Source organism: Cloeon dipterum, chromosome 1 (genome assembly GCF_949628265.1).
Source record: "Cloeon dipterum chromosome 1, ieCloDipt1.1, whole genome shotgun sequence".
Lineage (NCBI taxonomy): Eukaryota > Metazoa > Arthropoda > Insecta > Ephemeroptera > Baetidae > Cloeon > Cloeon dipterum.
The window spans coordinates 8141282-9260367 of NC_088786.1; the positions used below are offsets into that span (position 1 = coordinate 8141282).

Sequence of the window (1119086 nt, forward strand, 5' to 3'; positions counted from 1 at the left end):
GCCACGAATCAAGATGTTTTCTAACGCATGACTCAATAATGAATAAACAATAGATTTTAATTTTTGTAAAAGTTTTAGCGTGTACAATGATACATTTTTTTTTCAAATAAAATATATATAAGCCATCAAAATATAATCAAAGCATGTAGCATAGTAAAATTTTGAGCAATAAATTGAATAATCTACAAAGTGTCATAGTTGTTTTTACCTTACCAGATTATTTAAGATAGCTTATTGACGATGCGGGAGATAAGACTGTGCACCAGACATATTTAGTTTTTGTGAAATTGACGCCACTGTTACTTTCAAATTGCAAAATCATGGCAAAGAAATTCGAAAATTTTGGTCAGCCATATCCAAATGAAGGAAAATCAGTCTAGTTTGTTTTCTGTTCGCTGTGTTTTACAGGTTTTTTAAATTAATCTATTTATTGGGTCTCTTAAAATTACGCACTAGAGAGCGAGCTTGACGCCAGCGTTGAAATCTCCCAGCTTGATCAATAGAAACGAAAGGTCTGCCAAGAGATGGCGACAACCGACGCTTCATGTTAGATTTATATTTGATTTCAGTTTTCTTTCCTACCACACAATATTTCTCTCTAACAATGGTTATTTATGATATTTAAAAAATTCATTCAAAGAAATGACAGGCTATTTTTCTCTTTTTTTTAAACACATTCATGGAGGTCATTTCTTATGAAACTAATTTTTTTAAGTTGGAGATTTTGAATGAATTTTATTCCCGCTTCAAGAGGGCCTTTACTTTGATAGCCGGTTTGCACGGTTCATAGGCTTGAAAAAATTGAATCGGTATTTATTTCGGCCAGAAATCCGACAGGTTACAATGTCGATATTTTACTTTCATCAAATTTTGACAGATTTTTCTTAAAATAATATCGTAATTAACTTCAGCTTGACATTGATTAGAACAGTTTTAATTACATTAAAAGTTTTAATTATATTCGTGTATCTAATTTATTTCCAAAATTTTATTATTTTTTGTTTGTCTTTCAAATACACAAAGTTTTTCTACATTTTAATTTTACTAATTTCATCTGCATCAAATTTTAATTAATTAGTGAAGTTTTAGTGACCTTTTCTTATTTTGTTTACTAATATTATAAACACATTAGCATATTATTTGAAATAATTTTTATAAATATATTTCACGTAATGAATAATTAAAAATAGTCACATTGAACTATTGCACTATAATATTAGGTTTGAGAGTGAAAACATAATCCTTGATGCATGTTTAATGTTATAAAAAGTACATAAATATTTTAAAAGATTTCTATGGATATGATAAGCTGCACCGCTAGCATATAAAATATGTCGTCTATGACAAAAAATTTAAGCCTAAAATGAAATAAGACTAATTTAAGTTTGTTGAACGATTTAAATCGAGTCTATACACATATATTTATAAATAAGATGACTCAAAACAATATTGAAGAGACAGTGTCAGCGTTCGCGCTTCGCAGGAAATAAACACCACGCCGCTCTTTGCTCTCGCGAACACCGAGAGCGTAGTCAGCAGGGCGGAAGAAAAGCCAGCGGGCAGAATATTATAGTTGACACAGGTCAGTTTTTACCTTTACAAATAACTCATTTGTACCGCACGTTGCTGCACAATTATAAGCATGGCGCTCGTGCAATAAATGTGTCAACGCAGCGCGTTCCTCGTTTACTTATTGCCACGCATTCGTTTATCGGATGAAATAACGCACCGGCGCCGCGCAGCACAAATTACCACTCGCGGCGGCTTTCTAATTTCCATATAAATTAATTACGCGAACGATCGTCGCTGCGACGCACGCATATGTCACACTTTACGACTGCGAGCCCCTCATTATACGTCACCAGGGTTGGGAAACTCGCACATTCACACATGTTTATGCAGTTTTAGTTAGTATATGATAGATTAATAGAAACTCTATTATCAGTCTAACTTATCGAGATACGGCGATTAATTTGGTCTGCTCTGGGCCATTGCAATCAGTTTTTTTTTTTTTTTTTTTTTGTTTTTTTTGCTCATTTTATCCCTGTCCGAGGACCGGAGGACCGGGAAGGGCGCGCACTGCACTAGCACGAATGCTGAAACCCGGGTCCCAATAACACCGCGAACGGATAACATGGGCGCACCAGGCCGCACAGGGACCCAGCCCACTCAAGGGCCACTTGCCTCCGCACCGAGGACTGCATTGAAACGCTAGACATTCGTCCCGTGAAGCCAAATCACGCATGCTGGAAAGGTGCAAACCAGCAAGTAGTTAATTACTCAAATTTAATTTAATTTAAAAAAATATTCAATCATCCGCACCTTCTTTCCTACCATTTATTGGAACATTTTTATCTTTTTAAAAGGAAAAATGCTGCTTAAAATCATAAAATAATCATATTAAATACAAATAAAAAACATACAATTACCAATCCTATTGGCTATTTCACACGGAATAAATTATTATTCAAACTAACAATTTGATGAACTGCTAGTTGTATTCAATGATTTGAACTAATTACGTAATTTCAACAACTGATTTGCCACTTCAAATGGGATGAAAACCAGGAAGCATTTATAGTGTTGCAATTTTTTATAATTAATAAAATGAAAAATGCTGTAGAGCAGGTTGTCTAAAATACTTGTACGCTACGACGCTTCAAAACATTCCAAATAAAAATTTTAACCTGCCAATTCCTTTTAACTAACTTTTTATTGGCTCGAGTGGGTTTGAAAGGAATTCCCTAGACGGCATAGTCAATTAGTCTGAGGAGCTGATGTGTGTGCGTATGTATATATAAACAAGAGTGCAATTGCTTTGTAGGACAGTATCGACAATAAAGTGCAAGCACCTGCATGTCTGGCGATGCCTTGCCAGTATAGTAGTAGTCTTTGTCCTCTGGGCTGCGACTGCGAGTGAGTGAGTGACGTTTCTAGCTTAATGACTTGTCGTCCCATACGTAATTTATTCCGCGGGTGTACGCAGCTATAACACAGAGTGTGCACGCATTGCTCTTTTACTCTATTTCTGGTCGGCCAACTACTCTATGCACCGAGTGTGCTTGTCTGTCTCCGCGTATGCAAAGTGAGCAGTCGTGGAGGTCGCAGCCAGCGCAAGATGTCATTCCGTGAGGTGTGGGCGTGCTCTGCTTCATTGATCTCCCCGGGAAGATGATTAAATATATGGAGGCTCAAATCTATTTCTGCTCCTTTTCTAAATACCAAATACCATCATATGACAGCAAGAAGTAATTTAGGTATTTTAAATTTTTTAAAAATAAAAAAAAACATGGGGTGATGTGAAATCGGTTTTATAATTATTATATACGTACTTATTTGGTCAAACAATAACGAATGGGAGGGTGGCTTAAAATTTAAACGGATTTACAAGAAAAAATAGCATCACTAATATGGGCAAGATTTTGTTTCTCGTCTCTCTTTTCGTTTGCACTCAGATATAAGAGCAGTCGTACGTTTTCAATGATAACTTCTAATTCAGAATTGTCTGCAACTCTGATACTATGAAATGATTTGTATTTACTGCTTATTATGAAACCTGCATTGCTTAAACAGCCGATGTATTATAATATTCAATAATTATTATTTTTAATTTAATTTTTTTGGCATCCATTCCTTGTTATTCGCTGTTTTAAAATCAAAAGTTTAAAATAACAGTTGTTTTTCTAAATATGTTTAATTGGTTTTAATTAGATAGAGTTAATCATTCAACATTAAATCTGTTAAATTAATTACATAATTTATTTATTTTTCAATACATGGGGTGCAAAAATGAAAAATAATTGTCCAGATTAATAAATATCAATAATAAGTTGGCTGTTTGTTTATGGTGTAAAGTTGTCAGCAGAATTGTTTCAAATTGATCATGGTGTCACATGATTCGTTAAGTTATGTAGTCATAAGTCATCCTTGGGGTAAAAATAACCACTGCACTGATTATTTTTCTGGTGTGACTACTAATTTTTAAATTGCATTTAATTCAAGTCCACGTCAAAAAAATTCTATTTTTGTATAAAACTACCACCTATTATCTCACCTTAAAGCTATGTGAAATAATTTGAATTTGCCATTTTCACTTGAGTAATTACTTACTTTTGCCCGATTTTTCTATCTATTCTTACTTAGATTTGAATCCGTACAGATAACATACATATAACATTAAAATCATTATATATGATATTTTTAACTGATATTTTACAAGTGGATATATACGAAACTGATGGTGTATTTTTCTTTGAAAGGAGTTTTAACCATCTAAATTTGTCAATTTTTTAATATTAAAATTTTTACATTGTTGTAGTATTTAATATAAAAATTACACGCCAAACAACTGCAAACTCTAGTAGATATTTTAAAGATTGCAATTACCTTTAGGAATTATATTGTTACACCAAATGTTAATTTTGCTTTAAAATAACACAAAAAACATTATTCTAATATGTTGTGATGTTAATTATTCAACAAACACAAACTAAAATATGAAGCATTATATAGCACTTTCTAAAATTTTGAAGTGCTCTAGAAATTTGTTAAACCAATTCTCAAGATTCAACGAGTCGAAGTTTGGGAAATGAAACTAGTAATTCAAAGCTTAATTAGAATAGCATGGATTGAAAAAATTTAGAAATTAAATAAATTTGCTCGGTCAATTTATAAACTGATTTATTTAATGAAAAAATAGTCTCAAGATTATTAAATTGAAATCATAATTTAATAAAAAAAATTATATTTCAATTGGAAAAACACGTCACTAAAACTTGCTAATAAATCTAATTAGCTGGCGCGCAAAAATCAACCGCGGTGGTGTCGCGTTCATTCCCCCTCTCCGAGCGCGTCCCCCCTTTGAGCCCGAGCAGCTGGCGACCGGCGGCGCGTCTTCCTCAGTCTTCAGTCTGCTCGCGGCCCGCGGACGAAACGACCGTCGGTGGGTGCCTCTCGAGTGCTGCGACACCACGTGGGTTCAGGTGGCTCGGCCAGCATGACCTTTGAACCGGCAAAGACGAGCGCCGCAAGCGGTTGACATGACACCCAGCCTCCTCCTCCTCTTCCTCCTCGGTGAGTCTCCATCTCATTATCTCTGCGATGAATGAATGAACGAACGGACCACCAACAACGAGCAAAGCGGCCGCTTGGTCACGCGATTAGCGCTCGCAATAATTTTTTTGGGTGATATTGAGTAAAATTGCTGATTAGATTCGGAGATAAAGAACAATGAGCGGGGAGTAGCACTTTTAAAATACAAAAGATATGCTAAATGTTTAAATTATATCAGATATTATTTTTTTCCTTTAATTTTGGTCATTATTTAAACAGTGGTTCTTTTTTTAAGTAAATTCAAGTTTCAACCATGCTACAAAATCGAATTTTTTATTCCATCTAGAGAATAGTTTTGATATTTTGCATTTTTTAAAATTTTAATTCCGCAGCCTAGTCTTTGTCAACAAACTCCCAATGCGTATGAACTTCAAAATTTGTAGGTTTCCTTTAACACTGATATATGAAATTTAAAAATTAATATATCCGGAAGTTTTTATCGCGGGAAGAAAGTAAGGAAAAGTTCAAATTAAAAGGCCCTGATAAAAATAATTGCTGGATTCAGATTTCTGCAAAATGATTGAGATATATTGGAAAAAATGCTTTTCCAACGCAATTTTTCCTCTCCATCGAATAAAAAACTCGATAAATCTGCTCATAACTCACAAGCTCCATGATGAAATATGAAACCATTCTTGCCAGCTGGAATATTTCCATTTCTATTCAGATAAAACAGCTTTTGACAGTGCGGAGTTTGCCGAGTGACATTTTCTCCGATATCATTGGGTGCAAAAGTGAATTTACTCGTGGGTGAGGGAGCATGTACACAATGGCGGGCCATCTCAATTTTTCGTTGTGACGAAATAACGGTCTGGCCCGGCGCATCAATATTCTGTCAACTCGCTGAATTCTCAGAAGTCGGCGCGCGTGAATTTATGTCCGCTTGCAGTGGCTCGCATTATTGTTTTCCGCCGGCTGCTCGCGGCAAAGGCGGCTAAAATTCACGGAAATCATTTTGGACAACAAAGAGATGAATTCATGTTTGGTCCTGTTGAATTCAACGAACAGCCTTTTTTCAGAATATAAAAAAATTGCAGTAGAAAATGGAGATATCTGCATTTTCTAATAAATTTGCTAAGCCTGAAAATATGTATGTGCCTGATTTCGGTTTAAAGAGGTTTGATACTGCGAGCACTGTTTCCCTACTTGAAATCATATTTTATTTCTCAACAAATATATTTCCCTCCAAAAAGTGTCATACACCGTTAGATATAGATCTCGTCGAGAGGAATCAAAATCTGCTAAGAAAATAATATGATAGAACACTTTAAACTCTGGAAAAAATTAGCATCGATCGTTTACTGTAGCCAATAATTCTAACAAATTTAAATTGTTGCCCTGTAGCAATAAATTGTATGATGTTTGGAGGAATTTCATAGCTTGAAAGCGCTTGAAGAAATAAATAATATATTTTAGTATGCAATTTTCATTTTAAAATATGCAGCCATTATTTCAAAAGTTTAACAAGCAAAATGCGGCTTTTTAAAACCCCTCCATATGTCTGATTCAATGAAAAGTCACAAAAAATTAAAAAAGGGTTAAATTTTTAGTTGTGTATTGAAAAAATACTTTTCTCACATCTTATACTATCTGAACACAGATCTTTTACAAATTCTGGTTTTCAAAATCAATTAAAAGAGCATATTTTAGCCAGATTGACTAACTAAATCATTAAAATATGGGCAAAAATTAACGATTTAGTTCAAAATCTGGATTTTCTACACAAGCAAGACTTTAATGAGATATTATGCATTTTTAATTTTCCCCTGTTATTCATTTTTTAACCAATTGAAGTGACAAGCTACTCTCAAAACTTCTATCTCATCATTTTTAGCCTATAGAAAAAATACTAGAAAATAAACGAACCTTGATTTTATTCCAAAGATTTTTTTTCCCAAAAAACATGAACAAGTAGAGTTCTCTTTCACGTCTGGTAACATCTATTTTCATAAAAAACTGAAAGAGTTGAATTTTGGGCCTGAACCCCGAATGGAATTCCCTCAGTTACACAATTTCATACTTGCGAGCAATAAAAAAACGAGATCACGTAAAAATATGTTATTTTTCCAAATAACTTACATATATTCCTTTTGGAAACACAGCATACCTGTTGTGCACGTGTGGACGATGTTACGCAGAAAGTCAGTCAAGGTTTCATGTCTTTCCCAGAATCTCTCTGGTAAATTGCACAACCAAAAACGCTAGAAAAATCCAGTGCAACCCGAGCAAGAGATGAAAATGGGACTGAAAAGGGAAAAATTGCGCGTCGTGTGAAATTTCAAAGTTTCACTTTCCTCCTCTCATATGCGCCGCCGGATTGAGTGTTATTTCACAGAGCCGCTGCTGATGGTGAATCAAAGCTATCATAAGAGTGGCGAGCGCGCGCGAAATAATCACAATAATGAGAGTAAGCTGCCTTTTCCTGCGCTCATTATGCTCCTCGGGCTCTGTGTCTGTGTGTGTTTGTAAAGCCATTCGAGAGAGGCTAGTTCACTCTCGCGCGCGCCATCATTACCCGCAATTATCGATAATTACTCAATTACCGCGTCGACAGACGAGATAGGCCTGCTCGCTTTTTGGCAATCGCGGCCAAACAAATAATCGGCCCCGAGCCCTGAGGCACATTTCCGCGCGAAATTGAAACTCGTTCGCGTTCGATCGTCGTGATTGAAGGATAAAACTCGCGTGCAATTCGATCATTTTTTTTATTTGTTGCCCCAGCAAATTAGACGGTAGCGCGGAGGCAACAGGTTTCCTCCTGTTTGCTCTCCGCATCCGTTCTCAGGTGCGTGCGAAATCAGCAAATCGACCTCATCGTTTACTAATTCAGGCAAATATGCTATGCCAACTTTCTGCATAACATGTGTGCTTTGTATATCTTCACAATCCTTTTTAGTGGCTGAAGAGAGACCGTTAGAATTGAATGCTTATTCCATGTTTTTTGTTGATTTTTATTCTTGATAAAACAGTACAACGTTTTTATTTCTATAAAATTATTTTAATTTAAAAATATTTAAATAACCATAACGATGATTTTTTAATGTTTTTTATAATTAACTTTCATGTTAATTTTGTAAAATACTTTTATTTAAACAAAACGTCATTACAATAATTTTTATAAATATTATTAAGTACTTCCCTACGCAACAGTCTAGACGCAAAGTAAAAATTCAATAGGTGGCCGTAATTATGGTTTTTGTGTTTTAATTTATATGATAAAATATCTAATTACTAATCAGTAATCAGCAGCCAAAACCGCACTGAATTTTTAAGATAAAAGTTTAATTTCATAAAAATAATTTTGTGACGGCAAACAAAACTAGTTTAACTGTTTTTTTAAATAAAATATAACGTTCTTTAGGGTTGTTAATTTTGGACAATTGTGTAATGTAGAGATTAAAATTTTATTCTTTGCTATTTCTACTGTATTTATATCTTTTAAAGTCAGGCTCTTAAAATCGACTCAGCTTCCGTTTTCTCACAAATATTTTGATCTAACAGCTAAACAAACAATACGAATTATGGTCTGCTTGTGGACTTATTGAGGAAATAATATATTATGTATTAAAAAACAAAGAAATCTAAAAAATAAATATAATCATTTTTACTTCTTTAATAATATAGTACATCTCGTTTGGCGGGAAACACAGAGTCAATAGTCATTCACCTCATGTCTCTATCAAAGTGTGGAAGTGAGTGGCTACGGTTCTAAAGATTTTTTGTGTCCCAGCGTGTATTTTGAAATTTGCGCCAAGGCCGGCGAAACAGTGCTGGGTGTTTGTCAGAGACCGGAGGCAGCCGGCGGGCAAAACGCCTTGAGGTCCTCGAACCCTGCGAGGAGCGTGGGCCACCTTATTTTTCCTCCAAATCGCAGCCTAATACGGCGTAATTGTTTTGGCACGCGGGCGTCCGGTTGCACTCGCCCGAGCTGGAAATGCACACAAAGCCAGCCATTCGAGGAGACCGCTTTAATGAAAAACACGCGCGGCGCAAAAAAAATGCGGGAGAATGCGCTGAATCGCGTGAGATTGATTGGCTGGGAACACGTGCGTTCTCCGTTTCGGACCTGCGGCTTCGCCGGGATGAACCGCACACGGACATGTACGTAATTAATGCAAATTTCTCTCGTGGTTGTTGCTTCGTAAGTACCGCCTATTTGAACAGGCACCTCCAGTTTATTTAAAAATAACAGGTAGAAAGTTTAAAATTTGTTCATTCTTCATCCCGAGTTCAGTTTTCCAAGATATTTTTAAAATGACCAAAATTTAGGATTATTAGTCCTTTAATTTTTTTAAAATAAATTGTTTTCCATGGTATGATTTTTGAAATCGATGTTAATCCAGACGATAACTTGCTAAAATCATGATGCCAAAAAACTTCTGAACGTGCTCAATTAAAATTTCATCCCTCATTTTAGTTTTTCCGTATGTCACAATTTTTTAATTAGTCCTAAGTTCCTTATAGTAACGCTTGAAAAAGGTTCTGCGAGTTTCTGAAATTATCTCAACGAAATATACTATAATTGTCATCGACTGTGAACGCTGAGTAAGTTTTTCTATTCTAAATCATCAAAACACACGTCATCATAAGACATACAAAATTTATTTTAAAATATATCTTGAAAAATATAACGCAAATGTCGATCATGAATATTAAATACTATTTTAAAATTTTTTATTATAAACTATTTATTATTGAATCTTATTTTCAACATAGGCATATAAACAATATGAATTCAAAATTTGTCTTCTTTCGTGCACTAAAATTTTTAAAATATTTTTAAAGTTGTTTTAACATATAAATCAAGAAAAAGAAACAATAAATGGTCGACTCTCGTGGTGCGGAAATGTCGACACGTTGTTGTTATGCACAGGCTGTAAAATTGTTGTATAAATATATTTTCTAATAATTTGTTGCTCTTTTTCTCGCCTCCGACACTAATTGACTCATAAAACGGTGGTTGTATCGGTTTATTCTATACGGATCGTTTTGCCGCGGTGTGGAGCGCGAGATAGGCAATAAATCCTCTTTGCTCGCGCTTGTTTGACGCAACAAATGGAGCAGTGATAATCTTCACATTTTTCGCTTTTTATCTCGTGCATGCACATGTCCCCAAAACAGAGATAAAGACTGATCAAAACCTCTTTTCATTTTGGCATTTGTGTTGCATGAAAAAAGGTGCAGCTTATTTATCAATTTGACACAAAATTAAAATCTCAATTGGTTCTCAGAAGCGTGGAAAATCCTTATAATGCTCCGTATAAACCTCGACTGTTGACAATTTTACTCTCAATTCAGGACACGCACGTTGCGAAATTTATGATCTTGAACCTATTTGGCTCAATGGCCAATTTCTGCTGACTGCTGCTAAGACAATGATTTTAATCATTGCAAATAAATTAATGCAGAGCCCAACGCAATTTGGACAATGCTCATAAATCATTTGGCCTGGAATATCGTTTTCCAGGGCTCTGTACCTAAATAATTTATGCCAACACCCAAATTAATCGCTTTAATGCAAATTTATTATTACTCAGGGAGCTGTAAATAATGACAGTTCAGCAGATAAAATACCGAGTCTTAAATATTAGTCCTTTCGAGATTTCTCCACACCAAAAATTTATCAAGGGAAAAAAGCAAGGGGGAATTAAATTTATGTTTTGATTTTTTTCTATTGGAACAAAAAACAGACCAACACACACACACAGGAATAAGGCCAAAGTTTCTCATCATCCATCACAGAATTTCCAGGCACTGGAAACGAATAATTTCGTCCTCTTAGCGTTGGACTCTCCGCTTTCATTTTCAAATGCAAATACGGAGAGGTTGAAAATTTTGGTATGCAAACCACCTATTTTCCGCTAATTGACACTCGTGCGGACGGAAAATAGGGGGCGTGTAATTCAATTTCGTCCCTCGCATTTTTCCTTGATTATAAATTCTAAAAGTTTAAATAAAAAAATCTACAGCTCTGAATAAAAAAAAATCCAAAATTATGAAGTGACGTAAGTGCTAATTTTAAATTTGTTTTTTTCCGTGACTTTAAGTATCCTTAACAGATACTTTAAAACCAGACTCTCAACATTTTAAAACACGCTAAAAGCATGAGTAAATTTTAATTCATTTGCCTTGTAAATTAGCAGCGATACTCGAAAATTCGGCAATTTTATCAGATCGTTCTTTGATTTCAATTAATTCTCATTTCACAAATGCGACCTTATCAACCATTATTCTTCTCGATCGTTAATGGATGGTGTATGTTTGGTCAAGCTCCGCACCAGAATTTAAATTCGCCCTAGAGATAAGTGGCGGTGATTAATTTTATGTTATTCGCAGCCGCACGACCATTTCGCAATCCGCAAAATTACTGCGTTAACTCCGAATGAGTTGGTGGATGCTCGTGTGTTTCGCATTTCAACCCTTTGGCCAAGCTCCCACGTCAAATTTAGGAGGACAGGCGCAGCGCAGATAAAATCCCGCCATTTCAATTTGCGTCAGCGGCAATAAGAACAGAGCAGCGAAATAAAGGAGCGCTTTTATTGCGGGCTGCACTTAGCCGCAGATTTTATGTCGTCGTAAGGCTAATCAATTCGCCGCCAGCCATAATTCCTGTCCGCTCTCCGCGCACCTCTACCACAGCGAAGTGCTGTTCTAATCAATCAAATCACTTACCAAACGTCAGATCGATTTGACTTAAAATTGACATCATTTAAATGTGATTTTAATGTAGGAGCTGATTGAGAAATTGACATCGACTAGTGACGTTAAGAGGAATCAAATTTTCCTGCTGAAACCAGAAAACATTACAGCTGCAGAACTTTCTCGAAATAAAATTATGAAATTCATTATAATAGTTAATGCAAAGGCATTTCCGTAAAAATCTAAAGGGAAGGCATCTTAAAGTAAAAAATATGATGCTAAAAGTTATTTCAAGCATAGCGTGCCCGGCCTCGAGAAAAACCGATTATATGAAACAAAATTATTTATAGAAGAATCTGAATCTCTAGTAACTGTTGATGATCGACTGCAAAGATTGCTGAACTCATCAAAACGTTAGCGAGAGACGAAAAATTGAGAATCCACACCACATACTCTTCCATCAACACACTTCCCTAAAATTCCACTAAAATTATATGTTTCTCTATACCTAAAAAATTACAGAATATCAGAACGCAGGTATAAATATCCCTTTATTTTTACAGTTGTCATCAATTTTTAGTTGAAATTGGGTCTTTTAGAATATTCAGATGCTTAAAAAATTCCTAGGCCACGGAAATTGAGTCGTTAAGTTTTTCCCCATTTTTGGGGGTTTTCCGTTTAAAAACAGTTGTTCTCAGAGTTGGAAGGTGAGAATCTTTGTGAATTTAAAAGTCCTTTGGAACAATAATTAAATTTGTGCAATATTTCTTCTTTGAAACTCACATCCTTTCGAATACAATAAATTTAATAAAATAAGGTCAAACAAAAATTTATTTTAACAATCCACAGGTAGAAATATTGACAGCTTGAGGGGAAAATACAAATTTTAAAACAAATTCCAGGTTTTGCATTCTCAATGATTCAGTTGGTGTTTAGCCCAAAATATGCATGGACTGTGTGGCAAAAAATTTGATTGTGTGTGCATTTAAGATGTCATTTATAAAATCAGGCATGATTTGTAAGATTGACTGTTGAAAAAGTATTCCACTTAAAATAAAATGATTTAATTACCCAAAGGCTTCAAAATTAAATATCTAACCCTTTTTTAATTTAAAAATCATTTTCAAGCGAACTTCCTTATTTGCAGGGCAACCAGCATCAAAATTAAATTTTGTTGTTCCTTGTATTTGCACTAATGGGTATACAAAGATAGCACCTTATCTGACAGGAGAAATTTATTTGTTGGTTTTCCTGCCGAAATCCCAATGAATCAGCGTATGGCTGGAGGCGGGTATTGTGTTTCTGCGAAGAGGAAGGCTTGTTATCTAGATCAGGTTGAACACGCGGCATTAAAGACACAAATTCGTTCGTGTTGAGCTAGGTGCAATGCGCGCTGAGTGGATTTAGTAGTTCAGCGAACACACATGACAATGCGGGCTGCTCTCTGCCCTGATCCCAAACGCGTGAAATAATGTCTTTCGCAGCACCGGCCATCAATCTTGCACGCCAAATAAATGGATTTTCTGGGACACGTGCGTCGAGAATTAGTTTGCCACCTGTGCTACTCCCACCACAAAGTATCACACACTCTAAAAAAACTGACTTTAGGTGTATGTACTGGTTTTTATTTAATCCGTCGGGTGTGAGGCCATTTTTGATCCTCTTATTGCTTTAATTTGCACTAAGAGGATTGAATCGGGAGGGACAGATAATCGCAGGTCGCGCCGCGGTGGCGACGAATTAAAAGACCTGCATGATCTCGGCTGAGTTATTTATTCGTGTGACAAATCAATCAAGCGAGTGCCTCAACACTGTAGGACTCAAGCGGGTTCCTCATTAATCTCAATCTGCCTCGCGTGCTGATTCTCTCACCTTCGCCGCCGATTCGTTCAACTTCTACAATAAGAAGCAGTGGTAAAATTATTTTGCATAATCCGCAAGATGATATCTTGCTTCTTCTTTCTCAAATCTTTTTAAATATGATGTCACCTCGGCATATAAATGACAATTTACATCATCGGAACTGATGTCTTGAATTCAAGTTGTCATGCAGCTGTGAAAAAACGGCAGATGAATCATAAGTAAGAATTTTTTAGGGCTGCAATGTTTTGACCATCAGCAGACTCTTAATGTTTTTCTACATAATTGATGGCCACAAAAATGCTATCATTCCCTCCTAATTAAAACAAGCAGATAATTAGGAACGATTTCTATGTATCCTATTTTTAAAATTGATTTATTGGATCGATCTTGCCTATCTATGCCTAAGATTAATTGAATCTATTTGAAACGTTTTCATATTGTGTCGTCACCACTGAACGAATACCCTGTTTTAAAGGCTGAATTTAATATTTTCTTGACTATTTAGACATCAAAAAGCTTTTTGATTCCGTTATCCTTTCGTCTGATGTGTAATTAATTTTCTATAGAGTGGAGTTTCCTGCCAGCAGGGCTAAATATAGTCTTGATTTAACATTTTCAATTAAGACATTAAAAAGCTTTTATATACCCTGAGCAATTTGTAAGATATATGGCGGCAAGTTATTATAATGCCTCGTCTTGAAAGGTGGCTCAAACGAGCTGGTACTCGTGCCAAAGTACATAGATAAAAGTTTGGTGCGTTATCCCTCAAATAAGCGACAATTCGGCAAAGTGGGTCGATCGCAACCAACGAAATTGCCTTGTTTTCTGTCTGTCCGGCGCTGATAAATCGGCGCGTTATCATATTCGCACGTACTTCTCGCAGACTCTCGCGTCTGGCCGGCAAAAAATGTCATTTCTCTCGCGGCGACGCCTTTATTTTCTGCGAATCATCGCCGTGTCGCACGCGTGAAAGGAATTTATTAACAAAAGAAATAAGAACAAGGGGCGCGACTCGGCGTATCAATTCGCGAGTAAACACAACACTCAGCAGAGAGAGAGGAGTGCTGGACACGTGACACTTTTATTGTCACTCTCTCTGAGAATAATCTACGACTATGCGTGCTGAGGAAATATGATTATTGCCCGAGTTGTGGCGAAAAGCAGCGGCACTAGCGGATTTCAGCACTCTCCGTGTGCCCGTGTACACACAGCGTCTTCCCGCCGAGCCTGCCAACGTGCGTCCACCTGCCGACTTAATGGCAGTAAAAGCCGGTAAACAGTTTAATCGCGGCACACGGACTAATTGTATGCTTGACAGCAGACACACAATAAATCTCCGAAAATGCTGTGTAGTTTTTAATGGGGGCTTTTAATGCACGTCATGTTATCGTCAACAATTTTTCTTGCAAACAAGTTTTCTACAAAATTGTACTTGTGTAAATTCTTTCGTTTCTCGGTTAGGTAATTTATATTGTGCTATATTAAATCTTTTTAATACCTGTAAATTTTAACTATCATAATTGAAAATTTTGAAATCTTTTTTTAACAAAAGTTTCATTTTTTGGCGTCTCTTAGAAAGAAACTCTTTAAGGCCCACTGAGTGAGCTGAGCTTTTGTCGGCACTTTGAAGTTTATTAACGCATGTTGGCAGTCAGTTATTTCCAGTAATCACCAATAACATTTAGTTTTAATCAAAATGGCGAAAAAAGTTCACCACAGCGGGCCTTTGAACCCTCAAATCAACTGAAATCAGCATGTTTCTCTTATAATTTCTGAACAGGTAAACTTATTCAGTTTAAAGTGGATCGATAATACAGGGCGAAAATCGAATATTTTTGTAATTGTTGGATAAAATAAGCAGTTTATCGATATATAAACAATTTGTTCTTCAATTCGCAATTATAAAAAAGGACTTTGCTACAATGAAAATTCAAATTTACTCCAAAATTTATAGCGCTTGACCTCATTTTGTGGCAGATTTCCATTCCTCTCGTCAAGATCTATTCACACACTTTCCTTACCATACAGTCCTTACCATTTTAAAAGCTTGCTAACTTTTCTCAAAAATTTACAGTGCTACTTAGATCAATTTTGGTTTCAATTGAATCCTTAGGGATGAGTTTATGTATAGGCAACAAGGATTTCCAGGCTTTTGCAATATCAATCCTCTTTAAAGAAAACCAAAAAATCACCTATTTTTGCTCTCTAGATGGACAGAAACACAATAATTTTATCTCAGATTGGCATAAATCAGAATGTATCCTGTTGAAATGAAATCGGTTTTGTATAATACAAGTTCAATTTTAAAAATATTTTTCTACCCTGCAATGTTTACAAAATAATTTGGACAGATTTAAATAAACAAATTGTTTTCCGATGGTAAATATTTTACTCATCTTGCAGTTTCAGTTTATTTATTTTATTTTTTACGTATTAATAGTTATTAAAGCCATTTAATTTAGCATAGAAATACTTCCGTTGGTAAGATGTAATTTGTTTTAAATCTCTAAATAAACAAATAACTTGGAACGTATCAATTTGGAAGAAAATTTAAAAAAGATTATTGGTCAGTGTATTTAATTTCGTCTTCTTCCCGTAACTCTAGTTAACCAACTACTTTACATAAAATTGGGGAACATTTTAATAACACGTTTGAAAGATTTAAAGCTCAAAATGATAACATTTTATACAGTATGCTCAAGGAGAAATTCTAAATTTGTATTGAAATTTCTGGAAACGCTGCGCGTGCGCGAACTAAAGCAAAATAAATATTTTTTTATCAAGAAAATTATATACAAACTTGATTACCTGGTACATTTTTCGAAACGATTTAATATATTTGGAAGCTTTTAGTGTTCTTATGCTAACACTAAGTGAAAAATGGTGAAAAATACAAATGACAGGGTGTAATGTTATTTGTGGCTCAGTGTGGTGTGACATAACATTGTGATTGATCGTTATAGCACTTTTTCACATACTGTTCGCCTTTTCTGGCTTTGATAAATATTTTTATATTCATTTAATTCATAGTATGTGACAAAAGCAAGAATAAAAAAGTATAAGACAGAACTAACACAGAACTGTTTGAAAATGACAGTTAAGTTTAATAAGTTTTTAAAATCTAAAAAATAGGTTCAATTTTTCTTCGGAACTCAAAATGGCCTCATAATATTTTTAAAAAAATGCTTGTAGTTTAAAAACATAATCTGTTGAGTGGTTTCAAACAGCTCCAAACTGTATGATCCAATAGATCGGTCAAAACTTGCTTATCTTCTTAATTTTTTTATGACAAGCAATGTTGCAAAAAAACTCATATATATCTTGAAGAGTGACACAAGACGTAAATTTTTAACCGGAAGTGGTAACACGAAAAAAATGCGGGTTGCAGATTTAAATGAATCCCCTTGCTCAAGCGTCGCATTGAACTTGATTTACGGCGAGATCGCATATTGTGGCCGGCCATAAAAGCAGAGAAGTAACTCGAGTTCCTGTTTGAACGCCACCATAAATTATCCAAATGCGAGGAATTACGAGCAGTAAAAGCAGCGCCAGGTTTGCTTCACGCCCAGTGCAGAAATATGATAATTTTTATTTATCTTTGCAGTTGGCATTTTTAAGGCGAGAGTGAATCCGACTTTAAATAAACTGCGTCAGTTTCTCCGTGTTAGACAACCGAAAAAATGCGGAGAAAGGAGGGAAAACAAATGAGACTGTTGCCGTCGAGATAGTGCGCGCCTTAAATCTGCAACTTTACTGCTTGGCGAATTTATTTTGGTTTGCGTCGTAAATTAAGCGACGTAGCCGAGTTTTGGCCAACTAATTGAGTCGCTCGACCAGTTAATACGCGCGAAATTTATTGCCCCGCAGCTCGTGCGAGTTTATAAATGCCAAAATTTCAAGAAGCTGCGTGACACGCAACGGGATAAATGTGTGTGTTTTTGCTGCCTCCACACAGAAGATGCGCTGCTATACGTTTTTGCGTCGCTCCAGCATTCCTCCCCTGCTGGAAACTGGAAACCCCGGGAGAGCACTAAATTTTAATGCTTGATAGTTGTTTAAAAATTTTTAGAGAGGATTGCGAAATTTATACAGCTAAAATGGTTTCTGGGCTGTTGCATTCTTTCATAAATCATGAAATCACGTATAAATATCCAAGAAGAAATTAAATATGTCCATTATTTTCTCGCTGCATTTAACTTTAATTTTGAAATTATAAAATCCACCTCCTTATTTTCGATCTAGAAAAAATTTGAAATAACGACCGATAGAAATGAAGCGTACATATTGTTAAATTCACACAAAATTGAACAGGTATTAATTAAGAAGATTTCCCTCTAGGGAACTTAAAAAATAATATATGTATAGCATAGTTAGGTTTTCCTGAACATTGCTCTTCTTCCTGAATTGTCCAAACTGTTCGATCCATTTCATATGTCTTAAAAATAAATTAGAAATATGCAATTTTAAAATAAAAATTGCGGCTCTTTTCATCCATTTAATTTAAAAAAAAATCCTTAATAACTATATTGTACATATGTCTTTAAGTAAAATATTTTCTGCAGCATTAACTCCTCTTAACAAAAATTAGATATACAAAATGCTGTTTCATAAATTTCCGGAAAAAACTTGAAACCCCATTCTCTTTTCTTAAAAGAACTTCAGAAAGCCGTTTAAAAATGCTTCTTTATCTGAAACCAAAAATATGCTGACGAGATTATAAAGAAATTACCAATAATTATTATTAACAATGCACACATTTTATAAAAGGAATCAATTAAAAATGCTATCCACTAACTGAAAAATGGTTACACGTTTTTATAGTTTTCGTACAAGGCCCGTGATAATTTACTGGCACCTTTCTGTTGCGAATCAAGTGACAAATCGTTCTCAGCCTTGCTACCGCGGAGTGGTTCGCATTCGCACGCGTCAGCAGGACAGAAGAAAGTGTGTGAGGCGGCCAGAGGGAAACAGGTAGTCAAGTGCAGCATTGAGCGATATGAGGCCACTGCACACCAATTGATTAGATATCGCGCGCCGGCCTCGCTCTCCCGCGTGTGTCACTCACGCAAAACCACTGGAAAATAATAATTAAAACTTCGTCACTTTGTCACCGTACTTAACACTTTTGGTCAAATATTTTGTGCACACTGGAAAATGGTGATATTCGCACTGTGAAAATACACTTCGAAAAAAGGGCCATTAGTTTATTTTCTTTAATTTTCCTCCTGTATCATTTTTATCTTTTATTTATTGTAACTACGGTAACAAATTAGAATTTGAATTGAAAAAATTAGTATATTCTTCTATACCTCAAACAGGAAAGATATTTTTTTTTGTATCTAAACTTAACACTTTAATTAAAAAATATTTGCAATTTAAATTTTTTATTTAGCGGCGTTCTTGGCAAAGATTTAAGTAAGGTGTGATTTTATTTCACCTCATGATTTTAGCGTTAAAAATACTCTCAAAGGTTAAATTCAGATAAATCACTCGCAAACTTTGATTTTTGTTTTGATGAAATAAATAGTTTGGTGTTTTTAATTAGTCTAACACCTTTACCCAAAAGCTATTTTGAAGTCAGGAGCTGACTTCATATCTGATTCCAGAAAAATACACGGAAATTTATTTTTAAACAGGATACTATAATATTTTAATTAAATCAAATTAAATTAAATTAAAAAGCACGGGAAAAATCTAAATATATAACGGTTTTTATCGTTGAATTCGTTATAGCAAGTAATACAATTTACGATGGTTGTGACGTTGTGAGCTCTGCTCAAAAGTAAAAAACTGCAATTAATTAATTAAAAAGTATAGCAGATGGTTGGAATGAAACAGCCAGTCGTCTTGAATTCCTAACGCATGTTAATAAAAATAAGTGTTAAAAAAAAGAAGTGGCAGCCCTAATATATATATTTGGTTGATTCATCGGTGCCCTGAGACTATCCGCCGTTTATAACCTTTTTATTTGTTGAGTGATGCGCGCAGTGAATTTGGCATGTTCTTCTGCGGAGAGATTGGCTGCGCACAGTTTTTAGTCTACTGCGCGAGCGAGAAAGAACGAGAGACTCATATAAATCAAATGGGAAGGCTGTTGACGTGAATGGAGCGGCCGTAAATTTGTCGGCAACACTCCCGCGCACAGCTGGACTTTTGCTTTTTTAATTTTTTCCCCCCGCCTAGGTGTCCAGTCGAGTCCAGCAGGCGACTTTTTATTTATTATGCGGTGATATGTGCGCCCAGCGCTGGCTCGTTTTCTTCGAACTCTGCTCCTGCCCTTGATTTTATTTTTACTTTCTGCTTCATTGCCCAACAGATCATTTTGTTACTGGATATATTGCTGGTACCTAACGTGCGACATCATGTCTTAGATAGTTTCAATCGATAAATTTATCACAGTAGCTGTCTAAAAATTCAAGACAGTTGAGCGGAAAATATATGATCTAAATAGAGTTGTTGGCGTAATTAACTTAATACATATTGTAATTTTATTAGATTTATCATAGCTAATATTAATATATATATTCATCCGTATAAAGTTTTCAAAAAACCTTCAGTGTTGCCTATGACGGCCAGTATTTTTTAATGAAAAAATCCTTGTTTTCCATTAATTTGGTTGCAAAACGTTTCACACAAATAAATCAAACCTTTTAATATCAAGAAATATTTTGACTATCAGCACCTCATCTTAATTTGATTTCACAATATATTCAATTTTGAAATTAACAATTTGTGGCGTTGCGTGGGTTCCAATGGCTTAATATAGACCTAAACTTCTATAAAAGTTAATCCTAGCTATAATCTTAAAATTCCTTGATTCGTATACGTTTTAAGTCTATGAAACAGTTGTAAAACAGAATGTGCTGCTCTATTTATTAATAGATTTATGAATTTAAATTTTTAATGCTGAAAGAATTAACAGCAACAAATTTTTAAATAAATTTTGGCAAGAATAAACAACAATAAAAATAATTTTTACTCATCCCATTAATTGCAAGCATTTTGATTGTGCGTAGTTTGGATTTCAATAAATTCATTGATGTAATAAAATTGAAGCGACAACCAAAATATAAATTCGTTTATTTCATTCAATAATTAGTGTCAGCATCACTTGATATCAGTCACAACAACAGTTGTTTGACCTGGCAAGAATTTTATCAGTCACCATCAAGATAAAAAAAGCACAAAAAGAAAAATTAATCATTTTTAATTTGATTGTAAAAGTATTAACCCAGAACTGACTGTAATTTTACTCAACGGCACAATTTTTTCATTTTATTGTCCGTATTCAGTGGATTCATACGTAATTAATCATATAAATGTAAGAGATAATGTAATAAAACTCATTTCAGAAGCATGAAATTTTGGGGGTGGATTTCTTTTGGATGATGCACCTACATTGTCCTCTTCTTTAAGTGAAATTTTAAGAAATGGGCAAAATAGCTTTTCTACCTTTATATAATTCAAAGTAATTGCGTTCAAAAATGCTAAAAATGATAAGTCAAACCCACTTCCCTCTAGTTTTCCTTCCCTTCCTGACGGGTTTCCATTTAGTTAAACATTTTGAAACCAATTTTTATGTTCAAAGTTTCTAACTATAAAAAGTTTGAATCAAATAATAAGAGATCCAATTTACGCAAGCACCCGATTGTCGCGAGTAACGGTAAATATTTAGTCACAGTTCCGCCGGACGTGGCGGTCGGCTCGATCCTTTTGCACTTTGCCTTGCGAATAGCTTGCTCTATTGAGAAAGCAACAGCAGACGGTTGGGCAACACCTGCAGTGTGTGTTTTGCGCGCGCGAAAATCCAGCTGGCGGCAAAAAGTTGCCGTATAAAGTGTGTTGCGGCGAATTCAGTCGATAATAAGCGCGAGGCAGCCGGGCCGCGCTCTTTGCGGAGTTTGCGGGGTCAACGCCGGTCAACTCTCAAGTCTTGTGATAATTCTGATAATTAGATCAACATTGCGAACACTATAGTTGCGTCACTAGCCATAGCTAGCTAATGGGAAACGCCAGCTACAAAGATTGCAGCTAATGAAAAATCAGGCGACGCACTACAAAATCATGAATGGGTCCATGTGTGAAAGACAAAGTCTATATTGGTTTGAACTTCAACATCTACACTGGAAAACTGAAATGAAAATAAAGCTAGCACACTAGCAAAAAACAAAATTTAAAGGATTATGACTTGAACAAAAATGAAAGTAATATTAAAAATTTAAGTGACAGTAAATTATTGACACATGTCAGTTCTAATGTTAAAATTATTTACATATAACAAAAATTAAATTTTATACTAAAAAACGCAATTTGTTCACATTTTTAATTAAAAATTATGTGTAAATTATTTATATACATGCAATTATTATTATTTAATATGATTAATTACATAGTTTTATAAATGTTATTAAAATTATCAAAATAATTTCCTATGCCAATTAATACATATTTTCTCAAATATGTATTTTGGCTGCTTATATATTTCATATTAAGAGTAACATTTTAATGAATGAAATACCCAGTCTCTCTTTTCATTTTTTTTAAGAATCAGTGATAATGAGGATCAGGAGGATTATTTACCAAAGAGTGATCTATACTATTAAAAAAGTTTGTAATTGTCTTTAACAATTTAATCGGAGCAGGTTGCGTTGAACCTTTTGAAGAGCTTATTGAAAATTATCAATAAAAGCTTTTATTTATGATTAGCAAATTTAATGGAATTTAAAACGGGTGACCTTTGTCTTCACCTTTGATTTGCTTGAAATTGTAACACCAAATAAACATTAATAAAATTATTGTAATCAAAATTGGAATATAATAGTGTCTATGAAACTGTCGAAGCCCATCTGAGACGCTTTCCAAGTCTGATAAACTCCTTAAAAGAACTTGCAAGATGGTCATGTTGTCAATGGTTTGAAGATTTTTCAACAATTTTTAATTTTTAGGTGTTGTTTCATTCAATTTAAGCTATTTTTTAATCTTAAAAAATTCAAACCTATTATAAATAACTTATAAAATGGCTTCATACACATGGAAAAATGTCTAGAAAGAAGATTAAGATTTTCAGCCATAATCCTTGAGATGATAACACACTTGAGCACACAGTAATTCATGTTGGAGAGCTTAAATATGACTGTCCTGAATTCATGGTCGGAATTCGATCTTGAACTGTAATCTTATCAGATTATAACTATAAAGTATTATATTGTTTCATATGATAACTATTCAACAGTGATATGATATATATTGCATTTTTTTAGAAACAAATTTGCTAGGAAGATTTTACTACATTTGAAACATAAACGAACAAAAATTTACAGCAAAATTAGGTTTCTGATAAGTGATAGCATATTTCAGGAGAGCGAAAGATTAAGTGCGTTTTTGGCGTTGATATTTTCGTTGCTCTTTTTTCGGAGAGGACGAATGAGTCCTGCAGCGTTGCCTCCATTAACTGCATTTTTGTGCACCCCTGAAGCGCCACCAGCATGCATCCCCCTCGCCATTTACGCTCATTCTTTCACGCCACAACCCTCTTTCCTCATAATCGACCTTTCCTTTTGACATCGCGTTGCATTCCACAGCCATGTTTTCTATTTCCACCCGAAAAATACTTGGCCTTTCGATATATAATGTGCTCTAATCATTTTGCAATAATGTTATAAAATCGATTCAAATCTAGAAAATACTTGCAGAAATGAGTTTGACTGTGTGGCTACAAGAAGTATAAATTAATTAAATGTTTAATCAAACAAGCAAGCTGTTTTAGACTTATAAAAAAATCCTAGTAAACTGAAACCGGGAGAAAAAATCTAATTAAAATTAATAGATGGTTTTAACAATGTTAAACGGCTAAAATTGCATGTTCCGTGCTCATTTCATGGTCCTGCAATGATTGGAAGCTCAATAAATAATAGCCAACTGTCTAAATTTAACACTCCTTTTGCAATAAGATTTTTTCATTACAATTCTAATTAAAAACTGTACGCTTTATGCCAGTTTCGAGTTTGTCAGTTCATCTCTGTGAATGTTATGTTCGTATGTTAACGATATCTATTCTATTTCCACAGCCCCCATGCAACATTAAAAAAATATTCCTTTGTTTTATTTTAATGCACTCGATACTGCAGGTGCAATAAAAAAAACAGATCGAAATGGAGAATAATTGCACAAACGCGGGTGTAGTTTTCTCGACGGGTACTGCGATACTGCTGTGCCGCAGATTGTGATTGGAATCTGATCCAGCGGGGAGGTGTGATCTTGCAGTGAAAGCCCACTCACTCGGCGCAAAAAGCCGCAGAAGGAAAACGGTTGCGACTCAACCAGACCCGACCGCACGGACGCATCTCCCTAATTGGCCACCGACTTGTTTATCTCTCGCGACTCTCCGCATACACCTGATGCCTATATCCGCAACTTGATTAGCGAATTAGCGAGGTTTACACATTCAAACGCACGTTGCATATGTTTGGCAGCCTTGGCAGTTCGCTCACCCCTTTCGCCAATTTGCTGCCGATGCACTCGCAAGCCAAAGTGTAATTAGACCTGCGTCATTAGCGGCAAATTGCAACCCCTCGGCATCTTGAAAAGATTAGCAAGCGAGAAAGTGAGCTGTGAGAGAGCAGGGAAGATATTGCACGTCATTGTTCCACACGCAGGACATAAAATGTTTGTAGCTAAAAGCAGTACAGAATAATCTGTTAATTTTAGAATGTATACTTTTATGGGGTATTATCGCTGGTTTATGCAGTTTTATGACGCAATAAAAAAGGCATTAATCGGAGTTTCTGCCATTTTTATCATTTTTTAGAACATGCATGATGACTCTTTAAAGATGAGATGCTAAAATGTTGATTTTGGCCATTACTGCTCCCTGTAAATGGCTTGGTTTTCAAGGTTTTAGAAGATTTTCTTTAGAAAACTATCTCATCAATAAAAAATATGTGTGAATTTGGCAAAATAATTTGTAAAAATCATCTATATTGGCTAGCAAACCGTTAAACACTATTAAACGTGTATAAAAATTAACTAATTACAAAATTAATAATATTTTAGTAATAAAATGCGTAGTATTTATTATATATTTATTTAAAGAAACACCAATGGTGTACAACAGACATAGACATGCATAAATATTACAGTACACTAGCACGCATGAGAGTCAATGGGATCTTCTTGCATTCCAAAAAGTGGTAGAACTTCACATATTTATCACAGTATACACATTTGCAATCGAAACCGCCCTTACAATGATATTTCTTGTTAGTACAGTAAACATAATGATAATCGTGACAGGCGTGCCTGGTGAAAACATGTCTATTTAGAAAACAGGCATTTTTCCAGCCCGGATCGCCCATTGCAGGGTTGCCATAGAAATCCCCATCGATCTGGGAGAGCTTGAAAAGTCTATTAATAATAAAGTTATTGTAAGCAGCAGTTTCTGAAAGTGAGAATTTCTTAAGAAGATCATCAACAAAAAAGTCAGTGTCAGCAAGCTCATATGCTAGTCTAGATTTCATAAATTTTGACAGTGCTAAGGCTTTTTTGAGAAAACGAGATTTTGCAGATTCTAACTTATTTAAGTCTGTTAAGGTAAGATATGGCCAGATTGCCTGTATGCCGTAACTAGCGATTGGTGCTATGGCTAAATTAAAAAGCTTTAATGCTGTACTGACAGATGATTTGGAGAGAGATTTTAATTTTGATGTAGCGAAAATAGCGGCTCTTACTTTCCTATCCACATGTTTAGAGAAGGAGAGACCTGAGGATTGAAATGTGACACTCAAATATGTAAACTCTGTAACAAAATCATTTTTTTCATCATTTAGTATTTATTGAAAAGGTTTTTTGACATACGTATATGTAATATTTATAATCTTACATTTAAATTTAACCGTATATTTTTATATTAATTGTTTTGTTTCGTCATATGTTTTAATTGTTAAATCAATTTCATTAATTTTTTGTAAAATTAAATAAATATACAAAACTAGTGATTATAATGTGGACTGAAGAGATAGATGATCACATACTTAACAATTGCGCTTACTTGGTAACTCACAACATAATATTTTAATTAAAATAGCATTGACAAATAACTAGAACCATTTTAAGACAACTCTGTATTTCGTCTTCTATATATACTCTCTCGATTTGAGTAAATTACGCCACGCAGGCCAAGATGTTGTGGGCTCTGGAGTAAAACCTTGAGCTGCTCAATCGACTCTGCGACACAAATTGATTTAATTGAATTAACTCTCAGCGCTGGCAGGGCTGCGTGGGAATTCCAAGAAACGTGAAATCACAGCAGGCACGCCACGCCACACGGTGCATGCAAATAAATTTATTCACGAGAAAGATTAAGAATAGTAACAAGTGGCATCTGTAAAGCGTCGTCGCTTGTCGCCCCTGCTGGCAACCACGCCGCGACTCGAAAGTGAGAGTCACTTGCACGGCCGCGGCGGCGGCCTCTAATGAATGTCACACTGCGAGAGAGAGAGAGAGAGAGAGAGAGAGAGAGAGAGAGAGAGAGAGAGAGAGAGAGAGAGCCCTTTTGGCACGCTTCTGTCGCGGGGTCGAGTCAGCTGGACTCCCACGCGCGCCGCTTTGCCCGCCAAAACGAGGCGATTATTTTCGGAGTCGCTGGCTCGCGGACACTTTGACGTGAATGAGAGACCGCGGAGATGGACACGTTGTTAAAATGCTCTCGCTGCCACCTGGGTCAACAAACTGAGTTAGGGAAGAGGAAAGTGCGTTTAGTTTCGCAAAGCGGCACTCTAAACCGAGTTCAAAGCACGACAAATTTCTGAGCAATTGGCCATGTGCGGCTAACTGCTGACTTTTTTGGTAGTAAATCTTTCTGCTGATGAGAGTTCACATTTTCTCTCATCGCTCAGCAGAGCTCTAATATTGACGAATTATTGTTAAATACCTTGGAAATAGCTAAGTCAGCATTTTTTTTAAATTTGAAATATGACTGTAAGGTACGAGAATGTGGCATTTTATTTCTAAAAACGCAGTAAGTAAATTCGCGCTGAACTAAGCATTTCGTTAATTTTAATTACAAAAAATTTCCTAAGCGTGTGCATCCGTATCTTTAACTATTGAAAAACAAAATAGAGAAATTTGAAATACAAAATATGTCAGTCCTATTTTCAAAAATTGAACGGTGAAGATGAAATAAAATTTCAATTTTACTTTTCGACGACGCAACGAGGACTGTTTTGCTTCAACAAAATTCTTCAGAAAATCAATGTTTGTATTCTATCTAGCCATTCAACTTTGTTTACGTTGCATAAAACACTTACCAAAAAATCTCAATTTATGTTTTTATGAAAACCAAAATTTTATTTTTAAAATTTTAATTTAAGTCATAGTGTTAAAATAATAACTTAATTGATTCGAATTTTTCGATACATTTTCCTTACATTAAATTCAAAATGATATTTGATTTTTTTACATTTTTAAATTAATACCTCAAAACGATACCAAGAGACACAGTTAAAAATTAATTATTACATTTAACGGTTAGTTATTAATATTAAAGTATATATTAAGCATTCGAAATATAAAGAACACTATGAACACATTAAAAAATGATTAAAATAATATGAAAATTTAAAGTAAATATTTTCAACCGGCTATATGTATATTGTGCTCCGATTATTTCAGGTCCCAAATGGTCCATCCTGAATTTAAGGATGGTTTTCTATTAGCAGAATATGGAAACGAAAAAAATAAATAATAACTTTTCATGCAGATCTCGGATCAGCAGTAATTTACCTCCAACACTAAAATCATATAGCAAAATATTTGCTGCAGAGGATTATGAATCAGCGACGAGCGTTGAAAACGTCCAACTGTACTCTTTTGCTGAAAAATAATCGAAAAGAGGAAACGAGTGAGGTAGTGTTTCGCCTTAGGGAGGGTCTTTTGAGGGAAGTGATGATCAAGAAAATATATAAGACACTTTCTATAACTAGATAAAAATGCCATATTAACAAAAGCAACTCTTTTCCGCAGGGAATAACTGTAAAAATCAGGTTAAAACTAAGAAATAGCCTCAGATGTATCTTGATTAGATCAAATATAATTAATGTTATTTTCTAGGTTAACAAGACTGTAACAGTTTATGGTGTAAACATCACCATTTTCCAAGTACTTTTTTTCTTTTCATAATTTCACTAATAGCTTTATCCATCCTGAATTACAACCAGCAGAGCTGAGCCATTCAATAATTTAATTAATTTAGTTAAAATTATTCATAGAAGAGCCACCGCCACCTATCAAAGTCATCATCTTGGATGGTGGGGCTGGAGGGCAAAATTAAATTATGTCTGAGCACGCTCTCGCCCCGGCAGCAGCTAATTTCCATTCAGCGGTGGTGCGCGGCGCGCAATAAGTCGGTGGCGAGCGATTGAAGGGAAAAGAGACGAGCCGCAGCCGAGCCGCAGCCGTGTGATAAATTGGAAATTTCATCTTTTGACGTGAATTTAGTGAGGCTGCTCTCTCGTCTGGCACGTTTTCCGTCGTCTCGGTGCAGCGCGGGCAAAGATAAACATCGTCGCTCTGCTCGCATATATTGTGTGCATATTATAGAGTAAGAAACCGCGCGGTGGTCGTCAAATCTGCGCCGGCGACGTGATTTACGACTTGCCGCGTGAATTAATAAGCTGCTCTCGCATGGTAATTGGAGTGCGCGCGCGTGTCTCTTCGCTAATGTGCTCGAATACGCGCCGCTTCCTTTCCTTCAAGGCTACTCTCGGTGTCGATTCGCAGCTTAATACACTTAGCTTTTAATACACTCTCGCTTTCAATCTGATTGCTTTAGAGCTTTGGTTTTTACTTTGTTTGTTGTGCAATTTTTGACTTCAAAATGTTGCCATAATCGAAGTATTTACATTTTTTTTGTTCTTAAAAAGAGCGATATAAAGATTTTAGAAAACGGCTCTAATTTCGTCATAGATTCAATCGTTACAATAAAGCTAAAATTAATAACTCAGTTATCAAAGAAAACGACTATAGGGATGTGAGTTTCCGATGGTCTAATATTTCTTCTCAGCTTCCATCATATTAAGTAATACCTATGTCCTACGACTGACGAAGCTAACAGCTATTGAATATGTGGTTTAAAGCTTTGGTGTTGTATTTATGAAGTACATATTGCACCCGCGTTGGACCGGAAAACAAATTGCCAATTAAAGCTGAAAGATTGTGCTTCGTAAAACTATGCCTAAAACGTAAATCATTTCAAAAGAAGAATATGTATAATGCATTCGACATTTTTGCCCTTCAGGCAACCGTGCAAAACTAGTACATTAAAAAAATAAATCACTCTGCTATTTTAATTTGGAAAAGCTGAATGTCATTTCAGAAATGAAATTCTTCGCTCTTAAATATGCAAAGAAATAAACTGACAAATTTGATTCATCAAATTTTCATTATTCAAAGAATGCGAGGCAAATTTATTCCATCTCTAAAGCCTAAAATAAAAACAAATTAAAACTTCAAGTGCTGTTTAACCGTGACTGAAGGTTGGTATAAGTCGATTAATCACCTTGAGTGATTAGTAGTAATAATTAAACCTCTGCTCTCGCTCTCGAAAGAGCTTTTGCTGCGTGCCGTAAAATCAAGATTATTTTCATAACGGCTAACGGCCGAGTGACAGTCTGCATTCAGCTGACTGATTCGCGTTTGATTTATGTTGCAGGCCTGGTGAATGGAGGAGCGGGGCAGCAGGGGGCCGGGGGGCGGCAGGTGTACACGCTGGGCTACATCACGGGGTCACGGCGCCGCCCCTGGGACAAGGAGTACCCCCGCCCAGGACTGCAGATCTCCGGCGCCATCAGCCTCGCGCTCGCCGAGCTTAACGCCCCAGCTAATCCAGGTATGTCGCGTCGCTTCAGCCCATTATTATTCCTTCACTGTGCCAAAAATTTGGTTCGGAAATTATATTTAAAAGATGGGAGAGAATAGTCTATTCACTGTCACACCATGAATGATCACATCAATTTCTTAGTGTCATACTTACTATTTTAATGCAACTTTTATATAATTTTTAAGTATGAAAAACTCCTAACGTTAATGTTAATTTGTCAATGAAATCGAATGCTGTTTCCTTGGTGTACAGAGAGCCGTTCATTTTTCCGCTCAACTAGTTTCGACTACTGGTTTCAGCCTTAATTCTTGGGAGAAATACGAAAAATGAACAGTATTTTTCATAATATTAAAAACATTGCAGTATATTTTAAAAAGGCGCTGGGCTTTGATAAACGAATGCGTTCGAGATTGGTTTATGAACTTGTACAGACCGACCTATTCGTAAATGAGCTCTCACTTGTTCCGAAGCTTTTGTCAAGTTTGTAAGTAATATGAATATTAAAAATCAAAATATTGATCCAAAATTATAGAATACTCTCCCGCAATGTTAAATACTGATTGGAAGAAAACGAATTGTAAGGATCGTTCCATGTTAACCAGATATTCTTTTCATGGGTATCATTTTCTTATTTGCACAAATTCTTGTTTTCACCTGGATGTTACTGAGAAATGTAAATGTTAGTTATTGTAATGCTGATCTGTATAGTATGTTCTTGACTGTCCTCTAAAACCTTTGACTTTAACCAAAGCAGCCTCATATATGCTGGAAATAGTTGTACGCCGTTGGCTTTTAATAAATATTTTATTCTCAATTTAATATATTTTTTATAACTTTTATTTATTTTTCTTTTCATTGGTTTTTAACGAAAGTTAAAATTAATTGTAATAATTTTACTTAAACAATATTAATTGTTATTTAGTACATTTATTTAAAAATTTATGCTATTTTTTCAAAATATATTCAATGTTTTCTTAAAATTATTATACTTAGAACATGTTATTCTAAATAAATATACATTTTTCTCGATTTCACAATCGTATTATTATCTGCAATAAAGAAAATGAAATCTTCGTCTGGTCTGATAAATTCGTTTGACATTTACTTGCCCGTTATTGTTACAATATAACACTTCAAAATGGAAATGTTATTATGATCAATAAAATATGAAAATTTATAAAAAAAAAAAACAGCGTCCCTATTGATGAACTTCAAACAATAAGCTTAATGGCCAAATCCGACTAAATTGGCAGGATGTGGATACAAAATCAACAATATACTCAGAAATCTATATTTTCGTCAAAGCCTTATATATATTTACTCAGGAACCAATTCCATCCTGAGAATTGTGAGCTTCACCCTGGTTTATTTTTTGTCCTCGGGAGGTTACCACATCTTGAAATACGCCAAATGAATGAAGAGCCGGAACCTAACGCTCATTTTAATTTTTACCATAAATTTTCCTCAAACTAATTCTACCTGTCGTAAAGAGGAAAAACTGGTCTCTTTTTCTTATGAAATATTTTTAATCCAAAAAGTAAAACTTTACTTATTCCTAAAATATAAATAAGGGTTGTGTATTTTAAACAGTTTTTTTTCGAGATATTTTGACTGTTTTTTTGTGCATTAAACGGTTTCTGAGCCGATTGAGACGGTTTTTTCAGCCCAACCAAGACGACTTCAACTTTTCCACGTTTCAAAGATCATGGTGTTTTGATTGAAAAATAAACTTCCAATGATTACCTGACACAGGAATTATATGTCTAAATTAAATTAATAAAAACACATGATTTAATAAACTTTTAAATATCGACTTTCATCCCAGGCTGTGTTTATGTTTTTTCTCTGGAATTTAAATTGGTTCTTAAAAGACAAAATTTCTGACGCTCCATTGGTTTTTCTCTGTCCTTGAAAGGTTTCAAAACACTTAAATGAAGCATAATAATAAAACTGGAAAGAAAAAAATGCACGTCCCAGTGCAATTTTCATTTCAAATACCAAAAATCACTAATACTGTCATTTTCTTCCCTTTTGAACGACGATTTTAGCCAAAATATTTCCGGTCCAAACAACTGACTTAAAATTAACAAAATATTTCCAGCCCAATTGCCTAAAGACTAAAAAATAAGGAGCTACAGCGTTCACATCCTTTCTGTAAACCTAAAATTTTAGTCTTCAGTTCAGTTTATAAATTATGTTCTTGAAGAAATGAACACAGAAGAGCAACACTGAAGAATGTAATCCTAACGAAAAGACGAGTTGGTTACTTGCGGTTGTTCCAATTCGAACAGCAAGCAAAAAGGAACGACCTCGATTATTTACCTTTTCAGATCGTAAAATTCTTGTTTATTTATTCAGCGTGGTTACTGCGAGAACGACAGAAAAAAAACGCAATACTTAATGGCGAGCGATTCTCTTGTTTTCAACTATAGCTGGTGCTATGTATTTTACGACCGATGTGATGTGCAATCGTAAAATAGAAAATTTTTCACTCGCGCTGCTGGCTCGGATACAAAAACAATCGCGCACGCTGCACTTTATTTCTTTTCTAAGCTGTCGGCCGCTGTCTAACAGAATTTAGCAAAAGCAATTGCAGTCGGATCGAGCACTTTTTCACTCGCTTCCGTATTTGTTTCCACTTGCAGAGATAGAAGAGAGTTGATAAAAGCGGCAGATAAGACCAGTAGACAGACCGGCAGACAGCGTCTCTCGTGTCTCCTTGCTAGAACACGCAGCGTGCAACAAGAAGAGACAGAAAGCTGGCCCATTTTGTCCTCACAGACAATGCATTTTCTTATCTGAATTGTAAAAAACTTCACTGTGTGTGTGGAACTATAGATTCAGATCCTTTTAATTTTAATCTGAAACCGTGGACGTTCAATCAGTTAAAGAACGATATTTCGAATAGCGAGCTTGGTAAAAAAATGAATTTTAAAATGTTTCTTTCAATCCTCCCGCTTAAATTAATTTAATTTTTGTATTATTGATACTGCAAAGCCCTGGCTAATCCTTGTTGCCAACGCATAAACTAGCCCCGATAGATTTATTCAAAGCAAAAATAGGCCTAAGTATCAAGGTATTTTTTTTTTTAATTAAATCACTGCAAATAAGTAGCATGTTTTTAAATGGTGAGGGGATTGTCTCCCTACTTGAAATCTTGTTTTATTTCTCAAAAATTGTTAAGATCTTGACGAAATCAGAGCGAAATCTGCCAGGAAAATATGGTCAAACGTTGTGAATTTTAAGGAAAATGGCAAAATTTTAATTTTAATTGCGTAGCATGGACCCTCTGTTGGTTGTTGTTTTTTGTTACGACAATTGTCAAAAAAGAAACAAATTTTTTTATGTGGCCAACAATTCTAATCACTTATTTCAATAGTTGCTCTATATATCAGTCCACTTAAATCAAGTAATGCAGCAGCTAATCTATTTAATGTTTGTATTTGTAAAAACATTTTAACTTAAAAACCAACTCTTCAGCTTTTGCTTTAATTTTAGATAGCCTAAGAGCGAATTGCCATACTTTTTAGGAAAGCAGCATTCAAAATTCAATATTTTTTCTCTCCGTTTTGACATACTTCTCTTTATAGACGCGAAAAAGCAGCGAAGAATGCTTCCTTTGACTCGTCGCCGCACTCTGCACAGTTTGTTTAACTTTACTGCGAGAGTGTTTTGCAATTTCCGATTTCACGAGGTCTTTCTTTCTTTATTTCCTTTTCTTTGAAACTCCGACTCTGCGCTGATGCGCATGCACCCTTTGCCTCCACGCACACACACACACATTAAAGCAGCACGCGGCAGTCAATTGCGAAAGGGCACTAAACCCTGCCTGCCTTCCCGCCTGCCTCTTTGCATTCGACAGCAGAAAGGGATATGTATGCAAGCCGCTGCACCTTTGCCCTGATTGCGTCATCTCGCCCCTAATGCACCACGCTAAGCGAGCCTTTATTAAAAGCCACGCGGCTGTTTGCTCGCTATGGCAGGAAAGCAACGTGCACCTTTCCCAACTGTTCCCTTTCCAACCCAGATCAGTTTCCATAATATATGAGAAAAGCAGCCGCGCACCGCCTGCATGCAACGCCTTAGCAAATCTTTCCGTTTTCAATTATATGCCTGCGCAAAATTTATTCAACAAATAGAATGGACGTCTTTTTTTGTTTGAGAACTTGTTAGGTCATTTTTTACCTCTATAATTGACAGAAAAAATGGAACACAGTTGCATTTAAAACATATTTTCCAAAGTTGAAGCACTCATTTCTCATGTTAGAAATACAACTGTATGAAAAAATACTATTTTCTAAGTTTTGTAGTATTAATACCCTCCATAAGTGCCCGTTAGTGTATGGTTGTCAACAATTCCACAATATAAAATTAAAATAGCAACCTATATCTTTAGGTTATTTAACATTAAAGGTGCTAATAACTTTTGTTTAAAAATAACTAACATTATTTAAGTAAAATTAATACTTTTAAAAGATAGTTAATTAATTTTATTAAATAAAAATTATAATTATTTTAATAGTTTATTTAAAAATATTTTTTGCATATAATAATCAGTAAATTTGTGCTATTTATTAATTTTCAATACTTTTAATATTTTACTGCTTTGAAAATATATTTTATATTTAATCTTGTCCTCGTCGATCGTCATTTAGTAAACAAACACTTTGTATTCCTTGTTGTAATTTGTCTACATCTTGAATTGCAGAAATTACTATTGAGTGATACCGATTTTTGCTTTATTCTATACCAATATGAAGAGAAAGGGTACAATGCTAGCAGATGGAAAAGTCTTGATTGAAATAAGAATAATTTGGACGGTTACCAAATTAAGAAAACACCATGTATGTCAGGAGTATGTGGAAAAACTATAATTGGACCTGAAAATTTGTTTTAAACTCCTCTTTTGAAATAAAATACTCTCAAGAATTTCGAATGAAGCTAAATTTGACCTAGAGTAACGTTCGAATATTCCGAGAGATTTGGTTTCAATGTTTGCATGCAAATCAACAAGTGAGATTCATTCCCCTTTAGAATATTGTGTTGTTGTTTTTGAATAATTTATGAAATTCCCGCACATCTCGCCCACAGATTTGATAGAGGAATTCAATTCAAACCGTTTAATTTTCACGAAGTGTTAGCGTTTAATTAGTGTTAAATTCCAGATGAAAAAAATAAAAGAACACCTGAACATGCAAAAATTGAACACATTTTCCCTTCAAAACTGACTTTTGATTTATTTCTGTTCAAGAATATCCTTAGTTTTGTTTAAAGCCAATAAGAAATGAATGGACAATAAGTGATAAAAATTATTTTGATTTCAGGGGTTGACCAGGGCGGCTCGATGTGGCGGCGGGGCATCCATCTGGAGATGCTGGTGGCGGAGACGTACGGGGAAGAGCAGACGAGCATCCTGCGGACGGCGGCCTTGTGGTCGCGCAACGTCACCGCCTTCATCGGCCCCCAGGAGAGCTGTCTGCACGAGGCCAGGATGGCCGCCGCTTTCAACCTGCCCATGATCTCCTACGTGAGTCTTTGACCACTTTAATATTTCAGTTTTTTATCGGTTTCCCTTTTTCGAGATGAGAAATGTGTCTCAAATCAGTACAGAACGTTTAGATTTTCAACTTTGCTACTTAAATCAATTAGATTTTTAAAATTTCAGTTTTGCACGGACCAGCAGACGTCAAACAAGCGTCTCTTCCCGACCTTCGCGCGCACCAGGCCACCGGACACGCACATCTCCAAGTCGGTGGTGGCAGTGCTGAAAGCCTTCAACTGGACCACGGTGAGAGCAATTCATTTGTTCCTCTTTAACAGCATCCATTTTTCACCAGTGGCAAATCGAGAAAATTGCTTTCCGCTACAATTATTTCTTCCAGCCGCTGCCCAAATTGATTTTATCGATTGTTTAGCTCTGGCAGAGCGGAAAGCAGAAATTTAGATTCGTGTCTACAAGTGCGTTTGGTCAAAATGAAATCTTTCTCGGAGTAGCCGGCTGGACTGCGTCCTCTCCCGCCGCAAGGAAAGGTGGAAATTGAGTTAAGGGCTGCCAGGGGGTTAATTAACAGCGGGCGCGCCGGTTGATCATGCTCCATTCATTAGATAGATACAACGCAATTCCCAGACAAATTGCTTTCCCTGCTCTTCCTTTCCCACTCCAAGGAAAGTGCACAATTTGCGCGTCTTTTCTTAACACGATTCTCTTTGGGGTATGTTGGAGCGTGAGAAAGTAACAAATATTTCCTTTCAAACGACTGCCACGTGTGCAAATAAAAACAAATTTTATTAATTTTTGTTATTTTCTTGAACCAAAACCTTAAAAGTCTGTTTTGTTTATTTTAATTTCAAAATAATCACTTAAATTGTTTTATTAATTTTATTTTTGAACATTTGTTTAAGCTCTGGTTGCTCTTGATTAAAAATACTTATATAATTATGTATAAACTCAATTGTAAATCAAATGTTTATGCCAGTAAAATGTACTGTATTTGAAGGTTTCCTAAATTAATTTTTGTTTGCTCCTTGGTGCAATTGGGCGTAAACTCCCGATTTTGCCTCAATAAATTATGTTCTTCTTGCCGACCCCCCAGAATCGTGAGAGAAATAATCTGTGTTTGTCGATGACGTGATCGATTATTTCCTGCATCAATTAATAAACTCAAAGCGGCAGCGGTCTAGATAAAAGAGCTTTAAAACCCACACGGAAAGAGGCTTAGCCCTTATTCTGACATTAAATCTTTTAACTTATGAAACCTTAATACAGCTGAATATATTATACGCTTTTTATTAAAATTAAGATTTTTTTAAATTTGGTTTGGCAGGTGAGCATCTTGCACCTTGCAGCTGAGGACACTCAGTTTAGTCAAATCGCGGACACTCTGGAAGTGGAGTTAAGGAGTGCAAACGTGGCCGTCTCATCCAGACTGAGCTGGGACATGCCCTACCACCACGGGTACTCGGACAACCCCTTCCACCAAATCGTGCTCGACACCTACAAGGACACCAGAAGTGAGTGCAATTTCAAACCTTATTTGTTAGTGAACCTTTAGCTAAAATAAACATTAGGCAGTCATGCTAAGTCACAAATTAAAAAGAAAAAAGTTTTTTACGATAACGAGTAAGCGACAAAAATCAATTGTTTTTTTTCCTTTAAGAAAATATATTTTGAGAACAAAATCTAACTAACTCAAATTCATAAATAAACAAAAATGATATTGAGGAGGGGAGAAAAATCAAAACGTTACCACGTATTTTATTTAGCGTTCAAAATAATGCTCAAGAGCAATTTATGGAATTGAGATTACCATTTGGAAAATTTGGATGATGATAATAATAAAGCAAGATGGGATTTATATTTTGTATTTTAAATTTTGCTCATAAAATGTTTAAATAATTATAAAATTAATACAAAAGACTGTTTAAAAAGTGAACCATTTAGTAAGAACAAAAAACTGTTACAACCGATTTTTCAAAAATGGAAGAATTCATTTTTAAATAAATTTTGAGTATGGCTTCCTAATACAGGAAAAATTAAATAATTTTGAGCATAATATGTACTCGACGATTAATTGATCGGTGTACGAATAGGAGTGTCTGAAAATAGGTCGTTCGCCATAGAGCTGAACGAGCACATTCGCACGTCGGAGCTCGCAAATCAATTAGAATGATAAAGCGGCTAGTGGGTGGAGTGCGTGCCAGCACCAGCAGACTCGAGTGTTTGGGCCAAAACCCCGAGAATTGCTGCGCACAGCGATTTATATCTCTTGTCTCGCGCGCGCCGCGCCGCCGCTCACCGAAAAGTACGAACGAGCGACCTTGCCACCGTTAAATCGGACGCTTTTGTCTTCTGATCGCGACAACTTGGAAAGAAAGAAAGAGGAGAGAAAATGTGAGCAAACTTTTTGCCCCGTCAGACTCAATTGAGTTTCCACTATTTTAATTAACTTGACCTAATGACAAAGTCCACACAGGATCGAAAAAGAATTGAAAAAATAAAATCGTCCAAACATAGCGTTGGAATATTTCTAAACTAGAAAATTGTTTGTATTTTTCTGGTGCAATCAGAGGTTAAATCTAGGCACTAATTTGGAAGAGATTCCAAAATTTCTCACTTCAAATTTTATGAACACGAATTCTTAACTATTTTGATAAAAATATTGTCCAATTATTGTTTTGCTAAAATAAAAAATACGCTAAGGTTCTTTCACGGTACATAGCTCAAAATTTTATTAAAAACCAATTTTAAATATAAATAAAATAAATACAATAATAAATTATGTTTTTATTAATATAATACAATTCATTGTATAAACTGCAAATCATATGATTGTATTTTTCTTTAAAAATTAATTTTCACCAGCTAATGCACCTAAAATAAAGAATAAAAGTACACATTATATAAGTTTCTTGCACCATTACCTCATGTTCGATTTTCTTCACATGAGAAAAAAGCATTTTTTGTCATGTGAAAATTTCAGCTTATTGTTTATGTACCTATAACGTGTAATTAAATCGTACTATTTGTTTGTTTGGACATAATTTCATTTTCATAATTGAAAATAATCAGACGCGAAATTCCACCTTCTCAAGTAACCTCTCAAATGTTCCAAACGATGCTATGACTTTCGCCAAATTAATTTGCTTTGGTTTCACGTTAAAATGATGTATCATTTATTTACAAGAACAGACGGAAGGTATACAAGCAGACGAAAATAGCCCTTCTCGCCTTTCTCCGCGCGCAGAAACACGCGTGCGAGTCAAGGTGCGGTGTGTCCGCCGGGTTATTTAAAGGCACCGCGATGTCTCCTCCGCCGCCGCATCTCTCACAAAAGCCGACGACCGCAAAAGCATGAATTCTTTTTCTGCATCTGGTGCTTGGCATCTTAGTTAATAGAATATATAGTACATGTGGGTGGGAGCATTCGACTTTGGCCGAACAATCGAGGCGGCTCCTTTTTACCGCACGCGATACAAAAGGTTATTATTTGTTCGTACTTATAGGGTAGGGATTTTTAGACGTAAGAGACTAGACGGTTTTAGATTACATATCTTTTTAACCATCTTTTAGGTCAATTTTCTGTCCAAAAAAATAGTAGAGATTGCCTTGTAAAATTAAATATTTTGTTTTAATAACTAGGGAGTTTAAACTTAAATTTAGCTGGTTTTCTTAACGTATATTATTTGCCTTCGAGAAATTTCCAGACATTATATTTTTGTTGATAAATAGGGCTCAACGAAAATGTATATCTTATCATGCTTTGTTAGGGCTTGACGATTTTTAAACTATCCAAAACCCACTCGCAAATTAAAACAATATACATTTCAATTCATTCCATGAAAACCATACAAAAAATCAGCGTTATTTAAGATATTGCCTTTTTCAAGGGGCTATAATATGTGGCAATTTGGAGTCGGAGGGTTAAGCAACCCCTAAACCCTTCAGCTCGCCAGGAGAAGTCAAGACCAGTCTAATGGTGTTTAGTTTTAGCAATTCTGGTAATTAAGAACCCAAATTTTGGAGTTAGAAAATATTTCAAAATTTGATTTTTTTTAAATTAACAGGACCACTGAAATTTTTAATAAAAACAAATATTAACAGAAGTGACCTTTGACCTTGTACTTTGACATCAAATTTGGTGTTAGTTCAATCGGGCTTGATGTTAAAAGTCATTATTTGTGATCATTATATTCCTCAAAATAAATCAGATGCAAATAAAAAAAAACAATCGATTGTCTAAAATTCCCTACCCTTTTCTTTATATTTATTTTTACAGACGCGAACTGCATCTAGTGAGAGAGGGAGAGGTTGTTCTGCTCTGGCGGCGGCTTATTGTTAGACGAATTAGAGTATCGGAATTTATCGTCTGAAACTTAGTCGAGATGTTCGATCGCGTTAACTCACTTTCTCCGCGTTTTATTGCTGCTCTCTGTTTTGGCAGGCATTACATATTAGAGCCATGCGCGTGCGAGTGTGCCAAGAATAATAACAATCTCTCAAGTCGCTCGCGTTTGGATTGTGTGTCAATTGTCAACCAGAGACGCTTGCTTTGCTTGTGTTTCACTTTCAATAATTGCACGATAGTGACATGAATGAAACGCTTGGTGTTTTGTTTCAGTCTATGTGATCGTAGGATTTCACTACGAGGTGATCGGCCTGCTCGTCGCCCTCCAAGACCTTGGCCTCTTCCAAAATGGTGAGTTGGGGTTCAAAGTGAAAAAATCAGCCCCTTAAGGAAATTGATTTTCAAACAGAAACAATGGACGATGGCAGTCAATTATTTTTCTTAAGAAAAATTGATTCTCAGTGTATGAAATATTCAAACCAAAAGAAAGAATTTTGTGTACTACCCAACCACTTTTTTATTTCGTCCCTTCAAAATCACTCCTGTGATGAAATTTCTTGTTAATCTAATAATTTTGATAGATTTTTTCTTATTATTCTTGAAATAAAACATACGGTAAGCAGTTTGAATTCATTAAATGGAATCAATTGCTTCAGCAGCCCCTAAACAACCCCTAAATATCTTATTAGATATATTTTTTAAATAATTTGTTCCATTATACCTTCGCCTTACATACTTTTATTGCAAATATTTAGCCATCCTACTTTATAAACCCTAACTCCTCATCCCCTTTAAAATGCCCCTGAAAGAGAATTCATTTTTTTCAGGATTTTAGTTCATTATTCGAACAAAACGTTGTTTTGGCAGCCTCTTTTCTAATTTAAGTGGAACTATGATGACTTTAATTTACTTCCACGCCAGTTTTTTAGGTTAATTTGTTTCCTAGGTTAATTTGCAAAGCGTAAAACATGCGTCTCTCTTTTTACTCTCTTATAAGACTGACAATTTTCGGCAGACTAATATGATTTTTTTCACAAAAAACCCTAACATTATCAATCTGAACAGTGTTTGAAAAATTTAGCGCCTAAATTACAGCATTGTTAGTATTAATTTCCTAGAAAAAGAATAAGAATTATATTTGAAATCAAATGACTTAATTATTCACTAAGGCTACTGTCTGAGCGTTTCCCGTCAATCTTGACGTTTGTTTTTTACACCTCGACCTCGGTTCAGCCCGTCTCTGTTGTTGACGCGCAATTCGGGGCGAAAATCCGATGCCGCGTTAACAACAGACAAGATATCCAATATCCGTCACGCCGCGTTTTTCATTCTTGCGCCTCTCTGTAACAAGCGCCCAAGCGTTATGTAATTTTTCACCACCAGAAAATAATGCAAACGTCCGCCCGCACGCACAACCTGCGCACAACCCACGCACTTGGACTTTGATTTTGAACGGAGAGTACTATTATTTATTCTTTTTCTGCAGGAGAATATTTCGTGCTGGGCGTGGACGTCGAGCACTACGACGTCGACAAGCCTCAAAAGTACACTAGGGGCCTTCTGAAGGACGTCCAGGATTCAAAGGTTGACAAGGCGTTCAGGTAATTTAAGATTTTTCATCCTCAAAAAATGGGGTAAAATGGTATGTTCTTTGCAAATCAGCTTAAAAATGAGATGTTTTTCTTGAAAAAACATTACAAGTTCAGTCAATTTAAGAAGAATATCTCAGCTGGATTGATTTTTGCTTAGTCCTAATTAAAACTGGATTCGCAAAAACCACAATATTTAAAAAAAGAATAACGTAAAAGCTTTCAGGAATTTTTCCATCATTTTACGAATTTTCGTAAAATAAACATGGCTTTTCAAAGCAAATTTGGAGAAAAAAAACGCTGAATAAATATACAGGATGCAGGTTATATTTTCTCACTGTTTTTTGGCGCACAGGACCAGGGGTGCAATTTTTAGCATTGCAAAATTGGGAAACACTAATTTATATTACTTTTCATTCCTGAATGTGCTCGACTCTCTAAATTAAACGGAAAATTTCAAAATTGTGAATAAATTTTCGTCTCTAAATAAAATTGTATGCAGATAAAAACCCATTGAATAAATTTTCATCAGTGGTTTGGTAATTGATTCTCATTTGTGAGCCGAAAAAACCTTTTTTGCGCTACTCTGTCGGTTTTATTCACGCTGATTAAATCTGCTAATCGCGTTTCTGGCAGCTGTTGCGTTAGTTGCGCTCCACGAGCCCGTTTCCATTGAGCACGCTAAAAAAATCACTCCGAAAAAACTGGTCTAATCCGTCGGGACGGGCATGAGAGTGTGTTTATCTCAAATTGGCCGGCTTTGTGCGTGTTTCGTGTCGGCGATGGAGGGTTAATGAGAATCGCTTTTGTTGGTCAGGAACTACCTGGGAGTGGTCGCGAGTTCGCCGGCAACGCAGATAACTGACAACTTCACGCAGCTCGTCAACTTTTACATGGAGCAGCCACCATTCAACTTCCCCAATCCGCTCACCTATCTCGGCGGCGTCAAAAAGGCAAGTTTTGATTAATTGATAATTTGTGCTTCAGGACATGATTATAATTTTGAAATCATGAATATTTATTAATTTTAAAATTTAACAAGTCGTTAAATATTTTTAAATACAAGCACAATTTATTATTTGGCCTAACATTTTTGTATTCTAAGGATTGGTTGATATAAATGTTATTTTTACTTACGGAAGCATGTTTAATTTTTCTTATATTTTATTTGTTATTGCTTTGTATCTAAAATATTTTAAAATAAAACAATTATAATTATTTACATTTCTCAGTCAGATAGAGACTCTAGATGATTAATATGTATAGTATTATTAAATAATTAAACAACAGTAAAACTTATCTTTGAATATTAAAACACTTAATCTTGTATATTTTTAATTGACTATGGTGGATGACGGAAAAATTTATAACGGGGGCAGTAGGAACTAACCAAATTACAAATTACAATCAAAATCGACATGAGGAAATATTAAATAAAAGAGATACATTATACACTATTTATTTAATTAATTTAATTAAAAATGTACTTTAAAATCTTGATTGTCACAGAATCACCTCAAGTTTTAAAAAAGGAAAAATCCTTACAAGTTGTTATTCTCAAGAGGCAGCAGCCATAACTTTCGATTGCTGCGCAGTTTACGGAAGGCAAAGATAAACGTGTATATATTTGGTCTTATTTGTCCTTTTAGTTGCCATTATTCCGCGACTCGAGAGAGAGCTCATTTGCCTCATTGCCTTTTATTTGCTCGCCCACTGCGAGTGAGGCAAGAATAACAAGTTTTTCTTTGCTCTCTGCTCCTTCGTGTCTGCTTTTTTGAAGTGCTTCCCTTTTATTTCATTTCATTTCAACACAAGGAAAGAATCAATTCACGAAAGCAACTCTTGCGAGAGATTTTTTAATTAAAATTTTCTATCCATTAAAGGCTGTGTCAGAGTAATATTTTATTATATTAAGTCAAAAGAGTGAAAACCGCACAAAAATTTATTTGTAGATTTTTTATATTTATCCATGTCCTTTTTTATTTAAAAATTATAAAACATAATTACTTGTGCTGTCATATTTTTCTCTTTACAAAGATCGTTTTTCATCAATAAAATATTTCTAAAGTTACAAAAAAAAAATATTTATAATATATTAGAGCACATAATATCATAATATTAAAAAAACCTTTAATATTATATCTAGAGATTTATATTATAAATTGTTTGTTACATAACTATTGATGTGTTGTAATGTGATTTTGTAGTTGCGGCCAGAGGCAGCTTACTTGTACGACGCAGTGATGCTCTACGCAAAGGCATTGGGCGACGTGCTCGACGGCGGCGGCGACCCGCGCAACGGCACCGCCATCGTCGAGTCCATCAAGGGCCGCACCTACGTCAGCGCCATGGGGTGAGTAACCCACACCCCCGAAACGCGTCCGATTAGCCGACTCTGCGCTTTGTTCCTCACCGCAAATCCAATTACTTTGCCAAACTGCCGAGATGAAAAGCTGATTTCTCTCCCAAACAGAGCTTTATTGTTTGTGACTTTTGTCCCTCGCGAAATGCCACCGCTGGCGCCAAATCTCGTAGCATTGACACTTTTTGCGTCATCAATTGAGTTATTGAAGGGGCGAGGGAAATCTATTAGGAAATGATTTCCTATGAAATAATTCGCACCAAAAAAAGAGGAAATTCAGTGTTTCTCTGTTTAATTATATTTTTAATAGAAACTCTTTATTGGACGTGTGAATTTTTGTTTTGCAAAAAAATATTATCTATCAGCCTCAATATTAAACGGGAGCCAATATTCAAGTACTTTTTTCAAAAATTTAATTATTGTTAATCGGGAAATGAAGATATTTGCAGGCTTCTCAGATACCCTTTTAACTCTACAACTTAAGGCGAACCGAAAACAGGATAAGTCAAAAGAGTAGAAAATTAACACTATGTTATTTCCAAAATGAATGCATAATTTTGCGTCAGTGACAACTTCATAAGACAATATTGTATTTTAAAATTTAAAATTTCAGTAATTAAACATTACAGTTTTTCACCAATTGAATATTTTGTTTTGGAGTGTTGAAATTTTAATGGGAATATGGGAATTACTTCAATCTGTCGACTAACTCCTTTGTAATTATTTTGAGGGAATATTTTGAAAGGATATTCACAAACTTATTTATTTATTTTGAATCTGACTCTATTGCTGTTTTTATTTCTAGACAAAAGCAGCAGAGTAAACTAAATAAAAACCATGAAAAATTCTCAGGAAATCCTCGGAAAATTGTACCTCTTTTAAATTTCAAATGTTTCAAAGCTTCTTTTTGAGGAAAGTTAAATTCAATATAGGGTTTGTTAAATTTAATATATATTGAAAATGAAACTCTTTTCTCATTTGAAAAAAAATCATATATATTATCGCATAAATTTTTGAAAGTTATATAAGAATAAAAAAAAATTCCTTTGCTGTGCAACAACTGTTCCTTATTTCATGGATGTGTAAACGCAGTAAATTTCAAAATACACGGAGCCCTGTCTGTATATTTTGATGATTAATCGCGGTAAAGCATTTTTGTTCGCGCGCAATAGCAATTTCGGCGTGCTGAGAGAGCCGCCTTTGGACGGAAAAGCACAGCTTTTAATACAAATGACTTGCACGTTTGCTTTAATTTAATAACGCCAGAAAGCTCTCTCTGTGCCGCCGCCGTTTGTGTGAGTTTCATTCTGCAGAAAACATAATCCTGGGCGGGTGATCAAGTCGGCGTTTTACGTGACCCGCATCGTTCTCCCTCTCTGAAACTGGCTTAACTTTATTTTTATTTTTCGCAAAAAGAGACCCAAGGGAAAATCCCCCTATATCCCTCTCGAGACCCGCTTTTGCTATCGCCTGTTATGATCGTCGTTGCGAAATGCAAATGCGCAAAAAAGACCGACTCCAAGGTCGCATAGGGAAACAGTGGCGGCGACGGAAGAGCAGGGAAATGATAGTGAAAACGCACTTGGCACCGCACAACTTCTGGCACCTTTCTTTCTTCAACCACAGCCGATTTCACGCGGTTGCCGAGCCAAAGTTATGCTCAGCCGCGAATTAGCCTCTTTGATCGCTGCGTGCGGCGAGACCTCAGGCGTGGTTTGTGATTGCGCGTCGCCAAAGCAATCAGTGTGCAGCTTCCCTTTGCTTCGGTTGCTGTCATGATGGGATGGGATTAATATAATCTGTTACGTTTGATTTGAGCCAAGAGTTAACTTTGATCTGAATTCGCTCAAGCTTGTGATTTATATCTGAACTAGAAAGTTTTAGTCAAATTGACTATTTTCTTAGCTCTTGTAGATGGCGAGTCTCTGTCTCTATAAATCATTTCAAACATCGAAATGTCTGATTTTTTAGGTAAAAATGTTGCTTTTAACCCAACTAAATATATGATGCTATCGAAATTTTATAATTTTTGAAGTATATGTTTTTCCTCTATATTCTTGTTTATTCTTGCTATTGTCAATACATAAAATTAAGGATTAAATAGGAAATACAGCAAGAAAGGGCATAGTACTAGCAAACATATTGCAAAAACGATTAATCTCACGACTGTTATATTTTGCATTTTTTAAGTTAACACGCCCTATACAAATCTTGCAAAATCATGTTAGTTTAATTTTCATCCCAAATAAAAGTTGCTTAAAACTGCCGAAAAATAATTTACATTGCTGTTATCATCTTCTAAGAGAGCATATTTTTACTGCTTTACCTGACTGCAAAACGAAAGTTTTTTTTCTCGACACTTGTTAAGGATTAAAAATTTATCTCAGTTCTTTAACAATTCCGTATTTATGGAGCTTGAAATGAAATTGAATTTAATTAAACTGAGCCAGAGAGCTCTATTTCAATCACAAGCGAGACGACTTGCACAATTGCGTCCACGTTTGAAGTGAGCACTCGAAGCAAAGGGAGTTCAGTGTCCGCCGGTCGGTGCATCTGGCTCGAGGGTGCAGCCACTTTTATCAGCGCGGAGGAGCGCGAAATAGAAGGGCCACTCGGGTCCAACTTGTGCGTGCCACGCTGCTCTTCTCAATGCAAATATCGCCGCAATCTTAGCGCAACTTCAAACGCCGCTGCTGTCATCGTCCCTCTGTGGAAAACTTTTAGCTCGATGCGATTATATACTTACTGCTTTTTTCAGCTCCCCAGCTGGGATTGCAGAGATGCTCTGCTAACATAAGGCTGACTTAAAAAAAATGATAAACACTCGAAGACATATGAAATGCGGAGTGTTGGGAATTTAAGGCTGTTGGCTATTTTTTCTTTGTGTCTGATTAACATTTGGACGCTACATTCACGCAATTTTAAGACCTGTAAGCAAAATATGGCCCCCTGCCTTTGCCAGCGCTTTGAAGTTTAAAAACGCTTGTTGGCATTCAACTGTTGGCATCGCCAATAATTTAAATTCAACAGCCAGTTTTTTTAATCAACAATTATTCCGAACAATTTGATTTAATTACATAACAGAATTGTAAACTAATTTCACCATAAGGGACTTTCGAAAACCGCCAAATATCGTCAAAATTTCCTGCAATGTCATAGAAACACAAAAAAAGTGAAAATATGGAATACATTGTTCTAAGAAATGAATAAATATTATATTTTATAATTTATCAAATATATTTTCAATCAATTTGAAGGTAATTGTTTACTGTGGTAAATGAGTCTAAACAAAATTGAAACCCTCATTTTTGTCGGGAGATTCAATCAATATTTAACTGACAATGAGTCAAATTGCTCTGTAATATTTTATACTTTTTATTTTGCCAAAGCAACAGTTGTTCAACTTTTTAAATTTGTTTCAATTTCGTCATTAATAAAATACAAATTTACTTAAGATTTTTACCAAATTATCAGCATTCTTGAAATTTGTTATCTATATTCACCTACTAAAAGATCTTAATATTCAAATTTTAAATTCAAAAAGCACCAACAAAATTTATTAAAAGTATTATTAAACAACAATTTACCGTTAGTATGACAAAATCATAAAATCCACGTTAAAAACTTTTCAAATAGTGAGTTCTAAAATATCTAAACCCATCAAAATGGTATATTATGCCTAAGTTTTATTTTGTATAAAAAATAATAACTAAAAATAAACAAAAGTTGTTATTTTCGACAAATTTATTTTTATTGTATTAATTAATATTTATTAAATTTATATTCATTGGGGAAACCTTCCATTGAGCTATACATTCTACAACTGTGCATAGTCGTATGTTTCTTACTTTACAAAATACAGTTTTCCAATGGTTTCAAATTTCAAAGATTATATAATAATTAATTTGACTCTCCAAACAAAGAGAAACAGTTGAAACGAAAAAATGAAGTAAAACCACAAATTTTATAAGCGAAAAAATCAAACTAAAAGGTGCTAGTCACCAGTCGTCACCAGTAAAACATTGACTCAAATCGATTTTATGATTTTAATTGTCTCTTTAGAAGATTAAACAATACGCGAAATGAAAATATGCCTTCAGGACAAAATGGGTAAAATGGAAAATGCCATTTTAAAATAGTTTTATGTATAATTTTCCGTCAAGCAAAAGCATTTTGATATCCCCTAACTCTAGTTCATTCCCAACAAATCGATGCATAAATTTATTTTCAAACGAAATGGGTTTGTTTGATACCCTAAATAGCTTTTCCAGACTCACAAATGCGATATTGGAAAATCAATCCAGCAGTTTAATTTCGAACCGAGTGTCTCTGTTTGTTTGTTTGTTTGTTTGTTTTCGCGAAATAATCAGAGCCTGCTTTAATTTGAAATTTAAATTTGGGCCAACTCTCTCTCTCTCTCTCTCTCTCTCTCTCTCCTTGCATTGTTTGCCAGACGCAATTCCGGCTGCGATTTCATTCAGCCCCGAGTGGTGCACGAGGGAGGCAAAGAGCAACAATGCCTCGTCTCGATTTGCATAATAAAGCAGTTGCGAGTGTGCGGACCGGAACGGGAAAGACGAGCCGTCGCTGCCGCCGCGAAGGAACGAAAACAAACAAAGTGAAGTGCATGTTGAGCGAGAGAGAAGAGAGAGCAAGCGGCGACCTTGGCGAAAATATATGTATGCCATGCTGTGATCGGTCGGTGCCAACTTTTATCTCTCTCACACTCGAGAGGCGGTTAAAGGGATGCAAAGGGTCTCGCCCCCGTCGATAAATCCGCTCTAATTGCGCCAAAGTGCCTCTGCAGCCGGCTGAGAGGGTGAATGAATGCGCGTGCGGCGAAAGCGGTTTGCGCTCTCGTTATCGCCCGAACTAATCTCTTGCACTGATTGCTCTGCTCGAGCGAACCTAAAAATACTGCTCCCTCTTGCGAACACACGCTCCACCTGATCTCCTTTTCTGTTTTACATTCATGAGCTAGCTCCATGAGAGCAAAAAACAGATCTAGTTTTTCCAACGGGAATAAGATTTTTAATTGCACGTTTTACTATCATCGTCATTTAGAATTCAGTTGATTTGCAAAAGAATATTTTAGTTCTCATATATTGATACCACATACTTAAATAAAGGACGCATGACCCACAAACTATCACATTGCAGATCAAAATTTTGATATAATAATTTTGAGAATTTTGACAAGAAAAAGATTGGCAGCTAATTTATGCATTGTTTTCAAGTGTTAAAAAGTATAATTGCATGCATTAAGAATAGAAAAACGGATTTTTAGAAATTTCAACCAATTTTTAATAAAAATGTAGTAAAAGCTAGAAAATTTAGCAAAAGATATAGTTAACCAACAGCATTTGAATATATCTTTATAATAAACTGTAGAGGTTTATCAAGAGCTGCTGAGTGACCAAAGTCTGCGAACTCCTTTTTTCTCCCATAAGAAATTATAATTAAAAATTAATAAATGCAAAGGAATGTTAGTCAAATAAAAGGTTAAACTGACTGCTTGCTAAGGTGACTCTTAATCTTAAGTAATATTTTATTTTTGCAGATATGTTGGTCGAATGGACGAGAATGCAGACGCGGAGGGAAACTACACACTGCTAACGCGTAGGCCGCACAACAGAACAGCCAACGATTACGGCCTTTACCCGGCAGGAACCTTTCTTCTCAGCGGTGGTGGATGGCCTGTGAGTCTCTCGTTCCAATTTATTTTCTTTTATTTTCAATTTAATCTAAACGCATCTCAGGGTAAAATTGAACGAATGAAAAACATCACAAATAAACACAGTGTTAAATTTAATTTAAAGCTGTATCAACCCTCTTGACTCCTAGTTTACACTTGTTTCGCCAGAACTAAAGCCGCTACTGGTGAGGATTTATTACCGCTGGTGTTGTTGTTGTTTTCAGGACTTACATTTAACATCAAAGATCGAGTGGCCGCTGGGGAGGCCACCACTCGCCGAGCCAGAGTGTGGATTCCGAGGCGAAAAATGCGTCAGTGAGTATATGCAATGACTGAGAAACAGAACGTGTATGAATGTGTGTGTGCTCTCGTCTCGCTTGCGCGCCTGCGGAATGCGTGTGCATGCAACCTGTTGCTCTCGGCAGCACGGCGTGTTGCATAAGCTGTTCGACTGGTTTATCACATAATCACGTTCACTGCTGAGTGAGTGAATGTGAATACTACGTTTAGTTGACGAGCTTATTTAATCATTAATAATTAATACAGTTATTTTAAATTTTACTATATGAAAATTTTTGTAAAATTTTCATAATTTGAATGATTTTGAGCAGTTTTAATTAAAGATCAATATATTTTTTTCAACAGTTTTTCTAAAAAATATTGGCTATTTTAATTTTCATGAGCTCTAAATAATAAATAAATATGACCATCGCAAATTAATGAAGGTGTAAAACGTTGATTGTCAATATTCTCGCGCGTAAAATATCCGTGTTAAATTCTGATTCAATTATATATTTTAGCACACACAACAGAAATCGTTTCTGGCATTATGGGTGGCGCGGTGCTGGTGGTTGTGGTGGTGGCTCTCGTACTCTACCGCAACTGGCGATATGAACAGGAGCTGGACAGTCTGCTGTGGAAGCTCGACTACAACCAGATCCAGATGGCGGCCGACGCCGACAACGACAAGAGCAACAACAACGGCAGCTTAACACCCAACGGCAACGCAAAGTCCATCACTAACAAGGTTTCTCAAGAAATCACAAATTTAAAAAAGAGCATCAATTCTGAGTATCATTTCACCAAGTTTTGTTTTTAGTTTGTAAATCAACAAAATTTCTTGAAAGGTCTAAATTTGTATTTTTCTTTATTATCAGCCAAATTTTTTAGTAAAGATTAAATTCTTTTGGCAACAGCAGCAGCATCCGTTAGTTCGCACATCACAGGTGTCGCTGAGCTCAAATCCTGAGGCTGACTTCCGCTACTCGGCGCTTTACACGCCCGTCGGCCTCTACAAGGGACGCATGTTTGCCATCAAAAAAATCAACCGTCGCCAGGTCGACATCACCAGGAAGCTGAAGAAGGAGCTTAAGATGGTCAGTTAATCAGATTTTAATTTTGTTAATTCACGATCAAGAGTTTCAAAAAATTCGTCAGCTTCGGGATTTGCGGCACGACAACTTAAATGCATTCATTGGAGCCTGCACGGACCCGCCGCACATTTGCATTGTTTCTGAATACTGCGCACGAGGCAGTCTAAAGGTAACAAAAGCATTATTTGTTAATTTTTGTGCCTGCAAAATTTGGTATTTGTTTCCTAATAATTAAAAAAATAGGACATCATTGAAAATGAAGATTTAAAACTGGACAACATGTTTGTCGCCTCTCTAGTCGGAGATATAGTCAGGGTACGCTTTAGATTTTCTCTCTCTTGAGACGTCCTCCATAAACTTTGATATTTTAGGGAATGACGTTTTTGCACGACTCCCCAGTCAAGTCACATGGCAACCTCAAGTCTGCCAATTGTCTAGTCGATAGTCGGTGGGTGCTCAAGATTTCCGACTTTGGGCTGCACGAGCTCAAGCAGGACCCCGCCATTCCCTCTTGGACCAGGTACAGAGACCAGGACGGCCGCTGGATTGGCCAGGGTAATAAAAGCTTGATTTTTATCTTGAACTGTTTTGAGTAAATCTCATTTTTTGTCAAAACGTGTATAGTTTTTGGCACCAAATATAATTTAATACAAATATTTGATGAGATGCAATTTTAAAATCGTACCACAAAAAATTCTGAAAACTATATTTTGTTGCAAAAATTTTCTTTTGCTTTAATGAATATAAAAAAGAATTATTAAAGTTACGCAAATTTAATATATTTTAGCATGAAATTTAAGCCTTTTTAATCAGTATATGCTCAAAATATTTATTGTGAAACTGCAGTGTAGAGAATGAGCAATGTTATTTAGCAATTAATGAACTCTCATTTTATTAAATTGAATTTTTTACATCAAAAGTGTCGGAATCTAACCTTAGAATTAAAAAATTAATTCCTAATTTCCTAAACTGATGGCCGCGTCACTTTATTTTTACAAATATTAGAGTTTCTTTAAATAAAATATCATAACTTATCACTTAACGAAATAGTTCAATGACAAATAAACTGAAATTTGAAGTCTAAATATGCAAAAAAAAATGTTTCAAGCCAATAATTTTATTTCTAAAATCAGCACTTTTATCAACTATCTGTGATTTGCCTATTGCATTTTACCACTTTTTAAACTGTTATAAAAATCCTGCAATGTATCTGTTGTAAACTTTCTTGTTTAATATTGAATTTTTTTTTAAAATCAGCTATGTCTGAATTGTAAGCCACGATGAATGTAATTTATTGGACCGTATTTAGATCTGACGTACCGAGCGCCAGAATTGGTGCGGCTGATGGCTCGCAGGGCGAGCGGCCACCCGTGCCTCTGGCTGGAAAGCAGCGTGGAAAACGGGCTGGAGGACGGGCCGGGGGTGGCCCTGGTGGCGGCCACCAAGCCGTGGAAGCAGGGGCCCATGTGGAGTCCCGAGGAGGACGAGGTGGCCTCGCGAGGCACCCAAAAAGGTGACGTTTTCTCCTTCGCCATCATTTTCTACGAGATGCACGCCCGGCATGGCGCCTACGACGCCCTTGGACTCTCCATGCACGACATTATCTCCAGGCTGGTCGCACACAAATCCATTCCTTTCAGGTGCTTTTTTTTGTAATAACATTAATTAAATTATTTTTATTATTAATAATTAAAAATATATTCATTACGTTGCAAGTGAACTAAATTTGATGAACAATTATTAATTATGTATAGTTTTTTGTTTATTTAAATCAATATTTTTTAATTATGCAGAAAACTATTCATAAAAAACTCGGTAATTTAAAGAATAAAGACTCTAAACATTTTCAGTTTAAATTTCAAACAAAAATCTGTTAAATGATTGTGTTTAATTATTTTAATAAATTTCATTAAACAATAACTATGTTAATGATACATAACACATAACACTTATTAATAATATTAATAAAATTATGAACTTTTTTATGCATTATTTTAATTGTGTCATTCAGGCCCCCACTTGATGCTCTTGATGGCAGTTTTGACTTCGTCAGGGATCTGATCAGGGACTGCTGGGCGGAAAACCCTGAGCTACGTCCGGAATTTAAATCGCTCAGGGCGAGACTGAGGCCCATGCGCAAGGGCATGTGAGTAATTCACCCTTATAGCCGATATAAATAAATGATTATGAAAATTTGAAGGAAACCAAACATTTTCGACAACATGATGGCCATGATGGAAAAGTACGCCAACAACCTGGAGGCCCTGGTCGACGAGAGAACTGACCAGCTCGTCGAGGAGAAAAAGAAAACGGGTATATTATATTTATTTAAATAGGGAAATCGTTATTTAATGGAGGATTTTTTGTTAACAGAGGCGCTGTTGTTTGAGATGCTGCCAAGGTCAGTGGCCGAACAGCTCCGTAAAGGTCACAAGGTGCAGGCAGAGAGTTATGATGCGGTTACTATTTACTTCAGTGACATAGTTGGATTCACTACTATGTCTGCAGAAAGTACCCCACTACAGGTATGCTAAATAAATCAACAAAATTTGCATTTAACGAATTATTCGTTTTGGAAACATTGTTTAAAAATTCCGTTAAAGAAATATTAAAATGAAAATTTTATTCGCTCAGGTGGTCGACTTTCTGAACGATCTGTACACCTGCTTCGACTCGATCATCGAGAACTACGACGTGTACAAAGTGGAGACGATCGGCGACGCGTACATGGTGGTCAGCGGGCTGCCCATCCGCAACAAAGACGCCCACGCCGGGGAAATCGCCAGCATGTCACTGCACCTTTTGTCTGCGGTCAGGAAATTTACCATCAGACACCGACCTGGTGACACCCTGAAACTCAGAATAGGCATCCACTCAGGTTTCAAGGAAAAAATATTTTATTTTTTAAATTACTCATTGAAAATCTGCTTCAGGACCTGTTTGTGCAGGAGTTGTGGGGTTGAAAATGCCCCGATACTGCCTCTTTGGCGACACTGTCAACACGGCGTCACGGATGGAATCAACTGGCATGCGTAAGTGCTGTTTTACATTTATTTCTTAATTTAAATAAGAACCAAAATTAACATTTAGTAGATTTTTGCTTTGATTAAAATTTATTAAATTTCCCATTTTCTCTATTTTTTTAAACAGCGTTGAAGGTGCACTGCAGCGCCGAGTGCCGCGGGTTGTTGGAGCGTTTGGGCGGTTACGATCTCTGCGAGCGTGGAGTGGTGTCCATGAAGGGCAAGGGGGAGAGACTGACCTACTGGCTGATTAGCGAAGACCCCATGTTCGCAGCTGAGCGTAGGAGGCAGCGGAAGGAGCGCTGCTTCCACAACACCCTCGGGCCAAACGGATCAACGCTAACAGACATCCCTAGGAGCTCTTTGAAAAAATCCAGAAGGTACAAAAAATGCTTCTTACAGACCTTTGATAACTTTTTTTAGACAATTTGGCTTTTTTATGCAAAAGTACAAGATAAAACCTTTTTGATTTGAGACAAAGTCTCTCCATCATTAATAAGAAAAATAAAATTTAAGCTGTAGAGAGGATTTGTCAATTAATTTTGAAGACATTATGTAATTATTCAACTATTTAATTTATTAAATAAATTTGCATTGGAAAATTTCGTATTAAAATTTGTTCATCAGTCCTGTGATGCGGAATCACCAACTGGCGCGTGCCTCCAGCCTCGAGTCTCCAAAGCGTCTGCGTTTTGCACTCGGCTCCCTGGAACGGTGCAGTGAAGGCGAACGTGTTTGCGAGGCCGGCCGCCTGCCGACCGTGTTGGCCACCTCAACCGTGGCCGCCGCCTCCATTCCGGCCATCCGCCTGCCGCCCGACCAGCAGGTGTCGCCGTGCCACCCCCGGCGCCTCCACTCGGCCTCGCCCGCCTCCACCACCTCGTCCGCCTCCTGCCCCTGCATCGAGGCGCTCAGGCTCAGCCCTGACCGCCAACCCCTCTGCTGGGCGCCCTCGCCATTTTCTAGGTAAGCCAATACAAATCACTGACTGGGATGAAAATTTTGATTGCTCATAATAAATTCAAAAAAGTGTTTTGTTTGAGCGTTTTCTTAATCAAGATTGTTGTTGCTAGAAAAAAGGAAAAGCAATTTTTAATAAAGTATCTTTAAATATAAAATTTTTAAATTAAATATTATTTTAATTAAAAAATTTTAGTATTATATCAAATAAATAAAATATTTTATGAATGTATATAAAGCTATTTTTTACGGATATTTTTAAAAAAATTTACTCAAATATTAAAAAATAAAATTTTTATTATATACTGAACCATACGTTATGTGTAATTTTTATAATATAATGATCAATTCGGAGTATCTGTTGAAAATTATTAAATAAAATTAAGTAAGAATTAATATTCACAAAATGGACCACTTGCCGCTGAATGGGATTCTTTTGTTACAATATTTAAACATTATTTTATGAAGCCAATTGAGTCCTAAATGTCCTAACGTTGCCCATTTCCACAGTCTGACAGCGTCGAGCGTGCCCCTGCTGCTGGGGTGCTCACCCCCGCCGCCGCCGCTGTCCCCGGAGGGGGAGCACCTCCTAGATGACCAGCGGCTCGATGACACGTACCCTGAGCCGCGTCAGGGCGTCCTCCTCAGCCTGACTGCGCCGAGGGTGGAGCCAAAGGCGCCCTCCAGGGTCTAGGCCGCCAAGGGGGAAAAGAAGTGCCTTCGACTTGACTGCACGTGTTGGATCTCAGAAGAAAAAAGAAAAAAGGAGCTCGCTCAGTGTTGCGGAAATCAATGTCAAATGTGTTAAAAGTGAGTGTTCCCAACAAAGAGTATACTAATTATATATATTATATCATATATAGCCATGTAAATGTCAATTTTCACGCGCGGTGTCTATATGAAGTTCCAAAGAGCGCTGATATATATTTATTATCAGTTTTACTTTTTTAAATATTTAGGTCTAATTATATTTGATCGAGTCAATCTTCCACTAAGTAAGGATATTTTGTCAACTTGTGTCATGCGCGGTTTGTGATCTTTTTCTTTAAACCTTTGCTCTAAAGGGGAAGCGGTGCTATTTAGGAAAAATATTTGTTTTTAAAATTTAGGAAGTCACGTAGATTCTGGAAATAAAATTCATTGTGAAATTCGCACCAGTTTTGATTTAAATTCAATTTGCCCCATTCTCTTCGCGGCCTTTGCAGCGGTTAACGTCTCTTCCCAGTTGCGCGGCGCCGCCTGCTGGTGCGGGCCGGTGCAGAATTAAGCGTTGCTGAGCACCGCTCGCAAGAGGGCAGCACCCATTCGGCGGTGTCGCGGTGACCCTTCATTTAGGAGGCCGCGGTGCAAGGGAAAATTAAATATTTTTTTATCTTTGAGGGATTGTAGGCATTGTTAAATAATTGCTGTGGTACTTAATTGTTGGTTGCAGATTTTAAAATTGCTCATTTTTTATTTAAATTTATTAGAAGTCATTATAGTTTTAAGATTTTCAAACTGCATGCTGCTAGAAAAGATTTCAATTTCAGTTTATTTTTTAATTGTTTACAAATCGTCCAAGTTGTTATTATAAATTTAATATAAATGTGTTAGAAGCAAAATATTTATAAAATAATAATTAAAAAATCAAATACAGAAGGCTATAAAATATTTAAAAAATGAATTGTTTTGGGTAGGAAATGTTATACTAAAATAATTTTGTTAATCACATTTTAAAAAAGGATTGCGTAATGCGGAAAGCTATCGATCAAATTTTATCTGTACCTGGAAAAGAAGAGGTTTTTTGATAGGATAATGACGTGCACCCACACCCACTTAAATGTTGCAAAACTCATATGCATTTATTACATCCTTTGAAATATTTTTTTAAACGGCTTCATGTGATAAATCTTTTTCATTAAATCTTCCATCGTGGAAGCTACATTTTTTGTGTAGTTTTTTTACAAATACGAATAATTTTAAGTTTCTTCTCCTGAATCTCTGTAAAAATTATTAAATTTGAATTGAACTCATAATTTTAAGAAAACTAAAATGTAGCTTCTGCTTGCAAAAACTAAAGGTCGAACAGAAATATACTTGAAATTTTAATCAGGACACTGACAAATATCCCTTTATTCCCTAGAAAACAAATATATTCGAGTTTTTATTTTTAATCATAAAATCCTTCCTTGGTCTTGTTTTATAGTTTATTTTTAAAATTTGCAGAGCGGATGAAAATTAATCTAATTTAAATTTATTCCAAGGCCACGCATTTTAGATTTAAAATTTATCTTGATATTGATAAATAAATTTCATGAAATTGAGTTTCACTGATTTTTTTAATTTCCGGCTAGATTTTTTTTAATTAATTTCAGTCCTGACGACATTTTTGGCTAGTATCGGTATCGCTAGCCAGTGGTGAACCGGTTGCGGTTGTCGGAGTTGGCTATTGGTGCGCGCGCGGCGCCGCACACGTTCACCGTTGCTCGGGCTTGGCTGGCTCATTGTCGCCAGTGTGTCCGTCGCGCTTGCCTCGTTCGGTGCGTGCGTCCGATTGTCGCGAGTGGCCGCGAGACAGACAGACAGACCGACAGCCAGAGGAGCAGTCCTGATCGCGAGCCGGACCCAGAGACGCCGAGGGGCCGCTGCCCACGAGGGAGCCACCTGTTGTGTGAGTCCACTGACCTGCCTCTCCGCTCAGCCGCCCTGCGGGGGCCCGCAGGTCGCAACCCTGACGGCCGTGCTGCACGTGCGTTGTTTTATTTTGTTGTGGGCTCGCGACGTTTTATTTCCGGCCGCCACCGCCGCCGCTCTGGCGGGAGGCAAATTTATTTTGATTTCGCGACCTGCCGATTTTTTTACTCTCTTCGGGAAACCAGTTGAAACGCGACCTGTGGGTAGAAAGTAGTGCCTTTTTGACTTGATTCGGGCTGCCACCAGACCTTCGGCATGAAAGCAAGCAACCTTTCGACCGAATTCACTCGCGAGGAGAGCGTGTTTCGCTGTTTTCGCAGCTGCTGCGTGTCGATCAGCTGACTGCTGCGAACCAAAAGGCCTTCGGAAGGGAGCCGCCGCCGCCAAGCGCGGCTAGCACACACACTTAATCCGCGCCTTGAGACTCGCACTATTTCTACATTGAAAAATATACTTAAGCTCTCTTGCGTTTGCTTTCAAATCAACTGCCCAATTTTTAGTTTAATTTATACCAATAAAAGATCTAAAAGGTGAGCATTTTTAGGATTTTCTTCAAACTAGATTAAATTAAAAAAGACAGCTAACAAATTAAAATGATTTTGCAAATATTAATGCCAACATTCAGCTACGCAGATTTAGACGGAGTTAGGTTTTTAATCTAAGGTTATAAAAGATAAAATTTGATAAGATTTAGAAACATTTTCTCACGAATTTAATAAAATCAAAATCATTGATACCATATGCGTCTCTGTTGGCAAAGACGGCTCCCATATAATTTTTAATGACCAAAGCAATGATGTCGAAAAGCTCTGAGTCAATTCGGACGTTTACAAACGCAAAAGTTAGCCATGAATATATTTTAATGATAGCGAAAATTTAGAAAGCCAATCATTGGTAAAGAAGTCTCTCGTTGTTTACCTTAGCTTTGATCGAATTAATTTTAAATTTAAAAATTCACGATTTTAAGGTAATTAATTAGTTTATTTCACTGAACCATATACAGGTGCTATCTAAAGAGTGAAAAGTCACGATGTCCAAACGATCAAGTCGCTGAAACGTCGGCTAATCAAAATATTATCTTCTAAATCTTTTCTGTTAGTGTTTGTCTCCGTTATATATTTTGCACAGGGAACAATTTTCAGCATGGGTTGGCCTATTGCTTAAAATAAAAAAGCTAGTTTTCAGGCACATACAAAATTAATAATCAGGGATGGACGTGTTATATATAATTTAATGTGAAAATTATCAGAATCCCCATCAGGAAAAGCTCTGTATTGCATAGTGACAAAAACAAACAACATTTATTTGTCCTTACAAATCGGCTTTATTTCTTCTCGGCACGTATTTGTACATTTGTTACTTTTGCAAACGGTTGGGGATTCGTCCTAATGATCGAGGAAAAGTTTCCAACGGGAGGACGAGAACTTGGACTGACAAGCACCGGCCTGTGTCACCAACAGACCCCTTCACTTGTTTTTCTTCGCTTGCGTGTAATCTCATCTTGCCACAGCTCTGCATATTCTTTTTATATAAATGTTAAACTTGAAAAAACCGTTAGAGACAGGATAAAATAGATGTTAAGAAGATTAGCATAATAATGCTATAAATAATGAAAGGGAACCGGACTTTTGGTACCCTCATTTATGAATTTGCAGACGTAATAGTAAAAGCCATGGAAATTGTAACCAACTGAATTTATCTGATTTTATTTAATAAAACTTTGAACGTTCGGCTCAGACTATTGACAATGAAAAAAAGCAAATACAGCATTGTAAATTCATTCTCCTCTCTTCTTGAAAGATTCATCCAATTTATCTGCTTTTTCTGGCTGCTCAGAAATGTCACCGCAGACGTAATTTCTCAAGTTAAGCAAGACCACGGCTCTCCATTCAGTAAAGATCAAATTGCGTTGCGCTCCGCGCCGTTCCGATATTGGAAAACGCGGAAAGTTCTCTTTCTTATTTTGGTTAGCTCGCTGAGCAAATGAAACTGAAAAAAGTTCACAGTGTAGGAGAGGAAGAGGGAGCTCTTAATACGATATCCTTCGCATCTTCACTTACACGAAATGAAAATTCCACCCTCTTGAGATGTAGAGGTACACTATAATTTAAAAAAAACATTTTGTATAATTCCGCTTACCTTATTTAAATTTGTCAGTAAAGGTTGGAAGGTTTGTTTTAAACTATTTTTGATATATTATTACATCGATTTAAATTATTTGCTTAAACTTGTAAATATTGAACATAATTCCTGGATTCTCAAACTCACAACAATTCAAAATTTGATCAGTTTGATCCAAAATTTGTGTATCGCCGCTAGTTAACTTTCAAGTAAAATTTCATGAGTATCTAATCGATTTTGAAGAAATAAAATATATCTCTGCTATTGGAAATTTTGGCACGTGTAGGAGAAGTTTATTGGACTAATTTTTCTTGATTGGTGCTCATTTTTTCAACAAACGTTAGTATGATTTCCTGCACATAGCGCTCGCATGCGAAATGAGAATAGTGCGTTTAGATTGAGCTTCACAAAAAACAGTCACGATGAAATAATGCCCGCGGCGACCCTCTAAAAATATAATTCACGCAACATACGCCGGCTGCCTCTGTAAGGCTGCTTTATTTTATTTGCACACGTTGCGTATATCAAGAGCAAACGAGCGCAGCCGTGTAGGCGAATCGCCCAAAGCTTTCAATAATGTCAGAAATCAATTCTCAAGGGAGCTGATAAAATCGGATCCTTTTCGAGGGTCTTTTGGCATATAAATGATAATTAAAAGCCAAACCAATATGTTGATTATTTAATGGAGATGCTGGAGGATTTTGCAAGTTCCAAGCACTCGCGGGGGAAATCAAAATATGTGCACACAGAGACAGGAAACATATAAGAAGGCGGCGCTGTTTGGACTCGAGGGGAACATTATGATTCTTTTTCTTGTTATTTTTAACTCTACATTTTGTACTTGTCTTTTGTCTCGACAACAATCCTTGAGATGAGACAAAAATTTTTGAATCTCACGTGCTAATTAAAAACTTTGTCAGATTATTTATAATTTCCTAATTGCTTCACTTTAACAGTTCAAAATAGCGTTAAAATAAGCTTTTTTTACAAATTGTTTTTAACGAAACACAATCATTTCCCTTTACCACTTTGCTGACGTTGAAACTGATTGTGAGGAATCTAAATCAACGCAGGGTCAAGCGTCGCGATTGCACCAAGTGAGACACGCGAAACGTGTCTTTAGCTATTTTCGTTGACATTTACGAGGAAAAGGTCAATTTTTACGGCGCATCAACTCATACGCATAACTTTTCTGATAGTAATTTATTAAGGAAATGTGATTTACAGTCGTAAAAACAAGGAGACAAATATTCCCGTCATGCCTGGCCAAGTACAAGCATTTTCGTTTGTTATGTCTTCCTTTCTCTTGTTATCTCATCGTGTTCAAATATCCTGGACAAATCAGCTTGATTACCAAAATGGCTTATCGATTGATGAGTGTAAATAAAAGAAAATGGGTTGATAACAAAAAATAAAAACTAAAGGCTTTGAAGTAGACCCGGCGTTGAATTAATGAACACCACACACCTCAATCAAAACATACAAACCATTTCGTCATTTTGGAAGTGTACAAATAATAAAAAGCCAATGCTCTGCATTTCCTTTTAAGAGTACTGAGATGAAATGCTCAAATTTGAGCCAAAAGAAATGTTTATTTCTCCAAACGTAAATGTTGACTGTAAAAATTGATTAATAAATCTTGCGATGAAAAGTCAATGCAATTTGCACAGGTTTTGATTTTTAAAGCAAGTGATATTCTCCACTTACGTAAGTTTCCATAAAAGCTTTTTTGATTTCCCAGTATTTTTGAATGCTTTTCCTCCAGTTGAAACCTATTCTTGGACAAGCAATTCAGCTCTAATTTTTTGTTTAAAAAATTGACTAACTAAAAATTATTTTAAGATTAAAAACGAATCGATGCTGGGCAAAACTTGAAAATTTAGATCAATGTCGATAACAATAAGCAGCTAATCACTTTTCAGTGTTAATTGTTTTGTTCATCTATGCTATAATCAAGAAAAGACCTTGTCACAATTCAAATTTTGTCTATTTTTCATTTTACCTCAAATTTACAACGCTTGATCATGTTTTCATGGCAAATTTTGATTTCCCTCGTCGAGATATAACGGTGCATGACAATTTTTGGGGAAACTCTTTGTTGTAAAATTCCAAGGAGGGAGACAGTCCTCACCTTTTAAAACACATGTTATTCCTGTGTAGTCACATTAATAAAAAATTGACAGTGCAAACTTAGATAAATTTAGGATTTAAGCGGTCTTAAGTGAATCCTTAAGGCAACAAGAATTTTAATTCCGGCGTTTTTCTTTCATTTTGAATAGGAGTCACAACACCTCAAGTGCAAAAATCATATATTTTAGTGCAGATAAAATGAGTAAAAAAACTAAAAATAGCATCAGTAAGTAGTAAGCGGAAACTGGAAAAGCCTGCATGGTAGGTAAACGTGTGCGACGCTTATCTCGCACTAAAATATAGAGAAAAACACACGCGAGACGGCGGCGGGCGAAAGGATCGTCCATGCAGTGGGAACACGTTTTATCCCTTTTTTACAGCCATGTGCAAAAATTTTATGGGCTCGATGGAGCCGGAAAATGGGATTTGTACAGCCGCAAGGAAAGTGATCGGCCAGATTCGGAACTGTTTTATCGGCGGGAATGAATGGGACAGAGTGGATTCAAGGCCGCGACCGCAAGTAGGTCAGCGTCGGAGCGAGTCTCTGCCTTCTTCTGAAACTCGATTAACTCTCTCGCCGGCTACACAGATGTGTGTGTGTATGTGTTTGTGTCGGGGACACCGCGCCGAACCAAGGAACTGACGAACAAACGACGTCCCTTGCGACACTCTCGCCACGCTAACTCGCAGTCAATGAGGAGACTCTCTTTGCGCTGCTTTTCCCTCTGCAAACGCAATTTCCTCCGGGCAAATTGCACCGGCGAACTTTGTTGCGAGATGCATTCGACATGAATTGCGGCGACGCAAAGACGTAGAAACGTACGTGTACACACACAATCTCGCCTTGCGCGAATTACCGGCTTTTGTCATTACTTTACTTTGCTTTACTCATGCTGGCAAAACAGTAAACAAAATAGAGCAGCGAATTAGCTGCTGCGCAATTCATTGATAAACTTCATTTCTACTGTAAGAAGTCACTAATGAATTGTCAAGCTCTAGAGAAGCATAGCGGATCGAACTGCTTTTATTTGTAGACGAAACACGTATTTCTCTGCGTCTGATTTCCTTTTAGACAACAAATGAACACGAAAATCGTAAGACCCTTGGGCTGCACTAACAAACGTCTTAAATAGGGAGCCAAAATCATCTGAACAAGTGATCTAAAGCTGACTAAAATCGTCTTTGAAATCCAATAAACACCTACAAATATTTATTGTATCTTATATTATTTTTTATTGATGTTCATTTTTAATTGGAGACAGATGGATAAACAGTTTTACCAATATACATGTGTTGAAAGATGGTTTAAAAGTGGTTTAAATTTAAATTTTTTGTTTTATTGTGTCATAAAGCATTTTAAAATCATTGAAAAATATACTGATCGTGAAAAATTCCGACCGAGTTGAATTTTTGTCAAAAAATCACCAGTGAAACTATCGCAATTCCATTCAAATGCTCTATCTTAAGGCCATAATAAAATTACTGCAACCTCTTGATATGCAAAGTTACACGCATGAAACAAAAATCACTCAACAGAGAAACAACATCAGTATCTTTGAAGCCTACAGCCAACAATAAAAAAATATTTTTCAATTTATTTATTCTCTCTTAAAAGCAAATGTTTGCGAAGATGAAATTTGAATATATGAAACATTCACAATACCAAAAAGAAAACACTCGTGAAGAACTTCTGGAAAGAGAGAAGAAAAATATTTAAAGTCACAGTGAATCTACTTGCAGCAGATTCAGAGAAAAATATTTTAATCTATCAAAAGAACATTTCATGCTTGATTAGTTTTTTTTTTCGCAAAAAGACGTCAAGGAGAAATCTTGTTGAAAATTGGATCTGTCAGAAGCAGAGAATTTTTACTGCGCATTCCTTATCTCTCGCAATGCAGTATTCAACTCATATGTGCTCATTGCAGAATTTTTCTCACAAATCTGTCACTACTCCCACAGGAAAGCTTCCATTTTTTCTCATCGAAAAGAAAATAAATTGTTCGAAATGACAAGCGGCTGGGAGCAAAAGCAAAGCAAACATGCAATTGCTTGCGTTGCTGGCACTAGCTTTTGCTGTTATCACTAACTTGGACGTCGCGCCTTCCTCTCTCTCACTCTCTGTCTCTCTCCACGCAGCTTTGTGTACATATTTATTGGAGATGAGATTGTATGTATGTCCTCTCTCATACACACACACGCGTTTGCTCTGCAGTTGGCTGAATGGCTGACTCTGCTCAGCACCGCCGACACCGTCGACGCATAAGTGTGTCGCAATGTGTCGTTTGCAAACACACCATGCAAATTAAATTCCAAACCTAAACTGCCGTCGCATCAGGTGGCGACACTGTCGACGCGCCGCCACTGACCCTTCGTGACTCCAAGAGCAATTTTGATTGTTTTTACACATGATTAGGACCGTACTGGATGACGTCGAAACTATAGTCGAGATTAAAAACGACAATTTTTGCAACGAGGATGAAGCCTGGTTGAATTTATACCCATTAATTAAAATCATGTTCAGGGCAGATAAGACTAGTTTTAGTGATGGAAATTGGAATGCATGAGTTTTATTTCAAGTCGTTAAAAATTCAGCATAGGGAGGTTTGTTTTTAAAAAAAATTGTTAATCTACCTTAAACAAGAATGAAAACAATTAGAATATCCTCAGCACATATTCTTGAACAATCCCTGAAAAAACTCCAAAATATGTACATTTATCAGTTTTAATCAATATTTTGTCAACAAGACATTCAAAAGGAACAACTGAATTTTTTCTATCAGCTTTACGGTCAAATCAGACGGCCATTCCAAACTTCAGAGAGGAGAATTTTCTGCAGCTTCTCTGTATATATACGACTGTTTCTTGTGCTTGAATAATTAAACCAGTTTTTGGAGTCAAGAGAGTTGGTAGAAAATTTTGTTTTGATTCAAACGATTATAATAACTTCCATTTGCTCGTGAAGCTTTGTAGCGCAAACGTGCACTCTTTTTAAAGGCAAACTCCATGGCAACACATGCCATTTGATTAATTAGCAAATAACATGTTTTATACATTGCGGTTAATTTGAAAGACCGTTGGCTTTTGCTCTTTTGATAATCCCACACTAGATTTTCAAATTTTCAACAAGTGTGAAGCGTTCAAAGCCTTTCGAGAAGATTCAAAGAAGAAGTAGTCTTTTGCTCTTGCTGTTCTGTTACGGTTCACGTTCTCATTTTATCTGTGTAGGTGGTGCAGTGGAAGGAGAATTAAAATAGAAGAGCCAATTAATGCTTGCAGGAAATTCTGCTTTTACTGCGGGCTGCTCAACAATGATATCAATTTTAATTAATAATTATTTTTGAAATAATTGATTTCCACTTCACTTGGAACACTTCTTTAACCATCACACTTCTACGGCTCTTATTAGCAAGAGAGTGGCAGGCATATAAAGAGAAAAATGAGAGAAGTTTTGGTCATCAGTATTCTACATACGGCAGCTTCAATACCAAAGTTTATGATATCTTGCCGTCAGCCGTACCTAATTTCCTTTCACAAACTTTGAATTTTATTCACAAATAAGTTGAAGTTAATTCAAGTTTTTCGTTGGCTTCTTGATCGACTAGGTTCTGCAGCAAAATGCTGGTTATATATGGCCTTATAAAAACCACCAGTTAGTTGTAAGACCTCGAGCACGTCCGGTAAAACGCAATGAACTTACATCCAGTGAATAAGACGCAGGAAATTCACTGGTTACGACGAGGAAATGGAATTGCGTCAATTGTTAACCCTTTTGTTATATTTTCCTCATGAATGAGGAGCTATTATACAATCGCAAAATTAACTTGCAGACAAAGTTTTCAAGATTTTGATCCAATTAATTGAATTAAAATGCTAAATGTCTTTCGAAACATTCTCTACATGCCACGGAATAAATTATGCAAACTAGTTGAGTGACAAAATCGTCACCTCTACAACAAAGGATGAGATGAAGGGCTATGTCAATAATTAATTTTCTATTATGAAAGCAGCAACACGCGACTACTATTAGATACATTCGAATTAGGTTGAGCAAGTAAATTGAGTAGCCGATTTTGGAGAGCGGGCGAGCTTTGAATTAATTAGCTCGGCGTCTGTTGGGTCACTGGCGCGTGCTAACGCCAGCGGCTGCTTTCCAACTTCTCCACACACGCGAGTGGGTGTCACGTCTCTCTGTCGCACCGTAAAGTTCAAAGGTTATCGGAATGCACCCTTTGCCTGGGGAAAAATATGGTGCACAAGGAAAAAGAAAAATTTCCTCCTCGCAGCAGTTTATTCTTTAGAGTTCCTATTTTTTTATTTAATGAGGGCTATCTGATGCGTTTAAATTATAGAAATGATAAAAATAGCAAAAATTGAAGGAAAAGCGTGTTTTTTAAATTATTTCTCTCCTTGATTTGATTTTTTTCAACTGGGTTTTTGTGAGATAATAACACAATACTATTTTGTATAAGCACATTTTTGTACACCAGCCGAAAATTAGTCTGAATCTGCTGGATGTAATGCTCAAAAATCAATTTATTTGCAAAAGCAGTGATTTATGCGCTTGTGAATCAAATTACTGTAAACATCAGTCCACGTTATCATCAAAAGGTTATTATGCTAAAGATGGTATATCACTTGCAAATTTAATAGAGTCCTTCTTTTTTCTTATAACAAGAAATTATAATCAACGTATTTTTTTAAATAACCATAAGCTTAATAGTGCTTCAATATAGAACATCTCCAAAGAGAGGTAATTGGCATCGATCGATTTATTTCCTAGGAATGCAGGTGAAAATGTATAGCAATTTTTTATATTTTCGCAGCATGAAGACCTAATTAATAACGAATTTTTAAACCAGTTGAATTTCAACCAGAAACCAAATTCAAAATTATTCTTGTCGGACATTCTTTATATACGTTATTCCAATCGATAATGCTAAACAATCGAATATACTTCAAAGGACAACAAATATGATTATATTTAAAATTATTTCGGTCTGTCGTGGATATTAATGAAAATATTTCCAAGAAACTCCTTATTCTGCTCTTCAAAGGCAGAGGAACTCTTCATTATTTCACTCTCGCACCAAATCATTCTAGAACGAGACATAACGATTTGTTGTGCTGCTGTCAGCACGCACGCAATTTCAACTCTCAGGCGGAAAAAATGAGTGCTTTAATTAACTCGGGAAAGTTGTTCTGCCCTTGAAACTTGCTCTCAATTTGCGAAATTTCGCATTTTTCCGCCTGCCTTCCAGACGAGGCTGAGAGGGAAAATAAGGAGAGCTGGCAAATCCAATTAGGCGCGGCGCGAAACAAGATTTGCGTGTGTGCCGAAATTGACAGTACATAGAGACCAAAAAGCGCAGAGGTGGAACAATAATTTTGTCTGCTTTGTGTGTCACTGCTTCAAGAGTATATTCTACGAAAACGAAATAAGACCGCACTTTTTGCGCGCCAGAAGTGGCAAAAAGAGTTCCACTCCACCCCACTATCGCATATATTATAATATAATAATGCTCTTTCAACACGAAAGTTCAAAGATCGCCCGCGGCAAGTGTTCCGACGCAAATGGATCGGAGCTTAATTTATGTTTATTTTTGTCGTTTCGAGCCAATTAGGCACATTGACATCATTAATGCAGTCTAAACTGCCTGCAGTAACGTTCTCTTAATCAAACCACTAATTAGAAGCTTTAAAGGAAGCAAATATCCAACTGTTTTATTTCTACCGTATATTCTGTTTGTGCAAAGAAAAGTAAGTAGGTAAATATTTTCCAAATATTAGAGGCTTAGACAAAGTGTTGCTTCCTTTTTAATATTACAAACTGTAGGGAATGCAAAATTAAAGCTTAATCGTTTCAAACGTAAAAAATTCCTTTAAATTGGGATTTGCGATTTGATTGAGTAACAAAGTTGCACGTTTTCAAAATGCCTCATCGAAGGGCTGTGGATTTTAGACGGTTGGCAATTTATTCTGAGCTTGCAAGTACCATGGGACCATCTAATATGCAATTTAAAGTTATTTGAGCAAACCCTTAACCGTCTCAAACCTTTAAAACTGGCTAAAAATTTCTGCAAATGTCTATTTCACGAAAAAAATCACAGACATACTCATCAGCTGCTTCTAAAATTACGGAATGACATCAAGTTAAGTTTCTTTAAGCAAGATGTCTACAGTATTTTTATTTTCTTGAGGAAATGTCCCTCCTCTCTGCCTCATCCGTGTTAAAACCTCAATGAATTCCCTTCTGCCTGAAAATGTGTGACATTTTCTCTGAGGGTGAAGTATAGTCGCGATCGAAGAGGAATGTGCGGCGGCAAAACAGCGTAAAGTCGCGATTCTCGTGCGTGGAGCACGGCGGAGATCCAGCAGGATTATGCGTATCTGCATAATGCGACAGGCACGAGTGCATGCAACGCAGCAGTCGAGTGTCTGCAGAAATTCGCTTACATTTATTATAAGGTGTATTCGTATTGTGAGGCGAAGGGCGCGTGACGTCAGCGGGCGCTCATTATCAATTTGCATCGGCCGCGGCGGATTGGCCGGCCGCGTGATTAGCCCAATCACACACAAAGGATTTACTCCGCTGACCACAGATCGCCCGACATGTGGACACTGCCGCTACTGCTGCTGCTGCGCCATCGCAGCTCCGTGTCAAAATGCAAATCGTACTAATTTGATGGATTCGCGCGTCCATGAAGGCGATGCAGCACCGCATGTCCCCCAGACCCACCGAGACAAATTACGAACGCGTTGGCATTTTTGGGGAAGGTGTTCGTCCCTTCCATATGAATATTAATCTAATAAAAAAGCAAATTCACCATTAAATGGTATAGTTGATACAAAATGGAGCTTCACACACTGCACAGGCCAACAATCTAATTAACAAAATTCCGCATTTTTTGCTGTAGGAAACTGGTTCATTAAGTTTTTTTTTGTGGAATACAGTAACAGCTTATCTCTTGAATTGAGCAATTTATCAAATCAGGACCAAGTAACTGCTAAATTTCAAATTTTGCCAAAGTTCTCGAATAACTAGTATCGATTTCAATGATTTCTTCGCATGATTTCGATTCCTCTCGTCTTGATACATCCAATGGTGTACGAAATTTGAGATTATAATACCCCTCCTGGTGAAATAAAATCATTAATTTTTATGAGATGACAGTGTTCACCACTTGAGCCTACAAATTTTGACGCAGATTTTCTCAGAAATTAAAAACGGCAATCTGGACAATTTATACCCTTTTCCTAGCTTTTTACAGAATATGTGAGGTAAAATAACAGATAGGATTTTTCAAAGTTGTTTATTGCAGCTCCACTTGTATTTCGTTTGGGGGTGTCGAGATGCAAGCACGAAAGATTGCGTTCGCACATTAAAATTGAAAATAGCAAATAAAATAATACGATTTTTAGGGGAGAATATTCAATTTCCATTATTTTCCTTGAGCCAATCAATTTTCCCGCCAACATCCATAAAAACCGATGATCCACCTAGGAATATTCGTTCTGTTCTGTCTATTTAATAATTTTCATCTTCTTCTCTTTGAACAGCAAACTGTTTATTTTCTTCAGCATCAAGGAAAATGAAATGAGTGAGGCAACCGATAGTGGAATTCAATCAGTTGCAACAGCCAATCAAAATCCTATTGGTCTATCCCCAAGTTCTATGTGTGTGTGTGTTCCAACATCAAACAAGGCCTTGAAGTACGTGCTTCACAATAAACTCTTGTTCCTTACGATTCAATCGATCGATCACTATGCGCTATTCCCAACACTTGTGACTCAGCGGGAAGGATGCTTATTTGCAAACAACGCAAATTTACCAAATAATATATTGCCTTGGAGTGTTTGAAGTTCTAAAATGTAACACAACATAAAACATGCTAAATTTTCCTTCGCAAATATGACTAAGGCCATAAATTTTATAGGACCGAGTGTGTTGCTCTTAAATTTAAAAAAAAAATCAGGACACTTGCTTAAACCAGTTTCTACAAAATTTAAGCCCGAGCAGTTTTCTCCTTGCTTGTTATCAATTTATTGAAAACAACGTGAAAATAGCGTCCGTTTTAAAAAAATTTCTTAGTTTTCAAATGTTCCAATCTATTGATGTTCCAGAATGATTCCGTAAAAATCTCAAATCTAAATTCAGCGAACTTTAAAATCATCAGAAACAGTTCTAAAATGGTCTAGATCTGTCCGAAATGATCATATCATAAAATATTCCCATGCATCCGGATGGTTTTAAGGTGAAAAAAATATTTCCCATTTCCATCTGGTTCATTTGAAACGAATCGTTTGAAGTTTGCTTCCTTTATGCACCAAAACTTTCAAAATCCTTTGATGTAAATTATTTTTGACGTGTCATTTGAATCCGATGGGAAGCAGAAATGAGTATATGTATATGTATTTCTACGACTGACAGAAAATAAGGCTGGCGATTATTTTTGCTCGATCGCGGAGCCCGCAGCATGCAGAGCAGTCTTTCAGTGCGCTGTTTGCGTGGCCGGGCGATAACGAAACCAATAAAAGCAGCGTGTGCGCCGGCAGAAAAGAAGAAATGAAAGGCATAAAAAGAGCCGTCAAATGAAAGACAGGGAAAAAGGAAGAAGGCCTAAGATAAAAACAGCGTCGTCGCCTGCTCTGAAATCGCCGCACAGAGGAGGAGACTGCGTTACGGCCGCCTGCCTCGTCCAAGAGATTTTTACCTCTTTCTCGCTCTCGCACTGTGATGTTTGAAATAAACAAACGATCGCACGGCGCCGATTGCAGGCAAACATAGCAACGAGCTTTTTGATCAAAGCTGCGCTGCTTCTGTTTCGCGAATCCAATAGCGAGCCATTATGTATGCAAACCGCTATATATAAGAGTTAATCGGCACACATGGTTTTATTCAGCACGTATAGGATTCTAGCAAAGCACACACAGCGCTAGTTCGTTGTTTACATCGTTTGGCTCTCACGTGAAAGAGAGCCTTGAAACGATCCTTGTTTGTTTCACACAGCCGAGACTCACAATCAAACCCTTTATCCCTTTTCCTATATACTGAAACCCTAGCGGAATTCTCTATTTATATACTGACGGTTTTGAGCAAAAATATAATAGGTTTCATAGATGCTTTCACGATTGGATCAGAATAATCTTAAAATTGCACGATGCGCTCAGAAATAAAACAGTCCTCGCCTAAAAGTCCTATTCTTGTTGAAAAACTTTGACACGTGTTCTATCTCACAATGGGGGTAGTTTTAATATCTCGAATTTTTTTCCGCTTCCTTCTAGCGAGAGTTTTTCCTCCATCAAGAGTAATATCCGGAGCAGATTAAATTTGATTACGTCAGCTAATCATCCGGGAAAGGTTTTACCTCCGTGATGCATTATTTCCTGCTACAAAAAAGCACCCCGGGCCTGCTTTTTCCTGCGAGCTGTCATTTTCAAGCCTTCATTTCGCCCGTGAAGAGCCTCTCCGATGAAAAGTTTCGCTCGCCCTTTGCTATATTATTCGCCAAACATATAACGAGGGGGCAGGAAAGCATAAAGCGCCCCTTTCAGAGCAGAGGGATTTAAGAAGCTGCAAAAAGGAAAAGGGGCAGATAAGCTGGGTTGGGAATATTATGACATCTAAGTCTTTTACTCTGATTGCTGCGGCTGACATAAGGTCTAAAAATAAACAGAAAGCTCATATTGAGATGCTTCACTTCCTACCGCTGTCAACAAGCATTATTTCTACTTTCCCCACAACGTAATTATTCTTGAAAGCTTTAAAGGAATTTCTTCGGTCTTGCTTATTAAAATTATTTATTTCTAACATTTCTAATCAAAATAATTAGGGTTGGGATTTTTCTCTGCATCATATTTAATTTAAAACACAAAATGCGCTTTCACTTTGTAATTCAAAACATTTTGAGCCTCAATTTGAACCGTCTAAAACAATATTTGGCGCCTAAAACCATAAAAATTGCTTAAATAATGTGGAAACAGTTATTTCATTGTCAGTGTCAAAGATTTTTTCCTTTAAATTTAGGTTAAAAAGTTAAGATAAAAGGAATAAAATTTCCAACTCTTAAATTTTTCCATCATTTCATTGGAACCAAAATTTTCCGCATCGAAAACAAGGGTTCAAAATGCCCGCAGACCAAAGTAATAATCGGCGCGTGCGGTCCGGCAGTAATCCGGCAGCTTCGCTTCCCCGTCGGAAATGCTCACATACTCACTGCCGCACAAAGAATCATCATTTCGGGCTGAAGTGGCCCGAGTTGAGCCGGTAGTTTATAGGGGAAAGGCCCTTTCCTTGGCCGGCGTCCAGGGACACGTGCATGCGCGGAGGGTCGCCGTGGCTCTGTTTCTCTGTTTGTGCAGGAAAAATTAGAGTGTGCCGAAAAGCGTTTGTTTGCCGGCGCCTTTAGACTTTTGCTTGCAAAAAGCAGCAAAAGCAAGAGAGCCGATTGAAAGCAAGAAAACACTTTGTCGCAAATCACCCGGGAAAACGCTTGGCGCAGCAGCGAGGGAGGCGGAAACAACTGCTTTTTCATGCTGCACCGCAGACACACTTCGCCGGGATTGGAAATTCTCCAAACTGAGCGGAATAATGACACAGATGGATGCTTTGGGATCCAAACTTCTTCTGATTTAGTGCCAAAACTGCTTTATTAACTTTTTGGGGGTGAAATATTGATACTTGAACCTGTCAACAAATGGATCTATTACCCATTTAAAAGTTTATACTAATTGCTAAGCTTCAATTTCCGGATCAATCTCGTTGTCTTGCACTTTTGTTTGTTTTATCGGACAAAAAATAAAACCCCCTTTTTTCATTGAAAGTTGTGGAATTTTGCCCAGTTTTTATTGAATATGAGCCACTCGGGGCTTGGCAAACGAGCAGAGATAGTCGACCAAAAGACTGTTGAGCTAATTTATTCATATTTTTTTAACTATCGCACTACTTTGCTGCTAATTTAAAAAATTGAATAATGGAATCCCATGCTCTGAACCATTGAAACTCCTGGAATCTGTATCATTTCTCTCTAATTGATATTGAGTCTAGTATTTCTTTTACTCTTCTAAAACGCTAAAAACACTGTTAAAAGTTGAATCACCAATTTATGGCATGAATGTCATTTTTCTTCTCACTTTGGACCAGCCACAAGGAAAAACATTACCAGATCTATGCTAAATTTCACGCCGTTTCCATGTAAAATTTGTTTTAGAATATGAAAATATATTAATAATTTCCAACTTTTTCTTATAAGTGTGTTTTTGTCACGTTTTTCACCACTTGACTTTTTTATACACTAATTTAGGCTTTTTCAGGGAAATTGTAAATTTGGCTATATTATAATGAAAATCCGTAGTTCATTTGGAAAAATTTAACCTTTAACAGGAGTAAACTAGGTGGAAACAAAATACAAATTCTTGAAATTTCTTGCACCTTTTTTCAACTAAAATCTAGTTTAAAAGGAATTAGTTATGCATTGAAAACAAAGTGTAATTGTTAGCAGAGACTGAACAACTTAAAAGTAAATCACGGATTTATTGTGGTCTAGTTTACTGCCTAGAAAATGCACGAAGCACTCAACTCTGAGAAAGGGAAAAAAACGCGCGGAAATAGGGACGGCAATCAAGGAATTTGCATGAGAGCTGCTCTAATCAGTGAATTAATTAGTCTGCCTCTCGCCAGTAGGACAGGTGCTATACGTGCAGTTGTCGCCAGAGCCAACTACACATTAATTGCTTTCTCCAGGCAATTAACTTCAATTTGTTCTCCACGCTGAGACCTCTGCCCTTTTCGTACTGCGCATACACAAAATGCATGCAGTTATTCTATCCATCCGAAGTCTGGACGGATTGAACAGTTAAATATTCTACTTGAAAAAGCAAAAGAAACCGTAAATATGGAAAACATTCTCGAAAATAGGCCCTATATCGTGGACCAGTTGAGTCCAGTTAAGAAAAACACGTCCGTCAACTTTGTGTTTGTGTTTATAGAGTGCTCGTCCGAGTTTTCAGTGGCGTGGGGAATGATCTAGTTGGAGCCGAATGCAGTCTCCGCCGCGGCTGACTTGGCTAGCAGCGTCTAAAAATAGACTTGGCCGCGCTCACTTATCACACAAACACACACACACACACACACACACACACACACACTCGCGTGCGAGCTCCTCTAGCAGCCGGTGGGTGACGAACGAGTGTTATTTGTGCATGTGCAATAAACCCTGCCTCCCATCTCGATGCAAACAATGATCTATTCTGCACGCAAATAGCACACCTTCTTCTTCATTGGAATGCATTAATGGCAGGAAAACACGCTGCATAAATAGCAGTGATTATTAATCACTGTTTCTTGGAAGTATTTTTTAAATAAAAGTGATTTTCATCATTTATTGAAGAATTGTTTTAAATTTGAATAAGTTTTGAATATTTTTTTGGCCCATCTAAATATGCTTAAAATTTTAAGCGAGATTAGATTTGAAATCATTGTGGTTTTGTGTTTAAAAGAAAAAAGATCTTATGAGCAAGAAAGTGAAGTGTCAAAAAAGAGGACAACTATTATTTTCCATTTATTAAAACGAGCAAAACGTGAAAAACATGTTTATTAGAATGCTAAAAAGGACGTTGAAGGCGTATGGCACACCAAGATCCCTTGAGTGACCTGTGGGAGGGCAAATCGAGTGATCTTGATGATTTGAGGTCGAGAGCAAAGTTGTTTAATTTGATAAGACAAGTTAAAAGGTGTTTGTCCGAATATTTGTTCTTTACAAACAATCTGAACTAAGTTAAAAATAACTTAAATTCCTATATGTTTTTTATCTCTGAAAGCCGTAAAACCCGCAAAAATGATCATTTCATGAGTTCGCCGTTCAAATAAGGCCAGGTTTTGGCGAAATATATTTAAAAAAGATACCTAAAGCTTTGTTGCTTTCAGATAATCCGGCTTATATATTTCTGAAGTTCTCATGACGAATGAAATGTGTTTAATCTTAACATAATCGTGCTACAACAAACAATGGGAACAATGAGGAATTACCCGAGAGTAAAATAAAAATGAATTTAAACTCTTGGGACAGGCTTTGTAAGAAAATTAGTAATACCAATTAACGAAAACGTCCACTCTTCTTCAAATCGTTGCACTCGGTTTTAGACCTAGTTTTCAAATTTTCAATTCAATCATTTTTAAATTTAGGGATTTGTCGAACATCGTATATTTTTTTGCGAATTTTGGCTTCTCTCCTCTCTCTTGAAGTAGCAACGAAAATTAATGCTTGGAAGCCCCAGTGAATTAATTAGCCGGCATGCGAAAAACATAATCTGGAATACGGGGAAAGCACTCTTTCCGCCCACATGCGGTCCAATTAATAGCTAAAACCAATATTTGGCGCCCGCATTGTTCAAAACGGCTGGAGCATAAATAAAAAAGCGTGAAAACGGGACTGGTGCACTCCATAATATATGCTGGAAGCTGCAGGCGAGTCACGTTGGCGCCTCCGGCCGCACGTGCACTTTAGCTCAGCCGCAGATTTGCATACGAAAATTGCACGACAACGTCCCCCGAGTCGTCAGCGCGGCGCACCAAAGAGAAAAAAGAAGCAGTGTGTCGCAACTGGCTTGGATGAGTCCCAAAAGAAAAGTGCGAGGCGGAAGAAGACAAACAAATGCAATTAGTGTGTTTGCGAGCGAGCAGCACTTTGTCGCCCGCTGACCGCAGACCTCGTCCCTAAAGTCAACAAGTGCCGCCGCTTGGCCAAATTGAATCCGTGCTGCAATCTGAGTTGATTATTTCCACAGGATCTCTTGTGTCTGTTTTTATCGGATTTGGCACGGACACAACGAGGGGTGGAAATTTGAAACAATTGGCTTTTTGCTGTGCGTCTTATATTTGTTTATAGATTCCACATCAGCTTGAACAAAAAGAACACAATTTAAAATCATCTAAAACTTCAAAAAATCGTTTTAATTTTATGGACAAGATCCAGTCTACGTGGGCACCTCGTTGGCAAGGGTAGATTTTGATGACATTTGGTGGAGGTGTTGGTCTATTGAATCTACGTCTCAACTTGGACTTTCGTATTGAATTTTCAAAAATTGTACATTTTAAAAGGGCTAAAAGCTAGCGATTTATTTAAGATGGTGATTTTTTGGGCAAATTTCAACTGATCCTATAGGATGTATGCCAATTTATAAATGATCTCTAACTGATGCCCTCAACTGTCCCACGCTGACCAACTTAAATCGGGTATTTGAAAAATCCGGGCATATCGAAGGGGACAAAAATGTTTTGGTTAGAGACAGCAAAAATTTGCCTCATTTAATGGAAAATTACATAATATTAAAAATGGTTTTACGAATTTTCTTGTTTTCGAGAAATTTGCACCCGAATGTGAAAAGCGTGTTTTTTACATCCCGCAAATCAAACTTTTTTTTAAATTAAACCGATTTCGTGCAGTTTTCGACCAGATTTGGAGTCTATGTGATCGTCCTTGACTGATTATCAGTTACCAAGGGAGTTCAAAATAACCCCGCTTCAACCAGCCCGTTGGCTCGCATTGTTAAGGGACTCTCAGGAGTGTCAAAGCAATGGGAGGTGTTTGAGCAGTTCGGAGATTTAATACTGGCTACCCAATGTCAGAAATGGCAAAAAGTGGTTAGTTTAGTGACTCGAAATGCTCGAATTGCTCAACGGGCTGGGAGGCGACTCGCTACTTGCTGGTTTGCACCTTTCCAGCATGCGTGATTTGGCTTCACGGGACGAATGTCTAGCGTTTCAATGCAGTCCTCGGTGCGGAGGCAAGTGGCCCTTGATTGGGCTGGGTCCCTGAAATGTGCGGCCTGGTGCGCCCATGTTATCCGTTCGCGGTGTTATTGGGACCCGGGTTTCAGCATTCGTGCTAGTGCAGTGCGCGCCCTTCCCGGTCCGAGAGGACAGGGATAAAAAGAGCAAAAAACCCCATTCCAAAAAGGGTGAGTTTTTGTCGCGGAATTTGCTGAATTTGGCCGTTTTTGGTGTCGATCAACTCCCATGTTTTGGACCCAGTGGCACATAATTTGAAGTCTATTTTCCAAATAATCTTATACATGGGTCAAATTCACATTATCCAACCTTCAATCATATCCGATTTTAAGCAATCGCAGCTGAGCTTTGTTTGATTTTTTAGTATCGTTATTAATGTTGCGGTATCATAATACAGCGAAAATAATAGTTTTTTAATTAATTTTGATGTGAATACGTTGGATAGTTATGATTCAAAGTGATTATTTATAAGGAAAATCATAATCTTTTAGTCAATGTTAATTATTTTTATATTTTTTAACTTTATTAATTTCCTATTAAAAAAAAAATGAAATAAAAAAATCAAAAATCATGTAATAACGAAATATTCTTTTATAACAAATATTACATTATTTGGCCAGCTTCTTTAATTGTATTTTGTAAATTCAAACTTCAAATTTCATATAATCATTACATGGTGAAAAATCAAAATCAGATCAGTGTTTAATTCTCACTCTCTGCATCTTTAATTTCTTCACACAAAAGCTTCTCCAGCGGTAATATTTCTAGTACATATGTTTGTTTTTTATTCGGACTAAAGCTTATTAAGGAAGACCTAAGTTTATTTAACCAGCTCTTTGTGTTTGTAAACAGATGTTTAAAAGAGCAGGGAAATGAGGCATTTCCAGTTTCCAGCTCTACAAGACAGTTTATTCAACGTTAAAAATGAGAGACGACGAATATTTTGTTTATGTATTAAAGAATCTACAGTTTGCAGAGTTATGTTATAATTATCCGCAGACGCCACGTAATACTGATGGTATTACATTTCACTTCTTGTAGTAAGATATATGTTTTCGCTGGCAGAGGCGAGAAATTTCTTTTCCTTATGTGCGATTTAGTTGCGCAACGCGAAACGTAGAGCGCAGTCAGCGGTCGCAGGTTGGCTCCAACGACAGAAAACTGCTCTCTTATCACGGAAATTCTATTTTTAGCGTCGGCTCTCCGCCACGCACTCTGGCGCTTCGAAGCAAAAGTCACGCCTGATTGACTTTTGCCAGAAAGACAAAAGCACTTTATATTCACTTTTTGTCGCCGACACAGAGCTATTTTATTTGGATTTTTAAGATAATTTTGTTTGAGCACGTCATTAATGCGCTTAAGGGTAAACATAATTCTCGTATTTAGACCAACAGATGACACAAGACGCGCAAATGGAAAGATAAGATAATGTTCTTTGCCCACTTTCCTGCCTTTCCTCCGCCTCTCTGAGCAATTTTCGCCAATTGTTGTTTGCAGATTCATTTAACTTGCTCTCAACATTTAGTGTAATTTTTAACAATTTCAGAAAATTAAACCTTCAAGTAGTGAAAGACATAATTTTTACCAAAATCTCTACACTCACGTCTTATGCTTGTGCTGCTTTGTTTATTTAGCTCAGTCGCAGTTTTTTTGGCAGTGCGAGATAAAGTCGGAAACGCTGATAATGAAAGTACGTACGTGTTCGACTTAATTAGTGAAATTAGCACAAAAGCGCAGATAAAGGCCAGAAAGGGTTTGCGGCAACAAAATGCTAATTGGCTGTCATTCATTTCTTTAGTTTGTGTCGCTCAAAAGTCACTTTATGGCCACTAGCTTCTGGTCGGAAAATATAAAGCTCTGTGCGTGTTTTGTAGAGTGGAAAGTGGGCGTTCAACAGGTGTCCTCGGGCTTTCAAAGAGATTTATATTTTTACATCAAAACTCGAACGAGATCTTTTGGCACTGAATAAAAATGGCTTCTTGAATAACAAATTTACCAATTTCTTCTTGTTGTAAATAGGCGTTTAGAGGGATGTTGTTGTGGGATAAACAGCTTTGATAATATCGTAAAATTAAAAAGAATGGTCACACAATAATTGAATTTTCAGGCTAATAAGATGAAAGTTGTCATTTTCGAGTAAATTGCTAATTAAAACAAAATTCAGAGCAAGCTGACGAGCTTTTTAATTAATATTAATTTTATTTTATCCCTTTAAACACTTTATTTTCAGGTTGGTGTCATTCTGGCTTGTCAGTCAGATTAATTTATGGAATAAATTTTAAAAATAATACAAAACAGCACTCCCGCACATTCAATTCATTCATATTTTTCACTCTTGTCCGTCATATGTTTTATATTTTTGAAAAATAGTCTCTTCTAGAAATAATGATTATTTTTTAACGTAACAAACTGTTCTGAAATGTTTTGCAAAAAAAGAAAACATTAATTCAAGAAGAGAAACCTTTTCTAGATTTAATTTGTATTTCTGAGTACATCAAAATAACAAATAATATTTCTTTTTTTGTAATAACTCGTTAAAATCACAGGAGCAAATTTAATCACTTTTTAGATAATATTTCTATAGACATTGACGATTTCCACAAATTTTGAGCATATATAGCAACACGATATTTCCTCCTCGTCCTACCAAATGAGTGCGTGATGGCTTGACTATATATTATATATGCCTCTCGTCGTTGCAAGCTTCGGACACGTTCGTTTCAACAACAAAGCCTAATGTCGGCCACATTTGTAACAACGGAAGCGGCAAAACTGGCAGAGAAGCGAATGATTTTTTGACAATCGAGGACAGGTCTGAATGAGTTCTATATTTTTTCGAGTGGAAATTTACCCGCTAAAATTACAAATTTAGTGTCGCAGCTGCTGTCGAAAAGGCATTTTTACCCCCGTTGGAAAAAGAACTTGCACCAGATGGGATTTTTGATTGGTTGCTAAAGATTTTTTTATTTTTGCGATGCTGAAAAGGGACTTAAATTAAACCACATCTGTGCTAACTTTATGCTGCTATGAGTACTTCGCATTTTTTAATATGCATTGTAAGATCATAAAAAGGAGATTTTTTCTTTTTTTCTTTATTGGGAACTTTGCGAAGACGGCAATTTTTACGCTGCCTGCAGGCTTGCAAGTCTCACAGCTGGGTTGTAAACAACGCACACACATTGACTAGTACGGCTACAGGGGTTGTGGCAAATATGACGGATTTCGGGTGGCTTATCCGAGGCAGCAGAGCAAATCGATGCGAGTCGACGGATGCAGCATTGGAAAACGCCGCTGGTGGCTTTGTCCATTGTTCTCGGCCGAGCGGAATGGCCTTTACACTTTGCCAATACACTTTGATGCGTGCATTCGCCCGATGACCACGCCCAAGGGCAGCCCTAGACTACCCCTAGCTGGAAATGAAAATCCGACATTTGCGATCAAGGATTTTTTTTCTTGGTTTGAGTTTTCTCGGATTTTATTTACGTCTGCTATTTTCTTAAAATATCAATAGCAATTTTTTACGTTAAAATTTTTGACAAATTGTCTCAATCATAGAAATCTGAACTACTTTTTTTCTTCTAACATTACTCTTATAATTTTAATTATAAAAAATTGTCTCTAGAGTTTATTTTTTCATGCATAGGTAGGGACTCAAAAGTAGAAAGTATAGTTCACTGATAACTGTTTTTCATCTTCCTCAAAAATTGTTTCCCGACCGAATAGTTAACGAGAGTATATATTTATGCATTTCAAATTATAAATTGTACCTCTAAATCAAACGAGTTAAATTTTTATGGGGGGGGGGGGTTTAAACCTCTCGATCTCTAATCAAAGACACATGAAGCAAAATAAAAATTCTTATTAAATGAATATTTTAATCAATGAAGATGAAGCCTGGTTTTATTTATATTAAACATGGAAAACCTCGAGTGATCGCTTATTCGAAAATTGTAATTGAAATTACAAAAAATTCATTGTTTTATATAATTAAATCGTTTAAAATAACAAAGAGTCCTAAAAAATACAAAATTTATAATAAATTTATACACGAATATAATTATGAGAATGAGCATATGAAGTGTTCAAAAAAATAAGTGATTTATATAATTTTGTTTATTGTTCTATAATAATATTTGTAAGACAATTCCCATACAAGTTTTAATGAAAATTGATTTAGATTTTATTTTTGTATTTTAATTTGTCGTGCAATTGGGGCGACCCGGAGCGGCACGTGCGGCGCGTTGCATTTTATTTGCAGCGCGTGGGTGGTTTTTGAGCTCCTGTTTAATGCCGTGCCGCGCGCCATTTACAGTCCTGCTTGTCTCCCTACTTGCTGCACTGCATGCTTGGTCGTATTATCCGTGCTCATATGTTCGATGTGAACGCGTGTTTGCGGTGCTTTTAATCATCGTGTCTGCTTCCAATCACACAAGGCTGCCTGATTAATTTTCATCCCTCGGCTGCTCTTTCTCGCTTGTGAAGCCAGCCAACACTCGAGTGCTGAAGTTTCTGCTTACAATTAGAATTTGATTTGAAATTGAAGGGCTGCATGGCTAACGAAATAATGATTATAGTTAATAAAACGCTTCCAAACTCGTATAAATTCAGCAGTTTACTTGGAACCTGTTCTAGTTCGTAAAGGAAGGATGTGTAGCCTACTTTTCATATTATGATAAATAAAATTGAATAATATCAGATATATATTCTAATTTAATATATCAACTCGGCATTGGCCTGATAAAATGATATTTTAAGCTGTCCCAGGAGAGTTGCCCACATACAGCAGACAGGAAGCATGACGCGTGACCCATTTTTCAGACTTGATCATTGTGACGTTATCAATATGATATTATTTTATTTATTTATAGCGAGTCGCCTTCCTGGTCGTCTGCGCGCATTTACTCCAAACAGTAATTGGGTCGAGGCTGATTATTTTTCCGATGATAAACAATTTTCCTGCATCAGTAAAATCGGTATGCAACATCGCACGTGAGGCATAAACTGGAATATTTCGTATTTCATCGTAGAGGCGCAAAGCACGGTACGTTTGTGTCTAGAATAGGATGCTTACAGCGTAGTTTAAGATACTAAATTATTTATTTACCTGTCTTAGAATCGTATCAAAGCAAAATTATACTTATTTTAGTTTTTGCAAAAATCAACTCTAAGATTTGTATGTTTTTCAAAACACGAGCTCTGTCTCACTACTAGAATAAATTGATAAAACTAACAATAATTAAAAAAAATCAATTTTTTTCCAGCCTCAAGCTACTTTAATCGGACAAAGCGAACAAATATTGTAAAAAAGAAACAGTCTGTCTCGATTCCCAGTGGACAAACCCCGAAACGAGCTCTGGTCCCGCGAGGCATAGCACAAAAGTCTGGCCGAATGTGCGAAAACATAAAAAGCCGCCCCAGGGGCGAGCGTGGGCGTGGACGGCGCAAATATCGTTTCGCTGCTTCGCCTCAGGGGTGCTGCTTTTCCTGCCACCCCTGCCGCTTTGTCCCCGACGCCGATTCGGCTTTGATTTCCTCTGCACCTGCCACTACAACTTGCATACACACAGAGAGAAACTTTTGGACGGGTTGAAATCCTTGATGCCGTAGAAACTCGAGTTTCAGAACTTTCCAACTAATCAGAGTTTAACGAGCCTGGCACAAAACCCACTTGCAGCTCCAACGCAGAATTCTACCCTTGTTTCCAGAAGGATCAAACGAAATTTCATCATCGCTCTCATTCTAAATATTTCAATAAAGCGCTTGCATTATTTATCCACCCCACACGTTTTTAAGTGGAAAATGTTTTCTGTGTAGTAAGGAGAATTGGTAAGTGTTGCGAAACCCCGGACTTTTTTGACAAATTTAGTGATTCATTGGTGTCGAAAGTAAATAAATTGAAAAATATGTCACACCGTTTTAAATCAATGTTGACACAATGTGTTTTATTGACAATAATTATTATTGTTGGTCTCGGAAAAGCATTAATACATAGTAATTTTCGCATCTTTTTTATGTAAATATATTTGTAATGGTTTTAGGTGTGATTTCTACAGCTTGTACGACATAGTCGTTAAAGATAAATATAACCTGTAGTCTCATAAAAAATTATCTAGAGTAATTTTTATTACATTTAAAACTACTGTCTACTAAATATTTAAAACATTCAAATGGGTACCAAAAGGGTTAATTTTAAGTAATTGAGAGCTGGGGATGACACCACAGTTCATTCAAGAATAAGTAAATGCATACATGAGTTATTAATCAGATTAATTGCCGTTTGAAATTATATGTTTTAAAAATATAAAAAGTGATTTATTACGATTTTCAGACAGGCTTGAATACTGTGTAGAATTACTTGGTTTGTTCCTTTTACATGTTTCCCAGAGGAATGGAAAACAAGTCATTCGTGTGTGTTAAATTCAGTGCCACTAATTGTACAGTATTGTACTATCTCGCTTTTCCGCAAGAGTTGCTGAGAGTGAACAGTGTTTTCCATTCGGCGAACGCGACTGCATGGCGATAACTAACTCTCTCGCGTCGCAGGGCTTTTCAAGGTCACGGACACGCGTGTTTCGATATATCCGCTGGTGCGAATTAGATTTGCAATGACCAAATAAAGTGATTACGACGCCGGTGCCAAGTGGAAAGCATTGTCGCGTAACTCATTAGCGCGCGCCATTGTTGCACTGCTTCATCGACCAACAACCGCTACGGGGCGGGCGCATTTTCGCATTTGCCCCAATTTGAAACGCTAATTTTGATCCTTTTCATGGGACATGGATGCTGCTACAATCTGCACGTACGCAACGATTATACTTGGAAATTTTACCATAGATTTCGTCCTTTAAAGGTCAATTAACGCCCAAATTGATATTTCAAACTCACTGTATTTATTTATAGGGATTAATTATTATTATTTGTGTATTTATGGAAACTAAAAATATGCAAATAATTCCATTTTAAATCACACATATTTTTGCGTAGTGCTAAAAAATCTGAAAATCAGATTTGAATTTGTAGAATTGTTCGTCGCGTTTTAAAAGACGGCAGCCCCCCATAATATTGTAACGTCATCAGTGGTCAGGGTGGCAAAAATAAAGATGTGCTGATTTTTCAGTAATTGTTGGGCTGCTCCTTCGCTCCCGATGTTATTTGAATCAAATCATTTGCAAGGAACAACAGTCAGGGCCGTTTAAAAAAAATCTAACTCAACGTCAAATAATACATATTTTGCGGAAATCAATATTAAATATATATATATATATATATATATATATATATATATATATATATGATTTATTGGATAATCTAAGGCAGATTTTGCAGCACTTCAGGTAAATGTTGGCTTTAACAAAACCAACAATATAAATATTGAGGAAATATCATGCAGAACAGCATTATCCACGTTTGATATTTGCATTCATTTAGAGATAAAAAAAACAATTTTCAACAAGGTCTTTTTTAAATTTATTTTTGCTTTCAAAAGTCACAAAATAACACGTTATATAATTAGAAATCATCCTACTTTTAACCAGATGAATGCCGACTAAATAAGCTCTCGTCGGATTCACAAACGTTTTCGCAAACAAATGCAAATGCAAACTATGGACCGGCTTTTCGCAAAATGTGAGAGAGGGCAGCTGCCTGTTTGCCGAGCAGAAAATTGCGCCTCGAATAACTACTGGCATCAACGTCAATGAGATTTACTTTATTTTCTTCCCTCTTTAGCCTCTGCAATGTTGGCTATCTAGGATCATTACCAAGTCTATTTGCACAATTTCTCTGCAAAATTATGTTTGCTCCTTCTACACATGGAGGAGGAGGATGAAAAGTCGTATTACTATATGACTGATGATAAGAAAACAAATTATGACTGAACACTCCATGAATTATAAAATAGAACTATGATAACTTTGCCTCATTTTTCCTTCCTGCTTGAGTGAGTGTAGCTTCATGTGAATTTTAATATTTTATTTCCTCAAATGGAATTAATTATTTTCAACCATAAAAGAACTTAAAATCTTGAAATTTTCTAGGCACACTTAGGGCAAAATTTTGTCCCACGCATAGAAAATAAAATTCATATAACTACTTCATTTCTGCTGTTTAAAAATACGTACATGGTTGTTATTTAAATGTCTTAGGCTGTCTAAATGGGTTACTTTTCACAAAAAATGTTCTAGCATTATAAGAACTGGAGATATTTTAATTTTATAAAACGCCTAGATGCCCGTTAAACCTGATTTTAACCCAAATTTTCGTAAAAATTGGTTATTTCGACACCTCTATACAATCCTAAAAACATACAACAAACCAAGAGGGTGTGAACCATCGATAAAAATCCGAAAAAAATCGATACTATTACAATCTTTTTTCCTTATTATTATCCCTTCCGACTAAGTCTTTTTGTACCAAAATTAAAATTGTTATTGTGTGTGTTTTAGGTTGTGATGCCGGTTGGCGGAGTAGACCGGCACGTGAAGCGGTCAGCAGGGGCGTGCTGAGCGCGTGGACGCCGCAACGCAGTGGCGGGCCTGACATGCCGCGTGGGCCCCCGCGCCCGCCCGGCAATGCCCCCCTGCTGGTGCTGCTCGTGCTCGCCGCCGCCGCCTCCGCCCCCGCCGTCGTCCACGCCGCGGTGGCTCTGTCCGATGGACCGCCGGCCGCCAACTCGGTGCTCGCCGACAACCAGGCCAAGTCGACGGCCGTCGTGCCGCCCGGCTACACGCGCAAGGACGCCAACTCCACCAAACACGACATCTACATCGGATACCTGCCCACCCTCAAGGGCGACAACAAGCACAAGATGGTCAGTATATCCATTTAATTCAAAATATTTAATTTGTTTAATGTGGGGTGATAAATAGTTTTACTAAAAGGTTAACAGAGAATTTTTGTGGCATAATTAGATCTTTACCGATATTACCCATACAATATGAATAATATGTTGATTTTAACCAAAACATAAAACAATTTATTAATGAAATGGAAGAGCATTATGCAAAAACCTGGGTTTGCAAAACATACAAGTTTAGCCTCAGCAACCGTTTAAATTAGACTAGAAATCCTTCTTTGTGCAATAATGTATGATTTGAAGAGCAGCATGTGAAATTTTGAAGGAGTAAAAATCGGTAAAAAGGTGACGGGACAATGGGTAAGTTAAGAGAGATGATGGGATGAAAGACGTCATCATTTACCAGAGTATGAAATGTTAGTTCGAGTTAATTGCCATCCAGATTTTTGGGCTGCTTGTCGGAAGTGCATACTTTTCTAAGTAATACAATAAATATCAAGCATCTGACAGCATTCCAACAATCAGAATCATATCTTAATCTTAACTGCCCTAATAAACACAACACACAACGCCACAAAATTTTTTAATTATAATTGAATAAAATGTGCCTAATTTTGCTCGTTAGTCCTTTTCCTTTTCAAATATGTATCTGCAGTTTAGCATCACACGTAAAATTATCCTTGCGATGCTATTAATTTAAGAGAAATTTTCCTTCTCTTTATTTAAATAAATTAAATCACGTTTTTGTTTTGTCTGGTGCGTAGGGGATAATGATCAGTGGCGCGATTTTGTACGCCATGAGCGAGATCAACAAGACGGCGGACCTGCTGCCGTGGGCGACGCTGCGGCTTCGCTACCACGACACCCAGGGCAAAACCGTCGACGCCACCAGAGCCCTCGTGCAAATGATCTTCAATGGCACCAAGGCCATCTTCGGTCCTGAAGCCAACACGTGCAACGTCGAGGCCACCGTCAACGAAGCCCTCAACATCCCCATGTTCTCGCACGTGAGTACAAATTTTTTTATTTTGAGGAAGTCGCTGAATTTTACATAACAACAGGAAAATAAACGGTTTCTTATCACTTCTCACGCAATGTTATTTATAGATTTTGCTGGATATTTTTAGCGTCAGTTTATAGATCAGAGTCGATAAATGAGGTCGTTCACTTCTTGTGGTCAACATCCGCTCAAAAGGGCATGGACCATGTTTAAATTTAAACCTTCTTGTTGATCCAGAATTAGCACTCTTTATCATTGTAAATATTGTATATATTGTAATTTGCGCTTTGTTGATTTCACATGCCACAATTTTAAAGCGCTTATTATAATTGTAATTGATTGATTTCTTGTCATATTGGTCTTGGTTTTATTGAGATTCATTGTGCCGTTCAGATTTTCATATTACTAAATTAATTCACTGCACGAAACAAATATTTACTAAGAAAAGCAGTATAATAGATGCTGCTGTAAAGAACAAATCTCTTTCGCCAGAAAATAATTGAAAATACGAAGCAAAAACAGCTCGTTTTTGGCAGCGCGCGTAAATGTCAGGAACCAAATCTTCTCGATTTTTTTCTTTATCCTTTTTCGTCTCGTGGGAAAAAAACGTCATTGACCTCTTCCAGCACAGGAAAACCCGCGCTGGTGATAAATAAAACTGCGCGCGCTCCACTTAATTTCGATCTCGACAACGACACGTGCGTGGCAGGCTCTTTCAGTTGCAAACGAAGTAACAATTGTTTTAATGAATATAAATGGTCACGGGACAGAAAAAATTGGCATCAAGATTGGCAAATGGCCACTTTTGGCACGAATCGTGTGTAATGTGTCATGCGGCTAAACAATGTTCTCGCATTTTCACTTTCGCACTCGTCGAAAATAGATCTCTTCCGTGTTCTGGTTACGAAAAACAGAATAGTTATTTTTAGAGGCGAGAGAGCGTGATTTTTCTTAACGAAAAATTCTCCTTCCCTTTTCGCCTCAAGCAAATTTTTTAATCTTGCGTGATATCTATCTGAACGTTATTTGCTTACAGAGTTTTATTAACTTCTCTCAATTTGCCATTATAAACGCAGAAACGAACGTTCGCCTGCCTAATTTACATATCCAGTCTAAATTTAGCTTACATAGCACTTTTAAATTCAAGGTCGGACTTTTTCAAATTGCTCCACCCTTTCGTGTTTTCTTGCATCTGCCTCGGAGCAGAGTGAGACGCAACGCTTCAGCCTGATGAAAGTATGATTGGTTCATTAAACCAGGGGTGTTGTTTAACTTAATTATCCGATAATTTTGTGTGGATGCAAAATTGAAATTCTATAAGAGACGCTGGGAAATTTACGTCCCTTGACGTTTAAAATCTGAAACCACGTTTTCATACTAATTTTGATAGCTTGTTTTCATTTACTATTTGATGAAATGTGTCTGTGTAGACGTCGGCTGCAATTATTGATGTGTATTTTTTCACCTCCGCTAAATATCCACCGAGTTTTAGGCTTCATTTTTTTAGTTAAATCGCAAGTAGCTCGTAGCTGGTTGAAATATTTGCTTAGCGTGATCTGAGCAAATTTATACAAGTATGTATAATTCAGCAACGGTTTAAGCAATGAAATTTTTTAAATATTAACTCTAAATTTATTTGAAAATTATAAGTAAATAAAAATACAAAAATTAATTACTCCTGGAGACGAAAAATTCATCAAGTGTTACATATGAGCTGCTAAATTTGATATTCAAAACTCTGTGCAGAAAAAAATATGCTTCTTAAACGTTTTACAACATGGGAAAATGTGGTTAAATAGTTTTTTCAATATTAAAGTCCCTAGAGTGCATAAAATTAAACATTAATCTGCAATAAAACAATAACCATTAATATTTTTACGGCTATTAAAATCTTTAAGCTAATTTTTTGATGAAAAAAAAAGGAAATTAATCAGCTATCAGAATATTTTGCAGCTTTTTGCTCTGTATTCAGTTGCTACAGATATAGAGCCCAGAACGAATTCTTATGGGAAAAAATTGTTCCAAGAAAGATCCTCTTTTATAAAAATTTCTTTAGCACAAAAGAAATTGAGATTGAAATCATTATTAAATATTCAGCCATTTTTCATAGAGCTCGGCGGTGTATCGTTCAGTCGAATCAGCGTATTAAATAGTATCGATGACATTGTGAACGTTAAAGCTTATTAGTCCTCTATGGAATTATTACCAAAATTATGTAGCCATGCATCAAAATAGCTATTTATCTCATGAGTGACAAAAAAGCATTGCGCATCACCAGTTTATTTAGTAGTGATGATAATATATAATATGTGTTTATTTTTGGCTCCACAATATTCACTCGTGCCCTTTGACATTTTGATGTTTTTGCCATTTCGCGGGTCAGTGAACAACGGCCAGCGGGCAAAACGATGCAAAAGAAGACAAGGAACCTGTTGTGTTATAAGTTATTTTTAGCTCTGGCCACCGCCAAACGGCAATTGCAACCTGCCTGGCAGCTTTTGTGCGACGCACACCATTTTTATAAATAGCTGCGGTTGAAATACACTATTTAGCTCGCCAATTATTCCACTGGTGCAAAAGCCATCTATTACACTCGGATCTGGCGAGCGTCCACGTTTGAACGTGACTTAAAAATTTCACTTCCGAACAATGTGAGCAGCAATTTTTTACTTTTGCGGTCAGTGTTTAAGGTCGTCTCGTGATTTGCTATTTTTAGACCTGCTTAAGGTTTCCCTTCTCTCAAAAAGCAGTGGGACCAGTTTTTCCTGCCGCATTCGGAGGGCGGCGAAGCGCTCAAAATGTAAGGCGGGAGAGCAGCCGCAGCGTGATAAAATAATAATCACACCGTCGATCATAGCTTAAAGTGTATAATCCATAATTCGCCGCTTAACCACAGTCGAATAACACACATTTGATTTCTACCTTGATTATTTATGACAGCGACCGAAATAGCTCTCTCGAACGTTTTCTGCGTTAAACTAAACATTTAAGGCAGTGAAATATGCAGAGTTGTCGGCACTTTTATTATTTATCGCTTCGTAAAATTTTAGACGTGATGTGTTAATCATTGTGGCAGTAAAGTTTTGACGGGTTTATTTAAGAACGGATTTTTCCTCTCGTGGGGTACCCCCAGATGTTACGGTACAACTGTAATATCTTATTAAGAAAGAAGAATGATTGGCATTTTATTACCTCAGCAGCTAATTTTTAATAAGAGCGGTTAAGACGTTAAAAATGCTAAACTAGGGCCGCTAAATTTTAGCTTAGGAGTGTTCAGGAAATATTTATATATTTTTTTATATTTAAACAGAGCTAATAAAATAATTACATGCTCTCTACTAAGGTCTAAAAATAGCAAAATTGCTGATGTTTGCGTAGAACTGATAATCACTTAATTATGCTCGGCTATTCCTAGAATCCCTATCGCTCAACTACTCTTTTTATAACGTGCTGTCCCTAACCACAAACCCGATATGTTATTCAAAACAACATTTACAATTTTTGCATAGCATTTTGCTATATAAATAGCCTAGTGCGTTTAAATATATTTCATAAGAATAGCCAAACAAACAGCAATTAATCTTAAAATTGGGATATTAAGAGCTATATTTATGGTCATGGGTGGTATGCTATTCCGAATCTTAAGTTGTAATTTCATTAGAATGGTCCCACTTATTAATTCAAATCTTCATCTTTGAAGAAACAAAGACTTATCACGTTTTCAATAACGCGTTTTGCTTGATTGAATTGCAGTTTTTACTATTTCAAAATTTCATCATGGTCCAGTTTCCAGTTTTGATTTGATTTCTTATTATATTTAAAATTAACAAAATGGTTCATCTGTGTGGATTTGCTGGTGATGGCTAGCTATTAGCAAAATATCGAGGGAAAATATATAAAAAATATAGGGCAAACAGAAAGAAATTAGATATCCTTCAGGATTTCCAAAGGATATCCGGATAACCAAAAGATATACTTTTGAACAGCCTATGTCAATAGGCGGATATCCTCGGATATCCAATTTATGGCCATATACTGGCAGCAGTTGCAGTCATTAGGGAATTTTTCCTTCTAAAACTCTCGAGTTAGAATAAGCGAAATATTACTTTTTGAAATAGCACTGTGTATTAAAAAGGATGGCATTTTAAGCTTGGGATTTTTTAAAAGGAAGTTTAGATCATAGGAAGGATGAGCTGCAAAGTTGACTCGATATTGTCACTCGTTTCCTTTTGTTGTTCAGCTGTGAGTAAATCCGGACGCGCTAAACGATCGCTGATTCAGAATTTTTCGCAGCTATTACCATGCAAAGAATTTTGTTGTGCCACTGATGAGGCCTGCGGGGCCCAGACAGCTGCTGTATATACAATACGAAGACGTGTTATTTTTCTTTTTTAAAAATCCATCCTGAGTAAGCTTAGCAGAGCTGCGCCATTTCGTAAATTTTAATATCATTTTCTATTGGAAGTTTTTGTCAACTAAACTCGCGATGCTTTGATCGAGTTGCTCAAGCAGCAAAATTTAATATGAAGCCTGAAAATGCACAAAATTAATATTAGAGCATTTTATCTGGGAATCCCGAGTGGGTATCGTGTTTCCTACATCAGAACTTATTAATAGCCTGTTTTTCGCGGATGACCAGCGCAACCGCAGCGAATCAACAAGTAGTGCAGTGCTTGGCACGTAGACACGCTGCATACGAGATGTAAAGAGAAAAGATCCAGAAAGTTTTCAGCTCCCACGTCAACGGTCCGTTGTGACAATTTGCCATTTTGGCTAAATGCCAACTCGGATTACCGGGCGAAATTCGTCGCAATTAGACGGTGCGTGCTAATGAAGCGGTGCAGAGAAAATAATACTCTGTCAGCTACGAAGAAGGGACGTGCGAACGAAACAAAAATCCGGCGGCGGACGCCTGCGTGTGGGCAAAAATCCATGCGCGGCACGTGCTTTCCTGCACTGCCTGCACTTATCTCATCTCTCGCACCGCACACTTGGCTGCTTATGCAATTAGTTTTGGCTCTACACATGGAGATAGTTAGCAGGCAAATTAGGGGAGTGGCTGCTTGACAAACCGGCCTGGGTGCCAAAAACATGGCTTCCCAACTTATACACCGACGGACTTTCAATATGACGACTTATTTTGATTGTGAGCCGCCCACTCATGAACTCGGCTTTGATTATCTTTTAGCCCTTACTCTTTTTGTTTTACAAGCGAGTTTTGGCTCATTACGAGCACAATCAACAAAACTCACTCCAAATTGAAACTCCCCACGTTTAAAAAAACCGTGGTGTGTATTTTTAACAGGATTTATTTTTTTATCTCTCAAATGTCATGGCAACTTTTCCTTTAAAAATCATTATTTAGAGCTGATTGCGGCAAAAAGGACAATAAATCTTAGATGAAAATTTGTATGCGTATACCATTCCTACTGGGATGGTCTATATTTATTTCCACTCTTATTAAAACTTATCGTGGCGGTGTTTAAAAAGAAAAAAGATTAAAAAAACCGTAAATACCTGTCAACAGATGGTGGTGCCTCAATTTTGTGACTTTAAAGCAATAGAAAAATCCAACTTCTAGTCTAGATTCATTATAATTTGTTAAATTTTGGTACAATTTTTTATTCTTTATGAAATATCAATCAAGTTTTAATAATCAGCATATGGCAAAAGATCCGTATTTCCTTGCATGACTGACATTTGCAAACTAATTGGGCGCTTGAAAACAAACTTTGCAAGACGCGCTGACGGCTTTTATACTCTAAGAAATTGTTATTCCATTCAAGCGGCGCAATGGAGTGGATAATACCTCTGCTCCGAGTAACAAGTTTGAATGGAATCAAGTCTAATCCTATTTTACAATCGTTCAGTAGCACCAGTGACTTATTATTCTTCTTATCCAGCCTCTGCGAATTCTGCAAAGGAAAAGCAACGGAGTGGAAAGCTGCTAGGAAGCGTAATTAAAATGCAAAGAAGACTCTTTTCCTCGTTGAAAGGGAAGCCTTTGATGAAGTGCAAAAATGTTTCACGGCCTGAAATTCATTTTGGAGACGAGAACGACTTTGACAATTTACGGAACGAAACTACGCAGCGACAATCCAATTCCATTTTAACCACTCAAACTGTTAAGCATTGTGTATTGTTTCCCGAGAAAGGGAAAGCGAAAATCGAGCTGTGCGGTTCTGTTTCAAGCCTCTCTGAGAATGAGTTTTTTGATGAAGTTGATGAAAAACTCATTTAGAGCTTCCATTTGCACGTGTTTAAATTCAACAGTACCACAATGTTTGCAGTTTTAAAAACACTGCGGTGCTTTTTAACGACGTAGGAAAATTCCTGCTGAGGAATAATCACAAAACGCAAGAGAAAAATTTCTACCGACATACTTTTCCAGATATTTTTAGCTACGTGTGATTTCAATATGACGCCGGAGGCCTTGACCTTTTGCTGCAGCGGCGTTTAATCAACGCAAAAACAGGGAAAATTAGCAGTGCCTCGTCATTAAAACGATGTAAACGAAGAGCCGGTGATTGCACAGCTGATATCCAAAGGGACGCACGTATACTAATCCGATTATTACAAAAAAGCAGGGCGAGGCTGCGTAATTAAAAGCAAACGCGCTGATTGGCACACGCAACCTGATGATCGAGTAAAAAGCTTGCTTTTTTTCGAAGTTCGCTTCCTGCGCACCAGACCATCCCCATTCATTAAAAAAATATATTTTTCGTAAGGGGTAAAAATATTTCACTGTCATTTTGTTAAATTCTATCCATTTATTGGACTATATAGTAAAACTTGACCTTTTGAACGAGATTTTCAGCTAAATTCCAGATTAAAAATAATCGATTTCCTTCTTTGCCAGAAAGAGTCAAATATAATCGATTTTTAAAATTCACCAAAGGGCTTAAAGATTTCGTGCTCGTTAGATGGCGTGTTAAAATCCCCTCAAGTTCAAGTTTTCATAGCCATATTTGGGAAAAGCAATTGAATTTAAATTGTTGGATACGCGGAAACGGGTTGAACAATCAAAAACGCTTTCAGGCAGTTAAAATCAATAGTTATATATAAGTTGAAAAGGGCGCGTACTTTAGGGATAGCGTTTGAGATTTTTGAAAATGTAAAGCATTACTAGGCCATCTGTTTTGAGTAATTCATCCCCATCATCCAGCTAAAATTTTGCAACGAAATTACTTTTAAGTCAGAAATCAACACCACAAACTTTTCCAAATAAATAATGTTCAAAAGGTTAAACCAGATTTTTACCGCAATATAGTTTACTCATTTTAAGATTTTCACGAAATGATGAAACGCTTTTAATTTAGATTTGAGAAGACTTGTAGTTGAGTGCACCACGTGGTGCAATTGACCCTGCAAAGGTCACGCGCTGGCCAAAGGTCAATTCGTTGGCGGTAGCTGATTGAATCATGCGGCCGCTCTCTGATTGAGCCGCGCGCAGCTTTGGATGTGTGCTCATTCATCCATTCATTCATCTGGCAAGACGCGCTTGAAACGCTTGAATGCCATTCCACCTATCTCAAGTAGGGCGATTGCCGCACACAAACCAATCCGCATTATTTGCATTTGCTCAGACAGAATAGATTTGGAGGATTTCGGCGTCATTGTCTTCCTCATTTTTATATTTATAATTGTATTACATGACTTCGTTGATTGATTTTAACTATTCTACTAAACATTACAAAATATTTATACTGAAGTTCAACTATTCATTCTCAGTGACAAGAAGAGCATTGTTCATGATTATTTGTCCAACTGTTTATGTTCTTTCGAACTAAAATTGTACTTAACACATGCATTTTTCTCACAAAAATTACGAGTTTGTTGAACCTTGAATGGAGGGTCATAAACACATTAATTTTATAGGTTCCAAATTTTTATAGAGCGATAATACTAACATCAGCTTTTGCGATAATACAAGAAACAATGTAGGATTTGCAATTGGAAACAGTGCTGAAACTAAGAAGGCCTGAAACAAAAATACAATCACGTAAATATTAGAGTACACTTGGCATTGCATCAAAATTTGTAATTAATATTCTAGAAGAAAACATGTGCAAAAAATGTTCCTTTCAACTGCCAACTCCTATCCGTGTTATTTTGCGAAGCACAATGTCACGCTCAATATTAGCACTTTTTCTGCTACGCCAACACATTTTCATACTTTTTCTCACACGACGTTCCAAATAGCGTCCATCCTTGGAGAATATGTTTCAGACGAAAGAGCAGCCAGAAATAGACCAAACAACAACTTGTTTGCGTGTGAATGCCAATTTGAAATTCAAAGCAGCCAAGCTTTATCATGTAGATCCGAGAGCTTCGAATTGCAGCCACCAGCAAATACAAAACGTCTTGCGTGCATGTGTGTCGGTGCAGACGCAGACACGAGTTTCCATTCAAAACTTGCATAGTTTGGGGTAAAATTTTGGTTTTAAAACCTTTCCCCTCTCCAATTGTAGAAAAATAATGACCGGAAGTAAATAAATAACTTGATACTGAATTATTGTTAGATTTGATGATATTTATTTGTATTTTAATGCTCTCAAAGAAAATCTATAGTAATTTAATCCTCGATCAAAGCTTTCTATCCGCAAGAGAAGACAGGTTTAAAAACTCTACGCGTTTTTGGCCCGGATTGTTGCTTATTTGTCAAACTTGTGTCGTTACGCGGCGTTGCTTGTTGGCATTGTGGTTACGCGACATTTTTCCTGCTCAACACTTACTTATCAAATTTCGACGGACTGTTTTCATGAGACGCATTTATTTTTAGCTGCGCACAAAGCAAGAAACCAAGACTGTTGTAGTGCGGTCGAATGTTAAAAATAGTCCACTCGGCTCTCCGCTTATCTAAAGTGAACGCTCCGAGACCAAGTGCGGAACGAAACGACCGCAAAGCAAAACACAAACAGAGACGCTTAACACATTTCGTTCGTGATTTATGATATTTTTTACTTGTTTATTTATGAAAAAAAAATGTAGAGCTTAGCAGTAAACCAAAACTTTCAATAAATTTGTAAGCAGCACTTCAATCCTTTGTTGAAATTTATCTCAAGTGAAGAGAAGAATTAAATTTATAGTCCTACGCGTCATTGAATGGTATTTTATATAAATCGGGGTCAATCTTTTTATTTTAAATAGGTGCATGTTTTAATAATATTTCCTTGCATTCTTTTAAAGCATAGAGGTGACTTTTGGTTTAAAAATTGCAGTAATGAAACTGACTAAAATATAAAAAAAAATCGGACTGAAAACATTTTAATGCTGAAATATTACACTTATTGGTATTTCTCAAAGTTATTATTGCACGAGCCAAAATTAGCACTTTTTAAATAATTCATATCTGATTTTAATGGTTTTAGATTGTTATTTAGCAATTGTATGATTAATTTTAGTATGATTTAAATAGCGTGTAGTATAAAATCGCATCATTCTTGCTCGTTTCATGGTCCCGTGTGATGGTTGAATTATTGGTCGTTTAAATTTCGCACCAGACCCACGAATTATACATTTTCTTATTCAGTCGAATTTGTGCAAATTTAATATTCACTCCTTGAGATAAGGAAGTCTCTTGGCGGTTGGAGAGTGGTTTTGAGTTTCAGTACCAACACGGCACTTTAAATGGCCAAACCAGTCCAAAAAGTCATCTCACGTGAGTCTCGTTTATTTTTACTTTTCCTCTCTAGCTCCCCTAAATTTGCCAAACGAGGAACTTCACTCTCACTAATTGTCATCACAACGCACGTGATTGCCGCACCAGCAGAAAAGGATAAAAGTTAACGAGCCCATCAAAACCCCGTGACCACGACTAACTTTTACGGATTTTTTTGCCATACACGCGGTCCATTAAGTAACTCGTGACTCTACTCTAAACATAGCCGGGGGGAAATGATTCTAGTTTTTTTTATATAACGTTTAAAAAACACGTAAGGTGTGTTTTCACCTATGTCACATGCTTCTATTCTTAGCCATTATCACAATATCATAATCAGAGAGAGAATTTTCTTTTCACTGAATGAGACATCCACCGCTTTATTATTCAAGGAAGGCAATCTAGAGAAACACTTAAAATAAAACTGCTCCTCAACCAAAACAGTCGGTTTTCCCTTAGGTTCTAAATTAAATTTTCAAATGCCTAAAAGCAAAATACGAAAACTAATAAAATATTAACGCTCTCCTTCCCGTTATAAAGGAGGAAAGGCGTGAAATTCTCGCTGACGAAAGTTAGTTTATGGCTTACGAATCCATCTTGATAGGCTGTCTGCCAAAAATCGCGTCGAGAAAAGCAATCATGCCACACAATGAGCCCGGCTCCAGCACTAGGCGTGTCCTCGGTTCTTACGTTTCACGAGAGTAGAATATTCCAACCGCTAATTTGTATTTACTGATTTGCGCTGCGACGTTGATATGCGAATATGCTAATTGGACAGATGTTATCTTGCATTAGCGAATCATGACGGAGATGAAATTTGATGTGCTTCGCTTTTCCAACAACATCGTTTCCATTCTGCTCCTTTTGCGTCGCATAAAATTCTGCATAATAATTACAGGCTGCTCCGTGAAAATTTATTATAAAAATATATTGATTTCTATTGATTGTGTCGTGTTTTTGTTGTTTCAGAAATGCTCCGACAGCAAGCCTAACCCAACCTTGTTAAGGATAGACCCTCCAAATTCTCAGGTAAGTTTAATATTTTGCAGAAATGTCTCCACACATTATCTTCAGAAATACAATTTTTACACATATTAATTATGCACTATGTTTAAAACTGATATTATTATTTTTTAAAGAAATTTTACAGTTACTCGCGGAATAACAAATTTTTGAATATTTGCATCATTTGCCAAAATGGTTTCAGATTAACTTTATCTAGGATATTATATTCATCCCTATTATAGTTAAGTATCATGCTTAAAATATGGAATCATATATCTTAATCCTGGAAAAAGGCAAGGAAGCTTTTGAAGCCGCATCCATTTACTTATGTTATTTGGGCCTCGCAAAAATTGTTTAGGTCCAACATATACCTCATATAGAAACAGAGAAATGTTTACTAGTATTTTTAAAACTGAATTTTGTAGGTACATTTATTTTCTTTTAATGAACCCAGGAAAAATCACAACAATTAATTTGTATTTTCTTGCACAATTAAAATTAATTGTACGACCGCGTTGGCAGCTTTCAAAGCGGCAGGAAAATTATATTTACACTACAGCGGCCAACTTTCAAAGTGTGCGGCAACGAACACAATTATTTTAACACTGTGGAATTTTTGCTTTGAGAGACAAAAATTATTTTTATAGAGGCACAGTTTGTCCTGAAAATGGAATTCCCGAAAATGGAATTAGCGGAAATGTGAATATTTTTCAGTAATTCCAAAATGTCGAGTTGGACTTTTTCTGTGGGTTGAAATCATTTGATAAAATCAATTTGCAATAGGTTTTTGTGAATTATAATTCATTTGTCAACAGGCCCCACATCTAATTAATTTTACTCTTTTCTTAATTGTAAACTTTTTAACTAATTTTTTCCATTAGAACCAAAAATATCATACAGAGTAGAGCAATTCAGTTTTTTCTTTGTGCATATTTTATTCTTTGCTTGGAAAAAATCATTATTGTTTCTCTATTGTGTTAAAATTAGTTAGCAAATTGCAACTTCTTGTGAAATTTTATTCATTCATCTTCAAGTGGAAAATAATTAATGTCTGTTTTTGAACGCAGGTGATAAAGTCGGTGCTGACACTGATGGAGTACTTAAGCTGGAAGAAGTTCTCAATCATCAACGAGGAGGCGTGGAACGAGCTGGCCAGCAAGCTGCGTGAGCGGGCCAAGGAAAAGGGCCTGCACGTGCAGCACCAACGCACCATCATGGACCGCCACAGGTGCTGTGTCAACAAGCTCAAGTGCTGCCACGCCGGCACCTGGTACCAGATCATCCAGGAGACTCGCAACATGACCAGAAGTGAGTACCCTGAAATTGTGAAAATATATTCTGATTTAAATTTATTGGTCGGTAGTATACGTCTTTATGGGCACCTCGTTCAGCCTGATCGACCTGATGACCAGCATGCAGGCGCTGCAACTCTTCGATAACGGCGAGTACATGATCATCTATATCGACATGGAGACATACAGCATCAAGAACGCGGTCAAGTACCTCTGGAGTGAGTATTAGTTTTTATTCCTAGATTTTTCTACGAGATGAGTTGATAAACGCAAAAGAATGTGGGGTTCACATCAATGATTTGCCAGAAACTAAAAATCATCTAATCTTAAGAGTTTCTTTGAAAGAAATTTTATTTTAATGCCACTCTTATATTTTTTTATTATTAAAATTTTCACTTAAAAAATAATTGTGGTCTTTGTGGACCACGTTTTTAAAGTGAATTGATGCTGAAAACCTCCATGTTGCCAATGCATAAACTAATTCCTCAGGTTTCCGTAAAAACCAAATTTGATCTGAATAGCACTGTCAATTTTTAGAAAATTTTCATGTTTTTCAAATGGTCAAGACTGTCTCATTACTTGAAATCTTGTTTAATTTCGCAACAAAAAGTTTCCCAATTCCCATAAATATGTGTCGCACTGTTGAATAGATCTCGACAAGAGGTAATTAAAATCTACTAAGAAAAATAATAATGGTCGAGTGCTGTTAAATTTGAAGAAATTGGCAAAATTTAAAATTAGCATTTAAATTATATCAAAGGGTCGTCATTCAATTATTAACTGCCTAATTGATCAACTACCTATTGAAGCCAACAGTTCTAATGCTTTTTAATTGTAGCTCTATATAAATATATTTTAATTTGCTCAGATGTTTTTATTTTGAGCTTTTTTGTTGACGGAACTAAATGATAGCAAAAGTTGTGCGATTTTGTCCGATATACGTGTAAATAGGATGTTAATTAACATCCTATTAAAGACGCTCCTGTTAAAGTGCTCAAATCTGTATAATTTCTCCAAAACTTAAGTGTTACCGTGTCCATTTTTATGAGTTATTTAAATATTTTAAACAGGATCAATGAATCGCATTTCTACCATTTCCCATTTCCTTCTAACATTTTTAAGTTGCAGCATGCTGCATTTTTCTACAAAAAGGGTTTTCATAGCTATTTCGTACACTTATGAATAGGTATAGGCTAGCCTATATATAAATCAAAATATATACTACATAATTAAATTTTATATCATTCTTGATTATTAAACTGTCACTAACAGTGGCATTGCTCCCCTCCTTTGCGATTATTTAATTTTTTACTCTTGGAATTATTCGTATTTTCATCTTCTTCCAATTGTATAGAGTTAATTGAAATGCTTAACCAAAAGAGAAAAATATATTTTGTTAAATATAAAAAATGCTGCCCCCATTGATTTAACTATTATTAATAAATTACCTATTTTTTATATGGGCGTAAAAGATTCTGCTCTTTTTTTACTAGGATTCCCAAAACTTACTTGTCTTTTGGAGACCATCAACGGTGCAGATCTGAATATAAGCACATAATTAAGCTGAGTTAAAAATAGCTTCAATTATTAACGGAACATTTTCAGTGTTTAAGAAATCCAGTTACTTGGAATTTAACAGTAAAATTTAAAGTTCTATACAGGATTTTTATTTCCCTGGCTAAATATGAGTATAATTATGGCAAACGTAACATAAAAGTTCTCATTAAAAACAACATCTATGCCCAAATAGTAACTAATTAACTAATTGGGTTTCCTTTTTTGGACTCTCTAAACAGCTTAATTTGCTAAGACTAGCAGAAAAAGAGGATTATGTAATTAAACATATTTTCAAATGAACTTTTGCTCTTTGTTCGCATCTTATTTGCGCTGTTTATAATCTCAAAGGACGTTGCCCAAGAAATGTTCTCCATTTATATTTTGTTATGAAAATTTTCAAATATCTCTCAGAACTTCATAATTAATTTATCACATTAACCCTTTTTTAGAAAATAAAATTCAATAAAACTAATTTATTAAAACAAAAAAATACTGTGTGCAGCAAACGACTACATCAGCAAGATGCGATCGTGCTTCTTCCACAGCCAGAAGGACGTGGAGTTCGAGAAGCGAGCCAAATCGTTGCTGGTGGTAGCGATGAGCGAGCCGAGCGAGGACTACGTCAACTTCTCAGATTCGGTGCGCGAGTTCAACTCGAAGGATCCGTTCAACTTCATCAAGCCCATCATCTTCAATGACTACAAAACCGTGAGTACGAGCATCGTGGCGAAGAATGTGCGTTGATTACGCGCGTTTGGCGTTGCAGCACATTCCCATTTTCGCCGCGTACCTCTACGACGCGGTGCAGCTGTACGCGCAGTCCCTAAACGCTATCATCAGGCAGGAGATGCAGACGGCGCTCAACAAGTCCTCCTCCACGCTCACCGTCGACGAGATCTGGCCCACCAAAGAGAAGATCGAAGAGATGGCCAGCAACGGCACCAAAATCATCAGTAACATCCTTGAAAAGGGCAACTTCATTAGTAAGCATAAGATTATTTTTATATTCGGGACATCGGAAAAATAATGTTTTCTGTTATAATCACTAAGAAAGATTAAATTGAAGAAATACTTATACTGGGACTGGAAAAATTGAGGAAATCAGAGCATTACATTCGAAATGTTCTGATAATTTATGTTCTGATATGGCTTGGATAAGCTTAACAATTTGACAGAGAGAAATCTCTCTTTGATTTGTTTTAATAAATGTAATTTCCTGATATATCTAGCATTTTTATCAATTTTAATTGACTCTTAATTAAACAAGAATAAACGAAATTTTTTGGCTTTAATTACTGAGAAAAAATATAAGCACCACTAATTTGGATAAAATTAGTAACAATTTCAAAAGAGTTTTCCTTACCTTGAGGAATTATATAATTTAACGCAAATCACCCATCCAAAGCCAACTCGAAAAAATAATTCTTCTCTCATTTAGAACCGCATTAAGAATATGAATATTTTGTTCCGATTCTGGGGGTATCCACATTTTTATTCTAAAAACGAGCCGTGCAATTTTGCGTACTGCAAAATTGGTGAACCCCATTACAGTAACAAAATCGTGGATTATGTAAATTTCATGAAATTTAAATCTGAGATCATCATAGATTCTTTAATCCCAAAAAGTTTTTGATTAATGTTTTTTTAAATTAATTTAAACATAAAGTTTGTTCATTCTGGATATTCTAAACCATCATGAAACAAATGTAATTTTGTTCTATGTCCAGGCGTCACCGGTTCACTTATCAAATGGGACAAGGAGGGCGCCTCGGAGGGCAACTTCTCCGTGATCGGCCTGCAAAACTACAATCTGACCGAGCACGTCAACTTTTCTTGCCCATATCACATGCTGCCCGTCGCCAACTTCAAACACGGTGACAAAGATTCTCTGGTGAGCGTTAAAAATCACTTCAATGAAGAATTTTGCTAGGAGATGCTTTTTAGAATTTATTAAATAGATAGAGGAAAAAGAAAATAATTTGTTAATTTACAAGTACTTTTTTAAATGGTAATTTCACTAATTAAATAAAATGTAGGAGTACAAAGTGGTGCGGCACATTCAGTGGCCAGGCAACACCAAGCCGATGGACGAGCCGAGTTGCGGCTTCGACAACAGCAAATGCTCTCGCAGCGACACTCACAGCCAGAGCGTGGTGGCCGCCGGCACGCTGGGCGTGCTGCTCTTCTGCGCCACCGTCATCACGGCCAGCATCTACCGAAAGTGGAAGATCGAGCAGGAGATTGAGGGCCTCCTCTGGAAGATCCACCCCACAGAGCTGCACAGCTACAGCGGAGACATCGTCTCGCCTCCCAGCAAGGTCAGAAAATGAAATATTTCGCCTTTAGGAAGATTTTAATAGTGCCGCTAGTTTAAGAAAACATTAAATAATTCCATTGAGAAATAATTATTCAGTAAAATTGAGAACCAGCTGAGTAAATATATGATTTTTTAGATTTTTGTTTCTGAGCTGAATGGAAATATTTTTCCTTTCTAATGTTGATAATTAAACATATGAAAAGTGTCCAATTTTAATTGCTGTTGAATATTTTGCTTGAATTTTATTTAGTTCACTCTTAATTTTCCTGATTGACAAGACTGACGTTGTAAAGAAGCAACATTGATGACCAACTAAAATTACAATTTATTGTTATTTGGTATTTCAATATTATGTATCATGAGAACGTCTTATATAAAAAATAGAATGGTAGTTTTTAAACATATTTTTTAAACCATTCAATCAATTCATTAAAATATAAATAACATGTAAAAAAAATTTATTTTACATAATTATTAATAAATACATTATTTCTTGTCATTTGCACCAACTTTGGTTTATTTAATTTTAGCTGAGTTTGATGTCGGCCGGGTCATTTGAGTCACGTTGCGGGCCGCAAGTGTTCGCCTCGACAGGCCAGTATCGCAACATGGTGGTGCGCATCAAGGAGCTGGTGTTCAGCAAGCGCAGAGACTGCGTAACGCGCGAGGTGATGAAGGAAATGCGTCTGTTGCGCGAGCTGCGGCACGACAACGTAAACTCGTTCATCGGCGCCTGCATCGAGTCCAATAGGGTGCTCATCGTCACCGACTACTGCGCCAAGGGCAGTCTCTACGTCAGTATTTCGCTTCCTTGGCTGGATTATTGGTCTAAGTTTGGGGATTTTGCAGGATATCATCGAGAATGAGGACATCAAACTCGACTCCATGTTCATCTCTTCCCTAGTCCACGACTTGATCAAGGTAAAGAAAAATCTTAAGCAAATATGAAATACATATTCATTTAATCAAGCATATTTTCAAGGAAAAATATTTCCTACGAAATTAGAAAAAAATGTGATAATTTGGATTTTTGGCTGCATATGACGTTATTGTAGATGGTTACACATCCTCTTTAAAGAGCATATACAGATGGTTTTTATTGGCGAGTTTCGTAAATTTTCAACCAAAATCATTCAATAACAGAAATTTAATTGGTCCAAAAAAATTTCCCAAGCACAGTTATGATCAAAATATATCCATTTAGAAAAATCCCCATTGAAATCGTCTTAACATTGCAAAATTTACTGTTTCAATCATCTGATTCCAATTAAAAATACAAGCAACAAAACATTTTTTGCCTTTTAAATATTTTAAAAAAATGTAAATTTTAAACTATATATTTGGTTCTTTTTAAGCGATTTAGATGACTTTGGGCCACAGAGAAGGTTTTGATTGTGGTTTGAAAGTCTTCAAATTGCGAGATTTAAATTGACAAAAATCAGACATATTAAATTTTCAACACAATTAATTTTTTGTATGAAGTAATTTCAAAACAAAATTATTGGCTTTATTTACTACTTAAATCAATATTGTGATCTTTTTACAAAATTGGTTTAAGCCTCTAAAAACCATTTTGGCAAGCTGAAAATCATCAATTTGAATTTTTTTCTGCTTACGATGGCTAGAATTTCGTTAAATCATATTAATCACAGGTTTAATATTGAATTAATTTAAAATTTATTTTTAGGGCATGCGTTACCTGCACAACTCGCTGCTGGGCTGCCACGGCAATCTCAAGTCGAGCAACTGCGTGGTGACGAGCCGCTGGGTGCTGCAGGTGGCCGACTTTGGGCTGCACGAGCTGCGCCAGAACGCCGACAACGAGAGCATCGGGGAGCACCAGTACTACAGAAGTGAGTTGAATGCTCGGATTTTCATGAAAAATATTTTCAATTAATGGTTGTGCGTAGATTTGTTCTGGAAGGCACCAGAGCTGCTCCGCGGAGTCAACACGTCTACCAAAATCAGCCAAAAAGGTGACGTCTACTCTTTCAGCATCATCCTTTACGAGATCATCGGCAGGAGGGGACCCTTTGGCTCCTGCAATGAAGACCCCAAAGGTAAGTAAGGGGACTCAATTTTAGGGTAATAAAATTTTAAATGACGAGCCAATAATTGTAGATTTATTTGTCTGTTATAATTTAATTAAAACCTTATTTAATATATCACATATAAATTTTATAAGAGTTAAATTGTTTTCTTATTTCATTAAATTAAGGTGTCATAATTTATTTATAAATTTTGTCAGATATCTCATAAGTAAATTGTTGTTATGGCCTCTTTGGCTAATTTTTTATTTGTAATGCACATTTATTCAAGATATTCCGAAAAATTTGTTTAGAAATCATACGAAGAGTCAAGGAAGGCTACTACGGGCAAAGCAGAGAGCCCTTCCGGCCAGACCTGTCCATTCTCAGGGACTCGGAGATAGGCTGTCCGGATTACGTGATCAACTGCATAACCTCCTGCTGGAACGAGCTGCCCGAAAACCGGCCAGACTTTCACACTGTCAGGGAACAGCTCAAGAAAATGCGCGAGGGAATGTAAGCACAAACATTAAAAAATCTGGAATATCTTAAACTATGTATATGTTACATTTTAATTTACAGGCACCACAATATCGTGGACCAGATGATGGATATGATGGTAAAATACGCGGACCATTTGGAGGAGCTCGTGTCGGAGAGGACAAGGCTGCTCTTTGAGGAGAAGCAGAAGACTGAGGACCTGCTGCACCGAATGCTGCCTGCGTAAGCCTTTTCCGAAATTATTCCTTTAAAAAGTTTAATCACTGCTTTTCAGGCCGGTGGCGCGGAACCTGACGATGGGAATCGGCGTGCAACCAGAGTCCTTCGACGCCGTGACCATCTACTTCAGCGACATCGTCGGCTTCACGTCCATGTCGGCGGAAAGCTCTCCGCTGCAGGTGGTCAACTTCCTCAACGACCTCTACACATTGTTCGACCGCATCATCCAAGGCTATGACGTCTACAAGGTCGAAACAATCGGAGACGCCTACATGGTGGTTAGTAAATTTAATGTCTATTTTAATTGATCAGTAGATTAAGGAATTTTAGTTGACTATACAGGCTGGAATACTTGTTCATAAGAGATGATAAAATTATTCTGGCTCAAAATAGTTATTTTCTAGAGCAGCATAAATTTAAATTTCAAGCGGTTCAAACTATTGAAATAGGGAAAACAACTAAATTCAGCCTTAATTAAGCTATTAGTATTTTTAAATAAATCAAGTTAAGTTACAAAATCACTCAGCAAAATTATTTATTTAGTCAATTCCACCAAATTATATTTCCTAATAAAAAAATCAACATTTTTATCTCAGGTGAGCGGTTTGCCGATCAAGAACGAGCGTCACGCAGGCGAGATAGCGTCGATGGCGCTGGACCTGCTGGCTGCGGTGAAGAGCCACCGGGTCGCGCACCGTCCGCAAGAGACGCTGAAGCTGCGCATCGGCATCCACTCGGGCCCGGTGGTCGCCGGCGTGGTGGGGCTGACGATGCCGCGTTACTGCCTCTTTGGCGACACGGTGAACACGGCCAGCAGAATGGAGAGCAACGGCGAGCCGCTACGCATCCACATCAGCAACCAGTGCCGCGACGCGCTCAACAAGCTCGGCGATGGTCTATACGTGATGGAGGAGCGCGGACCCGTCTACCTCAAGGGCAAGGGCGCCGTCACCACGCACTGGCTGCTCGCCGCAACGCCGCTCGCCATCCAGCGCAGAAACGTCGACACCAACGACATGCCGCCACCGCTCTTCTGCAGGTCCGACCTCAACGCAAGGTACGACAAATAATTTAACAATGGAAAATTTTGAGTTTTAATTTTTATAGTACATACCTACAAAAAGTTTAGGTTCGTCCTCTTTTGATGATTGCACGTTGTAACCAAAAATTCTAAATATTTACGATTTTTGATGGATTTATTTTTAGGTTTGATCTAATATTTTTGAATTTATTTCGAAAAAATATGTAATTTAAAATCCTCTTGGCAGTGCAATAATAGTGAAAGAAAAATCTATACTTATGGATCCAAATTGGGAATTAAATCCATCAGCTTAATCTTATATTTAAATTTGCCAGAATAGTCAGGAGTCAGGATCAAATGGCTAAATATTAATAAAATTCGAAATTATTTATTATGTAACGATATTTATCTAAAAAAAATATTTAATTTGAATTTTAGGCAATCAGGCTCAGTGTTAGGCAACGCTGGTGGAATCGGCACGCCAGTGCGCAGGCGCGTGGGCATCAGCAACAGTCTTGCGCCGCAACCGACGTCCGCGCTGGCGCAGGAGGGAGCGAGCGTTCTGCGCGCCACGGCCTCGCTGCTGGACACGGCGGCCGCGGCGGACAAGGCGAGCGTCGACGGCCTTTCGTCGTCGGCCACGTGTCCGCTTGAGGTGGCCGCCGTGCCGTGCATTTCGCGCTCCTTTGACCCATTCCCCCTGGTGCGCGGCCAGACGGCCAAGCAACTGGTGCCGCCGCGCGTTGCCAAGTCGCTCGAGGACTGCACGGCCGTCACCTCGTCGAACGAGCCGCAAATTATGCCCAACGGCTGGCTAGACAAGCAGCAGCCGCACGAAAGCGCCGAGTCCATGGCCAATTCTGGTGAGGGCACTCCACTCATTCCCCCCAAAAGGTTTGTCATTCATTATTTTGCCTTATAAACAGCATAATTTTATTTATAAATTCAATTTGTTATGGAGATTAAATTTTTAAGTTTATAAGCTTCATTATGTAGGAAACAGGTTTAAGTGTAGTCGCATGTCGGAATACAAAAAATTAAATAAAAAATTATCTCTTTGAATAATTATATAACGTGTTAAACCTTGTCTCAAGTCTCAAGCACTAAACCATTAAAACGTTACAATCAAATACTATGATATTTTGTTAATAATCTTTCAACATTCAATTTTAAATACTATAATTTTTATAGTAAATATTGTTTTAAACAATTTAATCAACTACAAATTAAAATGCAACTATATGTACTTTTTACAAAATTTATATATACGATTTTTTAATCAAATACGTTTGCAAGAAGCAATTATTATATAATTTTCAGAGAGCTCATAAATTTCATGAATTGTGTTAACTTGACAAATATTTTAAAAGTACGATAAGAATGTTAAATTATATTATTGTTATTAGCTGCACATTTTATTGAATACAATCGCAGCAACCACCTTTCCCCTTCCCCCACAATAGATCGCGCTACACAATATATTACACTTACATTTTTCTCTTGATTCACGTATTTGAAAACTAATGAATCACTCAAAGAAAATTAAACTGCTGGAAAATTAATTTTGGTTGAACTGCGCACAGACGATAAGAAAACTGCTTTTAAATTAACTCTCATTCAAAGTGAGAATAATTTATTCTGTCTGATAAAAGTGATAAAGAGTTCATATTAAAAGAATTAGCATAACAATTTTCAAAATTTCCTGTCTCATATATAAATTACATAAGGAATTCGTTTAATTTATTTATTTCAAAGTAGCTCATATAATCGCTTCAAACTATTTAATTTTTTAAGGTTCCATTTATTTTTCTATATTCTTTTCCACACTCGTTTAAAACTCTATTTTCTAAGTTCACATTTTCAAAACTTTTTCTTGTGGTGCTGAAATTCGTTTTTTTTTTAAAAAAAAGAAAAATTATCTTAAAAGATAATTTTTCTTTTTTTTAAAAAGTTTCAAAAAACTTAATACGACTTAAAGACTAGTGAATGTTAAGTTGTATCTTAATTAAGAAAAAATAAAAAGATGTCAGGTATTTTCTGTAGATAAAATCCTCCCGTTAAATTAAAATTGTTTTCTCACCCTCCATATAATTGTATGTCCTAAACAGGATTTAAAAAAAAATCAATTTGTTGAGACTAAAATGTTTTTTGAATGAATGGTGCAAAAGAGCTCAATTTACTTCCCCAAGAAAATCATAAATTCACCATTTTCAACGAATTTTAACCACTAATTCCCATTTGATGCATTTTTCTATGCGGTTAAATCTTGTAATTAAAAAAATAGTCTGCAGTTCTGACTTGATTTATTATTGTTGATCATTACACCTTATAAATACAAAATAATTACTTACGTATACACGCATATGTGTGTGTATCTCTTCTGCCATTTTTTAACTGAAATCTATATACCGTTTGTATCAGGTGGCGTTCCCTAGAAGAGCACGAGCTGCCAGTGGAGGAGTCGGAGCCAAAAACAGGAAGTGGACAGAAGATAGGCGGAGGCGGCGGCCACAGGGGCTCACTCAAGTCGTGGCTAGTCGGCATCCTGAACGGTGGCAACGGCCTCAAGGGCAGCCACTCGGCCAACAGCAGCCAGACGTCGCTGCGCAAGAATGTCTACAGCCTGCCCAGCTCGATGGCCTCGGCCACACCGACAACTTTCCTTGAGCCTCCCAATGACGAGAGCGTTGTCTGATCCGCACAAACGTCTCCTTCCTCGCCGATTTAATGTTAAAAAAATTCAGAGTTACATTCGAATTTCTCTTGAAAACTTTGTTACTGAAGATGAAGCTTAAATTCCAATTTCGCCTGTAAGGGACTTTAAACCAAACTTAAAAAAATTAAATGTTAGTAGGAAAAAACCCGTGGATGGAATCATCATTTTTTTTCAAAACATTTAAAAAAATGCACGAAGAGAATAATACTTTAATTCTCTTCTGTATATTTTTTAATAATTACAATACTGCGGCTGTATCAAACTGAAAAATTTCTTATACCTTTTTTAGTATTTTTTTTTAATTTACAAAATTTAAAAAAAAATTCAATGTTGTCTTGTTGATGAAAAATCAAGGTGAAATTCGATGTGGACGCAGTTCCCTTCCATATCTCCGACAAACAATGGAGAACGAGAAGACTTTCCTGTGCAAAAATCAACCCCAGAGTGTGCATTTTTCTGTGTCAGTCCTGTTTCCGGAAAAAAGTTAAGGCACAAGCGTCTTTTGCAATGACGGAGCAAGAAAAGTTCCCTAGTGCAGTGGGGCGAAACTTTTGAAACTCACGAGTCAAATCGTGAATATGTGAGTGTGTACCATGTTAGTGAGTAAGGAAAGAAAACCCCCGTAATCTTAATTTCAAATATGGCTGTGAGTCCACTTTTACTGTTAACAATGTGAATTCTCTAATAAGCAGAAGCAGAGCAGGTGTGAAAAGACAAATTGAAATACGGATTCCTTGGTTGAGCCAAACCGCCATTTGTAACCCGCGGCAACCCTTGTGTGTGCTGTCGTGAATTTTTGTTGTAACGCATTAAAGCACCGCGCGGCTCAACATATTTAATTATTTTTGGACTGGACTGGTTGCGTTAGCAAATTCAAAAAAAAAGGAAAGCTTTTGTGGTTATAGAGAGAAGAATGAGGTGCCAACTAAATTCATCGGTTTTCCAGTCAGATTGAATTCTAGAAGAGTTTGTACATGTCATTTCAAGTTACGCCAATCAATAAAATGAAAATAAAAAAAACAGTGATTTTTTTTAAATAAACACCAAGAGGTTTTACTCAAAGTATTTTCCAATGCAGTACAAGAAAAGTGCAAAATTTCATTCAGTACATGAGAATGAATCATACTAAAAATTAAAAAATAACGCAATATTTGCACAATTAAATAGCTTGATACCGAAAGATACATAATTTTTGGAACAAACAATTTTCAGGCTTATTTTTAGTTCAAATAAAACATGCAGTAATATTTTAACCCCTTTGTAATATAATTTTACAATTTCTGTTTTTGAGCCCGGTATTTGAGGGTGACAATCTATATTTGTAAAAAAAAATGATTTTTAAATTTCAAAGTAGAATTTTCAAAAACGAAAGCTAAAAATAAACTATAAGATAGCTCTCTCGTGCCATTGAGAATGCATTGATGAGTCTTTCTTGATTTTTAAGAAAATAAATAAAGGATAAGGCGATTGTTTCAAAATTACGAAAACCACCATTTTGCCCAGTAATAACCTTCAACCCTGACCGATGATCTAAAATTTGCTGTTTAATTGATCTTATTTTACAATATACTTTTTTAATCAACGTCGAGGAGATGAGACATTGCTCCCAAAATTGCCCGTTACAAAGACGCAAATATTTAAATTTTTATGGAGTTTTTTATCCTCATCAGCTGTGTAAGCTAATGGTTCATGCATTATAAATTTATTCGATTAAATATGCATGCGGCTCTGTTAACGAGACATAGTTTGTAATCGAAAATTTCCCTTTTTAGCTATCATGAAATGTAATAATTATATATGCTGCTCGTTTGATAAAATATTGGAATTAAATAATTTAATACCTCCAGGTAAAACTGAAACGCAGACTTGTAACGAATGTCGAATAAATAACTTTATTGGAAAGCATTCCTCAGCAAACACTCCTTTCACGCGCTTGCTTCCGACGAAAAAATACAAAAAAATGTAACAGGGTCAACAAATTCATTTCCAGTTTTTCAGGGATGGAGGCTTGAAGCAAACATGACAATACAAAAACCGTTTTGGGGGTGATATAGACACACGCACAGCACACGCGCTCGTACAGACATTATTTAAATGGAATGAGAGCGTCCACCTTTGGTTGCAGCAGAATCGGACGTAATTCAATCATCAATTGCACAAACACACGAAACACGCGCGCACGACTATCTCTGTTGCACCGGATTCGCGATGCGGCGAACCTTTCAGGCACTGTGCATTCGAATCAGGGCCAACCTGAAGGTGGGGGGCAGACCTAAGAGTGTAAGTATTTATTTCTTCAGGGGATAAGGGTTCATACAGCGATAATTTTCTTCTTTGTGTGCGTCGATTTGAGACTGGGCGGGCACGAGAGCACAGCTTCTTCGCAGTCGGGTTACAGCTCCTCCTTCGGAGCCGTCTGAGAGTCTGAAAAAATAAAGTCAGCTAATGTCAGAGAGGAAAACTCAATTGTCCCGGTTAGTTGGAACCCAGGAAGCTTGAGTTAATTTGAAGTTTGAATATCAATACATCGTTGGATTGAAATATGATAGCAACTTCAATCTAAACCAGTGAATTTTTTTATCTATCTAAAGGGTAATTGTAGTTGACAAAATATTTTCCTAAACTGGGAAACTACGATTCAAAGTTTTATTTCTAGGTAAATCATTGATATTGTGTCCAAATCAGAGATTGGCCAAATTGCCGCGGCGTCTCAAAACACGATTAACATAGGTGCACAGGCCTTAATGGCGGAAGCCCAATCCAGAAAAAAGACCTGCTCGTTTTAAGTCCCACAAGCATAAAATTCCAAAGAGCCCAGGGTTAGAAAAGGGTGCATTAAATGCAACATTGATTTAAGTGTTAGCAAGAATTCATGACTCTTTTTTTACATAGTGGTGGCAGTGACAAACCTAGTTTGGGGGTTTCGGGGGAGCTAGGTTCAGGGTAATAAGTAATCGGAGGCCAGTTGGAAGAGGATGTGAATTGTGGTGACAATGAGGGCGGAGGTGAACCACGAAGGCTCTCCTGCAACACAATGCACGTGTGGCGTGGGACCAGAAGCGAGCAAAAACCTACCTTTCTCCTTTTTCTCTTCCGTTTCCGCCGCAGCTTCGGGCTCCTCCTCTTGAGACACGGCGCCGTCCAGCTCCAGCACCGGCACCTCCTCCTTTGGTTGCTGCTCTTCGGCCTCCTTTGTGGCGTTCGCTTCAGACTTTTCTGCGGCGGCTGCTTCTTCTTCTTCCACTATTTTCTCAGATTCAGTCGCGTTTTTATCCTCTGCAAGAAGAGGATTGAAATACAACTTTTATGAGATGTGCTGATTTAAACTTGAAATTGTAAATGGTGGGATAATTCAGTAATTTAACTGACAATTTATCCTTTATTATTTAACGTTTAATTTTTGCAAGAAGCCTGCCCATAATTTGAGAAAAATTCCTTATTATAGTCATTTTTCTTGTTTAAGAGAAATTTAATTCATCTCACCCTTTTTGTCCTCCTTAGCCTTCTTGGGCGGCCTCCAGTTCTTGGCCTTGTTGACTAAGTATTTGACTTCCCTGTCCAGGGCGTTCATTTTCTCGACAATGGCCTTCACAGTCAGCTTCGGATTCTCGTGAAGTGGGATTGCCGCCTGCTCCTCCACCTTTCTATTCTTCCACTCCTGCAACACAAAAAATTAGGGTTGATGAAGGATGGGACAATGATTATAAACCATTTTGTTCTTTTAACAACTGCCACCCTTTGAGTTCAGTGTAACTTGGATTAAATTCATCTATCAAATATAATTTATTCTTTGTCCTAAAAAGGTCATTTGGTCGCCAATCACAAGCTTTCAATTTACAATTATTTTCGTTGTTAATAGGAAATATTTGAGAGAAAAGTAAAAAAATAAATGAAAGCGGCAATTTCTATTTTTTTTAAATTTATGTTTAAATAATCTGTTAGATTTGCTTATGCTACAAATCTTCCTATTTTAGTATTTTTCGAAATCAAATTAATATGTCATCAAGCCTAAATAAAAAATACAGAATATTGAGCAAAAATGAACTTAAATCACCTCTGTGTCCTTGATAGTCTTCCTGAGAGTGGTCAGTTCATTCTCAGTGAAAACCCTCTCATCTTCAGCAGCGTTCTGCGTCTGGTTGTCAGCCATGGCCAGGAACTTCTTGCTCCCCTGGAGTCCCATCTCCAAGCCGGCCAGCGCCTCAGGTCTGTTCTGGTGCTCCTTGACCCTGCGCATGATGTCCTTGGCACTGTCGTGCAAAACCTTGAGCTGATTCTCCAGCTGCTCCGTTTCCGCGGTGAAGCCCTCATCTTCAAGCCAGTCGGAGGCCTTGCTCAGGGCGGCGCTCAGGGCCTCACGCTCGGACTCGCTGCCCGCGGCCTGATACTCCTCGTTCTCCAGCCGAATCCGTGAGTCCAGAATAAAGCTTTCCAGGGAGTTCAGGGCGCCTTCGTGGCGTTTGCGCTTCTCGTCGGCTTCGTCCAGTGTGTCAAGTCTGTCAATTTGGAGAAGCATCAGTAAATGAATGCGTTATACATTTAGGAAGAAAATTAACAGAAAATTTAAGGTCAAATACTGACTTTGTTTTTGAGCTTTCAAACTTTTCCCCTTGCAAATCAAGCAGGTCAAGCTTCTCCTCGCCGACCTTGAGGTTCTCCTTGACGATTGCCACTTTAGGCTTGGGCGCCTCCGTGACAGTCTCATTCTTTTCGCCCTTAACCGCAGGGGCAGGAGTGGTAGTGGTGCTGCTGCTGCTTGCACTCGGCTCGGCCTCTTCCGCCTTCTCGGCGGGGGCATCAGCCGGCTTCTCATCTTCTCCAGAGAAGAGCTTGCTGATGGTGCTGCCCAGCTTGGATAGAGTTGAGTCGAGATCCTCTTCCTCCTCCTTCTTGGCTTCCTCGGCGGTCACAAGTTTTTCAAAGCTTAGCTCGGCGCCCAGAAGTTGCAGGATGCCGCTCTCGTCCAAGTTAAAGTGCGCTTTCACACCCTTTGCTTCCACGTTTGGACCCTGGTGCTTCTCAAGTGCGGCGGCAATGCCGCTTAGCTCCACCTGGCTCAGGCTCAAAGATCCAAGGGCCCTGAAACAGAGAGGATTTGATAATTAAAACCCACGAAAAGGGCTTCAAATCATCTAAGATTTCAGCAGTAATATTAAGTTTGGGGGTGAAATTTCAACAGAAGACACGTTAAAAAAATATAAGTTAATAAAATGAGGACTGTATTTTAATACTTATTTTAAATAAATATTAGAAAAATAGCTATTTTTAAAAGTGAAAATAATAATCATAAAATTTCGCACCTTTAACAATTTTCTTAATACATAAAAAGTAATTCTACTTAATTTAAACATTGTACAGCGGTTCTGACGTCAAGAGTGAGGTTGTGAAACCAAATTCTTAAACAAACAAAAGGTTTGAGCGAAAAGAAAACAAGTTTACCGACACAATACCGGCAAAAAATGAAAAGTTTTGTAACAGTGTCGATTTTATCTAGGATCTAGGGTTGTGAATATTTAGACACCAGCAAACAAATTTTTCTCTGACAAAGAGACTAAAAGGATTAAATATGGAATAAAATTACAAGGACAAATAAAAATCTAATCAAATGAGTCTAAAATTTGACTGGAACCTTAGATGACGCAAAATAATGAAGAAATGTCAAAATAAAACTTTTAATTCTCATTCTCAGGCACGTGAAACAGGGATTTGAAATAAATAATATTTGGAGAAAACTTACTCAACATCTGCGGCGCTAAGGTGGTCGAGTTCAGCATAGTTGACGCTGAAGGAGAAGTCCTCAGAGTTTTTGTTGAAGGTCAGCACTTTTTTCTGAGGGAATGGATTCATTTTGCTGAAAAGCATCCTTTTCACAGTCTTGAACACCGGGTTCTCTGGAGTGCCTTCAGTGTCCAGCTTTCTCTCAAACACAACCTGAAATACGTAAATAACGGTAAAAATCAGGTCACATCATTTTTAGGTTTAAGTTCCACAAATCATTTTAATTTCAATATGAATTCTTAGTAACAGAAAGAAAACTTTCTTAATAAAATCAAACCTCATTTTTCCAAAGTGCAAAGTTTTTTTTAATTTTCAATAAAAAAAATAATTTTAAGTATTATTTGTTTGCAGTGAGAAATTCTTGAAAAGGTTGTAAATTTGCTCTACTTAAACAACTCTCACCTGAATCGGATACAGAACAGCATCCTTGGTGATAAACCGCTTGACCTTGAAGCCTGAGCTCAGGTCAGCTGCCTTGTAAACAGCACCCATGGCGGCGGCTTCGTCAGCATTGATATTCTTGCTGAGGGTTACTCCAGTCGCCTTGGTCAACGCCTCCTGTACCTTGGGTACCCTGGTGCCAGCGCCTACAAGAATCACCTGACTGATGCTGTCCATGGTGAGGCCGGCCAGTGCAAGAGCCTCAGTCACCGGCTGCCCAGCCCGCTCAAATAGATCAGTGCAGAGTTCTTCAAACTCTTCCCTTGTCACCGGCAGCTTAAAGTCTTGTTCGTCTAACAGCCCCTCCACCTAAATGAGAAAGGCCAGGTTGATTAGCTATTATATTTGTTAGTAAAATAAATTTAATGCTGTAAAAAGACATGAGATGATCGTTTGGTACAAATTTTTTAAAATATTTAATAAACTCTCAGCAGAGACTTTGTGTTAAAGCCTGGCTACTTTTCCTAAAAGACATTTAAAAATTAAATACCTGAGCATAATGGTTGGCGTTGGCACTGAGCACGTTCTTGAGCCTTCCAGCTTCCTTAAACAGCTTGGCCAGGGCCCTTGGGTTCTTGAACACGTCATTGGGCGTCTTTTTCATCTCGTTGAACTTCTTTCCCAAATAATCCCTGAGCCTGAGCTGCATTTCCAAGCCACCCAAAGAGCGGTCAACCCTGTTTAAATGACGATGATATTTTAATTTGTATAAAATTCTAGGTTTTTATCAGCACACCTGACGCCAAGAATCGCCGCCTGGGGGTCAGCGTCTCTTCCCTTGCCAACAGAGTAGCTAACCACGGCGGCCGCAGTGCTCGTAGCGCCCATGTCGTAGAATATCACATTTTGAGCCGTGTCATTGAAGTCCTTGCGCCTGAAGATGCCATAGTTGATGGCCACTGCAGCAGGAATTAAAAATTAGAACCAAATAAAATATTTTCAACAACTGTTTTTTCTCACATCAAGTCATTTTTGACCAATTTTTAGCGCAAGGATAACGAGAAAGACAAAATATTTGATTTTATTTCTCGTGAAATAAATGTTTTCTGTTTTTTTCTTTAAGACAGAAAAAATATTAAATTAAAAATTGAACAGAAATTTTTTAAAAATGGACTTTAAATAATGGTTTTGTCCCTGATCTAAATAAATAACAAAAATTGAACAGTATATATACCAGCCATGTAGTCATTGATCAGCTGGAGTGGCTTCAGTCCGGCTAGCTGGGCAGCCGAGAGCATCGCCCTCCGCGACGTCTGTCCAAAATAGGCCGGCACAGTGAGGACAACCTCACTAACACTCTGTCCAACAGAAATTTCCGCGTCCCGCTTGCACTGCTGGAGCATCATAGCCACCAGTTCCTCAGGGGTGAATCGAGTGTCACTAACATTAAAAAAGAATTGCATTTAAAAAGTTTAAAAGCGGATTTTTAACTCACTCGTCATGTCGGAAGACGACTGTCCCTCGCTCAGGGTCTTCCTCGATTTTGTAGTAAGGGAACTGCTTCTTGTACCTCTCGACAACGCTGCTGTTGGCCTTTTGGCCAAGCAGGGGCAGGAGGTAGCTGTACGTGTTTTGGGGGAACCGGACCCCCAGGTTGAGAGCGTCCTCGCCAAAGAGACGCTCTCCGTTTCGGAATGCGATTGCTGCTGGGGTCTTCCGCTTTGATTCCTTGTTCAAAACAATTTCCATGGGTACACCAGGCTGAAATGGTTATTAAATTATAGCTTTCTGGTGGAAAGAATGACTTAAAATATTACAGAGACGATTCCAACTTTGATCCACTCTCCTCCAAAGTCAACGCTCATCACAGCAATCGAGTTGGCGAGCACGACGAAACTCGCCAGGCAGAGCAAAGCTCCAATCCAAAACTTCCCCATTATGGACTCTGTCTAAAAATCGAAATAAACAGTAATTACATACGTGTTATGCACATACAAATATGGAAACACATAAATGCAGAAAGTGAAATTTTAATCATGCTAAATGAATAAAAGGAACGGGGAAAATTGAAAATTCGTTTTGAAAATGGGATCAAATGTTATACGTTGCTAGACGGAAATCATGCGGGTCAGTCAAAAGCAACGGAAATGTGGAAAACACGGCTGGCAGGTAGACCAGGTAGACACAAGCCAGACCATTTTAACCACTGTGGTGTCCCGAAGACACCAAGTGCGAGGAACTTGCCAGGCGCACGAATAAATCAGCTCACCTATAAAATTAGTTAAATCAGGTCGATGGGAGCGAGGGAGAACGCGGCCGTCGGTCAAAGGCGCGAATAATTGCACATTAGGGATGCGAAAGCGGTGACATGCAGGCAAAATCGAGCCGGACAGATGCGTAAGGACGTGGATGTTGTCGATTGGGCCAATCAGCGCACGGCACCGATACGTTGTACTCTCTGATTGGTGCGAGTATCCGCATTGTTGCTGACTGCTGGAGAACAGCTGCGCAGACGGGGGCGTGCCTAGACGGCGCGACTTTCGATTAAATGAACTCCAGCCGATCGATACGCAAAACGAATGTCGCATTACGAAATTTGTGATTTAAATTGAATCACTCAGCTCTTGAATGGAAAAAATTGTGAAATGTGGCTAATAGACAACAGCTAAAGTGAGTTATGCAACACCATTGAGATTTTCGTTTGATTATGACAGGAAAATTATATAATTGAGAATGAAATGCCGAATAAAGAATAAAAGGCTGGGCGTTGTGTTTATTTACATGAAAAACTAAGTTTTTTGGCTGTTTCAGTAAAGATAATCGATGTTATCCCATGGCTAAGTCAGGAGATTTAATTTTCAGTGAGATGGACAAATTTTAAAAATCAGGACAGAAAATGACGCATGATGCAGATGAGCCTAAAAATTATGGGAGGAGGAAAAAATCTTCCGAAGGAATACCCGCTATGGACAAGAGCGAAGGGCTGCAATGGTTCAAACTCAAACTGTACTGGCTTCTTGTGGCGTTGCGGTTTTTCCTCACCATCATCCCACAGAATGGCTACATCCAGCCTGACGAGTTTTTCCAGTCAGTGGAAATCGTCGCCGGTAAATTTCATTCACACAAATTAATCCCCTTCAGGCTTCATTATGCATAATTAACTTTTCAAGGTGACATTTTCGAGTTGGATGTCAACCGAGTGTGGGAGTTCAACACCTCCTTCCCCCTGAGGAGCGTGGCACTGCCTTTTTCCACCTTCGGGGTGCCCCTGCAGATTCTAAAATTGGCAAACGGCCTCGTGGAAGACACCCTAGGCTTCACGCTGGTCACCCCATACGTGCTGATGGTGCTGCCAAGGCTGGTCATGTGCTGCCTTTCCTTCATCTGTGACTTCTGTCTGTGGCACATGTGCCAGTCCTTTGGCCAGGACTACTCCTCCAGGCTGCTTGTCTTTGCCAGCTCCTACTGCGCCCTCGTCTTCGGCACCAGAACGTTCTCTAACACTTTTGAAATGATTTTACTAGCTGTCCTGCTTGCTCTGGTTCTTGACAGTATGCACCATTCAGATGAGGTTGGTCTCTATCTAAATTACATTCTTAGTTTTTTGTCTATTTAATGAATTATTCCATTTCTACTGAATGCCTGCGCGCACTCAAATTCAATTTTATATTTTTGAAATTTTTTCCAAATTATTATAAATAACTATCTTTTTTAATGAAATATGTTTCCACCAATAAAAATATGGAACTATTAATTAACTTAATTTTTATTAATTGTAATTAGAGTTTTAACTCTGGTGTTCTCAGGTAATCTGGCGGGAGGACCTGATCATCGAGAAATACGACAAACTGGGTCGGCAGCACCCGGTGGAAAGGGCTAAGTTGGCGCGACTTCGAAGCTCCCTGCCCAGTCACACGGTGCGCCACTGCGCCCTTATCGCCTTCGTCACTGTGGTCGGCATCTTCAACCGGCCGACCTTTGCCGGCTTCGCGGCACCAGCCCTCTTTTCCTGGCTGCACAGGGGCATGGGCTCCAGGGCGGTTGACTGGTTGCATTTTCACCTCAGGGTCGCGTCCCTCTGTTTCTTTGGTGCCATCTCTGCCCTGGTGCTTGTTCTAATCGACTCGTTCTACTATGGATACCTCACCATGGCTGAACTGTCCACCTCACAGATCTCTCTTGGCTCCAATTTTGTCGTTACGCCACTAAACTTTCTCCTGTGAGTACTTGTAGTTTATTAAAAACGCTGGTAGTTAAAAAAGTATATATAAAACAAAACTAAAATGCAAAATTGGCGAACCCTGTAATTCCAATGTTCCTGCAGTTTTTTTCATTTCCTGATTAAAATTAATTATTTCTAATAATATTTGTATTTCATCTGCCCTCAGGTACAACTCGCAGACATCTAACCTGGAGAACCACGGCCTGCACCCGCGTTGGCTTCACGTTGTGGTGAACGCACCGCTGATGTTTGGGCCGCTGTGTGTGGCGGGCTACCTGGGCCTGCTGAAGATCGCGCGGCATGTCGTGGCGCGGCGTTGGGGCCACCTGCCCAAAGTGCAGTCGGCCACTGCCCTGATGAACGCCAGCGTGGCCGTGCCACTGCTCGCGCTGTCCATCTTTCCGCACCAGGAGCCGCGCTTCCTGCTGCCGCTGGTCGTGCCGCTCGCCTTCCTGCACGCGCACACCGTCCTCAACTGCCGGCGCTGGCTCAGGCACACCTGGTACCTGCTCAACGCCATCTCGCTGCTTTTCTTCGGCTTCCTCCACCAGGGCGGAGTCTCCTTGCTGGCCGCGCACATGCACGACTCTGGCCTCGCGCACCCCAAGCCTCTCAATGCTGTCCATCTAGTCACCAGTCACATTTACATTGTGCCCAGGTAATTTGAAAAAAAAAATATATTTTGTAGCCAATTTTTTGAAACAGACGCGTATAGATTTGTTTACCTCCTAATTGCTTATTTTAAAATTGAGACTTGAATTTAGTCCTTTATAAGTGGCGTTTCCATCTTAATTTTGGCATTTCATATATATGTATTTCTTGCACTACTTAATCATAATTTTAAAAATTAAAATTATCACTTTTTGTCGATCTACAACTTAGTTTATAGTTTCAAGTATTTTTTTCACTCTTCAACACTTTGTTTTGTGTTTATGAGTACAAATTAACTTGAATTAACCAGAAAAAAATGCTATAGTGTGTAGTCATAAATTGTTTTGATTGAACCAAAAATTGATACGCTTGCTTGATGGGAGCTTGAGTAAATTTTTAAATCATCATTATTCAAGTAACAAATTTTTAATCGCAATAAGACCGTGAAATCTGAAAGATAAATCATTTAAATTAAAAAAAAAACAATTTTCAGATTCCTGATGTTAACCCCGAGTCCGTCGAGAGTGTACTTAAGCCCGAGCGGGCGGCGGTACAAAGTGAGCCGGCGCTTCCACGTGCACGAAACCGGGCTGGCTGGTCAGGAGGTGGGCGTGAAGAAGGCGCACAAGGTGCTGCAGCAGTGCCACAAGGATTGGCAGAAGCTGCGGCTCAAGTGCCGCGTGTTCTGCGCCTTTCCAGGCTCTATGGCGTGGCGCTTCGAAAAAGCCCTCCGCAGGCACAACATGACGCAGAAAGCCCAGAGGCGGAGGTTCTATCCACACCTGAGCACGGAGGCCATGCCCAGGTGGCGTACTTTTGAAAAAGCTGGGCTGTTTACATCGGTTGTGAAAAACTCGCAACAATTCAGCCTCGTCCTCACAGAAGTCAGTCTCATAGACACCACTTAAAGACTTTAATTTACGCTTTTATATTTCAATTCTTTTGTACAAAAAATAAAATGCTTTTATGTTAAGTGTTAAATTATGTGTTTATTGATTAAAAATAGAAGCTAAGAAGCACTAGTGCAAACAGTATGACTTCAAATAGTAAAATGTCGTCTCCAATCACAGAGCAGTTTGAGGTTATTTCAATAACCTTCTACGTTCTATTATTAATATAACAATAATCTAGTTTGGTCCACATGTTCTGAGCATTATCTCCTCAGCTACAAGGCACTTTTTGGTTATGAACAGTTAACACAGTGTCAATCTACGACCCCCTTCCCTGCTTTGGTAAAAGAAACTGGCGAGAAAATTAGTAAATTATTCCATTTTAATGGTCTCTCCGTACGTCCACGGCTTCTCAGTGCCAAACTTGGCCAAGTGAGCTGCATTTTTGGCTTCATGCACAGCCTAGAACAATATTAAAATTTAATTCCTGCAGATTTGAGAGTTATTTAGCACAAACCGGCGCGTCAACGTAGCTTTCGCAGCCGTAACACCAGACAGAGAGGTCAGAAAAGCTGAGAACCAACGGGTGCGAGTGCTGCTCGCTGTGCAGTTTCATGTGTCCTTCAACATACCGTCCGCACATCACCTAAATGGGCAAACATCAGTAACAGAATAAACAATTTAATAGCACAAACCGAGTAGCAAGTGAGGCAGGTCCAGTTCTCCGCCTCAGATTGGCACCCGGCACACTTCTCACTCAAGTCGATTCCCTTCTCAGGTAAGGGCTCTACCCTGTCCAAATGGGGACAGTCGGAAATAGGGACAACCAAGCTAAACTCATCTCCTTGCTGCCGGTACGATAAATCAATTACATAAAATGATCAAAAATGTCATTAATACCGCTTGTAATTCACGAAGATAATCCTCCAGAGTTTGGCCAGCAGCTTGTTGCTTCTAGAAAAAAAATTTGATACACAATCTAAATGAGAAAAAATCCTCAATTTACCTCTCCTGAGTCGAGGGTGATGGTTTCCCCTTCAGGTGACGAAGCCGCACTGGAGGAGATGCCCTGAGAGGTGCTCGCTTCCGAGAAGCTAGGCTTGTCCGAGTCGACAGGGGACTGTGTCGAGGACACGCCAGGGGAAAGCGAGGAGGACAGACTAAGACTGGACATGGCCTGGTCAAGCTCGTCGGTCTCTGTCTTTGAGTCGTAACTGTAAGAGCAATTCATGAGAAATTTAGTTTGGAATGACATTGAAATTTCTTCTAAGAAAGCAATTCGAGAACGGGAATGTTGTGTAATAAATAATTGAGAAATTGCGTTTCTTTGAAAAATATTTTGATGATCGTATGATTTTTCCCTGTTACCAAATAAACATAAATATTTTGTTATTTTTGTTTTTGTTCTAAATGTGGGAATGTCTGGGGCATAGTTGCTCTGCTGATCCGCAGTAAAATTACTTTTAAATCTAAATCAGTTGGGGAAATCAATAAATTTCGTTTATGAACTTTTTAATTAAACATTTTTACCTTCCAACATGAAGCTTTTCCAATAAATAACTAATAATGCTAATTTAAAAAAAAAAACTATTTGAAAATGGCTCCTTGCTACTCACAATTAGATACAAAAGGGCTCTATGATTCTATTCACACAGACTAAGAGTGCTATTCAAATACTTCATATGGCTAAAAATACAAGTTTCATTTTGAAACTAAATCTCACCTTCCCATAGGGACCTCTCCATCTCGGTTAGGCAGACAGTAGTCGTAAAATTTAAGGCAGGACCAGTGCGGCTTGTGCGCCTGCTGCGTCTTGCGGATGCTGGCGACGGCACTCTGGTTTGGCGCCATCCTTGTCGACTCCACGCTGGCGATAGGGTCGCCGAGTAGGGCCTTGCTGCACATGGTGAAGCCGTAAGAAATGCTTGTAACATTGTAACCTCCCTCCAGGGCAACCACCAGCCGGCCCCCAGCCAGACCCTGCAGCCACCGCGTCATCAGACCATACATCTCTGGACTGACCTTGCAACCTGAGAAGAGAGTTCACAAACCATTTTAGGCAGGAAAGCAGGTGTACAAACAAAATTTTAATCAAAATAAAATTATATAAGTTTGGGACACATGACAAATCTGTATGGAAATTTAGAACGAATTTGTTCAGACAAGAAAATATAAAAATTTAAATAGTACTATATTTCCTAATGCCTCAATCAGATGCACCACATTTTATTTTAATATATAGGAAGGATCCATATTAAGTGAACCCCTGTTTGGCAAGTGGTCTTCAGATCTTGATGAAATTCGGTGGAGATGATGCCCTAGGGAACCTAAGTTAAACCCTAAAATATTAGGTCAAAATTCCAAAAATTGTTCATTTTACAGGGGTTCAAAATTTGAGATTTTTGAAAAAGGTGATGTTTTCGGCGATTTGTAACTTGGACTCTGTTTATAGAAAACACAAAAATTAGGTATCCAAAATATTTTACGTTTGATGCCAAACAACTTTCCCACGATGACCAACTTCGTAGGTCAAAGGTCAAGGTCACTAAATTGGGGTCAAACTTTTCAAAAAAATCCCACATACCCAAGTACATAAAATTTGGGAAATTCAAAATAGCCAAAATGTGCCTCATATCCATGGTAACAACATATAAAAAATTGGCGATACGTTTTTTTTTCGTTTTCGAGATATTTTGAATTGAGTGTTTAAAATCGATGTTTTCCGAGTCTTCTGATCATCAATAAAAACACGTTTTCCGCTTAATCTCAGCTTCTATGGGTCCGATTTACAAAAACCGCACACCGTTTGATACGTAATGACCTCCCCTAGGTAATGCAAGTGATCATAAGGGTGCCCACCCCCTTCAAACCCTTAACCACCCCCTGGAAATCCGAAAAATTAATTTTTTCATATTTTTAACCTCTATCTCGACAAATTAAGCGTGACACCAATCAAGTATGTCGCAAAATAGTTACAATAATAAATATTATTATTTTCTTTGTAGAGGAAACCTTAAAAAAAATAAAATTGCTAATATGAAGATATTAAAAAAATTATTTAGGTTTATTTTAAAATAGCATTATATTTGGTTTTAGTTTATTTAAAATAACTTGATTAAACTTTATTTATTAATATTTTAAAAATAAATTTAATATTTCACACTGTTCTTTTATTATTATAAATAAATGCAACCAATACAAAATGTAGAACCATCATAATTTGGTGCATATGGTGTGCAATTTCAGATATTTGAATTGGTTGCATTTATTAATTTATTTTTAAAATATTAATAAATAAAGTTTAATCAAGTTATTTTAAATAAACTAAAACCAAATATAATGCTATTTTAAAATAAACCTAAATAATTTTTTTAATATCTTCATATTAGCAATTTTATTTTTTTTAAGGTTTCCTCTACAAAGAAAATAATAATATTTATTATTGTAACTATTTTGCGACATACTTGATTGGTGTCACGCTTAATTTGTCGAGATAGAGGTTAAAAATATGAAAAAATTAATTTTTCGGATTTCCAGGGGGTGGTTAAGGGTTTGAAGGGGGTGGGCACCCTTATGATCACTTGCATTACCTAGGGGAGGTCATTACGTATCAAACGGTGTGCGGTTTTTGTAAATCGGACCCATAGAAGCTGAGATTAAGCGGAAAACGTGTTTTTATTGATGATCAGAAGACTCGGAAAACATCGATTTTAAACACTCAATTCAAAATATCTCGAAAACGAAAAAAAAAACGTATCGCCAATTTTTTATATGTTGTTACCATGGATATGAGGCACATTTTGGCTATTTTGAATTTCCCAAATTTTATGTACTTGGGTATGTGGGATTTTTTTGAAAAGTTTGACCCCAATTTAGTGACCTTGACCTTTGACCTACGAAGTTGGTCATCGTGGGAAAGTTGTTTGGCATCAAACGTAAAATATTTTGGATACCTAATTTTTGTGTTTTCTATAAACAGAGTCCAAGTTACAAATCGCCGAAAACATCACCTTTTTCAAAAATCTCAAATTTTGAACCCCTGTAAAATGAACAATTTTTGGAATTTTGACCTAATATTTTAGGGTTTAACTTAGGTTCCCTAGGGCATCATCTCCACCGAATTTCATCAAGATCTGAAGACCACTTGCCAAACAGGGGTTCACTTAATATGGATCCTTCCATAAAATTTTAATTTGAATAAGAAACCAATAAAAAATTTTAATTTTTCTATATCCATTTTTTCAACTCTGGGTGTTGTTTAAAATCCAAACACTCAATTTTTGGCTTACCTCCAAGAGGATCATCAACGGCAGCGTCAAAGCCAGCAGATACCAGCACCAGTTGAGGATTGAACTGGTACGAAATGGGCAAAACCACCTGCAGGAAGGCAGCCAGATATTCTGGGTCTCCCATTCCCTTCTGCAGGGCAAAAACGAATTGATTAATGCCAACAATTTACAACCATTCCAGTTGATATGATCACCTTGTTCCACGGGATGTTGACGCAATAGCCCACGCCCTGTCCAACTCCGACGTAATCCGCACTTGCTGCCTCTGCTTCCTGCGTGGAAATATTGGCAGGGAAGAAGGTGCCGTTGTCGTACCTGTGCATTGATACATACAGCACCCTTGGATCTTTCTTGAACATCTCTTGCGTCCCATTTCCGTGATGGACATCCCAGTCAAGTAGCAATATTCTGTTGATTTGAATTTATTAATTTTTATTGTAAAATTTATGAAAATAAACCTAACCATACCTACTAACCAAGTTAAAATTAATTAGAATGATTTACAAACAAAAATCACGTCATTCTGAAGGAATATTAATTTTACCTTTCAAGGTTGTATGTGTCGAGCGCATGCTGGGCAGCGACGGCAACGTTATTAAATATGCAGAAACCACAAGGGGTGGAGGCGCTGGCGTGGTGTCCTGGCGGACGGACGATAGCCGCTGCGGCTCGACACTTTCCTGTCATCACAGAGTCGACAGCCTGAAGTATTAATTGCGATTTTTAGTTAAATTTTCTTATTAGACAATTAAAAAGTACCTGCACGACACAACCAGCAGCTAGTTCAGCGCATTTGAAAGTTTCCTTGTTGAGGTAGATAGAATTGAAGGCCTGCGCCATGTCTGCCAGCACGCCTGAAGACTTCAGGCTGGTGTTTTGCATCCTCTGCACGTGACTCTCCGAGTGTACCTTCTTCAACTGATCCAAGCTTGCTTTCTTTGGCTTACAATATTTAATGACATTATATCCTGTGTTCGCCACTTTTAAACAGTGCAAAATGCACAACTGGTTTATAGGGGATTTTGGGGTTTCCAATAATGAAGAATGTGCAAAATTAAAAAATGAGGTATTCAATCTCCCAAAATTGTTTTTTTTTTTAAATACCTGCAGAAGGAGGCAACGCTCTAGCAAGGCAAATTCTTTGTGCCTTTCATAGATGGTAGAAATGCGTTTGGGGCTCTCAACATGAGTTATCTCGCCCTCGTTCACGTGGTCCATCATGGACTCGCAGTAGACCAGTCCCAGGCGGTGAGTAGGAAAACTCAGGTCATAGCCTACGTCAGGGCAGTAAAAACAATATACATTTTTTAAATAGCCTTCTAAGTTGATCTGGAAAGGTCAACATTTTATTATTTTAAATCTTGCAACAACTCACTTCAAAACAATTAGATTTTTAGAAATTTCTGAAAGAATTTATCAGTTTGACAATGATACCATTGATTTCAATTTATTCGTCAATAACTTTCAAATGGTAAGCCAATTATGAGGCAAATTTCTACTATGCCAAAATATATCATGAATTTCAACAGGGAGACTTTGCTCGCCGTTTAATTAGCATGAAATTCAGTGAGCCGACTTACTTTAAATTTAAACTGTAGCCTGGAAATATTTTACATTCTTCATAAATTGCCGAGGATGTTTTAAAATAAAACTTTAGTACTATTTTTAGAATTTTCCAACACAAACCATTCATGATGGAGTCGAGTTTAGCGTTGACGCGGGCCTTAAACTCGTCGCTCTGCAGCGGGTAGCAGTCCCTGGTGGCAAAAACAGTGGCAGGGGGCTCGTCAGGCCCCTTCCACACCACCTCAGGGAAGTGAATCTTCAACTGGTCGGCGCGTTCGTCCTTCAAGTTGGGATGGTACTTGAACACGTCCCAGAAGGGCCGTAGGGAATACAGCGTGTTGACGATCGACTCGCAAATGCTGTCGGAGGGAGCAGGCAGGCTGCCTAGCGGTTGGCAAGGGTCACCCAGCAGCGCTCGCAGGGTGTGAGCGGCCGACTCTGCGAGGGAGCGGAGACAATATCCACCCTGAAATCCGACAATACTCATAAATTAATATAGTTGATATAAAAAATTTAACTTATTGGTTTAACTTTGTCACACTTTTTTTAATGTAGAAAATCGCAAGATATTAATAATTTTTGACTAAATTAAATTTGAGAATGATTAATGTTTTTTATTCTTTGCTGAAAAGTTAACTTTTTCAGTAGAGTCCTTAATTAGACAAAATTTCCTTTTTTTAGGTAATTTTTCCTGCCAAACAAAATATTTGCAGAGACGAAATTTGGTTACCAAAGAAACTCATTATTCTTTAAAACAAATATAGAGTATGAACTCCTAATTCTAACCGTACTTTGCTCAAATTCCCAAGAATTATGAGATTTCCGAGTTAATTAAACTCTTCTGAAAACAAAATTAAATGTGACGGTCAGAACTTTATTTTCGGGATGAAATGTTTCTAGTGTGGAAAAATTGACAGTTTGATAAGAAAATTAAACCAAATTGTTGATTTATGTCCTTATTTTTGGGGATTTTTGAGTCAAAAATGTCAATATAGTCTGATTATTTGCATAAAAATCGAGTTTACAACTTACAAGGCACTTCTACACATATCAGAAATTAAATATTCACATTTTCCCTCTACAGAGATTAGAAAAAAGCAATCGGCTTAAACTTCAGACATTATTTGAACAAATCAAAAACAAAATAACAAGAGAAAAATACTACCTCCATTAAGATGGCGAGTTTGCCATTGGCGAGGACAGATAGCATGTTGGTCAGATGCGCGTAAAGAGCAGGAGTCAGGTTCATCTCACCCTGAAAGTGAGAGTTAGTCGTGAGTTGCGGCTCAAAAGGGACCAAACAAAAAAGCAACCTAGAATTTGGCAAGCAATGTACCTTTTCATCGCCGAGAGCTGAGTCATAGCCAGCGGAAACCAAAACAAGATCTGGTGCGAACTGAGAATTTTAAATAAAATTGCAGGATAAGCGTTAAATAAAAAAATTAATGTGCAAAAGGGCAAGAGAAAATACATAATTATGCCAAAATTCTAGGTGCTGGATGAATTAGAATAACTCATCGCACCTCAGGACAGCCGATTGCAGCATCATAGCCGGCGGAAACAAGAACTAAATCAGGCTGGAACTGAGAAGGACACAAAGCTATATTTACAAGGGATTAAAAAATAAGCAAGAATGTAAGTTTTCTCGCAACATGCACCAGTAACATAATTTTGGCTGTAAAATTTAAAATACTGAATTTTTCTGAACACCCATACATAAAAAAACAATATTTAAATAAAAAAGTAACCATTGTTTAGAAGGTTGGAAGGTTAATGTATTTCTAAAAATTTATGGTTGAATTTTTCACCAAAAATAAACTCTTTTTTCAATGAGCAGAACAAAAATTAATTCGATAAGGGAGATAATTTCAACCGTGTATAAATCAGTAAAAAATATAATAAAACCCCAAAACTTTCAAAATTGTACAGCACTGAGAGTAAAATTTAAAATTACAAATCCAAAATAAAATTTAAACCACATACCTGGTGTGCAAGAGGCAAAAGCAGGTGGTGAAAAATAGCTAAGTAGTCCGCGTCGCCCATTCCAGTGCGGTTGAGCGGGACGTTGGCATTGCAGCCAGCGCCGGGCCCCGCGCCCACGAAGTTGAAGTCGGACTCCTTGAGGTTGGGCCAGAAAGAGCCATGCTCGTAGCGGTGCACTGAGAAGTAGAGGAGGCGCGGATCAGAGTAAAACTGCTGCTGCGTTGCCTGGCCGTGGTGCACGTCCCAGTCCACGACAAGCACCTTGCGCGCCCAACCGTTGTCCAGCGCTTTTTTGGCGGCCACAGCGACGTTGTTGAAGAAGCAGTAGCCGCAGAAGGCGTCCTCCATCGCATGGTGACCTGGAGGCCTAAAATTGTGGGTTTTATTAGATTTCTACATATATCAATTTAAAGGAAAAATTCCATTGATCAGGATCTTGTTTAAAATTTTTTATATGAAGTGAAGATTTCATACAATAGTTTTCTCAATAAAGTCAAAGCTGTGTGTGTATGTGTAGCATTCAAAATATAAAATTTATGTCAAAGTTACATTTTAGCAGAGAAATTTGGCTGGAAAATCCGAAACAATAATTTCTTGCGAAATTGGTTTGAATAACTGGTGAAAAACAGGTGGTGAGAAAATGCAACCCTTCATTACAGCTATTAAAATGCGTCTCCTGCATTCTCATGCAATCTAAATTAAATTAATTTTTTTCTAATGCACAATATGATAGATTGTTAAATAGAAATTATTTTCATGTTCCAAAAAAAATATTAAAAGAGTTTTTAGTTAAATATACCTGATGAGGGCCATGCCATTTTGCGCCTCTCCCTTACAGACAGCCTCCACCAGCTTTGTGGCGGAGCCAGCAGCGAGAAAAGCCATTTCATAAGTAGTCTGCAAAATAAATTAAGGTATGAAATTAGCAAGATCGGACATTTTGGGATCTGCTGTGTCTGTTTTTTCCTGTTAGATTGATTTTTTAAGTCCAATTTAAAACTGAAAAATTGAATGCCTCCTTCAACGAAAATTTTTAATTTATCAGCATAAAATAGGGCTCATATTATTTTAAATAAATTTCTTGGCTTTTCAACCATGTAAAATCTTTTAATCTAGCTCAAATTAGCATTATAATCCTTTTTGAAAATTGAATGGTAAGAATAATTATCCTAAATAGACAAAAATAAAATCTTCTAGAGCAAAAATAAATAAATTAAAAATCAATACCGGGTGGATATAAATGGCGTCGTATCGAGAAGAGATCTCCTCGAGTTGGTCCCAGTTCTCGCTCTTGTCGGTGCCCTTGAGCAGGTTGACCAGCTTCTCCGTGTGAATGGCCAACACGTCCTCAGTGGAGGCAGAGTAAGGCTGTAGGGAAGAGCACCTGTCCAGCAGGCCGAGCTCCTTGCACCGTTCCACGGTTTTGGTTAGCCGTTCCGGGCACTCGGGGTAGCTGCGATCCCAGTGGCACAGGTGCTCTGCCATTCGCGGTTCGGAAATCATGGCCGTCGCTCCCTGGACTCTGTCCTTTGACTCTTCAGCCTGAACAACGCACATCATAAATGATTATTTCTTGATGTTTCAAATATGAACATGGAGATGCGCTTTCATTAGACATGTTGATCCGTTTAAAATGATTTATTTAACAATAATATTTGTCACGTAAAACCAAAAATCCAAAACCTATATCAATAAAGTAGTATTTTCCGTATTTTCGTCAAGAATTTACAGCAAAGTTTAAATATATTTTTGATTTAAATATTATGTATGTGCCTACCACTTGGTAAGGGTTGGCGACGAGGACGTCCCTGCTGGAGGCCTTTTTGTGGGCCTGCTTGGCCTGTCGCATGGCGGCCAGCAAGGCGGGTGACTTTCTGTTTGGAGCCGCTCGTTTGCTCCCCTTCAGCAGATCTTTCTCTGGGTTTTTCTTGCCAACTTTCTTGTTCTCGTCAGTGACAACCTGTCCAAAATTCAGATTTTCAGACAAATTTCTGAGACAAAATGGAACAAATAAATGCTCCCCTTTTGTTTGCGTTTTTTGGTTTGATTTTCAGCTATCAGACGCTGATAAGATAAAAATGAATTTTAATTTTCCGACCACACAAAGTGAGTGGGTGCATTTGTATTGTCTTAATTCTGATAAGTAAAATCTCTTGCTGTTTTCCATTACTAATTATTGAACCAGAAATTAGGTTATTAATTAAAACAATGCCGTGAAAACACAACGAATGTTCTCAATTAACACGGGAGCAGAGCCTCACGAACTGTTGCGTGTGAATTGTTAATATGTCATTCAGCAGCAAGTTTTGTAAGTATGTAATTAGAGAAAATAAAATTTTAATTAAACCGGAGTCAATTAATGTGTAATAGATACTCGCCATGATGGTCAAAGAGCTGGAATCGTGGCTGAAGGACACTCAATAAATGGAGAAATCTAAACAGATTTTTAGAATGATTCTGCGCGCATCCTTCACGTCAGGGCACCACCTACGAACTATTACGTTGTGTACGACGAAAAAGGCGAAAGAGGTCAGCAGATCGCGCAGAACATTGCTGTCCCCCGCATTTGCGTGAGACCAGCGAGATGTAAACAAACGCGCGCGCCCACTCGACGTTGAAATCGGACACACCTACCAGAGAAGGGAAATGCGCGCCAAAGCCGCCGGGGAAATTCTTTTATAATGCTTTTCTTCTCTGAAGAAGAAGAAACAGTTAAGAACGAAGGAAGAGAGGAGGAGAGTTTAAAAACTGATATTCCACACATTGAATGATTGTTGCGGGTTAGTTATTAGGTGTTGTCGATTGATAACTATTCAATGTTGTTTGTTGTTTGATCAATAATAATTATCATAATAATCATGGTCAGAAAACGCCTGCAAAACTGGCAAGCCAGCAACCTGCGTGACACTCGCTTTAGGAATCACCTTTTTTTTAGCAGATTTTAATATAATGTTCTAAATTTCCTTGCTATTGATACTGCTATAAGACTCAGAAAATAAAATTGAATAGAACTTAAGGATCCGACAATCATTGTAATTCTCGTAATTCTTATGGAGGGGGAAACAGGATTTTTGGCTCATTGGGCTCATTGTTGGATCCTAATCTCTATCATCATTATTACAAACAAATTTAATGTTGATCAACTGCTTGTAGAAAATAATTTTCAATTCTTGCCCTGTGTTAATATATCCACTTTTACAAAAATGCAATATTATTGTGATAGAGAGTCAAGCAGGTTGGCAGAGAATATCACTTCAGTGGGTTTAAAGAAATTCTTGAAAAATTTCGAAATAGAGATCGATCTCATCCAATCCAGGAAACAGGTTTTGACCAATTCAAACTTCAGCTTTATCAAACGCTTTGCAAACAAAACAAAAGCCGAGATCGCCAAGTTAAGAGACATTGTGGTCAGCGTGGAAAATGAGACTCGTCGGTGCATCAGCAGGTCGAAGAACGGAACGAGTTCTGGTGTCGTGCAGCTGAAGAAAATAATTACTGAGAGCGGGCGGGAGTTGGAAAATCTGAAAGAAGTATCCTCGCAGCTCGCCTTTGAGCTGGATCTGCTTGTAAAAACGCGAGCAGAGCATCATTTGAGCTTGAAGCAGACGAAATCTGTTCAAAAGCAAGACGAAGGGCAGCTTGTGGACTTGGTTGGGGTAAAAAGACGACACCCAGAGGGAATGGAGGGTGCTGAACAGAAATATCTTCAAGAAACGGTAACATAAAAATAGTATATGAGTTACAAAAAAAAAATCAAAATAATCTGATATCTAAATTATTTCAAGAGTTAAATGTTAATTTTTGCTAAAAAAAAAATGAATCTGCACAACAGAAAATGACGGATTGCGAAGAGGGACAAAAGAAAGTGGAACGAATTGAAAGGACAATAATTAGCGCCATGGAAAAGAATATGTCGGCGTTGGTCAACGAAATAGGACGTATGAATCTTGAGAAAATGTCCAGAGAGTGGGCAAAAAAATTGAAAGATGCAGTGCAAGAGGGAATCAATCTTCGGGAAAAGCAGGCTGAGTGCCAGAATGAAATTTTCAACATCAAGGAACACATGGAGATACTTGATGAGAAAATCTTTGTATTGAGAGAATACGAGGTTGAAACGATCGAGAAACTCGAACAGATAAATGCATGGCTCAAGGAGGAGACAACATTTGCCACAGGTGACAATAGCCTGCTTCCTGTTTAGCGTATTTGATATTTAAAAGCATAATAAAGCCTCTTTACTAAACTAGCCTAAAATTTCTGAAACACTATAATCAGTGTAGTGCACCTCACAAAAGGAATTTTCAGAAGGAAAAAAATTATGTTAACGGAGAAATCAAGTGAGTTTTAGTTACTTTGTATTAAGAGCCCCTATTTTGGAGAGCCGCAAGCATAGGCAAACGGCACGTTACCGCAGATATAGCATAATATATAGATAAAGCAAAGTTTTAGAAGAATTAGCTTTGTGTCAGTGGTGTGACTTACAGAAAAAACGGAAAAGAAAAATGAAATTTGTTTAATCAGCTGTAGAAGTTTCTAATAAAAATAAACACATCATGAGTCCGCCCGTCACCTTAGCAGTGCTTTACAAGTTGCATGCAGAAAAGTCGGTTTCTTATTTCCTTTCCTTGGGCCTTTATATTTAAAACTGCAACTGGTCGACGGGCAAATTTAAGGAACAATTAATCAGAAAAAATCGAATTAATTAATGTCTTAATTCGAATTTCGAATTTATCATTATTTATTTTTCTGAATTTAGCATCACAAATGTGTGTTAATTTAACCGTATTGTATTCCTCTTCAAAAGTGCAATAATTTAAAATTAATTTTTGTTGCATGGATGTCTCACATCATATTATTTTTTTCAGACCATCAATGAGACTTTATCTTTATTGTCAGCCTATGCCCTTGTTGGTATTGCTGAGAAGGCATGATGCAACTAAATTAGAAAATATTTGTGTTACAAATGATCATTATTCAATGAAATTACTTCACTGGAGACGATTATGTCGTGATATTATTCGAGCGCAGGGCCGCAGAGGGAGGAATGCTGCGCTCGCTCAGGTGGTCTTTTTGTGAAGTAATTCCACCACCAACCGCTGAGACCTGAAGCGCTAGGTGCCAGGGGAAGCGACAGCATAATAACAAACCCCCATTCACACTTCTCCCTACACTACAGCTGTTGGCAGTGTCGGTGCACGCGTGACGCTCGAATTTTTCAAGCTGCGGAAATATTTCGACATTCAATTTATAATTCTGTAAGTATAACTCTTTTATAGGCCCTCTTAGCGACATGAATCAATGGCAAAATCAATTTTGTGATTTATTAGCGAGTGTGTATGCATACCCATGATAAACCCGCGCTATTTATTTTCATAAAAGTCCCTTTATTAATGAACAGAGCAGACACACGTGGGGAAAAAAGAATGCCCACGAAGCACTAATTTCGGACTTTTATTATTTGCCCAAATAGAATTCTACAGAGTCAACCAAACTTGATTATCACTTTTACTGTAAATAAATTAAAGTTAAGGTAACCCCACGGGTGGATTTTCAGGGTTGGATGTGTGAGATATTTTTAGTGGATGGGAGCCTACAAACATAATCACTTCTACAAAAATCCAACACCCTGTTGACGTTATTATGGTTTTGGAGCGGCAGTTGCGTATGTTCCCCTCCTCAATTTTTGAGGGAGACACACGGCCGTTGAAATTATTGAGTTAAGGAATTTAAGACAGCTTTTATTACAAAATGATTTTAGGGCCAAATTGAATTATTTCAGACGTTTTAAACCTTCTTGCAGGTCGTTTTTCTGACCGAAAAAACACGGATTAAGTAATGTAACATTAAATAGTTAATTTTTCGTGTTCCAAAAAAACGTTTATGTTAAATGGTGGTCGTTAATTTTCTCGATAGATTTTGATAGTCTTATTATTGATTATATTTCGGATATTTTAGGAAATCTAATTTAAAGCCTCAACTCTGTTCAGCCGAAAAAAAAACAAATTAAAGAAAAGGTCGGTTAATTTTTAACAATCTTTTAAATTAATTTAAAAATTGAATTCTAGAAATAACGACGATGCTTAAAATCATATTTTAACTGATACTATTTAGAATTTGCATTCATTTGAGTAGCTAAAAAATGAATGGAAAAAATAGAAGAAAATATTATTGGACGCGATTTTTAGCGAATTATATAGGTTTTTGAGGTAAGTTCAAGGGCGATTTGGGCGGCTGGTTTAGACGGTATAAATTCAAACTTCTCTAAATAAGTACTTAATTTGCGCTAAGTTCATGCCCCAAAGAAAATTATACGAACAGAAAAATACACTGTTGATCGTCTTAAATAACCATTAAAAACCTGCATTTATATCTCCAATAAATTTTTTTCAGACAGCCTTCCGAGGAAAATAAATAATATTGCTTTTTTAATAATGCACTCTTTAAACATGCGTATCATATTTTTTACTAACAATAAGTCTCTTTTGATTGCAGGAATTCAGCAAAGCGAAATGGCTGAGAATAGGATCAACTTTGAGAAGATGATATGTGAGATGATGCGAGCGGAGATCACCTGTGACAATGACAATTTCCAGAAAAAGTTGACATTTATCAAGGATAATGGCATGACGACGCAACTACACAAATACACCAAGATGCTGCTGCTAATCGGTTTCCTTAACAAAAGCGACAGAAATTCATACGTTGAATCAATTAAAAAACTCGACGCGGAGAGAAGAGCAGAGTGGCTCGCAGTATCGCCAATTCTGATCGCTGCAAGATACGGAGACAAAATGATGTGTGAATGGCTGCTTGAAACGGATTTATTCGACGTCCACGCCCGAAACTCAAAAAACCAGTCTGCCTTGCACTTGTCAGTGGAAAACATTGACCACGCAGTAGAGCTGGTTCCCTACTTCGTTTCCCTTGGTCTGGACCTTAATGCAAGAAGTTTTTCGGAGAAAACACCGCTACATTACGCCCTGAAAAATAAAAGACTGGATATCGCGGAGGTGCTTGTTCAATCGGGAGCGGATTTGAAGGTCAAAATAGAGCAGGAAAACTTGCTGCACTTTTGCACCTACAGAGATGCCTTGGAAAGCGCCAAATTTACCGTCAAAAGGGACCCGGATCAGCTCAATGAACGTGCCTGCGGAGGAATGACCGCGCTCCACATCGCAGTGCAGTGGGCAAGCAGGGAATTCGTCAAGTGGCTCGTAGATGCAGGCATCGACAAGTTCGCCAAGACCAGCGACGGGAAGTTGGCATCCAATCTTGTCCAGCCGTGTAACTTTTTAGGAATTCTACCGCCGGTCAGAAGAATTAGAACCAGGGAGTGCCCATTAGCAATAATTACTGAAGAATAAAAATAATTGGTTTTAAAAATATGAGTAATTTCTAAATCTACAATTTTTTGAAAGATTGTAAGGATTCAGTACAAAATAAATTTAGTGGGCATTTTTTTAATAATAACAGGTAGAGAATTTTTATTTAATGTCAAATTGCATCACCCTCTGCTAAACAGAATTACAAAATGGAACGATATAATACGCTTTGAAAGACTGTTCGGCGGCGCAGCTTCCCTCGCTGTGCAAGACGTTTTACTTTATGGATCGAATGTCACCCTCTCTTAGAAATGTTCCTATTTTCGATCAAATGACTGTTTTTTTAAATGAATATTTTATTAGAGGAAAAGAGAGAATAATCAACTTTGATAAATTATTTTTGTAAATTAATAAAATTGTTTTAACACAGATTTTTTGCGACAAATTTCTTTGATTTTTGATCACTTTATTCGAAAATTTTCAAGTTTTTAAAATTATACTATGCCATTTACCGATCAAAGTAAGAAAAATTAATAATGAAAATATGGGCAATGCGGAAAATATTCGACTGTTTTTTAACTTCCGTTCACTATAAGCACGAAAATCCACTAGGACGCTATTTAAAACCTACTCAACTTCACAGCCCTGTAGAAATAATAGTTCAATCTCCATTTCTGAAATATTTGTGATTTCTTATAATCTGTAAGATCCGAGTTTACACGTTTGCCGCCTGCTAAATGAATGTATATTATTTGCGTTGCGTGACTGTCCTGCCGGTTGCATATACTTCGTTTTCATTGGACTTTATCGCTGAACAAAACCACTCAGATGATGGGATTTGAAATATGTGTAAGAAAGCAAACATTTTCAGGGTTTTTTCCTTCAAACGCGTAAAAATTGCGAGAATTTAAAAATGGAATTTGCTTATGAAATGTAGAGAACTTACAGAATGTAAACACACCGATTCAAAAAATAATTTTGAACCATAAATTGCCTTTCAGTCATTCTGCCTCTTTCAACCACTAGCATGACAGCCTAATCCGCTCAAATAATTGGAGAAAAATGAGTGCAAGTAGTACAACACCTAACTTTAAGAAAGTCAAGAGGTAAATTTCAAATTATTAAAAGCCGTGAATTGATTTTCTTTCGCAGATCTGTTCCAGAATCAGGGCGGAAAGGTCAAACAAAACCAAGTTCAAGCGGTAAACATTTAGCAAAAAATATACAAAGCAATTTTATTTCGAGATCTGGGATTGTTCATTTACAGTTGGCCACACTTCTGCCGCAAACTCCGAGAATCCAGAGGAAAAGGATGAGCTAGTCATTGGTGTAATATTGTTTTTATTTTTAATATCCATTAAGAAATTTAATTTCATATAATGATTATTTTCTTCTTTTGCAACTGGAGACGACACTTCGCACATTTCCCTTTACAAAAGCGGCGTGTGTCAGTTAAATTGCGAAGTCCACATCGGCAACATGCGCAAGCACATGAAAACCGTCCACTCCGACTACGAGCGTTGTCCCTCACACGGATGCTACGAGTATTTCAAATCCGGTTCCGGTCTAGACGAGCACCTGGCGGCGGACCACTCGAGCAGAGTGAATTGCGAGTTTTGCGGAGGATCGTATGGGAACGAGAGGTCGCTGAGCGTTCACGTCACGAGGAGCCACAGATGCCGTCACTGTGGCTGGTCCATTTATTATTATGAGCGAGAGGAGCACTTCAACGCCCAGTGCCGAAAATGCGGAGCTGAGTTCGAATGTGCTCTTCTCATGGACCAGCACATTTGTTAGAGAGAGAAATTTTTCATGTCAGGTTGCGTTCATTTTCTTTTTTTTTTTAACAATGGGAAGAGTTACCCAGCAGAACCAAATATTTCAAATTTATTTTAATACATTTAGGCTAAAACGTTGCAAACATGAACGTTTCCCGATGATCCTTTTGACAAAATTAATTGATTGATGGAAATTAAATGTTACCGATAATTCTTGGTGACGAATTTTTGGAATGAAGTTCATTCGATTTCACCGTACCATGAAATGCTACTAAAAAGAGAATGGCTGCATGACACTTTTGAAATTAATTTATAAATTTAAGAAAAATAAATTTATGCATACAAGTTTAATTTTTATAATAATTATAAGATGATCCCAAGAATTAAAAAACTGCAAATAAAATTTGTTTGATAACAATATTTAAAAATCCGTTCATGATTTTAATTCAAGCTTCTCCTCTTATTCCAGAACTCTGTCGTAAAATGAAAACCATATTGGTAATTAAAAAACGATGTTATTTGCAAATCAAAGGAGTCAAAAAATGTTTTCTTTCATAAAAAATAAATAAATTACCTAAAATGTTGACACATAAAAGGTGTGATAAAATTGTGGTGCTCTGCCAAAGATCATGTTTCTCACTAACAAAAAGTAAACGTTTTTATTGGGGGTTTTTAATGTTTTAATCATAAAATAGAACCAATAACTAATAAATTTTAATTTTATCTCATCCAAAACCATCATTTATCATGAAAGGTATAAAAAAATTTCATCAATTTCCGATTAGTTTCCTCGTGAAAATCACAAAAATTAACTACCACGTGTGAATATACCAAACGGTGGTTTGAAGTAGCCATGTTTAGTTAATTAAATGGAAGCTATAAAACTAGAAAACGAATGACGCACACCATCACGCCATTTCCTGCAGAAGCGAGGAGCTTGTTTCACCGTTCACTGATTTTAACGCAGCGCTCTCAAAGTGAGAGTGTGTTATTGAGCTTCAAAAATGAGGCAGATCTTGCACATCGCGCTCGTCGTATTTTTTTTAATTATTGTAAAATTTGTCATTTTTAAAGTTAAATATTTGTGTTAATAATTTCTTCTCAGTATATCTTCCCAGACTGCAATGGACGGAGAAGTTTACAGGGTCTTGTTTTTTATAGTTTTTTAAAAAAATTATTAGTTTGACCAAAGCTTACAGGTAGCAAGGTCATGCGAAGGAAAACAATAATAAAATGCTGCGGGAAAAAAAGTTGCCTTTCCGTAAGAAGGAAAACCCACCCGCGGAACATCACCAGGGAAACGACTGTGATTTACAACGTTAAATTTATTACCAATTCAATTATTTTAGCAAAAATTAAAGGTTTTCAGCTCAAAACAAAGTCCATTTGAAGTCCAGAAGACGACTGAAACGAGTGGTAACGTGATATTTTAATATAATAATTAAAAAAATCAGTGAGAGGGTTCGAAATGGCAACAGATGATGTGGAAATTGAACTAGGAATGACTGATGAAACAACGCAAATTGACCCTGGTGCTGGCGTTGAAATTACCACCAATGTGCAAGAGAATTTGAAACAAGATGTTACTGCAGATTCTGGTAAAGCTTTTTTGTTGAGCTGACTTTTAAATACTCCTGCATCACCTTCAGCGACAACACCAGAAGTATCGAAAATTCCAATCTCCAAGGAAGCAACAAGCACCACAGAAAAACCCTTGGTAAATGACATGAAAAAATTCAACATCTTTATTTATTATATTTTTGATAGCCTGATGGGATACCAAGTTGCGGGCAACCCTTACTCGATAGTTGTCAAACACAGGTTAAATACGATTTTTTAAACTACATATTGAATTGTTAAAAGCACGTTTGTTCGTAAAATTTATCAGGGGAAAGTTTTGCAAATGCAGTTGGGTACAGGTATTATAGTTTTCAAAATTTCTGTTTCATCTGTTGATTTAAACATTATTTCCTCTAATTGTAAGATTCAACTGAAGGGAGGTATCTAAAATCATTCGGAAGGAAATATTTCATCAGCAATCTAAAAGTATGAAGGCATTTAAAAAGATAAAACAAAAATAATTTATGTGTGGTCGATAACAAGTTGAATGTGACGACGGCTAAAAGAGTGTGCTGTGCTCAGAAAATGCAGCTCTTAAGCATCACGTCTGCCTCAGAGCATCAATATGTGGCTTCACTGAATGGTACGTGCTTTTTCAGCAAACCTATTGGTCAAATTAGATTTTGAATTATTGTAGACGTTTTGAAACAATCGGCAATGACATACTGGACAAGTGGAACTGTTGGGAAAGGAGGGAGCTTTTGGTGCTCATCGGAACAACTGGTTCCGATTCCAAATAATTTGAACTGGCTGCAAAAAAACGCTTCCAATCCAAATTCGGAATTTTGTCTGACATTTGAAATGAACGTTGGTGATGCCTCGAAGAGCGGTCTCAAGTTTGCAGATTGCAATGCGGAAAAACTCTTCATTTGCGAGGTTGAACCAAATAATTTATTTACCTGCACGCCTCAATAACTAATTTTCAGACAACTGAACCAACATGCCCAACCCCAGCAATCTCTAAAAATGTAAATAGTGGATAATTATTACGCAGTTGTAAATTTTTAATGTTGCAATAGACCGCCATGTTTGATGAGGACGGCAATATTTTAAGTATATGACCACAGATAATGATGTCGCTTTCGACTGTGTCGACATTTAAAACGACACATTAATGTTTCACAGCTCCACAAGTACATGGTATATGGGAAAACGGCGCAAATGCCACGTTTCTCTTTGGATTTTCCCTGGCCACTTGGTCTGAAACTTGGAAAGAATGCTCAAAATTTGGCATGATGCCTCTGTCATTTTCTTCAAAAATTGAATTAGACTTTGTTTTCGATCTTCTCGGAGGTGAATGATTATTTTTATTTTCAAAAGTTAACTCTTAACCTACATGATAATTGTTTTATTTTTTGCATATTAAATAATTTTAAAGGTTGGGGCAGCAGCATTAATTACTGGACCGCTGGCACTCGAGAGGACTACGCGACGAAGGGTCCAGTATGGTGTACAGATCGAGCAGAAATTAACAAGGCTGTCGTTCATGTGCAAAACGCCGCTAACGAGTCGATAATGGGAAAATTCGATTGCATTGCATTTTTGGTCAAAAAAATCGCTACAAATGTTTTGATTACGTTTGACGGATCATTCGATTTTCGGAATTGTAGTATTAGACAATTTCTAGCCTGCAAAGTGAGACAGTTTATTTGAACTCTCGTTGATTTTTACTGAAAATATATCTAGGGCCCTCTGACACCAAAACCATCTTTCTTTAGACAGACGTGCCCTAGAAACATTGCAAGAAATGTATATAAATTTCTAGCATGTATTATACAGGTCTTTAAAAAAACTGTTTTCAGTTATCTCTATTCAACTTATCAACAGGATTTTTAAACGGTATAAAATGCCTAAATATTTTGAACTGTTTTAAACGTTGAGTTTCAGAACCATCTTCGTTTGGTCAATGGGTGTCAAAATGCAACAAATTCTTTGTTATTGCGGATCCGACGACGGATCAGACCAATGAAACAGTAAATTCACGGAAAATTCTCCTTTCTTCTATTTAAATCGAACTTTTTTATCTCATTGTCAGGTGAAAATCACTTGGGACGAGGCCCGCAAAAGGTGTAATAGCATCGGGTTCAGGCTGATCAGTTTCGACTCCAGGGAAAAGTTCGATTGTCTCGTGAACGTGTCTCAAAACAATCTGGCGCCCTTCTGGACCTCTGGCGCCTATCTCGACTGCAAAAGCAGCACGAAGTACGTGTGGTGCGGCAGTAACCGCAACCTCAACATGAACGACGTCGTTTGGGACAAAAATCAGCCTCCGCAATCCGCAACTAAAACTTGCATTAGCGGAGTCTTCAATTTGCAAACGGGCGTTTCCCTTCAGGCAGTCGACTGCGATTCTAGTTTGTCATTTATTTGCGAGGTAAATCAAAATATTAGGCAAACTAATTCAATATTGTAATTTGTAATACATGGTTAGCAAAAATACTTTTATTTTATGTGCTTGCAGAACTTATCTTTTTTATAAATTTCCAATGCACAGGCTGATAATACTGAAGGCCATAGTTTGGCCTACGCAAAGTACGAGCAGTGCCAGATACTTTTACAAGTGTCAAAAGGTATAACTTTACTATCACTATCAGTTGTAAACGCTATATGAAATTAACGAAATTAATGATATCTAGCTGAAGTGGACTCTCTTTTCTTAGGCCTAAGTTTGTCTTCGAAACTTAAAGTATTTAATTAGAGATTTTTACTTTAAAATTATGATGTGAAATTTCTCAGTGCTACATGAGATGCTTGGGCGAGAGTTTAAGTTTGGTAAACATCAACTATAAAAGAAGGCAAATCCATTTCCTGTGTTTGACTTTTTAGATCGACTCCAACGGGAGGATTGTCGATTTAGCAATCATCAATCTCATTCAATCAGTGGTCATGAGCGTGGAGCAAGTGGAAAAAAGCTTTGACATACTTAACATTTGCAAAAATCTTAGCGGTATGAAGTAATTCAATTGACTACTGCAATTGATTTCGTGTTAAAATAAATTAGGAGCTGATGCATGTGAATCGGAGGCCCGCATATTCGAGTGTGGAATGCAGAGAGCCCCAGACAAAATATATGCCATGGTCACCTACTCCGTAACTGATTTTCAGGCAGGTCTTCCACGATATAAAATCACCACATATTTTGATATTTGTTGTTTAATTTACGTCAATTCACGTTGAAATAATATTTTTTGGTTTGTTTCAAAACTACAGACGGCGCCATTAATTGGATATCCAAATGATTCTTGTCCCTATGACGTGTCAACATGCACTTTAAATGCAAGTGATGTGATATCTAGAATCCTTTTCAAATTCCTAAAAATGAAATTTCGGAAATTTCAGGCTACTGCTGCTGATAATGTTGCAAACAACAAGAGTGAGTGATGATCAGTTTTCTTTATTTTATAATAAACTGATTGTGAAATAAAAATTGGTTTTTGCTAATTTTCAGCGGTTGATGGAATGCTCTATTTTGTTGAGGCGTGCGGGAAAAAGTACCAGGTGTCAGAAGAATCTGTAAATATTTACATTTTAATTGTTATATTTACAAATTTGACAAATATTTCAATTGGTAGAAGAATTATGCTGACGCTGCTCGCAAGTGTTGCGAAATGGGCATGACTCACGCATATTTCAACTCTTACGATGATTTTAAGTGTTTCTTAGCTGCAGATGAAGGTTATTTTTTTATTTTGTTATAGAAATCTATAATCAATATTATACTCATAACACTATTTTTATTTGTAAAACGCTCTTTATTGCAGCCTTGAGCAAATCGAGGGCTGGAAAGCAGTACAGTGTTTCAGTCTATGCGGGCCGATCGTTGCCCATTTTTACCTGGTGTCCAAGCAAGGTTCCGGTGGAAATCGGTTTCAAGTGGGGCAGACAACTGAATGCTCTGGTTAACAAGTGCGCCTATATTGGATGCAACAACACTTTCTTCCTTGAGCCGCTCGTCCCAGTCGCCTGTGACACCGAGATGCAATTTATTTGCATGAGCGTGTAGCACAATTTTCACAATATTTGCTTCAAATAATTGGAAGAGTATGAAAAAGAAATATTTTACTTTAGTGTTCTTATCTGACATTTATGCGATGATTTTCGACTCGTTTTATGCACGACATATTTTGTTTTCAACTTATATATTAATACAAATAGTCTTGGAACTCTTGAATAAAAACTTTTGAATGACTCTAAATATTTATTCTCAATGTATATTGAAAACTCCACAAAAATTCTTTCTGCAAGTGCAGAACTTAGGTAATATTTTAATTAATCTATTATAATGGTCAGTTGTACTAAATTATTTGAAGCCATATTAGTAAGTGCGTTTCCAAATATACTGAATCAAAAGGTCGTCATAACGCCAGTCAGCTCAATTTTAAGCTCTTGTGCGGACTTTCAAAAGATATTTAACAGGTCGGCAATTAGGATAGAACCAGAGTGCAAGGCAAACAAAAAACAATCAAAAGAAATGTACATTTTTTAGTTTTAAATATATTGCGTTTTGTTGGCTAATAGGTTTTACATTCCAACGGTTATTAATTGTTAAGAAATGATTAGGGGAAATATTTACCAATAAATTTCCTGACATTTTAAGTGCAATGATTTCCCATACTAAATTTTCCCACAACAGTAGTTCTACAAAATTCTGAACGGTATTTGTTAGGTTGAAGTCTCCTTATGGTCCATACTTTTGTTTGTGATTGTAAAATTAATATTAATTTAATGTGTGTTACGTTTATTTCCTGCTCAACTACCCCTTGAGCATAGAGTTTGAAGTTTTAACAGCAGTAAAATATGAAATTCGATTTTGAGAATGGACGAGGGCATTGGATTATTATTGCCTCTTGGACTTTGTTACCACCTAACGCCCAGCAAAATGGAAACAATTAACTGCATCTTGTGCCAAATGCTCGCCACCCTGATGTTACAGGTATGGATCTGCTGAAGACACAGGGTTAAGTTAGTGGAGTGGCTAAAGGGGCGGCGCCGCAGTTTGCCAATAACTTTGCCACCCGCTTTGAAAAACTGTTCGGCGGCGCAGTTTCCCTCGCTGTGCAAGGCGTTTTACTTTACGACTCAAGTGTGGCCCTCTCCTCAAAATTAAATTTGCGACCAACAATTATGATTTTGATCGTGAATTTACCCTACAAAATAAGAGAGAATATTCAACTTGGATAAATTATTTTTGTAAAATAATTAAAATGGCAACACAGATTTTTCGCGACAAATTTATTTTTTAGATAACCGAAATTTTTAATTTTTTTGGAGCAACAACAGCATTTACCGATTAGAGCAAAAAACAAATATTGTTTACATATCTGTAACCATTACTGAAATGTATAGAAAGATTTGACCGATGTTTTAATCTCGTGAAAATCACAAAACTATATCAATGTCTATACGAGTCTATAGAACAAACGGTGGTTGAACGCAGGTGGTTTTAGTTTGTTAAAATGGTAGTGAAAAACTAGAAAACGAGTGTTGCACACGCCATCATACCTATAAACGTTTCCTGCAGATGCAGAAATTGTTTACCTGTTTCCTGATTCTAGCGCAGTGCTCTCATGATTGAAGCGAGTTGAGCTTCAAAAATGAGGCTGACACTGCACATCATGTTCGTCGTATTTTGTTTAGTTGTAAAATTTGTCTTTTTTAAAGAAAAATATTTGAGTTATTAAATTTTTCTTAGCATTTCTTCCCAGCCTGCGAAGGACAGAGAAATTTAATAGGTATTATGCTTTTTTATGTGCATCATTACTTATTGACCAAAGTCTACAGGTAATAAGGTCAGGAGAAGGAAAATAATAATAAGATGCTGTGGGAAAAAGAGCTGCCTTTCCGTAAGAAGGAAAACCCACCCGCAGAACATCACCAGGGAAACGACTGTGACTTACAAAGTTAAATTGATTACCAATTCATTAACTTTAGCAAAAATTAAAGATTGGCAGCTCAAAGCAAACTCCATTTGAAATCCAGAGGACTACTGAAACGAGTGGTAACGTGATATTTTTATTATAATATTTAAAAAAGTCAGTGAGAGGGTTTGAAATGGCAACTGATGTAAAAATCGAACTAGAAATTACTAAGAAAACAACGCAAATTGACCCTGATGCTGGCGTTGAAATCACCACCAAAGTGCAAGAGAATTTGAAACAAGATGTTACTGCAGATTCCGGTAAAGCTTTTTTATTGAGCTGACTTTTAAATAATCCTGCCTTGCCTTCAGCGACAACACCAGAAGTATCGGAGATTCCAATCTCCAAGGAGGCAACAAGCACCACAGAAAATCCCATGGTAAATGGCATGAAAAATTTAACAATCTTTATTTATTATATTTTTGATAGCCTGATGGTATACCAAGTTGCGGGCAACCCTTACTCGATAGTTGTCAAACACAGGTTAAATAAGATTTTTTAAACTACATATTGAATTGTTAAAAGCACGTATTTTCGTAAAATTTATCAGGAGAAAGTTTTGCAAATGCAGTTGGGTACAGGTATTATAGTTTTCAAAATTTCTGTTTCATCTGTTGATTTAAACATTATTTCATCTAATTGTAAGATTCAACTGAAGGGAGGTATCTAAAATCATTCGGAAGGAAATATTTCATCAGCAATCTAAAAGTACGAAGGCATTTAAAAAGATAAAACAAAAATAATTTATGTGTGGTCGATAACAAGTTGAATGTGACGATGGCTAAAAGAGTGTGCTGTGCTCAGAAAATGCAGCTCTTAAGCATCACGTCTGCCTCAGAGCATCAATATGTGGCTTCACTGAATGGTACGTGCTTTTTCAGCAAACCTATTGGTCAATTAGATTTTGAATTATTGCAGACGTTTTGAAACAATCGGCAATGATATATTGGACAAGTGGAACTGTTGGGAAAGGAGGGCGATTTTGGTGCTCATCGGAACAATTGGTTCCGATTCCAAATAATTTGAACTGGCTACAAAAAAACGCTTCCAATCCAAATTCGGAATTTTGTCTGACATTTGAAATGAACGTTGGTGATGCCTCGAAGAGCGGTCTCAAGTTTGCAGATTGCAATGCGGAACAACTCTTCATTTGCGAGGTTATCCCGACATATTTATTTACCACGTCTCAACAAATAATTTTCAGACAATCGAACCAACATGTCCAATTCCAGCAGTCTCTAAAAATGTAAAAAGTGGTTAATTTTCCCACTGTAATAAAGTTTTGACTTTCATTAGACTGCCATGTTTGACGAGGACGAAAATTTAAAATGTATGAGCATGATGACGTCGTTTTAAACTGTGTTTTTCCGTTGTTGACATCAATATAACGACACATGATTTACAGCTCCACAAGTGCATGGGATATGGGAGAACGGCGCAAATGCCACGTTTCTCTTTGGATTTTCCCTGGCCACTTGGTCTGAAACTTGGAAAGAATGCTCAAAATTTGGCATGATGCCTCTGTCATTTTCTTCAAAAATTGAATTAGACTTTGTTTTTGATCTTCTCGGAGGTGAATGATTATTTTTAGTTTCAAAAGCTAACCTTTAATCTTCATGATAATTGTTTTCTTGTTTGCATATTAAATAATTTTAAAGGTTGGGGCAGCAGCATTAATTACTGGACGGCTGGCACGCGAGAGGACTACGCGACGAAGGGTCCAGTATGGTGTACAGATCGAGCGGAAATTAACAAGGCAGTCGTTCATGTCCATGACACCGCAAACGTGTCGATAATGGGAAAATTTGACTGCATTGGGTTTGTGGTCAAAAAGGTCGCCACAAATGTGACGGTAACTTTTGACGGATCATTCGACTATCGAAATTGCAGTGATAGACAATTTCTAGCCTGCAAAGTGAGACAGTTCAATTTAACTCCCATTGATTTTTACTGAAAATATGGAAAATATATCTAGGGCGCTCTAACACCAAAACCGTCTTGCTTTAGACAGACGTGCCCAAACAAGTTTGCAAGAAACGTACAAAACTCAGTATTCTTTATCTCTTTATCAAAAAAAAAATCTGTTTTCAGTCCTCTCTATTCAACTCAACAACAGGCTTTTTATCCGGTGAAGAAATAGAAATGCCCAAATATTTTGAACAGTTAATAAAGCGTTGAGTTTCAGAACCATCTTCGTTTGGTCAATGGGTGTCAAAATGCAACAAATTCTTTGTTATTGCGGATCCGACGACGGATCAGACAAATGAAACAGTAAATTCACGGAAAATTCTCCTTTCTTCTATTTAAATCAAATTTTTTTATCTCATTGTCAGGTGAAAATCACTTGGGACGAGGCCCGCAAAAGGTGTAATAGCATCGGGTTCAGGCTGATCAGTTTCGACTCCAGGGCAAAGTTCGATTGTCTCGTGAACGTGTCTCAAAACAATCTGGCGCCCTTCTGGACCTCTGGTGCCTATCTCGACTGCAAAAGCAGCACGAAGTACGTGTGGTGCGGCAGTAACCGCAACCTCAACATGAACGACGTCGTTTGGGACAAAAATCAGCCTCCGCAAGTCGCAACTAAAACTTGCATTAGCGGAGTCCTCGATTTGCAAACGGGCGTTTCACTTCAGGCAGTCGACTGCGATTCTAGTTTGTCATTTATTTGCGAGGTAAATCTAAATATTGGGCAATTAACTTAACATTGCTATATTGACAAGCAATACATAATTGTTTATGCTTTTGGATTTAATCTTATATTTTATTTTCCAACAAACAGGCTGAAAATACTGAAGGTCAAAGTTTGGCCAACGCGAAGGACGAGCAATGCCAGAAGATTTTCAACGTGACAAAAGGTTATTGTTTTATTAATTTAATTTCTGAACTGTTTTTGATAATTATGATATGTAGCTGAATTGGACTTGGTATTCTCAAGCCTAAATTTCTCTCGGAACCTTAAAGTATTTAAATTTTAAGTTTTGCTCTGTTGAATGTTGTTGTGAAATTTCTCAGTGCTATCTGAAATGCATGGGCGAGAGTTTGAATTTGGTAAAAACCGATTAAAACAGCAAATACATTTCCTTGAGACGTTTTTTACGTCTTTTAGATCGACATTAACGGCATGACTATTGACTTTGCAATCATCAACCTCATTCAAGCAGCGATCAGAAACGTGGTGGATGAGGAAAATGGCTTTGACGTATTTAACGTTTGCAAAAATCTTGGCGGTAAGAAATAATGTCCATAACTGAGATTATTTCATATCAAAAATAAAAAAGGAAAGGGGGAATGTGAAGCGGAGGCTCGCTTGTTTAGGTGTGGAGTGGAAAAGGCCCCAGAAAAAGTGGCAGCTATGATTGACTACGCCGTGCATGATTCACCAGTAGGTCATCTAAGATGAAAAATGGACACATTTAGAAAATTGCTGTAGTAAATTTTCAGTGGGTTTGATTTGTTTTAAAAATTACAGCCGGCACCATTCATTGGAAGTCCAGATGATTTTTGTCCCTTTGGCTTATCGACATGCACTTTAAACGCAACTTGATTTTTCAAATCCTCTCAAATTCCTAAAAATGAAATTACAGGCTACTGCTGCTGATAATGTTGCAAGAAACAAGAGTGAGTGATGTTCACAAACTGGTTTTCTTCTTTTTTAATAACTTGACCGATGAAATATAAATTGGACTTTTTCTCATTTTCAGCGGTTGATGGAATGCTCTATTTTGTTTCGGCGTGTGGGAGAAAGTACCTAATGTCCGTCGAATCTGTAAATATTTAACATATAGGTTTGATGTCTCTCCAAAACTTGAAAAATATTTCAATTGGTAGAAGAACTATGCTGACGCGGCTCGCAAGTGTTGCGAAATGGGCATGACTCACGCGTATTTCAACACTTACGACGATTTTAAGTGCTTTTTAGCTGCAGATGCAGGTAATTTTTTATTTTGTTAAAAACTCTACAATCATCATGGATAGTAACACCATTCAAATTTTTTAATATACAATTTAACGCTTTTTGTTGCAGCCATAAGCAAATCGAGGGCTGGAAAGAAGTACAGTCTGTCGGTCTATGCGGCCCGGTCATTGCCCATCTTTACTTGGTGTCCAAGCAAGGTTCAGGTGGAAACTGGCTTCAAGTGGGGCAGACAACTCAATGCCCAAGCTAACAAGTGCGCCTACATTGGATGCAACAACACTTATTTCCTTGAGCCGCTTGTCCCAGTCGCCTGTGACACAGTGATGCACTTCATTTGCATGAGCGTGTAGCACTATTTTCACAATACTTAATTGCTTCAAACATTTGGAAAAGTGTGAAAAAGAAAAATTTACACTCGTGTTCTAATCTGATTTTTATGCGATGTTTTTTTTATTCTTTTCTTGCACGAAATAATTTGTTTTCTAAATGTATTTTGCTGTATAATATAGTCTTGGAACTCTGCTTGAATAAAAATAGTAAAATATAACTCTCAACTTTTAATCTCAATACCGTAAGAATTATTGATAATTTTATAAAATTTTAATATTTTCTGCTAGTGCAGGAACTTAGCTGATATTTTAATTTTTCTTTTAATGGTCCAGTTGTATATTATCCAGGTTAAGGTCTAAATATTTTTTCTAAATTATTTATAGCCATGATATTTGGTATGTTTCCCAATTTTCCGAATCAAAGGTTGCCATAACGCGCAATTCAGCTCAACCTTTTTAAGCTTTTTATTCAGCCATTTTTAAGCTGTGTTATGCAGACTTTCAAGAGATATTTAACAGGTCGACATTTAGGGTAGAACCAGAGTGCAAGAAAACCAAAAACTTTTAAAATAAAAATTGTATATTTTTTATTTTTGAATGCATTGCATTTTGTTGGCTAATCATTTTAACATTCCGAAATGGTTATTAATTGTTAAGCAATGATTAGAGGAAATAATTACCATAAAATTTCCTGTTATTTTAAGTGCAGTATGAGTAGTAAAAAATTCTGACCGGTATTTGTTAAGTCGGAGTCCATAGCCAATAATGAGCACTTGTTTATTTGATCGGAAATAACATTGTTTGTTTGTGTTTATTTTCTGCTCAACTGCCACTTGAGAAGGTTTTAAGAAGTTTAACAGCAGTCAAATATGAACTTCGAGTTTGGGAATGGACGAGGGCTACAAGTAATGTACTGGATTATTTTTGCCTCTTGGATTTCGATTGGTATGTAATTTTTTGTTACGTGGAATGATTACAAATGAATTGTGCCTTTTTGAATAAATTAATAATGTGGCATATATTAAAAATTCGTATTTTTCTTTGCAGCTAGACCATTTTTGCTAGAACAAAATGGAGATAAGGCTGCCAGTTACTACAAAAGCGTCTTCATCGTCAATGATTTGCTTGCAAACTCATTCTGGGTCAACATGGAATCTGCGGTAAAAATCAGCATGACCGGAGGTCACCCAAAATCCAAAGTATGATTATTTTTAACATTACATTGAACTGAAGCTTTTGATGAATTTTTCTGGGATAATTTTATGTTCTGATTTAATTATCATTTTTTATATAGTCAGTGAATTTGTCGTTTGATTTCCCATTTTATGGTCATCATCTGAACAAAGTGACAATTGAAGCGGATGGCTTCATCACCACTAGCAGTTTACAGTCAACTCCAGCAAATGGAATCATTGCGCCCTTCATAGCCCAATTCGATGAGTTAGACACAACGCACAGCTACATCAGATATATTGATCGAGGCAATTTCTGTTATAGTGAAAATATAAGTAAATCCAATTTAAATTCTAGAAAACTCTTTTGCGGTGGAATGGACAAACCTAAGCTTGACTAGCCCATCCTATTTCCTTCCCACCGGTTTCTACACATTTCAAGCAACCTTGTTCGAAAATGGAAACATTTATTTCGTCTACGGCGATATCCCAAATGCGACGGAACCACACGCATTTAAAGATTTTGTCCACGTGGGCCTTTTCAACACTTTCAAGGACGAGACCTCGAGTACGCTGCTTTAAATTAATTATTGGCGCCAATATATGCTCACCTAATTTTCACTGAACAGAGAAACTTCGGATCCAAAGGAACGATTTGGGCGACATGGACCGCTCTCGCATTCAACCAGCAGCCGCGTTATTCCTTTCGCCCATACCTGCCTGCTGGAATTATAAAAAATGTTTCGCCTGCACTTCTTCGATGTTTCTGCATGTAATTTTCAGATAATATGCTGAGTAATAACCTAAAATTTAATTTTTAATCCGCAGTGTGCGTGGTGCCCGCAGGCCAGCTTGTGTTCTGACGCCTCGGACGGATCAGACAACTCGTGGGTGGAGAGCGGATGTCACATCCGAAATGTTACAGAAGGGCAAGAGTGCTCCCTCGGTTCGAGAGTGGAAAATTGATATCAGTCTTATCTTTAAAAATTTGTTTTAATCTATGCAATGCATCAGATTAGTGTTTTACTAATAAATTTTAATTTTTGGCCAATTCTAAGAAAATGCTAATTAATAGAATCGAGCATCGCGAAAATTTTGGTTAAGTATTTTGTTTTACATTCATGATTTCACTTATCAAGGAGAAGGTTTATTGGACTTTGAATTGGATTGTAGAAAACTCGAGCAATATTAAACAATGAATGTTTTTGACAAACAAACAAAATAATTTAAGCAATCGAAGTTTCATTTTGTGACGACTGCTTTCTTTCAGAGGTCACAATAAACAACATATGTATTTCTCTTAAGTTTGGTGAGCCACTGAATCAATTTTTCGTGGAATATGTGTAGTAATTTTTTTAAATATCACGATAATATATAATAAATAATATAAAATATTTCAAAACATTTTGTGTTGCGCGAACAAATTGAATTTTTTGGTATATATTTCAATCAAGGTTAAATTATTCAAGGAAACAAGCTTTGTAAAATTTATGGAAATGGGATAATTTGCAGCAGCGTTTTATTGAGACAGCTGAGAGAAATACAATATTAAACGGTTACGCGTCCAAAGATACTAACAGAGGACAATGACACATGGCAAATAGTGTTCCTTAAAAATTGCCAACAATAATTTTTGCATCTCATGGTACAAACGTTTTAAACACCAAATAAATAAAGCGAGTGATTGTAAATTGTCTCGTCAACTCCCGTAACAAAACTTTGGTCTTCTGCAAAGATGGTCAATTTTTACCCTTCGGCTTTAAGAATTTGGGCTATCGCGATCTACTCTCGGCCTTATAATTTTGGGTCTCTGAACCCGACCTAATAGTTTTTTTTTAAGAAATAGAGGAACTCACCACATCACAATAATTCTGATTTTCAGCATTGAATTGAAATTTGTCATTCATGTAGACCGACTTTTTGATCGCTCCCGATGTGATGTGAATGAAGCAGTCGATTTTAACGCCTGGCGCGTCAATGTATCTCAGGAGGGGAATTTCCTTGCAAAAACGATTAAGGAGGATTTCTTTGTCGACGTAGATCGCTTTAATAGTCAGACACCTCAAGTTTTTCATGCCGCAAATCGAATTAATGACATCTCTGTCTAACAAGTGGTGGCCAGTTGAGCCATCAATAACCAGGTCGATCAGGTTGCAAGCATAAAAACCGACATATGACAAAAGCTGTAAAAAATTGCATTTTTTAATATAAAAGAAAATAAGACAATTTTATCCTGACCTGTCCCACCATGTTTCTTTTCCTGTCTCTCGGACAGTAAGACATAAAGCCGAGTGTGTTGAAAAACTGTGTTCTTGTGTCCAGCAGATATTCCAGAACTCCTATCAACTTTAGAAAGTAGGCGTAATCGCCGTCAGATTTTGTGCACATCCTTTTTCCCAGGATATCAACTGTCATTTGACTCATCTCGGACGCTAAAAATTCAAATGATTTATCTGGAGGCCAAAAATAAAATACATGATACTAACTTGTGCAGAAATTGCGCAGGTCGGATTTTTGACTGGCATATTTGTCGATGTTGTGAGCTACGTGTTTTGCTATTTCATAATTCATCGCAGCAAGGGTTCTCTCCACTCTTCTGTTGTCTGGGTTCATTGTGGCTCAACTTTATGGAGAATTTTCACCTAAAAATAAGTATAATTAATATATCTTCATTAACAGTTTTTAGAATATTTTTGAAGGATATTTAAATTAGAAGACTTACCTTTGAAATAAGTCACAGAAATTTTTGAAAAAGCTTCTAATCGTTGCTCTATGCAGTGGTGCGTGCTTGATGTTGTCAAGAAATGACTCTGAAATACAACCATCATCATGCTATATATTCGATGGGGGTCAAAGTCTGCGCTGCGTTGTTTGCATTTCCTTGTTTAAATAACAAATATTAGATTACATTCAATGAATAGCTTACTTAATAACAAAGGAACAACTAATTTCACGATGCATTCATTGAATGTACTTTTTTCAATGTTATCTGTTATCTTGAAATATCTCGCCACATTTGTGCGGGATTATGTAATGAAGTTAAATATCAATAACAAATATATTTATGTCATCGCGTCACTGAGCGCGGCTGCTTAAAAAATTAGGCGAAATGTCGGAGGAAAATCAGTCTCTTCTGTAGAATATGCAGCATTTTTGACAAAATTGTTATTTTTACTGGTTTGACGGAACAGTTCTGGAAAACTTTGATTCAGTTCATTCTCTACCCCGTTCTGTAATTTAAAAAAAACTGATGTACACTCGTGCTTTCGATTCCTCTCTATATATGCCAGCCCAATCGAGCTGCTGACACCAAATTTGATTATTCTACCACATTCTTATCCTTGGAAAATAAGAAAGAAAAACACACGCAGGTATGTTTTAAATTTGATAATTATTTCTTTTGGTTTTTTTTTATGTTTTGAGTTCTACGCGACGGTAACGCGAGATGCATAACCAAAAGGGGTGTTTTTCACAGCAGTCGCGATTTTTTACTCATTATAAGACTTTGTGCCGTTTAGTTGCATGCCATCGGAAATTGTAGAAGGGTCAACAAGTGCCATTTTTTCGAATTTCTGCAACACAGCGAACCAGAAAATAATATTATTAGTGCTCTCCGACCTCTTAACTTACAGCTTGCAGGACTGGAACGGCTTCTGACGTGCCAAGCAAACTCGCTGACGACGCGGCTCTTATTCGTTTTCGTGGCGACTGTTTATCTCGATCATTAATTACTTATTCCCAATTCTCTCTAATTCGCTCAGCGGCCAGAAAGGCCCGTAACCAATTGGTAAATTCCAGAGCCAATTTTAGATTATTCAACGTCGAGAGCCACGCGAGGCCACAAGCTGAGAATAATCAGGATATGCCATGGTTATATTATTAAAAAATTTCAAGTGCTTAAAAATGCAGGAAAGGCTGCTCCTCAGTGAGCCTTTAATTAATGGTGGAATATTCAGATTACTTTGTCGTTTTTTTAATTATGCTGTTGATCAAGAAGTATAGGACAAAACTAGGGAAACAGCGCAAATTAAGCTTTTAGAAATTAAGTTGAGTTTGGTTTTTTTCATGGTGACTCTAACAGAGAGAAAAAGACTTTGATCGCGAAATTGGCCGTAAATTACGTTACTTCTGAGGTTCAAGTTAGCGCGGGCGAGAATCGAAATAAAAAAGAAAATTCTTACTGTGATTGGCAGGCAATAGAAGGTGCAGGAGATGATGCTCGGCAGCGGTCAGAAAACCATCTATCTGCTCTCGGAGCCGGCAAAATCCACCTCGAAGGCTGGGGGGGGGGGGGTGTGTTTCGTGCCAGTCAGTGATTGGAAAACAAAATTTTAGGGGGTGGAAGACGCCAAAACTACTTTAAGTTAAACAGTGCTCGCTTGTCGTTTGGGGAAAAATTAAGAAAGGCCAGTTTACATTAAACCGGTGGTTATTAGGTAGCGCCTTGGGTCTGCAGGCACGCGTTGTGGCAGATGAGGCTGAGGAGTTTTACGACAGTTATAGAAGAAAGAGCGCAGAGAGCAGGTTTACTGATCACAAATTTAAACTATGATTTTAAGTTTATATGGAAAAACAATCCCTGATTCAAAAATAAACTGTCACATTGTAAGATTTTAATTAATAAAAAATAAAATTGCTTAAGAGATATGACTGATAAGTTTTATATAAATTTGCACTATTATAATTACAGGTTTAGTCTTTAGTCTTCTTGAATTTTTCCACATTAACTCTATCTTTTTGTTGCGTATGTAGCAACATAATTTTTATTTTTAGCATCATGACATATTCAATAATCACTTGAGCTATTGAGCACGGAGAACAGTCTCGATGCTTACCTATTATACATATTAAAATATATAGGAGGGCCATACATGACATGATTTAGGGAAATATTCTAACTAATTTATTAATAACAAAGCCCGCGGGACTTCAACGATTTAAAATTATGAATATTTAAAAAAAAACCTTGGAGGTAAATTTCACCCCTAATTAACTATCCCAGCGAGCATCTGTCGACGGGGTTCATCGTAGAGCCTTTTGGACATTGCCACGCGTAAGAAAACTCGTTCATTTTTGAAAGGGCACCATTTACTCTTGCTCGGCTGGAGCGATGACCCTCTGAACTCCACTGCTCCATTCCGGAATGAAACTCATTCGAACAGTGCATCTAAAAACAGAAGATATTTTTGGATCACAAAAACCATAATTTATTATATTTTTGGGAAGCATGAAATCTTATTTTAAAAAAACATTGCTTGTTTCTTTTGAGAGAAATTAAACATACAAAAAATGCAAAACATCTAATAAAAGCAAACCAAACAAGAAAATCCTCGAGTAAAATATTAGAAAAAAATCAAAGACAGTTTGCAGCTATGCTCTCACTGATTCTGCTCCCTTTTGTAATTTAAATTTTCCCCTGAGACCCAGCTTTTCACCCAAGAGCTGCCGACTTACGCTAGCGTAACCAAGGAAGAAGAGTTGATTGTTGAGAATGTCATAAAAACCCGGTAATTCAGGCTCTGGATCTGGTCTAGCAATGACCGTTTGCGAGAACACGAAAAGAAGACTACACTGAAAACAAAAATTTTAAGTTTTTATCAGTGAAAATTTGTTTTCCTTCAATGCCAACTTAATTTTACGTAATATGTGAGGCTTACGCTCTTTTGGCTGTGTTTAAAACTTTTCTACAAATTTATTTCTTTGTTCCACTTACCTTATAATGATTGAATTTCCTAACCAAGTAATTGCGGCTTGTTTCGATTATTCCATAATCTGCTGAATAAAATACTCCGTAATCGGATTCACGGGAGCAATACTGTTCCCAAGCTTTTCCAAAAGCAGGGTTGGTTAAATTGAATTTCAGTTGATCGTAGGCGTGCAGTGCCTCACGCAAACCAACATTGTCTGTTATGCTATCGTCCTGACATTTAATCCCATTCACCTGATTTAAACGTAAAGTGAAAACATAAATATGAATAAATAAATTCTATACAGGTTTTTTTCGACGCATCAAAAATTCTCAAAGCAATTGGTGTTGTGAGGGATACAATTATTAATATGAAATGCTTTTCTAATATTTGAAGTGCCTTTTCTTAATAATATTTTGAAAAACAGATTGAATTAACAGATCTCAGTTTTAGACCTCATGAAATTACTGTATTGTTTTTTTTCGTGAAGACTTAAAATGTATAAATCAGTGTCAAAAAATAAATATTTAATAGTCTCTCACCGGCACATTTCCCCTGCTGTTCTGATGAAAGATGAACATCCTGCAGTTGTTGTATTCCATCAGCGTCTTTTGGGACCACCTGTGCCTGAGGCTTCCAAACCGGGTATACTGACGTCCGATGTCGTCAAGTGCATGAGTAAAGGCATTACCAATCAGAGCGCCAACTGAACCGTACCTCAAAGCACTGCGAGTGCACAACGAGATTAAGTCCAAAATTTTAATGACTGGATTAGGACAGGGAAGACTTGTTGTATTTTTAATCAAAAATGCAATAAGCTCCTTCTCGATAAAATTAAATATGATAAATTAATTTATATTTGATTTAGGAGTGAGGAACGTTTTTGTAGTGTTTCATTCACCAAACAGCATCAAAATTTACGGAAGGAATAAATTAAGGAGAATACTCACTTGAGGGCGAAATCGTTAAACGGAGCTTCCAAAATACCAGCAGGAACCACTGGAAATCATTAGAAACATTTGAGTTGTGGTTAATTTTAGATTTATAATTTTATTCCTCTCTCACCAATTGAATTAGTTTCTCGATCGTAAAAGACATCAGTCGTGTGTGGATTGAAATCAATATTATCGTTCATTGGCATCGTCATAGGTCTCAATTTTTTATCTTCCAAAGCGGAAAGGGTTTTTAAGTGGGACTGGAACATGTCCGCACTAAACACGTCAAACTGAAAGTATTAAATTAATTCAATATTATTTAAGTCTTCTAGTCTTCTGCTGATAAAAAAGTACCTCTGCATAGTATTTTTCTAATTCGCCGGGAACCAACAACCAGTCTGGATATCCGATGACAAATTTAATGGCGTAGATTTTTTCTAAAGCTAATTTTTTCGTGGCATCGTCCATCCAATTAAGTTCAAACAGAGTGTTTTTAAACGCCTCAAAAAGAGATTTCGCCATCGTCTACAAAATTTTTACTATTCTTACCACAAGGTTAACGCTTTAATTTACGGTATTTACGTTTTTACGTCCTTCGTTAAAATATTTTTTGACGTAAACGAAGCCAACAGCCATCCCGTAAGCCTTGTCGACCTTTTGCGCGCACACCTTCCACCTCGGGGTTGTGTCACGGATGCCGCTCACCTTCTGCCACAATTTTTGCTGCCTTTCACGAAACTCACTCGTAGCGTGAGGTGCCAGAGACGAGAATACTCGCCACCACACGTACAGTTCTGAATTATTAAACATAAATGTTAAGATTTTAGGTTCAAATTGCTAATACCAATTGTGGCAGGATCAGTGATCTGCAGCAGTTGCGACCAATTCTCAAAGAAAAGCTGGTTCTGCACGAAGACAAGCAAGTCATTAGGCCCCTTACGGTGGAAATCGTAGCCATCAAACACGTTATTAAGATAATCACTCCAAACAAACTGTTAGAATAAAGTATTTTATTCCATTTTTTTCGGAATTTTGTGTTTGCTTACTCTGCTTGCGTTGTTAATGGGAATGTTACGGTCAGTGAGATTCTGCAGATCAGCAAGGGTCATTTGCTGGTCCTGTACAACATCAGGGCTTTGCATCAGGATCCACAGCTCCCTGTGAAAGGTGTGCAAATCGCTGGCCATTCGCTTTGCGTCCACCTCTTTGCCTAAAAGCTATTGCAAACAGTTTAAAGAGTTAAGCCTGTCAACTGTTTCATTCAAAATTTTGTTTTACGAGCAGTTCAATGTAGTCCGCGATAAAATCTTCAATCAGGTCCCATCTCTTCATCTCGGGCAAATCGTTGAAATTTCCTTGGCGAACCTTCAAATTTTGTAATTTAAATATCTGTGAGTTTCATTATTAGCTAACCGCAACAGGACAATTTTTAACTGAAGAAATTTATTTCTAGTTTCAATCAGAAATGGCAATGGGTTGGGACAACACAAAAAATAGATTTCTATTTTTAAAACATTCATTTGGTGGTTTCATGCCTGTAATGCGTGTTTATGGGGTTGGAACGGATGCCACGCTACTTATTCCAAGTAGAAGAAAATGCTGTCGCCCAACAGCCTTTCCGCCTGTGCGACAGCCCCTTGCCACGAGAACCGATTTTCTTTATCTTGCGATGGCACTTCTGGCAGACCCAGCGAGCGCAGCACTTTAAAAATCGGCTCCAAGCTTTTTTTCTCCGATTCATCTTTAACAACAAAACAATTTATTTACATTACGAAAATGCTCTCGAATTTCATAAAAAATAGCAAATTTTTGTAATATATATTCACCTTCTTCCATGCAGACTCTGTACAACTGCCTCGCCTTCTTTACTGGCAGTATCTTTGAATACTCGTCATTGGCCTCCAGAATTTCTGTAAATTAAAATGTAATCAAAATCCCCTCAGAGAGCAGTGTATCCATTAGTATATTTAACCTCTGATTTTAAACAAGTTTTTATCATCGATTAACTGAAACTGGTCCACGTGCGAGGCACCGTTGGAAATCGAATGCTTCTCGATCCATCCACCACACGCGTACTCGTAAAAATCGTCGCACGGGTCGACGCTCTTGTTGATTTGCGAGAGAAGTTTTGAGCCTAGACAAAGATCAAAATTTAACCAAATTTTCGTGTAAAGCATTTCGATTTAATCTTTAACTTGTGGTGAAGCAACCACTGGTAATGCATTTTTCAGAATCATCATCTGTTCGAAAATCAGGTAATATGAAGGTGCTCATCGCCAGGCAAAGAGTAATCACAGAAAACAACAGATATGCTATTTCAATATACTTTCTGTAAATTAAAATATGTTGGTTTTACAGGCTGTAATCTGTACCAGCCGACTTACTGTATTTTACGTTGTGGCCGTGAGCCACTATTGAAGAACTGTATAAGACACAAAAAATGATAAATTTCTGATTGCGAACTACGGCTATTTTTGGCACTTACGATCATGGTTTGCTAACGAAATAAATGCTCGGTTATCTTCTAAACTCGACAATGTTAAACTAGACTTAACGACTTATAAAGGGCTGAACGTATATAAATAAAGTCATTTAAAAAGGAAAAAATATTTTTCCTGTTAAGCATGTAATTTGAACTTGGCTAACATGTGTATAAGCGATATGGGATTGATAAGAAAATGTCATTAGAGTGCAGCAAAACAGAGAGCTAGCAATTTTAAAGTATCTTATCAATCCTCTCTTCTCTCTTTGTGTAAAAACTGGACAGATTGATTTGATTAGCCAATGTCTTCTTTGACATGATAAGTGCAGCTAAAAAGTATTTAAACTTGGTCTAAACATGATAAAATGGAATTTGGAAACTTTCATTCCATATTAGTTAAGGCATTTATTTGATAATTATTTTATGGAAAATATTGCAAAAAAGTTGCCAGACCGAGATTTAATTTTAAAATAATTTTAGATAATCAGCTTTATAACGCATTAATTAACTCAATTAGATTTGTGGTTTGCGAGCTGCCTTGTAAGCGACTAAATTCTAAAAGGCATACGGTTGAAGGGTTCACGGAAGAGCTCTGGAGATGTTCTAAGATGAATTCCGAGGAAAAATATTGTTGTTTCGGTAGACTTCTCATGCGGCTGTTATGTTTTTTAATAATTATAATTATAATTCAAGGTTATTATTCGCTTGTATTTTGTTATTTTTAATAAAAAATATGTTCAATTCTAAAATGAAAAGGTAAATTGTTGCTATTTTAATTAAAAATGAATCGCATATCATTTTATAAAGTGGAAAACACATTAATATTTTTTATCAAAATGCAGCGCCTGCAGTCTGCAGAACATCGAAGTTATGCAGCCTGCAAAGCTCTATCTACAAACGGCACGCTATGAGAAAGATATCCTTTGATATTTTTTTCAGGTCAGAAATTGTTTTTCAAAATTTGAAAGTACTTAAAATTTTATTTAACTTTTGCAAACATAGGACGTACATATATGTGGTACGTGGTTTAAAAACTATTTTTTCATTATATACTCGATCGGTTGAGAAAACATACTGGTTTTAACTTATCTTGGCACAATGTCAGCTTTTGGAATACTTATTTCTTGCTGTGAAATAATTTTTTAATTTTTTCACGAAAGGAGTTCATGTGCATTTTTGCAAATAGGAAATTGTATAAAAAAAGAATTAAAATGAAAATAAAAAACAAGAGATTTATTTGTAGCAAAAATATCTTTCACATAACAGGTTATTTTTATTTCTGCCACACAGATTCAATATTGGCAAGGCAGATGTTATTAAACGACTGATTAAGTTTACCACAGCGTACACTTGACGACAGGGTTCATTTTCGAGCCTGCACGACAATTCCACAGGTCGGAAAACTCTCCCATATTGGAGACGGTGTTGATCACCCTAAGCCGATTATGACTGTTTTCAGTTGATTTATATTCGCGAGAGCAGAACATCTGCAAAAACATTGATTTTTACAAGTGAATATTCAGAATGCTTTAAATATGTGTTGTTAAACACAATTCTTTACTTACGTTGGCGAATGCCAGGAAGAATAGATGTTCCTCGGAATGCTGTTCAAGAGCTGGAAATGCGACATTTCTAGCGACAATCATTTCATCCAGTTTGTATTGGAGGTTTTTGAACGCCTTCAGGGCTTCCCGCAGACCGTCAACGCCTGCCACATTCTTAGCCTGTGCGGACTTTCCAATCAACTTAATTAGAATTTTGCTATTATTCTCCCAAACATAAAAAGCTTTTCAGTTTTGAACCTCTGCTAAGCACACTCCGTGGGCTATGAGCACCACCGAGCGGAAAACATGGGGCCTAAAGGCCGCAAAGGAGCTTAGGCCTTAGTGGCCATCGTTTCACCCCCGCACCGAGGTCATTTATATTGAAATGCCAGAAATTTGTCTCTAAAAGCTGCGAAAACCCAGCAGCAATTATTGGCGAGTCGGCGCCGGTGCGCCTCCCAGCCCGTTAAGCTATTTGAGCATTTCGAGCTTACAAAAAAAGTTTTAAAAGGATTTTTGTCTCTCACCGAAAATTTTCCTCTTGGCAGTTCTCTGTTGAAACCATTTTGCTGGTCTACTGGACACCAAGAGCGCTCATTGTATGCGGTCAGAGTTTCTTCAGACCACGACTGATTCAGGTTACCGTTGAGATCGTATTGCCGGCCAATGTTGTCTATTGCGTGAATGTATTGTTGAGCAATGAGCGCACCGATCGCTCCGTAGTTCAAAGCGCTAATAAAAATAAAACAGTTGATTTTAAACTTTAAATCGTGAAACCTTTTTACATACTCGAGTCCAAGGTTGTAAAACGGATGTTGCAAGATGGCAGCTGGGAGAGCTGGAATTAGGAAATAAATTAAGGATTTCTGAAATTTTTGCTATTTTCTTATCTTACTTATTAAATTTGTTTCCTCGTTGTAAAAAACGTTCACGTCAGTCGGGGGGCTGAAGAAATTTTTTCTGTTCCTTTGAGTTATTTCACTCAACAAGCGCAATTTGTGCTCCTCAAAAGCGGCAAGAAGTTGCAAATTGGCCTCGAAGAAACCCTTATTGAGTATTTCAATGTTCATCCGCTGAATTTTAAAGATAATTTTTGCTTTTATTTTTCCATATTTTTACTTAGAAATCATTAAAACGTACCTCTGCTTCAGGGTAGAATTCATTTTGCTCGCCAGAATTTTGTGGCTCTTTGGGGACACCAATGATTATTTCAGTTGCTCTGATTTTATCCAAACTTAGATTGATAGTTTGCTCGTCCATCCAATCCTGCTTCTTCAGAGTATCCTCGATTGCATTGCGAATTTCGTCTTTAATTTTGACCACCTGCAAAATATTAAATAAATGCAAATAATTGTTCAAAATATTTCATCCAAACTACAAAAAAATAGTTTCAGATTCACTCTACCTCATTTTTTATGCTTGCGTCAAAGTGTTTTTGAGTATACGCAGAGCCCATGGTCATTCCGTACGCCTTGTTGACCATTTCTACGCAAGTTTTCCACCTGTGAATGACCAAATCGCGGTTGCCACTCATTTTCTGCATGAGTTTTTCCCTCATCTCGCGGAACTCGGTTATTGTGTGCGGCGCCAAGGACGAGAAAATTCTCCACCAAATGTAAAGTTCTGTTATATTTAAAAAGTTTGCATGAAATGAGCATGCCGCTAAAATATGGTCCTCACCAATCGTTTCAGGGTTGGTATTCCGCATAATTTGTGGCCATTGTTCAAAATACTGCCCATTTCTCAAGATTATAGGAGAGTTTTTGTCAAGTTTGTCTTTAAGGCCACTCAAGACGTCATTGAAGTACTCCAACCAGACAAACTGGTGGTAAAATAAAATTTAACGGAGTGTGTCCTTAAAATTAAATTTAATGTGTATCTCACTGTTGAGGAATTTGAGTTGGTGATAGTCTGCAGTTGATTAAGAGTTATTTGCTGGAATTGTTTCAGTTGATCCTCCTCTGCATCAGATTTTGTCATAATATCCTTTAGCTGCCTTTGAAAAGTAAGCAGGTCTTTGGCCATTTGCTTCGAGTTCACCTTAGCTCCTGGAACCTTCAGTCGCAAAATTGAGTGGGAATTCAGAACAGAAAGTATTTATAACTAGAAATTACGTGAGATACAAGCAGATCAATGTAGTTGGTAAAGAAATCTTCAACATCTTGTAAACGATCGTCATCTGGAAAATCAGCTCCAAATAAGCTATTGAAGTTTCCCTGGCGAACCTTTAAAGATAATTTGCTATTATGAATTACCGATAGAAATATTTTACTTACTTGGATGACGTGATTAGAAATGTTCAATGGGTGTGGGATGACATCTAACATGAAGAAAATGCTTTCGCCCAGAAATTTCTCCGCCTTCGCGACCGCTTTCTGCCATGAAAAACGCTTTTCAGCCGACGGCACATGCGGCAGTCCCATATATTGAACATGTTTTAGAAGCGGTTCGACGCCAATCTTATCCAATTTGTCTGAAATTTTATTTGATAATTTAAAAAATAGATTTTACAATGGCTTTTACAGTTGGAAAAAAAGATTTTTGTTAGCTGTTCAAAGTGAAATTAATTGATAAAGAAAATATTGTCTTGCGTTTTTTAACTTTAAATAGAGCCCTTTTCAGTAGTACACTTATTAGCGATTTTAATATTTAAAAAAATGAATAAGCCCGGAATTTTGTTTTGATATGGTCAAGTAGTATTAAAGCTGACGAGGCTCGCAGGGCAAAAACAGGTATGTAAATTGTTCTTCTTTTGCAAAATAAATTCATTTAGAGCCAACCATTCCTTAAAATTTTAAATATAGGCAACCACTCGCGGGGTTGTTTCCGTGTTGAGAAAAAAACTAGGCTTCATCCTCGTTGTTTCAATTTCGTCGTTTTAATTCTCCACCAGTTTCAACGTCATCATGGACGTCCTATTCATGAGGTTATGAAACTGGTTGAGAACTAAAACGACGAAATTGAAACAACGAGAATGAAGCCTGATTTTATTTTTTCTCAACTATTCCTTATTTGTTTTGAATGTATGGGAGATGAAACCATTGTTAAATCTAAAATTTTAGATTCAATTACCCAAAATGGTTTCAGTTCCTCTATTTTTCATTTAAAAGCTTTCAAATTCAATATTGAACATTAAATTATCAATTTAATTTAATGAAATCAAATAATATTTTCCCCTTTCAAAATATTAAAAACAGCGATATCTAAAATAAAGCCATATTTATGATCATTCAGCTTATAAATAATAACAATTGAGATTATTAACCACTCTCTTAATGCTAAAAAACCCTTATTCGTTACCTTCGTCCATGCACATTCTGTACAATTCTTGTGGCTCTTTTGGCAGCGTTGGATTTCCAGACTCCAGTAACGCTGCAACCAAATTTGTCAATTTATCAAATTAAATTTAGATCTAGTTTACCTTTGATTTTGTACATTGTAAGTTCAGAGAGTATCTGGAACTCATCGATTCGAGAGGCACCATCTGGGACGAAATTATTTTTAATCCATCCGCCGCACGAGTACGCGTAAAAATCGTCGCACGGATCTACTTTCGTGTCCATAGATGTGATAAATTTGGCCTCTTTTGAAATGACGAGGAAAATAAGAAAAGTTGAGTATTAATTAGTGTTTTCCTGAACCTGTATTGATGCAATCCCGGGTCCAACATATTCGCAGTCCTGCGCGCGTCAGAGCGATGCTGGCTGCGACGTAGACCGCGAAAATAGCCACCGTAATCGCAAACCCCACGGTCATGCAAGTATATCTAAAATGGTTAAAAATATTGAAATTTGGTAGGACTTGGTTCATTAAAAAAACTGAGGAGAATAGGGGTTTCCATTTTGATTCTAATATATAACTTACTCGCACTTGGCCGTTGATTTTTTATGCTGGGGGTATGGCATCTTTTCGCCTTAATATATACCTTTCAAAGAAAAATCAAATAATTATTGAGCTAGGATCAAATTCACTAACGGGCATGTACTATCAATCCAAAAGCACGTATGCCACTATATATAATAGTGTTTTTGCTTTCCCTCAACAGTATATAGTCGCGTGTTTTTATTTCTAGCGCCACCACTGAATGAAAAATATTTTCATAACGTTTTCTTGTCAATATTTTTGAACTGCGTCATTTTCGAGTGATATACACAACTGTCCCAAGTGGCAATCGCTCCAAAAGTTTAAACACCATAAAAATTGCGTAAAGGTGAAGAGTATATGGCATCATTTTCGATGTGATTAAGCTTTAAGTGATCTAAAAATTCTAATATCTTAAAATGAAATAAAAATATATTGTGGAATTCCTCATTAGAAAAATTTTAAATTGACAACCACGACCTCGACAAAACCTCACAGCACCCAATAAAACGGCAACCTAACATTTCACAGCGAGACAAATCAAGCAATACCCTGCGTCTTTTGACGCCTCTGTCCAACTCGTAGCAGCAAAATGAATTTAACCCAAAAATAACAGAAATGGTACGTCCATCCCGTCGCCTCCATACGCGCAGCCAACCTTTTGGCACTCTGACCACAGCTTCACCACAATTATCCCATATATTAAAGCTATCTCAATTAATGTTATTTATGTATATACGAATATGTATTAATTTAGCATCACGACAAGACACCGTTCGTTACTATTTCATCGATTTCTCAAGGCGCGATATCTGCCTACCAGGCAAAAGGCATGTTATATTAGGCACAATAATTTCTTATGGTACACGCCGAATCAATTCAATTTGGGCACTTGATTTGTTATTTCCAGTGTGTAAATTACGGTGAAATCCGCCGCCACAAAATGATCATGTTAATTGCGTGGGCTGTCTGATTCCTATCGCCACTTTATCAGTGGCACGCTGTGCAACAGGCCCGCTTGTCGCAAGTGCAGAACATATATTCCAACACTCAGTGCTTTTTGAATGGGGAGTAACATTACACTTTTATTTAGTAACCAATCATGGATTGCGTACCCTGCCAGGTAGTTTACGTGTAGCCTCAATTTAAAAAGAACAAATAAATGCATATGTATTATGGATTTTTTTTTTAAATAAAATAATCTATTCACATTTACATTTCTATCAATTCTAAAAAATCAAGAGAATTTTGTATTTCTTCTTGATTTAGAAGAGGGTTTAGATTTTATATTTGTTCATTTCTTCTCTTTGTTCAACACACGTTCCAACCTGTGTACTCCTTGCAACAAAAACACGGCGGTGACGAATATTCTAAACCTTCGCTCCAATAGGTTTTCTCAATTAACTTGTCGACTGAAATGATAAAAATGATCATTAACTATTAACATACGCCAGTGTCCACTACAAAATACTAGTCAAAATTCAACCTACCCTCTGCATCGCCTACAGTTGTTGCCACTTGGAAATAATAATTCCTTTGAAACGGTACTGCACGGAATGAAATGGAGAAAAGCAAAAGATTAAAATTAATTTGGCGTTCTTTACACTTGGTTGGAGATGATATTAAGATTGATTTTATTTTGGTTTTCTTACCAGGTTGAGGTTTATAGTTGCCACTACTTTGGTATAACCTCATATTTTGGTATGGAAAATAGCCTGGTTGTCTAATTCCTCCTGGTCTGGGAAAGCCTGGAATTTTTAAATGTATTACATTTTACATTTCAATTCAAAGCTGTGGTGGCAAACTATTTTATTTCATATATTTCCTCACCTGAGTAACCCATTGGCATATTTGGTCCCACGTTACTTATTCTTGAATCAATCCAGACCGGCCTTACTGCTGCATAAAAAGATAACATTTAACTAGACACGCAAAGTAATTGATTACTTAAGATAAATTTTGTAATTAAAATAATTGGAATTTAAACTCTGTTTGGAAAAGCGCTGCTGGGCATTACCTCGATTTTGATCCATATTGCATGATTGTTTATTCTTGGGAGCATTCTCTAATTGCCTCAGTGTGTACCTTCTGACGACTGGAATATCATCAAATAGGATTAAATTTTCATAGAAACTACTTTCAGCTCGGCAAAGAGCGCACACTTGGGTGATAATTGTAATAAAAAAAATAAAAAAGAGTTTAACCATAATATCTACACGGCCTTTTAGTTAAATTGAATTCCACAATTATTATCTCATTTCAGACTCAACAAAAAATTAAAAATTAAACTCATTTGCATTAGTAGAGCAGTCATTCTGTACAACTTACTAATCATCTTTTGGCGTTTAATATTCGACTCCTGGGTAATTTTCGGGGCTGACTGGCGAGCCGTTTCATCCTGAAGGAATTTCTGCTCAAAAGCATTTGCTGAGAGATTTGATTAACGGCAGATTCGCTTTTAGATATTTTTACTAACCAAGAAAACTCCACGCATGGACAGAGTGTGGCGGAACTCTGCAATGAAAAATTCAATATAATCTCAAATTGTATAAGATAATTAATTTTTGCTATTTTTACCCATCGTCTGGTGATCTGCAAGGAGTGTTTATAGCAATATCCATGTTTTGGCGCTCCTATATACACTATTGAATGGAAAGAGCAGGAAGCCGGTCGTTGCGTAGATAGTGCTGGTGTCTGAACTATAGGATGGTTGTGTATTGTTAAGGGATATAATGTACTATTTTTAAAAATTTGGGTAGTAGGAATCGCCGTGACGTTGTTATAACTTTCTAAATGATGTTTTTGTTTTTTCCTGTTAACCATTAACGGTTGCGATCTGTGCTTATCAAATCAGTATCAACAATTGAAAATGTTTTTAAATTCGTTTAGTAAATATTTTTTAATTTGGTTATTTTGTTGTTCGTGTGGTTATTTTGTCTTTATTCGGTTCCTTCTTTAGAGTTCAATCTAAACACTGTTCGGTTTGTAGAGGAATTCCTCCATTCAAGAAAATAAAAACACGATTTCCAAGCTGGCAAAAAAGAACGCTAATATTTTGAAAATCATTAAAACCTCCGAGCCAGCCAAACGCCAGCCTGAACAGATCGCGGCAAAAATGTGCTCGACTATCGCGTTGTTAATACTGAATGATATTCCACCTGTGATGAAGACCTACGTAGTGTGGCGTGTAGTTCACTCCGCTCTGCAAGGAATACGTAATTTCAAGATTTTAAAAAGTCAGTGATACAGTCTGGGCCCGCTCTGGCTCTATCCTCATGGACAGGGTGTTTGTAATTTGTTTGCCAGGAGGATATATGAAGTGTTGCCTTAATTGCTCCCATGCTTTTATAATTTTTATTTGCTACATGCCATGACATGATTTTATTTCGACAAAATGTGATAATAAAACCACAATAATTATACAAGCTGATTTTACCGTAATTTACGTGTCAAGCTGTAGCTAAATTTTAATTCCAAATAAGTTTAGCAAGTCAAAAGCTTCATAAATTTTCTTGAAATAAGCCACATATCAGGATTGCAAAATTGCAATAAAATTGTTTTGCGGTTAACAAACTTTAATCAGTAGATCTTTATCATTTACAAAAAAGAATTTCGATGTAGCATTTACTGAGAGAACGCTAAATGATTCATTTCCTGGTTGGTGGTCTCGCCTGCATGGAAGGGAATTTTAATTTTCAGCTTTATCACAAGATCACAGGTCTCGGAACGAAAATGTCGACTGCTCCTTCCAATTACTACTTTTTTGCTGCCACGATCTTAATATCAGTTTTCACTCTAGGCGTGAACGCAATCACCATTATCGCAGCGGCTACGAAAAAGTCGCTCGACAAACCATCATACAAATTCATCCTCGGACTCGCTGTTTCAGACGGAATGGTATATGAATTTGTTGGGAAATTATTCCGGAAGTTTTTAATAATTTTATTTCATAAGATGGGCTTTTTCCTCCCCGCCGACATAATATACAAAACCTTTTACGAAGAGCATCATGTGAAGGACACTTATTTGAAATATTTCTGCCACTGCTTTTTGCCTATTTTCCCGGTCTTGACTCTAAGTGGAGTCTCCAATTTCATTCAGATGATCATTGCGTTCGACCGTTGTATGTCTATCAGGAAACCTGTGCTGCATCAGACCTTTCTCACTAAAAGGTACCTTTAAAATTCCCTTAAATTGGTCCTCTAGAATGAATGAATTTATTTTATTAACTGAGCGTGTTTTCGAAATATTTCCATAAATTTGGTATTTTGTTTGCAAAATAAGATTCAGTATTGCATTTTTACAAACAAATACGAGTCTTTCTGATTTTATAATAGGCTGACTCCCACAAGTAAAAAAAATCAGGCATGGAAGGATAACGAGTCGAAAAATTGTAAAATTAACAATTTTTTCGCCTTTTTTATTGTACCTGTGAGAGTATATCAGTCATTAATCAGTAGAATTAAATGCACTCCACTTGACTTTTTCTTTTTGATGTCTAACAAAAAATATTCGCAGTTTTTAATTTTTAAAACTTCAAATTCATTCAAATCATTTGAAAACTTCATCCGATAAAAATTAATTATTTGTTTAAAGAGGAATGATACTGGAAAAGCCTGGAAAAAGCTTGTTGCCAATGCATAAACTCATCCCTTAGGACTCAGTTAAAGCCTAAATTGACCTAAGAAGCACTGTAATTTTTTGAGAAAATTGGCTGGAAAGTTACCGTGCTTTTCAAATGGTAATGGCTGTCTCCTTACTTGAAATCCGATTTAATTTCAAAACCAAGAGTTTCCCCAATAAGTGGCATACACCGTTGAACAGATCTCGACGAGAGGAATCGGAATATGCCAAGAAAATATGTTCGAGCACTGTAAATTTTGGAGAAAATTGGCAAAATTTGAATTTTTATTGTAGGAAGGTCATTTTTTTAATATTGTAAATTGTTGAACAAATTGTTTATCGGTCAATTGTTTAAGGCATCGAACAATTCAAATAATTTTCAATTGTTGCCCAGTATCATTCCACTTTAAGAACCTTACAAACAAACATTATGTAGTCATTAATTATGACCAGTCGCATAAACCCTTAGTGTTCGAAGCCACCAACAGATGATATTTTGGTTTTAAAAGAGTGAGTACAGGGCGCAATAAATCATTTTACAGGTTGGCAAATGGTGTTGTGTGCGGTGTGTTCGTATTTGCAGCTGTCGTGAGCTCAATGCCAATATACTGGAACAACTACCCGAACGAAAGGATTCTCAAGTCATGCGTAAGTTTCGCATCTGAAAAGGAATCGTTCGCGACTGATTTAACATTTTGCAGACACTTTTGATCTTCACATGGTCATACTACGTTTACGTCATCGTTCCCTCGTTTTTAACAAACCTTATCTGCTTGGTTTTGATCTACATCCAGGTGTACAGGATCGCTGCCAAGAGACTGTCAAAAAACGCTAAGTCCGCAAATTCTTTGAAAGTAAATTTTCGTGATCAAATAAAATTCTGTCTCTCATTTTTTAATCCTCTTTAGATGGTGGCCGTGATTCTGACGTGCCATGCTGTTTGCTGGTTTCCGCACATGGTGTGCAAATTCTTCTTGATAACATTCGCTCTCCCGAAAGATAATCAAGAAAAGCACGAGGAGTACAAAAACCCCGAACTCTACTCAATTTACCTTTGGTTTGTACTGCTGGCCTTATCAAGTTCCTTCCTGAATACTTTATTGTACTCTTGGCGAATGCCCGATTTTCGTAAAGCTGTTCAAGAGATAATTTACCGCAAGAAACCATTCTCTGTGACAAAGGGAGATACCTCGACGAATCTCTATTCATTATAATATGTTTCACTTCTGTATAAAAGTACATTGTGGCTTTTTAGCGTTATTTAGTTTGAAATGTATCAATAAAAATACCTCTTTATAAATAATTTAAAAAAATGTGTGTACCTGAAAATCCTTTGATTCAAAGCAATAATATATTCGATCAAGAATTTTCTGTCCAGATTAATTTCTCAGAAAATTAGAAACGAACTTTCAAATAATTTTAAAAGTGGAAAATGAAGTATCATAAAAATAACAGTCTCATGTTCAATCACCACAGTCAAGCTCAATCATCTTGGATGGAGGGATCAAAACTGCCGCAGAACAGGTCTTGAAATGTGAATGTGTGACATTATTTTCTTCTGCTCTTCACGACACGATGTTCAAAGTATATTATTATGTCAAAGAGGGAATAAAAATCCCGCTGCTGGCTGCCGGATAGGGTCGTGGTCGTTTTTTTCATACCGGAACCTAAGTAAGATAACACTTATCATGCAGTAATTTCTTTTAGCAGTTTTGTCTGTCTATCGGCTGAATTTTACTGGTAAATAATGCGTACAGAATGATAAAAATCTACTAAATATTACTGACTTAATTTTTATCTTTGATTCAGAATTTAGTTTGTATTTTAAATTTAAACTCGCCGTGAGCTCGTTCTCAGAATTACAATGCGACATACTATATTCATAACACTCTCTTTATGCTAACACAATATCCGCGTGCTTCACCTTCTGCAGTGCTAATGTCCACCCTGCGCTCTTTTGCTCTTGTGCACGCACTGAACGAATGCACTGCATATTCTGTCGGCGGCTCAAATTTTTCGCCTCTCTTTTTTACTCGAGTGCATTTCTCACATTCAAATAATATTTTTTCACAACTGTATTAATTTCCTCACAATCTGTTTGTCAAATTCGTTATAAATCCAAATCTAATGAACTAATTCATAGCATACTATTGAATTATATAATAGGCTGGAAAGACTCCAGGACGTAAAATGGCAAGTTTATGTGTATTTGGTGTTGATCAATATATATTGCAGCGGCTACGAAATAATCACTCTACAAAAAAAAACATCATACAAATTTACTCTCGGCATTGTTGCTTCAGACTGGATGTTAGTTTTTACAAACTTAATTTAACTGCGCGTCGTCTCAGTTAACACCAGCAAGTCTTAGTTTTTAAAAAAAGAGTCCAACTTTCACATCTGCAGCTGCAGTCAGTCTAACACAACACACTGGAACGGTAAATAATCTATTACAGCCGAGTTGTTTATTTTTTTAACTATATTTATGCCAACATTTTTCGATTTCTCTTTTTTTCTTTGCTACGATTATAAATATTTAGATTTTGATACTATTAAATTTTGCACAGTTTAATAAAGCTCCAATTAATAAATTTGTTAAGTAAGTGAAAAACTAACATCCGAGCAATAAATTCTCGGCTTTATCACAGAACAATGCAGCTCTTAGATGAATGGCTTATCTAACGCTTTATCTGTCGCATGAACTTCCTTGTTTATTTAATTAAAGAAATAGTTATATACGCTTACTTTGGCAAAAGATGCCACTCCAAATCATTTCAAGTCAAGGAGCAATCTGCGGAGTTGAGTTGCATTATAGTATTATGAAAATATGAGATTCGCAAGTATTTGCGCGGCTCATAATCTTTGGAAATGAGTTGTAAGCTGGTGATTAACTTATAATTAATTAAGGCCGGCTTTTTAAGCGAGCACGTATAATAGTCCTCATCTTTAATAATTTCATCTTATTTATTGTTTTGGAAAACCGCCAGAAGATAGCGGTGTTGGCAACTTGCAGAACTTGGCCAAAAATTATGAGTTGCGATTTATTGAAATTAAGATTTTGGGCATTATATAGCCCTTCTTGAAAATAATTAGAACTGACATAACTGAATGCCTATATAACAATTAAAATTTCTGGGCAACTTTTATATTAATTTTTTTATTAATTTGTGCCCATTTTTAAATTGGGCAAAACAATCTTCTGAAGTCTACGACATTCTGTGAATGCAGACTTTATCTCTTATATTGATTTAGAAAGAAACTCACAAAGTCCCACCCCTTATCCTACGCACGCTCGGTTTTCGAGCCATAAAGTCTAATATAAGGTACGCCATTCTTATCACTTCTAGACCGTTTGAACGCAAGCAGTTCATATAAGGCCAGCAAGATCTTTCAAAAAGTAAGTCGATCCTTTCGAGTTTTATTACATTTTAAAGAACGTTTAAGTTCAAACCGAACTTAAAACGAAAATGACAGAATTTAAAGAATTACGATCCTGTATACAAGCGAATTGATAAATGGATTTACGAATCAATTGTGAGCCACGCCAAAGATCCACTTAGAGGAGTATGAAATCGTACAGTTATATATATAATATATAACATTGTTATGTTGTTTTACAATAATTAAAAATAATATCTGGGTAAATTTTAAAGAATGTTGTACACGGATTTCCAAAAATATATTAAAATAATTGGAAAGATGCGGGTGGTGCGCAGGTGCGACCACCTTGAAAATTTTTTATTTTATTTATTTATTTTTCTTTTTTTGTAAGTTTTTTAAGTTTTGGGAGTTGACTTGGTGGTTTGTGCCGTTAGGCTTAATATGTTAATGAATAATGATTATGGGGAAATGAGCAGCTACATCATGCTGATCGGTACCCTGAATGCAAATTTTCTCAGCACTTACAAAAGGCTTGCACCTCGCGGAATTCCGAAAAAACTCAGAACCAAGAGTCCTCTCGCCTGCCCCTATTTATGCCTTTTCCTCCCACCGATGCCACCACGTCTAACACCTCAACATTTTGACAGTAAATTAATATCAGCTACAAATTGCTTCACTCCACAGTTTTCGTGGAGTGAAAACTCGCAACTCGCAACACGTGCAGTCTGATAACTCATCATCGCACCGCTTCTTGTATATAATTTCGAATTTAGTGACTCAACAAATTCCTTTTTTTGCTCAACTGATTTCTGCATTAACAAACACTTGCCGCAAATATTTTACCGTGGCGCTCAATATATAAATCGTTTATAACGTTTATAATTACAAAAGTTATCATCTTGTTCAAAAGTTGAATATTTAGTTCCTCAAATTTAGTTCTGTCTTTTCTAGGTAAAAAATCACATCATTGGGTAATTTTTGTCAACCTTTCTAAAACTTAAATTTCTATTTTATGTTAAAGCTGTTAGATTTGTAATTTCTACCACCGACCACCGAGCGTTTTTTCTGCTGATCACCTGTTTCTTCTTATGCTGAGTCCGCTGTTTCTGGCAGAAATCACTCGTCGCCTCAATATCCGCACAGCGCGCGCATAAACTCCAGCACAATTAATGTTTCACTTTCATTGTCTGCTGTTTCTGCGACTGCTGCAGAGTGAGCGGTATCGTCGCTGTGACTTTGACATAATCATAGCACGCACGAAAATATCAATGCAATTATTTTCCTCGCTGTTTTAGATTCAAAAGCTTTACGCCTTCCGACATCCCCTTTGTTCATATCTGGGATTCAGAGTAAAAAGAGAAGGAAAGGAGATTCCAACGACCGAGTAGAGCGGGCGCAACAGGCTAACATTTTAAGGTAAAAAATCGACTAATTTTAATGTTTCAATAGTTTTCAGACCATTGTTTCAAAAAATCAAAAATATTTCAAAACTCTTAGGAAACAAAAAATAATTTTATACATACTCAAACATCATTTATCGGAAAAATGTAGGTTTTCTACATTATGTTTATCGATTGGTCTAGAAAGTAGTGTTTATCTTAAAAAAGAGACATTTTTGTAACTGTCAATGTAGGAATTCTAGATGTATTTGACCTATACAATTCATTATTTTCCATGTTATTTTTTGTTATCATAATTATTTTAACTTAACCACTGTTGCATGCTGAATAATCATTTTTTCTGAATGAATAACACAGCAAAAAATCATAGTCATTTGTCTGTTGAGTTGTAAATTATTTTCATTTTTATAATTTATAACGTCCAGAAAGCAATTTTTTGCCATCAGTCTTTCATGATTTTTAACAAATTTGCTTGATGTCCTATAGTTCCCATTGCCTAGAGCACAATAATAATGTTAAATTTTTGTGTGCACTGTATGTACAACCCTAAAAATTGACCAAAAGCTCCTCCCACCAGCGCGCGGTTCAGGCCCCCCTCTCTCGCTCACTCTCTGGAATGCCAATACTCAACAAAATTGTATGTATGTGTATATATTATTTTGTTGTTTTCCCTCAGAGTCCTCAGACTCAGAGAGCTTGCACCCCTTGACGCAAAAGGACCGTCACCAAACATCGCAGGTATCATACATAATATATAATTTGTAAACTAATTTTGTTTTTCGCATTTCTGCTTCTAAAACATTACAAAAAATGTTCTCCAAAATAAAAACTAGATTTCTGATTTTCGGCATATGTATTTTATCAAATCAAAAGATTTGAACAGTAAACTTTGGACGTTTCAAGACAATTTAAACTCGTATCTAGGTAACTAACTAGTACATAAGTTTTGGCTGTCAAGCAGTCTCTGTTTTCTGGTTGAATTTTATGCGCGTCTCTGAGATTTTAATCGGACACTTAAATGGCTTTATCCCATGGGAAATTTTAACGTTGGTAGATTCAGACAATTTTTCCTCTCGCCCTTCAAATATGTTATTAACACCCGGATCTTTTAACAATATTCATTTCAAAATATGTCGCAATTCTTTATTTCTTGGGCTCCTTCTACTGCGAACTATAATGCATTTTATAATGCTGGCAGGCACATATATGTATGTGCCTGCCAGCTGGCTTGGCGCAACGAAGCAGGAACATAAATCATAAATTTATGTTCCTGCTTTGTCGCTTTATCTTCTGTGCTTCTAAGGGATGTTTTGTGTGCAACAGCGTGTGTTCAGGGGATGTTTTCCACATTCTACACGCTCTCTCTAGCGCTTGTGAACGCTTGATGCTGGCAGCATCATGCTGCTTGCTGCTAGTCTTGTGTGCCGGCTTCCAGGCCTGTTCAGTTTAACGCGTTGATCTATCTTTTCTCTCTCAATCCCTCTCGCTCACAATCAGACAAGCACACAAGCCCACCCGCTCACGCTCACACGCACATGTCTCTGAGTAGTAGTCGGATTTATGTTATTAACATTTATTTAATTTCCAACAAAAAAATGAATGAAAATACGTGTGATATAAGCAAGCCTCATTCCTTTAATGGTTTATATATTTAAGCTCTTTTGATTTAATTTAATTTTCTATGGAGATATTCAATATTATTATATTGTGCGTATTTTTCCTTCATTCAACTCAAACCGCCCGTCGGCTACTAAGGAAAGCGTCTAAACCGGCAATGGATATGTGTGATTATATTTGCTTTACGAAAGAAAATTTGACTCACGAAAAATTCATCTTAGCCGAAAAATTATTTTTCATAATATTTTTCACATGCTATGAAGTTGGTTTTTTGCTATTTTCGGATAAAATGGAGGAAAATTCATTAGTTTGAGGAGGAAATTTGTCCATTATTTGCTTGTGATCGGTAGAGGTTCTAAAAATTACACTAGGAGATCAATAACAGAGGGTCAAAGGAACCACTTCTTTTGGTTTATACTAACTAAGCCTCACCAGCAAACCTGGCTAGTCAAACACTCACTTTTCTTCTTTTTCTGCGTCTCTTAAATTTTAAGAAGAATGACTAAACATAATATTTTCAACGGGGCAAACACTCGACTAATTCACACCCCCTGTACCTGCTTTGAGTCCTGAAAAGGAATTTATGTAGTTTATCTCTAAAACGCGCCCTCCTGTTTGAAAAATGCTGAACAAAGCAAATTCCATGGATAATCTTTTTAAGCGCACTCGGTCATTCTAAAGTCACAGAACCTTTCAAGCGCGTTTTCATGAAATGGTTTAATCATCCTGTCAAAAAGGCAAACGCGCTTGGGAGTTCTTACTCCCTGCTGCGCCTTTCATCAAAAGACGCTTTCACAGATATGATTCAGTTCAGTGTGGCAGGCCTATAAAATAACATTTCAAAGAACAACTAATATTTTGATGTTATTTTTTACTGATTTTCTAATGTTCTCAATTCTATTATAGGAAAGCAATAATGGCGGGATTTTATACGCTCCATCCTTCTCATCCTGATGCCATTTACGTTTCTCGACAAATATTGGAAACCACGCAGGCACAAACTAAGCACATCAACATCATAAGTGTAAGCATCACAAATATCAATGAAACGATGTGTTAACATTTTTTAAAAAATTCAATATGGGGTCAGAGCCAAAAATCTGTATTTATTATTATAAATACGTGAATGTATTATTATAAATTATGGTTAGGACTTCACACATCTTGTCGAAGTAGACAAAATCTTAAGCCTGTCCTTTTTCATTAAATTTCTAAATGCTCCCTAATGATTTCAGGTGCGATTGATCAACAACCCCACCTTGCGGTACCGTTACGAATGCAAAAAAATGGCAATCCAGAAGATGGTCGGCCCCTCCAGGGAGATGCTGTTGTGCCACGGCTCACCCTTCTGTTACGATATCGCAAACGAGGGATTTAACATCGCATACTCCAGCCCGGGATGCCTTTTTGGCAGAGGAATCTACCTCACACCTCACTTCTCCAAAGCTAACTACTATGCATTCAGTACGCAGAGGGGCTGTTATTCGCACAATAACAAAGCGTGCCTGTCCTGCGTGCGCACCGCTCTCTTTTGTTATTGCATTTTGGGCCACGAATTGCACCCAGTCGAGCCCACTTATTGTGATACCAAACCAGAGTCTGGATACAACAGCATCGTGGCCGATCCCTATTCCAATCCCAGCATCCAGCGCTTCCTGCAGGACCCTGTGTATTGCATCCTCAATGCTGATCAGGTAAAATCACAGAAATGAATGTTAATCTACACCCTTAAAGGTGACATAGTTTAGTGTTGAGCAAAACTAGAGGTCTCAGCCGCGAGATTAAAGGCTGCGGCGGGACCGGCTTAGCCGAACTTTTTGCCCGCCGGCGGCTGGCCATTTTTGCCGGGGGCTGGCGCGGCTGTGAATATTTTAAACGTGAAGTGCTGAACGATCCGAAGGGAAGCAATTTTTTCTCCGGCTTTTTTTATTTTTGACCCTTTTTCTCCGGTGGCTGGCGAAGCGCGGCTGGCTGAGACCTCGAGGCCAACCCATAGATTTTAAGAAAATTGGACATTGTTGTGAAACTACCTGGACTGAACTGCCCCAAAGCGCTTCAGGCCGAGTAGTTCGACAACAAACATATTGATTCAAAATAAACAGTTTTCACTCAATCAATTTGTAAAGTGGAGGTTTTTCAATTAGGCAAAATCGATTCGTGGGTTTTTACGTTCCGGAAAAAAATTCCCAAAAGTTCTTTTATAAGTTTTTAATGCAAAAGAGCAAAAAGTCAAATTTGGTCCCCCTGTCCCTTTAGACCAAAAATTTTCTTATTATATATATTTTTAATTTCCAATAAGGATGACTGAGAGAATGTAAAAATGAAATAAATATTACCTTTTTAAAATTTATTTTTTATTTAATTATAGTGAAAAATAAAGCTTAAAGGCCTGGAAGTCAGCTCATAAAGTTGAAAGCGTTATCTCAAACTATCAACAAACTTTTTGTACACATTATTTATAGCGTCAATGTAAAAAATCTTGGAACTTTTTCGAGGAAACTGAAAAAGAACCCCCCACGATAAATACGTCTTTTTAAGTCTACTTCTATAAAATATCATCTCAATATGAATGAAAACTGGCTTTATAATTCGATTTTTGAACATTTTTCATTTTTTCAAAGGTGCTGCCGTTCATTATTGTGGAATACAGAATTCGCAGTTTCTACGAAGCAATGATCCCCCGTCCTATACCTAGCAGGCATTTTGAAAATTATAGGCCGGGATATTACTAGCCCCATTCCTTGCGCAATGCACGGTCATATGAAGGTTCCACCAGGTTGCTATTTTTATAGCCTCGTGGCTCAATTTTTAAAAACCCGGCGTACAAAAAAGTATGGCCATGAAAAATATTTTTAAAACTAATTTGGGAAATGGACTTTTTCAATATGTTTTAACACTTGATCAAGGCAACATTCCACAAACTTACGCGGTCCGGTAAAATTTTAAAAATTAAGTTTGTGATATTAATGCGTAGCTCTCTGCTTACTCAGTGGGTAGCGAGCTGTTAATTATTCCGTATTTTTACTGAAATGTCCTGCTCAGGTATTTTGGACTGCTAGGGAGCTAGGTGCAGCTCAAGTACTTAAATACCATGCCTTATTAACTAAAAGGAAGGCAAATCAAAGTGATTTATTGTGTAATTAGTGCACGTTAATAAATTTCTAGTGAAATATTAAATTTGTGGCACACATTATGATCACAACCTCTGTAATTTTGGATTGTTATTTGTCTGTTGTTATATTCCAAACACAGATAAATAAAATGTTTAAAAAAAATTTACGACAGATTCCTGTGGTTTACTTTTGAAAATACCCAGCTGATTTTTCCATTTAAAAAACTAAAAATAATATATATATATATATATATATATATCGGTGTATACTGGACGTTCGTGCCGCGGAACGAACGAAATGCCATATATACGCGCGCTATAGTTTTGAAATTATAAGATGTGTCAGTTTTACTTCGTTTCTTTTATCTGTTAATAAATCAATTAAAAAACCACCAATCAGCACAATTATTTCTGCTGCTTTTATAGAATTGAAGGGCGACAGTAACTCCGCGACACACTGCGGTGAATGTGACACGTACTACTTGAAAATCTGACTTTTTAAACTAGAGACGCTAGACTTTCCGTGTGTGAGAGAATGAGAATAGGGATTGGTACTCGCGCCAAAAACGATATCAAAAATCTGATATTGATATGATATTCTAAATATCTGCTGTGATATTTTACATTAAAATATCAAGATAATTATATCATATATTTTTCCTAAATATCAGCTGATATTTTCTGATATTCAAAATATCAACGATGATATTCTAAATATGACGATGATATATTTAAAATGTCATATCAAAATTGATATATCAAAGTTGATATACCAATCCCTAAATGAGTATCACTCTAGTACAGGCGAAAAAGTCTAACTAAGTAGACTTTCTCGACAGAACCATCACCATTCTATGTCAATTAACTCATAAACTGTCATTACTTTTGACGCTGCCTCCTGAAATTGTTGGCTGAGTCAGATCAGGTCATAAAAGTCATAACTAGTCATTGTTTAAGTTGTTATTAATTTTCTTGTACTTGCGAGAATGCAAAGTTTTCCTCCTCATCCAGGCGTAAAAGCACTAAACTGCGTGCTGAGGCCGCATTTTTATTTTTCTCTCGGCAACAAAACTGCGAGCTGACCGCAACTTGATTGAATCGGTTTGTTGTTATTTGTGACTAACAATTAAAGCAAAAGGTGAGTTTTTTATTAATAAAATTGCTACGGATGCTGCAATTGTGCTGGATTAGTCATGCGTGCTATTTAATCGCTTGTTTCATTGCATACTATGACATGACTACACTGATCAAGCAATGAGGAACTCTGCATGTCAATTAATATTAATAGATAATCATTGGAGCTTTTTAATTTACCCACCAACAATGACGTGAGCGTAAATTTTAATTTTGAATGACAATAGCAGAGTTATGGCGACATCAAAAATTCTTGAAGAAATGGATTGCTCCAATCTGTTATACGAACGGATAGCTCAGCAAATGAAGAACACGATTATGATGCATGACAACTTGATCCCTCTGAGAGACTATCACATTGAGCAGGTATATGAACCCCTATTATTTAAAAGAAAATTAACCACTTTAATTTTTATGCTTTTGCGATATAGCTTTTGATCAAAAGGTCATTCGTTTGACCTTGGCTCAAAAGCATCTTTGAAACTATATACCCGCCCTCTTGATTGTCTTTCCTTTTATCCATAGATGTTCAAAATCAACAATGATGATCTGAAGAACCGGTTTGAGGCCAAAAAAGCCGAAATCGTGCAGGACTACAAAGATTGCGCTGTTTGGCCGGAGATTTTCCACGGATCACCCTACTGCTACGAAATCATTCTAAAAGGCTTCAACATCGACTGCACCAGATCGATCACGATCCCTACGTTCGGTCGAGGAATTTACGTGACTCCGCACTCTTCCAAAGCCAACCAGTACGCGTTTGGAAAAAATAAAGGCTGTCCCATGCACGAGGACATAGCGTGCAAGATTTGCACTCGCCAAATGCTGTGTCCTATTGCATCATGGGCCACCAGTTCCAGCCAAATGCTCCAACTAGGACACTTCCATCTGGTTACCACAGTGTTGTGGCGGATCCTGTCACAAACCAAAACATCAGGCATTACCTGAAATACCCTGAATACTGCATCTTGCATGGTGACCAGGTAAAAAGTTAGACAACCAATCCTAAAATGCTCAAAATCTTAAATATTGTATACTCGCAGGTACTGCCGTATGTTCTGATTGAATACAGAATACTTTATGATGATGATTTTCCAAAACCAATGCGTACAACCAAGATATGGAAGAATTCAAATACCAAATCATTTCCAACAAGTTTGTACGAGTAAGATGCGATCGTAAGAATGGTATGTACAGATAATACGTCAATAGATTTGGATCCTCTATACATAGTTAATCTACCGACTTTGCGGGTTCATTTTTTATGCTTGTGTTATATTCATAAATTATTATTCTAATTGTTCAAATCTCTATTTTGGATCATCCAACAAGGGAATTTCGGTTCCTGTGTCAACCTTTATTTAGATGATCATCGAATATTCCACTCTAACATTGCACTTGAAACCAATTCATTATAATATTTTTATTTAGAGGCCTATCGTCACCCACGAAATTTAAGGCGGCAGCTGGCGTAACCGGCTTACAATTAGCTGAATGTTTTGCTCGGCGGCTGGAGGCAGCTTAAGCTTGATTCTCGGCGGCTAAGCTGACCCAAAATTTGCCAGTTGGCACATACAGTGCAGCTCGGCTGGCTGCGAGACCGCTATTTTGCATTTTTGAAGTAGCACACTTTTAATCGATTGTTTTGAAAATTTTTATTTAAAAAATTCAGCTTGGATCCGATCAATACGGAAAAACCGCATTTTCCCTGAAGTCACTGCTTTGCCTAATATTGTTTTTTTTCCCCGATTTTTGTGCAGTTGTGCGCATTTTTCCGAAACAAATGTATTTTTATTGATGATCAAAAATTCTCGTGATGGTTGATCATAAATAGGGATTTTACCAAATAAGAATATAAAAGCCACAGGTTTCACGAATAGACTGAAAATTTTCACGCTCCATCGTATATAATTTTCCAAAATTTCTGACTGCTTTGGCGTGAAATGTGACTTTTTCAGGGTTACATTAGGAAAAATACGGAAAACCCCAAATCTTGTGGTTTTTTATTCCAGCTGGTAATTTACGCATAACAAAATAGTGGTGCACTTTTGCGCATTACAAAATTACTTTTGTGCGTGTGTGTATTAAGTGTTTTTATCAAGTTGATTCTGTGTATAGTTTTAAACTGTTACCTATGTTTATCTTGTGAGCTATTTATTATAGAATATTAAATATTCATTCGCTAAAAGCTATCGAATTATATACCGAATTAAAATGCAAGCTATGTTTTATGCTGATGACCAGCAATCAGCCTATAATTGATTTTTTCAATTCCATTTTTTAAGACATTATTTAGGACGAGGAGAAATCGAGCCACCCGTGTTTTATATTATGCTATAGGCCACCGCAGCACAATACATAGGCGAGCTATTTGCTGCAATTGTGCGCTTGACATCGACGGCGGCATGCACCCTTAAATCTATTGTCAATTAATTGTGAAAATTTACTGTCAACAGATATTGTTAAATGGGTCTTCGTGATTTTGGCCTCGGGGGAAATAGAAAGCAAAGTGGGTAGAGGTTTTCGGGAACAAACAGGAGTTATCGCCACGGTTTTGCTGATATTTTTGGAAGAAACGGGCAATTAACCCTCTTGCCCAACGCCGAGAAGTTAGTGAGCGAAGGCGAGAAGCGCGTTGAGGGAAGCGCAAAACATTTCGCCACGAAAGGTGAACCTTGTCGGTCCGCAACCTCACCAACAAGAATATAAGGACACCTAATTTTAGATTAAAATTTTTAGAAGAGTAAAAACAGTTGGTTAGCGGAGGTATACACTTTTAACGCCAATTCACCTGCCAAAATTTTCAAATAGAATAGAGGAATTAAGACACATTGTTGTTAAAAAAATTCTGAGAAAAATTCAAATATATTATTCCATATAGGTCAAAATAAATTTGGAAAACTTCCATCTTTTAATAAATTTACCTGCTTGGTCTGCCCCTAGAAGACATTTTTGCGCAGCTCAACTTAATGTGTGAGTTATTTGTACGTTGGGGGGTGAATTCATAGACGTCAGGCCTGCACCACTGAAGCGCCTCAACTCCCTAACCTACCAAGAAGGCGCACAAAAAACCGGCAGTTCAGATTGGACAAAACGCCATGCATGAAATTCTTATGATTTTACAGATAAATAACCACGATGCAAATTTAGAATTCCTCGGACACAATTAAGTTGGTCCTTTTGAGGCCCGAGAACTTCATCAGTTTTTTTCGTAAGGAAATTTTTAAAACATTTATTTATTGCATTTCTCACTTGAGGAATTAGAAAAGGTCATTGCTGAATAAAATCTGGTGGATTAACCCTGCCTGTTACTCGTTTCCTGCGGTTTTTAATCCGAATCCTATAAATTCTGCGGTTTTTTTTTCAGATAAAATAAAATGCCGAAGAGAGGCCTGTAGGGTTGCAACCACTACTTTTAATTTAATTGAACCGTGCGAGATCAATATTCTTCTCAAATTTTCACCCTTTAGTCAGTGTGGCATCCAATAAATTTTTTCCCTTTAATAAAATAATGTTTCTATCTTTAAAATGACAATAACCGTGTTGTATTGCCGTAACCTGCTTGGAGGTGTATTTCAGATGTTTTTGATCAAGGTGACAAATCAAATTGCCAGAATAATGCGCAATGAGATCACGTGCAAAGATGCGTTTGGAGTGTTAAAAAAATTAATTCAGATTTCTCCTCCCTAAGGTGCAAATTGTGAGTTTTATAATTTAAACAATTCTAGCTTAGAACAATTTATTGGGTCTAAATATTTTCGAAATTGGGGAATTTTGTAGTCCTCAAGTAGAATTTAAAATAAATAAATAAAAATAAGACTGTTATAAAAATATATAGCCTCAGCAGCCTTCAGCTAACTGTCTAATTTCCTCGAAATTGATCTACAGTCATTTTGGAGTCCTATATTATACTTAAACTCTTCCTCACTCTCCCCTTTTGGGCGCAAACATTTTACATCGATTACATCGGTAACAATAATATTGATCGTAACATATCGTCAGGCTAAACCGTACTGACAGTCATGAAAATAAATTATCCTGGTTTATAAGTACCAAACTATTTGTAAGACTTTGAGAGACTGTCTTACACAATTGCCGTGCAAATATATGACATTTCGCTCGTTGCCTTGTTATTAAACCAGATTTCATCCTTTATATAAGACTTTTTGGTAAAAAAAACTAACATATAGTGCAAAAGTCTACATGATTGAAATTCACAGTATAAGTGAATATAAATTTTTCTTAAAAAGTGCAATGAAACTCACATTACATTTTTGTCATTTTTATTGCCTGCTCAAATTTTACGCAAAAATTTGATCCAAACCACGCATGCTTATAATGTTTCTAACAATAAGTGAATGAAGATAACTTCCTGCAACCTGCAGCACAGTCGTGACGTTTCGCATGGTGCCTACATTCAACCGGCTTAAAAAGTCTTATGTCGATAGACTCTTTATCTTTGTGTTAGACTTTTACAAGGATTATAAATGCAGACAGTTTTGTTGGGTATTTTCCTCTTGATCAGTGGCTTTCAACGCATCTTCCTGAGGAACTCCCTGGCGCAGAAAATAGGCTTGCGAAGGGCCTCTAAAGCCTCTACACCTTGGCCGGGCCAAAAATCAACTCACAAAATCTTGTCTACTGTATGCCATATAGCGCAAGTTGTGAAAGGGTATGTCAATTTCATTAATTTCCTTTCCTTAAATTTGCGGTTTCTGATAAATGGATCAATTCCAACCACCACAATTTTCTGCTGCATATTTATTGACTGCATTAAATTACCAATCCAAAATTTGGCCCAGACTGATTTGTGATGATCTCTTTTTGCCAAAGTTTATTTTATGAAATTGCAAACAATTCCAATACATTTTTTATTTTTTTTTTTAAAAAAATTATAAATGAAAAATTCCTTTATTTAGAGCTTTCCAACATGGCGACATTAGAAACACTGGATAGCTCCAATGCTTTATACAAGCAAATTGTTCAACGGATGAGAGAGACGATTAAAGACCATGCTAACGATATTCCTCTGTCAGATTATCAAATCGTTAAGGTAAGGATGAATTCTTTTGAATATTATTTGAAAAAGGATTAATATCACTCTCCCAAATGCGCAGATACAAAAAATCTCCAACTCTGCTGCGAACAATCGGCGGTTTGAAGCGAAAAGGACAGAAATCGAGCGAGCCTACAGCGGCTCTCAAGTGTGGGAAACGTTCCACGGCTCGCCGCAATGTGACAAAATCGTTGCAGAAGGCTTCGACGTGCGCTGCTCCAAGCCCAGCAGCATGTTCGGAAGAGGAATTTACGTGGCGCCTCACTCCTCGAAAGCAAACCAATACGCGTTTGGCAAAAATAAAGGCTGCTCTTCGCACAACAATACGGCGTGCACGATTTGCGTGCGCAAAATGCTCGTTTGCTACTGCATCATGGGCCGGCAGTTCCATCCCAACGCACCGACTAAAGACATTCCCTCTGGTTACAACAGCGTCGTGGCCGATCCGGACACAAATCCCCAAATCAGGCAGCATCTGAAATTCCCCGAATACTGTATCTTGCGTGGGGAGCAGGTAAAATAAAAATTATTTATTTTTAATCATTATTAACTCACTTTATGTATAGGTGCTGCCTTATATTTTAATCGAGTACAGAATTTTGACCCACGATCGTTTACCAAGGCCGAGAATTGTACCTATGAGAGAAAGAAGAGAACAAGAGGTAGATGATGCAACTCAAATAGCTGAGCGCTTTCTTTTACTAGTTATCCCTGCTGCGTTCCTGCTACGTCGACTTTTAGAATAATACGAGTGTATATGATCGAAATTTTCTGCATAAAATAAATATTAATGTATATGATAAATTTTGGATCCTATTATCCTATTCGATCCTATTATAGTCATTTAAGTCAACTTTCGTAAACATACAATTTATTTTTTTTATCGATGCGGTAGATTTTTGTGTTAGTGGGTCAGTGGTGCTCCGCCCTCACCCCTCACCCCCCATTGTTTTGGTCGAAAGATTTTGGTCAATACTTTTTAAAACCAAAATTTTACTATAAAAAATAATTTTTATTAAAAGATAGGCTTTTTATCTTTTACTATTGAAAAACTGCTCCCCCAATTACAAATGAAATTGTTGTGATAGAGATGGGCTCGCATTGTTAAGGCACTCCTCTCAGGAGTGTCAAATTAAAGCAATGGGAGGTATTTGAGCAGTTCGGAGATCTAATACTGGCTACCCAATGTCAGAGATGGCAAAAAGTGGTTAGTTTAGTGACTCGAAATGCTCAAATTGCTCAACGGGCTGGGAGGCGCACCGCTAGTCGCACAAAGAAAGACCAGCAGCAGTTAGGATTGGATAAAATGCCAGGCATGAAATTTTTCTAATTTTTAAAGAGGAATGATACTGCACACCTCCGGAATTAATGTCACCAATCCATAAAAGGATTCAGTTTAAGCTAAAATTTACCTAGAATTCCAAGAAATCTTTACAAACCCAAACCAGGAACAAGTGACGTGAGTTAAGGCTTAAGGCACGAGGAAAAATGCATAAAAAATAAACCTCAAGAAGAATTTTTAAAAGCCATAAAAATTTCTACATCTTACTCTAAGACGTTCAAAAGAAAGCTGTAATTTTTATCCTGAAAATTTGATAAAACTTTTCGATATACCTCATATAAACGACAAATTCGCGAAAACTCGCTTACTGTTACCTAGAGTCTACTTGCACCAGCACGGTGACCGCAAATCAAACTTGTTGCTCTTGATGCGCAGGTATACAGGGTTCAGCAGGTTGTGGTACTGCAATGCTCAGGAAAAGGGTGATATTGATTTTAGTTCTACCTTTTATATAGCGTCACTAAAATCAACACATATCTTCCTTTTTAAATAATATTTGCCACACATACAAATAAGAAACGAAAAACAGCAATTATAACTGAAATGAAATCACGGTTCTCATTTTATTTGTAGTTATTTATCTTGTACAAATGCATCAATGTAACAACAGTGGAATTTGAAGGTTTTCCAGCCAATATTCCTGCATTTTGCGATGCCAAAATTAATACATAAAAGTATCGTCCAGTCATTTTTGTCAGCGCATCAAATTCAATTCCTTCTGATTTTAGATACTAAAAACTTGTCCAACTACTTGCTGTGTTTTCGTTTTTCTTGGAGCTTAGTGGCAGCTTTCTTTTTCATGTTTTCAAGCCTCTTTCCTGCGGCACTGGTGCTGCTAGTCGGAGACGGGACGGACGACGGGCTGGAAATTCTTCCACTTCCTGGAAAGTATTTCAACGTCAAGATTAAATTCCATGATGGACACTGGGAGTATTTACCAGAGCTTGAGTATGTTTTGGAGGATGAAGAGCCTTTGGCGGCAGGGGAAGACGGCCTAGAGCGCTTCAGGCCTGACTCTTTGGCTGAGGAGCTGCTGTTAGACCTCTGCAAACTAGCTGATATGCCAGCTGAACCAGAAGACTTTGATGTCGATCCTGAGGAAGTGGAGGAGCTTCCTCCAGAAGACCCCTGCAAGGCAGTTAGCTCGAATTTAGAATTTAGTACAAGGACCGAATGTTAAAAGCACTTCTCTTTTTGATTTGACATTTGGCATGCAAAAAATGATTCCTCATCATAAACACACAGATAATATTTTAGTCTACTGCACTGTGTGTACGGCGGAAACACAATTTAGCGCATAATGCTCCAAAGCGGGTATGAACCTTGGGAAAAGCACCATTTGAGAAGTGGGCAGGCTGCGTTGCGGCGCTCTGACGCTAATCAGCTCAAGCGCCGTTTGGTTGCGTTTCATTGTACAAGGGAGGGGCAAGCGCCAGTCGTTTCTCCTTCCCGATGAGTGAGTGCGGATTGTGCGGAAGGCAATCAGCGGGGAAATAAATCAGCAATGCGTCAGAGCGCCAAAACGCAACCAGCCCGCCTTTTAAGTAAGTCAAGCGGTGCTTTTCCAAAGTTCAAACCTTGTTTGGTGCGTTCGCGCTAAATCGCATTTCTGCGGTACACGCAGCACAACGGAAGAGGTTATGTCGAGGAATCTTTATTTGCACGCCAAAATCGAAAGATAAAAGTCCTACTTTAAGAGGTTGCAGACTTACTTGTCTCTTCAGATGAGATGGAGGCTCGCTTTTCTGAGAGGTTCCTTTTGAACTACTAGACGTTGGCAGGCTCGGTGAAGCACGAAGGGATTTTCCACTCGAGCCACTTTTGAAATACGACTGGAATTCGTGAAAACATATTTGTTATGCCATTGTGAATTTTTAAAATACTTAATAGGGCTGTGTGGAATTTAGATGAATCAACAAATTTCTGACATTTCAATTGCTACAGAACAAAAATAATCCCAGCATTTATGAGCAGTAAAATTATGTATTTAGAACTATAATTTGAATCTTCTGACGATATTTTTTAGAGATCTAAAACCTGTGAGGACATATTGTATAATATTAAGTTACGAAACTTACCTGTTTTGTAGGTTCTGGTACGACTGGCTTGCAGCTGGAGCAGCTCCACGAGCCAGAGTCGTCGACGTATTTATCCAAGATGGGGGGCGAGTGGCACTCCTGGTGGTACATCTTCTGGCAGTCTTTACATTCAGTTAACCGATTGCCTTTGGACACAGTGATGGACCTATAAAAATTGCCACATGAAAAACTGTTTACGCACTCTGGATTTAAATGATTTACTTGCAAACGGAGCATGCTAAGTCTTCCATCATATAGTACTCCTGCGCCTCATCATCATCCTCGTCTGCATCCATCTTGTCCGAATTGGAATTGTCAGATACTATGCACAGTTCATCCTCAGCAGGGGTGTAGGACTGCTAAAAATTGACGATTATATGGTAAACCCCAAATATAAGTAAATTTGTAAGAAAATACCTTCGCACTAGGATTTACGATTTTTCCCAGGCTCCTGCTGGTTCCGTATTTTGCTCTGATGGCGTCTTCGAGCAAAGATCTCAGTTGTTCTGTTGAATCTGGCGCAGACGAAAACATAAGCCGAATCCCTTTACGAATGTCCTGATCATCATAGGAAGCCATTATATCTTGCTTTGGTTTTGATACTGGTAGCTGTAGTTGCACTGTTGACTTTGTTAGCAGTGTTTTCCTGAAAAATTTAACATTTTTTCTAGAAAAGCGCTAAATAGTTAAAACACATGGCACTGACAAAGAATTTTCTTTTCCCGTCACGACCTAATTTAAGTTTTTAAATTTTACCCACGTAAAAATAATAGTTAAGTGTCAAAAATAAAATTTATTTAATTTCTCCACCCTTTAGGTGCAAAGACAACATGGAAATTTTATTTAAACATGAAATATTGGCGTTTATTGTGTTCCAAAGGCATTACACACTAAAATTTATATTTCACAACTGGTTCTTCTTGTAGACAAAGTTCGTTTCACTGTGGTATTTTTAAAATACTTGAAATTGTTTCCTGTCTATAAATAAATGCACTGCTTGTTCAACCATCATAGTCATTCAAGTCTTCCTCTTCATCATCCCCTTCCTCCTCCTCAGCGGCTTTCAACGCATCTTCCTGCGTAACACCCAGGCGCAGGAAAGGCTTGCGCAGGGCCCTCCAGAGCCTCTCGGCCTTGGCCGGACCAAAGCCAGGACACAACTCCAGCTTCTCGAGCGGCGCCTTGGCGATCTTCTCAAGAGAGCCGAAGACGCTGAGCAGGGTGACGGCGTCGGCGCGATTGACGCTGGGCACGCAGCACAGCGCCTTCACCATCTGGAAGTAGGGCTCGTCGGCGTTGCGCTCCATGATCATGTCCGGCGGCTTGTTCTCGTACATCTTGTACGTCTCGACGATCTTTCCCGCCTGCTCGGCCGACCACGCCAGCACCAGGGTCATCTGCGCCAGCAGGCAGATGCGGTTCAGCGTGCGCAGCAGCGGCTCGCTGTTGGCGAAGTCCACCTGCACCAGCAACACCCGCAAATCGTACATGTTGCTGATGCCCTTGATGCGCTCGTGCAGGTACTCAGGGTTCAGGTTGTGGTACTGCATGCTCAGGAAGAGAATGCCCGCCGTCCGCGTCGGCTGGTAGTCGGCAGCGATGCCCTCCTCGAACTGCCACGCCACGCTTGTGATGTGCTTCAGCAAAGGGTTGCCCTTCTGCTTCGGATTCACCAACAGGGCAGAGTAATTGACTGGGCCGCTGGACTTGCTGGTGGACGCGGACGCAGGGTCGCCGGGAGGGAGCTGCTTTGCTTGATCGTAGAACTTGGATTTGCTCAAGTTCGGCAGCACGTCCCTCAGCTGGCCGCCTCCTGAGGAACTTGCTCCGTCCATCGAGTCGCTCTTGTCCTGGACACCAATGGATGAAGACTTTAGATAGTTCAACACGCACGGCCTCTCAACAGCACTAACAAAACCGGCACCACCCGTTGCGTGAAATGGAAAGATTTTCATTTGGTTTGCGATTGAGGGATGTTTTCGGCCCGATTTTTAAGCGAAATAGGCGATTAAGTAATCAACCTCCATGATTTTTACGTTTTCGACACTACAAACTTTTCATTTCTCAATTTCATTGGCGATTGCGGGGCGAAACGATCTGGGATCTGGCACAAATGTGTCAGATTTGACTCAGAATTATTCCATTAACCACGACGCAGAAACTGTGTTTAACACGAAAGTTACATTACACATGTTTTCAATGGTTAAATACTTACAGAATTGCTCTGCGACTTCAGGCCCGATTTTTAAGCGAAATAGGCGATAAAGTAATCAACCTCCATAATGTTTACGTGTGACGTCACCTGGACGTCACTCACGTGGGCATATCGAGAACGATTTTCCCTCGGCTAAAAAGCGCGCGAATTCATATTTCATCCTCACATGCAATATAGTAGATTGCTTATATATTTATCATATTTATTTTTGTATGTGTATTGAACGTATTAAAAGGGACTAAATAACATATTCCCAATATATTGTAAATAATTGCATAAGAAAATTTTGTTGATAAATAATGCGACATAGATTGTATGCGCGAAATTCAATTCAAAATATTTTATTCCATTAATCCGAAATGTTTATAATTGTGATTTTAGGAATAAGTCGCAACCTTAAAATTAAAAAAAAATGCCAAATAAGGTTAATAATGGAGAATTGCCCCACATTTCTCATGATCTGTTGAGCTCCGGGCAGAAGCTGAAACTAGGGAAACTAATAATAAAGACGTAAGCACCAAAGAAATGTGAAGCATTTCAATTTATTTTATTATCATGGAAGTTAAAGTCTGGGTTATTTTAGGCCGGAAATATGTTTCTACTATTGCAATACGTTTTATTTTCAAAGGTAGCTTTTAATTGAGATAAATCAATGTTTGTCAGAAAAATTAAATGCAGCTCCACAACAAGGATTACGAGGTAGCTGCAATAAATTATTCTGACAATCATGAAAATCTCGCATACTTCTGCCTTATCATTGGAATTTTTCAAGAAATAAATCAATGGGTTAAAATAGTTTTAATAATTTAATTCTTAACTAAAATTTAAAAATCCAATTTTTTTGTGCTTGACAAGGAATTTCACCTAATTCCAAGGCTCATTCAAAACCCTATAAATATCGTTCGCTTTCCTGTGATCACTAATTTTGAAAATTTCCATGACATCTTGGGCACTGTTGCATCTGTAACAAATTTTCACATTAATAAATAACGCAGTGGCTTTTTGTTATTTGTACCTTTCTAAAAAATCACTCATTGATGGGAAAGTTTTTGTGAGCTTCAATGCCATCACAATATTCACGTGTGGCAAGTTACTGTAGAATTGAAAATGCTGAAAAAGAAATGTATCACAATGGGTATGAGTTTTTATTTTAACCGCCCAGTACATACCACGTTTTTATTTTCCTCAACAGTAAACCAATCATCAATTCCATAAGATTCAGCCTTTGCTTCTTTGGAGCTCAACATAGCAAGATATTCTGCAGTCTCCTCTGAAAAATACAAAATGTTAAGTTGAAAACCAATTAAACTAATTAAAAACCTTGATTTCTGCAGAAAATGTATTTGATTTTAGACTCCTGTAGGAAGCAAATTGTCCTTCTCAGCTTGTTTACAGGCAGTGGAGCGTTCTTTTTAATATCAGGCAAAGGACAGTCTTTGTCGTTCTCAAAAATAAGCAGACTAAACTGGAAATATTCACTCAGAGACTTGGCAGTGTCCACCAGCTTGCTGTTGGGAAAGAAGGAAGACGTGTCTGCAACAGATATACAAATAAGATAACTTGAAAAAGAAGAGTCATTAGGACTTCATACCGGAAACCCTGATCCTGGCAACCGCCAGACGCTGGCTGATGACGTAATCTACTCCAGATGGTAGTGTCCTAATTATCACGTGGAGGTTGTGCTTTGTGCTCAGGCACGTGACCAGTTGGGGAGCCCGTTGGATTTGATTCGTGGATGCAATAATATTGGTTTTCCCATGCTGCTCCTGAAATTCCAGTTTATTAATTATTTTCTCGTGTTTAATTTGTCTGTACTCTTTACCCTAGATGCTGGTGGAAGTTTTGGCACCGTTTCCTCAGGATTGGTAAGTTTGGGCGTGAAGGACGGTTTTGGTTTGAAGGATGGCTTCACTTCCAGAACTGGAACTGGAATATGTTCCTTTCTGCCAATACTTGCAGCTGGTGGGGGGATCTGTTGCACTTTTTCCAGTTTATCAACAGGTTTGAAGCTTGTGAAATTAGCCTTTGACGTCGATGCAACAGGCGAAAACGTCTTTAAAGGAATGTTCACAGGAGTTTTGAACGATTTATCTGTTTTTCTTTCCTCATCCTCACTGCCAATAAAAATGATCAATGAATAACATAATATCTCTTCATGGTGTTTATCTTTGAACACAAACCTATCACTGGAGATGGGCTTAATAATTATTCTCGTTTTCTTCTTGTTTTCAGTGCTGGACCTTTTTGCTTTCCTCTTTTCTCTGAGCCGCTTCTCACACACCTCCAACAGGTCCTCTTCAGACTCCTCAGGTGATCCCTCTGTTGCTACACAAAATGAGTCCTGGAAGAAAAATTAATAATAAAGAAAACAATAATTTTTTTAATACCTCTAAATATGCTTCATCTGAGGAATTGTTTCTGTTCCTATTCAAGAGGTTTGGGATTTTGAACTTTGGGTTGATCGGAGGGCTCCTAGTGGTCTTCAAGTACTCCGCCTGCATGCTGCAATGCGAGAAGTAGCTCAAGAAATGAACACATGCATTAACAAAAATCTTACTCAACGTCAACCTGCGTGCATTGCTCCTTGATGAAGCTTTGGTCGTATTGGTCCATGTCTGCACTATCCTCGCCTGACGAGGAATCATCAGATACACTTGCTTGAGTAAGTGCAAAGGGGTTCCTCTTTTTCTTTCTAATCTGCAAAAAGAAGAATGAAATTAGCTTAGCAAAAAATGCAGTCCAAAATTATTGGTTATTTTCCAGCTTTTTTAGTATAAAACCTTTGGTGCACTGCAAAATATGGGTGAAAGGCATATTTAAGTAAAAGGTGATTCAAGCCTTTTTTCCCCTCTTTAAGCTAGACACAACATGCTGTTCATTCAGTTATCACAAAATTAATTATGCAACTAATTTTTGCCAGTGCAAAAGTATTAATAAAAGGTGAGAAAGAGAGACTCACTCAGGTAAAATAAATTAACTTTTCATTGAGAAAATGAAAAATACCAGGGCTTTAAATATTCAATGAAATTCCCACCTTGCATTTTGGTTTTTTAACTGGACTCGCGAAATCTGATGAAACTTCTAGCATGCTGTGCGGCCGTTTGCTTGCCACACTCTGGCTTCTAGATCGTGAGGGATCAATAACTTCCCCGCTGTCAGAAGATTGCAGAGTTGTCAAAGCCACGTCCCTTTCATGATTTGACTCATCATGATCTAAACATACAATTAAATAAATCCTGCAATTAAGTTGCCTTCTACAAACCTTCTTTGTCCTCATCAGTGGAGAGCGTGATGGGCTCCCCATGCTGTATCGATTTTGCTTTAGCAGCTTCCTCAATGGCGCTGACCTGCTTCAAGAATTCTTCATCTATATACGTGACGTCGTCGTCGTCGTCCTCTTCCACGGCAGGGGCAGGTTGCTGCGTTTGTGTGAGAGCTTTCATTTCAATCTCTTGGCAATGTCTGAGCAGTTCTTCGTCGTCGAAATCTTCGTCGGAAGAAATAACATGTTTGCTGGAGAACTTTGAATTTACTTTTGGCGTGCTCGTGGGGATGCACGATGTTGAGCTTTTCATTGCGGCGTCGAGTTCAATTTCCGCAGCCGTAGTGCAAAGAATCTCGTCCGAGAGCGATATTTCTGGGGATTCAGCTGGCTCAGCTTTTACATCGGCTTCTTCCTCGTCCAAAAGTGAGTCGCTGCATATGTCCAAATCAAAGTTAAAATTTAACTTCACAGGATTTGGAAGAGCTATCGGTGCAAGAACAAATCGGCCTGTGGACACATTTGGCTTGGACTTGCCTGCTGATCTTCTGAGTGGAGTCGTCCGCTTTTTCTTGACAAAAGTATCTCTACCTACTGATATCTCCGGCTTCTTAATCACAACCTCAACTGTGGCTTTGTTTAAAGTTCTATCGCCAAAGATTTGGTCCAAAATAGAAATGTCAGGTGGATCAAAGTCAAAGTCTGGCTTTTCCTCCACGTCAACTGTGTTGGCGATCAGAGAAACGCTGTTCATCATTTGAACCAAAGGACAGTCATTCTTCAAAGGCAACAAAAGGTGCAGCAAGGATAGATTCTCCACAAATATGTCTATTTCTTCCTTGACTGATCTTTTTTGCACCTTTTCAGACACAGGCCGTGCAGAAGGCAGCATGAAAAGGTCGTCATCATCGTCCTTGAAGAGAGGCGGCGGAGGGATTTTCTTCTGCACTTTCTTCTGCTGCAGCATCTTGGCTATAGACGGCTGGTTTTGTTGTTGCGGTATCGCATTTTTCTTTCCCTTTGCTGTTTTTTTGCCACACACCTCCTTGCTTAGTTTGTCGGACCAGAATGTCATGTCATTGGCAGCTTCAGAAGCGATTTCTGAGAAAAATAAAAATAATTATTTATCAGAGTCAGTCAATAGTTTTTCTTTAGAACTAATCAGTAAGAAAACTATATTTGTCAATGGTCAACTCTATAGCAAAACCCTGTTTTTTAACTTGTATTATATTATTCTTATCCTCGCCTGTTGACTGGGTGAAGCAAGTCGCGTCATTTTCACTCATGCGGTTTGCGAACTTCACAAGGGCAACCAAATTGTTGGTGTCTGAAGAATGCGGTGAGTCAGAAGTTCCTTGTACACTAGACAGCCATTCAGTCCAGCTGAAAGGGTTAAATTTGTCTTCATCGTCGTTTTCTATTTCAACCAGTTTTTCCTTCATTTCGTCTGCAATCATTTGAACGTGGCAGTTTAATTCACAAAGCAGGATTTAAAAAATCCCTACCAAAAGGTAACAAGGACAACAACTTGCAGTCACTCGACGACTCAAGGTACTTGAACACAGGAATCGGCTCCTGCCAGGTGTTTGCCTGGTTATTGATGGTATCAACCACCGACATCGCAGGTGGTGCGTCAGGACCTGATTTCTTTTTGAAGAAATTTTTGGCCTTTTCCTTTTCCTCTTTGATGACTAGAACCTTTCTGTACAACACTGGATTCACTCCTGCAATACTGAATTAGTTAAATGATCGTAAGTTAAAATTATTTTTACCTCTAGGCACCATTCTAGGACTGTTCAGCTGATTTAAAATTGGAATCAAATTCCAGTTTCCTATGTTCTTATTGACGTTGCTGTGCAATTTTGTGCTGGAGATGTATTTCTATATAGTAAAAAAACAAGATTACTGTTTGTCATTTATAAATTCTTTTCTTATCAATACTTATCTGATCCATTTATCAGCCCAAAAGCAGAAAAATCCTAATTTAAATGACCACAAACTGCCTCTACTGTGTGTGAAACGGACCAAGAAATTGAATTACCACGCTTTTTTTTAAATTACAGACAGAGGTTTATAGTCTCCATAATTTAATAGAAAGTTCAAACATAGCGCAAGTGGAAAAAAATAAAATTGTAAAAAAATAAAATAAAATGAATTGAAAACAACATATATAAAAAACCCTGTTCAAAATCTAAAATTATGAATAAACAAAATTACCTGGTACTCTTTTCCTTCAGTCAGTAGGAGGACAACCCTTCCATCACGTTTTCGGCCCGTGCGACCCATTCTCTGGACGAGACGGATTGGTGACTTGTTCGCATCATAGCAGATGATCAAATCGACCTCACCAATATCCAGGCCCTCCTCACCCACGCAGGTTGAAATCAAAGCGTTGATTTTGTTTGCTTTGAAGTCGAGCATAATCTTCTTCTGCTCCTGCTGAGTCAGACCGATGCCTCCCTTCTTGGACTGACCGACAAAGGCAACCGGTCTGATCAGAGGACTGTGTTTGATGATGAATTCTTTGATTTCCGAAACGGAATTTCGATACTGAAATTGAATTTCAATAAACGTATTTAAATAAACATAATTATGATCAAAATACTTGGATTTTTTTCATGTAGTTTTAACGGAATTTGAACCTTGTAAGATGAAATACCTCGCTAAAAATGATGACTTTAGTGTTTTCACCGTTTTCCTCGGCTTCAACAAAATGCATGATCAATAGCTCTTCCAACTTTTGCAATTTAGGATGGTCAAAGGTTGTTGACTGCAAAATTATCCTGTTTATAGAATTTTCAGGCCACCAATCGAAACTCTTACCTCCAAATCCATAATCAGAGATGTGAGGTCTTCATCCTTCTCCAGTGTGTGGACAAGGAGCTTGTTTGTACTCTCTGCCTTTGTTTCTATAATTTAATAAATAATTTCTTAATTTCTATTATTAATAAAACTGCACTCACGACTAATGTGATTGAGAAAAGCTCCCTTTCCGTAACTGTTGAGCATTTCATAGGCTTTTGACAAATTTAACGCGACTAAACAGTTGTGCTTCAGGTCATTCAGCTCCATGGATCCAACTCCAGGAATAGGTGTTGTGTTCAGCTTGTCGTAGTAAGTTTTGAGCTACGAACAAATTAAATAAATTGTCTTGAAATTAAAAAATTATTATATATTTACTTGGAAGGCGCCCAAATTCGAAATATTGCAGGATCGTGGAATCACCCCTCTTTGCATCAGTTTCATCAGATACCTGCTGAGAATCTATGAGGAAGATAAAATTTAAAACAGTACTTAACAATTTACAACTTACACTTAAGAGCCTAGTGCCCATTTCCTTTAGTCTGTTGTTTGGGCTGACAGTGATCACTTCAACATCTTTTTTGTGAGAGTGCTGCTTCACTTCTGGGCTCTCATCAGTCAACAATTTCAGTTTGGAAATACTTAAATTCCTCAGCACCTAATTCAACACAGTTAAAATAAAAATTCAAAGTCATTTTAAATATTTCTTGCCTCAGCAATGGCTGTTTTGTCCGATCCCGGCGTTGCTGACAGAGCCAAAACCCTGAATTCGCTGTTGTATGACTTGAGGGCTGCCATGACCTGGCAGTAAGCCTGGTTACCTTTAGCCCTGTGCGCCTCGTCGAACACAATGCAGCACACGTCTGCGGCTGGACACACCTGTCCAACAAGGTCATTGGCCACAACCTGTGGGGTCGCAAAGAATATTCGCTTTGACCGCCACTCTTCCTGCCGTCTGTGGAGCGGAATTGTTGTGCCTAAAGCATATTCATGACAATTCCTGGCGTTGATTCAAGAAAACAATAAAAAACCTGTTAATTCTGAAGTGTCGGTGCTGGGGATTCCGATAATGTCATAGCAGGCTTTCACTTGCTGAGCAACCAGAGGTTTTGTAGGTGCCATGAATATAATCTTTTTATTTGGAAACCATCTGTAGAAGTTGAACATGACCACTGCCGCAATGAACGTTTTGCCAAGTCCTAATATTTAATTTTCATTATTTATTTTCAAATCATGTCATTTCGTGATTTTACCTGTTGGGAGAGAGACCAGAGTATTTTGAAAGAGAGCCGTTCTTACAATATCCAGCTGATAATTCCGTTCAGGGTAATTGGTGGGATATACCCAATGCTCGCCGGTGTTGAAGCAAAATCCATCAGGGCTCAGGTTGTGCTTGTCAGAGAAAAGGTGAAGAGGGCCAGTGTCTTCAATCGGACGGAAACCATTTTTTCCTTCAGCATTTTCTGTTACACTTGGAAAACTTGGAGCAGAAGATGGACCTTCAGAGCAAACAAATTGAAATAAAAGGGATTTTATTTAAAATACATATATTAGATAATTATGTATAAGGTTCTTATAGATTTTTCACAGAAATTCATTTATATCATACCTGGTCGAGTGGAAGTGACAAAGCGATCCATTGTGGAGAGAAACCAAAAGTTCTCTGCTGAGGAGTACAACAATTATTAAATTTTTCAGCTCTCATACGCGCAGTTTCAATGTTTCAAAATCTGAATTAAGGTTCAATCTCCAGCTCCAGCGATTTGACAGCACGAATGGTATCATCTCTTGATAAAATTCAAACAAATTCGTGGACAAAATCTCTTCTTACAATACATCTGGCTGTTTTTCTGGCTTTGAATTTGAACTGACAGACTACAGGCTTGTTTCACAGGATTATTCAACAGCTCAACTTGCTTTGTTTTCCTTTTTAATTTTTTGTTTTCCCGCTCCCAAGCGCTGCTGAAGAATCGTATCGACACGCCCCCTTATTGTTCTTTTCTCACGAGGGCACCACAGAAGTTGCACGATTTTGCCTGTCTTGAATTCTTTTTTGTATGGAATTGAGAGTTAAAACTCAGTGATTGAACTTAATTACTATCAAAATGAACATCGTAAAGAGTGTCAGTTTAAGCCACCTCGTTTCAAATTACACCAGATTTTGGGTATGTAAAATAAGAAAAAGAATAAGACAAAACCATCCACGCCGGCTCGGCTTATGCAATACATAACACGAGAATTAAAATTTCTATTTTCCAATTACAGAGGGTCTCAGCAAGGAAGTTCTCCAGCCATTCCAAATTTTCCGAGCACAAGGACCTGAACCACATAAGAAATATTGGAATATCTGCCCACATCGATTCGGGGAAAACTACCCTCACTGAAAGAATTCTGTTCTACACAGGAAGAATATCAGAAATGCACGAGGTAAATTATTTATTTATTATAAACTTTGAAAATACTTATTAAAAAACTTCATTGGTAAAAGGTGCGAGGCAAGGACAGTGTGGGCGCCGTAATGGACTCGATGGAGCTGGAGCGGCAGAGAGGAATTACCATCCAGTCGGCAGCAACCTACACCCTTTGGAGGGACACGAACATCAACATCATCGACACCCCTGGCATGCCTTTTGGACCTATAAATTAAGATAAAATTAATTTATTATGCACAGGTCACGTCGACTTCACTGTTGAGGTGGAGCGAGCGCTTCGCGTGTTGGACGGCGCGGTTCTGGTGCTGTGCGCTGTTGGAGGCGTCCAAAGTCAAACCTTGACCGTCAACAGACAAATGAAGCGGTACAGTGTGCCGTGTCTGGCGTTCATCAACAAACTTGACCGGATGAATGCAAATCCGTACAGAGTTTTGGACCAGTTGAGGTAATAAGCTGATGAAGGGCGTGAAATATTCACATATTACATATTGTTGGTTTTCCTGGAAACTTCTTAAAATGGTCCAAGGATTTAAAAAATGGAATAAATTTCTTAATTTTAAGTCTGATAAGGGAATATTACAAAATTTCAGCATCCCTCTATTCTAAATTGATACAAATTTTCATTGTTTCTAATTTTTATCAAAAGATCTCCAAAAAACTGAACGATATGATCTCTTAGTCTCAATTTTTATTTTCAGGACTAAGTTACACCATAATGCAGCGCTCTTGCAAATTCCTATTGGTCTGGAGAGTGATCTTAGCGGTGTTATCGACCTGATCAAGCAGAGAGCCCTCTATTTTGAAGGAAACTATGGGTACTGCTGAAATTAAAGGATTTAAAACAAAATTTTAACCTCCTGAAATCCACAGAGAGTCGATTGTAGAGAAGGAAATTCCTCAAGACATGCGTGCCGAAGCTGAGGATAAGCGTCACGAGTTGATTGAACACCTTTCCAACGCTGACGAAACGATCGGAAACATGTATTTGGGTAATTCTGAATTGATTTGTGTAAAATTATGTTTACTGACTTGTTCTTCAGAGGAGAAGACTCCAAGCGAGGCTGATATCATGGCTGCTGTTCGAAGAGCGTGCATTGCGAGAACTTTCACCCCCGTCATGGTTGGCAGTGCCCTTAAAAACAAGGGAGTGCAACCTTTACTGGATGGAGTGCTGCATTACCTGCCTAATCCTAGCGAAGTTGACAATTTTGCCACTATTGAGAAATCAGAGTTTGTAGCTTATTTTAATATAAAAAATTCGCATCTTCAGCATTTCAAGCTAATTTAATTTTTTATTATTTTTGTATTTTCTTTTTAAATTTATTAAACCTAAAAAACAGTGATATTCCTACGTCTATTTACAATATTTACTTTAGGGAAGAGCCACAAAAAGTTCTGATGAGTCCAGAAAGAAGCAGCAAAAATCCCTTCGTTTCGTTGGCGTTCAAACTCGAGGCAGGCCGATTTGGCCAGCTGACCTACATGAGGTGCTACCAGGGAATGCTCAAGAAAGGCGACACCATCTTCAACGTGCGTACTCAACGCAAGGTCAAGGTGTCCCGACTGGTACGTCTGCACTCAGACACAATGGAAGACGTCAATGAGGTTTATGCTGGTGATATTTTCGCTCTTTTCGGCGTCGACTGCGCCAGCGGAGACACTTTCGTTGTCGACAAGAACCTCAAGCTCGCTATGGTTAGAAAGAAGGAAAATCTTAAGCTTTTGATATAATTTTAATCGAAATTTTGTGAATTTAGGAATCGATTTTTGTGCCAGACCCTGTCGTTTCTATGTCGATCAGGCCAAGCAACAACAAAGACAGGGACAACTTCAGTAAGGCTGTGGCTAGATTTACCAAAGAGGACCCAACGTTCCGGTTCCACTACGACCCTGACAATAAGGAAACTATTGTGTCAGGAATGGGAGAATTGCATTTGGAAATTTATGCTCAGGTAAGGAATTCAAGATTATGAATAAATTTAGGGGTTTGGTTGTTAGACAGGTTTTTTCAGCAAAATAGACAATGATTTAAATGGTTTCAGGGCAATATTTAGATGGATTTTTAAAGCCATTTTGCATGGTTTTATTTAAATCCATCTTTCAGGGTTATTTTCTGACTTAATAATCGCGTTAAAAGTGTTTTTTTTTTAAATTGATTTGATTGAATATTCAATATTAATAATTTTCTGGTACCTAACAGGTAACTAGAAAATTGTTATAGTCTGTAAAACAGAATATTGATCCTAAAAGTTGAACGGTCTCAAGTGAATTTTAGGTTTTGAGATGAATTCAGTGGAAATATAAACGAATCCTGGTAACTTTAGAGGGTTTTGGGCCCTTAAGATGGGCTTGGATGATTTAAAATTGGATCTTGCATGAACGAAAATAGGCACACACTAAAAATAGTCAATCGTTTGTTCGTTAGGAATAAAATTAGAATGCATAGTTAAAAACAAACAAATCTTGATTTTTGCTATAATTTCTTTTCAGCGCATGGAACGAGAGTATGCCTGCCCAGTTATTTTGGGCAAACCAAAAGTTTCGTTCAGGGAAACACTGGTGTCCCCAAAAGAATTTGATTATTTGCATAAAAAGCAGTCTGGAGGCTCTGGTCAGTACGCCAGAGTGTCAGGAATTTTGGAGGTAAATTAATATTTATAAACATCCATTGAATTCAAATTTTGTTAAAATATTTTTCAAATTTAGCCCCTGCCACCAAATCAAAACACATCAGTTGAATTTACTGACGAGACAATAGGTACTAATGTACCTAAACAGTTCGTCCCTGGCGTGGAAAGAGGATTTCTTCATATGTGTGAAAAAGGTAGTTTAATGTTTTTGAAAGTTTATCAATCCTGTAAGATATTAAATAATTATTCTAGGACTTTTGTCTGGTCACAAAATTTCCGGCGTGAAATTCCGATTGATGGACGGAGCGCATCACGTCGTGGACTCCAGCGAACTGGCCTTCAACATGGCTGCTCAGGGTGCTATGAGAGATGGTCTGTCTAATTAAAAATTGCGTGCAAGTTTATGGAATAAGGGTTTTTTCAGTCTTTGCTGACGGACTTTGGCAGATTTTGGAGCCAATCATGTCTGTGGAAATCACTGGGCCTGATGAGTTCCAGAGCGCGGTCATGGGCCAGCTGAACAAGAGGCATGCCATCCTCACTGGCACGGACAACTTTGAGGGCTGGTTTACAATCTACGCTGAAGTGAGTCAATTTTTGTAATAAATTAAAGGAAATGCTTCGGCCTAGTCTGAATATTTTTTTTATCAAACACAAAGATTTAAATTGGTGGAATGTTTTTAAGAGATATTTTCATTCATAAATTTATTTAGTTGGTTTTATTAAATTTTTAATAAAATGAAAATAATATTTTACCAGATTCCTCTAAACGAAATGTTTGGGTATGCATCCGAGCTTCGTTCGTCAACTCAGGGCAAGGGTGAGTTCAGCATGGAGTACGCAAGGTACGCGCCAACCCTGCCAGAGACGCAGCAGCAGCTGATTTCCCAGTACCAACAAGAACTGCAAGGACCCAATGTGCAGAGCAAGAAGAAGAAGAATTAAAGTGCCGGTCAGATTGAACTGTCAAAAACTGACTTTCAGAATTGGAAAAGAATCTTAGTGTAAGGAGTAAGGGAGGATGACGGGGTCTGGTCTTATTTCTATTACGTTTCAGATAGGATTATGTAGATCAGATATTGTCATTCTGTTCGATCAAGTTGTGATTTTAATTTAAATATATGTGATTGAAAATAATAATCTGTCTTGTTAGCGGAAAAATTGCTTATCGCTCAACAAACATAAATTTTAATTGTTTAATTTACTGTCGCTCTTTTCTTGCAAGAAGGAAATTCGCGTTTGGTTGTTAAGCTTTGCGTGATTTTTTCGCTACCACGACGTAATCAAATGTTTAAGTTTTTAAAAATAGCCACAATATTAGTAGATTAGGGAATTTACCTCCCAGGGGAGGCAAATTGTTAACATTCTTTATCAAGTTCCTAGAATTCCTCTGCCAGAAATTGTATAAATATTCAAGCTAACGCAAAGTAACTAAGTTTCTCCGCCATGGCTGACCAAGTTCAAGGTAAAAAAATGGGTGGTCCCAGCAAGAAACCTTTGACAGAAGCCCAGGAAACAAATGCTACCCAGAAACTCAAATTTGAGGGAATTGTAAGTGACACAAGTTTCAAGAATTAGTAGAAAAACCTTTGAAATAACATGTGAATTTATCTCAGGATTTGAAAAATATAGGCCACCAAGGCGTACCTCTTCCAAATCCCCGAAGGGTTACCATGGTTCAGCCGTTCAAATTCAAAGGCAGCATTGTGGATCGGCGGGTGAGACAAAATAAAAGTAATTTTATTTGAATCCTCTTATATACGCTAATTTTCACAGGCAACTGGAATATTTGAAGCTGAAGCAGGGTCTCAATCGCAGGGAGACAACCAGATTCAAGCTGGCAATTCAAAGAATGTACCTCCTGTGCATGTCAAGGAAGAAATTCCATTTGGTTTTGAAGCCCAGACCAAGCAGAAAAAAGTAAATATTTTCTGAAACAAGTTCATTTTTAAATATATATTTTTTAAAGGTAAATGCGGATGAGCAAAATTTGGATAAAGATTCTCACGATCAATTTGATGCAAAAGCTGCTAAAAAGAAGGAGTCACGTGGATTCAACTCTTTCATGGCTCGTCAACTTGGAGCCATGCCACTGGAAACTGCTAATCGTGCAGTCACAATTCAAGATTTACGTCGAGCAGTGGCTCAGGCCGAAAAGGAGGAACAGATTTTGGTAAACTTTTGGCTGGATTTTCTCTCTTACTGAGTTAATAAATCTAAAAAATCCTCACATATTATTATTTTAATTTGTTCACAGCGAGCTGAGGAAAAGCGATGGTTGGAATCCAAGGCTGCAATTGAATTCAAAGAAAATGTATAAAAGAAAGAAGGTTTAAAAGCTGATTCAGTCTCCTCTGATTGTAAACAGCAATCAGAGTAAATGTAAATCATTGTAAATGTAGAAAATCACTATTCACCAGTATAAAAGTATATTAATAATTATTTATTTCGTTAAAAAGCTAATTTTGAGATAATAGGGCAATTATTGTGGCCTCTGAATAAAAAAAAATAATTATAAGAGCTCTGCTTTATCAAACTTTGAATGATGCAATCTCTAATTATTTCTTGTTGCAATTTAATAAGCATTGAATAAAATTAAAATTATAAATTTTGTTACATTTAATTGTTTATAATTATTACATCATTATTACACATGGAATGCACGTTTTCGTCTGCTTTTTTGAAACATTTTTTTCATCCAAGTTCTTCGTATCAGTTTTAAATAAAATTCCCAATTTACTATGAGTTAAGGCACTTTGGGCACTTTGTAGAATTTCATGACATGCATTTAAAAATACTTTTTTTATTTAGATTTGTATACTTTCATTAATGTGACAATAACGTGTAGTCAAATCATCATTGAGATATCGCTTCGTTTTGCGAGCCAACACCGATATAATTCTAAATAATGTGTATATTGTATTACATTTTCCTTACAAATCAACTAAAGTGCTATACAATGTGAGGTTTTACTAGGCTTTACTACGGTGACAGTGGTTTGGCGCGTGTTCACTGATCATTCCCTTGCTCACAATCAAATCGTATGGTTGAAATTCGCGTGTTTCATGCACATGCGCATGTCTCAAATCGCGCGGCAAAACAACAGATGTTTCCCTCTGGACCCTCTGGCTCTGGCTATCTCACTGCTCGCTGTTGCTTTGCTGTTAGTGCAACTTTAAATTCTTCGTTCTTCATTCCCAGTGTGTTGATTTAAGGAATTGAGACTTATGACAATGCCACCCTCCGAGGAAAGGGAAGAAAGTTTCAAGCCAGAAACTCTGGTCGACATCCTCCCTCTTTACTACAACAGGCTTTTCCCTTGCGAAACATTCATCAAGTGGCTCAGCTACGGCAAAGGTGTCCCCTCAAAATTTTCAGAAGGATTTTTTAATGACAATTTGATTCCAGATGAGCTCGAGAAAAGAGAGTTTTCGTTCACATTGGAGGGGGACATTTATCTTCGGTACCTGTCGTTTAAGGACGCCGCCGAATTCAAGGAGGAGTTGAAGAAAAAGAAGCCGATTAAAATCGACGTCGGCGCGGTTTACACAAACACGTATAATCCTTTTTTGCCAAGCGTACACAATTATATTTTGGTTTTATTTTAGACTGAAGGATAAAAGGATAACTCAGAAACAACCAACTGAGCGAGAAATGGTTTTTGATATTGATATGACAGACTATGATGATGTCCGAACGTGCTGCAGTGAAGCCAGTGTGTGCCAAAAGTGCTGGAAATTCATGGTTGTGGCTGTCCAGTGCTTGGATGTGGCCCTTAGAGGTGAAAATCACTGAATATCAGGTTTATTTTACAATTAAAATTGAAATTTTAGACGATTTCGGTTTCAACCACTTGCTCTGGGTGTTTTCTGGCCGTCGTGGTATCCATTGTTGGGTGTCTGACGAGGAGGCAAGAACCATGTCAGGTTGGGAAAGAGGTTGCGTTGCTCAGTACCTATCCCTGCTGACCTCAGATACCAAATCAACTAGAAGAATCATTTTGAACTCTGAGAGATTGGATCCACCTGCATCGTAATTTTAATTTTTCACCTAAGAGCAGCTTTAATTTTTCTTTAAATATTAGGCGAGCTGTGAAAATTGTTGAAACGCATTTCAACGATATAATTTTGAATGATCAAGAGGTCCTTGACAGCCCTAAAGGCGTCCAGTATCTCTTAGACTTGGTGCCCGATGATGTTTTGAAGCAGGAGTGCGAAAAGGCTATGGCGGATAAAATTGATTCAGTCAGCAAATGGAAGGCTTTCTGCAAAACTGTTCAGTACCACAACCAAGAAGACGTGAAGGTATGATTTTAATTATAATTTTCAAGGTGAAGGTTTTAAAGCTACTAAAACATTTTTATTTCATTCGAGATCGAATTTATTTTCAAAATAATTATATACAATATAAATGCTCTTAATCAATTGTTGTGAACTAGGATGCAGTCAGATCTTGATGCTCAAGACAATATATTTTTAACAGGAACATAAACATTTTATCTTTTAACACTTAAATAACGAATTTAGTCCACTTCCTCCACAGTAGGCCCTCTGTAGTTCTGGCCACCGGCAGCTTGTTGGCCGCAAGACTGGTAACTATTAGATCCAGCTCCGCCTTGGTGCATCTTGGTCATGATTGGCATGCACTCCTTATTCAGCTGCTCGAATCGGTGCTCGAATTCCTCCTTGTCGGCGAGGGAGTTGTTATCAATCCAAGTGAGGGCTTCTTCTGCCAGCTTTGAGACCTTGTTCTTGTCCTCCTGGGATAGCTTATCTCCAGCATCCTGAACGGCTTGCTTGATCTGCAGAGCGTAGGCTTCCAATTTAGCCTTTGCTTCAATGCGTTCCTTTTGTTTCTCGTCCTCAGCCTTGTATTTCTCTGCGTCAGCAACCATGCGATCAATCTCCTCCCTGGTCAGACGGCCCTTGTCATTTTTAATGGTGATGTTCCTGCTGTTGCCGGAGCTCTCATCCTTGGCCGAGACGTTGAGGATGCCATTAGCGTCCAGGTCAAAGGTGACCACGATTTTTGGAACTCCCCTAGGCGCCGGAGGGATGCCGGTAAGGTCGAAAGTGCCCAGGAGGTTGTTGTCCTTGGTCATGTAACGTTCACCTTCATACACTTGGATGGTCACGGCTGGCTGGTTGTCTGAGTAGGTGGAGAAGGTCTGCTGCTGCTTGCATGGAATGCGGGTGTTCCTCTCGATGATCTTGGCCATTACACCGCCCGCCGTCTCGATGCCCATTGAAAGCGGCGCCACGTCCACCAAGAGCACGTCCTGAATCTGGCTGCTCTGGTCGCCACTGAGGATCGCGGCTTGCACAGCAGCGCCGTAAGCCACTGCTTCATCAGGGTTGATGGATAAGTTAAGAGTCTTGCCGTTGAAGAAGTCCTGCAGGAGTTTCTGGACCTTTGGGATTCTGGTTGAGCCTCCAACCAGGACGACGTCGTTGATCTGCGACTTGTCCATCTTTGCGTCCTTCAAGGCCTGCTCCACGGGCACCAGGGTCGACCTGAATAAGTCTGAGCAAAGTTCCTCAAATCTGGCCCTGGAGATTTTTGTGTAGAAGTCAATGCCCTCGAAAAGCGAGTCAATTTCCATGCTGGCCTCGGAGCTGCTGCTCAGGGTGCGTTTGGCCCTTTCGCAGGCGGTGCGGAGTCTTCTCAGGGCTCTGGGGTTGGTGCTCAGGTCCCGCTTGTGCTTGCGTTTGAATTCTTCAATGAAGTGGCTCACCATGCGGTTGTCAAAGTCCTCGCCGCCCAGGTGTGTGTCTCCAGCAGTGGATTTAACCTCAAACAGGGACCCTTCGTCGATGGTGAGAATGCTGACGTCGAAGGTGCCACCGCCCAGATCGAAAATGAGGACGTTTTTCTCTCCTTTTAAGTTCTTGTCCAATCCGTAAGCAAGGGCAGCGGCTGTCGGCTCGTTAATGATCCTCAACACGTTAAGACCGGCGATGGCTCCAGCGTCCTTAGTGGCCTGTCTCTGCGCGTCATTAAAGTAAGCAGGTACTGTGACGACTGCATCCTTGACTGTGGTGCCCAGGTACGCTTCAGCAGTCTCCTTCATTTTTGACAGGACCATGGAACTGATTTCTTCCGGGTTGAAACGTTTCTGCTCGCCTTTAAACTCAACCTGTAGTTTCGGCTTGCTGTTCTCGTTAATGACCGTGAAGGGCCAGTGCTTCATGTCCGCCTGGATTTTAGGGTCGTCGAATTTTCGGCCAATTAGACGCTTTGCATCGAACACTGTGTTTTTAGGGTTCATCGCCACCTGGAAACACACAGGAAAAATTATAAGCAATCGTGCCATATTTTAAATGAATGTATAGAGGTTCTTAAGCTAAACGAAAGATATATTTTCAAAATTCCATCTTACCTGATTTTTAGCGGCGTCTCCAACCAGCCTTTCAGTGTCCGTGAACGCCACATAGCTGGGGGTGGTCCTGTTGCCCTGGTCGTTGGCGATAATCTCCACCTTGCCATTCTGGAAAACACCTACGCAGGAGTACGTGGTGCCCAGGTCAATGCCAATTGCTGGTGCCTTCATGTTGCTCTTCTGTGATTCTCTTCTTGGATTGCTTCGAACTGTAGTATAGAATTGCGCTGGGAAGTCGGCTGGGTTAGCTGCTTCTCGTCTCTTGCTTGTGCTCTGATGCTTGTCTGTGTGACTAATGCCTGGTGCTGCACCCGCCGCTGGTTATATACATCGAGACTTTAGCGCCGAGAATATACAAGAATATTCGAGAGAGTGCTAGAGCATTGGCCGAGAGCCATATGGAACGAAGCTGCTATTGGCTGGTTTGGTGTCAAACGTCATCAAATGGGCGGAGCGTTTTGAATTTCAGCGCCAAGAGAATGTGCGAGAACTAAATCGGTCATTCTAGAATCATCCCTGGTGCATCTAGGGTGTTCCAGAAGCTTCGCTTGTTTTTAAAATTTAGGCTGTTTTAATTATTTGTGGCTAAAATTAAAATTTTTTGAAAATTTTAATTTAATATGATTTGAAATTAATGAAAATTCGATTAAATTTAATTAAATGAAGTATTACAGGTTGAGCCAAACTAATAATTGTTTGCGTCATCTGCGTTCTAAGGAATATAATCACGAATTTGATTCATATATCTGTTGTCTGTACTTTTTCATGTAATTAAATTGACTGGTTAACACAAAAAATTCCTCAATTGTTGTGTCCAGGCAAAGAAAGGGCGACGGCGAAGGATTCAGACTGCCCTGCTGATCGAGGAAGTGATGCTGCACTATCTGTACCCTCGTCTGGATATCCACGTCACCACAGGGCTGAACCACTTGCTGAAAGCCCCCTTCTGCATTCACCCTAAAACCGGATACGTCTGCGTGCCTTTCAACCCAAAACACGTCGCCAAATTCGACCCCACGGCTGTTCCCAGCATCAAGTAAGGGATTGAACCATTTTAAAAGTTTATAAATTTTAAATTACATTTTCAACAGCGTTCTGCTCAAGGAACTTGGTAATTTTGAAGAATCGACTGCATCAGAAAACGTGCGTGAGTACAGAAAAACTAGCATGAACCGCAGCGTCGCGATTTTCGACGAATTCGTCTACTCGCTTGCCAGAATGAAGAACGACCCCATGGAGTTTTAGCTTTAATAATTAAAATATCAGCTTCGTTAATTACACAATTAACTTATTTTATTTAAGTCTAGCATAATGTACAAGTGGAACACACTGATAAGTAGAAAACACACAAAACACTCGTCATTCGCACGTTCAGTCTTCACCCTACTCGCACGACCTGCCTGGTTGAGTCGCGATTTGATGGCAAAGCTTTGGCGACGAAACAATTTCTCCCAGAAACACGCTCAAAAGGTAGAACTTTTTGCGGTTACCAGCGTAGCTCTCGTACTCCCTGAAATTGAAGAGAAATAAATTAATCCACCGCTGTGATTGAGCAAATACGAGCGCTTTTACCTGACCACGTCCTCCCATTCGAGTGACTTTTTGTGCATTGAGTACTTCTTGCAAATGTTTTCAAAGAGGCACACATCGGGACCCATTTCAGCGACTAGTTGATGCTCCACGTTCGAAATGTCAAGGTCGCCGTCGTAGCGGCCGTGGGTCAAATGCTCCCTCAGCAGACTAGGGTCCAAAGCTCCGCGGCGAACTCTTCCTACGTATGTTTCTGAAAAAAGATTTATGCGGCACATTAGAAATGAAATATTAAATTGCAAAAAATAATGAAGGGCTTGAATATTCTTTTTGGCAGAAATTAATTTTAAACGAGTTATTGTTGAAAAAATTTCATTTTAATTACTTTCCTTGGTTAATTTCAACACTGTTTGAAAATAGGTTTACAAAATATTCGTTATATCTAAAAACATTCTTGTATAATATCATTTCGTAATATCATTCGTAATTAATTTTGGTATCTGGAATTTTCTGCGTCTTACAGTACTTAATTAGAAACTTAAGATGTAGTAAATCTTTCATGTGATTATAATCTGAAAAAGTCGAAAACTATTTCTACCGGCCCACACCTAAAATATTTAAAAATTGGAAAGTGGTCTAAATGCCCAAAGAACTGGTTAAATTTTCAGAGAAAATGGGCTGCAAAGTTTGTGTGCTTATCATTTGTAGCACACAATAAATTTATAAAAATTGAATATGTAATTAATTTTTTGGAGAAATGTGGCCAAATCTGAAATTTTATTGGCTTCCGGTCCTGATTGAATATTGCTCATTGTACACATATTTTTTGCTAGATTCCTCAAACAGATTCATTTTGCGATTTATCGCTTTTCGGAATAACTGTAAAATAGCAATTGAAATTTACCTACCACTCCATTTCATTTCAAAAATTTAATTTTTTTTAAAAAATGTCCAATACACTCTAAATTTAGAACACTGAAACACTGCTAGACATATTTTTTCAAAGGCAGCAAAATGAGTAAAAATCTGTCCAAATCGCTTAGACACCGTCACCTATCTAATAAGATGGTGGATTATCATAACTTTCATATAAAATTAGGTTTTTATTTCCTGATTCTCTTGAATGAATTTTTATGGTGATTTTAATATTTTTGTAAAAAAAATTGACAGTTCGCTTGATTTCATCTGTCGACAAAAAAAGCTGAAGAAGCTCCAGATTTGGGCCAGTGGCTTTCCGGTCGAGTTATCGCTAGTTAAACAGTGCGGTTAAAAAAATTTGCTTAAGCAGCAGAATCGCGACGTCTGTTCCATGATGCTGCAGCTGCGGTGCAGCCAAGCGCGAGGAGCCAGGCAACAAAGACGCGCAGTGCTCTCAGGCTCAAATTCACTTTCTTCCGATCACCTTGGCGCGGCCGAGAAAGTTTCGTAGATCGCCTTTTCCTAATCGCGCGCGCCAATGCCAAAAGAGCCGCGGATATACTTTCTCGTCCGCGTGCCCTGTGTGCAGATGTGGCGTGTGTGTAGGTATTACGATTACGTGAGTTGGCCGCTGCACGCGTAACACAAACACTGCGCTTCCATCTGATGTCCGGTTGTAATTTATGCGTCTCGCTCCCGTTAGAACTCCTTTTTCCGGAGTGATTTAATTTTGGATATGAATCTTGTGTTGTAAGACATTCCTCAGCAGATTAAATAGTAAAACTAACCAATCATGTTAAATATTGAAACCAAAATTCAAATATTAGCTGTAAGGAAATGAAAACGAAACTAGACCGGCATTAAAAATTTAAGATGTTAAACAGGGGGATAAATCTCAAGATGGGATTATATTTTTTTTTAAATCTATGGTCAATTTTTTTTTAATAAACGTGCTGCTCGTCTGTACATACAATTATTTTAAAAATATTTCTAACTGCAAATGCAATGAAAAATAAATTTTAAAATTATAGCTTCAAAATAAATTATCTTCAAGCGTTATTTTTAAGATAAAAATGTTTAATTTCTGATAGTGTTTATATTACTTAAAATCTTCCTGTAAAATCATGTTTGAGTTTAAGAGATTATGTTGAATATAATTAAAACCAGGCTTCAAGAGATTAATTTATGGAATAATATATTAGATTAGAGAAAGGCCACAATGAAAATAAGTTTTCGATTATGCCACTTAGAAAACACACACTTTTCATGACTTAAATACAAAAACTTCACAGCCTGAACCATACAAAAAATATTTTTATTTATCAAAAATTTGCTGTCGTCAAACCTAATTAATTATTCTTTCTCTTAGTATAAATTGAATTATTCAAAAATTATTTTTCATTAAAGTACAAGAAATAGCCAAAATGCATCTGACTGAGCCAAAAAAGAGGGTTTGACCATATCTGGACATCTGAAATTAAATTTCAATTAGGTGAAAACTCATAAATTTATAAATGGTAAACTGAACCTTAAATGAAAACGGGCCGAACTATTTATTTTTAATTAAAATAAAACTGCCTCAAGGATAAGTGTAATTAAACCCGTGCATTTAACCTGAAAATTGTGCGTGTTGGCAGCAACTACATTTTGTATTTTCGTGATAAACTGTTGCCGAAATAAATCCTTGAGGAATGCAGAGGACATTTTTTTCCATCCAAGATTCAGTAATTGTTCGCTTCGCTCATTGCCGATGATCGTGCGTTTTTCTCTGGCTACGAGCGAGGTGTGAATGAAAGCACTAGCTAAGCAATCAAATGGAGGTCAGCAGGAATATGTTTTTTTTTCTTCTGTGTTTACACTTTCTTCTCTTTCTGCTCCACGCACAGTCCCAGGAGCGACAAACTATTTAACTTTTTGAGGAAGAAATTTAAACACGTTTCCTGTCTGTAAACTAAGTAGTCGGAAATTCATAATACGCGCATTGTTTGCGCGCAGATCTTCGCACCATGTGCTGGTTTGAGCAACTCTATCCATATAAAACCGTGCAACTTTCAATCCAGCAGGTTTCACCATAGAAAACGTTCATTCAGCAGCGTTATGCTTGAAATGATTATTTAATTTTATGACGGAGCTATTATATTTTTCATCATCTCAGTATGACGATTTATTTGGAAGGCTTTAATATCTTTGAATAATCATTGCTTGACGTAGGAAATTCAACTCATGAAAATCGTGCTCATTTTAAAATGCAAATAAATAATTTCTGTTAGTTTATTCATTATATAAACAAAAATCTCGTAATAGAAATTTGTTCCAAGATATTTTTAAGTACCTCTCTTAAAAATAAAAGATCATAGCTCATTTTAAAATAAAGCTTGATATTGCCGTGATTCTCAAATTGATTGTTTTTAAAACAATTCAAATTAAATTTTATAGAATGAATGTCTCAATTTTGAATGCAGATACTGAGCCAAATAACTCGGCGATAAAAATTGCCAAAAATTAGGTAAAACAGATTTAATATCCTCACAACAGGTTTTGCCTACAAATTAAATAAAATAATTTTATTATTAAAATATTCATTTACCAATTATTAACCCAATTGAAAAAATTAGATAATTTTAATATTTACATTTGACAATCAACTACTGAATATGGAATCAGAATATTTTCTATTATTGCACGATCAGTATTGAAATAATTAAAAATGCGTGCAAAAATTGTTTGTAGCTTTGTAATAATTATTCTTTTTATAGATTTTTATAATTTTTAGCAGTGGCATTTTAAAGTAAAATAAAAAAAATCGGAAATTCCGGATTCTATTTAAAGATTGATCCCTTATGTATTTGAAAATTTGTATTACTGGTTTATATTTTTTCTATAAATTCCCTTAATTATTAGTAAGCTTCAATTCAACTGTTGGCTTCATTTTATCGTCTTCATGAACCAATTTTCTTGAAATAATTATAAAAATTGTTATTTTCACCGCATTAAAAACAATTAGTTCATAAGTCGGTTCCAATTAGTACGCGTTTCCATTATTCCACTCTCTCTGTCCCTATGCACTTCGATTTTCACACGCGAGCGATTTGTAGAAATGTGACAGACCATTAAAAAGAAAACTGCACGGATCCATTTGAGACTAAGTCATTAGAAAAATAGATCTCTTCTATTTCATCCGTTCCGATGCTAATTTCTCCGCGGATGCATCTTAAACATTGACTTTCACACGCCATCGAAGAAGCAGCAAAAAATAATTGCACACACACACGATCGTTTATTCGCACCACTTTCGCAGTAAAACGAGCACGATTTGCATTGTGTTGTGTTCCTTTCGAATGCTTTCGCCGGGCGCGCATCAATCACAGCCTCGCACCGAATTGATCCGAATTCATTATATTTTGCCTTTCCCGTCCCATCAGAGAGCAATCCTACGCAACGTTACCACTGCGACTTACTCGCGGCGGCGGCAATAATAATAACTTTCACTCGTTGCTCGCCTGCCTCTTACAAGACTCAATTAAAAATACAGCTACGCACTGCACTCACGCCCTTATGCAACACGTTCGATTTTCTAGTTGAGCGAAATTCCTTTGTTTCCTTCCTTGACGCTTTAGATCCAAATTCGAGGTAGCTGCCAGTGTGTTTTTATTATATCTTTCCATTCAAATTTGGCCCACGTTAGTTGGATACGAATTTAGTAGGAAAATTTCACAGCGCCGTGATTATCAGTTTCATCTCACAACGTTTCACTCGCAAATGCCATTTTCTTAACCGCTAAAATGATAATATAATTATTTTTTACTTGTCACTAGACGACTAAAAGTGAAATTTTCATAAATAAACAGGATGCAATATAATGATCTAGAATTCAAAAAGCATATATACAATAAAACTGGAAGGCCTCCAGAAGAAATAAAAGTACTGGATAAAATGGTTCCACAATTGTTGACCTGTGGAAATCCCACACCGTGTGTCCTTCTTGATGTTTCTCAATATTAACATTAGAATGTAGGTAGAAAGTAATCAAGCGTTGAATAACCGGATTCCAGGAATTTTTCCCTTTGTCCTATGCATCTACTTAATTTGAATATATTGCCCGGTTATTCATTTACCAACCTTTAAATATACCGTTACAATTTAAAAAAAAGTACAAGCAGGAACTAAATTTGATAGCTATGTCTAGGTAAATGGTAAATCCCTGAAAAATTCAGTTAACAAATTTTAATACCTGATAAGTGTTTACTGTAGGAGGGAAATTTGAGAATTATATTTGGAATAAATTTTTGCTGTTGTAAAAAATACTGAGTGTTCTCCGTGCTAATGCAAATTATTGTTGGAATATTTTTATATTTTGGATAATTTACCTGCGGCAAAATAAATTCTCTTAAAATCATTAACTGACGCTAAATGAATTAAAACTTTCGGAATATTAAAAAAAGTCAAAATTCTCACTTGGACAGTTTCTGCGGAAAATTGGATGAATTGTACTTTTAAACAATTCAACTTGACGCACAATAAAAGAAATTTTAAGAAAAACATGTTCTCACTTGGATTGAGCGAGTAGGTCAGTTTCTTGAGGAAGTTGGCGAATTTGACTGCCATAATGATGACCGGGAAGCCGACCAGTTGTACGGGCAGCGTGAACGGCGGCTCGACGGTTTCGAGTTCTGCGTCGCCCTGCGGCGCCGCCTCGAGCAGCACGGAGAGCACAAGCAGCGCCGCCGAGACCAGCAGCAGGGGCCTCATCTTGCTTTACTTGAGTGCGTTTGGGCGCGAGTCGAGCGCGAGACTGCGGCTTGAGTGAAAGTAGTGCCGTCTCAGGTGCCGCCGGCTCCCCACCTTTCGCTGGCTGGCAGGTGACATAACCTGCGAGGGAAGCAGCGTGGCTGAGGAAAGTCAGGTACGCACAGGGTCTCAGGGGGAAATTGGCGGTGTGACATATCGCTCGCTGCAATGTAATTTCTCCCAAGTTTGATTTCGACAAATGATCCAACGTGTATTCTTTCCGGCACACGCCGATTGTGGATTGAATAAAGATGAGGCTCAACTTTCATTCAAATATTTTACGTTGTACTTTTATTCATGGAAATTAATCATAGTAGCTACAAACCCGCAATTTTTTTTTAAAAAAAGAGATTCATTTTTTCAGTTCTTATAATTTTCCCAAATTTCTTTCAAGCAATTTTAGACAGTTATTTAATGTTAATTATTTGCGCAAGACCTCAACTTCGTTGAAGGGCAGAGTAAAGAATTTGGAAAAAGGTAAGCCTACAGGTGGTAGGAAAATTAAATGACTAAAATTGCGTGTTATACAAAAAATTTATTTCTCATACATGATAAAATTACTCTGCTTCCTCTTGCACCTTTTTCTTCTTCTTTTTCTTTTTTTCTGACGTTGGTTCCTCTGTCGCTTCTGTAGCTTGCTCAACTTCCTCCTCTACCTGCTTCTTCTTTTTCTTTTTCTTAGGAGTTTCGCCTTCTACTTGAGCCGTTTCAGTGCTTTCAGCATCTTCCACAACGGACTTTTTCTTTTTCTTCTTCTCTTTAGGAGCTGCTATCTCTTCGTCGTTTCCATTGCCTAAGCTTTCACGCGGTCTCTTTTCAGCGCCAGCTTGTGCACTGAAAGAAGTAAAAATTCATCAATTAACACTTTAAATAGTTAGTTTGTCCCCATTCCCCACGTGTTTAATTTTATTTAAAAACAAATAAATTAAAAACCACTGTATTAGTAGATATTTTTCAGGGGAAAAAATTACACGATCCTCACGTCATATTCTGATGCTTCTCCCGTATAATTCTATTATTTCCAATGATATTTATAGAAACATAATAGTTTGAGCTCATAATAGGGTAGTTGCCACAATGCAATAATTAAATCAACATTATTTGTGTACCTTATGTCCTGGTAGCTTTGTGAGAGGTAATTGGCAGGAGTTTTGTCGTTTGGCTTGCCATACTGGTCAAGCATGCCCTGCTTGATCAACTGCTTCTTCATGAGGGCCTTGGGTCCGAGACCCCATTTCCTAGGGTACGTGTCCCTCTCCATGATGACCCTCTTGATTTTGGCCACCGAGCCGTGGTCGCAGGACATTATTGTACTCGAAGTCATCAGGGCAATACCTGCAATTAAAATTAATTTCTATCTTATTTTACAAACCACTCTGCTTACCTAAACAAATGGCCTCGCCCTTAGTGGTGATGATGACAATCTCCTCGTTCATTTCGATTCCGTCGTCATACCTCAAAACACCAGGAAGCATAATTTTGGCACCGTAGCAAACTGCGTTGACCTGAGAGGAGGAAAATTGAATTAAAATTAAAAAGTTCGCGTTCAGTTAGGAGAAACCTACAGCGCTGTCCTTCATGACGATTCGCTTGTGTTTAACCAACAGGCCCTCCAGAGGATGGATCACCCTCCGCAAGTAACTTTCGTCCTTGTGATTTTCATAGAGCCACTGTGCGTCAAGCACGTCGTGCATGGTACTCAAACCCTGATTTTCACCCTGGTTGCCTGAAAATGAATGTTATTTTTAATTTAAAACAATGTTGTCCCACAATTTCCATCCTGTCAGTGGTCAGCAGTTCCAGAAATAATACTAGCGGTTTGAGATATTGAAACAGAAAAAATCCAAACATAACATTTTATCTGAGAAGAAAAAAGCAAAGATATTTGTATTTTAGCTGAGGGATATTTTGAGTCACTTTTTGAATGGAAAAATTTTGTCGATTCAACCATTCAGGTGACCAACACAAATTTTAAAAATTCTGAATTGGTTTAATAAAGCCTATTTTTGTTCAAGGAGAATTTTGAAATCATTTATCGAGCTATGCGCGGAACATAATATTTAATCTGCATCAGCACGAAAACCTCTTGAAGCAAAATCTCAACTCAAGATTTAAAAACCACACCCGTGTCCAAACCGCGCCAATATAACCCGAATCAAACCGCAACTATACTACAAAACCGCACACAAATATTTCTTGTGTTCCCAATTTTAATTATTATTTTTTTTCCACAAAATTCAAGCATTTTGTGCAATAAATGTGCCATATTCTAGTTAATGTGCTACACGAAAAACTAGTGAAATAATTTAGTTGTGCAGGATTTACAGCAAAAAATTTAAATATTGATTTAAACCAATCAATTTAAGGGTCAGTTTTACCATCAAGGTTTTCTATACTGGTAGAACGTGAAATATTGGTGAAAATTCCAAACAGGTAATTTCCAATCTTTTGATATCCTTCTATTTTTTTAATATTTTAAATAATTGATTAAATGTGAATTAAGTAACATCTAAAATTTTCAATAGAAAATCCTAATGACAAAAATAGATTTTAATCTGCTCAGAAAATTTTAAGTTGTTGTCAATTTATCAGTTTTGATGACCTGTGGGTCAGTACAATACCCAGTCTTCCAGTTGGAAAAATAATTGCAGCTTTTTGTTTAAAACGTTTTCATCAACTTATGCTTGTGAATTGAGATGTAACGTCTGTATTCGATGTGATTTAGACACAACTTTCTAGATATTTCAAACCTGTACTGTAAATGAAATCATTTTCGTACCTGATCGAACTCGCCTGAGTTCCTCCATTTGTCCACCGACGCCGAGAACAAGGCCCAAGTGCACGCATAGCGTTCGGACGTACGTTCCCGCCTCGCAGCTGACCCAGAAGATGCCCAGATTCTTCTCTGGACTGTACTCAATCAGTTTGCTTTCGTAAATGGTACGGACGCGCAGCTGTCTTTTCACGGCGGAGATCAGTGGTGGTCTCTGGAAGAGGGCGCCTCGCAGCTGCTCGAGGCCGCGGGACACGAGTCCGATTTCGCCATCGCTGCCCGGCGCCACCAGGCTGGTTTTGCTGCCAGGCGCGCTGTGCAGCTTGAAAATGCAAACGTACTCCTTGCCAGCGCTCTGCTGCGACTTGACCAGACGCGTCGCTCGCGAAACGCACACAATCAAGCATCCTGCGATGGACAGCAAGGCAATTGTTTAATTCATAGAAAAAGCCAAATAATTCATCCAAACAATTCCTTTTAATGGGTGAAAAACTTCATTATTTAAAGCACCTATTTCCACGATGATAAATAAATCAGGGCTTGGCAAAAGGGTAGAAAATTGAAAAAATCTGACAAGTGTTTTTTCCATTAATTTCCATAGTTTAAGAAACAAATGAGAAAAATCGCACTTTGGCACGATTGGAAAATCTGGAAAACGCTTTGGTTTCATATAGCACAGATTTGAAGACCTTTGACATCATGAGAGCTGAGAAAATAGTCTTGGAGATTTTATTACCTGATACTTTGGGATCGAGCGTGCCGGAATGTCCAGTTTTGTCTACTTTGAGGATTCTCTTAATCCATGCGACCACCTCGTGCGAACTGGGGTTACTCGGTTTATCCAAATTAATGTAGCCACTCCTAACATAGTCTTCAATGCTTCGTTTCAGAGGCGACGCACCGAACGGAAGAGGTGTGAAATGCGCCGTGCGAACATTCATGCGATCAAAATTCTGTCAAAAAAATAAGTAAAACATGAAGTCAGTGTTCGGAAAAAGCCGGCATTTTTAAAACAATTTTGACCAAGCCGGTTATAACCGGTTTTTAGCCGGCTGAATTGGCTAAAATTGGCTGAAATTAGGTTTCCTTGAGCAGAAGTATGCAAAGTAAGAAGAAAATGGTTTCACCTGAAAAATCATGATTTTGAATCTTTTTATTCAAAAATATTTCATGAAAATATCGTGATTTTGTTCGCATTAAAATTTTTCTATTCCCGTAATTATTAATTGAGCTCGTTTTATGCCTAAAAATTAAACCAATTTAAAAAATGCCAATTTTAGCCTGGCAAAAATTGCTCGGTTTCATCCGGTTTTAACCGCCCCGGCAAAAACCGGCTGGTCAAAATTGCGAACACTGCATGAAGTACACAAATGTACATACATGAATTTTGGAATGTAATCCTGTAAACCAACCTTCAGAAGGAGAGGCCATTCTGAGGAATCGATCGGTGGCGGTTTCAAATCAGAAGACTCCAGTTTAAACTCGCATTTAGAGTGGATTTCGCCGAGAGTCTTGAATTTGCCCTCCTTGGACTTCTTCTTTTTGACTGTGGACAATGCAAACATAATGCGGATCAAACAGGTGATAAAATAAGAAGTGTTTATTGATATTGTGTAGTTGTTGTGGTCGGCCTTGGCCGGCTCAGAATGGCAAGTGGAAATCAAACATCAAGCGAGCTGCACAGTGCATTTTGCAAATTGCATTTCAAACTTTGGCAACTAATTAATCCATAATTGAATGTGTTATGGTGGTGGAGCTCAAATTTCAGCCATAAATGTACCTTTTTCTTCCATGGTTGTGTGCGGACGTTAACTCTTGCACGTGGTTAGCAGTAAAACACACGCCTGAACAGAACACGGCATACGCCGCAAACGCCGAAGCCGAGGATTTAGAAAGCATTCACTTTCAACATAACCACCAGCAGATGGCAGGCATGTACAGACATGGGATTCAAATTCTGTTGGTGGGAAAATTCAACACACAAGAATTATTTCAACAATAATTTATTCTGGAACTTGACTAATTTTATCATTGGAATGCGGTTGAAAATATTTAAAAATAATTAGTAGATGAACTCCGCAACTTAATACATTTTCACTCAATTCGCTTTTGTTTTCTGGGATAGACTTGACATGGACTACACACGCCCAGGTTACGCCCCCTTTCCAAAAATCAAACATAAATAACCCCACATGGTTCATTCCAGTCCGACACTTCAAAACGCCGGATTTTAAAGTCAATCTAAGAAGTAATCTAATTCGTTTATTTACACAACATGGGGAAGAACAAAAATAAGAAGGGAAAGGGAGCTGAGAAGACTGCTGCGAAAACAGAAAAGAAGTTGTCCAAGAAGCAGAAAAAGGACCTGGCTGATTTAGGAGAGGTAAAACTTTGATAATTTTCTGTCACGTGTTCTTTAATTAAAAAATTGTGGGATTTTTTCACATCTTGTTAAATATAGGACGATGTTGAGCAAATTGTGGCGAAATGCGAAATGGAGGAGAAAAAGAAACAGACTGTCGCCGAGGTTGCCATCGAAAGACCGGCCAAAAGATCCAGTTTTGCTTTTGTAGCTCACCCTGAAAAAGACGAGCTCTTTCTCTTTGGCGGAGAATTTTTCAACGGGCAAAAGGTATTAATTTTTCGCCTTAATAATAAATGTAACGCTTAATTCTTAATTTTAATATTTTTTATTAGACGGCAATGTACAATGACATTGTAGCCTACAACCTGAACAAAGGAACCTGGACGAGCCTGGTTGTGCCCAAAGGCCCTGCCCCCAGGAGTGGACACCAGATGGTTGCAGTTCCAGGAGGGAAAGGGGGCCAGCTGTGGCTCTTTGGAGGAGAGTTTGCCAGTCCCAGCCTGTCACAGTTTTACCATTACAATGACCTCTGGGTCTATCAAATCGGCGAGAAGAGCTGGCAGAAAATCAAGTGAGTTATTTAAGTACAGGAGAGATGAAAAATTTATGAGTGCAAATTTTCAGCTGTCCTGGAGGTCCATCTGCTCGGAGCGGACACAGAATGGTCCTGCACAAGAGGCAGCTCATTTTGTTCGGTGGCTACCACGATAATAATATCAACTTTAAGTACTTTAATGATGTTTACGCTTTCGACCTGAAAGACTACAAATGGCGCAAACTGGAGCCTGCAGGTTGTGATTTTTTTTTAATTTATTCAAAGGAGTTTTTCAATATTTTTTATATTATTCATTAGGCATTCCTCCTGCACCGAGGTCAGCATGCTTAATGGCGGTTGCTCCGAGTGGAAAAATCCTGGTCTGTGGAGGCTACAGCAAAACGAAGGTTAAGAAAGATGTGGATAAGGGACACACGCATGCAGATTCCTTTTTCCTGACTCCTGAGAGTAAGTGTTTTTTGTATTTTTCATTGTTTGGTATAACATAAATATGAATTATTTTAAGATGGGTTGATTTAGATATTTTTAAAGTAATTATTGAACTTTCTATCAACAATTAAGAGGGTTTTGCAAGGAGAAAAAACTGTATAAATTAGAAATTACCAACTCAATCATATTTTTCCCTTTTTTCTCTTCAATGTTCTAATTTTTTAAAAAAAAAATTGCTTATAACTTCAAAATATCCAGCTAGAATTTAAAAATTTGAAATAAAAACCGCCCTTTTTTAAATCTGCAAATATTTTTCAGCATTTAGATTCAATTTATTTTTGCAAATTTTTAACATAGACGTAAAATATAATTATTGCAATGTTCACAGAGGGAGACGAAACAGGAACAAAGTGGAAATGGGTTTCTGCGAAGTGCGGCGGTGCTTCCCCTCTCCCTCGAGGAGGAATGGCTCTCACCCCCTTGACTGGTGGCAAAGCATTTGCATTTGGAGGAGTGAGGGATGAAGAGGGCGAGGAGGACCTGTCCGGCACATTCCTCAACGACTCTTACTTCGTCGATTTGGAGACGAATGTCTGGAGATACGGTAAATATATGCACTTATGTAAATTAATTTTCTAATAATTATTTAATCCTGCGAGCAGTTTCACTCTCTGGAAAGAAAGACCCAAGTAAAAAGTCGAGGAGGAGGAGAAAGGACAGCGGTGATGCTGACGACATGGACGATGAAGGAGAGCAGATGGAGGAAGAGCCGCAGTCCGTGGTGACCAGCAACGACGGCATTTTCAAAGTGACCATCGGCCCGAGTCCAGCAGCGTCCGCCTTTGGTGGTAGCAACGCCTCAGGGGGATCGGCTTCTTTTGCTTTCTGTCCTCCAACCAGAATGTCCGCAGGCCTGGCGTTCAAGCACGGAAAGGCCTATTTATTCGGCGGACAGTTTGAGGAAGGAGATCGGCAACTCACTTTTTGCGACTTGTACAGTTTAGGTACTGATTTTTAAGCTATATGAAGTCCAAATTTACCATTTCAATTGCAGATGTTCATAAAATGGACGAGTGGCAAACTGTCCTGCCGAATGAGGTGTCGCCAGATGATTGGCTTGATTCAGGCAGCTCATCTGATGATGATGATGACTCTGAAGATGATGATGAAGGGGAAGATAGCGAGGAATCACCAATGGATACCGATTAGGATTTTTTATTTTTTAATAAATTGGAAATATAAAACATCAAATTTATTTTCTCAAACCTTGATTTCCAAAAAATATTTTTTTTTTAAACTTAGGGATATTGTGGAGTAGCCAGTAACTTTTAATTTAAAAGAAGTTAGATAGAAAAGTTAATGCTCAAGATTAAATGAATTATTTATCCAATATCTTACGAAAATTTGTATTTTTAAAAATTAATTATAGATCATAGTTTTTTGAAATAAAATACAAGGTCTTGAATATTAATTTTATCTAATGAAGTCAGGGGTAAAGAATGAAAAAATATATAAACTTACAAACATTTTTATTAAATTTCAGTAACAAAATATATTTTCTTCTGATATTTAGATTGAACTATGAATATATTTTACTAAATGGTAATGAAAAAGCGCCATTATTATTTCAATCTACTTAGGCGCAAAACAGTCTTCTTTCTGCAGAAGCTTTTTAATATTTAATTAAGTTTGTACATTGTCAAAATGCTTTTCATCACAGTATTCATTTAGCAAAATTTTCCTCTAGGAAGCCAAGGTTTTCGTTAATTCTCAAGCAACAAGTTTTTGGATTTTTTTAAATTAGTTTTCTTGACAGCTTTTTTGTAAAGCCTCAACCTCTTCTTTCAGCTTCAAGAGCCGTGAGTGCTCTTCTTTCAGGTGCTTCAGCTTCTCAGTGCATTTGTTGATATGATCCACATTTGGATTTTGGAGACCAGATCCTTGAGCCACAGAAAATACTTCCTATGGAACAAAAAAGTTTGACACAGAATGTTAGGAAAAGAAGAACTCACCTTTAAAGCTTCTTCAATCTGAGCATTCTTCTCAGCCATCATTTTCTGAATGTAAGCAGCTTGCAAGTACTGACTGTAGACAATGTCAGCCTCAGTTTGGAAATCCTCAGCTGTCTTTGCGGCGGAGCTGCTGGAACTTATGTTACTACAGCTGGCTGGAGCTGACTGCAACAGCTGATGCTGATGAAATTGATAAAATTAATAAATTACAGAAAGGAGTTATTAAAACAATCACCTGCTTGGCAGAATTAAGAACAGTGCTTGTGAGTTTCCTGTTGGCAGCTGCGGAAACGAGATTTTTTCTTCCGGTTTCTTTCCCTTTCATTGCGTTGTTCATGCTGGCTGAAGATTCCAAAAATTGACGGTATCATATATAATTAATAATTTACTAAATAATGAATTTAATCATATGAATAAATGGAAATAATGCCAAAAACAAACAATAATGATTGAAAGAGGAAAAAGTTCCTTCATTCCGTTCATTCCAATATGTATACATTCTATGAGAAAATTCTTTTGCCGCATTCCGAGATTTATATTGTCCATGTGCATATTTATGTGCTCACAATCAGTTATACATAACTGCATGAGTTTATTACTAGGTTCTTCAGCTTAGATAAAACTATTACTTACATCCTTTTGCTATTGGATAGCGTTAACAACATTAATAATTTGAAAACACAAACGACAGCAGCAAAAAGAGCAGATGAATTTGTATCCAGTTTGTATCAAAGGAAAGCGAAATGATCGAGCGACTCCAAACCTTTTCTTTCGTTTTTATAACAGTCGAACAAAAATAACCCTTTCTCCATGATGAAATTTGACTTATTAAAAAGTGTTATTATCATACTCACTGCGCTGTTTTGTAGAGAAGAGGGCCTAGAGTAAAGGACAGAGATTTTTATTTATTTAATTTACGATCAGGCTCTGGCTGTCTGGCTTGCTCTGTCTCTCTAGCTGATGTTTGGCATTCGACAGTCGGCGCCGGCCGGCAGAGGAAGCTGGCGCCTGCGTGTTGATCAACAATAATTTCGCACCATCTAGCGTAAACACGGAAAAGGTCGTTGAAAACCGATGAAAACCAAAACAAGATCTTTCCTTCTCTGGTTCAAGGGCGCATGACAGGTTGCGTGCATTTGAAAGCCATTTTGACAAATCCTCTTTTGATGGGCTGTGCGGTGGTTTGACGCAGAAAGAACGAGATTGACCGAAAATGGTGTGGGGATTTGTCACCTGCGGCCCCAACGAGGCCCTCGTCGTGTCAGGTGAGTCCGCCGGAAGAATCGAGAGCCGGTCGGAGGACGCACGGCCGTCGCATTCGCAGACACTCCCAATACCCTCTTCCCCGCCCATCAGACGCCGAGTTTTTAATAGCAAATTGCAGACTGAATTGGATTTTGACGTTCAAAATTGTTAATAATATCGTTTTCAGGATGCTGCTACAGCAAACCTTTGCTTGTTCCTGGCGGACGGGCCTTCGTGTGGCCGGCTATTCAAGCAGTTCAGAGGTTTGTAATTTTTTTAATTTTTCCTTTTTACGTTCTTTTGTTAAGATTTCCCAATTCGTTTTGTTTCCAATTAGATGCATTTTAGACATTTGGAAATTTATAATAATTTTTATTAAGTGCTGTGTGCGATGGCTTCTTTAATTTTTTAAATTTTACGGTCTTTCAATTTAAAATAATTTAACAGAACCTAGCTTCATAATTTTCTTTCGAATTTTTGGAAAATTGTGCTACTTCGAGATTTTAAGAAAAATTAAAATTTTATTAAAAAAAGATTTTTTGACCAGTATATCCCAATTTTAGTTTGTAGACTCTGCTCCATGAGAAAAATCAATCATTGGGTATTTTTTACGTTTCAAAAATTTTCAACAAGTGGTAGTTGTGAGCTTTGTATGTTTTAATGGTTAATCGTAGCGAGTGAAATACGAAAAATATTCTGGAAGCTGATAAAATTTACACTATTATATTTCTGGCAACAAATATCAAAATTTACAAATTAAATAAATTAACATTTTATAAGAATTTTTCTCTATGTATGAAAATTAGGTTAATTTTTTTACTGTTTTTATTTTTTGATAAATTTTTAACCAAAGTCGGTCCCCAATTAATATTTGTTGAAACCCTCATAAAAATTATAATCATTTTCTAGAATATCCCTGAACACGATGACCCTCCAAGTGGAGAGCCCCACTGTATACACATGTCAAGGTGTACCGATTTCCGTCACAGGCATTGCCCAGGTAAGACGCTTTAGAACCAAGGAAATTGTGCAACGATTACATTGAACCCTATTCCAGGTGAAGATTCAGGGCCAGAATGAAGAGATGCTGCTGGCCGCGTGCGAGCAGTTCCTTGGGAAGCCTGAGAACGAAATCCAGCAGATAGCCCTGGTCACCTTGGAGGGCCACCAAAGGGCCATCATGGGCTCGATGACCGTGGAGGAGATCTACAAGGACAGGAAGAAATTTAGCAAGCAGGTATTCGAGGTGGCCTCGTCCGACTTGGTCAATATGGGCATCACGGTTGTGTCCTACACCCTGAAGGATATCCGTGACGAAGAGGTGATTATCCACTTTCAATTCGAGCATTATTTTCCAGTTACAATTTTGAGCTAGACACTTCCCTTGTAATTTATTGGGTCATGTATGATGCCACAAAATTTCTATTCCTGTTGAACAGTTAAATTATTTGTATGTTGGGCAATGCATTTTTCAGGAGTTCTAAAATCGTTCATTTTATGCTTGCTAAATATATCTTTACAATTTCAATAATCGCATTCAAGGGAGCGAAGGTAAGTATCTCCTACTTGTGCATGTTGAGTAGTAGTTAGTTTTCTGAAATATCACTAGTGGAATGGAAACTTCACACACACACTGAGCAGTGAATGGAACCGCTTATTTCTTATATATCTAGGATTGTTTTTAGTGTTCAAAAAATTTTCAGGATTAATTTCAGTCTGTATTTCTCGATAAAACTGCAAACAAGGTTTATAAAGTTAAATTTCAGGGAATTTTGTGGATGTTTCTAATCTATAATAGAATTATATAATTTTTTCTAACAGTAAATATTCACGTCAAAAATTGCAAAAAAAATTGTCAAGGATGAGCCCTGTTAATTAAATTAATGTATGATTTTTGTGTTTTCGACTATTTATCAAAGTTTTGATTCATAAAGTAATTATCAATTCCAGGGCTACCTGAAAAGTTTGGGTATGGCTCGAACGGCCGAAGTGAAGCGAGATGCCCGCATCGGTGAGGCAGAGGCCCGCAAGGACGCGCAAATCAAGGAAGCAATTGCCGAAGAGGAGAGGATGGCTTCTCGTTTCCTCAACGATACAGATATCGCCAAAGCCCAGAGGGACTTTGAGCTCAAGAAGGCCGCCTACGACGTCGAGGTACAGACCAAAAAGGCCGAAGCCGAGCTTGCCTACGAACTGCAGGCGGCCAAGACCAAGCAGAGGATCAAGGAGGAGCAAATGCAAATCAAGGTAAATTTTAATTATTGTATTTAAGTCAAGAAAATTCCAAATTGTTTCTTTGCTACTCTTTAAACTCGTCAAAAATTAGTTTCCAAATTTTTTGGACCTTTTTCAGTAATTTTTTAACCATCAATCAATGAATTTTTCCTTGAAGTTTGCCTTAATTTTTGCCTAATTTTTTTGCTAATTGCTAATTTCTTCCCAAATTAATGATATTTTTAGACTTTTTTTAATCACTACACGGAATTTTTTCTTAAGGTGGTGGAGCGCACCCAGGAGATTGCGGTTCAGGAGCAGGAAATGCTGCGTCGCGAGCGCGAGCTGGAGGCCACCATTCGCCGTCCGGCTGAGGCCGAGAAGTACCGCCTGGAGAAAATTGCTGAGGCGAACCGCAACCGCGTCATCTTGGAAGCGGAGGCTGAAGCTGAGTCTTTGAGGGTGCGTGGCGAGGCCGAGGCTTTCGCCATTGAAGCAAAGGCCAAGGCTGAGGCTGAGCAGATGGCCAAGAAGGCCGACGCCTGGAAGGAGTACAAGGAGGCCGCCATGGTCGACATGCTGCTCGACACCCTGCCCAAGGTAGGAAAAATTTGGTCCTCCCACGATTTCTTAGTTCGTAGACTTGTTTTTCTAAGATTTTTTTTGCCAAATTTTGTTTTATTTTTATTGAAATAATTTTTTTACTAGAAGCGATTGCAATTGTCTATCCTCAATGAGATTTTTTTTATAATTATAATTATAATTCTGGATTGACCTGCCTAATTTTTATTTTAAACTCGCATTTCTGTCTCAGATTGCTGCTGAGGTGGCCGCCCCACTGTCCCAGGCCAAGAAGGTGACCATGGTTTCGACTGGCAACGGTCAGATCGGCGCCTCCAAGCTGACCGGCGAGGTGCTGGACATTGTGGCCCGCGTGCCTGAAGTTGTTAAGCAGCTGACCGGCGTGGACATCGTCAAGGTAAGGTAGCGTTGTGTAGTTAGTTAACCCCCACCCTTTTAAAACGAGAATGTGATTCTCTGACCTGTCCAGTCAGTCTATGGAGCGTAATCCCGTGAGCACGATGGTCAGCGCCGGCAGCACCACCTCCATCAGCAGCAGTGGCGGCCAGCGTCCATCCCCAAACCCAAGATCAGCACCGACACGCTAAAAATTGAAATAAGTACCAGCCTGAGCTGAGGCGAAAAATTATTCCGATGTCTAGTCTTAATTGGCGGAACCGTGAGTGTGACAAATGTTGCCGCTGCGCATTTGCAACTTTTTACTTTGTATAAAATTTATTTCAATTCACTTCAGCTGGATTTCAATCTGTAATCTAGGTTTTAGGTTTGTTATAAAAAAAATGCCGTCATCTGCCGACGTCTTTGAGCACTTACGGTTTGTGCAAATATTAAATTCATTTGTTACCTATTGAAAAGGAAATTTTGGTGCCATTTTTCCCGCGTTTCGTGCCCTTGAGTGTTAGCTATCTTGGACGCTGGCTCTTTTTTGTGAGTGTTGGGCTGTGTTGTTTTTAAAACTCATTTTACGTTGGCCACACACTTGCAAACAGGTGCGAGCAATGTGTACGTAGTACCATTTTATTATGTACTGTTTCAAATAGTGCTATTATTACTAGTTATCGCGGAGAACTGGAGGTTGCACGATTATTTGGTATTTGGTCAGCAGCTTTATTTTCTCTCCAGTTTTTCAGCTTGATTATTTTACGCCAAGTTTTAACCGAATCTCGCTTGTGCTTTGGAGCAGTAACTACTAACTCGTATTTTTATAATTATCGCGAACGACCATAAGATTAATCAAAGTTTCCTTCCGCTTTTTCAACCTTACCTCTCATTGCGAGTACAAAACTGGATGTGCATTTTCTGTTACCACTCTTTCTCTCTGTCACTGCCTTGATTAAACACAATATATATCCTCCAGAACCGTCATTTAAAATTTAAGAATCTCAAATCGATATGCAAACATTTTTAATACTCTATTTTGGGGAATCTAAATATTTGGTAATAAAAATAAATCACCGATCACCAAAGCTGGAAAGAATCTCAAATAATATGCCTTGCCATTGCACTTGGTGTAGTGTTGATTGTTATTGTGTTGGATAAACCACTTTAAATGATATGCATGATTCATCCACTTGGTATGATGAATGTAACCCAAACAATAAAATGTTCCCAATATCTCGAAAAAGTTATGCCTTTTTATTATTTTGTAAATACTAAAACTATTTACACAACCTTCATTGAACGACAGCACCGCGTCTGTCAGCGACCGCGGCCTTCATTCCGTAATACCATGGACCGATTTTAGTGTTTTTCTCCAAATCCTTGAAGGCGTCACAGCCCTCTATACTGTTTAGCACTCCGTAGACAGCTAGGTCGGCGAGATTGGGCTCTGAGCCGCCCATAAACGGGGTGCCCTTCTTCCTCAACTCCCTCAGCCAGAAATTGTTCTCGTCGTACAAGCTGAGCCGAACGTCACCCTTCAAATTGTGTCTGCAAGCAGGAATTACAAAAATTATATCAAACACGGAAAATCAGTTGCACTTAAACATTAATGAAATGGTTTTTATTATATATTTTATTCTAATTGAAGGCTAAAAAACATACCAAAAAATCCCTTTAAATTTTGCACATAAATATTTTTGGTTGATTTTGCCCGATGGCAATAAAATTAAATTGCCACTGAATATTTTTTGAAAGTGAAAACCCCTAAATTTTTACAGCTTGTCGTAAAAATGCCTAAATGTGCGAATTAAAAAATAATGGCCACCGCTAACTGGAGACTACAGAAAACCTTTATGAGCGTTTTAGATAAATTAAATTTAAAATATTTTAATCCAAAAAAATTAAAGCCCAAAGAAATGGAGGCCCTTTTTAAATAATTGATTATTGTCTGGGTAGCAAATTTTTTAATTATTTAACGACAATTATTCCGCTTGCATAAATATATACATATATGTCATTGTGAGCGATTGCATAAGTTATTGCTCTTTGTTGAATTATATTTTGCAATTAATTTGCAATTTACACCTGAAAAACTCAATATGCGTAATTAAGTCCAAGAAGTAATTTATGGTGTCACCATATTTGCTAGATAAGAATAGTACACGGGAAAATTGACAGAAAGATTTTTCCTCGTTACATCTTAAAGCTGAAGGTTATCTTGATTATTGCGCGCAATAAAGTATGACCTTCTCATGCAACGAGGAAAATTCTGGTTGATAATTTGCTCCAAGAACCTCTGGAGTGTAGTTTACAACAACATTTTTAGAATAATTATCGAACAGTGAACTAAATTTTAAATTCTTTAAGATAAAAATATATTTTTTACTTATCTAAGTTAGAAATACGCTGATTGAGTCAAGGATTTTTATAATTGTACAGACCTTTCAAAAATTCGGAAATGTAATCCGATTTAAAAAAAATCGACTTCATGAATTTCTAGTGTAAAAGGAGGTCTTAAAACTTGAGAAAATAAATAGAATAAAATTTTAGAACCTCTTTTTGAGCCTCTTTCCAATCATAAGCATAGCCATGGCACCGACGTAGATGACCATCAGTCTCTCCCATTTGCTGAAATGCTTTTCCCAGTCACCGACCTGTCAAAAGAAAAATTGCACGCGTCAGCTCCACACCGCCGGCTTCAATTTTGCGTTGCTAATACCTCGGAAAACCAGTTAAAGGCTTGCAGGGCTTCATCTTTGGTGCGGTAGACGTTTGGGGAGAGGGTGTGCACTAAAACCTCGTCCGCCCACTTTCTCCACTTTCGTTCCTCGCTGCGAAAGGAAATAATCCGCATTATTTGCACATCTCAATTCTCATAGGAATAAGCTCTCACTTTATGGATTCCTTGGTCTGACCCTTTGGCATGGTTTCGCCGAACATGAGGAAGTGCCGGTTCATCACCTCGCTCTTCACGTTTCCTTCGTCGTCTTTGTACTCGATGGCGGGGTAATATTTCAGAGCCGCAGTCAGACCTTCAGACGGATTGTGCATGTACGACGTCAGAGCTGATATGATCACAGAGCTGTCGTTCATTTGCTGCAAGGGTTTTAAATAAATTAAATTCACTTAAATATAAATTAAATCACGGAGATTACTTGGTAGCCGCCATCGACCTTGGCCAGCAGGATAGGAACTTTTTTGTAAGTTGACCACCTCATTTGTTGCCTCATGACAGGGTTCACTTCAATTACATCGTACGAGAAGCCGTGGTAGTCGAGGAAGGCCCGCACTTTGCAGCAGAAAGGACACGTCTGATATTGGAAAAGAACTAGCTGCAGGTCGTATTTGTCCGTTTTAGACACGATCTGTAAATTGAAAAAAAAACAACGCGTCAATAACAGGCAATTCAACGGTAAAAAGTAACTCTTAAGTGAAAAATTTAATTTATTACAACAAAAATTAAAAAAAAAACTACTATAAAGCCCAATTTTATGAACATTAAAATATTTTCGTGTGCTTTCAACAGGAAATAAATCGCTTGAGGAATATTTTAACACTTTTTGATGGCAAAAAAAATTACAAAATAAGACACCAAAAACGTCGTTTTTCAAGGCTCTTAAAAAAAAACCACCCCCTAGGGCTGGGAGTTAGTTGTTAGTTGAAACCCCCACGCAAGACGTAGCTTCCAAAATTCTTAATTAAACCTTATAACAAAAGTCCCCTTAAGATATTCTCGAAAATAAGGGATTTTTTTAAGTCGCTCTATTTTTAAGGAGGCAAAATTTCATGTTATTTAAACTTTAAGCCGAAATTTCTCAAAAGAGAAGAAGAATTAGATTATATAATATACCACCATTTTTTGGTATTTTGTTTCTAAGTGGTGGCACATCCACAGCAAATTTTGTCTTTGTTTAAAAGCACAATGATAAAATCAAAAACCTTGAACCCCTGAAAAATATGGGTTTTTTTAATTTTGACATCAATTGAGTCCACCTATGGCAATACTTAAAAAAAAATCTGAAGATCCATGTATGATATAGAGGTGGTAGAAAAAGTTTAGAAAATACTATCACACAAATAATCTTACTTCAATTTAGTCCTTAAATAAATTTTAAAGTGCAGGAGCTGAATGTATTTATATGAGGAACTGATCGGATAAAAAAATTTCTAATTTATTATTCACGTCCTCTATTGATAAAAATATGATTTTTTTAAACTTGATATTTCTCAATCAAAAATTTAAAAACAAAACAACAATCAAAAAACTGTACCCGTATTTAAATATTCATATACCCTTCTGGAAGGTGTAATATCAGGTTTATCTAAGAGGATAGTGCCAACTGTTCCAGTGCCAGCATTCATGATCGGAATTCGGGCCTGCTTCATCTGGTAAAAGGTGTAGGTTCCTCCGGCAGCGGCTCCTCCTGTCACGCCGATCAACGCGACCAGCCAGAACTTCTTCCTCGGCGACATGCGAATCGCAGAGAAGTGCCGAGATTGGCTCCATGATGTGCCCTGAATCGCCGACTTCGGCAGGCCGAAATTCGATAGCAGGGCGCCTGGGCGGACCAGAGACCGAATTTTGATGGATAAACTCATGTTGCCCGCAGTTTTCGCAGAGCAGCTGATCACAACGGGCTGCCGGCGAACGCCTTAGTTAGTCAGGACGGGCACTGAGGGCGCTGCGACCTCTGCAACCCCTGCACAAGGACGAGTTAGGCTTTTTGCTCGTCCTGTCCGATATGTTGGTTGCATGAATAATTCTACTCCCGAAGTATCTTCTTCTGTTTTTCCTAATAAATCAAATAAAACAACAGAGGTATCATTGGGGAATTTTTTTCGTATTTTTCATTAGATGCGTAACGCGCGCGTTACGTAACCAAGCATAAAAACGAAGATTTCATAAAGCGTGAGGAGAATTTTTTTCCTTATTACGTATTGTAATTTACACAGTAAAATATTGCGTAATGTGTCTGAAAAGACGTCACTTTTTACGCTTTAAATCTTTCAAAATTTCTGACCGAAACGAAGGAGATTAACTAATAATTTTCACGCACACCTTGGGATTTTTGGAGGAAAACGATAAAATAAGGAAATTTTCTAAATAATTGTTGGAAAAGGAAATTCGTCAAATACTGCGGGTGTAATTGTGTCCGACTTGTAGATTAAAAATAAAATTCGTGGCGTCGTAATAGAGGACTGCAAAAAAAAGGAAAAAGGAAGGCGCCTACAACAAGCAGTGTTCCCAGGCGGTCACCCATCCAAGTACTGACTGCTCTCAATGTTGCTTAACTTCGGTGATCGGACGAGAACCGGTGTGTTCAACATGATATGGTCGTAGGCGATGATCTCTGGCTCAAACACAAGTTTTTGATTTAGGCACTCATCACAAGCATGCGCACAATCAAATACTTGTGTTTGAGCCACAGATCATCGTCTACGACCATATCATGTTGAACACACCGGTTCTCGTCCGATCACCGAAGTTAAGCAACATTGAGAGCAGTCAGTACTTGGATGGGTGACCGCCTGGGAACACTGCTTGTTGTAGGCGCCTTCCTTTTTCCTTTTTTTTGCAGTCCTCTATTTCGACACCACGAATTTTATTTTTAATGTACAAGTCGGACAACAATTAAACCCGCCGTATTTGACGAATTTCCTTTTCCAACAATTCTTCAAAAGATTTCCTTATTTCATCGTTTTCCTCCAGAATTCCCAAGGTGTGCGCGAAAATTATAGTTAATCTCCTTCGTTTCGGTCAGAAATCTTGAAAGATTTAATGCGTAAAAAGTGACGTCTTTCCAGACACATTACGTAGTATTTTACAGTGTAAAACACAATAATAAGAAAAATAATTCTCTTCGCGCTTTAAAATCTTCGTTTTTATGCTTGGGTTACGCTACGCATGTCTTTAAGCTAATTTTTTTTCTAAAGAAATACCTGTTTTATTTGATTAGGTAAAATAGAAGAAAATATTGGACGAATTCCCTTTTCCAACGATTCTTCAGAAAATATTATTTCATCATTTTCCTCCAAATATCAACCATTTAATTAAATTTGCTCACTCAAAGTTTCCTGAATTTATCTAAATTCTTCTGAGTATAAAGCCGATTCAAACCTTTTTGCAAGAGCCTCTTTCAATTTAATCCCAAGATTTCAAGGTTTTTATTTAATGTCACAATTTCTCCTTTAGATCTTGTAAGTTGTTCTGTTTGAAATTCAATGAAGGGCTATGAGACTGGTGTAAAAGGAAAATGAATAAATCTTAAAAACATAAGTACTTCATTTAATTTAACTTTTTTTATTAAGTCGAGCAGCAAAGACAAAAGTGTGTAGACTGCTTGATGAGGACATTCCATGCTGCATCCTAGAAGTGGCTACCTGAGCAGCTACAAACAAACAACACAATTCGGAGTTCCGCGCCTTACAAGTGGCGGGGGCTACCGCACTAACAAGGGGCTGTTACACGAAGTAGGCCGCCAGCTGGGCCATCTTGTCCTTGGGCTTCCCTTTGCCGCGGCCCTTGCCTCCCCGGCCGCGGCCCCTTCCCCTGGCCGCCCGGCCGCCGGGGGCCATGCGATTCGGCCGGTTGATTGCCCTGTGCTTCTCGACCAAATTGGCGAAGTCGGGCGAGCAGAAAACGCAGCCCGTCAGCTCCGTCGCCTCGTTTGGCAGTTTTGTTCGCTCCTGTTGAGAAAATTATTACGATGGTTAGATTTTTAGTTGAACGTCAGGCGTCGGTCAGAGTCAGGACTCACCTCTTTGTAGTTGACGCAAATGAGCTGCGCACCACATTCGCACGTGCCATCATCAACCGCTACTTTGTGAGCATCGTCAAAGATATGGATGATGACATCGCACCTGGAAACGATTTTTGAATTTATTTTTTTGTCTTAATTGGTAAAAGAAAAAATATTTTAGTGAGAGAAGTGGAAACGAAAGGTCTGCTAAGCAAAAAAATGTAGGTAATTATATTCGTAATTTTTACAGGGTTATGCCTTGTCAGCTTGTGCCTTGCAATCTGTGTTCGCCACATGAGCCAGCCGCTTTTACCTGATACTCGTTTAAACCGGATTTTCCAGGTAGACTAGGCCGTTTTTTCACAAGTCTTATTTTTTTCAAATTTAAAAATAAAAGCCAATCTATTTTGATGTAAATCTGTTCAAATCGCGAAAAAATGAATTGTTATCTCGTTTAATCACTAATTAATTATATTAAAAATATTAAGGTCTTATCACCGTTCAGAACCATTTTAATTTTTTGTTTTAAATCGGTATTATATATTCACGGAGAAAATAGCATTTTCTAGATGTCTCCAAAAGTCCAGTATTTTATGGTTTATGCCAGTGGCATGGACTTTTCCGGAACAGGTGGAATAAAACTTGAATTGAAAGAAAAATCCACAAAATTCTTATTAGATATCAGTCTACGTACTATCATCAGCATTATATTCCGCGAATAATCATTTTATAATTAAAGTTTAAGCAGTTGGAATTAATTGATTTCTAGAACAAATTGGAAAGCTACCTGTTGCAGCTGAGTTTCCACTTTGGTCCAGAAGCTGGGTCGAGCACAAGGACCCCACCGTCGCACTCGACACAGGAGGAGACCCCGTTGCTGTTGAGACTGTGTGGGCAGCTTGGGTGGGTGCACGCGTTGCAGCCGCTGCCCTTCTTCATGTCCCTGTTGAGAGATACCAAAATTATATCACTCGAGCAGAAGAAATAAGAAAATATATTTCAGTACCTGAACGGCGGGTGGTTATAGCAGTAGGGGCAGAGAGGGTAGCTCTTGCCTTTGTTGCCAGCCGACCAGGAAAGCAGCTCGAAGTCGTCCAGCGGACACTTGAGCTCCTTGTAGATGCGCACAACGCCGTTTTGCGGCAGGCTGTACGTCTCATCGCAATGCGAGCAGTGCAGACGTGCTGGTTTCGCCTGAACGTACTTCATATACCTCCTGCACTTGCCGCACCTGTTGCAAAACATTGAATTGTAATAATTTTCAATCAAAGACCAAGTAAGCAAATTTTACGACACCAAAATTCACTGCGTTAAAATTTAGTAATTTAACTAAATCATTCTTTTTTTTCTCAAATAAGTGGCCAAAAGACACACAAACCTGGACAAAGCCTTGCCCAACATGGCGAGGGGCGAGAAGGAGACCTCAAACAACTGGTCCATGCCTTCGATATTCTTTACGAAATACAAAAACTTCTGCTTGAAGATTTCGAGCGAGTGCTGCAGCACAGCGTGCATGCTGGCTTGACCATGCGCGATCAGGTTCAACTGCTCCTCTAGCGCAGAACGCATCGTCGGCAATACTAACTCCGGGTCGATCTGCAATTAGAATAAAATCAGCTTTGATTTTCTAACTGAATTAAATCTGTACCTTTTGGTACCCGTGGACGAGGACAATTCCAAGCGAAGTGGGCACAAGGCGACGGCCTGAGCCGACAGCAACATAGTTCCGCTGGCAAATATTATTGATGTGGACTGGAATAGAAGCGTCAGTTCCGATGCCGTGCTTTTCCATCAGGGTGATTAGTTCCGACTCCGTGAGATAATCAGGCGGACATGTCTGGCATTCCTGCAGTTTGGCCTGAAACAAAAAAAAAATTAACCTAAAATATCAATTTTTATTTTTCGTCTTAAAGCAAGAAACAACATTGTATTTTAATAAATGCTTTTTATATATACAAAAATGTAAAATGTATTTTTAATTTTTACTTTCGAAATGGTTTCTTACCTCTTGTATGTTAACGATTTCTCCATCAGAGAACGGGGGAACAGTCTCGTTCTTGCTGAACGATTGCCAGTGCATAACTATGGTGTAGCCTGGATCCAACAGTGTTTTGCCAGTGCACTTGAACACCTCCTTACCGATCTCAAATTTAGCCGTCGTGCTCAAATAAGTACAGTCTCTTGAAACCTGAAAAGAAAAAAAATTAAATTTCATACACGACATTTCAATGAAATATTAAATTAGATAGAAATGCGTATTGAAAGATCTGGATCCTGATTCAATTTTTTTTAAATAATTTATAAAAGCGAGGGTTAAAAGAATAATTTAATTATTGCACAGTCAACATTAAAATAATTTAAAAAAGAAATTCTTCTCAAAAATTTAACGGAAATATTTCAATATTATCTACAAAAAAATCTAATGACTTAATTCCCCAAACATTTATGTTGGGATTTTTGGCTATGAATCAAATAGACGGAATTAAAATATTTTAACCCAATAAACATGGCGTAATATTTTTTTTTTTTGCTCTTTTTATCCCTGTCCGAGGACCGGAGGACCGGGAAGGGCGCGCACTGCACTAGCACGAATGCTGAAACCCGGGTCCCAATAACACCGCGAACGGATAACATGGGCGCACCAGGCCGCACAGGGACCCAGACCACTGAAGGGCCACTTGCCTCCGCACCGAGGACTGCATTGAAACGCTAGACATTTGTCCCGTGAAGCCAAATCACGCATGCTGGAAAGGTGCAAACCAGCAAGTAGCGAGTCGGCGCCGGTGCGCCTCCCAGCCCGTTGAGCAATTTGAGCAATTCGAGTCACTAAACTAACCACTTTTTGCCATTTCTGACATTGGGTAGCCAGTATTAGATCTCCGAACTGCTCAAATTCCTCTCATTGCTTTGACACTCCTGAGAGTGCCTTAACAATGCGAGCCATTTGAATTTGAGATGACTTACAGTAGCAATAAAGTGGCGGGTGATGTAGTCGTAAAGGCGCCAGGAGTCTCCGTCAAGTTCACTTCGGCTCGCTGTTCTCATTGGCGTGATCGGAGGATGGTCACCGGCGTCATGGCCCTTCTTGGGCCGGTTTATTCCAGACGACAATACCTCCCTGACCTCCTCACCCCAGTCAGAACTGTGTTGCTGCTGCCTCAGCACCTCGCTGTGGATGTCATTACAAGAGTTAAACAAAAAATCAAAAGTTTTTAATTTATTCTTACAAAATTTTGTTATACCAAATATTTTAATACTTTCTTTGTTAATTGAAATTTGTATCGCATTAATTCTTAGTATTTCTTAAAATTCAATAATTATGAAAAATTTCTGTGTACTCACAGCAGGTCAAAATTTTCTGGATAATGCGTTGTCTCTGTTCGTGGATAGCTGATGTAGCCCTGCGTGTAGAGCCGCTCAGCGATTTGCATCGCGTGGTGAGGACCCATTCCCAATCCTGAACTGGCGACTCGCATCAGCTCCACTGTGTTCAGAGCCAACGGCCGAACCTTGGCCTTTTCCTTCATGCTCACGCTTGTTACCCTAGTGAAGAATTCCAAGTTTTATAAAGGTCAAAAATTATTTTTTTAATTTACTTGGCCTCTTTGAACTCTTTGACCTGCATGAGGAACATGGTGGCGATCTCCTTTTCGAAACATCGCACGCGTTCCCAATCAAGAACGACCTCTTTTCCTTCACTTGTTTGCACAGTCACCTAGAATAAATCAAAATTTTATAAAAAAAATGTATCAATTAAACTCACAGAGACTACACTTTTTGGCAAATATATTCATTTTATTTTTTTATTTCCAATATATTTCTTAGAAATTTGCTTTAATTTAGTTCAATTTAAAATAAAACGGTGGTTAATGCCTGGACATGAATACCCTTATTCTGTTGGCAATTAATAATAATTAATAATAATTATGAAAAAAATATATTCAAAATTTGTCTGTTATCTCAATCCTTTTTCGTCTCACCTCCATTTAACTACCCTTTCCAAATTACATTATTCCGCGTTTTGTTCAAAATTTTAAAAGAAATACCTGCCATCTTGAATAATTTATTTTAATTTTCTATTTAAAATATATAAATCATAAGATTCAATTTCTTTACATTTAATGAGTCCCATTTATGAAGAAATTATTGCTAAATATGTGTTCTTGATAAAGGAAAACCATTAAGTGACAGGAAAACCAGAATTGCAATTTACTTCCATCAGGATGTGGTTAAATAATCAATCAATGAATACGCTGTCATTGAATTTGTTTGTTTTACAAGGATTGATAATTACCTGCAAGACCCAGTAGGGTTCAGGCTTGAAAGTTTGAATTTCATCGTGACGTTGCACACAAAATCCAAGCGTCGGCGTTTGGCACGGTCCATAGGAGATCAGAGATGCGTCCAGGTCTCCATATTTACCCTGTTAATTTGCAATCTTATAATTTCTAGAGCAAAATTAATTTAAAAAACCTGCCTGAAAAAATCGGGTTTGGAATCTGGTAAATGCGCAGCCGATCCTCAAATCCAACTCCTGTCTCGCATCCACGCTCTTGGCCTCGTTTTCGTTTGGCTTTCCCAAATTGTTCATCGCAGCTTTGATGTCCTTTTCTGTGATGGCAGAAAAGTGGGCTCGAAACACATTCTGCGATTGACACATTAGCTAAAGAGAAAAAAATAGCAACCCAATCATACATGATCAGTTATCCTCATGCTTTCTCTGACAGCATCGATGACTTCAAAACAAATATTCTCGCCTTCCTTGTCGCAATCCAGCCACAGAACCAAATAATCACAACCCTTGGCTTCTTTGGCTAGAAATGGCGGCATCTTCAGTTTGGCCACAGCCTCCTTTTTCTCCGTTGGACAGTGAAACAACTCAGCCTAGCAAATAAAGCAAATATTAGCAAACAAGATCAATTTCATTTTTAGCATTAATCAAACCGGATCGACTCGGTCCCAATTGTTAAACTTTCCGACAAAGTCCAAACTCATGACATGACCGCACACGGAAGTCATCAAGAAATGGACACTTTCGCCTTTGAACTGCATGTTCCACTCGTGAATGGAACAGGCATTGTTTATTCCTGAAAACCGGAAGAAATTTATGACAAAAATCTAGAAAACAAACACAAAAAATAACCTTTTCGATTCGTGCTCCTGCCGTTGCTCAAAATATTGGCCAGAGAAGCTGCCAAGGACGGCTTCTCCGCCACCATGAGTGCCCTTTTCATCATTGCAGAGTTTCTGCAATGTTATTTGGATTTATAGTAGCCAGGTACCAATAAATTTTGAATCACCTTTAGACAATTTTCACATGCTCAAATGTATGTTAAGTGCCGGCGGAACACGGCAGAACACGGTGGTGCCCCGTTCGAATATCTCGATTCGAACGGCAATTTCACACTGAACTGACTAGAAGATCGTGGAACATGAAATGCTTTCGCTAATTTGTCCGGTAATGGCTTGCTGCAGTCATTAATATTCACAAATCTGCGGCCGAGAGACGAAAATAAACACGGAACACGATGCACAAAAGTCTGCGAGTCGATGATTTTTGTTGACAGCGAGTAGGAGCAGTGTGACAACATGACAAAATAATTCTAAACAAATTTTGCATCTAAAGAGAACTAGACAGTGTAAAATTAAGATTTCCCTAATACAAAATACTCACTTTTAATATACTTTTATTGTAAATTAAGCTATGAACTTTTATTGAAATGGACTCCAAATTATTTTTTTCACTATACGGTTGGTGCAGACTGCATTTTGTTCAATTTGTACTGAGATGCCGGGATGGACCATTGCGGGAAAGACGGGCGTTAAGGAGATAATGACTTTTTGACGGGTTGATTTATAGTCCTACTTAATAATTTTAGTAATTTAGCGTCTCGACTTTTGACGTTGCAACATACATGGCATCAATCTTGAAGCTCAGAATCTTTACAAGGAAAAATTATCTCTTATTTCTGAAGGTATAATTTTCGAAATTTTAAAATAAAGAAAATTTGGAAAATTTAACATTTGAATCTAGTCACTTAAGAGAGCGGTCATTTTCATTCAGAATTAATCGTAAAGCTCAATTCAGTTCTTATTTAATGTTGTTCTTTGTTAAATTGGTTAAAATGACTTAATAATTGCTCAGACATTTAAATATTACCAATCAATTTCCACCAATTTTCTTGTCTTCGTCAACATATATTATCGATCTATTTTTCCATTTCTCGTGAGTTGCGCCACTGTGCCAATGACAAAGCAAACATACACACGCCATCGTACAAACTCGAAGGTGATTTCCTTTGACGCTTTATTGCAGTCACGAACAGAGTTTGACAAAGAGCACGCCTGCCTTTTTATCGCAGCCGACCAGCCTTATTATTATTATTGCACACGTTCCATCGTCAATTTATCTCTTAAAACTCGGAATAAGGCGGCTCTGAATAAGGAAAAAAGGCTTTCGAAATAATCGTCTCTGCTGTTGAAGGGCTCATCCCACACGCTCTTCACGTTCCTGCTGTGTAAATTCGGCGGTAATAATTTAATTTTTGCGGTGGGGTGCTGCTGCACCGAGACCGATGTGCTTTTAATAGACACCCGCATTTCTTGAAATAAGCGGCCGTCGACACGGCAGTCTGAAAGACGCTGCTGAAGAAGAATGATTCGCTCCTAACACAGACAACCCCTAATTTAGACAGCAGAAAAAACAGTTATAGCGTCGTCAGAGGTGCAAACAGAAAAAAAACAAGCAGGTCAGTCCAATTTTTAATGTATCTGATATTAAATAATAACGTTCTCCATTTTTTTTTATTATAAGCATGAAAATTTCATCTGCTCACACGGTTCAAAATCTTTTTGAAGTCCAAAATTGTATTATTTTCTTAAAATCTTTGTTGACTTTTTGTTAAAAAATGTAATATGGCTCCTAAATGTTAATGTGCCAAAATAAAAGTTAAATCAGCTCCGTGCAAAAAACAACGTCGAAAGTGCGCCTAAAATTCAATCACTCTACGCACAAAATAAACAAATATTTTATTAAAACATATATATTTAAGTTATACACCGGGTCACCGGGAGCCAGAGACGGCGAAATGGGCGAGGCACTTTTTGTCTCCCTTCCACGCTTGCCGGCTGTGACGTCAGCACCGGAGACTTCTCGGCCAATGAGCCGTAGGTGTCAAATCCTTTATTATTGGTCGGCTGGGTGTCGGAACTTGCTTGAATTTAGCTAGCATCATTACCAAGCTACACTCGTCCTCGACATAATGAAACAAAAACAAAATCTGTACGACATTCCGTTCTCGCTCGGGAGCTGCACACAGCGAGCAAAACAACGTTTCGCGCGCGCTAGTGAATTTTTACGTTCGTGATTTACGTCCGAATTCGATCTGTAACCCCACATGTTATGCATATGTTTACTTAGAAAAATTAACGAGCTTTCCAGTGGTGTGCTTAAAAAATTTTTTGGCCTCGAACTTTCCAAGTAATAGCGCCCGCGCGCAGAAAAATTGGAATTTTTTCAAATATCGTTGTTGTTTAACCTCCAAATCTCGGCTTCTAACCATCAGAAAATCAAAAACTACCCACCGTTGGACTCGTCTTGACCTACCCTGATGACCTAAATGGGTTGTTACTCTCCACCCCTAAGACACCACCCTTATTTTTACTTTTTCCGAGGGGGTTGAAGTTAAGCGACTGAAGGGTGGAGGGTAGGCACCCCTCAACATTTTAGCTCATCAGGGTAGGTCGAGACGAGTCCAACGGTGGGTAGTTTTTGATTTTCTGATGGTTAGAAGCCGAGATTTAGAGGTTAAACAACAACGATATTTGAAAAAATTCCAATTTTTCTGCGCGCGGGCGCTATTACTTGGAAAGTTCGAGGCCAAAAAATTTTTTAAGCACACCACTGGAAAGCTCGTTAACTTTTCTAAGTAAACATATGCATAACATGTGGGGTTACAGATCGAATTCGGACGTAAATCACGAACGTAAAAATTCACTAGCGCGCGAAACGTTGTTTTGCTCGCTGTGTGCAGCTCCCGAGCGAGAACGGAATGTCGTACAGATTTTGTTTTTGTTTCATTATGTCGAGGACGAGTGTAGCTTGGTAATGATGCTAAATTCAAGCAAGTTCCGACACCCAGCCGACCAATAATAAAGGATTTGACACCTACGGCTCATTGGCCGAGAAGTCTCCGGTGCTGACGTCACAGACGGCAAGCGTGAAAGGGAGACAAAAGTGCCTCGCCCATTTCGCCGTCTCTGGCTACCGGTGAAGTTATAAAACAAATGGGCAGAGCCTTCTGCACCGTAAAAAAGTAAAAAAAACAAAAGGTTTTCATCGCGTATCAGATAAAAGAAATTTTGTTGTTACAAAAACAAAATTTTCAAATGAAAGAAATGTTATTTTAGCAGGTGCGAATTTTAAAACATATTTTAATGTCTTTACTTTGGAATACTGGCACTGCTCTGAAATAATAGTTATATTAACTATCGAAAATATTACGGCAATAAATTACTTAAAATAAGTAAGTATCAATTTGAAAAGAATGTAAAAAATTCAGAACAGAATTTTAGCAGTTGTAAATTAAAAAATTTACAATTTCGAGGAGTGATTGGCATATTGCTGTAAAAATATTGCAGTTTAATCAACGCAAATCGCTCTGAGCAAATATTATAGAATGTACCCGCTCTGCAAATGGTACAACCAAGAGCAAACAGATTTTCGGGGAAAGATAAGGGTCTGATAAACACATGAGCCAATTAACGCTTCAATCCTCCTTGAATATGTGCCGATACGTTTTTTTCTCTTGCAGTTACCAGGTACCGACTGGGCAGGAGGTAGCCCATTGTAAATCCAGCTGAAATAAACCAACGAGGAAAATTCAGAAGCGGCCGGACGGCGATGGACAACAATCAGCAGGAGGAGACGCCTGACGTCACTGGTGCCAAACCAAACCGACCGCGGTAATTGCAATTGAAGCGATCAAATGAAGTCGTAGAAAGGAAGCACGCTCTTTTGACACGATGACTTTCGGAAATGGAGAAATTCCGCGAATGCATTAACAAGATGCAAATTAGGTCAGACATAAACAACATGAATCTAAGGCATGACAGGCAATAAAATCACAGGAAATTCTAGTCTGTCAGCTTGATGCATTTTTCTCTAAATTTTAGTCACTTGGAATTTAACAAGGGTAATGAATTTTTAATTTAGATAATTTTAATTGGTAGCGGGTACACCACCACAGCGATATTTTCTTTTAGTGACCGTAGAGTGGTTTGGTTTATAATAAATTTGGTTGTTATTTGGTTTGTGCTATATTTCCGTAACTTTTAGCCAGGGCTATTTTGTTGTCGACTGAAGATAAAGAAGTGAGCGATATTTTGAAGCTTACAGCTCTTCAGGTTATCTATTTTGAGATCAATGCCGTGAGACAGTACAAATATAACCGCTGTTGCGAGTTTTTTTAAAACAAACAAATAATGATCAGAAATAAAATGAAAATTTCGGCTCCGATAAGCTGCGGAAAAAAATCAGAATAATGGCAGCTGTTGGTAATTTTAAATCATATGGAAAGTGTTTCTGAAGCATCGACATTTTCCTTATTTATTTTATTTTATTATATTTATTTACTTTCGGTACTTTCATAGCAAATTAAGTCTGAATTGATACACATAACTCTATATCTACGAGATTAAAAAAAATTATAAAAATGGTTTAAAATTTAGTATGCAAATTTTCACTCAAAAGGGAAGTGCACCAATACTGTCCTTCATATTTTAATGTTTTCTTTCAACCAGATAATAGTTCAAAAAATGAGTTTCGACCCTCTAAGGCGAATTTCCCCGTTATGCGTGGTTGGCAAATTATTCGCCTCCCAAAAGTGCTCTAATTTCTCATGACAGAGGATCGCGGACGTTCTGATTGGGCAAAAATGACGTAAACCACCTTCGACCAATTGCTGTGGCAGCGGCGATCGCCATGCAGGAAACTCCAACAAAGGGTAGAATTTTAATCTTTGATAAATCTCTTATAACTACTCACAACGGGGAAATTCACTTTGGAGGGTGGAAACTAGTTTTTGAACTGCTATATCTGGGTGAAAAATAAACCTTATAAAAACCAGATTTTTTTAGGACAATTAGTGCACTTCATTGGTTAGATTTTTTTATTTTCCGGAAACTAATTATTAATTAAGTACAAACTTAACCACTAAACCAACCAGTTCTCTTTGGCTCGTATTATTTATCGAGCGCGCAATCGCGAGATTTGGGAGTCTGACGCGTGTGCTGAATGCCTCAAGTTTGACACGCTCACGTTGCCCTGTCCATTTAGAATTGGAATGTACGATAATAATAATAGCTTACATTTTTTGCTGGGGCTTTCACATTGACAGTAATTGACAATAATTTTTCTAGACAAGTGTCCAGAGTGCAATAAATCGATTAAATATTATTTAATTTTTCTTAAAAATATTTCTACAAATTAGTACAGCTTTAATGGATAATATGTTATGATTTGCAGCCTATCATTGTGCACGTCTAAAAAAATCCATAATTTCCACCACAAAAATTCCCAGCCACGCACCATTCAAAGGTCATTTTGATAAAAAAAATCCTGAATGAAAAAGCAATTAGAGAATGAGCTACTGCCTCTTCTCGGATTCCGTGATTTAATCACCTAGTGTTTCCATTAATTTTATCGTTTCAAGTTCACTACTATAGCTATAATACCACCATGAAAACTCATGCGTCACAACAGGATTCCATTCAGTCTGCTGGCGAAGTAGAGGCCGTTTTTGCGGTTGTCGTTGTTTTTTATCTGGGACGTGGAAGGGAGCGTCCCCCACGGGGCCGTCCAATGAGAAAATGCAAACATTCGCGGGGATAACACCACACCACACCGCACTATATGCTGCTTTGCTTATGTTATACAAAGTCAAAACCACGCTGTCTGCGCCGCGAGCGGATCAACAGATTTTCTCTTCGGTCTGGCACTGGCAGTCGGTCGAGAGCCTTTCGCCGAGCAACAATCGAGAACACGCGTCCGGGGTCAATTTTATTTTTTGCTCGGCGCGATGGAGGAGCCGATCGCGTTGAGGAAAAATTTCAGCAAGGCGTACTCGGCGGCTGGACAGGCTGCCAAACGCCAGTGGCAAAGGGAAACATTGCAAAAGCGGGCTGTCAGCGGCATGTGGTCCTTGGACAGGTAAAGTGAGGCTTCAGAGCCAGTTGTAATGCACTTGGAAATGAGCAGAAATATACTGCTTATTGGTATTTTCTCACCAACGATGTAAATACTTTTGTATTTGCATCACACTTTTGCGTCTCAATCGTTTGGCTTCTATCTTATGTGTGTAAAAAGGACTAAGATTAACATTTAATTGTATAGCTCAGGCAGGATTAGTAAGGAGGCTAAAAGGCAATTTCAAATTTAATTATGATTTATATTTATATGCCTAAATTTTTAATGGCTTTATCTCGATTTATTAAGGTTTATTGGAACAACACAACAGCGAAAAAATAGTTTGACGTGCTTTCCTCTTAATTACTTTAAACAATATGTAATTAGGTTTTTTGTGCTTTACAGCAAACACAAGGTGCGGTACTTTCCTTTAAAACTGCAATTTCTGACAATATATTCCTGGTTTAATTTGAACAAATTTTATCTTATAAAATTCTACCCTAAAAATAATTTTTCCAATTTTTCTGTTTCAGTTTCGATCCATTCCAGATTTTCCAGGTATAACACAGCCTACAATACTCTATCTGAACTAAAATTTAAACTAACCAAAATTCATTCCGTTAGGTGAAGCACAGAGAGTGCCACATCTTGCGAGTATTCGTTGACAAAGGCGTGAATATCTCCAAAGGATGGCTCAGCGATTTCAGTGAGATGACTAGCAAGCAAGCGAGCGAATATAATTTTTTCACACCTGCGTTGCAACCTTTTCAGTGGATATGCCGGATCCGTATCTAATCCTCTCAGTACCTGGCACCCCAAACGGCAGAAAACACACCGTCACCATCGACAACAACGTGAACCCGGTTTGGGGCCAAGAGTTCGAGTTCTACCTTGACCCTGCCAAACTCCACAATGGGGAATACAAACTCGGTGAGTGAAATAAAATTGAACGCAACATTTCTCGTGAGGAAATTACTATTTCAACTGCATAGCGTGATGCACGACATTTTGATAAAGATAAATTATATTAATGTGTGTACAGACTAATTTCAAAACTGGCAAAGAGTTGTTTTTCGGCGCGCACTATACTAAAGAGAAAGTTGAATGTGGATCGGACGGTGCAATCTCTACATCATTGGCATGGCTATATTTTTCAGAATTGGTGCTAATGGATGCTAACTACACCAAGGACGGAGAAATGGGCCGTCATGAGATGCCCCTCGACGCCACCATCGGCCCAGAGAAGAAAGATTACACCGCCGTTTTTGCAAAAACTGTAAGTTTCTCAAAATGAAATCAAAATCAAAACTTAAAATGGAGATTTTTTTCAAGCAAAGATTAAAATATTTCATGCAGCAACACAAGGAAGGAAAAGCAGATAGGTCGAAAATGCCGAAATCTCCCAAGTTTCGCAATAAAGAGGTTACTATGTAGCTATTGGTAGAAAGATTATATCGTAGAATCACGTAACTCGTACTCGTAATAATCAATATTTTATTTATATTGCAGGGAGCAAAAATTTTCCTGAAAGTTGCCATCACGAAAGAGTAGGTTTCCAGAACTGGTTTAACTAGAAAAATTATTGATTCCCGTTTCTTGATAACAGCTCCGCACCTGACTTGAGGTACAGCTTGGCTTTGTCAAATGAGGAGAAGACATTTCTTCGAATGCGCAGAGAGAAAATCATGGTAGCTCTCAACACACTTCTGCCTGAGGCCGGGCCTGATAGCACCGCCGAGGCAAGTGAAACTCATAATCTAGCCAAGGAATGCATAATAAATTTTGGCTATTTTAGGTTCCAATGATCGGGCTGATCGGTTCGGGCGGAGGCTTTCGTGCCTTGGTCGCGATGAGTGGAGTCTGTGCCGCTTTGCAGGATGAGAAAATTATCGACTGCTTGGCATATGTTGCAGGACTCTCCGGCTCATCATGGTAATTTTATTTTCAATCATTAAGATAATGTGATGTTTCAACTCTATTGTTCTTCTAAAATGTTTATGATCGTAAAGCCATTGTTTGTTCAAAGCTTTTGTGGTAATTTTTATGCAGATTTCATTATGGCTGCTTGAGATGGAGATAGCTGATTAAATATAATTTGAATTTAGAGGAAAAGCAGCGGGTTATTTCCAAGTTCTTCGTAACACTGGGAAAATTCAGGATTGTAAATGAAAATCAACGATTTATTCTAAATTCCAGGTACTTGTCCTATATCTACGCACAACCTGACTTTCCTGAAAATCCGATGACGCACTACCATTCCAATTTGAGGGAAGCCATATCTAAAGACTGGAAGAGAATGCTCTTTAAAAACTTTTTACACTACTCACGAGAGCTGATTAACAAAGTAAAGGCCCAGTAAATAAATTTTATACTCAACAATAATTATTCCAATTGCTCTTATAGAAAACAAAAGGACAACCAGTTTCATTCACGGACATATTCGGTCACATGGTGGGCGAGCTTTTGCTAGGACCAGAACTGAAAAACTCCACACTCACTGATCAACAAAAGCGTTTGGAAAAAGGCAACGCACCCATGCCCATGTACACGTGCATCAATGTCAAGAAAAACGTGTCTGCAAAGGCGTTTCAGGTGATTAAATTACTCGATCATTTACATTACCTCATGTCAAGCAGTCAAACCTATTAGTTTTCAGTTATAAGGTATTGGCAAGAATATTATTGTAAAGTTATCAGTATCAGGAAAGATTAGATTCGATAAAACATATCTAGGCCAGAAAAGGATAGGAGTATAGATTTACGACCAAGAAATTCATTTCCTCATTTGATCAAGAAAAATTTACTCTCGGAATTATTTATGTAAAATTTAAATTAATTACTAGACATTTAAAAATTGACATTTTGATAAAATATCTCAAAATTATAATTATTGCAGGATTGGATCGAGTTTAGTCCGTTTGAAGTCGGGATGGCAAAGTATGGGTCATTCATGAAGCCAGAAGAATTTGGAAGCAAGTTTTTTGTAGGAAAAATCCTTAAAAGATACCCTGAGTATCCACTTCACTTCCTACAGGTATTTGAACAATAAAACCTTTTTGAGAAAATATCTCATTGCGATATCCTTTAAAGGGCGTGTGGGGCAGTGCCTTTTGCAAGCTTCTGAAATGGCACATTCGTGGTGACAGCAATGCCAACCAGCTCGACTTTACGGCAACCAGTGACGAATCAGTGAACGCATTTAGGGATCAAGTCGAGGCTCTCGAGAATAACAACAACAGAACGAGTGTGCAAATGGAAAAGGATATTGAAAGAAACCTGGAGGCTGACGGTAAGCTTCGAAAAGTCAATAAAACAGCAAAGTAATGATACAGTTTCAAAAGATAACGGAAATGCTACAAACAAGCCGGAAGAATCTGAATCAAGCGCCGAAGAAATGGACGGTTCTTCAGACGAAGAGGAGAGAGCCAAAGGTATCAGTTTAAACACATATTATGTATCAATAAAAATAAAAATTAATAATCCCAGCTGGAAAGAAGCTGCATAGAAAAGGAGGAGTCAAGCAGCGGACACATGCCAAGAAGAAGGTGGACCCTGAAAAGCCCAACTCTTGGGAAAGCCGTCGGCAGACAGTGAAAATCAAGAAGCAGGACCAGGCCAAGAGTTTTTGGGGCCGAAGTATGGACGCTATTTTCTGCAGCGAGATTCTGGACACCAGGGAAGGAAGGGCGGGCATGATCTTCAACCCTCTGAGAGGGATCAACATGGAGGAAACCTTTGAAATATCGCCATTCCACCCGACTACTCCAGAAGATAGTAAAAATTCAACCGTCTTGCTATTTAAATAATTTCAACCTTCTAATTTCAGACACTGATTTTGTCGGACTCTATGAACAGACGAGTGTCGAAGCAAAAAGGCTGTACCTAGTCGACTCTGGTCTCACCTTCAACTTTCCATTCCCTCTGCTGCTCAGACCTCAAAGAGCAGTTGATCTCTACCTCTGTTTCGATTTCAGTACAAGAGAGAAAGATGAGGACATGCCATTCAACGTGAGTCAAAAGAAATTTGAAGATTTCTTTTATACCATATTAAACAAAAAATTACAGCAACTGATTGTATCTGAGAAATGGGCCAAACTGAATCACGTTCCTTTCCCGCCGGTCGAGCAACTGTCTAAAAAATTTGCTGAAGAGCCGCTGCGGGAGCACTATATTTTTGACGACCCCGAAGACCCCCAGTGCCCGACGATTTTGCTGTTTGTCATGTGCAACAAGACCTTCCGAGATTTCAAAGAGCCAGGTAAGGATCAAAATCCAAATTAACAACATGAAATGGAAAAAATAATTTCAGGAGTGCCACGCGAAACCAAAGAGGAGAAGGAGTTTGCCGACTTTGAAATCTTCGGACCCGAAACGCCGTATTCCATCCTAAATTTCCAATACACAAACGAACAATTCGACAGACTGAACAAGCTGATGGAGTTCAACACGAAGCTAGGCATCCCCATGATTAAGGAAGCAATCGAGAAGGCCATCAAGAAAAGAAAAAAGCTGGCCGCGCATCCACAGCCACCGATTTCGCTGACTGACCTGCCTACGATCAGGTTCAAAACCAAAGTAGAAGAGTACGAGGCTTATCGCAGGTCGCTGGAAACAAGCTGCCCTAATTCTTTCACGGAATAATAATCGCTTATTTTTTTCAGAACTGATTCCAATGCGTTTTCATTTTCCTATTACAGATAGATGCCAATTATTCACATAATCAATCGTTACCACTATTTTGACTTTTATTTTGGTCAATTGATTATTTAATAAAGCTGAGATTAAAAACGACTTAAGATGGTATAATTTAAAAAAAAGAAAGAATATTATACCCTTGAAGGAGTTGGGTGTTTCCACGAATAAATGAAAGTGAATATATTGTTACAAATTTTTCAATGAACCCACTACGATTTTCAGATGGTTTTGTAGGATATAAGAGAAGAGTGCTCTGCTAAAAACTTCACTATTTTTCCGGTAAAACCGAATTTTCGAGAAACAAATCAATCGCGGATCGCAAAAAAAATATGGTTTTTTAATAGTGTGAAGAAAAGTACTGGCCAAAGATACGTGTAAAATGCCTAGAAAAGTTCCCTTGCTAAAAAAGGTCCTTGAGCCTTTGTTGTTTTCAAGATATCCGCACGATATTTGTCCACCTTCACCTTGATAAACTTCTTAAATGCTGTATCTCGGTTTCTACTTGTCACGAAAACAAAAACGACCGTCTGTTCGATTTGTATTTCAAACCCTGATGAAATGGATTGGTTTGGGGTGCCACCCCTCACATACGTTTTTAGACATTTTTGGGTCTACGAACGTTTATCTGCAAGAGGACTCCAAAAATATGCCCTTAAGAGTCATCGCCTATTAGCCTTGGCCAAAATTATCGTCTAAGCTACTGAAACATTGAAAAGTATAAAAATTTGGAATTTTAGCTAAATAATAGGCAACCCTTACTGCACGAATACCAAAGGAAAAGGGAAAATTAGTAAATTTAGTTGATAAAACAAGAAAATATGTCTCTTAATTTCTTATTTTTATGCTAAATTACGAATTGATTTAATTACGATAAATTATAATCTAAATAAGTGTTTAATCTATCTGATGCTGTCTAGAAAATAGACTTTTCCAAGAATTCAATGCAAATTTCTTAACTGATTTGTTGAATTTCGGTTACAACACAGAAAATTGAAGATTTGAAATCAAATTTACCTATTTATTACTGCAACAGATTAAATTAAATTCAAGGTGAAGGTGATGGGCTCTTCCTTAGACTGCCTCTTCTTCTTGATGGCCATGACTGGAATGGGTGCTCTGACTTTTCGTCCGTGGATGCCACTCTTCCTCTGCCAGAGGCCAGAACGGGGCCTGTAGCCGAGCCACCGCAGTCGTTGAGCACTGCCAATCGGGATGCTTGAGTGAATCTCGTTGGAAACCCTACCGACCACAGCCATGCACTCCTCATTGAGGTAGAATTTGCGTTTCGACGGCAGGTTGACGAGCACCTCGTTGCCCACCTTTGGGCCGATAGTGGCGAAACTGCCAGCACTCTTGCAGAAAAAGGCGCCGCGTCCCTTGTGCATTTCCACGCAGCAAATTTTGGTGTTTTGCGGAAGGGCACCTAGTGGATGGGCGTCACCGTCTTTAGGTCGGACGGGGATTCTGGGAATTTCGTTGTAGGTGGTGACATTGCTGCCAGGTTTCATGCCTGACGTCGCTAATATGTACCTGAAATTGCATCAGGAAATCAAAATCTGTGCTACAGCTGTAGAATTTTCTGTTTTAACATAATAAATTAGTTAAAAATTACAAAAAATAAAAATAAAAAAGGGTAAAGGGATTTATATTTGGGGGAAGTAATAAAATGAAAATCGCAAATTGCACGATCAGATGATTTTAACCCTTGAGGTCAGACAAGACCGTAAGAATACGTAAAAAATTGAACCTAATGTCAGGGTAGCCATCGAGCGATCGATATTATTCAATCGCATCAATCCCATGTAAAGCCACTTTTTAACAACGCCTGACAGGTTGTGTATTGGTTCAATCTGCTAGATTTGCATACAATTGGAACGGCCAGGTCGAGATTTTTCAGAATAAATGTGTAATTTAACCCTTTCAGCCATCAGGGTGTTCAGGAAACACCCTGACGTGCCCAGATTTTCCTACTTATTCTCACCTAATATTATTCCCACTGCCAACGAGCGCAACATGTCCCGTGCGGCAGCCATCCTCGATGATCTCGAGCACTTTCTCGACAAGGGGAGGACCGTCCTTGGGTGCGTGCCTGTTCCAGTCCACCCAGTGGTACTTGTGTTTGATGCCGCCGCCGAGGCCCTTGGCCACTAAACGACCCGTGACGGGATCCCTGCCGGCGAGGTTGGTCACCTTCAGGGGCTCCACCGTGTACTCTTCAGGGTAGTGCACGATCCTTCTGTACTGCTTGTTTGTTCCTGGATCGGGAACTTCTACGTGCCTGTATTTTGATCGCATAGGGATGACTTGGAGTGGACGCTGAACGATGGCCAGTCGGCTAACCAGTTTGGTTAATGAGTTCATTTCTGCGGAGAATTAAATTAGATATAATAAATAAAAAAAAAACACTAATTGAAGGTATGTATCTATATCGGACACCATAAAAAATTAGAGGTCTGCACGTATGGTACGTACATACATACACATGTAATTTTAGGAATTTTTAATGTCTTCCTAAATTTCACTACTTTTTTAAGAAATTTTCAACTTACTGAATAGGAAATTATTGTGTGATTTTTTCGCAGATAATCAATGGAGTCAGTTCATTTCAAAATATCAGAATATTTAGAAAAATGTCTAAAATATCATGAGTGTTTTCTCCGGTTTTCAATGTTTATGAGCCCATATGATCGAATTCCAAATAGTTCCAAGCGCATGTCGTCGTTTTCTCATACGCTAGCGCCACGCTGTGACCAATCATAGAAGCTCCTCAAATATTTGTTTTATTTTGAGTCTGAAGTAGCTGAGGTCTTGAAAGGCGATTGTGTTGATTATGACCTCGGCCTATCGAAAATCGCCTTTTCCTTGATTTTAACCGCCCCGTTGGCCGAATTTTCGGCCCTGCGCACGCGAACCTCGGCCGAAAGTCGGCGTTTCCATTCACCGAGTCGCCGAATTCACCGGCAGGAGCAACAGGTAGGCAAGCTGTTTCATTCGGTTTTCCAATCCACTTGTTGTTTGTTTGGGTCATTAATTTTTCTAATGCACTGCTTGCCTTTCAGGCATCTCGTCGGTCGGCTTCATTAGGAAAAAACGCATGCCACCTGAAAACGATATGAGAGTGACCTCGACGTCGTAGATAAGTGAGTTAAAAAGGAAATTGGTTATGTATTATTTGTTTCTTGTTTTTATTTCATAAAGCAGATATGTATTGATAGAAAAACTTGTCGATAAATCATTTAAGTATCTATAACTTTATAATTATACTAATTTCGTCTGCTTATTTTACGTGGGAGTTTTTTATTTGTTTTTTTTTATATAGAAAGTTCTTGCATTTTTTTTATTAATTTTTTCCTAGATTTTGTCAAAAAGTATTAATTTTGAAACATATTTATTATTTTTAATTTAAATTGAATTCATAAGGCCAATAGCCCTACACAACTTTTGTAGGAATTTAAATTCTTTTTGCCATTAGGGATGTGTTTGTATTTTTTAGAGCGAAAATATTGCTACGGATTTATAACTCGTAGAAAAATCGGGAAATTAGTTCAATTTGTTTTTATTGAAATGTCTAGGAGTGGTTTGGTCGACAAGGAATAATCAACCTTAATGAATTAAATTAGATACTAATAAGGCAGACATAATTGCGAAATTTTCCAGTTTTTAACCATTTTGAAGGTAGCGAGAATTAAACCTAATAATAATTAAATCGGCAATGAAGGCCACCTATTTCGTAATACGGTGCAGATTATTTCACTCAAGGCGATTTCTTCTCACTCGCGCTGAACAATCAAAACAGAAAACAGGCGAAAACTCATAGGATCAACTTCCTCTCGGCTTTTTCGGAATGGCAAAATTATGCGTGTTTGTTGTTTTTCTCTTTCGCGTGTCGGTTGTGATAAATATTGATTTGCACAACTTTCGCGTCGAATTATCTGCTGGCCTATTATTAAAAGAGGCGAGCTATGAATTTCAGTCGCGCTCTGCTGGACAACGGAGAAAGCAAGCAAACGTCCTTAGCTCTGTTGTAACAAACACACACACACTCGCCGCCGCGTATATAAAATAATCTATCTACTTGAGAGTGACCGCACAAAAAAGCCTGCTTTTCTCTCCCAAATCTCATTCATCGCCGGTTTTGCGCGAAACGGAAACGAATCCCGGCGCTTATCGCGTAAAAGTTTGTGCGTAGCGATGGAACAAATTTCACTTTCTGGAATGAATTTTGATACTGCTACGGCCTATGAAACACTGTCGGTTGTTTCTTCCGTAGCCTCGAGCAGAATTCCTGCCGCGGAGTCGGATGAAAAATGAAACTAGCTCAAAATTGACAGCTATAAATAACGCAACAACATGTCTCCATTTAACGGATTAGATGGGAAATGGAAAACGAAACCGTTTATTAAGCTTCATTGCGGGACGTTAGCTTTTTATAATAGTCAGTTGTTTTTTATAATGCTCCTTAGATGAAGAAAGTTGACTAATAAGAGACACGTAAAACTAAATGATTCTGGGTGTTTCCACAAGAGATTTGATATATGGTCTGCAAGTTTTTTAAAGTTTTTTGTTCGAGCACAGTACTGATTTTTTAGGGTGTTATAGAGGTGTCGAAATAATCTAATTTGTCAAGAAAATATAATGCTCTTTTTCGAAAATTGGAGAAACGAGCCTTTTGGCAATCACAAAAATAAGAATATATGTTATTGAGTTCTAATGATGCATTAAAGAGTGTGCCAGAAGATGCCCAACTAGACAGCCTACAACTCTAAATGCAAACCATATTTTTTTAATTTTTTTAAACTTTGATTTAATTTAAAAAATTTGAGAACCTAAAGAACTGAGCATTTTAGCCCTAAAATTTGTGTGCATGCCTAGAAATTATCAGGTTAGCAACAAAGAGTTGAAAAATCTGGTGAAATAGTGTTAAAATCAAATTTGCGCGATCGGTTGATTTTTACCCTAGAAAAATGTTTATTATCACCCATAAAATCAGACAAGACCATCAGGAAAACTGATAAATCAAACCCTAGTTTCAGGGTAGCCCTCGAGCTATAATTTTTTCTAATTTAAATTCACAAAAATAATCGCCATTGTTTTTTAATAGCTGACAAGCCTAAAATTTACGTGTAAACATGTCCTGAATCGATTGTTATTCAAATTTTCTGCTGTTCAATGGTTTGTTGTTAGCTGTATAAACAGAAGCACTGCACTCTGCTCGTGCTTCAAGTAAAAACAAGACTAAGTGGAAATAGGAAACGTTCTAACGCAATGCCAAGTTCTCAATCCTCAAAACAAATAACCGAGAAGGCGTATTTTTTCGGCTGGAAACTCGCAGTTAGTTGTTTCACACAAGGAAGCAGCTGTATAGGTGCAGTTTACCAACCAACCAACCATCATTCGTGAAAAACAAGGAAACTGTCGAATGCCAGAAGTCATTCAGCTTGGCATTCAGATTTAAACATTTTGGCTGCGCGTAGCATGTGGTTTGGCAGCCAAAAGCAAAAGCAGGTGAAGGCTGCCTGCAGACGTGGGCTTTGCCCGAAAAGCCCATGCTCAATTAATTGCAGCGCACGGATCAAAACTGCGAGGATTATTAGCGCGCAGCTTCCGAGAAAGCTTTATGAAACTCGTGCGCCGAGCGTATTCATTAAAAGGTCGTTCCTTGTGTCATAACATGCCAATTTGAGCTACGTACGTGTCATAATTCATGTTGTGCTCTGCGTGCAATTGCACTGCGGACTTCCACCTTCTTGGAAATTGCAATTTTAAGAAAGAGGTTTACTGCCTCTCGTGCAACACAAAGTATCACAATATTTTTGGGAGAAAATGGGTTGAAGTGGATCTTCGCTGGATAACAATGATTATTTTTTACATAGCTCTGGCTAGAGGGTCCATTAAATTTATTGTTTGCATAATTTAGCCAAAAGTTAAATGTTAAGCGTGCAATAGTTTAACCAAATTTAAAAAATCATTCATTTAAAAAAAAATTGAGCTAAACAAATTTTGTCAGAAATGAGCGTTCTTGATGTCGTTTCATATGTTTTTCGCTTCGAGAAACTCGCTCCCTCAAGTAAAAAACCAACGCCGTGTCGATGCACAGGATGATTCTTCAACATATAGGAAGGTGTTTTTTGCTGTAAACATATTAAATCCACTTTTATATGTATTTTTGCTTATGATGGGATTTAAAATGTACTGTTTTGTTTCCTAATAAGAATTTATTATATTTTCTTTAAATACATGCGATCAAATTAATGTGAAAGAAAAATTGACTCGCGAGGTCAAGGAGATTTTCCGACTCGGAAGTAAAACAATAGGTAATCGCGAAAATATATGAAACAGGTGTCATTATACAAGGAGAAATATGTATGAGCGGCCCACAAAAATCATAAATATGTCAGTTAAATTTTAGTTGCATTAATTAACCTTCTCTTGACTTAAAAGGCAGAATTATTCGGATACAATATAAGCTTTCGCTTCACTATATTTACCAACTTCTGATTGTAAGCAGCTGAATCGAACTCGTATTTTTACAGGTGTTGAATTTATAAAAAAAAAATCAAGGAAAAGGAAAGTGCAGGTCCAACTTTAGGGCCTGTTAACAAACAATTCGCTTTAAAATTCGACGCAGAAGTCGGAAGAAACCTGTCAGCAGTTCTGTCAGATTGATTGTAATATTCAGTGAAATTTAACCTTTGCACCTCCCATTTTTCTGCTATGTCCGAGCAGACCTATTAAAATTTCTCTCGAAAGCGCCGTTTTGTTTGACAAAGTGATTAGAAACGCCGCGAATGCTCTCGGAATGATGAATGACGGGAAAAAACTCCATCCGACTGCGGGGAGTGCTTGTTTCGCTCGCCGGGCCAAATATTTTGACAGTGGAAAACCGATCCGGCACACGGCCCCCTGACACCGAATTCGGCCTTGCCGAGCCGCCGAGCCACTGGCTAGGTCGATTTTCATATATTATTTGCCGGCCTTACGATCTCGGCAGCCGACCCTCGGGCCTCAAACGCACTTGTCGCGCTGGCCCCTCGATAATCAGTTTCACTGCTGCCGATAACTGGCTCGGAGAAGAATCGCCGAATAAATTATCTCAGGAGTAGAAGAAGCAGCAGCAGCAAGCGCCGGCTCATTTAATTACTTGCTCGACCCGACCGGCCGGCAAACTGGTTTTCAGCCGAAGCCCTGTAATTTTCATACGAAGCCTTTTTCCGTTTCTGCCTGTGCGAATTCCCAATTTCGAAACGCGCTGACGTCGAGCGTGCTGTTGTATTTTTTCGCTTTGTTTGCAGTTCGTAGTGACGATGGAGCAAATTCGTCCGCTGATTTTATCAAAACAGTGCTAGAAAATCGAAACGACTGGCGTTTGCTGTAAAATAGAGGTGCAACAAATTAATAAATTCCTTTGAAAAATAATTAAGTGGCATTTTTCCTCGATTTATATTCGTTTTGACTTTAAATGGAGGGAAATTTCATATGGATTAAATTAAGAAAATTTTCAAAATGAAATATGAAGTGAATCGTATTTCAGGGTTGTATTTTATTCCCAACCATATTTTTCACCGCCGTTTTATATATCTTATTTCAAATTGGTGATGTTTTATTGATCAAAACGGTAAACTCCTGCTGTGGATCATTTAATCAGGTTGTGAGAATAATTGATTTTCTGCCAAGCTGCCAAGCCAAAGGCCATTAATAAAATTTTCATGTCTTGCAACTTCCAATGTCCCTGGATTTTTCTGGTATGCGTTGTATGCGATTTTAAAATTTTTATTTTCATTCATTTAAATTTTCGTACCAGATATATGTGACCAGTTCGTACTCGTCATGCTGCGCAACAATGCGTCGGGCCAAAAACGAGCATTGACCGAGTGCTTGGCGCACTTTCTTGACGACCGCTGACCATGTACGTGCGGGACACCCTGTGGGTGGTGGATAACCGGGCGGTGAAAGGCTGGCAAAGATTTTTAGAGCTGTTTCTGTGTTGCAAAAAGAGGAGGACGTATTCTGTTGGCAACATACAGTTACTGCAAGTAGGGAACAATGTTTTCTCACTGCTCTCACATTTTTTTTAATTTCTTCAAATTTAAATTCCATTTTGTAAAAAATGACAAGCCTCAAAAGCATCAACTATCTAGCTCGAAAATTGTTATTTTAATGTGGGATCCGTAGCAATTAGGTTGTAAAAGAGAATTCTAGCAAATTCCATTTTATATGAAGTTATGCAAGTACTCTCCGACGAATTTTGATTGTTATTTTGGCTATTTTATCCTCCGTTTTACGACCGATAAAGCTTTGTGCTGAATGAACAGTAAAACTTTTGCGACAAATTTGCATGAAAACGCAATATAACTGGCAAATATTTTCGGATGATTCACTCACAATGGGTGCTAAAACGTGCCCAAGCTGAGACACCGCGTTTTTTCTGAAGATACGGGTACGCGACCAGTCGGGCAAATCCTTTAATTACTTGACGAGAGTAACAAGACGCGGATTTGCTTATCAGGCAAGGCCATCGCAGTGTCTTGGCGAAAATTAAACCGAGATTAAGAAACAAAAGAATAACAAGGAATGGACGCGCGCGGCGGCTGAATGCTATTCCCAAATCGTGGCGCAACGTGGTACGTAAAGTGGATTCGATTCAACGGCTATTTTCTCAACCTTGGTGAGGCCCTGCAAGCTGCGCCGATGACCACAAATCGCTGCTGCAAATTCTGAGTGCGAAAAGGACGTGTTTCACTTTGAGTCACCGCGCATTTTTCGTTCCTCTCGCCTAGGACGTTGCTCGAGTTTAATAATCGTCGTGATTTCCTCGAGTCAGAAATAAGTGGCGGTGTGTGTGTGTGTTTGTATAATTAATCCCCGTGCTTTCGCACACACACGCCGTACACCAGCTCCTTTTACAGTCGTCGCTACTCTGTTCAAGGAAAGTAAACGTGGTGATACGTTTAATGAGTTTGCTCTTGTCGGCATCATCGTAATGGGAAAACACCAACTACAGCACGGGCATAACCAATTCTCTGCTTCCTATAAGGGTAGATGTAAGTTTAAAATTTTGGATTTGGATTTTATCATTTAACTGGACATTTAACTCCGTTTTAAAATGGTTTCAAGCCAACCCGTTATTATTTATTTGTTATCATTGATTTTCTCTATTTTAATTGTAAGAAAATGATAGTTTACAGTAAGCTTTTACGTATCTTTAGTTTATCTTCCATTTTTTAATTTTCCTAGTTGATTTTACGGTTATTTCTACTGACTATCTTAAGCTTTTTTTATTTTACTACAGTCCGTTTTGTAAATTAAATAAAAATTATTTCAATTTTTTGCAGACCATTGCCTTGAAATTTTTAAGTTCTTCTATTGCACCGTATAAAATGGTAAAATTCTCATCTAATGAACAAAACATTGGATCAGAATCAAAATCCGAACAAAGCTTGCAAAATATGCCTTTTACATTCACTTTCCAAAGCAAAAGCGAAAATATCGCCGCGCCAAAACTTCATTCAAACAAAAAGAACAAAGAGGCTTGAGGTCAATGTTCCACGCGTCATTCATTCTTGAAAAATGCAGCGAACTTCCTGCACGCGCCACTTTTCCGCAGCCGGAACCACGCGAGCCCCTCTGGCCCGCGGCTGTGGTCCACAAAATTACGCCAAATTGACGCTGGAGCGAGGGGGAAATGAGACAATAATTATTTCGAAGATGTCACTCTGAGCGGCGCACCTCGCACCGAAAAATCCCACAATGGGCCATTGTGCGGCGCAATTACAAGACGACGGCAATTATGATTCGTGGCATAATGGCGCACACACGCGAGATTCGGATCGCAATGGAGAAAAAATGCTGTTTAATAGCAAGCAGCAGAATAATCGGCTATTATAAGGCCCGCGAGTGAAATCTGCACTGCTGCTGGTGTTTTTATTTGCGGTTCGGCACCGATGATCACCGAAAATATGCTGTTCTTTTCACCCATGTGCCCCCTTCTACTTTCTCACTGCCGCGCGGCCGGCCTCCGAGACGACTACTCTACTCACTCAGTCTCGCTCTGGTCTTGGTCTTAGCTGGCGAAATGTGCTCCGTGTGCAGCGCGGGCTGCAGGCCCATGGACTACCTTTACACCTGGGAACCGACGCACCGGCTGACCACAAAGGTCGGTTACTCTCTTCTATCACCAAAATAGCCAAGTTTTTTTTACTCCTTAATTCCTCGCCCCGACCGGTTTGTTAGCACTATTTTTTGTTGTGTTTGGAATGCCGACAGCCTGTGGAGAAACAATCGGCTCTAAATCTCGCGTTTATGCAAATCAGCGCTGGATAAATTCATCTTTGCGAAATTTCAACTCTCTTGAGCTAGAATTTTTATTTCCATTCAAACGCAGTGCGGCAGAAGCGGATATTCGGTCGACCTTGGCTCAGGTGCCGAATTTCCCAGGGCAATTAAACGGAGTGGAATCGTTTAATCACGTTGTGCTCAAATTATGAATTTACCTTGTGCAAATTCAACTCGTAACATTTTTAAATCAATTTAATCGTTATCAAACAGCATGGAGCGAGACATTGAAAAGTATTCATCGTGATTTTTTAGAACGTGTCTGAAAGCTCGACAAATGAGAATGTCGGCTCAGGTCGTTTGTCTGGGCATTTTTCTATTTCCCAATCTGGCGTCCTGACAAAAAATCTAAGGAATTTAACGTGGCAGCGGCTCCAATGATGTGTGCTAGAACCTTTAAATTTCCAACTGTCAATCAAGTTACATAAAATATCACCTAAAAATACCAAAAATAAAATAATTCCCTAGGAAAAAATCCTTCAAATTTTTAAAGGGCTGTAAATTTTAGATGGTCGACTAATTTGTTTCTGAGCATCAAAATACGTACGAATTATGTAATCATAGGCCATTTGAACCTTAATGAAAATTTTCTATTGCCGCTTTAAACTTCCAAAACCGTCTACAAACCGTATAAAACCGTTTCAATCATCTAGAAATCCGTGCCTTTAGCGCAGATTTCTACTCTTTGTGAGAACATTTTTACTAATTAGAAAATATCAGCCCAATAAAAACTTTTATTTAATTTTCAACCCAAAAACGTATACTTCAGCTCTTTGAAATGTTAAGTCGGTTCTTTTTAATCATTAAAATCTGACTACCTTGATTGAATCAATCATTAAAATTAATGGCAATTCTAAAAACCGTTCGTAATTAAAAGGTCAAGAAATAGTACTGAGGAAAAATACTCAATTAGTTGGTTATTTTTTGCTCCTGGTTTCAACATTGGATAAAAAGCTCGTCTCATTTGTCATTGTAAAGGATTTTTACAAAATTATGTTTTGATAGATGACCAGTTTCCACTCAACTAAAGTTCTTGCCACCGACTGAAATAAATTTGAAAATAAAATAAAATTTCCACCTTAGTGCGGCGAGAGGTTATTCAATGATATTTATCATTTTTGCAATATTTTGCTAGCTCTTTAGCCATTTCTTACATTTTTCCTTTTGAATTTTATGAATACGCATGTCTTTATATAAGCCTCATAGAAAAATGGTGCAAAATACAGATTTTCCTTATAACAATGCACTTGTGAATTAAACCGTCTTAAACGTACTACTTTGCCTGAAAAATGTCCAAAATTCACAGCCCTACTTAAAAAATTTGCAACACACTTCACAAGTGACGCATCGCATTTAAAAAGTGCCGGCACATCGTTTTTTTAGCTTTTTGTTTTTGTTTTGCCTAGGCTATGCGTTTTGTTATTTGGTCTGCAGGTGGTTTAACGGCGCCTAATAAAACGCGAATCGGCAACGTCGGCAATAATAATCATAACAAGGCGGAGAACCGAAGAGGAGTGGGCACATACACACACGCGTTATGATATCGGAGCTGACAAGCGTTGTGACCCGGCTGCGCGGAGAGACTCGATCGAGGAGTCGCTGCTTCTCGCCTCCGCGTAAGTGGCACAAGCGGATTACCACACGGGTGGAATTTTTATTAGAAAACAGAGACCTGTCCAAATAAGTCACACACGCATATTCCCCGTGAAATTAGAACAAAAAAAAACGCGAGCTAATTAAAAAATAAATCAACATTATATATTTTGACTAAATTACGGGCTTTGGCTTACTAATTTTTGGAATTGCATTGATGCACTGCGTCAATACTGATTTTTCAAGTCCTGCTAATATTTAAAATATACCGAACAATAAATTTAAAATATGGAAATTTGTCTCTTGATCATTATCTAATCGTTACGAAAAAGAAACTCTTGAATGTTTATTTGGTAAAAACATTTTTAGCACGCGGGAAATTCCACCTGTTTGCAAAATTAAAAAGTATTTAAAAGAAAAAGGAATAAAAGAGAAAGAATTCATAAAAAAATAAAGAAATTTTATTATTACGTGTCTGTGAATTTTAACTTAATCAACCGCGAATTTTTGAAAGGAAATTGTTATTTCATTGCGAGAGAAAATATTTATTTCTGAGCAAATAATTTTAACCTAAAATGAATACAGATTTAAAAAAATCCTGATCCAATTATTAAGCAGCCTATAAAATATTGAAATCGGTTTCTTGTTCTTTTGAGAACGACTTTTCGTTGAGGAAAACCACTTCTGCTCTTAAATGTTTTTTTATTTGGGTGAAAATCTGTCTAAATACCTGTGTCAACACTATAATTCAATTTATCCAAGCGGCCGAGCGCAAAAATTCCTTTTCGCCTCTTTCTTCACCTGCTGCTGCCGGTTTCACTTTTTTCGCGCAATTATGCCTTTTTTAGAGCATCGTTTTCGAGCTAAATGGATCAAAGAGCGATAGTAAGTAGGGAGAGACGCAGGAAAAGTTAAAAGGCCGATCCAAGGCGTCGCTCGAGTCTATATTTACCGTAGCGCTTCAAGGCTGACTTGTGATTTTCTGACGCTATTGTCACTCGCACGCGCGATTTTCCGCCGTTCTTCGCATTGCACGCTAATTGTGCCGCCGACTCGCGCCTTTGCCTGCGCGGCATTCCGAAAACAAACACATGCGGAAAGCGGCGGAATCGGGTGCGTGTCGCCGCCGTCTCAACGCCTTTGTTTGTAAAATCCGAATGGCTTCCTCGGTGCCGATTAAAAAGTAAAATGAAGACCCACGACTGCGACTTTGACTTTAAAAAAAGTCGGGCGCACTTGCAAACGAGCGTCTGCTGGCGAAAACGAAACAAAAGACGGTGATGAGCGGTTTTCATCTAGGTAACGAGGTTGTTTGGAAAGAGCTGCGAACGGGCCTATTGAAATTTTCTTCGAGACGAGACAGTTGTTGCGATTTCGTCAACATGTCTGCAGATGCAGGCAGACTTACTTTTTGCACTAAAATCGGGCCTTTTCGCGAAACACCTGCAACATGACATTAAAATTAATGCTTTAAATTGATTGTGAAAAATTCTAAAAAAATAGCTAAAAATATTTCCCCGGTTATATTTATTACATATAAAATCGACTGAAAAGTTTGCAAGCTAATCAAGCGACAAACACTGTGAAAATCATGATTTATTTCGCCAGATATTATTATTTTACCTGATAATTCGCGCATCGTTGAATAGATCGCGACGAGAGAAATCAAAATCAAGCAAAAAATCATTGGTAAAACAGATTAATTTTTTCGAGAAATCTGAAATTCTACTTTTACTTGCTCCTGATTTCATGATTCCTCTTTAAATAGAGATAATTTTTCCAAATATTCCCAAAATATCGATTCCACGCGCTACAATGCATTTTTTATTGACAATAGCTTGAAACTCTGACACCAAAATGCTTTTTAAATTAATTTTAATTTTGCGCAAGTATAAATAAACTAGAAACTTTCTTTTAAATTTTCATTTCCCCCTTTTTTGAGAGTGGTAAAAGGTGTTGAAACTAAATTTCCTGATTTTCTAAATTTTGTCCAAATGAAAAAAAATATTCTAATATTTGATTTGCTTGGTGCGCTGCTCCGTATTTTATCTTCTCTGTGAGTCAAAAACACGTGAAAATCATTAATAAGTGTCAAACAAAGAAATAAATGTAAGAAGTATTCTCCTTGATCAAAATGCATTTTTTTAAATTTAGTTCTGGGAATATTTGGTGTAAAACCTGCAAAATCTATCCATTTTCAAACTAATTGTACAATTTAGTTAAAATTGTCCCATTCTCCTTGATTGAGATATATTAATGGCGTTTTGGAAGATCTTAAAATTTCGAAAAACCAGAACCTATTGACCTTTAAAATTTGCTTAAAATAATGGGCGAATGTATTCTTTTTAATTTAAATTTCAAAAATTAACTGGTGTGAACCTCTTGGTCAAAATTATGACCTCTGTATGAATTTGTCAAAAATATGTTGTGGGAATGTGTCCTAGTTTTCAAAATTGTTGTAAAAAGGTTTAAAACAAACCACAATTTTTATCAAATCGATTCGTTTTTTAAACCTTCAATTTATTACATTTTAATTTGTGAAAGTAAGGCTTTTTGTAATAATGTGCGTAGAAATTTATAATTTTGTATGAATTATATTTTTTTAATAAAATATGTTGCTTCAAATTTATTTTATATTTCTCTTAATATTTTGTGTAATTTAAAAATTTTTAGTGAATAAATGTTATGGCTCCTCATAAGAATTAAAAGCGTGCGAAAATATTATTATTTATTGAGTTTACTAAGAATCTCGAGTAGAACAAAGACTGAAATTTACATCCTGATTTACGAAAAGATTAAAATAATGTAGAAGATTTTCTCCAGCAGCTTGAGCTTGACTGCAGGAAGCACCATGCAAACGCTTTGGAGAGCGTGTCAAATTTCATGTTTTAATTTCAGTCCAAAATCATTTTGAACGCATTGAACAACAAAGAGAGCGAAATCTGTATCCAGTCACTGCTTCACGGCGTATTCCGCAATTTTTCGCAGGTGGCATCAAATCGATTGTGCAAGGCGAGCGTGCAAATATTAGCTTTCATAATGTGCGCCATCACGTCCGCGTTATCATTCATATCATACACGCCCGGCGACACAGAACAATTGCTTTCCGAATCGAGGGAAAGAAGAATAAGACCGCACACGGCCGGCCGGATCCCATTGGCGTGAAAAAGAGAAAGAGCGAATGTGTAACAACTGCCCACGGCCCGTGCTGCATGACTCACTTCATTGTACGTAGCTGCATGCGTTCATTGTCTGCTCATTATATTTATATACGTGTATACGAATTATTGCTGCGCGCAGCGCAGCCTCCACTCCAACTCGACTCGATAGAAGGTTCAATAAAGGCAGCCGAGGAATGGGCGCACCGTGGGCGAAAAATTCACACTTTGCTTGCGAGTTAGAGAGAATCCTGATTTTCACTGGCTGGAATTTTCTCTCGAAAAGTGCAGTGTATCGACCCAGATGTGCACTCGGCGAGTGTGTTTCAATTATTCCGACACTAGCGCGATTTTGGTCTGTGCGCAGGCAGCGTGCATGTGTGACGTAAAACTAATTTTTCTTTCTTTCTCCTACCTGCCTGCCTGCCTATGCCTTTATTGGCACGACACGCAATAATAAAACAATATAACCATAATTGCACAGGCATTTTATTACTGACACCGTAACACACACACAATGCCGGCTGATTTGCCTGTGATTATCTCGCATTCAGCCTTTCAATTAATTTACGGCCGCCTCGCGGCGCTTCCGAGGACGAGGCCTGCGATGACAACGAGTTGGTGGTGTCGTCCGATTGTGTTTGCGCGTATAATTGATTTCTCCGCTCTTGAGAGAGCAGGTTGTTCGCCTCGTTTCGACAACGTCTCGCTTAATTGTTCCTGCGGTGTAATTCTGCTAGGCTTCAATGTCGACTTGTGAAATGACCATTTGTTACACTTTTCTCGCAGCTGACGCCGAAAGATGGGTGTCGAGAGCCTTTTAATTCGTTTGTCACTTTTTCGCATCATTTATTTCAAATTTAATTTAAAGAGTAGTGCATTTTTGCTCTAACAATTGAAATTGGTTATCATTTTTTGTAATTTTCGAACAGGATAATGCAACGATGTGATTACTCCTTGAGAATGGGTTGACAAAGTGGAGCGGAAGTGTTCTAAAATTGAAAATTATTCAGCGGCTTCGAACACAAAGACTTAAAGCAAAATACAATTCCAAAATTATTTTAAAAGACTACCTGAATCGTCCGATCGTTTCAATTTTTTTTTAAAGTTAGATATTTTTTCTGGAACAATATCTTGGTTTACCATTATAATTATTGCACCCTTTTTAAAAATTAATTCAAATTATTTGATCACAGTGGAAAAAATCGTGCTTTGCTTAATTAAAAAAATGTTTCAATTTTCGGCTACAGTAAGCAGTTAATCAATGGAACTTCTTTCACATTAAACTTGTGCAATTATCAAAAGAAGGATCAGAATATTCTACTTTTAAATTCAAATTTAACCAATTTTCAGTGCTTGACTAATTTCCATGCCATTATTCGATTCCTCCTGTCAATTTCTGTTAAATATTGCGTGTTAAGTTTTTATATATTTTATTTCAATAAAGGGCTATGTATGAATTTTAGACGTTTTATTTTGAAAATTTACGAAAGTAACAGTATTTTCTTTGTTGGAATATCACCCAAAAGACAAGAAAATTGTCTAAATAGGTCTAAATATTTTATTTTTCAATTTTGAGAACAGTTCTATATATTTTTCAACGGGTTTAAAATAGTAAATCTTTTTATGCAGAAATACTGATTTGGCTTAAAACCAAATGTATGGCCAAAAGTGAAAAATTTCCGCACACAAAGCAATAGGGCGCACTCACCCAATGTGCTTAGCCGATTTTCTTCTCTAATTTTCACAATCGGTGACTTTTCTTGCCAATGCAGAATTTATTCTTTGATTAAATTAGGACATCATTTTTTCGATTTATCGTAGCTTGTCCTTTCCAAGTGGAGGCGATATAAAAAAAATCAGACAAACACGGATTTTAGCAGTTGTCGGATCTACGTGAGCGTCGCCTTTTTGACTGCTTTTCGCACCTAATGAGGTAAAATGAGCCGCGCATTAAAACTCGTCAGGCCCCTTTTAAAAATAGCGGCAAAATAAATGCGTCTCGAGCCGAAGCCATTTTGGATATTTTTATCTCACACTCCATCCTCCGCCTCTGCTCGTATGCATATAAAATTTCATTTATTAACATTTTTAATCACAGCCGACCGTCGTCCGAAGAGATGTTTCATTTTTACGGTCCGTCATCGCGATAAATCCGAATGTTAACTCAATACACGCACACACCTAACGGTGCTGCCGAACGAAAGAAAGCCGTCCGCCTGCCAATCACTGAGATGTGAGATTTGCATGAGGAGAATCGGCTGGTGCAATAATTACAATTTAATCGGGTCTGATTAATGACAGGTGCGTTGGCCGTGATAAAGCACCGAGAAAGGCAGCCTTATCTTGGGCAGGGCGTGTCTTCTGCCTGTTTAATAACACAGTGTGCGGCCACTCGACTCTGATAAGCACGCTGCTTTATCAGCCACCGCGACTGCACACTCAATTATTCGCCATCCACCGAGCCGCTCGGAGGCGACTCGGAATTCGGCTCTGACTGAAGACGCGTTTTCGTGTGTCCGCAGGACCGCAGAAGGATGGACGACCTCGGCGACTACTGGACCGAGTACGCCCTCCGACCGCCAGACCCTCTCCACGAGCCGCTCAGCCTGCAGGACAGCTCGCAGTCGTGGGAGGACGGTGAGTGTATTAATCTCAAATCTCTCTTCTCCTATCAGTCGGATGACCACTTCCAATTCGCTAAGCTCACTCATTCACTCAAATTTTAATTGAAAGAAAGCTTTTAAACTAAAGAAAATCCAGGCTAAAGATAACATTTCACTCGCAAGGAAACTCTAAGGATGTGACGTGACGTTTTATTTTTTATTGATACTATCGGAATGCAATTCTTGTAGGCTTTCATGATTTTAACCACGTAGAGTGGTAAATTTTGATTCGACGATAAGACATTTTTGGAGATATTAAGAAAATTGATATTGATTAAAAAAACAATTTTTTGCTCAATTTGGCGGAAAATATGATTTGTTCATTGAGACAAATCGATTTGTGGGTGGTCAGTTTTGACGTTCAGGAAAAAATTAATTTTCCTTTCATTGCCCATTTTTATTTTTAAAAAATTAATTAACCAAAAACTTTCAGTTTCCATATGGTATTTTTCCCAGAAACCCAGTAGTTAAAAAGGTTTATAATATTTTTTCGAACAATTCCCAATGTTCCCAGCCAAAGGCAATACTACTTCAACGACTTTTACGGAAAATACAATAAATTATCAATCAAGTATAATCTGATTGAACGAAAGTTAGTATCAAAATCTGATATTTAATCAATTTACAATTAAATCTTATCCAGTTTTATTTCCGGACAAATCCCAGTGTAAAAAAACAACGCAATAAGTCATCATCTGCTCTATTTACAGTGATATGAAATGAAAGATTTCTGCCAACCATTCATAGATCTCCTCCAAGTTTTCTATTGGCTCTAATCTTTGTTTTTGTTGTTAAAAGTGACTAATCGCCACAAGGTGAATAAGAAATTTACTCAATGACGCATAGAGATATAAAATTGCGACTAATAAATTAAATGACACCATAGATCATTGCTTAATCACCCTCATATAAAAAGGGCACGAGGATTTCGCTAATTTAGGAAATAACCAACTTTTTCCCACAACAAACTCCCCAATAATATGTATGAATCTATGATTCAGGTTCTTTCATTATTTGCACAAACAGATTGGTGGGGCTGAGATTAAAATGCGTGAAGAGGGCACACATTATTTTTGCACTGAACATCTGTTTTGGCTCAAGAGCAGTATTTTTACAGTGATTACCAAATATTGTATATCACATTCATAAATTCGGTTTTAATGGACTCTTTATCTCGGCTCGGCATGACTATGTATAATCTCCGGAAAACCCAACAAGTGCACATATCATAATGGGTTTCTTAATGAACTGTTTCAAACCGTCACGTGTACAATCTTGTCTAAATTTTAGCAGACATAATTTGCTGCAGCGTAGTTTTAACATTTAAATTACTATTACGTGTGTGTATGAATGTGAAATATCAAGAGTGGTAGATGAACTGCTTTTTATTTCTGACTTTTTTAAACTCGTCTCAGAACGCTTGCGATGGAATTTATTTAATTTTTTAAAAGCACCTGGAAAATCATTGGATTTGGCAGCATTAAAAATTGAGTTCAGTGCAGAAAAGAGCTGTATATTGTTGCATTTTTATTTTCTAAACTATTTGTCAATTCTGTGGCCAACAACGAAAAATCCAAGAAGCAGCCCAACAATAAATTTACCGAGGCGGTTGACGCATTAACGATTTTCATTTATTGCCCTAAACGTTGATGACGTCAAATTGCACAGGCTGTATTTTTCGCGTTTTAGTTCATTCGCTAGTACTACGACTCATTTCGCTCCTTCCAACGACTTGTGTTGACTTTTTCATGTAATTGCTCTTTTAATGGCCTGTTTTAAAGCAATTTTTACGTGGCAAAAATGTAAGTTTCATTTGAACAACCCTTTTTAGTTAAGATTGCACACCATTTTAGAACCAAGGATTATTCACGCTTTTATTCTTGTTAAATTGAAAAGATTTATTTTATTTTAAGCAACTGTCAAAATGTATCAAATTTTAGCCATATTTTAGAGGAGTAGAACTTTTACTCTCCGAAATATTCTCAAAGTGCGAGGATGGAATTTTTAATTTTTGGCTTATAGAATTATCCTTTTTAGGGAAAGTTGCATCGTAGGGAGGGAGGGTTGATATGCGGGGCTGCTAATGAAGCCTGAAGGGTTGAAAGAGCTGCTGTCAAGGACAGATGATATGGGGTCTCCACAATTTTTTCTCTTTTAACCGACCTAAGTAAATATAATTCCACTGAACGAAGCCGTTTCTACAATTGGTTTAATTCGAAATTTTATTTATTGTTAAATTTGAAATGGGATTCCATTATAAACCCTTTCTGTCTTGAATTCTGTAAAAACTTGTTCTGTTGTAATTTTCCTAAAGCTAAAATCACGGTACAGAAAAATTTTAACAAGGGTAAAATCCCATTGCAAAAATTGGTCCAAAGAATACATTATTTTTTTTTAAAAAAAAAGGTAGAGAAATTCATCTTGCTGATTTTTTTTAACTTTACAAAGAACTAAAAAATAACCAACATCAACTTTTTACCTATAATTACTTCAACGTCAAACATTTTATTAATTTATTTTAATTTATTTTAGATGTTATAGAGGAGCAGAAATTTACCTCTTGAAATGAGATCAAAACAAATTTAAAACTAATCATTATTTCAAATCCGCAGGTGAGGAGGAGGCGCAATGGCTGCTGGAAGCCGGTCTGGCGCATTTGACAAGCCCGTGGAAGGCGGGTCGCGAGCTGTGGGGCCCGGAGTTGACGGAGGCGATCAGCAGCCTGCCGTCGCACCAGGCGGAGGCGGTGAGGCGGCGCGTGGACAGCCTCAATCGCACGATCGCGCGGCGCCGCTCGCGGCCTGGCAGGTCGGCTCGCAACACGCCGCACATCAAGGACGTGTTCGCGTCGCCGCCCGCGCAGCAGCTGCACCACCGGCCCGATCAGCAGCAGCACATGTCCCTGCCGGTGACGATGGCCGTCAGGCCGCCGGCACGCAGGGTCGTCTCGGCTTCCACGCCCACTGACTTCACCGACTCGACGGCCAGGTTCGACCTGTTTGGCGGAATGCAAACCAGAGAGGTCGCTGGGGACTCAGGTAACTTTAAATTCATGCATGAATTAAATTGAAATAGATTATGCTGAAATGTGTTTTGAACTTAAAAATAAAGATAAATAAAATAAAATTGACCAAATTTCACTGGTTGAAGGGCAAAAGTGGTCTGAAGTAAACAAAATTTGCACTAAAAATAAAGATTGCGTGATTAAAAAAATTCACTGTAATTTTCATATTTACGAGTTTAACGGGACATTTTTGGAACACTCAGTATCTTATTTCCCGGAAGTGCAATTTCAAAAAATAATTTGCTTTGGAGGACCAAATTTAATGTCCTTAATCAAAAGTCACTTCTGTTTATATTGGTTTCTTATTTCCTCTTTCAATTTTCAAAATTCGCTTGGATTTTTTTTTAAATTCTTTTTCCTCAAAGTTTTTCACATGACTTGATAACTTGTGTAAAAATTTATAGGTGGTTATATTTTGTTTTTATTTTCGCGAAATTCCAGTTTGAAACATGAAAATCCGTCTAATTTGTAAGTCGACAATTTCCCGAAATAAAAAACGTCCTAAAATTCACAACCCTAAACATAAACTTGCGGGTTTATAAACTCCTTGTTGTATTACCCCCAAAAAAAGCATTGTCTTATTTATTATCAAATCGGTAATACGTTTCTTCTGCAGATTTTAATAGTCGCGAATAATCACGAATCTCAGAACTTTTTCCAAATGCAACAAAATTTGCAAGTGACTGAATAGTGTATGAATCATGATTGGAGTCAAAAGTCAACTTGTTATTTTTACTCTTATTGCAAATCTGACAGAATTGACTCCATTTTTTATTATTAACTATAGGAGACATGGAAAAAATCATCAAGTTCAATTGATATGGCTGAAGTAATAAAAATGCACCAATTAAATTTTTTCCTCAATTCAATCAGATGGTGTTTTGATGCTTGGTTACCACCGCATTGGGACGATCAGCACTCCTCGCTCGAGGGAAAAAAGAAGCGGCAGTGACCCGACCTCAGAATGTGGAAGCTTGAGGGTGAAAAGGTGTGAACACTTTTACGCAATTTCTAACACGTTTTTAACTGTGAAAATTTCAACTGTGGTTATTTAAAAATACTTACACTCTAGGGAGGCGACAAACAAGCACTTAGCGAGTCAGAATTACGCCTTTCGCACTTGAAAAACAAACATGTTGTTAAATCGAGCCATATTTTCCAGCCCCGATTTGGTAGAGTGCGTGTCGATGATCAACCAAGAGAAAATCCCGAACCCCGCCTTGATAATCCCGATCAGGAGAGCGTCTTCGCAGGGCCACCTGGCCTCGGAGGAGGCCAAACTTGCCGTTGAAGCAGAGGTTCGAAGGCTCACCTTCCCCTTCAAATTTTATTTTAAATTTTGGCATTGCAGTGGCTGAAATGGTCAGCCAGGATCACCAGTCCGGAGGAGGAGCGGGGCTTCGACGAGCGCTTCGGCCGCACCAACTTCGACAGCCTCGGCGAGGAGGACAAAAAGAGATTGCGGCCGATCCTGATACTCGAGGTGACCCCTCTGCTCGATCTCTGTGGCGCCCCCGGATTAAAGATGAAGCCTAACAAGAAGAAACGCAGAGACGGTGAGAGGCCACTGCTTAATTGGATCGGCCGGCTAACTCTTTTTATTCTAATGCTCTGCAGAGCCGAACAGCACTGGTGTGTTTGGTGTTCCTTTGGCGACCCTATTGGAGAGAGATAGCCGACTGCCTGGTTGTGAAGACTTAAAAATTCCTTACATTATTCAAAAGGTAAATAAACACTGCACGCACATTCCATTTATTAATTGATGATCACTTTTATGCAGTATGCAATAGAAAATTGGAGGAATTTTTTTTTAGATAAAACGTGATTAAAACTGGTTATTTTATTTTAATTCTAAACTGCTGAACGTAATTTTTTTATTTATCCCGTAATTTTTTCAAACGGTTTCAAATAGAGATTCTTCCTTAAAATAGATTTAAAACTGATTTAAAGTTTTTTATATACTCCATTTTTTAAATTTTATTTATTTCTTAATTATTTTAGCCCTTTTAAATAAATCATTTTTTTCAGCTCCTCCAACTGCTGGAGAGAGAATCTTGCCTTCGTGAGGAGGGACTGTTGCGTGTGGCCGGGAGCCGAGCGAGGATGGACGCGGCCGCTGCTGCCCTGCAGTCGGACTTTTACGGCCCGTACCGGGAGGAGAAAGCGATCAGGGCCCTCGACGCTCTCAGCCCGCACGACCTGGGTTCCTTGCTGAAAAAGCTTCTACGTGAGCTGCCGCAGCCCCTGCTGACTGCCCAGCTGCTTGATTCGTTCTACCACTGCCATGGTTAGTTTCACTTCCCTTGAAATCATTTTTTATTAAAGTTGTAACAACTTTTTCGTGATCTGAATTTTTCTAAAATATTTTTTAAATCCAACTTATCTGAAAGAGAAATATACAATAATTAAAATCATGATGGTTATTAATTAATAACAAATGGAAATGAATTATTTAAAAAAATGTATTTGTTTTTAATTTGGCTCAATTGTTCTAAAATTAGTAAGGAATTTAACCAATCTTGCATGAATTTTGTAGCGCTGACGATTCAAAATGACAAGGAAAAGGCGCTGCGACTGCTGTGCCTGCTGCTGCCGCCGGTTGAACGGCATGTCCTGCAAGCCTTGTTCGACTTCCTGGGGCAGGTGGCGGACAGGAGGGACTACAACAAGATGACCCTCAACAATGTAGCCATGATCTTTGCCCCGAATTTGTTCCCTCCGACGTGGCTGCAGAAGTTCGCCACGGCCGGCGACCAAGAAGGTCACCTTAACCAACAGGTGAGGCCCCATTTGAAAGATAAATAATAACAATTTATTTATTGTGCTTAAAAAAGTAATGGAATAATTAATCCATTATTTAAAATTGACCATTAAAAACTTAAGATTTTTTAGACCTCTATTTTTTGCTCTTTTTTACTATTTCACTTAAAAATAAAATCGCAGCCTGTCTAATGAAGAGTGTGAAAAATGGCTCTATCACCTTTGCCTAGCCTTGCAAATAATTAACTTCACGCAAAACATGACGGACCAGTTCACTCGAGGAAGCACAAACAGCCTATTTACCCTTGTTGTGTTTGATCATTTTATCAGGTGCAAGTGGCAGCTGATAGCTGTCGGCTGGTGGAACTGATGGTGCAAATAAGAGACGTGCTTTGGAGTGTGCCTCCGTCCTTGGTGCGCCAGCTGAGGCAACAGCACGAGAACGAAAGATACTTGGCAGCTTACCACAACTCGAAGGAAAACAACAAACCTGTGAGTAGTGCGGCAATATTTGCTCTGACGACGTCAATTTACTATAATTTTCTTATTTTTACAGATGAAAAAGTTACTCAGTCGGAAACCATTGCTCAAAGAGTCAATAGTGCGTGTTGTTGAAAACGAAGTCGACTTCCAAGAGGGCGTGCTCAGGGTCAATGCGCCCCAGTTTCACCTCAAGGACTTCCCAATTCAACTGAATGAATCTACCACCGCTGGAGACATCATTTTAGAGTGAGATTTTATTTAATTAATCTTATCAAACGGCTTCACTATGCGGGGAAATACCAAGAGGATGAAATCAATGCCCAAGTGTATCAGAGGAATTTATTTGTTTTAAACTTTTGTTTCTCCCCTTTTTGCAGACTTGTTGAACAAGCCAACGCACAGCCTGACGCCCCAGGCAGCTCGACAAATCAACACCTAAAACTGCGGCGGCAAGACGCGAGGAACAGGGCTCTGTGTGAATTGGCCCCCAACGGCAACCTGAGCTGCTTGCTTGCGTCGGCCGACGCCAACACGGCCCTGCTGACGCACTTCCTCTACGAAAGGGGAGGAAATATTGGTGAGTCACGATTAGCAGCACCTGCATATGGATGGGTTCTGATTATGTGATGTTGCAGGCCAAAGACAAATCCCCCAAACGGCCAAGATGTTGTGCGTTTATAAAGAAAACCCCAACGCCCAGTGGATTGTGGTTTGCCATCATAGGAATGGGATACCCTCACTGGAATCATAGTTACTTTTACCACCGGTTACAAATGCAGCTAGAATTACGTCGCAAAGTTCATTTAATAAACAGACTATATTTTACAATATTACGATTCCTGAGTTTCTTTTTCTACAACTTTCATTTGGTGGGGTTGAATTTCTTGAATTCAAGCCATTTTCATTCAATTTATTTATTCTACGATATTAGCGATTTAGCAAGTGTTGGTACTCCAAAGGAAATGATTGGATTAAACATCAAAATCGATTGAATAATGAAATCTGAAGCCAGTGATGATTATTAATTGGGAAACTGGGTTTGACAAAGCAAAATCAATTGATGAGTCATTTTTACTTCCCAGAGAGTTTTTCTAACTTTCAACTACGGCTGAGAAAAATGCAAATAGTTCATAAGTTTTACTTGATAAACATTGCTATTCCGAAAATAAAAAGGTGATTTATAAATTCTAATTTTAAAAAAAAATTTCTCTGTGCAATCCACGATTATTTATTAATCAAACACAAAATATTCAGAATGGTAGCAGTTGCAGAACTCAAATAAAAAGGTGATATTAATTTATTAAAAAAATCGAATTCTTTGCGCGATCTAATTTTCTTACCCTTTAAATTCTAAGAGATATATAAAAGCTATTGCTCTATGGAAAAATATTCTAATTTCTCTAAAATTAAATAAGAATATATTTGTTTAGGACAGAAATATACAAAGTATTTTACTGCCAATAAAAATAAATACATACCGATACATACATATTTATGCAATCACACTGAACTAACATTCAAAAAAAGGTCATTTACAGTTACAATTCAGGTACAAAATATCGTTCACTAAAAAGTTACCTTAATATTGACGAGCACTATTAGCTTTGTAACCACACACGCCCAGATAGGAACTTTTCCGAAGGGTAAATAACACCACTCGGTTTGCTGCCGGCACAGGTACCGCATGCTCGTTTGGCACCTGCACAGCAGGTTTCCTAGGCCGCCGGGCGACCCCTACAAAATCAAAGCGGAACACCTTCAAATTCTGAGTGTGGTAATCGAAGGAGTCTGGGATGTCATTTTTCGGCAGAGCAATCCGTGCTTGAAGATTTGTCAAGCTGTTTTTTAAATCATTGCTAATTCGCGCGAGAGCAGCATATTCAATGATTTGGGAATCTCCAAAATAGAGCTTTTTGAGCTGTTTCATATTGGAAATGCACTCACACAGTTGTTCTTCGAGAAACGCAGAAAGGTGGTCTTGATGGCTTCCAAAAATATTGCATTTCGTCATTTTCAGCGTCACGATTTTCGGAAGTTAGATTAAAATCCATCTTAAGATCTGCAATTGGCGAATACGTAATTTAGTCTATTAATGAATTAAACTATAATTTACAATTTGTTAATATTTACCACCAATAGCTGCTTTTTCTGCAAATCCACCGGACAGAATGACATCAGACCTCCGATTTCCACTTCTTTTGGCTGAGCATACTTCAGGACGGTCTTGTAAAACCAGAGTTTTTGTTTGAATTTTTTCGCTGACACATCCTCCTCCTCGGTGCACCACTGGCTCTGCAATTCTTTCGCCACTTCCTGCTGTAGGGTGATAGCTGTTAAAAGAGACGATAAACGTAATTAGCACGAAGATATGTCAGGATGAAAATTGTAACTTACGTAGAGAATCCAACTGCTGAGTTGAGGCGTTCTTCAGCACTTCCTCCACGGTGCGTTCCATTAAACTCTTGCTGCTCTCCAACTTGAAATCGTCCAGTTTCATAGTGCTGATAGTGCTCGATTCTACAACTTCATCGGCCATTTTAATTTGCCCTATAAAAATTTTTAGTTTTAGTTTAAAATCGGATAAAATTAACACTCAAGATAGAAATATATACAAACAACCCGACAGTTGAAACATGCTGCAGAGAGCTAATAAATTGACATCGCTGCTATAAATCGAGCAATCAATTAAAATCTGACAAAATGCAGCAATTTTGTTGACTCACGGATTGTCCACTTCAGTTTTTCCAAATTAACTTAAAATCGGTTTAAATTTGTGATCAGCAAACCTGCTTTTTATATATAAATTATTGACCCTTGATAAGCTTTCTTAAATTATCCTTCAAAATCGCAGAATTTTTCAGCTCGATTGAAAATTTTTACTGTCTTTATGGGCTTTATTTCGTTGTTAGTCAGGTTTCCCTATTTTGTAAAACATGTTTCTTGATCGAGTCACCGCCCGCAAGCAAGCATATTGTGTGTACGTGCAGTTCCTTGCGAACAGCAGCAAGCATACACGCTCATTTTCTACGATTTCCGATGGCAGGAAACTAAACAGCACAAAATCTTAATGACGAGTAAAGAATCGCGACTGGTGTATATAACCCCTTTTGGTTATACAGCTCGCGTAGCAGGTGCATCTCGTTTGAGACTTGCAAAAAATTATTATACCATGCTGCCATAAATAAATTATAGTACTAAATATTATACACTGTTTGATACATGAAAATTGACGTGGTATCCCATCAAATACACAATTTCATTCGCTGATAAAAGGAGAGCGGCAGTTTAAGTGGACACGACTCGTGCTTCAGCCACTGCACATATAATATTTAAGATATTTAACGCAATCGAAATGTATTCTTAGATTTGAAAAATAATCTGCGTGTTATTTTTTCTTCTTGTCCCCGGAATTTACTCATGTTGGAATGTGGGAGAATCGAGGGAGAGAGGATCTTAATGGTACGTTCGTGACAGATCCTGTTGGGAGAGGATAAAAGAAGCCTCAATACAACACATTGTGCTATATATTGGATATATTGGTTCTTTTGAAGTAAACAACCTTGTTCAATGGCGTCGCACCCCCTGCTGAGGAATGATTGAACCTTTTTCCCTTGCGAGCCCAACGGTCTCAAACCAAATATTCTAGAAGGTTATATATTATACTGGTGCATGATATATATTAAATATTTTTCTTTAAACTTTTCCTTATAGCATAAACCTTTTAGGCATGGCTTTCAATTGAATGAACAATTCTAATTGGATTATTTGGACTCACTTAAAAAAATTATGTGAGTTTTTTTAACTCTCATTTAAATGAAATTATTTGTGGCTTTGATTTCTCAGGCGAGATGGCTAATTTTCGTTCATGTTGTCAGCCAGCGTCCTTCGCGACTTTGATTAATTAAAACTAAGCTGTGTCTGACACGCAAGGTCCGATGAAACAGTCGAAAAAGAAAATGGAAATTGCCCGACGCGAGAAGAAAATGGCGTAGTTAAAATCTTTGAGCTACTATTAATAATTGATATGACTCTTTTTAATTATTAAAACTGGCCAGCTGCAAAAAAATAAAGCCAGTGCCGTGTATGCCTAAACTATAAAGGCAAAGCCGTCCCGCCGGAGGAAATAAGGTTAACAAATTGAAAAGTTGTGAAGTAAAATTAGTTTCACATGCTCTAATAACGTACAGCAGTTCTTTCAGTAAAACACATTTCAAGAAAATACATGCCTCGTCGTTTTGTTCTCAAATTAGTGAAGATATTTTCAAGCCCTTCATAAGCGAAAATTACCAATTTGAGCCACAAGGGGCTGTGGCAAAGCAGAAAAATTGATGTTTCCTCATAGTTTTGAAAATAAATCATCCAAAATAGGAGGATATGAAATAAAATTTCAAGTAAAAGATAACCAAGTACATAGGCAACAAGCAAAATTAACAACTCACGTTTGAATTGAAGAAATTAGATGGGCAAGATTATTTTTCTGCACGCACACGTGGCTATGGCGTTGATCGCAGGAGAAGTCAAAGCAGTATGATTCATAGCGAATTGCAGCGCCCTACTCAGGGTGTTAGGGGGTAGAGAAGAATAGCTTGCCCTGCACGTGAGCGCCACCGCTTATTTTTGTATTTTTTGTTAACTCCAAATCTCGGGTTCTAACTATCAGAATTGCAAAAATTAGGTACCTTTAGACACGTCTTGAATAGCTGAATATAGTTTAAGGTGTTCTAAATCCTTTCAACCCCTTGATTTGGTTTTATTAAAAATGTACTCAAAAGCTTTTTCCTCAGTTTTAAAATTATTATATCAATCAGGGTTGGAAAATAAGCACCCCTAAACCCTTCAGCTCGTCAGGGGAGGTTGAAATGAGTTCAATGATGGCTAGTTTTTGTAATTCTGTTGTTTAGAACCCAAGATTTCGAGTTGCGAAAATTTACGAAAATAAAAAATATTATTTTTTATTTAAGAGTATTTATTTTTCTCGAAAAAATTCAAAGCTCTATGAAAATTTTTGTGAAGTTCACACATGGGACAAAATTTGAATACATTTCCTAATGTCCCAAAATCCTTTTTAAAAATACATTTAGATTTTTTATTGTTCAATATTTTTTCGTGGATTGATAAGCACTTAAGAGTGATCAATATTATTACAAGGTTTCAACCATGAATTTAGCGACACACCACGTGAAAAACAGAAAATAATTGGTACATGAGAATCTTGACAACGGCAACTTTGCAATTGAAGTCGCATTTTTTTAAAATAGTACCCGGCTGGCTGACGTGGCTCGCAAAAACTGGTGGCTGCGGCTGGCTCAAAATTTGAGCGAAAAAGGCGGCGATAATTGAGCAATGGTCCATGGTGGACCAACAAACCCCAAAAGTGAAGGAAGTTCTATAATATCTTCCTCGGCAGAAAGGTTACAAAATTCTTTTGTTTGATTTCCCCTGTTTTTACAAATAAAATTCTCGATTTAGTCAGAAAAGCCTGAAGGTATTTATTTTTATTCGCATCAAAGAAATACAACAATCCTACAAACTGCAGAGGTTGATTGATTTTTGTACATTTTCTTATCTATTTTAATGAGCCTTAAAATACTTATTTTTAGACGGAGAGGGATCAGATTAATAGCCATTAATTAAAAATAAATCATCCTGTACACAACAACAACCAACGAGATAAAAGCTCAACTCCTGTTGTGTCTGTTGCCCTCGCCTCTCCGGTGATCGTCCTTAAACTCGTCCATGGCCCTGTCTCTGGCCAGAAGCTCAGGGTCATCTCTTTCCTGCTGATACTCCCGGACCACCTGATCGACTTCTGCTCCAGCTGCCTGATCCTGCTCCTGGCCATGGCCGTGGCTGTGGGAGCAGCCGCCGGAGCCGCAGCCTCCAGCCGCCTGACCTCCAGGAAACCTATGACCACGGATTTTAATACTTCACTTATTAATTTTAATGGGCAAACATACTTTCCCTGACTGACGCGCTGCTCGTAGAACTCGTCGACCGTCATGACTGGCAGGCTCGGATAGCCAGCTCCGAAAACCTGTTTCATTGCCTGGTCTTTCGTGATGATCACGGGTTTCAGTCCTTGTCTCTGCGGAGGCGGGCGTCTGCTCGGCGGCCGTTGTCCTTGGGGCACCTTGCAACAGATTATAATCATGAGTTTACATGTAAAATTTGACCATAGTCTGCAATTTTAAATTTTAATTGATTCTATTTTGAGTTTTTACGTTCTCCAGGTTTCACTAATTAACATAAAATCAGGGTGATATTTACAAAAACGGGCCAGCCAGAGTTCATAAAATCATGAATATCTCAAGTTATTTCGAAGCTTAAATGACAACCTTTGATGCCTTATTAGCTGGCCAAAAATTTACACATTTGCATTAAAAAATTAAAATTTGAGCAATTTTTTTTAGTTTTTTTCCTAATTAAATTATTCTCAAGAGGGGTCCATTAGATTATTTTCGAAGTATGGGACAAAATTGTGTGTGTGCAGTACCCTAGATTTTTTTGAAAGGATCAACCTGTAGTAGTTTTTGAGATACTGAGGCTCAAAGATTGAAAAAAAGGGAATTTTTTAGTTCAGCTAAACGAGGAGAAGATCAAAATCGCACAATCAGTTGATTTTTAGCCTCGGAACATGATTTGGGTCACCCAGAGGTCAGACATGACCACCAAAACAAGTAAAAAATCGAACCCTGGAGTCAGGGTATCCCTTGGACAATCGATTCTTTTGATTGTTAGAATTTGGCGATAGTTGAAAGAATAATTCATAACGCACCTCGTCGTAACCAGCCGACTCCTTTTTCAAGCGCTCCATGTGCTGCAGAATATTCTTCTCCTGCTGCAAGGAAGCAAGTTCGTCCAGCGCCTGGGCGATATTACTCTTCAGCAGAGTCATGTGGTACTCCCTGACCCTCTCGTCGTCAGCATCATCCCTCTCCACCAGCTCCTGCAACTCTTTTAGCCTTCTCTCTCTCTCCTTCTCCTCTTGGAACCTCCTGATTTTGTCGTTCCTTTTCTGTAAAAAAATATATAAATGAAAAACCAACGCCACACGCCTTAAATTAATTTATAAACAAATTATAATGTTTTGATGATTAATTTTCTAAGAAAATTGCAACCCAGTGGAAGTCTAAGCTAAAAAGTGTGACTATAATTTTTTTAACTTTTGTTCAATTTTAAAATTAATTCAACAGTTTGTTTGTGCAATAAGAAACAGTTACCTGCACCATGGCGGTGAGGTCTGGATTCCTGTCCCTCACGATGGGCACAACAGTGCCGTTGCCGGCGTTTTGCTCGTCCTGCTCTTCCAGGTAGATGGCAACGGTCTCGTGGTCGACGGCACCATAGTCGCGACACCGTCGCAGGAAGTCTTTGAAATAAGCGTCGGCCAGCTTGACCACCTCGAAGCGGCCGCTGGCGTCGGTCGCCAACTTCAGGGTCAGTTTGCCGAGCAGGGCGGGAAGCAGCAGGTATCGCAGGTTCAGGCTGGACACCTCCTCGATGCTCTCGTTCGGACTGAACATGTCCACGGTCGAGACCAACCGCGTGCAGTCCTCCAGGGCCTTCTGCGCCTGCCTCACTTGGCTCTGAAACACATACGTCAATGAAATTAATTTGAATTAAATGCGAGTGAAGGGAATGTTTTTACCTGGACACTGCCACTGTTGGTCGCTTCACTGCTGTTGTTCACTTTCTCGAGGCCGAGAAATCCCTCTTTGTAGAGTTCGCTGATCTTCTTGTCCGGTTTTTCTGGAATATCCATCTTCTGGAAATGAGTTGACACTGGATTTTAATCTAATCGGCGATGCCGACTAGTGTCTTTAGTGGATTGGTTTCTAATTGTTGTTGTAATGTGTAGTAGAATTCAACTCTGCGTCGCACAAGCGCAAATTCAATAGCCACGCCCACCTGAACATGTGTTCTTTGTTTATGTATGTACATACACCACGCGGACTGCTACGCTTCGCACAGCTTCGCACGTTGAGTTTAATTTCTTGTGTAAAGTAACGCCTCGAATTTAGCTAACCTCTATTAATTAATCATGAAATACGAGAAGAAAATCTGTGTCATTTGCGGAGCCAAGGACTCGAAATACAAATGCCCAACTTGCCGTGTGCCCTAGTAAGTTTTAAGGTTTTTAAGACGGAATTGAAGTTTTTGAGGATTATGATATTTCGACAAAAGAATTCGACTGTTAAGACAGTTTTGAACTGCAATTAGGCGGGTTTAGACTCTGTCTATCACTTTTCCCTTACGATATCCTTAAATTTCCATGAATCAGGGGTTTCAATAAGTACATAATGTTTCTTTTTTCAACAACTCAATATTACGATCGTATCTAAATCAGGTGCATCTAAATCTAAATCTAGTTCGAAACTGGCTGAGAGAACCTTTGAACCTGCAGCCCCTCTATACAGCACCTAATTCTATATTATAATTTGAAGATGGAAGCTTGCAACAATTTTTGTAAAATAGCTCACAAACTGTACGTAAAGAGCTAATATTAAATCGCGTTATTCGTGCTCATCGGGCGTCTACAAATTAAATAAGACGTTCTGAAAACTGAAAAATTAGTTTTTCGTCCTAAATTCCCAACCGTACTCATAACTTTAATTTTCAATATTAAAACGAGTTTATTATAGCTGTTCGGTCGCCTGCTGCAAAAACCACAAAAACAGCGATGTATGCAAACCGCCACAGGAAGAAGCTGAGATTGCAGCCCCACAGCCTTCAGCACAGATGACGTCGTATGAGTATCCAACTGATGACACTGTTCCACCAGAATTGCTGGAACGCTTAGGTATAAGGGAAACCCAAAAATAAAATAATATCCTTTATTGTGCAATCAACAACTATCTAATTCACCCCTTAAAACATTTTCCTAATTTAAAAATAAGAGGAATATCTCTGCTATTGAAAAAATAATAAATTTTATTCATGACCAAATCCCTCGACTACATTAACAAAATATAATTTGACCCCTAAAACTTTGGGAAATAATTTTGATCTGTCCCAGAGACCCTGATGATTAATATTTTTAATACTTATTGTAGGAGAATCAGACAAGTTGAAGGCTCTGCTGAGTAACCCCCATCTCCATACCATTTTGACGAACATCAATTCTATAAATTCGCCTGAAGCTGCAATGGAAGAAGCCATGCAAGAGCCCCTGTTTATGGAATTTGCCGACGTGTGCATGAGAATGGTGGATCCGTCTGAAGATGAAATTCGTCTGCCCCACCAATCAGAACACAATCTGACCGAGCCCAAGGACCATACTGCTATATTACATTCCTTGCTGAGGACAGCCCTTGCGCCATTTAACACTGAATAATATGTCAATGAATAAAACTAACTGTTAATTACAGATTAATTTGAAATTTATTATTAATTTACACCAACATGGATTGCAATTTATTTTTTATTGCCTCCAGTCTTCTTTCTCCCTCCCTTATTCGCTCCCCTGCCGCCCTTGTAGCCTCCCTTTCCGCCTTTGCCACCCTTTCCCTTGACCAGACCCTTGGCCCTGAGCATGCCTCTCGTGTCCTTTCGCATTCGAGGATCCACAGCCTTGTACCGTCCCTTCACGCCATGCGGTCTCTTCGTGCGGGAACTGGCCGAGAATTTCTTTGAACGGACATACGCAATTTCGTCCTTTTTCTTGCCGGCAGCCTTATTGTACATCCTGAAAGAAATTTTTTAGTGTTTTAATTATCAATTGAAAATCCATAAAAAACAGCATGCTGACCATTACAAAAATTTAAATATTTTAAATAATTAAAAAGGTCACAAAGAGGAGGGATCAGGAATATTATTAAATTGTCACTTACTGCTTGATCTGCCGGGCTTTCTCCCTCTCGGAAACTTCCGAGGACTCCAACATGGACTCGACACGCTTCTTTGCCTTCTCCAGTTTGCGGATAGCCCTCTTCTTCTTGCGGGCCTTCGCCTCAATAACCTTCTTGATGGGTCTGGCATCCAACTCCCGCTGCTTCTGTTTAATTTCCGCAACCAGCTCCTAAAATATAATTTTAATATTTCCGAGGTCTCTTAACGTGTGCTAAATTATTACCTTAGGCACTGGGGCATCTTTACGCATGTGCTTCTTTTCATCTTCCTTGAACCAGTCTGGCAGATGGTCGTCATTAAAGGCGAAGCGATTCCAGGCGTCATCAACAATGTCACGCTTCTTCTTTTTTGACAGGGCAATCATCGAGCCGAGAGCCAATCCTTCCTCATCCAGTTTGAATCGTTTCACGTCATCTGAAAGCAAAAATTAAAAAGCCACTAATTTAGTGATAAGCAGTTGATTTCAATTTAAATCAAGATATAAACAAGCTTTCAGAAACCTATTAATCAATGAAAATGAGATAAAGCTCTTATTTAATGAAGTAAAAATTGTTCATACCTTTCGGGACGATTTCAAAATCGTCCTTTCCACCTTTGGAGGGAGCAGAGTCCTCATTGGCCCTTTTTCGCGGCATCTGCGGCATTTCATAGTCACTAGCGGTCGATTCTTCATCATCAGAATCATCGTCATAGTCAGATTCCTCATCACCAGCTTCTTTCCCAATGATTTTCGCTCCTTTCGACTTGAGCTCAGCAGCCAACGCATCCAGCTCGACATCTTCATCAGCTTCGGTTTCACCATTCTGGAAAATGTCCTTTTCAAACCAAAGCTGGGCCTTGTGCACCCGCTTCTCCTTCTTATTTCTGTGGTCCAGGTCGGTGATAAGAGGATTGCTCTCATTTCCCTCCTCATCCTCATCGCCACTTGCTTCCTCAAAACTGAGCTCGCCCTCGTCGCTCATACCCAGACCTTCTTCCACCCTGGTCAGGTAATGCTCCCCCTCCTCCTCGCTCTCACTGGCTTCACTGTCACTCTCTTTATAAAACCTAAAGCACAAGAGTGATAAATTAATAAATTAACTATTATTAATTTAACAAAGAAAAACACCAATGAGAAATTAAAACAAAGAAGTCTAAGCCATATTTATGTTTGCAAAGCACTGATTAAAGTTCCCACATTTTAATTTATTTACTGGGTTTTGAAAAGTAATATCCCCCATATTGTTTAAAAAATAAGTTGAGGGGCAAAACTGCAAGGAAAAATCAGCAGAACGATGATTGTTTATAAATGCAATGAGCTTTTTATTTCAAGATTTTAATATCCTAATTTCTAATTAATCAAATTCTACAACTATTTTGAGCTCATATTATGAAAATTTTACTTCTTCAGTTTCTTTTCACAAATTTGCTGTAATTTTCGACTTAAATGACATAAAAAATGTTAAAAATATAAGCGCAAAAGTTGCCAGGGAATGAAATTGAAAAAAATAAGAAAAACCAGTGCACTGCATTTAAAAAAAACTCAAGGGTCTATTGTAACCCTGATTATTTCAAGTGATAATTAAGGAAAAAATTATAAACTCATGTTTGCAATAAAATGTATAGTAAATTTATCTAACCTTCCAGATTTATCAAGCCGAGATTTAGTAGGATTATAGGCTTCCCGCTTTTTCTTCGGCTGATCGTCCTCTTCTTCGGATTCCTCAGCAACTTCATCTGGTCTTTGGTCATCAATTTTATTGAGGACCTGAACAGAAATTTTCAAAATTAATCCCTCCATAAAATATTCCAGTTAAAATTTACCTTGTTTGATTTGATGGTCTTCAACTCAAACATTTCATCATCATCCATTTTCGGACCATCATCGCCTTTGAAGACCATTTTCAAATCCAGCTTTTGCTGGAGTTTGCGCCTCTCCTTCAGCACTGTCTTCTTCTTCCTCTTCAACTCTTTTCTTTCACTTTCCTGAGAAACATAAAAATAATAATTATAAAAATAGTTACGATGACTTAAAAACAACTCCCACCTTCAATTCCTTCAGATGCTTATCAATCTGTTCATCTTCATCCTCACTTTCCTCCTCTGCTTCTTTGGCAGTTTCATCTTCTTTGGGAGCAGGAGGAGCAATCGATTGCTTCATGGCCGCACACCAGGCCATCAAGAGTCGCAGATCTTTGCGGCCAAGAACCTTGATGTCTTTGAGGCACTCCTTGATTTCAGGAGTTGTCCGAGGATGATTTGCAATGCGTTTGTCATCCAAAGTGATCTGAAAATTTTTAAAATATATTTACAAATTGCAATGAGAGAAAAAAATTAGTCAAAATGACATGATTAAACCAGCAAAATTATGCAATGACAACCATAATTTTCACTCAGGGCCAGGTACAAGTTGAATAAAAGGCAACTGTTACTGAAAATAGGCTCACCTCTGTGGAAACCTGCAGCAGATCGACTGGAGTTTCAGCCATGATCAGCTCCAAAGCCGAAATAGGCCTGTACATTGAGGACATGCCCTCAGGGTAGCCCTCGGCTTTGGCCTTCTTCGCCTTCTCTGGATGGAAGATGCTGTTGGCTGACTTGGGCTCCAACTCCAACTCTTCAAACACATGCTTAGGATCGAAGAACCTTGGATCCAGTTTGTGAGGAGCAATGAAATTTTGACAAACTACGAAGATTTCCGCGGACTCATTTCTCGACGCTTGAGGCTTAGTTGAATGAACCTGATTAAAAGCACATTAATATTCCACTTTTATACCAAATTAATGTGATTATCGCACCTTCTTAAAAATTTGTTTCAACACCCAGATGAGAGCATTGTAATCTTTAGACCGGAACACTTTGGTCACGAACCAACCTCCAGGTTTGAGGAATTGTGACGCGAGTTTCGCAGCACTAAGGGTGAGCAATGCCTGCTGATGGGCGTCGTGTAACCAGTTCATACCTGTGGAACACCAAATAAATTAAAACTTCAAGCATTAGGATTTACTTATGAGAAACTAACCAACATTCGGTGCTCCATCATGAAGAAAAACGTCAACTTTCCAGGTTTTGAGTTCCCTAGTTAAAGCCGTTTTGCACTTATCCGTTGTGATATCTTCTGTAATTGAGATGCACCCCGGTATCGCCTTGATTGGGAACAAATCGATGCCTAAAATAAAATTGATCAAAAAAATATTAATGTTCATCCTAGACCAAAAATTTCAAATGATTTTACCAATCACGATGCTGGACACCGGCATGTTTTGTTTCGCCACCTGCATCCATCCTCCTGGGGCTGCGCAAAGGTCGACCAAGACCTTCGATTTTTGTAGAAAACTGAACTTTCTGTTCAGTTGAATCAATTTGAAAGCGGCACGCGAGCGGTAGCCTGCAGAATTTTAAACGTGGTTTTAGTTTTTAATGCGGTGTGCACGGCCTTTTGTTCAAACTCACCGATTTCCTTGGCTAACTGATAGTATTTATCCTTCCGCTGTTTTCCAATCTTCGCCTTTTTACCCATTTTTGCAGCTTAATATTAAGCTTAAATGAGTCAAAATACGAAACAACTACGAAAACACACGTGTGTTTGCGTGGTGATGCACATGGGAATAGGGCAAGGCAAAGTTGTGCCGCTGGCGCCTCTGCCGGTTGGTAAGTAAATCGCGAGAGCCCGCGAAACAGCTAGGGGGAAGAATTCGGAAGAATTCTTCTGCGGTCAGGAATGGCATATATTATAATAAAGTTCGTGAAAATTTGATTTTTCAGAAAAACTACTCATTATAGAACGTATTAAGTTTTAAATACTGATCATTGTAACAACCTGAGGGATCTGGACTTCATTTTTAAAAAAATTAGGGTTCAATTTGCTCAATTTTTACAGGAAACTAAAAATATAAAAAAATAATCTAAACTTTTTAGTGGAGTTGATTTTGCATCTTTAAGTTTTTCAAAGATCAACTTCTCTCATTTGCTGTGAGTGCATCTTTTTTTAGTAACTCAATTTGGTGTTTTGGAAAATATTTTATTATTAGTTTATTTAACAATCGATGAAGGACTTCTAAACGCCATTTAAGATAATGCCATTTAATTTTAAATTAAAGGTAAACACACCCAAAGAGCAATTAAATCTAATGTAATTTTCGTACATAATAAAGAGTGATATTTTCAAGAGGAACCGCACTAATTGCACGATTTTCACAAGAAAACAATAAAATGAGAATATTTTTTCTAAGAAATGCCAACAGATTACTGCAGAATCGTATTTTTAAAAATCAGTCATGGTAAAATCGATAAAATTGTCACCGTATATCTTTTCCAATTTTATCAACGCTCGACTTCAAAATTTGTCACTCTTTAAAACAGCACAGCAAAAATTTAAGATGATTAGGTTGTCCAAGATTAAGGAAGGTAAATTTTGTTGTTGGCTTTGCTTGATGACCTTGTTTTGTATCATTTAACGGATAACAATAAATTTACTTGTAAATGGAATTACCGTTGAAGCAGGCAGCGAGTACAATGGCGAGCACATCAATTACCCAAAAAGGAGAAGGAGGGAAAGAGCAACGACTATGTACCTGCGATTTCTGCAAAATAACGTGGGATTTCTCCCCCATTCATTTGTTCCAAGGGATCGAAAACAAGATCTTCGCCCGCGTATGTCACCTCTGCGCCAGTTCCATGAAGTGAGACGCTATATTTTGACTAATATTGGAATGTTATATGTTATATTCCATTTTCAATTTGCAGGGTGACCATCAACTCGTTTCACAGGACGATGCAAATTCCTATTATGCCAGAATCAATTTCTTTTTTCAAAAAATTTTGCGTCGTAGGTAATTAAACGTGGAATAGATAATATTACTTTTGCAAAACCATATTTAAAGAATCGAACAATTTTTTATAAAATGTTCATCCAGGATGGGACGAAATCTTAGGCTTTTTGCACGAATTAGAAAGATGCAACATTTGCGGAAAGCGACTAAGCAAGAAAGTGAGCCTCGCAGAGCACATCCAGAATACGCATGCGGATGAAACCGGCCTTTTCAACTGTCTGAAGTGCTCTGAAGTTGTCAAAGGAGTGGCAATGCTCAAGTATCACAAATGCAGCGTCAAATGCAACGTTTGTCATAAGCGTTTTTCAAAATTCGACGAGCATTTCGAAATCAAACACCCATGTATATTTTGTCCGATTTATGACTGCCTCCAAGTTTTCGCTTCTTTCGAAGAAATGTTTGTTCATTTTGACTCGGATCACTTGTGGAAGAGTTCGGAGTTGATGGATGAGATTGAAGAACCGACATCGCTTTCACCGTGAACACTAGTAACTGAAAGCTTAACTTATGTAATTTAGACAAGCTTTCAGCGTGCTCAATATACAGTTTGTTTAAATTTGTCGGGGTTTTCAATATATAAATCATAGGAACTGAAATTTATTTCAATTTGACACAAATAATTTATATATTATTATGCTTTTTGTGTTTCGTTCGTTAAAATAATAAATAAATAAATGAAATTTTGCATAAAGAAATTAACTCTATTGTTTCCTTTTTTGCTCTTTTTATCCCCGTCCGAGGACCGGGAAGGGCGCACACTGCACTATTACGAATGCTGAAACCCGGGTCCCAACAACACCGCGAACGGATAACATGGGCGCACCAGTTGTTTTTACTCTCACAGTTTTTCAATAAAATCATATTATATACGTTATGGCATTATGTATATATAGTCAATAACAATTATAAAACCATGTTAGAAAAGGCAAACAACTTACGAAATTCATTGCTGTTTTTGTAATCTAAAACCTCTCGATCTTGCTGTTAGTATAATTCTAGAGCTATTTTTACTACAGCCTAATTTCAACCATTTAAAATAAGTTATTGATTTGGAAAACCCCAGGATTTTCCTATAAAAAAGCGCATCACCCTGTTTTTTTAACTCAGCTTAATTTGTTGATGTTTTCCTCTGCGTCGTCGGATGCCAGACTGGAATTCCAAAAGTCATCAAGTTGAAAAAAGAACAGGCAATATAATATTTTATGTCTCTTATATGTTTATACAACATGCATTTTCAATGTGCTATCTACAGTAGCAAAACCGTGTTTTAATTTGGTTTTTAGCATTTGCAGAGTCCAAAATGGCCGAAAAACACTTGAAAATGAGATAAAAAGGTCACATATTCCAGGATGAGCAAGTATTTTTCATTGTTTATTAGCAGTAAACAAAAGTTCGACTAATCGTATTTGTGCACTAGTAAAAATAGGCATTTTATCGAACTGAAAATACGATAACATTGCCCTCTACAATGACAGACTTTTGAGGCTCGTCTAAAATTCCTTGACGAGCAACTATTCTTCTTTTTTAAGCCAAAAAGAGGAAAACCCGAGTGCCTGCTTGTGAAATTTCCAGCGGTCACCAAACACCCAACGATTTCAACTGTAGAACACCATACCTTTTGAACATCCAAGGGATATTTTTGAGCGAGCTGCTGCTTTGCGGAATTATTGTAAGAAATTATAATACGAGAAATTGCAATTACTCCAATAGTTTGCAATTATCTTACGTTAAAATTTTTAATAATGAGTTATAAATATTTGCAGTCGATGCCATCATTTTCATCTTCGTGGAAAAGTTTCAGAGCAAAGATTTCCAGATGCGATTTCTGCGGGCAACGCGAATTCTTCCGCAGCTCTCCAATTAAAATGTACTTGGGTATTGAAAAGAGTAGTAGGTTGTTGTATGCTAAAGTGTGTGTTTCCTGCGCCTCAGATACACGGTAATGTGCATAATTCTTTAAGTAATCCCATAGCAAATACTTTTAATTTAGCAAGAATTTCCTCTCATACGCGTTTGTTTAGAAAACTTTTTCTTTTGCAGGTTGACGGAAACTATCATGCCCAGAGCTTTAGACCCTCATATGCAAATGTTGCTGCCTTCGTTAAGTATGATAATTTTCTATGGAATATTTTGTTGTCACTTAATTAAGAGAGTTTAAAACAATGTTATTTCTCTTGAAAATATTAGTGAACTTTGGTTGGCTCTTTGAAGTTTGAAAATGTTAGTAATCGCCAGTAATTTTATTCCAATTAACAAGCAATATTTTCGCTCAAAGATCTATTCTAAAAATTCATTTTAATGACAAAAAGGGGAAAAGGGCTTTTTAAATTACTGAAATGTGTATTTTACTTTTAAATAATTGGTGAAAAACTAACACATTGGGGTTTATAGTTGAACAGACCTAATTTAATTTTAAAAAATCCATCAAGTGTTCGTTAATAAAAACAAAAAATTTAACAAAAACTAATTAAAAACAAAAATTACAGAACGTGGAGGAACCATAGGCTACTATTACGCCAGAATAAACAAGTGCAACATCTGTGGAGTGCAATTTTTTGCCAGAAAGACTCTATGGATCCACCTTCAGGAAGCGCACGCCAACCTCCCTGCCGTGTTGAAATGCTCGATTTGTTCGGAGGAGATTGACTTGCGGGACCATGAAATAAAGAGCTTAGCTTTTATGTGTCACGAGTGCCTGGTTAAATGTAACATTTGCCGTGGAAAATTCGCGAAATACGATGACCATTTCAGACTCGAACACCCCTGCAAATTTTGCCCCACCTCAGATTGCCTCTTCATTTACGAGACGAGGGAGGAATTGTTTACTCATCTTTACAAAGACCATTTGTGGCATAAGGAAACCACCGTGAGGACTTGAAAATTGACAATAATTGTCCAGCGTTTTATTTTCTGATAGAGATTTTATTTGTAATCTTCTTGCAATCCTGCGGATGCAGTCTCGCAACCTATCTAAAAAATCCGATACTTCAAATGAAATATATTTTTTTAAGTTTTAAATAAGAAAATATAGTTGTATTCCTAAACTTGCATTTTAATTCTGGAACAATCAGAAATGCAAAAAATGGTTATTTAACCTAAATAAGGGTAACTTAAAAAAACTTTAATAAAAACTGGATAAATGTTTCGTCCGATTCTGAGTGGCCATAACTGCTCCTAAATTTTAATCCCGGTCCCTATAGTTTAGCCATGCTACATTGTTCAGCATTTTAACCATATGTTTTTCATTGCTAATCAAATTACGTAAATATTTACAATATCTTTCTTTCCACTACTGAAAGGAAAATGATGTTATCTTTAAAATATATTTGTAGTATGACACCAGAAACAATTTAATTTTTCTCTTTTGCCTGAAAGATGTCTATTCAACGAATGGCTCCTCAAATGGGTAATTTTTCATTTGATCGAGCTCAAAGAGAAATCAGTATGCATTTCACATGCGATTTCTGTGAGGGAATGTTTAGTTTCAAGACGGCAGAGCTCATAGAAATTTCCCGTGGCGTCGAAAACAAGGTTTTTGCTAAGGTTTGCCTCTACTGCTACTTGTCCTCACGGTAAATACATGAAGCAAATTTGAAATAATGTAGCGATTGATAAATTTATTTCAGACTGACAATCGACACATTCCACAGAAAAATGGAAATCCCGAAGACAACAGAATCTGTTTCCTCTCTTGAAAATTACTGTGCAGCAACAGGTGATTACTTTAATTTAAAAAAATTTGACAAATGAACTTTTAATTTTAAATTATTATTGATTTTAAAAGAACAGAATGAAAATATTTTATTTTTAATGCTTAATGATATATTTCAACTTAGCCTGTACTGGTTAATGCAATTTATTACTAAATTTTGTAGGTCATCGTATATTCAATATATTATTTTAGTTAAAAATTAAAATACTGCTTTCCACAGTATCAGACGTGAAAAAGAATTCCTATTAAAAAATCGATTTATTTCAGGACCTGATGATATCATAGGCTGCTTATACGAACTGGAAATGTGTATAATTTGCGGATCACAATTATTTAGAAGAGAGTCTCTTTTTGTCCATGTCCAAAACACCCACTTGAATAATTCGCCCGCGGGCGTATTCAACTTCAACTGCTTGAAATGCCTGGGAGTCGTGAATGTGGGCGGCAGAGCTGAAAATATAGCCTCCCACGTCTGCTTCGTTCGATGCAAAGTTTGCCACCTGCCTTTTGGAAAATTTCACTGGCACTTCAAAAACTTTCACCCTTGTTCCTTTTGCCCTTTCGCAGACTGTCTCTACGTTTGCACGTCGTTTGAAGAACTTTTTGGCCATATTAACACTGTCCACTTATGGCATCAAGTTAAATAAAATTTCTAATAAATATGTGGAAGTTCAAGTTTTATTATATTAAAACAGCACTGCAATTTTCCCTCATATGATTGGTAGATTATAATTTTCAATTTAATTTTATGACGGAAAACAATATAACTTTTGAAACAGTTTATCTCAAAACAAAATTTATTAGAACTGAAATGGAAATAGCTATGTCATCTATTCATCTATATTTTGGCTTTCAACATATTTAATATAAACTCTGAAATTGCTTTTCGGAGTTATTGAAATCAATATAAATAATGATTGTGAGAAAAGCGTCAATATTTTGAATTAATTACGATAACATTTATTTCACGTTTCAGCCCTGAATGGAACAAAGTGAAAATAGTCTAACAAATCTCATATAAAAGCAAACAAAAATGCAAGAGAAACAATATAATTTGAAAAGTGTAATTCAAAACATGTGAATAAAATTTGTATACATGTATATTATATTCTACAAAATTGCTTCGCAGTTCAGTGCGTGGGTACCATAGCTACAGCATGGAAATGGATCAACAGTTTGAGTGCGATTACTGTGAAAAAACGAGTAATGGTCATCATGTTCTTTTGTACCAGAATGTTCAAAGCAGCGTGTTTGCCAGAATTTGTAATAAATGCGTTCAAGAGAAAGAGTAAGTAAAAAATTCTTATTGGCTGCTGACGAATCAATTTAAATTTTCTTAACAGAGTGACGGTCAAGACGTTTTACAGTGTGGCACAAATCCTTGTAACGCCGGAATCGACCAAATATTTCAAAAGACTTTTTCCATCAGGTTTGTATAGAGTGACATTCATTTAACATCCTAAAATTAAGAAAAATTTCGGTTATTTCAATTGAAATTTTAACGGTGGTTCTACAGTTTTTCCTAACTAAAGTATGTTTTTTCTCTGTTGGATTTTATTCAATGTCAGCAGAAAATGAAATTAATAATTTAAAAAGCGAGAAAATATTCCTCAACCAAAATTAACATAATTTTTAGGAGATGGAGTTCTTGGTTACTTATTCGATTTCGACCAGTGCAAAATTTGTGGCAAGCACCTCTTCATGAAAAACGAGAAGAGTACTCACGTTTCCAGAGTGCACGGCGACGGAATCGGGATGTTCCATTGCTTCATGTGCTTCGAGGTCTTGGCCGGAAATTGGATGGTGCCATTCCACAAATGCCACGTGAAATGCAGGCATTGCTACCATCATTTCAGAAAATTCGACATACACTTCACAAAGAAGAAGCATCCAATGTCGTTTTGTCCCATTCCCGATTGCATTTCTTGTGTAGAATCATTTGAAGATATGGTGAACCATTTAAATACGACCCATTTTTGGCAGAAAATACCAACACCTGGTAAAGGAAGTAAAGGAATTATAGACAAAATATTTGGCAGGTTCAAGCGCTGACTGATGACCACGTCATTTTTTGTAATTTTTTTACAAATATTTTTAACTGATAGAGATGAGAATTAGATTTTCCCCTCAACATACTACAACGTTTTAAGTCAGGTGTGAGTAAAGCTTCTGTGTTTATAATCATAAATTAATTGTAAAATAAATTGAAATATTCGGTCTCAAATTGACGATGTAATTTAGTTTTGTTTTGAGCCAAAAAGTTTTGTAATTAAAATAAGCTATTTTTATTTATTACTTTTAATTCATCGCAATAAAAAATTATTTTAGTTACGTTTCACAAACAAGATATCTAGGCAAAAGGCTAATTAAAAAAAAGCAACGTGAAGTCCCCGCCAACATTTAGAACTATCTCGCAGTAAACGCCTTGAAAAATGGTAAGAAACTGTGCCACACAACAGTAAAGGGCTGCGTGTGGCCTATTACTAGCATCTCTTAAAAAACGATGCGTAACATTTTCCACAAGAATATAAATACACCCGAAAATAAAAAAGCATGTACAATGCCTTTTCCATCATCTACACCGATAGACACTCACGTTCCTCAAGCTTCATAAAACATTCATACATAGAACAAAATTATCATCAAGTTTACGAGGAAATGTATTAAAATCACTTATCGAATAATTTCCGCTCTAAATCATTAAATCAACGAGTCAAATTGATTGTCGGTGCAAAGTTTGATAGGTTGCCAGCAAAATCCAAGCTTCCTTCCTTGCTAGGCGGCAATCGCCATCGCGCCAGGTACACTCAAATCTATATTGGCTCCCCTCTCCAGCTCCGCCGCTGCGGCAGAGAATGACGTCACAATCACATGATTGCGAGTTTGGATTAGTATTTTTCTCCTAAGGGTCAGCTCCCGAAGTCTGCACTTTTTCGGCTCACCGAGGCGGTAGAAAGCAATTATAATAGTGTAAGTAACTCTGCGAAATGCCTATCAATCGAACTGTCCGTTAATTCCAATGTCATGTGACTTGAATCACCTGCAATCAGCGAAGGTTCTTTGCCGACATGATTAGCGATTTGTTTTGAACAGCACAGACGCCATTATTAATGATTGTTTCAATACATAATTTCAGTCTTTACGCCGTCTTAAGTTACATGGATTAGCTTTTTTGATATGATTTCAAAATCCCAGCTTTTATTCGCTGATATTGAGTTAGTTTCGTTGTCTTTAACCAGGCGTATTTTAGTCTTTGAGTTAATGCGCAATTTGTGTTCAAAATTATTGCAATTATGCACACAGTACGCTGAGGCTCGTGTGCATGTGACACGAAGACGAAGTGATCTCGGGTTGGGCACAAAACCACCTTGACTCTCTGAATCCAGAACTCTCTGCTGGACAAGTGAACAGATCACATTATATTATGTAATTGAGCCTTCCGTCCATCCCATCTGCATTATTTAAATTATTATAATTATTTATTCATTGCAACCGCAATATCATTTCAGCTTGCCGGGAAAGAACCTTGTGACAGGATGTTCAGATCTTTGACAACACTTCTCGCCATCACGGCACTCCTAGCAGCTCCCATTTGTAAGTAAACTTTGTTATCGACATACTTATTTGTATTATCAGTCACGCCTTTTATTTACTTAATGGTTTTTTTATATATTATAAAATGCTGAGTATTTTGTATTAATTTAATTAATGATTTACTCCTTTTTTATTGAAATTGAGATTTTTGCAATTATTGTTATCCCGCTATAACAATTTTGCAAAATAATGGGATATTTCTAAGTGTTCTCAGCCTCCAACAGATAGCGCCATTGATTATTTTCAATTTTCGGGTTCCTACATTGTGATTTCAGCTTCAATCCTGCGTCTTCGTGGCGTAAAAAGACTTATGTTTACTTGCTGAAAACCAAAATCAGTTTAGCAAATTGCAGCAGAAACGATAGCAAGATTTTTTTCCTTGAAACATCATTTTGTATCATTTTTCCCGCGGTCTGAAAACACTAAAATTAACGGTAGCGCCATCTATTGCCGGCACTAACCACCTCCCCAATTTTATTGGTGAATTCTCAAACTAAATCGATCTAATTATATTCATAAATTAAATTTGGTTTTCATAAATTTTAAATTAACTTTCAGGTGCGCTGGGTGATACGCTACCAACACAGGCCCCAGAAATACCCACGACCACCGTTGAAACAACGACACCAGCTGCCACAACTACCCCAGCAACCACAACCACCTCCACTACGACCACCACCACCACAACACCAAAGCCAACAACGACCACTGCCGCCCCCGCCCCTGCTCCTACCACCCCTGCTCCTGCTCAGATCGGAAACTGGAATGTAACCGACAAGAATAACATCACCTGCATGATGCTCCAGGCGACCATCCAGATCTCTGTCACTTACACCACTGCTGACAACAAGGTTTGCATCTTCTTCTGACCACTCGAATGAAATTATACAATGCAATGAAGGCTGCACTGATTTTCTCTTAAAATTTTACTTGCAAAGCTAAACTATTTCGACTATTTCATGAAATTACCTGTCTGTTTTTGTTTTTAATTAATTGTTCTTATTTAGACTGCTGTCGCAAACATGACAGTGCCAGCCGTTGGTTCCAGTGCCAGTGGCTCGTGCGAAAACAACGAAACCCAAAGCATTAGCATCTCCTGGACGCCTGCTGATCTCGAACAAACTCTGTCTGACAAAATCGACATTACTTTCTCTCTCAATACGACTACCAAAGCCTACCACGTCTCTAAGCTTGCTGTCAGCGTCTATCCCAATCCCACAGGTAATTTCAAAAATAATATTTTAAATGGTTACGTTGTTTTGATGGGTAAATATTCTAGAAAATAGGTGTCAATAAGTGTTTTATTGTTGGATTTTTCGTAAAAAAGCAAGCTTAATTTTCCATTTCAATCTATTTTGATGGCGGTTTTTTTAACGCCCTCTTTCAGAAAAAAAACTCAATGCAATTTCATTCTGATTTAAGCCAAAATTAAAAAGGTGCCTTCTTATTTGCATTATCAATAATTTATTCTAATTTGGTTGGGATAAATTATTCAGACGCTTAAAACTTGAAAACAATGTCCAGGGTCAACAATCTTGATATAAGCCTGGCCCAAAACGAAGTTATAAACTATAAAGAAATATTAGTAGAGCTGATAAAAAATATTCAATTGAAAATCTTCGCTACAATTCACAGTCATTTTTCTGGGTTAATCTAGTCTCTGTATTTTATCAATTTAATTCATACCGTTAATATCACAAATTACAGATAAGAAATTGGTTGTCCTGGAGTCGGAGGATGTGGAACTTCCTCCCATTCCCTTTGGCATGTCCTACAGATGCTCGCCTGCTGAAAAGTTCAACCTGACCGAAAACTCTATCCTCGAAGTGTCTGATCTCCAGGTTCAGGCATTCCACACTGCCACTGACGGCAAATTTGGATCAGGTAATTTTTGTTTTCTTTGTCACCCGGGTTTTCTTGAAAAATATTTAAGTTTGGAATTTTCAAACATTAATGTAAAGTCCATCACTTCTGGACTGCATCTAAAAGCACTCGTCTTATCTACAAGATAACCCAATTTCCTGTTTACAAACCATTTTACTCTAGCTGAAAGCTCTAGTATAATTGTGTAATTGAGAGTTTCTGTTTTTTTTTTTACACTTGAAAGTTGCAATTTTAATTGAATTTTTTATTGAAATATCTAATTTCAGTTCACATTTCTGGCTAAAATTCTCAGTTTCTGAAATGAAAAAGGTGATGTTTATTTTTCTGTGACATATTGCAATTTTTCTCACCAGACAATGTTTGAATTGGCTTTATTAGGGCTATTTATAATTTTTCTTGCATTCTGCCGAGAGCAAAAAAATATTTTTCTAGAGTGCAAATACTAACATCTAGACTAAAAAATTAAGCTTTGAAATCTAAATCAGATGTTTCATGTATTTGTATAATTTCTAATTTAACCTGCTGTGGGATTTTTAATGAAGACTAGACATGTACATAATTTTTAAGATGTTGAAAAGGAAAATAAATTTCATTAAATGTGCAGCCAGTATTTTGATAGTAATTTGTTACTATTTTAAACCATGATTTTTTTCTCTGCTTCAGCGAGCGAGTGCCAGGCTGGAGACACTGCGGACATCGTGCCAATTGTTGTTGGTTGCGCCCTAGCTGGTCTTGTGGTGATCGTTCTAATCGCCTATCTGGTCGGCAGACGCCGTTCTCGCCAGAGCGGCTACCTGTCTATGTAAAGCCGAAATGAGAGAGAGCCGCTGCACGCCGCGATTAAGTCTCTTTGCAAATTGTAGCAATATAACGTTACACAGGAAATCGAACTCTGGCACAGCTCTTTTTTAAATTTGGAGTGCAGTGGCGTGTGATAAAATGCGAAAATTCAGATTTATATTTAGTTTGGGGTGTTTGTATATTCCATAAGGGTCGACTGAAAATCTTTGTCAGTGGAATGAATGGTGCCACTTTTATATAGTTAGCATGAACTGAATATTGATAAGCTTGCCCTATGTCAAATTTTACATTGTGTTTCCTTTAGTTTGGCTTGAGAGTAAAATTTCTCTGTAATACTCCACTAGATTCAATAATAAAATTTGGACAGAAACCGAAACTCAGCCTTTATACAAATACCTCTAAAACTTAATCATTCAAACGGAATGTGTGTCAAGGAGTGAATGGTTGACAACTTTGTAGTTGTGTAACATCAAAAATACCAGCATGAATATTTATTAACTCAAATGAGGAAATTTATCGTTATTATTTACGTTCTATACTGTACATTAACTGTTTCTGCACCTAATCAGCAAACGTTTTTTTTAAATATACTTCCTTTTCAAACCAGAAAAATTGAAATTTCTAAATTAATTATTGATTTGAAAAATGTTAGAAAAAATTAAGCACTATTTCTGCAGCGATTTTTCCACAAAACTTTTGTGTTGGATTAATTAGGAAAAACTCACCCACTTTTCCAATAGTATGATATCACTTCATAATTTTTTGATTCGTCTAACTGAGCAGATTACAAAAATGCTAAGTTAATTGGAATCAGACCACTTTTCAGGAATTATAGGAGTTTTAAATTTTCTTAAAATTTGGAATTTTTAACGAACCAAGAAAAACAGGAAATGGTGTGCTCCATTTGTAAATTAGCAGACAGGACAATTAACTAAAATTCAGACCAAACTTAATTGTAATTTTTTTTTAAACATTTTCTTCGTAAAACCAACAATTTTAAGCCCTAGCTATTATATCGACACCCAGGAAACACTCAAGGTGGTCAACATTGCTTCATTATGTCGGCAGGAAACAAATAATGGACTAATGTATAAATATGAGCAAATGAATCATTTGTATATATACGTATAACGCGAATGGAGCGATAGGGAGCAGTAAAGGAAGGCCCCTCCTCAGTTTGCTTTGGTGCACATGATCACATGGGGCTGAATGATGACACACGGGTTTACGAACAACGTATTATCACCAGTTTTATTTTCCTCGCGGTAACTCAAGCCATCAAACATTGATGGTGAACTCAGCAGCGTTGAACACATCGGATTTCAACTGTTGTTTACGCGTTAAATATTATATAGCCAGCAGGACATTTATATATATTGCGGTTTTTGATTCGAAAGAACAGGTTGTTGTCGGGATAGTCTCAAAAAATTTAGCACTCTTGTGTGATTGACAGACAGTGTGGTTCATCCAATAGAATGAAATGGCGAACTCCGCTGTTTGCGTAACGTATTGTTCAACAAAAATAATTTACTTAATTAACACACGCTCGTTATAGGACAGAATTTTTCATACACACTTAATTCTGGTTATGGTCCACAGTCAGATCAAATTTGAGTACTTTCAGGCGAGTGGGCGCTGAAGATCTAGTCAAGACCCTTGCTTTTTCGCTTGATGCGGGCATATGGACCAACGTCGGGGTCCATAATAAAGTCGTACAGCACTGCCGACCACGAGTGGTGCTGCGGCAGATTGTCGTAGTACTCAGGCGCTATTTTCTTCACCTTCAAATAGAAAAGATAAAAGCAAATCAGGCAGTGTTACATTATCTACAGGTTATGCAAACATTTTTAAGCAAATTTCATGTCCCAGAATTGCATAAAACAAATATGCAATAGAAAATGTCATAAATTTTTTTAGGAAAAAATATTTTGACCTTTCCAAAATGTTTATGTAACATAAAAATTAATAATTGCTCAAAATTTTCCGAGCTGATTAAAAGATAATTTAGCTCAATTTTTTCTTATATATTATTAAACCATCTTTATTTTAAACTTTTGACTCAAAACCATTTTCTTAAAATATTTTCACTAAATAATTGAACATAAAAATACTGTAGGCTGTGTACGACTCGACGATTCTTTGATTGCCGACTTTTCAGTGACTTGATCACTTTGAACATTTGCCTTTTTACTCTTTTACATAATATATATATGAAATGACATTGGAGAGGAATAAACGATTAATCAATCAATTTTAAAATATTTTAACATGTTTTTCAAACCATTTTGCTAAATAAAAATTAATTAAAAATTTCAGCCCCAGTAGTTTGTTTTTTGAGTCAGGTCAGACTGTGCCATTAAAATTCTAATGAAAAAATGGTGAAGATAAAATATATTTTCTACACTGAAAATAGGCGTACCTGAGGTAACCTGGAGCCCGGAACTGCTGGGAAGTCATGGTGTTCATTGTGGTAGCCGACGTTGAACGTGATGAAATTGAGTGGCCCGTAATACGAGTAAGTTTCGTAGCCTTTCTTGAACATATAATGCTCAGAAATAAAGTGGCCAGCCACAGGGTGCAGGCCCATTGCAAGCAGCGATCCCACGCCCAGGTAGGTCAGCGCTTTGCCACCTGAGGGGATTTAAGTGGAAATTTAGTAAGCACTGGAAAAATGAGTGGCAATATAGGGTCGTGGAAAGTAAAATTATTTTACGAAAAAATATTTTTGGAAATTAAGTGGAAGTGAATGATTATTAGGTATGGAAAAATATCATAGCAAGGTGGAAAAAGGTTTTAAATATTTTTTATGCGTAAAATATCAGTTTCAAAGTTTATATTTATGGGTTTGTACTCAAGGAAGCTGTTTTTGCAAAGTAAGATAAATTTTCATTAACTCTTGACTACTTATATTGTCTATATCATGGAAAATATCACTTCTGTTTGTGTACTATGGCCAACAGGAGGAGCCAAATATAGAATTTTATTTAATTTTTTTATATTTTTTTTCTTATTTTTTTATCTCTATATCATTATATAGTTTTTTAGTTACCTATGTATTGGTAGACTAAGAAGTTGAAGATCATCTGGATGACTACGTTGATTGCCTCGAGCCTGGTTGGCGCCTTAGGATAGGTGACGAGTGGGCGGAATGCGTAAAACAAGGGCTGCAAGCACACCCAGCAGAACTTGCCGAATGTGTTGCAGAAGAGGCGCGCCTCCAGGTAGGTAGGGATGTCTGTGTCCTTGATCTCGTCGCCCTGGTACCTGTGGTGCTCCAAGTGGTAGATTTTGAAGCTGATTGAGAAGGGAAGAACGATTGGAAGGTTGGCAAACATGCCGAACCAACGGTTCAGCATCGGCTGGCCGTGACCAAATGCCTGGTTGTGTGCGATTTCATGCACGGCTAAAAATTAATAAATTTGGGAATTAATTAAACTGAGAGACATTTTTTAACAAAGACTCAAAAGAACACATAGGGGAAAATTGAATATTATATGTTAATAGCTTGCAGATTGTTTTTTTGGTTTAAGTTTCAGTAATGATTACAATTCAATTTAAATTCTTGTGAATGATAGGTCATTTTGGTTAAAATTCCAGCCCTTTTCAAATTTAACTGTAATCCATTGCATGGGTAGTTGTTCTTAAATTTTTTTAAATGAAATGCTCTTTATAAACAAAATTTGAAGTATTCAATAAAAAATGTTTCTTAAACAATTTTAAATTTTTGTTTTAGAGATAAAATTTTACAAGACGCAAAACGCTACGTTATTAAATTTCATTTTTTATCCAATTTAACGCTTTCAAACAAATCATATTTAAAGAAATGTTACGTAACGTCACGTGCAAGCATAATTATATTTTGGTTTGACTTATAATTCAAAAGTTGTCGCCCGTGGCTAAGAATCAGGGACAACCGCGATTTTTGGCGTTGAAGAGGAAGAAGGAGAAAATGAGGAATGCATACCAAGCATGAGAGAGTGGTTGATGACTCCGCCGACGCAGTAGGACGCCAGCACCAACATTGGCCAAGAGAAATCCTTTACGTACATGACGAGCACAGCCTGCAGAGCCATCATTCCCAAAACCACCCATTTGAAGTTTGGGTCGTGTCCGAAAAGTTGCTTTATTTCAGGGTGTTTTGCTGGAAAATTGGACCGAAATTTTATTTGACGTCATTTAACAAGGTTGAAATATAAATGATGTCATGTCACTTTACTCATCGTTTCCATTTTATTTGAGTTTATTGCTGGGAAAGTACACCTAGCAAGTGTGCCGTTCGCACTGTCACGTTTCGCGATAACGAAAATTCAACGTGCGTCGATAACAACCACGAGACCGCCCGCAAACTAGATTTCGCACGAGTGCCACTAGTTAAAAATAGCCCAAAATCAGCATTTTGATTGAGAGCTCTCAATCATGCCATGGATTTATTTTGTTAATCCCGTTTGAAAATAATGACAGGGCAGTGTTGTCTGATGTTTGAAGAACACAATTTGCTAGTTTTTGTCACAGTAAATGGAAATTTAGGAGAAACTTCAAAATCTCATCAAACTATTATGCTTGAAATCCTTTCTTGATAACAAGCAAATGATCTGATAGTCAACATCCCTTCCTAAAAGCGTCAGGTTGAAATTAACGTGGCAAAGATTTAATCGCTGAAACATTTTCTTGGACACAGTACAAATTTAATCTCCGATTTCGATTGATGGAGATCGGTGTGCTTATAAGCATACGCAAATTAGGTGATCGAAAGATAATTGATACGTGATAATATACTACTTGATATTGTGTGCACAAGGGGTATAAGCGAAATTTTTCTAAAGGATTTGCAACAATTTTTTTAGGTTAATGAAAAAATATATTTCAGTTTAAAAATTAATCAGCCTCGAATTTTTATATTAATCCGGAAATAATTAGTTATACCTTTGCAAAGATTATAATATGTATAATCAAACTACCATGTCATGTAGCTTCATTTTTGTTGGTAGGAAAAATCGAAATATTTGTTATTCTACGCCTTTCGTTAACAATTTTTTTCGCCAAATGAAAAATTATGGAAGAAATTTTGAGTCTGTATGGAAAATGTAGAAAATTTAACCAAATTTTAAAACACGTTATATTTATTTGCTCTATTTTATTTCTTTCTATTTGCTTGTATATTAAAATTAATTTTGAAATTTTAGGCCGATTTCTTGATATCTTTAAAAATTGATAAAATCGAAGAATCGAAAAATTTCCACCACTGTGCGTGGTTCACGAATCGACTGGTTTCGCTAAAAACTAAAACGTAGAATTCCACGCTCAGGTCCATAGGGATGTGGCAGCGAATATATCGAGGGAAAATATTTTTAAACTAGCGCCAGATGCCAGACCAATAATTTTTCTTCCTAATAATTTATTTTGTTTTTTAACGGTTTAATATTTTCTTCGCCTCTCATTGGCTTGGATTTATATTTATACCAAATTACAAAATTACACTACATTATTTTCAATTATTTATCGGGAAATATTATAGGAGAAGCTGGTTTTTGGTGGGCGGGAATTGCAAGGCACAATTAAGATTGATTTTATTTGAAAAGTAGGTAAAATTGCTATCGGAAAAGCCACGAGGAATGTTTATATGAAAACTTAACTCTTTTGGCATTGTGTTTTCTCATTCTCAAGAGCGTCAATTAATTTTCTGACTATTTTGGCTTAATATCTGAATATCCGTTTCATGGGGTTAAAGTAGATTGATACAAGGCAACAATTGAAATTTTTTAAATTTTATAGCGCACGACCAAATTTTCTTGGCAGAATATGGTTCCTCTAGTCAAAATCTATACTAAAGAGTATGCCCCTTTTTAGGGAAACTAATTGTTTTGAAACAAAATTGTATTTCAAGTAGGGAGATGGTCTTCGTCATTTGAAACGCATGCTAACTATTTGCAGCCACTTTTCTCAAAAATGTACTGTGCTACTTTAGGTCAATTTTGGCTTCAACTGAATTCTAGGGGATGAGTAACTCATGAACTGTTCATGCATTGGCAACAAGGATTTTACAGGCTTTTGCAGTATCACTCCTCTTTAAAATTATAAAAAGTATACAGTTTTTAAAAACACGTTTGAGTTTGGCTTTTGAATTCTGGATTTAATTTCATCAAGAACATTTACTTTTGATGAACCATTATTTAAAAAGTAGAGTAAAATCATAAAAAAAAATTCGGAATAGCTATACAATAGGGTACTATTAGATCTTCGAGTTAGTCGGCAGATAAAAAAGCAAATAAGTCGATCGTTTTATTGGGCTCCATTCCAACAATAAAAATGATTAGTCTTCAGGCGAGCCAGACAGTTAAAATATCTCCCACGTTTCTTTCTACGTGCAATTTGTAACATAATAATGCTACAGGTATCAATTGAATCAGTATTCAAAGATAACGATAACGTGACTCTACAAACGCACGCATGCAAAAGAGCACAAGCATTGAGACAGGACTTATACAACTGCTAATATATTAATTTGGTCAATTTCTATAACACATAAAATATTACGAAGATTACAGGAATTATTGTCTCTCGACGCCTCGACGAGACTTGATGTTTTATTTTGTCTTAAATTTATAATCTCTAACAATAAGCTGACAGTTAAAATTTTAAATAATTTTTTCCTCGTTTAGGCGTCACATAATGAATCACGTGACTCATTTTTCGTGGGAAAACGAACCAATATTTTTATGCAATACTCTATTGATAAAAATCTTATCTGACAGTAATTCTCGCGTGATTCAAAGCCCACCTGTTTACAACTGTGCACGTGATTTCGCGCCAGACAGGCTAACGTTGCATGCCCCGAATCGACCACAACCGTATCAACCCCTAAGCGGAAATTGCTTTCTCTGGTCTACGTGAAGTGAAGCATGAAAATTAAGTATCAAATTTCAATGCCAAAATCGAGGGCGTTCAAGAACCCAATTTAAATAAACCGAGGGATAATAAGAGCCGGCGCGCCGGCGGTCACGAGAAAATATTCGTTGAAAACATTCATGACAGGGGTGTATCCAAAGAGTTACATAATAATAGGCCAAACAGAGCAACAAGAAGTTGTTGGTGTCAACGCACCTAGGATTTCCTTCCTCCTGCTCGCGTGCGGTTCCTCCGTGTAGCTCCATTCGAAGTCGGTCCTGGTCACGTGCTGTCCCATCTCTACCGTCGGCCCTCCTGTAAGGGCGATCAGTCGCGTCTGTCTGTCTCTGTCTGTCGATGACTCCAATCCAAGGGACCGGCAAGCGGTCCTTGTCCTTTTTCAATGGAACGTCCTTCTCGAAGGCTACGCCCTCCTAGCTGCCAATTGGAGAACGGTGATTGGCTGAGAAAAATTTACAAACCGGTTAAAATCATGTAAACCTACGGGCAGTTTAATTTATTTGTCCTTAAATGAATTTTCTCTTAAAAAATACTTTCATTTAATTATAAGTTTTTATCTAGATTTGAATTAAAATGCATATAAAATAAATATTTTAAAAAACTGCATCTTAAAACCGGTTTAACCGGTACATGATTTTTGTTTTGCTCTCTGCCTATTGGTGGCGCGACTGTACGAACGAGCCGAGACACGTCTACCCAGCAGTAGCAGTGACGTATGGAAGCACCAGCTGGACAAAAACACAAGTGAAAGTGAAGGATCTTACGGGGCAGTAATTTTGATCCAGATATTTTCCTTGATTTTGTCACCAAAACAATGCGAAAACGAGTAAAACGAACGAACATGTCTTGATATTGAATTTTATCACGGTATAAAGGTGTGTAAATATCAGTATTTTTTACAATTCCTACGCTAACAACAGAAAACCCGATCACCTTGTTAGACGCGACACTTTTATGTTTGCTCAATCCAATATATGTAAAGTATCACTTTTGAACTTCCTTACCTGCAGAGAAAAAGATAAAACTCAATAATGCTGCTCACCACTCGGAATGTGGTGTGTTTTGCTCTTCATAGTTGTTTCTAAACTAGTTCTTTTAGTCCACGAAGCAATAACAAACACTCAAGTACATATAACTTGTTTATTTTTATTTTTTTAATAATGTCGCTTTATTACAATCAAGTTTCAGTCAGCACTGAACACCAAAACCATGGACGACTCGGTGCCGAATGTTGCTGAGCTGGAGGATCAGTTCGCGGCTCAGCAGAGCATGATTGAGCAAATGCGGGACACACTGCTGCAAAGGGAACAAACCGCTTCCTCGAACGAGAAAAAAGTACAGGCAAGTAGCATCTGAGAAGCATCTTCTAGGACCTGTAATTAAAATATTACATTTAAATTATGCAGGACTACGCCGCAACTCTTTCCCGAATCAGATCTTCCCACCGTCCCAGCAAGAAAAAGGAAGACAACAAGAGTTTGATGGCCCTGGATATTACCCCTGAAAAAGGGCCGAGCAGCAAGATGACTCTGCTCAGGAAGCAGATGGAGGAGAACAGGTCTAATTTTTAGATTTAAACTGGAAAGTTGATAGTAAAAACTACATTTTGGGGTAATTAAATTAGTAAAATTGATTTTTGGCCCAAAACCATTGCTGAACAGTACGCGAATATGTGTGGTATTATTTCTCTTTAATAATAATTATTCAATATTTTGGGCCTATCATTCCTTGGAAAATTAAATTAAAACTCACGTGCTTGCAGGGCGATTTTGGAGCAGCGAGGCAAGCTGATCAACGAGCACAAGCAGAGTGTCGAGGGAATGGTGGAGTTGCTCAGCGCCCAGCTGACAGAGAAAGACTTGGCCTTGGAGGAAGTTAGACGCACCAGGGATGCGCAAGAAAACCGGCCGATGATAAACGTAATTCTAGATTCTGTCAAAACAGATGAGCCATGAATTGATCCGTGACCGTATTGAATTGCAGCCGACTTCGGAAGAGGGTAGAGAGCTGTACGCTCATGTTATGGAGAGAGACAACAAAATCATCGAGTTAAATAACAAGATATTGGAGCTGGAAAGAAGCATAATGGATTATGAGGTGGTTTTAAATTTAATTTATTGCATAAAAGAGTGGGGAGTAACGTTGATTTGCAGGAAACGCTCAGAGAGAAAGAGTCCGTGCTCGAAGCGAGGACCAGAGCTGTCGCTTTGGTGCAGGAGGACTTAGGCCACAAGCATTCTATTGCTGTTCACCAGTTGGAGGACGCGCTCAAGGAGGTTGCCGAGTTGAAGGCTGTTTTGGCCACGCAGGAGGAACAATTGAAGCAGGAGAAACTTCGCCTTGCAGAGAATTTGGCCGCAAAGGAGCAAAGGTAGGAATTTAGCCAGAAGTTTCCAATAATTTTATTGAGAAAAATAAAATTTTCAAGGTTTAATAATTCTGAAATTAAATCAGAAAGGAAATTAACTGTTGACCCATGAAAATTTCTCCATTAAAATTAAAAAGTTTTCTTATTAATTGCAACTGAAATTTATGATAAAAAATAGAATTTTCTGTTTCCTAAAATTGAAATAATTGAAAATACTTTTTTCACCACAAAATATCCCGTTCTTAATAAAAAATTATTTAAATCAGTGCCATAGATTTTTCCAAAATAAAAAACATTTTCTCAAGTCTTTGACATAATATTCAAGCTTTTTTTTGTAGAAATTCATAGGAAATCCACTCCTTATTGACTGAGCATTCCCTCTGGTTTTAGACTGTCGCAACTAGAGACAATTCGTTTCGATTTGTGCACCCGCAATGCAGAGTTGCAGCACAAAATCGTAGCTTTGCAAACAAAGAGTCACGAAGTTCTCTCCCAAGGCCTTCCGCAGGACAAAGAGCGAATCGAGGAATTGGAGGCCAAGGTAAAGTCTAATTGCTGTTTAGAATTTCAAAAATAAACGGCCTTTAAAATAATAGATTGAAGAAATTTCTGCCAGTGCTGCGGAGGAAGTAAATGCCCTTAAATCCAAGCTTGAAGACAGTGCCAAGCTCTTGACCAAAGCCAAAGTTGCATACGCGAAGAAACTTAAGAATTTGGAGCAGAAGCTGCAGCAAAGTGGCAACGTTCAAGAGTTGGAGCAAAAGGTTGCAGAGCTCGAAGAGGAAAAGGGAAATTTGCAGTTACTTCTAGTCGACTTTGAAGAAATAAAAGGTTGGACAAGTTTAAAATTTAAAATTGGCCGTTATTCTCTTAAAAAATAATTTTAAAAATTAATTAATCATTCACAGCTTCCGAAATGTTGTTGAGAGAGAAGGTTAGTGAACTGGAAGCACTTACGGCCCAACAAATGTCTACGCTTGAAGTTCAATCAAAAAATTTGAGGGAACTAGAAGAAACAAATGCGACTAATTATGCAGGTAAGTGTGCTCAAAACACAGAAAGAGGGATTGTCTTTTGTTTAAATTACTACTGAAGTTGCCTTCTTAAAACTTTCACTTGACAATTTAAAAAAAAAATAAAACGCTCGATATGGGTTGTATTTTTCTTCACACGCAGTTTGAAACCTCTGTGCCGTGCTTGACCCTTAAATTTAAAATGTACCTTTTCATGAGCATACTAATGGAAACCAAATTGAATCTATAGAGGTTGAAAACAGCCTTCAAGGTCCAATCCTGACGATACCCTGTGCGTTAGGACACGAACAATTTTCCTAAATAAATAATTTTGGTGTCCTTTCATAGGTTTTTGGGTTCTGAGAAGTTAATTTAATCAAAAAATCTTGTTTGGTAAATAATAGAAGAACCCAAATATAATGTACATTTGACTCTTTGTTTTTCTAGAGCTGCAACAATTGCGTGCATCTGAGGCTGAGCTCCAAACCGAGCTGGAAGCGGCCAAAACGATGGTGCAGGACAGCGAATGCACGGCCGTGCGGGCCAATATGAAAACAGTTGAACTGGAGGAGCGGCTAGAGCAGGCTGAAAAGGCGTACAAGCAGCTAACGGCCGAGGTGGAGAGCCTGGTTGCCCAAAAAGTGACAAACAGCTCCCAAGAGTTGCAAGATGTCGTGGACGCTGCATCAAGAGAGAAATCTGCATTGTGTGATGAGATCGAGCGGCTGGAACAAGAGCGTTCTGCTCAAGAAATGATTTATAAAGAAGCCTCAGAAGCCCTGGCGCGCGTGCAGCAGACGCTGGCGCTCAAGGCCACGGAGCACGAGGCCGAAGTCGAGTCTCTGCAGGCCCAGATCGCCGCCAAGGAGCAGCGGGCGAGCCAGCTGGAGGAGCGGATCGCCGTCCTGACTGAGGAGTCGCAGCAGAGCCTCGCTCAGCTGAACCAGAGTCTGGGTGAAGCGCAGCAGGTGCAGGAGGCGCTGGCCAGGGCAAACTCCGTTGTCACGGAGGAGGAGGGCCGAATCGCCATGGCGGACCAACAGATCGCGTCCTTGGAGATGCAGATAAGTGATCTGCGTCGAGAGCTGGAACAGAGCAGGCAGTACCAGGAGCAGGAGTCGCAGGCCAGGAGTTACGCGCAGGAGGAGGTGCGCCAGCTCAGGGCGAGGCTTGAGGAGAGCGCTGTGCAGCTCGAGAGCGCGTCGGAAACGCTGTCGCAGCTGGAAAGTTTGCGACAGGAGCACGACAAACTTCAAAGAAGGTATGATTTTTTATATTCTACTAAAATTGTTTTTAATATCAGTATATAAAACGATTTTGTTATTTAGAATAATAAACTCCTTAAAATTAGATTTTGACAAAAAAAAATACAAACGCACCAGCAACAATTTTGCGCGTTGTTAAGATCTTTAGAACGACATTTCTTTATCAACACGACATTTTAGACGCGTTTTGGCTCTCAAAATGGTTTTAGACGATTTTAAGTGTTAATTTAATGTCTTTAATTTGATTCGTGCAAATCTCATGTCTAAAATTGTCTCCGACGCATTAACAAAAAAGGTCAACCGTCTTATTTCCCCTGCCCTAATACTGTGCGTGAATCTTAAAAGTGAAGACCGTTAAAATTCTCTTAAAGATTTATAAACCTTTTTAAAATTTCCGGCACTGCTTGATTCGATAAACTTGAAAATTAATCCTATTATGCAAATAGTAGACTTTTTGATTGAAAATTATTGATAAGGACAATTTTAGACCAAAATGTTTTTCTAGTAGAAAAATACGCCCCGATGTATTTTTTATTTAATTTTTTCCTTGCTAAAACCAAATTAGGAAATTGAAAATATTTCGTTCTTACAAAGATCCTAACTTGCATTGTCCAGAAAACATGCAGAAGTATCATTCCTTATTTCTATATTTCGCCTAGGTATGCCGATGAAACTACCTCTCTGAAGTCACGCTTGGAGCAGGCCGAAGATGAGGCGTCCGCGTCTGCCTCCCAGGCTGGACAGAACCACAAAGACCACCAAGCGGCCATGGAGAGTTGGAATAAAGAGATGCAGTTCTTGAAAGAACACATCACCGGCCTAGAATCTGCCAACAATGAGCTCTACGAGCAGATCGAGAACTTGGGCCTAGAAAAGGAGAGTGTTCAGTCAGAGTTGTGGAGCTTGCAAGAGGAACTGAGCAATCTGAAGCAGTCCACGGAAAATATTCAAGATGTAATTAAATTAAAAAGAGGTGACTTTTTAATTAATTGTAAATTTGTAGGAGACCCTGAGGTCATTAAATGCTGAAAAGGAGAACCTGAACCAACAAATCCAAGTTCATGTTGCCCAAATAAATGAGCTCCAGTCTTTCATCGACACTCAGAAATCAGAACTTGAGAGTTATCAATCGTCTGTGACCTTGCTGACTAGGGATCTTGAGGATCGAAAGGCTGTGGATGGCAGTCGGGAACAAGCCTTAGAGGAGTTCAGAGCTAAATTACAATCTTTGGAGGTGAGTTTCTTAAAAATGTCTCATTCATTTTTTAAGTTGTTAAATAGGAAAATAAAACCTCGAAACGGAATGATATTTTCTCAATGCTGGTCTGTACCTTCTCATTTTTTGTTTGTTTTTATTTGATATATAAAAATAGTCTTTTATCCTCTTGCGGCTAAAATTTGAATGGTAGCTTCATTTGCAATAATTATTTTATTACAATTTATTAAGGTGGATTTGAAGACATCTTCTGAAGAAAAAGAGCAGTTGCTCAAACAGAATGGAGACCTGCATGCTCAGTTGCTCTCTCACCAAAACCAACAAAATGCCATGGAAGGCATGAACGCACATATGGCGAGTGTTTCAAATGAGCTTGAGCAACTCAGGTGGACAGTCGGGGAAAAGGACCAAGCACTCCAGATGATCGGCCAGCAAGTTGCTAGTTACGAAAATCACTGCATTGAGTTGAACTCTCACATTAAAAAAATGGAAGAGAGCCTCGCCCAGAGCAACGCGAGCAAGGAGCAACTTCAGAAAAACTTAAATGAGAGCCAGGTAGGAAAATATATCTTTTTATTTTTGTTGAATAAATAAAAACTATTATTATTTTTGTTGAATAAATAAAAACTCACGAAATATCCGAAATAGTATAAAAATAGCCACGAAATTGACTTTCGGATGTGAAAAAAGTAATTTGACAGGAAAACTGATCAAAAACATGTTTGGGCTATAGAATTACACCAAATAGATAATTTGAGAGAGAAAGTTCCTGATGTGAAATATAATTATGCAATTTTCCTCAGACTTTTAGCGATTTAGGCGCTTTAGGTGTGGTTTATATGGCTTAAAATTGCATTTTGTGGCTCCTTTAATCGTTCAATGGTGGTTAATAGCTAAGAAAAAGAATGCATTTATTCGTCAATTTCAAATGAATAAATTGAACAAAAAACCATCATTTTGCTTGAACCTTGTAATTATTTGAAAAAAAAAACAATTACCAGGATTTCTTGTGAAATTAATTGGTTGTTAATTCTCACTATTATTTTTACAGTTTTTGATAACTCAAATCCAGACGGACCAGCAGAGAAAAGAGGTGGAAATCCATTCCAAACTCTCTGAGCTCGAGTCGATCAACAACAACCTCCAGGAGTGTTTAGAGCAAGAGAAGAAAAGCCATGAGGCGCAAGTTGCCAGTCTCATGCTCCAAGTTGGACAGTTGACCGAGCAATTAAATGAAGCTCAGGTTTGCACCAAAATTATAAAAAATCCCAGCTCTACAAAAATATTTCATTAGCAATTAAACAAGTCTTCCATTATCACTGACGAGGTTACGTGGGGAGAAGACGCTTGGCAAGAGCCAGTGCACCAACCTTTTGCCCCCACGGAAAATTCCAATGCCTACTTGGTGGCCGAGCTGCAGAAGCAGTTGCAGGAGGCGGAGGAGGTGCAGGCAAAGCTCACTGAAGACTTGCGTGCGTCGCAAATCCGATGTGGCAAGGCGCTCAAGCAGCTCAAGTTGATGAAGGAGCAAAAGAAGCCTGCGTCTGACCTTGACAAGGTGATGGAAGAGGAACTTCAGGTAATTTTATATCAGAAGCAAGACGATTTTTGGCCAGTTGAAAAAATAATTCTAAGTTACTGATTTAAAATTTAAGTTAAATATTTATTTTATTGGTGGGTATAGAAAAATTGATATCTGAATTCCAAAAACTGCAAAACTGCCATCGAAAATCAAATTTTTTATACATAAATATTCATCCGTAAATATTCAAATGATTTTTAGAAAAACCAAAATAAAAACTGGATTTTTTACTCTAAATCTAAAACATGTTTTCAGTCGCAAATTGCTGCCTTGCAAAAGGAATTATCTGAAACGCAAGCTGAGCGTTCTGTTTTGGCGGCAAAGACTGAAACTTTGAAGGACGCAAACCTCAGGCTCAGTGAGTCAAAGAAGCATTTGGACGGCGAGATCGAGCGCCTGAAAGCCGAGCGGCTGGCCCTGGAACAAGAAGCTGCCGACTGGAGCCAGGATGACAGGGTGGAGACGCTCGAAAGACAGTTGCAAGACATGTACTTGCGGTGCAAGGAGCTGGAGGAGCATATTGCCGGTGACGAGGAGACGGAAGCTGAGTCGATAGTTTTGCAAGAAAATCTGATAAAGTCGCGGGAAAGGTGTGCAGACCTTGAAAGGATGAAGCAGATGGATGAGGAGAAGTTGAAGGAATTGGAAGCCAAACTGCAAGCGGCGACTGATTTGAATGAGACGCTTAAAAACAGCACACCAAGGTAACTAGGCTTTTTAAACCCCAACCTTGCTCAACATTCCCATTTTATCTGTGTTTTAGTGTGGAAGAAATCGTGACAGCAGCAACAGCTCCCATCATAGAAGCAGCCAGAGTGATTCCCCCGCCGAGCATGACTGAAATGGCCACCATGACTGAAGAAGTCGCCGTGTCCGAGAGCTCGTCAAACACGGATGCCCCTCCAGTTGAGGCGAAAGAGCAACAACAATCGCCTCCTTTGCCCACTCAAACAACCCCTGCCGAGGTAGAGAAGCTGGCCGAGGCCCTGCGCGCTAAGCAGAAGGAAAGCGAATCCCTGGCGGCCCTGGTAGCGCAGCTGCGTGGTGCGCTCGAGGTGAAGATGCAGGAGGTGTTGAGCCTGACGATGAGAGGCTCGGACACCCTGCAGTCGGAGCTGGACTCGGCACTGTACCAGCTGCACCAACGGGATGTTCGCTGCGATGAACTCACCCTCGAGCTGATGGCCCTGATGGAAGAGCGGGACACGCTCCAGCTGCGCCTCTCCAGCGCCCTCAGGCTCAACGCCGCGCACGAGGAGCAGCTCAAGGAGACTGATGGACAGTCGGAAGATTTGCAGATGAAGTAAGCAAATAAATGTTTTTAAATATTCAAAGCAAAGAAACAACAGTTCTCTAGAAACGATTTTTTTTAACTGTGATTTTGCACCAATTTTATTCTTTTGCTTTTTTTCTGTTAGAAGAAATTAAATGCAGCTTCCTTGGTGTATGGTGAATTTAAATATTTTTATAAATTTTAATAAAAACTTGAATTAATTTATTTTATTTTTCTAAATAATAATGGGTCTTTGTTTAAAGTTACTATTCCGAGCTACCAATGAGCTATTAGCGATTTTTCCGGCCAAAATTCGATTTAAAAGTATTTCTTGAGCTAATTAAGAGGATTGTTCCGGAGCTCCATTCCATAACTCTCTGACGCCTTCGTATTAAAAATTTCCCTTGATCGTTTAATTCTATAAAAATTCTCCACAAATTATAACATAAATTTCTTAGATATTGTGGTTTTATAGATATCTTATAATATGTAGCTTATTTGATAAATTTCTCTTTGTGCGGTCTTATTTTAGTTTTTATCAACTTTGATGGGTATACATTCTACATTAAAAAATTATCATAATTTGGTTCTTCTTGCTGTGTTTGTCAAAATAGATACGCTATTAGAGAACAAATGTGCAAAACCCCTCTATGATTTGGCACGTGCTAAAATTTTGTTTTTCTTTTGTTCGCAGGCTTCATGAATTACATTCCGTTGGCCACAAGCGCGATGTTTCCTTGAGGGGCGAACAGGAGGCGAGATTCACTGAGCAGCAGGCTGCCTTCTTGCCCCAACGCCACTCGCCTCAGCAGCAGAGAGCTTTACAGATTGAAGGTTCGCTTTGTAACTCTTTTATTCTTTACAGAAAAAATGAAAAGTAATTTTTATTTAAATTATTGCAAGATTGAATTGCAAACATGCTTCACAAAAAGTTATATTTGGACTGAGGAAATTAAAACTATTATTTCACGGTTTTAAAATTTGTTTTAAAGGCTTTTAGAGATGCTTAGAGGGTTTCACAGGGAATTTAAATGTTTATATGTTTTTATTTTATTGATTAAGATCATTTCAAGATTTAAAAAATGCTATTCTACTGTTTGTAAAATCCGTACAGATTTATTTATATTTTGAAATACGATTAAAAGTTTAGAAGCCATTTTAGCATTATTTCTTCATATGATAAGCAGCTTGAAATTATTTTCGTTTAAAAATTCGTAAAAGAACTTGTTCAAATATAGTGTCTTTGTTCCTTTTGTTTCCAGACCAGCAGCAACAGCAGCAAGGCTCGAACGGACTTCTTGGCTGGCTGTGGGGTTACTAGAGTGACTATCTATTTGTTACGCAAATTTCATGTTTTCCTAAAGAAATAATCACGTTGCTATTGCAAATTTGAAGTTTTTTGTCTTCTTTTTCTGGTAAAATCAAAAGATATTGTTTGAGCAGTAGTATTAAATTTAATACAATGACTAGCCTAATTTAACAAATGGGCTGTAAAATACAAATAAATATTCAGCAGCAGTTTATCTCGGTCGCCTCTTACGACGTCTAAGACTAAACATAGCAGTAATTCTTTGCACCCATGTTGAACTCGACTTCTTCCACTTCGTACAGTTGAATAATCTGAAACATGTGAGATTTCTAATGAAAGCAGCCCATCGTCTGCTTCCCATCCTCACCGCAGCGATTTCTGCCGTCAGAACCTTTTCGGTTGACTCGTGCTTCTTCTTCAGCTTCTCCGTCTCCTTGGCTGCGCGGATCTTGGCCGTCTTTCGCTCCTCCATGAAGCGTTTCGTGTTGGTCTGCTGTTTCTCCTTCAGTCGACGGTCCTTGTCGTTTTTGGTCTTGAGCGTCTTGTCGTTGGCCACCTCCTTGGCGGTCTCCACGCTCACCTTGGACTGGGACGCCACCAGGTCCTTTTCGTCCCTGCGAACCAATCGTGATTTTACTTGGGGCACGCACTTTGGGCTAAAACACCAACTTGTCGAGACGGACTTCCAGCTGCTTGACCTGCGCCAACTGAGCATCAGACATGAGCTTTTTCAGCAGCTCCTCGCTGTCTTTCAGGTGAGCCTTGAGCATGGTCCACTCCTCCTTCAGCTGTCTTTCCACCATTTCCGACCACTGGGTCGTTTGTTCCTTTACGACCTTCAGTATGCTATCGTCCTTCATGATCTCTTCTGGCCTGGGAATTGAATTTCAGTTGAGAAATTGATTTGTTCTATTAAAATCTAAAATTATTAAAAATTGGTTAATTTTTTCTGCAAAATAATATGTAAACTTAAAATGGGAAAACATCAAAGATTTTCAAGCAATCTAATTGTTCATCTCAATTAAATATTTTTTTCCTAAGAGAAATGAATTACTTTGGTCTTTTTTCGAAAATTTAAAATCAAGGCGTTTAAGACCTGTATTTTCTGTGTTTTTAATTTCTTTTTGCAATAAAATTTTAAACTCAAACTGTCCCTTTTAAGATATTGTTCGATGGAACGGTGAAAACTCAGGAAATTGAAACAATTTGACGGAAACATTTGTTTTTTAGACCATTAATAAATTGTATAAAATCAATTTTAATTTAGCGGTTTTCCTGATAAAAATTAATACTTGTTGCTTCCTGTAAGAGTTTAAGGATTCGTGGAATAATTGTATGAATTTTTAATCTATATTTTTAATTATTGCTCAAGCATTTGAATTTCTAACACAGAGCAAAGAATTTTTTATTGAATTCAGTTGAGAATTTTTCCAGGACTTACTTTCTTCCCTTGCCCAGCTTTTCAGCGGCAGCAGTGTGATTCTTCTGGAAAGTCTGTCGTTCTTTCAAGTGCTTCTTGCGCATGGTCTCTAGCTCCTTTTGCTGCTTCTTGCCCACCTTTGCGAACCCTTTCTCGTTCCTAAGGCTTTCAACGGTGATTTCTTCGAATTTGATTTCAAGAGCTGGAGTTTAAATGAAAATAAAAACTCTTTTATGTATTTTAATTTTGAGATCATACCCTTTTTCTTCTCAGCTTCAGCAGCTTTAGACTAAAAATAAAATTTCATCAATTAAATTAATTATTGAAATTTAATTTTAAATAAATTACATCGACTTTCGCATCTTGAATTCCCATCGATTTCATCTGCTCGTCTCGCTGCTCCTGAGCTTTGGCGAACGCCTTTGGATCGGACAAAGCAGCCATGAAGTCTGAAAATTTATACGAAAGAGGGTTTATTTAATTGAAAATAATTAATTTTAAATAATATTCTCACCTCCGAGACCGTCGGGAACGTAGATCTTGAGTTCGATGTTACAGAACAGCATGGGCAATGCCATGGGGAAGTTTCCTTCCGTTCGCAGCGAAATATGCCGGTAGCCTGCTTGCAAACCGTCCAGCGGCAAGATTCGCTGACCGAGCAACTTGCCGTTTTCATCAAAGACGCCGAATCTGAGCACGGCCAAGTCAGGCATCACAATCTGCAGGACGGAAGTAACATCACATTTATAAAATTTTTCAAAAGGACAGAGATGACTAGCAATCATGTTTTTTTCTGGAAATGGGAAAATCAACTCAAAATCGTAGCTATAAAAGCTTAAAATCCGTATGAGAAATAAAACTGGACGGGAATAAAACGAAATTCTGGTAAAAATTTCAAACCTTTTACCACCCGTGGAAAAAATATTTGATGGACATAAAACTACAATCCCGCCAGCTAAAACTCCAGCTTACTTTACGAAACAAGAAAGGATCTTCATTGTAAACAGGATTCAAGCCGTTGAGAGGCACCAGTCTGGTCCTGAATTCCTTCCTGATGGTGTCAGCCGGCAGACCGTACATGTCCACCTCCACGTAGGTGCCCACTTTCTTATCAGACAAGAACTGACCTGCAATGACCTGCGTGACAAAGTCAAACAATTTTAATGACCTCTGGAAAAACGTATTAAATGTTGTGTATTAATACCTGCACGGAACACTGGGCAGCGATGACACCGTCCACAGAGGTCTCGGCGAAGGGGTCGAAGCTTCTGTCCACTCGCCGCATGAACTCTGGCTTCAGCAGGTAGCCGCAGTTGCCGTTGTACTCAAACTTGCCCTGGTTCAGCTGCATCGGCAAATCGGGCGTTTGGAAGTTCAGCGACACCAACTGGCACCCAGCATTCCAGAAGACCTATTTTTCATTAGGAAATAAATTTTCTATTACATTTTTCCGAAATCGTTTCGAAAAATGTATCAAAATTGTTCAGTTTTTTTACACACACAAAAAATATTTTGATATATATTTTATATTTATATTTATATATATATATTATATTAATAAAATTTTATAAACTTATAAATTTTTAGTTTTTTGCTTTACGGATCATTATCCTTTAAAAAAGCTCTCAGGACGAAACACAACCGATTTTTCTCATAGTAAATTGACCCATACTAATCAATTATTTGACTCATAGAATATTGTCTAAGAACCAATTTTCGTCTAATTTGGTAAAAACTGTTCTTTGAATATTTTCTTCTCATTTTCTTTAAATTCCTATGAGTTGCTAATATCGTCGAATCAAAAAATTTGCATCAGTAAACACATATTCGATATAGTTTAGTAAGCATTAAGTCAAATCCTGAGAGGGTTTCCTTGTAGTAAGATGAACGGACCTGAGGCATGTAGTTGGAAGAGTCCACGCGGGCGCCTTTGGGATAGATTCGGCTGATCTGCCTTTTGTTGTAGTTGACAAAGTCGATACCGTTGGTTTTGATGAAGTTCATACCAGCGTTCTCAGCAAAGGATGACATGTTGTGGTGAATATTCTTTTCTGAAATTAAAACAGGGTATGACAAAAGGGCAGGCAATATTGTTTTTCAAGAATTTCAGGAAAATAACCACATTTTAAACCAGGGTTCGCAAACCCCACAAAAAATTTCCGAAGCATGTTATTTATGTAATATATCTTTAATAATTTATTAGTATGATGTATTATTATAAAGATTTTCGCGTTAATTTTGGGAAATTTAGAGAACCAAAAATTTAATTGAGACTAATCTATTATAATCCTTGTATATATTTTAAAAATAAATTTTGCACGCCAAGCTTTCAATACTTTTTTAATGGTCTAGGTCTATTGAGAAACATTTGAAGAAATATTTCGGACTCTTCTTGCATTTTTGTCAGAATAAAATATGTAAAAAATTAGACCGTTTTTTTCGAATATTTGAGCTTACTGATCGCGGCATCAAAGCCCTGGAACTTGACGGGCTGAGCGTAGTTGACCATCGAGGAGAGCCAGGGATGCACATTGGTTGTAGAGCCGGTGTGAGCGGGCATGGCAGCTCCCTCAGGTCCACCTTCAGCGCCTGGCGCACCTTCTGCAGCAGGCTCGTTCGGATCAGGCAGCTTTGAGAGAAAATTATACGGATCTCTACATTAAATAATTATTAACTCTTGTACTTGATCCTTTGGTGGAGCGACAGCTGAAGCGTCTTCCTTTTCTTCGTTATCCAGAACCAGTTGGCCCTTCAAGAAAAGTTCCATCTCAGCCTTTTCCTGATCCGGCTTCATGCGCTTGTTCTTGATGAGGATTTTTCGCTTCATGGCACTAGGAGGGGGCAGCGGGCATCCAGGCTCGAGCTGAAATGAATTACAATCATCAAGTCTAATATATTAAAAAGTACAATTAATCTCACAGGGTAGCCAGGCATTGCCTCCTTCAGTAGAAGGTCGCCGAAAATTTCGTCGCAATATTTGGCCATTTTGTACTGCTGGCTTTTGCAGCAGTGGTTTTCAAAAGACAAGATGATCGGGTAGTCGGACGTCACAAAAGCGCAGTCACGAATGGCAATAATTGCCTCCTGTAATTTATAAATTTTATTAGAAACAAATAAATAGGGTTGGGAAAAGCAGACAGTTTTTTACGAAAAAAAAGATTATTATGTTTCCAGCGGTTTTCTTGCTATAAAAATTTAGGGGGTAGCCACTATTAAGTTTCACCTGGAATTATCTTTGGAATAGTGCTTAAATAGATCAAATTCAGTTTTTTAAAGATGAATTTGGATTAATTTCTACAAATGGGTAAATCTGAACTCATTAATAATTTTTTTAATTGGAATCAAATACAAAAATACTTGGGAAAAACCAACCAAATATTTTTTAGAAAAATCTTTCACATTTTCTTCCTTTAAATGTGTTTAAACGGCTTCAATATAGTAATTTAGACGATACTTTAGACGTTTTTTGGTAGTTTTTGACTCAGAAGATATTTATTTTGACTCAAATAGTCTTAGGATTGTGAGATTTAATCTCATTTGGGATCAAAACATGAGTAGAAAAAAATCCTTTTAAATATACCGATCAGGAAAAATATTTTCAAAAAAATCAAATAATCAAGGAAAATAGAATACTTTGTAAGAGATGTCGGTGCACATGGCTTTTCCGTGAGTAATAATCGGCTCTTCGTCTTCGCCCTTTCCGTCCCAGCAATCGAGCTCGACGCATCGGCAGCCGGCCAGCAAGGTCTGACGGTACATCTCGGCTGTACTTTTGCCACCAAACTGACGGCCGGAGAGGTAGGTGTTGTGGGACGAGTTGACGTAGTAGTGCGCCAGAGGCTGGTCCATGTCCATGTACATGTCGAGCCGATCCAAGAACACCGGCGCGTTTTCGTCGCTCATCAGGTAATTAATCATTCCATCCCTGCTGATTTTCACTAAATTTTTAATTTTTTAAATTAAAAATATTGGCTGAATAATTTCACTAACGCTCTTTCTTTAGATCTTCATTATTTTCGTAGTCATTTATGATTTCTGTACATCTTTTCTCGCTGTACAGAGGATACAAGATTTCGTTTAGCCGCGGATCTCGCTGCTTTTCGTTCATGAAGGTCACCAGTTGTTGCAGAGTGACAAAATCTTTGCCTCGCGTTCTAAAAACATGCATGAAATCACCATAGAAAATTTTTTAGATTTTCACATCATCTGGAAGAGTTCGTCGATGTCGTTTCTCGGGCAAATTTTGTGGTACAAGGCGTAGAATTTATCAAAAGTGAACTCTTCGATGTCCATAGCATCACCCTGGATCACAATATGAATAATGGCTGCAAATGTTGGAAGCCGTGTAATCTTTCACCTTGCCGTTCGGAAGTCCTAATTCTGCCAAGCTGGAGTAAACGAGCTTCTCGGTTTTTCCAGAGGCAAAAGTCTTGGTAATAACTTTCACGGGCATTTGACCCTTGGCGTTGACCAGGAAGCGGAGTCTCATCCAACTAAAATCAAGACTGTGTTAATATCATACACAAATAAATATAAAAAACACACTGTTTCATCAAACTGATTCGCGGACACACATTGTACGCCTTGTTGTTGTGGGTTATATCTCGCAAGCCTTGCTGCCATTTCTGTTAGAAAATTTATTTAATTTGTAAAAATTTTCCAAAATTTCTTTAAAATCGTCTCTTTATACCTTTGCTGTGTCTGCATCAGGGCAAATCACGTGGAGGTAATTAATATTGACGTAATCGGCACCGCTGCAGATTGTCAAACTCTTTTCGTCAACGTTGTTTCCGTGGTTTTTAATCAAAGTACTCAGCAGTTTTGGATTCTGAGTAGAACTGATTTTTGGACCATTTCAATCATTATTATTATATTTCACTCACAGTAGGCATTCCACCATAGCGAATATCACAAACTTGAGCCAACTCTTGCACGTCACCTTCCTAAAATACCAAAAGTTAAAAATCACATTCATTGTTCATTCTCAAGGGAAAAATATAATAATGGTGTGCTCCTGTTTAACTGTGACGCAACCGTCCTGTTTTAAATGTTAAGCCGGTTGCATAATAAAACGTATCCAATTATAAAATTCACTACGGTGTTTATTATAACAATAATGAAAAAAATTAATAAAAAATCTTAGATGGCAATGAAAAATTTATATTATTGACTGTCCAATCAAAAAGTGCCAGCCACCAGGACATATAATTTCACCGGTTACGTCAACCACCACCTAAAATTGCGCAGTTGAGACCTTTAAAAATATGCAATTATTGTATTCATGGATTTTTAGCAGATTTGGATGGTTTCAGATGGTTAAAAGTATGGCTTCAACGGCTTATATTTTCATAATTTGTGCTCATTCAATGGTCTCATAACGATAGGGGTTTCAGAAAAAAATACTGTCTTATAATTTCACAGCCCTCTTTAAATGTAAAGAGGCAAAATAAGAGGTTGTAGGAAAACAAGCAAATATGCCATAATTAAATTTTTGAGTCTTTCATTTTCAACGTTTTGAATTTGATAAGTATTTCTCGTTCTCAATGTCTTTAAAGCACTTAATTCTGATCACGTGCGGTGCACTGGCAACTATTGGATTTTCCTCACCTTGCTGGGGCTTTTCCAATACACAAAGAAGCCATAGTCGTCGACTTTAAATGTGCAGGCCTGCTCGTAGTCGTAAGATTCTTTTTCCTGCGATCGATTTCCCAAATAAAATTCAATTCAACTTCTTCAAAAAAATAAATAGAAAGAACATCACCTCGGTCCAGCGGTCACCGACGATTCCCTGCTGCAGAAAATCAGGAACCGGGATGCGCCAGTTGAATTCGTACTTCTTAGTCATGGCTTCCTAAAATCTGACGCCGCGGCGACACAAGATCAAACTGCTGCTGCTGTTGCGAAATTAAAAATTCAAAGCGGAGTCATTCGCGAAAAAGCTGAAATTTCGGAAATGAAGCGGACGCAGTTGAATCGAATTAAGCTTACAGACCTAGCGGCTCGGGCCAAGGTGCTTAGAGCACTGAGCTCGGGCTGCCTGGACAGGGGTGGCCGCACGAGCCGACGGAAGCCCTACTCGCGAAAACGTGAGGATTCTTAACAAGTGAGCCAATAATACTCGTAATTCTCGAACATTTCATATATACTTTATTGACATAGATTTAAATTAATACATATGGAATCAAACCGAGGAATGCCTCTCTGATCACATGTTTGTAACTATAGGTACGAAAAATAACAACTTCAACTTTGAGTCAGCAAAAAGCTGTCAACAAAATGCACCTGGTGTATGGGATTCATTTTTCCACATTTTTTCACATTCCACCGAGAAGTGGGTCGTCAAAAAGGTCATCGGATTTCTTTTTCTCCTGCCCTTTTGGCTGGGCTTGCTGCTTTGGTGGAGCCTTTGAGGCTACGGACGAGCCGAACAGATCGTTTTCCTCATCGTCCAGGTCTCCAAACAATGCGCTAGATTTTTTCTTCACAAGTTCCTAAAAACAGATATATAAGAAATTAAGAAAGCATACTTCAAGTTTCAAGTAGGGTTTGCACGATTCCGTCCAGTTTCTTTCACGAATGTGTTTCCGAAAAAACATTAAAAATCAAATAAAAACTGAAAAATCCGAAAACTTTGATACCCGAGCAGGACAAGACAACACATTAAAATATTTATTGAAGAACATGACGAGTCAGGGAAATACTTTACCAGGACGGGAATGAAAAATCATAGTATTATTACCTTCTTTTGCTTGATGATATCTTGCTTTGAAGAATCCTCAAACAGATCCTTAGAAGGCTCTTTGGAAGCAGAGGCCGGCTCTGCTTTTTGAATCTTCTCCGCTTGTTTGGGAACCGTTTTGTGTACGGAGCCGAAAAGATCGTCGTCATCATCGTCATCTTCAGCAAACAGGTCATGGACTTGGTTCTTCACTTGGGTCGGGGGACTGGCTGATTTCTCCTTGACCACTTTCTGGTTATGCTCTGGTTTTGGAGTTGATATGCTTTTGATTGGTGCGCCAAAAAGATCATCGTCGTCCTCGTCCTCGTCAAAGAGAGAAGCAGGCTCGTCATCTGTGATATTCTTCTCTGGGCCGAGATTTTCCACGGCTTTGTTAAACTCTAACGAAGAGTCTGGAGTGAGGAAAACCTCGGCTTTGTCGGGCGAAGAAATCGCCTGCTCCTCTTTCGACTGATGCGTCTCGAAAAACAAATCTGATGAAGAGTTTGGAGAGAGTGCATCGGAAAAAAGGTCATCGTCCCCGAAAATGTCATCACTGGTTTCAAGAGGAGGCGGCTCAGAGTTGAAGATGGCTTTTGGAGTTTCGATTGCACTGGGTTTGGGCGGACCAAAGAGGTCATCTTTCTCAAATATATCCGTCACTTTTAAGCTTTCCTGATTGGAAATCGACGCTTTTGGCAAGTCAGGTGGCGCCATGGCGACAGGAGCGAAAAACAAATCAACCGGACTTTTCGCAACACTGCTGGCGAACAGATCGTCGCTTGGTGTGTCAAGCTTTTCATTCGGCAATGGTGGAGGTTCAAAACTTAATCTAGCATCCACCTTGGGTTCGTTGGCCGGCACGGGATCATTGAACAAGAAATCGTCTTCGTCGCCGAAGAGGTCATCAATCTTGCTAGGCAGGGGTGGCGGCTCCATGAAAATCGATGACGGACTCACCTCCAACTCGCCAAAGCGTGGCACTTCTTTTACAACAGGCGGAGGACTCTTCTCCTCCGCAGGCATCGCTGGGGGAACGTCGGGAACGATGAACAAGTCGTCCTCGTCTGTGGCTGGAGAGACCGGATTCGATGTGCTGGGATCACTTGGACTTTCGACCGACGCTTGTCTCCCCTTGCGAGTTGGTGGCTTTCGTTTTTGCTTGATTTTAATTCGGTCCTGCAAGGAAAATCGAAACGAGTGTTATTTTAATTACTATAGAGATGAGAATTTAATTACAATTAATTAAAAATTTCACCAATATTGTCGTTTATTAACAAATTGTTAAATTCTGCATTGTTTGTAGGGATATACACTTTTTGAGGCAATTTTTTACAGAAAGTCTATCGTTGTTTTTTTAAGAAATGTTCGTAATGGATTTATTTTGCTTCAAGTAAAATAATATTTTTTGCAATAGAGATACAGGTAACTTTTACCAAAACTGATGTTTACTTTTGTTTTTTAATTAAAATCTTCAAATTAAAATTGTTTATCCGACACGGTTCCTAACAAAAGGCAAGAGAACTTTTTTTTAACTATTTAGACTATTCAAAAGCAAATAAAGTTAAAAGTGGATTAAGTTTGTGAACCCTTAATTATTTAAAAAAAATTCAACTGTTGAATTTTGATTCTATTATTTTCAAATGAAATTATAAATGTTGGTGGCAAAAGATGACTCGAAATTCTCAACAGGCTGGGAGGAACCACTTTTCCTTTTAGGGACAAATGTCTGGAGTTTCAATGAAAACCTCTGTGCGGGGAAGGAAAGACGGCCACATTGGAAAATTCACAGCCACGTACCTTTCCGGGATGGAGAAGTTGAGAACTGCTAACAGGGACATTATCAAAACTGGCAGATTCGCCAGGTGTTTCCTCCTCTGTGGCTGGAGTGTGTTCCACTAGGGGAGATGAAATTTCTTCTGCAGGTGGGGAAAGTGGGGGAGTCTCCTTGAGTGCACTGGGGGATGGTGTTTCCGGGGACAAGGGGGTTGGAGTCTTAAGGGGTTTGCTCCCGGGAAGCAGGGCTAGGGGGTTGATTTTGAGGGAGAGTCCTCTTCGCACGGCACTTTGCGGGGGAGCTGGGGATTTTTTTTTAGTATATCTACAGCGAAAATAGAAAAAAATCATTACCTGATTTTGATTCCTGATGAGATGCAGCTTTTTCCGTGTCTTCAAGTTGATTAGTTAGCACCTTTTCAGGTTTTTCAAGTCGCTTCTTTTCTTCTGTTTCTGGAGATTCGAATAAATTGACTACTTTTGGTGTTTCTTTGGTCAGCACTAAGTTCAGACGCTTCTTGATTTCAGTCGTATCAGTGGAAACGATTTTAGGTGCAGGCTTTTCCTCAATTTTCGGTTTAACTATTGATTTTTGCACCTCTTCCGGTTTCGGAGTAACTATTTTTTCTTCCACTGGCGCAATTGTTTTAGGCTGACTGAAAATGTCTTCAAGAGCAGATTCTGGTTTTTTAGCTGGTTTGAACAAATCCTCAGTTTCATCCCCGAAAAGACCTTTACTGCTTGAAGATGGGTTTGAGGCGGAAAATATATCTTCGTCACTGTCAGAATCGCCAAACAGAGAAAGCTTCTTAGGAACTGGCTTTGTAGCACCAATCACGTTTGTACTGCTGTTGATAGCAGGGGGTTTATCTGCGATTGAATTTGTTGGCGGCTTTATAAAATCATCATCTTCCATGGAATCGCCGAACAACGAAGATTTGGAAGAATTGTTTCCAAGCACGACTTTGCTTGGAGTTTCCTTTACAACAGGCGGCGCAGCAAATAAATCTTCGTCAGAGTCATCGTCAAAGAGACCACTGAAATGCAAAAAAAAAAACTTAAACTAGGTGACGACTACAAATAGAATTGGGAATTTCTGTCTGTTTTTAGGTACCAAATCAGAGCTTGTAAAAATTTTCAGACAAGAAAAATAATTTTAGTCGAGAATAATTTAAGTACATACACCAGCTAAACTGTTTAAATGTTGCGAAGAATTCTTTGTCAAAATAATTTGGGAGTCAAAAGTAGCTCCCAAATCATCCAGTTTCATTGATAAAAAGTCTTAAAATCCCGACCTAAATATTAATTTAAAACAGTCATCTTACATATTTGGTTTTGTAGGAGCGAGCGGGCTGGCCAGTTTACTAACAACAGGAGATTGAGCGGGCTGAACTGGTTCATCGAAAGAGCCTTTAGACGACGTAGACGGCGGTCTTTGCTTTGGTAGCATTGGCTTGTTATTGCCAAAAATTGACACAGCACCAGCGGGCAGCTGAAGGTTTTTTAGCATTGTGAAAAATTGTAAGACTGATAATGTTATCTTCAAACACGAAACTAGATTTTTGAAACATAACAATACCTTTAGAGGGGGCTTGCTCGCAGAGTTTTCACTGCTGGTTTGCTTAGGCTGAGGAGCTTCGTCAAAAAGATTATCATCTTCGTCAGCGAAAAGATTTCCTCGCTCCTCATCTGCAAAATTATTGAGTAAATCGATTTGTTTATGAACGATTAGAAATTAAATTCTAACCAAGTTTGGATTTTCCAGCGATTTTATCGCTTTTGAAAAGATTAGCACCAGAGCCAAATATTGTGTCATTTCCCTCTTCTTCGTCTTCTTGTCCCCCAAACAGTGGCGGGGGCTCTGAAGCAGATGTTTAGTTCTGATTGTTTAATAGAATTAAATTTTGTCACCTCTTTGATCGTAAGCAGACATAAGGGAGCGAAATTTGGGCTGCGTAACCTGGACCTCAGCTTCAGACGGCGATTCACCGCCGACCGTGGCTGCGAGTTCATTGATGAAGGAGGATTTCTGGGACGACTGATTACTTTGTTGAGTTCCAACTGACGCAGACCGTGCGTCTTCCTCACTCGATATTGAGGGATCAAATGAGCTGCTGCCCCAATTCTGAAAGGTATTGTGAAATTTCAAAATTTCATTTTCTTTCATAGACACATTAATTTATGTTTTCTTCCACTGAAATAGAAAAATTATTTATTACAAATTTCATTAATTCTAAATAACAAATACGATGGACGAACTTTGTACTTCGAGTATATTTCCTTACCAAATTTGGACAGGTATGGACTTACCTAAAAATTTTAGTATTGTTTCTAACTTTATTTAAGAGAAAAATTGGTCTGGTATTGTTTCGCAAATTTACAAAAAAAACACCATGGGTACGTTCCGTTCTAACATGCAAGTTTTTATGCCAAAAACGTCTACATCAAATTTTATGATATTAAAATTTAAGTCAAATTTAAAAAACATTTTAAGAACTTTAATAAGCTGAAACTATCAGATGAACAGAGCCAATAATTGCAAAATATTGATAGACTTCCATTCAACCATTCTAATTTTGTGGAATTATTCTCAAGAAAAAAATTTACTTTTCGGGAAATTGTGTATAAGAAAAAAATCATTCAAGTCAGGAATTATTTGTTGTTTTTGTCAGGAAATCAGAAGTATGAAATTGCAATACATTATCGGAGATCTTGTTTAAATAATTTACTTTGGATAACTATACATACTTCTAATATTGCCTCCATTTTTAAGTTCTGGTCTGGTTTCAACCCTTATATTGTGATGGGAGCCCTTTATGCAGTTGGACGCAAATTCACGATTAACGAAGAATGCTTGTCACGGCTTTCACATTTTAATTTTTCATAAAAGTTGAATCACCTCCTCGCGATTTAGAACTATGATTGCAAATGCTGTGATAAACGAATCAACTTTCTACCATTTCCTTGTACGTGATAAGAACTATTTCAAGCGAAGCAAACATTGATCTCCATATTTTACCTTGTGTGTTACTCACTCTTAGTGATTCATACCATAATATATTATTTTAATTTTAAGCCCTAATTAAATCAAATGAAAAAATAAAGCTATAGATATAAATGGTTAAATTTTTAAATCAAGTGCAAGTGTTTTCAAACTCGCGGAATAAGTTTTTATAAGAATTAACAATATTTGATTCCTTCTTACCACTTCAACGGGCATTGTAGGTTCTTTAGAATCTGCCACAGCTGCTGGCCGAAGTCCAATGTAATCGTCCTCCTCAAACTCCTTAGATCCAATTACGAAGGGTATTTTAATGCCGAGAGTTGGATTTTTCACTTGAAACGCGGGCTTGCTACTGAAAATAAAATTAACGAAATTTACAATTTGATTTAATAATAAATATTGTCCTTACTTTAATTGCTCGTCATCAGATTCGTTTGCCTTAGGAACTTCTATGAAATCAAAATTCTCATCTAAAAACGCTAGGCTGTTCCGCAGCACTTCATCTCGGACCTTTTTGTTTCTTTCCTGCAAAGAGTAAAAATGAAAAGCCTAGAGTTGAATTACTCTATATTATCTTGACGCGTATTATTAATAGGCAAATGTATGGGGCAGAACCATAATAAAGATTATTTTGAAACTAAAAATAACCTTCACAGTTCACACTAGTCTGATCCTGAAACGAGTTTGTTTTGAAATACGAGAAATGCGATGTGATTTATTACCGCAGCACTTATTTCCGGCTCAATTTTTCTCTGCTCAGCGGCAATAACTGGTTCCTCTTCTGCAACTCGGTTCTCCATGAACTGTTGATTCGCAAGAGCGGTGAAGGAATTTGTTGTATTTTGCAGGTCGCAGTTGGCTCGATCGAGGCTGATGCACAGATCGTCCACCTTTCTCGAGGACGCCTCTGCTTTCTCCACCACATCCTATGAATTTAAGATAATTTTAACGATAAACAAAAAAAGCAACACGAATTAAAACCTTGGAGATTTTGACAAGTGCTTCTAGCAAGTCAGCATCGCCTTGCAGAGTCCAGTTGGCAGCCTGAGCTCTGATGTGATCCAAGTTCCAATTTTCACCCATTTCGATTCTTTGCACTTTTTCGAGGTCATTAAAGTTCTGGTTTAAGTTTTAGGATGTTTGCCGGCCCACTTCGACATTTAAGGTGTCTTCAAAAACCGCAGTGTCAACCACAACCCACCTTAAATAAAAATCAGCTGCTGCTGAAAAAACATTAAAGTCACAGTAGCCAACGTTAAAGGTTTTTAAATCTTCACGGGGCTACTTAAATTTAAGATTTTTTGGAACCCTTTTTTCTGTATTTAATGAAATTAAAAGAATGTGCCATTTAAAGGCAGAATTTTTGACCTGATTTATAGTTTTTTTTTATTTCCCTCCACGAGAAATTCATGTTTTGTTGGTACGGCTGAATCACGTGCTCCCATCACGTGCTTTGCTTTGTTATTTTTTGTGTTTGCCCCTCTCGAGTCTTACAAACAAGACTGTTCAACCCAACTTCATAGACGAGGCGACAGGCGACAGACAGTGGCAATTCAATCAGTGCCTGCTTCTATTACCCAACAACATACCGACACCACCAGACAGCAACGATCAAAGCCATTCATTCTGAAAAATGTGGCTTGGTTGTGAACAGTGAAGAATCTCGTGGGATTGAATTCCTTCACAAGTTTGGAATATTATATTGCGATCTCTTGAATACTGATGCATTCATTTGAGTCTCTGCCAAACACTGGTAAAGTAAAATTAATTTTTGTCCGGAAATTTTATAAATTGATTCAAAATTGTAATATTAAGTGTACGAAATTTTAAATTTTCTTTAATTGGTGTATTAATTAACTTAAAACTCCCCTTACTTTTAATTCAAGGCCGAATCCCATGAAATCATCGAATCATTTTTTGGCCTTTTAACCGGCATTGAATTTCTTTGATCAATTCCATGTTGTACATATTTCAGCTGCTGGAAATTAAAAACATGGCAGACCCCACAATTCAGACCTTCTGCTGCCATCGGTCAAATCGTACCGACGAAGTTGGCCTGCTCTATGAGTTCAATTCTCCCACCTATAACACCGTGTGCGCCGTTTCCTCGGCAATCGGAGTCTGCGGTGCCATTTACCAGGTATGGAATTCGCGGCTCGTTTTATATTTTGTCTTAATTTCACTTGGGCTGTTAAAGCTGCTGCCGAGGCAGGAGCTGCAGAAGGCGTCCAGCCGATGGGTGCCGTTTACGATTACCCGCGGCCGCCGAATCATCATGTGGTTGGCCGTGGCCGACTTGCTCGCCTCTCTTGGCGTCTTCGTCCGATCTCTTCTGTGGATCAGCAACCAAACTCTGATTCCGTCTGTAGGAAGTGATTCTAGTCTCATCTTTTGTTTTCTCACCTCGGTAAGTGCACCAGTCCGTTAATATTTTAGTCTAAATTAATTTCAAAATTTACTAATTAAATAAAATGATTAAATTAACATTTAAATATTTTTAAACCAAGCTGTTAGCTCGCATTATTTTCTCACATGCTTTGCTTGCACTTGCAATGTGAGAAACCGGGCGAAGTTTGGGGTCGTGTGCAGGCTGATTTGCGATTTGCGCTTACATTTCCACATTTCCAGCTTGCTTGAATTAATTTCACGTGACGAATGTCTAGCGTTTCAATAAAAAGACCCCGGTGTGGGGTCAGGAACACGACGAGCTGGCCCTTTTCTGGAATGAGCCTCTTCCAACGAGGCCCATAGAGTTTTCGCTAGTTGTTTGCTATCATGGAATCGCCAATCTCGAATGAGGTGAACCGAGAAAAATAACGTGCTTTTCAAACAGCAAAACTTTAATTAATTAAGACCAAAAAGATCTAAGATAAAAGCAACCAAAGTCAGTGTAGAAAGAAATGGTCGTCCTTTGTTAATAATTTTTGAGAAAATTCCATATCTGTAAGGATCACAAAAGCTTTTTCTAGTCTTAACATATAAATGTTTTTTCCACTGAAATAACTAATTAAAATTTGACTTCACATCTTTTACTGACAAATTGAAAAAAATCGAAATTATCAAACTACAAAGTTACTTAAAGTCTGGAACGAGGCGGAAACCCCGTAAAAAATCTAGAGAAATCTGGTTTTGAATTATTGAGACACACTGTCCATATCTGAATCTATTTTGTTCCAACTTTGGTTATTGCCCATTGTTTGCTTTATACATAATACAAACGTCTTCTTATTTCACTGAAATGCTTCCTTGAAAAGTTAAGCACTTGAAAAGAATACTCTAATTTCGTTGTTTTGTGTATCAAAAACAAACATTTTGAGAATAAAAAACGCTGTCATGTATGAGCTTCGGTTAATAGAAAAAGTTAGGAAACTCTTTTGACGCAATGGCATGTAGTATGTATTCAAGTTATATCGGTACATTAATCTCACCTTCGATCATTGGTTTTTTTAACACTATGAGAAAAATTGTTCTGAGCTTTGAATCTTCATTAAAACTCAACCTTTGAGTCAATAATTCCTATCTCATTCCTATAGTTCACATTAGGACAAATACGAACATCTTATTAAGTGGAGCACTCCATTGCGAAATTTGTCAATCAAAATAATTCTCAAACACATTTGGATTAAATTTTAATTCCCACGTGACGCCATGTTGCAGGCATGGATCGAGTATTTCTACATGTGCACCTGGCTGTGGACGCTGTGCTACGCAATCGACGTGCGGCAAGTTTACAAAGAAAGGTCTTGCAACTTGTGGTTGTACCACTTGTTTGCGTGGTCAGTGCCCGCCGCCCTTACCTCCACAGGCCTCTCCATTCTCTACGTCCCGAAAGAAAAGTAATTTTTTTTATTTGAAAATGGGTGAAAAAATGAGAGGATAAATATTTCTTCCAGTTGCCACAGCCTTGAATCAAATGCGTATCTCCGAATCTTGCCCAACTACTGTGCAACCTATTTGCCGATTGCTGCCGTGATGATTGTCAACCCAATTTTGTATGCTGCAACCTCGAAGGACGTCACCATGCAGGCTGCTAGGGTGCTTGGCCAGATTACTAGCAGGTAAGGAAAAAACGATATTTGGTTATTTTGCCATAATTTGTCAAATGTCAAAACTTCAGACCTCAATCAGTTTTCACAATAAAACTTGTTAAATTGTTTTTTAAATTCGTCAAACTGTCAGAACATGCATTAAAAATGATCATGAATAATTATTTAATTATTAAAAAATGATCTTGTAAGAAAATTTACAGAAAACACTTTCCTTTAATTAGGAGATTAAATCAGTTTCGGTGAAAGTGTTGAATTAATTACCATTTTGAAGACTAAAGCCAGAGCGTTGATAATGGTCAAAGACAAGTTGCCATTTAATCCAAGAAAATATTCTCTATGGATTTTAATTTCCAAATCTGTGAATTATTAGTTCTTTGACTTTCACCTATATTTTCAAATATGTTTTTAAATATTTATATTAAAGTGTTGGCCTTAGATATTATACACCTACTTCATAGGATGCGCTTTGTTAGCTTCTATTGAGCTAGGGAAAGCACAGCAAACAGTTTGAAATGTAATTCCATTACGCAGTCATCTGCAGCCCTAGAACACCGATGACGTCACGTAAATCGAAAATAATCGCAGCAAAAATTCTCCAATTTGGTGGGAAAGTGTCTCAGTTCAATAGATTAATTGAGTTCGTTATATATTAAACATGCGGTTTTTAAATTTTAAAATAAATTTATTTTCTTTTTATGACTTTTGAACTGCTAGATAATTTTAATTATCTTGAAATTGTATCAGTTTTTGGATGATGGAGAGGAATTTTGCTCTACAGTTAAATTTTTTACAAGAAAAATGTTAGAAGCTAGGACAAAGCCTGATGGAAAGTACGTACTTTTTAGTGACCAATTGATTGATTCATTCCTTAAAAATCCTTTTTAACCAAATTTCACTTTACATAAACAAAAGCTGGTTTTAGAACACATTTGAAATTATTATTAGAAAATTTTTCTAGCATTTTTACATTGTCAGCATATATAACAAAAAATCCCTTTTTTTATTAGGTTACAAAATATTTAATGCTGGACGACAAATTCACAGGCCCAAAATTCAACCCATTATTAAATATTTAAATTTTTGAATTAAATTCGTATATTATTTATTTATTATTTTTTTACGATTTTATTTTATCTTAGCCACACAATTTTTCCCTTGTTCGCAGGGAGCGTTCGTACGTGGGTGCGGTGCGGTTCAAGTTCTTCGCGATCAACGCCGCCTTCTACGTGTGCTGGCTGCCGAACCTGATCAACGGGCTGCTGCTGTGGACACTGTGGTTCAACCTGCCGGTCCACGTGCTCACCGGCCTTTGGTACATCATGGCGGTAACGAACCCGATGCAGGCGCTGCTCAACAGCCTCGTCTACCGCCGCTGGAACGGCCAGCCGCAGCGTCTGCGTCTGCCCTGCCGCTCCCAGGAGGCCGAGGAGGTGTCACTGAACGAGGAAACGCCCCTGCTGCTCAGCCCTGAGTCGTTCAGGTCGAGCAAAAACACCTCCATCAACGGCTGCACCGCCACCTGAGCTGGAATTCGATTCAATTGGCAAAATGTAGCCCTTTGAGATTGGCTGCCCAGTCTTTGGACCAAATTGAGACTGAACCTGATTTTGGCTTTTTGTCAATCCCCCAGCCAAAGTTTTGGAAGTATTTTCGTGTTAAGATTAAGAGTTTTCAGATCTTATTTATCGTTTGTGAATGAATTGGTTTTTTGGTTTTGTTGCAGATTTTTACGCTGTTGTTATTTCTATAATTCGGTTCATTTATTGCAGCTGTTATTTTTCCCTATCAGAGTAAAATATAAATTGCATGTCCCTCCACCAAATATTTTAACAAAGGCTTTATATGAATATGTTCGATTATTTTTATAAATTGGTCGTTCAATTAGACCTTAATCACAAATCAAAATCAGCTTGGATTTAAAATATGAACAATCTTATTTCTTGTAGGGATTAAATAGGAAAAAATAAAAGCCTGTTTAATACAGCCATTTAAAAAAATAGGTGAAATATAAACAAATTATAGCAATTAATTTAAGGATATCCAAGCCTTCCTCCGTCTAAAAATATCAGAAGTTCAATATTTGTGCCTATCGTAAATTTAGTGTCAAAAACGGTAAAAATTCTCAACACTGCAAGTTTGTGAAAATCGCTGGGAGATTCACGACCTTGAATTTTGTTCTTTGTTTTTTAATCACGCTTATTGCCTTTGCATCACATGGATTTTGCTATCCAGACTTAATAACTGCCTTGCCAACAGAAAAATAATTTTAAACAAATCTGTATTCTCTCTAATTTTGTATCTACCTGTATCACGCTTCAGTATTAACAAGTATTTCAAACTAACGTTGAATTAATGTTTCGTATTACACTCTGGGTGCTATATTTTAACAAACACTTTGAATAAATTTCAAATCTGCTATGCAGAACAGCAATAAAACTGTGTACTTACAGTTAATGTCTATTTTCAATAAAATTTGCTCAAAATTTTAATCAGAAATTTTATTCGTGCAAAAGGTTCCAAAAGTTACAAAAAAGTCCACTTGTAGGAAAGGTAAACGAGATTCACTTGTCCTGCTTGACATTGGTGTACCGCACAAACAGCTGCATCACCATCCTGAAAAGGGGGCAGAAAATTGTTCTTTAATTTCTGAACAATCGTGTGTTCACGACGAAAACATTTATGATAGTATTATTCTTGAAATTAAACTATCTTGTAATTAATTTTAACCTAAAATATAAGACAGCGTATATTAATAATTATTTACAATAGGTAGATGGTCATTTCTGCTAAAAATCAGGTCGAAAAAAAATTAGAAAATTATTTACTTTGTGTTTCTGTGCTCAAAATAAGAAAATTTTCAAATTTCACTATTTTTTCACATAAAATAAAAATCAAACCATTGACAAAATATTAAATTTAGATCATTTTCTACGTGCAATATTGTGTCGAAAAAATTGGTCTTTTGATAACTGGCTTCGATTTAAAAATTCGGATTAAATTTTATTGACCTTGACCCTTTTAGACGATTAGCTTTCAAAAAGCACTGAGTTTGTCTTATTTGCACTTCTGGGAGGCGAAATAATCTCATTTGAATACAGTGCTCTTTGTCCAAAATCCGCAACTTTGTGACCCTGTTTGGCAATATTTGGATTTATAAAATAAATTATAAATAAAATATCTTCTACATATATAGACTATCAAAATGATTTTGACCACAGCAACATTTTAAAATTTAAAATAATTATTGTACTTTTCCTTCTGGCAGTAAAATTAACGTGCACTGCTTATTTGGAATCAGAAAATTAAAGAGAAATCAAAGTCCAGCCAGACAGTTCTCTTCAAACTAGAAATATTCCCATTCATATTTGAAAAGTGCGACCACTCGAGGTTGTTTTCATGTTAAATATAATTAAAACCAGGCTTCATCCTCGTTGTCAATTAAAGAGAAATTCGTCTTCTTTATTTCTCGACCAGTTTCGACGTCATCAAGTACGTCCTAATCATGAGTTACAATTACAATCAAATACAAACAATGCAATAATGTCACATCTAAAATCATATAAATTCCATACAATTCTTAAAAAAAAAACGAATTTCTCTTTAATTGACAACGAGGATGAAGCCTGGTTTTAATTATATTTAACATTCCCATTCATATTCTAACGAGTAATCCTATATCCACAAGGCCAACTGTTTTTTCCCGTCTCAAGGCGTGTGAAAGGTAAAACGAGGTGAATTACCTGCAAACCGAGATGAGCAGCACGCCAACGACCGCAACCAAAACACCGGCTTTGATCAGGTGGAATTTCGACATGGATTTCACGCACTCGTCTGAGAAACAGCCTATGCAAGTGCAATTCTGACTCTGCTGTGCAGAAACAAAATTAATATTACAATAAGAAAGAAAGTAATCCCAATTATTGCCTGGTCCGTCATGTTCCTCCACGCTGTGTCGGTTGCATTTTCGAAAGGCGGCATGTTCTTCGTTGGCTTCACATGCAAAACTTCTGGCAGTGATGGATTTTTGCGTGTGCAGAATGGTCCGTCTCGCAGCGTGTCTATTAAAGCACTGGCTTGAGACAAACACACGCTCGTCCAGCGCTGGTCGAGTGGTCGCGGTCGGTACGCGGCAGCGGCGGCCACGGGGAAGGGTCGCAAGAGAGACGTGGCCGCAGCGGAACAGACGCCTAACTCTCTCGCAATCAGATTTTCGTCCCCTTGGGGAGTGTCACAATTTTACAGCTGCTGCCTGTGATTTATTTCCGATGGAGCAAATTCTGCAATCCTACACGAGTTGCAAAATTTAGTGCTAGAGCAGAAGGCACGGATTGCCGGACAGTTTTTGCTTATTCCAAGAAAGATATTAACGAAATTCTGATCATTTCTTTCTCTGCCCTATGAGAGTATATTTTGGGTTATATCTTTATGATAATTGCAAGTTTTTAAATTGGGTATCAACTGCCAAATTCTGAAATATATACCTTAAATATGATCTGAAAATTTTCGCAAATTGCCTTTTAAATTTCTAAAGTATGCACGCTAATCAAATGGCAAGCACTGTCTCGCTATTGAAAATCATAATTTATTATCAGAAGGGAAATAAATCGCGACGAGAGGAAGCGAAAAATTAAACTATTTCGACAAGCCGTTTAGCTTTCGAGAAATTCGAAAAACTCTGTTACTTGGTCCTAATTTGATTTTGCTGAGCTAATTTTTATTCACGCTCAAATTTATTTCAATTGCTGCCTTACATCAACAAAGGAAATATTTGAAATAGTCACATCGCCTCACGGCCCAAATTTTAAATTTAAGGTGTGCTTTGAATTCCTCTCTTCAAACCCAATCAATTGGACGTCACCTTTTAAGGTCAAAAAATAATACTTTGAGGAACTCAGCAGTGAACAGGGTTCAGCGATTCGTAAAAATGTATATTTGATTTTATCGAGCAAAAAAGTCAGTTGATAAAACAACTGTTTTAGATTTTTCTGCAATTTTAGCGTTTTTTCTTTAATTTTATCCAAAAACATAAAACATCTATAATTCAACCAAAAACCAATAATTTGTGAATCTATAGAGTGGCAAAATTTTATTTCTTGGGTTGTCCAACTTAAAATATTTACCAATATGTCCATGTGTTTCAGAAAAAAACGAAATATTGCAGAAATCTTACAAAAACTGTTTTTTTTTTTGCAATGCAGTGGGGTTACCGTAAAAATGTTTATATTTGCGAACTCTGGCGGTGAGAGCGTGCATGCAGCATGCTTTCCAGTCCTATTTCATGAATAGTAGGCAAAATATCATAACGTAACTCACCCCCGGCTAGCGGCTGACGGCTGCCCACGTGACCCAAAATTTGCCGGCTGGCTGAGACCTGTCCATTAAAAATTATAATGTGTATAAAAACAAAATTTTAATCTCGGGTTTCTCAATTGTAGACTCATATCTGGCGTGAATTTCACGGATTTTGCTTGAAATGGCCTACAATCCGTCCGTGCCTTTTGCGCTACGAAAGTGTTTCTGTCGGGCTGTCTGGGATCTGGGATCTGGGTGCAAAATTTGAAATATGCGCCGCGCGGCAGGCTCTTGGCCGATATTTATTTTGGTTCTCACAGTGATGAAGAGGGCTGCAGACCTTTCAGACGCTCGCACTTTTATTGTTTTCGCGAGCGGGAGCGAGCGAAAGCGCGACCACAGCAGGCTTTGTGCGGCAGGCGCGCGCCGCGGAGAGAGAGAGAGAGAGAGAGAGAGAGAGAGAGAGCCAATTGACAAAGGGCCGTGTTTACAATGTTCTATTCCTGGAGGCCAGATGGGCCGTTGTTATTGTTTGGCCCCGTAATATCCGCCACCGACTGACTTTATGGGTCTCTTCTGGCTGCCAGCCTTTCGCCTGTGCCATTTGCACTCGCGTGTCGCAATCATTATCCGCGTTATGCGGCCCGCGCGACACACCGGTTGCGCGGGTTGCCGGTGCCGCAACCCGCAGGCGCCCTGCACATTAATCACCGGCACCCCATTTCTTTTTATCAAGCCCTGTTCGCCCCGCGACATTTCCATTTTACTCACTTAGCGCCGGGCGGGAGGGCGAAATGAAAATGGCTTTTGTTTGGGCTCAGAAATATTTTTATTGAAAGTCGGAAAGCAGCCACAGTCACACAAAAACAAAAGGGTAATTTGCTCCTGCCTCGACGCCTCTTCTACGTATCTAGCTGCTCTGCTCGTCGTCACTCTCTTCTTTGTCTGAAAGCACACATTTTTTTTATCAGGCAGTGTAAGGTGTGAAGTTTTTGTATGCGGGAATTAATGCCGGTTTTTAACTGGAAAAAATATTCACTGATTTTAGTTGGTGTTTTGAGCTAAAAAAGGTAATCCTCAGAGATATATGATTTTTTGGATGGATAAATTAATTCTTTGTAATTAACTTGCAACTAAACTCTAAAATTCTTGCCAAAATGAATTCCTAACACGGGAAACAGTTTCATCCACAATTAAAAACGTTTGAAACTGTCCTAAACGGCAAAAACCATCCAAAGGCAGTCTAATAACGTTTAAATCAGCTAATTGTCAAAAGGAAAAGTGCATTTTTTATCTTTCGCGCCAGACAATTTATCCACGATTTAGATTTTGGTGGAATTGTTTTGGCCTGAAATTATTTAGGAAAAATTAAAACAAACTTTAGCCACTTTTTGCTTTTTAGGAGGAAATAAATTAAGCAAAGTAAGTTATTCTTCTCTTGAAAATTTCAAATTATTAGTATGTCTTCTCAACAAGGACTAACCCTATGTCTTGTCCGTTGGCATGCTAGAAGTATTTTAAAAAGTCCAAATAAGATTTAAGAAATTATAGATACGATTCTTAAATATCCATTAAAATAGCGTTCAATTTATTAAAAAAAAGGTAAGAAAAATCTCTTTTTGTTACAATTTTGCATTATTTGGAAACAACTAACTTCTATTTCTTTTATAAATCCTTATTTTAAATCGTGAATTAACAATACTCGATCCTTAAAAAATATTTTTTTTTTAGAAAAGTGGCGTTATATAACCGAAAAATGAGAAACTAATTAGCTAAATTTGTGTTAAAAAAAAACAAAAATTGGCTCAAAATCCATCTATTTTGCCTCAAAATACAGTCTAAAAATCTTTAAAAATTCATAGTACTGCATGCATGATTTTCAAAACCCAAAAACCGTTCCCACAATGGAAGCGTGCGGCTCTTTCACAATCCTCAATTTCCGCTTCTGAATAGAATCGCTTGCGATATGTTTACTTCCGTTGGAATTTTGTCAACTATCCACGTGCGCCATTGACTAACTAAAAGCAATACAAAATTGTGAGAAGCCTCGTGGGAGCGAGTCCATTCGTTTGTTTCATCCTAGCTCTTTCGAAAAACAGCATAAAATAAAGCAAATTGTGTGTTACTGGCACAGCTCCAACAAACATATCAAGTGGCGGTCGGCGGGGAGATTCACCTCTTCCGAATCGCATGAAGTTGTTGTTGTCAAGGCCGCCGGAGGGTCTGCCGAGGCGCACCATGGGCCCTGCGTTGGCGGCCACCGCCGGCCGCTCCTCGCTCTCCTCGCTGTTCATTCTGCCGAAGCGCATGAAATTCGCGTTGCCGTCGCTGCCGGCGCGGCCGAACCTGATGAAGTTGGCCTTGTCGTTCGGCAGGTCCGCCCGGCCGAACCGCATGAAGCCGTCTGTCGACTTGCCAAACCTGATAACAAAATGCGATAAAGCAATCCTTTTTCACAGGAGTTGGGAGCGTTAGAATTTAAAAAGCAATAAATGTGCTACTTCTATTGCTGGCCTGACTCTGGCATTTGGATTGAAAGTTTGTCTTTCAAAAATAACTGTCATGGAATAGAGAAAATCAAATAGTTCATAGTAAATACATGTACTAGAAATGATTTTTTGATTTTAAATATTTTAAAATTTGCGACTGCTATAATTCCAATTTTTACTGTTAGGAATTTTATCGAGCTACTTTGACTGATTGCATTTTTTTTAAATTTTAGATAAAAATTTGAGCAAATTTGCATTTGTATGGTTTTATTTAAAAAAAGAATAACATTTACTTCCTTGAGAGGTACATGAATGACTTGATCCTCGTTGATTTCATATTGGTTAGTCTCTATCCGTCACTTTATTTTTCTTGGATCAGACTTTAAGCGAAAAAATGCTATACGTTAATTGCAAGAAGTGTTTAAAATTTTAACTGAGTCTCTTTGTTCTTGCATCTTTACGAGTTTTTGAAATTTTCTGCTCTGTCCAATAATACGAGAGTTATTACTTTTCATAATCTTTTGCGAGGGAGTTTATTTGAAAAACCCCTTCTTCGATGCATCTTTTGATTTAAACCACTTATTCATCCTCAAATTCCTCAACAGTTAATCAAATTACTAAAATTATTACTGATAGTCTTCAGCCTTCAATAAATATGTAACTTTAAAATAATTATAATTACATTAATTGGATCTATATTCTTGTTTATTCTTGCCATGGTCAATACAATACTATAAATACAATGAACAGAAAATTTAAAAGCAAGAAATGGTGAACAGTACTAGCAAAATAATGCTAAAATGATCCTTTACAATAAAGTAATATCACGCCGCACTGAGCCGCAATTTCAGAATTCAAAATCTTTTATATTTTCATTCATTTGTGATAAAATCACCAAGAATATTAAAAAAAAATATATTAACAGAGGTAATAAAAAGAAATACACACACTGGCAATCTTTTGAAATTAAAATTTCTGAAATTTCGCTCTGCGTAGATTTACTCAAAATTAATATTATGAGGAAAATTATGATAGGCAAATATGATTTCCACGATACAGTTTTTGGCAAAACCAATTAATGCTAAAGTGAACTACGTTAAGTGATGGAAAATTTTCAATTTGACGATTTTAACAATTTTTTAGATTTTAAGAAAATTTTCAAAACAAAATTGATTTAAAAATATAGTTTTTGCTCAATAAAGCTGAAATTTGGCATATAAACACTGCACAGTGAGACAAATCAATCGTTGGAGCGGTCAGTGCTGACGCTCCAAAACAATTAACAATTCTTGCGTCATTTTTTTTTATTTCGAGGTTTTTTTTCAAAATGTAAAATAAAAAGCATGTCATTTTTTAAACTTATTTCGTTAAGACAAAACTGAAGCTACATGACCTGGAAAGGAAAAATTACCCATCGATCGATTTTCTTGTAATTTCGGCAGAAACTAAACACTGAATAGTTTCCTTGCAAGAGTTGCTCCAATTCTTATAAATTTAAATAATCAATTCGGTCTTTTCACATTTTAATATTTAGCATAAAATAATTTGATCTATCTCACGTTGATGCTGAAATCTCTGCATTTCCATGAATTAATTTTATTTTAATAAACACCTGAGGTAGTTGTCTCCGCTGCGGCCGAAGCGCATAAAGTTCTTGTCGAGGGCGCTGCGGCGTGAGAGAAGTTCAATGTTGCGCAGCGAGTCGGCCCTTTTCGACGGCTCGAAGACCGCGTCGGCCACAGCCATCGCCAAAAGCAGCACCAGCCAGGCGTGCATCTGCAAAAACACGCATCACCCACGCCATTAGCGCTTGTGTGAGTGTGTCAAAACAAACTGCGCGCCTGCAATAACTTCCGGATTTGCATGCGGTGGCAGCGGCGGTCTCTGTAAATCATTTTAACGCGCGGCTACTTGCTACTTGCTTTGATTTTCTCCTACAAAGTAAAGAAACGAGCACATCATTCCGCAATGCTGCGCGCGAGTCAAGATTTCGGATGGAAATCGATTTGGTGCCGAGAGAAAAGGACCAGGTTGTGCAAGATGTTCAGTTTTCAGATGCCATTCAAGTTAACTTTAGCCCCAGTGTTTTGATTTTCAGTTAATTTTAACTTCAAGCCAGCGCTATTTTTGGATTGCACAAATTTTGTTTTGCAAGACTGGCAAATGTATGGCTAACTCTCGAGTTTGCTCTATTTGCGAGAGAAATTAAATCTGTATTCAAAACTTTCGGAGAAAATTCCCATATCCAGCCAGAAAAACAAACAAATATATTTTTGGATGAAAATGGTACATTAATAATGGTTTAAATTTTAAACTATTAACTAACTAAGATCTAGGGAAAATGCAAACGACTCGTATTTGTTGGCACTCGGGAGTTTATCAAAGATACGTCTTGCTCTCTTCACGTCTCGTCTACAATTATTAATCTTTCTTATTCAGTTTCCTGTAAATTAGACTTTAGGATTTACAATTTGCGTAAATATCCTAAAGCCTTCCTCCTCACTCTTCAAATGCAGGGAGGGGGCGCATTAAACATATGTCAGGGAAAATGACACAGGTACGCTGCAAGTTTTTTAATTAAAAAAAAAATAACATTTATATAAGCTATATTTTTCCCAGAAAAATAAGTAGACGTTTATCGTAGCTCGAGATTGTTTTCAGTACATCGCTTATCGCTTTGATTCACAAGTTTGAAGACTCTGCTTTCAATGAAATTTTCTCTCTTGCAAAGAAAATATCAGAAATGTTTCTTTACGCCATTTTAGTAACATGATCCATTTCCGAGAAAAATATTTTGAAATTCGAAATAAGCTCCACAGCCACCTTAAAAATATTAATTTAAATTCGAGTTCAAAACTTTCTTAGATTAGTTGTCTTTGCCGTAGGAGTATCAACACTGTTAGATTGTGTCTTGTATTATTATGATAAAAGGTTTCATTTGCGGTTGTCTTCATTTATGTATAAAAGCAGATATATAGGCTAAACTGTATAATTGGCAAGCCGCCATCAAATCAACAAGTTAACTGTGTTGATTTTACCTCTTTAAAATCCTGTTTGCATTAGCGGATAAATCGATTGCAGCACTCGACGCATGAATACTAAATGCGCTCTCATGGTGTGCGTATTTTGCATTTACATCTAAATGGATTTCGCGCCTTTGCGTGCCTGCCGCCCGAGGCGGAAGCAAGGCAAAAGTTTGCACTCGTTTCAGTAAGTACAAATAAAAGGGTCCAAACTCTTTCCCCGGCGCGGATGAACGCAGCAACAGCGTAAACTTTTGCGCATCAATCTCTGCGAAACGGCGGTGACGAGCTGACGTCAAAGTGGCAAATTACGCGAAACAATAAAGCCGGCGAGCTTTATAAATTTTGCTGCACGCCCAACTCGAGGTGTGCGACCCAGAAAACTTTTGCTCAAAAGCTCCTTTCTCACTCACTGGGTCGCCTGATTTTGTCTGAAAGGAATTAGTTCAAAATTAATTAGGAAACCCCAAATTGAAAGATTTTTTCTGCATCAGACATTAGGACTCTCATGAAATTATAAGAAAATGATTAATTAAAAAGTTTCTATCTATGGAGGCAAACCCTATTTTTGGGTTATATTGGGATTTCCATGCTATTTTTTGTTTTTAAACTGTCAATTTTTGTCCTATCATTGTGAAATTTATTCCTTGACGAGACAAATCGATCGCTATGTAATGTTTACTTTTTCTCGATTTTTAATTAATTTTTACGATATTATTAATAATTTTAATTTAATTAATAGTTTATTTCTCTGCTATGTCATTTACATATATACAAAAAGAGTAAAAAGGCACATGTACAAAGTGATCAGGTCACTGAAACGTCGGCAACCAAAGCTCTTAGTAAAAAGCTGGGTATTATGCCAACGGATTCAAATATTTGAAAAAAAAAATACTGATTTTATGGAACCACGTGACAATAATTTAAAAATTTAATTTTCGTTTTATTCCAATAATAATTTTGTTTATCATTTTGCTCTGGTAGTGCCTTTTCCCAGTAGCTTCTCACAATGAAACACAAATAAAAGTGTTGCAAAAATAACTTAAAATTTGATTTTTATTGCAATATGTGAAAATCATAAAGCAAATTTTATCCCCTCTAAGAATATAATATGTTTTTAGTGTAATTATTAGTTTTCATAACGTTCCATTGGCCAAAGTGACCTCTGTCTGTTTAATTTTCAATAAGAAATCTCTAAAATACATAATTTGGAATTATTTTAGTACTTTTCTTACTGCCTTGCCAATGGCGTTCATCCATTAACAGTGCTTGACCACATTTTCTTGGCAGATTTCGATTCCTCTCGTCGAGATCTGTCCAACAGTGCGTTAAAACTTTTAGGGAAACTCTTAGTTGTGAAATGAAATAAGAAGACAGTCGTCACCATTTGAAAGCATGTTAACTTTGCATCTAAAAAATGTACACTGATACTCAGGTCGAATTTAGCTTCAACTGAATCCCAAGGGATGATTTCATGTACTGGCATCAAGCATTTTCCAGACTTTAGCAGTATCAATCCTATTAAAGTTGAGACTTTACAAAGTATAGCTTATCTGCGTTTTTGTCTTTTCAAACAAATTCCATTTGGACAAACTATACGCATCCCCAAACTTAGTTGTTTACCCCGATTTCTTCTCGTTGGCTCCACCGGGCGGGGGCCAAACTTTGTTTTTGTACTGTCATTTGACCATTCAATTACCACGGCGGGTGTAATTCCTGCTCTTTTGGTCGGCGCTCGGCTTACAAATAATTTGCTCTCCCGTGATAATGGGCTCCCACGGGAGACTATTGTCGACGAGTTCATTATCTGGTCCAATTAGCAGCGGGCGTCGCGTTTCACGCACTTGCCGCGCGCCAAACGTGCTCTATCGCTCAGCAACGAGTGCCGAAACGATGATATTATCCTCCTGCCTTTTTTCCCGACCGCAAACAACAATTTTATAGCCGTATAGCAATCATAATCAGCATTGACTGCCGAACCAACGCACACGCGTGACAGTGATGAATTAAACCTTATAATGCACAATTTGAGATGACGCCGCCGATAGGCTCCATTTACTCCGTCCACCGCAGGCAAGCCAATTATTGCGACATTTCACCTTTTCTCTCTCGGCTCAAACGATTAATCGATCCATTTTTCGGCCGCCGTATATGATAATTTTGCAAATTGCGCCGTATTGCCCACCGCAGGCACAAAGCCTTTGTTGGAGCTACTCTTTTTAGTTGTTTGCGCTTTGAGTGCACATTTCCCCCAGGCGGAAGGTGAACTTTTTGAATGGAACTGAAGATAAAGCTTTACTACATACTCCGCATGGCAATTTGCATTCATTGTACTAACAATGAAGGCCTGATTAGAAACTGTTTAACTTTTGTTGCGAACTTATTATTCAAATATGCCGGTATGGTAATGAAAATATCGAATTTTTGCGTTGGGAGGGGATTCAAAGGAGCCGGAGTTAGTGCGTCATCAGTGCCACAATAATTGTTGATTTTTACGATTTTTATAAACGCAAACAGTGTCAGGGTGAAAACAAAATTATTGCTGCTTTCTTTTGGTTATAATTGTTGGGGGAAAAATCCGAAAATCAATCATATCTGATTGTGACGTTTGTGTAGTGCCTGTCATTTTTGACGAAAAATAAACAAAATCCAGCCAGTAAGCTTGGTTATGTTCGACCAAATGTAAATGTTATATGAAAATAAATCACTCGATTTTATTTGAAAAAAAAGGAAACCCCCGTGGGTTGATTCAACTTTAAAATAATTGTACAATGGCTTCTCCCAAAAGAAAAAACAATATCACGCATGGAAGGCCAACAAATCAAAATAACTACTTTCAGGAGAAAATTCCTCAAAATTTTAAAATAAGCATCAAATTGACTAAAACAAAATTACTCTCCCATTAGAAACCGTCAAAGTATCCGCGGATTATTTTGCAAGTCAATAAAACTGACCACATGCGAGTGGCGGTATTAATTCATTGCATAAAAGAGAGTTGCAAACGGATGGAAATCGCAAATTTCAACCTGAGTCTACAAGACTGCATAATTTGCAAATTTACATGATTTTCTGGCTTGATTTCATGGAGTGCTGTAAATTCGTGACACCCACACACTCTTTCACCAAAGATAATTCTCAACCAAGTTGTACTATAACGCTATATATACTGCACAAGTGTCCGCAGCAGCTTCTCAAAAGCCCAAAGTGCTAAATTTGAATACTGAAATAATTCTGCCTCAAATCGAAATGTGGAGTAGAGTGGGAGGAGTTTAAAAGGAAGCTCAAATTGTTGCGTATATAAACCAAAATTAAATTTAATATACACGCAGGAACTTCTCAAATGAAAATTTATAGAAAATGAATGCCCGTAAAGCCCTCAGAAATTTAAATCAATGTTTTGAATAGCCGATTTGACTTATTTTTGGCGTGTTTGCAAATGTTCATATGACGCGCAAGAGATCACAAAATTTGTTCCGCAAAAAAATAATCTTATGAAACCTCTTTATAATATTAAGATTAACTTTTAAATTTTCTCTTTTAACTCCGTCAATTCTGATCTGACAACAAATCTTTATAAAAAAGAAAAAAATGTCCGACCCGTTTTGGTATGTGTGGTATGTGCAAATGAAGGTTGATGCGCATATGTTTCTCAACGTTTCTGGTTAAAATGAAATGCTTCATCCCCTCGGTTTATTACAAACTGTTTGTTTTCCTGTTGCAATGTAAATATTTTTCTGCTTTATTTGAACAACTGCAGAAAAATAAACAGTCTGCTTCGTACACTGGGGTGTTGCTGAATTCGATTCAAATTAAAAAGTTTATATCAATAAATACTTCGTGACGTGGATACAAGATCACAGAATAATCATTGTTAAATTTGATGGAAAAAAATCAGTTTAAATAAAAAATTGAATGTTTGTAATAAATATCAAGATAAAAATAGTTCAAGGGTATTAAAAGACTGAAATTCAAATTATGTAAGTCAATATACACTCATTTCTAAAATTTGCAACAGTCGGATCCGAACTGAGTTACAGTTAAATTTCAGTTTTTGTCTAATTTCTATAAAGATTAAACGGTTTAATTTTATCAGTAATTTTTCGCTTGATTTCGATCTATCCAACGGTGTGCGAATTATGGGAAAAATTTCCCCTCGTGCCGAATAAAAATTTTTTTTTCCACAATTTTATTCGTATGCAAACTTTGGAGTCGATAATTTCGTAAATTCAAACGACAACCTGGGCAAATTCGAGCTCGTTCCGGATTTTTAATGAATATTGATAGGAATAGTTTTTCACATTATTTCTGTTCAAATCACTTAAAAATTATCAACAGTTACAATTTAAGAATTCCAAAAGTGCAATATAAATTTTTGATTATGTTTCTTTACATATCTTTTTAAGGTCTCGACGAAATTGCTTTCGCTCCAAATAAGCTTTTGAGAGCATTTTATAAACACACAGCTGGAAGCGTTGTTGAGAGCACAACCGCGTTTGAACTCGGAAGCACACACACAATAATTATCCCGCTTCATCTTCATAAAAAATAGATGCAGAAGCCGTTTTTGCGTCGCACACTGCACGTTTAAATCGCGAATGCGGGGTTAGTCGCGCAGTTAATAATTACCATGACGCGCGCGCAGGTACGTATGTGTGTGTTATTATGGTTATTATGTTTTGCCGTGTGTGTTAAAGCTTTCACCGGGGATGAACCTTGTGTCAGTGTGGCGCATTCAAATTTCAAAAGCCGCCGGCAGTGGATTATGGATTGGGTGCGCCGACTCGGCGCGTTTTTCAACTGCCGCAGTAATGGAAATCTAACCCCAATTTTACGAGGGGCGAATTGCCTTTTAGCACATAGTAATTATTTAAGTTGCTTCTTTGTGCGGTCATTCCCGTGTGTAAACACGTAATTGAAAACAAGGTTTTCTCGTCATCGGTCGTCGGTTGCGAAACAAATTCATAACTCCGTTATGCTGTAACGCAGAGATCAAATGACAAATTTAATTAGAATATAATGCATACAGCATTAATAATATAATTTCAAATTGCGGTTGCTGCTCAATGTCATGTCTAACTTTGTACTTGAAAACTTAGATATACCTTTAAAAATTGTGTATGTACCTTTTTTACCCTTCGTCAAAAAGACCTTGGGGTCGTCGAGGAAACCCAAATCTGCTTTTACAGCTTTAAATTTTTAAAAATGAACGCGAAAAATCTGATATAAATTATATTTGCCCTTTTTAAGTCCTTCTAGCTTATTCTGAAACCCAACGTTCTTCTGTATTTTTTTTTTTTAATTCAGAAGACCCCACACATCATTTTGTTCCCTAGGTCACAATTGTTGACATATTATATCAGGATGATATTTTCAGGATAGCACCTTTACAGTGTTAGCTAAATAGTGGACAGTAAACCCTCCTTGATTTTTAACCCTTTTCCATTCCATCAAAATGATAACACGTTTTTGCCTGATTTCTACTCTCCTGAGACCATACTGTCATGGAATTCATCGGGTTCGTTCAAATTCTCAGGGTGATACATGAAATTACCACTCCCCAGACCCCTGGCCAACCCGTCTATCATTAGGAATGCCATTATTTTGAGGTTTTTGCACATTGAATCATACGTTATCATCATCTCCTTTTTGTACATTTTACTATTTATATAACTGCATCGAAATTCGATTTCGGAGATGAAAATATAGGTTTAATTGAAATATTTTAACACGGCATTTAGATTTAATAATAATTTAGTAATATAGATTTAATAATCTCAGTATTATATAGCTTTAAAAAACGGCAATGGGTGACTGCATACTTGCGAGGCTATTAATATCTGATCGAAAAACGGTTTTTACTCCCAATTTCCTCAATGCCAACTGTGATAAGAAAAACAAACTCTATATCAAGCAGCGTAAACACGAGAGTTGAACGTTGTTGATTTTATCATGTCCGTTCGTGCAATTTCCGTATATTTAACAAAATATTCATTCAATTCATTTGTTTACCAAACTCAATTGAACTTTTCAATTTAAAAACTGATTGAATCGAAAAACGCGACAAAAAGTTAACCATAATTCTATCTTAATTGGTGCTCTTTTCATTCAAAACCATCAGGTTAAAAAGACTGCTGGCTTAATAAATGATAAACAATTTCGCAGAACAGAAGTGTACCATTTTAATAGCAATCGAGTCAATTTTGCTACAAAAACAGTGTGTGCTAGTTTCCCGCAATACTGCGCACTTCCCTAACACAAATTCATGCAATTTACGAATATTGTACGTCAGAGGAAAATGATCAATTTTAGTGGCACCCTGATTGGAAATTTTTTTAAATGAATGAAATATTCAGACCTTTTAAGAGCATAAAAACCGTCGTGTTTTCAGTCAAATAGTAAAAATATGGAAACCCCCGTAATAGAGGGGATATTTTCTGGATGGAGTTATGCGCATTAAAAATTTGCTTAGCCCGGTTTCTGAGACTTAAATGGTGATTTTCACGTTTTGAGACCAATTTCTTTTTAGGTTTCGGGTGATTTAAACGGTCTCAAGATTGTTTTTTTTTTCTAAAGCCAAGCTATGGAGACATACGAAACAGTTGTTAACTGTCTAAGATACCCCAGCCAAAACATGAATTGTAAAAGTGTTAAAAAATTGCTGGCCTTGGATTTTTTTACCACGAAATATTTTGCCCACCAAAAAATTTAGATTTCGATCTAGGAAAAATATGAACACACTCTTTTTGTTTCAAATAACTCTCAATCCTTTCCTCTTTTCAAATTTAATAATTTCACGGAATTTTTTTTAAGGGTTCCTCCTTTTCTAATTCGAATTTTCTGATTCTTTCTTGCGTTAAAATTCAGTCTTGCAGTTCCTTAGAATTTAATAAATTACTATTTACTTACAAAAAAAGAGGAAAATTTATTTCCAATTTAGAATTTAATTGTCTCTTTAGAAGATCTAGAGAAATTTAGAACGCAATATTTTAATCCAATTTTGTTCACTTATTTAAGAAATGGAAACAAAGCGCAACAGTGCATTCGGATTGAGTGCTATAAAGTGTGATATACAGAGAGATTGAAAGAGAGAAGTATAGCGAGGCAACAGGTGCGAACAAGGAAGCTAGCTCACCGTGATGTTCAGTGGGTCGCGAGGCGCGTGTGGATGCTGAGCGTGGCGGGTTGCAGCCTTTATAGGCGCATCACCGGATCCACCCTCGCCTCGCCTGCTGCGTCCTCCTCACTCGCCACCTCATTGTGCCTCCGTGGAGATAGGTGGGAAGAAAATTCGCCCCTCGGCGAATTAATTATTTTCTGCACACACGCACTTGCCCCCTGATAATTAATGGCGTCTCGCGCTGCTTGCAATTTATAATTTTGATATGCGCGCCTTGTACACCAGAGAATACAGAGAGTAGCCGCTCCTCTCCTCGCTCATGACGTACACATAATTAAATTAATTAAGTGAGGCAAAATTAACGCTTTTTATCAGAGTATTACGCCTTAATTTGAACTATTTTTAAAATCTGCTTGACATAAAATTTATAAACCGATGTTATCCGCATCAACTAAATGAAAAAACTTTGTCTCTCAGTCAATTTAATTTAACTTTAATGCCATTTCATTTACTCCGTAGTGATTGCAGCGGTTGACTTTCCGTTGTTTCATAGTTTGCTGTTCATTTAATCATCAGCAGAAGCAATTAAAACGAGTGCTTCGCTCTGTTATTGTGCCGAGTTAGAGTTGGCTAAACACTAGTTCACGCCACAATTATAATCATTGCTGCTATTTTAAAAGATTAGAAAACCAATCCAGAAAGCGGGAAGGTTGGAACGTATAGAAGTAAAATAAAGTCGTAAAAATCAGCAGACTATCAAATTGACTTACATCTTAATCAAGTGATATAGTTTGCACACAGTAAATTTAATGCTTAAATTAATAGTTTATTTTTCTAAGCGTCCATCAGTCACTTTAACTATCTAATACCTGCAAAATAGTCACAATCCGACCTAAAACACTATAAAAAGAACACCTAACTCCATCTCTCGTTTTGGAAAGAAACGTGCGTAAATTTAAATTAAGTTGTACGTTTTTTTAAAGACGTTTCTTGTGCGGGAAATTTTTTGTACAAGAAACCGAGAGCCAACTTATAGGCCTCTATTTCGGACTGCAAATGTTGGTATAAACGACGAATTGGAGCAAGATATGTGATTAAATTAAGCCCAGAATCGAGTTTCTTTGAAAACGACACCAAGAACGCTTTTAGTTCTGACTTAAGTTACCTCTTACTCGAAAATCCCGCCCCATCCGCAGAAAGTCATATTTAATAATTTTGATCCAATTTCGGTCGAAATTTGATCAAAAATCTCCCTATACCCAAACACGCCGATTTTTAGGGTTAAAAATACGTTTATCCTACTTCGATTTTCTAAAAAAAGAGAAAACGATATCAACAATTTTTCATGTTATAATTATGCAGTTGCCACATTTGAAATATTTTATTGGATTTCAAATTACTTCATTAATAGGGAATGCCTAAAATTTGGGAAAATATTCGACCTGATTTTTGTGACCTAAATATTTTTTACCATTTTACCTTTTATTTATTTTTTTATATATTTTTTAGTCACCATAAACAAGTTGTTAAGCATCAAAGAACATTTTAGATACAAAATTTTTTGTTCTTCCTCAATCTGAACAATAGTTATCAATATCCAAAAAATTTTTTTGTTGCAAACTTTAAACTCACATAAAAACTTGCAAATTTGGAATTTTGGCCTGCTGAGGTGTTGACAATATTTATTTCAAACCAACAACATTTTAAGCTTATTTAGCCAGAATTTGTCGATAGCTCTATATCGACACGTAATAATGCAGAATTGGTGAGCCTGTACAAAGATTAATAGACACGTTTGAAGCGCTTTTGAAATTAATGGAGTTGTTGTCGGCTTTTGCGTTGTTTTGAGCTGGATGCGGTTTTGACGCCGATGCTGCTCGTCGCACGCGCATTTCACCCGGCCGAGATTAAGATTTGGGATATAAGCGCATGATTAATGTTCGCGAAGGTTGGATTAGTGGCTTGACAATGGAAGCCCATTGTTGGTCTTGCAGCTTTCAGCTCTGATTCTGTGAAATATGAAGTATATGGAGCTCTGCCTGCATCTCCCGCCAAACAAACAAAAATAAAAGTAGTACGGCTGCGGGGGCAAAGAGCACGAATAGAGATTATTCCAGCCGTAATCATCAGACGTGAACTTTTCGCTAATTGCAAAAGTTGCGTTGGCGTTATATATTTTTTAAGATGGAAAAAATTTCACACATTTGGCATGTCAGTCTTTTTGCAACTGGAGATTAGGTATTGCAATGAAAAATTCCTTTCCATAGGATGCGCAGTAAACATTTTGCGTGTTTAAAATAATTCAAACCGACAGTTATTTCACAGAGGAGGAATAAAACACACGACCCGCACCTCTAACTCACTCAACCCGCCGCTGCCGCGAGGATTTGTTCAATATTTCCAGAGAATCTGAGGGTGAAACAGCAGCTGCGCTCTTGTTCTTTCCCTCTTAGTTAGTTTTGTCACTGCGACGACGAGAGGAAAAGGCTGCTGGGTTTCAATGTACGAGAATAAAACGAGGCAGGAGAGCACTTCAGGCAAAATACCATTGTTTTTACATAGAGACAGCGTCATTTTGAGGGTTTGTGCGTCGTTATAAATTAAAATTTTTTAAAAAATCTGCAACCCCAAATCCAGAACACTCCAAAATTCTGAATTTATGGTTTAAATTGTGGCTGACGATAAAAAGTTCAAGTTTTAAACAAAAGGCTCTGCCCAGGATATTTTGAAACAAATTTTTAAATCAATAGAACCATTATTATCATCTAAAAATACATGGCGTAGAAGCATAGCACAACAAGCAAACTCAAAGTGTCCTTATGTTGCAAGAAAATGGCATCAATCAATTTGTCATTGATAATTAGGATGCTTGTTGAGGTGCGCGATTTCTACACTGCCAAGACGAAAACATTATTCGTCAAAATTGTCATATTTGCAAGTTATAAATTTTGAGTAAAACGCAATATTTTATCTACTCGTGTCGTGGTCCAATTTATAAAATAAGGGGATTAAAATTTGATACCATGTTGATACCGAATTTGAATCGTGAAGTTTAGAAAATTTTAAAAGTCTGATATATGCCCAACAAAAGGAGTGCCCAGCGTCAAAATTGCAAAAATTTAACATCGTTAGATTCCTTTTGACCAACCCCAATGAGCTCAAAGCGAAACTGATGTGAATTTCGTTGATTTTGCTCAAAATAATGATCCGAAACTGTTCTACATCCCGTGTGCCTCATGCTCTCTGAGGAAAAAACGAGTTTGAAAATTAGCGCTGTTTGTTGCGTTGTTGTCAAGTAAAACTACCCCTCCCTCGAGTGATTAAGGGGAGGAGATAGAGGGTGATTTCACCTCTATTGTTTGGGAAGTTGAACCTGACTACGCAGACGCCGTATGAGTGACGCTTGGTATTGAGACCCCATCTCAAAACTGTCAGTCCTTGCACGTGGTTGCACGTATTCCATTTGAAATTGCGTCAAGAGAAGCTTATTTTGAAATTTCTCGGTGAGTTTTTTCATCCAACATACATAGATGCAATCATTTTTTATTGTAAAAATTTAAAAATAAGGAATATTCAAGAGGCAAAAATAGAAATTGTTCATCAAAACTAAAAATTCGAAACCACACGAAAAAGTTCAAAATGGATGAAGTTTAACAATTACACATTTTTTTTAATTTATTGTTATTTAGATTCTATTTTTCCTTAAAAATGCTGCGTATCAAAAAGATCACTCTGCTTCTTGACATCCCAAGTTGCTCAGATATTTTTTTTCAATGGAAAATAAAAATTTCTATACTATAATATTTTTTGCTGTTGTTTATTCCCATCCAAGTCATAAGTTTATTTAATGGTACAAAAGTAAATTCAGAAAAACTCCGCTGCTCATAAAAGATACCCGGATTTTCGGAATTTAAAAGAAAAGTAAAAATTTTTCGGAAGTAAAAATGTAAGAGAAAACATCCGCATTCCTTTGTATCATGTTATTGTTACGCCCTTTTTCACCTTCTTCTCTCTCCCACGTTTACAAGAAGGGTGGGCGAACAAAATGCCTTTGCGCCTCTCATTGTCACATGCAGGGCATCAACCTGCAACGTGAACCGTGAACGTGGATATTCGCGCCTGTCGATGCTTTTACAAATCGAGTGACGTCACAGAGTCATACACGCATGCGCGTTGTCCGAGTTTTTGTTTGTTGGTAGAAAACTTGTGTGGTGGTGAGTCGGTCATGTGTTTTGTTTACGCTTAAAACGCTAGAATCACCCGCATTGTTCTTCGTTCCGTTGGAAATCACCTATTTTCGTCACACTTGATTACTCCATTTGTAGATCTGAGAGATATTTCGTTGGATTCTGCGACAACTTCTCGAGAAAATCGGGAGGAGTGCGCCGGCAACCCCTCGGCCGGTACAGAATGGCGTTGTTATTGAGTGAGGAAGTTTTGAAGAAATGGGACCGCTCCGGCCGCACAGACTTGTACGCTCTCTTTGCTCCGCAAATTGCAGATTTTAATAATTGCGCTCATTGTAGCATTAGCGAGGCCAAAACGGTGTTGTCGGAGGAAACGGACGAAAACCTCAATCAATTCGGCAAAGCAATATGGGAGCTAATATCTCGTGGCTTGGACGGCACGCTGAGGCGAGAATCGATTGTGTCCACCATCGGGGAGATCGTGGTACGTGAATTGTTGGAGCGTGTTACCGTGTATTTCAATTATTTATTAATGTTTCTCGAGGCAGGCATCGAACATCGCCGCAGCTGGCGTCATTGCTGATATTTTGAATGTGGTCGACATCGAAACCGCCTGTGAAGGAGACTCGTCGAAAAGAGACAAGTTCTGCTCGATAACGAGGGACGTCGAACAGGTAATGCCAACGTTTTAAGTGCATTAGGTAATTGAATATTGATCTATCGCAGCATTTGAACGAAAAACTGCTGAAAGAGCGGCTGGAAATCGACACTCTGCAGGATGTGGGCACTGTCCGGAATAAATCGTTTTACACCAAATTCATCAAAGTCAAAACGAAATTATAGTGAGTATTGATTGAAAATTCTTGGTTTTCCTCCAGAGACCAATAAATAATACTATTTCTAAGTTGGTCAATATCTTAAACTAGTGAATACATAAGTGATAAATTATCTAGCTTATATCTAACTAGTCAAAATTAGTGAACTCAGGGAATTGTTGCTATCTGAAAACTTATCGAGTCCACTTTGCATCAATTTTGTCATTATATAATTATGTCTCCTTCCACACAAACTCCATAAGGTTAAAGATCAACTGCTGACAAATGAATGATAAATATTTAATTTTGTAACATTGATTTAATCTGAAACTTTAGAAAAGAAATAAAATTTAAAATCATCTATTGATCCAAGTTCAAAATTCAAAACCCAATAAATTTGACTTCTCTATTTATTATTATTATTTTTTCAGTTACAAGCAAAGAAAATTCAACCTGCTACGCGAAGAGAGTGAAGGCTACGCCAAACTGATCACAGAGCTGAGCCAGGAAATCACGGACGAGGTCACCCCAGAGTACATCCTCGAGGTGATCAAATCACTAATTGGCTGCTTCAACCTGGACCCGAACCGAGTTCTCGACGTCATCCTCGAGACGTTTGAGTGCCGACCGCAGCACGATGAGTTTTTCGTTCCGCTCATCCGCTCGTACATGGGCGACAGGAAGCTTTTGAGTGAGGTGCTTGGCTACAAATTCACGCTGTACCATAAGGGGATGAAAGAGGCGGCCAAGCCAGACAGCGAGCCGGTCTGCACGCCCACCTCGCTCTACACGGTCACCGCCCTGATGCTCAAACACGACGTTGTCAGTCTCGACGACATCTACGGATGGGTTAGTGTTTATATTTTAATTGTATTCATGGAAATTTATACTGATATCTGAAACAGCTTTTGCCTGAGGACAAGCACATCTGTACTACCTGGGAAAAAGAAATGGCTGATGCTAAGGAGTTTGTTCGCAAGCTGAATATTATCTCAACAAAAGACAAAGAGGAAACGACGGAGGAGCCAGAACCTCCAAAACAAACTGTAATTTAATTTAAAACTGACTAGGTAATTTATTTCTTCATTCAAATTTTTATTTTTAGGTAAACGTAAATCAAAAGTTTGGTCTGTGCGAGGCATTGTGCCGTGTCGGAGCGTGGACGCATGTACAGAAAATGTTTGAGCGCATCCCGGAAACATGTCTCATGTCCCAAGCGTGCGTGGCGTCGGCCCTCTGCGAGCTTTTGCACCTCCTGATTGAACCAGTCTACAGAAAGTAAGCTCAAAGGAGTTTTAATTAATTTTATTCAAGTCGACTTCTTTTTGGGTTGTTGATATGTTTATTATTATTTTAAGAACAATTTGAACTTAAGTCCAAATTCAATTTAGTGTTTTCCAAGCAAAATAAGCCCGCAATATTCAGGAGATTTTCATTTCTTTACTTATACAACAACAAACAGGCGTGCTCTAGCTATTTCTTTCGTTATTCCTTCATTTAAATTACTGGTAAATATAAAAGTTTTAATATTGTTGTGGAAAAACCAGACAGTTTAAAATGCTTGGGTCTAAACTGATGAAAGCTCCCTTTTATGCTTGAAAAAAGGAGGAAAACAAGTTAATTATTATGTATTGCTCTAATTTTTGTTGCGTTTTTTATCGATGCTACCACAATGGATAAAAATTGAAACCCAATATGTTTGAAAACCTTATGATCAAAATTTAATGCTCAGCTCTAATCCTTACTTTCCAGTAATCTCGGAACATTGAATGGCGTTGTGAAGATGTCATCAAATGCACTGAAAAACCTTCCGTCGTCACCAAAACCTGCGCAGACCTTTGCCGACCTGAAGGAAATGGTCATGCCAATGCTGCTCTCGTTAGGACCGTCCCTGCACCTTGATCCAGTCCTCTTGTGCAAAGTCATCCGTGTCTTGAAAGCGTCTCTCACTGTACTAAATTTCCCTCTCGCCACAATCTGTCATTAACTCTTCATTCAACAGACGGGAAAGAAGGAAAACATGCAATCGAAAGCCATGTACTTTGACATCATCACCATTCTGGATGAGGTTCTGCTACCCTCCCTTTCCTACCTGGAATCAAACTGCAGCATTGCTGAGGAAATCTGGAGTCTACTGAAACTGTTCCCGTATCAGCAGCGTTATTGCTTGTACATCAGGTGGAAAAACGAGTCGCATTCCAAGCATCCAGCCCTGATGATGAAACGCGGAGACGCTCTTAAGAAGATAAAAAACATCATGAAAAGAGTTAGCAAGGAAAACGTGAAACCGGTCGGCAGGTCCATAGGAAAGTTGACCCACAGTTCACCAGGATTTTTATTTGACTATGTAAGTACAAAGCAATTATGTATTTAAGTTAGGGACTGCACAATTTTTTTTAGAACTAAGTCCGGTTTTTAATTTATTTAAAAGCCAGTATTTTACCGCTGACCTCAGGTAGAAGTAAATTACAGATGACTAAAAATTTGAACGCGTCCTGAATGATCTTGAGCCAAGGTGGTTAAAACTGGTTTAAACCTGGCAATTATTGCTGGCATAAATTTGCTTGTTTAAATCTTTAAATTTATGGCTAAAATATGGTGTTTACTGCTGAAACATTGTTAATATTTTATTTTTCATGTTAAATTTATAACTTTAAAATTGAAGTCTCAAAATTTTAAATTTCAAGGTGAAGAAATATGTTTTTTTACTTACCTAATTTTAACCAAATTTTGCCAATTTATCCGGCTAAATATTGGTTCAAATCGGCTTCGTCTAAATTATTCTTAAAAAGCTGGCTTTTTAGGAACACTCTTAGGATGTGGGAACTGGGAAGTCCATTTTAATTTAAAAAATCTTTCATCCAGCTTGGACCTTTTAATCTGCAGTGCCTCTCTTGTTAACGTCACAAACATTTTTTACAACTATCCCAATAATTTCCTTTTTCTGGGCATTCAAGATCTATTCAATATTCAATTTCAGGTTGTGACTCAAATTCAAGTGTACGACAACTTGATCAATCCTGTTGTGGACTCACTAAAGTACTTAACAAGTCTTTCTTACGACGTGCTCGGCTGTTGCCTGGTGGAAGCTTTATCGCAAGCTGACAAGAAACGCTTCAAGCACGACGGCACCAGCATTTCGCTATGGCTGCAGAGCTTAGCTAGCTTCTGCGGCGCCGTTTTCAAGAAGTACCCCATTGACCTTGCTGGACTGCTGCAATACGTCGCAAACCAACTACTGGCACAAAAGAGGTAAGGATTTTTTTTCAAACCTTTGAAATTTTTCACTGAGTGGTCTTGGTGCTTTTTCAATAAATAAATAAAAAACCTATAAAAACGGAAATCATTTGCTTGCATTTTTTCAACCTATAAATGGTTGGAACATTTTCTTTTTAAAATTTCAAGTTAGTTTAAGTTTCAATTAAGTTGGACTAAAAAAATCGTGCTTTTTCGCAGCTTGGACCTGTTGATTGTGAAAGAAATCGTTCACAAAATGGCTGGAGTGGAGGCCGCTGAGGAGCTGACTTCAGACCAACTGGAAGCCACATGCGGTGGAGAGCTTCTGAGAGGCGAAGCCAGCAACTACGTGGTGACCAAGAACACAAAGAAATCGTCCAACCGGCTGAAAGAGTCGCTCACGGAACACAACCTGGCTGTTCCCTTGTGCCTGTTGATGGCTCAACAGCGATACTGTGTTGTTTACAAAGAAACGGAACAAAGCCATTTGAAACTTGTGGGAAAGCTCTTTGATCAGGTATTTTATTTTTAATTACGTGATTTAATACTTTTCGGAAAAATTGAACAAAGATTTCAGACCAAAATATTGCATATTTCCGGAAATATAAAATTTTTGTCACTTCTCTAAGCAATTTTTATTACAAATAATGCGTTTTAATTTATAATGGTTTCAGGATTGCATCTTTAATTATTTCAGATTCTTTAATTTCGTTTTAAATAATTTTTGCAGTGTCAAGACACTCTAGTGCAATATGGAACATTCCTAGCGTCAAGCTTGAACATTGAAGAGTACAACTCGAGACTGCCTCCAATCAGCAATTTGCTGTCAAAATACTACATTCACTCGGACGTTGCATTTTTCCTGGCCAGACCAATGTTCAATCACGCAATTAACGTAAGTTTAATCAAAACTCAAATCTCCCATTCAGCTCTGACCTAATCATCTCCACCAGAACCAAGTAGACATCTTGAGAAAGGGTCGGTCCAGCCAGAAGAGCTTGACTGTGGCCGAGAAGCACGAACTGTACATCGAGGCGTGCGAGCTTATTTTGAATCCGGTCGTGGATTCAGTGAAGCCGCTGCACCCTCCCAAGGTGTGGGAGGACATCTCGCCCAACTTCATCGTCACCTTCTGGTCTCTCACTTCCTATGATCTCTACGTGCCAGCTGAAGCGTACCAGCGCGAGGTGGACAAACTCAAACAGCAGGCGCACCAGCAGTCGGACAGTAAGGACGGCAGCTCAACCAAGAACAAACGCGAGCAGGAGAAGACGCTCGCGATGGTCGAGCGCCTTCAGGAAGAGTGGAAGAAGCACAACGAGCACGTCGATAAGGTCATGGCTAGGCTCAAGAAAGTAGGTGCACAGCTCCGTTAAAAATAAAAATAGAAAAAATTAACGTTATTTGATTAAATAAAACATTTAACGCGAGAATCCGACAAAATGCTCTGATAATTTGCATGAAGGTTGTTAATAATGTCGCCTAATTATTGTTCTAGGAAAAAGATACGTGGTTCTTGTCTCGCTCAGCGAAATCGGCTAAGAACGAGACGATTACGCAGTTCCTGCAGCTATGTGTGTTCCCGCGCTGCACGTTCACAGCTCCAGATGCCCTGTACTGTGCCAAGTTTGTGGAGGTCATTCACAGCCTCAAGGCCACAAATTTCACGACGCTCCTTTGCTACGATAGAGTGAGTGATGCGTCTTCAATTTCCTTTTTCAGGATTTTTTTATTTTTCAACGAAATTCTTACGCACGATCAATACCAAATTTATTGGCTGAAAGCTGTAAGAGTAGAATCAAAAATACTTGTTCTAGAAGCCAGCTCATGTTACCTGTAGTATTATCATATGTTTCGAATTTAGATCAAGTCTGGATGTCATGAATCTTCCTAAACATCGAACAGAACGGAAAGAAAGTTGAAAATGAAGCTAAAATTGAAGTCAGTTTCTCTGCGAAAATTCCTTTATATTTTTTATGATTTTTCGCAATATGTTTGTTGAGCGATTTTTGATAATGTTTAAACACGTTTACTCATATCGGAAATTCTGGAAATCCATTCCACGAATTTAAAAACTAAAAATGATTCAGCGTCGGAAGAGTCTGCAGACATTTTTAACGAGTGAGCTTTACTCTGCTTTTTCATGGAAGTAACGTTTTTTTTCTTATTTTTCTGTTATCAGATCTTTTGTGATATTACCTACATGGTGACGTCGTGCACAGAAAACGAAGCCAATCGGCTGGGCCGGTTTCTATGCGCGATGCTGGACACCGTGACGCGCTGGCACAAGAGCAAAGAAACCTACGACGATGAATGCGCCAATTTCCCTGGGTTTGTTACCAAGTTCAAAGTAAGTAATCAGTTTTCCGACGCCAACGACCACGTTGGATACGAAAACTACCGCCACGTGTGCCACAAATGGCATTACAAGATCACCAAGGCGCTGGTCGTTTGCCTCGACTCGAAGGATTACGTGCAGATCCGCAATTCACTCATCATCCTCATCAAAATCCTCCCGCACTTCCCGGTCCTAGTCAAACTGTACCACATAATTGACGCCAGAATCGAGAAGGTGAGCTGATTTCTGACTTTTTGAAACTTTTCGGTCAGTTCTTTTCCGTTTTGGTTTTGGCTGGAAAAATGCGTATTTATTATAAGCAATTTGTTAATTTGCTAAACCTTTGAAAATAGGAAACTTTTGACAGGCGATTACAAGTTCTTTGAAAATAGGTTAAAATGAATATTATTTATATTTTAATTGTTTAAAGAATTAATCAAAGCACGAAATATAAAAAGTTAGTAAATTTAAAGACCAAATATTTCCAGATAAAACCATAGGACCGCTTTTTCAATTTGTCCACCTCTGCCATTCCTTAATAACATTTTTTTTTTGTGATTCAGGTGAGGAGTGAGGAGAAGGACAAGCGACAGGATCTTTACATCCTAGCTACGTCGTACAGTGGTCAATTGAAGGCCAGGAGCTCCAAGATGATCCACGAGAAGGACTTTCATCTTGTGTCCGAAAAGGTTTGTCCTTTGTTTTTATCCTTTTTGGCATATTCTTAAATTAATTTTGATCTACAGAGAGCGGGTGAAACAGCAAAAAGCGAAGCTAACGCGAGCGAAAGCGCCAGCAAGAAATCCGAAGCCAACGGCACTTCCAGTGAGTGTTCTAAATGGATAAGAAATATGATCAATATATTAGATGCAAATCCAAATACTGAATACCAAGAGACCTTTATTTTTTTTGTAAAATTTATGAATCAGTTGTGATTTGCATATATACATTGCTAAGCTCTTATCATCAAATAAAAAATCTAAATCGCTTGAATTTTTTTCAGTTTCAATTTTTGAAGATGATGCACTTCATTAATTTCCTAAACACTCATCATAAGTGTTTCTTTTTTTTCTTTTATTTTCGTCTAAATATTTTTTATTTTCGTCTAAAAGAAACGCTTAATCCATGGTTAAATACAATATTCATTTTTTGGCTAATAGTTCTACAGAAGAATTTGGAATAAAATTTAAAAAAAAAATACTATAAAAATAGGTTGAGGATGAAAATTTTTCATCCTGTTTAAGAGCGACGAGTTTAAGTTGTGGCGCTGTGTTGTTCCAGGTGACAGCAAAAAGCTGATTGTGGTGACTACTCAAGTTGGGTCCAAGAGCTCCCGAAAGGTGGAGGCGACAAGTAGTAGGGAAAGTCAGAAGAAGGAGGAGAAAAAGGACGACGGAGACCGAAGGACGAAAGAACGCAGGGTAAATTTCCCCAGATTTTAATTAAATTATTTTTAAACATCAGGCTTTTCATAATTATCAAAAACATACGTTTAGTTCAATCGATTAAATTTTAGGATTTTTTAAAGCCTCCTCAGCTTTCATGAGTGATTTTCGGGAAAGATTTGGAAAAAATAGAATTTTAGTGATCGAAATTAGAATCATCAATTTAAATCCCAATTTCTCGTTGGACTTTAAATTTTACCTCCAAGAAAAGTTTGATTTTTTTTGTTAATTGCTCAGCATGTCTTCAAGTAAATGAAATTCTAATAAAATTTTTATCCAGGAGTCACCAACCAGCAACAAATGGGAGCGAGACAGATACGATGAGGGAAGTAGCCGCCATAGAGACAATGCTGACGCCGAAGTGAGCAGTTTATCAAATAGCAGTCCTACAGCCTCTAGGCTCAGCCAAGAGCCAGACCCAGGTACTTAATATAGTTGTTATTTTAATAAAAAAATATCCTTAATCCTTATTATCGAATTATGTTTTTGCAGACGTAAAGAGGCGCAAAATCGAAGCTCCCTCCAAGGTTAGTATTGAAGTGACTTAAACGCGAGAGATAGAGGCTGGTATTGAAAGCTGGGGATTGGGCCACGAGCTGAGCGCGCGAACGCCAACACACCCCTCTGGCCATGGTCAGCAAGATGCGGCTTGAGCTGTGTCAGTCGAGAATCTCATGTGTTCCACTGCACAAGTTGTGAAAGCGCATCGAGGGACTACCTTCCACTTTCCTTTGCAGTCTGCAACGCATGCTTCTTTAGAGAGAGAGAGAGTGAGAGAGAAAGACACTTTCTGTCAACGGTGGCTCTTGTTCAGTGTCAAACCCAATGTAAACGAAATAAGAAGTGCCTTTTGTATGGTGTGTGTATAGCTGTTCGATCCATGAATGTAAAAAAAAGAAATGTGTTGAGCTGTGAAATTAAACAAAAAATTGATTGAGCCGTGGTGGCGTGCGTTCGTTGGAGATTTGGCTAGCTGTCGACTAAACTTGCAATCGGGTACACCCTTGTCTGTCCACAGAGGTCGGAAGCCGACGACAAGGCTGACAAAAAAGATAAATCCAAAGCCAAGAGCAGTCGCGAAGAAGAAAAAGACTCCCGGAAGGAGCGAAAAACCGGAAGAAAGAGGGTATGGTGAGGCAGTTTTGGTCGACAATTTTTTCTGACCGTCTATTGCAGGAACGAGGCGAAGAAGGCGCGTCAACGTCGGACTCTACCAAACGCAGGAAGGATGAGGAGAGGAAAGCCCAAAACGGAGACCAGGACCCGAGGCTTAGGTTCAGCAGGGAGCGGTCGCCCTACAGCAGAGAGCGTTCTTACGACGAGCGAGACAAACAATATCCTTTTCATCAACGTCAAATTATATATATTTTTTTAATTAAATATTTAACATGTCATATAGATTTTTCGATAATTCCTTAACAGAATATTCACCAGACGCACAACTGAGAGCAAAAGCAGAAGATGATGGCCGTCTGAAGAAGCTTTTGTAGATGTCACTAGGCGGAATCAGTTGGATGTCTTCTTTTAAATATTAATTGTATCTTTCGTTTTGAATTAAATCAAGGAGAGAGTATTTCATCAAATCTCTTGATAAAACTAATTGTTTTCAATTTTGAGACAATTTTCCTGATACAGTTAAATAATGCTTATCAAAAAGGGAAAAGCTATTTCTTTAAGGATTTTGTGAAATATAATTTTCAATCGTTAAATGAGATGAAATTTCAAACTTAAATAAACAAAAGATTTTTGAAAGTTACTATTCCGAAATTATTTCACCCAAACCATGTGCCGTGAGAGTTTTGCAAGAATTTTATCTTCAAATTTTGGTCGATGAATGAAAAAGACTTGAAAATTTGGGTGATGGAATCCGGTGAGACATTACACCTAGGTTATACGCAGTATCCTTTCTGTATTTAAAATTATTTGAAGTTCCTTTTTTATATTAGAATCCCTCGTAGAGAAAATTAAAATATAGATCCCATAGTAAAATAATCAAAATTGGATTCTTTTGGCATAGAGGCAACCACGTAAATATTGTTAACCAAGTGGAATAGATAGTATATTGACGTCATCACTGTCCGGAGTGACAAAGAACGGACTTCCGTTATCATTGGGCTGTATTTTATATTTTCGTTCGGGTTTTTAAAGTCTAAATTTTACCAAACCGATAGGCAACATAGACTATAGCAATCGCAGCATCAGAAAGTTACACGTTTTCTCTTTACTTTACTCCTGATAATGTGTATCAAATAAGTGTGGTCACGCTAGCAAAATATCTTTTTTTACCAATCTTGCAATGGACAAATCAGCACTTTTTTCGCAATTTTTTCTTTTTTTCTTTAAGAATTAAACTTCCCAAAAACGACAGAAAATAATAAATTAAAACGTCAATATTCGTTTAAATGGCTGTCTTCAATTGATGTTTAGTCATATTATTTATTTATTGGACACCATCGGCGTTTACGACTTTAAATCACATTTTTTATGACAGGTAGCTTTGTACAATGGGTACATTTTGTTAAAAGGCTTTTGATACAGTCTGCTCTAGTATGAACAAATTGTTTCGTTATGAGAAAACCCGTATGATTTCTTTCATCTTATTTGGCATTTTATATAGCATGCCATCGAAACAGAACCCGTTCTTTTCAATGCTGAAAAGATGTTTGATTTAAAATTTAAAACAATCGAGGGAAGGCTTTTTTGCTGGATTTTTGTACCCCAAAAAAGTAAAAACTAACAAAATAACAATGGAGCCAACTTTCAATAATTAAAAAATATTAATAAATTTATTAGAAAACAGAGCCAAAATAATGTAGGAAAAAATTTCACCATAAATATAAAATATTCGCCTGACGTCAAACATAAAATTTTGCACTTTGGCTTAGATTTGTCGCCGGTGTTAGATGTTTTTTCAATTTTAAATGTGTTCATACAGCAGTTTTAGATGATTTGATGAAAGGTTTAAATTATTAAAAATTGGATGATCATGTTCATTTATTAATTGTCCTATGAAAATTGAGAATAGTCTAAAATTTGCATGAGATCTCCACAAGTTGATTACAAAATCATCAGTATATAGCTCTAGCAAGCAAGATGAGAACTGGCTTGTAAGTAAAGAAGTTAAAGCAAAATTCTTAGTGAGGTCCCTTTTTGAAGCAGTAAATATGTGAAATTTACTGGTGAATTATAATGTTTCCACTTTCGCTAGGAAATTGTTGAGAGTTAAGAAGCATAAAAGAAAATTTTACAAGACACGTCTTACTTTCTTTATTTTCACTATACATCAGTGATTAATACAAATCATTTGCAGAATTACATGTGTGTTTAGTTGCTAATTAAGTAGCACAACCAAATTCGAATTGTTTTGAAAAGAAAAAATCTGAAAATGATTCGAGGAACACAACTCTTCGCTCCTGAACGCAAATTAAGTGCATGTTTTTTGATTGACTAGCTACACATAACTTGTGAAAAAATAGGGTGCAATAAAGTGACTTGAATTCCTTATTTACTTTCTTTGTAATACAACGTCGATAATACACACACAGTGAATAAAGGTTAGGGGAGACTTAATCTGAAAAAATAGGAACAATACTTAAAAGACGTTACAGTATGTGTGTGTTACTTTTCTAAATGCGTTCTACATAGTGACATTATGATTTTTTAATTAAGTCCCTAATTAAGTACATGCGTACGATGATACATAAAAATACTTTTTCGTAAGATACATACACGAACACTGCTGCATGACGGGTTGCGGTCTCTGCAGATACATTCTCGACATCAGTTACGTTTGTTTTCATACAACAATGGTGGTTAAACTGGAAAGTTTCCTTTCGTGAGTGTGTTTTCAAGAACAAGTGATGACAGTAAACGGACAAAAAAATGGTCGACACCCAAACTAAGAAATAATAATTGTAAAGGGCAAAGCACAAATGGTGGCAACAAGTTTCTAAGAAAATCAAATCAAATCAAATTACCCAAATATATATTCATTCATCAATCAACACAATGATATCAATAGAAGCAAGGGTTATCTCTCTTTGGCAAGGTCAACAATAATTGTACTTATGCCATCAGTTCAAATGATTGCACAATTATCGCCCGTTTACATAAATTATTGTCGCACTTCAACGAATCATGTGTATATTATATATAAGAAGCACAGCATGTAGCATAAAGGGTAGTCAATCAAACATCGTGTGGGCCACTCAACTTAAGCCATGTTCACCTAAGATAAAAATTACCTACAACAGTTTTGTATTGTCAATCACCGAAGTGTATCAGTTACCGTTAATTTACCCCAAGAAAATGGAAGAGTTTTGCATCATGTAAATACTTGTATCATAAATTTCATAAGAAGTAGTGTCCTTTCTTTAGATTCGTGTAAAATACTTCACACACGCAGTAGACATTCCTAATAATTATGTGTACACTTTCTTACAAATAGAAGTCTGCATTGAGAATGTTGCAGTTTGGAAATTCGCAACTAATGCTAACAGTACGTAATTGATTAATCATATAAAACTGAAGCGGCTAAAACTGGTCAAAGGCATCATTCTCAATGGAGCAGGTTCTTTTTGTTACCTCGAACATAGTATGTGTGTGTTTTCATCAATAGAAATAGCAATATTATTGTCATCAATCGGAAAACATGCATCTTCGTGTAAGTGGCTGGCTTACAAAATTAAGCCGCGATATACAATGTTTACAGACTTGATACACTGGCCGACCAAGTGAAGGAGATCTCGAGGTGTTCAAGGACGTGACCGCAGAGAAATGCTTACTTGTTTGAAAATGAAGTTAATTAATTTGGAGACGTTTTCAATAAACACGTTAGTGTTTTTATTATCTTAAGCTCACACCAGTTGACTTGATATTTCTTTTGTTTACTTTTAACAAAATGATAATTAAAAAAAAAATTCACCCATCGTTTCAACGGTCAGGGTTCTATTCCCGGGTGGCGAAGGACCACAGACATTCTTATCGGTTAACAGTAGCGTAATAATATACTACTACCTGCCAATCTGAACAATCGCAGTCCTCCGACGCGCGAAAATAGATCGATATTCAACAGAAAATTATTCGCCTTGGGGGAAAGGAAACTAAGTTTTCAAACTGACATTCGATTAAGAGAAAAATATAGTATTTTAGGTTCAAAAATTTGCGTTTCCTTTAAATATCTGGTTATTTATAGCAGAGGGAAAAATCGTTGGAATTTTTACAGACCCGGTTTCCTTGCCTTTGAGTCTTTTTTGGGTTCCTTGACCGTTTCCCTGATTATTAATTATTAGTATTAATCAGTTCTTCGGCCCTCCTCAATTATAACCTAATGATTGTGAGCGACTCCGCCAACAGATGGCGCCAACGGTTACATACGATTTCAGATTCAATCTTGCTGCTGCGCATTTTTCATTTAGCGTTCTTTTATCAAAACCTATTCCTGTAAATCACCATAGAAACGTCAGCAAAGAATTTGTTCTAAGTTTTACGTTTTAAAGGCGATTGGTGAACCGATTTTTGGTTAAAACGTGTCAAAAGCTATCAAGTGCAGAGTGCACCATAGCAGTAATCGCAGTGACAGTGTCTTAATACGGAGGGCCTTTCGCAAAACGGTCAATTGCTTTCCTTTGTTGTCCTAGTTTTTCTCCAGCTTCAAACAAGTCGACACTATTCCTGTCCTTAACGCAATTCAATAACCACTAGAATGCCAGATTTGGTATTGTCCAATTCAGTATCTATACCATTAAGTAAACTGGCCAAGATCTAGATAAAAAAATCCTGCTTGCAAAGAGGAACTCGATAAATTGGAGAAACACGTGTGTTGGTATGAAATCTAGGCCAGTGCAAAAAGTCGAGTAATAAGTTAACAACAGCTTCTGGGGTATTGTCAGGAAGATTGTTACGTGGCGGTATTCAGTGGTCTGCGATCAAGTCGAGGCAGCGCTTCTTGGAGGCGGGCGGCACGGCCGTCTCTGTAGCCAGCTCCTTGCCTTTGGGCTCGCGACGCACCTCGGTGGCCGCTCCCGACGGAGGTTCGGGACTCACAGTCAACACCCCTGGCGAGGTGGGCGGCTTCTTTGGCTCGGTTGGTGGCGCCACCGGCACCACGCACTGGTTATTTAGGTGCAGTTTCTGCATGTGCTTCTGCAGCAAGAAGTTCCGGGTGAAAGTGGCGCCGCACAACTGACACTGGAACGGCCGCTCGCCCGTGTGCGTCAGGGTGTGTCGCTTCAGGTCGGTTGACCAACCGAAGCGCTTGTTGCAGACTTGGCACACGTACTTCTTGCCAGCCTGCACCACGTCCTCAGGATTCACGGAGACGAGTGATGACCCTGCCGACAGCTGCTGTTGCTGCTGATGCTGCAGTTCCAACTTCTCGTTCCCCTCCTCGAGGGTTACCTCGCAGAATTTCAGGGGGTTGAACTCTTCCTGGAGAACAAATCAGAAGTGGATTTTTAACATTGATCAATTTAAAAAAAATGCAAGCAGGGGACAATAATAACCACATTTTTCAGTTAAAACTAGATATTGAAAAACACCCTTTTATCAACAATTTTGAACATTTTTTAATGAAACTTTTTACAGATTTTAAAGATCTTATAAAATTAAAGTAGGACGACATCATAATTTTTCTCACAAAAATCAATTTGAGCGCCTATCATTTCACAATAGAATGCGAATTTTTGAATTTAACAGAATGGATCCTACTCTCTTTTATGTCAAATGGAAAAAAAATCAGAAAACAAAATCGGAAAAAAGGTTGAATTGCGGGTTTGTCAATTTTTAGGGGGTTCTTAACGTAGCATTTTCCCACATTGCAAAATTGGTGAACCCTACTTGATTGAAGTTTGATATAATTATGTATTTATAAAAATAGGATTTTTACGTAAAGTCCATTGAAAGGTATTTTCATCAATTCTGCCATTGATCGATTTTTATGGCAACATCCTGATTTTATAGTATGTTGTTTGGGTGCTATAAACAGGCGGTGTCAAAATAATCAAGTCGGTCGGGAAAATTTCATGCAATGTTTTCTAGAATTCGGGATCAAATTCGGAGAAACAGGCCTCACATTAGAGCCTTTCCTGAGCGCCTTGATGGATTCAAAAAGAGTACTACTTATATTCAGAGTCACGCGGATTAGCGGACCAACGCGCTTACGCCCTGCGCAGACCCACATCCCTATCTTTTCCCAGGTTAAATGAGTTTTCGTTAGTGGCTCTGTGTCAAAATTACTGAAGCCATCCGCGTCACAACTGGTGTCAAACGAAATCGCACGAGCTGATCTACAACATAAGTCGAAACCAGGACCGCGGGAAATAAAACAACCGAGAAATTCGCGTTCCAAAAGTTCCATTTTTGTCTGGGAAGAAAGCTTAAACTAGTGCTAGCGACAGTAGAGACATCTGCACATACCTAGCAAGAGCAGTGAAGCACATGCAGTTCAAGCAGTTACGTGACTCAAGTAACATGAGTTACGGAAACTAATTTAACATGGGAAAGGATAGCCAGAAGCTGCGCAGGACGAACGCGCGTTGGACTAATAAGGACTCTATAATAAAGTGGCTATTTGTGAAATTGAAGTAACCGAAAATTTTTAAATTGTTGTCAGTGCCACCTGATGCCGGATGCGAACACTGAAGAATTTCTCAATTAGCGATTTACACCCTAAATCATTTTCCAAGACAAGCTGATTGAATTATTATTTGAATTTAAGCAGATTTCACACAAACACGTGTTTCCTCAATTTTTTCGAGTTCCTCTTTGCAAGCAGGATTATTTTGTCTAGTTCTTGAATATTATATAATATAATACATTAGTGGTTATTGAATATTGAATTAAAAAATAGTACTACACTTCGTTTTGGCCTACTTATTGCGATAGTACAACACGCCCAGCCATAGCTTTGAAGGATAAAAATTTCATCAAAAAATCACACACCTTTTGGTTTTCATCTTCTTTCTTCAACTCTGACTGCTGATCAACTGAATTGCGTTTGCGGTTGATCCTGACCAACTCTGGAATCTTGAGACGCGACCGTTTATCTTCGAGGACGGGACTTGCCCTTCCTGGACTCGGTGGCTCATGCATGGCATTGTAAAGCTCACTGCGTGTGTCCTCCGACTCTGAAGACACGTTGCTACCATCGCCGCTGCTGCTGATGTGATCCGCGAAGTGCTTGAGCAGGGAAGAGGCCGAGGAAAATCTCGACTTGCAGTCGGTACAGCTCAGGTAAGCCGAAGGGGCTGAAAAGAAAATACAGCCATCAATGCCAGAGGTGAATGTTTTGGTCGCATGGCTCCGTTTTGTTTTGAACACTTGAGTGACCTACTGAGGGAAGTTGTGTTTATTTTACCTGCAATGGCCTGCATGACAGTCTTTGGAGTTGAGAAGCGGTGTAGAAAGACTTAGTGCAATATCCAGGAGATCACTGAAATATTTATCGAAGGTTAGAATAGGCGCAGAGGCTGCAGAAGCTACATACGACATGGACCAAGTGTCGCGAGAAAAAGTGAAAGTGGTCAGGCCGAAATTAACCTCGCGATCACCTTTGGCACGGAAACGCAATGGCGACTTTCCGACCGCAAATGCGAGTAAATCATAGATATAATTTAGCTTTGAAATTTACTCACTCTCTTCGCTTAAAGTCTAAAACTTAGCTTCTCTACCCCCGTCTGCAGTGCGCAAGAAAACTAAACAAATGTCAACAAAATTCTGCCATTTCCACCATTACGCTCGTCCGAATTCCTCTCAGAAGAAATGTGTACATGGGGTGTTGCCGAAATGGAAAACTCTTCTAACAAAAACAAGATCAGGAAACGTTGGCAACAGTGCTGTCTGTGGGAGATAAGTTTTCAGCGTTCGAGTGAAGGTTGCCATCTATGGGTAGCAGCCATAAATTCAATAAAATATTTTACTCCTGTCATCTCCGTTTCCGTGAATTGCTAGTATTTCCCCTTTTTAAACTTACAGTGAATCTGTAAAGGAAGAAATTTTCATAAAAATATTCCGATCAGCAGTTATTAATATCGCACTTGTCCGTCGTTCATCTGGCAACCATATTTTCTAGTTATCTGTATGCCATAACAAAATGAGCTCTTTGATATAAGCTGTTGTACCACCTCTTTGGATAATACTTCGACTCTAATGCACCCTAAAATCCAGAATCGACAATATTTCTTTTAACTTTAATTTTTACTACTTAGTGTCAACATTTATATCCTCTGTTTTATTTAAAGTGCGCGATATACCTATTTGAACTTACCAGATTAATTAAATTTATTTTATTTTAGACGCTCTACTTCGTGCGTGGACCAGCACGTCGCATTGTGCGGCGGCCATCATCCCCAGCCTGGCATTACATCGAACCACAGTGGTAACTAACAAATAAGAGAACACCTTGAACGCTCATATTGTGTTCCACTCGCAGGCATTCACTGAATCCTCCCATCCCGGTATGGCTACGAACTGTGCAAGTAAGTTACAAAAAATGCATTTTGTTGATTGTTTGGCTGTAGTCGCTGAGTTTTGTACAAGTTTTGAATAATGTAGATGGCAAGCATTCCAAAATAATGTAGATCTTTTTCACTTTTGAAGTGGCAAAACTTTATTCAGAAACGTGGTAAAACATGGCCGCACACATTAGCGTGATGCCATAGAAGCGCCATCTTTGACTATGGCTCAAATATGGCTCTTGTTGTTGTTATCATTAGAAGAATATATACCGCAAAATTGGAATTAAATATTATCAAGTGTGAATTTAACGTGAAATAATCTAATAAAAAATAAATATTATTAAATAACGCGAGTCTTTACTTTAAAATTAATAAAAATATCAATATTATAATTCTTCATTTTTATGATTTTTATATCTCTGCTGATTATTTGGGTGACACAATCGAGTTTAAAGATTCGGTTGTAAATATGTCACTTCTTTATTGCTTCATATTAGATGTTCATTAGTAAAATTATCCTATGCCAGTAAAACATTAAAATCATGATTTTTCAATTTAACCTATATTTTAGCTCATTATAAAATGGTGTTAGTTGGGTAGAAGTATATAATTGGAAAAAAATCCCACTCCAAGGACTTAAAAACGTTAAGAAATAAGAAATCATATTTTTTCTGGTTACTTAATTATATCTCGCATTCGGGAGTAATTTTGGAAAATCTGTAATTTCATCAGACATCAGACTATATTGCCAGCACCGCGACATTTTGATGGTGTATGACTGTTACAGAAAGAGCCAGAAGAACTATACCGGCCATTTTACTTCTCATTTTCTCGTTACTCTCAACAAATTTAAGAGGCTCCCCTGCTGTGATTTCAGACTCAATTCTGCCACTATGTGCATTTTTCACTGAATTTAGAGTATTGAATTCTTTAGATTTGCTAAATGCAAAAAGCAGGCTCGCCGTAGAAATGTCAGCAAAGATTTTTTAATTCACCAGTCGCATTAAACCCTTAGTGTTAGAAGCTACCAACAGATGGCGCAACCGTATATTTTCGTTATTAATTTAATTTTGAGGCACTTCCGCAGGGATTTGAGCCTCAATCTAGCTGCTGTGCATTCTTCACTTAATATTTATGCTCTCTTTTGATGTGATGAAAACATATTAAGTGAAGTTATGCACATTGGCAGAATTGAATCCGAGATTGCAGTGCCTTATAATTAAATTTATTACAAAAATACGCGGTTGTGCCATCTATTGGCGGCTTTGAACAATAAGGGCTTACATAACTCGATTGCGATGTATTAAAAAAATAGGATTCTACGGCGATTGGCTCCTAAAATTGGCGAAAACCAAATAGACTTTTTAATGGAAATCCAACTGAAAACCTGAATTTTTAAAGAAGAAAAAATAACAAAATTTATAAAATTAACCATTGAAGAAAGCCGTTGGTGTTTGAAGCTCCCAATAGATGGCCAAACCATATGTTTAATATTTTAGGACACTGCTCCGCCGCTAAAATTGTACCTGGATCACTTCCTTCGCTCTACCCTTTGGGCGCCCAGAAAAGGCTTTTGCGTGCTGAAATGCATTTTATCATCTTGTAAGATTTTGCTTAGATTGTTAAATAAAATAGCTAATAAAATTGCGGATATTTTACCAAACGTTTTGCAATTTTTTTTTAATTTCTAGGGAAGATTATTATTTCCAATTATTTCGTCGTATTTTCGCCGTAAAAAGCGCGCAAGTGTAAAGTTGCGCATCATATCTTTATAGCACGTCGTGTTGTTGCAGTTTGGTTAACCAGGACGACAGTGCAGCTTAGCGGGTTGCATTATTTGTTGTTAGTGCAAGCGCCGCGTGTGATGATAAGAACATTAATTGGTTCAATTAATGGCGATAGAAACTTTAAAATAATTTATTCTGGCTAAAATCCTTTGCTGTCGATTATACCATAATTGGCTGAACCGATTTTGGTCTTTTGTGTCTACTTGGTCCATCCAGTGAGGGAAATATTGAAGATCTCGCCGCCCCCCCCCCCCCTTGCCAGCAGCGTCAGGCAGGGGCTGCCATATGGGTTTTAAAGTGGCTAGTCTTAAGTCTCTTACGAGTTTTGGGCTTATTCCCTTTGCCATATTTATAGATAGGGATTAACGGCTTTAATTATAGCCCGTTCGAATAATAAGAAAAATGTAGAAGTTGATTCCATACCTTATAAGTTTATTACCGTTGATAACGATGAACGCACAACGCAGTGGCTACCCAAGGGATGAGCGAGGGAGGAGAGAGAGCAGGTGTCTGGCTCGGTCCGGAGTCAGACGTTCCAAAGAGGTCCAAAGAGGAAATCATCCCCGTGAGTGGGGGTTTTGAAACCTGAATCCCTCCCTCCACTTTCCCCTTTTGGTGCCCTAGCGCTTCTGGAGCACACCACAGATATATATTTTTTTTTCATATGCAACATCAGAACGAATTATGCGGGAATTAGGGCGAATTTTCAGAGCCTATACTAATTTTGCAACTTGTGAATTGTGCTTCGGCGCAGTTCGGAAAAAAAATTTATTTTATAATATGCTGAAATAGCATAGAGATATTACACGCTTTACATCGATTAAATCGATAACAATAGTATTGCACGCAATATCGTCAGGTGAAATCCTGTAAGGGAGGAAGCTAAAAAATTTCCCAGGTTGCCATTTTTTTTCTTTGGAAAATTGGTTCATTAAAAATTTATTTTGCCAGAAGGAAAATGTAATCATAATTCGCACACCATTGGTAGATCGCGACGAGAGGGATTGGAATCAAGCGAAAAATCCTTGACAAATGGTTACATTTTTGGATAAACTTGGCAACATCTGAAATTGATCTGTTCCTCGTCGCCTCGTCAGTCCTGATTTCATTATAGCACGATGCAGTTTAGGTAACCGGCCTGACAGTGCAGCTTAGCGGGTTGCATACTACCCTACCTTGGTAGCTCAAGAGCCACATAATATGCGATGATCAGAGTCCTTAATTGGATCAAGAAATTGTGATATAAACTTTTAAATAATTTTTTTCTTGATTAAATCATTTGCTGTAGATTATACCGCCATTGTCTGTCGGTTTGGTTTCCAGCACATCATATTTTATGCCAGTTTGTGAAAGAGACAAGTAATAGCACACGTGGTCGACTAATTGTAATAACAACTTCAGATCCGTCTGGGTGGTTAGAATTAATTATAACTTTAAAATTAGCAAGATAAGTTAAATGGTGTATGGCAGAAACACGAGTTCATTTCGCTTGATAATAATTGAATCGCCAGAATCCATTTTTGATAAGGATTTGATAAGAGGTATCAGCCAATAAATTTTGAGGTAGTGGTTTGAACGAATTTAGGCCTAGAGGTGGCTGAGCATTTTCGTCAGCAGCTGACACGAATGACAAATTAAAAGCGAAATTCGATTGTGCTTACCGGCTAGAAGAAGACAAATTTTTGTTCCGTCACTTTTTAACATTCTCGACTTTTAGACCGGCGGCTTCGCGCAGCTTTTAGCCATGCCAGCTGCACCACGTGTGCCCCAAAAAATCTCAGCGGGAGCAATCGTGGCCTTTACCAATCAGCGAAGAATATGGTACATTCAGGTGGTGCACCCGATCGTGATTTTTGTATAGCTATATATGGTCTAAGCGGTATAAAGCTACTGCTGGCTACAATATCGTCCTCGCACCTTATTTGCTCTCAATACGATGATATTCTGTTAATGTGGGCCATTGGCCACGATGCCAGCCAATGCTAATCGATTTCCTGAGACTCCTATTTTTTCCCCACCCCTTACTATGAATGCAGGAACCCGCCCTGAGCCCTCAATGTTGCGAAATACATAATATAATAAAATTTAAAAGTCCGCGCCACTTGAAAAGCATGCTAACTTTTCTGCATATTTGCTCAAAAATTGAGTGTTGCTCTAGTCCATTTTTTTGTTTAACTGAATCATTTTGAACTAGATTATGCATTGCGGCAACAAGAAAATTTTCCGGGGATTTGCATTATTGCAGTATATATTATACATATATTTTTGTAAAACATCACACCTTAACCTAAGCGAACGTGTTTTTAATTTTTGAATAGTTAAAAAGGACTTAGATAACTATCATATTAATCTTAAAAGTATATTATTTATTACACTAGGAAAAATGTGACATAATTTGGCAACATAAATTGGAATTTCCTCGTATTTTTGAAAATTTAATTCCATTTCATTGATATAATCACACCGATGAAAATTTCGTTAATGAATTCGAATTCATGATTTTTATCCTTTGTGTTTCAGGTTGCAGAAGGCGAAACTAAGGCGCCATGCAAGAAACTGAAGTGATCCCGGTTAAGAGAAAGCGAGGTACGTGATCATGTCTAAAGAAGGAAAAAACATACATATTAGATTATGTTAACCTAATATTTCAACAATTAAAAAAATATTATGTGCGATGTTGCAAATGAAATTTTCTTAAGTTTTGTATTAAATTGTTGCATACTCAAGGGAGACCGAGGAAAATAGTTGGGGAAAGCAAACCAAGTCCAAACAATGTTCCCATACCTGCAACCAAAGCAGGACTCCGTGTCAGACCCCGTACGAGGCGAACTTTGGACTCAACTGATATCTCTAGGAAGTTGGGAGACGAAGAGAAAATTCGATCTCAAAAGAGATCTCACTCTCAGGTACATTTCTCAAGAACGAGTCCATAATTATGCTGATTTTTTTAAGCTTGTGATTCCCGAGATTTAATTTTTTCTTAAAGGATACCTTACAAATGACTGTTTTATTACCCTTGCATTTTACAATCAAGACGTTTACTGAAAACCTACTATTTGACTTATTTAAAGTAAAACTTAAAAGTGTCGAATCATTTTTAACCTACTTTAGATTATTTTTAATAGCCAAATTTTGATAAAATAATGGAAAATTTGCTCAAACACACTAAAACTGGATTTTGAAACTCTTTACAAATAGTGTCTCCTACAAATTGAAGTGGAATTTCATAACTATTTTTGATTTAATAGGGATCTAGTAGTTCCGAAAAGAGTCAAAGCCGAAATCGTAACACTAGTGAAGATTCCCAACCAGCTACCAGAGTAACTCGACGCTCAGCAACAGCATTGAATGTTTCAATATCAGATGATGATGACAAACACGAGGCAAGAAACACTGAGGAGAACGAACCAGGAGCGAAAAGGAACAGGAGCAGGAGAAGCGCTTCAAAGGAAGTTGTCGGGGACTTAATATTCACGAGCTTTGAGAACCTGCATGAAATGACCTCATTTATGGACGACACTGACAATGAGAAGGAGACAAATAAAAGTTCTTCAGCCAAGCCAACTGATGAGAATGACCACACTGGGAAAACAGACACGCACAAAGATGGTAAAATTTTTGAAATTTTCGTTACGCTAGAAACTGATGTGGATTTTTCAGATGGTAAACCAGCAGACGCCCCACAACCTATAATCATACCCTTCAGGGTGAATCCACAGTTCCGCACTCTCATGCGATTAAAGTCGGGTCTACAATCATCACAGGTGGTCAAGCTCAAAAGCAGAAATGAACCTCTGTCCAGCATGCATGGAAAAAGCAACCAGGACCTACCGTCTAGCTCGGCCAAAGAGACCCCTGTCATTAAAAAAGCGTCAAAGCCACCCCCTCAAGCAGATAAAACTGAAGATCAATCTTCAAAATTGACTCCTACACCAAAGTCAAACCACGAAGTGAGAAAGACTTCTGCTGTACTCGGTGCACTTCAATCTCCAGTTCGTAGTACCAGCAAAGGCTCTGCAGTCAACAAATCAACACAAGTAGAGACAACTGAGATGCAAAGTTCATCTGAAAAACAGGTAGGCGGGAATTCTGATGTTCAAAAGAACGCATCGGCCTCCTCTGAGGACATTTTGCATCAGCCTGTGCAAATTTTAGCCAGAAAATCTGACATTGCGCCAAAGCCTGTCCAGAAATCAAAAAAGGTGTCTGTAGAAGACTTACTTGATGTTCATGCAGTGAAAGGCGGAACTCCTGATGGCTCAGCATTGCTCCAAGGTCTATGGATAGAAGATCAACCTTCAAAATTGGCGCCTGCATCAGAGTCGGACCACAAAACGAGAAAGACTTGTACTTCATCCATTATACATCCTGTTAGCATGTTACCAGATAAGCCCAGCAAAAACTCGGCAGCCAGAAATTTGACACAAGCAGAGGTGATTGCGACTCTAATTGCACCAAAAAAACAGGCAGTTGGAACTGCTGGTAGCTCAGCTGAGAGAGCCATTCCTGAGGGAATTTCCAATCAGCCTGTGCTAGTTGGGGTTAATAAGGCTGACTTCGCGCCAAAGCCTGACCAGGTCTCAAGGAGGGCATCTTCAGAAGGCAAACTTGATGCTCACGCTGAGAAAGGCGGAACTCCTGGTGGCTCAGTTGATACCTCAAGCCTCAAAAAGTCATCTCTCCAACATAATCAATCTTTAAATGTTACGCCTGTATCTATGTCGGTCAAAACGAACATGAAAGCGACTAGTGCTGTAACCACTACATTTGTCCACATCTTGCCTAGGGGCTGTGAACAAGCAAAAGTATCTAAGAAGCAGGTTGGTGAGATTGCTGGTGGCTCAACTAATGCTTCAACTGTGCACCCTCCAGCTGTACAAGTGAAAAATATCCCAGCCGCCCAGATAAGTACGGGGACAATTGAAGATCCCAGACGTCCTGTTCATAGACCAAGGCCTGCGTCTGAGATAATTGTTGCTTTTCCTGAAATGGTAAGGGCTTCAACTACAACACTGTCTGATGTGCACAACCTTGCAAGGAGAGTTAGCAACAGCCCGGCACATGAAACTGAGAAGAAATCGTTGCCAAGCAAATCCTCTGATGGAACTCCTTGTGGCTCTGCTGATGCTCAAGCAACCACCTCACACTCTGGAAAGATAGATGAGCGGGCAACGGTTCATCTAGCTCAAGCTGTGAAAGTTACACTTGTTTCAAATGACGCTGCATATAAGATGACCTTAAATTCCAATAAATCGCCTGATGATGGTCACGTGTCACCCAGAGGTCAAGACAAAGACACTCCTGTCAAGAACAGTGAACCAAAATTACCTCCTCAAACTAGAGAACCAATATGTGGAACAACAAGCTCTGGAACTTCTGGTAGCTTCAACGTAATACCTTCAATACCAGGAAAAGGAAATCAGACAGCAAAGGTTGTTGAAGTTCCACATGCAAGTGCGGAGATGGTGTTAGAGGAAGCTGACTCTGCGCCAAAGCACAAAATAGATTCTAGAAAGGCCTCTAAAGAAAGCCAAAATCAAGACGCCGCTTCTGTAATAGACGCGTTGAAGGCGCCTCAAGTAAAAATCATCTCGTCCAAGGAACAGGTTGACAAAACTGCGAGCACTAAAACTTCTGGCAACTCTGCCAATGATTTAAATCCTAAGAGTGCAACAACCTCGCTGCCTGAGAAAAGAGATAAGCATGCAATCGGCCCTCGAGATTCGCCTTTGATCAAGAAGGTCAAGCCAGTTGAAGCTGATTGTGTGTCAAAGCCAGTACTTGTAGTTAGCGAGGCTTCTGTAGAGCCTAAGAAACTTGAGAAGAGCGCTGAAAAACTTAAGAATTCTGCTGAAAATCCAATTCCAGCACCATCTTCTGAAAAAACTCCTGCAAGATCTGCTGATCAAATTTCAGTTCCATCGCCTTCTTCAAGGAAGACGATCAGACTCTCTGATTCGGTCAGAAATCAAGCTTACTCTTCAGTGTCATCTGAAGAACTAGAGAGAATGTTGAACGGAGCGAACTACAAAAATAAATTAACCCTTCCTCAGGACAAAAGGGGATCTGGAACCCCTGAAATAAAGCAGACAAAAGATGACAGCGCTGATAAAGAAAGTCTGACCACTTGTGCTCAGCCAAGTACCAGTGGATTGCCGATTTCAACGGGAAATGCGTTGCTTGTGATCCCAGCCAGAGACAACAGTGCATCAAGCTCAAACCAGAACAACAAGTGTCTTTCCCCTAGCAACGTAATTTTTGTCCAAGGTAGACCTCCCAGAGCAAAACCTCCAACTGGTGATCAACTGCTTAGTGGTGGTGCTGTTCCTTCGCAGGCGACCATAACGGTGGCCAAAGAAGACAATTCTTCAAAGCAAATCGAGCAAACACTTCCTCCAATCGGACCTGCTACGAAGATACTGTTAGTTTCCAAAGAAAGAGCCAAGGACACTGTGACACGTGACATACCTGTAGATACAGCTAATGTCAAAGGCAAAGTAAACACGCCTGTTTCTCCGCTCCTGAGCCCTTCCAAGGAGAAAGCACAGCCACATGCTCAGCTTGAAGCAATACCTGTAACGCAGAAACCAAATATTGTGTTCCAAACCCAACCATCAACTCCACCTACGCCTAAAGAAGTGCCAAAGGTTGCGAGTCCAGAAAAACCTGTTGACACGGCTGCTGTCCAACCTACTAAAGCTTTGGAGAAGTCTGTTACCCTCAGTAGAAATCTACCACCTGTTAGTCCTACCAGAGGCGACAAGGAAACGCCTGCCAATGGTAATAAAGCGGCCAACCTCAACCTTCAAAAACTGATAAGCAACGTAATTAAAATAAAGAGAAACGAAAACGGACAGTTCTTCATCAAGTCAGCTGCAACACCTTCAACGTCCAAAAGTTCTGAGAAAGCTGGAGCAAAAAGTCAAGTATTACCTCCCCCTCAAGAGAATGAGCCGTCTAACCTTCAGCTCGGTGTTCAGATGACTCCTACCTCTGTTGGAAAGATTTCGAGTGGACCAAACACGAAGGAAATTCATAAGCACCCCAGTACTCCGGAAAATTCAACCCAGGAAACTGTGCTGCGTGATGTGCTAGAAGATATGATTGGTGAGTTAAAAGCAAAAATTAAAATCCGCCAAGTAACAATTAATAATTTCAAACGATTGACCATTTTTAAAAATGCATTTTATTTACTTTTGGAGCAAAAATCACATGATTTTGTAGCCCTACCTTGAATTGTCTTTGGATCCCAAAACCGTCTAAAATCGTCAAAAACGCTTTAAAAGCCAGAAAGTCATTTTTGGTGTTCTTAAATTTTTGTTAGAAAATTTGTTTTTGGTCATTTTTTTTATATAAATTTGACTGTTTTTGAAACCTGTAAATAATAGTGTAGTTAATTAATAATTTGCAAGATATTGCAAATTTGCTAGCTCTAAAATTTAAATCGCAATTTCCTTGTTTGATCACATCTTTTTTTTAATTTTGTTCGCCTTTTCATCAGTAACAGATAATTAAAGGTGGAGTTTACTTGTAATTATTTATACAAAGAAAATTCTCCTAAAATAGTTTAAATTGTCGATCTATCAAGTCTGTTGCTGATTATTTTCGAGCTCCAGAGAAGTTTGGGAATTATAGATAATATCTGTATGTGTCGAAAATATCGACATTTGACCTAGAAGTTATTTCTATGAGCTTAAAATATTTAAAAATTGCAAGAATATCGATATTATATCATAGGTTAAAACCATTTAATTTCGCTTACAGTGCTGCACAAAACTCTTAAAATTAGGCTTTCTATTTTGCACGAACATCTATAAAATCCCATCATCCCCAATAATGTATTGTGTGTCAACAGGAGCTGTAATTGAAGGCGAGTCTAGAGAGAAATCTAATGAGGCTGGAGCAGTTCAGACAGTCAAAGATACTTTGCCTACAAAACAGGATGCTCAAAAGGGGATTGAAGACAAAATACCACCATCGCCAAAGGTTTCAATTTGACCGTTGAAGGTGGCACAATTTTCAACAAAAATCTCTTCCAGGTTCCAATGGCTTCAAACAGCGGTGAAATGGAAAAGACAGCTGCACCAATAACCAAAACGCAAGAAAAATCTAATCAAAATCCAGTAATTGCCGCTGAAGATGGGGGAAACTCTCGGGATGTTACTGAAAATGTTCAGGAGCCAAAAGATAAAATACCAATAACCCCAAATGAAAATTCGCCAGAGGAGAGTGATGATTTGAATGAATCGACAAATGTAGTAGAAGAAATTATGGAGAGAGAAGAGCCAAAGAAAAGGACGCGAGGTCGCAAAAGGAAGTCGTCAGAGATGAAGGAAGGGAACGTCACGAAACGAACCACAAGATTGTCACGCCTAAATTCGACGGAAAAGAGGGATAGGGTGGTCGTCAGGTACAAGCTGCTTGATTCAGGAAAAATGAACCTAGAAGATTGCAAATCTGCTGAAAACCTGAAGAAGAGTAAATCAGATCCTGGCAAGAAGCAGAAACCTAAACTGAGACCACCACCCACCGCCAAGATCTTCACGAGCGAAGAAGGTAGCACATGCCAAGCAAGACTAAGGGAGCTAAGAGAAAAGCAACTTAAAGAGAGCGCCACGCGCCCGCAGACAATTACCAAGCCAACCGATCCTCCGCCGATTTTGGACAAGTCCCACGCGGAGTTTGCAGTGTCGGCTCTGTTCTTCAAAAACGATGAGAATCAAAGAGCTAAAGAGAGAGAGGACGAGACTTTTGAACCACACATTGAAGTTGTTGATGAACGAGTAGATGAGCCAGGACCCAGCAGAATCCGCGAGGAGGCGGAAAACATTCAGGTTTCCGTTGAGCCTAACAAAAAGCAGGTATCTGCCGAACCAGAAAAAAATCAAGCCGCCTTATTGCTTGAAGAAAATAAAATCTGCGAGGAGCCAAACAAAAACCAAAGCCCTGAAGAGGTGACAAGTGACTGTCCGGCCTTAAATGAGCCAGAGATCAGTTCAAGTTCTTCAGAAAGTTCGCCAGCTCGCTCGAAGCCAGGGAGCAGCCAGCAGAAGAGAAGGTGGGCGAAGAGGCGTCGAAAGAAGAAAATAGTGAAGCCAACATCAAGCAAGCGCAAATGGAGCAACGCGAGGAGATTGAAGCACATGTCGACCATAGCAAAGCGGAAGAAGTTGGGCCACGTATCCAAGGCGGAGAGAGAGCTGTCCAAGCTGGGTCACGTGGTCATCAACGTGGACAAGGACAAGCGAGCGGCCGAGGTGGAGCAGGCCTCAGAGGTGGCGTGCAAAAAGGAATTCTGCAAGCTTGGCTGCGTGTGCCAGAGTCTGAAAGGCTCGATGCGGGACGAGTTCCACTGCGGCAAGGAGGACTGTCTGTTCGGCTGCAAGTGCGCGCAGGCCGGCGCCTCCAACTGCGTCAACGACCCCAGGGTGCGGGACAGGATCAGGGATCGTGCCCCGGCAGAGAAGGAGTTCATCAACACGGTGATCAAGGGCAGCGAGCTGCTAGTCATGGCCGAGCGGGGTAAACGAGAACGCAAGGTCCCGCAAAGGCTCGTCTGCGACTTTATCACTGGCGAAGAGATCGAGTCCAGCAGCAGCAAGCGGGCGCGGCTTGACGACGCGGATCATCCTATGGTGCGGAAGCGGCTGCTCGACGAGTACTGGGAAAAGCAGTTGGACGACCGCGTGAGCAATTTGCAGAGTCCAGACATCTTGGAGGAGCCTACAGTTGGCACCATAGTGCACTCTCACGACGGTGAAGATGATGGCACAGCAATCAGAGTGCACATTGACCAAATCGAATTCGTCCAAAGGCAGATCTCGGAATTTGTCCCGAGGGTGTCACCTGAGAAAGAACATGAGGCAGAACACGAGGCAGAACACGAGGCAGAACCGATGGAGCATTCGTCTGATGAGGTACGTAGGCTTAGTAAAATATAATTTTTCGCATCACTAGTCAAATCACTTAAATGGGGAAGTCTTCAAAAATGATTTTTAAATTTTTTCGACCTTTTTTTACTTCATGTTATTTTCATGAATTTTGTCGTTTGTATTGATTAGTTAATTTCATTCTACCTTTTCGAACCCCTCAAATAAAGAATGATCTTTTCCAACGCCCGATATTTTTATGAATTTATCTTTAAAAAAATCAAAATCGCTTTTATTCTCTACACTGGTCTTAGAAAAAGCCGGAAAAATCTGAATTCACCTTCTTTGAGAGTTGGAAATTAGATAAAAAAAAATTCGATGGAAAATTTTCGGTTATTCACAATTCAAGCCAAGCGGGCGTTTAAATCTCGAATTTTAGGGACTCTGCGCTGTGGCTGCAAAGGCTGTTAAGGTCTTGAAAATTTTATCTAGATCTGCAATATACATATTTCTGACTCTACAAATCGTACAATGGCCACTCCCACAAGCAAAAATATCAGGCATGAATGGCTAAAAAGTCTAAATGTTGCAAAATAAAATCCACATCACCTCAATCATCGTACCTTACAGCGGCTGTTTTGGCCCCTTAGGCCTCTGATCAGCAGTACTGTATGGAAGACTCACACTTTTCGCCCAAATAACACTTCTCGGTAGGCTAGAGCATTAACATTAATTATTCCCATCAGAGTGAGACGACAAGTGTGAGTGAGCGGAAAGCGTGAGTCTACCATACCTCCAAAACAAAATGCATAGCCACTTAGCCACAGAGAATTTTATACCAGATCATTGGTTGGAAACGTCATTACTCAGAAATGACGTTTCCCCACCCTTATTTCTGAGTGCAAACGAAATAATAAGAAACGGAGCAAAGAAATTGACAACCCCGTAAATCGAATCCCCTCGTGATAGAAAATTCACTTACATAACAACAATTCAGCTACATATCCCAAATCCTTTGTTATGTAAGCTATTTTTATTAAATTAAAAAAGGATGGAATTGTTTGGCTTAGCTGAATTGTTTTAAGAGGAATTTCCATCACGAGAATATTCGAGTTGCAGGATTATCGATTTCGTTGCTCGTGTTTCTGTTTGATTATAGTTAACGACGATTGATTCGAATTTTTTTTGCAGCTTTAAATATGTTATAAAGACTGCATTAAAATCCTCAAACAAATCTGGATTCTTACAGGATGGGACGCCAAAAATAATCAGCATAGCTTCCATTGCCCCAGAGGAATTCGACAAGCAGGGAGCATCTTCTAGCAGGGAGCTGGAAATCATCGACGAGGTTTGCATTGAGCTGCCAACTTCATACGCGATCATTGAAGCTCGCAGGAACGCCAAGATCCGTGCTAAGACCATGCTGACAAGATTTAAAGATAGCGTCATCAGTGCAGGCGGCTTCATTCCAAGCAAATTGTACAATGACAAATTCTGCACCGTCTCCTGGGAGTCATTCATTCGGCGGTTAAAAGCACGAAGCCTGTTCGTTTGGGTTGAGTCCAACGACATGTCAAATCAACAGATCGCACTCATCACTGACTACAATGGCCCACCGTTTGTAAATTTCGTCAACGTCTTTGAAAAGGCAAAGAAGGAGCCCACAAACATTATTTTGGAAAAGCTCAACCTGCTTCCAAGCTCGCCGCCAGTACCATTCATCCTCTGGTGCAACGGCCACAACTGGGAGATCTTGGGCAAGCTTTCGCAATGCTGCAGTACCCTGGTAAATCATTAAAACTACAGCAAACCAGTCATCTAAGAAGGAAACTTTTCAGATTTGAAATTTAAGTTGTTGGAGAAATAATTGCTATCGAGATTTAATCAGCAAATTAAAATCGAAATCGTGAATTGACCTCAAATTCTGTCTTTAAATATTGTCTTAAACCGTCTAAATTTACACGGAAACTGTTTATTAAACACCAAAATTCTTAATTGCCTCTCAATTTAATTGACGAAATTTTTCATCTCAATTAGTAACAATCTTCCCAGTGCTACCCTAAAATCGTCAAATCTACGAATTTCCATCAAAAATTTAAACTTTGAATCTCTAGATTTACCTCATATTATTTTAATAATCATATTTTTTCTCAGGTGAATCCACCAGAGCCCTACAAACCAGAAGAGCTTATGCCGGAGAACTTTGATTCCAAATGGCTTTCCATCAGTGCCGTGCATGGCAACGCTTTCTCGCGACTCTTGGTTGGAACAGATGTGGTCGTGGACTACAGCTTCATCTGCAAACTGAAAACCATGTCCTGGGAACAGAAAAGGCCGCTTGTTGCTACAATCCCCAAGAGCAAGAAGCGCAAATTCAATGCGCCTTTTGGATTTTACAGTCCGTGCTCAAAGTCGATGGTCTTCCTAGGGCCGTATGACATGGACGAGGCGATACTTGATATGAGACTGGTTCCGCCTAATAATGGGATTGGAGATCCTCTGAAAATGCTACAAGTCGTCAGGTTACGCCAGCTTCCGCAAGTGCGCTGTGACATCTCGGAAGTGGGCATTTGGACGTGCCCTATTGAGCGCGTGCAAGACGTGCCGTACTGTCGTTTCTACGACAATGGCATGCTCATCAAGCTTTCCATGGAGAGAAACGAGCTCCTCATTTTTGAGTCTGCTATAGGCGTAGAGTTGTTCTTGAAGAACATCACGCGAGATCTATACAAAACGGATGTTGAATGGACCAAGAAAGAGAGGGGACAGTACAAATCCACAAGCCGTGTGATGGAGGAATTTGAAAATTTTGAGTACCAACTGGTGAGTTTTTAATTTGATTTTAATCTCAGGTTAATTAAAACTTTGCGTCAGTGACGTTTTCATTAAAATCTATTTTGGATCTTCCCGCAAATAAACGAAAGGGAATTGTTACAAATTTTTGTAGAAATAACCTAATCATCTCCAAAAAGCCTAGGCCCAAATCTCGTTTAGTTACACTAATTTTATGCCATTAGTTCATGTACTTTCATTTATAATTATCTAATTTTTTGCTAAAAATTCCCTTTGAATTTTCTACTGTTTCATTAGTTTCCCTGAACGAGATTTTCTAAATATAGAATTAATTTTAAACAAGTTGTTGAAACATTTTCAAGGCTTTCGTGATTTTTTTCCAAATCCATGAATGAAATAAAAATAATTTTTGCTGCCTGTAATTTAAAGAACCCACCTCTGAGCTTTTGGACTCATTTTTTAATGTTATTTTTTAATGTTATTATAATACCAGAAAAAAATTCAAAAATATTCCATCACTTGGAAAAACTTGGTTTGTAAAAAAACGTTTGTAGAAGAAATCAAAGCAAAGCATGTTTAAAAAATCAAAATGTTTTGTTTGCAGGGCTTGAAAATTTTGGACGAGGAAATAGCTAGCGGGTTAGGTGAACTCCCTAGCAGTAACTCGCTTGCACCAAGCGACCAGTCAGAACAGAGTGGCCTGGATCATGCTCTGGCCATATACGAGAAGTACAAAGAAACACAGAGGCGGCCGCCGTCGCCTGAAGTGCAACTTGTGTTTGAGCAAAGTGATGATGAAGATGACCAAGATATTTTAGGTATACTGGAGAGAGACTCCGACGATTATAAATTAGAGATGAGAAATGCGTTTATGGACGCTGAATGCTTATATCCCGCCATGGGGGATGAGAAATTCAAGAGAATGCGTCTAGTGAGAGAGGCAAGTACTACTTTTATCTTTATTAATTGTAATGCTTGATTGACACATCATATTCCAATGGTTAATTTGATCTAACCCATTGTTTATTTTTTTTTAGATGGCAAATGAAGTATCGACACTGCAGAAAACAGCAGCTGCACTGGATAAAGAGAAAAAGGAGCTGGAAAAAATCAAAGAGGCGCACATCAAGAAATTTGAGCGTATGTATCCAAGACATGTTTGTCTCCAGCTTGAGAGTGTTAAGTGGTGGCCTAATTTATTTTTCTTGCACCATTTTCAGAGGAAAAACTGTTCTTCTGTTAGCGTGCGATGTTAGCAAGGCAGTTTTCCATTTTGTGATGCGTAAAATTGCACCGCTGGTATTTGCGGAAAATAGTATTTATTCAAAATTTAAGAACAGGGCTTGGTTTTCACAACATTAAAATATATAATCCCAAATTCATATTTTGCTTAATTTTTAAAAAATCTTATATGAGATTTTCTGGTTGAATCTTAAATTGGATTATGTTAAAAAGATGCAGAAAAATATACATTTTTTCATGCAGTGTGGTTTTTTAAAACAAAAAGCTCTTCCAACCTTCCAATAAACGCTACCCATTTAGATAAAATAAAAGTTGCCAAAAACCTAAATTTTTATTTCTGTACTTGTTGCAGTTCTTCCCAGAGATGATAGAATGAAAATTATGAAGGCAATCAAGAAATTGAGCAACGTAACTCTGGCAAACAAGAAACATCTGATAGAATTAGAGGACAAATCTAAGAGTAAAAACGAGGATGTTCCAGTTGCCAGCACCAGCAGGCAGAATGTTCCAGTTGCCAGCACCAGAAGGCAGAATGTTTCAATTGCCAGCACCAGAAGGCAGAGTGTTCCAATTGCCAGCACCAGCAAACAGTTTGTTCCAGTCGCCAGCACCAGCAAACAGTTTGTTCCAGTCGCCAGCACCAGCAGGCAGACTGTTCCAGTTGCTAGCACCAGCAGGCAGACTGTTCCTGCCGCCAGCACCAGCAAGCAGTTTGTTCCAGTCGCTAGCACCAGCAGGCAGACTGTTCCAGTCGCTAGCACCAGCAGGCAATTTGTTCCAGTCGCTAGCACAAGCAGGCAATTTGTTCCAGTCGCTAGCACAAGCAGGCAGGCTGTTCCAGTCGCTAGTATCAGCAGGCAGGCTCTTCCAGTCGCTAGCATCAGCAGGCAGGCTGTTCCAGTTGCTAGCACCAGCAGGCAGGCTGTTCCAGTTGCTAGCATCAGCAGGCAGATTGTTCCAGGGAATACTTCCGTGCCTGGAAGTAGCAAGAACGTGGCAGTTACTGTTCCAGGCACTACCAAGGTTACCACTCTGGTGATGCCCGTTTCATCTTCAAGTGATGCTTCGCAGGGGGTGGCCAGACTCACACAATGTCCAGCTCCAGCAGGGTATGTGTTATTTTAAAATCGCTCTTGGCTTCTTCATGTTATAGTTATGCAAATGTAGGGCAAAATATATCAAACTGAATATTAAAGAGCTGGAAAAAATTAAAAACATGATTGCAACAGCACCTCCTCGCTCAAAAGTCATGATCAACACACAAGGTAAGACCGTTTTCATAATTTGTGGCACAATTTATAGCAATGTCAATCATGCATTATTTTCGTTTAGCTTTATGACAGTTTTTAATAAACACATTGATGTTATAGACGACATCTTCAAAATAAAAGGGCCAGGATTTTTTGCTTGAGTCTAGCGTTTTCTGATTTATTTGTATTTTTTTCCTTGTATAAGATGGCACAAAACTAGCCGAAAATCCAGGAATTTTTACTTAAATTTTTTTTAATTGTGTGCCTGTGAACTCGACTTAAGCTTTTGGGTATACAGAAAATTCTTGCAAAATTGAGGAACTGCCTAGCATTTTAAAATTAAAACTTCACTAACAATAAGTGGCAGAAATTTGTCACCTCCAATCGCTAATTTACGATTTTTTCTTGGAAAAATCTAAATACTTGTTTCGTGCGCATTAAATTAGTAAAATAATCCCTGAATCTATATTGCATTTTGTGTTGGATTGATTATATAAAATAAAATACGTCAATCCTATGAACATAATGCTACAAATACCATGAGAAGATGAGAAGTCCAAAACTTTGCTTAAAAACTATTTCATTTTATCAGACTATCATTACAATTTTATTTCATATAGGTTTGTTTTTATTTTTGGGAGTTTTGAACTTATATCTGTTGAGGAAATTCCCATTCAAATCTATACAATTTTTTTTTTACTCAACCGTATTTTTTGTGAGACAGAAAGATTTCTGCTTAAGGTCCAAGGGTCAATAAAATTTTAAATGTTGTCAGGCAATCAGGTCAAGATTGTACACACCACGCGTAGCAACGTGGCAGAAACGACTTCTTCAAACGTGAGAACCCCAACACCTTGGGTGAAACGCATTCCTTCGACCGGCAGGACCAACGAGGACAGCGCCAAGGAAGTGGAGGATAACACTTTGGATGATATGCCCATTTTAACTCCTAATTGCATCTTAGAAGAAAATGCTGTAAGCTTTCTGTCAGATTTAATTATAGTCGAGGGTTATTAGTGAGCATTCTTTTTTTCAGGCGGCAGGACCAATGCAACCTCGAGATGAAGGCAGAAGAACCATACAAAATCCACTCTGTAGTTTCCCTAATAGTAAGTGTGACTTTATTTGAATTCAGATCTCTTTAGATTTTTTGTATTAATTTTAAATTTAGTCAATTTTTAAGTTGAAATAGTCGTGTTCAGTGATGAAAAGGGTAGATTTTTTAGGCAATTAAAAATGCTTAGGAAAGAAGAGTAAATTTGTAGCTATTATTTATTTATTTACTTGTGTTATTCAAGCTTTCCGAAAGTAATATAATCGATCCGTGGGTCGGAAACTTATATAAATTTATAGAATCGACTTTATAAAACCAGCTCGTTGGCTCACAAGGCATTCTCAAGAGTGTCACAGTAGTGGGTAAAAGAACCGAAATATTCAACGGGAAGGTTCAACTTGCCACTTGCTGGTTTTCGCACCTTTCCAGCTTGTCGCTCATAGCCCACGTGATAAACAAACACTTTCGCAAGGTTCAATTTATTATCTGATGTTTCAGATATTCCAAAAAATGAATTAAAAGTAGTAACTTTGATGAAAATGAGCAAATCAAGAAAAATCCATTCTTGCCATTTTTTTGGAAGGGCATTTTCAATTCAATACAACTCTTCATATTTAACCACTTGATTCGAATAAAAATTTGAGAAAATGAAAATGGATACGTTAAATTTGGTTATGCTTCAATCAGAAACCAAATTTGTGCCTCTTGCGCCTTTGATATTTCAACTAAAACTTTTTTGCATCTGGAATTTTAAAGCAAAGAAGCAGGAATTATTTTTTTACTTTTAAATTTTTATGGAATATTGGACAACAGTAACAAACAGAAATTAACACAAATTTTTCTCTTTTTCTTCTTTCAACATAAAGGGCGACCCACGTACACCCCTGCAGATTTCGAACAGGCGGTACACTTGGTAGTTGAACTGGGGTACCCGGTGAGCGAAGCTTCAGAAAGGTTTGGTGTGCCTCCAAGAACTCTGTATAACTACTTCCAACGTATGCGAATCATGCAACAAAAAAACATGGAGGGAACATCAACACCAGAAATTGACTTGTGCGATGACAGTAGCGACGAAAACTCCTAATTGTAGAGACTTTTGAATGCTTACAAATAGTGAAAAAACCATGGACGCGACTGCCTCCGGCTGTCGGGGAAACAAGTTAATTGTTGTTGAAAGTGGAGGATGCTGCACTTTGAAAGGACAGCACAATTGCTTTGACTCTTGTGGTATTCAGACTTCAATCTATGTCTGAGCCAGCAAACGTTAGGTTAATTTATCTGAATTTGTAGACTAATTCTCAATTTTAGTTTTGCCCCTTATGATTTTTCACACAATAGGATCTGTGCTGCTGCATCGCTTTTTCCAATGAGAATCAATAAAAAAATTAAAAAATGGATATTTGGTGTTTTCTTAACAGTATTTCCTTTTGATTTTTATCTATAACCAATACAGGATAATATTCAAAGAGATGTCTTTGCAGTTGAAAAAGACATTGAAAATGTGAAAAATCTGAAAGTTAAGTCATGCGTGCTCTGACTCCTCAGACACAGACGAAACTTGCTGGGGGTCTTTCCATGAAAGTCCTATTTTGCAATCTCTATCAAAGCAATTTAGTGCAAAATACGATTATTATTGATAGATTAATACGAGATATTTTATTTTGTATTTCCATCTAAAAGCTGATAAAAGTTTTTCGAACTTATTCCTGCAGCTCCAGCTTCCTTGGATTTTTCTCTTTGAAATTAACATATTTGATTTATTTCAGGGGGAAATTTTTTGGAATTTGAACGTTTTTCTTAAATCTGCAAATTTCTTAAAAATTGTCTTATTGGAATAATAAAACTTGTATTATTAATAAAAAATTTGATGTTCATCATTTGTCACCGTGTTGACGCACAACATCTTTGTCAGAAGTTTCGTTGTTATCTTTGGTTCAATGTAACTATGCGGTTTAAAAAGTTTACTCATATTTATCACAATTCAATAATTCGTAAAGATTTTGCTTGAAATGTCGTCAGAGCGATGTCATAGCGTTGATCATTTACTGGTGGGACTTCAAAAAGTTACAGAGAGCACAAATAATTATATGTAGGGTTGCGAATTTTCAACAAAAATGAAGTTTGGTTTCCTTTCTCCATTTAATCGGTTTGCAATAATCCTCCCTCGATTTTCTGGTCAAAAAATCACGTTGGAGCATAATTTTATTTGGCTCTAGCTTTTAAAAGGAGCTCTAAGATCAAATTAAATTTTACTCAACTGGATTAAAATTATTCAAGATGTTTGGTATAATCTCGTCATGCAAACAGTTTTTTGGAAAACAAAAAATAAATAGGAAAGCAATATTTTTGAAGAAAAATCCTAATAGTAGTTGTCCATTTTACGCATTTTAACGTGAATATTACGACTTGAGGAGCAATTAAGACGGTGATTGGCATTTGATTTAAGGAAGAAATTAGAGAAAAAATATTTAAACCTGTTATATTCCAAATATCCACTCAGGTATTTCATGAATGTGAGCACGCAGAGAGTGCGAAGTATGAAATAAATTAGTCTATCTCTAGCAGTCAAACTGAGCAGTTCTTTCCTTTCTCCTTCCCGGCCACCCCGCAACAACATACATTTCAAGTGGCGACGAGGCGAACAAAATTTTCCGCCGGGAGGAAAAGGTGACTGTGACTGACTAGAGACAATTCAGTAAGGGATCGGGGCGCGAGGCACGACGCGATCGCCGATTCAGGGCTCCTTTGCGTGGGTGTCCCGGGGCGGACCTGTCCGGGCACCAAGAAGAACCAAGCGCATCGTAAGAGGAACCGTGACGAAGATACGGGAAAAATCCAGGTACATCCAGTTTCATTTTGGCAACAGTTTCATCAAGAAGAAACTACAATTTTGAAAAAAAAAAAATACAAGTTTCAACGAGAGAAGGTTCGGCGTTAGAAGAGTGGTTGAGAAGATACCCTTTCCAACGTGTTCAGAGTGCGGCTAATACAAGGCCAACTCTCCTGGCCGGTGACGAGTCGGTGCAGGTACAGATGCACCATGCAAAGGTGCAAATTTACGAGCCAAATTTTCCTACATACAGCAGCAGCGGGACAAGTTCATACTCGAATTGTCCTACAATTACAAGAGGAGCAAAAGCAGAAACGAAGACGACAACGAGACCAGCTGGCACGCATCCGCGTGTCATTGTGAGTGAGTCGGAGGGCGCAACCGCGTTCTCGGCCCGTCGACCTGGGATGATGGTTTCCCCAGGGGTCGTTTGATGTGCCAGGCTACCGAGAGCCTGAGGTGTCTGATGGGCCAATGCAGATCAGAAGAAAATAATAAACTAGCCAAGTGTAATTTCGTGCCGTTACTTTGTGTTAAAAATCTCGGTTATTTTACAAATTCAGTTATGTAATTCATGTCAAAGCAATAACTTCATACGATTTTCAATTACAAATTTGAATTTCAGTTCCAAACTTAAAATGATTTCCAATTGTGTAATTTGAATTTCAGTTTTGCTTTTATTTCCCTCTTTTAACATTCAATTCCAAATTGTTCAAATTTTTAATTTTTCACAATTTCAAAAAAGGGGGAAGATATTGTTATATTCCAAATATCCACTCAGGTATTTCATGAATGTGAGCACGCAGAGAGTGCGAAGTATGAAATAAATTAGTCTATCTCTAGCAGTCAAACTGAGCAGTTCTTTCCTTTCTCCTTCCCGGCCACCCCGCAACAACATACATTTCAAAACCCTTTTATTCCCAACGCTTAAGTTCCATTTTTCACGGATGATTACTGTCTTGGAAATTTAAATTATCTGGGGAAGATAATCTGAGGAATAGAATCCGTTTGAATTTGTTTCAAAATAAAAATCTTCCAGAATAGTAGATACTTTTCCTATTTTGCTATTTCATTAATAAATTATAAGGTTGTTTGCTCTTTTGCTGGGTTTAATGCACTTCACTCACTATATATTTTTTTAACACGCAGGTTTCACCCTCAGATTTTCGAGTGCAGAGTTTGGTGTGAGCATTTTTTTCTACTTTTATGCAGGGATGGGTGCTCGCGGTGCTCCGCTCGCTCATTCTCTCAGCTGGCGCTTGTCAGCCGCTCGATATTTTCAGTGAAATGGCCTGGATCATACGATTTTTTCTGCGTAGAAAAAGCCATGAGAAAGCAAGCATGAGGACATGAAGTTGCGCTTTCAAATGAATACATCATGCTGAGTTGTTTATCTTGCCTTTTTCCGGTGGTATTGACAAAAAATACCACCGTTTTTTGTCCTGACCCCACGGCTCCTCCGTTCCTCTCATTATGCGCGCATTTTTTCAACCCTTTTTTGTGCGCGCCGCTGGGTCGAGCTCCCGTGCGTTTTCTCTCTGTCTTTGTTCACAGGCCCGTGATTATGTAGATTCGAAATTTTTATTTGGCATTGCACGGCTCATTATTCGGTTTGAGCGGATCATTTTTAACTCTGCAATGAGCTTAATTAAACGCTGTGCCTTGTGGGAATTCGGAGCGAGAGCAAGAAGAGGGAAGCCTACCCCTCAAGTTCAGCGTGCGTGAGGTAAAAAGTTCGTGAATCAAATATTGAGAAATTCTTCAAGGGAATGAGAAGTAAAAAAAATATACTAATCCGGAGAGAAGTCATAACAAGAGCATGGGGGGCAAAAATAATTATTGTTTTCTCCTGTCAACATTTTTATTTTTTTTCGTGGGAATTGAAGCTTTGCTCAAATTTTACAATTTTTTATTATGCTTAAAGTGCGGAGATTAATTTTGAATATTTGTAAATCCACTTGCAAGGAAATTTCTGCACGTTTTAAAGTATAAAGAGTTTCATAAATATATAAGGCATGAACTTATTGTCACTCTACGATATTTAATCTATTAAAAATACCTTTTTTATATAAGGGGGAACATACGACAAATTTTGTAATGAGTCGTTATCTACACAAAGTTTTTGTAGTAATTTCTGCCACTGGTATTAACTCCTAAATATTCAAGTTCTAAAAAACTAGCTAGTTTAATAGCAAGTTAATTAATTCAAACGCCTCTTATATTTGGTCTTGTCCACGAATTTCCAAGTTGAAACCCTGGATATCAAACCTGAACACCCCAAACTTCAAATTAACAAATCCGATTGATATTTAAAACTAACGTAAGGAACAGCTCTGCGTGGATTTCTTCAGGGATGGATTAGCTTTTAGTGAAATTTCCGAAATTTCGAGAGAAAAACTTTCACATACATATCAATCCTGATTAATCATTATGTTCTTTAAAATTTCTTAAAATTAATTCGGCACATTATTTCTTTGGATTTTTTTAAAACGGATATTTTGCTGAAAATTTGAAATTTCAATTTAGCAAATTAGTAAATTTTAATATTGCAAATACATATTTGGTCTCAAATTTAATTTTGAGGGGTTGATGTTTAAAAAAAAACAATTGCCTTTACTACCAGGAGGGGTGCAAAAGTTAAGCACATTTATTATACAAAGGTTCGTTTAACATTGAGCTGGACTTACCATAATTGATACACATTAGCGACAAATTTCAGCTAAATTCTGGAAAAAATTAATTCAATGTACCACTAGTCAGAGCTAAAAAATATTGCGAAATGTTTCACCCTTAACTTAGGAAAACTTCTGGGCTAAAAACTAATCAATTCGAGACTAACCAAATCAAATCCAAACCTCTTTGAAGCTCTCTTCTTTTAAAACAGATTTAAATCACTCTTTTCCTTATCTAAACATCAACATTATTAAAACACCCCTTTACCCTTTAAATCTCGCTGCCAGCTCTAGTTGCAACCGTTACCGCCGAGGTCGCTAAGTTGGCTGTAGCTCCTCCCAATAAGTCCGGCTCAACATGTGGCCGGGCGCCGGTACTTTCGAGCGAGCAGCAGAAGTAAACATTCCAAGTTGTGAAGTGCACGTGCGAGGACCAGTCCGTTCCTGCGCCATGGAAAATAATTCGCTGTTGTGCACCGAGAGTCTGAGCGTGAGCCGCGGCCAGCACGACCCGGTCATCTTCGCTGACCAAAGGGTGCTGGACAACCTGCTGGCCGAAGAGGCCTGCACGCACATCGAGCACAACTACTTCCAGACCCTGCAGAAGGACCTCACACCTAACATGCGATCTGTCGTCGTCGGCTGGATGATGGAGGTGAGAACTCGAGTTTTTGCCGATATTTTTCTCTTATGCTTATAACAATGGTCATTATTGCCTCGTAAGCTCATTTTTATTAAAGAAATATTACTTATTTTTTAATCTCATTATGGGAGCTCCAGCGGTATGTATTTGTGTATATAATGTAACACAGGACTTTCCTTGGGAGCCGGCTTATCTGCACCGTACTTGGAGTTCTGTTTAAAGTGGATATTATTTTATACTTTTTGCATTTTGAAAATTATAAATATTGAATCGAAACAAGTGCAAAATTCAAATCGGGATCAAGTAAATACAACATAAATTTTTCAGATATTGCGAAATTTCAGGAAAAACGGAACGGTTTTTAAGTAATCTTTCGCTTCATTTCGATTCCTCTGGGCACGATCTATCCAATGGGGGGGCGAATTATGAGGTAAATTCCCCTTCGGGCGAAATAAATCGTGATTTTACAATTGGACGGTGCTCGCCGCTTGATTAGCTTGCAAACTTTGGAGCCGATTTTCTCAGAAATTCAAACGGCAACCGGGCGGGGAGAGTTTTAGCTATTTCCTAATTCTTAGAAAATATGTATTTTAGTTAGAGGTACAAACAAGTCTTTTAGTATTTTTCAGTACAGATCCGCTTTAATTCTCACTGTCAGTAGAGCCCTTCAATAAATTCAAATGCAATCATTCTCCCCTCCCATTCCAAGACTGGTGCTTTTCCAGTCCTTCTAGGTTGCCAGGGTTCATACATTATCCGAAAGTAAACCGAGTAGTAACGAAATCTTGTGACCATTATTTCCTCTTACTTCTATTGGCCTAAGTGTGCGTGTGGTTGCCAAGGCGTTTATCGGTCAACGAGAGGTCAGAGTGCACGAGACAGGAAGCGACTTTGCAGCTTCACCCTGACGTGACATTCGTTGTCTCGGCACTCGTTGCGAATTTTCAGGCGCCGGTGCACCACTTTCTCCGCCACTGGCTGCGTTAAATGACTGATAAGAGGTAGATAATTATCGAATGAGAGAAAAAAGGCGGCTAGATAACCTTCGGCGGCTCGTGTGTGGTGTGTGTCGGCTGTCTGCGAAAATGACGCGCGGTGAAGACCCGAAATTTCTTGTCCTCAGGTGTGCGAGGAGCTGTCCTGCGACCAGAATGTGTACCCGCTGGCCGTGCGTTTGCTCGACCTCTTCCTCTCCAAAATCCCGACGCAGAGGTGCAACCTGCAGCTCCTGGGGGCCACCTGTCTACACGTCGCCTCCAAACTCAGGAGCACCCAGCTGATCTCCACAGAGACCATGGTCTACTACACAGACAACAGTATCAAGGCTGCTGAAATGAACGTGAGTACCGCAATTTTTTATTTTTGGTTGGCGCTGGTTTTATTTGAAAAATTCGCAAATGCAGGGGTGGGAGTAGGGTCAGCGATTTGATTGGTTTAGAAGAGAATTCTTCTGTTTCAAAGTTTGGGGATTTTGTCTTTCTGGTCAGAATGGCAATATTATGGGGGCTCCCAGGGTTTTCCAGCTGATGCTTTTGAGTTCAATCTAATATACCGAGGGGAACTTTTGTCGGCACTTTAAAGTGTGAAAACTCTTGTTTGGCGTTAAATCAAGTAAATGAATCCCGACAAGCGGCTTTACTTCTCATTAATCAATCTCAACGATTTGTTTTAATAATAAAATGGCGAACAAGGTTCGCCATTAGGGGGCCTCTAAGATTCAAGCATTAGACGATCCACTTGTTGTCACCAACCAGAGGCTGTAACTTGACGACCGATTCTGTAACTTGACCAATTTTGGGCCACTTGCCGGTCTGACCGTAAGGTGATCCACATTGAAAACAAATCACGATATATCACACACAATCAAAGCAACTTTGTCGGGTTTCCCCGACCCCTTCTTACGTTTCAAGCGCGAAACATGCTCGGCAAGGGCCACTTAAGCACTTCTTAATTACACTCTCCTTGTGCGTGCGTGCTTGCTTTTATTATAATGTGCGCATTAATTGCGACGCTCGGCGCAATTTTTAACAAACGTCCATCTGCCGGCATGCACTCGAGGAACAGGGGAGGGTAAAAACCGAAGAGTTTATAGCAGCCAACGGCATCGGCCAACCCTCCGCAAGGAGGAGGGGGAGGCACTCGCGTAAGCGATAATCACTACTTTCACGAGGGTTGAATTTCTCACACCCTGCGGAAATCAGACTTAATCGTGGCTCGCTTTCATTGATGAAAAAAAATCCTTTAAATAAATACCAATTTCTAAAAATTAAATGAAATAAAATTATACGAAATAATTTCAAGGAATTGGCAAAATGCTGCATTCAGAAAGAGCTGCCGGCAAATTGAGCGAGGAGATAGTTCAGAAATGCGGCTCATGCAAATAATGAACAATCGCTGCATTGTCACCCAAGTGCACCCGTAAGCCACTGACCCTTGCGGAATCCGAGATGTATGTATGTGCGCGACGTGTTATGCAAATCGGCGAATCGGCAAGGTCGGTCTGGTTACCAACCGAGAGCGGACCAACGCCGCTGTGTACACCATCGCAGCAGCAGCAGCAGGCGGCTGCAATTCATTCATTCATTCTCCAGGCGAGCTCTCTTGCTCGCTCGCTTGTCATTTCTAAAAATAAACAGCCGCGCCGCGCTGGAGACATATTCATAATTCGCTATTGTAGCCGCTGGCATGGCGGAAAAAGCAGGCAAAAAGCTGCTCGAAAGTCTTGAAATATTTCATCTCCTGATCGACAGTTTTTATGTTTTATATAATGCGGGTTTTTGCAACCCTTGCCAGAAATTGTGTGTTGTGTGTCGAATTCGGTCGAAATTACCCCGTTCAGAAAAAGAGGTGGAAAAGCAGCTCTCGCCGCGCTTGCTGCTCCACTCCTGATTGCGCTTTAATGGCGTTTAATTAAAATCGGCGTTTTTTTCGCCGTCGCCGGCGCGCACAATGGCACGAAGAATCCGTTTAGTTGTCTGAGAGGGATGGAGAGAAGCGCGACGAAACCACCCTTTCGCAGCCGCCGCCGCCGCTGGACCGTGGGAAGGGTTAAGGAGTAAAAAACGCCGGCTCGCAACCATAATAAACAAACGTGCATTTTCTCGGCCCGACACCGAAAATTAATGCGTGCATCTCGTAGAGCAATACACGCAAGTATCTGTGTGTTGTGTGAGCTGCGTTGGCCGCTTCCTTCGTGCTCCTCTGTTATCACACAAAACAACCGCACCATTCATTTTCCCGCGGCTCACAAATAAATTTTCTCTCAATGGAGCCGCGTGAATTGTGCCTCGGTTTTTTGTTGTTGCTCTCCAAGAATCGCTCTCGACGCACTTGACCCCCGCGTGCGTTGGAAATTACACCGCTCCTCTAATTAGACTAATTGTTTGGGGCGGCAAAAACCACCGGACACGCTTTCAGACGGACATTCATTATCCGTTAATCACTTTGAAACTCGTTTTGAGCCAAAGTGGATTGATGCAGGCCATAAATTTGGGATGATTTGAATTGTTGGCTAAAAAGCAGTCAATGGAGCTACAAAAGAGGGGTTGCTACAGTTTTTCCAAAATTGTCAGTGCTTGGCTGATTTTGGCGGTAAATAACACTCTATGGAACACTTTATTTTAAAATAAAATAGGATTTCAAGCAAGGAGACAGTCTTTACCATTCGAAATACTTGCTAACTTAGCAGCCACTTTTCTAAAAAATTTAAAGAACTATACCTAGGTGAATTTTGACTTTAACTTAATCCTTGGGAACTAGTTTGTGCATTGGCAACAAGGTTTTTTAAGGATATAGGCCCCAGTATTACCTTTATGACAAGGAACGACAAAAATGAAGGATCATTATTTGCAATTTTTTAAGCCAAATCTCATTTGCTCCGATTCAAATCCAGTTTTTCGTCACCTTTGATTTAGAAACTAGCGTAGGCTGCTTTACGAGGGAAGTTTGGGCGGGAAGCTCGTGTCAGCCGGTGGGACGACAATGGAAAAGGGCTTGGCAGGGTGTTGGGTTTCGCCTTGAGCGCGCGCAAAATTCACCTTTTGCCTCGCTAGGGCCCATTGTACGTGTGTTGTGCGCGAATTGGCGCATGCACGAGGAATTTCATTCGCCGAGAAAGAGAGAGAGAGAACATAATCCAAGATGTTGGGCAAATAAACGCCAAGGCCACGCTCCATCCATCTCTATCCGAGCGAGAGGAGAATATAACGAAGAAAGAGGAGCACACACACACACACACACACACACACACACATAGGCGAAAAGGCTGTTGCTACTTCTTCTTCTTCATCTTCGCCTTGAGAGCCAGCAGGAAGGATGCTGTGTGTGTCAGCAGCTGAATATTTTATCAGGCGCGCCTGCTTGCTGGCTGCGGTTGTTTCGAGGCGATGAGCGCCGATCTCGGCATCTCTGATCCGCGGCACGCACTGGCGCTACACACTCAGAGGGAGAAATTACCAGGTCGATTTTTTAATAAATAAAATTCCAACGCGCCCCCGACCCGGCGAGATGGAGATGGGACGCGGCTAATTCATTGATCAGCGCGCGCAGTGGGAATGGGAATTCTCTCTCTGGACCAAGAAGGTTCGGTTCAGATTTATAGGCGGCCGTGAATGGAATTCTTGCGGCGTTATTTTGATAATGATGGGGATGAAAAAAGCAGGTATATCAAGGTGCCGCGCTCGCAGGGCCTCTCCTGATAATCGAGAGGGAGATGATGTTTTTACAGCCAGAATACACAACCTTTTCTCGGCCTTTTTATCTCATCTCTGGAGCCGCCCGCCAGCCCGCCCGCTGGAATGTCTGCTTGCGTCTCCGCGCGCCGCTCGCACACACACAGAAAATTATATCATGCATAAAATCTCGCCCAGCTAAACATTTTCTCATCAGAAAATGAGCCGCACTGCACGTGAAATTATTTTCATTCATACATTGGTGAATTATCATTGTGCCAGATAGGGAAGAGCACTTGTCTGTGTGTGTATGTATGTGTGTGTGGGTTGTCGGTCCTCGTTCATTCTTTATTTCTCTCAGCCATTTTGGCCCCACTCGGCGCGCTGCTCGAGAGGAAAAAAGGGTCCTCCGCCGCATGCGAAAATCCGTGCAGACACGACGACGAGAGCGAACAGGTTTTTCGCCAAAGATGACTGGCTGCACAATAAAATATTTATTGAAAGGAATAAAAAGGCGCAGAGAGGTGCCATTTCCGGCCGGGTTCATGGGAATTTGAGGCCGCTCGCTCGACGAATCGAGCCCAGCGTAATTGAACACGCACCTTACGAATTTCGCACTCAGCTGTTTTTCCTTTCGCTCCCTCCCGGCAAGTGCGTAGCATTTCTAGGATTTTCATTTAAACAAACGAAGACAAAAGTGTCCCGTGTGCTGTGTACAGCCGCTCGTCGTTTTTAATTAGTCCTCCTAAAGGGCTGGGGGAGGGTGTCTCTTGTTAATTTAGCATGCAACAGTTTGAGATGCAGCCAGCGATAACAACAACCTGCTCAAAATTCGTTTTCTCAACCGCTACCGCATTGCATCTGTCGCCGTTCCGATGCATTTTAATGGTTGGTTCTCATTGTTTTTCAAAAAGCGAGCTTCCGCGCTCCCAGCGAAGGGGTGAGACGGGACGGGCTCTCCTCTGGAATTAATTTGCCTACTAATTCTTCAGATTGCACGATAAAATATCAGTCTGCTCGGCAAGTAATTCTTAATTTGATAAGTTTATCTGAAGAGCTTTCTTAACTTGTTGCAAGAAGATTTCTCCTCGTTTGTCGGAGCAAACATCTGGAAATCAATTGCAGCCGGAGGGAATTTCCTGTTCTCGGAGGTCAACCAAAACTGACAAAAAGCAGAAAGAAAGAATAACAACGCAAAAGGGCATCGCTGCGTGACGGAGAGGAAACACAAAAAACGAAGGGTAATTCTCGGGGGCGCGTGCGGGCGGGGGGCTTTGTGGCACTACATACGGGGCGGAAGGAAGAAGAAAGCGAGTCATGTGTTGCAGGACAAAGAAAAGAAGAACCCTCTTGGCCGGAAATGCGCGGCGGCCGCGACCACTCGGCCATGCATATGCATGTTTATTACACGTTTATTAGCGGCGCAATTCGGAGAGAGCAAATTGCGTGAAACTCTGCCGAATCGGATGAGCCCCCGCCGAGGCCCAGGTGCTCTGTCTCGATTTGTTTGTGCGGCCGATGCAATTTGTCTCACGGATAATTCACATGGAGTGCTCAAGTGTGCGTGCAGATATTCGAGTGTGAGTGAGCGAGAGCGAGTGAGTGAGAGAGAATGTAAGGGCCCCTTGGGTGGATGTTGGCTGCCTGCTCTCTCGCTCGCTCTTATCTTGGTTAGGAGGCAAGTGCTGTTTTTAACAGGCGTCAACATGCAACGCACGAAAAACCGTGGAAAATGGCTGAGCAGAATTGCTCTCGAGTTGCGTAGTTTTGTCAGTCAAATCGCAAGTCTAAAAGTGAAGAAATTTGGGAAAAAAAATGTCGTAAAATCCTAGTCTGGCATCCGCATTAAATTTATCGATGCCCGGCTGGCCATTGTTATTTCCCTTTCCCCACCTGCAAACCTTTGGAATGTATTTTTATGCGTATTTAACCGTGCGAATTTTCTCTTTCTCCGCAGAAATTGGAGTTGCTGCTTTTGGTGGTGCTGGGCTGGAACGTGACCCCGGTGACCTCGTCCGACTTCGTCGAACACATTCTGACCAGGGTACCTTGGTCTTCTGAGAAAAAAGTCCTCAGGCAGCACGCCCACGTCCTCGCGCAGCTCTGCTGTTCCAATGCTGGTGAGTGCCGAAATTTATTGCCGTCTCGAACACAATCGGGCAACGCTTCGTGTCTTTTTGTCCACGGACGAATTTTGAATAGCCTCTCTCTTGGAGGCAACGAGTGTTACGTTTTTTCTGCTATCACGTGCGGCACACTTCCTCTCGCGCTCTTCAACGGCAGCACGAGAATTGTCTTTTAAACACACACACTCTCTTTAAGATGTTATCTTTTATCATTTTGACCTGTTCGAGAAACAATGCCACGCACTTTCCGACACAAAAGACAGGATGCAATTTCTTGCTTGGACTTGCAGGATTATTGTTTTTTTTTATTCTTATTCTTAATTTGACTGATTTGTCGAAGTGTAGTGGCGAGAGCGAGCGAGCTTGCCGCACATATGCGACCGACTCCCCGCAGACTTCTTATCGTGTCGCATGTGCATCCGCGGAAAACGTTTTTTGCTCCAACACACACACACACACACGCTGAAGTCGCTGCTCTCCGTGTGTATATTATATAATTACTTGGAGAGGAGTTTTAAAAACGCGATGATCCGTACGAAATTTTACTGCTTGATCAATATTCCTTATGTAAATGGACGTGTGAGAAAAACCAACAAAATTTCGTCGAGGCCGCGCGGAATGGAAACCCTTTCACTTCCCGGTGTGTAGCATTTTAAATAAATGATAATAATGTGCAAATTAGACACAGCGAATAAATACGCCGATCATTACGCTCCCTTCGCCGCCGAATCAAATCAATAACCCGTCAAAGGGGTGCAATTCGGTCGCAGCAGGCACAGGGGTGACGCCGTCGCCGCCGCCGCCACCGAGAGACGTACAATAAAATTCGACCGTACTTTCTCACACTTAACTGCAGTGTGAATTACGAGCGAGGGCCCTACAAGATCGGCGTCGCGAGGGGGCAGGTGTGAATTTCGGAAGTTTCGCTCGAGAAAAGTCACCCCGAGCGGCGTCATTTTCCGAAAAGCGTAAATTTCTCCCTCGTTTGCGCCACCGGTGAAGCCAATTAAAGCTCCATTTATTCGATCCGCATCTGCCCTTATTGCTCTCTCGCGGATTAAACGTAAAACAATAAATCGCGAATTTGGTTCACGCCTAGCCGCGGCGGGAGATCCGATTCGCGCCGTTTCACCCGCAGAAAAGGGTTGAAAGCGGCTCATTTATTTGGGTTTGTCTCTCTTTTCGCGCAGCTGCCCCGCAGATGCACTCGGGGAAATGGCACCCCAAGTTGGCATACCTTTTTTTCTCGCGAAAAGATGCCAGCCATACACTCTTGAGGAGCAACGGATCCGACGAAACGAAAAACTCGCCCCTTAATGCCTGGTGCGGCACGGCAGATGCACCGTTCGTTTCTTTCTTTCTTTCTTTCACATCTCGTCGTAACCTGCCACTCTCTCGCTGGCCGGACGGCTTTTTAATCGGCAGCTGCCCACCGCGAGATGGACGGTCATCGGGCCAGTTTTTTCCACTCTCGCTCTTCATGCACACACAATTGCAGCGCTAATTTTTGACGTGTAATGCGATTCCGAACACCCCTCCGTCATCGACAGAGGTACGAGTAATGGCCGCCGTTTGCGGCTTGTTTAATATTAATGCGCGCACCCTTTGGCGCATTTTTATATTCCAGGTATAAAAGTGCAATGCATACAGACGCACACGCGAGCTCTATGCACATTTGGTCTAGTTTATGCACGCGGTGCATTTTTATTAACTCGCTTGTGTACTTTGGCTGCCATAAATTTTCATCAGCAGTGCATTGTGCAACTCAACCCCGCGTTTGCATCTCCGGTTGCGCTGAAAATGCGATTTTTCTCTCTTGCCTGAATTTGAATCCAACTTCCGATTCATGTTTAAAGTTCCAGGGCATTTAAATTATAAGGACTTGAATGATTTAAATTGCTTATTATTTACAGGGTAGGCCATTTTCCAAAATATCAATGGGTTTAAATGTCCATTTAAATGGCCAGACCTTTAAATCTGCCCATTTTAATACTTTGGGCATTTAAATTTTCTAACTCACGCTGTCTGCATTAATTCCAAATTTCTCCATTAGCATCCGAAAAAATTATTTCCTAATTTTCAGGACCGTTTAACATTAAAAAAATCCTTCACGGGCCAATGCCCTTTAAATTTTCCCACATAAATTTGTTAAAATTTAAAATTTAAATGTGCCAAATTAAAGTGACGCGCATAAAACACCAACTGGTGAAAAATTCCATCCTTTTGGACCACCTCCCCCTCTGAAAAATGGACACCCGCCACTCAAAGTGACGGCGAGGTGATGCTCATCGGAGCGGGCACTTATTCAAATGAGCTGTCCGCGTTAGAAATTTCATCCAGCGAGGTGGAAGCTGGTTGCCCTTGTTTCACCTACCTACCAGTTCAAGTGACCAAGGGAGGGGCACGTGCTGAAAGGGTGAGGTGGCGGTGGCGGCGGTGCAGGGATTATTAATCCCCGGCTTCGGTGGCGGCTTCCTGCGGAGAGACAATGGCGCAATTGTTTGCTTAGCAGGCAGCTGACCGCACTCGAAAAAAAAACCTCCTGACGTCACAGAATGCGTATGCTAATGAAATGAAATATGAATTTCCGAACACATTGTGTTTGTTCATATTTCGTGCGACGCTGCGAAAAGTGCAGTCGGCCTCGCGACAAGGGTGGCCCTCTCGCCGCTAATTATCCAATAATTTATGTACGAGGCAAGCTGCCAGGTCCAATTTTTGACACCCCCGCCGATAAACAGAGAAGTCATCTGCACGCGTGCCCGAAATTAATACTCGCGGGGATGAATCACCTTGTTTTTATTGCTTCATTTAAATACATCCGCTTTTAATTGAGGCAGGAAGCGTCCGAATCGCATTATTGGCTTTCAAGTTAGCATTGCACCACTTGTATCGGCGATAAAAGGACGTCAGCAGGCGAAAATAAAAGTTTTAAATGTTAAACTAGGGTTGTTAATGGACATACATTGCCGCACAGTATGCAATATTGTCTTGCAAAAGTTTAAATTTTAGTGTTGAACAATAAGAGCTGTATTTTATGTCTTTCCTCACATGCCAAAACAGTTCGAGACTCTCCTTGGTGATTGATTGAAAACATTTACGCCTTTCGCGCTGGTTCCGGTTGTCGGCTGGATGAAAACAAATCGATCGCTGGCCTTTTCGCCGATTGGCGGCTAATTACGCCGCTAACTCAATCATAATAGAGTCTGATCGTTCACATATCATAACTCGCATTTGTGATCATCCAATAATTATAAATTTTATTATTTACGCGCATTGCCGCGCATTGGGCACGCGTGCGTCCCCCGGTCGGAGGGCACTCCCCCTCACACCCTTATTTTTATTGTGATTACCTCTGTGTGCGCTGAATGCAATGCAGCAACCCCCCGCGCATACCCCTATATACACGGCGAGCTGAGCTCTTTCACTCACAGCTGCCTTTGCATAAAACGGCTCCAGCTGCCTCATGCCACCGCCGCCGATGCCCCTGTGCGGCGTCCCCGGCGGGATCTCGGGGGGCAAAAGGGGTCCCGCTTGCGCAGAAAAAATATGGACTCGCGCACGCCGCACAATTGATAGGTTTATGATCGAGTTTACGACCTGGCGGTGGTTAAATAAATTTCAAACCCAAATCCACGTGTAATTTTATTGCCAATCAAACGCAAATTAATTTTTATGCGACTTTTGCACAAGTGTTAGGCACTAAAACGAATCGACTCTCGAAAAATGTCGTAATTTCAACCCTTTCGAGAGATACTGTGAAAAATCCGTTTAATAAAATTTGTAGTGGCTCTAAATCTGTTGGCACTTAAAAACCCTTTAAAATCCTTGTTGGCAATGCATGCAATGATACTTGTGGGCTATTTTAAAGCCAACACTCTCCTAGATAGTACATTAAAATTTATTGGAAAGTGGCTGCAAAATAAAAATGCTTTTCAAATGGTGAGGACAGTCTCCCTTCTTGAAATCTGATATTCCCAACATACGGTTTCCTCAATATGTTGATAGATCTTGGCGAGAGGAATCAAAATCTGCCAAAAAATATGGTCAAGCGCTGCAAAATGTGAATTTCTCACGGCTCTTTTGATTTTTGCACATTGTATAGAGTTAAATTATTCAAAGAATCCACTCGACTGACTGCTCACTGTAGCCAACAATTCAAAATAATTCTCAATTATTGCCAATGAATGCGCTTTCATAAGTTGAAAAGCCACTCTGGGTCGGTGTCCTATCGACGTTGCTTTTTCGGCTCGAGTGTGATTGATTGGAAGCAATGATATGCGAACGAGCTAGGCAGATGGTGCGTTCTTGTTTTCCGTCTCGGCGAGAGGCAAAAGAGGTGCGACCGATACCTGATCCACCCCATTCAGTGCACAAGATGCCAACCAGTTCTCGTCCCTTTGCCACCGCCGAGCAGAGCGACGTCCGTTATGAACACTCTTTCTCAGCAATTTGCATAATATCAACTTGGAACCCCTCAGACACAATGCGTGCACTCGTCTAATCCTGGAGCAACTCTCGAGATGACAATGGGGTAGAAGGAAGCGACAAGTCACACGGACAGCAGGTGCTGGGCATTTTTAGGCACTTTTTTTCCGCAAAATTCGTTTTTCCCGGCTTCGTTGTTACCCCTTTTGCCGAGCACCCTTTCTTTTTGCCACGGAGCAACAGCTGTCGCTCGCTCGCAATGAGAAGGAAAGTCGGCACAAAAGAATTTGCAACGTCTTGATTTTTATGCGCTCGGCGAGTAGACTGCTGCGAGAACTCGTTTTGCAACTCTCGATCGGGCCCGGATTCCGATGAATGCTCTTCAGAGGCATTTACTTACTATTATTACTTCTTGCCCGTCGCGACTCAAAAGGCTGAGCATAAAACAGAAAAGCGGCTGCAGAATACTTCTTGTCACTCGCTGTTTAGTCAGCCAGCCCGGCGGCCATCCAGCCATTCGTCTGGCAGCACCAGTCGCCGTGATTTTGTGAGAAGGGTTGATTCTGACAATACGCCAAACAACAGTATTCTCTTTCACCCTCACTTTCGCCGCCGCAGCCGTCACGGCAATGGACCAGAACCTCACGAACGACGTGATTACAAAACTGTTCTCAGCACCTGGCTCAAAGTTTACTTTATTCGGCCCGGTGTGCAACTGTGCAGCTCCATACACGCGCGCGCGCGCTCGCGAATATTCAAATTAATTAATCAAATGGCTTGATGTGACGTGCCGAGTTAATTGATTCTTCGATGGTCGGAAAATTCGATTCCGGCATCAATCATCGCGCTGGCGGCTATAAATAGATGGGCATTGACATTATGCACGCGCGCGATCATTTTATTTATCACTCAGCTGCATCATATCAATGTCGCCCGTTTTATCTTATGCCATTTATTGCCGAATTTATACACCTATTCCGAGCGCTGAACAGATGCCTACTTTTTCTAACGTGCGTTATCTGCACCGAACACACACACAGACACGGGCCAACAAAGGATGCCTTTTAATCGGGGAAAGGAGAAGTCGGAAGTAGCGTCTCGATCTGGAGTGCGTGAGCGTGTGCGGAGGTGTTGTTTCCCGTCCGTCTTGATTCCTAATTACACCTCTCGACACTTTTCTTCATTACGGCTCGCGTGAGTCGAAACAATGGAGTTGTAAAGCGTCGAGACGTGGCTCGTGCCCCCCGAGTTTCCTTCCAGCAGACATCTGCTCGGCAGTATAAGGAAGTCTTCCTGCTGCTGCCCCTTTCTCTTTCCGCCCTGGCGAATCTTGCGGCCTTTGTGTGCCGGCACCCCAATCTTTAAAGGGAGCTGGCTCGGCTCCAGACGCCGAGAGTGAAAAAAAAGTTGGCAGCTTTGTGCGTTACTATCAAAGGGGGATAACGACAATCCAACGTCTTCTTTTTGATCAAGGTGTGGCACCGAGCAAGCGAACGATCGTGGACAGATGCAGTTGCGTCATCTGCTGCTGTGTATAAAATGATTATAAATTCCGCTTCTTGGGGTAGTTATTTTATCGGCGGCACAGCTGGCCCGCAAGGAAGTGCATATTAACACAAAGGAGGCGGCCCCGAGAAGGGGAATTTCTCATTTGACTCGCGCGGTGGCGGCGGCAGTTACCAGAGCACTCTCACTTGCATTCAGCTTGCGTCTTACGGATAAAAGTAAGTGCGCCCACAATGCGCACGTGGCACGCGACTCCTGCGTCTCGAGACCGAGACGCTCGCTGCCTTTATCGGAGAAATGCAGCTGCACAAAATGCAACACATTGAGGCAGGACCGAACCGGAATTTTTTCAACTGCACTCGACGTAATTTTTACATTTTCAAAAAGGAAGTGCGACATTCCCATGAGTAAGCCACCGCCGTTTCCACCTGCGGCGCAATAATTTCCAGCAAAGTCACGTCGGACAGAGCGTGAGACTGTTTTGTTCAGGGGATGCTCTTGACTTTTGGCCCAGCGATGCGTGCAGGTGAATCCGGATTCACATGCACACCGCCAGGAACCATCTGGAGGATCGCGCATAATGTAATTTGTTCAGGAAAGTCTGCGGCAGCAGGTGTGGGGGTGTGTCTTGCCCGCTTCTTTAATGACCCCTCATCAGCATGTCGTTTGTGCCACTGTTACGTCCGTGCGTTCAACTCACTCACCCGAGCTTGACTCTCGACTCGTTTATTCCAGAACTTGACAAACACCCACGTTTCTCGTTATCAACCAATTTTATTTTACAAAAATGAAGTATATCTCGTCAAATTACAAATTATGAGTGAGAAAATGTGGAGAAAAAGCATATTTGCAAGTCGTAAAAGAAAAACCTCCTAAATAAGGAGTAAGTTACATTTTTATGGCTTTTTCTTGCTGCAAAGAATAGATGTTCAGACCCTATGGAATTTTTATTGCGACATCCTAACTGTAAATGTGTCCACGTGCAGCCATACATCTCGCCCTGTCTGACGCAGCCTTTTAAATCCACCCCGAGCCGTCTGCGAATTTTCCTTTGTGCTGCTGCGTTTCGTACACGTGTTGCCGCTAGGCGAACGTCTGCCGCTTCCTTAATTCTATTTCATCTGCCGTTTCCTATTTTGTTGTGTGTGTGTGTGTATGTCGTCTGTCTGTCCGTCTCCCCCAGGTGTTGCGTAAAAATTGACTCGGCTTCAACACCGCAGCACCTTTTCCCTTAAAACCAACGCCGACCGGGCTGTGACAAATTAATTAATCGGCCAAGGGGGCACGCACAACTGGTCCTTTTGCCCTCCTGACCTCGGAGGGAGTAAAATATGCACACAAAAGCGAACTGGGTCATCCATCATACGCATTCGCGGAGAAAGAGGAATAAAAAAACGGGTACAATTAGCGGCGGAAGTGAAGTTTGCAGATGTGTGTCAGGCCCGGATCGAACAGTATCTGATGCAAAAGGCAGGTTTTTTTCCACTAAACCGCTGCTGCAGCGTTGGAAGTCCAGGTGAAAGATAAGCCTGCTTATTAATGATATATCGCGCGCGCGCGCACGCCGCATAAGTATTCATATTCACGCACTTTGGTGGCTGCTGCTGCTGTTTCTCGTAATTATTTGGACGCTTTGTGCCGGAATTGGAGTGCAAGAGCATTCATTGTGCGCCGAATTACCCGACAAACAGCTGCATTCGCCTCGAGGACACTTGTGCTTATTAAAAAGTGGGCGATTCGTGCCCCCCGCGCGCGCTGTAAAGCACTTCAAGTGCACGGCAGATGAATTTGATCTGGAAATCGGAATTTTCGGCCTATATATAGGGTTGCGAAAGAAGCCCCGTAATTCCGATTTGCTCAGCTGCCGCACGTCCCGAAAAAGGGATGAAGGCAGGTTTGTTTTGTTATTTTAAATAAAAAACGCACGCGGCGGCCAGAGGGTTTAAATCTCTGCATTATTACGTCATCCGCGAGCGAGATGCATTGTTCGCCAGATTAAAAAAGACAAGAGCATATCAGCTGCCGACCGAACTGGAACGCCGAGAGGAAGAATTTACGCAGCACACACCCCTGGATGAGCGTAATTTAATCCGGCACATTCGGATCTGCATGTTGTATCATTATTCTGGCGATAAACAAGAGTTATTGGAGGCGGATTCGGCGGCGGCGGCGGCGACGGGGGGCCGGGCCAGTGTTCTGCTTTTACTGCGTCATTAAAAGCCGATGCTGGCTGGATGCGAAAGAGAGAGACTGGTCCGGCAACATCCCCCCGAAAACCACCCCTCTCACCTGTATGCTAATACAGTTTATACGCGAACACGCCAGGTGATGCAGGCCGACCGAACCGCTAATTATAATCTAGTTGACAATTCCGAATGTCACGTGCTTTTTCATTCGTTATTATTTATTCATGTTGTGCTTTGAGACGCGTAACAAAAAAAAGGAAAAAGTGGAAACAGCAGCCGCAAAACCAGCCAGGAGCCGTAAATCAAAGCGACCTTCGGATGATCTCGCACGGAAATGCGTTTCGATCGAAGATATCGCCTGCGTGCAGTTATTACTCATTCATTCATTCGCTCGCTCGCTCGCCTGCAGGATGCGTTCATTAGAATGCGTACCCCTTCTTCTTATTCTTGTGTGTGTGAAATAAATGCACTCGGGGCGCAAAAAGCTAAACGCTCAAATTTCTCATTCAACGCGCAGGAAAACAGGAAGCCGCGGGCGCGTCTGTCTCCAACAACTTAATTCAAATCTGCATCCTCTCATTGTCGCTGCAAAGTGAAAGTCTGGATCGATTTCAACCCTTTTTCAAGGCCTTTCTCAAGACGCCGGTGTGAGAAAATCGAGAAAATCGGTTCCAAAGTTTGTCAAGCGGTGAACTCACTGTCTCCCTAAGGGAAATTTACCCCATAGTTGAATATATTACGACGAGGGGAATCGAAATCAAGCAAAAATATCATTGACAAACCGTGTATTTTTTTTAAATTAGTAAAAATTTGAAATTTTGCAACTTTTTTTCGCTATAGATTATAAAAACTGCTTGCTCGAGCTAAAACTGCTGCTCTTCGATGATCCAACTTAACCTTTTCTCTGGAAAAGCCTCAAGCTGATTGGTAATAACCCAGTTTTCGCGACAATTTCACCTGTCGGCTCAAGGTGCAGGGCGAACGGCACTTTTCGCTAGGTCCAGGTGAGCCGTGCGGCACGTGGTCCTGCAGCCATGTTTAAAAGGACCAGGTTGCGTACGCTCTACGTCAGACAAATGCAGGTGGCCTAAGAAAGTGAGCTAGCTCAAGCTGCTGCATTATTATTTATATCGAGTGCGGGAAACGTAAAAAATACTACTACACACGCTCGCCGGGAGAAAGACGCGCAAAACATCTGCCAGGTTTAAAGGTCTCACGCTGCCTGCTCCGCACAAACCTACCTAGAGTACGATAATTGCTGCAGATGTCGCGTTCGCATCACCTGATTCAATACAGAAAAAACGTCTGAGCACGTGGTCCAAGGTGTCTGCGTCTGTGCGTCTGGAGGAATGATTAAATTATTAGATCGCCAGCTGGAGTAAAGGATAATTCAGATAATTTTTACGCAAAATCGTCGACTAGGAATTATGAAGCTATAGGATTGTTCTTTGTTTTTTAGATTACGGCGTCTAAAATAATTTAAAAATAAATTAGCTAGATTGTTAATTTTTTATTTAAACCCAGAGAAATTTAAAAAATCCCTTGCGGCTCGAATTAAAATGTTAAAAAATATGTTATGAAATAAAAAATCTCAATTTGCCCCTTGCTTTGTTTCAGACCCAGAACTGGTACGTCTGAGGCCATCGGCCGTGGCGTGCGGGGCCTTGGTGGCCGCCGCTCGCGGCCTCAACATTCCCTCAAAGGACAAGGTGTTAGCCCACGTGTGCCACCTGACCAAGACCAAGGAGGCGGACGTGTTGTACGTCGTTGACCGGGTGGAGGCGAACGTCCAGGAGCACCAGCGGACGGCCGCTATGCAGCAGCAGATGGCGCAGCAGCACCAGAAACTCGTGGCCAGCAGCAGCAGCTCGGGAAACTCTAGCCTGGCTTTGGACATCATCATCGACGAGAACGACGACGCGGAGGCGTCCAAACCGATTACGCCCACCGACATCCAGGATATCTACTTCGACTGATGATGATGATGCTCCAAAGCCGCAATACACGCATAAAAAAGCAAAGTTTGTAAAATGAGAAGCAATTCCCCGATCTCAACGACAGCGCCAACACACCACTTGTTTTCTTTTTGTTCGAAGCGAAAAATTTTGCAGTACAAAGTTATTTGATGGAAAAAATGGTCGGAAATTTTGTGTTTAGCGCGTAAGTTGGATTTATTATTGTGAGCCCGCAGCCGCCTTCTCTCTCGCACGTCGAAAAATCCAGAGGGAGTTCTGTGTGATATGTCATTTTCGACGGCAGGAGAAGCGGTTGCGGGAGTGAAAGGTTTTTTACATAAAATGGCTACAAAAACCAAAAAAATAGCTGATTTATACATTGTGTAATTATAATATTTTATATTAACGAGATATAAATATTGTAATTTATTTTGGTAGCAGCACTGCCCAAGATGAGTGGAGTTCGCTCGAAATCTGTGATGAACATTTATGATCGTATAAAATTAAGTGCCTTTCCTTAAAATGTAAGCAGAGACCAACTCGTCAGAACGTTTTGTAACAGTTGTAAACATTGTAGTTTGTACATGAAGGTCAGTACATGTGAATTGAAAGTGCCTTTTTGTAATTACTGTAATTTTTGAACGTTTCTAGTCCCCTGCGACGGCATATTTTGAGAAAAAAATCTTCTTTCCCTATCATCAGCTCTCTGTCTGTTATTCACGAAACTAATCGATGAACATGTTACCACATTGCTTGTTAAATTGTCAGCCCCAAATTAATGTCAAAAACGCTACCCTCGCGATTGCAGTCGTCTGATCGCACTCAAGCACCGAAGCAGCAAAGTGTCGGCAAGTGTCAAACACGGTGCTCGATTAGAAATGCCCTTAATAGGTGTTAAGGTATTAGCTAATTTATTTGTAACACACGTGTCTTCTTTTAGTTGTCATCGCATTGTATTTATCATTTTTCCAGTCGTCTGTCACCAATTTTAGTGTGCGTCAAAATAAAAACCAATAAAATGAAGCCAAGGCTGTTTTAATCCGATAGAAAAACGACCCATAAATAATTCATATTAATAAAAGTGTGTCAAAAGCGGACAAAGGAAGCAGAATAGATAAATTTCGGGGCTCTCTAATTACACGATATTCTCTGCTTCTCTATTCCTTAACTGGTCGATCTGCGGGGAGTGCGGCAGAATGCGTAATAATTAGTTCACCTGCCCTCTTGGTGTAATTAGAAAACCCCTTTCGGAACCAACTTCACCTGCATTACTTCCGCCAAGTGCTACTGCAGCAGTCCAGCAGTCGCACAGTTCAGATAGAAAGCTACGAAATGTGGGTCTGCATCCGGCTGAAAAACAAATACCCCCTCTCTACAACGTGACAAAATCTACGATTAGCAATGTGGTCTGTCGTATTACATTTTTATTTTCATATTTCACGCACTAGTCCCGGCGTTTCTGCTCCATTGTGTCATTAAAACGTAATTAAGTGGCCACATGAGAACTATCACCCCCTTTTGTGGTTCGTAGTGTCGCATGTCGCAACAGACCAATTAATTGTTTTATTAGCCACTCGCCAGTGAAAAGCATTCCCGATGTCTTTCTCACCGGCCACTCCAATAAGGGAAAACTCCATTACGCATAGGTACTAATTACGTCGCGTTTTTTGAGCTTCATTGTTTGATGCAAGCAGCAGAAGGATCCTTGTCTGGGAATTTATTACATTTATTCTGTCCATTTGCCACGTAACAAATTTTTGCTTAACATCAACCAAATTTGGAAATATTACAAAATAAATATTCCTAGAGTTTTCTTTCCAAAAATGCATTTTAGACTTGAGGAGTTTGATAAACATTTTATGATTTTAGTGGTGTCCTCAAAGGATATTACTCTGTAGATCTTTAAGAATGAAACAAGGTTTAAAAATTTATTGCGGGCCAAAAATTGACAAGTCCAACTTCAGAGTAACTACTTTTTGACATATTATAGATTACACCGATTGAAATTTTAAAAATAACGTGTGGAATACTATGACGATAAACTTCATCAATTTACATTATTTTCAAACAAAGTGAGCATAATCAATAAACCCTTTTTTCGGAAAATCCCACGGCAGTGCGAAAAAATGGATCTTGCTATTTCCCCCGAAATTATTCTCAATATTCCGATTTATGCAGTTGTGTAGCAGATGATATTAATGATGTACTAAAATAAAAAAAGAAAATTCATTTAGTTTTAGTGAATTTACTTAAACAAAATGCACTTTGAAGTTACACATCTCTAAATTAAGTGGTAACAGCACTAACAACTAATCAAAAATAACAACAACGACGACAAATTATTTACAGCTATTATGACAAGCATTTTGCCACGTGTATCCAATAAAAATATTACGTCTTGCGGCCTCTTCAGTTATGGTCGTTATGGATAATCCAGTCAAGGAGTCAAGGAGCGGGAGCGAGTTTCTAATATTGCCCATAAGGAGTGCACGATTGCAAACGCTGAATATGTAGACTCATTGCAATTACAATTACGAGACGCGGCGAAAATAGCGACACAAGGCCCGCGCCGTGCCATTTGCGTCGTCACGCAGCTCCAAATAAATCCAGGTGGTTATTAAAGTTAAAACCATTAAAGGGCATTGCGCAGTTTGTTTTCCACCCCTGTTTTTGGAGCAGCTTGCTGATTATTCAACACCCACAGGTCGTGCGGCGTAATAAGTTCTTTGGCGCCCAGTCAAGTGTGTAAAAACGCGTTTGGAAAAAGCAGTGCAAGGCGCACAACTCGCGGACACTCGCACCTGGAGGATGTCGGCCCGCCGAACCACTGACCCCTGAAATCCGTGAATCGGAATTATCCTGTGTATTGTATTAACAGGAATTAAGCCAGCGTGTGCCGCCACCGGCGAGTCGAAAATGAATACACAACGTAATTGGTGTGCATAATCGAGCTCTTGTCACAAAAAGGGACGCTGTGCGTGTTTTGATTGAATAAATTTGATGCGGGGGAAAACAGACCGAAAATGGATTTTTATCCTTGATTTCAGTTATTTTAATTGCCAGCTAGTGAAATTTATTAAAAATATCAGCAGTCGAGCCTTCAGGAATGTAAAAATTTTAAAATAAATAAACATTTAAAATTTCAGTAGTTAAACAATTATGGAGTCCAAATTAAAGCCTATTTTTCCACAGAATATATTCTAATAAAGTTTTAGTTCCACGTGAACACCTTTTAAAAATGCATCCTTCTCAAAATTAATTTCAAGATTTAATTAGAACGAAAAAACACAGCCTTTACGAAATGATAGGCAAAAATGCTATTATTTAGCAGAGAAAGACAAAAATAATTTAACTAAATTTGTTTTTGGCATTTTATTAAATTCAAAAGAATAAAATTTGCCGCGTTTATATATTTTTATGGCGTTTGAAATATATAAAAAATTTAAGGGTGGAGATTAAGCACCCCCTCATACCCTTCAGTTGGTCAGGAGAGGTCTAGAAGAGTCTAAAGGTGTGCTGTTTTCGCAAATCTGATGTTATGGAAGTGAAAATATTTGCAAAACAAGAAAATTCATGTTTTATTGAATTTTGAAATGGAATTCCTCAAAAATAAAATAGAAAACTCGGCTGAAATTTTCGTTCAAGCTCACATATGTCACGGAACGACTTTTAGGCACATTTGTAAAATTCTAAAATCCTTAGCTCATCTCGAAAATTTATTTAGAAACTAAAATTAACAGAAGGGACCTTTGACCTTGACCTAGGACATCAAATAGGGTGTTAGCTCAATCGGGTTGGATGAGAGGAATCCTATACACCTAATTTTTTTTAAATAGATTGCAACATGTTCCAAAACTGTTCCTTGAAACCTAGAAAAATAAATATCGTATCAAAAAATTTAATTATCTAATCTCCTGGAGTAAATTTCGTTGAGTTTGCTTGACCTCATGCCAATTTTCTCCTCCGGCCCGTGATTTTTGGTTTCATTGACTTCTTAAAGATTTCACAGGCATTTCCTTTCAAAATTGATGAAAGAAAGCTGTTCATTGATGCCATTCAGTTGGACCAGCAGGAAAAGCAACTTATTCCACTGACAAGGTTTCTCATTGCTCTCGCGCTGTTGCGAACCGCTGATAAAATGTACGTATTATCAATTTCTAGTATATCACGACTTCCGCCAGCAGGTTTATATTTTCATATTTTCCTCGTCACCCAGAGAAAACCTATTTAGCAAACACATCGACCACAATCTCTCCCGTCCAGATGTTATTTTTTCGTTTGATACTTTCGCTTTCAAGGAAAATGACAAGGTATTAATAATTCTCGCCTTGAAGATATCAATATGATTTTACGCAGAGAAATAGTATAATCAAAACTGCTTTGATTAAGTTAAATAATTTAAGCTACAAGCTCTCTTTAGAAATCTCCGAAGATTCAAATTTACGTATATTATAACTTTAGTGAGTTAAATATGCATTATATCATATTAGTACAAATATTCTACTGGACTTAACCTTCTGTAAAGAGGTTAATTTTAATTAATGTGAATTACCTAATCAAATTTATAATATTTTTAACTGTTTAAAAGTAAAAATAAATAAAACAGAATGTTCGTTAAAATTAAATTAAATTTAAAATATTTGTACTAATACTTCAACTTTGAATTAATACAAAAAAATATTGAATTTTCACGAAAAAAACAGTGTTTGAAAAAACAACATAAATTCTAAACTTTCTATAAAACTATCGTAACATTTCCATCTTCCTAAATTCTCAAGGACTAGTTCAAGCAATGACAAAGTTTATTTTGCATTTGAAGCGTCATTTGTTGCTCTTTAAGTCAACTATTCACCTTTCTATTGAGGGGTGTCGAAGAGTGAATACAAGAATCTCCTCATGGGAATGGAGGGAGCAGGCACAAAAGTGCGAATTCTGCTTTGGGGTGAGTGCGTGCGGACTTGTTGAAACGCAAAACCGGAAAAGTCGATTATTTGCGTTTTGGGAATTATCAGTCTGCGCAATCTGCCCCCTCTCTCGGCTTCACTCGAACAGACAGAATGAGTTGGCAACAAAAAGTGGAGCTTGGGAGCGAATAATTCGCAATGGCACACACACACACAAACAACAAAGGCCTTGCTAGTAATAATACACAAGCCGAAAATGCACGATAGAGAGTGAGTTCCGTGCTGGCTGCTATTTTTCTTTACCGCTCCGATGGTCAAATGCAAATAATGGTTCGGTTGAATGAAAAGCGCCCCGGCATGCCTTGGCTAAAGTTGGCGAAAAGAATCGGCGAGCAGCCCCTGCACGCCGCTTTTCTTGCCCGAGTGACAGCGCAGCCCCCTGAAGAGGCCCTGCACCATTGCGAAAATCAAGCCGAGCAAATAAATCGGAGTAGTGTGTGTGTGCCGCTTTTGTGCGCGCTGCCCGAGAAAATTTTCCATTTCGTCTCTCTGCTCGAGTGTGCACTATAAAAGCTGCGTTGCGCGGCGAAAACTCGACAACAATCAAGACACTAAGTGCTGCTAGCTGTTGCTGCAATGTTAAAGTCAGATTTCGAGTGTCGTTCAGGTTGAGCAAAATGTGCTCAAAAAGTCGTTCCAGCTCCCTTTTTCAATCGAACAATAGCAAACCGATAAAATCCCATGAAATCCTACAAATAAAGCAAAGCTGAATAGAGTCAAATTCATTATTTTACATTATAGAAGGTTTGAAGTGAATCTGAACTGAAAATCGCTGAAAAATCCCTACTAAATACATATATGCACTTGAAACATTATAATAATAGCGAACAAGCTATAAATACCCCAAGAAGCCGTTTAAATTCTCGGTTCCAAAATTTGAATGCAAATCTGGCAGCATGCACTCTCTTTCTGTTGTGAATGGCAGATTTTTTATAATTTAAAGCATAATTTGCACAGTATTGGTTACATACCAACAAGGGGAATAAACTTAAAAGCATAAATCTAACATTTTCACAGTGTGTGTAAACACATAAAACGTTGATGTAATTGAAAGGACAATCAGTTTATTTGATTCTAGCTACAAACAGAAGTGCCAATTAATTTAATTCTTTAATATACTACATTCTTTATATATCTACTATCTAAAAAACCATAAAATTGACCTTTTTATCGACTAAATTTAAAAATTTTACTTTTATTAAGATATAATAAATTTATTTTTTTTTTATAAAAATAATTAAATAGACTATTTTTGTTATTTTTAATTTATTTTGTATTGTCTAAGTAAGTTTTTTGATTGTTAACTGGCAGGAGAAAAAATAAATAAATCATCCTTTTCGTTATGCATTAATTATAAATTAAGAATAATTGTTGTAGGATTCGTCCCGGTCCCGGTAAGTTTGCGCAACGTGCAAACACCCAAATTGTCATTTTCGAATTGATTGTTGACCTCTTCTTGCAACAAGGTTATTCGCGTTTGCCTATTGAAAGTTGCGCAATTTTACCGGGACCAGGACGATTTGAAGAAATTTATGGTTAACAAAATTTTGGAAAATGGGAAAATGGGAAATTAATGCAATATATATTTACACAAAATATTACTAGTTCTCTAAACTAGTTTAAAGCAACCAGAAAATATAAAAAATTTAAACCGTCATTAATTTTTTAATTCCAGACGAACGCTTTGATTCTCTTCTAAAATCCTCCAATGAAAATATACAAAAAATCCTCTTCATTTTATTTTTTATCCTCTTCCAACACAATTAAGATCTTGATGTTAGCATTTAACACCCGAAATAATTTAGCCCAAAGGAAGAGCCGACGAAAGATGTGAAAAATATGATCCAAATAACAATAATTTTGCATTCCCTCATCAAAGAAAAAGGTCGTTAGGCTCGGAACTGCATTCCAGGAATGCAAAGATCAAGATTGCAGAGTGTCCGGAGGTAGTTCTCGGCGGCGCTGTTGGCAACGGCTTTTCCTTTGAGAGCTGACTATGCTTAAAGAGGTGATTCGCACGCGAGATTCTGTTCCAATCACCTTGATGGTGCGCGAAAATCGGCAGCCTTGGCTCGCCTCCAAAAGAATACACAGCACAGCACTAGGCCGCGCACAGACGACCAACGTTGTCCTTTGCACGTGTGCATCTCGCGAAAGCAAGCAAGCAAGCCCGTTTCTTTTATTCAGCGGCGATCCTATCGAAATCGGCGGCACGTACTCTAGCCCCTCATCTCAGCATGCGGCACCGACGGCCAGCCAGGGAAAGACAAAAAAATAATAATGCGAAATTCGCTAGTAGTTGTGACACGCGGACTAGGCATTAATATTCATGAATTCCACGCCTGGCTGCTTAATGATGATGTCGCCTCTGAGTGCATGTCAATCGCGCGGTTTCGCCTGAAATTTCCGGACGGCGAATACTCGTCGCTATGCGAGGACGTTTGCTCCCATGATTTTATCACAAAATTGCACGGCAATCAGATAAATTTAATCTCTTGAGTATCTTCTTAAAATATCTGGTTGTACTTTTTTTCTTAAAATTAATTTAAATTGCTTTGTTGGCTCTAGCAAAATGTCCACTAAATGTATTTTTAGCAAATAATGTATTATCTCAGTTAACCTCCACAAGTGACAAATATGAATTTCAGATTTTTCAAATCACACAAAAATTAATGAGGGAAATGAATCCTGAATTCCAAGAAGGAGACGGTACTCACTGATTGAATAGCAGGCAAACTTTGGAGCAGATTATCCCAGAAATTTCAAACAAGGGAAAAACTTAAACCAACTTCTCCAATTTTTAGGTTAGATATTTTTGGAAAAAAAATTTCATAAGTTTTGTGTTACAAAGTATCTAAAAATTTATTTTTCCCTGAGAAAACTAATATGATAGCCAATGAGTTATTAATATTGCAATAGAAAATGAGTTAATCAAAACAAATCAATGCCTCATTATGTTCATTATTCAGAATCAAGCGGAGAAGATTTTAAATTACTGTTGTATAGCCACTCTCACTTTTTAAATGACCCACTTATGTCCAATATTTGGGCCAAGTCTAGCCATTGTTTTGACTCGAATCCATTTTGATTGCGTATTGTGGTCAGGTAGGATTATAAAGCTGTGCTACTCAAAGGGATCTATTGTCATTTAATTTTATTATACAAAATGTCATCACCTATTTTTGTGCGCAGCGGAAGTGCTAGGTTTCTTTATATTTTAATTAGCTTGGAACACAATGAAAGAAATTCCTTGGATGCTTTTAGGAGAATTGATTAACCGTTTCTCCAACGCTATTTTAAATTAAAAAATTCTGAATCTGTTTTGCATTGATTTTGTGTGGCTAAATTGTATTTCAATACACAGTTATTAATGAAAGTATGTTTGTAACATCGTATTAGATGCATCCCAATTTGAATTTGTTAAATCATAATAAGTACAGATAGTCGATGGTTTGAGAATGTTACTATCTTTACAAGATAATATAGGTTTAAAATTAGTGCATAGCCTTTAGTTATAAAAATATTAATTAATTCTTTAAATAGTAATATATTTCTTAAAAATTAACTATTTATTAAAAAATAACGTAATTTAAATGTTTAGAAGCAAATTAAAATAAAACAGTTCAAGAAAATATTTTGTTTTTAATTAAGATAATATTATTTTGGTACAATATACAAACTAAAATTATTCTGTTATAAAATAAATTAATTACAGTTTTTTAATAAAATCAAAAAACATCATACTAAACACATAAAATTTATAATTCGTTTCTTTACTTTAACGAAATCTAAACCATGCGCATTTATCTAGAATTCAATTACTTGAGGAATACTTCATTGTAATTCCTCGATGCACGTGGGGAATGGGGAAATAAAGATTGATGCTCATGAAAGTTCCAAAATCCATTTCAACGTAACAAATTTTTCACAAAGAAACCACAATTTAATCGGTTAATTTTTTAATGTAGATAATGACTTGTTGACGTCAGAAATGCGTCCATAAATATTATGATGCGGCCGTGTATCATCCAGCCGCACAGTCGTAAACATTTCAATGAAAAATTTTACGATAATTCCATTCAATTCTGGCGTAAAAAGCGTGTAAACGCTGTCAGCTGGAAAGCAGCCGCGCACGGTCGACTCCATGAGGAATATCTACCATAAAAAGTGTCATCACAGCTCATTTGAGAGTCCAAAACAGGCCAAATTAGCAGTGCGTCCAAACAGCAGGCGCGCGGAGCTGTTAGAAAAAATCAAAACGAGAAATGTAGGTAACTGACGCGGGCGCAGATGAATCACAAATTTACAAGGCGAGCATAATTAAAAACTCGATTCTGGTCGGTGGGCAATAAATTTCGGAATTATTTGACGGCGGCGGCGGCGGCACCGACTGCATGCCGTGTCGACTGACCGACCCCTTTCAATTCACGGTCGCCGAGAATAATGAGTGAGTACGTCGTCGGGGGCGAGACAACTTTTAACACATGCACTAATTTATTCATTTGGCAGCTGTGTCGGTGCATGTGTGAATAAAATATGGGCGGGCCGCTTGTGCAATCGAACAAATTTGTGTGCGTGCACGTTGCAAATGCAGCCACCGCCGAGCTTGTTACCTTGACAAAGGGACAAACGTGGAAAAAAGCGGCGAAACACGTATGGACGACTTTTCTTCTCGCTCTTTGTTCTGGAAAATTCGCTGCCGCTAGCTGCTAGCTGCTAGTTGCAGCAGCTGATCCCATTCATTCGGCGCGTGGTCCATTTAAAATTTTAATCAATTCAGATGCTAGATTGCCGGTTTTGATAAGAAGCACGCGCATATGTTTCGTTGTATACCTCTAGGTACGCGCTGGTGTGATTTGAATTCGAGATTTTGGCGCATACACATACGTACGCACGCCCTTGCGCGGATGAATTGGACAGATCAGGGACCTTCAATAGAGTCATGCAAAAATGCGCAGTAGATTTTGTTGCGAGGCAGATATTTCACGACATCCTCGACAAGTTTTGCTTCTATACGCAAGTTCGTAAATATATTTTTGTCATGAAATTAAAATATTTTTAAGAATTTAAAATTTTGCTCGGTTGTGACTATTTTTTTGATCTGATAGAAGGTGATAACAAATTGATAAAAACCGATTTTTTTATCAAAATATTTTTAAACGGTGGAATAAATTACACAGGTTTTTAAGATCCTCACAGAAAAGTCATTATTTTTGCTCTGGAAATAATTAGGATTTTAAAAATCAGAGCTTCTTTTTTATTTCGGAAACTAAACAAATAAATTTGAAGTTTACCAAATTATAAAAAAAAGAAATATTGCATTGTGGCAGCCACCATAAAGCACGCCAAAGCATAAACTGCGCACAGTCAGCACAATTTGCGTTCTAAAAATGGTTAATATAGCTTTAACTATCACAAATATTGCATTTCCTATCTAAAAGCACGACTTTACAAACCAACTCTTAAAATTTGAATGAAAGTTGAAAAAATCTATAGATATTTAAAAATATGTCTTAAGGACAAGCAGTATATATTATGTAAAAAATTAATTTGATATGTTCAGTTAACAATTTTCGAACTCAGGGGAGCAGCATTTTTTGGAATCGGCCGGCATGTATTGGTCGTGGCCGTCAAGCCTGGAAAGCGCACCAATCAACCTGACAATTTTAATGCTTGCATTCAACCAGATGACAATTTATAAAGTCATAAGTTTCCTTTCCTATACAATCCAATTACGTTATGACGAGTAATCGGCGAGTAATGCGGTGTTGAAAAGCGATCTAATTTCGCGTGGCGGAGGATTACCAACGTTCGGATTCTCTAGTGGTGGTACGTGGTACATTATTGTTGCAGAGAATCAGAACGTTTGAAATCTTCCACCGCGCGAAATTAGATCTCTTTTCATCACCGCATTACTCGCCGATTACTCATAACGGGGGATTCGCCTTGCAGGAAAGGAAACTTATGTTATTACGAACTGTCATCTGGTTGAAAGTAAACATTTAAATTTCGGGTCAACTGGTGCGCATCCCTTGTCAGGAAAAGCCACTTCTGTCACCCCATTTTTTGTTGTTTACTACTGATTGTTTGGTTTAAAAAGCATCGACCGCTTAAGATTATTCCAGAATGATTTTAAAAATTTAAATAACAATTTAAAGAAAATTTGTGAAAAATCCTTTTTACCTTTACTCTTTAAAAATGAGGACAAATCATGATTGATTTGTTGCAACAGGTTGCGTTTAAATTTGTGATAAAATCGGCTTAAGAGTTTGCATGATAAACTGTTGCTAAATTTCACAAACAATGAACTCATTGAACTTCTTTCTACTCAACAATGCAAAATTTCTTCATTGTTGGCCTGTTAAATGCATCTATACAGTATATAGCTTTGCCACCCTGGGAAGTGATGACGTCTCAATTTACTGGTTGCTCGCTTTGTCCGCAGCGCTATCTAGTTAGCTAACGCGGAGACCGATATTTCAAAACCTCAATAGGCACTCTGATTTCCAAAAATGTGTCCTTAACATAAACTTTATACAAATTCATGTCCTTCAAAAATATAAATGAAAAATATAGCACCTCTCCAGTTTCCTTATACAAAAATACAAAAAATCTATTCAGCAGAATAATTTAGACAAAATCTCCTCAAAGCGTAAACCATCTTGAGCAATTTCTTACAATAAAGAAAAACAATCTTAGAGAAGGAGGGGAGGCATAAATGGCGCAAAATGCAATTCATTGGTCACGCAGGTATGCGGCCCCTTTCAAGGTATTGAGCCCACGTCTGGCGTCAAAATAGTGATTAATCTTGCGTTTCCCAACCTGAATTCGATTTAACACATACATTTAATCGAATATAATGGAACCGCTAACTTCATTAGGAAGGAAAAAACTCCAAACGGATCAGCTGGAGAACCCCAGCAGACGCAACCAACTAGCAGAAATTATATGATATACCAAACGAGTTCTTCTATTTTAAAGTATCTAGTGACAATTTAATTCAAATTTGTGAATTGAAAAATAAATATTTATACTATTGCCAGAAAAGAACTTCTTGCTTTTCTTTCATTTTCTAGTTCTTTTCATGCACAATAATTACAGCTAAATAAATCTATCTGTTGTTAGCTAATTCAATGTCTGCTTCCTCGCATATTACGTTCAAACAGGAAAAGCAATGAAACGCATCTATTCAAATATGGAACAATATGTGAAAGCGCCACTCGCATCTTCAATGAAGCCGACTTTTGATTCAAAGAACGAGCATCTGCTCCGAGGCAAAAAAATATACAATATTTTTTCTGCAACAAAACAGTAATAAAAGCGTCCGAAACCTGGTGCCTCTTTTAAAGCAACAATGTCCAGGCCAATGCACTGTGTCGGACAGTTAGTTATTTTTTCCTTTCAACATAACACACTCCTTTTTACAAAGCTCATTCAGGGGCTATTACCCTCACTTCAAGCACACTCGGGGGATGTTTTCTTCAATTTCCACACCTCATTTCCTGTTCCTTTGCACAGAGCACCTGCAGCTCCATCCATATCGATCGATCCCGGAGGTCCAGTGGCGTCGCTGTGTCGAGGCCTGTCATTCATGACAAAATTTGTCCTGGTCAGCCTGCACTCACACTCGTGCAGCCCCCGCTGTTGCTTTGCTGACTGCCTTTTTGGTCCATCTCGGGACTCGAGCTGGAGAATTGTTGGAGAATATAATAGCAGCGCATTCCCGCAGCCTTTGCGGCGCAGTAAAGGAGCAGGTGGAGAAGACGAAACGAAACGAAACGAGCGGCGAATCTCGACAGCATCGAGATTCTGCAGGTAGAGGAGTCTTTTAAAAAAACGAGTACCTGCTGACTGCCTTTGTTGTTGTTAAGCCATTTCGTGGAATCCCGCGGCAACAGCAGAAACAATTTTTCAGCCGCCTGCTTTATATAGAGAGTGAGAGCGGCCATATGTTATATTGTTGGCTCACTCCAACTCGAGAGGCTAAGAAAAAATTTGCTGCATGGTCATCGGCTACAAATGGATTTTTTATCTCGTGTGTCGGGTGCGCCAAAAGCCAGCCAGCCAGAGTGATTTAACGTGTGAAAAGACCGCCGCGCACATTTGATTAATCATGAGAAACTCCCATCTTGGCGCCTGCCAAGAGGGTGGATCATCCCTGCCGGCCGAAATTCCTCACTAATGGAGTTCCCGCGCATTAATATCTCTCGCACTACCGCAATGTGATGAGCTGGCAAACGGCTATTAAAATGCAAATCGACCCTACTCAAATTAATGATTGCGGGAAAGTAATATTTTAAACTATTATTTAATTACACAACATCAATTAATCAACATTTTAAATTCAATGTCAATTAATGCTGTTCCGTAGGGAATTTCGTTTTAAAGAAATGAACCAATAAGGTCTACATACATGGTTATTAAATTCTTTGAAGGAAAATTGTGGGAAAGAAGTGTCACTTTAATTGTATTTTTAACCTCAGATCTTTTGCAATCATATGAAAGAGTATAAAGCTTCAGAGAAAATTTAAAAATCTTTTTACCTTTTCAAAACGCTCTCAAAATTGGGAAAAGCTAAAGTTTGCCCATGCCATAGTCTAAATTTGAAAAAAATCAGCTCCAAAGTTTGCTTGGCTCCCAATTAAAAAAATCAGAATATGAATTCCCACGTGGGAAATTGTCAGAATGCGATGAGCGGAATATCGAAACATTGGAAATCATGGACAAACCATTTTTCAAGAAATTTGGCTAATTTTGAAATTTAACTGTTTCATTTCACTATTGAGAAATTAACTGTAGCTAAATTAAACAAACAACGGACTCAATGAAACACTTCTTGCCATAGCAAACAATACAAAATTGTCTTAGTAGTTTTCCTGCAAAGCTCCATCGTTGAAATGGGAGACCCTTCTTATTGTAGAGTAGAGAGAAGACTGAACTAAATGTCAACAAACCCCTCTCCTTTATACCTATGGCAACATAATAAAGGGGAGGAAGAGGAGAGCAAAAATGTTGACCTAGTATCTACCCTCTCAAAATGGCGTGTGTCGTTTCCTTTTCTCCCACCTGATCAACAAAAATTTAAAAGTAATTTTTTTGTAAAATTTGTCTTTTGATAAGATTAATTAACATTTAGTATAATTTAAAAAATTTATTTTCAACAAAAATGGAATTTGGCGTGAAGGAATAATTTTAAAAGTCAGTGAGGAATGTTTTGAGAATAAATAGGACGCTGAAAAAGAGGGCTGCCTGTAAATTGTGACGTCATCACTGCTCAAGGTGGTAAAGATCAGGATTACATTTTATTAAATGTATCAACTAAATTTATGTCGTTATTGGGTGCTAATTTGCTTGCCTGTGATACTTTCACTATCAAAAATCGGGGCAGCAGAATTATCGTCTGTATTAACTATTAACTGCGTCATTGATGACGTCACAACAGTATACTGACCAACCACTATTCTTACCTTACAAGACCCCGCAATTGAACGATTGACAATATTTTTTGTTAAAGGATTTTGCTGGTTCGAATCTGTAACATCGATTGTTTACAAACATTTTGTTTTTCTATATTACAACAGATGCCAAAAAATTATTTTAATAATTAAAAATGGTGTCAATTCAGGGGACCTTCAATCTAATTTTAAGGGATCTGTATCATTGTGATGCTGCTAGCAGATAATTTATATGTAGAACAAAATACTCCTAGTCTAAAAGTAAAACGTGATTAAACCCACTTTTTAATATCTATTTCAGCGTAGCATAAAATATATCCTTAATGCAATAAACTTTTTAATTTGTTGAAAATCTTTGGGAAGCATTTTTATCAGATTAATAAAAATATAATAAAAAAATAGACAAAATAAAATAAATATAATTATAATTAGTTGCAAACAAGACCAATAATAAATAATAACGCTGTATTTTTTTGTATACTTTTACAATAATTGTATTTTATTAGAGCGTGAATTTATTAATACAAAATTTGTAAAATATAAATTGTTATAAATATGCATGTTTTTCATGAAATTTACAATTTGTTCATGCATAAAATGATGATTAAATCCTGGAAAAAATGTAAGACAAACAATATGCCCTTAAGAAAGCATTGAAATTTATTGCACAAATAACTTTGAAATTTCAATTAAAGACTTTGATTATTTCCTAATTATGTAAATTAAGCAAACCTTATTAAATAAGACGTTTCGCAGAAAATTCCTTCCTCATCATCGGTGGCATCAATTCGTGGAATCATTCTGTTTGATTTAGAGCATCAATCACGGCGGGCTCGGAGGGAAATACGCAATTCCATCTGCGCGATGCTAAAAAGCGAGAGTTCGTGGGATTTCTCGAATGTTATGCTTGACCATCTGATAAACATTATGACGTTGCCAAAGAAATGCCATCAAGATAGTCAGAAAGACCACAAGCGGCGCAACAACGAGATGCGTGCGTGAATATTTTATGCAAGGAAAACTGGAACCTTTTTCTCTCTCACTCTTTTTATATGCTTTATTGTCGAAGGTTGAGCTCGTGATGTTGGGATATAACCGCAAAAATTGTCAATGAGCTGGGATTTTATTTGGCCTTTCTCGTTAAATTTCAGTTCCCACACTTCATTCAATATGGAACTTCTCATGGGCGTATAAAAATAATGCAAACTGGAAATTTCTTGATTGAAGGTCTTAAAGATTGACTTTGAATCGGTTTTTTAAAATGTATTTTTTATATGAATCGACGGTTGCGCGGGGTTACCACGAAGAAAGCACCTTGAATATTGTTTTCTTACTTTTAGGAGCATTGGCCGGTGACATTATTCTCTCATTAGTGCATTAATTCTTGTAAGGTTAAGAGCATTTTGATGCTGAATCAACATCATAAATTGAAGTAAAATATAAAGATATATTCTTCAAAAACAATATGATGTTCAAGGGGAGGGTTAAAAGCTAATGATTACAAAAGGCGTCATATAATACGTGATTTCAATGATAAGATAAGTACCAATCATAAGAATACTGGCGCCGCACTTTATTTCTAAACTAATGTTCATTTCCTCACGCTTTCTTAGATAAACGATATTTTGATAGTTATTATAATATTTCACAAAATCAAAAATTAAAATAACAACAGTTGAATTTATTGCTAAATCAAGCGCAGAAGAGGTTTTTTAAGTTAAATAAATCCTAAAGAATATTATGAAAAAGATGCATATTTAAGTGAATTTTCATCTTCTGTGAAACAGAATTGTCATTAGCAGTGCGGTTTCAATGCTTAATGTAAACAGATAATATTTTGATTCATCTTGAATTGTTCAAATAACATACCACTCATCGTTCATATTCACACCGGATTACATATTGTATTTAGAAACATTACTTAATTTAGCGCAGATTTAGCGGGACTGTAAGAAAATATATCATTTTTTGCATAATTAATATTTGCTACTTAATATCAACAAAGTACATAATATAAGTAACAATAACAGAACAACAATACACATTTTTTATTTCAATAAAAAAGGAGGGAAATACGCAATTCCATCTGCGCGATGCTAAAAAGCGAGAGTTCGTGGGATTTCTCGAATGTTATGCTTACACATCTTTTTATTTTAATACAAAATGCTATTTAAAATTAAGAAAATCAAAAAATGAAAAGTAATTTATAATTAAGCATTAATTTTATGCGCAAATAATCATAAAATTATGTTAAGCAACAATACTAAATTAATAATTCTAAACTGTTAAACCCTCTAGTCACCACGGGACCTTTAAATGAGCACACACATGGACTTTAAAGCCATTTAAATACTTTTCAATTTCAAATAATTTTAAATCTATACAACCACCTTAAATATTTAAAAAACCAGTGTGAAATTGATTCCATATCGTCTAAAAATCCTTGCTAGCGCAAAATTTTTAGATTTAAGAGTGCTGTGCAACTTGAGGGCTGCAACCCTTGCTGTTCCCTTTTAAATTATTCCGCACTAATTGACGCCACGCCTGTTGTAAAATCCCACCTCTGTAGTAACTCCAAAATAAAACAACAACAAAAAAGGATTAGTACGAGTTCTTAGTTTGTTGCAAAAGAGTTGCTTCATAAATCAATGAGGTAATTTCTTCAGTAAATTGAAAATTTTCAGCTGAAAAAGGTTTTGTCTGCCTCCTTGTCATGAAAGGTTTCTTAACTCACAAAAAGCTAGTTTATTTGTACATTTTGTTATATTTCCAGGAGAAAAAGAAAACGTTACAATCTGCTTTGTATTTTTACCGTGAAATCTTTTATATGTGAATTATAAAAGCCAAAACCAAAACATTAAATATCTTGTTTATTTTCTTTAAATGGCTTAAGGAATCAGTCAGTTTAAAAAGAAAAGTAAGCTTGTGCAGAATTTCTCCAAATTAAAAAAAATCTCAGAAAAATGAAATTTCTTTTTTAAAGGAATGGCGAATGAAGCCTTTTAAAGCCTCTAGTACGTATGAATTGCGCTTCAAGAACTGTCTAAATTCGACCAAAAAATAACATAAAAAGCATTGAATTGATCTGCACAAAAATCCATCTAAAAATCGCCCCCTTAGATTATGTTTTCTATGTGGATTAGCTCGAATCGAAGGATGAAAAGTATCATACGGACTTTAAAGCGTGAAATTTATGGAGGGACAATAGATCATATCTCTCACTGAAGAGAAAATGCATCGGAACGAACAAAACACAAAGTTCGGGAGCCGCAAAATGAGAGTGTCGGGTTCTTTGGAAATGCAAATGCACACAGAGCCAGCCAGCCAGAGGTGTGTGTGTAAAGCAGGAATACATCGCGATCGCGGGACAATGCGCGGCGGCCGGGCCAGGGGATGCAGTGGAAAATGATTTATCCCGCGTGCTTGTGATTCATGAGCACTGCAAAGCAAGGTGTGGCGGCCGGCGAAAAGGGGAGCCTAGCTTTTGATTTATTCCGCCGCATCGTGATTTATCCACGAACACAATTCGGGGGTCTTTTTCACCGTGCGCGCTATCAAATTGCGACTGATTCTCGATTCTCGCAGTCACAGCGTGCCAAATTTCCGCTTGCATGGATATTTGGCCGGCCCGGGCAGATGAACACACACAACAATAATAAATACTGCGCACGGAACGCACCCCTACGCGCACGGACCAGCAGTTTTGTCACTGCAACGCGCTCTATCAAAGCTGCTTTTTGTGCCGAAAGTGTGTTTCTGTCATACTAAATCAGGGAAACGAGACTAAAATGTACCCTTTTGCTACTTAAGCGTCAGTGCTTTAGTCCCCTTGCGTCATTTGTACGCGATTTTCACTTTTTTTCTGAGATTATCAGCTACAAATCAAGCTCACTAGACATCTTTTTGTGAAAGAAATAATTGCAGCTAAAAGGGTCCCCGAATAGAATTAACCAAAATTAACTAAAGAAAAAAACATTCAAAGGGAACAATGCATTTGAGCTGATTTCGAATTTTTTTCGTGAGAATGGAAGTGCTTGGGCATACTCATATTTATTAAGCGAAGTCTTTATCAATTCATAGAATTTTTGACTAAACCTCAATCTTAGTGTTTTCAACTAATTCTTGGGAATTTAAACCGATCAACTTTTCTTTTTCAAAGCTCTGCAGACGTTTGTATGAGTAGGCAATTATATCACAATTAAATTTATTGCAATTGAGAACAAAAATCTATAATTTGCTTCGAAATCTTGATTTTTCTTTCAAAATAGTTATCTTTAAGTTCTGGTGAAATAAAGAATCTAAAATAAAAATTTCCCTTTTGAAGGTTTCGAGAATCTAAAAAAAAACTCCTAATATGTGCCAAGTCTAGCAAGCCCCACAAGTAAAGAATGCTACAAAAATGCTTTTGATAGAACAATTTTCGTTCCAAAGAAAACTTACGGTGTAGATTCTAAATGAAAGCGAACCTCGCTTGGCATGGGTCTCCAGATATTTATTAAATTTTGTATGGACCAATGTTTAACCCTATCAAATTGGGTTAAAAATGAAAACATGCTTTTTTAAGCGTTTTTTTTTTAATTTTTAAAACAAGTTTTTCAAGCAGTTGTAGCTTTGGATAAATTAAAAATTGTTGTGTATTTAATGAAGTTTATGACATTAACGACAGTTTGTGATCGTCGATGATTGACAAACTTGGAGGTCTAAAAGGTTGGTCAAAGTCACAGAATGTCATTGGACGGTTACAAAAATTCACTGCACTTAGAGCGAGGGATGAATTGTTTTCGTACTTTTAAAAAATTTTGGAATAAATTTTTATCTTTTTTCAAGATATATGGACTCACAGTTAAGAAAGCGTGGGTGTTATCGTTTTTATTGCACCCCAAAACACGAGGGACCCTAAATTGTTTTAGTTAACAGTTCTTTTCACCATAAAAATCGACCGTTTCCCCCCGAAAACAAACTAATTTAGATACAAAAACCTGAAAAATATCCACCCACATTGCGGAAGCCTAAATCCCCAAGTCTGCCAATCCTATGAAAATGTTCCAGAGTTCAGTGATCTCGACTGAAAGCCAAGAACTCGGAGCCTGAAAGGATCAAAACTGGCGGCGCCGAGAGTAAAAGTTATGCGGCTCATCCTGTCCGCTGACATATAATGAATAAATATAATACACTTTGAGCGTTGCATGCAGCACAAGGTGAGTCACGGCAGCGAACAGGCATCGTGCCACATGAATTTCAAATGAAGAAGAAGAAGAAGCAGAAGCAGAAAAGTGTTCGGTCGTGCGTCTGGTGTGCATTGAAAACCCAATCTGGCTCGAATTTTAGGGTCCTGCCCGCTTGTTCGCATTATAAATCTCAATGAAGCAAATGAAATGAATGACATGAGAAAGCGGTCGCCGCAGTGCCGCCGCCGCCGGATCATCCTTCCAGACTAAATTTAGCCGAGTGTCTGCCGTTGCTTCCCTTCTTTCGCTGCTGCTCTCGTTGTTTGTATGAAATGCGCGGCGCTCGCGGGGGACATTCGCCTTTTCACTGCTGCTGCACGCATTGAGAAAAGGACTCGCCGCAGCCCCGGGAGATTAATTGCGTCAAGTTCAAGGCCACGCGTAAAGGGTTACACTTTGCTGTTCTCGTTGCTTTTTCGCGATGGGAACGCAAGGTTAATTAAAAGAGTCGAGAGTGCACGCCATGCTCTCTCGGGCCCTTTGATGCGCGCGGCCGTGATTTATACATTCAATTCATAGACCTTTCAAAGAGAAAGAGAATGCGAGAGGCGAAAACTCACTCAGGGGTGCAATTCGGATTCAAGAATGCCCTGCTGATGCTTCAATTTACGTTTAAACTCCACGTATATTCGTTTTAAAGATTATAGTAATTTTAGTGTTTTCACTATGATTTTCAGACTAAATGTGTTACTTGGAATTTCATTTATTGATTATGAAATCTATCACTTCCAGTTTATTCTTGCGAAAAATGAGTTTTTTAAATATCCAAAATAGATACGTATTAAATCGTACGACCTTTGTGATGCATGAGAATGCCTCCCTTATTGAATTTTCAAAGTTTATTTTTGATTCAAATATTATTCCAGAACTGAATATTATGGCATTTTGATGAAGTGGGAATTGCAAAAACCAACAATGAGCAGTAGCTTTGAATTAAAACGTGTTTATTTCACCCTGAAATCGAGTTCTTTGGAAAAGAGGTCATTGTCGTGCAGATTTCGAGCGACTTTGGCTTAAAGTGAACTGACATTTTTGCATTATTCATGTAGCGTTTCTGAAAAAAATCCACATTTTTTTAATAAATAAATTAAACTATACTTCACCGTTTTTTTCTATTTCGACGTGTCAGGCAACTTCAAGACAGCATATATAAGAAAATTTTAGGTATAATTTTAAGAGTTAATAATTTTCTGTTTTTATGTTATGAGATGTAGGTACTTAATAAAAAATGGAAGCTTATACTGCTTAAACAAAATATATATTGGTCGTTGAATTTTCACAAACCTGTGATTTGCAGATTTATTTATTAAAAAATCATTTTGGTAGCTTAAATAATTGCAGCCTTTTCGCGCCTCACACATTGAATCAAGAAAAGAATATGCGAGCTGTCATCATCAACTCAAATTCAATGCCCAACGGAGCATACAGCCGGCGCTTTTAAGACACTCCCAAACATATATTTAACAGAAATCACGTTCTCAAAATGTAAGAAATCAGACTAGCAGCGCTTGGAGCTGGATTTTTAAAAAATGCACATTTCTGATACAAACTCTTCGAAAACAACAAAGCCATTAATTTAATAAATCACATTAATAGCTTGCGTGAACAACTGCGCGCGCCTTTCGATCGAGATTCGATTGGGATTTATTTCCTAGTTTTGCCTCACAAATCAGCGTGGAGGAATGCGAAAAGTGCGATTAGTGGGCCGATAGCTCACCCGATATAAAACATCAAATTACGATCGTGGAATTCCTCGTCAAATCAGAGCAGCTGCCGCCACCGCCGCCGCGAAAAGTGTGTGCTGCGCGCCAAAAGTTGGCCATGGCAACCGCGAGACGGGAGAGATGGACCTGAAATAGCTTAATATCCGCGCAGAGAGCGTAGATAAATTTATTTATCCTTCCAAGGACCCTTCACTCTCGCTCTCCGTAGCCGCAGAATCACTATCATTTGCCGGTTGCTGTGTGCGGTTTCCTTGCTTCTCGGCTATCAAAAACGGCGCTCTGCACTTGAAAGATAAAGTCAAATTAAAAAGGATTAGGAAACATTTTAAACTCACAACGTCTTGAGCTTTAAAAATAGTGTAAATCAGCTTGTGATTTTTAAATAGTGCGTTTCGTAACAGCCCCGACGATAAAAATTGAAATCAACCTTGAAGTCATGGTTTAATTTTAAAGTAAAGTGCAGGGTTCTTGCATCACATTGAATTTGTTGTTGAACATGTTCAAAAAATACCTGACTTAATTGAAGCTAAATTTCTCACTCGTAATGTTTTCATTGTTTTTTTTGCATCACTAAAATTGAAAATTCAAATATAATTCCAGAAATATGTTTGATAAATCCATCTTAGCTAAAAACCTTGCCATTTTCTAGTTTGAATATTTTCATTTGTTTGATGTGACAATGTTTTTCCAAAAACTAGGACCTGATAGTCGTTAAAGGTCAAAGCTCAGTGTGTGCGTGATCAGAATTAAAATCATAAATAATTGTATTTTAAATAAAAAATTGGATAAAAGTTAAAACTGATAGTGGCTTGTTACAAAAGATTACAAATAATATGACAATGCTTTGCATTTAAAAGAGTTGAATGATGACGATTTGATCACATGAACACATAAGCTCTTTTTTGTGTATTTTATTATACAAACAAATAATATAACCGTTTGAATTGTTGAACATTTCTTTTTTTTAACTTTAGATTTTTAGCAAGATTTACATTTCAAGAGAAACCATCATCAACGAGAAAAATCGAAATTTGCCAAGAAAATGGTCAAGGGCTGAAAGTTTTTGAGAAAATTGGCAAAATTTGAATTTAAATTACTGCAAGATCCTCTTATCAGTATAGTTAAAAAAGCGTTAAAACTAACAGTATCAACGAAAAAAATTCAAATCATGTTCTATTATTAATTAATAATCGTTGCGTAACAATTAAAGAGCTATAAATTAAGAAAATTAAGAAGTGTTGAAAGAAAGAAACGCAGCAGATTGCAGATCATTATAATTTCTAATTCTACTGACGTCACAACAGTTGGTCCTGATTAATCTACAAAATCTATTACGTCGCGATGAATTTCACCATTGAAACACGCTGAATTCCTTTTGCTCCTCGTCTATTTTTCAATTTCAAACTTTGTGCGTTGACGTTGACGGTCTCCATCGATGTGTGGCTAATTGTTCATTAGCATAAAAGTCGCGTTCCCAAATTATTCCAGCGTCATCACGAGCGAGCATAATCGGAAAATGACTCAATATATTTTGAAATTTATGCACCTCTCTGATTATCATCTGTGCATTGGCGGACTGGCTAATTTATTTCTCCGGCCGACCCGTGCCTGCGCAGGTATAGATCGAAACGAACACACCTCTAATTATCATTCAAAAAGGCCGCGCACGTTTCGTAATGAGCCGCGAGGAAAGGGATGATTGCCGCTCTCGCGGCAATTGGATTCCGAACCTTGACGAAAATGGGAAACTGCAACCAGTCATTTCGTGATTTATGGAGAAATTGGTATTTTTCTTGCTGTATTATCGCAGGAAATGATATAGAGCGATTAATAAAAAAATGATTAGAATTTCTGGCCGCTGGAAGCAATCAGTTACGTTGATTGTTTATGTTAAAAAATTGTCTGGTGTACACTTTTTGTGTTTAATAAAAGCAATAAATAAATAAGAAAATATTATTCGAATTTGGCCCAAATTCAATCCTTTGCATCGTTGGACCACATATCTGAAAGCTGTGAATTTAAAACAGCGTCGCTGTTTTCTCTGAGCTTTGAATCGTTGTTGGACCAAGTAATGAGCACAAATCATGAAATTTTAACATTTTGAACATTAATCAACCAGTTAAATATGTCTTAAATTACCAAAACCGTAGAATATAGGCAAATCAATTACAAATTTATGAAATACCACAAAACTTTGGGCTTCGAGTGGATTTTTATGACTGCGTCACAATATTTCAATTATTCAATACTTTTATCAAAATCAATGAGATTTCAATAAATTTATGAGTCGTATGTAACGCTCTTTACTAAACTGTTTACTATTTATGAAATTTAAAACTCGAAAAGAAACAATGCCTATAAAACATTTAAATCACTAAAGCGTTGCAATTAATTGTTATATCGACTAAGAAAAAGGTTAAACCAGTTTTTTGACCCTAAAACCGTCTGAAATTCACAGCCATTCTGAAATCTAAATTTCACTGCTCTATAGATTTAACCATCAGTAAGAGTCTAATGATGGGTTTAATGTATTTATAGTGAAGTAAACTACAATTTCCAGTTAGGGAAGCATTTAGCTAACCATTCAAAGAACATTAAACTTGGTGCCAGCTCACTCGAGAACTCGCAGTCCTTTGAATCAATTCCCAAGGACTAGTTTAAAGGCTACGTTTGCATATTGCAATATCATTGCTGTTTAAACAGAAAGTCAGCACCTTGTTTTAAATGTCGGTGATCATATACGGCACGGTTAAAATGAATTTGGTCCAACTAGTCGATTAACAATTGTAATTGTCACTTGGACACATGAATCTCAAGCAATTAATTCTGACCCAAATACACACTCAATATTCGGCTTGTATGTACTTTTGTTCAGCAGAACATCGAAAGTGGTCGCGCGGCTAGTTTGCAAGTTGACTCGTCATACATACATTTAGCGGCATTCTTCGCCAGTGACGTTGTCCCAAAAAATAATGTTGCGTGTATGAGCGTTCCTGAAAAAAGCAAGTATGTGCGAATTGAAACCAGTGTGTGGATTAAAGAGGATTGATACACGCCAACAATTAACAATAATATACACTTAGTGGATGAATAATAAACTCTAAATGTGTAGTAATAAAAATATACATGTCCTTAGCCATTTCGACCACCTATTTGCAGATTTCGATGAAATTTGGTGGAGGTCTAGTGAACCTATATTAGACCCTATTAAATTAAATAAAAATATCGAAAATGGCCTATACTGCACAGGGATTCAAACTTTGCGTTTTTCTCGTGATTTTTTGCAAAGATGAAATTTTTAGAGAAATTTGACTTCTGTTTTAAGTGTGGTAAATTGAAAATTTTGGCGTTAAAAATGTTTTAATTTAGACGCCAAACAACGTGGCCCGCAGGTTGACAAACTTCGTAGTTCAAGAGCTCATAAAAATCGGGAAAAAATTCCTGCATAATATGGCATAAAGAATTTTTAAAATCTAAAATAGCCAAAATGTGTCCCATAAACTTACGAAAATGAATAAAATCATTTTATAAATGGCGCCTTTTTTTCTTATTTTTCGAGAAAATTAGTTGAAAGTTAAAAAACGTGTTTCCCCCGCCCCCAAAATAGGTGATCTGAAAATGCAATCGGTTTTGCATTATGCGGATTTTTTTAAAGTCTGAGTTTGGGATTGGAGCTCCCCCTGTCCTCCAGGAGTAGAGGTTTTGAGATTAATTAAGATGTTAAGAAAAATCGACGTTTTTTATGTCTTTTCAAACGTTTTATGCAATATTATACATTCATTTACATTATTTCTGAGAGTTTGGAGTGCGCCGAAAATGTCCCATGGCGGGGAAAACTTTGTTTTTGCTTATTTAGGTTAAAATTCGCTTATCCATTTCATGATGACACGATTCGATTACTCTCGTTGAATTATATTTCACGAAGGGAGACCGTCCTCACCATTAAGATAAGTATGCCAATTTTGTATACACTTTTGGAAAAACTTAACTAGGTCAATCTTGTCATTAACTCTAACAAAAAGAATTAGTTTATGCATTGGTGACGTGGAAAATTTAGAATTTGCAGTATTAATCCTCTTTAAACCTTGCCGTGCAACTTTTTCATTGCGAGCCTCGGTGGAGAGGGCGAGTCCGGCGGGAAAGAGATCCACTTAAAATTTCTGTCAAAAGGCAGACCGCAATTGATAATAAAGCAATAAATTTCTGTAGCCGGCGGCAAATACTTTATTTACGGTCGCCGCAGAGAGGCTCACACACACACATACACACACACACACACACCGGAGCGCAGAAAACCGCACACGGAGCCGTCGAGAAGACACATAATGCTTAATAAGGGTTGCCTGCGCCTGCATCATCCCCCTGCAGACACGGCGCCTTGGGTTGGCGGTAATATGTGCTCTCACTGAAACAAGAGCGTCCAATTTGAGCGAAAATCGACTCTTTCCCATGCATCCATGCCGTGCGCGTTTTAAGAAAACATCCCTTGGTCATAAGTCACCCTCGCCAGAACGGTTGTTACGAAGTCAGTGACCTAGTGTGGTGAGTTATGAGCTTCCTTCTAAGCTGTACTAGGCGCGGAGTCTGCCTGTGAAATCTGAGCACGCAGCGCCAGGATGCTGCCTGCAGCCTGCCTGCGAACACGCTTTTCGTATTTCGACCCCTGAGTCCGCCAAATTCCTTTCCCAGCGTCTCTAATGAAAGAAGAAGTGCCGCCGTCCTGTCCCGTGTGTGTGTGTGTGTGTGTTTTAATTCTCTCATCGTGTTCGATTTGCTCTTAACGAGCTTTACGGCCCCTTTGCACTCCATTATACGTTTATGCGAGCTTCATTGTGCGATATGTACTCGCGGACTGTGCTCGTCTTGCTTTTTACATGTGATACACGGTCACTTTTTGCTGCCATAGCTGCCTGACTGCATCGTGCAGCGCCAGGTGCTGAGACAAGACAAACACCCCTTTGAAATGAAAAAGTGGATGTTTTTAAGGGCAGTGACGCACACGATCTGAAATTATTGACAAATTTAATAAATAAAAATTTCCCCAAATATTAAAATGTTTTTACCTTTTTTAAATTTAGATTTGATATTTTTTGCTATTTTTTTATTTTTTGTTGTGTATGGTCGTAATAAATGGATTTGTATTCCTTGAACTCCTTATTATAATAAAATTTTACTTATTGTGAGCACACCCTATACTTTCACATTATTAACAGAAAAGTTTTTCCAATCTGGTTGCTCTAATTTAACTCAAAATGGATTTTTTCAATAATAAAAAATTAGTTTGGACTTAACTAATTTTTACTTCAAGGATTCAACATACTGTCTTGATCTATAAACTGCCATTATAAACTACCAAAATCCTTCTATGCAATTATTACTAGTCTATAATGCAAGTAAACTAAAATGCAATCTTGAACTTTGAGATGTGAATAAACTGTCGGCTCGCACTTAAAAAATTACTAAAATTGTATAATTTGTTGATGAAGATTTTTATATTTATAAAGATTATATATTTTTTCGAATGCCAGCAAAGCTTGAAATTTTACAAGCAAATTTAAAGGTTGTTTAGTGTTTAAAAATATAACAGCAAACTAGTCACGAAGGTACTTTACTATTTTTAAAGTGGATCGATACAGGGAGACAATAGAAAATTATGTCAAATGTTGGTTGCAATAAGCAGTTGATCGATAAACAATGCAATAGGACACAGTAAAAATTTTCAAATTTTCTCCAAAATTTAAAGCACTCGACCACATTTTCTTGACATTTTTCCATTCCTAGCTCGTCTCGATCTGACCAACAGCGTATGAAATCTTTCAGGGAAACACTATGTTGTGAAATAAACTAATATTTCAAGTAAAGAAACAGTCCTTATATACTATTTGAAAGCAGATTACCTTTGCAGCCACTTTTCTAAAAAATTATAGAGCTACATATTAGGTCAATTTTGGCTTCAACTGAATCCTAAGGGAAGGAGTTCATGCATTGGCAACGAAAATTTGGCACTATCAATCTTCTTTAAACTAAAATGCCAAGCCTTATTGATTACAAATAAAACAGTCAGTCAAAAATCATTCAGCCGTAAGGATTGAAATTAAATGCCCTTTGGACCGCAATTAAAATTTTTGTAAGATTAAAGATATCACGTAAATTATCAGCATCTCGCGTGTGCGTTTTTTGTTGTTGCTAATGCTCCATAAAAATGTTTATATTTTCCCTTTCATAACAGTTTGAAAAATAGAAATTTCCTATCTGATTGTAATCTTTTGCCCTTTCGTGCCAAAACTGGAACACGCATAGCAGCGGTTTCTCGCACGGCCCCCGGTCACATTATGGGCGCACCAATTCACTCCAAGCGCGCACCTTGATCTGCATGTGGACGGAATACATTAGCCGCACCGGACTCTGCTGTATGGATGACCAACCCGTTCGTCCCGGCGCAGAAAAAGCCGCTGCTGCTGCTCTCTCTTATCACTCTATTAATATTTTTTACCGCGTCCGAAAAGGGGTGTAAAGCCAGTTTTTTTTCTCTGCGGCCCGTAACAGGAATCAATCCTTTCTCGCGGGGTATGTGTTTTGTTGGCTTTTTTCGAGGCATTTTTGAGCATTAAAGGGGCCGAAATGCGATGGATGGGAATGCCTGTGAGCGAGGCGGCGGCCTTCACGTGCTCTGTTATTATTTACATGGCGCGCAGCATTTTTAATCATTGGCCGAGTGGTGCCGCAATAAAAATTAATAGTCGCTCCAGAAGCGATTCATTCATATAAACCCACCGAAACGCAACGCGCACTCGGCACAATAGACGAGCTGGCCGCCGCCGCGCAGAGAGAGAGAGAGAGAGAGAGAGAGAGAGAGAGAGAGAGAGAGAGAGAGAGAGAGAGAGAGAGAGAGAGAGAGAGAGAGAGAGAGAGAGAGAGAGAGAGAGAGAGAGAGAAGCGACGCAAAGTAACCTTGAGAAGCTGCTGGCAGGAAGAATTCTTTGCTGAGAGAGGACCTGCATGTCACCTGATACCCATTCAGCGAGGGAGGAGCTGCGGAATGTCTCTCTCGTTGAGAAAGAGAGAGAGAGAGTGTGTGTGTATACATACACACGCACACCAGCTCTGTAGCTGTTCTCTCTCTCTCTCTCTCTCTCTCTCTCTCTCTCTCTCTCTCTCTCTCTCTCTCTCTCCCTCTCTCTCTCTCTCTCTCTCTCTCTCACTTGGTGCATGCGTGTATGTGAATTTTACGGAAGAATGGAAGATGCACCCAGCGGTGCGGTGGGCCCGAAACTAATTTGAGTCAAAGCTCCTATTGACCGGTACTGGGAAAATGGGACAAAAATCCTATTCACCATGGCTGTTGCGCACACATTCCCAGGCACCACTCGGCTCTATATGTGTGTTCATTTTTTTGTGTGAATTTATGGCGGGATTATTATTCTCTCCTACTCTCAATAAGCAGCGTAGCGACTTGGGGCCCTCAACCTTAGGGGCTTGTTTGCCTTCCCGATATACACACGCTTCCTTTTTTATCAGCAGCTCACAATTTCTTCTTTCTCGACCATTTCCCGATTCACACGCCGACTTATTTGATCGAGGGTGAAAACGCTGCTTAATCGCAGTGAATGAAGAGGAAAAAGTCCGAGAAAAAACCCGTAATGGGCTGTGAAATGGGGTTGACCGGCCTGCCGGCCGGCCGGCTGGCGTGGGACTCCTCTGCACGGGCCGGTTTTCCAACTCGCCGGATAAAAAGCGGCGAAAAGAATGGCGATCAATCTCTTCTAAAATGGGATAAGGAGGAACGACAAGTAGTATCGTATGCACCTCTCTGGTGGCGTCGAAAACGTGAGAGCGCGCGCAGTATTCTTATAGAAAAAGCAACATTCTTTCAAGAGCATTTCGTTTACCTCGTTTTCTGCCTGCGCTTAAAGGCCTTCCCACCAGCCAGCCTTTGGATTATTAAAGAGGCAACCTCAGCTTGGCATTGCGAAATGGGATTGGGGACCATATTATTCGCTACGATCACGCTTGTTCTTTTCCTCATCCAAACAATCTAGCCATACGGGTACAAGGTTTGTTTATGTTTGGGTTCAAGGAAGAAAACTAAAGTAGGGTTCCTTAAGCTGGAGGATATAAAAGGTTGGGATTTTTACAACTTACGATCTACATATGTTTCAAAATAACTCTTATAAAGTAATATCGTGCAGATACGCAGGTTTCGGAGGCTGGTATTGCTGAGAAGGGGGTTTTACAAACACCTTTTGTTCAAGTTAGAGATGATGAACTTTAGGTTTGTATAGGTACTACTATATTTATGGAGACAAACAATCTTTTGATAAATAGGTCACCTTTGATATTTTGAGAAAAATAGCTGTTTTCGATTTAGGGTTTGTGTCGGGGTCCTGTAATTTTTATAAACCATTATTGTAGACGTAAGTAATTCACCATTATCTGCACGCTGATTAATTTTTCTATAAGTAAATTTTGTAAAATTTACCCAAATAAAAATATTTTGTATTGCAGGCAGAGGATTGGCATACGACATCGTAGAACTCTTCATTTGTTCTTGTTTTGCAACCTATCTGAGCACTTTGCAAGCTGTTCTCAAGTTTGATAAATTTGATTTTTCATCTTGGAATTAAAAATTGCATACAACAGTTAAATATTTTTCTCGATCTACGGAAACAAGTATCACACGCGCAATGCCTGTTGGTGGAAGTTGAACCCCCGAGAACTAGATGCATTATTCAGCGCCGGCATCAAAGTCGGTAGTTTCTGGATTCCAACCACCTGTTGATTAAGTGCATGCAAGCTGGAGAAAAGCAGATTTACATCTGATGCCTCAATAAATCAAAGCTTGAGTGCGTGGAATGGAATGGGAACCCGATCCGAACGCGACAAGAAGCCGGGCCGCGCATTTGTTTTCTTATTAATTTATATACATATATACGCTGCGAGTGTGTGTGTGGATATTTTTATGCACCGGCCGCCGTCTCTGCCGCCGCGAGACAGAGTGGTTAAAAAGAAGTAACACGGACGGCGAGGGCAGTGGTCTTTCCAGAAAATCAAGAGGCACCGCGCGGAGAGGAACCTGGAATTTGTGTAAGCGGCTTTATATGGAGGAGTGTGTGTGAGCCTGCCGTCGTGCCGTGTTTATGGGAAAGCGCACATCGTCCGAAAAGAATCTGTCCGAAATAGGTGATTCAGAAAATGACCGAACGATTCTGTGATTGTCCGAAGGACTAGAATTAGTTTGAAAGGAATTAACCTGAAACAGATTGGTTCTAGAATGGGTGATTTGGAATTGGTACAAACACTGCGGAAACTGTCCTGATGACTGACAATTTTCCAGAATAGAATTTGTTGGTGTAATCACCCATTTCAGACTAATCCCAGTCTTTCAGACAATTGCTATATCGCATGGAAAAAATCTGAATCATCCATTTCAGTAAAATTGCAATCTTTTTGACAGTTTCCAAATCATTTAAAAGAACACCAGATCATATCCATTAGGGACAAATTCATTTTGGACAATTTACAGTTTTTCGGGTAATGTCTGCATCATCCTGAAAAAAATACAAATAAACTATTTCAGGAAAATTCCTATTTTGACAGATTCAGGCCCTTAGAAAAGTTTCCATATCGATCGGACAAGCAAGGAATCATTTGGACAGTTTCCGAATTACCTAGCATTTAGGACAAATTCTTTTCGGACGTAGTAGATCACTCCGTGTTTATGGCTTCAAGGGCAGCGCGGCATAACTTGTTCATTGAAGGCGGCGCGCATTTATGGTGGACCTTTTCTCACTCTCTCGCAGCAGCAGGCCTCCGCTGACACCGCCGCTCTGAGGGTTGCTCCTGCTGATAAAAAGCAAAGCGAGACAAGTATTATGTATTATGCTCGACGCGCGGCTCTTTTCTCTCCACTTCTTGGAAAACGGATTGATTGATTTAGGCAGGAACTATTTTTATGACTGTTTACTTTTTGTCGCTCTTCAAAACAGCGTTCCGTCTCGGATTTCAGGCAGCATTGCAGGAAAAGTATGCGCGCAGGAAACTCAATATTTACGCCGACCGGAATTTGCACTCGCCCCCGCTGCCGACGACTGCATTTGAGGAAATTAATACCCGCGCGCCCAGACTCCGCATCCTCGCGGCTAGGGGCTTGTTGGCGCCATTTTTTGCCCTCCTCTGCTGGTCCGACGGTGTGCTGTTGCCACCTGTAAAGCAGGAGGAATGCGGGGGTTGCTACCTGCATGTTTGTGGGTAGGCGTGAATTTTAGGCGTCTGCTCACAACTCTTTTTACCTGGTCCACCCTGCAGCAGGAATTTAAATAGTTTAAAGAGAAAGCCAAGATCAGTGAACGAGTGAACACAATGTTTTGTTTACTATTTATATGGTTGAAGCAACTTTAGTCAAGGGAAATGGATATTGGCTGAAATGTGTATTATAGGCGGGAAGAGAGTTTGCAGACATAAATTCAATATTTTCTTTTCTCTCTCCTGGACATAAAAAATCCTTGGAATTTGTTTCCTTTGTGTTAATATTTCTTCAACGATCTTCCCCATTTGAGAAATTGTCTAAGAACCGTTAGCCATACATTTTTGACCGACACAAGCTGCTGGCTGGGGCACAAACTTAGTTGAGTAAGATTTGTAGATTTATGAATTGGGAATGCCCCCAGTAGGAGAGGGCGTCCCCACAAAAGGTTGACTATTATTAGTTTTAGGCATTGAAACAAAATTCACCATTTGTACAGTTCAAAGTTTGAAAGATATAATAAGAAATTATTTATTTTGTTTGAGAATCGATAATATCGTCCTGGTCCCGGTAAAATTGCGCAACGTTCAACAAACATCCAAATTTTCATTGTCGAATTGATTGTTGACCTTTCCTTGCAACAAGGATTTTCGCGTTTGGTTGTTGAAAGTTGCGCATTTTTACCAGGACCAGGACGATATATATCATTGGCTTGCTATGCATACAAAATAAAAATGCCTTATACCTTTGTAAGAGTTGCCGGTCGAGGCTGTCCAGGTTCAAGTGTTCTGGTGTTCTGGCTGTCCTGGGCCAGCGGCACGTGGACCTGTCTTCTGAACGTTGCGGTGTTCACCAGTTGTAGGAGCACTCGTCGTGTTTCAATTATCCGACACCTACTCCAACACATCAAATTACGCCATAAATATGAGCACATGAATAGCACATTGCTGCAAAACAGTTCCATATTTCTGAAAATATATGTTGAATTTGTTCTTCACGACTCTCCATTTATCCTTTTTCAGATTGCTTGAGAAAATACCTTTTTTTTTGTAAATTCAGCAAACAATAGTGGTATTTAAAAGAATTGAAACAATTTTGACAGATGTCCTCTTAATTTGCGTGTATTTTTTGCTTATTTTGCCCGCTCCATATAGGTGGTTAGTTCTGTAAAAATGCAGTTTAGGGGGAAATAATATTTTGTTTCAAAATCTGTTTGTGCACCTTTTTCGCTTCTCCCCACAAATGTTGCAATGGAAGATTGAAAAACGTGATACTTTACACTCTTTAGGTGAGTGTGTTCTGCACAATTCCAAACTTTGGGTGCGAGCCAGAATATATCCCTAAAAGCGTATAGATCTTCCTCTATTCTAACATTCTGATATTTTTTTCCAAAAGGAAATAATCCTTTCCAGCTGCACGCTGTTGAGCTTATCTCGATAAAAGGAATAAGAATATATTGACTGTCGTTGATGACAAGTGAGTTATTTATTCCATTTTTTTGAAGTATAGATGAATTATCGCTGGATTTAATAAAACATTTTATGTTAATTTCCAGTTTCACTGCCTAGAGTAAAAATACGAAACATTGCTCATTGTTATCCTTCCTCATGATTTAGCAAAAAATAAGTGGTACTGTAATAAGTGGACTAGAAATAATTAAATTTTGTAAACTAGTTGAACTAATTTAATTTAAAAAGCCTGGAAATTGATAATTTTTTTAATATTAAATAGTAAAGAATTTGACTAATTTGCTGTTTAAAATAGATTGCTAAACAAATATAATTAGTAAATTGCGAATATGCTCTTGAATCTAACAACACTTTAGAAATATAAAATGCATTAAATTTGCAACTGACTGGGCGATCGAAACATCTTTGAAGCGAAATTTTATTTTAATTGCACCGATCTTCACGATTGTTGCGATGCCGCAGCATAACAAGCCTGCTGACAATTGAATTCCAAAAAGGTGACGCGGTGAGGGCCGAAATTTGCATACATTCTCACAGCATAGAAGTAGCCATAAATTGAATTGTTTCGCGGCGTGCTGCTTGATTTGGCTCTCTCGCGAGCAGACAGATAAATGAGATGAAAAAAGTAGCAAGCAGGAATTGAAGCCGCAGAGTCGAGTCGTGAGGCGAAGATAATAATGGAGTGAAGGTCGGCGCGCGGGCACACAAATGTCGATGAAGGCGTCGACAGGAAAAGCGGCGCACGTGTTTGATATTTCGACTAACTAACTAACTAACTAGCGCCTAAGAGGATATTGTGGCTTTTGCACTAATTTGGCGCCGTTTTATCGCCACCGCGCGTTGCCTGGCGTTCTGTGCGGAGGAATTCAGCGTCCGCCACACAAGACGCAGCATTAAGCAGGAAAAGAAAACGCGTCTGCTTTTTAGGGGTGTGTTTTTCCTCCTCCCTGCCCGTCTTGAGACGGGCCGTGGCAGCCGGGGGCGCTATTTATTTGTTTTCTCGCACGCCGCGGAGGAAACACCACAAAGGGGTCATCTTAAGAGGGAAGCAGCAGTCTCACGCTCGCTCTGCCGTCTTTCACATATGTGTTGCTTGTATTTATTCCTGTGTCCAGCGCGCAGCTCAGCCGCCCGCGCTGACGTCACATTTCCTACTTAAAAACTCGCCTCTCGCTCTGTGTCTGTGTGCACGAGCCGCCGCGCTGCCCATCGCCACTTGTACTTTACTTAAAGGACGTGTCCTGTTGAATAAAAAGTCTCACCAAATTACAATCCATTGTTTCTGTGGGTCATCACTTTCGAGAGCGAACCGCCGCCGACACACATGAGCGGACGCTTGTCGTTTATGCAACCCGCGCAGCACTCGTAGCGGCGCGTTGTATGGTATGAGCAACCCACTCAACAGGTGGCTGACCGGAAAACAGCATTTTTTCAGAAAATGAGGAAACCGTGTTTAAAATTTTCTATATGTGTTTTTAAGTGGTTTGGTGTTTTATTTCTTACTTAAAAGGGCTTGGGTAAGCAACAACAGTTTTAATGAGTTTTTAAATTTTCAAGTAATATTAGAAATAAAAAAAAAACTATCGATCAAATTGAGTGGAAACTGAGTGAATGACTGTGAAATTTTAAACATCCAAAATAATAATATCGTTTTGTTGAACACAGATTTTTTTTATTTTCTTTAATAATTTAAGGATGTTTGATTTAATGGATGACGGATTGGAGGGTCTCGAGGATGTAGGTAATGTTGAGTATCTCACTTTTCTCTAAAATTCGGCATTGAAGAAGAAAAATTGAGAAATTTCTGTTTGTTTTTAATGTGTTTTCAGTGTAGAAACTAATTAGATTCATTATGGTTTAAATTAGAGAATCGTGCTAGGTTATCGAGTTTGAATTGTACGGACCACGAGCGATAAAAAAAGGAAATTGTGTGCTTATCCTTAATTCGATTTGGTAAGTTATTTGTGAACAAATATGAATTCCAGAAATTAGATAAAACATTCCAGACACATCAGCTGGAAACCTCTTACAAGCCATCATGATGCCTTTCTGATGGACTTGGTGAACAAAACAGCACCTGGTCAAAGGCCTCTGAATACATAGTGCTTTTTTGCAATTTTTTAAGGAGAGCAAACTGTTGGCATAAATTGTTGAGTAATATCTGCTTGTTAGAATTAAATTATTGGCAATTACAGACGATTTAATGCTATAGCAAGCGTTTTAGAACCCAAAAAGTGCCGTTAGAAACTCTCACGGAGTTCTACAAGCTAACAATCAAGAACATTTGTTTGTTCTCTGTATCAAGTTTAGTGGCTCATCGAGTCAATTGTTTGTGGAATTCATCAAATATACAAAGTGCAAAAATTAAATCAGGACCGAGTAAGAATTAAATTTCAGGTTATACCAAATATCTCGAAAAATTAAATGGTTTTGTCAGTGATTTTTGCTTGATTTCGATTCTCCTCGCCGCGATAAATCCAATGGCGTGCAAAATATGAGCTGAATTTCCCACCAAGCAAAATAAATCCTGATTTTCAATAGGGAGACAATGCTCACCGCTTGATTAGCATGCAATCTTTGGAGTCGATTTTCTCGGAAATTTAAACGGCAAACCGGGAGAATATTTGACTCTTTCCCTATTTTTAGGAACATATATCAAGTAAAGGTAATAAGGACTAAGTCAAAATTTTTTGTAAAACCTTTTTTTGAACCGGCAAAGAATTCAAATAAAAAATTGTTTACTTTCCCACGTTTATTCCCTGAAGCTCTACATCAAATACTTTTATCTCGACCTAAAATGATGCACAAAAAAGGAAGTTTTCCTCTTAATCATCCCTTTTCGTTAATGACTCTATTTAAAACCCCTCGTTTTCCACCTTTAACTTTTCAATTCGGAAGGCACCATGTGTAGCACATTTGAAGCGTAACTCGGCCAAATGCGATGCCGCTGCGGTACAAGACACAGCAGCAGCAGGTATGGAACATTAATTTCCTCGTGCTTAATCGACAACGACGACGCTCACGGATCAATTTCGCCGAGCAGCTTGCCGCACGTTTAATGTTTTCACTTTCAGACGGACTGACGGACATTAGTGCCGCACATGACGGCTCTCTGTTCCTTTTAATCGGATCGGGCACGTGTTTGTGCTTATGAACTCTCACTAAATGCACCGGAATTAAGGAAAGGTGTGCGCGTAGAACGCAGAGAGGCATGAAAAGCACCCGCACTCACTCACTGGACGCCGAGTGCTGCGCGAGTACCGGATCCGACTGACAAATTAACAAAACAAGCCGCGTTACGATCGAGGGCCCATGCAGAGAAGTTAAACACACGTGTCTTCTGTCCGACACTTGAAAGGAAATGCACATTAAGAAGCGGGCTCATTAGCGCGGAAAAGAAATTTTGTAAATTTGTTAATTAAAGGCTAGGCGTGTTTAACGTGGAATGAACATGTCCACCGAGTATTTCCTATTGCGTAAACCACGTTTCAAAACTAACAAACTGTGACTTATCTTTTACGAAAGGTTATTTAATGTTGTCTTGTTTTATCCAGTAAGTAGGGGTTGAATTTAAAGACGATCTGTAAAAAATACTGGTTTGGACTCCGTTTAGGTTTTTTCAAGTAAAATAGGGTTACCAGGAATGGCCATTCTTCCATGAATTTTGCTTGACTGAAAAAGCTTTAGAATGATTTGTGTATTTAGTAGATTATTAATTATTTTATACCAATCTTATTAAACTATTGGATATTTTAATACCCCTTACATATCCCCTGGTTATTAGGCTTATAAAAATTTTCTAAATGTTTGCAATATTAAATATTTTAATTTATTTTAATAACTGATACTTCAAAATTTTAATTTTTGCTTGAACTCGTTCAATAATTGGTTATTATTAATAGTGTAACTTAATTATTAAAAAATTAATTCAACATATTTACTTTGAATTTAGCTAAGATGTGGAGTTGTTTGAAAATTAATTTGATTTCAGCAAATTCCTTTAATGGTGTAGCTCTTAACTAATTTAAAAAAATAGTTTTATTATTTCTAGCAAAACAAATGATCAATTTCTGCTCAAGGGCGTAGTAGGTCGGTCCGAAACTATTTGAGCTACCGCGCTTTGATGCACCAATTTTACGAAGCAACGGAGATAATAAAAGACGGAATTATTACGCACTAATGCAATAATGTGATACCATTTCCCAGGAGAGGGAAGCAACTCGTCTCGGAACAAAAAGAAACGCCGCACACACCGCACTAGAGTGGCTATTTACCAGTGCTTGAAACCTGCCAGTGCAATAACAAAACCATGAGCGTATCAATATAATAACAGCTTCTAATGTAGATTTGGTGGGTCCACTTTTGGACGACGCCGCGGTGGGCTGGCTGGCTGGCTTTGTGCACGCACGTCACCTTGCAACCCGCCCTGTGAGCAGCAGCACAGCAGTTGCACGCACATTAAAAAGAGAATGCCCATTGATATGTTGCGTATGCTGCTTTTTCACACGCGGCGAGGAGGAGGAAATGTCTTCGGCCTGATAATCTTCCCAGCAGCAAACAGTGTATCAAGCAACAACCCTCCTTTTCTCTCGATCTCTCTCTCCAATGACAAAAGCACAACTGGCGGGTTTGATCTGAAGTCGTCGATCGGCGCTGATCGAACTCCCATACGCATTCGTTACTTCTGTCTGCGTGAATAGTTTGTTTTGACGGCCCCTATATTTGACGGGGACCAGTTATTTGTTAATCTCTCTGCTTTTACACGTATGGATTACGCAACGGAAACACGCCGACAAGAAAGTGAAAATGTTGAAAGGACAAGCGTAAAAAGAGAAACACACGAACGGTGGAATTATTCTTTTGAATATGCGTGTGGTCTTACAAGCCACTTCAATCGCTGGAATGTCATTAATTTCAAAATTGTCTTTTTTCTAATTGAAAGCAAGTTAATGCATTGTAGCTGTTGACAAACCATGCTTTCAACGTGAAGAAAGGCTGGAATACACGATTGTGGTCTTAGTGTGACGTCACATTGAGTGTAATGGGAAAGACTTAAAAGTAGATTTTTGTGTTCAGTTGAACCATAGCCGTTGGAATTTTTTAATTGAAAAGAAGTGGAAGCAGCAAGGTATTGATTTACATTTGTGTGAGAGTAACAGTTACTACTGTTTGAAACAGTAGTTACTACTGTTTGAGTAAACTTTTTCGAGTATGTGGGGCTACTTGTTATATGTATTTTCCTATGTTGCCTATGATGTTCAAGTCAAACAACCATCAATCAAGTGACCAAAAATCAGGGCAGAAGGAAGATATGACCAGCCTCAATTGTGATGCGTCATTTTATTTTTTGCTATATTTTAAAGCCGATTCCTAGATCTCAAACGGTGCTCTGATTTTCAGGACCTCGAGAAAAAATATTTGCATTGACCTTGAAATTTAAAAAGGTCCTGTACGGAATTCTGTTTTTTAAATTTCATTTTTTGCCTTTTTTTCCCAGGTTGCCGTTTATAAGAAAATTAGCTGCAAGGTTTACATGCAAATCAAACGGCGAGCACTAGCTCCCTATTGAAAATCGTAATTTATTTTGTGAAGAGGGAAATTTAGCTAATTATTTGCACACCGTCGGATAGATCGCAATGAGAAGAATCGAAACAAAGGGGAAAAAATCATTGACCCACCGTTTAGTTTTTCGAAAAATTTAATTTTAAACGTGATGATGTGGTCCTGATTTGATAATTTCCCACATTAGCCAAAATTGTGCAATTTAGTTGATTATTGTACTGCAAAGATGCACTTTAAACCCTTTTAATTGTTGTAATGTACTTGTTTCAGCAAGTATATTAAAAAAATTTGCTATAAATAGTGGAATAAAAAAGGTAAGTTAGTCGATTGGAAAAACCTTAATAAACGAAAAACAATACTTGTGCAATGATAAATTATCCTTGGTGGAAGGGATTTAAAAAAACACAGCTTTGACAGCTAAAAGAATTCATTTTCTTGGCATAGATGAAAGGATAGGGAGAATCGATCACTCTCTGTGTGATGTCGGGATGAACACCCCTTAAGAAGAATGTTTATTTTGGGCGACCCTGCAGGCAAACACCATACCATAACTCAGTTAACCAGTGAACACTATTAGTTTTGTGTTAAAAGTAGAAACTCAAAAACTGACCGCCTGTCAATTTCAAAGAACCGAATTCGAGGCGCACATCTGCGGTTGTTTGTATGTGTCCACATGAAAACAAATCTGCTTTAATTAGTAACTCTCGGTAGAGGTCTCGATTAGTCAGGAACATCAGAGACAAGAGTGATCGTCACCGTTTAATGTTGCTTGCTAAAAGAGACATTACACTCTATGTCGCCTAAAAAAATTATAAACGGTGCACTGCGAAGGGTCTTTAATTTCTTGAGTTGTCCATGTGTTTAACGTTTCACTCAAGCCGCTATAAAATCTCTTAAAATTAATAAACACATACATATTTTTAAACATTATAAAAACTACGTAAACTAAAAAGTAATCCAAGCTTCTATCAAAAGACTCTCCCGACGAAAAAAGCCGTAAATCAATTTAAGTCGAGTATTTATTTTCGTCAATTAATGCGATTTGACGTCGTCGGGCCATAAAAATCGTGGTACTCGTCCGCGAGACGACTAGTATCAGCGTTCAGGGGTCTTTCTTTCTCGGAAGGGGACACTGGCTGCGCGTGAAGGGCCCAGACGGGGTTGGCATTGCAGCTGGACCAGTTTGGAACAGAAGCTATATAGCTGCTGGTGTCCTGCTCCTGTTTCTTATTGCTGCTCCTTTGCTTTTTATGGGAGAGAGAGAGCGAGTGCACTCACTTTCACTGCGCATATACAACAGAAAACACCCCTCTGCAACAAATAAATCATTACACTTGAATGGCAAAAGAGTTCGGAATTGGAATAATACAAAGGATACGCGCGAGACAAGAGAAAAAGAGATGCCGAGCTTCTCGTTTGTTTGTGTGAGTGAGCGCCGTTTCTCTTTGATTGTGATGGCTCGTCCCTACCTAATCGGGACTCCCAGCTTCCAGATTTTCTCCCTCGTGGGGTCGGACTTGCAGATACCATCACGAGAAGAACAAAATAAATCGAAATAAAAAGATGTTTCAACTTGTACGTGAAAATAAAGAAATAAATAATGAATACAAAATTAAATGGATATATTAAACAATTTTTTCATCAATGCCCATATTTAGGTTTTATTCCAAATCGATGGGGATCTGTTACAATAGTACTGATTGTGCTGTGTATTTTTGGCAAATTACGATTTTATTTAGCGTGCTGAAAACCAAAATAGGATTAGATAGTCGTGGTAGAACCGAATAGTAATACAAAATTTCTTAGCTGTCGTTTCTGCTGCGATTGGCTGAACCGATTTTTACTTTCAGTAAGTCAAATTAAATCTTTTTTCGCCAAGAATGTACAGAAGCAGGATTGAATCTGAAATCGCTGTGGAGAGGCAGCTTAAAAATTGAAATGAACTGTGGAGTCACTAGTTGGTGGCTTTGAGCACTATGAAATTTCCAAATTTTGATCGTTTGAAGCAATAATTTCTCACACCTGATGATTGAAATCGTGAATTCATCATGGAAAAATAAAACTTAGCATTTCTTGAATAAATAGCACTCAAATGACTTTATAAAGAAATTGAGGAAAATGGTATCACTAATTGACTAGGAAAGTGCATTTAGTATGGGGTATTTGGAGCTCTGCACATATGATCAATGGATTTTTGGAAACTTCTTTTTGATCAAATAATTAAGTACGTGTTTTACGAGGACTCCTTCCTGTTCTACCGTGAGGACGATTTTTATAGATTTGTTCAGTATTACATTATCCCTCCTGTTCTCCATATTTCACGAGTTTACATTTAAAACTCTCCACTTCCATACAACCAAGATAAGATAACATTTGTTAATTGCAGAGCAGGCAGACGTTAAGAAATTTATAAATTATTAAAATCTAAATAATAAAATTTAAATATTGTTGAAAGTAGTAGTGCATCAAAATTATAATCAAAAAACAATATATTACATAAAATAATATAATAACTAACAAATCAAATTAATGGCTTGTTTAAATTTATTTAAATAGAAAAACAAAAAATGAATATTTTAATTTTATAAATTTTTAAATACATTTTAAGTTTAAAATATTTGTTAAAAGTTTAATAAGTCATAATTATAGTTATAAAATCCAGTTCTCCAATTGTTTTAATTATTAATCTCATATATTTCCCTTCCTAACCATAAAAGAAAATGAAAAATGTCCTCCATTTGTAAACCACTTTTTAAATTAATTTAAATTAAATTTGTCACGAAAACTTGAAAGAAAAATCTGTTTACTTTTATGTGTTGAATATTTACTTTATAAGGAAAGATATTTAAGCTTGTGAGCTTGCGTTGCTGATAAAATCAGTTTTGCGAGGCCGTGAGAGCAGACCGACATGAATGAACTTCTGCGGCGGTTCCCCAATTGAATCGTTCCAACATTCGTCCATTGCACCCTGTAAACCACATTATGCATTTGTGGCGTGTTTTCGCAGAGCTATAAGGATAAGGCGATCGGATTATTCGTCAGCTGTGATTCCGGCCTCAAAAGCATTCCATCCCTCAGGGCCGAGGGTTGGAGGCAGCTCTTATTCTCATATTCTTTCAGAAATGGCCGACGCCGCCACCGCTGCCGCCGACAAGACAGGTAGATCCTCTTCTCATGCCGAGATTCATTACTTTTGAGCTCGTCTCCGGCTCAATGAGAGATAAATGATGGACCTCCGGGGCCGAACTCACGGCCCTTATGGCGCAGCAGATGAATAATAGTGCTCGGCGAAGCGAAAACAATGCGCCAAATTTTATTATTTTAACCCGTCCCTTTGTGCTGGCCCCGGAAAAGTGAGACGCGGGGCACAAATTATGAGGGTAAATAAAAAATAACAGGTTCCAGCCCTCGGATGAATTTATATGTCGCGGCGTAATTCGTATAAAGCGAATGTGGCCATCTATAATTACCCCGAGCCGCCTTTGTCTTTCATATTTTATTCCTCCTGCTTTTTTGCGGCGGACAAAAAATTTGATCCCGCTGCCGCCGCCGCCGCTGCTGCTATGGCAGTTTGACGCATTAACCCCTTTTTTAGCAAGCGTTTCGTCACATTAGCGCCCTTATCTGTGAAAACATCTCGATCTGCAGTGCAGGCGGTCGGCGCTGCACTGCTGCTGCTGCTGCTGCTGCTGCTGCTGCTCAGCTTTTTTCTGCGCATCTGCGAACGCGCGTTCGTATGCTTTTAATCGAATCAACCTTTGCTCCCAGACAGTTCAAACACACGCTTTTTGATTTGCATATTATATAAAACGTCCCGTGTTAAACCGGGGATGTTAATGTTTTGTGGGGCCTCCATGGACATTTACGACTTGTCACAGACGCAAGGATGAATTTATGATTGTAACATTAATGGCGAAGAAGGGTCAATGTTATTCTTTTCAAATCTAATAAATGATAAGGTAAGAAGGAAAATGTTTTTTTAAGTGCAGACTTAATTACTCCCATAAAATGATCCCTAAGGATTCAGTAAAAGCCAAAATTGATTTAGATATTATAGCACTTTAAATTTCTCAAAAAATTGGCTGCAAGGTTAGCGTGCTTCTCAAACGACGAGGACTATCTGCCAGCTTGAAATATTATTTTATTTCACACAGTTCCTCAAAAAGTTTCCTACACCGTTGGATAGATCTCGACAAAATGAATCAAAATCTGCCAGGGAAATTTAGTCATTGCTGTAATTGTTTTGAGAAAAATTGGCAAAATTTGAATTTTAACTGTAGTAGGGTTCTCTTTTGATTATTGCACACAGTAGCAAAATTTGTTAAAATAAAAAAAAATGACAGAAACACGTAAAATGCCAGCAGTAAATTTTTATAGTCAACCTTATGATACAAAAAAATGTAAAGTACAAAACCATATACATACTATTCAGGTATCATTAAAGATATTAATTTGCAACAATGAACGAATATGGGCAAAAGGAGGTGAGTTTAGTGACTAGAAATGCCCAAATAGTTCAACGGGCTAGGAGGCGATCCTTTCCATCTTGTCTTGCGTTTCAATGAAAGACCTGTGTGCGTGGAGGCGATAAGTTGGCCACATTGGGCCCAAGCTCCTCTGCGGCCACTCGGACCTCATGTTATCTGCTCGGCGGTGTTATTGGGACTCGGTGAGCTCATAGCCCACGGGATGTGATGAGCAGAGGTCATAAAAAAAGGATATTCAGAAAGTTTAATTTATTGGTTCGATGAACGAGGAAAAACGCTTATTAAATGAAAAAATTAAGAAAATTAATTAAATTTGAATTTTTTTACTTGATAATAATCTCAAATTTCCTAATTTGGGCTCATGTAATATATTTCTTTAAACGATTAAAGCCAATAAAAAATTCTGTCTTACAATTGACTAAATTGATTTTAGAGTTTTTAGAAGGAATAATTTGGCTTTGAGGTAGGATATGGTCGTAAATTGTATATTTTTCCCATTCAACGGAGAGTTTTGACACAAGCTGCTGATCAAAAACAGAGCGAACGCTGCCGCCGGGGTGGTTCGTTTCGGCGTAAATGCGCGTCAAACTTTCGAAACGGGAAGCAGAGTAAAAAGTCATTATAGAAAAAATAAACAGCAGCAGCGGGCCACACAGCAGAAAAGGTGGATGGATGGAATCTCGAATGCATTCATTTTCCCCCTACGCGCGCCTGCACGGCGCGGCATTGCCGCTTTTTTAATGATAGCACTCATGCATACCGCGCGCGTTCCTTTTTTTTGGTATTCAGAATAAAGGTAATAAGTAAGCTGCGGCACCTCGCTTTTACGTTCGAAATCGACAGCGTACAACATTTTTGTGCCACCGCTAAAGATTAATTTGTGTAGCAAAAAGTGTGAAAAACATGCACAAAAAGATACATAGGAGCAGGAGCGGAATGTTATTGCAGCGCCCCGTGCTGCTGAATAAATTACGCGCCTTCGATGATGCATTTTCAATATTTATTGAGCCGGACGGACACACTCGAGCCACGCTGCTTTTTTTCACCGGCCTCTTTTCTGAGAGTTCACGTGACCGTGAAAGTGATGCATTTTCTGCATATATGATTTTTTTCTCCCGCGGCGAATTTGCATGAGAAGAGCTGCTTTTTTGATACAAATTTGTTCCGTTTGATGGCTTCTGTCGTAAATGTAAAAACATTCATTAATCCTCTGAAGGTGTTTTTGCTGCAGATTAACTTGTCACTCTGCACGTGAAATGTGGTCGGCTGTCTTTTTCTGTCCAAACGCCACAGATTGGAACAGGAAATTCAAGTTGATTTGGGGCAGGTCCGAAATTTATTATTTTGGCAGTGTCTGAGGCGAGTGTCAATCACGGAAATGATCCCTTTTTCAATCATTTTGATAAGTGTCAGTCTCAAAACATCATATTTTTAACCTTCCAGAACGTCAGTTTATGTCACTAGATAGTTACATATTTATTTTCGAATATGAATTTGAAGGACAGGAGCTCGTATCGGTGTAAAGGGAGCATTGACGTCAAGACATCTTTTAAAACACAACAATTACTGTGCCGACTTGTCAAAGTCATCAGTTTTTGTATGGAAAAAAAATACAAATTGAGAAATGACATGGTCAAAGAACAGCAAAATTTCGATTTGCTATTAAAAAATGAAAAAAATACAAAAGCTCAACAATTATTTTATTTTTCTATTTCAAGAAAGTTCTTAGTTTTAAAAATCGACACATTAAATTTTAAAAATATACCTTAAAAATAAATTGTGGGCCCCTTAAGACTGATTTTGATGATTTGAAGTCTTAAAATTGCGATATTTGCGCTCTGCATTGGGTGTCTAGTAGTATATTGACGGAAATTCCAACCCCCAACTCTTTATTTTTTAATATGGAATAAGAAGGAATATACAAAACTGACCATCGAGATTTTTTCTGTGAGTATTTCGTTGCTTGGACTGTCAAATGAGTGCAAATCATGAGACACAATCTCAAGACCAAATATTTGTCACAAACCTATTTCAATTCGTTATAACAGATTATTTACCGATTATTTACTATTAAATCCATAAATAATATATTTGTTTTAGGGAGCCAACCATAATGTTATGTTGTTGAATAAACTACTTTCTACAAAAATATATGATTTTTGCACATTCCAATTTTGTGGAAATGTCAGCGGATCCAGACATTCTGTTTAACTGCGCCCTAAAAATTATTACTAAACTTCACATTAGTTTAATTTTGGCAATATGAAGCAAAATTAGAGAGGAAATATAAAGAACTCCCCGCAATGTTTTACCGTTCAAATTTCTGCTGGCAGACACGTATGCGCGACTCTATCACAATTTATTTGAAGTTTATCGTCTACAGTCTTTAACCTTATGTGCGGAATTAGTCTTTAGTGCCGTCTATCTTAATTATTTGTCAGCAATTAATTAATGAATCCCATCGTAGGACTGATATTATCGTAGTATAAATTGATTTTCACCGAAGTAACTTAGTCATGTTAGGAGGCTATATTTACAATATAAGAAATTTAAAAAAACATTAACTGGCTTAAAAAAATTAGTTGCAAAAAAGGGATTATGAATATTACTTTTTAAAATACTGTAAATAATAAAAGAACTGTTTTATATATTTTTAATTTTTTAATTCAACTTTATTTTTTTAAATATATATAAATGTTAAACATTAAAGTTAATAAAATCAATACATAATTAAGCTTTTGTTCAATATTTTTTTAGAAGATTAAGCTTTGGATCATTTAACACATCAAGCGTCTACTTCTAGCAACGTTTAGTCAACAATTTGTCAGACGCACAATAACGCGAGTTTAATCGTGCGTTAGACAAGCTCGGAGGCATTATAAAAGTCTGCTCGAGAGTCGTCAAAGTCAAATCAGAGCCGACTTGCACAACAGGCAGGCAGGCAGTCGTGTTGTGATTGTCGAGTCAATCACAGTGCTCGCCGTCGAGACACACGGCCTTTATGAAGCTCGCGCTTTCGTTTATTATTTCGATTTCCAATCCGCACGCAGCAGCGAAATTTTTTTCCCCGTCTGCGGCGGCGGCGGCGTTTGCCGTACGTAAGAATATTACATCCATCGCACAGGCCGTGGGAACAAAAAGGACCCCTAAGAGGGTAGCAAAAGCAGCTGAAAGCCATTGTCGAACATGCTGCGTCTTGGGGCTGGTCCAGCGCTCGCGGAATTCTCTCTCTCTCTCTCTCTCTCTTTCTCTCTCTGAGTGAGTGAGATTTCGTCTCGCCTCTGCACCTGACCGGCGTGCGATTTGCATTTCAATGGCCAATCAGGCAGCCGACCCTCCGAGTAATGCATACGCGCAGAACACACACTCGGCCTGTCCTGAGCGAGTGAGGGACGTGCAAATGCAAAGGGCCGATCTACCGTCTGCACGGGGGTCGCGGCTCCATTCGACCTGCAGGGGAAATAAATAATTATTGCTTCATTTGTACCGCTCGAAATCACTTTACTGCGTAGTTATTACTCCATTTTCAATTTTCTCTTCCTTGGTCTATATAAAATTCTAAAACCCGATCGATGCTTTATTTATTTACCATGGTTAAAATAACAGGAAAATGATAATTCTTCAAATAAACGCTGATAAATCATGCTGTCTGCAAACATGTTCATTTTGTAAGTTTTTATTTTAATTTCTAAAAAGTCAAATAATGAATATGCTTTATGTTTGATTTTGAATACAAGTTCATGCAAAATCACTTAGAATAACTAAAAATCATTTTATTATAAGCGAATCACATAAGCTCCGTGCTATGATTCACGCGCGAGGGGTTAGGCAAAATGAAATTAGGGAAGAGACTGTTCCAAATTTTTTCTTTTTTAATTTCATTGAGCCAACTATATCTAAATTTGAAGCTTCCGTTAAACTGAAGATTTTATTTAATTGGGATTTGGGATAAGTTAGCTTCTTTCCGTTTTAATTGACACCTCATCATTGAACAATTTGTATGATATTTTTAACATACTTCGAATTATTGAAAGATGATCTAAAACTGTACGAAGTATTCTAACTAATTTATAAATTACAACTACAAAGGGCCACAAAGTTTTTAAACTTTACAAAAATGACACCGTAATTGAATTATAATAATAATATATATAAAACCCGTTTAATTTTTTGTATAGATACTTTCACAAAATATTATAAAAAAATATATTAAATATTATGCACTATTATAATAATATTTTACTTTAAATTAAAAATAAAATGTGTTTAAAACACATTAAATACTTCCACAAAAACTAATTTGTAAAACGCTTGACAAATAAACAAATTAAAAATAATCAGTTAAAACGTTTGCACAATATTTAGCTCCGTGAGTCACTATGATCCAATTTTCACACTAATACATCAACGATTTCCCACCCTTTACTTCGGTATTCGCGCTTGGTATAGAAAACAGAGCGTGGTTTGGCTTGAAACAATAATTATTGCAGAGCGCCGCGCACGCCCCGTGTTTAGATTTTGAGACTTTTTTGTGCATGCAGTTTTCACTCATACACAGATAATTTGTACTTACGTGCAGCGCAGACCTTGCGGGCAGCTGCAGTTTTGTTTTGCCACCAGGGGGCTGCGACCAAATCGCATTTATGTAGGCTTTAGTACTCGTCAGTGAAACTGCAGCAGGCACGGTCATTACGGCCAGGAAATTAAGATTGCTTCATTTGTCACAATAAAAATAACACGCTGTGTCCATAGCTATTAATTATATATACCAACGTGATTGCATCGACCGCCACTGACTGAATGTGAGCTTGGAAGCACGCCTCATTTGTTATTCATACTTTAACTATGCGAAGGAAATTTGCTGCTCTGCAGGAACCTCTAAAAATCGTTTGTTTTGGCTGTAGTAACGAATCAATTGAACTGGAAAGTTCAGACGTTTTACGTCAAAAAGTCTTGAAATGTTAGTTTAACAGAACTTTTAAAATATAGCATCTAATAAACACTCCAATTCATTTGGGGAGGTCAAGATGAGACTCAAAGCGTGCAGCTTTTGCAATTCTGACTGCTTGATTCCGAGATGTGATGGTAATAGTATTATATTAGGAAAAATCGGTAAGTTTGAGTAGATTAAAATTTCAAGTGCATTGCTCGAAAACACAAGTTCCCACGTACGTGCTTTGGATTGGAAAATATCTTAAAAATGTTGGCTGTTTGAAGATTACGTAAAATACCCATTATTATCAGACAAATACCTGTAATGACCTCTTACCTTGATTAATAATCTTGAATTAGGTGTCCATTTCCATTCGATTGGGCTTGAAGAGAGGAATACGATGCACACATAAATGTTTTAAATTGAACTACGAGGGGATGAGCTCCTGCTGCATTTCCAAAAAATGTTTCATAGATACCACAGGAAATCTGGAACAGAAAACCTTTAAATAAAGTTTCCAAAGATAAATTACTAAACTGGCTTATTTTTGCATAGTCGATTTATAAAATTCAAATAATTCGAAAAAATAATGCAAGAGTGGTCTAGCATAACGGTTTGGTGATTTCCAAAGCTTTCTAAATGCTCTAAATTGTTTAAAAATTATGAATTAATTTTTTTTTTTAATTTATTGCAGTTTTTTTAGATATGTATTCTATTTAAATAGGAATTCCTTCACGGTTTACACTAAGCTCAAATCACAAATCTGAATAGTCATTTTAATTAGCAATGCGCGATTTACCTGACACAAAATCTAAATAACTAACTGGAAATTCATCGTTTCGTCAAAGAGGTAGGGTGATTGAAACACTATGTCCTCAATATTGTTTTAAAAACGCCACCCATTTAATTCCTCCCCACATTCTACTTACTTTTGGATGTATATGTAAATGGTAAGCATGTTACATTCGCAATAAACCGCATTTTACTGTTAAAATCACGTAGATATTTAATATAGGATGACCAAAACAGTGACTTTATAAAATCAAACAAAGATTTCACAAGAAAACGAGTATTTGTAGAACGTTTAATAATCTTCTGTATTGTTTGACGGAGAAATACGGTAAACCCAAAAGTATGTGTCTTTTTTCGGCTGTTTTTTTGCGCAACAAAGAGAGAAGCATTGAAAATTTAGCGAACCCAGCACGGTAGAATCAGAAATGTATTATATAAATAAGGATATGATCCTATTATAGTCTAATTCTACGAATTTACTTAAGGGCTTCCACTCAAAGCTATAGAATTAACATCAACAAAACGTCATTTCGTGAGCGTGAAGCATCCTTTTATGCAAAAACCTCGAAATGTGAACATATTTAATTGCAGCGTGTTCGGCAGACGCGGGACAACAAAGGATCGCGCGGGGCAAAAAGCGCCAAATCATCTGGGATTTCGTTTTCGTACAAACACGAGCGCGCGGACTCGCATCCTGTGTGTTGTAAATTACAAGGCACTTATTTCCAAACATTTCGGCCGGTCGTAAAAGCATATACATAGTTGAATTAAATTGCGTGCGTGCTATAAATCTGGCCGCGCGCAACAGACAATACTCCGTGTGGTAAAACAGCGACGGAGAGCCGCTCGCGCGCGCGCGTCAAGGTGAAAAGGATTTGATCAGCAGAATAATGTGCCGCTGGTTCCTTCTTGTGTGGCAAATTGAGTCTGCAACCTTGGAATAGAAAGCATAGGTCAGACAAAAAACAGCACATTTTCAGCCATGCGAGCCTCCAGATCTGGAGCTATTTATCCTTCCCGAGCATCTCATCTCGCAGCATACCTGCCGCCGCCGGACCACGCAGCCTCTTGCACAGATTTTCGCTCCACCTAGTTGTTGCCGGCTGTAGCATATTGAAACTAAATGTTTTTAGGAAATAAAACATAATAATATAAATAAATAATTTCAAAATAGTGCTTTGCGCGGGTCGCGGGTTTGAGGGTTAAACCCGCAAACCCGCACCAAACCCGCGGGTGCGGGTCCAGATTTTGCAAATCCAATATGGCGGATTGCGGGTGCGGGTTGGTGTTGTGCGGTTTAGCGCGGGTGCGGGTTGACTCGGCAAACCCGCAACTTTTATGTAATTGACCAGTTGCATAAACCTTTAGTTATTGAAGCCGCCAACAGATGGCGCAACCACAGACTTTTTTTAAAAATTTTGTTTGAAGCGGTTTTAAGGCATTTTTGCTGCGATTTCAGACACAATCTAGCTATTTTGCTTTTTTAAATTATTTGCTTTTTTGACGTGCTGAAAACCAAAATCGGTTCAGCCATTCGCCGTAGAAACGTTGAAAAATATTTTTTTATTTCAAAAAATAGTTTTTCACGATTCTACGGCGATTGGCTGAACCGATTTTGGTTTTCAGCACGTCAAAAAATTTAGCAAATTAATTGAAGAATGCACGGTAGCTAGATTGAGTCTGAAATCGCAGCGGAAGTGCCTTAAAGTCGAAAGTATTCGGTGGCGCCATCTGTTGGTGGCTTCAAACACTTCTAGGGTTTATGCAACTGGTGAATTGAGCCAAATCTCTGAACTCAACAAATTGTTGTCCAGGGGTCGATGGATTTTGAGGAATTTTTTTGCTTTAAATTTGCCCTAATTGAATTAAAAATCAGTTGAGAAAACCCCGACTTTCCAATTTTTGCGGGTTTTGCGAGCGTTCAAAGATCAAAATCTGGGAATTTTGAGTACTTCATAACTACATAGGGTTGGGAAACTTAGACTGTTTTTTAGTACAAAATAGTCGACTATTTTTAGACGCTTTTTGTCCTCAAAAAGACTGTTTTTTAGACTGTTTTTGGTGATTTAGACGGTTTTAGACTGTTTTGAGAAGGCTGATTTCTGATGCCAATTTCATGCATTTTAAATATTTTTTCAGTTTTTCTTTCAATTATTCAAATTATGGGCCAAATAATTCACTTAAATATTACTAAAGTTTCTTGGAAAAAGTAGGAAAATGTACTTATACGATTAATTTTTATTATTTTTTGTCACACAAATGACACCACCGACGACATATATAATAGAGCCCCGCACTGGTGTAAGAGTGCGGGTTTAACTGCACCGCGTGGCGGGTTTGTTTAATTTTTTGTCATTTCTGGTGGGTTTGTGCACTAAAACCACGAAATATTTTGTGACGTTGCCAACAGATGGCGCCACCGTAAACTTTCAATTTTAAGGCGCTTGCATACTTAATGCTAACACCGCGTGCATTCTTCACTTTACATTTTTTTCTTTTAACATGCTGAAAACCAACATCGGTTAAGCTAATCGGCGTAGAATCGTGAAAAACTATTTTATAAATTTAAAATATTTTCCGACGTTTCTACGGCAAATGGCTGGATTGATTTTGGTTTTCAGCACGTCAAAAGAAAGCATATTTAGTAAAGAATGCACAGTAGCAGGATTGAGTCTGAAATCGCAGTGCCTTAAAATTAAATTTATTGCGAAAGTATCCGGTGGCGACATCTGGTGGCGGCTTCGGTATCCGGTTTAAAAACCCGCCGATGCGGGGTTTCGGTAATGCGGTTGCGTGTTTTTGGAACACACGTCACCGCTATGGTGTGGGTTAAAATTTCGAATTCCGTGGGTGGGTGCAGGTGAAAAAATCCATCCGTGCAGAGATGGCTCTGGGAGCCTAGATAATCGCGGCAAATCAACGTTGCATTCTGTTATATTGTATAATATGAGAATTTCCCCCAGCAAACAGCCTATTTTGGGGGATTTTAGACGGTTTTAGACTGTTTCAGGCGGGTTTAGACGATTTTTGGCAATTTAGACGGTTTTAGACGATTTTAAGTGGGTGTCAATCGTCTTCATTTTTCATGATTCGTGAAGATTTCATGGTTTTGAAAAGAAATAGAGCACAGAAAAAAATAGTCGATCGTCTAAGTTTCCCAACCCTATTCATAACTTTGCTCAGGGTAGTCCTAGAACAAAAATTAAAAACCCCGTAAACTCGTCTTAACAAGACAATCAACTTTTATCTTGACCTCAAAGTGAAAGGTCAAAGGTCAAGGTCACAAAAATTAATTTTTAGATTTTAAACTCCAATTTGAAAATAAATATATTGAAATTTTTTATGGTACATATTTTTTTGTAAATAGGACCACCACAATCCGAGATTCGGGTCGGGTGTACAAAGTTTTTTTATCGAGACGGGTGCAATAAAGTGCTTGATGAGCACCAAATCTCGAATTCTGCACTAAAAATCTTGTCGCAATTATAAAACAAAATATAAAATCGAATTATACCCCTTTAGTGCACTTAGGGATGTCGAGAGGAGTCTAACGGTATCCGGTTTTTGAAATTCGGATGATTTGAAGTCGACATTTTTTGGTCAATCACCGTTTTTACCTACCTCGACAAACAAGGGTTTTCGAATTTTTCATTTTTAATTAAAAAAAAATGAGGAACAACGCCATTCCAAATTTTAACGTTTTTAACTTAAATTATGTGTTCTACAAAACGGTTTTGAAAAATAAAAAATTTCAATATATTTATTTTCAAATTTAAGTTTTAATTCCAAAAATTTATTTTTGTGACCTTGGGCTTTGACCTACCACCTTGAGATCAGTATAAAAGTTGTTTGCCTCGTTGAGACGAGTTTACGGGTCATTTAATTTTTGTTCTAGGACCACCCTGAGCAAAGTTATAAAAAGTACTCAAAATTCCCAGATTTTGACCTTTAAACGCCCGCAAAACCCGCAAAAATTGGAAAGTCGGGGTTTTCTCAACTGTTTTGCGCGGGTCGCGGGTTTGAGGGTTGAACCCGCAAACCCGCACCAAACCCGCGGGTGCGGGTCCAGATTTTGCAAATCCAATATGGCGGATTGCGGGTGCGGGTTGGCGTAGTGCGGGTTGGTGCGGGTGCGGGTTCAAATTTTGAAAAAGATATGGGTGCGGTTTGGGTGCGGTACGAAATAAGCGGGTTCGGTGCGGGTTTGGGTTGAAAATTTGTACCCGCGCAAAGCACTATTTCAAAATGACTAGGAGTAGATGATGATTTCAATTAGCTGTTAATAGCAACGTGTATTTTTAAATTAAATAAGATCATTAAAATTTTTTTTTTCTAAAATGTATTATTTACAAATTTTGTAAATCTTTCTTCATACATGAATAAATTAAAGGAAAACAAATTTAAATTATTGTGCTCAAGTTTGAGATTTTTAAACGAAAGATTAATACTGATGGAGCGACGGAACGCTCAAGAAGTTTGATGGTGTAAAATACGTAAGAAACATACGACACAATCGGTATTATAATTTACATATTTTTACGTATATTCCACGAATCCATCTCAGCTCTATGTTTCTCAGATACTGTCAATTCAATTAAATCAAATTAAATTAACCATTACTTCAATTATTATCGTTATATTGACCGTCTTTTTAAATTTAAATCCAATCGAAAGTATTAGAACTACTGTATTACTAACACGCCAATAAAAATTTTGAATATTGAAAGGAACAAATTCATTATTTTCTTATCATGACAGTCAGATTTTTTTTATAATTTTCAGTGTTATTTCAGGTTGTATTCTGTTCAAAGATAATATTGGCTCTTCACCTTCATTTCAACGAAAACTGATAATCTTTTAATATAACATTTTCGGGGAAATCGTGACACACTGACTCAATTTCTCAATTTCCGTCAGCTGCGTTAGCGTCGTTGTTCGAGCAGTGGCAACGCGAGTGCGCCACCAACTACGTCTGCGAGGGCACTCTCGACGCCGATGACTGCTCTTTAGCGCTCTATTCGGCCCGCTACGGCAACTTTTTGCAACCCTACAACTCACTGCAGAGGGTTGCACCTCAACCACTACGCAATAAAATAGGCCACAACGCAGCGGCTGTGAAGAGAAGATGAAATAATAGACAACACTCGGCTTAAAGTCACAGTATCGGTTTAAAACAAATAATAAATTTATAAATTACTTTCCCCTCTCAACCCTGGATAAGGAAGCTCTTGAATTAAGGCTTTGACCTGCAGTTGAAACAAATTTAGCAGGAAATTTCTGTAGAATGATATACTGAAAAATTAAATCTGCAAAGCAAAGCTACTTTTAAATTCAAACACAATTATTACAACCTTGCCTTTATGGACATTCTCTTTTTAAAATATTTTTATTTATAAAGATTCCTCGTCATAAATATTAAAAAAGGCATTTTTCTCAATTGAACTGAATTCTCTGTTTGATTTAAAATTGATGTATATTTTAATGAAGATAAAACGCTGAGATTTTTAATTTTTTTAAATTGAATATATTTAAAAACATATATTTTTACATGAATGGAAGCACAATCATTAACAAAACCCCCAAAGGTTTATTTTTATTGTTGTATAGCTAAAGTATTTTTAAAATTATAAGCAATATAGTGTTGGGATAAAAGTTCTTATCAAAAATTAAATAAAAAAGCCTCTTTCTCCCTAGTCCATGTTCATCAACTCAAGCATAACAAAAAGCCCATCTCTTTCTCCCATCCGCAGCAATGACAAAACACATAAATTCTCCCTTTCAGCGGGTGCCAGATGAGATATTTGTTTATAATCCAGAGGGATGAGGACGAGTTGCCGCCGAGAAGCGAAAGGGAATAAGCGAGAGAGCGAGTGTGTTTTCTCTTTTATTGGCTCCGCGGGCCATTTCATTCATTCGCCCAGATGGCTGCGTGAGTGGCAAAATATTTGGACAATTTGCCAAAGCACACACGAGCTTCATCAGGCTGCAGCGGAAATTCCACTGCGCTCTGCAGATGAGATGTACGCGCGTTAAAGGGAGCAACCGAGAGCAGAGAGATGCTGCGTACATATTGAGCAGTCGTCAGTCAAGTCGGCCAGGGAGAGCGAGAGCGAGAGAGAGAGACTCTGTTTGAAGAGCTAATGAGCACTAACTTGAGCACCAGCAGCTCTTTTATGTGTACTTTGGTCCTCTGCTCCCTCGCCGGCGAAATTCGGCTCGCAGCACATTATTTGCTCCCTGTCATGCGCTGCAACATTTTCACTTTCATCTCCAGGGAGACTGCGCTCTTCTTTCCAAATTATTTTGTCTTACTCAACGAGGAAAATTCATGGCGAACTGAATTTTCACAGAACTCTGTTTGCTGTTGCTTTTAGTATTTTATAAAAAGAAAAATAAAAAGCTTGTTCGTTGCCCAGCGATGTGATTTTAACTTGTTGGGTTATGCAATCTGCTCCGCATGTTTGCTTAGCAGGTTGCATAAGCTTGCCACTGCAAGCCGGTTTTGTTATGAACGCATCATACTTTTGTAAGATCGATCAACTTCTCTTTTGATTATTACCAAATTTGAGTAATGTAGTAAAAGAAAACAAAATAAATAGTAAATTTGGCTATTCGCTATTAATAGGATTAAAATTTGGCTCAGTAGACGGCTTTTATTTTGTAAAAAGCAGCGATAACAGTTTTTTTTATCAAGCTCTGTGTTGACCTGGTAAATCGTGCGAATAATATTTTGAAAATTGAGATTCAGGAATAACATTTCTTTTTAAATATGCATTAACCATCTTTAGCTATAAATTTTCAGACCATTTTGACACACAAAACAATTCTTATAGCTTATTTTAAGAGCTTGCAACGATTCTGTCTAATTTTATGAATAAATTTTATTTACTTTTCTGATTTCACTGCCCTAGCTAAAATATTTCACATAAAAACAATTTATCTCGTAATCAATTGTCTTATAGTATTTCGGAATGAAACAACTAATTCAATAATAGTCTGGCTGGTGTAGTTGCTATTCTGAGTCTCCTTCGATCCACTTAAAGCTTTTAAGCGAAAAACCGGGCTGCTGGATGATAAAAAATTTTGAGAGGGCGCCGCAAGGTGGGTCGTAGATAATACGTCTTGGCAGATCTACGATCAGCGTGGCTCGGCAAATATTTCTTGCCGGGCCATCATCGCAGCTTTTGCATTTGGGCTCAGGTGCGAGACCGCAGAAGTCCACCTGCGGCCTCCGCAGGGACTTCCGCTGCGTGCCCTCGGCTCCCTATTAATCATTCGACCGTGTCAAAAGTGTCACAACGACTAGCACGCAAAATTCGGCGCCGCTATGCTTGTATGTATGCGAAAAGAGATGGATTGGTTGTGGCTACAAGTTATTTCGATTACTTAAAAAAATGGAGAAAACAAACAGCTGGAAAACTGTGTCAAAAATTGCTGCTCTTCCAAATAAATATTAGTTTAAAGTGAGATCTCCTTATGCTGAATTAATAATTCTCATAACAGTGAAAGTTTTAAATTTAGAGGATAATTTAAAAATTTTAAATACGTGATAATTAGATCAAGATAGAGGAAAAAATTAAAAACAATTCTTTGCGCATATATTTATTAATCGTAACTGTAGCAGTTGCGCAAAAAGTCTTAAATGTCAATCTAAAATGATTACAGTTCTGAAATAATAGAATAAAAGACAAAATCTCCTTACGCGTAGAAAAATTAGTCAAAGCCTAAATATGGACACTTTGATACCCATATTTAAAACATAAAAGTCACGTAAAACGATTTTAAATTATTCTTAAATGCCCGCTTGGTTCAATAATAAATATTTAAATAAACAAAAATTGCAAAAACAATGTTTGGGTTAAAAATTCAAGTTAAAACAAAATTTTGCAGCTAGAAGCAGAGTTCGTGGTTTAAAATCCAGGCGTTAATTAGTCTGGCGTTTGCTTGCTGATGAATAATTCAGTGAAAAGTGCCCATCTCGTGTCGCATAAACGCTGGCCAAATCGCAATCAAAGGGGCTGCTGCTACTGTGTGCGCGTTCGAGGCGAGCAGCGCGGCGGCTGTGCATGAATAATTAGGCGGGGAAAGTGCCAACTTTCTTGGCTAATCTGGAAGTAAAATGTCTCTCACTTTTTGCCAAAGATAAATGAATCCAGCCAAGTTTCTGCATTTAATTTTCTCGACGCGCCTGCACCAGCCGCCAAGACCCAGCTTGATTAATTTTTCAACTCCTGTTTTAATTTGTGAATTTTCATTTATGAATTCTATAAACAGCATTAAAATTAATGATCCATATCATCAACAGAACAATTAATTTATTGATTTTTTTGAAATGGACATTAAAATGTTTTACTAGATAACGTTTTAAATATTTACACAAATATTATGAAATGCCCTTTGAGACCATACATTGTTTTGCTACAAGTCATACAAATCAGATTTTTGTTGGATAAACAACTATGGCTGATTGGAATGTACACACAAATTTCCCAAATTTAATTCGTTGTTGCTAGTTGCTCACGATCAGTGTTAAAGTGGAGAGCAACCGTGATATTTGTCCTTGCTTGCTGCCGTTTCTTGATATCATATTTTCATTGGTGCAAATAATTTAAGAGGCAACTCGATGGCCGCAATGAATAGCATCGGCTACTGGGATGGAGATTGGTCCAAACCTGTCAGGTTAGTTTAATATAAATTTTTGAATCATCCTGCCACGACACCAATTAAAATAGAAAAACCTTTTGATAAATTGCAATTTAACTTAAATTGCTATAGATCAACGTGTGCGTTGGTGATACACTACCCGTTTCAACACGGTAAAAATAGCCGAAAGGATAGGGACAAGTACGACGTTAAAAATTTGAAGGACACATTGAAGGACTTCACACATTTTTACGAAACATCAGCACCCATATTGCAAGTGTTCGAATTATTGGTCAATGAAGACAAGTTCAGGAAAACATTTCAACTGCATGGTATAATAAGTTTTAAACATCACTTAAATTTTAAATTTTTGTCCACAAAGAGGAAGAAAAGCCGGAGCTGTTCATCGTTTTTATTCTGACACATGGGTGCAAAAGCGACATGGTAACAGATCACAATGAATTTTTTACGTCGAGGGCAGTGTACAACCATTTGAATCGAAATTCTCTCCTTTCGGATGCTCTAAAGCTTCTCTTCATTTCGGTAAGAGAGTAACAGTTCTCATCAAACTTCCCTGATAATTTATTTTATTCGTGAAACAGGCGTGTCGAGGTAGTATCATCGATGAGGAGGTGTTGAAAGATTGCGATGTGCCTGTGGATAAAACAACAGGCAGGATGATGAGCAGACATATTGACAGGAATAACCCCGAAAACCTAGATGCAGTGAGAGTTTCCGTTGACCCAATCGACAAGAATTGCATTACAATGTTTGAATGTGTTGAAAGTAAGAATTACTTTATAATTGACATTTTTGTAATCGGCTGCCTTTCTAGCTACACTTTCTTTTAGTGATTTTCGGACAAAACTGGTCAAAGCATTTTGCGAAACCTTCAGGAAAGTGAATATGGACATGGGAATCGATGAGTTTCTCACTAGATGCATGTGCCAACAGAAATACAAAAAACTCGAATATTTAACATACGGATCGACGCCTGAATTGAGGATTCTTCCGCACAGACCACTCACTATAACAAAGAAGCTTTATATTCGCCGTGAAGCCAGGTCCAGATTTCATAAATTTTATTTCCTTGTTGAATATAGTAGTTACAAAAGGAATACTGCAACAAAACATTTGAAATTTAGCCAAATGGCAATATTTTAACGAAAAATAACAAGCATTAAATTACATTGTAACAAATCTTTCAATTTTTGAGAATATATTTTCAGACCGTTGATGGAATTAGCATTGCAGTATTTAGGGCGTGGACAAAAGCCAATTGAATTCACTTACAATTGGAAATCAGATGACAACATACCCCTTTTGTTAAGAAAAGCACACTTTTTCGTCATGCCACGACTTAGAGATTCGCGGGAGATACAAAGCTTGCTTGAGAACCTGGAGGAAAATTACGGATTCGAGACTGAACATCACTATAGTTTCGCCGAGCTGAAGCTCTCAGGTTATTTGAAAAACATTTTTTAATTATTTTAAATTCTAATGTAGCTTTGTTTAGTGACAGAAAGACGTGAAAATCTCGAAGGTTGTGTTCTCGTTTGCATCGTTGCCCCAATTTTTGAGCAGGATGGGGAATTGTGCGTGAATATCGACGGAGAAATCACTACAATAAAGAAAATTCAGCACTGTGCGATTGGTCCGACAACAGAAAAGTGGGTTGGAAAGCCAAAAATATTCGTTTTCCTCCATGCAGTACAGAGCAATCCCTACGTTCAAGGATTTAGGAAGGTTATATTTTTTCAATTTCTAAATACTGAACAGAGGCTTTACATTTTTTCCTTAGGTTCTTACATACGTTAAGACTGAGTTCTCAAGAGCTGACACCATACATGCTGGTTTGCTGACTGTAATTCTTCCTCAAAGAGGTATTTACGTCAGCATAAGAAACAAAAACAGTTTAAGAGTTCCAGTTTTTTGCAGATTCTATTCAAATGTTCAAGGAGACGCTTCAAGAATTTTCCAATCCAGGAAAGATAGACAAAGCCTCGTTTCAGCAGTTCTTTTTTGAATTGGTGCGGAGAGGAAAATCTGAATACTCAATTCCTCCGATGGCCATAAGCACTCTTGACAAGGAACTCAGGATGGATTTTCCGGCCAATTTCTTCATTGAAAACCTTACGCTGGCGACAGGCGAGAGAAGCCAGGCAATATCATTGAATGAGCTCGTGCAGAGGCTCTGTTCAGCGCACGACAATGATTTGTCCACCCTTCCGTGTCCACATCAAGTTGAGGACGACGAATATGTTATAATCAATCCGGAAGTCTCGGTGATCGTTTTGTCGGCCGATGCCGGCTCTGGCAAATCCGAGCTGGCCAAAGTTCTCACAAGAAGGGCCAAGAGATTGCGGAAAAAAGTCACCCTGGTGGACCTTAGGAAGGATTCTGAGATCCTTGATCTGTTTGATTGGACAAAAGGATATCGGGATTTTGTCGAGCAATTTTCCCGAAACAGAGGAGAACTCAGGGAAAACAAACTCATCATTCTGGACGGTTATGAATCCGTGCAGGCTGAGTATCAACAACTCTGCTTGTCCAAGATGGTGCGTGACATGGTTTCAGACAAGGTCGCCCTTTTGATTACCACCAGACCCGAAAAGAAGGAAGCTTTGAGAATTAGTCTAGAGGGAATCTGCCAGGTGCACTTTTTGTACATTAACAAACTCCCCAGAGAAAATCAGATAGCTTTTCTGAACCAAAAAATCAGAAGAATTATCAACCGGGAAGATATCAAATTCTATCTGGATATGATCGTGGAGTTTTCTGCTGTCGAACTTGTAGAAAAGGTCAGCACCCTAGAGAAGGTTGCTGACTTCATTAATAAGGCCAACGGAGGATATATTAACTTGTACGAGCTGAGTAGTCATGTTTTAAAATTGACCCTTACGTCAAGCCTGAATAGAGATGGAATCATTCGCGGACACTCTACTTACCGTCAAAAGTTCAAAGAACTGGCTGACATTCACCTCAGTTGCGCCTATGATTATTTTTTCAACCTACAGGTGCACCAACTGCAAAATGATGAAATCAAGCTAAAAAATCTATCCGAAAATGGAATTTTCCGCATTGAAAATTACAGAGTGGTCGCTCTAAGCAAGACATTGGCGGTCTTTCTCTTTCTCTATAAGCACACAATCCCGCTCGTGAGCATCTACGGGCGATTCAACGAAGAGAAAAATCTTTTTGAGATTATGCAGAGCCATAGAAAACGTTCAACTTGGGGAGATTTATTTTCATAAATATGTGTACATAAATTTTTAGATTAAACTTACACTAAAGTGAAATTTGTAATTCAAATTGTCATGCCCATGAACGTAATTGCACAAAATGAGAAATGCGGAAAATAATCCTTGATTGAAATTGGGTTCTTTTAGATGTTTTAATGAAATAAACTACTCACCAATAAACTGCCTCACCAATATTAGTGGTTTTTATTTCATTTTTATTGTGTAGTCATGTTTCATAGTAATATTAACAATCATGAATAATATTTTTAGAAAATGGAGACGGTTAGTGCGCTTTACGTACAGTATTTTCCAACATAACGTGGGAACCTTTTTACATCTTTGTCCAACAGGGAGTAATGAAATATCCGTGGTGTGGCCCACATAAATGCATATATCCGCAGTGCAGAGTTAATTGGCACAAATAATTCAAAAGTGACAATTCTGGTCGGCTCCCCGAGGAGTTTTCAGCATCTCTCGCCACTTTTAGCTCGCCAACTTCCACGCAGCAGCAAAGTATCTTTCGCCCATTATGGAGTTCATATATGTAGAGGAACAAGCAGATCTGCAATATGGTGCACCCGCGGAGAGCGTGAGAATATAATCTGCTGCTGAGAGAGGGAACGGGTGAGTCCCTTGGAGGTTATTAAACGCGACTAACAACGCTCGCAAAACATGTTGTGATAAACAGTAACCCGAGAGCAGCGGGAAGTTGAAAATAGTACACGTTATGCGCAAAGGTCTGGTAGGTTTTTATTCTAAATGTTGGAAATATACGTGATAAAAAGGAATTAAATTGTTACAGATATTTAAATTTTTAATCTGAGAGTATTTTTAGTGTAACTTTAACATTGGAAATTACAGTGTAAACTAATAGGACCGTAAACCGTGGGCACACAAGTGGGATGAAATTAAAATATTTTTCTACGTTTTCTAATATCCCTTGGTCATTAGTGATTTAGTGGATAAGCAAAAAAAATAATCCAAAATCTCTGACATCTATAATTAATAAAATGCTTTTTGGTGCGGGTGAAAGAAAAATTAAATGTGTATTTTTTCATTAAATAATACTATAGAAAAATGTCATCTGTTGAAATAGTATAAAGTTCACCTAGAATCTTGCACGATGAAAAAGAAACGAGCTTCCCCTCGTGAATAAAATTGTCCTTTTAATTCCTTCATCCGGCGTCACAGTGATTAACATTCATTTTATTAAAAATCCATTCGAGGAATACAGTTTACGTTACTTTCTCGTATTAATTGCAGATCGGCAGAAAGATATATTTTTTTCTTGTTACGCACCTTTATAATTTTCAAGTTTAGATATAATTTTATAAACAGAATAACTGTCATCATCTTATTTAAAATAGCATGTTATTCGCATTATTAAAAAAATAGGTAATCGTTAAATAAATTTAATATTAAAGTAGCTGAAAACCTTTTTAAAAATGCATTGATATTGTACATATTAACAAACGCTTGAAAATTATGGTAAAATGTTTTTTTTTTCAAAATAATTTCATCAAGTAGATTTGTACTACATAAAATAATCAAGACTTAATTTCTGATTTACCTAGCTAACATAAATAAATGTAAGTGTAATGGGGTGATAAACGTAATTTTCATATTTGTAATAGATAAAAAAAATTATAATTACTAACTAGGAAAAGATGACTATTTTCCTTTCTATAGGCCTGTCCGAGTGCTACCGGGTCCTAATCCTAACACACGACAGATTAATCCGTACATCGATGCAATTATTTGGCCAATTTTTTGCAGCATCAGATATGGGCAAAAGAGTCAACAATTTTGAAGACACCCTTTAAAAATAAACAAAGATGCTTGAAAATAGTGGAATGAAAAATAAAACTTCATTTCAAATTTCAAAAGCCCTGACATGGTGCAACAAGAGCCGTTATCTGAAGTAAAAACGCAACGAGCGAGTGCAAATAAAATCATATCAAATCCGGGTTGCATCGGCGGGAAGCTTGATTAAAAAGGTGTGCGAGCGGAATGAAGAGCGAGTTAATTTTGCCAAACAAAACAGCGCTCTTCCTCGCAGAAGGGGTGCAAAGTGGGCGGAAAAGTGGTGCGGGTGGGACCACAGCCAATCTGTCAGCCGCGAGTCTCCCGAGGGTTGCGAGGGCGAGCGGGGGCTGCGCGCCAGCCGGGGGTGGCTGCGCGAGTGAGAGTCCTCGAGCACGCGAGTTCCCACAGAAAAAACAATCGAGGCCGGATAGCAACTCGTTGCATTCCTCGGGGATGCTCCCAACTTTTCTGCACGCGGCGCTGATTCCCCCAGGCGCCCTCTCTCTGACGCTTCTTCGTGCGCCAATTTCCCCGCGCCCGCTCACCCGGGGAACAACTTGACCCCGCGGGCCCAAAACAAAACTTTTTTTACACGGCACCTGAATCCAGATTGGCCAATGTCTCGGCTAAACAACACTATTTTACGGGCAAAAATATCCACCACCCCCAGCTAAAATTCCTTTTTAAGGAGTTGAAATTTTGCCATTAAGGGAGTTGAAACTAAGCAAAGTTTTAATTAACTCTTCATTCCGTTAGTGGAGATGAGTTTAGCAGTGTGCAGTTTGTACAGCTGCAATGATTTTTGATCTTGACTAATAACCTTAAATTTGATGTAAAATCTATCAGGCTTGAAGCTTGAGGATAACAATCCATTGTAAAGTCTTACTTATAAACAAATAAATATTAATAAATTAAGTGGAAATGAGACAATTCGAACAAAGTCTCTTTACGCTGTCACAAGTCCTTTAAAATTCATAAGCCGAAATTTTCATGACATAACAGACATATTTTATAAACTATTTTTTGCTTTGATGCATAAATTTGGTATAAAAACTTCATTAAATTAATGTGAGTCGAACAATTCGATCATTTTCATTTTAATTTTCAATACCATAATTCTAAATGTTAAATTATATCTGAAATTTTATTAAATAAAAGTATTATCGTTTACTCTGCTACGGTTCAATGCTTTTCCTTGAAGATCAGTCAGAAAAATTCAGAAATATAAAATGCACCTTTACTTTCATTATGCTCTGAAAATTGGGAATGAGGTAAATATTTTCCATACTACCGTTTAAATTTCTGAGATAAACGGCTACAAATTTTTCAGGGTTTCCAGTTGTTTCAAACGACAAACCCTGTCTCCCTATTGAAAATCATGAATCAAGATCTGTCTCATCAGGCAGAAATTTCCTTCACAATCCACACCAAAGTTACCGTTTGAGAAGAATTGAAATCAATTAAAAAATCATTGTAAACCCGTTTTTTTTTTCGAGAAATATGGCCAAATCTGAAATATAAATATTAATTGGTCCAATACTGCACAATATAATTTTTTAGTCTAATAATTGCCTGATCGTATGCATATTTTTACTTAAAGATCAAGAGAATTCGCAGAAGACCTGTATTAATTCCTATTTAAGAATACAATTTTGAAACAATTTGTGTCTGAATAATTTTGTTGAAAAAAAATCAATTAAAAATATTTATTTTGTATTATGTAAATTAATAACACAATATAACTAGCGTGATATTTTATTATAGTAGTCCTTAATTTCATCAAATTAATACAAAAAATCGGCTGTCAATGCTTATATGGCTTTCAAAGGAATTAATCGAATGAATACGTTTAACTCTCAACATTTAGAAAAATCAACTATTAATGCCCGTTTTAGATTGCAGTTTATTCGTACAAGGCCGCTAAATTCAAGATGGTTCCGCTTCTTAGTACACACATTTCTCAGCTGACAAAAAAAGCGGAGGTAAACTACTTTGGCATTGCGAGGCAAACAGATTTCCCGACTAACGCACTTATTTTTCAATTTAAGAATCATATCTTTTTGCTTTCTTCCTCCTTTTCTTTCTCTTTTCCTCGCTCAGCCGGCAAAATACCATCGCACACCTGACGACGCAAATTAAATTTGCCAAAGGTGCCGCATGATTTTTATGCCTCTCGCTTTACGGCTGCGTCGACATTTTTCCTTAATTTAATTTATGAGCGGCCGTAAAAAAGTAAAGCAACGCGTGTGCATCTCGAATGATGGTTTTATTGTGCGAGGCGTACTCTCCATACACGCAATTGCCGATTCGTTTTCTCCGTCTGGTGACAACAATAGCGGATTTGTGTGTTGGGTGCTTTATGGCCGTCTTTGAAACATCCACAATGGCTGTTAAATTTTAATGACCTCTCGCTCCAAGATTGACTGAGTAAAATGATTGGAATGCAAAACAGTTTTAGACCGTTGCACTCCAGTACGGAAAAATATAGTCGTGCTCTAGCAGCAGTGTTTTGTAAATATCACATTGAAAGTTTGAAAATTGAATAACGGTTAAAACTTTAAATTAAAATGGCTTGTTTCTTTTTTTTTTTTGAAAACATGGTAAAGCAAAATCAGGAGAAAATCAGCAACTACTAAATTTCGATCTATGCTTTAATTGGTTCCACGTGGCGGAAATACTCAACTATAAAATAAAATAAGATAAAATTGCAGACATTTAAAAAAGTGATTTTTTACAAATTTGACTATTTCTAGCAATGAATAAAAAATAATTGGGAAACAATTCACTTTAGCGGTGGTAATTTTTGTGACAAAGGAGTTGAATTTTAAATTTTGCAACATTTGTAGAGCGATCTTTAATGGCACTTGAATTTGCGATTATATTACTAGTTTATTTATTTATTTCAATCATTCATTATTAACATATAAAATTAAATGGAATTTCCTCGGTGTTTGGCGAGCTGTTTATTTTTTTCTACTATTTTTCGCAACCCATCATTACGATTTATCAAACGGTGTGCCAAAAATGAGGCAAATTTCCTTCTAGCGAAATAAATAATTATTTTCAGTAGGTTGATAGAACTCGCCACTGGAAATAATTCATTTTCCACAGTAAAGTTTTAACAGCGCCCTAGTTTGATGTTATCTTTCGACCAAGTTTTTGAGGAAGAAGGTATTGAACAAATCCAATTAAAAAAAATCAAAATTTTGGTGCATTTTATCATTTTAAAAAGAGTATAGCAATCTTTATAAGATTAATCCAAATTGGGCATTTAACCTTACAAAAAATAATCTATCGATCAAATAATTTGTCGGATGCGGCACACGTATTTCCCCGTTTGGAAACGGGTGGGAATGAGTCATCTTTCATCTCTATTTTTAGTGCTCGAAGTGGAAAAGCGATTTCGCGATTACGATCGCACGCTAATCGAATTAAATTACACGTATACTTGAGGGCGCGCACTTGACTCAGCGAGCGAGCAGCGCCACGCGGCCAGAACTCGACCATTAATGCCTGTAATCGCTTCCTGCGCGAATCGCACGTGTCGACACGTGCACGCACCCTCTCCGCACAGTGGGCAGATGCAACCGGCAAAAGGCAGCACAGATGGCTGCGTTTATTATCCTAGAGCTGAAGCTGCATCCCCCGTGCGCGCGCCTTGCACAAACTGCGCTTCTCTCCCGGAATCGTGAATCGTGTGTGTTGTGTTCGCGTTGGGCCAGCCACTTTTATTATTTGCATTCTGTCCCCGCGCGTGTTTGCTCTTTTGACGCGCCGTTCAAATGCACAGCGAGCGTTTGTTTGCTTGTTTGTTTGTTTGATGGCTTTATTTTGCTTTTATCAACTCCTATGCACTGGATTATGCGCACTAGTTCTTTTCAGCTTGTTAGCCATAATTAAAAACAGCTGCTAAGACTTTGAGTGCTTGTTGATCATTGCTAATGAATGATCTGCGATTGCTTATAATGACAACAGTTGAAATACGGGGATTAGAAATTCTAAACTTTTTTTGTATCAGACTTCAAGATTAGGTACAAATTATTATTGTTTATTGATTAAATGAGAATGAGCCTTTTTTTCCTGTCCTCTCGGACCGGGAAGGGCGCGCACTGCACTAGCACGGATGCTGAAACCCGGGTCCCAATAACACCGCGAACGGATAACATGGGCGCACCAGGCCGCACAGGGACCCAGCCCACTCAAGGGCCACTTGCCTCCGCACCGAGGACTGCATTGAAACGCTTGACATTTGTCCCGTGAAGCCAAATCACGCATGCTGGAAAGGTGCAAACCAGCAAGTAGCGAGTCGGCGCCGGTGCGCATCCCAGCCCGTTGAGCAATTTGAGCATTTCGAGTCACTAAACTAACCACTTTTTGCCATCTCTGACATTGGGTAGCCAGTATTAGATCTCCGAACTGCTCAAATTCCTCCCATTGCTTTGACACTCCTGAGAGGAGTGCCTTAACAATGCGAGCCAACGTGTTTTTGATGATTTGAGGTGATATATCTTTAAAAGGGATTTTAAGATTCAAAGGGCTACCCAGAGAGGTCTTAAAATACATGATCTTTGAGATTTCACAAGAAAAAATTTATTTCTTAACAAACTAAAATTTTCCGTTAATTTACAAAATACGTCTTGCTAGGCTGTAGATTTTAGACGGTATTTTTGGAAAATAATCTAAAAATTAATTTAATTTACAGATTTCCCGTGCAAATTAAACGGTATAAGACAGTATATACAAGCCAACTTTGACAGTTTTTGAAACAGCATTTTAGCTTAAATAACATCTAAATTTGATTCTCTTGAATTGCAATGACGTATTTATTCATATTTGGGAGGATTTCAAAAGCTTTCTGACTCGCTACTTGCTGACTCTAGAATGCGTGACTTGATTTCACGGGACGAATCATATTGTTTAAAAGACCCCGGTGTGGGGGCTGCAGCACGAGGTGGTCCTTTTCTGGACTGGGCTTCCTCCAATAAAGTCCGTGCGCCCATGTTATTCTTTCGCAATGATATTGAGACACAGAGTTTACGCGACTACTTTTCGCTATTATTAGACCTTGGTCTCATAAGTAATACAGAAAGTACTAAAAAAATATTTTATTCAAATGCTATTATATACCGAAATAAAATAATTATTGTTCTTGTTAGTTTAAATAAATTATATTTTTAATTTTTCATGTTTATTTCAAATACTTAATTTTATCAAGTAATTAATTTAATATATATTTTAGTTTAAATATTATTATATAAACTATTTATTTTTAAATTAAATAATTTAGTCAAATGACTTAACCTTTTTGAAATTTAAGAAAAATGTTAATACTATATCATAAGCCTTGTTTGTAAGTACTAACGTTTGACTAACAGTTGTTACTGTTAAGTAATTTATCTAATTCCGCAATCCGGAAAATTAAGAAAAACATTCGAGAGACACGTTTGACAGATTGAAGAAATAGTCAAACCATGCCCGCACGGTGCCCACGCATCAACCATAAGAAATCTTGTCCTGGTCCTCAGCGTGTCATAATAGGTGCTCTCTGGTAACTGTCATTTTTGTAACTTACGTTTCTTAACTTAATTTATAATAATTACTATTTTCACTTCCTGTTTAATTTTTTTTATCCGCAGGAGTGAATTTGAACTCAATTATTTGATACTTTGGATAGATTCAATCCTGCTGAATTTAATTGAATAAATCCTAAATTAAAATTTCTAGTTTATTTCAGTCAAGCTGCGTTTGGTTGTGAGACTGGAGTAAAATTTCTGGAGTGTTATAAGGGAGCTCGAGTGGATGCGCAAAAAGATAAATGTCAAATTGGACGAATAAACAGCGGAAAGCGGGATTTCGGAGAAAAGCGGCGTGTTTGCTTATTTTCCAGCAGCGGCAGCAAACACCAAGAGAAGCAAAAGTAAAGTTTGCGACGGCGGCAGCGCGGAGAGAGAGAGAGAGAGAGAGAGAGAGAGAGAGAGAGAGAGAGAGAGAGAGAGAGCGCTGAAAGAGTCCTGGGATGATGTTGATTACGGTTCGCCTACTTCTCTCTCTCTCTCTCTCTCTCTCTCTCTCTCTCTCTCTCTCTCTCTCTCTCTCTCTCTCTCTCTCTCTCTCTCTCTCTCTCTCTCTCTCTCTCGCATCCAACATATTCACGCAGGCAGGCACAGCAGGCAGCGATTTTGTTTATATTCGCATGGCTGCGCCGTTCGTTGGTTCCCTCCGACTCGTCGCTCTGCATTTTTCGCGTGTGCACATCACATATACACACACATGCCGCCCGCGACTCATGTTGACACTGGTCCACACTCGTGTTCTCTTTGCTCTCTGCATTATTTGGCGTGTTTTTGCCCATCCAGGCAGAAAGCAAAGCAATTGTGGCAGATCAAAGCGGAATTTATTCGGTCGTGCGCACGCCGGCCCCAAACAAACCTGCTTTCCCGCCCATCTGCCTAAAAAATTGTTAAAAAAGAGGGAATTTATTTTTGGGTAATTTCGGCATTTGTAGAAGGCATGGAAATATATTTTATTTAATTTGTTCGTAAATTGAATTTGGGGTCAATACTTTTGGGCTCATTTTGCCCTTTGATTTTAACCCTAATATTTTTGAACAAAATTATTTTTTCTTTCCCAGAGTTTAAAATTAACCAATGGCTAAACTCTAACTCGATTATTTAATATTCAGGATTTTTAGCTTTTAGTGACACATTTTGACAGGAGAATCAAGCAAGTAGGACGCTCCTTATGCTATGCAGACTCAGTATATAGCAGAACTTGATTAAATATCAAAGAGTGGTCGTCAAAAGGTGCGGCTTTACTCATTGCTGATTCTAGATCTTGATCAATTTTGAAGGAATTGTGAGGTTTTTGAGTTTCTCGAGCCCTACTAAAAAGAAATTAAAGGGAGCGCTAAATATTAAATTGTGAGAGCCTCTTAATTTTTTTCAGAGCGAAATTATTGACAGGCTAATAGAGAGGAAAATCAAGATTTTAAAGTAACAATCCTTGACTTGTTCCACATTTTGGCGATTTGGTCCCTTTGGCCGGTGTTGTAAAAAACTGAATTTTATTAAATAAACACAAAATATAATGCACTTTGAGTAAGAGATTTTTTTATTTTGAAAATAAAATTGAAGAAGTTCTTCATTTTGAAAATAATTTGGAAATCCGGTTTTAAATTCAACTCAAAATAGATTTTATTTCATTAATCTATAACGATTACAGGTTAAGTGTGATTTTGGATTTACTATTTAGATTTCAAGATTTACACCAATTAAACCAGAAATTTTTAAAGAAAATCAATATGTCAGCAGGAAAAAAGAAAATTAATTTCTATGCTGCTATGAAAGAAACTTATTTTCAACAATTTTAAATAATTCATGGATTCACACACCAAATGAATTAAGGGAATAATTATTCATAAGGATTTCAATTACCACGTTTCATGCATTTCTAAACGACACCTGATTCACCGCGTGCGGAGAGGCGAAATGTGTGTAGAATGCAGTAAAGGGCAGGATTTAGTGCAGAGCTCGGCAATGAGTCGGGCACAATAAAAGACACGGAGCAAGGCACACACACACACACATCAAAGTTTGACGGCACGAATGTAAAAAATCAGAGACAAGTGCACGAGAGCGGGGAGGAAATAAGGCTTTTTTATTTGGCGAACGTGCCGTCGGACACGATGAGGTGTAATAAGCCGTGGACGGAGTAATCGTAATAATAATAATCTCGATGATCGCGGCGATAAGAAGCGACGGTCGGTCGGTCGGTCGGCCAGGGGATGAAACGAACGAACGCGATGAGGTGCGTGTGTCACCCGCGGGGAGAGAGAGGGTGGGTGGCGGGAGGGGCGCCCCAATTGGCGGACGGGGCGCCTCCCCCGCCGCCAGGCCACGCCCCCTTCCTCGGGCTGCCTTCAAAGCGGCGGCTGCCGACTTGGCTTTACTCTCGTTATTGAATTAAGCCTGATCATTTGATTTTCTCCTCTGTTACGAGTTGAAAGTTTGAGCCGAGAGCTGCTGCTGCTCGCCGCCCGCCGCCGCCGCCGCCGATATTATTATCCGGTAATCGCGCCATAATTTAATATCCTCTCGGCAGCGAGGGCGAAATCCAATTACCCGGCCGCACGGCACCGCTCCGCAGCTAATAAGTAGCGGCGTACACGCGTCTTTAATCATGGATTACTCGTACCTCAACCAGGGCTTCGAGGCGGCGGCCAACTCGGCCGCCAGTTGCTCGCTCGCCAGCATGGAGGCGGCCGGCATGGCCTGCTCATACCCGGACCTCGCCTCCTGCGGCCAAATGGGCCAGGCGTACCGCTACTCAGCGGCCATGAGCAGGTACAACCACCCCAGCCCGGGCCAGTGCGCCGTCATGGCCCGTGGCGGGCCGCAGGAGCACCACCGGGCGGCCGCCGCCGCCGCGGCCATGTTCCCGGCCTCCATGAACCTGCAATGTGAGTACAAATCTCGTTTCTCAGCTTGAAAATCACAATTTATACCTGTATTAGGGGGTTTGCATTTTTTTTCCAAATAATTTTTGAAATTCTTCTCTAAATGTTCCTCAAAAATTCTAAAAAAGCGCAAATTGAAAGTTCGGTAACCATCAGTCTTTTGTTAAAAAACCAAAAAGATGTTATAATTTTTTAGGTCATTAAAGGTGAATAACGAGAAGGTTAAAGCTACGAAAAGTTGTCAATAAAAAGTAAAGTTAGTGGACAAAACTGTAATCAAATTTTTTAAGAGCTTAAATATCATTTAATAAAATCAAATTTCATTTTCAAATTCCGGGAGTGAGGAAAAGCAGTTTCAAAGTGGCTTCTTGTTTGAATTATAATAATTTGTTCATAGCGTCTTTGATACATTCAAGAAAACTTTTAAATCTATATATCAAATCGAAATGAGTGTTTTCCCAACTTTACAAAAGTGGAAACGTAAAACACCTGTTTTTGAATATTCCGAAAACTGCTGTGGAAAATTTCACTAAATTTCTTATTAAAAAAATGAAAACATTGGATATATCTTTGTATCAATGGCCAACCCTTATTTATGTTTAAACATGTTGGTGTTACGGGATATTACTGTGTAACACCGTTTTAATACGCACTAAAAATTTAATTGTGTAGAAAAAATGATGTTCCATGATGTCCTGTTAAGAACAGTTAAAAGTGAAGCACGAAACACAGAAATAAAAAAAAATAATTATTTTGTCCTGGCTATTTGAGGTCTTATTGTTAGGGCATAAATTTGATTTCATCGAATTTTTCTTCAAATCTTCCCTTTACTCCAAATGTAAAAATAATTAATCTTTTAGTTTGTCACATTAATGGAAAGTATTATTTGTCTGTGTAGCATTTATTTTCATGTGACATCCGTGTTGAATTAAATATTAATTAAAAATAAAAGGAAAAACGCGTAACAGAAACAAATTGAATGCAACAATTTTTTACATAAAGTAGAAGTTAAATTTTCAGAAAAGTTTGGAATTCTTCTATTTTAAAGGAATTAAATTCCCAGAAATTTAAAATCCGTGCTAATTATATATATTTAGAAAAGAGGATATACATTTGTGTAAAATACAATGCAATTCTAAAATTTACCCAAGAATCTGGACTTTATGTGTTTAAATGTTACCAAGGGTCTAAGAACTGTTGTAATCCGGTTTAAAATATACCCTTAATAACATTTCTTTTTCCTTTTATCTAATGTAAATTTTCTGCGAGAAAAAACAAAAAACTTCAACTGAAAGCGTGAAAGCAACAGAATATTCACAAAAGCATGCAGAGAGCGGAGAGAAATGCACACCGCCTCGTACGCCAAGCGACAGCTGAAACAAATGAATCTCTCTCACACTTCGAAATTGGCTATCTGCGCGTAGGAAAATCAGTAAACAAAGCCATAAAATCCCTCGGCACGCCGGGATTTGGCGCGGAAAATTAATCGCCACGCAGCAGCAGCGGCATAGCTGAGCAAAAAGCGACGGCGACGACCAACTCGCTCTCTCTCTCTCTCTTCTCCGAGGAAACAACAAGTTAGGCAACGCGCCGCACAGGCGTGCCGAGCAAAAAGCCTAACTTGTAGCGCACAAATCATACGTACACACGCGCGCGGCTAATTTGGCGGCACCACTACTTGTTACACGCACTATGCGATGCGAGATGCGATGGTGTTCGCGCGGAGGTGTGCTTGCGACGCCCTCCGCGGCCTGACTACTTCTTTTCCTCATCGGCAGCCGCCTTTCCCGGACCATAACTCAGTCAGCCGGCTGTGCGAGAGCAAGAGAGAGATGCTAACAAGGTTACCGCCACCTCGACCGACTCGAAAATTAAATAACTTAATACCCGGCCGCCGCGCCGAACTTTATTGTGAATAATCTGGTTTGCGAGCGGGTTGGCGGGCGAGAGGGTGAGGGGTGCAATCGGCGGCGGATAAAAGAAGGTCTTTTTCTTTCTCCCCGTGTGTGTGTGTGTGCGCAGAACACGGTCTTTGGCTTTCTCGAAGGCAAAGGAGAGCAGGGTTCGCTCGCCTGACCTCCGGCCAGAAACGTCAAACCGCCTCCGCGCGCCGGCCCTTTTGCTCCTCCCTTTGACGGATTGCCTCGGGAATACAAGATGAGCGCACGTGACACCGGCTAACACACGCTCTATCTCGTGAGGGATGTGAGCTGCCCTGTCCGCCTCTACCCGCGGCTCGAATTGCAGGATGAAGTTCAAAAGAAGCTTTCGACTTTGTAGATTTGAGAAGGGCTACTTTAATGAAGGAAAGCTAACTGAAGTGATATCCTATTAAAATTTTTTCTGTTTTGTTCTCGGGCACATTGGTGCGTATTCAAGAAAGGATTTTTCATTACTACCTTGTACCTCGTTGTTGTTGATGATAATTAATTGTCCTGCTATAATTTAATAAAAATATTTTCTTCTGATTTTCTTGTCATCTTCTGATTCAATAACAAAATTTGCGCTTTTTTCCTGTTATTATTATTTTTTATACAATTTATTATTCATTTTATTATTTCCAATTTTTTCCTTACATTAGCACATGTATTAAATATCTAATCAGGAAAAAATCTTATCCTGCGGATGTTTAGTGGGTAAAAAACTTAAAATATAAATTTTTTGCTCTAGAATCCATTATTTATTAAAGGCCTCCCATTATCTATTTCATGATGGAGTATGCAATATTGCAAATTAGTGCTAATTTTAAATCAAATAAGAGCAGATCAGGAACGCAGATTTTTTAACAACTTTAAATTTCAAACTTCAAGACAAAATCATTTGCAAATATGTGTTTAATTTAACGTTCCCCATTCAAAATGCGACGATGAAAAAAACATTCACAAAATTATCAGTAACAAAAAATATGCAAAATTCGTAAAAACTATCTCGAATTATTTTATTTAAAGTATACAGCGCGTTGGTCTTACAAATCTAATTTTTGGAGTCAGTTTGTAATTTAATAATACGTTAGAATTTACGAATACTGTATTATTTATTTTGGGACGAAAAAAGCTTATATTTTAACAGCAATTTGGTTTTATCAAAATTTAGTCTACATAAAATTTCAACTGTTTACTTCTTAATTCATTCATAAGAAATTAAAATTAAATAAATCATTCTTAATTAAATATTTTATCGTTGAAACAAAATTTAAAGAACATTACGCTTGGATTTAAAAATTTATAATTGGTTAATGATCAGCTAAAAAATCTGAAATCCAACTTGTGTCTAGAATTTTTGTATTGGGTTCTAAGCCGTTAAGCGTTGGAAAAAGAGAGCGGCCAGTACGGTGTGACGTCATCAGCTGTTCTGTTGCCACCCATGAGCAGTGATGACATCACAATACACTACTTGCTGCCCTATTTTATACTAAGGTCGAATAGGAAAATTCCAACGGCACTTTGGTTTTCCAGAAATTTTAGCTTTTATTTTACATGCTCTTTACGTAACATATGTTGTCATTTCTGAAAATAAAACCATTGTTATCAAACTTTTTTAAGTACAGTTTTCTGACGTTTTGCAACCAGTGCAACCGCATTACATTAACAAATTTTCCGACTATTTACAGCATAATGTTTATGATTTAATTCTATTAGTGACTACTAATTCTATAGCTCTATATAAATTAACTGTTTCAAAATAATGTTTTTTTTATATTTACACAAGCACAAGCAGCATCACAAGCACACATCACAACTTGCTGGTCTCACTCACTTCTCTCAATCTGAAAAACGACGATCTTCATGTTAAAACAATTCGTTATTTGACAAGAAATATTCTTGCCTAAATGACCGGTTGCTAAGAGGCGACATTGGAATTGCATGATCCACAGGAGCAGCGGGACGCTGGTTCAGCTTGCAACCGCACACCGCAATGACGACTAAGGTGATCAACTGGCTCAAGAAAATGCAAACCAAAACCACAAAGTTAAAGTCCAAGTTTTCCATTTTTTGCCACATATCCGATTTCTCTGTTGATACGATTGGACTAGCCGCCGAAATATTAACAAAGGCGGCAATGATGTCTTGTTTCGATTCTTCCAGCTTCTCTTCAAATTTCGTCACCAGCTCTTCTTTGAGTGATTCCTTTAGCTCAGACCTCATCTTTTCAAGGAATTGCCGGTTTTCACTCACATTTAAATGTATTTTGTCGACAAGGCCACGCATTCTGGTGTCATATTGAACAAGGATGGTTTGTAAAGCGGAGAAACTGTTAGTCAAGTTGAGAGTGGTGAACATTGCCTCTTTTTGGACCTTATCTGTCAATCCTATGAAGTGGGCCTGAATGGATTTGTTGTAAGTCCCGATGGCTTCCTCTATTTCGGCTGATTTTTCCTCGCCGTATTCGAATATGGAAAGGATTTTGCTGCTTAATTGATCAAGGCTAGAGTTGACCACTTCAGTAGTATTTTTCATCTCGAATTCGATTTTCGCAGACAATTGTCTGACAGCCTCTGTAATTTTGGTCTCGAAAAAGACGCTGTTGTTTTCAGACTTGTTGCTTTGCCGTTGCAAATTAGTGTCCAGCCGTTGGATAGCAGAGGCCAGATTCGTCTGATTCGCAAGCAGGACCTGAATGTATTTTCCAATACCGTTGAATTGAGCTTGAATGTCCGTACTGATGGCTGCGATCGATTTCTGGTCAGCCAAACTGTCAAACTTGTCAATCAGATTTCTCATCTCCATGGAAGAGTTGCCCAAGGTTTTTATGGCCGCGTCAAAAACTTCTCCCAAACCAGCCAAGTCACTCTTCGTTGGGAAATCTTCTATTAATTTTTCCAGCGTATTTTTAAGTTCTTGCAGTACTGTGATGTTTCGACCGTCATCTCCAGCAAGCTCGTATTCTTGTAGGTCTGTATCATCGTGATTGACTTCTTTGGGGGACTTTTCAGCCACCTCTGAAGCATCCGTCGAACCAGTAAAATTGCTAGTCGTTGGTAAAGCTTCCAATAAATTCTTGCTCAAATTTGGTGGCGAGGTGTTTCCATTATTACCGTCGTCTACGTCATAATCTGTAAAAGCGGGATTAGTTTCAAACGCCAAAAGAGGAGAAGTGAATATTTCTTACCTCCACATGATGCGATGTTTATTAACAACAGGGAGAAGAAGCAACACAAAATTCCGGATTTCAACATCTTTGCAGCCGGCTTTAAGCGCAAGTGAGAGAGGAAGAGTTCGTTATTCGAGGAAGTGCCTATAAATAAAATCAATCTACAGTTCCTTGCAGGAAACTCACTATGAGTCAAATCGAACAATCAAAGTGAACTTCGACACTGCACGAATAGACGCGTGTTTCATTTAGTCATGCGCCATGAGTAAAAATGTCACGAGGTAAATAACAAATCCCCTCCAATGTTGTTTCCTTTTTTATGTAAGTTTCATAGTCACATATTTCTCCTACCCATTGTGTAATGTTAGAGTTGCGTAAATATTTATAAAGGAGAAATACAAGTAAATAACATTATTTGTTGAAATATTTTCAAAAATATGATATTGTTATATCAGCAAGACAAGTAATCTAATAAATAAATTTTTAACTCTCTTGATTTGGCGGCAGTTAACATCCCACAAGAGGATTAACGGAATTTCTAAATTCCTCTCTAGTAGATTTGTTTTAAGATGTTAAGATAAAATGTTCATTCTTAAAAAAAAGACGGGATTTTCGGCTCAGTAAAATTGTTGTAAGAGGAAATTTTAGTCGAGTTTGCGGCTGTCCAGATTTCTTACAGGCGGACGTTTTCAAGGCAAAATTTTGTTTTGAAGACGCCTAACGGGGTCCAAAACAGCCGCTCTAACTAATTAATTTTGCTGTATATTTAGTGAAAACTATTTTATTAAACAAATTTTCTATTGAATTTATTATATATTCTAAAATTTTGTGTGTTCATATTCCTGGAATTACCAACCAATATGAGGAGGGAGGCGTGAGACTTTATTTTTATTTTATTACGTAACAAAAATTACAACTCCTTTCGACAAGGCTCTTTCATGCTTTATGGTACTCAATGAACTATTCTCAAATTACCAATAAAACTGTTATTAAAAATTTGTAAGTCTTTTGTAAGAAAACGGTTAAGTTATCTCTAATTAATTCACAGGATTTTTTAACATTTGAATTTGTCTTTCTCAACATGTTAACTAAAAATGTGTCCGTAATATCGTTTGAAGCAACTCCTTTATTTCGAGCTATTTAACACAATCCAAGATTTAAAAGATCTAAATAATTGACTTGGACTGAAGCCAGCGCGTCTCCGTGTCTTATGTATACCTAAACTCGTCATTAACGCAACAAATAAAGTCAAGCATTCAGGTTCTTTTTGAACAGGCTGCTGGCTAGCCAAGCGAGGATAATGCAGAAACACAGCATTTTTAACTTGCCTTCTCCTTCCGATTGTTATGCATGAGCGACAATGAAGCGAAACGTCAGAGGAGCGCAGACGACGCATGCCTCTCGCGCGCATTTGCATTATTTTCCATTCAAGGGAGGCTAGTCCCCTTTCTGCGCCATTAATTGCGAGGAGAGCCGTAAAACCGCCGCCACTCTGAATTCACCTCTACAAGGTAAACTGATATAATAAACTGTAGAAAACAAAAATAAATTTAAAACGTTAATAATTTTTTTAGTTTAATGTATTTGGATAAGTCTTTCTAAGTTCTTTATGTATACAAATATAGTAGTCAAAAAGATTGTGAAAACTAATCAAAATATTTTTTAAATTTGATAGTTTATCTTCTATGTTAAATAATTAAATATCATAATGACAGGTTAAAACTAGTTATCTTGCAACACTAAAACATCTAAAGGTCTTACTGCATTCACTTATGAAATAATATCTTCAGTAAAAATATCCCCTCTCTTTCTAATCTCGCTGTTCCTCTTATAGCTCAAAGCAAATAAATCTCGATTTATTTGATACATTTTTTAATTTTCTTCAGTAATTGATGTTTTGTAACAATTTAGTTACTCGATCGAGATGAATAAAACTTATTTTCTTCAGAAAGGTCATAGCGAAACGGCACCTTGCGCAACAGTTTATATCTCTGCTCCATCCGGCTTTATTGTCGGATCGTTTTTCCATTATTGCGGCGCACAACTAACAATAAAAAGCAAGTGGCGAGAGCCGTGCCGCAGCAGCAGAGCGGAACGCAATAGTAAAAATACATATAAAAGCGAGAGCTAGCAGGCCGACCCCAAAAAGTAATATTTCTCCCCAAGATGACCGAGCACCGCGCTCACTTGATGCGAAGTGTGAAATGTGGCAAAATTTCAATCTGACAACTCAGCACATTTGTCATTCAGGCCCAACTTTTATATTTTTTCCTCTCTCTTTCTCTGCTCCCTTTGTTTGCGTCGGGGCGAGGGATGCGGGAAAGAAAAAACGCGGGCGTCCATCATTTCCCATATTGGCCAACTTTCAGGCAGTGGACCGGCGAAAGAATATTATTCGCTTTCCAGCCAAATGCTCCCGCTCTCCAGCTCCCCAGCGGGAAATAAGGCCCATAAGAGATAAAAGCGGTTGGGAAAGAACTTTATCATAGAGCCGAAATATTATTTTGCTCTATGCAATGCTCAGAAAAAAAGCGAAAAATGTAATATGAATAATTAAGTTAGATTGATGTTGTCAGGTTGAAATAACAGGAACATGGAGGTTAAAAAACACACAAAACCAACGAATATGACATTTAAAGAGTTTTTATGGCCTGTTTAAATTATTCCCAAACATAAAAATTTCCAATCGTGGAACTGTCACCACGCAAAGGTTAATTTAGTTTCTCTTAAACGATTATAGCAGTAACAATATTCAGAAATATCAACGATTTAGATTAAAAAAATATATATTCCATGAATGGAAAGATTCGTATATTAGTTCCAACTAATTGCCCTTTTCACTTTGAGTTGCAATTCACTCCATCGCTCATCGAAACTGTTGTTGCCACACAGAATTTTCACACACGCATTCAACAATATTTAAAGCGAGACTAAACTGTTGACGGTCGACGGTGGCGGCTTTCGATGGGATTTGCACCGTTTACCGGGCGTCATCCGCGCTAATCGGCGTCATTATAGCGGCCCGGACACGCGTTTGTCAAGAGCCGGATCAATTACCCTAATGAAATAATTAATTTATTAATAACGCGCGCGGCTCGTCCAATTAATCGGCGCTCGTGTGTTCGCGCTCGTCAGCAAATTCGCCTGAATGTCGACGAACTGCCAGTTTACAGTCAAATCTCGCTTCGCACGCGCGCAAAACGACACTGTGCTGTGTGTGTGTGTGTTCCTTGAGGGTGCGCACCCCCGACGAGCAGCCAATCCCGACCGAATCGCCGCCTCCTCCGCTCCGACAGCACAGCCAGACGAGCGAGCGGACGACAAAATCTAGTTCAACATTTAAAATGGTCTTTGAATGGCGAGAAAAATGAACTTTAAAGATGGGAAAGAGATACGAATACTTAACGTTAAATGAAAAAAATGCATTTTTCAAAATTAATTAATACTTTTATTTGCTATCTGAAATTTTTGTTGTAAAAAGGGAAAAAAGAGTAGTAAAATAGAATTATGTTGGTATAAGACCAGGATTCGGAAATACCGAATTTTTCCGGAAAATAACTCTGCATTACAAAAACTTTTTTGCGGGTTTTTCTGCAATTTTGCGCATTTTTCCGAAACACATGCATTCATATTGAAGATCAAAAACTCTCATTAAGGTAAACCAAAAAAATGGATTTTTACAAAACTGGTATAAAAGCCACTAGTTTCACAAAAAGCGCGAAATTTTAAATCATAATTTTCTCAAATTTCTGAAAATTTTGGAGCCAATTGTGACCTTATCGGGGTTAAATTCGGAATAATGTGGAAAACCCCATACAAGAGTTTTTTTTACCAGTTGACGTTTTGCGCAAAAATCCAGTGGTGCATATTTGCGAATTGCGAAATTAGCAAACCCTTATAAGATATGAGAAGATTATAGTTTAAAAAAACTAAAAATGGAGGCAAGGTACATGAATTATTTTATTTCTTTAATGTCAACGCAAAATCTTGGTTTATAACCATCCAGACCGTATAAAATGCACATTTTTAGACTCATCTTGATCCCCTTTAAATTAACATTTGTAATTCTCTTTAATTTTACACCCCAAAAAGTGGCAAGAATGTTAATTTTAAAGATTGAACGGGAACACAATGAATTCTGGCAACACTACGATGTTTAAATTCCCGATATTCCCGTTCCGTCGCACCATTTTGCTCTCCCTCGCATTTTTCCGGCGATTGTCGCATTTAATTTTTTGCACGCAGCCTTCTCCACATCCGCCTGCTTTTTCTGGTTTGGCGCTTGGTTAGCTTTTGGTTATTCCGTCTCACGCTCGAGCGCATCCTGCCACTTTTGATCGCGGGCAAAGTGCTTTTTGCCTCGCGAACGGCTCTGCCGGCCGGCCAGCCAGCTTTTTGACTTTTCCCCTCGGCGGCGCAGGAAAAACAGCCGCGGCGGTGGCGGTGGCCCGAATTTATAGATTGCTAATCGACGGGGACAAGTGAAATGTTGCCGGAGACGCGGCGCGCGTGCAGTCGAAGAAGCTGCCGGGGAGGAGAGCCTGAAAGAGAGAGAGAGAGAAAGTCAGAGTTGTCTTATGGTGATTAGTGGGTGAGGTGACTCACATCCCCTTATGCGATCAATAAAGAGAAAATGGCTGCTGCCGCCCGCTGCATCCCTTGCAAAAGACCCTCGCGCTCTGCAACCGCTCCCGCACTTGACATTTTGACTGCCACCACGCCAAATGCTCCTCATTGCTTTGCATTTTAGGTACACTTATGCCTGGCTTTATTTTTCACTAAGACTAGAAGATTTCTCCGATTAGATTAAAAATTAACAAATGTGTATTACGTATCTAGCAAGCTTTCTACTTTTAATTCAAACAAATTAATGAACATTTCAAATTGAAAGCTAGTCGGAAATTTAATTTTTCGTGTGCTAAAAATTCAAATTCTCTCTGTCCTTGAAAATCGAAGGGCGCCTCAGAATTTAAATTTATAGCTTTAGAGAGCTGACTTTAATTATAGGATATTCATTAAAAGATTCAAAACTTAACTTTCAGCCACTTAACCCCAAAGATTGTTGCGGCAAATTTAAAATAACAGTGTTGAAATTAATTTATGAAACTATTGAATGAAATAAAACCGGAAAATTCAAGATAGAAAATACAATGAGTCTCGAGACGGTCAATTAGCAGGAGAAAAACGCAAATACTGATAATTATTCTAAGAAAAACTTCACAACAGCAATAATTTCAACCTTAAAATATTAATTATTTTGTTCCACCGTGATTGGCTGAACCTAACTTAATTTTCAGCTAGTTAAACTAGATATTTAATACGCGACTTATGCTCAATTGCAGGATTTAATGTGAAATTAAAGTGCAAGTACACGAAAAAGAGGTGACATCTGCGTGTAAACCTTTTGGATTTTACCAATCATATGACGATGAATTCAAATGCAAGCAGAAACTGTTGGAATTTCAATATTTCAAAGCAATTTAATCATCGTGTTTTGTGATTGCAATATATTAGATTTCTTATTTTAGGAAAAATTGCCTCACAAATAACTTTGCCTGATTTAAAATGTTTGCCGTCTTTTTGTAAGAATACACCTCAACAAAACCAATTAGTAATTTTATTTAAGAAAATTAAAATCAACTGATTTTGAAGCCACATTTTTTATTTGATTTTAGCCGGCCTGCCCTACAAAGTGTACCCCGGGCACGAGGGCGTTTTGACTGAGAAGCGGAAGCAACGGCGGATCAGGACGACGTTCACCTCTGCCCAGCTGAAGGAGCTGGAGCGCGCCTTCCAGGAGACCCACTACCCTGACATTTACACCAGGGAGGAGATCGCCATGAAAATCGATTTGACTGAGGCCAGAGTTCAGGTCAGTTTCGTGTGTGTGTTTCATTTTCAACGCCCGATGTAATCAACAAACAGAGCGGGACATAAAAAAAAACAACAGAGCGAAAATGAGAACGAATATTTCCCTTTTTTACTTTTTTTCCGGGTACCGCCGCCGATTGGATTGATTGGTTGGTTGGTCTGCTGTTTGGCAACGGATGTGAAATTTTTATGAGCAGGGGAGAGTGAGGTGCCTTTGTTTGAACTGCACAAGCCAAAATGTAAATTTGGTGCGCGCAGCGCAAAGAGAGAAACGCGGAAAAACGCCTGTGTGATGCCTCCCAAGGCTTAATTGATGCTCCACGCTGTGTGTTTTGTATTTTCCGCTTTCCACTGCTGACTATATATTCGCATGAATGGTTCCATAGTCCGCAGATCTGGCAAAACTTTATAAAATTTGTAACAGGAATTTGGGAAATTTGCAGTCCTCAAATTCTTTTAACACAGCCATTAATTCAAATTTGATTATATATAATTTTAGCCCCGATTGATTGATTTTAATTAATTTTTATTTCTTTTCTATGAACAAAATTTGCTTAGATAAATATATTACTATACAGGTATAATATTAATTATTTTATTGGTTCAAAAACTAACTCGGGTTGAAGAAAATGAAGATCATGCAAACTGATTACAAAATATACAAGGACTACTAGAAGACAGTTTAATTTAATTTTAATTTTAACTAAAACAAAAATAAACCACCATTACAATGTTCAAATGGATAAGATTTATTTTTCTTACGAAACCTTATCAGAGCAAAATATTTTGCAGGGTGTTAAATTAAAACAAACGCTAGAATCTGAAGCATTTTTTTAAAATTTGATTTTTGGCGTCTCACAGGGGCGAAATGATATAAAATTTCTAGCAAAAGCATAATTATCGTTTATTTCTCTTATAAATACTCCTAGGGGAAAATGTAACCGATTTTTCTATAATTTTATTAATAGGGATAGGTTTATATTTTAACCGTATCAATGTTGGATTATTTATAGGAGTTATTTCTGAAGATATAAAAAATACTGGAAACAGTATGATTGAAGGTAGCAGTCGAGGATTCGTTCATAGAAGACGAAAAATGTTAACTATACTATGCGATTAGTCGTATTTTTATTTATGCGTGCTATAGTTTCAGCTGTCAAGTGCAATCCCGGCATTTATGAGAATAATAGAAATAGAAATTCACTGTATGAATTAACTCGGTTTTTATTATTCCATGTTTTTCCTCTATTCTGAAAAAATCCTGAAATTTTCACGCGTCATGTGGCACCTTTTGAGAGTCGTCGGTTGTGTCCGAGCGCGAGTCAACAGCCCCGAAAAGCCCACAAAGAGCGTCGTTGTTGTGCGCTCTCTCGCGCGATTAATTATTCAAAACAAAGTTTGCGCGTGTTCCACACAGCTAGCGGCAGCCTTTCTCCCCCCGCTCTCATTACCAACATGATGGCGATGGGGGATGCTGCGTGTGACACTGGCAGAATTTATATTTTCGCCTCTCTGCCGCCGCCGCCGCCGCTTCGTGCTGTTTAATCTGGAGACACGGGGTGACAAATTGATTCGCCCGGCGATTCGGCGTGGGAATCGGCGGCTCGGGTTTCGTCACGGGGCCACGCGACCCCGGTCACTCGATAGTCTTGTTTTCTATGATGTCTCAATCGGCCGTGTAACTGCAGATTCGATTAGTGCACATCAAGAAGTGCGTGAACGCGTTTGCATTTCGACCCTGCGCCGCTCTCACACGTATTGCTTGTCACAATCACTATCACTGCCGCCGGCTTGAAACTCGATACTGTTGGATATGATAACATCAACTGTTTTTGCTATTTAACCTCTCTTTTTACAAAATGCAGCGGGGATCAAAACAGACAAAACTCTATCCGCAAGCTAGCGATTACATTTTTTTTAAATTGTTGTTTCTAATATTTTAATCTCACGCTGCTGACGTGAGTTTAAAGGATGTGATTCACTGCTTCGTGCGTCACAGTTGGATAAATGGTTAAAATATTATCTTGGACTGTTTTAAACATACATTTTTATCTTATGTTAAAGAATTGAAATTAAATTCAATCGTTTCAATTTTTATTTTGGATTAAAACATGTCGATAAAAATTATGTCGCATGTTCCAGTGCTGATTGAGAGATGGAAAACAATTTTATCGACCCTTTTATAAAAAAAGAGTTTAGAAAATTGTAAAGTGGGAAATCCATTATGTGTTCTTATGGTTTTCCTCCATTCATATAATTTTATTCCTTCATACGTTGCAACAGCTGTTTTTTAACCACAAAAATGAGCTTTAGAAAGAGAAATAAGCACATACGGTTTCATTATGTTTCTTCCCATTACAACATTCCAAATGACCAAATAACAGCACTTCGCCAACTGGATTGAGCCAGGGCATCAATAGTATATTAAAAATATTACTTGAATTGTTGGCTACGACAAACAGTTGCTCAGATTGTTAGTTTAAATAATTTAATCTATAATATTGCTTCAGTTAAAATTAAAATTTTGCCAATTTTCTCCAAATATGATACCGCTCGACCATATTTTCTTGTGAACGGTGTTTCACAATTATCGGGGAAACTCCTCGTTTTGAAAAAAATATCAGATAGGGACAGTCGTTTGAAAAACATACTATATTTATGATTCTTTGTCGCGACTTTTCTTAAAAATGTACAAGCTATTTTAGTTTTCACTAAGAATCCTTGGGGATTAGTTCATTCATTGGATAAGATTAGCTGGGATTTTGAATTAATTAGTTTTATACTTATCATAATAAGTAAATGTATTTATTCTTAAAATTGAATTAGCAAATTTTGTTATTAGGGTCAGGTAAAATAAAAAAGGCATGATCTGCTTTAGATTAGATTTTTTTATTTGGTGTATCCCAACGAACAAAATAAGCATATTTTTTGCGTTTGTAAATAGGGTATTTGGCAACGATATAATATATATTCCTCATGCATTAATAGATAACTGTTATCAAATACAAATATAACCCATTCAGGAAGCCTATAAAATAATACATACATATATTCCTAGTATATTATTTCGTTCATACTCTAGACCAGGTTTCGAATCAACCTAATACTATGAACAACAGAAAAACAGTAAATTAGTAAAACTAATTAATATCAGCAATTCAATTATAATTTATAATTATTGAAACTGCTGAGTTCACTCACAGTTGTGCCACTGGTTTCTCCTCCATCTGTAACCGACTGGGAAATAACATCAAAACGGTATGATGCACTCCTCCTGCTGCGATTGTTCACCTGCTTATTAGCCATTGTTTTTCGTATATTCTTTTGCTCCCGGCTCAGCACGAACATCAAAAAGACAATAGCCACCTGAATCGCAATGACAATTAGCAGAGCGTAATTCGGGTGACTATTCTTCGCTAACAATAGTTCGTATTTTAAAGTAGCATTTCTAGATACATTAACTAAAATTTCTGTAACTAACAAGAATAGGCCATCAGAAGTGTTTTGTAGAGATTTGATCTGGTTAGTTACGTTCATTTGTGTTTCTCCCAGCCTGTTGGAGACTCTAGCAATCTCTACGTTTAAAGTTTCATTTAAAATATTGATAACATTTATAGCATATTCGGTGATGTTCAACGTTAAATTACGCAACAACGATTCTACATCTAGAGAACTGGAGCCTTGCGTAAAATTTTGTTTGTCTTGCAATGCTGAGCTAAGATTTTTTATAAACATCTCGTTTGAACCAGTATGTTTATCCAGAAAAGAGTTAGAGTGATTGTTCCCAGCGAAATGATCAAAATTGTTTCTCTCAAAGGCAGTCCCTGGAGTTGTTTTCAAATTTTTGTCATTTTGTCCCTTCGTGTTACTAGTATATTTTATTGTCGTAATATTTACGCTCTGAGACGTTGGACCAATTTCTAGCACCTTAGAATTTTCGGTGGTAAGTTTTTCAAAAATTTCCGAGGGTTGTTTCTCAGTGGGACTGGAATTCCGTATGAATGTTTTTGGAGTTGTGGAGTGCGAAGCCTCATTTTTCTCAGAGGTTTGTTTACTTAGATATTTTCCTGAAACATTTTCGTAATATACCACCTGATTCCCTCTAGAAACACTCTCGGAAATCGTGGAATAATCAGTTTTTTCAGTACTTTTTACCGAAGTATTTTCAAAAATGTCAGATCTCGTGTATTGTTCCCTCAGGTTTTGGGTAGAATGTCTTAGGACTTTTACGGTACTTCCAAACTTTTCCGGGGTGGTTGATGCGCCTTCAAATTGCGCAGCTGAATCTGGAAGAACGATAGCATTCCAATTATCAAATAAAACATCAAATCAGTTTTAATTTACCTTTGAACATCACGCAGATGATTGCCAGAGAGCAAAACGTCCGACGCCACGGATCACTTGAAATCCCCATCTTGCGGTAAAAAGAAACGGAGTTACACTGGTCTGGCGTACATACATACACAGTACAAAGCCAACAAAATTTCCTGGTTGCTCGCAACTTCCTGCCATATTTATTTCTGTAAAATCCCACATCCTCTGCTTAAATTTTGGCTTTTTAGTTCCTAGTTTGAGCTACGAAATCGTTTGAATTATAGTTTGAATATAAAATCCTACTCCATATTTGGTCTGAAATCGTATCTGAGCTATATTTGTTTCATAGAAAATTGCCGAGCTTTTATCCTATGAGTAACTTTGATAAAAAAAAACCGGCAGGGAACGACCTAAAAATATGTGTTGCCTATGGAAAACTGACCAAAAAACTAAAGATGTGATTTAAAATTGATTTTTTGCAATATTAAAACTTTTTATTTTAATAAATCTAGTTTTCTCTGTTCATTGAATGGTCTCTGACAAAATTTTAATTGGTATATAAATATATAGTAGCCATTTTATCCTATCACCCAAATTGTGAAAATTTTGAGTAGGGTCATGACTGATAATAGTCCATTTCATTGAGAAGAAAATAAGTGCAATCAGAAAAAAAATCGATTTTCAGTCCAAAATTACTAAAGATCAATTCGAGTGCTCCTCGGAAAAGTCGGAGAAAATAACACTAAAAGAAGACGTCAAATGCGATCAAAAGCTCTGAATAATTGACAGTTTTATCACAATGAGGGTAGCTGGAGTTGCCATGTTTATTAAATGATGTAACGGTTTACAATACATAAAAAATTTAATATTTTTCAAAATAATTTTATCTATTACTCTAGCGTTTTAGTTCATTGATTTATTATTAGTTTATAATTTCAAATAAAGCCATAATCGGGCAGAATTTATTTTTTATCAAGAGTTAGCTATAAAATATATAAAACCTAATATGCATAAGCCAGGGGTGACGTTCTTCCTTAGTATGTAAAAGTAATTGATATTCGAGAATGCTTTGCTTGGTTTAAGAACCTTTTTTGTTGATATTTTTACTTCTTAACCAAGAAATAAAAAAATATGATAAAAAAGATTGGCACTACCCGAATAAGTTTTAATTTTGTATAGGCTATATTGCCAATTATCCGTCCTTTTGCTGCATCCTTATTAAAAACAAAAATCTTCATAGGAAAAATATGAAAAAATTGCATTTTTGCCACAGAGAGTGGTCCTAAATATAATTGATTGTTTGTGAAATAAAGCAACAATTTGTCTCTACAGTATAAGCAACAGTCAAGTTTGGATTATGAAACGTTTAAATTTCATATTTGTACCAAATTTCTCAACAAATTAAACAGCTTGTCAATGCCGATTAATCGCTGGAAATCTTGAGCAGAAATTCGGTTGAAATTCATAAAGGTCAAATATATGGGGAGGGAGAGAAATCTTAGAAAATTAAAACTCTACTCATTTTTAGAAACGAAAAATTATTTTTCACAATTTTTCATTTCAGACCCACGCTCATGTGATTTAGCAACGACGTTCAGAAAATGTTTCTTTCGTATAAATTCAGAATTTTAAAATCAATTTTGCACTATTTCTAAAATAAATCTGGTTTTCTAGTTGTCCATTTGATGATCCTCAAATTGGTTCGATGTCTACCCAATGTGCAAAGAAATTTTAGAAATGGAGCGAGGAATTAAGCACTCTATCAAATTGGCCGTCCCCTTTTACCATTTTCGCGCGTCTTCAGAGAGACTCAACGGCGGCGCGCACTCTCGGTTGATAAAAATAAAAGCCGAGGACAAAAGTGTCGCGGGCGGCGGCAATTCCCAAAATGCCGTTCTCTTATGAAATGTTTATCCTGCGCGGCCGGGCCGTTCGCCTTTATTAAAAGTGGAGGCGCGCACACTCGCGCGGGCGTCTCGTGTCGCGCAATTATCGGTCCTCGCTGCTTGCTTTTATGCGGCACTGGAGAGGCTTTATGTTGCAATTGTCATAATGGGCGCCGGCACACACACACACATGCAGATAGATTTTTATTGTTATTGTGCCACAGCATCAGATAAAATTCGGAAAAGCTGCGGCCGCCGCACGCGGGAGAAGCAGCCGGAGCAGCTTAATCGGGCCCGTCTGCTCGTCCGCCGGCTGGTTGTACATCTGCAAGCACTTAAGGTGATTAAAAGTGAGTGTGCGAAAGAAAAGTGCACCAGAAAATGGAGCCAAAACTCACTCTCCAGCATCCGACGATCAGGGGGAACCCGCACGACAATAAGTCGGAATTGCTTTCCCCCTTCTCTGCTCTGAGACTTGAAACGAGATTCCTTCTTGAACATTTTATTGCTAGGGCTAATTTAAATCCACGATTTTGTTTTTCTTTTTGACCTCCAAAATTTGATCCTGCTGATCCATAGTCAACATATTTTCAATCTGCTGCAAAAATATTATTTTCTAAAAATGTTGGAGCTGTCCGGATTAAAATTTCAAAATTAAAATATATGTGCTCTTTTTTCTGGGGCAAAATGTTTTTATTTTTATTCGTGTACATTAAGTGAGATATTAGAAGAGAAAAGCGTATCATTATTTCAAAAAATCACGTTTAGGAAAATCAATAATTTGGACTGTTTTGAGACGATTATGTTTGGAAGAAATTGTTTGCGTATTTTCGACAGAATATTATGCTCACAATTACATAAGAGGAGTCAAAATATAGTTAATTAAACTTAAAAAATAATATTGTAAACAATTTAATGTATTTTATATACTATTGGTAAATATTTTATGTAATTTATTATAAACTTTAGTACAATTTTTAAGTTTTTTATTTGTAATAATATTGTATCTTGCACAATAAATTAAGTTATTTAAGGTCTTGTCTTCACTACATACAATAATTTAAACAAGTACTGTATAAACATATTATGCGTCTTCTTTAACTGGATTTAATTAAATGAGAAAATTTAATTCAATTCCTGGTTGAGGTAGAGATTACTAATGTTTTATTAAAATAGATGAACCAATTGAGGGCAATAAAAACGGCACACATATTTTAGATTATCATTAAAGGCCGTATTCTGCAGGAGTCTTCAAATATTTAATTTTTACTCACATCTCACATCACATTTATAATGTTCAGAAATTTGTACGTAAAACCTGAAAAATTACCATATAAACTGCTTCATTGCTTGATTTAATGAAATTTTAACGAATTAATTTTTATAATAACCAAATACATAAACGATTGAAATTTAATAATTATTTGCCATTTAATGGCCTGCACTGAGCAAGAGGGAACTGATTTTTTTTATTCTTTTGCGTTTCATTAAAAAAATAAGCAGTTCGAATTTTAGCAAAAGGTATGGGGTGGCAATTTGGCAATTAAAATATATTTAAAAGCGGTGAGTAAGAATGCTTTTATAATTAGAATTAAATTTTGCTCCTAAAATTGTGGCAAGGGGTAAGGTGCGGACCCTCTAATCCCTTCAGTCTTCTGTCATCCTACCCGTGACATTTCATCATTTTAGAAAATTGTAGAAAAAAAATAGAGATCAGACGAAGAAGCCTATGCCTCGATTCGCAGCCAATCGAACAAATCCCTTTGCCATTCGTAAAAGTAAGAGAGAACAGCGTGTGCATCGCCGTTCTGATGCTCTGTCCGGGATTTCCCCCGTTGGCCTGTGTGGCTGGCCGTGAGCGACGGCGCGCGCGCAAATAAAACAACAAAAACGCTGCCAAAGTCGTCATTCATGCGGCCGGCGGATAAATTTTTGATGCGGCCTCGTTGGCACATTGCTAATGCATGAGTCCGAGGGCAGGTATGCACGCGGCGCTGCTCGTAAAGAGTCGCACCCTACGACCGCGTGTCCACCAGCCCGGAGACCGTAAACTCGCCTGCTAATGCCGCCGTATTCAAAGATTTAAAATCCCTGTGGCCCCGTCGACCACCGAGCCAACCCACCCCGCACGCCCCCGCATAACCAACAACCCCCCTTTCGGACAATGCTAGTTTCGTGGAGAGAAACACTACAGTTGTCTACTTTATATATTTTAAAAAGCTATTGTTACAAATAAATTTAACGTTAATAAAATTACAACTACTATGCACAAAGATTATTTATAAAATAACAGAATTAGTTTAAATTAAAAATTTTGTAATTTTACATTTTAAAAGTATAAATGCGTGTCTGTTAGCGAAGAACGCTCTTTCAGTTGAACGTTGTAGGTTCTTTGATGAAATCTGAATCGATTTCAGATATTTCAAAGAGCTAGTTAAAATTTGTTTAATATATCAGTCTACTGGAAGGGAAAAAGCGTTTCTGCTAATTTACTTGTCAGCCTACCTTTTTTTAGAGAAAAATGTTCATTTTCTCACAAAATCATTTTTTCATTTTCATCCTTGAATTTTCCTGCAAAATTCAATTTAAATAAAGTTCTGCATCCAATAAAAAAATCGACTTTTAATTTGCTTAACGATAGGAGCAAACTTGTTGCGAAAGCCATACACAGTGCATTGCGACTTGCATTTGTCCATCGGCAGGGCCGTGGTCGCCCTATTGCTGGCCGGGCAATAAATCATGAGCGGGGCGACCATTGAAGGATGAGTTGCTGTCAAAGTGCACTCGGCCTGACATTATCGGCTTCTGATGGCACCAATCCATCCAAACACCAGGGAGCCTCTCTATCTCTCTGGCTGCTGCAATTATTGTGTCGTCTGTGTCTGTATCTGCGCTGCGCGATCACACCGAGACAGCAGGCAGCGCCAATTCTCTCACTCTGAGCAAGCGATAATTGGATTTCGCCGCACGCATAGAGATACAGATGACACACACTTCAATCATTGCACTTGCGAATCACCGAGAGGGGGCAATAATCTGCCCTGTCGAAATTCACGGGTTGGTCAAGGAAATTAATTTTTAGTTTTAAATATTAATTTAACGAAAGGGTTGGATAGATGATTTTTTTTCTGGAAATTTAAGGAAATGACCCAGATTTAGTGAAGGAATTCTAATTTTCCATAATTGGAAAATCTGGAAAGTATTTTCAATTCGCTTCGATTTTTTAATCTTTAATATTTTGCTGAGCTTGTATAACTTTGATACGAACTTATGGCTATAAGATTTGCGAATTTTAAAATAAATATTTTTAAATATAATTTGCAATATTTTAGGAATAAACTAGTTGATTTTCCAAAGGTTTTTCAAGTTAAATTGTTTGTCTTCTTAACTAAAAATGAAAAGGACGATACATTACTTATACTGCTTATACTTTTAACTAATTGAAGGACCAACAAAAATCAGTGAGTTAATGTCACAAAATTTAGATTTTGAATCTTGATCTATTTATTTAAAACAGATATCGATGGCTTCAAATGGAAATCAAGCTATCAAAACGAATCGCAGATTTTTTCTCAATTCAGTGATTAATTAGTTTATTTTGGTCCAAAATAGTCTCCTCTATAGCCTGAAGATATTTATTTGCAGTTTCTTCTGAAGAGTTAAAAAATCAACAAACTAATATTCCCAAGATATAAACGAAATCAAATTCTTTTTGAATAAAATTACAAAATTTTGTTTAAGATAGAAGAGGTATTATAATTTTCTTGTAAATTCTTTACAAATAATAAATATGACTTTGAAGCTGGCAAACAAATGTTTATAAATATTTTCAAAATTTAAAAGACAGAAGTTGGAAAAGATTAAGCCCCAAATGGATTTAAGTGTTTTAATCTGTTTAGGACAGATTTATTTGTGCTCCTTTGAAGTGTCCAGTTCAGATAAATAAATAATGCTCAGAATAATACAAGCAATGCTGAAAAACCAATAATAAAAAGGATTTAGTCCAAGAGTTGCAGCAATTGTCGTATAGAGAGGAGCATCTCGCTGCTCTCGTTGATTGCGTGTCAGGTGAGTCGGTGTCGGCGGTGCGCTTTCACAAATTGCGCCTGCACTCTCTCGACGGGCCAATCACTCGCGTGTCGGACAAAGCAGCTGCTGCTCGCGTCCTTGCGGGACTGGAAAAATTCAATTTGCCTGATTATGGCAGCGGCGGCTATAGGTCAAGTAGCCGGCAGATCGAATGACTCTCCTGTGGTTACGCGGATCGCGCTATTAATCACGGCGTGAAAAAGGGGTGGCTTGGGGGACGGTGGCCACCGTGCGGAACCGGCGGCCCATCTGGCTGTCTCGATTGTTCGGGCCGGCGAGACACGCACTTGCCCATCGCCGACAGTCAAAGGCCCATTATTAAGGGGCCATTAGAGCCGAGCAGCAAGTTCGACAGTTCAACTCTCCTCACGGTTATTTATGCCTCTCGACTTTTATTGCCAGCCGGCAGATGAGACTGCGATTTATGCTGTATGCGCATTCTTCGTGCACTCGTTGTGCGTTGATTGCTGTTTTATCTCTGACGTTCGCTTGTACTGCACCCCGATGAAAATGGATCGTTCAGTATTGTCGTTAAGATTAATATACGGCATAAGGTGCATGAAATGGGCGCGGTGATAAGACGAAAGACACGATTAGTGTTTTGCTATAATTTATGAAAGTCATTTTTAACGCCTATTAAATGATTACTGTCATTTAAATTCTTGATTTTAAAGGGGATCTTTATTGAAAATTTGATTTGATTGTATAGGATTATTGTCGCACGCATATATGCGTTTAATAATAAATTCATTCATTATTGAAAATTTGGGAATAAATTGGGAATTTTCCCAGACTGCTGTTTAGGAAGAGAAAAAACATCATGAAGTTAAATTAAAATTGCTATTGGCCGTTCCTAATCGTATTCGAGGAAAAATTTGGCGTCAATTTGCAACCTTCGCTTTTTGTTAGTAAAATTTATAAACGTGTACTCGGCATTCGGTGTATGACACTAAAATTTTTACATATTTAAAATATTTTGCAGTAATTTGCTGCTTCTATCGGAATAACTTTAGAGTAAGTGAACAGTACCATTTTTAACAATTGGGTTAAAACAGCTATTGACTTCTTTATTTAAAAACAAAGATTTTTCAAGCGTAATTTCCCGATAAAGTTGATCTTTGAAGACTAAAATCGAAGCATATCTTATCGGGAAAGAAACGGATTTAAGAATTCCTAAAGAATATATGTATTAAAATATATTAAAATCAATCTAAATCATAGAAAGGGATGAATTTTAAAAATTTCAACCAACAAAAATAATTAAATGAACCCACCAAATTTTAGTTTTCATTTATATTGCATATTTCAACTTATTAATGGATTAGCTGCCAATTTTGACTTTTTAAGACGGGTTTTTGGTTGGTTTTAGAAGCTTTGATTGGTTCTAGGTGATTTGAAGTATGGTTAAAGCGGCTTAATGATGGTTGAAAGTTTTAAAAAAATAGAATGAAGCTAATTTTGCAGCCCAATAAATTATATAGTTTTTGCTAGAGCTGATATTAACTCTTCTAGATATCACATTTGTGCAATTTTGTTTTTAAGTCGTAATTTAATTCAAGATCAAATTAAATTTGAAGAATTTCTATATTAAAAAAATGTGGACAAAGAAAGCCTCCCAGACGAATGAAATAATTTATTTGTTAAGATCCTCTGAATTAAACTTGAAGCGGAAAGCACGTTTAAAATTTGCAACCCTGGTGACGAGCAATAGAGAGGCGATTTTCTGGGAAACACGAACAGAGCGAGAGACGAAAATACGGAAAATACTTTATTTCGCGCACGCACAGTTGTTAAAATAAATATTTTTCCAAGTAGCGTAAAAAAGTCGAGCTATTTGCGATGGGCGCGTGTTTACTTTTTCCGGGACGGCACTGAGCAGCCAGGCAGATGAAGGAGCACGAGGGGGAGGCTGCGGAGGGTTAATCCGCAAGACAAACAGTGACATGCGGCTCGGCAAAATGAACCAGCAACAACAATTCCGCTCTCCAATTGATTGAGTCAACACGAAGCGGGCGAGCGAGCGAGCGAGCGAGATGAACGCAATGGAGCGACGACGACGACGACGACGACGAAGAGCGGCGGCGCAATGGAACGGCAGACACGCGAATTAAGATATTCAAACGCGTAGCGTCGACTTAATGACACAGCCATAACGAACCAACCTTCTGTCGCCGAATCGGCCGTGTTTATTTTTTTCTCTAATCCAGTTAGTTCCGCAACGCTTCTGCTGACGATTCGTTCATTTAACACTTACATTTACTTAATGATCAGTTTGTTCAACAATAGATGTCACCAACCTAATATTCACGAATTTAAACAGCTATTGGGGGTTTAAAATTTTAGAGTTTGGCTTAGGAAAGCTAAAACAAACCGGGCTAATTCTCTAAAAATTAACATAGGGCTTTTCAGCGCTAACATAAAAATTGCAATTTTTAACTTATGTTCAGAGGTATGGCTGGGAGATCCAGGAATTTTTCAATAATAGAGAATATTTTCAAACAGTTCTAACATAAGTTCAATTCTGCCACCTCTTCAATTTTTTATGGGGGGAAACTTTCTCACCGGTAAAAATATATATAAAATATATAAAAATGTCCCTCACAAAAAAATATAAAAATTGATAATTATTTCTCAAAAAAGGAAAAATTTAAAACGTGCGAAATTCCACAATTGAAGCTTTTCAATCGACTGAAACAGTTAATTTTACCCCGAAAATTAGTCTAAAACAGCAAGTGTTTTGCATATAATCGAAAATCCAACTTATATTTACGGCTCAATATAACGATAAATATTTCCATTAATTAATTAATCAAAGAATTCGATTTTTCATACTTGTTCAGTGAAATATTCACAATAGCATTGTTTTTAGTTCTCGAGATTAGAGTTGGAACTTTCAAATTTCTAGATTGAACCATGAATTACTGAAGGTTTTAGTTATTTTTTAACCATAATGAATTTTGTCACCATAGTCTATTCTTTAATTATTCAGTTCATAAGATTCCATATAGAGAATTTTGAAAATACTTAACTCACGACTTACTGTTAATCCCTCTGTCTCGAATTAATAATTTGTTATTTCGCTGTTTCATTCTGTTGGATTCACGAGACAAATTTACCCTTCTGATCTATTATTAATTTGGAATTTAGAAAAACATTATAAACACGTTTCAAATGCGTTCAAAAGTTGCAAAAAAATGTGATTTTAGAAGTTACATATAAATTCAGTAGTCAATAATAATTTAAAAGCCTCTGATCACGATTTATCACTTGCTCTTTAACCCTCAATTTTCAACATTCGAATTCTACGAGCGAGATTAAAGAGCGACATATGACGCGATGACAGTGCTAGTTAGTCCGAACACGCTAAATCGCTTGTAACGCGGAGTGTGAAACATCTGCGATTACATCAGCGCAATAAAACGCTATTATTTTCAACGCTGCGTGCAAGGTGGACTAATGTAAAAAAATGAGCGCGCTAGAACGGGGCGAGGGTGCGAAAAGCTGCTTCTGTGTTGTGAGTGAGTGAGCTGGCGTGTAAATGATTTGATATTCATTGGAGGGTGGGGGGGAGGACGGGGTTGCGGACACGACTTAATAGATTTAGAGAGAGCCGCCGGGCTGGAGGGTATAAATAATAAGCAGCAGGGGTGTCACAATAAATACACGAACCGAGCGTACATCTGGGATTACAAAGTGTAAATACAGTTTTATCAAACACGCCGTCGAAGAAAGACGCGCACGGGGAGCGTGAGGGTGGCTGCGCAAGTGGATCGAGTTAATTGAAGCAGCATGAAGTGTACAAAACTGCGGCTGTGAATGGAGTGAGTGGTGCAGTATGAGGGCCAAATGGGAAAATGTTCTTGATTATATTCACTCGCTATACGCGTCATGAGCTTGGAGTTAATTTTCGATAGAAACCAGCGAAGTGCTAATTGAGTGATACTTATTTCAAATTTTAAGAGTCATTCAGCTCCATTCGTCATCATTCTAATTATCTGAAAATAAAAAATATAGATAAGGATGAAGTAAGTGCTTTACAATACATAGGCTTATACAATTTATTAAAGCATAAACATTATAAAATTAAAATTATTTTGCTAAATATTTTATAAACGATAAATATACATGATACTATATAATTTATACTTACAACAATTATTAACATTAAATTAATTTTTTAAAAAATTATTTTTTAAATTATAGTTTAATATAATTTTTATAAGAAGTCGCAAAATTTAAATTTTAAATTATTTATATTTAAAATTGTAAAATAAATATATTTTTTCAGTGATCTAAAATTGTAACAGTTGCCCTAGCTGGTTATGGTTACAGCTTTGATCACCTACTTTGATGTTGGTAATTGAAGACAAATAATTATTTAAATTAATTTACAATGTAGCATTCAATAAAGCACACAATGCGCATTGTAGAGGAACACTGATAAAAAATTATTGATATATTCTTTTTGTCATATGCAAAATCGAATTTCAAAACTGAAGCCTAAATTAAAATGTCGCACTGTAAATTTTCAAGCCGATCGGCTGCAAAGTATGTATGATTTGCAAACAGTGAGCACTTTCTCCCTACTGAAAACAATAATTAGTTTCGTTGAATGGAGGCACGGAAAAACTGTTTACATCACTTTGAGAAGGAGATTGACAATGTTTAGCAAAAGTTGATGGATTGCCCCTTATTCCTAGCAAATTTCAAGGGTTTGCGATACTTTTATATGATTTTAAATATTAAAAAATAATGGTTTCAATTAATATTAACGGAAGTGAATCACAATTGGGTATCTTTCTCGGTCTGAATCATTTTGAGATCAGCAACTGACTACTTGAACTCAACAGGATAATAAAAATTACTAAAATTTTCAACGCATTTAAAATGACAACATTGAAGGGCGCTTTAATATTATAAATGTAATGAGGTCATGAAAATCATCTCTATAATGCAGTCGGTCTGCAAACAGCATAGTATTGCCCTTCTCTCCGTGACAAAACAAAGCATCAATAATAGTTACATATGGCGTGTGCATTTAAAGCTCGTTTCTGCCATTTCCGAACGACTTGATCAACGCGCAGACCCACTTTCAAAGCGCGACGGGGTTGACAGATGCAAGAGCGGAAGGGGCGAATCTCCGGCGGCCAGTGCGGCGGCAGTGGCAGTGGCAGTGGCAGCACATCTCCATAATATGCATTGTTTATTTGCCCGTGCAGCATCCGCGTACACACACAAATCCCCAAACAAAGCCGGCGAGCCTAGTTCAAAGTGTGCAGTTATAGCTGATTAGCCCGGCACAAAGCAGTGCAAACATTTGCACGGCCGACACGAGGGTCAATATTTGGTCCAAGAACGGCGAGAGAGCAGGTGCCTTTCCGGCGTCGTCTTTCGCTCAGCCAGCCAGCCAGTCACTCGTTAATTGGCTTGCGCGAGAGAGCTGTTAATTGGCGCCGATTTTGACGCGCACCACTGCCCCCAATTAAACCTTTTTAACACACGACTGCTTAATTCAAATGGCGCGTGATTTGATTGACGGCCGCGGGATTACCTCCTCGGATTTATCAATTCATACGCGGATAAACGAACCAGAAGTGAGGGCCAAACGCGCATCTATTTTTAATCACCATTCCAAATGACGAATAATAAATTATGAAACGCGAAATTTGGTCGTGTCATTATGATAAATACATGCCACTTTTGTTCAGTCTGCTGCAAAAAGGAACTTTTACATAAAATTATACGATCAGTCACTTCTATACGAGTTTATTTTTTGAGAAAAATGCTGGGTTTCAACTGTTATTAGATCCATGCTGAATTCTTAGTCAAAAGTATATTTTTGAAACCTGATAAAAAAATAATCAGTTTAGGCATTAAAAATAAAATTTTGATGAATCAATTAAAAATATTTTCTACAAAAGCATATGCATGGTGACCCTATAACGTCAAATTAAGAAGTCCGTGTCCAGGAAAGGTGCATAGTACTGGCAGGGGTTTAATATTTTTCCTTTTTAATAAAAAAGCATACCTTCCTAACACTTTAAATAAATATTTGTTTTAATATATAATATTAAACTTCAAATTTGGGCAATATTGAGGTTTCACTTAGAAAAATTATGGGAAATTTAAAAAGTTTAACAACATTTTTACTTGAGTTAACCTGTCTTAAAATTGCGTTATTAGTACTCAACTGGCGCCTGAATGCTAAAAAAATTGCCTATTGGACTGTCAAATTCTAAAAAAGCACAGAACATCTGAAGATATTTAAACTGTATTTTCCAGGTTTCAATAAATCTCCACAGTCCCAAACGCTTTCCATGATGTGCATTTCTCTCAACATATTGTGTAAATTTTATGGTTGCAGGTGTGGTTCCAAAACCGACGGGCCAAGTTCCGCAAGCAGGAGCGGCTGGCGCAGCAGAAGGCGAACCAAGGCTCGTCGGGCACAAACGGCGGCGCCTCGACGCCCGGCAGCGACGTCGGCGGGCCGCAGAGCCAGAGTTCGACGCCGGGCGTCAAAAGCGAGCCCAAGTCGCAGGGCAAGGACGGCTCAAAGTCGAGTGGCGGCATGAACAACCAGTCCCTCGACATCAAACCAATCAATAACGGATCAGGTGAGCTAGGTAGATTCTCTATTTCACCATTTTTCGAGTCAAATTAGCATGTTATCGAATTGAAAAATTTGTCATTTCGTTTAATTTAGGCAAATCAATATTGGATAATATAAAAATATTAAAAATTGCTGTTAAGACTGTGGCCAATGAGAATTTTCGTTAAAATGACTCAACAAGTCATTTTATTCTTGCTTCAGGCCCAACTTCCATTATTTTGGCACTGCTCCCACTGAACCTGAAACAACTGCAACTTTGCCTGTCTAATTGAAAAGCTCACTCTGCTAATGCCACTCTGTGGCGCAATAAATGATTGGTTTTTGCAAAGTTCTGCTTATAGAGCCTATTTAAAAATTAATAGCTCACGTCCCAGTTAAAGTAATGAGGCAAGATGTAATTTTCCGCGAGCACACGTGGTTTTCATGTGGATCAAAGGAGAAGAAGCAACTGAATGATCTGAAGCGCTCTCAGGGGCTCAGGTGGTAGCGAAACCCTGAATTAACCTCCTCCACGAAAGCAGGGAGAAGAGGGTGACAGTGAGAGAGAAAATAAGTCCACCAGAAAACCTTCGACGCTTTCCATAGCTCGTAGCACAAAAATAATCAGGAACACTGAAATTTTGGATCAACAATTGCACAATATGAACTTATTAAAAGTCCATTACTTTGACAGAGTGGCAGAAAGATTATCACAAATAACAACGGGCAGACAAAAATTTAGAAAAAAAAGAAATTTTAGTAAAAATTTCAAAAAATCGTTAAATATTATTAAAACCAATAATTATTGCGGTTTACATCCATTCCTGCATCTGTGTTACTACAAAAAACAAGTTTCGCAGCCAAGAAAAACGGACAAACTTTCTGAAAAGGGATGAATTTGACACTGCAAATGAAAAAGCAGCGTGACGCAAAGAAAGAGCAGCCAACTTAAACACTCACACAGCAAGAGAAGAAGCAAGAAAATTTCTTGATTTGCTTTCTAGCGCGCCGGGTGTTTGGCTTGGCGCGCGTCTTGAGGGTGTTTTCCCCTTTATTTTGCTGCACCCTCGTTCTATTAGCTTAATTAGGGCTCCATATTCTTGCGAGCTAGTTCGTCTTCGTCAGAGCCGCTCTCTCACTCGCTCGCTGCAGCCTCTCTCTCTCTCTCTCTCTCTCTCTCTTCGCTCTCTCTCGTGCTCTGTGTGTGTGTGCTGTGCCAGGCCTAAAGAGTTGACAGTAATGGAAACAAACGAGCGGCATGCAGCAATTTTCTAGATTAAACGTCAGGGCAGCAGCACAGCACACACACAGCAGCGGGCGGCAGGGATGCGCGAGAGAGCGAGCGAGCGAGCGAGACCATTGTTCGTTCGTTCCCTGCCTCCGCGCCCCCGATCCCCTCGAACTTCTTCCTCCTAGCCGCCCGCTCTCACATATGGACCCGGCCTGCGGTGTTCTCTTTTTAATGCGCCTGCAATCAGCATATCTCTCGCGCCAGACAAACAAATTCATTTTCCAATCCGATGTAGAGCGCTGGAAAGAAAGAAAGAAAGTTTGCTCGCATTCCCTCGCGCCGTCTGGAGTGAGCAAACTTTCTGGGTCTTTCGGTAAACACATTAATTACTCGCAATTAGCTGATCTAGCTGAAGTTTGTACGAGAAGTAAAGTTCGTTAAATGCTGACAGAAATTGTTATTGCTGATGGTTGTCGTTCTATAACAAATACCAATTCAAACTAAAAAAAATACTTTCCTTTTTGAGTATACAGCTAAACCTTGAATTACAATTTTATTTTTTTTTGCACGGACCAAGACAAAGAACAAAACTACCTATTACTATATACACTGCTCAATTTATTTTAAATCATTTTTGGGGTGTATTAAATTTATTATAAATAAGAGAAAAAAATTGAATTTTAATTAGTTTCATAATTTTCCTACGCATTGGCGCTAGCCTGGGTCATTTTATTCACAAGTTAACCAAAGTCAAAACACGTGCCAATGAATGAATTTAGGATTTTTCAAAATACTAATATTATATATTTATTCTTTAAGCTGTTATGTCTTTCTGCAATCATTTTGAAAAGCTAAGCTTATCGGAGGAAAATCCTATTTTAATCTGACACTATATATAGTTCTGAAAAACTGAAATTAAATTAAGTCTTTTTATCAGTAAAACATAACTATTTTTCAAATATATTGTTGATAAGAAATTCTAAAATTATATTCTTGTATACATTTTTGTATACGTTTGGATACATTTAAACGAGAGGAAAAAGGCTACAATTCTATAATATAAGCAGTCGGTGCAAATTAAAAAGAAAAAAACTGACTAGGATATTTCAATCGTTTCCTGGTGACCTATTTCTTTTCTTGCACATTAAATTTTAATTAGTTATTCATTGCCAGATCCAATGAAAATGGGACTGTGTTGACTGTTGGTCAAATCGTTTTCTTTACCGATTTCGATTCCTCTCGTTGAGATCGAGTCATCAGTGTATTTTTGAGACACTCTTAGTTTGAAAAAAAGAATTAGGATTTCAAAGTAATTAGAAAATCCTCACCATTTGAAAAGCATGATGCTAACTTCGCAGTCAATTTTCTCAAAAATTTACAATGCTACTTCTACATAAGTCAATTTTGGCTCTAAAACTCAATCCTTATAGAATCCTTTTTGAATTTATGCATAAAATCCACCCTCTTTAATGGATGTCTGGCTGAATTCTATGTAACTAAAGGTGTAAAATGTATTTTTATATACAGTAACAGTAATTTTTGTTGCATATCCAATTCATTTTCTTTGTGTATCACGCAGAGTAAGCGCATTGTTCGTTTTCAAACAAAATCCAATTTTTTGATATCACAATCATTTTGTCGTCGCTGGCGCGGCAGGAGCGATGCACATGTCTGTCTGCTAAAAAATGCATGAGCCGGCCAAAGTCATAACTCAATTTGCCGGCGGATCCAATCGAGGAGGGCCTGCTCCTCCCCGGCCACCCGTTCGCTCGCCGGGCTCATGGCTTGGCTGCTCGTAACATCAGAGAGAACGGCAGCGCAGACGGCTGGCAACTCGGCCCGGCTCTGACAAGTGGCAAATAATGCGCTCGAGCTCTATTATTATGCTCTCCAGACGGCTCGCAGTCCGTAAATCATGCACTTGTAAATAATAAATTCGAATGTAACGCCGTCCTCTCGAGGGTTGCCGCCGACTTGATTTACTTGCCGTTTCACACTTTTGCAACGGCGAAACTGATTTCCATGCGGAAAACTGTCCAATTGCGATTTGTAGCGTTGTTTACGTATTCTGCTTGGGTATGAGATTTTCGTTTTTCTTATGACACGTCAAATCATAATTTTTCCAAGAGTTTGAGTCGTAAATTTTTCTGCCAGCGCCAAACATTTTAAATATTTTGATCTCGCCCATCTCGAAAAAGTTTAACCGATAAAAAATGACTTAATTCTTGCTTGTTTTTTTTATTTGTTTCTAGAGGAACGCGAATTTTGACCATTTTAATCTTAGCTAAATTCAATAACGAAGCAATAATGATCCACTTTTTGTTCGCAGTGCACAAACTGGACGAAGTGAGCAACAACAACAACAAGTGGTCTCCGTCGGGGGTGGTCGGGGGCGGCTCTTGCGGTGGCAAACTGGGGAATGTGGGGTCGGGCGGGTCGGTGGGCCAGGGCCAGCAGCAGAACCACCTGCTGGGGCCGTTCTCGTCGCTGCTGGGCTCGTCGGGCCCGGCTGCCGCGGCCGCCTTCGTCCTCGAGCACCACCACTCGGCGCCACACCACTCGCAGCTGCACCACAAACAGCCGCCCGCGCAGGCGCCGCACCTCTTCTGAGACTCGACCCTGCTGGCCGAGGCCCTGCTCCTCGAACTGCCGGCCACCTGAGTGCGAAGAAGAAAAGGCAGCCGCTTGTTCTCATCTCGCACCTGTACAGTGTGTAGGAAATGGCGAGCAGAACGCCGCTTTTCTCGCCTCTTTCCCTCTCCGGTTTTAGTCCGCCAACTAGTCGCACTCGGCCTGGTGGCGCCACTGCTTGGACTTACACGTGTGAAACTGCCCTGTCTCAAAGGCTTTGTAAAGAAAAGGACTTGACGACCTATTCAAAAATTGATAATTCAAAGAAATTCTTGGTTATGGAATCATCAGAATTTTATTGGATGGGGGCCTGGAAAATTATTTCTATGATCTAATGAATTAATTTACTATGCATATTATATCTTGTCAAATTTTTCATTGCATCCAGACAGGCGCCCAATTTCATTAAGATTATAGCCAACCAAAAAACACTGAAATTGCTCTAATTCGGCCATAAAGGTTTCATTTGCAAGTCCTTTACACTTTAAAAGCGTTGCAAACATTTCTGCAGATATTGTATAGCTAAAGGAACCACGGATAAATAGTCTTTGTAAATAATTAAAACTAAAAATTGCGTCCAAGCAGTGGGCCGCCGAGCGAACTCTCTGCATTTCTAGTCATTATATAAACAAACGCAGCGAATTTTTGATTTCCCAGCTGAATGTGTATGTACGTACAAAATAATCGTGTTAATGGCTGACTTATGAATGTGTTTGTTAGGAATAAATGACTCGTGTATGTATACTCGAACAAAAAATATACACCACACTCCAACACGTGCACACGTCGCTCTTTTATTTCCAGCTCACCCGTGCTCTGCTCTGCTGTTTCATTTTTTCGCGGGTTGGCGTGTATTTTTTTATTATTTATTTACGGCCATCGGGCTGCTGTGTGATGTTTTTTAATTAGTTTACAATGCCCGAGTTATTTCAGCCAGCCGGACATAATTGAGAATACATTTTCCCTGGCGCTCCCCTGCGCTGCAGCTTTTTTCCAGCGCAGCCCGCCATTCCGCCCGCCGCCGCCGCTTTTCCATGTCATAATTACACGCACGCACATATCATTCCGGCGCCATTTTTGCCTCTGTCTCGTATATTTTTTGCCAGCGCGGCCCTAAATGAGATTTGTGACATGCGAGCCCGCGCGGCCACACACAACACACAGAGCTGACTGCTCAACTCGCAATTATCGTCTCTAATTTTCAAATGCACAGTTTTGCTGTTCATCAACGCAGAATATCACACACGACCGTTTTTGCCACGTGCACGTGCATCTTTATTATTTTTTGTGAGGCAAAATTATTCAAGAAATAAAAGCTATCGAATTTCCAAGCTCTGTGTGGATTAATGCAGGATTTACTTTCAGTTAAATTATGATATAAATGTTTTCAAATAACACTTTTGTTTTGTATAGGCAGCGATTACTTCGGTCTCATCAGCAATATTTTACCTCGTCCAAAACAAAATCCAAACCCCAGGTACGAGCTTCAGAGAACTGAATCGTCGAGAAAGGCCGGCTTTACCCTCATTGTATTAGTGTAAAATCAAACAGAGGATACAGTGGTAAAATCTTGTCAACCCTGCAACTCATCCTTCCTACACAAAAATTCCTATCTTCAAATTTCTATCCTCTTTATAACAATAAAAGTCAGAAGGACTTTTCCAACACGAGAAAACACGCACACAATACAAACAAATATTGTATAATACGAGAAAGAAAATATTCCTTGTATCTTTCTGACAGTTGCAACTAATGACCTTTTCAGAGAAGATGATGAATAGGAAAAATGAACGAGAAATCATCCCATATCAGAAATAACTTTTATGAACAGAAAAATAGAATGTACACATGCATATGAGATTAAAACTTATTTATTTAGCTCATTTTTCCCAATTCAACTAATCAATTCTTGAGATTTCTTGTAAATTTTTGGATTTTTGTAGCTGAGTGAGCTAACCTTTGGATTTACAATTTTGTTACTCATGCAGAGGACATCACGTTTAAATTTCATTTTCTACGATTTTATGTATTACTTGAATTTAACCAAGTTAAGTGCTGGATTTAAAATTTTATTAAGAACACCCAGTAGATAGCAAAGTTTCAATTTCATTAATTACCAGAACTTAAACCGTCTCGCAAAAAGAAATAATAACGCCAGAGCAAAATAGTTGAAACAATATTTTCAAGGCTCCCATAAAAAGATTAGATTCACTTTATTAGAACAAAAATTAAAAATATTTTGAAATACATCAATCTAATTGAGGAGAAAGATGATGTTAAAATAATTCCTTCTGAAAATATTACAAACAATGAAGTATTTTAACAATTTTTGTATCATTAACCAATAACCAATGAAAGCAATGCAAATTCGTAACTCGTAACTCAACCCGGCCCTGACCAAAACGGGCAAAAGCAATAAAGAAAAATTATTGCTCTTTGCGCGGCAATATTGCTGGCACAGTCGTCGCGTAATCCAATTATGCCAATTAAAATATCGATGCAGTGGCGAGGCTATATTTCTGGAAATTGCGCTCGCCGGGCCGCATGAATTGTAGATGAGCTGCGGCTGTTTTGTTGTTCTCTGCACCAGATTGGAGGCTCGGCGGCTCATTACCGCCGCACTCGCTCTCCGGCTATTTGTCCGGCAGGCCTGATTTCCCTGAAGGCGATGAAATATTCAAAAGTGCCCAAGACGTCAGCGCGGGGCAAAACTTCTCGCCGGGCTCTCCTAATTATTAATTGCCGGCCTAGCTCACTCACCTCCCGACCGAAGAAAAAGGGCCCGAGAAGCAGCACAGAGCGCAGAGCGAAGAGAGAGAGAGCTCAGGCAGAGGCGGCTTATTTTTGTGCCGAGGATCGTCGCTAATTTGATTTACAAAAGCCCTTTTCCACCGTGCACCGGCACTTTGTTGACTTTTTCTTTTAATTTCGGCTCTGCGCCGCCGTGACAGCAAAAATCGAGAGAGACCCAGCGAGCGAGCAGAGGGAGAGCAGAGAGGACGGAAAACTAGCATGCTGTGCCGCCGTAATTCATTGATTTCCTGCTTCCTACTGACCGCTGCCACAGACAGATGACACAAACATCGTAAATGCTCTTCCAAAATACGAAATGAACGATTTTGTTCAAATTTTTGTTTTCACGGATAAAAACTATCAACAAAATCTAAGCTTCTAATCTTGTAGAACCATCACATATATTTATGTGCATGAATCATCATGCAGCTTATCTAAAAACTCTACAAGTCGGTTTTCTATTTCGTCAGATTCCCAATTTATTCTTCATCTTTGAAAGGTTGACCTATTTATATAGTTTTCTGTAATGAATAAGGGAGTTTTTTCTGTTCATTATTTCAACCGGAACATGCAAATTTAGGATAATTCATTTTCTAAAAACATACTAAACTCAGCATAAATTTACAGTTTTTTAATTAACTCGTGGAAGAAAAAATCTTGAATGCGGTGAGGGTAAAATTTCGTCCAGAATTCGATATCAAATAAAACACAAAGCAAAATTTTACCTATATAGGTGATTTAAAAATTAATAACTCACGTTTCAGTTGAAATAATGAGGCAAGATGTAATTTTCTGCGAGCGCACGTGGTTTTCATGTGGATCAAAGGAGGAGAAGCAACTGAATGATCTGAAGCGCTCTCAGGGGGTCAGGTGGTGGAGGAACCCTGAATTAACCTTAAAGAAGGGGGAAGCGGCAGAATCGAACAGAAAAAATACCTCCCTGAGTAATAGCGCCACCACCAAAAAAACTTCGAAGCTTTCCATAACTTGTTAAGGAGAGTAAATTCATTATAACTCGTAACACAGATAGTCAGGAACACTGAGAGTTTGGATCAACAATGAGCCTAAAATTATCCGGAAGAATTTTAACAATAGGATTTCTGAATATTACACCAGTTTGGTATAAGCCCTTAGTGTTAGAAGTCGCCAGCAGATGACGTCACTGTATACTTACGTAATAAATACAGTATAATTAACAACTAACATTCTCAATGATAAATTGTGAATTTATGATTTGGAAATAGTCAAAATATTTTCGTGGCATAACAATTAGCTTCCCTGAAAATTGGAAAACATAATATATTTCATAAATATTTGCGTCGTCTAATTCAGTGTAACAGTGAAAGTGTGATAGTACTCCAGAGACATATTCCATGACTTCTACAAAGAAGGCAAGTTTCCTCATCTCATGATCCTTGTTTCAATTTGGCGCAGGCAATACTAATTTGTAATTTCCCTCTCTTTCAATAATTTCTTTGTGTGAATTTTTCTAACAGTTGCTTGCGGTGTGGTTCAAATATTGACTAACTTCCAATAAGACTTGAAAGAAAACATTCAAAATAATTTTAATCATTTATTCGTCCATTTTTTAATTCATTCCATATGTAAAGAGGAGATTTTCTATAAATTTTTCCTGCGAGTTTTTCATTCAATATTTTCTCCCCGTTTGCAAATGCATTCATAAAGATAGCGAAAAGATGACGCATATGTACAATCAAACTACTATTATTTCTTTAGACACATAAATACAGTTCAAAATACAAAGAATTATTTTCACCATCCAATAGAACATGGCGATGGAATATAACGAAAAGCTGTTGGCATTGACTGCATTGAGGGTGCTGAATTTGAGTAGGAACAGGTCCTTATTCGAACTCGCGGCAGAAAAAATCGTGAAAAACATCAACCACTTCATTGATAATGAGAGTGAAAGCCTACGTCTGGCAAATTATCGTGAGTCTCTCTGTTAACAAGTATATCAAATAAATTAACAATCAATTAAAAAATTTCAGCAAAAATGTTTCTGCGGAAAATATTAAAAGCGTTCCTGTCCCAGAGTTTTAAGTCTAATGATGACGTAACCATGGATAATTTCAATTCCAAAGTAAAAATATTTGAGTTCTTGATCATCAATTCAAAGCCGAAAACTATTGATTTGGAAGGGTTGCTGACTTTTTGCCCCGAGAATTCGAAACTAGAGGAGCTTACGAGGGTATATTATTTCAATCATGCGTTTTCTGTGCATCATTTTAATACTGCTTCTCCACAGGTCGTGAAACTGATAGCTGCTCACGCCCCTGACATAAAGTCTCTATTTATTTGCTACGAAAAAGACTTTTGTATCAAAATCGATATTGGATGTATGGTGGAAGCGTTGTGCAAGCTGAAGAAGCTAGTAAAGCTTGTAGTTGAGTATATGACAATTAAATATTCAGACTTAAAGGAAATTTGCAAGACACTCCGAAATTTGTCTCATCTCGAAATACCAATTGCTTTCAATTCTTTAAAAGAGAACAGCAGTGACAACCTCACTGTAGATTTTGGTGACATCGAGGACTTCAAAAGATGCTTTTCGGCTTTGAAAACATTTCAATTTGACATAGTTATGAATGATCAATTTGCTACTGAAGACGAAGAAGTTGTGTTATCAGAGATGTGTATTAGTCACCTGCCAAAACTTGAGATAGTTCAGTTCTCTGCAGATAATCTAGATATCCCTCAAGTCTCTATGAATCCAAGAGCTCTTTCGAAAACCTCCAATATGCGGCATTTGTGCGTGAACGCAGGTTGGGAACTGTCTAAAGAAGTGTTTTGCAACCTTACTCATCTGAAGGTACGCCATTTGAGATAATAGACTTAAAAATGGATTTGTTAAATATTATTTTCGTGACAGAAATTTGAAATGTGATATAGTAAATCTATTTAACATTAAAAGTGAACAGGACGATTCCATCCAAATTTCATAAATATTTTTCCTTTCCCCCTAAAAATTAGCACTTTTACTGTAGGAAAAATTGATTTTATTTCTAGACTTTTTTAGTAATTAACAAATGCATTAATTGGTGTATAATCAACCTGGTTTCTTATGTTTTCCACATATGCTTATCTGACGACATGTGCAAATCTACTTCATTTTTAGATTTATTGGAGCCATGACGGAATACCAGCTGCGTATCTAGGGTTCCCCAAGATCAAATGTATTGTGTTAGATTGCGTGCCGACAGTGGAAATATTGAAAATCTTTACTGCTTCCTACGGTCCTAATTTGAAAACTCTGAAGGTACGCTTTAATGAAAATGGAGAACAAAATTGGTATGAGGACAGCGACGATAGTGACCAAGACAGCGACGAAGATAGTAACCAAGACAGCGAAGAAGATAGTGACCAAGACAGCGAAGAAGACAGCGAAGAAAGTGACCAAGACAGCGAAGAAGAAAACGAAGTAGACAACCAATTGGAATTTAGAAGTATTTTCATGTCGTGCCCTAAGCTGGAAGTTCTTGGCTTGGATAACAACTTACAGACGATGCAAAGCCAATCAATTTTTTTGCGGAGCTCAGAATGTTGGAATGGATATTACCATTGGAAACGTAAGATAGAATCGATGCCCTTCCTTAAAATGTTAATTATTGATCCAAATGTTTCAGTAATAGGAAAGCCTGCCTGTCCAACATTTTATCGGCGCCAAAACTCGCTGATATTTTTTTGTGTGGAGAAGACTTTGATCTAAATGACATGAAGAAGGTTTCGTCCATGATTTCAAACCAGCAGATCTTAAGACAACTAAAAAGTTTGACCTTTCAACTAGTACTGTCAGAGAGGAACGAGGAATATTTTAAAGGAGTCAGCAACCTACTTAAATGTGCTTGCGCGTGTCTCCCCAACTTGACTCTTATTCAGATTCAATGCTATATCGATTTCAAAATATTATCTCCAGATTTTCACCTATGGAGTGATAAGCCTTTCAAAGTTTTTGAATGGCTCGGGGATGGAGAGCTGTACAAGCACTTTGAGCTCTTATCTCAGCATAGTATGTCACAGACATGTTTTTACGTCAACTTGGATTCAACTGTTAATGCAAAAGCAGAAATTTATGCCTGTGCTGAGTGCAAACAGATGCCATTCAAAGAATGGTGAGAATTTAATTTTAGTAAATCAAGTCTGGTGGTTGCATGTTCCACAAAGTTTGTTATTTTGTCATTAATAAAACCAACAAAAATATTTTTATGGAAATTTATTATTATTTTTCTTATATTTATAATTCTACTATAAATGTATAACAAATAAGCATCAAATCGACATTGCGAAAATTTCTTCAAAAATAAAGAAGGTTTGAACAACTTGATACATATCTTTTCTTTCTAGAATTTATTGCAGGTTATAGACTAATATAGAAAACAAACTTCAACTTAAAACTCTCAAACAGTATTGCAATAAATAATAACATTTTTGATTTAAAAGAAAATATCAAATATTTACTTTACATTCCTTAACCTATATGTGTTTTGTTTATTATGTTTTCCTTATTTTTATCTAGCAAATAATTTTTATTTTGTGTCCCAAAATGCTCTCTCGAATCGCAAAAATTGAAAAAAAAATAATAGGAAAATGAATATGTTAACGGTAAGTTGTGAAAATAGAAGCGCGGTTTGAGATGTATAGGCAATGATAACAGCCTTGCAGTTCTTAAAATCTATTCTGAAGGGTTGAAAATCCTGTTATTGGATTTCGGTGGTGGCTGGTTCCGGCTGGCGCAGCGTCGCCTTCTCCGCTTCCTCGACCTCGTATTTCCTGGTGTTCTTCACCAGCGTGATGTCGATCGGACTTCTGTGTAATCATAATTTCCAGTATTTTTTAAAAAAATTTCTCGTGTTATTTTTACCTGTAGCCGCGATCGGGTTCTGATCTTTCATTTTCCGCCCTTTTCCTAATCATTTTGTAAATTGCAAAGAGGATGATCAGCAACAACGGCACTATCACGGCAAGGATGATGCCAAACGTGATTCCCGCCTGCCTCGACTCATACTCCTGGTGGCCTGCGCAATTTTATTTTAATTTTTTTCATTTTCTAGCAAATGCAGGGAAGTTTTAATTTAAAATTATAATAATTAGAGCTGCACATTTTAGTTTTACAATTTAGGGTCAAAACACTACTTATTGCTCGTTTGATTATGTTTTTAAGTAATTCTTAAAAGGTCATGTTCATCGTTGACAATTTTTTTAAGTGAAATAAGTTAATTAACAAGCTTAAAATAATTTTTGCCGGGTTAAAGTAAAAAAGCTATGTTTCTGGGATGATTTCATCTCGTTCAAAATAATTTTAGGATTGATTTGACATTAAAAATATATTAATATTATGGTTTTACGAAGAATTGAAAAATATATTTTGTGGTTAAGTCAATATTAAATTTGTTTTTAGTTAATTTTGATCTCTAAAGACTTAAATAACTGCTTGATATTTCAAGTTCATTACTTTTAACCATACCCAATTTTATGAAAAGCTAAACGTGCAACCTGATTAATGTTAGGAATATTCTGAAAGCAGATGAGGATGGTGTGAATGGAAATATTTCCATCGTGAAATAATACTCAGCTGGAAAATTTCCATTCCACACATCAAGCAGGGGTTAGTTGCAAGAAAGATTGAGAGTCGGTTGAGCGCGCACAATAGTGTGGAATAGAAATTTTCCTCTGTGCCTGCGATGTCTGGACTTAAATTACAATTTATTCGATCGTTTGAGATGCATGGACAAGTACAAAAAAATGAACGGTGGCGGAAAAAAACAACTATCAGTTTGTCGGTGGAGTGCAGAAAAATTTCTATTCCGTGCGCTTGCGTCAAACTAGAGTCTGTTTCTTTGGTTTCGGTGGATCGGCGACCTCCTGGTACACCGGCTGGTACGCCGATTGCGAGGTGGACGGCTGGGGTTGCGTTGGAGGCGGCGGCGGAGGTGGCAGTTGGCTGGTGCGGGGCGACTGCATGGGCGTGCTGAGGATCGAACTGCGGATCGTGCTGGCCGCCTCGCTGTCCCTGTTGGACACGGACAGGCTGAGGTCCGTCTCTTCATCCAGGTCCCACACCTTGGGCTCAAACTCGGTCATCGGCTTGCCAGGCAGTGGCTCCCCCGTGCGGTACACCTTATCATAAGAGACCCGCTTCTTGCTTCCCCTACTACTCAGGGTGCTGTTTGGCGGCGACGAGCCCTGCTGCTGCTTCGGGGAGGGGGTGCTTGCTGGAGGGGACAGCGTGTCCGTGTTGGCCGACGGTGTGCTCGGCGGAGCGAAGCCGCTGTCCACGTCCTCGAATTCGTGGGTCTTCAACGGAGTGTCTGGAGAGTCGCTGTGGTGGCTGCGCACGAAGCTCCAAGACTGCACGCCTCCACTGCCGTTTTTCTTCTGATTTCTTCGGTTGTACCTGAGCCAGAAGCCCGCCAGGAAGATGACGATGGGCAGCATCACCAGCAGGATGATGCCGATCGTGACCCACGCCTGCCGCGACTCGTACTCCTGGTGACCTACGCTCGCACGTGTCGGACGATGAAGCCTCCGTTTACATCAGAGGCTTCGTCGTCCCTGAAAGGGTTAGTTTATAAGGGTAGTACTTACGCAAGCATTCCGTGAAGCCGTTGGGCGGGACGTCCCACTGTCCATTCGGCATGCACTGCCGTCTCTGGTCACCGACAAGGACGAAGTCCTGGTTGCACTCAAACGTCACCTTCGTGCCAGGAATGAAGAAGAAATTGCTCTTTCGCCCAAAGCGAGGTGTCTCCAAGACGCCGCAGGAAACAACTTAAAAATTTAATTTGTTGAAAAATTTGTATACCTAATATTTAAAAAAATGTAGATCTGTAACTTAATTGATAAGAAGAGAAAAATTAACTATTGAAAATATCCCTTTTCAGTCTTTTAGACAACACAAAATTTCCCCTGTTTAATATTTCAATCAAAATATGAGAAAAATCAAATCCTTGGCGTAATTTTAATGCCTATTAGCCAAGTTACCGATGCAAACTCACCTGGTCTCATATTCGCTGCCTTTATATTCACGAAAGCGTCGTGGAAACCTTTGCCAATGAGCGCCATGTCTCGATTAAGGGTCATGGCGTAATCGTACTGACATTGGTATGAGTCGCCGCAGAGCTCCCGAGCTTTTACTATGTCTTGTGACCTGCGTTGAATAAACAGGTTATTTCTCCATTCCCCGCAGAATAAGTTGAAATCACTCACCTGTTCGCAGGTAGAATGTCTTCAGGTCGTATTTTAAACTCAGGTTCAAACGAGCTGTTCGCATAATAGCTAGACGTACGGAAGTATTCGTGCACAAACATGGAGCCGCCTTTGTTCGAGTCTTCCTTGTCCTCCAACAACCCTATTTGTGTTTAGGAATTGTAATTTAAGTTTTTATATAGCTATTTCTTTTTGCTTACAATGTATTCCAAATTGCTTGTGAACTGCCTCGTTATTGTTTATTTGGGATACACCTGCGATTGATCCGTCTGGCAGGGTGAAATCATCGATAAGATCAAAACTCCAGTTTCCAAATAGACCTCTTGTCGTGTTCTAAAATCTCACATTTAGTTATATTTTTTAAAAGATCCCCAAAACACGCACCATAAAACTCCACGGCAGATAAACTCGCGTCGTCATGTAGCCCTGATTCTCTTGCACCTCCACTCCAGCGCCAGATTGGAACATGATAACCACCTCTGACTGATTCAAAATGTAAGTAGGAGTGTAGACAGTGACGCCTGGAGGAAAATAAAATTATTTTCTGGGATTAATTCGATTAGAAGCAGGTTACCAGGGAAATGCTGAATTTTAAGCGAAGACCTGTCAAAGAACACGCGTTTTCCGTCGGCAAACACGTCCATTCTGTATCGCCATTGTGCCTGTGATGGCCTCAATCTGACCTCGATCGTGGCCGAGCTGTTGTCTCTTGCTAGAATTAAAGAATTGCAAATAAATAATTTTTAGAAATATTTTTAAATTAAGCTAGACCTCCAATTTTATACGCTTCGGAATGGAATTCATGAATTAAAGAATATTTTAAGATTTTAATGACTACACATTTTTCTATTATTGGTACGAAGAGATTCAGATTTAAAATAATTCCAAAAATTGAAAAAATAGATTTGATTTCTCTTCCATTTAACATTTTAAAAAGGTTAAAATGTATTTTCAAACTTACCAACAACTGAGGTCAACTGTGTGGCTTTCACTTCTCCATAGAAATTCTCAGGCATTTGCTCAAAACGTGCCTGTATGTCGAGTTTCTGCCTCTCAGAGTCGGCGTGGACCAGCACAAACTCGCCTTTTCCGTTGAACGTGTACTCCAGGTCGTCGAAGGTTACCACGTGCGGATCACCGAAAACGGAGGCTAAAATTTAAAAAATAAAGAACCATTCCCCCAGACAAAAAAAATCAATTCCTACCAACGGATGGGGCCTGGTACGCGACGCAGTCCTGAGTGGGCCTGCGCTCGAACCTGTAGGTCTCGCACCCGACGGCCTGTTCCTCTTGCCAAAGGCAGCACGAGTAGAACGGAATCATGTCGTGGAACCAATGCGACAGAGTGGGCACCTTGTTGGCCTCGTTCCAGGGCAGGAAGCCGAGGTTGTGCGAGCGATGTGGCCTCGAGCCCCACTGCTGGTCGTAGGTGAGCATCAGGTAGTTGTTCTTGTCGTAACAACACTGCTGCTCGGAGCCTTCCAAACTGAAATGCATTATTCATAAATTACATTAAACTATGATGATTATATTTATTATTTACCTTGGAGCTCCGGTCCTGACGCAGTGCACGGCGCCTTTGTGATAGAAACAATTCGGATTGGCATCTTTGTCGCAGTCAAAGTCGGGCAGGAAGCGACCTTTGTCGGCCAGGGCGTGCTCAAGGGTGCAAGGGCACAGTGGAATTTCAGCAGCGAAGTTCTTCAGGTAGCGATCGTTCATTGTCCACCTGTCGCACTGCTCTTCGGCCCATTTTGGACCGTACAATCGCTCCCATTGCGGTGCAAAGTACCACGCCAGCGGAATCGGCTTGCTCCACAGCACTCTGGTGGTAATTGGTAATTATTATAAAGTAGAAAGTAGAAAGGTTTGAAATCACGGTTATAGAACACAGGAGAATACATCTAACATTATCATAAAGTGGTTTTTTAAATTATGAATTCATCTTCTAGAAGTTAAGGTTGCACAAAAGTTTAATTTAAATTGATTTAAAAATGATAAATTTTTAATTGATAACTTATAATAATATGTGTCATCTTTTCGAAACTCAAACAAATATTGTTTTGCTGCCAGTTTTATATAATTTATGTTAAATAAAAACCCATTTAATCTTATAAATATCTTGTTATTTTTTTCAAGAATGAGTATATTAACAAAATTTAACTTACGGATTGACAGGAACTTCTCCATAAGTCATGGGATCTGTCAGGTTGATCATAATGAATCCAAAAGTCAAATCATTAACCATAAAGTCGTTGTAGTCTCTGTAGGAAGCCGGTGTCAACTCGTAAAAGCCTTGATTTGTCACAGACTGCAAATTTCAAGTAAATCACACCATCGTTAGTTTAATGTTTTAAACTCTGCTTACGGAAACCAGCATATTAATGTACAGCAACTCAGGCCTGATCGTCGTCTCCTTGTACCCCCATAACGAAATCTGCACGTTCGCCTGCATGTTCGATGTCAAGTTATACGCGTTCCACGTGATTTTCACTTTTGAAGGATTCTTTTCATGGACGGCATTTGTTGCGAAGGAAATCTTTTCGGTCGCAGTCGCCGGTGTTTCTGCAAAAATGAATTTTTTAATTGCTTTTTAAAGAAAATAAAGATAATATTAACGCACCGACGAAGTATTTTCCCTTCCAGTTGAACTTGCCGTCGCCGACCGCCACCTCAAACTTGACATAACCCTCCGCCATGACGAAGGGCTGCACGCAAATCGCCCTGTTTCTGTCCACGTAGACGCCGACCACGTCTTCCGTGTCGAATCTGCAGATGATCTTTTCGTGTTCTTCGAAACACGGCCCTGTGATGTTGACTATTGTGCCGCCCAGCATGTTGCCGCTCTCTGGTGCGAAGACCAGCGGGAGATTTGCTCCGGCTTAAAGATTATTTAATTAATTTCGGTGAAAAATATTGACATTATATAATATACAAACAATTTTAAAAGTAAAATGTCTTTAATTTTTTATCAATTTAAAAAATAAAACAAGAAATTCCATTCTCATGACTTAAAATTGAAAATTTTCGTCGTTTAACTGTAAAAAAATCGCGCACACAGTTCCACCACTAGAAACATCCTGATATACTATAAAACTATAAAGATTTTTCCTGAAATGGCTTCAATCAATTTTCATTTTTAAAATAATTCAATTATGGGCAGGTCTTTTTTAATTACCAATATCTTTGTTGCAAGTTCCAAGCATGATTTTCTCATCTAATCGGAATATGTGTCTTCCAGGGAAATTATTAGCCCATCCTCTGCCCGACAGATCTCTCAAAGTGGACGCCTGCGAGTACGGATGGTACTCGTAGCTCTGCGTTCCGTTTCCAGCGTTGAAACCGACCTGTAAAGCCAAAATTTTGTCAGAGAGGGTAAATTTATCCTAAAATGCGCGTCTTACATAAGCCGGCGTTCCACCCTCTCCACCGGTGGTGTCACCGCCTGCCTCTGTGTGCGTCGTCCACTGCAGCTCAGCGTAGTTGAAAATTGCGTACGTGTACACTTCGTCGGTAGCCAGCACCATTTGGAACGTGTTTGTCTAAAAATTTGTTAAATTTAAGCATTTTTTATAGAAAATCTTGAATTTTAAAAAGCTATTTTTTATTAAGTCTTGTAAAGTTTACAATTAGATCGTTTTAAAAATTAATTAAAACAATTTGTACTTTTTAAAAATAAACCCAAATTTTTTCAATGAAATTTGAAACTTAAGAGCTTAATGTTTTTAGAAAATTTCTATGAGAAAAAGGAAAACTCTCAAATAATTTAATAATGGTATTTTAAATCCATGGTAAAATCATTACTGCTATTCTCATAAAAATCGTCAAAACCACTCAACAATGATCTTTATTAGAATTTTTGTGCCATTTTTTTTAAATTTTGAGTTCAAATAATACGCAACAAAAATATTTAAGTACGTGTTTGGCAAAAGATTAAGTTTTGAGATTATAAAGCTTGTTCAAATATATAACCTATGACTCTTGACTATATTTTATTTTTGTATAAAAAATTGCTCACCTTGTAAAGCGAGTTGTCGATACCGCCGGCAAAGCTCATATTCTTCCAGGTGACGATGACAGCGTGCTTAGGGATGAAAGTGTCTGAGCCGACGACGCCTTCTCGAATGTCCCACATGAGTCGTTCGCGCATTTCCACGCCGAACTGGTCGGTTCTCGTCTGCAAATCGCGTTCCTGCCTGAAGTAGACGCCGGGAGAGCGCTGGTCGATGTCCGTCGGATGGATGGCACCGATGCGGCACTTGCTGTAGAAGATGCCGATGAACGACGGATCGTTCTTCTTCGGCCACTCCTTCACCGGGAAGGTCAGCGGATACGTGAAATGCTCCGGAGGGTCACTGAACTCCAAATAGCCGTGCATAGAGAGCTGAAATATTTAAAATTTGCATTTGAAAAGATAAAAAATTGGATATCAAAGAATCTCAATTAAATTTATAGCAAAATATATGGATTATTTAAAAGAAAATTCCGTAATAATTAAAGTAAAACAGCCGTTCTGTCTTTAAGGCCGTCGAAATTTCACTAAAAAAGTTTTAGATAGTATTTTGCGCAACTAGCAAAAGTTGAAACAATGCGTAAAAAGAAATATCTGGGCACGTGTTTGGTAATTATTTGTGCTAAGATAAAGCTGGAGATAAAGAAGCACTTGCTAAATTACAAATGGCTACTGATTATTTATTTTTAAATGTTGCAGCTGGTACTGACCCTTGTGTAATTGAATCTGAAGCCAAAGAACGGCAACTGGAAGTTGAAGTTTTTGTGGATCTGCGGCGTGGACGTATGGATGTCCTTCTGGTAGTCGCCCCTGTTTTCAGAGCCACCCTGGTCAAAGTACCAATACATGAACTGCGACCTGATATCCTTCAGCCGCTGCTCGGTGATTCTGAACGGGACGCCGCCTGAGTTGTGAGGGTCAGGAGGCGCTAGCCTGCTTTTCAGAGAATCTAAAACAAAAGTGTTAAACTCATTCATTACATATTTCTCAAAGATTATTGACATAATTTTAGATAAAAAAAGCTGCGAGATTTTTTTATTTATTCCATAATTATAGCCAAAATCATGATTATCTCAAGTTGTGACGAAGCTGAAGCCTCAAGTTTTGTGCTAAATGATGTACAATTAGACGTGCATTATAATTTAGAAAATTTTCAAATTCTAGTGATTTTTATTTTTCTAATTTGATTTTTCTCGAGAAGGTCCCCTTAAACTGTTTTCAAAGCCGGAAAAAATGATGTCCTAAATCTGTGCATAATTATCCTAGATACACACTTGAAAACTAGTGTTTTTTAGTTCAGCGGAATAGGCCGGGAATGAGGGAAAATACAAATTTGCATGATCGGTTGATTTTTACCCTTGGATCATGCTTTGCGTTATCCTTGAGGTCGAAAGAGACCATCATATCAAGTAATTAATTGAACCCTGGCGTCAGGGTAGCCATCAAGGATCGATATTAGCCACTTTAACGACGCCTGAATGGCTCTGAATGTATTGGTTCGATCAGCAAGATTTTTAAACCGTTGAAACGTCCTCGTTGAGAGCTTTCAGAATATGTGTGTAGTTCGTCTTTTTTAGAGCTCCTTACCGCGGGCACTCAGGGACGAAATTCTATCACGGCGTTTCTAGAGGGTTACATAATAAAAAAAATCCTCAAAGCTCTCGACTTGATCGTTCCAACAGTGCTCAAAACATGATCTTTTGTAGGTCTAATGAGGAAAAAAGCCAAGAATAGGCAACTTTTGCACACACAAAAACAGCGGTGCATCTTTTTGCGTTGCTAAAAATATGTGCGAAAAATATCAGATAGTTAATTCTTTCAGCTACATTTGCACTCTATATGCAATAATAATTCAAACCCCTTTATTCTTTCATAATTCAAGGAATGCGCGTTAAAAACTTTTACTATCACGATAGGGGAGTGCCTGGAGTGAGCACGTAAAAATATGTAGTACGCTAGTTTATCTCGTTTGTGGAAGTTGACACTTTTCATTATTTGAAGCAGGTGGAGCAGACGCACTGCTGTATATTTTCGGCCCGGCAGCAGAGAAAGACGAGATGCGAGGCTCGGTTGTTTACTTAGGCGTGATGAAAAACACACGCAACACCTAGATTATCTATCCTCATTGCCTGAGATAATGCCTCGTGATATCTCAATCGCGGTGACGTTTGCGGCATGAACACACACGCAGATGCACTCATCACACACACTGATATTACTTTCTGCTCATCAAAGAGCCGGAAAATAGATGGCGGTGATCAAAATGGTTGCAACAATTTGCGCCATTTCGTTTCTAAAATCATCCAGTTAATTTTGAATTTTTGGTTAACTTTAGAAAAAGGGATTCTTTAATTGTTTATGAAAGGATTAAGGCAAAACAAAAGTTAGTTTAAGGTACATTGTGAATTTATTTGCTTCCCTAAAGAGAGAATTGTCTCCACAGTTCATGGTTTAAAATTTAAAATAATGAAATTTAATTTTTTCGTGATGTTTATTTTGTTTAATTTTTGCTGCTACGTTCTACATAAAATCAGCATAGTTGAACGCTGTCTAAACCCAACAACGCATAAAAGAATGAATTGTTATGTTTCTTAACCTCTCAAAATTCAATGAATTGAATTTTCCCGAATACAACTTTAATTTTATTATAATAAAAAATCTTAAATATTTTACCATAGTTTGAGTAGTCGTAGTGAACCTGCCCCATGAGGTTAGGACCCTCGGGCAAGGGCTCGAAGATAGGGTTGACTGCGTCCGTCTGAGCACCAATAATTTCCACTTCCTGGTTTGGATCCTCGATCGGGTCCTCGGAGGCGGCCACGGCCGCGAGCACTGCGGCCACGAGGGCCCACTTGAGCAACGGCCCCACCCAGGCCATTTCGGAAGAGAATTCGCTGCACCTGCCTCAGGATCAAGATGAGCGAGACGAAATGAGCGTAAATGACCTTATCTCGGACACCTTATCCGCGCGGCCGGAGCCTCTCCCCGAACGAGATAACGAAAGCCGAGCACACGACGCGCCGATTTGTCACCTTCTCCAGCGCCCCGGATGACTATTGCTGCCTAGCACCTGGAAAGGAAGTTGCCGTTTCACCCGTGCAATATCGTGATTCACACGTCATCGGTGGAATTTAATGATGTGGCAAAAGTCAGACGAGTTCAAACAAAATGACAAAAAAATACAGTCTCGTTGGTGTAACTAATTGTATGTTAAATTGGAGCCTCTAGGCTGGAACTGTAATTTTTAAGGTGCTGCGTAAGAAAAATTCAATTTTATACTTATCCACAATTTAATGATCAAGAGCTAAAACATGAATTAAAAATTACTATAAAAGTGAGTTTATTTTATGTATTTATGACAAGGCAGAAAAAATAAAAAAAATAAAAAAAAACATTTTATCACTGTATTTTAAATAAAATATTTCTGCAAATTAAGAGACTTATTTTTAAAGATTTTTTATTTCTAATATGCTCCATTTATTAGCAGAAAATTGTACTCAATATAAAATTTTAAAAGTTTTGAGGTAGTTACCAACGCTTAAGTTAGATAATAAAATTGAACAAGCAGTGGAAGAAGCGACTACTGAGAAGATTGTTCATTGTTCAATGCTTTCAGAGAATTGCTAAAAAAATGCATTAAAATTATATTGAAAATAAAAAAAATCGATTAAGTATCTGTTGTATATTTCGACCAATTCTTCTCTTTTTGATAAAACAGAAAGACGCAATCCTACTCACAGCAATAATTTTAGCATCAGACTTGATGAGTAATCAGCTTCAACGCCCAGTGCGCAGATTAGAAAATGCGAGGCGCAAACAGCAGCGCCTCTATCGCGCGTTTCAGCGCCTGCAGACTCGAGTTGTAGGCAGCCTGAAACACATATCACTGTGACGGGAAGCCTAATAAATATTAAATATTTTTAGGAAACGTTATGACACATAGTTTATTTTAGCTTAGCAACAATTTTCTAGAAATTTACGGAGACTGAAAGCTATAGGCAAAACTTGTGCTTGAAGCTTTTTATCGATTTTAATCATATGTATTTTAATCATTTGAGCTTTTCTCCTTTTGTATGATATTGTGGCGCCTTCTCGCCACTATACTGTCCTATTAACTAGTTTGCATTAAACCTGTATCGCCAGGTGGCAGTATAAAGGAGTGCGACAAGCAGTGCACCCTTACTGCACCTTCTCCCCCACTGCACCTTTAGCCTCGCACGACAGCAGTCGCAACACAATGTTCTCTTTCCGGCTAGGATGAGTTTTCGTGCGAGAATATTCTATAGTCTTTGATTTCGAATTAATAAGGCCCGCAATACTTACGGGGTGAGAATTATCTGATTATAATAATTGTAAAATGTTTCAAATTGATATTGTCATGTTCAAATTATATATTTTAAATTATGTGATTTTAATTAATTGTAATTTCACAGTCTTGATTACTGATACTTCAACCACGATCCGAAATAAAAGACAAATAATTACACTACATACCAAAAGACGCATTTCTGTCACGGCCCCACGTACCCACAATATAATATGGGGAGGAAATAAGTAATAAATTCAGTCATTTCTTGCATTTTAAATTCCAATTATTTTATTTATTCGACAGTTTCCGATAATTTAGAATTTACTCCATTGTTGTTCTGGTTGGAGAGCAAGTTTAGGTGTAATACAGTTATTTTTTGTCTGCGCAACACTTGCAGCCTCCCTGGCATCCACAGGTGCCGCTGCATTTGCATCCTTCGGCGCCGCCCTGGCAGGACTCTGAAAATCATACCATCAAGCTTGCTTTAATTTTAAATCAATGCGAAAACACATTATTCTAAAAAAATTTAACGATTCCCTGTTTAAACTTAATTTAATTTGACCATAAACAGAGTTCTAATTGAAATTTTAAATTATAGTTTAGTTAGTTTAGAAATTGATATAATAAGGAAAAACTCAGTAGCAATGTCACAATGTTAGTTAATCGTGAAGTGATCGTCATTAACCTATTCCTGAAGCACGAAATTTAATATTAAAAAATTCAAAATTCTCCAGTCCATAAGAGTTGTTAAAACTAGGTGATTAAATTATTTTTGTAAGTTAAATTTTCAAAACAAATTAATGTAGTTTAACCATCGCTAGCAAATTAATATCTTTTCATTTTAGAAACACCTAGCAAAAAATAATTCAATGTCAACTTACGAGCGCAGTTGTCGCAGCACGGCTTGGGCATCTTGCTTGTTAGTTGGCGGTTTGGTCGCTGTTGTAAAAGTGTTGAGAGCGATTGATACGCCTTTGACCGAGCGATGGCGCTTTTATACAGTGCGACGGTCGTGTGCACAGTCGGGTGCTAAACTGTGCACCCATTGCTTCGATTCACACGACTTTCATAAATGTATTCTTGGGTGAGAACCATCTCGAAATGTTTATGTTTAAATCATGTTTAGTAGGTAAAACACAAAAAGGTATAAGAAATATATAAATATTTTAAATTTATTTAAATTTAATATTTAATGTGTTATACTGTCCAGAAAATTCAAAAAAAGCAAAAGATGTTTATCATCTAGTCGTGTGCAAAGCATATTGTATGCATTCTATGTCGCAACCGCGTTGCACACGATCATCATGCTCACGCTCATTTTTAAGTAAACATTTACCAGTTTAATCTTATTTGGTAAGCAAATAATATTTGAATTAATTATAGGGGGTTTTCAAAAAGGCCAACAAATATTAGCCAATAGAAAATCATTTTTTCTTCTAACCGAAAATGAAAACCTTCATCTCAATTGGAGAAAATACATTTTTCCGCAGTTTGTCATTTAAATATATTCTTGATTGGACGCCTGCTAGAACCTTCAAGTAATATGAAATTCCCGGAAGTTTATATTTTCATGATGTTATATTAGGAGCAGTTTTTCCCTTTTTTTATAAATAGCTCCTATGAGAGATTGGATGGATTTTTTGCTCAACACCACAAGTTAATGTTATAATTAAACTTTGCTTTGTAACACGAGTAAGTGACAATTGGGCAAGCTGTTTTTCTTTTACTTCAGCATTTAGACACTTTAACCGATATTGGTTGCGACCCTGCGTTCTTGAAAGTCCTCCGCTACAAAGCTATTCATTCATTTTTGTGAAAGCATAAAGAGTTCAGCACTATTTTTGAAACTGTCTTCCGTTTCCCAAGTCTATGTGGATGATATAAACTTCTTTAAACCATCTCAATCTTGCGTTTGTGTGGCAGATTCGCTCGTTTGTATTGGTAAGTTGAATATTGCAGTGTAAATGAAAGCTTCAAATATTTTCTTACTTAACATGTTTATTTAAACATTGGACAGTGAGTAAAGGAAGAGTAACATAATATAATGTACATATGATGAAATCAGTCATTTTTGGCGTCTTGCTGAGCATGTAGAGAACCGATTAATTAATGTATGCACCGTGCAGCCCTTGCAGCCGCCTTGGCATCCACAAGTGCCACAGCACTGGCAGCCGTTTTCCTGGCAGGTTTCTGAAAGCAAAAAACATGTTTCGTGAAGTAAATAGACAAAAATGGATATTCTTAATTTATAGAACTGAAATCTATAATAAAACAATCAATATTTAATTCCTCTTATTTATTGTTTGCATATAAGCCGTGCTCAGATTTGATCTTAATACTTAAAAAGCTCTTCCACAAATTGGGATTATATTCCTTTGATTTATAAAATACTCAAAATTTCGGCCTATGAAAAGATACATTTTGGAAAAAATCCTTACGCTTGGAATGAAGTGGAAAAATATACTTTCTCTATGTATACTAAAGAATAAAGGGATCCAATTGAAAATTTTCAAGTCCAAAAATACACTTACTTGAACAATTTTTGCAGCGTGTTTCGTTGGGCATGTTGTTTTCGGTTTTGGTTGTTTGTAGGACTGAAAATTGGTTAGTAAACTCAGTAGGCGACGCCGCGCTTTTTATATTGCTCGAGGGAGACTAGGATCATGAACAAAGCCCCGCCTAGTTTACTCACCTCTTAGAAAAAAAGCGCAGACGACGCGACCTTCTTTTACCTTTGCGCAACGTCTGCACCCGGCTTCAAATCTACGTATCACAAATTTCAGGATAATTACAAAAAAAACTTTTCATCCAGACTTGATATATTATATCATATTTTAATTGTCTGTGCTGTTTCTCTTTTTTAATATAGAGAGGAGAGGGAAAATCAAAGTCATTTCTTTCTTGCATTTTATATTCCAATTTATTACTTATTCGACACATTCTGGTGACTTAGAATTTACTCCATTATAGTTCAGGTTTGGAGGGCAAGTTTACATAGGTGAGAATAATACAATTATTTTTTGTCTGCGCAACACTTGCAGCCTCCCTGGCATCCACAGGTGCCGCTGCACTTGCATCCATCGGCGCCGCCCTGGCAGGACTCTGAAAATCACCAAGCACGCTATAATTTAATTTCAATGGTAAAACAAATGCGAAAATATCTAAAATTCCCATATTAAAATTGACTCTGTTTCTACATCAAAATTTTAAGTTTAAATTGATCAAATTAGGAAAGCTCAAGTAGCTATGTTAGTTCATCGCGAATGATAAAACAAACAATAATCATAATAAATGCGTGCAATTTGATATTACAGAAAAAATTAAAATGCTCCAGTCTATAAAAAGAGCTGTTAAAGCCAGGTCAGTCTATTTAATAATTTTTAAAGTTAAATTTTAAAAAATATATTAGTTTAATTTAACCATCGCTAACAAATTAATATCTTTCCATTTTAGGATCACCCAGCAAAACATAATTCAGAGTTTCAACTTACTGGCGCAGTTGTCGCAGCACGGCTTGGGCATTTTGCTTGTTAGTTGGCGGTTTGGTCGGTGTTGTGTGTTGAGAGCGATTGATACGCCTTGGACCGAGCAATGGCGCTTTTATACAGTGTGACGGTCGTGTGCAAAGTCGGGTGCTAAACTGTGCACTCCATCCGTCGATACACACGACTTTCATAATTATCTTCTTAAGTGAGAACTATCTAGAAATGTGTGTATTTAATAAAAATGTATAATAGGTAAAACAAAAAGGTAGGAGATTTATAAAAAATATTATAAAATTACTTGCTCATCTGTATTTTAGATATCTCATAATTATGATAATTATGGTCCAGAGATTTAAAATAAACGAGAGATTTTTTCGTTTAATCGTGTGCAGAGCATACTACGTGTGCATTCTATATGCCGCAAACCGCTTTGCACACGATCATCATGCTTCAGCTTGATTTTTAAGTAAACATTTACCAGTTTAATCTTATATTGTAAGCAAATAATATTTTAACTATAGTAAGGGGCTATAAAAAAGGCTGGAAAATGTTATCCTATCAAATATCGTGGTTTTTTTTAATCGATAAGCTTATTTATCTTAATGGGAGAAAAATTATTGGCCGTGCCATTTAAATATTCTTGACTGGGCGCCGGTATACGCAACCTTCAAGCATATACGAAATTTACAGCAGTTTATATTTCTCTTCTAGATATATTTTCATGATGTTAGGAGCAGTGATTTTCCTCTTTTTTAAAAGAGCTCACACTTAAGAATGGATGGATTTTTGGCTCAACAACACGTGTTTTTGTTATATTTGAAAATCCTCTGCTACAAAGCAATCTAGTATTTCCATTTATTTCAGCTAAAAAACTTCAGAACTATTTTCGGGACTGTCTGAATCTGTTTGCCAAGTACATTTGGATGACATAAAATTATTTAAACTATCTTAAACTTTTTCGAATGTTACGCTTGCGTAGCAGATTCGCTCGTTTGCATTGATAAGTTGAACATTGCATTGTAAATGAAAGCATAAAATATTTTCTTAGGTACCATGTTTATTTAAACATTGGATATTGAGTATGGGAAGAGTAACATAATATAATATGATGAAATCAGTCATTTTGGCGTCTTGCTGAGAATGCAAGAGAGCCGATTAAATCACTTTCTTCACCGCGTGCCTTTTTTGCATACGCAGCAGCCTTTGCTTCCACACTTGCAACAGCACTGCTGGCAGCCGTTTTCCTGGCAGGTGTCTGAAAGCAAAAATCATGTTTTGTGAAATAAATAGACAAACGGACATTCTCATCAAGAACTTAAATAACATCTGTAAAAAACAATAAATATTGGATTCCACTTGTTTTTTTTAACATTATGAGCTCAGATTTTTCTAGGATTGATTTAATTACTTAAAAATAGAGCTTTTCTACAGATTGGAATCCTATTCTTTTGAAATTTTTGTTTAATATTTTTAAATACAAAAATAAAGAATCGAATTTAGAAAAAATCCTTACGCTTGGAATAAAGTAGAAAAATATACTTTCTCTATGTATACTAAAGAATAATGGATCCAATTGAAATTTTTCAAGTCCAAAAATACACTTACTTGGATAATTTTTGCAGCTCGTTTCGTTGGGCATGTTGTTTTCGGTTTTGGTTGTTTGTAGGACTGAAAATTGGTTAGTAAACTCAGTAGGCGACGCCGCGCTTTTTATATTGCTCGAGAGAGACTAGGATAATGAACAAAGCCCCGCCTAGTTTACCCAATTCTTAGAAAAAAAGCGCAGACGGCGCGACCTTCTTTTACCTTTGCGCACCGTCTGCACCCGGCTTCAAATCTACGCATCACAAAGTCCAGGATAATAACAAAAATAAGCTCTTTGTGTACTTTCTTGAGTCAACTAAATTATCGCAGAAAGTCAATGACCGTTTATCAGCCGCATTCGCAGACGGTTTTATCCTAAAAATTTTAACATCAATTTTTCGTTTTCCACATACCTCATATTTTCTTTTTAATTGTTTTTCATCACTTTGAATCAGTCTATACTTTTTAATAATTTTCAAGAGCTATGTTTAGAATTTTTGGATTTGTTGCAGGAATTTTAATTTTTATGTTCAGAGCATTCAACGAGGAAAAAATTGTTTTAATTCTGAATTTGAGGCAATTTTCTCGAAACTTGCCTGGCTTTTTGTTACTAATTTAGATTGTAATCTATCCAAAATTATGTGGTTTGCACAAAAAATTTCCGTTTAGTACATAGTGAGGGAAAAAAATTGTAATTCTGTGGACACATGCTGTGTTCATCTAATCCTTAAAAAGAAAAAAATGGGAGCCAATTTATTGCGGATATTTACTTCTGCAACTTGACAAAATTTTAGGATATTGTGATTTGACCCAATTTTTGGAGAGCAAGCATTAAAATTAAAAACATTTCCCTAAAACCAAAATCCCACAATTTCCACGATTTTTATGAATTATTTACAATAATATATTAAAAGTTGGCTGACCAAAATGTAATAATTAAATTTTAGGTGGTACTTCTCAAAAGTATTGAAATTTTTAACTATGAACTAATTAGTATTCAATATTGAAAATATTAGTATTTCTAGATGCAAAATTTTGCGAAATTCAGATACACGTGGGGAAAACAAAAGATTATTTCTCCGGCTGGTGGTATGTGGTGCATTTTTGCACATAGCAAATTTGGTGAACCCTGCTCATTATCATTATACTGGACTTTAAAATTATTAAAAAGTTATCATAAATTTATTATACCAAGCTTTTACGTCACTGATACGTCAATCCGGAAAATTCTTCGCAGATATCAATGACTTATTAATTCCATTCAATAATTCAGTTCAATGTGAGAATTTTCCAGCGCGGCATCTATATTCAAATCCACAGAGCCAAAAGGGGGCGTGGCGGCTGTCATGCAAACAAGATCTCTGTATCTGAACGCCTTTTTATTTTGTGGGCCATTGAGTAATCTCTGACGAGAGAGAGAGGGAGATCGTTGACCCGAGGCACAGTCAAAGAGATTTGGCAGATTGTTAGTTTTGCAAGCAGTAGTCCGTGCAGAAAGATGCGTCTCGTGATCCAGGACAACGCGAGCGAGGTGTCCGACTGGGCCGCCAGATATGTCATGCGAAAGATCAACGACTTCGGTCCTTCGGACGATCGCTTTTTCGTCCTTGGCTTGCCCACCGGTAGGTTTATCACATTAATTAAATTCCAAACATAATTTCTCTCCTGACCGTGCCCAATTCTAGCACTGACAACTCCGCAACTTTCACATTTCGCCTATGCAAAATGATGCCTGCAAAAATTTGTCTAGTTTTTTTTCCAATAATTAGAATGAAAAAATGGACAAATCTTTGGGATAAGAATTTAATTTGTGTTCTTTATTCTTTAATTCATTTGATTTTTTCACACATTGTTTTCTCCTTTATTCGTTTATAATTAATTTAGTAAATAATTATTTCCACAGGTGGCACGCCATTGGGCATGTACAAAAAGCTGATCGAGTTGTTCAAAGATGGCAAAGTGTCCTTTAAATACGTCAAAACATTCAACATGGATGAGTATGTCGGTGAGCAATTCAAAGAATTTACAAAAAAATCCTTTTTAATTAATTTGGATTTTAGGACTGCCACGAAACCACCCTGAGAGCTACCACTACTACATGTTTGAAAATTTCTTCAAGCATATTGACATCGACCCCAAGAATGTGCACCTGTTGGACGGTAACGCGCCCAATCTGGAAAAGGAATGCGTCGAATATGAAGAGAAAATCAAACAATCCGGAGGCATCGATTTATTTGTTGGAGGTGCTGCACTTAATTAAATGCAATTAAAATTTGGTATCTAATTTTGTTGGGATTTATGTAGGCATCGGCCCTGACGGGCACATCGCTTTCAACGAGCCTGGCTCGTCGCTGGTCTCGCGCACCAGGGTCAAAACTCTGGCCCAGGACACTCTGGAGGCCAACGCGCGCTTCTTCAACAATGACATTTCCAAAGTGCCTAAGCAAGCTCTCACCGTTGGGGTTGGAACCGTCATGGACGCCCGAGAGGTATTATTTTATTCCTTACTCATAGGCGGGTGTGTTTATTAATCATTTCCTAAATGTTTGAAACTGACCATCAAGGTTAAAAAACTAGCTTTGTGTTTCGTTCAGTTTATTTTAAATTAACTAATCAAATAATGCATTTTTTTATTTTTGGAATAGTAGAAACATTAAATGGTTTAATGAAGAAAAATTGAGGGCAAAAAAAATATATGATTGATTTCATTTTTTTTTTAAATCTAAGACAGCTTAAATTGAAAATCAAGGTTTCATGGAAAAGTAATTTTAAAAAATAGTCTCTTCACTCTGTTCTCGCCCACAATGTTGATTAAAGTCGATTTTAAGACGCCATTTAGGAAATCAGGAATTTCTTATAAATTTTGAAATGTTGACACTTGCCGCCTTTAGCTTTTAGGCTTTTAGCTTTTAGGGGAAAAAACAGTCAACCAACTAAAAACTCTCAATAGTTAAATGATGATATATTTCATTTTACCTGAGAAAAGAGAATCCTGGGTACATTCCGTTCTAACATGTAAAATTTGTTCCTAAAATGTGTAGAATTTCATGAAATTATTTTTATGAATATTTGGCAAACATCACTGTAACGGGAAACCTAATAAATATCATTTGGGAAATTATTGACGCATGATTTTTTTAGCTTCTAGAAATTTTTGTAGAATTTCTAACAATGTATGCCAAACCTAAAATGTATAGAATTTCATGAAATTTGGCACAGTAAAATGCAAACGTTTCCTCGTCAATTGAAAGCATCACCCATCAGTCTGATTCCTAGACGTAAACTTAAGGATCATCATCTCCCCCTGTCCTCAGGTAATGATCTTGATCACTGGGGCCAACAAGGCGTTCGCCCTGTACAAGGCCATCGAGGAGGGCGTGAACCACATGTGGACCGTGTCTGCTTTCCAGCAGCACCCACGGACCCTGTTCATCTGTGATGAAGACGCCACTCTGGAGCTTCGCGTCAAAACTGTGAAATATTTCAAGGTATAGTAGGAGAAACAAATAAAACCGCTTGCCGACTTGAATTTTGCGATACGTGTTTCAGAATTTGTGGAGTGTGCACAGCAAGTTGGTGGACACGATCTGACTGAACTAACTCATTCCCAAAAATATTATGTCTTATTCCATTCCTTCCGCGTGAAAAGTTTATGTTTTCTTGTTGAGTAATAAAAGGCTTTACTGGGCATGTTATTTTAAATTAACACGAGTTTTATTATTTGTTGGTTATTATTAATAATAATTATTACTGCTTACGAGTTTGGACTCGGAAATCGGTCTTTTGGATAGTGGAATGGCGTTTTGAACAACATTTACAAATGGTTAGGTATCAGAAGACTAGGGTTATCACATTTAAGACACATCAAGTACAGCACATACATCAACATTAATAATATATATACATTGTAATAAATAACTTAATTTGTACCAATGTCTTATAGAAATTAATTTGCTTCGTCAACATAGTAGTTCACAAAATATATTTATATTTCAATTATTTATTGCTAACAAATTGAGAGCAGGCTAAAATTTGTAAAACTTTTATTGAGAAGCTAAGAGTAGGCAGTAAAAGGACCTGGCCAGTGCATTTTGTGATCAAACGAGAAAAGTCAAGCTTCACCTGGGAATTTATTTCTGCCGTAACATTAAAATCGAATATTTCAGACCAAAATTACGAACAACTTGACTTAGGCTTACAAGAAATCACTTTAGGATTTGATGTTACTATCTAGTATCCAACGAGTTACAAAATTTACTCGAGAAAGCTTTTAATTTGATAATTTCACTTTTTTTTAACTAAAACGTTAAATCCAGTTTTTTTAATTAGCCTGGCATAAAAAATACTTACAGTTAGTGGAGAAAAAAAATATATTCCCAGTTTCTATTCATTGCTTTTCAATTTTCTTCCAACCACAGGAAAATTCAGTGCAAAACTAATTATTTTCAGCTGCCAATAAACAGATTAGTAAACATTTATCATGTACAAAGGCAGCTTCACAACATCCCAATTCCATTGTAGATTTTGATTTACATTATCATGAAGGCTTATGCCATAGGCGCAACAAATTCACCGCCAAGTGAGTTCAGCAAAGCTTTAGAACGCGTGGTTAACAAAACGTTGGTCTCCTCTAGCTAAGATATATTAGGGTGAGGGAAAATAAGAGGAGCAGCAGGGAACCAAGCAGGAGGCCTAGTCAGCTGTTCTTCACCCTCTTCCACCTCCTGGGGTTGGAGCCTACGGTCAGGCCGAGGGTGATGCACGCTCCTCCGAAGAGGTACAGGTAGATGACCGTCGACTCTGCAGGCATGTAGCACTTTCCCACTGCGTAATTATTGGCCGTGAAAACACCCTGGAATTAAAAAAAAATAGAATGATGTACTTCAAAAAGGAGGGCGTAAAATTACATACCAAAAGAAAGCTAGGGTTGTTTTTGTTGCGCCAGCTGAATGAGGGAACCGTCCACTCATGGGTGCCATCAGGGTAGATTCTGTGACAGCCGTGGTGAGTGTGGCCAGTGGTGATCAATCTCGGCTCAAGCATCTCCATCAACTGTATGAAAGGGAAAATACAAGATATATGAATAAATATAACTGGAGGATTGCGAAAACATTTTTTTAGAGATTTAAAAAAACTATATAAGTGCAGCATTTGTTTTTAAATTTAAAAAAAATATATTTTTATGAGATCAGCTTTATAGTGAAATAGACATCATTTGAAATTGAAGCAATATTTGATTTAGAAGCTCGGTTATGACGTTATTGGGACGCAATAATTAATAATTGCGAGCTGGTCACTATCAGGGGGTAGCCCATCTAAAAAAAGATAGACTGATGAAAAATCAACCATTATAAAAATAAAACTAATAAGCTTGGGAATTTAATAGGACACCAGCAGAATTTTTTTTAAACCCCAGTGGCCATCCACATTGCGTCCACGAAACCTCAAAAATTGACACACTATTTTCTGCTCAATGGCACTTAGGATTTTTCTCCTCATATTAATTACATAATATTAGGCAGGATGTGCAGAAACAATTGGTCAATCACGCCATTCCTTTAAGATAAGTATGCTGGTTTTAAAACCATAGAAGGGTTGAACACATCTTATGACCTTATGATACATTTAAAAGGCCTCCAGAGCATATTTTTTGGCTTCCTTACCAAGTCTGACGACTCTCTGGAGAGACACTCCCATCTCTCTCTGAACTTTTGCTTCTTTTCATCTTCCGGCGCCTGATCAGGGCCACTGCAGTTGATATCAGACTCTCGGAACATAGGGAAATGCTGGAAAATATCATTTAAACCTGCAGAAAAAAGTTTAAAATTAAATCCCACCTGTAGTAAAATCGGTTTGCTGTATTGACTTAATTTTTGGATTTTCTTGCACTTTGCCGTTCCCTTGGTGCACTTTAGTCGGGCTGCAAAAATTAAATAGTGATATAAATTAAGAGTTATTTGAGGTTATCTTTACTTGAAATTTGCTGAAGATGGATTTGAGCCGGTCTGCACAGGAAACAGCCATCACCCTCCATCGCCATCGAGTTGACTAGCACAAAATGAACACCGCGGCGGGACAAAATTTGTACTGAGGGTGCGTCCATGGCTGTGGCAAATCTCTCTTGTAGATACGGACTTATCCTAGAAATTTACACCAAAAATAGCATTTAAGTCAAATCGGAAAATAGACACTCTTTAAATAATGGTAAAAGATTTTTTTTCCAAAATTATAAAAACAGTATAAAGTAAAATAATTAAAATTTTATTTATAGATAACACGATTTATCTATCTAGAACTGGATTTTTTTAATTTCTTGCTTTATTTTTGTACTTGTTTCATTAAAATTTTGGAAAACCTTTTCTAATTTCAAATAGAAAATTTTTAATTTACGCTTCTTTAAGTAATAGCTTCTACTGCCTAGTCTGTCATCTATTTAAATTTCATTTTCAGTTTTAGCAATAACATTTAAATGATAATAAACGCACCCATAATGAAATCCAATGTCGTGGTTGCCGACTACGACGTGAAGCTCTGTGTTGTCCGGCACACTGAACAGCGTCCGAAATCTTGCTACGTAATTATTGAATTCAGTTTCGCTGCTCCAGAGGCCCTCATCAAACACGTCTCCCAAGACGAAAACTATGTCCGGCTTGTGCAGAGTGACTGCAGATTGAAATGCACGATGCATCTGCCACTCCCTGATTTTAATGAGTTGTTGTTTGAATTACATTTATATTTGTACACTAACTGAATAAATTCATACCGTCTTAATTTATCGAACCAATGTCCTCTCCTAGTTCCAAGCAAATGCGTGTCTGCGATGAACATCGCCCGGACAGGCTCCTCATCTTTGTTGCTCACGGTTATTTTCTTGTCCTCCAAAGCCGAGTTCAACTCTGGCCATGAACACTGGATTTATTTTCAATCAATTTTAACTACTAAATAGTAAATATAAAAATTACCTGAAATAGGACAACATAGTAAATGAGGAACTCACAGTAGACCATTAAACTGAAGACCCCAAAGAGTGTCCAGCTGATCAGGTTGGTTTTGTGACCGCCAAAGCTGACTAGAATGGTTTGACATTAAATGCATGATTTTTGCATTGAACCTATATGGTGTGATTCTTACCCATCTTGCCTTTCGAGATTTGGGCCCAGCAGTGAATTAATTTCTAGATTGAAACAGTCCGGTGCCGAAGAGAAGAATCTGAGCTGCAGAATTGCGCTGTGTTTCGTTGAGAATATGTACTACTAGTAGTGTTTGTTGTAGACTAATAAAGAAATTATGTTCGGTACTTTGCAGAAACTTCAAAACGACAACATCGGTCCATCTGATACGCTGAACGACGCCCACTTTTCGCCGTGCGACGGCGCGCAGGGAAAAACTCAACACACGCTCGTGGTGAGTTTTACAAAAAAGAAAAAGGAATAGTCAAGTTGCATTGAAATTACTTAGGGGTTTGATCGAAAACAGTTTGCTTACCAGTTTCCATTATTAGTAAAATCGGAAGCAAATTTATTTATTTGGCATGAATAGAAGATACTAAAAAAATGAAGCGACTAAAGCAGAGATAAAAACGATAATATGATGAATCTTTAGAAACTGATTTTTTTAAATCATATTTTGGCCATCCCATGAAATATGATGTTCTTGAATGTATTTTTTTTCTCTCAAAAAAAGCTGCAAGTTGTGAACTAAAAACTGTCAAAACCAGCTACAAACCACAAAATTTATTTTTTACACCATAATACGCACATTCTAAAAATAGTCCACTAGAAGTAAGTGAAATTAACCGCCCTACAAAAGGGATTTAAAGCTCTGCGAATATTTATCAGTAATGGTAGCCCTTGTTTGATCGATGAAAGTAAACACAAAATTTATTGTTTCATTCCAAAATATATTTTTCATATAAGAGAGCAGCCAATTCCATTCGAGATCAAGAAATAAAGTAAATTCCCTTTTATCATTCCACTCCAACAAGTCAAAATTAAAAACTACACTTTTTGGCATAATTATTATACATATTAATTGGATATGCGGTATGATATTCTAGTGAGCCCTCCTGCTGTGGTCGTGACATAGAGGGCAGGTGTTGCGGGTTGCCATCTCGGAGGCGAGGGCCGAGTGCTTGCACGTGGCGCAGGTCCACGCGCGGTGGATGTCCGGGATGGAGCAGCCGGTGGCCACGCACGTCACGAAGGGCGACTCGCACGACGGACACGATGTGCTCACCCCCGGCACCAGCGTCTCGCAGTTCGGGCACTCGATCATGCCCGATGCCCCAGAAACGCCGCCGCCGCCGTCCCGCGCCGCGAACTTGGTGAACAGCTCCATCGCCAGGTCGGCGTACTTCTGGCGCCTCGACTCCGACACCTGATTGGACGTTACGTAATATTTGAGATGGGATTTAAAAAATTTAAAATGGAACTCTACAAAATGGAATTTTAGTAGTTGACTGAATAAAAATGTTTATTTTCATCAAAATTAATAACTTTTTACAATTGATCATTGTTTACTGCGTGAAGCCATACTAAACAACACTCCTTTCTCTAAATTCTCAATTAATAATTAGTTGTTTAATCCATTTCAAATTAATTTCATTTGCGTAATATCAAATATTATTTTTAATGAGATATAATATGAATGTATATGATACTATTAAACATTGTCAAGATATTTTATGTATACATAAAAAGTAGATAACAAATAATGTTTTGTTCCTAGCCATTTTTAAAATTAAATTGAGAAGAAAAATTAAAAATATTTTAATTCAATTCTTAAAATTAAAAAATTGATATATATTTTGATATTATATATATATATATATATATATATATATATATATATATATATATATATATATATATATATATATGTTAATAGTTTTTACAAATATTTATCAATTCTACAGCAAATTTTAAATTAGCACTATGATTTTGTTACCTCATCTAAAGCTTCTAGTCTGATGAACGCTTTTGAGCAGGTTCCAAACGCCTTATTCGCACAGCTGGCCAGCGCAATGACACAGTAGACGGTTTCAGGGTCCAGGATATTTTCATATTGCTGCAGCTGCAGGGCAGTTTTCAACGCAGCATCAGTGAAACCTGTAGAATTTAATTAGTTGAATTATTTATCGCAGAAATAATTTTATTCCAAATTTGCGTTGGCTTTATAAAATATAGGGACACAAATTTTCTGTGGTGAACAACCCATAATTACTAAACCTGGATTCAAAATTTAAAAATTAAATTGTAGTTTACCTCTGTAAAGCTGCCTTTGAGACAACATGAGGTAATGGTAAGCTTCGACTCCACGCCAGGGGTTCTCAATGCCGAGAAGAGGATCAGTGACACCCCTCCTTGCATTTTGGTTGACTACCCCTGTCCTCCTGGTCTCCTTGTACTTGTCGACGAGGAGAGCTGCCAATAAGTAAATCTTCTTGATGTACAGCAACGGACTATTTTTCGCCTGAGCAGACTTCGCCAACTGCAATATTCAAATTAACAAAACTTCGGTAAATTAATTGTTTCACTCACGTTGATTAGAATTTTCACCGCTTCGACGGTGCATCCAGCCTTTCTGTAGAGCTCAACCGCCTGCGTCAGGTCTCCTTTGTTGAGCAGATACTCGGCGTACTGAGCCAGCAAGCCGTCGATGTCCTCCACCTGGTGCTCCTCCGCCAAGGCTACGGCTTGGCTCCACTGCTGCAGCTCAACGCACGTGTCTACTGCTAGTCGAATGCAATTGCACTGTAAAATACGCATTTTATTATAGGATTATTTATTATTTTAAAGAAAATTGTACATATATTTGAAATAATCTATAAAAAATGCGGAAAATAACGTCTGAACAAATCAGAATTTTATATGTAATCATATATTAATCTTTTGATTGTAAATTTTAAGTATGACTGTACTGTTAACATTTATTTAACATTACCACAATTCATAACAAGATAAAATCAGAAGACATGCTCCACCATCGTATTATTTGCTGTTGTGCATCCTACTAAATTGAAAAGAGGCCGTTTGTTACCTTGATATAAGCCTTGACTGCCTGTTCACACAGCCCAACAGACGCAAGCCGGTCAGCGATGACAGGCAGGAGTGGATGCCCTTCCGGCAGTTGGTTGACAACACTCTCCAGGGCTTCGTACTCTTCCAGGTTGTAGTAGCACTGGACCAGTTTTTCGTGGTTGTTGCCCTTCTCGTAGTACTCTTTGGCTGCCTCCCTGTATGTGGTTCAATGAAAATTTTTAAATAAAATTTTGAAATGAAAAAGACCCCCCTAACCATTTGTGCCGGTCTGCCAGGAAATCTCCAATGCAGTTCCAGGCTACTTCAATTTGCGTGTCAGTGCCGCCAGGGCCCATTTTAATCAGCTGGATCACCCTGAACCAGTCTCCAAGCCTCTCTCTAAGAGCAACTGCTAAATCTCTGAAAAATTTATTATATAAAATAAATCAAATTAAGATATGATTCGATATAGGCACCTTCTGTCAACGTCCAGGTATAATTTCTCAGCCTGGTCGAATTTCTTGAAATAGGCAGCCACCTCTGCCTGCTTTAGAATGTCGTTGTTCATACTCTGCAGCCTTTTGATCAACTGGATGCCAGGATAGTCTCTGCACCGCACAAAAGCCGTCTCCGCCACTTGCAAGTTCAACTGTTCCACTGCCGCCTCAGCCAAGAGACGCCTGGAAATAGAAAAAAAAACATAAAATCTGTACGTAAAATTAATAACAGTCAATTTTACCATAATCTGGGATGCGGATTGTCTTCGATAAAGGTGGCAGCTTCTGTGAGGCCAACTTTTGAAAGAAGCTCTCTGGTGTCTCGCAAAGACTTCACCTCCAGTTGCAAAAGGTGGTGTGGGCCGGGCAGGCTGGTTTCTTGGATCACTTCGTCCAGCAACACAGCTTTCAGCTCCAAATCCTATATTAATGTTAAAATTACAAAATTTAAGGCCAAATAGACCATCCTCACCTGAAAGCTGCATATGTATCCTGAGCTTAGGATAGGCTCTTCCGGGTCCAAATTACGGAAAACGTACATCCTGGTTTTTTCCATGATGGCGAACAGCTCAGCGTTGTCACTGGCCCACTTGATGTCCCAAATGTCCCTCCGTTCGAAGCCTTTCAGGGCGTCGCTCATGCCTTCAACAGAGCTGGGCTCCAGCTCCATGAACGTCATTACTCCGTTGACGTCAATTACGGCAACTCTCCTAGAATATTAAGATTCGTTTTAATTAAAATTAACCACTATTTAGGAAAATAAAAATCAATACTGACGTGGAGTCACAGTTGATAGCCATTTTATAAGGTCTCGTAGCAAGGTTGATTCTGCTGATCAAAGCGACCTGCGGAAGGGTGTACCTCTGAACAAGTCCAGATTCTCGGCCAATCAGAATTGTTTTGTCGGAGCACGCGATGCAGCAAATAGGGTCAACAATCGGCAGAGTCTGGTCGTAAATTTTAATTTATATAAAATAGGAGAGATCACCATAAAAGAAACTCACAGTTCTTGATGTCATGTTATCAGAAATAATTTTGTCCGCTGCGCCTGAGGGTGCATCATCAACATGGTAAATACGCTCTTTGCGATCCATCCGAGCTAATTTTGAGAAAATTTTAACAAATTTCAAACAGAAAAATATATTAAAATTACCAAATTCTATTGAAGATCTAGATTTTGGTGTCCTGAAGTTCCACACGTAAAATTCGCTTTTTGACGCGATTATCACGTGCGTCGGGTTCATCGTGATGTTCAACGGTTCGATTTCAATGAATTTTGCTACAAGGAAAATTTAATCACGCGGTCAGTCTAAAAATAATAATCACTCACTGTCCACAGGTGTGCCAATTGTGTTGCAGAGGATCAATCCGTATTTTCCACTCTGCGCAGTATTTTCTTCAGAGCGGGTTGCGAGAACGCAGTGTTCCCCTGCAGCTGATATGCCTAACAGTCGGCTTACATATTTTGAGTAACACTGCGAATATTTAATCACAATTAATTTTAATTTCCAGAAATAATTTTTGAAAAATTTCGTGGTGTTTCAACAATACCAATTTTTACCTCATTATTTTTCGTGTCCCAAAAAGTGATGCAAGTTTCCGGTCGGTCTGCTTTGATCGTCGAGTAGACGACCGTGTTGGAATAATAGCCCCACTTGTAATTCGGTCTCAGATTCGCAAAATAGATGTAAGAGTCGACTGCGAGTGCCAGGCGCAGAGATCCTCCCTCCCAGACGCAACTGCTAACGTGGGTGCCGGGAATTCTCAACGTCCGCAAATGCTGCATACGATGAGAGGGTATTATCTCATTGATCGTATTTGCTTATTATTAAAATTACCTCTCCGTAAGGCGAGTATAGTTGAAGCATGTTTGATATTGGATTTTCTTCGTCGTCAGTCGTCATTGTGCCTGTGACAGCCAAGACACTGCCGTTGTGATTCCATTGGCAGCACGTTGCACTCATGTTAGTTTTTACTAAAATACCTATTAAACATTTATGTTAAAAATTATTTTTAATATTTTAATGAAAAGTGAAACTAAAACAAAAACTAACATAGCACACGTATTAAATATTTTTAATTTTTATATAAAAATTATCACAAATAAAATATAATATTTTTAGTTTCTTTTTGTTTAAAAATTTTAAATTAGTCAGATTTCCCTGCGTGCTAGTCACACTATAAACATAATTTTCAAATATGGGAACGGGTTTATATATTATATATCTGTAATAAATATTGTCATTGAAAGGGAATAATGATTATGATCAGCCCGTATACTATCATTTATGATTAACAGATATTGAAATACAAATTTGTTATTTATCATTATTATATTTTAATTTTTTTTAATTTTTTATCTCTCTTGGTTCCCTCTGCACTGATAAGTTGAAAATTAAATTAAACAAATATACCATCATCATTAGCATCCTTGAGCAACAACAGGTGTCCGTTGCTGTAGAGAATGGCGAGCACCGGACAGTTCGGTTCGTAGTAGCCTTGCTTTCCGTTGTACCACTGCATGCCAACGACGGCGGCCTCGGGCGGAGCAGTGATGTTCAGTTTCATCTGTGGCTGTATAAGTGAGCAAAATGTGGACAAAAAGCAAAAAAACGACGCACCATGAAGAGCCCTTGCGAGTCGTAAGCGTGAATCTCGCCGTTTCGCAGGGTGAATAATAAAAATTGCGAGTCCGGCGACCACTCAATGCCGGCGAGGGCGGTGCCTTTCAGCTCCTTGCCCCAAATGCGGTTGCCGTCCACGGAGCCCATGATGATGGCGCCATCCTCGTACACGATGCAGATTTTCTGGCCGTCGCAGCTCCACGCCATTCCCCGCACCACCGACTTATTTCTGTTGTTGATCATTTCTTCATACCAGGAGCCCTGATTTTTTCAAATTTTAATCTGGGTTTGAATTAAATTTTAAATTGGGCACCTTGTACAGCATCCAGACGATGATTAGACCGTATTGGTCACTGCTGGTTAGTTTCTGATGCACTTCATTCCAGGCGACAACCTGAATTTGGCCGTTGTGCCCCTCGAGCGTTTGGTTCATCGACAGATTCGAGGCAGCTGCCAGTCCTTTGGCTTTTCCATCTTTGGCTGAAGTTTTTTATTTTGTTTAGGTAATTTAAGTTGAAGTCTAATATATTATACCTGAGTCGAGTTTCAGAATTTTTAAAAGACCGTCGTCACCGCCGCAGGCTATGTAGCCCTGCTCTTTGTTCCAAGCGAGACATTTCAGTTTTATATTATTTGGAATGGCAATCTGGAATATCAGGAGATTTTTTATTGCTGTAATAGTTATTTTTTGGGAGAAATACCTTTTTGCTTAGGTAGAGAAACATTTTTAGTGGTTGTAATCTATTGATATGTTTTATTTATTCCTAGGAAAGTAAATTGGTCTCAGAAATCCATTTTGCAGTTCCTGCGGAAACGAAAATATTTAATTTTTTTAAATGCTGCCAAATTTGAGACAGTCTTCTCTTTCAAAATAAATTGTCGCCACTCACCATTAAACTGAAGGCATTTTACAGAAAAAAACTGGAATAACTAAAAAAAATTCAAAACATTTCCAGCAAGCGCAGAGAATGCGAGTAAATTCTAATTTATTTTGATTAGAATGACACAGAGCAAAGTGTTTCCTAAACGCACATTTCTGTAAATGTTTAGACCGGTGGTAACCAAGGAAACGGTGCTGCGCGACGTAAAACCAAAACAGAAAAGTCCTGGGAACAAGAGCGAACATTCCCTTATGAGAGAAAATTACGCTCCAAATGCGTGAGAAAATTGACAGTTATATTTTTATCACGATCTTGGCACCTAAGGAACGTGATAATTGCGCCGGTGAGCAGGTACTCTGCTGAATTAAAGTTAATTTGTGATAAAAAAATCCTCAAAGGCATTGAAGCGGAGAATTTTTTAACTTGGTCCACCGCATCAATTTGCGGGAGCAAACGAGACAATAAAATGCACTCACCCTGACGCACACCTGAGTGTTGCGGTGTGCGGACCGGTTGTGGGGCACCTGTGCGTCGAGCGCCACCACCTGGCCAAAGTCGAAATTAATTCGTACCTGCGCGAATAACTGCACAAAACGCGGAGGAGGAGCGAGAGCAGCGTCGCGTCGGGAGCGTCACCTGTCGAGAGATCTGCGTCGATCGCATCCCCCTGGATTCTAGTGCGGAGGGTGCAAAAGACGGAGTTGCCGGTGTCGCAGTCTCCGAAATTGGATGACACGGGCAGCGTGAGTCACCCACTCGTGCAGCAGCAGCAGCGCCGCAGGAGGCGAGGGGCATTGGCCTTGCTTGGCGTTTTCAAAAGCTCAGCAGCTATCGAGTTCGCTTGCTTGCTTGCTTTCGGTTAGTCGTGCATGAAGAAAAGGGTGTGGTGGTCAGCTTTTCGCGCCGGACACTAGCTGCTGGCCGCACGGCCCGCCGAGAGATGCTCAGCACCGTCGTGTCCGTGCTACTGGTGCTTCTGGGGCTGCAGGGGTGGCTCGGCGCGGCCCAGGAGGGCGCTCGCCTCCCCTGGGACCAGACCAGAAGTCCACTCGACCAGCAACAGCAGAGGGAACAATATGAGAATAACAGGTGAGCCTTTTGAGTTTTCTGTTGCTCTCTTCTGATGTCTTTTCAATTAAAATAGTTAGAAGGTTACAAAAAACCCGCATTTAAAAAAAATGCAGTGCAGTACAGTAAAAACGTTTTTTCCTAACTTTTACCAGTTTCTTGCAGGCAGAGTTTTCACCCTACTTTTCAATAATTTTCTATTCAAGCTTTTATGACCTCGAATTAAAAAATTGACAGAGATAAATTTTTGGAGAAATTGATGAGGCAGCAAAATGGCAATTCGAAAGAAAATTTCTGCAGTGGAGGACATTTTGACCACTCCGATTTTAAATTTTTAGTGGGGGAACATGAAATAAATTCATTTCTTGCTCAAGAAATTGGAAAAAATTGAGTGGTAAAAACCGTCAGAAACCAGTGGTGAAATCATAATATTTTGAATAATTGTACACTAATGTTAAAATAATTGTAATATTTTATTAAATAAGTAATTTTTATGCAAACTCAATTATACTATTTATTTGACTAATACTGTATTAAACGTTATGCATTTTTTATAAATAAATTTAATTATATTTTATTTTGTTTTGTGATAAAAACTTACAACTGTAAATAAAAAGTAAAATAAAATTGTTTATTTTTTTAATAATTTGTAAATTATTAAAGTAATGTACAAATTTTTCAATCTTAAAATGCAATGAGGAAAATTGTGGACTTAAAACTGATGGTCTTGATTAGTTGTTTCTTTAAGTATATGAAATCATTAATTTTTATTAAAATAAATATAGCTTGAGCAAGGCAACAGCTCTAGAATATTTCTTGTAATGTAACGATTGAACTATTTTGCTTGACTTATTTAATAAACAAAATACTCACATCCCCGAGGCATCAAATTTTTAATTTATCTAAACAAATTTCATAGTTTAAGGAAGGTATGGGTAAAAGTAGAAAAAAAAACGTGGACACGCTGGTATTTATTACCCTAGGGGAAAAAACAGGTTTTATTTCAATTAGTCTCTACACTTTTGGGAATATATAACGATTTCAAACTAAAAGTACGTTCACAAGATTGAAAAGCTAATATTGGACCTAATTTTTCACCCACTAAAACTAATAATGCAGCCAAATTAAATTCAATAACTTTGAGTTGTTACTCTTCCTTAAAATAGGTTAAAATAGGTCACGTTAAAAAATGAATGTTTTGAGCATACTAAATTACCTTTAAAATCCAGATTTTTTGAACTATTAAGAATATTAAATTAGTTAAGTACGTCAATTTTCGTGGTATATTTTTTTTAATTTGTACAATGCATTTTAAGACAGCTAATAGTTCTTGAGCCGGTTTAAGTGTCCAATACAGTTCATTAATGTCACAAATTTTAATTTTCAATATTTCATAATTATTTCGCGGAGAAAGTCAAATTTGCCTGTTCTAGTAAATTTGCACAAACTTGAGGGTTTCTGCAGCATTAGAATTGACCCATATACAATCAAAATGTTTAGACGGTTTGGCGAGTACGTGGACAACAACCAGCAGCGCAACTGGGGCTACCCTGACCGCGGCTACGGCCACCAGCAACCGGGAGGCGTCGGCTTTGATGGTCACTACTTCAACACGCGGCTGCGGGGCGGCGTTGGCGCCGGAGGCGTCGGGGGCAACTTCTACGGCAATCGGTACGACGACCCGCAACACCCGACACCCTTCCCGCAGCCGGGCATCCTGGCAGGGTGGCGGCCCGACCTGCAGGGTCGTCAGCGACCCGACTCGATCAATTTGATCAACGACCGCGACGTCTACGTCAGCACGCCGTTCGGCCAGATCCAGGGCTTCAAGGTGCACCTCTACGACAACCCCAATCCGCTGTCCTACTACCGGCCGGGACAGTCGCCCGTCGACCGCATCCAGGGCAACTGCAGCGTCTTCCTCGGCATTCCTTACGCCCAGCCGCCTGTCAGGGAAGGCCGATTCAAGGTACGCTTTATGAATTTTTGATCAGGATTACGCGTGCAATGGGGAAAGTTCGGTAAAATACACGCGTGCAATAATCCCTGCAGAGTGGTGAACCAATAACGATCTATTAATAATGTTTGCCAACCTTATTTTTTAATTACGCTTTTAAAGTAAATTTATAAACTAAATTCCCATGAAGATTTTTCACAACTGAAAGTGATTGAAGGTTTAAAATACTGGTGATTTAAAATTGTCTAATATTTCTCTTAAAATTGAACGTCTCATTCAGTCTACAGACGGAAACAGCTGTTAATGATGTCACTTTTACAGCCTGTTGATTTTAAGAGGAGAGAAAACGTTGGTTCAGTTATCAAAATTGTAACCATATAAGTCCGTGATTATTTCAATCATGAGTTTACACGGATATGGAGAGAAATACAATTTTATTTCATAGTTGAAAAAAATATTCTTCGATTTTTACTTGGTTCTGTTTATGTACTCTTGTCAGTCGACACGCAACAAGTATTTTATTTAGAAGTGGTCAAAAAACTCAGAAATAATTATTTGTTGAATTGAAAGATACGCCACTTAAAGAGAAAATAAAAAAGTACTAGCAGGTCTTAAATTATTTTAAGAGGATTTGAAATCAGTTGATTTTGGTAAAAAAATATTTTTGTCTAAAAATACACAAAACTCTCGGATTGAGTGGAAGATAGTATCTAAAGCAATAAGAAACCCTGTAAAATAAAAAAGCGTGTATTCAAATAAGCTTTTTTTAACTCTCATGTGATTTAAAAGTGAAGATTTAAAAGAAATTTCCAACGATGGTGTATCATAATATATTTAATAAAAAGCTTGGTCACTGAAATAGAATATAGAAACTACAGGGCAAAACTAAAGATCCTATCTGGATATGCTGTAAATCGATAATTACCATAGGGTATCAGTTTCCAATTTTCAAATTTGCAGCAGAGCACAATCTTCCCCCGTTTTGTCAAATTCAGTAGAGATTGTAAGTTGAATAAAACTATAAATACATTTAATTAAAAATTTTAATTTATAAATAATAAATATCCTTATGGAGTGGATTTTCCCACTTTTTCTATTTTTAAAACCATTTAATTCTCGGAAAAACTATTTTCCAAGACCCTATATTTTCTTCGGGACATGAGCTAAAACCCTTTAACATTTTAACAATGAAGTAACGGCTAAGTGCGTTAAGGATTTCGCGTTCAAAGCTTCCGAAAAAATGAATCCACCGTTAATGTCTACATCTCTTCCGCTCCGATTTCAGATTAAATCCTGCGTCTGTGTGCATGTTTTAGTCTTAAAAAATTACGTGACTGCACTAAAAAAACATCAGAAATGTTTTAGAATGACTCATGTGTTTTTCTTCTCGAAAGAATTTTCGTCGTTCCTTGCACTATTTTATTGACAGGTATACTGTTTTCAAATTATGGGAGCCAGACAAAAATATATCACTGCTCTAATTTAATTCATATACATTCCTCCAGCTTTCATTGTTAAAGAGACCGCTGAAAGAAAACGAATCTGTTCACGTCGGGTCCGAAAGAAACTTCTTTTTATCATGCTAATTGAACTGAAAGCTCGTCGCTGCTCAAGTTGAGAACAAACAGCAGCTTCTATGCTCCTCCATGTAGAGGCAACTGGTGCATCGTCTGCGCGAAATTGCTCTCCGCGTAACCTTGAAGCTTGGGGGTTTTATTAGTGTATAATTGGCATGAGTTGTTCTCTTACTGAGTAAAATTGCGAAAGAAATGCTATTTAGAGATGAGATTTCCTTCCTTTCCCCCCCCCCCCCCCCAAAATTGGGACAATTTAGGCGAGGCATGTGGGAATCAAACTAGCGCGATAAAGGTGCGTGTGAGACAGATTGTGCGTTATCTGCGGGAGCAAACACAGCTTCAGCTGGTGAAACGGACTGTGTTAGTTAACTTCCCAGGACACGTCAGATTTTAATCACCTATACGCGGCTGAGTCAAAATGGAATGAGCGGAAAAGATAAAATAATTGTGACGTGATATGACTCAAGATTTCACTGATTGACAAAGTGTCTGTCTATATTTGCTCACGCTCTACATTGAATTAATTCATCGCATTCACTTTCCAAACTGAATTAAAGATAAATGCAATCAAAATTTATGAATAAAAATTTAAACTTGCTTTATCGTCAAACTGGATCAAAAATCGAGATTTATGCTGTATATAACAATAAAAAAGATAGTAAAGAAACTTTTATCTCAAATTCCCGAAATTTTTTAAAATTTTCAACTGATATATCAATCTCCTGCTTTTTTCCCTCCTTTATTTTCTTCAAATTTCGTTTGAAATAATAAGACATATTCTGACATCTTTCAAAAATTTTACCTTTCAAAAATTCTTCAGTGTTAAATTTCCTAACCGATCGCCATTCATTAATTTTATTTTTGCAAACTAAATTTTTTATATTTTGTTTTCCAGCCACCAAGGGCTCACAAGGGCTGGCAGCTTCTGCAAGCCGTTGATTTTGGTCCAGCCTGTCCTCAGCCTCTAAATAATATCGGTGCAACGAAGGGAATACGAGACGTTGATGAGGACTGCCTCTACCTGAATGTTTACTCACCACATGTAAGTTAACTAATAAAAATTGAGAATAATTAAAATTGAAGAGGAAAACCACATATAATAAATTATCAATCAATTAAATTAATACATTTCAGACCCAGTCAGGCCTCGCACAACCTTTTCCTGTGATGGTCTACATCCACGGTGGTGATTACCAGAAGGGAGCCTCAAACCTGTTCCCAGCACATGTACTGGCGTCGTTTTATGACGTGGTCGTCGTCACCATCAATTACCGTCTCGGCGCCTTGGGTATTACTCGGACATTTTTTTATTATTTCAATAATTATGCTGAATAAATTCACTAGGTTTTTTGAGCACGGGAGATGAAAATTCGCCAGGAAATTACGGAGTACTCGATCAAGCAATGGCTTTGCGCTGGGTGCACGAGAACATTGAGTTTTTCAACGGAGACAGAAATCTGATCACGCTGTTTGGGCCTGGAGCGGGCGCTGCTTCCGCCGGGCTGCTCATGGTGGCGCCGAGAACCAGACAACTCGTGTCGAGGGTCATTGCCCAGGTACGTTTCAAACCACTGAGAGTGATGTGATTTAATTGAAATTAAAAATTTAAAGAGTGGATCCGCTTTGGCTGACTGGGCAATAATTGAGGACGTGTACCGCGTTCAAAACACAAGCCGCGTGTTCTCCCGTCTTCTCGGCTGCAACATCGACTCATCTTGGAACATCGTCAGCTGCCTCAAGCAACGCCATTTCCACGAGCTGGGAAATGCAGAGTTTCCGGTTTGTAACAATTTTCGTAAAGAGAATTTTATTTAATTTTTAATATTTCAGCCTGATGTTGGCACCTTCCCTTGGGCACCTGTGCTGGACAAAGGCTTCAAAGTGGCCGAAGACAGCTGGTTTGACGGCTGGAAGGAGAAGGACTGGCGCATGTTCCAGGAAATGCCTGAGAAGTCGATTAAAAAGGGTGACTTCAACCATGGACTCTCTTACCTGAGCGGCATCACACATGATGAAGCTGCCTTTTTCATCCGTAAGGAGAAAAGCAACAAAATATTTATAATTTTAAAAATTTTCGTATTTAGACAACAATGAAAGTCTGGCACCAGACTATGAGGTTGATGAAAAATTCTTCGACCAGAAGATCAGGGAGTTTGTCTTCAAATACAACTACACGCTGAATCCAGAGGGCGTTTACGACGCAATTAAATACATGTACACCTACTGGCCCGATCCACACAATGTTACGCACATCCGCGAGCAGTATATCAACGTGAGTTTCAAAATGATTTAAAAATTGGCACTGTTAAGAGAGGGCAGGTTGCATTTGAATTTTATTTGGGGGAAGAGACAATTTTATAAATAAAATATTTATGATAATTAATTTTTTATTCTTCGTCAGTTTCTCTCTGACTTTTTCTACCGGGCGCCGAGTGACAAGATGGCCAAACTGCTTGTCGAGAAGAACATTCCAGTGTTCCTGTACCACCTGAACACGTCCGTTGAGGCCCTGAGGGCGCCTTACTGGCGCAGGGTGCCCCACGACACGGAATATTTCTTCCTCACTGGAGCACCTTTCATGGACCACGGTCCGTTTGTTCATGATTATACCATTAATACAGTTTATTAAAAAATTTCTTTCTAGAATTCTTTCCCTTGAAGTTGAGACTGGAGAATGTAAGGTGGACCGACAGTGACAGGAACATGAGCCACTTCTTCATGAAGGCCTACTCGTTCTTCGCACGATACGGGTATTTATTTTGCCCAATAGCAAAATTTCCAACTTGCTAAACGTTTTATTCTCTTGCAGTCATCCTTCGCACGAGCAAATTCTTGGTTTGCACTTCCAGCCTGCACAGACTGGTCGGCTCTACTATCTCAATCTCAACACGACCTACAACTCCAGCATCATGGTCAACTACAATCAAAAAGAGTGTGCCTTTTGGTCCAATTATTTACCCAGCGTGATTGGAATTCTGGTGCCAACCTATCCTCCCACCACTGAGGTGAGATTTTAAAATATTACAATCAAAAAATTTAAAAAAAATCATTTCGCAGTTTTGGTGGGAACCAAACCAGCCGATTCAGGTTGCATTTTGGAGCATCACGTCGATTTGCGTGCTGCTGCTCGTCATCATATTCATATGCTGCGTGCTTTGGAGAAAAGCAATAAGGTAAGAAATCGAATTTTTCTCTTGCGAGAGACGCGTGCTGTATATATGCGCGGACTGCACACTGCTCGAGAAAGAGTGAGAGTATAGCAAGCACAACACGGTATAGGAAAACAATACTTCACATTCTGTTCATGAAAGCTTTTAGCGCCGCAATAGGGCTGAGCCTTAGGCAGCCTTATAAATCCTCGAGGAATCGCTTATAATCACTAACTCTGTTTTCCAAGCAGCAATTATAACCAACTTAGGAACAGTACCAGGTGATGGATGGAGTTTGGATGACAATTTTTTAACATTAGGCAGAGCAATGCTTCCTAATGACAAAATTACACGGATTAAAATTTTAATTAGTTAATATGGGGCTGTAATAGTGATTCATACATTATTAGTAATTCTTTTAGACTGTTTCAACTGCGGCTTCCACACATTTAAGAGCTACTCAAAACATTACAACTTCCTAAAATTGGCACAGAAACTAAAAAATTTAAATGTTAAATCTTTATATTTAATAAGTTTTTTCACGGTTTTAAAAATACGCCAAGATGTAAATTATAAATGTATTTGAGCCACATTCCGTCAAAGCAACAAATTTCTGTCCGGGGGTCGATGGATTTTGATGAATTTTTTTCTGCGGTAATTTGGCCCTAATTGCACTACAATACAATTGAGAAAACTCCGACTTTCCAATTTTTGCGGGTTTTGCGGGCGTTAAAGGGTCAAAATCTGGGAATTTTGAGTACTTCATAACTTTGCTCAGGGTGGTCCTAGAACAAAAATTAAAAAACCCGCAAATTCGTCTTAACAAGACAAACAACTTTTACATTGACCTCAAAGTGGTAGGTCAAAGGTCAAGGTCATAAAAATTGATTTTTTTATTTTGAACTCAAATTTGAAAATGAATATATCGAAATTTTTTATTTTTTTCATGACCATTTTGTAGAGCATAAAAAATTGAGTTAAAAACGTTAAAATTTGGAATGGCGTTTTGCCTCATTTTTTTACTAAAAAATGAAAACTTCGAAAACCCTTGTTTTTCGATGTTGGTAAAAAACGATGATTGACCAAATCTCGACTTCTAGTCATCCGAATTTCCAAAACCGCATACCGTTAGACTCCTCTCGACGTCCCAAAGTGTACTAAAGGGGTATGAGACCCACCAACCCCCAACCCCCTTTTAACCCCCTAAATAACGTGAAATTTAGAATTTTTCGTCCGTTTCAACACCTTATCATGACGTTGACGAGTAATTGTCTTCTTCGAACCAATTCATTAACTTAGTTCACTCAAAGACGAGTCAAATGGAACTTATTTTTTGTAAATAGGACCACCACAACCTGAGATTCGGGTGCACAAAGATTTTTTTCTAAACGCGATGCAATAAAATTCTGGATGATCGACCAAATCTCGACTTCTAATCATCTGATTTTGAAAAACCGCATACCGTTAGACTCCTCTCGACGTCCCTAAGTGCATTAAAGGGGTATGAGACCCACCAACCCCCAACCCCCTTTTAACCCTCTAAATAACGTGAAATTTAGAATTTTTCGTCCGTTTCAACACCTTATCATGACGTTGACGAGTAATTGTCTTCTTCAAACCAATTCATTAACTTAGTTCACTCAAATATGAGTCAAATGGAACTTATTTTTTGTAAATAGGACCACCACAACCTGAGATTCGCTTGCACAAAGATTTTTTTCCAAACGCGATGCAATAAAATTCTGGATGATCAACCAAATCTTGACTTCTAATCATCTGATTTTGAAAAACCGCATACCGTTAGACTCGTCTTGACATCCCCAAGTGTACTAAAGGGGTATGAGACCCACCAACCCCCTACCCTCATTTAACCCCCTTAATAACGGGAAATTTAGCATTCTTTCGTCCGTTTCAACACCTTAGCACGACGTTGACGAGTAATTGTCTTCTTTAAACCAATTTAGTTACTTAGTTCACTTCAATACGAGTCAAACGGTACTTAATTTTTGTAAATAGGACCACCTTTTTGTGTTTTGTTCGAGATTTGGTGCTCACCGAGCATTTTAATGCATCCGCGTCTTAATAAAAAACTTTGTGCCACTCAAATATCAGGTTGTAGTGGTCCTATTTTCAAAAATTAAGTATCGTTTGAATCGTTTTGAAGTGAACTAAGTAAATGAATTGGTTTGAAGAAGATAATTACTCGTCAACGTCATGATAAGGTGTTGAAACGACCGAAAAAATGCTAAATTTCACATTATTAAGGGGGCGAAATGGGGGTTGGGGGTTGGTGGGTCTCATACCCCTTTAGTACACTTGGGGATGTCAAGACGAGTCTAACGGTATGCGGTTTTTCAAAATCAGATGATTAGAAGTCGAGATTTGGTCGATCATCCAGAATTTTATTGCATCGCGTTTGGAAAAAAATCTTTGTGCACCCGAATCTCAGGTTGTGGTGGTCCTATTTACAAAAAATAAGTTCCATTTGACTCGTCTTTGAGTGAACTAAGTTAATGAATTGGTTTGGAGAAGACAATAACTCGTCAACGTCGTGTTAAGGTGTTGAAATTGACGAAAAAATGATAAATTTCACGTTATTGAGGGGGTTAAAAGGGGGTTGGGGGTTGGTGGGTCTCATACCCCTTTAGTACACTTTGGGACGTCGAGAGGAGTCTAACGGTATGCGGTTTTGGAAATTCGGATGACTAGAAGTCGAGATTTGGTCAATCATCGTTTTTTACCAACATCGAAAAACAAGGGTTTTCGAAGTTTTCATTTTTTAGTAAAAAAATGAGGCAAAACGCCATTCCAAATTTTAACGTTTTTAACTCAATTTTTTATGCTCTACAAAATGGTCATGAAAAAAATAAAAAATTTCGATATATTCATTTTCAAATTTGAGTTCAAAATAAAAAAATCAATTTTTATGACCTTGACCTTTGACCTACCACTTTGAGGTCAATGTAAAAGTTGTTTGTCTTGTTAAGACGAATTTGCGGGTTTTTTAATTTTTGTTCTAGGACCACCCTGAGCAAAGTTATGAAGTACTCAAAATTCCCAGATTTTGACCCTTTAACGCCCGCAAAACCCGCAAAAATTGGAAAGTCGGAGTTTTCTCAATTGTATTGTAGTGCAATTAGGGCCAAATTACCGCAGAAAAAAATTCATCAAAATCCATCGACCCCCGGACAGAAATTTGTTGCTTTGACGGAATGTGGCTCATTTACTAACTTTCTATTCAATTTCACTACCAATTTAAAATTATTAAAATTTGTACAGAGTTGGCGAACATTTTAAAAATATTTTCATGATACCTGAACAAATCAAGTAGAAAATTTCTAACAAAATCTTGAATTTAATTTTTCTTTAATACCTTTTAAAAATTACACTGCCAGTCAGGAAATTAATTCCATTGATTTCAGCTTAAAATGAACAACATTTGGGACTAAATTTTTCTCAAATATGTTAATAAAGGTATGCATTTTAATAAATTAATCTTAAATCGGAAAGGAAGACTCAATTTTTTTGGAAAAATCATTCACAGCCCTGTATTAATTTGTGATGGTGCACTTATAAAAAAATTAACAATTTTAAAGCAAATAAAAAAACTCATTAAAAAAGGTGCATCTGATCAATCAGAACTTTAGGTCAAAATTACCTCTTCGAAGCATTGCTGGGCCTAGTGTGACGCGTGGCCCAAAGGTTAATTGCGCCCTTCAGCCCGTTCTCATTTCAGGGATAACTCGGACCTGTACAGCAGCCGCGTGCTGATCGACCGCGACAACGAGAGCCATCTGGACACGTACGAGTTCAGCTCGCTGCCGCTGGAGAAGCCGCAGGCGGCCCCGGCGGCCCCGCGGCCGGCGCTTGCCGTGCAGTCGCACCCGATGCCCCAGCCGCGGGGCAACCACGGCCCCACGAAGGCGATGAGCACGCCGTCCCTGCGCAGTGGCGGCAGCAACTCGTCCCTCAGGGGCGACGCCTCCTCGCTCAGGGACGAGTACACCACCTCGTCCAGCAGACCTAGTCTCAACCCGCACAACACCAGGTACCCCAAGTCCCAGAAACAGATGCTGCACGACCTCGTGCCGCAAACGCAAGTGTAGTAAGACTATTTTAAAATGTAGCAGGGTTCCTCGTGTGCAAAGCCTCCGCGGTGTTTGTTAAATAATAAAGGAACTGCGGGGTCCGGAGGTTTTGGTGCACAAGTGAGGGTGTTGAGTCAAAATTTGAAACCGTCCATTAGATTTTTAAGATGCGCAGGATATAGTTTAAGGACTCGGAGAACAGAATTGAAAGATTTGTTTGGTCTAAAGCGAGGAGAAAATTCTATTTAATGGTGAAAATTAAATAAAGGAAGCTGAAGATTACACGTTAAATTGTAATTGGAAATAAGAAAAAATTGAGTTACGTTTTTCTGTTTTATGATTTTTTTTAAATTTAGTCCAGCAACGTGCAGTTAAAAGATTTATTACATAAACAATTAAGAATTCTAATTTTTGGAAAAAAAAATCGAAAGTTTCAATGCTTGACATTGGCTCTTCTCGTCAACATCTAAAACAAAAACCCAAAAATATTAAAGAATATGATTTTATTTTCAAAAATTTAAATAAATTTGTTTTAATTAAATACTAATTGATCTTTCTTGTTTTCCCTCATAATTATATTAATTTATGTTTCTTGCAGTGGAAATTTTTGGCTTTAATCTATACATTTCTGGAATTCTTTAAAACTTAATCAAAGTCCTCTTAGTTAGTTTGAAACATTTGTGTAAATTTTAAACTGTTTGCTTCACTAGCTGTTTATTACATAAATATTATTTGTTGAATTTTCAAATTGCAATTAGGCCAAACAAAAAATATATTTTTGAGTTTTAAGAGTCCTAGTGTTTAAAATTAAGGAAAACAATGGACAGTGTGCAAGTGCTCAAAAGTCCACGTGCAATGATCTTCAGTTACACTGCCTTTGAAACGAGTTCATCATCATTTAATTGTTGGTGCAGTTTGCAGATAACGTGTTCGTGTTACTGCCAATCTGCAAATCAAAATTAAGAAAATGTGTTACTTATTTTTCACCTGTTAAATTGCAGTAGATTTTCAACAACTTTATCAGTATTAATGTGTATCAATAGCAGTTTAATTGCCTGTTAACATGACATAATAGACCGTGTGGTTACAGTTTATTTGACAATAATAGGGTAAATATCCTAGATTCAGCAATATGATAGATTAATTATTTGCAGAAATAGAGAGTGATTGCTTTGTGAGGAATTGTATGTTAATTTTATATCTACGCAGAGAGGTTTACGTATAATGTATACGTTTTTGTACTGCAATAATACTTCTTGTAAAAAAATCTTTTCTACAAAATCAAATAAATAATGCTTTGAAAGCGATTCTAAAATGGTATACTTTTATATTTAGATGAGATAACAAAATAACTAACTGAAACTTGATTTTTCCTCAACGATGGTTGTTTCCATTTCAATAAATTTTTACCAAGAATTTAAATCAATTGGAAATATAGATTTTACAATTTTAAGTATCATTATAATTATATATTTATTAAAAATAATAAATTTTCTGTAATTTGATATGCATGAACAATAAATAACGATATATATTTTGAAGATTTTTGCTACCAGGAAACACTTTCATTTTTCCAGCCTTTCACTAGTTCAAAACAAACGCTGGGTAAATGACTGAAAATTTGTTCATTTGTTAAAAATTGTTATTGAAAATTTATTTTTTTTTTCTTATTAAAAATTTTACTGGGCCTTGAAAAGTTTAGACGGTGTTAAGTACCGCGTTCAAATATAGTTTTATAAATATTTTTACTAATTAAATGGTCCCAAAATGTTTGGAAGCTCAGAAATAATAGTATTATCGTCTTATTCAGTCTAAATCTCCCAGGCCTAGCCTGTATTACAAGACTAAATAACCATTAATTTAAAAATTGTCATTGTGCGGCAGGTCTAGCAAAACTGTTCTACGTTGTATGTGGAGTAGTATGTAACTATTAAACTCTACCATGAGCTATAATCAAGCCAGGACCAAGATTATGTAATTACTTCAATTTCAGATTTTGCCAAATTTATCACAAAAATTAAAGGATTTAATTATCATTAAAAATTGCGCATGTTTTAACTAATCTCGTCACGACCCATCGAACTGAGTGTGCTAATTATATGAGCTTAATTTCCCACCTTGTGAGATAAATCACGATTTTTAATAGAGAGACAGTGCTCACCACATTAGGATACAAATATTTGGTGCCGATTTTCTCAGAAATTTAAACGGGAAGCTAATCCCAATTTTCAAACAATTGCATCGTATTTTGAAAAATGAAAGTCCACTTTCAATAAAAACAATTGCCCTCAACTCCCAAGGCACGAAAGAAATATCGTTTAATTGGAAAAAAATCAGATATTGCGCAGCACATACAAAGATTTATTTTTATCCTTGCTCCTGGCAACCCGCGCTGCTGGAAGGGGCGCGGGAGCGGGCGTCTGCGTAGTACACGCGCTGGTGGGGGTGGTTTCTGCCTTGTGGGCTGCAGCATTGTCGGGAGCACCAGCCGCCGCGCCGCGCCTGTTCCTCTCCGAAACAGAAGCAGTGTCTCGCGAAAAACAAATAATGCTCGCGGAGCCTTCCGTCGCGTCGGGGTCGCGGCCGCCAGTTGCCAGCAACAATCACTGACTCCCGCAGCACCGAGCATGGCTTCGGGCGGGCCACCGGGGGCCGGGGCCCCGAGGTGGGCCCGCTTCCGAGTCCGCTAGGCCCTCGCCGCGCCGCCTATATCGATTCTCTCAGCACTCAGGCAGAGCCAAGAGGCACACGCACTGCTCCTCGCACCCAACACACACACACGCAGTCCAGGTGAGTTGCTTTTTGTTTTCCAGCCAGCACCCCTCTTGAGGGCGAACCGTTTTCTCGCCTGATTGCCTGCGAGCTGATTGATTTTGCAACCCGATAATAAAACAGTGGAGCGGCAGGGTGGTGTTCGCGTGCACCCTCGTCTCGTCTCGTCGGCCACTTCAGCCCACGAGCCCCCTTGGCCTAGTTTTTTTTATTGTCTCTTTACTTTAGGTGGTGAAATCTTACTTACTCCAAAAACTTAAATAAAATATTGCAAATAAATTTAAGTTTAGTTCAACAACTGCACTATATATGTCTAAAAAATATTTTACAAAATGTAAATTAACATTAACACTGTTTTACTAGAATCTCTTCAATGAACAAAATTCCAATGTTTTAACAACAACCATGGATTTAAAAATGGGCGTTGTCTCACTGAAAGCTTAGAAAATCATAACAACGTTTCCCTGCTTAAAAGGCTTATAAGGAAAACAAGTAGTTTGACATTTTAATCTCTTACCTTGTAAGTCATCCGCTGCGAAACGTAAATGTCAAGCTCAAGTATTATTGCACTCCGCGTATCCTACTTGTAAGAAAATCAAGCGTCTGCTCTACGTGTACTTTACGTTCGAAAGGACATGTGCATGCATCAGTAACTCTGCTTTTTTCCATGCTCATGGTTCGTTTTGTTTTGCACCAAAGTGGAATTACAGTGGCAAGTTGTTCAAGTTAAAAACAATCGTTGTGGTCAAATTGATTTATTGCAACAAGTATAGACCAAAAATTATACAGTATAATATTTTGACTGTTATGGTTTACAAAAAAGCAATTTTAGCTGTGCTATTGTTATCCACTAAAAATAAACTTGTGCAAATTCCATTTTAAATTCATGATATCCATTTAAATAATTCCTCTAACATTTAGATTCAGCAACAAGAACGCATGCTATTTTCATCACTAATAAAAACAATTGAAAAATTTATCGTAACATTTATTTTATCAATGATTAGTTATTGCTACAGCTTGAAATGAATATTTATTAAACGCAAATCATTTTTCATATATGAAATAGTTTATACAATTAGAAGTTAAAAAATTTTGACACATATTTTTTTAAAAACAAATAAAACATTTATCATTTGATATAGTAATAACAATTTAAAAACAACTTTTACAACAAATTGATACAACTGATAATTTAATCAACTGCAAATTGTAGCAGAGGAACTGCAATAATTTCGATAGATGTTCTTTATCAAACCCATTTAACTATTTTCCAAAATTCAGTGTCTGGTTACTTACTTAATAACAAATGCACATAAATAATCACTGAGAGTATATACGCGGCAAGAATGGATCATTCCAGAATTATCGCAACACCGGAAACTCGTAAAGAGGGCGAAATTAAAAGGGCGTGGGTCGTGTTTTTATTTTTTCCCTCGGCCGAGCATTTTAATGACACTCGGTGCCAAGATAATAGGCGAGAGCGGCGGCGGCGGCGGCGGAGGTGTATGTGTGTGCGAGCAGGCTGGAAAGTATGTGTATATTAGCCCGGCTATTGACTACAGCAAACACACGACCGACCGAACGAACGACCGGCAGGACGGCCTATCGATTTTCCACCAGCCGCTCGAAGGGCCTTTCTCACGCCGCGCGCAAAATATGCACTTTTTGTGCAAAAGCGCATTAATCGAAAGCAGGCAGGCGGCTGCATGGCTGGCACACTTGGCAGACGCAAACGAGACACTCTCTGCAATAGAGATGTTGTAGGATCCGGAGTGGCGGCCAAAAGAGCTTTTGCTGCAGTGCTCTCACATTATTTTGGCTATGTCTATCCGTCTTCTCGACAAATCTGCAGTAAAAGGAGCAATTTAGCGTCTGGAGAGCTTTATTTTCAAGCCGTTTGATACAATGTGTGAAATTTGAATAATATATTTAAGACGAGAAATATAACTAAGAAAATTCGGGAATTAGCTACAACTCGACGGTCTAGAAGTTTAGTCCATCCAGATTTTCTATTTGAATAAAAGATTATCAAGACAACGCTATGTTGTTGCAAAAATTTCCTTCCTTAAATAACGCAGAATTCCACGGCAAATCTGAAAAAATTGCACCTATTGAAACGGAAAAGAGTTTGAGTTTGAAGTCACTTGGGAAAATAGAAAAAAATCAAAAGTATCAATATACGAGACATGGAAATATCTGAAATAAAATTTGAACCAAAAAAAGCAATTACATAAAACTTAACAAAAACAAATACCGCCTCTCACACCGAGACCTCTCTATCGAAAAACAATAAAAAGGAGGCAAAAACGCTTGCGGCGCAATTGTCTCGACGGTCAGGCGCCCGCAGGTCGAGAGGCGCCCAAAAGACCTTCGTTTCTTCGGTCGCAGCAAGCCGGAGGGCCCTTCCGCGCGCGTAACGCCAAGCGCAGAAATGCTTGTACAAATTTAAATTAATTCCCAAACTTTGCTAAAAAATTTTGAATTTATAAATTATTAAATAGTATGAAAGTAAAGGGTTCTTTTAAAATTGTTAAAAATCGGGTTTGTTAAATATTTTGTCCTTTAATTTCAAAATCTGAACATAAAACTGAAAATAAATTCGGTAAAATGCTTTCAGAAAGATAAAAAATGACGTTAAAATAGAAGAACATTATTTACACTTTTATTAACAGAAATTTCACATCAAACAAATAATTAATTTTTACCAACGACTGGTACAAACAAGGTAATTGACTTTTTAGTCATTGGTGAAATTATTGAATTTGAGCAGTGTCCTGCGAGTTGAGAAAAATCCCAAGGGGGAGTTTGCGAGCTCTAATACGTTTCGAAAAACCTGTAAGCAATAAGTAGTGCAACTGGTACTTCACGTTCAAGTAATTTTCTTGCGGTCTCTACGTGATTAATTTTGTCGTGTGGCACATTTTGCACATCACTTTAGGTAGTTCTGTCACTTGCATACTGATGGGGGCGCGCATTGAAAACGTGCTGAAATTCATACAAGTGCCGGCGGGCGTCTTTTCTCGAGTATCATTCCTCTCTCTCAGCGGAGTAATGCGCTGTTGACCCAGTTTTGCCCTTTTTGATCAAACATGGCACAGAATATTCGAGGAATAATGCCCAAGTTGGTCGCTGAACTAGGCTGCTGGATAATCTGGTGCGATAGCCTTTTGTTCAGATTAGTGCTCGCTATAGCTTTTCAAACTGTTTGCATTCTTATTTCAACTATGCACATACCTTCAAATTTTAGTTTTTAGACGCTCCGATGATAGATTATCTCAATTCTTAAGATAGGCAGTTGAAAACTTAATTAGTGATGTTTTATTAGGGAAAATAATCTTGATATTTTTTTATTTAATTACAATTCGTGATCCTATTGTGTCATTGTAAATAAAGTATATTTAAATAATATTAAATATTACTGCATTGCTATTTTAATATTTATACAATTAGTTAAAAAAATAGTGAAAATAGAGCTATTCACCGTTAAAAAATTGTTACAAATGAGGATTTTAACCAAATTTAACGAAAATTTCAATTTAGAATTGGAGAAATATAAAAAATATCCATAAAAGTACAAAATTTCTTAGCAGTGTGAAAATCAGTTTAAAAGTAGAGCACAAAGCAAACTGATTGCTCAGCGCTTTTTCATGCCTGGCAGTTTGCTTCTTATTGAGCTTGGCTGGGCAAACTGAGTGAGCTAGCCTTTTTCTCATTCACCGCGCGAGCAATGAAGTAATTAAGGGCTTACGCTTCTGACTGAACATCAACATGGGGCCGTCGGAGCCTGCCGCGATTTGCATCCTCTTTAAACATTCTCACTGCCCCTGGTTGTTCGTTTCAAGCAAGATAGAAGGCCAGGAGAAGGCCACTATAACCGACGAGAACTGAACTGCTGTGACGCTATTTTCCTTAATAAATTAACGATTGAAGTTTTAAGAAATCATTTGTAACAATTAATGCGGTAAAATATATTTTTAATAATTAGTAGTAGTAAGATGAAGAGCATGTATTTCTGTATTGATTTTTTTTAGATAAATTATACCCCTAAAATTAAACATTTCCAGGCATCTATAACTTTTCCCGCTTATGTACTTTTTCAATTATTGTATTTTTTTCTGTCAAAAATCTACTAGCAAATTTAAGTAGAGCTTTTTGTTTTTGTTCCAGATGAGTGACACTTTGACGCATCCGTCGTCGCCACGCGGGTCTCCAGGCACGCTGGAGACTCAGCTGGACCACTTGCTGGAAACTTTCAAGCGCGGCGCCACCCGGGCGATGATGGAGTCGCCGGTCTCTAGCTCTTCATCGACGTCGCAAGACCAAGGCAGCGACACCGACATCCCAGGTACCAAGTTCTTTCCCATCAAAACTATAATTCCTCAACGCTTTCCGGAACTTCTTAATTAGTTTTACTGCGGTGTAAAAGTTTATTTCCGTGAGAAATTATTTACAAAACGATTACATCAATTTTAACTTCAATTAAAAAGAAGTTACTAAAATCTTTACCGTCGTAAAATAAATCTTTTATGTAATCAATACCCAAATCATTCCAGTTTTTCAGTGCTGCAGCAATTTCCTATTATTAATGATTCCAAGTAAAATTAAATTTGAGATATCCTTCTAAACCAGAAATATCATCTTTGAGTTGAAATAAAACGGTGCAATGTGTTTACATCTAATGACAGAAATACGTGCTCCCAAATAGATTTCAAATACCGCATAAGCAATACACTTAAAAAGATTCTTTGGTCGCGTGTGCTGGAGTTAAAATAGACTGTTGGGGGTGTCAATTCACGCTCTACTGCTGTGCCAACAGAAACATTTAGATGAAAACACTCTCTTGATGTGAGAAAAGCTCAGCCAAGAGTGTTTTTCTCGCGTGGGATTGATTAACTGTGGGAAATAGAAAGTGATGATTATTATCTGTGAAACGATTCGGTTTGAAAGATGCCATCAGTCGCTTTGGTTGCTGTTTGCAATCGTTGAATGCTTTTCGAATCAACAAATTTTCAATACGATTACAAATAGACAACAAAAAATTTTGTAATTAGAGTATCTTATTAAAAACTAAACGATAACATGTCTGTAAAAACGTTTTTCTTGTATTTTTTCTAAATTTTCATTTAAAATTGAATCTTTTTTTTTAGAATTTAAGCTAAAACAATCCAAATTAAAACAATGCAAATTTATATGACATGTATTTTATGCTTTACTAATTGAAAAGTAACTATATATAAAAAAAGTTGAAGAAACGTTTCCATACAACCTCAATTCTCTCGACTCAACACTGAACCATTTTTTACACGTGACTTTATAGGAATATATTTTTAATACTCTAATCATTTTTCAAATAATCAAAATAAAATTGACTTAATTTTTCCCCCACTTTTCCAGGTCGTCTGCTTCGATTTCGTCTGCCGTCAGCACGGCGTTTGCCGTTCAACCTGAGCCTGAAGCGCAGTCGGAGCGGCGTGAGTGCACTGAGTTCGGAGCAGGAGTCGCCGCCGTCCGAGGGTGCGACGCCGGCTGCGACGCCGCGGTGCCCGCTGGCGGCGTCGCGCAGCGCCGCCCACGCACCACACCGTCGCTCGCTGCCCGGCCTGCTGGAGGCCTCAGGGGCCGCCTCCTGCGCCTCCAGTCCCGTGCACCAGCCTGGCGCGAACAAGTGCTGCACCTCCACCGCCGACCTCTCTGCAGCCAGTCCCCCAGCCCCAGGTGAGAAAATTAACGAAAATTGTATTTTTGCATCACAAATTGTTTAAGATTAAGCAAAACATTATTTTAGAAAGTTATTTACAGATTTTTTACGGGCATCTGTTGCTTTTTTAAACGCGTTGAACTCGTTGAAAAAAATTCGTTCAATTCACTGTCAAATTGATTGTTTGTTAAGCTATATGCTTAATATCTACGCTGCCACACCAAAATGCGTTCCTTGAAATATGAGAGTTAATTATTGTAGCTTCCCACTTATGGATGGGAAATGAAATGATCTAAAATCCAGTTAAATAAATTTAGTTTGTTTACAAACCAAACTAGTCATTTCCAAAGAGAATTTTTAGTTTAACGATCAATGTATTTAATTACCTTCATATGGAAATGAGCATGATCCTCTTGTTGTAAATCATGTATTTCAATTTGATCATTTATCTATGAGTTTTAGTATTTCCTTTTAAATAAATTGTTTGACAAAAAAACATAAATGATCGTTTTTGGTTAAGCGTACAAATATTTATACATACCATGATTGACATATTATAAGGAAGTTATTTACTGAAAAACAGCAATGAAACCTGATAGTGCATTTTTAAAGTTAGCTTGTGGGAAACGGAAAATTGAATCGTTTGTGGAATCAAGCTACAACGGCAACGTCAGCAACAAACCAGGGTATATATTATTTAATTAAATTAGACTGTTCCATTATTTGCTATCGAAAACAGGGGGAAATAGTCACGAAATTACCGAAATTCGCGCAACAGATTATGAAATAATTATATGATTGGAAAAATCGTGAGAACGTTATTATTTCTCTTTAATTAATACATATTAACTTTTTTCGCACACATCTAACATGATAAAAACCACTTTAAAATTTTAATCTTCCGCATTTTAACTGTTCCTTTTATGTTTTGCAACAATCACGAGAGGACGTAAAATTAATGATCCGATTTAAGCGTCAAATGGACAAGATCTGCCAACCCTGATAAAATATACTGGACCACATTTAATGGTGAAATATAATGCCAAGAAAGCATTTTTTTAGTCTGCAACCTGTTCTTCTTGTCAAGATCCATCAGAAAGTGTATGAATATGAATAGCAAGGGAATTTTTCTTTTAAGCGACAGAAATAACATTTTCCAGTTCTGTTCGCAAACTGTGCTTGCTAAAAACTTTTGAGCTGATCTTCTTGGCAATTTACACGGCGCAAACCTGGGTAAAATTAATGAAGACCAGTTAGTTGATGCTCTACGCAAGTCTGCAAGAAGCGTTATTAAAAAATTAATTTCAGCTCCAAGTTTTGTTGACGAACCGGAGAACTAGTTTTGAAACAAGCGAACACTTTGTACGACAAAACGTCGGCAAATTGCCAAGTTATATTTTATTCTACGCGTACGCTACTATACGGGTTCGTTGTTCGTCGTGCGGTGGAGCGAAGAGAGGCAGCAACCCGCGCTTCGAGAGCAAGGATTGGCGCAGGCGCATTGGTGTATCAATGTCGGCCGTGCCTCGTCGATATTTTCGCCAAATTACGCTTCGCAGTTTCATTGAAAATCTGCCGAATCGACCGAGATCAGCGGATAAAAGTGCGGAAAGGTCGATTGGAAGTGTTACGCCTTCAGGATCGAAGACTAGTCCAGTGACGCGAGGTAAGCAAAGCACGTTTTTTCACCGTCTGACGGGAGCTTTAAGGAGCAAAATTGTTTGTCGCGATGCAGGCCGAGCCATTTTCAGCCTTCACTGCTCAGCTCACTGGTCACAGGGGCAGGGGCGGTGGCGTGGTTTTTTAACTTTAGCGGCGTGTTCATTTTCCAATTTTTTTTGTTATAGCGTTTGTCTTAAATTGATATCAATTTAACATATGTTTTAACAAACAAATTAAATAATTTTATGTAAAACATGTTTCAACGTTAATTCATTTTAATAATATTTTTCTTTTACATTATTTTTAATATATAACAATATTTAAATTATTAAATTTTATTTAAAACTTTTCTTTGCTAATCAATTTTTAATATAATCAAACATGATTTAATAAATTTAATATTTTGTAAACATTTTTCAATATTTCCAATCTTTCATATAAATTACGTTATTGGTGCTCATCGATGTATTTAATAATTGCCAAACTAATACACAATCCGTAAGGAGCGTTGAAAATCCACTGCAAAATTTAACTTCATCTAATTGCTGTTAAAATGAAGGGTAGAAATTAAATAAGTGCTTCAATAAGACCAAAATAGCAATAAAAATCTTAATTTGTTTTTACTCAAAATAAAAATAAACTAATTTTAGGCAATGGAGGAAGAAAATCGAGAGAAAGAGGCGAGTTTAATCTTGCACTCGATGCTGACCACGAGGCGAGAGCAGCAGCTTCAGCCTCAGGTTGTGCCCTTGGAATGCGAGGCCTCCAGCAGCACCAACGACCAGCAACTGGCAGCAATGGCTGGGGCTGAAGACGAGGACGACGACGTCAACGTCATGGAGACAGATGACGATGATTTCGTCGTGTCTGCCGCTAAGGATACTGAGAGCGACGACGAGAGAAAAGAACAAGCCAAGATTAATAGCAAAAAAGGACTGAGAAAGAAAAGGAAAATTTCTGACTACGTCGCCCAGGGCATCGATCCTACTAAGCTGGAAGACAATGTCGACGAGGTATTTTTTTTAATAAATTTTAATTTAAAAAATGAAAGAATTAATACACACTGAGAAAACTTAGGAAAACTATAATTATATACTAAAAATTATTATTTTACTTTAATTTGTTGGTCAAGAAGTCCGTTAAAATCTTTTCCTTCTCTCAAACATGTGTTTTAAATTAAAAAATTATTCAAAATTGTTTCTTCAGGTTGTGAGCAGATTCAATCTTGGCTGCGAGTGCGTCGAGTCGAACTGCTTTAAAAACCTGAACGCCGAGCTGGTCTACAAGCACAGACTGAACATCGCAGAACTGACCAAAGCCGAGCAAGACATGTACCTAATGGGCGTCACGATGGCCAGTCTCACAAACCCTGAGACGACGGCCAAGCTGAAGGAGCGCCAGAGACTCAGGGCGCAGTACGTTTACCAGGGACGGAAGGTGTGTTTGGACGCCTTTCTTTACTTGGAGAACTGCACCCACTACCAGCTGAAGAGGATCAGGAAGCACGTGATGACGCATGGAGTTGTGCCAAGAACCCATGGAAATTTAGGTATTTTAAATAAAACTAATCTAAATGAAAAATATTAAAAAAAACATTTATTCAGTATTTTTTCTACAAATTTGGTATAATTTTGGATTTTTAACAGGTAAAAAACCACACAACACTTTCTCCCTGGAAATCTACCGGCACGCAAACGATTTTATTGAGAGTTACATTGAGCCGTATTCAATACAAACAAACACTCAAAGCAAGTCAAAGAATGCAAAAAAGAAAATCACCATCACCCTACCTCAGAGGATCACCAGGAAAACTTTGCATAACGAGTACAAGGAGTACTGCGAAAAGCTGAGCACCAACTCGAAGGTTTTTTTAGTTTCCATCCATTTTAATCAGGGTTGCAACTTCCTACTGGCTCTTTACTGCTGCAATTTTTCATGCTAGATTTTTTTGTGAAGAATTGAGGGTTGTAAAGAGGTATTCCTAAATGGGAACATTTCATTTTTTTCGTAAAATTTCAATGTTTTTGTTCTATGATCAAATTTAAAAATAGGGAATTTAGTCGGTTTTTCCTAAGTAGTGTGGGTGGCAAGTGTCAACATATATGCTAACGAATAAGAAAATTGTGATTTAAAAAATTGGGAACAAAAATGCATTAGAAAATTTCATTCTTAACATTTTTCTCACAAGTGGCCGATATAATGCTTTTAAAAATTTAAAATAATCTTCAAAATCAAATTATCTGGCCCTCCATTAAATTTTTATCATCATAAATGTTGGAAAAACTCCATATACCTCAAAATTCTAGAAGTCAAATTTTGTAAAAAAAACGCATTTTTTACCTTCAAATTTGAACACCCAAAAAGCAAAATTTTCGCCCCCTTTTTAACCCTAATAATGAATTTTAGATGAACGATAATTTTGGACCAAACATTAAATTTTTTTACCCAAAAAATTAAACTGAATAAATCGATTTTAGTGCAGCCCTGATGTCATGGAGTAACAAAATAATTAAAATAAAAATCCTTTCCAGACGATGGGTTACTCTTCCTTCCGGCACTTTATCAGCGAGCAATTCCCCAACATCCGTTTTGTAAAGAACGACGTGGGCGTGCCAAAGCCTGCTAACCTGGAGTTGTACGAGCCGAAAGTGATCGAGACCGAGGAGCAACCTCAGCATCCACCGCCACACCCAAGCAGCATGCCGGCCCCTGAGCCGGCCCAAAAGGAGCTGCGGCAGGAGGAGACCCTGGTGCTGCCGCAGGTGTCGACAGCCCAGCTGCTGGGCACGCAGCAGGCGGTGGCTCACCCGACCATCATCATGGACGGCGGCACCAACACCACCTTCACGACGCCCGCCGGCAACACCTATGTCATCACGCAGGTGCTGCCCACCAGCTTCTGCCAGGTGCCGGCCACCTTCCAGACAGTCAGTATCGCTGCTGACAGCCAGACCGTTCAGCCGACCACCTTCACCTTCACAACTACTTAAATGTGTAGATTGAAAATGAAAATTAATCAGCAGCAAGCTACCTCAACACCTCAAGCGAAATATTTCAGATTGATAGAGAATCAGACCAAGCCTTTTTACTTTTAAAAAAAGAATTGACCAAAGCTAAAATATAGAATATAGCCTAGATAATCTTGGTTCCAAATTTGTGTTTGTTTTTATTTACTGTCTATTGAGATTCAAGATTCTGAATTTCCCTTGATGAGCAGATTCCATTTAGAATCACAACCAAAGTGGATATTTTCATGAAATTTTTAAAAATTTATCCTCTGTTGTAGTAATCTGTTCCAAAGACAGGAAATTGATAATGAACTGCTAGTAAATGTATATAATAGTTGTAGGTAAATTTTTGCATTGGCTTTTGTTTATTGGTTAATGCAACTTATCTGTGAGTTAAATAAGATTGAATTCTGTGACTTAAACATTTGAATCAGTACATGCAGGCACAGCTTCCAAAGATGTTTGTACTTCTAACTGTCCCTTATACTTTAAATGATCTCTATTTTTGTAAAAATTGGTACAAATAAAAAGTTCAGAAATGAAAACCAAAATTCTGAATTTATTAATATAGTTTTGGTTAAAGATGGTACGTGTCTTTTTATGCCTTAATGATTATTTGCAGGGATTTTCAATAGATGTGTGAAAAATGAATGAGATTCATTCTCTTAAATAAAAATGAGCAAAATAAAAAAAAAACCACGATGGAATTACGCAGGGCCGAAACAGCTGCTGGTACAGTGCAAGACCGTGCTATTTGATTTTTCCTCATTTAGTAATATTCATTATTATAGCTAACCGTCCAGAATGAATATTCCACACAGAGCAGATCCATCCAATTTATCTTAAATTTAAATTTCTAGTTGTTTTAGCAGTGTTAACCCAATAAGTGAAACAATGGCGTCACAGATTGAAAAAAGATGGATTTTTTTTAACTGTTCTTTGATGAGTCTGTCATAACAACGCCTTTATCAATAATTTCGATTTTTACTGCACTTATTTCACACCTATTGCATTTTTTACTTTACAATTCTCAAAATGATAAACTTACCTTCATCTTACTTTTAAGATAATTGTTCTTTAAAATGTATTTAATAAAGAAAACCAGGATATCGTAGTGTGTATACCCTTATAGAAAATTCTGGTTTGTATACATCCTTGAAATTTTGTTAATTAATCTTTTCCCGCAAAAGTGGCTAGCAACACACATTCCCTGAAATTCGCTTTTTTATATACTTCATCTATTAGCGGTTCGTGTTCATTTATCTTTATTGCTGGATTCCAGAACAACGCTGTATCTATCTCTTGTTTATTCCTTTACAACCATAACAACCCATTTAATTTTTATTGCATTTGAAATTGATTTTTTGTGTCCGCAAAATGAGAAACGTAGAAATTACTTTCCCATCAAGCGCCGCAGACCGAATCTTCTTTGATACACGGGTATAATTTAAGCCAATTTGTTTCCAGCTTTGGTAAAACAATAAATCATTCTGAAACAGGATTAGAGAAGAATATTTTGGCCGCGACAAGCCGGAACCTTATTTTAAAATTGCAGCGCTGTAAATGGAAAGTTGGCGTAGGCGCCGCGATAAAGAGGAAATAAAGGCAGTGGGATGCACCGCGAAAATAAACGGTGCGAAAATAATAATGTTTCGTTTGCAAGAGCAGCCAGCAGATAATGAATAATCAGAGCATACGCTTATAAAGCGCAGCTCAACAGACGAATTCCGACTGGACTCTGGTGCGTGCAGTAAATACTCGATGATGCTACTTTTTCTCGTTTTCTTCCCTGCTTTGCAGCCGCGATCTCTCCGCGCGCGCGTCCAAAGAATAGTAATTGAGTTCGTGAGTGTAATAATCGCGGCGGCCTTGGTGAGATGCTGGCTGGCTGGCTCGACCAGCAAGACGATCTAATGTGTGACGTTCGTTTTCGCTGAGTTGGTCTTGAGATCGAGCTCCGCACACGCATTATTTTGTCCTACGCGCGCTTGCCGCTCTAATTTTCTGTGCAAACAAACACCTTCCTCTGCCTTGTAAGAACAAACACGGCTGTTTTTTGTTGCGTGGTGTTTTCTTTACTGAAATAAATGGCTAATTAAAGGGTAGAGTATTTTCTCTGAAGGAAATATGTTTTAGAAACGGGTTTGGACTTGATGAAAGTTTCAAAATAGATCAGCACATATCTTTTACGTTTTTTTTTCAGTAATTTTGCCTATTATTAATTTTCAAATTGGCAATGTCAAAAATTCAAGGTTGCTTATTTTGGCTTCAATGATGAGGGTTTCAGGAAAAAAATCAAAATTAAAGTTTAAGCGATTTGTAAGACTTGGAAATTTGAGTCCGTAAAGTCGGTATCTTGGACTCACATAGTGTTGGATGATTCCTGGGAATATTTGATATATGATTTACAATTTTTAAATTTCTTATTACCCATTTCGGACGTGCCACGAAGATCAGGGTGAAAATCTGGAAAAGCGGGCTCCCCTTGAGTTCACAAAATCATGAATATCTCGAGTTTAAATGTGCACTTTCATTTAAAAAAACAGTTGATTCCAGCGCCTTAACGATTGTAAATTGGATAGTTAATATGATTGTTTTCTTTAATAAGAGCGATGTACCCATTTACCCCAATTGTTATTTTTAAGAGGCATAGTAGTCAAAGTTCTGCACTCTTTGCCTCGCGGGTCAGCAGAAAACCCGTTTAAACTGCCTCTGTTAACGTTGGCGAGTAACAATTAACTTTGATGCAGAGCAATCTGGAGCAAAACACGTTAAAGAAGATTTCGGAGGCTCTCAACCACGATTTAATTGCTCTGTGATATTCAGAATTGCTGCCGTTTTCGCATTCTCATTTTCTTTGTAATTGTTTCCGCGCGCGCGCGCGCGCTCAGAAGTAGTTTACTTTCCAAGGATTAAAATTCTCACATGGAATATACGATCTTATTTCTAGTGTGGTCGGTGCTTTGTGCGTGAGAGGCATAGGCGCTGAATAAATGTCAATTTATGTGCATTTAATGAATATTATCCATCAAAACGGATTACTCTTGACATTCCCTCATCTAGATATTTGCACAGTTATGATATGACGGCAGCCGCAAGTACAGTTTAGCAAATTATCTACTTCTTGAAATCGACTGGAATGCGGGCTTTAGAAAAAGCCACAACACTTTCTCATATTTTTGTGTTCCCGTGTCTTCAAAATATTTTCATTGCAGAGCTTGAAATTTCTTTGTCCTTATTTTGAGCCGAAAAACTAATTATTTTTTAATTAATTTAAAAAGCATTTTCTTAATCTGAGATGTCTTTGAATTTAACCTAGCATATTTGAAAAAAAGTAAAAAGTAAATATGTAACCTAGCCTCAGATTTTGCAATGAAAAGTTTAGTAACTTTAAACAAGCCAGAGCAGGAAATCTTTAATCGAAATTCTCAACAAAGTCGGACTTAGGACTTAGGACGTTGAAAATATTTCATATGTCATATATATGAAACCGTTCAGTTGTTAATTCAGCTTGTTTGTAAAGTTTTGTCAATAAAAACATTAATATAATATGTTGCTGGAGTGAGTGGGGGGGGGGCTTCAATGGACTTCGTAAGCACAAACAACGATTATATTTACGCACCAGATCAAGCTATATTAATGAATAATATGTTTTCATATTTTAAAAATATTTCGGGGCTTTAAATGTGACAAAACACATACCAAAAAATCGTATTCATTACTGGAGTCAATTCAGGATAGTTCCACGAAATCCTCGGCACGCGAAGGTACAAAAATACCATCCCAATTATACCGCAAACTATTTTTATTTCCACCCTATTGTCTACTCAAAAGAGCCTCTAATTTTTTGTCCCAATCGCTTCGGAGCCAGTTTTTTGTTAGCGCACGAATTCCTTGCCCGCCGCGCTGGCTCGCTGGCTGGTCTCGTAATTTTCCGTTCCACCGCAAAAAGTGCTGAGCGAGTGAGTGAGTGCGAGAGCCCAGCACCATAACACGGAGCGGCTGCATTTGCGTGGAGGGACTGCTGCTCGGGCACCTACAGAGCGCAACCAACGGTCGCTCGTCACTCATTCAGTTCGGTTTACTCGCTCGGTGCTAGCGGTTGCGTTGCCTTTTTCGCCTCGCACACATGTGACCTCACCTTTCGTGCCACTTGTGATCAAAATCCGAAGACTTCGTCGCGGCTTTTCAGCCTGGATTTGCACACGTAGAATGGCAATCGTGTAAGGTGAGACCGCCAATATACTTTTTTTTCACCTGTGTGGCTTTGGATATTCAATATTGTCATCCTGTGCAAGTCTGCGTGTGAAATTCTCCGTGGCAGTCCGGTAAATTTTAAAGTTTCAAATTTTGAACCAGGAAATCGTCGCTGGAGTGAGTGGGAGGGCTTCAATGGACTTCGTAAGCACACAGAGCGATTATAATCACGCGCCTGAGAGCTTTTAGTGTGTATACATAGTGTAGTCTGGAAGCGTGCGCCTGCTTTTATCTGCTTTTCGGCCTCTAAATATTTCCCTCGCTCAAAGAAGAACTTTCTCCACAGTTTCAAAAATATTTTCTTTCCCGATGTTGAAAATTCGATAAGAAAATTCACCTGACGGCGCCTCTCACGTCTCCTTTTTAACGCTTTCGAGGTCTTTCGAGCCAGCCCACGCGATTTTTCCGTGCAGATCGAATCCACGCAGGTATAATTAAATTTTTCGCCAAAGTAGATGCTATTAATACATAAAAATGTGAGAAAAAACCTATTTTGATTTGCATATATAATTGGAATTCCCACGAAACCACACGACGTTAAAGGAAATTTGATTTTCCCACACGAAAAACCAGTCAAACGGACGTCTTATCGGTGATGACACGATTTTCCTGTTTCTTGGTGCAAAAAGGCCGTCTCGTCGGCGAGAGCAGACCGCAAAGACATTCGTATTCGTACATCTTCTTGGCATGCTCGTCACATATCCAAAAGAGCGACAAATGACTCACGGGCTCATTCAGATTAAAAGCACATGACATTAGGCCGCCCTCTCTACTGCCTCCAGTATATATAAATAAAATAATACTCTTTTGTTGCGTCGGGCGGACGATAGAGCTGCCGATGGATGCTAATTTAATTATGCGGCGCACAAAGCAATAACACCAGCGTTTTCTAAGTCACACGTTGCACAATCCAAACTTATCGAGGAAGTCCTAACGAATGCAAAATTGGTTCAACCTTTAAAAAGGATTGAAACTGCAAAACAAAAAGGAAAAATTCTTGTTAATACCAATGCATAAAATCATCCTTTTTTTAAGGATTCAGTAAAGTCAACATTGATTCTGTAATTTTTTCACCAAACATTTAGCATGCTTCTCAAGTGGCAAAGATTGTCTCCCTTCTCGAAATCTTATTTGATTTCAAGAAAAAGAGTAAACGTTTTCTTCGCAATTGGATAGGAATCGAAATCGGCCGAGAAAATATGGAATAACTATTATTATTGTTGTTTATTCTCACATTTTGTCAAATACTTATAGATCACATAGTCGATAAAATTATATAAGCATGTGAGAAAACACTCCTGGCAAACAACTTGCGGAAACCGTTGTAAATTTTAGAGGAAATTGGCAAAATTTGAATTTTAATTGAAGCATGGCACTCTTACACCATTTTACATTATAGAATTTACTTTGTAAGACTGTCAATTTGATCAACTGATTATTTTAGACAGCATAATAACAATTATTTTCAATTAATGCTCTGTTTCAATCCAGCACTTTATCTACTTCAAAATGACATAATAAGAATACTTCCCTATTTGACCGATTGATGTACAACAAATAAATGTAAACAGGTATCAACTAATTTGCATAATTCGATTTGACGCTGCCGTGTATGGTTAACCACATCATTAATGCTCAAGTTATCTAGGATGAAAAGGGATCATAGCGTTAACCGTTTTCCTGATGTTTGTCTTTGGCTCGTGTTGCAGATGACGGAATGGTGGACGTTGATTACGAACTAACTCTCTGCGATGTCGCCGATGTTTTACGCGGCAGATACGCGATCATCACAGGTATTTTATAATACTTTGTCACGGTCAAACAGTGCGTGAAGATTAAAACATTCCTTTAATCGAATGTTTGATAAACTTATTTACACAAAAATAAGGAAAAACAGAATCGATTGTTTTTGTCAGTTGGTATTATTTTTTGTAATTAAATTTTGATGGTGTCAGGTGGCAAATCCCGAGATGGACGGCCACTTATTACTTTCCCAGACCTGGGAAACTTCTCCTTGCTGGAGGACGAAGATTACCAGCGTCTTATGGTGTACCTGACCTCTGTTCCCTCGTGAGTGCATGATTTAAATTTTTGTTTCTTGGCAATAATTCAAATGCAAATCAAAATATTCAAATTAAAGTATGCAAGAGGCAGATGTGGGTTTCGTTTTGGTGATAGACAGACGAAATGACAAGTGGAACTCTGTAAAAACGGTTCTGCTCAAAATCTCAGTAAGAATTTAAAAATTCTAGCAAAAAAAATACTCCTAATATAAAATTTCGCAGGGTTTCTTTCCTGGCCTTATACATGTGGCTTACGTCCTGCGTCCGGCAGGATTTCTGCAGAAAGCCATCTCTGAAGTTAGCAACAAACTGTTCAAAGACGAATTCAAATTTCATGTGAGTTTTTGCGGAAGCGTGCGTCGTGACCAATTTTTATTAATGTTCTCCGTCCTAATATAGATGCAAATCTGTAATAGCGTGGAGGAGCTGCACGAGTATATCGATGTCAGCCAACTGACCCCTGACCTCTCAGGTACTCTTCCCTACAGCAACGAGGAATGGCTTCAGCAGAGATTTGTGAGTGCAATTTTAATCGATAGGAGATGATTATTTCTCTCCTATAAAAGGACAAGCGATTAATATTTATACCCACGCGCCATACATTTATAATTTAACACGCGCTGAATAAAAATAATTACGCGTCATCCTGTTTCGATACAATCACTTATTGCACCTGCGTCTGAAAGGGTGAAATATTTTAGGCCCTGGAGAAATTCTCGGCTGTGACGAATGAAGTGTCGAGGCTGCTGCATGACTTCACGCAGCGAATACAGGAGGCCGGTTTTCCTAATGACGTCGCCACCACTACCAAAGTGATCACTGAGCAGGTCTGCGATATAAATATATATCCTGCGGCGATTTCGATGAAAATACGTGTGTGTTTCGCAGGAGGACGAGTACACAGAGCTTAAGGAACAAATTTTGGACGCTGCCAAGCACGGTGAAAATTTGCTTTCTGAAATAAGACAATCACCTCAGTCGCAAAGCATATTAGCCGACTCCCATCAAAGTGATGCTTATCAAACATTCCCAGACAGAATTTCTAATGTCTCAGCAGTCGAGAGGTTCTTATTATAACACACACGGCGTTTGACATGTTCGTGATTTCCCTTTCAATTGTAGATTACTGGTGCAGTTGGAAGAGACTGAAAGAACGTTCGACGACTTCTGGCAAAGTCACTACATTAAGATGAGCCAGTGTCTCGAGCTGCGGCAGTTTGAGCAGAACTTCAGAGAGCTGCAGACCAAGTTCGATGACCACCTTGGCGTCATCAGCCACATGACCGAAATCGGCGAGTCTGTCAATCGAGTCGACTATCTGATCCACGAAGCGAGCGAATTCGAAAGGAAATGCCTGGTAAGCAGGAGTGAAAAAGCTGCTGGCTGTGCTAATTTTTTCCCTGCAAAAATTCGCTTGCAGTTCGACTTGGAGCGTGCCGACGAGCTGCAAGGCATTGGCACCGAACTGATGGCCAGCAGACACTACGGCATGGACTCGATCAGGCCAAAGTGCGTCGAGCTGTGCAGAATGGCCCAGAATTTGGGCGAGCGGCTGCAGCACCGGCTGGCCCTCTTGGCAAAGTGCAGGGAGCTCCAGGAACGAATAGAAAGGGTGGGTATTTTAGCACTAAAACAATAATAAACTGTAACAAATTTATCTCGGCTTCAATGCTGCTTATTCACTCAGCTTTGTAATTAAATTAATAATAATAAAACACAGGCCAACAAATGGTGCGCTGAGGGCATTGAAATGTTGGCTCAGCCAGTGGAGAAACAATCGACCCCCGAGCAGGCGGAACAAGCTCTAGTAGAGTTGGAGGCTTTTAATGCTGCTGGGGCAGAATGGGGTGCTGTCAATTCCATCGACTTGAAGCAAACCTTCAAAGACGTAATCACGCCAGAGACAAAGGCACTAGTGCAGCAGGTACACTAACATTCAAGACTTTTTAACCAGACGAAGATACTCTTGACAGATTATAATTATTTAGAGCACAATTCAATACGTAATTTTTGTTCAGGTTGTGACCAGGGTGGAAGACGTACTGATGATGGTCGACCGGCGGCATGAGATGCTGAAGAAACTGGCCATCAAACCAGCACCGAAACCTGTGCAGCAGGTCAACCCTGAGCCTGCCATGCCCCTGGCAGGGTCCTACAGCAGCGGCAGCTCAGACGACTCCAACCAGCCGCCCATCAACTCGAATTTCAAGAGGACCAGAGTCATAAGAGTAATTTTTCTTGGTTTATTTTGAACAAAATTGCTCATGATGAAATATAGAAGGAGTCATCCAGCGACGTCAGCAGCTTGGCCAAAGGGAACAATACCCAACGGACTACAGAATGGCCCGATTCCTCCTCGCCTGACAGTGAAGTGTCCAATCACGACCACGAGGTGCTGAAAACCAAGCGTGGCCACGTGTTAACTGAGCTTCTGGACACTGAGAGAACCTACGTCACTGAAATGCTCAGCATATTGAAGGTCAGAGGTGGCTCAATGTTAAAATTTTTAGTGTCAAATGGCAACTTCCGTAACTTACAGGACCTTTCTGAGATCTAATGAGGTTTTCAAAAAATATAATGTTATAAGGCATTTTTTGCACTTGAAATGATAAATTTAATTTTAAAGTAAATCTATTATCAGGGTTACCGTGACGAATTACTCCTAGCTGAAAAAGAAGGACGTGCTCCAGTTCTGCTTTACGGCAAATCTGACGTACTTTTTGGCAACCTGGAAGACTTGCATCGATTCCACGCAGACATATTCCTGACAGACCTGGAAAACTGCATTACCACCCCTGAACTCGTTGGGCTGTGCTTTGTGCAAAGGGTATGTCACCACTCTCAACCTGAGAAAATTAATTAAAATTCTAATTCTTGCAGCGGGAGTCATTTCACCGTATGTACAGCTCGTATTGCCAAAACATTCCGCGGTCAGAAGCACTGCGACAAGCCGCTGGAGAGCAGCAGTGTGCCTTCTTCAAAGAGTGTCAGCAGAAACTGGACCACAAGCTGCCACTGGGAGCGTACCTTCTCAAACCGGTGCAGCGTATCACAAAGTACCAACTGCTGCTCAAGGACCTGCTCCGCTACTCCGAGGACTTGCCCAACTGTCTGAAAGAGTTGCAAAGCGCGCTGGACTGCATGCTGGTCGTACTCAAGTGCGTCAACGACAGCATGCACCAAATTTCCATTACTGGATTTTGGGTAAAAATCGATTTTATTGAAATAAAGGAACCAAAATAATGCCTTTGACAGGGCAACTTGATGGAGCAAGGCGAGCTGCTGATGCAGGGCCAGTTTAACATGTGGGTGGAGAACAAGAAAGATCGTCTAAGAGAATTAAGGCTGAAACCCATGCAGCGGCAAATTTTCCTCTACGAAAAGTCCATTTTATTCTGCAAGAGGGTGGGTCGCGAGCCTGACACCGCAACCTACCAGTTTAAGACTTTCCTTCAGGTGAAACGTGCTCCATTCTAAGCCACTTTTATAACTAAAATAATATATCAGATGTCGCAAGTTGGTCTGACTGAAAATGTGCGAGGTTCGAAAGGGGACCAAAGGAAGCTGGAGCTGTGGCTGCAAGGCAGACAAGAAGTTTACACCGTGCAGGCACAAACAATGCAGCAGAAAGAGGCGTTTCTGAAGGCCATCAAGCAAGTGCTGCTGAGCCAGCTGGAGCAACTGAAAGGGGACGCCCAGAAGAAGCTGCAGCGAGGACTATCTCAAAATGCCATACCAGCTCAAAGGTAAAATTGGAGATTATTCCCCATTTTTATTAAAACTAAAATTTTTTCATCCACAGGCCACTACGTCAAACGACCTCGTGGGAGAGCCAAGCAGGCCAAGCCATCACCTGCATTCCAACTTCGAACGTAACGGTAGTCATCCCTGTGCACAACAACAACGGCATGAGAAGACGCAGTAGTAGGCACATGAGCACGGACGCATCATCCGCCGCCTGTGCGGCGGAGAGAGATGAAGACGAAGCGGGCTGGAGCTCAGATTACAGCAACAGCGACGAGGAAGAGTGCAATCAGGACCCCTTTGGGGCCGAGTCATCTGAGGTGAGCACTGGCCCGCACAAAAAATATTGCAGATTTGAAATACATTTTTTACAAAAATGTAGTGTCTGGGGTCTCTGAAGGAAGAGGAATATAAAAGTTCAGATTTTCACGTTCATTATTAGAAAGTTACAGCTGTAAAAGCAGATTTGGGGTCCCTCAACGACCCCCACCCTAATTCACAAGGTTTAAAACAAACTACGGTACAACCCCTCAATTTTAAACCCTTTTCCTTCACTAAAAATCTCTCCCAGATTTTGTCATTAGATTAATCCCAAATTATCACACCACCTCTCACGGTCGATCACCTCCGCAGTGTGCAGCTTAGAACTTTTCATAATAGATACTCGTAACAAAAACTGTCAGTGTATCAAACGCACTTGACAGACGCTCTTGTAACGCTTTTGACGAAGTGTATGAGTGCTCTTCACACGCACTTGAGTTACTTGTTGAATACTTTTTTATAAAAACTTGTTCAATAATGATTTCAGACTGCTGCCAAAAAATTTACAGCGTTAGCTGATTACTGTGCCATGGGCAGCTCAGAGGTCACGATGCACGAGGGAGACGTGATCGAGTTGCTAAAAGTCGGATGTGCCGGTTGGTGGTTCGTTAAAGTTTTAGGTGTGTTCCCTCTGTCTCTCTATCAGAAAATAATCATACATCAACACAATAAAAGCATGGACGAGAACAATTTTCAAAATTCTTCTCTATGCTTGCGAACGGCTTTTCATCTTTTGCACATCTGCTTTCGTTTAGCACAAAACGCTGCTTTTAATTCACCAATTGTTCAAAGCCGCTAACTGATCCGATGGCACCACGGTATTCTTATTATTTTTATACATTGCCGTCCCTGCTACTTTTAATAATTTCTTTTGATGCGCTGGAAAAAAAATTGGTTCAGCTAATTGCCGTAGAAACGAAAAAACAAAAAAATATTTTCTGACGTTTCTACGAAATTTGCAGGACCCTTTTTTGTTTTCAGCTATGTAATCAAAAGAAACATTTTAAGTGTGCGGATTTACAGGATTAAGTCTAAAGCCGCAGCGGATCAGGTGCCTTAAAATCGTTAGTAATCGGTGGCGGCTTCGATCAATAAAGGGTTTATAACGCAAATTGTGCCCGAATAGAATTAAATTTAATTGAATTTCGAACGCAGGAACTCAACAAGAGGGCTGGGCCCCCTCTGCCTACTTGGAGGTGGTCGGCGGCAAGAAGTTGAGCAGACACAGCTCGCCGTCGGTTAGCAGCCAGGACAGTGGCATGGGCACCAACGGCCGCGGACCGCCCTGAGTGGAAACGTGAAAACTCATCTAGTCAACTATGAACTCGCGTTCTCCCACGATGGAGAGAACCACCGCATTATTCAATTACTAATGTCTATGGATATATTCCCCAAGTTGTTTTATACACTCGCCTTTGTGAATCGATGATTTATGCTCGAGCGTAGGTTTGACACCCTCCAGCAGTGAATTTAGATACAACTTTTCCTTTTTTCTCGATTCAAACGCCATTGATTGATTTTTGGTTTGCCACGAAAATGCTAAAGCGATTGTTAGAGTGCCAGAATACTATTGCTAAAACTGAGTTCGTCAATACAGACAATATAGAAAAACTATGTAACTGCAAATATATTGCTCAGTATATCATCGAGAAGCTAAATCTCGCCCAACAAATCTATGTAAATTTTACTACAGTATATAATATTAAATAGACACCTTGGTATCAAACTACGATAAGACGCAACACGCAATCTAATCTCATAACTGTGACTTTTTTATCCTCTAAAATATTCGTACTTCCTCTTCGTGGAAAAGTTCAAATGTCTGAAAAATCTCTCCGGAGCTAGGATTGCATTCATTGGCACTGTCTAAACTCTTGTCAAAATTTTTGGGAAACGCAACGTGTGGACTTTGGCTTTTTGTCTCTTATTCACTCCTCGGATCAATGTCTACAAGCGAGATGTAACCTTTGATGCACAAAAACTAATATACTTAAAATTCATAACGATTCATGGTTTACTCCAATTTTCGTGGCCAGATAATAACAAGTGACATTTGTGTCTTCCGAGTGCAATTTCATAGCAATTCAAGCAAGACTGCAAGAAAAACAACTGCGTGCGGTCTAGAAATAGTCAAAATTTGTTTTAAGGACTTGAACTGGAAAAAAGAAAATTTAAGTAAAAAAACCGCCCCTTTAATTTGACCCTTGAAATCTGTTCAAATAAATTTTAAAAGTTCACGTCCTTAACGCGTGTAGAATTAAAACTAGAATCAAAATTCCATGATGCTTTCAACTAAATCACCAATTTCTGTCCATGTATATTGAATTAATGGCCACACAAGAAAATGCGGAATGAAATAGAACGAAGAGCACGGTTCCATGTTAGCATAGCAAAAGCACAACAACTAAAATTGGTGTTCGCAATCGGCCTGCATGAAAGGAAAAAATACTAAATTTAGCAAAAATGAATGTTCCTCTCATAAGAATAGTGCGAAAATCTGTCCAGAAAAACAGAATGCGAAGAATTTGCAAAGTGATTTACAATGTAATGGTCAGGTCACCAGTGTCCTTTGAATTTACAAGAACATTCTACGTTAATTAATTTTCAACCTTGCCAATTTTTGATAAGAAAACGTCCCAGTTTTGAATGTACCCAAGGACAACCGTAGACTGTTTTTATTTTATCTTTTTTTTCTTGTGGGAGCCTCTGGTAAAACGGAATTTATTTAAATAGGTCCCAACGATGGTTCTCTCAACTAGTTCAAAACGAAATCAGGTGTCTGATTTTTACCAGAGGCGATTCTCTCCAAGAGTTGAAACTCTGCATTTTTGATTTGTACTGTTGTATTCACGTTATTAATAAAATTAACAATAAAATGAGATCATTTAAAGAAACGTGGGTACTTACATTATTTCCTTCGGCCTCTCCATTGCCTCCAGGTTTCTCTCCTGGACTGAAGACTGCTATATATCTACAAAATTCTAGAGGCTAAATTCAACTTAAAAACTGGCCTTCTGAAGATCTGGAGGTATCAATAATGATTCATACTAAAGCAAAAGGCAAAAAATGAGATTTTTGCATCAAACAATAAATTAAATAATAAATCGGTCTTGAAAAGCGTAGTTTGGATTTGAAACTATCAATAGAAATTGGAATTAAAAAAAAAATTATTTGATTAGTTTATATTCCTCATTTTAAGTTTTATTTTTTTAAGTTTAACGATATGATTTAAGTGAATAATTCATCTCCCTCAGTAACTTCCTTAAGACTGAGAAGTTCCATGCTGCCTTGTCCTCTGGTTCCTGTTCTGATCAGTTCATCGAGCGTCCGGTAGTGCCCAGGGTCAATCAAGCAGGTCTTCAAAGAGAATGAAATTAGTCGTCCTAATTTTATTCTTTGAAATTTTCTTACAATAATGAGCTCATCCGAATTCCAGTCTTCTTTTTCAATTTTAGCAGCACACGCAACCACTTTTTCTTTTAACTTCTTCGCTTCTTTTGATGGAAGGGTCAGTTTTATCCTCATCTGAGCCCTTTCCAGGGGCAACGATTCCTTTAAAGTTGGGATAACCTCCAAAGCCTAAAATATATTAATTGAAAATGTTTAAGATATTAAAAAACTGATTAAATACCTGCTGTTTAGTATTTCTATTTGGTTTCACAGAAAAATGTACATCCTTCATTGCCTTTTCGATCATTGTCACAGGATATGGCCTTTTTGTTTCCGGATTAACACACATTTCTAGACACAATTATTCATTGAAAATAAGCACACAACGCAATAGAATACATAATTTAGAAAATATTAAAGCTGTATTCGAACCTGCAACCGTGTTTGCAATGTCTTTATAAGTCGACTCCAGTTGCGCATGCCGCTCTTTGTCGGACACTTGCAACTCTCCATGGGCCAGGATTTCTTTGCAGATTTCCGTCTGGTCCTCCTTGTTGAATGCCTTTATTAAGTCCTCTTTCTTTGCAGCTTTACCTTTGCTAACGTTCTCAAAGACAGTGTGTGTTTGTAGGACTTCATCAATGTCTTTCTCTCTACAAATTAACACACGAAATGAGCGAGATAAGCAGAGCATTACATAATTAAATTCAACTTACACTTTGCTCCTCCACGAAAGAACCTTGTTTTTGTAGCACGCGATCTCAAACCGCTTACCACCCTTTTTCATCCTTACGACTGCCACATTGGTCAGCCGAATTTGATTAGTGGGTGTGAAGATTTTCGACATAGTGTTATTAATAAGGTGGATATGAATTACAACACAAGTGGTATGGGTTAAAATCCGTTATTAAAAAGGTTTCTGGATTGCACTCTGCGACGAAACTGGACGAAACTCTAGGCGTATGCAGTAAACAAAACAATCACGATCGCGTTGGTTTCTCTACGTTTCTAGAAAGCTGATTTTGTATTTCCATCACATGTTTTTCCCCATGCGCATGCGCGCGGTTTAAACCGAGCTACGCCTAAGGAGAGTAAAGGTTTACTCTCCTTAGCTACGCCTTAACCGGTTATTAAATTGGCTATTCATATTGAAATCCACAAATTTTCAAAACCTCCTACCTGTTTAAGAAATAAAATCAGCCCTGATAAACATTTTTTCAAATTAGAATGAAAATTGTTGTATTTTTCTTGGGCTGTTGCTAATCATGTTTACAAAAATCACCAAAACCGGTCAACTCATTCATCACAATGTTTTGTTTTCTTGTGTTTGCAACGCCTGATGGCGCTAGCGTTCCTCGACAAAGGAAATTTCGCAGACGTGTGGAATGTAGACTGCGGTGTCCCAATTTGACCAATTTCCCGATTTCATGTCACCATAAGCTGTGTTCGCCTGAATCTCGGCCCGGGGGTCGTCGAGGGGGTAATGCAGGTGCCCGTGAAGACGGCCGAGCCGCGCTTTTGGTGAGTTCGCCTCCGTGAGAGCTGTTGCGCGGACCCAATTAACAGGTGTCAGAGTGTGTCTACCGTCTGCCGCGCGGCCTTCGAAGCAGCAGCAGCGCTCTTGTCCACTCTAAAATTTAATAAACAACATATTTATCGCAGCGATTTATTGGCATGTCTGTTGGTTTTGCAGAGCGATGGCCCAGAGCAAGGACGAGGTCCTCAAGCAGGGGTTTATGGTAAAGCGGTCGCAGAACAAAAAACGCTTCACTGCTGTCAACTACAAGCAACGCTGGTTCGTGCTCACCAGGAATTACCTGATTTACTATGATGGAGACTCCTCTGAGGTTCGTCTTTCTTAATTCGAAATTAACCCGTCTGTACATAAGACTTATGTGCACCTGTAAATTTCACGCAAAAAGTATAATTTAAAAAAAATCAAAGCTCTTCTCCCTTTTGTGTTTATACTTTTCCTCTTTGTATGATGTGAATTTGTGTGCAAAGAAGATGCAGTGTGAGCGGAGGTGTGTTACTTGATTTTGCAGGAAGTGCCCGATTCGGTGGCCCTGGCAGCAGTCAACGGGGGCACCAAGTCCTCGTACGCCTCCGAGCTGCCCTGTCTGCAATTGCACTCTCTGCTTAGCCGGGTACGATGATGAGATAACCTTTGGGGGAACTAACGGCTCTGGAGGTGATGGTGGTGGTCTCTGCATGGTGGACAGTACTCAATTGTAATTAAATTTTTAGCATTACTATCGTGCTTCCTTTGGAATCTAACCTTTGACTGATACTCTAGAGGCTAGTAGTTACCATTATGTTTTGACTAATAAAGACTAAACGCCTAACACACTGTTTTTGTATATAGAAGCTTTTCAGTCGAGTGACTTTCAAAAATCGATGAGTATAAATTTAAAGCATGCTCAAAAGAACACGATTTTTTATAGATATAAATAAATCCTACGTTAACAAAGATTTCTTTATTATAGTGAGAATTTTCATGGCAAAGCAAGGTTACATTTTATTGCCGCGCAATTTGAAATATGACACATCGGGTAGTTCATTCGAAATCTTTGTTTCTTAAATTTCTCGGGCAACTGTCACGATGATTTTGCTAAAAAAATTTAGAGGTAGCGTAGCATTGCTGTCTGAATACACTCTATTTTTCTAATAGCTCTTAGTGTTTAGTTTTTTTTCTGTTTTTCGTTAGAGAAGTTTCTTGCTCAACTAGCGACTGCCCTATAATTTATGAGCCTCCTCTCCCGTTTTAGGGCAGAGGGTTTCTCAAAAGGTGTTTCAAATTAATAAAATCAGGAAATTTAAATACATCCAGTTGTTATAAAAATTTAACAGGCAGAAAATCATTTTTGTAATTAAACAAATTCTAAGCTGAAATTCCAATTGTACACGCACGAGTAGATTCCATCTGATGATAACTCTTCTAACAAACTTCTTACAAAATTAACTATGTTTGTGTTAAAACTCCTGTGGGTTTGTTAAGAGGAAAAATAAAAGAAACTAAAGAATTTCCTCTTTTCAAAGGAGCTGTTTTGGCCTGTAAGGCTTCCTTCGCAACTTTTATAAAGCTGGCAAAATTGCCACCTGCCATGCTGAACGTAGAATTTGTTCAAGTAGATTTTTTATATTCTCTTCGCCTTTACACTCATGGAATGTACATTTTTTAATGAACTATTTTATTGGACACTATAAGAGTAAAACAGACAAGATTTATATGAATATCACCGTTCACTGCTCGTTTTTTCTTTGTCGCCATAAGACGGTAAATTTTGAGGTGTCAATATTTTTTTGGTAGTTTCACAATTTGTATCATATTGAATTTATATTAAGCTTCCTTGGTGCATATCACCCTGGTTATTTTACTAATTTCTAAACTTATTTCCTGCTCAATCAGTTGATTTTTCAAAGCTTCTTATCTTTGCAGGAACACAAAATAAGCAATGATCAAGTAATTCCATGCCTTTTTGGATCGGTCTTAAATTGTCAAATACCATTTAAAATTTTTGAACCCCCGTCTTAAAAAGTGTTCCGGGAAAAAATAGTTTTTGAGTGACTTAACTGCTAAGAAATGAAACATAAAAGTTTATTTCAAAAATAAAATTTAACCAAATTGATGACATGACTTAGTTAAAAATATTAACAACAATTCATATTTATAGTATAAAACCCTATGTTTCCATCAGCAGTAGAGTCGGTAGGAAATTAGTATTGAAAAATAACCAGCTTGCTTGACATCGATGAATCTGCCTTTGATTATAAATTTATTTTAAAGATGTTCAATAGGATATTTATTATTTATCGCGCTAGCCTTTTTCCATTGTTATTTTTTTTGTGATTTAAAATGAAAAATTTAATTTAAAAAATCAGAGTACCCATAATTATCTTGAAATTCAGTGTCTTTGACTTGTTGCACGATCTGAGAATTCATAACAGCGTGAATCCCATCTTAACGCGAAACAGGGCAAAAAGCCGCGGAAACGGATAAGCATTTTTGTTTTAAAAACGGTGAGCGCGCGGCCGTGGGTGCTCGCCGCAGACGGCTCTTGTCGAGGAGTTTTTCACGCGTCGTAGCTTTCTCATAAATTCTGCACGAGCATGCAAAAGCGTGGTCGGTCGGGCGGGCAGGCGGGGGCGCGTTCCGCATATTTCGGGGGGAAAAGCAGAGAAAGTGAGTCAGCCGGTCTGCGGCGGTCCGTGGGGAGGGGCGGAGGGTGCACGGACCCCTCGGCGCATGTGTGGCCGCCAAGGGCTAGAGCAGCCTCTGCAGTCGCAGCCACCCCGTGCCGCCTCCGACCTGGCCGCTGGCCTCCGCCGCCCCCGCCTGCCTCACTCGGTTGACTCGCAGTGATCGAACGGAAGCGATTTAGTGCTTTTCCGGACGCTCGGTCTGAAAGAGGTGAGCGATCCTCGATGATGGAGCCACGGCGGCGGCTGCGGGATCGATAAAATACCGCCGCCGCGGCCGCTGCGAACGCAGACCACAGCTGTTCCGGCCCAGTGCTCCTGGCGGCCCGTCGGTTTCGGCCCCGAGAACGCGTCTCGCGGGCCGGCCTGTCCGCGGCAGGGTCCGCTGACCGAGTCGCCGCACCGACGGCCCCCAAGTGCGCGGGAGGGCGTGGTGTTCCCTTTATTTCACGCTAACAAGCTCATCTCCTTCTCTCTCTGTTGTCAACCAGCTCTTTCATCTGCAATTCGTCGGCGTCGAACAAAGCCCGAGTTTTCGTTAAGGATTCTCTTTATTTCTCACGCGCGGCCGGGTTTTCCAGCATCCTCGCGGCGCCTGTTGCAATCGGCCGAAAGTGAAATAATGATCTCACTCGCGACGGCGGTGGCAGTGGCACTCGCTGTGCTGCTGCTGCTCCTGCTGCCGTGGATGTGTGTTTGCCTCTCTTATTGATTTATGCAAGTTCTTAGTAAATAAGCAATGTAGAAAAGTTGAGATTCAATTTGCTCGGGTCGAGGTCACGCCGGTTTCTGTCATTCACGACATTTGACGTGTGCACTGTGCAGCAGCAACAAAGATTCGTTCTATCTTGAGGAATAAATCTCACCAAGGGAGATAAATTAATTCTGCTTCGGCAGTTTACTATGGATCATAGAATTTCTCCGACTATTTGAAGAGCACTGGGATGCAAAAGCAAAGGCTGCAGTAAACTGGGGCACAAAGAATTTTCTTTTATAACGGAATTGCCGATGTAAGACACGAAGTTTGAACTTGTAAAACTGGGTATAGGATCGGAAACATTGAATTATTTTATTTATACTCTTCATTGAACCAAAAATTACACTTATCAGCGACATCCACACAAATTGCTATATAACTTAGACGGAGATTTTTCTTTTTGTAATATTCTTGTACATTTCAAGATATTTTTCAATCATATTTTATGGATTTTTGCGCTGAAAAAATCCAGCAAATTTGACTTCCAAACGGACTCTTGAGCAAAAAAATAGCCGTAAAGAATTGCTTAAAACTCTTTTATTGCCACTAAAATATTCAAATTAAGATTTTTTAATCATGAATTTTTGAGCAAGGGAGACTAGTTTTTTTTTAATTTAGTACAATTATTCGGTTTTTATCATTTAGAACTGATCTTTCGTCTCAAGCATGCCAAGTTCTAAGACCATACAAGACGGATTTGGCAAATTTAGATAGCTTCAAACGTTTTTTAACGCTTAACAGTTATGAATGGCTCATACTGTGTGCTCATTTGATTTTCCTGGAACGTTTGGAAGTTCATAAAAACCCCAATCGTTTGAATCCCACAGCGCTACTTATGAAATTTCTACATAAATAATTTTACGCCCCTAGATATTTACAAACAAATTTCCTTGTTGAAATATTACACAAAATCTAGTACTAACAAATCCTATTAACATCTACTTTAATCATAAATAAAACGCTTGTTTCCCGTGCATGGTGGTTAAAGCTGAAACTAAAATCCAAACAGTGCTTGTACAAGAGCCATTTCAACTAACAGTGTAGATCATGTACAAAAACCCGGGAGTGTTTTGCTCGAGATTAAACGTAGCATAGTATGAATAATTAATTATTGCAACCTCAAGTGAGGCGTGCTGCATTACGTCTAGTCTAATAAACACGTGTATGGATTTTGCAGAGGAGGCGAGAAAGAGGGCGCATAGAACTGAGCAGAGTCAGTGTAGTCGAAACCGCTCAATTAGCGGGGGACGGCGAGCCTCCGCCCCCGGTCGGATTCGCTTTCCAGGTGGGCTACGCCGAGGGAGGCCAGAGCTTCACCCTGCATTTGCTCGCCAGCAAAGAGCAGGACAGGGCCGACTGGATCAGGTCTATCAGAGCAGGTGCGTTCTCGATGTTCCCTCTCCAAAATCTCGGGAAAGTTTTATTTATTTACTTGTTTATTCTTGCATAGCACTTAAAATTAAAGTACTTCGAGAAACGGCAAACGAAGGTAGCAAGATCTTGCAAAAAGATCAATTAAAAGTGAATTTTATTATACAATTTTTGTTATTTTATAACTCTTGAGTTGATGAAGACGTTTTCCTTACAAGGAAACCTCGCATACTGACTGAAAGTAAGTTTTTTTTTAATTTTCTGAGAAACGATCAAATATAGAAAGCGGTGTATGATTTGAACTATGTCAAGAAAATCAATAACAATTCATTGGTGAACATCAATTTGCACTTATAATTCTTGAAGATAAAAAATTGGGTCAAAATTAATGGTCAAGTGGGTTATGTGATAAACGTTAAGGACCCTTTTAAATCTCAATCTTCACTTTCCAAAGGTGAATTTAAAATAAAATTTATCTAGCCAAGCAAGATCCAAATCTTAGGCCCCAGAGGTCAAGGCCAAAATTGACATTTTTTATTTAATCGCGATTTAAAAACGTTTTGATCTAAATAAATCAGCTTCCTTACTATACGTCTAATTTATTTTTTATTCTGATATTAAAAAATTGACAGATGATTTCCTTTCATTTGCCTAATATTCATATCAATTACTTTATCAATGCAAGTGGAGATTCCGATCTCGTGACGAATAATTTTGCTGATAGCTGGTAAATGTTCCCCACATTAATCTAATTCTAATCTAGTTCTGTTAATCTCTTTGAAGAACAAGGAGTTAGATAATTTTTTAAGACAGCAACACATCAAGCCGATTTCAATAAAAATGCATTTTCGCTAACTTATCTTTCATGTCACTTAAAAGCCTGTCAAATTTTCACACAAAAAAATCTCTTCAAATTCGTCACAGTTTATCGATTCCCCCATTTAACGCCAAAACACAATTAGGCATCATCAATCGAGAAAAGAACTGCGTCGTTCGACAGTTCAAACAACACTCTCGAGCCAGAGATAATCTAATCAGCGGCTCTCGGATTTTTCCGCAGTGTGCGCAGACAACATCAACCTGAGCGAACGGTTTCACGTGGGTGTGTGGAACGGTCGGCGGTGGTCGTGCTGCAGGGTGCCGACGCGTTCAGCAGAGGGGTGCGACTCAAGCTCGTGGACTCCGCGCAACCAGCAGTCAAACCGCAGCACCAACTCGAACCAGCAAACACAGCTGTCGGTCATCAGCGCGCCTACAACAGTGGCTGAGCCGGAGCAGACGCCTTCTACTCGCTTGGGTGAGTTTTCCACTTTTTTTCCCCGCTAGACGATCGGGATATTTGTCTGTCCGGTCAGCCGTGGCCTAAGATGCATCGCTGACACCGCTGGGCATAAATTACACTCGTCGGTGCATTTTACAGCGCTCGAGCTGACGGCACGCCGTTAGCATTAGCATAAAGCTGGAATTTCAATGAATTATGAGCCTGATGGAGATAAGGGGATTGCTTCGGAAGCCTCTGGATTTTGCCGTTTTGCGATAAAAGCTGGTTTTTAAAGCGCAAATCATAAATTATGGTATTGAGATCGTGGACTGAAACATTGCTGAATTGTGAAGCTTATCTTTGTGGAACATTTGTTGGCGTGGTCTTTTACAAGCTTTTTGGTGCGGAAATTAGAATATATTTTGCTATTTTACTGCCAATATTTAAGATCAAAATGTGGAAAATAAGAGAGGTGGTACACTGAATGCACGAAATTAATAATATTTTGTTATATACATTTATTTAAAGATAAATATGCTAGAAATGAAAACTTGTGGGATTTTTCTTATCTTTTCAATAGAATTCAATGCCTTTTTAACCGTATAATTTTTACGTATCATTATTTGGTTTTTTAAAAATACCCTAATGACCTTTTTCCAGGTTGTCAGGAAAATTATTTAAATTGCCCAAGAGTAGCAATATTTTCTATTTACTGGATTTTTACCCCTAATGATTTAGAAACCGACCAAATATGTTTCAAAATAGCAATCAAAACTGACTTTCAGGTTTGAGAAAATATTTCAACTGAAAAACCAATCAGATTTAATTTCAATATTAAAACAAAGCGACACAAGGTTCCTGACGCACAACTTAATGTTGCGCTTTTCCTCGCACTGAAAGTTGATTTAGACCGTATTAGAGGGTTTCATTGTGCCAAAATGGCTATATATTGCATGATTCGTGCTCAATTTATCGTCCGATTATGATGGTGTAAAATTCACAGCCTTAATTTAAAAGTATCCAAAGAAAATCACTAGAATCTTAGCCAATTTTCTCCAATATAAAATTGCACTACTACCCAGGCCAATTTTAGCTGTTAACACTATACCCTCAAGGAGAGTGACAACAAAGATTCCTCTTAATTAACACAAAAAGACCGAAAACACCCATTATCTTATTTCTGCTAATTAAAGGTGATTGTTTTGAAGAGCATTGTTCAACGACAACAATCCAGATCCAGAGTAGATTTGTGTTGCTGCTTCTCTTCCGGCCCTTGCGACACTAATAGCGACGCCGTTGTGACATACCGAAACGACATTATTTAATCTCACGAAATGCTTCTTCGAATTTCGAGTCCCTCAGGCGAGCGTTATGATTTTTCACCTTCCCCGTCCTTTTTTATGGACACCTGAAGCATCATCGAAACCCAAGCGGCCTCCTGAACGACATCGCTGTAATGTTTACACTCACGCAACCACCGTCATAATAAAAATAATACGATTTGAAAGCCAATCTGCTCATGATAAACAACTTGCATCGGCCACGCGTGCTGGACAGTAAACATACAGATTGAATGTGTACAGAAAAAAACGCCATCCGGTGACTTTCAGCAAGATGAGAGGAAAAAACCTTTGTTGCGAGAACATCTAATAGCCGCGCTGCAGATGCATGTCGTGTGTACGGCATTGCGCATTTTGATCAGAAAATCGCTGCCATAGGTAAACAGTGCGCGCTGGAGGTCACTTGTTTTTACTCAGCGACAGCGTCGTTAAAGAGCGTGATATTCGATTGCCAGCGCCGCTGCTGATTAGCTAACCCACGCTCCGAGAAGTCGTGTGTGGTTGCCATCCTCGTGTTTATTTATGCCGACTTTTTAACATTAATTTAGCAATTTGTATGTGATTACATGATTTAAATGCACGATCATTTTCTGGTGCCTTAATTTGATTAAAAAAAACTCGTTTCTGACAGAAAAATTGAACAATTTTACCAAAATATTTTAAAATTCAGATAAGGGGGAAGAGATTTGATTTTGTTTTTTGCTCGGTTACTTTCAAATTAGAATTTAAATATTGCCATAGGATTATCTGACTTACTGCTTCTTCCTTCAAGATTAAAAATAATTATTTGAATGAAACCCTTTTAAAATTTCACTGAGTTTGATTTATTCTAATATCTTTTCTGGTAGTGAGACTGATAAATACTTTTAAAAAGTAAAAATTTAATCTAAAATCAGACTTAAAAATTTAGCTTTCGGAAAAACTGGCCTGGATTAATTCGCAAATTAGTTGAAGATTCAGACTTATTAAGACAGAATTTAAATAGATTTAAAATGGTTTGAGTGTGCTTTATACTAATTTGAACTATATGATGGTGGTATAATATTGTTATGTAGCACTTGAAAGCCTATGAGCTCAGTCAGGTAAATTGTAAAAATGTTATTACATTTTTTCTTCAATTTTAACACTTTTTAATTTTCATTTAATTTTGACTACATTTACGGTAGTTTCAACATTTAAAAATGATTAGCCAAACAAATTTGACTCTTTTAATTTGAAATGCTATTTTGTTATAAATCGATTTGCACAGTTCCTGGAATTATTTTATTACTGTCCACAATATGAGAAAATTGTTGAACTCCATTAGAGATTTACTTCCCCTTTAACATCTTCAAACTTTAATCCCTTTCTAGTGCTCATTCCATATTCCTAACGTTTAATTTGAACTTTTACTGTCAACATCCCTCAAAAATTAATTTTGTCATTCACTGCTGTGAGGAAAATTCGTTCAATATTGAATTAACCTCCGGGCTCTGCCTGTGTGAGATCGGTCTGGCAAGCAGAGTCGGAGGAGCCGGCCAACAAGGCTGCTGATAATAACAATTGGAAGCGCGAGGAGTCGGCAAATTGCCTCAGGTCAACATCGGAAGCGGAGGAGGCTCTTCTCTGCTGGGCAACTCGCCCGGAAAGCGAATCAATTTGCCTGCAGCCTTGGCTTTGATCGGAATGGCCAATGAATCGCAGCAGTGCGTGCTGACCCTGGTCAGGTGTTGTGTTTGCGGGTTACGTCACGCGCCTGCCTCACATTTACGTTTAGCGCTTTATTTCGGCGCCTACTTCCTCCTCCCGCGTTCTCATTGTTCCAGAGCTTTCATTACTCAAAGTGGACGAAATGAGAGCTGTTATAAAAGTCGGAATTGCATTATTTTTCTCTGCATCATATCGCAAACGGAAATCCTTGATGGCAATCACGTGCATGAAATTAATTTTGCTGATGCGCACCAAAAAAGCAGCTTTGCGGAGCAGGAATTTTATCAAAAAATGCATGATGTGGCCTAAGATGCTTAATCGTAAGTGGCAATTGTTACAAATTATTTGTCATTGCTGACTCTATTCCATCGAATTTATAATTTTTTTAAATCAAGCAACAGTGTGCAAATTTGCAAAAAGTCAGGGCCATTAACAATTAAATTTCAGCTGTTGCCAAATACCTCGAAATATTACACAGTGTGTATGTCTATGACATTTCGCTTGATTTTGATTCCTCTCGCTGCGACCTATTCGGTGTGTGAATTACGAGATTTATTTCCTTTTGATGAAATAAATCATGATTTTCAACAGCTTGCTGCTTAATTAGCACGCAAACTTTGGAGCCGATTTTCTCAGAAATTTAAACGACGCCCGTCTAGACAAATTTTAGCTCTCTCCTGATTGTTTTAATATTTTAATGAGAGGTAAAGGTATTTCTAGTTAATTTTGCTTTACAAATTCTAATTAATTTATTTATAAATCACGTTTGGATATAAACAGGTTTAGGTATATAATCAGCTGGAAGAAAATACTTGCGTAAATGCCTTTGTGAGTTTTATTAACTTCCGCTAATGTCCATTGCTAATCATATCAAGCCGCACGTATAATCACAGTTTGCACAATAATTAATTTTTCCTCGACGCTCGCAAAAAGGCCAGCATTTGTAATTACAAAAGCTATTCCTATCGAGGCACGCGTTTTATAACCTGGTCCCTACGTAACAACAAAGCAGCAATTAACTCCTGGTCAGGCAATTCAAGGAAAACCAGCCAAGCGCGCGGCCCGACCTTACGAAAAATCAAATTTTGACTCAGATGCGTGGAATGCTCGTTCGGGGAAACCCTTTTCACTTATTTCGAACGGCGAAAGTGAGATCCTGAATCCGCTCTATAAAAGTTTTAAATATTTTGAAAGTATATATATGTACAGCAGGTTTTTTCTTATATATTTGGAGCATATTTCCACCCTGTCTTCCTAGAAAATTCAGTCTATTGAGTCGAATTCAATAGGCACAGTTAAAGAGATTCCGTCGTGGAGATGTGAAACATGACCAACGGTGAACATTTACGAGAAAATAAACGAAAGCTGGATCCTGTTAGCTCGTATCTTGATTCATGCAAATTACTTACAAACATTTGCTTGCTCCTCGGGCAGTAATAGACAATATCTCTACCTTTCCTTATGACCAGCCCAACCAGGCACTTAATGTTGCCTATTGTTTAGCTTTTTGTTTTTGTGCTAAATGGAAAACCGTGCAGCAGATGATAACTTTCGTAGCTTGAGAGCCTAACGCGGCAAAATTTGAATTCCTCTCCTGTTTTTTTTTTATCTTTTAAAATTCAGAGTTGAAAATAAACATAACCTCGCATGTTTTCGCAGTTGTTTCGACCCCTTATGCCTCACCAGCAGTACTTGACCTACTAAACACAATTAAATCTGCAATTTTTTTATTGTTCTGCATATTCTACCAAAATAGAGGCCTTGATTATTTATTTAAGAATAAAATAAGCGAAATACAAGTGATTTACTTATGTTACAACATAACAATATAAATGTTTGTGACGTTTTCATATGCTGAATCCTTTGTCAAGGAAATAAGTGTGAAAATGTTTGTACCTTAAAATAACTTCTAATGCTAAATATTTCCGTACTGACATTTAAAGTGCTAACCTCCTGAGCATTTTTGGTACCTGATTACAGCAATATAATGTAAAAAATCGGCTGATCAAAGGTTTTAGTCGGTTTAGATGGTCTTAAGACGATTTTAGACGGGTTCGCACCAATAGACTAGGTTAAATGGCTCAAAATTCCACGATTCGTGACCATTTGATGGCTACAGGATGATTGGAAGCTCAGAAAAAAAGAATCTATCGTCTAGTTCTTACAGCCGTAAACAAAGCCTTCTTTGACAAAATTTTTAATAAAAATATAATGCAATCAAAATAGTGGAGATCCGATTTAATCCTAAGACAAAATGCCTTGCATTTGCTCTTTTTCATCGGCAAAATGAGGACATTGCCTTGATCCGACCGGACAAAAACATCTCACTCGCTCAGCCAGGTCCGTGAACGATGATTACAACTACTGTAACCAGTGTTTTGGAAAATTGGAGAGTTGGTTTTTTTGGTGCGACGTACGTGCTGAGAGGCGTTGTTCGTTCACCCTGTCTGGAGAGCATGGGATGCTGCGAGAGAGCACCGTCGTCACCTTTTCAAGGCCAACCAGCAGCATCTGCCCGCGACCGGTTGGTGGCGCGCCGCCTCCGCGTTCGTTCGCTGCGTCAGGTGCTACGGCCGCTATCAGTCAGTCAGTGCGAGCTGCCCTTGCGAGGCGTGTCGCGGTCGCGATCGATACACACATACTCCCTGATTGTTTGTTGCCAACGGCGGCCAACGTGGCTCGCGGTGGCCAAAAGGCGGCGGCCCCTTCGGGCAGCATGGTGCGAAAAGTGCTTCGGTGCGGATGGCCCTTGTGGACTTTCCTTGGCCTTCCATCCACCTCTTCTTCCTCCTCCGCTTCCGATCACTCGTGCTCGTCCCTCTCAGGCTCATCCTCAGGTTTGTCTTTTCGTCTTTAAATCGCGAGAAATAATATTTACCATGACAAGAATTTATTTACTCTCGTCCGTTCAATTCAAACACAAATTACAGTATTATTTATAAAAGCATGTTTTTATGGATTCTTCGTGCATAAATAAAATTTCGGTATGCAGTCAAATAGTAAATAATTATTACAAAATCAATTTTTTAGCTTAAAATTAATTTTAGTGTGCATTGCGATTAAAATTGGGACTTAACCTTAAAATTGTGCTCAGCAATGAGTTCAGTCGAGCGTTTTTAACTTTTAACGACCACATTGACTTGAAATTTCTGCAGCGGTGAATTTTATTTTTAAAGATTAAGTACTAAACCAGTTTTCCTTGCAGTAGCATATCGGAAAAATTTCTCTTAAATTCATAGCCATCATGTGGGAGAAGCCATTTTAAAAATCTATCTTTAAAATATTTCATACAATAATTCATTAAGGTGGCTCGAATACCGAAACATTTTCACATTTTCTTTCGTTAGGGTAGCCTTGCAGGCTCTGAAATCTTGCGTAAGATATTTTTGTCAATCATTCTTCAACAATTTTTTTATCAATACAACGCCGTCTCCCTGCATGCCAATTATGTATCAATTTTTCGTTGCATCCCAGTTGCACCACTGCCAGGGTTGTTGTGCTGCTCAACAACTTTTTTTTATTAAGAAACTGATTTAAGTTCTTAACAAATAAAGGGCCCCCTGGTGTGTATTCATGTCGAGGCTTTTGAGTATTTGAATAGGTTGCTGCTGGTATTTATTGCAGACTTTACGGCAGCAATGGCACTTAACAAACAGTCGGCTTGCTCAGCAGCATTTTCAAACTTTTGAGGTGCACCTTAAGGGGGTCTTGAAGCAGTTTTTAAAAAATGACTCAACATATTTATTTATTTTGATACTTTTCTGATTAGATGTGGTGGCTTTTTTAAAAAAAATACTATAATAATTAAATTAGGGTTATCCTTTCAGACGTAATGTTAAGGTAAATTCTTGACAAATATGTCTAGGTTTTTCGAATGCACTCTGAAATAGGATTGACCCTAAAAAACCCTGGAGAACCATTTTGTTAGCAATGCATTTATGAAATGTACGCGTTGCGGGGTGGCCGCACAGTCAGGGAGGAAAGGACTTATCCTCATTGTTTCATGGCAAAAGACAGACTAATTTATTCTACACTACGTACTCTGCGCGTACATATAGATAAAATACTTCAATTAATTCTTGGGATGTCTTGGGAATAACAGTTATATTGCGAAAAAGCTAATTCAATTCATTTTTTTTCTCCAGTCAAGTCATTCTTTATAAATTAAAATCAAAATAATAACATTTGGGAAAAAAGGAGGCTTTATGGCACCGCAAATATTGAGTCAAGGGGCTACAAAGTTAGCACATTTTCAAATGGCCAGGACTGTCCCCTAACTTGAAATATAATATAAATCATTTTCCACCAGGATTTTTTTACTTTTTCAATTTTGAAAATCTGTTGTGAAAAAAGATACTCGGAAATAGTGGGCTTCCCAGCTTTTTTCACTCGACGCAGTCTCCGCAGAAAAGTTGTATTTAGCTTCATGCGAAATTGGCAAACCTCGCAAACCACGCTTCCCTATTTGGCATGAAGAATCTCAGCCTTCCTTGCTGAGTTGGCTTTAGGACCAGTTAAAATTCTTGTCCTTTTGTTTTAGCTGGAAATATTTTCCCAAGTAATCAAAACAATTCCAAAGAATTAAAATGCCAATCAAATTGTCAAGCTATGAAATAAATGTGATTGCAACAGAGTCAAGAGAATCTTTAATAATCTCTCCCGCCTACGCAAATCCTCAGGAAAGATTTTTCGCGTATAATTTCCCTTCCCTCGACGACGGGCCCGACGAGGAGGAATTATAAAACCACTTGCAAAAGCTAATCCGCCCCGCACACAGTCGCACAACAAAATTTCGAGCAGGCAATCTGGCCACAAAACAGCATACGCACTCTCGTGATTCACTTTTTTCCGCTCGGCGAAACATGAAAAGTCACAAAGTCGCACATTTTGCGGTCTGCAGCACGCAGGCGGGCAGGTCGTGTCGGTGCACTCGTGTATAATATGTATATTTATAATGGATGCGGCGGCAAGGACAAAAAGACAGATTGCCTGCCAAAATGAGGCAAAAAATCATTGCAGAATCCACAATGCGAGTCTAACAATGAGGAAATTACCGCGTTGATGATCACAGCCGAGCGTAGCCTTGGCAGAAAACGTGCTTAGCCATAGGTGCTATTTTGGCAGGAAGACTCGCTGCCGCCGCCACCGCCGTGTGTGTATGTGTGTGGAAGCATCTTCGTGGCTCTACGCTTCGTGACTGCGACGCGTACTCTCTGTGTGTGCCTTGACCTCTGAGCAGAGGCAGGCAACCGGCGGTCGGCCGGTCTGTCTTTGCTGCACTACTCGTCGGTCCAGGGGCACAAAAAGCAAAGATTACAGCCCTGAAGGATGTGAGCAAATAAAGTTTCCTCTCTGCATGGCTGCACGGCGCGCGATCGATCGCACTCGCGAGCATAAAATGTGAGAAATGAAACCGGCTGATGTCGTTCTTTTTTTTAATATTTTTTGTCTTGACGTCACCGCAATTTTTCCCTGTGATCTCATGCCCAGTTCAAATTTCCTCTCGAGAGTGTCGGTCTCTGATTTAGTAACTGGTTTCAAATCTGACGAGAGCCGAATGGGATTTCACGCCTTGCTAAGACACAAGTGCAGTAAATAATAATTTTTTAACACAACAAGACCATGACAAAGGCTAAGTGTTTCTTGTACGTATACGTAATACGAAGAAATGAAGTTAAAATCAACACAAATTTGGAATTTAAAGCAATAAAATGCAAATTCGAATTCATTTGAAATTTTGAAATTCATTTCCTCAGAGTGTAAGGATTCTTTTAAAAATAAATCACTTTCCACAGTCAACCTTGAACCCTTAAATACGGTTAAAATTTTAGATCATGCATCCGTCTGAATTATTCGTGAAATCCCCAAGAAGCAACAATAAACTATGCAGGAAAAAATCGTAAAACAGAGTCAAAATTTAGTTTCTTCGTGTATGAATTCTAAATATTAAATAATACCGTTAAAGTTTTGTAAAAACTGTTTCAACACATTTCAACATTTTCACTTTCAATATAATCTTGGAAAAAATTATATGATATTGTATATTATTTTGTCCTTCGAAGTTAACAAATACTAACTATTACAAGTTAAAAAGCAAAGTAAAACAACATGTTATGTTAGGGGCAAAAATTAACAAAAACGCTCTGCCTGGACTTTTGAAACTACTTCCAATTTGAAAGGTAAAATATTAATCAAGATAGGAACTCTTACTTAGAGTTTCAAAACGTGGGAAATTTCCATTGCATTTTTATATTTTGAATGATGAAACCGACCACCAACTGGCACGTTATGTTTAATCGAAAGAGATTTTTTACTTTATGTAGTTCAACGAACTCAAGAAACTTGTTTTAACTCCCAGAAGATATTGGGTTCGTAACCAAATCGAAATTAATCTCCGAAAATCGAGAGTGCTCTTCTCGGCATCGCCCGAGGCAGGTAAACTCGTCTCTCATAATAGGATGTTAGATCTCACAACACGAATAAAAAAGCTCATAACAATTAAAAATTCTGAATTGAAGGGCTTGGATCGTCCAAGACCCGTAAAAGAAGAGAAGTCACGAGGCCTTCCACGATCAATAATAATATATTCCGCGACCCTAAATATTTGACCGTGAACAAAATTTCCAACAATCCGTGTCAAGTAAACAGCAGGATATTAAAACTTTCCTTTGACTGCATACGAAGCGGAAAATTGACTGTGCGCCGCCGCCGCCGCACGTTATATTTACTGCACTTTAATTACGATCGCTAAGGACGCCCCGATATATACAAACGGGAGCAGACGAAAAGATTCCTTTGATTAGATGTGTTGGTTGGGAGATGAGTGATGAAGCCTTTGTCGCTGGCTGCACGGTTGCTTAATCGGATGCTGGCTGGCTGGCTTCTTACGTTTTAAGCAGCTTCTTTCGTTTCTCGTCAGGGTCTTGTGTGAAGAAGGATAATAAGGACTCGTGCATCCAATCTGGCCGCCGTCACTCACGATAGATCCCACCTAGCGATAGACACAGAGAAATTGCCCTTGACCCAAGTGAGTCTCTCTGTCTCTCGTATCGAATAATTAATTGTTTCGAATGGTAATTCAGAGGCGTCCCATCTTCCAAAATTTTAAATGAGAATAAATTACAAACGAAACGAGGAAAATAACCATTTGAAGTGATTTTTCATTCAAAAACGATTGGATTTAAAAGGAGAAAACCCATTGATCTGTTTTTAGGTTGACACAGTCCACAATTTGAGTTTTTTCGAGTTACCAGGGTTAAAGGGCAGACAAGTGATCAAAAATGAGGTACATTTTATCAATTACAAATTTTGATAAATTGTCAATTTGAATTTTCTCTCACTTATGCTTGCATTATAAACCAATTTAAAATTATAAAAATAATCATCATTTTTTGGTCTATAACGTGTTTTAAATTTCTGAAAATAGCCGCAGTTATTCACAGCAGTTTTATTTTTAAATAACCAAAATCAAAATTTCAAATGACCAAATTCGCAATATTTAAAGCAATATTAACCTTTTTTACTAACCGCAAGATTAAAATTTTGATTGAAACAAATTTATTGTCATATACGAAATTCCAAAATTTTGTAATATTTTAAATCTTGCTGGTGATATCGGAATAGCAGCCCAAGACTGCAAACCAAGCGGGTCACACGTTCTTTGCACAACAATCTCACTTTTTATTGCAGACAATTAGTCGTTTCCTCTGTTTGCCAAAAGTTGCCGGTTTTATGAGTGGTTTTTCGTCGGACGAAGAGAGACGCTGTGGTCCGCCGAGCGTTGAACCCAAGTCTGTGTAACAAGCCAATTTCTTTCCTTCTCGTGGGATGAGTAGGCGGGGATCACTATTTTACCTCGCTCCACCTTTCATTATGTTGTGTTATTGCGGCTCTCTCATTTGAATCCGCTGGTCCAGCAGCAGCAGCAGCCGGCTCTTTGTTATTTATCGGCAACAGCGATGGGATCGAGAGACGAGCATTCGAAACGCCCTTTGTGCCATTATCCGTGCTCACTTTTTACTCCATTGAGAGTGTCAATCGCCACAATGCAATTTCCTCTCTTTCGCCGTGTGCAATTCGCGGACGGAAAGGATTGCGTCACCAAAACCCAATCGGTTTGCAAATTAGATAACGTTTGATTGTGTCCTGCCTTGAATAGCAACACAGCTTCCCCTTTTTTTACGAATGAACAGGAAATTTCTGTCTATGCGAAATTGTGACTATTCGCCATGAAATTTCAGACAGATTTTAGTAACAAAATAAGCGGCTCTAAAGTCTAAACGATATTTGGGTCAATTTTTTAGACGTTTTAATGATTTGATGTACTTGAAGGCTTGAAAAATGTTTTGACATTTTATTTATGAAGGATATATTCGTTGCTATTTTATTACTCTAGGAAGGCCAGAACAAATTAATATACAAAAAAAATTTAAGTTTTATTTTTTGCTTAAAAATAACCAAAAAATCGTACGGAAGGAAAATAGATCTACATTTTGGACTAGAAAATACCACCTGAACTTTGAAATTTGGAAAATATAGCAAGAACTTTATAAAATGTGAAATTTATCACGAAATATTGGATATTTAAACTAGATTTTACAATTTTGCACGGTTTGATATTTCCGTGACGATTGCAAGCTCACTCAGAAAAAATATTCCAAGATTCACAGCCCTCAGTCCAATTAAAATAATTTCGAATATTTAATTTAAGCATAACGCCCTTTGCCGGTTAATAGACCGCGGTGTCCTTCTGACGTGCTCGTGTAGGTGTCGAAGTAATTATCATATATTCGAATACATCACTCGTAGTTGCGAATAAAGAGTCACGAACGGTTCCGCCGCGGGCCGTTCTGAGTATGAAAAAAAGAAAACACACGTGCTGCAAGATCTATTCCGAAGCACGGAGCAGAGACACTCTTATATGTATCTAGAGACGACCCAGCTATTTTCGAGTAATTCTTTAGTGTCGTTGTTATGACACTTACTTAAGGGCGAGCATGTCCGTTTCACGCTGCCTGCCAGGTTCTGCTTTAAGGTCAAAATCACAACAACTGCCGAGTGGCACGTATCTAAAGCTTCAAGTTCATTCAAAAAGCAAATAATGTTAACAGGAAATCAGTTACAAATAAATCACTGCTGATAAGCTTTTTGCATTTTATTTCTCAGTAAAGAATTTATTCGAGTAAATAAGAAAATACATGTCATGTAAATAAGCTAAGCGGACGCAATCGCTGCAGTATCAGCGAGTTTCCTTTCCGCTTTTGATCGCATTCCGCTTCCAACACAGCTTTTGAAATGATTCGAAATCGATGGGAGCAAATTTTCCCAATCAACTTTCCAGGTGAAAAACTTGTCAATCTTCTTTCACCTTCTATATACATTTTCGAAACCGTAATTAATGAATGTGTGCTTTTGTCTGATCTTAGGAGCCCCATCGACGCCCATCATGCCTGGAGGAGCTCCTGGGACACCCTCTTCAAAGGCCAAGGTGAATTTAACTCGTTCGTTATCTATCTTTACGAATTATCTGCTACGTGATTAAAGCGTAGCTCTCGGGTGATAAGCCCTCAGCAGCTCTTTACAGAAGCAGCATTAATCTCCACACTCCGGCTGTTGTGCGTTTTCTAATGAGTCTCTCTCCGCAGGAAAAGCTAATGATCCGGCCCAAGATCGTGGTCGCCCTGTACCCCTTCCGTGCCATCGAGGGGGATGATCTTTCCTTAGAGAGGGTGAGTGCCTTGTTTGTTTTTCCTACTATGGGAAACGTGCTGACACTCTGGGGTTTGCAGGGAGCCGAGTACGAGGTGTTGGACGACTCGCAGGAGCATTGGTGGAAGGTGAAAAACGACCAAGGGTGAGTGAAATTCTACTCTTTTTCTCAGGGCCACCACAACTACGGGTTTTTAAAATTTCTTATTGTCCATTTTTTTCATAATTTTACTGAAAACTGGGTTTGTTGTTGGTGAAATCATTGATATCTTGTACTATTCAACGAGTTAAGAGGTTTTTTGGTTCAGTGAAGTTTGAGAGTTATGGAGCTCCACAAGTAAGAAGTCATGCAGTTTTAGTTTTATCGTGGTGATATTTACTGATTAGAATCTAATTGACGAGACAAATCGGTCGATGTATCATTTTTAATTTCCGTATATAAGTCTTGAATTTTTTTACCTTGGCTGGAAAAGTTGCAAATAGCTCATATATGGTTTGAGATGTTACTTTCAAACTATCTCGGCCGTCTGCCATGAAATTCTGCTCCATTATTGTCGCTAAGAATAAAAACCTAAAAAAATGTTAATATTTTATCAAATTTTTACATTCTCAACTAACAGTACCTTTTGAATGTAAAAAATGGCACAAGAAAATTTTAATCTTTGTAGAAAAATGTAATTTTATCAGCTTTAAGAATATGTTTAGTGTTTTGCTGTACGATTAACCATAAAAAAAACTTACAAATCCCGGAAATAACAATCCGCGTGTGGCTATTTTTAATTAACTTTTTATTAAACATATGTTTTAATAAAATATAGCTATGACATTTTGACCAACTGTGAAAATGTGAAATTTTATCAGCTTTTGGAATATGTATTTTTAGTTTCACGGCTTAACAATAAAAAAATTCCAAAGCCTAGGAAACTAAAGATAATTTTTCTCAGAGTGTCTGAATTGACCCAACTTACTGATTTGTCTCATCAAACATAGCGTAGAGACAAATATTCATCAATTAAGAGTCCTACATTTTCTTTATATTGTCGTATTTTCTAGAATTATTTATCGATGATTTGCATTTTGATTGAGAAATTGATATAAATTTATAAGTGGTGGAAAATCCAATGAGACAAAATGGCATATATAAAAGCAAAAGACATTTTTACGAGCCCATCTAAATGCCTCTTAATCACCTCCATTTACAGAGCCATTGGTTACATTCCTAGCAACTACGTCAAAGAAAAGGAACTGCTGGGTCTGCAGAGATATGAGTAAGCATCTTGTTTTTGTTTAATGATATTTTTGTTGACGCTGAAGGTCAAATTGTCAGGTGGTACGTCGGCGACATGTCTCGGCAAAGGGCGGAGAGCCTCCTAAAGCAGGAGGACAAAGAAGGCTGCTTTGTTGTACGCAACTCCTCCACCAAAGGATTGTACACGCTGTCGCTGTACACAAAAGTGTAAGTAAAAATAGGAAATCGGGTAGAACCTGAAAATGATTATTTTTATTTAATTGCAGACCGCATCCTCACGTCAAACACTATCACATCAAACAGAATATAAAAGGCGAGTTCTTCTTGTCCGAAAAGCACTGCTGCAATTCGATTCCGGAGCTGGTCAACTACCACAAACACAACGGAGGCGGGCTGGCGTCGCGGCTCAAAGCGTCGCCTTGCAACAGACCCGTGCCGGCCACCGCTGGACTCAGTCATGGTACCCCATCTTGTTTCACGACGCGAATTCTGGACCTAAAAATTTCCACCGTCTCTGCAGACAAATGGGAAATCGATCCGATGGAACTGATGCTGCTCGAGGAGCTCGGCTCTGGACAGTTCGGGGTCGTCCGCCGCGGGAAGTGGCGCGGATCGATCGACGTCGCCGTCAAGATGATGAAGGAGGGCACCATGTCCGAGGACGACTTCATTGACGAGGCCAAAGTCATGACGTAAGTTAGATTGCAGGTTTCGGGATTATTTTTCATCAGCCAAAAACTGCAACATAGCATTTTCTCAGTCACTAATCAGAATAAAAACAGCAGATAAGGAAATCCCGCTGTCCTTCCGCTCTAGTATGCAATTTTTAATGATAACATAAACCACCAGTCGAATTGTTTTGAGCCACACAGGTCATTTAAAATTTTGGAAAATCTGCAAAATCCAATTTTCCCCCAATCGAGATAGTTAAAATTCAAATAGATGAATCAATTCACCAGTTGCATAAACCCTAAGTGTTCGAAGCCGCCAACAGATGGCGCCACCGTAGACTTTCGATTTTAAGGCACTTCCGCTGCGATTTCAGACTCAATCTAGCTACTGTGCATTCTTCAATTAATTTTCTATTTTTTGACGTGTTGAAAACCAAAATCGGTTCAGCCAATCGCCGTAGAATCGTGAAAAACTATTTTTTGAAATAAAAAAATATTTTCCAACGTTTCTACGGCGAATGGCTGAACCGATTTTGGTTGTCAGCACGTCAAAAAAAGCAAATTGATTAAAAAAAGCAAAATAGCTAGATTGAGTCTGAAATCGCAGCGGAAATGCCTTAAAACCGCTTAAAACAAAATTTTTAAGAAAGTCTGTGATTGCGCCATCTGTTGGCGGCTTCAATAACTAAGGGTTTATGCAACTGGTCAATTAGCAAAAATAAAATTTATTGAGCTGATGAAATTTGATATCCTTTATTTATTTTTTTATATTTAAAATATTACGTAAAATAGGCTATCTAGTCTGTTTGAATACCACATGTCATTTACTGGGTCCTTGCCAAGAAAAGTCTGCAGACCAAATTTTATAAAACAATTCATTTTAAAACTGCTCATTCTTTTAATTTATCATGGGAAAAATCTTCTCGGTCATTGTCTAATAATTTCATTTAAATCTCCCGTTTGATTAACTCAGAATTCACGCCCTTAAATTCAGCTAATAAGCGGGTTTTCCTTGTCAGCCATAATATTTGTTAGAACAAACTGCAACTTCACATTTTTTCATGCAAAGTCATATAATTTTAAACAATAGCAGATTTTCGGTTTGAATAAATAATAACTGAAATAAGTCCTAACTCTATTAGCAAAAAACTAATTTTTAATTCAAAGTTACATTCAGCAACGATTTTTGAAAAAACGGAAAAATTATCGAGGTGAAACAAAACCAATGGAATTACCCCAGTTTACGAATAACACGTATTTTATTCTTGCAGGAAGCTACAGCATCAAAACCTTGTGCAGCTCTACGGTGTGTGCAGCAAGCATCGGCCCATCTACATTGTCACAGAGTACATGAAACACGGTTCCCTCCTAAACTACTTGCGCCGCCATGAGCAAACCTTGGGTGGCAACGTCGGCCTCCTCCTAGACATGTGCATCCAGGTGTGCAAAGGAATGGCCTACCTGGAGAGACACAACTATATCCACAGGGATCTGGCCGCCAGGAACTGCCTCGTCGGCTCGGAAAACGTCGTCAAAGTGGCCGATTTTGGACTTGCAAGGTAGGATTCTTTGAATCACATTTCTATAAGAACAATTACATTTTTGGCGATAGGTTTCTGGCATTTTATTTAGATTATAGTTCCATATGACCTGCAAGTTTATTCAGAATTTTTGTTTTATATTCTATTTAAATCAATTGAAAAAATAGTTCGTATGAATTAGCCTCAAGATTACATCGATTTTTCGTTAGCTTGTTCGTAAAATATACTCAAATTTTATGCCAGGGGAGCATTTTAAGACTTTTCTAGAAAGTAAAGTTTCCAATAGTTGTTTTTATTGATGAAAAACTGCTATGTAATTTGAAGATAACCAGGAAAATTTTTAATTCGGCGTTGTAAGCAGAAGAAATATAATTTTCAAGGGGTTGAGCAAAGATATTGCTTTAAATGCAGATTTCAAGTTCCCTTTTAATTTAATCGTGATTGTTTTAATACGTAGGTACACTCTTTGACAAGTTGAATTAATTGATCGGTAGACTTTAGTAGGGAAATTAGTTAATAGCTTTAATTGCTAATGGCTCGTTAATGGCTTAAAATTTCCTGAGCTGATTAAAAAGAAGAGATAATGTAGCTCAGTTTTAGTCGTTTGGAGATAAATCTTAAAATTCTAAAAACAATTTGCCTATCAAAATTTTAAATGATTATGTAGATTTGAACATGTAAAAACCCACCAGATATTTAATAACCTGAAAAAATCGGGAAGATTATCTCAGCTATCTGAAAGAGTGGAATTTTTTTGCTCGACAATTAAATTTCACTTAAGATTTGAGAGCCCAGAATTAAGTATAAAAAATTCTGATGATGGTTCCTCTCATCTCCAAACCAAATTTTAAGAAAAAAACCTTTCAGAAAAATCAAAATTGATTATTTTTTTTCACTCAAATTTTTGTCAGTAACATTCTTCAAATCTCTGTTAATAGCTTATAATATAATCTATGAAATGAAAAAAATCGACTGCTGAACTAGATTCACATTAGGTTATTCTACACGATTTTAGTAAATTTATCGCCAACTTTTAATTAAACAAAATATTTGTCTCGATAAAATTATTTAAATTAAACTGATATCCTTTTTTTAAATAAAATTTAAGTTTCAACCGCAAATTGTTTTCACAGGTACGTGCTTGATGACCAATACACAAGCTCTGGCGGAACCAAATTTCCTATCAAATGGGCTCCCCCTGAGGTTTTGAACTACACCCGTTTCTCAAGTAAATCGGACATCTGGGCCTATGGTAATGGAGAAAAATATTACCCAAATCTTCTGTTCCACTCTGACCAATTTATTTTGTTTTCCAGGTGTTCTAATGTGGGAGGTGTTCACCTGTGGAAAAATGCCGTACGGTCGTCTGAAAAACACCGAAGTCGTCGACCGGGTACAGCGAGGCATCCTCCTCGAAAAGCCTAAAGCGTGCTTCAAGGAAGTTTATGATGTACGTTTGTATTGGTTAACAAAGGTCTATTTAAACTTTTCACTTGGCATCGCCAGACAAAAGTTTTCTCTCTTGCAAAGACAAAGTTAGTGCGGCTTGCGACCCATATGCCTCCTTTTCTGTGTCTAGACAGAACATGGTGCAAAAAGGGAAAAGGACAATAATGTTGTCAGGCACTCTGAACTTTTGTCGTTATTTCCAGTTAGATATCAAAAGGTTTTTAAGTGACGTGTTTATAGAGTATGAGATTTGAAAAAGGTGTTACAAATTAAACAGGACGTTTATTGACGCGATTATAAAAAGTGTGACGCACTAAACTGCTGGACGCACGCGTCCTATTTTTTAGAGGAAACCGGAAATAAATTATTTTATAGATGTGCAATGATGGGAGTCTCAGATAGGGTTATTCGCACAAATTATGACTTTTCATTCAGGTGGACAGAGCCGTTTTTATTTTTTAATCCACTAGTTGCGATAGCCATTTAGTGTTTAAAGCCGCCAACGGTTAATTTTGATTTAAATTCCCTTCCGCTGCGATTCAAAACTTAAACCTGCTCTCAAAATATTTTCTCTAAATTAGTTGTAAACAAAAATCAACTGTAAAAACATCAACTGCTTGGTTACTGAAATGAACTAAATTTTTTTTTCATTCAACCCAAAAACGTTGCTGTTTTTAATTTTCTTCAAATTTGTCTTCTTGTTAGTATTTTTCCAACCCAATTTAAATCAAATAATAATTATTGATCATTGCGTTTTTTGTGCAGGTGATGCGTAAGTGCTGGTCCCACAGCCCCGAGGACAGGCCGTCATTCCGAGTGCTCAAAGAACAACTGGTGAATGTGTCCAAGGGTCTGCTGGCCGATTGACTCGCGCTGCACGCCCATCTGACCCAGCAGCAGGAGCAGGGATGCCAGGAAGGGGCGGCGCCCTGCACGGCTTGCGCCTCGTATGGCGCGCCGTGGACCGAGCTGTGCAAGGCCATGCAGGTCAACCTCCAGCCCCGCTACCACAAGGCCCAGTAAAAACAAAATTTTGTAAGATCTGTTCAGCACAAGAAGGGAGTCGGTCCCGAGCGACACGGGGCCGCGCCGCTCCTAGGATTTAGGGAGAATCAAAAACCTAGGCCTTTCCTACGCGATCTCGTTTGTAAATCCGTCAAATTTCGTTCGTGTTTCCACCTTGTACATAATTTGTGACCCCCTCCACGTACACACTCGTCCCCCCTAACCCCTACCAGTCATCGTCGTAATTAAAATGAGAATTGGTTTTGTTTCGAGGGCCAACACTGACTGATATAAAAATAGAGAGCGGACATGAATATGAGCTGATGATAATTGGCTCGCGCACGGTTGTGTAGACCATTTTTATGGACGTGGTCAAACAGAAACTCATCATTTTGTTCAGCTTATTACCTTCAAATTCCTGCTTTTCTAATGCGGAGTAGCTTGAGGCAATATTTATGTATTTAATGTGGATCTTCCAGGGGATATGAGCGACCAATAATATGTTGCATTTCCGGCAAGACAAGTAGTAAATTAAATTTGTTGGTCAATATAATTTGCAAAAGTCTAATAAGGATTTACAAAATCAGATTTTCTCAAAATATTTTAGTGTTCTCATGTATTTTCTCTCGATTACAAATCCTCTTGTTCTGGTCAATCTAACTGTGCCCTTATTATTAGATGCATTGTCCTTCTGGTGAAATAGTTTATGACATTTTAATTTGAAGACATTCCTCCCTGATGATTTGCAAAAATGGATCCAATATGTTTTAAAATTTATAACATTTTTAGAATCAGCTCGCCATGAATCCTAAATTGAACTTTTTTGTATTTTAGGTGATTTTTATTATTTTTAGGTAGTTTCCCCCTCTAGACTTTTGGGAAATTGCAAGCGGATTTTGTTTTTAAATTATTAATGGCTATCCTGCAAATTTTCGCCATTTTTGCAAGTAATGCAAACTTTTTCAATGATTTTTCTGAAAATTGCTCAGTATTTTTATAACAATAAAAATATGTTTGTTTCTGCTCTCCTATTTTCAGAAATTAATTCGGCATTGTCTAAGGCAATTTATCAGCCCTTCCCAATTTTTTGAGAATAAGACGTTTAACAATTTTTTATTGAGATCCACATTAGATTTAATTTTCTGTTTACGCTCGAACCTCAGCTCTCGCAATTCAAAAGCAGGTCACTGCCCAGATTAAGACGGAGCCAAACACAATCTTGAGTTTCGACGTAGAAACGTCCTGTAAGTTGTCGATTTGCGTAATATATCGATTGTGCTATGTACATTATTACGTACACGTGGTCCTGAATTACGAAACATGATTATTTGCGAAAGGCGCTTATCGCTATTGAACTTGTAAAATTAGCTTTTAAGATTTCGCCGGTCCATCCGTCGGGAGAGACCGCTCTTTCACTTGGAAAAACGCGTCACTCAGACGACGTGCAAAATTTTAAAAATTTTAAGTAATTTTTATGCATTACGCCCCAAGCAGGCAGATCATAGAGAAAATCTGTGTCTCCTTCCCGCTGTTGATAGCATAGAGAGCTGACAATGAGTCCCAGAACCCATGCGATTACCCTTGAATAACCATTTGTCTACGATGGTTCCGCTAGCTTAAAAAGGACTTTCGGCCTCTGTCTACGCAGAAGATTTTATAAAATACAATAACACTCTTGCTTGTACAGACACGTCAGTTTCATTTTGTTAATTTCACACTGGACAAGAGTCAAAAAGAGTGCTTCCCCGAAAGTTCGACTTCCTCCAATCAAGGCAATTCCGGAGCTGCGCACAAAATTGAGCGCTCCCTTTTTCAACGCATGCATTAGATAATTAATAATCGCGATGATATGTCGTGCAGTGACGAATTTGAAGGACAAGTTGAATGAAATTTGTCTGCAAAAAGTTGGAGGGCTGACTTATTCCTTTTTTACATAAATGGGTGTTCTGATTGATAGGGTCTGCAATTTTTAAATTTTTGTTGATTTCTACGAGCAGATTGCGATTAAACTAATTTATTTTGAGCTCTTGTCCTTTGAAGACGTTGCTGTCGTATGAGAATATATATTGTATTTATTAATTCTGTGATTGCCGCATTTTGGTACACTTGATTTCAAGGCGTAAATAATATATTATCACTATAAACACACACGACACATACACAACACACACACCACACACTGACTTGGCGTATATTCATAAAGACAAACATTATTATGTGCTGCAATTTGAACTTGTAATTGTAACTCTCTGTATTTAAGCAATTAAAAATAATAATTTACTGTCGATCTGTGTTAATAATGTTTAGACTTGAGACAGAAAGAATGATTCCTACTGCTCTCTTCGACTCCATTTTAAGGTTTTGTGCGCAGGGCAAGTGAAGCATTTAATTGTAATCCGAGAGCAAAATGACGAAAGGTGTATATTAACATTATAAAAACAATGCTTCTGTAACATAATTTAGTGTCGACAAATAAATTGTTTATTTACCTTGGGCCAAAATTTGCCGTTTTATTGTTCAATCATTTTGATTTTTCTGCAGCAAGTCCACGAGTTGCTTGCAAAAATGGTACACGGGAAACCCCACAATGTTGAAATAATCACCTCGGACGCTTTTCACCAGGGTGCCACCGATACTTTGGATTCCGTACCCTCCAGCTTTGTCCCTGTGCAAAAAGAGAATTTGCAAATAATCTTAAAGACTGATTAATCGCTTACATCGGCTCTCCAGTGTTGACATAGGCCTTTATCATTTCATCCGTGAGCTCACCAAATTCGACTTCGGACTTCTCAAAGAACTTGACTGTATCTCTCTGAGTTTTCAGCACGATTCCCGTGTAGACAAACTGAGATTTACCGCAGAACCTTAATAAAAGAAAATTTAAGTGGAAATCAATTATTTGGTAAATCATATTACTTTCGCAGCATTTCGAATGCATGCTCCTCGCTCTTTGGCTTGCCGTAGATTTCATTCTCAAAAACCACAACAGTGTCTGCGCCGATGATGAGGTTTGGTTTCACCAGATCTTTATTTAGCCGCTCGAAAACCTCCTCAACCTTGTGAGCTGCTGTATCTATGACGAAATCGGCTGGATTTGGATAGTTTGCTGGATCTAAATTTTCTTCATAAGTGGATGGCACAACTTCAAAGTTTAAACCCTGAGAAAGGAGGAAAAATAATTTAGGAAGGACGGTTTTATAATTTAATTAATAATATATTACAATATTGTTTAGAACTTCCTTTCTCCGGGGTGAACCACTGGCTAAAACAATTCTTTGGGTTTGTAAAATGTGCTTAAATGGCTCCAACATGTTGAATCAGATGTGAGGAAAGGGCTTCAGGATTTCCTTTCTGCTTTAATGATCTACATTAAAGCAAAATAAATTGTAACTCACATAAATCACGAAGATTGCTCCTCACCTTCAATTTAATTTTAAAGAAGGGAAACAAAAGCAATAAACACGTCCAAATGATGCAGCAGCAGCTCTTCCTGAACAAAAACAAAATTTAAATTTTCCCGCTTCCCGCTCGCCCCCGTTTCAACTTTTTCAGCCTTTTCAACTCAATCCGACCAATCAGAGTAGAGCTCAAGGCTGAAAAGTAATCTTGTTCAACCAATCAGATACCAGCTAGCAGCGTGCTGATGAAAATAAACAAAACAGTCAACAGCCCTAAGCCCTGGGAAACAAAAATTGCCGGCAGAAAAGAAGCAAAATTATCACAAGAAAAGGTGAATTATTCCTTATAAATCATGTCGGGCAAGCCATTTTTCGTACTGGACAATGGCGCCTACACGCTGAAATTGGGAAAAACGAGCGAAGACAAGCCAAAATTGATCCCGAACGCGATCATGAAGGCCAAGAGTGAACGGCGGCGGCTGTTCGTGGGCAGCGACATCGACGAGTGCCGCGACGCCTCGGGCCTATACTACATCCTGCCCTTCCAAAAGGGCTACCTCATCAACTGGGACACCGAGAAGACCATCTGGGATCACGCCTTCTCCAAAAACTGCTGTCCCGTTTCCTTTCCGGACACGCCGCTCGTTTTCACAGAGCCGCTGTTCAACTTTCAACCCCTTCAGGAAGGTGCCAATGAGATTTTCTTCGAGGAGTACGACTGCTGCCACCTCCTCAGGATAAATTCCGTCGACCTGAGTCAGATCAAGTAAATTTAATGCAAATGAAGGGACATCTTTAATTATAAGAATTCAACCATTTTCAGGTACCAGAGCGAGCACCCTGACTCAAAAGCCTGCTTGGTCATAGACTGCGGCTACAGCTTCACCCACGTCGTCCCCTACGTCTTGGGCAAGCGGAAGAGCGACCTGATTCGGCGCATCGAAGTTGGTGGGAAGCTGCTGACGAACCACTTGAAGGACATCATCTCCTACAGACAGCTGCACGTGATGGACGAAACCTACGTGATGAACCAGGTTAAGGAAGACGCGTGCTTTGTTGCTCAGGAGTTCATGACTTCCATGGCGGAGGCGCAGCGCAAAGGGCCTGCCAATTATATCCTGAAGGAGTACGTCCTGCCTGATTTCACTTCCATCAGGAGAGGATACTTGAGAGACCCCAAGTCTGAACCTGAGGAGAGTGTACAGCTGCTGAGACTCAATAATGAAAGGTATTTTTCTTTTAATAAATTTTAAGGCTTAAGCTTAAAGATGAGTGGAAACCCGCCAAAATCTTTGATTTTTTACTTTAAATTTCCAGCGAAAAGCTTTTTACATATTTGGACTTTCTTATTCTTTGCCGGCGTTACTGCTTAAATACATTGGTTCAATTTTGGGCTTGGTATTTTAAAGATGGTTTTGTCGTTGGAAATTATCAAATGAGCACAAATCATGCGATTCAATGCCGTGTAAACTACCTTTATTTTTGTCTAAAATTGCAAAAACCCCTAAAAGCAAGAAATTTTTTTATAGTTTATAACGGTCTGAATCAGCTGTGAGTTAAAGGAAAAGTGAATTATTTGTTTCAATTTTCAAAAATCTTTGTTATTCTAACTGACTGTCAATTAATTTACTGGTTGTTGAGACTTGGCGAAATTAATTTTTAAATATTCCAGGTTTTCTGTGCCAGAGCTGCTATTTCATCCGTCCGACATCGGCCTTCCGCAGATGGGCCTGGCAGAGCTGATTATGCACGTCATCAACGAGTGCCAAGAAGACATCCAGCCACACCTCCTCCGAAACATAGTTTTAACTGGAGGCTCAACAATGTTCCCTGGCTTCGAGCAGCGTCTGATGAAGGACCTTCGTGCACTCGCACCATGTGAATATCAGATTAAAATCACCATGCCCAGTGACCCCATAGGATACGCGTGGCAAGGAGGCAAAGTGCTGTCTACGAACGCGAAGGCTTTGAAAGAAAAGTTTGTGTCAAAGCAGCAGTACGAGGAACATGGACACACAATTTGTGCCGAAAAGTTTGACATTTAAATTAACTGTGTAGATTACAATTAAACAACTCTTTTATACTGATCTTTACAAATTTATTTTACATAGTTTAATGCTTCTCCTTGCTTCTCACTTCGCAAGCGACAAAGTATAACTAATTATGTGCCGTAAGCAAACCTTTCAAATCAAAACTGGAAAAAATTATCTCATCCGCTTCACTTCCTGTTAGGCTGCAACGGCGTGGTCACCGTCATCGCGTCAGGGAACAGGCTGTGGTAATTGACAACCGGCACGTATGCGGCGGTGATGACGCGCCCCGCGAACCAGCGGCCGTGCAGCGAGTTAACTGCGGCCACGGCGGTCGCTATTGTCGGGCACTTGACGTAACAGTTGCCCTGCGGAGACACGGTGTCAACGTAGACGTGCAGAACGCCACCATGCTTGTTGCACTCTTCGATCACGTCGTCCCGGATCTCAGTGTCCCAGAACGGAGCTGATTCTCTGAAAAGCAAAAGAGAATTGATATTAATATGACAACTTTGATTTGAAAGTTAACCAAATATTATTTCTACATGAAAAAAAATGTTATATTATTTTTTAGATGTTAAATATCAGTAGTATTTTAAAATAACATCATTTAATTTGTTAAGTTAGTTTGAGAATGCAAACTGAGTCTGTTAATAACTTTGATTCAAAGAATATGAAAGTAATTCCCTGATTTCATATTTCTTGAAAATGTGTATACACTACTTGTCGTTTAAAAACCTTTTATATATTGTAAAGTGAGTCACATTTGTGCGAATCAATGAAATGGGAGGCATAAAATTTCAATTAATGAAAAATCCAAGAATTTCTTCTAACATGTCACGTTTTCAAAAAATCATTCTTAAGAAAAATATTTTTACTGGTGTAAAAATGCAATCAGTCAGTTAGACACACAAAAGACAACTTTAAAACGGTCAGAGATGATTCGGGGTTTAAAAATGCATGATTCTGTATAATGCGATGCTGTCGTAACAATAAAATTAATTGTCTAACAATACATAACTGGAGATAAGATTAAGTTCACTACTTACTGTGCTGGATCAAACATGTTTGAGAGCATGAAGCATTGCGTGGCGATGGGCGGCGCGGTCGCCTGAGCCATGGCAGCTTGTTGAGCTGTGATTAAGGGTTGTTGTGCTGTTGCGTTCAGAGCAGACGTTGCTGCGGCAGGCAACGTCATGCCAGTGCCTTCAAACAAGAAATTTAGATTATAAACATACACAAATCTAAGGGAGTTCAATACAACAAAACTAGTGCTGAGTTTGGCGCATCTAGTGAAATAAATTCTAGACGTTTGGTTAAATTAACAAACCTTCAGCCAGTTTAGCCATCAGTTGTAACCTTCCAGTGGCGCCAAGGTCGATTCCGGCTCTATCCGTCTCGTCAGTGTCCAAGAGAGCAGGATTCATCTGGAAGAATTCATTCTTCTCAGTGACAGTGTTCACTTTCATTGGTCTGCCAGCCAACTCGAATCCATTCAGCTGCTCTAAAGCTCTTTTGGCGTCCTCCGCATCTCGGTACTGAAATCAAACAACAATCAAAGTGAGGACAAGTAATTGTTGGGAAAATCAAAATAAATTAATCAGACTTAATATTTTTTAGCTCTGTAGCCAGGAAGTGATAAAATACAAATTATGAAATTAAAAAAAAATGTTCGCGTCATAAAATCGACAATATAGTACAAAATACTGAGAAAATAACCAAAATGCGAATATCTGCATTTGAATTTAAAATCTGCATTGTTCTTTATAGCTGTCGAAATATATGCGAATTATTGAGCACCATAGGTTGAAATCCTTAAAAGATTTAACATGGAGATTGTCTCAAGAACGAGTTGTTTTAAGGTTTTATATATCTTGGCTCTCCTTGTTAGAGCAAGTTAAATAATTATTTACATGCAGAATATAATTTTAACCAGCCTATAATAAAGTCCAGCGGTTTAATTTAGAAATATCCATCCCTGACACTTACTGTGACAAAGCCGTAGCCCCTGGACCGGCCAGTTTCAGGGTCCATCTGCAATTGGATGCTGTCAATTTTGCCAAATGGCTCGAAAATGCCTCTAAGCATGTCTTCGGTGATGTTGAAGTGCAACGATCCGACGTACAGTTTGCAGGGACCAGAGGCGCCTCTGCTCATCATGCTGATCATCGAATTTCCCTGTCTGTTCTTCTCGGCCTGTGTGTGCTGCACCACAATTGGAACCCCAAGCAATTTTTGTCCGCTCAAACCCATGGCCTGAAAGAACGGAATAGAAATTAGCACCAAGGACAAACAAGCCAAGCAGACATGAATTGTGCCACTGAGAACTTCCACCTTTCAAGTGAGGGTGCACGGCATCGTAAATTAATTTAGATTTATGAGTAATTGGTGTGCCACAGGTATTCACTGCACTCTGCAAAGAGTAATGGGGCGTGTTTAAACTCTGTTTTTCCAGTTCACAAGAGGACATAAAATTTGGACAGAGGAGAGAGCACAAATGCGGAATTGAAACACTTACCAGTGCTACAGATTCGGGATCTCTGAACTCGACATAGGAAATTCCTTTGAAGCGTCTAGTTTTGTTGCACATAATCAACCTCACATCTCTGACCTGTAATTTTTTATGTGTTATTTTTTCTGGACATTAGCAAAGAAACGGAAATAAAAGAATTATTTTACGATTTATTTACGATAACCTTCAATTTTTCCTCATTTTTTTAGCTGATTATTTAATTTTTAAACTTGATCTGAGGAAGATAGCAGAATTAAAAATTTTCAAATTTAAAATGTCTTCAAAAATATCCATTATTTAAGCTTTAGAACAATTTAAAGAGATTGTATAATTTTTAACTTTTAAATATTATTTTAAATCAATAAAACATTTTTATTACCTTTCCGACAGACGAGAAAAATTCTTCCAAATCTCTAGCTCTCACTCTTTGAGACAGCTGCATGCAGAAAACTGTCCTAGCATCTCTTTCCTCCGGCGTCAAGTCATCAAACCTGAAATTATTGTTTGTCCTGCGCGACAATTTACGGACAGTCACTTCACAGTATCAATAACAAACTTACTGCTTTTCTCTTTCGCGACGAGGTCCAAGCAACAGGGGCGAGGGGGACCTGCGGCGGTCCTTGCTGCGACTCTTGCGTCTGCGGTGCTTGTCCTTGTCCTTATCCTTTTCCTTGTCCTTATCCCTACTCTTGCTTCTGCTCCGCCTCTTACTCCTTTTCTCATCGCGATTCTTCCTGTCTCGGTCCCTGCTTCGCGCGCGATCATTCCTATCTCGATCTCTGCTTCTTGAACGAGATCTCTTTTTGCTTTTTCTGTAAAATTGAAATTGATGTGAAATCAAATTTTTATTAAACGCATAAAAAGGAACCCATAATGAAAAATGAGTCTTGGAATACTTAAACAAAAACTGTATTATCTTACAAGGAAATTTTATATTTTAAGATTTGTTTTAATCGATTTGAGGAAAATTTAAAATTTTAAAATAGCTTTCACTCAATTTAGAATAAAATGGGTTCTGAGACAAAGTTTAAAGAGTTAAATCAATCTATGGTTCTTGTTTTGAAATTTTGAGAATTTGAATTTTTTCAATTTTTAAGGGTCCTGATCGTTGCAAGATTTTAAATGGTTTTTGGTCAAGCCAAAAATTTATTTAAATTCATGAAGATGATCAAGAGTTGCACACTATCTTTCATTCCTTTCTTTCAATTTTAACGAGATAGCAAAAAAATACGGAACGCGGAACGCCCCTTTTCCGTCACTTCAAACTTAGAATTTCTCCATCTTCAAGCAAGTATTGCAAGTAAAATTCAGCATTTAATTTAAACATCGAAAAAGCCGTCTAATCGACCATAAATTCGCCTGCAACTGCTCAAATTTATTGAGAATCTGAAAATTTAGCGAGTTGAGAAATTTTCCGCAGTGACCAAAATAGAGCTTCATGAGCTGGCAGTCAGCTCAGAATTTTAAAAAAGCCTGTTATTATTTAATTAAAGCCTATTATTCAGTTACTTTCCCGTAAATGAAAATATTCCACATTGATCGATTTGTCTCGTCAAGTAGTCGACGTCTACACATTTAATGTGAAAAAATAAACTGTTCTTGTCATTCATATTATGTAAAATAAATAAATAAATAAATAAATAATATTTACTTCTAAAAATGACTAGATCACTCACCTTGACGATATGCGGTTGTCATCGTTCTCTCGAGACTTGCTGCTTGCATCCTTGAAGGAACAGAAAAATTAATGTTTGTGATCAGGCAAAGCCGAAAGCTGGTTTTGTCTCCCTAATCTATAATTATTTTCCTCAAGTTTTAAGTCAAGGAACCTGCCCACCCACCCCCCGCAAACTTGCTTTTCTACCAGCCAAAGAGATCTGATTAGTTTGCAACTCTCCAGGTGAATTTGAGTGAAGGAAAATCAATGGGTAAGGTTGTCATGACTGAATAATGATTGGAAAGGCAAGTGAGCTGCAATCCTCGGCCACTTTGGTCCTTCCTCGTGATAACACACAAAACTCTGAACAAGTGTGACTCGGCCGACCTTGCTCTCCAGTTGCGCATTCTCAAAATCATCAACAACTAACCTTTTCGCGTGGGGAAAGAGTAAAGTCACAGTTCGTAGAATCCTTGGGATCTAAATTAAAAAAGCAAGCATTAAAGTACACTGATAGCACAATGAGCTGATTGGTTGGTTTGTAGGTAGGTTGGTTGGTTACATTGTTTTCTTTTGACCCAGAATGATTATAATAAATAAAAGAACAAACTAACTCCCCGAGAGAAAACTCATGCACTTTTACTAAGGTCCGCTTTTCCGAGCGCCGCTGCCTCGATTTTGCTATCTGCTTTGCTTTTGCTGCTTTACACCCTATTCAACAGTTTCGATCATAGTAAAAAATGAGTGCACACACAGGTCTGTGCAGGACGCCACTAGCATCACTTACTTTCTTTGAGTACGGCGCCTCCAACAACGCTTCTATATCAAATTCCTCGGCCATTCTGAAACAAAAGGGTACAACAATTAATTTTCAAATTAAACAATTTCTCTGGTTTAGTGCTAACCACAAAAAAAATTTGTGAAGATGAATACTGATCATACATATTATTTGCTTTTTGGACGCAAATAAACAAAATGAAGTAATAAAATTCCGTTTCAGGTGAGATTTTTGAAATTAATTAATAATGGAGATGAATATTACTATTCAATTTGACTTCAAAACTCAAACTTCCTTCCTAATGAGAGCCCTGAGAGTGTTTTGAATTTCTTGATCGTACATGTTTACGTTTAAATTTATTTACCAAACATTTTTTTTAAAAGTATAACATTGTTCTTTCTAAGAAAGGCAAAACAAGTTTACAAAATATTTATCATTTTTATTGTATTTTCGAAATTCCAACAGCTTACCTATAATAAATTTAAAAAAAAAACATTGTAAATAAAAGGCGTTCCCAAACAAAATACACATTAATACATTTTAATTAGTACAATTAACTATCCTTTTACATTTCAACGAGCTAAAATGAAATTATACTTCACGCAGAATTTCCCCAATGAAATTCTGTTGCAACATTTTAACAGCAATAACATTGATTATACACAATTAATAGCAAAATGTAAACAAACACGTCTGGAGTGAAAGATTAATTATCAAATATGAAAGATTGATGTTTTTAAATCTCTTAATTGTGATCGACTTGGTTCAAATTTGTCAACCGTCAACTCACAGCCAGTATAATTGACCCATCAAAGGAATTGCGTCTGTAACGATTAAATGCATTGCTTCATACGGTTTAGCTTTAATGAACCACAACCAAATCGGGAATATGAATTTGAAACATCACATCATAACGTGTCAATGGCGCTTTTTTGAACACGTTCTCAAGCATTAACGGGTCTGAAACGCTTCACGATTGAGTTTTTAATATTTGTTTGGATAGTTCCACGAACACAACAGGGATAAAAATTGACCGGAAGATGCGACCATGTACACATGCAAGCCTGTTCCTGAACCCTCGGCTGGGTCCGAAAGTGAAATATTTCCCACTATCATCCCGCAACTGAGCAAATTTACCTAGTAATGGTTATGCTAATCCTTACAAAAGTGCTCCAGGAACGTGGTTCACCCTATAAACCGGACACTGGAGCCGTTGTTCCAGAATTTTCGTAATCTTTCGGCTTCCGCGTTTTGGCTTGCAGAGGCACAAAATTCAGCAATGGCGGCGTACACTCGTACAGCACAGCATTCGATTCTTCTGATGGCGGGGATAGTGGGGAGTATTGAAATCCTCCATGAATGAAGAAGCTCTTTGATTTTGCGTGACGTCACCATGCCAGAGCCGGCACTTTTCTTGCCTACTACATACTCGTACTCTCTTCACTTTTGTTGTTGACCACTGGTTAGAGGACAACTCAGCTGGAACTATTATGCGGGCACACTTTTGAGTTTTGACTTCACAAAGACTTCCAAAACAGCACGAATATGAGAAAACTTTGGTAATCATTTCAAATTGTTTGGTGTACATTAACTAGGCGAAGTTGTGAAAACTTTCTATTTATGAACATCGCAGTAGAGAACAAATTAAATTGCATGCACCTGTCTGCAGATTGGGAGTAAATATGATAACCCGACTTGTTCAGATATTTATCATGAATTTTAAGATTGTTAAGCATCAATACTTCATAGAAATTAAATAATACTTGTGTATGCTCTGGTTCGAGTCAAACATTGATGATTTTTCATTATTTTACAGTTACATTCCTGTTGTGGCGATATGGATCGCAATTTTCAGCGTTGTTGGTGGCGTAGATAGGAACAATTTCAAAACCTGCGATCAAAGCAGTTTTTGCAGGTGAGCATTTTATTAATTACACTAAACACAAGCTGTCATCATCAACTGTGATATTAATTGTCTGAAAAATTGATACACAATAATGACGTTTGTGGCTGCGTGAATTTGTTCTCTCAATGGATAAGAAACAAGTGAAATTCACATAAGTGCACCGCTTTTGGCTAACAGAGTGGTGAGATTCAGAATAGAAATGAGCAAAGTCAAAAGGGATCCAAAATATTAGGAATATTGATTTCTCCAAATAAATTATAGTTATCATGACTTTCCTGCAGACGTTATCGAGCTATGAAGAAAGGAGAATCACCATATCAACTTCTTCTGAACACGCTCAAAGAGGGCGAATCTGACCTTCAGGTTTCGCTGATCAATATCAAAAACGTTGTTCACTTCAACCTCAAGCTCACTGCACTGGAGAATTTCGACTTCCGTCTGGAAATCGATGAAGCTCAACCAATCAAACAGCGTTACCGAGTCGACTATGCCCTCAAAGGAGAACCAGCCACCAGAAAGTCAGATATAAATTTATCCATTCATGCAGTACATATTTACCCTGATTTATTAGATTGGTGGTAACTGAAAGGACCTCGGAGAGCATAACCGTCACCAACGGCCACAACAAAGCTGTTCTGCACGCTTCTCCTTTCAAAATTGATCTCTACAATGGCAAAACCCTGATGATGAGCCTGAACGCCCAAGGACTTCTCAAATTTGAACACTACAGACAGAAAACCGAGTGTGTTAAATCCTTTGATAAACTTAGGCCAAATTTACTAAACATCCGCTGACAGGAAACCTGCAGTGCCTGAAGGAGAAGAAGCCGTGGAGCCTCCAGCGCCTGTGGATGAGGCAGAAGCGGACATCGGGGCCTGGGAGGAAAACTACAAGTCCCACCATGACGCTAAGCCACATGGACCTTCAGCTGTCGGTCTTGATTTCTCCTTCCCAAACGCCGACTACGCGTACGGCATTCCAGAACACGCAGACTCTCTAGCCTTGAAGGCCACCACGTATGCACCTCTCAGGGAAATATTTTTCTTAATTTTATTTATCTAAAATTTTACAGCACTACTGACCCGTACCGCCTCTACAACCTGGATGTCTTTGAGTATGAACTAAACAATGGAATGGCTCTCTATGGATCAATTCCATTCCTCATGGCTCACGGGTATGATAATTTCACGAGCTCATTTTGGTGAGAGTCCTATGAAATTTTTGATTTAGTGTTGAAGCAACAGCTGGTGTGCTCTGGCTCAACGCTGCCGAGACCTGGGTGGACATTGAAGGCGGTGCTCACAAGGGCAGCAACGTCGTCTCTTCCATTGTCAATTTTGTGTCAGGCAGTGGCACTCCACCTCCTCCACTGGAGGCTAGATTTGTGTCTGAGAGTGGAATAATTGACGCTTTCCTCTTCTTGGGACCCAATCCTGAGACGGTGTCCAAGAACTACGCTGAAATCTCTGGCGTCACGCCTTTGCCTCCGGTACGCTTAGATAGATCTCATTCATGAAGAAAAAAATCCTGCATTATTGATGTGTTACAGCTCTTCTCGCTGGGTTATCACCAATGCAGGTGGAATTACAACGACGAGGACGATGTGAAAGGCGTTGATGCTGGTTTTGACCAGCATGACATTCCATACGACGTCATCTGGCTTGATATCGAGTACACTGAGGGCAAGAAGTACTTCACTTGGGACAAAATCAAGTTCCCACACGCTGATGACATGATGAAGAACCTGTCTCTGAAAGGACACCACATGGTGGTCATCATTGATCCTCACATCAAAAGAGAAGGCGGCTACTATGTCCATGAAGATGCAACCAGTAATGGCTTATATGTGAAGAACAAGGATGGAAATGATTATGAAGGTTTGTTTGCCCATTCAAGGGCTTGAAAAAAGGCGGACAGATGGCTCAAAAGATTTTCTCTAAATCAACCAACCTTTTTATTTTAACCAAGAAACTTTTTCCTATAAATAAAAAAGGTGTCAGCCAGCCGGATATTTTGTGCTGCAACCCCTGTTTTTCTGTGATTTTTTACGATTTTGATTTAGAATAGTCGAAAATGAATTTTCCCTTACATCCATGCACCTTAGAAGGAAAAAATTTTAAATAGAAACAAAAAATATCAAAATCTATAAATATATATACTGGGTATCTGTGCGGCCTGGTGCGCCCATGTTATCCGTTCGCGGTGTTATTGGGACCCGGGTTTCAGCATTCGTGCTAGTGCAGTGCGCCCCCTTCCCGGTCCTCGGACAGGGATAAAAAGAGCAAAAAAAACTGCCTATTAATTCAGGAGACCCCTATCAGCTGTCTTCACTTGTTTCATTAGCCCTGAAAATTCAATTAAGCCATATATATTTTGTTAAATTGATTTCTTTGTATCGAGTTGTTACCTAATTTCTCATTATTTAAATATCATCTCAGGATGGTGCTGGCCTGGCTCTTCAAGCTACTTGGACTTCTTCAATCCAGTCGTGCGAGACTACTACGCCTCAAAATACTCGCTGGACAACTTCTGGGGCACCACCCTGGACACACACATCTGGAACGACATGAACGAACCGTCCGTGTTCAACGGTCCGGAGGTTACCATGCCCAAGGACTGCGTCCACTATGGCGGATGGGAGCACAGAGATGTGCACAATCTCTACGGCTTAACACACGTAATATACAGTTGTCCTCAATGTAAAATGTGTTTCTTAAATTAAATTTTTAGATTATGAGCACTTTCGACGGACTTTTGAAGCGCTCGCAAGGAAAACTGCGGCCTTTCATTCTGACCCGCTCGGTCTTCGTCGGCTCGCAGCGTTACGCTGCCGTCTGGACCGGAGACAACATGGCAGAGTGGGAGCACCTTCAGGCGTCCATCCCCATGTGCCTGTCCATCTCTCTCGCGGGAATGCCCTTCTGCGGTGCAGACATTGGGGGATTCTTCAAGAATCCGGACTCTGAACTGTTTTACCGCTGGTACCAGGTAAACAAAACTAACATTGAAATAAATACAAAATACAGTATTTTTACTAAAATAGACGAATCTTAATTTGTCATATAGAAATATTGTGCTTACGCGACGAAAAATTTTACTAAATTAATATGAGTGAATTTATCGGACAGGCAAACGTGTTTTTTGCTATAGATAAAAACAGGGTCACGACAAATAATTTAATTTTAATGGTTAAGCCACATTGTGACCTCATAATTGGCAATAAATGCGTAAAAATGTATTATGCTCAGCAAATCTAAACAATAATATTTATTTTAGAATGGAGAGATCTGCATTGCAGAAGAAACGTTGTCTTTATTTTCTTCGACGTTTAGTCAATTTTAGTGCACTAGAAATAAAATTGAAAATTATTTTATGTAATTAAATCAATATGTTAAATTCTTACACAGATTGGTGCTTTCTTGCCCTTCATGCGTGCTCACTCGCACATCGACACTAAGCGCCGCGAACCCTGGGCTTACGACCCTGAAACCACTAGTTTGGTCCGCTCGGCGGTGCGAAGGCGTTATGAGTACCTTCCCTTGTGGTACACCCTGTTCAGACAGCATGAGGTGGACGGCCTGCCGATCATGAGGCCCATCTGGTACAACTACCCCAAGGACAAGTCTGCTTTCACCATTGAGGATGAATTCATGCTCGGTCAGTTGCTCTCTGTTATATTTTGGATTTAAGAGTTTCACAAGAACGTTTAGGCAAGGAACTGCTTGTTCATCCCGTCACCAAGTCCGGATTGACGGAGGTCTCTGTCTACTTCCCTGGAGAGAAAGACTTGTGGTACGACATTGATGAGTTGGAACTCTTCTCAGGGCACGGAACGAAAACTGTTCAAACGCCTAAGGAAAAGGTTGAGTTTTTATTTTGGCTTGATTATCCTTTGCTGATTTCTGATGCAATTTTAGATCCCTGTTTACCAAAGGGGAGGAACCATCATTCCAAAGAAAATGCGCATCCGACGATCTTCTGCCCTCGCCAAGGATGACCCATACACTCTTCAAATTGCTCTCAATGCTGATGTATGTGTTATTTTTAAGATACTTGTGTTTTATTTCTTAATTGTCTCAGGTTTTTGATAAAACCGCAAGCTTTTTTTTAATTTATATCAATATCTTGCAGGCATTTATGTGTTCAAATTTATAATAATTTGTTAGTAAGTAAATTTGCCTTTGGCCTCAACTTGAGCTTTGCAAAAACAGAAAATTCTGGTAATATTAAGGACTAAAAGAATTTAGAGACATTTTTTCACTTCCATTACTATCGTTTTTGACTGGATGAATACTTAATAAATAATTTATATTGGAATTTTTAAGCAAAGTGATTTTTTAGAATTAATTTACGTAAATCACACCACTAGTCTTCTTGATTTCCAAATATTTCTTCCTACAAATTAATTCCATGTTGCAAATATTTTTATGAAAATATTTATTCTTATCAATACTATTTAGGGTCTTGCCTCTGGATCACTTTACCTTGATGACGGAGAGACTTACGAATATCAGAAGGGACAGTATGTCAGCCTGGTGTACCACTATGATGGGACCACCATGGTTTCACAGTAAGTTAAACATTAAAATTTAGCCCCCAGCAGTTTTTAATTAAATCATATAATTTCGCAGATTGGTCGACAAAGAGGCAAGCTTCGCGTCAAAATCGTGGCTCGAGCGAATCATTGTGATGGGAGTGCGCAAAGCGCCTGGAAAGATCGTGTTGAAGTCCCCAAGTAATTAATATGCATACATCAAAAGGCATTTTAACCTATTTGAATATTGTTTTTAGGCGTTGGTGAGCAAGAAATCGAGTTTGCGTTTAACCCCAACAAGCACCTGCTGGTGATCAGGAAGCCGGCTGTACCCATTGCCGAGGAGTGGAAACTCTTCTTCCACTAGTGAGACATGTTTTGGATGGAACTTAAAAAAGTGAAGTTGTGTTTACTGATTGAATGAACAATGTTTGTTTTCTATAAGTATTCTTTGTTACAATAACAAGTTTAATTTGGCATCAGGATTTTTGTGAGAATGATATTGAAAAAATAATTGGAGTTGGTATATGAAACAGATCGTTTATTATTTCTAATACGCATTATCATGAAAAGTTACTTCATTATTGATATCAAAATTAGTTGAAATTGCTTAACAGCCTAACGATACAAATTTAATTAGAAAATTGAAGCCAACAATATGAAGGTTGCTTAAAAACTTTGAAATCCTAAATGGGTTTATATCGATTTGGCAATTAACGACTTGGAATACGGAAATTACAATTTTTGAAATGTCTTATGCAATCTGATGTGCAATTACCAAACTTAAAAATCGCTTTACTTAATTAATTGATGAATATGTTGCAAGTAATATATGCTAGAGGTTAGAAGAGATTTGGTCAAGGTTTACAAATATTGCGATGTGCTGAAATTCACCACTGGTATTTGCGTTGAAAGAAACGTGGGGACAACCCACAAATTGTGGTTTTTCGGCATTTTCCGAATTAAGCTCCCAAAATATACCATATTTCGCGCAAAATTATGCAGAGTACGGAAAATAATATTAATTATTTTTTGAAGTTGGGGCAATTAAATTTATTTTTAAATTATTTTCATTAGATATAACAGGTCTCATGTATAGCCTTAGGAAAATTAAAAAATAGATTTTGAAGGGGTCCCAAAAATTTGTGTCAACACGTGGTTTTCTGTTAGGGATGGTAATTTAAATTAGATACTCTTTTCTTCCATTATGGGAATCGAGGACAGAGCTTCAAGAGGTATTACCATACAAAAAAATGTGCACTGCAAAGAAAAAAAAATATACACGATGCCGCTGTGGTGAAAAGATTGCTGTCTGTTAATACAAATATGTATATTCAAAGAATGAAGCTCAACAATACTTTTTTGAAATTTTCTTAAATTATACACGTTAGGAATCATAATAAATTAATTGTAGTAATTTGTGTCATCAATATTTTTTTCTGCCCTCCCACTGCTTTGCTATCACAAAAATTAACTGGCTTTTCTTTCATCACTTCCGATTTACACAATCCAAAAGCAATATCAACGCACGAGCTGAGATTGTAATACGAAATAAAAATTTGATGCGTACACAAAAGTGTTATCACTCTTTTAGACTTGCATTGTGCCTCGCTTAGGCGGTTTATAACCAACCACGCGGTCAGACCCGAATTACAGTGCGCGGGCGGATAAATTTGTCTATCAAAGCACACGGCTTGCTCGTCGTTATCAGCGGGAGCAAATAACAGCAGTTCCGCTGAGCGGCTCACCAGGGAAGGACGACGCACATCAGACACTCACTCGTCGCCTGACGTTGAGGTGCATCACAAGTCTCGATTTTGGCTTGTTTACGGCTCGGTGTGTGATACCGGTACGGCAGTAGCGGCGCTTCTACACGACTTTTTCAGTGTAAATTTAGACGGACGCACCCCTCCGGCTGTCCTGGCAGCACTCCAGGACAGCACTGCTCCCCGCGCTTGACAGAGGCTCGAATCTAGTCAGTCGGACGGCATGTCCTCGCTCTTCAACAGCTTCCCCATCCGCCTGGATGGCGACAATCTGCCTGGCCTGCTCAACGAGGGTTTCCGCCAGTTCGGCTTCCAGCTTCCCAACTCTGCTGGCGGAGGGTGAGTCCCATTTTTTTTTAATTCTCCCCAAATGACCAGCTGTCCAGGGGTGCTGGTGGATTCCGGATGCCTGGAAACCTCGGAAATCTTGGAAATCTCGGGAATCTCGGGGATTTGAGAGGCGTCTTCAACAACCTTGTCAACAATTCTGGACAAGGTGGAGGTGGTGGTGGGACACCCTGGACCAAAGGCAGCTACCACCTGAAGAATCGGCTCCTCAAGGGTGGCCTCACAGGGTTTGGAGACGTTTTTCACCCTGGCAAAGATGCTTTTAATGTAAGTGCGGATTTGTCTAAATTATTTACTTGACAGAGTCAGTGTTCCCAAAAATAGACAAACGCAAATAAAAACTAGGTCCCCGCGCGTTCCCATGTGTGCGGCAGAGGGAGATGGAAAAAGATTAACCCTATATATTCCAAGGAGACGCGTAAACAGAGGAAGTTATTTCTAAATCTCTGTGGCTTTTTAATGGAGGCCGTCGATATGTGTAAAGTTAAGAAACCTTGACCAATCATTTCTTAAATATCATAAAGTGATTTTTTTGTTTTTTTAAGTTGGCCCGAAAATTCTAGATTAGATCTGCTTTGTGCGTTTCAGGTTTCAAAATTTATCTAAAAATGAATCACCATGCGCAGCACACAAAAGTTGTTTTTTCGCAATTTCTTTTGTCGCCTTTGAAACAAAACCATATTTTGCAACAACCTATTTTCATTGTTTTACTAGACGAATTAGCATAACGAGCGGACAAACAGGGCAGGGACTGCGCCGCATTTTTCTTTCCTCTTTTTTCAGCGTTTCTAGTCTTTTAATTAAAATGCCTGTGCGTATTTTGCATGAACATAGAGGGTGCATGGGCAAAGTCTAGGATGACGAGAAGCACGCCTTGCTCAATTAGGGGAGTTAGACTCGTGGTCCCAGCGTGTATAATCAATTTGCATGCCAATTAAGTTGCGCCAGCTCTATAAATTGACACGCGCTTGACTTTCGCGCGCAGTCATAAAAAGAGCGTCTAGCTGCCAGTTTTATTTTCGCTTCACTTCCCTTTCACAGATTTACGCCATCAAAAGCAGATGTGATTTAACCCCGATGTTTCACGCTATGGAGAGATATGTATTTATTTCATTTTTAACTAGCACAAGGAAAGGCTTTTTTTTTATCACGCACGATGCGTAATATTACTTTTAAGTAGTAAAGTAATTGCGATCGTAACGATTCATCCATAGTCTATTTTTTAAAATTTAATTGCATGCATTGTCTCGATAGATAATATATGGCCTCGTTTTCTTCATTTCTACACTTTTTACTGCGCGTCGAAAAATAATGAAATACACATAAAAATTCAACGAGACGGGATCGAATTTAACATGCATGGAATCAGTTTGTAAATGTTAAAAATATGAAATATTGCACAACGACAATAATTATTACTATGTGGTTGGGAATTTTAGTCTTTTTTTAATCGTTAGCTTTTTATATTGCTATTCTGACTAATTAGACGGTTTCTAAGATGATTTAGACTGTATTTTGAGACATTGGTTTTAGCCCAGTTAACACGTTTTACTGCTAAAATTTAGCATGTTTTCTGAAATATCTCAAATTTTGTACAATATTTCAAGATCGAAACATAGTACGAATTTCATTCTCTTTTGAATTTAATATGAACGCTTTTTTAACCGTAAATGGTTATTAAAAGTTGTGTCCTGAAACTTAATTTTAATTTTTATGCTTCTTTTGCATACTACCACTGTAACGAACAAGGAGTGATTTCTTTCATATTGGAAAGATTTGTGACTTATTTGAAAATGTACAAAAATTGCAGCATTGTCATTTCTGGATTTAACCCAAATGGAACTGAAAACTTTCTAAATATCTTAGGGTTAATTTATTTCAAGCCAAAATAAGAACCCTCTTCTCTCTATTCCGAAGTTTTATTTTCGACAAGTCATTTACAAGACAACAGACTATCCTACTTTCTTTCGCTCGTGAAAAATATGTACTGACCAAAAAAGCAATCATAAATAATTTCCTGAATAAAATATGGTCACCTAGTTCCAGAAGGGTGGATGTTAGCCCTATCCAATTGCACAACGATAAATTAGGCCGCGAGTTAAGTTTCTTAAAATGAAGCAAATCTCCGTGGAATATTAGCCAGTTTCAGACTGCTTTTAGATGGTTCTAGACGATTATTTTAAGTATGATTTAAACGTCTTAAAATTGTGTGATTCAATCTCCTTCGCAATGATTGGAATCTCAGAAAAAAATGGTCGGGTCGTCTAAAATTCAGTCCTATAGTGATTAGATTACTTAATTTATTACTTTAGATTAAATGCATCTCTTCAAATTTTTCAAATTCTTTTAATTCTGACCGTGTGCCACAACATAATTAAAAAATTTTGATATTCTGTTAGGATTTTTTCCTGCTTTTAAAAATGTTATACGCTTACGTAAAAACAGTCCAGAAGTCTTCATTCCAATAAATTTCGTTCCGGATAGAATTAAATGTCAGCATCATTTTAAATTAAAAATGACAAAAATGTCATTTTCTCTGTGTTTGTTGAATGGGTAAAAAGGAGAAAGAATTCAAGCACACAAATATTCCTCATGATAAATACACCGCCATGGCTGCTGTATTTAAATGCTCATTCTGTCACACTTAAAAGGAGTGGTAAATTGTAATTTTTCCTTTCTTCTTCTTTTTTTTAAATTTAACCAATAAATTTATTTTAACATTATTTCGAGAACATGTTGCCTATTTTTTCTAATTATATTCTATGGAGGACAAGATAACACAAAAATTTGAACATCGATTTGAAATTCTCTTATATTTCAAAATTATTCTCCTCTTTACAAATTCGAGAAACAAAACGAGGAATGAAATTAAGGAAATTTAAAACTTCCACTACCACTAAACTTCCTGCAGCGGAGCACGCTATAATATGCTATGAAATGCAAGTCACTGTTTTCCCGCCCCCCCCCCCCCCCCCCCCCACGGACACACACCCTTTTCACCCCCGGGCAATAGGCATGCGTGCGTACCCGCCGTAGCGGCGCCGTTAAGAGTAGTGGTAGTAGATCTGTCAAAAAATTTCTCTCCTCTCCTTGTAGTCCCCGCCCATATGATCCCGTTTTGTTGACGTTCGCCTGCCGAAAACAATACATTTTAGCGAAAAACGTGGCCATGGCGTCCGAGTTTGAGTTCATAAAGTCGTGCGTCGACGACACTAGTCTGTTCAAATGGTCGACGTGGAACAACTACCTCAAAGCGGGTGCCTTCAAAGCCCTCGGCTTCACCCTGGAGACGGTCGAGAGCGCCGTCAAGGACGCCGTGCAGAAGTCCAACGCGCGCAGTTCGCAACTTAGCCGAGGACACAGGGTGAGACAGGCTTAATGACTCGGATTTTAATGTGAATTTGAAATTTTTCTACATTTTTTAAAGAGTGGTCTTCATTTTTTGGTATCATCTCTCCGCTACGTTTGAATTTTTTTTACGTATTTTATTATATCTATAGAAGGAAATAATTATTTCGTGCACGCAACTTCGCCCTTATTTTATCGATTAATGCATTTCATCGCGTTTGATCTCTGTACAGAACCTTACAGGTGTTGAGACAAAAAATTTTCTCCTTAATTCTATTTCCTTATTGTTTCGGAGAATCAGAAAAATTTTGTCATAGTTTTTTGCAAATGAATTTATGGAATAAAAGCAAAACATGTAAGTAGGAAAATAAAATCTATAAAAATTATAAAAATTTTAAAAATAAAAATTAATTGAAACTTTCAAACTGAGAGATTTGCAACACGGGAAATATGAATTAAATTACACAAATCTGGAATAATTACTGATAATTTGGATACAATGTTTCTTTTTTTTCTAGCAATCATAATTAAAATTAAAATTTTATAGGTGTGGGATTTTATTTAAAATTAATTACAATATTAGGACAATAAATTTCGAAATTGAAATGTATGTTGTTGCGGGGTGGCCGGGAAGGAGAAAGGAAAGAACTGCTCAGTTTGACTGCTAGAGATAGACTAATTTATTTCATACTTCGCACTCTCTGCGTGCTCACATTCATGAAATGCCTGAGTAGATATTTGGGATATAACAAATTCTTCCCCCTTTTTTGAAATTGTGAAAAAATAAATTTTGAACAATTTGGAATAAAATGTTAAAAGAGGGAAATAAAAGCAAAACTGAAATTCAAATTACACAATTGGAAATCATTTTAAGTTTGGAACTGAAATTCAAATTTGTAATTGAAAATCGAATTAAGTTATTGCTTTGGCATGAATTACATAACTGAATTTGTAAAATAACCGAGATTTTTAACACAAGGTAACGGCACGAAATTACACTTGGCTAGTTTATTATTTTCTTCTGATCTGCATTGGCCCATCAGACACCTCAGGCTCTCGGTAGCCTGGCACATCGAACGACCCCTGGGGAAACCATCATCCCAGGTCGACGGGCCGAGAACGCGGTTGCGCCCTCCGACTCACTCACAATGACACGCGGATGCGTGCCAGCTGGTGTCGTTGTCGTTTTCGTTTCTGCTTTTGCTCTTTTTGTAATTGTAGGACAATTCGTGTATGAACTTGTCCCGCTGCTCCTCTGTATGTAGGAATTTGGCTCGTAAATTTGCACCTTTGCATGGAGCATCTGTACCTGCACCGACTCGTCACCGGCCAGGAGAGTTGGCCTTGTATTAGCCGCACTCTGAACACGTTGGAAAGGGTATCTTCTCAACCACTCTTCTAACGCCGAACCTTCTCTCGTTGAAACTTGTATTTTTTTTCGAAATTGTAGTTTCTTCTTGATGAAACTGTTGCCAAAATGAAACTGGATGTACCTGGATTTTTCCCGTATCTTCGTCACGGTTCCTTTTACGATGCGCTTGGTTCTTCTTGGTGCCCGGACAGGTCCGCCCCGGGACACCCACGCAAAGGAGCCCCGAATCGGCGATCGCGTCGTGCCTCGCGCCCCGATCCCTTACTGAATTGTCTCTAGTCAGTCACAGTCACCTTTTCCTCCCGGCGGAAAATTTTGTTCGCCTCGTCGCCACTTGAAATGTATGTTGTTGCGGGGTGGCCGGGAAGGAGAAAGGAAAGAACTGCTCAGTTTGACTGCTAGAGATAGACTAATTTATTTCATACTTCGCACTCTCTGCGTGCTCACATTCATGAAATGCCTGAGTAGATATTTGGGATATAACAGAAATTTAAGTACAAAATCCACCTATTTGCACAACAACCTGTAATGTTCCACTTAATGCTGCTCAAACCTCATACCCATTTTTAACGCTATTTTGTACAAGTGTCCGATTGAAATAAACGAATATATTGACACCAATAAGCTACAAATTAATAAAAATGAATTTTAAAAAAATCCGTCCACTATAACAAATTTTTTTTAATGACACAAAGTTCAAAGTTTCGTGAAGGAGTGACGCCTGACCTTGTAAAGAATCTGCTGTTGCTCGCAGGCCATGTGGTGTGCGGTTCATTGGAATGAACTATAAAGCAGCGAAGAAGTGCGTGGCTACGTGCGTGAATGGGAGAGACCGCGGACTCACACTACTATTTTCGTGGGACGTGGATGCGATGGAACAAAATATAATTATGCGTTGGGCCTGCCGCGAGGTTAAGTTCCAAGCGATTAAATATCTCTTGTGCAACTGCTCAAACAATCCAATGCTTCCAAAATGGCTTCATTTTAAAAACTAAAATTCAAATCAAATAAACTGGAAAATGCTAAGTGAGAAAGTATTTTTTCTTATATATAAAATTTTCAATGCATTTTATGCCTTTTTTTAATTTACATATGAAAGCAAAATAATTTATTCTTATATTTATATACCACTAGTTTCCATAACAAAGCTATTTTCGAGGTGAAATACATTTTTAGGCCATCTTAAAATGTGTCAAGCGTTTATTTTTTGCGTGGAAATTCACCTCATTGAAATTTAATCATGTTCAAAATTCTAGTCCCTTAATTAATTTTCCCATGGGGAAAAATGTTTTAAATTTTTATATAGGCTCATTATTAATACCAAAATCTGCGAAAAAATGGACAGTTATTATTGAAATTTTATAGGTCCCCGTTCCTTAAAAAGAACCTGATGAATAAAGGAATAAAAAAAACTCCATAAATATCTATGAAGATTCATCTGCATAGTTTTGTGGCCTTGCATTTCAAAAAACAAGTTTTCGTTTTAAAGGCGGTGTGAATTTTATTCAAAGGTATTCTGGCCGAGCACCGAAAAGCGGTGACTCCTCAGGTCGGAGGAGCGTACGGGGGGAGGGGGGAGGGGAGGTGACGTCATCGGTCACAACCAGTGCGGCACCGACGTTGTTACGTCGGTCGGTCTGTCAGTCCGTGCGTTCTCCGGCTGTGTGTGTGGTGTGCGATTATTTGTTTGTTGGACGCACGAGAGCGGGCGAAAGATGGCTCAGGAAGGGCTGCAAGCCCTGCTCAACGGCCAGGACCCGTTGGCCGCCATATTCAACAAGTACGTGCGCAAAGTGGCCGACATCAACAGGGTCCTGCCGACGCTGCACAACCTCAAAGTGGTGCGCATCCAAAATTCCGGTTTAAGTTGATTCTCATAACACATTCCGCGTCGCTTCATCTGCCGTCGTGTTAATGGGAAAATGGGCGGACATGAAATTTTATGATTTGAAATTTTAATTTTAATTTGAAATTATTTTAAAATATAAGTTTTTGGTACGTTCATGAATGCCAAAAGGAGAAATATAATTTATTTGACAAAATTTCGCGCATTTTCCTGCTTTGCCCGTTTCGATAATGGCAACAGTGCTAAATTACGGCTCTTTTGGCAAAGAGAATAAGAAAGAATTGCTCGCCGGTCTGGTTATGGGAAGCGATTTTTTGTACTAAGTAAGAGGGCGTAGGCCCATTTGTGAAGGCACAGTTTCCATTTGTGTTTTCATACGCCAGCCGTCGCGCATTTAATTCCTTTCCTCCTCTCTTCGCCGACAGCTCATCTTTCAGACGAGCGTTTATTTTTGTCCTCTCGAGCATATTTGCTCATTTCTCCCTATTACAATTATTTGGTAATTCTTTTAAACAATTTTAGGCCTCAAAAGATGATCTATTATAGTAGATTATCTGGAACGTATTTATTATTATCTCGTTTTATTATTACCTACATTTGCTTTGTTCGTTTGCTCAGTGTGTTCTGGAAAGCGTCTGCGTGATTGCTGCAATCATAATTAGATCTTTATAACTGCAGTGAGTAATGAAATGTGTCGAGAAACGGCTCACTGTCAGATGCACTGATTCATCTGTGCATTGCAGGCTTCGCACCTGCAAATTAACTGAAAAAGGCACGATTCTGGAAATTTAATAACCGATGAAGAGCTCATTGGATATTCATGATTCAGAAGTGGAATTTTAATCGATTTATGAGATCAGATGCGTTTAAACATGAAGTACAGGAATACATTACTGCATGTTCTTGGTAATTTTAAATGTGGATATCTTTGAAATTATCCTTCAATTAGGGAAATTGAGACAGTTATTTCAGGAATTATATAGTTCTATGAAATGAATTTACAAAGGTGAAATGATTGATTTCGTTTGATTTTGGAATAAATACTAAAGACAATCGGTGGTGCAAAAAACAGCAAATTTTTATTTAAAAAAACGTTGCATTTTTCGATTTTTTAAGTTTAAATTTTGTCAAGCAAATTTTCTTGCAGGCAATTTCCTCACTTTAATTTTTAAAATTTGTTTTAGATATTTCGTCTTAGACCTAAGCTTGAGTTAAGAATTAATTGAAACGTTTGTCAATTATTCTACAAAGCAGTAGAATTTTTACCCGTATAATCACAAACTTTGCTATTACAAATAAATCATTGTTCCTTGCGCGTGAAATTTTAAAAATTGACTAGTAAAACCAATTCGTAAGAAAATGCAACCCTTAATTTGCTAAAATTACACGCTTAAATCTCTTTTGTTGTTCTTTTAATGATTGAAAATTAAAAAGATCTCAATTTACCGGTTTTCCTCAAAGCGTTAAAGCGAACACCAATAAAAGTATCACGTATTGAAAAACGTGATCAGTTTTGCTCCACTCTGCTTTCCTTATATAGTTTCAAGAGAGATGTTCTTAAAAAAGCAGTTTAATTAAATGCAACCTTAAGATACATTTTCTCGCATTTTTTCTGTTGCTTCAAAGACGAAACATTTTTATCATTTAGCGTTGCAGGCGTGTGCTGTGAATATTTTTATGGTCCCTCACGTGATGAGATGCTAAAACCACGCTAAATAATATTACACCTCGAGGATAAATGCGAGTGCGAGCTGCACCCACCCGGTCGGCGGCGATCTTTTGGATGATTTGGCCGCGTGATGATTGGAGTGCTTTTTTCTTTCCTCGCGCGTGCCTGTAATCAATCTTGACAAACGCGCCCAGAGAGGGTGTTTAAGGCCACCTTCTGCCCTTCTGAATGTCAGCTGAAAGTTCAGCCTGGTCGTTAACGCGCCGAAATCGGTTCCTTTCGCTTGTGTGCCTAGACAATTCGCGTTGCTTCACGAAAAGTAACAAATTTGAGTCATGGTTCTAGCGAATTTTGCGATTTTCTCAGAAGTAAAGTTCTCCTTGCCAAGAGTTGTGTGAAATCTTAACTATTTAGCCATGCAAATATTTTATTACACTGTTTAGTCTGACTTGGGTCTAATTTAATATTTATTCTAAGCTGTCACCGCGTCTTCACTCTTGTTGTGTCTATATCCATTTGTCCTTTGATGTTAATTTTAATTAATACATATTTCTAATTTCACAACGGGGATAGTTAGTAAATGCTAAACATTCCTAATATTCTGCGCATAATTTTCACAATTAAACCGATTTATGAGTTAAAATGAAGTGAACTGCCTTCTAGTTTTCGATTATTCTGCTTAAAATTCAGTCCAAAAACCACTTTCTCCCAGTTTAAGGACCAAAATCACAACTTTGAAATTAAAAAATGTGAACCTTTGTAGAGTGTAAACGGCTTAATGATAAGCGACGAGGAATAAAAGAGATGCAAATTAAAATAAGAAGGATATTTTCAATTTATTTGCAACTCTGCTCACTGGCTCACTGACGAGCAGGAATAAATATTTTAAAAAAAATATGTTCTCTTGATTGTAGTTGGGAGACAAGGGCTCTGGTCTGCGAAACCGAGGCACTGTCCAGGATTTCCAAAAGCTGCGGGATGAATGTCTGTCTAGCGGCACCTTGTTCGAGGATCCCGAGTTCCCCTGCACAGACTCGTCCATTTTCTTCAGCAGAAAACCTCCACGTTCGTTCGAGTGGCTCCGTCCAACTGTGAATTTAAATCTAATAAAACGGCAATAGACGCTAATTCGGTTGATGTCATTATAGGAAATCACATCTGACCCCAGTCTGTTCGTCGAGGGCTATTCTAGATTTGACATCCAGCAAGGAGAATTGGGTGAGTCTTCATTTCGAGCGTTGAATACGAAAATTAATATTCAACATGTAATCAAATTTTTTTCATGATTAACTGTTAGGTCAGTTTTTTACAAGTTGAAAAATAATGAAATGCATGCAAAGAAAATCCAGCGATTTTAGTGAAACATTTGCTCTTCCTGTGAGAATCTAGCAGAACTAATTAACTAAATCATCACGCAAAAATTAATTTCGGCCTAGTCATTTTCTAAAAAATTCCATTGCTGGCAAAATTTGAATTTTACCTCAATCTTAAAATAAATTTTGAGCCTAATTCACTCGCATTCTCTTGTATTCAAAGGTGACTGCTGGTTGCTAGCTGCCGTCGCTAATTTGACCCTGCACAACTCGCTATTCACCCAAGTCGTTCCCAATGACCAAAGTTTCACCGACCAGTATGCGGGCATATTCCACTTTAGGTTCGTGAAAAACTAAAAATGAATTGAATTCCATTATTAATGCTAAAAAAATGGACAGATTTTGGCAGTATGGTCGTTGGGTTGACGTGGTCGTGGATGACCGCCTGCCGACCTACAACGGCCAGCTGGTGTTCCTCAGGTCTTCCCAGCAAAATGAATTCTGGAGTGCCTTGCTGGAGAAAGCCTATGCCAAGTAAATTGCTGAAAATTTATTCGAGAGGATTTATTGGACTTGCTCTTGATCAGATTACACGGCTCCTACGAGGCCCTCAAGGGTGGCACCACCTGCGAGGCAATGGAGGACTTCACAGGAGGAGTCACAGAGTGGCATGAGCTGCAAAAAGAAGACCAAACTTTATTTAAAATCATGCTGAAGGCGGCCGAGAGATCTTCACTGATGGGCGCCTCGATTGAAGTGAGTTGACTTTTGGGAGTACAGCAGAGAAATTTGATTTACTGCCCTTCAGCCTGATCCAAGTGTGCTTGAGGCTCGTACTCCAGAGGGCCTGGTCAAAGGCCACGCGTACAGTCTCACCAGAGTGAAAATGGTCGACATCAACACTCCGAATACGACCGGAAAAATCCCCCTTGTACGCCTTCGAAACCCGTGGGGCAATGAGGCAGAGTGGAATGGTGCTTGGTCTGACAAGTAAGACATTATCTGTATTATTTTAATATTTAAAATTCTTACAAAAACGGAACTGGTTGTGTAGCTCATTGGGCGCATACAATTTTGCAGATCTTTTTTATTTTAAGATTTCCTGTTTATTTATTTGTAACCAAAAATAGCTATTTTTTAAATCTTGCAATCGTTAATTTGTTTACTTTTCGTTTAAAAAACATTAATGGAACTAAGAATATTGGTGCGTCAACTGTTTTTTCCTAAACTCTTCAGATGACGATTGTAAACATATATTTTTGTTTTATGAAAGTTTTAACCAACAAAAAAAATCAAATAATATAAACTTTTCTTCTTAAAAAGCAATAATCTATATCTCACTGTTTATTTTTATAAGAAAGATTAATTTTTCCAAAGAGAGGCAAATACTATTAAAAATGCTTTGAAATTTACTTGAAAATTCAGATCTGCTGAGTGGCGCTTCATTCCTCAACATGAAAAAGAGGAGATCGGGCTGACCTTCGATGACGACGGCGAGTTCTGGATGTCCTACCGGGACTTCTGTAAATACTTCTCCAGACTCGAAATTTGCAACTTGAACCCGGATTCCTTGACGGATGATGAAATCGGAGACGGCAAGAAGTGGGAGATGAGCGTGTTTGAAGGTGAATGGGTTCGCGGCATAACTGCAGGCGGATGCCGCAATTTCCTAGGTAAATTTTCCATTTTTCCCCCCTCCTAAGCACTATAAATTAAATTCCATTAGAAACCTTCTGGCACAACCCTCAGTACATTATTACTCTGGATGATCCTGACGAGGATGACGACCAATCACTTTGCACCGTCATCATCGCCTTGATGCAGAAGAACCGCAGGGCCCAAAGAAAGTTGGGCGCAGAATGCTTGACCATTGGGTTTGCCGTGTACAAGGTAGACTAATTAAATTTTCAAATAGAAGTGATTTTATCCCGTTTGGTAAATTGTAGTTGGACAACCCTGAGAACCAGCCAAAGCCCCTTCCTCTGGACTTCTTCAAATACAATGCGTCCGTGGCCAGGTCCAAGTCGTTCATCAACCTTCGCGAGTTAGCTGAGCGCTTCAAGCTTCCCGCCGGCACTTACTGCATAGTGCCCTCGACCTTTGACCCCAATGAGGAGGGAGAGTTCCTGCTCAGAGTGTTCTCTGAGAACAGCAACAACATGGAGTAAGATCATTTTGGTTGGTCTTATCAATTAATTTTAAACCATGCGATTTCAGGGAACTCGATGATGAAGTCGGCTTGGGTGAAATCGATACTCGAGTAAGATAAATTCTCCTCTAATTAATGCACTTATGATTTTATAATCCGATTTTTTTATATTCTAGATTCAAGAGGATCCTGAACTTAAAAATGACGAGGATGAGGAGTCGAACCAGAAGATCAAAGCCTTCTTTGAGAAGTTGGCCGGAGAGGACATGGAGGTTGACTGGATGGAGTTGAAACAGTTGTTAGATTTTGCCATGAAGGACGGTAAGTGTTGTTATGTTGTTAACGCTTGGAAAATTAGTTAACATTAAATAATAGCCATGAAATGAAAGAGTTCAGCGACTGCTCTCAGATGAAAGTAACATGTTTTGAAGCATTCTCTCATAATGACCAAATTGTCATGAAAAACATAATAGCGTAGAGAGCTTTTTAGTTTTCTTTTTTATTTTCTGACCAAAATTATTTATTTTGTGCCTTTTTCGTTCAGCTTTTGTGTTTCACTTTTTTCGTTTTTACTTCCACTCGAATCTTGGCACTCCGTGAGCTTCCCACTACAGAAAGTGCTTACGTTTTTTGAGCTTTTCTAGTCAATCTCTGATGTTTTCGTATTTGTGACTATGTATATATGTGCAAACAGACTTCCCACAAGGCGCCCCGACTCTTCCAATGCAGTCCTCGGACTCCATGCTGGGATCGATAATGAATTTATTATGCGGAGTCGTGTGCAAAGACACGCCAATTGGACAAATGTTCGGTAAGGCAGCTATAGGCTTGACAAAAAGTCCTTCAAGGTTTTCGTGCGTACACCAAAGTGGTTTTACGAGGATTTTGAGCTTCTTAATGCTATAAATGCAGTAAAATTGTCATATTTTAACTAGATTTAAATGTATAAAGTTCAAGGGCAAAGACAGTGAAATCTTTAAAGACTGATTTGTTGGTTGGAAATTTTATTTGGGAGAGCAGATTGAGATTCAACTTTAGGATGTTTTGTAGCTAAAATAGATTTTTGATGCATCCAATATTTAATCTAAAGGTAAAAAGGAAAATAAATTTCTAGAAGGAATACGAATTTTGTAGTATCCCATTTAAAATCATTTTAGAATTATGCTATCACTTATGTCTGTAGCTTTTATTCCATAAATCCCTTTGCGATTAAAATTGGAATTTTAACATCATGTTTTCATCATTCTAGAAAATCAAATTTAAGATTATCACAAATTAAAAAAACTATCAATATAGATTTTCATTATTGATCTCTCTTCTTGAATCGCAAATGTTCCTTTAGAAAAAATCATTTTCACAGTGTTTGTCCTTTAAAAGCTGTTTTCATCCAGGATAAAAAGCTCATAAATAAAAATAACTGCTGGGCTTTTTCACAACTGCACTTGATTGGGGTGTTGCCAACCAATTTCGATTTTTTTTTCACCCTCTATTCAGTTCTAATTATTTTGTTTCCAAGGATATTGGGACGGAAATGATCTGATATGTTTTGTATTTTGTTCAAAACCACACTGCAAATTCTGTGCTCTCTTAAACAACCATAGGTCGTTGGTGCATCGTTCTGGACCCAAAATCAAATGGATTTCGTTAATATATTTGTTTTGATTTCTAACCTTGCTCTCACCGTCATCTGCATGCTTTTCACATTCTCACGCTTTAAAATGTGTAGCTTTGCAATTTTCGCCACCAAACTAACTGAATCGAATTGTTTTGAATCAAAATGACTATCCACAGAGCAACAGTTCGAAGGGTTCTCAAAGGAGACCTGCCGAAGCATGGTCGCTATGATGGATGTCGATCGCTCAGGAAAACTTGGTCTTGAGGAGTTCAAGATCCTATGGATGGACGTCCGCAACTGGAGGGTGAGTTAAAAGACACTGATTTTATAGAAGGTTGATATGGGAAAATCCTTGGACCCAGGCAGCACTTTTATTTATTTTTTTTATATAAAAGTTGCTGCAAAGTTAGCGTGCTTTTCAAATTGCGATGACTTCTTGAAATCTTATTTTATAACTTAAGAGAGTTTCCTAAAAAAATATCATACTCTACTATTGGATGGATCTCGACGATAGTATTCAAAATCTGACAAAAAACATATGGTCGATATAGCGCTGTAAATTTTGGTGAAAATTTGAAAAATTTGAATTATAACTGTAGAAAAGTCCTCTTTTGATTTTATTTACAAAATTATTTGAACCAATAATGTGATCAACTGCAAACAGGTCCAATATTGTCCAATTTTGTGCCCAATATAATTGCCACTTAAAAGGATATTTTAATAATTTTTGGCTTTTTAGTCGGTGTTCAAACTGTACGACACGGAAAAGACGGGATCGCTGAGTGCTTTTGAGCTGCGCCAGGCGCTCAACTCTGCCGGCTACAGGCTGAACAATCACATCCTGAACATTCTGATGCACCGCTACGGCACCAAGGAGGGAAGAATTTCATTCGACGACTTTATTGCCTGCGCTGTTCGTCTCAGATCTATGATTGGTGAGGATTCATCTGACTTGTTCTTTTAAATTTCGTCTAAATTTTCGTATTGTTGCAGACATGTTCAAGGAGAGAGATCCTGATAACACCAACACTGCTGCATTTACTCTGGAGGAATGGGTGGAAAAGACCGTGTACTCTTAAGAAGCCAAATTATCCTTTGAGATTATATAACGGAGGTGGCGTAAGTCACGTTTTTATATTTTCAACCCTCCGACTTGCGATTTCTTTTGAGCTAATACTTTTTGATCAATTAAACGCCACCTTCGACTATAGATTTACTATTTACGCACACTACAACTCGCGCAACTTTTTTAATTAATTAATGCTAATCTAAATGTGCTGCAAAAATGCTGATTCTGTGGTAATCAAAGTCTAGCTTACAAGAGTACCTCTTTGCAGTTATTTATACAGTGAGCATATTTATTGTGCTTTTTATAAATTCAGCTATTAGGGCAACTTATTATGATATTCTGAGCTATAGATATTATGCATCCCAGAGATGGTAAAATTAAATATATTGCTATTTATGTTAAAACTTGATCTGTCCCAATCGGCTTAAAGCTTCTAAATAAATTTTGGATCGTATATTAAAAAAATCGTCTTACTTTATTTTCATTTTAAATACACAATTCATCGAGTCTTAATAATAAATAAAGTGATCAACACGAATTCTCAAGTACTTTGTCTACTATCACAATAATTTGTATCCAAAAATAAATTTTATTATTCAATTAAAGTCGAGTCGTTTCACCTCAGCACGCAGAGCAGGGCAATCCAAATCCAAATCGTGCCGCCTGCAACACACAGGTGCTATTTGTTAGTCCGCAGCAGGGATTAATATGATGAGACGTACACACCTCTAATTAAATTAGGAGCACGGCTCTCTTCCATGGCTGCCAAAATAGACTCTGAGCGCAATCTTTGTTCAATTAAAAGCACCTCGGTCATTCTGGTGAAGGAAAACACGCTGCTCACGCATTTGAGGCGCAAACTGAAATTCATGTTGTTCAGCTGCTCGTCTGTCAGGGTCAGGTTCAACCTGACCACCTCGACGTTGAACTTGCCGAGAGGCACGATGAATTTCTCCAAATCTTTTTCTTTCACCTGGAAAGTAAATAGGCTCCACTAAAACTGAGGAATGGCATGAGACCCAAAAATCAACTAAATTTAGGCTATAATAATAATTTTGCCTTTTACCAATTTTCACACAGAAATCAACAAGATACAGCACAAATTTTCCTAAAACACGAGAAAATCTGGTAACTGCAAATGGAGATTTTTGTCTACTGGTGACTTGGCAAATTTTATTGCAATTTTAAATAGATAAGTTTATTTTGCTCGTTAAAACAAATTGAAAAATTAGGAAAAACAAATTGTGCACTCACCGGCTCCTCATTCAGAAAAATGCTCAATTTTCCTGGCGGCTTAGAGTAAAAATTGGTGCAGTTGACCGAAATAATACTCAGCCCCTCGTCAGACAGGCTCTTTTCCACGGTGACATTGGGCGCCAAGTTCGGCATCTCTGCAACAATATAGAGAGCAGGCCACTGCGTGAGTGAGAACTGAGCAGCAGCACGGATCGCATTTCAAAAAACAAACTTCCGATGTTACGCAGCTGTGTGGTCTCTGATGAATATCACCATTCGAAAAAAAGGAACGAAAGAAAGTACTCTTGGCATCGAGTCATCGCACAATTTCGCCAGGCATCTCCGGCTAGTCTGTTTTTTAAAGCAAATTATTTTTACCGACTATTGTGATGTTTTTCGAGGCACTCGCCGTTCTGAATGAAGGTGCGTCCGCTGTAACTTCGCAACTGAACACGCCGGTCAAGTCCGAGTGGATTTCCCTCAGTCGAACCTCATTTGCATCCGACTTGTAGAGCTGGAAGTCGAAATACCCTTAATTCAATTTAACAGCTTACATGTTATGTTGTTCTACTTCATAACATTTAGAAAAAGTTATAAATGGAATGTTGGATTAGAAAATAAAAGATAGTCAAAACTCTTCTTATCATTTTTTAATAATAGCTTCATTTCACCAGGTCAAAAATTAATATGTAAACACGAAGACAAATTTTCATTCGTTTAAATAAAGTACATATATTTGCCAACCGTCATAATATAATCGATTTGGGATGCTGGAAAATTATTAATAAGAAAGTTTTTTTTCGTTTTTCTATTGCCTAACGCATGAGGTCACAACCCAGCATAAGTCGTGATTTTCGGGCTTCTTGCTTTCATGCGCATTCAGCAGGTCCAGAATCAAGTTGCGACGAGATTATTTTAATGCTCCGGTTTGAATTTTTCTCATTCATTGTCTATTACTTACGTCAATATCAATGCCTGGGATCGGGATGAATTTCATCGGTGGATTCTCCTGTGGGAGGTAGCGATAAAATTCCCTCTGTCCCCGGTACCATTTGACGGAGTAGAGCGGCGCTTCTTGCAAGTCGTACAGACAAATGAATTTGGCACCGTGTCCCGACATTACTGCGGTCGGAAGCATCAGTCGAACGTCTCGAACACAAATACACCCTTAAAACAAAACCAAGGTTTATACTATTATTATTTCTGTTCTTAAATTGATGAAAATCATGGGAAGCATGGGAATAACATAGGAGCGACAGGATTTTTTTCACTGAAAGATTCTGCCCGATAGAATTATTGAAAATAAAGAATCATTGTGACGGGATGCATGTTATGAAGAGTGGGACCTGTATTTTTTTAATACTGTATATTCCTAAATTATAGTAATGAATCAAGCTAGGAAAATTGAAAAAAGAGCTCATGGTACCCGCGTAAAATTTTCTAAGCTTCAAGCTAACAATTTAGCTGAAATTTTGTATTATTTAAAAAAGTTTTAACAACTGAAAATATCAATGACTGCTGGAACATTTATAAAAAATGATATTTCTTCAGTTTTCAAAATATATGGGTCAATATGCTCCAATTTTTTTTAAGATAACTATAAAAATAACCTAGACCATGGATGATCATTTATTATTTCTAATATTGACGACAAATATCAAATTAAAAATAAGTTAACGGAAAAATGTATTTTAAAACCAATCTTGAGCAACCTTTGTAAAATGCTAAAATTGATGAATCGTAAAATAACTACCACGGAACTTGATTTAAACATTAGATCAGGCTTCATGAATTAAATGAATTCACCATCAATTAAAAACGCATTCAAGGAGTTTCCATTTGAAATGAAATCAATTGTTTTCATCGGCCGGCGAGCCATTGGAAATTTTGACTTAAATTTGCTGGCTATTTATTAGCAGATGAAGCCTGAAGAGGGCAAGACAATTTCCAGTTTTCATTTTCATTTTTTTAGATGCTTGTAAAATTTTCAAAACAAAAACGAGCAAACTACATTAAAGCTGTCCTAAAAACGCACACTTAGATGCATGCAAACAAATATGTGTGAGAACATTCCTTTGACAGCGGCGCCAGGGAAGCCAAAGAAACGGAACAACGTATTTTGCTTCCTCTGGCGAAGTGTCAACACTTTTCAGGACCTTTGGCAGAGAACAATATTGAGTAACCGCGCAGCCCCCCTGCCCGATAACTAGATTATAGGGCATTACCGGCCGGACTCTCTATTCTGTCCCTGCACACACGTTCCGTCGCAAAATGCAGCGCAAAAGAAGGCATTAGAATATTTCTACTTCTCCAAGAAATGCACGCGCGTTTGCGCGTGCTAATGGAATTACGGCAGATATGACTGATTGCACCAAAGCATGCATCAGTAACGAGCCATTAGGTTTCCCGACTAAATCTGAATAAGAGGAAGCAAACAACAAAAGAAGCCCTGTACTGTTAGCAAATGCGTGATTTTGATGTTGCGAAAAATGTTGAAAAATAGTCTTGGAAGTTTTGCAATTTATCCTACTTAGTTATTTAATTTTTAGCTTGAATTTAAAATATTATAAAAATATATTTAAAAAAAATTATGACTGTAATGGATGTCAAAGCATTAAAGTTTGATTTTCAAAGATTTTTTTCATAATTGTATACTTTTTTTAAATTGGATTGAACGCTTTAAAATTTTATATTATAGGTAATTCTGCAATTTCGAATTCGTCATCCTGAATTTAAAAATGTTAAATGTGCAATTTTTGTAAATTTATGCGCTCTCAAAATTTTATCTACTTCTATCGGAGAAATTAAAGCAACATCAGCAGGGGAACAGTCGGTAATGTTAAGACTTTTTTCCAGGATATTTGTTTCAAATCAACGATATTCATTACAGTTAACTACAAAAATCTGTAAAAATCTTCTACTGAATTTTTGCGGGATTTCCAAGATAATGTTGGAAATGTTTCTGTTTTCAATTATTTCCGCTATTAAACTCATCTTGACCTTCCCTTAAATGAACTGAAGGGGTTAGAAGTTATACGCCCCTTCACTTCTTTTAACCACCTGCTAAAATTTTAATAGTAAAAAATATTTAGTTCTTGATAGGTCCACCTCGTTCTAGAGAGGCGAACAACTCTCGAAAACTCAGCGTCCCAAAACATCGCGAACGAATGGCTCTGTACAACTCGCTCACAATTTCCACACTCTTCAAAATTGAAGAGGGTTTGTCTTTAAACTCTAAGCAAAAGGATAAAAAAAATGAGTATGAAAAAATATGGTCATTTAAGAAAAGCAAAGAAACAAAGAGGTGCGTGGAAAACATCATAAATAAAAATTGTTCCTTACTTTGGGTGACGAGGAGAAGTTCGAGAGCAAAGAAGATCAGGTACTTTGCAGGCTCCATCACGACAAAAAAAAATCGAAATGTTTTTTCCTATATCGGCTTATTGTCTTAATCCGCGGGAGGTGCAACAAGAGCGAAGTTTGACCATAACGCCTGCCGAACGACGGAGTGAGAGGTGAGTGAGTGTTTCAATCGCGGTGGCGATTCGGATGCAAAACGCGCGCCTGCGCCCCCGAACGCGCGTTATTCTTCTGAAGGGTGCTGTTTCCTTCTAGCATCTCAGTCACACACGCACGAATTCCTAATTTATTGGACCAGGTGTGTTGTGTGCCATGCTGAGCTGAGCTGTGCGCGAGGAGAGGACAAAATAAAAAGCGGGCACTCGCGAGAAGAGGATATTGTTTGAATTATAACTCGCAGCGCGCTCACTATTAATAGACCCGTTTTCGCCGCGCTTGCGATTGTGCCAGCTCCAAAATATTTTCATTAACACACACTTGTGACCGCTTTATTCGTTGTATACTCTGCTACCAGGGCCATTAATACATCGTAAGTGTGGTTTTCAATCATGAATCTCTCCACAGTTTTGTTATAATGTTGTTTGATCGCACCAAAATATTTTTATATAATAGAATAAATCCTCACAAGACTTTGATACCCAAGGACAAATTATGTTAAAGAGGAAATATGTTTTATCACAACTAAGGTTTTGTTCATTGATTTTTGGCAAAGAAAAGCTGTGTTGGTGGGAAAAATCAAGAAATTGTGATTTTCAAACCAATCTTTTTATCGTTATAAGTGGAACTGAAAAAATCTGAGATGTAATTTTTTACCTTTAAATATTCAATGAAAATTTTAAAATTCTAAAATTTTCCCACGTTCTGTCGTTAAAAATTTGTAAAAAAAAAAACGGTTACAAGGTTCCATGCTAATCAAGCGTTGAGCACTGTCTCCTTATTGAATAATCATGATTTATTTCACCAGAAGAGAAACTAATCAACTCATATTCGATAAATTCGCTCACTGTTGGCTCGATCGCGATGCGAGAGGAATTAAAATCAAACAATAAAATCATTGATAAACATTTAAATTGTAATTAAAATGATTAACCCCATAAGGATTGTTCAATTTTTTTTATTTGTTGAAAATTTTGATATAGTCTAAAAATTCATTGTTTCTCAGTCCTAATTTGATTATTGCACATTATTGAAATTATTATTCATTCAAACTAACAATTTGATCAACTGCTTATTGTAGTAGTTATAAATTGAAATTTTCGATTCAGATTATTTTCAATTGTTCGCTAATGTAGGCAGTCAACCAAGCTGATTATTTCCACAATTCTTTAATGTGCAAGAATTAAAGGATAACCTTTTTGCTACAGTAAAAACATAAAATTTGCCCATTTTTTCTGTAATTTGTAGTGTTTGGCCAAATTTTCATTTGGCATATTTTTATTTCTCTCGTCGAGATCTCCAATAATGTAATGCGTTACTTTTTAAGAACACTCTTTGTGATATATGAATATGAGATTTCGAGCAGAGGAACAAGCTGACTTTACAGACACAAAAAAATTTGCTTCGCAACCTAGTTATATTTTTAATTTAACTTAATCAACTAGGACCAGTTGTTAACGCATTGGCAACAAGATACTTTTTAATGTTTTTAAACGGAAACTATGAATGACTTGAAGGAGTCCACATAAATTATTTGGATTTTTTTCAAAAACCTTTGATCCCTTAATGATTTCGCGGACCAGATAAAACGTTTTCTAAGTTATTCGAAAGTCGAGGAAGCGAAAGAGACGAGATTTTTTGACACTAAACTGTTTTAATGGATTAAGATGATATTTAATGGTTTGAATGGAAGCACCAAAGTTCAAAAGTGTTTAAGGCCACATTTGTTCCATTTAATACACTCTTTTATAGTTTAGGTGTGTTTTTTCTAAATACTGTTGGTTTTGGTTTAAATCAACGAAAGGAAAAATTAAGTCACTTTCAAAGGTTACGAATTTTTAGTCTAAAGATGTAGAGGCAATACAAACGCAGAAACGAAACTAAAAAGTTAAAGAAATACCCAATTAATATTTATATAAATAGAAATTTGAAATTACATACGAAAGGAACTTTGTTATACTATAAGAAATTGCGAAATGGCTCTACTCTGCGCAGAATTGATTAAGGATGGGCGGCTGCTTTCTGTGAAATTTGAGGAGGATACAGATAAAATCATATATATCTCCGCACTGTGGCATAAAAGTACTGCTGGCGACGAGTCCTGCGGGACCAAAACATCTGGCAGTTCAGTAGGAGTTAATTTTTCTATTCAAATTTCTCTCATAGCTGCACATCCTTAGTAAACTTCGCGCAGAGTAGCGCCATTTCTTAATTTATTATTAGTTTTCAATAATACAAATATTTCCTCTCGCAGGTTTGTTACCAATTTAATTAGAGCAATTATTATCTATAAGGTTAAAATGAGCACACATCGTTATCTAAAATCAAACTCAACTTTTTGCCGATGCCGAGATGCACACACGCGCGCGCCGCCGCTCTTGTCTCTTGGCTGTGACTCAATTAATTTTTTGCCTAATCGTCCCTCGGGACGCGTTTTTTATCGCTCTCTCGGGCGCACACAGTGACATCTGAAAAGTGCTCGCAGGAGCAAGAATTTTTGGCGGCGCCGGCCACTCTGTTATGCCTTTTGCTAATTTTAGTTGATCAACAACACACGGAGAAGAAGAGTTCTTGAATGAAGTCGCCGCTGCGGCTCTCTGTTGCCACGCAGCATTCACAAAACCATCCTCTCTCTCCGCTCGCTGAGGTTTGAGTGCTCTGCGAACGAGCAAAAGTGTGCCAAAATAATTGTTTTTCTTCTTCGAGGGCAATTAGTTCATCATTCCGCGGGCAAACTATTTCTTGCGTGATTTATGACCATTCTAATAGCGTTCCTCTGTCTCTTTAAGTAAAAAGTAATGGCGCCACTTCCATTTATTTCAACAAGCCGGATGAATCATATTCATAATATTACAGCTCAAGTATTGTGTTTTTAGAGGAAATTCCCTGTTCATTTTTTCCTCATAATTTTTTATTGCAATTTTTAATGATGCGTTTAACTTTTGCGGGATTCTGAATGGAAACTTCAACTTAGTGTCTCATTCACAAGTTCTTAATTAAATTTTCAGGATTAGTTTTCTGCCTCCCCCATAATTTAAAAACTTTCCTCGTTTATTTTTTGCTGTTTAAGATGACTCTAAGATGACTCCAATCCGTTTTAATTATTTGCTCTTATATTATTAAATCTATACCGATAGAAAAACAGATTAAAAATTCTCAGTGTATTAAGAAAAATTGAGAGCCAAAATAAGATAAAACGCAATAATTCATTTCTGAAGAAGTGTACGTGGAAATCCTCTCTGTTGTGAGATAGCAATACGCCTTACACGCGAATAGAAACTGTGCCGTTGAGCAGTATTTCGGTGCGGGTTGCATATCGTTCCATTCTTAATTAAACGCAATGGACTGGATCCAACACTCGTTTATTTTTCTGAAATTGCGTATTCAAAACTATAAACCATTTTTTAAGAAATTAAATTTGACTCTGCGGCCGTATTTCTTCATATAAATTGTATACTAATTTTATTTGAGAAAGTAATTCATCATCTTCATCTTTATTTACAATGATTAACGGTTGGATTCAATTTCCTCGGGAACTATCCTGTACATGGAAGAAAAGAGAGGTAAAACAGCTTTTAAAAATAAAACGCAATGCGTAGCAGCCGCTAATGAAGCAAGATTTGTTGTTTTGTAAGCTTTTTAGAAGCTCAACAGGATTGAAAAATCTGTTTTGAACATTTTACCTTGAAACTTTGTATGTGGATGAACAAAATCTTAAAATTAGTGACAGTTGTTGTAAACTCTGCGTTTTCAGGATGTAAAGCGTTAATAGTGTGGCTCTAAAGTTTTAAAATTGCGTGACTTGTGCTTATCTGGTGTCTAAAAGTACATCAGCCGCAAATAAAATATCCAAAAGTATGACTGCAAAATATTTCCAGTGTTGCAGCGAAACTTGACTGCAGGTTCACGAAGTCAGCGGAACCGACCAAAAACTGAACATTTTAAATACAAAATGAGACCTAGAGAGACCAAAAGAGTTTTGGCTTCTTAAAGAAATAAAAGATGACTTGATTTCATAACAGGTACTTTCAGTTCAGACCATTTTTAGTTGACCTTAAAGGGTATTACCATTTAAGACAAATTTAAATTTGGTGTTTACAGAGTATAATATGAATTAATGCGGTGCTCAAATATTTAAATTACAAAACCAAGACATTAAATCGGTTAATGTGCTCTTACAGCACTGCGCCCAAAACTATTTCAAGGTTTTATTATTAATTAAATTCTTTTATATTAAAGGAATTATTTGGAATTATACCCATACTTCTTGCTGATCGCCTATATTTCCCAGCCTTCAATAGTAGGAATAATGTCCCTCGAGACTCAAGAGATGTGGAAGGCGCTGTCGGTCGTGGTCGTTTGAGAGCTGCTTGGGCTGTCGGCCGGCAGGTGTCGGTCGCGGGCTGGGCGGCCGGCGCGAACGCAGGACTATTGAGTGAGCACCGGATGACGTCAGAGGTGTGCGTCAGAAGAGCGGCGGGCGGCGAGTCGAGGCGCAAGGCAGGCAGGCAGAGTGGTGGTGCGCGGGTCTGAAGAATGAAGTGGTCGGCCAGCGGCCGACCTGTACCGGCCTAGTCTGCGAGAGGAGCCACCTGAGCCGACCTGACCCAGCCGACGAGCGATGGTCATGGCCGCCGACGCTCACAAGGGCACCCCCATCAGGGTCGGATTCTACGACATCGAACGCACTATCGGCAAGGGAAACTTCGCCGTCGTCAAGTTGGCTAGACACCGAATCACTAAGACTGAGGTGCGTTTTTTTCTCAAAATTTTTCACATGGCAGGAAAATTACCCTTTGATGAGGTAAAAAAAAACGTCAAACCCCCTCACAGTTGATTGATACTCGGCAAAAATTGGAGAATATTAGAATTGATTGCAGTTGATCTATTGATAGTTTTAATGTTCTACGATTTTAATAGTCATACGAGGATTTTTATAAAGTTAAAATTTTGCAAATTTTCTCCAAAATTTACAGTGCTTATGATTGCTTGGCATATTTCGAATCCTCTCGTTGTGATCTATCCAAAGGCGTATGATACTTTTTGGAGAAACTTTGCTGCGAAATGCAATATGATTCCAAGTATGATATAGACGTTTACCTTTTGAAATTTAGTCTAACTTTGCATCCACTTTTCTAAAAAATTTACAAAGGACAATTTTTGCTTTAACTAAATCCTTAGGGATTATTTAACGCATCGGCCACTAGGACTTTTCAGGGACTTCAGATAATAATTATGCTTTTGATTTTAACAAAAATTCTGCCATGAAATGATTTCCTGTTTCTGACAAAAAAGAGAAATCGATGAGAAACACTAATTTTAAATCAGATAAATTTTAAGATTTAAAGATCTTGTTGGTCTTGTCCCAATTTTTTCATCACTTTTAAATTCAGTCATTTAAAACTGGTTTCGGTGAGCGCGCGTTCGTGTTCTTGGAATACGCATTATGCAGATCTGCAAGCAGTGAGAGTAGCGAATTGATGCATATGCGCAAACAATGGTTCGCAGCCGACGACGGCAGCCGCACATTTGCATTTCGCACTGCCTTTTGATGAGATGCACTTCTTGCACTTTTATTGTCTCGCTTATTGTCTGCAGAAGCTGTTTATAAACACTCACGTTCTACCTGTCTCTCGAGTGTCACCAGACAAAAGTGGCATTTTACGAGCTTGGAAATTCCCAAAATTTCCTTGCTTGGCGTATCTAGGAATAATAAAAATAAAACACGCTCATTTTGCTGTTTGTGTTGACTCGACAAAACGTTTCAAGCGTTTCTAGAGTCAGCACTTTAAATTGGCACTGCGCATGAATGTTACATGAAGTGCTGCTTACGTTTGAAACATTTGCAACCGAATAGAAACTTCGCCTACTAATAATTGCCATTTTCACCCTTGATCACGGATTTCGTAAACTATGAATGGATGCGGTTACCACAGAACCAATTTGCTGCTACTGTTTCCTCTCTGCTCCTGATACGTTTGTCAAAGGGGCTGTAATCAATCTACTTTCCGTTCTAGGTATCAAGCTCGTTAGATGTGTGTATAAATAAACCGCGTTCACTGCGTATTATTGGAATTGCTACTCGAAACTCCTTCAACAGAGATACCGCTTTCGTTCCAGATTGCAAATTGAGATAGAGCTCTGTCATTGATAATTTTAAATTTCATTGATTGTGCCAGATGAAAGAATTACGCGTCACAAGATTTGTGGACTAGAGAATTTTAGCCGATCGAATCTCTTTTGACGCCAAGAGGGGTGAATTTATTTCAATGAGCCACGAAATTTTAATTTTATAATTTCTTGCCACTTTTCAAACAAAACCAACTTAAAATCACCATACGCGGCAGAAAAGCCTTCGACTTTCTTCTCAAACAACAATTTCTACTTTTTCTGAAACACGGATCGTCAAACCTCTGCCTCCTTCTGGAAAAAGCATTAAATTCCGTAAAATTCCTTTTCGTCCAACTTAATTTAAATTAGTTGATCGATTAACATTTTTAAGCTTCGCAGCCCACCAGCACTTGGTTTTTTCTTGTAACAGAAAAGAGAAGAATCTTTTAAGCTCTTTGAGCACGTAGGCTTGGCAGCTGAAAAAGCGTGCGGGTCGGCGCATATTTCCACACGGAGGCCATAAATTTCAATTTGGTAAAACTGGCCCTTTTTCACTCGGCGTGCTCGGTGGGCGCGTTTTAATTGTGTGCATTTGAGTAATGAGCGTCGAGTGGATTTGGAGGAGCGTGAAATAAATCAGTGCGCCCGGCGCGAGCGCGCCGGCGAGAGCAAGAGTGAGTTAAGTGAGTTTATAGCTCGCCACTTGACAGCAGCAGCCTTCTTGCCGCGACAAACCTCTAAAAATAAAAATATATACTCCACGCTTTACTGAAGAGAGATACGCGGACACCCACAATAATGGACAAAAGTGTTCTCAGAGCTCGTTCACCCGCGCCTGCATTGTTATTTTTCTGGCTCACCTTCGCAGCGAGACCTTCGCATGGCCTGCTGAAATCGCTCTCAAGGTTCCCACACCAGGCTCATCGGTGAAAAGTCAACAAGGGAGTTGTGTTTGGTGCGTGAATCAGGCACACGTGGAAATTTCCCTTTTTTTACTATCGAAAAAAATACAATTTATATAGTACAAGGTTTCCCGGAAGGAAATAAATATTTTGCAATATAAATATACTTTCCTTATATTCAAAAGATATCGAGTTAAAAAATAGTTTAAATAATTATTCAAGTAACAGTCACCAAGAATCTGTGGTTGCAAGTTATTAATTTTCCTGAATTTTAAAGATGCCTTTTTTAATTTCGTGAACTCCACATTAAAAACGAATTTTTTGGGTTTCGCCAACGTTTTTGAGGACAAAAATTATGATAGAAGCTTCTTTTTGATTAGAGGACTTAAAAATTTCCAGAGAGTGAAAATATTGATAGCTTGTATTGAGGAAAGTAAAGTTTTTTGAAGAAATTCATAGATATTTGCCATCAATCTTGGCGTTACAGATACGTTTGGGTCAATAATAGTATATAAAATCCTGCATGTATTAGCTTAAACAAATTGGTTTAGTTTCAAAGTAATGGTTTAAAGATCGGAAGTCACATCCACATTTGCCATTTACAAAGGGGTTTGAAAAATCCCAAGTTTGTTCAAAAGAAAATTAAACTAATCTTTAAAGGTTTTTATTAAACAATAGTCAAATTAACAACTTTGTTTCAGTTATTTAAATTTTGCCTCAAAATTTCAATAAGTACATTTTGTTGGTTAAATATATTCGGAGAACATGAATGAAAATTTATCTAATCTAAAATTAATCTAGAGAAAAAGTTTCCTTATTTTTTTCTTGATAAAGGAACGTTTGGTTCTGCGGTTTTCCTGAGCCAGAAAATATTCCTAATTCATCCAAAGTCTGAAAAACTAATTCCTTTTTTCTGGATAAAAATACTCTAGAGGAAATTTGACTCTGTTAATTAGTCTGATTTTTATAGTTAAATTTCAGTCAGATTTCCATGAACAAGTCTCGCAGATATGGCCGCATTAAGTAATTTCAGCGTAAATTTCTCAGTTAAAAATGGTTAACTAATAAGTTAACTGATTTAAAATAGTAAACCGTTTCAAACTCGATCCACTTTTTGAGAAAGAACTTAGTGTTCGAAGTCATCAACAGATGACGCCGCCAGTTAACTACGATTTTAAGGCACTTTGCGCTGTGATAAGAATGAATCCTGCCACTGAACAATCTATACTTTTGTTTCTAGCACATCAAAATAAATTATTTAAAGCGAAAATTCCAAAATGACAGGAATGAATCTAAAATCGCAGAAGCAATAAAATCGGAATCAACCGATGGCGCCATCAATTGGCAGCTTTGAACACCATCTTTCCAGTATGATAAGCAAGGCACAAAACACTAGAATCGTTTTAGTGTCCTCTTGAAAAAATTTAATATTTTTTCATTGTTTTTCTCCCTATATTTAACATATTTTTCTATAGCATTCATAAGCTCCTTTAGCATACAATGATTTACAGCCTTCCTCTTTAATTAAAATAAATCTTTATCTTGATATCTCATCCCTTTTGAATCCTACGCGTTTTTTTAATGTTATGCCAATCACGCTTCTTGCAATCAATAAATCAGCAGATTAACGAGCGCGCGCACCTGTATTTATGAGACGCATTGGCCATAAGAGATGAAGAAAACACTCGGCCGTATTAGATGATAATTGCATGAAAAAGGCCAATGCTAATGCGCACCGACTGGAAGAGTATCCGCGGCCTGCCTTCTGACGTCAATACGACAGAAGTTTTTAACCACCAGCTGCCCGCAGGACAATAACACACAGTTTAGTACAATGCGGTCAGAACAAAGTAGGCTTTTCATTTTGCTTTTTTAAGAATACTGAAAATTAATTCAGAAAGTTACCGATCATTTGGTTTCTTGCAGTGCGTTGGCCATAATTTAACTGAAATAATGAGTCACTTTTCAGTTTTTAATTGGTCTGTTTTTGCCAGCTGACGCAACTTGATTGCTGCGTAGTAAATTGGGTTTGGTTGGAATCAGCGATTGGTTTAATATATGTGCTCCATTTTTTCTCTTGTTACTGCTGATTAAAATGCTGCAGTAACTAAAAATCGATGATTACTTTCTGACATAAAAAATAGAACCGCTTCATCAGTATTTTATAACTTTTTAATTCATTGGTGCAGAATCATATCATTTATTTGTAAAAGCAATTCAGGGGATTAACTTACAATAAGATATGTGATAACTTATATTACGTTTGTTGATTTCTCGGAAATAATTATTAATTTATGTAAAAGACTGATGTGTGAAAGAAACTCTTGCATGCCTATCTTAATTTGAATGCGATATTTATTATTTTAATTTTTAATGACTTGTTTGGAGAGATCAAATTGAATGGAAAAAATTGAATTCTTTATAATAAGTAGAGGTCTGTTTTTTCTTTTTATTTTGTTTAAGTTTTCAAGTGTTAGAGTGTAGTATTGTTGCTGTCAATAATTGAAAACGTTCTTAAAGATTTGACTAGCTTGCAATAAAAACTTATGACCGAACCATAGAGTAAATTCAGTATGACACCAGTCTCTTATTTGTTCAAATTCATAAAAACGTTGTCACAATGCATGTACGTTTTCGCACTAGATAACTCGCTTATAACCATTAACTAAAATATATATTTGATAAACTACTTGTGAATTATTGCATAAAAAATAAAAGTTCAATGAACATGATAATTATAACAGAATAAATAATTTCGAGTTTGTTTTCATTTCAAATGTTGGATGTTCGAATAAATCTCCGGAACAACGATCACTGATCGTAATACTCACCCCTTCTCTTTGATGACCTGTCACTGTGCCAATATAATGCGAAAAATTCAAGATAAAGCCAGCCACATGTGTGAATTACGCGAAGTGCTGGTAAACATTATAAAAATTACGTATCAGATAACACACTCACACGCACCTTGGTTCGCGGTCTAGATTTTCCAGCCGATTAAGCGCCGCGACGAACGAGCGTAACCCAGTTTGAAAGGCGCAACGATCTCTTGGCTGATAATCTTCTTGCCAATGCACTGTACTTGCTCTGCTGCCGCTGTTTGTCCTCGGCTGGCAGGCAGGCAAACAATTTCTTATTTTCTGTTTGCCTTCGTGTGGCCGGGCCCGAAAAAGCAGATCGCACACGCTACTTGTCACGCATTTACAAATATACTACACCTCATCTGCTCGGCAAATACACAACGCGAGAAACACACGAGCGCGCTGTTTACTCATTAGAAAACTAACAAGAACGTCACGAGAATTATCATTCGCCTGAGAGCAGAGCATTACGCATGCTGCACTCGGCCGCTCGACAAATGAATTTAACGCACCTAATTTGATATGAGAACATTTCAAGCAATGTTTGCCAACTCGCGCAATTGAGGTCCCAAAGTGCTTTTCCCCAGGTTAGCAAATGAGGAAAAGCTGGAGTTTCATTTTTGGAATTTCCCACGCGTGTTGTGGTTAAAATTTCTGACAACAGCCTTAAAAACTAGTGCGTCGAGGAAAATGACTATTCGCATGTAACACGAAACTCAGACTCACTCTAGACTATGAAATTTTTAGACCCTTGACTCTATTTCTGAGCTTCAAATCGTCGCGGTAAAATCAAATAACTTAAAATCATATTTAATTTAAAGCCAAAATACCATGCTTAAAGTCGTTGAAAACCGTCCGAGAGGCGTCTAAAAATTGCTGAAATTCATGGGAAATTGCAGTTTTTTCAAATGCGCAATTTGTTTTTGTCACTTTATCTATAGCTGATGAAAAACAGAGAGAACTGACCTAGTTTAGGTTAAAGAACTGACATGTGTAGACACTTTTTCATTTCCATTTTGGAAAATTCCAGCAAAGAATTGTGTTATGAATTTTCAAATGATTCACACATATATGGAACAGAAAAATCTCTGTTGTTATTCTTGGTATTAATGCAAAAGGCATTAAAATTGAGGGTCAGGTAGATTTGTTTGTTAAGATCAACAAATGAAACTGGCGTTCAGTTCATTTTCAAAAGATAAAGACAATCGTCGTTTTCTTACAATAGTTAAAATTTTCAGTTTAGAAGGAATTACGTTTGTCAGAATTTATTATATTAATTTTGTGCAATTCTCCTTAAGAAAATGACAAGTGATAAAAAATGACGATTTCTCAAAATATCGTCTAATTTTCAAAGAAAAGCTCTTCCGTTTAAATTTCACAGTCCTATCATTTAGATAAGGCTTTACTTAGTATTTTTATGAGGTCTCTACTAAACAAATATTACGAAGATATGGGAAAACCCATCAATTAAATGAAGGTGACTTTAATTTTTGTCTCATACGCCTTTTTTATGTACTGCATCAATTTTTCCTTGGCAAAATATAAATGTTTTTTTTTTCATCATTACTGAATCATCTTGCACTTGCGGAATAATTCGTTCTTGATGACACGACGACTTAAGCCGGCTGGTAAACGATAAAGCTTGTCACTTGAAAAGGAAACCACGGCCTCGTCGTTTTATGATTAGTGAGAAAGTGATTAAGCAAATCGGGCAATCCAAAGACAAGGACGCAATGACTTAAACTAGGACTTTTTTTGTTGCTTTGATAACGATTTTTTTCAGTTTTTCTGGAGCAATGATATACTTTTTCTATAATGCAATACTTGTAAATTTATATTATTTTATTTCATTAATAAATAGTGCTATTGTTTTTATTATTATGAAAAAAGTAGCAGATAAGTTTGTGTGCTTTTAAAAATAGGTTCATCCTGAATTTAGCAACAATTCATAGCTCCAACGGGCATTAACTTAATCAAGATCGAAAAATAACAGTATAATATCAGATTTTGCTAAATTTCCCAAAAAGGTAAACAGTCAATCTTCGTTGTTTTTTCCTTTGATTTTGGTTCCTATATTTCGTCGCCATTTATCCAACGTTTTGCGAGTTATGATGAAATATCGTTAGAGATGAAATAAATCGTGATTTTCAATAGGGAGAAAGCGCTCGCCGTTTAAATATCATGCAAACTTTGGAGCCGATTTTCTCAGTAACTGGAGTGACCCATTTTAGCTTCTCTTTCAGTAAGGGCAAAACTTATTTTACAGAATATTTTCGTTTAAATTCTCTTGAAGGATTCAATAACATCGATGACGTGTAACTTATCTTTCACACAAAGAAGAGAATTAGCTTCTCGAGATTGTGTTGCCATCATCAAAAACAAGTACATACGTGACTTGCGGACCGATTTGTTGACAGAGTGTTTGTTTTGTTTATTCACGCGCGAATATAGTATTACGAATTGAGAGCGGCCGCGGCGATATCCGTTATCATTCACTGCTGGGTTGCACGAGTTCGCGGCGTGCGCTGCAGTCGCGAGATGCAAAACACACGAGTTCAATGTCAAACTGCCGACACTCGGCGCCAGAGTCTAAAATTAGCGAACGCGCTATTTTGTATAGTGTAAATTTATCCGGGCGGCCGGCCGGATAGGCGCAACGAAAATTAATTTGGCCTGGACTCTGGCAACAAACACGACCCGAGCTAGGGCCAGCTCACCTGCTTCTATATGCAATTAGCAATTGTTTATGCCGACCGGGTCGCGCCTGCAAACACACCAACTTGTGTGGAACTTCTCAAAGCCGCGGCAGACAGCGTGACGTTCTGCATCTTTTTTGCATATTTGACTCTGCTCTCTCTCTCTCTCTCTCTCTCTCTCTCTCTCTCTCTCTCTCTCTCTCTCTCTCTCTCTCTCTCTCTCTCTTTCTCTCTCTTACTGCTGGTAATTTTAGCTCTGTTTGTGTTAGCAGCGCGCGAGAAAGGATTCGCCGCTCCAAGTGGATTTTAATTCGCCAACTTTAGTGCTTTCTCAATCGGTTCGCCAACTCCTATCTCACAATCAGTCCGAAATTGGTATATTTGACTTTATAAGCTTTATTTTGCTAATAACTTTTTCTCTGTTACCTGTAATTTTCAAACAGATTTTCTGAATTTTCAAATTTGAAAGTAAAAAAGGTTGATTCATTCGATTCATTTGGCATTTACGAGCTTATTGAGACTTTTTATTTGTTTGGAAGCCAATTCCCAGTGCGGAGGGTGTATTGATTTCCATGTTAAATTACTTTGAGAGTACGTTGACCCTTTTCCAGTATCTCGACGATGTGCTGTAAATTATTCAGGTTTTTCTATCGCAAAATATTTGCATCTGCGAGAACTAATTAATTTGGAGAAATAGATAGCAGTTTTCTTCTCTGCACATTTTGATAAAGGAACTCATTTCCTAGATGTTAAATTGCAGAAGATGAGCCAACAAATATTCTTGTGATATTTTTTATTTTTAAGATTCTTGTAGAACGTCATAGATGATTTAATGTCCCTTCTGAAATAAAAATATAAATAAATCATGCAGCCTTTTTTTAAATCAAAATGAATAGCTTCACTGCAAAAAGAAATTATTTGTCCAGCACGTTTTTTACTAGACAGCAGCTGATTTAGACTCTCAGACCTCATCAGCAGTACATTTTACCTGCAAAAATAAACTGTGTTTGACAGAGATCAACTACACTGACTCGAATGAAAAAAGAGAACAAGTGAAGTATTTTATGAATGTTTCCACATAACATTCCTTTGAGACATCCCTCTCTGGCAAAATTTAATCTATTATTTTTCTTGGAATTTTGTTTGCTTAATTTTGCTTTATCATCTTCTGATTAAAATTATTTTTTTGCCATGTAAAAAATGTCCTCAAATCCAAATATAAAAATAGAAGTCACCTAAATCACTGTGGAAATTCCCTGCCAAGCAATATATTATTTCACTGACTGATTAGAATTCGAATGGCACTATGGGCCGAGCGTTGGTTTTACAGTCGACCAATCTCGCCTTTGACATTTGAGTTTCCCTTCTGATGGAAATTTGTGTCCGAGACACGAGCAGGGGTGGTTTTGGCTTTTGGTCAGCGCTATCGGGGGTGACGCACGGCACGGTGGCCGGTTCATCGTGCGCGTTTGATTCGCCATTAGTGCGTGGGAGGCTGCGGCATTTTCGCGAGTGAGAACGAGGCGACACACACTGCTGCGGCCGGCCGGCTATTTCGAGGTGCCTGACGCACTCGAAAACATCTCTCTCAAAACTCATCTCTGCGGCTCTAGTTGCGCGCATAACTTGACAGTTTTTTTTCCACTCGCGGGCTTGTGCGGCAGATTCGCTTGCCAATCTGCAGCTGGACGCAATTTCGACCGACGCAAACGGAAATTGGACGTCGCTGCTACTGCTTTTTTATCCGCCGGCCGGCGCTTGATAAAAGCTGAAATTTATACACACGCTTGTTTGAAGCATCGCTGCTGGAAAACGCTTTGAGGCGTGTGCGCGTCTTTCTCGACCATGTGCGGAGGACAGTTTCGTCTTTTCCCATCTTGTTTGCTCTTTCGATGACAAACCCATGGAGCATTAAAAGTTATGGAAAGATTGTATAATTTTAACATTCATAAATCTAACCTAAATTACAATTTCAGCCAGTTTTTCGATCTCGAGTAAGCAGAAATAATTATTTCCACGGAATAGGTTAGTTTATTGGCCCATTTTTAGGTTAAAATTTTAATACAAGGTGGTGACAATCCACGAGTCACGCAGATAGTTCCACTGTCAGGGTATTGAGCAAAATTTGAAAGCAAAAATTCTATGGAATTTTCATTCACACCATCTTCACACCAAAAAAAAAATGTAAAATGATTAAAAATGGTAAGCAATCAAACCCCCAGTTAAACCCGCCGACAAGATCAGCTTTTCAGCCCTTAACAGCTGCCAGAATATTGAAAACTGGAAATGTCATTATTTAGAAAATAAAAACAGCTCCAAAGATTACGTTGAAATATAAGAAAAAGGTTTAGTAAGCAAACGAGGGCATACCAGAAAAAATCAAATTTTAAAAAAGAAGGAAAAACCCAAACAAATGTGAAATGTCTCCTATTTTTCAATGTGCTCCAAAGCCACATAAAAGAAAGATTTCCTCCTTCATCGCAGCAAAATAGTTTTCAAGGAAAACTTCCTTTTATTTAAATTTAAACTTTTCCTTCTATTAATAGTATTTTGAACCATGCATATAGGAATGACACTTTTTTCTAGCAACTGTTTGTGGAGAATTAATTTTTTCATTCTTCAAGTAACAAACTAATGAGAGCATGCTCGGCTAACAGAGCAATCATCTGAGCACTTTCATAAAGAAGTTGCACAGTTATAAAAAGCCAGTGTGCGCCGCTACATTCTCATCAATTATTTCTATTTATAAATGTGCAAGGTGGCTAACCTTGCTGCGTTTATAAACATGTGTCAAGCGTGCTCGCGCGGGGGAAGGGCAAGGGCATTCCGCGCTTCATTCGACCTGACGCGAGGCACGTCGTCCTAAACCGAGAATGAGAAAAGGCCTAACCTGTTTCTTTGTTGTGTTGCTTTCAGGTGGCCATCAAGATAATCGACAAAACCCAGCTGGATGCCAGCAATCTGCAAAAGGTGTATCGAGAAGTGGCCATCATGAAACAACTCGACCATCCACACATCATCAAGCTCTTCCAGGCAAGTTGATTAATTATTTTTCTGAAAAATACTAATTGTTTTATCAAAAATTGTCAAAAGCAGCAATTATAACCGAATCTGCTTAAAAAAGAGAGATTTAAATTAAACAGACAAAATGCAACGGGTAGGAGGACAAAATTGGCACGAGGTCAAGCACCAGAATTTTTGTTAAAATGTTTTCGACCAAAGCACATTTTTGGAAATGTGCTCAGGATTTTTGAAATTTTAATAATGGGCCTTAAGGATATTCCATGAAACATGTGATCTTATTGTTTTCGAGAAATTCTGCTTTAAAACTTGGAAAAACGACCTTTTCATATTATCAACACCAAATCTCGAATTCTAAATATCAGAATTGCAAAACTACACAACAATAGACTCGGCTCAACTTCCCCAGACTGACTGAAGGGTTAAAAAAAGAGTTGCTTACCCATTTTCAGCCTCTGCTACATTTTTACAGTATTTAGGTTTTTGAAATAAAATAAAATTTGTTCATTTTTGTACTATTTCCTCTTGTTAAATTCATTATTGAAAATTAAAAGACCTATATAATCAATTAAAATTATTGTGAGGAGTTTTAAAGCCATTAACAACTTACTGTAGTTTCTTTTACATTTACAGAAGCCTTAGATTTATTAAATTATATTTATATATTTATATTTTCATTTTATTTGGGTGCATAATCTTTTTTACACAAAAAACAAATATTAGCTCAGCTGATAACTTATGAAACGATGGCAAAGCCTTGATATTACATGTTGAACTGTTATATGTTTTACTCAGCTCATGTAAGCAATATTTTAATTATGTTTCGGTCACATTTCCGTGCCTTTACAATAAAAAATATAAGCAGAACCACACTCAGTCAGCTAGCGTGTGGGATTAAGCTCGTTGCGAGTGGCACATGATGAAGAAAAAAACTCAGTCCGCCAACTGTGATTTCGTTCATCTGGCGTACAAAAAAATGGATGAGATGCTCTCCGCGCATGAAATAGAGGATAAAAAGTGGGCAGTGTAACAATAGACCGCCACATGACAAGCCCGCGAGTTAGTTTCTCGTCAGCACGCGCGCGCGCCACGGAATTAATTGGCTCGAAACATGAGCTCAGCCTGTGATTTCAGAGCACCACGTGATTCTTATTATATTCGTCTTGAATTATTCACGTTTCGATCGCCCCGACGATGACGTCTGGAGAGTTAAGCCCTTTTGGCTAGCTAGCTGCAGGAAAGGAAGGATACCAGCTTATCGATAAATGTTAAAACTTCCTGGTGAAGTTTTTCTTGTTTGTGTTTCATGCCGATGAAATTAGAAAATCTTGATTTACGAATGAATAACGAGAGATAAATCACACATCTCTGTATTAACTTCTTTGAATGTAAATAAAATAATCGGGTTTGTCAAATTAAAAAAAATAAGTATGTCGTTCTTGCAGTTTTTATTTATTGACTCTTAAAATTATAGTATAATTGCAGTCAATGAGCTAATCAAAAGAAAAGAAAAAGTGCTGCGCAATATTATGTATTATTGTTTGTACCTTTGCAGGTGAAAAATCCATGCCAAAGCAAAATCACGGTAAAATCCAACACTTCATTCGCTCTACTTGTTAATTTTCTATTCTTTAGTATATTAACTATAGAGAATAAGTAATTTATTATATATCTGTTCCTCTTAATCAAATCAAACGATTTCCCCACTAAAGACATGTAGACAAGATAATTTCTAGACAAATTGATCATTATTACTGTAAGAAAAATTTTACTAGATCAAAATGTGCTAATGGTGCTGGCATTCCTTATTTTCCCCCTGATTTCTTTAACGATTCCCAATTATTTATAAAAGGTATACTAAAGAGAATTGAAACTGCAGATTAACTCACACTGGTAAACTAAATCCATCTCAAAAAACCATTTACTCTTCCCAATTTTCCTTAAATCCGCTACTAAAATTCACAGCTACAGAAATTATAAAAATAAAACCAGAATGTCTGCGTGGGGTGTTCATTATGACTGAACTAATGGTGACATTTGGATCTGGCGCTGTCGTGCTGCAAATCCGTCATGAAAACGATGACCTTTAGCTCGGCGATTTTCGCCGCGGGGCGGACTGAAAACTTCAAAGGCAAACTAGCTGGCTCATTTTCCTCCGTGCAAGTGTGCTGGCACTGGCATTAAATATGCTTTTCGGGGTGTGTGGTGTGGTGCGCGGTGCCAGGTCAAAGGTCACGCGCTCGCGGGGGCGAGCAGCACCTGACTCTCGAAAGGTCAGCACAGGAGCAATCAACTTTGCTCGATGATTAGGCCGAGGCACGCCATGTGTGACGTAAACGGTGATTTCGCACGATAAGCGCAGGCCGTGAGAAGAGAGACGGCGCGACTCCGGCCAGAAGCTAAACATTCAATCCCTGGCTGACACACAACACAGTTTCGGGCACGCTCACATCGATTTTATCAATGTTTGCTCCTAAGTCTGGGGATCGTCAAATCAACAATTTTCATGTTCCTCGGATGCAGACGGAGCTGGAGATCACCAATCGGACCCCTTTTTATTGATTCTATACACCTAAAATAGTGATAACTTAAATTCGGGCAAACAGTTAATCTAAATTGTAACCCTTAAATTTATCAAGAAGTGAAATTTTTCTTATCTCAGCAATTCTCCTCAAATTGTTTTCCCGTGGAAAAATTTACTGCCATAAATGATTTTATTGTTATTATAACGGTTATTTAATAATTAAACCGAAAAAATTGAATTTAATATTTTGAAAAAATGCCGTAAAACCTGTCCTTCAAAATAATTGGTGGGACAAATAAAATTTATGTGTAAAAACAAGAGCACTTTTGCACGGATATGTAACCAATTTTTACTGTTTAGATACAGAACTATCCTGTTTTCTCTTTCAGGTGACTGAACGATTTATCATTGCTTCATTTTGCATGATTCGTGCTCAAAATATAGTTTTGCCCACTCATTAATTGATCGAAAAAGTGCTTTTTATTTTATTGAGCAATTAATCTGAAAGTAAGTAATAATTTAAAATGGAAAATTAAATATATTAACTAAAATGTAAAATTTAATTAAATATAATTGAAAAATATTCGAAAGATGGAACTGAAAATTTATCCATTTGCTTGTAAAGCAAAAAATAAGAAAATTTTAATTTTTTGACCGCTGAAAACTAATTTTAATATTGCCGGTTCAGTTGAATTAAAGATGTAGATATCATATTTAATTTTAATGTTTGAGTGCGATTTGTTTCAGGTGATGGAGACCAAGAATATGATTTACATAGTCTCTGAATATGCAAGTCAGGGAGAAATCTTTGGTGAGTATGTATATGACGTATTTCATTGTTGCGTGAACTCATAGCTAAGTGCCTATTCATTTGCAATTTCACTTTTCACCTTCAGTGAAAGTGTATTGTCTTCATGAACGAATAGTCCCCGAGTCAGCCAAGGTTACATCTATATTGATGAATTTTAAAACTGCAGATTAGAAACGAAGACAGCCTAGAGGGATATTTTTTCTAATATCCATGGGACTTGGTTAAATCAGCAGGGTTTTTCTTTTACTAATAATAAATAAGTACTTTCATGCAAATTTGACACATCAAATTTATTGCACGTGCAAACTCGATAAATTATTAATTTGTAATTAACCTTGCGAATGGTTCATGACCTGATGCTACCTATAAATTCTTTAATATGAAAAATTACCAGGGTACTCAATATATTGCATAAACATTTTCCAATAAATAATAAAGCCGATTGAGAATTGAAAATTGGTTTTGCTCTCTATATTTTAAACTCTGACGTTTTTCGAGTTTGGACGAATCGACAGATTTCACAACAGGCTTTTATCTTTTTAAAATTGTATGATACGAAGCGACCCAGCTGGAGCGGATAATGCTATATCACTGTTACCAAACCATTGACGCAATTCAATTCGTGATTTATCAGCTAGCGCACGCAGAAAAAAACGTGTCTAAGGCATTACATTTAAGCTTTGCAAGTAACGGAAACGAGTCACAATTTTTCTACGGCTTTGAGCCGTTTGAATTAATAGTCGCGATCGGTCTGTCATGAACTTGCTAGAGCAAACAAAGTGACACGATTTCCGCTGGATTCTCCCTACGCAAACATCGGCGGCACTTAATGAATCAGATGTGAGTCCTGCCGGGCACGATTGCGTTTGTTGCCACTGGCTGATGTGAGCGAAGCGAAATTATTTGACGTCACATCGCTGTCAATTTGGCGTAAATGGGAACGCACAGTGCGAGAGGAAATTAAAAATAAAATGCTTTACAGCACCTCTTTTCCTTAATTGTTGTGGTTTTGTTTCGCTGACTAATTGCGGGACTAAAACACGAGATTTTCCTTTTTTTGCTTTTAATTAGAGATGCGTGTGTCCTCTTGAAAAAGTAATCGGTCCTCACTTCAATATATTCCGTGACTTTATTTTTAATTGCAAAAAGGGTTTTCACATTAATTAAAAAAATTAAGCGGAATTGTTTGGAAAAAGTAGCTGCTCGCGAGAGTTAAGATCATTTCGAGTTCAGCCATTGCTTAGAATCATAATCTATAGATGGTAAATGACACTAAATCTTTGATAAATATGAAATAACGTGTTTAAAAAATAGGAAAAAATTTCAGCCAGAATAAGTCCAGTGTTCAATCGTTTGGCAAAGGTCGGCAGATTTTCCTGAAATTTTGGTAGCCCCATGTCTTGAGGCTCCAAAAAGACCCATTTTAAATTTTATTTTGACTTTTATTTCCATCAATAAACGCTTTTACCATATTTTGGACAACTTGTCAGCTTTACCGTGCAATGACAGTCCAATATCCAAATTTAAAATAGTAAATTATGCATAGTATCAAGCCTATACACTCTATAGAGTAATTTAGTTTATGCAAGCGTTCCCAAGAGAACAATTCTGGCATTATCTCGGGGTGAATCAGCCACGAAAAGTGGTCAGCACTCGCACTGGAAGCACCCACCAGGCGGGCGGGCGGACGCGCGTCTTTCTCTCGCCGGGTAGATGCAATGATGGGGATAATAAAAGATCGCACGCGCATATAAAAGACATTGCATGCACGTATGGAGAGTAAGTAAATCGCTGACGCAAGTCGTGGCGTGACGTCACCCCGAGGTAGATCGATTTTGGCCTCTTTTATGCGCTTTTCTCGCCGCGCGCGCGGCTCTCTTGGGCACTTTCCGCCCGCTATGCTCCCTCGCTCTCGCCCGATTATTGCCCTGCGCGCACAGATTCGCACTCATTAAGACCGCGGCCGACGCACAGATGAGTTTGCAAATTGCCTCTGCCGCGAAATATGTGTACGAGCCTCGGCGGTTGCCAGCACCGCCCCCGTCCCACCGAAGATGACAGCGTCCCTCGCCGGTCGTTCAACTTTCGCACGCGGACGCCAATTTTCAGTCCCTTTTCAATTTCAGCACCCGTGCCGCAGATTAGAATTTATTCAATTTTTATTTCGAAAGGGCTTATTTTGTTCACCCGCAATGACGTAAAACTTTTATGGTTAGGGCTGTGATATTAATATGGGTTTCCCATAAACTTGATGGTGTTTTTTGGTAGCATATCTGTGGGAAATTACCAATACTATTATTAATAGCTATCGCACTGCCTAGTCAGATAGCATTGGGATGTTTGTTCTTCAATCTTTTGTACTTTTATTTTGTATTGTAGTTTATTCTTGTCAAAGTCATACAATTCAAAAACACATAAAAATTACAGCAAGAAAAGGCATAGAATGCTATCAGCTGTCTGCAAAAACGATCAAATACATACAAAAAAATCACGCTGCACTGAGCGCCGCATTTGAGCTTTGATTCCAATATTTTTCGCAGAGGAATAAGTTTACCAGTTACGAAAGCACTTTAGTGCCTCTGCGATTTCAGACTCAATCCTGCCAATGCGTATTCTACACTTTTGCATATTATTTGAGGAGCTGACAATTAAAATTGCTGCAGCCAAACGCCGTAGAAACTCCAAAAATGATTTTTTTATTTTGAAAAATAATCTTTTAAATTTCTACGGTGATTTTTGTTGTAAGCACATAAGAAGAAACAATTTTATGTGTAAAATGCACAGAAGCGAGATTAAGCCTTAAATAGCAGCAGAGTGCCTAAAAATTGTCAGTATATGAGATTTATAATTATATTGATTTCAATTATTTTGCAAAATAAATGCCAAAAACCAAATAATATAATGACTGAAAATAATGATTAAATTCTATTTAATGTGGAAAATTTATATTTTAAATTAGTATTTAATAGTTTTTAAATTAGTACGTGGTAAGCGAAGCGAATATTTTTAATTTGTCATGATCCAATTCTGCAAGCAAACGCACGCTTGGTGACGTTACGGTCGAGGACGAAACCCTTTACTTCGGTTATTCGTGGCTTCTCGCGATTTATTTTAAGCGAAAAAAGTGCGTCAGTGATTGCGCTCATTAAGTTTTTCGCGTGCTTTTGTTTGCACGCAACCAAGTTAAAATTCGACTTTGGAAGACTCTCAAGTCGATGTCAGCGAGCCAGCGGGTGACGCGTGCCAGGCAAAAGGCTTCGCGCGCGCGTCTCTATTATGTTTTGCTTGCCGAACTGCTTCGAGACTTATCACAACATGTGTGCTTGTGCGTACGGCCCGATCCGACACTTTGTGACGCGCAGAATTCCTGACTATTAATAATTCGCGTGTGTATAACATGGAATTGGATTTGGAAGCAAACATTATAAATAAACACAAACTGCGTTCTTAGGTTTGCTATTTTTGTTTAGCTGACAAGGTCCTTTTAGTAGCTGTACGTTTGGACAGATTTGTCAGAAATTTTTTTCAAGTTAATTGATGAAAGGGAATAGGGGTTTACTATTCGCAGCGCTCCATTTTCTTCATGTCAAATTTTTAAATTTGCGCAGACGGAAATAATAATTTTTACGGAGAAAGTGGTCCGTGAATAAACTCAATTGCCTAAATCGTTCTGGGAAATTAATCTAATTTTCTAATTTTAAGCAGTCATTGGAAATCGAGCCATTTGCAACGGTCAGAATAGGCAAAAATTTAGTGTTTATTATTTTTAGTGAAATTTTGTTGGGCGCTTTTGACTTGAGAACTTTATTAAAAAAACAACTGAACAACATTTCTTCCTCTTTTCAAGTAAAAACTTTGAAAATAAACTCATCAAATAAATCATTCATAGCATTTTTTAATTTTTTCAAAATTTAAATATGATCTACTCCTAATGCAATTTTTTAATTAAAAAAAACTTTTAAATGCATGTTTGAAACATTTTTGTAATTTACTTCACTACACAATTTAAAATATAGTTTTTCGTTTGAAAAGAATTAAAAATTCATGAGCTTAGGTGAATTCACAAAAAATCTAACTCTACAAGGTTTTTTAATTTTTATTAATTTTCAATTACAAAAGCATTATATTATGAAGTAAATCTGCTATTTGCAATAGTATATCTAATCCATATAGGTATTAAAATTTCGACATCAAAACTAGTTGAATTTGAAATTAAAGTGTATCCATTATTAATATATTATGGGATAGTCTTCTTCCGGTTAATACGGTTTTTTTGCCAATTTCATACACTCTGCGTAGTTGAAACGACTGTTAACGATGAAAAAGCGTTGAATTCCATGGCACAGCCTAGACTAATGCTAATCCCGACGAATTGCGTGATTTCAGAGTACATAGCCAGGCATGGACGAATGCCGGAGAGAGAAGCGAGACGTAAATTTTGGCAGATTCTGTCAGCAGTGGAGTACTGCCACAACAGACATGTGGTTCACCGAGATCTCAAGGTACGTGTCTGGCTGCGCAGAGTAAATAATCCGCCGCCCCGCCCGCACAGACAATGTTTGATGTGTTCAGCCGCGGGCGAATGTAAAAACGCTGCTTCCTTTTGGCCAGATGGAAAACCAAAAGCCGTTTTCTTTCTTTCTCTTTCTCTCCTTGAATAGAACGAGAGCGCATTGACCCGCTCAACCTCCGCGCCGAGCAGGTTGCATACCCAAGGCAGTGCAGGCGGCTCGCTTTTTGTCTGCTCAGCTGCCGCATTTTGTTCACGTGTGTGTTTGTGTGTGTGTATGTGGATGTCTGAGTGAGTGAGAGGATCAATTTTGCCGCGTGGTTTTCCCGTCTTCTCCCGCCGTTGACGTAAATGCATCTCGATTTATTCCGTCTCTGCTTTTGGAATTCCTAATTTTCCTGTAAAAGTGCTATATCGAAAGGTCACGCAGGGCCTGATATTGTTTATCTTCAAAGTCTCCTACGTCAAACACATTTTTTAATGTCATTTTCCTGATTGCATTTGTGCATGGGGTTTTCTTAGAAGTTCGACCAAAAAAGAACACACAAAAAAGTGAAAAAATGAATTTGTTTCGAAGGAGAAAACAAAACTCAGTGTTGAGCAGGGTCTAACCTGAATTTAGGACTCTTTTCTGATATTAGCAGTCACAGAAATTGGAAAATGTAACAAACAGGCTGAAAAAATACATTTTCACAGTTTTTTAAGTGCTTGTTTGTTTAAGCCGATTCCAAAATTCCAATTGTTTCTCATTTCCAGTTTTCCAGGGATAATTAGAAACGTCAAATATTTTTCTACGTTCTTGCCTTTTAAACTTTTGTTTTTAAGTCAAATTTATATTGAAAAATTTAATAATTTTTGCTTCTGTTTGCATTTTTTATGGAGCTTAGTTTTAACCAGGCAGCATTATTTGGTTTCTTGTCTGCCAGAAATGGCACAGACTGACTCAGTCTTGGTCTGACCAGAAAATCAAACGAGGAAATAGGAAAATAAAAAAATTTATCGTATTTTGCCTATTTTGCTTGAGAGTTTTAGTAATTGACAAACTTCAAGTTGTCGACTCAGCTAGTGTGTTTAAGAATCATTAAGACAGGAACCTTAAAATAGCTATTTTTAAATAGCTAAATATAATAGAGAAACCAAATGTCTAGAGGGTGCAAAATTATATTTTTCAAAAAAGTTAAAGCGAAGAAAAAAAATCAAACATAAAATTGACTGTATAACTCAGTTTTTTTTAATCAAAACGAACTTAATTAATATTTTGGACCCAATTTAATTACCAAAATGAAGAGAATATTAAAATTATAAATTTTTATTATCCGCTCAAGCTGACAATATTTTCCTTCTGGAAGCATTCACTCTTAAAATACAAACTTTCTGACCCACCTTTAATTTTTTTCGTTCCTCAAATGTATTTTGGAAAACTTAAAAAACTTCACAATTCGTGTTAAAAGTTGCAAAAAACTGAAAAAAGAACTTGCATAACAGCTCAAATGTCTCTGCGTAAACGATATTTTGGATCAAAAAGTCAGCTAAGAAAAACAACAACAAAAATATTCCTTATGTTATCAATATCAAAAAGCTGCACATACTGTTGCACGCAATTTTTTAATTGGAATTTAAAAAATTATAGCAAGACCCTGAAATTGATATCTGAATAATCATTTGATCTAAATAAGACATGCTCATTACACGTGAAAATTATTTGTCGGTCGTGACGACGCTGGCGGTATAATTTTTTGTTGTTGAGCAGTTTGGGCTGTGTATATCGAGATAGGCACGAAAACACACACGCAGATATGGGCCTGTTTTATCAGACCAGGAGGTATTTGCATTGTTTACGCTCACTTTGCGGCACAAAATCTTGTCTTGAATGACGTCAATGAGGAGGGAGCGAGAGAGAGAGAGAGAGAGAGAGAGAGAGAGAGAGAGAGAGAGAGATCGTGGTGGTGCCAAGTACATAGTGTACTAGCCGACGACAAATATGCACATATCACAATCTTGTACACCTGGTGCTAACCAAGTGAAGAAATACACGGAGAGGTAGGTGCACTGCGGACATGCCGATTGAGCACATAGAGCTATATCAGCAGTGCACGCTCTTCTGCGGCTAGAAAATAAACGCGCGCTCCATCGCGTAATTTACAACACCGATTTCTCAATTTTCCATTATCTCAAACTTACTGCAGCGAGATGAAGGACAAAACATTATTTGGAAAGAAGGGCATTATTGCCACATAGTGACAATGAGATCTTACATCTCTATTTTTAGCGATTAATTGTCTCATAAATTTAAAAAATGGGTTGATACGACCCAAATTTTAACTTTACTTGATCTGCGTTAAGATTTTCTCATTAAAACTATTGAAAAGTTCTGGGAATCACCAAAAACTACAAAATAATAAATTAACGATTGCTTCTGTACATTCTGCCACAATTATCTTTTTAATTTCGGTTATTCAAAATTATCTTTTGTGTTTTTCTCTGTAGCACTGTCCTAGAACGAAATAGCTGACAAACAAAACCTTTTCGCGAGTGCCAGCATGATAAATTGCATAAACTTCTGGCGAGAGCTGTCCTGAGAGTTTTCTCTTGTCATTTCAGGCAGAAAATCTCTTGTTGGATGCCAACATGAATATCAAGATTGCCGACTTTGGCTTCAGCAACTACTTCTCCCCCACCGGTCAGCTGGCCACGTGGTGTGGCTCACCCCCTTACGCAGCGCCCGAGGTCTTTGAGGGCAAGAAGTACACGGGGCCAGAAATCGATATTTGGGTGAGTCATTCAATCAAAACAGCCAGACCGAGCACTATGTCATATAGGAGATAAATATATTCATACTATTCTCTTACTGGATTTTCATTGTTTAAAAGCCTTCTAATAATGGCTAACGTTTTAAAAATAATTGTAACCATACATAGTAGGCAAAAATTTATTCAAACGTGCGATATTGGTCAACAACCTAATCTGTCCCGAAAATATTTTATGGATTATGTAATAAAAAATGTTCACCATTCCTCTCTTTAAAGACCCCTGAATTGATAGATTGACGCTATTTTTAATTATTAAAATGATTGCTCGGCTTGAATGTCTAATGAAGACGAGAATGTTTGTTATAAAACAAAAATTTGATAAAATTTAATCTATTGATACCGCAAAATGGCGTCAATCTAGGGGTCCTTTGATCTTAATATTTTTGAATTATTGATTGATTTGTAATTTTCTGTGTTTCAGAGCCTGGGTGTAGTTTTATACGTTTTGGTGTGCGGGGCCTTACCTTTTGACGGGCCCACCCTTCAGTCACTCAGGGACAGAGTTTTGTCGGGAAGGTTCAGGATACCCTATTTCATGAGCTCAGGTAAGGAATTTTAATTGCCTCTTGCTCCAATTCTCTTCGTGATGGGAAAATAAATTGCCTTTCGTTGGCTGACTTTTGTTTCGTGCCAAGAAATGCGAGCACCGCTAAATGGAAAATTTCATATTGACTGGCCGCAAGCAAGCCTCTTCAAATGAGAGAAAAGCTCTCCAACTGAGGAAGAAATGAAAACGATTCTTTTTCTTTCATTCCACTCGTCTGGCTGCATTGCGAGTTGAGCAAAGAAAAATATGAAAAATGCTCTTGAGGTTCAGTAGGCAAGCCACACCGGTGCTGAAATACAACGGTATATGAATGTCATAAAAGCGAGAGAGCAAAACGTATGTCACTGATGCGGAAATTTCAAATTAGCTGAATGTCAAGTAGGTTGTTTAGAGAAAACTCGATAAATTCAGGAGAGGGGAATTTAGCGGAATCAAAGTTTGAGGAATAAAGGTTAATCAATATTCGGATTATATTCAGTGGCAGAGAAGTTGTTAATAATATATCGATATCAATTTGATTTTTAATTGTTTTATCCATCCGGTCTATTTGATTAACATTATATGGAAAAACGCTTGAACTAAATCCTGGACGTTTTTTTATCAATTCCGAATAAAGTTGTGTGTTTCCAAGAAATAGAGGGCTAAACTGTGAAGCCAGAACTTGTAGGGAATAAAGATTAAAAAGGAGGAAGTTGTAAAGCTGCATGCATCGTGTTGACTTTTCATTAATAAAGCCTCGGTTTCATGCTGTCTTTTGTAAATATCCTGTCAATCGATATCACACATTCATGGTTGCAAATTTCTGATGGGTATGATGATATTGAAAACGCTTTTTCAAAATTGAAATCAGAAGGTTCATTGAGACAAATTTTCAATGGTTGAAATGAATTTGGCATTCTTTCTATAATATTATTAAGAGCCAATTAAATTTTTCAAACACATACAGAAATGTTTTACTGCTGTTCAGCTTCACAAGATCATCCATCAACGTCTGATGTCAAAATGTTTGCCTTAAATCGATAATTTTAGTGTTACAATCAGAATTATTTAATTTAATTAGCATTATTACGAGGAAAAATATTTTTTTACTTCGAAGTCTCCAGATAAAAAATGACAAAGAAAATACGAATGAATGAACTTCTGGATCAATTTCACATATATATCAACATTATTTTTAACCAATCAGAAATTATAAGGTAATGCATATAACGAAGGTAATTCTAAATGAAATTAAAATGTACGAAATTTGCTCATTGTCAGCTCTGCGCGGATAAGTATAATTTTAATTTCTTTATTCATTTTTTCGATTTTCTATTTATTTTAACCAATATGAAGTGCTATAAAAGCCATATAGACTGCTCTCTATACGTCTTAATAGTAGTCTAAATAGGGCCGAAGATATCAAGTTGAAATTATCGAACAAAATATTAAAATATTCTTAGTGTTCCAACCTACGCAACCCACTAAAAATTCATTTAAAATTTTCGGGTACATATATGAACTGCAATTTTATCTTCAATCCTGCTACTGTGCATTCTTGACGTCTGAATCATATTTCATTTGGTGAGCCGAGAACTGAGAACCGAAATCAGTTTGGTTGATGACGGCAGCAAAGATATTTTTGTCTTGAAAATTAGTTTTTCCCCTTTCTGCCGCGATTCCCTGAACTGATTAAGGTTTAACATAACAAATGAAATCACTTTTTCGCTTAGAATCCAGTGGAAGAATTATTTGAATCTAAAAACACATTATGCATCCAAAATTTTTAAATTAACGGTGGTGCTTTTCATATTTTGAAAGATTCAAAGTGATATATAGCCATTTTTGAAGACTTAAAAAGTTTTAGTGTTTTTTGTTGTGTTTGAAACGCTTGATCCATCCTAATTTCGTGAATTACCAATTTATATACAAGAAAGATAACTAAATGATTTTTCAAACGCCACAATTTCCCAGTAGAGATCAATGAACAATGCCATCAGCTAAAAGCAATTATTCTTTCATTCCTTTTTTGCAGAGGGAGAAAATCGTTACACAGTTTGGGTTTGCCCGGTGCATGCAGCTCAATGTGTGTGTGTGTGTATGTGTGTGTGTACGGTAGGGTAAAATTGAGTTGACTCGGCGTGGCCGATAATGAGCGCAAAGTGGTTGGCGAACTGCGCCCGGCAGCCGAGCGCGCGTTGCGAAGGGCGATCGCGCTGCTGCCGCTGACGTCACGGGGCGCGGGTGCCTGCGTCAGAGAACCACCCCGCCGTCTTTGCTGCCTGAAGCCACCCCCGATAACTCGGCCGTATTTTGCGGCATGCGAGGCTCGTTATTCGCCGGCGTCTCGTGAAAAAGCGGCATTCACTCTCGCAGTGACGTCATTCCGACGCCACTCAGAATTAGACACCCCCCAGCGATCGCATAGGCAAATATTTTACATTGTTGGGTAGTTTACGATGAAACATGTGCGTAACTAGAGTGAAATATCAAAACAAATCATGAAATTTGAGGACGAATTAAGAGACGTGTAGCCTTTTAACATACTGCACGTCAAACTGTTGCTCTATGAGACTAGAGATTTTTCCCACGCATCACTCGTAATTCAAGCTTGATAAAATTTGTTTGAGTAGTGGAATAAAAATTACCAAAATTGCCATTTGAAAACGTTTTTCACATTTTTTTTTTATCTCGATGTTGTTCGTTAGATCAGAGATGTTGCCGTCAACAGATCTTGCTCAAGCTTGATCATCGTTGAAAGACTGAAATACTTACAAAAATCAGTCAATTTTATTGCTTGCTAAGTTGGAAATAAGGAGAAAAGATGATTTGATGTAATTTCTAAATTTTTTGACCATGCAAAGTTTTCAATTTAACAAAATTTACCATTTTTGGCGTTCAAGATCCCAAAATTGGCACTTCCCACCGCTTAAATTCAAAATGTTGGGAACAATGTGATAAAAAAACACGGTCTTTTTTCCAAAAACAATGCTATTGTTTTTTTCCTTTTTTGCCGTTTTTGTCATTCAACGTTAAATTAAGAGGCTGCGTTATAATCAAGGATGATGGTTGCTAGAGTATAAGAAATCTGCTTAGAAATTTAAAAACTTGTCTGCCAAAACTGTTAGGAGTATTATACTGCCGAGAGAAACAAAGTTGAACTTGAAATTTGTAGCATTAATTTTGTATTTGAAATTACCATGCTTCATTATGAAATCGTGCTCGAAACTTTCACTCCAATTTCTGAGCAATATAATATATTTATATGCGCTGCAACCTGTCGCGTGACATTAATTTCATCTGTGCGTCAAAATCAAATTCAGTTAAATATAGAAATTTTGATTAAAAAAATTTATTTAAACGTTTTACCGTCAATGGTTGAAACGATTTTAGTTTTATGCACATTTTAATCTTTTTACGACCCGGATGCACGATAGTAGAATTTGATTTGAAATTATAACGGTCATAAAAGTGGCCTAAATTCACTGTAATCAACAATGGTGATATGGTACTGTTGGTGCCATCGTATATTTCCTGGCTTAAAATAAGCACTAAACACTTTGCAGATGGTAATTTTCTTGACATTTATTTCTTTTCTATTTTTTTTCTAGGAGAACACGCGTTCACCAAGAATAATCGAAGTTATGTAATAACAACATAATATATTTTTAAAGACTGAGATTAATAGATAACAATCATTTGACGTCAAGAGGGAGATACAATCTGAAAAAAATGAGATAATTATCTAACTCTTTCCTTAATGGGCACTCTTTACATAGTACTACATTTTATTTTTAATGCCGCGAGCGAAACAAGTTTCCATTTTCTACTCGGCGATGAAAAGTTTATGGTTACAAAGAGACGCCCGCCGTCTTTGGAAATGGAAAACCTCGGGGCTCGCCAGTTTTTGTACGGCTTGCTTGCGATCGAGAGGGAATTACAGCGTACAAGAGAACTTGTTAGGCACCAAAGCTCCATCAGATTCGCAAGTTGTTGTACAGTTTAGATGTCTGCTGGCGAGGGAAGCTGTGCAATTCAGACGGTTCCAGCAGGAAGGAAAGAACGCGGTTGATTATTTTTAGACTTTTCTACGCGCCAAAGTTTGAGACGTGCCTGTCCCACAACAAAACCAAAAAGGTGGTCTGTGAAAGACAGATAATGAGCCTTAATTATTAAACACTTTATCATTCATGCGTCAACTCCTGTCAAAAGAACAAACTGACGCTGAACAACATCTTATCCTTGAGTTCTGAGGATTTTAACAAGTTGCCATTTTGAAATTATACTTTATTTATTAGCTTGTTGTTCGGTTGAACTGTTTTCGTATCTCCTGCATTGCTCAAACATTGTAAAAATTGAAAAAATATACCTTTTGGGTGGTACTACGTTTTGTTTTTTATTTTGTGTCAAGTTTTGTAAGGGTAGAACAACAGCTCCCGTACCTTTCTCGCCTGGCGTAAAAAATTCATTGGGATGCGTGACCGAATTTACGGCAAATCGATCAAGGTGGCGTCAAAGCGTAATGAGAGCGCGTTCTGAGCCGAGCCGCAACACACTCTCACACACTCCCGAATCGAACCCAAATAATTCGCCGAAAATCGATACCTTTTATAAAAACACGTACGGCAAAGGCAGCGCGCCGCGCGCCACTCTCATTATTTGGCGCCGGGTAAAAAGGGTGTCGTCTGCGCTGGATTTTTCTTGAGAGTGCTTTCCCCCCTCGAATCCGCTTTTTGATTGAAGTAAGCAAGCAAGCAGAAGCAGACTGCATAAATAAAAATACAAGGCAGGCCTGTGTCGAGTCTTTCTGTCGCGCCGCCGAGAATTTTCGCAAGGGAAAAAATGCCGCGTGCAGCATTGAATTCTGCACGAGCCTGGAGTAGGCCGGCGAAGCAGCGGCGCTTATTTTTATAGACCGTGGAATATGCGGCCAGGGAGAAACTGAACGTGAAGCAGATATTACTTCAAGTCGAGTTTGTCGTAATTTATCTGTAGAGTTCTCCACTTGAAGAATTTTTCAAATGGCTGAAAATTCTATGAAATTAATTGCAGACATTTCTACTAAGTGTGCTGATTTAAAAAACTTACCAGAAAGTTTTATTTTAAGAATTCAAGGAAAATTAAATTACGAGTTCATTTTAGAAGCATCAGACTTTGGAAAATTCGTATTCTATGTTTATTTGGACCAAATCGTTATTTTCTTGAGCTTGGAAAACTTTCAAATGGACGGTAAAAATCAGGATCAGCTTAAGAACTTCATAAAAGCTGGTAGTGTAGCGTCTGGTGGTTGGCAGATTTAAAGACTCGCACAGAACTTGAAAGAATATGGAGCATTTCTGAACAAACTTTTGGACATTTCTAAATTTTCAGCATATTTTCATAGCTTAAATACCTTTTTTGCAAAAATCTTTAAATTTTGCAATGTCTTGCATAAATATGCTGTACGTGCATTTCACGACTTTCTGCAATGAGGTCAATTGGAAGAGAAACATAAAAGCACACGTCAATAAATATTATCACACCAATTTGTATCAAATTTGTCATAATGGAGCATGCCACAAAAAGTAGAGGAAGCAAATCAGCCGAATAAGCATTGGAGAGCCAATGCCAACAGCCCGAATCAATTTCCTAAGCCGCTTTCTCGCGGATCGTCGCAGTTATTTCTTTTGAGAGCATTCGCGAATGAAAAAGGGCATTTTGCATGTCACAATTTTCCTGCTTTTTTCATTCATGCGTCTGCAAAATGAAGAGAAACGAGACAGAGAGCCGAGTTGCTCTCGATAAAGCCGAGATGGATATTGATTTGTGAAGAGTGACGAGGGTAAGTGGCTCAAACAGGACTGCACACGTTCGCCAGCTCTCTTTCTTGGTGCGGCCTCGGAGGTCGGTGGGTGGGTGGATTGGATTATGTGACAAGAGCAGCGAACTCGGCAAACAACATCAAAAGGACCAGAAGCTTTCGCAGCGAGCACAAAAGTGTGCATTTTCTCTTTTTCTCTCCTTTACTGCGCGACATGACGACACTATATATAAATTTAATTCTTTTAGAATTGAATCGAGATCCTATTTTGTCATTTTCACTTACTTCTTGTGTTGCAAATAAAATTACGGGCACGTAGCGGAAATGAATTGCATATTTCTTTTAGAGCAGGCACAAAAGATTAAGAATGAATAAGCTTAATACAGAGATGGGAAAATAGCTATTTAATTAATAAAAAGAAAGAGGTGCAATTTTAGACGGGTTTTTTCCAGAGCGATTTTCTTTGTAGAACCAAGAGATTTAAAAATCACTCTTTTAAATTGCGTTTAATACAGAAAACGGTTTTGAAGCATTTGGTATGTGGCTCAAAAGTCTTAAAATTGAGTGATTTGAGCTCGTTTGGTGTACCGAAATAAATAAGAAAGCACAATAAAAATCCCTCATTTATCATCAATGCCGAATAATTTATAAAAACATAGTTTAGTAATTTTTACAATTCCTTGGCCCTCTAAATTTATTGATAATCATTCCGTAAACTACAATTTAATTAAAAATAAACAAAATTTAACATTTAGGACTTTTAGAAATATTTTAAAAATAATCTTAATGTGTAACAGTTTTTATTTCATATATTCATTAAACATAAATTGAAACACCAATAAAATTAACACTAGATTTCAATAACCAGCTCAAACTCTTTATGTTTACAAAAATTAAAACTTCAGAATTTTAAAAGAGAATCATGCAAATTTTATTGAAATCCTACACGCTAGAAATATATATCACATCATGTGTTTGGTTGACGAGAAGAATAGAATCCAAAAACAAACTTCTGAAATAAATTCGTGACAGCGGATCAGAGATGCGTTTTTAACAAGCAAATTGGAACCTATAAATGCGTTGCGAAGTCCGCTGGCTAAAAAGTGAGCGAAAGGCATTTGGGCGCAAAAGCTTTTCAGCGCGGATTTCACGGCGCAGTGCGTTTTCGGCGATGAAAATTGCGAATATTGACGGAGGCGGCTTTTGTCCGCGTGTTGTTGCAGAGTGCGAGTCACTGATCCGCAAAATGCTGGTGCTGGCGCCAGAGAAGCGGTTCACAGTGGAGCAGGTGAAGAAGCACCGGTGGATGGTGGCGGAGGGACCGCCCCGACTGCTGCCCAGCTCAAACCAACCCTCCGGAGAACCCAACGAGCAAATCCTCAGACTCATGCAGAGCCTCGGAATCGACGCCGCCAAAACCAAAGAGGTGAGTTGCAATTAATTTGAATTGGACAATTTTTTTCGTTTAATTAGATGGGCGACGCCCTGATCGCGAACAACTCGCGCCCAAATGAATAACATGTGCACATGGGCCTCATTGGAGAAATCCCAGTCTAGAAATGGACCAGTTCGAGTTCCTGTCTCCGCACTGGGGTCTTTTATTGAAACATATTAGATTGATAGGCGCAAACCAGCAAGTAACAATTCGGAAGGCTTTCGCAATGCTCCCAAATCCAAATGGAATTGTCATTGCAATGCAAGAGCGTCACATGTAGACGCAAATCAGCCCGCACAATAAAGGCCGATTATATGAACGAGCTGTTCATTTTATATCATTTAATGAGAGTATTATGTTTCAATGTACATACATTGATGACATTGATATTTAACTGCTTTTGTTATCTTCATTGTTTCACACGAACAATAAAATAAGTGTATATTATATAACGTTATGGAATTGTTTTGACCCTTACTATTCACACATTACGCAAAGAATATGACAAGGAGAAAGGAGAGAAAAACATTTTTTTTAGAAACTGGAGGGGAATTCTGGATTAACTAGTATGGCCTCGGAGCTGAAAAAAATCACTATATTAATTGATGTTGCAATTTTTGCATCTTATTTATAATTTCGTACGATTCTGAGATGGTATGCCGTGAAAAATAAATATTCCAATATAACTTAAACATTAGGATTGCAAAAATAAAAAACTCTTTGTTTGGCGTAATATTTAATTTCCTTCTCAATATCTAAAATCGTTATTAATCTATAAGGGAAAAATTTACTAACAACCCGGACTTTTCATTTAAAGGGAGAATGTTTCAGGGAAGTTAATTGGGGCAAAATTAAAAACAAGAAAACTGATTTCAAATTCAGTTGCGAATTTCTTCATTCATATTTGTTTTTAATTAGTTAATTTTATTCAAAAAAAACTCATTCGAATATTTCCATTTGTTACGCAGTCGCTGAACAACAGCAGCTACGACCACCACGCGGCCATATACTACCTGCTGCTGGAGCGGGTGCGGCAGCACCGCACCGGGGCGCCGACCTCGAACTCAGCGGCGCCGCACGCGCCGCCGCCGCCGTCGCTGGAGACGCAGCGGCGGCGGCCGAGCAGCATCGCTGAGCAGGCGATGCGCAAGCTGGACAGCATGGCGACGTCGCCGGCGCGTGGATTCATGCAGCGGGTGCCGCCGACGGCGCCGAACTTCTCCAGCAGCACGCACAGCTCGACGGACGAGGGCGTCGAGACCGATCCGGAGGCCGACGCGCCCCTCGCAGAGCTCAACTCCGCGCCTGCCACCGGACTCTCGCACCACCTCAGCTCAGACTCGGGCGCTTCTCAGGTAAAATAAGATTTCGAGTTAAAATTATATTTTATAACTGTACATATCGATTCCGATTTTATCAATTTTGTATAATTATCTTTTGTGACTAAAAGATGTAAAATATGAAAAAAAATATATCAAATTACAAATAATTTAGATTTAGAGATCTCATACAATTAGGAGGATTAATTTCATCTAGATATTATTAATTTCTATTTTAAGCTTTGTAAAATTTAATTCTAGTGTCTTTATAAATCCACTAACTGAAATGAAACTCAATTTCAAGCTTTATTCGATCATCCATATTTTTTGTAAGTTTTTTTTTCTCAAATTTATGTATTAATGGTTTAAAGATTGTGAAATTTATTTGATTATATTTTAATTTAAATTGGGGTAAGGGGACATATTTAATGCAAGATTTTATAGTTTAAATTTAATTTTTGTACTATTCAACTATTCATGCTTTGGCTATTAGTTTTTTAAGCTGATCCTGTAGATGAAATTAAGTTAAATTAAAAATCGGTGAAATAATACAAACGGGAAAAACTGGGTACCTGCTATAAGTAATAAAACTATCAGGAGAGATACAGCAAAAAAGTATTAATTATTTCCACAAATCTAAATCCTCTTTTTGCCTGCAGGCGTCGACGTCTTTCTCGCCGTTTGATAGCCTGGAGTGCGCACTGGACACGGAACTGGCCGCCAGCCTGCCGTCGTGCACGTCGCCCACGACGCCGACGCACCACGGCGCCAGCGTCAGCGCCATCGCACCCGTCGGACGCGTCCTGCTCAGACACAACCCCATCGGCGCCGGAAGGACGGCCACCAGGTCGCCCGTCGACTTCAGGGAGGGACGAAGGGCGTCAGACGGACTTGTCGCACAGGTAAAATTAATTTAAAATATATTTTTTCATAAATTTGATTCAGTTTGAGCTTGAAAATTTGTAATTATGGCTAATTAAATTATCATTTTTCATTTTATATTGAAAGATCAGGAAGTATAAATTTTGTAGCCCAAACCAACTTCATAAGCAACAGCTGAAGTGTCTGTTGAGATAAAAATTATTTTCAGTGGCTCAATGTTAGCATTGACGCACGAAAATTTACTTTTAGTTTTAAAATGAGATAGACGTTTGTAAAAACTCGAGGAGTGACGTGCGATTCGAATCGAGAAATAATTTTATGCCACCTTTTCCTTTTGTTATTTCGGGCTGGACGTGGATTGCTTCAGGCATTCAACGACCGCAGCTTCGTCGGCCACTTTGCATAAAGCAGAGAATTACGCAAGGCTCCCTAATATGCATTGATTTATTCTGTTTTTGGTTTATTTTCTTTTCCAGCGCTTCCACACTATATAACAGCCAGAGAGTCTTTATCAAATTTATTCATCTCTCCTCTATTCGGGCCAAAATGCACACGCTTAACCATGGATGCTTATTCCCTGTTGTCACGTGCACCACTTCTTGGAAAAAGTAAAATATCAAAACCTGTAATAAAAGATGTGATCAACGAAAAGTCTTACATTGTTTTATCTGATAGGATATGTGAACAGTGAAAAATTCAATAGGCATATACACGGAACAAAGTAAGATGAGGATTTAGAATTTCAGCAGGAAAAAGGAAATGCGATCATTCTGGAAAAATGACTAATAAGAACGTTAGAGATAATATTTATTACGAATTATACAAATATTTTTTTACTTCTCCGCACTAGAGTTGTGAGCTTTTCAAGTTTCTTGAACCCTTTTGAGATTTTTTATTATATTGCAAAAACATCTCCAGAACAAAAATATTGACAGTTATAGAGATCAATATCAAGATTTCAAAGCATTAAAAATGTAGATATTTTATGTTTTACTGATCAAGTTGTTTTTTTTTGGTCAGGAATTGTCGGTTTCAGTCTATTTAAAACACACTGAAATTTTTTTTCATATTTTGTCATTAATAACAACTGCTTGTTGGGATTAAATTAATACCAACAAGCATTTTGAAACTTCTAAGCGCTGATATGGCTTAACCTTTGCGTGGTAAAATAAAAATTTCTGCAAACGCGCTGATATTATTCCGACAAGATTTTTCACTGTCCATAAAATCCTCTCAAAATATCGAAATGTTTAAAAAAAACCTTCTCGTGACCGTTTTGTCGTCCTGTGTGAATTTCAGGGCTGCCTGAGCATGGCACCGACTGCGAGCTTCGGCCAGCGGCTGCTTGACTCGGCGCGGGCGCACGGCGAGCTAGAACTGAACCAGTTGCGTCTGGAGCACCGCGTGCTGCGGCACCAGACGCAGCAGGCGCACCTGCCGCCGGACGCGCAAATGCAGCGCCAACTGCAGCACTCGCAGTACCAGCACGAGCGGCCGCCGCTGCCCAAGCGGATCAGCCTGCCGGAGGCGCTGGAGGAGGCGGCCATGCCGCGGCCGCCGGCGCTGCAGCAGCAGTTGCTGCAGCACCGGCTGCTGCAAAAGCGGCAAATTCTGCAGCGCCAGTCGGCCGCCCCCGCCTCGGAGGCGTCGCTCCGCCGCCACATGGTGCGCCAGGCCTCCTACAAGATGGCCCAGCAGCAGCAGGTGGTGCCGCCGCTGCCCGCAGACGCGCTCGCCGACGAAGATTCGTGGCTCGCCCTCCCGGGACTAGCGGCCGCCTGCTCCCTCGGCGACCCCGACAACCCCATAGTCGGCCCTCAGGGGGCCACCTATTCGACTTGGCATCAGGTAACTAAACCCTAAATATTAAAACTACTCAACACACCGTTATTTTGGACAATTTATATATTTGATTTTACAGACGGAAAAGCGACTGCATTCTTGAAAATTTTTACATATCTGAGACAACATGTAAAAAATATATGAATTATTAAAAATTGTAAATTAATTAATGGCTCAACTCTGCGCGGATTAATTCTAGAATTTGCATAATTCTGAGGGGAAGATATTTTTCATATGGACGTAAAGAACTGCAGCTGATAACTTCTGTGGTGCCGAAACAGCCACTGTACAGTACAAGAGCGCATTTTTCCCTTTAAAATTCACTGACAGGATAAGATTATGTAGGCTTTTCGTTGGCAAGTGTCTCGGATTTCGTATGAAATATGGTGGATGTGTTGCGCTAGTAGATCTACAGCTCCCCTGAAATTTTCAAGTCAAATTTTCGAAAATGCCTTTTAAGATTTTAGGGGAATTAAATATTTTGCTAGGATTGAGGGAAATTGGAAATATTAGTGTTTACAATAATCTATCAACACTTTATGTCCAACCATTGCACACGCTGTAGAACTCTTTAGGTCAAAGAAAATATCACTAAAATTATCAGATCAAATTTCTCAAACTATCCGTGCATATCGAAAGGGACATATTTTTTTAGTTTAAGATTGCCAAAATGCGGCTCATTTAATAGAAACTAATAAATCAAAAAAATTGTGACGCACTGTTTTTCTCCTGTTATTTAGCAATTTGCAACGGAATATGAAAAAACTTGTGGTTTTAACACCACAAAAAATAAAGCATCAACCAGATTTGGTTTCGATCGATGTGATCGCCCGTGTTTTGAGGGGGGTTGAATATGAATCCCACCCCGAGGGTGCGTTTTGTGACAAAATTAAAAAAATTTGCCGAAATTTTGAACTGCACCGCAGCTAAGTCGTGCTTGATTTAATTATGTAGTTTGTAATGTGGTCCCTTACTTAAAACAAAAATAGTATGTTTTTAAAACTTGAGAATCATCTTGGAAAAAAAAATTCACTAGCTATGCACCTATCCTGAACTGATCCGTTCATTTTTTAATTTTTTATTTATCAAACATAAAGATTTTTGAAAATGAAACTAAATTTGAATCTTAATTATTTTCTTCGCTACACCTCATTTTTCTTGGAACGTTTGATAAATTATTTTTCGTCCCTGTTGCAGCTATCAGCGCCGTACGTACCTGGGAGTCTAGCATGGCAGCCTTTGGGTCTGGGTTCGAGCCCCATGCAGCCGGTGAGCGAGAGCCCGCTGTTGGAACTGACCGAGCAAATGGAGTCCATGTGAGAATCAACCGCACTGCTGCTTAAATCCCTCAGTCAATTGGACACTAGATACAGTGCTAACAAAAAGTGACTCAAAAACGAGACGAGTGAATAAAACATAGAAGAGACGGGAGTGACGAGGCGCAGTGGGAATAAAATGTATTAAAAAAACAACAGATGAAGGTGTACTATCGCAGGGACGAACGAGTGGAAATGCAAATCGAGGTGACTGGACATAAATTCATATTCATGTGACACGTAGCAATAAAGAACTCGATAGATAAGTGGCAACAACCCATCAAATCTCTCATATCCAAGTATGTTATAGTGTCAGGAGGCCTCGACTCGGCGTATTCACTGTCGCTTTTAAAATAACTAAAAGGCATGACCACTCAAACAGCGAGAACGTGAGTGGTTGCACGACACAAAATTTTTACTCATTTTCCACGCTGTCAATTTCGATTCGAGTGAGAGGCCTCCTCATAATCTTCATTGTAAACGTGCGCGCTGTTGTTGTTGTTGTTCTGCTGGCCAGAGCGCCCCGATCCCGTTTTTCAGTTTCAAATTTCTATAAGTGCAGCATCAAATATTGTACTTCTCGAAGGCAATCAGCCGCAGTCAAGAGGCTCGCATCGAATTTTTCTAAAGCGCACCCACGTGCTTTCTCTTTGTAAACAGTTGAATATGGTAGGGAGTGTGGACAAATTCTGAATTATATTATATATTAAGAAACTTGTTCTTACGAAAAAATGCGCACCAGCTTCTCTCTCGAAAAACACCAAAGGAAGGATTTAAAAAAAAATAGCAGGATTGTTCCTATTGCGGAGCTGCCACTGCACGGTGCTTTCTTTATTTTGATTAATCTGAGTAGATGTATTTGTGCCGTGAACCGTGAGGTCAAGGAAGACAAGTTCGCCAATTTTTCAACACGAAAATATACATCAAAGGTTTTTACGCAGAAAATAACATCCGATAAACAAACATAAAAATTTATGAGTTTCCCACATTTTTCTGAAATTGACCCTGATCAGTTTTATTTGTCGCACAAGTTTAAAGATTTCTATAAAAAGTTCAAAAAGTCCAAATACTTTGTGAATTTATCATTAAAAAAATCTTTTCAGTCGTCCCAGCATTAATTTTTAAACTTGCATCATAAAATTGCGCAAATGTTCAGAAACATTGCAAGGACCATTCACTTGTTAGGAATAAATTTCATACCGAGATACTTGTTCAATTAATCTAAAAATATTATTTTCCCGCATTCGGCCAAAGATGTGGAATACTTTGCGATACCAAAAACAAAAAGCTCGCTATTTTATTTGAGCATGGAATTCCAACATTTAGAACAAAAATTCACTCTTGGGCATATTTTAATACAAAATAATTATTAAATGGATTTAATTTTATTAAAATGGCGAATAAACAGCAAAGGGCTTTTTCAAAAGCAGTTGGTTTTCTATTTAAGGAAATCGTATTTTGAGTAAGCAGTGAAAAATGTTTTTTCGACAATTCATTATTTAGTGAACTTAACTCTTTTGACACATTTCATTGGTGCTTCTGTAAAGGATCAGTAAAAATCAGTTTAAAAAATTATTGGCAGCTCCGATTAGCGCAAGAGGCAAATTCACCCTACGCAATTTGTACAATATTCGCTTTCGCTGGTGTGTCATTCGTGGCGGGCTACTATTCTGCATCGACAAGGTTATTAAAATAATAAAAAAAGAGTACAGGCCCTCAACAATAAGCGCATTGTGTAGTGATCTTAGCGGGTAGGCAGCTGTATTTCTGTGTACTGTCTAGTCAGAGGGGGACACGAATTTGCCCTCGAAGCTCAGACACATTAGACGGAGTCTATGTGATAGTTGAAATTTTTGGACTCGGATATCATCATTTGATAATGTTCCGTTCCTAAGTAACACGAAAAAAAATACAAAATCCACACGTATAATTCACCTTATTAATCAGGGCGTTGCTGCCCGCATTTTTTAACAGGAAAATGTTAACACACTTGTTTAATATAACCAAGCAAAGTTATGGTTGATTTGCTGGATGTTTCGCTTCAAGAGACTAAAATGTGTTGTGTCAGGGTAAAAATATACGGGAAAGAGGTGCGTAGAAGTGATTCAACCAAAATATTTTTACCCGCTGCACAATCCGACTACAATAATCATCTGAAGACGACGATTACGAATGATTAAAAGCAGTTGACCAAAAATATTACGATGCGTTTGATTGAGCAAAAAATGAGAACCATTTTTTATTAGATTCAGTTAGACTTACTTTAATAAATGAAAATGCATGCCAAGTCCTAGAATGAGCCAGCACTCGGTCTACATGTACAAAATCCATCTCAAACGCAAAGGTCAGAAAATTTCTTCACATGATTTGGGCCATGATATCCTCAGGATCGATTCCCAGCAAGGCCATTTCATCCAGTTCCTCAATCTTCTTTAAGGATTCCACTGCAAAAAAACAGAATTAATTGGTTGGTTAGTTTCAAAAGTATTTTTTGTTATATGATATAAGAAAGCAACAACTTTACTGTTAGTATAAATATCCCTAAACGAAAGTTAATTCTGGACTCCATTTAATCTAGTGGTGTTTTTGCTTACTCAAGAGGTTATTTGGAGATTTTAAGTTTAAACTAAAACGATTCTATTCCTTGTCTTGAACATAGAATAGGAAATGAGAATTTTTACATTAGATGATTCAAAATTAAACCATTTCACAATTTATATCTGAAAGTTTAGAGTTAGCCGAGATGAAATTTGGCTCAGACAAATCGATCATGCCATCAGGGTCAAATTGCACATATTCTGAAAGTTCTCGACTTGGCCGTTCCAACGGTATCACAACTCAATACAGAGCCCGTCAGGCGTCGTTTAAGTGGCTTATTAAAGTGGGAGACTTATAAAAATTAAATTGATCGAAAGCTAACCTGACACCCAGGTTTGACTTTTTTATTCTGTTGGTCTTCAATGACCTCAGGGGTGACCCCAGGCAGGTTCCACCGGCAAAAATCGACTGATTGTGTAATTCGGATTTTTTCACTGTTTACCCGAGTTCAATAACACCAGCTTTTCAACCTTTGACCTTTTTTATCTCACAAACTATAAGTTTCCCCAACTTGAAAATTTCTAGGCACGTTACTTACACTTAGGGCAACATTTTATTCCATACTTCAAAGTGTTTGCCGTCTAAATGGGCATCTTTGGCAAACAACTGAATGATGTGGCATAGTAAAAATTCAAGAGATATTCTCATTTTAGAGAAAGCCAAAAGGCTGATTTCCCAGATTTTTCACAACGCAGACTACATTTTTCAAGCAATTTAGTTATTTTGAAACCTCAATAGCACTCTATAAACATAATAATAAATAGAGTTCAACAAAACGTTGAAAAATTGTAGACGATATCAAATCTCACGTGGAAACACCATTCGTGCAATACTTGCGAGAGAAATCAGAAAAAATTAAAAATTGACTGGTAAAACCAGAGTGGTAAAAAGCAACTCTTTTATCCACTTACAATTAAAATATGCTTATATTTTCCAATTAAAAAATCACAATATCAGGCGAATCAACATCTAATTGGATCCCAAAATTGCCTTGTACTAAAGAATAATAGCCAACCCTATTCCTACGCTTTTCAAAGATAAAAAAAAATTCAAGTCAAGTTGACTACTTACTTTTGGGGGTGGCCTCACCGCCGTTGGTGACGTTGTCATCACCATTGTCAACCTCCATGTCGACACAGGCAGCCTGTTCAGCATTGTCGGCGGCCGGTTCCGCCTGGTTGGACGCGAGGTAGGCGTTGTACGCGTAGTACTCGTATGGGTCGCCGCTCATACTGGCCTGCTGCGCTTCATTCTCTGCCTTCTTCTTGGCCTTGAGCACCGGCATCTTGCCGATGAAGCCGAACTTGCTCTTGGGCAGCTCCTTGGCCACCACCGGCGCTGGCTTCTTCTTCATCTTGTCGATTTTGTCCTTTTCCTCCGTCTTGCGCACAATGTAGGGCGGCGGCGACGACGGGATCTCCACCCACTTCCTCATCTCCCTCTTTGGCGGCGTCGACGCGCTCCTCGAGCGTCTGCTGCGGCGCCGGTCGCGGCTCCGACTGCGCTTGTCCCTGCTGCGGCTGCGTCTGTCTCGCGCCCGGACGCCGCGGGCTCTGCGTCGAGCTAACAATGGTTTTAGACTCGTGTCAGGTTTGCTGTTCATCATTTGCGACACACAGGTTTAAAATAAAGGAAAAAAGGTTCAAAGTGTAAAACATATGCGCTCCTTTTAATAGTCACAATCAAAACAAAACAGTTTCGATTTAAAGGATATCAGAAGATTGCACATAAATTGGTGATAATAATAATTTCATATCACTTGGTCTGGATCATCCTCAAAAACTGGCGCTAAATTGCTAGAAATGAAGTTAGTAAAATGACTGTTGATGTTACTTTGGCATTAGTTTGACGTCAAATCAGTTAAAATTGTAATATTCAATCCCTAGAATCACACAAATTTAATTTAATTATGTTGGTTGCTATTTTTTGGCTTGGACATGATAATTTGACTAAAGTCAAAAAATAAAACTGAGCACAGTTGCTTGAATAAAAGCTGTGAATTTTAGACAATTCTCTAGATTTAGAAGCCATTTGAACCATAACTAAAACCATCTACATCAATCTGAAACTGTTAGAAACATCACGAAACGTGTAAAGTCTTAAAAACTTAATAAACGATGTGCAAATCTTTTGGTTTGTAGGAAATTTTTTCCAAAATAGCAAGCTGGAGTTTTCTTGCTCAAAAACTGATTTCTCCTGTCCTAAAGAGCTTTATTGAGCCGGATTTATTACAAATTTATAGATAGTTCAAAAAAGGGAATTCTGCAAAAAAGTATTTTTAATAATTTTAGTTGTGTTCATGGCCTCTAAAAACTGTCTAAATCAGCTTGCCACAGATTTTTAACAAGGAATTGTCAAGCGTCAAAAAGAAAAATTAAGCAACCAAAACAGACTGAGAGTGAAAAAATGCAGCCCCAAATAATATTCATTTGGCCCCTAACTCTTAATAAATTTGTGACGTCATAAAAGGTATTCAGTCAACAAATTTCCAACTTGAATTTCTGCTACTACATAGCGAGATTAAAAATAAAATATAAATCCATATAATCATAATTTTTAACGCATTCTGTCTGATCTAGATATTTTGCGTTTGTGTTTTCTAGAAATACCTTCCAGCGAGTCAACAGAGGAGCTGCGGCTCCTTTTTTGCTTGTGCTTTTCATCCTCAGGGGCAGCCTTTTTAGAATCTGCCTCCTTCTTGGTCGTATTTCCCCAGAAGGTGCTCAGTTTGCTCACGGGGTGACTGATGAGGGGGTGGTTGGGCGGGATGGCGGGGCCCATCGGCGTCAGGCCCTTTGATTTGTTGCGCATGGCCACTCGCACGCTCTTGGCGTTTGCCTCATCCAGCTTAGGGCTGTTGGCTGGTTTCTCCTGGTAAGAGTTCTCCGAGCGAGGGGTGAACTTGGACGACGTCGACACGTCCTCAGGCTCAGCGGGCTTGGCCTTTTTGCTTTTGGCATCCTGCATTGCCTGTTTCAGCGCCTTCTCGCGGTCCTTGCGCCAGGTGGTTTCCCACTCTGGGTCGTCTTCAAAGTAAGCCTGTAGAATGGGTCGCCAAATGATTTTTTATTTTTAAGAACATTTTATTTTTAAGTTGATTGAAGCCAAGATTTTATTTTTTTACAAGGAAATGGAATAAATAATCAGAATAAGATATCAAAATAAATATAACTGGTTAGGAAATTACTCAATATCAGGCTCCAAGTTCAATTAACCTTTTTATTAAGAACTTATTTGCCGGGAGGCAAAAAATGAGTTCTTAAATTGCTGATGAGTTTATATTATTTTATTTTAAAGACGTCGTGTTTTCACCATAAAGAATCCAACAAATAACATTAAAATGGAAAAAAACTTAATAAAATATAGTAGATAATGTCTTTCTCATAAACACGAGAAGCAATCTGGTTATATCTTGGGGACATTTTAATTTGTATATTTCAGAGCCAAAAATGTACCTTTTTCGAAACAAGTAATCATGCAACCATTTATTACAAAAATATAATTATTCTTCACGTTTAACACAGTGCCAACTTTGTAGCCAATCATTCAAAATTCACAAAGCTTAAAATATAAATTTTGGCTTCTCCTGGATCATCATTATCTCATTTTTAAAATAATTTTGCGAGGAACTGTGACATCAATTCTCTACAATATGGAAAAAATGACAAAAAAATATATATGGGATAATTAATTAATACCTCAACATTGTTAATATGCAGATCAGACTTGAGATGAAGGGAAGTGCAGTGCAAATCTCCCATCCACTTGTGGCACAGCTTGCAGTACCAGGCAGTGGCAGCGATAAGGAACTGAAGACCTACAGACAAAATTTAGTCATCCAACTCAATCCCCAACACTAAACTATTAACACTTACCTCGAATTGGTACTCGCTTCTCAGGCACTCCCTGCAGTTCTGGTCTCGGTCTCTCAGGGTTGTAGTCATGCCAGGAAGCTTCTATCAAATTTATTTCCTGCAATGTCCGCATGAGAAAAAGTTTAAAAGGCTTTTGGCGCTCTTACAGCCATGGCATGTTTGTGTTCTTGAGAATGAAGATGGTGGAGGTACTCCTTGGCATTGTCCGGGAATATGTTGCACACTCGGCACCAATACTCCTCTGGATCGAAAAATTTAAGATTGTACTTTGGCCTCTGCTTGTCCACATCTTTGCCCTTGGTGCTTGCATCATCATCATCATCATCGTCATCGTCGCTGCTGTTTTCGCTCCCTTTGTCAAGATTCTTCTGATCCTGTTTGACACAAAACTAGATTTTACAGTAGACACAAAATTAAAAACCTTCTAATTTTCACAAAAAGTCTAAAAATATCCGAGAATTATCCAAAAATATTTTATATTCACTAAAACAGATAGAGGAAAAGAGTAAGGAATCTAACTGAACCTTGCTGCGGCTCCTGCTTCTGCTTTCCTTCTTCTTCTTGCTGGAGAGTAGCACCTTGTCCAGCTTTTTGATCAGCTCGCTTATGCTCTCGAGTTTCTTCTTCACCTCCTCCTGATTTACAAAACATTTTGTATTGAACCAGAGTCCGCTATATCACACCAAAGGGATTCGGGGGTTCAGATTTCAAAAGCAGATGAAATGGAAAACAAATCTCACTCACGTTTGGCGATTAAATTCATTTTAAAATCAGTGCAGGGGATTTAAGCAATCCAAGAGTGTTTTACTTTTAAGTGAAAATTGCCTAAAAAAGATCAGTTCTTGTAAATATTCTCAAGTGCTTAATGGCTCTAATAACAAGATCGAAAAACTCAAAATTTTTCTTTCTATCTTATTCTGTCCAAGGAATGAAGAGACATTTTATCAGAAAAACAGATATAAAAAACCGGTATAAATTGAATCTTAAAATCAACAATGACCAATTCAGTTCAATTTAATTTCTCCAAACCAGTCATTATACGACAATGGACTTTTCAAACGTTCCACTTACTGTCAGCAGCAAATTTAAAAGAATCACCCCATTAAAAATTTTGAGTTTATAAGAGTGATCTTGTTATTTCAAGCGGCACACCACTAACCTGAAGTTTCAAATTCTCTTGCAAAATGAACACAGTCTCCTTTCCGCGCTCCTGCATCAATTCATTCTGTTGGTCTTTCAGTATCTTTAGTTGGTGCTTGAGCATTTCAAACTGCTTCATGTATTTTCCCTTTTGGATCATGACACTTTCAGTGAGCTTCTTCAACTTCTCAGCAGATTCATCTGCAGAAAGAGAAACTGGTAGAATGGATTAACATTTTAAGCCAAAATAACATTAAAATCCTCTGAGACTTGATTTTTTTCTCAGATTTTTAGGAAACAAAAATGCTAGAAAAAAACCCATCTGAATTAAAATTATCTAGATTGGTGAAGAAATTTAATAATCAACAAAAAAAATAAATCACATTAAGAAATTGTCCTACATAAATGGCAGAAACGCTGCATTACTTTATTTGGCACGTACCTCTACTTTTGTCTTTCTGGCGCTCTTTCTCCCTCTTGGCCTCGACAGACCTCTCACGGGAGCTGTCCCTTGACCTCTCTCTCGACTTCTCACGGACTTTGGGCTCTCTTCTGCTCCTCTCTCTGCCTCTGTCTCTTGAGTGGTCCCTTACCCTGTCTCTTTCGCGCGACCTTTCTCTGTCCCTGACGCGCTCCCTTGAGCGGTCCCTTTCCCTGGATCTGTCCCTCTCTCTCGACCGGTCGCGCTCCCTTCCTCGCTCCCTGGACCTCTCTCTGATCCTCTCCCTTGGCCTCTCCTTCTCCCTCTCGCGGTTGTCTCGGCTCTTATCCCTCTCATCCCTGGGAGGAGGAGTGCGAGAGACCGTAGGCGGCACTGCAGGAGTGACGATCGGAGGCGGTTTCGACAGGTCGGGCATGGCAGGAGGAGGCACCGCCGCGGGCGGAATTGTCGGAGGCGCCCAGGTTGGTGGCGGACCATAGCCAGGGTAGTAGTTGTACCCTGGATACTGTTGCTGTTGCTGAGAATAGTCATACTGATTGTAATAGCCGGCGTAGCCAGGGTACTGCTGCCCTGGCTGCTGGGCATAGTTCGGGGGATAACCTGGAGGGTAGCCTGCAGGGGGCTGCGGAAAGAGAAAATTTGTATCAGGTTCACCAGGACGCAGGGTTTGACAAAGGGACGTACAATTGACAAAGTGTTTTCTTTAAATAGAGACTTTTCCAGATAATAACTTTTTTTTCAGGCGTTTCAATTTTTCAACGTGTTATATAATTAATTGACAAATATTCATGTCTGAAAAATGGCGTTTTCGTGCAAGCGTAAATTGTTTTTCTCCCCAGCTTTCAAGCTCAAGATTTAATGCTGTTGCACATTTTATGAAACTTAAGAATTTTCAGTCTCTTATGAAATTAAATCAATAATCAATATACATTTTTTTAATGATTAAAACGTCAGTTTCATTAGTTGACTTGAAAAAAAATTAATACCAGATAAAATATAATGTAAAACAAAAATCAATTGATGAAATACATACATTAAATATAAATCACCTGGAAGAAATGGACATTTCCTGTTGATTTATTTTGAAAAATAATAGCAATGGAAAAAGAATTCTGTGAATTGTGCAAACCCTGCCCGGACCTTCAATTTAATCGACAAAATCATACCTGGCCACCTGGCGCCTCTGTTGGTGGTGCTACAGTCGTGGGCCATGTAGGCTGCACCGAAGGGACCACAGGCACTGCAGCAGGGGCTGGGTGCGGTGGAGTTTTCGGCCCTTTAGGCTTAGGGGTTTCATCGTCGAGCAGGTAGTCCTCCAAAATTGCTTTCGGCTGTTCCTCTTCTTTCTTCGCTTCAACATCGAAACGCCTTGTGCGCGGATCTTTGTTAGCGTAAAACGTCATAGTTGGGAATGATCTGCAAGAAAAAAATCTAACCTAATTTATGTAATACGTGAAATACAGAATCGGCAACAGGCTGAGAGAATGTACAAACAATGCCGGCGTTCCAAAACACGAATATTGTGTATTAGCACCGCACCGCACGAAGCGGTCTTTTATCACAAAATTTACGCTTGCAGTAAAAGACTCACCCAGATTAAAGTTTAACGATTCAACACGCGTACATGCATGCACAGCGTAGATGTCGAAAGTGGTCACGATTAATATAATTATATTGAGCTTCTGTCGCTCAAAAAGTTCGATCAGTGTCTCGGCCGTGGGTTTAGGAGGCAAGCGGAACAAAGCAGAACAGAGCAAGAGCAATACGGGGAAGTAACACAACTTACAAAGAAATTTTCAGACCTATCGTAAAGAATGGACGCCTACCAACCGCGGGAAACTCAAAATATTTTATTTAAATCGATAATTCCAGATTATCTCGTTTGATTTAATACCTGGACCCAGGATTTAAACAAATAAATTTAATTTTTCATTATTTTGGTGAGAAAATTCACCAAATATTTTGGAATTTAGAGAAAACTTGTTAGAAGCACTAAAACTTCTGCGCAACTGCGCATCTCGAGCCCAGCGGAGTGCGCAGTGCTGCTCTTGCTCTGTCGAATTTCGAGACTGATAAAAATGGCTGCGTTGGTCCAGGGTGTTCGTGGTGCTCTTGCAATTAGTTCGTGCCTCCTGCGGGCCACCCTCCCGAGGGCTACCATCGTCGGTCTGCAGCAGAAGGGTATCCACACGAATCTCTGTGGTGTCACACCTTCTGCGGCTCTCCTCAGATCCAGAAATGAGGTGCGAAAACTCGGGCCAAACAGCCGGCATGAATGGATGAAAAACATTCAAGTCCTAACATAGTTTCGAAATTTATTAGAGAAATCAGCCTATTATGGACCTGATTTATGATTCAGAACCTTTACAAATAGAGTTCCTTTTTCTGTAATTGTTTTAACTTTTTTTCCTTGAACAAAGAGCAAAGTTGCTGCTCAAAGGTGGATGGCCTCTAACCCTGGAGTCAAACCCACCGTGGTCGAGATCAAGGATAGGGTCCTACGGGTGTGCAAGGATTTTGACAAGGTTCACGCTGAAAAGGTACTAATCCGAGTCACGTAATTTGTTGCAGGTCACAAGGTTGAGTCTGACAAGACAGTCCATCCGCCTATACAGCGACAAAGCACCCCTCAGTCTTGAATTGATTCGCGACAGAGTTCTCCTTGTACTCAAATTGTACGATAAGATTCAGCCAGAAAAGGTATGGATGGCTGTCCTGTCCAGGCTCACCTTTCACACACGCTTTGTAGAATAATTAAAACTGACGATTTGGCCCTCAATTTCAGCTCACACTGGAAACACATTTTCTTAATGACCTCGGTTTGGACTCCTTAGACCATGTCGAAATCATTATGGCCATGGAGGATGAATTTGGTAAAGTCACTACCTGTCGAGAGAGTGAATAGGACCTTAATTTGTAATTGATTGTCCTTGAACAGGGTTCGAGATCCCTGATGGCGACGCAGAGCGACTCTTGAGGCCTGCAGACATTGTCCGATACGTGGCCGACAAAGAGGACATTTACGAATGAACCTATTCTGTCTGAGACCAAGGATTGCATTATGGAAATAGCCTGCCAGCTAAACACAAGGAATGGGGATTTGTCGCAAGAAGAAATAAAAACAAACAATGCTGACAGGCGGTTTTCGTTTGCCCTTACACTAGTAGTAGGCTGTAATGTATGTATCATACAAGACAATGATCCACTGTTGTAAAAAATTATACGCCAATTAAAGAAAAAAACATAATTTTTGGGAATTTCAATGCACTGCGCGGAATCAGACATTTGTTATTATTCGGTCATAACATTATCAGCTGTTGGCATATTAACGGTTCGAGTTTCATGCGTTGGGCAGAAGAGCGTCAATAAATAAAATGTTACATTGATCACTTTGAACTGTTGGCTTTTTTAAAATTCTTGACATCCTAAAAAAATGGCTTTCAGTTTTGGTGCTTGAAACAGTTATTCTTAAAGCAGTTGAAGAGGAAAGGTTGAATTTAAAATGGAAAAATTAATAAGTAATCCTTCAGAGCTATTATTAAAAGGATACTGCAAGTTGGGTGTGTGATAATTGGATCTTCATTTAAAATAAAATATAAGCACACAATATTATCACTGGTTTTCAGCGTTCTCAGAAGTTAAAATAGCCTCACTCTAAAATTAAAGAGAAGATACCTGAATAGAAACTTGCTTAAAGCAATATTGATGGTGAGGTTAGTGAGTTTGAAACAGGCTTTTGGCACACAAAATGAAAAAGCCAGTAAAACCCACCGATTTTGGGATTAATACTTTCCAAATTAGAGTATATTATTTATGAGGTCATACATATTTTGCGCCAGATGTAGACAGAACATTTATACATATAAATGAAAATTTATAACATAGAAATGAACCCATTAAATCTTAATTATGTTTAAATATCCTGCACTAGACAAACCCGCAATAAATGGTTTTGCGAGTAGTTTTTTCCCCGGATAAATGCGAGTTTTAGTGAAACCTGAATGAGAACCTTATTTAGGAAAAATCAACTGTTTGTATTGGAAAAAAATATTTCCTCCTAAATCCCCACTTGAGGTCGTATGTGCCATATTTTGATTCAAACAGACTTCATTAAACAAGAAGATTAAAAAGAAGGAAGTTATAAACAACAAGGTCGAAGTCCGTTTCAATGAAAATTAAAAAAAACCTTTGTTGTCACTAATCTAATTTAATAAGCTAATGAAACCCAAAAAAGGAACAAATGTTTGTATTATAACCAAAACAAAGCTAATAGATGATATTTTTATCCATTTAATTTAGGCCACATCATAGAATTACAAGATTAAAGAAAGGAGTGTTGCAAGTTGAATACTCAAGGAATTTCTCTCCTTTGGTAAAAGCGATCAGAACGGGCCTATTTAAATGTCAGTCAGTGAAGAAAATGCTCTTCAGATGCAAATCACACATTCGCTTAACCTCATCTGCAAATTGGAATAAAATCAGCTACTACAAGAGATTAAAAAATGCAAGCCTTTACCGCTGATTTCAATCAAATTCGCATTTTTGGTGTTCAGCACGACATAGAACTCGCGCAGATTGGCGAACTTTCCAGCCACCCAGCTGTCGTTTTTGGTCTTCAAAATAACCTCGCTGCACGCTTTTAATCTGAAATGAATTCCCTAATTAGAAAAAAGCAATTTTTATGTAGAAACTTTCTCACCTTTCCTTATCACTGTGGACATCTCCAAGGAGCTTGATCAGCTCCTGACTCACAGACACCAAACCACACTTTCTTCCGTCCAAGTGGATGGTGCTTTTAGTCGCTCTGTTCAGCGTGTTGTAGTAAATAAACTTTGGCGAGTCTGGAGAAAGACTGCTGCCCAAAGAGCTGCTGCCAGGCGACTGAATGGAACTTTTGGAGCAGCTCGCGGCCAACTCTTCTGATATTTGAGCAAGTCTGGAGCCAAGGAATGCATCGAGGCGGCGGAAAAATTCAGGCGTGGGCGTGCTATAGCCTAAAAAATTCAAAATTAAAATTAACTTGATCATCAAGTAAAAAAATCAGTCATTTTGTTAGCATTCCACTAGTGTGATGATATTTAGAGTAAAAAATCGCAATTTGATCAGGGTGTTGTCAAAGCTGTTTTAAATAAGTAGTATGTTTTTTCACACGGTTAGAGTTCTCAGGAAAGAATTTTTCAAAATATGCAATTTTCATTTTTAGTTCGGAAAATAATCAAGAAATTGCTAAAAAAATGTATTATCAATATATATGTATAAGTGACATAACGTTTAGTTTAATTGTTTAAAATATAGGCACACTTTTAAACATTTTAATTTTGCAGTCTAATGATATTTAAAATCTAAACACACCACCTTTAAACAGGAAAGATTAAAAAAAAATTAAAATAAAAATGTTCATTTTTTTGGCAATTTGCAATCAAAGAACGAGTCATTTTGTCAATTATCCTGCTTTTAGCCAAACTCTAATTTAAAATGCACAATTAATTTGAAAATATTTAAAAATATATATATATATTAAAAACTCATGCAATGAACTGTTTGTAGTAATTCTGGTCAAGATACTTACTGTCAAGAAGTAAGCAGGAAGTCGCGTTCATGGACTTATAAACAACAAGGTACACATTTTGGCCACTGCTGAGGAAAAGCCTTGGAATGGAGCTGCAGGACAATTCATCTTTAACTGCAGAGGTAGCCGGACCAGTGACATAACTGCAAAAAAAAACAATATTTAGTCTATAAATCACAGTAGCCAAATGTAAGACTTACCGGCCTACCACCCTGGGCCGACTGGGCTCAATTTCGGTTTCAAGGAAATTCGGAAGCAAGTTGGTGACTAGATAGTGAAAGATGAGTTGCATATCACAGGGATCGATTCCACTCCTGTGCAGGTTTAAACGTTAAGCACCATTTTTTATGTAATCGTGATTTCTATACCAAACAAGTTGGTCATTAAAAAGAATTGCACTGCTGTGGACAGTGGGGAAGCTGGCCTCCACTTTGTTGACCAGACACTGCACATGCAGGAAGGTATTGGCGTCTAAAGGAAGAAACTGCATGCCGGCAAAAATGTCCAGCAAGTCAGAGTGCTGAAGTTTCAGTGTCGGGATAAACTAAAAAAAGTTTCAGGTGAATGTTTGTGAGAAGTACAAGTATAATAAAATTATTACTCTTGAATAAAATTGATCAAGCATGTTTTTAATCTGGGTCGGGTTGTCCGCCAGACAGGTCAGATTGCCATTGAAGAGTTGAAACATCAAGTGGCACTGTTTGAGCACGGCTAGATACACCGAGTCGTTGACATCATCGTTTTGATACTCAGTGTAGTCCTGACCGTCCTTTGATTTGTTTATTGTTGGCACCAACAACGTCTAAAAATATGTAATTTAATCATTTTGAGGCTTCCAGATGGGATCACCACCAACCATGACAGCCCAAAAACCTGGCTCAGCTTGGTGAATAATTTGTCTTGTCTTCTGCGTGTGAAGAGCCTCGCATGGTTTACTAGGGTTAAAAGTACTGCAAGAAAGAGTTCAAAATAATAAACATCGTAAAAAGGTTCAAAATATTTACTCTGTGAATTTTATGATGGCTTCTGTCAGTCCTACATTTTTAATTTTGGTTTCAACGTCTGTTTGACTGGGGTAGTAATATAGCACCTTCTTTTCTTCCTAAAAGACAAACAGGAGATTTAATCATAATTCATAATTTTAAAAACATTAACAAAATCTCACCTCTCCTTCTCTAGGTCCATACGCGGAATTAAAATAATACAAATTCAACAAGGAGACATCAGAGGTGCTGCCCATAATTTCCACTAAAAGCTAGGCGCAGCTCCTTCTTTTAAGAAAATTAAAACAGACGAGACGAATATTATTTTTTGTTAAAACGTCTGTTTCTCATCTGTGTCTGTGGTCTGTGATCAAATAATCAAAGGTGACGGCCCGAGGACTACGCCCCTTTCTCCGATTCAGTTTTGCAGTCGGCGGTGGCGCTGACGTCGTGTTCTGCTGGTGGCCTAGCTTGATGGCGGGTGCGGGCCTCGGGTCGAGAGTTGAAGGCGGACGAACTTTCCTGCAGAATTCTCAGACGCGCGCCGACTAGCTCGGTCCATTTTGATCTCACACTTCGAAAAGGTAAGCCAAAATTTGGGTTTTTTTGTATTTTCTTGCACGTTAGAGTCGTGGCTGTTCTCGCGGACGAATCAACACACCGATGTGTGGTATTTACGTGGGCTCCAAAAATAGCTTTCCATACATGAGCATGTTGCCTTTTAAAACTACTTGGCCACACGAGACTTTGCTGCATCATTTTGCTACAATTTTGATGCGTTCAATAGGACATTTTCAAAATATTTAAAATATTGTGTCAAATCAAAATTCAAGATAATTGCGTTTAATTATTATATTATATATCGCAATATCAACATCTCTGCAAATATTCGCTTTTGTTTAATTCTTCTTATCTCGCACCTGTGTTTGTCAAATATATTTTACATTTCTCTGTTGCAGTGAAACGAACGAACTGAAAACGAACACGACCTCACGCATTTGGTAAGTGTCATTCATTTCTACGATTTTTACGGCCTCCGCGAAACGATTTATGTGGAGAAATCAATTATTGAATAATAATACGTAACCTAATCGTGGCGGAGGCACTGCGGTGCGCGCGCGAGAAGAGCCTGCTGTAATAAATTAGGGTGCGATTGAGCCTGCTCGATGTGAGGCCTTGCCTAAGGATGCATTACAAGTACACATTCTCAATTAAATAAAAGTCGCATGACGTCAATTTATAAAACTCTCTATTGGCTGTCTGCTTCAAATTATGGCTTGTTGTTAAATTATAGTTTAAAAATAAATAAAATAAACTTTGTGACTCAAATTAATAAATTATATTTTTTTACTCTTACTCAATTTTAAATTAGCAAAATATTTTCTTGACGTTTCTATCTCGGCACGCGAGACAGTTATAGTCGTGGGCGCGCGGCCTACCTAAAATCTGTGCCTCACCTGGCCTTAACAGCTTATTTCCTTAATTGTTGCAGAGAGGAAAGGGCCTCCGCCTGCGACTTTTGCCAGATTCGAGCCCGTAGAAGAACAATATGTCCCACACAGTGACCAACTCGAGCTCGGCCGCCGATATTTCGGCAGCCCTCACGACCCCGACGCAGAACAGGAAGGCTCTCGCACTCGACCTCAAACGCAGCAATAAGGTCGACTTCGCCAGGGAGCGCAGTTTTGTGCAGGTCAGTAATGAAATTTCGTACTTGAACCACTGAGTTTTGTAGCACAATAAGTTGTATTGTTGTACGCAATAGTTCAATTATTAGAGGAAAACTACAAAAATATAATCTGGAAAAAGAGATTTAAAATTAAAAAAGAGAAACATTTTTTAAAAGCTTCTCCAAAAAATAAAAGGTTACTTATGAGTGATTTGTCCTCATAAATCATTACTAAGTGTCTCACCAAGTCCTTATTGAAAATTAGAAAAAATAAATTAATTATTCGATTGACATATTTTTTAATCGACACCATTTTTTAATCAGCTCACTATCAAAGAAAATTAAAAACAAAAAGTTAAGTGTGGTAAGACGTTCAAAATAAAGACTCAATTTTTATTGTAATAATAATACACAAGTCACCCGATTTAATAATTTAAAATTTCTCTATAGATGTTCTCTTTCCTAAAATATCAAAATATAAGCGGTGACGATGAGGAAACGACTCGTGACCATTTTGCAACACACGCGATGAGCTTTCTCGGCGCGGACACTTTAGCGCAACTTTTTAAGAAAATAAAGCAGGGAAGTGCACATACAGAAGCCGGCCAAGTGAGCCAGTGGCGGACACTTTTCTGCTTCGCGCTGTATATAGATTAGATGATTCTATCTGCACAGACGGATTATGCAAAATAAAATGCACCTGGCCGTCGTCTCTGCGTCGTGGTTAAGTTTAGCCGGATCGAATTACTTCGTCAATCCTTCTCCCACAAATATTCGATTCAAAGGAGGGTTTTCTTTCAATGACAACATCACACCTGACATAAGTGACACGTGACACACATTCTAAAAAATAAACATTGTGTTAATCCCGAAACAAAAATGCGAAACATCGTGTCTTTTACTTTTCTGTCCAAAAAAATGAAGCCGCGTTAATTATTATGCCACTGCTCGTTAATGCCGGGGTGTCCAAAAAAGGCAGTGCCGAAGAGCCTGCTGGATGTGCCGAGCATTTAAATTGGAATTCAAGCGGTTCCCCAACGTCTTATCCTGCGTGTCGGCGGCAGCACATCCTCTATTACAATGCAAACTGCTCGAAAATGACGAAACCACATAATTCCATTTGTGGTTTTCGAATTTTTTATCATAGTAGGCACCAATTAGGATCGATACCTATTATTTGTGATGTAATTTTATTTTTAAATAAGGAAATAAATCTCTATTTGGATGAGAATTGTTTTGAACGGCTTATTGAAATAATTCCAAAAGTTCTCTCAACACATCTTTTTAACTATTTTAACACCGAAAACATATTCAAGTTAAGGTAAAAAACATAATATGTTTATTATTTTTTCTCTTTGTCATGTGGAGGGGTCAATCAGTCTCATTGGATAGGAAATAAAAAAATAAATTATCACGAGCCATATATCGAGTGCACACATCTTACTAACAAACTAAACTCACACAGTGTGACTTTGGACACGAGAGTGTGAGTGACCGCGCGACTTGTGCCTCTCTTGTCACACGTACGTCTCTTATTATTTTCGCAGTACTCGCGCCGCTCCAACGGCAAGCACAACGGGGCCACCGTGCACCAGCAGCACCAGGCGGCCGTGGCCGCAGCAGCCAGCAGGGCGGCAAACAAACCCTCCCTCGAGATCTACAGACCGCCGAGTAAGTAGTATGGATTTTAAATATTGCACGTTGAAACGCAAGCCCGGCGTAGGAATGAAGCAGTAAAATGCTGACGACCTAAAATTGAATAAGTATGTATCGAGCGACTCGTGAGGCACAATTTATTTTATTTCTCCTCAATGCGAAACACTCGCTATCGTGACAGCAGTTCGATACTCGCTTTGCTTAGTGAAACAGTTTCTCCGCGTTGACCTGAAATTTTTCACAATACATCAAAATTGTTTATTCAATTTTGTTAGACGGCCGAAAAGGATTTTTCTCATCAAATAAGTTGTCATAAGGTAATACTATATAGGCGCCAATATCACTAAACCACAATAGTTATTTAAATTATCTCCTCGCAAGCAATATTTGTATGCCACAGGCCAAAAGGGGATCTTCTTGGCACAAAAGTTTATATAAAAATATGTATATTGCGTTGTTTAGTCTAGTGGAATGATAATGGTATCAATTAATTCCTACAAATGGGCAATAATCGTATAAGGACCGAGTAACAATTAAATTTCAACTATTGCCTAATTTTTTGAATAATTGAATGGTTAAATAGTCAATAGATTTTTCACTTGAATTTAATTCCTATCTAGTCACAATATATCCAACGGTGTGCGAATTTTGAAGTAAATTTCCTCTTTGCGGTGAAAGAAATCCTGATTTTTAATAGGAGATAGCGCTCTCAACACTTGATTAGCATGCAAACTTTGGAGCAAATTTTCTCAGAAATTTTAACGGCAACCTAGGAATTTAAAGCTCTTTCCCAATTTTTAGAAAATATTATTTTTCATAATTTTGCAGTGAAGATCCACTACAATATGAATGCTTTTATTTTATTTTGTAGTCACACGGGCGAGCGGTAACCACCGCTTCCACAATTTGGAGCAGGATTTTGATCACTCTGTCAGTCGGCTGAATGTGCACGCGAAGGAGTTCACAGTCAACTGCAATTCCAAGAACAACCTGCACCTGAGGCAGGTGTCCAATAACAGGGTCAGAGGTCAGCCAAATGCGGGCGACCTCAGCAGCATTCAGCAGTCCATGTCTGTAGGAAACATGATCACAACCTCCGCGTCGGCAGTAAGTCGAGCAAATCGAATTACAAATAACGAATAATATTTGTGCGATTTCATTGCAGTCGCGGGTGCACTTCCACGAGGACGCTGCAAAGCCAATGCCTCTGAAGGGCATCATGAAAAAGCCCACCGTCACGCCCGGCGGCCTGCAGCGCTCCAAGAGCATGGGCGCCGCCGACAGCATAAAAAACAGGGAGCCCGGAATCTCGCCTGAGGCCCCGGAACTGGGCATTTTCCCAGGAGAAGCCCTCGTCCTCATAGAGAGAGCAGTAACTGGTGTGAAAACTAGACCACAATTCATTTTAAATAATATTTACTTCGCATTTTTCAAAAGTAAACTTGCGAATTTAAAAAAGAGCAACTATTTTGTAATTTGTTTCAACTATTTTCTGTCAAACAATTAATATTTATTTCAAGTTTTTGTTTATTTGGTTTATGAGTTTTAATCAAACCTTGACAGAAGCTCGAAGTGATCCTAGGAAAATCCGGATTTTTTTAATTTCTTCTTTAGAACAATGTCACTTAAAGATTGTTGAAGGTATTTATTTAGAAAAAATGTACTTCTTACGATGGAATTACAAAATGAACTAAAAAACCCTGATATAAATCTATGGAATAATGACACCAAAAAATCAAAGCATTTAATTTTTATTTCAAACTCTCGATTGAGTTTTTTGCTTTCAGAAACACAGCTTAAATCGCAATAGAATAGAAGTTTAGTCAAGTTCATGAAAATCAAATGTTTGCTAAATTTACGTTCCGAAAGAATATTTAAAAAGTGCTCTGAAATCAAATAATTATATACACTATTGCTCTTTTCCATTTCTGACCATTTTAGTAAAAAAACAATAATTATCCATCTCCGAAAAAATCTGATGCTAAAACCGCAAGTCTATAATTACAATTAATTTAAAATAAATTTCAGACCCGAATCAACTGTCCTCTCGCAGCTTGATGTCTCTAGTCCGCCAGGTGCTTCAAAGGGTGATCGAAAGCGCGCGTTACGCGGCGCCCGCTGCCAAGTTTTGCATATCTGTCATCGAGGTACGTGCACGAGGCCGGCACTTCGCGAGCGGACACGCTCTGAATGCATATCATATTTTGTTCGGCAGAAAGAGAAACAGGAGACATTTCTGGAGACCCTGTTGAACACTTGCACACAATGGTACCACGAACGGGATCGCCACCTCCGGCTCTCCGCTTCCACCGCCGTCCTGCTCCCAGGCGCACCGGCCCCCAGCTGTCCCCGCTGGGTCGCTTACATGACTTTTCTCAACGAAATGTACTGCCAGGTGGGTGACCCTTTTTGTTCTGCTAAATTTAATGTATAAAAACGCATTTTAGGTAATATTATTCGTGTTAAAAATGGTGATTGTCTAAATCAGAAAAAATAACATATTTCATACAAATGATCAATCTGGAACGGTTAAATTGATTGTCTTAAGTAATATACTATCAGAATTTTTCCTATTATATCGCTTTGAGTGAGTAGATTATTAGAAAATATTTTGTACAAAACTTCCAGATATTTAAAAAAAGGGATATTTTTACGGTCATAATTAAACTGGCCTTTAATCACGTTCTGTTAAATTTAGGCAAAATAACTCGGCAAAATTAGTGCTTAAAATATTTCCGTGTTAAAAAGTAAATTTGTGTGCTAAAAGTGTGCTTTAAAAATTTTCAATGAAACCAACTTTTCGTATATATACTAAAATAATACTTTTCTGGAAACCTGCACAGTGATTGTTGGATTGCAGGAACTCCACCAAAAAGTTGAAAATTTTAAAAATATTCTTGTCGTGGCTTTTTTTACAATTTTGGATGGGTTTAGAGGGTTATTTGTCGTTTTTTTATTGACAGTCAAAATCAAAATTACATGATTATGCGAACTTATTTGATGGTCCCATGACAAATCCCAGCAGGCTAAGAAAATTTTACTATAATTATTGTATAATTTTGCCATATTTAAAATAGCTACGAAAAGAACGTCAAAGGGTGAATTTTATCTTTATCGTATTTTTTGTCTTGCAGCTGAAACGGCGGCAGTTGCAGTTGCGAACCAAGCCCCAGGGTATTTCACCAGAAATGCATCTTTTGGGACTGCTCTATGACTCGTGCTTTGTTTGCCTGAAGCCCCCAGCCATCAACTCATTGGGAGAGGTAACTCAATTTTAATCGCACTCCTACTCAGTTAGAAATTCCACTTCATTTTTCACAAAAAAATATATAACTGACCCAATCTATTTAAAGCGCCCATTTAAAAATGTATAGATCATTTTTCCTATCTGTTTTTGCTTCCCATCATGATTCAATTAAAAAATCATGCATTGAAACTACATAATTTAAGTCTTATATTGTGCCATATAGTTTTAAGAAGTATGATTCAAATGTTTCAGACGGAATGTCTATTTTACGTATTGACCTCGATCGGACGCGACCTGGACTCGGAAATGAAGCAGCGCATGCCAAAATTGATGGCCGCGCTGCGAGACGCATTCGTGGACACGTCGATTCCCGGTGTGCGAAAGACCCTAATGCAGTTGATCGAAATGAAGGCTTCCAGGTGGCAGTTGCCCGCCTCGGCCGTCCTCTACTACTACCCAGGCACAAGTGCAATCAAGTAGGCGCGTGAACTTGACACACGCGCATTGTATTCATCCGTTGCAGAAAAAATCTACTTAATCGCAAATGTAACGTAGGATCAATTATTGTTTACAAATACACAATAAGAAAATGTAAATACAAAGGCTGTTTCAAAAAACCTCTCACGTCAGTGCGTATAAAAGATGTGCGATGCTTTGGCTGCTTGCAAGTGATTTTGATTGAATTTTATGTTTGTTTAAGATTTTGTCTTGCTCTTTGATTGCGGAGAGGTGAAAAGTTTTGCAAAATGGCGCTGTATATATATAATTTCAAAATCTATTGCCTGATATTGGGACGCACGGAGTGATTGTCCGTTTGTGCCAAATTTTCAATTGAATAATTTATTATTGCTATATACAATTTATAATTCTTGTTATTTAAGAAGCCAGTCATTTTGTGGCATCTCTCGCCATTTAAATACACTGCTCTATTTTAGCTACTTTTGAAAATGAGATGCCGAAAGCATGTGACACACACGTATTCACCGAAACCAGCTGTGGACTTGAGCTGTAATTTTTTTATTCTCATCAAAGATCAATAAAATACAGGAAATTACAAAATAATTTTAATTTTTTGCTATTTCCAAATTTCTCAAGTATTCGCATCGAATTTTTTAGATCAGCAATAAATTTTAATGGCTATTTTTATAATGATTCTTCCTTGCGGCGTCCAACCAAAATCATGGAGCTCGATTTCGTGCCACTATACCTGAGCCACCTTCCAAGACGCTGCGCAGCGCATCCTCTGATCAAGCGCAAACTACCCTTCTTTGAAAAGAAGATCACTCTATCAAGCTGAGTAGTCGATCTCATATGGACCCACTATAGTCAAGTGTGTTTCATTACCCCAGAGTCTATATCAGCAGTAAGTTATTAAAGAGTTATTTGTACGGTCGGATGCATGTGTGACCTACGTACTCTGTTGTATCGCGCACTATAGCACTGTGTAATAATGATTAAGTTGCAATCAGAATTAATTAAATAAAATTGAATGATGTTAATAAAGTAAAAAAAATAAGAGACACATGTGGCCTAACATTTACATCCTGATGAAATTTTTGGTAGAGGTATAGCTCTATATTTTTAAAGCTTTCTGACAAAACCTAGAACATGAAATTAAAAAAAAAAATAATGCCAAAATGTGGTCGAGGCGTGTATATATGGTAATATCAAATATTATGATGTTAATATTTTCTCCTTTTATTGAGAAAATCAACGTCTATTAAAAGTTGAAAAAAGTCTATGTTTTTGATTGATCCTGGAAAGGCACAGGGCACATGGATAAATACACCTGCTGACCGAAATTTTTTCGTCATCATTATTTCCACAATAGTAATTTTTTGACATTGGGGGGGGGGAGGGGCGGGGAGGGAATTTTTTTGTAAATTTTTCCATGCTTGACATAATTTATTTATACACATGCCATGTTACACACTCACAAATTAATGTGCTACTGGGAATCATACACCGATTTTGTTTGTGACTCTTATTTCAGCTTGGGATTATTATTATCAGAATCAAGTAACTTTTGCTTTTTTTTTTGTTTTAAAGTGCTCTCAATATTTGGGATGCATATATATTGGTGCACTGTCTAAGCATTCCTGTATTGCCAATATATGTACTTGAAAAATTTATAAATACCTGATTTTTTAATTCTTGAACTTGTTCAATAAATGTGATAAAATGTGCCTTCATTATGCTTTTTATTGAACTCTTAGTTAGGATATTGAAACTTCCATCATCAACCCCTCCAAAATGTCAATTTATGGAAATATCGGAAATGTAATGAAGAAAAAAGAGTAGGTCAGCGGGTGTGCTGCGCAATTTATCCATGTGCCCACAGCATCAACTTTAATAACTTCATAAAGTAAAGGTACAGCCATTTGGTGAAATTGGTTAATACGGATCACACACAGGGTTCGCAAAAACCCGCATTTTTCCGGAAAAACACACTGCATTGCCAAAAACTTTTTTTGCGGGTTTTTCTGCAATTTTGCGCACTTTTTCGGAACACACATGCATTCTAATGGAAAATTAAAAATTCTCATGATGGACGACCAAAAATAGGGATTTTTCAAAATCACCAAAATAAGTATTAGAGCCACTAGTTCCACCAAAAGAGACTGAAAATTTTCAATCTCTACGTAATTTTCTGAAATTTTAGACTTTTGGAGCGAAAATTGACGATTTTCGGGTTAAATCCGGAAAACCCAACACTGGTGGGGTTTTCCAGCCGCTTTTTTGAGCTAAAAACCAGTGGTGCATTTTTGTGCATTGCAAAATTGGCGAACTCTGATCACACAACCATTATAATATTAACAAAACACTTTCAAGTCTCGCCGACTCTCCCGCCAAACCCATTAAATATTTTGCTTTAGCAACCAGGCAGCCTAGAACTGAGCGACTGCAGCGACAGAATTTCCGTCTCTCGTCGCAGTCTTCTCACAATCAAAATCATATGGCTCGGCTGATTTGTTATTGTCGAGTTGTTGTCACTGGTTTTTAACTGAAGGACTCGTTGTGGTTGTGCGCAATTCGATCCAAATCAATCTACAGGTCGTCATAAGATTGGTGGTACGGTACCTTCGAATATTTGTCAAATCCCGCAAAAGTCTAGAGCTTTTCTGTTTTCAGAGGGATCCGAGAATTCCACAAAATGGGACGCATTTTTCTGGCCCATATCGGCGGATCGAGGCTCTTCTCGTGTGCCTCCTGCGACACGATTCTGACCAACAGGTCAGAGCTGATCAGCACCAGGTTCACTGGGGCCACTGGAAGGGCTTTCCTGTTCAACAAGGTCGTCAACCTCAATTACAGGTATGTATGTACATATTTTATAAATGCGTATGTAGTTTGCAACCCTCATTTTCACTGACTCATTTCATTCAATGAAACTTGAATTTTGTTTGTTTTATATACAATAATGACACGATCTCTTAACCTATATTTTGTGTAAGGCAGGGTGAATAGATAGTCTGTAAATGAGAACTGCATTTGTGTTTGTTTTAAATTTTATCCGAGACTTCTCATGAGTTGCGATATTTACCGTTAGGAAATCAGCTGCTTGTATGTATGATATTTAAAGGGCAGAGAATAATAATTGTTAAAGTCTTGTGGGTATTAGCTCACAATCAGCTGTAATTTAAAAATCTCACATAAAGGAATTAGTTTTGGATAAGCCTAACAAATTTTTAGCTTGTTTGACGTTACTCAACATTCTTTTGTTTACTATCATACAAAATGTGTTTTAAATTCTTGGGTCCAATACGCAGCGGTGGAAAACGCAATTAGTAATTTCCGTAATTTCATCAGACACAATTCAGACTTTTTCAGAAAATATTCGTCTTTTTAAAAATATTATTTGGTCTTTTAGGCATGAAGACTTATTTTAAATATCTTCTTTGCAAGCAAATATTTGTTAATATAATGAGTAGATGCTCCATTTTCTTGTCTGGTACCATGCTCATTTTTAAAATTAAATTATTGTATTATTGGTCTGACGTACTATGGCCATTATTTAAACATTAAAAATGAAAATAATCGGCTTTGTAGTATGGCATGTCTGACCCCACCATTAAACTCGAAAAAGAGTTGGTAGGAAAAGTTTTGGTTCATATAAAAATGTGAATTTTCATTTACAAAAATTGAAAATAGATCTAAAAATTTACAAAATTTTGGCAGTGACGTGCAAGATCGAGTGATGCTGACCGGTCGGCACATGGTGCGCGACGTCTTCTGCAAGAACTGCGACACGAAGGTGGGCTGGATCTACGAGTTTGCCACCGAGGAGAACCAGCGCTACAAGGAGGGCCGCGTGATCCTCGAGCGGGCGCTGGTCACCGAGACGGACGGCATCGACGAGCATGTGGGCCGCGACGACTGACCCGAGCACTCGCCGCGCGCCTCCAGCGCCTCCTCCCTCTGATCAGACTGACGAATCTCGAAACGCAGGCTATATAGTTCTAACGAAACAAAGAGCCGTGTTTTGAATTTTAACTGTACTCGAGTGATTTTTGAGAGTTTAATTCTGACCAAATTTCAATTATTTGTTTCTCCATGTGACTAAATTTCGCTAATTTAATTAGGAGAATTTATATAACTGTCTATATGCATAGCGTAGAAATTACACGGCTCAACAAAACAAGCTAAAATAGTTTCTTGCTACAATCAATTCTACTGTGAAAATTTCAGTGTTTTTTGAGCTATGCGTAATTTCTAAGCTACCAAGAGGACATAAAAATATCGTATGATTAAGATGTACATAATTAGTTCGTATAAATGATTTATGCAGCCATTATTTAATTTTGACGTGAAAATGGTAGTCCTTGCGCTTGCTGGAAAAATTAATGAGTGATCAAAGATAGGGCTATACTAGGGTGAATGCTCCTCTAAAATTTTAGTTCATAAAATTACAAAATGAAACATATATAGGTGATCAATAGGCTATGTTGCCTCTCTACAAACAGAAAATTGAGATATTTATTTTTGCCTGTTCACCGTTTTTCTTTTTTCATTCTTTTGGCAAGAAAAAAGTCCTTTTCTAAATGTGATCAATACTAAAAAATATTATAATAGGTCACACCAATGTTTGCGCTAAACTAAAGATTCTGTCCAAAACATTGTTTAGCAATTCAACCTTTTTCACCGTTCCTGTGTTTCAGTCAGTTCCACAAAATTGCCGCCTGTTTAGTCATTTAATTTTCGGACTTAGTTTCAGCGCAATTTGTTTGCGCTAACTCAAACTGTGAATGAATTTGGGAAAAAATAATTTTGGCTTTGAAAAAAACGTTTGATCAATTTAAATACTAATTGAAATAAATTGTGAAAATTCTGATTTGCTTTTCAATTTGCACTTAGTGTCAAGAAAGGATTCAAATAATGTAGATTTGTGATGGTAAATAAATTGCACACTTAGTATTGGTACCTTAATTTATTTTGCAGTTTTCTTAACTTGTTTTAACTTTCTTTGGTGACTTGAACAGGGAATTGATGAACAAGTAATCGGTCCAAAGTCCAAAAGTGATGAGAATGAAAAGCAAAGCCCCAACATCTAGCATGTACAGTTGGTAACAGCTTAATTTTGCGGCTTGCGATTGCAGATGGGGTGCTCCATTGTGTTTCAGAACAAATTCAGTCCAGTAAATCGCCCTCTCCAAAGGCATTTCCGGCTGATCTCGAAAGCGGGTTTTCAATTTTTCAGCATTCAATTTATGCCTGAGAAGGAATTATTGTATTTTTGTTTTGAAGTTACAAGCTATAAGTACTAACGATTCATTTTCTAAAATGGTGCGAATGGCCTTCATAACCGATTCTTTGGTGAGTGTTTTGAAGTCGATTCCTACTGCGTATCCTAATTTCTCTGATCTCTCGACGTTGAGCATTTGATCACCAAGCATTGGCATTCCAATTAAGGGAACTCCGAAATAGGCTGATTCTTGTGTACTTAATAGTCCGCCGTGAGTGAAGAATGCTTTCAAGTTTGAATGTGCTGAAATAAATTTTAAATCACTAAATCAAATTAAAATCAAATTTGGTCAAAGCTATATATCGATTATAATAGCATTTGATTTTGATCCCATTTAATAAAGGTTGTCGTCAACATAAAAAATTATACTTATTGTTAGACAGAAAAATTATTAATTTTGTAAAATATTTTCATAACAGAAAATTTTTCTACGTTCTCAAAAACATTAATGCGTCGACACTCTTGTCGACACTCAGTTTTTGATTAAATTTGTTGAAGGTCGTTATGTACCTATATTTCAGCAAGTATAAAATGAATTTTCGTAATAAATATTGGAATAAAAGAGGAAATTAAATCGATGGAAAACCAATAATAATAATGAACGAAACTTGGGGCTTGGGCTACTCAGTCTACGGCCACAGATGCCACAGTTAGCCCTTTTCACTGCACCCTGGACTGAGAAATCGTTCACGCAATAAAATTATAAATAAAAAATAATTGATAAGGCATTGTTTTTCTCATTTTTTAGATAATCAAAGTCAAAAGATGAAAAACGTGGCATTTTGAACCCTAAAAAATAAATATTTTTTTGTAATTTGGCGCCAATTCGGCGCGGCTTTGATCCTAATTGAATTGAACGTAATACATTTTGACTCATGAGGACACCCGACATACCTGCTACCAAGGGTGTGATTTTCAAATTAATTTAATTTGTTCAGAACTGAGCGTTCGTGGTGTAGTTTCGTATGTTTTCCACCACGAGAAACTCAATTCTGCGGACTCATTTCCGTCGTTTTTGAGGTTTTGGAATTTTAATTTTGAAGTAATTTTGATACGAAATTAAAAAAAATAGTGCATTATTAGTGTGGTTTGTAGGAATTAGCTAATATTTTTTTTGTGAAACTTAAATGAAGCGAAAAATTCACCCAGTATTGCCTGCTGTGGTAGCCACTCGCTGATTTTAACGTTTTCCGGTTTACCAGGCAGTGATTCACTCTCCCACTTCCAAATCACCCTTTGCGGAAGCTCTGCAAACGCCGACACCAGGATGTCCACCTTATTTCTTGGCATTTTGTTTCCCTTCAGCGTCGAGCCCATCGAGAAATAAATGACGCCATGCTCTGCATCATCCATAAATTGCTTGAGATCCTGAAAGCAGAATAATTTTTAAAAATATTTCAAAATGAAATTTTAACATGCAACTACAAGGGGAAGAATTTAATTAATAATAAAGTTATCAGACCATTCCAACAAATAACGTGGATTTTGCTGTTCAAACACGCTTATAGAGATTTGTTTTGTTTCAATATTTATTGAAATATATCTTTGGCATCTTTTTTCACTTTCTACTAACAATTTGACTATTTAAAACTAATCTGCAAACATTACAAGATATTTTAGAGCCCGAAAAATTTTTAATCTATTCTTTCAAATTTACTTTTTGATTCAGTTTTTTTTATCTAAAATTAGCCATAAAATCTCAGGAACCCTTTGGCATGTTAGTAAGTTGGCAATCCGACCACTCCATAGTTACACCGGTTACGTTTGCTGAATAGATGTATTTTTTACTTTTCAAAAATAAAATTAATACTAACGATAATATCAAAATATTTTTAAATTTACTTGAACTTTTAAGGCAATAGCAAAAGGGAGTAGCAAATTAAAATTTCTCGTTGGCTAAAAAATGCCTTCCCCCTTTCCTACAGTAAGTGCGAATAAATTCATCTTTTTAAACCTCTGGAAGTGTTTCGTTGTCTTCCCTAATATGCATTCCACCCGCTTCAATCACGTTCGGCAAAAGAGGTTTTGGGTAGCTGAGACTCGGGTGACTGTTGAGGATGATCAGGCTGGTGTCCGTCTCCAGCTCCATCACCGACGGCGTGTCAGGCCCAAAGAGCGCCTTCGCTGCTGCGTCCATCTTCGGGTAGTGCCTGAAGTACTTGCACAGGTCCACGAACAGGGTGGCGAAAAAGTTCACCATTCGTTCCGAGAAACTCATGTGATCCGTGAATGGCAGAAAAACGCTTGGAACGAATGAACTCGGCTCCGGATTATTTATTCCCATTCCAAAACCTAGGGAGCCAAGAGAGCTCACCTGAAAAATTGATGTATTGGACGAAAAATCAATTTTAGATACGTTAAAGAAAAAATATATAATTTTCAGCAAAATAAAAAAAAACTAACCACTGGAACAAATTCTGGGGTCTGTACTAAAAAACTCGATTCACAATACACTCGTGAAAATTTAAACTAAGTATTTGCCAAATAAATTACCTGAAATGGAGACCAGATTCTTTTTTTGTTTGCAAAAATTTTCTATCAAAATATTCCGTTTTTTAAATTTAGCTAACAAAAATAGCACAAAATTGGAAAAAAGCTCACCATGACCAATGGAGCTTTGTTATGCTTCGCAAAAGGAATGAGGCACTCGTTAAAGAACGTCGAGACGAGTACAAGGTCGAATTTCTCTTTGAGCAACTGCCTGACCTCGGGCATCTCGGCCGCGAGAGGACAGTTGTGCGAGAAGGAGTACCACATGGACCATAGCCGGCCAAAGGTGCTCTGGCCCGAGTACTCGTAAACGTCGAACGACTCGAAGTAGTCGCGGATGGGCTTCACGTCTATTTGCCTGTATCCTATATTGGGCGCATTTTTCAGCGGATATGCTGTCACCACCGTCAAGTCATGACCCCGGTCGTGCAAAGCGGTGGTCAGGGCGCTGAACACGTGGTTGTGACTCGGCCCGGAAAAGGGAAACAGGCCTGCAAATGAGATGCGAGATTAGCAAATAAATATGGCTGTCAACTTAATTAACTAGTTTTTTTTAACTTTTTTCAAGGAAAATAATTATTATTTGTTTTATACTTCAATTATGTGATTTTTGCAGCAAAATTCAAATAATATTTTAACGGAAGCGTCATTTTTCAATTTATTTGTTTGTGAGAATGTTTCACAGTTTATTATATATAGCTTAAAAGATTAAAAGTCAGAAAAGAGGATGACAATTATCAACAATAAAAGTAAATTTTAAAATAATAATCGCGATAAATTAGGAATTGATAGAAAATACGGAAAATACGTTGCTGTCTCTTGATTGGGGAAAGAGATCAGTTTATTAACTTTGTAAATAAAAATCAATTGAAAATAAATTTAGCGCAGCTGCAACATTTTATTTTTCTCTCCCAAGGTTTAAATTGCCTTAGATTTTGACACAAATTTTGACTACAAATACAAATCTCCTAAGAATAAAAAACTTATTTTATGGATTAATATGCCAATTTAGAATTTGACAAATCATACCCAGTTTTGGACTTTTTTTAACGGTTTTAGACGATTATGGATTAACTGGCTTAACATTGCATGATGAATGGATGCTCAGAAAAAAATAGTCGATTAAGTGTCTTAAATTTCAAAACCTTGAATATAAGAACAAGGACTGCGTACAAACCTAAAATCCTGGCTGAGTTGCCGTGCTGGAAAAGAAATGCTAACGAGAAAAGCCACAATATACTCTTTAAAAGCATTTTTCAACGAGGCGGCCGATAAAAAAGTGAACCCAAGAAAGTTCACTGCATGCAAAATAAACTCGTTTGGGATCATGCGTGGTGGGATATTAAGATGATAAAGAAAAATGATAACGATAAACATTTAAGAGCTTCTAAACATCGAGTTTATTTTTAAGATCCCGTACAAAACAAACAATTTCACAGGAATCACTCTGCTTTCTTCTTTCCCTTATGTGCTGATTTAGACGTTCCTGCTTTACCAGGTTTGTTTTTGCTCCTGCAGCAGCACCACTTGATAAGGTAATAATCGAAGAGGAGCACCGCGAAGATGAATGTGAATATTGCTCCGTAAACGTCGATAAGGTGGACTTGCCACCAACGCATGTCGGTGGCCGCAGTTCTCAAATGGGGCGCGCCATTGTGTCGCAACACGTATTCGGTCCAGAACAAGGCCCTATCGAGCGGCTTATCTGGCTGGTCTCGCACTCGTCTCTTCAAATCTTGGGCATTTTTTAAAAACCTAAATAAAGAGAATTGATTAATTGTTTACTCACTTTCGGCTGCAATAATTCCCGTACCTCAAAACAACGAAAAAAAAAGATTTATGTATACAGGGGTGTCTAATTCTAAGTACACATGGATTTTTTAATTTAATCCTTATCATCAGAGGATTTTGTTTTCAGTTGAATTCAATTTATGTTTTACATTCTCTTAAGCACTCTTATATTAAGTTTTCAATCATTGGAAATTTTCATTTTAAGTCACTTTTATACTTAAATTATTTCTCATATTTTTTCAACATTTTTTTTTAAGAAAAATCAAATGAAAATCAATAAAAAATATTTTATCAGATTCCCAGAAACTTAAATCCTGCACTTACGAAGGGTTATTGACTACAGTTTTAATTGCTTGGAGGACGGATTGTTTGCTCAACGTGTTGAAATCCAAGCCCACAGCAAAGCCCATTCTCGCAGACTTCGCTACGTTTAACTGCTGGTCACCGAAAAATGGGATTCCAACGAGTGGTACTCCGTGGTAAGCAGCCTCTTGGGTGCTGAGAAGCCCACCGTGAGTGATGAAGAGTCTTATATTAGGATGTGCTGTGTTTAAATAACAAATTTAATTTAATAAAGATAAAAAAATTGAGAAAATATAAATACCCAGAATTGCTTGTTGGGGAAGCCACTTTCCAATTTTGACATTTTTCGGTCTGCCAGGCATTTCGTCCGTTTCCCATTTGAAAATCACACGTTGGGGCAGATCGGAAAATGCACCCAGCAGAGCATTCAACTTGTCTTTTGGCATCTGTGAGCCTTGGACGACGGAACCCATTGAGAAATAAATCACTCCGTCCTTAGCACCATCCATGAAATCTTGCAAATCCTTAAAAACAAATTAAATATTACCATCCAATCGTTAAAAACAATTTGTATACCTTTGAAAGTTTCTCGTTCTTTTCTTTAATGTGCATCCCTCCGGCCTCAATGATTCCAGGGTTCAATGGCCGGGGACTGTTCAAACTGAAGTGATTATTGTAAATTACAAGACTGATGTTCTTCTCCATTTCCTCAATGGTTGGAATGTTTGGTCCGAAAAATTCCTTAGCAGCTTGGTGCATGTGTGGTTTTAGGTAATAGGTTCCTAAAGCACTTTTTTAAATTTATAATTAAAAAATTCATTTAACTAAGCGTAATTAACCTAATTAGCTGTGTTATAACGGTATTTGCAACTCGTTCAGTGAACGTCATTTTGGAAGTAAAAGGCAGAAAGATGCTTGGCACGTATGATGTTGGCTCAGGATTTTCCATGTCCATTCCCATGCCAAACGATCCACCTGGACTAATCGTAATGACTGGAGCTCCATTTAGGTATCCAAACGGAAGGAAGCATTGGTTGAAAAACATTGATATGAAGACCAAGTCGAATTTCTCGTTGAGAAGAGGTTTCACCTAAACACAGGAGAGATGCGAGTTCTGAGAATTTTAATTTCAACTGGCGTTTATATGAGGCAATTATTGCAGAATATAAGCAGTGTCCCAGTGTTATGTAAGAGCCTTACTTCATTCATCAAATTTAAAAAAAATGGTTAACACTATAAAGGGCTACAAATTTTATTGTGTCTCTAAGTATTGAATTGGATTTAATTTCTTAAATCAATTCAGTTTAAAATGGATTGGTATTTGCTCTATATGATATTCAGGGGATTGGGGAATATGCTGTAAATTTGTATTTTGGCTTAGGAATGCTAAAATAAAACCGATTGATTGGAACATTGAACACCTAAATTTAATTAAATAAATCGCCGATTTCCACTTATTTTGTGTAAAAAATAATCTAAAAAATATACTCACTTGCGGGGTTTGCAGAACGTAAGGACAAGTCTGGACAAATATTTTTATTATGCTGCCGAACTGACTGAAGAAATTCTCCTCCGTGTGAGTGAAGGGACTAAATACTGCTCCAACTTTGTCCATCACATCCACCGCAATTTCCTTGTAGTTTGCCGATGTTTTGTTGGTCGGGTATGAAGTGAGGACGGTTAAGTCGTGGCCTCTGTTCGCCAATTCTCTGGTCAACGCCGAGAAGAAGTTGTTGTGACTTTTGCCGGAGACGCCAAAAAGGCACAAAATGCGGGCCCCGTGGGCCGCCGAGAGGCCCGCGCACAAAATTAACGCTAACGAGCAGAGCCGCATGTTTGTGAAGACCGCGCACTGCGCTAAAAAAGGTGCACCTTGTGGTTATGACCTTGCCGGAAGATAAGCGAGAAAAACAGGCAACGCGGACTCATTATATCTTTGAATCCCGCCGAGATCATCATAGCTCCATCTCTGGGCAAAAAGCTACTGGATAATTGTGTCTACTATGCATACGTACGGAGATAAATAAAAATAAATAATATGGACATCCTTTTGAGATTTTTTTTAGATATAATTTGTCATTCCATTGAGAAAATCAGAATTTGAATCAATTTTTGAAACCCTATTATGTGCAAGAGAAAAGATTTAAAAATATTAATTCAATGTGGCATGTAGAGGGTTTTAAAATGTGCTGAGTTAACCTCTGCTGCACTTGGGGTAAATTATGAAATTATGAGCGACAAGCACTTGAGTCCGGTCAACACCGACAGTCAAGCATTGTTCGTCAGCATAAAAAATAAATTGCTGCAAAAGAGCTTTATTTTAAGTTAAATAACTATACTCTTTGAAAATAATTTAGTTTGGTTTTAACTCTACAACAAATAGTTTTTTTGCGTTATAGGCACAATAAACTTGAACGTTTTTACTCAATACCGTATTAAATAAATTAATCAGCGGGGCGGCTCCTTCTCCACGAGTCAAGAAATTAATTACAGAGTACGAAACAGTTTGCATCAGTTTAGCAGACCTTGAACTCAAACTCAATTTTCCCTCTAACTCAATCTGATGAATTCTAAAGAATATAATTATCTTTCTTGGAAAAGGCAAACTAGTATAGAGATTGAATAGTTCACAGATAAAAATTAAAATTTCAGTTTATTTTTGACATTTGTTATATTGTTTGTTTGTAATATGTAGTTGCTTTTACAGCTATTTACAAAACAGAAAGAATGGATAACCGCAGTCTACAATTGTTTGGGGTATTTAAACCTTACTCAGCCTTTCTTTTGCTCTTTTTTGATTTAGATGGAGAAGTCTCGCTTTGCTTCTTATTGCTGTTTGATTTTCTCCTACAACAGCACCACTTGATTAGATAAGAATCGAAGATAAGCACAGTCGATAGCACAGCGAAAATAGCTCCGTAAACGTCGATGAGGTGAACCTGCCACCAGCTCATGTCCGTGGCCGCAGTCCGCAAATGCGGGGCACCGTTGTGTCGCAACACGTACTCGGTCCAGAACACGGCCCTGTCCAATGGACTTTCCGGCTGGTCTCGTACCCTCGTCTTCAACTCCTGGGCATTTTTGTAGAATCTAAGTAGAGGTCATGAAAATAATTACGGGGATGATTAAAATTGTGGTTTTCTTTACGATGGATCGTTGATGACAGATTTGATCGCATTGATAATGTTCTGTTTGCTTAAATTGTTGTAGTCCAAGCCCACGGCCAGGCCCATTCGCGATGATTTTGCCACGTTTAACTGTTGATCACCGAAAAATGGAATTCCAACGAGTGGCACTCCGTGATAAGCCGCCTCCTGAGTGCTCAATAGTCCGCCATGAGTGATGAATAACTTCAAATTGGGATGAGCTTTAGCATAATTTTATATAAATAAAAATTTAAACAATCGGAAAATTTAAGACCTAGTACAGCTTGCTGGGGAAGCCACTTTCCAATTTTGACGTTATTTGGTTTGTTTGGCATTTCCTCTGTTTCCCATTTGAAAATCACGCGTTGGGGTAGCTCAGAAAATGCATCCAGCAGAGCAGCCACTTTTTCTTCCGGAAACTGGGATCCTTGAATAAAAGACCCCATCGAAAAATAGATCACGCCATCCTTGGCTCCGTCCATAAATTCTTGTAGATCCTGTTATAATCTCATTTAGTATTTGTGAAAAATTTACGTTTTAAAAATTTTTACTTTTGGAAGTTTTTCATTTTTGTCCTTGATGTGCATTCCACCTGCATCAACGACTCCAGGGTTCAAGGGCCGAGGGTTATTCAAAGTGAAGTGATTGTTATAGATTACGAGGCTGAGATTTTTCTCCATTGCCTCGATGGATGGAATGTTGGGACCGAAAAACTCTTTTGCCGCATCATGCATGGCTGGTTTAAGGAAAAAAGTGGCCAGGAAGCTGTGATTGGTAAAAACGAAATATTTTGTTGCTTGCACGTTAACTTTTAAAACTCACTCGACTAAATGGGACATCACGGTATTGGAAACTCGTTCCGCAAACGTCATCTTTGAGGTGAGGGGTAAAAACATATTCGGCACGTAAGACCTGGGCTCAGGGTTAGCCATGTCCATTCCCATTCCCAAGTTTCCTCCTGAACTTATGCCGATCATTGGGGCACTGTTGATGTAACCGAAAGGCAGGAAGCATTGGCTGAAGAACGTTGAAATGATCACCAAGTCAAATTTTTCTTGCAATAGTGGCTTAATCTTAAAAACGAATTAAATTTTAAAACACATACCCCTCATATAAAATTAAATCTCACTTGGGGCATTTGCAGGACAGCAGGACAAAGCTTCAGGAACAGGTCTAACATGGTAAAAGCTTTGCTCAAAGGGCCTTTTTCTGTTTGAGTGAGAGGGTTGAAATTAGCTGAAAATAACTCCATCAATTCGATAGGGATTTCTTTATAGTTGGCCGAAGTTTTCTTGGTTGGAAAGGCAGTGACGATGGTCAAGTCGTGACCGCGGTTCGCCAGCTCCTTGGTCAGCGCCGTGAAAAAGTGGTTGTGGCTCTGCCCGGAAACGCCAAAGAGGCCCAAAATTCGGGCCCCGTGGGCTGCTGAAAGGCCCACGCAGAAAACTAACGCCAACAAGCAAAGCCGCATGGTTGAAACTGATTGAGAATCGGCAGTCGCACTGCAATAAAGAGCAGGATTGCTTCAGCCTCAGTCCGCGACCTTGCCAGGCCGCGATGATAAGTATGTATATAGTAGAGGAGCAGGCAGCTGAATTAAATACCATTATCACTCCATCTCTTGGCCAGTCCGATTAAGTTTAAGCTTTGGGGTTTTAGAGATTAATAAGAACATTTTCAAGCGAAATTCCATAAAATATAAAACCATTTACAGAAAATTACAAACCAGCTAACAGATATGGTGCCGTCATTATAATTTACAGTTTTTGAATACCTCAATTAAGTGATTTCCAATTCAATGATCTTGCAACTTTGCATTCTTGGCTATGGAGTTTTCATTCAACGTGTTGAAGCCAAAATCCGCAACCTGCTTGGTAGGAACGACAGCAAAGTTTTTAAGTATAAAAATTCTTCTTATGTGTACTTTGTTCAAAATCTCTATCTCTGCCTCTCTGAATTGGTTATAAACCTAAATTACATTGAGAATTTAACGTTGGTTCTTTTGTTTTGAAAACGGTCGAAGCTTCAAGTTAGCGGTCAGAAATTAAATGCTTACACAAGTGCTTAAAAATGCAATAAAAATAAAATAAATTTAACAGGATCCTGAGAGTGAAAATTAAATTGAAATACATTCCTTTCTAGTTTATTATTTTTAAGGCCTGAGAAAGAATTGATAATTTTTACGTCTCACCCTCTTGAATTTTTTCAGCAACGCTTCAAAAAACGGCACATATGCAAGCCATTGTTTATTCTTTAAATAATCTTGTTGAAGTGAAGAGACCTAAAACTACAAAGATAAAATCGAATTAAAAGAAACCGTTCAGTTTTTAAAAAAAATTGTGATTGTTTAATGCGAAATAGATAATTTATACATCTATTGTGTAGAACTTTAAAAAAATCAATAATAGCCAGTGGAGTATTCGTTAATGTCTTATTCAGCCTTTCTTTTGTTGTTTCTAGATTTAGTTGACGAAGCCTCGCTTTGCTTCTTATTGCTGTTAGTTTTATTCCTACAACAGCAACACTTAATGACATAATAATCGAAAACAAGAAAAGCCGATAGCACCGCGAAAATAGCTCCGTAAACGTCGATGAGGTGAACCTGCCACCAGGTCATGTCCGTGGCCGCAGTACGCAAATGCTGGGCACCGTTGTGTCGCAACACGTACTCGGTCCAGAACACGGCCCGGTCTAGAGGACTTTCCGGCTGGTCTCGTACCCTTTTCTTCAAATCCTGGGCATTTTTGTAGTAACTAAATAAAATAAGGTCGTTTAAATACTTGAAGGCAATGGGATTTAAATAGATATATAACCCTACGATGGTTCATTGGTGACAGTTTTGATCGCTTTCATTATGGTCTGCTTTTTTAAAGTGTTGTAGTCCAATCCTACAGCGAGGCCCATTCGCGATGATTTTGCCACGTTTAACTGTTGATCACCGAAAAATGGAATTCCAACGAGTGGCACTCCGTGATAAGCCGCCTCCTGAGTGCTCAATAGTCCGCCATGAGTGATGAATAGCTTCAAATTGGGATGAGCTTTAGCATAATTTTTATAAAAAAAATTAAACAATCGGAAAATTTAAGACCTAGCACAGCTTGCTGGGGAAGCCACTTCCCAATTTTGACATTATCTGGTTTGTTTGGCATTGCCTCTGTTTCCCATTTGAAAATCACACGTTGGGGCAGCTCAGAAAATGCGTCCAGCAGAGCTTTCAGTTTTTCTTCCGGGAATTCTGATCCTTTAATGTAAGACCCCATCGAAAAATATATGATTCCATCCTTGGCCCCGTCCATAAATTCTTGTAGATCCTGTTTATTTAAGTAAAATATAATGATACAAATTTTAAAAATCAATAATTTTACTTTTGGAAGTTTTTCATTTTTGTCTTTGATGTGCATTCCACCCGCGTCAATGACTCCAGGGTTTAAGGGCCGAGGATTGTTCAAGGTGAAGTGGTTGTTGTAAATTACGAGGCTGAGATTTTTCTCCATTTCCTCAATGGTTGGAATGTTGGGACCGAAAAACTCTTTTGCCGCATCATACATAACTGGCTTATGAACAAAGGTGGCCAAAAAGCTGAGAAATTTATTAGTTTAATATTATCTATACGTGATTTAAACAGACCTGATTAGATGGGATAACAAAGTATTAGTAACTCGTTCCAGAAACGTCATCTTTGAAGTGAGGGGTAGAAACAAATTCGGCACGTAAGACCTTGGTTCGGGGTTAGCCATGTCCATTCCCATTCCCAAACTTCCTGCTGCACTTATGCCGATCATTGGGGCACCGTTGATGTATCCAAAAGGCAGGAAGCATTGGCTGAAGAACGTTGAAATGATCACCAAATCAAATTTTTCTTCCAGCAGTGGTTTAATCTACACAAAATTTTAATTTCATTTATTTATTTAAACCAGAACAACATCTCACCTGGGGCAAGTTCAGTATGGTAGGACAAAGTTTCTTGAACATTCCTAACATGGAAAAAAGTCTGCTCAACGTGCCCTCTTCTGTCTGGCTTAGAGGGTTGAAATTCGCTGAAAATAACTCCATTAATTCGACCGGTATTTCTTTATAATTGGCCGAAGTTTTCTTGGTTGGAAAGGCAGTGACGATGGTCAAGTCGTGGCCGCGGTTCGCTAGCTCCTTGGTCAGCGCCGTGAAAAAGTGGTTGTGGCTCTTCCCGGAGACGCCGAAGAGGCCCAAAATTTGGGCTCCGTGGGCCGCCGAGAGGCAAAATATTAACGCCACCAAGCTCAGCCGCATAGTTGCTACTGATAGAAACCTGCGAGTCACTATGTTTGGTGCACCGCAAGAAAGAGGAGGAGTGTCTTAGCCTTGGTCTGTGACCTTGTTGCGATGCCAAATGAGAGAAAAAAAGAGGCGACTGAATTTTATGCTATATTCGCTCCATCTCTGGGTATCAAATAGATGAAATTGCTTTTAAAAATAAAATACGAATTAAAATTTTTAATTTAATTTTTCTTTAATATTTTTAAAAATGCATTTTGTAAGGAAAGACAAGATCTTGGTCCACATGAAGATTATTACTACAACAAACGCAAGAAGGAGTGCAATAACATCGAGTGAGTGCAGTTGAATGAAACTGAAGTGCGCACTAGCAGGCTGGAGATACTTTGAACCATTGTTGCGAATGACGTGCTCTACCCAAAAAACGGCTTCTTCCAGCGGACTGCTCATTCGGTCTCGAGCCACTGCTGACGCCCTCAGAGCTTTTTCCTTAAAACTTAAACAAAAAACATTTTAAATATTTTAAAAATACAGTCTCTATAAGAATACAACCTTTCTTCGCTTAAAACATTAAAAATTGCGCCTTCGAAACTGTCTCTCGTGAAATCTAAATAGCTGACTCGCACACCTATGCCAATTCGCACCACCGTTTCGGCATTTTTGTGTTGGTCAATGTAAAACGGAATAACCACCAAAGGCACTCCATGGTGCACGGCTTCGTGGATGCTGAGGCGGCCGCCGTGCGAAATGAACAGCCGGATGTTTTTGTGGCCTGCAATAGAAAAATAAAGCCATTTTTAATTCCCAAAAGCCCATTTTTACCGAGAATGTCTTGCTGTGAGAGCCACTTCCTGATCATGACGTTGTCAGGCTTGCCAGGCAAATTGTCCTCTTCAAATTTCCACAAAACCTTCAGTTTGAGATTGCCAAGAACTAGCAATATGCTATTAATTGTTTCTTTGGGAAGCAGGCCTGCTTTTAACATTTGTACCAAGGCTCATGTAGATAAATCCCTCTTCAGCGCTGTCCACAAAATCTCTTACGCTCTGAATGTGTTAAATTAACTAAATTAGAATTAAAGAGAGGTTGTTATATAAATCCATGAGCTTGCGTTTAGCGTTAACATGCTGCGTGTAATTTATTTCATCAGAAAGAAAAACTATTTGTTTAAGTTCTTAATTAAATTATTCAATTATTATACATGAATAATAATTATTAAAAATTTTGAAATCGACTGAATACAATTTTACTTGGTAGAGCTAAAAAAATAACTGTAGTTTAGTATACAATCAAAAATAAATAAATAAAATTAAATATTTACCACTTGTAGATTAGCTACATTGCTTGATCTACATTGCAAACAACCGACTTCCTTTGCATTTGGAGGCAAAATCCTCGCCAAGTCGAAACCTTGAGGACCAGAGTTCATAAGAAAAAAGTCAATTTTTTTCACTGCCTCCTCGATTTTTTCAGCAATACTCCCAAACACTTCATTGGCCAGCGATTGTTGCTTCTTTAAATACTCGTTGTACAAGTATTTTTCGTAGTAAAGACAAATAAAATTGATAAAGCGATCAAGAAACTTCATTGGCGTGCTGCAAGTATAAATATCATTCTTAATTTTTATTAGAATTTTATAGAGTTGCTTTTAAAATAATTATAAAACTGCGGCATTACGAAAGTGGAAGTTCTTAGTATAACAAGTCGCAATGACTGGATTTGATTTAAAGAGGAAAGCTATAAATTGAAATCATATTTTCCAACCTAAATGAAAAAACGGGCTGAGCGAACACTGAAGGGTAGTTTTCAGCGCCGATCATTTGCCAGTTCCATTGCCCGTCGCCGAACGCATTAATCGCAACGATGGGCACTCCAAATCCAGTAAGCATACTCAAAAAGCTTTCGCTGTAGTGCATCTCGAGTATAATCAAATCGAAACGATGCTCTCTGTCGACCAAAAATCGTTTCACAACATCACTTTTGACTTGCACTCGGCTGATCTCAAACGCACGCTGCCAAATTTTATCTGTCTGCTCTTTGACACCGAGTTGAGCGAAACTAAGGGTCACACTGGCGTCGAAGTGACCTCCAATATTATAAAAGCTGCAAAAATAAGTTTTAATTTGGAGAATTTTAGTTGGGGAAAATCAATTTTTCTAAACTATCGAATATTTTGCCATGGAATATTTTTTCACATTTCTTATAAAAAAATATGTGAGTATAAATATATTTGAAATATTTTTCTCTCTAAGTGATCATGATTTTAATATTTTTATGTGATTCATTTTGGACTATTGATTTTCCATTTTTAACATTTTTTGTAGCTTATTATAACCTGATTCCTGTCTTGTTTTGAGCAGAAAACGGAGAGAGCACAGTCACCTGGTGTCCCTTTTCCGCCAATGCCTCCAGAAGGCACCTGTTCCAAATTCCGTGACTCGGCGACACCATTGGAGTTACGGCCAGAATTTTAGAGCCGCCGGCGAGCTCAGCTTTTGTCATCAGCATCACAACGAACATGACCGCGAGCGGGCGCAGGATAAAGAGCCGCGTGTGCATGCTGGGAGCAGCTAGACGAACGACTGCGATCCAGAAGACTCTTGTTAACTATTATACAAATAGTAACAGTCGTCCCACACTCCAGCGTAATTTGAATACGCTTCCTCTGCAGCATCACTAATGTCACCAGCAGCTGTTATCAGTTACCATAAATTATAAGCGCTCTTGGATAAAACTTTATTTCTGAACAAAGAAATTTCTTGAAGTTCTATGATAAATTTTTTGTCACCATAAAAATGAAGAAAACATTATTGTTCTTAAAAGACGAGCAAGTTTATTGAATTTTGACTTTCTCCTTCTTTGAGCAGAGGAACTTTTTCAAGAGGAACGCAATTAGAACAAGAGGTGAGAGCAGAAATGCAATCACGTCGATTGAATGGAGCTGGATCCAGTTGAGGTGCTGGCCGGCCGGTCGCAAGTGCTTTGCTCCTTTGTGCCGAATAACGTACTCGATCCAAAAAATTGCCTCTTCCAACGGCGTGTGCAGCGTGTCTTTGGCGATCGACGAGTACCGCTGAGCGTTTTCTCTGTAACTATAATAATAGATTTTGTATTATTTTAATCATTTGAATGATATAACTGTTATTTATTACAACGGATTATTAAGCACTTCTTGAATGGCCTGGGCAAACTTCTCTCTGGTGAATTTCAAAAACTCTAAAGAAACTCCGACGCCCGTGTTGATTGCTTTTGCTCCGTTTTTGTACTGATCAGCGAAAAAAGGAATGACAACGAGCGGCACGCCGTGGTAATTTGCCTCTTGAGTGCTGAGCCGGCCACCGTGCGTAATGAAAGCTCGCATATTATTGTGGCCTATAATAATTTAAAAATTAGGTTAGGATGCTTCGAACACACTTATCAAATCTTGGGATTGCCTAATACGTCCTGCTGAGAAAGCCACTTGTTGATTAGGACATTCTTTGGTTTGCCAGGCAGGTCGTCGTCCTCAAATTTCCACAAAACCTTTAGTTTCAGAGAGCCAAAAACTTCCAAAATCTCCTTTTTCACTTCAGTTGGAAGATCGGTACTCTTGATATTAGACCCAAGGCTGAAGAAAATGAATCCGTCCGTTGCACTGTCCAGGAATTCTCTGACGTTCTAATCAACATGAGTGTGAAAATTTCCATATATAAAATTTATATCTTTTACGGGTTGGAGTTTGCTTGGGTCAGCTGGTCTGCACTGCAGGCAGCCTACTTCCTTAAAATTCGGCGGCAGGGCCCTGCCTAAGTCCACGCCTGGAGGTCCATTATTTACCAAGAAAAAGTCGAAATTCCTTTCAACCTCGTCTATTTGAGCCGCTTCATTTCCGAAAGCATGTTTTGCCAAGGCCTGTTGGACTTTGAGGGAATTACTTCTCTTAATGCGATCGTAGACTAGAACCATGAAATTGATAACTCTTTGAGGGAATGTCATTGGGTACCTGAAAAAACACACTAAATTAAAAAAATGAGTACACAAATTTAAATAAAAAATATTTTGCCTCAAAAAAAGATCTGTAATAATAAATTGGCATCAAATATGAAACAAAAAAACATTGAGAACAGCAAAAAGTTCATACTTGTAAGGCAGAATAGAACTAGGGAATATTGAAGAGCGAACATCAACCCCGAACGCGTCCCAGTTCCACCATGCGTCAGCGTAGGCGTTGATTCCAACAATCGGTGCTTGGAATTTAGGCAAAATTGCCGTGAAAACGTCGCTGAAGCACATCTCAAGGATGACAAGGTCGTACTTTTCTTTATTGTTGATCAGCAGCCTTTTGGACACTTCCGATTGAACTTGACCGGGGTTCACTTCTGTAGAAAAATCCCAGAATGCATCGACGTTGCCTTTGACACTCAAATGGGCATATTCGAGGAAGTTCTCATCTTCCATTAGCCCACCGATATCATGGTAGCTTAAATAGAAAAGTTTTTATTTTAACAAAACGGTCGTTTGTTTTAAATATTATAAAAAATGATCTTTAAACGAAAAAAAGCAAAAAAAGGATTACAAATTTTAGAATAAAAAATTACCAAGGTAGAAATATAAATTCACCTGATTCCAGTCCTGTTCTTGCCCACGAAAGGGATGATAGCGGTGACGTCATGGCCCTTGTCGGCCAGCCCCTCGAACAGGGCACGATTCCAGATGCCGTGGCTTGGCGAGATGACGGGCGCGATGGCCAGGATTTTGGCACCGAGCGTCTGCTGGCACCCGGCAAACAAAAAAGTGAGAGCGAGCGCCACAGATAACAGGCGCAGCCTCATCTCGTTGATTTCACCTCGCTTGGCTGACTACTGTAACTGCGATGCGAGCATGACCAAAGTCAAATTGCTTGATAGAGCCCGTGGCTCCCTCTAAAACTGATTGCAATGACAATCTCCACTTGTGTTGCCAATCATGAGAGTCAGCCTTCAAAACTTTTCCTCGCCTGATTTTGATTAATTTAACTTTCCAATGATTTCTATTTTGAATTAATGTGTTTTGAAAATATCAGTGTAAATATAGCGTTAATTTTATTCATTAACAGTGCAAATCAAGTAATTTGCAATTAGCTAAATGCTCTCTTTCATAAAAATTAGCTTAAGAGAAGATAGAAAATAAATTTTAAATTGTATTCTATATTAAATATAACCCTGTAAAATACATGGTTTGGTGATGTTTTGAGCCCTGTATCTTTTTTTTTTAGAAAATCATATTTATTGGAAAAAACATTACAAGTCCAGCCAATTCAAGACGAATTGACGGCTGGTATCTTGTAATCATTTTCTTAAAGACAGATTAAATTCCTCTCTTACTCGTGGATATTTAATTTTATTTGTACCTTTTCTTTCTTTTAATTTTGTCAATATATGTTATGAAAAAGTTTAGAATTCTCGATTTATGCACTTAATTGGTTTTAATTTTATTTTGTTTTCTCCTGCAGAGAAGCTTGAGCAAAACAACAATTGGAGCAGTAATAGTCAGCAGGAAAAGCACGATTACGTCCAGCGAGTGGAGTTGGAACCAATTCAAATGGTGTCCTGCGGTTCGAAGGTGTTTAGTGCCGTTGTGTCGAATCATGTACTCGACCCAAAACACAGCCTCTTCTAGCGGCGTGTTGATTCTGTCCTTTGCGATTGCCGAGCGAACCCAAGCCTTTTCTTTGAACCTGATTTAATGAAAATTTAGAATTATACTGATTTAAATGATCATCAAATAATTTACAGTGGATTATTTAAAACTTCATTAACACTCCATTCGAATTTCTCCTTTGTGAACAGCAAAAACTCCAGCTTGAGGCCAACTCCGGTTTTTACAACTGCTTCCGCGTTCTTGTGCTGGTCCAGGAAAAAAGGGATTGCCAACATTGGTGTCCCGTGGTAGGTGGCCTCTTGTGTGCTCAAACGTCCACCGTGCGTGATAAAAAGGCGAGCGTTTTTGTGGCCTGTCGTTAGCATAAAATAAATTAATAAGTTTTGGAGCAGCAGGGCATGCTTCTGTACACGGAAAACCAAATTGTAATTGTTTCCCAAAATTTCAAGCGTTAATCAGCTTACCAAGAACATCCTGCTGCGAAAGCCACTTATTAATCATCACATTATTTGGTTTTCCTGGAAGATCGTCTCTTTCGAACTTCCACAAAACCTTAAGCTTCAGCTTGCCAAAAACTTCTAATATCCCATCAATCACTTGTTGCGGCAGCATGATGCTCTTGACGTTTGTGCCAAGACTGAAGAAAATAAAGCCGTCGTTCGCACTGTCGAGGAACTCTTTCACTTCCTAAAATAATTTTAATAACGAAATATCGGCAAGACAGGGAATGGATCGAAACGGGCCTTTTGTGATGTTTGTTTAAGACACTGGTGCGTGCCACACAATTTCCCCGAAGTCACAAGAAACAATTTTATTAAATAAATTTATTGAAATTTTATTTAAATATATTTTTTATGATTTCTTTTGATAGATAAAAATAATGACCTTTTGTAGCTTGTCAGGATTCGCTGGCCTGCACTGAAGACAGCCTACTTCCTTGACATTTGGTGGTAAAATTCTGCCAGGATCGACTCCTGGAGGACCAGAGTTGATGATCATGAACTCCAAATTGTACAATACGTCTTCGATTTTTGCCACGTCATTTCCGAATTTTTCATAAGCGAGTGCCTGCTGCTTCTTCAAATACTGTCCGTAATGGTATTTGTCGTAGTAAAGCGTGAGAAAGTTTGCCGTTCGTTCGAAAAAACTCATTGGCGTTCTAAAATATAAAATAAAGTTATGCATTATCAAAATAAATTTTAAAACATTTGTACACGTAAGATAAAAGAGGCTGTACGTAAACCGAGGGATAATTATCCACGTTGAGGAAGTCCCAATTCCAAAATCCATCGGCGTAAGCGTCAATCGCGAAAATCGGTGCTTTGAATCTTGGCAAGATCGACGCAAAATGCTCTCCAAAGCAAAGCTCGAATATGATCAAATCGAACTTCTCATCGCTTTCAGACAGTTCATGCAGTTTTTTTGCAGCGCTCGATTCGATTTGCATCATACCAATTGCTGAAGCATAATCCCAAACCGCTTCCACGTGCTCTTTTGTGCTGAGACTCATCAAGTCTAGCACTCCTTCATCGGGAAAGGTCCCCTCGATCTCAAAGTAGCTGCAAGAGTTCAATAACAGAGTCAAAAATTATTAAAAATATAAAATCTCAATGGACGTAAACAGCTTGATTTGACAAGACATCAAATATAAAAAACATATTGTAAACTTATCCTCCTTCAGTAAAGCGTTGATTTTTGCCCTTAGTTTATTTTAAAATTTAAATTAATAATGACAGTTAATTGTCATTAAATTTTAGGCAAAATGCTCAAAATTTCCTAAAAATGCAGTTTTAAAGCATTATTTCACTTGGTTCCAATGAAAATTTAAAATCATTTAATGAGCGTACAAAATCCGATATTGCTTGCGAAATTAGAATACTTAAAAATCTTTCAGATATTCAGTTAAATTTTTATTCTTATCAAAACTACCTGATTCCAGTTTTATTTTTTCCAACGAACGGCATGAATGCCGTGACCTGGTGTCCCCTTTCCGCCAAAGCCTCCAGCAAAACTCTGTTCCATATTCCGTGGCTGGGCGACGGCAGTGGAGTAATCGCGAGGATTTTGGAAGAGTCAGCTCGCCAAGCCAAAGAAATTAGGACAATGAGGTGCGATAACAATAAGCGGCGCATGATAGCTGGTCTGCTGCCGACCGCTGCTGCAGACGGACTGAATGGACTGCTAACGCTGCAGTATTAAAACGATGGTGAAAAACTCCACCTCTCATCTTAGTGAGAGCGAAATCATTTTCAAGGTCAGCGCGCGGCTCCTCTACTCTGTTTATCATATTTTTGCCTAAAATAAATTGCTATCATCTTTGAGAAAAACAGCCAGTGGGATTTTGACTGCCTGTTTTTATTCATTTGCAATCGATGGGTACCGATAAGCGTTTTCGTTGATGTTTTTGTTACAGCAAAAAATTTATTTTGTAGGAAAGGTAGATTGTACTGCTTTAAACATATGACAAACTCAATAAAACCCTATTCATCTCACATTATAAATGCTCTGAACGCACATTCTCTTATCACTCAATGTAAATTCAAGGCTTCTTCATTCTTATTGGAGAAAACACCAGAAAGTAATTTGAGATTATATTAACCAAACATATTTAATTTATCGAATAGTGACCTCGAATTTTAAGTAATTTTAAAATTACAAAACCTGGCTAGATCAAGATAAAGTTTAGCTTCCCAAAAAGGTTTTTCATTTTTTAGTTCTAATTTTTCAAGATAAACAACGTTTAAAAATATTGCAAAACCCTATTTAAAATTCTAAATTGGGGTCAAAATCATCAATTTCAACAATTTACTGTACAAAAATATTGGGAACAGTTTTATGAAATAACATTTTCTGCTGGTTCATTTTAAGAAACCTCTACTACTCACGAGTTTCTATATCCATCGATTAAAGTCGTGGTCAATCTATTTTTTATGTTTTTTTTTTTTTTTTTTAGAAATTTGGCTTTTTCAATGAAAACACTTATAAATTTCAACTTGATTGCATGTATATCTTAATCATTTTTAATTTTCCGTTGTTTTTTCCTGCACAGAAGCTTCAACAATACAACAATTGGAGCAGTAATTGTAAGAAGTAAAAACGCTATCACGTCTAGCGAATAGAGCTGGCAACAATTCAAATGGTGTTCTGCGGGTCGGAGGTGTTTGGTGCCGTTGTGTCGAATCATATACTCGACCCAAAATACAGCCTCTTCTAGTGGTGTGGTGATTCTGTCTTTTGCGATTGCGGATCGGATCTGCGCACTTTCTTTGTACCTATAATTTCGTTATATGAATTAAATATAATCCTCTTTTTGGTTTTAAATTGCAATACCGAGGATTATTCAACACTTCGTGAATGCTCCACTCGAATTTTTCTTTAGTGAATTGTAAGAACCCAAGCTTGAGACCAACTCCTGCTTTAACGACGGTTTCTGCGTTCTTGTGCTGGTCCAGCATGAAGGGTATCGCCAACATTGGCGTTCCGTGGTAGGTGGCTTCTTGTGCACTTAACCGTCCGCCGTGCGTGATAAATAGGCGAGCGTTTTTATGGCCTTAAATTTTCAGTTTAGGATTGAATTACAAGCTTTCCAAAAATCAGCTTACCAAGGACATCCTGCTGTGAAAGCCACTTGTTAATCATGACATTATTCGGTTTTCCCGGAAGATCATCATTTTCGAACTTCCATAAAACCTTAAGCTTCAGCTTGCCGAAAACTTCTAATATTCCGTCAATCACTTCTTGCGGCAGCATTGTACTTTTGACGTTTGTGCCCAGACTGAAGAAAATAAAGCCGTCGTTTGCACCGTCAAGGAACTCTCGTACTTCCTGTAATTACACAACAAATGAAAAAGAGATTTTAGCTTTTTTGTATTGGTTTGTCCATAAAGGGATTCTTTTACAATTATTAATTTAGAAACAAATTTATTTTTTTTGGATCAGATTAATAATAAAAAAGTCACAACCTTTTGAAGCTTTTCAGGATTTACGGGTCTGCATTGCAAACAGCCTACTTCCTTGACATTCGGAGGTAAAATCCTTCCTGGATCAACTCCTGGAGGGCCAGAGTTAATGATCATAAACTCCAAATTGTACAATACGTCTTCGATTTTCGCCACATCATTTCCGAATTTGGCGTAAGCATGAGCTTGTTGCCTCTTCAAATACTGTCCATAATGGTACTTGTCGTAGTAAAGCGTGAGAAAGTTTGCTACTCGTTCGAAAAAACTCATTGGTGATCTAAAAAAAATTATTAATTATAGCTAACAATATTAACATTTTAAAAGATGCGCACACGTATGACAAAACGGACTGCACGTAAACCGAGGGTTGATTATTCACGTTGAGGAAGTCCCAGTTCCAGAATCCATCTGCGTAAGCGTTTATAGCGAAAATTGGCGCTTTAAACCTCGGAAAGAGAGAAGCAAAATGCTCTCCATAGCAGAGCTCGAATATGATCAAATCGAATTTCTCATCGCTTTCAGAAAGTTCCTGCAGTTTTTTCGCGGCGCTCGATTCGATTTGCAATGCACCGATTGCTAAGGCATATTCCCAAATTGCTTCCACATGCCCTTTTGGGCCGAGATTCGTCAATTCTAGAACTCCTTCGTCAGGGAAGATTCCCTCGATCTCAAAGTAGCTGCAAGATCGAGTTCAATGAGTATTAATAATAAAACCCTGGATGGACATAAATAGCATGCACCATATAGTAGTTGTAAGATATCATATCAGGAAGAGTGTATTAATTATCTATTATTTTTATGCCATATCCCATCTTAAAAATGTTGAAAATTTGATGCTGAGACAATTTATTTGGTTGCTTTGAGATATTTTTTCGTCAAAATTTCCAATTCAATCAATTCTGGGATTTTCCATCTTTGTTTTCCTTAAGCAAGTTGATGATTCCTCATTGAAGTGCACAATAGTAGTTAATAAAACAGTGCAAAAACAATTTTAGAACAAATAGAGAGGCTGCGTACTGATTCCTTTGATTTGAAGAATTTTCCCACCTTTACCTGATTCCAGTTTTATTTTTTCCAACGTAAGGCATGAACGCCGTGACCTGGTGTCCCTTTTCCGCCAAAGCTTCCAGTAGAATCCTGTACCATAATCCGTGGCTAGGTGATGGCAGCGGAGTGATCGCCAGGATTTTTGAAGCATCTACGCCGAAAGATGCAAAAAGAATAAAGACTACGAGGCGAGATAAAAATTGACGGGGCATATTATTTGCTTCTCTGACAGACTGTCGATCTACTCTGACTGATTAAAACTCTAACATAAACGAAATTTTAATTAGAATGCCACCTCTCTTTTTAATGCAAGATAAAAAATTATCAAGGTCCAGAGCAAGATTCTCTTTATAGTTTGTTTTTTACGAAACAGGTTTTTTTAAAACATGATCCATTAATAAAGTAAATAAATTTTATTGCTTTTTAACTTTCTCCTTCTTTGAACAGAGGAACTTTTTCAAGAGGAACGCTATTAGAACAAAAGGTGAGAGCAGAAATGCAATCACGTCGATTGAATGGAGCTGGATCCAGTTGAGGTGCTGGCCGGCCGGTCGCAAGTGCTTTGCTCCTTTGTGCCGAATAACGTACTCGATCCAAAAAGTTGCCTCTTCCAACGGCGTGTGCAGCGTGTCTCTGGCGATCGACGAATACCGCTGAGCATTTTCTCTGTAACTATAATAGATTTTGTATTATTTTAATCATTTTTATGATACAAATTTTATTTATTACATCGGATTATTAAGCACTTCATGAATGGCCTTGGCGAACTTCTCTTTAGTAAACGATAAAAATTTGAGTGTGACCCCGACGCCGGCGTTGAGTGCATTCTCTCCATTTTTGTGCTGGTCGGCGAAAATAGGAATGACAACTAGCGGCACGCCGTGGTAATTCGCCTCTTGGGCGCTGAGTCGACCGCCATGCGTGATGAAAATACGCATGTTTTTGTGGCCTAAATAATTTAAAAATTTGATTAGAATGCATGAAATGCGCTTATCAAATCTTAGTATTGCCTAATACGTCCTGTTGAGATAGCCACTTGTTGATGAGAACGTTTTTCGGCTTGCCGGGCAAATTGTCATCCTCGAATTTCCACAAAACCTTTTGTTTAAGCTTGCCAAAAACTTCTATAATCCCCTTTTTAACATCATCGGGAAGAAGGCTACTCTTCACATTGGACCCCAGACTAAAGAAAATGAATCCGTCCGTTGCACTGTCCAGGAATTCTCTGACGTTCTAATCAACAAAAGTATAAAAATGTCAATTTTTAAAACTTATTCTTTTTTACGGGTTGGAGTTGGCTTGGGTCAGCTGGTCTGCACTGCAGGCAGCCTACTTCCTTGAAATTCGGAGGGAGGGCCCTGCCCAAATCCACGCCCGGAGGTCCATTGTTGATCAAGAAAAAGTCGTAATTATTTTCCACCTCGTCTATCTGCGACGCTTGTTTGCCAAATACGTGATTGGCAAGAGCCTGCTGAACTTTGAGATAGTTTCTCCTCTGGTATCGATCATAGAGGCGAGTCAGAAAATTGACAACCCTTTGACGAAATGTCATTGGATACCTACAAAAATAGTAAAAATTACAATTATGTATGTATTAGTTCTTCCAAAAAATTCAATCAACATTTTTTTAGCTAAAGTATCGAAAAATAGAATTGTTTTTACTTGTAAGGTAGAATGGAGCTTGGAAAAATAGAAGGACGAGCATCAACCCCGAACGCTTCCCAATTCCACCAGCCGTCGGCGTAAGCGTCGATCGCGACGATCGGCGCTTGAAATTTGGGTAGGATAGCGACAAACACTTCGCTCATGCACATCTCATATATGACCAGGTCGTACTTTTCCTTGCTGTCGATCAGCAGCCGCTTGGACACTTCTGATTTGGCTTGAGTCGGGTTCACTTCGGTTGCAAAGTCCCAGAAGGCGTCAATGTTGCCTTTGATGCCCAGGTGGGCAAATTCAATGAAGTCGTCATCTTCGTATAGCCCACCAATGTCATGGTAGCTTCATGAACAGAAGAAAAAATAATTTATTAAATACCAATGGTTTTATAAATAATGTTGAAAAGTTGTGAATTATATATAACTTCAACTTTGATTAAAAATTATTTATTCTAAGAAGTCTAAAATTTATTACGCTCATAATTTATTACAATAAATTATAATTATATGGTTTTGTTTACAAAATGTTTATCATCGTGTAATTTAATAGAAAATGCACTTCTTAGCACTTTGTGATAAACATCTAGCTAAATCTTAATATGAGATTGCTACTGAGATTCGTTTACAAATTTTCATTATCATCAAAGTATATTCCTTAAAGTTTTTGTAGCATTGAAATGTAAAAATTAATTATAAATATGCAAAAAGCTCGTTAAAAATTATAAACAAAACCAAATAAAAAATTTCTTTTGCAAGAAGTTAAATGCTATACAATTTTTTTGGATTCTAAATTTGGTCACCAAAAGACGATTTATATAGGCTTCTTAAAAAAACTTTCAGTTCTCCTGGGACACTCCCGAAATGTTAACTCTCAATAGGTTTAGAAGTTTTAATAAATTTGAAAACCTTTCAAATTTAGTTGTCGAATGAAGCTAAAATCTCTATGCACTTGAATATATTTTACATTATTTAATTACAGTTAAAGCTGAAAACAAGAAACAACAACTCTTTCATGAGCAAAAGAGAAAATTTATTTAACGTTTTGGAAGTACTCTTTAATAGTCGACAAATAATTCCCAATGCATCCTAAAGAGGATTTTCACCTTATACCAGTCCTATTCTTGCCTACGAATGGGATGATTGCCGTAACGTCGTGGCCCTTGTCAGCCAGCCCCTCGAGCAGGGCGCGATTCCAGATGCCGTGGCTCGGTGAGACGATGGGCGTGATGGCCAGGATTTTGGCACCGAGCGTCTGCTGGCACCCGGCAAGCAAAAAAGCGAGAGCGAGTGCCGCTGATAACTGCATCTCGTCGTTTTTGCCTCGCGCGAGCGACTAAAACACTATCGCTCGCAGACCAAAGTCAAATTGTTTGAAAAGGGCCTTTGACTCCTCCCAAAAGTGCTTGCCAAGGCCGGAGCCATCAAATATAATTCTAGAGTGTGGCTCATTATTTGCACAATCGTTGTCTCTACGCGTCACTTATGTGTATGAAATATATATACTGTATATATGACTGAGATTTGTTAATTTTTAAAATTTTATGAGGGGTAAAAGTATACTTATCTTCCAATTAAATGTTTTTAAATTTAATAATGAAATTATTTTTTGTTGGCAAAAACAAGAAATTTAATAAAATATCCAAATGAAAGTAAATTTTTATGTTTAATTGTTGCACCTTACTTGTGTTCTTGTGCAGGACAAAATGTTACCTTTGTTTATCGAATTATTTGTTATTGTAGAGAAATAGTCTGTTATCAATCAGATTTAATTTTATTATTTCTAGTACAATTGCTTATCAACTTCCTGACGCAAAACGCGAGTGACAATAAGAGTGCGAGCAGGACAAGAGTGATGAATGAATACACGTCGAGAAGTTCCAATTGGTACCAATCTAAAGAGAGTGCCTCTGACCGTAAATGAGGAGCGCCTCGGTGCCGAAGGACGTACTCCGTCCAGTAGACAGCTCTTTCCAATGCTGTTTGCGGCTGGTCTCGCACAACCTTTGCTCGCCGCTTCGCTTCAGATTGGATTCTGATAAACATTGGCTTTTATAATATTTTAATAACATAAATAAACAAACTACTTGTAAAATTCAAAATTTAAATTTTACTGTAAAAATTTTATTTAATTTATAATTCTTATATATTTTATTTTTAATTTGTTTTTATTTTAATCATTCTTTTTAATATTTATGAAGTTTATTTTAATATACAACCTATTTCTTGTGATATTTTTTTAAAAGCTAATTTATATACATAGTAGACATTAGTTTTGTGAGTGCTGCGATGTAAATATCTCTTTGATATTTGCCGCATTGTCTCATAATATTGCTTAAATTAAGAACTTAAGTGCTTTAATTCATTATCTCTATCCTAATATCCATCAAGTATTTTAAATTTATATACGTGCCTGTCATCGTGAAGAGCTTTGGCGATGGCTGCCGAGAAACTGCTTTCAGATATAGTATGATAATTCACGACGACCGCGTATCCAGCGCGTTCCGCCTGCTTCACGTTGAGCATTTGGTCGCCGAAAATCGGAATTCCAATCAGTGCCACTCCATGGAACGCCGCCTCCTGGGCACTCAGTAATCCGCCGTGAGTTATGAATACTTTGACGTTGGGGTGCGCTGCACACGCATTCCGGCCGGATGGAGAGCAAAAAGGCCGAGAGTGTATGATGATATGCAAATTAAAACAGATGCAAATTAGAAATTTCCTTAAAATTAAAAAAATATGGTGCTAATGTTAATTTATAGATTTATTCTAAAACACTTCTTCTGCAACGATTTCAATTTCAATATCTGTTGCAGCAGTGCATTTTCCAAACGTGAAGCAAAAATGAGTTCAGCCAAATCGAGGAATTCACGTTTAGGGAAATTAAAAAAAATCTTTGCTCTCCATTCTAGAACTAGAGTTTGTGAAATATAATCGATTGACTATTTTCCTAAGCTATTCAATCGTTCCAGCACCATCTGATGAGCACAAATCATGCAATTTAAAACCATTTATGAACCATATAATACTTTTTTAACCGACTCTGTAAAAACCAAATCCATCTAAATTGGCTAATATTCCATGGATGCATGAATGCAAAAAATTTTATTAAAAAAATCGTTATAAATTTACACCTAATCAGACGGTTCACATTTCCATTTTGTAAAATTCTGTAATTTTAAAACGATGCCACATATCTTTCCAACCAAAAAATTGAAAATATTTTGTAAATGGTTGAAATGTTTCAATTTACTGTTGTAGAAGTCACAGAGTTTTTAGTAGCAAATAAAAATAAATTTTGTACACATCTAAAAATCAACATGTAAACAACAAATTGTATGTTTGTCTTTTTAAGAATGGCTAAAAGGTTTAAATTACATGATTCGTGCTCATTTGAAAGAAGCTTAGAAAAAAGTTCGATCGTCTAAAATTCCCAACCCTGCAAATGACCAATTCTCACCGAGGATGTCCTGTTGTGGCAACCACTTTGCGGTTTTTACGTTTTCCAGGCGCTCAGCCAACTCATCCGACTCCCATTTCCAGAGCACCCGCTGCGGAATTTTGGCGAATGCCGCCAGAATCTCGCGAATCTTCTCCGCGGGCATGAGGTCGCTGCGCAGATTGGAGCCCATTGAAAAGTAAATCGCTCCTTGCGTGGCACCATCCAGGAATTCCTGAATGTCCGCGGGTAGTTTGTTGGTCTTCGGGCTAACGTGCATGCCACCCACCTCGACCATCGCGGGCACCAAAGGGCGCGGAAAGGTCGTCGTGAAGTGGGCGTTCAGCAACACGAGGCTGGCATTTCGTTCAATTTCCCTTACGTCCGGCAAGCCAGGCCCGAAAAACTGAATTAAAAGGAGTTTGATTTTTTTTTAATAAATTTTTAATGATGCCATCAAATGAGAATCTGACTGGTTTCTGTGAAAAATTGATAAAATTTAAAAATTCGAGTGTTTATTTTCTTCTAAAACGAGATAATATATTAAAAGATTATATTTTATAAGGATTTTCCGGATGATTCGTACCAGCTGAATTTCATAATTATGACAGACAATCTACTTATGAGGACTAAAATCTTCCAAAAATTCCCAAAATTTATTCAAGCATGCGACATTATTTTTAAAATGATTTTAAAGGAATTTTAGCTTAAACAAGGAAATTATAATTCAATTACCTTTTCTTTGAGTTCATTCTGCTTCGGATAGTAGTAGAAATAGTTTCCCAAGTCCCACACTTTCGTGAAGAGGAAGTTTGTGAGTCTCTCGGAGAATTCCATGCGATCGGTGTAGGTAAGCATGGGGTTAGGGTAGTAAGACAAAGGTGCCGGGTTGCCGACTGCGTGGTTAATCCAGTGCAAACCGTTCATAGAGGAAATTAATATCAGGGGAGCCTTTCCATAGCGTGAAGGTTAATGGAGCTTGATATTAAACGGATTATACAGGCACGTCTTACTTGGAAGTGAAACGCAAAGGCATACACTGCCTCGTCAACAAAAGCCTCCGATATCACGAGATCGAATCCTCGTTTGTCTTGCAGAATATCTTGAACCTAAATTTGTAAGCAAATAAATCCTCTATTTTTCTCTACTAAAATTGTTATTTTTGATGTGAATTTTATATTGAATTAATTTTGCGAAGGATAATTTCAGTTTTTATCTTAAGGTTTTTCCCAACCTTCGAGTACTTTAGGAACTCCTCAGTCACCCAGAGTCCCTCGTCCCAGAAGGAGGTCATGATTAGGTAGAGCGGAAAGTCTGAGAAGTCATCGTAAACATCAGCGTTGAAGATGGCGTCATGGATGGCCTTGACCGCCGGCATGGAGTCGATGTCAGTGTAGTTGGCGGGCGGCTTGGCCAGCGAATACGCGCTGACCACGACCAGCTCGTGGCCCCTGGCTGCAAGGGCCTTCGTCAGGGTTGAGTATACGTTCAGGTGGCTGCGACTCGGATATGGAAACAACCCTAAAATCCGGGCACCATTGACGCTGGCCAAAGTGAAGGAGGAAAGCGCCAGCAGAATGATGAGACGCGTCATAGTTCAGTTCTCTGTTATGGGAAATATTTTTTTAAAATTATTTATGATTACCTGAAGTACTGTACGCATGTATGTTGGAAAATGTAATTTTAATGTGAAAGCTTAAAATTCAGAAAATCAGAGCACAGATGGAATTTTTGAAATTGGCCTCCACGTTAGCCGTAAAGCGTTTTGAATAAAGAGATTGACCATATTTTGACGATATCAATGTCATGGTCGCTGCTGTTCAGGGTACGCCCTGCTTGGTATTCCTTGCCGATTGTTTGGTTTATAAAGCATGGCATTTAAAGGAAAATGTAACAATTATTCTTAAAAATTTCAACGGTGCTCTCTGATTTTCAGAATTTATAGCGTATTCACATAAAAAATTTCATTTCCCTTATTTTTCAAGATATATGTAAGGTGTATTTTTGGCAGTGAATCCATTGAGGGGTTGAAATTAAATCAAAATTAGAGTTTTCTCTTCCACTTTTAGAGTTATTTTGCTCTTTTTCTACACACAAATTCAGTGTTTTATATTGAAAAACGTTGAATAAATTTAATAATAACTATTTTTTAATTTGTTTCTCTTATAGCATGTGGTTATTGCACATCTAGCAGTGGTGAGACAGGCGGCTGTATACATTGGAAAGAGATTTATTTGTTTTATTACCTTGTTCGATGCACGTGGCTGATATCTCTGAGCACCCTATATCACTGCTCTCCGAGAGAGAAGTCTGCTCTCTAGCGCTGCCAATTGAGAGATGCTCTCCGCCGTCTCAATTAGTGCGTGGCCTACTCTGAGACTCGTCTTTATTGGGCCAGGCCAATTGTCGAGAATCATTTACGTGATAAGTTGAAAAATGCATTAAAGAACTGGAAGATAAGATAAGGCAATTTGATATGCTAAGCAAATATTTAGATGGGAACGATTCTGCACGCATAGATAAAAACTATGCTTATATTTATGGTACATCTAAAACAGATAACAATGAAAAACCAGATTAGACAAAACGTCTTTTGTACCCAAATTAAGATCCATTCCACTTTGGGAATTTTGCTCTTTGTTACACAACCAAAATATGAAGATTTTACATATTTTAATCACCTTCGCTTTGGTCTGCGCGAATGGTAATTTTACTCTTTTTTTGAAAATGCACATTTTCCTGACGAGCACTTATCAGGCCAGGAGTTGGCCGAATTCCGGCTGGCCAGTTACTACACCAACAATATGGTGTTGCAAATGGAGCCAAAAAGCGCCGTGATTTGGGGCTACGGTCAGCCAGACGCCGAAGCCGTCATTTCCTACGAAAGCAACAGACTGTCGACAACTATTAATGGTAAAGCAATTTACTTGATGCAATTCCATTTTTTGCTCAAATACATTTAGCCAACGGCGAGTGGAGCATAACCCTTCCACCGCATCCACCCAGCGAGTCCATCGATTTCGCTGTTCAACAGGTACTCGTTATTCAGAGCGCGTTTTTGTGGAATGCTCGACCGGGTTATTTTTTTCAGATTAGCAGTTTTGGAATGGTTACCATCCCTTTGAAAGCGGCGTTTGGTGACGTTTGGGTTTGCTCGGGACAAAGCAACATGGCAATGTCCTTGAACCTGGTAACTTTTCTTCTTGAAATATTTACACTACCTTCTGCAATACTTAAGAGCACAGACCGACAAGACTTTGTCTTGGTCCCCCTCCGAAAAAAGAAAATCAATCTTTTTACACAAATTTAAACGATATTTTCAAAGATGAAAAGCGCTGTAACTTTTAAACGTATTTATTTATTTTCTTGGATCAATCCCTGGTAAAGAAATCTAAGAAAAATAATTCAACTTTTAATTATTTCAACGCTATACATGCTTGGACAACACAATGAAATATTTTCTTGATATTTGATGTCGATTTGCTTTTACGCAATAGTGCGAAAAAGACCAGTGTCCGCATTTTTGATTGGAATGGAATGAATCTGATGAATTTAATTAAACAGTCAAAAAGTGGCTTAAAATGAGTATTATCGGGAATTTAAGACGGTTGAATAATTTTCTAAGTGTCTGAATACCACTAAACACCAAACAAGTACAAATTTGTGCAGTTATAAGACATTTAAGCCTCGCTTAAAGTCACCTTAAACCGTTTTTGGAGAACAAAACCAACTAACATTACCTTAAAAAGTCGAGACAATATGTGGAGAATGAAAAAGAACATTCAAAACGTACTAAATAGTGGTAAAATTATTGGTTAAATAAAATCTTTGCGTTTTATCGCTTTTTTAATATATTTTGATTCTAACAAAATAAATTCATAATTGAAATTTATCAATTCCTTAAAAATAGTTTTAAAATAAACTGAGAAAAAGTTAGCTTTGATCTTATCTTCTTTTAGATTCCAAAAACGCATGAAAGCAAATTGCCTCCCCTTGAAACTTGATTTTAATTGGCAAGAAAATAGCTTGGAAAAGGATTAAATAGTCTGAAATTGTGAAATAATAGAGCCTAAAACTGTTAAAAAGTTGTCTTATAGTCCATAAAATCAATTTCCTCTCTATATTATCAAATGCACTCCACTTGTGTAAATGTATACAGTGTTAAAAATTATATATTTCCAATTTTCAATCCCGATAAATTTAGATTTACAACGCTTCAGAGGAAATAAACAAAACCATAGCCGACTACCAGCACTTCCGGCTTCGAAAGGTGTCGCGGAACACCTCTCTAGACATAGAATTGGACGAGGCAACCTTCAATTACGATTGGACCGCTCCAGAGGAAGAGCGTGTTCCCAATTTCTCCGCTCTGTGCATCCTGTTTGCCGAGCGCCTCTCTGACGCTGTGAACGCCGCCTTTCCCATCGGGCTGATCGACGCCACCTGGCCTGGCACGAGGATCGAAGCGTGGTCCTCGAGCAGGGTGTTAGAATATTGCAACACGCCGCTCGCCACCAACGAGTGAGTGTGTTTGATATTTGCTTTGCTGGCTCTGCAACCTGCCCGACACTGCTGCACGCCGGGATTGCATAAGCGTCGGTAAATATTGTCTTTCCGCAGGACCAATCGCAACGCTGACTCTGCTCTGTGGAACGCGATGATCGCTCCGCTGACCAGGACGTCAGTCAAGGGAGCAATTTGGCTTCAAGGTACGGAAGTAGCTCTCGGAATTTTACACGTTTATTTTTCGCAAAACAGTCAGACAAAGACGGCTTCTTATAGAAGTTTAAGTGCATACTTAACAAATCAGTTAAGGAATCTATTTGTTTAGTTTTTTAATTGGCCTTGCATATTTGTGCACTGTAGGAGTGAAGAAGGCACTGCAAAAAATGAATAAATGGGAAACCGGGAATAGCTCCGAATTCTGGCAAGACAAAATATCTCGAACAGGAGAAGATAGGAAAATTTAATAGAGCCTCTTTCCTGAACTTTCCATTTTTTCATTTTGCTGAAAATCACATATCTATTTTCATTTTATTCAACCCATTCTTTATGTTAATGTGAGTTTGAAAGCGATTTGAAGGGAATATTTACAGTTTAAAATTAAATGAAGTGAATTTTGGCTATGCTTGAAGATCCATTAATTAATTTCGCTTCTGGTAAATAACCGTGATTAAAAAAGAAAATAGTGCTCGCAGTTTGATTGGCCGAGTTTCTCAGACAATTTAACGACAATATGAGAAAATTTTAGCTCTGTCCCAATTTTAAAGACTCTTTTTGAGTAAAGGTAAACATGGTGGTTTTTACAATTTTTCTGTAAAGCTTTACTTTTAATAGAAGGTCTTGTTGAATTCATATTCCGCTGTTCCAGGCGAGCAAAATATCGACTACAATGAGGATTATTACGCCTGCCACATTCTGGCTCTGGTCAACGATTGGAAACGGACTTTTTTCCAAGGGGAAGTGGCTGGTGAAAATGGAGTTGCATTTCCTTTTGGAGTTGTTCAGGTTTGAAACGACGAAGAAATAAAAGTAGATTTGATACAGTTCTAGTTCCATTCAGGAAGGAATATCCATTGACCTTTAAAAGCTTGGTTAGGTTTCCGTGGCTCAAAAGTTCGTTTGCTTTCAAAACTGCGTCACTCTGCTTGCCCAAAGGCAAATGTGAAAAATTTCCTGTTAAAGGAGAAAGCGTCTCTCGATGAGAGGGATTTCAATTAGCGTCATTATCACGGTCAAGTGGTGCAAAATTTCAAAATATGAAATTATAGTCAATTTTGTGTCGTAATTTTTTTATTGTCAGATGCACCATGCACCAAAAATTAATTTATGAAACAAGTCAGTTTCCTCTATATCGGCAAATCCAACAATTATTGCTATCCTAAATTAAACAAAACAATTTTTTTGAAAAGAATCGATAAGTTGGTTTTCAATAATTATTCTCATGATTTTAGAATGGTCCAGTCTGGATCAATTACAACTACAAATGGGGAGACATCAGGTGGCACCAGACCGTGGATTTGGGCGTTCTTCCCAATGCTCTTCTACCCGACGCGTTCACTGCTGCCTCTTACGACCTCACTGACCATCTGTCACCGACAGGAAGGTAAAAAATTCCAACGTAGCTAAAATCTGCAGACAACTAGTATTCTTACAGTGAAAATCTTATTTTGCTAATATATTGAACGAAAGTATAGCACTATAATCAACAATTTTTATTATCACCATCACAACAGTAGTGTCGATATCAATTAGTAAGTTGCTAAATTTGGGCAGATTTAATAGGTGGTCTAATTGTCAGATCAAAAAATAGTGTAAGATTTATTCAGAACATTAACTTGTTACAGATTATTTAAACAGAAAATTTATAAAAAAAATTATATTCTATTTAATAAACGTATAATTGAAAAGTTCATAGTAGCTTAAAAGTACTAATTTGATCATTTTTTTAGATATTTATGATATTTTTACAATTTGATCTTAATGTTGCTGTCTCGTCATTAGTTTCAGTCTATAGTTGATACACAATTAAAGAAGTATATATATGCTACTTTTTTCTTTTAATGTTGTGCCTCTTAAAGAATTATAATTCGAAATTTATTCCGCTCTCTTTAAAACAGCATACACCCCCGCGACAAACAATCCGTGGCGGACAGACTAGCAAATGCTGCAAGGAGACTGATTTATAACGAAAACCTCAGTTTATACGGGCCTGTTGTAAGTAAAAATCCAACAAAAAAGCTCTTCACCGAAGTTATCATCAATATTCCAGCCTGTGAGTGTTGATCAATTGGCTGCAGACTCGCGAACGATCACTTACGACAGAAACGTCAAGCTGGTCGGCGCGGCGGGCTTTGCTGTGAGTGCATTAAATTATTGACTGACACAGAGAGCAGAGGTGTAATATCACTTGTCGCAGTTCCAACTGCCAGATGGGAATTATGAACTGAGCGACGTGATCGCAAGCACCGCCAACTCGGTCACCGTCGCGGTGAACTCGACTGCCGTGCAATTGCTCTACGCCTTCAGCTCCTACGTCTGCGAGTACAAGCAGTGTGCGGTTTACAGCGATGACTTCGAAAATTTGCCTGCTCAAGCGTGGAAGTGGGATTTATAGCCAAACAGATGAAACGAATTTGAACGACAACCTTGAGACATTGGTTCTGCAGAACATATTATTAAATTAAAATTGTTGATATTATGACTCAAAACAAATTTAAATAAAATAAAAATATGCACTTAACTCTCCCAGAGAGATAAATTATTCAACTAAAATCCAGGCTCATATTTTACAAATCATTTACTGCGGTCAGACACAAAATTGCGACGTCGGTGGCGTCCTGCGGTGATTGGTGCGCCTGAGGTGGCGGAGCAACGTGGCCCGGCAGTTGAACGACGTACTTTGGGCAAAACACAATAAAATGCAAATCGTCTGCGCAATATACGCGGCGCGGGCGTAATTTTGTCTTTTCACGCGGAGACGATGAATGCGGACGGAATAATGAATTCCATTCATACAGCAACGTGCGAGAGCTGCAAATCAGCGGGGGATTCGCCCAACTGCGCAATGACGTCCAGGGAACAACTTTCGGCCGGGACGAAATTACCAAACGAGCAGTCACATGTTTACTCTCCAGCACATACATGTTTTATTTTCAGCACTGATTGAATGCCACTGGTGCGTGCAACAGTCGAAAAAGTGCTAGCCAGAAATTAAATTACGTGCTGAATATATGCGTTGGTGGAATTTGTGAAAAGCTCCCCATCAATATTCAAAGCATCATCCCATTCGTCAAAATGGTCCTGGTTGAGAATGCGTAACGAATATGTCATTCCAAATTTCAATCTGCAGATATTCATGGCTGCCAGATCCCTAGCAAATTAGTATTATTTCGATTAATTCTTTATTTATTCAAACATTTCAAAGGTAAGAGAAGTTAATAACGCGTTTACTTCATTTTTTCCTAGTTTTTTGTTATTTGAAGTTCTAAAGACGTGAAACAAAATGACGAAGAGAGCAAGATGGGATCGCTAACAATTTGTGTGGTATTAAAGGCCAAATAAGCTTTAAAAGCATGCATTTTGTTATTCTTACTAATACCTCCACCAAATCTCGGGTTGTAATATTCAGAATTCCAAAAACTGCACCCACTAGACTCGTTTCTACCTGCCCTTATTGTATGAGACTAAATGGATTTAAGGGTGATTGCTCACCAAACAACATTTTTCAACCCCCGTGGCAAAAAAAGGAATAACGGAAATGCAAAGAAATAAATAATTGTGCTATCAAGAATTTAATTATTATCTTTTCATCTCTCTAAAAAGGTTAAGGGTGGTAGTTTAGGGAAGATATTAACTCACTTAAAGAATTGCAGTTTGTAGCTCTAATGAGTATGTGGGGACTGATCACCTCTGAAAAAAAAAATGTAAATTTCCTCAAATGCTTTCTGCTTCACAACCTTAACTGGAAATGACTTCCTCAATATTCAAAGCGAGTGCTTTCCTCTTTAACGTCAGTTTGACGAGCAGGAAAACATATTATGAGTTGACCTGACAAAATTACAGCAACCTCGCGGAACAAGTTCTTGGAAGCGTGTGTGCGAGTGCTGCTCGATAACAGAATTTTTTTTCCTCTTGAAGTTGTCAATGTTGGTTTTTAATTAGAACATTTTTTCCCTTCATTTGTTTCTCAAAATACACGCTTCTGCAAACGAAACAAGGAAAAGAATATTTAAAAAGTATAATGTTTTTAGAGAAATATTTTGAAAAAAAGGAACAAAAGCCACAGAACATTTTCCAGCTTGCGTCATTTATCTTTCAGGAACAGTTCTAATTTGTCCATCTCTAAGGGTCCCGGAAAGCCTGCAGCGATTTCCCAGACGTCACTAAAGGTATATTAAAACTTTGTGTGATGACACTAAAGTTGACTCATTCTCTTCCCACCGCAATTCAGATAAAATATTTAATGCAACTGCATTGCACGAAATCTGCTCCCTATTTAAGCACTTCTCTAAAACAGCAGAATGACATTTTTCGCAGGAAAATATTGTAATTTAGAGCATAGAGATTGTGTGATAATTTTTTTTCGAATTTATATCAGGAACATGTCTAATTTTCCTATCTCTGAGGGTACCCTGACATTTGATTTTAGTACAAATGGAACATACCAGTCAATATTTGACGATTTACCCTTTTTTTCAACCGAAGCGCGTCTAGAATAATCAGCCTGAAGAATAATCGAAAATAATAATTAACATAAAATGCGACGTAAGTATTGAGTATGTTAAAAGAGTCATTAAAATTAATTTATCGTGCGTAAAAAGGAGCGTGCACACGACAAAAAGCGGCCGTAAAACTTCTCAGACAGCGAGGTGACGATTTTATATTTTTTTTTCAAGCAAAAATATCTTTGCAGTAAACGTATATAATTATTGCTTATAAAACCATGTTCCGAGAAGCAACCTTTGACGTGTCGGCCCAATTCCACCGCCAAGCCATTAATTAACGGTCGTTTCGAGCAGAGATAGAGGCTTGTTTGAAATCTGACTGTAATTTCAACGTGGTGATAAGGGTCTACGAATGTAATAAAAAGTAGCCTGCGATTTTCAGTGCGGACAATTCGAACTTGCAATGCGTTTCAAAAGGACGGCTGTGGTGGTGTTGCTCCTGTTGGGAATCTCGAGACTGTTGGTGGCCAAAGGTTTGAATTAAAATATTCATATGTTCGTAGAGATAGGCTTCAAAGAATAATTTTTGAATGAATTTGATTTTCCCCACATTTAAAAACCTTTTTATTGGATCGGTTGGGCTAAAGAGATTAATCATTAAAGTTTATATTATTTAATTTCAATTTGCACATCAAATAAATTTGTGTGGTACACATTTTCAAATATTTAATTGTCAGAGTTACGTACCTAAAAATTGAAATCCATATAATGAACATTGTTTTTTGGGCCTAATATTTCTAAATAATTAATGCATTAAAACAAGTAATTCACTAAAGGTGAATGCAAAAATAATACGTTTTGTGGTTAAATTTACACATTTTTTTACACATCCTTTTTTGATTATCTTTTTTTTATTTCTTCATTGTCTCGAGGTGAAATAATATTTAATGCCTTTAGATCTAAACTATGTCTTCAGTGAAAGCAATCAATTTACAATTCTAGATATTATTAGCCATGCTCTAAACAGTTTTTTATAATAATTTTTAATGTATCCTTTGTTGGTTTATTTATTAAAAAATAGTGAAAATGTGCATGATAAATAATAATTTCTAGAAAAAGTTAAATTTATACTATTAATTTTTTGTGTTAATCAATTAAAATCGTTTAAAATAAATTGTAACTAATAGTAAATTATCTCAGTTTAGGTTTTTTAGATAATTGTAAATGTAATTAAAATGTTTTACAAAAGCGTCCTTCGTTCATAAATACCTTAAACATTTCGAATATTGCAACCAAAAAATTAAAAAAAGAGCAACTGAGAAAATTTATCGGGCATGTTGCACAAGTGCGTTCAACACTCCCTTTGTAGCTGGCTGTGCTCGTGCAGCGTTATTCACGTGAGTGCCGTTTCTGCAACAGCCACCGCTTGTTGTAAAAAGAATTTTAAAGCCATACTCAACATGCAAAAGCAAAAAAACGCAATGAGCACTCACGTGTGCACGTTGGCGCGATAAGCGTTATTTTAAAATATACGATCGCGTGAGACAACGCTAATCCGGTTGACATTTGAAATTTCAAGACACACTCCACACCAGCAGCACAGTGCAAATATTATCTGAATCTCGAGTTTGTTCGCAGAAAAGGTCTCAGCGGGAAAGCAGGCAAACAAAACGGGTCTGACGAGCAAAAACAAGGGAGCAGCAGCAGGTTACGCTTCGGGCGTGGAAATCAAGCGCGAGGCCTACATCGGCGAATACCCCTACATTGTAAGCGTGCGAAGGTGTAAAAAAATACGCGTCCGTTGAGACTCTTTTATTTGCAGGTTTCCGTGCAGACCAACAATGTACACGTGGCGCCCGGAGCCATTATTAACAAGTTCTTCGTTTTTGTCGAGGGATATTTTATAGACATGTATGCTCGATTTTTAGACTGTCTGTTTTTACCATATTTGAAGTGTGCTAAAAATACAAAATATTTCTTTTCCGCCAGATTTTTCACTCTCTGGAACAGTAGAAATATTTTACTAGGAGCTTCTTGTTCATTTTTTATGCAGATTGAATCCCAAGACGTCGACCGTGGTGGCTGGAAGGGTCGACTTGGGTGTCGCGACCGGAAGTGTCCACCATATCACAAGACTGACGAAACACGAGAACATTTCCTGGCCGCACAACAACGTCGGATTGCTCCGAGTTCGTGCACATAAAACATTTTTATACCCGGCGTGAAATTGAAATCTTTTCCATAGGTCTGCCCTCCATTTTCGGCTAAGTACAGGGAAGTACCGCTGCCAGTGAATAAATATCAGTGGCCTACGAACACCCCGGCAAACTTTTTATTTTACAACGAGCAAGGAGTAATATAGTAAATTGTTGTATTTTTATGGCCAACTTCATGGGTTTTTTGTTCAGAAACTTGTCACAATCGATGCTGCAACCTTGGCTGATAAAGAGTGTGATGCCCTCAACTTGCCCAACAACTGGAAAGCCGAAACTGAAGTCTGCACCATGCACAGGGAAGGGAACAGTTGTGTAAGTAATAGACAATATAGAATATACCGTAAAATTAAATCCCAATAAAGATAAAGATTTCAGTTACTCGACAGGCAAAATACAATTCATAAAAAAATCAAATTTACGAGATAAATGTAACTATTTTTTATTAAGAGTTACTTGTAGGTATCATTTAAGCTTTTAATTTCATCCGATTTTTTAAATTAATAATTATTTTTGGTGGTGTTTATGATGCTCTGTCCTGTAAATTTTACTTTAATAAATCCCTCCAATGAGCAAAAATTAAAAGTAACAATCAAATTGCACATTTCAAAATTCCTTAAAAATTTACTTGCTCACGTTTTAAAAGCGGATTCCTAATTGCAATCAATCAAAATGTTTTGTTTGAGCTTCGGCTTTGCTCCCTAAAGTAAATTTTGCCAGAAGTGGTGCCTTTTCTCACTGTTTATTATTGGCTTGTCATTTTACTGTGATGACTGTGATGGATATTTTTGGGAGTGAGAATAAACATGATAATGTAGCGAAAATTTAATCTCGATTTTCAGTTTACAACGTTGTGTTGGTTAACAGGAATTTGGACAAACCTCTGAGCCGATAATTTATTTTTATTTCAAATAACGCTCGATTCAAGGGAATTGAGGTTTAAATCTGAATTCCAGAGGAGGAAAACAGATTAATATTTATTTGATAGTTTCACCCCGCATTACATCAAGTTTCGCTTGCCCACGCTCATTAATTTTGCGGGTCGATCTACTTCATCATTTTCTTTCCCCTCGAGAGAGCACACATTTTTCATTTCTCCAGTAATTGCCTCTTTCACTCTGCTCGACGGTCAGCCAATGCGCGTTAATCTGTCGTTTCAGATTTTCCCTTTCTACCCGTTGCTGGTGGCGAGAGGCCGGTTGGCCGGCGCCCAAACGTGGGGAGTGTGCGACGAGAGCAAGACGATCAGCCTGATGAGCGAGCAATTCGTCGACGTCGCAATGTACACAAGGTGGATTAGGAAAAACTCGGCGATCCAACACAACAAGTGCCTGCTCTGATTGGATTTCGCACCCGCCGCTTCTGTGTCGTAATGAAATAAAAATGGTCTCACTCAGCAGCGTACACAAGTTTTAATTAAATCTCACGGAATAAGGTGACAAAAAATATGGCACACTCGGGAAATGAGCAAAACCTCCTTACAGCCAATCCAGGATTTTAATTAAACACGGGATTTAATTTTGACTTCTGAGAGAGAGCCTCTTGTGTTTACTGCGTGTAATAAATATAGGGTTGGGTATTTTAAACGCTTCCATTTCATTTTTTTACAAAAAGTTGAATTTAAGACGGGTTTGAGCTCGATTTTTTCGCGGTCTACATGTTTTCCATTTTTTGCCATCAGGGAAGTGCTATTTTTCCTTCAAAATGAGAGCAAGGGTCAGTAAATTTCCGATGGTTTAACCACCAAATTTAAATGATTTTTTAATAAGACATTTAAAATTAAAATATGCCCTTTAAACTAAAAATTTATTGGTTAATTTTTAGCTTAACCATCCGCTCTTTTTAAAAAATATCTGGGCAATCCAATTACTTTTTTAAACTCTCACTTAATTACTTTCAGGAAAATTGACTTTCAATCGAAATTTTCACCGCCCACAAAACCCATTCAATTACTCCCCTATCTCTCGTGGAATTGCTAGTTAACAAGATGGATGAGATAATAATTTTTTGTCCCTTATTTAAACTGTTTTATTCTATAAGAAATTGCCAATAACAATACTTTTTATGAGAATGTGTTTTATTTCAAACAATGTTTTATTTTTTTAAAGTAATTTCAGTGAGAAACTCCGATAGTTTTATAGGCCAAGTTTGATTGTCAAAAATTATTTACAAACCTATTTAAAAAAAAGAATACAAATTACCTTCACAAAAAATAGTCAATTTCGGCTTAAACATCCGTTCCTGTTTAAATACCACACATAATAAAAAAATAGACACTTAACAGTCATTATGGAAGTGTAGAGACTGAAGTACAATTTTTGCGAAAAAATATATTGAATTAAAACTATTCAATAGCTAATATCAAAATCGTATAAATTGAAATATTTAATTTATGGATTGTTTGTGCTTTTAGAACCATTTAATATATAGAAAAAAACTCAAAATTAATTCTCAGACAATTTAAGACCGTTCAAGGCTGCAAAAGTGATTTTTATGTTTGTTTCTTAAATCTTTTGCGTGATTATCTTGCGCTCTTTTTGGAGTTTGAAAACAAATCAGACAAACAGAACAAACATCCGGCCTTCTGGAATTCCCAACCCCGTAGCAATAAAGTTTCGTTTGCGGAGAGTGCGATAAATCACGGACGAGAAGGCTCCGATTTTTGCAGCTTTTTCAGACCTCGCCTAGATGGCGGCACGATTATTTTCTAGGCCGACGCACCGCTAATTTGCATAATCCGAACACGTGCCCCCGTAATGATTGTGTCTCTTTCTTTTTTTCTTTGGCTCCTTTTTCCTTACTCTCGAACACTCACGAACGCCCGCGGTGTCGCATGTGCCGCGCAAAGTACGCGCGCATATACATATTTCCGCTCGCTGCTCCCGCTTGATGCAGTCGTGCAGCTCAAAGGGAAAACAATGCGAGAGCAGGGGTTATTCCAGTTTAGACTGCAACCCTCGTCCCCCGACGCTTTGGAAAGCGAGGGTCGCCGCCACACGCTTTTTATGAATAACAAAAACTTTGCGCACCGCCCACCAACGATAAGGTGGCGGCAAACTTTTATCTGGCTGAATTTGCGACACTGCCGCAACAGCTACAAACCTTCCTTCTCACTCTGGGTAATGGAAGAGCTGGCATAAGTCTTCCGTTTATATTTCATCTTGATGGAACAGGCCCAGCAGAAATGCGAGTTATATTTAGAGGAGATTTGGAGCTGCTCGAGTTTCCCACTTTTCCATTTCACATATTTATTGTATGAAAATTTAGTTCGTTATATTCTCTGGAAATTTGAGTAGGATTGTGTATAGTGTATAGATGGAAGAAAAGTTCTTCGTTTAACTTTTTTCAGGCTCTAAATGAGTATGAATCTCGCAGTCGCAATTAAAATCGTCTGGTAAACACCTGAATTACCCAAAACATGGCCCAAATAACTTTCGGTACATGAATGATTTCATTTTCTATGAAAATAACAGCTGTAAATTTGGTAAAAATGTGTTTCATCGTGTTTTAAAAGCACAAGATGTTATTCCACCCGCACTGAAAAGCTGTTTGGCGGCACAGTATCTCCATCTGCAAGGCGTATTTAATATTTGATTTTTTTGTCTACTAATCATCCGGCCTCGTCAACTTAGATAGTCTTTGGAAAGTAGTTTAATAAAGGTCAATTTTTTCTAACAAGATGTTTTGTTTTTTAATATATCTTTTATACGTGTATTATTTGGGCGACTGAATAAATTATTTTGAATTAATTAATATACACATTGTTCGTAGTTCGAAACCATAATTAGTCATTAATATTTTTGTACGTTATTTTAATGGGCATTTTTAAAATTTATAATATGATACAAGCTCGGGATATATATGTAAATGCTGAAATGCCCGTTTCTCTAGATGCCTGCTCAATTTTCCAAAAAAATGGAATCAAATTTTTTTAGCAAACTTTGTTGATTCAACACCTCCATACCACCCTAACAACATATTAAAAATAAGGAAGGAGCAGACAGAGAAATTTAAAAATTACAGACCGTATCAAATTACTCTTTATGGAAATTCGCATAATTGCTTGCAAGCAATTATTCTGCACGTAAAACACAATAGAATTAATTATTTATCGACAATTCATGCATTAAATAAAATTCTCCCATTCTACATAACAAAGCCCACATTTCAAGCAGATCGATATGGTATGCATTTAAATAAACAGAAACTGTACAAAATCATTTTTCCCTGCCCTAAAAAACTAACAAATTTCACACTTCATACCAACCAAAAGGCGATGAAAAAAGTATGTTTTCGAACAATAAGTGGATAACAGAGGACTTAAAAGGGGTCTATTCGTCGCCGATAAATAATTATCGGCCCGGGGTGGAAAACCTATCACTGTTGTGCGTGTGTTTGTGCGGCGAAATTGGATGAATCGGGGCGAGATTTTGTGGCCGAGTGGACGGACCAGCGGGTTGCGGGTCGGGGTTGAGGGGGAGCAGAGTCGTCGCTTTGCGCATAATCTGGGTTCGGCGCTGGCGCCGTGGCTCGGCCGCACTCACACACAGTCAGGCACACAGGGGCTTCGCTTGCCCTTGGCCCATACGGCGCTAGTGCTCGCACTGAGTCTCTCGGGGGTGAAGCGTCGCTCGCTCGTGCCATTTGCAAGCAACTCACTCCTCACTCTCTCAGCAAGCCAGCCCGTCGCTGCTGTCTGCCGGAAACTCTCCGCTCCAACACTCTCGGTGAGTACGAAAATCGGCTTCGCTTTCACGCTCGGCCCATGCCTCCGTCCCAAACGGGCTGTCACTTTGTTTCCACTGCGATGACACTGACCATGACCACGCCACGACTAAAATTAAGTTGGAAATAACAGAAAAAATAAAGAGTATAAACAACAAAAATTTCAAATGGAAATTTATCTGACTTTGTCAAATAACTATCTGCGTTTGCCCTTTCCACTTCCGTATCTTAATACATTAAGAAACCGGAAATTTAAAAACTAACCTCGATATGACGAAAGTGGATGAAATAAATAAAAGGGGTCAAATCAATTGCGTGTTATTCTGCTTTAAAGATTGTTTGATATTAAGATAATTAAATGTAAGGATATGGAAGACACAGGATACGACAATTGGCTCGGATTCTAGTTACTCGCTATTTGCGAACAATAGTAGCTAGGATCCAAGTCGACTATCGTACCATCCTTTCTTGAATAGTGGACACAATTTTCTCCCGGAAATCGTGATACGCAATGCAAAAAACAAATCTGTTCAGTACATAATACACATATTTCACTTAATCGCCACAAGAGGAATTCAAATTAACACAGGGCAACAGTTAAATGATTGTGATTATTGGCTGCAGTAAGCAGACTGTCGAGTAATTTCTTTTTAACAATAGACCTTGCCACGACTAAAATTAAAATATGACCAATTATACTATACAGAAGTTACAACTCTTGATCATATTTTCTAGGCAGATATCGATTTCTCTAGATCTTTTCAACGGTACATTGCACTTTTTATTAAACCTCTTTGTTGGGAAATAAAGTAAGATTTCAAATAGAGAGACAGTCCTCATCATTTGGCAATCTCTAATTTTGGAGCCACTTATACTACCTTCGTCAATTTTGGCTTTAAATGTGCTCTAAGAGATTACTACTTAATGCATTGGCTACAAAGATTTACCGAGGGTTTGCAGTATATACCCTCTTTAAATCAGCCACGAAACAAATTTCACAGAAAATTGGCAAAAGGTGCTATTTTTATTTATTGTTGCCGTTTGGTTCTTTTTTAACTCTGCACATAGCAGAGGTAAATTGTTTTTTTAATCATTCACAGAAAAAATGCATAAATGAACCCTTTTTTGGGAGAGTTAAAAAACCTTTTAATGTGTTCATTATGTCATCCCATAGTACATAAAAAAATCACAAATTAAAATAAATAAATGGCAAAGTAATCATCAGAGTGTATGATAGTGCCTTTGTGAGCCATCTTGCAGATGAAACTCAAAATGTACACCACCTGTCTTTGTTTTTCATCAGTGTAATGTGTAGCGCAGGAGCTGCCTGTGGGTGACAAAGCCTAAATCTGTCTGCCACGTATCACACGCGGGGGCGCAGCAAAAGCAAAAGTAGTGAGAGACCGACTTTGGTGTGTGTTTGCCGACAAGAGAGAGCGAGTTGCAAAGGTCAAACACAACACGCGTAATAAGTTGGTGGAAAGTTTGCATCATTTCGAGTCACAGCGGCAGAAGCAGCGGCAGGAGCGACTCGTGCTTAATGTTGTGCGAACACATTATACGCGAACGCCGGGGTTAGCCAGCGAGTCTCTCGGATGACCACTTGCTATCGATTAGTGTGCTTAGGTTAAGCCGCGGAACTCGCACACACACGCGTCCGCCACATCCTTTATTCATGCCCAGAAAGATAAATATGACTCGAAGATGGCGACCGCCGTGCATTTTCTTTTCTGTTTGTTTCCAGGCAATTGTTTTTTACAGCGACGTAAGATATCCTTTTCGCATCTTACACAACGTGGAGTTTCTGGAATTTTTTTTTAATTTTAGTTTTATTACATCACAAACCGTTTCGTTACATTTTCGGGTTCTTTCGAATTCAATCCTGCCTGATGCCTGATTTGACGTGCTGAAAACCAAAATCATTTCAGCCAATCGGGGTGAAACGTAAACAGCAATTAATAAAACCTTAACCTGTCGAGTGATTTGAACCAAAAACGTCAAATGAAACCTTTTTACGCTGAGTATTCAAAGCAGCAGGATTGAATCTGAAATCGCAGTACCCGACAATTTTGCATGAATGGTGGCGCCATCTATTGAAGGCTCTAATGGGGAAAATTTTCGCAATTTGGACAATTTGGTAATAAAAACTAGTTGTTTAGTTATATTTTTAAGTGAAAAATGCTTGTTTTGAATTTTATTATTGGTGATTACTGACAATTGAGTGCCAGCAAGCGTAATTAAAACTTTATAAATAAAAAAATGTCACCATTGGGGGGCCTTTAAACAAAGTATTTATTCCCAATTAGTAAATTGAGGTGGGTTTTAAAAACTCGCCGTTCATTTAAAAATTCAAGTCACTTTAACTATTTTTAGGTTCAATATATCCTGCTCTTTCAGCATTTTAAACGAGGAATAGTTGAAATCTTTTGATAAGCAAAAATCTGCACAGTTAGTTGCGGCAATAACGTGAAGGAAGGTTCTTAAAAAATCGATGAGCATTTTTATACTTTATTATATAGAGTTGGCGCCACCTGTTGGCTGCTTTAAGTGTACTTTTATATTTACGCAGAAAGCCTATTTAAAATGATTGATTAATGCTCTTTAGTCTCTGGAAATGCCATTGGTTTAGTCGGAAGGATTGTGTTAGATTTTAAAATGAAAAATGATGAAAACTAACAAAAACTACAAATTGAGAAAATTATTGAAAAAATTCCACTTTGATTACTTTGAAGAATAGTCTAATGTTTCCCATTTATGAACCTTAAAACATTTTAGAAGTTGGTACTGAAGTACTAGAGTTGTTTGGCTTTCAGTGTCGTTATAGTACAAATGATTACAAGTTTTTCCCTAGACCATTTTATTTCTAAACATTAAAAATCCAAGAGTGGTGCTCCTCGTGTCCTACATACTCCCCCGTGAATTGCGCCTTCAGCATCAGCATCAACGTCCGACTTTACAGAATTTCCACCGCAACTAAATTCACGAGCACTTCCGCACGGCGCTGCACTTTCCACTAGCTAAAATATGCGACATATATACAACTGCAAATACGTGTGCACAGCTCGAAACTACTCATGCATTTTGCAAAGTTGCGCGAGAGCTGTAGCTAGAGAAGAAAAATTCCGCGGCAATTTACCCTCATGCACTCACGGTGCTATTATGCAACTGCGCGCACAAGAAACTGAAACAACACTATACTCGCATCGGTCGTCTTACTTAGCTTGAAACAGTTGAAACTTCAACTGGATGCACGCGTAGAATGCACTGGCGCCTTGCTAACTACACCAAGTACCAAGTGGAAAGCTCGAGAGGTGCATTCAGAAATTTACGAAACGGGCTCTCGGCATTTTAGCCTCTTCGGAGGGATGAAGAGGGAACTTTAACTCGTTAATGAGATGCCTCTGGAGAGGTATTCATGCTTGACTGGCATAATTGGACATGTGATATCTCGTTCCACGTCAATTAAATTAAATTAATCAGATACCGGAATTTTCATTCTGGGTTTGTAGAATACTAATGCGGTTTGGCAGCAGGGAGAACTAATATGCAGCGCTATTCAATCATTCATTTGACTGACAGAATAGTTGAGATACTGGAACAAATCAATAAGTTAGTTGAGATAGCAACTGGAAACAACTAATGAATAGGGCTGTTAATTTTAGAAAATCGACTGTTTATTTCTGAGTTTTAGATTTTCATGGGGTTATCAAATGAGCACCAATCATACAATTTTAAGCCTATTAAACCACACTTGAATCCATCTATAACCGCTTAAATATACCAAAACCATCTAAGCGACTAAAAGTGACTGAAAATCGTCCTATTTTTTCAGTTTGGAATAACACTTGGCTTCCAGCATTATTTTCTCTTTTAAACTAAAAAATAGTTCCGTGTGTGAGAAATTGACTATTTCACCGTGGCAGCGACAAATCTCAGCAACCCACCGTGGAAACCAATAATCAATCCCAGCAACCAAACCAAACTTTAGACCAATTGAACTCCCGGAATCATATATTTTGCCATCGATTGGCTTTTTAATATTAATGTAACGAGTGAGACAAATCGTATCATTTTTTTGTCAATACTGTCATCATTAAATCTCGGTTTCTAACTGTCAGAATTGCAAAAACTGGACACCATTCGACTCGTCTCAACCTCTCCTAGATAGCCGATAATTAAAATTAATCAAAATCATTAATTTTGCATATATATTTTTTAAATATTTGAAATTTGAAGGTTAAAAACAGCTGTTTGGGTGCAAAAAATTAAGCTACAGTATGTATTTTTAACCATTTCCTTCCTTCTTCACTTAACGTATAATCAAGCAGCTGTTCCTTTTTTATTTCGGCAAAAAGCTGTTTTCTGATACTCGCAAACGCCATTTTGGCTGCAGGCACGGGTTTTGCTTTTGATTTTCAATTGCGGGCGGTCGTGCAAAGGGCCTCTCCCCGCACCCTCCCCACTGCTCGTCATTTGGTGCCCATTAATTACGGGCAAAAAAGCGGCACATCCTTTTTGCCGGTGGCATCGGGCGGGCGTTCGCTTTCATTTACTCGCGCGCTGGGCAATTATCAAAGGCAAAGCGGCGATTCGACACTTTGTGCGTGGAATTAATTAGAAAAATGCGGCGATCATCGGGAAATTCAGCACGCCAACAATATATTTAGCCGCTCAAAGGATTTATCGATTTTTCCGCCGGTCGTCAGCACCGGCGGCGGCAGCGGTGAAGCCAGAATTTTCGCGTTCCGCTTGTAAACACATGTCTGGTGGGAGCGAACGGCAGAAATTCGATCCCAGTGTCGCAAGCGTATATACACAACACGCAGAATTTGATTTTGTATTTAACCTATGTGCTACCAAGCGTCTCCTTTCGCGGTGTTTAATTTCCTGTGCACGTGTGAGCTTATTGTTGCTCGATTTATTGTCAAGTGGCTTAGTTTCCTGCAAATCAAGATCAAAGCATGCTATTATCCTTTCACGTTTTTTGCTTTTTATTTTTTTACGAAAATAGATCCAAATCAGGTTTTTTTATCTGAAACTTTTTCGCAAGCCCTATTGAAGTCAGCAACTGAAGTTATAGGTCATAGTTCAACAGGTCAAAAGGTAATGGTTATAATAATTTCCATCAAATTATCATTTTAACAACACATAAAAGATGCGACTAAACAAGCAAATTTGAATTTTTGTTAATTATTTTTTCTAATTTCAAAAGACGACATCCACAGTGATCACATCTGAACATTATTTTTCTCTTAATAGTTATAGGAACCAACAGGTTCCAAAACAAAAAAATGTATTAAAAAACCTGACGAATGTTATAAAAATGGAAATTTTGTTTACAAATCATAAAATTACCTACCAAATTTACCAATTTCCACGATTTTTACTGTGCTCATCCCGCTTCACAAGTGATCCAGACGATTTTTTGAGTGTGGTTATTTACACAGATTTGGGCTTCGTAGACTTTCAAGCTAAAAGTATGATACCTACAAGTTTCAGAAGCTCAGAAAGAAATACTCAACCGTCTTAAATTCCCAATTCTCAATCCTGAGTTATTCTACATATTGGAATTAAAAACTGAAGGGGGCAAAATGAATTTTGACGAAAAATAGAATAAATTGGTGTTACAAGAAATAATAGGAAAATAACTGTCACCTTCGTAAAAGAAATCAATTTTTTAATTGTTTCCACAATTGGACTAGTAAGGATTCCATAAGTGAGTTTTGAATTGCGAGTAGAATTGTTTCAACGACTTCGAAAAAATTATGATAGTGCTCATGTGATGATACAAACATCAGCATGATCACAGAGAAAATCGATAATCGGCTTTGCATTTCATTTTTTTCGTAATCATACACTAGGTTAAACCAGTTTAATTAGGGACTGTATGATTATTATTTATCACAATCGTATTATGTTTTTCAAACTTAATCTTTAGCATGGTTGCAAATTGTATCTGCTAGTGAAAAATAATGAAATGAGCTTAATATCAACGTAAGAACATGTCGAACAGACGTTCCGCAAGCAGAATCTACTTTAATTCCAAATAATTGAAGTCTCTCCGTGCCGCACTGGGAAATGTAGGTCTTTGAGGATAATAGCTGGCAGAAGAAGCAAGAACAGGCATTTTCTTTTTTACTCCGTTTGCCTTGCAGTAAGCCGTTGGAGTACATATATATAGAAACCTAGTGTACTTTTGCGCCACATTTATCATCCAGGGCCTGTGTATTGTGTTTATGATGATTTATAGTCATGCACTCGGTCCGCCCAGCGGATTCAGAGCGTCGTAAATTCCGGCATTAACTTCATTGAGTTTAATGCTTGGAAAACGATTTGAACTGCTTTGAAATGAAATTGTCTAGAAAGCCTTAAGTGAGTCATAAATAAGAAAATTAATGCAGCCACTGTTATAGTCTTTTAACGTTCGAGGAGATTTTCATAACTGGCAATCAGTTAGAGACGAATTTTCACTCGGGAACATGAGCGCGTACGCGTATTATAATATTTGCATGTGTGTAGCGGCGCCTGACAACTCAATTTGCGAGTCACTCCGTTCGCCGGCGCTGCTCCCAAGATAAATGGCACACACTCGAGCTAAACCATAAATTTATTAAAGGCACGATCAATTATTTAGAGTGTGTCAACGTCGGAGATGAATTAGCTCTCAGCTAGTTTCTTGAAGCTGAAAAGTTGCATACACATGCAGCAAACGCGAGGAACAAAAGAGGCCCGACCCGCAGCGCTCGCTCAGCTGTTTGTTCCAGGACACACACTCATACGGCTCTGTCAATATGTGTGGTGCAGCTCCAGCTTTCTTGCTTAATCTAATTCTCGCTCCGATCCACCGTCGATGTACACTTCACCCCGCCAGCCGTGCCGTATTGGCACTGCTTGACGGCTCGCTCGCTCCATTTTCCAGTCAGCAGCTCATGCATATCGAAATGAGCCTGCCTTTTGCCTTCTGTGCAAGCTGCAGCCGTAGATGATAGACGCGTTCATTTTCCAAACGATGCCTTTCAGTGTGTGTTTGCACAGATTTTTCTCATTGAGCTGCACTTGACGTTACGTTGCTAACCGACAAATCGAGAGAAAGCGCAGACAATCGAGACTATATAATATATACCCGTATATAGCCGTACGAGAAGACTAGGGTATTTGACTTGAGGAAAATATCAGGAACTTTTCGCTCAATTATCTCGATTTATTTTTGCTTGACGACTTGAGATTAACAATCGGTGTTATGGCCAGTAGGTCAAGAGTTATATTTATAAGACAAAAATGTTCATCTGAAATTTCAGTTTTCACAGAGAAAAAGAGTCTGTTTTTATTAAGGTTACTGACCACTATGGTAATTATAACATTGTTAAGACTTAAAAGCATTAAAATTCAGAAGGTACTACTCAAAACTTTATTTATAGGTGTATACTTTTCATAACCTTTATTCAAATAGTCCAATATTTGTCCTGCGAATTCAATTTATGCTTGCTAGAATCAGCTTAAGTTCAGTTTTTGATATAAGTTTTCCTTCTGGTCTATTATAAATCGTTATTTTCTAAAGGGAAACGGTGCTTGTTGCCAGGAGACGATTTTCCCAGAAAGGCACTTTGTGCAAAATTTAGCTCAATTCCAATTTTTTTGGTAAAATGATTATTATTTGTCAGAATTGCGCAGTATATAGACCCTCCTTAAAATGTTCATTTTTTACTGAACGAACTTTTAGTCAGAAATATAAAGAAGAATTCTACAAACACCATTTGCGCGGACCAGGAAATTACAGAAAATTTACCTGCTCAATAAACAGTTTTGGGTAATGGGCAATATTTGCTATTTAACATCAAATTACATCAATATTAAATTTGCAATGTGATAACCAAAGCCAACAAAACCAACATTGTGAACTAGAAATTTTCACGCCTCAGCGGGCACAACACTCACTCTTCTGCAGCAGCTGCTGCCGTTTCCATAATAATTATTTTGCCTCCGCACCACTTTGTTTCGCCAATAACCAGCGACGAAACTTTGCTGGCGCGGTGGCGGCGGCGGCAGCCAATTAATTAGTGGAAGAATACATAGACACAACTAGTTCAGCGAGTGGTGCGCGACGGCTTCGTGTTTGCACACATGTCCGCCTGCTTGCAAACTCGTGCGTGCAGTCTGCGCGCTGTAATGAGCCCTTAATCGCTGTGTGTTATGTTATTGCGCTGCCGATTCAGCCAAATTACAGTCACCAAAATCATCATCCGATCTAATTGAGCTGCTTGCATGGAAATCCGCTCTCTCAACGGGAAGCAAGATCGGTTCCACTCGAAGCTGGCATTATTATAATACGTGCATTGTGTGTTTGACTTTTCGACCGATTGATGGTTCATTTGCGTGTCGTGTCGGCATTCGAATTGGGTGGGAATGGGATTTCGTTGCCAGCTGCCTGCCGAACGAGGTCATCAACCAGCAGTTTGGCAAGCGAGCTAATCTGCCATTAGGGGATAATTCTGTTTGTAAATTATTTGTTCACTCTATCAACATGCTGACTACAAAATTGCTGCTCATCTCATGCCGATTTCTGCTATTATATGAAGAGATTTCACCCACCTTTCATTGCTTGTGGAAAATAAATAAAATGAAATAAAATTAAGTAGGAAGCTGAAACTCAGGATTGTGATAAATATTCAAGTTTACACACATTTGCAATATTTAGGAAACTGTGGGTACGCTTTGAAATTGGGTTTACAATTTTGCCCGTCGGGTGTTGTTCAAGGAAAAGTTTAAAATTCAAGTTGCAAACAAAATTTGTCCAGTTATTATCCAAAACGTTTCACTAAAATTGTTTAAAAGCTTGGAGGTCAGATTTGTTTAATTGAAAAGGTACATCAAATTGTTTTAAATTAATTTTCAGCCATTAAAACTCTAAATCGTAGATTTAAACTTTAAAATAAAATTCATCATTTTGCGCGCTAAATGTAAGAAATAGCTCAAAGTTTGTTAGCTAGAAATAAATAAAATTAAATTTTTAAGTTTCTTATATAGGTGTGTGCAAAGATTTATCAATTCGTCAAATAGTGAAAGATTACCTTTTTCTAGATATTCCAACCGTAGGAAAGTGGATTTCAAACGCCGTGAAAAAGTAAGATTGTGTGCGAAAAACTGTATTTTTGTTAAATAATATTTTGATTTCTGTATCTTTTTTGACATGCTGTTTGCAAATTTTCGTACAGCACTTGGCGATATTACAACATTGTACTGAAAATATATGTACGCGTATAAAGTATGTATATTTCCAATTCCAAATGCCCGTTTGTCAGGCGTTGTAATTAATTAAATCATGCGGATTGGTGGGAGTTCCACTAAGGTGACTCAGAACGAAGAAGAGTGCGAACCGAGGTCAGTAAGCGAACGAGGAGGAGCCAGCCCATGCTCTAGGTCGCGTCCGCTTTTCCCATTGTTCTGCCCACCATTATTAATTCCATTGCGTTCTCGTCAGTGTTCCCCGTCGAGACATTTTCTGCAGAAAGCCTTTTGCCATTGTGACGGCTGCTGCTTCCGGCATTCAATTCAAAGTAAACTAACAATTACATCTAAAAAGTAATCAGGCTATGGCTTCCAAGTCATTTAATTAAGTAAGCTAGGTATAGTAGCTCTATTCTGTGTTATGTATTTAAAGCTCAAAGCTATTTAATAATTGAAAGAACCACAAGCAAAGACGATAATTTATTTTCTATAAAAAGTAAAACCATAGAAATTTAGATTTTGTTGGTTTGCAATTTTTTTATTCAGAATTTATGGATGAAAGCTGGAACAAAATTTTTCACGTTTACTAAAATGGTGGGTATTTTGAACTGTACAAAAAGTTAAAAACAGTGTGGAGAAAAAACGGTTGATTTTAACAAACAATTAAAAAAAGAACAAGATTAAACACATTAAATTTTAAACCAAATAATGAATGAGGGTTGCGGAGCCAGCTTATAACTCATTAGAGATAAGTGGGCGCTTAAAATACCATTATTTGCTAGGATTTACAAACCGATAGTTTGCTCTTTGGATTTTGAATAAGGAAATTATCTTGAAAGGTTTAAATTTTTGAAAATGCTTTCTAAATAAAATATGGAATTCAGGTCTTTCAACCTTTAAAAAAAGAAAGTGTGTATCACGGTGATTGGCGGAATTTCAAGAGATTCCTCAAGTTTTTCTTTTTTACTGCACTTTGCTGCAGCATTACATGAAAAGTACTGCTGAATTGAGGCTCGCGAGGTATAGGAACAGCTGCCGTCCAGTACAAGAACGTGGTGTAAAATTTTTCTTTTCAATTTGTCATGCTCCGCAGAACGCCGTTAGTATATTCCCTTAGTTAATACTTTAATCCAGATAGGTCTACTCTTAGCAACAGTTAATAAAACAAAGAGACCAAGTTCACAAGTTTTCTTGGGGCTGCTTTTCATCAACCTTATGTTTGACGTGCACACCGCAGCACACCGCAAAACAATGCACACACTTTCTCTTCGTCGGAGGGAAAACATACTTGCGCGCGGAGTTGATGCCGCAAATTCCTAATTATCCCCTGATAAGCAGGCAAAAAGCAAGGGATGTGCCTGCGTGGGCGGATAAAAAGGGTTAAGGCTGTGTGTGCGGCCGCGTGCAGGGTGATCAATAATCCCGAAAGCTAGGCTAACGAAGCAAGAGTTCGGCGGCGGGGCTGCAGCTGCTGTATGCCACTTGGCGTATCACGTATCATGGCTGGCAAAAACACTCAAGACACGGCTCACTGGCGCAAGAAGTATAAAATAGAATGAATCCCGTGGCAAGAGGGCGAGCATAGAAACGCCCTCGACTCGTCGGGGTCGGGAGCACCTTCCTTCCTTCCTTCCAGCAGCAGCAGCTTGCCAATATTCCATCAAGCGTCTCCTCGTCTGGCAACGGCGGCGGCGGCTCTCTCGGCTGAAAGGAATTCAATTTTTCTTCTCGTCCGCGCGTTTCTGGCGGAGCAGCAAAAGTGCGAGCTGCTGATAAAATATGAAAAGTCTTGTTGCTAAGAATGGATTCGCCACAATAGGATTCACCGGCTATGAAAAGGATCAGGGATTATTATGCAGCCAATGGTACAAAGTGCCATCCACTCGAATAATAGAATATGCGCCCCCTGAAATTTTTTCGCTAGAACGACGTGGACGCTGCTGCTGAGGCTGATGGAAATCGATGGATTTTGGATTTGCAGGGATTATTCTCCATATTTTTTCAATGACAGCACGATCATCATTCTTGCTTGTCTGACACAACGGCCAAATGATCGTTTCAGCTTTTAATATAATGGACAGTTTCCATTTTGCTGTAACGTCGACTCAACACAAAAAAGCGTGTGATGTTTAAAATGTTGCTGTGAGCATCGATTGTCAGGGGTTATTTATAAAGGAGGTGCAAAGCCCGATGTGCGATTAACAATAAGACTCATTTGTCAACTATTTTTTCACTAGCTGTCCGCGATTCATAAAAAACTGGTTTCCTGCTCAAACTAATAGCAAATTTTTACGGAGAAAAAACATAGAAATGAACACGTGAATTTTGTCTGTTTACTGTTCACTTTTATGCCAGCCTTTTTAAAAGTGGCATTAAAAATGAGGAAATTGTTTTCCCAGCAAAATTTTTTATTTCAGGTCTGAAAAATGTGTTACAAAAGTAAATCTAAGTCCAGGTATTATAAAATTGTGGCTTATTGAATTTTTTATGTTTTAATTAAGAAAGTAGATCCCGTTGAAATTTACGAGCAGTGGTTGTTCCTTTGAATAGAAATGGTAATTAATTGAAAAGGATTCAAACTCGCATAATTGCGAATAAAAAATCCAACTAGCTCATTTAATTTTATAATTTTAGAGCAAAAGAAATAAAATATTGTTTCCTGACTTTATTAGTCTTACATGTTGATTAGGAAATTTTCCAACGTTTCTGTAAGACTTAGATATATTTTACAGCTTTCAGGAATATACTGTTTTCATATAATATATATTTCAATATAAGTAATCCTCTTACTTGAACTGCCTCTCATCAAAAGCTGACGTAAGCGGGCAATAATTACTACATCGATGATGGACACTATTAGTGCGCAAGCTATTAGCAAAGCAACCCCTGAACCCCATCATAATATAAGCCCTTTGTAGAGCCTATCGTTATACGAGAAGCTTCATATTTTTCTTTTCGAGACAAGAGAAACTGCAGAAGAAGCCTCTTTGAAGTCTGCTCGCAGCCTTCCGATTAACCATAATTTGAGGCGGAGCAGCGCCAGCCGGGCCCCAGCGCATTGATTTGTCTTCCCTTTGTAGCATTTTCAGTTCTGAATTCTTAATACTCGCCAGCGAATCTGTTGCACCGGTCTTTGTGAAGAGAAGTAGCAGTCAAGTTCCCCAACTTTGCAAACACTCGCAGGGAGAAGACGCATAAAAATTCAAAATCCACAATGCAGCCCGCAGCGACGCTCGGCAGTTGCTTTCATTTGTCAATTTCATAAACACCCCGGAAACTTTAAAGACTTGAGCTTCCCGATTTTCAGGAAGACTGTCTTTCCAAGAAGCCTTTTGAAGTTAAGGTGGCTTTAAGCTCACTTTAATCTAGCAGAAGTAAAATTTCACAGATGAAATAATCTAAATTAGAGGGTGTCTTCTTTGAAAATAGTAGATATTTCTTAATATGCTCTCAGCCTTAAAGAACAATATTCTTGGTAAAAAAAATCCCCCATTCAAACGTTTGAGGGTCAAATGTGCAGTGGCCAAAGAGGAATAATTTGTAAATTGAATTTTTACGAAACGATGATGCTTGCCTGCATTTTAGTTATGTATGTATTAATAATTAACTGTATATTACTTCTTGTTCATGAAATATAGCTTTGGGCAGAGGCATGTTTTGATGGCAATACCAGGACTCGCAATTCTAATCAGAATTTCCATTATTACTAACAAAAATTACGATATGATTTTTCTGTTTTCGATTCAAGCAAAAGTATTGAATTTTCAGGTTCAAAATCATGAATATGAACAGGGTGAGCTGCAAATGAGGTGAAAAAATCTGAAAATCATTATTCAGCCCATAAAGATGCGTGACACAGTTTTTACCTTGTAGTTTTATACAAACATGCACGACTCAACAGATATTTTCAGCCATGGCAATAATGATTCACTTTAAAGAAGCTCTATAGAGGAGCAGTGTAATTTGCTGGAAAAGGCTGATCCTTTGAAGCGACTGCGGCGCGGTCGTTAGAAGTGACGAGTGTGCAACTACTGCGTGGGTGCGTGCATGCAGCCAAGGGGGGCGATTATGCATGCAAAAATGTCGCCGTGCGCGCGACAAAGCACCCAGCAAAGGGCTGCATCGGCTGAATTAACGCCTTGTTGATTATGCAAGCACCGCTACACGTCCATACATGATCAAAGGCCTCCGTGTGAATCTATGGATGAAAAAAGTCGTGTGCACCGGCATAGAGGCAGTGTTGACGCGGCCGAGCTTAATTAACGGCGCCAAATGCGCAGCCAGCGCTCTCTTTCCACAGCGCCGACTTGTTTTGCTCTGCCTGCGCTGAATGACACGCTTGCATAGCAATGAAAATTACCTTGTGGACAAATGAATCTATACCTGGAACGGAGTCTTTTGACATTATTGAGGTCACAATAATAATTAAAAAACAAAACAACTCTTGCAAAAATTTCAAAACCTGTTCCTGATTATTTTCAAATAGGCAAATTTATTAACAGATGTGCTACACAGGTTGCATACTGTCATAATTTTGTTAGAATAAAACATAAATAGGTCAAAGAAAGATTTAAAGAGGTTTGTTGCTGCAAAACCTTCGGAAATACATGTTGCCTACGTTTTAACTGGCTGCAAAGTTAGCATGGTTATCGAATGGTGAGGACTGTATTCTTATTAGAAATCTGATATTATTTTCAAACAATGAGTTTCCCAAAAAAGCGTCCTACGCATCGTTAAATAAAGGAATATAATTCTGCCAGAGAATATGGCCAAGCATTTTAAATTTCCAAACGGATAAAAATGACAGAATGACAACTATATAGTATATTAATAGCTCAAGTTTACTCTTGAAGAACAATTTAACTTGCCTGACAGTTTCCATCTAGTTGTGTTTCCTGACGACGTAAGACTTTGAACCACTGACGATTCACATACAATTATTAAGTCAAAATTGTGTTTGCAATTGCACTGCAGCAGCCATTACCATTTTTGCAGCTCTCTCATTTATTCAAGAGTTGCGCTCAAAAAACGTTTGCACTGCTGTTATATACGGAGTCGGCCGGTTGCGCTCGCTCAGAGTAAATCTTTACTTTTCGCTTTTGAAGAGTCTTGAACTGAATTATGTATTGATTCAAACTAGGCAGTTGCTCCATGCAAAGTTGGCGCGCTTCAACCGTTCTCACGAGTCAGTTTGACTTTGTGAGAAGAGCCCAGACTTAATTAAAACTGGAAATAATTAAAAAACTTCGTTCCAATGCGAGCAAACGCGTCTGTATTTTTGCAAGTCTAATTGAGAAAGTTGGCCGGAACTGCGAATTCACCTTTAATGCAAGTTTGGTTCTATATAAGAGTATATTAAGGGGATTGTTTCCTAAATCTGAATAGTGCTTCAGTCTTGAAAAATTATATTTAATATTTAATCATGCTAAAGCGAATTTTGGACCAATTAAATAATCGATAAAATGATTTATAAAAATTAGGTCTAATTATTTTTTATTTTATTGTTTTGTCATTTTTTGCATGCAGAAGTTTTTTTGTGAATTTTAAAGAAAAGCTTGGCAGTGGTCGTTATCCGTGAAAATTTAATAATTTGGTTTAAAAAAAGGAAAAGGTCCGCGGTAACTATATTATGTTGTATTTTATTTCTAAAATAGTGATCTATTTAATAATATTACGAAAATTTAGAAGTTTTTGTGTGATCAATTTATTTCATATTTATTTATTATAATGATGTATCCATAAAAAAACTATTATTTCAGGCTTCAAGTTTGGTACTGGCTTGGTGCTTATGGAAATTTAAAAATGTTTAATTACAAAATAATACATCGATGTAGATTTAATAATCATTGCTGCGGTTACACTCAAAATTTAAAGCCTTAAACTGAAATTTCAAAAGAAATTATCCGCGAAACTGTCGCAAATAATTTAGAAGAGCTCCTAATAATTAACCCCAGACGCAAAAACATCCAAATCTGCGCCAACACCCCTTGGTGTGTTTCCCCGGCCCTTTTCTTAATCCAGTCTCGCGCAATTTGCAAGCTAATGGGCTTGAGATGATTACAAAAAGGAAGAAATTCCGTTTACGTCAGACGTCAGTGCGTGCAGCATAAGTGAAATTTGAATAGGGCCGCTCGTAAAATCCATATAATCAAGGCCGCGTCGGAGTGGATTGTGTCGAGGCGCGGGGGAGGCTGGTGAGCCGACGTATCCCCCTGCTATGCTTTTATTCAAATTCCGGCGTAATTAGCACTCGCGCGCAGGGGCCAAGGAACATTAGTTATTCGCAGGAATAATTAAGCCGCTGGCTGCTGAGAGATGAGCTCAGAGCCGAGAGAACAACGGCAGCCTAAGTTACGCATGAAATCATTGTTCTGGATTATTATTTGCCGAGACACACGTCCACTGCATACCCTCGCGTTCATCCCCGACGAATTTCACCTGAATGCAAATTAGTGTGGCGCCGAAATCGATGTTATAATAAGGCAGTATGTGCTTTAGTTGGATTGTTAGAAACCTTTTAATTTTTTTCCTGTGAGTTTAGAATCAAATTGAATACTTCCTGAAGGCACAACAAACGTTTAGGTGTAAATCTCTTGATTGATTAAATAATTTTATGAACTTAAGCGGTAAACTAATATCGACACACTTAAATGGAAGGTATATTTTTTTTCTTCTTTTTCACAAGGAAGATTGAGATAGCGAGATGACACATTTTTCACAATTGAGCAAATAGTCATTTTCAATTTGATCCTGACTATACAATATGAATGTATTATTGGAGCGCAGCCTCAGATTATTGGAAAATATTTAAATATTATAGCTCGGTTGCGAGTCGCCCGACATTTAAATGCCTGGCCGGCGGGCATTAGAGGCTGGAAGAGGCATTATGTGCAGTTTTCTCCCATCCTGTTACCACTAGTATTTACCGTTATCAGAGGAGTCTAAATGATAACAATTATTTAAAATAATTAAACAGATCTCGATAGATGCCAATGAAGGCACACGAAGTTGACAGAGTAGGACATTTTTGTAGAATTATGGATAAATTAACAGCTCGCTCCCCACCTAGGAGGCTGTGTAGTTAATTTATTCTGATAAACAGGGTAGCTGTGGAAAGGCATATATCTGGTGATTAGTGGGCAGTGGAGGGGGAGCAAGCCAGCGAATCTCTTGTCCCCCCTCCACTCGCAGTGACAGAGGCAAATTGCGCACATTCTCATCAATCCAGCTGTCTAGACGGACCATTTCGTGGGCGCTAACCCCCCCCCCCCCCCCAAACTACCTAAACAAATCCACTGAAAATAAGCCCAAAAGGATACGAATCAAATTCTCGCTTGCGCTAGCCTAATAGTTGTGAGATTCATTTACACTTCATGCTTTTCTTAAACAATTTGAAACAAGAAAAATTAGTCTGATATATTCAAGATATAATTTAAACCAGGCTTGATCCTCGTTGTCAAAAGAAATTCGTCGTTTTTATTCCTCCGACCAGTTTCGTCTGGTTTTAATTATATTGAACATGAAAACAACCTCGAGTGGTCGCATTTTTCAAATATAGTCTGGTATAGTCTAAATTGGCCGAACCTAGCTTTTAATATTAAAATGATACATGATTTTGTAACATTTAGCATTAGAATAAATTTGTTTAACTACTGTTCTTGAACACTACTAAAGTAAAAGCTGCCAAAATTTCTGGATATTATAATTTTTAGAGTAGTTTTGGACAGTGCCTTCTGGATAGGAAAAGGTCTAAACTAGTACTAAACTTCCAAAAATATATCGACTTATACTCCTAAAATATTTATATAAAAAGAACTCATTCATGCACATTATAATGTAAGAAGCTTTTGTTCGATGTCATTATGATTCCAGAAATAAACAAGGATGCGACGCAGATAATAGAAACCCTCTATTTATATTTTCCCATCCTTGTGTGCTGGAGAGGAAAAATCCTCCTCTTAAATGCAATAGAGGCAATCACGGTCTTTTTTAAGACTCAGCAGCGCGGTTATTCGAGAGGTTGCGCGAGAGCTGAATGGGCGCGGTGAGCCACAGAAAGGCAGGCCGGTCGACAATAAAGTGCACAATATCAGCATGCATGCCATCGAGCAAAGCACCCTCCTTAAACACCATACCTGTGTTGTTGTTGCAACAATATCTCGTGCCGGCCTCTAATCCAATTAGCGCAAGTGCTTCGACTCAAAACACTGCTGCTGCACCGCCAGAGTTCGCTGCATGTAAATAATTAGCATCTCGCCACCGCAGAGAGGCTTGCCAGCTGTTTACGTGCGAGAGGCGAAAAAACAGCAGAGGCGAAGCCCTCCGGCAGCCTCATTTGAATATGCTTATTTCTATTAACTGCGGCATTATGCTCGCACTATGCGCATATTTAATTAGGCCCGGGCATGGGGCGCAAAGACTGTTAATGATGATATTTCGGCTTCAGGATCGATCCCCATAAGCTAAACCCTAAAGTTATGAAGTTTTTTTTAGTAAAATGTGTTGTGTTTGCAGGGATATATTAAAATAAAAAATAATATCAAAATTTCAAGTCTCGATAATAATATAGGAGCCATTTTCGGATGTATATATTCGAGAAAAGTGGTTGCAACGTTTTCCAAAGGTGAGAGGATTGCTTCCTTATTTTATTTCACAACAAAGATTTTCCCCAAAAAAGTGTCAAAAGATCTCAATGATAGAAATCGAAATCTGCCAAGAAATATGGTCAAGGTGCCACAAATAATTTAAGAAAATCGGCAAAACTGGTATTATTTGAAATCGAAGAAAATATATATAGTTGTTTTATACCTTAAACACTGATGCAAAACTTTATAGACCCCTGCTGTATATCTTAAGAAAAGCTTTTAATTTTATGATGGGGGAGCTTTTAAGTTCGACATAGCTCGACACGTTCATTTGCGGAACCATAAACGAATTTCGCCGTCACTCACCGATAACCAACATACAAAACGGCTAATAAAGAAATTTGCATAAGTAAGGCCGAAAATAAAGCAAGAGACGTGTCCACCACATGTACTACTTAAAATTCAGGCCACTGCTAATCAAGCCAAATTGAAATGCGTGGGCATAAAGCCTTTTGTTTCACATATAAATGTTGTATTTTTGCTTAATGTGAACGAGAGGCCGTGCCTGTGTTTGCAGCGTGGCTGAGGAAATCGTGTTAAGAGACAACTTCTGCATACCTTTGGCGAAAAAAGGGCCGCGCGCAGCAGCTTTTTCCGCTCTCTGGAATCTGCGCGCGTCATGCCTGACAATTTGGCCGCTGCTGTTTTATTTATAAGCCACCCGGTGATGAGACTGAATCTAAATTTCAAATGAATGAGTTTCTCCATCTTCTTCTTCCTGCACCTCTTCTTCTTCTTTGCAGAAATATTTTCGCTGAGTTATTTTGCATGAGTAATCCGGTCTGCGCGCACCTTTTGATGCAAATGTGTGTCTCTGAAAATTTTGCGCTTGAAGATTAAAAGCTCTTCTTTCTGCCTGGCACACGCACAAGAAACAATCCCTAGCTTTGCAAACGCGTTTATTGCAGAAAGGGTGAAAATATGCAAATTTGGCAAGAACGCGTTCGTGCCATCGATTTTCTCCGAGTTGCGTTTGACAAGAGGAATTAGACCATTTCCTTGAACGTGCGAGGAGGGAAATTAAGAAAGTTGGATTAATTATAACTAAATAATAATATTATGCTCGAGATTAATTTTGCAGAGTTTTGCTCATTAAAATACTCTCTGCGCGTTGCAAAGTAAAAGGGATAATTAACAAGAATTCTGTAAATATTCTGCGATTTTTTTAGAGGTGAGGTGCGTATATTATACTAAATCCCTTTGATGTCGTAATATTCGTCGTAATTCAAGAGAATTTTTTAAGTATGTTCATGTAAATAATCTAAAATGATCGATGTTCTCTCAGACTGTTCGAACACACTCGTTCACATTCGGACTCCCATTGTTGGACGCAACCGCATTTTCTAGTTAAATGATTCAAATTCCAAGCATTTTTTAAAATTTTTATCGATCGATTTTGGCTTTAACTGAAGTCTTGGGGAATAGTATATGCATATTGGCAACAAGGATTTTCTATAATTTCGCAGCATAAACCCTTTTTTAATTAATTTCAAAATTAACTCTCTATCTATCGATGAACAGTATTTTGGTGCATGCGAATTATTTGCAGTTGTTTGGACAAAGGAATTAATGATAATCCTGGAACCTTTTTTAATTCCGGTAATTCCAAAAACAATTCCCCCTTCACGTTTGAGGCAGAATTTTCATTCATTGAAACAAGTGTCTTGATTATTTAAAGCAATTCCAGAGGCGTTCCACGCTTAAGAGCGAGCTCCAGGAAGCTAATTGCCAAATTAAAAATTCACCTCGCAGCGCGTAAAAGCAGGCGAATTCGCGGCCCTTTCACGCTGCGCACACTTAACCACAATAGGTGTTGACCAACTTTGCCGTACACATGCATCTCTTTTCGTGTCACGACGGCTGGAACAAAACAACACAAATACAAACCGCAAGGCTTGCAAACACAAACTTTGCCTCGCTTGCAAGTCGACGCGAAGAGCCACACAATGGCTGCTGCTGCTGCTGCTGCTGCTCTTTCTCCTTTGATAAAGATTTTATTATGCCGTGCACACAGGCCCCGAATAAAACTACTTGGCCGTCCCCTGCCCTGCTTCGCCTGCAATTTATGCAGCACAACTTGCTTGTTATACTCTCGGTCGTTATCATTATCAGCCTGTGCAGCAGCAGCTGCTGCCAAATAAATAGCCATTTTCTTTCTTCCTCTTCCTGCTGCCGGACTAGAAAAGCAGTTTTAATCTGTTCATAAAATACGCGTTTATCTGGCTTTTATCTCCGGCCTCAGCAGGGAAGAACAAGTTTTGATGCTTCTTCTCTCGAATTCCGCAGGTTTCTGAGCTTGTCATGAAAGGAGAAATACTGTCATTAAAATTCTAGGTGGAAAGGGAGGGGTGTAAAATATGATTAAAGTAAAAGGACAAAGAACACGGTACGTGCATAAATTTCAGCAGAGTCAAGATACAAAAGTGTCGACTTTCACTGCAATTTTTGGATTTTTCAAATATTTGGAATCAAAACTATCAAGAGATTACAAATTAACTTAACACAAGAGTCATTTCATCTCAAATTTAAGAAAATATCCGTACTAGTAAATTTAACCACCGTTTTGGGTTAACTTGGGTAACAAAGCCAAAATTGATTTTTTGAGTAGAATGCAAGCAAAGTTTTGTGCTCTTTTCTTATGGCGAGCTATATGCGTTGATAACTTATTCATCTCTTGTCTTGTTTCAGAAAACGGTTCCTGGATTTTCCTGTGCCTGAAAAATTCGTGAGTTCTTCTCCTGATTTTTAATATTTCAGGAATTTTCCAGTCACTTTATTAAACTTAAATATAAATAAAATTTTCAGTAGGATTGATCGTTGATTCCGATCATGGAACTAAAAATACACATATTTAATCCTCATCAATATATTTTTTCCACGCGAAAAAAATTACCGTAACTGAATTTTTCTCTAAAAATATGATAGAAAAAATTAACGGGACAAATCAACATAATTAAATTTTAATTGCAGCCATTAAATTTAGGCGAAGATTCAACAACACTATGCAAGAATTTAATGACGGCACTAATGACGCAACCAGCTCTTTTCTTTGTCCTTTTGCAACTCGTTCAACTTCCCTTCAGTATCACATAATCTGATATCCTTTGTTCCAACGCCATTTTTGATTCAGCAGCTTCAGAGGAGAGATGTTCTTTATCATTTCTCGCGCGCCCTTCGTGTCTTTTAACTGCGCGTTATAGCCGGGTTTATGTTTCTCGAGACGCAACGGCGGGTCTGAATTTTTTCCTCGGCGAGCGAAGACGGCAGAGCGAAATTTGCCGAGAGCGTCGGCCAAATTTATGGCGTTTGTCTGTACGCCCGCTTTTCGGATGTATAAATAGGTTAGTGCTGGAGCACGCGAGGGCTTCTCCCATTTTCCTCGGGCCATTCATCTCATCCCCACGCTGACGAATAGCCCCATTGGATTCGCCAAAACTGTAAATCCTCATTTGCACGGCCGCCGGCGCGCCGGCAAGAATCGCATCCATGCAATTTTGATGGCGAGTGAATTATTTTTGCTGAAGCATGAACGGCTATTTTGCGTCCGAACGAGCCCGCTCAGGGCGCGAAATTAAAGTTATGGCTGTAGAAAATGTCCATAACAGGAAAACGCGTGGATGAAATTGCCTCATATGAATAGTATAAAATCCAGTGGCAGATCGTATGAAAAATATCAGCAAGTTTGCTGTTCAAAAAGGTGTTTTTACACATGCAAGGGACAATTTAACGTGTCATCGTACTAAATGGGGTGCAATTTACTTTAAAACTTCAAATAAACATGAATTACTCAATTTTATGACCTTTTGAGCTTTTAAAACCATATTTGGAGCCAAAAAACTTCTAAATTATCTTGTGAAGGCTGCAAACCAAATTCGTCTTTATAATATTTAACGTTCAACCATTAACGGTTAAAAAACACTAACAACAACAATTCAAGGTAATTTCCCTTCAATAGATTTACTTGACAATCTCTGCACTCAAGAGCCAGGCACAGATTAAATTTTCCAACTTCAATCGTTAAATTTCTCAGAATGTACAGTAGAAGTCTGGTTTCCTCTAGAATCAGCTGCAGCCCATTAGGTTTTATATCCTAGAATTTGTCGTTAAGGTGTCGTGAGATGGGTTCTGCCAAAGTTGTGAATGGAACTTGTTTGAATTAAATTACTCAGATTGCAGCACAAGCGGAAAATTATATTCGAGTTGGAATCCCGGCAAATCCGCTCGTTAGTGCCTATTGTTTTCGGACCAATTCGGCGAGAGTGGCGAGAGAGAGAGGAAGGGAAAGGAACCGCGCGCCAGCCAGATAAAATCTTAATGCGGCCCATTCGTCACCTGCATCCCGCTTTTATTGCCTTTTTTGCGTCTACCAACCGAGCGAGCGACCGTGTGCGGCAGGGAGACGCGCGCCGAACAAAAGCGAGAATAATATCAACTGTCTGTCTGTCTGATGTTATACACGCCACTTTTAACTTTTAATGGCTGCTGTTGTGCCTTCATTATCTCCCAGAGTGGCAATTTTTAAGCGCTCGTCGCGTCCACGCTCGCTTGCCGCATTCATTACGTTTCCATAATTTATGGACGCCGGATGCAAAATTCAGAGACGGGCGCAAAAGAGAGTGAAACGTCGCTCCTCGCGGGTAACCGGACCGGCCTTATGCAAATTGTTTGAGAGCTTTATAAAGTGCCGAGGACTTTTCAGCCTTTCGTATCGGAGCCGACAGATAGAATTTTCAGTGCATTTTGCATTATTCAAACACATTTAGATCGTGAAAGTATTTTTTTGCAAACCACACAGAAATAGGAAGGTTAAAATAATCCAAAGCAAGTTGTGTTTTGTGACTTCCTGGTCATAGACAGGCAAGATAGCGAACTATTCACTTAAAAAAGTTAAATATTCTGATTTTTCCATTTTTTCCCCACATTTTTCTTTTTTTATAGAATAAATTAATAAATAATTCAAAAACTGACTATCTGTAGACTTTTATATATATTGAAGTCTCTCTTAGTGAACGTTTGATAATATCATATGTCATTTGTACAATTTTTGTGTTTTGTCAATATTTTATTCACAAAAATAAATAAAACACATTTTTGGTTCATTTTGATGTCAATAAAAATGAGTAGGAAGTTTATGCTCTCGATCTTCTGAATCCATCCGATTTAGACGATGTTATAGTGACGATCCTAATTCTTTTTTTCTGAGAGAAAAAAGAAGAAGCCAAGGTTAACAAGCGAGTTTCCAACCACCAGAGTCGATTTTCTGAATCTTGTTATCTGGCAAAGCAGTTTTCTCGCAGCACTTCCGAAACGTCAAAATATGAAAGAAAGAGGCCTGGAGGAAAACCCCTCCGCACACCCTAAAGGCCGATTTTATGGGGTCGGCAAAGCATCGGCGTTCGCATACAGGCACTTGCCAGGGAGAGGGAGCCTCTTTTTTTACGAATATCAGCACAAGGCAGTTCCAATCGAGGGTTCCCCTGAGAGCGTCGGACAAAAATGCAATCCATTTGCACGCCGCTTATTCGTCTAAGGGGAGCGAGTACGCATTTCTTGTCCATAGCCGGATCGAGAGTCGATTCATTGGCCGCGCCGAAATTTCACGGTTCTCCTCATCAGCAAGTCTGCAGGGGTGACGAGCAGCCGTCAGTGTAGAACATAAAATTCGAGGGCAAAACACCCTGGCAGGCCATTACGCCATATTGGGCTCGCCTGCTTTTTCATAACGCCCGAGAGCACTTTTTGATGCCGCCAGATGGTTAAAAGCGCCTCACACTTCCCTGCTCTTTCAACGCACAATCATAATTACGACCCGTTCGCCGTCCCTCTGATCCCTACATGTTTTTTTCAAACAGTGTATAGGCTCAAAGCAGTGTATTTCGATTGCCAATTTTTCATCAAAGCTATTAATTAGAAATACCGAATTTTACATAAAAAATAAATAAAGACCCAGTTACAACATTATTGCACATTTTTTTTACAATGTTCAATATTGAGCTGATTTTAGACGCTTCAAGTCTTACGTGGTGTTAGAAATGAATAAAATGGCTTAAAATTGCCTGTTTTGTACCCATTTAACGGTCCCGTGCCGGTAGGAGGCTCAGAAAAAACAATATATCATCTATGGTTCGTCTCAAAAAATGTGAATTAATTCTTGTAGTGGTAAACCAACTAAAATTTGCCCTAAATAAATTTTCAAAAAAAATCAAATCTCTTTTTGACGTCAAATTTGCACAGCAGCAGGCTTGAATATAATTGTGAAACCACAGCATAATAGAAGTTGTAAATTGTAAATGCTAAACGGCACCATCTATTAGAACTTTGAATCCTGCTGTCAAATGAAAAATCGTTTAATTCTCTTTCTCCTCCAATTTCTTTAGGTAAAAAAGTTAAAATGGTTACATAAATTATATTACTGCTACACCAGCTTAAACTGCAAAGTTAATTAATTTGTCCTCGCTTTCTCGTTTTATTATTCATGACCTAAATGTTTTTATTTATATGCTCTTCATTGAAACAGTAGTTCAATTATTGCCACGCAGTAAACAAAAAATAGCAATACTAAAGAATATTTCACTCCATCTCTCAATCATAAAAATTCATTAGAATCCCATCATGTATTTTAATCAAAACAGACAGCGAGGAAAAGTGTTGACCCACATTTGCGAGCCGCTTTAAATTTATGCAGTGAATAATTTGTCACTCGCGTTCAATAAAAGTCACATACGGCAGCTTAAACTCTTCATTTGCGTCGTGTGCATTCATTCATTCATATACGTACAACACTCGACATGGAAGAAGCAAAATGTCACATGTAATAACGGAACGAGTGGCCAACGTGATGCAAATGCCTCGAGCTAATGCACCGCACACGAGGCCAAACGAGTACACTGCACGACATAAATACGAATAAAAAGCAACAGCATTCCGCAGTGCTCAGACAGACGCGGTCTTTTCCACTGCAGGAATGCCTTTGAATACCGTCAGGATTATTTTTAATCTAAATGCCTTGCGCAAAAACACTCAAACATATACACAAGTTTTCGGCTTGGAATGCACTGCTTTGAATCTGCTCGCTCTTTGTGAAAGAAAACTTTAGGCTGTGTGGTTTTGAATTAGAGCAGAAAAGTGTGACGCCGCATTTCATTATCACAAGCAAAGGAATTCGAGACTAGAGGTGGAACACTGATTTTCTGTAGGATACATTGTGTTGTTTGCTTCTGTAAAATTTTAATTATTTGTTGAATTTTTGCGAAAAAAACCAAGGTTGGCTGGAAAAACAGACAATATTTCACCATTTCGGTCATAAATAAGATTTTTACTCAGCCCTGATAGCAGCCAACTCGTGCATTGGGAGCCACGTGTACGTAAATTACGGTTTAGATCCAACAGATAGTAAAATTGCTCCCTAGTTACACTAATTTCTGGAGTAAAAATCCTAGGTGCGTGAAAAGAAAAGTACACAAGTGCTAAATTAATAGTTAACGTTCCATTTCGACGTGAAACAATCGTGTAATTTGCCGGTTTCCTTGTAGACTATCGCAGCAATCAGCAGATAACGAAACCTTTTCATTGCTCGAGTATAACAAACGGTTGCGACAAAGCGTGACTTTATATGTGAATCGATCCCGCGGCCCACACACTCTCCACGAAAGCACTAAGAATCAATTAAACTGTAAGAAAGAAAGGCATCGACGTTCAGATCGTAAAATAAAAAGGCAGCCACCAGCCGCAGAGCACGGTGTTCTCGTGTACACTTTTAATTGGAGAGAAAAGTGGGCTGGGAACAGCTGCGTCCGTAGCTCATATAAAAAAAGCGAGAAAGAACCCAGCCAAGAGCAGCAAAGCAGTAGTGCAGCACTTGGAATGCGACAGTGCACTGGCCTTCTTGTTATATTGCTATTATTAAACTTTGACGATGCACCAGCAGCAGCTTTAGTGGCGGCGGCGTATTTCTTGCCATTGCATCGCTTCCTTGATTAAAGATTAATCGCAGCCGCATGACTGGAGCCGGAATGCCGCCAGATAAAAGGCTTGGATTATTATTTCGTCAAGCCTGGCGGAATAGGCTGTTAAGCTGGAACAATGGCTGTGCGTCGAAACAAATAAATGGAAATTCTCGTGGAAATTAAGCGGAGCGCGTTTTGCGAAAGCTAATCGCGTCTCTGGAGGGTGGAACGCGCGCGCGCCAGTCCTCTTTCTTTTACGAGCCAACTCGATGTGTTTGGTGTGTGTATGTGCGAGTTGGCGTATAAATAAATTGGCAGAAACGCAAGAAGCTGCTGCTCTTGCAGGAGAGAGAGAGAGAGAGAGAGAGAGATAGGAGGCAATAACGCGCGCGGCTCTCGTGACTCCGCCATGATCTCTCATTCAATTTCAGCGCTCTGCTCTTGCTGACTTGCTCGCTCCCACACACAACAATTTCTTTGATCCGCCGGCGAAGACGCAAAAATAAAATTCCCGTTTGTTTCGTTTTGCTTTCAAAGGGAGAGACGAGGCAATTATTTGCTGCTGATGTGAAAGATAACAATGATGCCCAATTTAAATTGAAAGGGTCCAATCGGGGAAATGAGCTGGTGGATGAATGCAAGAGACTGGAAATTCTAAAATTGTCATTCCCTGAATCAATTTGCTATGCGAAAATAAGGATCCCATAAAATTTATTAATCTATTTTTAACAGTATATACAAATGCTTTGGAGAAATCAAACAGAAATATCGAAAATATATTATTAAGCAATTGCTGAAAATCTAGTTAAACTATGAAGTTAAGTGATGTACGCAATTAAAAATATTTCGGTTAAAAAGGTATCGCGTACAGGAAAAATCTATCGTAATCAAAGGAACATCACTCAGTCAAAACCCAAGCAAAAATTAATGCTAGATTTAGAAGAATTCAGTGTGGAATAGGCGGATTAAACTCCAAAATCTTTGATTCAGGACGATTATAATTAAGTTGGTGTTCGACGAAGGGAAATTTTCAGAGGAATGAAATGCAGCTTCCTCTGTGTGAGAAGCGAGCTGTTTATTTTTTTCATTTTTCTTCTGATAGATCTTCTAGTTTCGGCTACTGGTTGGCAGCCCTAATTCATGAGCTTCCTGTCCCGTCTGGGGGCTGAGGAAAACTCCAGTTAAGTAACTTTGAGATCAACGAGGATGAAGTCGTTTTATTCATTACCTCTCAAGGAAAATAAACTATTTTCCCAAAATCAACTTACAAATTAATTTGTAAGCCTTTCCGCGTAAATATTTCCATTGCTTAGCCTAAATTTGGTCAAAATCTGATTAATTTTTACTACCACACTTTTTACGTTTATAAACATTTTAAATATTCTTAAACTTTTACATGCAACTTGTGAGCTTTCCATTTTAAATTTATAAATCGAGTGTTTCGGAAATACTCTTTGCGGGTTGGGAGAAGAAAACTTTTTAATCATCTCTTGAGATTTCCATTTCCTCCTTGCGTCCTCTGACGCAAGGCGCAAATTCAACTTTCCACTTTGCCCAATTAAAAATGCAATTCCAGCAACTTTGGCGGCAGCTCTGCGTTTGAGATGTAATCTCGGCTGATTGTGACTCGCCTGCGAATATCTCCGCTTTTACGGTCCAATTTATAGAGGCAGCTCCGTTCTGATCGTTCGCCCACCGACTGCCGCCGCCTGCGTCGACTTTATTTATCACGATCCTCATTCAGGTCGCGCGAATTCGGTCGCTTAATGAGACGTCGGCCCGATAAATTTTCACGCGAATTATTCACCCGCACTAACTCTTACAGAATGAGGAGAGCTGCGAACGCGAACTTAATTTTGTATAGATTCTGGCGTACAAATTAGAAGAGATAAAGCAGCGTGAAATATTCAAAACTCTTGATTATAGTTGACTGCATTAATTCGTGTTTTACGAATGCCTGGTGCAAAGAAGACTTACAATCATTTTGTTCTGATACGAATGTGGCTTCGCTGAACTGAATTACGCAGATAGACGTCACTGACATTATTACTTGAGGGCTGTCAAATGAATTTACCATTCACTTAGCGAATAAAAACAATGCTTTGATGTATCCATTAGTTAAAATTAAAAAAGTGCCACACAGCTGATTCCTGTTTTTTCTTTTATTTCTTAACCTAATTTTTTCTCTTGTGTATTTAACAAAAACTCTCAGAATATGATATTAAATATATTATCCAATTTTAATTAACTCTGTCAATATCGTCGGAATTGAACACCAGCTCTGAAATTAATTCTAAACTAGCTCAAAGGAAGAGGATATGATGCTATTTATTGTTCGGAAAATAATTTTATTTATAAAAAATACGTGACGTAACCTAAAAAAATGAAAATTCCACTACCACTTTGGATAGTTATAAGTTTCAATGTTGAATAATGTGTGTTCATTCTGACGACAAGACAGTTTTAGCGGCACCAAAATGACAAAAATAATAATTTGCTAGTTTCAGAAAAAACAACCTGAATTAGCACTTTAGTTAATCCCCAATTATTCTAAAATATACAATCCATTGAAATAGACAGGGAACATCATTTTTGGCTTTATGATTATCAATGTTTGCATTACGTGAACCATTTTGATTTTCGAGGCTTTCCAGTGGTGCAAAAAGTGCGATATGCGTGTTTTGGTGTTTGGACAGAGCAGCAATAGCTCGTTACCGATGTCAAAAAACGCGTCAGCGGCGTCGTCATAAAACACAGACGCGCGTCGAGCTAAATTTTATGAGCAGCCCCCAGCGGAAAACACAAAACAACTCTCTCGCATGAATATTTTATTAGTATTATTTTGCCGCGTTTTTGTTCTACCCGACCTCTGTGTCTGCTCGGCGCATAAAAGCGAGTGTTTATTTATTTTTTTGCACCACAGAGCAAAAACATGTGAGATTTCGCCGTTATTATTTTCATGAAGTTGGCCTCAAGCTTTACGACCCATCCACTCGCCATTAAGTCTCGGCAATAATCGCAAACACCCCGTCTCTCTGCAATTTTGCTCTGGGCCGTTTTCTGCTGACTCAGCTCCACTCTTTTCTAGCTTTGATGAGTACACTGGGAGTTTGGTTGTATCACTACAGTTCAACGTAGCCCTTTACTATCGAATGGTACGAAAAACAGATTTAAAAAATCGCAGGAAAATGAAAAGCAAGCCTCCCTAAACGAAAAAGGAAGTGAGAAATACGGAAAATGCACTTCTCCTGAACTTGACATTATTAGGGCTGCGCATGTTGAACAATCAATTTGTTTTAACCTCCAACTGTCATTATGGGAGGTTAAATTTGCTCGAATCACGCAATATTTAGTAATTTAAATTACTTAATCCTTCTCAAATTGCAAAAGATGGTCAAAGAGCCTCTAAAAATCATCAACAACCAGTCTTAATAGCCTATACGTTGGAGAAAAAGTGCATCATTGTGTAAATTGTTCTTGCGTTTTGTTAAAGGGATTTCAACTTACAATTTTGGCACGTTTTAATTTTAACCGTTTAAAACAGTCTATTTTGCATTAACTTAACTGTCTTTAAATAGCCAAATATTTTACTGAAAATCCTTACGAGGTCCTTTTGTTTCCATGTTGAATTAATAAAGACTTAAAAGCTTCAAGGAACTTTTTTAACTCTACATGACGTTTTGTATTATTTTCATGTGCTATTCATGCATTACTTAACAATAAGTAAATAATGACGTTGTTAAAATGAAGAGTCATTAGTGCTTTGGATGTAAACTATACGTGTCATAATGACGTCACTAATGTCAATGACGGATTGCTATTGTTATTTTTCGCTCAAATGAAAGGTCATCACATGATTGTGAATGATCTAACTACGTTGAGTATTGTTGACTTCAGTAAGTGGTCGACTGAGCCGATTAGAGTCGATTGTTCTCATATAGTCAGAGGAGCTTAACAGGACAACAATGAAATTCAGTGTTCATTGTAAGCTGAAACAAGTATGTAATATGTAGTCGATTGAAGTGGATCTGTACCGAAAAATTGTCAAAAATCCCTCAATGCCTACGTAAAATATTCCATAAAAATTGTTGTAGCCCGCGTCTAGGGGACCTTGCGCTTCGCGTTAATATCTGGCGCGGCTTGAAGAGCCAGCGACCAGATCTCCCCTGTTCTGTTTTGGGCTGCGGGAAACTCTCTCGTGGGAGTTTCCGCGATTAAACTGAATTCGAACTCTTTCGGCCGGTCTGCGGCACCCACAGCCGGTCACTCGCCTGGTCCGATCTCGTGCTTGAAAGGCGGTGACCTCGAACTCCGTCTCTGTCAGACGGACAGGTGTTCAAATACGGAGCTTTACGTATTATACTAATTGCTTCAAGTAAACTTAATGTGATTCAGGATTCTCGGACAATCATACACCTCCACTTATCATTTGAACACGTGAGCTTTTATTAGTCAGGAAATACGACCGCCGCCTGCGACGGCCTAGCTAACAATAACCTCCTCCCCGCTCGCTAGCGCACAGAGGGATCGCGTTATGCATAGGTGACAGTGGGGGAAAAGGTGGCTCCTACATTGTGAAAGAGCTTAAGTTTTTCCAGGTTGCCGTTTAAATTTGCATGAAAATCAGGCCATAAGTTTGCGTGACATTCAAAAGCGGCTAGCACTTTCTCCCTGATTTATTTCATCTGGAGAGAAATTGACCTCATAATTTGAACACCGTTGAACATCGTGACCAGAGGAATTCAAATCCGTAAACAAAATTAACGACAAACCGTTTAATTTTTCCTGAAATTTGACACGTACTTTAGTTGAATTCCCTATTAAAACTTAATCTAGCAGTATCAGTGTTCGTTGAGCGAAATTTTAAATTTCATCTATTCAATAAATAAGGCCTGTAGACCCAGCATCCGCGGCAGCCCCTCTTTTTCCCGGCCGTCGCCCGCAGCGCGCCTTGTAATCTTGGCTTGATGAGATTTGTGGCGCGACCGCCGCTGTCTAATCATTCGGCGCGACGTAAAAAATTAACCCTCTCCCTCTCGTAGCTGCTGAGTCTTCACAAAAAGCAACCCCGCGTCGGTTAATTCCGCTCTTAATTTCGATCCGCATCACCGCCGTTGATGCCGTTGGAGCCATTGTGCTCCGAGGGTGAATTATGCAACGCGCACGACACATCCGCCGGGCGCGTAGCCTACCTCTTCGCCTGATATCAGAAAATGTAGCGCTCTGCACGGAAAGTCTCCTTTCGAAGCACCATAAATCAGTCTTTTTGCTCCTCTCCGTCGGCGGCTGCGTCTGACACGCGCCAGGTGCGAGAGGAAACAACGCCCCGTGTGCTACGTGACAATTAAAATGCCATCTGTAACTCCTACTTTTCACTTCACTTCACTCTCTCTCTCTCTCTCTCTCTCTCTCTCTCTCTCTCTCTCTCTCTCTCTCTCTCTCTCTCTCTCTCTCTCTCTCTCTCTCTCTCGCCCGACGCGGCCCAAGACAAGCGAGGCGCGCGAGTTTAGAGGAGTTACAAGGTTGCAGAACACGAGTTGCCCGCGGCATTTGCATTGTTCGCCCTGCTCTAACGCTTCGCGATCGTCGCAACGCTGCTTTATCTCAAAATTCTTTTTGTGACATTTTCTAAAAGAGGCAAACAAAACTGTTGATATAAAATGCTTCAGGCAGAAATAATCTGCTAAATTTGAACATGGCGTGCTCTCATTAGTGCATCATCAATCTGACAAGCAAAACAATTTTTTTTTTAACAGGGAGTCATATACATTCCCTTATTGTGGATCTTCGTTAGGGAACAATGAACAACCTTTTTGCATTTTTAGCTCCGACATGTGATCCATTATTTTAGTTTTTAATTTTGCAATAATTATTACTCCACTTTAAAATGTGTAATCATCCATTTAGTAGCAAATAAATATTATTTTCTATTGAAATGGATAGAAAACTGCGATGTACGCTCTCAGAGAAAAGCAAAATAATAATAATAATTGGAGTCCGATTGTTGCCGACAGCAAGAACGGACGCACTTCAAATTCGCTCCTCAGAATTTCCCCTTTTTGGCCAAGACGTTCGACTTTGAATGGATGAAACTGGCATCATCTTGCTCAGCTTTTCACGCCTCATCGATCGACGTCAAAATTTCCTCTGGGGAACAAGATTTCGGCCCAAAATTCTGGTTTTGAAGTTCTGACCGACGAGAGAGTACGATTCCACCAAAGCAACAATGGTGAAGACCAACAAACGCTCGAGTAGCTCGCCAACGGCACCCTGCGAATTTTCGCTCGCGACACCGCAGAATCGCGCCGAGGGGCTCTGCCTTGGCGGAGAGGAGTCCTCTTTAGCCGGAGGATGCGACTTTTCGCCCAAGAAACCGGCCACCGCAACGACCATCGAGGAATTGAATAGGCCTCGCGGCTCCTGGTGGGTGATGGCTGCGTGGGACCAAGACTGAAGTGAAGACCGGCGCCCTGAACTCGCCTTTGGAGACAACCCCGGCTAATCTGATTTGTCCGGGTGCCATTTCCCGACTTGGCCTCTTTTGTAGGCCCATCGGGTTATGTGTATCAATGTTCATCCAGAATAAATACAGAATAGTAATTGAAATTCCACCTTAAGAACTATGTATCTTTTGTTTTTGTTATTTTAATTTTCTGGTCAATGCAAACCTTGCAGTTTTTTTTCTAAAATAAACGTCAGCCTAGGATAATTAATTCTTTGGCCCATTACTTATGAAATTTGGAGTTACGAGGTAAAAAATTACCTGAATTTTAAGTATTAATTAAAATAACGTAATTTTATCAGAGAGCTGGCAGCAGCTTGATCAATTTTCATTTCAGCCAATTATCTAGGTTAAAGCGATAAATTAATTTTTAGGAAGATGAAACTGGCAGTGAAAAAAAAGGACCAAGGAGAAAATGGAAGTGTCTAATCGCAGAATTTTAATTACGTAGAAATCTTCTCTGTTGTCTGATGCGTTTCGTCTCCTCTTTCTCCGCATTCCGCGTACTGAAATAGAATACTGCGTCAAAGAATTCAATAAGGGTCTTATCACGGTGAATTCCAATCGGAAAGCGGCGGTGATCGGTGGCGCAGCGCGCATCCATCTTGCACAATGGCGGCCGGTCGGTTGGGCGGATTGAAAGGAGAGCAATTTTTCTCAACTGCGGCCGCCTGCGGAATTTGCTGCAAGCGGCCGGCAGGGCAGATTAGAAAACGAGGTATGCAGCCGAATAAAAAGCGGTTGCCATGCCGGAGCCGGAGCCGGGCTGATAAGACACGATTGACTATGCTGGACTGGCTTTTGATGGCACTCGCTGCTAAAAAGCCTCTCATCCCCGGCCTGGCCAAAGCAGCACCTTGCCTTTGCCCGCTCTCGGTCGGCCGTCGGGGGCTTCTTTGTCGAGCGTAGTAAAGAGGTTACCTTGCTACCTCGATTTCTGTTGACAGACTTTGATTAAATTCCATCCATCCATCCGAGATAGGGCTGCACGGATACATACATGAACCGCACACACGTCTATATATCTCCAGCGCACACACACGCGTCTAAGTATCGATTGCGGCGCGCTCGCTCTGCCGGAATTCGGACGCCGCGGGCTTTCGCTTTTCGCTCTGTTTTGCGTGTGCTCGACCCCGATCGAGAGACTACACGCTGCCGAGGCTAAATTGCCGTGATTAATGAGCAGGTGGAATAGCTGACAAATGGCCCTCGCGCGCATCTATCAGGCCTCTGCCTGAGAGGCGGTGTTATTCCACCTGACGGACGAGCACTGGCCCTTCAAAGTCGGTAAATCGCGTCGAGTGACATGAACATCAATTAATGCTGACCTGCGCCAAATTTTCAATGAAGAATTGAATTTATATAGAAGTTAAAAAAAATTGAAAACTAAAAACTATGCCATCATAAAATTTCACAGAACGTTCCTTATATAATAAGTAACTTTGTATAAAGCATACCAAGAGAAAAATCTAAGGGGTCCACTCAAATATTTTGATCAAACTTCATTAAAATAACGGTTAATATTTCGACATGGGTTTAAATTTGCAAAGTTATAGGACGTTTAAACTAGCTTTTTGGTCCCAACTGCGTCTCTCTAGCAAGTCTAGAATCGGAGTTATGGCTGATTTCTCTGTTTGTTGGAAAAAATATACACCATTTTATGCCTCCAAAAGAGGCGACTAAGGACAAAGCGCCATTATTTATTTGAAAACTATAAACAATTCCATCGTATTTTTTTACATACCACAGAACACATGCTGGGCTTTTCGAGTATGATGAGGAAAAAGAGTAAATATATTTTTTAATTTTAAAAATTAAAATAAAAAATACAATTAGTTAAATAAATACTAGCACAGCACAAGGATGTGGAAGATAAATTCAAATTTGGGGGGTTTACTAACACGATTTAAATAATTATGATAAAAATGATGATTATAAGTTAACCAATACAAGTAAAATAATTATGAGCTATGAAGAGTTGCATTCTTAGATATCAGTAAACAACGTATATAGTTCAAAATCCTCTAAGGACTGAGGGCATCTCCATTTCAAATTCCTCCTTAAGCGTTTGCTTCATAGGCGTCCGGCCGCTGGAGATACGCGGGGCGGGCGGGCGAGTGAGTGCGGTGAGTTGTTTTGTTGGTGCAATTTGTGGCCAGAGTTTGAAGCCAAATGGAGAGCAGCGGGCAAGCAATCAAAGCTTAGGGCGGTGCCGCGCGCAAGAAGTAATAATCTTGTTAAAACGCCAGTTCCTCTGAGGGCAGAAAACACACCAGCAAAAGCGGGTCGGCCAGAGAGACGGGGCAATAAGTCGGAAAACACCACGTGGTCTGGCTCCTGCTCATGCGGGGAAATCCACCACTGCAACCTATGCTTATTTATTTTGTGTGTACTGCGTACTCAAAGGTTCAATTTAATGTCTTGGGTGTGTCATATTGTAATTAAATGGTTAATTTGAAATTTATACTAGCCAATATTTATGTGAGTTAAAACTCCGCATGATTTCAAAATAAATATAGTTTAAAGTTGATCTACTCTGCACAATCCTGAAAAATAATTTTTATCTTTACCTAAAATGTCATTTAAAAGTTAAGAAACAGCTAAAAATTTTCCTGGTTGTCGTTTAAAATTTTGAATCAAAAAAATCGACTTATCAAGCGGTGAGCACTGCCTCTTTATGAACAATCGTGAGAAGGTAACGGGATTTTCCGGTCCTAAACCTTTACTATCCTTAGCTGTGGCAGTCTCGATTGCCAGTAACTGCTCACAATGAAACATTAGATTAGAGTTCCCAACAGTTGACGCAGAAATTAAAATTCAATCTTTCGGCGCAGCCACAGCGACATTGAAGAGATAGACTGTTTGAAGAGAGAACCTTTTTTAGCAAGTGGTTCAATGCCAACAATGCAAAATTGTCTTAATTGTTGGTCTGTCGGTTAAAATGAATATTTTTCTAATACATAGCTCTTTGAGAAAACGAACATAGCAGGTATCAGTAGGAGCATAATTAAATAGTTTAATTTTTCAACAGAACTATATAGTTGAGGTAAATTTATTGGTATAGAATGCGTCTGTAACAAAAAAATATGACAGAAAAAACAAAATTATAATAAAAAATAAATTGTTTTATCAAATAATAAACTATTTAAAGTACTATTCCAATCAATGTTATAATGAAATCTAAATTTTTTATATTGATTGAAAATTTTGATTAGCACTTTATTGTTTATTATCTAGTGTTTCTTAAAACATACATGACTGCTTCTAACATGATTTTAATAAATGATTTATCTCAGCTCTTACATTTCCATTAAATCAAGAAGGCTTATGCAATTACAAGAAATGACTCAAACCAACTGTTAAGCTTGAGCAAACTTCCTTAAAATGCAAAAATGTACTGTTAAGTTAAAGTGTCACAGATCATTCGAATTAATTCCAATTATTATTATTTTTTTTTTGCTCTTTTTATCCTTGTCCGTCCGAGGACCGGGAAGGGCGCGCACTGCACTAGCACGAATGCTGAAACCCGGGTCCCAATAACACCGCGAACGGATAACATGGGCGCACCAGGCCGCACAGGGACCCATTCCCAAACTTTCTTTTCACGTCTATTAGTTTAAATATCAATGGAATAAAGCTTTACATTAAAGGTAGCAGCAAAAATATTTTTATCTACGACTTGCGGCGTTTGTTCAGTTTTACCTGAGAGTGAAATTTCACGTTTTCAGACGCGAATTACGTTTTGTAACACACACTCAGAGGCAAAAGTTAGCTCACATACATGGCATTCGCACGAGCGGAGACGAGCACGTCAGCCGGCGTCGCTTTGACTTTCAAATTTTACGCATCCCCACGCGTGTTTTGACTCCCCTGAGAGAATTTGCGCGGAAAATTCACGGCGGATTCGCCAGCGTGCATATTCTCAAAGCGAAGCGAACAATAACTCGCGAGAAAACGAAATAATTGCAGACAGTCAGCCGCAGGGGCCGTCGTCGCAACTTATTTTGCTTGGGTAAATATTTTATCAAGCGCGCGCGCGCCGGCTTCCTAGCTTTGTTGCCGCCGCCACCGCCGCCCGAGGCGTTTTCGCAACTTTTCCGCCGGCGTGACTCGCGGATTCGTACCAGTTTATTGTTTTTGGGCACGCGAGCGCGCGCGAGGGGCAAATATTTGAAAGTGATTCAACTTGCTGCCAACTGCCGGCTGCTTCCCGCGCCTTTTTGGCCAACAGGCTGGCAAAACCAGCAGACTGTGAATCGCAAATACACGCGAAATTCAAAAAGGCACTCTGCGCTCGCAGTTAATCCAGAAATTTCGTTGGCCCGCTTTTCAATGGGACATTTTTAAAAAAACGTCAACGCCGGTTTGGATGAAAAGAGCTCGGCGCGTTGACGGCTTGTACTGGTATTTATTCGCGTGGAAACTGAGTTTTTAAATAATATGTTTGGATAAAAACAACAGCATTTAAATTTAGAACCCCATGGTGTTTTGATTGAACAGCTAAAAGAAATTAACATGTTTCGTGCTCATTTAATCATCCTATGATGACTGGACGCTCAGAAAAAAATTGGTTGACCTTCTGAAATTCACAGCCCTAACAATTTCTAACGATATGTTGACTTTTTCGCTGACAAAATTCCAAAAAATCTCAGAATAATTTTAAATCCATTTTTTCTAAAACATAATAATTTTGAAAAGTTGACTACCATACAAATATTTAGCGTCCCTCGCTTTTCATTCTACACGAAGAAAATTATTCTGCGTTGAATCGAGACTCGCATGATTTTTCATTGGGCGGTACAGACAAATTAAGAAAATAATTAATTGTGCGGAGCTGAGCGGAGTCGGCGTTCGCGTGGCCCTCCATAAATCAAGTTGCATGCGAATAACAAAGCTGGCCTGCTGTATATTATTCCTGCTCCCTCTCCTGTATATATTTACACCCACATTTATGCCGCTGGAAGCAATAAATAAGGAGAACTCCGGCAGCAGCTTAAATGGCCGTTCTTGCCGGGCCGAAACACCAGGCATTTACCCTCCGATTAATATTTAATCAGAGCGATAGGCATCAAAAGCAACCCCCGTCCTGCCGGCCAGCCTGCAAACTGTGACATTAGCGGTCATAATCACGACTGATAACTCGGCCTAAGGAGTTTCCACACGCCGGTAACAAGGGGCGAAGAGGCAAGTTGGTAAAAATTAGCTTTTATGGTAGGGCCGAGGAAAGTTGCATCACCGTATTTTACTAGACTTGTTTGTTGTGCAAGTTGCGGTTGGGGCTCCTCTCAACGTGTATGGCCTAATTTGCATAATGCGTGTACAGTGTGAACAAAATTTTTAAGGACAAAATGATCATGTTGATTTTATTTCATGAAGTAAAAGCCTCTGCATAATAGTCAAATTTAAATTTTTTTATTAGCTGTCACTAAACAAGTAATCCACGCCAGATTATTTTGCTGTATTAAAATACACGTAAAAATACAATGGCAGGAATATCTTCACCTTATAATAATGTGTTATTTTTATAACGCGTTTGAAACAAAAATCCGTCCAGCTAATCATAGAAGAAACGTAAGCAAAGAATTTGTATTGTGAAAATTTGTTCTTCGCGTTTCTACGGCGACTGGCTGGACTGATTTTTGGTTAAAGCATATAAATTTTAAGTAATCATTTCGGGTGAGGAATTCACACCAGCAGGAATGAGTGTGCCTTAAATTCGAAAGTAACCGATGACGGCTTCGAAATTTAAGTAAGGGTTTTCGCAACTGGTTAATTTTTAATTTTTAAATTCCCGAAACACACATTTTTATGGAAATACTGAACATTTGTGCAGTTGATTCAAACGTTTTAGATGATGTTGATGTGTCTACCCCAATTTTAGTCGTTTTTGTGCCTTCAAATCGCACATTAATGCCAAAAGAAATATTGACCTATTTTTCGTACTTGATTCTAACATAGAAAAAATCTTGTTAACAGTTCTAACCTGTTTTTAATTCAAACCTTTCAAATTTTTGCTTTATTAAAATTTCGAGCTTTTCAGAATATCTTCTAGAAATAATTTAATTTAGGGATAGTTTTAATAGGATAAATTTTATCGAAATCAATGACATTTGAAACAAATATATTCGCCGAAATAACTATAAAATTAATGTTTGAAGAGTTTATGTTTATTTAATGAAATGAATATCAAACTTACCCCTTCATTATGGAGCATGTTCAAGATGTAGCGAAAGCAACAGTGGAGCAATTCAATGTTTACAAAGATTATAATTTCGAATGATAACGATTCAACAGAACTCGGTGGTTTAACTGCTGAAATATGCAAAGAGCATCCTGCTGAGATGCGACACATTTCCTCGAACTGTGAATATCGCACTTTGAGCACACATAATCTGACAATGAATTTATTTGTCTGCGCGTACGACAACAAAACGTAATTACACTCGCGTGTGTGCGGCGCAATCAAGCAATGCTCTCTCTCTCTCTCGGTGCCGCCGCCAACCTGCTTCCGCAATTTTCGAGATCATTTCTCGGTGCGCTTAATTACGGAGGCAAAAGTTAATCTCAATGGCAAACAGCCGCGTGCAATAAAATCCGAGCGCGCAGGTAGTGAGCGAGGTAATGGAAAGAAACGCTCGCACCGTGTTTGCACAAAGTCTGCGCGTATTGTGTGTGCGCTTGCACAATGGTAAGTGCTATGGCTCTGCGTTTTTTCAACTACTTCTCTGGAACGTGTGCTTTAAATAGCGCGAATCGAGGAATTTCAGGCAATTTAAGCTCGCATCTTTACACCAAATTATAATATAAGGTGTTTTGATCGACACCAAATTTAAAATTAAATTAGAATATACAAATACATGTTCACTAATTTTCCCACCAAAATATTTTGATTTTGGCCAGAGTTTAATGCAATATCTGCTTTTGTCTTCAAATTTTTCGCAAAAAAATTATGAGTAAGACAAAATTACGCTATATTTGGTGACAGCAAAAATAGGAACATTTTTCGAAAATGTTTATTTCAGACTTAAGAGCAAAACGGAATACAAACTGTACGAAAGGTAAAAAATTGTTAGATTTGAAAGAAGAAAATTACATTTCTCTATGGAGTGAGATTTTTCTCCATTTTATTTTCCAATTTATCAACTTCAACTCGAAATTTAACTAACTAGAACTTGGAAAGTTAACCAAAAAAATAAAAATAAATAATAAGAAATTAGACGAATAATTTATTATTTGTTTCCCCAAGTTTCAGGAACCTTGGAATTCTGGATTCATAAAATATTTAAATCTGTTTCACACAACTGTTTTATTCATCTTTTCTATGTAAATGGGTTTATGAATGTTTAAATTTCGCTCTAGTTTGTCACTTTTATTAATAAAAAGTCCTTGCCAACAATGACAATTCTAAAAATCATTTAGAGTTTCGGGCTTCACCTTTATATTTTCTTGCTCTGTATATTAATTTATCAATTTTACACTTTAAACAAACTGTTTGAAATGATGATCAAACAAAAACCTAGATATTTCGGGGTGGAAAAATAAAGTGAAATTAAAAAAGCAAACTATTTTGGCCCAAAAACAAACTAAAGCTTACAGCCCTAACACGTGCGCTGGCAATTAATCTGCTGAGTTACCAACGTCGGCGGCTCTCACTCGTAAAAGCAGCGGAAACCTTTTTTACCCTACAATACCGCTGATTGGTAGCCAGGCTCGTTTTTTACGCACAATTCGGCTTGGCAGTGATTGGAGTCTTAAAATGGATGTGATGGTGCGTAGCGTACTCCTCATTCCGCGGCGGCCCACAAAATATGATCAATTCAAAGTCTGGCTACGGCGGCCCCGAGTGAGGAGAGCGGAGAAGAAAGCAGAGCTTATCATCCACGAGAGCCAGCCAAATTTCCCCCGAGGATAACAGATTTCAGGCTCGCCCAATCAGCGCTGCGTGGCACGGACGAACCGTTTTCCTCGCGTTATATTAATGTAAAAAATATTCGTTCGTCCACCTGCGTCTGATATTCCGATGATGTTGATGGGTAATCTCTGGAAATGGAAATTGTATCTCTCGAGATTGGCTCTGTTTTTTCGGTAATGCATGCTAATCTGGCAAACGGTGCTTTTATACAAGATTATCGATCCGGTGTCCTGATAATGTCTCATTCTCGTGATTGATTGCCCCCAAGTGGTATGAGCAGTTTCTCTGTGCGTGTAAAAATAAGCCTTGGACGAAAATATAAAACCAGCCAACACGATTTTTAGCTGGATATAAAAACACAAATTTCGTATTTAAATTTATGCAAAGAGAGGGTAAGCGTGTGGCATGCGCAAATTGAAAAATATGATTTTTACGGTAAAAGCAAAGCAAAAAACGTGTGCCGGACATTGTTTTTACATCGCACAGCATGTGTCAAAACATAGCTCATCATGATTCGAATATGCAAATGCAGATGACATTTGTAATTAATGCCTCTCAAAACCGTCAGAATAATTTTAACAGATTTTCATTTCGATAGATCGGTTTTAAAATTTTAAAGGGGGGTATAACCCAGGAGTATTAGAAAAGAAGGATCGTGTCTCATAGTGCGGGAAAATCGTTAATTTTGACGCTTTTTCTGATTGTTAATTTAAGAGTCAGTTTATGGCTATATGTACTGCAAGGGTTTTTACCATTTCAAATGGCTAAAATGGCTTTAAATTGCATGACTCGTGCTCAATTGATGGCCCCGTGACGATCGTAAGAACAAGAAAAATACCACAGCCCTATTAACTACCCCTATGGAACTTCTGAAATCTTTTCGTCGCTCTTTTGCGTTGATTGAAACATTTATATCCCAATTTTCTCCTTACTTTATCATTTTCAACTATTATTGTCTACTTATTTTGCAGTTATTTGCCAACTTAATAAAGATAACCATCCTAGAATCAAAGCATGTCTCACGTTTGATCTAGCTTGATTTTTTAGTCCGAGACCGTCTAATTATGCCAAAACTCTCATATATATTGGCATAAAAATATTCGATCCTTCTTGAAATTGAGTTCAACGGACATTTTTTTATCTTGAAGCAGCACTTATTCAGTCTTGTAGCAAAAGAAGAAAATATGGAATTTGACAGACCGTTGAATTTTTTCACTAGAGCAGTGAGAGGCAATCTGTGCCAAATCAGAAAGAGAGTTGACCAAATCGCGTCGACAGCAGATTGAATAGCTGGTGAGCGTATGAAATATGGATGGCGCCGAGTGCATTAGAAGGGTTCGATTAAAAAGCAGTCCACGTACGTCTTGCCCGGGCCAGCCAGGCAGCCAGCCAGCGTGTCCGGCCAGTGGGCCGAGGGTGCGAGTTAACCCCGGCCCGCCGAGCGGTGGCGTAATTTAATAATAAATAAAAGGCCAGCAGGTGGTGTTTGTCATGCATGAGCCGGAGCAGCTGCAAAAAATGGAAAACGTCAACTGCAATTTGCAGCTTATTTGTCAGCGGCACACAAAGTGCATTTTTCATCGTTTCGCAATTTGTTCTTCAGCCGCCCGAGATGTTCATTGGTTGCTGATTTAAAAGAAAGAAAGAAAGAAAGCAAGTCGTTTCATTTTTCTACTCCGCCTCTTTTCGCCGCGCGTTATTAGTGTGCTTTGTGCCGCCAATCTTTGGAAATCTCAAGAGAAAACAGAGCAATTTTGTTTTGACTGTGCCACTTTGCTGCGCGACGCTCTAGCAAGCAGGACCTCTTCAGGGAAAAGCGCCTGTCGGGGATATTTGTCTCGCTCTCTCGTGCTGACGGAAGGAAGGAAAGAGACGACGACGCTGAAACGCGTTTTTTGCTAATTTGTTGCAGCGACGAAAATCGCAAATCCTCGTGCGCGATGAGAGCAGGAGAAGAAAATTGCTCTTGGAATATTTATGAAAATTTCTTCCTCTTTTCCAATTCAGTGTTTCTCTCTCCTATAGAATGCAAACCCCGTTTTTTTATTCCTTTAGGCAAAAAGAATCATTTGTCAACTACACGAATTTAAATTAATTTTTGGTTTTGGTTTCTAGAGAGTATTTTCACTGAGACTTTTTAATCTGGTACAATATTCGTTACTCAGCATGGGATGAAAAAATGTCAATTTTCCTCCATAATTTCAAAGTTAATAATCCTTTTTTCAAATTTTTGTATGCGCTTACATTTAAGAGTTTGCCAAAAATTGAAAAAAAAGGTTGAATGATATTTTTCTGTGCAACTGATTTTATTTAAACACCAAATGGTAAAAAATACCTAAATTTATAGCTATATCCAGCCTCACTAAAATTCATATTATTCCCACGTAAAACCTGATAAACAACTTAAAAATACGTTTTCCAAATTTTTACTTTTGTTTGTTTTGCTCGTTTTGCAATAGAAAAGGTTTTCGCCAAGATAGACAGTTGTGCTGTAAAGATGCTTTTAATGATAATTTTTGTACTTTTTTTTTTAATCCTATCGATTTCTATGAAGTTAGGAAGAGATTTCGGATCGAGAAAAATTCCTGATAAAGATTCGTTTGCGTAAAAACCTTAAAAATACACCGGTGGAAACATATGAGTTGAACCTCAAATAGTAATTACTATAACAGCTAAATACCATAAATATCAAATAGCTTTATATATATATATATATATATATATATATATATATATATATATATATATCGCTCTAAAACTGTTCTTGAATTAGTAGAGAATCGTAAGAAAAAATGGGCTAGAGCAGTCTAAATATGCTTGATAACCGAAATATAAATTTATTGCAATTAATTTATAAATTTAATCATTAGATTAATTAAATTTTGTATTTCTCACTTTTTGTATAACCACTAAAATGTAAATCATATCAAATAAAGTGTTATAATTTTTAATTTTTATAATTTAATATTTTTAATTTGATTAATAACTTTTAGTTTTTATCATAATGTTTTTATATTTATATTATTTAAAAGGTATGAGTCTAATTAAATATTTAAAATATGCTGTTCTTTTTATGCAAATGAACGTAATATAAACATATCTTATCAATCCGACTCTTAATCGTGCAATTTCATAACGTACCGAAGCAATCTGCTGGTCAAACCTCTCTCTAATTGATCTCGAATCTCGAGAATTGGAATGAGCTAAGTGTAGGTTTTTTTTTAAAGAAATCCCCTTATGATGGTGTTCGATAAATAAATAATAATAAACACTTCTCAATGACACTCTACGAAGTTATAAAATGCTAGTTCAGATTTCAAATTTACTCATTTAAAAGGGTAAAGAAGAATAAACCAGTGAATTCTTGAACTGACTCTAAGGGCGCCTCAAAATGATATGAAAAGTGTTCCTTATAAGAAAATTGATCTTAAATTACTTGTATATTTTTTAAACAATGTGAGAGCTTGTCATCATGTCTCAAGTAAGAAAAGTCCTGTTGGAAAAAAGTAGTGAAATATATTATTCTAAATTCTAACAGTCTTTGATAGACTGAAGCGCCGCAATCAAATTTAATTCATTAAAAGCTGTTTGCATTTCAAGCAGCTAGCCGTGGGCAGAAACAACCAGACAGTGCATAAACAAAAGCTGTGCACGCGAAAATAAGAAAGCGGGAAATCTCCAAAGATTGAGCAGGCAGCAGCTAGGGGAGCAGGTCTTGCATCGCAATGGCACACACACACACACAGAAGTTGAGAGCGGAGGAATTCAAGACGGCAGGCGACGCCGCTGCTTGAGCTCCCAGCTGAATATGAAATGGGGCAACACGGAAAAAAAGGCGAGAGTGAGAGAGCGAGCATTTATATTCGGGAACGGTTGTCGCTCTGGCCGAAGCGGATCATGCAGCAGCCTCCGAAAAATAAGGCGGCTTTTTGCGTCTGGTCCGTTTTAAACGGCGGGCGCGGCAGCAGGCACGTCTGCACGAGAGAGACGAAACGCCGTCCGCCCTTATTATAATATAAAACGGTGCCTCGCGTTCTCTCTCTCTCTCTCTCTCTCTCTCTCGTGCAAAATGAGCGCCGATCGATGCCTACGCCGCACATGTATTGAGAGCGGCAAAAATAACCGAGAGCCAAGTTCTTTGCTGTTTGTGAAAAAGTTTTTGCGCGCGGATTCCTCTCTTCCCGAGTTGTAGCTCGTCCAGGGAGTTTGTGTAATTAATTTTTTGCCCAGCCTACGCTTCAATGATAAGAGAGTCGGGTTTTGCTACTGAAATTCCGCCTCTTGATGTGGTCGACGGGGCTTTTTGCAGCAGACGAAAATGCTAATTAATAAATCAAGTGGTGCGGTACATCATCAAATTAGAGCTTGGTTGGAATGAAACAACAAAAAATGTTAAGTGTATGCTTAGGTTTATCTATTTATGAGGGAAATTTTGATCTGATATTGAAATGAATTGAAACTCCATAATCCAGGAAATTAATATTTGAGCATTCATTACTTTTATAAAAATCAGGTCATATCGGCCATATCTAGTAAAGTGCTTTTGAAAAATAAATGCATAATGGCCATGAGTTTTTTGCTCTTGAATAAATCAAATCCGTATAAATCATACAATTGTATGCATTGAAACCAGATTAAAATAATCTGTAAACCATCATAAGTTGCTGAACATTTGTCATTGCAGTTTTAACGATCTGCATCGACAAAAATCCCTTGGAATAACTTAATTTGCTTCAAATCAAGGGATATAAAGTTATGATCGTAATCAAACTCAAGAATGGTAACATTTATTACAATTTTCAAATTTCACGATATAAAAAAAATCACCTGTTTTTCAACGCCTTTTGTGGATCAATTTTTATTTATATTAATGCATTTCACTGATATCAACAATATAAAAATAAGTGAAAACGGCCATGTATACAAAGCGAACATTTTGCTGAAACGTCGGCAATTCTAAAGATAGTCGGCAACTTAATTTATATCATCTAAGTTAATATCATATGCCAAAAGGGAACAAGAAAAATCAACGAAACAATCTTGTTGCAATTCAAGTGGTCACAAAAGATTTTCACATCTTAAAATTCCATAAAAATAATATGAACAACTTAAAGCTGCAAATCGTGAGTAAAACATCTGTCTAAATAGACTAAAGGTGCCATCTGAAAGTAAACTTTTGCTTCAATCATGCAGAAATAAAATATATTTAGCCTTAAAAACGTATGCAAAGGATTGTGCCGACATTATTCCATTTTTGATTAAAAAGTTGATTATTTCAGTAAATGCTTTATCAGGTTCTAAACGTTTGACATGATATTTCTTATACTTACTACCACCAATTCAATAACTTGCATGTTTCTTTTCCATTCACAACGAACCGTGCACCTCTGATGCCCCGAATATAGAACAACGACAAAAGAAAAAATAATAATATATTATATGGTTATCAGTTTTGCGCATACTTATGAATGAAACTCACAGATATTTCAAGATCAAAATAAAAAATCTGATTTTATTCTAATTTTGCACAATATTGTTTCATAACTCAAATGATAGACAACCGAAAATAGCCAATTTTCTTCAGCTGTTAGCCTGTTTCATTCTCTTTTAAACACACCATAAACGAGGCTGAAATGAATATACCATTCTTTCGCTCTTGTTTCAACAGAGACATGGAGGCACTTCAAAAGAATCGCATTGCTTTCAGACAATATCTCTTTATCCCGTTTAATAGGGTGTGACCACAATGCAGAAGAAATTTCCTCGCAAGTAAGCAGCTAGGGCGCAATTGTCACCGCGATTAAAGCGAACGCTCGCCAAAGATCAGGAAGGAAACGGTGGCCTTTTTTGCGTCGGCAGATTTCAATATTGTCGCACTTTCCGTTCGCTCTCTGCTTTTTGGACGGACGCCAGCGAAGAAAAGTCGATGAAATGTATTGCCGCCGCTGGCTTGTTCCGCTGGAAAAAAAAGAAAGTTAGAGCTGCGCGCGGCAAATCGATTGGAAATTCATACATCAAGTGCAAAACCGGCGTATTATGTTATGTACACGCGGTACGTGCTGCCTCGAAATTCACAATCACGGCCATAAATTTGCACGCAAATTGAACGCAACGCTCTTTCCATCCGAGAACAACTTGGGGATTTATATAAACGACGGATTGGGGGAGGATTTTTGAACCGATTTTTGTATTCATCCAGTTTTGCGGCTCTTTTCTAAATTTGTTGCTATATATCGATGCAATAATTTCTATTGTTGGGATTTGGAAAAATTGTGCTCAAATAGGAAAATTCAACCATTATGTAATAGGTAATAGATTCTTTTTTTCAAGTGAATATTTAGAAATAACAATCAATTATGGCATTGCTAAAAATATTTTTAAAAAATATGATCTTGAATCAATTAAGGAAGAAATTTTGATTTTTATTTTTTCTTAAAATAGAAATATTTGGGACACTGGACTTTTTGATGAAAATGAATATCGAGCATCTCAAAGGCATTGCTAGGAAAATTCGATTGTCAATTAAAAATCGAGTTTTCATAATTTATCCCTTAAATGGATTTAAAATTTGATCAAAAGACGAGCTTTATTTTTAAGATAATTTTCATAATTTTATAAAAAGAGGCTTTAGCTGCATGTTAAAATAAGTTTTTTCATACATTAAAATTGAGGAGCATGCTTGCGGTCTCTCTCTCTCTCTCTCTCTCTCTCTCTCTCTCTCTCTCCTACTAGCTGGAATTTTGCCTTTTAAAAAGGCGAGGGAAATATTCCACTTTCACCTGACAGTGAAAATTCCTTTTTGTCTTGTTTCAGACGTCACAGGGAGGAAGTATGCGGCGGCGAACACGACTGCTTCTGCTGGTGTGGGTGGCGCTCTTTTCCGGCGCCGCACCGTCCTCAGCCAAGGTGAGTCGCAAAGCCGCGTAGAAAGTCATGCCCGGCGGCGGCTTTCCGAATAAAAAGCACGCCGGGTGGGCGCGTCATTTGCATGTGCGCGGGCGGTGAATTATTGTGCCTCGTCCCTCGCGGTGAAGAATTTCAGCGTGGAAAATATTTAGGAGTAAATATCAACGGTCGGCGGTCTCTTGACGTGACCAAATGTCAAGCATCGAGCGACAGTTCTAGATATGTTAGAGTGAACTCAAGATTTGATCTTTTACGTGGAAGAAAAGCCAGAGCTGCTGAAAACTTTTGGAATTACATTCTGCATGGCAGTTGAAATGCCAAGAGATTCAACTGTTATTTGCCTAAATAACCTAGAAATGCAGATCTGTGAATTCTTGGTCGGATAAAATTAAACTTTTCCAATCAAACTTTAACTGTCAAAAGCTTCATGAAGCACTTTGCTAATATTTTTGAGGGAATCCCTTTTGAGAGCACAAACGTTGGCTGAATGGAACAAATTATAATTTTAATTGTAAACATACAAGTTTATTTTTCTGAAATTTTTACTTACAGCAAATCATTTTTTGATTAATTTCGACAGACAGTAAATTCAAGTTGAGTTTAAAATGAGTAAAAGAACTGTCAAATTTCAAAAGCACACACATCCTTCTAGTCTAAATTTGAATTCTCTCTTTCCGATTACACTCAATTTACAATTTTAAAACTGTAACTAATTTTTTTGCTTAAACTAAATCATGCGTCATTATTTTATTTACGGTTCATCTCTGGTGAGAATTCCTTATAGTTGTCCGTTATTTCAACGGTATCATAGGGCGTTTTTACAAAGGAACAGCGCCCCATAACAACCTGAAAAATAAAATAAAATAAAATGTGAACTTCTAATCAATTCTCATCCCACTACAAACCTGTCCGGCTCCTCTGAGATTGGCAAGCTTTCCGATGAAGACAGGCACTATAGGTAACCAAAGTGATCCATGGCTTTTCCTGCCTTAAAAGAATCACCACACTCGTCAGCTTGCTTCCAAATTAACTTGCCATTAAGCAGCAGCACTTCGAACTCTCTCGAAGTGTGCTTTCCTCCAAGATACACAAAGTAGGCCCTGCCGTTTATATCGTGCCCTACCAGGGTGTTTCCCCGGTACGTCATCCTTGCCTGATGGCGGATTACTGGTTGTGTCGCTGATACAGCCTCATAGCAGACGAACGCGTCCTCAGGAACAGGGTCATTCGGTCCCATTTAACGCCAGATTGGGGCCATCGTTGGATTAAAATGGAACTGTTGAAAAAGTTGAAAATATTTATAATGAAGATGGAAAAGGTGTAAAAATCCGTAAAAGCCCTCAGTGCGCTAGAAGAGTCGAATGATGTGATTTTGTTTTGCATTTTTGGCGACCAAAAGCTGAGATTTAGCAGTCTTAACATTTTTGGGAATGCATTTTTAAGATTCTAAGGTTCAAAAAAACTGTTCTGAGATTGTCTGCAAAGTTCATTATTTCTAGTGACTAATTTTGAGGTCATTAAAAAAACGGCTGGAACATAAAAAAGATATTTAAATGATGACCATGAGTATGGTGCTGATTCGATTTAAAAATAAAGAAAAAATTGAAATGAAATACTCGAAGCTTAAGAATGACTTAATCCTTCTTGAAATAATGCTTTTAATCCACTCCTACTCAGCTGTTTTAAAAAATCGATATCAATGAAGTCACCACGCCGTTATTTTGACTCTTTTTTTTAAATTATTGTCAAGCAGACATATTCCCATGAATCAGTCTTTAAAGACTCGGAGGCGTTCTGCGGAAGAAATGGCCCGTGTGTCTTCTGCGAGGCTGATGATGGTCTTGTTTTAATAATGAGACACCGGCCGCAATATTTAACCTGCTGCACGTTAATGGCAGCAGTTTCTCAGCTCAGTCAGTCGTAATTTATTTGCATGGGCTTGCCGCTGCGTGCTTGTGGCTTAATTCACCGCAGCATCAAAGCGACGGTCGCTGTCGCAATAAATCGCGGCGGAACGTTAATTTGTTTCCATCATCAGGGTTATATTGATAAACAACGCATGCATTTCAAATATTAGCAGCAACTGCAGGAAAAACGCCGTTTCTCTGATATCACAAAGAGAAATTATTATTATTTCTGCCTTTTGTGCAACTAGCTCGCAATTTATGAATGCGAGAGCCCCGCAGAAATGCATCAAATGTTCTTTGTTATGCCGGCTCGTCTTCCGTGCTGCTGCACAACATGCACGGCGTGAGATTGCTTGTGCTCGCGTGCACAATGCATCGCAGCTCTTATTAAAAGTGAGTGACTGGAAGTGCTTTTTGTTCGCCAGGTGTGTAAAAAAGCTGTTAAGGAATTTTACTGCTGCGCTAGATTAAAGTGTCAACCCGTGCAGAAATTAATAAAGGAAATTTTTCATTATTAACAGGTGAAGAAGCTGTAAAAGTATTTTCTCAGAAAGAGCTCGCCGTCTGGGACTGCTGCACGTTGAATAGGCTGTGTCGTCGTCGGCAGAAATTAAACTGTAAAAATATTTCTTGAGAGGATGAAAGGTTGATTAAATCTAACTCCTGGGCCTCTTTCGGATTTGATTCACTCTCTATATTGGCTCGGTTTTGAGGGTAAACTGATAACAGGAATAATGTTGAAAATCCAGGCTGCGTTGAGAAAAAAATGAATGCTATTCCAGGAATTCATACTGAATAAAGTAATCGCGAATATTAACCGTTATAAATATTTCAAATTGGTTTATTTAGGCTCGAGGCTTTCAACCACGAGACCTTTAGGAATGTAAGTGACATATCATAATTTGAAAGATATTTTTGCTTATTTTCTCAAAATGCTTGAAATGTTACATTTCCTAGTGTCTTGAAAGCAGAATGAGGCTTCAAGAATCTATCAACTTTTATATAATATAGTAAAAGAAAAAAGAAGAATGTTGCTGCAAATATTTTCTCGTCCATTTCTGTCAGTCAGTTGACAGTATTCAAATAACATTTGAATAAATAATCAAAAGTAAAATTTTGAAAGGAAATACCCTCACTGGGCAATCTTTTACTGTCTTTAGTTACATACATGTTATTATCCCAATTATACAAATTATTGTAAGAGTTTTAAATTCATTTATGAATGTATAATATAATGTTATGCTCAAACATCCAATCATTTTTATGAAACGAATTTTGTTTACTTGATGGTGCCTTCTTCTCGTGCATTATCTATATCTGCGCTAAGAACTAAATTGTGTTATTCCTGCATTTGTCTTTGATGTCTGGTGAACTAGCATTGAGTAATATTTGGATTTAGATTCTATCCTATCTTTTGTATACCATGGAATGGCGCAACTCCTCTCAAACACCTTTGAAGTCCAGGGAGAAATGAATTTACCACCGAAAAGAATAAATATATATTTTCATACCTGTCCAGCTAAAAATTCGTGTCCAACTTTGAACATTCCGATGCAGACAGGCAGTGGTGAGCGACCAAAATAGTCCACCTTTAATTTGGCTGTTCCTGCCTGGATCGCGTTTTCCGGCACATTGCCCCTCACATCACGCACCACCCATTCATAATCGTGCCCGAGGAGAACTTCAAATTCTCTTTTCTGGATCACTTTTTTCTCGCAGGCAAAGTAGGCGATGCCGTTCATCACGTATCCCACCAGGGTATCTCCATTTTCCGTCACCCTGGCCACATGTATTTTCTTCCCGTCCGCTCGCTGTCTCACGACGAACTCGTCTGCCCTAATAGGATCAGTGGATCGCTTGCTGTGCCAAATTTTTTCTTCATTGCTCTGTAATTTAATAAAAAAATGCTCAAAAATTTATAATGTTGTTAAATATTTTTCTTTGTCACCTCTTCAGCCATAGCACTACAACTTGATAGAGCTAAAAACCTGAAAAATAAAAACATATTTCTTGATTTTAGGCTCATAAAGTTCGTAGCAGAATAAATCATTTGCACTGGAATTGAAAATATGTTTAAGATGTACCTCTAATGGGTCGAATCTAATTCTCAGCCAGGTTCTGATAAGAACAGGCAACTGAGAAAACTTTCTACAGAGCACGAAAATGTCTGCACCGCAGTTGAAAAAAGAATGAATGCTATGCATGGAACACAGGATTTGGTATTTTTTTTGTACCTGCATTTCTCCCTAACACGTTGTTGTGTGTTTTTTCTGTTTATTTTTCCAATTTACTTTTAAGGATGAAGGTTGTACATGAGAAGATTTTAAAAGTTTCAAATTCCTAATGCATAGCCTCAAGAATTGTCATTTTTATCAGAAATGCTTCGATTAAAACACAATAAATTAAAATTTGATCCCTTTCAGACATTTGTATGAAGCAAATGAGTTTTGGCCGATAATTTCACGATTTTTTGTTTGTATATTTTAATATTTATCGTTTTAAAGATTTAAGGAAAAAAAACCGGGCTGTTGGATCGTAAAGATTCGATTGTTTTATAATTAGAGGTCCAAGCCAGCTGATTAATTTAGGCCAATTGGTCAACCGCCATCCGCCTTGAATTTGGCTAAGCTGCTCCAGCCAGTTAAAAAGTAAAAAAAAATCGAAAATTACGGGGGAAAATTAGTACTCGGCACTTTAGCACCGTCAAACTTCACTTGAAAAATTTGGTCAGTCAGCAAAAATGCTTAGCCATAAAAAATAAACGCGGCTGCGAGATGTCGTTTTTGAAATTCACGCGGTTTAGGAACTCAAGCAATTAATTATTCTGTATAAAAAACGTTTTAAAATATTATTAAAGGTTTGAAAGCCGACAAATTTTTATTTTTGTTACGTATAGAGAATTTTCACCTCCTCCAAGTGCTAGAACTATCTAGAAGGGTGTATTTATTTTGGTAAAACGCTTGGAAATTAAAATTGCCGGGCGATGGTACGCGATCCTCCGGCAAACACACATACGCCGAAAGTTGCAAGTTCTACTCTTGCGCACGCGGCCGGCTCCATCCACACACCGCAGAGCGGAGGGTGCGGAGAGGGTGGGGGTGAAAAATTTGCCACACGCGGCTTCATTTAATTAGGAGCTATTACCTGCCGAGCGGCGAAATAACTTTTATTACATTAAAGTGTAGTGCCGCGCGCGCTCCCCACTTTGCTGCTCTCTCGCTCGCTCGGCCCACACTCGGCGGGGCTGCTGCGGGGGGCGGAGGCAGGGTTGATACCCTTGCTAGTTAGCGTCGCGTGACGTGTCACCCGGCCTGCATACTTATTATCAAACAAGCTGCGTGACGATAATGACGTGTACGCCCATGTACTTACACCGCCCGCCCTGCACACTCACTCGTGCGCGGCAAAGAGCAAAACAATGAGCCTCGAGTGGCCTGCGAAACCACCCTCCAGGGAAAACCGCAACCGCCAAGACGCGTAATTAAAACTGTAAAAATTCGGCCACCTGGAGCCTGGGGGGGGGGGGGGTCTCCAACGGCTATTTTGTGAGAAAGAGAGATCCTCGTTTAATTGGTGTTTAAATTCTATCTTCAATATATTTTCTGTATTTTTTAATGCTTCAATCTGAAAAGACGTTTCAAAGAAACACACTGCTGCTGCAAAAACTAGAAAATTCTTTGTTGGTATAATCCTTGAGGGTTAAGTTACGTTGGATTGTAAAAAAGTTTACAAACTGTAATATGTCTTAAAAATGGTGAAATGTCTCTCTACTTGAAATTAAATATAATTTATAGTTTTATAACAAAGAGAGTTTCCCCAAAAAGCGACATACACCATGGAATAGATCTCGATAAGAAAAATCCAATATTATAAATAAGTACTGTAAAATTTGCCAAATTTGAATTATTCTCTATTAATTCTAGCTGAGTTTAATTGCTTGAACAATTAGATCAATCGACTGCTTATTATGGCAACCAATTAAAAGGTTGAAATAAATACTGGTGCGCTGCAAATTTCATATGATGTCTTGTATCCGTTGATTGTAATAAAAATTACTCGTATCCATAGTCAACTATTTTAAGAAACCTTTTGCAAATAAAAGGTTTAACATAAAATTTAAAACTTAAATTCTGAGCGTTCCTTTTCAGGTTCCTTGCATTTCTTGTAAATGTGAGTAAAGGAATAGCGGGGCATGTGACATTTAAAAAATGAAATTATTTTTACTCCAATTTTATGAATACAATCATTAATCTGAAAAAAATTCGTTTAAGTAAAATATTTCGACATTTCATAATTGGTTGCATAGGACAAAAATGCATTTTATAATTGGTTTAAAAGCAAATAATCGCTTTCCTAATTTGGGAATTTGTAAACTTTTTCCATAAAAAATGCATATATTTTCCTCCTTTGATAAACTTGCACCTTTATTATTGTTACTAGTAGCTACACGAGGACGTTCCGCACATGTTTAAAAATAAATTTGACAATATTCTTGGCATGTGCGTGTTTTGAAATATTATGTAATTTGTAACTATATAGCAACCGAAAATATACACATTTTATTGCATTTTTTCAGTAGGTTGATGTATCAACAACATGAATTAACTACCCTTGATGCAGTTCCTCTTACAATTAGCTATATATAACCTGGCTTGCAAAATCCAGCTTGGCTAAAGTATATTATTACAACAAGCAAAGGATCTAATGCAAGCAATTTTCAAAGCTGAATAGCGCTCAATAATTCAGAGGTCGACCGAGACAAATGAATATACATTATTTCGCCCTCGCCAACACCGTGGGGTAGTTCCCTTAAGCACTTTTGTAAATGGCGCTCTCCGCGTGTCAGAAGCTCGCTCGAGGAGAGTCTAATGGCTCACGTATTTATTGCAAGTTAAATGAGCAGCGGATATTAAGCCGACCTCGTTATTTTTTCCTCTTTCTTTCTCTTTCCTCGTGCGCACTGGGTGTGAAAAACACATCGAGCCGGCAAAAATGGCAATTACAAGCGCGTCGGCTGCGGCAGCTGTACGTGCGTTTCTTTTCAAGCGACCCGGCGCTTTATATTGGTCTTGGCCCCCCCGGCGAATGTGCACTTTTTAATATAACAGGGCATAAATTAGAGCAGGCGTCGCCGGAAATTAATTTGATAGCAGACTGATTTAATTTGCGTCAGAATGAGGGGTGAGATGCTTGACGTGTGTTTGGTTCCAATTGCCGTTTTAGCGGTTTGGCTCGTTAATCACGGCCATCCGCGTTGATATTCGCGTTTGCACCGCCGGCAGATGAGTGACACGTCAAAACAACAGATTTCAGCGTGTAAGCCATATGTAGGATAAGGGGGCTTGAGCAGTCAAGTAATATTTTCATTAATTGAGAACAATTATCCTGGCTGCGATAAAATTGCGCATATCGCTCAACAAACACCCAAATTTTCATTGTCGAATTGATTGTTGCCCTTTTCTTGCAACAAGGAAATTTCCGTTTGGTTGATGAAAGTTGCGCAATTTTTCCGTTACTTTTCTTTCACTAAACGCCACCGGCAGAACAAAAATACAAAAAAATACAAAAAATAAGTTTACGCAAAGTTTAGTAATTAATTTATTTAAAATAATGATACATACTTTAAAAAATACTATAGTTTAAAAAATATTGTGCTATTGATATTTTTAAATTACAAAGTAATTTAAAAATTTAATTTAATTGTTTTTTTATTAAAAATTTATTTTGGTTTTAATTAAATTGATATTTTGACCCCAATCAAGTCATAAAATATAAAATGAAAAGTTATAAACTAATTTATTTTATTTAATTGCCATCAATAAGAACATATAATATTGAATGGATAGCATAATTTGACCTTATTAATATTGGCTTTTATCATTTATAAACTATTAAAACCTAAATCACGCCTCCATAAAATCCAGGCAGTTTTTTTAATAAATTTCTTTCGATTTAATTTGAAGTAAAATAATCATATATTCCACGTTTTTTATTTAAAAGTAATGAGGAATTTCTCCTGCTATTATGCCAAAATGTTAATGGTCAAAGTGTTCTTCTCAAACATTCAAGCTGTGTGTAAGTTTTGCAATTAAGTCATAAATACTATGCTAAAATCATTCAAGTAAAAGGCATTGACTTTGTTTTCAATTAATTCTCACGGAGGTGCAATCTTGTTTGACAAAAGCGAAGGGGAAAGTCAGTCAGTCGCTTTAATTTCGGAGCCCCATTTGTTCGCCTTAATAAGGAGTTTCGAAGACGCGCGCCAGAGAAGAATCTCATTTTCCAGTGAAGGTTAAGTACTTCGCAGAGCAACTCACAATGAGATGCAAAATCGAGAACAAAACGCACAAGGCAGACGTACACAGTCGTTTTCCATCGTCGACTAATTTAATTCAAAGTTGGTGGATGCGAGAGTCAGTTAAACGCACGCACGAGTGGTGACGCCTGCCGAATTCAAACGTTCACTGCTCCCTATCGCACCCTATCGCACCCTCTCTTTCCCAGCGAATGCAAAATTACTTGTCTCTCTGATGACAACTCTCAATGCAAACCTTCTCAGGCGTGTTGTTTTTGTTGTCAAACACACAAAAAACACGCCTGCTCCTGCGAGGCATTTTTGTCATGCAAATGATTCGTATACGAATACAAACACACCTGCCTTTAATATTCTTTAATTAAAAAGCGTCTCGCTCGCTCTCGTTCTCTCTTTCTTGCTGTTTGTGATGCGGAATATTTTTCACTTGATTCCTGCCGCGCGCTCTTATTGAGTGAAAGACCATCTTGCCGCTCGACTTAATTTTCGAAGAAGTCGCTCGCCTCGCCTCGCCACCCTCTCCTTTTGTACACACATTTCTCTTAATTGGCAAGACCAACCCTTCTTTTTGCTGCTCCTGGGAGCAAGAAGCAGTTTTATTTTGTTTGTCCCCGGCGGAGAATGAGTTGTTCCACGGGTTTCGCCATTTTAGTAATTAAATATGCATTGATTAAACGACTCGGAAGAGGGAGGAGGAATGGAAATGGACGCTTTTTATCAGCTTTCCTCCTTGTTAAATGACACACACTGACAGCAAAAATAAATTAAAAATGCTTGGATTTTTTTATTGTAGAGGTCATTTCAAGAAACAGGTTCAAATCTGAACATTCTCCTCTAAGAAAATGAAGCTGCATTTCATTACAAATGAAAAACCTTTCTGGTCACTACACAAAAGTCTCAATAAATGACACACAAACTGCACAAACTGCAAAATATCGGTGTTTTGAAGGAGTTGGGAATTTAAGACATGATATTGGGCAGTTTTAGACTTCGTTTAATTGGGTTTTATAACAATTTTTGAAAACATTTTGGGTTTTTGAAGGTTTTTACCTGTTTTTGCTGAAAAATTCAAATATTCAGTGGTTAAAATTCTCTAATACACATAGTTTTTGCTCTTAAATGTAACTTTGAGGTTGAAATTAAATGATATCGGTTGGCAATTCTGATAAATTTTTTTACCGATAGTAAATTAGAATATAAATATAAGGATTTTTATCGAACCTGTTTCCAATATTTTTTCCATTTTGACAGAAAAATTAACAGGCTGTGTTCTATTTACCTTCCTGAGATTTTCAGACGCAATTTTAAATTCCCAATAAACTTTATTAATTTTTATTGTAGCCATATTAGTTCCTGAAAAACTGATCTTGTTATAAGATAATGCTTTTGGAGCTAAATATGCAATATCTTTGAAGCAAACATGCGTAAGAAAAGTCAATTATTGCTTCATCACGTCGGTGGTGCCGAAATTCCCGGCAGAATTTCACAGTCGAGGGCGTGCAAGTCGGAGGAGCAATTTATCCAGTTGAGCCGCAAACTTTGCGTTCTCAAGCGAACTTGGAAGTTTTTGCATCATTAATAAGTTGGCGGAGGGCGAGCATAGTGATTAGTCCGGCGCGTCGGTGAAATTGAAACCATGGCGAAACAACGCATTTCACGGCCAAGTGCTTCCTTTCGTCGGAGGAAGATTTCGCCTGTGGACGAAGAGATATTGCGAGATCCTCCTCCGCTATGGAACATGCAAATCCACACACATCGATAGGCAGGCCTGGCCTGTTTAGCTTTTCAGTTTATTTTGCCAGCAGTAGACGAGACGGGTGTGTGTGCGCTGTGCCATGTTTTTTTCAAGCATGGATGCACGCAAAAAAGGTTTGTTACGCCGGACCAGCCGGGCGTGCATCTCTTTCTCCCTTCTGTGCAATAACTCCCGAGTTGCCGCTGGATTTATTTCATTGTTTTGCTGCCAAGGATTTGCCAGATAAACACGACTGAATTTGCATTTTGCGCGCGCGCGTGTTGCGGGTCAAGCGCTCGCGCAACATTCGGCTTATCAATTTAGCCTGGCGAGGTTTATTCGCGAAATAAAGTGCTTATGAACTGGCGTCAGTGAATGTTTCCCTTCCACAGCATTATTCGCAGCTGAATTAATGTCGAATGGTATCAATTCATAAATTATTCCGCAACTTACGCTAATCTTGATGCTGCTGCTATGCATTTGAAATTAATTTGTTCGTGCGCGTCAGAGCACGAACAAATCTCAGAGTTTTCCACATTTCAACGCCATCTTGGACCTGACCGACCGGAACCAAATCCATCGCGTACCTAGCCTCTGGTTCTGGTGCTCATTAGCTTATCATATTTCCAATTTTATTATATACCTAATACATTTGCATAATGTTGGTTTTTGTGTTGGCTGTAATTATATGTATTCCTATATTCCCATCCGAATGCTGTTTGAAGTTTAATTAAAATTTATATTGACGCGATAAATTGAAATGAAATGGGATTTCACTCCGCAGCACTCGCAATAATGCAGTAACAGAATGAGCGATGCTCTGTGTGATAATTTTCTCATTCCATCGGCACAGTTGCGAGAATAATTGTTTATTCGAACAGCAGTGCGAGTTCATTGATATGGAAATGTTTGGCCTTAAGCTCTAAAGTCCTGCTGCTTTCTCTGTTCGTTTCCGATGGCAAAGCACGATTTTTGAAGCGGCTGGCCAATTTGTTTATAAACGCCGAACCGAAAAAGCTGCTTTGGTGCGTGGGAATGGACACATAATAACATACACACTGGTTGCGAGTCCGCCATGCATGGCACTGGAGTGCCGATTAGCAGGCTCATTTGAGCCGCCTCTGTGCCTTACTAATTGGCGATGAAAAATAACAAAAACGCAGCGCAGCCTTTTAGCTCCCTGCATTTCCAGTGGCGCAAATAAAAGCGCGCTCTGTGTGCCACCGCGCATTATAATTGCATTACACTTTGGTAATGAGCTTTTTATCTTTTCGCAATGCAAATTGAAATGCTGCTCACGCGGCTGGAAATAAAAAAACAGCGCGTTAAAAAAACACAAACAGCATAGGACAATTTTATGCGCCGCGAATGAGCAAAAGGTCCGCAGCCAGCGGAGGGAATTTTGGTGCAGACGAGAGGGAAATCATTGTGTTTGCACAAAAGAAATGGAATTTCCGTCTCTCCTTCCTCGTATAATACGTAATAATATTGATCCTATCACTGCGTGCGAAAAGCAAAGAGCCGAAACTTGCCGCGCTTGGTGGAGGTGAAATAATAATAATAATAAACTGTTCCTCGCTCAGCCCGGAAGACCCGCAAGTATGGGAAGAGGCGTTGGATAAAAATAAAAATGCTTCGGGATTTCCATTTCTACGACGCTTTAAAACATTAAATGGTCTCTTTGCAAAGGCTCCCTCCCAGCATATGTGCACTCTTTCTTGATGGTTTATTCAAATTTCAAGCCCGGCAGTCTACGCACTTGGGGGGCTAATGCGCTCTGCGGAGAAAATGCGGCTTTTCGAATACAAATCGAATGCATCTGCAAATCATTTGAATTCGGCCGTTTGACAGGCTGCACGCGAGAGCTTTGCATACATTTGGTAGAGATCAGTGGACCCCGAGGGGAATAAAAGAATCAAAGAAGCCAAATCAAAATCTTAAGTAGAAAAAAAGGTTGTTTGATTATTTTTTCGACAAGAGCAAATTCACCAATTGGGAAGTAATTAGTATTAAAAATTCAAAGCCGCTAACAGATGGTGCCACTGGTAATTTAAAAGTTTCACGTGGTTTTAGATGTAACATACCCCTGCTTCTGTATATTCATTCCTGCTGCAAAAATGTTTCAAAATGTGCTAAAGCAAAAATCGGTTCAGCAAAATCAAAAAAATCAAGAAAAATCTTTGCTGTCGTTTTCAGATTTTAATTTTCAGCACATCAGATGAAATAATTTTACGCGACAAATTGACAACATAACAGGATTTAATCTAAAATAAAAGTAAATTATAAATGTATGGTGGCACCATCTTTTGGTGACTTTCAACACTTTAGGACTCAATCCTAATTGGCGAATTAAGCTGGAGTCTGCAGTTTGCCAAATTCCAACTAATATGCTAATCATTTCAGATCCCATTCATTCATCTGTGGACATACACATTCAAAATTATTGATCCACACATGTGCACGTTTCATTTGCTAATAAATCCTGCATCGTTAGTGCATATTTTGCACCCTTGTATAAAATTCACCATGGATCCCATTCAGTTTTTGCCAATTATCATGAATTCGCACGGACGCAAAAAAGGCTAATTTCACAGCTGTCCCTTTGCTACACTGAATCAAGCCTCCAATCAATCACAAAAGCGTGACAAAAAGCGTCTGCCTCTGCAAATTGGCACTGCATGAATTTTACCACTCGTGTAGTTTTATTTTTTCCCTTCGTCAATGCTGTATGCCACGGGAGCAAACTGCTCTTTCACCATGCATCGAATCAGAGTTGTAAACACGGCTGCGGGGATTTGACCAGTCGACTAACCAACTCGCAGAGGCAAGAGACTGACTGCGGAGTCTGTGAATAACAAGAGGCGTGGAGCTCAAAATCGATAGAGCAGTTGGCGTAATTGGAATGATAATTAAACCGGGACTTGCTCTTGTACACAGCACATGGCAGGAAAACGTGCTGTCGCATAATTCGTTACAAAGAGAGACTTACTTCTTGGCTCAATCAAGACTGATTGAAAGTGGGATTACTATTTTTACTTTAAAGGAATGCGAATGCAACTTGATTGATATAGAAGTGATTATAATCTCAATGCATCGATTGAACTCTACACAATATATTGCAAGAGACTAAATCTAATTGTGTAGAAATGGAACTAGATCACAAGAAGCACTAAATGTTGTTCGAAATAAAAAAAAAATACAAATGGAGGAGAAACCTCTTAAAAATTGTCGTTATATGTTATAAAATAACTGTTCAAGACCATTCAGAACACAATTTTGAAAGATTCTCCAAAAATTTCTTGACTGTGTTCTTGGAGGCGATAAGAAAATATTTAAACTATTTATTTTCCGCAAATATTCCTCCTTGAAATGTCTAGCGTGTGTTATTTATGAATTTAAATGTATACAATGCAAGTTGAAAAATAGACAAAAATGGCCGTCTTGGGCATGCCGAGAGCGAAAAGCCTGTTATTCCTCCTTTTCCTTCCCCCGGCAAATCCTCTGAAAAGCCGTATCTGTGCACTTGACAGTTGCACCCCCTGAAACACACAAACTTCATCCCGCAGCGAAACAAATTTCTTGCATTAAGAAAGGAGCCCACCAAGAAAAGAGACGTCCTTTGGACGTCATAGACGTGACTCGTCCACTGGTCCTGGAGACTTCTATTCTGACCGCTTTTATGACGTCTTTTATTACCGTCGAGACGGACGAGTCAAGTTTTGGTCAAGACGAGTGGGACGGGATTTGGTCGAGACGAGTGGGACGGGATTTGGTCGAGACGAGTGGGACGGGTTTTACACCACTTGGGACCGCACGGCCCCCCGCGGCCCAGCTGGGCCTTGCAGCCCTGCTAGGCCTATTTTAGGCTCTTATCTGGGAACAGACGTAACTTGTCCAAAGACCCTAGCCAGAAATGCCTTTCTTAAGCTTGGTCCTTGCACAAATTTCGCCCAACCTAGAAAAAAATTAGGTAAAATAGCAAAATGAAATGAGCTCATTAGTGTTACTGAAATTTCATCATTTTTATTTCTTACTGTTTTCAAAGACCCATCAGCAGATTCATACCACACCCTTACATAAATATTATTTATTTATTAAGTTATCATGTGTCATCGCATATCATCACTGGATTATTCTTAAAACAATTCTTTTAAATTCCTCATTCGTTTTAAAACGGGTTTAAATTCATCAGTCCATAGAATTCGACGCCGGCAATACACTGGCGCCAGGAGTAACAATCTATTGTATGACACTTAATAGGTTAACTTAATTAACACCTAATTTGGCTATACGGGAATTCCCAGGAAATTTGGATCCGGAGCAGAAATATTAAGCAGTCATATGAGAATCGGGCTAGGATCAGATATTTTTTTTCGGGACAGGAATCCCGATGAGTAGTTCCAGGCGAATTCGAACTTCAAATTCTTAAAGTCGATTGGACGGGACATTTTGGCATCCAAATTTTAAGGTGACACTTATGTTTGCTTAAAATTACTTAAAAAAATGAATCGAGAAATTCCAGGTTTGAAACTCAGGAATGGGGGACGCAGTCTAAGAGTTACAGTCCACCTTTCATTCACAGATAGCTCGATTTTCGGGGATTTTTAAATAATGAATAAATAGGGATTCCCGAGCATCAAACCTGAAATTTCACCATCTTTATTAACAATCAGGTTTTTTTCGAATTTATTAAGCAACTATAAGTGGCAAGAAAAAATTTCCACGCCAAAAATCCCGTCCAATGTACTATCGCCGTCCAAATTTCCAAATTCGCTTGAAACTGCCTGCAAGATGGCTAAATTTGATAACATGCCAGGGGAGGGAAGGAAGAAAATTTTGATTATTTATTGGCGGGGGAATTTTTCTTGCCACTTATAGTTGCTTAATAAATTGGAAAAAACTGATTGTTTAAAAAGATGGTGAAATTCCAGGTTCGAAGCTCGAGAATCCCTATTTATTCGTTATATCTAAAATCCCCGAAAATCGAGTTATCTGTGAATGAAAGGTGGACTGTAGCTCTTATACCGCGTCCCCCATTCCTGAGTTTCAAACCTGGCATTTCTCGATCTATTTTACAAGTACTTTTAAGCAAAAATAAGTGTCTCCTTAAAATTTTGATGCCAAAAAACCCCTTAAATAGACATCCAAAATTTGGAGATGGAATCCGCATATTTTCATGGATATGTGGGATATGTTTATGATTGTTTATATCCCTTATATCCACGGCGGCTTTGCTTCAGCCCTGGAGCTGCTCATCGGGATTCCTGTCCCGAAAATAATACCTGAGCCTTGCCCAATTCTCAAATAACCGCTTATACTTCAGCTCGGGATCCGAATTTCCAGGGAATTAATTAACCAATTTGACCCAAAATCAAAAGAGATATTATGAAACTTTTAAGGCCACTACCTGTATTACCCATCAAAATTATCAATAAATGTCCTATAATTATATTAGCAGAAAATTGAACAGCTAATGTTTGTGGTTGAATCACATTTTACTAATTGTTTCAATACAAAACCATAAATGGTATTAGCACTCCCAGAGTGCCCTGAGGCATGAAATGGGGGAATATGTGTTGAGTATTATTAATTCAGCCATAAAATATGAAAGCTTATCATACAGGTAAAGATAGACTCCAGGTAAAACTTAAAAGACTCATACTTGTGAAAATATAGGGTAATAAACCTAAAAAATTAATTAAAACCATAATTACATATAAAAATAAACATACACATAGTTATGTTCACCCAGGCTTAAATTATTCTCCTAATAGCACCTAAATTATTTATGTCAAATTCTATCAATGGCATTGATTACATTAATTTCCCGGGAATTCCCAGGAAACCGAATATTTCCCAAATACGATGGACGCTCTAATAATTGAAACTCACACCTGCGTCGCACTCACTTCACTTCTTGAAGCTTAAATTAGTCTTTGATGAGGGATGAGGGTTGAGGTCTTCTGTGCGTCTGGTCTCGAGCGATTTGGTCAGCTTCCTGAAGGCCAAGCCCAATTCCTAAGGGTCCACCTACCGCAACAGGTTGCTGCTCCTCATCATCATGGTTATTTATCAACTGAAAAATGGAAAAGTATCGATAAATAAATCAATAGGGTTGAGTTTAAATGGAAAACATTTATTTAAAATGGTGTCAATTCGTAACAGAGGAAGGGCCATATATGTGAGCAATTAAAAAGAATCCAAGGAACATTCATTTATTTTGACTGCAATTTTACATTCATGAAAAAAAAACTAATATTACGAATATTATAGGTGGTAAGCAAATATAAAATGCAACCCTGTTAATTTTCATATTATTTTATGGAGTTCATTATTGCATGATATCAAACAACAATCAATCATTAAATTTTTATTTATGAATACATATGCATGAAGGAGTGAGAGTGAAATCGGTAAAAGGTTTTGTATGCATGGAAAAATTACAGTTTCCAATCGCCGAGTTACAGTTTTCGCCACCCCTACTTGTATAAAATAAATGGATTTTCATAAGAACTGGCGAGATTTGTAACCCGGCAGAATCTGTAACTTTGCCTTACATACATGTGTACGTAAACGCGAGCAAATAATAATAACTGTGCAATATAATTATTTAAGATTGTTATACAAAAAATTATCATCAGCATAATAAAATAAAAAATTGTGGAAGAATTACACTTTTCGCTGCGACTTGCACAGTTTTCGCCAGCCATATTTTTATATTAATGGGATTCTCATTAGAACGGGCTAGATAATAATGTGTGTAACGCGGCGGAAACTGTAATTATTCATTCATAAGCAATAGCGCATAATCTTGTAGGATTTCTTTTGACGATAATCTATTTTATGTAGATAGATAATTATTAACAAACATGAACAACACTCACCCAATTGATCGTAGGATCCAGGCAATCCGTTCGAACCACGGGACGCCCGTTTGTCCTTATCCTTGACTTTGTCCACTGTCCTCTCGAGTTGCGGCGTCCGTTGTCCATTACTAATTGATTAAACTTTGAACGGTCGAACGGCCGTTGACGCGTAAGGCGATGAAGGAATTCTTCGCCAGTCCTGCCGTTGGCCGTTGGGTTGCTGCCTGCCGCCCTCTCCCCCGCTCCATAACAGAGGCAGGCAGCACACTGCAGGCATACCATGCAAGCACGTGCATGCATGTGCATGGTGTGCAGCCGCCGCAACCGCGAGCAGGCTGAAAATTCCTAAAAATCCTATTTTTAGCCCCTTTTTGTCCTTTATAACCAGACCTTTTACAAATTTGCCCGTTTCTCGGTAGGATAAAATAAGACTAAACAATTTATATTTTGTTATAAGAAATTATGATATTAATTTGAATTTACTGGAATTAATTATATACCGTTTATTCTGGGGCTTCTTTAAAAAGCAAAAAAGGTATCATCATTTTGAGTTGAAGTAAAAAATTTGTTTGGTTTTAATAGCTTTTAATTGAATTCATGGAATTAATAAAGAAATATTTGCGAGCACCGATTTTGTTAGATCTAAAATTACTGAAGATACCATGCATGAATTTATTTTGAAAATTTAAGAACAAAAACCGCGTGAGACGACCCTTTGCTATGGGCCCAATGCGAAGATGCAGCTCGAAATTTAGTAAGTGCCTCACCGATGCGACGCGCGCTCGCCACTTCGGGCGCCGCGTGAGTGTCGCACGACGCTTCGGTGCGGCGCCGACCGCGTCCACGATCATCTAGGTACTCTGGTGAACTACCCCTATGGGTTGGCGGGGGGATGAGAGGGTCGGCGCTCGACGCACGAGGCCGCGAAAGTGCGTGCGCGCGACCGCGGCACACGGCTCGAAATTTTTTGTGCCGCACTATAACGACGCGCGCACGCCACTTCGGGCACCGCGTGCGCGTCGCACGACGCTACGGTGCGGCGCTGATTACCTCCGCAAGCATCCTGGCACACATGTAAACAACCTCCAAGGTGTCGCGGGTGGTTGCGAGGGTCGGCGCTCGACGCAGGAGGTTGTGAAAGTGCGTGCGCGCGACCGCGGCACACGGCTCGAAATTTTCCAAGTGCCGCACTATAACGACGCGCGGACGCCACTTCGGGCACCGCGTGCGCGTTGCACGACGCTACGGTGCGGCGCTGATTACCTCCGCAAGCATCCTGGCACACATGTAAACAACCCCCGAGGTGTCGCGGGCGGTTGCGAGGGTCGGCGCTCGACGCAGGAGGTCGCGAAACGGCGCCCGCGCGACCGCCGTCCGCGTACCGAACTGCTGAAAATCGATTAAAGGGTTACAGGATTTTCCGGGGAAATTCACAACCATTCCTCTTTAAAGTTTGGTAATTTAAAATTATGTTGATTATTGTTAATAAAGGGATTTGTCCTTTCGTCAATAACGTTATAAAATATATATGAACCAGTTTGAAAACAAGGTAAAGTTAACAAAATATAATTCATATTTCAATGTCAAACACAGTTTTTAAAGTAAAAATAATAAGGACCACATTGTTACCCTCAGATTTTAAAATTGTAAATTTTAAACCACTTAATTTTTGAAATGTCTGAAACTGGTCTCGACTTGACTCGTCCCGAAGTGGTATCGCTCAAAATGTCCTAAACTGGACTTGACTCGACTCGACGCGTTCGTCCCAACCACTTTTAAATTTAAGGATATCCACCTTTTCAATAATTGAAATTTAAATTACTACTCAAAAGGACCACTTTGCCACCCTCAAATTAAAAAATCTTGAATTAAAATCATTATTTTTTTACAAATGTCTAAAACTGGTCTCGACTTGACTCGTCCCAAAGTGGTATCGCTCAAAATGTCCTAAACTGGACTTGACTCGACTCGACGCGTTCGTCCCAACCACTTTTAAGTTTAAGGATATCCACATTTTCAATAGTTGAAATTTAAACTATTGTTCAAAAGGACCACTTTGCCACCCTCAAATTACAAAAATCTTGAATTAAAACCGTCAATTTTTTCAAATGTCCTACACTCGTCTCGACTTGACTCGTCCTTATGAAGGACAGGACAAGTACGCGAGTTTTATTACCGGATTGGAACCGTCCACAACTGGTCCAACTTGACTCGACTCGTCTGACTCGGTCCAACCTGTCCAATTTCTTGGTGGGAGGTGGGAAGGCGGTGGCGGCGGAAAAATTCAATTCCGGCCAAATTCTTAAAAGCTTTTTTATCGCTCCTGCGCCGACTGCTGGGTGAGCGACGAGCTCGAAAAGCAGAGAGCACAAAAACGTACATTATTTAGACCGAAAGCATACACAGAGCAGAGTATTTCGCGTTAGCGGCCATTGCGAAATTATTCCGCTGCAAATGTGGAGCGAAAAACGAGTGTGGAAGAATTCCTGATGTCTGTTTGCATTTGTGTGCGGAAAAGGTGAGAGTTTCTCGCCTGACGGGAGCCTGCGAAGAAAAATGCGCGAACGTCACAAGATAACGCAGTTTTTCTGGCTTGGAATTTCTCGGCAACATCTTTTCTCGAGAGTGTATGAATACATGCTGTCATTTTTTCCGCTGCTCACTCACCTATATATTTTTGTACAAATTACTTTTACGATAAAAGCTTAAGCACGGAAGATATTAAAAATTCTTCGCATTTGCCAGGAGTGGATTTATAAAATTCCGCATTATTAAAAAGCGTTTTCCTGACATGCGTTGCATCAAGTTGAAAATAATGATAGGATCGATGTCTAAATTTAATATGTATCATGTAGCTCTCTACCAGTTATCTTCTCATTTGAGAAATGCGATGCTAACTTTCTCTTCATACAATTTTTGTCGGAAAAATGGTTTTTGAAAGACGTGAGTTAAATCTCGCTTCACTGAATGAGATTAGAAGCCCCACTGATTTTTTAACTCTTATAGATTAAAAGGTGAATCATTCCTCATACGGACGAAGCTATACAAAAAACTATTTTATGAAATGTGTTTTTTTAAGCAAGCCAATCGTAACGGGATGAGTACGAATTATGCACCATTTTAACCGATGAAAAATTCGGTTTAACTGTCAAAAACCTGTCGAATAAGGCTAAAAATTTTTTAAGATTGCGCGTTTTCCCGAGCGTAGAGGATTTTATAAATTTAGAAAGTGTGTGGTGGCATTTTGTGGTGTAAATATTTTTTTAACCTGCTTTCCACGCCATATTTTTTACCAAAGATGTGCACTAAAATAGTCTACAGAGCAAACGATTTTGCTTTGAAAACAGTCCAAAAATAGCCTAAAATTTTGTCCGAAATTCACATCCCTATTTAAATTATGAAGTTAATGAACTAGAATTGAATCCAACGCCATGTTCAAAGGTTTGGCAACGAATTTATATTATTTTGTTAATGTTCTATAAAATTAGTCTCACTCAAATTAGATCGCACTCCCCGAATTAAATTAAACGTGTGATTTTCATTTATTCACCACTGAGTTTTTTCCCCTTGAAATCCTATTACCTATCAGAATTAAACAATATTGATAAACGTGAAGAATGCAATCATCAATTGAATATATTGTTAATTTTGTTTCGCTTTAATCACTCACAATCAGCATTCTTTGTCCAGTAAAGAAAGCATTTTTTACCGAGAGCGAGGGAAACTAATGAGCTTATTTTGGGCGGAGCGCTTCTCGATCTCTCCATGCAAAAAGAAATTAGCCTCTGTTGCTGATGTTCAGCGTGGGATTTTGATTGAGCAGCCCAGGAAAAAAAGAATAAAGAAAAGTTTGGAAAGCTGTCTGCTCCAGCGGGAGGAAAAAGGCGGCGGAATTTTTACGCGCGAGGATCACTAATTAGGTTATTCAGGATTAGCAGCGACGCAAAAACCACCATTAATTAAGCAGAGCATCGCTGCTTTTTCCTCTTTTTTCTCTCGCTCTCCCTCCCTCCAGCTGACAATCGATAAATCCTCTCGGAGAATGAGCTGTAATTCCAGAGACAAACTGGATCAAAAGGATTGAATGATTCGGTTGTAAAACCGACCTCGCCTCTTATGCGGGAGTGCCGGCGGCTCTGAAGTAAAAATTATGGAGCAGTTTCAATGGGTGGAATCAAGACTCGTATTGCGCAACTTGACTCGAGATGCTGAATGCACGCTCTAATTGCGAGACGAACTGACAAGTGTATATGAGCACACTCGCGTTCCAGACAGACGTCATCTAATTGGCTGAAATGAAACTTTAAAGCACGCCGTGCGAAATTCAACTTGCTAGACACATTTTCAGTCCATTAAAAAATTAAATCGATTGAAAAATCAAGGTAAACGTTGGCTTCTGAGGGACAGAATAACTAGGAATCCATTAGACCTTGACTGAAATGAGATATTCGTCCTCTGAAGCCAAATCAAGTAAACCAGCCAAAGTTCTGGTGAATAAATTAGAGTGAGAAAACCTTCCAAATACCGCAATGTAATAATATTTGATTACCAAGCATGTATAATTACTTGTTCTGGGAATTCAGAATACGAGTGCCGTCTCCATTGTTGTTACACTTTGTGAAGGGGTAAATACTGAATATTAGTTCCATAATTTTATCAACCATAACAATCATGAAAATTTTGTGAGAGATAAAGGGCTACAAATTTAACACATTTTATTGGGAGGGGGACAATTAGTATTGGCCATTTTTAGAAAATTATTGTAACATATTTCACACATTTTTAGCCTTTCAAAAATGTATTTGTGTTATAGTAACAAGCCTGTTTACTCGCATTGCTTAGGAATTCATAGGTGTGTCAAAATAAGGCAATAGAAGATAATTGAGTATTTTAGGGATCTATTGATGTTAGATATATAGCAAAAGGTGGTTAATGTATTGACTTGAATTTCTTAAATAGCTATCCAACTTGCTGGTTTTCACACCTTTCCAGAGACATTAGAGACAAAGTGTCTGGCGTTTTCAATAAGCTCCTCTGCGGCCACTCGGGCACAATATGTTATTCGATCAGCAGTGTTATTATTGGGACACCCGGTGAGCTCATAGCCCACGGGATGTGCTGAACTAAGCTAATGAAATCCATACTAATTCATCTATTAATATTTTAAAGGAAAGAACTTTGGCTGAAACTAGCTTATAAACTCGAGAGACTCAGGAATTACAACTCTCAGGCTCAAAGTCACTCTTAAACATTTCCCGTCGAATCATTCTCAAAAATGAAATGCCATCTTGGACGTCAAATGTTCCGTTTGATGTAATTTTGATTAACGTTTGCCGACTTCAAACGAAACGCAAGCAAGAGTAAACATTGCTACGCATCAAAAAACTAATCTAGTTTTTGCTGCTTCATCCATCTTGTATTTGCACAGACGTGGCTTGATTGAATAAACAAATTGGGTACGCGCGGCTTGGAAAGTGGTGATCTGCTGCTCCGCTGCCGCATCTTTTAATCCAGCCTTACGGAAAACAAGATACGAGCGGCGAAGAAAAAGTTTTTCGTTCGAGTTCAATCAGCGAAATCAAAGCCCGCCGTAATCCGAATCGTTCCACAATTTATAATTTTGCCTCGCTTCCATATATGCAAGCTCGCTCGCTGGCGGTAATATTTCAATAAAAGAGCAGCCTGCTCCGGTTTATTAGTAATAAATTTCATCGATTCGTAACCCTTGTGTAACGGCGCACTGAGCGGCCATCCAAGTGTTGAAAATTCCATTTTTATTCGTTCAGCTAGCTGCTCTACTCTTTGCAACTTCCAATCATTAAAACTTTGCAGGGTGACAGCTGTTTCTCAACTTCTCTTGTAGTTTTTTACTGCTCAATAAAATTCTCTCAAGAGCGGTTTCAATCGGAGAAGAATTTTTCATATTCCATCATTACAGCGAAAATGGGTTGCGTGATTTCAAGAAAAAGTTTCAAACTTAATTAGACTGAACATCATTGAACCAAACTTTCAGGATTTTTTCTCTTACTTTGAAGCAACTTTTCATGCTCTATTGCGTTGTCTCAAAGGATTAAAAGAGAATAATGTCTTTTGATAATAAAAACGAATCTAGGATGCAAGAGAGTGGAGACTTAGGAGTTTTAGCCGTTGTTTACAGCTTAAACATTTTGTTGTTGTCAGACATGAAAAGCACGGCATTTATGTTTTTTTTTGCTCTTTTTATCCCTGTCCGAGGATCGGGAAGGGCGCGCACTGCACTAGCACGAATGCTGAAACCTGGTCCCAATAACACCGCGAACGGATAACATGGGCGCACGAGGCCGCACAGGTGTGCAAACGCCAATAATAAAATCAAGTCTAGATAAGTATACTAAGAAAATTCACTAAAACTAGCAAAATAAATTTTTCAATAAAATACGTTTTTAGCGGCACACAAAATAGCAAATAATTTTAATTACCAACAATTTTTTGTTCACTCGCATGGCCAGATGGAATATATGGATGAAAATGATTGGAATTGGTGCCAGTGAGGTGTTAAAAATGCATGTTATGAACAGTAAAATGCGCAAAGAGCCGTTCGTGTGAATCAAAATTGAATTAAAGGCGACTCTCTTTTAAATCATGACAGTGAAGCGGGGATTAAGCGGAATGCGATTACACACGATGGATCTCCCAAATCGAATCAGTTATACATATTTTCAAAGTGGAATTATCGGTTGGACGCGGCGACTATTGGCACTCCCCCTATACGTGCCACAGCTGCACCAGCGTTGTGAGTTAGTAAATTTTGTATCGTACGTAATGTGCGGCAGTCCATCGGCTTTCCAGGTGTGCATAGGGTTCGGAAAAAACTCGCATTTTTCCGGAATATTTAGCTGAACCGCAAAAATTGAGGGTTTTTTGCGCGATTTTGTCTATTTTTCTGAATCGAATGGATTTTTAAAGAAGGTAAGAAATATTTACTCTTGATTCATATTCTTAATAATTCAATTTTAGTGCCATATATTTTACAAATATTAATAATCTAAAAATATCGAATTCTTTGGGGAAAAAGACTTCTTTGGAGGTCAAATCTAAAGAGCTCAGATTTTTGAGCAAAAAAATCATTGATGCATTTTTGCGCATTGCAAAATTGGAGATCCCTGCAGGACTAGGTGTGTCAAGCCTGCTTAGTATTTAATCACAATGGACTCTCTCATCCCCTTTCCGTGCGTGTCACCCCCTGACCACCTCCTCGGCGGGCCCGGCTGCTTTTAGCGGAAAACAGGAGCAAATCCACGTCGTTTTATATACATATAAAGCAAGCGGTCTCTCTCTTTTTTAAGGCCAGAACCAAGCGGAAAATCGATTGTGATGGCTTTTATGGCGAAGCGAAAACACACACACACACACACGACGTGTATTTTCCTTTCTTTCTTCTTCGCCTCTCTCTCTCTCTCTCGCTTTCGCTGCTGCATCCGCGCCACAGCTCTGTTATCGGGCCATCAAGCGAGGGTGCTACAAATTACAGGTAAATCGCCCCCTTGTTCCCTGCTCTACTCCCACGGCCCCGCGTGGTTTTGATCTTGATCCAGGGATGCTGCTCCAAACGCCAGCAATATCGATTCCTTTTTTTATCTCGCACTGTTGACGGAAGGTGTTTTTAGAGACATTTCCCTCCTTTCTGCAAACGTGCTTTGCGACAGATAACTTGGCTTTTCTGCCATCGTGCATCTGTGGCTTTACTAGAAGAAGGAACCTTTCAGTTTTATTTATTTTATAGTGTGTCCAAATAGAAAACAATGGACCTTTTAGCTGTTGCTTTCACAGAAAAGGAATATATCTCTGAACAAATTCGTTGCAAGGCAGTATATTTTTTGCAATCAGATATAATTTTTTTTAATAATTATTTAATTAAAAACCTCTATCCAGAGCGAATTCTTAATTTGTATGACGCACCTGCAATTACAAAAAACTGGTGTTTTTCATTTTTGTTAAAGACGTTTTTGTTGGTTAAAAATATTTTATTTATTTTTATGAAGAATAAGTATGAGTGAATTATTTTTTTGTTTCCCGAAATTCTCAAAAAGTATGTTGGCAATGCGTTTGTGTCAATTTTCTCATAATATTATTTTTGAAATATTTTTTTATGATAACGTCCTTCGATCAAGTAGGAACGATGGCGACATTCAGGGTGTTTAAGAATATCTTATTATAATATGAACAACTATTTCAAATCATATCCTATTTTACTATTCTATTATGAACTGAAAAGGATGGAAATTTGAGAGAACCGTATGAGCATAATATTTACCTTGAACCTACATGGACATGGTGGCTATTTCTGCGCGGCCTTTCTGAGAGTGAGATCCAAATGTGTTATTCCTGTCAATATTTTGACCATTCTCTGCCTTTGAAATCGATTGGCAAGCTCCAATGAGTCGCACAAAGCAAAATAATGTGCGATCAACCATAACAGTAGGCGATTCGAATTCGTCGAATTAAACACGAATTAGCTCATCATGTAGCAGATAAATTATTCATTCGTCCATTCTCGCCGAGCAAACTAACAAGCAGTTTCCGCCGCAGAAAGTTTACTTCCGTCGGCCACAGAATATAAATAATTCATGAATCCTGATCGCTCTGGGAAAAATCACGCTCGTCGGAATTAATTCAGTGTGCGCTGCTCTCTGTGGATGGACGTTTGGTGCGAATGGAGCACGGCGCGCGGTCTCTCACGGGTGACACATAACCGCATTTCACTACATTTCACATCGGTGGTGCCGACTGGAAAAAGAGCCAGCTCGACATTTTGTGTGCAGCTTGTCCCTCGCGCCCACGTGTGTGTTTTTGCGCCGCCATTAATGTAAATTAATATTTTATTCATCGAGTGACAAGCGTGCGTACTGCTGATAATTATTATGAAAGGGGAAAACCCGCTCAATTTCAGTGCAAATCGTTATACACATACAGACGAATGCAGCCACAGCCGCAAACAAAAATTGATAATCGTCTCTAATTAACCGAAATTCACCAACGTGACGCAAATTAATGTGTACCGTTTGAGTGAGAGCGAGCAACTAATTGGTTCATAATCGAGCATTTATTTAATTGCCTGGAGTGTTTTCATAGGGATAATGATAAATAAATGATCGGATTAAATGCTTCCAACCCTGTCTTTCAAGTAGATTAGAGGTTTTGGTAGATTGATCAAATTGATACTATAGTGTTTTGTTTATGTTTTACCTTTTATGAAGTGTTGATTACAAAGTAAAGCGCAATTTTGAGAACATTTTTATAAAATTTTGAATGAAAATGGACAGAGTATTTACTTTATATTTTCATATGGTTATTGAATGATATTGATCAATAAATTGGTCTATGCAACATAAATGGCATCTAAACTGTACATGTATATGCAATTCTTACCTCTAATTGTAATCTGATCAGTATTCAATCCAATATATATATATTCACTCAAAAAATATTCCCTGTGACATACATACAATATTGTTATAAAGTTTATTCAAGTTAAAAAAAACCTAAATTTTAAAAAATTGTTTGGTTCAAATTAGCCAAAATAAAACATTTAAAACATTTTAATATATTTATTTGGTTTTGGATGTGGACAAGTATGGAGCAAAGTTACCTTGCTCGTCCATAAAACTAAACAAAAGTTGAACCTACATTTGTGATAAATTTACTTTTTACTGTCGAAGTTTGTTTTCCAACTAAAGGTAATTTTGCTGACAACCTTTGTAATATTTTCCGAGCTGGGAGCACGCTTTCGTGCAGGGCAAGATCTCGGCGCAGCGATAATCGATGCAAGTGTGTATATACTGAGCCCATCGGAGGGAGATAATGGACCAATTGCGCGGTGGAAAACAGGCGAGTACACCCACGGGGGCACAAATCATATTAATGGCTGCTGCAAACACCCCGGCAGCCGCGTTTTCCCGATCTAGCGCTCATCTCGGCGCCATTATTGGCTCCCCAGCACTGCGCTCTCAATTTTTACAGAGACAATTCCGCTTTGAAATCTCCATTAACCTAATTGCGGAGAAGGCATACAAGGCAATGCCCGGCAGCACGCCTCGCGTCTAATGCGCGGACTCGATAATTTTAAGTCTGTTCCCTAATAGCAGCCTTCCGAATTCGATGATTTACGCGCGGTGCTATCTGCAAAATCAGACGATTTCCATTCCGCTGAATCAATTATTTTTCCCCTGACAAATCAGCCGCGATGAATTATTCGCTGGAATTGATTAGGTAGCGGCGCCGAGACGCAATTTGTTCTCGCATTGAAGGCATTTATGTGTGGGCTGCTGAATTTTGCGCAGAACAATGCCGGCGTGGGCGTTGTTCATGCCAACGTTGAAAGCCCCAAGCGAATGTCTGCGCCGAACAGTTTTTAATCACATGACCAGCGAGCCCTCACTAAACCGAGACAAAGAATTTAAATAAGAATAATTAACATATAGAAAGGAAAAGGATAATGGATTTTGCACACCCAGTACACGTGATACATTAGCAGTGACGTCATTTTAGCTAAAAGTTCTAGAATCTCTCTCGGCTCTTTTCATTTGCTACAAAATAATTGGACCAACAAGAATGAATATTTAAAAATTTGCACAGCTAATTAAATAATTAAAACACGCGTAAAAAACTGTTTTTCAATATTTCAACTCCCTCCTAAATTTCACCACTAAAAATTGTTTTAATTGTCTTTAAAACTTTAAATCCTCGCAAACCCTGTTATTTTGACGCTTAGAGCCAGAGATTTGGCGGGGAAAATATTTGCACAACTACGTCAAAAGTAAAAGTTATCGAAATTTCTATTTAAAAATTTGCTCGAAATTTCACCAACGGATTTTTCTATCAGTGCTTTTTCCTTACTGATATTTCGCGCGTTCCGGCTATAACTTACACAAAAGTCTTCTCATCCTGCTTGTATTCCTCGTGGCGGGAATCGCGGGCGTGCGTGAAAAATGGCCAGTCAATGTATAAAAATACAGGGTGGGCGAGAAAAATGGAGGGCAAAGGGCTTTTGATTTATTGCAGCCATATGTAATGCCGCGCTCGCGGGAGAGAGAAAGAGCGTGTCTATTATTGAGCAGTTAAAGATGAATGGCAGCATAATCTGAAAGGCGGACGGCACTTCAATTCATGCCGCCGCCTATATCTGCACTGCCAGATTAATCACCCGCATTGAAAGCAACATAAATTCCGGCCAAGTCGCTGCTAAAACGGCTGACTGACTTCCCTCCATAGCTCTCCAGCTTTTTTGCGCGGTGAAAAAAGTGCCGTCATGCGCAAATTTCACGTCGCTCCTTTTCTCGTCTTTTTAAATTTCATTACAATAAAAGCCTCTCGAGTGCTGAGGCTGAGGAAGCACCGTTTTTCTGCACGACGCCCTCGCATCTCAGGCAAAATCTACATTAATAAATTTTCCACACGCTGCCCGGAATATTGATGCGATTTGAGGTGAAAACATCGCACGGCCGCCAGCGAGACTTGTGTGACAAGATGTCGGGCTGAAAGAAATAATCCACTCATTGTCCAACGTTATTAATCTTCGCGTGGAAATAGAAGGAAAACTTTCGCCTACTGACTTGTAACGAACAGACTTGACTTTGAAAATAAAAAGGAAAAGGGATTGACATTAAGCAGGAAATTATTCCTCTTATTTCATGGTAGAAATCGTAAGATTTTTTTAGAAAATTTTATCACATATAAATTCATATACACTGCATTTATAGCATTTCTATTAACGTCGAGTCACGCTTATTATACGGTTGGAAACCTTAAAGCTGGTTTTCTCGCAAATAATTGAGACAGAAATCTTGGGAAAATTTTACTTCCATGTTATAGAGTGTTTTAAGTAAACGTAAGAGGTTTTTCTGTACAGCGCATGCTGATTTCTATTGTTGATTTGAACTCCATTTAATCTAATTTTAATGACAGTTAAAAAAAGAAAATACAGGAGAAACAGTTACAGTGTTTAGTAGCAATTAATCACCAGAATTTTGCTGGAGTGATTAAGTCCAAAATTATGGTGCTAGTTTATAATTTAAAAAATTGGCTGGTATATTTTCAAAATTATTGTCTGCCTTGCTTCCATGTCGATTCTATTATTTGTCAGTTGGCTATAGTATTGACGTACATAACATGAACTGACCGGAAAAAGATTGGAACATCAAACAAAGCCCCTTTGAAGTTTCTGGCGAAATCAAAGCAGCATAATATATAGGAGACACGGTATAGCAGAGTTCGCGCAAGATTAACCCGATGCAACATATGACAGCGCTCATATCGCTCTCAAAGTGACGTGTGCACGACTATCGGCCTCGGCACTATAAGCAGACAGGCAATGAGGCCGGACAGAAGGCAAAGCGGCGTCTGCAAGTGATGCATGAGAGTTTCAACAGAGATACATATATCAAAGCCGACCCTGTTTATCTGTCGGATTACACGGCCGAACTGCATTAATTATGGCCGCCCACCAGCTCGTCTATGCGTGTGCGGGTGGGTGGTGTGAGTGAGTGTTTCAGGTCGTCCACGCGCGCGTGAATTTATTCACGCGGATGGTAGGGTGATCGATCCCAGTGGAGTCAGCCAAACGGTTAATTGCAATGCATCGCGCCTGGCAATTAGGCAGCCTGTCTTGCACAAAATTGTGCAGTGCATATTGCATGTGTGTGCCGACGCTCGTAAATTTCGGGCGAGCTTAGCTTGCGCCTTTTACGCGCCGATGCCGTTTGCTTTTAATCATGCAAGTCTCTTCCACCTGAATTAATTTCTCACGAAAAAATGCTCTAATTAATTAAAATGAGGTCAAAATGAATTTTTAAAAAGACAAGAACAATAGTTTAAGTTTGGAGTTAAAACATTATTTTTTCAGACTAAAAATGCTACAAAATTTGTCGTTGTTGATTTGAAAATTGAACATATCTTCCCAAACTTAATTAATTTTTTCTTCTCACCTTATTATCAAAATTTGCGTATGTAAATATTTAATTCGGCCATTTTTTACCTTGTTGGCTTTGCTGGAGGGAGATAAAGAAGAACAGTTTTAATTTTATTAAAATGATACAACGTTCAACGCCTAGAGCATGCATTTCATTACTTTATTTTGATATTTATAAACTCTATTTAAGTGTCCATCGTGTTATCTCATTTTAAATATATTCTGAACAAAGGCTGCAAGAGTACTCTAGAACAAATTTTTTGTAATATGCAACAAACACCACTTTTGAGCATCCCTAAAGTCCATCGCCTCAGCTCCTTTGGGGGTGTCAAGATAAGTCTTACGTTTGTGCATTTTTTGCAATTCTAACAAATAAATGAAAAATTAATTCCTTTTTAAATTACAGTGGAATTTCTTGAAAACGTTAATCTGATATTTTCACAATAAGTACATTGCGATTTCTTTTGGAGGCTCTCCAGAATTATTATAAACACACTGGTGCTTGTTTTTAAAGCTATGACGAGATTAATCGTATTCATGTCATATGTTTTAATTGGACAACGGGAACATGAGATTATGCATTCTCACAAATTTCTATAGCAGATTGTGAGGATGGTCTGATTACTCGTGCGAATTTATTTATTTTGGAGCCAAAACTCTGCTATGTATGATCCGTGCCTTTTACTCCTCTCAGACGAAAGGTTTTTAGCCCATTTGAGGTCTAATAAATACATTCTATATATATCTCCATGCTATCGGCTGTATCAGAACTTGATCCCGATGCGGCGGCACCATTGAAGAAATCAAAAATCCCCAGTTGCTGAACTCTGACCGCAGGAAGCCGAGGGAAACTTCGTCACTGCTGCAATCCTCACTTAAATTCAAGGCTGACGGACGTTGCTTCTCATGTTCCCTTTTGGCGAACACGACACTCTGCGGCTAGAGAGGACGAATTAAAGGCCAGAGGCGGCTCTTGTCACTCAAGAATACATGATTAATGCGCCTCTTTATTTGCAGCCGGCCCTTTGTCCCGGGCGATTCCCACACCTACGCGTGCCCTCCTTAATGGAGACGCGCAGGCCGAATAAGTGTCGCTCCGCGCGTGTGATGCGTGAATAATTAATCATGCGACTCATCAGCATCCGCATAGCGACCCACTCTCAATTTTCTCCATTTAAATAGAGTGCAAGTGGTGCTGTTTCTCACACAATCGCAGCGCTTTTAATTGGCCACAGTGCTGTATGGCAAATTTAAAAACTTTTGTGTGTGCGTCGAGAGCTTTTGAAGCCCTTGAGCCGACCGCGAGAGGTATCATTTCCGGACCGATGAGCATACAGACTGAATGCTGAGAGCCTGCAGCTTGAAAATATAATATGATCCTACGAGTGGAAAAAAACTTGAGAAATCCTCTGCGGTATTTTTTCCGCTAACCTGAACAATCGATCTTTTTATCTGACGCTCAAGTAGAGTCTTCAATGAACACAGAACTATAAATTTTTCTTCATTGATGTCATTGAAGAGAATAGTAGAAAATTGACGGCAATGTGCTGCTTCGTGCGTAGTTCATTGATATTGTGAAAAGTCAAATGATAGGCGATTTGTTTGTAGCAGTGCACAGATTACACGGTGGACAAAAAGTCGGAAAGTCTCTCATAATTTAGGCGGATTGATGCTATAAAACCCTGAACAAATCATTGTTGTCAATGCATAAACTGAATACTTGAGGATTGAGTTTAAATCAAAAGTTACCGACGAAAGCACTGCAATTAATTCAGAAAAGTGGCATGAACGTCAGCGTGCAAATGGCGTAACTGTCTGTCTACTTGAAATCTGTTTCTATTTTTGCAACAAAGAGTTTCCCCAAAGAGCATCATGCACCGTTGGATAGATCTCGACGAGAGGAACCGAAATCCACCAGGAAAGTATGGTCCAATACATTGGAGAAAATAGAAAAAAAATCAATTTAAACTGTTGCAAGTTCCTCTTTTGATTAATTTATATTTAACAATTTGATCCAATTCTTACTGAAGCCAACAACGAAAATCTGATAATTTGTAATGGTTGCCCTGTATAATTTTATTTTAGCTTTGCATGAAATGTCATGATTCAAGCTCATCTCAAATCCATTTTGCTGCAGAAATCGATTGACATTCATTACTGTCAATGTATCAACGTATTCGGCTCAGTTCCCCTCTGATTAAGGCGCGAAAGTGACACGCTAATCTAAAATAGAGCGTCGCACGAACAAGGCCACTCCCTCAAGAACCACACCTAAATGCCTCACACCATAGAGGCTGCTGCATCGCACGAACTACTTTATGCTCGGCAAGCCCACAAACTGTGAATGCGACGGCCGGTCGCGAGAATTGCCGGCAGCAGATCCGGCCCCACACTTTGATATGCAAATGTTCTCGGAAATTAATTTAGCCGCTGCGATATAAGACGCTATGTGCATGTTTTGATTAAGGCGCTGACGACGAGAGAAATTGGAATTTCTTCTTTCAAAGTTGGATTCGGCTCTCGCAGCGTTTGAAGTTAGGGTGTGTGCGGATTGAAAAGCTCGGCAATAATGGCCTTATAAACATTGTTTTAAAGACAAACGCGGGGGAGAAGATGGGATATTGATTTATTTACTGCAGGCTTCGAGCTGTGTAACGTAACTTTGCTTTCACAGCGCTTATTGCCTTTCTAATGCAGTTTGCAACTTCACTTCTTCACTCATTTCAAGCTTATATCGCTAAAAATAGAGAAGGAAATTGCCTTGTAGAGAAGGAACATGTAAAATATATTTTCTTGCCTTTTTGCAATGTGAAATCATATATTAAGGGCAGCAAATTTTTCATTAATATTAATAATCAAGTACGCGGATATAAAAAACCTGGTAATTTGATCTTATCAGCTGTGAAATCTGAATTTTATCTAAAAGCAGTCAATCTTTTTGGTATGAAATAAAAAAATATTCTTTTGTTTTCGACCCACCACTTTATTTTTGAGAAACTTGAAAACCTTAAAATTTACGATATATCATAGTTCTATCAATGTCCAGAGTAGAAATGTTACAAAAATGCAAGAGGCAATTTCTGATCCAAAGAGTATTTTTATTGTTGAATCAGAAAGCATAAATATTCCCTTTACTTCTACGAGAACGACTAATTTGGTCCATAAATTGACAAACAAAACTAGAATTCCCAACTAATTGAAAGTGAAGCACATCTCGTCAGGATTTCAATTACAAAAATTAAATTAGAACGATGGTTTTGCCTGATAGATTCACTGGATCGTAATTGAAAAGGACTTTTTGCGCGTCGTGCATTTGTATTTTGAATTGTGTATTATTTCCATTGTACCCTATTGTGTTATCCTTTGTATGATTAAATCTCTCTCTCTCTCTCTCTCTCTCTCTCTCTCTCTCTCTCTCTCTTCACTTCTCTCTCCACGTGTGTTTCGCAGCTAGTTCAGAACATAATATTGAATCAACGCGCGTGTGGCGGCGTTGCTTTTGTTGGTGCGACCGGTGCTCCATCATCATCATCATCATCATGCTCGGCGGAGTCTGCATTGTAGGCCTTATTATTCTGGTGACTGCCACGCGCGCTTTTGAATAATCATTGGACACGTGCAAAGTAGCCAGACGCAATCAATTCTGCCCGAAATCCCGGGCGCGTAACACAGTGTGAGGACATGTCATGTGTGTGTGTGTCTGCTGAGCTTCTAAAGGCCCGTCTCTTGCGCGTTATATGAAAGGAAATCTTATTGTTCATCTGTTTGTCCCTTTGAAGCAGTGCGATTGATAAGGACGGTTTACTTTGATATATTTATCATGCATTCCCTGACTTCAGCAGAGAGTGAATAAATTTTAATTCAGACGATGATTGAGAAAGATTGTGTGGCAGTGGAAAACTCGGCTGCAGCCGAGAGGGAAGAGCGGCTTTTTCGATTCAATTACGCTCCAGTTTTTGCTGAGGGGTTGCTCCACTGCCACGACGGCAACGGGGTAGCCTCGTTTTGTCTATTAACGGAACGTCCACAGACGCAAAATAAACGTTTGTTTACACGTTTACAGAAGCAATCACCGAAGAAAAAGACTGCCAGAGGGAAATTCGTAATTGGTTGCAAGAGCCCAGGAAGCATTTGATTATTCCCAAAGGCTCTGAAAGTGTTTTTGAAATCTTTTTCATCTTGTCAAAATGGTGAATGATTTAGGAAAAGACTGGATTTATTTCCGGAAAAAGTGCCTTTAACAATTAACACTTTGTAAAATATCACTTTTTAACTTTCATCAGCTCTGCTGACAGTTTTTCTCTTGTTAAATTTTTGTGTGTGCCTAGAATATAGTTTAAATTTAGTTTTGACTTTTCATCACTTCAAATTTGACTGAAACCAAATCTTTCGGGATTTTTAAAAGAAATTTTAGCATTTTAGATTTTAATTTGAACAATATTTTGGCAAAAATTGAACTTTTTAAGGTTGGAGATTGAAAAGGTGAAATTTTAAACTGCAAACTTTGTCTTGAAGGTGAGGTACTATATATATATATATATGAATGATGAATATATATATATATTCAATCATTTTATTTGTAGCAGCCATGATTGAGCAACTAACAGGTTTTAGAGACCTCCTGCCTCCTGATCATGTTATTTATGTTGGAAAACCTGAGTTAGACAGGGCCATTTTCCCAGATTTAATTTACGCTATGAATTGAATTATTCGTATTATTGATTTTCATCCACCTGAACTTTTCAATGAGTTTTTGCCATTCATATCTCTAAAGAAAGAAGCTCAAATAAAACATTCACACTCATTTTTCATTTCTTTTTTACTCAAGGCGGCGACCAGCGGCGGCATTCTGCTATAAGTAGATATGCAGCACGCCCATTACACGCGTCATGCAGGTTGCATAGCGAGCCCCTCGAGACGGGAGCGAATAAATTCTAATTACAAGTGGTGGCGGTGATTTTTAATGCCCAGCTGACACGCTGAAAGTTTTCTCTGTTGAGCCGCTCGAGTCAACTGATGATTCCGGTGCAGAAAATAAATGGCGTATTTCATCGGCCGAAAGGAGAAGGCGGAAGGGAAAGTTTTGCGGGCAAGACTTTTCGCTCGTTCGCTCGCTCGCCCGCCCGCCGCGTGTGTTCTAGGCTAGATAAGAAAGAAACACACCGACCGAGAGCCAGCCAGCGAGTTTCGCGTGACTGCCGAGCACTTTGCTGATAATTAATTTCGCGATAAAAACTCTTTTCTACCCCATGTGAGCTTGATTGATGCGAGAGCGGGAAACGCGGGACGCGGAGCCTTCAAAGGGAAAGTTAAAACACACATTTAAAGGCACGCAGATGCTGACGGAGCTCTCTCGCTTTCCGGTCTGCATTGCATGTGTATTGATCCGGCAAAATTGTAAATTACAAACCATTAACAAATAGATTACAGGGAAATTTTCTACCAAACGGTTTTCCTGGAAACACTGCAGACACAATTTTTTATTTAAGGATACAGTTTAAATTTCGTTTCTTCTAAGAATATCAAGGCAATGGGAGATGCTTGAGCATTTCGGGGATCTTTTACTGGCTGCCCAATGTCAGAGATGGCACATTTTTAGTGACTCTACATGCTGAAATGGCTAGGACTCACCAATTGATGGTTTCCGCTCCTTTTCAGCGGCTTTTTTAGGAACAAATGTTTGGCGTTTAAAACAAATACCTTAGTGCGAGGAGCGAAAAGATAGTCTCGAGTGGGCCCCAAGTTATCCGCTCGCCGTTTTTATTGGGACCCAGCAGTGAGCTCATAGCGCACCAGAGATAAAAATCGTTTTTGTTACATTTCTTCAACTTCGAATAAATTATAGTTAAAAACAGAAATAATCGCCCTTGTCACATGATAGAGTTTTCTGTCAATTTATTAAGAAGGATGTCAGCAAAGAGACACCTTTATTTGACAACGCGCGACAGATTGAGGAATCCGTGTGCTTCTGCGGTGCGGCGTCTATTTATATCCCCAAGATGTTTCCTCCACCCGGGCAAAAAACAAGCAGCCGTAATAGCAATCAAACCGAAAATGCGGTTGGCAGTGAAAAATTCAGATGTCACTCCATCTTTTATATGTCAAAAGGAGGAGCGGTGGGATCAAATTTCACATTTATATTCATGGGAAGCGTGGCAGGGCGAGCCTGCTGTCTCCTTCGAACAATGTCACCCTTTATTAGATCTGCTCGTCAAGCGGCTCAAATATGCTCGCTGGAATATCTGTGTGTATGAACACTATGCATATGGTACTCATGCGGGGTTATGCATACGTTCTCCCTCCCCTATTGAAGCGCATATTGCAGATGCTGCCAATCGCCTCGGCTCTGCATGGTGTTAAATATTAAAAAGACGGATTATTCGGCAACAGCTGAGTGTGTCAGCTGTTTTTTTCACATGAGGATTTTTAGGGACAAAATGAACCCAGCCTCATGATGACACTTCTCCTGGAATATTTATGGCTCTTAATGCAGAGACTTGGGATTTTTTCCGCCAAATTTTCGTTTTTAGTGGAGTTTATTGCAAAAATAGTCGTTCACAGAGATAAAACAACAATTTTAATGATTATTGGGCCATCCAACAGTCTTAAGAATAAAATGTCCAAACTATATCAAGATACCTGTTGTTTTACATGAATGTGACATTTTTGGAAGTTAATTCCATTAGAAAGCATTTTCAACAAATCTAATCAACCCTTTCTCTGTTTTAGGTGAGTCATTCTTGTTTTTGGAAGGATGCTGGCGCATCTGAAAGGTTTGGATCCACTTTGCAGCTTTATTTCCCGAGCTTTGGCAAGAGATAGGAAAGAGACGAGGCACTGCGCCTTGGCCAAGTTCTCCTCATCTCTTTTAATTGAACAAAATGCTCGCGCGTCTCGCCGTGCGTTAAAGCCAGATGGCTTCCGGGATTATTAGTCTAATTCCTGTCGTGCGCGCGTGTTTTCGTTCGCAGAAGGGAAAGAAATAAGAAAGTGCTGGGCCGAAGGAAGAATTCTCGGCATTCCGGCCCTAAAGCTGCTCCCGTTGGGTGCCATATTGTTTACTTTTAATGAAAGTCTACGGGCGCGCGGCATTAGTTAGAAGGCTTTGGGGGCATTTGGCAGAAGGACGACGCCTTTGAGGAAAAGCACTACTTTCACGGCCGTATGGCTCGGCGGCAACTTTTAATGAAGAGATCTGTCAGTCCACTCACATTTCGCGTCCATAATCCTAGCTCAGTCTTTTCTCCCTCTGTGTACAGACTTTGCTGCCTTCGTGAGAGTGCAATATCGCCGGCAATGTCGTCCGTCCGTCCGTTCGTCCGACGCGGTCGTGGTCTCGGGCCTTGTTATTTGAAAGCGGCACGCCGGAGAAAATTGCTTTCAACCACACACACACACACACACACACACTCTCGCACTCGGCGCGCTTTATTCCACCGCTTCTTTTATTGCACCCCGCACGCCTGCCATATTCATGCGGAAGCAGGCGCGATTCCACTCGTTTAATTCAAAGGAAAATGTGGGTAAACGCACGTGCGGCGCCGCATGAAAGGTGTTTGATTTCGCAAACGTGCCACCTCGGTCGCACGTCACGCTTTCCCCCGCTTTTGAACTCTGAACCTTTTTTGCGGGCAAAACACACGCACACCGCGAACTAAACTGCGGATAGAATCACAAAAAGCGACGATGAATGTGTGGTAAAACGACTTCCTCTGCTAATTTTTTGCTTGTCCAATTCAAATGGGAGAATTCGCACAAATTAATATAGTCATCACCATGCTTCTTTCACGAGACATGAATGGAAATAATCAGATATTATTTTTTTAGAATGAATCAATTTGAACGACAGTTTGTATAGTTCTGTCAAGAGGGGTTTTGACACGTCCTAATGCACAAATTGGAAAAATAGTTTGTGCGCAATAATAAACAGAGGCAAAATAGTATTTTTTTCAAATTACATTAATTAATTTCATTTCAACAATCGAGTGCAGTTAAGTTCAGGTTTTCCTAAATAGAATTTAGTGATTTCAAGACAGACACCTCAAAGATAAACATTTTTTGTAATTTAATTAAACCACGTATATTATTACTGCTACTAAATTTATTGTTTAAGAATATTATTGTTCCTAAATTTTTATTGAAAATTTTTGTATAATAATTTTAAATGGTATTTATTTATTTTAAAACTATAAAATGTTGGTTATAAATTTTTTAAATTTATATGATTTAAAAAGCATTTTCTAAATATTTAAAACTTGGTATAAATTTATTTTACAAAAACTATAAATTTGAACAACTTACACTAAGAGCATAATGAATGTTAAATGTTAATCGATGGATGTTGAAACAAAGTACAGGCCTTTTCTATTTATGCATTTACCAATAAACGCCATATATTGCCATTTATAATTCTGATCAGGCGTGATATTCGTAAAGCAATTAACAAGAGAGTAAAAAAATTATTGTTAAAACATCTTACTGTAGTTATTTCTTTCACAAGCCAATTTGCACTTGAAAACGCGGTGTGTGGGAATAAGAACATATTGAAGAGGGCGTTGAACCCCTTCCGTTTTCCCTTTCACTGCCACTTTTACTGCGCACGCAAATAATTGACAAAGTGAATTAATTAGCGGAGATTAGGCGTGCATTAGCAGGGAGGAAAGCAGCAGGGGTTAATTGAAAGCGACACAACTGCCCATTTCGTGTCGGAGCAATTAAAGGCGTAATTGTCGCGCATCCACTTAAAAAGCAGCGGCGTCGGCGGCGCGCCTGACAAGCTAAATCTGCAATAAAAGCAGGTCGTAACACTAAAATCGCGTTTAAATAGTTGATGTGCCGGGCGTCTCGGTTTAATTAAATAAGCGCATAACTGATGGCACGGCAAATGTAAGGAGGGAAAAGAGGCACCGGCCGTGTTTATGTGTTTGAAAAGCTTGGAAAGGAAAAGCGTGCAGAACGGCGGGCGGGCGGGCGCCGCTTTGTGTCTCTTCTTTCCCGAATTGTAATTCAATTCCGGGCTTAATTGAGAGCCGAGAGGCGCTCGCTCGCTTTCGCTAGCTCGTCTTTCTCCCGGCAAAAGTCGTCGGCTGCGCGAATTAGATTTCGGGAGGCGTGCAATTCCGCCGCTCCCTCGAGTGGGTGAAATTAAAATCGGGCTGCAAGGCATTCGTTTATAGCAGAAATGATCAGTATGCATTCCATGGCGCAGGCTGGCTGAGGAATGTACCCTTAATATCAGCCGGTCCCTTCTTTTATGGCTCGCTTGAAATATTGCCAGCACGAGGCGAACATAACGCTGCCCTTTTTACTCACGACGAGCGCTCGATACTTTTTGAAATTGCAATTTATGGCCGCGTCACCGCTTGCCAAACTTTCAATTTCCTTTGAAGCTGCTGGAAATCAAATACACGCTTGAGCTGCAGTCGAATAGTTCTCGGCGCGAGAGAGCGAGCGATCAAATGGCGAAAATCGAGCCGAACAAACTTTTTCCTGCACACGATGCCTTCTCTGTCTGCCTCGAGAACTTAAGTGCGAATTTTCAGCACAATAGTCTCGAATACAGATGGAACTGCTGGCAAGCCGGTGAATATGGGAGTTTTGAAATCGACACCGGCACGGAAAGTTGGATTCGCCTGCTGACGAGAGTTCAACAAATACAGCATAAATTTCTCTGGCAGAGCAAAGTTTTGAAAAAGGAATAATTCGAGATAACTCTCAAGTAGTGATTTTGCTTAGATCATTCACTATTCACTGATCTCAAGCTAGTAATTGAAAATTTATTCATTTTTAAAAAAAAGCAAAACAAGGGCAGGGTGTGGAAACTAATGCATGATTGTTATTAATCTTTATTTCACTGATATCACATATAAAAAAGAAGTGAAAATGCACACGTAATATCGCTGATTATAAAATGCAAATTTATATGAATAATGCCAAAAAGTTTGGCATTCTATTTTTCTGATCTTTCAACCGTCATGTGTCCATTATATGAGCACGAATCATGCATTGTAAGCTATTTGAACCATTCTTACATTCATCTAAAACCGCGCATGAATACCAAAAGCGTCTAAAAACGTCCAATCATGTGGCAAATTTATGCCAAAAATATTTTATACTATTTTCAATGTAACTTTTTAGCCCATACACATGCAAAAACGATTTTTAGAAATTTAAAATTTATAAATTGACTTAAAGTCCGATTATTTTGCCTAAAAATTAGACTTTTCCCCACGAAAAAAATCACAGCTGTAGCAATAAAACCAAATCCAAATCATTTGTCACAAAAGCTGACAAATTTCATGTTTTAATCGAGAAGCAAGAAAAATTTCGTAGTTTATTTTCTTTTTAGGCGATAGTCAAATCAAAATTTAATGATGAAAAGGACGAGAAGATACAAAAATTATCACATTAAATTTTAGCTCATTTTAAGATGAAAAAGAAAAACTTTCTTGGTCAGCTTTAGTCAGTTTTGAGTTAACTTAAAAAACTGATCAATTAATTATATGCGGAAGAAGACAAATAAAATGCTTGATATTTAAATTTTCAAGATTTTTGCTCAAAAGTTTACAAACCTTGACCCAGGTACCCATTTTACCACTTGAAACTTTCGCCCATTTATTCCCTTGGGCGCACAAATTTGCACAAACGGTTAAAGTTAAACAGCACCGAAGAGATGCCTTAAGCTCCGATGTGATTATAGGCAAAAATTTAATTCCATTTAGAGTTGAGTCTTTCTCCGCGTCCTCAGGGACAAAAGTTTTAATTTGTTTCCTTTTTTCTTTCCCTGTTCTCTCTGATTTCGCGCCCCCCAGGGATTGCCGAATTGGAAAAATGTGCGGAGAGACGAGTTGCCGCAGGAGGAAAATAATAGTAATAAAGCGTGAGTGGGCGTGATGAAAGGCAGGCTCAAAAATGATGCCTCTCGTTTCTCGTTGGGGGCGTAAAAACAACAACTTAACAACAGCACGAACGACACATAACAAAACAAACGGTGCTTGAAATGATTATTTCATCCCGCCTGTTAAAACGTCTTCGCCGTTATTTTCGGCGAGCCGGCACCCAAATTATATAGTGTGCAGGCTCTCGCTGGGCTTTACGAGCGAGCGCCGGCGAAACCAGCACGCACTGATATATATTTCGGGAAAAGATACTTTTAAAGCCGTAAAAATGAATTTCATTCAGGCGTCCCTCAGGATGATGTATCGCCGACAAACATTTTCATATAAAAAGCAGATGAGCAGCTTCGTCCATAAATATAAACGACGATCTGCTCTTTCAAAAGCATCGAAATTTCTCCACAGCTCTTTGCCTCCTCCCCCGACAAACATGCTCGGCATTCGTTCGCCCCTCGAATCGATTTTATCATTAAGCGATAGGTATATATTTATCTGGCCCGGAAAAATGGCCCACCGCCTTGGCTATATGTATTTTTTCTGAGAAACTGGTAATATCACCTCCGCCCCGATCTTTTTCTGGGGAAAATTCGGCGCTGTTTTCTTCTTGTAAACAAGATTTATATTTCTAGCGGGAGTGTGAGCAAGAATGACCCTCGCTCAGGCCCGAAACGCATCTCTCCCAGGTGCGAAGCTCGTTTACGTCCGCTCTGCTGCCATATTTCACGCCAAACTGCTGCTGTTAGGCTGCCTCTGGCGTCGAACTGCAACTTATTGCGGAAGCAACGAGACAATCGATCAAAATCTGCTTAGGCCTGTGCACGGGGACAAGATCCCCCTCACCTGAATTATGGATAATAATGCACCATGATCTCTTTGAACTTTTCTCTCTGTCTCCCTTCGATTTTTTGTCACTGGATATACCAGAAATATAAAATGGGGGTAGCATTTATTGACCTTGGAATAGAAAAGGTTTACTGTAAATGGAAAAAATTTTCAAGTCTTATAAAGCTTGAAAAAAAATCCAAAAGTTAGTTAAGAAATATTAACAAATGAATGAAAAAAATAGGGCCTAGTTGCAACGCGACAACCTCTAACAGTGAATTCAAGCCTGCTGGCATGGCACTTTGAATTCGATTTGTGATACAATCCGGAGAGAAGGCACCAACCTTTTTGAACTTCAGTAAACCACTGCGCAAGCCAGGGGCCTGTATTCTTATCTGTAAAAAACCCTGCCGATGCGCAGGCTTTCACTGCAATCGGAATTCAGCACAACAATCTGGATGATAAGCTGGGCTGCTAGATGTTCAAGATGGGTGGATGTTTTGGCCGCGGCGTTATTCTGTAATCAAACAAAATAAAAGAGCATCAGCCAATCCTTTTAAATTATCCCACTTCCGACTTCTGACTCTGACACGACACTGATATTAGTAAACTTCAAAATTAAATTCGATCAGGACATAATATAGCTTCTCTTATTCAAGTTTAATTCGAAGAAAACCATTTATTTGATATAAGCTCACATATTCAGACGAAATTGTTCACAAAATCCTTTTACTTTTTCAGGTTAAAATCTAAAATGAATTTTCATTAAATTATGAATTTAAAAAAAACTATTTTTACTGCTTTTGAGTGTCATTTTCCATGAAACTTTTAACTAAAATCTGTATATAAAAAAACGCCAATTTTAATCTGCAAACCGTCCATATAATTTACTGGATTTTTTTCTGTAGTAAATTAAACAAAAAATATTAGAAACAGGAGAACATATTGTATTGCAATTCCGGACATTTTCCTCAAAGCTTTATTACGCTCAACTAGTACCGGAATTTAAATTCAATTATGAAAAAAGGGCCTCGTTTGAATTCTTCAGTAGCGTATCAGGAGATTTGAAACTTTCGGTATGCTTTAAATTACAAAGTGTAGATCTATGGCCGTCAGATTTGTATCAATGTTGGATAAAAATGTTATTGCTGATTTCTAGATTAATAGTTTATAAAAATTAATATACATTTCTTAAAAAGTTGTAGCGGTGATAAATTTAAATTTCTTCCCTTCAACGAAAATCAAAACTAATTTAAGGAATGAAAACAAACTAAAATAGTGGACTTGCTGAGCCTGAAAAGTAAACCTAACACACAGCTTTAATTAAATAACTAAATAAATGTGAAGCGATTTACAATTAGCACAAACTTTTAGACATTAACAGGAACCACAATTATTATCATGTTTTTATGCAAATATTTCAGAGGATGAAATGATTATCTCTTTTGGCCACCCTGTCAGCTGCAGTGAGTATCAAAAAGAGGGAATTCATTTTTTCGTCCTAATAGCGAGTGCGTGCGTGTACAGACAAAAAAATGGAAATCAATGTTTACACCAGCACACAGGCGCGCATTTGTTTTTATTACTTCAGGGAGTCATGCTGAAATTGTGTACCTCCTGGCTGCTATTAAAACGCGCGGCATTATGGAAAATCCGACCCGCAAAATGAATCTGGCGCGTTTGCAAATACTCCCAGGGTGGGCGAAATCGCCGCTGGAGTGTGCGCAGCTCGCGAAAACAAAAACAGCCAACGGCGGATGGCGAATTTAATGTGCACGATTCAGCACCGGCGGCGTTTATTTAGCAAATGCTGCACACGCCACAATTAACATAACTGCTATTCGAAAGTGCTTTTAGCATATTAGCGGCGGCTGCAGGGAGCGCAGCCAGCTGCTTCCTTTTCCGACTGCTAAAGGCGGGTGGCTCTCATTTGCCGCAATAACAATGAACTGGAGGTGCGAAATTTCCGAATCCTGCAGCCAACAGCAGCGTACACAAAAATAAACGAGAGCCGATGCTGCTGTTGGTTGCCTGCGACGATTTATAGAGTTGAGTGCTGAGCGATTCGCAAATAGCGGTGGCGTGTATATGTGCAATGAGCGTGCACTCATGTGATTGCCAGTTAAATATATTATGCAATCCGCGGTCCATGGTGTGTAGCAAACCGCTGATATTGATTTAAGCTCTCTGCATCTTGTGACCTATTTTACTCTTGAAATTCTCGCAAATGATTTTGCCGAGTGCTTAAAGAGGATGTCACAACTAGGTTTTGAAGTAATTTTGCTAAATAAAAACTTGAAATCCAAGATTTTCATCAAAACAAATTTGAAATTTTTCAATTAGAATATGGCAGGTTGTAAAACTTTGAAATATAGACCAATTAATTTGAATAGAAAGTTAGTAATTTGTAGGCAAAACTGCTAATTTTGTTTAAGTATGAACCAATTTTAAAAATTAGAAATCCCCCAACACAATAAGATAGTCCAATTTAGAACCTATTAATCCTATTATCCATCAATAAATCGAACAGAATAAATCACAATATTAAATATTAATGACTTTTAGAATACAAAATTAGCAGAACATAAAATTTCCCAGCCAGCTGGTTAAAAATGTATGCTGGAGTCTGCTAGCAGAAGAGCAAACACTCGGTGCGCAATTAAAAATTCAACAATCTTCAGCATACTGTGAATCCAGGCAGGCGTCGTTAATTTCCCGAGGGCGAGCGGCATGATCGAGCGTGAGTATTTTTATTTTATTGCGGCCAAGTATCGGCAGCCTGCTGGTCTCTAAAGTGTTTTTGAATTGATAGAGAGAGCGAGAGCGGGCGTTGCATCATGCAGCAGTAAAAATAAAGCGGGCAATTGGAGTGGCGCGTAATGACGGCGTCAGAGCCGAGTGTGTGTTTTTTCGTTGTGCCGAGCGCAGAGATAGAATGGCATGTGGCCGTAACTGCCTCAATTATTTAAAATTCCCAGCAGCCACTGCGTCAGTATCATTGGCAACGGCCGCCGAGATTTCATTTCGCGAATAACGCGACGCACGTGGAGCGATTGCTCGGCAGCCGGCGCTGTTTAACCTCCTTCCAAAATGGAAAAATCATGCGCGCGCGGGCTATCATTATTCCGCCACCCCCAGCGCCGATTTTTGCGGATAGACTGCAAGCACCAGCCGTGCTGCACACAGCGTGACACACTTTTGCACGATGAGAAGCTTTAAGAACAACCGTATTGGATTTTAAAGGGGTTTAGACGGAGTTTCAGGCAAATCAGTCGCATTTTTTAAGTCAAAAGTCAGTTTTGTTGTTTAGAGCATATTATTTTAACTACGTTGGTACATTGCGTTTGGTATCCTCGTGATTTTGAGAGGTTTCATGTTGTTGTTAGATGCATGCGAGATTATTCTAGGATATTGAAGGAATTATCCTCGGAAGCGATAAAATGAAACTTTTTTCAGTTGAAATTCAATGCAGCTAGAGCATAATATGGCATTTGTAAAGAAATAAACAGCTTCCGTCATACATCGAGGATGCTACATTAAATTTCATGTGAAACAAACAGGTTTCATTATTTCGATTCCCAGAATTTTACTTATTTATCTCCTGAGATGAGAAATAAAAAATATTTCTATAACAATAAGAGACAAAGCAAACAATCTACCTAAATGTTTGACGAACAAATATATGATGTTTTTGTTAGAAAATTACCAAAAATTTAAGAAAAAGCATCACACTCTCCTCTTTGAACAAAAAATTTGCAATATAATTATATTTCAACCCTCAAATTAAAATTAGATGTTTATCCATAAACTGATATATAGTTTCACAAGAAATAGTGTTGACTAATTCAAAGCGCATAATACATCTGCGAACAACAAATATAACATGTTGAGGTCACAAAGGAAAAGAGGACAACGTAATAAAATATTGAGCTGCACTAATGCAAAAATGTATGATTAAAACGTATTTAATAAAGATATGGTACTTCAATATTCTCTCCTCAAAGCTCGCAGCAAAAACATAATCAAAATGTGTCGTATTTTGCTGCTGTACCATATGAAGTGCGGAATAAAACGGGAGGTTGGGTAGTTATGCATCACGCGTGACTTGTTTGCTGAGCAGGTTGCCTGCATCTACTCGGTCATCACTTTTGATTAGCGCGCAGTTATGAAAGGCTCTAGTCATGTGTGTCTACTCAATTTGGTTTATGCTGCGTTGACCGCAAAGAGAGGATCCATCAGTGCGTGAGGGAAACGTCACTTTCGCCTCGTAAACCCTTAAATCTGGAGAGGAAACTAAACTGGAATTTTCCTCAACGTTAAGCTTCATTTCTGCAGGGCTCTGAATTTCAGATTTTTTTGCGAAAAGGTCAATTTGGGATAGTTTAAACTTTAAAAAAACAATTTTATCTATAAAATCTTATTCAACAATTTATGTAAGAAGATAAAATTTTCACCAGCGGGGGCCAGATGTGCAACAACATTATTGGTTCCCACAGCGCAGATCCAAGATGGCGTCTGAATGTGTGGTGTCCAGCCCCCGCTGATTTTCACATTTTAGGCAGTCTTAGGAGGCAAATTACTATTTTTTTTAACATATTTTTTGCAACCCTTTAATCTAGAACAACTAATTTTTATATTTGACAATGATTTTCTTTAAATCTAGAGATTTTTGCATCTATTCACAGATTTTTCGATTAGAAAGAACGGATTTAATAAGAATTTCTTTACCCTATCTAAATAAAAATTAAAAAATAGATTGAAAAATAGTCTAAAAATTAAACCACCGTGAAATTAAACCATTTTTTTGTTAAATAATAAAATTTATAATCTAATCAAAGTAAAGAAATAGTAATATGGGTATGAATTATCAATCAGATAATTATGATGCGCAGTATTTTCCTATATTATGAATTTTATTAAAGCTGTAGTTGTGGGCTGCGTGTGTGGACTGCGACTTGTGGAAATGGGACGACATCGGAAAAGTGTGGACTGGCTGCGGGGCTGAATATGTGTGGAATTGTGAGGCTCGGAGAGTGGGACGGATTAAAGACTCGGGACGCGTCCGAGTGGGTTCGTCAGGGACTTCGGTGAAGCGTGGCGCAGCATCCGAAGTGTGGTACCGCTTAAGCCCAGGCGTGCGATCGACAACATCGGGGACGGAAGCTCATCGTCCTGCTGCGATGGTGATCTTTACGTCTTACAGGGTCCTCGTCCAGTTTGTCCTCAGGGTTGGTCCGGTCGTCTTGGCTGCTGCAGGAATTCTCTCTCTTTGAATTGCGTCGCGTCGGTTTATATATGCTCGTCAAACAATGTGATTAGTCTGTTGTGTGAATTTGTGTGTTGCAGAATGGTCATTGTTTGACGGAATGTAGGTACCCTACATACGCCCCTTACTGAGACTGGAAGTCGTATGCAGGTGGAAAATTTTGAATCTCACTTGCCAGGTCTTGATCGAAGAATTCTGCGTGTTCTTATCTGGATGAATTTGAATAACCTGATTGTTGAGGGCCGTGATGCATTTTGAATTCATTGTTGATTCTTGTTAATTGTTGAGCGGCCTCTTCCAGTTTGAAAAATTCTTGAGTATTGGCTGTCTTCATCCAGCGTCTATCGTCGGGGGTCACCAAATATATAGGAAGGAATTATGATGCGCAGTATTTTCCTATATTATGAATTTTATTAAAGCTGTAGTTGTGGGCTGCGTGTGTGGACTGCGACTTGTGGAAATGGGACGACATCGGAAAAGTGTGGACTGGCTGCGGGGCTGAATATGTGTGGAATTGTGAGGCTCGGAGAGTGGGACGGATTAAAGACTCGGGACGCGTCCGAGTGGGTTCGTCAGGGACTTCGGTGAAGCGTGGCGCAGCATCCGAAGTGTGGTACCGCTTAAGCCCAGGCGTGCGATCGACAACATCGGGGACGGAAGCTCATCGTCCTGCTGCGATGGTGATCTTTACGTCTTACAGGGTCCTCGTCCAGTTTGTCCTCAGGGTTGGTCCGGTCGTCTTGGCTGCTGCAGGAATTCTCTCTCTTTGAATTGCGTCGCGTCGGTTTATATATGCTCGTCAAACAATGTGATTAGTCTGTTGTGTGAATTTGTGTGTTGCAGAATGGTCATTGTTTGACGGAATGTAGGTACCCTACACTACAAACGTTTTGAATTTTCAAACTTTTAACAAATTTTTCCATATTTCACGGATTTTGAGACGCTCTTCACACTTTTCAGATATTTTTCAATTTTATAGAGGTGTCAAGTATGGATTATATAGCTTCAACGTATTGGATGATTTGTGCTCATTCTCATTTGATAGTCTTTTGGCGATTCGAAGCTCAGAAAAAAAAACCGATTATAATTCACAAGCCTACTCATATTTAAACGCGTGTGATCGATTTTAACTTTTGAAAGCCACCAGTACGAATGGCGAGGTTAATAGATTCTGTGATTGATTGAGCCAGCTTGTTTGTCGATTGAAACGAGTGTGCCCAGCAGAATTATTCAGAATAAACGAAAATTGTTGATCTGGACTGAATAAACAGCAAGATAATCGATTGCAGACGAGGCTTTTCCACCCCAATAATAACGAGGATTAGTTTTGCTTACAGAAAAACTGCTGTTGTTTTTGTTTTCAAGCCCGTCTGCACTCAATAATTAACGTCTGCTCTCACTCAAGAAGAAGAAGAAGAAGAAAAAGAAGAAGAAGAGTTTTTCCTTCTACGCGCGACGGAAAAACAAGTCGCAAAATTGAGCACTCGCTTTGATAGATGGTATACACATCGAGCTAATTAGCAAATAAACCCGAGCCAACAAAAACATTAGTCAACGTGTGGAGAGTGGAAAAAGAACTAGAGAGCACTCCCCTGTCGATGGACACGGCCGCAAATTGCGATAAACATCTGCTACCCTTTTTCCCCACAGCTTTATATGCTCTGCAGCAGTGGGGAATTAATTAGACGCCATTGATCAGCGGTTGGCGGAAATTATTTCACGGCGTCTCCATAAATAAATCGGTCGGCTGACCCGGCGGCTTTTTGCTTAAAAGCCTCGAGGGGACCCGAGGGTGTTGCTGGCAGTGGCCCAACTTTTTTAACACCTTTCCGAGAGCGGGCTGCTTTTTTATTTTATAAATTGCCGGCTCGCATGCAAAAAAGCTGCTACTGCCATGCCTGCCTGCCGCCGTGAGCCGAATTTATTTTTCTTGCCCCGCTGACCATAATCAGATTTAGCCGGAAAAGCTTTGTCCGGCGCGAGGGTCCGCCGGCCGCACCATTTATTCAAAAATCTCTTGAGTGAAAGGGCAATGCATCCTCTCACGCGGCCATCTGCTTTCCTTTTCCTTTCTTTTGAGACTGCGTTGTCGACTTGCTTCTCGTTCGAGCACTATACCAAAATGAACCCCTGCTGTTTATTTACGGCCTTAAAAGCATTCGAAACTAGGTACATGCGGTCTTAATGCCTCTCGCATACCAGAGTGTGCATTACACGCGTATTAAACTCTGGCACCAGCTATAAGTAGTGGCTCTCGGTTCCATGGGAAAAGCTGTCGAGTCCGCGTGCAATGAGGCTTTTAGAGCGTTTCCTCACTGAATGGCGGTAGCGAAATGAACTGTCGACACGAATGTCTGCAGACTGTACGCTGTCAATTTTATTGGTTTTTGTCACACGGAACTGAAAAGTTGAGAAATTGCCTTCTGATAATGGTAAAGTTACTTTTGCTTGATATGCAAGCCTCAACAAATTTATTTCACCCTTGAAATAGGCAACCACAAGTGGTTGGTTTTATTTTTGGTCAGCAAATGAATCATACCAGGATATCCGGAAATTCAGCGGCAAAATAACAGAAAAGCAGTGATGTTTTTTTTAATTTTAGTCTACAGACCGGACCGGTTGTCATTTTTTATTCTTTTAAGAGGTAGAGTAACAAAAAAAGTTTAACATTTTTCTATTCATCTTTAATCCTCGAATTTGACTTGAGGAAGATGGAATGAAGGCTGCAAAACAAATATTTCCGAATAAAATATTCAGAAATTTCACATTTAATGCGAGTGAATTTTGAGGTGAAAATGTATATACCTTTTGCTAGTTCTTTTCTGTAAAATGCGCTGTTTCAGCATCAGCCCCTTGGTCAGACCTTAATAACACAACTTTAATTGCAAAACAAAAATTGAACGCAAAAGTATTACTTGCAGGGATTTTTTTAATTTCCTGGTGATTCAAAATTTTAAATGTTTTTGCTATCTACAAAACTATTAAGACGGATGAGTGCGGTTTTTAGATCCTTTGGCGTCGAAAATCATAGCTCCAAAGAAAAAATACTCAATTGTCTTAAATTCCTATCCCACCAATCTGAAATATAGTCCAACTTTTATAAACGTTAAATATTGAGCGATGAAATTAATATTTGCAAAAATAGCTAAAAACGGAACACTTTTTAGAACGCTACTTTTCGACCATAATAAAGAGTCTCTGTGAACAGCTTTCAACAAATTTGCTTTGCGGTAAGTGCCACTTTTACGGATGCCTTTCGGTCGAACGAAGCGAAAATCAATTTTTCACTCTAACACACTGTCTCATTTTTTATTGATTTCGGTGGATGAAACGTAAGGCGTCGGCTGGACAGTGCGTGCCCGGGAAAAAGCACAAAAGGAGCACGTATATGGAAGTAAATTCTGCGCTTTAGGAAAAAGTCTGGCACAAGCTGCCGGGCTCCATTATTAATCATAATCGCCCATTCAGGCCACCGACACACAAAAGGTGGAGTCTGCTCGTGTGTTTTATATTAGAGCGAGGCCCTTTCTTCCTTTTGGCTTCGCGACAGCGGCTCATCTTTGCGATTCGGAAGCCGAAATAGTCGTCGATGGTGGCCATATCGCACGGCTGATCGCTAAAATACAAAGCATGACTCAGCAGCCAGCCATGGAGCCAGGGAGCCTTTGCATATCTCACCATCCAAATCGATGCCAATGGATCCCGAGATGCAGCAGCTGCAGCAGCACTTTTTGCCTTTCAGCCTGCTGTTCTCGCTTGTCGCAATTTGTTCCGCCGACGAAGACGCTAAACTAGTTGCGAAAGTTTATCTCCGCTCGCGCGGCGAAATCCTCGCGGAATAATGGAGAGGCTCGTCGTGTGCGCTATGCACTTCACGACGAGCGGCAATAATGTATTCCGCTCTTTCCCTCATCAGGTTTGAACATGCAAATCGCTGCCTGCTTTTTTAATGGCACCAATCTCTCGCGAATTTTCCCGGTAACGCCAATCGCGAATCGATCGTCGGCTCTCGTTTCAAGTGCAGCAGTCTACGAACAAACGAGTTCATCACAAGTTTCTCAAACTGCCGGTAAAGTTGCTTCGCCCGTAATGAGGCGCGCTGGCCTATTGTGAGTAATTTCATATAGCTCGAGTCAGGAGAAATAACTCAGCTATGAAAGGGGAATGTATGGAACAAATTATTTCGTTGAAAAATGTATTCACATCTCTCATATTAATTGGTGTATATTCATATCAATTAATGAAGCGGAAATTACAGAGTTAAATATTAAAGACAAGCAATAATAAACAAGAATGCATATCAATATAAGGTTTGCTTCTAGGTAATAAATGAAGACGTGTACAAACAAATCAAAATGCAAGAACATCAACCAGAAATTTCATCGTTGAAGGAAAACTTTAACTACATATATGCATGTTACAGAAAGTTACCAATGACATCAATCATTAATTTTGTGTAAATGTGATGGTAGAAAAATAATAAACAGTTCATTTTTTAAATAGGAACAATCTGAAATGAAGTATTGCGTTCTCAGATGTTCGGAAAATTTAATTGATTGATGTCGTTGGAAAATTTAAGCAAAAACTGTTCTTCGAACCGTTTATTTTGTGCTGAAAATTTTTAAGCGGCTTTTTTCAGTCTGGAATTTAATCAGAAATCTTAAATGACGGTTTCCCAGTAATTTTAAACAAATTGCAAAGAAGGGAAGAGCAGCTATATGCATAAGTAAACATAGCCAGACAAGTTAGAGCTCCTTTTGAAAATAATTTTTGCAGCCATTCTGTTTACAGTTTCAATTTTACAGTGGAAAACGTGAAATGAATTCTACGCAGACCCAGCGGCATAAAAACGTGTGTGGGATAAGGAAAATTACGCTTCGTTTGATGTTTACTACGCTGTTTTCCTCAATTTTGAAAAATAAAATGCAAAGCAGGATTGCCTTCAAACATTATTTTATGAGTTTTCTTGCGTTGGCTTAACAAAATACAAACAGAGCTCTGTTTCATTTATCTAACGAACTCAAAAATTAATTTAGCATAAAAGCTCTTTTTACCCTTGAAATTCTGCCCATATTTTTATTTTTAAAAATAGGTTCGATCAGTGAAAGAAGTTTTCCCCCAACCTAACTTAAAGCTTTTCCGGCAAATCCCCTTTTCTGCAATTTCCTCCTCACCCGGTGCGAATTTTATTTTGCAAATTACGTCAGTGCGGCAGCAATTTCCGCGGAGCAGCCTGTCTAGCATAACCAGGTATTCTCCGGCCAATCAATAGACGAATAAATAAAGCTGGCTGGCTGGCTCTCACACACGCACACACGAGAGAATGGGAGATGGAGAACTTGGTGCTGCGGAGAGATATTGTGCACGCGCGGACGGTGAAGAGGCTGACAGCCGTGTAATGTATTACCTCTGCGTTTTGGACCACCGCACCGCCATAGAGAGAGGATATTTTTGCGAGCAGTGCTGCAGCAAAATACGCACTCGTCTCTCGTTAAAGAGAATGGCCGGCCAAGGAATTAAAACAGTTCACCTGATTCAAATGTATTTATTTTTTTATTATGAACATTTTACTGAGATTTATTCTTGATTTAAAAGATTGCGAAACCAGGTCAAATTTTCATTTGGAATCGTTTAAAGAAGTCTAACATCTTTATTTTTCGGATAGTTTCAGGCGGAAAGAGTCGTTAAAAAGTTTTACAGCCAAAATTTGACACAACCACGCATGGTCATGACCCGCATACATCGATATTATGTATCTTTTGACCGCTTTTGACAGATCGAAAGAGCAAACCCATATTTTTATGCATTTCGCCGCTCGAAAAGGGAAAAATCCATTCTGTTGCTTTCTATTGATAATTTTCGTTTTAACACCACTATTCACTGCGGTAATTATGGAGCCAGAACATTTAATAAGGCATCGGAAGCCCTATTTTGGGAAGCAGCTGCTCAGATTGCGCGGCCCCTGGATGAAAATATCGCCTTAAGTTCGAGCTGCTTGATAAGGGTTATTGTCGTGTGCTGCTTTTCCGTGAAACGCGTTGGCGGCACAGCTATTTTCAGCACTTTCAGCGAGAATGAGAGACACCTTATCGCTTTTTGTACCATACACATACATTATGAAAAGTTTAATTACGGGATCAAGCTGCACCAGACGTGGCTTGTTCTCAACAGATGTTCCATTTCCTATTTGACATTTGAGTTAATTGGGAAACATTTTCACTTCCATAAGAGACGCAACTGCATGGAGAAATGTTATTTCCTGTATAGATAATTTTCTACTAGCTTTAGAAAATAATCTGATGTTTTGTAGTTCATGAGAGGGGCTACGAGTTTTTGCAGTACATTTTACTTAAATGATATTAGTTAACGAGATTTGGATGATTTCATTGTGCCTTAAATTAAATTAAAATTAATAAATGTTTATGTCGAGACACAAAAAAGATATGGAAATCCTATCCCTATAGTTTTAATAACGACAAAAGAGGATAAATAGATTGGAATAGTTTCAATTCCAATCAACCAGGCCAATCCAATTTTTCCACTCGTATTGCCATAAGCTCTCCATGCAAAGCTGCATTAGCGGTATTGCATTTCGCATTATTTGAAATACGATATCCGATGTGAAGCAGCGTTAATTGATTTATTTTTAATGATTGCGCGCACAGCGTGTAGGCAACAGTTTATGCTACATGCACGGAGAGACGCATCAGCAATTCCGGTATGCAAGCTCGGTTATTATACGAGCTTATCAAAGTGAACGCTGACGAATACGGCACAGGGATATATCACGATAATGCACGAATCAATAAATTGCGAATGTTTGCGCACATATTAATTGCCAGAGTGTTATTTACTGGAAGCAAGCAGGCAGGCTCACTTTCCCGCTGGCGTCGCCACATTGGTTGAGTTTATCACCCTCAAAATAAACAAGCACTGGCCATTTATTTTGCATACAATGCCATTAGTCAGGCAGCTAGTTGGGCAAGAAACGGCCGAAACGCAGCCCACGCCCTGAAATTTGCGTGCAAATGCAAATCACGCCGCTTGATTAAACCCAGTTTGCCCGCCGAATTATGGTAGAATAAACATATTTCTGGCGCGTGGGCTAATTTAAAAATTGCTTGCGTTAGCTAGAGAACATTGAATATTAATTAAAAGAAACACAGGGTAAACTCTTCTTCGGTGAAAAATTTAATATTATTATTTTCAAAGGATTTGAACAGAAAAATTTCCAGGTTGCCGTTTTTATTTCTGAGAAAATTTGATTCAAAGTTTGCAAGTTAATCAGTCGTGAAAACGTTTTATTGAAAATGCGAGCCAAAAATTTCATTGATTGCACTTGAGGGAGTGTTCCAATCGTATTTTACCGGAATTTTTGCTACCCTTGATAACTACCGAAATCACCATTTCATCATTGGGGCTCTCTGAACACATTTTAATTGTTTTTTAAACTGCAGGCCACACAAATTTTGAAAACCCCCTCAAAATTTCACCGTAAAACTTATCTTTGTACTCATGCAAATATTGTAGCCGCTAAATTTTGAGTCTTAAACAGATTAAAAAAACCTCTGCGTGCCATGTTGATTCGTCTTGACATTCCCAAATTAACTGGATGATTTAGAACGTGTATTTTATAACATTTCCCGCAAAACTTGCAAGACTGAAGTTACGATAATAACATAGTTTCTCAAATAACTGGGATTTTTTCTCGAGATAGGCCAAAACTGTCCCATTCGAATGAAAATCTCGAAACTTTGGTCCTTTCAACGAAGGAGAAATTTAAGTACTCACAACAGCAAAATATGTGAAGCATTTTCGCACTAAAACAACTGTGAGAAGAGCGTAAAAACACTCGTTTGCCGAGTAGATTGCGCAGCGTCGCTGGAACTTGTTATGACGACATTAATTTCCGAGCCCAAGATCCCGTCTGGCAAAAGCTAGACGCCGTGCCGCGTCCGTGCCTTCAGAACAAACATATAAAAAAAGGAAGCAGGCCCGTCTGTTTGGTAATTGCAAGGCGAGAGCTGAGAAAATCCAGCACGCCGGCTAGAAAAGACCAGGCGAGAAAGAGAACCTTAGTTTAAAGCCGGGCTGCACGGCAATGCGCGCGTGGCCGTTTAGTTCCGAGCGGTCTCTTAATTTGGTGCCTTAATCTCGTGATGGCGCCGGAACACATCTCGCACACTCAGATTGCAATAAGAAGCCGGCAGAGAGGCAACCAACTTTTTTATTACTTGCGAGCCGAGGGATCTCGTGATAAATGAGAAGGCCGCCGCGTTTATGTTTCATATATAAGTTGGACGATTTTTTCACATCACTTGTGCCGTCGGCTCGGGCCAACTAAAACTATTAGGCTCGCATTTGTCCCCCCGCTCGCATAAAAATGTTGGGCACGATCTCGTATTTCTTACATCTCTCATGATTCATTTCGGTCGGTTGGTCGGTCGGCAAAGTCGGCGCTGGGTAATCCTGTTTTCCGGGCCTGTCCCGCCCAAGATAACGTGTCTCTGCTATCTAGATTTTTATCTTGAGTCGCTCCATTTCTGCGTCGCACACATATATTTAAGACGGTTTGTTTTGACAGCAAAAGTCCACTCTGCCGGCACACCAGTTCGCGCGGTCTCCAAGTCATTCTGCGGATGGAAGCGGCTGTTGTGGTCTTTTGGCCAAATCGGCTTTCCGCAGTCGGAAAGTGCACTTTTGACAACATCTACGGAGCTGGAAAGAGGAAACTATTTGACAGTGAGTTCAAGCTGGAACTCGTGGCAGCAATGGCCTGGAAAATATCGAAAAGTCTAAGTCTTGACAACTTTAAACTAGAATATCAAATTATTTTAAACAATATTGATATCTATGTTAAGCCCCGGAAAACCCTTGTTACCAATGCATAACCCAATATCTAAAAGGATTCAGTTAAAGCTGACTTTTTTAAAAGTGGCTGCAAAAGTTACCATATTACTTTTCAAATTGTGAGGTCTGTCTCCCATAATTATTGAAATGTATTTTAACATCAAAGCGTTTCCCCAAAAATAGTCATGCGATGCATAAATCTCGACGAGAAGAATCAAAATTTTCAAAGAAAATTTGGGGTCAAATGTTATACATTTTGAATTATTTGAATTATGATGATCCTTGCATTATGTAGAGCAACAGAATTAACGTTATTAATGACGTAAATTATTATTAACATTAATTTTCTTTTTAAATTTTTACCTCTGAATTTATTTTTCTAGTTATTAAACGTTTATATTTTTAAATATAACAAATTTTAAAGTTATAATTTTATTGTTTTTAAACATTTAAAATTAATTTTTATTGGAATAGGTTTAAAGTGATATAAAACACAAATAATGGTAACAATATTTCGTAATTTATTTAAATATTTAGGGAAAATGTTATACCTTTTGAGTAATCAGAAAATGGAATAATGGATCTGGGATGTAAGTGGTTTATGGATCTCGGAACATCATCTACTAGTTGATCATTTCATACTATTTATTTATCTACTGCTCCAGGCTCTCACTAATATATAAATTTAATGCAAAAATACAAAATATACTTTCGACTAAATTGAAAATATTGTAGTTTTTCTCTTTTTTATTTTAATGTGATAATTCTGCTATACATAAAAATTAATTTATTAAAACAGGCCAAGCAGTTTTTCTCCCATACATTCATACATTGTCACTGTCCAATCCAGAAAAATAATCAGTAAAAATAGGCAACTCAAAAGATGGAAAGAAAGCGGTTCAAGAACTATATAGGAACTTTTCTTTGAGCCATTATTGCAATAATCCAATACATTAAAATTTATCAGCTTGAATAAAAATAGTGGAATTTTCTAGAAGTTACAAAAAGGCATAATACATTATGTATTATGTGTTCCGGGCAGGTCAATTTTAATCTAGAAAAATAATTTGAACAACACACGTAATTTCAAGTTTTAAAATATCTCAATTCAACATTTTTATAACTGCTTTGTAAACCTTCAAAATTTCAACGAAACCGATGGACTTGAACAGCCTTGGTTTCCACCAAAATGACAGCGCAAAAGAGCCTCTCTATACTATTTACGGGAAAGGCTTTATATTTCAGTGCTGAAAATCCATTTTTTTTCAGAGCGTCTGCTTAACAAAACCTTTTTGTGCTAAACACAAGTGGATGAAAACAGGCGGTGAAAGCTAACAAAAAATTCATTTTTCTTTAATAATTCCGTGGCTAAGTCGTGAGCGTGCACGCATCAAAAACAAAATAGAGTGAGAGAGTGGAGCGCGTTGGGTTTTTTTTTCACTGGCATACCTAATTTTGCTCGGACCAAATTTTCTCTCTGTGTGTTTTTGCCGTGAAAAAACGCTGCTGGACCTCGCATATACAACACTGCAGCGTGGAGAGTGAAAATTCAGATACAGAACACAAAGGATCCGCGAGCATAAAAAGGAAGGCAGCGTTATTTACCTCGGCCGCGCTCCTAGTTCATTTAAATATGAATCCACGTAAATCAAACCGATATGTTGGTGCATGAACACAAAGCGAATTTCATTAGAAACAGAGTGTCTCTCGCTCTCGGCAGGCAGTGCAGATTTGCAGCGCACAAAAGCCTCGCCACCACGCGCACATATTCAACACACTCATGCCGTTTTAATAATTTACTTTCGCGTGTGTTGCCTCCAGTAGCAGCAGCAGCCAACGCGCAAAATATGTATTAACAGCGACAAAAACACTCGCGTCGCCATGAATATTTAATTTCGCCTTGCACATGGTGTAAATAAATTATTTGTCGGCAGTCGTGACAGAGTCTAATTCAAAAACTTGCTGCGCTCGCCGCATGCTGCAATAAATTCCGAGCGTAACAACTTCGCCCTCCATGTGCATTCTCTTGAAATGGAAATGCGAGTGCGCCAAGGAAAGAAAAAGGAGGGCAAGTATTCAAGCTAAGGAATTTGTGCTCTGATTCCAGACCTGTTTTAACAATCAGATAAGAGCTAGGAAAAAATACATTTTTTATTGTATGACGTATGATAGAGATTTTTTAGGAATTAAAGAGGATTGACGAGATGCTATACTGTTTAAATCGTATTGTCTTACCAGTTTTATTTTTAGGAGTAAATTCAATTGTGTATTCTTGTAATTGAGTAACAAAATAGTTTGCTAATCTAATGTATCCTTTTATCTGTTTCAGGTGAGTTCAATCTTGTTTTCTGAAGGATGCTGTGGGTTCTTGTAAGGTATGGAAACACTTTCTCAGCTTTAACGTGAAAAATTGATTTTTAAGCGATTTTAAGACGGAAATTTTGTGCGATTCCAAGTGTTAGTGAGTAAGATACAATACATTTGATCCTTTAAAATATTCCACTGCAGAATCCAGCTGCACATCTCTATGTATAGCCAAAGAAAGCAATTTCTTGTATCTATCTGTATAATAAATTGTGAAGGGCTTAAGGTGCAATCTCAATTTCTGCATCTCCACTTTCGATTTACGGCACTATTATTTGCTTTTGTTGCCTTGCAATTGATGGAGTAAAACATATAAACAGAAGTAAATAAGAAAAATTTACGAAAGATAGGTCGTAAAGCGTTTAATGGTGAATCGATATCAAAAAAGACTCTTGCTCGAGGGTCGAGTCGTAAAACAACACGACAGATATTTCTGGTCTCTATTCGAGCAAAACGGTTCTGGAACAGTTAAATTCAAATTTCGAAGAAAAATAAACGCTGTTTCATCCGATTTTCAGCACGAATTTTGAGCTTGCTTGTGAGAAAAACAACACATGAACACATGTGGAGGAATGCATAAAATAGAACGGACGCCTTGGGACTTCGTGTTGCGGTGTTGTATTGAAAACCGTTCCGTCTGTCAGTTATCCACTCGAAAAAATAATGATGCTCCCAACGGTGCAGAATCAAATGGGAGCAATGTGTACGTGTTCTCTTTCTTCACTGCTGAATAAGGATGAGACTCTGTATCTCTTTGATAAGAAATTGCTTTAGATAAAATTAACCGTTTTAGCGACATGATGTGGGATTCATTTATTCCGGTTCATGTAATGTGGTTACATGAACTCAAACGTCACGTAACGATGTACAAGGAAAATTTTATAGTTTGCGATTTGTTTAAAGAAACGTCAGATATTTTAGATGCTATGTTTATCATACACATAATTATGCAAAATATATCCTCAATGGGCTGTTCAATGGATATGTTTTTGCAGCAAAAAGATTTTTTTTCCGGTTTGTAATTTAATCTATAAAATTTCATGCTCTTCTTGCAATAATGTTTTTTCTGTGTATTTTGATATTAATTTCAGGCAAAATCGGATTCGAATTTAGTGAAGCGTAAATAATTTGGCAATCATGTATCCTTTTTATTTTAAGATGAGAGAACGTATAGAAAATCAATAAATAATGGCATGAACTCCCAATAATTGGTTCTGAGAAATATTTTCCAATATTTTCTTATTTAGAGGAAAGTGAGAGCCGTAGAGTCTAGACGAATCTTTTGTGCTTCCGATGTTTCAGATATATGTATCATGGAGTCTATAAATATTGCTCTCTAATTGCAAGTGCTCATGACGTCAATACGTAACAATATAAAAAATGTCACTTGACTTCCAACGCTGCCGCAGATTTTTACAGAGATGAAGAGTAGTTTGTATCCTCAAGCCACTTGAGCAGTAAAAGCTTTTAAGTGTTTCTGCAGAATCCATTTGTGCAAACTAGGATTCAGATCAAACATCAAATTAAATATATTGAGAGAAATGTTAATAATTATTGCTATATTGTGCAGGGCTTGGCTAAAATTCGGACAATTTTGTTTTGTTTTAATGTAACCGCAATTTTTCACAAATCCAAAACATGAAAAACAACTTATAAAATGATATAATTGATAACAGCACTTAAACCTAATATGTCAATTTTGTCTCAATTACTCACGCTTTTATTAAATTTAGAATTTTAATTGACCATTAACAGCCCCTTGAAAGTTTTAAAGCTTAGATTTTAAGTAGCTATAAGACAAAAATAAACACAAAGCATTGAATGCTTACCACTTTTAAAAATGAATTTGTACCTTCAAATTTTCTTGATTGTAAGCTGCAGTTTTACTTTTTGTATGGAGTTTTTCGTGGAGATTGGTACAAAAATAAAAATCTTTCTAACAATAGAGTGCTCTTGCTGTGCTCTCCGAAAAACCAGACAGGCAAAACTGCAAAGCCTGATTTATAAATATTGTATTTTTCAATCAAGTTCACCATGCCCTAATTTTTGAAATACTCTTAAAATATTTATTCTATAAAAACATGATCAATAACGAAACGTGCGCTTGCCACATTTTTGCCCGGCAGAACACAATATAATCGAGGAAACATCAGCAAACCTCGCCTTTTCCATATAGACCTTGCCACGGCCTACAAAATCGAGGCTTCGTCCGCTCAGCGGTGAGCGTGCGGCTGCAAAACAGCGCATAATAGCGCCGTGTTTGCTGCCGGCCAGAGCGGTGCGCGTTCGGGAATGAACCAGCTATGAAAATAAGTATCCGCGCTGTAAGTTCATTAAGTATTCCTCACTCGCGGGCCGCGCTTTTTGCCTACAAAATTTAATCCGCTTAGCCCTCCGAATCGGATCAAATAATTCAGAGGTGCACTTCCACGCAGGTCGCCTTTGGGAAGGTATCAATGGCCCTGTTTTGCTTTTGCCTCGCCACGAACGAACGTCCGGCGGGCTTCGTCGGCAGCAGTGGACTTCTTAACGGGCTTCTCGGAACGAGACGCAACGGGCAAAGCGTGCAAAGTGGCCTCAACAAGGCCAGCGGCATCCTCGGCGGCATAGCCGACCTTTTCGGCCGCAGACTGGTCCAGGCGGGCATCAACCGGATCTTTGGTAGGACGAGAAACGCCAGACTGGTGGACGAGAAGGTCGACCCAAACGCAAAGACCGATCCCCAGCAGAAGAATAAGAAGAAGCGGCGGAGGAAACCCGGCCAGAAGCCGAAGGACGTCGAGTATGTGAGCCCGGTGGAGAAGAACGTGTACGATTCTGGAACTGGACAGCAATGGGCCAATGACCCTGGAAGGCAGAAAGGAATTCTCACTCCGAATAAGAAATTCAACCCGAAACCTGACTATGCTGATTACGAATATTACAAATAATTTTAATTAAAGTTTGATTAATCTGATACAAATAATGGCGTTGATGAAAATTGGAAAATGTAAAAATGGGAAACAGGAAACTACGTTGACGTCAGTCAATCCGACATTAAAATCAAACTTACGAGTTTATTGGCGAAGACAAAACATCTTTGTTATGGATTATTTTCTCTCTTACTTAAATATTTTAATGCCTAGTGAAGTGATTGAACGTGAAAGCGTAATTTTCTAAATTTTAAAATAGAAGGTGATGTGTCATATATTAAGGCTAGGACTATAGGAATTTTTATCTATTTTACGTCTGTTTCGAGACAGGTTTGGAGCCAATTTATACTGATATTCCAAAATTTTTCCAACGATTTTCTTGCCATTAGACACAATTTCAAAAGATCGAAAAATGTCGAGGCTAAAATCACATTGTTTCATATTGCTGAGTTTTGGAGAAAATGAATCACAATTTACAATCTTGCATGGTCTGAAATTTTTTCCAAGCTCTTGAAAGTAGAATAGAAAATTATTTACCGAAAGTAATTATTTTTAATATTTTGTATAAACATAGCGTAAAACTTGCTGATCAAACTCACTTTAAACATCGGTTTCCAATAACAAAAATAAAAAATACTTCAAGACATCAATAAACAACAAGAAAACATTGATCTGTAGCCCAAATTTTTAAATTGCGTCATAAAACTAAAAACAATATGTTTAGAATTTTTTTAAACATAATATTTAAGGTGAAAATATGCAGTTCAGTTCATTTTGCATGTTTTGAGATTGTTTGCCAGTTTTCAAGAGTGATTTGGACGAATTTTCGTGATTTTATATGGTTGAAAGTGTGGTTAAAAATCTTAAGATTGCGTGATTCATGCTCATATAAATACGCGTACAAAAAAGCCGGTTTGTCTTACATTCATCTATTGGAAGCTTCAATCACAAAGGACTGACGCAAATGTCCAATTCCAAGCCAATTTTGTTTCATTCTCTCCAAGAATTTCAATTTGTTGGCTCTGAAATCGCAGCCGAGGGCGAATGCGATCTCAGCAAGTGCTTTGTGCCTGTGGAATTCACATTAAAGCAAATCTGGAGTTGTACGATAAGAGCGATGTGTTTGAGTTTGCACGTTTGGTTTGAGCAGAGCGGCCCTGGCGATGGGTTAATTAAGTTGAAAGGCGGATTGCAGCACAAAAGCTGGCACGTATGAGTGGAGAAATTGCGCGCAGCCCAAAATGGCAAAGCAGCAGCCTCCGTCGCTGCCGCGCCCGCGTTTGATAATGTGGCGAGAGCGGGCGAGTCCCCGCGCCGTTTTCATTTCCGGAGAACGCCATGGGAAATCAATGTTGGCCTTGTTTCGCATTTCGCCGTGCGTGGATTCATCGCTCTGCCTGTTGCTAAGTTCGTATAAGGGTGCCGAATTCAGGCGAATTTTCCAAAATGTGCCTGCCAGCTCTGGCTAAACTTTCATCTCCAACATACCAAATCATCATCAAAGCTTGCTTTTTGATCTCTCTTCGACGCTCGTTTGATGTTACGTCTCTTTGGCTAATAAGGAAATTTTCATTCTGCGTATCCTCAACGTATTTCAATCACAAGCTTATACCATTTTTTATTTCATTAGATGTGTCTTTCTGTAAAATTGCTTATTAGCAGGGCAGTTAAATCTCTAAAACTAGAGTATAATTTTGGCTGTGATTTTTTTACAAAACCAATAAATAGGAACGATCCATGAAATTCTGAGTCTGGAGGTGCCAAAAGCGTCTAAAAAGTCTACACCCGTTTAAATTGGCTACAAATTCATTCAAGAGGTGAACAAATATTTTGATTTTGATTTTTCCGCCTCTTTTTTATATATTTGCTGTCAGAAAATTTCGTTTGCCAAATTATATTTGATGTAAAATTAAATTTTTATTTACACGGTGAAAACCCCAAATGTTTCTACACTGCGTTGAATTTCCCGAAAATTATGTCAGATTTTAATTTAAAGAATAAAATAACGCTATCAAAAGGGCATCATTTTGTTGTATTTTTGAAAAGCGTCTTAATTAAAAAAAACGACAGTCCGTAGAAGGAAAAAATGAACAAAAAATATTTCCTGCTTCTAATTACCAAACAGACGACGGTGGCGACTCAATTTGCTCGTCTGTCGCATTAACATAAACATGAACTAAAAAAGTGGTGAACGCAAATTCTGAGTAATTATCATTTCCACTCGTTTTCATATTTATACCGTCAACATATTGCACAAGACAACTGGCAAAGTTTGGTACCGCTCGCGCGCGTCTTGTGCGAACTCGTTTTCCGCCAACGCCAGAATATGTACACATAAAAAGGAAAAAGAACGCGCTGAAAAGTTTCCCCAGCAATGACAAAGTGACGCACGCAGCAAAAGAAAAAGCTCTCTCGCTCGCTCTTATTTAGTGCTGCCACGTGTATCACTTTTGTAGCGAATTTCTCGCTCATCAAACTTTTCAAATAGGCCATTTTCGCCTCCTTCGCAGCTTCCGCAACATCTGCCTTCCAGGCGTTTTGTGCGACACGCGAATTTTCTTGAAAGCAAACAGGACGGAACCGCGAATTGATTTCAATCTTCGCGTAGTTTATTTGCGCTTAAGATCAACTTCTGATTCCTCTGGAGTCAGATTGAGCAGTATTAAAACTACATTTTTACATGATTCAACTGAATAATTTGAAGATAATGAACTATAAAGCTGTAAATTGGTTTTTGTAGGAAGGATTCGATGACCAGATACTGTTTTAAGAGAAAAATAATTGGCTTTAGCCAAATTAGTATTGACGGATTTTTAGTGTCATCTGTAACGTAATTCTCACGTACTTGAGACTCTAAATGTCATTTTATTTTGAATATATTCAACATTTTTGTAAGCATTCTTTTAGAAGAAATCATTCAAACGATTTTTTACGACAAAATTGCATTTTTTTAATAAAAAAATTAATTTGACAAATCTCAATTTTTAGCTCGAATTTCTGACAAAAAGTATGCCAGAGTTTCTCAATTGAATATGAAATCCTTCCCATTTTCAAACTATTGAAGGAAGATCAGATCAGGTATTATATTTTTCTAACCTTTCTGAGTTTGTGTTGAATGTATTTTTTGTAAGGGCTTTTTTTAGAAAGAAATATGTTTCTTTACTAATGTTGTGACGTTGTGACACTCTCTGGCCTGCTACTGAAGAAGAGCGAAGAAAAGGCCCGCTGCTTTGGGTGAGGCAAGACGGGCCACAGAGCAAGAAACTGCCGCAACAACTAACAATAAGTATAAAAATCCTGTAGTTGAAGAAGGAAATTTACCATTTGATATACAAGCCAGGAAGGGAAACTTAAAAATTGTGCAAAGAGATCAATAACAGTGAATCAATTGGAGGACTAGTTTTTAGTGCAAAGTTGGCAACTTTCCGCGCTCTCCCGCGTGAACGGATTTTGGAATGTTAACTTCAATTTATCATTGAAGAATATCAATAGAGATTAAAAACTTCTCTGTATAACGGATATTTAGACGGCTGAGAGTATGATTCAACTGGTTTATAAAATGTCATGATTTGTGCCGTTTTAATAGTTTTGTAACGACTGAAAGAAACATTTACCATCTAAAATTTATATCCCTATTACGCATGTAAGAAAAATTTCATGTTTAGAAAACCTTAAAGGAAAAATTTATCATAGTCTTCGCATTTTATTAACTTTTCCAGTTAATATTTACACTTACTCTGTAAATTGTAAGGAGCAAAAATAAAATGCGACGAGCACTAGTAAAGCGGTCGGGAGCAATTTGCTTGAAAGCGACGGAAAATGGGAACTCACCTTTGCACATTGTGCTCAGCCACTATATCTAATTACGCACCGGCTTTTTGTGCTGCTATACTACATTCTAGGAAAAGAGAGAAAAAGAATAAAAGCGTAGAGCAATAGGCCAAGGGGGTCTTTTGAACGCAAAGGGTGTGAGCGCACACCACCAAATGCAATTTGCTTCAAACTTTCTCCAACGCCGCTTTTTCCACGGCCACCGGCGGGCGAAATCGCACGCACTACTCTTTTGCGCGCGCGGTCAAAACCAAACAAAGGATATTTTCACGCCCCGGGGCTGATCTATATATGTTTTTCTTTTGCTGTGAAAGAGGGAAGCAGAGAAGATAGCTCCCCTGAGTGCAACACACTGTCTGCGCGAGGCGAGTGGATCGTAATCTGCTGCAAAATGGCATAAATCTGCCAACTCATTGTTCCCGGCGTTATTGTGTCCTGTTTCTGACATTTGCGAGATAATGATAAGTCACGAGGAAGATCATTGATAAAAAGCTGTATGTCTCTGATGTATTGATTTTTGCGTCCGCCGTCCGCAAACAAATGTTTTTTTGCATAAAGTAAACCTGCAGAGAAAAATCGTGGAAATCCATTCTACTTTAACTTGATATATACTCCATGACAATATGATGTATTTGTCCGTGCGGTTGCTCTAATTTCTGATAAAATCAGCTCTAAGGTTTTCATGATAATGTGAGGAATCGAAATCAAGCAAAAAATCACTGACGAACCGTTTAATTTCCGTCGTATCATCTAAAAAAATCACAGTTTTACTTACACTTTAATCAATTTCAAAGTTTTTGACAGTTTGGAATGTTTTTTTACACTAATTGTGATTTTAGAATTTTTCGGTCCCAAACTTTAATTCTAATTTGTGAAAATAACCCAGAAATTATCTCTACTGAATTTGTTCTCATGATTTCTGATGATTGGTGGAGTTTTACTAGACTTTCCCAACTCTCATGCTCGTAAATCCAGACATTAGGTGAGTCTCTTTGTCGAGCCATTTTATAAAAAGAAACCGAGGCGACGCGTCGTCGTCAATCGCAATCCGCAACCCGAGCTCTAGCTCTTTTTCCTCGGCGATGTGTGCCACACAGAGATCTTTTTTCCCCCGTATAAAGGGGAAGTCATCAAATCTTCGGCGGTGCCGTGGAAATGGAGTTAAAAGTACGTGCTTGTGCGTCTAATGAAGACGTCACCGCCACTATTTCGCGCCGCACCGCACCAACCCTCGAAGCACACACACACACAGACTCACACGCACCCTTTCTTCTTTGCTCGCCGGGGCAGGCGGCGTCTTCGTTTTTCCCTCCAACCCCCGACAGCAGATGATGGGGTGGCGTGGTGCTCGAGAGTGCTTCAAACTCGCACTTATTGAGGGATATTCCGCACCTTCACTCTCCACTGCTAATCCAGCGGCCTTTTTAAATTGGGCATCTGTTCGAATCGGGGTCACCGGAGCACGCATTCGATCCATACGCTTTCAAGAGACGTGTGGGGGATGGGGGGCGAGGAAGGGAAATTCGGGCAAAGTGCACTTTGGCGTGGCATCAATAATGGATTGCAAGGCGCAGGAAGAGGAGCACTTTTTAATTAGACTCGCGCGCGCAAATGTAAGTCAAACGTCAGGCGAAGGAGAACTTAATGTGCTGCCGGCATATTAATGTTTGCTGATTCGCAAGAGAGTAGCAGCTCCTCCGGTTCGTATTGACGCAAGCTTCTGCAAACACTGAGAGGAATAATAAATCTTGAGCAACCAGCTCGTGAAATTGAATTTATCTCACCAGAATTTTTTTATCCTGAACTCGGAAATTGGGAAATCAATAACATCTGGTAGGAATGAAGGTTTATGAACAGATTGGTATAAAAAATTTTGATTAACATCAACGTCACTTCCAGCCAGAGTTACATTTTACCATCGTGTGTAAGGAAAAAAGGTGTATTTTAGGAGAGAGCCAAAAATAAAGATGTTCTTGCTTTGGCTGCATGAGTAAAAATACATATTCCATTTCTAGGTGACACGTAGTTTGAAGGGTCCATTGATTTCAATGAAACTTGGTATATTCATTGCCTCGAGGAAGGTGATAAACAATAAGTATTTTATTTTTTTCGAAAGATCAAAAATTGCTAAACCTACAGGTGCACAAAAAACACTACTTGCTTTATTTTCGATTATATCTGTTTCCAGAAGTAAAACGGAACAATTTTAACGCCACTTGAAAGCTAATTGATTGGGCAACAAATCGGCATTAAGAATTTTAAGATCACTAAAATTTGACTGAAATCTTAAAATTTCTATCGAAGGCTCAAATATTATTCGACGCAGGTGCACACAAGAAATGTTTAAAATTAAATATTACGTTAAAAAAAGGATTTTCGATTTTAAAATATTTCAATCAAAAGCTTAAAAAACGCAATTTTCTTGGCCTTCTCAATTAGCTTTCAAGTGGAGTTTAAGATTGTTCCTTTTTCTAAAAAATCTGCGACTTTGTGCTGCAAGTTATGCAATTTTTGTGTTAAGATATTTCCATCAAAAGCTGTAAAAACGTGTTTTTTGGGCACCAAATTATAGATTCATTTTTAAATATTAGATTTTAGATCTGATTTCAAGCGGATATGACTATATACCAATTGTAATTTATTGTTAATGACTTTTATATGGAGATTCAAATTAATTTTCTAACCCTCGTCAGGGATCAGGGAATCTCCGGAGGTGGTTTTAGGGCTTTTTTAACTTCGCACGAAATTAGCGGTCTTCGTGTCGAAAAGAATTAAAAAGTTTTCTGCTTAAAAATCGTGCCAATATTTCACTCATGGGAAGTTTACTATTAACTTGTTTCGAGCGCGTGACTGGAAAAATTGTAGCATTACCCTCATTTTGTCAGTAAATTAGCCTTGATAGACATTTTTCACCTGGCCTGCATTGTCGACCGTAAAGCTGCGATGAAATGCAGTAAAACTCGTTTAAATACAATTTGAGCGCCCATTATTCATCACTCAGCATTCGCACACCGAGATTTATTTTGCGGCGAGGATTTCACGGCCCTGCCGGCGCTTGATGTGTACATAAACAACACCCGAAATTAGCCGGGAACAACGCGCGAGCGAGCGAGCGAGCGAGCGGGCTCAAAGTTAGTTGCTCCAACTCGTCGGCATGTAAATCTGGCTGCCGTTGCTGCCATTGACTTAGTCGCACACGATACACCTTGAGAAAATTAGCATCCCAACGAGCCCTTCTGCTCTCTCCGCGCGCGCGTGTAGCTCGAGACGACGTAGAAGCTAAATAAACTTTGCGTAAACTTAATAATATGAACCGGCTCGTCGTCGTCGTCTTCTTCAGCCTAATATAAATGGTATGTTTTGCTGCTAATGCAGAGCGCAAAGCGGAGCAAAAGTCTCTCTAGCAAGATAAATGGGCGGCTCAGGTGCCGTCGTCGCCAAGCCGAATTCCGCCACGGAAAGAGTTTCTGCAAGTTTGATCATGAAACTAGTATGTACAGTCGTGCCCTGCTTTTTACGGCGGATCCAACAGATTACCTGCTCCAAAGCTGCCCTCGAGACGCGAATCACCAACTCTCAGAATTTAATTTTTATGGGACAAACTTTGGTTCAGAATATGATCTCTCCGGAGCTTATGAAGCAAACCTGGAACAAAATAACTCAGGAACTTGTTTTCTTTGATTTGGAGTTGTTTTCGAGGAAAGAAAACTTCTTAACTGGGCCTGTTTGGAAGACTTGAGAGGAAAGGGTTATTTTTTCGAGGAAAATAAGGAAAGTTCGCCATATTTACGAAGAATTCAAGATAAGTCTACAGTGTGCAGATTTTGCATAACTGACGGTTAACTTCAAGATTTTGCAGTGAAGATATTTCCGTAAGTCTCAATTTTCTTTTAATTAGTTTCAAAGTGGCAAATCTCATGAACGATAGCGAACACCACTCGGAAAATTTCACACAATTTCACTCGTGGTGTAGAACTTCTTTTGAGAAGCTTTAAAAAATATTTTGAAAGACACAACAAACTTCGAGAAAATTACCAGTGTGACCTTTGATGTTCATTCAATCAGGCTGCTAGACGAGAGGAATCTAAGCACATATTTCACTTGAGCTTAATGTTTTTTTCAACAACAACAAAATATAAGAAAAATTAATGTTTTGCGTATGGTTGACTGATATTTTTTTTAAACAACGTTGCATTTGCTGCGAATGAATATCTTGGCCCTACTTTAATTTTCTCCTTTGAAGGATTTGTCGCAGAGAGGATGTGCGCGGCGAAAACGTTAACTTTTACTCTAATAAACTGCTCTTTTTAACCGATTGCAGTCCAAAATTTCTACCGAATACATTTAAACTAAAAATGATTTATTTTTCTTCTTTAAAACTGATTTTTTGTGAAATTAATTACGAATATATCGGGAAAGTGAAGGGAAAAGCTAAAATTGGATAGATATAGAGAGAGGGAAACGTCGTCTGAAATAGACACATAGTCACAACACTATGGGTGCTTTTGAAGGGCATCGAAGCGTTTTTGGTGCCGCTCGCGGCAGTACTAATTACGTTGGCGAGGCAAGCTTGTTTGCGAGCAGTCATGCGAGTGCTTTCATTTCGCCGTTTGTTGCTAATGAAGCGTCCAGAAGGGTGCTCTCAAGATCGATGCAAACGAGGTAGGATCTATCTGACACGAGAGCCAAGGCGAGCGGCGTATCAAAATTAATTTAGCATCCAGAGCAGCGGCGGAAAGGTCATAAATTGGAGATTCACCCCCTGCTCTCGCTCTCTTGAACCTATCCGCCGAAGAGCAGATGCATTGTGCTCGGTGTGTGGCTAACTTTATTAAACGGACTCACACACACAGCCCCTTTCGGCCATTTTCACCGACACGTGCACAAGGATCAGAGGACAAACGGACGGGGGCACACATGATCTTGTGAGAGTGCTCGGCACCCCAACCCATTTGCTTAATTGAACGCCACCTCGTTGAGTGATGATGGAGGACGCGATAGCCGAAAAAGTCAGTCTGATGCCAAACCACTTTGAATTTATCAAGCATTTCATTTTAAATTTCGATAATAATTTGCAGAGAAAAAATTGTTAGGGAGGCAGTCGACGATATATCCTAGAAAGCTTCCAATGATTTGGGAGCATGGAATTAATGTAATTCAATGCTGTCTCTGTAGATTTTTTTAATGTTATTATACAAATTCTTAAAGGGTGAATAAATATTAAAAAACAATTTGGGGAAAATTTAATTTCAAAAAATGACTCGTGACAATTTTTTTAGAACAAAAATTTTAAGATATGCGCAGTACTTCACGCCTTTTTGGTCAAAATTAAACGATCGTCAATCGAACGCCACGAGAGAAAAACAACAATTTTTAGGAGCAAAAGGGACATAAATTTGTTATAAAATAAATCATTGTATATTGCTACAGTTTTGCAGTCTTTCAAATTGAAGATTATTTCAAACTGTCTTATATATTATAAAAATCTCTTTCAAAGTGATTTATCATAAAGATAACATGAACCAGCCCGTTGGCTCGCATTGTTAAGGCACTCTCAGGAGTGTCAAAGCAATGTGAGGTATTTGAGCAGTTCGGAGATCTAATACTGGCTACCCAATGTCAGAGATGGCAAAAATTGGTTAGTTTAGTGACTCGAAATGCTCAAATTGCTCAACGGGCTGCTTAACTCTCGCTACTTGCTGGTTTGCAACTTTCCAGCATGCGTGATCTGGCTTCACGGTATGAATATCTAGCGTTTCAATGCAGTCCTCGGTGCGGAGGCAAGTGGCCCTTGAGTGGGCTGGGTCCCTGTGCGGCCTGGTGCGCCCATGTTATCCGTTCGCGGTGTTATTGGGACCCGGGTTTCAGCATTCGTGCTAGTGCAGTGCGCGCCCTTCCCGGTCCTCCGGTCCTTGGACAGGGATAAAATGAGCAAAAAAAAAAGAGTTTTCAACAAGAATTTTATCTAAATAAAGTTTATGTTCTTTGCGTCCAAATCGTGGGAGTTGCCATGGCAAAGGCGGATTCATATATTTCTCTTGAGTTTGCCGAGCAATACGAACTGCTTTTTTAGAATTGTAATGTGGAACTGTGCTCATACGTGCGGAAATTTTTAATAACCCGCTTGCATGATGTCGGCGCGCCACCCTTAGTGTGTGTTTGTTAGCAAGCAGTCGCACAACCAACAAGTGAAAATTTCCTACAGCAAGATGCAGACTCGGCTCGCAAGCGCGTTAATGACTTGGGCTCGCAGTAAAACATAAAAAGCTGCGAGAGGAATTCTTTTTTGAAAGCTTCACTGCTTTGGTGTTTTGAAACTCATCTAAAAATAGTATGCTATAGCAGTGGAGGAAAAATGAGTTATAACTTTAATTCGGAGAGTAAAAATCTATGCGTTTTTTTCCAATTTTAATTAAAATGTATGTTACTTATATTTGAATGGTGAAGGTCAACAATGAACAACATTTCCATTGAATTTATTCTATCTGGAAATTAATCTAGAGCTAGAATAAGCAACGATAAAATCAGGACTGACAATAAGTTTAACAGTTACATTTCAAAATTTGCAAAATATCTGGAAACATTAAACGGTTTTTCGCTTGATTTGGATCTCTCTATCTCTTCGAGATTTTTATTATGGATTATGAGGCGAATAAAGCAAAAAATAAATCACAATGTTCAACAGAAACACAGAGCACGCAAACTTAGGAGCTTTTTTTCCAAAAATTAAGAATATTTTAATAATTTTGTTTCTGCAGCAATAATTATAGCCTTATAAAGCGTAAATATGTACGGTAACCGTTTTGAATATAACCTAAAGCGTTTCATTCTTTAAAGTAAAAACTAACACATTTTTTGCGAAATTAAGTCACTTCTAAAGAGACAGTCAATCGACAAATGTAAACTAACAGCTGGTCTTTAGAAAAATCGATAAAAACTGTTCAAAAATTAATTCTATTTTCTCTATACGCTGATGCCAGTAGAAAAATGTTTTAAAACTCCTCTCCCACGAGTAAGTGAAAACCAAAAAATGAATTTATTTGACTCAAAAAGGCAAAAAAGAGCAGTCTCTTTACCAAGAACACTGCGAAAGTAAATTCACAGCACTTATCCGAATGAGCTCAAATAGTGGCTTCATTTTTATCGCAAAAAGTGTCGACGGAGCGGAATTTCGCACTTTGACGAACGTCAATGCAGACGTCGCGGTTTCCGTCGTTCGCGGCAGACGCTCGTGCGTCGCATGCTAAAATGTGGGAACGTGTGTGTGTTTGCGCGGCAAAAAGAGAGAAGGACGAAATTGAAATCTTGATTTTGACAGCGCCTCCAACGAACTGTTTACTTTCATCGCACGGTACTCGCGGGAGCAAACAGCATTTTTGCCCTTTTTGCAGCACTCTGTTTGTCCCGCCGAGCACTTTGCAAACAGAAAGCTGCGCTGCGGCTGGTCGCGAGCGTTCGCCGCTTTCGCAAATCCCTCAACACGCGCGAGATGGAATTTTCAATAAAGCGGCCTCTTCATTACACCTCTCTCTCCAATCCAGTTTATCGATTGCAAATCCACTCTCCGTGACAAAATTCATGCCAGCCCGCGTTGGTTTTGCGGCGAAAGTCGGCGGATCGATCAGGAAGCGGCACGTGCACAAATGCCTGCAATAAATATCATTAATGATTCATTTGTCTCGCCGGCAGTCCACTCTCGTCAATAGCTTGGGCAGTTTCCATAGGAACGTCATGTGTGGTTGCAATTAAAAAGTCATTTTCTACTCCACAGAGGCTGGTTCAAAGCCACACCGCGTATGTTTGGCGAATTAATAAAAAATATATTTATATGTTTTTATTATTAATGCTGATTTGGTGGTCGCGTCCTGACATAGGAACTTATTAAAAAATCTTCATACCACGTGAATGAGTTGAAACCTATGTGGTTCTCTGGCTGGTTTAAAATGAAGTATTTGGCTCTGATAACATATCTGATTTTTATTCCCCATCATAGAAAAATCAACTTAAATGTTGGCGAAAATCCTAATTGCAATTCCATAAATAAATGTTGAAATTAAATGCAGCTTTCCTCCTTTCCTCAATGTTGTAGTGAGCGAACTTTTGTGTATTTTTCATTATTTCTAGAGGAACTTCTAAGAGCAGTTCAATTTCAACCTAAAATGATGAGAACTGTTGAAAATTGTCTTTGTAATCGTTAATTTTGCAATATTCGAAATATTCATTGCAGAAAACAAGTAACAGAGTCTGAATAACAAACTACAAAAAAAGTTAAGTCTGTTTTGAAAGTCATTCATTAAGTTTATATAATTTCGATGACCTGTCGTGTGTACCAAAATAAAAGCGTCAGTCAAAAGTTAGCTGATGAATAGCAGACCAAATCCATGTCCCATACAAACCCCTTAATACTCTCAAATGCGGCAGACATATAGGATTATCCAAATTTGGAATATGAATGACTATAGCTGCGTGCCTTTCAGCCAGCAATATAAAAACACATTTTGTTTTGGATATGTGCGTGCATTGCCAAAAGGCACCCATCATCGGATTTGATCCTTTGCACAAGTGAGTGGGATAAAATTTGAAATATTTTAGTGACGAAAATCGCGTTTCCATGACTACCGATGCGGTACGTCCCATAGCAATTACGTATTGCCTTTTAGACCAAATTTTATTTTCCAATAAAAGTTTGCTCGATTGCATCGTTTTGCTGATACGAATTTGATACTGGGAAAAGTTATCTAAAACCAATATGATCAAAATTAATGAACTGAAACTAATATTTAACCAATAGCTCTAATAGAGTGAAAATTTCAGAAGGAAATGCTGATACAAAAAACGTTTGTGAACGTGGAATTAAAGGAATCAGTGAAAATACTAACACAAAGCAGGTCAAATAACACAATTTCAGGCCGACGGTATCAAAGGAGAGTAACTAATGTATTTAAATTCTCGCTTGTCTGATTTTTGGGGCACAATTCTATTGTTTGGAATAATTAGCATTATACCAACAGAGGCTAAACTAACAAGCTAATTAGAGTAGAAGCGTTTTACCCGAGTGTTACGTACAATTTCAAAATCAACGACGTTACATTTTACTCAATAGTCATTCGCCTATCGCATCCTACGCTTCGTTAGCGTCGATACAAAAGAAAAAAACCAGCAATACTCTCGGTTTAATCAGTTTTCTGATTCAAATTCTCTACAACGGAGTACGGCGTGTGAAGGATATTTCCGTTTTTCAAAAGGATTCAAAAATTTACGAATAATAAATTTTATTAAAAAAACATCTGAAATTTAGAAAATTATCTAGAAAAACATGGATTTTGCAGCAACTTGATCCCGATGTGAGTGGCCTCGTGTGCATGTGCAAATAGAGAGATAAACCGTGCCGGAAAGAAGAAAAGATAAAAAAAATCGAGCGCACGCGACGTTCGATGTCATGTACGTGCCTCGGCTGTTCAATAATTCAGCGACTAGTGACGTGAATAAAGCGTTCACGGCGCTGGCTGGATGGCTGGCTCACTCGCCTCGCCTCGCACCCGAGTGTTGTGTGCATGCGTCTGTTATTTATTTGCAGAGAAACTGCCGGAGGAAACGGGACAGGCGGGTTGCCTATGCCTACCAGCCTCAGGGGCAATCCAAATAGAACGCGGCGCAGCGCGCACTCTGCTTCCCCGGCGCAGTGGCGGAATTTTTTTCGGCGCCTGCCGCCGACGCAGATGCAAAACTTGTATACTCATGCACACTCGCCGGGGCTGCTATACTGCAAAACATTCACATTCCATTAGCTGGATCAACTCCGCTGCTTGCTGATGCTCTATCCGCGCGAACCTGCAGTTGCAAGGCTCGATGGTGAGGTCCTCAGGGTATTGCTGTATATGGCAATGCTCTGACAGTGAGTTTGCTTCCGTTGAAAGCGCATGAAATAAAAAATGCAATTAACAAATACTTTACAAATTGTACAAGCATAATAATTAACTACTGCTCAAACAGTAAAATTCTCTGATTTTAATCAAAAGCTGCCAAGATTTATACAGGGAAACTATTGAAAATTAATATAATTGTTAGCTAAGTAATGGTACATACTTTTAATACATTTTTTGCTATGTGCATTAATAAAAAGAGGACTTTGCTTCAGTTAACGTAAAATTTTGCTAATTTCCTCCAAAACTTACAGCAGTTGGCAGACTTTGTGGAATCTCATAATCGCTTATTCCATTTAAATAAAGTAATATTGTAAGTGGAGAGACAGTCCTCACCATTTTTGAAAAGCATAAAAATAACTTTTTGTATTTCACTTTTTGCCTAATTGGTTTCACTGAGTGGAGAAGTTCGACTAATCATGTTCTTAAGTGCTAAAACCAAATGAGGATCAAGATCCAAGCTTAAAAATTTCTTCTAGAAAAAGAGGTTAAAACCCATGTTTTGTTGCCTGCGATTGTGATTCCTCTCGTCAAGATCATTCCAACAGTGTTTGTCTCGTTCCTGGGAAACTCATTATTAAATATAGATATGATTGCTAGACTGAAAATCACAAACTTTGGAGCTAGCTTTTTCAAAAAGGATTTTAATGAATCCTTAATTCCGTATTTTATGCATCAACAACAAGGATTTCTCTGGGTTTCGCCGTGTCATTCCTCTTTAAATAATCGGAACATTTGTACTCTCTGCATTAACAAACTTTGGCGAGCGCAGGATTTGAGGCCGAGTTTCCCTGCTCAACGCATAAAATTACAGAGGGCATCTCGCCTTCTTTACACACACACATATTTGCAGGAAAAGCATTAGTCGAGGCAGGGCCCAGAGTGCGAAATTAAGCCTGGCCACAACTGGGAAATGGGCGCCACCACCTTTAATATATGCGCAGATATGGGGATTTGCGGAGGAGTGCCAGCATTTATTCACCTCGCCCCCGCGACCAAACACCCCTCTCGCCCCAATTAATCCGACTGCAACATACACACACGTGGTTATGAACACCCACTCTCAGTCTAAGTATAGTTTCACTGATTCCACAAACACAAAGAAACACGGTCTGAGGGTAGCGAAATCATCTCTCACATTGCTGCTACTAGGAAGCGCGGTGTCGGCTGCAAATTAATTCAGACGCCGACGCACCCTTTGCGTTGCTAAATGGAATTGGTTCAGCCTGTCAACAAGGTGCGCACAAGTCTATTAATTTCCACGAAGCCGGCTTGCGGCAAAGTGGTCGTGTACGCGAGCGATGAGTTCGGCGCCGAAAACGTGCGTGCCTTAATAAACTCATTATTTCGAAACTTCATCATCGCACGTTGTTCCCCGGCAAATGTAGCGGAATAAGGTAAATATAATGAATACTTATTAGCTTGGCTTGACAGTCTGTCAAGCTAAATATACACTTCGCTTTAAATAGCTCGAATGTTTTTTCCACGATAGCTGAATATCGATTTCGTGTCCAATCTTCCCCCATTAATATTATGCAAAGTAAAAGAGACCAAGTTTTCATGAATTAAATCAGTTTGTATGAATTCTACGCTGGGAATTTTGGACGATTTTAATTTTTTCAAAAAGTTTATAAATATTAAACTGTTCTTTGGTGAAAAATAGATGGATTTTGACGGTTTATTGACACGGTACTTTTTTACTGTTTTTTTAATATTAGCACGTCTTATGGAAAAATCCGAGGAAACAAAAACTGACAAAATATATATATTCAAAATTGGAAAAACCGACAAGTTGAAAAATAGCTTAACTTGAAAGCCGATCAAATTTAAATCGCGGAACATTACCATGTAAAAACTTCAACATGCAATTGAAAAAAGATAAAAATCAATAATTAAGCATTTCAATTGAATAATTGTAGGAATAAATGAAGAAAAACTTGTTAATCGATTAAAAAAAATATTTTACTTGATTTTGCCTAATATTAGAGCTTTTCAAAAATCGATCCCCAAAGGTTCCTCTCGTTCCTCTACTTAGAAAATAATAATTATTATAAAAAACGAAATTTATATGGCTTTTCCGAACTCAAGAGTAATTAAGAAGTTATGCAAGGCAGGCAGAGCATTTCCAAAATGAGATTCCCATCAAACAAAGAGAGAGAGAGAGCACTAAAAGAGAGTCGTGAAATGAAGCTCTTAGCGGAATTTCCTCGATATTATAAAAAGAAGTGCGAAGAAGCAGGCCGTAAAATAAAAACTTTCACCTGCGAGGGGAATTTAAATATTTCACCGCCGACGAAATTTTATATTCCGCCAACTTTCTGTCTCTATAATAATGCGCCATCAGAAACACGCAGGGGCCGCGTAAAATTTTATTATTATGAATACGAATGCGGCAGACTGTTTAAGTGAGGCCCTTTTCCCGCCGCTTTTAGCTCCGTATTTTGCGTGTCTAGACACATTAGTAATTCCTCTTTTTGCGCTTCAATTCCAACTAATACTAGAACACTTTAACCTCAGTTAAAACAAATCGTTTTTGTAAAGCCGTTTGCAACAATTTCCTGCAGTAAAACCAAATCAATGCAAATGGATTTGCTGAGAAATTTGAATGTGAATATGACAAAATATGCACTGCCTAATCTAGAAAATGGAAAAAATGTCATTGGAAATGCGTTAGCTACTAAAAGGTTAGCTTGAAGCATTGAAAAATTTAACTTGATCAGTCCTTGTTTTATAGATCGAAAGAGTCAGCCTATCTTTTTTTTCAATTTTTCAATTCGTTTTATTTCTCCAAACAAGTATCTTCATAAAATACGAAACTTTTGTTTCAAATGAAGTAGTGTTGGCCGACAAATATTCTGTAAGTCCTGAAATATTTTTCGGTCATTTAGGTGGTAACTGCTTTTACCATAAAAAATAAAAATAAGCAATTCTCCTTTCATCATTAATAACTCTTAACTGTTTTCCTTGAAGCTGAACTAAATTGACTTTTTCAAACCATGTAATGGATAAATATTAAAATAAAATAAACCAAAAATCTACATATCACCCACGTCGAGGAATGATTTGTTTCTTCCGTTTTTCATAAATGGATGGTATATTTAACTCGAAAGTTTTTAGGTCACGTGTCGGGTGATCAAGAGGCGAATCTCATCCTTTACGCCAATTACCCAATGTCTTTACGTTGCCAATCGTTGCGAAATCTCGGGCCAAGCGTGCGGGAAAGAAAGCAAATTTAGCGTGTAACAAACTTGGGCGTCGGCGGTGGAAGAGTAGGCGCGCGGAGCCGGTTTGCATAGCAATGAAGGCGCGACAACGACTACCACGCCGACGACAACGCAGATTTCTGTTTTCGAGCACGTGCCGTTGATAGCGCAATTATTTCTTCATCGGCGGCTGGAGAAAAAGGAAGAAATAAAGAAAGTTTCGCAGTTGGAAAAAGTAATTTAATCTCGCCCTGCGTTGCTTGTGCTGCGGAGGCAGGACGACGTCTCACTCACAGCGGGGCTAATTTGAATTCCGCGCGAGTCAATATTTCGGTGTCAATGGTGCGGCGGTGGCGGCGGCTGCTGCTGCTGCGTTCTCCGTGAAAAAGGGCACGTTGACATGCTGCGCAAATTGCTTTCGCCTGACGTTTATTCGCCGGCATATTGATAGTTAGGAAACGTGCCACCCGCCCGCCCGTTCGCCGCCTGCCGACTTATCTGCCCCCGATAATGCCTAATACGTCTGCAGAGGGTTGAAACCCGGCCAAGCCAACAGCCGCACCCCGCTGCCGACGAGAAAGCGGGCGACAAAGCGGCCTTTGCCAGCTGCCGGTGAGTTATGCAACCTGTCCGTGTGATGTGTGCTGCGGAACAGCATGTACAGCTCCGTCGGCCAGAGACGCACACACGCGTGAGCCGAATACCCGGCCGCCGTGATGGATTGCGCTTCCACCGGAGTGTTTGTAGCTGTCTCGTGTGGCTTGAAAATTGAAGCCGGCGGAGCATTTCCCCCTTTTTTCTTAATGAAATCACAAGATCGATATTCACGGAATAAATTTGGCATCAAATTCCAAAAGAAGAATAAAAAGACGTGATTATATAACCCTTCAGTTCCTTAGGGTTGGTCGAGATGAGTAAAAAAATGCACTAGTGTTAGCTCAATTTTCGTTAAAATAATAATTTGTTGTTGTTCTATTGCCCCCCCCCCCCCCCTTCAACACGCATTGGATAAACACGCATCTCTGAAATCCAATTTTTAAATCCAGAAAAAATATTTTTTGGTCCAAGAATTAGAAAAAAAAACTCGAAATCTAAATATTGCTAAAATTATTAACCAGGTATATTCACAATATACAGCAAATATCCAATAGAAAGTTCAATTTAGAGCTTGCGTTGTGCGGACTAAAACATCCACTCAATTGGTCGGCGATTCAAACCAAAAACATTTTAAAAAGAGGATCATATTTTAATCCTATGTTTTGTTTGATTTTGTTGATCGACTGTAAAGCTCTGGAATTTTTATGATTCCCGTGGTGCTCGAACTCCAATTTCGTTTGGATTGTGGGTTCTGGAATTATGTGATGGCTTTCGAGAGTGCTGTTAAGCTGGCACTGGACCGAAAATGTTCCATTATTTCGGGTTGACATTCCGCATGCAAACAAACGCACTTCAATGGGTAAGCCCGTTAAAACCAACTCGTGATTCCTCGTTAAATCGGTTTCGAATGATTATTTGCGCCACGCCATTGCCACTAATTAAGTCTACACACAGTTCGGTTGTTTTGTATCAAATTATTTGCTAAATTTCCGCAGCAGCGACAAATGCAAATATAAAATGTAAATGTTTTCCGATAAATACAATCATTAGTCTAATTTGCCAGCGAAATTCGTGTTTTTGATTGGGGTTAGTTTTGTTTGAGTAATATGACGCAGAGGAAATATAATATCACTAAAAGTTTTTATTTGCACCACCCGACGGAATATTTACTCTCTGCGTCCAAAAAGAAACCAATTGAGTGGAAGTTTTGTTGACCCAAGCGGCCCTACGGGGAGTTCTTTGCATACGAATACAAAAGCTTGGCGATGCACGCGGCGACCCAAGCGAGTCGCCTGCCTGCTAACAAACGTAGCCCCCAGGCGCCAATTTCATGCTCGCTGCACTCTTTTTTCGCCTGTTCCTCTCACCACAAAGACTTCATTCACTACAGAAAGGTGCGAACAAACTGCAGTTTAATATACTTTACTAGTCTCTGTTAAATTTGTTTTGATGTATTTTTAATTAATAAATAGCTCGCAAGTTGAGCAAAACAATTTTAATAAGATGAATTAATTTGATCACTAAAACTAATTCAGTAAATTTAATAAAATTCAAAATTTTTTTTAAATATAAATACTTCCTAACCTCAAAATTAAGCATTTTAACAGAGTAGAAAAATTGAAGAAAAATAAAAATTCCGCAGAATGTGGAATCGTTTATTAAAAATATTAACATGTAAAGCAAAATTTTAGTTTGTATTATTTCACAGCTCATATTTTCTAAAATGCGGATGCAGGAAAATTGAATTTCAAATATCACACCGCTCTACATGCAGAGTTTGCTATTTTTACTAGTTTGCTCCGTAAAACTCGGCACAAATTTGCCTTTCATGAGGCGAACTTAACGCCTCGTATGCATAAAACTGTCGAAATTTTAATAGCACTGTAACGAGTATTTGGATACTCGTTTAGTTGATTTGTTTCTGCCATCTGTTAGGGCGTTTGAGAAAGAATTGTATTTGTGAATTTGTGTTATTTTGTAAGCCAGCAGGGGCTTCATGCTCAGCTCGGCAGAAGGAGAGTGTAGCTGGCCGAGTGCAGCACGACTCGTCCGCCTAGGGTGGCTTGGCCACGATGGGCCAAGACCACGAGAACGGTTTCGCATTGAGTTGCGGATACAAACCATTTCAAGTTGATTGTTCAATCTACCCAAATTTTTGTAAGTAATATTGTACTTCAAAAATAGTCTCTGTTGTGATTTTGTTTATTGGAATGTATTTTGATGTTGGCATAAATGATTTGTTAAAAAGGATACCTGGCCAACTGGCTGTAGTGCGCCCATGTGACGACTACGCAACTGATATTGGATAATTCGGTGATGACGGCGGAAGATCTGAGTTTAGAGGACCTTGTACCAACGGATTTGAAACGTTAAAGTGCAAGACTCTGAGTGAAGTCCAACGTTCATGTCGAACGCCCTATTTGTGTATTGATAAGTATGAATGCGTAATATTGTATTGACTAACCCCTGAAATTATCATTTGGCTGAAACGTCTTTATAATTAAACCGACGTCTTTAAAAGAATTTTATATAAATTCGGATGTTTGATTGCTACGTCTTTCCACAATTTGTGTGAATATGTTGAGTATTTCCAAATATTTGAGCCACCCTAAAGAATCTTGTTCTCCTGTACTGGCATCCCACCTTCTACTGTGATAGCACACACAGCGTACATTATTTGCTTTCTCTTCGTATCTCACCTGCGAAATAATTATGTTACAGCGGTCTCGACACCACAGAGAACAGCAACCTTTCTCGGAAAATTTAGTCAACCAACCCGCCACCTTGCTCAACCACCACGCGGTCGAGTTCTCGCAAAATAATGACGCACCACATGGTAAGTTCACTCGTAATTTTATCAAGCTCTTCATGCTTCCCTCTCGTGCTGCCTTCCATCGCTTTTTCCACAAACGGTGCAGTATTTTTATTATTTTTTTTTCACCACCACATAAAACGCTAACGTAATTATTTATTGCTTCCTGCAGCAAAACGAACGCAACATTTTCGATCCAATTAATAATGATTAATGCCTCCTGAAATGCAGTGACGCACTTGGAGAGGAATTCTTCCATATAATTTAATATTAAATTTTCCCTCATTATTGGAGAAAGATGGTAATAACTACGTGCATCGTAAATTGTGACTCTCTCTTGAAACGCTTCATTTCAACAGGAAGGGAAATTATTTTTTAGGCTATGATATATAGATTATATAAGATACAAGGTTTAAAAAATAGCTCAATTTCATTTTAAACATAGCAAATCTCATTAATTCAAGTTAATTAGATTTTATACAGGCCAATCCACAAAAAGTGCTTATTCAACGAGTGTTAAATAACTGAGAATTTAAGTACTACGGTGAAGCAGACAAATTTCGGCTGATTTATCTCGTCTGCAATTCTGTTTTTAATTACTTTCCGCGAAAGTTAATTTCACCCAGCTCCGGCATTTATTTGCTTACACTCTCCCGTCCGTGGTGGTCGCGTTTTCTCAAAGGAATGCGAAAGGGTGCACTCAAAAATTCCACGCCAAACTTAATTAGAGCAGTGCTGGCGGCGGCGGACAATGAAGAATTTGCAGAATATGTCGGCACGCGGCCATTAAAATTTAATCAATACACGCGAAAGGCGTTTGTGCCTCCTTCTTGCAGCCACATCCGATATTTATTATTCCAAGAAACCAGGAGAGCAATTGTATAAGTGCATGGAAATCTCTTCAAATGATAAAAACAAGATCCTCAGTTATAATAAAAAAACTTATTATTAAAGTATCAATAGTAAATGATCAAAATAACTATTGTATTTGGTACATACATTAAGAGGAATTTTTATATATCTATTGTTCAAATGCCTCAGTTATAGTTGATTTAAAATTTACGGGAACCTGGCTAAAATTATTTCCTTATAAAATAGAAAAAAATAAAAGTTAGATTAGTTAACGAAATCACGGTATAAAAGAGGGCTGTAAGATAATTGATAATTATATTTGAATATAGAAAAATATATTTCCTAACAATTTAACCAATTTTTAGCGATCATTTTCTGTTTAAATGGCGACAAGACACTGGAATAATTTTAATATACACAAAATCTATTTTGGGTCTCTGAAGAAATAATACATTATGTCTCAGTCAAGTTTTGAATAATCCATAACATAGATGGTTTATTACAATTGTAGAGTGGGGATCACAAACTATTTTATTGTCCCCGTTAAATGTCATACAATCGATCAGGTGCAAAATCATCGTTATGTCCAAACAATAATTAAACTTGTATCCATTTTCATTTTTTCCGAACTGTGCGAGTTGTAGGTGCTTCGTCCTTTGGCCTTTCTCTTAAAATTGAATAAAACTTATCTTTCGATTCGACCTTTTCTCTGGTGTACCACGCAATTGAGCAGCTTCTCTCGAATACCTACAAATTCATTAAGAAATTTTGTATCAAAACATAAAAAAATTCAATTCTCTTACCTGTGCAGCTAAATATTCCTCTCCGACTTTAAACATTCCGATGTAGACTGGCTGTGGGCGACCCAAATAGTCTTCCTCAGAGTTTTTGGTTCCTGCTTGAATTGCGCCTATCGGCACATTGCGCCTCACGTCACGCACTACCCATTCATAATCGTGCCCGAGAAGAACTTCAAATTCTTTTTTCCGGATTACTTTTTCCTCGCAAGCAAAGTAAGCGGTGCCGTTCCTCACGTATCCCACCATGGTCTCACCATTTTCCATCACCCTGGCCACGTATATCTTTTCTCCGCCCGCTCTTTCTCTTACGACGAACTCGTCCGATTGGAAAGCATCACCGTCCTGCATTGGACGCCAACATGATTGGTTGTTTGCCATCTTTTTGCTGATTGAATTTACGGAGATCATGTGCAGCAACTGTTGCTCATACGGAGCAGTGCGATCAACTGATGACAGCTGTTTTATCAGGGTTAACTGAGGTACCATATTGTTTTTCATCCTTTCGTGAGTAGAAAAGCAAGTGACACGAGGGGCGCGAAAATAAACATGGCGTCTTTACCAGTCCTATTAACAACGTCTTTACTCCAAAGCAGGCACACGTGGGGATGAAACAACCTGAGTAATAAAGGGAGGGAAGATAGGAGATTGGGGAGTGCTGGTCAGATACTTTGAAAAATAAGAAATTTGAGTTGAGTGAGCGAACCTCATTACGATTTTAGTGTTGATTCATTAAGTGTTGGTAATATCTTAAGATTTTACTCTTGCCTCACTCCCAGTTCCTTCTACTTCAGTGGCTACACTTGCATGTATACTCGTCTCCAATGTTTACTCTCCATTTAAAGGGGTGGGGTTTCAGGGCTTAGTTAAACCATATATGGGAAATGTGCCAAATATTATCAACAAAAAATGAGTTATTAATGTTAAATTATACTTTTTATGTTATTTGTTAATTCTTCAATCATATAATGAGCTCCAGCATACATTTAAAAACCCTAATTTTGAGTAAGGCACAGACTCATGCAGCATTTAAGTATGCATGTGGTTAATTATAATTTGATAATTTACGGCTATTGTTAATATTGATTTTTTTTGCATGAGCTGTGAGTATAAATATGTAGTTTAAGAATAAAGAGCTATACACATCTCACATTTAACGTTGATGAAATTATTTAATTTGAGATAACATACTCATTTAAATATTAAAAAATATGCATGAACTTTATAGAGAATATTCTATTTTGTGACAATATTATTTCCTGGATCAGGCATTGAGGAAAATAACCATGCAAAATTGAATAAAGGGTGATTTCTGAAATTGTATTGCGACGTCTCTCCAATAGAATCATTTCATCTATAAACCTTTATCGCTTTCCCCGTGAATGCGCACGATTTGCGAAACGGCTTTTGTCTTGGCATGTTTATTGAATTCTGTGTGTCGTATTTGAGCACCAAGGCAGATGAATTTTTGATCCAATACATTGATGAAAATCAAGCGAGCAGAGGTGTGTAGTGCGGAGAGAGAGAGAGAGAGAGAGAGAGAGAGAGAGAGAGAGAGAGAGAGAGAGAGAGAGAGAGAGAGAGAATCAATACTCGTGACATATCACGCAAAATACGGCTTTATATTGGTTTCCATAGAGTCATTTCAGACGGTATTCTGCGTATGTCATTCGTTGGAGCGTAATTACATCCAATCGTATTTTGTGTCTATTGATTTCTGCTGACGATAATTACACTGTAGGTGCACCGACTCTTGCTCTCAATGTCAGTAAAATTTGATAATAGCAACATATATCGTCATCAAAAGATTGTGTACATTAGGTATATTGGGAAATAAAAGAAAAGCAAAGTTAAATGCAAAGTTATATTCTTCAACGTTTCTAAGAAACTTACATAATAATATTATAAATAATTTGTTTTTTTTAAATCCAATTTTTAGTTATTATTACACATTTGAAAATATTATTTTTTAAATTGTATGTATTATTTTTTATTATTTACACTTATTTTTATTTTGATACTTATAATTACTTTTTTATTAAGTAATAGTGAATAGAGAGGTCAGTTATAATTTATAAAACGTCAGCAAAAAATTTAATATTTTTGAAAGTATTGATTTTTATGTTAATAAAACCAATTTTATCTTTGAATTTTTTATTATGACAGGCATTAAACTCCAAAAACTGTTTGACTGAATACTCAATAGACTTGTGAATTCGTCCAGTCCAGATATAACGAATATTGACCATGGTCTCTCAGATTCGAACTTGTTTGGCAAAGAGTTAAGCATAGTAGTGCTGACAAATGAAAAATTGCAATTTTAAAAAAATACTAGAGAGGTTAATAGAGCGTGGGATTCGCAAAACTTTAGGGGCACAGGGATTCATTCTTTGTGTAAAAAACTGTCAGCGATAATTGCTCCATAAATTTCGGCTCCGAAGTTGTGAAGATCCGATTTTGCATAAATCCACTTTGGAAATAAAAGTCGGGCCTTTCCAGCAAAAAGTGCTCTGGAGCCAATAAATAAGCGAAAAGTCGTGCTGCGGCTGCGGCGGCGAAATAAGACGAAATCCAAGCCGCGATTTATCACAGCGCACACAAGCAAGTCGCAGCCGGGTTAAATAAGGACGCGCGAGAGTGGATTTTTCGGGTGGATAAAAAGTGAGCCCAGAGCTGGTGTGCACAGTAAAAAGACTGGCTTTCAGGCTCATTGCTCGCGAGCGAACGAAATTTCCTCTCAGCTCCTGTGAAAGTAGAGAGATGGATCTGGGTGCCGCTCTTTCATTCATCTCTTTAGTCCTGCGGAGACGGTCTTGCGGTCTTGAGGTTTGCCCTTTGGCCGCTCTTGGCATAACCGACTGGCCAGCAGTGTATCATCACACGGCGCGCTTGCAAATTCGCCAGACAAAGGCGCCACCCGAAAATCTTATTTTCTCCGCTACTCGACATTGTGCACGAGCCGAGCCTAATTTTCCGCTCCCGGCCGAGTTTCCTCCCTTCTTTCTCACAATTTTTATTTTTTCAAGCCGCTTTGAGTCGCGTCCGCAAGAGGATTTGAAGTTAGACGCGAAAACTTGAACTTGTTACAAGATTTTTTTCTTTGTAAAATTTATTTAATCGCTTATTTAGAGGAGCAGATCCTTGAAAATTGCCTTTGACTACAACCAATCGCAATAACTTTATGATTATGAATCACGCACTCTTTAATTCACTTAGAAAATGGTAACAACGTAATTTTACTTGGAAAATAATTTTCCGTATGTTTTGCCCACACTCGACTCTGAAAAGATTGAATTATTCTCCATATTTCTGAAATAAACAAATACATTTCCATCAGCACAGAATCAGTGCAACTACAATTTTAAAATCAGTTTGGAAAATTTAAAAACTACTTTAACCGAAAAATTCAGCAAGATGGCAACAAATTCTAATGTGACCTTTTAAAAGAGTATGGAAATTTGTTGGTTTAATGTAAAAAATAATTAACTTCAAACAGAAAACGGAATAAATGCTCGCACGTGGAAAATTTGTGGGGCTGACCCATATAGTTAGAGAGCGTGGCATTTGATTTAAACCTGTTTGCTATATTTACAATTAATTTAAAAATTATTCAATATAAAAATCAAATTTTCGGTAGCTCTTTTGCCAATTGGTAAAAAGAAGTGTATTGTATATATCCGTTTTAACCAGTTGATTAAGATGCTTAACATCAAATTAATCAGGTTTGGATTACAAAATAATAAATAATAACTATGTATGATATTCATATGAAACACGATTTATTTACCTGTAAAAGCAAAGTTGCAAAATTTTAGCTCTATTTTCTGTCATAAGTCACAAAGAAAGTCATAAGAAATCGACGAATGTGCCTCGGTAACTTCATAAAAATGTTTTCAAATTACCCAAAAAATGAACTCAACTTCGCATAATTATTTTTTAATTCCATGCTGGCACAGTACGCTTGAAATGTCACTATGATTAACTTTTGAATATAATTGAAGAATTTAACTGGCCCAAAATAGTAATAATCATTCAAATAAATTCTCTAGTTTGAAAATAAAACTATCAAAAGTGCAGAAAACATTTTCAACACAATCAAATATCCTCGTTGATGAAAAAAAATTTAATGAGCGCGTTTTAGCCATTAAATTAAGTAAAAGTGATAGTTTTAATATAAATGTACCCAAACACAAATTCTTGTTCTCTTTTCAGACGGCTGCTCGCACAAGTACTGCGGCAAGGGTCGCGAGTGCCAGCCGGACGAGGATGGGCGTCCGCAGTGCGTCTGCATGTCCAGCTGTCCGAGGCACCACGAGCACATCGTGTGTGGCTCGGACGGCGAGCTGTACCACAGCCACTGCGAGCTGCACAGGGTTGCGTGCGTCCAGCGTCGAGCCCTCAGCGTCGACAGAGCAATGAATTGTTTGAAGAATCCAAAACCGCTGTACTCAGGTATTTTATTTTTTGCTACTTCCTTGAAGTCATTTGATAAATATTTCTTTGGTATCGTTTATTTATATCATAATGCTATAAAAGACGGATCCTAAATTTTAGTGTGCAATATATATTAAATTTAATAATTATTTTAATAAAAAATACAAACAACAATAATAATGATAAAAAGTTTGTTTTATTTTTTAACTGTTTTTTTATTTTTAATTAAAATAAACATTTAACAGTTTCAGAACCAAGCCCGAGCACTGCTGCCACGACGGCTTCTCCGCCTCCGCCCAAAGAAACGTCAACGGCGACAGATGTTCCAGCAGAGGGATGCTCGATTCAGGAATACGAAATTATGAAGGTCTTGAATATTAATTAAAACCGTGTGCGACGCCCGTTCCAATTCGGCGGCCGTTAGATTAATAATAAATCTTACTTTGCGAGGGAAGCAGCCGTAAAATTATTCTCATTGATCGTTTTTCAAAACTCTGCGGCGATAAATTTAAACTAATCCGGGTGCAGATTGCTGAAAGCTTTCGTTCCGATAAATCAGACTCTGTTGAACCTGCCTGCAGGATAATCTTCTGCTGTTCAACCACGCCCGTTTAATGGCCGACGACAAAAGGAGTTCGGGCAAAGAGTATATCGTCAGCATTATGTTCTCGCATTACGACTCGAACAACGACGGCGCCCTTGAGTTGGAGGAGCTCCAGCAGGTGAGTCACTCCCCAATATAGCAACCCAATCCCCTAATAATTGTGCGTTTTCCCCGTAAACCCGAGATATTGGTATGAAAGCCCAAGTTAATTCAGTACTTATCCTTTGCAAACATCTTTAAGGACATGACTTTGATATTTGGAAGCGAAAAACTAACTTCGTCTTGCTAATGAATTCTTAGGAAATCGACTTAAATATAGAATCCCTTCAAAGGTGAAATTATTTTTTGTACAAAGCGTTGAGAATTTTTTTATCCAAATATACCCCAAAAATAACGAACATTAAATTAAAAAATCACTTTTTTAATATTTGGTAAAATATCCATCAGATGATTTTCAGCAAATTAAAGAGCTCGTGAAATTTTTTCATTAAGTGTTAATTTGGTGCTCTGTTTTTGATAATTTTTTACTGAATTTTTTTTCTTAGAACAGCTATTAATTTGCAAATTTACAAAAGAATCGACTAATAGTAACGTTAAAAACTAACTGAGAATCTTACTTTGATATAGAATGGAATTTTCTATTTAAATTTTCAAACTCTTGCGATCATACACAAGCAACAGAAAATCTCTTCTGCATATTTTAGGAATTTTTCCAATTTTATTTCCATCGACTTGTTATTTTCCAAGAACTTTGCCGTTAATTGCCTTCTCAGACGCAAGCACCTCTCTGAAATAAAATTAAGTGTGCTCTCCCCCGTCTCGTAAATCTCGCTCTAGTGTTGTCGTCGCGTGTGAGGCTTAACTGCCAATGCCGACGACTCAATTACCATTGATCACCACTTTGTGTACAGATCGCGGCCGCCGAGCAACTGTCACAGTTGTCCAAGGGGTGCAACCTGTCCGACATGATCGGCTTCGACGACGTCGACAAAGACGGCCGTCTCAATATCAATGAGTTTTACGTGGCGTTCAGTAAGTTATACAGTAAGTTTCTCTGGCCTGCGCCCCTTTCGCTCCTCTTAGTGTGTGTGTGTGTTCGTGTGTCTGACTCGTGTGCAGTAAGTACCGTGTAATGGCTCGACCGTGTGTCCCCAGCAGGACCTTCTCCGAATCAGGCTTTTCCGCTCCATTTACCCGCTCTCATTCGGTTTGGTTGCACAAAAGCTTTGCATAGGACGAGCAGGAGCTGCTGGTCATTCGGCCTGTAAACGAACTTTGCCTTCGCCAAATTGACTTTATCGATTGCGACGTGCAAAGCCTGCTTTTGTGCAAGTCTAAATGGCTGAACGGAAGGAATATGTGTGAAGCCTGAAAGCCGTTAAACGTTTCATTACTTAATTTAACTTGTGGGATTTTTGTTTTTTTGTCGTGGAACCTTGAATATTTATGCTCATTTTAAGAAAACTTCAATACAATTTTGGAACTATTACATAATTAAAGGACTTGAATAAATTAAATGTGAGATTTACATGGTGATGTTGTTCACACGCCCTGATAGTTGTTCCTGCGGCCAATTCTTTAATTTAAATTGCGTTGAGCAAAGGAATATCCAACAAGCAGACCAACAATTACTTTAAAAATGGAGGCATCCTTATCTTTGCCACTCTAAGTATTGATGACGTCATATTTTCTGGTTGCTCTCTTTGTCCAGCGCTTTTTTGGTGTCGTGGAGGCCGATTAAAAAAATAATATTATCTAACGGCAATGGCACTAAATTTCTGAATTTCAAACCAAGAGTGAATTTTTTTCTCACAAGGATGTCCTTTACCGTTCGACATAACAGTTGTTTTTTTAATCAATTAGCTTTTTTAGTATCGCATATTGTTAAAAGATTTGGAGGAAAGCCTGATTTTGTGGAAAGCCCTGCGTGCACTTTCTTTCAACGCCTGCGACTTGGTGTGCTAGCGAACTTTTTAGCATCCAACCGTAACCCCCATTAACAATTACTACTAATCGCATCTCCATCCACACCAAGCAAGCAGCCACGACAATTTTGAAGCTACACAGGTTCATGATATGGTCACTTACCCCCAGAGAGCTAGTTTGTTTCATGATAATGAGGAAACATTGTAATGGTTGTGAATTTGGAATTTAACAACTTCTTTCTTAATTTTATAAAATGCGAATTTTAAAATTACAAAGAAAAGCATGTGTTTTAGGGCTAGGAATTCAACTTAATTTGCACGATTTGTGTTAATTGGAATCCATTTATTTCAGTTAATAGCATCACCTAAATTCATTCATATCATTAAATTTCTAAAATAAATCAATCAAATGGACAATTTGTGCAATTCGAAAGTGTCCAAAGTCACCACTATACATTTGCAAGTTTGAAACGCTTCCGCTCTTATTCTTGGGACCCGGGTCTCAACATTCGTTCATGCCCCTTCCCGGTCCTCGGACAGGGATAAAAAAGCAAAAACACGACGATGGAGCTGATCGGCGCAGCAATTAACCTAACCAATACGTTAATTGAGGAGCTCACATACAGGACCAACATACAACACATAAAATATTAAAGTAAGAGAAAAAACTAATTTGATTAGTTTAAATTAAGATAGGTAGGTCTATTCACTCAACGTCAAAATTATATACGACTACATAAAATGTTTTTATTGTTAATATACAATACTATATTATTTAAATTATGTAATATTTTATTTTAGGTTAATTCAATATTAAAAATGTATTTAAATAATCATATTAACATTAATTGCATATTTTCTACATTTTTTGCAATTAGTTAGTTATACTTGTAACATATCTACTTGTTTATTAATGGTTACTTCCATTGAGATAAAGTTGTATTTAATATATATATATAAATATTCACAGCCGCAAACCACACTTTAGAACAAAGGATCTATTTAAATGTTAAGATAGAGTACGAGCCTATAAATTATTGCTGTAGTTGATATTTAATATGTACAAAAGAAAGCATCATTGTATAGCAAATTCTCATCATTACATTTTAACGTAGGAATCATACATTAAACATGAGCCTATTTTGGTAAGGATAAATCTATAACCAAAGCGTAAAGAGAATCATATTTAAAACTTTTAAATTTAAAAAATAGTGGTGTTATTGTAAAAACGACGATGGGGTTTCTAAAACTAGGAAAAAAATTCACAGCCCAATAACACATTTCACTGTCAATCACAACATTCTAAAAACCGCAAAGGAATAAAATTATGCAAAGCGCACTGTTTGCATTAAACGAAAGGTTCGATCAATGTGCATGCTGTACGAAGTCAGACAAGATTCATTTTCTGCTTTGTCCTCTGCAAAAACTAAATTCGGACAAAAAATCTGTCCCGTGCAGGCGTGACGGTGGTGTCACTGGACAAGGCGCTCGAGGTGAACCACGTTTCGGCGCGCGTCGGCGACAACGTGGAGATCAAGTGCGACGTGACGGGCACGCCGCCGCCGCCGATCGTGTGGCGCCGCAACGGCGTCGACCTGCTCGGCCTGGGCGTCGGCGACGACGACGCCGTGCGCGTCTTCACCGACGGCTCGCTCTACCTGACCAGGATCCAGCTGCTGCACGCCGGCAACTACACGTGCCACGCGCAACGCAACGCCGACGTCGTGCAGACGCACGTGCTCACCGTGCACACCGTGCCCGAGGTCAAGGTCACTCCGCGAATACAGTCTCGGCGGCCAGAGGAGGACGCAGCCATGCTCTGCCACGTCGTTGGACAGCCCTTTCCAAAGGTTGGAATTTTTTTTTCATTTTAACAATTAATCATTTAAGAAATACTGGTGGGTAACAATTGCTCTAGAAAATCTAATAGTATTAAAAATATTTGAATGGAAAATTTTAACAGTAGCTCTAATTGACTGCTTGCCCTCTTTAATTCTTAGAACGTTTGGAAAAATATCCAAATAACTTTGTTAGAAATTTGCGCTATCCCTAAAACCACATGCTTTAGGAAATATCTCTGTGAAGTCCATCCTAAAGTTGATTTTTCACGGATGTTACTTATTATAGCAGTTCTGTAAGAGCTCAACTTCCAATTTAAAACATTCTTTTACTTAGGAAATTTAGCCGGTTTTATCGGCCTAAATAGAGTCAAATAATGTTGAATTTGATATTAATTTGGGTTGTAAATTATTCTTTACAGTAATTATGAAGTGATGAAGAAAGGGAAATTCATATGTTTTGATAGATTAAATAAATTAGATACACTTAATTTGGAACAAAAAGAGCCCCGTGTTTTTTTGCAACATTTATATTTTGAATAATGATTGTGTTCTTATATAATTATTGCATTATTCATTCCTAACATCTTACGAGGACAAAAAAAATGGAGGTCCAGAATTACTTAAACTTCAAAAGAGTCTAACTTTTCCCCATTTTTCCAAACCAAACAGCTTGAGCGTAATAAATTAACAATTCAAGAGCAGAGAATGATTTAAATTTTCCCCTTTCCACCAGTTTATTTAATTTTTGTTAGCTTTTGCCGATTCTAGACATCATCATTTTTTTTAATAATTTCTACTAGGATATGTTAACATTTTCCCTTTTAGCAAAAAAATATACTACATTTCCCACAATATACTACAAATCCCCAACAACATCCACAAGAGATCCATAGCAACATCATTTTCTTCCCACCCACTTTTCACTTCATCCCCGGTAGAGTTTAAAATAAATTGGATTTTCTTCACTCTCACAAATGGGCTTGCACGTGATTTATCATACCATAACGAAGCTCCGTTGTTTCTGAGAAATATCCTCCAAGTAATAAATATTTCCAACTCTTCTCGACTGGCAATTTATTCTATAAGCGAATAAAATCATACACATACATATTTAGGCGATACATAATCCATTGTTATAGACTGCTCAGAGCGCACGTACGCAGGGAGAAAAGCCATAAATAACGAGAGATCATTTCCTGCTGGTGTGTGTTGCAGGTGGAGTGGCTGAAAAACGACGAGCCCCTGCGAATGGAGGCTGGCAAATACGAAATGGTGGGCAACGGCACCGAGCTACGAGTGCGTCACATATCCTACGCAGACACCGGCGCCTATATGTGTCAGGCGAGCAGCGTCGGCGGCCTCACTAGGGACATTTCCTCCCTCGTCGTCCAGGACGAGCCGTCGCCCAGTAAGAAAAATGCACTTCCTCTCAATTACTTGAACCCGCGTCTCCATCGCCAACCTAACCCCCCCCCCCGCAAAATGTGTCTTTTCCTTGTCACGATCGACATTGAAACACTTTTCACGGATAAAATTGCAATAAAAATGTATTTATTGTTTCAAGGAATGAAGGCGCTTCAGATGTTGGTTAATTCTAAAGGTTGTGCTGCTTTTAAAATGACTGAAATTCGTATGTGTCCTAGTATTAACTAACGACACTAAATGACCACGTTAATTTATACATTTTACTGAAAAATAAGCAGAAAACCTACATTCTAACGTATATTAGAATGTTGAATATAATTAAAACCAGGCTTCATCCTCGTTGTCAATTAAAGAGAAATTCGTCTTCTTTATTTCTCGACCAGTTTCGACGTCATAAAGTACGTCCTATTCATGAGGAACTTGAGGCAAGCTCCAAAGACCAAATGATGAAGCCTGGTTTTAATTATATTCAACATGAAAACAACCTCGAGTGGTCGCACTTTTCAAGTATATTAGAATGTTCCGCTTTCAAGTTTAATAGCACACAACAACAAATTTATATTTTGTTTTTAATAATAATAAAAGGTATTTATTAGCTCACCAAAGTTGTTCACATAACAAAAAAAAAACAATTCCACGATTTTAATTGTAAGATTTAGCTTCCCCGTGCGTTTCCCCGCTTGAAATTAACTCGCCATTTGATTTTATCGCTGAAATGTAACGTCTTCTTCGCAGCTGCGCCTAGCGAGGAGCGTCGCTTCTTCTCGTTCCACGACTGGGGTGTTTCTGTTTACGAGCCGACCGCGTGCAGACTGTACCACCAAATCCAAGCCACCGACATCATCCCTGGAACGCAGGTAATTAAAAGTTTATCTTTTGATGGGGAAAAGCCCATTAAAGGCGGACGAGTGGAATAATGGGAGAGAAATTCCTGCCCCGGGCTGTGTTTCGCACGCGCTGCGAAGAAAGTTTGGAAAAATGCGCGCACGGAGGTAGAGGGACGACTCTTTAAATTGAAGTGTAACCACCGGTGCTGCCAGGCGCGCGCGAGGAAATAATAAATAAATAGAGTGCTGAGACCCCCTGGGCAAGAGCAAAAACTCATTTCGTTCTCTGCCAAACACTTAAGGCCATGGAGCTGGAAATTCTGCGAATTGTTTCTACTTAGGGATAGAAATGCTGCAAAACGTTTTGTGAATCTTTACAATTCAGTATGATTACGCATTTTCATTATTTCGCGAATAATGAGCTATTAAGCAAACTCTTTCGTGCTATGCAACGTTGTTTAGACCAGAAAACACTTGTTTATCCTTTGAGAGGATAAATTTTCTATAGAGTCGTAGTTCACTTTTTATCAGCGGGGGTTGTTCGTATTTCGGCCATACTACATCCAAAACACCCTTTTTACCACCCCTACACGCAAATTCCTAACCAGGTGGAAATTCAATTTTTTAAGTTGACATTTTGTGTGAAAACAAAATCCATATTAACACCCCAAAATACCCCCTTCCACCTTCTGTTTTTTTAATATTAAAATAAATTCTCGAGAGAATAGATTATTGAGTAAATGCTGCTTAGTTGTTGGAATCAAATTATTGGCAATTACTAACAATTCAACACTGACAAGCGTTTTCAAAATTCATAAACGGACTTCTTACTAATGTTGCAGATATAAAAGTGGATCGATACTGACCGAAAATTTAAAGTTATTTGAGTTTTTGGATGCAATAAGCAGTTGATCGATACACAATTTGTTCATCGATTTGCAATAATAAAAAAGGACCTTGCTACAGTAAAAGTTCTACAAAATTGGCCACATTTTCTTGGCAGATATCGATTCCTCTCATCGAGATCTGTCCAAAAGCGTATGAAATTTTCTAGGGAAACGCTCTGTTGGGATATAAAAATCGGATTTCATATAGGAGATAGTCCTCAACATTTAAAAAGCATACTAACTTTGCAGCCACTTTTCTTAAATATTAACAGTCTACTTAGGTTGATTTTGGATTCAACTGAATCCTAATGGATGAGTTCTATCTAGCCTTGGCAACAAGGATTTTCCAGGATTTCATCAATCCTGTTTAAACGTTTTACACGTTTTACCAGATTTTGACATTTTCCTACCAAAACCCTAAGTATACTTTATTCCCCTTTTCTTACTCTATTTTGATACACATTTTTATGAGCATTGGCCCCTAGAGATCTCCCTCAAAATACATCGACGGCGTCCCTGAATTGGACACAAAGCTAGATTCCAAGCGTGTTTACGGCTCATTTCTCCGCGCGCCAGTTTGCTGTGTTTATACCCTAGGCGAGGTTTGATGGGGACAAATTTATTGGTGAGAGGGAGGCTGTGTCAGAATGTTTATAAGACGCGCGCTGGGGGAGATAACGATTTAAAAATTCAATTCCCGTGCAAATTTGCCGAGACTGGGTGATTCGGTGAGAGGGAGAGCAGCCGCACGATCGTCTGCTTTGTGCGCAGCGAAACTAAACAAAGTTTAATATCATCGTTTCGGTAGAAATATTATTACAGACTGCTCTGCTGCTCGGCGTTGTGTGTACTTTCTCCCTACACCGCACCGCACCGCCTCTCTGACTCGATGCGGCTGGAATTTGTACGCTCTCGCGACGAGCACTTTTCTTTGACTTGGGGGAGCGCTCGAGATGCTATCTTTCGCTCGGAAAAGTGGAGAGAAAACGCAAGAATTCTCCCGGCTGTCGAGAGGAAATGGAGAATATGTGCGTAATACACAGCTTGCGCGCAAAAACAACTTTTTGACAGCGTAATTAAAAAGCAACTCTTTGTTCCAAACGGCGAGGGGAACAAAAGAGCCCAAAAAACTGCCCTGGCGCGCACGATATGGAATTTCATTGCGTCGCACCCTAATGAAAACAAACTTTTTGGAATTTGTTCCGCCTCTGAATGCCTTCCTTCCTCGACTCGCCTTCAATTTTGCTTATTAATAAACGCATTCATAACCCTGGCGCTTTCCAGTGATATTAATTTTTAATCCGGGTCGGCCCCGCTGTTTATTCTGTCCTCTGCTGCCGCGATAATTTTATATTGCTCTCGCCAAATGAAAATGCCGACCACAATTACTACGGAAAGGACATGCTTTAAAGAGGAACTATCGATGTTTTTCCAGTTTCATTTTAATTTTTAAAAATAATTACCTCCTGTGCAATTAAAATATCTAAGTTAGGTAAATTACAGCATGACCTCAATCCGCAAAGACTATTGGGTTGGGATTTAAGACGGTCGACATTTTTGTACTTTTTACTTTTTGAGCCCCGATTTTTTAAATTTCACATTTTTGGTACCCAAATCATGCGGAATTTGGACAAATTGACATATTACTGTTTCCCGATCGTCTTAGGGTTCATTGTTCCGAGAAAATCTTCTACAATTTGGCATTTTTTCTCAACACGTGCATATCTATAAAAGATATCACAATGTGCAGTTTCTATAAAAAAAATATACGCATAAAATCAATTTAATCGCACAAAATTTCATTATTTTTGATGAAAGCGCTTTGATATTATGTTCCTCGCCGTGACATTCAATCAAGAGAACAAGTTTTGTCAATATGTATAATGAGACAAAACCATGCAAAACTTTCCATTTTCTCACCTCCTTTCTTTGTGGGTTTCAAATTGTTGAATTCACTTGGATCTCGTCAAACGCCGGCTGGAATAATTGAAATTTTCAGCACAAAGGACACAATTTGCAAAGAAGCTCGAGAAATTCCGCCGCCTATTCATTGTTTGGCTGCTGCAAGCAGTTTTTGCACATTCATCGTCTAATCTGATTTTAAGGCAACAAAAGGGCACCAAAACCCTGCACCCATGCGAAAAGCGAGATTTGTTTCCATCTCTCATCTCGCTGGATGCTGCATGCAGTCGGTAGAGAGAGAATAAATCTTGTCAGCGGCAGCAGTTTAATGAGCAGCCTCCATTGTGTCGAGTTACCTACACAGAAACGAGAGAGTTTTGCTGCCGTGTGTGTGTGTTAAAGGGTAACACCCTCTTCATCCCTTGTTTTCCTGCTGCTCTCAGTGAAAACATCCCTCTCTGGCTCCGGTATATCATTACAGAGGACGGACGATCAAGAGTTTTATTGCTGTGAAATCATTCCATCAACGTCGGTTTAGTTTACCAACACGCGCCCGCCGACTGCAATTAATGTGAATCATGCGATGGCGCAACTCTCTCGCTTGTTCCCGGAATAAAATAATGCACTCCATTAACTAGCAACTTTGCACACCCTTGTGCAAAAGCACGAGTGGTGCGCGTGTAGTTTGACTTGAAGTTAACTTCATCGACACACGACACCGTTGATAACTTGAACGGTGGGGGATATGCAACCTGTGCAGCATCTGTGTACAGATTTTGCCTAAATATTCTTCTTAGCGCACACGCTTATTGTTTGGATTTTTTTTTTGCTTGGAATAAAAATGAATCTAGAAAAATTTAAAGTGGATACAGGGTAACAATTGAAAATTGTTTGAATTGTCGGATGTAAAAAGCAGTAATTAAGTTGATCGATAAACAATTTGTTCTACAATTTGCTATGTATAAAATCGACCTTGCCAAAAAAAAAATTAAATTTTCTCCAAAATTTATAGCGCTTTTGACCACATTTTCTTGGCAGATTTCTATTCTTTTCATCAAGATCTATTCAACAGTGTATGACAATTTTTGGGGAAACTCCTTGTTTTAAAATAAAATCAGATTTAAAGTATGGAGACTATATGTCCTTAACAAATGCATGCAAAGTTTGCAGCCACTTTTCTAAAAAATTTACAGTGCTCCTTAGGTCAATTTTGGCTTCAACTGAATCCTAACGGATGAGTTCATGTACTGACAACAAGAATTATCCAGGCTTTTGCAGTTTCAAATAATCCTCTTTGATATGGATTGATACAGGACAACAATTATTGAAATTAATTTGAATTGTTCACTACAATTTAGCAGATGTTTGTATTGTTAATTTCAATGATTAATTCAACGTCTACGTCAGTCCAATTTACTTAAGTTTAAAAACATTGATTGGGAAAAGGTCCACAAAGGTTGCGTCTCAAAATAATACAATTAACAGTAGTTTTTCTAGCAGGAAATTAAAATGTTAAGAAATCGTTTATTATTTTGAGAGATAATCGAAATTATATACTATCTGGAATGATAGGCATTTCTAAATTGTTAAAAAAAACAGCTATGGGAAAAACCAGAGAGACAGATGTTTTGTGATGCCGCCGAAAATAGCAAGAGTGGCATTTCATTACCGACATTAATATATGAAATTAATGACACGTAGCACGAGATCGCGGAATTAAAGCAGACGGCCGGGTGTCCAAAGTGGCACAGAGCCGCTGTCAGTGCGGATTTGAATCACACGCGACCGAAGCTATTAACACAATGCGGGTTGCAGTGCAAAAAAGAAAAGCACGGGGATGGCAGCTCACTCGCTCGCTCACTGGGCTGCGAATATTGCTAGTGCGAAATGGAAACGCGGCGGCGGCGGCAACGGCGGCGAGTAAATCTTTGCGGTCGTGCGACCGCAATCCTCTGGCTGTCCATATATTAAAGCGGGCGGCGGAACGGAGCTCGTTGCGCTGACGACGATCTCTGCCTCTGCTAGCGAGCGAGAGAGTGTATTATAACATGCGAGCGAGTGTGTAGCTCAAGCCTCATCTCTCTCTCCCTCTCGTTTTTTTGCAGGAGTACGTGTGCGGTGACAAGGGAGTCAACTGCAGCTGGGGTCACGCGATAAATGTGGACAACCGCTATGTGTTCGTCACCCAGCCGCTCAGAGACAGAGTGCTTGTCATAAGCAAGATCCAAATGGTCGTCGTTGATGTGAGTGAAAATGAAATAGAAAAATATATTTGCTTGTCTCCCTCTATTCCTTTGTTGTTTTGCGAACAATTTACTGACCTAAAAATACAATCTGTTCCTGTGATCTGTTTTTCATCACCTTTTTTAGTCTACACCTGTCAATATCAACCACTCTGTAAGCATTTGGGAGATATTTTTTACAGTTAAAAATATAATATTGCAGTTTTTATCAGAACCTAAAGTACCACGTTGAAATGAGCGAATTTTTTCTCTGTGATTTCACCTCCCTACTATCTTATATTAAGCTTTAAAAATAAAATAATACATCCTCCAGAAACCAATTTGTTGGAAACCAACTTAATTTTTTCTGTCTAAAGAATCAGTAATCATTTCTAAAAGAAAAACTGCATAATCTAAAATTTCTAAAAAAATGCATTGGTTTGAATTTAACTTCCTTATTTGCAATAATTATTCTTAATCAGTTTCTTGCTGGTTTTTGCAACGCTGAAATTTGTGTGCAGGTCGTGGTAACGGACAAGTACCCGGTGGATCTGCACTATGTGCCACATCTGGACCAGGTCTGGGTTCTCAACTGGCGCTCGCTTGACCCTAATGAGGGCGTGCGCACCATCCAGGTCATCAGGGACGCGTCGCAGAAGAAGAAGCACCACACCGTGCACCCCGAGCCCATCGACGGGCAGTTCGATCTGGTCAAGGGACTCTTCATTCCGCCCAGCCAGGTACGATATCAATCTCAATTTGCTGTCGATAGAGAATTGAGGAATGAAAGGATGCACTACGTGAGACTGACTGGGCAAAAACAAAATTAACTTCGTAATTGTGTGTAATATAGATTGATGACTATTGGCAAGAAGGAACTTCATAGAGCATTTTTAACTTCGCAAAGCCGAAATTATATAAAAAAAAATATTTTTCCCCGCAATAAAATGAATAGGACCTCATTTTCTCAAACCGAAAGAGGTTGAACTTAAGGCTTTTTAATCAGGAAAAATCAATTCTGTAACGTGCCATTTAATTTCTTTAGCTATTGAAAACCTAAATTAGTATTTTTCCCATTTGAAAATTGTGTTTTAGAATCGACAAAAAATTTTAAAACTTGGATCTAAATAATAAAAAATGTAATTATTTACATTTAATATCGCTGTAAATTATCAAATATTTTCTAATTGAAAAATTTCATACGCCCTAATTTTCTTAGTCCAATAAATTGGCCCTCAATTGAACCACAGCAACCTAAAACTGTCTCCTTTTAGAATAGTAACTCTCTAGAATCTCTAGCATTCCAATTCAACTTGATTTTTCTTTATGTCTACGCAACAACTATATCTGGACAAAATAATAGTCTTTCCACGCGTTAAAACAAACATTTCACTCTGCTTTTGTGGCTAAGCTAAACGAGTGCAATTCATCACTGCCACATACACGACAGTTTTGCACCTTCCGTGCAGTCACACGTGTGGTCTTTACTGCTTTTGCCGTGAACTCTATCTCCCTCTCACACACACGACGAGCCCTTTTGCTTCCTTGGCCGCGCGACGAGTGCGCGGCTGCTCGTGCTTTCCTTTCCTTGACGAGGGTTTGAAGCAGCCCCTTTTGCATGTTTTGCGCGCGGCAGTGAAATTTGTCTTTTCCTGCCCGGGGACAAGGCGCGCGCAAAGTGGCAAATAACTCTAACCAGAGCCCGCCTTTGATGTCGCACAGGATATTCGGCACAACTTCAAGTACGGCTATGTGACTCACACCGACCAGCGGGGCATGTACAAGCTCGACCTGGCCAACATGAGGTACACCAGATCCATCGACCTGAACCCCTACAACTGCGTGCCCGCCCACGTCGACTTTTCTGCACTTTGTAAGCATTTCATATACTCTACTCTAACAATATAATATCTCCTTACACAATGGCAGAGCAAACATGAATGTCCTTGAAGTATGCTTCAAAACATTTCTTGTTGCACATTGAAGGCGTAATTGACCCGGTTTGCAAAGGAAAATAGGAGTAAACAGGCTGCAAATATAGACTGCTTTTCTAACAAACATACTTAAAGAGCTTTTATTCCCGGAAAGCGTGGCTTTTGGCAATTTTGCGCATTTTACCAAGACAGGGGAATTTTTATAAAAGACATAAACAAAATAATCAATTAAAGTGCCACTCATTTCAGATATAAATCTAATTTTTAAATTCTGAGTTAGAAAAAATTTAAAGCTCACTGTCTTATTTAGCGCTAAAAATATTTGTTTTTGCAGATGGTTTCGTCGTTGTTTCATGCAAAGAACCAATTTCTGGAAGACCAAACGGGCAAATGTTGGTGGATTACCTAACCGACTCAGTGATCAGCTTCAAGAGCGAACTGCCAGGACAACCGAAGGTCTCGCCTGACAGCAGGGTTGTCGTCACCTTGGACAGGGCGCCGGAAGGTGTTACATTGGTCGTTCAAGAAATCACTGGTAAATTTTGATTTAGATAGGTAATGAAAAATAAATAATTTTTCCTGCAGAGAATGGTCTTCAGTTCCTGTTTGATGTGAAGACCACGCTGAACATCAGTGACATCGCGTTTTACCCTTCAAGAACGACGCACGGCTATGATTTGTACGCCAGTGCAACGGACAAGGAGGACTTGCTTTTCCTCAATCTTGTTACTGGTAATTATTGCAATTCCTGAGGTTATTTCAGGTTTTAAATTTATTTAATTATTAAATAAGTACATATATAGGTCAAGATAAATTGTTTTCTATAATATATCTTCAGTTTCAAGATACAAAAAGCAAAAGAAATTAACTGCTGTTGATTATATGGTTGCAATTCAGAGCTGTAATTAATTGAGATATAAACCACGTTTATATTATTATATTTGTTTATTTTCATCTAAGTCAATATACATGTAAAATGCAATGTCAGGTTATATACAGATGAAAAAGGGCTACAAAGCTAGCGAAAAATCGATAAAACAGACCGTAGTCGTCGCGATGCGCCCGTTCGAATTATAATTTATATAATTATAATTTATATATAATTTATTTATTCTGATTTATTTTGACATAAAATGGAAATTCTGACTTTTAGAAACCGAGATTTGGTGGTGCCAATGGTAGCAAATAATTTTTTGTCTGCACTGCGACATTCTAACAATTTTTTTCTAAATTAAAATTTTAAAGTTTGATATTTAATTAGTCACATTTCATGACCTGAGAATTTTATATTTTGCCTGTTACCGTCATTTAAAAACGAAATCAATCGATCAGAATTCCCAGTAATAATAATTTACTATTTAATTAAACGCAAACCGCTGTATTTGTTTATATTAAAATAAGATATTTTGGATTGTTACAGGCAAGGTGGAGATGATTACGGGCGTGGGGCACGCGATGGAGGCGTCGCTGGCGCAGTGGGGCAACACCAACCGTCCGATCGTGTCGTCAGGGGTGTTCGGCCACTTCATGGTCAGCCCGGCGAACGAGGCGTTGTTCGTGGTCAACGGTGAGACGAGGACCGTCAACTGTGAAATCGGCGGCCTCGTGCATCCGCGCTCGGTCGTCTGGGTCACCATGCAGCTGCAGTAAAAAATTCAAAGACACTCAAGTGCAGTGCCCACGAACTTCTCATCGTCCTCACACACTACACAAAGAAACAAACGACTGCTGAGTGCTGATTAATACGGATGAAAAAATGTTTTGATCGTTTTAAAAAGCAGCAGTGTACATAAATAGATGGCTGGTCAAGAGAATTCCCGCGATTCAAGCTTGTTTTGATGACCAATAATCCATATCCATCGTGTGCCGGTTTGTTAGGATCAGCCATTGCCTTATGTTCTTGAAGCTTGCGTCGGGGGGTGTTTAGATTTTTCCTAGATGAATGAGTCCTGCTATTATAAATAAAAGTCGAACAAATGTGTGCGGAGAATAATTATCGTTTACGAGGTGAAGAGAACATAATATATATGATATTTTTTCAAATTTGCCTTGTGTTGATTACCAACACTAAATGAATACCACGGGAAAAGAATTTATATAAAACGAGTAAATAGCTGAGAGATTAATTCATAAAATATTATATAAAAATTAACAACACTGCAGCAGCTACGATATTAAAATCTATAGCTAGGCGAAAACTGAGCTGAAAGAATAATCAGTGTTTCATCCTCCTATCCGCATATCTCTATTAACTGTCAGAAAGAAACATATGAGAGATGACCAGCAGGTATTTTAACGAACTTGGGAAAATGATCTGATTGATTTCCATAACATTTAATTTGGATTTTTGGAGTTTTAATTATAATGGATATGTAATAAAAATGGATAAACTAAAAGTTGTTGACGTAGGTGGTTAACGCTGTATTTAAAATGGTTACATATATATATGATTTTAAAAAGTGTGCGAGTGAGAGCTGTGTTTCGAGTCAAAAGACTTTTGTATGTAAATAATGATGTAATTGTAATAATAAAAAGTGTCACTGCTCTGTAAAGATTCAATTTTTATTTTACTAAATCACATCATTAAATGACTGATCCTGAGAGATGGTGAAATTATTTCTTTTTAACTTGCTTTAATAATTACAATACTTTTCCTTTATCTGCAAATTTCACTTAAAAAAAAGATACGTGGAAATTATAATTTTAGAAAAAAAACACATTATGCGCACAAGACGGAGAAGAATTTTTTTTCAATCAAAATGCGGGAAAATAATGATATGTTCATATTAATTTGTGTGAAAAAGCCAGGTGCCCAGTGAAAAATTAACAATTAAATTATTAACAGCATTATTTTCGCCTATTTGTTATTGCTCTGTGCTTGCTGATCATTTAAAAAAAATTGTTTTGCATTTGTACCGCTTAACGCCTATCAATTTATCATCCACGACCTCAATCCACATTTATCACGTAGTAACCATCGCACATTGACTCATGATTTATTCTCCAATTCAAGATCTCGTCTGCCTTTAAGTTGCAAACTCATGGTTTGAGATTGGCCGCCATACTCTGCTTCTGTACCCCAAAAGAGTCAGAGATTTAAAAAAAATGTAGGCAGCTAGGGACCAGTAGTTAAAACTCCATAGAATAAACCTTACAAACCTCAAGTGGAAATTTCCTATCCAGAAATTATTATACTTTTGTAAGCTTATGGATTAATTAAAATTAGAGGCTACGACGGTCGAGATCTCGTAAATGAGGGTCATTACTGATAAGTTTTGTATCGATTGCTATATAAAGCAAAAATGATGAGTGCTCTCTTGTTCAGCTTTCTTCGAGTTCAGCTGCGGCATGGACTCAAAAAGCATATTTTTGCTTGCAGTGCTGACTTTCAGCCCCAGCATTTCCCAGCCTGCACTGACAACTAAACGACCAGGTGACATCAACAAAACGTTTGGATTCAATCAGGTATTTATTTTTAAACCGATTTTATCCTTTTAAAGTAAAAGCCAATTTATGCTGTTGATTAATAATTTAATATAATTTTAATCCGATTTCTTCTAGGACATCCCCACCGAGTATTTCCAGGGGCAGCAAACCCCAAACCATTTAGAGTATGTTATATTTCCAGTTTGTTTTAATTTACATTTTTGTTTAAAAGAAAATCACACATTTACAGTCAACGTGTGTTGACTGCTTCGCTATGCAATAAACGAGTGGAGGTCATGGAAGAAAAACTGAAAGGCGTATCGGCGCAGATGAGCCAAAACAAAATGTTTTATGAATATCAAATCAAGACTATTCGTGAGAGTGGAGAACTGCACAACCAAATGTGTGATCAGAGGTGAAATAATATGTAATTATAAGATATTCCCAATTGCTCTAACTTTTGCTGTTTGCAGGGTTCAATTAGCGAGCCAACAGTGTATCATAAGCAGCACAGAATCCACTAATAAGAAAAGTGAGCAATAATGCATTTGAAAAGTTTTTGCTATAGTATGTGGCAGGAACAATATCGGTTGAAAAAAACTAATATTGCATATTAATAAATTCCTGGCTTTCAGATGGTCCTGTTGACGCGGGAATTACTGCAAAGTTATTATCATCTTTTCCACGTTCAAAGTACTACGTCAGCACAGAGAGGGTATATTTGAACTTAACATAAAATTATTTTGATCATAAAACTAATTGATTTATTTTTAGTTGAGCTGGCATTTAGCAGGCAAGTTTTGCAAGTTGAACGGTATGGAGTTGGCAAGTATCGAAACAGAAGCCGAAAATAATGCACTCTTTGCAGTTACTAGTGAGTTTAATTTGTTGAATTTAGCTCGCAGATAAATTTAATAACGAATAAAATATTGTTTTGTAGGAAATGATACTGGATCTTTTTGGATTTCTGGCACAGATTTTGGGTCAGAAGGCAAGTTTTATTGGGCTGGAACTGGAAAAGATGTTGAAGATTTCACTAATTTTGGCGACGGAGAGCCAAATAATGACAAAGGAAACGAAAATTGTCTCGAACTTTTCACACACGAATCTGCTCTTTATTGGAATGATAATTTTTGCGAGGGTCAAAACCAATTTATTTGTGAGCTTACCTCTTAGTCTTTAAGAGATGCCTGTGAAAAATGAGGCTGATTGCTGTAATTTTAATCTCGAAGAATAAATTTAAAAAATCAACCTATTTCACGTCGATGAATTTCATTTAAAATTATTTCAAATCATTTTGTAGTATCCTATATTAATTTAGTTTTTATTAAAAGTTTTTGAAATTTGTAACAAAATTCAAAACAATTCGTCACACAGCTCACCACAAAACGTACACTTGCAAATTTTCATTGCTTCGCAATGAGACGCGTATGATTAAAGCAAAAAACTAGTGATGTTCATGACAACATTATCTTCAGGAGTTCAGGATTGAGTGAGTGCTTTTTTTAAAAACCTTAAACGAACAAGGACAAACTATAATTTATTCAATAATAAATTCCTCCAAAATTGCAGCCGCTCCTCATTCATGTTCTCAGGGTGCATTGATAACCTTTTGTCAATTTCTAAAAACTGTGTAACCGCTTGGCTATCGTCATCACCCCTCTTCACGGGTTCCCATATCACCTCATCAACAGGCTCTGGTGTTGGATTTCTGAAATTCTCGGTTGAATTTAGACTTTTTACTATAATCTATTATTTATACCCAGACGTTGCAAAATTCGTCCACAATTTAGTGATGTTCTCCGTGACTTTGAAGTCATCCTCGTTGCCGATCTTTTCCCAAGGAATCGCGTCTCTAGTAAGCAAGTAACCAACTTCATCTGTGTGACACGCTCCTACTTGTGAGAAAATCCTATTATAAATTTATGTGATTTTTAGTCTTTTTCAACCTTTTCTGACAATGTTTCTCTTTTTCTTGTAGAACGTCAGGTTCCCGTCGTAGCAAAATTGGTAGTAAAACACTGGCGCCTTTCTTGATTCGCTTGTGACAATTTTCCTTACCAAGTCATCAACTCCCTTCATAAAATCAATGTCTGAATTGATCTAGAGCATTTATTTAATACATCCATTATTGACGTGTTAAAAAATATGTATTTAACTAAAATAAGTTAAAATCGTATACTCACGTGCGTGTATTTTTCTAAAAAATCGCCACCTGCCAACTTTTCGTAAAAATCATCAATTTCTTGCCATATTTTCTTGCATTCAGGAGAGTCTTTGCTAATCCCCAGCTCCTTCCAAGGTACAAAATCTGTGATATTTTCTTTGTAGTGTTTCTCAAAGTCCACGCCTCCTTTAAATATAAATTGAAATTAATCAAAAATATTTCACACAACAAATTCACCTTGCAATTCACACAGGCCTTCGTGCGAGGTTACTCCAATAATTAAAGGCACGTCAGCTACAGGCAATGATTCTGGGTGTGCAGGTAAAAATGCATTTGCAGCGGACTCAATCGTTGGCCCCAACTCGGTTTTCAATTTGTACTTTTGTTTCAATTGATTGCCCTCCTCCGCGCACCTCTCAGCTGGAACTGCTTTCAATTTTGTGATGAATTCCTTGTCTTTAGTTTCATGATTTCCGATGAGTTTCTGGCAGACCTCTTGTGCGTACTTTTTTGCCTCGTCCTGCTCGCTCAGAGCCCACGGATTGAAGGCAGAGCCACTCTGGATGATTGCACGGTGGAACAAACCTGAATATCGAAAGATATTAAATATTTACAAAATCAATTACAGGAATTATTCAACTAAGAAAATAAGTTAGTGTTAGATTCATTAATTAAATATGACAATATTTTTAATTATGATATTATAATGTTCTGTTAAAAATATATCTGTTCGTGAAATATGAGATTGGGTAGAAGCCGAAGCCAGTAAAGCGAAATAAAGAAAATCAGCTTCAAAGAAATGTCCGGAATTTCAATAAAACAGTTCATCAAATAAAGTTCAAACTTTGTAGCCTTTGAAAAATTAACTATTTAGATTTTTTTGTAGAATATATAAAATAAAATTCCTGAAAGTTTTAGATTTCTTCCAAAACGTCTGTTTCAGCATCCTGCTCTTTGAACAATGTTTTATTTACTCGATTTACTAAAATATCCCAGCATTAATTAATAGTTGTAATAGGAAAATATACATCTAGATTAAATGAAAAAAAAACATTTTTTGGTTTCCCCCCGGTTATTGAATTAATAAAACATTTAAATGCAGTGTGATACTTGGGAATGGCCGATATTGATATTGAAGAACAAACCAATGCTCGATTAATTTTGTTGTTATTCATCTCTGCTTAATTTTTTTTTTAATTTTATTACTGATCAATCTACAATTTTGGTTCCATCTGGAACATCATTTAGCTATTAAATTTGTCAAAAAATTATTCCTGTCATATATGTCTTAAATTTTTGAATTCCTTGAGAATAAAATTGAATCTGCAGCACTACATTTAATTAAATTATGGCTTAATTTGACATAATAATATTTATCTTTGATTCAGACCTTTGGCTAGAGGTGAAACGAGCAGACAGTGGACGCTGGCGCCTCCTGCGCTTTCTCCGAAAACTGTTACGGCGCCTGGGTCTCCTCCAAAGGCAGCAATGTTGTTGTTGACCCACTTGAGAGCGGCCACTTGATCTCGCAGACCGAGATTTCCAACAATGCCCGACGTATCGAGGTTCAAGAAGCCTGAGGAGTGGCTCTAATATAAAAATGTATGACTTTTTTTGCTAATAAATTTACCCAGGGTGCCTAGGCGGTAGTTAAAAGTGACCAAGACAACATCGTGGTCGAGCAGAAATTCCGGTCCAAAGTTGCTCGAGCTTCCTGAGCCGGCGAAAAATCCACCGCCGTGGATCCACACCATACATGGCAACTTGATTTCATTTTCTTTTTCCTACAAAATTTGTAATTAATCTTTAAACGAAATTGTTAGTCGTTTGAATTAAAACCGACTGCAGGTTTGTAGACGTTCAAATACAGGCAGTCCTCAGAGCCAACAAACTGGCCAGTGAAAAAGTCCTTCTGGGTAGAAACGCTTCCATCTTTTTGCGCGGTCCGAACGCCGCTCCAGGAAGGCGCCTCTTGCGGCTCCTATTTAATTAAAACAATAATTACTCACTCTCAGAGATTAATAAAAACCAGTTGAATTTAACCTGAAATCTCAGCTCTCCGACGGGAGGGGCAGCATATGGTATGCCCTGGAAGGCGCAGACATCTCTCCCCTTTCTCGAGCGCAGAACCTTGCCTTGAAGTGTGCCCTGTCTAGTTGTCACGAGCGGATGCATACCGGAAAATCAAGACAACCTTCCGCATTAGAATAAAATATGCTGTTTGTCGAAGAAATCACTTGAAAACTGCAGTTGCTCTCGTGCGCCGCACGCGCTCATTCAGTTCTCATGGGTGGGGACGAAGAAACTGACATTTTTTATTTATGTCAAGTCCCCTCTTTGCTCTTAGATAACGAGCCGACCCTCCTTATATTGCAGCCGGAAGCTTTTTAGAGGCTTGCTATTTATTACTCTTTAAGCGTAGGAAAGTTTCGTCAATTTGTTTATTTTTAGACTAGAACACCTATGATAAAATGTGGCGAGTTGCAAACTTGTGGTTCAAGTTTTATAAATAACTTTCCACTAAGGAATTTAATTAAAGAATTTTAAATAAGTTTTTTCTTTAATGTCCATCTTATTTGTATAAAATTTGTATTTATGGGACCATGAATTTTGAGTTAAATATTGTGGGCTTTTAATCGTTTTGGGACCATTAAATTAGCATGAATTTTGCAATTTTAAAAGCCTTGAACCATTCAAATCAAAATGCGAATAATGCTTATTAAAGCAAATAGTGCAAAAAATAGGAAAACAGCAGAATCTCGTAAAATCCAAAAATAAAAGATAAATAGAAATCTCTCATCTCTCATTAACCATTTTTTTTTAATTTTCTGAAAAGTTTTTGAAAATATGGAAAGTTGGCTTCATTGCAACCCAGTTATTTGTGTTTTTATTTATTTATTTATGTATTTATTGTATTCTCAAATGGAACAAATATTCTAAGGAAGAATTACAGTTTTTCTTAAAAACCTTAATAAAGCCACTTATTGCCTCAAGCACAAAGTGTATTACACTCCAAAAATGCCATATATTTTTTCAGATTTATTTCCTTTCATGATTTTCTCTATGACTTAAATACTGTCGTTCAATACCAACAGAGGCTGTGAATTTTTTGAAAATTATATGAAAATCGGCAAAATTTGTTTTCTACGGATTTTTGCTTTATTGATTGGCCTTTTAACATTTTGAACGGTTTCGAGAAACTAATAGTTATGGTTCATATTACTTAAAATTCAATGATGCGTGCTCATGTCGCTGAAACGCTCAGAAAAAAATGTTGTCCGTCTAAATTTTTAAACCGAGCAATAATTCATCAAAACAAGTTGTGCAATACGTCTTAGGCGCATCAATAAAAGTCATAAACCACCTCGACATTTGCGCCAAAATGGATATTAAGAATGTTCGATCGATGGCACTGTCAGAGGTTTACTAATGATAATGGCACGTTGCTCAATTCAGGAGGGTGGTGTCCCTTTAGTCGCCTGACGGCCAACTTTTGTCTATTCTTTGCTATTCACACCGTCAAAATGGACCTTCCACAGCACCGGAGCCGAGGAAATGTTGGCTTTTCGGAGCAGACCGACGCCTACTTGCGCAGAATTTTAATGGATCGCGTCTACGAAAATGATGACGTCCTCTTCACAAAAACTTTCAAACCACCAAAAGAAGGAGACAACATTTCTTCGGGACTTAAAGCGCCTCAAGTATGAAATTTTTTGTTGTTGCTGCTCATTTCAACTGTTTGTATTCAGGAAACTTTTTACAAGGACGACATTCCTTCCTTGACAGAAGCCAACCGACCCTTTTACACTTTGCTACGTGCGCTGGGTTGCGTACCATACAGCTTAAATGCCAGGGGCGACGTAAATGCGAACGTATAAATTCGTTAACTTGATTATCCAGACATTGCACCTACTAATTGGATCAACTTCATTGCAGAAACTGATCGTGGTCTACTCAATTGCTTTCTACAGCTTAATCGTGTACATCGTTTATCAGGAAGTTCCGGCTAGACTCAACTTTTCAGGTTTAATTTTTAAATTTTAGAATTGGCAGAAACCACTGTATGCTATTAGTTCGCCAGAAAAGATAGTTTAAATTAAATAGATAATAATTTAATGTTAACAAATTTTGGTTTAATTTAATTTTGTCAGTAGAATCACCAAAAATGTTTTATCTCCATATATTTTTGAGTTGTATTTTGGACTAATGACTATTTTAAAAGTTGGAATTGCTAACAAAAATAGTTGTTCTGAGGTAAAACAACTGAATATACAAGAAAAATGAGAATAAAGCGAAATTTATGAGTTAGGGATAAATAATATGTCATTAAATATATATTATATCTTATCTTTGCTCTAAACTTTGATTTTAAGGGCCTTCGTGTTTGTTCCAGTGTGAACAAACATAGCTCGAAAGAGAAAAATTAAGAATTCGTTAGAAATTTCAAATATTTTTATATTTTGGGTGACTTGTTGGTTTTGGTTTCCCATCCTTGCAGGCCTGGACACAGCGGTCGACAATGCGAGGACGCTTTTTAGCTACGCAAAAGTCGCTCTCGTCCCATTTATCATCTGGCTCCCGTTTCGTCGTGTCAGCAAGTTTTTCAAAGCAACTTTTAAGTTTCACGTAATTTATTTGTTCTAATTTTTTCCTTATTGCTCAATTTTCATGAAATTATTTAGTCCAATTATTATCGAATGACGGGCGAAGTAATTGTTCTGGAGTGGGAAAAAATTACACCATACATAGCGGTTGGAATTCCAGTTTTCAGTGCGTGCATTGCTCTGTATTCGTACCTGAGGTAATTATATTACGATTCACAAGCAGATTAAATACAATAATACATTTTAGCTTGCATCATGTCATTCGCATGAATATTCTGACTGGCTTCCTCATCTGGTCGACCTATACCGTGACTATAGGCATGGATTTTATGTGGTGCACACCGCTCATGGTTTTGGGCAAAACGGCTGAGGTTCTCATCACCACCCTGAAAAAAAAATTTGCCACGTATGCCTTAATTTAATTTTATATTATATTTGCTTTAAAAATCTTTTGATTTGCTGACAAGAGTACAATTTGTTCCTTTAAACACTTTAAATTTCTAATTTTATCTCAGCGTGGAAAAAGACTCGGCAATGCAGGAATATCTGGTGCGCGAATACCGCGCCCTGTGGCTTGACCTTTCGAAGGCACTGCAGTGCAACAACGACGTCAGCACCATGACCTTCACTTACCACGCCCTCCACGTGTTTCTGATGCTCACGATGAATCTGTACGGCCTGCTGAATGGACTGCGACTGCCCTGGTCAACCGATCAAAATTTGAGACTCATCGGCACAATCGTGTACTTAGTGGAGCTTTGGTTGATGGCCAATGCAGCCCACTACTGCACCACCAAGGTGAAAACTGCTTGTCAATATTTATAAATGCTACTTGGAATTTTGTTTCTTGCAAAAAAACAATAAAATACAAGAAAATTTTCAACACCAAAATATTAAAAAAATGGCTACGTACACTATAAGAGTCTCTTCTTTATTGTCATATACTTTTGAGTTATAATTCCAATTTTATAATGGAATTTTGGAATATATACTTTTCAGATGTTACATGGAAAATTAAATTTTTCAAGATTAAAAAATGTCTTAATCCATCTTGAGATTAAATTTTACTGTTCATCCTTTTTATTTTTCTAAATTCTGAGTATATATTACAATACAAAATCCTTTTGTGGCTTTTATAGTAACGTCGACGTTTTCAAAACCAAGTGAAGTATCAGTTTACAAAAAATAATGTTAGAAATTTAACACCTGGTTATTCCAGTTTGAAGACATCCAGTGGGATCCGTTCTTCCTAATCCCGTCCATTGACACTCCGGAGGCAGTGCGACGAGAGGTTGGAAAGTCTTTCTTTAACTAATTGCGTCCCCTAGTTGGCTCGTTAATATTAAATTACCGAGTGACGAGAAACCAATACATTATAATGTTTTCACTTTCAGATGTCCACTTTTTTGGACGTGGCCGTGGCCGCGCCGCATGTCGTTGACATCGGCGGCTTCGTCTGCATCAATCGCAGTTGGCTGACCAATGTAATATAACGCCGCGCCCACGTCCGACTAAATTTTCGAACCTGCTTTATCTTTTTTGCAGATGCTGGGCAATTTGCTGAGCAGTCTGATCATCTTGCTTCAGTTCAGGGTGCAGCAGAGCGACGAACCAGCTGTTACGACGACAACCGCTGGACAAGTCGATAACACGACGGCTTCGACCGTTGCACCTAGTGCATCGAATTAATAAGAGAGAAAGTTGCCGAATTGATGATTCCAGTTTTAAATCAAAAAGCTAATACCCTAGGCTGGGTTAAATTACTTTCACATCAGGCACTTAATTTAACATTTTTTTTGCCAGTTGGGTTGGGGCTTGAATACGGTATTTTCTATAATATTTTCGCGCCGGAGCTGGTTACATATCATGTGCTTTTCAGAAAGATATATATACAGGGTCACTTTTCATAACAAGTTCGGCCTCCTAAATATGAATGTAATTTTGGCTGAACTTTAAATTATCTTTTTAAAATACTTTTTAGAGTAAGAATCACTAATATCCCCTGATTTAAAAAATAGTGTTAAAAGGGGCCAGTAAACTTTTGTTTGGGTTCCAAACGAGTTTAAAGCGGATCTGTATGGATTAATTACTGCTTATTTGTTTGTTGAAAATTGGTGAATGTCCACTCAATACGTTTTTATTCAATATTCGTTACTTCCTATCCTTTTTTTCTAGTTTTTGACTTAATAAAGTTTAGCGTCAGTTCAAAAGAAATATTGAACATCTTTTTCAAGCACAAACTGGTGTGGAAACATTTTTTTACCTCCAATATCGGTGTTTGCGAAATTTTAACATTTTTGAAATGGATATTTCGACCCTCCGAAGTATGATTTAGGTTTTTTTTGAAAATCATCTTATGTGCCAATTTGTTCTTCATACATATTAACATAAAAAAATTAGGCAAAACTCGCTGTTTATAATCCCAGCCCACTACTGACGTGACTTTTTTTATTGACATTTTTTCTAGCATGATATGACGACTTTTGTATGGGATTAAAAACCGGACATGAATAACCAGCATTCCATCAAGGATTAATAAAACACACGAGAATACATAAATCAGATCATGTTTCAGCTCTCTCTCTCTCTCTCTCTCTCTCTCTCTCTCTCTCTCTCTCTCTCTCTCTCTCTCTCTCTCTCTCTCTCTCTCTCTCTCTCTCTCTCTCTCTCTCTCTCTCTCTCTCTCTCTCTCTCTCTCTCTCTCTCTCTCTCTCTCTCTCACACACACACGCACGACTTAATGAACAGTGTCGTCGCATAAATCTTATTATGCTAATTTATTGCCAGCGATTTATTTTTTTTGTTGAAAACGCATTTTGACGCAGAAGCAAGAAAATAAGGTGTTACCATTGCCAATAGTCTCCGTTTCATTACTTCTCTGTTAATATGCCGAAAACTGGTTTCCAAAAATAAAAGTGAAATCTTGTCTGTCTCCTGAGTCTATTTATAGCCCTCCTCGGATGTTTATAAAAAAACTGTCGCCCTTTTAAACGTGAAAGTGAATATACGGTCGAGTTTAATAAAGTGTAAATTTGAGCTCGTCTCACCAGGTGTTTAATGTAATTACTGTTATGACGAAAAGCACTTAATAAGTATGATGTAGAGCTCATAAATATCAAAAATTAATATTATCGCGTGCTGACTTCATTTAAGTCCGCAGTTTATTATATCTTTAACGAGCCAATATATATCGCGTTTAAAATCAAAGCAATCAATTTTGATCAATATTACAGCTTACTTAACCAAATGGCAGGCTTAAACTGCTTTACAAAACGTGCGCATCATCTTTGAAGTTTTTTTCTGCAATTACCAGTACGCACTCTCAGACGCTTGGTTGTGGACCCCACGCGCAGTCACGTCCGCACCGAAATAACATCGATATACGTATTCGACTGAGCTAATTCATTTAGCACCGGCCGCAGTGCTGAAACGTGGATTGACCTCAATTCGGCGACACGGTGCCTCCTGCTGCGCGTTTTCAACGCCACAATATTGAACCAAAACGTAGACCACTGGCACCGATAATGGCCCGATTGGTGCTTTGTGGTATCAATTTTCTTATCTCGAGGCACCCTTTGCCCCTGATGTTTGACAATGATTTTGAGAACAAATTTAGCGCAGTTTTCTATGTGTTACAACGGCGCCGTGGCTTAGTTGGTTAAAGCGCCTGTCTAGTAAACAGGAGATCGTGAGTTCGAATCTCGCCGGTGCCTGGTCAATTGACCTTTTTAGTTCAAATTGTGAGATTGAGTTTTTGGAACGTGATTTTTTGACAGCGAGGGTGATAATAACGTTATTGAATTTAATTTAAAATAAATGGTGGCGAAATTCTAATAAGCTAACACTCGTATTTGGGGTGTAGGGAAGGGGCTGCTATAATAATTTTTAGAATTTCACCAATGTGCCCTATTAAATATCCTTTATTTTATCCACTTTTTTACCAAAAGTATAGAATTAGTCAAATTATCGAAATTATGTCTAGAAAATTTTACTAATTTAAATAGATTTAAATTTCAGGCGGTGCAAAAGTCAATTTTTATAATGATATTATGTAAAAAGAAACTGGCAAGTTTATGCAAATTCCTCGTAGTTGAATTTTCAAATAATCAGAAAAAAATGTTGAATAAACACATTGCCTAATGAAGAAAATTATCCAGTAAATTAATTAAAAGTAATAAATTTCTTGATATTTTTAACAAGCGATGCAAAAGTTAACATTAGAGGTCTCACAATCAGCCCCTCTCGCTGCGCTAGTTGGCAAATTTTGGGTTAAGTGCGGTAAAATGCCAGCCGACACGTGACTTTAGCTAATCTTAGTCACGCCAGCCGCAGGTCAAAATGTTGAAAACTCAAAAACTGCCACATAACAATTTGACTCCAGCCCGAAGAGCCTATGAGCTTAATTAATCTCACTTTTTAAAGTTTTTCAGCCGCACCAGTTGCTAAGCCACCGGCAACAATTCTTAGCCACTGCCGCCGAGCCAGAATTTGGCTGCAGCTGATTCGACAAAAGCCGCCACCTAACACTACGTGGCTGAAACTCCCCCTCTATATTGTTTCAGTTATAAAGCTAAAAAAAGTATAAATTTTTACCAAAAAGCGAGCATATATTGAGATAAATGTTCTACAAAAGTGCATATCAAATGGTCTCTTAAGCACTAATTCAGGAAAATCTGCATTATAAAAGGTTCAGATTTTTTATATATTCAGAAAAAAAATCTCCAAGACGTTGTGTTCGTTTTGGTTCTACTTAATCAATTTTCTGCAGTCTGTGATGCCCACACTCTTATCTTATTATCATCTATGCTTGAAGTTAAATCCAACCGTTTTCAACTCCTTTATATAGTAAAAATAAAAGACTAAACTTTTAAGAACTCGGACTGATTGATTTCTAGTGCAAAAAGGACTTCTGTGAAAGCGATAAGGAATTCCTCGCAAACTGTCGTTTTTACTGTTTACGAGACTGAACTTGTTTAATCCACTGTTTTGCACTCTCACCAAAACAAATACTCGCATTTGGAGTAAGTGCAAGTACATGGTGAGGCTTGGCTTGTTAACCCTAATATGTAAACGTGTTTAATGCCCTACGCATGGAGAGTGCCGTAAATCAATCAACACAGCGATAAGTTCATCGATACGGCGCATAATTAACTCGAGAAAGCCAATGATCTATGCGTTTGAATGGAATACTTCTTTCGGAAAATATATTAGCCACTTACGGCAGACCGCAGTAGAGGATATTTTCTTCATGGTCCACTCGCTCCGCACGCTTATTGTGGGAGACATTTGCATACTAAAACTAGCAAGAAAGTCTTATTGATTCGTATGATTTACACATTAAGATAGATATTTCACACCTCGAATAAAATAAATGACGACCAGGATGCACAAAATGTGGTGCACGCAACCTAATTAATAATCATCACAAGACTAACAAGTGATATGGAAGTTTCAAACGGTCACGATTGTTGAGAGTAATCCTCAAATGCAAACAGGTTCCGCACTTTTGCGCGACAGCTTATAAAAACCTTTATTTACTTGAGCCTCTTATAAGGCTGATCGGAATAAAAAAGAAATTGCGATCGCGTAAGCGAGCGTCTGCGATTGGCTAGATTTTAGTGCCCATTCCGTGCTCTTCGGCCCTCCCAATATTTGCTTACTCATTTGACCAGAGTAATTTTGGGGATCAGAGAAGAAAGTGTTGCGTCGTTTATTATTCAAGCAGGGCTACTCTACTTGTTTTCCAATGGCTGTTCCACGTTTAGTCCATTTCCAGCTTGCGAAGGTGGGGTCGTGGGAGATCAAATCTCACTAACCACCAGACGAGCCACCACTTCCATGAGCTCATATAAATAGGAAGGAATCGCTTGATAATTCACTTGCACTTTACCCAAGTAGCCGACAACATGGAGCAACGGCGCAACAACATTAAGGTTAGACAAACAGCTTTTCTATCGATTCTGAGTACTTTCTTCGTCTTTTCATTTTTTCAGTATTCAAATCAAGTAGCTCAAATTACAAATTATTATTTCAGTCATAATAATTCTAAGAGCGTTGCTATTTAACATGGCAATTTGAATTATTTATTGAGTACATCTTTATGAATGAACTTTAAGATCTTTTAACTCATATTTGTCTGATACTTGAGAATCCTGAATTCAAGGTTGGATGATATCTCCGATAACTTCAAATTTGCTTTGAAAGTCAATAATCAGGAGAACAATAATAATAATATAGCATCGATTTTTTAATATACTGGTAATGTACTGGTATTCATAAACTAAAAAAATGAGAGGAATAACCATTTTTTAATATTTCCAGGTGACATTCGCTCTCCTTTTCCTCTTCATCTCACCAAGCTGGTCATTTTTCCTTCCCTTCAACACCGAACCTGCTGCCAGGATTATCGTGCGAAAGCAACACCTCCTGCAGTATCCCAGTAGCAGGAGGTACGTCCTGACGCAAAACCTGCAGCATGACCAGTTCCTCGGGTTTTCTCCTTCTTTGAAATCCCAGGGAGGATTCATCCCTTACTACTCCACTAATGGACAAGTCGTTTTGAACGAGGTCCAACCTGCGGCTCTTCCCGCCGCTCTCCCTGCCTTCCCGGCTGCTCCTGCACTTCCGACTCTTCCCGCCGCTCCTGCATTGCCGGCTCTGCCTGTCCTCCCAGTCGTCACCGAGGCCCCCACCACCCTGCCACCGCCACCACCAACGACGACCGCTGCTCCGGTCACCACCGCCGCCCCCACAACAACCCCTGAGCCAACTACCACCACTGCTGCTCCCCCACCACCGGCTCCCGAGACTCCTGCCCCTGAAATTCCAGCTCCCGCTCCTCCGGCACCTGAAGTTCCCGTCGCCGCTCCAGCGCCTGTTGCTGTTGCCGCTCCTGCTCCTCAGATCGTGACCATCCAGCCCAGCCAGGGCTTCCCTCAGGGCATCATCGCCGTCCAGCCCATCATCACTCATGGTGGCTTCCTGAATTTGGGCTCCCACGGACAGGCTGCTGCGTTCCCCGCTCAGGGACTGGCCAACAACGCCGCTCTGAGCTTCCTGCAGTCTCTCCTCGGACAGCACCTGCCGGCTGCTGCGCCCGCTGCTCCTGCCCCCGCTGAGCCCGAAGCTCCTGCTGCCCCCGAACCCGTAGCTACCGAAGCCCCCGTCATGGTGATCGTGACCGAGGCCCCCACTACCACCGCCGCCCCGACGACTCCTGCCCCGCCCGTTCCCGCGCCTGCTCCCGCTCGCCCTGAGATTACGTTTGTCGTCATTCCGGCTCCCCAGCCTGCCCCCGTGGCTCCCGCTTACTTGCCTCCCGCGAACCAAGCCCCGGCTCCTGCACAAACCATTCCCCAGGGACTCTTCCCGCAGGGATGGAACTTCGGCCAGAATGCCGGACAGCCTTCCGTGTCCGACAATGATAAATTCCTGATCAATGTTCCCGAGTTCAACCAGCCGAAATCCGAAGCCACCCCCGGCGATGATGGTGCCGAGAGCAATTACAAAGTGGTCGTCAACCACAACTCAGGAGCCGATGCTTCCATCAGATCGTCTTTCTCGAGCTTCAGACCCCATCACATCAAGAGCGCGCAACCTGCCGCTGTCCACAATTATGTATATGGCCAGAAATTCCAGCACGAGCAGCCGTTGGTCGGAAGTCAAGCCACCGTAAGTTGATATACATTTTAGTAAATTTATGCAAACTGCTCGGCATGCCTGTTATGCATGCTGCGTTCAGCGCAAGGCAAGAGTCAAAATTAACGCACAATTTTATTTTTATTTCCAGGGTCCTGCTGGCCACTATGATTTTGGATACGCCTCCAACAACCATTACGTCGCGCAGGGCAGGAAATACAGAAGAGAGAGCAGCTAAATGAGATTCGTTTTTATTCTGAAATTGCTCATTCATCAACCAAAGCTCAATTTTCTGCAGCCAAACAGTTAACATCATTGTAAATAATGCCCATATTGTGCCACATTAAAACCTCATAGCCTTACGTTTTACATCAATAAAAAGGAAATTAAAATAATCGAGATTTTAGTTAAATTTAAACCCTGATGAAAATTATATCAAATATTTCAACTTTAAATGAATTAACCAGTCACGTTTCTCGGCAAATAGTTCCTCCCATAAACATGATCGCGGCCCAAGGCGTAAGGTGGCTGTGACCCCGAATCCAGGAAGAATTGTCCATGTTTCCTAAAATAAACATTGAATGTATTATCAAGTATTTGCGGAGAAAGTTTCGGCGAATTACCTCGGTTCAGCGAACTCGCCCATCAAGGCTATGCTGTCGGTTGACCAGTCGCAAAGACCTGCTCGATAAGCGATCCAGCTTCTACATTCTTTTCCCCAAAAGCCACTCTCACTGTCAATCGATTCCGCATAAATGATAGGCGCTCTGGCGTGCGAACAGCTCGCCGTGTCTACTGAATTAAATCAAAATTTACTGCTGTCAATTAGGTAACGATTCGAACCATAAACTTCTGGTCCCGCGCATCCAGGTTGAACCGTGCCTCCGTTGACGTAAAAGTCTACGTGACCATTGGGCCCGAGTTTGCCTGCAATCAATTTCAACGTTGATGTATAAAACTGTTATCTCTTTTGCACGCAGACCTTTATTTCCGGCGTTTGTGTGGATAACGTCAACGAAGTGCGCGTCGCTTCTGTCCAAGACGGTGTCTCTGCTGAGAGTCGCAAAAAGTGGCATAGCTGGATCAAGTCCTAAAATAATTAATGTCACAGTGATTTAATTAGAATTTGACTAGAGGTTTACATGTAATTATCATCTCTGACTTGAACTGTCGTCAATCATATATTAAATTTTATACAAAATGATACACCAATTTCTTAAAATTTAAAATAATGTGGAAACTGAAGATATTAGTTTTGAAGCCTATAAAGCATATGACAGTCGTACAAATGGTTTTCAATTAGTAAAAATCGTGAATATAATCCAGGGCATTTTTATAAATTAATTTTTATAATATTCAAATTTAGAATTTTACTGTGTGATTTAAATATTTATTTGAACAAGCTGCATTTTTTTGCCTACTGATTTACAAAACCAGAAATTAAATCTTGAACAATTGAAGGAACTTATATTACCTGTGATTCTCCTCAGTTTTCCAACTTTGTTGTTTCGGAGATACTTTGCCACTTGGCCAGTCACCTGGGCACCAAGGCTGAATCCAATCAAGTGAATTGATTTGAACGGCACATTGTAGTTTTTCACCAGCACCTCGATCAAATGAGCCGTGCATTTTCCCGCAGCCTCAACGTTTGAAGTAGCTTGAATGTAGCAGGGTGACTGGGCCAGTTTTCCCCAGTCGACGGTAATAACATTGTACTCGCCGTGCTTCAGCAAAGCTGTCGAATCGACAATAGATTAAGCAATATTTTATTTATATTCTTTTGACTCACCGGGTCTGATTTCCGGATTTGGTGCATAGTCTTTGTTGCCGGTGTACCCGTGGATTAGAAACTTGAATGGCGTATCTTTTGCGAAAGGTGCTTTTCTCAAATTATAGTCGTCAAGAGTTAATTCATATGGATCTTCGGGATTTTCTCTTTAAAAAAGTCGAATTAAATGAAAAATTAATACTGTGTTTAGTGCGAATTACGTAAAACAAACCTGGTGTACAAATAAAATGAAATGTTTTCATTTGGGCACTCCAAATCTGTGACAAAACAATCTCTCAAGTCTCTATTTTCAAGGAAATTCTCAGTATCGTCTTCAGGGAAGTTTTCCACATTTTCCCCATCTGCTGGTGAAGAGAATTAAAAAATAAGTTTATTAGCCTCTCCAGATAGCATTAATAAAACCGCTAAATACGATTCGATAAAACGTGTCCACCAGACGTTTTTCTCGGTAATCCATTGATAAGCTAATGGAATTCTGTTGTTATCAACCGTGTCTTTTACTTCCCTTTTTTGTGTAAGCAATAGCTGTCACTGATTATAAACATACACATCATTCAACATAACAAACGAGCCATAAGCATGTGCAATTGAACAGCTAGGTGTCAGTTTTGCGAAACTGAATGTTGTTTGAAGAGTTGTTTATTGACCTGTAAGATCTGATATCTGTAACTGCATGCTAGCTACTTATTTATATATTGTTGTTTATTCTTGCTAGAGTTCTTAAGGAATTTTTTCCTAAAATTTCAAGCTTGAAATTATTATTTTCAAATAGTTAAACGGGAAGAGTTTCTTCATGAAAATTATTCTACCGATCAAGTTTTTAATCCATAACTTCCTATAGAGAAAAAATGGGAATTTCTCCTTCATTTTAATATTAAAATTAATAAAATGGTACCTTCCATAATGTATTTCTCTGAAAGGTGTGAAACATAATATGTTAAAAATTCAGTATACGAGTATAACTCACAATATGATCTCGAAATGTCACTTTCGCGAGACAGCTTACAACAACTGTAGAAACACACAACAAAAAATAAATCGTTTCCTTACCCAAGTGCTGGGGTATTGCGTGTATTCGACTCGATATGAAGACGAAGGCAAGGATCACAGAAGACACCGTCCTCAGATAAGAGTAATTTACTGCCGTAGCCATTGAGATATACCGAGTAATTGCCTCGGAGACCGCCAGAGAAACAATAAATAATATAAAGCTTTGGCACCCACCCACAATACATTTTATATTTTTCCTCCACTCTCACTCAACTGCACGATTTCGAGCGACAATTAGTAAAATTATCAGCAACCTCATTCTTCCGAGCGAAAATGGTAGACATGCTCAGAATTATTAATCGAATAAAACTTTCAAGCATGACCTACAATTAATTTCGCTCTTTGTGTTTCTATTTGCAATTAATTAGTGTCAACTCGAGTAATAATTTTATCTTTTAATTATACATGCCTAATCATATTGGATCATATTTGGATAAAATATTCCAAATTTTTAGCTCCTCGCATCTTTATATATCGATCTGTAAAAATGCTCTCAAGGTCAAGGTCCTTTAATTTCAGTTAATTTCTTGAAATGACGATTATAGCTGAACGTTTTTTATATTAATACGTTCAAGCAATCTAGTTTTTTAGGGAAAATTTCTTAATTGATTGACACGAAGCAATTTTTATCTTTTCAAAGTTTGGAAACTAGAATGAAATTAGGTTTGGTGAATGATAAGATTATAGATTTATTACAAAACATTTTTATATAAAAATCAATCAAAAATATGTGTGTGCAGAATGATTCACCTACTATACTTTGTACATTTTCATTCTTTAAAATCTAAAAATGCATTTGAATCAAATTAAATAAAAAATACTGCATGAATATTCATTCGTCTGCCATTTGATACGGCTCCTTAGCGTGCGTTCTCAAGAAGAAGTTGCCGGTCATGCTGAAAAGCAATCAAATCAGAATTGGAAGCGAAAATAACAGCAAACAGAAATTCACCTCTCAGAGCGGTCCGGCAGCTCATGGCTGCCCATAAAGATGCTGGATGATTCGGGACAGTTTTCTAGTTCATAGGCGTGCCATGACATGCAAGACTCGGCTTTGAAGCCATTATCAGTCAAGAGTGCTTCTGCGAAGTAGTAGTAGGCCCTCCTGTGACTGCACACAGCTGAAAATACAAATTAAATATTAGAAAGGGAACAAATTACAATGACAAAATTTGCTTGGATGTGTATTAAAGTGTTTCTGCGTGGAACAAATTTCTTTCTGACCAACTTTACATGACTGATTGACTCTCTTTTTTTAATTATTTGTGACCGATTTGTCCTCTAGGCTATTTTTAATTACCGACAAAATCCATGAAGCAGCCAGGCTGAGGCCACGAGCCACCGTTTGGGAAGAAATCAACCTTTCCAATAGGGTCTAAGTAGCCCAAATATCCTCCAGAGGTGTGCACAACCTCAACATAATCAGCATCTGTCACGTCCAGTCTTTCGTCTAGTGGAGATCCACCGTAGAGAACGCTAGCTGGGTCCAGACCTGAAATCAAATGTAGCCAAATTATTTGTTCTGCCAATTGATGCAAAATGATGGAACAAAAATTGTGAATTTAAGATAAGTTAATACTTATTATGTTGCATTTTTTGCTCTTTTTTTGCTCCGAGGACCGGGAAGTTTTTTTTGCTCTTTTTATCCCTGTCCTCTCGGACCGGGCCCACTGAAGGGCCAGTTTAACGCTTAAAATTAATTTTACTTAGATTTCATCATTTACCAATGACTATATTTATTGTATTTTAAAAAGTTTACACAGTAAAATTAGAACGATTTAATTTCAACCATTTTTTAAACGATGTAACTTAATATAACCATGACAAACTTTGCCAGTAACATGATTTTGTACTCTAAAAATTTGGCAACATCTAAAATTGTTAGAAAATTTACTCTTTTTAAATAGATTTTGTATGTACAAATTTATATATTTATAAATGTATAAATTTATATAATAACAGAACATTTAAATTAATATATAAATAACTTTTATTTTTATAAAATTATTTTTTTTATTTTAATATAATTTATATTTTTAGTTAAATGATGTAATTTAAATATAAATATGGTTGTATAAAACTTTTAACACAAAAATTAAATTGTTTTTGATAAATAAATAATTTGGCTAGGCTCAGTTTGTGTTCAATTAAATCATTAACATTTGTTGACTTATTTTATCTACTTAATGGAATTATAGGTTTGACTCATTATACTAACAATATTAAGATATCAATAATTAATGAAATGCTGAAGAATGGAAAATGAAATTTTGTCTGGATTGCATGTGTCTATAAAATGAAGCCCTTACCTGTGATCCTGGGCAACTTCTGGCCGGTGAGCGACGCAATTTTGGCTCCAGCAATGCCAGCTACGTGGGAGCCAAGGCTGAATCCAACTATATGAAAATCACGGACGTTCGCGTTGCTCGAGTTGACCAGATGCTCAATGAGATACGCAACCCGCCTGCCGACGTAGCGCGTGTTGCCGACGGCAGCCTTGTACCAGGGGGTTCCCGCCAACTGCGACCAGTCGACCAGAAACACGTTCGCGTCTTCCTTGGTGAGAAAGGCTGCATATACAAAGGAAAAATTAAATCTTTTGGACAGGGGAGAGAGAAATTGTTATACCCTCTTTCAAAATAGGATACATAAGGGATGTTTGGACACCATCGCCGAAGCCGTGGATTAGGAACTTTGTCGGCCGACTCGATTTAAAGAATTTAAAGGATGGCTTGCACGATTTTTTGAAGTATGCTCGCTCTGGCTCATCAGGATTGTCTCTAGAATAAAATCAAATTTCATTAAGAAATTCATCTGATCCGAGAATTGAAAATGAAAAAATATATGCACAAGTTTGAAGTATTCATTTATAGAATTTAATCTTTGTGAATTTTTACACGGGAAATTAAATTTAATAACAGAACACAACAAGCAAGTTTTTTGTCATATTTCACCCATACCCGCCCATTACTAAATCATTCCGTGTAAAGCAAGAAAATGTTACAACTTGTTTACAAGAAATTTTCCGAAAATAATTGCTAAAGGGGAGAGCGGTAGAAATTTTTAATTCTAGCAAATAAAGTTAAATTTAGCCACTCTCATCTTCTTGAAGCTATAGTTTAATTTCACATATAAAATCGTTAATGATAACAATGTACAATGCATTTAGACAGTTTTTCAGCTTGTCTCAATGTTGCTCATATTCAAATAATTAGACGAAAACGATTCAAAGTTTTGAAATATTTAGAAAGTTGTACGTTTAGTCAGCTAGCATAAATCTCCTCTTGTATTATTTAAATTGAGTGCTGAGTCAAACACGTCCTCTTTTTTTGAGTGTGATCAAATCATGAATAAATTTACTCCGTAACATGCCTCAAATATAATTGAAGCTGTGTGAGCTTTCTAAATATTTCGATAATAAGTTCCGGGCCAACATCACGGAAAATTTACTGGTCCCTTTTTGGTCTTGTACCTGCTATACAAGAAAAATTCAACGTCGGTGGGCCTCATGTATCTCAAGGCATCGTCCATCGCCGGAGGCGGCGACAGAACGGCCAGGTGGACCTCTCCGTTGGCGCCAGGCATCAGCATCCACTCAACTCCTTCACCAGGACTCGCCTGTATCGTGGAAATTGCTTCCTCGACCTCATTGTCCGTCTCATCTTCCTCCGCTCCGGCAGGTTCTAGCACCGGCGGAATTATTTCAATCCCTGGCCGCGCAAAAACTACGAAAATTCAAAATAAAAAAGTAAATAAATAAAAATATTAACACGTGGCTATGCTGAAGGTGTGTTCGATAAATTCTATATAATTATTTCTAAACCACTGATATTAATTTTAATGGCTAGAAATTGTAGAGCAAGGTGAAGGGCAAGTTCAGCAAAAATTTGGCTTACCTTGCACCGCGAAGTGGACGAGGAGGGCAGCTGGCAAAAGGTGGTGCATGCTGGCCGCGCACTGTCGCCTCAACAGAGATGGACTGGCGCGGGTGTGAGTTGCTTCCGCGATTTATGTCACTGTTGTCCTTACTTTTATCATAATTATGCACGCGATTGCCGATCCACATTAAAATAACAGGATCCGCATGAAAAGCAAAGCGCGACTGCCCGCACAGCCTTTGCGACTCCAAGTGCGTGAGGAAAATAAATTTCAACTTTTTGGGACAAGGTTGTTGATTTTGATAAAAATCAGGTAAATTCAACACCATTATTACTGCATTTGTTATCAAACGGAGCGACGCGTCTACAATATTTGCGCGGCGTTTCTCGACGTGTGGCTGACACAATGTTTGTTTTATGTCTGACAACTCTTCTCGTGCAGTGTCAGGAAGAACATCGTTTGATTCACGGCTCTCATTGCTGCCGATAAGCGGCTCAATTATATCTGACTATGAAGGATTGGATGTGGCGTTTCCGCGCTTCCCGCGCCGACATTATCACCGCCGCGATGAAGGAGCGTTGACCATTTAAGCCGCAGATAGCACACGGCTAGTTACAATAAATATCTCCGTTTGAATTATTTATGGCAGCCGCAGTGAATAATACGGCTGATATTCAAAACGGGTCGGTTTCCGGAATTTCAAATTGCGTTTAAAATTTTCAACACGTGGCATTTGGCTTTCTGAACAATTTGTATATTTATTTTAAAGCTCTGATAAAACGTCGTTTACGATTGAAAATCCCTGACAGATATATAAACTCAATAAATTACAAATGTAACAGGCTCCTTAAACTTATAAATTAATTATCTACAGGCGTAAATATTCACAGCTTGTTGTTCTTTGCTTGACGCACGCACTCACAATTAAATTGTAAAACCATGGTTCCCAAGTTTGGTGTAATCCACTGATTTTTATCAGCACGCAATTGTTTTAAGTCTCTCACTTGTTGTGTCCGAGATTTTGAGCAGCCTCCTCATCTGACGCACTGGCAAGAGTCGCGCATGTTCCGCTTCACCCAGTCCAAGTACCTGGACACTCGGGTGTACACACCCGGATACCCTGGCCGTCCACATCCTACTCCCCAGGACACGATTCCTGAAGACAAATACCAATTAGTGTTGGATCAGATAACTGCTTAATTGGGAAAGAATTACGCGTTTAGTATTTTCAACCATCTTTCCGTAGTTTATTGCTGTATTACATACAAAATATTTAAATGAGCGCAAACTGTGGAATTTCAGGTAATTTAAACAAAAGTCAAAATCGATTTTGCTCGATTAAAACAACCTTTTATTCTGAGATACCAACTAAATAATTTCAACTGCCCAAATATTAAATAAAATGCAAATTAGAATTAGGAAAGCACTAATTATTAATAAGACAAGTAAGGTTAGAAAATAACTGAGCATAATTAATTAAAACTTATTTGACATAAAAATAAAAACTATAATTTTGCTGTCATTTAATTAAAAATTACGTGCAATATCTGCATTAAGCAATCTTTTTTTACAAAATATTAAGCTAAAACGCGCAGATATCGGATTAATTTTACATTTAGCTAACAGACAGCACCGCCGTCATTTGAATCCAGTCCTGTTTTATGCACCACTGAGCGTGAAAAGATTAAATTTTAATTAATATAAATAACGAAAGAAACCATTCAAAGTCCTTATACTATATTATGATGACTTTTTTTTAAGTAATAACAAAAATTCGTCTTATTTAGATTACTATATAGACAATAAAACTAGACCTGAAGTCAACGTGGAAGTGTCCAAAGCCTGCCAATAAACCATCACCATCGCACCGACAGTTAAATTAAAAGTCAAAAAGAATAGCTCACCTTGGACCTCGTATTTCGCTCCGTTTTGCACTAGCAATGGACCACCACTGTCTCCCTGTAGACGGTAATAATTAATATAAAGCTTATCAGCTGGAACGCAGCAATTTTACCTGGCACGAGTCTTTGTTGGTGGAGCCAGCACAGAGCATGTAGGAGCTGATTCTTGTGGGCCGGTACTGCATCTTGCGGCATTCGGTCAGTGATAGAATGGGCACCTCAACTTCCATCACGTGTGAGGGGATGCTTCCGCCCTCTGAAGTGCGGCCCCAGCCCACGACTGTGCCAGTTTTTGCAGGCGGATCGGCAACTATATAAATATAAAAAGCATATGTCCAGCAGAAAAATCTAACAAATTTTTTAAAATTAAATAAATCATTTTCTTCTGTTTAAAAATATTTCAGTTTGAAACCAATAACATTTTAAGGCTTGATACATGTTAGTGGAAGATTGTCTCACGAGAAAATCATGTTTATTTTATATTCAGCTTGTTTTTTTTAGCTCGAAATTAGCATTCAAATGAAAAATTGGAGGCTTCGTCAAGAAACACTTACTTTCCCTTCAACATTTAATATCAGCATTTCACATAATAACGCAGTGCTCAATGTCTCTTTTGCCTCGTTTCTCTGCTTCATTTTTTGAGGACTCTCGCGATAACCCGTTATCAACCACATTGCCGAGAAAGTGTGTGTCGTACCTGAAGAGGGGAGGCAGACAGGTCGCACCTGTTTGCTGAAGGTGACGGGTCGGCGCAGCTTGAGGAGGGCAATGTCGTGGTTGTAGTTGGTGCCGTCGAAGTTCTTGTGCCTGATAATGGCGGAGACCGCACGCATCACGGCTGGAGCCTCAGAAGTGGAGAACTGGTCATGGTCGCCGAGCACCACCTTGAACTTGGACCGCTTCAACCTGAGAAAGAAATCAAAATTTTTTGTATTATATTTTTAAAATGTGTAATTTGGGTTGATTTGGCTTGCCTTCTGACGCAGTGGGCGGCGGTTAGGACGTAGTCCGAGTTCAGGAGCGAGCCGCCGCAGTGGTACTGGCCGTCGTAGACGAGTCTCGCCACCCAGGGATAGCGGTGGATTCCGGTGATCTGACCCCCGACTATCCGCGTTTCTTGATTGATCACTCCGCAATCTACAAATTAGGTTGAATTTTCTCATGACAGAGAGTAAAATCCAGGATTTAATTTTTTTTAAAGGATTTTTAAATGAAGCTTTTTTCCAAATTTACTCGCAAGAGAATTTATATATTTAATACTACAACAGCATGACATTTTTAAGATTATCAACAACAAAAATTATAAAAATTATTCTTTCATCTGCAATTTTAAAATTTTATGTAAGCCTTTAATTTAGTTTAATTTCGCTTTAGTTAACAGATATTTAGAATTTCAACATATATCCGAATGGTTAGAATTAATTAATTCTTTAGATCAATTCAAAATTTAGTTTTGATGAATATAATTAATTACATTTTTGGGTCACAGGTCAAATCAAAAGTGTCCTTTTCGCTTTGTGCCCTTTTTATCATTTTGTTTCCAAAACAAATACAGCAAAAGTAATGTTGCAATAGTTGATCCAGTTAGTTATATATAGAATTCGAAATGACTTACTGCAAGTGCAGTTTCTAAACAAGTCAGTTTCCTCCTCCTCGTCATCATCGTCTTCGTCGACTACGGCGTTAGCGACCGAGGCAGCGTTGGTAAAAAGGCTCAAGAAGTCGTTGAAAAACAGTCTCCCTGACCTATTCACCTGAAATGGAAAATTGCAGCACGCGTTAGTCACCAAAATTGGTGCGTATATCTTTTTCTCTTTCGGTTTCTCAGCCTTACAAGCTCGAGACGAAATAATTATAGGAAGACTTAATTGTACGCACGCAGCAGTGCTAAAAAGTGTGCCCAACCAAAATTTCTCCTCGCAGGTTAAGGCGGATACGTCTCTTTAAAGGTTTTTCCTCTGCTAGTCGATGTAGGTTTGAATAAAATTTCACTCTCTAATAACTTGTGCTTTCAACAAGCCGACGGCGCAAGCAGAGTTATGCATCATTTGGTATTGGTTACAATACACGAGGTTTTGCAAAATGACAACGAAAAATGCGGCCACAGAAACTGTATATTTTTCTTCTTCTCGTTTTATTTACGTTTTGCTTTGACGCGCTTCTCGCAAGTGTTTGCTTATTTTCCACGCAAGATTTTGCGCTCAGTGGGCATGAAAACATTGAGGTCACTGCGGTGCGATTGGCATAATAAATAAACGAGAGGTTCGATAGCATTTCACTTTGAAAATCGTCATAAAACGAAACGAGAATGTGTGTACCCAAGCTATTCATTTACAGCAGGCAGAAAGAAAGAAAGAAACCTGACGGCTAATTTGCTGCGCATTGTTTTCTCCCTCGTAAATAATTTGATTTGATCTACTTTTGCGTTGATGATACGGTATGTGCTTTGGAGCGATGCAATTCCATTTATCATACTCACAATCAAAAACGATGCACTCGAACAGGTGAACGCAATTATCTTCTAATTGCATCTGGTTAAATTAATGGGTACGAGATGATTTTAATCCACTCTCGTTGCATTCGTGCATCGCCAGTGGCTAGATGGAAAGGCTAAATTTTATATTGAGTGCTCTCTCTCGAGAGAGAAAAATGCATGGTGATTACAATTTTATAGCACTTTAAACTCATAAAAGTGTTTTGGCTAAATTGTTTTACAATTTTTAAGGTGCTAAACTAATCTCAATTTTACACATAACTCTGGAATTTATGGTGACCATTTTAAATTTACAAAACTAATTAAATAGTATAAAATTAAAAACGCGTTAAATATTAATTAATGCAATTAAGATTTCAGTTTTCTGCCAAGCGTGAAATATAAAGGTGGTTTGATTTGATATATATTCTAACCAATATTTTTTAAATGTGAAAATTTACAATCTGCAGATATTTTTTCCTTTGCTACCGATATCCCATTCCTACCTTATTATCTTGTGACTTGACGGAGTGTCGGCCGGCGATGAAGAGCGATTTGTCGCCGCTCCGCCAGTTTTCATTGACTAGTCCAGTGAGCACCAAGTCCTGTTGCACCATAAACGTAAGCACAAACACAAGCACGCACAGGAGGCAAAAGGTGTTGCTCTGCTTTGGAGCCATTTCTCGACGAATGCTGCCTCGTGGTGAGTTCCATGCATAAATAATAATTTCTACTTTCTTCTGGCAGCGCGCAGAGGAGGGAAGCAAACGGAGCCCAGGCGAGCGGAGTGCCGACTGACTGCGCGAAACCAACTCTCACTCGCACTCTCAATATTCTTTCTCTCTCTCCTGATCTCTTCTTCTCTCCGCGTGCATCCAGCTCATTAGCATCAGCTGGCTGACCAATGAGGGGAGAATTTTATATGGGTCACAATATCATGTTGCAGATTTCCTCATTTGCCATCGCTAAGGTATTAATCATCCCTAATGATTTCCCGTTCGAGCAATAAACGGATTAGCCGGCTTTCTCTGCTAATTCTCCGTGTTCTAGGAATTTTTCGACCGCGTAATCGGCGAATTTGGCTGTCACAGCCGCAGCAGCTGCGGTACCGCGAGGCGAAATGCTCTCTGTCCTTGGCAGTAGAAAGCATTGACCTTGTTCCCTCATTATTACCTCGACCAAGAGCAGGCCTCGCGAGCTCACGCTTTATTGTTTCTCACATTCTCTGCGCGGTGCGAAATCACCCAGATCTGCAGCAGCCGTTTAAATAACGTGTGTCGTGTCTATAAAGCAGGACTGTGAAATCGAGTGGAAACAATTACGCAACCCGCCTGACAAAGCCGACCGCTCATCATGAGCTAATCAGAAATGCGTGTGCTTTGTGCCTCGATCGAAGGTAAAAGTGGGCCCGACAATGAGTGTGGTTACCAGACGCAAGTCGATTGTATTCTCATAATTGGCTGCTTGCCCAACAAACGCATTCAAAGGTGCAAATTTGCCTAAGCTGCGGCATTTCTCTTTCTTTGACACACACAGCTGGTGCGCGTGTGTGTTTGCAAATGATGTAGGACACAGCTCGATAGACAAAAATTCCCACTGCGTCGGCTTTATTTATTTCTTTCATTATTTTATTATTTCGTTCATGTACACATACAGGTGTTGGACATTTTAGACTTCAGCCAGCCCATGTACTGGGAAACTCTTGTGTAAATGCCAGGATAGCCTTCGCGGCCGCAGCCAATGCCCCAAGAAACGACGCCTGTGAAACGAGAGCAGATCGGAATCAATCTATTTTATGAATAGTAATTCACGCGAGCTTACCGTGAACTTCGTGCTTCCCAGTCTGCGAGTTTTGCACGATAAGTGGGCCGCCGCTGTCACCCTAAAATCAAATCATGAAAGTTCAGTTCATGTCTATAGACATAATGTATTATATCCTCGAGATGCAATATTTAAAATAAGATTGTTTAATAGCACCAGTCTAGGTTATACTACATATTACAGCAACTTTAAAACTTATCGTACGTTCCATTTTGGTAAAATTAATTTAAGCACCAGCTGATAGTTTGTCTGGATTGGCTGGACTTGAAATTTTATCAGATAAACATATTTTTCAAAAGAAAAATAGGAATAACATATTAATTTCAAATTTGAATCAAATGCTTAAAATGGGTACACTGAAAAATTAGTTTTTTTAGACTTAAAATGTTAGGTCATCCATTATATTCTTAAACCTTTTTAGAAACATGTGTGAACATTGCAATAAAAAAAGTCCAAAATAGACTAAATCCGAATTTTGAGTCAAACCCAAACTGTAGATAAATGTTTGCTTTGATTTTAAATTTTGATTCCTTCTCAGGTTATTAATATTTTCGCTCTGGAAATATTTAAATCATTACAACCCTAGTTCCCCCCCCCCAACTTAACGAAAAACTCTACATGTATGTCTAGCAAAGTGATGCAAAAAATTTTATTTTATTTCAATTGAGGTTCCCCCCCCCCAAAAAAAATAAAATCATGCACCCAGAAGACATTTTGTTATGAACGAAAGCTGACGCTGCATAAATTTCAATTGAATATAATTTCACCTGGCAAGAGTCCTTATTGACATCACCAGCGCACAGCATGTCATCAGTGATCCTGGAGGGCCTGAGCTTCATGCTCCTGCACTGCTGCTGCGACAAAATCGGGATCTCGACCTTCAGAATCTTTCCGGAGCCCTTGCCCTTCTCGACCACCCTGCCCCATCCGGCGATCTGGCCGCTTCTCGCGGGTGGGTCTTTCATTGCTATGGACGTGACTCTTTGTTGACACTTTCTCCGGCGACGTGTGTTAATAATTGTCAATCACTTACCCGAGCCTGGCAAACACGCCGCCCTCACGCCGACGCTGAATTTGACGGGTTTGCTCAGCTTCAACAGAGCAATGTCGTTCGTGTAGTTGTCCCCGTTGTACCTTTCGTGGATGGTAACTGCTGACACCGCACTCATGAGGGTATGGATCGTTTCCCGGGTCGTTGTTTGGTCGTGGTCGCCAATCACAACTTGGACTTGCTCTTTCCTACGGCTGGATAGCGAATTCCAAATGAGTATAAGCGAGGCCGTTTCCTCAAAATTTGCTATTTGTTCTCCCTCAAAACAATTAACGATTAGATTTTAAACCTTTTTTGCTTAACTCTTTAAAATTTCCTTTTCGTTAAAACCATTTTAAGTGCATTAATTCAAGTTTGCTATGAAATCTTTCTAACTTTGGTAACATTCCATATTTGCTTTTGCCTCTCATAATTTTAACATTTCATTTCATGACAATGAGACACGCATAGGTCAAAGCTTCATCCTTCGATTGGAACTTTTTACGTTAGCTTTTTTATACGTGTCAATAATTGTATGATATCATCACTTTCTCGTAGATTTAAAAAAAACACTAAAAATAAATTAAACTATGGAATGCATTATTTTGCGACAACGTGAAGGAAAAATTAGCATCAATTATTGATGTCGTCACAATTTGCTTTTTGTATAGCTGCTTTCTTCGTTAATTTTTTAAATGGTAAGAGAATTCCTCCTTCCAGAAAATCAGATTTTTTATCAGTACTTTCCTGTGGTTTGATTTAAAATTAAAAAAACCAAAGCCCAAAATTTAATTTCAATTTTTCCTCAACGCCCATGTATTTTAGGCAAAGCTTACCTAACCACGCAGTGAGCAGCAGTCAGTACATATTCGTTGTTTATCAGAGCACCACCGCAAAAAGTGTGACCTTGCACTGCCATCCTAACAACCCACGGAAATTCGTGTAGCCGTGCTTCCTTCCCGCCGATGATGGGTTGCGGTCCCAGAGTATCTGCAGCCTTAAAAGCGTCGTGCTTCACACCGCATTCTGCAATTGAAGTTCAGTGAAATTTTATTTCTGCTTCCTTTTTTTACTGGTTAACGTACCGCAGGAACACTGCGGCTTTTTAACTGGAAAGATCGGCTTTGAGTCTGGCTTCGAGATCGGTTTCCAATTATTGATGAGAATGGAATTTTGGTTTGGCCTGCTGTCCACTGACAGTGAGGTGAATGGTTTTTTGGTTGTTTTCTTGTTGAACCAGCTCGCCAAAAGTTGGGTGGGTTTTTTGGTGGCCGGCCGCAAGATCGGTTTTGATGTGACAATGCTGTTGTAGCTATAGTAGCGACCCGGAAAGGGCACGTTGTTTCTTGCGTGCCAATCCCTTGAGTGGACCAATTGGTTGTCGGAACGCTCAGGTTGCTAGAGAAATAATTTTGAGTTAAATATTGACTCTAACAAGGAGGTTTGAAGAGCATGATTTCGAGAACGCTATAGGTTTCTTATGCAAAAATATAATTTTGCATCAAGTAAAATTTAATAAATTAACATTAAAATATATTATTGATGGAAGCCCGAAATGTTGGCGTTGTCAATTTTTCTGAATACAACTTTAGAATTTTTTAGTTTTTTTTAATGAATATTAACCTTCTAACTTATTTAAAAAAAATAAATAAAAAATAAACCTTATTCGATTAATTGTATTATTATTTCACTTTTTTAATCAACAAATTATTATGTATCCATTCAGTTTTTAGTTTTGTTATTATATACCTTTTGTATTTTATGATATTTAACATATAGGATTTTAATAATTTATTGTATAAAAAATTTCCAAACTTTAACTTTAGAATTCTTTCAGTGCAAAATAGTTGGTGATCTTTGTTATGCAACAACTTTTCAAATTTTGTATATCACTAGAAAATGTATTCATTCCATTTCAGACTCAAAATTATCAAAAAAGGCTACTTTAATTTTAATTATCACCTTCCTCTTTCTTCTTGTTAATTAAATGTTTAAGAATTTCTATTTAGGAAAATATGAATAATATGAACATATTGAAAAATCCTCCACAGCTTTAAAAAAAACTGCTCAATATATGAATTTTTATGGTATTACACTGATTTCTAAACGCGTTATTTAAAAACAGTTCTGGACTATGAAAAGTATATGGTTAAAACTTTAACGATCCCCTGACGTTTTAAAGCCCAAAAAACAGTCCCTATATAGTGAAGAAGTTTTGGAGTTTTTAATTCCCCTTTTTAAAATGTAAAAATGTGAAAAATCTAGAATTTAAAAAAAATGGTGAAAATTTTCATACCTCAATGCCATGATCTGTGATGATTCCAGGTTGATGGTCTTTAAAGTACCTAGTTCCAATACTGGATGGACTGAAAATTCTCAGTCCCGAGCTTAGGTTGAGGCAAGCGAAAAGAAAACCGTACTTAAATAGTGATAGATGCATTTTTATCAGCTCCTAAAGTGAAAATGCAAACAATTTTCCACGCGATGCCGCTTTTATTCTGTTAGCCACACTCTTCCCGGATTTCAAACCACAAATAAACAGTCACAGTTAGAGTTTAAAACAATATAATTTGTGCCACGTCACTTGACCACTCCAGGGAAATAACCCAGAGTGCCCTGAATAGATACAATGAAAACGTCTTATTCGCACTGTTTTAATGCAATCTGGGTCGCAATTTTCTGGAAAACCCCGGTGTAATTCAAAGAAAGAAACAACTCTAGTTTCGCATATAAAATTTTATTAAAATTTTTTAGTTATAAATTAAATAATATCATTCTATGACTCTTTCAAAAACCAGTGCTGACATGCAGGAAGCGCCTATAACACATTAACACTATCGCTATAAGAATAAAATAATTTTAATTTGTCCTCTGACTTATTCCGTGGAGAAACACGAGTCGAGCGTGTTGCTCTTGATCCACCCTTGCGTACACACCGGGGTTCTTTGGTCTGGCATATCCCTCACCCCAAGAAACCACACCTGCGGAAAAGAAATTTAAAAAATTTTCAAGTAGAATACTGGTAAAAATATTAAATATAGGTCGTTATTTCCTGAACACGTAATAAAAAAAAAATCGGGTGTCGACCCAATTTCGGCGAGAAAGGTTCCCACGGGCTCTGATTCAAGATTAGTTCCGCGAAGATCGTCTGCTGCGAAAGACGTAAGCGGCGCGAAAGAGCCAGCCTGCTGAGTTATGTGCTCCTGGCAGCCGCGATCATTGATCGAGTCAAAATAACGTCACTCGGCCGTCTTTTTGCCTACGCAACACCACATCATCGTTTAAATTTTAATATATAATGAAGTGATAGGAAGCACAGATTTACCCATATCATTTTGGACAGTAAATCTTTTTTTATTTCGGCGTTAGTGGTCCCTAAAATTGAACAATACTTAATTCTAGGCTTAGATTTTTGGCTTATAACTGGACTTATTCCTGACGTGAAGAAAAGGCACTATTGGCATATTTTGTGTGCGGGTGAAAAATGCTACCAGCCAAAAGAAGCAGCAGTAGTCTTTTGTTATGAACCGGCAACAGTATTTTTTTCATTTTCTCAAATTGTCGCTGGTTTCATTTTCTTTTTCACCCAGAAATGTGAACTTTGTGTTGTATGAATTGACGAATCGGATAGCCGCAGCAAACCCTTGAACCCTCATTTAATTAAATTCTGTACAAGAAATGAGTTGCGTTACCTTTTGCTTATTTAAGGTTAGAATTTTAATAAAAAGGCTGGCATCCTTTATTTCTAACGAAATAATTTGAATAATGACATTTGGCCATCACAGGCTGCTTGCCCAACAATATATTCAAATGTGCTAATTTGCCTAAGCTGTGGCATTTCTCTTTCTTTTGTTTGCGCAAAGAGAAGGAAAAAGAATTCAAAGACTCGCTTAAATTCCAAAAAGTAGCTCCAAGACATTTCCTAGATGCTTCAGCTCGCTCCTCCTCTCTCCGCAAGTGGGTTCTCCAAATGCCAAAAAAAGAAATTCCAATAATTCCCCCAGAACAATAATTCCAAAAATGACAAGGGTGCAAAAATTCAGACCCGCAGACATTAACGAAATGAACTTTATTTAATGCTAATTCCGCGCTCACAAGAAAATTAGACATAATATTCCCAAGGATTTGCATTTAGCCGAAACTGCCTCCTAAAAAATATCGCTGACCATAAACCCCAAGTCCGCTCTGCCACGCCAAATAACTCAGTGACGATCCCTAACTTGCTGCCGAAAACCCTTCCTAATGGTCCTCAGCGTGGCCCTGCGGCGGATGTCCTCGGCTAGCCTGCGCGCGCCCTCCAAAAAGAGACTCCTACCTTACCGAACGTGCAGAATGATCCTGGCCTGTCCTCACAGAACGCAATATCAGTAACTAGTTAGGTCAAGACACTTGAACTCTTACTTGGTATGCACGCGGACCACGTTTCTCCTCTTTCCACCTTCTGACCGGGGTTTTATACGGTCATCTCTCCTCCATGCGTCAGGCTCCTCCTCGTTCCCGGTCCAACTCCTTCTGGCGCTTAGTATCAGTCAGGAGGGTAGCTTTTCCTCCCTATGGTAAAACAAAGTTATGCCCCAATAACCTTCAAGCCCCCAGCAATGACATCCATCTAAAACTCCCTCTAATTTGGTGGCTCCTCTCTTCGCGGCGAGCTCCTCCTTCAAGCGCCCATGCCCTTGATCCTCACCACTTTGACACACACAGCTGGTGCGCGTGAGTGTTTGCAAATGATGTAGGACACAGGTCGATAGACAAAAATTCCCACTGCATCGACTTTATTTATTTCTTTCATTATTTTATTATTTCGTTCATGTACACATACAGGTGTTGGACATTTTAGACTTGAGCCAGCCCCTGTACTGGGAAACTCTTGTGTAAATGCCAGGATAGCCTTCGCGGCCGCAGCCAATGCCCCAAGAAACGACGCCTGTGAAACGAGAGCAGATAGGAATCAGTCTATTTTATGAATAGTAATTCACGCGAGCTTACCGTGAACTTCGTGCTTCCCAGTCTGCGAGTTTTGCACGATAAGTGGGCCGCCGCTGTCATCCTAAAATCAAATAACTAAAGTTAATTTAGTGTCTATTATAGCGTCAAGATGCAATAATTAAAATAAGATTGTTAAATAGCATTAGTCTCGTTTTTACCACATAATACAGCAAATTTAAAACTCATCGTATGTTCCATTTTAATCTAACAAATTCAAGCACCAGCCGATTGTTTGTCTGGATTGACTGGACTTAAAATTTTATCACATTAACATATTTTTAAAACGAAAATAGGAATAATAATTAATTAATTTCAAATTTGAATAAAATAAATAAAGTATCATATTATTGTATTGCTTCAAAATGCTTTGATGGGCAAACTAAAAAAATGAGTTTATTTAGACTTAAAATGCTAGGTTGATTGTTATCTCAAAGCCCTTTAAAATCACGCATTAACATAACAATAAAAAAATTGAAATTCAAAATAGACTAAATCTGAATTTTGAGCCAAATCCAAGCACCCCCAAACTGTAGATGTTTGTTTTGATTTTAAATATTTATTTCCTCTCATGTCATTAATATTTTCACTCGGGAAATATTTAAAATACTAGTTTTTCCACCCTCCAAATCCAGTTTTTCAACTTAGTGAAAAACTCTACATGTATGTCTAGCAAAGTGATGCAAAAAATTTATATTTTATTTCAATTGAGGTTCCCCCCCCCCCAAAAAAAAAATAATAAAATCATGCACCCAGAAGACATTTTGTTAAGAACGAAAGCTGACGCTGCATAAATTTCAATTGAATATCATTTCACCCGGCAAGAGTCCTTATTGACTTCACCAGCGCACAGCATGTCATCAGTGATCATGGAGGGTCTGAGCTTCATGCTCCTGCACTGCTGCTGCGACAAAATCGGGATCTCGACCTTCAGAATCTTTTCAGAGCCCTTGCCCTTCTCGCCCACCCTGCCCCATCCGGCAATCTGGCCGCTTCTCGCGGGTGGGTCTTTCATTGCTATGGACGTGACCTTTGTTGACACTTTCTCCGGCGACGTGTGTTAATAATTGTCAATCACTTACCCGAGCCTGGCAAACACGCCGCCCTCACGCCGACGCTGAATTTGACGGGTTTACTCAGCTTCAACAGAGCAATGTCGTTCGTGTGGTTCTCCGCGTTGTACCTTTCGTGGATGGTAATTGCTGACACCGCTCTCATGAGGGTATGGATCGTTTCCCGGGTCGTTGTTTGGTCGTGGTCGCCGATCACAACTTGGACTTGCTCTTTCATACGACTGGATATAGAATTATAGATGAGTTTAAGCGAGGCCGTTTCCTCAAAATTTGCGATTATAAAAAATCTTTACACTTTCTCAATACAATAACAGTTTAACCTTTTTTGCTTAATTCTTTAAAATTTCCTTCTGATTAAAACATTATTAAGTGAATTAATAACTAATTCAAGTTTGCTAGGACATGTTTCAAATTTTGGTAACACTATTATTTCAACTTCGTGTACATAGGTCAATATTTCATAATTGGATTAGAAATTTTTTACGTGAGCTTTTCATATGCATTAATCACTTCCTTGTAGATTTTATAATATATTGAATAAATTGAAACACTGAAAAAATAAAGTATTACAGAAGGCAACAAATATGAAGGAAAATCAGCATTAATTTGAAGACGTTACAATTATGCTTTTTTAATAATTTTTTGTAATTTTTCATGTTAGGAGAATTTACCTATTCATTTGATGCGATTTTTTATTAATACTTTCCCGTGGTTTGACTTAAAATTAAAAAAATGCAACAAAAAAGCCCAAAATATAATTTGAATTTTTCTTTAACGCCCAGGTATTTTAGGCAAAACTTACCTAACCACGCAGTGAGCAGCAGTCAGGACATACTCGTTGTTTATCAGAGCACCACCACAAAAAGTGTGACCTTGCTCTGCCATCCTAACAACCCACGGAAATTCGTGCAGCAGTGCTTCCTTCCCGCCGATGATGGGTTGCGGTCCCAGAGGATCTGCAGCCTTGAAAGCGTCGTGCTTCACACCGCATTCTGCAATTGAAGTTCAGTGAAATTTTATTTCTGCTTCCTTTTTTACTTAAGATATGGTATATAATCGTACCACAGGAACACTGCGGCTTTTTGAATGGAAAGATCGGCTTTGAATTCGGCTTCGAGATCGTTTTCCAATTATTGATGACAATGTCATTTTGGTTTGGCCGGCTGACTACTGACGTTGAGGAGAATGGTTTTTTGGTTGTTTTCTTGTTGAACCAGCTCGCCAAAAGTTGGGTGGGTTTTTTGGTGGCCGGCCGCAAGATCGGTTTTGATGTGACAATGCTGTTGTAGCTATAGTAGCGATCCGGAAAGGGCACGTTATTTCTTGCGTGCCAATCCCTTGAGTGGACCAATTGGTTGTTGGAATGCTCAGGTTGCTAGAGAAATAATTTTGAGTTAAATATTGACTCTAACAAGGAGGTTTTAAGAGCATGATTTCGAGAACGCTATAGGTTTCTTATGCAAAAAAATGCATCAAGCAATATTTAATAAATTAACATTAAAACTAATTATTGATAGATATCGACGAAGGCACGCGAGGTTGTCCATTTGTCTGAATATAATTTTACAATATTTTGGTTTTTTAATGAAAATTTACGTTTTTGATTTATTTTATAAATAATAAATATAAAAATATCAACCTTATTTGATTAAATGTGTCAAAATTTCACTTTATTTTTTATTCAACAAATTATTATAAATCAATTTAATTTTAGTTTTGTTATCAAATACTTATATTGTATTGTATGTTTCATTGAAAGATACTTAACTTTTTGGATTTCAATAATTTATTGTTTTAGAGTCCATACTTTTACTTTAAAATTCTTTCAGTGCAATATGGTTGGTGATCTTTACTGTCCCACAACTTTTCAAAATAGATTTTTGTATCACTAGAAAATGTATTAATTCCATTTCAGACTCAAAATGATCAAAAAATGCTACTTTAATTTTAAATATCACTTCGTCTTTCTCCTTATGTAAATTAAATGTTTAAGAATTTCGATTTGGGAAAATATGCGTATAATTTATTATGGCTTTTCGATAGGAAGACAGGAAATCAAACAAACCTGAAACGTTAAAAATAAATCATTAAATAGAAATGTGGCGAATGTCAATTGTATCAATGTTCTAGCAAAGAGCGAAAGAACTTCCTATATGATTAAGCATGATGATTAATCGTTTAATTTGAAACAGATTGTAGTTCTGACTTATATATATTTTTTTCTTTAGTTAAAATACGTCTAAAAATATGAACTAATGTAGCTGAATAAATTCAACATCAACATCCTATTTCTCCACCAAAATGCATAAAAATTCTTGAAAAATGCAGCTAAACTGACTTAATTTACTCTTAGAAATTAAAATTTTATGCTCTCTCCAGCTAAATTTACAGAATATAATTTTTAAGAAATTCCATTACAGTTAAAAAATGTGCTCAATGTTGAATTTTTAACTGATTTTTATGGTATTACACTGATTTCTAGACGCATTATTTAAAAACAGTTCTGGACTATGAAAATTATGTGATTTCAATTTTAACGATCCCCTCTGACGTTTTAAAGCCAAAAAACAGTAGACCGCCTAAAATTCACAGCCCCTATATAGTGAAGAAGTTTTGGAGTTTTTAATTCCCCTTTTTAAAATGCAGAAAAGTGAAAAATCTAGAATTAAAAAAAAATGATTTAAAATTTCATACCTCAATGCCATGATCTGTGATGATTCCAGGTTGATGGTCTTTAAAGTACCTAGTTCCAATACTGGATGGACTGAAAATTCTCAGTCCCGAGCTTAGGTAGAAGCAAGCGAAAAGAAAACCGTACTTAAATAGTGATAGATGCATTTTTATCAGCTCCTAAAGTGAAAATGCAAACAATTTTCCACGCGATGCCGCATTTATTCTGTTAGCCACACTCCTCCCGGATTTCAAACCACAAATAAACAGTCACATTTAGAGTTTAAAACAATATAATTTGAGCCACGCTACTTGACCACTCCAGGGAAATAACGTCTTATTTGCACTCTTTTAATACAATCTGGGTATATATTAATTTTCTGGGAAACCCCGGTGTAATTCAAGGAAAGAAACAACTCTCGTTTCACATAAAAAATTTTATTAAAAACATTTAATTTTATAAATTAAATAATATCATTATATGACTCTTTCAAAAACCAGTGCTGACAGGAAGCGCCTTTAACACATTAATCGCTAAGAATAAATTAATTTGAATTTTTCTCTGACTTATTCCGTGCAGAAACACGAGTCAGGCGTGTTGCTCTTGATCCAAGTCAGGTACCTGTTCACCCTTGCGTACACACCGGGGTTCTTTGGTCTGGCACATCCCTCACCCCAAGAAACCACACCTGCGGAAAAAAATTTAAGTGATATTATGGTCAAAGTATTGGTCGTTATTTGCTGGACACATAATTAAAAAAATCGGGTGTCGACCCAATTTTAGCGAGGAAAATTCCCACGGGCTCTGATTCAAAATTAGTTCCGCGAAGATCGTCTGCTGCGAAAGACGTAAGCGGCGCGAAAGAGCCAGCCTGCCGAGTTATGTGCTCCTGGCAGTCGCGATCATTGATCGAGTCAAAATAACGTCACTCGGCCGTCTTTTTGCCTACGCAACGCCGCCACATCATCATTAAAATTTTGCCCGCCAACCCAACACCTCCTGTCACTATCATTTTTATACAAATTTTAAAATTTAAATTTAATTTGAATCTCAAAATTAATAAACTATTCAAATGGGGATAAATTTCCTGTGCTTTTTGAACAATTTGTTTTGCCTCAGACCGAATTTTGAAATCAAATTGTGTAGCTAACCGCGCCCAGAATTGCAGAATTCGAATTAAGAAAAATAATAAATTAATTAACTAATTTATTTTCAAACATATAGTCGTTTGAAAAATGCGGTTCCTAATTTTGAAACTTGCTGCAAGAGCTTGGTGTGTTGGCGGCCTATACTGAGTGAAAATTGTTATTGTTTTGAATCGCGACTGACTATCTACGGTTTTGTGCTGCCCTGATAGATTTTCTGAACCTGCTGACTCTCGTGGCGAACACTCCCACCCAAAGAATGGAGAGAGACGGAGACTGTGCACGTGTCGCGCATCAAATATACACGGGGAGAGGTTAGTTAGAGCGCAGTAGTGCCGGTCTCCGATTGAAGGTGGTGGTACTGTACGCTGCTGGTGCTCGCCAATATCAAATATCAAAACTCCTAGCAAGCCAAACTGGAGTACTTGTTTTCTTAAAAGATGTATTATTGTTTAATTGGGGTTAAAAAATTAGTTTAAATTATAATTTTTTCTTGCGTTGTGGAAAATTTAACTTGGAGGAATGATATTATTTTTTGTCTTGGTAGGTGACGCGTAAAAAGCAAGTGGCCTTTGGCACCCACTTTGCACATTGAACTTGATCATCCATGAGAGAGCGAGACAAACTAAATATAGCTCCGTCACACTCAAATCTTTGATAAAAAGCGTCAACTTTGGCTTGGGCCCCGCTACGTTTGTCTGCGCTCCTGGCACAGACGACGCCTCGATGTTGAGCCTTAGACGCCCATACCGATTTTGCGCACCGCGCTGCCCGATTGGGCTTGGCTGTTCGACGAGCGTTCCCACCCAACTCTGGTGCCCCGTTCTCCAGCCGGCTGGCAGCACTCGCCGGTGAGGCTATTCTCTGCCAAATCGGTTTTTCCGGACTCGAATTGGGCCAAGAACAATTTTTATTAGGGAAACAATCACTTCCATGCAAATGTGCTCAACAAAAGCAATTCAATTATATTTGGTTTCGGGTTGGTTTCCTTGAGCAATTATTTATTATTGACTTCTAAAAATTTGGCAATCAAATTTTGATTGACTCTGTTAAAAATGACAAGATATATTTGGTTATGTAGTTTTAACTTAAAATTATTGAATTAGATTTTTTTGAAATATAACTGACAACTATTTGGAATCAAAAATATAGAAGAATTATTCTCTCGTTTCTGATTGATATAAATATTTTAAAAATTCTAAGCCCAATTCTTTTACCACTAAAATTTAATTTATATCCACTATAATATTATGAAATCGGGGAGATTGAAGATTGAATGTTTGGCAGCTTATGGTTGGTTTTGGCTCCGGAGAAGGTTTAGATGATAATAAGTGTGGTTCTAATTACGTAAATCGTGCTAATTTGGTAACTAAAAGTAAATGAGACGAGCAGAGAAGCCCAGATCGTTTAAATTAGTCTCCAAAAGGTAAAAAAGTAAAATATTTTCTTACCGACGATTTGGTAAACAGACTCGTTCTTCACAACCATAGGGCCACCACTGTCTCCCTGCAATTTCAAAGATTTCAAATTATGAATAAATCAGTTCTACAGAAAATGAATTTGAATATACCTGGCAAGAGTCCTTTCCTCCTTCAGGAAGTCCGGCGCAGATCATATTTTCGGTGATTTGGCTGGTTCCGTAGAATCCGGAGCACTTTGTATTGGACATGATTGGCACGGTGACTTCCCTGAGGACGGGCGATGTAGGACGGTTCTCGGCAGTCTTGCCCCAGCCAGTGACTAAAGCGTTTTCATTTGTGTATCGTTTGCCTGTTAAACGAAAAAATGAAATATGATGCACTGAAAATTATTTTCTCCTAAAGGTATACGGACCAGGAGTTGGCAGGCAGGCGGGGTAGAGGTCACCCTTGATCGGCACCTCCTTGTCCATCCTGAGCAGGGCAATATCGTTGTTGAAGGTGTTTGGGTTGTATTTGTTGTGGTAGATGATTTTGGAGACGCTTCGGTCGATCGGTTTGGTTTCTGAGGAGGTGTCGCGGTTGTGCTCCATCAGTCTGATTCCCATGCGATTGGCGGTAAATCTGCAAATTTTAAATTAAAAATATATATTTGCGATTTGTTTTCGAAAGAGAAAGTTTCAGAGAAAAAATATTGCTTTAATTATTATTGATAAAGAGCCCTTCAAATAGTTTTAAAGTTAGTCCAATGTTGTTCATTTTGCTTAATATGTATGTATTAAAATTTATAAAGAGATGAAATTCAACATATTCAACAAACGGTCAAAGATTTAATAAAAAGATTGTTTGCATTCACGTCTGGAAAAACATCAATTTTGAAATCTTCCTCTCTTCCCCATGTTAAAAAACCAATCTTTTTTAATAAAATTTAAACTAATTTTAAAGAGTCAGTTTAATTTACCCTTTGACGCAGTGAGCTGCCGTGAGGATGTATCTCTTGTTGATCAAGGTTCCTCCGCAGTAGAACCGGCCGTCGTAGTTCAAAACCGCCATCCAGGAGTACATATTGACTTTGGTTTCCTGGCCACCAACGATCCTGAGGGTTTTGGCCACGCCGCATTCTGTAAGCAAAAGAAATACGGTTGATTTATAACGCAATGAAAGAAAAAAACACTCTACCAGACAGCACGGGGAGAAAGTACGCCGCGCGACATTGAATATTTATTACATGTTTTAATGGAAAAGGATTGTGCTGCTCCTCTCTTTCTTCGTGTTTTCACATTTTTTCATAATAACAATGCGGGCGCGAGTAAATCCCTTGATCGGGCAAGGACAACGGCACTCTTGTTTTCACAAGAGAATTATAAAAGCTGCATCAGAAAGGATTTAAAGGATGCTGCTTTGGCTGGCTTTTCTTGATCAAAATAGTTACGTTGGAAGAGTTTATTTATTTTTTTCATAATCTCACTTTCAACTTTCGAACGTTATTCACTTTCGTCGCGGCCGCGTGCATAATTAATCATGGAAACGAGAGCTGAAGAATTTTGCACGCGACACAAGAGGCACGTGAAAGAGCGAGTGCCGATATTTGCGTAGCCCAGTTGACGGCGCTAATTACTCTCTTTTTCCGCAACGCATGAAAATTCACAAACTCACTGCAATCGCAAGTAGGAAAGTTGACAGCCGGGCCGGTCGTCTCCACGTCCTCTACGGACACCCCAGCGCTGTCGGGGTTTGTGCCGCTGCCGACGGTGGTTCCAGACGTGCTGCCGGAGCCGCTGAAAATCCAGTTCCACAAGTTGGAGAGGATTCCTTTGTCGTCCCTGCTGATGCCAGTCGCGTTCTTGATCGAGATGAAGTCACTGATGTCCCTCACGCTGTAGTGCATCAGCACCCACGACTGCAAACAAAAAATTACATGTTTTCATTGGAAAATTTTAAAAACATTTTGTAGATTTGAACCTCAAATTGAAATATTTGAAAGCAATTTTTCTTAATAAATTTGGCAGTGATATTGTTTTAATCACTAGATTAATTTAAAACCTATGGAATTTTAGTTTTAACTTTATTGAAGATCAGCAAATCCTTAAAAATTGAAGGTTTGCAAAATACATCGTAATCTACTGTTTTTTTTTTACCACAAACCCATTCAGCAGTAAACTTAAAATCCTGATTTTTCACTTAAACTCATAACATTTTCGCTGATTTTCGGTGTCTTGATGTCTAAAAATTAAATTGATATATTGCTTCAAATAAATTTACGGCAAGAAAAATTATCTATATACAATTTTTAAACACTTTTGTCTTGCAAAATCATCGTATGCTCCCTAAAATTTTGATAGTTTAATATTGTTGCTGTTTGTTTTAACTACTTTGATTTGCACGCTGCTAATTGCATTAGCGGCGACAAAAGCAAAAGAAAGTGCATGGAGCGACATAAGCGTCTCCTTCCTTCGATTTGCTAGCTGGCAAGGTAATTATATTGCACCGCAAAAGCAGGTCAATCTGCATGTAAATGGAATGCTTGCAAGCGGAGCTAAAATGTCCCATCGGTGGTGATAGTTAGTTAGTTAATGCCAGTGAAGCACTGCTGACAGCCTCTCTCAGGAGCCTCGCGCCGCAACTTTTATTATTAGCACCGCGCAAATGCACAAGGTACAGTTTTTCAATCACTTTTGCGCCACTTTTCACTCTTATCAGCAGATATCTGCCGCGATATTCTTTCTCCTGTTGCGCCAGACGACATTTCACATATCCACACGGTGCGCCCTTGAATTCGAAACATTGCTGACTGAGTAATATTTACACACACGCGTGTGTGTGCACGAGTTGTATTGAAATGTCAGATGGAAACTGAAAGCGGTGCGGGATTCCCTCAAGGTCTACTGATCTCCACGCGAGTGCCATCTTTTTCCTGCTCCAAAAAAGTTGAAATATATGCTGCCGCAGCGAGAGAAATTCATGCTATTGCCCTGATTTGGAACACGTTTCGTTGGTTTGCTTTCATATGAACTTGATCAACCATTTCGCAATCTGAATCTAATATTAATAAAATCAATATTGATACAAAAATATTTACTAGGAAAGAAATCAATGATGTTTAAAAGGCCCCCTAATGATGCCCCTTTACGAATTTTTTTAAATAAAAAAATTTTTTGAAAATAATTTTGAGTAAGTTTTGCTTGTTGGAATTTAATAATTGGCTATTACCGAGAATCGAACTCCAAAAAGCGTTTTCAAACTTCAAAAGTTCACCAATATTGGGGGACTATGTACTATAAGTAAAATATTTCTCATAAATCTATTTTATATCAAAAGGTTTCAATTCAAATAGGAAAAATGATCTGCAATAAAGCTAGTTCTGCCCACTTTTTTCTATCTCACAATTAGACTTCTAAAATATTCGAAACAAATCGAATTTAAATAAGTCGAAATAACTAGTTTCGAAATCCAAATCTAATTTCTGTAAAATTTGGTACTTGATATTGTATGCAAATGCCATGGCTAATCAACTGTTACACGCGTTCTTGAATCGAACAATACCCGCGTACAACTATGACATGCGCGTGTTTACAATAAAACATACAATGTAAACTCAAGGCCCGCCAACCAACTTTGCAGCAAATGTGAAACATCCCAAAATTCAACCTGAATTAGTGAGAAAAATCCAGGGAAAACCAAATTTTCTGGACCCGAAAATATTATGAAAAAAGGAATAATTCAGGAAAATGTTACTTACAGGAATTTCCGCCTCGGAGTTGAACATGGGCTGCAAGTTATGCGATCCTTGCGGCAGCACAGGCGAGGTGCGTGCGTGCACCTGCACGAGCAGCAGGACCGCGAGTGACCAAAAAGCGAGAGGTACCATGGTGGTGAGATGAAAATCGGTTGTCGAATGTGCCAGTTTGGCGGCGAGTTACGCATTTATACGACGGCAGCGGCGGGTAATCAGCAGCAGCAGCGTCGGCGGCGGCGGCGGTGGCTCTTCTGCCCTGCTGCCGGGTCAAGGGTTTGACCGTGACGATTTTCACGGCACCGCGAACGGCAAGCATCCACCCCCGCCACCGCTCCCGCCGCCTGCCGCGACTCGCAGCGGCCGAATTCGCGCATCACCGCCGCAATATTTCAATCTTTTGCTATCGTTGACGGCCGCTAATTGCGTTAGTTTGTGCAGCACATGTATGCGAAGCAATGCAGGTGAAGGTGGACTTTTCACGTGCGCTCGGAATTTGAGTAGAAAAATAATCAGCGGCCGCCCGCATTATTGGCAACTCCACCGATTTATTGCAGCCTATAAACATAATTCTCTACTTTTCCCATGTGCGCCGCGCTTTTTTTGTATAACGCACACACGAGCGAGCCTCCGGTGTTCTTCTCTCTTGGTCTCATTAATTAATCAATCGATCGGCGGCAATGTCACGCGTGCTGCATGATGAAACTGTGCACGCGCAACCGGAGACATGAATGACTGCGAATCCCTGCTTTCAGGAGGAAATCGCTACACTTCGCAGTAAACCTTGAAAGATATGGATTTTCTTAGCTAATGATTGTTGTTTCATAGTAAATAACACACTTTCCCTTGGACAGAATTTATGGACTTCGGAATTTTAGTCGATTTTCGTCAGCCAAATTGATTTCACCGAAATAAACATTTTGGTTGGTTTTTCAAAAAGGATGATATAGATTTAAGTTATTGATTTTAACTATTTGGTTGTTTATTAAACGATACAATTTAGAACATTGCGTCACATTGAAATTCAATACAATTTTACCAGCTAGACTAACCCTCATGAATTATAAAAATTATTACACAAGGTTACAAAAAGCCAAAATGCTTAGTTTCACAAACTTTGCACATTATTTTTCTTACACAAATTTCAAGATTTTCGACAAGAAATGTGATTTTTATTGCCATTATAGCTATTTAAATCAAATTTGAAAGCGATCACATTTCCCGGAAATTTCAAGCAATACAAACCACTTTTATTTTATAAATTGTTCGAGCATTTCACAATTTCATTGATTAGAAATTACAATGAGGAAAGATTCTACAGAAATGAATAAGTTTTTTCACTTAAAATTTTCAGTTAATTTAGCTGTTGTTTGCTGCCCATGCACTAGTTGATCGACTGAAATTCCCAGCTCTATTGACTTCCAAAGAACAAGTTTGTTGTGTTGAAATCTGATATTTAATAGCCAGCTGAAAAAAAAATATTAATGGAAATCTGCATTTGATAGCCGCTATCTAATTAGATCAATTGACTTTCATATCCCCTAAACAGGTCACAGCTTTTGTAAGAACAATTTGGTTTTGTTTGTTTTCATTCTATAAAATTGGTTGTTTACACTCTCACCAATTCTGTCGCTCCAAATTGTAGGATTGTTTATCTCCGCAGTGATTTTTTTATCTCATTTGTTAACATGCCTTAGTTTAGAATCAGACTTTCATCGCCATAAAATTAAACGAGATGCTTTATTTATAATAGATCTGCACCCTTTTTCAATGGAAGGCAAGCTATGAAATCTAAATCAACGATTTGAGAGGAATAAAATTTTAAATAAATAGCTCGCAGCTGTTCCGGCCTCGCAGGCCTCATCAGCATTAATTTACCTCCGAATCAAAATTCACACCGCATTATATAGCTGCGGAGAAGTTTGAATCAGCAATCGATCGACTGTCGAAAACGTTAGGCTTTACTCTCATCACTGAGCACAAATTGAAAATATATAGGAAACGAGTGACGAGATCTTGTCAACCCCGCCATTGTTATTAAATCCTCCATCAGGCAAAAAATCACGAGCTCAAAATGTCATCCTTAAATTTTTAATCAAAAGTACAAGAGCGTGGTTTTTAACTATTATTTTACTTCTAAAAATTTCCTGAGTAAAATTCGCACCGAGACGAGCAATTTCGTTGTTTAAAATTTCATAAAATTACCAGGGTTTATTTATTTCCTTTGATTTTAAATAATTTTAAAATTGTCAAATTTATTTTAAGCCGAATTTTCCTTCTAAAATAAGCATTAGTGTGTCGAGGACAATTGCTGGGCATCAATTGCAAAAATCTCGATATGCATTTATCAGAGAATAAGTCACATTTCACAAATGAACTTGAAATTATTTGACAAAGGAGATTAAAACTAAATGCCATGCGGTAACCTTGCCACTCCTGCCGAACAAATGACTAATAGCTTCGTGTGTGACACCCAACCGATTTCGGCTGTTGAAAAAAAAAAACACAGTCAATTCCTCCATTATTGCGGCGTTGGTGATCGACGCGGGCCTGTTCGTGTCAAAGAGTCATTTGTTCAAAGCCAAATAGTGCGAAATTTCGGCCGTCATTTGATGCGAAGCTGGTCCCCTCTTCGGCAGGCACACGTCTCCTTGCTCGAGGGCGCCCAATCGCGTCGCGCCGCCTTATCTTTTTCCTCAAAAGCGAGGTGCAACCTACACAGCAATTATACGCACGCTGCATGGTGGTGCATTTTGCTATACCAATCTATTTTGTTGTCCCTGACCAGAGTCGTGACCCATTTGAGAGTGCGGAACATCTGTAATTACTCATTGGCGCTCAATCGGCTGGCTGGTTGGCTGGCTGCTTGGTAGCCGATCAAACCAACGGCGGCGACAATTTATACACATTCATCCTCAGTGTCAAGGTGCATCCCACCTGCGTATATATAGTCTCTCGGCACCGGTGGTGTACATCAGTTCCATTGCATCTTGCAACTCGCAACAACAGTACGCTCTGAGTGCTCCGATTCTCTCTCATCGCTTCCGACTTTTAGTTTTTTCACCCAAAAACCTACGCAACATGCAGGATTTTCTCGGCTACTGCAGCTTTTTGCTTCTGCTTTCTCTCACCCTGGTGCAAAGTGCACCTCAACTGAAGCAGGTCGAGGTGAGTAAATTTCGTTTTCCGTTTTCCTTTTTTGTCTCGATCCCGTGCTAATTGACTTTCGCTCTCGTTTCGCCGCCGGCGCGTGCTTCGAAGTAATTCCATTTCACATAGATGAGGGCTTTGATTTATTTTGAAATTCTTTGTTCCCATAATAACAGAAATTTTCAAACATTCTTTTGGGTTTCCTCTAAATTTCCTTGGCCCAAAGTCTGATGTTTTTCCTCGGATTATGATTCACGATCCACGCCTTTATGTAATCCCTTCTTAGAAAGTTCACGTCAATTACTTAACTGCGATGAGAGTGAATTTTATCCTATAATTTCTCCTTCGAATTTTCCCGGCTAAAACCGGATTAGAATTTAACACCTAGTGGGCATTAACTGATGTCTGTTGTGTGTCATGTGTTCGTACAGGCCTACTACGACGACTATGATGCAACCACGTCGGCTCCTGATTGTGACTGCGGTGCGTTTTCTAATTATTAACGTGATAGTTGTTATTAATTACCAGCGCTTCACGCCAGCCGCGATTTTTCCATCACTTTGCTCTCGCTTTAATCAAACCTAATAATGCCACAAACTCTTGATAACAGCTGAACCGTTTTTTTTTATTTTCAGTCTAACTAGTGCGATATATATTTGCTTTTTATTAAGCAAATAATATATAAATAATTGTGGAATTACTTCCAGTAAATGCCGTAGAGAAAATGTAAGATAAAATTTGTGTTGATACCGAAGTAAAAAATAATTATTTTAAAACTTAACTTTCTCCTCAATATTGATTGAAAGTATTGGAAAGGAACATCTTCAACATCTTATCGACCGTTAAATTCGCTTAAAATTACTAAATCAAGTTTGTCATTTTTTATAAATTAATCTTAAAATAAATTCAATAAATTTTAGTCATTTATCACAGTTAAATTTGTATTAAAAATAAACTAACCATTTTATTTAAAAAAAAATTAATTTATTAAAAAATTAATTGAATGCAGTATTAAACATATAATATAGGTGCAAAGAAAAAATCATCAATTCTAATTTTATGATTTAGTTTGTGGAGTTCCTAACCCGAAAACTCGTGTTGTCGGCGGCAACGTGACAATGCCGAACGAGTTCCCGTGGGTCGTGGCCCTCGAGAGGAGGAATAAATTCTACTGCGGTGCCACCCTGATCTCGAGCAAACACGTGCTGACAGCCGCTCACTGCATCGACGGGTGAGAGCTGTCGAATTTACGCACCTTGGACCCCTGCTCATTCAATTATTTGCAAATAATAATGTCGCAGTTTCAACACCCGAGAAATCAAGGTTTACATGGGCGTGCACAACAGACTTGCCATGAACTCGGAGACGACGCTGGTGAGGAAAATCAAAAAGGCGGTAGTGCACCCCAAGTTCGACATCTTCTCATTTGACAATGACATTGCCATGCTGCACCTGAACGAGGAGGTCGAATTCACTCAGATTATCAAGCCCGCATGTCTGCCTACGCAAGGTGAGCATTGTTTGTTTGTGCGCCGCTAGTGACGACTTTGACAATAATTCAGCAATTCGGCATTGAATAGCGCAGATAATAACGCTAATTTATTGAATCACGCCCAATGTTAATCGTCTTTTAAACGCGCCGTCGCTGATTCACTCTTCCTTTTGTCTGAATTATGTTTTGTGTCTATATATGTGGGCAGCTTCAAGGGAAATTGATTGCAAGTAAAATGCTTCGGCCTTACCAATTCCACGAACGCTATCTCTTTAAAGTGGACGCATTTTAAAACAATATTTGAGTTAATTGTCACTTTAGGCGAGGGGAAACGCCACGTTTGTGTTTGTTATCGAGAAAACTTCCACTTTCCTAGAATCAGGCGTGTTTTCCTGCGCATCAAGCAATTGCAGAACGCTTTTAAGTTGCCACGTTTTCATTAGGTAGCATTTTTTTATTTTCTCTGAAATCAACAAAGAAGGTTTCTTTGAAATGCTGATTAAATTTATCTTCGCCCTCATTTTCGCTCACATATAGTTAATACACTTTTGATACAAACCAATTGTCAAGTCCATTTTCTCATTTGAAAGGAAAAACATCTGAAATTTTGTTTCAATTTGAATTTTTAGCCCGGTCCGACTACAGCGGTTACAACGGCATCGTCGCCGGCTGGGGTCGTCTTGGAGAGAAGAAGTCCACTGCCATCGAGCTGATGAAGGTTGACGTGCCCATGATGACCATGGAGCAGTGCAGAAAGTCTGGCTACGGCGAGACCCGCATCACCGACAACATGATCTGCGCTGGATACACCGAGGGCAAGAAGGACGCTTGCCAGGTAAGTTCTTTTTGATGTGTCTAGTATTTCGTGAGTAATTAAATTCAATTTTATTAAAAACTGTGAATAACCCGATATATGAATTTAAAGGGTGACAGCGGTGGCCCCATGCACATTAACATCGCTGCCGGAGTGACCGAGCTCATTGGTAATTTCTGCACTCTTTTCCATGAGATTAAAATTACTAAATCTTTTTTTAAATCAGGAATCGTTTCCTGGGGTCGCGGATGTGCCCGTCCCAACTTCCCTGGTGTGTACACCAACGTTGCCACCTATTTGGACTGGATCAACAACCAGATGACGTCCGACGAGTGCGTCTGCAAACGGCCGTAAAACTGGAGCAAATCAAAATATCAAATTATCCTGAGCGATAAACCAAAGACCTAGCTGTATCTTAATTTATTTCAAGCTAATTTATTCACCTTAAAGGTGTTCACGGTGCGATAATTTGTACAATAACTATATTTATGGTTGAAACCGATTTCTATAGAAATAAAATATATTTCAATTTAACTTTAGTCGTATTTTAATCATTTCTGAACTTGAACCCTTTTGCATTTTTTATTAATAGAGAAAATCTAACTGATTGTGACCGGATCTTTTACTAAAGACAATAGAAAATCATAGCCGAGGAAATAAAAATTTCTGAACATTTTGAAATTGTTAAATCTAAAAGCGAATTGGATTAATTTATAAATTAAAAATGTTCCTAAAATTTACACAAAAACCGACTAGTTTGGACCAAAAGCCCAGTAACAGTTACCACGTGCAAGAAAATTACTATTGTTTCTAAAAATTATCGTTAATTGTGACGAATAAATTTTAAGAATTTTGAGCTTTGGTAAATTGAAAACAATTGGCTTTTTATTTGTGGCAAGTATTTTCTTGTACTTATTATATAAAGGCTACTCCCACAAGAAAAATTTAATTTAATTTACAATTTTTCTACTTGTTTGCCTTCCATACCTGATATTTGATTTGTAAAATCAGGTAGAGTTAAATTCACACCGTATGATATTTTATTATTAACGGAGTCAAATACTTTTCTTGTCAAGCCATTAATTTTTGTTCTGGTCGTTTAAAATTTGAATAAAATTGTATTTTTATAGGAAAAGATTGAGATATTTATTATACTTTATTTCATATTAATTACATAGGTGAAATTTTCAAGTAGGTTAGTCTTCCTGCAAAGCAGTTGAATCGTGCGGGTTGCGTAACTCTCACATCACAGGCTTAATAAATATAATCATGCAAAATTATTTTATCAAAATTAATTAATTCGATAATTCAATAGCTTCTTGTAATTCCTGCCAAATTTCGCGATAAATCTTAAACTGTAACGAACGGATCGTCAACAACAACAACACGGGGAAATTCAACTACATTATTACGCACCCCATTTAAGTGGTCACCGACCCCGGCCAAGATTCGCGTGTTGACGTGCAGATGGCGGTGGCTCCGTTCAAAACAATGCATTACAAATGCGGAGCGAACGTATTCACGTAGTGAGTGAGGTAACGGGTTTGTGCGAGTGAGTGCGTTTGTTTTGGACTGCCAGCTGAAGGCTGAAATCGTGCTAAAGAGTGATCGTGCCGTCGGCGCCGGACGATGTCGGACGGGGTGAATGAGTCGAGCGGCAGTTCGATGTCGCTGTCGACGTCCAGCTCGTCGCTGCTATCGCCGACCGTGGCCAGGGAAGAGTGGTGGCTGTCGTTCAATGGGCGCAGGGGCGTAACCTCACGTGAGTCAGTCACTCGGTCGACGGCCCTTTTTTCAATTACATATTCACCCCCTCTGCACCCTCACACGCCCCACAGACGCAGCCGGACGAGGGCCCAGCGAGATGCGAACCTCCGAGTCGTCCGATAGTCTGCATGCGCGATTCGGTTCTGGCCTACTTAATGTCGTAAATTGGTCGCATGCTTTGACATCTGTTTGATTTCCCCTGCCTGAATGTAATTGCATAATTATTTTTTGTCTCGTATTTTAGCACTTTCGAATCCAGCTGGAATTAGCGCTGGCGTTTAATTGTTGATTCGATTCTTTTAAGGTCACCACAGAAAGGAAACGAATGAAATTTTTACTATAGTTAACTTAAATATGAACATTAAAAATTAATTTTGGTTAGGCGTAGGATGATTCATTAAGTTTGAACTCAGTCAATCTCATGAGAATTTCACTCCTCCTCCCCCAGTTGTTATTTTAAGTATACTCTTAGATAAAGTCTCGGAGGAAAAGATTTGTTAAGTAAACGTGGTTTTCCTCTGTTCGTCGGTGGATGATTACCAATTTCTAGCTCAAGAATTGCAGTAAATTATTTAAAAAAAAATTGTTTGAAAGCCATATTATAGCAGTTCCTTTAGGTTTTTAGACTTTCCTATTGGGTACCGGGTTTGTGAATTTTGCAATGCACTGAAATGCGCCACTGATTTTTGAGCTGAATACAGCTGAAAACCCCACTATTTTTTGCATTTTCCCGATTTTTTCCGAACTTGACCATTTAAAAGACAGAGTGTGAAAAATGAAGGTAAATTTAAATGTTTCCTTTTTTCAGTGGCAGTAAAATTGATATTTTTTTAATTCATATTTTGGTCTTTCAACATTTAAAATCTGCTATAAAAGTACGTAATTCAGTAAAAAATTGCGAAATGGTGTTAATTCAGAATAAAAAAACTGTTTTGCGATGCAGTAGCATTGGCATTTTGGCTGCACCCTCTCCTCATATTCATTTATCCCAAATTTTCGGTACTGAGACAGTATTTCCAGCTATCTGATGATCTGGTGCCACGATAAAAATGCTACTGACAAATTCTAGACAGATGTTGAAACTTAATTCCATAAAATAATTAAAATGTCAGAACAATTTTTTTTTTTATTTTAAAGGCATGCAATTGCATCCTGTATTGAAATGACCATTATATTTATTACCCGTTTAGATGGTTTCCTTCTCAAAAGCCGAAGGTTAATAATCGATTCAGCTATTTCAATTTAGTAAATAAAACAACTCTCTAGAGCTCCTCAGAAAGCCTGAAATTTTTATGCTGCTCCAATTTTTCCATAGTTCCAATTCACAAAAATATTTCATAAAATCATTAAACCATTTTTATTTATTATGATACATATAAAATTGACAATCATGAGAGTTGTTCCTGCTGACGACTTGTACACAGAGAGCAAAGATTTTTTTCACACAATTGCAAATATATTTGAAAAACTATTAACTTGTCTGCCAGTATTTTGAGAAGAATGTAATAATAACTCTAAATGGTTTTTTCGATAGTTTAAAAAATGCCATTTCGTCCAAATTTATATATCGAGGATAATTTTTTTAATTCCAAATTGACAATTCCTGAAGTTTTAAGTTTCATAAAAGATATTACAATCCTACAAAATAATAATAAAATAAACAGCCTGGAGTTTTCCTCATTTTTGCCTTCAGCTGTGTGAATTATATTTTTCTCCATTATTTCATATATTAAGCGATAAAACCCTAGCTCTTGAAAATGTGTAGCGGGTTCTCGCTGAGAGAGCCAAAAAATAAACTTTAACTTAACCGACTATTATTATTTTTTTTTTTAATTTCTCGATAGGAACAATTTTTATTCATATGATTTTTAACAATGGGTTAATGTTTGAACAATTTTTTGCATTTTTTTCTAATACGTGAATGATTCAAAATTCCAAACCGAAAAAAACTTAAAAATAGCAATTCTTCTACAAAATAAAAAAAAAAATTGGTAACTTATCGTTATTTAAAAAAAAATAATGCATTTTATGGAATGTGTTCAGTAGTGCCATTTTTCAAACTAAAAATTACCAAGAGTGATATCGGAAAATAAAAATCCGTCATTGTCTGACGGAGCAGGAGGTGCCCGACAGTGAGACACAGGGTTGCCGGGGGGTGGTTGTGGCCCGGCCGAGTTTGCGGGTCGGCCGTGCGCAGCGCCGCGATCCGCGATTGGAAAATCAATAAGACGTCGCTCGTCGAGCGAAACAAACCGCCGCACTTTGACATTACTCTGGCCGGTCGCAATGGTGGGCTCGGAGATCGCGGGCGCCCAGGACACCATTTACTTGTGTAACTTCCGCGTGTCCGTCGACGGCGAGTGGCTGTGTCTGAAGGAACTGCAGGACGTCGAGTTCTCGAGCAACCCCGGACACCTCTCCCCGACCAGTCCCACGATCGACCACCCCGCACTCCTCGGTATAACTCGCCACCCCCGATTCCGTGATTCCGCCCTCCTACGACGCAGATTTTCTTATTTGAATTTTACGGAATTTTCGCGATTTTCTTAGTTATTGACGAAATCGATGACGTTCTGCAGGGAAGTCTTGCAAAGTCGTCTCGGTCTGGTGTGTTTTTTTCTTGAAAGGGGTGGAGTTTCTTGCATGTTTATATACGGAAAGTGGCTACGTGCAGGGGGAACATAACCCTTGCTATAGGTGATTGATACATTTTTTACACATACTATTACGTCGTGCTATATATACACAATGAGACTCTTTCACATCATGGCACTTGCAGTTTTACTCTTTCTGCATACACAAAATATGTTTACCTTGAATTCTATTTAAAAATGGCACTGACTGACGTGAGTAAAGGGGAAAATCCCAAGCAAAAATTTGTCTCTTTTGCTGTTTGGAAAATGATACCAAAATAGTTTCTGTCAACAATATTTGTTAAAGAAATTGTATGCCTTTTCTAATATCCTTACAAGGGAACCCTGGATCCGTACCACTGTTACATGCTAATATTTTCCTCAAATGTATTCTGTTCACTTAAATTATATTTACATGAACCACCAGTCCAAAGTGTACAAACCTCGAATATAATGTTAGATTTAAAATTTTTACTGAACACTTTCTTCTAATTTCATGACAGTCTACAAAAAATTAGAAAAAAAGAGCGGCAAATACCCAGGGTTCCCTAGCTAATCAATCAAGTGTTCTTCATTTTAATTTCACGATGTAATATTTTAAGACAAAAGGAAAACCACGCAAGTCTACAAGATTTTTTTTATCATTTTTTAAATTTGCAGGAGATGGCTATTTTGAAAATTTTAATATTTATATCTATATATATTCTCATACGATCCAAATTTAAAATTGCTTGACATCTAGAAATTTCCGGGAAAAATTGCGTAGCAAATCTGAATTTTTCGCAACAACAAATTCTACAATAGCAGAGACGGTCTTAGAAAACCCTCTTATAATTTTGTCAGTATTCTCATATTTTTATCGTAAAAAAATCGTTTCCTTTCGCGTGGCTGACCAGGCGGTGTGTGTTTCAGCTCGCGACCCAGCAGCTGTCGAGCGCAGCAATCTGGTCAACATCTCGAAACTCGTAGTCAAAGAGCTGATCGAAACGTCGCTAAAACATGGTCGAATGCTGGATTCGGACCACATGCCACTGCAGCACTTTTTCATTGTGCTTGAGCATGTGATGAGACACGGTCTCAAGCCAAAAAAGGTGAACGCCGTCCGTCCAACCGCGTCCGTGTCGCATTGCTCATTTTACACTTCCCAACAGGGCCTGCTGGGACCGAAAAAAGAGTTGTGGGATGTCTTGCAGATGGTCGAGCGGTACAATGCAGAGGCTGCTGACATCACGGCCAGCGTCAGAGACCTGCCCGTCCGGTAATTATTATTGTGATGCTCCCAATCAGTCGCGTCACAAAATATACAATAAACAAGCACTGCACTTGACGACCTCTCTCACTGCTGTTGTTTACGTACATGATCGATTGTATTTGTTTGGTTTCATTCTAAATCACTTAGAAACCTAAATCGCTTCCAATTTTAAACTTAAATTAAAATAGCCTCTCAAATTTCTGCTGTACGATTTTTGAAATTACAATTTTCCTGACGTTAATTATGAAGCGAAAATTTAAAAATTAACCATTTCATCTGCAGCTATGGAAAATAACCTTTTTAATATTTTCGAGCAAATCAAAGCATTGTCTTGCTCTATTATAGTCTATTTTTTCAAAGTTTTACGTTTAAATTTCTCACAAATTACAATCAAATGTTAAAAATCTTATATCATTTTGGCCACCCCATGCAAGTGCTTTAAGAAAAATTTACAATTTTTGTTACTTGGAATAACATCATTTTATAAATCTCCAGGACTCATATGGGCCGCGCGAGGGCCTGGCTGCGATTGGCGCTGATGCAGAAAAAGCTGGCCGACTATGTGAAAGTGCTGATTGACCATCGGGACGGGATGATGCCCGACTTTTATGAGCTGGAGGCTCTGATGATGAGCGAGGAGTCGGTCGTAATCATGGGTCTGCTCGTCGGTCTCAACGTGATTGACTGCAATTTGTGTCTCAAGGCATGACCAGTTTTCCTCAATCAGTCACGGAATTAATTTTGCATTCGAAATAGGGTGAAGACCTCGACAGCCAACAGGGCGTGATCGATTTTTCACTCTATTTGAGAAGTCCGGGCCAAAGTGGCGAGGCGCCAAATGAGGAGGGAGATCTAGACAACATGAGCACGGTCCTAGACCAGAAAAATTACATTGAGGAACTCAACAGGCATCTAAAGTAATACATTTCCCCCCAATTCGGTTGAGTGGTTATCTAACTGTTGGATTTAGCGCAACAGTGACAAACCTGCAAGCCAAAGTTGAAGCGCTGACCACGACAAACGCACTGATGAAAGAGGATCTCATGATCGCGCGGAACAGTCTGAAAAGTATGCAAGAGGAGAATGAGGCGTTGCGTCGGGAAATAAACACGGAAAATCCACACGGACACAAATCAAAAGACGAGGTAGAAATTTTAATCCGTTTTTCCTGGCTGGTTCTGACAGTTTTAAATAAGGTTTGCAGTGCAGCTGAAAGATCTGTCAAAAGAATAACCCTCCAGGAAATGGAAGATATAAAGAAACAGTTGGAACAGGAACGAAACAGAAGAATCGAGGTCGAGAAGGAATTTGAAATCCAGGTTTGATGTCGGGGATGTTCTTTTTCTTGGTCATTAAATTGATCAAATTTAGACAAGCATCAAGGCAGAAATGGAAGTGGCTATGAAACTGTTGGAAAAAGACATTCACGAAAAGCAGGATACGGTTATCTCATTGCGGCGACAATTGGATGATATCAAATTTATCAATCTGGAAATGTACAAGAAACTTGAGGTACGTATCAGGCCAACAGGTTTGTCGCAATTAACACGATTCTGCACCTGTTGCACATGATACACTTATTGGTGTCAGAATTGTTTGTCGATCACTGTACAGCATGTCAAACACAATCTTCCTTCTCTCACTCGCGGCCACCACTTCACAACTGCAAAATTTATTCTTACCAACCCTCCGTAATGGTGTCTTCCTCCTTCTCACATTTTTTCGCAAGCAAAACTCTGCTACTTTTCATTTATATGCTTTGTTAATTTTTTAGATTTTCTTTTACAGGAAAAAATACCAAAAATTAAGTAGATCTTGAAAAACTCATCAAAAATGTCTTTAATCCTAACTAAAAATGAGTTAACAATTGTTACATTCGTTAGGAAATTCCAATCCGAGGGTCACCAAAACGACTTTTTAAAATCAATATTTTGTTAGTTTTTTGAGAAATTATTGATGGGATAATAAAGAAGAAAATGACCAGTAAAATTTTCAATCTAGCATCATTTCTAAGAACTTAGAAATAACTTTATGAATACAAAAACTAGTAATCCCCCTGTCAAGTACATAAAAAGGGCAATTTTATTTCTATCTAGACGAAATTTGGTATGCAGATTCTCTTTAATACAGTTTGATCGAAATTTCATTTTTAACAAAATTTACTAAGTTTGACAAGAGATATTTTCAAATGAGAATCCTTACATAGCTTCACAACAAATTCAAACATAGAAAATGGACAAGTTTCAAATAATTTACAAATAGTTTGGCAATATATTTCAAATTTTGTATTTACATTTATAATTAACGTTAAAAATTATTACCAAATGTTTGAAAAATTCAATAATGAACAATGTAGCAAACTATGTTATGTTGAAGAATATGTGTTAATTAATATTAAAAAAGAGGTAACGTTCAAAGTGCCTGAACTCTAGTTTATAATCCCTGATGATTTTGGAAAGTCAAAATTGACCCATCAGTCAAAGGGGAGTCTTTGTAACAATAATCATCACTGCTGTATTTGTTAGCCTTCTTTATACTCTCGTCTGGATGAAAATTTCCTCTAACTGGGGACCAAATTTATTTTTTAAAATATAGCTAGTAAATTAATTCAATATCAAACAGAGTTTTGCTTCTCTCCCGAGGTGCTTGTGCTTAACCATGCTATGCTCTAAGTGTCCTTTTCTCTTTCAATTGTAGGAATGCGAGCAGGAACTGAAACAAAAGGGGGAGATGGTAAACAGACTGCACGCCAAGACGTCACAAATCGGACAAATTCTGACAAATCTCGAGCGCTGTAATCAGCAGAGTGGCAGCAACAAAGACTCGCAAAAACTCGCGCAACTGCGGGCGCAGCTTAACATCCCGCCGTTCAAACCGAAAGACCTGCCCACCCCCAAAAGCCCTGACGCTCCCGCTCCCAATCTGCCCCAAATGCAAGACTCGGCTGCCGGCCACTCTGCTGAAAAAGTAGTCTTGATGAGTTAATCCATAAATCAGTCGCGCTTCGCTAAATCATGTGTATCGAGATACCTTTGAACCTACTGCTCTTTTTCTCTCACTATCATTTTGTCAACTTTGCAGTAATTCCGCGTGGTAATGTTTCAGGCATGTGATAACTCAATTAAACATAAAACTGAACTAATTAGCAAGTTGGAAAGCAAGACCGAAGCCATGGCGGAAACTATTCAAAAGTTAGAAGAAAAGTAGGTATCCGAGACGAGTGCATTTCCATGTCGCCCTCTTATCACTCTCGATGTAAAATAATAATAAAAACTGCAGAAAACCTTCAATTATGTGCAGCCTTACAATAGAAAATCACAAAAGCGATAACTTATTATATAATTAATGTTGCGCAAAAAATATATCATTAGTTATCTAGTCATTCACGCCTACTTGTGAAAGAAAATAAACTAAATTTCACAATAAAAACCATTCCAGTATGTAAACTCATCATGTTATGTAAATGTGAGAGTGATGATCTCATCTGATGTACTCACCGCAAATATAATCAGTGTTAAAAAACAGTTCACCAGAAATAAACTAAATTGCAAATTGAATTTAACCAATTTTAAACAGAGTTGTTTCAATGTCGAAATCTGCACTCAGTTTTTCCCCCTCCTTTTATGATTTCACGAGCCGCCAGTAAGTTTTTAATTTTATTTTTGCTTAATTAGAAGTGCCATGGAAGTGGTGCAGAGGAGATTGGCCGAAGAAGAGAATAAACGCAAGGGCCAAATGGAGGAGGCTAAACGCGTTGCAGCTAGTAGTAATCTAGAGGATGAGCTGAGAATAGAAAGAGAATGGAGATTGAGTTTGGAAAGGGCCGTCGAAAAGGAAAAAGATAAATTCGCCGACTTGGATTCAGAAATGGAACAGCTCAGAAAGGTCCTTTTCCTTAAATAAATTAAATTAACCTCGATTTTGACGTTTTCTCACTCTAAACAGGAGCTCCAAGAGGCCAACTCTGAGATTATTAAACTCGGTCAGGAAAAGAGAGAACAAGACCTGACCCTGGAAGAAATGGGATCGCAGCTCAGCCAGTCCAAACTGCAAATCATCGAAATGCGAGAGGATCGGGAGAAGAGTCTCAAGTTGAACGCAAAATGGGCCAAAGACAGTGAAGCCGTTGAGTGTTTTGCCTGTCACACAGCTTTCAACCTAACCAAGAGAAAGGTATGTTCTTTTCTAATATAATCAATATGATTGAAATAATTCAATTATGAAACAAACTTTTGGATATGCATGCAAAAACTCAGAAAATTTAAAAATGCTTTTAAAGAGAAGAGTTGATTTGTATGCATAAAAACGTATTTATCCCGCATTATTTGATTTTTCTCATTCCCAAATAAAATAAATTCCATAAACATCACTATATCTGTATGATGTTTTATATTATTATCATTTTAATTAAATTGGAAATTTTAACTAACAATTTCAATTTAAATTTTGACTTAAAAATAATTATACTACTATATTTTATTAAAGTTAAAATTTTAACATTGCAACTTGTATATAAGCTATTTTATCTAGATATTACTAAAAAATGTGGCACAGATTGATTTGAATTAATAATTTCATAAACTATATAATCAATTGAAAATTTAAACTAATTCATATTTTGCTCAGAAATGTTTTTTAATAGGTTGATTTACAATTCCTTCTGTGAATTTCATAAATTTTAATAAAGACACTTGTGATTATTGCAGCACCATTGTCGCAGCTGCGGAGAAATATTCTGCAATGACTGTTCTGACAATCAGATGCCTCTGCCGAGTTCTGCAAAGCCAGTGCGCGTCTGTGATGAGTGCAACCTCAAGATCCTGTCAAAGCAGTCGGTCGTCCGATAGCGTCATCATTTATTTGTAGAAGAGGTGTGAAATTATCATGAAAAAGACTGCTCTTGTATAAATATGATGTTATCAAACGGAAGCTCACAATAACCATGTGTTCATCGTTTAGAAGCACTTTTATCCAGTGATCGTGACTAACTTTTTAACCTGTATTAACAAAATATATCTTCCGTTCTTACCTGAAGAATTATTACCAAGAGAAATTTAATGTGGTTGTTGTCTACCAAAGCATATTATGAGAGATAAGGACCACTGCTGGCTAATGGTCTAAAACATTACCGTAACTTTTTAATGTAGCACACTGGATTCTATCATTGCGGTATAAGTGTTTAAATGTAAAGCTGAATACTTTGAAAACAAATTGGGCTGCTGAAAATGCATTTACATTCAAGACGAAATTGTTTTTGGTTTTGGACATTCCTTTCTAAATTTCCTAAATTTAAATTTAAAACACTGTTGTCTCTTCAAGCACCTATATCATCTGTTTGCTAATCCAGCAAAATGCCTATGATTGCTAAAGTTTACGGATATTTTCATGGACATTTCGTTATTAGTGCAATATTTTGACAACACATCGTATATTTTGCAAACACGTCTATATTGAAATAAAGAAAACTGAAAATACTTCTGACTATTTAGTTTGTTTGTATTATGATTCTGTATTTATTATCGATAAACAGTAACACACATTACCCGACCGGCCTACAAAAGAGGCCAAGTCGGGAAATGGCGCCTGGAAAAACCGGATTAGCCGGGGTTGTCTCCGAAGGCGAGTTCAGGGCGCCGGTCTTCACTTCAGTCTTGATCCCACGCAGCCATCACCCACCAGGAGCCGCGAGGCCTATTCGACTGATCAGGATGGTGGCCAGGAACTTCGTCTTCAGCTCGGATTGGTTTCCTCAAAATTGACTTGGCTGAGTTAGAAGCATAGTGACGGGCAGCCAGGCTTTTTAGCCAAGGCTTGACGCTCTTCCACGCTGGCCCCCAGCATCTCGTCAGGGAGATTTGGCACTGGAACTCGATTTCACTCCCCCGCGGCCAGTCTTCTTCGCAGGTTTAGATTAGAGCCACCCCTCGTCCGAAAATGTATTTTATGATATTATTAAGTTGCATCATTCCTTGTAACTATTGATATATTCAAGTGAAATGTGAGCGGTATAATTTTTTATAATTTCAAAATTATTTAGCTATTCTCTCAAGAACCCTAGCAAATATGGTCTTAAGTATTTTAATGATGTGTGCAAATAGTGTTTTCGAGAATGCCTCAAACACGATTGTTTTCGACTCTAGCAAATATTTTCAACTCAAAATTTTGAACTCAAATAATACCCTCCATTACAAAATCGTCTTGAACTCCTCTAACCAGCCAAAGGGTTTAAGGGGTGCCCCCAAATCGCTACATTTCAATCCCCTTGACTAAAGTAGAAACTTAGTAGAAACTTAAGTATTTACTTATTTTGCCATTTATTTCCATCTGTTTTAATTTTTAAATAAGGTGGTAGCATAGAGCAGTGGGTTTTAGATAATTTAAAATATTTTTAAGCCAAGCTTGTGAGGAAGCATTATTAGAAGTATATTTATGATAAACTAAACTGTAGCATGGGGGTTGATATAGGTTTGGATAATATTACCAATGTTAAAATATTAAAAAATACATCAAATGTTTCAAAAGGATCTGTATGAATTTATATCCAGCTTCACAATATTTCAATGAGAAACGTAATTTACTCTTGAATTATAATTTGCTCCCTTCAATCATTAAAAATAAAATGTCAAACAGCCGCAAAGCGTGCTCTGAAAATTTTTAGGAGTACTATTGCGGCCACAGCTAAAATTCGAGCACGCGTGCAAAAGTGAGCGTACGCACGTCATGCATATAATGTTAATGAAAGATAATTTTGCAATCAATTCATATTCATACATATTATTTCTCACGTTTTAAATTTCAAAGCCGAATAGTCCATGAGGCATAAACGAAAATGACACGTCAAGTCTCGTAATCAGGAAAGATTGGAATGCTATTCTTTTATGTTCAAGTTCGTTTGTACCCGCGGTGAAAAGTCCGCACACCTGCACACAATCTATCAATTGATTGTGTGACTCTATTCACAAGCATCGTTATCTCTCGAGATTTCTTGCTCCTGACAATAAATCTGCACATTTCTTATTCCATATTTCTCAAGACATGCGAGTCTCGTTTCGGCTGTGATCGCAAAATGACCACGGACGACGATTTGGCAAAGACTAAGGGTCTCATCAGGGACCCCATGGCGGTGACCTGGACCGAGCAATACAGCGAAACCATTGACAAGTATTGGAACAAACTTCCAAAATTCGTCAGCTCGACCCTCGCCACCATGGCCGTATTTTTAATGGGAATCACAGTCAACGGTATGCAAAATATAAATTAATTTCTAAAAAAAAATTGGCAACAACAGCAACTTTGTTCGAAATCGAATTATCCAGTTCATTGCTTTAGACATGTTTTTCGTTTAACATGTCTTTCTCGATCCTAATTTTTTTAAATAATATTTGCACACTCATCGCTTGCTATAACTTTAATCGCTGGTGACAGGGGAATGGGTTCTGATGCTGGTCCACTTTATTCGGTCACTGACGCTGGACGAGAATGAGATGCTCGGCGAAAACCAATCTGGTGTCAACGCAACCCTCGGCATCAGGATGCCAAAACTCGAGTTTAAGATGGATGGATTTCTTCCCATCTGGCTGGGCTCGGCCGCCGTCTCCTATATCATGTACTTTGGCATTGGTGGATTTTTGCACGTATGAAGCATGATTATTATTTTTAACTCCCTTTCGAGATAACGCGACTACACGAATAGAGATGATTTATTAATTTTTTAACTCGCCGACAACGAAAACCTGATAGTAAAAATTGCATTTTTTTTTCATTTGAAAAGCATAGCATTTACAGTTAGTGTAAGATACATACATAATTTTGTTTGATTTAAAATTGAAATCAGGTTTTTTCCACGGATATGGCCGTCCTTTTCGACCACCTAATTTAATGCGATTTAATATAAGACCGCCACTTTGCTGCGATTTTAAATACAATTACAGAATACTGCCGAAATTTTTCACCCAACAATTTTCAATGAGAAACGTCATTCTTTTGCATAAAATTATGTAACTCCTGGCTCACTTGAGACGTTCAAAATCGTTGGGTGTCAAAATAATATTTCAAATTTATTTTTTTTCCGGGTACAGAAATACTATTACGTGTTTAATATTTCACATCTTTACATTTGTAGTTTCTTTTCAATCTGTGAGGGCTAAATTTGTAAATCAAACCAGTTTCCCTCCAATCTTGAAAATTAATCATTACTTTTTTATAACAAGTGTTTGTGATTATTGTTGCTAAGAGGGCTAAGAGTAACAAAGAAACGTATTTGAAAAATAATCACTGATTTATTTATCATTTTTTAAAACATTCAGGTGTTTTCGTGAAATATTTACGCTACGAGTATGTGTGAAATTGTGCAAGTTAATTATAATATAAATGAGAATAATTCAGCGATTATTTTTCAATTACATGTTACTTTTCTATTCTTAGCAATGCTTATTATGTTTCCGTTTGGTATTAAGCTTCCAATAATTAAGACAGACTTAATTTAAATTTTATTAACATGTTATACCAGACTTTAAACTTCATTAATTTTCTTACTAAAATTACCATTTCCTTGGGTTTTAATTTTTATTTCAAAATTTACACATGTTAAGTTTTATAAAAATATGTTATCTCTCATTACTAATTTAAATTATTGTTCAAAACACAAGGTTCGTAAACCTTTCACATTGACATTAGTGAGAATTGATTAGATTAGATTTTTTCAATGAATTAATAATTATTGTCCTTGAAACCAAATATCAGTGGTACTTCTACGTGAGACAACGCAACAAGGCGCACGAGTGGAAATGCCAGCCAAACACGTGGCTTCCTGCCGACCTGGAGAGGCACGAAATTTACCTTGGCTCCTTCTGCCTGTTCCTGGGCTCGACCCTGTCGGCCTTCTTCGCGACGCACATCATGAACGGTGGCTGGTCGATGGTTTACTACAGATTCTCTGACTACCCTTGGTACTGGACCATTCTGCAGTGGCCAGTGATCTTTATTTACCAGGTAAAGGAATTCCTTTGACTTTGTTTCTTCCTCCTTCAATGTTTTCACCGCGAGCAGCAAGCAAATACACACACACACAAAGTTTAAAGAAGAAACTTTCTTTGTGGTTGTAACAGAAAGAGAGCAGAATATTTAGACAGCGCGTAGAGCGAGAGCATAATCCTTTCGCCTGCCCTTTCCGGCGTTTATTGAAAAAATAAATCGCCAAGCTGCCACTGCCGGCCGGCCTCCGGCGCGTGTCTATTTTTATCCCCTTTTTGAAGATAATCTGCTGCTGCGTGCATTCGAGAAGCAGCACGTCTACAATTTTCCTCTGTGCCAGCCCATAAATTATCGCGTAATTTATTTACAGATGATCCTTGGCACTCCAATCGTTTACATAATATCCTTTCCTGCCCTCTCCCCCAAAGCGATTTAATTTTAACGCAGAAACAAATCTTCCAATTTTCGTAGGATTACTTGACCTACTGGCACCACCGAATCTACCACACGCCTTTCCTGTACAAAAACTTCCACAAACTGCATCACAAGTACAAACAGCCGACTGCGTTCTCCGTCACAGCTATTCATCCAGTTGAATTTGTGCACATGCAGCTCATGCTCTCCTCGCCCATGTTCTTGTTTCCGATTCATTGGAGTAAGTAGAAATCATTTTTCCAAACGTTTTAAAATAACAATGTGGCCATCAGTGGGAAACATAAATTTATAATTCCTTCCGAAGAAAAGGTCTTTTAAAAAAAATAAAAACTATTTATTTACTAAATTTTGTTTAAAATTGCATGCCACTTTTGAAATAACGCAAAATAGGCGGTTCTGGTTTATGAATTTTAACAGTCTTATACGAATATAAAAGAGAAGGAAAAATCTACTGTTTTTCTTTGATACATTTTTTCAGTTTAAAAAACTAATTTATTCTCATGTTTTTTTAATTTTGTGCGTTTGGTACTTTTGCAAATGAAAATAAAATGATGAAATATGATAAAAACACTTTTAAATAAAAAAATTTGAAATAAAAAAATGACACAAGTTCTGAAATCCTTTTTTTAACAATCTTTCCATGTCATTTAAAATACATTTTTAAAATTAAGATTAAAATTGTTCAATCTTCTTATTATTTAATTTTACAATGAGAGTTATTCATTATTTTATTTTATTTCGAAACATATAAGATCAAAGTCTCATTTTTGACCCAGAAAAAATTCCTGAACATATCTATTTAAAAGTAAAAAAATGTTAACAGAGCTAATAAAAGTCATTCATATTATTTATTAACAAGAAATTAGTTTTAGATGATATTAATTATCTTTTTTACTTTAATGCCACCAAGAAACTTCGCAAAAAGAATTGGCCAACAAGAGTGAATTGAAAAGTCAGAGCTTTTTACCAGCCATGAAATGCGAGAGGTTGAGGGCCGCGCGCGCGTCGAGTGGAAGGAGCAGAACCAATTTTAACTCGGCTGACTGACGAGCGTGAAAATCGGTTTAAGGCGTCTAATTGCTTTTTCCAGTTCCTTACTCGGTGATCGCCATGTACACCTACTACCACGGAATAATTGACCACTCGGGCATCAACTTCAAAGCCTACTGGTGGCAGCCGTGGCAGCCGGACGCGATTTTCCACGACAACCACCACCAGTATTTCCACGTCAACTTCTCGTTCAACTGCTCGCTTTGGGACAAGGTACAACATAATTAAATATTTGCCTTCTTTGGAGAGGAAAATATTCCCCGAGAGGCAGATAAAAAGGGTGTTTAGCATTATAAAATGGACAAAACACACATTAAAACTCGTAATATTATCTAATCTCCATGCGACGCGGTGTGTGAGAAATAAAATTAAAAGAGTCTCGTTTTGCCACCGTCTGCGGTTCAACCTGCTTTTTTTCAGGACCACACACACGCTCCTTCTCGCTGCTTTTTTTCATTATTTTTATACACACGTACGCGTATATATATGCTCTTGATTGAATGACCCCAACGAGCGTGCAGAGTACAGGCGTCTCGGTGTTTATTTTGCTCTTTTTCTGTCAGATCCACGGAACGTACCGCCGCAAGGACAGGATTTACCACGAAGACATTTACTACGGCCGCGGTAAAGACATTCGAGAAGCGTCGGTGCAAGAGGTGACCGAAGATTTGCACCAGCGGACCACAGAAAATCCGTTGGCGTTCAGGGGGAACAAGAGGGAGTTCGACTTGAGCGAGGATGACGTCGCCAAGCTCAAGGTGCATTGAAATATTCAGCTGGATGAAAATAATAAATAAGTGTTTGAGTGCATCGAAATGTGTAAATGATTGTGCCAATATTTTGTGATGTTATTTAAATTTTGTGCATTCAATGAATAAAATAGTGTTACAAACAGAGCTAAATGATTCTATCGACCTTAATATAATTAAATATTCATTTTATATATTGTGGCATCATTATGCTCAACCAATAATGTAAGGATTTCTATAAAAATTAGTTAACAATAAATAACTTCCTCCAAAAATTTAACATTTTTGACTAGCTGATTTTGTTCAAATTTGAAAAAATATTGCTAAGTAAGTTTTTAAAACTTCACAGGTCTAGTAAAAAGGATAATGTGTACAAACAATTGAACTCTCATTGTTTCGTCTATAGTACAATCTATAGTTAAAATAAATTTAGAGGCAGGTTTAACCCGTTGAAATTAATTTTTCAAATTAAGTTTTATTCCAAAATGTCATGAATGAAACAGCTGTGCCGAAAAATCGGACAAAAAGTGGTGAAAAAAGGCCGAAATAGTTAAGTGGTATCTTGAAAAGTTAAATATTTCAAGCACAAGAGTGTTGATTTTGAGATTGGCTTAAATGGCATAAATTTTTTATGCTTCATCTTGTATATTTTTAAGGCCGTATCACTCTGTAGCTCAGGACACAGAAAAATTGTTGGAAAAACTAAAAACGCAGCCTTATGATCATTAGTTTCGATGTCAATTTCGTAAGCTGTTTCTAAAAATTGTCATTTGTAATCAACGTAAAATATTAAATAAGAAAATTTGTATTATTAAAAATTCTTTATTTGCTCAAAACACCATATATTTTTTATCATGTGAGTTTCACTTCATAAACTAGAATTCTTGATCATAAAATTTTATTTATTGTTTTACATCTTGAGCGAGTCTTAATCTAATGTTTTATTACTGAAAGAGATTTATAACTCTTTTAACAAGAGCTGTGAAGTTGTATAGTATAACGTGTATTTGAATGGAGATTAAATAAATTAAAAGCTATTAAATATATTATGTTAATTTCTTTTGGCATAAAAAGGATAAAAAAATTAGTAAATGGAATAATTTTTTAACAAAAATTAAACACTTTGTCGGTGTAGTACAAGCTGTTTTTTTAATAGAGTGCTTTTTTGTTTTCAACATAAATAATTCTAATTTTGCAAAATAAAACTCATAATTCCAGAGAATTGCCAATTCAAAGCAACAAATTACAGAGTTTATTACTCTAATAGAGTGCAATTCAGTGATTTTGACTTCGACACGCGTATGAGCATAAACATAGGCAACGATTAATCCACCATTCACGATTCTGAGAAGTAGGCAACCTGTTGAGCGTAGATTGGTGCCTATTACCACGCTATCGGAAATGAGATAATAGCAACGGAGCGATTAATTAATCGCCCGCGGTGCGTCACAAAAAAAAATGTTTCCGATAAGTAGTTGATGAGCGCGCAAATCTAAATCGGCACCGACGGCGTCACACGCGAAGAATCCGCGTGCGGATGGACGCGAGAAGGGAACGCGCGCCGCAATGAGAATTCCAGCTCTCGCGGATAAAAGTGTCGGGGGCAGGCAGGCAGCGGCGTATGCGATGTGTGCGGCTGGTCCACGTCTGCAAGCATTATTCTCCTCTTTCCTTACGAATATATTTGTTTATCACACAGTATCCATCCAAGGTCACCCCTCCTATGTGTGTTAAACCAAAAGCTGTAGTTCGAGATTTTTTCTCGCTTTTTTTATCTCTGTCCATGGGTCACAACACTTTGTCCGAAAATAATTTATACTGAGACTTTTACCTCTTTTTTCCATTACTTGGAGCAATGTGGTTATTTGAATTGAATTTCAAAATATAATTAAATTATGAAAAAAAAATATTGTGGGAGTCAGGGACAAGGATAAATAACTTGCTTTTGCATTTTCAGGCACTTCAAAAACATAAATGTTATATGCAGGGTAAAAAATTATTGAAAAAATTAGAAAAAAAATCCATCACCAACAAAAAGCATACTTTTTCCAGCATTATAATTCCTATGATGCTTTTAAATTAAATATATCGAACATCGTTCTCAGGATAAGGTTTATAAACTTTTATGATATGCCTACAATGCTCAAGTAAAACTGAAAGTCATAACGCTTGTGATTAATAATTATTATTGCATCAATCAAAACATTGAAATTTAAAAGTAGCAATTTTAAGGTTGGGATATTTGTATATTTGTACCTTGAATTTATTTAAGAGAAAGTGAAACAAGAGTTGAATGAGTACAGACTTCACGCTCTTTGATTTGACAAAATTATATCTGGTTCTTTAACGAAACGGAACGGAAGCAGAGTGGTTTTATTTCCAATACAGTCTTGTAATCAATAACTTGCTAGTTGGAGGAGGAAATTTAACATTTTTCTTGGTACGGAGCAAAGAATTAAAAATTATAAGTTACATGCCTTTACCCTTTAACAAAGTTTTGCCTTAAAATAAAAAAAAAAATGTTTCTTCAGAGTTTGATGATTATTAAAATTTGTCTATTTACATTGTGAGCAATTTTCGTTTATATTACAGCGAGGGAAATGTAAGTCAAACTAATTATTTTAAAACAGAAAACTATTCCAAATTTAGGTGCAAATTTATCCTTTTTAAATAGCGAAAAATGAAATAACTCGGCACCAGTTTTTTCTCTTTACCAAAAATTTAAAAAAGACTTTCAAATCAACCTGAAAATTAATCTGGACTTGAAAGATGAAATATATCAATTATCTGCTGTAGTATACTTAAAACTTATCTCAAATTTATAATCAGAAAAAAAATAATGAAAAATATCCAACTGTTCATTCTTTTATAATTTTTTTGGCTGTTAACTCCTGGGGGCGATCTGATAAATTGAATACCAAGTAATCGCATGCCGCATTCTTTTCGGACAAAATTCGCATCTCCCCCTCTCTCTCACTCTTTCTCGTTTCTCTCGCACACGGGCAAGCGAGTGAGCTGGAGCGCGGGCGGGAGAGGCTGAAAGGAGGCACTGGTGGCAGCGCGGCGATGGCGAGCCAGTTGCCATAGGAGGCGCGATTAAGCCGGCAGTGGCGGTTGTGGCGTCGCAGCGCGCAAAGCCCGGCTCTGACATCTCCCCGAGACTCGCATGCGGCGCCGCGGCAGTTTGTGAGAGCGCATGGGGCCCCTCGCAGCCCTCCTGCTGCTGCTGCTCGGGGCGCCGGCGGCCCGCGCCTACATGGCCACCGGCATCTTCGAGCCAGCGCAACGCACCTGTGAGCCCATCAGGGTTAACCTGTGCGACAAAATCGGCTACAACGTCACCGGCTTCCCGAACCTCGTCGGACACGAGCTACAGTCGGACGCTGAAACCACCCTGAAGACGTTCGCACCGCTAATTAAGTTCGGCTGCTCCGCCAGACTGCCCTTCTTCCTCTGCTCCGTCTACGTCCCCATGTGCACTGAAAAGGTCTGTTGCAAACTAGCTAGAAATTTTTGCACATATTTAAATATTCGCAAAATATTAATTATAAAAGCACGAAATATGCGAATTGAAAATAAAAAAGGAATTAAAATATTAGCACATTTTATTTTAAGTTCAAGTTTTTAGTGGTTATATATTAGATGTTTGTTTAAATATATTTTTCATTATTTATTTTAATATAGTTCAATTACTTTATAATAAAATATATTTTTTATATTTTTGGAACCAATGATGAAACATTAACCATATTAATTTTTTAAATTAACCTATCAGTTTACTGTTCATTGTTCATACTTATTTCAAGTAAATATTTTTAAGTAAAGTTAATGCGTCTTAATGATGTGTGAGTCTCAGCTTAAACTAGGTAAAAATATCTCTTGGTTTTTAAACTCAAGCTAGAAATTATAATTTTTTATTCAACATTTTTTTTAAAAACTCACATATTTATTGTTTTTTAGGTATTAACTCTAGCTTCAAAAAGAGTCAAAAGAAAAAAAATTCAAGATGAATAAAATTGTTCTGCCAAATCTTAATTAATTTCCGATTTTCGTCAAGAATTACTCCAAAGTCTAAAATTTAAAACCAGTTTTGGTCCGGAAGCATGAGAGAGGGCCATGCATAGATAAAGGCTCAAGTTTCACTACTTCATACCTCGAGGAGAATATATTTTAAAAAAAAATATGAAAGCGCGTTTATAAGAATAAATTTTGCATGTCACTTTTTCACTTGTAAGTTATGCGTCCTGACCTTAAAGTGAACAGGTCACATAAAATATTTTATAACCGGCGAGAGCCGTGCGCGGCGCATAACATAAACACACACACAGTCGCGGCTGGCTGCTGAGAACTGGGAACGAGTCGCGAGTTGTTTGATGATTGTAGATTAAAAAGTTACCTCGTTGGCTTAAGCACGGGTACCTGCGGAATGAAATATATAGAGACGCTCTGCAAACTCACCAGGGCATAATTACTTTAAAACGTAAAATATGAATCATTTCTAAATACTCTCCTTTGCATTCCTCGGCAATTGGCAAGCAAATTGCGCTCTCGTGTAACAGGAAACGCCAACCTTTTTATACGAGGCATGTTTAAGACGTCCCAGGGTTACTCAGCCTTAGGTTAATTTACTATCAGTGTGCGAGCAATAAAACTAGATTATTCTTAAAAGTTTTAAAATTGAAAAAATGCGAAAATTTCTACAAAATATTAGTGTAATAATAATTATTAATTCAATAAGTTGCTTTAAAAGTTAAACGACACTAAATTTATTCAGAATGTTTTTTAATTTTGCTTTTTAAACCGAAAAATCATTATAAAGTATCATTATAATATCCTGATCTTTCCTTAAAAAAACACCAAAATTGTGAAATTTTTTGTTGACAGTTTGACAGTCGAAAATATTATTTCATCAGAATCATTTTAACAGCAAATTTTCTCATTTCGACGGTGTTTAAGCAGCAGTTTAATTTTAAATTTAATTATTTTGGAAACCCCATTTAATGTTAATACAAGATTCAAGAAAATTTAGAGTAGGTAAATTCGCTGCTACCTCTAAAATTAATTTATCACTCAAATGCAACCAAGTTATAACCAGCGAGAGTGCTTTTTAATTTATTTTCCAGGTAGCAGAGCCGATCGGACCATGTCGGAAATTGTGCGAGTCGGTGAAGTCACGCTGCCAACCGGTGCTGACCGGCGTCGGGCTGCCGTGGCCGACGGCGTTGCAGTGCCACAAGTTCCCCAAGGAGAACAACCACCAGCAAATGTGTATGGAAGGTCCCAACGATCCCGATGGCGATGCTGACGTTTCCGAGGAGATCACCACCCTTCCGCCTCCAACCACGAAGCAGCAAATTCTTCCGAACACGCCGCCAGGGTGCGGGCACCTCACGCCCAGGGAAGCCTACGTGTACATCAACCGGACAGTCCCTTACTGTGCTGTGAGGTAGAGTTCCAATCAATAGCTGCTATTCCGGATATATATATTTGCAAATACGACCCCTACGATTTGACTTTTACTGATTATTGGTTAATAATCCTGATAATGTCTAGCATGCTGGTTGCATAGTTAATTTATAAATATAAAATTACTCATATTACATCAAAATAATTTATAAAATTCATATGCAATTTAAACTTAATTGTCATATTTGCGTATTAACACGTAAATTTACTTTAAATTCTTAAAAAACCTATAAAATAAATATTTTAAATTTAAAATATTTGTTTTACGGAGAACATATTATGGGTTTTAATATGTTAATACTTATATAGGTAATTAATTTTTAAATTACTACATTTTTGGCTTTGAAATAATTAAATTTCAGTGAAATTTAACGTAAGTCGCACTTTTTTTATTAAAAATTTCATCTCTGTGCTTATATTTTTTCATTAAATAAATCTTAAAAATCTTTCCATCAAGCCTTTTTATCTAGCTCTTAACTCTACCAAAATTCTCTAAATATTTGTGCTATATTTTACTAATTTTAACGAATTGAGATGAAGCGGACCTTAAAATATTTCGCTCCTCGAAAATGCGCCAGACCCACGCATTTATTCAAAACTGGTAAAACGCCTCCGTCAATATGCGGCCCCCTGGTGATTTCGTCTCTCTCTCTCTTTCTCTCGATCTGCAGTTGAAATCTCCAATCCAAATCGAAAAAATGCTGCTTATGTTTCAGGTGCGAAGCCGAGGTGCTGTTCGCCAAGCACGACCGGCGTCTGGCCGAGGTGTGGCTCAGCATTTGGGCCGGGCTGTGCTTCGTGTCGACGCTGGCCACTGTGCTGACCTTCCTGGTGGACAACTCGCGCTTCCGCTACCCCGAGCGGCCGGCCATGTTCCTCGCCCTGTGCTACAACCTGGCCAGCGTCGGGTGGGGCGTGCGGGCGGCCGCTGGACGCACCGCCGTCGCCTGCCAGACGCTGCCGCACCCCTCGACGGCCGGCTACCTCTCAGTGTCTGTGCTGCTGTCTCACGACGGCCTGGCCAACGCCAACTGCGCCGTCGTCTTCCTCCTCCTCTACTACTTTGGCATGGCGGCCCTTGTTTGGTGAGAGCCTCTTTTTAATTTTCATTTTTTTAATTCTCTCAGCACGCAAAAATTAATTACGTCAGACACTGGGATGATGTAAATTCTCTTGAAACAGAAGTGATTTTTTTTAATTTGTCTTTCGTCCTCTGAGAACTGTTTAAATTGTACGGAAAACAGCATAAAATTAGTCGTCTAATTTAAAATAAGAAGATAATATTAAAAATCTCCCAAATTAATGCCCTAAAAATAATGATTAAAATAAAAAAAATTGCTGCTTTTCATCTACATTTTAAATTTTGCGTGATAATTTTCCCAAGGGTATAATATGCGAATTGCTTGAGAACATTGTTTAATCAGGATAAATCATTGTTTTTCGGCAGTTTTATATTTTTCGTTGATATTGACAGTTTTAAAAAATTAGGGATCGGAAAAGTTTATTAATTATGTAGAATAATTTTTAAAAATTATTCTGCGACATTTATTCCAGAAACCAGCTAGTTTGGTTTCCAACTTGACTGTAAATATGCCGGTCAAAATTTTGAAAATATGACTGCAAAAAAGAAGCTTCGATTATTTTTGGCTGAGTGAAATCATAAATTTTAACAAAAAACGACTGCAATTGATTTGAAATCTTGGAAAATGACAAAGTTTAGTTAAAAACATGCAAAATTAGTACAATGAACTGTAATATTAAAAAGATTTCGCACTATAAGACGGCCTTATCCGTGTAATTAATCTGCACTGAGTAAAAACAATTTTAATCCCTAAATTTTTAGTATTCAATATTAGTGATATCAGCATTTCCGCTTTTACTATTAATAGTCAGCTTTTAGGGCCAAATTAACTAAAATTAATTGGGTCACAATTTTTTCAAACACAAATGATTAATGAAGGTTATTTACTGGGCTTGATTTTTAATATTCATATATATGCGTACTGCATTCTAATCAATCATGTTTCAAGTCCTTGTCACTTGCGATCAAATTATTCAGCGATTTCGGCACACTTGAGACTTCAAAGGATTTGGCATAGCTGCTGGATTTACACGATGTTCTGCATACAAAGATAATTTAAACATGCAATGCCCACCGCAATCACCGCGTTCCCATGTCCATGATAATGTTTTAAATCAATTAGTCTCATTAGACGAATTGAAGTATGACAACCGTACTGATTTTGATTACCGAGCTGAGGAACTGTGCCCTTCTTTATTCGCAGCCGCAGTAAAGAAAATTTAATCAGCAGAGAATAATGAGATAAGGCATCCGAGCAGTAGCCACGAAACGAGTGCTTTCGACACCTTTCCTCGGTGTTGACAGGCGCCTCTTATCACCACGGAATTATGATTGATGGCTCAGCCGACATATATCGTGAAAATCATAATATTCCCCACGGTTTCCAAAACGTACAAGGAGCGTGTCTGTTCACTGCCCCCCTCCCCTCATTTTAAACAGAAGCAACGTGCCTTTAAGAATTTTGAATAATTTTGTTTGCGTTTGTGGTGGCTGCTTTTGTGTACACGATGACAAATTTCCGGCCGCGCAGAGGCAGCTGAAATAACAGTTGTGCTTTATTTTTTATTTTGCGTAGGTGGGTGATCCTGTGCATGAGTTGGTTTCTGTGCGCGGCCCGTCGCGTCTCTCACGAGGTGTTGGTCCGGTACTCGTCCAGTAGCCACTTGATTGCGTGGGGTGTTCCTGCTGCCCAGACGGTGGCCGTCTTGGCCTTCAGATTCGTCGACGCTGATGAGCTCACAGGTACACACACTCTCTCCTCTACCTTTTTTTATTTGTCATTCTCATTACGTGCCGTTCCCACAAGTACACTCCTTGCATGTCGAGTTCAAATGAATAGCACACACAGACCATTAGCACGCGTTTATCACCGCATGATCGTGAGTGTTGTGTTTCATTGCTCTGATGAAGGAAGAGATTTGCTGACACACAGTTCACGAAAATAAATAAGAATCAATTTTTTACGGCTTAAAATATGTTTTTTTTTACAATTTCTTCGGCACTAGTTCTTCTTAAGCAGCTCTCGTTTATTTGTTGTCTTTATCTGAAATCAACTCTCGTTTTTTTTAATTGTATCCTAAATTTTCCAATCCAAATTTTATGCAACCTCAATTTAACAGGATCCAAATCTGAAAAATCGGTGGCAAAAAAATAAATTAGGTTTAAAATAGTGCTTTTATTTTGCCTCATAAAATTTCAATAAATGAATTTATTAGGATTCACATAATTTAATTTAAATCACTATGGGCCAGATCCAGATGCCGTATGGTGGGGGCATCTGGATGGTGGGGGCAAACGGACAGATAAAAGTGTGGTAAAGAAACGAGTATTGAAATTATGATTAAATTTGTATTGCATGAATTATTAAAGCCAATTGGATCTGAAAAAATACTCGAGAAACTCGTACAGTAGGCCAACGAGAGTTCAAAATTACTCACTTTTATTGGATCTGACCAGCGGGAACTAATTTCAACGAATATATTGCAAGAGAGTTGAATGTAGGCTCAAATCAGTTTGCACTTGACCCCAAATATCACTCGTATTCTCACATAGCAAGTGCTCGACAGCATGCACCCAACAATGGGCTTAATAATTTAATAATCAGGTCATCTTAAGTATTTTCTCCATCTAATATTGTGCATTTTCCTTTGTCAGGAGTGTGCTACGTGGGCAGCCAGAACAGCAGGGCGCTGCAGCTGTGCGTTCTGCTGCCGCACTGCGTTTACCTTTTCGCTGGCGTTTTCTTCCTGATCGTGGGGATGTGGACGATGCCGAAATCAAAAGCGGTGGGCGCCCGGCCGGCCACGGTGTACGTGCCGAATGGGGGCCGCGGCCGGCTGCAGGCCGCCGAGGGCCGCGACCCTGCGCAGCAGGAGGCGCTGATGGTGCGCGTCGGGGTGCTGTGTTTCCTGTGCGCCGTGCCGCAGCTCTGCGTCGTCGCCTCGCTTATCTACGAGGTGCTGCACAGGGATGAGTGGCTCAAGAAGTCAGCCATGCCCAGCCTCTGGGTCTTCATGGTGCGACTCTTCATGCTGCTGGCTGCTGGGGTCGCCTCCATCATCTGGGTCTGGTCGGCCAGGACGCTCAAGCGCTGGCACGCGTTTTTGCAGGTATGCGGAAAACTCTGAAATGATTGGAAAGCTCTTCGTGCTCAGTTAGCCAAAAGATTGCGCTATGCAACGGTTACTTCAGATTTTTAGGCACTTCTCCGCATTCTTCTCCTAATTTTTTTTTGCAAACTCATTTAACTATATCTATTACCGCTCACAGCTAAAATAAATTACGTAAAGCGGATTCTTTGGAGTTGTAGCGCCATATTTTTCATTTTAAACGAGTCCCAGTGCTTAGCTAAAATTTCCTGCTTATTTGTGTTCGATTTAAAGACCGTCTTTTACTTTTTGGTCGGAAAAAATATCCACTTTACCTAATTCGACCCTTAACAATTGATTGGTGTGCTCAGAAACTTCGTCAAAGACGGTCTTTAAGAAAAAAAGTAAAATAACATGATAAAAATGTCACTGCCTCTATATATGGTTCTCGCAATATTCTTATTTTTTAATACAACATATATATAACAAAGTTGTTATTAGAAAAATACATATTTCTGCTCTTTCAGCAATTGACTCGGACGCCAAGAAAGGTGGAGCAGCACCAGCAGCACGCCGTGCCGTTGAAGCACCTGAGCAAGAAGGGCGGCGACCCGTCTGCTCGCTACCTGATCGCCATCCAGCAGCAGACGCAGATCGTGCACCAGCAGCCGCTGCTGGTGGCCGGCACCCAGTCTTCCGTGGTGACGCCGTCGATCGCCGCGTCGTCGCAGGCGCAGGCCAGCGGCCAGTCCGGCCCTGGCAAGTTCCACCACACGCACACGCACTTCCACCACCACCATCACCACCCCCGGAGGCACAAGAGCAGGGAAGGGCCGCCATCGCTCATCCACTGCCCCTCAAACATTGACAGTGAAACTATTTTGTGATCCGTTATCGGACTGTTCCCCGCATTTTAGTCATTTTGGAAAAAATGGTGTGCGTGTGTGCGTCAGAAGTAGGAGATCTGCTTTAACTTTTATAACTAGTTAAGTGTTTCGGAGCTTAATATTAAATTATTCATCGGTCGTGAATTTAATGTGCCAAATTTGAGTGATAAATCATTCAGTCACTTCCTTGATCTAAATTTATTTATTAATGCGTATATGTACAAATTTTATTTTTCCTTTTATATGATAAGTTTCTACCGCTCTAGTATTTAAAATCGACAACTTATTAATTGATCAGATCAATTTAAGAAAATCAAAATTACTATAAACCAGCAGCTAAAAAACTGTAACAAAATATTTGAATATTTTCACCTTTATATAAGGCGCAGCCTTTAATATTTTTAAAACTAACAAAAACACCAGCAGCTTTTTTCTAGTGTTCTCGAAGGAACACTATTTTTGTCTTTGTCTTAAGTCGATTATTTTCATTGACTAAAAAAATGCTACGGAAATCTTAAAATGCGCTTAAAAATGAACATTTGTTAGTGTTTGAAATTTCGGTGCTTCTATACATTATGACAAAATGAAAACTGTTCATATACTAGTAAAATAAACAAACTACTATAAAAATCATAGGATGGGTTTTTGTATTTTATAAGACTTTATGACGAAGTTCCTAAAATTCAGATTAAATTTCGACACATAATGAAACATTTATAAATTAAATTGGTTAAATTGATGAACAATGTTTGTAATTTTTTTCTTTGGCGAATATGAGCGTGACCTAGTAGTCAACTCAGTTTGGTGTTAAAACGTTATCTCGGTTTGCTAATGAGCTATTTGCAAATTTCCCGGCAAAGGTCTTTATATCTAGGGGATTTTCTAACTTTTCCGGAAATCAAAAATTAGCCACCATAATCGATTCGTCTCGTCATGCGGAGTCACCGCCAATGAATAGCAAAAATAATGCTGGATACAAAATTGCACTTTAAACTCTTTCCCTTATTAAAAACCCGAGGTTTTTTACCTCAGAAACTCCTTAACTCAACTCAATCAAAAAATGTATCTCCTAGTATACACTCATTGAACACTATCGTAATTCGAAAATTTAACTGAAATGTCAAACCGCTATCTCTAACCACCGCCAGGACCACAACCTTGAATATTGAAAAGCATGGAGCAAGTTGATAATCCACCAACATAACAGGTGGCAGCACTAAAGCAAAGGAAACTCGGCATTGTACATTTGGGTAGAACGTTTAGGAGCCGATTCAACGAGTACTTCTGGCAGCACAACATGCAGCAACACAACACGCTCGCGCTACTCCCTTCCGCACACCTCATCAAAGAGTCAATGTCAGCTGCTGTCGCTTTCATTAACCTGAAAGCGCGTCGAAGGTGGCATACAGTGATTTCGAATTGTTTGTGATTAGGTCATCAGCCGAATCATCTCTCGAGGGCCTGCAAATTCAGCTAAATGGCGAAGGTTATGTGATCGACGTGGCCCTCTCTGTTTAAAGAAATTCGGTGCGTTGTTATTTTTATCTCTTTTACTGTGATAGCACATATTTCGAGAACTTTTCCTGCTAGAAAAGCAAAATTTCTTGATACAAACATGCTGTCGTGTAGGCTCGCCGACTGAACTCAATTGAAGGTTGCTTTCCGCAGGAAAATGGAGTTGCCCAGGGGACTCATGCTTTTCAGCCTGGTGCTGAGCGTTGCCTCCGGCCCTGTCCCTGAGGCCGACGTAACCATCCTTGCCAGGATGGCCGAAGACAAACGAGTTTGCAGTTTTCCTCCCAGGGAAATGCTTTTGGTACGTGTTGACCTTTGATCTAAATAACCTGTATTATTATGCTGTTATGTGTGTTGTGTGTTAAAACTCTGAAAGTTTTTCATGTATGATTAGGGCATTTAGATTAATTGAGAAAAATTCTAAAATTAAATGTCAAATAACTTAGCTATTGAACACCACCGTATCTTGACGGAATCAGTAGTGCCACGAATCAAAACTAATTTAAAATTTACATATTTATTGCTAGTTCGCTATCGCACCAGTGGATTTTCCAGAGGAAATAATATGAGCGGGCAACATGAGCCGCAGGGAGAAGGGTTTACGGAATTAGATGATTCTCATGAAATATGGCTTAACACTTTTATGTTTTACCATTTAGATTTTTTCAACGGATCTGGTGCAAAATATATATCAAAAATAGTTTTGATTGTATAGGATTAGTGTCGCACGCATATATGCGTTTAATAATAAATTCATTCAAAAATAGTTTTGAATGCATATGATATGTCCTAAGTTAAAATTAACGCTTATTAATCCAGATTTAAATTGAGCCTTTTAAATCAGGATATTATGCAGCTTTAATCAGGCCAGAGTGGCTCGATCTGCCTACCCAAATAGCGATTCATGATTGATTATAAATAATAATTTTTTTACTAACTGCCCTGTTAATTTGACGGGTGTTGAGATCAGGCCTCTTCTTGGTTATTGTTTATTCGGTCACATGAAAACCTATTACGCATTAAAATTTCTTTAACTTTATTTAATATGATTTTTTCTTAGTCAGTCGCACCAGGACCGTGGTAAATGTGCAGTGATTTCTTAACAATTCAAAATTTTCCCTCAAATATGAAACAAATAATTTTCTAGCCTTCCAATTATGAACTAGGTTCTTTTGGTTAATGTACAGTCGTTCGCCAGATTCTCCACGGCTATTACGTCCGTTTTTAAAAGACGATTGATATTTGAATTTATTTTTGTTATAATCCAAGATGATACTGACCGAAAAAATGTTGGTCAAAAGCTCACACCCCAAAGTAAAACAAATTTCCCCAACACGTCCACATTGACAACTATTTTAATTTTTATATCATATTTAGATATGAAAGTGACTCGTTTTGGCCTTTGAATAATGATTGATGGTTCCATTTATATTATAAACTTGTCAAGAAGTAGTTAAAACATGCTATTTAGCTACTTTATATGTAAAAATTCAACACTCGAAAGATCTGGATAAAACCATTTACACCTGATAACACTATTTCCCAACTTTGATTTAATTGAAAAATTGTTTCCTGTGCAAAATCAAAACAAACATCACGCAAAATATTTTTGGGTGTTTATTATTTTTTACAAAATATTAATTATTGCCGTAAATAAGTTTTTTGATTTCTCATTAAAGGCACAGGAGGAAATTCACAGGATCCCTTATTTTTGCGGGAGGAAAATTTTACAATTAATTAAAAAATTGTAGGGTTTTCTAGAATTTTGTAATTTGTTTAAAAAACTTATTGTAAATACAGGACGAAGTTTCCGAAATTTTTCGAAAAAAAAATTAAAATATATGTCCTTTTGTCAAATCTTTAAATTCTACCCGTTTTTCAAAAGTTTGGGAAAAAATTCAACCAGTTTTTATATATTATCATTTATTAAAATTTAAAATTTTTCCTTTATGAACCTGTTCATGGAAAGGTTATTGTTAACATTTGTGCGAAAGAAAATTTTTGATACTTATCAAACTATATTGCAGGATAAAAGCAAGAACGGCATTCTCCGATCCTGCAGAATGGATTTGGAAGAGGATTTGAAAAACGCAAGCCAAACGCTGGAGTTTGCTGCCGACAACCCAACTTACCTGCTCTGCATGGGAATCTATGATCTCTCCATTCACGTTTGCCAGTCCAAAATTTCGTCAGAAGCCCTGCCCAACACCCCCGAGGCGTTCAATAAACTCTTCACTGACGATATACGCGCTGAAAACTTCTGCACAGACATCGCGAACATTGAGCCAGTTGCTGCCTCGAGTAATACAACTGCCAGATGGGTCACGATTTTGACTCAAAACCTGGCCACGGAGGCAGAATGCACAAGAATTTGCAAGCCAAAAAGCAACCACACCAATCCTCTCTGTAATATCATCGCCTGGGGAAGGAATATCTTAAAAAAGAGGGAAAGCAGCAATCCCGTCGAAAAAGGTATATTTAATGAGAGCTCTTTCAAATTCAATTAATTTCAGAAGTGTCATATATAACAGATATCTTTTAAGTTGAATGAATCATAAATGACAAATAGAACTCAGGAACCACTTGTAAATATTTAGAATAATTTTCTTTTAATATATCTATTTTCAAAATTTCATTCTGAAATGGGAAAAAAGCTTCTAAATCATAAAACCCTTTTCGATAAAGTCTTCATTGAGGTGTTATTTTTTCTAGATACATTTTTATTAAAGGAAGAAAAATTTCGCTTTTCCTAATAAGAACCCTAAAAAGTGATGAAATAATTTAGGTTTATATTTTTTTCATTTTTAAGTGGAAAATTCCAACCGCTGGTGATTGTAAATCATCTTCAACTTAATTGAGATATGAACTACGTAATGAGGATTGAAGGCTAATTGCCCTAATTGCTGACCTGAAAGGCTAAAACAGTTTGACTATTACGAGAACAAATGACGTAATTTTTTCAATTTGTTCATTGCAGTTGGCAGTAGCACATCCTACAATTAAGATCTATTCAGAATGAGGAAATTGCTTCAATCCTTAACTATTGAACTGTTCCCTGTACCTCTAATAAGAAAACTTTAATAATTAAGTCAAAACAAATTAATTTCGGTCTGGATATATTGCAGTATCTTTCAGTTTCTTGCAACCGCTTGCTGCTTGAACATTATTTCATTCAACTTTCGCGGATATTAAAATTCAGTTCATTTCATAACCTTTTCACTTTAGGAGAGAAGGTTACAATGAGTTTAACAGTGTGCAATGTTGACAGTTGGAACTTGAGATTTGGCGGTAAAAATATCGCAAAAATAGGATTTTTTCTGAGCAGTATTTCTCAAAATCGGACGTGAGCCTAAAATTTTCACACGTACATTTGATATAATTTTGGGGGACTTTTCAGATTAAAGATAATGTAAGAAATAATTATTGATATCACAATTACACGCAAAGATCATATTGAGTCATTTTTCTGAAAATTTATGTGTATTAATTTAGGCACGTGTGAAAATATCAGTGTTGGTAAAATTTAGCGCTAATCTGATCTATTGTGACAAAAGGAATTTAAGGAAAGCCTAATGTTTTAAAAGAAGTTGAGATATCGCGTTCTCTAAAGGGTCTGAATGTTGAATGTTGCCCTTTAAAACCTGCATACAATTTTGTATATTTTTAGCGTTGAGCGAAAACTATAGTGAATTTTTATTGATTTTTTTCAAACAGAGTCCTACAATTTGTACAGTAAAAAAAGCTCAGGAAAAGTGATTATTTGGCCTTAATTTGAAACTTTATTTTAGGTTAAATATCATCAAAAATGAAAATTATGTTAACATTTCAGCTCCGTCTACTGCACTGAGAGATGAAGAATTGATGCAAAACGGCGAGCCCAAGGAGGAAAGCGCCGAGCCCCCAACAAAAAGTGCTGAGACCTCGCCAAAAAGCGCGAGTCCTGCGAGCACCAGCAGCAAGACGTCAGCGGCGACCTCTCAATCTGCTCTCTCCTCCTCAGCCGCTGGTGTAGCGGTTGGCAAGACGCCGTCCGCTTCGCCAAAGAACGCGGGTGCTGCAGCCAACGCGACTTCTGCTCAAAGCGTATCCGCCACTGCGACAAAGGATTCGATCACGCAAGCTAGCGCGTCTCAACCCACTGCTGAAAAGACTACCAGCACAACCACAACAGGGAAGGAAACTGGTAACGCCGCTAGCAAGACCACTCCTGATTACAACGATGAGGTTGAAGAAGGTAGGAGAAAGATTTTTTAGAAAATTATTTATTTTAACTTTTTGCGATATGAAATGAAAAAAATATTTCAGAAATTGTTTGACCAGTAAAGAAATTATTAAAAAAATAATTCGCGAAGAAATAAGTAAAGCAAACAAATTTTAGGCTAACAGAGTTGCATTTACTTACCACCCGGTTTTTCACCACTGGTTTTTAACGGTTTTTACCAATTTCTTGGGAATGAAATGAAGATATTCCATATTTTCCCTGTGAAAATCTAAAATTTGCAGTCGTAGTTATCAAAATTTCCTCTGCTGTACATATTTTTAAATTGCCATTTTTTGCTGCCTCAATTTCTCCAAAAATTTCTTCAAGTTGAGGTCATGAGCAATAATTAGGATATTATTGAAAACTGAGGTGCAAACATGGCCTGCAAGAAACTGGTAGAAATGAAAAAAAAACGCTTTTTACCGTTGCACTAAATTTTTTAAATAAAATGCAGGTGTTTTGCAATCCTGTGTAGGCTAATATTTTCTAATCCTCTCTTTAATTTTTTTAATTTTTAATTTCCGGCCAAAATATTCTGGAAATCTTGGCTTGAGATTTATTTATTAAAATAATTATATTAATCCAGTAAGTAGGAAAACCACGTCTTGTTTTTCATTTACCGCTAAAGAATGCAAAAACCTGGAACGAAAATTTGTTCCCAGAAACAACAATAATTAAACTTATTAAAATTTACACCACTCATTTAGTCACACCTAGACTGTTGTTTGATTTGAGCTTAAATACGATTTTTATTTTAGAAACTTAGAAATGATTTTTCGATGACTCTGGAACCAAATTTAACTTCTGGAATTAATTTTAGAGAGCCTTTGGGCAATTTTGAGGGTGGATTATAGATGAAAAATTAGGCGTTCCATGTTATTATCAGATATCTAGAAAAATTCTGCTTTCATTATTTCGCAACCTTTGTGTGGTTTAAAATAGGGGTTTTTCACAAAAAATTTTTGCACCTGGTTGCATTTCCAATCTACTCATTGGCAGACTAGTCTTTTTGCTATGCTTATAGACTTCATCTTTTTTAAAAATCTTTTTCACGCCTAATGCTTTGTTCTTCATTTGTGTGCAGTTTACAACCCAGGAGAGGAGGACAATAAAGATAAGCCAGTAGGTGACACCGAAATACCCGGTAAGCTAAATTAAAACAAAAAATTTCAAATGAATTAGCTTATATTTACTTAAAACTTGCAGATGACAAAGGAAATAATGAAGTAAATGCTCAACTTGGCGGATTGATGGAACAAAGAGAGGGAAATGTGGATGATCAGTCCAACTTTCCTTCCTATTTCCTCACCTTGGTCATCATTTGTGTTGTTGGATACTTAGTTTTCCACAACAAGCAAAAGGTTTGTTACTTTCATCCTCTGGTACCTCTTTCTTCACAAAAAATGGTGAAATTGAAAAATATACTCACACCTTTTTAAAGAAACCCCATTTTGTCGATAATTCTATTCACAAGTGGGAGATTTTTATAAAACTTAGTTAAAGCTCAACGGATAGTTGTTATTCTCTTGCAAGTAACTTTCATCTTAATTTTAAAATTGTGTTAATGTTCTGTCCATATAATTAATATTATAAATTTCATTTTATTTAAAAATTATTCACACAAAATAAATGCTAAAAATGATATCCTTTTTGTAGATTTTTGCTCTAGTATTGGAGGGTCGCAGAGGTAGCAACGGATCTCGGCGTCGGCCCAACTCATCCAACTACAGAAAGCTGAACACAAACCTCGAAGAGGCAATCACTTCTCCTGCACCACGAAGCACTAATTCTCACGTTATCTATTGAAGGAAGACTGCCTTTTCTGCCATGCCATTTGCTTAATTGGTACCCTCCACTGTGCTATTTGTTTCGAGGTTTGTGTGTCTCTCCTCCTTTCGGCTTTTGATATTGTCGTTGGACACTAACTGTGATTAGAAACTCACTTAGATTTATTTATGAATCCACTTCCTTGCTTACTTACTTTTGCATTATCGTTATTAGGGAACCCCTAATAAACATGGAATTTTTGGAATTGATACAAAATAAGGATTTTTATTATTAAAAGCAAACATTCCACGTGTTTTTTGATAAGATACAGAGCTGCGTAAGTTTATTACAACTGAATACATAATATATCACCTCATTTTCGCAAAGCTGGAGCTCATCAAACATCTCTTATTAAAAAAATAACTTAAAACTACAGCAACATTCACGCCCGATGCCGAGCACTACCATTACTAACAACGTGATTGTTATTCGCCTTTGCCGATTCGTCAGGGTGTGGCTCGGCTTCCTCTATGTGATCGTGGCATTCTTTTTTTGTGGTGTGGAATCCGTGGATGTCAGTTCCGTCGCCGGTCCTCTGGATTCTCCGGTGGATCATTTGGTCAGAAGCGAATTTCAGGTCGTAGGCCCAGCCGATCCTGGCGAAGAACTCGATCAATTGCGTCGTCCAGCTGTGGTGCACGGCCAGCTCGGCTGCCCGGTAGTCCCAGGGGAATGCGTGGTGGTAGTTGTGCCAACCCTCTCCGAACGCCCACATTCCCACCCATTTGTTCTCCCTCGGCATTATGTTCCTGAAAGAATATTTTACAAATTATGAGAAAATCTTGACTGATATTTCTATAGAACTAATTAATATTAAGAAAATAATGAAAAATGGCTTAACTCTTCGCAAAATTTACTAATAAATTACCTGCGCGTTTATTAATTCTTCCAATTTTTATGTAAGCAGTGTTTAAGTTCAGAAAAAGCCGACTTTTTCGGAAAAGGTTCATGTCATCTGGTAAAATCAGATTTAACCTGATGATAATGTTTTAATCTCCATTCAAGATAGATTTACGCAAACCAAACATTTACAACCATGTATCATAATGCAAATTCCAGACATTAAAAAAACTATTAAATACCTCTTTCTTCACGAAAAGACAGATTCCCAAAAAAATTATATAAAACTGTCGAGAAAGGTGGTATTGCGTCCTTAAGAAATATTTTTACCGACATCAATAAGCAAATTAATGGCTCAGAATTTTATTTAATTGATCGCTATTTCAACAACTTTCCAACAACATTTGTTGCTATAATTATTTGATTTTGAAAAAAGGCTCATTTGTTACTCTTTTGGGACATGCCAGAGAAATAGCTTAAACTTGCTGTAAAATCGGCAGGCTAATTTGTCGGTCATTGGATTTTTTAAGTTCTTTCAGAAAGTATAAAGACAAATCGAGGACACATGTTTTTTAATTAGATCAAGGCTGAAAAGAGGCATTGAAATTGAAAAACAGCTAAGTCCCATACATATTTTATCTTAACTTCCTGTCTTTTACGCCCTTAAGCGTTTTGCTATTAGCACTATTTCCATTGAAAATATGTTTTGTCAAAACATCTGCATTTTTTTAATTTTATATCTATTGGAATGTTAGGAATATCTATGCTAACATTGAGTTTGATGTATCGGGCCCTGATGGGCCCTTAAATTCAAATGTGTCAATTTTCAACACGAGTAATTGAGGAGTAGAATGCTGACTCCGCATAAAGCAAATTTTAAATTTCTGCCATTTTTATTTTTGCCTATAGTTAAAATTTAAAATATTTTAGAGGTTCTAACGTGCGATTCAAAACACCTTTCTTGAATTGTGCCTCCAAAATTTACGTTGAAGCCATTTTCGACTCTTTTGTGATGCTTAAAAACAGTTGCCTTTTTCAGATTTCTAATTTTATCTTATTTTAATTTAAAAAGAAAATGCGCATTTCAACAATGGAATATTCCTCGAGTGGCTTTTTCGATACAAAAAATGAAATATTTCACTTACTTATCATACGGCTTGGTTCCCCACAAGTGAGCAGCACTGTTGACGGTCCAAGTAAGATTCAGCACGATGATGCTCCTGGTAAAGTAGACGGTCAGGAGAGCGTCAAGCCAATATTCGTCGAAGAAGTAGATTGGCACAATGACGGGCAGGAAGATTGCACACAGGACGTACAGCTTCTTGTAGTGACTACATTAAAGGAAATGTTGGTGAGTCAAAGCAAGTATGCAGGCTAATTCTCACTTCTTTTGGAACATGAGCAGCGGGTCTCTCTCGATGTCGCTCATGTCGATGGTCAGGCCTTTGATCTTGATGAGTGGGTGCTTTTTCATGGCTAGCCAGCCGACGTGCGAGTACCAGAAGCCGCGGCGGGCGTTGTGCGGGTCAGCGTTCGTGTCGCTGTACTTGTGGTGCAATCTGTGGTCTCTCACCCAGATGTACATGCAGTTCTGAAAGCAATGCACGATTATCTTCAGCTCCAGTTGTTGCCGCCGCTAACTCACCTGCCCGGCAACCGTATGCCAGAAGAGCAGCAGCGCTCTCAGTTTCCAGTTCGCTTTGAACGCTTTGTGCGAGTACAGTCTGTGGGCTCCCATCAGAACGCCTTCCGCGCTGAGGAAGCCAACGAAAAAGGCTGAAAGTTAAAATTTTGTCAGTCTTTTTGTAGCTGTACTGATTACCCAGAATTGATTAAAGTTGTTGCATATGAATACGAATCAAATCAATTTTTGGCATTTCAATCAATTTTCCTTTTAATTTCAGTATTTTAGCTTGATTTGTTGAGATCGGTTAAAACGAAAAAAATCAAATGTGAATTTTTACGGACCACCATTTCGAATAAAATTCTTAAATTAATGTTAACAGCTGTCTTCATAAGAAAAAATATCACAAGAAATTAAATGCAGCTTCCTCGGTTTGCAGCGAGCTGGTTTTTAATTTCTTAATTCTGACAATTATGACAACTTCGCGTGCTTTCTGCCTTCATTTTTCATCAAGAAGTAAAAAAATTATTTATCAAAGCCTTTTACCACTTTCTATGGATATTAAATTCTTAAAAAAAAATCTGCTTTAAATTCTATGTGAAGACCTTACCCCAAAACATGGTTTTCCATTGGGTGAGCGGGTAGAGGGTGGTGATGGTTCCGAGGCATCGGACACCACCGATGAAGAAGAGCACGTGCAGGATAACAAAGCCAATAGCGTTGAACCAGACGATCTCCCCAGAAAACTCCTCCATCAACTCTTTCTCTTCCTTTTTCTTGAGCTCCTCCTTGGTGGGCAAGCGGGGCTCAGAGGCGTCCTCGGGAAGAGGCACCAGGGGCTCGTTGGCTGCGTGCGGAGATGGTGGCATGGTTGCTGCGGCAGAAAGAAGAGTGTCTAGCGATAGATATCACAGTAGACGATAGGGACAATTAAGTGGGGGATGCGACACCGATGACTGTCACCTCGGCCGAAAAATATTCATCGCATTTGCATAAATTTGGAAGCGTCGTCCTGCCATTGTCCCTGACACTGGCGTGAACTAATATTCGGATTGATTCCCATGACTCAATTGTCCGTCTAGATTTTTCTACTGCCGGTTTTTCCCGGAAAAAGCAGCTAGATATGCACGGGTCCGGATTGCAACTGATTAGAAAATTAAATTAAATTTTTGTACATTTAATTGATTTTTATTTAATTTGCATGGTTTTAAAGGAGATTGTGAAATAATTCATTTTCAAAACAATAAAGGTTTTCAGGAATTATTGAAAATTGCATTGGCAGTTCCGGTCAAAAATTATAAACAATGCCGCGAATCAGGCTTCTCTCTAAAAATACAAAAAAAATAGTTTTTAAATTTGTTTCACCCTTTTTAATTTTGCGTTATACTTGAAATATTTTTCACTACCTACTGATCGATGCAAAATTGAAGGAATGAACTGTTTATAAACAAATAGCTTTACTATATTTCATCTGAGGGGCCAGAAAATTATTCACTTTTCTAATTGTTTTCAGGTAATTTTTTACTGTTTATGATAGTTGTGAAGATTTAAATGCTAGTATGATAATTTGAATATTGATCACTTAAAGGTTTTTTATACGTTATAATAATTGTTCTTTTAATTACCCCAGTCAATATTTACAAACAGATATCTAGCCCTAATTTTCCCAATCTCAATGAAGTCATTTTATCCTTATGTCAATTTCTACTTAAATTTGTTGAAAATTTTATACATCAATAGAGAAAAAGGAAATTTTGCTGTTTTTATTTTACAGTTAGTAAAAAATGTTGCTTTCCTTTGCATTCTTTTAATTTTGAACTTTGAGCAAGTAATATAAAATATAATTTTTAACTATAACAAATACTTGAAATATATTCTTACTTTTGATGAACAGAAAGAGATCCGAAAGAGCTGCAACAGTCCTGAGGGCGTCGGTGTTCCCTTTCCTTCCAACAAGCTATTCTCTAGGCCCCCTATTTTTTGTCAGCCCCTTGCACTTCTTCACTCCACTAACAGCACTTGAAGAATAGGCAGAGCATTTGGTGCCTTTGGTTTTTATACGAGGCGCCGCGATTGTGGGTCACTCACCGTTGACGAAACTGATTTGCTATGCAAAGGTTCCCACAGATTTTCTCACCACCGCGCCGAACCATTTCCAAGAGGAGCGGGTGACCAGAAGTTGCTCGATTGGTAAAACGTGCCACTCGGCACAAGCGTGCACGTGTTTCGCCAATGTGATCACGTAACGACTCATTATTTATGTTTGTTTATTCAAAGCAATTAAGGAATTATTCATTTTAAGTCGCACGGAAAAATAATGGAAAGCCAGATTTCAATTTCTATTTGATATTTCGTTTGTTACGTAACGTGTTGCGTCTTCCGCGTTGCGCACTGTCACGCATTTCGCCGCAATCCAGAAGGTGTTGATGAATAAATTAAATTCACCCTATTTAGATTGAAAACGTCATTCTTTTATTTACATAAAATCTGAAACATGGCATCTTTGGACCGAGAGGAAATGTACAACTTACGAGTGATGAGTACACAGACTTTGCGTAGAGCGCCAAACGCGATTTGTTCTAAAATCAGCGTCGAAATGAAATCCGACGTTGAAATTTTGGAATGAGAGATTCAAAGTATTTTGTTCCATCCATATATAATGTGTGTGTGTATATATAACATTTTATGTACATTCCGCAACATTTAATTAAAACAGGGCCACCGTCGCAGGCGTTCCATTTTAGACGTAAGACACAGTTCTACTATATACCATATACACAAAACAAGCTTGATATATAATATCATGAATTTGTCAAAGTGTCAAAAGAGCACGTAACACGCACGTCGCATTTTTAATGATAAACCACTCTCTCTGCAGTCTCGTCTCCACTTCACTCTTCGCCAACAATGATTTTATTTTTTGAAACAACAAGCAGCTGCACGATGTGCGCTAGGCTTATAATATAATATACACGTAATTATTTTCAACACTTTTGTGAGGACAAATGGAAAACAACAACACAGCCACAGAGAATATGTATATATTTATCCACAAAAAGTGCAATATGTCCTCCAACTTTGCAACAAAAACGCGAATACATGCGTGGGCTATAATCTTTTTTTTCAAAATCATCAACGCGCGGACTAAATTTTCATCTTTGAATCGATATATAACATTAACAAGAGTATATTTATTTTCAGTACCAATCGTTTCATAATTATGGGCAATTATGTGAGTATTTCAACATTATTTTCCAACGCATTACTTTATTTACGGCTTAAGTAAAAGTATACAAAAGTAGAAAACTTGACTATATTTTTGTTCTTTTGTTGTAAAAGGTTCAAAATCATGACCTGGCAGCCTGCAGCTTGAGCAGCGGCTCTCGTTAAGCGCAGAGTCCTTCAAGCTAGGAGCTTTTAAAAAAATGCAAATGTAGGAAAAGCATCAAACTGTATGTGTCCGAGTAGCATTTAGAATATATATGGTAGTAACAAAATTTATATGAGTGTGTGTGTGACTAACAAGCATAAAGGCTTCTGGCTATTCTTTTAACAGCTATATGGCTACGTAGGAAAATCGGAAAAATATGCGCTCGAAACTTCTCTTTGTGTGTCAACCTCTAACACTGAGCACCGTCAACTTTGATTACTCACACAGGAAGCCCCCTAGCTCTGTTCACTCGTGCTCGATCGTATCGACGCTTCCGCTGCAATTATTACTCACGATCAACAGCAATCACTCCCGCACCAGCCAGAGTAAATTGCAATTTTCCCACCGCGCGAAACAAATTATTGTTCCACACACGCAGAAATGTCTCAATCCTTCAGGGAGGTGAACCTGCGCAGTCTGCCCCTGATTTTGTGGTTTTTGACCACCCTCTGGATCCTGAGGTTGCATCCGGCGCCGCCCAGGTAGGTGACCTCGGCCTTGGCGCCCTCCTGCACGGCGCCGATCAGGGCCTTGACCGCCTCGGCGCCCACGTCCTGCGCGCTGATCCTCAGGGTGGAGCCGGCGAAGCGGTCCCGGATGGCCCTGCCGAGGGTGGCGGCCTGGTGCGGCTGCAGGCCGACGCCCTCGATGGCCAGCCAGCTGAGCAGGCCCAGACTGGCCACGGCCGTCTGCAGGAAGCAATGCTCGATGGCGTTCCTGCCGCCGTCCGTCACGCTCAGGTTGTCGGCCCGCAAATGGCTCAGGGAGCACAGCCGCAGGGCCCGACCAACCGCCCTGAGCGACCTTTCCGGCTCTTCGAGTTTGATCCTCCAGCCGCCCAGCCGCAGCGTCTGCAATGAGCGGAAGTGCTGCGACAGCGTCGAGATGAAGTGCACCAGCGTCTTGTCGTCGACGAACTCCTCCTTGTCAGGGTCGCCGTGCTGATCGAGGCTCAGGTCGAGCTCGCTGAGGCGCGTGAAGCCGCGCAGGAAGGGCAGGATGTGCGGCCCGCGCAGCACCACGTGCTCGTTGACCGCCACCGCGAAGCCGGCCAGCCGCAGGAAGACGACGCTCGACGCGTCGAACTCTGGCAGTGACGACAGGAGTTCCGCCCGCACCTCGTAGTCGTCGCGCTTGCCCAAACGCGCCAGCCGACCTTCGACGCAGGTGATGTGGACGCGACAGTGCGACAGCACCAGGTCTCGCAGCTCCGTCGACCGCAGGAAACTCGTCAGGGCGCTCAGAGTCACGTCCTCCTGCAACCAGAAAGCAAATCCCAATTCAGCCCGTTGACAATTGCGCAGAGGTTAATTGGTTTCAACCCATCACAATAATCAAAGCGCTTGGTTAATAATGGACGAGATAATCTCAGTTGAACGATTTTCGAGCTCAATTGCTACAAACAAATTGCTTTCGATTGGCTATTTCGCGAACGTCAACCACATTCAATAAACAAATAGGTCAGTGAATCTTCTTTTTAATTTTTCGATTTCATTCGTGTAAAAATTTTCATAACGGGACTGTTGATTTATTCTCTAGTCAATTCAATTCAAATTTCCTTTATTCATTAATACGGAACATTTACAATGACTTTTGAATAGTTGTCAGGATCAATTTTAAGAAAGTTTTTGCCAGCCTTAAACGTTCCTTGCAAGATTGACACCAACTGCATGTGTTTTTTCAACTTCACAAAAATATTAAACGTTTCTACAAACGTTTCTAAATCACATAAACTCAGGCAAATTAATCATGTGTTACTAAACTATAGGAAATGTGAAAAATTAGCACATAAAAATACGTCAAAGTTGTTGAAAATTTCATTCTAGTTGAAATATCATGTAAAATTCAGAAAACATTATTCCGACGGAAAACTATGGAATTGAGAAATTGAGAAAATTTTCCTGCTTCATTTTGATTTTGACCATTTTAGAAGGGAAAAAGGGCTCGTAAATGTAAATAAAGTGTTTGTTTTAAACCCGCTTTGAACTTGAGCTAATTTCGTCTCTTTAATCAGAATTGAAAGCCAAGAATAAGGTCAGCAGAGTGAGTTTCCGAGAACAACAAATAGGGTTTCACCCTGGCAAATGCGCAGCACTTGTTTTATTTTATTAGCCGCCATTCAGAGATAAAGCTGGCTCGGGGTGCGCGCAGCGGCGACAAAAGCGAGATAAATTTTATTAACAAACGCAGTCCGGATAAATCACCCGGAATTAACCCTCTACGGCCGCGAGTGCCGTAAAAGCCGGGGAAAAAGGTCGGCTAAAATGCAGTGAAATAAATTAGCTCACCTCCACTCTAAAAGTCCATCCGTCGAGGCCGAGTAGGCGCAACGAGGGGCTGCGCGAGAGCGCGTGACACAGCAGCTGCGTCGGTGCGTCCATGAAGACTATCCTGGGCGAGGCCAGGTCGAGAAGTTGCAGGCCAGGCGACTCGGGCAGGGCCAGGATCACGGGCAGCACCTCACCCAACCTTGATGCGCCCTCCAACCTGAAGAGCAAAACGACGGGCTGTGTTATCATTTTTTTTTTCAATTTGAAATTATTCATATTTTATAGCTTTGTGTGTAAAAGGGAAATTAAAATACATTTGCATGGTAGAAGAGGGTAGGGAATGTGGGATATTAATTTAAAACGCCAATGTGTAGAAGCCGGTATTCGAGAAGATTATATAATGGCATTTCCCTGGCTTCTCCAGCAGCAGCGAAAATCCTGAATTTCCCTTTCTTTATCAAAAATACCAATTATTACCGTCCTGCACTATAGCGGTTATTGAATTTCCAGTTTTTCCCTTTTCTGCGTTTTAAGAATTTTGTGGCATTTGGTTGCAAAATCGTTTGGACAATAGAGACAAATTTGAAATATAAAATTGTGGTCTTTATGTGCACGGAATATACTGTCTAGAATTTAGCCCCAAAAATCTTTTTGCGCCTTAATGCCATATTTATTGTGCCGCAATAATAAAAATACCAGATTTTCCGACCAAGTATTGCCAAAAACGATTGAGGCAAAAGTTTACATGCAAAAAACATCGAAAAGGATTGATTTTTACTGGGAAAACTATAACAAGCCTGCTCTAAAAACACCCTTTTTTAAAAATTTCACTAGAAATTAAAAATAAAATGTCGAACACATGTCCTTTATCAAGGTAATTTGTTTTATTGAGAAATCCCCTTTTTTAGAAATTAATTCCAGTCTCAGTCAGGTTTCATGAATACTAGTCCTAATTTAAGAGGATCAATATCCTTGAAAATTACCGGAGTGCGGCCAGGGAGCGTGACTTGCGCACGGCATCGCCGAGGCAGAGGGCGTCATCGGCGCCCAGGGCGCATTTGCTGACGTTGAGGGCGCGAACGCAGACATTGGGGTCCTTGGCGGACTCGAAGATGGCGTGGAAGCCAGAAGCGGTTCTGTGCTCGAGCGCCTCGCACACGATGGGCGGGCAGTACTTCTGGAAGAGGGCCGTGTCGGAGAGCCTCTTGTCATCTTTCGGGGTGCCTGGCGCTCTCGGCAGGGTGGTGGAGGCCGGGCCGCGCGACAAGCTGTGGTAGGTGTGCGAGCGGGGCAGCGAGAAGTAGCTGCTGCCCTTGGGCGACGAGCCCTTGGCACGCTCCGTCGAACCGCTGCTGCTGCCGACGCTGACGCCGCTCGACGACGGCGGGTCGTCGCGCACCAACGCGCCCCACGAGCCGCTCAGGTTGAGCGCCAGCAGCGGACGCACCCGCATCAACGCCGCCAGCGCCCGCAGTCCGTCGGCGCCACAGCCCAAGTGTGGAAGATGCAGTACCGATACCGACGGCGTCTCCTCCAGCGCCGCGCACAGCTGACTCAGCTGCGACGAATTTAGGCTCAGGTCCAGCACCAGTTTGCTCAGCTTCGGACAGCTGATCTCGCCCTGCGACAGGCACGCTGACAGCGAGTTTACTAGTGGTTGAAATCTGTAACAAAGCACACAATTATAGATCTCAAACATTTCAAATAAAAATCCTCTAATAAGCATGAATTTTTTTGGTAAAAATTTCAATTATAGAAAAATTGGTATTGCATATGTAATCTAAAAAAATCATATTTTTAAACGGTTGCGGGTTTTATCTATTCGGATTTTAATTAGGTTTAAATTATCTTAAATTTCTATTCTGTATCAGTATCGTATTTTAGGGTAGTTTTTTCGATAGTTTTAAGATTTAAAGTTTATTTCTGTTGGTTAAAATGAAAATATTTTAGATCTATGATCTAGAAGAAAAAATTAAAAGTAAACTACACTCAAAGTGAATTTTATGAACAAAAAATTTAAATTACAAAATGGATCTACTGGCAGCTACGAGTAAAAATTTGAATGGGAAAAAATTAATTTGCACGTTCTTGGGTTATACAACCAGCTATTTCGGCTTCGCAGGCCTTGAATCAGCAGTACTTTAACGTAGAAACAAAATTCATGGTGAATGGTTAGCTCTAGAAAATCTTGAATCAAATGTCGTTGGAAACACTCATTTCTGAGCACAAATTTAAACTGAAACTAGCTACGAAATCCCTCTATCAGATGCACACGCTCTAGTGCCAAAAATTCTGTATTTTTCATAATATCGTAATATCTCCTACTTCAACATTGATTTCTTAAGACAATGCTAAAAGACAGTTATAATATTAAAAAAATTACTGTGATAATTTATTACTAACGTTTATTTAATAAAATATATAAAAAATGCTTTTTAAAGTGAAATTCTGGTAGCGTTTATCACATATTCTTCAAATATCTTGCTTTCGTAATCAGTTCCTAAATTTTAATAGATTTAGATAGGTAATTTAAATTCAAAATTTAAATAGGAATTTAGTTTTTTGAACTCACCTATCCGGAGGAATCTCATCGACGCAGGTGATGACTAGCTCAAAAGTCTGCAGTCTGGGCTTGGGCACTGTCAACGCGACGTACTTGGACAGCTTGATCACTTGGGTCGCCGACAGTTCGTGCCCGAGCAGGGACGAAATGCGCACAGCCTTGACACTCTCATTCTCCGCTAAAGCACAAAAAAACTTGTCCAACGCTTCCGGGTCGACGTTCTCGGTCTGCACGATGAGCTCGAGCGCCTGCAGGGGACAGGCAGCGCTGCTGAGCACCAGACTCCAGCCGAGCAGCTCGCCGGGAGAGGTGTGCACGACCTGAGCACCGGAGCTGCCGACGCCCGTGCAGCGCAGCAGGCGGCACACGGCGGCCACGTTGGCGTCGCCGGGGCCGCACGCGCGCAGCAGCGTGAACAGCACCCGGATGCTCACGTCCAGCGGGCACAGCTGCTCGAACACGAGGAAACCCTTGCGGCCGAGCAGGCCCATCAGCACCCGCGGAATCAGGCTCGGCGTGTCCGGGTGCAGGAAGCCCGGGATCTCCTCCATCTCGCGCTGCAGAATGTTGGAGTAGTGCACGATCGAGGAGACGTAGTAGGCGGCCAGGTACTCGCTGAACGCCGGGTGGATCGCGTGGAAGTGCTCCAACTTGCGGCCCCCCCTGCCGAACTGGAGGCCTCGCGTCAGAAATCCCAATTCAGTGATCTCCAGTCCGTGGCACGCCGTCTTTATCTCCGTCTCTTGATACACAAAGCAGCCGGCGTTCACGCCCGACAGCGCCAGCTTGCCGAATTCTGCCATCAGCTTCTTGGCGTGCGTCGGCAACTCGCCGCCCGACTCTGTGGGGCTCTGGCCTCGCCGCGCCAGACACCGGCTCACCATGCACTTGAACATGGCGTTGTAGATTTCGTGCACCGGCGCGTCCGGAGAAGGGAGCGTGCCGCCGCCCTCCTCGAACATGATGCACAGCAGGATCCAGCCCAGGGGCCACGTCGCCAGGTCGCGCAAAGGGTTGCTCTCCTCGCCCAGGGCGTCCAGGAACCGAGAGGCGCCGTCCGGGATGCGCTTTCCTATAAATTTAGACGGTTTTGACTTTAATCCATGGTTGTGAAAACCAAATTTACTTCCTGGTGAGACCGAAATTGAATTAAGTTGTGGAGAAAAAGCTTAAAACTCTTGTGTTGTGTTGGAAGAGTTAATTATGTGTGCAAATATTTTCTATGGTGAAAAATATTCAGAAAACAACTTCACCAAAAAAATCGAACCATGCATGTTGAAGTTTTAAAGCTTTTTTCAAATGGTTTCAAAATTTCACGAGGAAAATAGTAATGTTTTCTTTTAATTTTAGTCCCAAAATCGCAGACTTTGAGGCACTGTATGTAAAGTAGGAAATTCTTGGAATTACGACCTGCAATTTTCAGGAGGGCAACACCTCCACGAATTTGCATCAAAATCCGAGACCCTTGCCAACAGGGTGTCGACATTGGTTAGTTTAAAAACCATAGATAGTACTGGAAAAATTATTAAAAAAATTCAAAATGGTTTTTGTGGTCAGGCATGAAGAGCCTCAATATTTTGGTGTTGTTGTTTTTTTTTTTAATCCATTAAATCTATATTTCACAAGAAAAATATTGCCATTCAATCTTAACAGAGTTTAAAATAAAAATATATTGTAGCAAATTAAAATGTGGATAATATACCTAAAAAGTACTGCTGTGTGAGGCGGGCCACGTGGTTGAGCTGGAGGCCGGTAAGCAGCACCCGGCGCTGCACGAACGGCGCGAGCAGATTGGCCCTGCGGCCAGGGCACAGGGTGATGACGACCCGCGCGTCTGGCAGCAGGCGGCCTTCAAGCAGTTCGGTGGCGTCGCCCGTGAGCAGCTCGTCGTCGTAGTCACCGTCCAGTACGATCATCAGCTTCTCCTCGAGGGCGCTGAGACGCCGCCACACCCGCGAGAAACTGTCCTTGCCGCTGCCCAGGGCCGCCCTGGGAAACAGCGACTTGCCAATGAACTGGCTCAGGCTTTGGCCTGAGCTCCGCAGCTCCCGCAGCGGGATCAGCAGGGCGATGTGGATGGCGTTGCTCAGCCAGGGGTCCGAGTGCGTGGCCCACGAGTGCAGCAGCCGCAGCGCCAGGCTTGTTTTCCCGCTGCCAGGCAGACCCTCGATCAGCACGCGTCGAGGGGCCTCCAGCAGGATGCCTTCGTCCATCTGCAACAATCCGCGACCAATAATGAATATTTTGAGTTCACTTAGATTATTTCATGATCTTATATAAAATGTGGGTCCCGATTTAGCAAGGAAATAAAGTAGTACTTTATAGAGAAATAGTTTGATTTATTGGTCGTATATTTTTTCCTAGTTTATTTTTCCATCTCTAGAGATTTGACTGGTTTATACGGGTTTTAAAAATTTAATGGTCTTTAAAATGGCTTTCGATGATTCTTTTTCATTTTATTGGCTCAAAATGATTAGAATTTCAGAAAAAACCGATCGTATAAAATTCACAACCGTACGCAAAGATAGGAGTTGAATGTAACTAAGCCGGCTGTATAAAACTGTCGCAACATCACATTAAGACTGCGTTTATGCACTTATTATTTTTATAGTTTTTATCAGGGGAGAGTAGCAATTTTTCGCTCGACTTGAGAGTGTGTGCTGAAGTGAAGAATGTGGTACAGTTGCGGAAACAATCGCATCGATTTTGCTGCAAAAGGCTAACCCACTTTGTCTCAACGAAAAAATACAAACTTTAAACGAGTTCCTGATATTTGCAGAGCAACACAATGTGAATAATAAATTTCAAACTTGGATGAAACCACGAGTGCGGCCATATATCAGTTGAGTGGAACGGTCTTAACTGTGCAAGAGAGAGATTACACGTCGTCGCAATGAATAATATCGCGATATAATTCACGGAGGACGCGGGCAGGAAGAGACACACAACAAAGTGCGTGCGTTGATGAAATATTCACCACCCTGGCGACTTCCCAATGCACCTGTGGCGTGAGAGAGTCTCGTCGTGGCTCGGTGGTCAGTCCGCCAGCCGCAAAATCAATAGCGCAATCTCCTTTTTTTTCTCTCTTGCCGCCGACGTGTCTTTATGATCGTGCTTCTCGTTTTTACGGCCGGAGAATTAAATGCAAACTTTTTACGCGGAACAACGCTCAGCTCTATTACGAAATTTATCACTTGGCGTCACCACCGCCAGCCGTGTATCATTTTAATTAATTTTTACTGCCCTTATCTCTACTGCCACTGGCCAGCCCCTTTCGGCGGCTTTGAACAAAGGTGTGTGTATATATCTCTTGTCCAGTATATTGTTTGATTATACATATATACATCCTACTTTCGAGAATCAACTTAGTTTATGTGTGGAGACCTTTTCGGATATTCAAGCAACATAATTGTTTTAAAAACGCTTTCCTTTAAGGCTTTCTATGATAATTCGAGCGATGTTTGGTGTCGAGTGCGGGCTGATTTACGCCTACATTTGACTCGCTTTGCATTGCAATGGCGAGTCCATTTGGATTTGGGAGGATTGCGAAAGCTTTCCCTCTCGCTACTTGATTTCACGGGACAAATGTCTAGCGATTCAATAAAGAGACCAACTCTGCGGGGGCAATAACACGAAGTCCTTTTCTGGACTGGGCTTCCTCCAATATGGCACGTGCGCACATTTTATGCGTTCGCGAAGTTGCAGTTGGGACACGTAGTATTCGTGAGTTTTCGCTATCAGGGGGTTGCCCATCTCAAAAGAGATGAACCGATTAAAAAAAATCTTGACTCTTTCAATGTGCTTGTGCTGTGCTGTGCAAACCAGTTGTTTATTCTTGTTAAATTAAAAGAAGTCCGATTATACTTATCACATATACGTCCCCGAACGAGGAAAAGATTCGAAAAAACGATTTTGTAAACAACCTTCAACCAAGATATACACGCAAGTAAAATTCGTAATTTAACCTTTGACTTTTCGAAACTAAAGAAGCAAAATAGCATTTATAAACCTCTCTAAAAGTGCATGGATTTTTAGCTTTTAAATGCCAGATTATTTTACAACAGAGCGTAAAAAATATGACACAAAATGTCATTGTGCTTTTGCAACCGCTAATATTTTTTCGTAAAACCTTATGTCTTGTCTCTTGAATAAAATCTAGAGCTTGCAGACTTTGGGCATAAAAGGCTGGCATATTTTACAATGCAAATACCACTTTTGAGATGGGTAACACCTTGATAGCGAACAACTCGCGACAAATCCGTGTCCCAATAACATAGCCAACCAATAACATGGGTGCATGGGTCTCATTGGAGGAAGCCCAGTTCAGTAAAGGACTTTTTAATTTAAATGCTAGACATTCGTTCCGTGAAATCAATTCACGCGTGCTGGAAAGGTACAAACCAGCTAGTATATAGCGAGTAGGAAAACTTTTGCAATCTTCCCATATACAGATAGACCCGTTATTACAGTACTTGCTTGAGAGTCATTCGTCAACCCCTTAACATTCGGATTCTCATATTGCAAGTGATCGAAAAGCTTGAGTTCAACAATGCGAGCCAACGGCTTTGCTTTATTATACTATGAAACAGGGCTGCAGTTGACGGGCGGAACTAGCAGGCATAGACAAAAAGACGACTATTTTTAACGAGGAATGTCTGATTTTTTTTTCTTCCATTGTTGTATTTGTATGTAAGTTGAATAAATAAATAATTATAGATGAGAGTACTAAACCTTTCAAATTGTTTCTTGGCCATGCTAAAAATTTGGATTAGGGCTCTCTCCACATTTAACGCTTGAAATAACCTCTCAATTGCCAAATACGCTAATCAAAAATAATTTTTCAGGCCAATGAATAACAATGGGAGGATTGCGAGGGCGAAAGAATAATAGCGCTAGAGAGCTGGGCAGAGGAATAAAATTGCCGGTCGGCCGGCCGGTTGGCTCACCCGCAGTGCAGTCAGCAATTGATCCATCCTCATGGTTGCCGATTCTCCAGGAGCGACGAGTCGCAGCGCCGGTTGGAACGACGCCGGACTGAGGGTGCCCGGGGGCAGTTCGGGGGCCCACGCCGGGGGCTGCGGCTGGTCGCGGGAGGCGAGCTCGCGGTAGAGGGCGCGCAGGAAGCGCTGTAGCGCCGTCAGTGGGTCTTTGTCCTTCTCGGGGCTGTTGCCGCGCCTCGCGTTCGCCCTCAGGGTCGAGATGTAGTGCGGCTGCGGCGGCGGGGGCGGCACGCCGTCCAGACTGCACGGCGACGGCGACCGCTGCTGCAGACGCGTCATCCCGGGCGGTTGCGCCACTGGGCTCACTATTTGTTCCTGAAACACGCAAAATATGCACTCATTAGTAAACTGGCCATTTTTCGGATTTGAACACAAAATTTAAGATAATATATATCCAATAAATTGTTTATACGGTTAACGTATGAATGAAGAAAATAAATTGTAAATTTTTATTTGATCCCTTTTTTCTCTTATAACGGATATTTGAATAGGTTCCACTAGAAAACGTTTGTAAAGTATGTTTTTCCATATTAAATAATTTGATTCAGGAGGTAAAGTCGTCTCCTTTGCCGCCACACACACACACACACACGCCCATTAAAATTATATTTTTATGCTCTACTTCCTATAGCACCATCGCAATTTATTTTCTATTCAATTTTTGCCCCGCATTGCAAAGTCCCTTTTGCAGTTTACAGTGAGTAAAGCAGTGCAATTTTTTATATCTTTATGACAGAATCCCGTGATCATGCTGCGCTTAAGGACTATGTTATGTTGTTTGGCAATTTGATGTGTGCGAGAGAGACTCAAAGAGCAGCTCATTATTTCGAAAAGCTTTTCGAGTCGGGGTGGATGAGCATCGCAGAATTTCATTTGTGTTTCATCAGGGATGCGTTTCAAACCAGTCTGTGGAGCCGACGCCGCCACCGAGAGAGAGAGAGAGAGAGAGAGAGAGAGAGAGAGAGAGAGAGAGAGAGAGAGAGAGAGCGCAGGGCAAAGAGAAAGAATGGAGGCGAGATTTGTATTCATTCATACAGTTGCACTCGGGCTTTGTTTTCGAGAGTGTCCTTATTCTAAAAACATGTTAGACTTGAACTTCCTTTGAGATGCTTGCTTCTATACTTACGTCAAATGAAATGGAAAGTGAAGTTGTAACGGAGGATGATTTTTTTTCTGTGCGGCCTCTGATTTACTGTTTGAAACTAATTACGAATAATAGAACTTTTAGACATTTTAAATCTATTAAGAACCTTTTCTTGAGCTTGAAACTGTCGAAAAATTATTAGACCATCTAAATCAATTATTTTGAAGGCGAAAAACGTATTAAAAGACGGTAATAAATTACATTATATTTTTCTACTAAATAAATGTGTACGAAACCTTAATTTAATTTCAATGTGCTTTTTGAAAACATTATTGTTACCTATCGCTTTGTAGAGGGTGAGAAGCGATATTATAAGAAGTAGATATAAGTAGGTACCATATAAAAAGGATAAAAAGTAAGAAAATGCGCAAGATATTACAAAATACATATATTTTTAATTCACTATGATTCAGGCTGCATAATGTTTAGTGTACTTTTCAGAACAATTTTCAGATCAGTCTGGAGGATTACTACAGTTCCAAATCCAGAATTTGTGAATCATTAGATGAAAATTTTGACAGATTGGGGCAGTTTTATAATTTTTTATCAAAGTTAAAAGCAGATTGGTTTAAGAAAATCAAAAGGAGATGGTTTTATAATGGAACTTCCACATTGTTGACTATTCTTTTGACATTTTTAACTGAGATTTTAAACCGCAAAGGAAAAACTGGTGAAAAAACCCTCTGTATCGGTTCTAAAACTGCCTAAAACCCATTTCAATTACGCCCAAAACCATCTAACAAAATCATCGTTTTTGCCTAAAATTCCAACTTTATTTTAACCCATGCTGCGGCTGCCTGGCGCACACAGGAAAAAAATTCAATATTCGCCGCTGATGCTTTGATTAATATTGAATGAACCTTTGGCATTCGGGCCGCTTTTGTTCGAAACACGCCGCCGGCCAAAGATCACAGAAAGTCCTTTTTCCAATTGTTTCATCGCGGCGGCAGCGGCGGCCGGGATGGCTCGACGCTATAGCAGCACCAGTCTGACGACTCGTGCAGCGTCATCGAGAGCACAATTTGCGTGGAAAACTCGTTCGCTCACTCGGTGCGCTGAAAGCAGCTCTCTGCTGCATTAATTCGACTGCCATTGTTGCGTGTGCGGCTATTAAAATTAATTGCAACCGCGCGCACCACGCACAACCAGGCCGGTCAACTTAGCCAGATTGCTCTCCTGCCGCTACGACGGAGCCTCTCTTTCTCTTATCTCCCAGAGCCATTCTGCGCCTCGTCTCACTCGCCTCTCAGCAAAAATTTCAGCCTCTCACTTGAGATGATTTCAGTTAAGATGGAATATTTTAAAAGAGGAAATTTAAAAAGATTACAGGGTAATAATGATCTGAATGAAAGATAAAATTATTTCCAGGGAGGAAATTTTGTTAAAATGAATAACCTTTGATGCATCAATTAAAGAATAGCTTTTACACAATTTGTAAGGGAGTTATTGTGTTCGTTTTTTTAATTGAGGAAAAATTTTGCTAAACTATTAAATTTGAAATTGATAATGAAATCGTTAAAATGCGGGAAAAGAGTAATGTATAAAACATCAAATGTTTGTGATGATGCTGATTTTCCCTTTCATTTAAAAAAAATAGAATCGCAGGATAAATGTTTTTTAAAAATAAAATCATTTCGGCTGAATATTTTGTTGCTGCCTAAAATTTAAAAGGTATTTTTTAAGTTGGGATTAAATTACGAAAAGAGACAAATTTGGTCTCAAAATGGAAATCTAGCCCATAAATAACAACAATTTTTACCAATTAATAAAATTGCATATATTATGTATGCTTGCTGTCCAATTTATTCAACTGGTCTTTGTTATTTTGGTTTTTACAATTAAAATCACTCTTCCTCTGTGAAATTGGATAGCATTTGGCTCTTTTAGGAGGGAATTATTAAAATGAAATAATTGACATTTCCATGCTCAAATTGTATTTCTGTTCTACCTCTGTCCTACTGCCATGACAAATTCATGCCGCAATTCAACTTCGCAGGCGGCCTACGCAAACCATAGTTCAAAAATTGCTGTTGTCCTTGCGAGAGGGTCGTCATTACGTGTTGCCCTGTCATAAGTCGAGCATGCATTATTCGGTGTTTGCTGCTTTACGAGCGGAGCGGCCCGAATAATCATCCCCTGCGATTTTCTTTGAAATGCCGGATAGGACGAAGCGACGAAAAATATCGCGGCCACACCACGGAAATTGCAAGCGGCTGGCCTGCATTGCCAGATACATAATTGGCACCTGGGCTAGATTCGAGCAGTGGCGCACGTGCGGAAATTTGCATCGTTATTGAACCATCAGCAGAGGGACGATCGCTGTTTATTGCCGAGAAGTCGTACACATATAGTATGTATACGCGGCGGCAACGGCAACCGCAACCGCATCCCTGCCTGCCTCTGTTTTACAGCGTTCTCTGCTTTTTACGAGCGCCGGGCTGGCACACGGCCGAAATAATTTCCTTTGTTGTAAATGCGAGGGAGTTGTCATGATGACGCCTCCTCTACGACGACAATCAACTCTTTTATGTCGTGTCTATTTACTTTTGCATGCACAATGCAAGGTAGACAGACTCTCGGTGTTTGGCACGCTTTTCGGCCGTATTTCCTCGAGCATGAAGAGAGAAAAAAGCACTTCAATGATGTTTGAATTTTGTTTGTTTAAGATTACGCCTTTTTAGAGATACATACCCTCGCCAACAGATTTTTATCTTAAAACTCTTATGTATGGTAAAGAAATAATTAATTAGAATCTTTTGATTCCTTTCTATTAGAACCGACTCAAAACTGATGGGAAATTAGAACTCAACAGTTTAAACTCGAGCAGGAAGGAACTACGTTTTTATCTCTATAAATGGTGGGCGTGTTCCGTATGGTCAATTTCCAAGGCAAACAGATTTTTGCCCGGACAGAGATAACGGCTTGTCAGAGATGATAACGCTCAGTAGATAAACCGAAGTCTGTAAATACCACATTCATTTCCCCTCTGTCATGCTCTGCAGGAGCAAGCACATTGCTGCTCTTCTGGTGACTTCTGGCTTCTTCTACCTCATCTTTTTGTGGGTACAATTCAAGAAGGATTTCTACGTGAGAATATTTTGCAATAATATGCCGATGATTAATTATGTATTATACTTTATTAAATACTTTTCTCATACAAGTAGATTCGATTTTTTTTTAATCAATTACTTTTATCAGCACACACTCATAATGCACTATGCATTATTGTAAATTACTGAATGAAGTAGTCATTGACAATGAATAGCTACTTGAATGATTGATAGTTGCATAGCGCACAAAGACGTAAATAATAGCATGCCGATATTTTTAATAAGTAGTGGTTTTTCAAAGAACAAAAAATATGATCCCTATTGTCGTGCAAAATATTTATCAAAATTAGAAAGTTCAGAGCTCATTCATCATTGATTGAACGACAATTCAAGTTTTTTCCTTCACAGATTCCTCCGCCGTTTGAAGAATGTCTTGACAGTTGCATTGTTAGCACGCAGCCGGTTGACGGTGGTAAATATTGAAATGAGCCAACGCGTACGCATTTATACGATTTTATACTTTGTCAGAAATCGAGCATGGCAGAATCCAGGATTTGTTGGACCTGAGGGAGGTCGTGGCACATAACGGCGTGAGGAGCAACCCTTGGAAAGAATGCCCTGTCCCAGGCAGAGGCCGCGAGAGCACTTTCATCACCGCGCAGGTGAAATAGAGAAGTAGGGCTGCGATTTTCAAACTGTTGCTACTTTTTATTTTTCAATATAGTGCACTATTGTAGTTTGCTTCCTTCCCCCTAAAGAGGTTTATAATAGTTATTATTTTTTCATTTTAATTAGCTTTGAAAATTATTCTTATCGTCTTAATTTAATTTTTCCTAGTTCCCTCAAGTTGAATTTTTAAGGTTTAGTCAATTTCAGTGAAAATTTTAATGATTGCATGGCAAAATCTAGATTGTTTTCAAGGATTCGTGGCTGACGAATTAAGACAATTTTACTTCATGAATTCTGCAAATCTGAGATCATCCATGAAGAGTAAAATATTTTTCTTCCAATTTTATCTTGTTTTGCAAAACTGTTCTTTTTTTATTTTAATTTAACATAACTCTGGAAGACAGCATTCATTATGTTCGTAAAAAATGAACTGTTGTCATTTCGTCCAATAAATTCTTGTTAAATTATTACCGGGACAATTAAGTTCAACTTAAAATCGTTTTAAATATGTTCAAAAACAGATGCTATTAAAATGTGGCAAAAATGAGAAAGCAGTTGGTTTTAAATGCTCGAAATTCCATTATTCGTGTTCATATCAAGTCTATCACTATGTTTAGTTTGGCAAAAACAGAACAGATTAAAAACGCTAAACAACAAGCGTCAGCTCTATTTATATTAAATTATTATTTGATTTGAAATAATAGAAAAAAAATCCTTAATCAAGCAGGAAGGTGCTTAAAAATGTGCATATATTATAATTTATATTGAATTTTTAACTAAATTTTAATTACAATTGCTAGCGTTATAAAATTTGCTATTTAATTTGTATATAGAACATTCTTAAATCAAGTCATTTTTTGTCCCTCAAGTCGTGCCATAGGGGATTTTTTTCCTACAATGATCCATATTGCAGGTGATAGGGCGGCTGGGCAACGTGGTTTGGTCCTACTTGTCGGTCGTGGCGACGGCCAAGCAATACAAACTGCGCCCCGTGATCGACAAGGCGAGCATCGACTTCCTCAAGAAGATGGGCTTCAAGGAATCATCGCTGCGGGTGCCGTCGGTCGAGTGGCTGGACAGAAAGTGCGGCATGAACGGCTGGCTCGTTCGCACCTACGCCGACGGCGCGGTCGTTCTAAACGAGAAACGCGATCTGTTCCTCAGCCTGGAGCAGCCGCCCACCGAGGGATACGCGATGCTCAGTTATCATTACTACGCGTCCAACGCAGAGGAGATCATTCCCATTTGGAGCGACATCAGGAAGGAGCTGGTTTTGGGGGACAAGTACACGTTAAATGCGCGTCGAAGCCTGGACGAGGCGAAGAAAAAGCATTTGAAGGTACGAGCGGGCTTGTCGTTTACTAACAATTAGTTTTTAATTTAGTGGATTTTTGCGGGCAAATCCTTTAGAGTACCTCAATTTTTAAAGGATTTTATAAATTTACCTCCGGGAGTCTCAAAAACTTAAGAAATATAGGTTTGGGATATTTTTACCGTAAATAGAAGGGCAGGTGAGTAAATGCTAAATTGGAACTAGTGAAGTAAGAGGAAGAAATAAATATATCAAATATTTTTTTCGAATTAGTTATTTTTGGAAACTTTTGAAAATTCTGTGAACTCCCCTGATTTATTCCTGGAGAATATACAATCAGACTTGACTGGCCTTAAATAGAGTCCAGATTTTAAGACCAAATTTTATTTTAACTTTGACACAAAATAGCATGTACGGTGAATTAAATTTAAATTAATTTTAAACCAAATTTCATGTTTGGAAATTCCAATCAATGGACTAATTTCCTTAACAGGTATCATATCATATCAGATATCACGGCATGCTGATATTTAAAAATGTTGTCTTAAAAATCGCCTGGACATTATTTTTTAACCAAAGCCGACTTGGGGACCAGATGAGTGACTTAAAATGTTTTAAACACAATGCACAACTTCAACATTCCTCAAAAACTTAAATTTTTTTGCAAGACAAAACGCCAGAAATAAGTGCATTTGAGATATTATCTTCTGAAAACAATTATTTTGTTCATTAGGCCAAGAAAAAATTCATATGCTAGTATTTAAGTATTCCCTGCTTCTATATATTTTGCAGATTTTGAGACATCAGGAGATAAATTTAATTATTATTTTTAATGAAAGTCGATAATGTGAAGCTTCCTCATTTAAACTACGTAAAAATATATCTGTGCAAAGAGGAAACAAAAGCTTTTATAAAAGCTAAACAGCAAAAAATAAAGTTAGGCAACTACTCGACGCGCGTGCACAGCGAGTTGCATACTTTTTGTTGAGCTGTGACAAGCTCAATGCGTGCGAACACCAACAACAGGCGTGTTCTGTTTGTCTTTTATTTCCATTAGAAAAAAATATTCCTAAATCTGATTGTTTATTTTCAGGGTCTGGTTGGCTCGATGGACCCAGAGTTCGTCGGGCTACACGTGCGCCGCACCGACTATTTGCGCCACTTGTCCATCGTGCACCCGAACGGAATGGTGGCCAGCCCGAAATATTACCACACGGCCATGGACTGGCTGAAGAAGCAAGTAGATCGGAGTCTTATTTTCATCGTCATCAGCGACGACCCGAAATGGGCCAAGACTGAGCTCGTGGACCGAAGATCTGACGCCTACTTGCCAGGCGAGTACACAAACAAAAACAAACACGTTTTATTCACTTGCTAATTTCTCGCGCCGTGCAGGCAGCGGTGACATTTACGATCCCGGTCTCGACTTGGCCTTATTCGCCGCGTGCAACCACACCATCTTTGCATACGGCACGTTCGCGCTCACCGGCGCTCTTTTGGCCAGCCGACCCGGCTCGTTCACCGTCGTTTTCGACCCACTCAACGGCACCATCACCAAAGAGATGGAATACGCCTCCAACCTGCCCGGCTGGCGGATTATGGATGAAGAGGGCAACTTTAATTATGACAGATTTGAAATTAAATTTAGATACGCTTACGGGTGATTCTGACAGAAAAATCTCCTGTGATTTTAATCAAAGTAATCAAAGATATCAAATATATCAAATAATAGGTTTTAGGGGAAATACTGTTATTATAAATGATGCAGAATTCTTTAATCAGAGATATGGCCAAATTTAAGTCTAACAAATTTTAAAAAAAGTGTAACTCATTGGTCAAAACAAACATTTGAGGAGATAGGGCATAGATGTGTTTAAATCGACTTTAAACCCCCGAACTACCTGGTAAAACAAAGAATCAGTGATGTTTATGATTATAAAAAAACGCGGATGATAATTAAAAAATGAACTAAACCTCCCGAAAAACGAAATATTTCTTAAGAAACTTTATTAACGTCGATTATGCTTCTTTGCTTCACTCCAATTTTTTTAGATTAATATTTTCTCTTGTTGTTCTGAACATTTAGGATCAAAATGAAACCTACCATTCCGCAACAGGTAAAAGTCGTGACAAAAATTCATTTTCCTTTTGATATTCCCACTCTTTGTGGTCAGAAGTTGTTGTAAAAGTCATATCCTACAAGAAGATATAACTATCTTACATTGTGATAAAAGAGGGGAGCAAGAAGCTTTTATTTCTCTTCACTACAAAAGTTGAAGAAATGGTTTCCTTCATTATTCAAAACGGGTTGTGCAAGCAGAATGTACTGCACTCAGTGCGTGTTTTTGTCGTTTTTTCCCTTTGCGATTGTAATTTATGCCTTTGGTTTCGTAAAATATGAACTTAACGTGAGTAATGATCAAAATTTGATTCTTAATTTTGTAAATTTGCTGAACTTCTAGTACTCTCCAACTCTGGACCATTGCGTTAAAGTGCATTTTGAAAAAGTTCAAGAAATATGCTCCAGATCATTAGAGAAGAGCTCACCTGATACAAATGAGTCTTATTCGGCTCAGGTTAGTACAATTTTCACAACGATCAAAAGCAGCTCAACTTCTTCGCCTGCAACAATAATACAAATCAAAGAAGAAACAACGTTTCCTCCAAAATCAGAGCGGATTTCTACTCCAGTGGGTGATGCACCCACTACAATTTCTAGATCAAGTTCAACGTCATCCACTCATTTGAGAGAAAACGACCCTTGGTGGACGTGCCCTGAGCCCGGGAAAGGCAGGCAAAGCATAATGATCAGTGCCCTCGTCAAAGGACGCCTCGGCAACGTGGTCTGGTCGTATTTATCAGTCTTGGTGACGGCGAAAATGTTTAACCTCAGGCCGGTGCTGCACAATACGACCGTCGAGTTCTTGGTGAGAAATGCTTTTGAAATCGAGAGCATACGAATCCCGACGCTCGAGTGGCTGGACCGGAAATGCAACATGTCTGGATGGCCGCAAAGAGCAGTGTCGAAAGCGACAATGAGTATAACTCTGAGGTCACGCGATGACTTGTTTCAAGCTCTGGAAAAGTATCCCAAAAGTGGACTAGGGATGCTCAGATATAAAAACTACGTCACTGCGACAGAATTTTTGGTACCGCATTTTTATGAATTAAAAAACGAGCTAGTTTTGAAAAAAGACAAAATGGTAGCCGCCCAGGAAGAGCTTCATAAAGTTAGAACTGCTTTCTCGCAGCATTTGGTATGATTTAAATTCGAGTTTGCGAATCAAAATAATTTCAAGTATTGTCATATATAGAGTAACAAAACCGAATTTGAGTTTGTCAGCGTCCACGTGAGGCGCACAGACTACATGCATCATATGAACAAAATTCACCGCAATGGAAAATCGGCCACCCCAAAATTTTTCCATGCGGCGATGGACTGGCTCATTAAGGAGCTGAATACCACGGTGATGTTCATCGTGATTAGTGATGACCGCAACTGGACGCAGGCCAACATCGTCGCCGACAGAAAAGACGTTTTTCTTGCAGGCATATTCCTTCCAAATCGCAATTCAATGATCATATTTCATTTTTTTAAATTTAGGGAACAGCGATATTTCCAATCCAGGAGCTGATTTGGCCATTCTTGCAGCCTGTAATCACACGATTTTTGCATATGGGACGTTCGGTCTCACTGGAGCCTTTTTGGCAAGCCAACCTGGCGGGTACACGATTATTTTCGATCCTGAGAGTCTTATTGTCACGAAGGAAATGGAGTTTGCCACGAATTTGCCAGGTTGGAGAATTATGATGGAAAATGGAAATTTTACGTACACAAAAAATCGTATTGATTACGCATTTTATTTACATCCTCGCACGGAAGTCGGCAAAAACGCATAGTGAGATTTTAATCCGTAAAATAAAAGGCTATGAGCAAACAAATGACTTGCAACTTTTGCAATCACGTTTGGGTAGAAAAATATGTATGGAAACAAAATTTAGAGTGGATCACAGAAAAAAAATCAATAAATTAATCCTAAAAAACACAATCATCTTCTCGTATCGTTTCTTACCACTCTCCACAAAATTTTCAATAACCTGCAAACAGCGTTAAGTAAAACTGTTTCATCTATTTTTTTAACTTTTTATGTGATTTTTTTTAGAACAAAATATTTATTTAGAAATTTTGGAAGTCCGGCCGGTTCAGAAGGATTATCGGCTGTAGCTTATGTGATGTAAAACTACTTAAATTATCTCACAATTATCGGTTTGTGATTTCCCAAGCGTTCTGATATGAAAAGCTTTACCACCGTGTGTTTGAAATGCAAAACACATAATAATGTGCGTGACGACCAATTTATGTGATAAGAGCATGTATCACCTTAAACAATGACAGCAAAATTAGGTCATTATTTCTAAACTGAGGAAATCAACGATAAAACCTATATTTATGTCGTTTTTGATAGCTGGGAAATTGATTCAGAGGTTTAAACATTGTAAGCAAATAAAATTTTTGCATTTTTTTATATCATTTAATGAATAAATTTTAACCTACTATTAAGAGTCAAAGATTTTTCCGCATTATTGATAATTTGAGTAGTAAAATTATTTTGCAAAATTACCTTTTCATTGATTTTGCGAATTTAGCTCCTGCATTGCATTTGGCACAAATAAATCCCTCCTCCCTACCCGTACCGCGCCGCTGTTTGCCTTCCGCCGCCCCCTATCTGCGGAGAATCATGTGTAAAACTCACGCCATGAAATTAGGAGCTCGCAATTTAAGGATTCCACAAAATAAATAACGTTATGACGCGATTCCGTGACTATATTTTAATTTATGCTGACACCCCAGCAAACGAGTCCAGTGAAAAACACGATACTAACGTCATTTGGCTCTGGAATACACATCGTTGCTGAACCTGGCTGCTAAAATCCATGAAGAACGTGTATTTATTTTCAATATTTTGTGTCTGGAGTGCATAAAATTTTCTTCTTCGACATATTGAAAAATGTACTTTTCTATCTGCCAGTACGTGTTTGTCTCGGTTTTTTCCCTAGCGCTTATAATTTACGTAGCGTTCTTGGTCAACCTACGTTACCTGATTTACGAGTGTAAAGTAAGTATTTTTACAATGAAAATTATGAGACTACCAAGTTTTCTAAATCCAAGGACACGCCAACTTTGGAATATTGCGTTGAAATACATCCTGAAAAAGCAAAAGAATTTTGCTCTATCGTGTTGGCAGCCAGCGATTCAAACTCCACTTCTAACGAGCTAGGAACAACGCTAATTAATTACTCCATCGCCACATTAACACCGGCGCCCACAAGCCTAGAGACAGCTGGGCTCACCTCCTTGTCAACTAAAGCCACGTCAATTTCACCAGCAATCACCCCATCTACTCTTCCATCTAAAATCAGGGAAAATAACCCGTGGTGGACGTGCCCTGAGCCCGGCAGAGGAAGGCAAAGTGTCGTTCTCGGCGCCATCGTGGGCGGCCGGCTCGGCAACGTGGTTTGGTCCTATTTATCAGTTTTACTGACGGCCCAAATTTACGGCTTAAGGCCGGTGCTGCACAACTCGACCATCGGATTCTTGGTGAGAGACGCTTTTGACATAGACCATATTCGAATGCCGACACTCGAGTGGCTGGACCAAAAGTGCAACATGTCCGGGTGGCTGGACAAGGCAGTGCGAAACCTATCCCTTTGCAAAACCTTTTATTCGCGCAGAGAACTGCATCAAGCACTAGAAAAACCTCCGGAAAAAGGAATAGAAATGTACAGATACAGCTACTTTGTGACCACGACAGAGATGCTAGTGCCGTATTTTTACGAAATGAAGAAAGAGCTGGTTTTGCAAAAGGACAAAACGTTGCATGCTCAGAAACACCTTCTGGATGTAAAAACTAGCCACTTGCAGTATTTGGTAAATTTATGCAAACTTTTAACAACTTTGACAACTGATTTAATGCCCTTCAGAGAAGTCAAAATATCAGCAAAACTGATATTGAGTTTGTCGGTGTCCACGTTAGACGCACAGACTATGTACACCACATGAATGTTGTCTTCCCCCTTGGAAAATTGGCCACCCCTAAATTTTTCCACGTGGCTATGGACTGGTTTATTAATGAATTAAACACGCCGGTAGCGTTCGTGGTGGTCAGCGATGACAAAAACTGGACAAAAGCCAACATTGTCGTTGACAGAAAAGACGTTTATCTTGGAGGTTCTATTAAAATAAAATATTTTAAATTTTATATTCAATTCTGGTCTGCAGGAGACGGTGATATTTCAAACCCTGGGGCCGACTTGGCCATTCTCGCTGCTTGCAATCACACAATTTTCGCGTATGGCACGTTTGGACTCACCGGAGCCTTTTTGGCGAGCCGTCCTGGTGGCTACACAATTATTTTCGACCCTGAGAATGGAACCGTCACAAAAGAAATGGAATTCGCCTCAAATTTACCTGGTTGGAGAATAATGACTGAAGATGGAAAAATAACCTACAGAGAAAATTTAATTTCTTACGCGTTTTATGGTCATCCACGGGTAGATGTCAGCAAGAATGCCTAGTAAATATTTTTTAGGAGTTTGAAATACTGCAGAATCAATACAATATTACCATATTTTCTTGAAATAAATTTTTAATCCATCAAATAACAATCACGTTTTATTTGTTTGTGTTTGTATAACCAAATGATAACTTTTTAAAATATTTAACACCAGAAAGAGCATAAAATAAATTTGGCAGTTCCTTTTGCTCTGCTTTAAGGGTATCAATAAGACAATGTTTCGGTCATAGAAAAAAGTAATTAGTATTCAATCTGGACCGTTGTGGATTTAAAAAATTAAATGAAAGTCGGAAATTTATATCTTCTCGTAGAACCTGATCTTCCATGACTGCTATCGCTTTATTCAGATGTCAGATGTAGATCATTCATATATCAACACGATATCTGGCATACGATATGGAACTAGAGATTTACGACCTGATGTGGTTCCCAAATGCAAATAAATTTCTGGATGTCTGGTTTTGCGGTGCACTGACGTTTCTGCCACCGAGTCAGGTGACATATTTAGAGCAACAGCAAACGCAAATTTATTAATTCTGCTGTGAGGATTCGGCAACGTTGAACCTGGCTGCAAAATTCATTTAATTTTTTTACGAAATGTTACGCGTTCTTAGGACATTTGCCAGCAGAAATAGGCGAAAATGATTAAAAACGGATATTAATTAATGGTTTATTAAACGCAAAATATGCGTGCAACACTCTACATCTAAAGGTTAATCAATTTTTACAAATTTTCGCTGCTTCTCTCAAAGTAAGTTTTCTTGCTTAAAACGAATAGCTTTTCAATTTTTCAACTTGCTTATTTAAACACGCACTGTCCTATGCTTTTCAATGACTGTAATGAAAGGGTCGCAGATAACGCCACGATTTTTGTACGAAAGCGTGTCACTTAAAAATAAATAACAACGACAATATTTATGCCACTCCTGTCTTTATTTATCAACAAATCAAGGAACGTTTTGTTTCATTTTTATTGCTATCTACACGATTACGTGTTTTGAGATTTTCGTGCTAAAACCAGGTATGTAAAGAGAACCGCTAAAAAATTTGGAATAACATATCAGGTACAATCTGCAATTTATTGCGATCTACCTGCATCCGTTTTTTGAGCTATTTTGCTGTGTAATTTATGTGATGATGTGTTTTGGTGACTTCGTGACACCTGCCACTGAGTCCAGTAATAAATAAAAAAACCCATCAGAGCAAAAAGCAGGCCATTTCACGTTGACGCTCTCAGCGGCGCGGAGCCTCTTTCCTCTAACACATTACTATCAATCTTATTTGTGGTTGGATAGTACGATTAAAGTGAAATGTATTTAACTAACTGTCAATGCGTGTTTCTCTCGATTTTTTCTCTGGCATTTGTGATTTATGTCGCGTTGGTCAACCTCGGTTTCCCGATCTATGAGTGCAAGGTGAGTTTTCATTTTACTCATGCATAACTGAATTAATATATTTGATTAAAAGTCCTCGCCAACTCTGGAATATTGCGTCGAAATGCATTTTGAAAAAGCCAAGGAAATGTGTACCAACGTGTTTGAGAGTAGTTCACCTGCGGCTTCATCGACGCCAATTTTAATTCAAGATAATACTAATAATACAACAACACTAATGATCAGTTCAACCACTACACTTTCAACGCAGCCTGTTTCAACTTCAACCACTAGCCCAGAAACAGCTGGAACAGCCACCCGGTCATTTGACATCAGGGAAAACAACCCTTGGTGGACATGCCCTGAGCCCGGCAAAGGAAGAGGTAGTATTATCATGAGTGCCCTTGTGGACGGTCGTCTCGGAAACGTGGTTTGGTCCTATTTATCAGTTTTACTGACGGCCCAAATTTACGGCTTAAGGCCGGTGCTGCACAACTCGACCATCAGATTCTTGGTGAGAGACGCTTTTGACATAGACCATATTCGAATGCCGACACTCGAGTGGCTGGACCAAAAGTGCAACATGTCCGGGTGGCTGGACAAGGCAGTGCGAAACGTATCCCTTTGCAAAACATTTTATTCGCGCAGAGAACTGCATCAAGCACTAGAAAAACCTCCGGAAAAAGGAATAGAAATGTACAGATACAGCTACTTTGTGACTACGACAGAGATGCTGGTGCCTTATTTTTACGAAATGAAGAAAGAGCTGGTTTTGCAAAAGGACAAAATTATTTTGGCCCAGAAACACCTGCATGACGTTGGCACCAGTTTCTTGCAGCACCTGGTAAATTTATTAAATCAAAATAAGTGGAAATGATATTTAAACTAAATCTCTGATAGAAAAATAAAAATACAAGCACAACTGATTTTGAATTTGTCGGCGTCCACGTTAGACGTACTGACTTTTTACATCACATGGATGTTATCTTCCCCCTTGGGAAAGTTGCCACCCCGAAATTTTTCCACACGGCCATGGAGTGGCTACTTAAGGAATTAAGCAAGCCGCTGGTGTTTGTCGTGGTTAGCGATGACCGCAACTGGACGCAAGCCAACATAGTCGCCGAAAGAAAAGACGTTTATCTTGGAGGTAAGTAATGAACATGTTAACCATGTTTGCCGACAAATTTTCACATAATTTCTTTAAAGGAAACGGTGATATTTCCAATCCTGGAGTGGATTTGGCTATTCTCGCTGCGTGCAATCACACAATATTTGCTTATGGCACGTTTGGTCTCACTGGAGCTTTTTTGGCAAGCAGACCTGGTGGCTACGCAATTGTTTTTGACCCTGAGAATAGAACTGCCACGAAGGAAATGGAGTTTGCTGCGAATTTACCGGGTTGGCGGATAATGACGGAAGATGGCAATCTCACCTATAGAGAAAATACTGTTAATTACCGATACTATTTACATCCTATTATTCAAGTTGGCAAGAATACGCGATAAAAAAATATTCCTGTGAAAAACAAGATGTCTTAATCCAGATGAATTATTGTTAAATTTAAAAAAAATCATCTACGTAAAATTGCCCGATGTTTAGACAAATTGCATGTTGAATTGTGCATTAATTTGCTATGACCGTTGAAATTTACTGTTTTTTAATGTTTGTCGGCGGTGACGTGCGTGCTACATGACCTTCAGCATCGCTGATTGATTAGAGGTTTTTTGTCAGAGGTGCGCTTTAGTGATTCGCTTCACGTTTCCAGGAAAAATCTGGAACCGTGATAGCGATTCAGGCCTTCCCCTCACATGACTTGGCAAAAAACAATTGTGTGTGATTTCCCATTTCTCTGGTTTCATGTCAACTGACATCACTGCCACTGTATTCTTTGACAAATCAAAACAATTTTAAAAACAAGTGATTTTGCTTATCTTTAAATATAAACTCCTGGTGTTTAATTCGCATCGCAAGTATGGTACCGTGGTTAGTGGCCGTTCACTTAAGCATCTGAACAACTTTGTAACGAACATTCATAGAGAAATAGCAACAGAATTGCAAAAACTACCAACCGTTAGACTCGTCTTGACCTCCACTAACCAGCCAAAGTACTTAGGGGGTGCAACCCCATCCCCCTTCAACCCCATAGCTACAATTTTGACAGAAAAATTATTAGCATGCTTCCTCTGCTGGGATTAAAAATATTTTAAACTATAAATCGACTCTAGGGGTGTAGTCCTCATTTTGGCCGGACAAAAGCGCTTGCCGGAGATACCAGCAGGCACCATATTATCACGATATGACAATCAACTTTTTGATAGCCAGGGAAAATGAATACATTTTTTACCAGTTTAGAACAGCGTGAGGCAAAATGCAAAGCAAACAGTGCGTTTTTCTCTCAATTTTTACCTTTGCCGCTATTGTTTACACTGCATTAATTAACCTCGACTTTACGACTAATGGTTGCAACGTGAGTATTTTTTTAATTAATTCAATACATTGTTAATATTGTAATGTATTAAAGTACAAGCCAACCCTGGAATACTGCGTCAAAATACATAATAAAAAAATTAAAGAAAAGTTAGGCGGACTATTAGTGAGGAGCACTGCTGGCATTGATACAAACTTGACTTTAATTTCAAAAGAGACAACCCAGATGAGCAGTTCGACCACGTCAACAAGCACAAAAACATTTTCCACGGAATCAGCGCAAATTTCGTTTTCCCCTACCATTTCAGGTGAAACCACAACCGGATCAAACATCCCTTCGACCCTTTCAAAAGCCACAATGAGTTCGAATGCAAGCACCTTATCCGCTCCGCCATTTAACATTAGGGAAAACAACCCTTGGTGGACGTGCCCTGAGCCCGGCAAAGGAAGGCAAAGTGTCATTCTCAGTGCTCTCGTGGACGGCCGGCTCGGCAACGTGGTTTGGTCGTACTTATCAGTCTTGGTGACGGCTCGCATTTACGGCCTCAGGCCGGTGCTGCACAATGCGACCATCGGCTTCTTAGTGAAACATGCATTCGACGTCGATCATATTCGAATGCCGACACTCGACTGGATGGACAAAGAGTGCAATATGTCTGGTTGGCTGGAAACAGCATTGCGAAACGTGACCATGTGCAAAACGATAAATTCACGCAGGAACTTGCACGACGCTCTAGAAAAACCTCCAAAAGTTGGCTTGGAGATTTACAGATACGTCTACTTTGTGACAACTACGGAATTCTTAGTGCCAAATTTTTACGAGTTAAAAAAAGAATTAGTTTTGCAAAAAGATAAAGTACAAGTGGCACAAAAAAATCTCCATGAAGTAAAGGAACGCTTTTCGGGGTATTTGGTAAAATGATGTCAATCCTTTCTATAATAATTATATTAATTGACATTTAGAAACATCGAGGGTTCAGCAGAACCGACTTTGAGTTCGTCGGCGTCCATGTGAGGCGCACTGACTATTTGCACCATATGGACGCCATTCACCACTTTGGGAAGGTAGCCACTCCAAAATTTTTCCACACAGCCATGGACTGGCTTGTAAAGGAATTAAGCACGCCGTTGGTGTTCGTCGTGGTCAGCGATGACCGCAACTGGACGAAAGCCAACATTGTCGCAGATAGACAAGACGTCTATCTTACCGGTATTGCCATCAGCTTTAATAAATCATTCGTTTCGGTTTTATTTTTTTAAGTAAAATTATTTGAATAACAATTTAAAATAAAATAAAACTCCTCCAGAGCGTATTTTCGTGAATATTTTTGCAGGTGATGGCGATATTTCCAATCCAGGGGTCGATTTAGCCATTCTTGCTGCCTGCAACCACACAATTTTCGCTTATGGCACGTTTGGTCTTACTGGAGCCTTCTTGGCAAGCCGTCCTGGTGGCTACACAATTATTTTCGACCCTGAGAACGGTACAATCACGAAGGAAATGGAGTTCGCCTCAAATTTACCTGGTTGGCGAATAATGACTGAAGATGGCAAAATCACTTATAGAGAAAATGTTATTTCGTATATTTTTTATGGCCATCCACGGGCAGAACTCGATAAAAATGCTTAAAGAATTATTAAGATTAATATTTCGTTTGATTTTTTAATATTAGGTTAATTAAAATACGTCGATACTTCAGTGGTAAAATATACATAGCATGCTGTCTTTTTGTAACTCACCAGGAAACGTACACTATCTTTTTACTAATATCATTCAAAAGAGCAATAATTAATGTTTGTAATAATAATTAATTTATTTATATTTTTCGTTCAAACCATTTTAAAGTTAAAAAAATGGGAATGGGAATCAAAAGAGCACTGAGAAAAATTTTTAACTATGAGTGTTTAAAAACCAGTCATTTTCTTGAAATGATGTAATTCCACATAGTTTAAGTGCTGTTCCTATCGAATGCGAGTCTAACTTTAAAAATAGTAAAAAAGTTAAAAAAAGTAAATAAGTCCATTTAATAAATGGGCTGTTATGTTATTTTAAATATCATATTTGTGATTACCCTTGCTATACCCTTGCACCTGAACACCAAATCCCCGATCTCGTGTCCCATTTTTACGTTTGTTTAGAGTTTTGATAACTTTCGTCTTTTGACTATAAAATAAATCAGCAACAACACACATGCGAAAAATCATGAAACGCTGTGACGCGTGACCCATTTTTACTGGCGCGTTATATATTATCTAGCGTATAATGGGTACTGTGGGAACAAAATTCGAACAGTGATCTCAATGCAACCTCCCACAATTTACCGGAAGTGCTACGAACCAAATGTTGGCTTCGCTTTTCATAATTTTATGATGCAGTCGTGCAGTGTCCGAGCAACTCACAAACAAAAAGGATAACTTAAATGCGTTTGAATGAAGCGAAATGTATTTCTCAAAGATTCAATGCGCATTTTTATCAACACTCATAGTCTCCATTACAACGTATATTACTTTAGTCAACTTTGGATGTACGATTGATAAATGCAATATATTTTCCAAGGTAAATTTACATCGTATCTTTTATTTAAATTTTCCTAATTTAAATTCAGTGGATGATAAACGATGAACCTGACACAACCGAGTCATCACAGATTGCATCTTCAGAAAGCAACACGGTAACAAGTGGGTCCACAGAGCAACAAACCACTGAAGGGACAACCATGGTTTCGACAAGTACATGGACATTTTCATCTTCCACCAACTCAGATGAAAGCAAAACCGCAACCACTATCAAACTGAGCACGAAATCTTCGTCAAGTTCAATGGCAAGTACCACGCCCAATAAAAATCAGTTAGGGTCCACTTCTATAGCAACCAGTAGCACTACAAAAGCGACGTCAAAATCACCTCCCGCAACTTCAACCATCCGGCCATTTAACATCAGGGAAAACAACCGCTGGTGGACGTGCCCTGAGCCCGGCAAAGGAAGGGATAGTATTATCATGAGTGCCCTTGTGGACGGTCGTCTCGGAAACGTGGTTTGGTCCTATTTATCAGTTTTACTGACGGCCCAACTTTACGGCTTGAGGCCGGTGCTGCACAACACGACCATCGGTTTCTTGGTGAGAAACGCTTTTGACATAGACCATATTCGAATGCCGACACTCGAGTGGCTGGACCAAAAGTGTAACATGTCAGGGTGGCTGGACAAGGCAGTGCGGAACGAAAATATGAGCAAGACCTTTCGCTCTCGCGATGATTTGTATCAAGCCCTGGAAAAACCTCCAAAAAACGGCCTGGAGATGTACAGATATGTCTTCTTTGTTACGACGACGGAGCTGTTGATACCGCATTTTTACGAATTAAAGAAAGAGCTAATTTTGAAAAAGAACAACACAGTAACTGCCCAGAAACACCTTCATGACGTCAAGAATAGCTACAAGCAACATTTGGTAAATTTATTCAGATTTTTAAAGCGAAAAATATAAAATACGCCAATTAGAAAAATCGAGGATTCAGCAGATCCGACTTTGAGTACGTGGGTGTTCACGTACGGCGCACCGATTACTTGCATCACATGGACGCCATTTTCCACTTTGGGAAAGTAGCCACGCCAAAATTTTTCCATACAGCCATGGACTGGCTTATAAAGGAATTAAGCACACCCCTGGTGTTTGTCGTGGTAAGCGATGACCGAGACTGGACGAAAGCGAACATCGTCGCCAATAGAACAGACGTTTATCTTGGAGGTACAGCCGATACGATTCAATTTTCCGTTTTTAACTTAATTATGCTTAGGAGACGGTGACATTTCAAATCCTGGAATTGATTTGGCCATTCTTGCTGCCTGCAATCACACAATTTTCGCTTATGGCACGTTTGGTCTCACTGGCGCCTTTTTGGCAAGCCGACCCGGCGGCTACACAATTATTTTCGACCCTGAGAATGGTACAATCACGAAGGAAATGGAGTTTGCCTCGAATTTGCCAGGATGGCGAATAATGACCGAGGATGGCAAGGTGACTTATAGACAAAATCACATTAGTTATGCTTTTTATTTGCACTCACCTGCTAAAATTGGGGAAGATTCGAGATAAAACTTTTACATCATGCAGTGGAATTTTATTGTTTTCTTTCGGGGCATTACAATACTCTGTTGTTTAGTTTGAAAAGAGTATAAAGTTGACAACTTTTAACATATAGTTTATAAAAAAATTATGTGTTATTGAATGATTGATTGTGCATTATTTGCATTATTTACTGATATAGTCAAATAAATACACATTGAAGTTACGAAAATGTTTTCTTGCTTTTTCGGACACACTTTGATATCTATTGTTGAAAGGATTAGTGATTAGATAGAATCAAAACAGCACTTGTTTACAAGACAATTAATAGCGAAGAAATCTGCATTGATACTATTTTTTTTTTTTTTTTTTTTTTTTGAAAACATTTACGTGAAATAGATTTTGATGACGTATGAAGTATTCTGCTTTCTTTTCAAACCTACCAAAATGGATGGTCATAATGAAGCTATAGGAGATGCAAATAGATTTCGTATTGAAGATAGAGGTTACTAATTTTAACGCTTAAGTTCTCATGATCTGGAGGTTAGACGATATATTCTGGTAATTTGCATTTAAGCAAATGTGTCAAGAATCAGAAAAGCTTATTACACCATCCAGTTAAACCTTCACTTGAAGATGATGTTGTATAGGTGTCAACATAGAGAGCGTATTTAAGAAAGGATTTCCTGTTCCTGTCCTGTTCTGGGAACACAATTTCCTCCTGTTCCTGATTGAAAATTTGATTTTATTGTCCTGTTCCGTCAGTAATATCCCTGTTTTTTCTTGTATTTATTTGATTTTTTTAATTAAATTCCACACATCTTAGCAAACGGCTACTAGGGTTATGATGTTATGATTTGAAAATAATTACATTTTTGAGGAAAATTTTGGGCGTGGACACTTTAGGCTAATCGTTTTAGGCCCATTAAAGAAAATAAAGTCGTAAAACAGGATTAAAAAGCAATTTAATCAGTCTGAAAAATATGTTTTTTCTGATATTAATGAGATCATTATAGAGACCAAGATTTGAAACGAAATTGTTTTCTTGTCCTGCCGGCATTCCAGGAAAAAGAACGAATTCTTGTTTCCTGTTTCCATTTCCTGTCTTGGAATCCGCTCTAGTCAACAATGCAATCTGACTTAATCGTGCTTACTTGCTCATTTGACACCTGACACGAGAGTTGCGTGAGCGCTAGCGGCATTCGCCTTTGAATCACTGACGACGGCAAAGCAAGCTCGACTTGAGATAAAAAGGAGTAAAACCAGCTCTATAGAGACGTTATTTCTACTATTTCGAGTGTTCGCTTTGCAGATCTTAATCATCCAGGTCATCTCATTCCTAGCGTTGTGTTCATTTCACCATAATGGTAAAATAAATGTTTTGATGTAATTTTGAGCTAAATTAACACATTTTAGAGACAATTTTATTTCCGCTCCTGCCTATGAGTAAAAACATTGCACTATCATGTTCAGATAAAGCGTCAAAATGACATTAATCGCTTATCTCGCTTGCGGTTTATCACTCCGACTTGCTAGCAATAAAGAGAAGATTTCAGTGTTCGATGGTGGTGAACCGCGCGAAATCACCGAATTGAGGAAATGCACTACAAGGCGTATCTTTTTTCTGGCTTTGCTGTCTTGTGCATAGTTTACTTCGTCTGCTTTCATCAGATCTTCAAAAATGTAAGTTTTTTATTTCCCTCACACTTAACAATTCGAAAAACATTTAATTTGATTCAAAATTATTTACCATTTCTTGTTATACCGGATAATTGATTTGTCTTTTTCATCAATTTTTAGAACTCCACAACTCTTCAAATATGCATCGATGAATACTCGGAGGAAATCGCGTCATTTCTCAAAATCTCGCAAATTTCAAGTCACACAGAATTATTTTCAACCCCGAGTAATTTCCCTAGCACAGAGGCAATCAGTGCCGAAGTAACAAATGAATCGCAAACAACGGTGAGTCTAGAACAAATCCCAGATCCTTCTTCAAAACAAAGAGAAGACTCGATCAATACCGAGACTCATCTTCTTCAAAATTCTGCCACAACGTTGTTGGCATTGGAGGAAACTGAACCCAACCCATGGAAAACTTGTCCTGAGCCGGGGCAAGGTCCGCAGAGCACCTTCCTGTCAGCCCTAGTGGACGGTCGTCTCGGAAATGTGGTTTGGTCGTATCTCTCTGTTGCAATGGCTGCCAAAATCTACAACCTTCGCCCGGTTTTGACTGCCTCAACCGTCGACTTTCTGCACCAGTCGGTTTTCGAACAATCCTCTTTGAAAATCCCAACCATCGAGTGGCTTGACAAAAAATGCAACATGGACGGCTGGCTCATGAACCTTTACTTGAACGAAACCACTACGGTTCTGCAGTCCAAGAGCATGTTGTTCGAGGAAATGGAGAACATGCCAACGGACGGTTTCAAAATGATTAAATACTCCTTCTTCATTACAAATTCGGAGCAGCTCATTCCTTTCTGGCGAGAGTTGAAAAATGAACTGGTGTTGAAAGAAAATCTGAAGATTGCAGCGCAGATCGAGCTCCACAGATTTTCGAAATTGTACCAGGTGATAATTGTAATTTGTACTCTTGTTTTTGCATTCTTATATTAATTTTAGAGAAGTTGTGAAAAATTAATTCGATCCGAGGCTTTTAATAAAAAAAACGTTTAATCTAAGAAGATTTAACTACGACTCGAATGAAAAAATACAGTATTGATTGGCATTTTAAAAACGTATTTTTTCATTGTCTAATGAGTTTTGAGGCAAAATACGTCCTGCTCGAAAGTAAATTTTAGTCTAGTTAAACTGACGTGACCCTAAAATCTTAATTCATTCATACGAAATTCCAATCAGATGACTAGGAAAATTGTTTCTGAACGACCCAAGTTTTTTTTATTCCTTTTCCTAAAAAACAATTCATCAGCATCTGATTGCTTGGGTCTATAATTACAAATATTTAATATTGATAACCACCCAGTAATGTTAAAAATTATGTTTCTAGGTGATAAATAGAAATTATTCTATGGAATACGTTGGCGTGCACGTCAGACGGACGGACTACGTGCACCATATGAACGCCGTGCATCCAGGTTCAAAGGTGGCAAGTCCTAATTTCTTTCATCATGCAATGAACTGGCTGCTAACGGAGCGGGAGAAACCATTGCTGTTCGTGGTGGTCAGCGACGACCGCAACTGGACCAAAACGAACATTGTTGACAAGAGATTTGACACCTTTTTGGCAGGTGATTGATTTCTGATTAGAAAAATTTTTTTAGAAACAAGCGTTCACCATGCTAGCCACTCGATAAGAAGATTCTTAAGAGGATGGTTATCAATTAAATACTTTTTAATCTGGTTTAATGCTTTTCTGTAGCGGTTGGAATTGTTTGGCTTTTTGAAATTGATTAAAACTTGATATAATTTCAGGGGACGGCAATGAATCAGATCCGGGGCTGGACCTGGCTTTGCTGGCCGCCTGCAACCACACAATTTTCGCCTATGGCACTTTCGGGCTGACAGGCGCGATGCTCAACAGCTGGCATGGCGCTATCAATATAATTTTCGACCCACAAAACCGAACGGTGACAAAAGAAATGGAGCTGGCGTCCAATATGCCCGGCTGGCGCATCATGGACGACGACGGCAATATTAATTACAGGGACACACGCTTCAACTCCGAGTTCTACTTGCATCCTCGCATCCCAGAGTGAACAGAATCCGCTGAGTCGCTATTTATTTGCTTTGGAAAGCAAATTGCATTCATCGAATGAAGTGATGACTGAATTATATAGCAGAAAAACGGTCTTGAGTTGTGCGTTTCCGCGAGGACGCTTTGTATCCAGCTGATAATGTGTTCGCGATAAACAACTATCGCATGACCTCCTCCCATGTGGGTGATTATTCTGAGGAGGATACCTTATTAATTGCTGTGCCGCCAAGCCTTTAAGACCAAGATTAGCGAACATGTTTGGAGTAAAAATGTAATTACTAAAATTTCGATTGCTTGCTATATATTTTGACATATTATCTGAAAACATTTTTATTTTTATCTCTTCTTGGCGAAAAAAAAATCCTGCCGCTTTGAAGTGTGAAGTTTATTGCGAAATAACATAATTTACTCATTTCACACTGATATGTAGTGACGTTTAGGCAGCAACTAGATTATCAAATTCCTTAGCGAATCCTTATCTTAAAAGAGGTGGAAATTTGGAGGGTTAAGAATTTTAGATAGCCACCGATTTTTCTCTGTGCCACTCATGAATCCGTCCAAATCAGCCAAAACTGTCTAAATCATCATTAACACCTCAAACCCAAGAATTCATTTTGTGTGGTAGAATTACTATAGGCTAAATTTGAATTTTTATATCGTAAATTTGGACCAAAAAACGTCTTTTAATTTTATAATAATTTTCATCCCGAATAAAAACTACTGCTTTGAAGTTTTATTATTTAAGGTTCATGAAAATGCGTCAAATTTGACCTAGTTTCATCACCAAAATTAGTCATCTCATCCCTAGGAAAAATGAAATTTATCCATATTGTACGGAACTTAATAATTGATGTGTAGAAAGAGCTATTTTTAACACAATTGGCCATAAAATAAAAACAATAAAAAACGATATGAATAAATATGCTTGTTCGCAATCGAAGAGATAATATTTATAAATAATACATGATAAGTCTATCATTTATTCAGCCTGAAATTTCAACCCATGAGCTAAAGTTACCAGTGAAAAATACCAGGGGCCCTCTTTACTGGGCGCTGAGTTATGAAGTTGATTGTGTAACTAAGTCGAAAGACGCCGGTTTATCTGGCAGTGCCAAAGTTTTGTCCATTACTCTACTCTGCACACGCGGGCCTCGCACGATCTATAAAAAAACCGAGCGGGCGGACCAACTTTTTTGCTCAGACGAGGGCTGCCGCTGCTGCTGTAATCATTATGTTGTTATGGGACTTTCGGACCATAAGGACTCGGCCCGCGTGCAATTTTGTGACAAGAATTTCTGAATGCTGCAGAGAAAAATAACACGATGCGCGTGTGGCGCGTGTGTATGTGGATGTGTGTGGGCAAACAGCAGGCTCGAGCCAGCTAGCTGCTGGCTGGCTGGCATCGACTTTTTGCCGGCCAGAAAACCTCGGCCGTTATACGCGTCTAATTTCTTGCCTCAAATGCCCGGCTATCAGATGCTGCACTGCAATTGTGTCCAGTGGAAGGGAACATGTGTCCGCAATTCCGCCCTAGCCGCCAGCGTCAAGGCTTACAACAAAGTAGGGTGTTTAAAAAGGATCAGCGGCGAGGTGAAAAGGGGGAAACACGGTCGTAACTTTTTGTGCGAAATTTATCACTTCCATTGTTGCTGTTAAACAGAGGCTTATTGTTAGAGCAGCAGAACTTATCTTCAGGTCAAAGATGAAAGAATTTTTGACCTACAATTAAATTTAAATTTCTAGTTTTCTTGATTTTATTTTTTTTGCAGATTTATATACCTGTCGTCAAAACACATCTTTTGGGGAGACTCTTTGTTGGGAAATAAAATAAGATTCCAAGAAGAGAGACAGGCTCAAGCTGACTTGGGAGCCACTTTACTAAAAACCTTATTGTGCTTCCTAGGTCAATTTTGGCTTTAATGCGACAAGGATTTTTCGGGGTTTCACCATATCAATCCTTTTTAATAGATAGAAAGTACAGCCAAGAGATTTCCAGCACATTTTTTACCTCTATTTTTTCCCACTTTTTTCGGCAGCTGGCATGGCTGGCGCAGCTTATTAAGTCCAAGAAGGTTTGTAGCTGACTCAAAATATGGTTGCTGGAATGATAGAGTTTAACTGCCTGAAACTTATTTATTTACTTGATTTTATAATAAGAGTGGACTGATTCCAACAGTTTTTGGTCAAATATATATATGCAGACTTCCAGACCAGCCAAATTTCAAACACTGGAAAAATACAAATCTATTTAGCCGACCATTCCATCGCAGAATGTTTAGTCTTTGAGCTTCTTAAATATCTACTTTATTGATCCAGAGAAATGTCTTAAGCTTCTCAATTTCTCTCACTTTTCCATTTGTCTGATTTTGTTTGGTACCAACACTAGCTGCTTTCCATCTTATTTCCTCGCTTTTAACGACCAATTTATAAAAAATACGTTTTTAATGTGAATGAAAAATTACATGGTGCATAACTTTAATTTAAACGATCCTTCTTTACCTTTTCAGTTGAAACATGCCACCTTTACAAACCATATTTTACCTTTTCCTTTTGCCTTTTCTGTCCCGAAAGAGAAAGGGCAACAATTTGGGCAGTATGTTCTCCATTTCAGAGAGGGAGGGGGTAAAAGAGGAAAAGCGGCTATTTGCAAGTCAAAGCGTGCTCCTTTTAAACTTCGTCGGAGGGTTGACCAAGGCGTTTTTTGGACAACTGCACAATTTCTCCGGGCGCGTGGGTGGGAGGCGGAGTGCAAATCAAGTTGCTGTGCAGCTCGCTGACGCTATATTTTCCGGCCGACTGGCTCTTCACGCAGCAACGACGCGAACTCGGGAAGGCGAGAAGGAGCGAAAAGGGGCTGCCGAGAGCAGTTTTGTGTATTCCACGCATCGACCCCCGTTATTCAATCTTTATCTGCGGCCGCGATAACGTTTGTCCTTGCGCGTCGCCGCCCGAGAACGGCTTAGCCTGAATAGCCCATCTTTATGGATCAGCCCTTAAAAAAGTTTGGCTCTTTTACGAGCGATTCGGAGAAGAAAGCGGAAATTCCCGCCGACTAATCCATCACGAGAGAAATAGAGTTAGACGGCGCGATGTGAGAAATGGTCGATTTTATTTTATATTATGTATTTCACCCTTCTCTCCTTCAGATTTCTTCCAATAAACTCGGTTGATATCATATTTTGGTCTGTGGCTTTATGCCACTTCCATCAATGATATAGAATTGACGATGCTGATTTATCGAGAGGACTATTTTTGGAAGGGTATATTTTCCATTTTATATTAATTTTTAAACATATTAGAGCTTTCTCGCCATGTTTACACGATAGATTCAGATTTTTTAAATGAAATATTTAGGTAAAATCTTATGCCAAACGAAGCATGAGAAGGTGCAACAAAAAATATTTTTAGCACATTTGCGTTTATGAAATTGATTATGGTTTTTTTATTTCCATAATTTTACATAATTTAATGATTACTACTTGATTACACTGTGAGACAAAGTTATAGTTTCATTGGGTACAGTGTAAAAACATCATAGATTAATTCTGCAAATACAAACACTTAAGCTGTAGAGATAGCATTTTTACAAATTTGATAGCGAAAACTATGTCTGTTGAAAAAGAAAGACCACTACTTTCAATTTTTGTCGGCCATTGCAAGGGTGTTGAAAAAGTGGGTCAATTTTTGGCTCCTTAATGCCTTGGTTACGTAGCAATAAATTCATTAAATTGACTTTTTCCGCAGGGAAAATCTTGAGAGCAGCTCTCAGCGTAAACCAGATTTTGATTTTAATTTGTCTTCTCCATGTTTAAATTTAATTTATCCCATATCCCAGGTAATGGTGTCTCTACCTAGATAGTTAAGATATAGTGCGGGTATTCAGTTTACACACACAAAAAATCCAAAACAAATGCTTGCTAGTCTGGCCCCCCAAAAAAAAGACAGACCGGCAAGACTGTCTCGGTCCAGCCGCATGAAAAATACAGAAAGAATTTCACCACCAAATGATGTTCGTGTCTGCCTCCGATTTTTTATTTTTCTGTAGAGGAACGGAAAAGGAAGGTGATAAACGAATATACTCGCGTGCTGCTGTGGAAAATTATTTTGCGAATTCGCGTATGAAGCAGCCTCGTTAATGTCGGGCGGAGAGGGTTGCCATGCAGCCACCAAGCACCGTGTTCCTTTTTCCGGCCCCATTCGGCGACATCGAAGCAGTCTTTCGAGACCATTTCCTCTTTCTGCGTGGCTAATTGAGTGTTTCTTTCGACTGCTATCTGCCTGCCGGCGCCGACTTGAAAATGCCCTCGAGTTTTCGTGGCGGCGCGGACGGGAAAGTTATTCGAGTGAGCCGAGTGTGTGCCTTGAATTTCGATCCGCCGGAAAAATTTAAAACCGTGCCTCTGGGATGGAATTTCTCCGTAAAAGCTAGGCTGGATCATGAATCATCGAAACACGGATCGCGTGCTGACTATATATATGGTGTGAAATGTTGATAGTGCTAACCGTTTGCGGGGGCAGAGCACAATGCGTGCATTTGCCTGCACGGTGACAATTAACTGCATTTTACATCCTTTACATTATAGTTTCAAAATGAGGATCTTTGCAGTGATCAAAATATTTCATCGTTGTCCCGAACAAAAACTGAGGATCTATTGAATCATTATAATAAAAAAATGTATCAACATAGTTTTTCCTACAGGGAGCAAAAATCTAATCAGGACTGAGGGACAAGTAAATTTTATATTTCAAAAATTAATGATGATTTTTCACTTCATTTCGAACCTTTTCATTGCGATCTAACCAACGGTGTCAAGTTGTGATGTAATTTTCTCATCTAAGAAGATAAATCAGGATTTTCAGTAGTGCTCACCACTTGATGAACTAAATAAACTTTGAAGCCGATACTTTTGGAAATTTAAGCGACAACCTGGGTGAATTTTAGCCAATTTCCAATTTAAGGGAGTGTTTTACGCATGAGTTTAATCATTTTTCCTAAAATCCACAGTGACAATTCCTGTAATGAGTTGTTGGCTAAATAAGTTCTAAATAAGTTCTTGCAGATTTTTTTAAATATCTCCGTGATTATTTAAAATTGAAAATAAGAGCATAATTTCGAATGCAGATTTTTTCTATTGTCTCTAATATTTGCACGGCTTGACCATATTTTGTAGCTTATTGTTAGTTAATACGATTCTTTTTATTAAGAATTAACTAATTTGTTGCTTGTGTGAGGAATTCTCCATTAGAAAAGCTTTTTAACTTCTACAAAATTTACACGTCAGTTCGTGACCCACATTTTAGAGAGATTTATGTTTTAAAATAATAATAATAATGTTTAAAAGCAATACTTATTCTCAATCTACTTTAATTTTTATCCATCAATTCCGGTGGATTGACTACAATTAAAACTGTTGTTATCCACTGAATGCTGTCACCACAGTAAACGAAACGTTGCTGGCGACAGAATCGTGTTTTTGGCAAGTGATTGACATGATAATTCAAATAAAAATAAATGTTGATGTGTTGCTCTCTAAACAAATATCCGTCTAGTGGTCGTGGCGTTACTCTGTCAGCGTGCCGGCGCCAAGTTTCGCCTCTTTTAACTATCATCGGAGTATTTCTGGCGTGCCTACCTGGTGGTTCGCACATAGTTTGTGTGACTCTCCTCAAAGCAACGGAATTTGGCAGCAGTTTGAACAGCCAAAGAAAAGTTTTAGCAGAGGAACTCGTGTACATTACCTGAAACAAAAGTAAAATAAAGTTAGTGGATTAAAATTTAACAGGAAATTTTTATAGGGAAGAATTTTCATCGGTAAATAATATTTTTAACGTTTCATAGTCTTCTCTTTTTTAATGTGGTAGTTTGATTCTTGCAAACAATAATTTTGCATTATCCTATCAGTCAAGTCGTTGGAAAACATGAAACCTAGAGCAAAACCCTCTTCCATTTCCATGAACAGATAATAAACTGTGTCTGCTGTTTGCCAAGCAGATTATGTTTTATTGCATGCAGTGTTGAGCATGAAGTAAAAAACAAACACGGCTTACAACGCTATAAATTTGTTCGTTTTATTTTTGTATTTTAGTTTATTCATCGCACGCTGGGTTATTTTTAAAGGCGGATAAACAATAATTAAATCGTTGGCGTAAACTATAAATTAACACACGGCGTTAGTAGAGGCCCGATTGTTATTTATGGTGTTTACTTAATTGAAAATCTGTTAGGGCTGATGAAAAGGGCGCGTTTATTTTCGCACAAAACACCCTCGGCCGGCCGGCCTTTTTGCTGTAGATATTTGCGCTGGGAGAATTCTTAATTCCTTTTGCGCAGGCGGAGGGGCGGCATTTAAAAGTGGCCTGCGGAAGACAAAAAGCACATCAGCCTTTTAATTCATTACAATATAAACGGCCTTTGCTCGGCTTTTGCAGCAGGGCGGCGAGATAAAATCGCTCCGGCACAAAAGTCATGCGCGCATTCATTCTAATCTGGCGAGAGGCCGTAAAGCTTGCCATTCAGCTGCACGTACGCCGGCTCGGCTTGGCTGCTTTCCGTCAAAATTGAGTCTTGTTTTCCTGCACGCCCCGAAAGTAGCGAAAGTAGTCGGCCGATCTTTTTGTTTTGCGGACCCATCGCGGCTCTATCGATTTTCTGGACTCGCTCTTTCTCTCAACTCTCGCCACTCGCACCACGTATCAAAATGTACTCGCGTTCGCCTCTAAACTTGCTCGGCCAGAAATTTAAGTTTGCAGACGCACTGACAGCCGAGATTGGCCTGCTTCTCTTTTCCGCCGCGCTGATTGGAAAAGCTGAATCCGATTTCGAGTGGCCCCCGCCTGTATTGGGAGGAAAAGCAAGCCGCTTTATCTTATACATGCCCTGTATTTACTTGCTGCCGCCGCTTAATTTACTTTTTGCCTCTCCGGAGAGCAGCAGGAGCAGGGCCGCCGTATTCGGCTTATTTGTTCCAAACGCCTTTTGATTTAAAATAATGACCTCAGCAGTCTGTAAGCCCCTTTTCATTTGGGCCTGTCGCGTTTAACTGTCCCATAAAAAAAGTTCACTACGCTCTGGATTCTGGGAAGAACATCCATGGATTTTGGTTTGAAAGCAAATTTAATTGTTTATCGATCAGAAAAGACTGCTTGTGAATTTCAGCAGAAAAACAACCGAGAGAGAGACTCTCAAAAGATCTAAAACCTCTTTAAGGGCCTCTTGTGTCTATCCCAAAGTGCTTGACAAAAAATTCTTTTTTGTGTATATTTTATTCGTTCAACGGTACAGTTAAGTCGAAGCTCAAATAAACTTTCGCAAGCCCTACTTTTCGCTGTGAATGGGAAACTTTTAGTATAATTCCTACTCTAGTTTTTGGTTAATTTATTCAAATCGATAGTATTTGAATTAATTGTAAAATCGAATTTTAAAGCTAGTTTTGTTTAACCATATTGATGTTTTTTAATTTGGTAAAACTAATCGGTCATTGATACAATTTTACGCGCACCAAAAATTCTTTTGTAGTTAAGACATGGTTGGCGGGATAAATGCTAATTGCACGTTAATGGGTTAAGTTAATTGCTCCATAAGTTTTGAACTGATTATAATGAGTGTTATAAAATATAAAGAGCCTAGATTAAACCCTTAAAAAACAATTAATTCTTTTCAGACAGACAAAAACATTTCAATTCCGTCTCAACAACTAATTTCACTTAAATTTTTTAAAAACCATTTTAAATTATTTTTTTATTATTTAGTGTCTCTAACTTTCTTTAATAGTGTTTGTGGTCTTTAGTAGATGGTAATATTGTCACTATTGACAAATTTTGGCATTGTATGTCCTGATTTCAATCTAAAAACCCCCTCCTGAGCATCTTAAGCGTAAAATGCTTTCATTTTACACTTAAAATGTTAAAAGCTTATTTGGTTAATTGCGATAGAAATTATATCAAATAAATTTTGCATGTATATTTTAAATTGTTTCAATGAACGATTAGCTGACCTTATTCTAGGCGACAGCATCTCAGATGCAAATCTTCCTAAAACTCGAAATTCAACTTTGTCTTCTTTATATTCCCGCTGAATCGTTTAAATTTATAGGTCATTCTGATACTGCGAGCGAATGATTTTATTATCACTTTCATTAAAATTCGCATCCTGCTTTCTGTCAAGAGTGTGAAAACAATATTGCGGAATTCCGAGGGGGCGCGTTGCTCTCTATCTCTTTCTCTGCAGAGGGAAATTAAGCCACTCGCGACGAGTGATTTATGAAATTCGCCTGCCCTGAATTTACAACTAGTTTGAAAATGTCATTTGCGCGCAAGGCGAGTCAAATAAATTGCGCCGGTGGGCGAGCGTGCCTGGCTGTTTGCTTGTTCGTTTGCTGAAAACAGCAAAACTTGCACGTTTCGCCTGCAACGACGCCGTCCGTAATAAAACACACACACGATTTGAGCCGCGCGCAGATTGAGGTGGCAGCCAGCTATTTTGCATGCACAAAGTTGCGGCGGCCACCGCAGCCGCGTTTGTGAGTGTGTATGACGAGGCTTATGCAACCGCTTTTCCGCGCAGACCAACTTGCTTGCTTGGCCCACCGTGCAATAATTCCGCGCGCAGAGTGCGTAAGCTTCGAGACCGCAGATTTGGGATGCAAAGCGAAGCCGCAATATGGTAATTTGCAATAATAACAACCCCCGTGTGATGTAGAAGGGTCCAAATTGCATATAAATCGGATGACTTCGTCAAACAAAGTTTAAATGGCACAGGTAACCAAAAAATGTTTCGTTTCTGAGGCAAGTCTTTGGAGGATAATCGACCAAAGCGCTGAAAAACGATTTCTGCTTAAGGATGGTAAAGGCTACGCTCCATTTTTACGTTTGAAAGCATGTTATGAAGCAAACAAAGCACATCGTTGTGAAGCTTGCTCTTGTGGAAAAAAACAAAAGAAGGGTTAACAAGAATTGAAATGGGGCTCAATTTCCATACTTAGACAACAAGAGGAAATAAAAATTTCTTTGATGTTGCTTGTTAATCAACAAAAAAGAAGGGAAGTGGCTTCTAAGCCAACGAAACAAATTTGGCGATTCTTCCATCCTCCTTTCACCTTTTACTCTCCTTACGCTTGTGACGTCACCATTGTCCATGCTTATATTTAACAGTTCGCTTTAACTTTTACCCTGATTTGTAGCTGCTTGTTGGGTTTATCATTTTTATATAAATTCATTTCAAAAGAATACGTTAAAGTGTATTAAAAATAGAAGTGTCAGACCCTAATTTTTAAAAAACACTTGAAGTTTGATGACATCACAATATTTATAATGCGACATCCGATTTCACTCCTTTGAACGTAATTTCCTCTTTTCAATTGTAATTAAATGCGCCCTACGATTAAAACATTCTGCTTCTATAAAAAATCAAAAATAAATTCGCCATTCATTCCCTTAAACGAGGCTAAAGGCTTCTTGTTCAAGCATAATTATTATGGGTGCTGCTCTCGTCGGCGAACTTTGTGTCTGCGGCTGGATTACCCTTGTATGCCGCTATTTTCGGTCCTGCTGCTGGGAATTAATGAACGCAAGTTTCTTCATACATCTGTCGTCTGCTCCACGCTGACAACGGATCTGAAAAGTTTTAATCCACTTTTGCACAAACAAACCCCGGACGAAGTCTGCTAACTGAATATGACACGTTTTGCGACACGCCACGCGACTCTCCGCAATCCTACCGCTTTTCGCAATGCGGTAATGAAAATTTGATTGCGCATTACGCGTGGAATCACACCTTGAAAGGCTAGATTAAATTAAATTCGTAAGGTTTCCAGCTTGCCTGTTTCTCAAATCCGCAGACTGCTATTTGAACAAGCCTAACAGCAATAAACATGTGTGCACCTGCAACGCTACACGTTCATTTGATTTGCAAATTAACTTTGAATCCATGCCTCTCTGTGTATAGTTCACACCACATGGTTTGACTAGGTAAATGTATATAACTGAATTTATTTTGCAAACAAATAATGAAAAAAGACTGTAGTTATTCAGGAATATTCTTTAATCCACTTTTTAAATACAGACTTGCAGAAATTCTGTTCTTTTTTATAAAAAGGATTATCTCTCTTTTTCTTAAGATAGGAATACAGAAACATTTTATTTCAATGTTCAGAGACACATCTTCGGAGAAATTGTGATTATGATTCAGTTAACGCATAAATACAACGCTTTTAATGAAGCACGGAATACTTTATTCCAACTATTCTTGTTGCTACATTAATTTGATTTAATAAAATTGCAAACTAAGGAAGAGAGCATTATTTTTCCTCTGACGTGCTTTACTAGCTGCAATTTTCAAGTTTTGCGAACGCTCGTTTTTCCCAGTGCGACGATTTAACGAACGACAACGCTGACGCCGCCGTCAGTGCAAAAACTTCTCTCTAGAAAAGCCGGCGAGCTGCTGTGTACTCGCGAGTCTTTCCGTCAATTCAAAGTTCCAAGCAGCGCACAGCTTGAGTATACATTTTTCCTCGAAAATTAACAGGGAGTTAGACAAAAAAAGGCCGTTCATGCACCGCTGCACGGCGTACACGTTTCCCTCGTGGCAATAACGGAGAAATCGGGCCGGAAATAAGCGTCCAATGGTGAATATATGTTTGCTCAGCACAATATTGCCGGAGCTGGCTGTTGAAGAGCCTCTTTCCGGCGAATGGCAAAAGAAAAATCGAGCTGGAACGGGCAAAAAGAGAACGGCTCACGAGCTTGCAGAGGCAGAGTGCGGCGCGGCTGGCTGTTGACATATTTTTCGACTCGGCTAAATGTGTATCACGCACACTCGCACTCGCTCAGCGTCACCAGTTGAGTAATTCCGTCGATGCACTTTGCTCTCTGACACCCCCGCAGCCGGCGATGACTATTACTATTATTCGGGCTGACAGCCGAGCAACCCTCTTGGCTCGATCCATAAATGTGTCAAGATTTGTTCGCTGCGAAACGTCAGAATCAGCGAAGAGAGACAGCCTGATTGCTAAAAAACCAAGTGCACGCATTCTTTCTTTGATTTCTTTCTAAGCATGGTTTTTTCTATTTTATGTGTGTATTTTTCTCTAAGGCTGCGAACATTGTTGTTTCAACGAATTTTCAAGTTTAACTGAGGTTTACTTACCTATGAAATTTCAAACAATTTTAACTTAGCACAATCACATTTATTTGCTCACTGGCAACTAGATATCAGAAACCAAGTACAAACAGGACATTTTCTAAACCTTCCGGACCATTTTTGATTTTCTGTCTTATATTTATTCTTATTTTGCAGTAAACCTCTTTTTTTGTGAGTCAATTTTGAACAGCAAAAATTTTGCTTTGTCTCTTCATTCAAACCAGAAATTTTGACGAAAGGGTTTTTTATGATCTATCGAGTAGAGTGAATTGAACCTACTTTAACCTAGAACCGAATCGTTAATAAAACTAGACTCAACTAAAGTAAAAGTTATGAAAATAAAATTAGAAAATTGTTTCCAAAATCTTTTTTGCAATATATCCTTTAAAGTAAAAAATCTACTGCGAATGGAAAACCAACTATTTTGAAGAAAAAAGAAACTGAAATAGTTCACAATTTTGAACCAAAGAGTAAACTAAAACGCGCAGTAAGGTAAAAATTGCAATAAATCATGTCAGAAAATTTATAAACAAAAGAATAAACTGTTCACATAGAAACGCAATTTTTGACATACGCATAAAAATATCATCTTTACAATTTTTGAGCAGGTTCTTGAGGAAGAAGTTTGAATAAATAAGAGGTAAAAAGCAGTGGAGGAAAAACAGGGGGAAAAGAAAATTCAACCCCTGGCGGTAAGTCAATCTCGGCTTGGCAAAAAGACGCAAATCCACGTGGAGCAGGATAAAAATGCATCAAGTGGCGGTCGAATTTTATTGGAGGTGCGCGTTCGTTCGCTCACTTTGTTACTCAGTGAGTCAGACACTCACGCAACTCGGCGGAGCAAACAAATCGCAAATTGCGTGTGTGGGAGCCGCCGTGGCTGAGAGATGATGTTTTGCAGCGAAAATTTTCATCTTTCCCTTTCTCTCTCGCTTCCCTTTCGGTTTTATGATTCCCGGCAATGTTTGCTCTGCTTTCCATTATTTCCCAGCTGAATTTATATTGGCAGAACAAAATGGCTTCTGCTTGTCGTTCCTTCGTCGACGCGCGGGGAAAGGGTTTTAATGTCTCTTCCGTTAACGCTTTCCCGATAGACACTGACGACACAAAGCGCACGCGGGGGGCAATTTCCAAGAATTTGCAGCTGGAGACTAATCAGCGTAATTTTCTCATCACTTACAGGGCCGCTGATTGAATTCATGTGTGTTTTAGCGAAGCGCTTTGAGCGAGCAATCCGCGAGTTTTCCATCCCAGGTTCAATTAATTCCTTTCGCTGCAGGAGATCGCAGAGGAGATCGGTCTAATAAGCTGTCAAGACACGCTTGATTTCAGAGCCGCAGCTGCGCCCAATGACACGATTGTACCCATACAGTATTCGACGCTACGCTTTATTTTTCATCGCCGCAACGCAGGCTCGAGAAGCCATTGTGCCGTTCAATGGTCAATAACTATTGGGTCGGGAATGTTAGACGTTTTTATTTTCGACAAAATAGAAAACAATTTTGGAAGTTGATCCAGATGCATAGTTTCTTAACGATTTTTTGCCAATATATTGCTATTTCTTCGTGGGTTGCAACTTTTGCATTTTTTTTTATTCTATATAAAAAGAGCTTTGAAGTGAAAATTAGATAGTTGCACTTGCGAATTTCAATAATTCTTTTAAGAAAATTAATAAAAATTCACCGGTTGCATAAATTCTTAGTGTTCGAAGCCGCCAACAGATGGCACCACCTTATACTTTCGTAATAAAATTAATTTTAAGGCACTTCCACTCCGATTTCAGACTCAATCCTGCCAATGTGTATTCTTCACTTAATATGCTTTCTTTTGACATTCTAAAAACCAAAATCAGTTCAGCCAGTTGCCGTAGAAACGTTGTAAAATATTTTAAATTTCAAACAATAGCTTCTGCACTACCAATAAAGGAACAGGCCTACAAGACAAAGTCTTGGTCTCACCAAAAGAAAAAAATGTCTTTAGAAATCTCTTTAAAACTTCAATTGTTTAGGTAAAACAGAAAAAGTCGACCGCCTAAAATTCCCAGCCCTATCAATAACATCATACCCCGAGTCGAAATTCATATAACGCACAGATAAAAGAAGGAGGAAAAAGCAGAAAATATTGACAGCTTTGTTGCAATGTAATAAACTTTCCTGCCTGCCGGATTCAATTTGTGTGTAAATTCTGCAAAAGACCCTTTTTGCCTGCGCGGTGTTTGGCATTCATTTCACTTTTCTTTCATTCAAAAGTTTTGCAAACTCATAACGCTGGCATTAGGGTGTGTGTGTATGTGTAGGTAGGTGCTCGGGAAAGTTGCGAAGTCGTCGATGGAGTTTGGAGATTAGAGGCTTCCGCCTGAGGCTCGATTCGCACGCTTGGGCACTTTGTACTCGTCTGCAAATTGGAAGAGGTCGATGATGATGCTCATCCTCTTTGGATATATCCATTCTAATGGCAGCTAATATGGAAAGTGTGTCTCTGGTGGCCACTGCAGCCTGCTCCTCTCCTCTCCTCATCGATTCACGTTCAAGCGCTCATGACTGCATTAATGATGGACGCCGCCGTTTATTGATTCCTGATCCCACGCCACGCGCGTGCTGTCGCTGCCAATGACGCGGCCCGCGAATTACACGCAATTAAATCGGCTTTAAAATCGATTTATCTCGCGCCCGCACACCCCAAAAGAGAGAAAGAGAGAGGTGGCAGCTTGTTCGGCTCCGTGTACTCAATTGGGTGCCCACATTTTGTCACTAGTTGGGGCTGTTAAAAAGTGAGCTATTTGGCCCGACGCCAATTAAGATGAACCGCAACGGCAATGGCCTTAAAAGAGTAGAAGAAAGTAAATTGGCCTTTTTTTATTATCGTACATAAATTACTTAGGAGCGAAAGACATGGATGACACAAACGCGACAGTTTCGATAATCATGTCAACCAATATTATCGAATTTGGAAAATGACATCACATTTTTAGCTCAAATTTACGCATATCTGGTTTTACAAAGTATTTTAGTAGATGCAAAAAACTTTTCTATTTATCTATCCGAGGACCAGGAAGGGCGCACACTGTACTAGCACAAATGCTGAAACCCGGGTCCCAATAACACCGCAAACGGATAACATGGGCGCACCAGGCCGCACAAGGACCCAGCCCACTGAAGGGCCACTTGCCTCCGCACCAAGGACTTTTTTGAAACGCTAGACATTTGTCCTAAGATATTAAATTACGTATAATTTTATTTTAATAAAAATTGAATATAGTTTTAAGTGATTACATTTTTTCCTGTATTTTTACATAAACATTAAATGTATTATTAATAATATTAAATATACTAAAATTTCTAAAATTCTAATAGTCTGCATTTTAAAATCGAAATTTAAAAAAATAGAACTTGATTTTTTAAATATTTAAAATACGACCACTCGAGGTTGTTTATATTTAATATAATTAAAACCAGGCGATATCCTCTGTTATAAGAGAATTTTAAAAAATTAAGAAAAATTAAATTGATATTTAAAGACTACGATTTTTAATTTAAATTGGCATACTACTGGCAATATAAAATCACTGTATACAGTAATATGAAGTTAAAACTAATATTTATGTATAGCGCGGCTTGGATTAACAAGATACTTCGATTACTGCAATTCAGAAAATTACACATTCTTCCTTACATAATTGGGAGTTCTATTTCGTTGTTTGCAGAAACGTTTAGAGATGAAAATTTGGTTTGTATACCAACATTTTCAAATACAATTTTATCAGCTTCTTTCACAAAATTTTAACTTCCTTAACTAGAGTCAATATACTGATGAACAAAAGTCGTTTCCTTCTATAGAAAATGACAATGGAGATTCTGACAATGCAGGGCTACTCATTTTTACGGCCACTCCCGCCTTGCGTGCCAAACACAAAGCCTTGTGAGCGAGTGAAGACGTTTTAATTAATCAAGCAACTTTCTGTGCGAAATTCCTAATTATTTCACCTCGCTAATTGGCTGCCAAGCTGCTGTTGCTGCGCCTTTTGCAAACTACATAGTTAACAAAACATTTCCGTTGGCGCCGGGCTGCCAAGGAAGCGTCAAGGAGGCGTAAAATTCGGCGAGCGTTGTCGATAAAAATGCGTGCGAGAGGAATTTTCGCCGAGACGAAAGAGGCTTTTTTTACCTCCTCGGCAGCTGCGTCGCAAAGGCTTTTTCCAAAAGAGTGGCCCTCCACCACCTCCTCCTCCTCCTCCTGGCGAGGGCGGGTGAATCTATATCGCAAGTGCCCTTCTGGGTTGCAATTTCACTGCCTCCTCCAGCAGCACCCTATTTTTTAAAATAAGGCACGCGCGGCGTGCGTCTTCAAAAGCAATATATACTCGCACGGCAAGTGCAAAACTCTGCTACTTTTCATAGCCCGGATTTTTTGCCTTCCAGAGAGGAAAAGTTGCAGTCGGCCACGCTCGGTCGGAGGGGAAAAAGAGCAGGCAAATCTCTCTTAGGTAAATAATCCCCATTGCTCGGCAGCTGCGGAGCGACTTGATGAAGTTATGCAACCGGCGCGACTCTTGCTCATTTCGCAAGAAGCAGGCAGCGTCTTCGCCGCTCAATACGCACCGAGCGCTTCCTTTCTTATCTGGCGAAAAAGGCGACGCCAACTCGTTCCAATATGCATCCGCTTTAGTGGATGTATAGCTGATAAGAAGCAGTGGCTCTATTTACATCGTGCGGCGGATTATTGAGTTTCGCTGCACAGCACACAAAGGCGCGATCATAATCTGAAGCGCGAGTTGGCTGAGAATTGCAGAGTGGAACTGCAGATTGAGAGCTCTTAAACGAGTCGGTTCAAATGGCTGCCGCAAATGTCTAACTTCTAATAAACTCAAAGAGAGAATGAATATTTTATGTTTTGATTTAATATTCCGACTGCAGGGGGTTTATTACTGCAAATTCTAAGTTTCTGAGAAACTCCGATCGTGAAGATTACTTTAATTATTCAGCGATAAAAGTCCTTGCTAATCCGTTGCTGTTTTAATTAAGAACTGCAGTTTCAGACATCTGGCGCTCAAGCACTTTGCTCTAAATTATTTGAATGAAGTGAATGAATTAAATATCAACCTCAATGAAAGCCCCATTCAGTGCAGCTTCGTTATTTTATCAAAAGCACTTGGAATGTGTGTCAAATGTAGTATTTGAAGCCATAAATTGCGAGAACTCAACTAGAATTTTCATCTTTAAAATTAATTTTAATTTGAATCTAAAAATTATCAGATGGTTGGTTAGTTGATAAATAAAGGTGCCATGGAATATTTTCTCATTACGAAAAGTTAATTTTGTACTGTATTCGAATTTTTCATTTGTTAGGATGTTTATTAAAAAATTTCCCCCTTTATCCACGTTGTCCATGCCTCTTTTCTTGGCTTTATATTTTTCATTTGAGTCTTTTTAACTATAAAAATGACAAAGAAGTTATTATTAAGAAAAGGTTTTGGACGAATACGTAATATTGGACCCGAGTTTCGTGTTTAATGTGTTAATTTAGCAAGTGCTAAAATGGATTTTCGCTCAGCAATATCATGTGAGTGCGTTGCCACTTCACACGAAAATTAATCACGCGCAGGACTGGAACAGTCAGGTGGTTTAATCGAGTTACGCGGTGTAATCCCGAAACAAAATTAATATCCGCAGCAACCGCAGCAGAGCGCAACTTGTAAAAATTACCGCAGCGAAAGGCAGCTTAATTAAGCGCGAAACTTTTGCCCCATCCGCAAGAGTTTTAAAGTCTTCAGACGGTAAATCTCGGCCGCGTCTTGATAGCGAGCGGGTGCTGAGCGGGTGAGGAGTGTATAAAATTAATACGCGCACGCGAGAAATTAGACGCAATTAAGACGCGTGGGGCGCATCATTTTCTGAGCAACTAGTCAGCAGGTAATCAGAATTGATGGGATCCTATTTCAGAGGCGGAATTGAGCCCTCGCGTGCCTCGCTTCTGCACCATCCCAGCGGCTGCACCTTTTTTCTCTCTCTTTGCGCCTTTGCGTCGGGTCGACAAAAAGACGTCGGGCAAGCACTGAGCAGAGCAGCCGGCCGCCGTGTAATATAAACACAATAAGCCGGCGTGCCTATCAAAACACAGAAGCCACCCGAAGCTCTATTTCTGGAGCTGCTTTCCTTTGAGACAAATAGCGTGCTCACGAATTCTTTCCGCCGTGCGCTGCACTCACTTCCTTCCCGCAACGCTGCCTGCCTGCCTGGCAAACATCATTTTCTTAATGTCTTGTCATGTCGCTGTTTTCTTCCTCGCCCCCGACACAGACAAGGAGGAGCGCTCTAAATTTTTGCACTGCTAAATGGCAAGGAGAAGTAGATTAAATTGTGTTACATGTTTCCTTCGCTTTTTTAGCTGTTCAAAGTCCAAACTGACAGACTTTAGGACACAGTACATGAAGTCTTTTTGTTCGAACTGAGTAAAAGTTATTTTTTTCAACATTTGCAATTCGCAAATTGCATGTAACAATTAGTTCCTCATGTTTTCGTAAATTTTCATGCATCGGAAATTCAAATTTCACGTTAATTTTGATTTGTGCCATCATTGGGCTGTGAATTTAAAAATGTTTTTGTTAAACCTCGTGGAGCTTGGTAGTTTTGTCGACTTATAAAGGGCAGTTAAAATCATTGATTCACCAAAAACCTTTTTCAGTCTAAAAAAAATATTATTGGAAAATGCTCAATGAAATCATCTAATTTGAACTTCCCCTCTCATTTAAATATGGAAACAGGCTTCCACTATGTGAAAATGTAATGCCAGCTGAGGAATCATCACTCACAAGTTATATTACAACACACATACAAAATTATTATGATACTTTTTTTTAAATATTACTTTTTTATTATAAGATTTCCAGTCATATAGTGCATTGAAAGTGCTGCTGATAGACCCAAGAATTCCCTACAAAAGTTTGTCTCCTCGAGGAGTTGGAAAAACTTGAGCAAAGTTAATAATTGCTGATAAAGTGAAGCCTCGCTGAAGTACTTGTAATGCATAATCCATCATATTAATATTTAATTTTCCCGGTGTTTCACCCGCTCCGTTGGTGATTATGACAGTGAAGCAACAATAAATCAGGCACGCGGTTTAATTAAATTCACGTCCAGACGCGCGCGCGACTGGTTTAGCGCTGCTTGGCGCGAACCAAAAGTGGTTCCAGTTAATGAGGCAGACACCAGCGCGGCGAGGGATGGAAAAGTTAATGAAGTTCCGAGCAATGCTGCATGGTTTACCCGCGAAAATTGTTTTTTAATTAGATTTAAAAGTTTCATGGGCCTCCCACAGGAGCGGAAAACTTCTCACGCGCGAAACACGATACAGCAACTCTTTTGCAAAAGAAACTTTCGAACGGCAAACTGGGGAAATTTGCATTCAAAATTTAATCCGAGGCCAATAAAAAAAGTCTGCGCGAGTGCGATTTGTTCTCGGGGGCAAAGAGAAAGGAGTGGAATAAATTGGGAAAACAACGCGAGCGCGGGCGGCGGGCGGCGGGCGAATCAAATCGAATGCTCGTTTACAGTTCTCAGGCAATAATTCTGAGGGGAAAAAAGCCTTTTCAGATTCAGAAAATTTACGAGCTGTAGGGGATTTGGCAGAACAGGGAGCTTTTATTGTGTGCCTACGTATTTCCGAGTCGGAAAATATGAATTTCATAAATGCTGCGAGTGTGGCGGGCGTCGGCTGCTGCTGCTGCGGGGTTTGCATTTCGGCTTTTTGCGCGCACGGCCGCCGTCGCTGCGAAAAAACGCGAGCGGCTCGTTGCTGCTACGTGATTTATTTCGGTGTTCGCGAGCGCGTGGACATTTATTACGGGTGCTGCCAAAGCGCGGAGAGAACAATATAGACTGGCGTGGCGCGCAGTTGGCTAGTTGTGACTGCATGATTGCGCTTTGTGTGTGTGTGTGTGTGTGTGTGTTGTTTGTTTATCGCCATACGGACAAGGCTGCCAGTTACACTTTACTGCTGCATTAGTCAGCCGCCTTTTGCCCATCTCGTCCAATGTGTCGCGATTTACGGCCCCAAATTAATTCGGAACGAGCGTAAATTACCACTGATAGTGAGGCTACCCATTTAGTTTGTAAACTGTTAATCTGGTACGTCTTAACGTGCAAAGTGAGCACAAATCTTGTGCCAGCATCAAAATCAACAATTTTGGCTTTCGTTCTGGAATATTATTAATTTTTACCCAGTTAATTTTTCGATCTGAATCTCAAAATCAATTTGAAGTACGGAAAAATAACTCCGGGATAATTTAATTTTAATTAAATACTTTAACAAAAGGTTAACTTTTAAGACGTCAATAACTTGAGGGTAAATTTGAGTCGGTTGTAATTTTTTCCTGAGCTTCCAATCGTCATGGGATCATTTCTTGTGCTTCTTATCGGGTGCGGACTGTCTCCCTACTTGAAATCTTATTTTATTTCCCAACAAAGAGTTTCACCAAAAAATGTCATATGCACTATTGGATAGTTCTCGATGAGAGGAATCGAATTCTGCCAAGATAAAATGGTCCGGCGATGTAAGTTTTGGATACAATTTAAATGCAATTAACGTGTCCTCATTTGGTGATTGCATATTGTAGAACAAATTGTTGAAACTAACAACTCTCCAAATTTTCAACTGTAGCCCTGTATCATTTCACTGAAACATTTTCAACCCACAGCACGAATTACCTCTTTTGTGATAATTTCCCCTCGCGGCTTGGAAAATAAACAAGCGCAGCCTGGAATATATGCTAAAGAGTCGCTGGAGACACTTTTCTCTGTGCACCCCACTGCGTGCCGCTTCTTTTCTTTTCTCCCGTGCTTTTCCTCAACACTTTCAACTTTTCAACCATGGCAGCGGCGACGAAGACGAAGACGACGACGGAATGAATAGCAGAAATCTGTCAAAAATTCCCAGCGCTGCGTGCTTAAAAGAGAGTTGCTTTAATAGAGAGAGCGCTTTGGCAGGCGAAAATTCCGCTGGAGGGAATAATTTTGCCGAGTTATTTTCACCAAAGCCACTCGCCGGAATGACAGATTATTGAGTCATCTATCATTCCCGCCCGCACTGCCGGCCTCTCTGATGCTAAATAATGTTTTATTGACGGCTCGCAGCTTTCGTTGCAAAGCAAACAGAGCCACTCGACTGTGTATTAGAATTGGAAGAGTCAATTCGTCATTTGTCAACAGCAAAGCGGGCTGGCCGTCTCTAGCTGCTCTGGGTCAGCTCTCTTTCGCCTGATTTATGACAGCCGGCGAATTTTAATATCGGCCATTGCGCAAGTTTTCACCCCCTTGCAGCGTCACCAGGGCCATTATGCGCAAAGTTTTGCGTTAAATTCGCTGTAAAAATACCGCAGTACTAAAACCGCAAGGTGCAAAAGACGGCAGGTAAATGCGCGAGAATTTCGGGAATTATCTGCAGGGTTGGGAATTTTAGACCATGGACATTAGTTTAGTTTGTTCCCTTTTAGAAACCAAATGTTCAGGAATCATGTAATATTACAAGAATTTTAGGCCTTAATTAATGTCGTCTTAAATTCATCAGTAAAATCATCTGGATTTAATCTTTAAGTGATTTTTAGAAGCTAAAACAACTATAATTTTAACTCTTCGAAAATATGATAATTAACCTGCAAAATAATCGCTATGGAAAAATGAGCAAAGCCGTGTGAATTGACTTCCCGGATAAAAATAGCCCTCCTGTTGAAGAAAAACTGTTTAAAATTTCCGACTCTAGGAATTATTCAGAAACCCCGGAAGAGCGGTCGTTTTTATGATCCCGTCTGCCTCGCACCGGCTAAATAGACATCGCGGTGTTCAAGTAGCAGAAATTTAAATTGGAAAAGTTAAAAAAACGGAGATGGCAGCGCTTGCACGGCGAGGAAAGTTGCGCGAAAGCGTTTTTTCCGCGCAATTTGAGTTAATTAACTCGTGTCGCGCGCTCGCCGTTTTTATTTATCGAGAGTTACGCGTTGCACGTCATTTATTCGGCTTTTCATTATGTCCAACGCAACGTAACCAAATCAGCGCAATTACACGTGCTTGCTCGCGGCGAAACTGGCCCGTTATGGCCACCGTATCCGCCGGCTTAGAGGGTTAAAAGTAAAAGCTGCCCCACTGAGAGCAACTGGGCGCTATTGCTAATCAATATGGTGATCGGACCGAGCGACTGCTCTCGCTTCCAATTGAGAAAGTTCTGACTGCTGGCTTGATTCCGTTCTTGAGGGAGCAGTTCGCCGATCTGAACGGAAAGCTGCCCCCGCTATATGCCATATCAGCGTGAATTTTGCACGCTCCCCCGACAAATCATGCAGCCCCTGAGAAAAATAAGTGCCCTCCTTAAAAGAACCCATAAAGATTAGAAAGGGGTTTTTATGCGCACTCCAATCGATTTGACGTGAAAAAATCAGGGGAAGTGCTAAGCAATCTCGCCTGCTGCCGATAATATTATTCGGGGTTGCATTTTAGGAGGTGTTTAACTTCAAAATCCAGCTGTGTGGGTTTTAGCAAATGGTTTCTACATAGCTCACCACATTTAATATGAATTTAGAAATTTTAAATGGTCTTTTTGTTTGCTTGTGTGTTATACGTTCAAAATTACGAATTAAATTTAATTCTTTTCAAATTTACCCTCAGGGAATTTCTTACAAATCTAACAATGCATTTTTTGAACCAACAAAAAATTCATCCTGCACTTGCAGTAGTTTCCGAATTAAGGCAATTGATTCACTATTTTTATTTTCAGGTAGCGGCTGAAAGATAATCGTTTGAATTTAAAGTTTTGAAAATTAAAATTCACAAAGTTCAAAAATTAAAAATAGAAAAGCAGCAATGAAAAATCCAAATAGTGTTGTTTTTTCTCTTGACCATAGTTTAATGACAGATTTGTATTCCTCGTAACGAAAAATCTTTTCATACATATACGTATGAGAAGCTTCATGAATAAGATTTGCAGCGGGGCGAAAGTGATTGCTATTTGCCGAGCACAAATTTTGCTGCCTATTTTATCTAAAACTTGACATTTCTTTTCAGGAAGAAAAGTGGCCTTAACATAAATTTTTAAAAAAGTGGTTGATGCATTGGCATCAAATATATACGGGGGTTTCTTCTGAAAATTATTAAGACTTTTCCAGCGTCGAGACAACTCCAAATTTTTAAATGCCGCGAGATATTTCACATTCTTTCCAAAAATTACAAGTTTAACTTGCTGGATTTAAAAATTGTATCTTTCAGTCTTGTTAATGCATTAAATAAATAGTATAAATACTTGAAAAATTTTAAAATATCTAATTTTTATATTTAAATGTTAACGACTACTCAATTATACGTTGTATGTATACATACTTCTTGTCAATTGCAAGATCATCATGAAAAATCTCGTATAAAATTATGTCCATAAATTGCCTTTGCATTAGTTTTACCATCATAATTATAATGCAAATTGGCTATATCTATATAGAGTATTTAGAAATTCTAATTCAGTAAGTAACTAAAATTCACCAATCGTTATATAAATCATGCTAAAACTCACAAAAAATGTTTTCTGCAAAGCAATCCCAAAATGCCTGACTAAGAAAATTTAAATTTTGCACTGCCTACCAATTTCAGAAACAAAAATCATGAGAGAAAGGATTCTCGGACAGCACTGACCGTTCTTTCAGGGCCAGAGACGGAGGCGAGATCTGCGACGATGGAGGAGGAGAAGGACCTTCTGCCAGGTCCGAGCGCCCTGCTCATGACCGAGTGGAGGCCGGGAAAAGGGTCGTTCTCCTCGAGCGGCGACGACTCAGCTGACGAGCCCCAGTGCATTCTGGCGTTGGGCGTGTGGTGGTGGTGGTGGCGAGCGAACCTCAGCTCGAGGGAACAACTCTCATCGTCACTCTCCGACGAGGCCGGGAACACTCGCTCCGCCTGAAGACAGCACATGACGTGCCAAGAGGGCTGCCCAACTGAGCCCGAAGCCGCCGGGATGCTGGCTCGCTCTGCTCTAGAGCACAAGCGTACATCTCCATGGAAACGGTGCGCATGCACGGCCCTTTGTCGATATACACGTAGCTGTTGCACCAAAATATGATAATTTGCTTGCTTGCTTGCTCCACTTGCTCTCACCTCTGCTGCCGCCGCCGCCGCCAGCAGAACAATCTTCTTTTCAATCTGCGCTTTCTGTACCACGGATGAATGGACCGATCTAACTGCGTTTGACCTTTTTTGTTTGCCAAAGAAGAAGAAGAAGTGGATGCCGGAGAGGGTACGACCAGTTTATGGAGCCTGAAATGCTCGGCCCCGAGAGCAGTTGCTGCTGCACGTTCCGTCTCGAGTGCTCTCGCGAAGCAACCAATTTTCAATTTCCCGTATTACGTCCTTTCTTTATTCGCACGTGGAAATAACTCTTGGTACTTCACCTCGCAAGGATTGCTTGTTTTGGCTCGGACCAGGAGTGTATTCAAGTGTACGTTTGCAAAGATCCTTCAAACGCGTTTAGGCTGAGGTGAAGAAAATACTATCCTCGTGCAGGGAAAAGTGCTAAATGAACTCAACTTTTACGACGAAAGTGAAAAAGACTGTGAAATTGAGACGATTGACTGTTTTTTATGAGCTTCCACGTGGATAAGAAAGAATATTGCTCTTTTCAGCTATATGAATCACAGTTAAAGGTTAAATAAGCTTTTAAAAATGATCAAAATTAAACATTAACAAGCAAGAGAATTATTTAATTTTTATTTTCGAGAACAAAATGAAATTAGAGTTTTTAATTTACTTAATGACGCAAATGGAACTGAATAAATTGGATTATATTCCACACAAAACCATATAGGTATTTTTACTACTGTATAGGCAATTCAATTCTCGGCTTACGTGTGATTTTTGCTCTCAGGCAAATTGTAGGATACCCCGCCTTCTAAAATAATCTGAGGTTTGCTTTGCACCTGAAAGTACCAAGTTTGTGTACTTTTCAAATGACGAGAACTTTCTGCCTTCTGAGAATTGTGATTTCTCTCGCTAACAGAAAGAAAATTCCACTTAAGCCATGCAACATTAGGTAAGAGATCTCGACAAGAGGAATATCCAAATTACAATCTAAAATATGAATCAATGATTGCAATTATTCATCACAATTGTTACCAAATGAAGTTCAATTCAAATGATTTCATAAATTCCAAAATCTCCAACAATAATATTTTTGGCCCTGATTGGAAAAAGCGCATGTAAAGAGCCTTGCAAACAATCGATGTTTGTTCAGGACAATGCTACCAAACAGTTTCCTGTTCTTTTTGCCCTCTGTCTATATCCTTTCGGCTGGAAGGAGCTGTCAGAGCTCGAAATTGCCAGCGATGCGTGCTGCTGTTTTTGCGAACCCTCATCCCACCTGTTTTGGCGTGTTCTTCTAACACAAACATCATCCTTGCAAGTCTGCAAACTGCTTTTAATGAGTCTACCCGGAGCAAAAACAATATCCAATTGCTCATCCCAGAGTTGTTTTCCAATCGGCAGCGAATGATAATACAATAATTGCCAATTTGGAAACTTTCCGTCCAGCGCTAACTTTTTTCCAGGAACAAAGTCAGTCAATTTTTTCGCGCAAATATAGAGAAAATCGAGCGAGAGAGTTCGCTCTCTGGGTTCTTTTTCGCCCTCAGCAGAGAGTGAAATACGTGTTTTTGCTGAGCAGCCAATCGTGCAACGTCTGTTCTGTTGAGCAGGTTGCACGAGCCGGGCTGCTTTTTCCGCAAGACGAGCGAGTTCGCTTATGCGTGAGTGTTTGATCGCACGCTCCAGCAAAAAGGGGCATCGCTTAGGGAAATTGGAATGTGCGTGCAGGCGTTGGAAAATTGTGTCAAACACCCTTTGTGGCTTCTCCGCAGAGCTGCTGCAAGAGAGCGAGAGAGGGCACGCGTTGGATTTATCTCCCGCGGTGCAATGCATCACTTTTTGCCCTGCTCTCTCCAGCCAAAATTGCCCCCGGCGAGCTCCCGCGGGAGGCGTTTCAGAAGACACCAATTATTAGAATGTGCTCGCCGATGGAAACGTAACACCGACAACGCTATTGTGCGCGCGTGCATTTAGATCGGCTTGCAGCATTCGGAGAAAAGCGCACACCATCAAAGCTTGATTTATCAGCAGGGATTGCGTTCGAATTACGTCGTTCATCACGCTGCTCCGCATTTTACTGCGCTACACAGCCATGCAAACCACTGAAATTTATCTTTTTAGCTCTGAATCTCGTTTGGGTCCAAAATTTGAGATAACAGCACTTTGGTATTTTTTTAACTTCATTAGAAAACTGGAGTTCGTGTAAAATTAATATATACTGCACATTCCTGAAAAAAAATTTAACTGAAATATTGTCTGAAAATGGAGTAGAGCTAAATTTCCTGGGTTGCCTGCCGTTAAAAAATCTGAAAAAATCACCTCCCAAAATTTGCATATTATGCAAATCAAGCGGAGAGCACTTTCTCTCTATTAAAAATCATGATTTATTTTGCTGGTTGGAAAATTTACACAATTATTCGCACACCAATGGATAGATCGCAACGAGAGGAATCGAAATCAAACGAAAAAAATCATAAAATAGTTTAATTTTTCTTTCAATTAAGCAAAATCTTAAATTTTAATAGTTGATTATTTTAAAAACCACCCATTTGATAAAATGCTAATTACAACCAGCAATTCAATTAAATGTTTGAAATATTTTAGTGTCCATTTATATTTTTACAATAAATTTCACGCTATTTTCAAGCCTGCCGTTCCAACTCAGGCTGCATCAGCATCATCGGTGCTTTACCAGCAAAACCACTTGATAAATCTGCAGGGAGATGCTGTGGGTAACGATTGACTTCACTCAATTAATCTGAAACTAAATGCACCCAACGGAAAAGTAAGTGATGAATTGTGTTAATCACGTTACTCTCTCAGTGCGGAATTCTAAAGCGATTTCCCGATCATTTCGGCAAGTTGGTGGCTAGCACCTCCCAACTGGCGGGTTTTGTTAGAGTAATTGTTTGACATTATTCCATTTTTGCATAATTTTTATTGAGGTTAAAATTGGGTTAAAATTATTACCATAGCCTTCATATTTTTGCTGAATTCCTGACATCGCTTCTCGAGAAAGGGGACCAAGTTAAAGAATTCTCTCTTACAAAAGCAAGATATCCCAATTTTTACAAAATTTAAAAGAAAATGATTTATTGTGTCATTGATTTTAGGTTTTTCATGTTTTAGGTTATAATTAGATTTAGTTTTTATTGAGACCTTTAGTTTTAATGTTTAGTTTACTAATAAGGAAATAAAGCTTAAACATTTTGATAATGATATAATAGTTATTTTCACACTATAATTAAACTGTTTTTAATTTGGTTTAAATTAAAAAAAATCTAAAATATTTAAAACTAAAGTAAACCTATTAATATTGAAAGATTTACAATTAAAAGTTAAAATTCTTTGTCGTTACAATTTTTAAAAAATTGTAAAATTAAAGCTTTGCATTGGATTTCCATGAGGTAAATAAAAATAATCTATCAATTAATAATATCTCTTTGACTTAATTTCTTGTTAAATGTTCAAATCAAGATCAATAATTAGGATATAATATTGATGGACCAAAATCAATTAGATGCCTTGTCCCTTTGTATTCACCGTCAGGAATTAGCTAGCAAATAAATATCAAAATAAACCCTCAGAAAAAAATTGATTCTGTTAAACTCCTTCAATTCAAGTAGTTCGAAATGTTGCGAAAGTGCTTGGAGCTATAATTGACAGCGTTGAACGACCCGCAATGCAAAACGCTGCAAATTAATCCTTTCAAAAGCGTTAAAATTCATATCCAAACGCGCTCAATTAGCCCACTTAGATGGCCGGAGCCGAGTGCCGTTTAATTATAGCACGCGGGTGTTTGCTGCCTTTTGCCCAATTGGCGATCTACGTTCATAGGCGGTCAACTCTTGTCCTTTGAGGCTTGTTTATCGAGCGGTCCTTTTGCGGCCATCCGACCAGTTTGTGCCTTTGTGCATTTGGAGGACGAGTTCTAGGCGGCTGAAGGGGGCCCTGGCTCGCACCGACGACATATTGACTTGACAGCGACGAAATTAAAACGAATTTCTGAATCCGAGGTAGCCGTCTGCCCTTTAATAACCGGCCGACTGCCCTTCCCCCTCCCGCCCTCGTCCTTCGCAGCGGAACAAACGTCAAAGTTTGCCGCCTCCGCGCGTTTCGTGCGCTGGGTGTGAGCACTCTTTGCAATTGCCGAGTGGCGGCACGGCGCGAAAAATGTCTGTAATTGGAATTCTGATGCACACTTTCATTATTTTTCTCTGCCGGCAGCACGTGGGAATATTATATGTATTTATATATTAAAGCAGCACAAGATATTTTTATTGCGGCGCACCGCACCGCGTAAATAAACGACTATTCTCGGTATGGATTTTGCCTTGTGGTTATGAAAGGGAAAATAGTGGCTCAGGCCTGGCCTGGCCTGGGAATGAGTGGGAGTGCTCGTTTTGGGAGCCGCCGAGCGTGAATGAGGACGATATTGAGAGGAAAGAGAACATCATCATCTAGTTTACGCATACGAGTTTTCCAGCTGGGTTGCCTTTTATGTGCCAGCGCGTCATCTAATTGAGCAGCTCGTTCCGTGTCAATTTTGGATTATGATATGCTTTGAACAATATTTACTCAAGATAAAAGATAGCACAAACAAAATTATCACCAGGCTTTGGACACATCTTCACTCAAAGAACAAACATAATTACGCTTATACATTTGTGCTAATAATATATATTTTCGTTTTAATAATCATGAAAAATGGCGATACCGATGAAGTCCGCTATGTTATTATTAGAATTTGGGGATGTTTCCAGGAATTTTGATTTGGTCTGCAGTTTTAAAACTTTGGTGTTACTTCAATTTGAATTTTTTTGGTGGGATCGCGAAAAAATTGAAGTACCTTTCCCGGAAAATCAGGTTGAAATTTGTAAAAGACAGCTTAACCCTTAAGTTCACGAAATAATGAATATCTTGAGTTGTAATGAAGCTATTTCCACAAACTTTGGCCCAAATGATATTTAATGAGACGGTCAAATGTTTTTAAAACTTACAAATTTGAGTAATTTTTAAGTTTTGTTTTAACAAATTTGTCAATATAAAACAGAACCCCCTCTCCAGATTTTTCCGGAGTACAGGACAAAATGTTGCCTCAAGTGTGTTGGTATCATTTAATTTAATTGCTTTAAATTTAAGCACATTGGGAAAGTTTTTCCTTTCTCGGCAACCCACAACATAGCTCTACAATAAATAATGCAATTCTGGTTAAGAAAAATGTTGCTGAAAGCTCTTCAAACGTCTGTTTATTTTGTATTTATTCTGAATCAACGACGATCAAATCTAAATCACCAAAATAAGCGCTGTGTATAATTTCGGTCCAAAAAAGTCAAGCCAAAAATATTTGGAAGAGTAAAATGTAAAATAAGGAAAAGAACGGTATAATTTTTTTTGGCAAATTCCTGTTTACACCTACCTATGAATAAAAACGATTCCTTTCCCTGTATGAAAAATGTTTTTTATGCCAACACAGTTCATACTCATGCAGAGAACAAAAATACGAAGCCTCAAAATTTACTAAAAGAAAAATAATAAAATTGTTTGTGTAAATGATAATATTCATGATTTTGATGAAAAAAATCTGTTTTTTTTAAATACGCCAGCTATACTAAACACTTTTCCATTTGGCGTTAATGAAATGTACAAAATTGTTTTTATTACTAAAATTTTATATAATTACAGGAGGTTAAATTCAAATTTTTCATAAAAGGATTTGTGTAATGATTCCTTTTCGTACCGTAATTGCAAGATTTACAGACTGAGCTACATTTTGTATTCTTTTTAACAGGTCTTCAAATCAAAAGAAAAAGTTTATAATTTCATCCAAAAATTTAAATTCAATATTCAGGAAGTGCGAATGAGAGCTTCTTAGTAAGAACATTGCTTGCCATAATAATAATTAATGAAATAAGCACAAAATCAAAATTCATAAAAATGCGACTTCCGCGAGCTTCGTTTGCAGTTAAGGGACGTTATTTTAACGAGATGGTTCTTGCCGAATTTCAAAGGGCGGCTGGCAGAAATGAGATTATTTTACGCTCTCGTTGGCCGCTTTTAATGCTGGGTACGAGGCGCTCGAACAGGAAAAATCACTCGTCTGTCATTCGTGCAAATTTTTCACTCTGCCTGCGCCCTTTTCCGCGCCGTGAGAGCGTTTCCAACTCTAACACACCTAATCGGATTTAGACGACCCGTTAAGCCGGCATGCCTCGCGGGTTGCATAAATCTTTAGCTTCGGCTGAGCGAGCCTCAAACACTACATTTCTTCTTTTCTGCTGCTGCTCTTGCCTTTCCTCGGCCGCCGTCGCCGCCGCTGTGTGCTATATTTAATATCAGCAATGACTTTCGCTACACCGATTACCACTCGGGCAAATTGAAATTTGATGATGGCTCGGCGGCGGCGAGCGCTGCCGGATTCGTTATTCGCCCTCTGCGAAGAAGGGTTATGGCAAATAACTAATCTTCGCCCAGGCCTTTGTGTGCCGGCAGCACAATATTTTAGCCTCAGATCGCCGCTTTAATGGGCTTTTCCCCGCCGATATTGGCACACGATTTCATCAGTGGATGTGGCAATCTCTGTTTTCTTTCCCTCATGAACTTTGCTCCGTGGCAAATTGGTTCACAGGCGTGATTTGGCGAACAGGGAAGAACGCTAATTAGTTCGGTTTGTTTGTTTGCTCATGTCAGAGAAGTTTCTGTAAGGTTTGAGGAGCAGCGATTTTTTAGCTGTCTAACAACACTTAAAATTGTTTTAAATTGTTTCGACTCATCAAAAGAGTCCAAGAATTCGCTGCTATTTATTTAACATAACACTTCCCGCGAAAAAAACGTCTAAATATCACACTCCCACGCCTGAACTTTTCATCTGTGTAAATTAGTTTAGCGGTGCGAAGGAAATTAACTCGATTTGTTTGCTAAGGGATTATTTTGTGGTGTGTTTACGTAAATAATCAAGAGCTCTCAAAACGTTCCCTCGACACTAAGAAAGGAGGTGCTGCGCTACTTGTAAATAACAACATTTTATCGTTAATTTCAAACAAGGGGCTCTTGCAGTTTAATTTTAAATAAAATAAATCATATTTAAAGTCTTACTGTAGAGCAGTGGCCATAAAATAATTGTGAAAAGAGCTTTAGATATATATTTATCCATCAAAAATTGCCTCTGTCTCGTAAAATAACGGTTAATTCGATAAAATAATTTTTTCAAGCGAGCGAAAATTTTCGGCACGATGGATGGCATCGGGCTTTGAATGCACGGCTGCACTTGCTATCGATCAAATCGCTGAGCCGATGCTGGTGAAAATTTTATCTGCCACAGTGAGAAACTTACATCTGCAGTCTGCGGAACACAATGGAAACAATTTACCAAAGACAAATACGGCAGGAAAAAAGTTTTTCGTCGAAACTGGACTAGTGGAAAAGCGAATGGGAAGCTGCAAAGCTGTGTTCGTTTTCAACCGAGCCGAACAATTATGTCACAGAGCGTCACACGGGCGTCAATCAGCGCGAAAATTCGATGCGGAGCAATTATTCCTGCATGTAGCTCTCGGTCGCAGTCATTGTGCTAACGATATGGAGTCTGCCACCGGGGCTGCGCCGCCAGAAATATTGATTCTGCTGCTCTGTTCATGTATGTGTGTGTGTGAGTCAATCAAGATGAAGTTTAGCAGCAGCGAAACTGGAGTCTGCCTCACATCGAGCTCCACAAAAATGGATGCGGGTGCAAAAAATAGCTGATTGAAAAGGAAATGTTTTTTGCTTCATCTTTGACTTGAAACAATCTGTGGGAATTCTTGAATGAAGGATTGCCAAAACCCTTATAACTTTAAGACGATTTACTAATTTATTCTTAACTTCCAATCGTCACAGGTTGATCATGTGATTTTAAGGCATATGTACTCAAATATCGATTAATATCGCCTGAAACAGTCTTAAGCTAGAAAATCCATCTTAAACCGATTAAAAATCGTCTACAGTCTGGAACAAAGTGAATCCGAGGGAAAATGCATAATTATAACTCAAGTCATTTAAACATTTATTTTTTAGTGGAATATTTTAGCCTTGATCGGGTTTCAGACTAATTATTTTCAGAGATTTAAAATGAAGTCAAATATTTGGAAATTAAATGTGACAAATTTCTGCACGAGTAAAACATTGTCGCCAGAAATATGGATTCTGCTGCTCCGTGTCAATCAAGACGAAACTGAAGTCTGCCTTTCATCGAGCAACACAAAAATTGATCTGCGGGAGCTGATTGAAAAGAAAACTCTCCGTCTCTCTCGTGATATTTTTTTGCGTCTCTCTATCTGCCTTAAAAGCATACACACATGAATGTATTTCATCAGAGCGCTTGTTTCAAAAGCAATGAGCCGCGTTGGAAGTGAGAAGGGTGGTATTTCATTTAACAAGGCATTCCGCAGCGTCAACAAAACGCGGAGGCCGGAATTTCTCAATGGGATTCAGCCAGCCTCCGCAGCCTCCTCGAAATGTTGACCCGCGCGTGCAATGCTACACAACGGTAATTCAAGTGGACTCCTTAGGCAAAGCGAAGCGGGGGCCGAAACGTTTTCGGAAATGAAACAAGGCAAGTGGATAGCTATTTTGAGCAGGTAAACACTACGCCGCTTAATAGGTTTTGCCCGGGATTTTGACTATGTTTACGCTGGTCCTGCGGCTGAATGTGTATGCATTAAATTCCATTAAAGTCATAATTGCTTGAGCAAAAGCCTGTGCAAAGCAATCATTGCTATACAAGCCTTAACGCTGCTATCGCATCCATACGTGTTTGTTGCTTTTTGCAGTGGAGACTGAAACTGTATGTGGTTAAATCATAAATAACAATGGTTATTGGTCACGGAATTTTTATTCAAGTGTGAATGTAAGAATCTATGGTTGCAAGAACTTTTATATATAAAAAAGCAAATTGTAACACAAAATTAAATATATATCATCTGTACTTAAGGAAAAAAATTTGTAGAGCAAAATAATTATTGTTAAAAACAGTAACAAAATTTAAATATATTAAAAATATTCAGTAAAATTTATTATAATAAGTTTTAAAAAGTATATTTAATTTAAACTGTTATAAAATGCACGTAATATTAATTAACTCGCTACTTGCTGGTTCTCGCTACTTGCTGGTTTGCACCTTTCCAGCATGCGTGATTTGGCTTCACGGGACAAATGTCTAAGCGTTTCAAAACAAAAGTCCTCGGTGCGGAGGCAAGTGGCCCTTGAGTGGGCTGGGTCTCTGTGCGGCCTGGTGCGCCCATGTTATCCGTTCGCGGTGTTATTGGGACCCGGGTTCCAGCATTCGTGCTAGTGCAGTGCGCGCCCTTCCCGGTCCTCCGGTCCTCGGACAGGGATAAAAAGAGCAAAAAAAATATATATAAATGTGATTAAAAAATAATTTTAAAACGTAAACTTCTTACATTTGTGAATAAATTTTTTTATTAATGTTATCACCATATATTTTTAATTGGAGAGTTTAATGATTGAACAGTTTAGCAGGATTATAGGAGAATATTTTGAGTCTTTTCTTTAAAAAAATTAACTGATTCTATCAAATATTTATGTTAATGTTATTATTTTAACCAAGAAAAAGAAGTTAGGTGTTTTCCCTGGAGTTTCATTTTATTGTGCTTTAAAATCCGTCACCAAATTTTACTTTGTTTCATTCCGGAAAAAATAGTTTTAAAAAATTATCACAATATTGCCCACATTTTAGCTTATAAATTTACCTTTCGTAATGATACGAATTGTATTGTTTATTCTCTAATTTTGCTATTTCCCGCAGCTTTAGTGCAATCTGGTGCTAATAGAACAGCCGAGCGAGTACAATCAGTGAGTTTCAAACTCCTGTCTAAGATACTTAAATGAAAAAATGCAGCAGCAAATACTCAAATTCTGAACCGAAAATGTATGAATTTCCCGCTGATGCATACTTTCACCAATTTGGACCCTAAAATTAAATAAATTCGAAATTTAAAAAAAAATCAATTCTTTAAATCCTGAAAAAATTTGTTGACGTGAAAATTTTTTAATTCCATTTGTTTTTCTGTGACTTTGAAACCCTTATATTCATTTTCTTCCAATGCATTCCCGACAATTTTCTCTTCCGATTTCGACTTGGCTTCCACGTCAAGGGCCAAAGACCGAGTGACCCTGTTTTTTCCGACTGATTGTTCGAGAGAGGCGCGGTTTCGATTGGAAAGGAACCAGCCATCAATAATGGCAACACGTTCGGCCAAGTGCAGTTGGAGCAGACGCTGCCGCGTCCCTGGGCGCAATCCGCAAATGGTGAGGCGGCGGCGGCAACGGCGGCGGCAGATGCAGGCCCGCAGTTAATGGGGCGGAATGTTGTGTAAGCAACGCGCGCTCGAGTCGTGTTCACTTCATTCAATAATGGTGTCGCCCCGACCGGCCCAACCGCAACCCCGCAGCCTGCCACTCATTTGTCACCAGACCTGAGTATACTGAGTAGTGCGCCTAACGTTGTTTATCTTCGCCTGCAGCCAGCCAGCCTAGCTACGAGCGAATTTGCACAAATCTCGCGTTTGCATGCGATTCCGGAGCTGACATGGCCGAGATAAGATAAATATCTGGCCACTTGCATGTATAATTCTCCGGGGGCTTTGTTGGCATGGTGCTACTGCTGGGGGAACGACCCTTGCGCCCGGCTGCAAAAGTTTTTTGGGACACTATGAATGCTTGATGAGCGCACAAGGAGATGCAGCATTTCTACTTTTTACTATGGAAACGATCGAGATAGGGCGATAGCGAGAGATATCACTCTACAACGATTTCTTCGATCACTCCGATAGCTAACATACACTAATCAAGTTGGGCTTCGAAATTCTCTGAAATGATACTCGGTTTCTTAAAACATTACGCATAATTTTCATACTTCGGACCGTGATTCATATTTGACTCATCTCATTGGACCGTTGGCCAAGAGATTTAGATAAACTCACCTTGGAGCGAGTCATCGAAGCCGATAAAAGGCATTTCTCAATGTTTCCTAAATGTTATTGTGACCCTTATTGTTTATTATCTAGCATCGCAGTAATGGACAGGCATCCTAAAGACGCGGATTACTGACAATGAGCTATGGTGAGTAGGAGTTCTACGAATTAATAACTTTACCTTTTTTAAATTCCAATACACATTGAAAACAAAAATCACTGAGGAACTATTTTTAAAAATATTAAAAAAATGCACCCAGAACCAAAACATTATTTTTATCAAATCTATATATTTACATTAAATATTTCGTGAAGTTCATAAAATTAATTTGATGTTAAAATTTTAGATCAAACATAACTTAGTTCAAGTTTTGTTCACATTCGATTAGAGCGTCCCGCATCATTTAAGATAGCCTTTAATCAATCACGAATCACCCAAATTGCAAAGAAAACTCAATTGTACCGCTACAGATATATATACGATTGAGAAATAGCTCATCCACGTATCTATAGAAGGAAAATTATAATTGTATTACATTAAGAGCAACAAACATGAATCACAGTTTTAAAAATAAAAATTGCAAATATCCTCTAGAGAATTTAATAATCTTTAAAATTTACAGTCTCTTCTCTTTTGATAAATACCAAATAATACTGTCCCCACGGAAGCCACTTGTGGGGTGGGGACAGGTTAGTTATCAGCAATCGAAAGATGCTACGCTGTAAGCCCACTATTCCTCCTCAAATATTGATTTAAAAAAAAAAGGAGAATTTGCCTCTTGTGGCCCTATCTGAGAATAAAAGCTATACTTTCTGCTGCTTTTTCCTAGTTCTGATGAAAATGTCTGCGTGAGAGGATCGACACTGCTGACAAAAATGAATTTTCCAATAAAGGTGAGCCCGAGGGCACGGCTGGTGCTGCTCGCAGTCGCATTACTGAGCCTTTTCTACTTCATCCTTGACTCGTATTTGACAAACGACACGTAATATTGCACTCTGAATCTCGTGAGCGAGCACGTTTTATGGCGAACCCGCAATCATTGCAGGAGCGGATGCAGCTTGCAGCGCGATCACATATTTTTCCTCAAGATGCACAAGTGCGGCAGTTCTACCGTGCAGAACATCCTCATGAGAAGAGGTTTGCAGAAAGAACTCAATTTCGTTCTTCCCAGGAACGGTAAGCCTTTTCGATTACCATAATTTCCGCCATCTGGATGTTTCGTTTTCTTGTTTGTTCGTTCGTAACTTTCTCGGATTTATAAATTTCAATCAGGAGAGAGTGACTATGGCGGCTTTAGGTTAATTCCGATCTTGATCAAAGGAAAAACACTCAGACGTGCAAATCAATATATTATGCCTCTCTTTCTCACTGTCAGTGGGCTGCATTATTCAATTTAGTGCTTCTTACATCTTCCGTTCGAGATGGAACTTTTCATCTTAAATTTCGGCTGATATCAATTTATTTTGGACTAAAATGGTTAATTTTATGATATCTGGAATTCTGGATTTCCTCCCGGGTGTTTCCAGTACAAAATTATGAGTTAATTAGATTTTGAGATCAAACATTTGAGGAAAAAACTCGATTTGCTCAAAGAAAAACCAAAAAATAGATGATAATGACCAGGTTAATCGGTTATCAAAAATACATTAGAAAATTAAAAATGAGAATCAATAAAAATTAAATATGGGATATATTGTAATTGAGCTCTCAAGAACTGTGACAAATGAAATGGGCAAAAATTCATTACATTCACGTATTTGCCAATCTTTCAACTCCCGATATATTTGCTGACTTTTTATTTTCCTTCATTTTTTAATATGCAGTATAAGCAACCTCCTTTCGTTTAAAACTAGAGCATTTTTTTATTTCTTCCTCTGTTATCCAGTTTTTTATGATTTAACAATTTAATCACTCAAAACTCTCTTTATTTCACCAAAGTCGAGACATCTGGTCTGGAGCCTGTTTCACAGTTCAAGTTTTTTTTTCTTCTGAACGAACCATTCCTGGAATCATAAAAAGAGAGAAAATGCCTTATTTGGCCGTTCTCATTAACGACAATTATATTCCTTGACCAAAAATTTTCTTCAGAAGGTGCTCAAACAAATTTAGCAATTCATCGCAATTTGGGCAGCAATTTTGCTCACGCCGGGCTTGAAAATGAGTTATTGCCGAGCCGTGCGTAAAAAGCACAATTCGCCATTACGGCGTCACTGCCCGTCTTTTTGCGGAGAACGAGAGAGAAAGATACACGTAACGATAATTGGCCACTGTTCAATGCACCTTGAGCGTCAGTCAGTCACTCGCTGTGCCTGCCTGCTGATTAACTGTACTCGCCGCGCGCTGACTGAGTAATAAAATGTGTCGGCGGTGCCGCAGGCCACTACCTGGGCCATCCGGAGCCATTCCGCCGGTCTCACGTGGACGCGCGCTTTCTCAGCTTCGACGCCACGTTCGATGTCCTGGCGCACCACAGCCGCTTCAGCCCCTGCGGGGTCGCCGAGGTCATGCCCCCCGACGCGGTCAAGGTCACCATCCTCAGGGAGCCGGTCGACCTGTTTGAGTCGCTCTACAACTACTACAAACTCAACAGGGCCCGCTACGGGCAGTCGCTCGGGAAACTCTTGCAGTTCGACTTGCAAATGCTTAAGAGCATGGCCAAAAGCATGTCGCGATGGGGCGGCAGAATCGGATTCAACCAGGTAATTAACATATTTAATTGACGAGTGGGCTGTTTTGGAAAGAACTTCATCTCTACCAATGAGTAGGTAATAAATCTTCCTGGTAACCCTTTTTCTAGAGTCATGTGCAATCAATTGAAACTCAATTTATTTAAGTTCCCGTGTAGGCTTAGTTTTTATTTTTCCATTTTTTGGTTTCGACCCTTTCAGGACGCTCAGAAACGAGATTTTTGGCATATTAGAGCATTGCCTGAGCACTTTGATGGCTTCCAAATAGAATAAATTGAACCTATTCTGAAAGTCCTCAACTTGGCCGTTCCAAATCGAACCGACACAGACCCTGTCAGGCAACGGTAAAGTGATCACATATGCGAATTAAATTAAATCGATCACATGAGGACTACCCTAACGCCAGGGTTTGACTTATTAACAGTTCTAATGGTCTCATCTGAGCACATGAGTTGTTCCACCGGCCAAAATCTACCGATGGTACATTTTGATATTCTCTCTGTTCACTTTAACTCAAAAATACACGTTTTTCAACATTTAATCCCCCCATATCTCACGAACTAAGAGTTTCACCATCTTGAAAATTTCTAGGCATTTTACACACATTCAGGGCAACATTTTATTTCAAACTCAAGAAAAAAATGCTCTCTTTGAGTTATTCAAAATATACAGTATAATAATAATTATGATAATTATATTATACTAAAAATCCTAAAAATACTCACATTTGAACACTTCCAAAATATATTTATATAATGTTTTAAATTTTAAAGTTTTAAGCTGTCTAAAATGGCATTAACTTGTTACGAGAACTGGCACGCTCTTATGAGACACCATTTCACGGATTCCACTACTTGATATGGAAAAAAATCCAAAGTTTTCATTTTGAATCGCAGCCTTCTTGTGAGTTAAACCGTGTACCCTTTGTGGGAAAAGATAAACTTTAACTATTTTCTCTTCTATGATAAGAACAAAACTAGATTGTTGCAAGTTCATAAAATTGCGCAGTGCTAAAATAGCGATTTTCCTGGAAAAGTAGTGCATTAAATTTGGCCGGAAAACTTGTTTATATTTTATCACCTATATGCCACCTTTACAAAATACCAACAAAAATATGAAAATTGCAGACCATATCAAATCTGTCGTGGAAACACCCAGACTTTCCTTTCATCTTTTTAAAATTTACAAATTTCTCGACTTTGCGTTTTCAGATGGCGTTTGACGTTGGTTTGATGCCAGAGGATTTCTACAAAAAGTGGCGAGTGAACCAAACGATCAAACAAATGGACGAGCAATTCGACTTGGTGATGATCTCAGAGCACATGGAGGCCTCCCTGGTACTTCTGGCCGACACCATGTGTTGGCCCTTGGAGGAGGTGGCGTTTGTGTCGCTTAACAGGCGGCTGAACAGCACCACAGCCAGGACCGAATTGAGCGACTCGGAGAAGGAAAAGCTGCGCGAAGTCAACTGGGCCGACGCGCGAATTTACGACCACTTCAAAGGCGAGTTCGAGCGAAAGGTGAGGGAGTACGGCGAGGCGAAAATGGAGGCGAAAGTGGCCGAGCTGAAGCGTCTGAACGCGCAACTGGAAGCCGAGTGCATCAGCCAAGTGATTGAGCCCGAAAACCCGAGCAAGGACTACCCGGTGTTTACCTACCAGATCAACGAGAACGCCGCCGAAGTTTGCAAACTCGTGGTCATGGAGGAGCTCGACTTCACCGCGATGCTGAAACGAGTGCAGCTCGAGAGGTTCAGCCACTTGGAGGGCGACGTCGATGATGCCTAGCAAAGCAACTTGAAACGCGACACCGCGCGACCGACCACGCAAATGTAATATTCCGAGTGGCAGAAAACTGACACTGAATTTGTGTAGACGCCGTTTGATCGGCCAGAGGCAGGCCAGAGGTAGCGAGCGCTCCTGTCACGACCGACTGCTGATATATATCGAAAGCCACCGCCGTTCGTTTTTTGCGCGAAAACGAGCCACTCGTGTGTGATCAATCGCACAGCCGGCATCGAATGGAAAATAATTCCATCAGCTTTTTTGCACCGACGACCATCCGCAGGTCAAGGACTCTGTGTGCAGTCGATCGATTTAATTCAATGACCTAAACTGTCGAATCGGTTTTGAAATACAACGCTCAAAAGACTGATTATTCACAATCAATCCGGTTGCTCTCATTACATTAAAGAGGTATGCTACCGGACAAAAATGGAAATTGTTCTCCGCGTGATTGATTCATGAGTCGATGTTTCATCACATTAAAATTTTGACCAATCGTGGACTTTGCATAACTATTGGTCATGCTTTTATATGACTGCGTTCAATTTTATTTCTGGAAACTTAAACAACTAAATCGTTGTAAATCGTTGTCAGGAAAATTGATTGTTTTTAAAACCTGCGCCACCTGAAATGAACTAAATATTTTCATTGCTGCGTCACTGAATTTTTATTTAAAACAATCCTCAATGATGTAAGAGTATAGAATGATTTTTCCAATTAAGAAAAATATCTCCTACAATATTCAAAGGTGACAAGGAATATTTTTAGAGTTTACGAAATGTGTTCTACAGCGGCATCAATGTAAAAGCAGTCCAGTGGGGTGTTTAAGAGATTACTTTTTTATTTGAGAAATTCACCTAATTGTTCTCTTTCGTCTCTTAAAATTTTAACTCTCCCTCCTGACAAAATAAAATGAAATCATAAAACACCTAAGTGTACAACAGAAAAAATAAATAAGGATATTTTATCAACGTTCATTGCTTCATTTTGATTTGGCGCAGCTTGAGTCAGAGTTCGCTTGCTCTTATCACATTAATTGGTTTATCACAATATTTGCACTCACAGTCCTCACTGGTACAGGAGTGATAGGTCATTGTTTTCAAATTAAACAATGAATACCGTATCTCGTAAATATTTTTTGTGTCGGCAAAATAGGTTTACTTCCAATTTTTTTTTTAGGAAATATATACCTTAAAAGCATTTGGGGCAACTTCCTCAGTCCGTTTTGGCAATTTCCAATATCGATAAGACAGTTTGAATCGACAACAAATCCGTGCAAGTGTTCAAATCTTGTGCTTACTTGTAAACAGTTTTCCAAATTTGAAAATGTTAGCCGAAATATATTATTTTCAGTTTAAAAGGTTAAATTTTTGTGAAAGTTTGTGTCGTTTCAAATTTTCATCACTTAATGCTCTGGAAAATAAGTAACCAGCGTCAAGTTTTCTAACTCATATATAAACTTTTTAATTTAAGAAAAAATACTTTTCATATAAATGCAATATATATATGTTGAAAGTGTTCACACTTCACAACATGCTTTGATCCGTTTTTAATTGAAGGGTTTAAAACACTGCAAAAAATTGTAACAATGATGAGAAGTCAAATTTTTTGTCTGCTTTGGTAGCGTACATACTCATCTCCCTATTGGAATTTTTTATTTACTTAATCAAAATAAATTCTTTAAGAAAATTAAACATTTTACAAAGATTTCCCTTGAAAAATATCATCAAAATCCTCAATTAACTTAATTCGTTTAAAACTTACTATTTTGACTTTTGACTAAAGTTCGCAGCTCTTTTTATTTCTCTTACAGAGAAGCGCAGACAAATTAAATAAATATATAGTTTTATAAGTATTTAAATTTCACTCTATACGTTTCTCAGAACAACCAAAATGATTTATAGCACGCAGAAAAAAATTCGTTTGATCACGTAGAATTGGTGGCGCAGCCTGACAAAAGGTATTGTGCGAAGTCCTCGGGCTTTTTCAATCCTCGCGTGGCTTTTGTTGGCTCTAACCGCACTTTTTCCTTTCCTTCTTCACACGCACATTTTAATTCGCAGAATCAATACGACTTATCACACGCGCGTTATTATTTCCCCGCTGTTTGTAAAGCGCATTGTTGAAAAAGGAAAGTAAATAATCCAGTTTTCGAAACAAGACAAGTGTGCGTGCGTGTGTGTGTGTGAGCGCGACGCTATCTTGTAGTCCAAAGCAGCCAGCTTTTTTGTAAGCTGAGAAGAATCTGGGGGAGGTTTTCACCGTAAAAGGAAACAACAAAGGCAGAGCGGAGCAACGAGAGAAGTCTCGGGGGCCTAAAGAGCAGAAAAGTCGCGCTTTGACGGACCTCCTCTCTCTTTCGCTGGGTAATGTGCGCCGGCCGGCCTCCGCGGAAAGAATGTGAAAACCAGCGCGTTTATTCTGCTGCGGAAAACGCTCAACAACTTTGATGTCACCGCGCCAAATTAAATTCTGTTGCATTGCGACGGGTATTACTTGCGAGTTTTGAATAATTGAGGCGATTAAGGCAGAAAATGAATAAAACAGACGTGGCTACTGCTCTTCGTTCGTTGGAGTGGAATGATGGAAAAGGAAAAACGTCGGCTGCCTCTCGATGTGGGAGGAAATAAAAGTCGTTTATTATCAGTTTAGAATTTTATGGCCGAGACTTCCATTTGTGCGCTGCGGGAAATGAGTGAATGAATATGGAAAATACCGAGAGCCTATTGTGTCTTAATGGTGTGTTTTCTTCCGATTTCGATCGGCGCTGCTTGTCGCATTTGGTCAGCTAATAAAATCTGTTTCCTGCGCCTCCGTCTCCCCACTGAACAATGCTGGATTTTTGAAAGCTGCTGCTGGGTTCGACGGGAGACAATTTTTAAAAGAAATCCTTGGAAACCTGGTGGGTTTGGAATTTCAGGTGTTTAAAGTGGACAAAAGAAGATTTAGCATGGTTACTATTCGCATTGCTCCCCCCGCACGCGCGCTTTTTGTTGGACACACGAGTGTCTTGGTTTTGTGTTCGTCATTGTTGGATTATGAAAATTGAAAGTTTAAGGGTTCCTTTTGAGCTTGTGAAGAAGAATGCATTCACGTTTGGTGGGCTGCAGTGGAAAAGGTTAATCGATTGAAGCAGGTGTTCTCGCTTCTTTTCAGGCTTGGATTTCTAGTCGTCGTGTTTTTGAGGATTGTGAACATTTGTGAATGACAAAATCGTTTAACTGCCATTATGTACTGATTCATGAAAATCAATTATATTTTTACTGGTATCATTAATCAAGTCGTAATTCTGTTTCGTAAATGATGAGATTTTTAAACTTTGACAGAAGAGTTTTCATCGATAAACTGACAGAAACTTGATACAAAAAATTCAGGATTGTGTTGTTTTCAAATTTCAAAATTTAATTTGCACCAATTTCTTGTAAGTTAAAAAATGTTGGCCAAAATATGCAAAAAATAACAGTTTTGTAATACAGAAATTATGAATTGAGGGTGATTTATTTTTTATTTTAATTCTTTCGTTTGTACCTTCTCAAAAGCACGCTGAAGCAGTGAGTGAAATATTTATTTTGTATTAAAGTGAATAAATTCTGATGATTTATCCTTTACTGCAATTCTTACGAACGAAATTGACTGGTTTAAAATATTTAAAATCAGGAGAACCAGCATTGGTTAGAAAATGCAACCATATGAACCTTAAGAAAAGAATGTTTATCTTCAAAAATTAAAAATTAAAATCATCAACAAATTTAAATCAGAAAACTCAGATTAACCAAGATTGAGCTATTGATGTAAAAACCAGTATATTTTAAACTTATATGAAGATAAACAAGAAACGTTCATCTAGAGTCAATCATTTTGCCGGTCTTTTTGCTTATTTTAATTCCAAATTGATACTGAGTAAGTTCACGAAAACACTTACTGATTCTCCTCGACATATTTTTAACTATAGAGAAAAATGATCATTGACTTCTAATATTAATATACTTATTTAAATCGAAACCAGTGTATTAAATTTATAGATAAGGGATTTCTTCAATATTGATATATGTTCAACTTGACATCATCTAACTTACATTTTAGAGCCGTTGGAAAATGAGTTAATTTTGTTATACGTTTACAACTTATAACACGTCATAAGTGTAATGAACGATAATACCATATCTGAAATTTATATAAGACAAATATAAAAAATTCATATTAAAATAAAAATAATGGAGTAGATTATCATTACTGTAACCTCAAAACGTAAGTGTTTTAAAGACGTTAAATTTTTAAGAGTATTTTAAAAAGGTTTTCTTTTTATATTTAAAAAATTTTTACCTGGTTTTTATGCTTTAAACTCATTTTTCTAGATGTTCAATTTGCCTTTTAAATGATTTAACCCTCCGTAGAAGCATTCAGGTTACTAAAGTATTCACGCATGTGTGCTGGGAGAAAAATTCGGTTTTACGATGTGGTCCGCTGCATCTCGTGTCAATAAACGAGAGTGTAAATCAGAATATTAGAAACCGACGGCACACACAACGCCGCGGGAGTCTCAAAAGTAGGCCAATTTTTAAATAAACCTTAATTAAGGCCACACACATACGCGGACGGTCGACCTGTAATTCTAATTAAACAAGTGTGCAATAAAATAAAGTTTTCGCCGGTTTGCGCAGGGCATTCTATTTTCTTTGGAATAATTTTAAAGAAAATCCTGTTGTAATCCTACCTTTTGGCGCGACAGGTAGGACCTGTCCACGTGGGCCGCGGCGTTGTCGAGCGTCGCACTTTTTTTCCTCCTGTCAGCGGCGGCGAGCTGCTGCTGCTTGAGCAAAGAGCCGTTGTTGTTGTGGCTGGCCTTGCGCGGACAGTAGTAGTAGAGTTCGTCCGGGGTGAGCTGGACACCGGCGTCCGGCTCGTCGTCCCACTTGACCCGCTGCTTGGGCAGCGTGTGTCCGCGCGCCCTGGCCCGCGCGGCGGCCACGGAGGGCGCGTCCGGCACGTCCAGGTCGCTGTCCAGCAGCGTGGAGAAGGAGTGGGCGGCGGCGACGCCGCCCTCCGCCTCGGCCAGCGCGTCCAGCAAATTGTTCAGGCTGCAGCTGTCGACGCCGCTGCACGCGGCCGCCGCCTCCTCGTCCGCGCTGCTCTCCTCGGACGTGTCCCACCGCACCCTCAAGTCACCGCTGTCCGCGTCCGCGTACGGGATGCTGCTCGAGTCGTCGTCGCCGTCGCTGCTCCAACCGCAAGGCCTGCTGCTGTTCATTTTCACTCTCGGACGCAATTCTTCATGCCGCCCGGACACTCACACGCACGCACGCCGAACACTTGGCACGTCACCCGCCGGAGCAAATCCTCGACTGACTGAGTCACGGCCTTGTCGGAAACCACGTTGTTGTTGTCGGAGAGAGAGAGAGAAAAAGCTGAGCCGCCGAGCCAACCTGCCTGCCTCGCTCGCTTCTTTATTTTTCTCTCAATTTGCCGCCCATTAGGTGGCTGCGGGACCCTCGACCAACGGGCCTGCTCTTTCAATAAGCACGCTGTTTAATATGCTCCATTTTTACTTGCGCCGCCGCGCATTCCTTTGTCCTATCTGTGCTCTGCCGCGCGCTTCGCAGGCTTTATTTGCGTATGGCAGAATGCATTATTTATTGCGCTGCGCTGATCGAATTATTCATTACATGCTAATAATGTTTGCTCAGAAAAATTTTTGCTGTTTCAGAATTATTTATTTACTATCGATCTTGCCCTGCTCAACGAACGTTTTTTTCGTTGGTTGCGCAATTTGTCAGACTCCTGTTTCACTTTGCAGTTAAAAATGTTTTGCAAACCTTTTTTCATCCAATGGTTAGAACACTGCCTTACAAATCAAACAAGACAACCAGAAAAAAAAACAATTTTTAAATTTTGATATTAAGGATCTAACTTTATCCAGACTGGAGAGAAAAATCAATATTTCACCAGCAAGAATTTTGTCCTAATTCTTTTGATTTAGTCGTGTCTTTTTTAAGTCATTATTGTAAAAAAGATCGGTTTATAAGCTGATTTTCAGATATTATTTTTAAATCAGAATTTAATGATGATGCCTTAAACGAAAAGTTAAGCCATTTAAAATAGTCAAAAATTCCCACATCTTATGATGACGTTTCTACCGCAATTAGTATAAATAGGTAATTTAAGTTTCATAACAATTCAATGCTTGTCTAGTCTAGAATGTATGACAATGTACAATTGAAACATTTTCAAAGAGCTATATTTAAAAAAACATAATGAGCTCTATCATCACAGTCAATTTATTCACTTCTGAGTTTGTTTGGACATTTTGAATAGCTTCATTTAGTAGAGTAAAAAACACACAGCACGCCCTCGGTTTCCAACAAAGAGGCGTTCTGAAAAGAAATAAAAATAAACTTCGAACCGTTTAAAAGCTATTTGTGCTGCGTTTATGACAGCAGCTTCGCACAAGCGCAAATAAAAAGTAGCTTTCCCAACCCCTACGTGGAGGAGGAATTTATCTACCTCCGACTCGCGCACTTCCCTTTCCGCTGCAGAGACCATTTTTCGCGTCAAATGGAGGAAAAGCGCAGTTCCATCAGCAGCCCGCGGGCGGAAACTTTTGCAAAGACCGTTTTGTCACCCCAATATCGCCTAACGGTGATCATTAGACTCGGGAAAATTTCGTCAATCGACTTTTCTAAGTAAGCTTTACAGACGACAACTAAACAAACTTAATATAAATCACCCGGCTTTGTCAATTGGAACTAGAAAATTTGGATAAAAATGAACTTAAATATAGGAACCTCATAAATAGCGATTTATTGTAGACCTTAATTAAAATATATTTTTTTACTATATAAACGTTAAGTTTGAAAATTAATCCACTATTTTGTCTCTTTGGGGTTAAGAAAAAGTCTTTATGGGTTAGGAGCCGCCAACCGTTCATTATTTAAATGTTTTGCCTACTAAGATTGCAATTCCAGATTTAATCCTGCTACCGTGCATTCCTTACAAAAATATTTTATTCTACGTGTTGGAAACCTAAATCGCTTCAGCCATTCCCACTATAGAAACCTAATGAAAAACACAATTTCTAAACAATAAATTTTCTGTAATTTCTTTGCCACGATTGGCTGTACCAATTTGTGTTCTATTATTATTGTTGTTTATTCTTGCCAAAGTAATACACATAAGACAAATATAAAAATTACAGTGCTGAGAATTCTATGCTCGTCAAATGAAATCTTTTCTCGCAAAGAATGCGCAGTAGTGCAGGATCGAACCTGGAATCTCTTTGGAAGAACAAAATGCAAATTAATGAACGGTGGTGCCATTTTTTGGCCGCTTTGAACACTTATGATTTTATTCGACCCATTTGCCAGTTGCGAAAGCTCCTTAAGGTTCGGATATTGGCGCCAGTGGTTAATTTCGATATTAAGGAAATTCCCGCTGTGTTTCAGACTCAATCCTGCCATTATGCGTTCCACATTCTTTAATTATTTTTTTATGTGCTGAGAAAGCTTAAAAAAGCGAACAAAAATTAGTTCAACAAATCACCGTAGAAACGTCAGCAAATATTTTTATTTTAAAAAAACCTATTTTCGCTATTACGGTGATTGGCTGAACCGATTTTGCTGTAAGCACACTAATTAATAGAAATCATTTTAAGTGCAACACAGCAGCAGGACTGAGACTTAAATCGCAGTAGAAAATCGAAAGTATACTTCAGTTAATGGCTTTTAACACCAAGGAATTCAACCGATGAAAAGAATTAACCATCAAGGACATATTATTCCTTTTTTTAATTTTGAATAAAATAAAATAAATTTTTGAAAAATAGATATTGCTGTTAAAAAATAACATTTTCGAGAAATTGGAAAAATCCTCTCGAATGGCGGTGTGGTGGGCCCGCTTTGGAGACGGTCCGCGGCTGTGATCCGCTGCTCCCACCTCCAAGAAGCCCCTCTACCATCTCGAAGGATCTCTTCTCTCTCTCCGCTGCCTGTTTACGGTTACGATCTGCGGCCTGCACTTGCTCTTGTGTGTACGCCTATACATAATACATTCATGCCGAAGCAGTCTGCGGTTCTCGCTGCAGCAAGCACTCTTCTTCTTCTTCTTCTTCTTATTCCTCCTCTCGGTGTCCCTCTCGCGGTTCACGAAAATTAATAGCCATTTAAACCAGAGCCGTACGCGATGCCAATCTGCGCGGTGTCAATCGACCTCTAATTGAAGATCACACACAACGCCTCCGGACGCACGGAATTTTTCCGCATTTTCGTTTGTCGATGCTTATCTCGTGACAGCGGAACGAACAGCGAACACGCAATAATTTTCTCGAAAACCAGACTGTTTTCCTAAATTTTAAATCGGACAGGGGATCAGATAAAAATAAAGGCGGCATCGGAATTAACGAGAAAGCTCCACGACCTTAATATCCGCGCGGAATGACGGACCACACAGCGAATTTTTGCTTTTTTCGCATGTTTCGTGTGTTTGCGCTGATTCGTCATCCTGGCTGAGTGCGTTTTTTGTATGTACGTACGCGTTCTTGAGTGCGTTCGCTGGAATGAAGAAGACATGTTGTTAACTTGCTCATTTTCATCGCCTTCGGCTTTTTGCATTTTGCTGTGTAATTAGAGTCTCTTTCTCTACTGCCTGCGAGCCAGATTTTTTAACAAAACCCGCATGTGTTGAGCAGATGATGATGAGAACACAGAATTGGGTGCTGCTGTGGGAAAAAATCTTTTCAATGGGAACCCAGCTGGCGCCGCCGCGTGCTGATCTGGTTTACTCGCGCTCACTCAGAAATGCTGGAGAAAATATAAATATGAGATTTTTAAAAAGCAGACGCACATCTGTGTTTTCCTTGAGTCAGGGACAGATTTTTTCACACAATTCCAGGCTTGTTATCTGAATGTTTGTTTTTCCACAAATTTATTAGATTAAAAATAAATCGCTCAACGTGGACCGAAAACTGCGCTTCAGAAATTTGAGGATATCTCTGTCTGTCACGAATCATTTAATATCTGCGCGTCTCGCGAGCCTAAAAATAACAAGCGCATCTCTTTCATCAATTTCGGGACAGTTTTCCAGCCACGGTCTCTTGCCTCAGGCGCCAGGATCCATAATATGGTATTATGATATTATATTATGATATTCTCAATAAAGCAAAATGACGGGATACGCTGGTCGTGAAAAATGAGAATAGTGCTGCTTGTTTAGTGCCATGTTTTAAAGTAGGATCTCTACTTATATTCCTTTTAACTCAATCCTTCAATTCTCTTGAAATTTGTCTCGAGTGCCGTTTAAATTGCCGAAAAGATCTTGGCTTTAAGCTTTACATACTAATTAAATTCCGGATTGATAATTATGAGTAGTAGGGAAATTGACCATATAATTTGCACACCACTCGATATTTGATTAGGGATAAATTGTTGCAAAATCCACAAACATCGTTTAATTAATCTCTATCAATTAAGCTTTTCTGCGTATCAGAACATAAGCCGCGTGCTCGAAAAAAGCCTTCTAGAGATTAGTACAATATTTGGCCTGAAGTAATTTAAGCCTTTTTATTAATTTTTTCCGCAGTACCCAAGCCAGGACAGGCGATATTGAATTACTCGCTGCCAGACAGATCGCTCTCAACGCACTCAGTATCATTAACGCGGCTCGTCAGAATTTTTTTAATATATGATTCCATGTTTACAAAATTATCGCAGAAGTTTGAATTGGGTAACCAGTCGCGACCATATTAAATTTAACGACGTGGCGTTGAGTTTCCATTCGCCCAGGGGGTATAATAGAGCATAATTATGGCATTTTCGGAGAAAGGGTCGCCTCTTAACCCCCTTGGACTTGGAATTATATTTTAAGCTCATCCTGATTTGTTACGATGTTCCTGCTCCACTCGTTTCCGAGGTGACTTATACAACAACCCTAATTCATAAACTAGATATTTATGCTGAAGTTTGAATATATTGATGTTCCCATGGAAGTAAGGATTTAATTCAAAAACCTCTTAGCAAATTAATATTTGAAAAGAATGGGCATGATAGGCATACAATCGTGAAAATGAGAAAGTTGGCTAGTCGCTCTTGTAGGCAAACGCCTGACGCGGCTAAATTCTAACGGCGCTCGCTGATTTTTAGATTTGTCTTAAAACGAAAAAATATTTGTACTTCTGACTAGGGTTAAAAGAACTTTTAATTATTCTGATCACTTGATTTAATTTTAGACACCCAACTACCATGAATCACACGCAATGTTCAGCTTTGTGAAACACTAAAAATCGTATTATCCATTTAGGCAAATCTAAAACCGTTTTTCAGTTACCTCCGATTCTTAAAATTTTCCAATCCATTTCGTGAACTTATAACTAAACAAAACTTCATTCAGCTTAAAAATCAAATGATATTAAACTTATAAATAATGTGTCTTAACCTACTAGAGGTTTATAAAACCTGTTTTATTTTGTTATATTATATAGTCTTGACATAAACTATACACAATTTGAAGACATCTCTGTCAAGGTTCATCCGTGCATCTGCGCGTCAAATCAACCTAAAAATAACGAGCGCATCTCTTTCACCCAATTTCGGTAGAGTCCTATTCCGCTCCAACTTTCCAGCAGTGCCACAGTGTCTCTTACTCTCTCGCCCAAGGCGCTTGCTGGAATTTTCATCCACTTGATATCCTTCAATTAAATGCAAAGCGACAGGACGCGCTGATCGTGAAATATGAGCATCTTTGTTGTTGCGCCTTCAAGATGTGTCACCCCGACGCTTGGCACGTTTTTCACTCGAGTGCGCGCGTTTACAATGTTCCATTATCCAAAAGGCACGTGTGGAATTCACGCGCTCGGCCTTTATTAACGATGTGCTGAATGCGAGTGTGTGATACAATAATGGCTTGTTAAGTTAATTACATCTTTATCACGGAGCACGCCAAGCAGTCGCGATCACAGAGGTCAAAGGCCCAATCTGAGTCATTTAAAGAGTCGAGGCCCGTCATTCATTCATTGTTCCAGCAGGACAATCGCATCTCGCAGCAAAGAGGACGAAGCGACAACGACACTCATCCGTTAACATTTTGAATTATTTTGCTGCATATCGAGCGGATGTAAGTCGTGCTGTGTGTAATCGAAATACTCGAGTGAACACGACAAGTACATATATTATATATTTAATGAGATCAGTAATAACGGAATTTGCTTTTTGCTCTCATGTCATGCTAATGAACGATTCCAATGACACTCGGTTTTAGCGTTGAATAATGTAGAGTTGGGTTGAATGTACTCTCGGTTTCTAATTAAAAATTGTATATCAGATTTAATTAAGTGACGTCGTGATTAATTTTGATTGGTTTGCCTATTTTTCCTACTGACGCATAAGATCGCTTAAATCAGGCGGAGCAAAAGCGAATGAACAGTATGCTATTATGGTTATTACAATCAGAATCAGCACTATTAAGTCTTGCAGCAGTGAATAGTTCTAAACAAAACAGCACTGTACAAATTTTACATTTTTTTTCATCCAAATATAAATAGCATCTAATTTTAAGGATTCAATAATGAGCATTTTTTATGGGTTTGCATCTAATTCCATAGCTTTCAAGATAGTTTTACAGCAACTAATAATCTTTAACCTAACAAGCTTTTAAGGTTGAAAAACGCATGATTGATGCTAATTTGACGTTGATAAGCTAAAGAAACACAAAAAAAATATCAGTCAAAAATTCCAGAAACATGCTGATCTTCGCAGTTTTCAATACAATTAAAAGATTAGTTGATTTCATAATACCCTGATTTGCCATACTCTTTTTTTGACACCCTGGTAACTTCCAAAGGGTCGAATGAAACATAATCTGAAAGCTCTTGACTTGGCTATTCAAATGGTTCGTAGATTGAACCAATTCAGAGCGGAAAAATGCGTACATTTAGGAAATTATTGAATCATTTCGATCGATCAGGGGCTATCCTGACATCGCAGGGTTCGATTTGTTTGTCTCACCTCTGAAGTTACCCAAATAAAGCATGTTTCTCAGGTCAAAATCGACCGAATGTGCATTTCATTTTTCACCTAGAAAATACGTTTCTTTTTTTCTTCGACCCTCGGTATCTCAAAATGTCATGATATTGACATTGTCGAGGCATGTTACACACACTTGCGGCAACATTTTATCCCTTAGTAAGAAAATAATAAAAAATGCAAATTTTGAGGTACTCAACAAACATACTAAAAATCAGCATGGTGCTCAACTAAAAATTTAAAAAATTGCAGATTATGTCACATCTCTTACCAAAGATTAAAATTATTAATTTAATTTTGGAAAATAGGCTGCATCTATTTATTTAAAACCAGAAACCAAAATTAATGAAAATTACCATATTTTGATAAAAAAAAATCAATTTCAGGCAGGCATAATTATCTCATCAGGGTTTATGTTACTTCAAAATGCCTTCTCTGATAAGAGTGCGAGTACCTCAAATAATTTTTGACAAGAATTAAATTTAAAATTGCAGAGAGGGAGGATGCAGAACAAAGGCAAGGTGAAATCGTTAACAGTTAATATATTTTCATACTCTTGTAACAGACTTCATTGCATACATGTGGTTATATTACATCGCAAGGATCAATTAATTTTCTTCGTCATATATTTTTACGGTTTGTCAGGTTTCCTCTATAATTTTATTTCATTTTTTCCCAAAACCACCCTAGGAGATACTAGTATACCTTCAGCTTATTGCGCTTCGGTCAAAAAACAAATTTAATACAGAACTAATGATGCAATTCGAAAGATCCGTTCATTCTTCAAGAACCATTTGCACCTGCTCAAATAGATTTCTTTTTCATGTGCAACCTGCGTAATTTTAATAGTGTACTGCGTTTTCCATGTGTATTCAATTTTAATATAGTAATGTGCTGATACCATTTTTTTTACTATACTTGATGCACATGCTTCATCTGATAGTTGTGCAAAAATTTAATTATACAGTCTATCAAACTGCTTTTTGAATATGCATGTTGTGTGTCGTTAGATTTACGTACGTTAACTGTCACAAAAGGAGTGGAATAGTTTGAACACAGTCGTAAGCTGCAAGCGGTAAAATTCTTGTCTTGTGTTGCATTTGAATATTACTCCGCGTCAGGGGGAAGTAAAATTTTGAATTTTGTTTATAGTGTGGCACGTGAAGCAGTATAAGCCGTGAAAAGGAACCGCAGTAATTATTCTGATATGGATAAAGACCTTAAATATTTAATTTATGCTCCTCATTACGTGATATATGAATTGCACGAATTTCGGGTTTTTTCGCGAGAAAGGTAAGAATCTAAAAAATTGCAAGAAGCATGAAACGATGTACTAGCCGAAACCTGTGAATATCATTTTGGTATGAGCAACAATTTTGGCTTGACAAAATGTGAAAATATTTTCTAGTGCAGATAAAATGGGATTTTGAGCCACTTAGGCCATGGCACGCTTCTACTAGAAATGAATTAGACGAAAGTTAGCATGAGTGGTGTCAATTTTCGCATCGACCGATGAGGGGCAGCTGAGCTGGACGGCCGGAAATTATTTGCGGGGGAAGTTTTGCCTTGGATTGGACGGCTCAAGCCTTTGCTTTACTAACAACTGCGAGTGAAAATACGGTGGAAGTGGCGAGAAGTGGTGTTCCAGTTGCAAAAATCGTGGAGGTGGGAGTAGTGCCATTTCTCACAAATAGGCCTGAGTATTCAGTTGTTCACAAACTGCTACTTTAGAGTTAAACAAATCTACAAAACGCTTGATCGGTGACATAAAAAAACGCGTTGTCCCAATAACGAAATCACAAAACCGATGCACATGTAACTAGCAAAGAGGAAATTTGAAAGTCACTTTTCTTATCACTAAGAGTGAAAACTGTAAAATGGTCCCAGGCTACTGTTCACTCTCGCGTTCTCACTTCATTTTTGCACTTTTATCGAATCTTCTTCTTGGTGTTATTTGTCGAGGGCTTCGCTCGGTGGGACAAAGGATTCTTGTAAACCCAATTCTCGCCTGCCTCGTGGAATACCTGTCAAGGATTGATTAATTTAGGTATTCTTCTTTAATGAAAGAGAAAAGCCTGCATTGATTCAGTTCCAAAATTACAAGAAATGGAAATTTGAAAATATCAAAATAATAACTGCTTGATGATAGTTTGCCACAGTAAAAAATAAACTCATCTCAAACTGAATAATCAAAACAAAGTGACCAAAATATTAAAAAAAGGATTTTCTGTAAACTGCACACAATTGAAATAGAATAAAAGATGTAATCATTTTTTACAGTGACTTTTGGTGTCCTACAATTTCAAAGAGAGTCAAATAAATGTTAAATTCTTTTTAGCCCTCCAAACAAAGTCAATCTATGCAAAGCTTAAATCCAACCTTTAAATATGACCAATAATGAAGCCTGTTTCAGCCTAAAAATAGACAGCAGCTGTTATGAATCAAAATGGCAAGTTTACAAGAGCCTTGTCGCAGAGAAATTAAAACAATGGTCTAGTTAGTTTTAAAAGGAGAGCGCACCTATTATTCCGAAAAAAAAATTCTTACAGAGTTTAACAATCAGATGAAAATTTGCCATATATTTACCGTTATTCGCAGTTTTTAAAACTAAATGGATGTTCTAAAAATCTCAAATTTTGGAGACTTTCTATGGCTGTCAAAAGCTACTAGATTAAACTAAATAACGTGACAGCATTGTAATTTGAATACAAAAATATGATATCCAAAAATTTTCATTAAATTGTGCCAGTTTGAAATTTCTAAAAATGTTGACTATTGAATTAAAAAGGCGTGGATCTAGCGAACCACAAATAACGGGAACCCTTCCTTTGGAAAATTGTCTTCTTTTATCAAAAAATATTTAATAGCAGCGAAAAAAACACAAATTTTTTACTAAGAGGTGCACTCACTGCACTCCCCCTGTAAGTAGAAAATATTCCTTTTTGTAATGCTTTTTTCAGTTTTTCCCAACTAAATCTTTCTAGTTAGTATTTAGTTTTATAATTTGGTAAATATTCTTAAACAAGATGCTAATGACTTTGGACATACCTGAGTTTCCCAAGCAACGTTTGTATTTTTCCTCTGGAGCACTAAATCTCGCTGTCTTTGCTCTATCGTAGTTTTTGCCTCGTGCGCCCGATCCAGATCGTTCAGCCTGCATTTCCACACACATAAATCTCCCAAACCAGATTTAATTTTAGAATTCATTACCTTAAACCCGCAGTCACTTCTTTCCAGACTATTCGAGACTCGTTTGATTCCTGCTCAATGATTGGTTTCACACATTTTTTAATAATGGGTATTTTGTTCACGTCCACGAACAATTCCGTCCGCTGCAAAACACAAAACAAAAATCATTAAAACATGAATCCCAACAGAGATTTTGTTCAGCACTGACTCCATCGGGCCACTTGGCCTCCATTGCACCATTCCATTCTCCTTGCACAGTGAGAAACGGTTTCTTCTCTGCCGGCGCGAAAACCTCGGCCGACACTCGGTTCTTCTTGCCGCCGTAGAACGGTTTCGTGAGGAACTCTATGGTGGCGTTGTAACCAGTCTTATTGCATGTTACCGTCACTGTTCCTCCCAACTCGATCCACGGCACTGTCAGAATGGACCTGGAATATGGAATTTAAAAGAGGGTTTTTTAATGAGAAATTTTATTACCTTCCGTAGCCGTTTGGAAATGTCACAATGTATTCTTCGTCATAGTCTAACACAGACACACAGCCCTGTCCAACGTTGTGCACACCGATGGATAACCCGAGGAACTTTGATTTTGTCCACACGTGAGCACAAAAACTTATTCTCTTATCATAGTGCTCAGCGTAAAAAGCAGAAACTGCAAATCACGAATAATAATTAAAACAATACATTACAATAAACTAAATAAATATAATGAAATTTTTAATGAAAAAATATAGGGCAAACGCTAGAGATTTATTGAATTTTTTTAAGAAAAAATATAACACGAGTTTCTATAATAATTACTGTAACAAGCGAGTGTTTATAAAATATATAAATTTGAATATTCAGGCAGAAAAAGGAAATACTCTAAATTTTAGATCATAAAGAAAATCTGATCTATTTAACTAAACACATTAACACCGTAAAGTTTGAAGCCAGAGCATAAACAAGAAACAACAATCCAACAATCATAATGATATTTAAGAAAAGGAGACAATTTTGACAGGTAAATAATATGATACAAATTCGATTTAATCTAAATAAATATTTGGTTACAAGAAGCCCGGACACATTAACTATTTCGGTCTTTTGGAACTTTTCCAGTTCTGAGAGAGAACCTGATTAAATCTAGAGCAACTATATACCGTGACTTACTTGGCGGATGATGAGAAACCTGCTCTGACAAGAAGACCAACTGGTCCTGGGTGCACCACGGAATGGGACCATCCTTGACCTCGTCCTTGGCCGTGGGCGAGTTTGAGCAGCCAGTGATGCCTGGTACGTCCCACCAGCATTTAAACATCTCGCCCAGCACAGGGTTATAAGGCTTCTTGGCTACGGCTGACTTTCTGCCCGCGTGGTAGGAACTCAGATACCAACGCACAACTTGCACCATTCTGTCCCTGGGGTCCGTAAAGTCAGCAATGCTGCAAAAGCGGGAAATTAATAAATAAAAATCCAGCAATAACATTACATTCACAATATATATGGACCAGTATTTTACTTAAATTACTAAAAAATTTAATATAACTTGGATTTTGATCACACAACAATTATTATTATGGCTGATTTTTACATACAGTTAAACTTTAGTTGTTCACCATTAAATAAGCGTGTAATGTTTGGAAAATTGGTTTAGCAGTGACTTTATTATCATCTTGAGTTACATGCAACCAGATAGATCCCTCTCAACGCTCTGTGTTGTTTGTTTGATCTTTAAAAAAGCAAACCTCCATCCAAGTTTCACACATAATGAAAGAGCTTATAGTTTTAAATTAAATGTCCGGTCAATTCATCCAACACAAATTTTAAAATTGCACCATAGCGTTAAGTTACCAATCAAAATCTAAATCCAATAAATCTGATCTAAACGAAATTTAAATTTACGTAACCTGTTTTGCAAGTATATTATTATTTAAATAATATTTAATATCCCAAAAACAGATAATTTCATTTTAAAAACAAAAATTTATATTTATAAAAAATATGACAACATTATCCCCAAAACCTTTAATTTCCTGATTGCGGAGCTGGTTGTTGATTTACTCACCTGACGAACAGGTCTGGGTGTGCGAAGTAGTCAGCATACATCTCTAGCAAGGATCGCCTCTCGAGAATGAAAGTTGGCAGTGCGACTTTGGTAAGATCCATGCCGATCTTGACTTGCGACAACAAATGGCTGACCACCGAGCCATTACACTCCATGCTGACCACTGCAATGGAATCAAAATCAGTTTGTGAATAAGCTGTGACGTGATTGCAACCGGAAACTTACAGTCTTGTTCCTCGTCATCCTCGTAGAGGGCTGAAAGAAAAATCAAATCTATCAGTAATGGGTACAATTGATAAAAATCAATGCGGGGTCAGCCATGAATGGATATGCCTGAAAATGGGTAATTCATGAGTGCTGAAATTTTGCGATTGAATCCTTGTGTTGGTGCATATTGGCTTAAAATTGGGAGTTCCTACAAAATTAGACCAATTTGGGCTGCTACAACAGAAAACCCGAATTAAAAAGAATATATTAATATTAATTTTCAGCCAGTATAAACCATAACTTTTTTTTCTTTACCAATTTCATTTACTGGGTCAGTTCAATTGAAATCCATCCAATGGGTTAGAATGTTTTCATTTTGTACAGCACGGCTGCAGAGCAATTCGGTCTGTACCACCAAACAAAACTTGCACATTTCTTATGATGGCATGAGATAAAAAAAATCAATGTCGGATGTGTTCTTTGATGTGAGATAGATTGAAATAAAAATCAGCCAAGAATAAGTGACTGCAGTGAATATAAGCTTCAGATCTTTCAGAAGTGATTAATTGTTGAAATAAAAATCGAGTGAAATCAACGGCCGCCACGATCAATACAAACTTGGAAGCGGTCCAAGAGAAATGGAAACTACTCGCCAGTCTTTACATGACAGCAAATGCTTTTTAATTAATGAAATGGCTGGCTTGTCATTCGCCTCAGTGCTTGCTGAGAGGCAAATAAACCAAACTCGTTAAAAGTTGTTAGGAAAATCCAAAGAAAACTATCGCAGTGCTCTTGTAGAACAAACCAATCAGTTTCGACGGAATACAAAAACAGGAGAATTAGCAGAAAAGCAACGCAACGGTTAATTCAGTTGTGAATTGGTTAATAAAAAAAAGAACTAACAAAAACTAGCAAAACATACTCTACACATATTAAACCGCAATCACAAATCGTTCGACTGGAAAATTTTGTAAAAACTGTAAAAATTTGCTGGTAAAGCCAACTAGTCGTGCAAGAAACGTTTGTGAATACCGACCTAAGCTGGAGTCTTTACCATCATAGTCGAGAGAGCCATCGCTCTTGTAGAGGGGTGGTGCTCTCGAGCCGCCACCCTCATTTGCTGCCACCGGGCCAGACCCTGACACGGTTGTCGACGAGGAAGACGCCGCGTCTCTCGCCTGCGACTCTCTCCGTGACAAGCTGCAAGAAGAAAAAAAAACGCAATTGACATCTCGGCAAAATAAATGTTTTCCTACGGCTCGGAGGGCACAAACACACGTGTTTTAAGAAGCCATACTCACCTAAAGGGAATAAACCGACGCATTTATACGTTTCTCAGTTTGTAAATACATATGGAGAGTGAAGTAGTTGCATAATTAAATGTTGTAATATTATGATGAAAATTAATTGTTGGTATTTAGAACTGCTTAGCACAGCAAGAAAGGAAAATGTTTATTGAATTTCAGTCTTCTGATTGTTAGTAACACTTCTTGACAAACGTAGTGTGACGACTAATAAAAAAATAATAAAAAGGGAAAGAAAAGAAAATGGAAGGGCCACCTCACTGATTCTTGTTGGTTCAAAAACTAAATTTCTGAAGTGTTGTCAAGCGTGCAACGAAAAAAATATATTTTGTTTTTATTTATCGAATCACATTTATGTTGTTTTCAGAAGATGACGACATCCAAAATAAACTTTCCGGATTTCCGGTCTAATTTTATTAATTCATTATTTTCAATATTTCATTTTTATTTTAGATTATGTATTATGGTTTGTTGCACAACAAGCGTTCAACAGTAAAAGGGGCGTGGCTTTCGACCAATTTTTGCTCTCTTTTACTTTCCTTTCCCTTGAAAACTAAAATATTTTCATCAATCTAGCGTCTCTTAGTGAAAAGCTTAAAGAGCTGTTAAAATTTTTACGAAATGAAAAATTCCAGCGGAGCGAACGCCAGTCAGCGAAAAAAAATACGTGCAGAAAAAACTGCGGGTGTCGTGCCGGTATGCAACCTTCAACCACGCACATCAAGCGGGGTACATATGGGCATTAACTTTGACCCCCTTTCCCTCTGACACCTGGTTAATTAACGCAAACAAGTTTAGGGCAGTCGTTAAGCGGCCTTTCGGGTCGAAACTCGTGTTTTATGACGAGTCACGGAAATGTTTATTCACGCCTGGCGCAAAATTCCGCGGCGTCCGCGATTTTTTCGTCACGAGGTGCAGAAAAATTGTTTAAGAGGCACATTTGTGTCACATTTTATAAGTCGGTTTACGTTCGGCGCACCTCATCTCTCAGGTCACATGCACACGACTGCCAAAATAGATCGATAAATTGTGTGCTAAACATGGTCGACATGCTTACACAACAAAAAGCATCAAGCACCCGACATCTTCACAGATGCAGGCAGAGTGTCTGCCTTTTTTCCCCGAGCAAAAGCTGACCGATAAAAAAAGAGGAAAGTTTATTATCTATCGAGCGAGAAATAAACACTGGACGTACGTGGCAAAGAACTGTGCAGCGCGCGCCATGAATAATTCGCTGCTTCCTAATGACAACCGGCTGCATGCGATATTGGCGGTGCAACATCATTAAAAATCGATACCGGTGTGCGCGGCTTTCATTTATTCATTAATTAGACAAAACTGACAACGCACACGCGAACTGCAAAAGTAAATACAGCCAAATGAAACAAATTAGTTTTGAGAGTTTTAAACAGCATGTGAAATTTAGTTTTTTCCTAGTTGTTGAAATTTTTGACGGTTTCAAAACGCCCCAAGTTTAGGCAATTTCATATTTCACCCCAAGCCATTACCTTACATCCAATTTTTTTCTTTGGAGATAACCTGACTTTGTCACAATAGTTTTTGGAATCTTTCAAAATATAGGAATCCCACTTGACCAAAACTGTAAAATCTGGGTAAAGTTTTCGTTTCACTGCAATTTATAAATTTGTTACTACTTGCTCAAATCTAAGACGAAAAATCCCTTTTATTTGAGTTAAAATCGTCGATTTAAAACATTTAAGTATTTGATCACAGCTTTTAACTGTTTTTGACGCATTTTGCACCTGTCACAAGGATAAAATGAATTATTTCGTGTCGGTAACGTTGCATATCAAATCTGTATTTTAAAATATGTTATTCAAGAAATTCACACTGTTGGTGATTTTAGACAATAATTTCCACTACTTGAATGTTTACCACTTAAGGTAGATTTCATCTTTCTTTTCAGGAGTAAAATTTATTGAAACCTCTTTCATGATATTTTTAAAATAACTTTTCACCTCCCAGCTTACAATTCGATTTTTTTCAGTGGTCTGTGTTGAAAATTCGGGTAATGTTCCGAAATTGCCTTTTATTAAAAAAAAAAAACTAGAATTTTTCTTGCTATTTTTTCCGGTAAAAACAGACAGACGCACTTAATTACAAACCCTATAAAATTTGTATTATTTTAACATTATTCAAGGAAAATCTATTCAGTCGGTTTGTTTGGCACGTTTGCCGATTTGGCCGCACTTATTTTAGATATCTAGAGGAATACCACTGTCCTACACGCTTTTAGGCGTGGTTTAACCGGCGAAAATGTGCATGAATCGTGGCCAATTGATGTCAAGTTGCTCCGTATTCAACGAAATTTCACAGTACTCTGTAGCAATACAGCACGCATCGCAGAGAGGAGAGATCGAATATAAAAATCAATTCTCCCGGCGATGACGGTGAACTCGGCACCGAGTGTTCCGACTCGCAATCAGAGTAAAGTGGGCCTCGAGCCTCTGTGCGCCATGTGCAGTGAATTTCTTTCACTCAAACCGTGCGAGTCGTCAGTCGGATAAGTCCCCCGGAGCACGCACATTACGCAGGACGGGTTTGCTTCCCCGCAACGGGGGGCTGGGCGAAAATCCGTTCGCGTCGGCCGAGTGCATACCTCTGGTCTGGCGGTGGCGGAGCGGCGGTGGCGGCCGCCGAGGCGCTGTTGCGGCGGCCAAACGGCCACGAAAGGGACTTGAGGCTGATCATACTCGACGGCCATCACTCCATGCCGTGGCCGGAGGGGCGAAATCGCGCGAGCACTGCGGCACCGAGCCAGCCGCTGGCAGCCAATTCGACAAAATCGGGGCTCGCGAGCCGCGCGCCACACTCACTCGTCGTTGGTGTCGTGTGCCGTGCCTGCCGACTGACTGCTGCTGGCGAACGCGAATTACTTGACTTGCGCGCTCCGCGTTTCCGAGCAGCACATCGTCTTTGATCTCGACGCGAGACAAATAAAATGGGTCACCGTGCGCAGGGTGGCCTCAGATTTTCGGGGGGCGTTAATTTCGGCAATATATACTCGATTTTCAGTTTAATAAAGACAGGAACTTTCCAAAACAGACTTGGGGGTTTCAGTCAAACGATTGTTTTGTAACTCACTGAAGACGACACTGGACCACAAATTGTTGGTTTTATCGATTTAAAAAATAAAAATCTAACTAAACCTAAATCTTAATCAAATCGATTTTGCCAAGACAAAAAAAAACACGGAAAAAATTATTACCTGACGGAAAGCAGTTTTCTAGCCATTAAATATTTTTACAAGTGCGTATACACTAGAAATTATCGACGCATTGATTGATATCTCATAAAAATATTTTAAAGAGCATCCTGGATTTTTTCTTAGAGGAAAATATTTTATAAAAGACCAATAACTTCATTGCAAGACTGGAAAATGCATCTAACTCACGAGTTGATAAGTGGAAATTACTTAAGCTGAGAGTTTTTCCTCTAACCTTTAGGATGCTACGCAGGGCTGGGTATAGGTATTAAGCGGTTTTTTCGGGGTTTTTGCAGCTAGTTTCTCCAGCATTTTTTGTGCTCATGAAAAGTTACATTTAAAATGTTTAAAAACTCAAAAAACCCATGACCCATGAGTCAACAAAAACCCATTCCCTCTCCATATGTAGGGCATTTGTTCATTATATAACCATGAGGTGCAAAAAAACCGCACAAAAATGGTAAATGCCGAAAAAACCACTGCACTGCAAGTTTGGGAAACTCCCCGGGAGATACCTAGCCCTTAGCTACGTTTTTGCTTTGTGGAGAATTTATTTAATTTAACGAGATGTATTTAAGGTCGTCAGCATTTTCAAACGGGTTTAATGAGTTATAAAGTTCAACAAAAATCTTTTCAGGAATTTTACATGCGACTTTTAAAGCCAGTTTTCGTCCAATCGTGATTATTTTTTAATTAGAAATAAAGGTTTATTATTTATTCTCCATTCAGAAACATTTAGATGGTACAAAGACCAAAAATTTTACAGGGACCCAGAACAAACCTTTAGGGAAAAGTTTATACTGTTTACAAAAAATAATTCACATTATTTAGGGAAAAACGACTATTTTTAAAACTTAAAAATTTTGAGTCATTTTTCAATGAAATGAAAACCAGAAGTCGTGTTTCCTCGTTGCCAAAAGAGTAAATTAGGGCTGCAGATGGCAAGCCAAAACTAGAAATAAAAATTGACGCTCTTGGCAATGAGGAAACACAATGTCCAGTTTTTATTTCAACAATACAATGTTCCTAGAGTGACTTCTTCAATGGAACTCTTTCAAACCTTAATGAATGTCTAAAATTGTCAACCTTTTAACTTTTTTAACTCGATTCACATCAGGTCAGGCCTGATTCAGAAATTCAATAATTTTTCACGACTAAAACGTAGAGTCATAAGTGTTTGCATGTAAAAAGCAAGTTGCTGAACAGCGAAATAAAAACTCTGATTCCGATAACTCATTGCCAAAATTGTGGCGGAGTTAGAATTTAAAACTTCGACATTAAAGCTTAATAAATTATGTGTCTCCGTGCTAAACGATGCAGATTCCGTTTAGGCATCTACAGAAATCTAATCTAAAACAAGACTGCAAGAAACACGTGACACACTTCGCCGTGTCATTAATTAAACCAAGCAACAGAATTTAGCAATTACTAATTGCGTTGTATTCAGAGCTCTCTCTGTCTGCAAATAAAACGCCTACGAAACGGCAGACTTTTACATTTTCAGCGCACAACTGCAGAGCAAAAATGTTAGGTTAGCTGCATAATAAGAGAAGAGCCGCAGCGGCGACGGTGCAAAATTACACGACTCCGCGGTTCAGAGAGAGTTGAATTTAACAAAGGCGGCATTATGCTTGCGCAGAAGCATCAGATTAATTTAGATCTGGCAGCAAAAAAATCATTTTGCATCCCCGCGGGAGCGTTTCGTTTGCTTGCCGCGCGAGCGAGACAAATGACGCTGCAACAGTGAGCAAAGCTAGCTAGAAAAAAAACTCAATAACAACAATCAAAGCTGGCCGGCTAAGCGAGCTAAATTAGCTTGCTGGACTGGATTGTGGATGAATCTAGCCCTTGAAGCGAGAATATCACAAGTTGACTGCACCATTTGACACCCGGGGTTGGCAGAGGCTCTGTGTGCTTGACATTGGCGCCCCACTCACAGTCAGCCACATGCAGAAGCTCTAATCAATATTGTTGGTACATTTACACACAAAAGTGACTCTCTGACGCGACACTTACTCGCCTAGCATCCCAGTTTAAAGCCGCCCGCCCATACAGCCGCGTGTAATCTCATTTGCATGTGAAATTTACACAACTAGCGTGTCACCACAACGATTATTATTCATTACAGACTTCATCCAAGGGTCGAAATCCCTGCGCTTCAACAAGGGAATATTGGAAACTCGCCGGAAGTGGCCATTTGAATTCGGCTCCGAATTATTTTATTTATAATTGCTTCGTTGGCATGGCAATCTTCCCAGATTCGTCTATGGTTGGATTATAAAGATAAAAGTCCCCAATTTACTATTTCTAAACCCTCTTGACTTGAGAAATTTAGTCGCTCAGCTAATTATTTCTCGAAGCTTAATTGCAAAGATAATTTTTTAAATAATTTTTTTAAAGAGTTTAAATGCTGAATAGTAAAATTTGAATTTATTTAACACTTTAAACCAAACCACCGATTAATCAACAGTTCAGAAATTGGCTTCTTCCGGCTTCTTCCTAAATATGCTTTGAAAGGCGGAGTTTTTTCTGCGTTTTGGACACAACTGTTGATCTTTTAGATCTAGAAAATAAATATTTACATGGCTCGACCTGGTATAATTTTTTACTAAAACATTTGTTGGAAACACGAAATTTTAAGGTTCTAAACTTATTTAAAAATTATTAAAACCAATATTTTGACCTGGGATTAAGCTTCAAGTTGAAAAAAAAATCAAAAGTGGTTTTGGTGAGAATAAACTTATTATTTCAGTCTAAATCAAATCCATCAAATTTTTGGAGAAAAATTGCAATCCTTTTAGTAACTCTTTGATTTCAGTATCGAAAAAATCACTCACCTGATAGGTAAACCTGTAGGGGAGACAGGCAGAGAAGAGGAATGCGAATAGTCATTGGCGTCGAAAAAGTCCTCCTCGTCCGAGCTGGAATACGACGTCTCAGGAACACCCAAGCTGGTAATGGCTGCAAAGAGGTTAGATGTGCTTGGGGAATTACTTTTATTGAAGTGGGTAAGTTACCTGCTAGACTGCTCGCGTTCAAAGAGGAATCCATGCACTCTGCGCCTAACTCAATGCCGGGCTGAACTGGATCTATCAGAGGCATAACAACTGGGTCACTAAAAAGTTCTGTAAAGTCTGAAGAGAGAAGAATTGATTTTCAGTATATTTATAGAGGGAGAAAAATTGAAAAGCAACAAGCCCGTTCTGACCAGATACCAGAAAATGCAGCGATTTGCGAATTTCAATTTTTAACCTGCTGCCACCCTTGCTGCCTGTCTGCTGTCGACCGCAGCCAGAGGCGTGATGGGCCCCTGGTAAATTCCATTCACAGGATGTGCGGTGCTCTGCAAAAATCCGCAATAAGTGAGCTACGAATTCAGCGGGGTTTCGGGGGGGGGGGGGGTCGAATCACCTTGGCGATTTGCAGCAGGGCTATCGTGTGCTTGACGTTCTCGAGCATGTCCTCGGCATGCTGCTTGATGTTTTCGCAGCGGATGCGGCTCTCCTCGTCCACACTTTTGGCGATGTGCTCGTCTATCCTCCTCACTTGGTCTATCACAATTTGCAAGTAAGCGTCCGCCTCGACGAGCTTTTTGTCAAAATCTTTGACCGTTGGCGCTGGCTTACTCGGGTCCCACCGCTGAAATAGACCGCCGTTTATTATTAGAACAATCCGTGTCTGTTTAATTAATTTTTTCAAAGAAAGATGTCGTGCACTTGGTCTACTTGCAGTGCAGCCGGCTATCTTTGCAATCGATAAATTAAATTGTTCTCACATTTATTCCGAGTAATGAATCGAGTCAGAAAAATTACCCGGTGAGCGGCTTGAGCGTGTCGCAAGATCGTGTCCTCCAGGGAGCGAACCCAGGCCTCCCTCTCGTCGCCGTCTCTTGCTTGAAAATGGAAGGTTTTCCCGTCGACCGTGACTGTGAAAGTGCTGTCGTCTTCGTCGTCTATCCCTATGACGGCACCTTTGAGTCTTACACAACCGCGTCTCACTCCTCGCACCATTTTCTCTCGGGACTGGAAACAAACGTTCAAGTACGATTAGCAACGAGTCTTAATGGCTTCAGCGCAGTAATTTAATTAGGTTCATCGCGTTAACACCGCTTCAGCCAGCCGACACACTAGTGCACTCGAATTAAATGGGGAATGCACCTTTTTGCTTCTAACTTAAAAGGATGTAGTCGGGCTAGAGCGAGGTAACGACTGTGCTTGACCGGTTACAAAGTTTACATCAATTTTTTAATTAAGTTCTGGCATTTGGAAGGGATTGAAAACAATTTTAAATTAATTCCGCAACATAACCAAAAGAATCGTAAGAAACTTATAAGAAATCAATTTTCTGTATTTCCTGCTGTGTGAAGATCTAGCATATCTTAAAGTCCATTTTTTCATCAGTATTTATCATTATTATTCTTGTTTATTCATGCTCAGGTCAAAGGCCAAATACAATAAAATACATAATTTCATAGAAATAAAACAGACACTTTAAGTATCACTGTAGACAAATTGTGTTTTCTTTTATTGTATGTTATGGCATTGCAAATTAATAACTTTCTAGTAACTCTTACAACTGGATGTAAATTTAAACATTCAAACAATAAAGAAAATTTCAATATTTAACGAAAAATAGGGTAAAAATGAAGGAATTATTTATTTTTCCTAGAAATCCATCTATGCTATTTTGCAATGTGCAGCGGCATTTAGTTCCAAATAAGTGGAATTTTGTCATTGGCTAAATTTAATCGATCCAACACAGTTGAGGGAGATTCATCTCTATCAAACATTAATTAATAATATCTTCAACAGTTTGATTCAAATCGATATTAAGTAGATACGGCTTAAGGCTTAAGCTATTCTTGGACTTCCTCCAAAAGAGAAAAATAATCATAATCTGTTAATCTATTTAAAATGAAATACACGACTCGTCATATTATTATTTTTCGGTTCAGCATAAAGCAATTATGAAAAAAGCTGTCAAATAATTCTATCAACTGATTTTCATTAAATTTGTTTAACTTAAAATATGTAAATGAGACCGTAGAATTTTCAAGGTCCTATATTCTCATTCATAATTTTGTCATGATTCAGACTTCTGAAAATTGCGCATTTCCAACCACCAACGACTTTGTCAGCTCGAGAAGCGAGATGGGCGCCCGGGGACTCGGGCCCAGCAATAACTTATATGCCAGATATTAAAGGAAGATATACATTTATCACAATGCAGACAAGGCGAAAAACTGATGAGGCAGAAAATATAGCAGCACCCGAAGGGATGTGGGTCTATGGATTCGGTCGCCATGGCAACCACGTGAGGCAGACAAGTAGTGTCGCGAGGGCGCGAGCGGTGGCGCCTTGGCTAGGAGAACTAAGTTCAGATTGCGGTGGGTGCCGGTCGTTACGCTCTGCACCACTACCCAATTGCGACCGACGCATTCCATCCTGTGCAAAATTATCTAGTAACCAACAGCTCTGCCACATTTCAAAGCACGCACATATCTGTGCTATCAGGTGAGTTGCGACATCCGTCATGCAGAGATACCCTGTTTTAGTTTGCGCCGGCCGCTTTGCGAAACTCGAGCACGAACTTTGACCGGCAGCACGCGGAAATCGATAAATTGGTGGGTGTATTTTTGTTTTTTTAGTACGAATTAAGCGTACCGGCTGCAGATATTTGTTTTTTTTTTTTGACAGAAGTTCTTTAAAAAGAAATTCAAGCAAAGCTGCCAAACATTGCACAGCTAAGATGGGTCATTAATTCATAATTTGATAATAGGGATAATAGCATTACGTAAGCGAGGTGGGTCTCTTTGAAAATCGATTTGTTTTGCCCCACGCAATCAGGAGTCGAAGCCGTAGTGCGATGAGGTTATGTCACCTCTAATAAAATTAAATATTATAAGAGTGCTGATTGACAAATTCAGAAAATTTCTTAAAAAAATAAAACACGTGCCGACGATTCCATAGCCAAACACCAACTTTCATTGCACAACCCTTGTAAGGTTTCAGCTGAGCGCTTGACAAATCGCTCAAATTAGAATAAATTGACCACTTCACGGGATCGTTCAAGATTGGCCTCTTTCTCTTTCATTAAACCAGATATTTTTATGAACAAGAAAAACCAATGACGCGCTTTTTCAAATCACAAAGCTACTGTTTTTCTTTTATAATAATATAATAAATGGACAAAAACTAATTAGAGTTTCACGTGAGTTGCGTTAAAAACGTGTCTATCCCACATTTTCTGATAACAATTCACAATTCAAGAGTTATGAAATCGTGACCTAGCAGCAGCGAAATCAACATGCACCATCCTGGCCAAAGTTATCACACTTTGCAGCTGGCAGCGGCGATAAAAGTCGCACGAGTCTCGGTGACAAAAGCAGAGCACATTTAGGTTCATTATTCCAACAACTCCTGATTACACGTAAAAAAAGGTGGAATGGGATGCACTTTGCACTCGGCAAGCAAATCGCATGATCGTGGCGTGCCTCCTCTGCCAGATCTATGCGCTACTTAAAAAACATAAAGAGGAGTCCTTGATCTTTATTACGGCGGAGCCGCGCATCACCTCCAGCACCATTGTCTGCTGATAGCAGCGGGGAGGCTGCGAGACTAAAAAGCCGCTTGGCCGCCACTTGGTTGCAGAGTAGCGAGAATGGCGCAGACGGTCAACATCTCGGGTTACACCATCGGCTGGACCGACCCTTTCATCCTCCAGTATGACTGGGCAAGGACTGTCTTTCTCGAGAGATCAGGTAAATTGTGTGAATCATTTTTTTCTGGAATTATTTTATTTTTCCTCTTGTGTTTTTTAACTTCAGTTTTTTTATTAGAGGAAAAATATTGCAAATATAATACATAAAATATGTATGCACTATTTGTTTTATATTTACGGGCTTGAGAAAAACAAAACCCAGAAATGTTTCACGGCAAATTCTCTTTTTTAAGCATTTATTAAACAAACCCAGTCACCGAAAAAGTTTATAGAATAATTGTTGTGTTACAAACATTCGAATTTTTATTTAACTTGAATAACCACAGGGGAACAAGAAGGCCTTTTCAGGTACTTCCTCCGCTCCCCGCTTTTCCTGTTTGATCGCGTGCTTCCCCATTTCCCACGTAACGCACCGCCAGTAGTACCTGGTTACTCACAATAGTAGCGAGAAATGGAGGCATGCGACCTGAGGAGGAAATACCCGACTGCGACATTTGTTATGTTCTGACCTTGACAGATGAACGCACCCGCGACTGGCCGCTGCTATCCAACCCCATCCCCGTGACCGTGCTCACCCTGGCATGGCTCGTTTTCGTGCTAAAACTCGGCCCGGCCATGATGAAAAACCGCAAGCCGTTCACGCTGCGACGGCTCATTTTGGGCATCAACGTCCTCCAAGTCATCCTCAACGCATGGGTCACGTACGAGGTTCGTGTCCGAAAATAGCAATTTTCGCTGTTACATCACAGCCTCTGTTATCTCTCGGCTATTATGCATACATCTACTTTAAAATTGAACTTTGGGTGCGGATTTGTTGATAAGCGGTTACGGACGCACTTGCACATTGAACGTTCCGCGATTTTTATCTTGTTGCATAGTGCATTATGTTTTCTCTCATTTTTTCTGCAGTTTCTCGCGGTAGGATGGCTGGCCCACTACAATTTCTGGTGCCAGGAATGCGAATATGTGCGCACGCCAGAATCCATGAGGGTATAATAATTGCTTAATTCGAGCGAGCTGAACGTGTGACTCACGCGTGCATAATATTTTGCAGATGGCCCGGGCGTGCTACGTTTACTTTGCACTCAAGCTCTTTGATATGATCGACACTGTGAGTGTTGAGAGCCAAAAATAAAAAAAAAACAATTTACCTTTGAATCGAATAATTTTCAGGTGATTTACGTTTTGAGGAACAAACCGAACCAAGTGACTTTCCTCCACTTGTACCACCACGTCTCCACCCTCCTGCTCGCGTGGGTCGTCGCCACTTACGCGCCCGGTAATTTATTAATTTATCCTGTTGTAGAATTAAAATCGATTTATGGCTTTTCAGGCGGTCACGGAACTTTCGTGCAGCTTTTGAACACGATCGTGCACGTCATCATGTACACCTACTACATGATCGCCGGTCTCGGTCCAAGATTCCAAAGGTTTTTGTGGTGGAAGAGGTACCTGACTAGGATTCAGCTGGTAAATTTTTAACACGGAATAAATCGTGGCAATTTGCTAATTTTTGGTTAATTCAGTTCCAGTTTGTCCTGCAATTCGCGCACAACGTGAACGCGCTGCGCATCGGGTGTAAATACTCAAACGTGATAATCGCTATGTTCCTGCCGATAATTGTGGGCACCTTCAGTCTGTTTATGAACTTCTACATCAAGAGCTACTTGAAGAGAGCGGATCAGAAGAAGAAGCAAAAGTAGGCGAGAGAACAAAAGGCGCTTACTCACTCATTGTCAGTAGCAAAACACTCACTTCCAGCATCTCGAAGCACCATTTTTTTAGCTATTATTTATGAAAATTACTCACTTCATATGAAGTCATGTGGAATAAAAAATTACGGCCGTCGTTGCGGCTTATTAATTATCACGCAATTGCATTCGTCTTTTTTTCACCGCTCTGGCCTTGGCAATGTGACGAAGGAAGTGCAACAAACCGCACCTATTGTGCATAGGCGTTAGGTTTTTCCCACACATCCAAGAGAGCTATTGTTGGGGTAGGTTTGTCCCTTGACTCGGTCAGTCTAACCGCGCGACTCGACCCAAGCACATCATGCTGGACACCCTGGGCAGCTTGTACGAGGATGCTTTCAGCACCGCTGGTAATTGAGCTTAGGCTGTTTGAAACTTCATTTTGTTCCGACTGTTTTAAATATTTTTTGATCACGCCCGTTTTGCTTTGAGTTTGATCTTAACCATTTCAATTTGATTGAAGTCTTAATCTTTGTAGCATACAATATTCATCTATCACTTCGAATCTTTAGCAATTGTCTAGTCATGATCTTGAAAACGCTTTAATTTTTTTCCAAAAGAATTTGGAGGTCTCTTAATAAATCAAACCAAATAAAGTTCCGAGGAATGAATAATTTTCCTGCACCGCAGGGTTTCAGAAAACCCTTAGTTTTAGCCACTTTTAGTTACATTTAACAAAAATGCATAACTCTCAACATATCTTGTGTGTATTTCTTCTTGGTTTTTGATTAAATAAGATTTTAGATGATTTTAAATCCCGGCAGCCACGCAAAGATAACGATTATATACTAAACTTGAATTTAATCGTAACCATTTCAATTTGATTGAAGTTTTCAAGCTTGTAGTAAACAACATAACATGCGATTAAATTTATCAGTCACTTGAAACTATGTCGCCAAGCGAGACTATCAAATCTTTACAGTGAAGGGCCACAACGTCTAGTCTAAACACATTTTTAAAATTGGCCGGAGACAAGATTAACAATTTTCCGAGCACTCGAATTTCTCTCAATAAAAACTCCATGCGTGAATATTTTTGTGGCACGTTTCAGATAAAAGGGTGACAAACTGGGCCCTAATGGAGGGTCCAGGCCCCTTGATTGCAATCCTGACTTTGTATTATCTGCTGGTGCGAGTGATTGGACCGCGCTTCATGGAGAAGCGGCCGGCGTTAGCTCTCAAAACGGTGATAACCGTCTACAACTCGGTCCAGGTGCTGGCATGTGCGCTGCTTGTTCAACAGGTAAATTTTTTAATCTTCAGATATGAATGATACCGCACGATATGATTTGCTTTCTCTGAACGAACAATATGCCATCAGATAGTGATTAAGTCTGATTTTATCGCGTTGTTGAATGATGCACTATAGCACTCACAAAAGAAGCGAAAATGACAATGACTTTTCAGTTTCCATAGATTTTTAGCAGTCAATGACATTTGCATTTTCACATTTTTTCTCTCTTTTGATAAAACGTTGTTTAGTTCCCATTGATAAGAAGTTTTTTTTAAAAAAATGTCATCAAATGTTAAAAAAAACACGGATGCATGTTTTGCTTTGGTAAAATATGAAACATTTACGGAAAGGAGCACACAAGTTAAGTGATTGCACCAACATTGTTTCCTTTCCAGGTTTGATACATTTTTGCTAACTCAGTTTCTACAAACAAATATTCAAGGTGCAGAAGTTTTATTATTTCTTGGTAAACACAAGGATAATTCAACTTGGTAATGTGATAAAAAAAATTATTTATAATTTAATGCACTTCCTCATCGATCACTTTTTGCATTTTTTTATCGTGTAGATATATAAAAGAAAATGTGGTTGTGTTTACGTAAGCAGCTCACGTGCGAGCGAAATAGACGAGAAACTAGCAGCTGCCTCGCTCGCGAGGGCAATGTCGAAAGTCAATTTACCGTGCCAGATGTGAATTACCATTTGCAAATAATTATTTTTTGAATTTTCAGACCGTCAAGTACATCCAGAACACCAACGTGGCGATTATAGGCTGCAGCTCAGTCGATTTTTCCGACAACCCGAACGCCGTGAAGGTGCAATTTAACGAAACTATTTCCACCCGGCGTGCTCATTTAATCGATCAAACCGATTTTCCAGCTCGCCAGGATGTGCTGGTGGTACCTCATGCTCAAACTGCTCGACTTGGTCGAAACGGTCAGAATGAGAAAAACAAAATACGCAGCCCGTAATAAATAACTGAATTTTTACTGACTTTGTAGCTGTTCTTCATCTTGCGTAAAAAGCACAACCAGGTGTCCAACTTGCACTTGTACCACCACATCAGCACGCCGCTATTCAGCTGGATTATGGTCAAATTCGTCGCAGGTTAAGCACCATTGTTTGCTCTTGGGCTTAGTTAGTGCCGCCACGGTCACTCGTTTACAACTGGCAGAGCCGACAAGGCAATTTAGCGGCGCATCACGGGGTGTGCACCCTTGATACGGCTGCAAAGGCACACTCTTTCGCGACAACCCGAGTAAACAAACGTTTGCTTACTTTGTGGTGTTAACACGATTTCTTCGTGCATCCAATATTCGTTCGTTTAAAATTTGACATAATATTTGTGGTGCAATTTTAATATAATTGGTGGATTTTTGATAAACTTTAAAAATTACTCACGCGTTTACCAGAAAAATTTCAGGCAATCGCTGACTGCTCAAAAATTATCAAAAATATTTAAGAAAATCCTAATTGTAAGAGAAAAGTTTTCGTAGTCTGCAAACGAATTCTTCGGAGATATGTCGCACGGTATTTATTTTTCGGGCAGCTCGTAAAATTCCAAAAAAGAGCTTTGAACAACACTCTGCCTAATTATTTTGGACTTCTTATCATTTTAAGTTCAAAACAAATTTCAAAGTCATTAAAAAGTGGAGAACGCCATTCAATCTGATGAAAAAAAATCGATTTTGTCCTCGTCGTATTTTTAGGAGGAACTCCCAGCATCTACATTGCTCTCAATTCCGCCATCCACGTGTTGATGTATATGTACTACCTCTTCACCGGCATCGGACTGTCAAAGACTTTGGCTCCGTGGAAAAAATACCTTACGATCATTCAAATGGTAAAATGTGATTGATATTCACGGACTAATACGAAACAATTTTATCACTCTTTTAGGTGCAATTTTGTGCTCTGATTATTCACGCCTCTCAGTTCGTCCGATCCGACTGTCACATGCCAAAGCCCCTGGCGATAGTTTTCATCCCCAACGTGGCCATTGTCTACTTCTTGTTTGCCAATTTCTACAAGAAGGCCTACGGGAAAAAGGAGCCGACGCCACCAAAACTGAATCTCAAAATAATGGTCGACAACAGATTGAAAAGCCCAATCAAGCAGCACTGACGAAGAGGAAAATTATAAATTTTATTTAGCCATGGAAAAATTCAAATAAATAAACAGCTGGATTACCAGAATTGTGCTGTTATTTTTCTATCTATGTAAATGCTTGAATGATAAAAAAACATTCGTTAAAAATATTGACAATACTTTGAAAAAAAAACTTAAAAAAAATCGGGAATTTACCTTCATGATATTAATTTCCAGCGAAGGAAAAAGGAAATCCCTCATTGTAAAATTTCGCATCTCGTGACTTTCCTTGTATCGAGTCAACGCAATCACAAGTAGGAAAATCGCAGCTGTTTGTTTCTAGAGGAATCACAGCTTGCATAACCAAAACAAATTCGATAGAAGCCAATAGAATGGACAAGCTGGTGACGCAGCCTATCAGTCCATCCAGGAGGGAAATTTTAATAAAGTTAATTCCAACGAATGCAACGAGGGGCGAAAGGGAAATAGCTCACTGCGCGACAGTAGTGTTTTTGTTGACATTTGAGAGAGGAGTGGTGTGCGGGCGGGGTGGTCTGTTTTTCGGCCGATCAGCGGCGGCGCGGTCTAAAAATAAGCCAGAAATTTACTCACTGTGTAGTAGGACATAACGCCGGCATTGTCATCAAGGATGAACCAGCGGTACTGCCACCCTTTCATCACATTCGTCCACTTGCTGAGGTACCCTTCCATTGCGGCCATTTTTATCAACACACACAGACAAACAGCAGTAGTCTGAGGTGGGCGTGGCACGTGCTGCCGGCGGGTCCCATCACTCCCGTCTCCCGTCTCGTGCATAGCCGGCCAACAGAGGGCAGAATTCGTCACGGGCGTACAGATTGAAAACAACCACCTGACAACTACCCACCCCCAACCCCACGTGTTTTGGTCGTTTTGGAATGTTCCAGGCGCTCAGCACAATGCAACAAACCCTGATGCAACCCTTGCAGTCGCTTGCAGTAGGGACGCTTGCAGTTTTTGTTACAGCCATTTGCATTGAAGACCTGAGCACGCTGAGACAGAGTGAGAGAGGCCTGACGAAATTTTTGTTTTTCACCTTTGAGTTCGATTAAATTGGGGAAAATGGTTATAATAGTTGAATTTCCTGCCGTTGAAAATGCCGAAACGTGAGTAAAAAATTAATTATTATTCATATAAGGTTATAAAAAGAGATCGTTTACGATCTCTTCTGTGCGTCACGCACGAGTTGACTACGTTGTCCCTATGACCAGAAAATGTCCTTTTTTTATTGTAGCTAATTGTGGAACAAATATGCAATCGGTCAACTGCTTACTGCATCCAACAATTCAATAATAAATTTCTTGGCAGATTTCGATTCCCATTCCTTCTATTCGCTCCCTTCTATTGCCATGATATTTTTGTATTTCAAACAATCAACACCAAAAGTTTGATAAGAACTTGAAAATATTTTTTGGTCAGCGTGTTACAATTACTTTTAATTGAGGCAATAGCGGAATTGGATAACACGCAAATAGCGTAAATTAATTGATTTATTTTTGTCTTTCCTATTTTTCGAGTTAGCCGAAATGGCGGTAGAAGCAAGGCAGCAGCATTATTATATTATATTCGCGCCCGATCAAGTTAGAGCAGATTATTTTTGTTTAAAAACTTTCCTATCTTTGGCTTTTTCCGTGGGGGAATATATAGCACAATTTTCTCATCGAGCCGCGAATCTACAATTTTTCTCCTTTTCGTTACTGCAAATTTTAAAATACACTTCATACGCTTTTACACAATTTGCGTGTTAGCCAATTTCGCTATTGCCTCAATTACACGTAATCGTAACAAGTGTTCGCATTACCTACTATTTTTTAAGTGTTTGTCTGGCATTAAGCAATATTTCGGAAATAATGCAATAGAAAATTAAAAAAAACTGCTTAATATTGTTATATATTTTTTTGGTTTCCAATAATGTTCAAAATAATATTTTTAAATAAAATTTGGAGATTATATTTTAAATATTACTCAAAAAGCTGCATTTAAATATTTTATATTGCTCATAGGGCGTGTGGGCTAATTTTTGAAATAATAGGGTGGGATTGGAAGACTGAGCCGCCCAATTTTTGCCGGCTGCTGGCAAACCCGGCTTATTAGCCGCCTAAATCTCGCGGCTTCGTCAACTCGCTTAATATAGGCAGCTGCTGGCTCACGGCGCGGATCGAGTCACTCACAAAAATCACGGTTCTGAACTAAATTATTTTCTAAAAAATTATTTTTACGGGTAAAATTAGGTTTTGCGCATTAAATAACATATATATGTACTTCCTATCAGTCAACAAGAGCGTATATCAAGACAACCGAAACTGGAAACCGGAATCCGGTCCTTTTCCGGTTTTACGCACCGAACCGGAAATATTTTAACCGCAACAGGACCGGACCTGATTTCAATGTAACAAAAAAAATCCAGTTTGTCCTTTTTTCAAATAAAATTAATAATTCTCGCTGCAGCTAAAGAAAGCACGCTGAAAATTAATAATGTTTTTATTCTTAATTTTCGAAAAATTTCACTTCAAAAATTAACCTTTTTCGATTTTTTTGGTTCTTTGCACCGCCAAATTTTGGGTTCCAACCATCAGAATTGTAAAAACTACCCACCGTTAGACTCGTGTCTACTTCCACTAACCAGCCAAAGTGTTTAGGGGTGCTTATTCTCACCCCTTTCAACCCCATGGCGACATTTTTGATAAAAATTATAGCAGACTTTTCTTCTACGTTTAAAAAATATTTTAAATTATCCATAACTTCTTCCAAATTATCACTCCGTCCCTTTTTCAAAACTAAAGCAGAAAATTATTTTTTAAATTAAAATTAATTAAATAAAGAAGTTGAATTTAATACAAAAATCCAGAGCTATTACATGCTTGGCTTTTTCGACGGGGATATTATTTGGTAAAACAACTAAGGGGTGCAAGGTAAGCACCCCTCAACCCTCCAGCTGGTCAGGGGGGTCGAGATGAGTCCAACTGTGGGTAGTTTTTGCAATTGTTATGGTTAGAACCCAAGATTTCGAGTTGCAAAAATAACAAAATTTGAAAAATGCCTATTTTTTATACTTTTAGAGTGTGGAACTTTTTGAAAAAAAAACAATTTTTATGAAAATTTCTGCAACGTTTAGACTGGGGACAACAATTGAATACATTTTCTAATGTTCAAAATCGTTCTCGACAATATGTATATTTTTTTCTTAAATATTTAATTATAAATTATGGTGGATAGATATCACATATATAGTGGTCACTATAATTGCCAGGTTTCAACCACGAATTCAACCACATAACACGTGATCAAGTGACACATCGGTACATGGAAACCTTCACAATGGCAACTTTGCAATTGTAAAGTCGCAGTTGTGAAAATAGTACCCGGCTGCCTGGCGCAGCTGGCGTGGCTCGCCAAAACTGGCGGCTGGCTCAAAAGTCGGGCAAAAAATGTGGCGCGGCTCGCTCAGACTTCTTAAGTGGGATTAAAGGCAATTGTATTGGTGCCCAAAGATTAATATATTATAGCTTATTCATAAAGCTTATTTTCTTACTTGCCGTGTTTTCAAATTATCTATATGTATATGTGTACCAAATATGTTTCAATTGCAGGTGGTTTGAATTGTGGAAGGGTGCTGGAGACAAGCAATACCGATTAAAGGAGTATGATAATGCCTATTTCTGCTACGGCGAGGCATTAGGTATGTCTACTTGTATTGAAAAAAATGATATGAAATTTTTTTTATAAATTTTAGGTTACTGTCCAAACGATCTTGACTGTCTTAAAAGAAGATTTGATCTCCTTATGAGAGAGAATAATTACGATGATTGCGCAAAGGCTTTGACTGCTGGAAGGAGAATAATGGAGTTGGATCCTTCTTGCTTTAAGGTACAAATTTTTCAACTAAATCTAGTCATGAAATAATTTTCTAACATTCCCTACAGTGCCTTATCTGCATAGCCAAGTGCTACGTCCATCTTGGGGATGTCGTGTCGGCTGAGGATGCTGTTGAGCAGGCCGTCAATATTGAGCCTGATAGCCCTGCCTTCAAAAAGTTAAGAAACGACATCGAGATGATAAGAGACTGTACTGAGCAAGCAAAAACGGCTCAAAATAAGGGTGCCCACAAAGAGGTAACGACCACTCAATATTATTCAAATCAAAATCTAAAAGCATATCTATTTTAGGTACTGAATTTGACAAATCGCGGTTTGGCTATTGCTCCCTTTTCAATAGAACTAAAACTCTTGAAAGCTGAATCATTGGTGTACCGAGGTGACCCAGCCGAAGGTTTTAAGCTCTCGTCAGATGCTCTCAACTGTGACCAAAATAACAGGCATGCGGCCTACGTCCAAGGTCTCAGTCTCTATTATCTGTCAGAGTTGAAAACTTCCAAGCAACTAACTCTGAGGGTTTTGAAAGAAGAGGATGAGGAAGCCCCGACTTATAAAAAAGCAAAGAAACTCTATAAAACTATCGAGAAGATTCAGCGACATATCGGCGACGGAAATAAGCATATCGAAGAAAAGCAGTTTGTGGAGGCGAGGGACTTGTTCAAACAAGCTTTGAATATCGACCCTTCAAACAAGATGCTGAATTCTAAGCTGCATTATACCCTCGCTG

At 38.3% G+C, this 1119086-nt stretch overlaps 101 protein-coding genes, 7 long non-coding RNA genes and 3 other non-coding genes across 162 annotated transcripts in view; 58 read left to right on the top strand and 53 right to left on the bottom strand.

Annotated features, from left to right (window-relative positions):
* The first annotated feature begins 4914 nt into the window (after nt 1-4914).
* On the top strand, nt 4915-55489 carry LOC135948076 (guanylate cyclase 32E). Of its 2 annotated transcripts, none has more exons than XM_065497144.1 (25): nt 4915-5073; nt 29321-29497; nt 34813-35015; nt 35154-35276; nt 36313-36499; nt 39607-39684; nt 40820-40934; nt 41740-41875; nt 43130-43275; nt 48845-48983; nt 49204-49294; nt 49780-50006; nt 50176-50355; nt 50417-50521; nt 50596-50667; nt 50724-50907; nt 51662-51992; nt 52364-52498; nt 52553-52665; nt 52726-52877; nt 52987-53230; nt 53286-53384; nt 53503-53755; nt 54003-54341; nt 54846-55489. In XM_065497144.1, the coding sequence occupies exons 1-25, from the start codon at nt 5040-5042 to the stop codon at nt 55027-55029; spliced, it is 4047 nt and encodes a 1348-aa protein (XP_065353216.1). In that variant the 5' UTR covers nt 4915-5039; the 3' UTR covers nt 55030-55489. The 2 variants fall into 2 exon arrangements, with proteins under 2 accessions (XP_065353216.1, XP_065353217.1); XM_065497145.1 differs by having other exon boundaries at nt 50179-50355.
* Nucleotides 55490-56801: 1312 nt separating this feature from the next.
* LOC135948075 (receptor-type guanylate cyclase Gyc76C-like) lies at nt 56802-109191 on the top strand. Of its 2 annotated transcripts, none has more exons than XM_065497143.1 (20): nt 56802-56985; nt 84489-84853; nt 85603-85845; nt 96469-96528; nt 97572-97812; nt 97868-98014; nt 99856-100061; nt 100120-100336; nt 101081-101244; nt 101390-101671; nt 102201-102464; nt 102520-102591; nt 103358-103523; nt 103581-103730; nt 104012-104213; nt 104280-104420; nt 104473-104695; nt 105014-105474; nt 105877-106301; nt 107860-108023. In XM_065497143.1, the coding sequence occupies exons 2-20, from the start codon at nt 84584-84586 to the stop codon at nt 107871-107873; spliced, it is 3948 nt and encodes a 1315-aa protein (XP_065353215.1). In that variant the 5' UTR covers nt 56802-56985; nt 84489-84583; the 3' UTR covers nt 107874-108023. The 2 variants fall into 2 exon arrangements, with proteins under 2 accessions (XP_065353215.1, XP_065353214.1); XM_065497142.1 differs by having other exon boundaries at nt 56803-56985; nt 105877-106332; nt 107860-109191.
* Nucleotides 109192-110020: 829 nt separating this feature from the next.
* Grp170 (Grp170 co-chaperone) lies at nt 110021-116746 on the bottom strand. 2 transcript variants are annotated; one of them, XM_065497151.1, is made up of 13 exons: nt 116583-116744; nt 116131-116262; nt 115809-116074; nt 115548-115753; nt 115110-115272; nt 114864-115050; nt 114335-114682; nt 113892-114085; nt 112736-113233; nt 112209-112650; nt 111638-111812; nt 111230-111430; nt 110021-110578 (listed from the first exon to the last, which is right to left on the bottom strand). In XM_065497151.1, the coding sequence occupies exons 2-13, from the start codon at nt 116248-116250 to the stop codon at nt 110547-110549; spliced, it is 2832 nt and encodes a 943-aa protein (XP_065353223.1). In that variant the 5' UTR covers nt 116251-116262; nt 116583-116744; the 3' UTR covers nt 110021-110546. The 2 variants fall into 2 exon arrangements, with proteins under 2 accessions (XP_065353223.1, XP_065353221.1); XM_065497149.1 differs by lacking the exon at nt 110021-110578 and adding an exon at nt 110718-111178 and having other exon boundaries at nt 116583-116746.
* A 91-nt stretch (nt 116747-116837) lies between these two features.
* PIG-Z (phosphatidylinositol glycan anchor biosynthesis class Z) lies at nt 116838-120208 on the top strand. Its single transcript, XM_065497152.1, has 6 exons — nt 116838-116983; nt 117176-117420; nt 117484-117884; nt 118120-118532; nt 118702-119193; nt 119680-120208. The coding sequence occupies exons 2-6, from the start codon at nt 117210-117212 to the stop codon at nt 120092-120094; spliced, it is 1932 nt and encodes a 643-aa protein (XP_065353224.1). The 5' UTR covers nt 116838-116983; nt 117176-117209; the 3' UTR covers nt 120095-120208.
* A 232-nt stretch (nt 120209-120440) lies between these two features.
* HDAC6 (histone deacetylase 6) lies at nt 120441-130564 on the bottom strand. Of its 3 annotated transcripts, XM_065497147.1 has the most exons (20): nt 130406-130563; nt 130293-130348; nt 129692-129874; nt 129142-129456; nt 128714-128811; nt 127915-128281; nt 127455-127514; nt 127097-127186; nt 126052-126397; nt 125470-125639; nt 125125-125307; nt 124910-125067; nt 124560-124773; nt 124366-124495; nt 121800-122106; nt 121083-121290; nt 120977-121030; nt 120772-120924; nt 120594-120722; nt 120441-120538 (listed from the first exon to the last, which is right to left on the bottom strand). In XM_065497147.1, the coding sequence occupies exons 2-20, from the start codon at nt 130293-130295 to the stop codon at nt 120449-120451; spliced, it is 3258 nt and encodes a 1085-aa protein (XP_065353219.1). In that variant the 5' UTR covers nt 130296-130348; nt 130406-130563; the 3' UTR covers nt 120441-120448. The 3 variants fall into 3 exon arrangements, with proteins under 3 accessions (XP_065353219.1, XP_065353220.1, XP_065353218.1); XM_065497148.1 differs by lacking the exon at nt 127455-127514 and adding an exon at nt 127268-127327 and having other exon boundaries at nt 130293-130564; XM_065497146.1 differs by having other exon boundaries at nt 130293-130563.
* Nucleotides 130565-131812: 1248 nt separating this feature from the next.
* Nucleotides 131813-136557, top strand: LOC135934811 (putative ankyrin repeat protein RF_0381). The gene is made up of 4 exons (XM_065476800.1): nt 131813-132089; nt 134407-135198; nt 136389-136438; nt 136504-136557. The coding sequence occupies exons 1-4, from the start codon at nt 131813-131815 to the stop codon at nt 136555-136557; spliced, it is 1173 nt and encodes a 390-aa protein (XP_065332872.1).
* Nucleotides 136558-137967: 1410 nt separating this feature from the next.
* On the top strand, nt 137968-142823 carry LOC135934020 (uncharacterized). The gene is made up of 29 exons (XM_065475519.1): nt 137968-138066; nt 138120-138159; nt 138214-138320; nt 138376-138430; nt 138493-138612; nt 138664-138731; nt 138782-138835; nt 138903-138933; nt 138999-139060; nt 139118-139217; nt 139272-139510; nt 139561-139602; nt 139654-139687; nt 139760-139927; nt 140013-140269; nt 140321-140383; nt 140437-140473; nt 140522-140607; nt 140670-141008; nt 141129-141204; nt 141271-141320; nt 141371-141406; nt 141461-141581; nt 141636-141739; nt 141845-141910; nt 141974-142007; nt 142083-142147; nt 142207-142309; nt 142396-142823. Exons 1-29 carry the CDS (start codon nt 138019-138021, stop codon nt 142635-142637), a joined length of 2847 nt encoding a protein of 948 aa, XP_065331591.1. The 5' UTR covers nt 137968-138018; the 3' UTR covers nt 142638-142823.
* Nucleotides 142824-144209: 1386 nt separating this feature from the next.
* Nucleotides 144210-148996, top strand: LOC135934124 (uncharacterized). The gene is made up of 28 exons (XM_065475658.1): nt 144210-144273; nt 144327-144366; nt 144416-144522; nt 144578-144632; nt 144714-144812; nt 144864-144931; nt 144982-145035; nt 145103-145133; nt 145199-145260; nt 145318-145417; nt 145471-145709; nt 145757-145798; nt 145849-145882; nt 145958-146125; nt 146211-146467; nt 146528-146590; nt 146644-146680; nt 146738-146823; nt 146886-147224; nt 147332-147407; nt 147463-147512; nt 147565-147600; nt 147659-147779; nt 147831-147934; nt 148022-148170; nt 148254-148318; nt 148381-148483; nt 148577-148996. The coding sequence occupies exons 1-25, from the start codon at nt 144229-144231 to the stop codon at nt 148094-148096; spliced, it is 2388 nt and encodes a 795-aa protein (XP_065331730.1). The 5' UTR covers nt 144210-144228; the 3' UTR covers nt 148097-148170; nt 148254-148318; nt 148381-148483; nt 148577-148996.
* Nucleotides 148997-150359: 1363 nt separating this feature from the next.
* On the top strand, nt 150360-150936 carry LOC135934229 (uncharacterized). The gene is made up of 3 exons (XR_010574089.1): nt 150360-150537; nt 150599-150741; nt 150798-150936. It is a non-coding gene; the product is annotated as an uncharacterized LOC135934229 (long non-coding RNA).
* Nucleotides 150937-151470: 534 nt separating this feature from the next.
* On the bottom strand, nt 151471-152989 carry LOC135947718 (uncharacterized). Its single transcript, XM_065496640.1, has 3 exons — nt 152456-152989; nt 152208-152401; nt 151471-152152 (listed from the first exon to the last, which is right to left on the bottom strand). Exons 1-3 carry the CDS (start codon nt 152580-152582, stop codon nt 151805-151807), a joined length of 669 nt encoding a protein of 222 aa, XP_065352712.1. The 5' UTR covers nt 152583-152989; the 3' UTR covers nt 151471-151804.
* Nucleotides 152990-154897: 1908 nt separating this feature from the next.
* Nucleotides 154898-155897, bottom strand: LOC135948519 (uncharacterized). The gene is made up of 3 exons (XR_010575830.1): nt 155683-155897; nt 155424-155540; nt 154898-155136 (listed from the first exon to the last, which is right to left on the bottom strand). It is a non-coding gene; the product is annotated as an uncharacterized LOC135948519 (long non-coding RNA).
* A 379-nt stretch (nt 155898-156276) lies between these two features.
* Nucleotides 156277-157043, bottom strand: LOC135933914 (uncharacterized). Its single transcript, XR_010574036.1, has 4 exons — nt 156946-157043; nt 156722-156881; nt 156607-156655; nt 156277-156382 (listed from the first exon to the last, which is right to left on the bottom strand). It is a non-coding gene; the product is annotated as an uncharacterized LOC135933914 (long non-coding RNA).
* Nucleotides 157044-160407: 3364 nt separating this feature from the next.
* LOC135934821 (endothelin-converting enzyme 2-like) lies at nt 160408-164196 on the bottom strand. The gene is made up of 10 exons (XM_065476811.1): nt 164039-164196; nt 162502-162665; nt 162298-162439; nt 162023-162240; nt 161758-161940; nt 161513-161690; nt 161407-161455; nt 161145-161349; nt 160639-160818; nt 160408-160560 (listed from the first exon to the last, which is right to left on the bottom strand). Exons 1-10 carry the CDS (start codon nt 164178-164180, stop codon nt 160408-160410), a joined length of 1614 nt encoding a protein of 537 aa, XP_065332883.1. The 5' UTR covers nt 164181-164196.
* On the bottom strand, nt 162739-163991 carry LOC135946667 (uncharacterized). Its single transcript, XR_010575537.1, has 3 exons — nt 163918-163991; nt 162894-163090; nt 162739-162842 (listed from the first exon to the last, which is right to left on the bottom strand). It is a non-coding gene; the product is annotated as an uncharacterized LOC135946667 (long non-coding RNA).
* Nucleotides 164197-166495: 2299 nt separating the features above from the next.
* LOC135934807 (uncharacterized) lies at nt 166496-166993 on the bottom strand. Its single transcript, XR_010574141.1, has 3 exons — nt 166955-166993; nt 166807-166905; nt 166496-166573 (listed from the first exon to the last, which is right to left on the bottom strand). It is a non-coding gene; the product is annotated as an uncharacterized LOC135934807 (long non-coding RNA).
* A 1211-nt stretch (nt 166994-168204) lies between these two features.
* LOC135934195 (sphingosine 1-phosphate receptor 1-like) lies at nt 168205-170395 on the top strand. Its single transcript, XM_065475763.1, has 5 exons — nt 168205-168375; nt 168580-168650; nt 169644-169749; nt 169803-169955; nt 170010-170395. The coding sequence occupies exons 1-5, from the start codon at nt 168211-168213 to the stop codon at nt 170313-170315; spliced, it is 801 nt and encodes a 266-aa protein (XP_065331835.1). The 5' UTR covers nt 168205-168210; the 3' UTR covers nt 170316-170395.
* A 4167-nt stretch (nt 170396-174562) lies between these two features.
* On the top strand, nt 174563-178765 carry LOC135947912 (poly [ADP-ribose] polymerase tankyrase-like). Its single transcript, XM_065496897.1, has 4 exons — nt 174563-174620; nt 176406-176523; nt 176735-177193; nt 178121-178765. The coding sequence occupies exons 2-4, from the start codon at nt 176416-176418 to the stop codon at nt 178229-178231; spliced, it is 678 nt and encodes a 225-aa protein (XP_065352969.1). The 5' UTR covers nt 174563-174620; nt 176406-176415; the 3' UTR covers nt 178232-178765.
* A 707-nt stretch (nt 178766-179472) lies between these two features.
* LOC135934005 (poly [ADP-ribose] polymerase tankyrase-like) lies at nt 179473-185585 on the top strand. The gene is made up of 6 exons (XM_065475495.1): nt 179473-180111; nt 180271-180728; nt 180789-184417; nt 184665-184798; nt 184863-185315; nt 185368-185585. The coding sequence occupies exons 4-6, from the start codon at nt 184676-184678 to the stop codon at nt 185545-185547; spliced, it is 756 nt and encodes a 251-aa protein (XP_065331567.1). The 5' UTR covers nt 179473-180111; nt 180271-180728; nt 180789-184417; nt 184665-184675; the 3' UTR covers nt 185548-185585.
* Nucleotides 185586-186704: 1119 nt separating this feature from the next.
* On the bottom strand, nt 186705-190552 carry LOC135934055 (integrator complex subunit 12-like). 2 transcript variants are annotated; one of them, XM_065475566.1, is made up of 7 exons: nt 190437-190552; nt 188639-188867; nt 188444-188577; nt 188222-188387; nt 187856-187975; nt 187082-187271; nt 186705-187024 (listed from the first exon to the last, which is right to left on the bottom strand). In XM_065475566.1, exons 2-7 carry the CDS (start codon nt 188798-188800, stop codon nt 186891-186893), a joined length of 906 nt encoding a protein of 301 aa, XP_065331638.1. In that variant the 5' UTR covers nt 188801-188867; nt 190437-190552; the 3' UTR covers nt 186705-186890. The 2 variants fall into 2 exon arrangements, with proteins under 2 accessions (XP_065331638.1, XP_065331637.1); XM_065475565.1 differs by having other exon boundaries at nt 188444-188580.
* Nucleotides 189221-190421, bottom strand: Ercc1 (DNA excision repair protein Ercc1). Its single transcript, XM_065475564.1, has one exon. It carries the CDS (start codon nt 190174-190176, stop codon nt 189223-189225), a length of 954 nt encoding a protein of 317 aa, XP_065331636.1. The 5' UTR covers nt 190177-190421; the 3' UTR covers nt 189221-189222.
* Nucleotides 190553-191222: 670 nt separating the features above from the next.
* Nucleotides 191223-198416, bottom strand: Fancm (FA complementation group M). The gene is made up of 24 exons (XM_065475558.1): nt 198110-198416; nt 197754-197999; nt 197532-197699; nt 197212-197477; nt 197012-197158; nt 196879-196962; nt 196662-196824; nt 196522-196607; nt 196358-196468; nt 195916-196248; nt 195471-195579; nt 195204-195422; nt 194945-195145; nt 193699-194799; nt 193471-193649; nt 192994-193133; nt 192824-192938; nt 192617-192777; nt 192259-192550; nt 192028-192202; nt 191757-191969; nt 191606-191706; nt 191452-191546; nt 191223-191397 (listed from the first exon to the last, which is right to left on the bottom strand). Exons 1-24 carry the CDS (start codon nt 198138-198140, stop codon nt 191301-191303), a joined length of 4833 nt encoding a protein of 1610 aa, XP_065331630.1. The 5' UTR covers nt 198141-198416; the 3' UTR covers nt 191223-191300.
* Nucleotides 198417-198480: 64 nt separating this feature from the next.
* On the top strand, nt 198481-202702 carry mEFG1 (mitochondrial translation elongation factor G 1). Its single transcript, XM_065475559.1, has 14 exons — nt 198481-198665; nt 198766-198927; nt 198989-199121; nt 199173-199377; nt 199631-199747; nt 199803-199921; nt 199973-200162; nt 200309-200627; nt 200690-200884; nt 201423-201575; nt 201639-201756; nt 201815-201934; nt 201987-202147; nt 202322-202702. The coding sequence occupies exons 1-14, from the start codon at nt 198606-198608 to the stop codon at nt 202505-202507; spliced, it is 2238 nt and encodes a 745-aa protein (XP_065331631.1). The 5' UTR covers nt 198481-198605; the 3' UTR covers nt 202508-202702.
* Nucleotides 202703-202842: 140 nt separating this feature from the next.
* Nucleotides 202843-204178, top strand: LOC135934056 (uncharacterized). Its single transcript, XM_065475567.1, has 5 exons — nt 202843-203113; nt 203179-203280; nt 203339-203482; nt 203532-203735; nt 203820-204178. The coding sequence occupies exons 1-5, from the start codon at nt 203009-203011 to the stop codon at nt 203880-203882; spliced, it is 618 nt and encodes a 205-aa protein (XP_065331639.1). The 5' UTR covers nt 202843-203008; the 3' UTR covers nt 203883-204178.
* A 535-nt stretch (nt 204179-204713) lies between these two features.
* On the top strand, nt 204714-209224 carry DNApol-alpha50 (DNA primase small subunit). Its single transcript, XM_065475563.1, has 7 exons — nt 204714-204919; nt 204971-205118; nt 205171-205343; nt 205396-205594; nt 205647-205866; nt 208760-208977; nt 209033-209224. Exons 1-7 carry the CDS (start codon nt 204790-204792, stop codon nt 209184-209186), a joined length of 1242 nt encoding a protein of 413 aa, XP_065331635.1. The 5' UTR covers nt 204714-204789; the 3' UTR covers nt 209187-209224.
* Nucleotides 205965-208251, bottom strand: LOC135934049 (heat shock protein 70 B2-like). The gene is made up of 2 exons (XM_065475560.1): nt 207942-208251; nt 205965-207836 (listed from the first exon to the last, which is right to left on the bottom strand). Exons 1-2 carry the CDS (start codon nt 208110-208112, stop codon nt 206085-206087), a joined length of 1923 nt encoding a protein of 640 aa, XP_065331632.1. The 5' UTR covers nt 208113-208251; the 3' UTR covers nt 205965-206084.
* On the bottom strand, nt 209209-215195 carry LOC135934057 (uncharacterized). The gene is made up of 3 exons (XM_065475568.1): nt 214940-215195; nt 209514-209724; nt 209209-209451 (listed from the first exon to the last, which is right to left on the bottom strand). The coding sequence occupies exons 1-3, from the start codon at nt 215136-215138 to the stop codon at nt 209325-209327; spliced, it is 537 nt and encodes a 178-aa protein (XP_065331640.1). The 5' UTR covers nt 215139-215195; the 3' UTR covers nt 209209-209324.
* Nucleotides 215196-215692: 497 nt separating this feature from the next.
* Nucleotides 215693-219872, bottom strand: Nop60B (dyskerin pseudouridine synthase 1 Nop60B). The gene is made up of 8 exons (XM_065475561.1): nt 219731-219872; nt 219363-219496; nt 218687-218903; nt 217957-218358; nt 216743-216903; nt 216562-216682; nt 216287-216512; nt 215693-216011 (listed from the first exon to the last, which is right to left on the bottom strand). The coding sequence occupies exons 1-8, from the start codon at nt 219741-219743 to the stop codon at nt 215735-215737; spliced, it is 1551 nt and encodes a 516-aa protein (XP_065331633.1). The 5' UTR covers nt 219744-219872; the 3' UTR covers nt 215693-215734.
* A 257-nt stretch (nt 219873-220129) lies between these two features.
* On the top strand, nt 220130-222565 carry LOC135934051 (kelch domain-containing protein 4). The gene is made up of 8 exons (XM_065475562.1): nt 220130-220333; nt 220412-220582; nt 220648-220886; nt 220940-221106; nt 221169-221318; nt 221689-221904; nt 221963-222304; nt 222355-222565. The coding sequence occupies exons 1-8, from the start codon at nt 220226-220228 to the stop codon at nt 222507-222509; spliced, it is 1548 nt and encodes a 515-aa protein (XP_065331634.1). The 5' UTR covers nt 220130-220225; the 3' UTR covers nt 222510-222565.
* Nucleotides 222566-222863: 298 nt separating this feature from the next.
* On the bottom strand, nt 222864-224307 carry LOC135937933 (uncharacterized). Of its 4 annotated transcripts, none has more exons than XM_065481322.1 (4): nt 224167-224307; nt 223548-223654; nt 223313-223477; nt 222864-223262 (listed from the first exon to the last, which is right to left on the bottom strand). In XM_065481322.1, exons 2-4 carry the CDS (start codon nt 223647-223649, stop codon nt 223101-223103), a joined length of 429 nt encoding a protein of 142 aa, XP_065337394.1. In that variant the 5' UTR covers nt 223650-223654; nt 224167-224307; the 3' UTR covers nt 222864-223100. The 4 variants fall into 4 exon arrangements, with proteins under 4 accessions (XP_065337394.1, XP_065337383.1, XP_065337374.1 ...); XM_065481311.1 differs by having other exon boundaries at nt 223313-223486; XM_065481302.1 differs by having other exon boundaries at nt 222875-223262; nt 223313-223492; nt 224163-224261.
* Nucleotides 224308-224382: 75 nt separating this feature from the next.
* Nucleotides 224383-228977, top strand: Flo1 (flotillin-1). Of its 2 annotated transcripts, none has more exons than XM_065481262.1 (8): nt 224383-224577; nt 224745-224820; nt 225467-225557; nt 225615-225878; nt 226508-226804; nt 227054-227371; nt 227586-227750; nt 227827-228977. In XM_065481262.1, the coding sequence occupies exons 1-8, from the start codon at nt 224526-224528 to the stop codon at nt 227938-227940; spliced, it is 1377 nt and encodes a 458-aa protein (XP_065337334.1). In that variant the 5' UTR covers nt 224383-224525; the 3' UTR covers nt 227941-228977. The 2 variants fall into 2 exon arrangements, with proteins under 2 accessions (XP_065337334.1, XP_065337341.1); XM_065481269.1 differs by having other exon boundaries at nt 224384-224577; nt 227823-228977.
* On the bottom strand, nt 228968-232498 carry Su(P) (prostaglandin E synthase Su(P)). Its single transcript, XM_065481283.1, has 6 exons — nt 232028-232498; nt 230890-231099; nt 230628-230830; nt 230454-230565; nt 230288-230388; nt 228968-229282 (listed from the first exon to the last, which is right to left on the bottom strand). The coding sequence occupies exons 1-6, from the start codon at nt 232331-232333 to the stop codon at nt 229027-229029; spliced, it is 1188 nt and encodes a 395-aa protein (XP_065337355.1). The 5' UTR covers nt 232334-232498; the 3' UTR covers nt 228968-229026.
* A 460-nt stretch (nt 232499-232958) lies between these two features.
* On the bottom strand, nt 232959-233077 carry LOC135934888 (5S ribosomal RNA). The gene has a single exon (XR_010574148.1). It is a non-coding gene; the product is annotated as a 5S ribosomal RNA (ribosomal RNA).
* A 92-nt stretch (nt 233078-233169) lies between these two features.
* LOC135934889 (5S ribosomal RNA) lies at nt 233170-233288 on the top strand. Its single transcript, XR_010574149.1, has one exon. It is a non-coding gene; the product is annotated as a 5S ribosomal RNA (ribosomal RNA).
* A 727-nt stretch (nt 233289-234015) lies between these two features.
* Top3beta (topoisomerase 3-beta) lies at nt 234016-240047 on the bottom strand. The gene is made up of 16 exons (XM_065476093.1): nt 239775-240047; nt 239618-239721; nt 239419-239561; nt 239170-239358; nt 238952-239119; nt 238769-238897; nt 238071-238189; nt 237817-238017; nt 237439-237643; nt 236480-236662; nt 236123-236332; nt 235853-236070; nt 235481-235705; nt 235262-235417; nt 234493-234595; nt 234016-234421 (listed from the first exon to the last, which is right to left on the bottom strand). Exons 2-16 carry the CDS (start codon nt 239709-239711, stop codon nt 234197-234199), a joined length of 2568 nt encoding a protein of 855 aa, XP_065332165.1. The 5' UTR covers nt 239712-239721; nt 239775-240047; the 3' UTR covers nt 234016-234196.
* A 714-nt stretch (nt 240048-240761) lies between these two features.
* Nucleotides 240762-250449, top strand: LOC135934387 (cytosolic phospholipase A2-like). Of its 5 annotated transcripts, XM_065476089.1 has the most exons (20): nt 240762-241004; nt 241088-241223; nt 243288-243438; nt 246193-246217; nt 246284-246365; nt 246431-246589; nt 246817-246935; nt 246992-247081; nt 247169-247206; nt 247266-247398; nt 247455-247591; nt 247856-248003; nt 248063-248251; nt 248555-248692; nt 248749-248947; nt 249000-249089; nt 249145-249432; nt 249485-249666; nt 249724-249916; nt 249968-250449. In XM_065476089.1, the coding sequence occupies exons 3-20, from the start codon at nt 243377-243379 to the stop codon at nt 250297-250299; spliced, it is 2604 nt and encodes an 867-aa protein (XP_065332161.1). In that variant the 5' UTR covers nt 240762-241004; nt 241088-241223; nt 243288-243376; the 3' UTR covers nt 250300-250449. The 5 variants fall into 5 exon arrangements, with proteins under 5 accessions (XP_065332161.1, XP_065332159.1, XP_065332160.1 ...); XM_065476087.1 differs by lacking the exons at nt 240762-241004; nt 241088-241223; nt 243288-243438 and adding an exon at nt 245436-245683; XM_065476088.1 differs by lacking the exons at nt 240762-241004; nt 241088-241223; nt 243288-243438 and adding an exon at nt 245436-245683 and having other exon boundaries at nt 247016-247081.
* Nucleotides 250450-251350: 901 nt separating this feature from the next.
* mRpL2 (mitochondrial ribosomal protein L2) lies at nt 251351-253062 on the bottom strand. The gene is made up of 3 exons (XM_065476099.1): nt 252903-253062; nt 252335-252716; nt 251351-251883 (listed from the first exon to the last, which is right to left on the bottom strand). Exons 2-3 carry the CDS (start codon nt 252712-252714, stop codon nt 251388-251390), a joined length of 876 nt encoding a protein of 291 aa, XP_065332171.1. The 5' UTR covers nt 252715-252716; nt 252903-253062; the 3' UTR covers nt 251351-251387.
* A 66-nt stretch (nt 253063-253128) lies between these two features.
* Nucleotides 253129-275242, top strand: conu (Rho GTPase-activating protein conundrum). Of its 5 annotated transcripts, XM_065476097.1 has the most exons (14): nt 253129-253326; nt 253413-253493; nt 267962-268076; nt 270715-271140; nt 272040-272154; nt 272329-272464; nt 272518-272722; nt 272784-272890; nt 273195-273453; nt 273703-273944; nt 274257-274418; nt 274483-274655; nt 274787-274986; nt 275045-275242. In XM_065476097.1, the coding sequence occupies exons 3-14, from the start codon at nt 267974-267976 to the stop codon at nt 275158-275160; spliced, it is 2244 nt and encodes a 747-aa protein (XP_065332169.1). In that variant the 5' UTR covers nt 253129-253326; nt 253413-253493; nt 267962-267973; the 3' UTR covers nt 275161-275242. The 5 variants fall into 5 exon arrangements, with proteins under 5 accessions (XP_065332169.1, XP_065332166.1, XP_065332170.1 ...); XM_065476094.1 differs by lacking the exons at nt 253129-253326; nt 253413-253493 and adding an exon at nt 258237-258386; XM_065476098.1 differs by lacking the exons at nt 253129-253326; nt 253413-253493 and adding an exon at nt 259269-259394.
* Nucleotides 275243-279873: 4631 nt separating this feature from the next.
* Nucleotides 279874-282293, bottom strand: Tap42 (immunoglobulin binding protein Tap42). Its single transcript, XM_065476340.1, has 5 exons — nt 282058-282293; nt 281630-281995; nt 281185-281424; nt 280367-280539; nt 279874-280313 (listed from the first exon to the last, which is right to left on the bottom strand). The coding sequence occupies exons 1-5, from the start codon at nt 282169-282171 to the stop codon at nt 280088-280090; spliced, it is 1119 nt and encodes a 372-aa protein (XP_065332412.1). The 5' UTR covers nt 282172-282293; the 3' UTR covers nt 279874-280087.
* Nucleotides 282294-282353: 60 nt separating this feature from the next.
* LOC135934526 (zinc finger HIT domain-containing protein 3) lies at nt 282354-283782 on the top strand. The gene is made up of 3 exons (XM_065476345.1): nt 282354-282530; nt 283052-283209; nt 283463-283782. Exons 1-3 carry the CDS (start codon nt 282451-282453, stop codon nt 283741-283743), a joined length of 519 nt encoding a protein of 172 aa, XP_065332417.1. The 5' UTR covers nt 282354-282450; the 3' UTR covers nt 283744-283782.
* LOC135934519 (pre-rRNA 2'-O-ribose RNA methyltransferase FTSJ3) lies at nt 283772-287841 on the bottom strand. Its single transcript, XM_065476339.1, has 12 exons — nt 287691-287841; nt 287473-287625; nt 287260-287406; nt 287036-287199; nt 286685-286978; nt 286285-286524; nt 286062-286223; nt 285878-286005; nt 284818-285305; nt 284482-284672; nt 284240-284427; nt 283772-284094 (listed from the first exon to the last, which is right to left on the bottom strand). Exons 1-12 carry the CDS (start codon nt 287755-287757, stop codon nt 283824-283826), a joined length of 2493 nt encoding a protein of 830 aa, XP_065332411.1. The 5' UTR covers nt 287758-287841; the 3' UTR covers nt 283772-283823.
* A 7755-nt stretch (nt 287842-295596) lies between these two features.
* LOC135934524 (lysosome-associated membrane glycoprotein 1-like) lies at nt 295597-299436 on the top strand. 2 transcript variants are annotated; one of them, XM_065476343.1, is made up of 6 exons: nt 295597-295751; nt 296291-296375; nt 296934-297226; nt 297383-297596; nt 298083-298259; nt 298923-299436. In XM_065476343.1, the coding sequence occupies exons 2-6, from the start codon at nt 296318-296320 to the stop codon at nt 299063-299065; spliced, it is 885 nt and encodes a 294-aa protein (XP_065332415.1). In that variant the 5' UTR covers nt 295597-295751; nt 296291-296317; the 3' UTR covers nt 299066-299436. The 2 variants fall into 2 exon arrangements, with proteins under 2 accessions (XP_065332415.1, XP_065332416.1); XM_065476344.1 differs by lacking the exon at nt 295597-295751 and adding an exon at nt 296081-296207.
* Nucleotides 299437-300284: 848 nt separating this feature from the next.
* Nucleotides 300285-306398, bottom strand: ifc (delta4-sphingolipid-FADS-like protein ifc). Its single transcript, XM_065476342.1, has 5 exons — nt 306162-306398; nt 303025-303201; nt 302110-302463; nt 301480-301691; nt 300285-300841 (listed from the first exon to the last, which is right to left on the bottom strand). Exons 1-5 carry the CDS (start codon nt 306241-306243, stop codon nt 300704-300706), a joined length of 963 nt encoding a protein of 320 aa, XP_065332414.1. The 5' UTR covers nt 306244-306398; the 3' UTR covers nt 300285-300703.
* Nucleotides 306399-306953: 555 nt separating this feature from the next.
* LOC135934515 (early endosome antigen 1-like) lies at nt 306954-316077 on the top strand. Of its 2 annotated transcripts, XM_065476332.1 has the most exons (19): nt 306954-307091; nt 307149-307307; nt 307373-307524; nt 307729-307885; nt 307950-308063; nt 308120-308337; nt 308725-308875; nt 308931-309165; nt 309243-309371; nt 309795-310608; nt 311272-311566; nt 311616-311846; nt 312060-312383; nt 312880-313071; nt 313123-313407; nt 313666-314114; nt 314174-314713; nt 315378-315517; nt 315946-316077. In XM_065476332.1, the coding sequence occupies exons 1-19, from the start codon at nt 307017-307019 to the stop codon at nt 316002-316004; spliced, it is 4719 nt and encodes a 1572-aa protein (XP_065332404.1). In that variant the 5' UTR covers nt 306954-307016; the 3' UTR covers nt 316005-316077. The 2 variants fall into 2 exon arrangements, with proteins under 2 accessions (XP_065332404.1, XP_065332405.1); XM_065476333.1 differs by lacking the exon at nt 306954-307091 and having other exon boundaries at nt 307172-307307.
* A 35-nt stretch (nt 316078-316112) lies between these two features.
* On the bottom strand, nt 316113-323441 carry LOC135934518 (1-phosphatidylinositol 4,5-bisphosphate phosphodiesterase-like). Of its 2 annotated transcripts, XM_065476338.1 has the most exons (23): nt 323405-323441; nt 323174-323351; nt 323020-323106; nt 322296-322355; nt 322103-322240; nt 321958-322037; nt 321770-321905; nt 321614-321714; nt 321403-321566; nt 321046-321350; nt 320332-320496; nt 320096-320275; nt 319870-320041; nt 319306-319463; nt 318617-318823; nt 318385-318549; nt 317927-318131; nt 317761-317861; nt 317671-317701; nt 317434-317614; nt 316662-316865; nt 316360-316606; nt 316113-316303 (listed from the first exon to the last, which is right to left on the bottom strand). In XM_065476338.1, the coding sequence occupies exons 2-23, from the start codon at nt 323255-323257 to the stop codon at nt 316235-316237; spliced, it is 3240 nt and encodes a 1079-aa protein (XP_065332410.1). In that variant the 5' UTR covers nt 323258-323351; nt 323405-323441; the 3' UTR covers nt 316113-316234. The 2 variants fall into 2 exon arrangements, with proteins under 2 accessions (XP_065332410.1, XP_065332409.1); XM_065476337.1 differs by lacking the exon at nt 323405-323441 and having other exon boundaries at nt 323174-323395.
* Nucleotides 323173-330133, bottom strand: FAM21 (Family with sequence similarity 21). The gene is made up of 12 exons (XM_065476335.1): nt 329892-330133; nt 329633-329836; nt 329320-329435; nt 329112-329262; nt 327818-328031; nt 327654-327767; nt 327486-327595; nt 327232-327398; nt 326261-326943; nt 325931-326208; nt 324152-325309; nt 323173-323903 (listed from the first exon to the last, which is right to left on the bottom strand). The coding sequence occupies exons 1-12, from the start codon at nt 329991-329993 to the stop codon at nt 323727-323729; spliced, it is 3474 nt and encodes a 1157-aa protein (XP_065332407.1). The 5' UTR covers nt 329994-330133; the 3' UTR covers nt 323173-323726.
* Nucleotides 330134-330426: 293 nt separating this feature from the next.
* On the top strand, nt 330427-335455 carry LOC135934522 (G-protein coupled receptor 143-like). The gene is made up of 6 exons (XM_065476341.1): nt 330427-330663; nt 330886-331050; nt 331108-331317; nt 332568-332746; nt 332804-332968; nt 334125-335455. Exons 2-6 carry the CDS (start codon nt 330904-330906, stop codon nt 334480-334482), a joined length of 1059 nt encoding a protein of 352 aa, XP_065332413.1. The 5' UTR covers nt 330427-330663; nt 330886-330903; the 3' UTR covers nt 334483-335455.
* LOC135934527 (uncharacterized) lies at nt 335440-337669 on the bottom strand. The gene is made up of 2 exons (XR_010574124.1): nt 336700-337669; nt 335440-335572 (listed from the first exon to the last, which is right to left on the bottom strand). It is a non-coding gene; the product is annotated as an uncharacterized LOC135934527 (long non-coding RNA).
* Nucleotides 337670-339038: 1369 nt separating this feature from the next.
* Nucleotides 339039-351047, bottom strand: LOC135942237 (FMRFamide-related peptides-like). The gene is made up of 4 exons (XM_065488254.1): nt 350896-351047; nt 342353-342516; nt 340428-340672; nt 339039-339196 (listed from the first exon to the last, which is right to left on the bottom strand). The coding sequence occupies exons 2-4, from the start codon at nt 342514-342516 to the stop codon at nt 339162-339164; spliced, it is 444 nt and encodes a 147-aa protein (XP_065344326.1). The 5' UTR covers nt 350896-351047; the 3' UTR covers nt 339039-339161.
* A 4053-nt stretch (nt 351048-355100) lies between these two features.
* On the top strand, nt 355101-364658 carry tho2 (THO complex subunit 2-like protein). Its single transcript, XM_065476334.1, has 22 exons — nt 355101-355352; nt 355407-355551; nt 355616-355741; nt 355794-355909; nt 356314-356731; nt 356788-356928; nt 356988-357160; nt 357635-357833; nt 357885-358229; nt 358863-359134; nt 359339-359636; nt 359850-360014; nt 360073-360474; nt 360618-360809; nt 361302-361691; nt 362021-362146; nt 362204-362282; nt 362739-362878; nt 363183-363324; nt 363395-363429; nt 363921-364028; nt 364079-364658. Exons 1-22 carry the CDS (start codon nt 355291-355293, stop codon nt 364319-364321), a joined length of 4317 nt encoding a protein of 1438 aa, XP_065332406.1. The 5' UTR covers nt 355101-355290; the 3' UTR covers nt 364322-364658.
* Nucleotides 364659-366140: 1482 nt separating this feature from the next.
* Nucleotides 366141-371694, bottom strand: LOC135945710 (zinc finger and BTB domain-containing protein 49-like). The gene is made up of 4 exons (XM_065493555.1): nt 371536-371694; nt 371259-371333; nt 370844-371148; nt 366141-369331 (listed from the first exon to the last, which is right to left on the bottom strand). The coding sequence occupies exons 2-4, from the start codon at nt 371272-371274 to the stop codon at nt 368816-368818; spliced, it is 837 nt and encodes a 278-aa protein (XP_065349627.1). The 5' UTR covers nt 371275-371333; nt 371536-371694; the 3' UTR covers nt 366141-368815.
* Nucleotides 371695-372020: 326 nt separating this feature from the next.
* ocm (over compensating males) lies at nt 372021-391749 on the top strand. The gene is made up of 18 exons (XM_065476331.1): nt 372021-372140; nt 372196-372278; nt 372333-372378; nt 376665-376730; nt 376872-377050; nt 377393-377753; nt 377805-381251; nt 382000-382130; nt 382184-384061; nt 385263-385799; nt 386168-386836; nt 387411-387746; nt 387844-387946; nt 388401-389157; nt 389216-389313; nt 390074-390273; nt 390335-390407; nt 391219-391749. The coding sequence occupies exons 4-18, from the start codon at nt 376691-376693 to the stop codon at nt 391434-391436; spliced, it is 9027 nt and encodes a 3008-aa protein (XP_065332403.1). The 5' UTR covers nt 372021-372140; nt 372196-372278; nt 372333-372378; nt 376665-376690; the 3' UTR covers nt 391437-391749.
* Nucleotides 391750-396197: 4448 nt separating this feature from the next.
* LOC135942481 (G1/S-specific cyclin-D2-like) lies at nt 396198-414391 on the top strand. Its single transcript, XM_065488610.1, has 4 exons — nt 396198-396509; nt 397621-397836; nt 403125-403287; nt 413031-414391. The coding sequence occupies exons 1-4, from the start codon at nt 396213-396215 to the stop codon at nt 413387-413389; spliced, it is 1035 nt and encodes a 344-aa protein (XP_065344682.1). The 5' UTR covers nt 396198-396212; the 3' UTR covers nt 413390-414391.
* Nucleotides 414392-483499: 69108 nt separating this feature from the next.
* On the top strand, nt 483500-517314 carry LOC135948617 (paired mesoderm homeobox protein 2B-like). Of its 2 annotated transcripts, none has more exons than XM_065497978.1 (4): nt 483500-484374; nt 495138-495334; nt 511987-512245; nt 515772-517314. In XM_065497978.1, the coding sequence occupies exons 1-4, from the start codon at nt 484095-484097 to the stop codon at nt 516050-516052; spliced, it is 1017 nt and encodes a 338-aa protein (XP_065354050.1). In that variant the 5' UTR covers nt 483500-484094; the 3' UTR covers nt 516053-517314. The 2 variants fall into 2 exon arrangements, with proteins under 2 accessions (XP_065354050.1, XP_065354051.1); XM_065497979.1 differs by having other exon boundaries at nt 511987-512236.
* LOC135945210 (uncharacterized) lies at nt 487411-489658 on the bottom strand. Its single transcript, XM_065492737.1, has 2 exons — nt 489481-489658; nt 487411-489424 (listed from the first exon to the last, which is right to left on the bottom strand). Exons 1-2 carry the CDS (start codon nt 489545-489547, stop codon nt 488160-488162), a joined length of 1332 nt encoding a protein of 443 aa, XP_065348809.1. The 5' UTR covers nt 489548-489658; the 3' UTR covers nt 487411-488159.
* Nucleotides 517315-523085: 5771 nt separating the features above from the next.
* Nucleotides 523086-533150, bottom strand: mesh (sushi domain containing 2 mesh). Of its 2 annotated transcripts, XM_065488273.1 has the most exons (19): nt 532779-533145; nt 530816-531054; nt 530112-530477; nt 529498-529635; nt 529272-529440; nt 528717-528974; nt 528462-528658; nt 528262-528404; nt 527637-527918; nt 527299-527579; nt 527055-527243; nt 526668-526805; nt 526478-526614; nt 526294-526426; nt 526094-526235; nt 525883-526034; nt 525473-525655; nt 523749-523902; nt 523086-523693 (listed from the first exon to the last, which is right to left on the bottom strand). In XM_065488273.1, the coding sequence occupies exons 1-19, from the start codon at nt 532981-532983 to the stop codon at nt 523585-523587; spliced, it is 3615 nt and encodes a 1204-aa protein (XP_065344345.1). In that variant the 5' UTR covers nt 532984-533145; the 3' UTR covers nt 523086-523584. The 2 variants fall into 2 exon arrangements, with proteins under 2 accessions (XP_065344345.1, XP_065344339.1); XM_065488267.1 differs by lacking the exons at nt 523086-523693; nt 523749-523902 and adding an exon at nt 524572-525381 and having other exon boundaries at nt 532779-533150.
* A 4157-nt stretch (nt 533151-537307) lies between these two features.
* Nucleotides 537308-538121, bottom strand: LOC135947607 (uncharacterized). The gene is made up of 2 exons (XR_010575694.1): nt 537906-538121; nt 537308-537516 (listed from the first exon to the last, which is right to left on the bottom strand). It is a non-coding gene; the product is annotated as an uncharacterized LOC135947607 (long non-coding RNA).
* A 2694-nt stretch (nt 538122-540815) lies between these two features.
* Oscillin (glucosamine-6-phosphate isomerase Oscillin) lies at nt 540816-543185 on the top strand. Its single transcript, XM_065476684.1, has 6 exons — nt 540816-541105; nt 541387-541488; nt 541544-541726; nt 541788-541972; nt 542798-542971; nt 543033-543185. Exons 1-6 carry the CDS (start codon nt 540982-540984, stop codon nt 543072-543074), a joined length of 810 nt encoding a protein of 269 aa, XP_065332756.1. The 5' UTR covers nt 540816-540981; the 3' UTR covers nt 543075-543185.
* Nucleotides 543176-546759, bottom strand: PGAP5 (Per1-like protein PGAP5). The gene is made up of 9 exons (XM_065476683.1): nt 546615-546759; nt 546446-546552; nt 546247-546392; nt 545969-546181; nt 545457-545623; nt 545321-545403; nt 545147-545269; nt 544395-544535; nt 543176-544335 (listed from the first exon to the last, which is right to left on the bottom strand). The coding sequence occupies exons 1-9, from the start codon at nt 546616-546618 to the stop codon at nt 544180-544182; spliced, it is 1140 nt and encodes a 379-aa protein (XP_065332755.1). The 5' UTR covers nt 546619-546759; the 3' UTR covers nt 543176-544179.
* Nucleotides 546760-547362: 603 nt separating this feature from the next.
* Oseg4 (intraflagellar transport protein Oseg4) lies at nt 547363-554093 on the bottom strand. Its single transcript, XM_065476680.1, is given in 20 exon segments — nt 547363-547859; nt 548430-548590; nt 548747-548972; nt 549023-549235; nt 549522-549717; nt 549779-549922; nt 549979-550182; nt 550242-550420; nt 550472-550709; nt 550777-551098; nt 551153-551278; nt 551330-551474; nt 551561-551779; nt 551838-551983; nt 552414-552567; nt 552621-552884; nt 552937-553103; nt 553158-553269; nt 553325-553428; nt 553981-554093. Coding segments are annotated over 19 exon segments (3564 nt in total). The 5' UTR covers nt 553349-553428; nt 553981-554093; the 3' UTR covers nt 547363-547535.
* A 25-nt stretch (nt 554094-554118) lies between these two features.
* Gli (carboxyl ester lipase-like protein Gli) lies at nt 554119-566650 on the top strand. Of its 2 annotated transcripts, none has more exons than XM_065476681.1 (13): nt 554119-554593; nt 556073-556541; nt 559002-559148; nt 559241-559394; nt 559451-559662; nt 559718-559885; nt 559937-560138; nt 560191-560378; nt 560508-560694; nt 560751-560856; nt 560916-561111; nt 561164-561279; nt 564992-566650. In XM_065476681.1, exons 1-13 carry the CDS (start codon nt 554445-554447, stop codon nt 565359-565361), a joined length of 2664 nt encoding a protein of 887 aa, XP_065332753.1. In that variant the 5' UTR covers nt 554119-554444; the 3' UTR covers nt 565362-566650. The 2 variants fall into 2 exon arrangements, with proteins under 2 accessions (XP_065332753.1, XP_065332754.1); XM_065476682.1 differs by having other exon boundaries at nt 564976-565135.
* Nucleotides 566651-567806: 1156 nt separating this feature from the next.
* LOC135948431 (guanine nucleotide exchange factor DBS-like) lies at nt 567807-591765 on the top strand. 5 transcript variants are annotated; one of them, XM_065497715.1, is made up of 22 exons: nt 567807-568133; nt 572286-572463; nt 573513-573833; nt 584453-584536; nt 584699-584813; nt 584884-584974; nt 585029-585142; nt 585206-585322; nt 585508-585633; nt 585695-585870; nt 585929-586163; nt 586227-586418; nt 586527-586730; nt 586825-587034; nt 587085-587285; nt 587448-587633; nt 587687-588010; nt 588062-588262; nt 588314-588552; nt 588609-588870; nt 589359-589491; nt 590027-591765. In XM_065497715.1, exons 2-22 carry the CDS (start codon nt 572286-572288, stop codon nt 590158-590160), a joined length of 3843 nt encoding a protein of 1280 aa, XP_065353787.1. In that variant the 5' UTR covers nt 567807-568133; the 3' UTR covers nt 590161-591765. The 5 variants fall into 5 exon arrangements, with proteins under 5 accessions (XP_065353787.1, XP_065353795.1, XP_065353804.1 ...); XM_065497723.1 differs by having other exon boundaries at nt 589359-589467; XM_065497732.1 differs by lacking the exon at nt 586527-586730.
* LOC135948463 (uncharacterized) lies at nt 575076-579024 on the top strand. Its single transcript, XM_065497760.1, has 5 exons — nt 575076-575482; nt 576129-576491; nt 576685-577027; nt 577125-577342; nt 578010-579024. Exons 2-5 carry the CDS (start codon nt 576132-576134, stop codon nt 578466-578468), a joined length of 1380 nt encoding a protein of 459 aa, XP_065353832.1. The 5' UTR covers nt 575076-575482; nt 576129-576131; the 3' UTR covers nt 578469-579024.
* Nucleotides 591766-592066: 301 nt separating the features above from the next.
* On the bottom strand, nt 592067-593284 carry Sbds (SBDS ribosome maturation factor). The gene is made up of 5 exons (XM_065486853.1): nt 592978-593284; nt 592694-592914; nt 592503-592612; nt 592283-592450; nt 592067-592228 (listed from the first exon to the last, which is right to left on the bottom strand). The coding sequence occupies exons 1-5, from the start codon at nt 593106-593108 to the stop codon at nt 592100-592102; spliced, it is 759 nt and encodes a 252-aa protein (XP_065342925.1). The 5' UTR covers nt 593109-593284; the 3' UTR covers nt 592067-592099.
* Nucleotides 593285-593599: 315 nt separating this feature from the next.
* On the top strand, nt 593600-621003 carry Btk29A (tyrosine-protein kinase Btk29A). 5 transcript variants are annotated; one of them, XM_065486737.1, is made up of 16 exons: nt 593600-593782; nt 593955-594108; nt 594307-594408; nt 598396-598597; nt 599650-599886; nt 612305-612366; nt 612524-612607; nt 612668-612732; nt 613790-613855; nt 613915-614043; nt 614103-614296; nt 614357-614528; nt 615779-616066; nt 617182-617300; nt 617365-617498; nt 618263-621003. In XM_065486737.1, exons 2-16 carry the CDS (start codon nt 593959-593961, stop codon nt 618362-618364), a joined length of 2106 nt encoding a protein of 701 aa, XP_065342809.1. In that variant the 5' UTR covers nt 593600-593782; nt 593955-593958; the 3' UTR covers nt 618365-621003. The 5 variants fall into 5 exon arrangements, with proteins under 5 accessions (XP_065342809.1, XP_065342817.1, XP_065342828.1 ...); XM_065486745.1 differs by lacking the exon at nt 594307-594408 and having other exon boundaries at nt 593601-593782; XM_065486756.1 differs by lacking the exon at nt 593600-593782 and having other exon boundaries at nt 594061-594108; nt 594307-594482.
* On the bottom strand, nt 614067-622056 carry LOC135941373 (probable bifunctional dTTP/UTP pyrophosphatase/methyltransferase protein). 2 transcript variants are annotated; one of them, XM_065486874.1, is made up of 6 exons: nt 621923-622056; nt 621724-621866; nt 621419-621660; nt 621220-621366; nt 620992-621167; nt 614067-614574 (listed from the first exon to the last, which is right to left on the bottom strand). In XM_065486874.1, exons 2-5 carry the CDS (start codon nt 621811-621813, stop codon nt 621020-621022), a joined length of 627 nt encoding a protein of 208 aa, XP_065342946.1. In that variant the 5' UTR covers nt 621814-621866; nt 621923-622056; the 3' UTR covers nt 614067-614574; nt 620992-621019. The 2 variants fall into 2 exon arrangements, with proteins under 2 accessions (XP_065342946.1, XP_065342936.1); XM_065486864.1 differs by lacking the exon at nt 614067-614574 and having other exon boundaries at nt 620961-621167.
* Nucleotides 622057-622157: 101 nt separating this feature from the next.
* On the top strand, nt 622158-623987 carry Arp6 (Actin-related protein 6). Its single transcript, XM_065486815.1, has 3 exons — nt 622158-622666; nt 622724-623128; nt 623573-623987. Exons 1-3 carry the CDS (start codon nt 622254-622256, stop codon nt 623943-623945), a joined length of 1191 nt encoding a protein of 396 aa, XP_065342887.1. The 5' UTR covers nt 622158-622253; the 3' UTR covers nt 623946-623987.
* Caper (RNA-binding protein 39-like protein Caper) lies at nt 623977-630193 on the bottom strand. 2 transcript variants are annotated; one of them, XM_065486799.1, is made up of 10 exons: nt 630041-630193; nt 628887-628941; nt 628119-628168; nt 627003-627254; nt 626822-626951; nt 626449-626541; nt 625920-626186; nt 625261-625468; nt 624980-625136; nt 623977-624404 (listed from the first exon to the last, which is right to left on the bottom strand). In XM_065486799.1, the coding sequence occupies exons 2-10, from the start codon at nt 628938-628940 to the stop codon at nt 624119-624121; spliced, it is 1497 nt and encodes a 498-aa protein (XP_065342871.1). In that variant the 5' UTR covers nt 628941; nt 630041-630193; the 3' UTR covers nt 623977-624118. The 2 variants fall into 2 exon arrangements, with proteins under 2 accessions (XP_065342871.1, XP_065342860.1); XM_065486788.1 differs by having other exon boundaries at nt 630015-630182.
* An 86-nt stretch (nt 630194-630279) lies between these two features.
* On the top strand, nt 630280-635850 carry GCS2alpha (glucosidase 2 subunit alpha). The gene is made up of 16 exons (XM_065486679.1): nt 630280-630436; nt 630694-630792; nt 631065-631301; nt 631355-631525; nt 631581-631799; nt 631856-631957; nt 632014-632272; nt 632333-632660; nt 633222-633460; nt 633514-633771; nt 634191-634440; nt 634494-634645; nt 634701-634814; nt 635244-635353; nt 635415-635518; nt 635575-635850. Exons 1-16 carry the CDS (start codon nt 630423-630425, stop codon nt 635682-635684), a joined length of 2766 nt encoding a protein of 921 aa, XP_065342751.1. The 5' UTR covers nt 630280-630422; the 3' UTR covers nt 635685-635850.
* A 1122-nt stretch (nt 635851-636972) lies between these two features.
* CalpA (calpain-A) lies at nt 636973-652277 on the top strand. Of its 5 annotated transcripts, XM_065486690.1 has the most exons (17): nt 636973-637422; nt 637470-637698; nt 646581-646757; nt 646815-646884; nt 647203-647320; nt 647379-647513; nt 647567-647735; nt 647788-647969; nt 648405-648652; nt 648706-648869; nt 648926-649143; nt 649197-649239; nt 649305-649449; nt 649823-649939; nt 650920-651047; nt 651483-651678; nt 651737-652277. In XM_065486690.1, the coding sequence occupies exons 1-17, from the start codon at nt 637307-637309 to the stop codon at nt 651820-651822; spliced, it is 2541 nt and encodes an 846-aa protein (XP_065342762.1). In that variant the 5' UTR covers nt 636973-637306; the 3' UTR covers nt 651823-652277. The 5 variants fall into 5 exon arrangements, with proteins under 5 accessions (XP_065342762.1, XP_065342770.1, XP_065342779.1 ...); XM_065486698.1 differs by lacking the exon at nt 649823-649939; XM_065486707.1 differs by lacking the exons at nt 636973-637422; nt 637470-637698 and adding an exon at nt 640521-640795.
* On the bottom strand, nt 651873-656574 carry LOC135941357 (uncharacterized). Of its 2 annotated transcripts, none has more exons than XM_065486831.1 (6): nt 656391-656574; nt 654010-654215; nt 653427-653562; nt 653067-653203; nt 652539-652785; nt 651873-652491 (listed from the first exon to the last, which is right to left on the bottom strand). In XM_065486831.1, the coding sequence occupies exons 1-6, from the start codon at nt 656446-656448 to the stop codon at nt 652409-652411; spliced, it is 867 nt and encodes a 288-aa protein (XP_065342903.1). In that variant the 5' UTR covers nt 656449-656574; the 3' UTR covers nt 651873-652408. The 2 variants fall into 2 exon arrangements, with proteins under 2 accessions (XP_065342903.1, XP_065342914.1); XM_065486842.1 differs by having other exon boundaries at nt 651873-652475; nt 656391-656564.
* Nucleotides 656575-661034: 4460 nt separating this feature from the next.
* On the top strand, nt 661035-698129 carry LOC135934064 (serine/threonine-protein kinase SIK2-like). The gene is made up of 11 exons (XM_065475575.1): nt 661035-661314; nt 672051-672167; nt 675427-675490; nt 679877-679992; nt 682602-682772; nt 683232-683355; nt 690360-690562; nt 691540-691926; nt 692550-692792; nt 694072-694620; nt 695812-698129. Exons 1-11 carry the CDS (start codon nt 661186-661188, stop codon nt 695932-695934), a joined length of 2226 nt encoding a protein of 741 aa, XP_065331647.1. The 5' UTR covers nt 661035-661185; the 3' UTR covers nt 695935-698129.
* A 15-nt stretch (nt 698130-698144) lies between these two features.
* LOC135934063 (zinc finger matrin-type protein CG9776-like) lies at nt 698145-705742 on the bottom strand. The gene is made up of 11 exons (XM_065475574.1): nt 705577-705742; nt 705152-705401; nt 703986-704607; nt 703563-703744; nt 702928-703038; nt 702550-702777; nt 702404-702500; nt 702227-702345; nt 701138-701567; nt 699600-700091; nt 698145-698374 (listed from the first exon to the last, which is right to left on the bottom strand). Exons 2-11 carry the CDS (start codon nt 705386-705388, stop codon nt 698289-698291), a joined length of 2604 nt encoding a protein of 867 aa, XP_065331646.1. The 5' UTR covers nt 705389-705401; nt 705577-705742; the 3' UTR covers nt 698145-698288.
* A 283-nt stretch (nt 705743-706025) lies between these two features.
* On the top strand, nt 706026-707381 carry ND-ACP (NADH dehydrogenase (ubiquinone) acyl carrier protein). 2 transcript variants are annotated; one of them, XM_065475579.1, is made up of 4 exons: nt 706026-706228; nt 706406-706525; nt 706771-706858; nt 706924-707381. In XM_065475579.1, exons 1-4 carry the CDS (start codon nt 706064-706066, stop codon nt 707013-707015), a joined length of 465 nt encoding a protein of 154 aa, XP_065331651.1. In that variant the 5' UTR covers nt 706026-706063; the 3' UTR covers nt 707016-707381. The 2 variants fall into 2 exon arrangements, with proteins under 2 accessions (XP_065331651.1, XP_065331650.1); XM_065475578.1 differs by lacking the exon at nt 706406-706525 and adding an exon at nt 706557-706685 and having other exon boundaries at nt 706029-706228.
* Nucleotides 707382-708255: 874 nt separating this feature from the next.
* Nucleotides 708256-710913, bottom strand: Ccz1 (vacuolar fusion protein CCZ1). Its single transcript, XM_065475576.1, has 10 exons — nt 710720-710913; nt 710559-710656; nt 710411-710504; nt 710156-710356; nt 709923-710098; nt 709755-709868; nt 709555-709697; nt 708685-708979; nt 708502-708629; nt 708256-708445 (listed from the first exon to the last, which is right to left on the bottom strand). The coding sequence occupies exons 1-10, from the start codon at nt 710792-710794 to the stop codon at nt 708390-708392; spliced, it is 1380 nt and encodes a 459-aa protein (XP_065331648.1). The 5' UTR covers nt 710795-710913; the 3' UTR covers nt 708256-708389.
* Nucleotides 710914-710974: 61 nt separating this feature from the next.
* LOC135934067 (uncharacterized) lies at nt 710975-718171 on the top strand. The gene is made up of 10 exons (XM_065475577.1): nt 710975-711121; nt 711497-711538; nt 712030-712230; nt 713754-713877; nt 714734-714969; nt 715028-715241; nt 715891-716009; nt 716078-716257; nt 716997-717125; nt 717362-718171. Exons 3-10 carry the CDS (start codon nt 712087-712089, stop codon nt 717587-717589), a joined length of 1374 nt encoding a protein of 457 aa, XP_065331649.1. The 5' UTR covers nt 710975-711121; nt 711497-711538; nt 712030-712086; the 3' UTR covers nt 717590-718171.
* Nucleotides 718172-720028: 1857 nt separating this feature from the next.
* Yippee (yippee) lies at nt 720029-722536 on the top strand. The gene is made up of 3 exons (XM_065476450.1): nt 720029-720181; nt 720242-720424; nt 721289-722536. The coding sequence occupies exons 2-3, from the start codon at nt 720264-720266 to the stop codon at nt 721488-721490; spliced, it is 363 nt and encodes a 120-aa protein (XP_065332522.1). The 5' UTR covers nt 720029-720181; nt 720242-720263; the 3' UTR covers nt 721491-722536.
* A 17-nt stretch (nt 722537-722553) lies between these two features.
* On the bottom strand, nt 722554-726655 carry LOC135934578 (UDP-glucosyltransferase 2-like). Its single transcript, XM_065476448.1, has 6 exons — nt 726520-726655; nt 725454-725833; nt 724807-725166; nt 723998-724220; nt 722876-723095; nt 722554-722821 (listed from the first exon to the last, which is right to left on the bottom strand). The coding sequence occupies exons 1-6, from the start codon at nt 726593-726595 to the stop codon at nt 722554-722556; spliced, it is 1527 nt and encodes a 508-aa protein (XP_065332520.1). The 5' UTR covers nt 726596-726655.
* Nucleotides 726656-726714: 59 nt separating this feature from the next.
* On the bottom strand, nt 726715-729319 carry LOC135934576 (UDP-glucosyltransferase 2-like). Its single transcript, XM_065476446.1, has 6 exons — nt 728929-729319; nt 728276-728526; nt 728013-728226; nt 727738-727960; nt 727458-727677; nt 726715-727097 (listed from the first exon to the last, which is right to left on the bottom strand). Exons 1-6 carry the CDS (start codon nt 729268-729270, stop codon nt 726785-726787), a joined length of 1563 nt encoding a protein of 520 aa, XP_065332518.1. The 5' UTR covers nt 729271-729319; the 3' UTR covers nt 726715-726784.
* A 751-nt stretch (nt 729320-730070) lies between these two features.
* LOC135934835 (uncharacterized) lies at nt 730071-734863 on the bottom strand. The gene is made up of 13 exons (XM_065476832.1): nt 734513-734863; nt 734210-734460; nt 733948-734161; nt 733671-733893; nt 733401-733620; nt 733023-733335; nt 732394-732449; nt 731712-732105; nt 731405-731655; nt 731134-731347; nt 730857-731079; nt 730584-730803; nt 730071-730526 (listed from the first exon to the last, which is right to left on the bottom strand). Exons 1-13 carry the CDS (start codon nt 734846-734848, stop codon nt 730205-730207), a joined length of 3237 nt encoding a protein of 1078 aa, XP_065332904.1. The 5' UTR covers nt 734849-734863; the 3' UTR covers nt 730071-730204.
* A 184-nt stretch (nt 734864-735047) lies between these two features.
* LOC135934579 (uncharacterized) lies at nt 735048-737518 on the bottom strand. Its single transcript, XM_065476449.1, has 6 exons — nt 737169-737518; nt 736598-736936; nt 736155-736428; nt 735656-735879; nt 735386-735605; nt 735048-735329 (listed from the first exon to the last, which is right to left on the bottom strand). Exons 1-4 carry the CDS (start codon nt 737390-737392, stop codon nt 735781-735783), a joined length of 936 nt encoding a protein of 311 aa, XP_065332521.1. The 5' UTR covers nt 737393-737518; the 3' UTR covers nt 735048-735329; nt 735386-735605; nt 735656-735780.
* Nucleotides 737519-737640: 122 nt separating this feature from the next.
* LOC135934837 (uncharacterized) lies at nt 737641-742664 on the bottom strand. The gene is made up of 12 exons (XM_065476833.1): nt 742382-742664; nt 741667-742011; nt 741338-741611; nt 740917-741139; nt 740585-740804; nt 740270-740528; nt 739433-739671; nt 738954-739292; nt 738542-738815; nt 738268-738490; nt 737986-738205; nt 737641-737925 (listed from the first exon to the last, which is right to left on the bottom strand). The coding sequence occupies exons 1-12, from the start codon at nt 742582-742584 to the stop codon at nt 737667-737669; spliced, it is 3078 nt and encodes a 1025-aa protein (XP_065332905.1). The 5' UTR covers nt 742585-742664; the 3' UTR covers nt 737641-737666.
* Nucleotides 742665-743450: 786 nt separating this feature from the next.
* Nucleotides 743451-745799, bottom strand: LOC135934577 (UDP-glucosyltransferase 2-like). The gene is made up of 6 exons (XM_065476447.1): nt 745465-745799; nt 744744-745088; nt 744415-744688; nt 744055-744277; nt 743783-744002; nt 743451-743724 (listed from the first exon to the last, which is right to left on the bottom strand). Exons 1-6 carry the CDS (start codon nt 745668-745670, stop codon nt 743463-743465), a joined length of 1530 nt encoding a protein of 509 aa, XP_065332519.1. The 5' UTR covers nt 745671-745799; the 3' UTR covers nt 743451-743462.
* A 57-nt stretch (nt 745800-745856) lies between these two features.
* On the bottom strand, nt 745857-752936 carry LOC135934838 (uncharacterized). The gene is made up of 13 exons (XM_065476834.1): nt 752799-752936; nt 751787-752157; nt 751566-751661; nt 751288-751503; nt 750574-750958; nt 749527-749746; nt 748875-749148; nt 748220-748449; nt 747121-747459; nt 746744-747017; nt 746469-746691; nt 746188-746407; nt 745857-746130 (listed from the first exon to the last, which is right to left on the bottom strand). The coding sequence occupies exons 2-13, from the start codon at nt 752144-752146 to the stop codon at nt 745872-745874; spliced, it is 3096 nt and encodes a 1031-aa protein (XP_065332906.1). The 5' UTR covers nt 752147-752157; nt 752799-752936; the 3' UTR covers nt 745857-745871.
* LOC135934846 (sialate O-acetylesterase-like) lies at nt 752359-757751 on the top strand. Its single transcript, XM_065476844.1, has 11 exons — nt 752359-752377; nt 753310-753465; nt 753516-753586; nt 753644-753742; nt 754757-755073; nt 755173-755261; nt 755924-756060; nt 756507-756658; nt 757173-757269; nt 757325-757411; nt 757472-757751. Exons 1-11 carry the CDS (start codon nt 752359-752361, stop codon nt 757667-757669), a joined length of 1422 nt encoding a protein of 473 aa, XP_065332916.1. The 3' UTR covers nt 757670-757751.
* A 2427-nt stretch (nt 757752-760178) lies between these two features.
* LOC135947796 (uncharacterized) lies at nt 760179-763332 on the top strand. Its single transcript, XM_065496737.1, has 7 exons — nt 760179-760252; nt 761358-761485; nt 761542-761630; nt 761773-761908; nt 761965-762072; nt 762128-762247; nt 763093-763332. The coding sequence occupies exons 1-7, from the start codon at nt 760183-760185 to the stop codon at nt 763270-763272; spliced, it is 831 nt and encodes a 276-aa protein (XP_065352809.1). The 5' UTR covers nt 760179-760182; the 3' UTR covers nt 763273-763332.
* Nucleotides 763333-766487: 3155 nt separating this feature from the next.
* Nucleotides 766488-916408, top strand: LOC135940284 (follistatin-related protein 5-like). 3 transcript variants are annotated; one of them, XM_065485133.1, is made up of 17 exons: nt 766494-766659; nt 787216-787252; nt 813701-813793; nt 894945-895059; nt 900897-901136; nt 901364-901485; nt 901700-901840; nt 902634-902754; nt 905106-905497; nt 906704-906896; nt 907649-907770; nt 912635-912772; nt 913273-913491; nt 914474-914624; nt 915020-915220; nt 915271-915417; nt 916106-916408. In XM_065485133.1, exons 3-17 carry the CDS (start codon nt 813719-813721, stop codon nt 916333-916335), a joined length of 2607 nt encoding a protein of 868 aa, XP_065341205.1. In that variant the 5' UTR covers nt 766494-766659; nt 787216-787252; nt 813701-813718; the 3' UTR covers nt 916336-916408. The 3 variants fall into 3 exon arrangements, with proteins under 3 accessions (XP_065341198.1, XP_065341205.1, XP_065341189.1); XM_065485117.1 differs by having other exon boundaries at nt 766495-766659; nt 902634-902766; XM_065485126.1 differs by lacking the exon at nt 787216-787252 and having other exon boundaries at nt 766488-766659; nt 902634-902766.
* LOC135934166 (uncharacterized) lies at nt 873955-876256 on the top strand. The gene is made up of 2 exons (XM_065475717.1): nt 873955-874081; nt 874193-876256. The coding sequence occupies exons 1-2, from the start codon at nt 874061-874063 to the stop codon at nt 874685-874687; spliced, it is 516 nt and encodes a 171-aa protein (XP_065331789.1). The 5' UTR covers nt 873955-874060; the 3' UTR covers nt 874688-876256.
* Nucleotides 916409-917993: 1585 nt separating the features above from the next.
* Nucleotides 917994-919371, top strand: LOC135940329 (macrophage mannose receptor 1-like). Its single transcript, XM_065485177.1, has 7 exons — nt 917994-918150; nt 918247-918296; nt 918362-918526; nt 918585-918643; nt 918747-918826; nt 918886-918985; nt 919052-919371. The coding sequence occupies exons 1-7, from the start codon at nt 918034-918036 to the stop codon at nt 919285-919287; spliced, it is 807 nt and encodes a 268-aa protein (XP_065341249.1). The 5' UTR covers nt 917994-918033; the 3' UTR covers nt 919288-919371.
* Nucleotides 919372-919632: 261 nt separating this feature from the next.
* LOC135940304 (esterase E4-like) lies at nt 919633-922562 on the bottom strand. Of its 2 annotated transcripts, none has more exons than XM_065485145.1 (9): nt 922322-922562; nt 922122-922259; nt 921909-922062; nt 921669-921854; nt 920516-920863; nt 920298-920464; nt 920061-920214; nt 919874-920009; nt 919633-919822 (listed from the first exon to the last, which is right to left on the bottom strand). In XM_065485145.1, exons 1-9 carry the CDS (start codon nt 922451-922453, stop codon nt 919645-919647), a joined length of 1593 nt encoding a protein of 530 aa, XP_065341217.1. In that variant the 5' UTR covers nt 922454-922562; the 3' UTR covers nt 919633-919644. The 2 variants fall into 2 exon arrangements, with proteins under 2 accessions (XP_065341217.1, XP_065341225.1); XM_065485153.1 differs by having other exon boundaries at nt 919874-920006; nt 922322-922561.
* An 843-nt stretch (nt 922563-923405) lies between these two features.
* Nucleotides 923406-927812, top strand: Gr63a (Gustatory receptor 63a). Its single transcript, XM_065485165.1, has 10 exons — nt 923406-923979; nt 924028-924150; nt 924215-924302; nt 924777-924904; nt 924961-925079; nt 925130-925288; nt 925398-925680; nt 926102-926173; nt 926277-926366; nt 926428-927812. The coding sequence occupies exons 1-10, from the start codon at nt 923674-923676 to the stop codon at nt 926569-926571; spliced, it is 1512 nt and encodes a 503-aa protein (XP_065341237.1). The 5' UTR covers nt 923406-923673; the 3' UTR covers nt 926572-927812.
* Nucleotides 927813-928521: 709 nt separating this feature from the next.
* On the top strand, nt 928522-928595 carry TRNAT-AGU (transfer RNA threonine (anticodon AGU)). The gene has a single exon. It is a non-coding gene; the product is annotated as a tRNA-Thr (tRNA).
* Nucleotides 928596-930466: 1871 nt separating this feature from the next.
* Nucleotides 930467-932915, top strand: LOC135934320 (uncharacterized). The gene is made up of 3 exons (XM_065475969.1): nt 930467-930815; nt 931204-932553; nt 932672-932915. Exons 1-3 carry the CDS (start codon nt 930789-930791, stop codon nt 932756-932758), a joined length of 1464 nt encoding a protein of 487 aa, XP_065332041.1. The 5' UTR covers nt 930467-930788; the 3' UTR covers nt 932759-932915.
* Nucleotides 932756-935519, bottom strand: LOC135934322 (phospholipase A1-like). Of its 2 annotated transcripts, none has more exons than XM_065475972.1 (8): nt 935360-935519; nt 934521-934650; nt 934310-934455; nt 933995-934255; nt 933503-933610; nt 933364-933447; nt 933144-933312; nt 932756-933085 (listed from the first exon to the last, which is right to left on the bottom strand). In XM_065475972.1, exons 1-8 carry the CDS (start codon nt 935460-935462, stop codon nt 932980-932982), a joined length of 1107 nt encoding a protein of 368 aa, XP_065332044.1. In that variant the 5' UTR covers nt 935463-935519; the 3' UTR covers nt 932756-932979. The 2 variants fall into 2 exon arrangements, with proteins under 2 accessions (XP_065332044.1, XP_065332043.1); XM_065475971.1 differs by having other exon boundaries at nt 934521-934653.
* A 504-nt stretch (nt 935520-936023) lies between these two features.
* On the bottom strand, nt 936024-939832 carry LOC135934321 (phospholipase A1 VesT1.02-like). Its single transcript, XM_065475970.1, has 7 exons — nt 939256-939832; nt 938832-939084; nt 937988-938139; nt 937669-937929; nt 936660-936851; nt 936312-936480; nt 936024-936255 (listed from the first exon to the last, which is right to left on the bottom strand). Exons 1-7 carry the CDS (start codon nt 939302-939304, stop codon nt 936192-936194), a joined length of 1140 nt encoding a protein of 379 aa, XP_065332042.1. The 5' UTR covers nt 939305-939832; the 3' UTR covers nt 936024-936191.
* Nucleotides 939833-939970: 138 nt separating this feature from the next.
* LOC135934853 (uncharacterized) lies at nt 939971-948918 on the bottom strand. Its single transcript, XM_065476851.1, has 14 exons — nt 948760-948918; nt 947549-947861; nt 947300-947489; nt 946467-946678; nt 946201-946400; nt 945434-945494; nt 945256-945371; nt 944119-944424; nt 942755-942893; nt 942114-942276; nt 941837-942045; nt 941253-941449; nt 941143-941197; nt 939971-940394 (listed from the first exon to the last, which is right to left on the bottom strand). Exons 1-14 carry the CDS (start codon nt 948901-948903, stop codon nt 940273-940275), a joined length of 2427 nt encoding a protein of 808 aa, XP_065332923.1. The 5' UTR covers nt 948904-948918; the 3' UTR covers nt 939971-940272.
* Nucleotides 948919-949272: 354 nt separating this feature from the next.
* LOC135934854 (uncharacterized) lies at nt 949273-962022 on the bottom strand. The gene is made up of 17 exons (XM_065476852.1): nt 961496-962022; nt 959413-959656; nt 958718-958877; nt 958172-958380; nt 957909-958108; nt 957790-957844; nt 955771-955881; nt 955701-955726; nt 955217-955372; nt 953585-953897; nt 953325-953514; nt 952532-952743; nt 952267-952466; nt 951453-951513; nt 951286-951390; nt 950865-951236; nt 949273-950806 (listed from the first exon to the last, which is right to left on the bottom strand). The coding sequence occupies exons 1-16, from the start codon at nt 961622-961624 to the stop codon at nt 951124-951126; spliced, it is 2484 nt and encodes an 827-aa protein (XP_065332924.1). The 5' UTR covers nt 961625-962022; the 3' UTR covers nt 949273-950806; nt 950865-951123.
* LOC135934323 (trypsin-1-like) lies at nt 961502-967479 on the top strand. Of its 2 annotated transcripts, none has more exons than XM_065475974.1 (8): nt 961502-961617; nt 964278-964657; nt 965071-965122; nt 965708-965870; nt 965941-966149; nt 966761-966966; nt 967057-967114; nt 967172-967479. In XM_065475974.1, exons 2-8 carry the CDS (start codon nt 964571-964573, stop codon nt 967297-967299), a joined length of 903 nt encoding a protein of 300 aa, XP_065332046.1. In that variant the 5' UTR covers nt 961502-961617; nt 964278-964570; the 3' UTR covers nt 967300-967479. The 2 variants fall into 2 exon arrangements, with proteins under 2 accessions (XP_065332046.1, XP_065332045.1); XM_065475973.1 differs by having other exon boundaries at nt 961513-961628.
* A 3326-nt stretch (nt 967480-970805) lies between these two features.
* On the top strand, nt 970806-977873 carry LOC135934324 (protein RUFY3). The gene is made up of 13 exons (XM_065475975.1): nt 970806-971170; nt 972258-972436; nt 972497-972603; nt 973093-973300; nt 973354-973514; nt 973568-973742; nt 973794-973916; nt 973969-974109; nt 975295-975330; nt 975703-975800; nt 976272-976482; nt 976543-976770; nt 977304-977873. The coding sequence occupies exons 1-13, from the start codon at nt 970999-971001 to the stop codon at nt 977442-977444; spliced, it is 1980 nt and encodes a 659-aa protein (XP_065332047.1). The 5' UTR covers nt 970806-970998; the 3' UTR covers nt 977445-977873.
* Nucleotides 977874-979374: 1501 nt separating this feature from the next.
* Nucleotides 979375-983951, top strand: LOC135948456 (lathosterol oxidase-like). Its single transcript, XM_065497750.1, has 6 exons — nt 979375-979838; nt 980023-980231; nt 981340-981588; nt 982042-982225; nt 983096-983268; nt 983619-983951. Exons 1-6 carry the CDS (start codon nt 979664-979666, stop codon nt 983820-983822), a joined length of 1194 nt encoding a protein of 397 aa, XP_065353822.1. The 5' UTR covers nt 979375-979663; the 3' UTR covers nt 983823-983951.
* A 2895-nt stretch (nt 983952-986846) lies between these two features.
* On the top strand, nt 986847-994960 carry LOC135947741 (frizzled-4-like). The gene is made up of 6 exons (XM_065496671.1): nt 986847-987291; nt 988928-989250; nt 989987-990355; nt 991928-992094; nt 993007-993461; nt 993968-994960. Exons 1-6 carry the CDS (start codon nt 987001-987003, stop codon nt 994325-994327), a joined length of 1965 nt encoding a protein of 654 aa, XP_065352743.1. The 5' UTR covers nt 986847-987000; the 3' UTR covers nt 994328-994960.
* A 697-nt stretch (nt 994961-995657) lies between these two features.
* Nucleotides 995658-1002149, top strand: LOC135934858 (trans-Golgi network integral membrane protein 1-like). The gene is made up of 7 exons (XM_065476856.1): nt 995658-995854; nt 995996-996143; nt 997870-998314; nt 999672-1000076; nt 1001188-1001247; nt 1001310-1001464; nt 1001760-1002149. The coding sequence occupies exons 2-7, from the start codon at nt 996000-996002 to the stop codon at nt 1001907-1001909; spliced, it is 1359 nt and encodes a 452-aa protein (XP_065332928.1). The 5' UTR covers nt 995658-995854; nt 995996-995999; the 3' UTR covers nt 1001910-1002149.
* Nucleotides 1002150-1002181: 32 nt separating this feature from the next.
* Nucleotides 1002182-1006432, bottom strand: LOC135934859 (acyl-CoA Delta(11) desaturase-like). Of its 2 annotated transcripts, none has more exons than XM_065476857.1 (6): nt 1006276-1006432; nt 1005005-1005268; nt 1004416-1004546; nt 1004156-1004361; nt 1003916-1004101; nt 1002182-1002679 (listed from the first exon to the last, which is right to left on the bottom strand). In XM_065476857.1, exons 2-6 carry the CDS (start codon nt 1005261-1005263, stop codon nt 1002313-1002315), a joined length of 1149 nt encoding a protein of 382 aa, XP_065332929.1. In that variant the 5' UTR covers nt 1005264-1005268; nt 1006276-1006432; the 3' UTR covers nt 1002182-1002312. The 2 variants fall into 2 exon arrangements, with proteins under 2 accessions (XP_065332929.1, XP_065332930.1); XM_065476858.1 differs by having other exon boundaries at nt 1005005-1005271; nt 1006276-1006430.
* A 411-nt stretch (nt 1006433-1006843) lies between these two features.
* On the bottom strand, nt 1006844-1086064 carry LOC135934857 (uncharacterized). Its single transcript, XM_065476855.1, has 7 exons — nt 1085387-1086064; nt 1017604-1017972; nt 1014360-1014870; nt 1012667-1013729; nt 1011078-1011758; nt 1010113-1010311; nt 1006844-1009080 (listed from the first exon to the last, which is right to left on the bottom strand). The coding sequence occupies exons 1-7, from the start codon at nt 1085918-1085920 to the stop codon at nt 1008211-1008213; spliced, it is 4227 nt and encodes a 1408-aa protein (XP_065332927.1). The 5' UTR covers nt 1085921-1086064; the 3' UTR covers nt 1006844-1008210.
* Nucleotides 1021681-1030498, top strand: LOC135934658 (uncharacterized). Its single transcript, XM_065476568.1, has 13 exons — nt 1021681-1021888; nt 1022260-1022323; nt 1022380-1022513; nt 1023434-1023859; nt 1024926-1025170; nt 1025232-1025493; nt 1026064-1026240; nt 1026295-1027089; nt 1027147-1027462; nt 1028891-1028949; nt 1029003-1029761; nt 1029815-1030061; nt 1030113-1030498. Exons 1-13 carry the CDS (start codon nt 1021793-1021795, stop codon nt 1030406-1030408), a joined length of 3876 nt encoding a protein of 1291 aa, XP_065332640.1. The 5' UTR covers nt 1021681-1021792; the 3' UTR covers nt 1030409-1030498.
* On the top strand, nt 1031637-1035464 carry LOC135947895 (galactoside alpha-(1,2)-fucosyltransferase 2-like). The gene is made up of 6 exons (XM_065496875.1): nt 1031637-1031822; nt 1031875-1032624; nt 1032681-1032927; nt 1032987-1034247; nt 1034302-1035120; nt 1035171-1035464. The coding sequence occupies exons 1-4, from the start codon at nt 1031718-1031720 to the stop codon at nt 1033283-1033285; spliced, it is 1401 nt and encodes a 466-aa protein (XP_065352947.1). The 5' UTR covers nt 1031637-1031717; the 3' UTR covers nt 1033286-1034247; nt 1034302-1035120; nt 1035171-1035464.
* LOC135947894 (galactoside alpha-(1,2)-fucosyltransferase 2-like) lies at nt 1035527-1038624 on the top strand. Its single transcript, XM_065496874.1, has 4 exons — nt 1035527-1036764; nt 1036814-1037656; nt 1037707-1037953; nt 1038003-1038624. Exons 1-4 carry the CDS (start codon nt 1036648-1036650, stop codon nt 1038299-1038301), a joined length of 1506 nt encoding a protein of 501 aa, XP_065352946.1. The 5' UTR covers nt 1035527-1036647; the 3' UTR covers nt 1038302-1038624.
* On the top strand, nt 1039696-1042951 carry LOC135947896 (galactoside alpha-(1,2)-fucosyltransferase 2-like). Its single transcript, XM_065496876.1, has 4 exons — nt 1039696-1039954; nt 1040072-1040845; nt 1041282-1041522; nt 1041707-1042951. Exons 1-4 carry the CDS (start codon nt 1039871-1039873, stop codon nt 1041988-1041990), a joined length of 1383 nt encoding a protein of 460 aa, XP_065352948.1. The 5' UTR covers nt 1039696-1039870; the 3' UTR covers nt 1041991-1042951.
* On the top strand, nt 1076966-1081687 carry LOC135933978 (galactose-3-O-sulfotransferase 4-like). Its single transcript, XM_065475464.1, has 4 exons — nt 1076966-1077183; nt 1077247-1077377; nt 1078578-1078900; nt 1080100-1081687. Exons 1-4 carry the CDS (start codon nt 1077077-1077079, stop codon nt 1080673-1080675), a joined length of 1137 nt encoding a protein of 378 aa, XP_065331536.1. The 5' UTR covers nt 1076966-1077076; the 3' UTR covers nt 1080676-1081687.
* Nucleotides 1086065-1093204: 7140 nt separating the features above from the next.
* On the bottom strand, nt 1093205-1115208 carry LOC135934736 (oxysterol-binding protein-related protein 9). 4 transcript variants are annotated; one of them, XM_065476690.1, is made up of 15 exons: nt 1115058-1115208; nt 1106466-1106675; nt 1106065-1106292; nt 1105906-1105996; nt 1105671-1105742; nt 1105491-1105614; nt 1099160-1099323; nt 1098142-1098171; nt 1097917-1098079; nt 1097022-1097293; nt 1096347-1096521; nt 1096078-1096297; nt 1095891-1096012; nt 1095729-1095834; nt 1093205-1094704 (listed from the first exon to the last, which is right to left on the bottom strand). In XM_065476690.1, the coding sequence occupies exons 1-15, from the start codon at nt 1115163-1115165 to the stop codon at nt 1094609-1094611; spliced, it is 2181 nt and encodes a 726-aa protein (XP_065332762.1). In that variant the 5' UTR covers nt 1115166-1115208; the 3' UTR covers nt 1093205-1094608. The 4 variants fall into 4 exon arrangements, with proteins under 4 accessions (XP_065332762.1, XP_065332760.1, XP_065332759.1 ...); XM_065476688.1 differs by having other exon boundaries at nt 1099178-1099323; nt 1105671-1105787; XM_065476687.1 differs by having other exon boundaries at nt 1105671-1105787.
* LOC135934737 (very long chain fatty acid elongase AAEL008004-like) lies at nt 1108023-1111247 on the top strand. Of its 2 annotated transcripts, none has more exons than XM_065476691.1 (8): nt 1108023-1108166; nt 1109304-1109413; nt 1109891-1110081; nt 1110283-1110363; nt 1110428-1110484; nt 1110547-1110652; nt 1110707-1110843; nt 1110900-1111247. In XM_065476691.1, the coding sequence occupies exons 2-8, from the start codon at nt 1109314-1109316 to the stop codon at nt 1111074-1111076; spliced, it is 849 nt and encodes a 282-aa protein (XP_065332763.1). In that variant the 5' UTR covers nt 1108023-1108166; nt 1109304-1109313; the 3' UTR covers nt 1111077-1111247. The 2 variants fall into 2 exon arrangements, with proteins under 2 accessions (XP_065332763.1, XP_065332764.1); XM_065476692.1 differs by having other exon boundaries at nt 1108157-1108276.
* Nucleotides 1115176-1119086, top strand: part of LOC135934738 (dnaJ homolog subfamily C member 7-like) — a 5152-nt gene continuing 1241 nt past the window's right edge. The window contains exons 1-5 of one of the 2 annotated variants that reach the window (XM_065476693.1): nt 1115176-1115590; nt 1118075-1118163; nt 1118218-1118351; nt 1118408-1118596; nt 1118651-1119086. The exon at nt 1118651-1119086 is cut by the window's right edge and continues 94 nt beyond it. In XM_065476693.1, the coding sequence (XP_065332765.1) occupies nt 1115547-1115590; nt 1118075-1118163; nt 1118218-1118351; nt 1118408-1118596; nt 1118651-1119086 (892 nt within the window). In that variant the 5' untranslated portion in view covers nt 1115176-1115546. The remainder of the gene's footprint in view (nt 1115591-1118074; nt 1118164-1118217; nt 1118352-1118407; nt 1118597-1118650) is intronic. The other variant, XM_065476694.1, reaches the window with a different exon arrangement.

Excerpts from the sequence above, each read along its gene's own strand:
- LOC135948076 (XM_065497144.1), top strand. The coding sequence starts at position 5,040 with ATGACACCCAGCCTCCTCCTCCTCTTCCTCCTCG. Across the intron at positions 36,500-39,606 it reads CACCTACAAGGACACCAGAA|TCTATGTGATCGTAGGATTT; the intron begins GTGAGTGCAATT and ends GTTTTGTTTCAG. Across the intron at positions 50,908-51,661 it reads CGGCCGCTGGATTGGCCAGG|ATCTGACGTACCGAGCGCCA; the intron begins GTAATAAAAGCT and ends GACCGTATTTAG.
- LOC135948075 (XM_065497142.1), top strand. The coding sequence starts at position 84,584 with ATGCCGCGTGGGCCCCCGCGCCCGCCCGGCAATGCCCCCCTGCTGGTG. Across the intron at positions 103,524-103,580 it reads GGAGCACCAGTACTACAGAA|ATTTGTTCTGGAAGGCACCA; the intron begins GTGAGTTGAATG and ends GGTTGTGCGTAG. Across the intron at positions 104,214-104,279 it reads AAGAAAATGCGCGAGGGAAT|GCACCACAATATCGTGGACC; the intron begins GTAAGCACAAAC and ends TTTAATTTACAG.
- Grp170 (XM_065497149.1), bottom strand. The coding sequence starts at position 116,250 with ATGGGGAAGTTTTGGATTGGAGCTTTGCTCTGCCTGGCGAGTTTCGTC. Across the intron at positions 116,075-116,130 it reads TCAAAGTTGGAATCGTCTCT|CCTGGTGTACCCATGGAAAT; the intron begins GTAATATTTTAA and ends TAACCATTTCAG. Across the intron at positions 111,431-111,637 it reads GGCTAAGGAGGACAAAAAGG|AGGATAAAAACGCGACTGAA; the intron begins GTGAGATGAATT and ends CTCTTCTTGCAG.
- PIG-Z (XM_065497152.1), top strand. The coding sequence starts at position 117,210 with ATGACGCATGATGCAGATGAGCCTAAAAATTATGGGAGGAGGAAAAAA. Across the intron at positions 118,533-118,701 it reads ACGCCACTAAACTTTCTCCT|GTACAACTCGCAGACATCTA; the intron begins GTGAGTACTTGT and ends ATCTGCCCTCAG. Across the intron at positions 119,194-119,679 it reads CACATTTACATTGTGCCCAG|ATTCCTGATGTTAACCCCGA; the intron begins GTAATTTGAAAA and ends AACAATTTTCAG.
- HDAC6 (XM_065497148.1), bottom strand. Across the intron at positions 128,282-128,713 it reads AATGGCATGGCCCTCATCAG|GCCTCCAGGTCACCATGCGA; the intron begins GTATATTTAACT and ends CCACAATTTTAG. Across the intron at positions 124,496-124,559 it reads TCAACATCCCGTGGAACAAG|AAGGGAATGGGAGACCCAGA; the intron begins GTGATCATATCA and ends TTTGCCCTGCAG.
- LOC135934811 (XM_065476800.1), top strand. The coding sequence starts at position 131,813 with ATGGAAAAGAATATGTCGGCGTTGGTCAACGAAATAGGACGTATGAAT. Across the intron at positions 135,199-136,388 it reads ATCCAATCTTGTCCAGCCGT|ATCTGTTCCAGAATCAGGGC; the intron begins GTAACTTTTTAG and ends TTTCTTTCGCAG. Across the intron at positions 136,439-136,503 it reads AACAAAACCAAGTTCAAGCG|TTGGCCACACTTCTGCCGCA; the intron begins GTAAACATTTAG and ends GTTCATTTACAG.
- LOC135934020 (XM_065475519.1), top strand. The coding sequence starts at position 138,019 with ATGAGGCAGATCTTGCACATCGCGCTCGTCGTATTTTTTTTAATTATT. Across the intron at positions 138,613-138,663 it reads AGATGTTACTGCAGATTCTG|CGACAACACCAGAAGTATCG; the intron begins GTAAAGCTTTTT and ends CATCACCTTCAG. Across the intron at positions 138,836-138,902 it reads TCGATAGTTGTCAAACACAG|GGGAAAGTTTTGCAAATGCA; the intron begins GTTAAATACGAT and ends AAAATTTATCAG.
- LOC135934124 (XM_065475658.1), top strand. The coding sequence starts at position 144,229 with ATGAGGCTGACACTGCACATCATGTTCGTCGTATTTTGTTTAGTT. Across the intron at positions 145,261-145,317 it reads ATTTCATCAGCAATCTAAAA|TTGAATGTGACGATGGCTAA; the intron begins GTACGAAGGCAT and ends GTCGATAACAAG. Across the intron at positions 147,513-147,564 it reads ATTTCTCTCGGAACCTTAAA|TGCTATCTGAAATGCATGGG; the intron begins GTATTTAAATTT and ends GAAATTTCTCAG.
- LOC135947718 (XM_065496640.1), bottom strand. The coding sequence starts at position 152,582 with ATGAACCCAGACAACAGAAGAGTGGAGAGAACCCTTGCTGCGATGAAT. Across the intron at positions 152,402-152,455 it reads CCTGCGCAATTTCTGCACAA|CGTCCGAGATGAGTCAAATG; the intron begins GTTAGTATCATG and ends TTGAATTTTTAG. Across the intron at positions 152,153-152,207 it reads AAAGAAACATGGTGGGACAG|CTTTTGTCATATGTCGGTTT; the intron begins GTCAGGATAAAA and ends AATTTTTTACAG.
- LOC135934821 (XM_065476811.1), bottom strand. The coding sequence starts at position 164,180 with ATGGACACGAAAGTAGATCCGTGCGACGATTTTTACGCGTACTCGTGC. Across the intron at positions 161,691-161,757 it reads AATTCTACCCTGAAGCAGAG|CGGATGAACATTGAAATACT; the intron begins GTACGTTTTAAT and ends TTTAAAATTCAG. Across the intron at positions 160,561-160,638 it reads TCTTCCTGGCATTCGCCAAC|ATGTTCTGCTCTCGCGAATA; the intron begins GTAAGTAAAGAA and ends ATGTTTTTGCAG.
- LOC135934195 (XM_065475763.1), top strand. The coding sequence starts at position 168,211 with ATGTCGACTGCTCCTTCCAATTACTACTTTTTTGCTGCCACGATCTTA. Across the intron at positions 168,376-168,579 it reads TCGCTGTTTCAGACGGAATG|ATGATCATTGCGTTCGACCG; the intron begins GTATATGAATTT and ends AATTTCATTCAG. Across the intron at positions 169,956-170,009 it reads AGTCCGCAAATTCTTTGAAA|ATGGTGGCCGTGATTCTGAC; the intron begins GTAAATTTTCGT and ends AATCCTCTTTAG.
- LOC135947912 (XM_065496897.1), top strand. The coding sequence starts at position 176,416 with ATGGCGGGATTTTATACGCTCCATCCTTCTCATCCTGATGCCATTTAC. Across the intron at positions 176,524-176,734 it reads AGCACATCAACATCATAAGT|GTGCGATTGATCAACAACCC; the intron begins GTAAGCATCACA and ends TAATGATTTCAG. Across the intron at positions 177,194-178,120 it reads GCATCCTCAATGCTGATCAG|GTGCTGCCGTTCATTATTGT; the intron begins GTAAAATCACAG and ends ATTTTTTCAAAG.
- LOC135934005 (XM_065475495.1), top strand. The coding sequence starts at position 184,676 with ATGGCGACATTAGAAACACTGGATAGCTCCAATGCTTTATACAAGCAA. Across the intron at positions 184,799-184,862 it reads CAGATTATCAAATCGTTAAG|ATACAAAAAATCTCCAACTC; the intron begins GTAAGGATGAAT and ends CCAAATGCGCAG. Across the intron at positions 185,316-185,367 it reads GTATCTTGCGTGGGGAGCAG|GTGCTGCCTTATATTTTAAT; the intron begins GTAAAATAAAAA and ends CTTTATGTATAG.
- LOC135934055 (XM_065475565.1), bottom strand. The coding sequence starts at position 188,800 with ATGGCTTCCTATGATGATCAGGACATTCGTAAAGGGATTCGGCTTATG. Across the intron at positions 188,581-188,638 it reads TCGTAAATCCTAGTGCGAAG|CAGTCCTACACCCCTGCTGA; the intron begins GTATTTTCTTAC and ends GTCAATTTTTAG. Across the intron at positions 187,272-187,855 it reads CATCTCATCTGAAGAGACAA|GGGTCTTCTGGAGGAAGCTC; the intron begins GTAAGTCTGCAA and ends ACTGCCTTGCAG.
- Ercc1 (XM_065475564.1), bottom strand. The coding sequence starts at position 190,176 with ATGAAAATCTTTCCATTTCACGCAACGGGTGGTGCCGGTTTTGTTAGT.
- Fancm (XM_065475558.1), bottom strand. The coding sequence starts at position 198,140 with ATGGATCGCTTTGTCACTTCCACTCGACCAG. Across the intron at positions 193,650-193,698 it reads CACTGATGAGGACAAAGAAG|ATCATGATGAGTCAAATCAT; the intron begins GTTTGTAGAAGG and ends TTGTATGTTTAG. Across the intron at positions 191,398-191,451 it reads ATGAGTGATTTTTTAGAAAG|ATGCAACAGTGCCCAAGATG; the intron begins GTACAAATAACA and ends AATTTGTTACAG.
- mEFG1 (XM_065475559.1), top strand. The coding sequence starts at position 198,606 with ATGAACATCGTAAAGAGTGTCAGTTTAAGCCACCTCGTTTCAAATTAC. Across the intron at positions 199,748-199,802 it reads TATTTTGAAGGAAACTATGG|AGAGTCGATTGTAGAGAAGG; the intron begins GTACTGCTGAAA and ends TGAAATCCACAG. Across the intron at positions 200,885-201,422 it reads ATTTGGAAATTTATGCTCAG|CGCATGGAACGAGAGTATGC; the intron begins GTAAGGAATTCA and ends ATTTCTTTTCAG.
- LOC135934056 (XM_065475567.1), top strand. The coding sequence starts at position 203,009 with ATGGCTGACCAAGTTCAAGGTAAAAAAATGGGTGGTCCCAGCAAGAAA. Across the intron at positions 203,281-203,338 it reads GCAGCATTGTGGATCGGCGG|GCAACTGGAATATTTGAAGC; the intron begins GTGAGACAAAAT and ends TAATTTTCACAG. Across the intron at positions 203,736-203,819 it reads AAAAGGAGGAACAGATTTTG|CGAGCTGAGGAAAAGCGATG; the intron begins GTAAACTTTTGG and ends ATTTGTTCACAG.
- DNApol-alpha50 (XM_065475563.1), top strand. The coding sequence starts at position 204,790 with ATGACAATGCCACCCTCCGAGGAAAGGGAAGAAAGTTTCAAGCCAGAA. Across the intron at positions 205,344-205,395 it reads CTTGGATGTGGCCCTTAGAG|ACGATTTCGGTTTCAACCAC; the intron begins GTGAAAATCACT and ends TTGAAATTTTAG. Across the intron at positions 205,867-208,759 it reads ACAACCAAGAAGACGTGAAG|GCAAAGAAAGGGCGACGGCG; the intron begins GTATGATTTTAA and ends TGTTGTGTCCAG.
- LOC135934049 (XM_065475560.1), bottom strand. The coding sequence starts at position 208,112 with ATGAAGGCACCAGCAATTGGCATTGACCTGGGCACCACGTACTCCTGC. Across the intron at positions 207,837-207,941 it reads GAGACGCCGCTAAAAATCAG|GTGGCGATGAACCCTAAAAA; the intron begins GTAAGATGGAAT and ends GTGTGTTTCCAG.
- LOC135934057 (XM_065475568.1), bottom strand. The coding sequence starts at position 215,138 with ATGAGGCCCCTGCTGCTGGTCTCGGCGGCGCTGCTTGTGCTCTCCGTG. Across the intron at positions 209,725-214,939 it reads GACCTACTCGCTCAATCCAA|AAACATACGTAGGAAGAGTT; the intron begins GTGAGAACATGT and ends ATCTTTTTTCAG. Across the intron at positions 209,452-209,513 it reads GAATGGGAGGACGTGGTCAG|GGAGTACGAGAGCTACGCTG; the intron begins GTAAAAGCGCTC and ends CTTCAATTTCAG.
- Nop60B (XM_065475561.1), bottom strand. Across the intron at positions 216,683-216,742 it reads TCGTCATGAAGGACAGCGCT|GTCAACGCAGTTTGCTACGG; the intron begins GTAGGTTTCTCC and ends TCCTCCTCTCAG. Across the intron at positions 216,012-216,286 it reads CAAAGCTACCAGGACATAAG|TGCACAAGCTGGCGCTGAAA; the intron begins GTACACAAATAA and ends TACTTCTTTCAG.
- LOC135934051 (XM_065475562.1), top strand. The coding sequence starts at position 220,226 with ATGGGGAAGAACAAAAATAAGAAGGGAAAGGGAGCTGAGAAGACTGCT. Across the intron at positions 221,107-221,168 it reads GCGCAAACTGGAGCCTGCAG|GCATTCCTCCTGCACCGAGG; the intron begins GTTGTGATTTTT and ends ATTATTCATTAG. Across the intron at positions 222,305-222,354 it reads TTGCGACTTGTACAGTTTAG|ATGTTCATAAAATGGACGAG; the intron begins GTACTGATTTTT and ends TTTCAATTGCAG.
- LOC135937933 (XM_065481302.1), bottom strand. The coding sequence starts at position 223,649 with ATGAACAACGCAATGAAAGGGAAAGAAACCGGAAGAAAAAATCTCGTT. Across the intron at positions 223,493-223,547 it reads TTCTTAATTCTGCCAAGCAG|CATCAGCTGTTGCAGTCAGC; the intron begins GTGATTGTTTTA and ends CAATTTCATCAG. Across the intron at positions 223,263-223,312 it reads AGATTGAAGAAGCTTTAAAG|GAAGTATTTTCTGTGGCTCA; the intron begins GTGAGTTCTTCT and ends TTTGTTCCATAG.
- Flo1 (XM_065481262.1), top strand. The coding sequence starts at position 224,526 with ATGGTGTGGGGATTTGTCACCTGCGGCCCCAACGAGGCCCTCGTCGTG. Across the intron at positions 224,578-224,744 it reads CGAGGCCCTCGTCGTGTCAG|GATGCTGCTACAGCAAACCT; the intron begins GTGAGTCCGCCG and ends TATCGTTTTCAG. Across the intron at positions 225,879-226,507 it reads AGGATATCCGTGACGAAGAG|GGCTACCTGAAAAGTTTGGG; the intron begins GTGATTATCCAC and ends TATCAATTCCAG.
- Top3beta (XM_065476093.1), bottom strand. The coding sequence starts at position 239,711 with ATGATGAAAAGGGCACTCATGGTGGCGGAGAAGCCGTCCTTGGCAGCT. Across the intron at positions 239,359-239,418 it reads ATTGGGACCGAGTCGATCCG|GCTGAGTTGTTTCACTGTCC; the intron begins GTTTGATTAATG and ends TTTATTTGCTAG. Across the intron at positions 235,418-235,480 it reads TATAACCACCCGCCGTTCAG|GGACATGAAGAAGGGCAGCG; the intron begins GTACTGAAATAT and ends ATCTCTCAACAG.
- LOC135934387 (XM_065476087.1), top strand. The coding sequence starts at position 245,553 with ATGGAGGAGCCGATCGCGTTGAGGAAAAATTTCAGCAAGGCGTACTCG. Across the intron at positions 246,366-246,430 it reads AGGATGGCTCAGCGATTTCA|TGGATATGCCGGATCCGTAT; the intron begins GTGAGATGACTA and ends CAACCTTTTCAG. Across the intron at positions 246,936-246,991 it reads CCGCCGTTTTTGCAAAAACT|CAAAGATTAAAATATTTCAT; the intron begins GTAAGTTTCTCA and ends ATTTTTTTCAAG.
- mRpL2 (XM_065476099.1), bottom strand. The coding sequence starts at position 252,714 with ATGAACTCATTAACCAAACTGGTTAGCCGACTGGCCATCGTTCAGCGT. Across the intron at positions 251,884-252,334 it reads GGCAGTGGGAATAATATTAG|GTACATATTAGCGACGTCAG; the intron begins GTGAGAATAAGT and ends ATGCAATTTCAG.
- conu (XM_065476094.1), top strand. The coding sequence starts at position 258,258 with ATGTACGTGCGGGACACCCTGTGGGTGGTGGATAACCGGGCGGTGAAA. Across the intron at positions 272,155-272,328 it reads GGAAGCTTGAGGGTGAAAAG|CCCCGATTTGGTAGAGTGCG; the intron begins GTGTGAACACTT and ends CATATTTTCCAG. Across the intron at positions 274,656-274,786 it reads GCTGGAGACATCATTTTAGA|ACTTGTTGAACAAGCCAACG; the intron begins GTGAGATTTTAT and ends CCCTTTTTGCAG.
- Tap42 (XM_065476340.1), bottom strand. The coding sequence starts at position 282,171 with ATGGATATTCCAGAAAAACCGGACAAGAAGATCAGCGAACTCTACAAA. Across the intron at positions 281,425-281,629 it reads ACCTCACCGCCATGGTGCAG|AAAAGGAACGACAAAATCAG; the intron begins GTAACTGTTTCT and ends ATTTTTTTACAG. Across the intron at positions 280,314-280,366 it reads CAGCGCGTCAGTCAGGGAAA|GTTTCCTGGAGGTCAGGCGG; the intron begins GTATGTTTGCCC and ends CCGTGGTCATAG.
- LOC135934526 (XM_065476345.1), top strand. The coding sequence starts at position 282,451 with ATGAAATACGAGAAGAAAATCTGTGTCATTTGCGGAGCCAAGGACTCG. Across the intron at positions 282,531-283,051 it reads CCAACTTGCCGTGTGCCCTA|CTGTTCGGTCGCCTGCTGCA; the intron begins GTAAGTTTTAAG and ends AGTTTATTATAG. Across the intron at positions 283,210-283,462 it reads AGAATTGCTGGAACGCTTAG|GAGAATCAGACAAGTTGAAG; the intron begins GTATAAGGGAAA and ends TACTTATTGTAG.
- LOC135934519 (XM_065476339.1), bottom strand. The coding sequence starts at position 287,757 with ATGGGTAAAAAGGCGAAGATTGGAAAACAGCGGAAGGATAAATACTAT. Across the intron at positions 287,407-287,472 it reads GGTGTCCAGCATCGTGATTG|GCATCGATTTGTTCCCAATC; the intron begins GTAAAATCATTT and ends ATTTTATTTTAG. Across the intron at positions 285,306-285,877 it reads CGGCTTGATAAATCTGGAAG|GTTTTATAAAGAGAGTGACA; the intron begins GTTAGATAAATT and ends CTTGTGCTTTAG.
- LOC135934524 (XM_065476343.1), top strand. The coding sequence starts at position 296,318 with ATGTTCAGATCTTTGACAACACTTCTCGCCATCACGGCACTCCTAGCA. Across the intron at positions 296,376-296,933 it reads ACTCCTAGCAGCTCCCATTT|GTGCGCTGGGTGATACGCTA; the intron begins GTAAGTAAACTT and ends ATTAACTTTCAG. Across the intron at positions 297,227-297,382 it reads ACACCACTGCTGACAACAAG|ACTGCTGTCGCAAACATGAC; the intron begins GTTTGCATCTTC and ends GTTCTTATTTAG.
- ifc (XM_065476342.1), bottom strand. The coding sequence starts at position 306,243 with ATGGGACAGCACGTGACCAGGACCGACTTCGAATGGAGCTACACGGAG. Across the intron at positions 303,202-306,161 it reads CAGGAGGAAGGAAATCCTAG|CAAAACACCCTGAAATAAAG; the intron begins GTGCGTTGACAC and ends CCAATTTTCCAG. Across the intron at positions 300,842-301,479 it reads CGGGCTCCAGGTTACCTCAG|GTGAAGAAAATAGCGCCTGA; the intron begins GTACGCCTATTT and ends TTCTATTTGAAG.
- LOC135934515 (XM_065476332.1), top strand. The coding sequence starts at position 307,017 with ATGTGGTGTGTTTTGCTCTTCATAGTTGTTTCTAAACTAGTTCTTTTA. Across the intron at positions 307,525-307,728 it reads AAGCAGATGGAGGAGAACAG|GGCGATTTTGGAGCAGCGAG; the intron begins GTCTAATTTTTA and ends ACGTGCTTGCAG. Across the intron at positions 313,408-313,665 it reads TGATGGAAGAGGAACTTCAG|TCGCAAATTGCTGCCTTGCA; the intron begins GTAATTTTATAT and ends ACATGTTTTCAG.
- LOC135934518 (XM_065476338.1), bottom strand. The coding sequence starts at position 323,257 with ATGACTAAGAAGTACGAATTCAACTGGCGCATCCCGGTTCCTGATTTT. Across the intron at positions 321,715-321,769 it reads TAGGACTTCCGAACGGCAAG|GGTGATGCTATGGACATCGA; the intron begins GTGAAAGATTAC and ends ATTGTGATCCAG. Across the intron at positions 317,862-317,926 it reads CGTTCCCGACGGTCTCGGAG|ACTTCATGGCTGCTTTGTCC; the intron begins GTGAGAATATTA and ends ATAAATTTTCAG.
- FAM21 (XM_065476335.1), bottom strand. The coding sequence starts at position 329,993 with ATGGGTGAAAATTGGAACTTGGATCACATCAGAGCTCAGGCTGCCAAC. Across the intron at positions 327,768-327,817 it reads GTCTGCTTACGATCAAAGAG|AGCCCCCGCCACTGTTTGGG; the intron begins GTGACAAAATTT and ends CATCTGCTTCAG. Across the intron at positions 327,399-327,485 it reads CGAGCAAGCCCCCTCTAAAG|CTGCCCGCTGGTGCTGTGTC; the intron begins GTATTGTTATGT and ends AAAAACCTTCAG.
- LOC135934522 (XM_065476341.1), top strand. The coding sequence starts at position 330,904 with ATGGCAGACCCCACAATTCAGACCTTCTGCTGCCATCGGTCAAATCGT. Across the intron at positions 332,747-332,803 it reads CTCTACGTCCCGAAAGAAAA|TTGCCACAGCCTTGAATCAA; the intron begins GTAATTTTTTTT and ends TATTTCTTCCAG. Across the intron at positions 332,969-334,124 it reads CTTGGCCAGATTACTAGCAG|GGAGCGTTCGTACGTGGGTG; the intron begins GTAAGGAAAAAA and ends CCTTGTTCGCAG.
- LOC135942237 (XM_065488254.1), bottom strand. The coding sequence starts at position 342,516 with ATGCACGCCTGGCTGGTGCTGCTTTTGGCGATGGCTGTGGCCGACGCG. Across the intron at positions 340,673-342,352 it reads AGCGGAGACAACTACCTCAG|GTTTGGCAAGTCGACAGACG; the intron begins GTGTTTATTAAA and ends TTTTGTTATCAG. Across the intron at positions 339,197-340,427 it reads CTTCATGCGATTCGGAAGAG|ACAAAGAAGAGAGTGACGAC; the intron begins GTGAATCTCCCC and ends GTGTGCTTTCAG.
- tho2 (XM_065476334.1), top strand. The coding sequence starts at position 355,291 with ATGGCGTTGTTATTGAGTGAGGAAGTTTTGAAGAAATGGGACCGCTCC. Across the intron at positions 355,742-355,793 it reads TAACGAGGGACGTCGAACAG|CATTTGAACGAAAAACTGCT; the intron begins GTAATGCCAACG and ends GATCTATCGCAG. Across the intron at positions 358,230-358,862 it reads CAGGATTTTTATTTGACTAT|GTTGTGACTCAAATTCAAGT; the intron begins GTAAGTACAAAG and ends ATTCAATTTCAG.
- LOC135945710 (XM_065493555.1), bottom strand. Across the intron at positions 369,332-370,843 it reads AAGAAGATGAAAACCAAAAG|GAAGAGTTCAACCCCCTGAA; the intron begins GTGTGTGATTTT and ends TTTGTTCTCCAG.
- ocm (XM_065476331.1), top strand. The coding sequence starts at position 376,691 with ATGCAAGAAACTGAAGTGATCCCGGTTAAGAGAAAGCGAG. Across the intron at positions 377,754-377,804 it reads AACAGACACGCACAAAGATG|ATGGTAAACCAGCAGACGCC; the intron begins GTAAAATTTTTG and ends TGGATTTTTCAG. Across the intron at positions 387,747-387,843 it reads GAATGCGTCTAGTGAGAGAG|ATGGCAAATGAAGTATCGAC; the intron begins GCAAGTACTACT and ends ATTTTTTTTTAG.
- LOC135942481 (XM_065488610.1), top strand. The coding sequence starts at position 396,213 with ATGTGGCCGGGCGCCGGTACTTTCGAGCGAGCAGCAGAAGTAAACATT. Across the intron at positions 397,837-403,124 it reads TCAAGGCTGCTGAAATGAAC|AAATTGGAGTTGCTGCTTTT; the intron begins GTGAGTACCGCA and ends CTTTCTCCGCAG. Across the intron at positions 403,288-413,030 it reads GCTCTGCTGTTCCAATGCTG|ACCCAGAACTGGTACGTCTG; the intron begins GTGAGTGCCGAA and ends GCTTTGTTTCAG.
- LOC135948617 (XM_065497978.1), top strand. The coding sequence starts at position 484,095 with ATGGATTACTCGTACCTCAACCAGGGCTTCGAGGCGGCGGCCAACTCG. Across the intron at positions 484,375-495,137 it reads GGCCTCCATGAACCTGCAAT|CCGGCCTGCCCTACAAAGTG; the intron begins GTGAGTACAAAT and ends ATTTGATTTTAG. Across the intron at positions 495,335-511,986 it reads TGACTGAGGCCAGAGTTCAG|GTGTGGTTCCAAAACCGACG; the intron begins GTCAGTTTCGTG and ends TTATGGTTGCAG.
- LOC135945210 (XM_065492737.1), bottom strand. The coding sequence starts at position 489,547 with ATGTTGAAATCCGGAATTTTGTGTTGCTTCTTCTCCCTGTTGTTAATA. Across the intron at positions 489,425-489,480 it reads AAACATCGCATCATGTGGAG|ATTATGACGTAGACGACGGT; the intron begins GTAAGAAATATT and ends CCGCTTTTACAG.
- mesh (XM_065488267.1), bottom strand. The coding sequence starts at position 532,983 with ATGGCCTGGGTGGGGCCGTTGCTCAAGTGGGCCCTCGTGGCCGCAGTG. Across the intron at positions 528,659-528,716 it reads GAAGGGAAAATACTTCGTCG|AAACACCGGCGACTGCGACC; the intron begins GTGCGTTAATAT and ends TCATTTTTGCAG. Across the intron at positions 525,656-525,882 it reads GGCAGCGAATATGAGACCAG|TTGTTTCCTGCGGCGTCTTG; the intron begins GTGAGTTTGCAT and ends TAAATTTTTAAG.
- Oscillin (XM_065476684.1), top strand. The coding sequence starts at position 540,982 with ATGCGTCTCGTGATCCAGGACAACGCGAGCGAGGTGTCCGACTGGGCC. Across the intron at positions 541,489-541,543 it reads CAACATGGATGAGTATGTCG|GACTGCCACGAAACCACCCT; the intron begins GTGAGCAATTCA and ends TTTGGATTTTAG. Across the intron at positions 542,972-543,032 it reads AAACTGTGAAATATTTCAAG|AATTTGTGGAGTGTGCACAG; the intron begins GTATAGTAGGAG and ends TACGTGTTTCAG.
- PGAP5 (XM_065476683.1), bottom strand. Across the intron at positions 546,182-546,246 it reads TGGTTCGATAAATTAAGACG|GGAGTGGCAGATGCATCGTG; the intron begins GTATGAATTTAT and ends CATTAAAATCAG. Across the intron at positions 544,536-545,146 it reads CCAGAGAGTCGTCAGACTTG|TTGATGGAGATGCTTGAGCC; the intron begins GTAAGGAAGCCA and ends CCTTTCATACAG.
- Gli (XM_065476681.1), top strand. The coding sequence starts at position 554,445 with ATGCTCAGCACCGTCGTGTCCGTGCTACTGGTGCTTCTGGGGCTGCAG. Across the intron at positions 559,663-559,717 it reads TGTCGAGGGTCATTGCCCAG|AGTGGATCCGCTTTGGCTGA; the intron begins GTACGTTTCAAA and ends AAAAATTTAAAG. Across the intron at positions 559,886-559,936 it reads TGGGAAATGCAGAGTTTCCG|CCTGATGTTGGCACCTTCCC; the intron begins GTTTGTAACAAT and ends TTAATATTTCAG.
- LOC135948431 (XM_065497715.1), top strand. The coding sequence starts at position 572,286 with ATGAGTGACACTTTGACGCATCCGTCGTCGCCACGCGGGTCTCCAGGC. Across the intron at positions 584,537-584,698 it reads CAGATACGCGATCATCACAG|GTGGCAAATCCCGAGATGGA; the intron begins GTATTTTATAAT and ends TGATGGTGTCAG. Across the intron at positions 589,492-590,026 it reads GTGGTTCGTTAAAGTTTTAG|GAACTCAACAAGAGGGCTGG; the intron begins GTGTGTTCCCTC and ends TTTCGAACGCAG.
- LOC135948463 (XM_065497760.1), top strand. The coding sequence starts at position 576,132 with ATGGAGGAAGAAAATCGAGAGAAAGAGGCGAGTTTAATCTTGCACTCG. Across the intron at positions 577,028-577,124 it reads AAGAACCCATGGAAATTTAG|GTAAAAAACCACACAACACT; the intron begins GTATTTTAAATA and ends GATTTTTAACAG. Across the intron at positions 577,343-578,009 it reads AGCTGAGCACCAACTCGAAG|ACGATGGGTTACTCTTCCTT; the intron begins GTTTTTTTAGTT and ends AATCCTTTCCAG.
- Sbds (XM_065486853.1), bottom strand. The coding sequence starts at position 593,108 with ATGTCGAAAATCTTCACACCCACTAATCAAATTCGGCTGACCAATGTG. Across the intron at positions 592,915-592,977 it reads CTTTCGTGGAGGAGCAAAGT|AGAGAAAGACATTGATGAAG; the intron begins GTAAGTTGAATT and ends GTTAATTTGTAG. Across the intron at positions 592,229-592,282 it reads ATTCGGATGAGCTCATTATT|ACCTGCTTGATTGACCCTGG; the intron begins GTAAGAAAATTT and ends TTCTCTTTGAAG.
- Btk29A (XM_065486737.1), top strand. The coding sequence starts at position 593,959 with ATGGCCCAGAGCAAGGACGAGGTCCTCAAGCAGGGGTTTATGGTAAAG. Across the intron at positions 612,608-612,667 it reads ATGATCTTTCCTTAGAGAGG|GGAGCCGAGTACGAGGTGTT; the intron begins GTGAGTGCCTTG and ends TGGGGTTTGCAG. Across the intron at positions 614,297-614,356 it reads CACCGCTGGACTCAGTCATG|ACAAATGGGAAATCGATCCG; the intron begins GTACCCCATCTT and ends CCGTCTCTGCAG.
- LOC135941373 (XM_065486874.1), bottom strand. The coding sequence starts at position 621,813 with ATGTTGGAGCCATTTAAGCACATTTTACAAACCCAAAGAATTGTTTTA. Across the intron at positions 621,661-621,723 it reads AGGAAGTTCTAAACAATATT|GGTTTAAACTTTGAAGTTGT; the intron begins GTAATATATTAT and ends CTCCTTTCTCAG. Across the intron at positions 621,367-621,418 it reads GCATTCGAAATGCTGCGAAA|GTTCTGCGGTAAATCTCAGT; the intron begins GTAATATGATTT and ends TCTTTTATTAAG.
- Arp6 (XM_065486815.1), top strand. The coding sequence starts at position 622,254 with ATGTCGGGCAAGCCATTTTTCGTACTGGACAATGGCGCCTACACGCTG. Across the intron at positions 622,667-622,723 it reads GTCGACCTGAGTCAGATCAA|GTACCAGAGCGAGCACCCTG; the intron begins GTAAATTTAATG and ends AACCATTTTCAG. Across the intron at positions 623,129-623,572 it reads CTGAGACTCAATAATGAAAG|GTTTTCTGTGCCAGAGCTGC; the intron begins GTATTTTTCTTT and ends TAAATATTCCAG.
- Caper (XM_065486799.1), bottom strand. The coding sequence starts at position 628,940 with ATGGCCGAGGAATTTGATATAGAAGCGTTGTTGGAGGCGCCGTACTCA. Across the intron at positions 626,187-626,448 it reads ATCCCGAATCTGTAGCACTG|GCCATGGGTTTGAGCGGACA; the intron begins GTAAGTGTTTCA and ends CCGTTCTTTCAG. Across the intron at positions 625,469-625,919 it reads GGGGCTACGGCTTTGTCACA|TACCGAGATGCGGAGGACGC; the intron begins GTAAGTGTCAGG and ends GTTTGATTTCAG.
- GCS2alpha (XM_065486679.1), top strand. Across the intron at positions 630,793-631,064 it reads GATCAAAGCAGTTTTTGCAG|ACGTTATCGAGCTATGAAGA; the intron begins GTGAGCATTTTA and ends ACTTTCCTGCAG. Across the intron at positions 632,661-633,221 it reads GGATGGAAATGATTATGAAG|GATGGTGCTGGCCTGGCTCT; the intron begins GTTTGTTTGCCC and ends ATATCATCTCAG.
- CalpA (XM_065486690.1), top strand. The coding sequence starts at position 637,307 with ATGTCCTCGCTCTTCAACAGCTTCCCCATCCGCCTGGATGGCGACAAT. Across the intron at positions 646,758-646,814 it reads TCGAGTGGCTCCGTCCAACT|GAAATCACATCTGACCCCAG; the intron begins GTGAATTTAAAT and ends ATGTCATTATAG. Across the intron at positions 649,450-649,822 it reads AGATTTTGCCATGAAGGACG|ACTTCCCACAAGGCGCCCCG; the intron begins GTAAGTGTTGTT and ends ATGTGCAAACAG.
- LOC135941357 (XM_065486831.1), bottom strand. The coding sequence starts at position 656,448 with ATGGAGCCTGCAAAGTACCTGATCTTCTTTGCTCTCGAACTTCTCCTC. Across the intron at positions 654,216-656,390 it reads ACTTCTCCTCGTCACCCAAA|GGTGTATTTGTGTTCGAGAC; the intron begins GTAAGGAACAAT and ends TTTTGTTTTAAG. Across the intron at positions 653,563-654,009 it reads TCCCAGGCATTGATATTGAC|CTCTACAAGTCGGATGCAAA; the intron begins GTAAGTAATAGA and ends TTCGACTTCCAG.
- LOC135934064 (XM_065475575.1), top strand. The coding sequence starts at position 661,186 with ATGGTCATGGCCGCCGACGCTCACAAGGGCACCCCCATCAGGGTCGGA. Across the intron at positions 672,168-675,426 it reads ACATCATCAAGCTCTTCCAG|GTGATGGAGACCAAGAATAT; the intron begins GCAAGTTGATTA and ends GATTTGTTTCAG. Across the intron at positions 692,793-694,071 it reads CAGACGGACTTGTCGCACAG|GGCTGCCTGAGCATGGCACC; the intron begins GTAAAATTAATT and ends TGTGAATTTCAG.
- LOC135934063 (XM_065475574.1), bottom strand. The coding sequence starts at position 705,388 with ATGACGTTTTACGCTAACAAAGATCCGCGCACAAGGCGTTTCGATGTT. Across the intron at positions 704,608-705,151 it reads CAGAGGCGCCAGGTGGCCAG|CCCCCTGCAGGCTACCCTCC; the intron begins GTATGATTTTGT and ends CTCTTTCCGCAG. Across the intron at positions 702,778-702,927 it reads GAAGCAGGAGCCGCAGCAAG|GATCAGAAGAATCTTGACAA; the intron begins GTTCAGTTAGAT and ends TGTGTCAAACAG.
- ND-ACP (XM_065475578.1), top strand. The coding sequence starts at position 706,064 with ATGGCTGCGTTGGTCCAGGGTGTTCGTGGTGCTCTTGCAATTAGTTCG. Across the intron at positions 706,686-706,770 it reads ATAAGATTCAGCCAGAAAAG|CTCACACTGGAAACACATTT; the intron begins GTATGGATGGCT and ends CCTCAATTTCAG. Across the intron at positions 706,859-706,923 it reads GGCCATGGAGGATGAATTTG|GGTTCGAGATCCCTGATGGC; the intron begins GTAAAGTCACTA and ends GTCCTTGAACAG.
- Ccz1 (XM_065475576.1), bottom strand. The coding sequence starts at position 710,794 with ATGGGCAGCACCTCTGATGTCTCCTTGTTGAATTTGTATTATTTTAAT. Across the intron at positions 710,099-710,155 it reads TTGATCAATTTTATTCAAGA|TTTATCCCGACACTGAAACT; the intron begins GTAATAATTTTA and ends AACTTTTTTTAG. Across the intron at positions 708,980-709,554 it reads TTCCTGCTTACTTCTTGACA|GCTATAGCACGCCCACGCCT; the intron begins GTAAGTATCTTG and ends TGAATTTTTTAG.
- LOC135934067 (XM_065475577.1), top strand. The coding sequence starts at position 712,087 with ATGTCCCACACAGTGACCAACTCGAGCTCGGCCGCCGATATTTCGGCA. Across the intron at positions 714,970-715,027 it reads TCACAACCTCCGCGTCGGCA|TCGCGGGTGCACTTCCACGA; the intron begins GTAAGTCGAGCA and ends ATTTCATTGCAG. Across the intron at positions 716,258-716,996 it reads TCAACGAAATGTACTGCCAG|CTGAAACGGCGGCAGTTGCA; the intron begins GTGGGTGACCCT and ends TTTGTCTTGCAG.
- Yippee (XM_065476450.1), top strand. The coding sequence starts at position 720,264 with ATGGGACGCATTTTTCTGGCCCATATCGGCGGATCGAGGCTCTTCTCG. Across the intron at positions 720,425-721,288 it reads GTCGTCAACCTCAATTACAG|TGACGTGCAAGATCGAGTGA; the intron begins GTATGTATGTAC and ends AAATTTTGGCAG.
- LOC135934578 (XM_065476448.1), bottom strand. The coding sequence starts at position 726,595 with ATGCTTTTAAAGAGTATATTGTGGCTTTTCTCGTTAGCATTTCTTTTC. Across the intron at positions 723,096-723,997 it reads ACCACAGCAGGCAATACTGG|CACATTCAAACTTGAAAGCA; the intron begins GTGAATTTTTCG and ends AATTTATTTCAG. Across the intron at positions 722,822-722,875 it reads ACCATTTTAGAAAATGAATC|GCATAAATTGAATGCTGAAA; the intron begins GTTAGTACTTAT and ends ATTCCTTCTCAG.
- LOC135934576 (XM_065476446.1), bottom strand. The coding sequence starts at position 729,270 with ATGCGGCTCTGCTCGTTAGCGTTAATTTTGTGCGCGGGCCTCTCGGCG. Across the intron at positions 727,961-728,012 it reads AGAACGAGAAACTTTCAAAG|GATTTGCAAGATTTCATGGA; the intron begins GTATACAAATTG and ends TTTGTTTTTAAG. Across the intron at positions 727,098-727,457 it reads ACTGTAGTCAATAACCCTTC|GTTTTTAAAAAATGCCCAAG; the intron begins GTAAGTGCAGGA and ends CTCTTTATTTAG.
- LOC135934835 (XM_065476832.1), bottom strand. The coding sequence starts at position 734,848 with ATGCGGCTGAGCTTGGTGGCGTTAATATTTTGCCTCTCGGCGGCCCAC. Across the intron at positions 731,080-731,133 it reads AAAATGAAAAACTTCCAAAA|GATCTACAAGAATTTATGGA; the intron begins GTAAAAATTTTT and ends AGATTATAACAG. Across the intron at positions 730,804-730,856 it reads TCCCCAGCAAGCTGTACTAG|CTCATCCCAATTTGAAGTTA; the intron begins GTCTTAAATTTT and ends ATTATGCTAAAG.
- LOC135934579 (XM_065476449.1), bottom strand. The coding sequence starts at position 737,392 with ATGCACACGCGGCTCTTTATCCTGCGCCCGCTCGCGGTCATGTTCGTT. Across the intron at positions 736,937-737,168 it reads CAAAACAAGACAGGAATCAG|CTTTTATAATATTGGAGGTC; the intron begins GTTATAATAAGC and ends TTATTTTTGCAG. Across the intron at positions 736,429-736,597 it reads CAGCCCGTTTTTTCATTTAG|CACGCCAATGAAGTTTCTTG; the intron begins GTTGGAAAATAT and ends TTATACTTGCAG.
- LOC135934837 (XM_065476833.1), bottom strand. The coding sequence starts at position 742,584 with ATGCGCCGCTTATTGTTATCGCACCTCATTGTCCTAATTTCTTTGGCT. Across the intron at positions 741,140-741,337 it reads ATCCTGACAAGCTACAAAAG|GAAGTGAAAGAGTTCCTCGA; the intron begins GTCATTATTTTT and ends AAATTATTTTAG. Across the intron at positions 738,206-738,267 it reads TTCTCAGCAGGACGTATTAG|GCCACAATAATATGCGAGCT; the intron begins GCAATCCCAAGA and ends AAATTATTATAG.
- LOC135934577 (XM_065476447.1), bottom strand. The coding sequence starts at position 745,670 with ATGCCCCGTCAATTTTTATCTCGCCTCGTAGTCTTTATTCTTTTTGCA. Across the intron at positions 744,689-744,743 it reads CAGTCCGTTTTGTCATACGT|ATCACCAATGAGTTTTTTCG; the intron begins GTGCGCATCTTT and ends AATTTTTTTTAG. Across the intron at positions 743,725-743,782 it reads GAAGTGTTGAATAATCCTCG|GTACAAAGAAAGTGCGCAGA; the intron begins GTATTGCAATTT and ends ACGAAATTATAG.
- LOC135934838 (XM_065476834.1), bottom strand. The coding sequence starts at position 752,146 with ATGACGCGTCTCATCATTCTGCTGGCGCTTTCCTCCTTCACTTTGGCC. Across the intron at positions 751,662-751,786 it reads AGTTCCTAAAGTACTCGAAG|GTTCAAGATATTCTGCAAGA; the intron begins GTTGGGAAAAAC and ends TTACAAATTTAG. Across the intron at positions 746,692-746,743 it reads ACCCAAGCCAACTCCAACCC|AACGTCAGAGAATTCCTGGA; the intron begins GTAAAAAAGAAT and ends TTTGTTGATTAG.
- LOC135934846 (XM_065476844.1), top strand. Across the intron at positions 753,587-753,643 it reads TCGATTTCGCTGTTCAACAG|ATTAGCAGTTTTGGAATGGT; the intron begins GTACTCGTTATT and ends TATTTTTTTCAG. Across the intron at positions 756,659-757,172 it reads CATCTGTCACCGACAGGAAG|CATACACCCCCGCGACAAAC; the intron begins GTAAAAAATTCC and ends TCTTTAAAACAG.
- LOC135947796 (XM_065496737.1), top strand. The coding sequence starts at position 760,183 with ATGCGTTTCAAAAGGACGGCTGTGGTGGTGTTGCTCCTGTTGGGAATC. Across the intron at positions 760,253-761,357 it reads GAGACTGTTGGTGGCCAAAG|AAAAGGTCTCAGCGGGAAAG; the intron begins GTTTGAATTAAA and ends GTTTGTTCGCAG. Across the intron at positions 762,073-762,127 it reads TATTTTACAACGAGCAAGGA|AAACTTGTCACAATCGATGC; the intron begins GTAATATAGTAA and ends TTTTTTGTTCAG.
- LOC135940284 (XM_065485126.1), top strand. The coding sequence starts at position 813,719 with ATGCGGCGGCGAACACGACTGCTTCTGCTGGTGTGGGTGGCGCTCTTT. Across the intron at positions 901,137-901,363 it reads TCCAAAACCGCTGTACTCAG|TTTCAGAACCAAGCCCGAGC; the intron begins GTATTTTATTTT and ends AACATTTAACAG. Across the intron at positions 907,771-912,634 it reads ACATCATCCCTGGAACGCAG|GAGTACGTGTGCGGTGACAA; the intron begins GTAATTAAAAGT and ends GTTTTTTTGCAG.
- LOC135934166 (XM_065475717.1), top strand. The coding sequence starts at position 874,061 with ATGAAAATAAGTATCCGCGCT. Across the intron at positions 874,082-874,192 it reads TGAAAATAAGTATCCGCGCT|GTCGCCTTTGGGAAGGTATC; the intron begins GTAAGTTCATTA and ends ACTTCCACGCAG.
- LOC135940329 (XM_065485177.1), top strand. The coding sequence starts at position 918,034 with ATGGACTCAAAAAGCATATTTTTGCTTGCAGTGCTGACTTTCAGCCCC. Across the intron at positions 918,297-918,361 it reads CAAACCCCAAACCATTTAGA|TCAACGTGTGTTGACTGCTT; the intron begins GTATGTTATATT and ends ACACATTTACAG. Across the intron at positions 918,827-918,885 it reads ACTACGTCAGCACAGAGAGG|TTGAGCTGGCATTTAGCAGG; the intron begins GTATATTTGAAC and ends ATTTATTTTTAG.
- LOC135940304 (XM_065485145.1), bottom strand. The coding sequence starts at position 922,453 with ATGCATCCGCTCGTGACAACTAGACAGGGCACACTTCAAGGCAAGGTT. Across the intron at positions 920,215-920,297 it reads TTTTAGAAAAATACACGCAC|ATCAATTCAGACATTGATTT; the intron begins GTGAGTATACGA and ends TAAATGCTCTAG. Across the intron at positions 919,823-919,873 it reads ACGAATTTTGCAACGTCTGG|AAATCCAACACCAGAGCCTG; the intron begins GTATAAATAATA and ends CGAGAATTTCAG.
- Gr63a (XM_065485165.1), top strand. The coding sequence starts at position 923,674 with ATGTTCGATCGATGGCACTGTCAGAGGTTTACTAATGATAATGGCACG. Across the intron at positions 923,980-924,027 it reads CGGGACTTAAAGCGCCTCAA|GAAACTTTTTACAAGGACGA; the intron begins GTATGAAATTTT and ends GTTTGTATTCAG. Across the intron at positions 925,681-926,101 it reads CCCACTACTGCACCACCAAG|TTTGAAGACATCCAGTGGGA; the intron begins GTGAAAACTGCT and ends TGGTTATTCCAG.
- LOC135934320 (XM_065475969.1), top strand. The coding sequence starts at position 930,789 with ATGGAGCAACGGCGCAACAACATTAAG. Across the intron at positions 930,816-931,203 it reads AACGGCGCAACAACATTAAG|GTGACATTCGCTCTCCTTTT; the intron begins GTTAGACAAACA and ends TAATATTTCCAG. Across the intron at positions 932,554-932,671 it reads TGGTCGGAAGTCAAGCCACC|GGTCCTGCTGGCCACTATGA; the intron begins GTAAGTTGATAT and ends TTTTATTTCCAG.
- LOC135934322 (XM_065475971.1), bottom strand. The coding sequence starts at position 935,462 with ATGGCTACGGCAGTAAATTACTCTTATCTGAGGACGGTGTCTTCTGTG. Across the intron at positions 934,654-935,359 it reads CGCAATACCCCAGCACTTGG|CAGATGGGGAAAATGTGGAA; the intron begins GTAAGGAAACGA and ends TCTCTTCACCAG. Across the intron at positions 934,256-934,309 it reads AAATCCGGAAATCAGACCCG|CTTTGCTGAAGCACGGCGAG; the intron begins GTGAGTCAAAAG and ends TCGATTCGACAG.
- LOC135934321 (XM_065475970.1), bottom strand. The coding sequence starts at position 939,304 with ATGCACCACCTTTTGCCAGCTGCCCTCCTCGTCCACTTCGCGGTGCAA. Across the intron at positions 936,481-936,659 it reads CTGCTTCATGGATTTTGTCG|CTGTGTGCAGTCACAGGAGG; the intron begins GTAATTAAAAAT and ends TTGTATTTTCAG. Across the intron at positions 936,256-936,311 it reads CTGCCGGACCGCTCTGAGAG|CATGACCGGCAACTTCTTCT; the intron begins GTGAATTTCTGT and ends ATTGCTTTTCAG.
- LOC135934853 (XM_065476851.1), bottom strand. The coding sequence starts at position 948,903 with ATGCATCTATCACTATTTAAGTACGGTTTTCTTTTCGCTTGCCTCAAC. Across the intron at positions 946,679-947,299 it reads GCTGCTCACTGCGTGGTTAG|CCGTAGGAAAGAGCAAGTCC; the intron begins GTAAGCTTTGCC and ends TTCGCTATCCAG. Across the intron at positions 942,894-944,118 it reads TCAAGTCACAAGATAATAAG|GTGAATAGGTCAGGGAGACT; the intron begins GTAGGAATGGGA and ends TTTCCATTTCAG.
- LOC135934854 (XM_065476852.1), bottom strand. The coding sequence starts at position 961,624 with ATGGTACCTCTCGCTTTTTGGTCACTCGCGGTCCTGCTGCTCGTGCAG. Across the intron at positions 955,882-957,789 it reads GTCTGTTTACCAAATCGTCG|GTGTGGTTTCTTGGGGTGAG; the intron begins GTAAGAAAATAT and ends TTTTTTCCGCAG. Across the intron at positions 953,515-953,584 it reads AAAGCCGCAGTGTTCCTGTG|AATGCGGTGTGAAGCACGAC; the intron begins GTACGATTATAT and ends CTTCAATTGCAG.
- LOC135934323 (XM_065475974.1), top strand. The coding sequence starts at position 964,571 with ATGCAGGATTTTCTCGGCTACTGCAGCTTTTTGCTTCTGCTTTCTCTC. Across the intron at positions 964,658-965,070 it reads CTCAACTGAAGCAGGTCGAG|GCCTACTACGACGACTATGA; the intron begins GTGAGTAAATTT and ends GTGTTCGTACAG. Across the intron at positions 967,115-967,171 it reads CGGAGTGACCGAGCTCATTG|GAATCGTTTCCTGGGGTCGC; the intron begins GTAATTTCTGCA and ends TTTTTAAATCAG.
- LOC135934324 (XM_065475975.1), top strand. The coding sequence starts at position 970,999 with ATGGTGGGCTCGGAGATCGCGGGCGCCCAGGACACCATTTACTTGTGT. Across the intron at positions 973,301-973,353 it reads ACTGCAATTTGTGTCTCAAG|GGTGAAGACCTCGACAGCCA; the intron begins GCATGACCAGTT and ends CATTCGAAATAG. Across the intron at positions 973,917-973,968 it reads AGAAGGAATTTGAAATCCAG|ACAAGCATCAAGGCAGAAAT; the intron begins GTTTGATGTCGG and ends GATCAAATTTAG.
- LOC135948456 (XM_065497750.1), top strand. The coding sequence starts at position 979,664 with ATGACCACGGACGACGATTTGGCAAAGACTAAGGGTCTCATCAGGGAC. Across the intron at positions 979,839-980,022 it reads AATGGGAATCACAGTCAACG|GGGAATGGGTTCTGATGCTG; the intron begins GTATGCAAAATA and ends CGCTGGTGACAG. Across the intron at positions 981,589-982,041 it reads CAGTGATCTTTATTTACCAG|GATTACTTGACCTACTGGCA; the intron begins GTAAAGGAATTC and ends CAATTTTCGTAG.
- LOC135947741 (XM_065496671.1), top strand. The coding sequence starts at position 987,001 with ATGGGGCCCCTCGCAGCCCTCCTGCTGCTGCTGCTCGGGGCGCCGGCG. Across the intron at positions 987,292-988,927 it reads TCCCCATGTGCACTGAAAAG|GTAGCAGAGCCGATCGGACC; the intron begins GTCTGTTGCAAA and ends TTTATTTTCCAG. Across the intron at positions 990,356-991,927 it reads GGCATGGCGGCCCTTGTTTG|GTGGGTGATCCTGTGCATGA; the intron begins GTGAGAGCCTCT and ends TATTTTGCGTAG.
- LOC135934858 (XM_065476856.1), top strand. The coding sequence starts at position 996,000 with ATGGAGTTGCCCAGGGGACTCATGCTTTTCAGCCTGGTGCTGAGCGTT. Across the intron at positions 996,144-997,869 it reads CTCCCAGGGAAATGCTTTTG|GATAAAAGCAAGAACGGCAT; the intron begins GTACGTGTTGAC and ends ACTATATTGCAG. Across the intron at positions 1,000,077-1,001,187 it reads CAACGATGAGGTTGAAGAAG|TTTACAACCCAGGAGAGGAG; the intron begins GTAGGAGAAAGA and ends ATTTGTGTGCAG.
- LOC135934859 (XM_065476857.1), bottom strand. The coding sequence starts at position 1,005,263 with ATGCCACCATCTCCGCACGCAGCCAACGAGCCCCTGGTGCCTCTTCCC. Across the intron at positions 1,004,362-1,004,415 it reads GGCATACGGTTGCCGGGCAG|AACTGCATGTACATCTGGGT; the intron begins GTGAGTTAGCGG and ends CATTGCTTTCAG. Across the intron at positions 1,004,102-1,004,155 it reads CTGCTCATGTTCCAAAAGAA|TCACTACAAGAAGCTGTACG; the intron begins GTGAGAATTAGC and ends CCTTTAATGTAG.
- LOC135934658 (XM_065476568.1), top strand. The coding sequence starts at position 1,021,793 with ATGCTCTGCAGGAGCAAGCACATTGCTGCTCTTCTGGTGACTTCTGGC. Across the intron at positions 1,022,324-1,022,379 it reads CACGCAGCCGGTTGACGGTG|AAATCGAGCATGGCAGAATC; the intron begins GTAAATATTGAA and ends ATACTTTGTCAG. Across the intron at positions 1,028,950-1,029,002 it reads ACCTGATTTACGAGTGTAAA|GACACGCCAACTTTGGAATA; the intron begins GTAAGTATTTTT and ends TCTAAATCCAAG.
- LOC135947895 (XM_065496875.1), top strand. The coding sequence starts at position 1,031,718 with ATGTATTTAACTAACTGTCAATGCGTGTTTCTCTCGATTTTTTCTCTG. Across the intron at positions 1,032,625-1,032,680 it reads CCAGTTTCTTGCAGCACCTG|AAAAATAAAAATACAAGCAC; the intron begins GTAAATTTATTA and ends AATCTCTGATAG. Across the intron at positions 1,032,928-1,032,986 it reads AAAAGACGTTTATCTTGGAG|GAAACGGTGATATTTCCAAT; the intron begins GTAAGTAATGAA and ends ATTTCTTTAAAG.
- LOC135947894 (XM_065496874.1), top strand. The coding sequence starts at position 1,036,648 with ATGTATTTCTCAAAGATTCAATGCGCATTTTTATCAACACTCATAGTC. Across the intron at positions 1,036,765-1,036,813 it reads AATGCAATATATTTTCCAAG|TGGATGATAAACGATGAACC; the intron begins GTAAATTTACAT and ends ATTTAAATTCAG. Across the intron at positions 1,037,657-1,037,706 it reads ATAGCTACAAGCAACATTTG|AAAAATCGAGGATTCAGCAG; the intron begins GTAAATTTATTC and ends TACGCCAATTAG.
- LOC135947896 (XM_065496876.1), top strand. The coding sequence starts at position 1,039,871 with ATGCACTACAAGGCGTATCTTTTTTCTGGCTTTGCTGTCTTGTGCATA. Across the intron at positions 1,039,955-1,040,071 it reads TTCATCAGATCTTCAAAAAT|AACTCCACAACTCTTCAAAT; the intron begins GTAAGTTTTTTA and ends ATCAATTTTTAG. Across the intron at positions 1,041,523-1,041,706 it reads ATTTGACACCTTTTTGGCAG|GGGACGGCAATGAATCAGAT; the intron begins GTGATTGATTTC and ends ATATAATTTCAG.
- LOC135933978 (XM_065475464.1), top strand. The coding sequence starts at position 1,077,077 with ATGAATTTTCCAATAAAGGTGAGCCCGAGGGCACGGCTGGTGCTGCTC. Across the intron at positions 1,077,378-1,078,577 it reads TTTCGTTCTTCCCAGGAACG|GCCACTACCTGGGCCATCCG; the intron begins GTAAGCCTTTTC and ends GCGGTGCCGCAG. Across the intron at positions 1,078,901-1,080,099 it reads GCAGAATCGGATTCAACCAG|ATGGCGTTTGACGTTGGTTT; the intron begins GTAATTAACATA and ends TTGCGTTTTCAG.
- LOC135934857 (XM_065476855.1), bottom strand. The coding sequence starts at position 1,085,920 with ATGAACAGCAGCAGGCCTTGCGGTTGGAGCAGCGACGGCGACGACGAC. Across the intron at positions 1,017,973-1,085,386 it reads CCTACCTGTCGCGCCAAAAG|GAACAAATAGTGAGCCCAGT; the intron begins GTAGGATTACAA and ends TGCGTGTTTCAG. Across the intron at positions 1,010,312-1,011,077 it reads CGCTCCCTGGCCGCACTCCG|GTTGGAGGGCGCATCAAGGT; the intron begins GTAATTTTCAAG and ends TTTGCTCTTCAG.
- LOC135934737 (XM_065476691.1), top strand. The coding sequence starts at position 1,109,314 with ATGGCGCAGACGGTCAACATCTCGGGTTACACCATCGGCTGGACCGAC. Across the intron at positions 1,110,364-1,110,427 it reads GCACGCCAGAATCCATGAGG|ATGGCCCGGGCGTGCTACGT; the intron begins GTATAATAATTG and ends AATATTTTGCAG. Across the intron at positions 1,110,653-1,110,706 it reads CGTCGCCACTTACGCGCCCG|GCGGTCACGGAACTTTCGTG; the intron begins GTAATTTATTAA and ends ATGGCTTTTCAG.
- LOC135934736 (XM_065476687.1), bottom strand. The coding sequence starts at position 1,115,165 with ATGGCCGCAATGGAAGGGTACCTCAGCAAGTGGACGAATGTGATGAAA. Across the intron at positions 1,106,676-1,115,057 it reads GCGTTATGTCCTACTACACA|TCCCGAGAGAAAATGGTGCG; the intron begins GTGAGTAAATTT and ends GTTTGTTTCCAG. Across the intron at positions 1,098,080-1,098,141 it reads GGATGACGAGGAACAAGACT|TGGTCAGCATGGAGTGTAAT; the intron begins GTAAGTTTCCGG and ends ATTCCATTGCAG.